The 1,073,170-nt window shown below is 47.4% G+C and overlaps 386 protein-coding genes across 386 annotated transcripts, besides 2 other annotated features; 180 read left to right on the top strand and 206 right to left on the bottom strand.

The window, feature by feature from the left end:
- Positions 1-1,560: 1,560 nt before the first annotated feature.
- N7503_007552 (putative cytochrome b5 reductase) lies at positions 1,561-3,024 on the bottom strand (the record flags this gene model as incomplete). The annotated part of the gene is made up of 2 exons (XM_057067099.1): positions 1,561-2,852; positions 2,901-3,024. The coding sequence occupies 2 exons, from the start codon at positions 3,022-3,024 to the stop codon at positions 1,561-1,563; spliced, it is 1,416 nt and encodes a 471-aa protein (XP_056920780.1).
- A 606-nt stretch (positions 3,025-3,630) lies between these two features.
- On the top strand, positions 3,631-5,384 carry N7503_007551 (cytochrome P450; the record flags this gene model as incomplete). Its single annotated transcript, XM_057067098.1, has 3 exons — positions 3,631-3,763; positions 3,814-4,650; positions 4,699-5,384. 3 exons carry the CDS (start codon positions 3,631-3,633, stop codon positions 5,382-5,384), a joined length of 1,656 nt encoding a protein of 551 aa, XP_056920779.1.
- A 223-nt stretch (positions 5,385-5,607) lies between these two features.
- N7503_007550 (putative MFS transporter) lies at positions 5,608-7,162 on the top strand (the record flags this gene model as incomplete). The annotated part of the gene is made up of 4 exons (XM_057067097.1): positions 5,608-6,002; positions 6,061-6,531; positions 6,579-6,720; positions 6,767-7,162. 4 exons carry the CDS (start codon positions 5,608-5,610, stop codon positions 7,160-7,162), a joined length of 1,404 nt encoding a protein of 467 aa, XP_056920778.1.
- A 1,754-nt stretch (positions 7,163-8,916) lies between these two features.
- Positions 8,917-10,870, bottom strand: N7503_007549 (uncharacterized protein; the record flags this gene model as incomplete). The annotated part of the gene is made up of 11 exons (XM_057067096.1): positions 8,917-9,034; positions 9,081-9,165; positions 9,219-9,488; positions 9,534-9,630; positions 9,676-9,805; positions 9,852-9,982; positions 10,034-10,119; positions 10,174-10,267; positions 10,319-10,493; positions 10,545-10,700; positions 10,770-10,870. The coding sequence occupies 11 exons, from the start codon at positions 10,868-10,870 to the stop codon at positions 8,917-8,919; spliced, it is 1,443 nt and encodes a 480-aa protein (XP_056920777.1).
- A 251-nt stretch (positions 10,871-11,121) lies between these two features.
- Positions 11,122-11,445, bottom strand: N7503_007548 (uncharacterized protein; the record flags this gene model as incomplete). The annotated part of the gene is made up of 1 exon (XM_057067095.1): positions 11,122-11,445. One exon carries the CDS (start codon positions 11,443-11,445, stop codon positions 11,122-11,124), a length of 324 nt encoding a protein of 107 aa, XP_056920776.1.
- Positions 11,446-11,843: 398 nt separating this feature from the next.
- Positions 11,844-14,308, bottom strand: N7503_007547 (Zn(II)2Cys6 transcription factor; the record flags this gene model as incomplete). Its single annotated transcript, XM_057067094.1, has 7 exons — positions 11,844-12,517; positions 12,566-12,639; positions 12,689-12,765; positions 12,812-12,950; positions 13,000-13,524; positions 13,575-14,069; positions 14,121-14,308. The coding sequence occupies 7 exons, from the start codon at positions 14,306-14,308 to the stop codon at positions 11,844-11,846; spliced, it is 2,172 nt and encodes a 723-aa protein (XP_056920775.1).
- A 2,781-nt stretch (positions 14,309-17,089) lies between these two features.
- N7503_007546 (uncharacterized protein) lies at positions 17,090-18,451 on the bottom strand (the record flags this gene model as incomplete). Its single annotated transcript, XM_057067093.1, has 1 exon — positions 17,090-18,451. The coding sequence occupies one exon, from the start codon at positions 18,449-18,451 to the stop codon at positions 17,090-17,092; it is 1,362 nt and encodes a 453-aa protein (XP_056920774.1).
- An 891-nt stretch (positions 18,452-19,342) lies between these two features.
- N7503_007545 (putative SNF7 family protein Fti1/Did2) lies at positions 19,343-20,060 on the bottom strand (the record flags this gene model as incomplete). Its single annotated transcript, XM_057067092.1, has 2 exons — positions 19,343-19,930; positions 20,016-20,060. 2 exons carry the CDS (start codon positions 20,058-20,060, stop codon positions 19,343-19,345), a joined length of 633 nt encoding a protein of 210 aa, XP_056920773.1.
- Positions 20,061-20,516: 456 nt separating this feature from the next.
- Positions 20,517-21,848, bottom strand: hacA (transcription factor HAC1; the record flags this gene model as incomplete). The annotated part of the gene is made up of 2 exons (XM_057067091.1): positions 20,517-21,582; positions 21,643-21,848. The coding sequence occupies 2 exons, from the start codon at positions 21,846-21,848 to the stop codon at positions 20,517-20,519; spliced, it is 1,272 nt and encodes a 423-aa protein (XP_056920772.1).
- Positions 21,849-23,802: 1,954 nt separating this feature from the next.
- Positions 23,803-24,275, bottom strand: N7503_007543 (uncharacterized protein; the record flags this gene model as incomplete). The annotated part of the gene is made up of 2 exons (XM_057067090.1): positions 23,803-24,108; positions 24,180-24,275. The coding sequence occupies 2 exons, from the start codon at positions 24,273-24,275 to the stop codon at positions 23,803-23,805; spliced, it is 402 nt and encodes a 133-aa protein (XP_056920771.1).
- A 605-nt stretch (positions 24,276-24,880) lies between these two features.
- On the bottom strand, positions 24,881-26,484 carry N7503_007542 (snoRNA-binding rRNA-processing protein ENP1; the record flags this gene model as incomplete). Its single annotated transcript, XM_057067089.1, has 3 exons — positions 26,106-26,484; positions 25,794-26,044; positions 24,881-25,742 (listed from the first exon to the last, which is right to left on the bottom strand). The coding sequence occupies exons 1-3, from the start codon at positions 26,466-26,468 to the stop codon at positions 24,881-24,883; spliced, it is 1,476 nt and encodes a 491-aa protein (XP_056920770.1). The 5' UTR covers positions 26,469-26,484.
- Positions 26,485-27,139: 655 nt separating this feature from the next.
- Positions 27,140-28,996, top strand: N7503_007541 (SPRY domain-containing protein; the record flags this gene model as incomplete). The annotated part of the gene is made up of 1 exon (XM_057067088.1): positions 27,140-28,996. One exon carries the CDS (start codon positions 27,140-27,142, stop codon positions 28,994-28,996), a length of 1,857 nt encoding a protein of 618 aa, XP_056920769.1.
- A 279-nt stretch (positions 28,997-29,275) lies between these two features.
- Positions 29,276-30,979, bottom strand: N7503_007540 (glutamyl-tRNA(Gln) amidotransferase subunit HER2; the record flags this gene model as incomplete). Its single annotated transcript, XM_057067087.1, has 4 exons — positions 29,276-30,168; positions 30,221-30,396; positions 30,457-30,781; positions 30,844-30,979. 4 exons carry the CDS (start codon positions 30,977-30,979, stop codon positions 29,276-29,278), a joined length of 1,530 nt encoding a protein of 509 aa, XP_056920768.1.
- Positions 30,980-31,701: 722 nt separating this feature from the next.
- On the top strand, positions 31,702-33,017 carry N7503_007539 (enoyl-[acyl-carrier-protein] reductase; the record flags this gene model as incomplete). The annotated part of the gene is made up of 2 exons (XM_057067086.1): positions 31,702-31,904; positions 31,973-33,017. The coding sequence occupies 2 exons, from the start codon at positions 31,702-31,704 to the stop codon at positions 33,015-33,017; spliced, it is 1,248 nt and encodes a 415-aa protein (XP_056920767.1).
- Positions 33,018-33,240: 223 nt separating this feature from the next.
- Positions 33,241-35,292, bottom strand: N7503_007538 (metallophosphoesterase family protein; the record flags this gene model as incomplete). The annotated part of the gene is made up of 2 exons (XM_057067085.1): positions 34,973-35,292; positions 33,241-34,915 (listed from the first exon to the last, which is right to left on the bottom strand). The coding sequence occupies exons 1-2, from the start codon at positions 35,131-35,133 to the stop codon at positions 33,241-33,243; spliced, it is 1,836 nt and encodes a 611-aa protein (XP_056920766.1). The 5' UTR covers positions 35,134-35,292.
- A 256-nt stretch (positions 35,293-35,548) lies between these two features.
- On the top strand, positions 35,549-36,964 carry N7503_007537 (pyruvate dehydrogenase (acetyl-transferring) subunit E1 beta; the record flags this gene model as incomplete). Its single annotated transcript, XM_057067084.1, has 4 exons — positions 35,549-35,796; positions 35,891-36,014; positions 36,095-36,381; positions 36,493-36,964. 4 exons carry the CDS (start codon positions 35,549-35,551, stop codon positions 36,962-36,964), a joined length of 1,131 nt encoding a protein of 376 aa, XP_056920765.1.
- A 396-nt stretch (positions 36,965-37,360) lies between these two features.
- N7503_007536 (putative C2H2 finger domain protein) lies at positions 37,361-38,036 on the bottom strand (the record flags this gene model as incomplete). The annotated part of the gene is made up of 3 exons (XM_057067083.1): positions 37,361-37,900; positions 37,948-37,974; positions 38,028-38,036. The coding sequence occupies 3 exons, from the start codon at positions 38,034-38,036 to the stop codon at positions 37,361-37,363; spliced, it is 576 nt and encodes a 191-aa protein (XP_056920764.1).
- Positions 38,037-38,247: 211 nt separating this feature from the next.
- N7503_007535 (MCP1 family protein) lies at positions 38,248-39,362 on the top strand. The gene is made up of 2 exons (XM_057067082.1): positions 38,248-38,462; positions 38,522-39,362. Exons 1-2 carry the CDS (start codon positions 38,252-38,254, stop codon positions 39,304-39,306), a joined length of 996 nt encoding a protein of 331 aa, XP_056920763.1. The 5' UTR covers positions 38,248-38,251; the 3' UTR covers positions 39,307-39,362.
- A 332-nt stretch (positions 39,363-39,694) lies between these two features.
- Positions 39,695-41,797, top strand: N7503_007534 (tRNA (guanine26-N2)-dimethyltransferase; the record flags this gene model as incomplete). The annotated part of the gene is made up of 1 exon (XM_057067081.1): positions 39,695-41,797. One exon carries the CDS (start codon positions 39,695-39,697, stop codon positions 41,795-41,797), a length of 2,103 nt encoding a protein of 700 aa, XP_056920762.1.
- A 298-nt stretch (positions 41,798-42,095) lies between these two features.
- On the bottom strand, positions 42,096-48,334 carry N7503_007533 (trifunctional fatty acid synthase subunit FAS2). The gene is made up of 3 exons (XM_057067080.1): positions 47,474-48,334; positions 42,473-47,412; positions 42,096-42,416 (listed from the first exon to the last, which is right to left on the bottom strand). Exons 1-3 carry the CDS (start codon positions 47,988-47,990, stop codon positions 42,306-42,308), a joined length of 5,568 nt encoding a protein of 1,855 aa, XP_056920761.1. The 5' UTR covers positions 47,991-48,334; the 3' UTR covers positions 42,096-42,305.
- A 1,066-nt stretch (positions 48,335-49,400) lies between these two features.
- On the top strand, positions 49,401-55,727 carry N7503_007532 (tetrafunctional fatty acid synthase subunit FAS1; the record flags this gene model as incomplete). The annotated part of the gene is made up of 2 exons (XM_057067079.1): positions 49,401-55,190; positions 55,257-55,727. 2 exons carry the CDS (start codon positions 49,401-49,403, stop codon positions 55,725-55,727), a joined length of 6,261 nt encoding a protein of 2,086 aa, XP_056920760.1.
- A 411-nt stretch (positions 55,728-56,138) lies between these two features.
- On the bottom strand, positions 56,139-58,441 carry N7503_007531 (transcription factor IIF subunit TFG1; the record flags this gene model as incomplete). The annotated part of the gene is made up of 5 exons (XM_057067078.1): positions 56,139-56,377; positions 56,428-56,665; positions 56,721-57,017; positions 57,090-58,290; positions 58,347-58,441. 5 exons carry the CDS (start codon positions 58,439-58,441, stop codon positions 56,139-56,141), a joined length of 2,070 nt encoding a protein of 689 aa, XP_056920759.1.
- Positions 58,442-58,968: 527 nt separating this feature from the next.
- Positions 58,969-62,131, bottom strand: N7503_007530 (uncharacterized protein; the record flags this gene model as incomplete). Its single annotated transcript, XM_057067077.1, has 7 exons — positions 58,969-59,863; positions 59,932-60,439; positions 60,492-60,645; positions 60,725-61,084; positions 61,142-61,497; positions 61,552-61,610; positions 61,668-62,131. The coding sequence occupies 7 exons, from the start codon at positions 62,129-62,131 to the stop codon at positions 58,969-58,971; spliced, it is 2,796 nt and encodes a 931-aa protein (XP_056920758.1).
- A 523-nt stretch (positions 62,132-62,654) lies between these two features.
- N7503_007529 (protein HGH1) lies at positions 62,655-64,019 on the bottom strand (the record flags this gene model as incomplete). The annotated part of the gene is made up of 5 exons (XM_057067076.1): positions 62,655-63,473; positions 63,546-63,659; positions 63,742-63,845; positions 63,903-63,948; positions 63,999-64,019. The coding sequence occupies 5 exons, from the start codon at positions 64,017-64,019 to the stop codon at positions 62,655-62,657; spliced, it is 1,104 nt and encodes a 367-aa protein (XP_056920757.1).
- Positions 64,020-64,352: 333 nt separating this feature from the next.
- On the top strand, positions 64,353-65,345 carry N7503_007528 (inositol monophosphatase family protein; the record flags this gene model as incomplete). The annotated part of the gene is made up of 3 exons (XM_057067075.1): positions 64,353-64,470; positions 64,539-64,620; positions 64,670-65,345. The coding sequence occupies 3 exons, from the start codon at positions 64,353-64,355 to the stop codon at positions 65,343-65,345; spliced, it is 876 nt and encodes a 291-aa protein (XP_056920756.1).
- A 136-nt stretch (positions 65,346-65,481) lies between these two features.
- N7503_007527 (lipase ROG1 family protein) lies at positions 65,482-68,654 on the bottom strand (the record flags this gene model as incomplete). The annotated part of the gene is made up of 2 exons (XM_057067074.1): positions 65,482-68,365; positions 68,464-68,654. 2 exons carry the CDS (start codon positions 68,652-68,654, stop codon positions 65,482-65,484), a joined length of 3,075 nt encoding a protein of 1,024 aa, XP_056920755.1.
- A 331-nt stretch (positions 68,655-68,985) lies between these two features.
- Positions 68,986-70,320, bottom strand: N7503_007526 (diacylglycerol/lipid kinase family protein; the record flags this gene model as incomplete). Its single annotated transcript, XM_057067073.1, has 1 exon — positions 68,986-70,320. The coding sequence occupies one exon, from the start codon at positions 70,318-70,320 to the stop codon at positions 68,986-68,988; it is 1,335 nt and encodes a 444-aa protein (XP_056920754.1).
- A 222-nt stretch (positions 70,321-70,542) lies between these two features.
- Positions 70,543-74,454, bottom strand: N7503_007525 (inositol polyphosphate kinase VIP1; the record flags this gene model as incomplete). The annotated part of the gene is made up of 3 exons (XM_057067072.1): positions 70,543-70,621; positions 70,675-71,977; positions 72,039-74,454. 3 exons carry the CDS (start codon positions 74,452-74,454, stop codon positions 70,543-70,545), a joined length of 3,798 nt encoding a protein of 1,265 aa, XP_056920753.1.
- A 785-nt stretch (positions 74,455-75,239) lies between these two features.
- On the top strand, positions 75,240-78,733 carry N7503_007524 (rRNA-processing protein UTP21; the record flags this gene model as incomplete). The annotated part of the gene is made up of 5 exons (XM_057067071.1): positions 75,240-75,451; positions 75,541-77,031; positions 77,095-77,364; positions 77,435-78,073; positions 78,131-78,733. Exons 1-5 carry the CDS (start codon positions 75,329-75,331, stop codon positions 78,731-78,733), a joined length of 3,126 nt encoding a protein of 1,041 aa, XP_056920752.1. The 5' UTR covers positions 75,240-75,328.
- A 750-nt stretch (positions 78,734-79,483) lies between these two features.
- Positions 79,484-80,269, bottom strand: N7503_007523 (rRNA-processing FCF1 family protein; the record flags this gene model as incomplete). Its single annotated transcript, XM_057067070.1, has 4 exons — positions 79,484-79,565; positions 79,647-80,009; positions 80,074-80,136; positions 80,199-80,269. The coding sequence occupies 4 exons, from the start codon at positions 80,267-80,269 to the stop codon at positions 79,484-79,486; spliced, it is 579 nt and encodes a 192-aa protein (XP_056920751.1).
- A 50,372-nt stretch (positions 80,270-130,641) lies between these two features.
- On the top strand, positions 130,642-131,128 carry N7503_007522 (uncharacterized protein; the record flags this gene model as incomplete). The annotated part of the gene is made up of 2 exons (XM_057067069.1): positions 130,642-130,827; positions 130,949-131,128. The coding sequence occupies 2 exons, from the start codon at positions 130,642-130,644 to the stop codon at positions 131,126-131,128; spliced, it is 366 nt and encodes a 121-aa protein (XP_056920750.1).
- A 121-nt stretch (positions 131,129-131,249) lies between these two features.
- Positions 131,250-133,170, bottom strand: N7503_007521 (uncharacterized protein; the record flags this gene model as incomplete). The annotated part of the gene is made up of 4 exons (XM_057067068.1): positions 131,250-131,424; positions 131,480-132,483; positions 132,532-132,685; positions 132,761-133,170. The coding sequence occupies 4 exons, from the start codon at positions 133,168-133,170 to the stop codon at positions 131,250-131,252; spliced, it is 1,743 nt and encodes a 580-aa protein (XP_056920749.1).
- Positions 133,171-133,392: 222 nt separating this feature from the next.
- On the top strand, positions 133,393-135,106 carry N7503_007520 (putative C2H2 finger domain protein; the record flags this gene model as incomplete). Its single annotated transcript, XM_057067067.1, has 2 exons — positions 133,393-133,550; positions 133,618-135,106. The coding sequence occupies exons 1-2, from the start codon at positions 133,438-133,440 to the stop codon at positions 135,104-135,106; spliced, it is 1,602 nt and encodes a 533-aa protein (XP_056920748.1). The 5' UTR covers positions 133,393-133,437.
- A 103-nt stretch (positions 135,107-135,209) lies between these two features.
- On the bottom strand, positions 135,210-137,353 carry N7503_007519 (uncharacterized protein). The gene is made up of 4 exons (XM_057067066.1): positions 137,265-137,353; positions 136,423-137,211; positions 135,787-136,336; positions 135,210-135,709 (listed from the first exon to the last, which is right to left on the bottom strand). Exons 1-4 carry the CDS (start codon positions 137,317-137,319, stop codon positions 135,253-135,255), a joined length of 1,851 nt encoding a protein of 616 aa, XP_056920747.1. The 5' UTR covers positions 137,320-137,353; the 3' UTR covers positions 135,210-135,252.
- Positions 137,354-137,898: 545 nt separating this feature from the next.
- N7503_007518 (cysteine protease ATG4) lies at positions 137,899-139,372 on the top strand (the record flags this gene model as incomplete). Its single annotated transcript, XM_057067065.1, has 4 exons — positions 137,899-138,433; positions 138,489-138,657; positions 138,710-138,937; positions 138,991-139,372. The coding sequence occupies 4 exons, from the start codon at positions 137,899-137,901 to the stop codon at positions 139,370-139,372; spliced, it is 1,314 nt and encodes a 437-aa protein (XP_056920746.1).
- A 367-nt stretch (positions 139,373-139,739) lies between these two features.
- Positions 139,740-140,323, bottom strand: N7503_007517 (histone H2B family protein; the record flags this gene model as incomplete). Its single annotated transcript, XM_057067064.1, has 3 exons — positions 139,740-139,918; positions 140,004-140,075; positions 140,149-140,323. 3 exons carry the CDS (start codon positions 140,321-140,323, stop codon positions 139,740-139,742), a joined length of 426 nt encoding a protein of 141 aa, XP_056920745.1.
- A 462-nt stretch (positions 140,324-140,785) lies between these two features.
- Positions 140,786-141,772, top strand: N7503_007516 (histone H2A). The gene is made up of 3 exons (XM_057067063.1): positions 140,786-140,965; positions 141,095-141,387; positions 141,463-141,772. The coding sequence occupies exons 1-3, from the start codon at positions 140,913-140,915 to the stop codon at positions 141,513-141,515; spliced, it is 399 nt and encodes a 132-aa protein (XP_056920744.1). The 5' UTR covers positions 140,786-140,912; the 3' UTR covers positions 141,516-141,772.
- A 241-nt stretch (positions 141,773-142,013) lies between these two features.
- N7503_007515 (NADH dehydrogenase [ubiquinone] 1 beta subcomplex subunit 9) lies at positions 142,014-142,549 on the bottom strand (the record flags this gene model as incomplete). Its single annotated transcript, XM_057067062.1, has 5 exons — positions 142,014-142,039; positions 142,104-142,145; positions 142,203-142,281; positions 142,337-142,469; positions 142,530-142,549. The coding sequence occupies 5 exons, from the start codon at positions 142,547-142,549 to the stop codon at positions 142,014-142,016; spliced, it is 300 nt and encodes a 99-aa protein (XP_056920743.1).
- A 368-nt stretch (positions 142,550-142,917) lies between these two features.
- On the top strand, positions 142,918-144,905 carry N7503_007514 (uncharacterized protein; the record flags this gene model as incomplete). Its single annotated transcript, XM_057067061.1, has 11 exons — positions 142,918-143,081; positions 143,146-143,201; positions 143,271-143,342; positions 143,404-143,459; positions 143,526-143,846; positions 143,930-144,322; positions 144,381-144,440; positions 144,500-144,554; positions 144,610-144,677; positions 144,737-144,808; positions 144,861-144,905. The coding sequence occupies 11 exons, from the start codon at positions 142,918-142,920 to the stop codon at positions 144,903-144,905; spliced, it is 1,362 nt and encodes a 453-aa protein (XP_056920742.1).
- Positions 144,906-145,308: 403 nt separating this feature from the next.
- On the bottom strand, positions 145,309-146,137 carry N7503_007513 (uncharacterized protein; the record flags this gene model as incomplete). Its single annotated transcript, XM_057067060.1, has 2 exons — positions 145,309-145,889; positions 145,942-146,137. 2 exons carry the CDS (start codon positions 146,135-146,137, stop codon positions 145,309-145,311), a joined length of 777 nt encoding a protein of 258 aa, XP_056920741.1.
- A 501-nt stretch (positions 146,138-146,638) lies between these two features.
- Positions 146,639-147,468, top strand: N7503_007512 (protein-L-isoaspartate O-methyltransferase; the record flags this gene model as incomplete). Its single annotated transcript, XM_057067059.1, has 2 exons — positions 146,639-146,794; positions 146,863-147,468. The coding sequence occupies 2 exons, from the start codon at positions 146,639-146,641 to the stop codon at positions 147,466-147,468; spliced, it is 762 nt and encodes a 253-aa protein (XP_056920740.1).
- A 233-nt stretch (positions 147,469-147,701) lies between these two features.
- Positions 147,702-149,307, bottom strand: N7503_007511 (DnaJ and TPR domain protein; the record flags this gene model as incomplete). The annotated part of the gene is made up of 2 exons (XM_057067058.1): positions 147,702-148,274; positions 148,339-149,307. The coding sequence occupies 2 exons, from the start codon at positions 149,305-149,307 to the stop codon at positions 147,702-147,704; spliced, it is 1,542 nt and encodes a 513-aa protein (XP_056920739.1).
- A 220-nt stretch (positions 149,308-149,527) lies between these two features.
- Positions 149,528-150,895, top strand: N7503_007510 (putative mitochondrial translation release factor (RF-1); the record flags this gene model as incomplete). Its single annotated transcript, XM_057067057.1, has 3 exons — positions 149,528-149,600; positions 149,663-149,829; positions 149,891-150,895. The coding sequence occupies 3 exons, from the start codon at positions 149,528-149,530 to the stop codon at positions 150,893-150,895; spliced, it is 1,245 nt and encodes a 414-aa protein (XP_056920738.1).
- A 99-nt stretch (positions 150,896-150,994) lies between these two features.
- On the bottom strand, positions 150,995-152,289 carry N7503_007509 (putative mitochondrial tricarboxylate transporter (Ctp); the record flags this gene model as incomplete). The annotated part of the gene is made up of 8 exons (XM_057067056.1): positions 150,995-151,052; positions 151,114-151,299; positions 151,357-151,614; positions 151,687-151,834; positions 151,892-152,023; positions 152,079-152,099; positions 152,151-152,205; positions 152,257-152,289. The coding sequence occupies 8 exons, from the start codon at positions 152,287-152,289 to the stop codon at positions 150,995-150,997; spliced, it is 891 nt and encodes a 296-aa protein (XP_056920737.1).
- Positions 152,290-153,392: 1,103 nt separating this feature from the next.
- Positions 153,393-155,047, bottom strand: dhh1 (DExD/H-box ATP-dependent RNA helicase DHH1; the record flags this gene model as incomplete). The annotated part of the gene is made up of 3 exons (XM_057067055.1): positions 153,393-154,808; positions 154,865-154,937; positions 155,004-155,047. 3 exons carry the CDS (start codon positions 155,045-155,047, stop codon positions 153,393-153,395), a joined length of 1,533 nt encoding a protein of 510 aa, XP_056920736.1.
- Positions 155,048-155,790: 743 nt separating this feature from the next.
- N7503_007507 (DNA repair protein SMC6) lies at positions 155,791-159,621 on the bottom strand (the record flags this gene model as incomplete). The annotated part of the gene is made up of 11 exons (XM_057067054.1): positions 155,791-155,940; positions 156,002-156,050; positions 156,106-156,248; positions 156,307-156,465; positions 156,524-156,626; positions 156,674-157,333; positions 157,398-157,663; positions 157,717-157,810; positions 157,878-158,437; positions 158,503-158,730; positions 158,785-159,621. 11 exons carry the CDS (start codon positions 159,619-159,621, stop codon positions 155,791-155,793), a joined length of 3,249 nt encoding a protein of 1,082 aa, XP_056920735.1.
- Positions 159,622-160,174: 553 nt separating this feature from the next.
- N7503_007506 (M20 family dipeptidase) lies at positions 160,175-162,201 on the bottom strand. Its single transcript, XM_057067053.1, has 5 exons — positions 161,962-162,201; positions 161,868-161,899; positions 161,697-161,764; positions 160,518-161,635; positions 160,175-160,445 (listed from the first exon to the last, which is right to left on the bottom strand). Exons 1-5 carry the CDS (start codon positions 162,114-162,116, stop codon positions 160,262-160,264), a joined length of 1,557 nt encoding a protein of 518 aa, XP_056920734.1. The 5' UTR covers positions 162,117-162,201; the 3' UTR covers positions 160,175-160,261.
- A 514-nt stretch (positions 162,202-162,715) lies between these two features.
- N7503_007505 (mitochondrial 54S ribosomal protein mL58) lies at positions 162,716-163,315 on the bottom strand (the record flags this gene model as incomplete). Its single annotated transcript, XM_057067052.1, has 1 exon — positions 162,716-163,315. The coding sequence occupies one exon, from the start codon at positions 163,313-163,315 to the stop codon at positions 162,716-162,718; it is 600 nt and encodes a 199-aa protein (XP_056920733.1).
- Positions 163,316-163,996: 681 nt separating this feature from the next.
- N7503_007504 (uncharacterized protein) lies at positions 163,997-165,133 on the top strand (the record flags this gene model as incomplete). Its single annotated transcript, XM_057067051.1, has 1 exon — positions 163,997-165,133. One exon carries the CDS (start codon positions 163,997-163,999, stop codon positions 165,131-165,133), a length of 1,137 nt encoding a protein of 378 aa, XP_056920732.1.
- Positions 165,134-165,834: 701 nt separating this feature from the next.
- Positions 165,835-167,919, bottom strand: N7503_007503 (cystathionine gamma-synthase; the record flags this gene model as incomplete). The annotated part of the gene is made up of 5 exons (XM_057067050.1): positions 165,835-165,954; positions 166,022-166,064; positions 166,124-166,307; positions 166,367-167,777; positions 167,875-167,919. The coding sequence occupies 5 exons, from the start codon at positions 167,917-167,919 to the stop codon at positions 165,835-165,837; spliced, it is 1,803 nt and encodes a 600-aa protein (XP_056920731.1).
- A 262-nt stretch (positions 167,920-168,181) lies between these two features.
- N7503_007502 (rRNA-processing protein UTP22) lies at positions 168,182-171,529 on the top strand (the record flags this gene model as incomplete). The annotated part of the gene is made up of 1 exon (XM_057067049.1): positions 168,182-171,529. One exon carries the CDS (start codon positions 168,182-168,184, stop codon positions 171,527-171,529), a length of 3,348 nt encoding a protein of 1,115 aa, XP_056920730.1.
- A 177-nt stretch (positions 171,530-171,706) lies between these two features.
- Positions 171,707-175,673, bottom strand: N7503_007501 (uncharacterized protein; the record flags this gene model as incomplete). Its single annotated transcript, XM_057067048.1, has 5 exons — positions 171,707-171,902; positions 171,964-172,495; positions 172,552-174,941; positions 175,009-175,157; positions 175,332-175,673. The coding sequence occupies 5 exons, from the start codon at positions 175,671-175,673 to the stop codon at positions 171,707-171,709; spliced, it is 3,609 nt and encodes a 1,202-aa protein (XP_056920729.1).
- A 382-nt stretch (positions 175,674-176,055) lies between these two features.
- Positions 176,056-177,569, top strand: N7503_007500 (ubiquitin C-terminal hydrolase 37; the record flags this gene model as incomplete). The annotated part of the gene is made up of 6 exons (XM_057067047.1): positions 176,056-176,184; positions 176,240-176,334; positions 176,418-176,517; positions 176,580-176,761; positions 176,820-176,995; positions 177,064-177,569. The coding sequence occupies 6 exons, from the start codon at positions 176,056-176,058 to the stop codon at positions 177,567-177,569; spliced, it is 1,188 nt and encodes a 395-aa protein (XP_056920728.1).
- A 568-nt stretch (positions 177,570-178,137) lies between these two features.
- Positions 178,138-180,095, top strand: N7503_007499 (putative oxysterol binding protein (Orp8)). Its single transcript, XM_057067046.1, has 6 exons — positions 178,138-178,320; positions 178,423-178,499; positions 178,556-178,595; positions 178,649-178,718; positions 178,779-178,838; positions 178,912-180,095. Exons 1-6 carry the CDS (start codon positions 178,244-178,246, stop codon positions 179,857-179,859), a joined length of 1,272 nt encoding a protein of 423 aa, XP_056920727.1. The 5' UTR covers positions 178,138-178,243; the 3' UTR covers positions 179,860-180,095.
- A 317-nt stretch (positions 180,096-180,412) lies between these two features.
- Positions 180,413-184,277, bottom strand: N7503_007498 (condensin subunit YCS4; the record flags this gene model as incomplete). The annotated part of the gene is made up of 6 exons (XM_057067045.1): positions 180,413-180,586; positions 180,641-183,025; positions 183,084-183,225; positions 183,279-183,402; positions 183,458-183,960; positions 184,042-184,277. The coding sequence occupies 6 exons, from the start codon at positions 184,275-184,277 to the stop codon at positions 180,413-180,415; spliced, it is 3,564 nt and encodes a 1,187-aa protein (XP_056920726.1).
- A 327-nt stretch (positions 184,278-184,604) lies between these two features.
- Positions 184,605-186,259, top strand: N7503_007497 (serine/threonine protein kinase CDC7; the record flags this gene model as incomplete). Its single annotated transcript, XM_057067044.1, has 4 exons — positions 184,605-184,884; positions 184,945-185,392; positions 185,454-185,514; positions 185,579-186,259. 4 exons carry the CDS (start codon positions 184,605-184,607, stop codon positions 186,257-186,259), a joined length of 1,470 nt encoding a protein of 489 aa, XP_056920725.1.
- Positions 186,260-186,446: 187 nt separating this feature from the next.
- On the bottom strand, positions 186,447-187,448 carry N7503_007496 (ubiquitin-specific protease OTU1; the record flags this gene model as incomplete). The annotated part of the gene is made up of 1 exon (XM_057067043.1): positions 186,447-187,448. The coding sequence occupies one exon, from the start codon at positions 187,446-187,448 to the stop codon at positions 186,447-186,449; it is 1,002 nt and encodes a 333-aa protein (XP_056920724.1).
- A 913-nt stretch (positions 187,449-188,361) lies between these two features.
- On the top strand, positions 188,362-191,233 carry N7503_007495 (putative RSC complex subunit (RSC1); the record flags this gene model as incomplete). Its single annotated transcript, XM_057067042.1, has 5 exons — positions 188,362-188,557; positions 188,617-188,779; positions 188,842-188,910; positions 189,002-190,258; positions 190,319-191,233. Exons 1-5 carry the CDS (start codon positions 188,409-188,411, stop codon positions 191,231-191,233), a joined length of 2,553 nt encoding a protein of 850 aa, XP_056920723.1. The 5' UTR covers positions 188,362-188,408.
- Positions 191,234-192,023: 790 nt separating this feature from the next.
- N7503_007494 (putative spindle poison sensitivity protein Scp3) lies at positions 192,024-194,062 on the bottom strand. Its single transcript, XM_057067041.1, has 3 exons — positions 193,842-194,062; positions 193,629-193,750; positions 192,024-193,524 (listed from the first exon to the last, which is right to left on the bottom strand). The coding sequence occupies exons 1-3, from the start codon at positions 193,996-193,998 to the stop codon at positions 192,199-192,201; spliced, it is 1,605 nt and encodes a 534-aa protein (XP_056920722.1). The 5' UTR covers positions 193,999-194,062; the 3' UTR covers positions 192,024-192,198.
- Positions 194,063-194,516: 454 nt separating this feature from the next.
- On the bottom strand, positions 194,517-195,116 carry N7503_007493 (uncharacterized protein; the record flags this gene model as incomplete). Its single annotated transcript, XM_057067040.1, has 3 exons — positions 194,517-194,549; positions 194,612-194,992; positions 195,090-195,116. The coding sequence occupies 3 exons, from the start codon at positions 195,114-195,116 to the stop codon at positions 194,517-194,519; spliced, it is 441 nt and encodes a 146-aa protein (XP_056920721.1).
- A 910-nt stretch (positions 195,117-196,026) lies between these two features.
- Positions 196,027-196,501, bottom strand: N7503_007492 (uncharacterized protein; the record flags this gene model as incomplete). The annotated part of the gene is made up of 2 exons (XM_057067039.1): positions 196,027-196,038; positions 196,091-196,501. 2 exons carry the CDS (start codon positions 196,499-196,501, stop codon positions 196,027-196,029), a joined length of 423 nt encoding a protein of 140 aa, XP_056920720.1.
- A 38-nt stretch (positions 196,502-196,539) lies between these two features.
- On the bottom strand, positions 196,540-198,604 carry N7503_007491 (uncharacterized protein; the record flags this gene model as incomplete). Its single annotated transcript, XM_057067038.1, has 4 exons — positions 196,540-197,406; positions 197,463-197,582; positions 197,646-198,402; positions 198,495-198,604. The coding sequence occupies 4 exons, from the start codon at positions 198,602-198,604 to the stop codon at positions 196,540-196,542; spliced, it is 1,854 nt and encodes a 617-aa protein (XP_056920719.1).
- Positions 198,605-199,122: 518 nt separating this feature from the next.
- Positions 199,123-202,097, top strand: chl1 (DNA helicase; the record flags this gene model as incomplete). Its single annotated transcript, XM_057067037.1, has 8 exons — positions 199,123-199,237; positions 199,294-199,298; positions 199,375-199,465; positions 199,521-199,687; positions 199,742-200,377; positions 200,432-201,094; positions 201,159-201,329; positions 201,399-202,097. 8 exons carry the CDS (start codon positions 199,123-199,125, stop codon positions 202,095-202,097), a joined length of 2,547 nt encoding a protein of 848 aa, XP_056920718.1.
- Positions 202,098-202,566: 469 nt separating this feature from the next.
- N7503_007489 (60S ribosomal protein uL15) lies at positions 202,567-203,342 on the top strand (the record flags this gene model as incomplete). The annotated part of the gene is made up of 3 exons (XM_057067036.1): positions 202,567-202,598; positions 202,747-202,945; positions 203,124-203,342. The coding sequence occupies 3 exons, from the start codon at positions 202,567-202,569 to the stop codon at positions 203,340-203,342; spliced, it is 450 nt and encodes a 149-aa protein (XP_056920717.1).
- A 568-nt stretch (positions 203,343-203,910) lies between these two features.
- On the bottom strand, positions 203,911-205,065 carry N7503_007488 (uncharacterized protein; the record flags this gene model as incomplete). The annotated part of the gene is made up of 2 exons (XM_057067035.1): positions 203,911-204,626; positions 204,696-205,065. The coding sequence occupies 2 exons, from the start codon at positions 205,063-205,065 to the stop codon at positions 203,911-203,913; spliced, it is 1,086 nt and encodes a 361-aa protein (XP_056920716.1).
- Positions 205,066-205,906: 841 nt separating this feature from the next.
- On the top strand, positions 205,907-211,423 carry pld3 (phospholipase D; the record flags this gene model as incomplete). Its single annotated transcript, XM_057067034.1, has 3 exons — positions 205,907-211,236; positions 211,294-211,362; positions 211,417-211,423. The coding sequence occupies 3 exons, from the start codon at positions 205,907-205,909 to the stop codon at positions 211,421-211,423; spliced, it is 5,406 nt and encodes a 1,801-aa protein (XP_056920715.1).
- A 367-nt stretch (positions 211,424-211,790) lies between these two features.
- N7503_007486 (uncharacterized protein) lies at positions 211,791-213,284 on the bottom strand (the record flags this gene model as incomplete). Its single annotated transcript, XM_057067033.1, has 1 exon — positions 211,791-213,284. One exon carries the CDS (start codon positions 213,282-213,284, stop codon positions 211,791-211,793), a length of 1,494 nt encoding a protein of 497 aa, XP_056920714.1.
- Positions 213,285-213,909: 625 nt separating this feature from the next.
- On the top strand, positions 213,910-216,882 carry orlA (putative alpha,alpha-trehalose-phosphate synthase subunit Tps2; the record flags this gene model as incomplete). The annotated part of the gene is made up of 3 exons (XM_057067032.1): positions 213,910-214,338; positions 214,411-216,658; positions 216,716-216,882. The coding sequence occupies 3 exons, from the start codon at positions 213,910-213,912 to the stop codon at positions 216,880-216,882; spliced, it is 2,844 nt and encodes a 947-aa protein (XP_056920713.1).
- A 731-nt stretch (positions 216,883-217,613) lies between these two features.
- On the top strand, positions 217,614-219,002 carry N7503_007484 (putative MFS monocarboxylate transporter; the record flags this gene model as incomplete). Its single annotated transcript, XM_057067031.1, has 1 exon — positions 217,614-219,002. The coding sequence occupies one exon, from the start codon at positions 217,614-217,616 to the stop codon at positions 219,000-219,002; it is 1,389 nt and encodes a 462-aa protein (XP_056920712.1).
- Positions 219,003-219,441: 439 nt separating this feature from the next.
- Positions 219,442-220,349, top strand: N7503_007483 (PDGFA associated 1 family protein; the record flags this gene model as incomplete). The annotated part of the gene is made up of 3 exons (XM_057067030.1): positions 219,442-219,490; positions 219,559-219,626; positions 219,723-220,349. 3 exons carry the CDS (start codon positions 219,442-219,444, stop codon positions 220,347-220,349), a joined length of 744 nt encoding a protein of 247 aa, XP_056920711.1.
- A 349-nt stretch (positions 220,350-220,698) lies between these two features.
- Positions 220,699-221,800, bottom strand: N7503_007482 (unc-50 family protein; the record flags this gene model as incomplete). The annotated part of the gene is made up of 5 exons (XM_057067029.1): positions 220,699-221,010; positions 221,075-221,412; positions 221,485-221,488; positions 221,540-221,639; positions 221,697-221,800. The coding sequence occupies 5 exons, from the start codon at positions 221,798-221,800 to the stop codon at positions 220,699-220,701; spliced, it is 858 nt and encodes a 285-aa protein (XP_056920710.1).
- Positions 221,801-223,247: 1,447 nt separating this feature from the next.
- Positions 223,248-227,536, top strand: N7503_007481 (Sec7 domain protein; the record flags this gene model as incomplete). Its single annotated transcript, XM_057067028.1, has 2 exons — positions 223,248-225,579; positions 225,642-227,536. The coding sequence occupies 2 exons, from the start codon at positions 223,248-223,250 to the stop codon at positions 227,534-227,536; spliced, it is 4,227 nt and encodes a 1,408-aa protein (XP_056920709.1).
- Positions 227,537-227,542: 6 nt separating this feature from the next.
- N7503_007480 (uncharacterized protein) lies at positions 227,543-227,776 on the bottom strand (the record flags this gene model as incomplete). Its single annotated transcript, XM_057067027.1, has 1 exon — positions 227,543-227,776. The coding sequence occupies one exon, from the start codon at positions 227,774-227,776 to the stop codon at positions 227,543-227,545; it is 234 nt and encodes a 77-aa protein (XP_056920708.1).
- A 544-nt stretch (positions 227,777-228,320) lies between these two features.
- N7503_007479 (putative anucleate primary sterigmata (ApsB)) lies at positions 228,321-233,144 on the top strand (the record flags this gene model as incomplete). Its single annotated transcript, XM_057067026.1, has 2 exons — positions 228,321-230,348; positions 230,409-233,144. The coding sequence occupies 2 exons, from the start codon at positions 228,321-228,323 to the stop codon at positions 233,142-233,144; spliced, it is 4,764 nt and encodes a 1,587-aa protein (XP_056920707.1).
- A 254-nt stretch (positions 233,145-233,398) lies between these two features.
- On the bottom strand, positions 233,399-234,499 carry N7503_007478 (nicotinate-nucleotide diphosphorylase (carboxylating); the record flags this gene model as incomplete). Its single annotated transcript, XM_057067025.1, has 3 exons — positions 233,399-234,137; positions 234,223-234,278; positions 234,344-234,499. The coding sequence occupies 3 exons, from the start codon at positions 234,497-234,499 to the stop codon at positions 233,399-233,401; spliced, it is 951 nt and encodes a 316-aa protein (XP_056920706.1).
- A 1,566-nt stretch (positions 234,500-236,065) lies between these two features.
- Positions 236,066-237,121, bottom strand: N7503_007477 (uncharacterized protein; the record flags this gene model as incomplete). The annotated part of the gene is made up of 2 exons (XM_057067024.1): positions 236,066-236,564; positions 236,628-237,121. 2 exons carry the CDS (start codon positions 237,119-237,121, stop codon positions 236,066-236,068), a joined length of 993 nt encoding a protein of 330 aa, XP_056920705.1.
- Positions 237,122-238,351: 1,230 nt separating this feature from the next.
- N7503_007476 (Zn(II)2Cys6 transcription factor domain-containing protein) lies at positions 238,352-239,351 on the bottom strand (the record flags this gene model as incomplete). Its single annotated transcript, XM_057067023.1, has 3 exons — positions 238,352-239,033; positions 239,097-239,194; positions 239,247-239,351. The coding sequence occupies 3 exons, from the start codon at positions 239,349-239,351 to the stop codon at positions 238,352-238,354; spliced, it is 885 nt and encodes a 294-aa protein (XP_056920704.1).
- Positions 239,352-240,932: 1,581 nt separating this feature from the next.
- N7503_007475 (putative RAS small monomeric GTPase) lies at positions 240,933-242,038 on the bottom strand (the record flags this gene model as incomplete). The annotated part of the gene is made up of 3 exons (XM_057067022.1): positions 240,933-241,177; positions 241,234-241,665; positions 241,993-242,038. The coding sequence occupies 3 exons, from the start codon at positions 242,036-242,038 to the stop codon at positions 240,933-240,935; spliced, it is 723 nt and encodes a 240-aa protein (XP_056920703.1).
- Positions 242,039-242,921: 883 nt separating this feature from the next.
- lreA (uncharacterized protein) lies at positions 242,922-245,709 on the top strand (the record flags this gene model as incomplete). The annotated part of the gene is made up of 3 exons (XM_057067021.1): positions 242,922-243,710; positions 243,762-244,200; positions 244,256-245,709. The coding sequence occupies 3 exons, from the start codon at positions 242,922-242,924 to the stop codon at positions 245,707-245,709; spliced, it is 2,682 nt and encodes an 893-aa protein (XP_056920702.1).
- A 324-nt stretch (positions 245,710-246,033) lies between these two features.
- On the bottom strand, positions 246,034-247,167 carry N7503_007473 (uncharacterized protein; the record flags this gene model as incomplete). The annotated part of the gene is made up of 1 exon (XM_057067020.1): positions 246,034-247,167. The coding sequence occupies one exon, from the start codon at positions 247,165-247,167 to the stop codon at positions 246,034-246,036; it is 1,134 nt and encodes a 377-aa protein (XP_056920701.1).
- A 229-nt stretch (positions 247,168-247,396) lies between these two features.
- Positions 247,397-248,712, bottom strand: N7503_007472 (serum paraoxonase/arylesterase family protein; the record flags this gene model as incomplete). Its single annotated transcript, XM_057067019.1, has 2 exons — positions 247,397-248,338; positions 248,395-248,712. 2 exons carry the CDS (start codon positions 248,710-248,712, stop codon positions 247,397-247,399), a joined length of 1,260 nt encoding a protein of 419 aa, XP_056920700.1.
- A 459-nt stretch (positions 248,713-249,171) lies between these two features.
- On the bottom strand, positions 249,172-251,888 carry N7503_007471 (ZZ type zinc finger domain protein; the record flags this gene model as incomplete). Its single annotated transcript, XM_057067018.1, has 4 exons — positions 249,172-250,383; positions 250,459-250,670; positions 250,728-251,574; positions 251,757-251,888. The coding sequence occupies 4 exons, from the start codon at positions 251,886-251,888 to the stop codon at positions 249,172-249,174; spliced, it is 2,403 nt and encodes an 800-aa protein (XP_056920699.1).
- Positions 251,889-252,709: 821 nt separating this feature from the next.
- On the bottom strand, positions 252,710-254,759 carry N7503_007470 (uncharacterized protein; the record flags this gene model as incomplete). Its single annotated transcript, XM_057067017.1, has 2 exons — positions 252,710-254,081; positions 254,140-254,759. The coding sequence occupies 2 exons, from the start codon at positions 254,757-254,759 to the stop codon at positions 252,710-252,712; spliced, it is 1,992 nt and encodes a 663-aa protein (XP_056920698.1).
- A 1,088-nt stretch (positions 254,760-255,847) lies between these two features.
- On the bottom strand, positions 255,848-256,939 carry N7503_007469 (putative RNA binding protein Rnp24; the record flags this gene model as incomplete). The annotated part of the gene is made up of 1 exon (XM_057067016.1): positions 255,848-256,939. One exon carries the CDS (start codon positions 256,937-256,939, stop codon positions 255,848-255,850), a length of 1,092 nt encoding a protein of 363 aa, XP_056920697.1.
- Positions 256,940-257,139: 200 nt separating this feature from the next.
- N7503_007468 (uncharacterized protein) lies at positions 257,140-258,271 on the top strand (the record flags this gene model as incomplete). Its single annotated transcript, XM_057067015.1, has 3 exons — positions 257,140-257,260; positions 257,314-257,430; positions 257,482-258,271. The coding sequence occupies exons 1-3, from the start codon at positions 257,169-257,171 to the stop codon at positions 258,269-258,271; spliced, it is 999 nt and encodes a 332-aa protein (XP_056920696.1). The 5' UTR covers positions 257,140-257,168.
- Positions 258,272-258,784: 513 nt separating this feature from the next.
- N7503_007467 (exosome non-catalytic core subunit RRP4) lies at positions 258,785-260,029 on the top strand (the record flags this gene model as incomplete). Its single annotated transcript, XM_057067014.1, has 2 exons — positions 258,785-258,993; positions 259,093-260,029. The coding sequence occupies 2 exons, from the start codon at positions 258,785-258,787 to the stop codon at positions 260,027-260,029; spliced, it is 1,146 nt and encodes a 381-aa protein (XP_056920695.1).
- Positions 260,030-260,525: 496 nt separating this feature from the next.
- Positions 260,526-263,431, bottom strand: N7503_007466 (oxysterol-binding protein related protein OSH3; the record flags this gene model as incomplete). The annotated part of the gene is made up of 2 exons (XM_057067013.1): positions 260,526-263,327; positions 263,396-263,431. The coding sequence occupies 2 exons, from the start codon at positions 263,429-263,431 to the stop codon at positions 260,526-260,528; spliced, it is 2,838 nt and encodes a 945-aa protein (XP_056920694.1).
- Positions 263,432-264,073: 642 nt separating this feature from the next.
- spt6 (chromatin-remodeling histone chaperone SPT6) lies at positions 264,074-268,524 on the bottom strand (the record flags this gene model as incomplete). Its single annotated transcript, XM_057067012.1, has 4 exons — positions 264,074-264,321; positions 264,379-268,027; positions 268,129-268,293; positions 268,351-268,524. 4 exons carry the CDS (start codon positions 268,522-268,524, stop codon positions 264,074-264,076), a joined length of 4,236 nt encoding a protein of 1,411 aa, XP_056920693.1.
- Positions 268,525-269,449: 925 nt separating this feature from the next.
- On the top strand, positions 269,450-271,289 carry ste7 (MAP kinase kinase Ste7; the record flags this gene model as incomplete). The annotated part of the gene is made up of 4 exons (XM_057067011.1): positions 269,450-269,737; positions 269,803-269,960; positions 270,019-270,556; positions 270,615-271,289. 4 exons carry the CDS (start codon positions 269,450-269,452, stop codon positions 271,287-271,289), a joined length of 1,659 nt encoding a protein of 552 aa, XP_056920692.1.
- Positions 271,290-272,263: 974 nt separating this feature from the next.
- Positions 272,264-274,505, bottom strand: N7503_007463 (uncharacterized protein; the record flags this gene model as incomplete). The annotated part of the gene is made up of 2 exons (XM_057067010.1): positions 272,264-272,705; positions 272,764-274,505. 2 exons carry the CDS (start codon positions 274,503-274,505, stop codon positions 272,264-272,266), a joined length of 2,184 nt encoding a protein of 727 aa, XP_056920691.1.
- Positions 274,506-275,590: 1,085 nt separating this feature from the next.
- N7503_007462 (RPAP1 family protein) lies at positions 275,591-277,015 on the top strand (the record flags this gene model as incomplete). The annotated part of the gene is made up of 1 exon (XM_057067009.1): positions 275,591-277,015. The coding sequence occupies one exon, from the start codon at positions 275,591-275,593 to the stop codon at positions 277,013-277,015; it is 1,425 nt and encodes a 474-aa protein (XP_056920690.1).
- Positions 277,016-277,261: 246 nt separating this feature from the next.
- N7503_007461 (uncharacterized protein) lies at positions 277,262-278,021 on the bottom strand (the record flags this gene model as incomplete). The annotated part of the gene is made up of 4 exons (XM_057067008.1): positions 277,262-277,360; positions 277,411-277,807; positions 277,854-277,939; positions 277,995-278,021. The coding sequence occupies 4 exons, from the start codon at positions 278,019-278,021 to the stop codon at positions 277,262-277,264; spliced, it is 609 nt and encodes a 202-aa protein (XP_056920689.1).
- Positions 278,022-278,453: 432 nt separating this feature from the next.
- On the bottom strand, positions 278,454-279,489 carry N7503_007460 (uncharacterized protein; the record flags this gene model as incomplete). The annotated part of the gene is made up of 3 exons (XM_057067007.1): positions 278,454-278,590; positions 278,641-279,159; positions 279,225-279,489. The coding sequence occupies 3 exons, from the start codon at positions 279,487-279,489 to the stop codon at positions 278,454-278,456; spliced, it is 921 nt and encodes a 306-aa protein (XP_056920688.1).
- Positions 279,490-279,805: 316 nt separating this feature from the next.
- Positions 279,806-286,057, bottom strand: N7503_007459 (anaphase promoting complex subunit 1; the record flags this gene model as incomplete). Its single annotated transcript, XM_057067006.1, has 1 exon — positions 279,806-286,057. One exon carries the CDS (start codon positions 286,055-286,057, stop codon positions 279,806-279,808), a length of 6,252 nt encoding a protein of 2,083 aa, XP_056920687.1.
- Positions 286,058-286,479: 422 nt separating this feature from the next.
- On the top strand, positions 286,480-288,465 carry N7503_007458 (uncharacterized protein; the record flags this gene model as incomplete). The annotated part of the gene is made up of 2 exons (XM_057067005.1): positions 286,480-286,538; positions 286,602-288,465. 2 exons carry the CDS (start codon positions 286,480-286,482, stop codon positions 288,463-288,465), a joined length of 1,923 nt encoding a protein of 640 aa, XP_056920686.1.
- Positions 288,466-290,570: 2,105 nt separating this feature from the next.
- Positions 290,571-292,788, bottom strand: N7503_007457 (translation initiation factor 2A; the record flags this gene model as incomplete). Its single annotated transcript, XM_057067004.1, has 5 exons — positions 290,571-291,739; positions 291,795-292,432; positions 292,492-292,563; positions 292,624-292,693; positions 292,764-292,788. 5 exons carry the CDS (start codon positions 292,786-292,788, stop codon positions 290,571-290,573), a joined length of 1,974 nt encoding a protein of 657 aa, XP_056920685.1.
- Positions 292,789-293,791: 1,003 nt separating this feature from the next.
- Positions 293,792-294,960, bottom strand: N7503_007456 (uncharacterized protein). Its single transcript, XM_057067003.1, has 2 exons — positions 294,811-294,960; positions 293,792-294,718 (listed from the first exon to the last, which is right to left on the bottom strand). The coding sequence occupies exons 1-2, from the start codon at positions 294,876-294,878 to the stop codon at positions 293,878-293,880; spliced, it is 909 nt and encodes a 302-aa protein (XP_056920684.1). The 5' UTR covers positions 294,879-294,960; the 3' UTR covers positions 293,792-293,877.
- A 283-nt stretch (positions 294,961-295,243) lies between these two features.
- Positions 295,244-296,750, bottom strand: N7503_007455 (uncharacterized protein; the record flags this gene model as incomplete). Its single annotated transcript, XM_057067002.1, has 2 exons — positions 296,702-296,750; positions 295,244-296,559 (listed from the first exon to the last, which is right to left on the bottom strand). The coding sequence occupies exons 1-2, from the start codon at positions 296,736-296,738 to the stop codon at positions 295,244-295,246; spliced, it is 1,353 nt and encodes a 450-aa protein (XP_056920683.1). The 5' UTR covers positions 296,739-296,750.
- Positions 296,751-297,144: 394 nt separating this feature from the next.
- N7503_007454 (ESCO family N-acetyltransferase) lies at positions 297,145-298,756 on the bottom strand. The gene is made up of 3 exons (XM_057067001.1): positions 298,558-298,756; positions 298,371-298,508; positions 297,145-298,314 (listed from the first exon to the last, which is right to left on the bottom strand). The coding sequence occupies exons 2-3, from the start codon at positions 298,400-298,402 to the stop codon at positions 297,168-297,170; spliced, it is 1,179 nt and encodes a 392-aa protein (XP_056920682.1). The 5' UTR covers positions 298,403-298,508; positions 298,558-298,756; the 3' UTR covers positions 297,145-297,167.
- A 1,360-nt stretch (positions 298,757-300,116) lies between these two features.
- Positions 300,117-301,210, top strand: N7503_007453 (18S rRNA pseudouridine methyltransferase; the record flags this gene model as incomplete). Its single annotated transcript, XM_057067000.1, has 3 exons — positions 300,117-300,159; positions 300,413-300,669; positions 300,734-301,210. 3 exons carry the CDS (start codon positions 300,117-300,119, stop codon positions 301,208-301,210), a joined length of 777 nt encoding a protein of 258 aa, XP_056920681.1.
- Positions 301,211-302,891: 1,681 nt separating this feature from the next.
- On the top strand, positions 302,892-304,722 carry N7503_007452 (VOC family protein; the record flags this gene model as incomplete). The annotated part of the gene is made up of 2 exons (XM_057066999.1): positions 302,892-303,067; positions 303,126-304,722. 2 exons carry the CDS (start codon positions 302,892-302,894, stop codon positions 304,720-304,722), a joined length of 1,773 nt encoding a protein of 590 aa, XP_056920680.1.
- Positions 304,723-306,265: 1,543 nt separating this feature from the next.
- N7503_007451 (uncharacterized protein) lies at positions 306,266-307,012 on the top strand (the record flags this gene model as incomplete). The annotated part of the gene is made up of 1 exon (XM_057066998.1): positions 306,266-307,012. One exon carries the CDS (start codon positions 306,266-306,268, stop codon positions 307,010-307,012), a length of 747 nt encoding a protein of 248 aa, XP_056920679.1.
- Positions 307,013-307,329: 317 nt separating this feature from the next.
- N7503_007450 (uncharacterized protein) lies at positions 307,330-308,117 on the top strand (the record flags this gene model as incomplete). The annotated part of the gene is made up of 2 exons (XM_057066997.1): positions 307,330-307,452; positions 307,503-308,117. 2 exons carry the CDS (start codon positions 307,330-307,332, stop codon positions 308,115-308,117), a joined length of 738 nt encoding a protein of 245 aa, XP_056920678.1.
- Positions 308,118-308,577: 460 nt separating this feature from the next.
- Positions 308,578-310,071, top strand: N7503_007449 (NAD(P)/FAD-dependent oxidoreductase; the record flags this gene model as incomplete). Its single annotated transcript, XM_057066996.1, has 2 exons — positions 308,578-309,304; positions 309,353-310,071. The coding sequence occupies 2 exons, from the start codon at positions 308,578-308,580 to the stop codon at positions 310,069-310,071; spliced, it is 1,446 nt and encodes a 481-aa protein (XP_056920677.1).
- Positions 310,072-310,587: 516 nt separating this feature from the next.
- N7503_007448 (D-mandelate dehydrogenase-like dehydrogenase) lies at positions 310,588-311,665 on the bottom strand (the record flags this gene model as incomplete). The annotated part of the gene is made up of 2 exons (XM_057066995.1): positions 310,588-311,091; positions 311,144-311,665. 2 exons carry the CDS (start codon positions 311,663-311,665, stop codon positions 310,588-310,590), a joined length of 1,026 nt encoding a protein of 341 aa, XP_056920676.1.
- A 2,340-nt stretch (positions 311,666-314,005) lies between these two features.
- On the bottom strand, positions 314,006-314,872 carry N7503_007447 (putative ubiquitin conjugating enzyme (UbcD); the record flags this gene model as incomplete). Its single annotated transcript, XM_057066994.1, has 5 exons — positions 314,006-314,145; positions 314,203-314,386; positions 314,531-314,560; positions 314,732-314,777; positions 314,829-314,872. 5 exons carry the CDS (start codon positions 314,870-314,872, stop codon positions 314,006-314,008), a joined length of 444 nt encoding a protein of 147 aa, XP_056920675.1.
- A 590-nt stretch (positions 314,873-315,462) lies between these two features.
- N7503_007446 (acyl-CoA dehydrogenase) lies at positions 315,463-316,906 on the bottom strand (the record flags this gene model as incomplete). Its single annotated transcript, XM_057066993.1, has 4 exons — positions 315,463-315,509; positions 315,568-315,677; positions 315,728-316,643; positions 316,708-316,906. 4 exons carry the CDS (start codon positions 316,904-316,906, stop codon positions 315,463-315,465), a joined length of 1,272 nt encoding a protein of 423 aa, XP_056920674.1.
- A 495-nt stretch (positions 316,907-317,401) lies between these two features.
- On the bottom strand, positions 317,402-319,791 carry N7503_007445 (uncharacterized protein; the record flags this gene model as incomplete). The annotated part of the gene is made up of 4 exons (XM_057066992.1): positions 317,402-318,216; positions 318,275-318,551; positions 318,606-319,449; positions 319,529-319,791. The coding sequence occupies 4 exons, from the start codon at positions 319,789-319,791 to the stop codon at positions 317,402-317,404; spliced, it is 2,199 nt and encodes a 732-aa protein (XP_056920673.1).
- A 327-nt stretch (positions 319,792-320,118) lies between these two features.
- On the top strand, positions 320,119-321,541 carry fen1 (multifunctional nuclease RAD27; the record flags this gene model as incomplete). The annotated part of the gene is made up of 5 exons (XM_057066991.1): positions 320,119-320,131; positions 320,185-320,270; positions 320,344-320,348; positions 320,400-320,961; positions 321,020-321,541. The coding sequence occupies 5 exons, from the start codon at positions 320,119-320,121 to the stop codon at positions 321,539-321,541; spliced, it is 1,188 nt and encodes a 395-aa protein (XP_056920672.1).
- Positions 321,542-323,882: 2,341 nt separating this feature from the next.
- On the top strand, positions 323,883-325,129 carry N7503_007443 (histone H1/H5 family protein; the record flags this gene model as incomplete). Its single annotated transcript, XM_057066990.1, has 7 exons — positions 323,883-323,949; positions 324,045-324,070; positions 324,227-324,249; positions 324,356-324,486; positions 324,631-324,737; positions 324,787-324,954; positions 325,010-325,129. The coding sequence occupies 7 exons, from the start codon at positions 323,883-323,885 to the stop codon at positions 325,127-325,129; spliced, it is 642 nt and encodes a 213-aa protein (XP_056920671.1).
- A 1,674-nt stretch (positions 325,130-326,803) lies between these two features.
- N7503_007442 (1-phosphatidylinositol-4-phosphate 5-kinase) lies at positions 326,804-329,560 on the top strand (the record flags this gene model as incomplete). The annotated part of the gene is made up of 2 exons (XM_057066989.1): positions 326,804-327,960; positions 328,018-329,560. The coding sequence occupies 2 exons, from the start codon at positions 326,804-326,806 to the stop codon at positions 329,558-329,560; spliced, it is 2,700 nt and encodes an 899-aa protein (XP_056920670.1).
- Positions 329,561-331,285: 1,725 nt separating this feature from the next.
- Positions 331,286-332,267, bottom strand: N7503_007441 (transcription initiation factor TFIID subunit 12; the record flags this gene model as incomplete). Its single annotated transcript, XM_057066988.1, has 2 exons — positions 331,286-331,540; positions 331,599-332,267. 2 exons carry the CDS (start codon positions 332,265-332,267, stop codon positions 331,286-331,288), a joined length of 924 nt encoding a protein of 307 aa, XP_056920669.1.
- An 89-nt stretch (positions 332,268-332,356) lies between these two features.
- On the bottom strand, positions 332,357-333,223 carry N7503_007440 (uncharacterized protein; the record flags this gene model as incomplete). Its single annotated transcript, XM_057066987.1, has 1 exon — positions 332,357-333,223. The coding sequence occupies one exon, from the start codon at positions 333,221-333,223 to the stop codon at positions 332,357-332,359; it is 867 nt and encodes a 288-aa protein (XP_056920668.1).
- Positions 333,224-334,408: 1,185 nt separating this feature from the next.
- On the bottom strand, positions 334,409-334,777 carry N7503_007439 (uncharacterized protein; the record flags this gene model as incomplete). The annotated part of the gene is made up of 1 exon (XM_057066986.1): positions 334,409-334,777. One exon carries the CDS (start codon positions 334,775-334,777, stop codon positions 334,409-334,411), a length of 369 nt encoding a protein of 122 aa, XP_056920667.1.
- A 39-nt stretch (positions 334,778-334,816) lies between these two features.
- Positions 334,817-335,286, bottom strand: N7503_007438 (uncharacterized protein; the record flags this gene model as incomplete). Its single annotated transcript, XM_057066985.1, has 2 exons — positions 335,184-335,286; positions 334,817-335,132 (listed from the first exon to the last, which is right to left on the bottom strand). Exons 1-2 carry the CDS (start codon positions 335,246-335,248, stop codon positions 334,817-334,819), a joined length of 381 nt encoding a protein of 126 aa, XP_056920666.1. The 5' UTR covers positions 335,249-335,286.
- Positions 335,287-335,804: 518 nt separating this feature from the next.
- N7503_007437 (proteasome regulatory particle lid subunit RPN3) lies at positions 335,805-337,878 on the top strand (the record flags this gene model as incomplete). Its single annotated transcript, XM_057066984.1, has 3 exons — positions 335,805-336,300; positions 336,378-337,675; positions 337,735-337,878. The coding sequence occupies 3 exons, from the start codon at positions 335,805-335,807 to the stop codon at positions 337,876-337,878; spliced, it is 1,938 nt and encodes a 645-aa protein (XP_056920665.1).
- Positions 337,879-338,255: 377 nt separating this feature from the next.
- Positions 338,256-340,057, top strand: N7503_007436 (trans-hexaprenyltranstransferase). Its single transcript, XM_057066983.1, has 2 exons — positions 338,256-339,631; positions 339,689-340,057. The coding sequence occupies exons 1-2, from the start codon at positions 338,447-338,449 to the stop codon at positions 339,848-339,850; spliced, it is 1,347 nt and encodes a 448-aa protein (XP_056920664.1). The 5' UTR covers positions 338,256-338,446; the 3' UTR covers positions 339,851-340,057.
- Positions 340,058-340,369: 312 nt separating this feature from the next.
- On the top strand, positions 340,370-343,212 carry N7503_007435 (SMP domain-containing protein; the record flags this gene model as incomplete). The annotated part of the gene is made up of 2 exons (XM_057066982.1): positions 340,370-340,839; positions 340,908-343,212. The coding sequence occupies 2 exons, from the start codon at positions 340,370-340,372 to the stop codon at positions 343,210-343,212; spliced, it is 2,775 nt and encodes a 924-aa protein (XP_056920663.1).
- Positions 343,213-343,814: 602 nt separating this feature from the next.
- N7503_007434 (putative cytoskeleton assembly control protein Sla2) lies at positions 343,815-347,692 on the top strand (the record flags this gene model as incomplete). Its single annotated transcript, XM_057066981.1, has 12 exons — positions 343,815-343,822; positions 343,902-343,948; positions 344,043-344,060; positions 344,147-344,222; positions 344,309-344,466; positions 344,529-344,609; positions 344,674-344,731; positions 344,785-344,969; positions 345,032-346,074; positions 346,125-346,274; positions 346,333-347,547; positions 347,606-347,692. The coding sequence occupies 12 exons, from the start codon at positions 343,815-343,817 to the stop codon at positions 347,690-347,692; spliced, it is 3,126 nt and encodes a 1,041-aa protein (XP_056920662.1).
- Positions 347,693-348,944: 1,252 nt separating this feature from the next.
- Positions 348,945-350,095, bottom strand: N7503_007433 (Mating type protein; the record flags this gene model as incomplete). Its single annotated transcript, XM_057066980.1, has 2 exons — positions 348,945-349,663; positions 349,717-350,095. The coding sequence occupies 2 exons, from the start codon at positions 350,093-350,095 to the stop codon at positions 348,945-348,947; spliced, it is 1,098 nt and encodes a 365-aa protein (XP_056920661.1).
- A 746-nt stretch (positions 350,096-350,841) lies between these two features.
- Positions 350,842-353,087, bottom strand: N7503_007432 (DNA-(apurinic or apyrimidinic site) lyase APN2; the record flags this gene model as incomplete). Its single annotated transcript, XM_057066979.1, has 5 exons — positions 350,842-351,813; positions 351,869-352,638; positions 352,677-352,818; positions 352,880-352,990; positions 353,049-353,087. The coding sequence occupies 5 exons, from the start codon at positions 353,085-353,087 to the stop codon at positions 350,842-350,844; spliced, it is 2,034 nt and encodes a 677-aa protein (XP_056920660.1).
- A 295-nt stretch (positions 353,088-353,382) lies between these two features.
- Positions 353,383-354,183, top strand: N7503_007431 (cytochrome c oxidase subunit VIa; the record flags this gene model as incomplete). Its single annotated transcript, XM_057066978.1, has 5 exons — positions 353,383-353,545; positions 353,644-353,668; positions 353,749-353,908; positions 353,977-353,984; positions 354,138-354,183. 5 exons carry the CDS (start codon positions 353,383-353,385, stop codon positions 354,181-354,183), a joined length of 402 nt encoding a protein of 133 aa, XP_056920659.1.
- Positions 354,184-354,642: 459 nt separating this feature from the next.
- On the bottom strand, positions 354,643-357,288 carry N7503_007430 (putative anaphase-promoting complex subunit Apc5; the record flags this gene model as incomplete). Its single annotated transcript, XM_057066977.1, has 7 exons — positions 354,643-355,366; positions 355,422-355,558; positions 355,616-355,722; positions 355,776-355,899; positions 355,954-356,368; positions 356,428-356,521; positions 356,583-357,288. 7 exons carry the CDS (start codon positions 357,286-357,288, stop codon positions 354,643-354,645), a joined length of 2,307 nt encoding a protein of 768 aa, XP_056920658.1.
- Positions 357,289-357,483: 195 nt separating this feature from the next.
- Positions 357,484-358,517, top strand: N7503_007429 (phosphoribosylaminoimidazolesuccinocarboxamide synthase; the record flags this gene model as incomplete). The annotated part of the gene is made up of 3 exons (XM_057066976.1): positions 357,484-357,633; positions 357,698-358,073; positions 358,141-358,517. The coding sequence occupies 3 exons, from the start codon at positions 357,484-357,486 to the stop codon at positions 358,515-358,517; spliced, it is 903 nt and encodes a 300-aa protein (XP_056920657.1).
- Positions 358,518-358,642: 125 nt separating this feature from the next.
- N7503_007428 (CIA30 family protein) lies at positions 358,643-360,015 on the bottom strand. Its single transcript, XM_057066975.1, has 3 exons — positions 359,821-360,015; positions 359,536-359,769; positions 358,643-359,467 (listed from the first exon to the last, which is right to left on the bottom strand). Exons 1-3 carry the CDS (start codon positions 359,900-359,902, stop codon positions 358,746-358,748), a joined length of 1,038 nt encoding a protein of 345 aa, XP_056920656.1. The 5' UTR covers positions 359,903-360,015; the 3' UTR covers positions 358,643-358,745.
- A 937-nt stretch (positions 360,016-360,952) lies between these two features.
- Positions 360,953-363,018, top strand: N7503_007427 (uncharacterized protein; the record flags this gene model as incomplete). Its single annotated transcript, XM_057066974.1, has 5 exons — positions 360,953-361,087; positions 361,150-361,269; positions 361,326-361,416; positions 361,498-361,682; positions 361,744-363,018. The coding sequence occupies 5 exons, from the start codon at positions 360,953-360,955 to the stop codon at positions 363,016-363,018; spliced, it is 1,806 nt and encodes a 601-aa protein (XP_056920655.1).
- A 733-nt stretch (positions 363,019-363,751) lies between these two features.
- N7503_007426 (uncharacterized protein) lies at positions 363,752-364,887 on the bottom strand (the record flags this gene model as incomplete). Its single annotated transcript, XM_057066973.1, has 3 exons — positions 363,752-364,244; positions 364,311-364,415; positions 364,535-364,887. 3 exons carry the CDS (start codon positions 364,885-364,887, stop codon positions 363,752-363,754), a joined length of 951 nt encoding a protein of 316 aa, XP_056920654.1.
- An 813-nt stretch (positions 364,888-365,700) lies between these two features.
- On the top strand, positions 365,701-366,489 carry N7503_007425 (uncharacterized protein; the record flags this gene model as incomplete). Its single annotated transcript, XM_057066972.1, has 4 exons — positions 365,701-365,805; positions 365,897-365,952; positions 366,018-366,165; positions 366,238-366,489. The coding sequence occupies 4 exons, from the start codon at positions 365,701-365,703 to the stop codon at positions 366,487-366,489; spliced, it is 561 nt and encodes a 186-aa protein (XP_056920653.1).
- Positions 366,490-367,366: 877 nt separating this feature from the next.
- N7503_007424 (translation initiation factor eIF1) lies at positions 367,367-368,212 on the bottom strand (the record flags this gene model as incomplete). The annotated part of the gene is made up of 5 exons (XM_057066971.1): positions 367,367-367,381; positions 367,435-367,625; positions 367,683-367,775; positions 367,876-367,956; positions 368,185-368,212. 5 exons carry the CDS (start codon positions 368,210-368,212, stop codon positions 367,367-367,369), a joined length of 408 nt encoding a protein of 135 aa, XP_056920652.1.
- A 558-nt stretch (positions 368,213-368,770) lies between these two features.
- On the bottom strand, positions 368,771-369,546 carry N7503_007423 (uncharacterized protein; the record flags this gene model as incomplete). The annotated part of the gene is made up of 8 exons (XM_057066970.1): positions 368,771-368,839; positions 368,895-368,911; positions 368,970-369,067; positions 369,134-369,145; positions 369,218-369,234; positions 369,288-369,319; positions 369,403-369,453; positions 369,510-369,546. The coding sequence occupies 8 exons, from the start codon at positions 369,544-369,546 to the stop codon at positions 368,771-368,773; spliced, it is 333 nt and encodes a 110-aa protein (XP_056920651.1).
- A 1,435-nt stretch (positions 369,547-370,981) lies between these two features.
- On the top strand, positions 370,982-375,749 carry N7503_007422 (mediator of RNA polymerase II transcription subunit 12; the record flags this gene model as incomplete). Its single annotated transcript, XM_057066969.1, has 2 exons — positions 370,982-371,558; positions 371,611-375,749. The coding sequence occupies 2 exons, from the start codon at positions 370,982-370,984 to the stop codon at positions 375,747-375,749; spliced, it is 4,716 nt and encodes a 1,571-aa protein (XP_056920650.1).
- Positions 375,750-376,986: 1,237 nt separating this feature from the next.
- On the bottom strand, positions 376,987-377,899 carry N7503_007421 (uncharacterized protein; the record flags this gene model as incomplete). Its single annotated transcript, XM_057066968.1, has 2 exons — positions 376,987-377,555; positions 377,620-377,899. The coding sequence occupies 2 exons, from the start codon at positions 377,897-377,899 to the stop codon at positions 376,987-376,989; spliced, it is 849 nt and encodes a 282-aa protein (XP_056920649.1).
- Positions 377,900-379,790: 1,891 nt separating this feature from the next.
- On the top strand, positions 379,791-381,269 carry N7503_007420 (glycoside hydrolase family 76 protein; the record flags this gene model as incomplete). The annotated part of the gene is made up of 3 exons (XM_057066967.1): positions 379,791-379,878; positions 379,940-380,637; positions 380,691-381,269. The coding sequence occupies 3 exons, from the start codon at positions 379,791-379,793 to the stop codon at positions 381,267-381,269; spliced, it is 1,365 nt and encodes a 454-aa protein (XP_056920648.1).
- A 1,346-nt stretch (positions 381,270-382,615) lies between these two features.
- On the top strand, positions 382,616-384,916 carry N7503_007419 (GABA permease GabA; the record flags this gene model as incomplete). Its single annotated transcript, XM_057066966.1, has 15 exons — positions 382,616-382,719; positions 382,772-382,805; positions 382,858-382,927; positions 382,975-383,047; positions 383,098-383,266; positions 383,320-383,434; positions 383,487-383,600; positions 383,653-383,681; positions 383,738-383,770; positions 383,824-383,848; positions 383,898-384,099; positions 384,158-384,235; positions 384,286-384,562; positions 384,620-384,698; positions 384,750-384,916. 15 exons carry the CDS (start codon positions 382,616-382,618, stop codon positions 384,914-384,916), a joined length of 1,569 nt encoding a protein of 522 aa, XP_056920647.1.
- Positions 384,917-385,272: 356 nt separating this feature from the next.
- Positions 385,273-386,683, top strand: N7503_007418 (questin oxidase family protein; the record flags this gene model as incomplete). Its single annotated transcript, XM_057066965.1, has 4 exons — positions 385,273-385,476; positions 385,535-385,680; positions 385,764-385,891; positions 385,950-386,683. 4 exons carry the CDS (start codon positions 385,273-385,275, stop codon positions 386,681-386,683), a joined length of 1,212 nt encoding a protein of 403 aa, XP_056920646.1.
- A 3,334-nt stretch (positions 386,684-390,017) lies between these two features.
- On the top strand, positions 390,018-393,228 carry N7503_007417 (uncharacterized protein; the record flags this gene model as incomplete). The annotated part of the gene is made up of 6 exons (XM_057066964.1): positions 390,018-390,334; positions 390,390-390,796; positions 390,864-391,002; positions 391,064-392,458; positions 392,514-393,034; positions 393,086-393,228. The coding sequence occupies 6 exons, from the start codon at positions 390,018-390,020 to the stop codon at positions 393,226-393,228; spliced, it is 2,922 nt and encodes a 973-aa protein (XP_056920645.1).
- A 919-nt stretch (positions 393,229-394,147) lies between these two features.
- Positions 394,148-397,680, bottom strand: N7503_007416 (putative ubiquitin conjugating enzyme; the record flags this gene model as incomplete). Its single annotated transcript, XM_057066963.1, has 2 exons — positions 394,148-397,461; positions 397,518-397,680. The coding sequence occupies 2 exons, from the start codon at positions 397,678-397,680 to the stop codon at positions 394,148-394,150; spliced, it is 3,477 nt and encodes a 1,158-aa protein (XP_056920644.1).
- Positions 397,681-398,759: 1,079 nt separating this feature from the next.
- N7503_007415 (YoaK family protein) lies at positions 398,760-399,539 on the top strand (the record flags this gene model as incomplete). Its single annotated transcript, XM_057066962.1, has 1 exon — positions 398,760-399,539. The coding sequence occupies one exon, from the start codon at positions 398,760-398,762 to the stop codon at positions 399,537-399,539; it is 780 nt and encodes a 259-aa protein (XP_056920643.1).
- A 159-nt stretch (positions 399,540-399,698) lies between these two features.
- Positions 399,699-400,319, bottom strand: N7503_007414 (uncharacterized protein; the record flags this gene model as incomplete). The annotated part of the gene is made up of 1 exon (XM_057066961.1): positions 399,699-400,319. The coding sequence occupies one exon, from the start codon at positions 400,317-400,319 to the stop codon at positions 399,699-399,701; it is 621 nt and encodes a 206-aa protein (XP_056920642.1).
- Positions 400,320-401,045: 726 nt separating this feature from the next.
- sC (sulfate adenylyltransferase) lies at positions 401,046-403,460 on the bottom strand (the record flags this gene model as incomplete). Its single annotated transcript, XM_057066960.1, has 5 exons — positions 401,046-402,241; positions 402,308-402,453; positions 402,806-402,988; positions 403,047-403,074; positions 403,292-403,460. 5 exons carry the CDS (start codon positions 403,458-403,460, stop codon positions 401,046-401,048), a joined length of 1,722 nt encoding a protein of 573 aa, XP_056920641.1.
- A 1,191-nt stretch (positions 403,461-404,651) lies between these two features.
- N7503_007412 (uncharacterized protein) lies at positions 404,652-407,277 on the bottom strand (the record flags this gene model as incomplete). Its single annotated transcript, XM_057066959.1, has 2 exons — positions 404,652-405,781; positions 405,834-407,277. 2 exons carry the CDS (start codon positions 407,275-407,277, stop codon positions 404,652-404,654), a joined length of 2,574 nt encoding a protein of 857 aa, XP_056920640.1.
- A 1,692-nt stretch (positions 407,278-408,969) lies between these two features.
- Positions 408,970-409,827, bottom strand: N7503_007411 (uncharacterized protein; the record flags this gene model as incomplete). Its single annotated transcript, XM_057066958.1, has 3 exons — positions 408,970-409,423; positions 409,483-409,580; positions 409,636-409,827. 3 exons carry the CDS (start codon positions 409,825-409,827, stop codon positions 408,970-408,972), a joined length of 744 nt encoding a protein of 247 aa, XP_056920639.1.
- A 595-nt stretch (positions 409,828-410,422) lies between these two features.
- N7503_007410 (LYR motif-containing protein) lies at positions 410,423-411,131 on the top strand (the record flags this gene model as incomplete). Its single annotated transcript, XM_057066957.1, has 5 exons — positions 410,423-410,473; positions 410,572-410,736; positions 410,894-410,956; positions 411,015-411,064; positions 411,122-411,131. 5 exons carry the CDS (start codon positions 410,423-410,425, stop codon positions 411,129-411,131), a joined length of 339 nt encoding a protein of 112 aa, XP_056920638.1.
- A 417-nt stretch (positions 411,132-411,548) lies between these two features.
- Positions 411,549-413,835, top strand: N7503_007409 (uncharacterized protein; the record flags this gene model as incomplete). Its single annotated transcript, XM_057066956.1, has 2 exons — positions 411,549-411,560; positions 411,688-413,835. The coding sequence occupies 2 exons, from the start codon at positions 411,549-411,551 to the stop codon at positions 413,833-413,835; spliced, it is 2,160 nt and encodes a 719-aa protein (XP_056920637.1).
- A 1,044-nt stretch (positions 413,836-414,879) lies between these two features.
- Positions 414,880-417,534, bottom strand: N7503_007408 (putative histone-lysine N-methyltransferase (Ash1); the record flags this gene model as incomplete). The annotated part of the gene is made up of 4 exons (XM_057066955.1): positions 414,880-415,654; positions 415,704-415,903; positions 415,956-416,329; positions 416,397-417,534. 4 exons carry the CDS (start codon positions 417,532-417,534, stop codon positions 414,880-414,882), a joined length of 2,487 nt encoding a protein of 828 aa, XP_056920636.1.
- Positions 417,535-418,305: 771 nt separating this feature from the next.
- Positions 418,306-420,126, bottom strand: erf2 (palmitoyltransferase ERF2; the record flags this gene model as incomplete). The annotated part of the gene is made up of 1 exon (XM_057066954.1): positions 418,306-420,126. One exon carries the CDS (start codon positions 420,124-420,126, stop codon positions 418,306-418,308), a length of 1,821 nt encoding a protein of 606 aa, XP_056920635.1.
- Positions 420,127-420,773: 647 nt separating this feature from the next.
- Positions 420,774-421,593, top strand: N7503_007406 (uncharacterized protein; the record flags this gene model as incomplete). Its single annotated transcript, XM_057066953.1, has 4 exons — positions 420,774-420,914; positions 420,978-421,021; positions 421,204-421,405; positions 421,543-421,593. 4 exons carry the CDS (start codon positions 420,774-420,776, stop codon positions 421,591-421,593), a joined length of 438 nt encoding a protein of 145 aa, XP_056920634.1.
- A 986-nt stretch (positions 421,594-422,579) lies between these two features.
- pmt1 (protein mannosyltransferase 1) lies at positions 422,580-425,664 on the bottom strand (the record flags this gene model as incomplete). Its single annotated transcript, XM_057066952.1, has 4 exons — positions 422,580-423,143; positions 423,233-424,983; positions 425,038-425,327; positions 425,402-425,664. The coding sequence occupies 4 exons, from the start codon at positions 425,662-425,664 to the stop codon at positions 422,580-422,582; spliced, it is 2,868 nt and encodes a 955-aa protein (XP_056920633.1).
- Positions 425,665-426,452: 788 nt separating this feature from the next.
- On the top strand, positions 426,453-428,149 carry N7503_007404 (SURP domain-containing protein; the record flags this gene model as incomplete). The annotated part of the gene is made up of 3 exons (XM_057066951.1): positions 426,453-426,540; positions 426,596-426,649; positions 426,720-428,149. The coding sequence occupies 3 exons, from the start codon at positions 426,453-426,455 to the stop codon at positions 428,147-428,149; spliced, it is 1,572 nt and encodes a 523-aa protein (XP_056920632.1).
- Positions 428,150-431,955: 3,806 nt separating this feature from the next.
- Positions 431,956-434,141, bottom strand: N7503_007403 (guanine nucleotide exchange factor SEC2; the record flags this gene model as incomplete). Its single annotated transcript, XM_057066950.1, has 3 exons — positions 431,956-433,383; positions 433,449-434,073; positions 434,134-434,141. 3 exons carry the CDS (start codon positions 434,139-434,141, stop codon positions 431,956-431,958), a joined length of 2,061 nt encoding a protein of 686 aa, XP_056920631.1.
- Positions 434,142-435,371: 1,230 nt separating this feature from the next.
- N7503_007402 (DNA-binding protein) lies at positions 435,372-436,017 on the top strand (the record flags this gene model as incomplete). The annotated part of the gene is made up of 4 exons (XM_057066949.1): positions 435,372-435,395; positions 435,445-435,530; positions 435,593-435,603; positions 435,734-436,017. The coding sequence occupies 4 exons, from the start codon at positions 435,372-435,374 to the stop codon at positions 436,015-436,017; spliced, it is 405 nt and encodes a 134-aa protein (XP_056920630.1).
- Positions 436,018-436,248: 231 nt separating this feature from the next.
- On the bottom strand, positions 436,249-437,254 carry coq4 (ubiquinone biosynthesis protein COQ4; the record flags this gene model as incomplete). Its single annotated transcript, XM_057066948.1, has 2 exons — positions 436,249-436,949; positions 437,047-437,254. 2 exons carry the CDS (start codon positions 437,252-437,254, stop codon positions 436,294-436,296), a joined length of 864 nt encoding a protein of 287 aa, XP_056920629.1. The 3' UTR covers positions 436,249-436,293.
- A 396-nt stretch (positions 437,255-437,650) lies between these two features.
- On the top strand, positions 437,651-439,171 carry N7503_007400 (uncharacterized protein; the record flags this gene model as incomplete). The annotated part of the gene is made up of 5 exons (XM_057066947.1): positions 437,651-437,791; positions 437,851-438,438; positions 438,502-438,619; positions 438,672-438,786; positions 438,847-439,171. 5 exons carry the CDS (start codon positions 437,651-437,653, stop codon positions 439,169-439,171), a joined length of 1,287 nt encoding a protein of 428 aa, XP_056920628.1.
- A 96-nt stretch (positions 439,172-439,267) lies between these two features.
- N7503_007399 (ketopantoate reductase family protein) lies at positions 439,268-440,521 on the bottom strand (the record flags this gene model as incomplete). The annotated part of the gene is made up of 1 exon (XM_057066946.1): positions 439,268-440,521. The coding sequence occupies one exon, from the start codon at positions 440,519-440,521 to the stop codon at positions 439,268-439,270; it is 1,254 nt and encodes a 417-aa protein (XP_056920627.1).
- Positions 440,522-440,971: 450 nt separating this feature from the next.
- On the top strand, positions 440,972-441,808 carry N7503_007398 (Sas10/Utp3/C1D family protein; the record flags this gene model as incomplete). The annotated part of the gene is made up of 3 exons (XM_057066945.1): positions 440,972-441,152; positions 441,204-441,370; positions 441,422-441,808. 3 exons carry the CDS (start codon positions 440,972-440,974, stop codon positions 441,806-441,808), a joined length of 735 nt encoding a protein of 244 aa, XP_056920626.1.
- Positions 441,809-442,261: 453 nt separating this feature from the next.
- On the top strand, positions 442,262-442,977 carry N7503_007397 (coiled-coil-helix-coiled-coil-helix domain-containing protein; the record flags this gene model as incomplete). The annotated part of the gene is made up of 3 exons (XM_057066944.1): positions 442,262-442,470; positions 442,610-442,865; positions 442,945-442,977. The coding sequence occupies 3 exons, from the start codon at positions 442,262-442,264 to the stop codon at positions 442,975-442,977; spliced, it is 498 nt and encodes a 165-aa protein (XP_056920625.1).
- Positions 442,978-443,421: 444 nt separating this feature from the next.
- On the bottom strand, positions 443,422-444,985 carry N7503_007396 (UBX domain-containing protein). Its single transcript, XM_057066943.1, has 5 exons — positions 444,866-444,985; positions 444,751-444,803; positions 444,571-444,689; positions 443,531-444,509; positions 443,422-443,478 (listed from the first exon to the last, which is right to left on the bottom strand). The coding sequence occupies exons 1-5, from the start codon at positions 444,948-444,950 to the stop codon at positions 443,437-443,439; spliced, it is 1,278 nt and encodes a 425-aa protein (XP_056920624.1). The 5' UTR covers positions 444,951-444,985; the 3' UTR covers positions 443,422-443,436.
- A 180-nt stretch (positions 444,986-445,165) lies between these two features.
- On the top strand, positions 445,166-446,322 carry N7503_007395 (cytochrome oxidase assembly protein SHY1; the record flags this gene model as incomplete). The annotated part of the gene is made up of 4 exons (XM_057066942.1): positions 445,166-445,400; positions 445,481-445,993; positions 446,051-446,156; positions 446,223-446,322. The coding sequence occupies 4 exons, from the start codon at positions 445,166-445,168 to the stop codon at positions 446,320-446,322; spliced, it is 954 nt and encodes a 317-aa protein (XP_056920623.1).
- Positions 446,323-446,410: 88 nt separating this feature from the next.
- On the bottom strand, positions 446,411-447,973 carry N7503_007394 (uncharacterized protein; the record flags this gene model as incomplete). Its single annotated transcript, XM_057066941.1, has 4 exons — positions 446,411-446,510; positions 446,567-447,100; positions 447,159-447,826; positions 447,884-447,973. The coding sequence occupies 4 exons, from the start codon at positions 447,971-447,973 to the stop codon at positions 446,411-446,413; spliced, it is 1,392 nt and encodes a 463-aa protein (XP_056920622.1).
- A 314-nt stretch (positions 447,974-448,287) lies between these two features.
- On the top strand, positions 448,288-449,359 carry N7503_007393 (uncharacterized protein; the record flags this gene model as incomplete). Its single annotated transcript, XM_057066940.1, has 5 exons — positions 448,288-448,612; positions 448,667-448,844; positions 448,904-449,002; positions 449,068-449,120; positions 449,178-449,359. The coding sequence occupies 5 exons, from the start codon at positions 448,288-448,290 to the stop codon at positions 449,357-449,359; spliced, it is 837 nt and encodes a 278-aa protein (XP_056920621.1).
- Positions 449,360-449,680: 321 nt separating this feature from the next.
- N7503_007392 (RNA-binding protein) lies at positions 449,681-450,805 on the top strand (the record flags this gene model as incomplete). The annotated part of the gene is made up of 3 exons (XM_057066939.1): positions 449,681-450,143; positions 450,210-450,441; positions 450,547-450,805. The coding sequence occupies 3 exons, from the start codon at positions 449,681-449,683 to the stop codon at positions 450,803-450,805; spliced, it is 954 nt and encodes a 317-aa protein (XP_056920620.1).
- Positions 450,806-451,321: 516 nt separating this feature from the next.
- racA (putative Rho GTPase Rac) lies at positions 451,322-452,291 on the bottom strand (the record flags this gene model as incomplete). Its single annotated transcript, XM_057066938.1, has 6 exons — positions 451,322-451,385; positions 451,452-451,684; positions 451,782-451,962; positions 452,028-452,086; positions 452,167-452,199; positions 452,259-452,291. 6 exons carry the CDS (start codon positions 452,289-452,291, stop codon positions 451,322-451,324), a joined length of 603 nt encoding a protein of 200 aa, XP_056920619.1.
- A 631-nt stretch (positions 452,292-452,922) lies between these two features.
- On the bottom strand, positions 452,923-453,391 carry N7503_007390 (putative quinol monooxygenase; the record flags this gene model as incomplete). Its single annotated transcript, XM_057066937.1, has 3 exons — positions 452,923-453,070; positions 453,160-453,272; positions 453,332-453,391. 3 exons carry the CDS (start codon positions 453,389-453,391, stop codon positions 452,923-452,925), a joined length of 321 nt encoding a protein of 106 aa, XP_056920618.1.
- Positions 453,392-454,309: 918 nt separating this feature from the next.
- rgd1 (putative Rho GTPase activator (Rgd1)) lies at positions 454,310-456,745 on the top strand (the record flags this gene model as incomplete). Its single annotated transcript, XM_057066936.1, has 9 exons — positions 454,310-454,480; positions 454,560-454,613; positions 454,679-455,285; positions 455,366-455,571; positions 455,623-456,103; positions 456,160-456,303; positions 456,360-456,454; positions 456,510-456,580; positions 456,634-456,745. 9 exons carry the CDS (start codon positions 454,310-454,312, stop codon positions 456,743-456,745), a joined length of 1,941 nt encoding a protein of 646 aa, XP_056920617.1.
- An 801-nt stretch (positions 456,746-457,546) lies between these two features.
- On the top strand, positions 457,547-459,472 carry N7503_007388 (HECT-type E3 ubiquitin transferase; the record flags this gene model as incomplete). The annotated part of the gene is made up of 3 exons (XM_057066935.1): positions 457,547-458,326; positions 458,842-459,126; positions 459,179-459,472. 3 exons carry the CDS (start codon positions 457,547-457,549, stop codon positions 459,470-459,472), a joined length of 1,359 nt encoding a protein of 452 aa, XP_056920616.1.
- A 682-nt stretch (positions 459,473-460,154) lies between these two features.
- Positions 460,155-461,738, top strand: N7503_007387 (Tannase feruloyl esterase; the record flags this gene model as incomplete). The annotated part of the gene is made up of 1 exon (XM_057066934.1): positions 460,155-461,738. The coding sequence occupies one exon, from the start codon at positions 460,155-460,157 to the stop codon at positions 461,736-461,738; it is 1,584 nt and encodes a 527-aa protein (XP_056920615.1).
- Positions 461,739-461,855: 117 nt separating this feature from the next.
- Positions 461,856-463,215, bottom strand: N7503_007386 (TauD/TfdA dioxygenase family protein; the record flags this gene model as incomplete). The annotated part of the gene is made up of 5 exons (XM_057066933.1): positions 461,856-461,969; positions 462,017-462,150; positions 462,220-462,711; positions 462,760-462,965; positions 463,019-463,215. 5 exons carry the CDS (start codon positions 463,213-463,215, stop codon positions 461,856-461,858), a joined length of 1,143 nt encoding a protein of 380 aa, XP_056920614.1.
- A 1,396-nt stretch (positions 463,216-464,611) lies between these two features.
- Positions 464,612-466,488, top strand: N7503_007385 (putative transporter; the record flags this gene model as incomplete). Its single annotated transcript, XM_057066932.1, has 5 exons — positions 464,612-464,878; positions 464,936-465,264; positions 465,314-466,273; positions 466,323-466,406; positions 466,464-466,488. 5 exons carry the CDS (start codon positions 464,612-464,614, stop codon positions 466,486-466,488), a joined length of 1,665 nt encoding a protein of 554 aa, XP_056920613.1.
- A 63-nt stretch (positions 466,489-466,551) lies between these two features.
- Positions 466,552-466,905, bottom strand: N7503_007384 (uncharacterized protein; the record flags this gene model as incomplete). The annotated part of the gene is made up of 2 exons (XM_057066931.1): positions 466,552-466,762; positions 466,811-466,905. 2 exons carry the CDS (start codon positions 466,903-466,905, stop codon positions 466,552-466,554), a joined length of 306 nt encoding a protein of 101 aa, XP_056920612.1.
- A 2,924-nt stretch (positions 466,906-469,829) lies between these two features.
- Positions 469,830-472,166, bottom strand: N7503_007383 (putative phosphoinositide-specific phospholipase C; the record flags this gene model as incomplete). Its single annotated transcript, XM_057066930.1, has 4 exons — positions 469,830-469,995; positions 470,346-470,940; positions 471,001-471,730; positions 471,780-472,166. 4 exons carry the CDS (start codon positions 472,164-472,166, stop codon positions 469,830-469,832), a joined length of 1,878 nt encoding a protein of 625 aa, XP_056920611.1.
- Positions 472,167-472,830: 664 nt separating this feature from the next.
- On the top strand, positions 472,831-473,679 carry N7503_007382 (glutathione S-transferase family protein; the record flags this gene model as incomplete). Its single annotated transcript, XM_057066929.1, has 2 exons — positions 472,831-472,876; positions 472,931-473,679. 2 exons carry the CDS (start codon positions 472,831-472,833, stop codon positions 473,677-473,679), a joined length of 795 nt encoding a protein of 264 aa, XP_056920610.1.
- Positions 473,680-473,944: 265 nt separating this feature from the next.
- N7503_007381 (mitochondrial 54S ribosomal protein mL54) lies at positions 473,945-474,781 on the bottom strand (the record flags this gene model as incomplete). Its single annotated transcript, XM_057066928.1, has 2 exons — positions 474,252-474,781; positions 473,945-474,195 (listed from the first exon to the last, which is right to left on the bottom strand). The coding sequence occupies exons 1-2, from the start codon at positions 474,727-474,729 to the stop codon at positions 473,945-473,947; spliced, it is 729 nt and encodes a 242-aa protein (XP_056920609.1). The 5' UTR covers positions 474,730-474,781.
- Positions 474,782-475,504: 723 nt separating this feature from the next.
- Positions 475,505-476,791, bottom strand: N7503_007380 (NAD-dependent epimerase/dehydratase family protein; the record flags this gene model as incomplete). Its single annotated transcript, XM_057066927.1, has 1 exon — positions 475,505-476,791. One exon carries the CDS (start codon positions 476,789-476,791, stop codon positions 475,505-475,507), a length of 1,287 nt encoding a protein of 428 aa, XP_056920608.1.
- An 840-nt stretch (positions 476,792-477,631) lies between these two features.
- N7503_007379 (spherulation-specific family 4 protein) lies at positions 477,632-478,922 on the top strand (the record flags this gene model as incomplete). The annotated part of the gene is made up of 3 exons (XM_057066926.1): positions 477,632-477,699; positions 477,918-478,275; positions 478,581-478,922. The coding sequence occupies 3 exons, from the start codon at positions 477,632-477,634 to the stop codon at positions 478,920-478,922; spliced, it is 768 nt and encodes a 255-aa protein (XP_056920607.1).
- A 2,894-nt stretch (positions 478,923-481,816) lies between these two features.
- Positions 481,817-482,800, bottom strand: N7503_007378 (endo alpha-1,4 polygalactosaminidase; the record flags this gene model as incomplete). The annotated part of the gene is made up of 1 exon (XM_057066925.1): positions 481,817-482,800. The coding sequence occupies one exon, from the start codon at positions 482,798-482,800 to the stop codon at positions 481,817-481,819; it is 984 nt and encodes a 327-aa protein (XP_056920606.1).
- Positions 482,801-489,415: 6,615 nt separating this feature from the next.
- N7503_007377 (uncharacterized protein) lies at positions 489,416-490,702 on the top strand (the record flags this gene model as incomplete). The annotated part of the gene is made up of 1 exon (XM_057066924.1): positions 489,416-490,702. The coding sequence occupies one exon, from the start codon at positions 489,416-489,418 to the stop codon at positions 490,700-490,702; it is 1,287 nt and encodes a 428-aa protein (XP_056920605.1).
- Positions 490,703-492,523: 1,821 nt separating this feature from the next.
- On the top strand, positions 492,524-500,896 carry gtb3 (glycosyltransferase family 4 protein; the record flags this gene model as incomplete). The annotated part of the gene is made up of 1 exon (XM_057066923.1): positions 492,524-500,896. The coding sequence occupies one exon, from the start codon at positions 492,524-492,526 to the stop codon at positions 500,894-500,896; it is 8,373 nt and encodes a 2,790-aa protein (XP_056920604.1).
- A 294-nt stretch (positions 500,897-501,190) lies between these two features.
- Positions 501,191-502,507, bottom strand: N7503_007375 (alpha/beta hydrolase; the record flags this gene model as incomplete). The annotated part of the gene is made up of 1 exon (XM_057066922.1): positions 501,191-502,507. One exon carries the CDS (start codon positions 502,505-502,507, stop codon positions 501,191-501,193), a length of 1,317 nt encoding a protein of 438 aa, XP_056920603.1.
- Positions 502,508-503,727: 1,220 nt separating this feature from the next.
- On the top strand, positions 503,728-504,752 carry N7503_007374 (class I SAM-dependent methyltransferase; the record flags this gene model as incomplete). Its single annotated transcript, XM_057066921.1, has 3 exons — positions 503,728-503,786; positions 503,884-503,913; positions 504,014-504,752. The coding sequence occupies 3 exons, from the start codon at positions 503,728-503,730 to the stop codon at positions 504,750-504,752; spliced, it is 828 nt and encodes a 275-aa protein (XP_056920602.1).
- Positions 504,753-506,223: 1,471 nt separating this feature from the next.
- dapB (dipeptidyl aminopeptidase dapB) lies at positions 506,224-509,101 on the bottom strand (the record flags this gene model as incomplete). Its single annotated transcript, XM_057066920.1, has 3 exons — positions 506,224-506,348; positions 506,405-506,674; positions 506,731-509,101. 3 exons carry the CDS (start codon positions 509,099-509,101, stop codon positions 506,224-506,226), a joined length of 2,766 nt encoding a protein of 921 aa, XP_056920601.1.
- Positions 509,102-509,622: 521 nt separating this feature from the next.
- On the bottom strand, positions 509,623-511,014 carry N7503_007372 (Zn(II)2Cys6 transcription factor domain-containing protein; the record flags this gene model as incomplete). The annotated part of the gene is made up of 3 exons (XM_057066919.1): positions 509,623-509,992; positions 510,155-510,849; positions 510,949-511,014. 3 exons carry the CDS (start codon positions 511,012-511,014, stop codon positions 509,623-509,625), a joined length of 1,131 nt encoding a protein of 376 aa, XP_056920600.1.
- Positions 511,015-511,808: 794 nt separating this feature from the next.
- N7503_007371 (putative NF-X1 finger and helicase domain protein) lies at positions 511,809-517,603 on the bottom strand (the record flags this gene model as incomplete). Its single annotated transcript, XM_057066918.1, has 4 exons — positions 511,809-513,121; positions 513,184-513,573; positions 513,923-517,545; positions 517,593-517,603. 4 exons carry the CDS (start codon positions 517,601-517,603, stop codon positions 511,809-511,811), a joined length of 5,337 nt encoding a protein of 1,778 aa, XP_056920599.1.
- Positions 517,604-518,708: 1,105 nt separating this feature from the next.
- N7503_007370 (chaperonin-containing T-complex subunit CCT4) lies at positions 518,709-520,650 on the bottom strand (the record flags this gene model as incomplete). The annotated part of the gene is made up of 7 exons (XM_057066917.1): positions 518,709-519,566; positions 519,627-520,199; positions 520,253-520,282; positions 520,335-520,364; positions 520,421-520,443; positions 520,501-520,552; positions 520,603-520,650. 7 exons carry the CDS (start codon positions 520,648-520,650, stop codon positions 518,709-518,711), a joined length of 1,614 nt encoding a protein of 537 aa, XP_056920598.1.
- A 324-nt stretch (positions 520,651-520,974) lies between these two features.
- On the top strand, positions 520,975-522,492 carry rpt1 (proteasome regulatory particle base subunit RPT1; the record flags this gene model as incomplete). The annotated part of the gene is made up of 4 exons (XM_057066916.1): positions 520,975-521,069; positions 521,152-521,266; positions 521,327-521,556; positions 521,613-522,492. The coding sequence occupies 4 exons, from the start codon at positions 520,975-520,977 to the stop codon at positions 522,490-522,492; spliced, it is 1,320 nt and encodes a 439-aa protein (XP_056920597.1).
- A 787-nt stretch (positions 522,493-523,279) lies between these two features.
- N7503_007368 (uncharacterized protein) lies at positions 523,280-525,495 on the top strand (the record flags this gene model as incomplete). Its single annotated transcript, XM_057066915.1, has 5 exons — positions 523,280-523,321; positions 523,396-523,450; positions 523,515-523,588; positions 523,653-523,816; positions 523,887-525,495. The coding sequence occupies 5 exons, from the start codon at positions 523,280-523,282 to the stop codon at positions 525,493-525,495; spliced, it is 1,944 nt and encodes a 647-aa protein (XP_056920596.1).
- Positions 525,496-526,324: 829 nt separating this feature from the next.
- On the top strand, positions 526,325-527,905 carry N7503_007367 (uncharacterized protein; the record flags this gene model as incomplete). The annotated part of the gene is made up of 1 exon (XM_057066914.1): positions 526,325-527,905. One exon carries the CDS (start codon positions 526,325-526,327, stop codon positions 527,903-527,905), a length of 1,581 nt encoding a protein of 526 aa, XP_056920595.1.
- Positions 527,906-528,508: 603 nt separating this feature from the next.
- On the bottom strand, positions 528,509-530,020 carry N7503_007366 (argininosuccinate lyase ARG4; the record flags this gene model as incomplete). Its single annotated transcript, XM_057066913.1, has 2 exons — positions 529,929-530,020; positions 528,509-529,848 (listed from the first exon to the last, which is right to left on the bottom strand). Exons 1-2 carry the CDS (start codon positions 529,978-529,980, stop codon positions 528,509-528,511), a joined length of 1,392 nt encoding a protein of 463 aa, XP_056920594.1. The 5' UTR covers positions 529,981-530,020.
- Positions 530,021-530,570: 550 nt separating this feature from the next.
- Positions 530,571-530,921, bottom strand: N7503_007365 (uncharacterized protein; the record flags this gene model as incomplete). Its single annotated transcript, XM_057066912.1, has 1 exon — positions 530,571-530,921. One exon carries the CDS (start codon positions 530,919-530,921, stop codon positions 530,571-530,573), a length of 351 nt encoding a protein of 116 aa, XP_056920593.1.
- Positions 530,922-531,269: 348 nt separating this feature from the next.
- N7503_007364 (HET domain-containing protein) lies at positions 531,270-533,270 on the bottom strand (the record flags this gene model as incomplete). Its single annotated transcript, XM_057066911.1, has 1 exon — positions 531,270-533,270. The coding sequence occupies one exon, from the start codon at positions 533,268-533,270 to the stop codon at positions 531,270-531,272; it is 2,001 nt and encodes a 666-aa protein (XP_056920592.1).
- A 1,150-nt stretch (positions 533,271-534,420) lies between these two features.
- On the bottom strand, positions 534,421-535,704 carry N7503_007363 (uncharacterized protein; the record flags this gene model as incomplete). Its single annotated transcript, XM_057066910.1, has 1 exon — positions 534,421-535,704. The coding sequence occupies one exon, from the start codon at positions 535,702-535,704 to the stop codon at positions 534,421-534,423; it is 1,284 nt and encodes a 427-aa protein (XP_056920591.1).
- Positions 535,705-536,471: 767 nt separating this feature from the next.
- Positions 536,472-537,229, bottom strand: N7503_007362 (uncharacterized protein; the record flags this gene model as incomplete). Its single annotated transcript, XM_057066909.1, has 2 exons — positions 536,472-537,070; positions 537,133-537,229. 2 exons carry the CDS (start codon positions 537,227-537,229, stop codon positions 536,472-536,474), a joined length of 696 nt encoding a protein of 231 aa, XP_056920590.1.
- Positions 537,230-538,698: 1,469 nt separating this feature from the next.
- On the top strand, positions 538,699-539,156 carry N7503_007361 (uncharacterized protein; the record flags this gene model as incomplete). The annotated part of the gene is made up of 3 exons (XM_057066908.1): positions 538,699-538,725; positions 538,781-538,991; positions 539,050-539,156. 3 exons carry the CDS (start codon positions 538,699-538,701, stop codon positions 539,154-539,156), a joined length of 345 nt encoding a protein of 114 aa, XP_056920589.1.
- A 2,412-nt stretch (positions 539,157-541,568) lies between these two features.
- N7503_007360 (uncharacterized protein) lies at positions 541,569-543,063 on the bottom strand (the record flags this gene model as incomplete). The annotated part of the gene is made up of 3 exons (XM_057066907.1): positions 541,569-542,164; positions 542,220-542,804; positions 542,931-543,063. The coding sequence occupies 3 exons, from the start codon at positions 543,061-543,063 to the stop codon at positions 541,569-541,571; spliced, it is 1,314 nt and encodes a 437-aa protein (XP_056920588.1).
- An 862-nt stretch (positions 543,064-543,925) lies between these two features.
- N7503_007359 (putative nucleolin protein Nsr1) lies at positions 543,926-545,420 on the bottom strand (the record flags this gene model as incomplete). Its single annotated transcript, XM_057066906.1, has 2 exons — positions 543,926-544,837; positions 544,896-545,420. 2 exons carry the CDS (start codon positions 545,418-545,420, stop codon positions 543,926-543,928), a joined length of 1,437 nt encoding a protein of 478 aa, XP_056920587.1.
- A 988-nt stretch (positions 545,421-546,408) lies between these two features.
- On the top strand, positions 546,409-548,294 carry N7503_007358 (dolichyl-P-Glc:Man(9)GlcNAc(2)-PP-dolichol alpha-1,3-glucosyltransferase ALG6; the record flags this gene model as incomplete). The annotated part of the gene is made up of 3 exons (XM_057066905.1): positions 546,409-546,643; positions 546,696-546,858; positions 546,911-548,294. 3 exons carry the CDS (start codon positions 546,409-546,411, stop codon positions 548,292-548,294), a joined length of 1,782 nt encoding a protein of 593 aa, XP_056920586.1.
- A 349-nt stretch (positions 548,295-548,643) lies between these two features.
- N7503_007357 (copper metallochaperone COX17) lies at positions 548,644-549,077 on the bottom strand (the record flags this gene model as incomplete). Its single annotated transcript, XM_057066904.1, has 3 exons — positions 548,644-548,784; positions 548,864-548,928; positions 549,050-549,077. 3 exons carry the CDS (start codon positions 549,075-549,077, stop codon positions 548,644-548,646), a joined length of 234 nt encoding a protein of 77 aa, XP_056920585.1.
- Positions 549,078-549,428: 351 nt separating this feature from the next.
- Positions 549,429-550,691, top strand: N7503_007356 (GTPase-activating protein RNA1; the record flags this gene model as incomplete). The annotated part of the gene is made up of 1 exon (XM_057066903.1): positions 549,429-550,691. One exon carries the CDS (start codon positions 549,429-549,431, stop codon positions 550,689-550,691), a length of 1,263 nt encoding a protein of 420 aa, XP_056920584.1.
- A 1,042-nt stretch (positions 550,692-551,733) lies between these two features.
- N7503_007355 (transcription elongation factor DST1) lies at positions 551,734-552,756 on the top strand (the record flags this gene model as incomplete). Its single annotated transcript, XM_057066902.1, has 1 exon — positions 551,734-552,756. The coding sequence occupies one exon, from the start codon at positions 551,734-551,736 to the stop codon at positions 552,754-552,756; it is 1,023 nt and encodes a 340-aa protein (XP_056920583.1).
- A 501-nt stretch (positions 552,757-553,257) lies between these two features.
- On the top strand, positions 553,258-553,737 carry N7503_007354 (uncharacterized protein; the record flags this gene model as incomplete). Its single annotated transcript, XM_057066901.1, has 1 exon — positions 553,258-553,737. The coding sequence occupies one exon, from the start codon at positions 553,258-553,260 to the stop codon at positions 553,735-553,737; it is 480 nt and encodes a 159-aa protein (XP_056920582.1).
- A 148-nt stretch (positions 553,738-553,885) lies between these two features.
- Positions 553,886-555,150, bottom strand: N7503_007353 (putative pectin methylesterase; the record flags this gene model as incomplete). Its single annotated transcript, XM_057066900.1, has 2 exons — positions 553,886-554,455; positions 554,521-555,150. The coding sequence occupies 2 exons, from the start codon at positions 555,148-555,150 to the stop codon at positions 553,886-553,888; spliced, it is 1,200 nt and encodes a 399-aa protein (XP_056920581.1).
- Positions 555,151-556,086: 936 nt separating this feature from the next.
- On the bottom strand, positions 556,087-559,171 carry N7503_007352 (uncharacterized protein; the record flags this gene model as incomplete). The annotated part of the gene is made up of 2 exons (XM_057066899.1): positions 556,087-558,668; positions 558,748-559,171. The coding sequence occupies 2 exons, from the start codon at positions 559,169-559,171 to the stop codon at positions 556,087-556,089; spliced, it is 3,006 nt and encodes a 1,001-aa protein (XP_056920580.1).
- Positions 559,172-560,937: 1,766 nt separating this feature from the next.
- N7503_007351 (uncharacterized protein) lies at positions 560,938-561,159 on the bottom strand (the record flags this gene model as incomplete). Its single annotated transcript, XM_057066898.1, has 1 exon — positions 560,938-561,159. The coding sequence occupies one exon, from the start codon at positions 561,157-561,159 to the stop codon at positions 560,938-560,940; it is 222 nt and encodes a 73-aa protein (XP_056920579.1).
- Positions 561,160-570,162: 9,003 nt separating this feature from the next.
- On the bottom strand, positions 570,163-571,419 carry N7503_007350 (MBL fold metallo-hydrolase; the record flags this gene model as incomplete). The annotated part of the gene is made up of 4 exons (XM_057066897.1): positions 570,163-570,455; positions 570,511-570,876; positions 570,935-571,082; positions 571,183-571,419. 4 exons carry the CDS (start codon positions 571,417-571,419, stop codon positions 570,163-570,165), a joined length of 1,044 nt encoding a protein of 347 aa, XP_056920578.1.
- Positions 571,420-572,111: 692 nt separating this feature from the next.
- Positions 572,112-577,039, bottom strand: N7503_007349 (uncharacterized protein; the record flags this gene model as incomplete). Its single annotated transcript, XM_057066896.1, has 4 exons — positions 572,112-572,936; positions 572,989-574,422; positions 574,689-576,930; positions 576,999-577,039. 4 exons carry the CDS (start codon positions 577,037-577,039, stop codon positions 572,112-572,114), a joined length of 4,542 nt encoding a protein of 1,513 aa, XP_056920577.1.
- An 842-nt stretch (positions 577,040-577,881) lies between these two features.
- On the top strand, positions 577,882-579,091 carry N7503_007348 (t-SNARE syntaxin; the record flags this gene model as incomplete). The annotated part of the gene is made up of 4 exons (XM_057066895.1): positions 577,882-578,137; positions 578,198-578,379; positions 578,434-579,009; positions 579,059-579,091. The coding sequence occupies 4 exons, from the start codon at positions 577,882-577,884 to the stop codon at positions 579,089-579,091; spliced, it is 1,047 nt and encodes a 348-aa protein (XP_056920576.1).
- A 322-nt stretch (positions 579,092-579,413) lies between these two features.
- Positions 579,414-581,934, bottom strand: N7503_007347 (fungal specific transcription factor domain-containing protein; the record flags this gene model as incomplete). The annotated part of the gene is made up of 7 exons (XM_057066894.1): positions 579,414-579,915; positions 579,975-580,228; positions 580,285-580,704; positions 580,757-581,073; positions 581,127-581,638; positions 581,691-581,791; positions 581,926-581,934. The coding sequence occupies 7 exons, from the start codon at positions 581,932-581,934 to the stop codon at positions 579,414-579,416; spliced, it is 2,115 nt and encodes a 704-aa protein (XP_056920575.1).
- Positions 581,935-582,214: 280 nt separating this feature from the next.
- Positions 582,215-583,419, bottom strand: N7503_007346 (uncharacterized protein; the record flags this gene model as incomplete). The annotated part of the gene is made up of 2 exons (XM_057066893.1): positions 582,215-582,800; positions 582,851-583,419. The coding sequence occupies 2 exons, from the start codon at positions 583,417-583,419 to the stop codon at positions 582,215-582,217; spliced, it is 1,155 nt and encodes a 384-aa protein (XP_056920574.1).
- Positions 583,420-583,841: 422 nt separating this feature from the next.
- N7503_007345 (Zn(II)2Cys6 transcription factor) lies at positions 583,842-586,044 on the top strand (the record flags this gene model as incomplete). Its single annotated transcript, XM_057066892.1, has 4 exons — positions 583,842-584,191; positions 584,242-584,269; positions 584,322-584,786; positions 584,836-586,044. 4 exons carry the CDS (start codon positions 583,842-583,844, stop codon positions 586,042-586,044), a joined length of 2,052 nt encoding a protein of 683 aa, XP_056920573.1.
- Positions 586,045-586,406: 362 nt separating this feature from the next.
- N7503_007344 (putative FAD binding monooxygenase) lies at positions 586,407-587,981 on the top strand (the record flags this gene model as incomplete). Its single annotated transcript, XM_057066891.1, has 1 exon — positions 586,407-587,981. One exon carries the CDS (start codon positions 586,407-586,409, stop codon positions 587,979-587,981), a length of 1,575 nt encoding a protein of 524 aa, XP_056920572.1.
- A 1,464-nt stretch (positions 587,982-589,445) lies between these two features.
- On the top strand, positions 589,446-591,291 carry N7503_007343 (uncharacterized protein; the record flags this gene model as incomplete). The annotated part of the gene is made up of 2 exons (XM_057066890.1): positions 589,446-589,527; positions 589,592-591,291. 2 exons carry the CDS (start codon positions 589,446-589,448, stop codon positions 591,289-591,291), a joined length of 1,782 nt encoding a protein of 593 aa, XP_056920571.1.
- Positions 591,292-591,567: 276 nt separating this feature from the next.
- On the bottom strand, positions 591,568-592,844 carry N7503_007342 (uncharacterized protein; the record flags this gene model as incomplete). Its single annotated transcript, XM_057066889.1, has 2 exons — positions 591,568-592,680; positions 592,743-592,844. The coding sequence occupies 2 exons, from the start codon at positions 592,842-592,844 to the stop codon at positions 591,568-591,570; spliced, it is 1,215 nt and encodes a 404-aa protein (XP_056920570.1).
- Positions 592,845-594,290: 1,446 nt separating this feature from the next.
- Positions 594,291-594,995, bottom strand: N7503_007341 (methyltransferase family protein; the record flags this gene model as incomplete). The annotated part of the gene is made up of 1 exon (XM_057066888.1): positions 594,291-594,995. One exon carries the CDS (start codon positions 594,993-594,995, stop codon positions 594,291-594,293), a length of 705 nt encoding a protein of 234 aa, XP_056920569.1.
- Positions 594,996-597,247: 2,252 nt separating this feature from the next.
- Positions 597,248-605,066, top strand: N7503_007340 (type I polyketide synthase; the record flags this gene model as incomplete). The annotated part of the gene is made up of 5 exons (XM_057066887.1): positions 597,248-597,942; positions 598,060-602,821; positions 602,876-603,160; positions 603,227-603,639; positions 603,695-605,066. The coding sequence occupies 5 exons, from the start codon at positions 597,248-597,250 to the stop codon at positions 605,064-605,066; spliced, it is 7,527 nt and encodes a 2,508-aa protein (XP_056920568.1).
- Positions 605,067-605,321: 255 nt separating this feature from the next.
- Positions 605,322-605,515: a sequence feature (Protein overlapping with rRNA (N7503_007339, KAJ5798043.1) was converted to a misc_feature.).
- An 81-nt stretch (positions 605,516-605,596) lies between these two features.
- Positions 605,597-605,645: a sequence feature (Protein overlapping with rRNA (N7503_007339, KAJ5798043.1) was converted to a misc_feature.).
- Positions 605,646-606,279: 634 nt separating this feature from the next.
- Positions 606,280-606,871, bottom strand: N7503_007338 (uncharacterized protein; the record flags this gene model as incomplete). Its single annotated transcript, XM_057066885.1, has 3 exons — positions 606,280-606,461; positions 606,523-606,607; positions 606,683-606,871. 3 exons carry the CDS (start codon positions 606,869-606,871, stop codon positions 606,280-606,282), a joined length of 456 nt encoding a protein of 151 aa, XP_056920566.1.
- A 2,776-nt stretch (positions 606,872-609,647) lies between these two features.
- N7503_007337 (uncharacterized protein) lies at positions 609,648-610,134 on the top strand (the record flags this gene model as incomplete). Its single annotated transcript, XM_057066884.1, has 3 exons — positions 609,648-609,785; positions 609,884-609,921; positions 609,990-610,134. The coding sequence occupies 3 exons, from the start codon at positions 609,648-609,650 to the stop codon at positions 610,132-610,134; spliced, it is 321 nt and encodes a 106-aa protein (XP_056920565.1).
- A 99-nt stretch (positions 610,135-610,233) lies between these two features.
- Positions 610,234-611,364, top strand: N7503_007336 (zinc-binding alcohol dehydrogenase family protein; the record flags this gene model as incomplete). The annotated part of the gene is made up of 1 exon (XM_057066883.1): positions 610,234-611,364. One exon carries the CDS (start codon positions 610,234-610,236, stop codon positions 611,362-611,364), a length of 1,131 nt encoding a protein of 376 aa, XP_056920564.1.
- Positions 611,365-612,137: 773 nt separating this feature from the next.
- N7503_007335 (zinc-binding alcohol dehydrogenase family protein) lies at positions 612,138-613,097 on the top strand (the record flags this gene model as incomplete). The annotated part of the gene is made up of 1 exon (XM_057066882.1): positions 612,138-613,097. One exon carries the CDS (start codon positions 612,138-612,140, stop codon positions 613,095-613,097), a length of 960 nt encoding a protein of 319 aa, XP_056920563.1.
- A 307-nt stretch (positions 613,098-613,404) lies between these two features.
- Positions 613,405-615,385, bottom strand: N7503_007334 (Major facilitator superfamily domain general substrate transporter; the record flags this gene model as incomplete). The annotated part of the gene is made up of 8 exons (XM_057066881.1): positions 613,405-613,788; positions 613,847-614,007; positions 614,067-614,572; positions 614,626-614,695; positions 614,746-614,944; positions 614,992-615,043; positions 615,098-615,174; positions 615,227-615,385. 8 exons carry the CDS (start codon positions 615,383-615,385, stop codon positions 613,405-613,407), a joined length of 1,608 nt encoding a protein of 535 aa, XP_056920562.1.
- Positions 615,386-616,619: 1,234 nt separating this feature from the next.
- N7503_007333 (uncharacterized protein) lies at positions 616,620-617,847 on the top strand (the record flags this gene model as incomplete). Its single annotated transcript, XM_057066880.1, has 2 exons — positions 616,620-616,786; positions 616,836-617,847. The coding sequence occupies 2 exons, from the start codon at positions 616,620-616,622 to the stop codon at positions 617,845-617,847; spliced, it is 1,179 nt and encodes a 392-aa protein (XP_056920561.1).
- Positions 617,848-619,033: 1,186 nt separating this feature from the next.
- On the bottom strand, positions 619,034-620,445 carry N7503_007332 (uncharacterized protein; the record flags this gene model as incomplete). The annotated part of the gene is made up of 2 exons (XM_057066879.1): positions 619,034-619,985; positions 620,036-620,445. The coding sequence occupies 2 exons, from the start codon at positions 620,443-620,445 to the stop codon at positions 619,034-619,036; spliced, it is 1,362 nt and encodes a 453-aa protein (XP_056920560.1).
- A 386-nt stretch (positions 620,446-620,831) lies between these two features.
- N7503_007331 (terpene synthase family protein) lies at positions 620,832-622,235 on the bottom strand (the record flags this gene model as incomplete). The annotated part of the gene is made up of 4 exons (XM_057066878.1): positions 620,832-621,255; positions 621,335-621,576; positions 621,656-621,714; positions 621,740-622,235. 4 exons carry the CDS (start codon positions 622,233-622,235, stop codon positions 620,832-620,834), a joined length of 1,221 nt encoding a protein of 406 aa, XP_056920559.1.
- A 1,528-nt stretch (positions 622,236-623,763) lies between these two features.
- Positions 623,764-624,836, bottom strand: N7503_007330 (zinc-binding alcohol dehydrogenase family protein; the record flags this gene model as incomplete). The annotated part of the gene is made up of 3 exons (XM_057066877.1): positions 623,764-624,272; positions 624,351-624,677; positions 624,779-624,836. 3 exons carry the CDS (start codon positions 624,834-624,836, stop codon positions 623,764-623,766), a joined length of 894 nt encoding a protein of 297 aa, XP_056920558.1.
- A 1,658-nt stretch (positions 624,837-626,494) lies between these two features.
- Positions 626,495-627,924, bottom strand: N7503_007329 (uncharacterized protein; the record flags this gene model as incomplete). Its single annotated transcript, XM_057066876.1, has 3 exons — positions 626,495-626,790; positions 626,964-627,175; positions 627,383-627,924. 3 exons carry the CDS (start codon positions 627,922-627,924, stop codon positions 626,495-626,497), a joined length of 1,050 nt encoding a protein of 349 aa, XP_056920557.1.
- A 1,448-nt stretch (positions 627,925-629,372) lies between these two features.
- Positions 629,373-629,857, bottom strand: N7503_007328 (aegerolysin family protein; the record flags this gene model as incomplete). Its single annotated transcript, XM_057066875.1, has 2 exons — positions 629,373-629,685; positions 629,748-629,857. 2 exons carry the CDS (start codon positions 629,855-629,857, stop codon positions 629,373-629,375), a joined length of 423 nt encoding a protein of 140 aa, XP_056920556.1.
- A 2,862-nt stretch (positions 629,858-632,719) lies between these two features.
- Positions 632,720-634,387, top strand: N7503_007327 (carboxylesterase/lipase family protein; the record flags this gene model as incomplete). The annotated part of the gene is made up of 1 exon (XM_057066874.1): positions 632,720-634,387. One exon carries the CDS (start codon positions 632,720-632,722, stop codon positions 634,385-634,387), a length of 1,668 nt encoding a protein of 555 aa, XP_056920555.1.
- Positions 634,388-634,683: 296 nt separating this feature from the next.
- N7503_007326 (uncharacterized protein) lies at positions 634,684-636,450 on the bottom strand (the record flags this gene model as incomplete). The annotated part of the gene is made up of 8 exons (XM_057066873.1): positions 634,684-634,770; positions 634,830-634,945; positions 635,002-635,029; positions 635,085-635,288; positions 635,342-636,032; positions 636,085-636,157; positions 636,220-636,233; positions 636,296-636,450. 8 exons carry the CDS (start codon positions 636,448-636,450, stop codon positions 634,684-634,686), a joined length of 1,368 nt encoding a protein of 455 aa, XP_056920554.1.
- A 1,551-nt stretch (positions 636,451-638,001) lies between these two features.
- On the bottom strand, positions 638,002-638,582 carry N7503_007325 (uncharacterized protein; the record flags this gene model as incomplete). Its single annotated transcript, XM_057066872.1, has 2 exons — positions 638,002-638,356; positions 638,419-638,582. The coding sequence occupies 2 exons, from the start codon at positions 638,580-638,582 to the stop codon at positions 638,002-638,004; spliced, it is 519 nt and encodes a 172-aa protein (XP_056920553.1).
- A 1,760-nt stretch (positions 638,583-640,342) lies between these two features.
- On the top strand, positions 640,343-641,083 carry N7503_007324 (uncharacterized protein; the record flags this gene model as incomplete). Its single annotated transcript, XM_057066871.1, has 3 exons — positions 640,343-640,600; positions 640,661-640,749; positions 640,861-641,083. The coding sequence occupies 3 exons, from the start codon at positions 640,343-640,345 to the stop codon at positions 641,081-641,083; spliced, it is 570 nt and encodes a 189-aa protein (XP_056920552.1).
- Positions 641,084-641,817: 734 nt separating this feature from the next.
- N7503_007323 (uncharacterized protein) lies at positions 641,818-643,723 on the bottom strand (the record flags this gene model as incomplete). The annotated part of the gene is made up of 3 exons (XM_057066870.1): positions 641,818-642,874; positions 642,935-643,307; positions 643,363-643,723. The coding sequence occupies 3 exons, from the start codon at positions 643,721-643,723 to the stop codon at positions 641,818-641,820; spliced, it is 1,791 nt and encodes a 596-aa protein (XP_056920551.1).
- A 571-nt stretch (positions 643,724-644,294) lies between these two features.
- Positions 644,295-644,510, top strand: N7503_007322 (uncharacterized protein; the record flags this gene model as incomplete). Its single annotated transcript, XM_057066869.1, has 1 exon — positions 644,295-644,510. One exon carries the CDS (start codon positions 644,295-644,297, stop codon positions 644,508-644,510), a length of 216 nt encoding a protein of 71 aa, XP_056920550.1.
- A 386-nt stretch (positions 644,511-644,896) lies between these two features.
- On the top strand, positions 644,897-645,546 carry N7503_007321 (copper transporter family protein; the record flags this gene model as incomplete). Its single annotated transcript, XM_057066868.1, has 2 exons — positions 644,897-645,372; positions 645,429-645,546. 2 exons carry the CDS (start codon positions 644,897-644,899, stop codon positions 645,544-645,546), a joined length of 594 nt encoding a protein of 197 aa, XP_056920549.1.
- Positions 645,547-646,602: 1,056 nt separating this feature from the next.
- On the top strand, positions 646,603-648,614 carry N7503_007320 (Zn(II)2Cys6 transcription factor; the record flags this gene model as incomplete). The annotated part of the gene is made up of 2 exons (XM_057066867.1): positions 646,603-648,233; positions 648,281-648,614. The coding sequence occupies 2 exons, from the start codon at positions 646,603-646,605 to the stop codon at positions 648,612-648,614; spliced, it is 1,965 nt and encodes a 654-aa protein (XP_056920548.1).
- Positions 648,615-648,658: 44 nt separating this feature from the next.
- On the bottom strand, positions 648,659-650,193 carry N7503_007319 (uncharacterized protein; the record flags this gene model as incomplete). The annotated part of the gene is made up of 3 exons (XM_057066866.1): positions 648,659-649,450; positions 649,507-650,083; positions 650,117-650,193. 3 exons carry the CDS (start codon positions 650,191-650,193, stop codon positions 648,659-648,661), a joined length of 1,446 nt encoding a protein of 481 aa, XP_056920547.1.
- A 1,365-nt stretch (positions 650,194-651,558) lies between these two features.
- On the top strand, positions 651,559-652,936 carry N7503_007318 (indoleamine 2,3-dioxygenase; the record flags this gene model as incomplete). The annotated part of the gene is made up of 3 exons (XM_057066865.1): positions 651,559-651,843; positions 651,907-652,349; positions 652,414-652,936. The coding sequence occupies 3 exons, from the start codon at positions 651,559-651,561 to the stop codon at positions 652,934-652,936; spliced, it is 1,251 nt and encodes a 416-aa protein (XP_056920546.1).
- Positions 652,937-653,587: 651 nt separating this feature from the next.
- On the top strand, positions 653,588-654,826 carry N7503_007317 (uncharacterized protein; the record flags this gene model as incomplete). The annotated part of the gene is made up of 1 exon (XM_057066864.1): positions 653,588-654,826. The coding sequence occupies one exon, from the start codon at positions 653,588-653,590 to the stop codon at positions 654,824-654,826; it is 1,239 nt and encodes a 412-aa protein (XP_056920545.1).
- A 138-nt stretch (positions 654,827-654,964) lies between these two features.
- N7503_007316 (uncharacterized protein) lies at positions 654,965-657,563 on the bottom strand (the record flags this gene model as incomplete). The annotated part of the gene is made up of 2 exons (XM_057066863.1): positions 654,965-656,962; positions 657,012-657,563. The coding sequence occupies 2 exons, from the start codon at positions 657,561-657,563 to the stop codon at positions 654,965-654,967; spliced, it is 2,550 nt and encodes an 849-aa protein (XP_056920544.1).
- A 412-nt stretch (positions 657,564-657,975) lies between these two features.
- Positions 657,976-658,710, top strand: N7503_007315 (NAD(P)-dependent oxidoreductase; the record flags this gene model as incomplete). Its single annotated transcript, XM_057066862.1, has 1 exon — positions 657,976-658,710. One exon carries the CDS (start codon positions 657,976-657,978, stop codon positions 658,708-658,710), a length of 735 nt encoding a protein of 244 aa, XP_056920543.1.
- Positions 658,711-659,122: 412 nt separating this feature from the next.
- N7503_007314 (SCO family protein) lies at positions 659,123-660,234 on the top strand (the record flags this gene model as incomplete). Its single annotated transcript, XM_057066861.1, has 3 exons — positions 659,123-659,602; positions 659,677-660,001; positions 660,057-660,234. 3 exons carry the CDS (start codon positions 659,123-659,125, stop codon positions 660,176-660,178), a joined length of 927 nt encoding a protein of 308 aa, XP_056920542.1. The 3' UTR covers positions 660,179-660,234.
- Positions 660,235-660,446: 212 nt separating this feature from the next.
- On the bottom strand, positions 660,447-660,986 carry N7503_007313 (molybdopterin synthase catalytic subunit; the record flags this gene model as incomplete). Its single annotated transcript, XM_057066860.1, has 1 exon — positions 660,447-660,986. One exon carries the CDS (start codon positions 660,984-660,986, stop codon positions 660,447-660,449), a length of 540 nt encoding a protein of 179 aa, XP_056920541.1.
- Positions 660,987-661,297: 311 nt separating this feature from the next.
- Positions 661,298-663,168, bottom strand: N7503_007312 (glycoside hydrolase family 13 protein; the record flags this gene model as incomplete). Its single annotated transcript, XM_057066859.1, has 3 exons — positions 661,298-661,820; positions 661,875-662,634; positions 662,694-663,168. 3 exons carry the CDS (start codon positions 663,166-663,168, stop codon positions 661,298-661,300), a joined length of 1,758 nt encoding a protein of 585 aa, XP_056920540.1.
- An 818-nt stretch (positions 663,169-663,986) lies between these two features.
- On the top strand, positions 663,987-666,547 carry N7503_007311 (putative G-patch domain protein; the record flags this gene model as incomplete). Its single annotated transcript, XM_057066858.1, has 7 exons — positions 663,987-664,119; positions 664,234-664,508; positions 664,608-664,683; positions 664,746-664,939; positions 664,991-665,051; positions 665,110-665,456; positions 665,522-666,547. 7 exons carry the CDS (start codon positions 663,987-663,989, stop codon positions 666,545-666,547), a joined length of 2,112 nt encoding a protein of 703 aa, XP_056920539.1.
- Positions 666,548-666,827: 280 nt separating this feature from the next.
- Positions 666,828-667,433, bottom strand: N7503_007310 (uncharacterized protein; the record flags this gene model as incomplete). Its single annotated transcript, XM_057066857.1, has 1 exon — positions 666,828-667,433. The coding sequence occupies one exon, from the start codon at positions 667,431-667,433 to the stop codon at positions 666,828-666,830; it is 606 nt and encodes a 201-aa protein (XP_056920538.1).
- A 441-nt stretch (positions 667,434-667,874) lies between these two features.
- Positions 667,875-669,577, top strand: N7503_007309 (Zn(II)2Cys6 transcription factor domain-containing protein; the record flags this gene model as incomplete). Its single annotated transcript, XM_057066856.1, has 4 exons — positions 667,875-667,934; positions 667,984-668,586; positions 668,641-668,781; positions 668,831-669,577. The coding sequence occupies 4 exons, from the start codon at positions 667,875-667,877 to the stop codon at positions 669,575-669,577; spliced, it is 1,551 nt and encodes a 516-aa protein (XP_056920537.1).
- A 274-nt stretch (positions 669,578-669,851) lies between these two features.
- On the bottom strand, positions 669,852-671,291 carry N7503_007308 (putative oxalate/formate antiporter; the record flags this gene model as incomplete). The annotated part of the gene is made up of 3 exons (XM_057066855.1): positions 669,852-670,768; positions 670,863-670,955; positions 671,012-671,291. 3 exons carry the CDS (start codon positions 671,289-671,291, stop codon positions 669,852-669,854), a joined length of 1,290 nt encoding a protein of 429 aa, XP_056920536.1.
- A 1,022-nt stretch (positions 671,292-672,313) lies between these two features.
- On the bottom strand, positions 672,314-674,868 carry N7503_007307 (DUF3433 domain-containing protein; the record flags this gene model as incomplete). The annotated part of the gene is made up of 2 exons (XM_057066854.1): positions 672,314-674,724; positions 674,820-674,868. 2 exons carry the CDS (start codon positions 674,866-674,868, stop codon positions 672,314-672,316), a joined length of 2,460 nt encoding a protein of 819 aa, XP_056920535.1.
- A 3,394-nt stretch (positions 674,869-678,262) lies between these two features.
- On the top strand, positions 678,263-680,504 carry N7503_007306 (putative pH signal transduction protein PalI; the record flags this gene model as incomplete). Its single annotated transcript, XM_057066853.1, has 4 exons — positions 678,263-678,452; positions 678,520-679,789; positions 679,842-680,041; positions 680,097-680,504. The coding sequence occupies 4 exons, from the start codon at positions 678,263-678,265 to the stop codon at positions 680,099-680,101; spliced, it is 1,665 nt and encodes a 554-aa protein (XP_056920534.1). The 3' UTR covers positions 680,102-680,504.
- A 356-nt stretch (positions 680,505-680,860) lies between these two features.
- Positions 680,861-682,984, top strand: N7503_007305 (potassium channel family protein; the record flags this gene model as incomplete). The annotated part of the gene is made up of 3 exons (XM_057066852.1): positions 680,861-681,049; positions 681,102-681,211; positions 681,268-682,984. The coding sequence occupies 3 exons, from the start codon at positions 680,861-680,863 to the stop codon at positions 682,982-682,984; spliced, it is 2,016 nt and encodes a 671-aa protein (XP_056920533.1).
- A 1,124-nt stretch (positions 682,985-684,108) lies between these two features.
- Positions 684,109-687,426, bottom strand: N7503_007304 (uncharacterized protein; the record flags this gene model as incomplete). Its single annotated transcript, XM_057066851.1, has 5 exons — positions 684,109-684,691; positions 684,749-685,246; positions 685,308-686,395; positions 686,460-687,106; positions 687,198-687,426. 5 exons carry the CDS (start codon positions 687,424-687,426, stop codon positions 684,109-684,111), a joined length of 3,045 nt encoding a protein of 1,014 aa, XP_056920532.1.
- Positions 687,427-688,940: 1,514 nt separating this feature from the next.
- Positions 688,941-691,005, top strand: N7503_007303 (uncharacterized protein; the record flags this gene model as incomplete). Its single annotated transcript, XM_057066850.1, has 6 exons — positions 688,941-689,039; positions 689,108-689,360; positions 689,434-689,849; positions 690,062-690,322; positions 690,436-690,740; positions 690,804-691,005. The coding sequence occupies 6 exons, from the start codon at positions 688,941-688,943 to the stop codon at positions 691,003-691,005; spliced, it is 1,536 nt and encodes a 511-aa protein (XP_056920531.1).
- A 259-nt stretch (positions 691,006-691,264) lies between these two features.
- N7503_007302 (S-adenosyl-L-methionine-dependent methyltransferase) lies at positions 691,265-692,268 on the top strand (the record flags this gene model as incomplete). The annotated part of the gene is made up of 2 exons (XM_057066849.1): positions 691,265-691,927; positions 692,020-692,268. The coding sequence occupies 2 exons, from the start codon at positions 691,265-691,267 to the stop codon at positions 692,266-692,268; spliced, it is 912 nt and encodes a 303-aa protein (XP_056920530.1).
- An 818-nt stretch (positions 692,269-693,086) lies between these two features.
- Positions 693,087-695,714, bottom strand: N7503_007301 (uncharacterized protein; the record flags this gene model as incomplete). The annotated part of the gene is made up of 2 exons (XM_057066848.1): positions 693,087-695,438; positions 695,694-695,714. 2 exons carry the CDS (start codon positions 695,712-695,714, stop codon positions 693,087-693,089), a joined length of 2,373 nt encoding a protein of 790 aa, XP_056920529.1.
- A 3,536-nt stretch (positions 695,715-699,250) lies between these two features.
- On the top strand, positions 699,251-700,927 carry N7503_007300 (uncharacterized protein; the record flags this gene model as incomplete). Its single annotated transcript, XM_057066847.1, has 1 exon — positions 699,251-700,927. One exon carries the CDS (start codon positions 699,251-699,253, stop codon positions 700,925-700,927), a length of 1,677 nt encoding a protein of 558 aa, XP_056920528.1.
- Positions 700,928-703,508: 2,581 nt separating this feature from the next.
- Positions 703,509-704,237, bottom strand: N7503_007299 (Yae1 family protein; the record flags this gene model as incomplete). Its single annotated transcript, XM_057066846.1, has 1 exon — positions 703,509-704,237. One exon carries the CDS (start codon positions 704,235-704,237, stop codon positions 703,509-703,511), a length of 729 nt encoding a protein of 242 aa, XP_056920527.1.
- A 1,114-nt stretch (positions 704,238-705,351) lies between these two features.
- Positions 705,352-706,573, bottom strand: N7503_007298 (uncharacterized protein; the record flags this gene model as incomplete). Its single annotated transcript, XM_057066845.1, has 3 exons — positions 705,352-705,854; positions 705,903-706,287; positions 706,352-706,573. 3 exons carry the CDS (start codon positions 706,571-706,573, stop codon positions 705,352-705,354), a joined length of 1,110 nt encoding a protein of 369 aa, XP_056920526.1.
- A 1,378-nt stretch (positions 706,574-707,951) lies between these two features.
- On the bottom strand, positions 707,952-708,731 carry N7503_007297 (uncharacterized protein; the record flags this gene model as incomplete). The annotated part of the gene is made up of 1 exon (XM_057066844.1): positions 707,952-708,731. One exon carries the CDS (start codon positions 708,729-708,731, stop codon positions 707,952-707,954), a length of 780 nt encoding a protein of 259 aa, XP_056920525.1.
- A 783-nt stretch (positions 708,732-709,514) lies between these two features.
- Positions 709,515-710,526, bottom strand: N7503_007296 (uncharacterized protein; the record flags this gene model as incomplete). Its single annotated transcript, XM_057066843.1, has 2 exons — positions 709,515-710,123; positions 710,200-710,526. 2 exons carry the CDS (start codon positions 710,524-710,526, stop codon positions 709,515-709,517), a joined length of 936 nt encoding a protein of 311 aa, XP_056920524.1.
- A 27-nt stretch (positions 710,527-710,553) lies between these two features.
- N7503_007295 (uncharacterized protein) lies at positions 710,554-710,793 on the bottom strand (the record flags this gene model as incomplete). The annotated part of the gene is made up of 1 exon (XM_057066842.1): positions 710,554-710,793. One exon carries the CDS (start codon positions 710,791-710,793, stop codon positions 710,554-710,556), a length of 240 nt encoding a protein of 79 aa, XP_056920523.1.
- A 958-nt stretch (positions 710,794-711,751) lies between these two features.
- N7503_007294 (SD08430p) lies at positions 711,752-713,541 on the bottom strand (the record flags this gene model as incomplete). The annotated part of the gene is made up of 2 exons (XM_057066841.1): positions 711,752-712,097; positions 712,151-713,541. 2 exons carry the CDS (start codon positions 713,539-713,541, stop codon positions 711,752-711,754), a joined length of 1,737 nt encoding a protein of 578 aa, XP_056920522.1.
- Positions 713,542-714,390: 849 nt separating this feature from the next.
- Positions 714,391-715,428, top strand: N7503_007293 (uncharacterized protein; the record flags this gene model as incomplete). The annotated part of the gene is made up of 2 exons (XM_057066840.1): positions 714,391-714,475; positions 714,539-715,428. The coding sequence occupies 2 exons, from the start codon at positions 714,391-714,393 to the stop codon at positions 715,426-715,428; spliced, it is 975 nt and encodes a 324-aa protein (XP_056920521.1).
- A 444-nt stretch (positions 715,429-715,872) lies between these two features.
- Positions 715,873-717,493, bottom strand: N7503_007292 (uncharacterized protein; the record flags this gene model as incomplete). Its single annotated transcript, XM_057066839.1, has 2 exons — positions 715,873-716,469; positions 716,522-717,493. The coding sequence occupies 2 exons, from the start codon at positions 717,491-717,493 to the stop codon at positions 715,873-715,875; spliced, it is 1,569 nt and encodes a 522-aa protein (XP_056920520.1).
- Positions 717,494-718,167: 674 nt separating this feature from the next.
- N7503_007291 (putative esterase/lipase) lies at positions 718,168-719,061 on the bottom strand (the record flags this gene model as incomplete). The annotated part of the gene is made up of 1 exon (XM_057066838.1): positions 718,168-719,061. The coding sequence occupies one exon, from the start codon at positions 719,059-719,061 to the stop codon at positions 718,168-718,170; it is 894 nt and encodes a 297-aa protein (XP_056920519.1).
- Positions 719,062-719,786: 725 nt separating this feature from the next.
- N7503_007290 (uncharacterized protein) lies at positions 719,787-721,355 on the top strand (the record flags this gene model as incomplete). The annotated part of the gene is made up of 7 exons (XM_057066837.1): positions 719,787-719,876; positions 719,927-720,002; positions 720,058-720,067; positions 720,121-720,320; positions 720,378-720,449; positions 720,502-721,182; positions 721,237-721,355. 7 exons carry the CDS (start codon positions 719,787-719,789, stop codon positions 721,353-721,355), a joined length of 1,248 nt encoding a protein of 415 aa, XP_056920518.1.
- A 904-nt stretch (positions 721,356-722,259) lies between these two features.
- N7503_007289 (phosphopantothenate--cysteine ligase CAB2) lies at positions 722,260-723,465 on the top strand (the record flags this gene model as incomplete). The annotated part of the gene is made up of 1 exon (XM_057066836.1): positions 722,260-723,465. The coding sequence occupies one exon, from the start codon at positions 722,260-722,262 to the stop codon at positions 723,463-723,465; it is 1,206 nt and encodes a 401-aa protein (XP_056920517.1).
- Positions 723,466-724,253: 788 nt separating this feature from the next.
- Positions 724,254-725,677, top strand: N7503_007288 (glycosyltransferase family 31 protein; the record flags this gene model as incomplete). The annotated part of the gene is made up of 2 exons (XM_057066835.1): positions 724,254-725,291; positions 725,348-725,677. The coding sequence occupies 2 exons, from the start codon at positions 724,254-724,256 to the stop codon at positions 725,675-725,677; spliced, it is 1,368 nt and encodes a 455-aa protein (XP_056920516.1).
- A 366-nt stretch (positions 725,678-726,043) lies between these two features.
- N7503_007287 (polysaccharide deacetylase family protein) lies at positions 726,044-727,655 on the bottom strand (the record flags this gene model as incomplete). Its single annotated transcript, XM_057066834.1, has 3 exons — positions 726,044-726,363; positions 726,414-726,499; positions 726,547-727,655. The coding sequence occupies 3 exons, from the start codon at positions 727,653-727,655 to the stop codon at positions 726,044-726,046; spliced, it is 1,515 nt and encodes a 504-aa protein (XP_056920515.1).
- A 740-nt stretch (positions 727,656-728,395) lies between these two features.
- Positions 728,396-730,731, bottom strand: N7503_007286 (DEAD/DEAH box helicase; the record flags this gene model as incomplete). Its single annotated transcript, XM_057066833.1, has 9 exons — positions 728,396-728,724; positions 728,782-728,930; positions 728,986-729,179; positions 729,237-729,388; positions 729,443-729,522; positions 729,577-729,937; positions 729,990-730,125; positions 730,175-730,235; positions 730,298-730,731. 9 exons carry the CDS (start codon positions 730,729-730,731, stop codon positions 728,396-728,398), a joined length of 1,896 nt encoding a protein of 631 aa, XP_056920514.1.
- Positions 730,732-731,650: 919 nt separating this feature from the next.
- On the top strand, positions 731,651-733,219 carry N7503_007285 (pantothenate kinase; the record flags this gene model as incomplete). The annotated part of the gene is made up of 4 exons (XM_057066832.1): positions 731,651-731,869; positions 732,002-732,284; positions 732,340-732,850; positions 732,904-733,219. 4 exons carry the CDS (start codon positions 731,651-731,653, stop codon positions 733,217-733,219), a joined length of 1,329 nt encoding a protein of 442 aa, XP_056920513.1.
- Positions 733,220-733,754: 535 nt separating this feature from the next.
- N7503_007284 (uncharacterized protein) lies at positions 733,755-735,302 on the top strand (the record flags this gene model as incomplete). The annotated part of the gene is made up of 1 exon (XM_057066831.1): positions 733,755-735,302. The coding sequence occupies one exon, from the start codon at positions 733,755-733,757 to the stop codon at positions 735,300-735,302; it is 1,548 nt and encodes a 515-aa protein (XP_056920512.1).
- A 265-nt stretch (positions 735,303-735,567) lies between these two features.
- Positions 735,568-737,122, top strand: pigc (phosphatidylinositol N-acetylglucosaminyltransferase; the record flags this gene model as incomplete). The annotated part of the gene is made up of 2 exons (XM_057066830.1): positions 735,568-735,895; positions 735,972-737,122. The coding sequence occupies 2 exons, from the start codon at positions 735,568-735,570 to the stop codon at positions 737,120-737,122; spliced, it is 1,479 nt and encodes a 492-aa protein (XP_056920511.1).
- An 857-nt stretch (positions 737,123-737,979) lies between these two features.
- Positions 737,980-739,478, top strand: N7503_007282 (CAZyme family GH18; the record flags this gene model as incomplete). The annotated part of the gene is made up of 4 exons (XM_057066829.1): positions 737,980-738,056; positions 738,109-738,401; positions 738,456-739,059; positions 739,124-739,478. The coding sequence occupies 4 exons, from the start codon at positions 737,980-737,982 to the stop codon at positions 739,476-739,478; spliced, it is 1,329 nt and encodes a 442-aa protein (XP_056920510.1).
- A 1,416-nt stretch (positions 739,479-740,894) lies between these two features.
- N7503_007281 (uncharacterized protein) lies at positions 740,895-741,773 on the bottom strand (the record flags this gene model as incomplete). Its single annotated transcript, XM_057066828.1, has 1 exon — positions 740,895-741,773. The coding sequence occupies one exon, from the start codon at positions 741,771-741,773 to the stop codon at positions 740,895-740,897; it is 879 nt and encodes a 292-aa protein (XP_056920509.1).
- A 2,764-nt stretch (positions 741,774-744,537) lies between these two features.
- Positions 744,538-745,245, bottom strand: N7503_007280 (uncharacterized protein; the record flags this gene model as incomplete). The annotated part of the gene is made up of 1 exon (XM_057066827.1): positions 744,538-745,245. The coding sequence occupies one exon, from the start codon at positions 745,243-745,245 to the stop codon at positions 744,538-744,540; it is 708 nt and encodes a 235-aa protein (XP_056920508.1).
- A 654-nt stretch (positions 745,246-745,899) lies between these two features.
- N7503_007279 (beta-N-acetylhexosaminidase) lies at positions 745,900-748,126 on the bottom strand (the record flags this gene model as incomplete). Its single annotated transcript, XM_057066826.1, has 3 exons — positions 745,900-747,504; positions 747,552-748,024; positions 748,078-748,126. 3 exons carry the CDS (start codon positions 748,124-748,126, stop codon positions 745,900-745,902), a joined length of 2,127 nt encoding a protein of 708 aa, XP_056920507.1.
- Positions 748,127-748,796: 670 nt separating this feature from the next.
- N7503_007278 (FAD-dependent oxidoreductase) lies at positions 748,797-750,849 on the bottom strand (the record flags this gene model as incomplete). Its single annotated transcript, XM_057066825.1, has 4 exons — positions 748,797-749,704; positions 749,756-749,936; positions 749,983-750,382; positions 750,431-750,849. 4 exons carry the CDS (start codon positions 750,847-750,849, stop codon positions 748,797-748,799), a joined length of 1,908 nt encoding a protein of 635 aa, XP_056920506.1.
- Positions 750,850-752,406: 1,557 nt separating this feature from the next.
- On the top strand, positions 752,407-753,849 carry N7503_007277 (uncharacterized protein; the record flags this gene model as incomplete). The annotated part of the gene is made up of 5 exons (XM_057066824.1): positions 752,407-752,530; positions 752,605-752,630; positions 752,686-752,796; positions 752,852-753,231; positions 753,285-753,849. 5 exons carry the CDS (start codon positions 752,407-752,409, stop codon positions 753,847-753,849), a joined length of 1,206 nt encoding a protein of 401 aa, XP_056920505.1.
- Positions 753,850-754,307: 458 nt separating this feature from the next.
- Positions 754,308-756,010, top strand: N7503_007276 (NAD-dependent succinate-semialdehyde dehydrogenase; the record flags this gene model as incomplete). Its single annotated transcript, XM_057066823.1, has 4 exons — positions 754,308-754,337; positions 754,440-754,527; positions 754,578-755,822; positions 755,874-756,010. 4 exons carry the CDS (start codon positions 754,308-754,310, stop codon positions 756,008-756,010), a joined length of 1,500 nt encoding a protein of 499 aa, XP_056920504.1.
- Positions 756,011-756,427: 417 nt separating this feature from the next.
- Positions 756,428-759,118, top strand: fluG (uncharacterized protein; the record flags this gene model as incomplete). Its single annotated transcript, XM_057066822.1, has 3 exons — positions 756,428-757,528; positions 757,581-758,835; positions 758,889-759,118. The coding sequence occupies 3 exons, from the start codon at positions 756,428-756,430 to the stop codon at positions 759,116-759,118; spliced, it is 2,586 nt and encodes an 861-aa protein (XP_056920503.1).
- Positions 759,119-759,981: 863 nt separating this feature from the next.
- N7503_007274 (uncharacterized protein) lies at positions 759,982-760,687 on the top strand (the record flags this gene model as incomplete). The annotated part of the gene is made up of 3 exons (XM_057066821.1): positions 759,982-760,135; positions 760,200-760,262; positions 760,356-760,687. 3 exons carry the CDS (start codon positions 759,982-759,984, stop codon positions 760,685-760,687), a joined length of 549 nt encoding a protein of 182 aa, XP_056920502.1.
- An 808-nt stretch (positions 760,688-761,495) lies between these two features.
- Positions 761,496-763,738, bottom strand: N7503_007273 (ankyrin repeat-containing protein; the record flags this gene model as incomplete). The annotated part of the gene is made up of 4 exons (XM_057066820.1): positions 761,496-763,134; positions 763,203-763,460; positions 763,522-763,633; positions 763,684-763,738. 4 exons carry the CDS (start codon positions 763,736-763,738, stop codon positions 761,496-761,498), a joined length of 2,064 nt encoding a protein of 687 aa, XP_056920501.1.
- Positions 763,739-766,419: 2,681 nt separating this feature from the next.
- Positions 766,420-769,135, top strand: N7503_007272 (DEAD/DEAH box helicase; the record flags this gene model as incomplete). Its single annotated transcript, XM_057066819.1, has 9 exons — positions 766,420-766,820; positions 766,873-766,977; positions 767,032-767,252; positions 767,311-767,344; positions 767,407-767,588; positions 767,651-768,530; positions 768,583-768,768; positions 768,819-768,969; positions 769,028-769,135. 9 exons carry the CDS (start codon positions 766,420-766,422, stop codon positions 769,133-769,135), a joined length of 2,268 nt encoding a protein of 755 aa, XP_056920500.1.
- Positions 769,136-769,692: 557 nt separating this feature from the next.
- Positions 769,693-771,253, bottom strand: N7503_007271 (aldehyde dehydrogenase family protein; the record flags this gene model as incomplete). Its single annotated transcript, XM_057066818.1, has 3 exons — positions 769,693-770,589; positions 770,641-771,074; positions 771,127-771,253. 3 exons carry the CDS (start codon positions 771,251-771,253, stop codon positions 769,693-769,695), a joined length of 1,458 nt encoding a protein of 485 aa, XP_056920499.1.
- A 392-nt stretch (positions 771,254-771,645) lies between these two features.
- On the bottom strand, positions 771,646-773,335 carry N7503_007270 (carotenoid oxygenase family protein; the record flags this gene model as incomplete). The annotated part of the gene is made up of 2 exons (XM_057066817.1): positions 771,646-772,373; positions 772,429-773,335. The coding sequence occupies 2 exons, from the start codon at positions 773,333-773,335 to the stop codon at positions 771,646-771,648; spliced, it is 1,635 nt and encodes a 544-aa protein (XP_056920498.1).
- Positions 773,336-773,913: 578 nt separating this feature from the next.
- N7503_007269 (nuclear transport factor 2 family protein) lies at positions 773,914-774,800 on the top strand (the record flags this gene model as incomplete). The annotated part of the gene is made up of 3 exons (XM_057066816.1): positions 773,914-773,998; positions 774,046-774,113; positions 774,168-774,800. 3 exons carry the CDS (start codon positions 773,914-773,916, stop codon positions 774,798-774,800), a joined length of 786 nt encoding a protein of 261 aa, XP_056920497.1.
- Positions 774,801-775,363: 563 nt separating this feature from the next.
- On the bottom strand, positions 775,364-776,974 carry N7503_007268 (flavin-containing monooxygenase; the record flags this gene model as incomplete). The annotated part of the gene is made up of 1 exon (XM_057066815.1): positions 775,364-776,974. The coding sequence occupies one exon, from the start codon at positions 776,972-776,974 to the stop codon at positions 775,364-775,366; it is 1,611 nt and encodes a 536-aa protein (XP_056920496.1).
- Positions 776,975-777,508: 534 nt separating this feature from the next.
- Positions 777,509-778,221, top strand: N7503_007267 (YybH family protein; the record flags this gene model as incomplete). The annotated part of the gene is made up of 3 exons (XM_057066814.1): positions 777,509-777,550; positions 777,598-777,654; positions 777,730-778,221. 3 exons carry the CDS (start codon positions 777,509-777,511, stop codon positions 778,219-778,221), a joined length of 591 nt encoding a protein of 196 aa, XP_056920495.1.
- Positions 778,222-778,661: 440 nt separating this feature from the next.
- On the bottom strand, positions 778,662-780,802 carry N7503_007266 (fungal specific transcription factor domain-containing protein; the record flags this gene model as incomplete). Its single annotated transcript, XM_057066813.1, has 4 exons — positions 778,662-779,263; positions 779,324-779,720; positions 779,760-780,447; positions 780,507-780,802. 4 exons carry the CDS (start codon positions 780,800-780,802, stop codon positions 778,662-778,664), a joined length of 1,983 nt encoding a protein of 660 aa, XP_056920494.1.
- Positions 780,803-782,163: 1,361 nt separating this feature from the next.
- On the bottom strand, positions 782,164-783,067 carry N7503_007265 (SDR family NAD(P)-dependent oxidoreductase; the record flags this gene model as incomplete). The annotated part of the gene is made up of 3 exons (XM_057066812.1): positions 782,164-782,712; positions 782,797-782,849; positions 782,926-783,067. The coding sequence occupies 3 exons, from the start codon at positions 783,065-783,067 to the stop codon at positions 782,164-782,166; spliced, it is 744 nt and encodes a 247-aa protein (XP_056920493.1).
- A 566-nt stretch (positions 783,068-783,633) lies between these two features.
- N7503_007264 (cytochrome P450) lies at positions 783,634-785,574 on the top strand (the record flags this gene model as incomplete). The annotated part of the gene is made up of 7 exons (XM_057066811.1): positions 783,634-783,803; positions 783,865-784,149; positions 784,212-784,347; positions 784,419-784,915; positions 784,970-785,004; positions 785,056-785,226; positions 785,309-785,574. 7 exons carry the CDS (start codon positions 783,634-783,636, stop codon positions 785,572-785,574), a joined length of 1,560 nt encoding a protein of 519 aa, XP_056920492.1.
- Positions 785,575-787,208: 1,634 nt separating this feature from the next.
- Positions 787,209-787,986, top strand: N7503_007263 (fungal specific transcription factor domain-containing protein; the record flags this gene model as incomplete). Its single annotated transcript, XM_057066810.1, has 2 exons — positions 787,209-787,871; positions 787,894-787,986. The coding sequence occupies 2 exons, from the start codon at positions 787,209-787,211 to the stop codon at positions 787,984-787,986; spliced, it is 756 nt and encodes a 251-aa protein (XP_056920491.1).
- A 2,168-nt stretch (positions 787,987-790,154) lies between these two features.
- Positions 790,155-791,928, top strand: N7503_007262 (uncharacterized protein; the record flags this gene model as incomplete). Its single annotated transcript, XM_057066809.1, has 5 exons — positions 790,155-790,229; positions 790,292-790,434; positions 790,492-791,303; positions 791,354-791,709; positions 791,770-791,928. The coding sequence occupies 5 exons, from the start codon at positions 790,155-790,157 to the stop codon at positions 791,926-791,928; spliced, it is 1,545 nt and encodes a 514-aa protein (XP_056920490.1).
- Positions 791,929-792,948: 1,020 nt separating this feature from the next.
- On the bottom strand, positions 792,949-796,862 carry N7503_007261 (uncharacterized protein; the record flags this gene model as incomplete). The annotated part of the gene is made up of 2 exons (XM_057066808.1): positions 792,949-796,269; positions 796,365-796,862. 2 exons carry the CDS (start codon positions 796,860-796,862, stop codon positions 792,949-792,951), a joined length of 3,819 nt encoding a protein of 1,272 aa, XP_056920489.1.
- Positions 796,863-798,010: 1,148 nt separating this feature from the next.
- On the bottom strand, positions 798,011-799,912 carry N7503_007260 (putative MFS transporter; the record flags this gene model as incomplete). The annotated part of the gene is made up of 7 exons (XM_057066807.1): positions 798,011-798,362; positions 798,415-798,619; positions 798,668-798,730; positions 798,790-799,132; positions 799,187-799,449; positions 799,505-799,616; positions 799,679-799,912. The coding sequence occupies 7 exons, from the start codon at positions 799,910-799,912 to the stop codon at positions 798,011-798,013; spliced, it is 1,572 nt and encodes a 523-aa protein (XP_056920488.1).
- Positions 799,913-801,838: 1,926 nt separating this feature from the next.
- On the bottom strand, positions 801,839-803,701 carry N7503_007259 (uncharacterized protein; the record flags this gene model as incomplete). Its single annotated transcript, XM_057066806.1, has 4 exons — positions 801,839-802,466; positions 802,512-803,037; positions 803,093-803,232; positions 803,292-803,701. 4 exons carry the CDS (start codon positions 803,699-803,701, stop codon positions 801,839-801,841), a joined length of 1,704 nt encoding a protein of 567 aa, XP_056920487.1.
- Positions 803,702-804,894: 1,193 nt separating this feature from the next.
- On the top strand, positions 804,895-806,203 carry N7503_007258 (uncharacterized protein; the record flags this gene model as incomplete). Its single annotated transcript, XM_057066805.1, has 3 exons — positions 804,895-805,205; positions 805,268-805,363; positions 805,429-806,203. The coding sequence occupies 3 exons, from the start codon at positions 804,895-804,897 to the stop codon at positions 806,201-806,203; spliced, it is 1,182 nt and encodes a 393-aa protein (XP_056920486.1).
- A 756-nt stretch (positions 806,204-806,959) lies between these two features.
- N7503_007257 (uncharacterized protein) lies at positions 806,960-808,199 on the bottom strand (the record flags this gene model as incomplete). Its single annotated transcript, XM_057066804.1, has 4 exons — positions 806,960-807,482; positions 807,547-807,673; positions 807,758-807,872; positions 807,927-808,199. The coding sequence occupies 4 exons, from the start codon at positions 808,197-808,199 to the stop codon at positions 806,960-806,962; spliced, it is 1,038 nt and encodes a 345-aa protein (XP_056920485.1).
- Positions 808,200-812,659: 4,460 nt separating this feature from the next.
- N7503_007256 (uncharacterized protein) lies at positions 812,660-812,965 on the bottom strand (the record flags this gene model as incomplete). Its single annotated transcript, XM_057066803.1, has 1 exon — positions 812,660-812,965. One exon carries the CDS (start codon positions 812,963-812,965, stop codon positions 812,660-812,662), a length of 306 nt encoding a protein of 101 aa, XP_056920484.1.
- A 1,735-nt stretch (positions 812,966-814,700) lies between these two features.
- On the top strand, positions 814,701-817,310 carry N7503_007255 (uncharacterized protein; the record flags this gene model as incomplete). Its single annotated transcript, XM_057066802.1, has 1 exon — positions 814,701-817,310. One exon carries the CDS (start codon positions 814,701-814,703, stop codon positions 817,308-817,310), a length of 2,610 nt encoding a protein of 869 aa, XP_056920483.1.
- A 3,068-nt stretch (positions 817,311-820,378) lies between these two features.
- On the top strand, positions 820,379-821,385 carry N7503_007254 (SDR family NAD(P)-dependent oxidoreductase; the record flags this gene model as incomplete). Its single annotated transcript, XM_057066801.1, has 4 exons — positions 820,379-820,657; positions 820,787-821,256; positions 821,307-821,355; positions 821,380-821,385. The coding sequence occupies 4 exons, from the start codon at positions 820,379-820,381 to the stop codon at positions 821,383-821,385; spliced, it is 804 nt and encodes a 267-aa protein (XP_056920482.1).
- Positions 821,386-821,973: 588 nt separating this feature from the next.
- On the top strand, positions 821,974-823,077 carry N7503_007253 (Gfo/Idh/MocA family protein; the record flags this gene model as incomplete). Its single annotated transcript, XM_057066800.1, has 1 exon — positions 821,974-823,077. The coding sequence occupies one exon, from the start codon at positions 821,974-821,976 to the stop codon at positions 823,075-823,077; it is 1,104 nt and encodes a 367-aa protein (XP_056920481.1).
- A 67-nt stretch (positions 823,078-823,144) lies between these two features.
- Positions 823,145-824,962, bottom strand: N7503_007252 (uncharacterized protein; the record flags this gene model as incomplete). Its single annotated transcript, XM_057066799.1, has 1 exon — positions 823,145-824,962. One exon carries the CDS (start codon positions 824,960-824,962, stop codon positions 823,145-823,147), a length of 1,818 nt encoding a protein of 605 aa, XP_056920480.1.
- Positions 824,963-825,782: 820 nt separating this feature from the next.
- On the top strand, positions 825,783-827,382 carry N7503_007251 (uncharacterized protein; the record flags this gene model as incomplete). Its single annotated transcript, XM_057066798.1, has 4 exons — positions 825,783-825,931; positions 825,987-826,355; positions 826,414-826,694; positions 826,748-827,382. The coding sequence occupies 4 exons, from the start codon at positions 825,783-825,785 to the stop codon at positions 827,380-827,382; spliced, it is 1,434 nt and encodes a 477-aa protein (XP_056920479.1).
- Positions 827,383-827,764: 382 nt separating this feature from the next.
- Positions 827,765-830,096, top strand: N7503_007250 (C2H2 finger domain transcription factor; the record flags this gene model as incomplete). Its single annotated transcript, XM_057066797.1, has 4 exons — positions 827,765-827,861; positions 827,926-828,719; positions 828,815-828,904; positions 828,957-830,096. 4 exons carry the CDS (start codon positions 827,765-827,767, stop codon positions 830,094-830,096), a joined length of 2,121 nt encoding a protein of 706 aa, XP_056920478.1.
- A 1,004-nt stretch (positions 830,097-831,100) lies between these two features.
- N7503_007249 (uncharacterized protein) lies at positions 831,101-835,732 on the top strand (the record flags this gene model as incomplete). The annotated part of the gene is made up of 7 exons (XM_057066796.1): positions 831,101-831,313; positions 831,377-831,777; positions 831,978-832,179; positions 832,235-832,566; positions 832,627-832,748; positions 832,808-834,052; positions 834,129-835,732. The coding sequence occupies 7 exons, from the start codon at positions 831,101-831,103 to the stop codon at positions 835,730-835,732; spliced, it is 4,119 nt and encodes a 1,372-aa protein (XP_056920477.1).
- Positions 835,733-836,787: 1,055 nt separating this feature from the next.
- On the bottom strand, positions 836,788-839,114 carry N7503_007248 (uncharacterized protein; the record flags this gene model as incomplete). The annotated part of the gene is made up of 4 exons (XM_057066795.1): positions 836,788-837,239; positions 837,417-837,928; positions 837,989-838,368; positions 838,428-839,114. The coding sequence occupies 4 exons, from the start codon at positions 839,112-839,114 to the stop codon at positions 836,788-836,790; spliced, it is 2,031 nt and encodes a 676-aa protein (XP_056920476.1).
- A 551-nt stretch (positions 839,115-839,665) lies between these two features.
- On the top strand, positions 839,666-841,302 carry N7503_007247 (uncharacterized protein; the record flags this gene model as incomplete). Its single annotated transcript, XM_057066794.1, has 2 exons — positions 839,666-841,191; positions 841,221-841,302. The coding sequence occupies 2 exons, from the start codon at positions 839,666-839,668 to the stop codon at positions 841,300-841,302; spliced, it is 1,608 nt and encodes a 535-aa protein (XP_056920475.1).
- A 2,295-nt stretch (positions 841,303-843,597) lies between these two features.
- On the bottom strand, positions 843,598-844,224 carry N7503_007246 (nitrogen metabolic regulatory protein; the record flags this gene model as incomplete). The annotated part of the gene is made up of 1 exon (XM_057066793.1): positions 843,598-844,224. One exon carries the CDS (start codon positions 844,222-844,224, stop codon positions 843,598-843,600), a length of 627 nt encoding a protein of 208 aa, XP_056920474.1.
- A 1,120-nt stretch (positions 844,225-845,344) lies between these two features.
- On the bottom strand, positions 845,345-847,822 carry N7503_007245 (glycoside hydrolase family 31 protein; the record flags this gene model as incomplete). Its single annotated transcript, XM_057066792.1, has 1 exon — positions 845,345-847,822. One exon carries the CDS (start codon positions 847,820-847,822, stop codon positions 845,345-845,347), a length of 2,478 nt encoding a protein of 825 aa, XP_056920473.1.
- Positions 847,823-848,417: 595 nt separating this feature from the next.
- N7503_007244 (uncharacterized protein) lies at positions 848,418-849,026 on the top strand (the record flags this gene model as incomplete). The annotated part of the gene is made up of 1 exon (XM_057066791.1): positions 848,418-849,026. The coding sequence occupies one exon, from the start codon at positions 848,418-848,420 to the stop codon at positions 849,024-849,026; it is 609 nt and encodes a 202-aa protein (XP_056920472.1).
- A 1,136-nt stretch (positions 849,027-850,162) lies between these two features.
- On the bottom strand, positions 850,163-852,059 carry N7503_007243 (glycoside hydrolase family 71 protein; the record flags this gene model as incomplete). Its single annotated transcript, XM_057066790.1, has 4 exons — positions 850,163-850,824; positions 850,891-851,449; positions 851,505-851,654; positions 851,973-852,059. 4 exons carry the CDS (start codon positions 852,057-852,059, stop codon positions 850,163-850,165), a joined length of 1,458 nt encoding a protein of 485 aa, XP_056920471.1.
- Positions 852,060-853,271: 1,212 nt separating this feature from the next.
- N7503_007242 (uncharacterized protein) lies at positions 853,272-854,990 on the top strand (the record flags this gene model as incomplete). Its single annotated transcript, XM_057066789.1, has 1 exon — positions 853,272-854,990. The coding sequence occupies one exon, from the start codon at positions 853,272-853,274 to the stop codon at positions 854,988-854,990; it is 1,719 nt and encodes a 572-aa protein (XP_056920470.1).
- Positions 854,991-857,895: 2,905 nt separating this feature from the next.
- Positions 857,896-858,843, bottom strand: N7503_007241 (amidohydrolase family protein; the record flags this gene model as incomplete). Its single annotated transcript, XM_057066788.1, has 1 exon — positions 857,896-858,843. One exon carries the CDS (start codon positions 858,841-858,843, stop codon positions 857,896-857,898), a length of 948 nt encoding a protein of 315 aa, XP_056920469.1.
- A 675-nt stretch (positions 858,844-859,518) lies between these two features.
- N7503_007240 (aldehyde dehydrogenase) lies at positions 859,519-860,247 on the top strand (the record flags this gene model as incomplete). Its single annotated transcript, XM_057066787.1, has 4 exons — positions 859,519-859,611; positions 859,662-859,925; positions 860,006-860,078; positions 860,138-860,247. 4 exons carry the CDS (start codon positions 859,519-859,521, stop codon positions 860,245-860,247), a joined length of 540 nt encoding a protein of 179 aa, XP_056920468.1.
- A 1,842-nt stretch (positions 860,248-862,089) lies between these two features.
- On the bottom strand, positions 862,090-862,617 carry N7503_007239 (uncharacterized protein; the record flags this gene model as incomplete). Its single annotated transcript, XM_057066786.1, has 1 exon — positions 862,090-862,617. The coding sequence occupies one exon, from the start codon at positions 862,615-862,617 to the stop codon at positions 862,090-862,092; it is 528 nt and encodes a 175-aa protein (XP_056920467.1).
- A 1,835-nt stretch (positions 862,618-864,452) lies between these two features.
- N7503_007238 (arylamine N-acetyltransferase family protein) lies at positions 864,453-865,491 on the bottom strand (the record flags this gene model as incomplete). The annotated part of the gene is made up of 2 exons (XM_057066785.1): positions 864,453-865,002; positions 865,055-865,491. 2 exons carry the CDS (start codon positions 865,489-865,491, stop codon positions 864,453-864,455), a joined length of 987 nt encoding a protein of 328 aa, XP_056920466.1.
- A 759-nt stretch (positions 865,492-866,250) lies between these two features.
- On the top strand, positions 866,251-868,124 carry N7503_007237 (Amino acid/polyamine transporter I; the record flags this gene model as incomplete). The annotated part of the gene is made up of 7 exons (XM_057066784.1): positions 866,251-866,358; positions 866,415-866,485; positions 866,538-866,651; positions 866,706-867,166; positions 867,221-867,244; positions 867,297-867,622; positions 867,690-868,124. The coding sequence occupies 7 exons, from the start codon at positions 866,251-866,253 to the stop codon at positions 868,122-868,124; spliced, it is 1,539 nt and encodes a 512-aa protein (XP_056920465.1).
- Positions 868,125-869,251: 1,127 nt separating this feature from the next.
- On the bottom strand, positions 869,252-871,484 carry N7503_007236 (fungal specific transcription factor domain-containing protein; the record flags this gene model as incomplete). The annotated part of the gene is made up of 6 exons (XM_057066783.1): positions 869,252-869,810; positions 869,867-870,096; positions 870,159-870,581; positions 870,649-870,735; positions 870,805-870,920; positions 871,013-871,484. The coding sequence occupies 6 exons, from the start codon at positions 871,482-871,484 to the stop codon at positions 869,252-869,254; spliced, it is 1,887 nt and encodes a 628-aa protein (XP_056920464.1).
- A 2,333-nt stretch (positions 871,485-873,817) lies between these two features.
- Positions 873,818-874,638, top strand: N7503_007235 (uncharacterized protein; the record flags this gene model as incomplete). The annotated part of the gene is made up of 4 exons (XM_057066782.1): positions 873,818-873,844; positions 873,923-874,008; positions 874,080-874,476; positions 874,543-874,638. 4 exons carry the CDS (start codon positions 873,818-873,820, stop codon positions 874,636-874,638), a joined length of 606 nt encoding a protein of 201 aa, XP_056920463.1.
- A 13,645-nt stretch (positions 874,639-888,283) lies between these two features.
- N7503_007234 (MFS transporter) lies at positions 888,284-889,887 on the bottom strand (the record flags this gene model as incomplete). The annotated part of the gene is made up of 2 exons (XM_057066781.1): positions 888,284-889,600; positions 889,651-889,887. The coding sequence occupies 2 exons, from the start codon at positions 889,885-889,887 to the stop codon at positions 888,284-888,286; spliced, it is 1,554 nt and encodes a 517-aa protein (XP_056920462.1).
- Positions 889,888-892,083: 2,196 nt separating this feature from the next.
- On the bottom strand, positions 892,084-893,506 carry N7503_007233 (uncharacterized protein; the record flags this gene model as incomplete). Its single annotated transcript, XM_057066780.1, has 6 exons — positions 892,084-892,439; positions 892,517-892,578; positions 892,640-893,019; positions 893,093-893,163; positions 893,223-893,259; positions 893,312-893,506. The coding sequence occupies 6 exons, from the start codon at positions 893,504-893,506 to the stop codon at positions 892,084-892,086; spliced, it is 1,101 nt and encodes a 366-aa protein (XP_056920461.1).
- A 2,854-nt stretch (positions 893,507-896,360) lies between these two features.
- Positions 896,361-897,940, top strand: N7503_007232 (uncharacterized protein; the record flags this gene model as incomplete). Its single annotated transcript, XM_057066779.1, has 2 exons — positions 896,361-897,021; positions 897,129-897,940. The coding sequence occupies 2 exons, from the start codon at positions 896,361-896,363 to the stop codon at positions 897,938-897,940; spliced, it is 1,473 nt and encodes a 490-aa protein (XP_056920460.1).
- Positions 897,941-901,149: 3,209 nt separating this feature from the next.
- Positions 901,150-901,951, top strand: N7503_007231 (fungal specific transcription factor domain-containing protein; the record flags this gene model as incomplete). Its single annotated transcript, XM_057066778.1, has 2 exons — positions 901,150-901,583; positions 901,648-901,951. The coding sequence occupies 2 exons, from the start codon at positions 901,150-901,152 to the stop codon at positions 901,949-901,951; spliced, it is 738 nt and encodes a 245-aa protein (XP_056920459.1).
- Positions 901,952-902,792: 841 nt separating this feature from the next.
- On the bottom strand, positions 902,793-907,073 carry N7503_007230 (putative ABC multidrug transporter; the record flags this gene model as incomplete). Its single annotated transcript, XM_057066777.1, has 1 exon — positions 902,793-907,073. The coding sequence occupies one exon, from the start codon at positions 907,071-907,073 to the stop codon at positions 902,793-902,795; it is 4,281 nt and encodes a 1,426-aa protein (XP_056920458.1).
- A 986-nt stretch (positions 907,074-908,059) lies between these two features.
- N7503_007229 (uncharacterized protein) lies at positions 908,060-910,182 on the bottom strand (the record flags this gene model as incomplete). Its single annotated transcript, XM_057066776.1, has 5 exons — positions 908,060-908,425; positions 908,491-908,699; positions 908,756-909,054; positions 909,119-909,297; positions 909,358-910,182. The coding sequence occupies 5 exons, from the start codon at positions 910,180-910,182 to the stop codon at positions 908,060-908,062; spliced, it is 1,878 nt and encodes a 625-aa protein (XP_056920457.1).
- Positions 910,183-910,594: 412 nt separating this feature from the next.
- On the top strand, positions 910,595-910,864 carry N7503_007228 (uncharacterized protein; the record flags this gene model as incomplete). The annotated part of the gene is made up of 1 exon (XM_057066775.1): positions 910,595-910,864. One exon carries the CDS (start codon positions 910,595-910,597, stop codon positions 910,862-910,864), a length of 270 nt encoding a protein of 89 aa, XP_056920456.1.
- Positions 910,865-911,707: 843 nt separating this feature from the next.
- N7503_007227 (histidine phosphatase family protein) lies at positions 911,708-913,477 on the top strand (the record flags this gene model as incomplete). The annotated part of the gene is made up of 3 exons (XM_057066774.1): positions 911,708-912,392; positions 912,447-912,576; positions 912,631-913,477. Coding segments are annotated over 3 exons (1,662 nt in total), but the record flags the coding sequence as incomplete, so codon positions are not given.
- A 309-nt stretch (positions 913,478-913,786) lies between these two features.
- N7503_007226 (uncharacterized protein) lies at positions 913,787-914,572 on the bottom strand (the record flags this gene model as incomplete). Its single annotated transcript, XM_057066773.1, has 1 exon — positions 913,787-914,572. One exon carries the CDS (start codon positions 914,570-914,572, stop codon positions 913,787-913,789), a length of 786 nt encoding a protein of 261 aa, XP_056920454.1.
- An 852-nt stretch (positions 914,573-915,424) lies between these two features.
- N7503_007225 (uncharacterized protein) lies at positions 915,425-916,248 on the bottom strand (the record flags this gene model as incomplete). The annotated part of the gene is made up of 2 exons (XM_057066772.1): positions 915,425-916,021; positions 916,075-916,248. 2 exons carry the CDS (start codon positions 916,246-916,248, stop codon positions 915,425-915,427), a joined length of 771 nt encoding a protein of 256 aa, XP_056920453.1.
- A 624-nt stretch (positions 916,249-916,872) lies between these two features.
- N7503_007224 (GMC family oxidoreductase) lies at positions 916,873-919,040 on the bottom strand (the record flags this gene model as incomplete). Its single annotated transcript, XM_057066771.1, has 3 exons — positions 916,873-918,409; positions 918,471-918,914; positions 918,985-919,040. 3 exons carry the CDS (start codon positions 919,038-919,040, stop codon positions 916,873-916,875), a joined length of 2,037 nt encoding a protein of 678 aa, XP_056920452.1.
- Positions 919,041-920,259: 1,219 nt separating this feature from the next.
- N7503_007223 (CFEM domain-containing protein) lies at positions 920,260-921,913 on the bottom strand (the record flags this gene model as incomplete). The annotated part of the gene is made up of 7 exons (XM_057066770.1): positions 920,260-920,561; positions 920,612-920,679; positions 920,735-921,239; positions 921,296-921,332; positions 921,384-921,568; positions 921,618-921,753; positions 921,809-921,913. The coding sequence occupies 7 exons, from the start codon at positions 921,911-921,913 to the stop codon at positions 920,260-920,262; spliced, it is 1,338 nt and encodes a 445-aa protein (XP_056920451.1).
- Positions 921,914-923,277: 1,364 nt separating this feature from the next.
- N7503_007222 (peroxidase family protein) lies at positions 923,278-924,937 on the top strand (the record flags this gene model as incomplete). The annotated part of the gene is made up of 7 exons (XM_057066769.1): positions 923,278-923,479; positions 923,531-923,649; positions 923,699-923,729; positions 923,783-923,932; positions 923,988-924,308; positions 924,375-924,549; positions 924,607-924,937. The coding sequence occupies 7 exons, from the start codon at positions 923,278-923,280 to the stop codon at positions 924,935-924,937; spliced, it is 1,329 nt and encodes a 442-aa protein (XP_056920450.1).
- An 811-nt stretch (positions 924,938-925,748) lies between these two features.
- Positions 925,749-927,438, top strand: N7503_007221 (TMEM165/GDT1 family protein; the record flags this gene model as incomplete). Its single annotated transcript, XM_057066768.1, has 3 exons — positions 925,749-926,354; positions 926,412-927,318; positions 927,371-927,438. The coding sequence occupies 3 exons, from the start codon at positions 925,749-925,751 to the stop codon at positions 927,436-927,438; spliced, it is 1,581 nt and encodes a 526-aa protein (XP_056920449.1).
- A 548-nt stretch (positions 927,439-927,986) lies between these two features.
- On the top strand, positions 927,987-931,018 carry N7503_007220 (uncharacterized protein; the record flags this gene model as incomplete). Its single annotated transcript, XM_057066767.1, has 3 exons — positions 927,987-928,125; positions 928,375-930,904; positions 930,964-931,018. The coding sequence occupies 3 exons, from the start codon at positions 927,987-927,989 to the stop codon at positions 931,016-931,018; spliced, it is 2,724 nt and encodes a 907-aa protein (XP_056920448.1).
- A 638-nt stretch (positions 931,019-931,656) lies between these two features.
- N7503_007219 (WSC domain-containing protein) lies at positions 931,657-932,348 on the bottom strand (the record flags this gene model as incomplete). The annotated part of the gene is made up of 2 exons (XM_057066766.1): positions 931,657-931,994; positions 932,066-932,348. 2 exons carry the CDS (start codon positions 932,346-932,348, stop codon positions 931,657-931,659), a joined length of 621 nt encoding a protein of 206 aa, XP_056920447.1.
- Positions 932,349-933,388: 1,040 nt separating this feature from the next.
- Positions 933,389-935,259, top strand: cps1 (Gly-Xaa carboxypeptidase; the record flags this gene model as incomplete). The annotated part of the gene is made up of 3 exons (XM_057066765.1): positions 933,389-933,723; positions 933,806-935,145; positions 935,216-935,259. 3 exons carry the CDS (start codon positions 933,389-933,391, stop codon positions 935,257-935,259), a joined length of 1,719 nt encoding a protein of 572 aa, XP_056920446.1.
- Positions 935,260-936,023: 764 nt separating this feature from the next.
- On the bottom strand, positions 936,024-938,406 carry gta1 (glutaminase GtaA; the record flags this gene model as incomplete). The annotated part of the gene is made up of 7 exons (XM_057066764.1): positions 936,024-936,096; positions 936,147-936,282; positions 936,333-936,476; positions 936,525-936,727; positions 936,782-937,805; positions 937,862-938,154; positions 938,213-938,406. The coding sequence occupies 7 exons, from the start codon at positions 938,404-938,406 to the stop codon at positions 936,024-936,026; spliced, it is 2,067 nt and encodes a 688-aa protein (XP_056920445.1).
- Positions 938,407-941,200: 2,794 nt separating this feature from the next.
- N7503_007216 (60S ribosomal protein eL21) lies at positions 941,201-942,318 on the bottom strand. Its single transcript, XM_057066763.1, has 4 exons — positions 942,236-942,318; positions 942,057-942,124; positions 941,939-941,986; positions 941,201-941,802 (listed from the first exon to the last, which is right to left on the bottom strand). The coding sequence occupies exons 1-4, from the start codon at positions 942,269-942,271 to the stop codon at positions 941,472-941,474; spliced, it is 483 nt and encodes a 160-aa protein (XP_056920444.1). The 5' UTR covers positions 942,272-942,318; the 3' UTR covers positions 941,201-941,471.
- Positions 942,319-942,541: 223 nt separating this feature from the next.
- Positions 942,542-943,369, top strand: N7503_007215 (40S ribosomal protein uS4; the record flags this gene model as incomplete). Its single annotated transcript, XM_057066762.1, has 5 exons — positions 942,542-942,549; positions 942,611-942,648; positions 942,709-942,727; positions 942,802-942,900; positions 942,958-943,369. 5 exons carry the CDS (start codon positions 942,542-942,544, stop codon positions 943,367-943,369), a joined length of 576 nt encoding a protein of 191 aa, XP_056920443.1.
- Positions 943,370-943,678: 309 nt separating this feature from the next.
- Positions 943,679-944,673, bottom strand: N7503_007214 (uncharacterized protein; the record flags this gene model as incomplete). Its single annotated transcript, XM_057066761.1, has 3 exons — positions 943,679-944,109; positions 944,168-944,387; positions 944,455-944,673. 3 exons carry the CDS (start codon positions 944,671-944,673, stop codon positions 943,679-943,681), a joined length of 870 nt encoding a protein of 289 aa, XP_056920442.1.
- A 326-nt stretch (positions 944,674-944,999) lies between these two features.
- N7503_007213 (uncharacterized protein) lies at positions 945,000-946,301 on the top strand (the record flags this gene model as incomplete). The annotated part of the gene is made up of 2 exons (XM_057066760.1): positions 945,000-945,097; positions 945,164-946,301. 2 exons carry the CDS (start codon positions 945,000-945,002, stop codon positions 946,299-946,301), a joined length of 1,236 nt encoding a protein of 411 aa, XP_056920441.1.
- Positions 946,302-947,010: 709 nt separating this feature from the next.
- Positions 947,011-947,769, top strand: N7503_007212 (zinc finger MYND domain-containing protein; the record flags this gene model as incomplete). The annotated part of the gene is made up of 1 exon (XM_057066759.1): positions 947,011-947,769. The coding sequence occupies one exon, from the start codon at positions 947,011-947,013 to the stop codon at positions 947,767-947,769; it is 759 nt and encodes a 252-aa protein (XP_056920440.1).
- Positions 947,770-948,232: 463 nt separating this feature from the next.
- N7503_007211 (DOPA 4,5-dioxygenase family protein) lies at positions 948,233-949,026 on the top strand (the record flags this gene model as incomplete). The annotated part of the gene is made up of 4 exons (XM_057066758.1): positions 948,233-948,303; positions 948,378-948,510; positions 948,588-948,645; positions 948,698-949,026. The coding sequence occupies 4 exons, from the start codon at positions 948,233-948,235 to the stop codon at positions 949,024-949,026; spliced, it is 591 nt and encodes a 196-aa protein (XP_056920439.1).
- An 856-nt stretch (positions 949,027-949,882) lies between these two features.
- On the top strand, positions 949,883-951,127 carry N7503_007210 (uncharacterized protein; the record flags this gene model as incomplete). The annotated part of the gene is made up of 5 exons (XM_057066757.1): positions 949,883-950,003; positions 950,051-950,381; positions 950,435-950,491; positions 950,539-950,700; positions 950,758-951,127. The coding sequence occupies 5 exons, from the start codon at positions 949,883-949,885 to the stop codon at positions 951,125-951,127; spliced, it is 1,041 nt and encodes a 346-aa protein (XP_056920438.1).
- A 1,393-nt stretch (positions 951,128-952,520) lies between these two features.
- On the top strand, positions 952,521-954,788 carry aspE (septin; the record flags this gene model as incomplete). Its single annotated transcript, XM_057066756.1, has 3 exons — positions 952,521-952,912; positions 953,014-953,610; positions 953,660-954,788. The coding sequence occupies exons 2-3, from the start codon at positions 953,117-953,119 to the stop codon at positions 954,786-954,788; spliced, it is 1,623 nt and encodes a 540-aa protein (XP_056920437.1). The 5' UTR covers positions 952,521-952,912; positions 953,014-953,116.
- A 984-nt stretch (positions 954,789-955,772) lies between these two features.
- On the top strand, positions 955,773-958,519 carry anxc4 (annexin ANXC4; the record flags this gene model as incomplete). Its single annotated transcript, XM_057066755.1, has 2 exons — positions 955,773-958,163; positions 958,223-958,519. Coding segments are annotated over 2 exons (2,688 nt in total), but the record flags the coding sequence as incomplete, so codon positions are not given.
- Positions 958,520-962,427: 3,908 nt separating this feature from the next.
- Positions 962,428-962,649, top strand: N7503_007207 (uncharacterized protein; the record flags this gene model as incomplete). The annotated part of the gene is made up of 1 exon (XM_057066754.1): positions 962,428-962,649. One exon carries the CDS (start codon positions 962,428-962,430, stop codon positions 962,647-962,649), a length of 222 nt encoding a protein of 73 aa, XP_056920435.1.
- Positions 962,650-966,119: 3,470 nt separating this feature from the next.
- Positions 966,120-969,217, top strand: N7503_007206 (putative C2H2 zinc finger domain protein; the record flags this gene model as incomplete). The annotated part of the gene is made up of 2 exons (XM_057066753.1): positions 966,120-966,275; positions 966,374-969,217. The coding sequence occupies 2 exons, from the start codon at positions 966,120-966,122 to the stop codon at positions 969,215-969,217; spliced, it is 3,000 nt and encodes a 999-aa protein (XP_056920434.1).
- Positions 969,218-970,404: 1,187 nt separating this feature from the next.
- Positions 970,405-972,046, bottom strand: N7503_007205 (RNA-binding protein; the record flags this gene model as incomplete). The annotated part of the gene is made up of 3 exons (XM_057066752.1): positions 970,405-970,766; positions 970,873-971,507; positions 971,598-972,046. The coding sequence occupies 3 exons, from the start codon at positions 972,044-972,046 to the stop codon at positions 970,648-970,650; spliced, it is 1,203 nt and encodes a 400-aa protein (XP_056920433.1). The 3' UTR covers positions 970,405-970,647.
- A 692-nt stretch (positions 972,047-972,738) lies between these two features.
- On the top strand, positions 972,739-973,163 carry N7503_007204 (translocon subunit SSS1; the record flags this gene model as incomplete). Its single annotated transcript, XM_057066751.1, has 4 exons — positions 972,739-972,823; positions 972,882-972,940; positions 973,014-973,041; positions 973,123-973,163. The coding sequence occupies 4 exons, from the start codon at positions 972,739-972,741 to the stop codon at positions 973,161-973,163; spliced, it is 213 nt and encodes a 70-aa protein (XP_056920432.1).
- Positions 973,164-973,686: 523 nt separating this feature from the next.
- Positions 973,687-976,008, bottom strand: N7503_007203 (WD40 repeat domain-containing protein; the record flags this gene model as incomplete). Its single annotated transcript, XM_057066750.1, has 6 exons — positions 973,687-973,922; positions 973,979-974,744; positions 974,797-975,162; positions 975,223-975,599; positions 975,657-975,755; positions 975,819-976,008. 6 exons carry the CDS (start codon positions 976,006-976,008, stop codon positions 973,687-973,689), a joined length of 2,034 nt encoding a protein of 677 aa, XP_056920431.1.
- Positions 976,009-976,851: 843 nt separating this feature from the next.
- Positions 976,852-978,209, bottom strand: N7503_007202 (uncharacterized protein; the record flags this gene model as incomplete). The annotated part of the gene is made up of 2 exons (XM_057066749.1): positions 976,852-977,713; positions 977,794-978,209. 2 exons carry the CDS (start codon positions 978,207-978,209, stop codon positions 976,852-976,854), a joined length of 1,278 nt encoding a protein of 425 aa, XP_056920430.1.
- A 1,078-nt stretch (positions 978,210-979,287) lies between these two features.
- On the top strand, positions 979,288-980,270 carry N7503_007201 (uncharacterized protein; the record flags this gene model as incomplete). The annotated part of the gene is made up of 2 exons (XM_057066748.1): positions 979,288-979,776; positions 979,833-980,270. 2 exons carry the CDS (start codon positions 979,288-979,290, stop codon positions 980,268-980,270), a joined length of 927 nt encoding a protein of 308 aa, XP_056920429.1.
- A 766-nt stretch (positions 980,271-981,036) lies between these two features.
- On the bottom strand, positions 981,037-981,953 carry N7503_007200 (RTA1 domain-containing protein; the record flags this gene model as incomplete). Its single annotated transcript, XM_057066747.1, has 2 exons — positions 981,037-981,746; positions 981,797-981,953. The coding sequence occupies 2 exons, from the start codon at positions 981,951-981,953 to the stop codon at positions 981,037-981,039; spliced, it is 867 nt and encodes a 288-aa protein (XP_056920428.1).
- A 942-nt stretch (positions 981,954-982,895) lies between these two features.
- Positions 982,896-984,595, top strand: N7503_007199 (FAD-binding oxidoreductase; the record flags this gene model as incomplete). The annotated part of the gene is made up of 5 exons (XM_057066746.1): positions 982,896-983,255; positions 983,309-983,807; positions 983,855-984,002; positions 984,054-984,262; positions 984,324-984,595. The coding sequence occupies 5 exons, from the start codon at positions 982,896-982,898 to the stop codon at positions 984,593-984,595; spliced, it is 1,488 nt and encodes a 495-aa protein (XP_056920427.1).
- A 1,148-nt stretch (positions 984,596-985,743) lies between these two features.
- Positions 985,744-986,643, bottom strand: N7503_007198 (RTA1 domain-containing protein; the record flags this gene model as incomplete). The annotated part of the gene is made up of 2 exons (XM_057066745.1): positions 985,744-986,174; positions 986,247-986,643. 2 exons carry the CDS (start codon positions 986,641-986,643, stop codon positions 985,744-985,746), a joined length of 828 nt encoding a protein of 275 aa, XP_056920426.1.
- A 627-nt stretch (positions 986,644-987,270) lies between these two features.
- On the top strand, positions 987,271-990,258 carry N7503_007197 (glycosyltransferase; the record flags this gene model as incomplete). Its single annotated transcript, XM_057066744.1, has 12 exons — positions 987,271-987,433; positions 987,491-987,706; positions 987,768-987,919; positions 987,980-988,335; positions 988,388-988,545; positions 988,602-988,862; positions 988,919-989,027; positions 989,083-989,430; positions 989,491-989,647; positions 989,704-989,842; positions 989,901-990,029; positions 990,086-990,258. 12 exons carry the CDS (start codon positions 987,271-987,273, stop codon positions 990,256-990,258), a joined length of 2,361 nt encoding a protein of 786 aa, XP_056920425.1.
- Positions 990,259-990,713: 455 nt separating this feature from the next.
- N7503_007196 (uncharacterized protein) lies at positions 990,714-991,356 on the bottom strand (the record flags this gene model as incomplete). Its single annotated transcript, XM_057066743.1, has 2 exons — positions 990,714-991,246; positions 991,320-991,356. The coding sequence occupies 2 exons, from the start codon at positions 991,354-991,356 to the stop codon at positions 990,714-990,716; spliced, it is 570 nt and encodes a 189-aa protein (XP_056920424.1).
- Positions 991,357-995,092: 3,736 nt separating this feature from the next.
- N7503_007195 (sorting nexin-3) lies at positions 995,093-995,808 on the top strand (the record flags this gene model as incomplete). The annotated part of the gene is made up of 3 exons (XM_057066742.1): positions 995,093-995,170; positions 995,365-995,686; positions 995,780-995,808. The coding sequence occupies 3 exons, from the start codon at positions 995,093-995,095 to the stop codon at positions 995,806-995,808; spliced, it is 429 nt and encodes a 142-aa protein (XP_056920423.1).
- A 2,629-nt stretch (positions 995,809-998,437) lies between these two features.
- On the bottom strand, positions 998,438-1,000,485 carry N7503_007194 (telomere repeat binding factor family protein; the record flags this gene model as incomplete). The annotated part of the gene is made up of 3 exons (XM_057066741.1): positions 998,438-999,320; positions 999,371-999,400; positions 999,458-1,000,485. The coding sequence occupies 3 exons, from the start codon at positions 1,000,483-1,000,485 to the stop codon at positions 998,438-998,440; spliced, it is 1,941 nt and encodes a 646-aa protein (XP_056920422.1).
- Positions 1,000,486-1,000,925: 440 nt separating this feature from the next.
- Positions 1,000,926-1,001,466, top strand: N7503_007193 (uncharacterized protein; the record flags this gene model as incomplete). The annotated part of the gene is made up of 2 exons (XM_057066740.1): positions 1,000,926-1,000,987; positions 1,001,058-1,001,466. 2 exons carry the CDS (start codon positions 1,000,926-1,000,928, stop codon positions 1,001,464-1,001,466), a joined length of 471 nt encoding a protein of 156 aa, XP_056920421.1.
- Positions 1,001,467-1,002,321: 855 nt separating this feature from the next.
- Positions 1,002,322-1,003,852, bottom strand: N7503_007192 (uncharacterized protein; the record flags this gene model as incomplete). The annotated part of the gene is made up of 2 exons (XM_057066739.1): positions 1,002,322-1,003,182; positions 1,003,247-1,003,852. 2 exons carry the CDS (start codon positions 1,003,850-1,003,852, stop codon positions 1,002,322-1,002,324), a joined length of 1,467 nt encoding a protein of 488 aa, XP_056920420.1.
- A 4,066-nt stretch (positions 1,003,853-1,007,918) lies between these two features.
- Positions 1,007,919-1,009,125, bottom strand: N7503_007191 (40S ribosomal protein eS4; the record flags this gene model as incomplete). Its single annotated transcript, XM_057066738.1, has 5 exons — positions 1,007,919-1,007,972; positions 1,008,030-1,008,324; positions 1,008,472-1,008,756; positions 1,008,819-1,008,956; positions 1,009,112-1,009,125. 5 exons carry the CDS (start codon positions 1,009,123-1,009,125, stop codon positions 1,007,919-1,007,921), a joined length of 786 nt encoding a protein of 261 aa, XP_056920419.1.
- Positions 1,009,126-1,009,497: 372 nt separating this feature from the next.
- On the bottom strand, positions 1,009,498-1,010,711 carry N7503_007190 (aspartate-semialdehyde dehydrogenase family protein; the record flags this gene model as incomplete). Its single annotated transcript, XM_057066737.1, has 3 exons — positions 1,009,498-1,010,306; positions 1,010,363-1,010,620; positions 1,010,681-1,010,711. 3 exons carry the CDS (start codon positions 1,010,709-1,010,711, stop codon positions 1,009,498-1,009,500), a joined length of 1,098 nt encoding a protein of 365 aa, XP_056920418.1.
- Positions 1,010,712-1,011,242: 531 nt separating this feature from the next.
- N7503_007189 (aromatic alcohol reductase) lies at positions 1,011,243-1,012,276 on the bottom strand (the record flags this gene model as incomplete). The annotated part of the gene is made up of 4 exons (XM_057066736.1): positions 1,011,243-1,011,261; positions 1,011,321-1,011,694; positions 1,011,761-1,012,183; positions 1,012,241-1,012,276. 4 exons carry the CDS (start codon positions 1,012,274-1,012,276, stop codon positions 1,011,243-1,011,245), a joined length of 852 nt encoding a protein of 283 aa, XP_056920417.1.
- Positions 1,012,277-1,012,893: 617 nt separating this feature from the next.
- On the bottom strand, positions 1,012,894-1,014,227 carry N7503_007188 (uncharacterized protein; the record flags this gene model as incomplete). The annotated part of the gene is made up of 5 exons (XM_057066735.1): positions 1,012,894-1,013,323; positions 1,013,409-1,013,782; positions 1,013,850-1,013,917; positions 1,013,970-1,014,006; positions 1,014,066-1,014,227. The coding sequence occupies 5 exons, from the start codon at positions 1,014,225-1,014,227 to the stop codon at positions 1,012,894-1,012,896; spliced, it is 1,071 nt and encodes a 356-aa protein (XP_056920416.1).
- Positions 1,014,228-1,014,799: 572 nt separating this feature from the next.
- N7503_007187 (alpha/beta hydrolase) lies at positions 1,014,800-1,015,600 on the top strand (the record flags this gene model as incomplete). The annotated part of the gene is made up of 2 exons (XM_057066734.1): positions 1,014,800-1,015,207; positions 1,015,271-1,015,600. The coding sequence occupies 2 exons, from the start codon at positions 1,014,800-1,014,802 to the stop codon at positions 1,015,598-1,015,600; spliced, it is 738 nt and encodes a 245-aa protein (XP_056920415.1).
- Positions 1,015,601-1,015,824: 224 nt separating this feature from the next.
- Positions 1,015,825-1,017,825, bottom strand: N7503_007186 (uncharacterized protein; the record flags this gene model as incomplete). The annotated part of the gene is made up of 10 exons (XM_057066733.1): positions 1,015,825-1,016,156; positions 1,016,212-1,016,497; positions 1,016,548-1,016,580; positions 1,016,640-1,016,859; positions 1,016,912-1,017,080; positions 1,017,151-1,017,171; positions 1,017,229-1,017,297; positions 1,017,345-1,017,454; positions 1,017,508-1,017,577; positions 1,017,633-1,017,825. The coding sequence occupies 10 exons, from the start codon at positions 1,017,823-1,017,825 to the stop codon at positions 1,015,825-1,015,827; spliced, it is 1,503 nt and encodes a 500-aa protein (XP_056920414.1).
- A 356-nt stretch (positions 1,017,826-1,018,181) lies between these two features.
- Positions 1,018,182-1,020,048, bottom strand: N7503_007185 (FAD-binding oxidoreductase; the record flags this gene model as incomplete). Its single annotated transcript, XM_057066732.1, has 4 exons — positions 1,018,182-1,018,334; positions 1,018,388-1,018,569; positions 1,018,624-1,019,677; positions 1,019,740-1,020,048. 4 exons carry the CDS (start codon positions 1,020,046-1,020,048, stop codon positions 1,018,182-1,018,184), a joined length of 1,698 nt encoding a protein of 565 aa, XP_056920413.1.
- A 496-nt stretch (positions 1,020,049-1,020,544) lies between these two features.
- N7503_007184 (uncharacterized protein) lies at positions 1,020,545-1,024,171 on the top strand (the record flags this gene model as incomplete). Its single annotated transcript, XM_057066731.1, has 9 exons — positions 1,020,545-1,020,619; positions 1,020,674-1,020,821; positions 1,020,877-1,020,971; positions 1,021,030-1,021,647; positions 1,021,699-1,021,851; positions 1,021,900-1,023,207; positions 1,023,258-1,023,386; positions 1,023,438-1,023,554; positions 1,023,608-1,024,171. The coding sequence occupies 9 exons, from the start codon at positions 1,020,545-1,020,547 to the stop codon at positions 1,024,169-1,024,171; spliced, it is 3,207 nt and encodes a 1,068-aa protein (XP_056920412.1).
- An 898-nt stretch (positions 1,024,172-1,025,069) lies between these two features.
- N7503_007183 (uncharacterized protein) lies at positions 1,025,070-1,027,981 on the top strand (the record flags this gene model as incomplete). Its single annotated transcript, XM_057066730.1, has 2 exons — positions 1,025,070-1,026,514; positions 1,026,562-1,027,981. 2 exons carry the CDS (start codon positions 1,025,070-1,025,072, stop codon positions 1,027,979-1,027,981), a joined length of 2,865 nt encoding a protein of 954 aa, XP_056920411.1.
- Positions 1,027,982-1,028,485: 504 nt separating this feature from the next.
- On the top strand, positions 1,028,486-1,032,773 carry N7503_007182 (uncharacterized protein; the record flags this gene model as incomplete). The annotated part of the gene is made up of 4 exons (XM_057066729.1): positions 1,028,486-1,028,808; positions 1,028,885-1,029,041; positions 1,029,104-1,029,557; positions 1,029,616-1,032,773. Coding segments are annotated over 4 exons (4,092 nt in total), but the record flags the coding sequence as incomplete, so codon positions are not given.
- A 165-nt stretch (positions 1,032,774-1,032,938) lies between these two features.
- Positions 1,032,939-1,038,068, bottom strand: N7503_007181 (DNA-directed DNA polymerase zeta catalytic subunit REV3; the record flags this gene model as incomplete). Its single annotated transcript, XM_057066728.1, has 2 exons — positions 1,032,939-1,037,758; positions 1,037,834-1,038,068. 2 exons carry the CDS (start codon positions 1,038,066-1,038,068, stop codon positions 1,032,939-1,032,941), a joined length of 5,055 nt encoding a protein of 1,684 aa, XP_056920409.1.
- Positions 1,038,069-1,038,602: 534 nt separating this feature from the next.
- slu7 (mRNA splicing protein SLU7) lies at positions 1,038,603-1,039,997 on the top strand (the record flags this gene model as incomplete). The annotated part of the gene is made up of 1 exon (XM_057066727.1): positions 1,038,603-1,039,997. The coding sequence occupies one exon, from the start codon at positions 1,038,603-1,038,605 to the stop codon at positions 1,039,995-1,039,997; it is 1,395 nt and encodes a 464-aa protein (XP_056920408.1).
- A 606-nt stretch (positions 1,039,998-1,040,603) lies between these two features.
- N7503_007179 (annexin) lies at positions 1,040,604-1,042,178 on the top strand (the record flags this gene model as incomplete). The annotated part of the gene is made up of 2 exons (XM_057066726.1): positions 1,040,604-1,040,625; positions 1,040,683-1,042,178. The coding sequence occupies 2 exons, from the start codon at positions 1,040,604-1,040,606 to the stop codon at positions 1,042,176-1,042,178; spliced, it is 1,518 nt and encodes a 505-aa protein (XP_056920407.1).
- A 692-nt stretch (positions 1,042,179-1,042,870) lies between these two features.
- On the top strand, positions 1,042,871-1,043,543 carry N7503_007178 (60S ribosomal protein eL37; the record flags this gene model as incomplete). Its single annotated transcript, XM_057066725.1, has 4 exons — positions 1,042,871-1,042,874; positions 1,042,955-1,043,017; positions 1,043,198-1,043,269; positions 1,043,404-1,043,543. 4 exons carry the CDS (start codon positions 1,042,871-1,042,873, stop codon positions 1,043,541-1,043,543), a joined length of 279 nt encoding a protein of 92 aa, XP_056920406.1.
- A 449-nt stretch (positions 1,043,544-1,043,992) lies between these two features.
- Positions 1,043,993-1,045,238, bottom strand: N7503_007177 (uncharacterized protein; the record flags this gene model as incomplete). Its single annotated transcript, XM_057066724.1, has 3 exons — positions 1,043,993-1,044,304; positions 1,044,366-1,044,830; positions 1,044,975-1,045,238. The coding sequence occupies 3 exons, from the start codon at positions 1,045,236-1,045,238 to the stop codon at positions 1,043,993-1,043,995; spliced, it is 1,041 nt and encodes a 346-aa protein (XP_056920405.1).
- A 951-nt stretch (positions 1,045,239-1,046,189) lies between these two features.
- N7503_007176 (putative C6 transcription factor (Gal4)) lies at positions 1,046,190-1,048,586 on the top strand (the record flags this gene model as incomplete). Its single annotated transcript, XM_057066723.1, has 7 exons — positions 1,046,190-1,046,222; positions 1,046,274-1,046,303; positions 1,046,366-1,046,460; positions 1,046,516-1,046,829; positions 1,046,886-1,047,565; positions 1,047,619-1,048,148; positions 1,048,202-1,048,586. The coding sequence occupies 7 exons, from the start codon at positions 1,046,190-1,046,192 to the stop codon at positions 1,048,584-1,048,586; spliced, it is 2,067 nt and encodes a 688-aa protein (XP_056920404.1).
- Positions 1,048,587-1,049,438: 852 nt separating this feature from the next.
- Positions 1,049,439-1,050,254, bottom strand: N7503_007175 (CIA30 family protein; the record flags this gene model as incomplete). Its single annotated transcript, XM_057066722.1, has 3 exons — positions 1,049,439-1,049,643; positions 1,049,699-1,050,154; positions 1,050,217-1,050,254. 3 exons carry the CDS (start codon positions 1,050,252-1,050,254, stop codon positions 1,049,439-1,049,441), a joined length of 699 nt encoding a protein of 232 aa, XP_056920403.1.
- A 602-nt stretch (positions 1,050,255-1,050,856) lies between these two features.
- Positions 1,050,857-1,051,452, top strand: N7503_007174 (uncharacterized protein; the record flags this gene model as incomplete). The annotated part of the gene is made up of 2 exons (XM_057066721.1): positions 1,050,857-1,051,088; positions 1,051,130-1,051,452. 2 exons carry the CDS (start codon positions 1,050,857-1,050,859, stop codon positions 1,051,450-1,051,452), a joined length of 555 nt encoding a protein of 184 aa, XP_056920402.1.
- Positions 1,051,453-1,052,005: 553 nt separating this feature from the next.
- Positions 1,052,006-1,053,927, bottom strand: N7503_007173 (OTU family ubiquitin thioesterase). Its single transcript, XM_057066720.1, has 7 exons — positions 1,053,654-1,053,927; positions 1,053,514-1,053,600; positions 1,053,398-1,053,461; positions 1,053,083-1,053,348; positions 1,052,756-1,053,027; positions 1,052,228-1,052,704; positions 1,052,006-1,052,179 (listed from the first exon to the last, which is right to left on the bottom strand). Exons 1-7 carry the CDS (start codon positions 1,053,891-1,053,893, stop codon positions 1,052,098-1,052,100), a joined length of 1,488 nt encoding a protein of 495 aa, XP_056920401.1. The 5' UTR covers positions 1,053,894-1,053,927; the 3' UTR covers positions 1,052,006-1,052,097.
- A 3,388-nt stretch (positions 1,053,928-1,057,315) lies between these two features.
- On the bottom strand, positions 1,057,316-1,058,977 carry N7503_007172 (uncharacterized protein; the record flags this gene model as incomplete). Its single annotated transcript, XM_057066719.1, has 4 exons — positions 1,057,316-1,058,536; positions 1,058,597-1,058,657; positions 1,058,713-1,058,874; positions 1,058,934-1,058,977. 4 exons carry the CDS (start codon positions 1,058,975-1,058,977, stop codon positions 1,057,316-1,057,318), a joined length of 1,488 nt encoding a protein of 495 aa, XP_056920400.1.
- Positions 1,058,978-1,059,764: 787 nt separating this feature from the next.
- On the top strand, positions 1,059,765-1,061,281 carry rho3 (Rho family GTPase RHO3). The gene is made up of 8 exons (XM_057066718.1): positions 1,059,765-1,059,943; positions 1,060,001-1,060,051; positions 1,060,137-1,060,154; positions 1,060,224-1,060,240; positions 1,060,294-1,060,308; positions 1,060,368-1,060,489; positions 1,060,562-1,060,763; positions 1,060,819-1,061,281. Exons 1-8 carry the CDS (start codon positions 1,059,894-1,059,896, stop codon positions 1,060,935-1,060,937), a joined length of 594 nt encoding a protein of 197 aa, XP_056920399.1. The 5' UTR covers positions 1,059,765-1,059,893; the 3' UTR covers positions 1,060,938-1,061,281.
- Positions 1,061,282-1,062,523: 1,242 nt separating this feature from the next.
- Positions 1,062,524-1,063,821, top strand: N7503_007170 (NIPSNAP family protein; the record flags this gene model as incomplete). The annotated part of the gene is made up of 2 exons (XM_057066717.1): positions 1,062,524-1,063,169; positions 1,063,252-1,063,821. 2 exons carry the CDS (start codon positions 1,062,524-1,062,526, stop codon positions 1,063,734-1,063,736), a joined length of 1,131 nt encoding a protein of 376 aa, XP_056920398.1. The 3' UTR covers positions 1,063,737-1,063,821.
- A 972-nt stretch (positions 1,063,822-1,064,793) lies between these two features.
- N7503_007169 (aminoalcoholphosphotransferase) lies at positions 1,064,794-1,066,595 on the top strand (the record flags this gene model as incomplete). Its single annotated transcript, XM_057066716.1, has 6 exons — positions 1,064,794-1,064,933; positions 1,065,107-1,065,116; positions 1,065,229-1,065,386; positions 1,065,439-1,065,485; positions 1,065,535-1,066,298; positions 1,066,357-1,066,595. The coding sequence occupies 6 exons, from the start codon at positions 1,064,794-1,064,796 to the stop codon at positions 1,066,495-1,066,497; spliced, it is 1,260 nt and encodes a 419-aa protein (XP_056920397.1). The 3' UTR covers positions 1,066,498-1,066,595.
- A 474-nt stretch (positions 1,066,596-1,067,069) lies between these two features.
- On the top strand, positions 1,067,070-1,067,681 carry N7503_007168 (40S ribosomal protein eS27; the record flags this gene model as incomplete). The annotated part of the gene is made up of 3 exons (XM_057066715.1): positions 1,067,070-1,067,072; positions 1,067,226-1,067,288; positions 1,067,499-1,067,681. 3 exons carry the CDS (start codon positions 1,067,070-1,067,072, stop codon positions 1,067,679-1,067,681), a joined length of 249 nt encoding a protein of 82 aa, XP_056920396.1.
- A 1,943-nt stretch (positions 1,067,682-1,069,624) lies between these two features.
- On the bottom strand, positions 1,069,625-1,070,223 carry N7503_007167 (uncharacterized protein). The gene is made up of 2 exons (XM_057066714.1): positions 1,070,105-1,070,223; positions 1,069,625-1,069,936 (listed from the first exon to the last, which is right to left on the bottom strand). Exons 1-2 carry the CDS (start codon positions 1,070,158-1,070,160, stop codon positions 1,069,642-1,069,644), a joined length of 351 nt encoding a protein of 116 aa, XP_056920395.1. The 5' UTR covers positions 1,070,161-1,070,223; the 3' UTR covers positions 1,069,625-1,069,641.
- Positions 1,070,224-1,070,442: 219 nt separating this feature from the next.
- N7503_007166 (alpha/beta hydrolase) lies at positions 1,070,443-1,071,297 on the top strand (the record flags this gene model as incomplete). The annotated part of the gene is made up of 1 exon (XM_057066713.1): positions 1,070,443-1,071,297. One exon carries the CDS (start codon positions 1,070,443-1,070,445, stop codon positions 1,071,295-1,071,297), a length of 855 nt encoding a protein of 284 aa, XP_056920394.1.
- Positions 1,071,298-1,073,170: the final 1,873 nt, after the last annotated feature.

The raw sequence follows: 1,073,170 nt of genomic DNA, 5'->3' as shown, positions 1-1,073,170 counted from the left end.
GGACCTTCTCTACCAAAGAACAAAAAAACAAAAACATACAACAGTCAGGATTCGCATGTGGTCACCCACCATACTACTAACTAACCGGCGTGTGGCTTAAGTACGGCTGAGCGGACGGGAAGCCCTGTTCTCCACACCCTATGGTCGTATGTACTAGATACAACTTTGAATAGGAATATATAGTGAAAGAAATAGCTGTGCATAGGGTGGTGCGGCACTGTGGCACAGATGAGAAATTGGAATGCCGCTTTGGCGTCGTTTATTAGCCCAGACTACAACTTTCGGTCTTTCCTCGCCCGTGTACGCAAGAAGTCTTGGAATTCTACTTTACTTGAATTACTCGGATATGCATAATTTGTGGGTAATAACATACATCACGAGGCCTTACTCCTCGTTTATTAAAGAGTAGAATGCTGGTACGGAGGTATGGATGTGACCACATTGGACCTGCGCCGAGAACGGCAGGAGGGCTGCGACCATATTTGAGTAATGTGAGGTTTAATAAGAAAGTGACAACCAATCTTTTCGATGGAAGCGAAAATGGAAGAAACCTCCGCCATTCCTGCCGCTATAGGGTGTAGAGAATAAGGTGTAAGGGGGAAAGGAAACCGAAAAGTCGTATGTTCCCTTATACCCTCGAAAGGAACTATGTTATGAGTCCTGCTGGTCGAGCGGCTTGAGTCCTAGCGATACATGATCAAATTGACTTGGGCCATCTTTGTCAGCCTTTGAAGAGTTCCGCTCCTTTCAACGCCTCGTGTTACTGGGGAGTGGGAGTCCGGCCACAGTGTTGGTACAAAAGCCAAAATATTCATTTTGTTTACATTTTCTTTTGAACTTATTTTATAAGAAATTGCCCTGAAGGTGTGGGCGTATAGCTGAGATACAATGCGGCTGCGGACGATGTTTCTTTGAATCCCTTCAATCTCTCCTGAAGTTGCAAGATTGCAGGTTCAAGGCCTGGTGTTTTCTTTTCTCTTCTGTTTCTGAGATAAGAGCCCTCCAAGGCAAGACTTAGTAACCCCGTAAGAATTATCTATGCCCAAACTTCATAACGCCTGGCCTAATGAATAATATTAAGTTCAATGATATTGGCCTTCCCAATTGATCTACATCTAGGCAATTCACCGATTTCATTCTCTGCCGAGATATGATTCCTCGAGTTGAATACGTCGTCCCTGGGACTCGCATAAGTCCCGCTCGACCCACATCACTAGATTCTGCTTCTGGGACCCACATCGACGTGTTCAACGCGTCTAAACCGCGCAAAAGTCGAGACTTGCCTCGGTTCATCTTTATCGCAGAGGACTCGGCCCGATGCAAAGTCTCGGACTCAAGTGGAGACTCGGGTGCGGCTTGACAAGCGGGTCTATGTACAATTTTTTCCCTTTTGTTGGGTATCGGACGCGTTAACGCTTTCCAGAACGACGTCCGGGAATGATGAACTTTCTCTCGAACTCCATTTGTCAATTTTCCAACTTTGACTCCACTAATCAATGAACTAAGACCAACACTAAACCAACACTAATTAAAATATTTCGATTTCGATTCTACCTCGGCTCAGAAACAAAAGATTTCGTCGCTCATCTTTGACACCGGTCCTGGCTTGGTGAATCCCAGTCCTGCCAAGTTTTTCTTGGTCGCCGTGACCATGCCTGGAGGCCCACAGAGGAAAATCTTGGTGTCGGGCGATTGCGCTGGGAGATGCTTTTCAAGGACGTCGCGATCCACGTGTCCCGTTCCGTATGCCCAGTCTTCTGGTGCCGTGTCGAGCATGTACCAGATCTTGAGGTTCTGGGGGTATCGACGGGCGAATGCCTCCAGCTCTTCGCGGAGCAGAATATCGGCTTCGCTGCGGTTCGCGTAGATTAGGTTAACCTCTGTCGTGTCGGTGTCGTTTTCACAGATCGCACGGATCACTTGGTACATGGGTGTAATTCCTGTGCCGCCAGCCACCATGCCAATCTTGCGGCAGAGTCCGTTGTGGTAGCGCATGGCGCCCTTGGGCCCACGGAACTCCACTTCATCACCCACAGATAGCCCCGCTAGGTATCGTCCACTCAGGAGACCTTCCGGGTAGCATTTCACAACTAGCTCGAGCCGGCCGCGGTCGAGGTTGTTAGAGGTTGGGGTGTATGAGCGGGTCACTGAGTTGCCGTCGACGACGGCCTTGATGGCGACGTGTTGTCCGATGGGCAGACCAAGAACACTATTGATATTAGGTAGAGCAAAGACAAAGCGGTAGACATTCGCTGACAGCTGGTCCTTTTGCACGAGAGGGAGGCTCTGGTAGTTTTGCGGTTCGAGGAATCCACGGGTCAAGTGAGGATCCGCACGAATCACCCTCTTGGCCTTCATGCGCGGTGGGTAACGCATGAAACCAGAATCAATTTTGGTGAATCGGCTGGCCTGTTTCGCGACTAAGACTCCGATTGCGCCACTAATGGTGCTTGCCGCAAGGAATCCATTCACAAAGCCACCCCGGGGAAGACGGAAACCCCTCAGTTGATGGGGCATGAGCTGGGAGATGGCGCCTACGTGCGAATGAAGCTTTCCCCGACTGCAAATATAAAGGACTGGGAGCATCACGGCTAAAGCACCGGCGACGAGTCCTACAGGGCTTCTCGAGGACTTCTTCTCTGGCTCCTTCTGTGATACCACTCGAACGGCCTGTGGTCGAACAAATTGCTGGGCATCTTTGAGTACACCCACCAGATAAGGCTGCATGATTTCACGCGCATCCTCTGAATGACCAACATCCTCGTAAGCTGCAGTGGCATCTGTGCCAGCTGTATCGACCAACACCTCTGCACCGCCTGGGTGATCTTGCAGGTATTCCGTGATATCAAAGACTATCAAAGTTAGGACGGTCTCAGGTTCCCAAGATTGAAATTAATTACCTTGTCCATGGATAACAATCCATGTATCTTTCTTGGTATTATGCGCTGCAACGTCTTTCAGCGTATACTCCGGTAGCTCAGTCTCGACTGGCCATTGGGCCTTGAGCTCTTTTTCTGCAGCCATGATGAATGAGAACGAGTGAAAGGGGTGAACAATGGACAATGAAATGAAATGGACCTCGATTTCTCCTGGATCATCCACAGATAATTATGTGAAACAAATACCGCAAATAATGCATAAAATGCCAACCAATCTAACGAGATGCATTATGCCTCGGAGTGGAAATTAGAAGCCGAAACAAATTCGGCAAGACGGCAACGGTCCCAACGACGAGAACCCGATACCGAATCCACTTCAATCCCGAAAGACTGTTCTATTATGATCCATATAGGGGAAAGCGTAGACTTTCTTTTTCGAGGGCGCCATTCCAAGCGGGTCTAGTCGACGATCATGACTTAATTTGAACGGAATAGTGGAACCAAGATCTAAAACACAAAAGATACCGAGGCAGGCAACCAGGCTGCGACGTCTAGTTTTGCGTCTATGTTATGAAAATCTGGAATTATACAATTCCCCTATCTTTTTTCATTTTAATCAAGGAATTGGTGGAGTCCACCCTAGGGCTCGAAATGGAAGTTCCATCTCATGCGCGAATTATGCTATGTTTTTATAAATATAGTGGTTCCGTCGAATCTTTTTCTCGACATAGACATTCATACTTATCCAAAGATGTCGGTAAAACAGTTCTACTTACTGGGTGAGCCCAGTGCTTCTGCTCGCAATGTTGAGTTGGAATCAACACTCAATTATGCTGGTATTCAGCTCTGGATTGCAGGCCAATTTGCCATTGTTGAGCCAAGTGGTATGTTCTACCCCTAGAATATACTCTGTTTTAGACTAATAAGGTATTAGGAATCTCCTTCCAGACAGAGGATGCAGAACTTTCCACTCCATCGGAGATTCTCTCGAGTGAAGAGCCAATCGCTATCGCCATCGATGGCAAGGCCGTGCGGGAAATCCCCGGTCCCAAGGGTCTTCCATTTGTGGGCAACTTCTTCGAAGTCTACCCCGATCACTTAGGAAACCACCAACGTCTATTTGATCAATATGGCCCCATCTTCAAAACCACCAACATGGGTCGTACGATCTATCAGACCAACGATCCTCAACTGGCTCAGATCGTCTTCTCTGAGTCCGACTTTTTCACCAAGAAAATCAACCAGTCTCACCCCTTATACCCAATCAAAAACCAGGAGGCTGGCGTCTTCTTAGGAGACACCGATACTCCAGAGTGGCGTGCTGCCCACAAGTTCCTTCCCCCAGCTTTTGGTCCGAAAGCCGTCCGTCACTATGCGCCGACCATGCAACAGACCGTTGAAGATGCTTTCTCAGTGTTTGATCACTTCGATGAGCAAGGGGAAGCATGGAACGTTTATCAGTATATGCTGAAGCTTGGCGCCCAAGCTGTGGGCAAGCTGGTTCTGGGCATCGATTTCAACCACTTTACATCGCCCAACGCACCGCCTCATGAGCTTGTGTACCGCATCGCAGAATCACTAACTCTGAATAAGAAGGTGTCAGCGTGGGGAGACTGGTACGGCAAGTTGCCGTTTGGAGATCCACAGAAGTTGCGGAACGCACGAGGACGGATCATTGAGATGGTCAATGAGTCTATTGCGAACGCATCACGTGGAGGTGTCGAGGACCTTCCTCTCCAGGATGCGGCTCTAAAGGCGTCCAACATGGTCGGTACGTGATTGACCTACTCCACAGTCAAAACAAAGCTAATCATAGCAGACTATGCTATTCGTGCCACGGACAACAAGGGAGAGAAACTGCCCGAAACCAGCTTGATGCAAGCACTAGTCGTGGCCACTGGCGCTGGCTTCACCACCACCAGCTCTCTACTGTCCTGGTTGATCTACTCCTTAGTCAACTACGACGGTATGCAAGATCGCTTACTTCAAGAACTCATCGATCACGGCATCGAAGCCGACACCCAGATCACCGCTGATCTCACCGACCAACTTACATTCATGGACAAATTCATCAAGGAGACTCAGCGTCGCCACAATCCCTCCTACCAACCTGCTCGCACGGCGAAGGTCGACATGATTCTTCCGGGTGGATACAAACTTCCCCAAGACTCCATTGTCATCCCCGCCTTGCACCATGTACACAACAACCCCGCGGTCTGGGATAATCCTGCCCGATTTGACCCCGATCGCTGGGATCGCGACGAGGTCAAGAACCGCCACAAGGCGGCTTACATTCCGTTCGCTGCGGGGCCACGTATGTGTATTGGCTTCAACTTTGCATTGCAGGAAGTTAAAGTGTTCTTGCCGAAGCTTGTTTATCGGTACAAGTTTATCCGAGAGAATGATGGGCCGATCGAATATGATCCGATGTTCCAGTTGATTCGACCGAACAATCTATATGTTCGTGCTGAACGACGAGTGAAATGGCCACCAAAGACGGAGTAATACAGATCACTCCAATGTGTATATGTTATCTTAATATTCAAGCTGTTTGAATCACTATCGGCGAAATTCCTACTGTTATCCAATCATTGTTCATGATAGTAGCTGCAGCCTAGAGGCTCCACTAAACTAATGTCAAAACGGCAAAACCGCGAGTTCCCGCTCGGACTTAAAGCTTTTGTCTTGGAATCTTTATCTTCGTTCTTCCGTTTGTCAACCTTCAACAATGGCGGGATCTCAATCACGCCCTGGGCGCGTCATTACCCACACTCTGAATGAATTGGGTCTTCTCACAATGTGGCGGTCGCCCCGCGATGTCAAGTTACTTTGCGCTCAGCGCTTTGTCCGACTATTCGCATACGGCGGCTCGACTCTTATTCTCGCGTCGTATCTATCCGCCATTGGTATCTCCGATGATCGGATTGGTCTTTTCATGACACTCACCCTGGTCGGAGATGTCGTTATCAGTTTCTTTTTGACTCTTTTCGCGGATGCGATGGGTCGCAAGGCTGTACTTTCGTTGGGATCGCTTTTGATGGCTGGTAGTGGTATTGTTTTTGCGATGACGGGCAATTATTGGATTCTTTTGGCTGCTGCGGTCTTTGGTGTTATCAGTCCGAGGTAAGTGATTTTTCTATTATTTTGCCGCGTCATGGTCGCGTATTGACTTTATGTTTAGTGGAAATGAAATTGGTCCCTTCCGTGCTGTGGAGGAATCGACTTTGGCGCATCTCACGGACCATGAAAAGCTAAGCGATGTTTTCACTTGGTACTCGCTGGTCGGTGCGGCGGGTACTGCGCTCGGTCAGCTTGTCTGCGGATGGATTATTAGCTCGTTGCAGTCTTTGCATGGATGGGAATTCATTCCCTCTTGCCGCATGATCTTCTTTATCTATGCCGGTGTTGGTGTGGTCAAATTGATCCTGACTCTGGGTCTGACTTCCAAGGTCGAGGCTGAGACTGAAGAAGCGCCGGAGCAGGAGCAGAATGGGGAAACCCGTCCTCTCTTGGCCGATTCCAACTCTGCTGAGCAAGAGGCTCCCAAGAAGAAGTCATTTTGGTCTACTGTCGAGGGAGATCTGTGGTCCTTGGTTATCCGACTGTTCATTCTGTTTGGACTGGACGCTTTTGCCTCTGGATTGGCATCAATGTAGGTTTTCTTTCCCTGCTGTGATATGCTCTTACTAACCCCGTCAGGTCGTGGATGACATACTTCTTCCACCAAAAGTTCAGTTTGCCCGAGGGCGAGCTGGGCACTATCTTCTTTTTCACTAGCAGTATCTCCGCAGCCTCTATGCTAGTCGCAACTTCCATTGCCCGGCGCATCGGAAATGTCAAGGTATGTCACGCCCAGCTTGCGAAAATGTGCCGGCTAACCACTCTAGACCATGGTCTTCACTCACTTGCCATCGACTATCTGTCTCGCCCTGATTTCTGTACCCAACAATCTCCCGCTCGCACTGACCTTCCTTGTTCTGCGCGCCTGTTCCCAAAGTATGGATGTGGCCCCGCGGGGTGCATTCCTCGCCGCGGCCCTGCCAAAGGATAAACGGACAGCCATCATGGGTGCGGTCAATGTGGTTAAGACTACCACCCAGAGTGTTGGTCCGCTTATTACGGGAATCCTGTCCCGGAACCACATGCTCGGCGTCTCTTTCATGTTGGCTGGTGGCTTGAAGGTTATTTACGATCTCGGCATGCTGTTCACCTTTGCCCCTAAGGAAGCCGAACAGCGCAAGCTAGCTGCAGCTGCACAGGAGAACGACGAAGAGACTCAGTGATTTGTGCTGCTCACTTCTCAATTTGGACGCGCTGAGCTAGATAAATTGTGGATGCTGAAGATTGTTTAAATTGGATAAAGCGATTAGAATACGCGCATGTTGGACTCTACGTTAGATATGATACGGCACAAGAGCAATAAAAATAGCATGAAACTAAATGCAGAGGAGCATTTATTCTGAGAAACCGCGTCACCGTCAAGCGGAGACGCCGTAATCACATCCTACGCATTATTTTAGGCAGACGCTTTACTCGCATCGCTTAAACTGATTTCTCCACTGTTACTCCTCCAGGCAACCATCTGACCAAATCAATGAATTTCCACCTGCATTTAATCTACAAGATCGCCAGATCGGCTGAAGCCTATGTTGATCAAGCTTTCGTAACGCTTGGCAGTTTGTCGTCATGCGTTCCGCGTACCTATCGTCAAGAGTGATTCCGCTGCCTTCCATTCCCGAAAATGAATACCTTATACCCCCTGAACACGTTGAGCTTGAGAACCAACCACCAACAAATAAGTACTCTCTTATTGATCCTCCGTCGCTTCCAGAGTGGGAATCGGATTGTGACGAGTCAAGATCGAAAAGGATGGAATGTCGCATGCTGCAGTGGCCGTTCTACATGCTACTCGGGCTAATGTATTTTCTTCTCCTCATGGCATTGAGATGGCCCGGTTTCACTAACACGATGCAGTACAGTCGCAATACTTGTCTCAATTGCATGGGATAATATCCTCACTTGCATAGTAGAAGGCCGTAACATGGGTCTCATCCCCGGTCATTGACCCTCCGTCTTCTCAGGCGGGTCTGCCCATGGTGTTAATGCTGGTTCCTGTCACTCGCACAATGGCTACTGGCGCCGTGTCCTCTATACTCTGCTCTGACGGCGAGGTGCAGTAGCGTGGAAGCGGATATCGATGATCTTCGTGTCGGTCAAATATCTTCGACACTGCTAAAGGGCCAAACGCTACGCAGTCTGTATCTTGATCCGTTGCTGGGTATGCTAGATAAACATAATCCACGGTCATCCGATACCTCATCTGTCCCCGGGATAAGGCATGAGGACCTAGTCGGCGTGTTCGCCAATGATCCCAAACAGACATTGGTTCTTCTTATCGAGTTCAAAGCTGAGCGCAAGTAAATTTGGACGAAGTTGATGCAGCAATTGGAACGCCCATGAGAAAGAGGGTTTTGAAGTTACTTTAATGGCTCTGGTAGGGTTATTCGTCCTATAAAGGTCGTTGCTACGGGAGATGCTCCGTTTCATCGGATTGTGGCGAATGTTAAATACCAGGATATCTTCTATGATATAGACGAACTCACTTATGGACCCTGATCTTTATTTACCGATTAATGAATCTTGGGATGAGACAAAGGAGCTCTCGTATAATGTGGAAAGTGGTTACAATGCTTCTGTTGACTTCCGGAAGGCCATCGGTTCTCTCCCGCTTAGTCGGTCCAGATGGCGAGATTGCAGAATCAAATTGATGCGGCTCATGCGCGAGGCTTGAAGGTACGGTACTGGGGTACACCGAATTGGCCTGTTGGCTTGAGATGGCAGGCCTTGGTGCGTGAGGATGCGGATGTTCTTAATGTCGACGATTTCATGCTGCTACGAAGGATGATTGGAACGCTCGTTCAAGTTGGTAGAAATCAGCTTCATGAATCTCAAATTATTTTCACGTTTCATTTCTCAAAAAAAAAATACGGCCTATATCTTCGAGAGATGCTTGGCGTATAGTATTGTGATAGCATGATCACAACACCATCTTGAAGTCGGGATTTCGATCGTCGTTGTACCCTGCGTATTGATCATACTTGCCGTTGCGTTTATCGCGATTGACTTTCGCGCAGTAAAGAACATTAAATAGGATCCTGTGAATGTTAGTATAGTGCCAAGTAGTAGGAGTTTCATTCTCACATGAACCAGGCAAAGACAAGTAAGCCAAGGATAATAGTGTGTCCCCGATGGAACTGTGGGCCATCCTTGCTAGGATAGTTGAAAGCTGCCATTGATTAGTCTGGGGAAAAAAGGGTGGATATAAAGTTGGAAGCATACTTGCAACAAATCCTCCGCAATTAGCGATGGCCAACTGCAGTGCTGACGTGGTCGCTCGTTTATAGTGACCCGCCGAGTTGTTTGACATCCACACCAATATACATGGAACACTAGCATACTGTCCTGTCGCCATGAGAAAGGTCATGCCATATTGGACACGTGGAGAGTCAATGTTTGCAATAACAGCATAGCCAATAATGGCAATGGGCAGGGTAAATAGCATAATCACGCCTCGAAGGTGTAGACGATCCGATATGATGGCCACGATGACTAGACGCATCAGCATATGACGTGGTTTTAAGGCGGGCATCTTACCTGTAACGACGGCTGCCACTGCATAAGGAATGACCGACCACAACTGGACTTCATTGGCATCTTTGGCAAATCCAAGGTTTTTGATGATGGTTGGTAACTATAAAATCAGTGACTTGAACTTACTGGATATAGAGAAACTTACAAATAGACCAAATGAGTAAAGGCCTGACAGAATGGAGAAATACGCAAAGGCAGAGAGCCATAGTTGTACACATAAAACGCCTCGTCGCACTTCTGACCACATGAATGATTGCTCTTCGGCAGCCAAGGCTCTAATCACATGTTAGCGCTGCCTTCCCAGAAAGGTTGAATACATACCCATCAACGCTTATGGGATTGTCCAACATCAATCTGTCGCAACCAAACTCCCTCTCTTCGGTTGTCAAGAAAGATGCTGACTCCAAAGAATTTGGAAGGACAAAGAAACTTAGTGCGCCGCATGCAAATGTCTATCTTGTTAGTATTGTACTGTGAGAGACCCCAGTGTTGTGTTCGCTTACAAGAAGGCCCTCGATGATGAATATCCACCTCCAGCCCTCCAAGCCTCCCCGAGGGGCAATTTCCGCGAGCCCACGAGCAAGAAGGCCTGGAAGAAAAGCAATTAGAGTGCTACCCTAGTCTGCAGATGCCGAGTACTCACCTCCAAAAGCGCCTGACAAAGATGCGGCAGTATAGAACAGACCAATGCGGAGGGCCAAGTCTGTGCGTCTATAGAAAGAAGACAGATAGAGTACCTGTGAGGATTAGACTGGTTCTCACATTTCCATTTATCTCGAGCTACTCACCATGCCCGGCAGCAGTCCACCTTCGGCAATGCCCAACAGAGCGCGCACAGCCACGAACCCACCATAATTCTGTACAAAGCCCAGACACATGGTGATAATCCCCCATACGACCGTCAGGAATGGCAGCCATAATTTCGGGGACGCTTTTTTGAGCACAAGATTACTCGGCAGCTCACTGAAATCATCAGTATACGTCCAAACCATCACGCAACATCTTTCAACCCACCTGCAGATATAAAAGAGATAGAACACCGTCAGTCCGATGTCATATTGGTGGTCTGTAATGTTGAGGTCGGATTCCAAGCCAATGATTTTGGCATTTCCAACATTTGTACGATCGAGGAACGAGCAGAGGAAAAGCAGGGCGAGCATGGGAAGGATTCTGTTTGTTCACATTAGCTAAGAGACTCTCGAAGCAATGCATCACGAGTTTATGAGAAAGGGGCAATACCGAAAATCCAGCTTCAACAGCAAACGACGGGTGAGCTTTTCCTGGTGCTCATAATCGCCAAATCGATCTAGAGCTCCCTGCTTGCTCTCCTCCAACTCCATGATCCTGGGTTTAGGATCCATGATAATTTTTTAAGGTACTAATGTTTGTGAGAGCGTTCAATGCATGAAGGAAAAGGAGCAAAAGTCTGACGGCAGTCATATTTAAGTCCGAGCGCCAGGGTCTTTCCCCCGCTTTTTCCCCGGATTTGGCATTAGGAGCTTATCTTGCTTGTTTGTCTCGGCGTCTATTTCTGAACTCCGTGATTATGACAGAAGACAAATCATACAAACTGCAAACTGCAAACTGCAAACTATCGAAACTTCCCTTTCACTCGATCCCAAGTTCCCCGAATTCCGCCCTCCCGTTTCGTGCTCCCAACCTGAGTAGAAGCCAGACTTAGCGTATCCTCATTCTTCCTATCATCTTCCATATTACTCTGCGCCGCCAATGTCTTCTCGGACTGTGTATCACTATCTTTTTCTGTCGGATTGACATTGGAATCGAGTTTTGCCTGGGCTTCGCGCTCGCGCTGCTTCCGCGCGTAGCCTCGGCGGGCTGCAGCGTCAATGTTGCTCTCGCCAATCATAGAGGTGCCGGCTGGACCGGGGGCTAACATGGTCATGTCGAATCCCATTTTGATTTTGAGGGTTTGATTGCACTCGAATTGGTTTGGGCCAGTTTGGGGGCCGTTTGGGTTGCTCGCGAATACCAAGTAGAGGATGTTCTGGCTCCTAATGCTTGATTGGAAAATAACTTGAACTGTAATAGATAGGCTGGATTTTTGACAATGACTCGATTGCGATCCACCTTGGGACCCAGGGGTTTATGTACAATTAATCATCCGCAGGATCCAGTCAGGGTCCCCGATGACGTTACCGCAGGGCTGTGAGGTTCCACTTCTCTCCACCTGGGCAACATCAACTTTCTATTCGGGTAAAAGGTTGTACTGATTCCAGTGATCGGGTTCAATCGGGCATTATCCCATCTGTACAAAATTATTCCTGAGTAAAATATACAAGTACAAACGCTAAATTATAATCCAAAATCCGTGTTGGCAAAATCAAGCCAATCCCAGCACAGCATATCATCCACGGGCACGTCGGGAATCGATGCCCCAAAGGCACTTCCCGCCCGATTGACTGCGTCAACAATCTGATCGTCCGACATGGCAGAGAACTGCATAGGCTCGGTCCACAAGTCCCCTGATGGGATGGCAGGCTCGGGGACTCGAGGTCGCTGACTCAGTGGGGGTGGAAGTAAGGGATCATGATCCAGACTCCTCGCAGGTGCATGAGAAATGGTGGGTCTGCGTCGGATGAGCTCACGCAGGAAGCGCCCATACAATACAGAAGCCCCTTTTCTATGGCTGGGGGTTGCTCCGATTCGCTCCAAAACCCCGGCAGTTTCTTCAATCAGAGTCCGCACGCTCGGCGCCAAGCTGGATTGGCTGTCGCCAGGCGTAACGCTGAGGCTAAGAGCAGAACATGCGGCAAAAGATATCATGATGACGGTGTTATTGGGCATGGACTTAAGTCGCGATTCACCTTGAATAGCGGCCCGGAGAACATTCAGGGCTGCGGAGAGACCGGCCGCCCGGAAGAACCGCTTGACTTCGAGCGGTGCAGTAGGATGGTTTATGACGCCTCCGTAGGTTGAAAGCTGAGTATGGGTCACTAGAATCTCAACATAAGGTGGGAGGGAACGTGCTATGATTTGTCAGTTGAAAATTTTTAGTTTGCGAAAATTGTGCTTACATCCACCTTCGCTAATCGCCAACACCCATGTCTTGTACCAGCGCTCATAAAAGTTCTCAATGGTAGATTTGATCCTGTCGTAATGTTAGCACCCTGGCATATCCTCCTGGTCTGGGGGCGTACGATTGAGCAGCCTCGGATCCGGTATCGACAACCCGATAGGTATCACAGCTGGACTTGACTTTTCTAAATAAATCATCCTACTATGGTCAGCTTGTGGTCAAAGTTTGTCGTCGTCGGACTAACAAGATCTCTGCGCAAGACCGCCATGGAGTTCATGGGACCATCTCGTCGATCTGCAATATCCGAACGGTGCCATACATCGCAGTTCTCGAGAAGTGCCGTTGGAGGTACGGTGTAGCTTCTACCGCGAGCAAGACAAACACTGTAGCAGAGTTAGATAGTGTTCGGGAGTGAGCAGATAATAATCTCACCCTCGTTCAACGACAAATAACGCTATCCACGTTCTCTCTCGCCTTCGCAGTAGTCGACGTCCCCATTCGGAATTGGGATCAACGTCACCAAATCCATCCATATGCAATGCTCTCTTCGCATCAATGCAGTCAGCTCGAGCCAGTCGGCTCAAAAGGTCGCCACTAAAGCTCGATGAGGGCGTCACGATTTTATTTAATGATAGGTCCAACGCCACGGTGAGCGCCATAGCAATATACGAGCATGTATCATCGTCGCCCAGTCGCTCTTCGGGTGCCATCCAAGGCACATTCACCATAAATGCGAGAACAATTTCCACAGATCTATATCGCTGCGCCATTACTTGCTTGGCGAGCCATTTGCAATGCCTCCCCAGTCTCTTTGATAAAGCCGCGGCAGATGGTAAGAACAGCGCCGCAGCGGCAAGAATAGAAGTAAATAGAAAGGCCGATTGGGCCTGCACAAATGATGCAGTGTGCACCAAGGGATCTAGTCCCCATCGTGTATGAGCAAGATGTTGGTAAAAGCTGAAATGAATGTTAGATGCATTTATGTTCAAAGTGTAAGATTTACCTACAAAGAAAATAAAGACTCGGATTCGTCAAAAGTAACCAGTCCAAGTTCAACCGGATCCAGGTCCGGCCCAACATCCAAGTTGGCCCGCGCCGGGACGAAGAATGATTTCGCTCCGGAATCCGCAGAGACGATATCCGGTGACAGCGTCGGCGGCGCTAGCAGTGGCGGTGGTGGGACTTTCAATTCCCGACGCAGTCCTGTAGGCGAGAGCTGCAAATCCGAAGCTCGCGCAAGTAGCTGCAACGGATTCTCCGCATCATCAAGAGCCAAGCTCTCATCTACTTGAGTGTCGTGCGGAGACGGAAGGTTCCGCGGTCGCTCTGATGCTTCTGCGAAGCTGTCCGACTCGCTAGCCAGTTGGCCTTGAACCCGACTGAGTAAGTCCTGCAAATCCGATATGACTTTGTGAGCATCATCAGGGCCTGGAACATCAAACTTGGGCCGCTTGATGGCTTGTTCAATCTGGTGGATAGCTTTTTCCAGCCCCTTGCGTTTACTGTCGATGATATCAGCCTTGTCGTCCTGTCGGATAGGGCGTCCAACTCACTTCTTTACACCCTTCTGACGGCCGAGGTGGTGACTAGGCACGATACAGTCAACATCGCTTTGTCTGCATTTCTCACAGCGCTCATGACCCTCCGGTCGGTTACAGCGGATCTTGCTGCGCCGACAATTTAAACACGCGGGCTGCTTTGCATGTTGGCTAGGAGTTGATCCTACCGACTCAGCCTCCATGCCCAGGTATGTGTCTTGCTCCCAGAGGCCAGGAGTATGTGAATGTATACCCGCGCTCCCCAGTGGGCTTCGGGTATTCGGAATACGAGGTGGAGTTAAATTAAATTTTTGTTTATGAAATATTAGTTTGTCCTCTTTTCAACAAGCCCAGCCGGGCTAGCTCAATCGGTAGAGCGTGAGACTCTTAATCTCAAGGTTGCGGGTTCGACCCCCGCGTTCGGTTCTTCTTTTTGTTTTGCATTCTCCACTTGATAAATCAATTACCATGAATGATGCTCTTCAATTTTTTTTGTTTCGTTCTTCCAAGGTTTCTTTACTGTCCAGCTGGATCCCAACAGACCTTAATTTCTTTTCTATCACTTGAAGTTGGTTTTTTCTTAAACGTGAATGTATATATCTGTATAGTCTACCTATTTCAGCCCCTCCCGAGGTTATATTTATCTACCAGTGAGGTATATATTTTGACCAACTCACTGTCTCGAAGGCACTCGCTGGTAAACTCCTCAGCCCAATAAAATCCTCGATCAGAAGGAAGCCCCGGGCTGAAACATAAAAAATGCAGAAAAAGACATTTGGAATCAGCACCCTCAACGGAACAGTCAAATCTGGATCTCGATCAACGTGCAAGTTCCTTAATTTCCATGCCAGCCACTGAATAGGCTGCCTTGGGGGTTTTTCGACACCCGTCAAGTCAACATTTGCCAAGTACCTAGGAAGAATGAACACATTGGCATGCCAGCATTTGATTGAACCTGCAAGACCATAAAAGATCTGATAGGACCCCGCAATACGCCAAAGTAGCTTCTCCGTGGGTGTAGGAAATCCATAATCCCACGCGATCATATAAATGCCAAAGAATGCCAGTACGCATGGAGCAAAAATAAATTCTGCGATTGTGTCAAGAGGCAAGAAGGTATCGGAGGGTACGTAATCCCAAGGTACAGTTTTTGGTCGGGTGAATATTGGAATGCGCAGATAGTGTACTATCTGGATGTAGAAGCGCCACAGGCGACTGATGACCCACTCATCGCGGGAAAGAAAGCTGAGCGGTGTTTGATACCACTTCTCTTCAGGGCGCGGATGGTATTTTGCGCGGATAGTCTCAATAGGAGTAGTCGTCTGAAGAATCATGGCTCGTGAGATATCTTGCGGTTTATGATACCAGCAGTATGAGGTGGTAAAGAAAATTATAATAAACGACAATGTGGTGATCTCCAGTGTAGTGAGGAAAAGATTCTGGGCGGCACGGATGATGCAGTTTATTACGAACCATGTTGCTTGTAATGATGCAAAAATTCTACCAAATGATTAGAGGTAGCACAAAACACAGACTCCAAGTGAAGCTTACCTTGCCATGCTATCTGATTTGCTTTTATCCTTGATATCTTCCACCTCCAGATCGGGATAAGGGACATATTCAGCTTCTACCAACTGAAACAGCTGCTCAGCATCAATGGGGAACGGTTCGCTTCCAGGACCCTCAAGGAGAAACCCCCCATATCTGCGAAGAATGCATGGATAATAGTCCAGTTCTCATAGCCAGCATGCTGAAATTTCTAACCTATTCATTAGAGAAGCAGTCTAGGGAATCTTAGGAAATATACACACCTTGAGTGATTTCCGAGCAGATGACCACTGTCCCAAAGCGATGACTAGCAAGAACTCCGGACCAAGAAGGCCGATGCAGAAAAGATAAATCTTGCCTAACTTTTGTCTATACGATCCGTCCGATCTCGAAGGAATATTGGGATAAACAGATGACCAGCAGCAGAGAATAATAGTCAAACTGCAGGTTGAGAGGATGGCCCATGTTCCTCGTCCGTCGGGTTCGTCGACCCAGCCGAAATTGCTCGTCATATTAGACATTATTCATGGTTTTAAAGATTAGGTTTCCAATATCAAAGTCAAATTCAAGGACAAAGCATATTTAAAACAATTTCGAGCCAGGCTACCACTGCAACCGAGGGCCAGGGCTGACTCCTAATAATGCCATTGTGCATACGTCTACCTGGGCATTTGAAACATTTTCCAAGTTTCGATTTCCTCGTACTTTTGTAGATTACTAGCGTGGTAAAGAGGCGGTCTTGTCACCGTCATCTCTTCACCCCTTCATTCTATGTATGGCTATTGAAGCTATTTATGAAGAACAAAGCTTTTGTTGGAAACTTTTTTGTGGTTGAACGTTAATAAGAAAGGCCGTTTTAGGGTTGGATTCTCATGCCATCTGAGAAGCATCCTTTTTTCAATTGCTATGAATGCATTGTTGTACCTATTTCTAAACCACGTCCACTTTGGAGGTTGGTACATAGGCGTATTAATTACCATCTGAATAACCTCTTATCTACATCAGGATAGATAGAAAAAGCAAACATGGAAACAATTATGCATCGGACCTGCACACAGCCTCAGCCAATCACTTAGCGCTAACCTACTGTAGCTCGGTGGGGCTGAGTAGATTGCGATTTTTTATTTTTAGAGTCCCGCGCCAGCCAGCGGCCAGAGAATTTTATGATTGTTTGAGAGAGGGTATATCAAGACGTGGGATACAGAATTTAGCCGAGAATGTCAGTGTTCAAGGAATACAATGGGGTGATTCTCGATATCCACATACTTCACAAGGCAAAGGTTATTAATTATATGAAAGCTGGCTGAGAGGTATTTCCAAATCATAAACAAATCAACATGGCCATATACCACTGATCGACTCTCCACACGAGTCCGACACTTCGCTTTTTCCCAACACATTAATAAGATATCTCCATCTATACATTAACCACGCTTCTACTGAGTCCGACCAACTTGCCCATCGTGATGTCCATCCAAAGCACCCGAAGCCGCACCAACAGGGTGATCACCCTGACCCGAAGTCCGGTGAGAGCTGTTCTCAACCTCACCCATCTCCGGATCCGCAGCTCCCTCGGCAGCCACACCCCGAGAAGCTTCCGGGATAGCACCCGATGCCATAGGCTGAGCCGGGTTCAAAAGGGACTCTCGAGGCTGCTTGCTACCCGGTTGCAGACCAGGCTGTTTACTAGGCTTCACACGGGGCGGTGCCTCGCCCAGAATAGGCGGGTACTTGTAGCGGAAACCCCAAACGAAGAAGAGCTTGAGCTTTTTCCAGAAACCCAATCCGTCCCATTGCTCCCGGAGCGCGACGGCTTCGGTCTCGCTACGAGCTCGGAAGCCTTTCCGGAAGGCTATGATCAGGAGGAATGTGAAGGGCATCACGGTAAAGGCCCAGCAGAGAGGGAGACCGCGACGTGTCTGCCAGCCGAGCATGAGGCGGCGGAAACGGACCCAGGCTTCGATGAAGCCGGCGATAAGGAAGATACCGATCCAGCCGAAAAGGAGGATCATGGTCAGGGCGAAGGGGGAGATGCCCATCCAGTATGAGTCGAAGAACCAACTTCCCTCATAGTCGTCGTAGTCATTGTAGTAGCAGTATTCACAGTAACTGCTCGAGTCCGAGCCTGAGCCTGAGCCTGAACTTGAGCTTGAGCTTGAGCTTTCATAATAGCAACTGTCGTCGTACAGGGTGGTCGGGGCATATTCCAAGCTCAGGTAGCTCAGTGACGAGGATGGAATCTGAGTGGGTTCGACAAAGATATAGTCGTAGGTGTAGGTAGTTGGGCTGAAGGGCTCCGAGTTATCCACATATAGCGAGGTTGACATGGCGGTTTTGGGGAGGAGATCCTCGACGGCATAGGGAGGGTTTACGGTCACTGCGGTTGTGGTAGTCCATTGGGTTGAGCATGCTGTCGGGGCCGAGTAGGTGATGTTCACCACGTAGACGGTGAGATGGTTGCCACTCTCCGTATTATAGTAGTAGTCATCATAGTAATCGTATGGTGTGCCCACACTGGTAGGGTACAGTTTCTCAATCACGGTAACGGACGAGTAGGAGTCAACGGAGGTGATGGTAGAGATTGCCTCCGGGACGGGGGTCGCCGTCAGTTTGATCTCTTCAATCGAGGTCGTAACTGTCGGAGACTCGGTCTCATAGTAGTCATCATACGGGTACTCGGTCACACGGACCTGTTCGTAGGCCTCGGTGACGATCCATGGGGCGGCAAGAACGAATGAAAAGAAGTTGAATGTCAAAACGAGCGACAGAATATACGAAAACGAGCGTGAAGGCGCCATTGTGCAATGGGCCTGGAATTATAGATCAAAACTTCCCCGGAGGAAAAAAGAAAAGCCCGAGACCCTGCAGGCGCCCACGGCTTTATGAGGAGCCCACAGGGTATGCGGCAAAGACCCTATATTTGGGGGCGAACAAAGCCGCAGTCTACGTTATTCTAGTTTGGGATTAGAGAAATTTCGCCTCCGAGCTAAACAAGCCCCAGGGCTTTGGAGAGAAGATGCGATTGGTTCCGAGCAGGGGGTTTGGTCTGAGTGGAAATCAGGGTCTGATGTTAGTCTCGTTTAGTTTTTAGTTTGGCTCGTTAGTCTCATTAGTCTCGGTCCTGAGTCCCGTTCTAGGTCGATTGAACTCGCTTAAAAACAATAGATAGGAATTATTTAAAAATAGGATAGTTCGCAGACCTCAAGTGATCTTCTTTCTTTCTCAATAGGACCATAAAATCGAGGAAACTGAGGACCCTGAAGGGCCAGGACCAAGACCCTGAGACTCTAAATCTCTTGGCATTCGACGAGGCTCCGAGAACAGACGAGAAAAGAGGCTAATATAAGCGACGGCTGCACCAATCAGTTCTCGGGGGTTGGCCGAGCTTGGCATTGCCTCTAGGATTAGCATGCTTAGGTAGCATTGACTAAGGATTGAAGAAAAACATCAAACTTTATACAAACTCCTGCAGCAAAACCGATGTACAAACAGAAGAAACCCCGTATTCTCCAAACATTTGAAAGGCATAACTTCGTAAGGGCGCCATGACAAGCGCAGAAGAAAACTTCTATCCCGATCCTTAAGGATTCGATGCACGCAGACTAAGAATGAGCACAACATAAAGGTCTTCAAGCACAGAGGATAGTGGAAGAGGATGGTGCAGGGCACATGGATATATAGTCCATGAACTAAGTCAAAGCCCGTAAAGCCCGCAGTCTCGATTCCAACCCATCCTCGACCTCAGCAGGCTGCTGCTGTTGCTGTTCCTTCACCTCCGCCTCCGGAGCGCGATCGGCATCCAACGCCCGACGCATATCAACGCCCGCATCATCCGCCAATTGCTCCATCATCCGATCCACCTCCGACTCTCCTTCAGCTCCATACTCTTGCATCGACACTCCCTGCGCCACATCCTCAATCGCACTGCTCGCAATCTTAAAGTCCTCCGACCGAGCGAGGAAATTATTTGCATGCGCCACCAGGTGCTCCAGGTTCACGCTCTTCGACGCCGCGTCCAGACCCCGTGAGGCCATCGCGAGTGTCCGTGACGTGTCGCGGGTGCTCTGTGCGGCCTTGAGTTCGTTGATGATCACGTCGGCTCGGGCAGCTTCGGATTTCAGGGTGACTTGGCGGCGTTTTTCGCGGACGGCGGACCCGGCGTGGATGCGGGCGATTTGGAATTCGCGGTTCTTCATTGCTTTGTCGGCTTTGGCTTTTTCGGATTTGTAAGTTGCTTCGGCGCGCATGGCCTCTTTCTTGAGACGGTTGGAGTGGAGCTGGACATGAAAGTGATTAGTGACTGTTTTTGTCGGGTTTGAGGGGCTGTTGATATGCAGAGCGGAGTGCGGGGGGGGAACTCACCTTGACATTTGTGCGGGCTTCGAAGATTGGGTCCTTGCGAACCATGGTGGCTGTATAGAGATTAAAGATTGTAGAATGTAGACGTTTATGAGGAGAGAGGACAAAGATGAGGCGTCTTATGACCGGAGATCTGGGGGGGGAGTTGGAGAGGGGAGGAGATTGGCGCGTGGCAAACGTCACTGACCGCATTCAGTGGCTGTTAGCGTCGCTCTATTTTCGCATCAACCAGACTCGATCAGGTTAAGCAGCACATTTTTACCATGTCTCCGGTCTAGTGGTTTCGATGGTTGACTATTCTTAGGCAGCGATAATAATATGCCGTGCAACCGGACTTCTGAATTATGTGTTTACGGATGACCCAATAGGTTTGATGTTTACGATTACAGTGTGAACTGTGAAATGATCATAAAGAGCCAGTCAATTTGAGGCTTGGGGTTCTGTTGGTCTCGTGTGAAAAGACAACTAGTATACATATAATAATCATAAATCAGACCCCTACCCTCATAGTTCCTTGCCCAGTAGAGGTAATGTCCCCATGTTTGAACTCCAAGAACTCCGTGTACTCCGTTGATTGATTCTCTTTCCATAACTGCGTCGCCGGCCGGATTTCATAATAGTCCGCCGGGGTAGTTGCGACTGGTTGAGACGATCGATTGCCCAGACCATGGTCAACAACGACTCCCACCGCGGTCGGCCCTCCGGGGCGTCGGCCGACCCGGTTTGCGGGGAAAACTGCTCACTAACCGCTAGCTGCAATGCTCTGCCCGTCGCATCGCGAAGTGGACGCGCCAAGGCTGGGCTGCAAGCTAGGAGTCGGGTGAGAAGCTTCATCCGAAAAACCGGTCGGGTCGACGCCTTCGAGGGCGACAGACTCGGGGTCGAAATCAACCAAAGAATCAAAGGGAAATGCTGAAAGATCTCCTCCGTCGAGAACGCCAAAGGCAAACCCGTCTTCAGGGAATGAAGGATTTGACTCAGAGGGTGAGTCACCGTGGAATAGGCGACGGAAGTCATCGTCAGAAAGAGGAGCTGCAGCGTCATTTGCAGCTGAAGGCTCGACATTGAGGTCGAAGAGAGGGAGCGCACTTCCAGCTCCTTCGAGGCCAGCGACGGACACTGCAGGTCACACAACACCGCTGCAGGATGTTGTGTCGCGTCGGAGGCCTCAGCCAGAGTGGAGGGCTTGAGGGTGGGGGAGTATTCGGTGGAGGGGGTGGGGAAAGGGATGCGCTCCATGGTGAGCTCTTCCCTTTCTTGCTTAAACAAGGTGGGGGTGAGGGTGGGGGATTCGAGGACTGGGGAGCCAGCCTTCGGGGTGGTGCTGCGAGAGCCACGGACTTCGGCAGACAACTGGGCCACTTGTTGAGACAAGCGATTGTTCTCTGCCTCCATCTGTGTTAACCGTTGGAGTAGGAACTGGTTTTGTTGTTCCATGTTGATCTTCTCGGTCTCCAACTTCTCCATCTCGAGTCTCTTGCGCTCGCGCGACGTTTGTGCGGCGGCGCGATTCCGGAGAACCCGTTCGATGCGTCTTTGTTCCTTCTCATCGTCTGTCTTGGCACGTTTTCTGCAGGAATATATTAGCCACCAGAACTATCTCCACTTGTGTTTCAAGATGGATACATACCGTGGTGGGAGGTTGGTCTTTGGGACTGGAAGTTCCTGGCCCCAGGACTTTCTCTTCTTCGTCGGCTTCTTCTCTCCATCCTCCAAAAGATCCTCCGGTTCAGGAGTGTCTAAGGAGGTGTCTGCAGGGGAGACGGTCAACATCTCCGATGACGGAGATGCTGGCAGGTCCAGCGGATTGATGGTGTCGGACATCTCGTAGATCATAGGATATGGTGCCGTGTGATGTATGGGATCGAGAGTGGGTAAGGACCCTGTCAGGGTCATATGGGTTTACACACTCAAGGCCACGTTGTCATCACGGGCACCGAAGCAGAAAGCGGAAGGAATGACTCAGCGAAGAGTCAAGAGGCCAGGTGTCTTTGAAAAAGTGGCAATCAAGTGGGCGGATGAGGACGTTTAAGTAGAGGCCAGCGTGGCCATCCCTGAATACCGGAATTACCGTGGGACAAAGGGGGACCTTAAGGGGGGAAACACAGGGTGGTACCTGACTCCACGTAGTAAACACTATGATACGTCAAGTACCTCCCTCATGGCGTCGTCAGCCCGTGACTCATCTGATACATAGAATACTGAAAATTACATGAATTACAATGGGTCCACCAATAAGAGCACCAAAGTCACCCCTGCGCCCCTGGATTCCACTTGTTTCATTGTGTTCCAAAGTCCACTTCCAAGGTTTCTATGAATAGTCGATTCACAGTTAAAGTGCTCAACCCACAGGCTCCAGGCTCCTTGGCTCCAGCTCCCTGATCTCCTCTTTACCTAACCCTTGGGGTAAATTACCAGGCCCCCAGAGGCCTTGCAATAAGGCCTCCCTTGAGGATTCTAATTATACGACATATATGTAGGTGCCAACGCATAGGCATTTCGGGGCTGAAAAGGCTGGTAACACGACCCATCCAGTGTACATCGAGGCTGTCACTCACTGAGACTGCTGCGACGTGCGGCGAATATCGTCATATCATTCGTGTCTTTGGAAGTGAGTGGATCCGGGCGCAGTGCGTCCAGACCTGCATGAATGAGACGGAATGAGGGCCGGTTCGGAGTTCCCACTGTAATTCTCCGTTCCACATCAGTTCTCAGCAATTCCGGCCCCGCAAGCCCCTGAGACCTTGGAATGCAGTGAAAAGGGGGAACTCGGCAAGTAGATTGGGGCGGGGTCAAGAAGATTGTCGAACGCAATAGAAGAGGCACGAGGGGCTTAACTACAGTATGATCTGTAACCTAATGACACATCTAGAGACAATATATGTACCACCGTCCTATAATAGGTCTCAATTGATCTGTCAATAAATCAGTGCTTCTTCAATGATCAGCTTGATCGACTTGGCCACAGTCGATCCACCCCACAATTCAGCTAATGCATTGAAGTCTTCAGCCCCTGAGTTACAGCATGTACGCATGTACGTGGTGGGGTTGATAACGGATTAATTGCAGGGAAACTCTCCGGCGGAGTCCGTGAGCCCGACTCCGCATACTTCAAGTATATTGCGTGCGCACTTAAGTACGTTCTACAGTACGTTCTACAGTACATACTCCTGGACCCGCTAATTCCCCTGACATGTTCTCGAACGACCCTAAAATAAAGGCCCAACTAGCGTGAAACACTGATTATACATATCCGAGCATGTGAATCCTCTGAGATGGAGGACTGAAGGTGACTGAACGGATCTGTGATCCCAAACGTGCCCTAATGGCACTGATTGTTCTCATGCAGGAAACATTGCAGATTGTCCCACCCTGACCACATTCATTAACTGACACCCCGACACTATGACTGTGAAGACAAAAAACAACCTGCGCTCAAAGGCGGAAGATTGATTATGACCCGAAATACTGAACCTTCGCTCTACGACAGAAGGTGACCTGGGTCATGCCACTCATTCACGTTGACCACATCCGACCAACATGTACGGACCTTGATCTACCTACAAGACTGACCCTCTACGATTTGTGAAGACAACATGACCTTCGCTCAAAGGCGAGAAAATAGATTAAGACCGCGAAATACTGAACCTTCGCTCAATTGGCAAAGGTGAAAAAAAGGCCACCGAGATTAGTCTCTTAGTACTTAAAGAGCGTCTGAACGCCCAAGATCCAGTCTTAAGAAATCGATAGCTTCATGCTATCCTGGAAACGCTATTGGAGTGCACTGTGCCTACTCAGAGTCAGGCGCAGGCTCCAACACTTCCACACCTGAACCCTCCTCAGCATCGACTTTCTTCTGTCGCTTGCGCTTGTTGCCACTGGTAGCCTTAGCACCGGGCTTGGCCTTCTTGCCGGCACTGGGCGGCGCGGCGGATCCCTCATTGTCGTCTGCGGCGGCATTAGCGGCAGGATCAGCCGAAGCATCGAGTGCGCCAGCTTCGTGGGTCTCCTTGATCTTGCGGAGGGCGCTGTTGAAGGAAGAACGTGCGCTGTTGGCCTGGTATCCGGTCATAGCGGCGAGCTTCTCAAAATCAACCTATGGTACCAAAATTCAATTCATTTGCGCTTTCAAGTAGCATTAAAGTTGGCAGCCCAAGTCAACCTTACCTTGAGCGGGGTCTCCATGCAGAGAATACCTAGGAGTAGGAATTTCAGTTGATTGGGCGTCAGGCCCTTGGCATAATCAATTGCCTTGGGAGGCATCTTGAATTGTTGAAGGTTGTTACGCCTAGAGGATTGTTATGTCAGTTTGTCAATATCGCGCACTGGTGTCAATGACTTGGATTCAGAGTTCAGACAGTGGTGTAAGTGCAGATATTCATGGGAATCATGAGAACATATGATAGACCCCCATGGGCATCATCTTACCTTCAAGTTGGGGATGGAGATTGTTCGACGAAGGCCCGTGTAGGAAGAAGAGATCGACCTGAGAAGATGAGGTGACTTATGAGACGAAGTGATAAGAAGTCTTCAATTCCGTTTTCATAGAAATACGATCTTGGGTTTTAAGGGGTCGACTCGAGTTCACAAGTTATTAATGCGCGCAAGTTTGCACGACCATAGGAGTATAGGCGATAAATTTAGGACATTTGAAATGGAAAGGTAAGATACTTTTTGATTCTACAGATATCATCTATAGACTTATCCAAAAGAGACCAGGGGAATATATGCAATCCCACAAAGAAAATCAGACATAAAACGCCATCCCATCAAGTACGTGCTCATGACCAGGTTCGTCGGTGGTATATGCAGGGGGAGGAGGGTGACAAAAGACATAAAAGAAAAAAGAGCTATATCAGATGGACACTTTACATGCCCATGTCCATCGTGTCATCACCGGCGTCGATGGCGTTTTGCCTCTCAGCGTCCGGAACAACCACTCCACGACCACGACCAGCTAGCAGTTCTCGTCGGACTTCAGGACCAATGTCTTTGTGGCCACGAACCAACAAGAGATCCAAAAGAGCCTCGCGCTGATCCTCAGTGATATCATTGCGGTACCGCTGGGCAAAGACCAACAATGACTGATGCCACAGCACAGGAAGCCTGTAGCCTTTGGAGCTACCGTCACCCATCAAAGCATCCTCAGAACCGTCGGCCGCACGGAAACGCATGAAGTGGAAGACTAGGGCATCAATGACCTTGTAGGGTAGAGCGTATTTCTTTTCCAAGAAGACCCGGATGAAGGTGTTCACAGAGCCAGTACTTTCCAGAGACCGGAGGGATTGTTCGGCTGCCAGATCACACATACGGAGGAGAGCGGCGGCAGAATGCAGCACAGGGATAGACACACGGGTAATCACCGAAGAGACAATGTGGGCCTCACGTAAGGTGCATGTACCACTGGCAACAAGTGGGAAGAGTAAGCCCTTGAAAAAGCACGCAGGCTTGTAGAGGGCCTTGCGCATCGCGTTGTAGGTGTGGACATTAAGTTTCTTAGTCTCGTGGATTTCTTCACGGACACGGTCTAGCAGCACAGTGTTGATAAACTCCTGCGCGATGTGGGGCTTGGATGAGATGAAGATGCGGGTGCCTGCATAGACAGCATTGGCGGTCCACCTCTCGGGCTGGGTGATATCAAGTAGGGTTTGCCAGTTTGGCACCGAGGGGAGGATCTTGAACGGCTTGGGAAGAGGGCCTGATTTGTAGCGAGAGAGGATCATACCAACCCTAGCAACTTGGTTAGTTCGTACATACTGGGACTTTAGAACAATAACCTACTTCTCAAAGACCTCGATAGCCTTCGCCGGGATCTGGACGGCATCCTCGGGAGCTCCACCACCCTGGATATGCGGTCCACCAACACTCTCTCCTGCCATCTTGGCTTCATGTTCGGCAATCTTCTCCAAGATCAAATCGGCAAGGTTCGTTGTTTGGCCCGATGAACCTTGCTCACGGGGGTTGAAAATAGGATCGTCTTCGTGACCGGGCATGAAGTTGTTGAACATTTCAAGATCGTTCGGGTTGACCTCCTGCTTGTTGTATTAGCAACCTGCCATCGAAGCTTAATGAGCATCCTGTCGAAGCTCTTACCGCTTCCTCGACATCATCATCGACCCATTCGTCGTTTTGGAAGTTCTCATCATCCGACAATGCTTCCTCCTCAAAACGAGTATCGAATTCGAATGCGGCATTGGATTTCGGCTCCACAGCGCCCATAGCGAGTTTCTGTTCCGCGGCATCCTCGTCGGCCAATTCCTGTCCGATCTGCAAAATCTTCCGGGACATCTTGGCATCGATGAAGCGTTGCCCATTTTCTCCGTTCTCCTCATCTTGGGATTGGCGCTTGCCCTTCTTGCTGGTCTGAGTCCGCAAGTGCCCCGCGGACGAGATATCGTCTGCTAGAGGATTATGCCGGCGGGCCGCGGCGGCACGGGAACTGCTTGCCTTGGGCATGATAATTCTGTCTGGCGATTTTCTTAATTTAAAGCCAAAAAGGAAACCAGGTGTCCTGCTGAGTTGGTGAACCGGAATGTAGTAAAAGTGTGGGTTAAATTTTGAATCATGTGACCTAATCAGTTATTTTTTTTTCTGCTGGGCGGAGTCCTATCTGACTCACCGCCTGATATGTGTACCTCACCGCCCTGCGGCTGTCAGACACTTTTCTGCCGCGCGTTGCGTCGTTTCTCCATCGGATCTGCGCGTTACCTTTCCTAGGAAGACCGAATCTCTTTCACTACTTTGCTTTTACAGCCTTGAACCAATTCGGTTTGGATTGAGGAACTTCCTTGCAAGCCTCTCTCAGAATTAGAAGCTTCAATTTTGGCTACTTTTACTCATGTGGCGTGCCTCCCGGGCTGCAACAGAATACTACACTCAACATCAAACGGGGGGTTTGTGGCACAACGCCCTCCCCTTCTTGGTTCCTCATAGCTCAATCGTCACGCTGAAACACTCTCTGAGGGCCCTTGAGTCATTCAGCATTGCTATACTCGTTTGCCGATAAGCTTATTGCCTTCTCGAAGCTCCTTGTTCTCGCTCGGTCAAGCTACCCTGAATAACCTCTTGCCACAACGACCACATAAAGACCAACTCGCGTCCTTTATACTTCTAGATCCGGATCTACCATGGCATCCGGTCAAGCTCCCGGGTCATCTGCCCCCTCCTCCAACATCAACTCTCCTATCATACCTCCTGGCAGTGGCCCTCTTCTCAATGGCGCATTCTCCGAATTAAATCCACGATCATCCCCTGCACCAGCTAGTAACGCATCTGTTCAGGGAGACAGTGCGCGCGCAAAACGAAACAAGCGTGACAGCCGCAAGAAGCGTGAAGCGAAGGGTCTAGATATCGAAGGCGCACCCCCACCTAAGAAACGCTCCACGGCAGCAAGCGTGGCTCGCCCAAGCGCAGACCTACAAATTCTCCGTCCACTGCTTCTTGCTGAACCTCGTTCTTCAGACCATTACCCGCCATTGCCACGCCAATACAACCAGGTGACCACAAAGACGTCGGACGTTATTGGCAAGAGCTGGGATTTCTATGAAGTAGCAGATAAACTCACCAATAAGAATGGGTTCCGCTATAGTTATGCTATTGCCGACTCGGGATTTCCTCACATAAAATATCGCCAGACTGACCTTCGACCGTACCACGCCCGTTTCAGCTTCGAGGACTCGCCTGCTGCGATCTTCTTCTCACAAGATGCCAGGGCAGTGACCACAACTGATGCATGGCACACAGCGCGTGCGAATGTGTGTGCTCGAGAAGGCTCTTTATACTATGAGGCTCGTGTTATCAGCGGAGTGGTGAACGGTTCCCCTGATTCTGGGTCTCGTGGTCACGTTCGACTCGGGTTTGCACGGCGTGACGCCGACCCCGATGCCAATGTTGGGGTGGATTGCTATGGTTACGGCATTCGTGATGTGAACGGTGAAGTCGTCAATCGCATGCGCTGCGAATCTTTCTTTCCAAAGGGTGAAGCTATCAACGAAGGCGATGTCATTGGCATGCTTATTAGCCTCCCTCCACTATCCCTACACAAAAAGGTCGTCGAAGGTACCTATAATCCTGCCGTGGATGGCGATGGCTCGGGCGCTGCACGAAAGCCCACCGCTACCAATATCATTCGAGATCGCATTCCTTTCCACTGGAAATCAGATTTCTGTTGGCAGCAGTCCAACGTCTTCTCCACAAAACACCTTCGTGATTACGCCTTCAACCTGAAGGAACCGCCAGCTTATGGAATCCCGTCACCCTTCAACAGCGAAGACGCATCGCTACGCACATTACCCGGGTCCAGCATCACTATTTTCAAAAACGGTGTGAAGATGGGCTCCCCATTTAAAGAATTGTTCGCCTTTCTTCCCCCGGCAAGTCGCCTTGCTAGTACAAACAACCTTGGGATTGGCGAGCGTGAGAACGCCGACGATGGCATGATCGGTTATTACCCAGCGGTCAGTTGCTATGGCGGCGGTGCCGTTGAATGTCGGTTTGAGGGTCCATGGTGGATTGGTCCACCGGAGCACACTGAGACTGGAGAGCCTATCCGGGCCATTGGCGACCGTTTCAATGAGCAAATTGTGGAAGATGTAGTCGCCGATATCGTGGACGAGGTTGAAGCCATGTTCACCTGGGGTGGTGTCGACGGCGACATTATTGGCGACAATAATGGGGAGATGGATACCGCTTCTGGTGCCATCAGAGGCTCGGAAGTACTGAAAGGTGGTGTCGGAGCTGCGCTTGACCCGGAAGTCTCCGTTGCCACCCCTGGATCGGCTACTGGTGCTGGGGCATCTGATTCAGTTATCAATGGTCACCACGCGATGCTGGCTGCCAATGGGGATGATGCTGTGAACTCTCCTGGGGAGGATACGATGAGCGTTGGGACTGCTGGAACAGTTGGGACGGCTGGGACACCTAGAATCGCTGTGGAAATCCCCGTACGCTTAGCTGATGAGGACATGGATATGACCGAGACATAAATGATGGGGTGGCGCAATTTGAATTATAATATGCTTGCAGATCACTCGACACATACTGACCGAGCTACATCCGCAGCAACACGGCAAGGCGTTTTTGACTTTTAGATCAAATGCTATTGATACCAAGATTCAATGATATTACATGATGATCAAGGTCATCGTACACTTTTCTGATAACCGTTTGAGGCCCTTTCTTCTGTGATTGGCCTTGCTGTCCTGGCAGACCCCCGGGGATATCCCCTCCATTTACTCTTTATAATACATAAATTCAGGCCTCAGCTATGGCGAGCCCACAAATTGGCGACCTTCGAGTATTTCTCCAACTTGCATCACCAGCTCATCATCTCCATACTGGCCTATCACTTGGATACCGGTCATACCATCCGTACCAGAGTCCTGGTTAGATCCAGTCACAGTGACTGGCACGGAGATGGCAGGCAGACCCGCTAAGCTTGCGGGAACGGTAAAAACATCATTGACATAGGCGTGCAAGGGGGAGGAGCCCGCAGAGTTACCTGTTATGTCAGATAGCCGGGGTGGAGGGGATGGTGCTGTAGGACACACGAGGACATCCACGTTATCACCCAATCCAGGACGGCCTGCATCCAGATCATTGGTAGCAAGAGGATTGCTAGCATGGAATACAGCATCAAAGTCTTGCTGGACCAGTCGACGTACTCGTTGTGCCTGGATGAAGTAATTGTCCATGGCATCAGCGCTCAAGCTGAAGGTCCCCAGAAGAATGCGACGCTGTACCTCTGACCCGAAGCCATGGCCCCGCGTATTCGAGTAAAGATAGCTTTCGGAAATTCCGTCATTATCTGGTCCATCATGACGAGTGCCGTATCGCACGCCATCATATTTTGCCAGATTCGACGACGCCTCGGCCGGGGCAAGGACGTAATATGCCGATAGAGCATGCTTTGTAGTGGGTAATGATACGGGCTTAATGGTATGACCTTGCTCTTGTAAATGGGCCAGGGACATTAGCCAGGCTTGCCGTACTGACGGTGCTAGTTCGGAAATGTTGTATTCCAATGGCACACCGATCCGGAGGGGAGTTGAAGTCAATCGAGATGCGAGCCGTGAAGTTTGAAGGTGTGAATTGATGCGCGATCTTGAGCGAGCAGAAATGCTGGTCGGGTCGCGTTCATCATGATGGTTGAGAATGGCTACTAGCGCATCAGCTTGATATAATCATTGGACCGGGGAGGCTACACCCACAGAATATATCTCGAACACTAGAAGTAGTTCTCCCCAAAACTCCAACGGTGTCCAAGGAATTCGCATAGGCAATGACACCCCACCGTGATATCAAACCATACGATGGTTTGAAACCAACAGTTCCTGTGTACGCCGCTGGAAGTCTGACGGAGCCTCCGGTGTCCGTTCCAAGCGCACTGTAACCGGATCTTCAGTCAGCATATAAAACTATGATCAAGGGATGTCCAAGCGCATACACATAGCATTGATCGGCTGCAACCGCCACCGCACTGCCACCTGAACTCCCACCAGCGGAAAGATCTTGGCCATCCTTGTCGCGTCGCGAGTTCTTGACCAGGCCAAACCGCGAGTTTGTCGAGTGTGACCCCATTCCGAACTCGTCCAGGTTTGTCTTGCCAGCTACAATGGCCCCAGCATCCTCCAATTGATCAACAACAGTCGCGTTGAATGGACTAGCGAATTTGTCCAGGATGCTAGAAGCGCAGGTGGTCGGAAGTTCGCGCGTGCAGATATTGTCTTTGATTGCCACCAGACGGCCATCGAGGGTAGACGTTTGTTTTCCTATGGTAGTAGCAAGAGTGAGCTATACCATTTTCAGATCAGCTTTGTATGCATTTACCTACCTTGTTCCCGGCGACGGTCCGCCTCCCTCACGCGATCCAACCACTGGCCCGCGCGGGGTAATGGAGTTATGAAGGCATTGAGGCCATGGGTATGTTGATTAGCTATGCACTTCTCTGCCTCGCGTAGAAGGGACATCGAGTCAGAAGAAGCAGGTATGATCGAGAGCGGATGGACATGCAAATTGGGGAGAAGATCAGTGTGCTTATCGCTTATCGCCTATCGTTTATTATCGGGAAGTATAGCTAGCATCTAATGCATCTTCTATACAAAGAAGCTAACCGTGGAACCTGAAGTATATATGACTCCAGTCAGCAAATGATCATCAGGCTCTTTCATCGCCTTAATCAGTGGCTTATGCTCTTGTGAATGCTACTACAATATCGTATATGCCATAGGACCACCGGTGCCAACGAGTGCCATCGACATTTGAACGGAGAGATTTATACTAGATCAGAGTAGCGTATTCCCATGATGTTTCAATTAGACTGACACATGTAGAGTGTATACACTTGGCTATCTCAAGGTTACGTATTGAATATAGTCCCGGGACTAGCATGCAAAGCGGAGTAGCATATAACCGGGGAATGCTATGAGGCCGATAAAGATGGATTCTCAGCATGATTAAATTGAAGAGTAGAAGGACTATCGAGCAGTAAAAAACAGTTCCTTGTTTGGAGGACCATCCGATGAGTAGCCAGACAGGTTTGACCTTGTCCGAAATCAACCGTGGAGTATATGAGCTCCTTCGGGCCGAGTGAAATCACCGAAACAAGACGTCATCTCCACCTTGCCGTAATTCCCCTTCCTACAACTTTTTCCATACTTCTGCACTCCATCTACACCCCAACATATCCGCAATGTTGTCGCGTAGTTTTTTCCGAACTGCCGCCCAAGGCACCCGGCAATCCGGCCTATCTAGAGCTGCAAGCCTGGGGGGCAGAGCTCCATGCGCTAGCTCCACTCTCCCCGTGCAGGGCCGCAGGTCTATCTCCGTGTATGGCTACACACAATCCAAGGCGCTGGTCTACTCCAAATATGGCGAGCCCAAAGATGTCCTCAGGTAGGTTCGATTTCTCTGCTACAATTTCCTTGCAGTGATTAGAGATCGCTAACGTGTTGTTCTGACAGTCTACATAAGCATTCCATCTCCGCCCCGCATGGCACCCAAGTGAATCTTCGCCTCCTTACCGCTCCCATGAACCCGGCCGATGTCAACCAGATCCAAGGTGTATACCCTAGTAAACCCCCGTTTGTCTCGACTCTCGGCACAAGCGAGCCGGCTGCCGTCGGCGGTAACGAGGGTGCCTTCGAGGTGATTACAACCGGCGCGGGTGTCAAGAATCTGTCCCAGGGTGATTGGGTCGTTATGAAGAAGACTGGTCAGGGTACTTGGCGCACACACGCTCAGATGGATGAGTCGCAGCTTATCCGCATTGAGAACAAGGATGGGTTGACGCCGCTGCAGGTTGGTACCGTCAGTGTCAACCCGGTGACAGCGTATCGAATGATCCGGGATTTCTGCGAGTGGGATTGGATGCGAGCGGGCGAGGAATGGTTGATCCAGAATGGTGCTAATAGTGGCGTTGGACGCGCTGCGATTCAACTCGGCCGTGAGTGGGGTATTAAGACGATCAACGTTGTTCGTCAACGAAAGACACCCGAGGAGACGGAGGCGCTTAAGCAAGAGCTCAAGGACCTCGGTGCCACAGTCGTTGTGACTGAGGAAGAGATGTTAACCGGTCCCTTCCGGGATATGATCAAGGAGGCCACCCGTGGAGGACGAGAGCCGATCCGCCTTGCACTAAACTGCGTTGGTGGAAAGAACGCTACGGCACTCGCAAAGACCCTGGCACCGGATTCGCACATGGTCACATACGGTGCTATGTCAAAGCAACCTGTAGCACTGCCCTCTGGGTTGTTGATCTTCAAGAACCTTGTCTTTGATGGCTTCTGGGTCAGCAGGTGGGGCGATAAGAACCCGATGCTGAAGGAGAATACTATCAAGGATGTGCTGCAGCTGACTCGTGCGGGTAAATTCAAAGACATTCCCGTGGACGACGTCAAGTGGACCTGGCAATCCGAGGGCCCCGAGCTGGCAGAGAGCGTGCAAGGCACTTTGGGTGGGTACCGCAGTGGAAAGGGTGTGCTTACCTACACTGGAGGCGATGAGTGAAGGAGCTACTGGTCTATCAAGGCATGTATCATATTTGAGAGTATATCTACATAGTTCATTGATCAAAGAGAGATAGTGGCCCATTGGCAGCCAATCTTGATGATATACCAAATCTTCCATGTATTGATACATTTACAAAGTTTATATGACGAAAAAACCCCCCGATGAAGCATTCGTGGCAAGCTTTGATGCAAATCGATATGAAAGCTCGGAGATGGCTGTATTACTCGCACTTCCAATTCGTCTCCACGTAGTCTCGAATCAGATCTGACATGGTAGTGTTGGGCATGTACACCTCGCTATCTTTGACGAAATCGATATCGAGACCCGCGTACTTGGCAGCCAGCACCAGGAACGGTTGAACAAAGTTAATGTAGACCAGGTCCACCGTCTCAGGCACTTTTGTTTCGTTGGTGGGCAGAAGGGCCTGAATGCAGTTGGGTACCTGGTAGGCACTGATGGGTGAATGGATGGTATCGTCCCCATCTGTACCGGCATCGTCCTTGGTTGTGTATCCGGGGATGATCTTGACATCCTCGCGCTTGGCCACAAGAGGGATCTGGTGAGAGCCGGCAGTCATGGAAAGCAACTGACTCTCCCAATCCTCTTGATTGGAGGCAGCATGCTTTGCGACGTCTCGTTGGTCAGGGGACGCTAACTCGGTCATAGATAGAGCGTCCTCGTCTTCTGACATCTCCAATATCTTTGTCTGTTTGTTGAGTACATCCATAATAAGTTGGGTTTTTTCATATGGAACATCCTTCACGTAGCGAAAATCGTTGATGAAGGGAGATATGATGGATGCGCTGTCACGGGTAAATTGGCCCTTGAAGATATCGAAACGTATTCCACCCGTGTTTAAAATGGCGACGGCAGGAACACTACGGCGAGAATCATCTTTCAATAAAGTGGCCAGCACTTCAGTCTCCAGCCAAGTATAGATGCTATCTGGGTGTGGGTAAGGCACGCGCGACATCCACAGATCGCGAGGGGCGCAGCCATAGACTTGATCCAGATCAAGGGCGCTCCGTGCCTCGGTTATCATCTTGGACACTTCCACACCCTTCTTGGTCGGGAATGAACTTTCATCCAGTCCAGTATGGTGGTAGAAAGAGAAAAGGTTGTTATCTATGTACCGTCGCTTGAACACGGGGGTGGAAGCCACAGTTGGTCGGTTACTGGTGGAGAGACCGTCGATCGACATGAACCCGATGGTCTCCATGAATCGGCCACTGGCCAGGGCCATGGCTTTGGAATCATATTGCGCATAATCGCGGATGTGTTGGTGACCAGCAAAGAACTGAATTGGGGTGGCCCAGTGGACCTTGCGGATCGCCTTGAAGATCGCACGGTATTCCGGTGAATGCGCCGGGACATGTCCGGCGACTAGGAAGAGATCCACTTCTTTATCCTGGATGGCTTCCTGGAACCAGTCTTCCCGGATGGTGTTTTCCACGGGCTGCACAACTGTATTATTATAGTTTCCGTTGAAGTTAAAGAGGAAGCCAAATGCTACGATGCGGATGCCTTGGACCTTGGTGGTGAATTTCTTGTATCGTGGGGCGAGTGGAACCAACTCCTGGGTTGTAGGGTGATAGATATCGATATTGGATGAAAGGTAGTGACCTCGGAAGTTGGGTACAGTCGTCAATAGCTCATTATTGGATGTGTTGTATTGGTATAGTTCATGATTTCCCGAAGTTATCACATCGATGTGTTGATGGCGGATGATCTCCGAGAGATAGATGCCCTTGGGTTCGGATGAATCGTAGAGACCATTTCCCTCAACCCGATCACCTGTATCTATGACCAGTAAATCTTGACCCTGTGCTTCTACTTGTTCCCGCAGATGCGTAGCGAAAGAGATATAGTCACCCCAATCGGCGGAGTAGGATGGTCTGCAGTAAATACACTGTTAGTTTTGAGGCCTTACAACCGGAGCTCTGGAGGCCTACTCCTGTAGATGACCGGCCAGCCAGCCATGAGTATCAGTAGTATGAAGGAAATTTATTTGGCCAAACTCGAGGTCACGTAGGGGTACGGGGATTGGATCGGGTGCAGATGGTTGAGCGGCGAGCGCCGACGGGAAGAGCCAGGGCAACACGGACAACAACATCCTTGAGGTTTCCCGAGCCGGGGCCGGAAATGGAGTAGATTGTACCCGGTGTTTTCGTTGAGATCAGATGGGGAAAGAGAGAGAAAGGAAGAAGGGATGGTTAGATCTGATAAGTGCAAGTACCTTGAGAGCTAGTTATAATAGCTATCTCCCATTCCTATAGTTAGTACCTTTAACATAAGGAAAAGAGCTCGTACGGTTACGGAAGGAGCTGCCGGTGAGGTGCGCGGCTGACTCAGCGCCCAACATCTTTCCGATTTGAATCTCAAAGATTCATAGCGCGGCCTTCCCTTTTTCTCCCCAACCCCAATTAATTTGATATCTCACGCTTGGTGTGCCCGTTTCGGCCTTGCGGATCTGTCAATTTTTGTTTCTCTTTTCTCCGTCCCTTCGAATCCTATATCAATTCCTCGCCATGGTCTCTTCCCGACTTTTCCGCCCGGCTGCCCGTCTGGCTTCTTCGCGCCTGGCCACCCCTCTTCGCCCGGCTTTTGCCCAGTCTGCTTGCGCTCAATCCGCTCTGCGCGCCCGAGGATATGCGTCGGAGGGCGGTGTTAAGGAGGTTACTGTCCGTGATGCCTTGAACGAGGCCCTGGCGGAGGAGTTGGAGCTCAACCAGAAGACTTTCATTCTGGGCGAGGAGGTCGCACAGTACAACGGAGCGTAAGAGCCCCATTCTTGATGTCTGGTCAATTTGATAGAATGGCCGGGATTTGCTTGGGAAGGAAAACATCCTAACATGGATTTCTACTTGCAGTTACAAGGTCACTCGCGGCCTGTTGGACCGCTTTGGACCCAAGCGGGTTATTGATACCCCCATCACTGAGGCTGGTTTTACCGGTCTTGCTGTTGGTGCTGCTCTGGCTGGTCTGCACCCTATTGTGAGTAATTTTCCGGCGAGAATTGAAGCCCAAATTTGGGGTAGAAGAGAGATGCTAATCAAATTGTCCCTTATCTCTAGTGCGAGTTCATGACCTTCAACTTTGCCATGCAGTCCATCGATCAGATTATCAACTCCGCCGCTAAGACTCACTACATGTCCGGTGGTATCCAGCCCTGCAACATCACCTTCCGTGGTCCCAACGGTTTCGCCGCCGGTGTCGCCGCTCAGCACTCTCAGGACTACTCTGCCTGGTACGGCAGCATTCCCGGTCTCAAGGTTGTCTCCCCATGGAGCTCTGAGGATGCCAAGGGTCTGCTGAAGGCTGCTATTCGTGACCCTAACCCCGTTGTGTTTCTTGAGAACGAGTATGTTTTGTGGTCCTTGAAACAATTTTCTCTCTCTTTTCTTTTCTTTTCTTTTTTTTTTCTTGCGGATTGAGAACGGGAAACAGAGACTAACATATAATTTGTGAATAGGCTTATGTACGGCCAGGCTTTTCCCATGAGCGAGGCCGCCCAGAAGAACGACTTCGTTCTCCCCATCGGCAAGGCTAAGATTGAGCGCCCCGGAAAGGACCTGACCATTGTCTCCCTCTCCCGCTGTGTCGGCCAGTCCCTCACCGCTGCCGCCGAGCTTAAGCAGAAGTACGGTGTTGACTCCGAGGTCATCAACCTGCGCTCCGTCAAGCCCCTGGACGTCGAGACCATCATCGCCTCCCTGAAGAAGACCGGCCGCCTCATGGTCGTTGAGTCTGGATACCCCATGTTCGGTGTGTCCTCCGAGATCATGGCTCTGGCCATGGAGTACGGCTTCGACTACCTGACTGCCCCCGCCGTCCGTGTCACTGGTGCTGAGGTGCCCACCCCCTACGCCGTTGGTCTGGAGAACATGGCCTTCCCCCAGGAGGACACCATCGTTAGCCAGGCCGCCAAGCTTCTGCGGGTGTAAGTGAAGCGATATTGAAGCAGTAATAAAACCATGTGCCTAGTACCCTTTTCATCTGTCCTATCTTTTTTCCTGTTTGTTCCATCATGTCTCTATTTATTCTCGCCTAGGCCGATTCTTGGAAACCTATGTACGATTACTCCTAGAGTCGCCTCTTGATTCCTCCAGCGTAAATGCTTGAATTGGTGTTGCCATCACCCTCACTATCTTAACCTTTAGATTGATAGACAATTGCCAGTTTCATTGTTTTTGATATCTTAGGTTCTTCCTTAAATGCAACCGTCTTCAGTAAAGTAACAGGATCTGACGCCATGGTATCTCGCCCAAACGCCTCTGATAATGCAAATTAAACCCCGGAGAACGAACATATTTTTGGGCTATCAAGCAGCTCAACTTGATTCACCGAAGCCCAGCACATCCAGCAAGGCAACCAGTAGGTCGACGAGGGTCGTAGTATCCCTCACCCTGCTCATCTCGGGCATATTCCTCGTCGGTATCGCTTTCTGCATCTATGTCATCTCCGCGTGCCGACTTGGAGCCAGTGGATCCCGGTTGATCCTTATGGGTCGATTGGGCCTCGTCGTCATCGTCGTCCCCTAAGACATTCTTCTTCAATACAGGTGCGACGCCCTTGACAGCTGCGAAAGAACTCTTGAAGCCGCCTTTCTTGAATCCTCCTCCGCCAGTCCCACTGGAGTTGGTACTGGTTATAGGCGCATCAATCACTCTTAGCCCGGCCTGGGCATCTGCTTTGCGCTCTGCGCGTCGCGCCTTCTCTGCGGCGTTGGGATCGCGGGATAACTGTTTCAGGTCCTGGAGTCGCTTCCGGTGCTGATGATCGTAGGAACCAATATGCGCTTCATATTCCGGGTGTCGTGAATAAGATTTATTGCATAGCGTGCATGTGAAGGAGCTGAGGGCGGACCGCGCCGACTCGGTCTGAGATGGGTTAGCTAGTGCTTGGTAACAGCATGGGAGTTTATTACCTTCGGGGCAGGATTAGTGAAGCCGCGCTGTATTATTAAATCAGTAATATCCAGACGTAGAGGGGAGGGGAAAGCATTACTGGAGGCATGATGGAGAGGTTTAAAACGAAAGGATGCACCTATCAGCGACGTTGTGTTTTCTATTGCGGATCGGCGTTTCTTCCCCAACTTTCTTTTCCTTGATTTCCTCTTCCTCAACGCTCTTGACACACGCCACGAATGATGATATAATCAGAACGAATCTCCTATTTGTGTCATCTCTGTTTTTTTTCTTTACTTTTCAGTATTCTTCGTGAAAATCAATATGGATCCTGGAGATGCCAAACCGGTCGATATGGACGCCAAGTCCATCATCTCTATGCAAGAACTGGACCCTTCACCTGTGAACGACGATTCAATTCCGGACATTGAGTCCGAGGAATTCTTGCCTCAACCAGCTAAAGATAAACCACGACGAGCATGTGGGTTTCCGGTGCCCACATTAGGTCTTCGACCGCATCGATGGGATGCATTGCGTATGTTGATCCTATAGCGAAATATTTTCCCGCCGATTGGTAACTCACTATATCTACAGTATCCGGCATCCAAAAATACTCGACATATCCTCCGACAGTATTCTTTATCTTACACTTTGCCAACACCGCGCTTATTCCGCTCGTGACCCGATCGGTGCCCGCCAGTGAGCCCTACCTCTTGCTCACGCGACCACTCTATCAGGCTCCTGGACTGGAACATCTCGTCCTTACTCTTCCCATCGTCGCCCATGTTGTCTCTGGTATCGCCCTGCGCAATCTTCGCTCCTCTAGACGCGCAAGACTATACGGTGCGGAGACTCGTGCCCAACGAGACCTGCTCTCCTGGTGGCCTCGGATCTCTCTTCAGGCTCGTTCCGGATATCTTCTCGCCCCGCTGATCGGGCTTCACGCCGTGGTGAATCGCATCACACCGCTCATGGTGGAAGGCAGTAGTTCCGGCGTCGGACTGGGTTATGTGGCCCATGGTGTGGCGCGCAGCCCCGTGTTCTGGAATATCTTCTACTTGGTATTTGTCACCGCTAGTGTGTGGCACTTCATTGGTGGCTGGGCAACTTGGGTGGGCTGGCGAGTCACCACTGCCCGGAAACAGCACACAAGTAAGGGCTCGCTGGAGGGCTTGTTGGGATATCCCGAGAACCATCAACGAGCAAACCGACAGCGCAAAATGTGGTGGATGGTCAATGGCATTGCGGCCGCTGGCGCTGCCATCTGGCTTGCCGGTGCTCTTGGTATTGTTGGCCGCGCTGGTGAAGGTGTTGGCTGGGAGGCGCAAGGGTGGAATGCCATGTATAGTCAAGTGCCAGTCATTGGGGATTGGTTATGATTGGAGTTGACGATTGGATTGTGATGCACATAATGTACTGTATTCATAGACGCCACTAAGATGATTAATTATTAATAGAATTCATGAAAAGAGGAAAGAGAAAAATGGTACCCTCAGACATAGGAACTGGTTTGCATATTGTATGTAGATGAGGATCATGAACCCACTTGGTCCGTGCGAGGAATCTTTTTCACTTTCCATTCAACTTCAACTTCAACTTCCTAGACTCTGCCACATGGATTGATCAAGAATTTCCATGAACTCCCGCTCGGTGCACTCGATCTTTACTTGGCTCCCGCGATGCGCTTTTAATTCAAATCGCCCCACCTGCCCTCAATTCCTTCGTACTCCCGCACTCTCAAAATCGTTCTGTCACTCACCTAAAGCCATGGAGAGTTCAACCGATTCCACCAGCACCCGGGTGCAATACCAGGGCAAAGAATACAATGTGATCAAGGAGGGATTGGCCCATATATTAAATCCCCCGGCGCAGGAAGCCGCGTCCAAGGGAACGAAGAAAGACCTGAAGGGCGACGACGAGTCTCAGGCTGTCTTCTACAACCCAATTCAGCAATTCAACCGGGATCTTAGTGTCCTGGCAATTCGTGCCTTTGGTGAACATGCGATGGATCTGAAGGAGCAGAAAGAGGCTCAGAAGAAGAAGCGCAAGGCAGAGAATGGGGCCGACAATGCCAAAAAGCGGAAGCGCGAGGACGATGCGGAAGAACCAGCTTCCAAAAGGGTGGAGGAAGGGAAGGAAGAAAAGTCAGAGGCCACGGTAGAGCAACCAGGCTTTGTGCCAGAAGAGAAGCAGCAGGCGCCATCTGATGCACCCTCCCAACCGTCGTTTGCCGTCTTGGACGCTCTGTCTGCGACAGGCCTGCGAGCTCTTCGGTATGCCTCGGAGCTTCCAATGGTCTCCAAGGTGGTCGCTAATGACCTGTCACCCTCTGCAATCAACTCAATGAAGACAAACATCGAGTACAATAAGCTCGAAACCCGCATCACACCCAACCTCGGCGATGCACGAGCATATATGTACGGACTATCCTCGGTCCAGAAATTTGATGTCATTGATTTGGATCCGTATGGCACTGCCGCACCATTTTTGGACGCTGCAGTACAGGGTGTCAAGGATGGTGGTCTGCTCTGCGTAACCTGCACTGATGCTAGTATCTGGGCCTCGACTGGTTATGCAGAGAAGTCATTTTCCTTGTATGGCGGCATGCCCATGAAAGGCTCTCACTCGCACGAGGGTGGGCTACGACTGATCCTCAACAGTCTGGCTATGTCGGCTGGCAAGTATGGCATGGCAATTGAACCCCTGCTTTCGCTTTCGATCGATTTCTACGCTCGTGTGTTTGTGCGCGTGTATCGCTCCCCAGCGCAGGTGAAGTTCCTTGGTGCTAACTCGATGCTCGTTTACAACTGTGATTCGGGCTGTGGTGCCTGGTCGACCCAGCCATTGGCCGCACTAAAACAGAAGCTCAACCGCAAGGGCAACGCCCTGCACCACCATGGGCTGGCTCAGGGGCCTACCGCCAATACGCACTGCGAGCACTGTGGCTTCAAGACTCATCTTGCTGGCCCCATGTGGGCGGGCCCGCTGCATAACCCACATTTCATTCAGAAGATCCTGGCAACCCTTCCGGGACTTGATCCTCTTACTTATCAAACCATCCCTCGAATTGAAGGTATGCTGACCACGGCCCTGGAGGAGGACCTGGACCTTACCCTATGTGGCTCCTCTAAGTCGGAGGCCACCGAAACAAAGGGTGAGGCTACCGAGTACCCAGCCATCATCCCACGGATGGATCCGACTCGTCAGGACCCATACCCTTTCTACATGACCCTCGGTAGCCTTTCAAAAGTTTTGCATTGTTCCACTGCTCCAATCGATGAATTCCGTGGGGCTCTTCATTCCATCGGTTACCGCTCCACTCGCAGTCATGCCAAGCCTAACTCAGTTCGCACCGATGCCCCTTGGAGTGTCATCTGGGAGGTCATGCGCGAGTGGATTCGTCAAGAGAGTCCTATCAAGGAAGGATCCCTGAAACCGGGCACTCCTGGTGCCGCAATCATGGCCAAGAGTCGTGATAACCTCCGTAAGCTCGACGATGGGGATCAGTGGCTATCTCTTCTGAAGCGAGATATTCTCTCGGCCGTGGAGTCTGGCCGTGATGTCAGTGACCTGGTTACCAAGGTAGAGGCTTCTCTATATCGATCTGGCTCTCGACAAGCCTGGAAGCAAACGGCGGAGACTTCACAGGCCATTCCTCGAGCTGAACCTGAGCCAGTAGCTGCCTCAGAGAAGGAAAAGCCTGCCACTCAGATTTCCGAGCGCCCTCATCCCAGCACTCTCAACGTCAAATTCGATCCCGCCCTGGGTCGTGAAGCCTCAGCTGCGCACTCGAAAAAGCGTCTGGTCCGGTATCAGATCAATCCCCGCGCGAACTGGGGACCGCTGAACCGGGCATCAGTGACCAACTGATCAGTTTCTACGAACGTTTGATGTAAATATAAATATCTTCTTGTTTTTTTTTTTCTTGCCCACATTCAAAAATCTATTTTAACAATCAGTTGGCCCATAATACATTGTGTGCATTGAATGACGCAAAACATGATACAAACCTCTGTAGATGTCAAGGACCTGGAAACGTACTATTAATGCCCAATTCCATGAAGCTAGACACAGAGCAAGACCAAGCCCCTTATACTACAGGTTTCAAAGATGAACTACAGGCCTGAGCCCTGCACTAAAACCAGGGTCTTACGATTGAAGGCAGAGATAAAAACTCGATATAAATGAAATTATGGCATGTCATTACTCCCATTATAAACACCAACGAACCAGGAGACGAAACTGGATCGAATCTAGAAAGAAACACAAACATAAATCACAGTCATCACGTCTCGAAATGGGGAGAAAAAGGGAAGATCAAGCTGTTCTCAGCACTTATGTGAACAGGAAAATAGCACAAGAGATGACAATCTTGGAATTAGAGCTGCGAAACAGCCACGGCCACAGCCTGCGAATCGCTGTGACTGATGCTGACGGTGATCGACTTAACACCGGCTTGCTTGGCGGCGGCGGCGGCGGCACCGTGAAGCTTAAAGAAGGTTAGCGTTGCTGATCACTGGACAATATGATATTTAAAGTACTTACGTTAACCACGGGAGCACCGTTAGCGTCGCATGTAATCTCAATCTCTTTCAAAGCGGCACCAGCACCCTTGCTGCTCACACCCAGTGACTTGAAGACGGCTTCCTTGGCACTCCATCGGCCTGCGAACGAGGACTGTGGCGAGGCGGCCTTGCGGCAGTACTCCTGCTCGCTGGCAGTGAAGTTGCGCTCAACAAAGGTCTCATTGGTGATGTTGATGGCGTCGATGCTCTCAACGTCAACACCGATCTTGGAGTTGGCAGTGGCGTTGGCCTTAGCCAAAGACTCAACCATCTGGCGGGTTCTCTCCTCGCTGGAGGCCTCGGGCTTGGGGGGAGTGGTCGAGTACTTCAGCTCAGAAGTCTTCTTATCAAGGGTCACCCGGTAGTCGGGGTTCAGGAAGACCTTGCTCTGTTGCTCATCCTCGTAAGGAGCCTTGCTCTTGGCAACGAAGATGGTGTTGTTGATCAAGCCGTTGTGGAAGTAGCGGTAGGCCTTCTTCTGGCGAGACTCAACCTTGGTCTTGTAGGTCTCGTACTGAGCCTGATCGAGAGTGGCGTATAGGTACTTGGGGTGAAGACCAATAACCTGGGCACCCTTCTGACCGAAACCAAAGGAGGTGACCGAGAAGGCCTTAATACCATCGGTCTGGATGCTACGGCTGGGGTAGACAATGTAGTCGAACTTCTCCATCACCTTGTCAACGTTATCAGCGTTGCGGTTACCGGGAACAAGACCGGACTCCAGGACTTGGAGACAACCGTTGAACATCCAGGCACCAGCAGCACCCTTGGGGTGACCGGTGAGGTACTTCTGGAAGATTCCCATCACGGCATTACCCTTCTTGCGGCCAAGGTGCTTGAGCTGCTGGCAAATCACATCGGACTCATTCTTGTCGTTGGCAACGGTCGAGGTACCGTGGAAGGAGGCGACACCAATGTCATCAACAGTCAGGCCCCAAGTAGCCAAGGCACCACGCAAGGGAGCGATGCGTGAATCCTGCTTCCAGAAGTTGTTGCCCAGAGAGAACTGCGCATCCTTCTCCTGGCGAATAGCCTCGCGTTCGATGTGCTGGGCACGCTCCTGCATGTACTCAGAGGCATTGAAGGACTCATCGCTCTGAGCCTGCATAGCCTCAACTTCCTCCTGGAGGTAGAGGAGCTCCGATTCATGCCACTCCTTGATCTGCTTCTTGCGCAGCTCCATCTGACGGCGACGGTACTTGATGTCCAACAGAGGCGACGGGAACTTGCCAGGGTTCTCACGAGCAGTAGTGAGGACACCCTGACCGGGGGCGGGGACGGAACGGCCAATCTTATCAGTGGCGGTGGTGGTCAGAGCGATAATACCGTGGATAGGCACACCCATGTCGAGGGCAAGCTGAGCGCTCATGATAAGCTGCATACCACAACCCTGCGACTCCATGAAGCCGGCACGGGTAGTGGTGGTGGGACGAGACATCTCCTGCGGGGTACGACCGTGGGCGAACTCATCTTCGGCGTTGCTGGTAGCCTTCATGTTGGCGAACTCATACGAGCCCTCCTCCTGGAAGTCATCGAAACCACCGACGAAGCAGACACGGGCCTTGCCCTCCACGATGGTCTCATAACCGATGTCGACGGACTCAACAGCAGTGGCACAGGCACCGACAGGAGTCTTGATCGGACCAGTGGAGGACAGGAGCAACATGTTGACCCAGGCACTCATAGTGTTGATGAAAGACTCCTGCAGAATATCCTTCTGCAGAGGCTTGTCGAGGTAGCGGTCCTTGTACATTCCACGCAGAGCGTGGGTACCACCGATACCCGATCCAATACAGTTACCGACCTCAGAGAGGTGGACATACTTGTAGAACTCGTAGGGGTCGGTGATACCAGCCGAGAGCATGGACTCGGCAGTACAGACCAGAACGAACAAGGTCACGGGATCCACCTGCTCGATGATATCCTCGGGAATACCGTAGCGGCGGGCATCCCAGCCAGTCGGGACTTGACCAGCGACCAGGCGGTCGAACTGGAGAGCCTTGGGGATAAGCAGGTTGGCGCCCTTGCGAAGACGGACGGTGAACTCGCCAGACTCGGGAATCTCGAAGATCTCGACATTGTCTCCGTGTTCGCGCTTGAACTCCTCGGCGGTCTCCTTGGAGGCCTCGAAGGGCTCCAGATCCTCCTGGATGACAATCTCCTGAAGCAGCTGCTTCTTCTTGGGGTCGTATCCCTTGAACAGCTCGGGCTCGATAAGACGGATACCAGTGTGCTCCAGGATGAACTTCTCGTACTTGGGCTTGACATCCTTGTCATCAACAGGATCGCCGGTCTTAGCGTCGACCCAGCCAGAGTAGGCCTTGCCCTTGAGGGGACCATTGTGATGCTTGATTAGACCCATGATCCAGGCCATCTCGACGCAGCCCTCCAGAGAAAACTTGCCGTGGGCCTCCATCTGCCAGCGGGTCCGGGAGTTACCCCAGGGACCGACCTCGGCGAAACCGGTGACAACAACAACCTTGTCCAAGTTGACCATACCCTTAAGAGACTCATTGATTGGCTTGACCTCAGTCTCCCAGTCGGGGAGCGTGGGGAACTCAAACTTGATGTTAGCACGAGGCTCAGCAACAACCTTCTTGTACAGAACACCACTGTCCTCTCCATTAATAACAGTGTTCTCAATGGCAGTCTCCTTGATGACAGCCTGGCGAATATCGCTGCTCTCCATGATATCGGTGCGAAGCTTGGTCATCAAGCCCTTGAGGTCAGGGATGAACTGCAGACCTCCGTTGAGATCGGCGAAAACAGGGTCGGACTGACACAGGTTCACAATCGCAGGAGACATGAGACCCAAAAGGTTGAAAGCCATCTCCTGCTGGGAGAAAGTGCGGACGCCGAGTTTCTCGACACCCTCAGCAACCATGTTGTTACCGCTCATCAGACCGGTACCACGAGTCCAGCCAATGACCGCACCACAGATGGTGAGGTAGTTGCTCCAGTTCTCCGAGTACCAACGATTAAACAGGGTCTCCAGAGCAAGCTTGGATTCGGAGTACAGACCGTCATTACCGAAGGTACCGTGATTGGGGGACAGAGGCAGGATGACTTGAGCCGGGCGGGTCTCAAAGCCATGGGCGTGCTTCTGAGTCTTGATAGAACCGAGGAGACGCAGCAGGTTGGTCAGCATGATGCGGTGAGCCAGCTCAGACTTAGAGTCAATGGAGTCGATCTCTCGGCCATTCTCAGGAATAGCAGCGAACGGCACCACAAAGTCCAGGTCCCAGCCCAGACCCTTTTTGGAGTCATAGATGTAGTCGACAAGGGCCTGTACATCCTGTTGGCTACCCTGGTTGAAGGGCACCACAACCAACTGGGAGCCACGAGCACCATAGCGGGCATACATGCCCTGGTAGTACTCAGTCACCTGACGAGAGAAGCGACTGGTAGTGACGACGACCTTGGCACCACCACTGATGAGACCCTGCAGAACCTCCGCACCGATAGAACCAGCACCAGCACCGGTCATGAGGACATTCTTGCCCTGGAAGGAGAGACCGTCACGGGCAGCGGACTCCAGCACATTTAGGTAGGTTCCGGTCAACTTCTTGTTGTAGTCCCAGCCGTGATCGCTCTTCTTCTTCAGGTGTAGGAAAGGAATGGTCTCCACCTTACCGGGACGAGTAACAGTACGTTTGACGCTGTTACGGCCCTTCTTCGCTTGCCCGTTCTCCTGAAGCATGATCTGGTTCTCGTTCATGCTGAGTGCGTGCAGAACGTCCTTGTAAAGGGCATCGAACTGAAGCTGCGACGCCTTGGATAGACGATGCTGCTTGCGAATGAGCTTGTAGACGTTCTTCAGGTCATTCTGCACCTTGGTGCGGTTGCTGTATTCAGAAATTGGGCCAGCCTCGGCCATCTGCTTAACATAGTGCTCCAGCTTGCGGGCACTGGCACGGTCAACCTCCTTGTAATCAATGTTACCACGAGCATCAATGGTGGTCTGAGGACCGGTGGGGACGGCGACATCTTTGTAGACAGGAGCAACATCAAGAACCTCCCGGCAGTTCTCAATGAGCTGCTGACCCAGCTCCTTGGCGAGCTGGTATGTCTCACCACGCTCAGTCGGACAGTTGTCGATGTGGTATTGCATGAAGTCGAGGAGAAGAGGGTTGGAGCGGTTCATGATGCGAATGCAGCGACTGACAATCTCGCGGTCCACAACCTGCAGACGACCGAAAATGATGTCGTAGTACATGCTGAGGGCATCCTGACGGGCCCAGTTCCAGGATGAGTCGTAAACACGGGCCTTGAGGGGGTCGAAGGAGGGTTCGATGCCGGAAGCGTAGAAGTCACCGTGCTCGGCCTGCCACAGGTCGATCTGAGCCTGGAGCGCTTTCTGGGTCTCTTGGGAGGTGACAAAAGCCTTGTCACCCGCCCGCAGATCCATCTTGAGGTAGCGGGCGATGACTTCCAGCTGCTGCTTGAAAAGAGCCCGTTGGTCTTTCGTGAGCGCATCAATAGCGGCGGGATCCATCATCATGCCACCTCCGCCACCACCACTATCTCCACCGGCGGTGGGGGTCGAGAGGTTGATGCCGGCACTGGCGGCGTACTTGTTGGTCACATCGTCGAGGAAGGCCTTGGCATCGGCATCGGAGCCGAGACGGGATGCCGGCTCCATGGTAATCGCCAGCAAGAGCACACCGTCCTGACGGCCCGAGCCCAAGCCCCACCGAGTCTCCAGATACTTGCGGACTGCTGTGATGTTGAAGCCACCGGGCATCTTAGACGAGACTGTACGGGCGATCAGGGATGATGACTGCTTGCCCAACTGGCCGTTGAAAGTAGCCTGCATAGCGGCACCCAACTCGTCCAGTGGAGTATCCTCCGGCTTCTCTGGTGTGGAGCCAAACTCCTTTCCAAGGTCTCCCAAAATTTCGTTTTGTAATGTGGATTTACCTACGGAGAGAATATCGTTAGCTCTCATGATGACCCTTTTGCAAGATACAATGGTACTTACCTCCAACCAGATCTTTAATAGCTTTCGTCAATGGCACATCGGCCAAGCTCTTCTTCAGCTTCTGGGCCACCAGGGACCTCAGCACATCTACGGCGGTAACAGGCGCATCGTCCACGGCGGCCGCCGGGCCAGCACTTGGAGGTGGGGGTGCGGCAGCTGCGGGTGCAGATGCTGAAGATGTCGCGGCAGGAGCTGCAGCAGGGGCAGCCTCAGCAGCCTGTTCCTCCTCATCAATGGGGTCGACATCGTAGTAGATCTCCTTGGCATCCTTGTTGTAACAGAGAATCTGACGTTGAACGGAGGTAGCGGCATCGTAGGCCTCGTATTTGGAGGCCAGGGTCCGGCGGGCCATGCCACCGAGGGTATCTGCGGGACCAATCTCAACAATGCGCTCAGTGCGTTGTTCGGCGAGGATGACATCCTGAGTTTCAATCCATCGGACCGGCGAGGCGAACTGGTAGGCGAGCAGCTCCACCAGTAAGGTGTGCGCCAGCTCTTGTTCGATCTCCGGACGCATGGTGTGTGGGTGTATGTGTAAGTAGGGTCTTGTTTTATCGGAGATTCCGGGGTATCGAGGATTCAATTAAGGTAATGTTGAGAGAGCAGGACACACGTCCTGGAGGGCGTGCGACGGAAACAAGTCGCCCGAATGCCCACACAAAGGCGTTGAAATAAAAAGAAGTAGGGGAAGGGAGGAGAAAAATAGAGAATTATACAAAACACGAAAAGGGAATTAAAGAAGAAGGAAGAATTGACCAAGTTCTGGAGGAGAGAACTAGGATTTGGGGACTGACCACCAAAGAAAAAAAAGAGTGGGAAAGTATCGATAGTGAAGATAGCGGGCGGTGTAATACCGGATACCAGCACGTTGGTTTGGTCATTTATGTAATCTATGTAATTTTGCACTTTTGGATTTTCCCATTCTGCCAAACTTTTCTTCGTGCCAATATACGTAAAACTCCAGGACTTTTGGTTACAGTATTTGCAATACCATGTATTTAGGCGACAGTGTACAGATGTTTTTAGTCTACTTAGTGTTAGCTTACTCGGATTCTGGGGGAATGGTCACTCTATTCAACCCCAATCATCTGGTTTTCAACCGGATAGAAGGGATGGGCAGTTGAGTTGTACTGAGCTCTTGTTGGGGCTCACTGGCACCGTAGAGCCGGATCGGTACCTGACAGGATTAGATAAGCCCACCTGACCAATCAGGCCTCATAGAATGGAGTCGAAGCTCCCAACAACCCAATACTGAAGTGGAAGTGCCCCAATACTAGCTGCAGTTGAGCCAGTCAAGGTGATCAATGCTATGACCAAGGCTCCACTGGGACCACTAGAGCCACTTGAACCACTGGAAGTTACTCCTTTTTACATTACCATGGACGGTGGATTCCTCTAGAAATACCCAGGATACCATGAAATACACTTCCGGCCGAAGAGGCAGGAAAGGAGGATGAATAATCTCGAGTGTTGAACAACGATTGGGGCCACTCACCGCCCTAAACTGTTTCGGGTCGAAAGGCATTCAACAGCAAAAAAAAAAAAATTGGGGTTTTGTTCTACAGAGGACGGAACCTTGACTGGAAACACCATCACCAGTCTAAACGTGCTTCTCTTTCCCCTCAATCTCTTTCCCTTACTCCCCCTTTCTCCTCCATCTCTCCCCCCTCCCCCACTTCTTTTTCTTTTTCAATATTTGGGATTTGCGTTTAATAATTTAATCTTCTCTTTGATCTCAAACTTGCGGACTTGTAAGTATTCTCCCCGGGTTTGGTGGTTTTTCTTCCTTTCGGCTTCAAAACGCAAAGAATCAATACTCATTCAGTCGTGGTAGAATCTATCAATTGTCGGTGAGTCCCGGTTGGGTCTCTGGGAATTGATCAACAACCCCCCAAGAGGAAAGAAAGAAAAAAGAGAATCCTTCATCATGTACGGCACATCAACCGGCCCCCAGACCGGCATCAACACCCCTCGATCTTCTCAATCGCTGCGCCCTCTTATCCTCTCACATGGTTCCCTCGAATTCTCGCTCCTCGTTCCCACCTCGCTCCATTTTCATGCCTCGCAGTTGAAAGACAGCTTCACAGCCTCCTTACCCGAGCCCACAGATGAATTGGCCTTGGATGATGAGCCCTCCTCGGTGGCTGAGCTCGTGGCTCGCTACATTGGCCATGTGTCCCACGAGGTGGAAGAAGGGGAGGATGACGCCCAGGGCAGTTACCTGGAGGTCTTGAAGCTGATCCTGAACGAGTTTGAGCGGGCTTTCATGCGGGGCAATGATGTTCACGCCGTGGCGGCCGCACTTCCTGGCATTGTTGCCAAGAAAAACCAGGTCGTGGAAGCCTACTACGCCGGACGGGCTGCCGCAGGCCGGCCCACCAAGCCCTATGACTCGGCTCTGTTCCGGGCTGCTTCCGAAGATGCCGCAGGTATCTACACGGTCTTTGGTGGCCAGGGCAATATTGAAGAGTACTTTGACGAGCTACGGTCCATCTATACCACCTACCCCTCCTTTGTGGAGGAGCTGATTACCTCTTCGGCCGAACTTTTGCAAACCCTCTCGCGGGAACCGGAGGCCAGTAAGCTCTACCCGAAGGGTCTGGATATCATTCAATGGCTCCAAGATCGGGATTCTCAGCCCGATATTGATTACCTGGTCTCGGCGCCCGTCAGTCTGCCCTTAATTGGGTTGGTTCAGCTTGCTCACTACACCGTGACCTGCAAGGTTCTGGGTCGTCAGCCAGGTGACATCCTTGAGCGCATTCGAGGAACCACCGGTCACTCACAGGGTGTGGTGACCGCGGCAGCCATTGCCACGGCCACTAGCTGGGAGTCTTTTGCCCAGGCGGCGAAGAATGCCTTGACCATGCTTTTCTGGATTGGTCTGCGCAGTCAGCAGGCCTACCCCCGCACCTCCCTGGCCCCCTCGGTGCTCCAGGACTCCATTGAGAATGGAGAGGGATCCCCCACCCCTATGCTGTCCATTCGGGATCTCTCCCGGGCTGCCGTCCAGGAGCACATTGATGCCACCAACCAGCACTTGCCGGAAGATCGTCACATTGCCATCTCCTTGGTCAACAGCGCCCGCAACTTCGTGGTGACCGGTCCCCCGATCTCCCTCTATGGTTTGAACCTGCGTCTGCGCAAGGTTAAGGCTCCTACCGGCCTGGACCAGAACCGTGTTCCGTTCACCCAGCGGAAGGTTCGCTTCGTCAACCGCTTCCTACCCATCACCGCCCCCTTCCACAGCCAGTACCTCACCTCCGCCTATGATCGGATTCTGGAGGATCTGGAGGATGTCGATATCCCTGCAAGCTCCCTCGTCATCCCTGTCTTTAACACCAAGACCGGCGAGGACCTGCGTGAGCTGGGCGACAAGAGTGCTGTGCCCTCTCTAGTCCGCATGATCACCCACGATGCGGTTAACTGGGAGCAAGCCACCGTTTTCCCCGGTGCCACCCACATTGTGGACTTCGGCCCCGGTGGCATCTCGGGCCTGGGTGTCCTGACTAACCGCAACAAGGACGGCACCGGTGTCCGTGTGATCCTTGCTGGTGAGATGGACGGTACCAACGCAGAAGTTGGCTACAAGCCGGAGCTTTTTGATCGTGATGAGCATTCCGTGAAGTTTGCCGTCGACTGGGTTAAGGAACATGGTCCCCGTCTCGTGCAGACCTCCGCCGGTCAGACCTATGTCGACACCAAGATGAGTCGCCTGCTAGGTATTCCTCCTGTTATGGTGGCTGGTATGACCCCCACCACTGTCCCTTGGGACTTTGTCGCCGCTACGATGAATGCTGGTTACCACATTGAGCTGGCTGGTGGCGGTTACTACAACGCCAAGACCATGACTGAGGCGATCAACAAGATTGAAAAGGTCATTCCTCCCGGCCGTGGTATCACCATCAACCTGATCTACGTCAACCCCCGAGCCATGGCCTGGCAGATCCCTCTGATCGGCCGTTTACGTGCCGAGGGCGTGCCCGTCGAGGGTCTGGCCATCGGTGCAGGTGTGCCTTCTATCGAGGTCGCCAATGAATACATTGAGACTCTTGGCATTAAGCACATCGCCTTCAAGCCTGGCTCCGTCGACGCTATCCAGCAGGTTATCAACATTGCTAAGGCCAACCCCAAGTTCCCCATTATCATGCAGTGGACTGGTGGCCGCGGTGGTGGTCATCACTCCTTCGAGGACTTCCACCAGCCGATCCTCCAGATGTACAGCCGTCTCCGTAAGCAAGACAACATCGTCATTGTCGCTGGTAGTGGTTTCGGTGGCGCCGAGGACACTTACCCGTACCTTTCTGGTACCTGGTCTGCCAAGTTTGGCTACCCTCCCATGCCCTTTGACGGATGTCTTTTCGGTAGTCGCATGATGATCTCCAAGGAAGCCCACACCTCCAAGAATGCCAAGCAGGCCATTGCCGATGCTCCTGGTGTGGATGACGCAGATTGGGAGAAGACCTACAAGCAGGCCACTGGTGGTGTGATCACCGTCCTGTCTGAGATGGGCGAGCCGATCCACAAGCTGGCCACTCGGGGTGTCCTGTTCTGGCAGGAGATGGATCAAAAGATCTTCAAGCTTGACAAGGCCAAGCGTGTCCCTGAACTCAAGAAGCAGCGCAACTACATCATCAAGAAACTCAACGATGATTTCCACAAGGTGTGGTTTGGTCGCAACGCCGCCGGAGAGACTGTGGATCTTGAGGATATGACCTATGCTGAGGTGGCTCACCGCATGGTGGACCTCATGTACGTCAAGCATGAGTCTCGATGGATAGATGATTCCCTCAAGCGTCTCACTGGTGACTTCCTCCGTCGTGTTGAGGAGCGATTTACTACTGCTGATGGTCAGGCCTCGCTGCTCCAGAATTACTCCGAGCTGAACACTCCCTACCCCGCGGTGGACAACATACTGGCTGCTTACCCTGAGGCTGCCACCCAGCTGATCAACGCGCAAGATGTCCAGCACTTCCTGCTGCTGTGCCAGCGGCGCGGACAGAAGCCCGTTCCCTTCGTTCCCTCGCTCGATGAGAATTTTGAGTACTTCTTCAAGAAGGACTCCCTGTGGCAGAGTGAGGATCTGGAGGCTGTCGTTGATCAGGACGTTGGTCGTACCTGTATCCTTCAGGGCCCTATGGCTGCTCGCTTCTCTAACGTCATTGACGAGCCCGTTAAGGACATCCTTGATGGTGTCCACAATGGTCACATTTCCGGTCTGCTCCGCGATGTCTACGGCGGTGACAAGAGCAAGATTCCTGTGATCGAGTACTTTGGTGGCAACCTGGCCACTGCCGAGGATGAGGCCGAAGTCGAGGGTCTCACCATCTCCGAGGAGGCTAGCAAGACTAGCTTCCGTCTTTCATCTTCCTCTGCCGATCTGCCTGAGCTGGATCGCTGGCTCCGTCTTCTTGCTGGCGACTCCTACTCCTGGCGTCACGCCTTGTTCATGGCCGATGTTTTTGTTCAAGGTCACCGTTTCCAGACCAATCCGTTGAAGCGAATTGTCGCTCCCACTCCCGGTCTCTTGGTGGAAATTGCCAACCCCAATGATCCCGCCAAATCTGTTATTAGTGTTCGCGAGCCCTACCAGTCTGGCAAGCTTGTGAAGACTGTTGAGGCCAAAATGAACGAGAACGGCCAGATCAGCCTGACTCTGTTTGAGGGCCGCACTGCCGAAGGTGGTGTTGTTCCCATGACCTTCCTCTTCACCTACCACCCGGAGACCGGATACGCCCCCCTGCGTGAGGTTATGGGAGATCGCAATGACCGCATCAAGGAGTTCTACTACCGCATCTGGTTTGGTAACAAGGATGTTCCTTTCGATACCCCGACGACTGCCACTTTCAGCGGTGGTCGCACGACTATCACTTCCCAGGCTGTCGCCGACTTCGTCCACGCTGTCGGCAACACTGGTGAGGCCTTCGTTGACCGTCCTGGCAAGGAGGTCTACGCGCCTATGGACTTCGCCATCGTGGCTGGCTGGAAGGCTATCACCAAGCCCATCTTCCCCCGCACCATCGATGGAGACCTACTGAAGCTCGTTCATCTGTCCAACGGCTTCAAGATGGTTCCGGGTGCTGAGCCCCTGAAGGTTGGTGATGTCCTCGATACCACCGCCCAAATCAACGCCGTAATCAATCAGGACTCGGGCAAGATGGTTGAGGTGTGTGGCACTATTAAGCGTGATGGCAAGGCCATCATGCACGTCACCAGTCAGTTCCTGTACCGCGGTGCGTACGTCGACTTTGAGAATACCTTCCAGCGTAAGGACGAAGTGCCCATGCAGGTTCACCTGGCTACCAGCCGTGATGTCGCCATTTTGCGTTCCAAGGAATGGTTCCGCATGGATGAAAGTGAAATCGAGCTCCTCGGTCAGACTCTGACTTTCCGTCTGCAGAGCTTGATTCGCTTCAAGAACCAGACCGTCTTCAGTAATGTCCAGACAATTGGTCAGGTTCTATTGGAGCTGCCCACCAAGGAGGTCATCCAGGTGGCGTCTGTGGACTACGAGGCCGGCACCTCTCACGGTAACCCGGTGATTGACTACCTCCAGCGCAACGGTACTTCAATTGAGCAGCCGGTCTACTTTGAGAACCCCATCCCTCTCAGTGGCAAGACTCTCTTGGAGCTACGTGCTCCGGCCTCCAACGAGACCTACGCTCGTGTCTCCGGTGACTACAATCCCATCCACGTGTCCCGTGTCTTCTCCAGCTACGCCAACCTGCCTGGTACCATTACCCACGGCATGTACAGCAGTGCTGCCGTGCGCAGTTTCGTGGAGACCTGGGCGGCTGAGAACAATATTGGCCGTGTTCGTGGCTTCCACGTCTCCCTAGTCGGCATGGTCCTGCCTAACGATATGATCACTGTCAAGCTCCAGCACGTTGGTATGATTGCTGGTCGCAAGATTATCAAGGTTGAGGTCAGCAACAAGGAGACCGAGGACAAGGTTTTGCTGGGTGAGGCTGAAGTTGAGCAACCCGTGACCTCTTACGTCTTCACCGGCCAAGGCTCTCAGGAGCAGGGTATGGGTATGGAGCTCTATGCTAGCAGCCCTGTGGCCAAGGAGGTCTGGGATCGTGCTGATCGCCACTTCATCGAGAACTACGGCCTGTCTATCATTGACATCGTCAAGAACAACCCCAAGGAGCTGACCGTCTACTTTGGTGGTCCTCGGGGTAAGGCCATCCGCCAGAACTACATGGCCATGACCTTTGAGACTGTGAACGCCGATGGTTCGATCAAGTCCGAGAAGATCTTCAAGGGCATTGATGAGACCACCGATTCGTACACTTACCGCTCCCCTACCGGTCTGCTGTCTGCCACTCAGTTCACTCAGCCCGCACTGACCCTGATGGAGAAGGCTAGCTTTGAGGACATGCGCTCCAAGGGTCTGGTCCAGCGTGACAGCAGCTTCGCCGGTCACTCCCTTGGTGAATACTCGGCCCTGGCTGCCCTTGCTGATGTCATGCCCATTGAGAGCTTGGTGTCCGTTGTGTTCTACCGTGGTCTGACCATGCAGGTCGCTGTCGAGCGTGACGAGCAGGGTCGCTCGAACTACTCCATGTGCGCTGTCAACCCCAGCCGCATCTCCAAGACCTTCAACGAGCAGGCACTGCAGTACGTTGTGGAGAATATTTCTGAGGCCACTGGTTGGTTGTTAGAGATTGTCAACTACAATGTGGCCAACATGCAGTATGTGGCCGCTGGTGATGTAAGTTTCTTCTTTCTTTTGTTCAAATTATGTCGATCATATTGGATACTAATTATCTCTCTCTAGCTCCGCGCTCTTGACTGTCTCACCAACCTTCTCAACTTCCTCAAGGCCCAGAACATGGACATTCCTGCTCTGATGGAGAGCATGTCCCTCGAGGACGTCAAGGCCCACCTGGTCAGCATCATCCAGGAGTGTGTCAAGCAGACCGAGGCCAAGCCCCGGCCGATTCAATTGGAGCGTGGCTTTGCCACCATCCCACTTAAGGGTATTGATGTGCCCTTCCACAGTACCTTCTTGCGCTCTGGTGTCAAGCCTTTCCGATCCTTCTTGCTCAAGAAGATCAACAAAACCACCATCGATCCCAGCAAGTTGGTGGGCAAGTACATTCCCAACGTGACTGCCCGTCCCTTCGAGATTACCAAGGAGTACTTTGAGGATGTATACCGTCTCACCAACTCTCCCCGCATTGCCTCTATCCTGGCCAACTGGGAGAAGTACGAAGAGGGCACCGAGACCGCTGCCCGTGCGGCCTAATGTTGTATCTTGTGATTCCCCTTCTCGTCCTCCTAATGTGTTTATTGTTTTCGTGATAGAAAGACCTTGTTTTACCTCGGTCGTGATGTGACATGTTTCGAATCTTGGCGGAGTTGTTCTTGCTGCATGTATATGAGTCTTTTCTTTTCCCTTTAACTATTTGAGTTCCGTCTATTACAATGAGAGTTTGTACTGTAATATGCTTCTTGTTTCCAGTATATAGTTATTTACGTACCACTCCAAGCTTTCCATGGCTCAGAAAACCCTCCGATGGTTGGTTTTAAAAGAACGGATAGCTAGTTAGGTACTCGCGATAAGATTCTTTCATTGATCGGAGAGAAGACTTGTATGATACACTTCAATGACCTCGAACTTAGGGGATTTTTTGCATAATTCATTCATTTCTATGCCTTACGTCCCCTTCCAAGGACCAGGCCGAAGCAATCGGTCTTCTTTGCCGTAGACACTGACATCTTTCACGATGGCGATGAAACGACGGTGGATATCCTTAGATTCGCCAATACGAGGACGGAAAATCCTCAGAAGTTCAACGGTGGTAATGCCAGTCGCCGGAATAGCGGCATGAATCTCTGCGGGCGTTGGGAAGGATATGTTTCCAATTGGTCCTGGTGTCGACACGCGTCCTTGGCCTGTGAGAGTCAGCATACTAGATCAATTGAGGAGATAACGGTTGACTTGCCTCGAGCTCCGTCAGGACTGCTTGCACGGCTTCCAGAGAAGCTTTGGTTGCCCGCAACAGGGCTAGCTGCCCGGGATCCTTGCGGCGTACCGCCTCGAGAACCACCAGAAGGCGGATTCAGCTTCAACTTCTTGGATTTGCCATTCTCACTCATCTCAGCTCCAGATCCCACAGCATCAACGTCGCTGCCAGACCCGGAGGCCCCCATTGGGATATTGCGAACTCTTTTCTTGCCAGCCTGAACAATATCAAGTTAGTCACGGTCCGTTCATTCCGGTTCGAGGGGTACTGACTTGCACACCAGATGGCGATATAGGCCTCGAAGTAGGCTGTGGTGTCTGGTGGGTGGATGAGTGTTTATTCTTTACCTTTTTCCGGGAAGTGTCAGTGCCACTGGCATCTGAGCCACCGGGCGAGCCCAGTCGCTTGCGAGATGCGGTAGCTTTCTTAAGAGGATCGGTATGCTTGGGACGGCCGGACGGCGTAGTGGCGCCTTTGGTCGACGAGGAAGCCGATTCTTTCTGTTTCTTTTCCTCTTCAGCTTTCCGTTCCTCTTCCTTCAACCGTTCGGTCTCACTATCATCAGAACTCTAGAAAGTAAAAATAGTAAAAAGTAAGTCTCACACACTCTTGGCAGATACACGTTCAGAAGGTTACTTTACCTCCTCATCAGTGTATGGGTTAGCGTCTGAACCACTGCTATAATCAAAGTTTCTTTCTCTTTTCTTCAGAGCTTTGCGCATCTTCTTTCCAAGTTTGTGACGGGCCTCGCGCTCAAACTTTTCCCTCTTTTCTTCTTCCTCGTAGTCTTTTTCTTCCTTGAGGTCGAAGACATTCGCCTTGAGTTGATCATCTTTGATTCTTTTTTCAGCATCCTTGGTGTCTTCATCCTGCTCGTTGAAAAGGTCGTCATGTTCCTCATCGTCTGCAAATCGGTCTTCCTCAAAGTCCATCTCAGTAGCTTCTAAGCCCTCTCGTCCGGCTAGAACGCCTTGCTTCCCGGCGAAAACTTTCCGTGATTTAGCATACTTTTCCAACTCCTTCTGCTGTGCATCCTCTTGTTGTTTTTCCATGAACCAGCGCGGGTCTTTCACCCGCTTCGCCATGAACTTTTCTGCTTCCTCGATGGTCAGGGCCTTGAAATGACTCTTGGCGCTAAACTTGTACCACTTTTCCGCGGGAATCATGCGCATCTTGCCATTATCGAGGATAAATACCGCGTGAGTCTCCGATAGAGCCGCTTCATAATTACCAACCCAGGTATTGCGGTTGTCGAAATCTTCAAGGTGCCAGGGTAGCGCCTCTTCATATTTGATCCGAGCTCTGGCAATCTCCTCGGGGGTCATATCAGATTTGAAGACTTGTTGCGTTTTCTGCTTTGGGGCATTTGGTCGCTTTGCGGTGGATCCGACTGATGGGGCGATCTGGGCAAGATTCTCGGCGCGCTCCTTCTCTCGGGCAGCTCTCCTCGCGTCGAGTGCCTCTCGCTCTGCCTCGTCAAGTTGTTGACCATCGGGGCCTACCATTCTTTCCGCATTATGGTCTTGATTTCGGGAACGCGGGTCTCGACGTTGCAGCCTCACTGGGCGCGTAAACTGCGACTCATCGCGTGGGTCGACAACTCGCTTGGCAGCGAAGCGAGCGATGTGATTCTTCAGCCCCTCGCGCAGAGCTCGCTTGGTCGTCACCACCGGGTAGTCGACATATTTCTCGGATAGAAGAGGGCCGCTAAAACCGTTCACGGCGTGGTCATCCCGCACGGGGGGGGTCGGGGCCGCTCCAATGGCTGCGATAACGGCTGGGGATTGGATGTCAAGGGTCGCGAAGGAAGAGTCTTGGTGGCTGTTTTGCCCGTGGGAACAGCTGCGGATGAAACAGTTCCCGCTGGTCTTACTGGTCTTCTCTTTGGGCGGACTAACGGGTCGGCGGCTTTGGGGCGACGGATTCTCATGGGAGGAGCTCCATGAGGCCCTGTGGGGGCGCGCCCATTTGAGGGGTTAGTTGGCGTGGACATGGTTCTCTCGAAGACGACTGAGATAAGTCTTGGAATGAAGGAGAGTTTCACGGGCCAAGGAAAGGAGATGGGCGAGAATCCAAAGAGTCCAGGAAGTGAGAAGCTGCGGAGTCGTCTTTCAGCCTGACAATGATGATGAAAGGTCACGGGTTAGCTTAGTCATGCTCACCACAGGCTTTGTTTAACTTACCAGTCACTCCCTGCTATCTTTAACTATCATCTTGTCAACATTTCATGGAGAACATTGGAATATTGGAATAGGAACATTTTTTGGTGTCAATTCAGACTGTTGAGCACATCCAGGATTTGGAGTGCTCAATTGATCCCTCAATGTCGCGAAAGTAAGGTTTATATGTATATACCCCACTGCTAAATGAATTCCGCCATGTGCTCTTGTTTTCGGACAACGCTTGTGTATTACTTTTTGCATTTACTGTAGGTAATAGTTGGATTGTTCGACGCTCTTGATATTTCGTTCATTCATATAATCATATACCTGGCCGCTTTTGCAGTGCAGTGGGGGAGATTCAAGTTCCAAACTTCTGCCCTGGCTCCAGACGCCGGTATGGACAGGCAATCCAGTCGCAGCCTTGCTTGTAAATCTCCGTCCCCCACCATTGGAACCCAGCGACCCACCCGGGGTAAATGAGAGCAAAGAACAAGATCACCACGGCGAATGCGAGTCCTGAGTCCAAGGCGGCCGATAGGGTCATGGCATATTTCTCCCACCAAGCCGTCTTGCGGCGCCGGATCACGTAATTGAACACGAAGCATACCAATGCCCAGGTGGAAAAGTTCAATCCCGTAGCCGGGGGGATCCAACTGAGACTGCCGAAAAGTATGGGGAAGTTAACCTTGCGCCAAAAGCTTTTCTTGCTTCGTCGGCCAAGCGCCCAAGCGCACAACGGGGCCACGGCGCCAATCAAGAATGCCCACACTAAGGGCCGGTAGAGACCATCTGGGCCAAAGAATCGTTGCGGGCCCACGACACCCCAGAGAATACTTCCATTGAAGTGCACTCGAGCTATCGGACAGTTGAAACCATTCAACGCCTGAGGAGTGCACAATTTCGGGATGTGGGTAAACATCCAATTCAACACGCCAATTTGGGTTAAGCTAGATACCAACGTTGCGACCATCTGTACGCTAAATAGGATGCGAGGTGGAATCTTCATGTAATGGCCGAGCTTGAGATCGGAGGAGAATTTGATGCCTTGAGCAGAGCTGATGTAAGAGTAGGTCACGAAGATCATGTTCGCAACGGGCCGTCCGGGAAAGACGATGCCACAAAGGAGTTGGCAGATTAAATAGAGACTGCTGTGTTGATTAGTCACGGCCATGATGATACCGACCGGTATGAAAAACACGCTCGTCATGCCCAGTGCTAGGAGCAATCCGTACCAAGGCAGGTGGACTGGGTAGCTGTACAGAGCAAAGAATGTCAGTGGTGCAATAGAAGATAATAGAATCCGGGGACAACGTCAACTTACTGTTCCACGGTATATATGGCAGTGACAAGCATCGTAACAAGCACGATGAGATACCATGTGAGTGGAGCATCTTTGTAACGTCTCATGAGGCGACAATGGACATCCTCCATTCCCAACGGCTCCTCTCGAGGAGCATCTTGTGAGTCTCTAGGGATATCAGAACTGCGGCGAGTCTGCGGGTGACCATTTTCACGCTGCAGGGGTTCATATGTGCTAAGGTCTGGAAGTTCTCGTCGTTCCTCGAATGCCCGGCGAGTTTGCTGCCAAATATCCTTGCCATACCAACACACAGTATGGGTTACTAGGGAGGTAAGGGCCGCAAATTGAACTCCATATGATAGCACATAGGTAATAGGGAGATAGACGGGCGAATAGTCCTCATAGGCCTTCTGATCGAACACAAACTCTGGAGTCAAAATTCGGCTCACGTTGTACGGATGACCCTCGTTATCGAACACAGCCGCTGAGAGAATAGGCATAAAGGACGAAAATAGGACATTTTTATAGTCTTGCGTAATTTCGTCAGCAGGGCACGTAAAAGAGACAAAGTTACGACTTACATAATATGGGGGCAATGATCCAAATCACGACTACCAGTCCGGTAACGATATTCGCTGCAGCCCACCAGGGCGTGAGTAAAGGGGAACCAATATACGCGATTTGAGCCCAATCAAACGTCACAGGAAACATTCCAAGACCCGAGGCCACACCAAACTACACTTGTTAGAAGGAGGTACCAGTATCCAACAAAGGTTGACAAAGAGACAAGAAGGGGAGGAGAAAGGATACATACAAGATTGGAGACGACAACGCTCTTGGGAGCAAACCAAGTGATCACACTGAAATAGCTCAGGGCAGGCATCAGTAAGCCTGGGACAAAATACCAAAGAAAGGCCCCTCCCCAAACCAAAATAAAAAACTTGTAGCGGGAGATACTCCATCCATTGGCCTTCTTGTTGGCGGTCTTGTGCATTGTGGAAAACATGGCAGTGGACATGAGAGTTCCCGGCCAGATCATCGCGGATGGCCGTACTAGAAACCGTCTGGTCAAGCCAGCAAAAGCGTAACCCAGGACTTGAGTCGAGATGATCAGCAGCAATTGATACATGACTGGGACCTCTTGATTATAAAATTTATGTTGTTCGACGATCACCTGTACTGCTTGTCAGCCATGAAAAACCTCTAGTGGTCAATTAAAATGGACACTAACGTCAGTTGCAAAGGCAAAGCCGAACGAGACATTGCTGCTAATGTAGACACAAGCATGTTCCTTCTCATTCCAACGGCCTTGGGCGAGCCAGAGTCGGACTCTGGAGACCCATGAGTGGTTAGGGAGATCAATTTCGCCAGCCAGAGATTCGCGATGGTCGAGGGTTCCATTCTCAAACACCTCAAGGGGATCATCGGTCCGTTTCAAGATCACATCCCAAAACTTTCCCAGCGGATGGACTAGAACCAGAGCAATAATCGGGGTAATTGCCACGCTCGGGTAGCGAAGGGAGAAGAAGAGATTCGCAGCGGAGCCCGTAAGTGAGAAGAGCAACGAGAGAATCCACATACGAGGGGCTATATTGATAAGCATTAGTTCGATTCGACTTATTTAATTCAAGGAAATCCTACTGTTGATTGACAGAGTGATGTCGTCTGTCGCTGGTACTGTTGCTCGAACTTGTGCATATCTACATCAGCCGCGAGGTTAGCCTTGATCGTCCAGTCAGGAAGCTAGTGGAACTCACGGGGAATTGTCCGGAGGATCCTCCTCGGGAGATTTTGAATCCTCATCCTCAACATCCAGAACATCTTCCTCATCACTTGTCATATAAGGGGAAGAGACGGGGGTATCCTGCATCACAGAATTTCCAGGCACCGCTAGTCCCGTCGCGAATGAGAATTTTGAGTCGGCACCCATGCCCACATCTGAGGTAGCAGAGGAGGGTCTTCGATTGTGGGCCTCTCTATACCACCCACTGCTTCTTCGACCTGATGAATGCGAGCGTTTTGGTTTGGACCGATCTTGTGCATCCCGCGATGGGCCCGCACCACTCTCGAGACTCGTACGCTGGAATCCCCCATTCACTAACCTACGAGCATTGCTCCGTCCTGATAGATCGGCGTCGAGAGAGTCATGGGGAATACGTACGGCGCCATATGAGGTTGAGCCCAGGGCGGGCGACGACCGGACTAGCGGGGTGCGTGACATGAGGACGCGGAAGCGCTGGGCGAGGGACGTGGAAGGCGGACTCACGTCGGGATCCAGGTCAAGGTCAAGGTCAAGGTCAAGGTCTGAGTCGCAGTTTCCATTGTTGTCGCCCCTGTCACAATTCTCACACTCAAGATCGGAAATATGTAGATTGGAAGAGGACGGGCAATGGCAACGATTGCCCTCCACTTGGTGCGGTTCGGCGGGAAGCCTCTCGCCCCTCGGGTTGGGACAAGATAGCTTCCGCGTTTGTAGCGGGATTTCGGCCGTGGTGATGGTGATGGTGATGGTGATGGAATTGAGATTCTTTGAATTCTTTGCAATTACTTCATCAGTGATGAAATCGATGATTCTTTTAGGATTAGATCGTGCAGTAGCTCCAAGCGAGTGATGGAATTGTCCGGCCCCACTTGGAGTTACGACGCAAGGAATTCAGATCCACTGGATGGAACCGGGTTTATACTCGTACAGTGAACCCAAGTCTGTATATACATTTATATTGGATATCTCAATCTTCCCCCTTCTAAAACAACTCCGTCACCTTTTCATCTTCATCTGCAGGGGCAGGGGCTTCAATCTGGGCCTGGGCTTGGGCCAAACCTGCCTCGGTCTGAGCTCCCTCCCCTTCCTCGTCTCGCATCAACACCTGTACAAGTCGGTCACACGCTTCTCGCACTCCTTCATCCTCGACATTCAGATGACACTCCCTGATAAATGAGTACACCTGCACCGCACGCATCAAAGCCCGGCCTTCGGGAGTGGTTGTCAGTAACAGCAATGTCTCCAGATGAGTGGTGAGAATGGTCGGGTCACTTTCACGCTGCTTGTCGGGCGGGAGCAGCTGGAGATCTGGTAGCATCGACGCCATTTCATCGTCGGGGAACTCCTCCGGTCCGGCGATAGGCAGGAGCAGATAAGGCAAAAGGTTGGCCTCGTCTTCGCCGAACAACATGGGGTGAGAGGAGACGTCAAAGGCCACATTCTTGATCGTGGATGCGACTCCCTTGCGACGAATCTCGCTCTTGTGTTCCGTGAATACCGTCAGCTTGGTGATGGGAACGACTCCGTCGTACTCTTGGCGTGTGGTGAAATAGCTCCGTCCCTGCTCAGTTTGGGACAGGTCGGCAAAGAAGTAGGACAAATAATCGTAGTTGGCGTCCTTGTTGAGACCCCCTTCGGCACCCTTTACAAAGCAATCCATGAGCTGATCAATAGCATTTTCCGAAGTCGAGACACCCTCGGGCACTCTGCGCTTCAATGTATGTAATTTCTGGAGGTAATCGGACTTGACCAGGTTGGCCAGAAGCATGGCAGCTTCATCGACGTTGGGATCCTTGACATTCTGTGATTCCGCATTGGATGATCAGTTCAGCTTCTCTCTGGGTTCAAGGGACGAGATTGGAGGTTCACTAACCGTCAGTTTCAACAAGAGGGTCTCGATGTACTCGTCATCCTCTGCTAAGGCCTTTAGAATCTCTTCATCGGCCGAGAGATTGACAAGGATCGTCAAAACATTCTTGGCAATCGGCTACCGGGCAAGATATGGGATCAGTTGCTGGAATTGAGCGTTTGTGGCCGGGGGGGGGGGGATGATGTCGCATCGCACGTACGGTGTAGTCCCGAGTTAACAGCTTCAGATCCCGGATAGGAAGTAATTGGTGCCGTTTGAATAGGCTAGGTTGAGCGATAGAGTAGCCGACAAGGTTCTCACAAGCTATCCAAAGATTTATTATTAGCCAGGGTTCGAGTACAGAAAGGATTGAGATCGTACCGATTTGACGGATTTGTGAATTTCCGTGGTGAAGAAAATCCACCAGCTGAACCTTCGAGTCAGCAGGATCTATGTCAGAAAGAGAATACAACATACCTCCTCTGTGACTGTCGGCATGATGTTGAGTGTAGGAGTATGAGTTGTAAGTGTGGGGCAATTCACAATTTTTTTGAATCGCGAAAGTGGGGGGAGAAGTTCGGCGTCATTCCATATCTTGACAAATCATGGGTGTAGATTTATAAGTATACATTTGTATATCTATGGAATAGGATGTATGACAATGTATGATAGAAGAGTATAGTCACAAACTAAATATTGATCTAATTGGAATAATCAGCTACAAATGTAATATCTATAATCCCCTCATTAACTTCTCTAGCGTGACCCGTTTTCTTCCCCTCTTCTCTACCGCACTTCATTTCTACCTATCAGTCTACAACGTTGCACACAATGACTACCCCTGATTTGAATGAGATTCATGACTTTCTGGTGTCCCTGGCCCACCGGGCGGGTGAGATTATCACGAATGCTCTGCCTGAAACCAGTGGTACCGGGTCCAAGAAGAACAGTTCGTGAATACTTTTATGTAAAGAGTACATGTATACAGAGTACTAACATGGGAATTGAGCCTTGTAGGTGCCGACCTGGTCACAGAATATGACCGTGCAGTGGAGAAGATGATTTCGACGTCACTCAAGGAGAAATTTCCCGATTACGTGTAGGGGCTTCATTGCCATCGGGTGTACATCGCTGATAATCTGCAATAGGTTTCATGGCGAGGAGACCTATGATCCCAATCAGCCTTTGACCGATGCCCCCACGTTCATCGTGGATCCAATTGATGGAACTGTGAACTTCGTCCACAGTTTCCCGTATGCCTGTGTCTCTCTGGGCTTTGCCGTGGGCCGAGTTCCTGCCGTGGGAGTGGTCTACAACCCGTTCACCAAGACCTTACATTCTGCTGTTCGAGGCCAAGGCGCATTTTTAAACCGGGAAACCCGCCTGCCGCTAAAGGGAGAGACTGTAGAGCCCCTTTCTGGGCTTGCCAATGCTCTCATCAGCATCGAATGGGGCTCCGATCGCAGCGGGCCCAATTGGGACACCAAAGTTCGTACCTTCGCGAAACTGGGTCAGGCGAAAGAGGATGGGGGCGCGATGGTGCGCTCCATGCGGAGTCTGGGATCGGCTGCACTCAACATGTGCGCGGTTGCGGAGGGTACCATGGACCTGTACTGGGAAGGGGGATGCTGGGAGTGGGATGTCTGTGCAGCATGGGTCATCCTGACCGAGGCAGGAGGCATCATAGTGGATGGGAATCCCGGTGGATGGAAGGCTTCTCTGGATGGGCGAAAGTATCTGGCGGTTCGAGGAGCCCCCGAGGCAGGACAGAAGGAGATCGTGGAAGAGTTCTGGAGCAACATCCAAGGCCGATTGGACTACTAGCGGCAATACAGGAATGATCTCATTCATATGTGGAATCTTGATAGGGGGTATTAATTACAGGGTATGCATGCTATATACAAAATCTTCTTATTCTTAATTCCCGCGTCGGGTTCTCGGCGTTCCAAGGCTTTCATTTTCATGGCCGCAGCGTGGGGGACCAACGATAGCCAGCGTCATCCTTCTCGTCAAGCCCGGATTCACAATCATCGTCTTCATCTACGTGGCGATCCGTCCACCGCGCGGAATCCTGTCGCGACACGTCCGTATAGTGAGATTGTCCATTGGTGCTGGTCGTCTTGTGGGATTCATGCTCAGCCGGGAAAGTTTCGGCTCTTTCATGGATTGGGGAATGCGCCGAGAGTCGAGAAGGCCCCGGGAAATCATGCAGATGATCCGGACCCATACGAGGGGTTTGTTCTGAATCCTGACTGGAGTCGTCATGTTGGCCTTCAACTTCATCACCGGAGCTACTGGGCCCAATACCGGGTGACTTGGCCCTCTCAACCGTTTGCTGCAATACATCATCCGTCTCTACAGCGTCAGTATGTCCAAAGTGCGTATCGACCAAGTGCTTCACGACAGGCCATCCATAGGCATTGGTGAACATTCGTCGTACGATTATGTTGTTATGTGCGTCAGGTTCGAGACGCACAAGGACCTTGCGCCAGGTCAAATCGCGGTGATAGGCGCGAGCAATCTTCTCTTCGACCTTCAGTCCACTTTCTCCAAGGTTGGCAGAGACGCCGGAGTTGGAAGGGAGTTGAGTGGCCGCGGGGGCCGTTTTCGAGCTCTTATTCTGCAAAGAACTGAACGCGATGGTTCGTCGTTTCACGGGTAATGGGGGTGGGATGTCGTCCGAGTGATAAATTCGATCATGGAAGATGGTCCGTGGACGGGCTGAAGGATCCAAAAGAAAGTCGGTGGGGGGTAAAGGTGGCATCAGCAAGTCGCCTGCACACTCAAAAAAGGTGGTCTTCGGTGGCGTATGCAATCCTTCTTCACCCTCATATAAGGAATTTCCCCGAACTAAAGGGGCAGGACTTTGATTGGCGTCAAATGACGCGAGAGTCTGGCTGCGCCTATAAATTTTGGTATGTTTCGGGCGCGGAGGAGACTTGGTCTCCTTGGCACGGAACAGGGAGAAGAAAGTGCTAAGAGGACCAGAAGAGGCACTTCCAGCAACATTATCCTTCGATCCACCATCTGTCACTTGGCTGTGATGTGATGAATGTCTTTTCGACGCAATAAACTGTCCAGAGGCGGGGGAAGATGGGTCTTCCAGAGCCAAAGCTTCGTGCTCATCCAACGAAGAAGTACCATCTGCCAGTCCTGGTGCTTCACCAGTACGAACAATTTGAGGGGACTTCGAATTGGCTCCAGTCAACTCGGCCCAACCCCATTCTGCCATGGTTCCTACCAGACCGATGTCTCTTCTCGCCTTCTCCACTCGATCAAGGCCTCTCCAGTCCAGGAAAAGCAAACAAGAGGTCCGCAAGGGAACAATTCCATCATTGACGACATTCGAGTAAACGGTGCGATGCTGAAACTTCTGCAAGGCCTCATGAGCGGGCCCACAGGGCAGGATTCGCAGAAGCGGCTTGGACCCTGGATCGGGGTTGCTTTGATCTTTGGCCGAGTCACCTCGCCCACCAATAATGGCTCCCCAACCGCTTCGTACCTTCGGTGCCGTCCAGCTCAACCCAAGATCTTGTCCTGTTCGACCGACAAGGCCCAAGTCCAGGGCAAATCGAACGTACATGGGGTTCTCGTTGCTAAGTCCCAGAAATGGGGTTGCGAGGGCAATAAAGTTGATCGGTCTGATCTGCTCGAAGAAACGGGGAGAGTGTTTGTGAATATACGCGATAGCATATGTTTGAATCAGACCACCCAGAGAGTGTCCTATGAAGCTAATGCCGGTAATTTGGTATGCATGGTCATCCCCACCAGCAAGCCCATCTTGATCCACAGAAGCATGAGGATCCGATGAGAGATTAGGCTCATCCTTCCGGGAACTAAAAGGGCGAGGAAATGTTTTGGACTTGGAGGTCTTCAGAGGGAAGTAGGGTTGATCAGGATATGTCATCAACAAGATATACTTGGCCAAGCGTTTTCCTAGATACTGAATGCCACGTTCGGTGCGAACCGCATTGCCTGAGAACCCCCGAACAATGACTTCCTCGTCATCGGCCTCGGTATTCTCTTGATTATCTTTCTTCGTGGTCTTGTTCGTAGCCGCATCAATGCTTTCCTTGAGATAGAGCATGTCCGCACCCAGATTACTGTGCAAGCCATGGGTCACCACAACCAAGTGTATCCGCTTCTTTGGCGGTATATGGTGGGAACTTTCGGTCACACTCCCCGGCTCTGCTGATTCACCAATGTGGGTTTCAACCCCAGAGTCAGTCTCGACCGGACTAGTTTTTGACGGCAATGGTGGACTATTCCACAGACTAGTTGTATCATCCACACGTAGTGTGATAGACTTAGAAAACACCCCTGTGGTAGCCAGTACCTGCAAACCCTTGGTCTCTGGCAGCCAGTGATCCTGTAACTTCCCAGGAGGCCCCATTCCAGCCGCTGAAGTCCCACCAGCTGAAAAGAAATCCAACGATTTGGCGTCACGAGCGACCAGCATTTCAAAATGAACAGCTGCACTGTTGGAGAATATCACCTGTGACACAATCTCAATTACCCATGTTACCGTCGAGGGACCATTAAGCCCCATGTGACCGGCAGCGAGGTTGTGAGAGCCTCCGAAAGAGGTCGGCAACTTGATGGTCGCATCCCAGTTCCCACCGGCTTTCAGATACGGTTCAAACTGTGGGATGCCATCTGTTTCTTGTTCATCATACTTGCTGTTGGGGTCGAATGTAGATGGATAGCAGGATGCGTAAAGGCTGTACGGGCCGTGGAGGTAGGCGGCTCGCAGCGGAATGGCCGAGGCATTTTTTACCCTAACGTAAAGTTGAGTTGGCAGAGGTAGGATGGGATCGGCAGCTGGCGTGTAGGTCAACGTGTATCTATTCAGGTGTGCTCGTCAGCTTCGTGGATTATTCAGAATCCATGCGGTTCGCCGGAAGGGTGCGGCGAGCGGAGTTATAGGGGAGACGAAACAAACCTGACAACCTCCCCAACTCTTACACTGCCCGTTTGATAAGTCAACAGCATCTCCGGGGACGGTTTTGAGTTCACGAGGCTCTGGCGCCACCCAGCAAGCGTGTAGAAGCGGAACACGCCCTCAGTGCCGGGATCGAATACCGCTCGGTCTGGCGTTTGCGAAGCTGAATACGTTCTGGGCGTGATCAGCATCGAATTCAGCAGACGGGTCCATTATCTGACGAGAGAGTATATTCAAGTTAACGACATGGCCGATCTGCCATATGGATGAAGGCGCAAGAACGGGATAGTCGGTAAATTCGGGGGAGACGGCAGATTGCGGCTGTCGATCATGCGTGAACATCAATCACAACACTCGTGCATTTATGGTATACATGTTCCATATGATTGTGGATATAGATATCAATGTAGATAATTTGAAGATTTTTGAAATTGATGATGCCATAAAGGGGAGAAGAAAGGTCCAGTTATTGCATAGGATACAAATCTCATATTCCGTCCTACAATGAACCCATGCATAGTTTCATGGTTTAATGATCTGGAGAAGCTGCCGGGGCTCTTTACGCAACTCTAGCCATCCGCCTTTCTCTATCACGACAATTTTGCCGTCAATGCACACTCGTCTCCATCGTTCTAAGTCTTCCTGGAACTCGATTCGTAGTTGTTCAACGGCGGTATAGGTGACTGTTGCCTCCTGCACATGCTGGCCTCCTTGGTAGGCCAGGGTCATGAGGCGCATTGCTTCTTCCGCGGGGAGAGGGCCGAAGTGTAAGAACCGCATTTGTTCCCCCAGTGGCTCCGAATCCGGGGAAATGAGAAAGTCTTTCTCCAGTCGAGGAACGAGACTAGCCAGAACATACATATGTTCGTCACTCTCAGTTGTTTTTTCCTGTCCATCTGTCGTCAGATAGGTGATCTTGCCTTGAAATCGATGAGGCGCCGTGCCGTCAGACGGGTACAAAAGTTCTTTGGCTGCCATCTTGAACCTCTCTGACCCGAACTTGCGATATTCCACTGTGTCGCTGTCGGCAACTAATGCTGCATGTAGTCCCCAACTGGCCACGACAGCACCATAGATGGTTTGATGGGATGCAGCGGGCTCAGGACTTATAGGTAGTCTCTGGAGCCCCTCGTTAATGACGAGTTGACTTCCGGGAGACAACGTCGCCGCAAAGATCGGTACGGGCGATGGTCCACCACGAAGCAATGCCACGAGGCTTGAGGCTGGACCAGATCGTAGCCCAATAGAGCTCGCCATGGCATTGCCAGTTCCACAAGGGACGAGGGCAATCTGTGGGGGCCTTTGAACGGATTGGGTAGATTTATAGAAAACATCGAGAATGTCAACAAGGCCCCCATCACCTGAAAGGAGGATAATGGTCTGAGGGGTTCCTGCGCAGGCGCGCTCCAGGAACTGAGATCGGGAAAGCTCGCTGATAGTCTGAGTGGACTGTGTTTCGTGAGCCTGGTGATTGATGCCTAGAAGGGAGAGAAAGGGCTCTATGATATCTCGAAACACTGTTTGGGCTGATCCCGTCCCCGACAGGGTAGATATGATGACCTGCACTGGCTCGGAGTGTCGTAGATGGTCTGGAAGTTTCACTACGAAGGGTGACAGTGAAGGGGGCAGGAACGGAATATCTGTTTTTTCCAAGTACCCGAGCCCCTCGTCATTTTGACCCGGGTTCACAAGGAATAGCACCTGGTATCCGGACAAAGACGTAGAGGGCAGAACTCCGATGATATTGGTGAAATGAATGTACCCTTGGGCTCCAGTGGGGGAAGTACATTGCAGAATGTCTCCCGTGGCCTCTGCTGTGTGTATCTCAGTGTCCCAGTCAAATGGAACTGGGGCCATTGTAGGGGGTGGTCGACTATCTCCAAAGCGAGGGGGATATATGGATTTGTAAAGTATGCTGCGGTGCCAAGACGTTCAGTTGATAAGCATTATCGATAAGCCAAATTTGGCGGGGTTCTCTGTGGACCCGAACGATGTCAAATGACTTTACAAGCTATAACAAGTAACATTGTACAAAGTATAGATACAGTTTATCGAAACTAAAACACATCCACCAATGCTCTAGTAAGTCTCTTGTTCTTGTGATGGCAGGTGTTTATCACTCAAGTTCACAGCAATAAAGGACTTGGGGAGTTTGACCCTGAAAGACTAGTCAGTATACCATCAAGATGGGGAGAGTCAAGGTCCACTTACGTATCGAATTTCGCTTTGAGGGTCTCAATCACCTCTTTCCAATCCTGATGTGCCGTCAAACTGCGTCGTGGCGCACATCCGATTGCGTGCCGGGAGTCGAGTTGCACATCAAGTGGATCGAAAGCGTGGCACCCGGGGCTGATGGAGATGCGGATGGAATAGGAGTTGACATCGGACTCGCTATCCCGGGCTTCGTAGAGTTCGAAGCAGATCTGAGAGAGATAGTCGAGCTCGGGAATGGTGCTGCGAGCGATCTTGGTCTGGATCCCACCCTCGAGGATGCAGTTCAAAAGCGTGTAAATGTGGGACTCCTTGGTGAAGTAAAAGAACGATTTCGCATCAGGAGAGGCCTGCACTTCTTCTAAATCACGAACGATTTCTTGAAGAAGCGGTAGAGATGTAAGAAGACCGATCTCAAGTTTCTCGCTGTCCGTGATGCCATATTCCTGTGGTGTGACGTAGTCAAAAAGAACTTTGGCAAGCTTGTATAGCTCCCGGAGCTTAGAAAGGCGCTCGTCCATCTTGCACTTGTTGGAGTTCGAGCCAGGGTAGAGCTTGAAGTAATGGTCGTACGAGTCGTCCAGCGCCCGAAGGTGCGGTAGAGACTCGAGTGCCTGAAGTCGCTTTTTCAAGCCAAACCGCTGGGCCAGTGTCTGGTTTTCGGCACGTTCTTCAATTTTCTCATTCCCAACCTCTGCTCCGTTCTTACTTTCCACGATAGACGGACTCTTGCCTTTGACACTGCACTTGTCATCGTCATCACGGTCGCTGTCTGGTGGCATAAAGACCCATTCCAGAAACTGTCGATTGTGTAGAGCATCAAACTTCATGCTATCGTAAAGTTCGGACAATTTGCTGGGGTCTACCTTTTCTGTATCACAAAACTCGGCAAAGAGCTTTTCCCATCGCTCTTTGAAGAGCCGGGGGTCTTCTCCCGCGCACCATCGCCCTTGGACATTGGCGATATGGGGTTGGTCAGGTTGAGAATCTGGCTGATCGGGATCCTCGGCGTTCTGTAATGAGGGTTCCAACTTTTCAAAATTATGGCGCATGACGCTCCGATGAAACTTCATCAACTCCACCACCGTAGAAAGAACGACGGATGGTTCGGGGATGTTGGTATCCTTAGGCCATGCGAATTGTGAAGGCGCAGACCCCTCCCTCAGGAGCAGCTTCAGCTTCTTTTTGACTTTATCCATTACATCTTTGGCGGCATTGGAATCATCAAGCAGATCCTTTCGAACTTGAATAAGGTCTACTGGGATTTCTTTTTGGTCCAGAAAAGAGCAAGCCCAAATTTGAGCTGTTCCATTTTGTCAGCAGGAATAAAAGAGACGAAGGCGAATAGAACAGATCCTACTTACCACTTGTGCTTACTCGGCGCTCGGAGCTGGTGAAAAGGCGGACATTATTGAGAGCCTCTTTATTCATCAGCTTGAGATCGTCGCGCATGTTCAAGCCCAGGTCCTGCGATTGATAGCGTGCTGCGTGTGTAGGCTCCCCTCCCCATTTGATGATCAACTGGAGTTTATCCAAGATCAAGTCATTCTCGACGGCGGAAAATCTAGAGAACGTAGGGCCAGAGATGGAGTCGCTCCGCGTCTGTGGTCTGCGCAAGGCCTCGCTGTCTTGCCCAGCTTCACCATGTATGGGCGAAGCAGGTTCCTCGGGAGCCGTTTGACCTAGTGGCGATGTAGAGGCTGGAGATGGGTCTTGCTCCCGCATTTCCTCGGGTCGGCGCTTCCGGAACATAGGCTTGATTTGTACTTTGGTCCCAGGCCAGCCGCCCTTCTTCTCCAAGGATACACGAAGAAGATTTAATTTGTCCACATCCTCGAGCTCTTGTTCCAGGGCTAGTTTGACTGCATCAGAGACACTGGAGAGGGCCGCAGCTCCCTTGATCACCACCTCCTCTTGGTGCCCCTTTAGAAGATCCACAAAAGGCTGACTATGAAAGGTGAATTTGAACTTTTGCTTAGGTGTTCGATCGGCGTGCCGGATGACGGCTACCATTCCCTTGAGTTTCCAGGAGTGTTTCGAAGCCGGAAGAGGCGGTAGGACTCCTTCGCTGGCTTGGTGAAGGGAAACAGCCGGTGACTTCGTATTAGAAGGGCTGTAGCCACGGGAGTCTTGCTGGCATTCTCTCGAGTTCGGATTACTCGGATTCACGATAGGTTCGGCGCTTTCTAACCCAGACGAGGATGCTAAAGAAGGAGCCCCAGTCGATACATCTGATGAAGGCGCGTCGGGAGCTCTGGGGACATGCTGACTACCATAGAGTCGAGAAGTACTTGGGGACTTCAACAATGTCTTCAACGCTTGCCGATGAGAGCCCGCCGTACTTCTTCTAGATTGACCTAAGTCCGGTGAAGGGGGTTCGGAGAGCTCCATTGAGCCCTCAACCTTGCGCATCTCGTTCCAGAAAGTATCTCGCAAGATATGGGCACATTTATCGTAGTAGTCATTGTTGTCCTTGACAAAACTCCAGCCATTCACATCAATCACGTAGCTCTTGTCTCCCACACGAAGCATATCAAAACCGCAGATTCTCTGGCCAAATCCGTTCGATATCTTCGAGGCAATCGCGGCTTCCTCTTTGCTCAGCTGGGTGATGTATCGTAGTTCTTTACCGTGGGTGTTTCGACGGACGAGGCCGTCGACAACGGGTGACTTGCGTGTCTCGGCATGACAAAAGTCAGGGCCCACTGTATACGCTTTTACATCTTCGGCATTGTCCACCCGAAGGAACTGTTCATACAAGTAGCTTGCCTCGGTCTCCGTGACCGAACGAGGTACGGAGAGGTTGGGATCATATTCCGAGCTCTTGTTGCCGACTTTTCGGAAAAGCTTCCGTCCACCGCCGCCATATTGTTGATCGTTGGGGAAATAGATATGAATATTGTGGTCTTCCCCGTTGACGGGTTTCTCCACGAAGGGCTTCCGAAAAACTTTGCCATCCACAATCAGCGACTCGCCATCCTCCGACATGGATACCTGCTGGGTTCTCCGGGCACCGCCTCCCGTGCCATCTTCAGGGCCCTCCAGTTTGACCCCCGTCAGTCGGTAGACGTGCTGAGCGAGATCCGGCGATTCCAGAACTGGGCCGCCATCACGATTCACCTCCACTCTCTTGGGTGTGGGGACTCCCATTTGGTCCAAAATCTTCAGACATAATCGTCGGTCCCACAGCACCTTTTGCATCGGCAAATCATTGACGCAGATAGGCTTCCGGAGTTTGGCATAGGCGATGGATTTATCCAGAGGGAACCCATCCGAGAAGAAAGCAATCAGGAAATCACACACCGGCCAATTCTCCACATCTTCGTCCAGAATCACCTTGTCTCCAAAAACAATCACCTCAAATTCGCCCTTGGCTTGAAGTCGAGTGAGGATATTCTGGCTTGGCTTGCTGCGGGCTTTCACATCTAGGGCACAGACACCAATCCTCCACAATTTAGACCCACTGGGCTCCAGTTCACTGATAGAACTTGCTGCCGTACTGCCGCTGAATCGTCGGGGGGTGCGACTGGAAGAGCGGTTGGAATGGCCAAAACGCGGGACCGAGCGAGTATCTGGGGTCGGATCCGCTCGACTAGGCTTCATCGGAGAATTTTGGCCATGGGGTCGAGTTGATGTCAAGGGCTCTGTTGGGGGGATCTCCTTCTGCTCCGGATCCACGGAGAGCTGCGGTGAGCCTGAACCTAGGATCTGTTCAAAAACGCCTTTTGATGAGCCCAGGTCGGCAGGTGGGCTGCTGCCCTGGCCATTGTCTGATTCCATCACGCCGGGTGGTTTACCAGGATCGATAAGACGTAGGTGCGAAGAGAAAAGAAAGGAATCTCGGGTCGGTGATAGAGGGGCAGTGGGGGAGAAGGTGCGGGTTCTCTCCGGAGGTCGAAAACCAGCAATCAACCTTGAATCTGTACAGGTGACGAAATTGAAGACATTACTTGATAATTGTAGATGTCAAAGGAAGTTGTGGGTTTTATTTCACGAGAGTGCAAAGAGGAATGAGAGAGAGAAAACTGTGAGAGTCCGTGGACGAAAGCGAACATTTTTTCCGAAAGCATAAACATAACCTTATCCCAGTGCGCAGGTGGCAACCTTGGAAAGATGGAGATCAGTCAATGTTTCAAGGTTATCTCTCATATATTAGGTATGTCTAGGTATCCGTATATTGTATTTGCTTTTTCCTTTCATTCCAAGCTTATTTTGAATCATTGATCCTTCGGGTCTTGTCGAGATTCTTCTATATATCCATGGATATATAGGTAGTTATACGTAGATGCTAAGGCTTATAAAGCTCTTGAATATGCCAAGCTAATTGTATATACAACATCAGCACAGAAGCCTAAACCCATTCCTGTCAGGAATACTCCCTAAAGGTTTATATGTATGCATGTGTGGATACTGATCCCCAAAGGCGGTGTGGGAGCTTCGAGGCGGAGAAGGGGAAAAAAAAAAAATCTCACGCGGAAACGCAACTTCAATGGAGGACAAGATTCAAAAGATGTACACTCGTTGATTATATCTTGATTCTGGTTTCTCGGGTAGTGTGATATAACTGATCGCCTATCTTCACTCCTCTTACCATTCCTCCCTTTTCTCACCTTTGTCCCAATACTACTGCCCAAGTTCAAAAGAATACCTCACCATGCCGGCTATGGCCAATGATACCTTTGACTTGCCTCTAGCCAAGAGGCAGAAGAGGGCTCTCAATGAAGAAAAGAGGGTAGCTAACCAGCGTGGGGGCTCCAAAATTTTCGCTCCCTTCCGGGTATGTTCAAAACCGAGTCTAATCTGAGTTGATCTTGTCGCAATGTTTTTTCTCCTTTTGAAGATTATCGTGCTAATAGACTTTCAAAGACACTGGGACTCGTGTCTCCAACTTCAGTACCATTCACTAGTGTGCGCCTGGGAAAGTCTACTTATCAGATCACGACATCGGTAGGCCATACGCTACAGACCTATGATTTACGACGAGGCTTGAGTCTGATCTTTTTGAGTCGGCCGCAAACCCCGGAGTTTATTACGGCGACATGCGCCTGGCAAGATAAGGTGTTCGCTGCTTGGGGCTTCCTCCGCCCCCGTTCCCCCGGTGGAATCTGGGTGTTTAAGCGTGGTAAACGAGTCGCATCCCTGGAAAGCCCCAATCTGGATGGGCCCATTGAACGCTTGGTGGTATTTGGATCGTGGGTTGTTGGCTGCTGGACTGGCGGTCTTGAAGTGTGGAAGACAGGGAGTTACGAGCACTACGCCAGTTTACGGCCCCAGACAAACTCTGGTTCTGTGGGCGAGCCCATCTATGCGGGACTATTGTGCAACATGCCGACGTATCTAAACAAGATCTTCGTGGGGCGCATGGATGGTGCCGTGGATATCTGGAATATCCGGAGCGGAAAGCTACTGCATACGCTACCCCCACCGTCGTCCGACTCAGGACCGATAACGGCGATTCATCCAACCCCCGCGCTGTCTCTCCTGGCCATTGCCCACAAGAGCGGTGCCTTGTCGATTCAGAATGTCGACTCGGGGCAACTCGTATTGTCTTTACGGACTCCCTCGGCACGCGCTCTGCCGGTGACATCGATCACGTTCCGAAGTGATGGTCTGGGCGCAGGTCACGATGGCCGAAAGGCCGGTGTCATGGCCACTGCCGCCAGTGGAAGTGGTGATATTACCATGTGGGATTTGAATGATGGGGGCCGGGTGGCTGGTATTCTCCGTGGGGCCCATCGGGTAGCAAATCGAGACAACGGCACAGGTGTGAATCGTGTCGAGTTCTTGGATGGACAGCCAGTGCTCGTGTCCTCAGGGGACGACAATGCCTTGAAAACATGGATCTTCGACGAGACCCCCTTCTCTCCGACACCCCGACCGCTCCATGTACGAGGGGGACACTCCGCCGCCGTCAGCGCGCTAGAATTCTTGCCAGCCGCCTCAGATGGATCTGACTCTGGTGGAAAATGGCTTCTCAGCGCAAGCAAAGATTGTAGCCTCTGGGGGTTAAGCTTACGCAAAGACAGCCAACACGCCGAAATTTCGCAAGGAAATGTAGACAGCAAGTCGAAAAAACTGGGTCCCACTGATCCATCCAGCTCGGTAGTTGACCCTCTCAAGGCATCCGAGGTGACCTGTATTGCATGTTCCCTAAATCGAGACGGAGGTATGGGCATCACTACGTCAGGCCCCATTTGGTCGAACCCTAAGTTCACCAATACCGAATCCACCAACTCCACTGGATGGGAAAGCGTCGTTACCGGCCACCGAGGGGACAAGTATGCGCGGACTTGGTTCTGGGGAAAGAAGAAAGCTGGCCGTTGGGCGTTTGCAACTGGCGATGGAACCGAAGTCAAGGTATGTTTGGCATCCGCTGTATCGGGCCCCATAATTTCATTTTGGCTAATAGAGGCATCATAGAGTGTGGCTGTTTCTCAGTGTGGAACTTTTGCGGTCATTGGATCTGCAGGGGGTTCTATCGATATGTTTAATCTGCAGTCCGGCCAACATCGGCAGAGCTTCCCATCCCGGGGATCCAAGTCTCGTGCCACGAAGGTACAGGAGAGGAATGATTCGGCATTTGTCTCCTCGCGCCCTGCAGATTCAAGACACACTAAGGCAGTGACTGGATTGATGATTGATAATCTTAACCGGACCGTCATCAGTTGCGGTCTGGATGGCAAGGTTAAGGTAAAGCCCTTTATCGTCTTAAACAGCTTTTCACACCGTCGATGCTGACATCGTTTCTTTCTCTTAATAGTTTTGGGATCTGCTCTCGGGCTCTTTGCTAGATGAATTGGATTGGAATCCCATGGCATCGGTAACTGGCATTCGCTACAGTAAGACGAGCGAACTGGTCGCCTTCAGCTGTGATGACCTCTCCATTCGTGTGGTTGATCTTGAGACCAGGAAGCTAGTGCGTGAATTCTGGGGCTGCGTGGGTCAAGTCAACGATTTCATCTTCTCCAACGATGGCCGGTGGATCATTGCGGCGTCCATGGATTCTGTGATACGGATCTGGGACCTGCCCACTGGACATCTCATCGATATCTTCCGCGTTTCCAGCACATGCGTCTCGTTGGCGATGTCATCTACTGGAGAATTCCTCGCTACGGCACATGCCGGAAGCATTGGCATCAGCCTCTGGAGCAACCGTAGCCTTTTCATGCCCGTATCTACCAAGAATATGGACGAGGATCACATCGAGGATGTCGGTGTGCCCACAACATCGGGCGAGAGCGGCGCGGGTCTTGTTGAAGCGGCCTTCATGGAGGCCCCCGAGGCAGACGAGGCAGAGGGACCCGTGCTGACAAGCGAGCAGCTGCGGCAGGATATGGTCACTCTCAGTCTGGTCCCTAAGAGCAAATGGCAGGCTTTGGTTCATCTTGACTCCATCAAGGTATATAACGCTCTCTCTTCCAACATGCGTGCGGTGCTCTCACTAACAATAACTTAGGAACGCAATCGGCCCAAGGAAGCACCCAAAGCTCCTGAGAAGGCACCATTCTTTCTTCCCTCCATGCTCGGCGATGCACACTCTCAACCCGCGCATCAAGCCGCTGCTGAGGCCGCCGAGGCCGGCGCTCTCTCTAACAATGTAGAGGCAGAGCGATCTCGTGTGTCCAAGATGTCAATGGGGGAGGTTGGTTCAGAATCCACCATCACGCAATTCCTCAAGTCTGGTCACGGATCTGGGAATTACGATCCTTTGATTGAGCATCTCAAATCCCTTTCTCCAGCACGAGCTGACTTGGAGATTCGTTCTCTGGATCCTCGGGCGCGCAACGGATTCTCTGAACTCTCTAGTTTCATCCAAGCCCTTACAATCCGTCTGAAGCTGAGAAGAGATTTTGAGCTGGTTAACGCATGGATGGCGGTATTCCTGAAGATCCATGCTGACACAGTGGGACTTTGTTCTCGACGGGATGATCCTGAATACCGTCTTTTGCAAGAAGCCCTTACCTCTTGGACCCATGAACAGGAACAGGAAGGAAAGCGTCTTGCTGAACTGGTCGGGTACTGCCGTGGAGTTGTTGGGTTCTTAAGATCCGCACGATAAGAAGCCCCATGTATACATAGTATAAGCAATTTGCATATTGATTGAAAAACTTCTTGTTTGTGTTCAATTCTTCTTCTCTTTAAGTTTCTTCACTAGGACACCAATATTATAGAATTAAATCACAGGCTTTCTTAATGACATGGACCATTCAAGTGGTCTGCCGGTCATTTTATACTTTGTTGTTGATGAGTTTGAGCCCGACAAAGAGTCAAAACCCCGTCTATGACGAGGGTTGGTTACTGATTAGAGGTGGAAGGAATACGGCCATAGGCCAGGGGCACGGACTAAGCGCAATTTGAGAGAACAGTCTTGCAGATTCAACTGGGGTCCCAGGATAAGGCCAGGCCCATCCGAGCTTCCCACGATACCACCACAAGGGTGAGGAATAAACTATGCACAGTCAAAAATCAATACCGGCGGATCTAAATCCCTAGCTTACAGCGCACATAGAACCGGCGCGGGTATAATGAGAACATTTGCCGTGCGACATCACAAGAACCATATGATTTGGCCAATTCCATCTGGTTTCGGATTAAAGATTCAAGGCACTTGACGATGAATCGGGTAGAGGTGTTTATGTGTCTGTCGGACGGCGGTGATTATACCAAGTCAATGATGAACTCTCAAGGCAGACCTTTAGGTCGAATTTGATGAGCAGGTCCGCTTGGCAGTCCCCTCGCAAAAGGCAGGAGCAGTAGGCGTGAGGGCGGTCTAGGACGTGTAAAAATATTGGACACATGGATAGTGTCCTCACTTCTCGGGAGCATCAGGCAGTCTTTCAATGACATATTTTCCGCGAGCAACGCTCATTATGGGTGCACCGGGGATTTTCCTGTACGCTAGGTTAGAACTAAGGTCCCCATCATGTTGTCTATCTGTTTGCGAGGAAAAATGGAAGACCAGTGCGACGTACCGAATCCGCCTTTTAAGATCACGATCGTTAGTTGCCACAATATAAACACGATGTTTGATGACCCGATCAACCAGGCAATCATCGGCATATGTGCCTGGATGGTCGCATTTGATTCTCTCAAATCGAGGGTCCTTAGCAACACGGAGAGCCAGACGATACTTCTGGCCCAGCTTCTCCAGCTCGGCCAGCACACAATCAGTGATGACAGGGATACACTTGGCATACAGGCAGTCCATCATGGTTGGAATGACATCAAGCTTATGCTGAATGGTGTGAGATATGAAGTTGGTGTCAACAAGAACGGAATACGGTGGCGCGAGGGCCGTATTATATTGGAAAAAGAGTGATGAAGGAGCCTGGGGTCTAGAACCACATTGTCAGCGAATGGTGACTTCTTTGAGTCTCAATAACGATTTGAAGAACTTACGCTTCTCGAACAACATCATCTTTGCTGGGTTTTCCTTTCTTATCGTCCTTGTCATTTGCTTTGCTAGATGGCGTTGTCAGTAAATGCTATCTAGTTGCCGGAAGCAGTGAAGAGGGGAAACACACAGGCGATTATCGCGTTGAGAGATTGCTCTCTTGGTGACTGCAAACTTGCGAACTTTCTTTTGAACACCCATGATGGTTCCTTAAGTGGGTTGGGGCGAACGATAGGGAGGTTGAAAGACGGGAAGAATCAAATAAAATATTTGACAGTGAAGAATTTCGATAACACCCGCAGATCTCTTATCAGTGTATGACTAATCACCAGATTATGTAACCCGCCTCGAAATTGCTCCTTCCAAAAACAAAGGTAATCGCGATGTGCTTGAGGAATTCGGATTGAATATTTTATAACATGTAACGCTCCTTTTTTCACATCGGTTGAGCTGGAGAAGTCAATTGGCCACTGGACCACTTTTGGTTATCTTTTTCATGTTAAAGTAGTATAGTGAATTATAGGCTTTGACATTAGGATAGTCATCCATTGAAGATCCATAAATGATGAATATTGATCCCTTTTTTGGTTGAACTTGGAATTTAAACTTCTCGAAATCCATCTGATAAAAAAAGGCTAGATATTGTATTTTAACATGAAACTTTGGTGGTTTGAGCCAACGCTAAGTTATTACTTATTTTAGTTGATTACTAAAGATAATATATTCTAGTGATGTTAAAAATAAAATCATAAACTATAATATAATACTGATTATTTGAATTAAATTATTTCATTAATAAAAAGGGTCTTATAGCTTCTAGTATTAGTAAATGATAGTATTAATCTTATATAAAGCTAATTATAAGGAGGTTTATCCATAAGGTATAGATAAATATATTATTATCAAATCTCCACGTTATCTACTTAAATCTATACTATATTAGTACTATTTTATCTTCCTTTCTAATCTTCTTTACTATCTTCTTATCTAGCCCTTTAATTCCTTATAAATTTATATAGTAAACCAGTAGTTTACTTATTAATAAAATATATATAGATTTCTATAAAGCCTAGCTAACACTAAAGGTTCTTTACCCTTAACCTAATTTAGCCTATATTAAAGTCTAAGATAATATAGATCATATTAGTTTTAAACTAATTCTTAAGGAAGGAAAGAATTAAAGAGATAGATTCTTCTTCTTCCTTAATATAGAGGAAGTAAGAGCTAAGTAAATAATTTATGGTAATCTTACTTTAAATATTTCTTTATTATAAATTAGCTTTAGATAAGTCTAGAGCTTACTCTTAATCTAGATATTAAATTAGAAGTAATTTAGTACTATTTTAGAATATCTAAGGTATTCTATAATTCCTATCTTAAAAAAATGAATAACTATCTTTTCTTTTATAATAAATATTCTCTCTCTTTCTATAGAATTAATCTTAATTTTAAATAAAGAATAGTATAAGAAATTAATAGAAGTTTAAGGAATATTAAAGAACTTCTACTTATATATAATATATATTTCTTTATTTAATATAATATATAGTAACTTAAAAGTTTTAATTTACTCTTAGATATTATTTTACTTTTAATTTATTTCTATACTAAATATACTAAATTATAGTTCCTATAACTTAGTATGTTAAAGTAATAATAGTAATATAGTTATAATATATATAATATTTTTATAATTAATTATTTACTTAGACTCTAATTAAGTCTATAGTAAACATTATAGCTAGAATTAAAGCTTTTACTAATCTAGATATATTAATCTTAATATCTTATTTATATTAGAAAATAATTACTATATTATATAATTATTATACTCTTATTAAGAAGATATATAAATAGGTTAATACTAGAATAGTAAAGAATATAGCTAATTTCTATCTTATTACTAAATAGACTACTAAATTCTAAGAGCTTATAGAAGATAAGAATCTAGTAAAAAAAGACTAAATAGAAAATAATTTTTATTTAAGATTAAAATAAATAGTTTATAATCTAGATTAGAGCTTAGAAGCTTCTTTACTAATTATATTAGCTTCTTATATATATTAATCCTTAAGAAATAAGGCTATAACTAGTTATAATTTATTTATATATTATAAAAGAAAAGATAGATATCTATTTTCTAAGGTAGAAATCATAGGATACTTTAGATATCCTAAAATAGTACTAAATCGCTTCTAATTTAGTATCTAGATTAAGAGTAAGCTCTAGGCTTATCTAGAGCTAGTCTATAATAAAGAGATATTTAAAGTAAGATTATTATAAACTATTTATCTAGCTCTTACTTAGCTCTTACTTCCTCTATATTAAGGAAGAAGAAGAATCTCTCTCTTTTAATTCTTCTCTTCCTTAAGAATTAGTTTTAAAACTAATATAATCTATATTACCTTAGATCTAAATCTATACTATATTAATACTATTTTATATTCCTCTTAGTTCTCTTTTACTATCTTCTTATCTAGCCCTTTTATTCCTTATAATTTCTAATTCTTCTATCTTAGGCTATCTAAGAAGATAGTAAATATATATTAAACTACCTTTAAAGGAAGTATAGAGTCTATATATCTTACTTCTTCTTCTATATCTAGAATTAGTATTACTTTAGATATAAAAGATTAGCTATCTCTTTCTATTAAAAAATAGCTTTAAGAAGTATAAAAAATAATTAATAATTTATAAAAATTATAAAAACTATAAAAAGAGAAAATTAAATTATCTTTAAATACTAGAGATTATAATTCTTTAGTATCTCTTAAATTTACCTTTAAAATATCTTAGAAAGAAAGAGATATTAAGATTAAAGATATTAAAACTTTTAATAATTAATTCTTTATTTAAAAGTAATATAAATAGCTAGTTAATCTTAATCTTACTTTTTTAGCTACTTTATTTAAATATTCTTCTAAAAGATTAAAAATTCTTAGTAGACTAATATATATTAATAATATTAATAGAATAAAATAGATAGAATATATCTTAGAAAAAACCCTAGAATAATATTAAATTAATACTAATTTATAGGAATATTTTAAGAGATAGACTCTTATTTTAATTTAAAATACTATTAATTTTAAGATAGATATTAAAAACTAAATTAAAGCTATATATTAATTTAGTACTTAGTATCTATTTAATTTTAAGATATATTTAAATTCTTTAAAAGAGTATCTTCTATAAGAAAATAAAAAAAATTAAGTATTTATTTTCTTCTTTAAATTAGTCCTAGAACTAAGACTAAAGATATAAAAATATATAAGATCTCTATTAGAAACTAAAGTAAAAATAGTATTACTTACTATACTATACTAGAATCTTCTTTCTTTAAAATTAGCTTTAAAATAATATTATTTTACTTCTAAATTAGACTTATTTTATAAAAAGCTTAAAAGCTCTAATAAAGAGCCCTAAAAGTAAGAGAAATCTAAATAGAAACTAAGGAATTAAACCTATACTAAATAAAAAATTAATTATTATATCTATAGTAGTCTTAATTATATATAATCTAATTATTTATAGAATATCTAAATATAGGAAATAATTATAAAAAATTTAGAAAATTAAAAAGGATTAAAGTAAGCCCTATTACTTTAATATTCCTTAATTTAATAGGGATTTTATAGTATTTTACTATCTTTATAATAATAGATTAATAGAAGACTTTAGTTAATCTTAATATAGTAGCTAAAATTAATATTATTAGCTTAAAATTTATTTAAAAGTATTATTTTAAACTTATAAAACTTATAATTCTAAATATTTAAATTATTAAAAATCTCTTAGTTTTAACTTATAAAGCTTTTACTATATCTATTACTTTAATAGATAATAGAAGTACTACTAGATTAGTAAGATAAGCCTATATTATTATTAAAAGATACTTAAATTATAGTTAAAGTCCTATCTTATTATTAATAATAACTCTAACTAAATTAAAGATTTACTTATTATTATAAAAAAGAAAATAGTAATTTAAGAATCTTATTTTTAAAATTATAATAGCTTATTAATTAATAAAAGCTTATTAAAATTAGACTTATATTTTTATTTTAATTATAACTTTAGGATTATTAATAAAAAGAAAAAAAGTAAGCCTAAAGTAAGCTTAATTTAAGATTAGAATAATATTATAATAAATAAATTATCTATTCTACTTAAGCTATATAAATATAAATCTATCTTTTTAAAAGTAGATTTAAAAATATTATTTATTAATTAAGTAAGTAATTATTTAATTAATTTAATTAAAGATTTTAAGCCCTTATATAAGCCTATATATCTATTATCTTAGAATAAACTAAAATTACTTTAAGATTACTTAGTAAAAAATCTTAAAAATTAATAAATCTAATCTTTAAAAAGTCCTATAAGAGCTCCTATTCTTTTTATATTAAAGAAAGATAGAACTCTTCACTTATATATTAATTATAGAGATTTAAATAAGGTTTTAATAAAGAATTAATATCTATTATCTCTTATTTCTAAGATTCTAAATAGATTATTTAGCTCTTAGTATTTTAGTAAAATTAATATATAAGATATATATTATTAAATTTAAATTAAAAGTAGAGATAAGTAAAAAATAGTATTTTAAATCTAATATAGTTATTTTAAATATATAGTTATACTATTTAGATTAATAAATATATTTATTATATTTTAGAGCTATATTTATATTACTTTATATAGGATTCTAAATAAATTCTATATTATTTATTTAGATAATATTTTTATATTCTCTAGAATAAGAAGTAAGTATATAAATTATATTAAATAAGTATTATAGCGCTTATAAAAAGCTTAATTATATATTAAGCTATTAAAGTATATATTCTATTAATCTAAGATTAAATTCCTTAGATATATTATCTTAAGAGAGGATATTACTATAGATTAAGAATAGATTAAATCTATTATTTCTTAGCTAATATCTAAGAGTTTTAGAGATATTTAAGTCTTTATTAGATTTTATAACTTTTACTATAGATTTATATATAATTTCTCTTAAATTATATAATCTCTTATTTCTCTTTTAAAAAGAAGTAAAAATAGGAAGAAGCCTAGTTTATATTCTCTACTAGAATATAAGAAGGAAGCCTTTTAAAAGCTAATTAATACTTTTAAATTAGCTCTATTTCTAGTTTACTTTAATCTTAAATTATCTATTAGACTAGAAACTAATATCTTTAAATAAAGAATAATAGATATTCTATCTTAGCTAAATAAAAAAGGAGTTTTTTACTCTATAGTATTCTAGTCTTAAAAATTTACTAATTTAGAAATAAATTATAGTATATCTAATTAAGAGCTATATACTATAGTATATTCTTTTAAAATATAGCGCTATTATTTAAAAGGAAGTAAATATATAATTAAAGTACTCTTAGATTATACTAATTTATAAGCTTTTATAAAGTAATAAAAAATTAATAGTTAGTAAGTAAGATAGTATATAACTTTACTATTTTTTAACTTTATTATAAAATACTAATCTAATAAGACTAATCTAATAGATACTCTATTAAGACTATTTAAGAAATCTAAAGATATTTAAGATCTTAGTCTTTTAATCTTACTTTAATATTAAATTACTTCTAATTTAGTATTAAATTAAGAAATAAGAGCTCTATCTATTATATATAATTTAGATCTAATTAAATAAAAAGTTAAAATATAAGAGATATCTTCCTATATATAGAAAGACCTAGCTAGAAATTATTAATCTTATATTAATATAAATATAATTAGAAGTAATAACTTATCTAATATATAGAATATATTATTAAGAGATAATCTAATAATAGAAATCTACTAAGTTTAATCTAAAGATCCCCTTATTTTATATTATATATTAATAATTAGAAATACCTAAGAAAATAGACTAAATAAAGATATAAATAAATATTAAGTAATATTATAATTAGCTAAATAAAAGTTAGATTTTCCTATTATTAGATAAACTAAGTAAAAATTAGATTATTCTACTATAAGATAATTAAAATAGAAGTTAGGTTTTCCTATTACTAAGTAAAAGTTAGGTTATTCTACTACTAAATAAAAGTTAGATAAGAGTAAAATAAGCTAAAAGTAAGCTTAAAATACTACTAAATTAAGTCCTATTATTAAGTTATTAAAATAGATAGTAAAATATTAGATTATAAATCCTATTAGTATAAGAAGTTATAACCCTTATTTAAAATAAAAGAATAATAAAGAAATAAATAAGACTTAGTCTCTTAATTCTAATAAACTAGTATTATTTAAAAAGTCTTATTATATCCCCCTAGTAATAAAATTAAGATAAATCTTATTAGAATTATATTATAATAATCCTTTAGTTAGCTATTTTAGGGAGTATAGAATAAGTAAGCTATTAAAAATAAACTTCTATTAAAAGCGAATTAATTAAGAAATAAAAGATTATATTAAAGAATATATTATATATTAAGATATTACTTTACTAAGATATTATTTATATAATAAACTAAACTTATTTTTAATTCTATCTTAATCTTAGTCTAAATTAATTATAGATTTTATTATTAGCTTACTCTAAATCTTCTTTAAAGAATTAATTATTAACTCTATTTTAGTTATAGTTAATTATTATATAAAAATAGCCCTATTCTTTATTATTTCTATAATAATTAATTTAAATAAACTAATAAAGCTATTCTATAATAAAGTAGAACTAAAATATAGAGCTCTAGATAGAATTATATCTAATTATAGATTAGTTTTTATAAGTAATTTCTAGTCTAGCTTATATTATCTTTTATATATAAAATAATACCTTTTTATAATATTCTACCCCTAAACTAATAGATAAACTAAGAGAATAAACTAAGTTCTAGAATATTATTTATATTACTTTACTAATACTAAGTAAATTAATTAGCTAACTCTACTCTAAAGTATAGAATTTACTTATAATAGCGCTATTAACTTTATAATAAAAGTCTTACTTTTTATTACTTTAATAAGATATTAATTTAGCTTTTATATATATATTAAGATTAGCGCTAAAAAAAGGGAGGTCCTAGAAATTAAAGTAAGAATAATAAAAATAAGAATAATATAAGAAAAGCTTAAAAAATAGTAGTAAATTACTATTAAATCGCACTAAAAATAATATAATAAGAAATATATAAATATTATTTTTAAAAAAGGAGATCTTATTTCTCTCTTAATAAGAAATCTATAATTAAAGATTCTAGTAAAAAAGCTTATTCCTAAATTTATTAGCCTATTTAAAATCCTAGATTAAATTAACTAGTAAGCCTATTAAATTACTCTATCTATAAAATATTATAAAATCTATAATATTTTCTATATTTTATTATTTAAATTATAGATAAATTAGAAATAAGAATAAAATAAAACTATACTATTTCTATCTCTAAAAGATAAGAATAATTAAGAAGTAGAAGAAATTAAAAAAAAAAAAAAAGATTAATAAAGAAGATTACTTTCTATTAAAATAGAAAGATTAGCCCTTAAAATATAATTAATAGATAATAAGAGAAAATATTAATATACTAGCTCTAATTAGTAAATTTAAAAAATTAAGAAAATATATTTAACTCTTATTTCTACTTTAAATTAATCTTACTTTTATCTTATTTTATACTTAAATTATAACTAACTCTAATAAGAAAGTCTCTTAAATCTCTATTATTTATAATTCTATAAGATTATCTTTCTTATAGTTTCTAATAATATTAACTTTATCTATATCTTAAATAATATAGATAGCCTATTTAATCTCTTCTAAGAGTATATACTTTATTATTAATTAATAAATATATCCTTTATTATCTTACTATTAATTAATAAATATATCCTTTATTATCTTCTTAAAATTATAATAAATACTTATATTAAAGACCTATTATATTATAGCCTACTCTAGCTAGATAATATAAAGTAATATCCTATCTATATTAGATAAGATATTTTTAATAATTTACTTTAATAGTCTAAAAGTAAGAGATTAGTAAATTAATACTAAAATAATAGTAAATTAATATAGACTAGAATTACTATCTTTTTCGCTATTAAATTATATATAGTATAATATATTATTAAAGAAGCTTTTAAGCTCTATCTTAGGTTATAAATTACTTACTTTAATCTTAAATAAAATTTATCTTCTATCTAGTCCTCTTTTAGTAGATTCTTAGCTCCTAGAGGCTCCTAGAATTTTATAGTCTATTTAATAATAAGATTAAAATTAGCTATATTCTCTATTATTCTAATATTAACTTACTTATATATCTTTTTAGTAGGAGTATAATAGTTATATAATATAGTAATTATATCTTAATATAAATAAGATATTAAGATTAGTATATCTAGATTAGTAAAAGCTTTAATCCTAGCTATAATATCTACTATAGACTTAACTAAAGTCTAAGTAAGTAACTAATTATAAAAGTATTATATATATTATAACTATATTACTATAATTACTCTAGTATACTAAATTATAAGAACTATAATATAGATATAATATAGAAGTAAAATAAAAGTAAAGTAATATCTAAGAGTAAACTAAAATTTTAAAGTTATTATATATTATATTAAATAAAGAAATATATATTATATATAACTAGAAGTTCTTTAATATATATTCCCTAAACTTCTATTAGTTTTTTATACTATTCTTTATCTAGAATTAAGATTAATTCTATAGAAAGAGAGAGAATAGTTATTATAAAAGAAAAGATAGATATCTATTTTCTAAGATAGAAATTATAGGATACTTTAGATATCCTAAAATAGTACTAAATTATTTCTAATTTAATATCTAGATTAAGAGTAAGCTCTAGGCTTATCTAGAGCTAGTCTATAATAAAGAGATATTTAAAGTAAGATTATTATAAACTATTTATCTAGCTCTTACTTAGCTCTTACTTCCTCTATATTAAGGAAGAAGAAGAATCTCTCTCTTTTAATTCTTCTCTTCCTTAAGAATTAGTTTTAAAACTAATATAATCTATATTATCTTAGACCTAAATCTATACTATATTAGTACTATTTTATATTCCTCTTAGTTCCCTTTTACTATCTTCTTATCTAGCCCTTTTATTCCTTATATTATATTATACTATAGAATTTTAAGCTTATCTATTAGAAGAGAGATTATCTTACTTATTACTATATTCTAAAGCCTTATAAAAGAACTCTTCCTCTAGCTCTAGTTATAGAGATATACTATAGATATAATATATATCTATATCTATATTAAAGATATTACTAAAGTAGAGACTATAGCTTAGTAGAAGTATCTCTTTTATAGGCGCTAGAGCTAGGGGATATAGTAGAAGAATTTATAAATATATAGATTACTCTTATATTAATAGATCTTAAATACTAAGCTATATCTTAGTGCTTTAAAGTAGTTATATAGTAAGGTTAGCTAGAGCTAGAGCTAGAGCTAAGGATAGAGACTTAGTCTATATAATCTAGTTATTCTCTATATTAATATAGGGCTCTTTAAAGTAGCGTTTCTTATACTATAGAAGATATTCTAGATCTAATATAGGGTCCTAGAGTATATACTACTAAGAGTAAGAGTTCTAGATATACTCTATAATAGTAAGGGTAGTCTCTATAAGCTCTAGCTATATAGATAAGCTCTTATTACTAAAAATAAAGGTTTTTAACTTATTCTTTAAGCCTTTAGATTAGCCCCTAGTCCTTTAGACTATTAGCTAACTTATTAGTTAGCTAGCTAGTAGAGCTATATATTAGTTAGTAAGTAGAACTATATACTAGCTAGTTAATTAGCTAAACTAGAAGTTAAAGTAGTTTATTAGAGTATATACTAAGTCTTTAAGCCTAGCTTATAGTATAAAATTAAGCTCTAGTATATATATTCTTACTAGAGCTTATACTAAAGCTTATACTAGAGCTAAAACTAGAGCTAGAGCTAGAGTATATAATATATAGAGATAAAGAGATATATAGTAATATAGTAGATATTCTATATATATCTACTCTATCTTAGCCTTTACTTCTCTCTTAATTAAGTAACCTAAGCTTATAGACTAGTAATTACCTAAGTAATTAGTATACTTAATTTAATAGTACTACTATATAAAAAGGTACTCCTAGATTAGGTACTCTTCTATATAGTTAATATATATTAAGTTTTTATATAAATAATATAATTAAATATACCCTAGTTTCTAGTACTTATAATATAGCTTTATCTAGCTATTTTAGTAAAAAAAGATAATAGAATAGACTCTAGATCTATATTACTATACTAAATATATATAACTATCTTATATAATAAATATAAAGAAGCTCTATACTAGTAGTAGAGTTAGCTAATAGTAAGATATCTCTAAATAATAATATATAAGTAATAAAGAATTCTATACTTCTAGCTAGTATAATAGAGGTCTTTATATATATCTACTATATATATAGATACTTATTATAAAGTAAAAGATAGTTATCTATTTTCCTAAGGTAGAAATTATAGGATACCTTAGATATTCTAAAATAGTACTAAATTACTTCTAATTTAATATCTAGATTATAAGTAAGCTTTAGGTTTATCTAGGGCTAGTCTATAATAAAGAGATATTTTAAGTAAGATTATTATAAACTATTTATTTAGCTCTTATTTCCTCTATATTAAGGAAGAAGAAGAATCTCTCTCTTTAAATTCTTTCCTTCCTTAAGAATTAGTTTTAAAACTAATATAATCTATATTACCTTAGACTTTAAATCTATACTATATTAATACTAGTTTATATTCCTTTTAGATCTCCTTTATTATCTTCTTATCTAGCCCTTTTACTTCTTATAATACTCTACTTTCTTTATAATTATCTAGGCTTCTATTTACTTAATCTTAGGTATCTCTCTATATTAGGTCTATCTTAATTATAATAGAATTATCTTCCTAGAGCTTAATCTTATTTCTATTTAATAATACTATACTATTACTTTAATTAATAGAGAGATTAATAAAGACTATTTAGTACTATTAGGCGTCTATTTAGAACGCTTTCTAGTAATCTATTAAGAATAAAATTAAAGTAGAAGTTACTAATAAGGTTATTAACTTTTTAATACTATTAATTTTAGTATTTAAATACTATATATTAGTAATAATTACTTTAGGAGTAGAGTTATCTTTACTATCTCCCCCTAAGCGCTATCTTTTTTTATCTACTTAGTAAACTAATAGACTATAATAGTAAACTAGATAATAATTAGCTTATCCTAGCTAGTATTCTCTATATATTAAATTATAATATTCACGCTATTAATTAGCTAATCTATATTAGTTATATTATTTTTATTATTAATTCTAGTCTTAGCGTTATATATTATTAGTTTTTCCTATATTCTATAGCTATAGAACTATAATTTAGGTATATAACTCTAATAGCTACTATTCTAATCTATAAAACTAGTATTAAAATATAGTTATTAAAGTAATTAAGATTTTAAACTAGGTCTTAAAGCCCTTAGACCTCTAGATAGCGAGATATTTTTTAAATTTATGTAACTAAGAGATAGATATTTTTAAAAATTAAATATATATCTTATATATTAATTTTACTAAAATACTAAGAGCTAGATAATCTATTTAGAATCTTAGAAATAAGAGATAATAGATATTAATTCTTTATTAAAATCTTATTTTAATAACCTTATAATAATTTTAGTTTATTCTAAGATAATAGATATATAGATCTATATAGAGCCTTAGAATCTTTAATTAAATTAATTAAATAGTTACTTACTTAATTAATAGATAATATCTTTAAATCCACTTTTAAAAAGATAGATTTATATTTATATAGCTTAGATAATATAAATAGTTTATTTATTATAATATTATTTAATCTTAAATTAAGCTTATTTTAGACTTTATTTTTCTTTCTCTTTATTAGTAGTTCTAGAGTTATAATTAAAGTAAAGATATAAGTCTAATTTGAATAAGTTTTTATTAATTAATAAATTATTATAATTTTAAAGATAAGATTCTTAAATTACTATTTTCTCTTTGATAATAATAAATAAATTTTTAATTAAAATTATTATTAATTATAAGATAAGGCTTTAACTATAATTTAAGTATCTTTTAATAATAATATAGGCCTATCTTACTAATCTAATAGTACCTTTATTATTTATTAAAGTAATAAATATAGTAAAAGCTTTATAAGTTAGAATTAAGAGATTTCTAATTATTTAGAATATTTAGAATTATAAGTTTTATAGATTTAAATTAATACTTTTAAATAAATTCTAGGCTAATAATATTAATTTTAGCTATTAAATTAAGATTAACTAAAGTCTTTTATTAATAATCTATTATTATAAAGATAATAAAATATTATAAACTCCCTATTAAATTAAGAGATATTAAAATAATAAGACTTACTTTAAATTTTTTTAATATTTAGATATCTTATAAATAATTAGATTATATATAATTAGGACTATTATAGATATAGTAATTAATTTTTTATTTTATATAAGTTTAATTCTTTAATTTCTATTTAGATTTCTTTTATTTTTAAAGCTTTTTATAAAATAAGTCTTATTTAAGAGTAAATTAATATTATTTTAAGGCTAATTATAAAAAAAGAAGATTTTAATATAATATAATAAATAATATTATTTTTATTTTAGTTTTTAATAAATATCTTATATATTTTTATATCTTTAGTCTTAGTTTTAGTAATAATAAGATAAATATTTAATTTTCTTTATTTTCTTATAAAAGATACTTTTCTAAGGAGTTTAAATATATTTAAAATTAAGTAGATATTAAATAAAAAATTCATATATAGCTTTAATTTAGTTTTTAATATCTATCTCAAAAATCAATAATATTTTAAATTAAAATAAGAGTCTATCTCTTAAAATATTCTTATAAATTAGTATTATTTTAAAATTATTCTAGGGTCTTTTCTAAGATATATTTTATCTATTTTATTTTATTAATATTATTGATATATATTTTTTTATTGAGAATTTTTAATCTTTTAAAAGAATATTTAGATAGAGTAGCTAAAAAAGTAAGATTAAGATTAACTAGCTATTCATATTATTTTTAAATAGAGAATAAATTATTAAAAGTTTTAATATCTTTAATCTTAATATCCTTATCTTTCTAAGATAATTCAGAGATAAAATTAAGAGATATTAAATATTTATAATCTCTAATATTAGAAGATAATTTAACTTTCTTTTTTTATAGTTTTTATTATTTTTATACTTCTTATAGCTATTCTTTAATAAAAAAAATATAGCTAATGTTTTATATCTATAGTAATACTAATTTAATATAAAAGAAAGAGTAAGATATATAGATTCTATATTTCTTTTAAAGATAATTTAATATATATTTACTATTTTCTTAGATGATCTAAGATAAAAGAATTAAAAAATTATAAGATACAAAAGAGTTAAATAAGAATATAGTAAAAAAGAATCTAAAGAAATATAAAATAGTACTAATATAATATAGATTATATTAGTTTTAAAACTAGTTCTTAAGGGAAAAAAGAATTAAAAGAGAGAGATTCTTTTATTTCCTTAATATAAAGGAAGTAAGTGCTAAATAAATAGTTTATAATAATCTTATTTTAAATATCTCTTTATTATAGACTAGCTTTAGATAAGTCTAGGGCTTATTCTTAATCTAGATTCTAGATTAGAAGTAATTTAGTACTATTTTAGTCTAAGATATTCTATAATTTCTATCTTAGAAAACTAATATCTATCTTTTCTTTTATAATAATATATATCGCTCTTATTTAACTAATCTATATAAGAAAAGAATATAGTTTTATTAATCTCTATCTTTATAGAAAAGATCTAACTTCTTAGGTAATTCTATATAGTTAACCCTAATATTAAAGGACTTAAACTAGAGTAGTAAGAATAATTAATACAATCTAATAAGATAATATAGTAGTAGTAGATAAATTATAGATTATAGAAAGAAGAGATAGATCCTCTTTCTTCCCTTAAGAGATAGAATAGTATAGAAGTAGCTAACTATTATAGTATATCTATAAGAACGCCTATAGAAGGGTTAAAGAATATATAAATAAGGACCTAAGAATACTTCTATATACTTTAGTTCCTCTATATAATAGAACTAGCTAGAGAAAGGTTAACCTAGGATCTTAGGTAACCTAATTAAATAAGCTAATATATTTCCTAAGTAAGTTAGCTACCTAGTCAGCCTAGCCACCCTATTAAATTATAGTAATTTAAATCTATATATATTAACTAGAATAATATAATATTTTATATATAAGCTATTTAACTAAATTTAAATAATATATAATCTTATACCCCTAAATTCTATAATTTAAATACTTTAGTAGAGCTCGCTAATATAGTTCTTATACTTAGGATTAACTAATTAATAGGGGTTAAATTAGTGCTTCTAGAGTATATTAAGCTAGCTCTTAAAGCTCTACTATAGATATAGCTTCTAGATAAGCTATCTATCGCTTAGATCTTATTCTTTTTTACTTAATTCTCTTATTTTAAATATATAAAAGCTTATTTTTTTAAGCTAGAAAAGCTATATTTTATATAGTTATTTAGTATACTTTAAGTACTTAATCTATTATAGAATTTACTATACTTAGTAGACTTCTAGAGTATTCTTTTAAGAGTTTTTTAATAGAAAAAGCTTACTTCTAGAGCTACTTATAATTTAATAGTATTCTTAGCTCTTATACACTATTTTAGCTATCTCTTAAAGGGGGTAATAAAGATATAGAAAGTTAAATATTAAGCTTTGAAATTATATAATTTAGATTATATAGGACTAATCTAATTACTATAAAGCTATTTTTAATTATTTCTAGTCTAAAAGCTATAATTTAAGTATCTAAATATAGATTAAGAAAGTTAAGTTTATTAATATAGTTTATTCTAATATATATTAGATTATTAATCTTTCTCCTATATATATACTCTAAAATAATAAAATAATCTATATTAAGAGATTATAAAAGATATAAAGAGTATAGTAGTATATAAATTAGAATTATATTATTTTAAGAGTAAATTTTATTAAATTTTAGAGTTAAATAGCTCTTATAACTATTAAGGATAAGAAGTCGAAATTTTCTCTTTATTCTTAGAAAAGTTAAAGGAAGAAAGACTTTAAGCTAAAATAGTCTAATTTAGTCTATAGTCTATCTATTATTACTATATTAGAGATACTAATTATCTAGAATTATATTAGTCTAGCTTTTAATAAAGAGTTTTTACCCTTAAAGATAATTATAAGAGGAAAGCTATATCTAGACGCGCCTATAGACTTAATTAAGATTACTTATTTATAATTTCTAGATTATAATTTTAAGCGCTAATTATAGAAATCTAATCTTATAATAACTTTTATAATTATAGTTAAGCCTATCGTAAAGCTAGTCTTATTAAAGTTATATATATTATCTTTATAGATCCTATTCTCTTAAATTATCTTTTAAACTAGATTAAACTATTCTTTAATAATTTTTAGATCCTTATACTTAGTATATTTATAATTATAATATCTTAAGTATTATATATCGATTTCTAGATATTATTTAATATAGTTTAAGAACTAGTTTTTATTAATAGTTTAATTTAGGGTTATTCTACGTGTTATAAGTAAAAGATTAGCTATATTATATACTTACTTAGGCTAGGGTGCTACTCTATATATATCTATAGAGATTATCTATTACTTTAGTATATTCTCTTTAATTATAGTTAATTTAAAGGAATTTACGCGTAAATTAACGCGATTTTTATATCTATAGAGCTAATCTTATAGCGTAGAATATAGTATATTATATATATCTACTACCTTATAAATTAATAATTTTTCTTACTTTTTAATAGCTTATATAGTAAGTAAGATACGCCCTTTTTAGTTATACTAATTTTTATTAATTTTATAAGTATTTTAGAGATATAGTAATAGTTAAAGATTAGAGCTCTAATTAATTAATATATTTTTTAATAGGGTATATAGCTTATATATATTTTTATAATAAGGACTTATTTAGCTTCTTAGCCCTTTATTATATATATTCTTAAGAATCTAGAGCCTAATAATAAGAATACTAAGTAGTTTAACTTTCTAATTTATAGTTATCTTATTAGTCTTAGAAAAAGATATAATCCTAGATAGTTTTTACTAAGATTTTAGATTTATTTCCTTATTTATTAATTCTTTTATTTTAATTACTACTTTCTAATTAATATATACTCTTATATTAGCTATTTTTTATAATATTTTATAGTATTTCTAGCCTTTTTTATATATAGTTTAAACTTTAGAATATAGTCTTAAATCAATTTCTAGATATTCTCTATTCTTTAAATTAGCATCCATTATTTATATTATATAGGCTAATCTCGTCTTATTCTTAAGTACCTTTTTATCTTTTATTTCTTTAATTACTTATTTTTAATTATTATTTATTAAGAGAAATAATATTAATTTAGTACTATTTTAAGCTCTTTTAAATTATAGTTTTAAAGGTAAAATATAAAGTTATATACTTCTAGAAATATAAGATACTAGACTTATTATTTTATCTTATTAATAATTTAGTAATATTATATTAAAGTTTTTAGAAAGAGTTTAAGTCTAGTCTAGACTAGCTTATAACCCTTATTATAGCTTTAGAGACCTCTTTTAATTAAGTACTATTATTAATATAAATATAGAATATATAATTCTAATTTAAGGGTAAATAGTTTAGTAATATTCTATTTAATATATTAATTAATAATTCTATTATATATAAATTAAGTAGTTTATAATCAAGAGGGCTGTTTTATTTATTCTTAATCTAAGTTTAAAGATATTAACTCATTATTTAGTTTACTCTCTTTATTTAATTATTAATTTCAGGATAAAATACTATTATAAGGCGTAACCTAATCTTTAATATAAAATAGAGTTTATATTCAAACTTATATATAAACTAAGCCTTTATTAAAGATAATACTATTAGATAGACTAAAGTTTAATTCTATCTTTATATATAATAACTTAGCTAATTCTATAGAGTTTATTATTATAGAAATATTAAAGAATATAATATATTTTATAAATTAATTAATACTTAGATATTAAATAGTCTCTATCTTAGAGAACTTTTAGGACTAAAATACTATAAAATAGTAGGAATTTATATTATATACTTAGGATAATACTCTTACTATACTATACTCTAAGATATTAATTTTAAGTCTAATAGATAGTATTAGATTAAAATATAATTTAATCTCTACCTTTCTATAATATAAAAAAAGTATAAGAGCTTTAATAAGACTCTTAGAAGTTTTAATCTTACTATTATTAATATTCTTATTAATATATCCTCTAAGGATTTATAGCTTACTCTATAATAATTAATAAATTAGTATATATAGTACTTAAGTATCTTTTATAAGTTTATTAAATAATCAATTAACTTCTAAGATAATAGAATTTTATAATCATAAATAAGAAAGATATATTAAAACTCTTTAAATTTAAATAAGATTAACTTATTATCTATTCCTATCTTATAATCTCTAGATAGTAGAAACAATTTTAGTAATTATATAATTATAAAGATATAGGCTTTATCTCTATAAGCTTTAATAAATTTCTAAGGGCTATATATATTAAGGTTTATTAATTTAGATTACTATTTCTTCTTCTATAAAATAAGATAATTTAATAGTCTATTAAGATAATAATATATAAAAGAACTAGGCTCTTATCTAAGATAGATTCTTAATCTATAATAATATATATATATAAATAAGTAGATAATCTCTTAAGTCTTAAAATACTATAGATATATAAGAGATATTATAGTTTAGAATATTAAGAATTCTAGCTAATTTTAGAGTAGGATTTACAAGTTCTTCTTATTTTAAAACTTAGTAAATTTAGTAAATTTAGAGCTAGTATAATTAATTTTAGCTTTATTTTCAAATTTTACTCAAATCTAAATAAAGTCTTTAATTCTAGTATATATATAAATTTACATTATTATTTTAATTACTAAATAAAAAGTGAGATTAGTAAGATCTAGTCTAACTTTTTAACTTTACTTCTACTATATAGCCTATCTAATTAGCTACCTAAGAACCTTAGATTAATCTTTATTTAATTAGTTCTATTATATAGAGGGACTAGAGTATATAGAAGTATTCTATAGGCGCTCTTAAAGATATACTATAATACTAGATTAATTATAAAAGATTAAAATAATTATTTATAGAATAGTTTATACTTTTATAAATATTATAAAATAATCTTTTTAAGTTTTTTAGTAAGATTCTAGTATATTCCTAATAAGTTCTTAATATTCTAGTTATAATTAAAAGTGTTTATTATAAATTAATTCTTATTATTATTATTATTTTATTAATATCTCATATAATTAGATTATATAATTAGATTAATAGAATTAGGCCTAGCTTTCTTAAGATTCATTATTAGCAACAAATTACTTAATATCTTAGTCCTATTCTTTATAAGATTTAAGATTAGAATCTTCTTATTTTAAGGCTAAAGAAAACTTAATTAGATTCTAGTAATATAGTATAATCTTAATTACTTCTCTATATTAATTTAGTAAAAATTAAATATAATAATAGATCTTATTCTTTAATATTTATTATAGCTTAGCGAAAAAGTTAAAAATATAGATTTTCTTAGATTCTTATTTAGGATATTATTATAATAAATATAAATAAATATATAAATCTTACGAGTCTTAGATAATTAACTAATATATATAAATATTAAGGATATTCTAAATTAAGGATAAATCTAAGCTTTAGAAGTATTTAAGACTTTAATAGCTTTTTAAGGGTCTTTCTTTTTTCCTTCTAAAAGTAAAATTAAACTACTTTATTTAGTAAAATGACTCTAAAAAGCTTAGAGCTTCTAAGGTTTTAGTCTTATTATTATAATAGTAATATAGAGTAGCTAAAAGATAAAATTTAGATCAATAAGCTACTTCAAGCGCTTTTATATAAAGAATAGAATTTTATAGAATAGAATATTATTAATATTAATATTAATATTCTTTAATACTAAGTTTAAATCATATTAAAGATATTTAAGTACTAAGCTAGGAGTTTAAGCTAATAAAGATCTACTTTAAGTTTAGTAATATTTTTATAGGTAGCTTTAATCTATTTAAGCTACTAGATTTAGAGATTTTTTACTATAAGGATTATTATAAGATCTTCTTCTAGGGTTATTACTCTTTCCTAGATAGGATTAGATACTATATTAATCTTTTTAATCTTACGCCCTAAAAGTAAGGCTAGGCTATAATAAAAAGAGTATAAATCTATAATTTATATACTACTAATAGGAAATATAATGAAAAGTAGGCCTAATGTATATAGTAACTGATCTAATATAAAGCTATTTAAATAGCCAAATTTAATTAATATTATTAGAACGCTATAATATCTCAAGCTTAACCTCTATTTATTAAGTTTATTAATTAAATATTAAGATTAAGAACTATTAATTAAGCTTTATCTTTATACTCTAAGTATAATAGTTAAGGCTATAGACTAAGGTACTATACTAGTTTAATTATATAGCTTATATATAAAATATTATAGTATTCTAGCTATATAGCTAGATTATATATATAGCTCCCTTACTAGAAAATTATCTTATATATATTAAATTATAGGATCATTAAATTTAAGATAGTTCTATCTAAGGAAGTATTATGTTTAATTAAGAAACACTAAGGAAAATAGATTCTATATCTAAGCTACTTTTCTTAAGTACTTTACTTAAATATATCTAAGGGATTAGACTAATATTATAGTCAGGTAATTTAAGGTAGATTAGATACTATAGATATAATAGATAGATTAGAATACTGTAAATAGCGCTTTTTAAAAGATAGGGCGATATTACTAAGAATATTAATTTAAAGCTTCTAAGATAGAAAGATATAAAAAGACTAGTTACCTATAGTAGCTTAATAGTAGATATTTAGGTTATTTTAGACTTACTCCCTAATTATCTTATTATTAAAAATTTTGAGTCTTTATAAATAGTTTATACACTATAGTTATTTTAGGATTATCTAATAGGAAACCTTAAAACTTAGTGAATTTACCCCTTAGATAATCCTTTAAGAGCTACTATTTCTTTTTTTAATATAGAATAATAAGAAAGTTAATTCTTATCATCAAATACTAAAGATATCGGAACTTTATATTTAATATTCGCATTATTTTCAGGATTAATAGGTTTCTTTAATAATAAGACAGAATTCTATATTTATCTTCTAGTTAAAGGTTTTTATTTATTCTTATTTTTCCTTTAAATTTAATGATTTTTATATCTATTATAGTTATTTTAAATATATAATAATATCTTTAAGGTTATTATATATAAACTATACCTTTACTATATTCTATTATTTATCTATATAGTTTTATTATATTAAATTATATAAGAAATTAAAGAAATTATTATATAGGTTCTAATTATCAAAAAGAGATCCTAAACTCATTATAAAAAGTTTATTTATATATTAATCTATTAAAATATCTATTAAAATATATACTATAAATAATAAGTTTAATTTCTTAAATATATTATTTTAGTAATTAAAGGAAAGGTATATACTATTATTTTCTAAGTAATATTAAGAGAGATATTAGGTTTTTAATTGGATTCTAATAGTTTTATAATATATTTATATAAAATTCCTCTTCCTCTTAAGATACTTAATCCTATACTTTCTACTAAAGTAAAGTAAGAATAATAAAAGGCTAATTTAAAGTTTTTATTAAAGTATAAGAAAGAGTATTTTAGAAGCTAATTAAAGTTATTAAGTAAGCTCTTTTTCTCTATTATCTTTACCCTTAATTATCCACTAGACTAAATACTAATAATAATATATTTTAGTTCGATAGAAAAGATTTTGATTTTAATACCAATAATTTAAAAAAAGTCTTCTATTCTATAATATTATAGTCCTAAAATTCTTATTAATTATAGGATCATTATTATTTACCTCTAAGATCATAGTACCTTAATAGTTATATTAGAGCTTCTCCCTCTTCTCCCTCTCTTCTCTTATTAATAATTATAATACTATATTATTCTATCTCCTCTTTCCCCTCTAGTACTACGCTCTATTAGTATGTTTTTAAGACTCTATATTATTATTTAGGAATAAATAAATATATAACTAAAGTACTCTTAGATTATACTAATATAGAAAGATCTATAGAGTAATAGGATATTAGTAGTCAATAGATAGAATAGTATATATTTCTAAAAACTTTTTATAAAAAGACATTAATCTAATAAATATTTTATTAATACTATTATAAAATCTAAGAATTCCTAAGACTATTTATTATATTTAAAGTCTTACCCTAGTATATAATTTTTATTAATTATATATAATTTAGACTTAATTAAATAAAGACTTAATTAATATATTTTATAAGCGAGTGGGCTATATAGTTAGCTAGGTTACGATAGCTAAAACACGTTAATTAATTAGACTATCTATCTTTAATTAGCCACTATACCACTATTTCACTCCTAAAAGCGTTAGAAATTAATAGAATAATAAGGAATATATCTTACTTACTATATACGCTATTAATTAAGTAGGGAATATTATCAATTTATAAGGTAGTAAAGATATATAATATCCTATATATAACTTTATAAGTATATATTAATAGATATTAAAACTATATTAAATTATATATAAATTTATTTAAATTAATTAAAATTAAGGAGACTCTATTAAAGAGATAGATAATATATATAGATATATATAGAGTAGTATTCTAATCTAAATAAGTATAAGATATAGCTAATCTTTTATTTATAATATATAGAATAACCCTAATTTAGACTATTAATATTAATTAGTTCTTAAACTATATTAAATAATATTTAAAATTTAATAAGATATTATAATTATTAATACGCTATATATAAGGATCTAAAAATTATTATAAGAATAGTTTAATCTAGTCTAGAAGATTATATAAGAGAGTAAGATCTATAAATATAATATATATAACTTTAATAAGATAAGCTTTATAATAGGTTTAATTATAATTAAAAAAGTTATTATAAGATTAGATTTATATAATTAAGATAGTAGATTATAGCCTAGAAATTATAAATAGATAATCATAATTTAGTCTATATATATATTTAGATTTAGCTTTTCTCTAAAAGTATTCTTTTAGAGTAAAGTCTTTATTAAATATACTAGAATAATATACTTCTAGATAATTAGTTTCTTTAGTATAATATCTATAAGCGTCCTTTACTACCTTTAAATATCTTAGTATACTCTAAATTATACTATTAATCTTATCCTATAGAATTACCCACTAAGCTTCTTTAATACACACTTTAAAGAAGCTCTAATCGCTCTTAGACCTTCCTATATCTATTAACTCTAGATATAGCTAGAAGAGCTTTAACTTTAACCACCCCTAGATAGGTTTAATAGGGTTTAAATTAGGTAAGTATATAGGCCACTCCTTAATATAAATCCTATACTCTTTAAACTAGTCTCTTATTATATATATATTATAAATACTCGCGTTATCTTATTAAAAGACTCTTCTAGGCTTATAGACTAGAAGGAGACCTTCTTTAAGCGTATTTATATATAAATTTATAGTATATCCTCCTTAAGTACTCCTCTCTATATCCCGCTCTATTATAATTAACTCTAAACGTCCTCTAAGCTAGATTACGCCCTAGACTATTTATAAAATATCCTTAATATAAACTTTCGTGTTTACTAAATCACGTCGAAACCTTTTAGATATAAATCTCTAATACTACTTTAGCCTAACGTTCGAAGTTCGTTAGATAGAATATTTATCTAAAAAGATCTAGTTTTAAATCGCGTTTTCTCTATAAATCTATAGCTATTTTCGAGAAAAAGTAAGCTATTTCTATATAAAAGCTCTTTTGATTAGAATCTTCTATTTTAATAGCTATTTTATAAGTCTAAATAGTTTTAAAATCCGTTAAATTATTAAGCGAGAAGGATATCTAGTAATTATATATATAGAAAGCTATCTATACGTCTATAATATACTATTTCTATATATATATATAATCGTAGTATATTAATTAGGGGTTAACTTAGCTTTTAGCCTTCTTTTTCTAATAAATTCAATCTCTATAGAGGTAATTAGAGTAGTAGAAGAAGAAGAAAAAAAACATAAGTAGTTACTTAGGTAATTTAACCCGCCCCACTTTAGGGAAATTCTTCTAAAACCCATTATATTATACTCTTTATATTTTTATAATTTCTTAATATTAGTTCATTTTTAATTTAACAATAAATATATATATAAAAGAAAGATTAAAGATCTAATATATATTAGATATAATTATATTAATAAGCTTAACTTTCTTAATATCTTTTTAATTCTAAACTAGAAAAAATTAGTTTGAAAATTAGTTTATTTATTAATAGGAATTATTCTATATAATCTAGACTATATAATTTTAAAGTTAAATATTTAAAGTTATATATCTATATTATAATCTTTAAGAGATAGTTAAAGTAATATATAAGAGCTAAGAATACTATTAAATTATAAATAGCTCTAGAAATAAGCTTCTTTTATTAAAGAAGTCTTAAAAGAATACTTTAAAAGTCTACTAAGTATAGTTAATTCTATAATAGATTAAGTACTTAAAGTATACTAAATAACTAATATTATAGCTTTTCTTACTTAAGGAAATAAGCTTCTATATACTAAAAATTAGAGAATTAAGTAGAAAAGAGTAAGATCTAAGTATTAGATAGCTTATATAAAAGATATATCTATAGTAGAGCTTAGAGAGCTAGCTTAGCGTACTCTAGAAGCTCTAGGAGTACTAATTTTATCTCTATTAACTAGTTAACTATAATATTAAGGACTATATTATTAAGCTCTATCTTTATACTCCAAGTATAATATTTAGGGTTATATAATAACGCGCTATCTAACTATAGAGGCTTAGATTATCTAGTTACTAGTAGACTCTAATAATATACCCTTAAAGTATAAATACCATCTATATATATATTTATACATAATTTTACTAAAATCTAGAATTACTAGATTTATAGTTATTTAAAATATTATCTATCTCGTAATCTAGTTAGACCCCTTTCTTAATGCCTATTAAGTCTCTATAGTATTTATTTTATCTATTAAAAGAGCCTTAGTAAATAAATATATCTAGTAAATTTCCTTTATTTATCATTATTATAAGCTAAGTCCTATTCTATCTATCCTATTATTATGCCTTAATAATAAGTTTATACTATAGTCATCTCTCTCTATAGTATATCTTATATGGTTTTATACTCTCTTTTACCCCTCCTTTCTTTACTTTAGAAAGGTATATAGATATATAAAGATAGTGTTAGATTTAATAATAAAAAATATATGAGATTTACTAGATAGTAATTATTAAATATAATATTATATATCTTCTTATAATAATTATTATAATATAAGCTACTAATTTATAAGCTAATACTTAATAAAGGTACTCTTTTATAATATATAACTATTTAAGTAATAGATAATAAAGCTTTGGTTCTATATTCTAGCGCTTTAAGTTTTAACTCTTAATGATAGTTTTTTTTTTTTTTAAAAAAAGATAGCTATGATAATTATAAAAGAAGCCCTTAATAAGATATAATAAGATTATTGCTTTACGCTAGAAAAGTTAGACTTTTAGAAAGATAATATATATATAATTTAATAAGAATATATCTAGTTATACTACTTATATTTTAAGCTCTATCTCTATCCTTATATATATAAGTGCCTTAAAGACAGAAATTATATTATTAAGGATGGTCTATATTGAGATAATTTATTTAATACTAAGAGATCGGTCTATATAGCGCCAAATCTTATAATACTAATATACTTACTTTATAGGATAGAACCTAGATTAATATAAAAAGTAATTTAATAAGCTAAAGTAAGACTTATAAGAAAACTAGATACTAAGCTTAAGTCTAGACTCTTTAAAGATAATAGTCTTATAATTAAATAATATCTAAGTTATAAATTCTATAAGAAGTAATCTTATTAATAAGAAAGATATAGAAATCAATAAATATTATATAGTTAACCAAGGGATAGAAAATATAATATAAAGACTAAGACTTTCAAGAGTATATACTTTATATTTTACTAGCTCTTAAAACTAAACTTTTATATTATAAATATAAGCTTAACCCCTTTTTATTAAAAATATATTATAAGAAGTAAAAGGGCTAAATAAGAGGATAGTAAAGAAGATCGAAATAGAATATAATATAGTACTAATATAGTATAGAGTTAAGATATAAGGTCATATATATTATATTATTTATAAAACTATCTAAAGGAAGGAAAGAATTAAAGAGAAAAATTCCTCTTCTCCCTTAATATAGAGGATATAAGAGCTAAGTAAGTAATTTATAATAATCTTACTCTAAATATCTCTTTATTATAGACTAGCCCTAGATAAACCTAAAGCTTACTTATAATCTAGATATTAGATTAGAAATAATTTAGTACTATATTAGGATATCTAAGATATTCTATAATTTCTATCTTAGAAAATTAGTAATAATCTTTTCTTTTATAATATTTATTCCCTCTCTTTTTATAGAATTAATATTAGTGCTATATAGAGAATAATATAAGAAGTAAGTAGAAATTTTAAGGAATATTAAATAAGATTCTAGTAGTATATAATTATATTAAAATATCTAACTTATTCTTAGTTATCTCTTACTTTAAAATTATTTTAGTATTATAATTCACTATCTTAGAGTAACTATTATAATATAATTATAATTTATATAATACTCTTATAACTAATTAGAGGGCTAGACTACTTTTAAAACTATAATAAATATTATAGTTAGAGTTAAAGCTTTACTAACCTTAATAAGCTAATTTTAATCTCTTACTTATATAAAGATATAATAGTAGTATTATATAATTATTATACTTCTTCTAAGGAGATATATAATAATTAAGTGGACGCTAAAATAGTAAGAGATATAGCTAATTCTAATATTATTGTTATTATTATTATTATTATAGACTATACTATAAAGCTTAAGGAAAGTAATAGTAAATTAAGAGGGGATTAAAAGGATAATAAATTCTTTTTTAGATTAAAGTATATAATCTATAATCTAGATTAGAGCTTTAAAAGTTTATTAATAATCTATTATACTTATATAATCTAGTAAAGTAGTATTTCTAGTATATCTTAATTTAATACTATTCAAAGATAAATTTATTAATACTTTATCTTCTTAGAACTTAAAAGTTAATTATTAAAATAATATTTCTTAATATAGAAAGGATACTACTTTTTATTACTTAAAAGTATCTAAGTAGAAATTATTAATCTTATATTAATGTAAATATAATCATATATAAAATAACTTATCTAATATTATACTATTATTAAGAGATAATCTAATAATAAAAATCTATCAAATTTAATCTAAAGATCCCCTTTATATTAATAATCAAAAGCGCCTAAGATTATAGACTAAATAAGGGTATAAATAAATACTATTTAATATCAAATTTAATTAAATAGAATTTAGGTTTTCCTAGTACTAAGTAAGAGTTAGGCTGTTCTACTATTAGGCGAAAGTTAGATAAGAGTAAAATAAGCTTAAAGTGAGCTTAAAATACTACTAATTTCAGTCTTACTACTTAATCATAAAAATGAATACTAAAATATTAGATTATAAGTCTTAATAAGTAAGAAGTAATCTCTAAATTATAATATATTAGAATTAATTCAAAAAATATGATTATATCCCTTTAATAGTATTCTTAAGATAAATTTGACTAGAATTATATTATAATAATCTTTTAGTTAGCTATTATAGAGAGTATAAAATAAGTTAATAATTAAAAATTAACTTTTATTAAGAGTAAATTAGTTAAGAAGTAAAGGATTATATTAAAGAATATATAATATATTAAAATATTACTTTACTAAGATACTATCTATATAGTAAGCTAAATTTACTTTAAATTCTAGCTTAGTCTTAATCAAAATTAACTATAGATCTTATTACTAGCTTATTCTAGATATTCTTTAAATAATTAATTATTAACTTTATTTTAGTTATTATATGATTTTATTTATAATAAAAGATATTATTATAATATATACTAATTTCAATAGATACTTAATCCTTATATTAATTATAGGAATTTAAGGAATATCTTAAAAATAATACTTATAAGAATAGATAATTCTTATTTATACTCTTTTTAAAAAAGGAGTAAGTTAACTAACTTCTTTATTAAGCAGATTCTAAGTCTTAAATAGAATACTAGTAATATCAAAAGATCTAACTTATATCTTTTAAGATATTAACTAAGTTTATAATCTAAGCGTATTATTTTAGATATATTTTAATATCTATATATTAATAAACCCTTAAGAGTACTTTAATTAGAATACTATTCTTATTACTAATTAATCTACGATAGCTAGACTTAAAAAAGATCTACTAGATATAGGGCTTTATTAAGTTATAAGGTTTATTTCTATACTGTCTACTTTAATTCAAATTATTTTTAGATCTATCTTATATTTTATTTCAAAAGAAAGTAAGCTTTTATTATAGCGCTTAAATTATATTAATAATATAAAAATTTCTATATATCTCTTTATATATTATATTAAGAGCTTTTCTATATTTAGATAAATAGTATTTAGTATAGCTAATTTTTAAGTAATACTCTTTGATTTAATTATTAAACTAACTTCTTTAAGTAAATAGAAAGTATATTAGATCTATAAAAGATTATATATAACTCTATCCTTCAGATTAAAGAGGACTATTTTTTATTAATAAAAAGGCTTAATAAGGAAAAGTAGAATAATTATTTTACTATTATTCTAACTTATTAAGTTTAGATCTAAATATCTAAATTACTTAATATTCTTATTATATAACATAATTCTTTAATAAGTAGAATACCTAGGTAAGTAGAACACCCTATTAAATTTTAGTAATTTAAATTAATATATATTAACTAGAATAATATAATATTTAAGTATAAGCTATTTAACTAAATTTAAACAATATATAATCTTATACCCCTAAATTCTATAATTTAAATACATTAATTAGTAGAGCTCGCTAATATAGTTCTTATACTTAAGATTAACTAGTTAATAAGGATTAAATTAGTACTTCTAGAGCTTCTAGAGCACACTAAGCTAGCTCTTAAAGCTCTACTATAGATATAGCCTCTATATAAGCTATCTTATTACTAGATCTTACTCTTTTCTATTTAATTCTTATATTCTAGTATATAGAAGCTTATTTTATTTAAGCTAGAAAAGCTATATTTTATATAGCTATTTAGTATACTTTAAATATTTAATCTATAGTAGAATTCGCTAAATTTAGTAGGCTTCTAGAGTATTCTTTTAATAGCTTTTTAATAGAAAAAGCTTATTTCTAGAGCTACTTATAATTTAATAAGGTCTTTAGCTCCTATATATTATTTTAATTATCTCTTAAAGAGGGGGATATAGATATAGAAAGTAATATTTAGCTTTAAATTTATATAATTTAGATTATATAGAACTAATCTAATTATTATAAAGCTATTTCTAATTATTTCTAGTTTAAAAGCCTTAATTTAAGCTCTTAGAAAGATATAAAGAAAGTTAAGCTTATTAATATAATTTTATTAAATTTATATATATTATCTTTATAGATCCTATTCTTAGATATTATCTTTTAAATTAAGTTAAACTATTTTTTAATAATTTTTAGTCCTTATACTTAGCGCGCTTATAATTATCATATCTTAAGAATTATAAATTAATTCCTAGATATTATTCTATAAATTATAGAATCTAGTTCTTACTAATAGTCTAAATTAGGGTTATTCTATATTTTATAAGTAAAAGATTAGCTATTTTATATATATACTTAGATTAAGGCGCTACTCTATATATATCTATAGAGATTATCTATTTTATTAATAAATTCTCCTAAATTTTTATTAATTTAAAGTAATTTATATATATATTAACGTGATTTTCACGTTTACAGAGCTAGATATAAAGCGTTAAAAGTAGTATATTATATATATCTATTATCTTATAAATTAATTAATTTCCTTACGTTTTAATAGCTTATATAGTAATTAAGATACGCCCCTCTTACTCTACTAATTTTTAACGATTTTAGGAGTAAATTAGAGGTATAGTAGTTAGTCAAAGAAGAATAGGCTAATTAATTAACGCGTTTTAGTTAGGGTGTTCTACTCGCTTAGGTATTCCGCTTGCTAGGGAACTATATTAGACTAAGGGATATTAATATATACTTTATATAATAAGATATTAAAAAGATATTAAAAAGATAAAATTCTAATAAGCTTAAATATCTTATATAAGAATAAGCAATAGGTTTTTAAGATTGAATACTTAGAAGTCTTTATAGTATTAAGGGCTATAAATAATATATATAATACGATTATAGATCTAATAGAGATTTAGTATAATATAATAAGAAATAAAAGAAAGTTTATCTTTATAAAAAATAAAATAATTACTTCCTTTATTTGGTTACATAGAGAGTATAGGCTTATATTTATATATAAGATAAATAAGTTTATCTTGAAATTTTTAGAATAGCTCTAATAGATCTAAGTTGCTTATAAAGACTAAGCTAGATTATATAAATAAGATAAAGGATATAAGTAATAACTATATTATTAGATAATTAGAGAATATTAATCAACTCTTAGAATTTTTTTTATCAAAGTAGTATTATTTAGAGTATTATTAGATATAACTTTAAGATCTAAATAATATTACTATACTTTTTACGTAGCTTGATAAATATATTACTTAGATTAAGCCCTAGACATAGTCTATTAAATAGCTTGAATATAAGTAGGATTCTATAGTAACTCTAATTTTAATTAATAAAGTAGCTATTAATTACTATAAAGTCATCTTATGAAAGTGATATCTAATAGTTATGTATAATAAAAAGCTTTATATTAAATAAGAGAATAGAAAGGATTGAATAATACTTTTTCTAGACTAGTCTCTATAGCTAATACTAGATAGTTTATAAATAATATAGAGAAGATTTAAATAATATTATTTAGGCTATCTTTTTTTATGAGGCTTTAAAAGAGAAGATTTAAAGTAATAATAAAATCAATCTACAATTATTCTTATTTATATTAGATAGGTTTTAAGATAATAGATCAATAGTCTAATAATATACTTATATGAAAGTAATTAAAGCTTATTAAAGATAATCTTATTATCATATAATTTATCAAATTAGTAGGCTTTTAGCTCTCTTTTAATATTTTTCTAAATAAAGCTAGCGTTTTATTATATTTATATCACGCTTCTTATATTATAAATAAGGAAGTATTATTCTGTATGATTAAGATATAATTTATTTAAAGTTCTTCTAAATATATAAACTCAGATTTCTATTAGATACTCTATTCTATATCTAGCGTATTCCTATATTTAACTATTTATTACTAATTAAAAAGTCTTTTTTATATAGTTATTTAATATATTAAATAGAGTAAATGGCTTCCTTAGGCTAATATACTAAAAGAATTATAGTAATAATATTAAAAATAGGAAATCAGAATTAAATTCCAAGATAATAGTCTCTTAGCTACTTTGGAAAGTTATTAAAAGATTTTTATTAAAGCTTGAGAATATATTTAGTACATAAAGAAGATCTAGATATTTACCTATAGTTTTCAATAATAGGCTAATTTTATAATTAGTAAGACAGTATAATTTCTATAGATATTAGCTTAAATATAAGAGACAAAAAAAATAAAGATATATAAGATTTAGAAATAAGAAATTTCTAATGTATATATATCTTAGAATAATTAAATAATTTAACTTAAGATAGTTAATACAATATATTAATATTAGAAGGGGAAATATAAAAGAGAGATAATCCATTGTAAGATAATATATAGACCTACTATAATACTATATACTTATTAGCTGAAAGAGTAAATATCTATAGAGTATAGAAAATATATTTTTCTTATAAACTATTTAATAGTCATTTTCATCTAACTTCTTATAAAATTCCAATAAAACTATTATAAGATACTATTAGATTAATTTAGATAAGATTATTCATATTCAATTATATCTAAAATACGTAGCTAGTTAGAATTTCTAAAAATAATTAAATAATTTTAATTAACTATAGAAGCATCTTACTATCTAAAAATATATAATACTAGCTATTATAGAGTTTATAGTACTTCGTTCAGTTCTTAAAAAGCTCTCTTTCTATAGAAAATCAAAATATAAGTAGGTACCTAAGACTATAATAAAGATAGATATTGAATAAAAGATAATAACTAGAAGCCTTCGCTAAAGGTTACATATTGTATATTAAGGCTCTTCTGTAGAGAATCAAAAACATTAAAGAGATACATTAGGCCTTACGAAAAGGCATTAATTAGATTAGGAGGTAAATACTATCTTCAAAGAGTATAATACAAGTAGTTTTATATCTTAGTAAGTTGACTTATTATAAAGATGTATATATCTAGGGAGTTTTTATAAGGTTTTATCTACTATGAGGGTATATTAGAGTCTATCTATATTTAGGTAATCTAAGTCTCTACAGATAGTTAGCGCTTCTTCCTCTTTTTCTTCTTTTTCTTTTCTCTATATTATTATATATATTCATCTCTTTCCTATGGTAGTATATTAGTATAGCTTATACTCATTTTCCTTCTTTCTTTTTCTAATTCTTAATTAGTATATAGCACTGATATAAAGGATTCATATATTAAAATCTTAAGACTTTAGTCATTAAAAATAATAAACTTTAAAGTAATCTCTAGTTTAGAAAGATAAAGATCTTAAGACTACAAATAATATAATACTTAATATTTAATGAATTTTAGTTATATCTTTCTAACTTTATCTTTTAAACTTCCTTAAAAAGAATAAGATTCCCTAATAGATTCCTATATAGAATAAAAAAGATAAAATAGATATTATAATGATACTAAAACTATATAAATCTATAATAGTATTTTAGAACTATTAATAAATCTAAAACTGATATTAAAAACTAAGTTTACGCTATATTAAAATATATAAATAGCTATCTTTAAATTAAGCTTTTATTTTAATTAATTAAATCTAATTTAAAGGGGCCATTAATAATAGACAATCATAATAAGTAATAAATAATTAATCTCTTATATACGCTAGGTAGTATTTATAAAACTAAGCTAATATATAAATACTTTTAATAAATTTATCTATATTAAGAAACCTAATATAGTAATTTACTAATATGATAGGCTTTTTAAATCTTAAAGATTTATCTAGAAATACTTACTAAAGATCTATTCTACTATAACTTTCTAGAGGTTCTACTATAATTTCTACCCTATATATCTTACTATCACTACTAGAAATAGAAACCTTTTTAAAATCTATTTAGTAATTATATCTATATAGTAAATTATATAGAAATTATATAATTTTAATACTCTTTTGAAGCTCTAAATAAGAGTGTTATAACTAGGCGATTACTATGAAAACCCCCTATCTAACTATATATAGTTAGTATGGATTATATAATTAAATATTAGTATTCTTATATATATAGAAAGAATAGCTTATAAATTATATACTATTAAATTATATACTAAGACCTTAAGATTTCCTATCTAAGCTACTATAGTTAAGAACTCTATTTTAATCTATCTTATAAGCTCTAAATTATACTATTTTACTATTATTTTAACTATTAAAATAAGCTCTTTACTATCTACTAACTTATTTATTAATCTATTTATTAATCTTAATAATCTATCTATTAATTTTATACTACTTAATCTCTTTTCTATCTTACTATTTACTCTACTATATATTACTATAATCCCTACTCTATTTATAGCTATATATAATATCTATAAGCTTAGAGTTAATATAGTTAATAATTTTACTAAGCTATATAGATACTTAGTTATTAAGCTATATTCTTATTTCTAAAATAGGGTCTTAATATCTACTAATCTCTACTATTTCTATAGGTATATATATATTAATATTATATTATTATATAAGTAATAGTATAAATAGTTAACTCTTATATAAGACTATTCTTATATTATATCTATATATTAATAATAAAAGTATAGTATATAGACCTTTAAAGTTAAGAATTCTATTTATAATTATAATCTATCTCTATATAGATAATTAAAATATATATATTATAATAAAAGATATATATAACTCTTAGTAGTAGAAGTAGTCAAACTTTTTTACTAGATATATTCTAAGTTAAGCTATACTTATAGAGCTTCCTAAAAGTAAGGATTAGATCTTTTATTATTATCTTAATAATAATTATTATATAAAGAGCCTCTTCTATATATATAAGACTAATTTAGCCCTATTATAATATTATCTAAAGATAATCTTTATAGATTATATATATAAGATTAATAAATATTAAATACCCTTACTTAATATTATTAACTTAATCTCTATTAGTTCCTTCTTCTTTATTAGCTTTATCTTTATAAGTAATAAGAAGTAAGAATTATATAAAGGTATTCTACTTTATCTTAAGGAGATATATAAGGATTACTTAATTAATCCTCCTTATCTATAGATAATTCTTATAAATAAGGAGTAAGCTCTTATAAATACTATTTATATAATCTTCTTAAAGATAAAGAATATTCTTTATATATAATATATTAATATAAATTTAAGATTATATACTTAATTACTTTTTAATAAGCTTATTATATATAAGTAGACTATCTTATTATTAAAAGATAAGCTAAGTAAGCTTTATAAATAGATATAGCTAAAGCTAAAAGAACGCTAGATAAGGGTTATATATTATATAGTACTAACTAGTTATAATAAGTATTACTTATAATAGTTATATATATATATTAAGGCTTATCCTTAAGTCTTAGTTATAATTATACTATTACTATTAGGCCTTATATAGGCTTAGATCTATAGAGTAGACTCTTATTAGATAGTACTAGATAGTAGCGCTTAGTTAAGTTATACTTAGGGTCTATATTAAGTAATAAGAGACTAAGTATACCTCTCCTAGTAGGGTAGTTATCTTAAATATAAAATAAGTATAAAGCTAGAACTATAGGTTCTAAGTAATAATATATAATTAAATATAAAGAACTAAATATATATATAGTAATAAGTGTCCTTATATATCCTAGTCCTTCCTATTAGGGCGATAGGATTCCTATTCTATTATTAGGATAGGATCTTATTTTATTATTAGGATAGAATATTATATATTACTAACTATCTTATAGTTACTAAGAGTATATCTTATATTAGTAAGTAATAGGCTAGAAGTGGCTTTAGGTAGTAAGTTAATAGGAATCTAGTTTATAAAGTAGCCTATATAATAGATTTCCTTTAGTCTTATTACTTTAAGTATTTCTATCTCTAAGTTACTTAGTAGGATCACTAAGTACTAGTACTTATATAATTTATAATATAATTACCTTTTATTTAGATATAGTATTTCTAATTATACTTAGATAGCTAATACTAGCCTATCTTATATATAACTCCTAGTCTACTAATTCCCCTCTTAGGAATTAGTTAGTCCCTAACCCCTACTTTTATTATAGGCTAAGTAGATCTATAATATTACTTTCCTCTCTTTTAGTTCTTTATCCTTAAAGAAAGAAGGGCCTTCTCTTATAGGCGCTAACTCCCTCTTAGATAAGTATAGTCCTTTATTTTTTAGTTTTTCTTTATTTTCTATAAATAACTATATCTTCCTCTAGTATATCTAGTTATAAACTATATTAACTAATTAAGTATAAAGGTTTTAAATCTTTAGTCCCTTATCTCTATTATATTTCTCTAAATAAGACTTATATTTATTCTAATTAATCTAAATATTATATTAGTTATAACTAGGTAAGTAGTATAATAAAGTATAAGATACTAAAAGAGTCTTTTACTAATATAGAGTAGCGCTAATTACTCTAGTCTTAATCTTCCCTTAAAGATAAGGAGGAGGCTATTCTTAAAGTCTAGTAAGAAATACTAACTAAGTTAGCTTAGTTATATAAATAGAAATATTTATTAAAAAAATATACTAGGGATTTTATCGCTTATAAATATAAAGATATTACTAAGTTAGAGGAACTTAAGTGTTATAAGAAAGAAGAGTTAGTTTATATTAAAAAGGAGTGTATTAATAATAAGTATAAAGCTAAGGCTATTTAGGCCGCTATTAAATATTCTAGCCTTACTACTAAGAACCCTTAGGTTCTTATAGCTATATCTAAAGACGCTACCCTAACCTAAATAATAGTATTAGTTAATCTATCCTCTTTAACTAATTAGGCTAATATTAATCTTAACACTTTCTTTACTATTATTCCTTATAGGTCTTCTTTATCTTCTAGTAATATTATTAAACTAGCTAATAGTAGCCCCTTAAGTTCTTAATAGGTTCCTATATATTTTTTAAGGTAGGGAATCCCTACTATTTTACTAAAAGTTATTATTAATTATTATACTACCTATCTACTAGGATTTCCTTAACTTTATATTTATCTTTATTAGTGTCCTTAATTTCTATATTCCTAGTAACTTCTATATTATCTAGTGCTTTTTCTAATAATAAAATATAAAATACTAGATAGATCCTATTTATACTCTCTAGTAATCTTAGTTTATAGTTTATAGATCTAGTCTTTTCTTAGATTATAAAAGGTCCTAATCGCTTATAGTTAAGTTTATTACTTAGTTATTTAGTTTTAATATTCTAATATAGGAGATATATTTTCTCCCCCTTTTATAGCTCTAGTCCCTCTCTATAATTTTTATTATAGTATCTCTTTACTTATAGATTAAAGAACTTAATATCTCTTATTATTTAGAGGTATAGCTACTTAATTCTTATAGCTAGAATCTATAATAATTCTACTACTATATAGTTACTAATTAGGTCTTTAATAATTATAGGATTATATCTATAATTCGCGAAGAATAGTGATTCCTTTATAGTTATATATATTATATTATTATATAAAAATTATATAATTAGTAATAATTCTAATTAATTATTCTATTAGTAATTTATATAATATTATAGATATTACTCTATAGTTTAGTTTATTCTCTTTATTTAGCTATTAGTTTATAGGTAGTATATAGTAGAGAGTCTATACTTAATATTAATTATATCTATAAATAAACGCTATATATTTAAAGTAAATAACTTATCTTAGTTAGATATAATTCGCTTAGGTAATCTATAGTTAGTAAATATATTTCTAACTAGAATTAAGGCTATTTACTTAGCGTTAATTTTCTCTATAGTTAGGATTATATATATATACTTAGTTAGCTTATCTATAATTACTATTATTATATTATTTCCTTCTAACTCTAGTAGTTTTATAATAAAGTCTATTATAATCTACTCCTATAGTTACTTAGGTATCTTAGAGATCTATATTTCTCTATATAGTAGGTGTCTTATTAGCTTATCCTATAGATATATATTATATCCTTTAATATATTTTTAGACTTTCTAGTATAGTCCTAGAATAAAGAAATAGTAGGTAATTAGTTCTATTATCTTCTTAATCCCTAGGTATCCTTTAATAGGTTTATTATAATATTTCTAAATAATCTTATCTTATATTAGTCTAAGGATATAGATTAGTCTATATATTAGTAATATTCCTTTATCTAGGATTACTTTCCTACTTTTATTATTAAGTATCTACTATAAGGTATTATCCTTAGTAGTTACTTCTCTAATCTATTATAACTATATATTATCTTATAATTCACTAGTTATAGTAAGGGTTTAATAGTTATAGATTAGGTTTCCTTCTTTATTAGATATTAATATAGCTAATATAGCCTCTTTAACTCCTTCTTTATAGTCTAGTCTATAGCTAAGCGCGTTAGCTTAACTATTAGTTTTCCTATTATAGTATTTAATCCTATAATTATATTATATAAGGGTCTTAGCCTATTATACTTATCTTCTTATAAGTTCCTTTATTATTATAAAGAATATAAGGTTTTTATAGTCTAATTTAACTAAAATCTAATATTTTACTCCTTCTAGATATAGTCTCTAGATCTTAAATACTAATACTATAGCTAGTAATTCTTTATTATAGATATTATAGTTAAGCTCTATAGATATTATTTTTTATAACTAAAAGGTAATTATCTTAGGTCCTCCTATATTATTAATAACTATATCTTAGGTTATTCTTACTCCTAAGGCGTAATCTAATATATTAGTTTCTACTATAACTAATAGTTCTAGATTAAATATATATAGAATAGGTCTTTCTTTAAATAGTTACTTTAGTTTACTAAATAATTAGCCTACTTTCTTAGTCTATTCCTACTTCTATTCTTTTTTAGTAAGTTTATTAAGTCCTATAGCTACCTTCCTAAAGCTATCTATGCTTCTCTAGTAGTAGTTATATAGTCCTAAAAACTACTATACTTCTTTAAGATTCTTTAGTTATGGCTATTCTAGAACGCTTTAAATCTTCTCTTCTTTTATACTAAATATATCGCTACTAATAATATATCCTAGAAACCCTATTTCTTATATATAGAATTTATACTTCTTAAGCTTAAGAGTTACTTTAGCTTCTTATAGCTTTAAAAGTACTTTTTTATTATATTCTTAATACTCCTCTAGAGTTTTTAAGAATACTAGGATATTATCTAAGTATACTACTATAAATATATTAAGATAATCCTCTAATATACTAAAGATAAAGCGTTAGAAGAATACTAGTATATTAGTAAGCCTAAATAGTATTATTATATATTTATAGTATCTAAACTTAGTTTAGAAGGCTATTTTCTACTTATCTTTAGATTTAATATAAAGGTAATTATACGCCTCTATAATATTAAACTTTAAGAAGTACTTAGCTCTATAGATTTAGTCCTAAATCTCTTAGATTAGTAGTAGTAGATATTAGTCTTTCTTTATAATTAAATTTAGCTATCTATAGTCTATATATAGTTATAGGCTTCTATCTTTCTTTAGTATAAATAGGATTAGATATCCTACTAATAATATTAAATATCTAATATAACCCTTTTCTAGGTTTATTTTAATATATTCCTTTAGTATCTAAGACTCTTTTTTAGATAGCTAGTAGATCTTTTAGTAGATTAGTTCTTTACCCTCTATAAGATTAATCTTATAGTTATAAGGTCTATACTCTAGTAGCTAGCCTATTAGTAGTAGTATAAATATATCTTAGAACTTATAATACTCTTCTAGTAGTTCTAGTACTCCTTCTTCTATTATATAGAAGGCTATTAATTCTTAATATACTATAATATATTCTTTAAGCTTATTATCTAATATATTTAGTCTCTATTCTAGATTCCTAATAATACTTATATTTATAGGCTATTAGCCTATTACCTTTAGTTAAGGTATATTTACCCTTATTAGTATATCCTTAGGATTACTTACTCTCTTATTAAGGTCTTATATAGGCCCTCTAGTTTTACCTATCTATTATCTCTTTATCTATCTATAATTATAGCTATTAAACTATATTATTCTAGTATTCTATCTAATAGTAGGGTTATAGTATTATAACTATAGTATTCCTAGGACTATATTATATTCTCTAACTAGTATAATATTGAAACTAATATTCTTAAAATAGTTTCTAATAATTATTAGTTAGGGTTCTATTTTATATATTATTACTAATCTAAGGGGTTCTCTATTTAATCTAATAATAGGCGTAGTTATTTATTTCTTATTTCGCGTGACTTATAGCCTTTAAATATATCTTAGGTCTATAAAGTTTCTATATACTCCTAAGTTAACTAGTACTTTAACTATCTTAAATAGGATATTTACTTCTACTTTTAGGTATACTCCCTATTAGGTTACTATAAGGTATTACCTATCGCTATATATTACTATATTATCCTTAGCGCTAAGGCTTTATATAAGTTCCTTAAGGAGGTTATCCTAAAGTATAACTTTATATTTCTATTCCTTAGGAGATTTATTAGGTGTATTTTAACTTATAACTCTTAGGGTTTTATATTTTATATCCTACGACCCTATTAATCCTAGGATTATAGTTATAGGTCCTAGGTTATAGTATCCTATATCTTAGAACTAATTAGCTCCTAGGACTTTAGTTATAGATTCCCCTTAGTTATATATCTTAGTTCCTAGGACCTTATTCTTAGGTCCTAGTTCTTAGATTATTATATCCTAGAACCTAGAATTATTCTAGTATCTATATTAAGTCTAACCTTAACTCTTAATTTTAATATTATTATTTTTCTAGTCTATATCTAGGAATTCTTCTATAAGGCTTAGTACTTTAGCCTAGTTACTAGTACTTTAGAGTCTAGCTATAATCTTATTCTAGTAATAGATTATCTTATCCTTAGCGCTTTTAGTAATTATAGTTTTAGTATAGGTATTCTAATTCTATCTATTATCTTTAGTAAGGCTCTATTCTTTAATCTATTATTATTCTACTATCTTAGGCTCTTCCTATCCTTTAGCCTACTATAGCTATTAGATAGTATATAGCTATTATAGTTTATTATAGCCCCCTCGCTCTTAAGTAGCTCTAAGTTACTATATTAGCTACTCTTTATTTTAGTAGTCCTTAATTTAGTATCCTACTTTTCTATATTTAAAATATAGATTACTAATCTTATATCTTTTCTATTCTTTATTAGGAAGTCTTACTATATTAAGTTCTATAGATTATAGACTATAATTATCTTAATATAGGGCTCTCTAGCTATAGTCCTATAGTTAGAAGTGGTTCCCTTAATCTAGGTTCTATCTCTAATACTTAACTTCTTTCTTTTCTTACTATTAGTTAAAGTACTAATTATTAAATCGCGTAGTGATATTAATAATCTTAGTTATTATTACTAGTTAGTTAATTTATATAAGTTCGTCTTTTATATAGGATTTAAGTCCTTCTATATATTATAGGATTAGGGCGTAGTTAGCCTATCCTAGCACTACTATAGTCTATATAAACTATATAGTATATACTATAGTAGATATAGTCTATTAGAGTACTACTAATTTCTATTTAGTATTAATAGTTATATTAATTTCTCTAAATATCTTACTTAGGTAGATTATAAAGTTACTATAATCTATAAAGATATCTTAGGTCGCTATACTCTATTTAGTGTATGGTTTCTTATAATATTCTTAGATATAGATCTTAAACTAATCCTATACTTATCCCTAAAGATAAGTAGATATAAAGATAACTTTACTCTCTTTATTTATTAACTAGATTCTATTTATATTAAGGTATATTCTTATCTAGGTAAGGAATCCTTAAAGCTTAGATTAGATTCTATTAAAAGGTTCTACTTTAGGAAGCTTAATAATATAGGTTATTATAGTAGGAGCTAATACTCTAATCTAGGCGTTAAGTTATATTATATAATCCTATATATTAGGGATTAGATTCATATCCTATATTATTTCTTAAAGTTAGTTCGTGAGTCCTACTATATAGGCCCTTAATTATTTAATTAATTTAGTCTAATCCTTATTATCGCTTTCTAATAGTAGTTATACTAAGCGAGTCTTAGGTAGGACTATAGGTCTCTTAAAGAATACTATAATTACTATTTTTATATATAGTTCTTTTATAAAGATAGGGTATTTAATATATTATATAGTACTAACTAGTTATAATAAATATTACTTATAGTAGTTATATATATATATTAAGGCTTATCCTTAAGTCTTAGTTATAATTATATTATTACTATTAGGCCTTATATAGGCTTAGATCTATAGAGTAGACTCTTATTAGGTAATACTAGATAGTAACGCCTAGTTAAGCTATACTTAGGGTCTATATTAAGTAATAAGAGACTAAGTATATCTCTTCTAATAGAGTAGTTATCTTAAATATAAAATAAGTATAAAGCTAGAACTATAGGTTCTAAGTAATAATATATAATTAAACATAAAGAACTAAATATATATATAGTAATAAGTGTCCTTATATATCCTAGTCCTTCCTATTAGGGCGATAGGATTCCTATTCTATTACTAGGATAGGATCTTATCCTATTATTAGGATAGGATATTATATATTACTAACTATCTCGTAGTTACTAGGAGTATATCTTATACTAGTAAGTAATAGGCTAGAAGCGGCTCTAGGTAGTAAGTTAATAGGAATCTAGTCTATAGAGTAGCCTATATAATAGATTTCCTTTAGTCTTATTACTTTAAGCGTTTTTACCTCTAAGTTACTTAGCGGGATTACTAAGTACTAGTACTTATATGATTTATAATATAATTACCTTTTATTTAGATATAGTATTTCTAATTATACTTAGGTAGCTAATACTAGCCTATCTTATATATAACTCCTAGTCTACTAATTCCCCTCCTAGGAATTAGTTAGTCCCTAACCCCTACTTTTATTATAGGCTAAGTAGGTCTATAATATTATATATATCTATATAGAAGTAGATATAAAGTAGTAATTAGTATATTTTTATAGAAGTTATATATAGAAAGATAGTCTTTTTAACCCTTTTTTTATATATATTAACTCTAAGTAATTATATAATTATCTAATCTAGTTCTTATATTACTATATATATTATTATCTCTATCTATATAAGACTATAATCTCTAAATATAAGAATATATACTAGTTATTTAAGTATAATCTCTAGGTCTATATACTTAATATATATTATATAATAGAGACTATAAAGTAGATCTTAGATATATAATATAAGTAGATTAAGATAGAAATTATAATATAAAAGATTAAATAGCTAGTTTAGATAAATTTTCTCTATATATAGATTATAAGGGTTATATTATATAAGATAATTTAATATATTAATAAAGAATATAAGAGATATTTATCTTAAGGCCTAAAGAAACCTTCTATTCTAGTAATATATAATTATAAGATATTATAGATATTAAGAACGCCCTATATCTATATAATTCTAGAGTATCTTAATAGCCTCTAGAGCCTTATACTAGACTAATTTTATTATTAATAGTATCTATATAATAGTATAAATAATATACTATCTATAATTAATCTAATATTACTAATTAATAATCTATTTAAAGTATATATATATAGATACTTATAAGGGGTAAAAAATAATATAATTAAGAGAGATCTTTCTAAATAGGAGTCTATAGTACCCCCTAGATAAGCTTAAGATATTATCTAAGGAGTAGCTTAGATAGTAGCTTATAGAATAGCTAGGGATATAGCTTAGATAATAGCTTATAGAGTAGCTAGTAGAGTAGCTTATAGAGTAGCTAATAAAGTAACTAAGGGTTAGGGATAGGGTTAGGGTTAGGGGTAAAGTCTATATATAGTTAGAGTTACCTAGAAAAGTAGTTTAAAATAGTATTAAAATAGTATAATTTAGAGCTTATAAGATAGGTTAAAATAGAGTTCTTAACTATAGTAGCTTAGATAGGAAATCTTAAGGTTTTAGCACGTGATTTAATAGTATATGATTCATAAGCTATTCTTTATATACGTACGAGAATACTAATATTCGATTATATAATCTACGCTAACTATATATGGTTAGATAAGGGGGTTTTTATAGCTAAAAGGGGGTTTTTATAGTAATTGCCTATAACTATATACTATCTATATCTATATCTATACTTATATCTATATCCTTACTATCTACTAGATAATCTACCTTACTATAGATATAAATATAACCCGCTTAATCCTTAAGTCTACTCCTTAGGCCTTGAATAATAAACTTAAACCCTAAAGCTTAGATTATATTATATTATTTTAATAACAGTATAACTATAAGAATAATATTTATGTTAAAGAGGCTTATAAGAATAGCATAAGTAAAAATAGTATAAGTTATATAAGTATATATATATATATAAGATAGTCTCTTATAAGACTAGGATCTTTAAGCTCTTAAAAAGATATATAAGATTCTTAGTTCTATAAAAATAATCTTAATCTTAAACTAAAAATAAATTAAGAATATATAGTTTAGATATAATTAGTAAAGCTTTATTAATGATTTTATTACCAATAAAAGAGATTAGGTTTAAGATTTTAGCTCTTATTCAATTAAGTATTATTTAATTATATAGATATAATAGAAATTATAGATTTATTGATAGTCTTAGAAAAGTATTTCTTAAGCTCTTTTATAAAAGTTTTATAACTTTCTTTAAGATATAGATTATAAATAATTTATAAAGAAAGTAAATAATTATACATATATAAATCCTATTAGTTTATATAATAAACTTATTTATATAGTACTAATAGTTAATAACTTTTATAAAATCTAAAAAAATAAATTAGAAGATCATTAATTAAAGTTGTTAGATCTTATTTTAGAAACTAATAAATATCTTTATATCTTAATATTGATATCTAATCTAAATAGAGATAAAATTAGATAAAAAGCTTCAAAAAATAGTCTATATAGTTATTAAGCTACTTCTTCTTAATATATATATAAAATAATTTGAAGAAAAGATTATTATAATATTTCTAAAAGTAATTCTATATATAGTTAAAGATATAAGAGATACTTATATAAAATATTGATTAAATACCTTTTTATAATATCCTAGCCTTTCTAAGAGCGCGCTAATATTAAATTTATATAATATTTAATCTCTTAGAGTATATAAGATATCTAAAACTTATTAGGCTACTTAATATATAGATTAAAGTAGCTTCTTAAACTAGATTTAGTACTTTATTAACTAGTATACTTAAAGTTTAACATTTATAATTATAGTAATAGCCTATAAGTATATTATAATTTAGGTTAAAAGTATATACTAGAGTACTTAGATTAGGGTTCTTTTAATTAGATATAGAAGCTAAGGCCTTTATATATAGATCTTCTATATTAGATAGTAAATTAAATATACTTATATAGATTAGTAGTAAAACTAGTCTAAAGTTTTAACTTATAATATAATTTTAGAGTTTAGTATAGCTAAATAAAACGCGCTTATATATATTTTAGTTAGTACTCTCTAGTAGTTAAATTATATAATATAATATATAATCTTTATAGATATATAATTATTACTAAGGAAATATAGATAGCTTTAGAAAAGTAACTATATGACTTAATAAACTTACCAAAAAAGATTATAAGTAAGAATAGACCAAAAAAGTATACTAATTATTTAATAGACTAAAGTAACTACTTAAGAAAAGACTTATTCTTTATATACTTAATCTAGAATTACTCTTTTTAGTAGAAACTAATATATTAGACTATATCTTAGAAGCTTATTATTCAGATATATTAATTTATTAGTTACCTATAATACCTTCTATCTCGGGAAAATATAGTATCTATATTATAGACTAGTATTTCCATAGTCATATGACTTATTTCTATGTACCTAATCACTAAATAGTCTTGAATACATTTTATTAGCTAAGTTTACTTAATTTAACTTATAGTTATATTTTTAATCAAAGGGCTTAATATAAGAACCAAAATTATACCCTATGCTTATATATGTTTACTTATATATAAATTCTTTATTTTAATGATAACCTACTTAGGAGACTATAAAGATACTTAACTAAAATATAAATACTATCTTTTCCTAATATAGAAAGTATCATATCTACCTAGAAAATTATTAAATGTAAATAACATTACTATAAAAGGAATTATAGAAATATAATTAATTATTTTTTAATTATAAAATATAATACTAATCGAACTTAACTATAATATCTATAATAAAGAACTACTAAATATAATATTAGTATATAAAGTTAAAAGACTATATCTTAAAGAAGTATATTATTAGATTTTAGTTAAATGAGATTATAAAAACCTTATATTTTTTATATTGATAAAGAAACTCATTAAAAGATTAGTATAATTAGCTAAAGTATGATTATTATATAACTTTAGAATTAAATATTATAATAATAAAATAGATAGCTAAATAAATATACTTAACTAATAACTAAATTATAAGAAAGAAGTTGAGGGGGCTATATTAGCTATATTAATATTAGATAGAAATATAAATCTAGTCTATAATTACTTACTTCTTATAATAATTAGTAAAATAGAATAAATTCTGATTATAATAGATAAAAAAGGAACTATTAGGAATAAAGCCTTATAGTAAATACTTAATAATAAAAATAGAAAAATAATCCTAGATAATAGAATATTATTAATATATAGACTAATCTATATTCTTAGATTAATACAAGAAGAAATTATCAAAAAATACTATAATAAATCTACTAGAGGAGATTTAAGGATTAAAAAATAGTAAAATTAATTATTTACTCTTTTATTATTATAGGGCTATATTTACAAAGTCTAAAAATATATTACCTAATATAATATATATTAATAAAATAAATATATTAGATATCTATTATATAAAGAAATGCAAATCCTTAAGATATTTAAATAGCTATAAGAATAGATTCTAAAGAACTTTATTATAAAATTATCTAACTTAAAAGAATATGATATAATAGTAATAGTCATGAATAGACTAATTAAGTATATATATATAATTCTAACTATAGAAAGAACTAATATTCAAAAATAGCCTTAGTTTAATTTAAGTATATATTCACTAATTATAGATTATCTTAATAAATTATATCTAAGATAACTTATTTACTTTGAATATATAATATTTATTTATGAACTAAATTAATATTAGATATAAACTCTTTATCATGTCATACTTATAATATAATATATATTATAATAGAAGGACTACTATAGTTTATGTTCAAATATTTAATCCTATAATAAAGAACAATAGAATTATTATAGATTCTAGCTACTAAAATTAAATACCTATATCTTTAGATATAAAGAGATATTAAATTCTATAATCTATAAAAAGAATACTATAATAAAAACTATAAGAAAGGACTAAAAATATATGAAAAGAGAGAAAGTATATCTCTTATATTAAGTAATTAAATGATATACTTAATTATAAATAATTAAGATCTTTTATTTTTGAAGGGCTATTTTTAGCTAGTTTAATAGTATTATTAAAAGAAAAAATAAGACCCTAAACACCTAAACATAAGATTTATAAAAATATTAAAGTTGATACTTATCTAATTATCTAAAGGAAAAAAAATAAAGGATTAAATAATACTATTATTCATATTAGAGTAATATCTTTAGATATAGCTACAAGAACCTAAGGATTCTTGGTAGTAAGACTAGAATACTTAATTTATAGTCTAGGTAATCTTAAGGGATTAAAAATCTCTATATTTGATTAATCAATAGAGTTTATAACTAAAAATACTAAAGAATAGTATAGTTAAAGGTAAATAGAAGAATAAGAAAAAGAGTAAATATTCAATAAAAAGAGACTATACTTACTAAAAAGAAGTAATAATTAATTAATTATCAAGGAATTATCTTTAAAAATGAAGATCTAAAATAAAAGAGATAATATTATAGATCTACTTAATATATGTTACTCTAGAATACTAAGACTAATAGTTCTTAAAAATATTTAAGTGATATTTATTATCTATACTATTTATAGCCTTATACTTATTATATTATATTACTATCGAGAGTAGGCTAAACCTAGCTATCTTATTATAATAGAAAATACTAAATCTTAATATTAAGATATTAAGAGAAATGAGATTATATAAGGCCTAATCCTTATTAATTAGATACTAATCTATTCTATAATAGAATAGGAATATTATATTCTATAATAAGATAAGATATATTAAAATATAAGAAGAACTAGATATATAAAGATAGTTATTACTATATATTCACTTAGTTCTTTATATTTAGTCATATATTATTACTGAAAATATAGTTCTAGCTTTATAATCTTATCTTATACTTAAGATAACTATTACTTTAGAAGAAGTAGACTTAGTCTCTTATTACTTAATATAGATCCTAAGTATAAATTAACTAAGCGCTACTATCTAGCGCTATCTACTAAGAGTATATATACTATCTTATTGGTTAGTAATGATTATAATTATATTATATCTTTTATAATCTATTATAAATGTCTTATAGATATAGATACTTCATATGATATATCCTAGGGTCTAAATTATAGGGCTTTATAACTAAACGCCCTTTTCTAACTACCTTTAGTTAGTATACATTATATAAGTGATTCTAGTATTTAAATGTACTAAAAAGAAATACTTATAAGTTATATCCTATTAGAATACATCAAATATTTAGGATGTTTATTAATCAAGGACTCTATACTTATATATTATAGGAATTCTAGTACTATATAGTAAGATAGGTAGTAGTAGCTTAAGTAGTATAGGATTAGTAAATAGTTTGAATACTATAAATAGCTTATTTTAATAGTTAAAATAGTAGTAAGGCTAATTTAGAGCTTTTAAAATACTTTAATATAGATCTCTTAAAGAATTAAGGTTTTTAAATATAATACTATAAGATATATTTTAGAGGTATTTCTTTCTAGCGTATTAGAATACTAATATTTACTTATATACTATATACTAACTAAAAGCACTAAGAAAGTAGTCTTTATAGAAATTATTATATTATATTAATTACTTTATTTCTCTAGATTATATTATTTTATATACTTATATCTTATCTTTATTATATCTAATACTTAATTATTAACTTTGTATAATATTATTTTTATCTTCATAGTATACTACTCTAATAATAAGTTTATTATTATATATAATATATCCTATTTTATCTACTAATAAAATATTAATATTTCTTTAATTTTAGTTTTATAATCTTATAATCTCTATAGATAGATAGCGCCTTTTTATAAGAAATAAAAAGACTAGATAAGAAGATAATAAAAGGAATCTAAAAGGAATATAAAATAGTACTAATATAGATATAATAATTACTTTTTATTTAGTATAGATTTTATTTCTTAGTATTACTTAGATTTCTCTTACTTTTAGGGCTCTTTATTAAAGCTTTTAAGCTTTTTATAAGATAAGTCTAATTTAGAAGTAAAATAATATTATTTTAAAGCTAATTTTAAAGAAAGAAGATTCTAGTATAATATAATAGACAATACCATTTTTACTCTAGTTTCTAATAGAGGTCTTATATATTTTTATATCTTTAGTCTTAGTTCTAGTAATAATTTAGAGAAAAAAGTAAGTATTTAATTTCCTTTATTTTCTTATAGAAGATATTCTTTTAAAGAATATAAATATATCTTAAAATTAAATAGATACTAAATAAAAAAATTAATATATAGCTTCAATTTAGTTTTATATATCTATCTTAAAATTAGGGTCTATCTCTTAAGATACTCTTATAAATTAGTATTATTTTAATATTATTCTAGGGTTTTTTCTAAGATATATTCTATCTATTTTATTCTATCTATTTTATTCTATTAGTATTATTAATATATATTAGTTTACTAAGGATTTTTAATCTTTTAAAAGAATATTTAAATAGAGTAATTAGAAAATAAGATTAAGATTAATTAGCTATTCATATTATTTTTAAATAGAGAATTAATTATTAAAAGTTTTAATATCTTTAATCTTAATATCCCTATCTTTCTAAGATAATTTAATTTTCTCTTTTTATAATTTTTATAATTTTTATAATTTTTATAATTTTTATAATTTTTATAATTTTTATAATTTTTATAATTTTTATAATTTTTATAATTTTTATAATTTTTATAATTTTTATAATTTTTATAATTTTTATAATTTTTATAATTATTATAATTTCTATAATCTTAGTTATTTCTTATACTTCTTATAGCTATTCTTTAATAAAAAGAGATAGCTAATCTTCTATATCTAAAATAATACTAATTCTAGATATAAAAAAAGAAATAAGACATATAGATTCTATACTTTCTTTAAATATAGTTTAATATATATTTACTATCTTCTTAGATAGTCTAAGATAAAAGAATTAGAAATTATAAGAAGTAAAAGGACTAGGTAACAAGATAATAAAGAAAATCGAAAAGAAATATAAAATAGTACTAATATAGTATAAATTCAAAGTCTAAGATAATATAGATTATATTAGTTTTAATACTAATTCTTAAGAAAAGAACGAATTAAAAGAGAGAGATTCTTCTTCTTCCTTAATATAGAGGAAGTAAGAGCTAAGTGAATAATTTATAATATCTTACTTTAAATATCTCTCTATTATAGACTAGCTCTAGGTAAGTCTAGAGCTTACTCTTAATCTAGATACTAAATTAGAAGTGATTTAGTACTATTTTAGGATATCTAAGATATCCTATAATTTCTATCTTAGAAAATAGATAACTATCTTTTCTTTTATAACAGGATACTAAAATAGTAAGCTTAATCTATTTTTTATATTATTTTGAACTTAGTCTAAATTAACTTTAGATTTAATTATAGGATTAATTAAAGATATAATATTAGTAATTATATACTATTTTAATATAGGATAAATAGCTTTTCTTTATTATATCTATAATGATTATATATAATAAGCTTATAGAGCTAAAACCATAATACTTTAAATAGAATTATCTTTAATAATAGATTAGTTTCTATAAAATATATAATATTTGATTGAGCTTATGTTATTTCTTATATATTATATAATATCTTTCTATAATACCTTGAATTTGAACTATGAGTGATTAAGAGTATGAACTAAGTATTAGACTATCATTTTTATGGTTCTATTGATATGGAATTTATATATGGTAACGTTATTTTAAGATTATGAAGGAAAAGTCATTGGCCTCACACCTTTCCATTGCAATCATATATTATTAAGATAAGTCTCAGAAAGGTTAAGAAAAGCTAGAAGCAACGATAGTTGATGATTAACTAACGTAATTACTAACTCCCTAGCGAACTGGCCACCCAGCCAGCCCGGCCACTCCAAATTGCATAGTAAGTAAAGATTCATTGTTTATATCTTAGCAACAACACATGTAAAATGTTTCAATTTTTCGATACTATTTCACTAGCGTAGCCCTATGATTATGAAGTTTAGCGTAATTGACTATGTTTCTGGGTGGTACGCTAGGGACGTTTCTTGAGGTTAATCCTTAGTCATCAAAAGGGTACCAAAGAATCGAAACGCCTTCCTAGGCCTAATTAGGTGAAGTATACATCTTCCAACCCAAGCTAGGCCAAGTAATGTTTCAATTGAGAAAGTCTTCGGCTCTCAAAATACTAAGTACTATTTAATAAAGAACAAGCAAAGTACTTCAACTCTCAAATTCCAATCCATCTCACTATACAAGAATACTACCACCCTTTTCACCATGCGATCTTTTAGTCCCTCGTGGGGCCAGCCCTTTCACTACTTGCTACTTATTGCTATCACCATAGGTCTCCTTATCTTTTATACGATGTCTTCCATCCCATACACCCACGATGGATATGAAGTATCCAGACAGCTGCCAGCAGGCAATAGCAAGTCCACCAACCAGTACTATAATTCCTCCAGCATATTCAACAAGAGAGCGGACGAGGACTCGCAGAGGCTCTGTGATGCGGATCCCGACTGTCCTTGGAGCTTTATCTGCATTGACGGGGTATGTACCAAAGGTTGCGTAAACAACCGGGACTGCGTCAAACCCCAATACTGTGGAGAGAACGGAAATTGCATGGTACGTTACCCGCCATGGCATCCCGGCGGAGACCCAATGTGCTTAGACCGCTGGGAGAAGTGCTGGTTTACTGCTCAGTGCTGCTCAGGGTGGTGTCGGTTCCTATCACTTCGGCCATCTGCAGTTTGGCGATGCGACATATGGCCCTGAGATGATGGAAGAAGAAGAGTTGCTTCGTTTTGCTCTCGTGTCTTTCATGGTACTTTGTGTGATTCACGAGTTCTGACTACATGGGCTGTTTGACCGAACTAAATAATCGCAATATAATACCCTTGCTCGCTCAGTCGGTCATACTGGACATTTGCAACTAGTCTTGTAACCATTCTTGCAATGCTACCGGGTGGCAGCTAGTCATCTGGATACTCATCACGCACGTTACTAACGAATGACCGCGTAGTCTCATCCCATCGTTTGAAATGCTTGCCCGCGATGGTCGTCAGGCTTGGCGGTAGCTCTATCATTTGCGGCAGGATGAGCTCGATATTCTCCTCAGCAACGTATCGCACACTTCGATCCTCGACACTAACGAAGTCAGTGGCAAATTGGGAAATGAATTCTCGAGCAACAGTAAACTCACAGAACATGGTAGAAGCTTTGATGTCGGCCCGCTTGCAAACGATCAATTCCCATGCGTTGCATCCATTGCTCCCCCGCACCACACTCCGAGTCCCACCCAGTGATGATGGCCCGGTAATGGTAACGACGGTGTTGGAAAACCTGGCCTACTTTGTATCGTATATCTTTCTTCGCACTGGACCGTCGTCGAACCTGTTTGGGAATCTCATCCACCGCTCGCATGACATGAAGACTCTCTAAGATATGCTCGTGCTCGAACAGTCCACGAAAAAGTGGTACAATGTGCTGTTCTACCAAGAAGATATCAGATGGAAAGTCGGTAGCGAATAACTCCATTAACCAGGGTAACTGGTGCCTCAGGTCCATGGGCCTAGAGTCCCCGGAGAGAAGTATTGACGACCACAGGGCAGCGTACTTAGCACCTACCACATCCATCGAGGTGGCCGGAATGTTGGGACTATGAGATGTAGAGTGAATGGAATTCAGGATATTTTTGCTGCAGCGCAAGACGATTTGCGAGGGTAGCGATCCACCCAGGAATTCTGCTTGATCGGCATCCGTGGCACCAAGAAAGACCAACTGATCGCGTAAATCAGAAACCGGGGTCTCCCGTGCCCCTCGGAACGGATCAAGATACATGGGGGAACCTGGCTCTTCGCCAATCAGCGGGTTTCCATTCATATCAAGACCAGGCGGCGGAGAAATAATGACATGGACATGAAATGGAAATCCACAAGGACGGGCGTCCATTCCCAACTGTTGCGCCGCATAACAATAGATCACGGCGGAGATCAATGGCAGGGAATTGTGACCAGGGCTTGTCAGAGCTAGCCCTAGAAAATTATGCTCCAAAGAATGATATGGTCGCCCAGGCTCGATGCCGGTGAGACCCTTCTCCTGGAGCCAGGACGCAAGTAGTAGAGCCCTTTCCCGGGGCCGAAGGACAGTGATATCGGAATGAGAGATGGAAAACTGGGCGACAACCCCGTCCAATAGATCCCGAACCTGGAAATTATCAGCGCCAGTTAGGTGTAGGTGAGGGAGGAGTGCTACCTGATCTAAGTCTCCAAACCCACTCTCTGGAATAAAAAGATCAAAAGCAGCCAGAGCACGCTCGAGCGCAACGGGCTCACCACGCCTAAGCTTGGCCCATTCAGGTACTGCAATACTTCGATGAAGGCAGGTCAAAAGCGCTTGTGCGTAGTACCTTTTGTGTTGGAAACCCCAGTCAACCCTACCCGCTCACAAGAGAAGGAAAATAGAGGAGAATCTAGGTTCTCACCTTCTAGCCAAGTGATCTTCCCCCGATTCTACCCTGCTGTGATACACAAGAGTGTCCTGAGCATCGAACCCAAAATCAATAACCGCGCGGAATTTCTCGATACGCCCAGTCTGGCTCGCAAGAATACTATCCAGAAGTCGACAGACGGAACGGTCGATGTTGAATCTCAATACAAACAGTGCTTTCCAGTCGACCGACGATACCGGATCAGTGAGCTTCCGAGAGATTCCATGTCGTTTATCCCAGGAGCTGAAATGGGTCTCGCAGTAGTGACGCCATAACAAAGGCTCCCTGGTCACGTTCCCAAATCGGTGGCTAGTTTGCTGTAAGGCAGCGGCAGATCGGGGTGGAGATGCACATAGGATCGAGTGAAGGATTTCTTCTGGGAGGTGATTCAGAGACAGAACCATCCCTGTGGATGATCAAAGAAATTCCGAACTCGGTGAAGAAGAGAGTCTGTGGGCCTTCAATCGAACAGGAGAGATCAGATCAGATGATGTCACTATCAGTACACAGGGCGAAGTCAACGCCAGCGTTGAACCTTTGGTTCGCCTTAAGGATGGGCATGATCTGAGAAATGGAAATGCGGAGGAACGGTGCCAAGCCCGAGAACTTGATCTTTTGTTTCTCCCCCTCAACTGAACTTCACCCCCACCTTCCTCTTTGCAATTCTTTGAATGGGTCAATCTCAATCTACAGGCTCCAAGGCCTCTGAGCCACAGGGTCAACCGGGCCAAAAAACAGATTATTATGAACTGTTAGGAGTGACGCAAACGGCAACAGACGACGAGTGAGAAAGAGGAAATCCCCTACACACATCCACATCTCGACTAATGTGACTCTTTCCTCCCTCACAGAATCAAGAAAGCGTACCGTAGAAAGGCTCTTGAACTGCATCCCGATCGAAATTATGGAAATGTTGAGGAGGCCACCAGGCTGTTCGCCGAAATTCAATCCGCATATGAGGTCCTCGCCGATTCACAAGAGCGTGCTTGGTATGACTCTCACAGCGACGCATTCCTAGGGACTGAGGGAGGCTCTGATGGAGGTCCCCAGTCATATACGACAGCGGAGGAGGTCCTCAAGGTGTTTTCGAAATTCAGCCCGCGAATGGATTTTTCCGACTTACCAACCGGATTTTTTGGTGGCCTTCGAGAACAGTTCACCCAGCTGGCACTGGAGGAGCGACTGGCCTGCCAGTCGGATGGTCAAAATATGGTGGATTATCCGTCGTTTGGTGGCCGTGATGATAATTTTGAGACTGTCGTGCGTCCGTTCTATGCCGCCTGGACTGGATTCTCGACCCGTAAATCATTTGCTTGGAAAGATACATATCGTTACTCCGAGGCACCTGATCGTCGAGTGCGACGCTTAATGGAAAAAGAGAATCGACACCTTCGAGAGGAAGGCATACGCGAGTTCAATGATGCGGTTCGGTCCTTGGTGGCCTTTGTCAAGAAACGAGATCCGCGGTACAAGGCGAATGCCCAAAGTGAAGCTCAACGTCAAGAGACTCTTCGTCAGTCGGCAGCCGCCCAGGCCGCCCGATCTCGAGCAATAAATCAAGCTAAGATGCGCGATCATGTTGTTCCAGAGTGGGCTCGATCTGAGGAGCCCGGGGTGGAAGAAGAGGAGAGTTCCGAGAGCGAGATTGAGAACTTTGAATGCGTGGCATGCAGTAAGAACTTCAAAAGTCAGAAGCAATTCGAGGCTCATGAACGGAGTAAGAAACATGTGAAGGCTGTCAAGCAGCTGTGTCGTGAAATGCGAGCGCAGAATGAAGATCTGGATTTGGAACCCACCATTTACACCAACGCATCCCATTCTACATTACCAAGTGAAAGCGATGCTTTCGTTGCTACGCTCTCTCCTGATGAGCAGTTGGAAGGCTCTGTCATCCTTGAGACCGGAAGTGACCAGCATATGGAACCCTTGACGACGCTTCCATCTAATTCAGAGACTGACGATCATCACCCGTCATCCTCTCATCCAGACGCTGAGAAGGCTTCCTTAAACTCCATCGAGGATGAAGACTACGCCTCGAGAGAATCCATCCAAACTAGACTTCATTCGGACGTTGATTCGTTGCAAGATAGTTCCGTGACCCCATTGACTGAGCAGCTATCCTCTTCTGGGATCGATGACCGACCAGCTGATGCCCCCCGAATGGGCAAGGCCAAGCAAAAGCGGGCTAAAAAGGCTGCTCAGAATGAAGAACAGGGTACGGGGGTTCTATGCGCCAACTGCAGTACTACCTTTCCTTCGAGGACGAAGTTGTTCACTCATATCAAAGAAAATCCGAGCCATGCCCAGCCACTGAAAACCTCCAAAAATAAGAAACGATAAAGTGCGCCTTGGGCAAGTTTTTGAGTGGGGGCTTAGGGGAGGTCCAGCCAACCCTTCGCAGGAAAGACCAGTTTCTATTGATTGTATCTCTATTTACGTCTATGACCTGATCGCAGGGGGCGTCAAGAAAGAAACATCTAAACTCCCTAGCCTAAACCCGCCCTTGAGTTCTTGACTACTTGGGTAACAGGCTGCAGGATTCCCTTGTTATTGGAGGCTCCAAGAGCCGTGCCACTGCTCCATCCCATCTTCTCCAACATGGCCCGTCCTCGATTTCCTGCGCCAATCTCGGGCGCTGACGCTCCAACCACATCGCCATCCATATAAGACACAGCACCACTACCGCCACTCCGCTTGGCTTTAGATGGCCTGGACGCATCCGGGCCCCATGACTGGTAAAGCCGACGATTCAGCTTTCTTCCTGACAAAAGATTGTCAAACTGGGGGATCGTCTTGCGAGTGTACTTGGGGGTGTGGGATGTTTTCAGGATAATGGGAAAGCGAGTCAACCCATTACCCCGGGATTGCGATTTCAAATTCACTTTGTTTGCCAGCTCATGAATGGTTTTTCGACGGTGTTTGGTCATAGGTGGCAGTGCAAGGCTGTTTTATCGTGGTTAGAAAACTTGGACAGGCTGAGCGGATTTGGGAGACTGAGTCAGTCAGGAATGTGTACATACCTGCTCTTAGGGGACAGGAGAAATGTCCGAATCTCAGAGATCAGATCATCCAGGTTCATTCCCTTGGCATATTTGACCTTCAGATCCGGATCGCCGGACTTCCTGCCTAACAGGCCTTGTGAACGAAGCTCTTCTCGCTCCTGTTTCTTCGCCTTCTTTTTCTTGCGGTCCGTTTCCCAGACGTCTTGGAGAATCTCTAGGTCACTGTTGTCTAGATCACTGTCGGACAGTATAATACCCTCGAGTAGGTGTGATTTCTTGCCCTTTGGTCTTTTCTGTAGACTAGGCCGGTCGAAATCCATGATATCGAGACCATAGTATGGGTCTGCGTCGAGCGCGTCTGCGAATGCTGTCGCCGATAGAAAGGTATGTTTTCCACGGCTGCCTTTCTTCTCTGCAGAGAAATTGGCGGCCAATTCTTCGAGTAATCCCTCATCGTCCATATCATCCGAATCTTCGTCAAATTCGTCAGGTGAATCTAGATCGGCGTCGTCATCCTCCGAAGTGGTTGACGAGTCCGGTTCGGTGTCCAGGTACATTTTGGAAAGTTCTATAGTTTTTGCGTCAATATCGGCTATTTGGGGAGGGGCGGATAGTTCTGGATCACATCGATCCTAACAATGGGGAGGAGCCTACCATCGATCGACCCTATGACTTCGGCGTCTTCGGCGTCTTCAACTGGCCGACCATTGGAAATACGCTGCTCCAGTTGAATATTTGAAGTTTCAGTCTGGATGCTTTGAGATCCTTCGGTGTCCAGCTCTGATCCTGAAAGGGGTCTACCCACTCCGATACCACCTTCACCTTCGGTGGACATTTGAGCGTGTTCCTGGTCGTAGCCATGGTCTTTATCGGCCATACTATCTGCCGACTTGTTGGCTTCCCTATCTGATAGCGGGTGGTGTTCCTGTTGTGTCCGTGGCGCTGGTGATGTTTCAGCGACAATTACCTGGTGATTGGGCTGCAAGTCTTCTGAGCTGGCCGCTGCCTGGAGCAGCACATTCTGAGTCCTTTGCAAATACTCTTGAAGCTCTGCCTCGTCTGTTTCGATCGCTATGGGCTTCCGACGTCCCGTAAACACAACTTCATCTTCACTGCCTTCGGTGTCAGAGAGATCCGAGTGCAACGTTGGGTCTGGAAGACCCGTGTGCACAACCTCCTCCCCTATAGTATCAAGGAAGAAAAGATTGTCACTGGCATCGTCCTTTGCTTCTGACGTTCCTTGTATTTCCAGCTCTGTTACCTCCAACTGGATTTCCGTCTGACTGCCTCCTTCTTCCTCAACGTCCTGCTCGGTTCGCTGCAACTGTCCCGCGCTCACGAACTGAACTGCTTTGTGTCGAAGGTTGCTATGTGACCAGCTTCGGGTATGTGTCTCAGTATTGCGGGCCTCCTGCTGCATAGTGAACCGATGTGGCGATGATTCTTTCATATGGTAAGCCTCGATGATATCGTAAGGGGAGTAAATCTATACTGACTGGCCGTTGCAGGGGCCCGTTTCATACGAGCCTTTGACTTGCTATGGCGAGCCATACTGGGATATGGCTTGATGGATGGCAAATAGAGGAGAAGGGGTGGGAGGGGGAGAAATTTTCCGCTAGAAGATGAGAGTTGGAAAAGGGCGCGATCGGGTGGGGAGGGCGGTGGGGAGAGTTCTGGACCACTCATTGTATCAAGCAGCTATCAAGAGTACTATCATACCGCAGCTAATCGATTATTGACCTATGCTAGTTCAAGGCGAAGAAAACATGCTGATCATGTAATGCAAAACTTAACTCAGATGAGTTTCAAATGACAATTTATCCATGGATGCCTTTGTGCCCGATACAGTACAGTCACTACGGTGACGTCAGGCATGGCTGTCACGACCCCTAGTCTTATGAGGTATAAGAGGAATATGGGATAACCTTGGAAGGCTTTTCTAATCCATTTAATGAGTTTCTGTGGGTTTTGATTTTTGGTATCAGGTTTCGTTCCTTGATCTATGGAAGGTTATCACGGGTGATCGTCCAAGATATATATTCATGAGTGGAGCCTTTCTCTCCCCGCGACCATCTCTCCTCTGTTCTTCTTCTTTACACGACACCTGATAAACGCCTCGACAACACCGAAATGACAGGGGTGGATTTGGAAAAATGCAAGCGTATAGTACAATATTTCTGGGACCCTGAACCCAAGAATGACACCACGCCAGAGGCCTCGATCTGGTGTCTAGGTCAACAGTATAACCCACGCCCAGAGCAACTCGACGACGCCAGCACAGGTATGTCATGCTTTGATCCTGAAATGGTCCTTGCGAACAGCAAATTCCCTCCTATTGTGAAGACCTCTGCTGAAACTCGCATAGCCAAGAATTACAACACTGGCCAGTCAGCCGAAGTACCGCGCGATACGAACGGGAGCGCATGGCCTGAGGCCTTTTTGATAGACTTCGAATCACGAATATGGATGACATACCGCTCCAACTTTGCTCCCATCCCACGCAACCCCTCACCCGAGGCGACATCCTTGATGACGTTGGGTGTGCGCCTCAGGACCCAGCTTATGGACTCGCAAGGCTTCACCTCCGATACAGGGTGGGGCTGTATGATTCGATCTGGACAAAGCCTATTGGCAAATACACTCTGTATTCTGCTATTAGGAAGAGGTGGGATATAGACCCAGACTACTCACAGGCCGACCCAGCTAATACGTCTATATAGCTTGGCGAAAAGGTGATCTGCCGGATGAAGAATCGAAGCTATTAGCGCTATTTGCCGACCACCCCGAGGCTCCATTTTCAATACATCGATTCGTTCAGCGTGGCGCCGAGTCGTGTGGGAAATATCCCGGGGAATGGTTTGGACCGTCCGCAACTGCCCGGTGCATTCAGTATGTATCCAGCCTCAAGAACCACTAGCCCCCTCTGACCCCAGTCTGGCAGGGTCTTGTCGACCGAAAGCAACCACCCAAAGCTCGAGGTTTACGTGACAAATAATACCTCCGACGTCTACGAAGACCAGCTCATACAGCTCGCACGCAGTAAGAATGGGCAGTTTCAACCGACCCTTATTCTCCTCGGCCTCCGACTCGGAATTGAGCAAGTCACCTCGGTCTACTGGGATGGACTGCGAGAGGCTTTGAAATACCCCCAGTCCGTAGGGGTAGCTGGGTATGTTCCCAACCGCCTGACACCAGACTTCAGCTAACCATGACCGGTATTAGTGGACGGCCCTCCGCATCGCACTACTTCGTGGGGGTTCAAGATTCCCACCTGTTCTTCCTTGATCCCCACACCACGCGCCCCACGCTTCCACATCACCAGTTTGACGAGCCATACACCGCCGAGGAACGGGGAAGCTATCACACTCGCCGCTTGCGACGCATCCACCTCAAGGATATGGATCCAAGCATGCTGATTGGGTTTCTGATCAAAGATGAGGCTGACTGGATCGACTGGAAGCAACGGGTGCAATCTAGCCCCGGGAAGCCGATTATTCACATTTTGACGGGAGAGACGCAACTGGATAAGGGATATCAGGGACCCGGTCGGAAGGCAGCAGTCGATGAGGTGGAGGCCCTGGACGATTCGGATGAAATGGAGTGAACAAAGCTGTAAATTCAAGTAGCTAGAGCCGAAATGCAAGACCTGTGAAATCAAGTGAGTGGAGTGGTATAGAGGAAGTTCAGAAAAAAGATATTTGAATGCGATTAAGCATTTGGTATTTCGCGTTCTAGTAAGGGGGAGGTTAAACCGTGTAACCGGCCCCAGACCCGAGTTATGTTACACCGCGCGCATCGAGCAGTAACCATCAGAAAAAGTCGCCCATTGGGGAAAAGAAAATCGAGACCATCCCATGACACATTAGAAAACCCGCAAAACACCCATAACCGACCGCCTCAGAGCCCAAGAAGTATCAGGAGGCAGTAAAAACAAAAGCAATCCCGCAAGAAACGAAAAACCCAAAGCCTGCTTATTTGGCGGACGAAGAGTACTTGGTAACAGCCTTGGTACCCTCAGAGACGGCGTGCTTGGCCAGCTCACCGGGGAGGATGAGGCGAACGGAAGTCTGGATCTCTCGGGAGGAGATGGTGGACTTCTTGTTGTAAGCAGCCAGCTTGGAGGCCTCAGTAGCAACACGCTCGAAGATGTCTGGAAATGGCAAGTTAGAAAAATGGAACCCCCCCAAAATAAATAAAACAAATATGTGATTTGTTTTGAAGGAAAGATTGCATACCGTTGACGAAGGAGTTCAGGATCGACATAGCACGGGTGGAGATACCGGTGTCGGGGTGAACCTGCTTGAGGACTGGAAATAACAAAAAAAAAAACATCAGCATATGAACGCGTTTCAGCATCACAAATCAAAACGATCAACTCACCCTTGTAGATGTAGGAGGAGTAGGTCTCCTTGCGCGTCTTGCCGCGCTTCTTCTTCTCGCCAGTGCCAGCGGCAGTCTTCTTGCCAGCCTCCTTCTTCTCAGCGGGGGCCTTGCCACCAACGGGAGCCTTGCCGGCAGTGGAGGGCTTCTTCTCAGCAGCCTTGGGGGGAGCCATTTTTGATGATGGGTGAAAAGGTGGAAGTTGAAAGAGTTGAAAAGGTTGGAAAAAGTGGATGGAGTGATGGGGGAGAGAGCAGATATGGAATAAGGAAAAGTAAGAGGAACGCGGTGACGGAGGGGAACGCGGTCTTTATACTCGACCGCCAACGGGCAGTTGATCCTGGGAGTGCAGAAAAGGAGGCCGAATTTCAATACCGTATGGGGTTTGTATGATCTGTATGATTAAAATGGGACCAGACGCGTTTTTAGCAGGAAACGGGTGGGGATCCCGGCCTGCCGATCACGCGGGTCACGCGTATCACCCCGTATCACGGTTATATTACCACACTAATCCACATCTGGCATGCCCGCACGGCCGTGATCTTTATGCTGATTGGTCGATTCTTCTAAGCGAGTGCGTGATCTGGTGAGTCTCATTGATACAGTGCCAACGTCACCCTCACCGCGTCCTTATAAAGTCCCTCCGCTTCCTCCACGCCCCCTCTTCTTGGAAACCTTTACCATCTCACGCTTCATCAACCATTTTTCAACCACTTCTATACCTCACCCTTTTCAAACCCCAACCCTTTTAAATCTACATCAAAATGACTGGCGGAAAGTCTGGTGGCAAGGCTAGCGGCAGCAAGAACGCTCAGTCGTAAGTTCATACTTCGGGATTGTTTTGATTTCCCATTCATTCTAACGCGCCTGGACGCGCGAAATCCAAACAACCCCTCCCACTTCCAATGAAATGTGCGATCCAATCTAACATTCGATTACTTTGTAGCCGTTCTTCCAAGGCTGGTCTGGCCTTCCCCGTTGGTCGTGTCCACCGTCTGCTCCGCAAGGGCAACTACGCTCAGCGTGTCGGTGCCGGTGCCCCCGTCTACCTCGCTGCTGTTCTCGAGTACCTCGCCGCTGAGATTCTCGAGTTGGCTGGTAACGCCGCCCGTGACAACAAGAAGACCCGTATCATTCCCCGTCACTTGCAGCTTGCTATCCGCAACGATGAGGAGCTGAACAAGCTCCTGGGTCACGTCACCATCGCCCAGGGTGGTGTCCTCCCCAACATCCACCAGAGTAAGTCAAGCGCATCAGAGACCATGGCGGGACCCGTCATACAAGCATTCTTTGGAAGCTAACATCTTTTTCCAGACCTCCTCCCCAAGAAGACCCCCAAGGCCGCCAAGGGTAGCCAGGAGCTGTAGATGGTTCCTTTTATTTCGCGGGTTTGATTTGTTTGTTTTCCGGCGTGGGTTGGTTCATTCACGATAATGGGGTTATGGGACGGGCACGTTATGGCTCTGCGTTTTCTTTCTTCAGTTTCCTGGTTGTACATTATGCCTGCGGGCATGGAATGATACCGACGAACTCGAGCTAGTTCGAATGGGATTTTCAGCTTTTATCTCCGATAGCCCAAGGGCGGATGCCCGAATCAATGAAAAGATTCTAGGTCGATCAGATACCATTCAATTTGCATTGTTTTAATCTTCGTATTGATTCTCCAGCTTCATAGTCACTCAAATTTACTGAGACCTATGTATTGGTATTTATTTGCGTGGTGGCCGTTTAGTACAGCTATAATGCCGTGGGACTTTGATATAGAAAGGGGTTCATTGTGTTTTACAGATGCCCAGGATTCAATTAAACAACATGCTGTTCTTGCAAAGACAGAAAACAGTCAAAAAGTACCAGTCCAAGTTCTATCAGTGGGCGGCTGGAGGAGCCGCATCTGCGATAAATCAGTATGCCCAGTTCGGGACTTTCAAAGACAGAAGAGGATCAGATCCACATACAAGGTAGAATGCGGGCAGGCAGGTTTCGCTCCCATTTGTTTCCTGTGACCGGTGTTAGTACCGTGAGCCTCCAATAACCCAATCTATCTAGAGACATACCTCCAGGGGCGGTCGGTGGGCGATAAGGATCCGGGTGTTTCCATTCTTGCAGTAGCTTTTCTGTTTCGCGTAGCAGAACCTGAATCCATGTGAGCCGAGATCAAGTTGTGTTCCTGGGCTGATGAAGCGCGTACCTGTTGCTGGCGAGGGTCACGAACGTCCTTGTTGGCCTCGAACAACGAACGAATGTAGACAGCCTGTCCACGCCATACGCGACGGTCAACAGCCCAATCCAGGGACTGCTTCAAGGACCGCCGATAGAGGGACCTACAATTGTTTAGCAATGAAGGAAATGCAGGTCAATTGCGCCGGTCGCGGGAGACTCACAAAGCGGCAGAGGCGGACATTATGTTGATGATTCGTCTTCTCTGTAGAATGGTATGTAGAGATTGATAGCACAGCCAATCACCCGGACAAAAGCCGCGGGTCAAGAGAAATCGGAGGGATTTGATGATGCAGTGGGTTGACTATTCTGATGGAGCTCATTCGTTGCAAAAAGTGCACAGTAGGTCTCTACGCGGGGCTGGATAGCGTAAGAACATTACTCCGCTGCCATCTTCCGCATCTCGGCATTCGGGAGTCTTTGGCTTCGGCTACGTAACAGCATCAGGGCGTGCGCTTTTTTTTCTCCCTCTCCCTTTCCCTTCCTTACCTTTTCCTCTTAAGGTTCTTGTTCCTTTATCTTGTTGTCATTGATTAACGATCCTTATACACAATGGCTGCTCGACTTCCTCTTGCGCGCCTTTCGGCTCAGCGCTTAACAACTTTGACCCGGGTCACTCGCGGTCCCAGCCGGCTTAGCGGTGCTCAGAGCTTGTCCACTCTGACCCGATCCAATGCTACCCCTAGAGCTGCTGGTCTGCTGCAGGCTTCCTCAGGGTAAAAGGAACCCTTCTTTCCCTTAAGAGGTGGGCGCAATTGGCTGATGTAAAACAACCAACAGGATCATTGTCTCGCGCAACCTTGCTCCCTTCGTGGGCTCCCAGATCCGCACCTATGGTGAGTTCTCAAAGTCCTGACACTTCTCTCCGCTGGCTTATACACCATGCTAATTTTACTCGCTACTAGCCGACAAGATCGTCCAGGTTCCCCAGATGGCCGAATCTATCACAGAGGGTACACTGAAGCAATTTTCGAAACGTACGAAACTCGTTCCCTAGTCGAAATCTTTATCGCATAGACATTGACTTGGATTTTCTAGAGATTGGCGACTTCGTGGAACGTGATGAGGAGATTGCCACTATTGAGACCGACAAGGTAATAAAGTCCTCGACGCGTTGGTCGCTCATTTGCAACATTCTAACGTCACGTCTCGCGCAATAGATCGATGTCTCGGTGAATGCTCCGGAATCCGGTACTATCAAGGAGTTCCTTGTGAGCGAAGAGGATACCGTCACCGTTGGACAGGACTTGATCAAGCTGGAGCTGGGCGACGCCCCTGCCGGTGGCAAGAAGGAGGCCGCTCCCGAAAAGGCCTCGGAGCCCGCTGCCGAGAAGCCCAAGGAATCTGCCCCGGAGCCTGCGCAGCCCAAGGAGAAGGAGACCCAGACTCAGGCCTCCAAGCCTGCTGCCCCAGAGAAGCCTAAGGAGACCCCCAAGGCTGAGACTTCCAAACCTGCTCTGGGCAACCGTGAGGAGCGTCGGGTACGTTTTTTTTTTTTTTTTTTTTTTAAGGCATTGGGCGGGTGTGACAAGCTCAAGACTAACCATTTTTCGTATTACTACAGGTCAAGATGAACCGTATGCGTCTCCGTATCGCTGAGCGCCTGAAGCAGTCTCAGAACACTGCCGCTTCTCTCACCACCTTCAACGAGGTTGATATGTCCTCGCTGATGGAGCTCCGCAAGCTCTACAAGGACGACGTTCTCAAGAAGACCGGTGTGAAGCTGGGTTTCATGAGCGCTTTCTCCCGCGCCTGTGTCCTAGCCATGAAGGATATTCCTGCCGTCAATGCCTCCATTGAGGGCCCTAATGGCGGTGACACCATTGTCTACCGTGATTACGTCGACATCAGTGTGGCTGTTGCTACCGAGAAGGGTCTGGTTACCCCCGTTGTCCGCAACACTGAGACCATGGATCTTGTTGGCATTGAGCAGTCTATCGCCGATCTGGGCAAGAAGGTAGGCATTCTTTGAGAGTTTGATCATACTGTGCACAACACTGACGACGGCTATCTAGGCTCGTGACAACAAGCTGACCATTGAGGATATGGCCGGCGGTACCTTCACCATCAGCAATGTAGGTTTATTATCCCCATCTTCTGAAGAGTTGAAAGAACAAGTACTAATTTGGTCTAGGGTGGTGTCTTCGGTTCCCTAATGGGTACCCCCATCATCAACTTGCCTCAGACTGGTGAGTCTTTCTCTGCATTCTTCCCCCTAGGCCATGATCTAACATATCTTCCTAGCCGTGCTGGGTCTCCATGCCATCAAGGACAAGCCCGTCGTCGTGAACGGCAAGATCGAAATCCGCCCGGTAAAAGCCCTCCCTTGTGCTCTGCATCTGGGAAGCAAGCTAACATTAATTGTTGATAGATGATGTACCTGGCTCTCACCTACGACCACCGTCTTTTGGATGGTCGCGAGGCCGTCACCTTCCTCGTCAAGGTATGTCATTTGGCCCCTCCTCTGTTTGAAACGCCCACTAATTCCATTCCAGGTCAAGGAGTACATCGAGGACCCGCGGCGCATGCTGCTCGGGTAAATGACGCCGTCGTTACCCTGCTGGCTGTCTTTTGTTTGTTGTGCTTAGAGCAGCCATTTGGCACCCTGTGTAGATTATCCGTTTCAAATATAACTGCCATTTCATTACAGGCGGTCTAGCATTTGAGGGACCCGTAGATATCTCCGTTTTTCTTGTCGCTTGGTGAACCAGCAATTTGATTGGCCATTGGTCATGGTGACTTGGCACTCTTGCATAGACCTGTGGATGGTCGGTACCTCGAGAGCGGCTGTATGATATAGATGTTGAAGTTCGGTAGATCACTAGATTGGAGTCTTCTTTCATGTCGCCTTGCATGACCAAAGTCTGCGTCGGGTCATTGCTCGCCGGTATCCGATTCCCAGGGGTTTCTGACCACACTGTGACGAGGTCGTCGTCGACGGTTTCAGCGCAAACCAACTCGGGCCTTCAGACGTTGTGTTTCTTCCGGGCTTAGGCCCTCGAGCTGACCTCGCTCTACTTGGATGAGGATCGGGGCATCCAAGGTGGTCATTAAATCGCGGAGAAATGTCCCGACGATGGCTATGAATTCCGGGAGGGGAGACTTGAGCGCTACTGATTGTGCCTTGTTGGTTTGACTTGCATCCGATAATTCACCAGCGTACCTCTGTCGGACGATCTCCCACTTAGAGATCTGGGCGGGCTCGCTAGGGGTCCATGAGCAGAGCTTGTGCAGGTCCTCGGATGGTTGAATCTCTTCGCGCCGACCTTCCAGTACCGCCTGGACCATGAAGCGGACGCCGGTGTCAAACCATCGAGTTTCCGACACCTTTGCAGATGCTGTGGAGCAGAGGCCCATGAATCTCATGCCTATAGTCGAAAGTCGCATGTTTTCCACGAGGTTTTGATTTCCCTGTGCGATGTACTGCCGAAGCTGGTCTGCTACTGTCAGTAGTTGCAGTTTGATGGCCAGGTCCTGAGGCAATGGGGTCTCCAAGTGGGTTGATGCTAGCAATGTCCGAAATCCTGTGGCACCGTCAGTGAAGCATGCACATAGGACTTCCCGTTGTCGATTTACCTTGAAGCGAGTCAATCTGCCAGTTCAGTTCATCAGCCTCTATAGCTCGGCCTTGGGTTTGTCTCCCGATGGCCACGAGAGTGCTATCAATTGCGAGACAGGCAAGATAATCCACAATCATGAAATCCACATCCACGTGAGTTTCTGGTAGAGCATGCATGGTAGCCCAGGGGTATGGGTCATATGGCGGCTTCATGATAGCTATAGGAACATGGCTGAGAGGAAGTGATCAGGGTGGATTGTGGGGGAAGAAAAAGAGCTGAGTGGATCCCCCGCATGGTCGTTTGGCCCGTTTGACATTCTATTTCAGTTCACTTTCCTTAGCTTCATTTTCCTCGGGTTTGTATGTATTTTGTATTTTATTTCTATGTGCTTGTTTTTCTAGGCTTATTGGCTTTCGCCTTCTAGCTTGTTCTGTTAATTTCCTTTTTTGGTTTTTTAAGTTGGGATAGACCAGTGACTTTCTTGGCACCAAAGAGTGGATATATATCTGGATGAGCGACTACGTATGTGACTACCGAGCTCGAAGAAGTATCGCATAGCTATACCAATCCCTGTTAACCACTTCAAATGGGGTTTCCAAGACAATAAAACAAACAAATAAACCTCCCGACGTCACGTGGAGAGATGAGGAGAGCATGGCGTCACGATTCCATCTGGATTCTCTCACTTCATCCCAGCTTTCTTACTTCCTCACATGTTCAGACTATCCAGAAAAATTCAAACCATCAGACAAATAAGGACCTTGACAATGGCATGGTACTGCTCCGGGTCCACCAACACCGAGTTGGTCGAGAACTTGTTTAAGGTCGATTTGATCAAGAATGAACGCGTCAAAGACGCTATGTTAGGCGTAGGTCAAAAAAACTCATCCCCGAGAGAAGAGACACGAAGAAAAGAAGCATATCTGATATATCGAAGGTTGATCGGGCTCACTATGCTCCATCGCGGCCTTATTCCGATTCGCCTCAGCCCATCGGACATGGGGCAACGATCTCCGCACCGCACATGCATGGTCACGCATGTGAATATCTTATTGAACATCTCCAACCCGGAGCCCATGTCCTGGATATTGGATCTGGCTCCGGATACCTCACCCACGTCTTGGCCAATCTGGTGACCGGCCCACCTGGCTCACCGGAGCAGGGCAAGGTGATTGGCATCGACCATATTTCCGAACTGGTGGAGCTGGCCCGCTCAAACATGAACAAATCCAAACAGGGCCGGGAGCTTCAAGACTCGGGCCAGGTCAAATTTATCACGGCAGATGGACGTTTAGGATGGAAAGAAGACGCCCCATATGACGCCATTCATGTTGGCGCAGCAGCAGAGACGCTTCACCCCGTTCTAATAGAGCAACTACGAGCCCCGGGCAGACTCTTTATCCCCGTGGAGTCGGATGCAAGCCCCGGGGTCAGCGGAGGACAATACATCTGGGTTGTCGATAAACGAGCAGATGGATCGGTTCATAAGGAGAAGGTCTTCCAGGTCAGCTATGTGCCTTTGACTAACGCACCTCGATCATGATATCTACGTCTACGAAATCAACTAGCCTGTAATGTGTGGAGACCTAGGGGCAATTTAGCGCAAAGCACCTATGACCGTCATACGAGAAAAGAAATTTCAAAAGAACTTTCCAGCTTGCAAACCTATCATATGAACCAAAGTCATGTCCGCTAAAGACCCGACATAACATACTCCTAGAAACACCGCAATATGTGCTACAATGGGTAGGGGATTGGGTACCACAACCAACAGAATTAACGGAAGGGGAACCCGCCAGAGAACTTGAACTGTGGGCCACCCTGTTGGAAGAAGAACTGTTGACCACCACCCTGGCCAAAGGGACTGCCTTGCTGGAAGGGGTTTCCGCGCTGAGACTCGGGATCATTTGGATCGTCCCCGTTATCATACCGAGTCCGAAGTTCTGAATCAGACAAGACCTCGTAGGCCTCGTTGATGGATGCCATTTTCTTCTCCGCTACCTCCTTAGATACACCTTGTGAGGCAGCCTTGTCCGGATGGTTGACCTTGGTCAACTGGCGGTAAGCCCGTTTGATCGTGCGCTCGTCTGCATCGCGACTCACCCCCAACACTTTGTAATAGTCCTTCTGCTTGGAGCGTTTCAGAAGCGCATGCGCCTTCTGCAGAAGAGACTGGATATCCTGGGAGTGAGGGTGATGTTCCTTGGCTGTATTGAGCGTGCGTACGGCATCCTCAAATCGATCCTCATCCAATGCAGATTGTGCTTGGTATAGCAAACCATGAAGAGAGAAAGGGACCAATTGCAGGGACTCGGCACAATAAGGCCCAGCCTTTTTAGCCATATTCATCTATAAGAAAAGAATGAGATTAGCCTCAGACTTGGCCGAGTAAAGCGAAACGGAATTTACGAACCGAACGATAAGCCTCACACGTTTTCTCAACCAGGAATATATAAAGATTATTCGACGCGGCTTGGTGAATATGACCGGCCTCCCTTGCCTCGGCGACATCCTCTTTGACGTCTTCGATTAAGCCACTGTCATCACCACTACTGACCAGGAGCTTAACCGCGTTGCTCCATTTGTGCGCCTCCAGCGCACTATGAAGCTTTCCGAGAAGCTTCGACAACTGTTTCTCTCGCCGATAAAGACGATTGCAGGGCTTGGAGTCAGGGTCAGTATGAAGACACCTGCGGATCTGAGTTAAACCCCGTTCGCTGTCTCCAAGTGCGTAGAACAGCATGGCAGACATCTGCAAATGAGGCTCTACCAAGGCAGGGGAGATCTGCAGGACATGCGCGAGGTCGCTGACACCCTCCTCCACCTCGCCTCGCTCAAAACGACAGTGTGCGCGAGTCTGTCGAAGAGAGAGGTCTGTATTGGCTTTCAAAATCGCCACTCCAGCCTGCGTGATACAGGCCTCCCAGTCACCCTTCTGCTCCGCAGTAAGGGCCAGTCCTGCCGCATCCCGCGCCTCTTCGAGCTCCTTGTAATCGGGCGACGATTTCTTCCCCGCACGCTCAAGATCCTGAAGCGCCTCTTTCCAATGAGCCGTCCGTGCCCTCAGGCGAGATCGTTGGAGTAGGGCGCTCTCAAAATCGGGCTTCAGCTCCAACACGCGATTGAAGTCCTCGGACGCCTGTGGGTTCTTGCCAATAGATAGATAGGCCGCACCCCGCTGAAAGATTGTAATGTAATTGGTCGGATCCCGCGAGATAGCTTCATCAAAGTAAGCCAAGGCATCACGGGGTTCACCTTTGGCGAGATGTGTTTTGGCAGAGGTGATCAGTTCAGAGAGCGGCGTGTCCGGGGGGATCTGTAAGGCATAGCCAGTCGATAGACAGGCTAGGACTGCCGTGAGGGTGTCAAATGAAAAGCGCATGATTGCCTGAGTTCCAAGTTCAAGGGAAAAGAATGGACATGACCGATAAGTGAGAAAGAAAGGAGAAAGAAAGCGGATTGAAGTGTGAATGTGTAGGAATGATGCGATGCTCTCCAGACCTTGGTCGCCGTGGCCTTTACACGTAATTTACAAAAATTACACTAATCGGGAACCAGCAACTTCGTGAACAAGAACTTTAGTCCTTTTCTTTCGCCCAAGAATGTTACGATGCAGCCAATTTATACGGCCAAGATTCGGTCTGAACCAGTTCTTCAGACGAACGGTGCATTCTGGTAAGTATCCTCGAACAAAGGCCATCTCGCTTTTTCTGACCTGCCGCTAACATGCTCTTCAGACTCCGGTCTGTCCCCAGTGTTGCTCACTCGAGCCCGATTACTGGCCTCCGAACATGCGAAGCTTACGGATCGACTGGCGGAGTCATTTGATGCCAAAATTGCGAAGCGAGCTGGAGAGCTGGCGCCGGTCACCTCCGTCTTGAAGGAATGGGATAATGCCAATGATGTAGGTGGTTTATTCTTCCAACATCCCTACCACCCATTAACCGTGGGCGTGAAACCAACAGTCCATTGCCGAATTAAAATCTCTCCTGGAGGATCGCCAGACAGATGAGGAATTGCGGTCTCTAGCGACAGAGGATCTGCAGTCAACCAATGGCGTTTTACCCGCGATATCGGATCGATTGAAGAAGTCGCTGATTCCTCGACACCCATTCGCGGCACTGCCATGCCTGATCGAGATCAGGCCCGGAGCGGGAGGCGATGAAGCAGGTCTTTTCGCGTACGAGATGCTCCGCATGTACCTTTCGTTCTGTTCCCGTCGAGGGCTTCGACCTACGATTTTGAAACAGGACGTGGAGGATGGTCCCTCGGAGGATCGTCTATCCGAGGCAGTCATTGAGGTTGAAGCAGAAGGCGCATATGATATTCTACGAACGGAATCCGGGGTCCATCGCGTCCAAAGAGTGCCAGCCACAGAGGCCAAAGGCCGTACCCATACCAGTGCTGTTAGCGTGATGGTCTTGCCGAGCTTCCCAGAAACTGGAAGTAGCATGGATAATGCTTTGAACTTTGAAGACCCGACGAGCGACTACTATATTGATCCCCAGGAGGTGCGCATAGAGAAAATGCGAGCTGGAGGTGCAGGTGGACAGCATGTGAACAAGACAGAATCTGCGATCCGGCTAACCCATTTCCCCACGGGTACCGTCGTCTCCATGCAAGATGAGCGGTCCCAACAGGCCAATCGCCGGAAAGCCTGGCAGGTCTTGCGGGCGAAGATTGCCGAAGCCCGTCAAGAGGCTCGAGAGCAGGAGCTGGTTGAACTCCGACGAGGCGTTTTGGGTGGAGTGGCTCGGATGGGCCGAGGAGACAAGATCCGAACATACAATTTCGGCCAGAGCCGTTGCACAGATCATCGTTGTGGGACGACAATCCACAATCTGGATGCAGTCTTGGACGGAGGAGATGGCTTGGAAACGGTCATGGAGAACGTGCGGACTTGGATGGCAGACCGTGAGGTCGAGGCAATGGTGGCTGAAGATTTGGCCAAGAACAAGCAGAAAAAGTAAAGAGACCTAATGATTGTACCATACCATTTGTATATAGCACAGTTTCAAGAGATTTCATATCTGATTAATGGAAAAATCCACTTCGATTGATCTATCTTGTTAAATATACTTTCGCTGAGGATCAACGATATCCATCATCTCTATGGACTTTTCATACCTGTGAAGATGAAATTAGAGACGCATTCATATCAAATTCAACCCGGGGTAGGAACACGTACATGGTAAACACAATTCCACCGCTCATGATCAGTCGAGCCAGTCGAGGCACAGCGCCAGACCAAAGGGTGAAGAAACCTTCGTTTTTGAAAATGCTAGTGGCACAGACGAAGCTGTTCCTGTAATTCTTACTAGCTTCGATGGATTGCATTCTTGTCTTGACGGTGTCTAGAGGTTGAGTGACGTAACTAGCATGAACTGTCAATAAAGGGAGGGAACTGAAGACGTAGGAAATTTGTACTTACACCGTGATGATGCCGGCAATGCCGCCAATCGCAAAGGTGCTCATAGTCCCCAATTTCTCTCCCGGAGCCACATAGCCCTCTGCGAATTGCTTCAAGGTGGTATAGGCCGTGAATCGTGTCGCCGAGTTGGCTGCTTGCCGCGCTGTAGTTGGCACAAAGCCCTGGAAGAAGCCCCGAATGCCTCTTTCTTGCCAGATAATGCGGCTCCCGTGAAGGAAGCCACGCATGCGTGGCTTTGCCGCTTTTCGGTCGTCAATCCTGAAGGATCACACACGTGTCAGACATTGGTTCTACAAGTAGTCGCGCGGAGAAAGAGAGGGAAGCACCTACAACTGGGTCTTGATGCTCTCAAAAGGCGTGACCGCCAGAAGGGACTCGGTGAAGCCCGCACCAAATCCAGCCACCACCGTTCTCGGCCCCGAGATCTTGCCATTCTCATCCTGAAGGGCCGCCTTAATAGCGTCAAATGCAACAAACCCTGCCAGTTGACTCAAGAGTTAGACGGGAAGAGCGATCGAGGGATCTTGTGACGTACGAATTCCGGCCTTCAGAGAGTTGCCAATGATAAGAGTGGTGCACCCCGCGTACCACTGCGAGCCGAAGGGTGGCCATGGCAATTTCTGGCCGGCCGCGAGTCGGCGATTGAGTTGCGTGCGGGTCTTTGCGACTGAGGATCAATTAGCCGGATGCACTTTGAAGAAAGGGAAAGACCACAACCATACACTCAGCTGGGTAGGTGATTGCTGCAAGAAGATTAGCTTTGTTTTATGACACATGCGGGTGGGATCCCATACCGATTTCCACGGCTCCAGCCGTGGAGCCCGCAATGATGGAGCGCAGGACGCTAGGCTATGGAAAACATTAGCAATCAGAATGGCCGATCATGGAGGCTGGACAGACCTTGGCCTTTGTATCCTTGCTCGCTGTAGCCATTGCGATGGTAAAGTGGATTGAAGGTTGGACCTCGGGGCTTCGTAGTACCCATACGGTGTTCCGCAGCCCCACTCCGCGCAATTTACTATGTCATCAACATCTACGAAGTCAAGTACAGCTAGATAGGTACTACAAATGGGACAATATGTTCAGAGGGACTCTTTATCATTCACTAGATGCTCAGTATCCTGCATCTAATGCTCCTCTATTCTTTTTTGTGTTTTCGTTTGTTTTTGTTTTTTTTTTTTTCTTTTCTGTTCGATAGTTTTTTTGTCGTTGGGTTGACACTTGGGGGGAAACCAAGTCCATTTGCTATATGGATCGGAAATGATGTCAAGGTGAAAACCGTAGTTTTCGAAGCCAATGTGTTTAGAGAGATGAGATGAGGAATGGGGGAGAAAGTGGAAAGACCCAGATCTGAGGGTACGGGCAAGCAGAGAGAGGACGAGAGAGATGGCGGGGTTGAGAGGAGAGACGCGAAGTTATGTTGGCGTGCCGTGTGGTAGAGTAGGAATGTGGCTCTTCGACAAGCGAGATTGACGAGAGAGGGTAGTAAAATGAGAATCGAACCGGGCAAATCCATATCAACCGGACCTCCATCAACTCCAGAACGCCAACTCGACCGAAAGAGCATGGAGAACGCCGATCGTGCAAAACTCGTCGAAAATAAATGGTGGTCGAGCGTATGTACACTTTCTTCGCAAAAAGCCAGGGGTGCAGAGCATCACCGGGACCGGAAAATGCATCAGACTCAACCCCCAGTCCAACCCCGTGGCAACAAAACCAAGTAGACGCGTAAGAACCGAACAAAGGAATTATGATACAGATGTCGCACCAGTACCGTTTCGTCGTGACGAAGGAACGCAAGTCTGCAACGGCGACGGGCGGGAGAAGTGGCCCCGAGGACAAAAATCAGTCCGGGACGCGAGAAAAAGGAAGTAGAAGGATAAGGATCAAAAAGCGAAGGCGAGCATAAGAGAAAACAGCAGATTCATGGACATTACGGCCATTGCATGGGGTCGCTCATGTTCATGAGAGAGATAGAGAGATAGAGGGAGAAAAAGGGACATGAGAGCGACCCGCGTTTGAGGCGTGACGGGATCTTAGGAGACAGGGGCTTGTGAGTTAGCCCCAACCTGTCCAGGCGCAAGAGTAGGCTTGCTGTTGGCATCATTGGGCCCGCGGCGGGGACCTTGTCCACGACCACCGCCGCGGTAGGAGCCCCGACCACGGTTATAGTACTGCCCACCATTCGGGTGGTGATGGTGATGGTTCTGGCGACGAGGTTGACGATCGCCATTGCCGGGATGAGGACCAGCAATTTGGGGCTGAGGGGGACCTGAAATCGGCCGGGGAATGTTCTCCGGCGAGTCATAGACATAGAGCTTCTTGTCAATGTTTTGAGGAATAGCTTTGATCTCGGTGCCTAGTTCCTGCTCAATTTTGTATAGATTAAAACGATCCTCCCAGTTGATGAGATTGATCGCGAGACCCAGGTGACCAAAGCGACCTGAACGGCCGATACGGTGCAGGTAGGTCTCCGCATTCTTCGGGAAGTCAAAGTTGATCACAACGTTGACGGCTTGAATATCAATACCGCGGGTCAAGAGATCCGAGCAGACTAGGTTACGACACACGCCATTGCGGAAATCATGGAAAACCCGATTACGATGCTGTTGAAGCATGCGAGCATGCGAATAAAAGCAAGAGTAGCCCAGCTCGGTAATCTTCTTGGCCAAGAGCTCCACGCGATTCGTCGAATTGCAGAAAATGATGGACTGATTGATCTGAAGCTTGGAAAACAGAGTGTTCAGACAGTGCACCTTTTGTTTTTCCTCAACGAAAGCGTAATATTGTGTAATGCCGCGAAGGGTAAGCTCATCCATCAGATTGATTTCGTAAGGGTTGCGCATGTGCTTGTCCTTGAACGCCTTGACGATGAGCGGGAAGGTGGCACTGAAGAGCATGACCTGACGATCTTTGGGATGGAAGGACATCAGCTGCTCAATGACCGGCGTGAATTCAGGCGAGAGAAGCTTATCTGCCTCGTCCATTACGAAAGTCGGGCATTCAGACAAATCGGCCACTCCTTTGCTGGCCAGGTCCAAAACTCTGCCAGGCGTACCAACCAGGATGTGAACAGCGTCATTGAGTCGAATAATGTCATCCATAAGGCCCGTTCCACCAGTGGTAACCATGACATTAATTCCTAGGTGTTTCCCCAATGTCTTACAAACTTGCGAGGTTTGAAGCGCCAACTCTCGTGTTGGGACTAGGATCAAAGCTTGGGTCTTGGTGCTCTTAGGGTTGATGCGCTCAAGAGTGGGAATAACGAAGGCGGCTGTCTTTCCGGTGCCGTTCTTTGCTCGAGCCAGAATGTCTCGGCCAGTGAGAGCAACAGGAATAGTTTCTTCTTGAATGGGAGAAGGCTTTTCAAACCCAGCTTCAAAGATGCCCATCATGAGCTCCCGCTTAATGTAAAAATCCTCAAATTCGAGGCCCTTGGTGGCAGTGACATCCTGAAGGGCAAATTAGTGGTGCTCTCTATCGAAAGGGGAGCCAGAATGGAATTAACCTCTGTCTGTGGCCGAGCATCCTTAGGAGGAAGTTTCAATGTATCCTGCAGTTTTGCTTCTGTGTTTCCATCACTGGCGGTAAAGTTAGAGTGACGCGAGAAAGAGGGCAAGGCGATTTCGCAAGGGCTTTTTCTTTACCTGAGCTTGGTATTGTGAAGTTGGGAGGCAAGGGCGTCAGCCATGGTGATAGATGGGTATCAAGAGGGACGAGTAGGGAGTAGTGAAAGAAAAACCGGTCGTCAAAAGATCGGATAACAAGCCGGCAGATGGCAGGACACGAGTGGAAGTAAGTTGCGGTACTTTTTTTCGTGATGCGCCAGAAGCTTGGGGGATTGGCGTGGGTGAAAACTTGTCGCTTCAGGTTATCGATGGGTATCAGTGTGACAGTTGATCAGCGAAAGCAAGGATCTCAATGGGCGACCGAGATTCTTCGTCTAGGATTTTCTAGTTGAACCGACAGAGAAAAGTGGTAAAGGTGAGTTAGGGTGTGGGGGATTGGGGTCCCGCGATTGATCAGAGGGGGATTTTGAGTTGAAGAAAAGTCAGATCGGATGCCCAATGGGTGATGATGAGGGATGAGATCAAATAATGAAAAATAGGGCAGATGGCAACGGAGGACTGTATGGAGGGGATGAGGAGTGCAGCAAGTGAAAGGGATTGGAGACTGAAGAAGTCGGAAGTTCAGTGGGAAAGACAACGACCTGGTCCCGCCAAGCCACGTGACTACCATCTATACCTGGAAAGCAAACAATGGTCTATGAATTCATGATTTTTGGTATCTACTTTCCTCTACCAAGACTACCTAGAAAATGGCTACAATAGGCAAAGACGCATGAGACGCAAAACGGTAGAAACAATATTTGGGGTATTAAAAAAGCGCAGAATTCATAATAACAAACCGGCATTGTACGGACGAGCATCGCGATCATCTCCCTTGGAAGGATAGGGCGGTTTGGCCACGCTCCGGCTCAGCAAGCTCTACTACCCGGACATCGGGGGCAATTGTGATATCGGCTTTGCTTCCAGGAGTGATCAGAATGAATTGTCGGCCAATCGAACGCCGGGCAGCCGTCATCTGGCCGGAAAGTTAGTATATGGTTCAGCATTGAAACGAGCAACAACAGCAAAGAACATACAAGCATGTCGATGGACATTTTACGGTTGATATGGTCCATGTAAACGTCGCTGTGAAGGTCAGTAAGTCAATGGATAAACCATCAAACCAGAGAGGGTCACAAACAATTCATCCAGACAGCGGATGGGGGATCCCATGGCTTCCCAAAGAGCCAGCAGCAGACAGACCTGTGAGAAAGATTTCTCACCACCGGAGAGGGTTTTGGCACCGCGACCGGTGTTATCATCTTTGGTGATATCGGGTTCAACCTGGAGAAAAGAGAGTTAGCTGATAGAACGTCATGCTAGTCAACAAGCAGTTACGCACTTGAAGGTCCAACAATTTCTTGTTATGGTCAGTAAGTAGTCGACCCCGAAAGCTTCGCTCGCTCAGAAGATACGTAAATTGAGCCTTTGCCCGAGAGGAAATATGGGATCGGAATATCTCCCATCGCTTTTTGCGATCATGAAGAGTGTTCTTCAATAGCTATAAACCAGTCAGCGATATGATCTTGTTTGGGAAATGGCAGGATATCAGCTTGTACCTGAGCTATCGCTGTATGCTCCTCTATCTGTCTCATTGCTTGTAGATAAGAAGCTTCCGTCCTTGCAGCTTCCGCGGCGATTTCGTCCCGCGAGGCACCCAGTCTGACATAAATTAGCAAATGAAAAGGAACAGGCGGGAAAAGACGTACTGTTGATTGAAGCGCTTCAGGTCGTTCTGCAACTTGTGGAGCTTTTGATCAAGGCTTTCGGCACTTTCACCCTGGTCAACCGAAACTCTCGCGGAAACCATACTGGCCTTCTCAATGTAGGAGAGTACTCGCTCCACGAGTTCATCTCGCTTCGCTCGAATTTTGTCTCTGTCCTCTTTCTGCTTTTCAATCCGTGCAATGGCAGCGTTTTTCTCACTGAGAATCTCTTGTCGCTTGTTGCTCACAATCAACTGCTCACTTTCTGCAACACGGACATTGTCTTTGAGATCATCCACTTTCTTCGTCTCTGCCGACAATTCCTTCCGAGCCTCCCTAAGTTTTTGCAACTGGAATTCCATGGCTTCGACGGCTGCTGCGAGAGACCCTTTTTTAAGTTCCATGTCCTCTTCCGCTTCCTGCTGAGCAGCTTGGAGGGATTCTAAGCGTCCATCTTCCTGGGCATTCTCCTTTTCGAGGGCATCCCGAAGAGCTTCAGACTCATCCTCCATTCGTTGCATTTTCACTTTCAAGTCATTTTCCATGCGTCCATGTTCAGTAAGTGCTTGCTTGCAGGTCTGGAAATAGGAACGAGCAGATTGGTATTCTTGCTTTAAATCGTTCAAGTGTCGCTTCAGATCCTGAACCACTTCTTCCTGGGCACTGGTGCCGAAGAAACAAAGTTAGTGAAACCGTCATATGATAGGCTTGAGCAAAGGAATGTTACCTGATTTGCGAGGCCGCGTCAGACTTCATGCGTGGGTTACCACGAAACATCGCAACTGGCGCCTGGTTAGGATCGCCTGATCGATTGTACGAGAGATGGTACCCTCTGCGTCTATCCCTTTTATCGATACAGAAGCATCGTTTCACGTTAGTTGGCTTGTCGCCGTCGAAGAGTGCGGAAGATGCCTCTTCCAGATCTTCAATCAATAACATTTGCTCTACGGCATGATTGATAATGAGCTGTCGCCGAACCATCGGGTGGTCAATCTGTGCGAAGATTTTAGTAAATCGTGACAGAATATTTTCAACCTATATCCTACCTCCAGTACCCTCAAAGCTGTGTCGTATCGGGGGTTAGGTTCGGATTTAGATGTATCTATATCACCACCATTTCCAATCAAAATTGGACATGAACTGTATTCACCTTTTGTTAGACAAACCTGACGACACTAAGGGTGTAGAGGCCGCTGTTAAGACTCACCAACCCACTTGACGCATGATATCCGAAAGTTTATTCTGATCACGCTTCGTTGCCACAATGAAACTGTTAAGAGTAGTTCCAAAGGAGTTCTCAAGGATGGATGACCACTTGGCCTTAAGTAAGGTGATGTGATCACCGACAGGACCAATGGGAGGCATGGTCCATGACTTGTCTTGATGGATGGCTCGTACAAGATTCGGCATCTTCTCATGGTATCCAGTCCTTCTCTGACCATTTTCTTTGCGGAGATTCCGCAAGCGTTCGTCAGCTTCGGAGTGATCTTTTTCTTTGGCTTCAAAGGCTTCCTTTGCCAATTCTGCCTTCTTACCAGCCCGCTGGAGTTCTTCTCGCAAGCCTCTTTCACCTTCGCGATGAGCATCGTAGTCTTGGCGAGCGCTGGTTGCACGGTTCGCAGCCTGTTTACACTCTTCCAGCTTACGAGCATGACCTCCATTGCTCGCCTCATCCAGGCGTTTCTTTTCGGCTTCGATCGTCTGTTCTCCCTCAGCGATATTCTTTTCCGCGAGTTCAATATGTGCCTTGATCTGGCCTTTTTCAACCTATGAGAAGTCAGAAGAGCTATCGTCACATTGAAGTTCCGGAGAAAGGCGTGCAAGCTACATACCTGAAGTTCTGTTCGCCGGTCCCCTTCTTCCCTCGCCTTTTGTTGGACGGTTACTAATTTATCTCGTGCCTCCTCGAGTATCCTGCCGGCTTCCTTTGCATGCTCTGTTGCCGTTTCAGATTCAGTCTCAACGGCTTGAAATTTGGCATCAAAGTCCCCGAGAGCGGCATCTGCTCTGGTGATAAGCTCGTCCGCTTTAGCGAGCTCTCCTTCTAAAGAATCGCGAATCTGCTGCTTTTAGACAAAGACCAAGGACAATGACAAAATTGAGAGCACACTCACTCGTTCTTGTTCCTCGACCTGAGCCCAGGCCATCTGATTGCGAAGATTTCTGATGTTTTCCCGTAGGGAATCGTGCCTATCGGAACGTTCCAGCTTTTCCTTCGCAGCATCCCTTCGGCGCTTTAAATCTTCACTATCTTGGAGTTTAGTCCGTATTTTTTCTTCTGTCTGGTCGACAGACTCCTCTATCAAACGGTAATCCTGATCCAACTGCTCGAGCTGTACACCTTTGACGAAGAATTTGTATTTCTCCGCTGGGCTCGAGGTACTCAAGAATTGACGAGCGGAGTCTTGAGATAGGACATTCATGGGATTGTCAATTTGCAGGGAAAAGTAGTCAGTAATCGAATCCAGCTCAGCCTTTTTAGTCGAAATGAGTCGGCCACTTTCAGACTTGATTCTGAACCCACTGGTTCCGGATTTATTGAAATGGCGCTCAACAATGATCGAGTTTCCAAAAACTTCTGGCCGGTACGCGCCATCGCCCTGATTCTTGATCCGCACGATGATATTGGAATTTTCTTTGCCTTCCTTGACGAAGTTCTTGAGGCTCTGTCCGCGGTTGGTTGCAGATGCTTTGCCACCCAAGCAGAGCGTCAGTGCCGTGAGGACCGCACTTTTACCGCTGCCGTTTTTCCCGCAAATGAAATTGATGAGAGGTCCCAATTCCACCGAAAAGTGCTCATGGCACATGAAATTGTAGCAGTCGACACGCTCGAGAATTCCGTGGTCGGACGCTACGTTTACTTCATTGTGTATTTGGGCGTATTTCTCCTGGATGATTTGGGTCTGGCGAAGCTCTAGTTCGTCGTCATCCATCATCGCATCCCTGGCCATGGGGGAGGAGCGGGGGCTGGCTTCCGGATTGCTAATCTCATCGGTCCGCTCAGATGGTGTGTTCGATGTGCGAGGCCGCTTGGCCTGTTCCTTTGTCAGCTTAAGCCCGTCTCATGGAATTTGACATTAATATGCTCACTGGTTGAGGGGGGAAGCTGATCCAGCACTTTCCAATCCGCTGTCACTTCGTTCTTCATCCGAGTCCAAAGACTCATGTGTACGTTTAACGGCGGACATTGTAAGGGGCAGACGAAAGGATGGTTAAGGACGACGGAGTTTAGTACATGGCATAGAGAAAGCTCGCAACAGTTGTCGGCGCAGGGAACATTAAAGAGTCAAACGGTCAAAGAAGTCAACCTCATCAAAGAAACCCGCGTCACGCGCTCTTTCGCGTCTCCGGGCTGAGTCAGCGATCACATTCAAACTTAACTAAGTTGACTACTTAACTAGTTAACTAGTTACTTAGTAGAATTCAATTACCAAAGTGCTACCCAAGCACTTTTAGCTTCGTACAATGGATTCCAAATTTAAATCAAATTAAGTGAATAAGAAATCGAGTAATTACTCTTGGTTAGGCAACTTGAGCTGCTTTGCGTAAATCATTTGGGATTACCATTTATTTACTTGCTATCGAAACCATTCAAGCCGAGACAGGCTCCTCCGCCACGTAGTGCAGGTAAGCTCCCAACAACTTGGTTCCCTCGATATAGTTACGGCGATCTAGCTTCTCATTGACCGAGTGGGCGGCGTCGGTTGAGCTTCCCATGGGCAGAAGTAGCACATTCTTTCCAGTGGCTTGCTCAAAGGTCAAGGTCACCGGAATGCTGCCGAGTGAGATAAAAGTTAGTTTCACTTGGTATATCTTGGGGATATCTGAGAAATCTAGTCTGACGTACCTTCCACCTTCACGAGTCATGTCCGGTGCAACTCCAAAGACCTGCTCGACGGCCTTGCTGGCGGCGCTGAAGTTCCAGTGCTTCGGGCTTGCAACCCACCACTTGCCGTCATGCTGCAGCCACACATCCAGCTTGTTCTTGCTGTTGAGCTTGGCAAACTCCGCTTTAATATGGTCAAATACCAGCTTGTTGACGTCGGCGCTCTCCATGTTGGGCACGGTTCGGATGGAGAATTTGCCTATCACCTTAGCTGGGATGACGGTCTTCGCTCCCGGGGCGGAATAAGCGCCTTCGACACCGTGGATAGACAAGGAAGGGAACCTCCAGCGGGCCATCAGTGTGCGCTCCTTGGTCGGATGGATGCCTGTCTCACTTCCCAGGGATTCGTGGAGGTTGTCCATAGTGTAGCTGATGTCCCCGTACAGAGACTTCTCCTCCTCGGTCACGGGCGCCACCAGATCCATGAGTCCAGGAATGAGGATGTTGCCTTGGGCATCCACCAACTTCGACAGAACGTTCACCAGGTCGGTCATGGGCTCGTGAGCAGAGCCGCCAAAGACACCACTGTGAAGATCTTGAGCGGGACCCGAGATGCTGATGGAGTAGTAGTTGCAACCGCGCAGGCCATATGTCAGACAGGGCTTCTCAGTACCCAGCCAGTAGTTATCGGAAATGCAGACCGCATCGGTATCCTTGAAGAATTGCTTGGCCTCCGCTTGAATGAAATCATCCAGACCTTCGGAGCCGTACTCTTCCATACCTTCGAAGCAGCAGAGCAGGTTGACAGGTAGCTCCACGCCAGCTTTCCGGTGAGCTTCGATCACATTCAGCCAGCCGAGCACAGGGCCTTTGTCGTCTGTGGAACCACGTCCGTACATCCGATCCTTGTCATCAATGGTCAACTCGAAGGGCTCGGTGGCCCAGCCATCTTCCTTCAGCGCTGGCTGCACGTCGTAGTGGCCGTAGACCAGAATGGTGCGCTTGTTCTTGTCGTTGCCGTACCGCGCAATGACGACAGGTGGGAGATCGAGATGTTCCTTGCCAGGCTGCTTACCGAGCGGCCGTTGATGCACTTCGGCACCCAAGGCCTCTAGCTCGGTAGCCAAGAATTGAGCCATCTTAGATACCAAACCCATCAGTTCAAATTACCAGGGAAGGGGGCTAGCAGGAGCAACTCACCCGGAATACATCCTCTCGGTTCTCATCTTGAGCCGAGACTGAGGGGATTGCAACGGCCTTGCGCAGACCTGCACTGGATCGTTAGCGATATCATTCCTCAACACTAGAAGCTGTGACCAGAGAGGAAAAAAATCCTTTTCACAGCCACGAAGCTTGTGACCAGTAACGCACGATCAATGAAGCTCTCTGCCGAATTGTCGACCCTATTGAGAACGTGCACATTAGAATTTGATGTCGCTTTTGGTAAAGACAAGAAACAACATACTGCTTGAAGAAGGGCTCTAGCTGTGGTGCCATTTTGGAGTCACTGATGTACCCGTAGAAGAAGCGACGAGAGGAATGCGGAGAATGAGAAAACCGGGAGAGAAATTGTCCAGGCTTGACAAGCGATGGAATTCGACGGAGGGGAAAGAGGGGCATTGCAGAGAAGAAGGCGTTCTCTAATCACGTAATTAGCCCTGCAGCACCTTGGGGGGGGTTTTGCCATATGCCGGCTATAGCCGCCTATCACAGTTGTGGTGATTAATTATCGACCCATGGACGCAAGGGCTTATCTAGCGACCGTGCACACTTATGGGTTACTTACTCATCTAGTATAAATATGACTTGTCTTGGGCTTGTTGCTCTGATATATGTAACATACTACCTGATGTTCATACATATCATGTACTCCGTCCATATCTGTTGTTTACCCACCATCACTATGCAGGGAATTTTGACAGGTGATCCACTATTGCTTCCCTAAGAGGCCAGTCCGACAGTCTTCAGAGGTGAGACAAAATTTATAGATTGATAGAAGGTGGAATATGAAAATGAAGATATATGAAAACAAATGCTAGTGTAGAATACAAAGGCGTTTTTACACGGAGGGCGCATGGTTAGCGACCACCCACCCACAAACATCACCGCCACCACCACCATCTTCTTTGGCCTGATTGCAACCCAGGATACCCCAAGATAGGCCAAAATATAATAGAAGAGAGACGGTCTCAGGAAGAACCAGGGAGGACTGAGACCAATCACTCATCACGGTTCCAGGCCTCCCGGCGGAGCTGTCGGTCCTCCCTGGCCATCCGACGCTTCGTTCCCCATCGTGACTGCACCGCTTCTAGTACTTGCTTCTGGATCTGCTTCTTCTCGGGACTGGCTTCGCAGACAATAGCAATAAAGAGGGGCGAGCACTCAAAGCGCTTGGCCAACTTGTGACGGCTCCATGTCATCGGGTCGCTCAACCGGAGTTTGCGGATTTCTTCGATGTCGGAGGGTGTCAGGTGGTATTTGGCCTCATCATTGATTTTGTGCACGTTGGGAAGATCGCTGGCATCAAAGCTGGCTGGGGTTGCGGGGCGCATCGCTCGTCGGGCATCATTGGGAGGTAAGAACTTGTTGGGGGTATGATAGACCGAGGGGGCGCTTGAAGGTGGATTGTAGATGATGTGATCCCGGCCTTGGTGTGGAGGACCAAATGAGGCATCTGGCTTGACACGAAGACGTTGCTTGGTGCGGCGGTAGGAAGATTGATGGCGCCGGGACCCTAAAGCGAGAGCATCTGTCCAGGAAGGCAACAGGAATGGCAGGGTGACAAACGGCCGCTTCGGGGCCACAATGGAGGCTGCCATCTTGGAGCGCACCGGAGAACCTTGAATGTGAAGAATACAAAGTTGATTGGGGACGCTTTGAAGAGGTAGATGGCAATGGAGCAGGGTTTGGAGATCTTAAAAGCCGTATGGAGCTGGCGACTCGGGACGTGTTTCGATTCCCGAAACTTTTTTCGGGGGTCTCGTGACTCTCGTATTATTGATTAGTCTTGGCAGAAACCAAGTTTCCAGTATTACAAATACAATAAATACAGTTGCCTTTCTCCGTAGGTGCACTCGAAATTGGTAAATTGAATACAACGATATATCGACACAATGGGAAGTTTCACTGCAAGTTACAGAGAACTAGTATGGGTGGCGCCTGATGAGTGTATTGGGTACTTCTAATGATGCTGCGAACTACCACCAAGTTGAGTGTACCGGGTACTTATGTCATAACATCCCCCGTTGATCACCTGGCACAGGATGTCATCATCTCCTGGGCAGAAAAGTGAGATGATAAACCACAGACCCCCCCTTTTCTTGACTCCTCTCAAATTTCTCTCCCACCCTCCGTGTGTACCTCCTTAGCATACCCTGAGATCCTTGAAACGTCTGCAGACGATTCCTGGTCATGGCCGGCAAGTTCTAAAAGCTCTTGCGCGGTTTGTTCTTAACAGCTTCATTCCGCTTTAGCAGTTCTGACTCTGCCTCTTATTCATCATGTCGAATCAACAGGCCCCATTATCTAGTGCACTGGATACTCAGTCACATGCGCCGCAGTTGGTGCCTTCGCAGCCAGATAATGAATCGCTAAGCCCTATTGATAAGAGCTCTCCCATCCTCGGAAAGGCCGAGGGAACCATACGGCCCAGACCACCACATTTGACTTGGAGCCAACAGCGTGAAATCGGCAGAGATCATTCCCCAGAAGATCTGGCTACAGGCATCGAATTTTCAAGCAGTGGTCCTGTGTCACCAGTATCACCCATTGGCTCTGAAGTTTTGCGAACGCCAAATGTCTCGGACCGATCAAGGTACTCGTCATATAGACGTCCTTCATCCCCCGGGGCAACCTCGCCATTACATAACCGTCTTCATTCTCCCGCCTCTCAGATATTCGAACGGGACGTGCAAGAGGATATGTTGCCATCGCAGGCCTCACCATCAATCCCCTCGCACATCCGTACGGAGAACTACATCCCACCGGTACTCGAAGCTTCATCAGCTGCCATCACTGATGAACAGCTAAATCCGGATTCAGTCGAGATTGTCACTCATAGTCTCCATCACCCTGCGGCGGGGGCCACTGCCTCATCTACCGCGGAACAGTCTCTGGCATCATCTGGTATTGTTGATCAGGTTGGATTACACTCCACCGATGCTGATGAGGTTTCATCGGTCTACGGTGCCTTGGAAACCAATGATGTGCGACGTTTGAGTTTCATCTCCTTCGCGGATGTAGTTAATGCCGAACAAGCGGAGATGAGTGAATCTACGTGTGGCCGAGAGCTCTCCCAGAGTACCGCAGTCACCGGGAGTTCTTTTGCAGCTGGGTTGCAGAACCGTTCTCCGTCTCCATTGCGCTCTCCTGCCTCTTCACATGGGCTTGGGACATCTCCTCCTACCAGTATCGCTGCCTCTTTCAAAGGATTGGAGATGTCACCTAGTCAAGGACCTCGGGCCCCAGGAAGTCCTTTTGCAATGGCCCAGAGTCCAATTTCTTCCGGTTCCGGTGGAGAACTGAATGTGGAAACCATGCTCCAAGCATTAAGAAGAACGGCAAGTGGAGATCTGGGTGTAATAAACCAGACAACCATGACTTTAGGAAATGACGAGCCCCTGGATCATCTGTCCTAGCTTTGCGTGACCGAAGTTTTTTTTCCTTTATTCTTTTCGTCTTTGATATTTTCTATTTTTGATCGGCGTTGCATGTGCTGGAACAGTTCGTTTTCTCACTTTTCCTCTCCTTTCCTTTCACAGACCCAACACCATCCTTACCAACCTTGAAAGCGCCTGAGTCTTTGACCAGGAACAGACTTGTTCCGGGGATCTCGTTGCTGATATCAGACCTAAATGGGGCTGGTCATGGTGCTTGATCTCGTTATACATCTCAATGGAGCTGGATATCCTTGATGACGTACTGTCTTAACATTTTATCGCTTTTGATACCATTGTATATACCCCGAATATGCGCTGTCCACAGATGTAGTATTTGACTTTGACGATCCTGGTATTTCCTGATTTGCGACCCCAGGCCACTCAATCTACCTCACATGTTACATCGTATCCCAGATCATCCCAAATACTAAATTCATTGTCTTGTAGGGTGGGCTTAGAATTACCTGTGAATAATATGATGCGATTTATCGAATGATGCCCAATTCTACAGGTGAAGATGGGTTGATCCTCAAAAATTATGTGACCATGCACTGTATGTGACTGTACAATTCATGCTTATGTTCCTTATAATCATACCTCATCAACCACAACAGAAAGTTTTTTGCCCAGGTATATTCAAGATTCTCAAGTAATCAGTTTCCCAGTACCTTTTTAGAATCCTAATTTTTCACCTTCTCGACTGCCTCGAGAGCCCGCTGGAATCTGGAGCGCAAGTCGGCCAAGTCCTCTAGTCCAACACTGATTCTGACGAGGTCGGGATCGACATTGAAAGATCTCGCCTGGAGACACAATCAGGGATTAGCTCAAAATGACTGTGATGGGGGGGGGGGGAAGAATATCACATACCCAGTCTAGTTCACCGTAATGAGCTAGGAGGACGTATGGAGAGCTATATTCGGGCGATTTGTTAGCTCTGCTCAAAATCAGCCAGAGCAGACTCATCCTTACCTGATAGTAAAGTTGGTGCCGAGACTAGGTCCCTTTAAGACCTCTAAGGTGTCATAAAATGCAATGGCTTCCGCGTTCGAGTGGAAGGTGACAGAGAATAGACCACCATAGCCACCGTTAGGGTTGCGAAGACTATCATACAGGGGCCTTGTATGGCTGTATCTAGGATAGTAGACTTCCTTGACTAAGAATGGGGTCAGAATGATGGAATGCGGACTTTAACAACAAATGATGTATTCTTACCCAGAGGAGATGCTTTCAACATGGCTGTAATTTCCTCCGACGTGCGATTGATTTTGTCGATTCTCGTCACAAAGTCGCGACTGTTCCGCTCCAAGAAGACAGCATCCTCTGCCCAGTAGATATCTTCATAGTCTTGGGCGTAAACTTCCTTCAACTTTTGGTAATAATTTCCGTGAGGGTTCAGGATGACACTTCCTCCCATTACATTGCTATCGCCACTGAAAATCTTCGTAAGACTGCTAGCGACAATGTCTGCATACGGAAGAACGTTGATGTTGAGGAAATTGCTAATAGTCTCATCGACCACGACCGCGAACCCGTATTGGTCGGCCAGGGCTCGTATGCGCACTAGATCTGGGGTCTTGAGTAGAGGGTTGCCCGGAGCCTCGGTGAAGAGCCCAAGGAAACGCTCCCCGTTCTTTAGGCGGGTTTCGAGATCATCCAAATCTTCGGATGAGCCATGTCCGTAGAACAAACAGCCTGGCCCCCACTTCTGTAAGATCTTAAGGGTATCGGTGTATGGAAACCCGAAACAGATACTTTGCATAGGGCCCCGCGCACTCAGCAGAGTCTGATGAGCGTTGAATATAGCGCTCATGCCAGAGGGGTAGAGAAGGACATCCTCCTCGGAGATATCATCGACACGACCACCCGACGAAGCTGTTTCCAGGGCCTCGGGTAGCTCAACGTCAGCAGTCAAAACACCGGCAATGCGCTTTCGGACAGCAATCTTAGCCTGCGTGGCGTACAAGGCACTGAGGTTACGACCAAAGCGTTCCTCGATGAATTGAGCATTGTCTCGGCCATCCTCCACGCCATTAGTCGTGGGAGCGGGCGATGATGCCGTGGGGGTCGAAGCGCCCCAGGCAACTCCGCTCAAGGAGCCGCGCCCTTGGTATCTTCGAGGGCCCTTACAAGGTCGCTGAGAAAGGGACTCGGCTGTAACAGAGCCTTTGTCTTCCACAAGCAACCCATCCTGCAGGGCACGGAGACAGAACTCACCCCGCCGACTTGAGATTCCGTTGCCGGAATGCTGCCACACCTGCTTTGCAATTGGTGCAAATTCCTTCGGATAGATCACACTGACCAAGGAGGATGTGATGGAAGTCGATCCAGCTTCGGCATGCGCAGAGGGAATAAAGTTCACGATTCGGACCTTTTGCGAGTGCTCGTCGGAAACTTTGGATATGATGAACGAATGGCAAAGCTGCGCGGTCTTGAGAGATGCAAAAAGCGTTGCCGTTTCTGTATTCTGATCTCCTACGCGTTGAATAATTTCCACCACGAGTTTCTGAATGGTAGGGTGCACGAAGAATCGAGGGTATCCGCATTGCATCTTGCTCATAACCCAGTCTTCTCCCTCTTCATAACCAATATTGGCTCTCCATGTTGGTAAAGAGACACTAACGGCCTTCCAAGAGTGTCAGTAACCTACACGGTATCAAGTCATATATATGTAGGCTGTCCGCTCATGGAGGGGCAGACCGCGGGGTTTGCGGAATACATACATGGTCAGTGTTGGGGGGCACGGGGCCTCCTAGTGCTTGAAGCATTGCCAATTGATAGTAGACAAGAGACCTGTTGACAGGAGATAAGAAGAACAGAGAGAAATAGGGAAAGAAAAGAAGGAAACAGGGACAGTAGAAAAAAAAGATGGAGTCATTCTTCAGAAAGTATGCGATTTCGGCGATGGCGTATTGGGCCCTCTGAGTCAGCAAGTGTTATCCCCGTTATCGCCCCATAAAAAAATTTCGGGATTACAGCTTCCAACCATTCTTTTCCCTTTGACCAATTCTGCCGAGTCATTCTTCAAAGATGTCGGCCCACGCAGTGAAAAGAAGGAGGCTCAGCCCCTCACCTGCAAATTCTAATTCTCTACCCCAGTCGAAAGCCTCAGATGCGACTCCGATGAGCTCGAAAGAAGAGACCTCCAAAACAACTCAATCCGTTGCGCGCAAGGATGACCCTTTGACCAAGAGTCACCCAGGGCGTAAAGGCAATGAAGATGGATCTGCAGAGCTGGCCATGGCCAGTGGATTCTACAAGTCTAGCTTCTTCAAATTGCAGATGGACGAGTTGTTGACCGGATTAAGACCGAACTACGAAAAGCAAATCTCAAAGCTCCAGGATACTCTGCACAAGTTGAAGGATACAATCGAAAATCTACCCGACAAGGAATCCAAATCTGTGGCCGAAGCCGAGAAGGAACTGCGCACAGTCTCTGAGACCGTAATTCCGTGGCCTGAACCTCGACCTGCTAAGGATGCTAAATACACCATGGCGTACGCCAAGCCCGCAAATATCAATGTGGTGGGAAGTGTCGTTTTGAAAACTGGAGCCAAGACAGCAGACTCTCGACCGGTCGATCTGGCTGTGACGATGCCCAGCTCTATCTTCCAGGAGAAGGACTACGTCAACTATCGCTATTTTCACAAGAGGGCATACTATATTGCTTGCCTCGCCGCTGGAATACAGAAACCAATGGATGCTCTTGGCCTCGACATCAAGTTCGGATTCCAGGACGGTGACAGTCTTCGTCCTCTGATTCTGCTGGAGCCTCGTTCAACCTCGAAAAGCGACCCGACTCCGCAGCCGCAGATTCGGATCCTGACTGCTATTGAACCGACTCTATTCCCAATCACCCGGACACTTCCGATAAGAAGCAACGTTCGTCAAGCCTCAAAGGACCAGTCGGAAGCTGGTGAACCCACTCCATATTACAATGCTAGCCTGCGTTCTGAGGCCGCTGTCTCTCTTTATCACAAATACGTTCATTCAACCGCCCAGAAATGCGAATCGTTCCGCGATGCTTGTGTCCTCGGGCGTACTTGGCTACAGCAACGTGGCTTTCACACTTCTTTTCAAAACGGAGGATTTGGAGGCTTTGAATGGGCAGCACTCGTCTCTCTCCTGTTCGAGGGCGGCGGTCCAAACGGTCAACCGATTCTCTTGCGGTCGTATAGTAGCTACCAGATATTCAAAGCTACTATGCAGTTTTTGGCTGGCAGGGATTTGACCACACCCTTGCTTCTTTTCGCAAGCGACGTTCCCGTTCCTGATGGGGGTCCTGTATTGTATGATGGCCGGAGAGGGTTGAATCTTCTGTACAAGATGACTATCTGGTCTTACGCAGCGCTTCGACATGAATCGTCAATCACCCTGAAGATGCTCAATGAATCTCGCGAGGATAACTTCGACCGAGTCTTCATTGTTAAGGTTGACGAACCGGCGTTGCGGTTCGATCGCCTCATCTCGTTCCCCAAGGTATTCAACGGCGATACCCTTCGTGCTGTTCGCGAGCAGAACACCTTATACACCACACTTTCCAAGGCTCTTGGAGACCGTGTCAAGCTTATCTCTCTTGCGAGCCAAAGTGCCGAGTCTTGGTCCATTCGAGCAAAAGCCCTGACTAAGAAAGCGAGTCATAGCCTATCCGTGGGTCTTCTACTCGATGCGGATAACGTCAGTCGGGTGGTTGATCACGGTCCCGCTGCAGAGGAGAAAGAGGAGGCAGCCTCGTTCCGAGACTTCTGGGGCAATAAGTCGGAGCTTCGGCGATTCAAGGATGGCAGTATTCTGGAGAGTCTGGTTTGGTCTGACCAGCCGTCCGAGGGGTCCATTGTGCTTCAGATCTTGACTTACATCCTCCAACGGCACTTTCAAATCACTGAGGATGACTTTTCTTTCACTGGAGATGAATATGATGAGATGCTCCTTGACGAAGGTGATGGTATTTTGGCGTATTCCAGCCCTCCTTTCCAATCCATCAAAGAAGCGTTCAGTGACCTTGAGAGATCCATTGGAAACATGGAGGAAGTCCCTCTGACCATTCGGCACCTAGCACCGGCTAGCCCACTGCTTCGTTACACTGCGCTTCGAGTGCAGGCTCCAGGTGGAGCTCAGGAACCGGCAGATATTGTTCTTCAATTTGAAAGCTCTTCACGCTGGCCCGATGACTTCGCAGCAATCCAGATGACCAAAGCCGCTTTCTTGCTGAAAATTGGCGACTCTTTGGAGTCATCGGGTGCCGCTTCATCATGCCGTGTGGGCCTGGAAAACGAATCCAGCAAGGTGCTGAACAATGTGTACCTGGATATTGCCCATACCTCCGGTTTCCTCTTTCGGCTCAGGATCCACCATGATCGCGAGCAAACACTTCTTGAACGTCAACTGAAAGACAAGGGCATCAACCCCCGAGAAAGGGAAGAGATTGCGTACGCTCTTTTCACATATAAACGGCTCTTTGTGCAGGCTCCACGTCTGACTCAAGCACTTCGAAGTCTCTGCACTCGCCTTCCCTTGCTGTCCCCTACAGTCCGCCTGGTCAAACATTGGTTTAATTCTCATCTATTCTCGGCTCGCATCTGCGATGAATTGATTGAGCTACTGACGGTTCGGGCCTTTACGCAACCTGACCCTTGGGACTGCCCTTCGAGTGTCATGACTGGGTTCCTGCGTACTCTCCACTTTCTCTCCCGCTGGGATTGGCAACAAGAGCCGTTCATCGTTGACCTGAGTGGAGATCTGACCCCGCAGATGACCGAGACCATCCGCACTCGATTTACTGCCTGGCGCAATATTGACCCTGCAATGAATACCGTTGCCCTATTTGTCGCGTCAGACATCGATACTGACGGCGTGACCTGGACCCAGTATGAGATGCCCTCGAAGGTCGTGGCTGGCCGTATCTCCACCCTGGCGAAAGCAGCAGTCAGCTTACTCCGAAAGGAGAGCCACGATCTTGATATAACAGATCTCTTCCAGACATCGCTTGCTCCTTACGACTTTGTTATCAATCTGCGTCCGAAATTCTCAGGCGATCGTTCCGCCTCCAAATATAAGAATCTGGTTGATGGGGCCTCCAACCAGCCCAGTGCGCTGGCGGTTGTGAAGTCATTTGTGCACGATGTTGAGGCATGCTATGGCCAAAGCGTCCTTCTCTTCCATGGAGATGAGCGATGTGGCGTCATTGCCGGTCTATGGAATCCGCAAACGCTGAAGCCACGGAATTGGAACTTGAAAACGGCCTACTCGACAGCCCCGGCTGGCTCGACGGAGAGCGCAGGCCGCGTCTCAATTAATCAAATGGCCATTCTAAACGAGATTGCTCGGCTGGGCGAAGGACTTATTGATACTGTCGACACGGGCAACTTGAAAGCATAGTCTTGAATGGAAACCAAAAGAGAAAGGTTCTACCGGAAAATTAGATTTTATCATATTTGGCGAATGTACATTACCTGCTTGCGCCGCTGCAATGCAAAACTATTCCAAAAAGCAAACAACCCAGCATGAATATCAAATACCACAAGAAACCACATAAAGATCAATATCATTTTACAATCATGATGAACCCCGACCCGACTTGCCAGTCGGCACCTGCGAGGAGAAAGAACAGAACTTATCTTTGATAGCCACAACCTCGTAGGTGCCTTCGTCAGAGGTCCTGACGGTCTTGCGATGCTCGTAAGATATGTCATGCTTGATGTCGAGGACCTCGGACTTCTTACCCTTGCGGGCATTAGAGCTTCGGATGTATCTGTAGAGAAGAATCAGTATCGTTCATGGTAATGAGATCACAAACAGGACTCGCAACTTACGTGAATTCAAACGGCGGCGTGCCCCAGAAGTCGAAGTGAAGTTCAGCTTCCCCACCTTCGTGGATATCGACCACGGACACTTGACCATTGCTTATCCGCACACTGGGCATCTCATGGATGACCTTGGTGATGTCTTTGTGTGCCTTGCACTTCCCACTAGCCCCGTCACCGACAGCGGTAATGGTGAACTCGCCTGGACGTTCGGCAATTCGGCGGAAGTTCGTGTTCTGCGACGTAGCCTTTCGTTGAGCTCCGTCAAAAGTATAGAAAACTTCAAACGGAGCATGTCCCGAAAGAGAGAATGACAACCGTTCGCCCACGCAATAGTCCACCTTGGATTCAAGAGGAATTATCGTGGGCACATCAGAAACGGACACCCGGACGGAGGAAGAATCGTATTCGGTGGCTCTCTGGCAGCCACGGGAATCACGCACCTTGTGGATGCTGACTACGTGTTGGCCAAGATCCAGATGACGTCGAGGAATAGGCAGGTTATGGTGGTTCGAGTTGATCTTCGGGATGGATACGATTTCTGGTTTGGCATTCGAGTGATGCTTGATGGTAATTTCCAGCGAGAAGGGGGGACACCTTCCAGAGTAATTGGTATGGTCTCCTCGCCAGTGGCATCCTCTTTGCAGAAGCCGTAGATATGACCGGGAGAATCAAAGCGGGCAGTCGGAAGCGAGTTTACCTTCTGCGTCACAACTAGAGCACTGCTCTTTGGGTCATGATCGTAGAGATTGTCACCCACATCGGTGAACTTGTAGGTGTATTGACCAGGTTCAGAGGTGTCCATCTCGGTTGATAACACGTTGAGTGCAGTTCGCAGATTTTTGGTGCGAACTGAAGAGGTGCCACGGTCTGTCTTTCGCCGTTGCTCATACTGAAGAGCGAAAGGAGGATTGCCAGACAGACGAAGTTCAAGACTGTCGTCATCGCCTTGGCAGACTTCTGGCTTCACATAATTGCCTGTTGAGCCGACAGGTGAGCCATCCACGGCGGTGACCTGGGGTCGAGGGATCCAAGAGACCTCAAACTCTTTCGCGACTTGGTCCACAGAGCCTGGGCATGAGCTGTCAAATACCTCAAGAAGCTCATAGAGGCCTTCTTGATCCACGATCAAAACGCTGTTTTCGTCCCAGAAGGTCTTTTGAAGAGGTGACTTGTTGCCATCCACATTCTTGTATTTCACTGTCCATGGCCGCTCACCACTCAGTCTTAACGGAACCTCGATCTTCGAGCCTTGCATGGCAGATAGACTCCTCTTCTTGTCGATCTGGCCAAAGGAAACGTGAGGTGGCTTTGACCGTGCGTCAAACCTCACCGTTTCTTTCAATGTCCGCTTGCAATTCGATTTATCTTTGACACTAGTAAGTGCGAGGGTGTACTCGCCCCCGCTCACCAATTTATCCGTAGTGATGGTCGCCGTTTCGGAATCCGATTGAAGCATATGCTTGGTTCTCTTGCCATTGTGAAGGAGTTCGTATTGCAAGGTCCACGGAGCCTCTCCCAGGAAAGCCAGATCAACCGAGACAGACTCTCCAAAGCACGCTTTGCGAACCTCCCTTGATCCAACAAAGTGAGCAGAAGCCGGTGGCTTGACATCTTGTTCCAATGGAGCCACCTTATCCTTCAAGGATCTTGGAGAGTACACGGAATCCTCGATGTCAAGGAAACGGTAGCGGTAGAAGCCAGCTTCCGAGGGTGTAAAGTCTAGCTGTGTTCGTGGTCCATCAATCTTCTGGGTCTTCGTGATGGCTCCCTTGGAGTTCTCGATGCTATAACGGAGACGGAAAGGTGGAGACCCTGTCAGGTCTAGATCGACAAGCAAACCAACTGCATTATTGGCACATCGATCAAAGATCTTCTCGGCCCTGACAGACAGTTCGGGCTCGGGTGGGTTATGCAGGTAGCAAGACGCGGGTTCCAGAATATCACCCGGGCAAAATTGACTGGAAACGGATGTCAACGAATACCAGCCCGGTTCTTTGATGGGCGATTTCTGATCCACCGATCTCAGTACAAGGGTGGTCTCTTTCGAATCCGCGCTCTTCTGAGCATCCGAGCCATCGGTATACGTGTAAACCACTGAGAAGGGACCGTCACCGTCGTACCCAGTTCCGACCGCTTGAAAATTGATGGGAAGATCAACACTATCTCCACGGGCAACTTCCAGCGGACGTTGGTCATTGCATCCCGACAAGGAAATGCGTGGGCTTTCATGCACCGAGAACTGATGCCATTGGGCTAACGACTTGGTCGATGGCCGCTCTGCGTCCTCAAACACAGTTGAGTAGTTGGCAACATTCCCACACGCATCGTGAACTTCTTCAATAGCATAAAGCCATTCTCCACCGACGTTTAGGGACTCGTTCAACGGGACATCGATTTTCTGGCTCTGTGCCCATGAGATATCAGGTTGATTGATGCTGAAGAGAGCACCACCTGGCCTTTGGCTGAGGAGAGGCGAACGCAGGTTATCCGGCTGGATATTTTGGAAGGAAAAGCCACGGTCATGGTGATTTACCTGCCGACTATACTTGATCTTCAATGGAGGCGTGCCTTCGACCTCAAGTACCAAGTTGGACAATTCTCCTTTGCATTTATTTGTATGCGAGTTTTTGATCAGCGCTCGAGGGCATGCCACCACCAGGGCATCAGATGTGCGAGTGCGCACGTCGAGCTGAGATTCATCCACCACCCGTTGAAGACGATAGATACCCGTTTTCTTGACAGGGAGATAAAGATCCCGGTAGGGGACAGGATCAAGGGTTGCATGCCTCTTTTCCGCTTGCTTCTTGAGCTGTTTCAACTGTTTGAATGGAATAGTCAAGGTTTCGTTTTCACCCGTGTTCAGGTCGAGGCGCAGCACTTCAATTAATATGGGATCTGTCTGGTTCACGCGGATGGGAAGGGTCACAGTGTTTCTCTGGGAATCAAGGCATAGCGCCTGTCGCTCCGGGTTGAGAATGGCAGAACTAGAAGATCAACTTAGTATTCAAACCAGGTTCGATGCCGCATATCTAGAGTGAAATATGTACGTACCCTTCGGGAAGAATATGCACAATTTGCTTTCCCAAAATCAACGAGGCATTGTGGATGATGTCTCCCGGTTTGACCTTGCGTTCTGAGATGGACAGCTCACGATCATAAGCAACCTTGACCAATCCTGCAAGCCACGCGCCCAGAGGGATCTAACATTGTCAGCAAAAGTAGATTCTGGTTTAATTGGAGGACAGGGAAACGGACTGGAATTTGAAACATGAGAAAAACGTTGCCGACCACATGTAACAAGAACAGAGCCAGTGTGGTCGGGAATGCCCACTCCAGCCATGGTATGCGCAGGGCTTGCAGGCCGAAAAAAATACCCCATCCACCGACACCCATTTCAGAAACAACCAAGTCGAGTCCAGCTCGTCGGACGCGGTCCAAGATTCATATATGCGCCACGCATTGAGGACCAGGTAGAAAGCTACCACATAGAGACGCTGCGAGGGCGCATCGATCAAGCTGACCGGGACGAGAGGCGTGTTGGTATTCTGGGGCGCGGGCGCGGGCACCTTTGGTGCCTTCGCCGGGGATTTGGAGGGTGATTTTCTTTCTCGCACATCGCGAGATTGAGACCGGGGAGTTTCAAAAAGCTTTCGTCTCCTAGGAATCGTCTTGGGCGTCTGAGGAAAGGCAGACGGAAGGAGGGGAGTACCGTTCATGGCATGCTGTGGTCACCAGGGTCTTCGGCGGGGGTTGCCACTATAGAAAGATGAAGCTGAAGAGAAAGCTCTGCAGACTGGTTCCCCCAAAGCTGTAACAATTGGCTATTTAATTCGCTGTCGGAGTGAATTGATCTTGTCTTTTTCTTCACGAGAAAGTTGGAGGAAAACAAGAAACAAAAAGCAGTGAAGTTGCCGAGAGACGCGGGAAGCGCGTCGGACAAAGCTCGGTCCACCACATCAGACATACCATACTCTCTGTACATTATTCTTACTCTGCCTGTACATCACCTCTCTTAGATCTCGCAACCCAGAAGTCTAAGCAGAATCTCATGTTTCTTTTTTCTTTATTGATAAGCTGAAAACAGCTTGAATCATCAGCATGGTTCCACCTACCAAGAGACGACGTCTGATCGATCTTTTGGAGGACAACAGTGATGAGATCTGCCAGCCAGCTAGTCAGCCGCAGAAAGATAGCTGGAACGGATTCTGTGAGATCGAGTCAGAGCCTGTGAGTGATGTTTATTGATCCAGTCATGATCTTTGTAGCTCACGCAATTGTCTAGGCTCTGTTCAATGTGATGCTCCGAGAGTTCGGGGTGAAAGGAGTCAAAGTTCAAGAAGTCGTGTCTCTTGAGGAGGAAATGATGGCCTTTCTTAAGTATGATCCTATGCTGAAGAGTCATTTTGGCCGGGTTTTGACTTTATTTTCCACCCCCATTTCACTAATCAAACGGGGGATAGTAAACCGATCTATGCATTGATCTTCCTGTTCCGCTGGCAAGAAGATGACACAGATCGGCAGGAAATTAGTTGCCCTGATGGCCTCTGGTTTGCAAACCAGGTGAGTTGAAATATTTGAGCGAAAAGAGGGAGAGGGAGAGGTCTAAGCTGAGTCTTGTCTAGACAGCAATCAATGCTTGTGCCAGTGTGGCACTACTGAATATTGTCAATAATATCCCAAATATCGATCTCGGGGAAAATCTTGAGCGTTTCAAGGAATTCACCAAGAATTTTACTCCAGCTCTCCGGGGCGATGCCATCAACAACTTTGAGTTTGTTAAGAAAATACACAATTCCTTTGCACGGTATGCTTTTGATCTCCCGTCATTTGCTTGTTGATGCTGATTACTTCCATCTGTATAGCAAGATGGATATTTTAAATGCCGATTTACAGCTTAAATCAGAGGCAACTTCTAAAAAACGATATCAGGGTCAAGATACCGGCAATTCGGATGCTACTTTCCACTTTATTGCGTTTATGCCGGCCATGGGTCAAGTATGGAAATTCGATGGACTAGAACGGCAACCACAATCCCTAGGTTCGTGTGCATCTGATCCTGTCAAATTGCCAATTGGTGACATATTCTTTCATATTGACTTGCCCTAGGTGAATGCTCCGAAGATGACTGGTTGGAGTTGGCCCGGCCCAATATCGTTGAGCGAATGGCGGCATACGAGGAAGAGCAGATTGAATTTTCTATGCTAGGGGTGGTTCGGGATCCCCTGCATGACTTGATCCAGCAGCTTGCCGTCAATGTTCGAGGTTTGGAGATTTTAAATGCCCGACTGACATCCCCCGCAACCCCGGTACTTCCCGACGCAATGTTAACCGAGCTCACCGAGACGGTGCTGGGTCCCGATCCTTCCTATGGCCTGAGTCGCGAAGACATTGATGCGGCTGTGATCTCCAATATCGCGTCTTCGGAATTTGCCACGGAGCTACGACGACTCCGCGACGTACAACGCCAACTACGAGGTCGGATTCGAGAGGAGCAACAGATCCAACGAAGTGACGAGGACCATGCGACGGGACGGCGATATGACTATGGGCCCGCGATACGGACGTGGTTGCGATTCCTTGCCCGCAAGCATATGCTGGCTGAGTTATTGTAAAAGCAAATGAAGGCCTGGATCCGGACCCTCGTGGCGCAGTGATTGGCCCACACCTGGTACACTTCCACACCTTAAATGATCCGGGTGATCAATACAGAATACAGGATGATTACAATGATACCATGACCCACGTTCTTATTTTTAATTTTGGGAGTGTCGTGTCCTGCTTTAGGAGGTATTATATAGATTTTAGCTTTGGGAACCCTATCAATTAGAATCATCACATTCACTGGATGTCTCAAATATTACCATATGTTGTGTGTCAACCGGAAAAGAGCTACGAGCTTCACCCCTTAATACTTCCCGGAGTTATGCCTTGAATTCACCATTCCCGGATATTTCAATTTCAATTCCAAATTCTCTTATCGTGTCCTGTATATATCTAATTGTGTACATAGATAACCCCTTTCTCTAGTAATACGAGTGTATTGATAGTGTATCATGCCCCACCCGGGGCAAAAAGGCAAAAAATAACAGTTTCCCACGTCACTGGACCTTTCCCCGAATTACCAGTCACGGTTTCCTTGTTCTCCTTCTTTTTCCCTATACTTGATTTGTTAAGCTCATTGCTACTTCCTACTCATTCTTTGATCTATCTCCGTCCTAGGGCCCGCTGCCCACTAAACCCCTGTACTTCGCATTCCGTTAGCTTTTGCAAACCGCCACTCCGCACCATGTCTTCCACCGCCGTGCCTGAGAAGGCCCCCGATGATTCTTCCAAGCTGAAGACCTTTCTCTCCATTTTGCGCAAGTATGTTTGATCCCCAAGTTTCTCCAAGAGGTCCAACTTGAAGGGACAGAAAGAAAATGAACCAATCTGAGCGAAAACTTTACTAATACAACGGTCACCCAGATTCGTGGGTGTGACAGACATCGCTTCGGTTCGTTTTTCGTTGCCAGCTCAGCTCCTAGAGCCGCGACCGAATCTGGGTAGGTTTACAGTTGGGGAAGCTGTGTGTGACATGGGGAACTGACGTGGGACTCAGAATATTGGAACTACCTGGACCGACCGGAGACCTTTGCGAGGTCAGCACCCGTGGCCCTTCGATAGCAGTCGCTCTTGTGCTGACTCTAGACAGTATTGGCACGTCGGATGATGAATTAGGTCGCATGCTGGAGGTGTTGAAGTTCTGGTTTACGAAAGACCTGGTATTTCTTGACCTGCGGCCTGTCCATGAAACGGAATGAAGGTACTGAACCATCCAACAGAAATACATCAAGGGCAAGCCATGCAAACCGTACAACTCGACCTTGGGAGAATTTTTCCGAGTAAGTTAAATGGAGCAAATCCTCTCGGGGTTGGCTAGGAAGGCAGAAAATGGGTATTGACGATGACAAATAGTGCAGCTGGGATGTGCAAGATATTGCCCCTCTGGAAACCAATCTCCCGGGGGTCGACGTAAATGGCAATGGCACTATCGTGAAGGATGGCAACGAGAAGGTCAAGGTGTGCTACTTGACTGAGCAGACATCTCATCACCCACCCGTCTCTGCCTTCTACATCGACTGCCCTGAGCGGGGTGTCTCCGCACGAGGATTTGACCAGCTCAGCGCCAAGTTCACCGGCACCAGTATTAGAGTGAGCCCCGGTCAGCACAATCTCGGTATCTTTGTCAATCTCGAAAAGAGAGACAATGAGGAATATCAATTAACGCATCCTCATGCACACTTGGGAGGCTTACTGCGAGGCGCTCTGTCGATTACGGTGTCGGACGCATGCTACATCACTTGTCCTAAAACAGGCATGAAAGCGATTTTACAATACCTGGAGGAAGGATGGCTTGGCCGCTCGCAAAACCGGATGGAGGGCGTGGTTTTCCGTTACAACCCTGAGAAGGATAACATCACAAGGTTGAAGGATGTAGTGGAGAGTGATATTATCGCGCGAATCAGCGGGTCCTGGCACGGCAAAATATATTACACCCCGGCGGGTTCCAAAGAGCCCATTTTGCTCATCGACATTGAGCCTCTCTACCCGGCTTCGAAAGACCTGCCTCCGGACGAACAACAGCTATCCAATGAATCCTTGAAGTTCTGGGGCGAAGTGACAGATGCCATTGTGGGTAAACAGTTCACTCAGGCGACCAAACTCAAGCAGGACATCGAGGAACGCCAGCGCCAGCGAGCGGCGGAGCGCAAGGAACAAGATGTCGAATGGAGTCCGCGCTTCTTCACCGGTGCAGTTACTCCACTGGGCAAGCCTGAATTGACCGAGGAAGGCCAGAAGGTTTTGCAGGGTATTCGAGATGGAAAATACGCCTTGGAGGAAAGTACAGTACACGGTGCATAGCTCTTGTTTATTCAGTTCCCCAAATTCTCAAGGATCCACGGCTCTCTATTGTTTTTGATCGCAGAACTTGTGGCGTATCTGGCATGCGCGACCCTTTCTACTTTGGCGTATATCTCCTTCTGTTTCCCCCTTTCGCCGTCTCACATACTTTAGAATTCTTGCTCTTTATATGCCTTCACCTAGGGGCTGTACCTTGTCTCTCCTCCCTTTTTTCTTGTGGATAGTCACTTGCGGCCGAATGAGGTCTTATTTTCCTGCCGAGGGAGCAGCAACCACTCCCTTGAGTGCTCAGAATGAATATAAAATCGTTTTCAACACCTGCACTTGGTCCCTAGGTTATGGTATATAAAGTGACATGTAGCCTAGAGAGAAGAATATGAAGATTACAACGATTCATTGCAACATGCAAAACAGCCATGAACCAGCCCGAACCGATTGGTAGCCACCAACACCCCCAAACCCCCCTCCAAACAAAACACAAGAAACATCGAGACAAGATAGTTACAGTCGTTAAAACATCAAGGCATGGAATAAAAACTCAAGATTGCCTATACTAAGCTGAGGCACTGACGACCTTGGTGAAGCCAGCAGTCACGGTCTTGGTGATGTCTTCATTCTTATGTGGGAGCAGAGACAGCGCGTAGGCGACATCATTCCATTGCCGCTCCGTCTCGCAACGAGGCAGTCGGGCGGCAAGCTTGTCCGCTAGCTGGCGAGCATGTTTCTCCTGTGCATACAGTATGAGTATAGTTGTAGAACGAGTTGGACAATTGAAACTTACCTTCTCCACAAATCCGATGAGGAACTTGACAATACGGCGGAGAGATACCTCCTCCAAATTCCGTTCCGCACTCAACAGACTGAACATGTCCACAAAGTGGTTGTAAACAGCATTGTCCTTGGTGGCCAGTTCGGTAAAGAACATGCGGGCCAAATCGGCAATCTTCTTATCATCATCCTCCAAGCATTTAGCCATCTCACCGAGCTGACCCTTGACCTTGACCTGACCAGCCAAAATCAGGAAGGTGAGGGTCATGAGACAAGTACGCTTGACGGATGCCTCGTCATCATTGAGACGGCGGTATAGGAAGTCCGTATTCTCGTCAATGAGATGATTGAAGCAGACGGCCATGTCACCCAGTGCGATAACGGCATTACTGCGCACGATCGGATCCTCGGACCGTTCCATGATTGTGATCAGGAGCGGAAGATTCTTCTCACAATATTCAGCCGATACACACATGAGCTTCGCCAAACACAAGGTCGCGGATGCCTGTAGATCACGATCCGGGTAGGTGTTGTTATTGGCGCAAATCTCCGCCACTAATGGACCAAACTTTGCAAGAAGGGAGTTCTCGCCATAAAGTAGCTCACGCTCACGAATATGAGCCATGGCGTCTTGAAAATCGTCCTCGGTGGTACCTCCGATCAAGTCAAGCTCATCCTCATCGGCATTGTCGGCGGGCTTTTGAGCGGCAGCCTCCGCCGTCTTATTCTTCTCTTGTTCCGCCTTGCGGCGCTTGAAATCAAGCTCACACAGCTCCAAGTGCACAATTTGCTTGATCGCAATATGGCCAACGACATACAGGAGTTGCGAGAGGGCTGCGGATGAAGGCCTTGATTTTGAGCCTAGCCCATCGGTTGATGCGGTACCAGGACGTTGGTCCTCCTCATCCACAGAAACATGCGAGGAGGAAGGGCGTTGAAGATGAGGCTGGAACACAAACCGAGTCTTTCTCCGAAGAATGTCAGAGCAAAGAACATCCGGGTGCTTAGATAGAGTGTAGATGGCGCTGATAGCTTGTTCCGCAACACCATACCACTCTTTGCTGTTAGAGACAATTTCGAGCATGGCGGCAAGCTTGGTCAAGACCGAATGGTCGTTGGCAAGTTTGGGGATACCAATATCCTTGGATTTAGCCTGACGCCCAGGCACCATGCGACGTAAAGCAATGCAGGTATATTTGGCAAGCACAAGATCGGATCGTCCCAAGCCGCCGAGGCCGATGCGTAGCATAGCCTCAATCTCCTTGACGACAACCTCTGGGTCGGCCAACGCGAGCATACCAAGGACGATAATGGAACCCCGGCGCTGGGTTTTCGAGATTTCCTTTTTCTGAACACTGTAAACCTGCCAGAGCTTGGCGATTACTGTCTCCGAGACATGTCCTGCTTTCATCATGGTACTAAGTAACTGCTCCAGACAAGTGAGTTCGGCTGGTGTCGAGCCGAAGGTTAAACTGATCATATTGCGAGCGATGTAGTTCGCGGCATCATTGGGGCTGAAAGAGTCAGGTGCATCAAAGAAGAGCCCCTTGTAGCAGTCAATAAGATGAGTTTGAACACCCTTGCCTTCATCACTGTTGCCTTTGGTCCAAATTAGACGGAGCATGCGACGGATTCCACTACGAGCTGTCTCGACCTTGTAGGCATCTAGAACCACAAAAAAATCCATGGCCTCGATTACCTCACTCTTGTTGCGAGATGAAAGCAGCTGAGACACTACTGTGGATCCCGAATGGAGAACTTCGATGAAGCGCAAAGCCTCATTGTAGTATTTCCTGGTCAGCTGTAACCGAGTCAACAACTCGGATGTGGCCGCCTGTTCCGCTGCTTTTTGCACGGCGATTTCCTTCTCTTCTTCTGTCATCCTGGGCGCTTTCGAAGGCGAGTCATCCGGCATCTGGGTTGCTTCATCCAACAATTCAGGATCGACGCCCTGAGTAGCATCCGCATCAAAGCCTGGTGTCTCTGGGGGCCGCAGAGCATTCAGTTCCGCATCTACCCCATCTAAGCGCTCGGTCCACTCCTTGTACGAGAGTTGACCGCCGTGCATCACACTGAATGGGTGCGTAGCGACCAGCTTAGACAGCAGTTTGATCGCATTCCGTCGCACATTGCTGCTTTTATCTTCCAGGCTTCTCGCAGCCAACTCAGATGCACGCTGCCGTCTCTTAGGAAATTTCTGCTCTAAATCGCAGATTCGCATGAAGACCTGAATGGCTCTGCAGCGGCAATAGGGGTTGATGTCCAGGAATCTCTCTTCCAATACGTCGAAAAAGGCGTTGATTTGCGTCTTGTAATTCTCGCTGGGTTCTTCTTGTCGGCTCAAATCGGAGATGAGGTTGCCGCAGACTTCGATGACTGCACAGCGCAGTGTGTATGCCTTTATAACGGGTTAGTCTAAGTTGGGGTCTATTGAGGGAGGCAAGGAATGTAGGCACCTCGCTATCGAGCTGCTTGGCTAGGAGGGTCATTTGCTTAATGATCAATCTCGGGGCAAGGTCGGATAGCTTGATAATAAATGCAGAGACGGACTTCGGCCCACGGGTGTCGTTTGAGTTGAACTCCTTATTTCCAAGTTCCCTGGTTCATATTAGCACAAGGCCCTTGGGTGGGTACTCTGTGCGAAACATTACTTTAAGATCTCATCCGAGAGTTGAGGATAGTCGTATTGTTCCGCAAGGATGTGAAGGAATTCGGCCATGGGTTCGGACAGATGCTCAAAGTATGTCAGGCTTTGAACGATTGAGGTTTGCGCTCCTATTATGCGAATTAGCTCCAGCAATCAATTTGTCCATCCACCCGTAAAATATACCAAAGGCATGGCCATGGTGCTTCACCGCGATGCACAGCACCTTGAAGGCATGCATTCGAATGGCCATGCTCTTGACTCTCTGCTCGCTCTCCAAGATCAAATAGATAGTGCGGGTGAACAAATTAATAAAGGTGTCGCGATCCGAGGTGGTCAGAAAAATACGGCCTAATTTGAGTTTCATCACCTTGCACATGGTCTCCATGGAAATTTGGATCTGGGGAGTCCAATCCCAGTGTCCATCCTTGGCGGACTTCTTGGATTTGGGGCCTCCTCGTCGGGCAGGGGCAGACTCTGCAGGTTTCTCTGCCGCCTTGACCTCTACCGCAGATAGAGCCCACTGGAGCAGGAACCCGTACATCTCCAGGAGTTGTTTGTGGTGTTGGATGGCATCCTGCTCGTCAGATTCTAAGTCGCCATGAATAATGTCTGCCTCAACAGACAGTCCGGATACGATAAGGTCGAGTAGTTTGCTGAGGGATTTCACGGGGACGAATGTGGTATATCTGCAAGGGTTCACAAGTTCAGAGTCGATTCCTGGTGGACGAAAGCCTCCATGGGGTAATTGGGAAGGGACCGGTGCGCACTTTAATAGATATTGTAGAGAATCAAAAATTGAAGATCTTGTTAGGGCTTCTGGGTTTTCCGCCACTGCATCCACGATCGGGTTTAAAACGTTGTCAATCAGTGCCGGCGACAATTGATCCGGGTCAGATTCGCAGTCGAGAAGCTCTGGGTCTGCCTCGGGGGTGGGAAGGGAAGATGGATCACTCAAGTAGTACTTGAGTGACTCATTGATATCGAACTGTATTCTATCCTCCATGTCTTTGTCGTGGTCCACGAGGAAAGATTGTTGGTGTTATCGGTCCGGAAAGTGGGAAGGAGGGGAAACAAACCCTTGTTGACGATATCCGTGTTTGGCTTTTACTCTTTTGGTCGCGCGGAACCACGGTGACCCCTCACCGCCCGTAATATTACCTATTATACCCTCGTACTGCCGTGGTTTTCGGAGAAAAACAAGCGATACGCATGTAATGCGCTTGAACCCTTCTCTTCCTTCCCCCCATTTCCCCGTGAACAGGATCAGGGTATTGTCAGGCGACCTTGGATTATCTCCGAGATCTCTTCTCTTTCATACTTAGCTTGTGCTATGTCGGCTCTCCGAGCTGCCCCCACCGGAGTCTTTGAACTCCAGCGGAGCAGTTCTTTTCGAGGACTACAGCCCGCAACGCAAAAATACGCGTCGGAGGATGGTGATGATAGGACAAGCCTCCGCGAAACGCCCCAGGGAGCGAGTGACCATGAGGAGGAGGAGGAGGAGGAGGAGGAAGAGGAAGTGGACGAGTCTGTTCGAGAAGACATGACCAAGCTGGAAGATACCTTTCCTGGCATCTCGGACCGATTCCGACTGGTCAATCGAATCGGAGAAGGTATGGTTGGATCGGATCTGCTGCACAAATACTTAGATTTAACCATTGGTCATCCCATAGGAACCTTTTCGACAGTCTACAAAGCGGAAGATCTACTTTACGATCACTATCATAACGACTGGGATATCTTCGGGCAAGCGCAAGAACAGGAAGCCTGGGCCAGCCCTCCCTCCAAACGACGCAGAGTTGAAGGAGAGCATGCCAGGCACAAGAAAGCCCGATATGTGGCGCTGAAGAAGATCTACGTTACCAGTAGCCCAATTCGAATTCAAAATGAACTGGAGCTTCTGCACGATCTCCGAGGCTGTCGATCTGTGTGCCCTTTGATCACGGCATTCCGATTCCAAGATCAAGTCGTGGCTGTGTTGCCCTACTTCCCACATACCGACTTTCGCATTCAATATCGCACATTCATGGTGGCAGATATGCGCCATTACTTACGGTCCCTCCTCACTGCATTGCACTCGGTTCATGAACATGACATTCTCCATCGCGATATCAAACCAACGTACATGCCCCCTCGTGAGACTTTCAGACTCTGGATTGCATACTGATATGACCTTTTGCAGTAACTTTCTCTACAATCCGGACCTTAAAGAAGGTGTACTAGTCGACTTCGGGCTTGCAGAGGTTAGTTGTGGCTTCTTGTGTCTGGATGTGCCGATTTAGAGACTGACTATTCATCGTTCTACAGCGTCAAGGTTCCGAATACACTGGTGCATGTCTCTGCACCCATCAGTCATATGTTCGCCGAAGTCGGATACTTTCGAGCTACTATTCAAAGAATCCACCAGCCGGTGGACTGTCGACCGGTTATCCCAAGAATGACTCTCGATCATCGAGGCGAGCGAATCGGGCTGGAACTCGAGGCTTTCGCGCACCAGAGGTACTATTCAAATGTACGTCACAGACAACAAAGATCGACATGTGGTCCGTCGGCGTGATTCTGTTAACCTTACTCGGCCGTCGGTTCCCCTTCTTCAATTCTGCAGATGACATCGATGCCATGATTGAAATGTCCAGTATCTTTGGCACCCGGCGAATGAAGACTGCAGCGGCCATGCACGGGCAGATCTTCGAAACCAACGTGCCTACCATCGGCGAAAAGGGCTACAGCTGGGAGAAGCTGGTGAAGTGGTCAAGCTGTGTGGAGGATTTGACTGAAAGCGAACAGCAAGCAACGCGTCTCCTTGCGGGCTTGATGGAACTGGATCCAACAAAGCGGCTCAGTGCCGAGGAAGCTTTGCAACACGACTTTTTTACCAACCCAGTTCACCATGACGTGGAGTGGGGAGGCAACCCCGAGGAGAGTGGGGAGTCAGCCGAAGATGATGAGGCTGGAGAAGACGAAGCCGACGAAGTCGCGATGCTATGAGATTAAAGAGACTTATACGATATATGATGCAGTTTTGATGTATACAATACATCTTGATTGTGAATGCTTTGCCCCCCATAATAACAAGCGTTGATCCCATATTGCTATGTATCTCCATAACACCCTGCCGAAAACATTATATTCTAAACCTATATCAAAATGTATGAAATGTTTGTCCATGTCCTGCTTAACCAGCTTCCCCAAAGTCATAGTGGCCCGTCTCTGAGGCATGCTTGGTTGCTCCTTTCTCTCCAGTGAAGGTGCCTCCACACGTGTTGCAACGGACGGAAAACCCAGCGGTATCAGTATAATAATGCTTGCCTTGCAGAACCCGACATAATTCTTTCGCCTTCTCCAATACGACTGGGTCAATCGCGTCAAAGATCTTGGTGTCGCCGTCTGCCAAAGGATTGGCACGAGTATATGGTGGGTCGGAGGGCGAGAGTGCTAGGACGTCGTAGTGAATACCCGAGTAGACCACAATGCAACGAGTCGGGGCGCCTTCATTGAATTGGAACATATGTAAGGTTTTTACATCGATGGAACAGATTTCGATGTTGAAATACTCGCTTAAAATCTTGAGCTCGATCGCGCCGCCCCACGAGTCATCATTTTGAATCCACTGACAATACTCATCCGGTTTCTTGCCCAGGATGGCTGCTGAGTATTCTGAGGGATTCGATTGAATAGATCCCGCGATGATCGACCGCAGCTCGACCATAGTATCCATATCACCCATCACCGCCGCGCCTACTGCTCGGAAGAGACACGAGTTGTCATCGGGCATGACCCGGAGCACAAAAGTGCCGGCATGTTCGGGTGAAGCAATCTCAGGGGGATCATCAGCAGTTGATACTGGCCTTTGCGACATTGAAGACGATTGTTGCGACAGCCGTGGGATAGCAGGGCTCGGCTGATTGAGGGATGGCGGATCACTAGGTCGGGCAGCTCCCTCTCGTTGAGCGACAATCAGCTGTTCTCCGTTCAGATTGACCCCGATATCCGTAATTTTGTGATCGGATTGAAACTGGTCGAGTTCCAGGGGTTTGAGGTTTGGGTATCCATATTTCACCTCGAAGGAAGCCAGGCCAGTGTTCTTTGCAATTTGCGTCCGAAGGTCATTGACAGTGGCGTCATCCAGGAGAGTCACTATTGACTGGCCCTCGGGCCCTCGTACACGCATCCGCATTGTACTATGAAACAGCACAAGGAAGTGACGGTGGGTGTGTAAAGACAAAATATGATGAAGTTTGGAGATCAAGGTCCCGCACCGATCCAGTGAGGGGGACGATGACGACTGGCTGGGTCCAGATGTGGGGTAAAGTATTTAAGTGTACATAAGGTGAAGTATACAGTGGTGTTGCATGGGTTTGAAACCAGCCTTTCAGACCGCCTACTATGTATAGCTTACCGCCTATCAACAGCGCGCTGACCCAGAATAGAACACCGGTCACCACACAGTTCTTAAGTCATATGTGGTACGTTATTAGGAATGTTCTCAGTGATGTTCAGCTTGCAAGTTCTATAGTTATTCTGAGTTGATTTAGCTAAGCATGTGAGGTTTTGGCTGGCAGGAAACATGGCAGAATATTATGTAAGGAGTGGAGGGGGTTTCAAACTCATGCAACGCCACTATATATGCTGTATCACTCACCCGATTTCACAAATTTATACCTATACTTGTATGAACTCTGCCCACTGACGATGTAGCTGTCATGATGAGATGGAATGATTCCAGGTCTCCAGATGTAACTTTTTTTTCTATGGTTTAGGTAGCTACGCATGCTTTGATCTCGACTGCACACCCCACTTCGTGTATAGCCGTTACTCTCCCTTACAGCGCATCCGACTCCCCGAATCGCTTCAATTGCACGTGCTAGGAATTGAGACGCCGGAGGCTTCCCAGATCCAAGCCCATTTATGGACGTATATTGCGATGGTTGAAATCCCGGGGCTCTTGTTGTAGCCTGTATAACAAGGCATCCATAATAACATTACATCCGTATTCATGGTGTATCGACCATGGATGACTCAGCAGCGCGTAACTTAAACCGTCCTGAGCACTCTCTCCCTTTACGACGAAACCAGCTCGCTTCCGTTATCTTCATTCCACTTCTTGATTCTCCACGGGTAACTCTGGTAGTGCACCATGGATAAAGTGGAGCGAGAGCAGTCGCAAGCACAGCCTCGGCCGGAGGAGCCTGTTACCTCAATCGAGGAGGATGGCGCTATGACCGATGATAAGTGGAAGGCCATGATGGATGTCACAATGGCGATATACGATTTTCGCGAGCCGGAGTAAGTGTATTAGTCGCACGAGAGGACCTAAGCAAGTCGAAATGCTGATTCCCTGATAGTGGTCACGATCCATCGCGACTTTTCCACCGCAGTGTCAACAAACGCCTTGTTCCAGACTACCAGGATATTATCAAGGAGCCGGTAGCTCTAAGTATCCTGAAGCAGAGAATCAACAAGCGCGAATATAAGCAATTCTCGGATTTTGTGCGCGATTGCGCTTTGGTACGCGATTTGAGCTCTTCTTCTAATTCCATGAAGCTGATTTCCTCTTTACCGACCATTAGATCTCCCACAACGCGCAAACTTACAACAGACCCAAGTCGCAAGCCTATGAGGATGCTCTTGTGATAAAGGTAGGAATAATAACCTCAAAATATAGTCTCTCATCTCAGATTTTCTCTGAATGCACTGTGGGCCAGTGGCTAACTCTATTCTCACGCACAGGAGGTCTTCCATGACCAATTTAAGAAGCTCGTGGCTAGTGGCGTAATATCCACCGAGGAAGCCAAATATCCAGACCTGGGAGAGATTCCCGAGGCGGATCCCTTGCCCGACGATGAGGACGAGGAGGAAGAAGAAGAGGAAGACGACGAAGAAGATTCCGAAGATGAGGGGCGCCGCCGAAAGAAACCTGGACCGAAACCTGGCTTCAAACGTGGCATGAAGGACTCCCAGAAACAGGAGCCGGATCTCCGCAAAAAGCGAGGTCGGCCGCCTCGCGTGGATACTCCAATGGAAACTCGGATTAAAACCATTTTGAAAGGAATCCGAAAGTTCAAGGGGCCCGGTGGCCACTTGAAGATCGTTCACTTCGAGCGTCTTCCAGATAAGGCTGCTTATCCAGATTACTACATGGAAATCAAGGAGCCGATCGCCATCGACATCATCAAGCGCAAAGCGAAGCGCAAGAAGTACAATTCCGTGGACCATTTCATGCGGGATCTCGACCTAATGTTCGACAACGCCAAGGCCTACAACCAATCGGAAAGCCAAATATACCGAGACGCTGCTGATTTGCAGGGTGATGCTCGGAAACTGGCCGAGCAGGAGAAGAAGAAACCCGATAGCGAATACTTAATGGAAGATGGTCGGTTCCCTTTGCCAAATGGTATCCTACATCGAGGCGAGCTTTGGAAGGTTGGAGATTGGGTTCACATTCAAAACCCAAATGATGTGACCAAACCCATTGTGGCGCAGATCTATCGGACATGGCAAGATTCTGAGAATGAACAATGGATCAATGCGTGCTGGTATTACCGCCCTGAACAAACGGTTCACCACTTCGAGAAGCATTTTTACCCTAACGAAGTGGTGAAAACTGGCCAATATCGAGACCATCGCATTGATGAAATTGTTGATCGTTGCTTTGTGATGTTCTTCACTCGCTACAGCCGGGGACGCCCACGGGACTTGGCGCCTGACAAGGAGATCTATGTTTGTGAAGCTCGCTACAATGAAGAAAAGCACAAGCTTAACAAGATCAAGACATGGGCGAGCTGTCTGCCAGATGAGGTACGCGAGAAGGACTACGAAATGGATCTTTTTGATGTGCCTCGGAAGATCAAGAAGGTCCCCAGCCCAATTAAGCATCTATTGAAGGACGATGCCAAGGAAACGGATGATCTTCCCCGGCCAACCTGGGGCGCAGACAACGCGCCTCCTGTTGTGGGTGCTGTTCACCGTCGCCCTCGTGACGAGAATGTAGGTTCAATAATGCTTTCTCTTTCTGTTTAAGTGACAAGATCTGACTGTTATCACCAGGAATCCCCACCGCCGGAGCCAACCCCATCTCCGCCTCCTACTCTGCCTCCATCCGCCATGGCATCTGCTACTCCCCGTCAGTCCATGAACCAACCCCTCTTGGGTGCTACTATGGCGAACTCGGGCAATGCAGGAGCGGCTCCACTTCAGACACCTATACCCGCGCCTCCTGTGGCCCAAACGTCACCAGCACCTATGCCCCAAGCAACATTCCAGCCTCCAATGAACCCGCAGATGTACCAAGGCCCCAACCAACGTCGCCCAAGTAACTTCGTGCCGCAAACCCCAACTAGCGTCTATCAATCAACACCGGCAACGCATCAATATTCGGCAGCACAGCCAACGCCGTATGCGGCCCCCTACTCCACCAACCGTCCCAATGCCGCGGCGCCTGTGTATAACCCCAATGCCCCCCGTGCAGTCGAGGTCTTCCACCTCAGCGATGCGGCCAATGCTGCCATCCCCGCCGATATCCGTCAGCAGTTTCATTGTGATGAGAGGGGCCACGTGTTATTTTTCTCCGCTCCCCCCTTGGATATCATTACACCAGCTCAGCCGGAGTTGGCCCACTCTCTCAAATATCTTGCTCGTAAAGAAGAGCGTCAGAAGCACGTCGCCGAAAGGAAGCGCAAGCGGGAGGAAGAAGAGAAGCAACGATCGGATGAGGAAAAGCGACAGCGTGTCAGTGAAGAGACTGTCCTTGAAGCTCGGGTCGAGGCTCTGGCTCCGAGAGCCATTGAATGCATGGTGAAACAAGTCGTCACCGGCACCGACGAGCTGTACAAGATATTCTATCATGATCAAGCCGACAGCGTCCGGGCTGCAGACTTGAAATGTCGTGAAAGTAGAATCCTAGCTGATCAGTTGGCTCGTCTGACGACGAGCCAAATCCTTACTCAGTCCAAGAAGGAATGAGTCGAATACCCCAATGACCGTGCCATATACCGTGGCACCTTACCTGTGGATGAAGAAGAGAAGCAGACAAGCAATTTTTTCACTTTTATTTTCTGTGCTGTCCAAATTGCGCATTCATATTATATTTCGTTCCCTTTGGAGGCGTCATTTATTTCTAGGGTTGGGCAAGAATAAGGGGCGTTTACAAGATGTATGGATGTCAGGGAGGTAACCTTGGAATCCTTAAATGTATCTAATATCAATATGAATGTTTGTTTTAATCATTAGGACTCTATCATAGAATATATGAAGCCTACGTCCATTGCATATTTGCGCATCTCCCATTTGTACATTGCACGATCAGGGGATGAGAAAGAACCAGTGAAATATGGAAACGCAGGCCGAGACAAAACACCAGAAATCAAGGTCATTGACTCATGAATAAAGTATCAAAAGATCAACGGGACCAAATAGCCTCGATATCCCCCAGACCACATAAGATCACACAGAAGACAAAGAGATTAATACAGGAGATGGCCAAGGAAAAGAGTCCAGTCTCGAAGAAACCATGCGACGATTCTAATATGATTCAGAAACAAAGGTGTAGAACAAATACTTAACCCATATGAGACTCGAAAAGAAAAATACCAAAAGTCAAGTATAATCATGAACAAGCACGGCAAAATTCACAAGTCAATCTATGGGATTCGGCCAAATTCTTTATATGTCGCCGAACCACGCCGACAGGGGACAGATATTAGCCCAAGGGGGGAGGGGGGCTTTTAAAGAAGGATCGTACTTCCGAGAATTTGTGAGTTGCCGATTTCTCCTGTTTCTTTTTGGCCATGATTGTTTTTTGACGCTCGGTGATGCTGTTGTGTGCCCAAGTAAAACTCCAATGGCCTCTTTTTTGATATGAACATGTCCAATATAAAAAGTTAAGACGCCGTTTGGTCCGTGTCGTCGTGAGAGTAGTAAAAGTATAATTAGGCGTCGTTGGAGCTCTCTTTGGTCTCGTCGGAGTTCCAGGAAGAGCTGTTACGCTTGTTGCCTTCCTCCTCTTCCATGGAGAAGACAAGGTCATTCTGCTCCTCTTCCTCCTCGATCTTACTGGTGGTACCTGAGGAGATGGTGCGGTCGAGGCGGCCTGGAGCCATGGAGGAGTGTCGAGCGGAGCCTGGGTGAAGAGACATTCCACTGAGCTGCTCGGAGATCATAGACATGGATGACTGTCTTCCGGGGCTAGAGACAAATGGCGAGCCATCGTGGGAGGCTCGGCTGCCGATGGGGCCTAGACTGGGGCTAGCAGCAGGGTTCAGCGCGGATTCACGGAGGGGAGAGCCAATGTGAGAGAACGAGGATGCCACGCCATCATCATCCTTTTTCTGACGCTGCTTCGCAAACAATGCTCCAAACCGGGACGGGCTTGACGCGAGAGGCGAGCCATTCTTGGAAAAGCTACTGCTCATGCCGAGGCCGCTGATATCATGATCCGTCCGGGACAGCCGGCGCAACTTTTCCTGCGGGGTAAGAACATCATCGTGTAGATTCATCGGCAGGTAGTCTTCTTCCATAGGAAAATTTTCATCCCAGTCATCGAGCGCAGTAGGTCGAGGGACGCTTGCGGATAGCATACGTGGCTTGACAGGACGTGATGAATGTAGAAATCGAGGTCCCACGGTATCCTCAGGTGCTGGAGGTGAAGATCCAATATTAGAGAATGGCTTACGACGCTCAGAGCTAAAGCCAATGTCACGTAGGTTTCTGAAAGCATCTGAGGGCCCAGGTCTCTGTGCGGGCGGAGACAGTTCCAGGCCAAATTTCGAGGGCATTGAAGCAGCCACGGGGCCATATCGCGCGACATGAGAGATACCTTGGCTATCGAATGATGCAGGAAGTGCAGCATCAAGGGCGGTTAGATGATGGTGGTTGGGTGACATGGGGAAGCGCGCATCCTCTACCGGAGAACCATACTTCGAACCGGCATCGGAGGCCAATCCGGCGTCGATCGTTGGGATCGAATCATATGGCGGTACTTGCTGCCCGTGCACGGTGGGAAAATCCTCTGGCTGAGGGGCATATCGCGTTTCGTGGCCATTCATACGTTGTTGCGAAAGGACTGAGTTCGTCAAGGCCGAGTCCTGGTTCACATACGCCTGTGGGTTAACCCGGCCACCCAAGTTCAGGTGGCTACCCCCAATTCCCATACCAGCACCTCCACCTCCACCCCCACCACCAGTTGGTCGATTCACCCTCCGTCCGTCCGGTAAAATGTGTGCTAGAGCACATTTGGCGCCGAACTTGCAGTTTCCCTGGTGGCAAAAAAAAGAAGAGAAAGTCCGTCAGCGCCCGGCCATAGGAGAATTCGTGAAATGAGGATTGATATGTCGAGCAAGAATCATGACTTGGTTCTTACCTTGGAGAAATATTTGCAGGGAGCATAATCGATGGCCGAGTCAGTGGAGTGCAGGAATGGACAAGCGGGGCCTGCCTGACAGGCACCTTGACGGAAGAATTTGCAGGGGACATGTTTGGTATCTGCGGGGCGATCGGAGACCCAGAATTAGCTTACTTGCGAGACAGAGAAACTGGAGCCGTGCAAGCTAGAGGAGCGGAGGCGCAATCGTACTCTTATTGCTCGGGTTGGGCGGGCTGCGAGCCATGTCCAGACTCGAGGGATTGCGGGAATGACCATTTTGGAGCCCGGAGGGCACTTGCAGTGGCGCACGGCCTCTCATATCGAGGCGATTGGGATTAGATGAAGGAGGGCGAGAGGCCGAGAGCATCGCCAGACAGTTGTGGAGGAGGGGTTTATTCGGATCGGAGGAGGGGAAAGAGTCCCGGTGCGGGTGGTTTAGGTAAGACAACTCTATGAAATCAGCGTATCTATCTATACAACGAATAATCCTAGATTAAAAGCAAACGAGACATAAAATACAAGGAAAAAGTAAAATTAGATGGAAAATGAACGGATGACGATTAATTGAAGGAATTCATCTCCACAAGTTCTCGTTGGTTCATCTGCGTTGTTCATCTGATCTTTTTTGCCTTCCCCCGGTTGCCTCCATTCCTAGAGATTCCCTATTGAAAGGGCCCTTGGATCAGAATGAGATTCATAATGATATAATTTATGAGACCTTTCCTCACAGGCGATCGTCCACAAAGCAAGAAAAGAAAGAAAAATAGCAACACGACCTGGGGTAAAATCAGGAAGCTCCCGCTCAGACCGAGCCGCAAATCACATTGTGATTGAAGTGGGGACGAAGTGATCATCAGCATTGTAGCGTCAATACCCGACCTACGCTCATTGGAGGGTTCCTTCAAGCCCCAGTGACTCCTGCAAGCCATGTTAGCACACGACAGGTGATCCGATTTATATGGCTGTGGGTTTCTACACACCCAAAGTTCGTTCGATGTCATATTCTCAGTTAAAACCTCGGTGCACTTTCCCCATAGTTCCCGGCAGATGCGATGACGAAGGGTGGCATGACGTTGCCATATCTTCCAATCCCGTTCAAGCTTCTCTCGCTCCTCTGCGGGCAGGCTCACTTCATCATCACCCTGATGGCTTATCAGACGCGCTTGAATCGCACTTCGTTCTATCTCGAGCTGTTGGATGTCTTGTCGAAGATCGGAAAGTCGCGGCTTGGCCCCAAAGGTTGACAAGGTAGCTCGGGCCTTTTTCTCGATGGTTTTGATGGTTGTCAGCTCCTCCTGGAGCTTCTCGATCTCCCGAATCCGCGTGGCAATGACCTCAAGGATCACGCTCTGCGATGGATCCTGCAAAACATGATAGACAGCTTGTTTCCCTGACAATTCCGCCCCATGTTAGGTAAATATACACCATCATGCACCAGATCGATTTAGCAAGGCGCACCGGCAATTCGTTCTTCGATGTCGCCATCTTGGTGCAATTCTCGTAGTAACTTGGCAGCCTGTGCTTTGGTCCCCGGTACTTCCTGTTAGCTAAACGGAAAATGCGGAGACGAACCCCCCTCACATTTGGAAATTTTGTTGTGTAGATTTGCTGATATCTGAATCGCCTGTTTGGTTTGTGTAAGAAACTTTGCGAGATCTAAGCACTGCGACCTATTCATACTGAATATGGACGACTGAACATAGTTGAAGTCAGTGCTATCCTCGCTTTGGGCATCAGTACATCATTGGAATCAAACTTTTGTTCTCCTGCAAAATTAAGATCAGGGATTATGCATTGGACAAATCCTAAGATAATTCTCACGTAAATAATCAAGAATCATGGTGGCGTCTTGTCTTTGTTAGCCACGGATTTGAAACCCTGGCATTGGAGTAACGGACCTTCAGTACCTGTCCCGGTATCATCTTTGATTTTGCGAGGGGCCATGACTGCGATGGGAGTGATTCAAAATTTATTTTAAGGGGTGGAAAGATCACAGTGAGAACGAGGTATGGAGAGGCGTGGAGGGAGAGGGAGAGGGAGAGGGAGAGGGAGAGAAAGGGAAGAGGTAAACACAGTGACACGTGAAGCTACTGAAACACAAGACAGCAATTACTTCAAAAATGTGATATTCATAACTGGTGACGCCTCGTATCTAAAGACAATGTCAAATAAAATAGCAGAACAACCATATGTCCAAAGGCCCCAGGCAGCCATGATATCCCGTGCGTAAATGCAAATGTGTGGGGAAACGGAAACGTATAAAAGTATCATCTGAAAGGCGATGGTTTTTTTTCTTGCAACAAAATAAATCCCCCAGGATTAAAGAATATAAGGAAGACATGTGGGAGAGCGTGCACTCCACTATACATGGACGATGTCCATGGCATTCAGGGTATCACATTACCAGCTGACGGTTTAGTTAGCATTGAGTACTGGGAATCCAGGAGAAGGAAACTTACACAATCACTATCATTCTTGGCACTTGGAACTCCCATTTCTTCAAAAGTCTTAGGGCCCTTGCTCGGAGGCGGAGCGCTAGGTTTGGGCGGCTGTGCAGCGGGCATCTGTGCCGAGGAGGCGCTGGACGGTGGCTGAGGAGTAGAGGATGCTGAGCCCCGGGATGGCTGTCGGGACTCCATGCGGGGAGGAAATGTGCCAGAAGAGGGAGAGCCTATTGTCCGAGGAGATGCCGGACCGCGAGGTGATGGCAATGGCCCGGGGTGGCCACTAACCGGCGTTCGCACGGGCTTCCTATCAGGAGGAGGCATTCCATCAAGGCGTGTAGGTGCAGGGCGTCGTCGGTCACCTGGTGGCGGAATCGGAGCAGAGTAACCGACGTCTATACGAGGCGTTCCACCAGGACTAATCATGTTCGCGGCCTGGGGGCTTGTCGGGCCCGCTGGTGCGCTCACTGGAGTCCCAGGACCAGGCTGGCGATAACCCATCGGTCCAGGGCCATAGGCTGGATTACGAGGGCCTGGGGGGCCCGAAGAATTACCGTAACCTTGGGGGCCATTCGTCCGTAGATTCGGATTGACCCCGAACGCGGAGCTGGGCCGAGGATCAGGCATTTGATAACTTGGCTGACCCGGTCGAGGGCGGGGGTGGAACGGTCGGGGTAGGGAGCCGCAGCCGAAGGGGAATCGGAGAGAGTCATTCGCGAAGGATCGGGCATCTCGATGTTTTCTGGGGTTGGGTCCAAAGAATTACCACGCTGGTGCGCATGCCGGGTTGATTTGATGCGAGAGATAGCAACCTTCTCATGGTCCCTCCGTGAAAGAGTCTTAGAGCGAGAGATACTATCGATCCGGCCAGATGCATCTTTGTTGCCGCTGGCAGCGGCTTTGGCGTACCAACTTCGAGCTTCTTTGATGTCCACAGGAACGAAGATTCCGACCTCATAGAAGTAACCTAAGGCAAATTCAGCAGTGGGAAGACCACTTTGGGCCGCCCGCTGCGCATAGGTAAATGCCAACTCATCGTTCTTCTCGAATACGCCTTCATGTCCACAGAGGAACCATTTACTAATGGCCATCTCTGCTTCAGGCTCGCCCTGGCGCGCTGCTAGAGCATTGTAGTGCAGGGAGAGGGCCGGGTTGAAATCACACCCTAGCTGGCACAACTCATATGAAGCACCCATTTTCACCTGAGCCTTGGCAAATCCATGATAGGCGGCCTTTTCGATGTTGACACGAGAGATATTGAGGTCCAGAGGAAGGAAGGCTTCAGGCACGCTCACTTGAGGAAGTTCCCGAGCTAGCAGCATTCCATATACCTGTAGAGCATATTAGCATGAGAAGGATCAAACCTGTCGGGTCCATTTCAACTCACGTAGGCTCCCTGTGGAGCATTTTGGTCGCAAGATTGCGCCGCCAAGCGGATGTACTCCAGGCCTCTTTGGAAGTCCTGGCGTTGGCCGTGCTGACCGAGGAGAATCATCATTCCCAGACGCTAGAACAGAAGTTAGGACTTCGATTGTGTTAGGGGTGATTAGGGGTTTGGCAGAAGACATACGTAGTATGAAGCGGAATCTGCCATCGCAACGCCCCGCTCGTAATGCTTGGTCGCCTTCTCGGGCTCTCCCGAGCTCTCAAACTGCATTCCAATTCGGTATTCTGCGCGCGCATACCCCTTCTCTGCCGCTCTCGAATAACATCGAAACGCTCCTTTGCGATCCACCCGAAAACCGAACTTGCCAAACTCGAGCCACATACCTTTGATGAACTCGGCCTTGGGATGATGCTGTTCCGCCAGGAAAGTGACAATATTTAAGGCGTCAGTCTTTAACTGGCGTTCCCCCTGGGGAGTGTGTGGCCGCGGGGGCTGCGTCACCGACAACCGGGCCTCATTTTGCGCAGCCACTTCCACATACGCCAGCGCGTCCTGGGCCCATGCCAATTGCATCTCCGGGTCTGTGGTCGACAACACAGCCATCCGGGCGCGCTCTAGGCTGGCCTCCCGCTGCTCGTCCGTAGGTGGGACGTTCGGGGGTGGATTCCGCAAAACGGGGAAGGGCGAGAAGTTGGGGTGATCCATGCTGTCATAGGTCGCTGACTGCGCGTACGCGCCTGGATCATGCACCTGCGGCTGTTGTTGCGGTTGGCCTTGAACAGCAGAGGAAGTGCGCTCGGGGAACTGAGTGCGGTACTGGCCCGGCGGCGGCTGCTGGTATTGTTGTTGCTGTGGTTGCTGGACGCGGCGGGGGTCCCGAGCGTGGTGCTCTAGTTGCGCGATATTATCCTGCATGTTTTCGGGGACTTCAGGCATGACCCTGATGGGACGAATTAGTACTCGTACCCGAGGCATCTTGAGATTACATATGGAAACATAAGGAAAGGGTGAAGCACCTGCGACTTGACGTACCTTTGGGGGGAGGGGGAGATGACCTCTGGCATGTAGAAGTCATCTTGGCCCCCTGGATACCAAGTCGCACCCACCCGTGGCTGACCACGGCCCTGTGGCGGTCTATTCATTCGGACTTGTAATTAGAAAGAAAAAGCGCCGGGCGTGCGGGGGGCACTCGTTCGGATCATCAGCCTCTTCAGAGGAGGAAAGGAGGGGAAGGTCAGAGTGAAGAAAAAGAATTAGACGATTGTTCAAGTCGCCAAGCGGAGAAAGTGAACCACAGCCCACTTTTTATGAGAAACACCCCGCAGGTGCAGGTACGGATACTTTTGGTATTAAAGGATGGTACGAGAGATGGGAGATCTAATGATCTCATATATAAATAGGAATATGGACTCAGCCCGGGGCACAGGACATGTATACATCCTCGTGTAGCATAGAGACATTACATGAAAACCCGCTTGGTTTCCAGGAATGTTTGATACGGACTGACCCGCAAACTAGTCGTCCTATTTCCGTATTTTGCCCCTGAAAAATGGAGAAATGGAGCGATTACATCTCTCATTTCCTCGTGCCTGGAGTCCCCACTTCTTCAACGGTTTATTTTTATCCCTTCAATTGTTCCTTGATCTTTCCAGAATCAATCATGGATCGGGATTTCCATCATCCATTTGTTCCATATGAGATTCAACGGCAGTTTATGAATAATCTATATGGTTGCCTAGAAGATGGCAAAGTTGCTGTCTTTGAATCCCCCACTGGTATGTGAGCTCCCCTTGATCCCGGATCTGACTAAAAAAAAAAAAAAAACCACCAGGTACCGTATGTGCTCCACTCGGCAAATTATACAGATGATACGCCACCATCGGCCTTCCTTCCGAAGCTGATCTTGATCTAGGGTAAATCGTTGAGCTTGATCTGTGGCTCATTAACTTGGCTGCGGGATCACAAACGAAAAGCATTCCAACAAACTTTGGATCAGGCAGCCTGTATGCTTCTCAACCCCATCCCACCGGGGTACCGTCGGTAATCTCATTCTAATAGGTGACGATGATGAACCAGAATGGATGGTTGAATTCGCCAAACGCGACTCGCGACGGGCCATTACGGAGAAGAGACAGGAGTTTGAAGCCCGACTCGCAAAAATCAAACAAGAGGAAGAGCGTCTGAAACAAGCCCAGGGAAGCCAGGAACGACCCCGGAAAAAACAGGTAGGCAACAAGTCCCTTCTCTTGGATGAACATGTTCCAACTGGTTTGGTCTAGCGAATAAAGGAGCCAGAGTCGTTGGGGGAGCCCGATGACGAGAGTCAGTTCATTCTCGATGAATATGATAGTGAAACAGACGAAAAGAAGAAACCGAGTGACTCGGGAGGGGTCGATGGCTTGTCTGCCAGCACCCTAGCTTTATTAGAACAGTTCAAGGGAAAGCTCTCCACTCAAGGGCAGGATGAAGAAGATGACAACACAGTCAAGATCTTTTATTGTTCTCGAACACACTCCCAGCTAAGTCAGTTTGCTGGTGAACTGCGGCGAGTCGCATTCCCATCCAGCATACCCAGTGCGCCCGATTCGGAGGACCAAGACGATCTGTCCAAGCTGGAAGAGCGAATAAAACATCTTTCGCTGGGATCCCGAAAGAATCTCTGTATCAATCCAAAGGTTCAAGCACTGGAGAATAGTACTGCCATCAACGAGCGATGTTTAGAACTGCAGCAGTCCGGCGTTGCTGCAGACAAAAAATGCACCTTTCTCCCGTCCAAGGACGATGAGGCGTTGAAACTTCAGTTTCGGGACCATGCATTGGCGACAGTGAAAGACATTGAAGATATCGGCAAAGTGGGAAAGCAAATTGGTATCTGTCCCTACTATGCTTCTCGTGAAGTCATTAAACATAGTGAGGTTCGTTACAGTGGCATTTCCGGTGGTATGGATTTTCCGCTGATGACTTTATAGATTGTGACACTCCCATACCCTTTGCTATTGCAAAAGTCTGCTCGTGAAGCTCTCAACTTGTCTGTCAAGGATCATGTGGTTATCATCGACGAGGCCCATAACCTCATGGATGCCATCGCTGGCATTCACTCGGTGACAGTGTCATTATACCAATTGCAAACGGCGATCTCGCAATTGACCACATATGCTCGCAAATTTAAAACCCGATTAAAAGGCAAAAACAGAAGCTATCTTGCCCAAGTAATCCGGCTGGTCAGTTCTATTGCTGACCATCTTCGAGGGATTGCGGGGCTTAACAGTCCTCCGGAGGATTCACTTCGGTTTTCGGACCTCATGTCGGGCAAGGGAGTGGATCAGATCAACCCTTACAAATTGTCTCGGTATTTACAAGAGAGTAAGCTGGCTCGAAAGGTGGATGGATATGTTGAGTCTTCAGAGAAATCTCAACCAGGCCAGAAAAGCAAGACCACCATGCCCGTCCTCTTCCATATACAGAGTTTCCTACTGCCATTGATGAATCCTTCGGAAGAGGGCAGGCTTTTCTATCAGAAGAGTAACGATGACGTGGTATTGAAATATACGCTTCTTGACCCTACAAATCACTTTCGGGAAATTGTCGACGAAGCCCGAGCAGTGATTCTGGCGGGTGGAACAATGTCTCCGGTAAGTTTTGATTGATTTCCAGCCTCCTTACTCTCAGGTCTTCGTTCACTGACGTATTTGACAGATGTCAGACTATGCAAACCATTTGTTCTCATACGTCGCACCCGAACGACTGGGTACATTCAGCTATGGTCACGTCATTCCACCTACGAACTTGGTGGCACAATCACTCACGCGAGGTATTCTGGGTTCGGATTTCGACTTTACATACGAGGCCCGTGGATCTGAGAAAATGGTCAGATTTCTCTACGTTTCGATAGTTTCACACGAAGTGATTTTAATCTGGCTAACTCAATTTCTATAGATCACGGATCTTGGGCGAACTATAGCCACACTATGTCAAGTCATTCCTGATGGAGTCGTTGCATTCTTCCCAAGTTATGACTACCTGAGTCAGGTCTTGAATGTCTGGCAGAAACCGATTCCGAATGGCAATGGACAAACGACCCTTAGCCTAATCGAAAGAAAGAAGAAGATTCTTTACGAATCTCGCGAAGCAGTGAAAACTACCGATGCATTGCTACAGGAGTACACCGAAGCTGTTGAATCGGGACCCGGAGCCTTGCTGTTGTCAGTAGTAGGTGGAAAGCTGTCGGAAGGTATCAACTTCTCCGACCGACTGGGGCGGGCTGTTTTGATTATTGGCTTGCCTTTCCCCAACATCCGTAGTGCGATCTGGCAGTCCAAGATCAAATATATTGAGGAAAAGGCCTACAGACATGGCTCGGGGTCAGAATCCGAAAAGAAGGCCAATGCCTCAGCTGCGGGTAGAGACTTTTATGAGAACTCCTGCATGCGCGCTGTCAATCAATGCATTGGACGGGCTATCAGACATGTAAATGACTATGCAGCCATCATCATGTTTGATCGACGGTATGACACGCCACGTATTCAGAAAAAACTACCAGGTTGGATCCAGGGAAGCCTGGTAGCCTCCGTGTCCACACGACCGGCCCAGATGACTGTACAGCGACTTTCAAAGTTTTTTGCAGAAAAGTCATGAGCCACGACTCTCGTTCTCACAAGGTGCGAAGGGGTGGGCTATAATCTCACAAGAATAATGAGGATAACCTCTTGTTTAATAACCAAATCAAAGTCATGACAAATTCTGGAAAGTAATATTCTCTTATGTATACTGAGAAGTAACTATTCTAACTAACAGTTGGCTAAGTTAACTAGTTAGTCTACTAGTTAGTCTACTTAGTTCGCAGGGCAATCCATTGATTATATAAGACGTTTCTTTAACTAATTGCAGAAGGCGGTATGATGGATTTCTGACGCGGTGATATCACATGACTTTTTCAGCCCCAGGTAAGGGTTTGACCCTATCACGGGACAAGCGAAGTATTAGCGCACACTCTAGCAGGCGCGAGCGTGGATTTCAACATCAGAGCCGGAAGTATCCACGTCCCTTCCCCCCTTCAACGCCTAAATCTCGAACCGGTCTTGTCGAGAACACCACCGCCGACAAGATGCCTACCCGTTTTTCGAACACCCGGAAGCAGTGAGTCGCTCTCCTGTCCTTGCTCCTCGGTGATTTTTTTTTTTGGGAGATTCATGATCGGCGCAATTTCGAGATTGCTGCATCGCTATACATGTTCACCATCAGTCGGCCTCTGTCAGCAAGATACTAACCTCCTGTTCTTTCACAGCCGTGGCCATGTGTCCGCCGGTTACGGTCGTGTCGGCAAGCACCGCAAGAGCCCCGGTGGTCGTGGTATGGCCGGTGGTCAACACCACCACCGTACCAACATTGACAAGTACCACCCCGGTTACTTCGGTAAGGTCGGTATGCGCTACTTCCACAAGACCAAGCAGCAGTTCTGGAAGCCCACCATCAACCTCGACAAGGTACGTGACCAGCCGGAACGAATTCGAATCTTTTGAAGACACCCCAGGGAGGCGAAAATTTGCATGATATGAAAAGAAGGCAAAGATGGATCGTAACCTGGGTTGCCGTCATACTTGAGAGGATCGAATTGGAGATCTTAATGCGGAATTTTGGCTGACAAGAAAATTTTCCTTGCAGCTGTGGTCCCTCGTCCCCGCTGAGCAGCGTGACGCCTACGTGAGCGGCCAGAAGACCGACACCGCCCCCGTCATCGACCTCCTCCCCCTCGGTTACTCTAAGGTTCTCGGCAAGGGCCGTCTCCCCCAGATCCCCGTCGTCGTCCGTGCCCGTTACTTCAGCCGTGACGCCGAGCAGAAGATCAAGGAGGCCGGTGGTGTCTGTGAGCTGGTCGCATAAGCGTTGATTCGATGTTTATCTATGAGAAGGCGGGTGAATCGGGGCAATCGCAGCCCTAGCTGCATTCGGTCTTACAGTGGAGGATCAAAGTCTTTCTGCCTTGAGGACGATCGAAACTTGAAAAAAAAGAAAGCCACGAGCCGGAATGGTTGGCTCTGGTGCTCGAAAAGAAAAAGGGTTTTTGTGTATGCAAGCAGCATAGCATGGCCTCCGAATGCCCTTACGATTTCACATTGTGTTAAACAAATACCACAAGGAGGATTTTTCAAATTCGCGTGTCTCGCTTCGACTGGTATTTGATATGAGATTGCGCCTGCGGCAGTCCTGGGGTGAGTAAAAGCTCAAACCCTTGAATGTTCAGCATAGCCCTCGTATGTGTACACGGCAGAGGATTAAGACATATGGCATGGCTCCAATAAGTCCGTTTGGTGTCATTGTATAGTTCCAATGACCCATGCTTCGCCAAGGTAGTTTTTAAATCGTTAAACCCTACAATCGTAACGGGAATGAGGTCATATGCTCAAGTAATTATTTGCAGTGGTCGTCCATATCATGGCTTTGGCACTGTCTAGATCTTAGATTCTCGCACTGAACCCCTACGCTCCTTGCTATTCTCGTTGATAGCCAACGTCTCACTGATGAACCGAACGGCCTCATCAACCATTTTAGGGGTGACCTCATGGCCTGCTGCCTGGTCAATAATATCCTCGAACGTGATCGCACCTTCCTCAAACCAGCCATTGTCCGAAATTGCACTCTTGAACCATTTCAAAAAGGCTTCACCCCGCTGATACGGGACGAGCTTATCGACACCACCGGACAGGTTCAAGATACGCTTACCCGCCAGACACCGTGTCAGCAATGGCCGAAGCTCCTGCTGTTCCTGGTCCGTTGGCGCAGGTAGGGTCTCGTCACGTAGTGGTCCAGATGCACTTTTCACATGTTTGAGCATGAGACTCGCAGGATCATACTGTTCGACAATATCCACGAACGAAGATGGGAATGCCTCGGAGCCCAGGATCTCTGCCCCTGGTGGGTTACTCTTTGTCCAAGAGGGCAATTTCGACAGTCGTGCACGATCCACCATGAGGTTGAGATAGTCGGGGCAACCAATGATAACCACACCCGCACTGATGCGAGGCTCATGCAATAGACAACTCCAGGCGGCATGCCCACCGAGGGATACGCCCAGAACCAGGTTCTCGGAGATCTTATGCTCTCCATTGGGAAAGACGAACGCAGCTAGGTAGTCCATTAACAAGGAAGTATCCCGCGCGGTTCCCTCTGAGTTATTCCTGCCGGTCAGATATTATCATTCCCAGAATGCACGGTTCGTGTTTCAAGAAAACTTACGGAAGATAGAGAACATATCTTGTGCATGGCGCGGATTGCCTTGTCGCCAGGCCTCATTTGCCAGTGGGTTCACCATTCTGGCACCATGATTGCGCTGGTCAAAAGAAACGGCTATGAGACCTTTAGCTGTTGGGGTATCTTTGGTCTTGGTGTTCCAGTCGGTGATGGTAGAGGCGGCGATATCAGTCATTCGCTCTTGAGTTGCCAAACGAGGATGCAGCAGCCAGAGACACGCTACCTCAGTGGCCTGCGACCGAAGCTCTTCAAGTCCAAAGACTGTGACTGAGATTCCGGCGATAGCGTAGACTTCTTGCGAAACGGCGGCTGGCCTCGGCCGGCCGGAGTCTAGAGTCTTCAATGGATCGGTCATTGTCGTAGAGGGGAAAGTTGATGTGGAAAGGAAGGGATGTAAACCAGGATTCACGGTCGGATACAACAAAGCAAAATAAAATTTCTATGCAATGGCCCGCGATTGAAAGAGTACAAAGATATGGGAGGGGGAACAATCGGTTCATCGACTCGGGTATACACGAAGGAGCCGAGGGCCGACTCCACTACAGTACACTTACTAGTGCCAATCCAGTCATTAATTAGTTTGACTAGTTCCTGCATCTCCCAGATTCAGACGAATTGATCTACACTGAACTCTCTATAAAATCTCATAGCAAAGTATTCGAAAATTGAGCACATGTATGATTTCCACGTGACTGTGCCTGAGGCCACAATGGGTCCTAATAGGGCAAAATGCAAATGTGGAAATGGGAAACAACAGTTGAAACACATCGTGTTTCTTGGTTCTTGGTTTCCTCTCATCTCATTTGGTCTGTCCCACATCAAATAACATTACACAGGTAAAACCTTCGTCCGTCGTTTTGCCGTCTTCACCCCCTTTTCATTGTCTCTTACCGCCCGTTTCTTGGCTAGCTTGGCGGGTCCTCTCCAGTCGGAGACATTCTGTTACTGGGCCGGAGCTCCACCGCGGTTGCGAACTAATTTGAACGACCAGTGCTCCTTTAAATGTCAACACTCGCGTGGGCCTTACTTTCCCATTAATTAATCTGGAGTCTGGTGGTTCTATCCTGAGCATGAAAGTTAAAGGATCCGATTCTTCATGACAGGGTCTCGATTCATCCCGCATTGTACGTGACCGGGGATTGGAACAACCCCAGGAGCTCCAAACTGACGGTCAACAAAGCAGCATTACCAACGCAATGTTGGCCTCTTCTTCTAGAGAGGCCGGCCACAGCTCTGAATTGGGCCAAACCAAGAAACCAGATCCCATCTCAACCTCAACCGCACCGAAGCTGTCCTCGCCGTTTCCCTCTCCAACCGAAGCGAAACGGCCGGCGTCAATCAAAATGGTCCCATCGACAGATGTGAACGATGATCACCAGGATCCTCAAACTCCACAGCCGGCCAAGGATGCCTATTCTACTTCCCAAAGCAAGGAGAACTTACGTTCCTCCTCCACCCAGCGCGGTTCGCCGAAAGAGGGGCTATCCCTAAACACTCGACCGCCCAACAAGTCCAACGAGGACAATCCGACTTCTGCGGCTCGTCCTAAACATCAGTCTTCCGCTGCGGGGTTTTCTCCCCCTTCTCGTGCTCCCAGTGTTCAATTCCGAGAAACTGATACCGAAAACGCTGAATTGCCCCAGTCCCGACCACAATCCCGGCCTACTTCTTTGTACGGTGACGATGGAGAACAGACAGCCAGAGGAAGGTCATTTATTACCAAACTGAAGTCGTCCTTTACATCACACTCGCGCTCCGCTAGTGGAGGTGCAGTCCCGGAATTTCGGCAACCCCCTCCAGAGCTGGCGACCCCAGGCTCTGAACGGGGTGAATTTCGGTTTCCCGAACCATTGCCCGAAGAGGGCAGCGACATCGAGGCAGATGCGGAGGAGAGTGGCGCGGAACAAACTGATCGCCCCAAAAGAAAGAAGGTACCACGACGCCCTCGAGCAGAGGAAGAGGATTCAAATAATCGAACGGCACCCACTACGCCGAAAGCTGGCCGTCGACCCTCCTTCCACTTTGCCTCATCTTTTGCGCCGTTTGAGAACTATCGGCAAAACATCTTCCCACGGAGAGCTAGTACAACTGACTTTACTCCGCAACCACGGGAAGGTGTATCCGAAGACGAGGGCCGTGAGAGGCTCAATCGAAGAAAAAGGAGTGCATGGGCTGGGGGCCGTGGCATGTCTTATATTGGCCGGCAACCAGAAGAGAACCAAGACGAACAGCGGCCAAGTCACCTTAGACGGCTTACCGGTCTGGCCGGTCCCTCGGATAATGCCGAAAGCCTTGCGGCCACTTGGAGACGCCATCGAAATGAACGCGGCACCAGCGCCAGCGCCCAAAGATGGAAACAGATCAAAGCTGGTTTCAAGCTGATCGGGCAGCGGCGCAAGGTCGATAATACGGTGGACAATAAGAAGTCGGCAGAGTTGCTTGCTGAGTTAGCTTCGGCCGTACCAGCTGCCCTGATCTTGGCTAGTTTTTTCCAACGAGACGAACACGGAAGCAAACGAATTCCGATTCTCTTGGAACAACTGAAAGTCCGTGTGACAGATAGTCGCATCGATTCCCACTCTGGCGATCGTCATCTGGTCTTCCGCATCGAATTGGAGTACGGCAGTGGCATGACTCGAATGAAGTGGATCATCTTTCGAACCTTGAGAGATTTTGCCAATCTGCATTTGAAATACAAACTTCATCTTGGGACACAGAAGTACATTCAGCTGCGTACCAGTGAGAACAGTCCTAGTCTTCCTCGTTTCCCCAGGAGTGCATTCCCGTATTTGCGGGGTGTTAGAGGATTAGAAAGTGAGTTCGAGGACGAAGATGAAGACGGGGGCTATGAGACTGGACCGGAGCCGATGAGTGGGACTGAGAGAGCAGGAAAAAAGAAAAAGCAGACCCAGCAACATCAACGCCGCCCGTCTGGTCCTCTCGCCCGTCGAAAGTCCAGTATTACGAACCCCCAGGAAGGGGAATCCGTTGTAGCCCCTTCATCTACACATGAAGGAGTCCAAGGTGGCAAAAGGGAAACATACCCTGAAAGGCAACGCAAGAAACTCGAGATGTACTTGCAGAAGATGATCCGTTTCTTGATCTTCCGGGCTGATAGCAATCGTTTATGCAAGTTCCTTGAGTTGTCCGCTCTAGGAGTTCGTCTCGCCGCTGAAGGCAGCTACCATGGCAAAGAGGGATTCCTGATCATCCAGTCATCGAAGGGCTTAGACTTCCGGAGAGCCCTGAACCCATCTCTCATTAAGAAGCGACACTGGCCTAAGTGGTTCCTTGTCCGACACAGCTACGTGGTTTGTGTGGATTCACCCGAGGAGATGAACATTTATGATGTTTTCCTTGTGGACTCGCATTTCAAAATTCAAACTCCAAAGATCAGCCTCCGTAATCAAAAAGCGAAGGACCTAGCCAAATCTGCAAAGCAATCTGCGAGACACCCTCAGCACCATACATTAAGACTTGAAAACTCAGAACGCAAACTGAAACTGCTTGCACGAAATGAACGCCAACTCCAGCAGTTCGAAGACTCCATTCGATTCATGGCTCAAAATACGCCTTGGATGCGTCCTAATCGATTTGACAGCTTTGCTCCAGTGCGGCAGAAGTGCTTTGCGCAGTGGCTCGTCGATGCCCGGGATCACATGTGGGTTGTTTCGAGAGCAATCAACCAGGCTAAAGATGTGATTTATATCCATGACTGGTGGTTGAGCCCAGAATTGTATATGCGTCGACCAGCTGCCATCAGCCAAAAGTGGCGATTGGATCGTCTCCTACAGCAAAAAGCTCGTGAAGGCGTCAAGATCTTCGTTATCATGTACCGAAACATCAACTCCGCCATCCCGATTGACTCTGAATACTCGAAGTTTTCTCTTCTTGAATTGCACCCCAATATTTTTGTGCAAAGGTCTCCGAATCAATTCCGCCAGAACACATTCTTCTGGGCCCACCATGAAAAGCTGTGTCTTATCGATCATACGCTGGCTTTCGTCGGGGGTATTGATCTGTGCTTCGGGCGTTGGGATACGCCTCAGCACAAACTGACCGATGACAAGCCTACCGGCTTTGAAACTGCAGACATGCACAAAGATGCAGACAACTGCCAATTATGGCCCGGTAAAGATTATTCGAATCCACGAATTCAGGATTTCTATGATCTAGATAAGCCATACGAGGAAATGTATGATCGAAACGTTGTCCCCAGAATGCCTTGGCATGATATCTCGATGCATGTGGTTGGCCAGCCCGCTCGTGATCTCACCCGGCACTTTGTCCAGCGCTGGAATTATATCCTGCGCCAGCGGAAACCAACACGTCCCACGCCGTTCCTCCTACCTCCTCCAGATTTCAACCCTGCTGACTTGGAGGCATTGGGTCTGGATGGAACATGTGAAGTGCAAATACTACGTTCCAGCAGCATGTGGTCCACAGGTACTCCGGATGTCACCGAACATAGCATTATGAACGCCTACGTCAAGCTGATCGAGGAATCCGAGCACTTTGTTTATATTGAGAATCAGTTCTTTATTAGTACTTGCGAAATCGAGGGTCGAAAGATTGAGAACCTGATTGGTGATGCCTTGGTGGAACGAATTGTTCGCGCAGCGAAGAATGAGGAAGCATGGCGCGCTGTGATCGTCATTCCATTGATGCCGGGTTTCCAAAACACTGTGGACAGTGAGGGCGGAACTAGTGTACGTCTGATCATGCAATGTCAATATCGCAGCATATGTCGCGGTGAGACATCAATCTTCGGTCGTCTTCGTGCACTGGGTATCGAGCCGGAAGATTTTATTCAATTTTTCAGCCTGCGAACCTGGGGCAAAATCGGGCCGCAGAAGCAGGTGGTGACCGAACAGCTCTATATCCATGCCAAGTGCATGGTCGTCGATGATCGTGCCGCCATTATTGGATCAGCAAACATCAACGAACGTTCCATGCTGGGCTCTCGTGATTCGGAGGTTGCATCCGTGGTCCGTGATACCGATATGATCATGTCCACTATGAACGGCAAACCATACCTCGTTGGTCGATTCCCCCACACTCTTCGCATGCGGTTAATGCGGGAGCATCTTGGGATTGACGTTGACGAGCTTCTGGAGCATGACTTTGCAACTGAGGAGGAGCTACGCAAGATTCAGGACGCCGAGGAGGATAGCAGGCCAGCCGGTGAACGGCAGCAACGAGATTCAGAATCGTCAGTCATTGAGCGGCAAGATGAGCGAGAGATGATTGAGCGCAGGCACCGTGTTCAAGATGAATTTTTATCCCGGTCAGAAGACATGCACAGCTTCAATCATGATGTCGACTGGGAGCAGGGCAACAATCCAAATCTGAAGAGCAACCGGAGGTTGACTACCGATCCCCGTGTTACAGATAACTCCGAACATCGAAAGGATGTAGACGGTGAGGGTATTGATAACTTGAAAGCTGCCGAGAAAGCAGGTCGGGGAATTGGTCGTGACTCACAAATGTCACCTGTTGGCAGAGAGTCTCTTGTCTCTCCAATTCATTCAGAGGGCAAAGGTACCATCAAACAGCCAAAGCCGTCTTGGGCCAAGTCAACCCGCAAGGATGTCAAGCTCGAGTCTTCAACAGAACTTCCTCGTGACTCTGAGGCCAATACCAACTCAGATACCCTGTCGCATGGCCATGGCGTCTCTGAGCCATCAAGTCGCGACTCAGAATCCGGTCTTGGTAACCTGATGTCCAAGGACAACCATGATCATTCCCGATACGGCCATTCTTCCGAACCAGAGCTAAAGCGAGTGTTCATTGACAAGGACTGTATGAAAGACCCGGTGAATGATGCGTTTTACTTGGATACTTGGCAGGCCGTTGCCGAAAAGAACACGAAGATTTACCGATCTGTCTTCCGGTGTATGCCTGATAGCGAGGTGAAGAATTGGAAAGAGTACAAGGAATATGCTGCTTACGGTGAGCGCTTCGCCGAGATGCAAAGTCAACCGAGCAAGGCCTTCAATCCGCCTGCTCAGCGACAGACCGGTCCCACTGGAGGTAACTGCTCGGCCTCTGCACCACTTGGCTCGCCGATCTCTTTCGTCAGCCCCAAGACTGACGTACCTGTCGTTGAGACAAACACCTCACAAAAATCTGATGAAAAGATTGGATTGCAGACGGGACATGGTTCCAAAAATCAGGGCGATCGATCGCAGTCTGAACACGCAAGGCAAGAAACCTTGTCCTCCATTGACGAGAAGTCTTGCCTCAAGACTGCATCCGATCCACACCTGTTGAGAACCGTACTAAATGGGAATGATGATAACCCCATTGCTGGAGAGGACGCTGAGAAGCCCCGCTCTAATTCAGCGCATGTCGACTACTCCGAGGCAGTGAATCTCAATGCCTCTCAATCACGGAGACGCAGACGAAGAGCAACGACCATTGGCTCCAAACAATTCCATGCTTCGGATGACGTGATGGACAAGCAGTGTGCAGAGGATCTGCTGAACAAAACTCAAGGTCATCTTATCCTTTGGCCCTATGATTGGTATGTCCTGCTGTCCACTTCGGGCAAAGAACCTCCTGCTAATTAAGTAACCTACAGGCTCGAAAAAGAAGAACAAGGTGGCAATTGGCTCTACGCTTTGGACCAAATCTCCCCCTTAGAAATTTAGTAGGTTTCATTCCTATGATCAAACTCTGAATCTTGCAACTAACCTCTCCATAGCAACTAATTTCACTCCCACTCGCACTGGGCGGCGTCCTTTGGCTTCTCGTTGAACCCCCTCAAATAATTTCTTCGAGTCCATTCTTTCTCATATTGCATACCTATATTATTGCGTTCTTGAGCGCTGCTGTTCTAGATGATACATTGTCTCTTTAGTCTTTCAAAAGCGGCCGATTTCTATAGACTTCTGCTATGGGCTAGCAACTAGGCGTTCGTGCTCTTCTATAATCAAGCCAGTCTCAAGATAATATAATGGACTATTTGCAAATTTCTCCGGAGAAGAGATAGGTATATATACAGGGTATCACTGATCCATCATCGGATCCGTCTTTAATAATTTACATACTGATCAGCCAGCTTCCGGTTAGTTGAGGCTAATCCACTGGCCGTACAATCCGCCCTCGGAGTCTGTCCAATTCATCGAAATTGGCTTGAAGGGCAGCTGACAAAATCGAGATATTCCTTTCTGGGCCCGCCCAAGTATCGCACGTACGACTAAGCCGCTCATGTGCCGCAATCAAGGCGTTCTGCAGCTCAGGCGTGCGAGTACACGAACGGCCCAGATCATTCATGAAATGAGTCGGGTCTTGAACACAGAGTCTTCGATCCACAGGCGTATTTCCTTTTGCAGCAGCAGTGCGCTTCGCGCCAATTAGCGATCGTTGACCACGGCGATACGCTGGCTCGACATCTTCTCCAGTAGGGCGTAAGATTTCAGCGCCGAAGAAGCCCGGGGGGTTGACTGCAACGCCCACAGACTGGAGGTTAATATCAGTGCCGTAAAGTCGTAGGAGATCCAGGAACTTATCACCCAGGTGATAGGGCTCGGGATAGCGACCGTGGTTCATTTTGAGAAAAGCGACTACCAACATCGCCAAAGCTTCAGATGTAATACTTGCTTGTGTGGATCCGAAGAGCCCGCGGGACTCTAGCAACGTTCGCGCCCCGATATATAGGGACCGCAGGGCGGGATTGTCGATTAGATAGTCCCGAATGTATCTTGTGGTTGCCGGGACTCTTTCGCCGCAGTGGAAGCGTAGTAGCAGGCCCGTCGGCCGGTGCCGGGCCTCGAGAACGGGTCTACCCTTTGTGGGCCAATTGACTTGGTCGGTCAACATAGGACTACTCTGCAACGTAGATTCCACCTGGCGCAGCAGGCTGACATGGGCATCTTGAATTTTCGGTCGTGTGGCACTTGGTCCTCGTGGGTTGTGTCGAGACCGTGGGAGGTCTTCGAAAGGTAGAAGGAAATCCAGGTCAGAATGCGCCAGCGCCAGACCTGTGTAATGAGAACCGATGATCTGTGGTATTTGCGGAGCCACTGGCTCCAGCAGAGATCTAATCTCTGCGCTCACTTGGGTGATCTGATTCTGTTCGCTCAGACTCGGGGTCAGGTAGCGGTCGAGAGCCTGGATCTCCGCATCTAGGTGTGTAGCTGCATCGCTAGCGATCTTGACCGGAGCCAGGAAATTGACCCATGGGTGCTGTTCCGGTGTACTTTGGTCTGCGCTTCGAATTGCATTTATTAAGTGGTTCTCTGGTCCTCGAGGTTTCGTTCCTGGAATGCGGCTACGAGCACGCTTTTTGCTGGGCTTCTTGACTTCCGACTCATCTGACACGGGGTGTGTAGACTCTGGGGGTGAATAACCTGCGCGATTTTCAGGTGGGATCCAAGGGCGAAAAAGTCCGGCGGCCGGGGTACGGGGGTATATTTTGCGGATTATGCGGGCCCGATTCGAGGAGCGATGCGCCTCTAGGGTTTTTCGAAGACTGTTGGGAACAACGTCGGCATCCTGGGCGAGAATATTACGGATTCGCCGGGGCACATGGTGTGAAAGGCGAGTGGATTGGATGCCGGACCACCGCATCGCCACGAGCGGATCATGGGAAAAGAGAGAAATGAGGAATTTCCAACCGAGACGCTGTTATTGACATGGGGGTGGCCTGAGGCAGCGGTTTAGGCGGTTGCACGTAAAAAGTAAGAGAATACGATCTGACAATTTCAGGTTCAATTCAATTATTATTCCAAACTCCCGAGGTCGGAGACCATGGAACCCTCTGGAAAGTCATAAACAAGCTGCATGACAATACCTAGCAGTTAGGTGGTTCATGACGTCGAAGTGATCTTCTGGATATATATGTTCTGGCCAACTCCACCCTGATCCGGTGGCTTTATTCTCACACCGCTTGCCCCTCCAACTTTATCTACAACCACGTTTGTACTTCCCCTCTTCCCCTGTAAGGTATAACCTTGGACTATTTGAAGGAATTACCATATGGCTGTATGCCTGTAATCCCTAAACCCTTTTCGCAACCCCCGTGGTGCTCCGAGGTAAGTACCTTCGAAGCTTGCTCCTTCCCCCCGCCCTGCTCACGTCACGGCTCGCTTCCAAGGGCATGTGACAATTGCATGAGAAACTGACAGCTTGCAGTCAAATTGCCACCTTTACTCGTCTACAACTCGTTCTCATTACTTGAAAGATCACTCTCTATATGTCTGATTCAGAGAACCCTGCCGCGGATGTGCCCGACGGCCAGCCGGACCCCGTTCTCGTGGGGCCGGGGCTGAAGGCCTTGAAGCAGGAAGCCTATACCGATGCCACCAATGCGACCCCGAGCTTGGATGCCGATAAGAAAAGCCAACCAGACAGCGATGCACCGTCTTACTTCGCCAACGTTCCGGGAACTAGCACCGAGGGAATAGATTCATCCGATTTGTCCTCGATCCCAGAGAAGTCCCAGGGAACTACATCGTCGGGGCAAGACTTATTGCGACGCTTAAGCTTAGTGGGGGAATCATCACCCGTTTTACCGGAGGTTGATCCGAGAACGCAACATCCTGAATTGAAATTGAGTGGCCGATTGATTAGTGCCGCCTTCTGTATTCCCTACAAGCTTCAATTTCAAGCAGGCTCGGACTGGGTATGTTGACGATTCCCATGATTATTAGTTGAGAGAATGGCCAACTGACCCGTTACCCGCGAGAGATAACAGTCCCTCAAGCCCCGCTCCGGTAGTTCAGCCCTGTTTGATTCCTTTGCCGACCTGGCTTCAGAGGAGAGTCCCTGGTCGCATACCTTGGTGGGTTGGACCGGAGAGGTTGAACCCGTTCTAGATGCCAAGGCTCCCTTGCAACCCATCCCCGCCAACAAGTTGCCGCCTGGTTCAAAGAACCCGACCGCAAGCCCCATAAATAAAGCTGCTGCTCCAGTGCCGGTGAATGCGACCCAAAAGCCTCCATCGCATCCGTTGGTCGATGGGATCAGCGTCGAACGACAGGATCGAGAAAAGCTGGATAGTCAACTAGCCTCGGGGCGACATGGCCGGATCTTGCCGGTCTGGTTATCTGACGCATCAGAGGAACCACAAGATACCATTGTTCTCAAAGACCAAGGGCGATGGCGACGATATTCCGAGAGGGAGCTCTATCCTCTCCTACACTACAAGCAGCATGGCCCCACGGACGGACGCTCAGAGCGACGGTGGTGGGCTGATTATATCCGGTTGAACCAGTTGTTTGCCGACCGCATCGTGCAGGATTATCAGGAGGGTGATGTCGTCTGGGTCCATGATTACCACCTGTTTCTTCTGCCTAGCTTGCTTCGACAACGGATACCTGATATCTATGTAGGCTTCTTCCTTCACTCTCCTTTCCCTAGCAGCGAGTTTGTGAGGTGTCTGCCGAAGCGCAAGGAAATCTTGACCGGTGTCCTTGGTGCAAACATGATCGGTTTCCAGACATTTTCATACTCCCGACATTTCTCCTCATGTTGCACGCGTGTTCTAGGTTTTGATTCCAACTCGGCCGGTGTGGATGCATACGGAGCTCACGTTGCAGTGGATGTATTCCCCATTGGAATCGATGCGCGTGCGATCCAAAAGGCGGCCTTCGGCGCCCCAGAGATTGAGAAGGCAGTGGCAGGTATCCGCAAGCTATATGCCGGACGCAAAATCATCGTTGGTCGAGACCGATTGGATAGCGTTCGGGGTGTGGCACAGAAGTTACAGGCATTTGAGTTGTTCTTGGAGCGATACCCTGAATGGCGGGAAAAAGTCGTCCTTATTCAGGTCACTAGCCCAACCAGCGTGGAGGAAGAGAAGGAGGATCCAGATAACAAGATTGCCGGCCAAATCTCCAACCTGGTATCTACGATCAATGGTCGATTTGGCTCGTTGAGCTTCTCACCCGTGCAATATTACCCTCAATATCTATCACCCCATGAATATTTTGCTTTGTTACGCGTGGCCGATGTCGGACTGATCACCACCGTACGAGACGGGATGAACACCACTAGCCTGGAGTACATTGTTTGCCAGCAGACGAACCACAGCCCTCTCATTCTTTCTGAATTTTCCGGTACCGCAGGTACCCTTCCAGGCGCAATCCATATCAACCCGTGGGACTTGGTGGGTGTTGCTGGGTCGATTGACCAAGCTCTCAAGATGCCCGCACCACAACGGAGAGAACAGCATCTGAAGCTCTATAAGCATGTTCTAACCAACACCGTGGGCGCGTGGTCGCGACAGTTCCTCCACCGACTGCTGACCAATCTTTCGTCTTTTGATCAATCCGTTGCTACACCCGCCTTAGATCGCGCAAAAGTGGTCAGACAATATCGCAAAGCACGGAAGCGCTTGTTTATGTTCGACTACGATGGTACTCTGACCCCCATTGTGAAGGACCCGCAAGCGGCCATTCCATCCGATCGTGTTCTGCGTACCCTCAAGACGCTATCCGCTGATCCGCGGAATGCGGTTTGGATTATCAGTGGACGAGACCAAGCCTTCTTGGATGAATGGATGGGTCATATTCCCGAGCTAGGGCTCAGCGCCGAGCATGGCTGTTTCATTCGTCAGCCGGGCTCCGACGATTGGAAGAATCTGGCCGACAAACCAGATATCAAGGAATGGCAAAAGGAGGTCTTTGATGTCTTCCAGCATTATACCGAGCGCACTGGCGGCTCATTCATCGAGCGGAAACGAGTGGCATTGACCTGGCATTACCGCCGGTCTGACCCGGAATACGGAAAATTTCAGGCCCAGGAGTGCCGAAAGGCACTGGAAGACACTGTGGCCAAGAAGTGGGACGTTGAGGTCATGGCGGGCAAAGCCAACCTGGAGGTTCGGCCCACATTTGTCAACAAGGGTTTCATCGCTACGCGGCTGGTGAATGAATACGGCACAGAGCCTGGGAAAGCGCCCGAGTTCATTCTGTGCTTAGGGGATGATTTTACGGATGAAGGTATGGAAGATCAAAATCCATCGATATTGAATCATCTTTGCTAACGAATCATTTCAGACATGTTCCGTGCGCTTCAGAAGTTCGATCTGCCGCAAGACCACGTCTATTCAGTGACAGTGGGTGCCAGCTCGAAACAAACGGATGCTAACTGGCACTTGCTGGAACCAGCCGACGTGATCAACACTATTCAGATGCTTAACCAGAGTTCCAATCAGGACCATTGAGAATCCCGAACGTTTGACCAAGGGGACCCTTTTCATATCTGGGGGTGTCATGGCCCTATTACCAGAACCAAGGCTTTGAAACCAGACCATGCATTGTTCATATGATTTTCTTTTACTCGTACACGAACTGATTCAGATTTGATGACTTCCGACTCTCTTTGATTTCTTTTCCTGCTCCATACTTTTTAATTATCCTGGAGTGTGGGCACTTTATGTCGTGAGCGGTACGAGGGTTCTCATCATGTTTTATTTCTTTGTAATGCTGCCATAGATGCATGAGCCTCGAATTGTCAATATGTTAGATAGCGGTGGAGTCGGGAGTTTCCCGAATGTCATTCCGAGTATATACGTGAGGCCGAGACATCCGATGCCCCATTTCTCCCCGGGTTTGTTTGTGGGGAATAGAACGTCCCCGCGGGGAAATGGAGAAACCGCGTGATAGATGAATCAGTTGCACCCGAAAGGTGGAACAGAACTCAGTCATAGATGCACATCTACACAGGGATAACTGGTTTCCGAGCTCGGCATTCTGTGCGAATGGCCGTGATCGGCCCGAAACCCGTTTTCATCAGTTGAATTTGAATGGCAGGAATTTGATTTTTAATGGGTCTTACATGAGTCAACTGTTTCCTTAAAATTTCCCCGGTTTCTGATTCAACTCTTATACAGACATGGCAGACCCAGATATTTGATCCGACATTCAATTCAATCCGCCATTGATTATTCCGAGTATGTTCAACGAGAAGGACCATCCCAATGTCGACCGCAACGACTCTTTCCCTCCAAGTCCCTCGTCCGACGAGGAGTCGAATATTGGCGATGAATATACTCACAATGACTTAACACAAGTCCCCACCAACTCGAGCGCAGTAGCGCGCACATTATCAGCCGTGCGGACTCGCGAATCCGGGAAAGATCTCGGCCCGCCGCCAGATGGGGGCTTTCAGGCATGGCTACAGGTCGCCTTGGGGCATATGATCATCTTCAACACATGGGGTTACATCAACAGCTTCGGGGTATTCCAGACATACTACACCACCTCCCTAGGCCGATCCCCATCAGACATTTCCTGGGTGGGCAGTATCCAGATCTTCCTGCTGTTTTTTATCGGCACTTTCTCTGGACGAGCCACTGATGCGGGCTACTTTCGCTTCACTTTGACCGTCGGGGCCACACTGGAGGTGTTCTGTATTTTCATGACCTCGCTTTGCACAGAGTACTGGCAGCTCTTCCTGGCGCAGGGACTCGGACAAGGGATTGGCTGCGGACTAATGTTCTGCCCGACACTAGCTCTGATCTCAACCTACTTTGATAAGCGGCGAGGAATAGCGATCGGTCTCACGGCGTCAGGCTCGGCCACCGGTGGACTCGTGTTCCCGGCCGTGGTGTTGCGTCTGTTGCCACAAATTGGGTATGGGTGGACCATGCGCGTCCTGGGCTTCATAACTTTGGTGACGTTACTTCCTTGTGTGTTACTTTTCAAACAAAGGCTGCCACCACGCACCAGTGGGCCTCTGGTGGAGTGGGCAGCGTTCAAGGAGCTCCCATATCTGCTGTTTGCCGTGGGGATGTTCTTGAACTTCTGGGGGCTTTATGTAGCCTTCTTCTATATTGGTAGTTTCAGCAGCAACATCATCGGTGCCTCGGATACGACATCCATCTACCTTTTGATGGTCATGAATGGAGTTGGATTGGTCGGACGATTGATTCCCAACTTCATGGCGGATCAATTCACCGGTCCATTGAACCTTTTGATCCCGTTTAGTTGCTCCACTGCTCTAGTGGCATACTGTTGGGCTGCCGTTAAAAACATGGATGGCCTGTGGGCCTTTGCCGCCTTCTATGGATTGAGTGCAGCCGGGATCCAGTCATTATTCCCTGCTACCTTGAGCACGCTCACGACCGACCTGAAGAAAACCGGAGTGCGTATGGGCATGGTGCTTAGTGTGGTGGCAGTCGCTGCCCTGATCGGATCACCTATAGCTGGTGCCCTAGTATCCAGTGACGATGGACAATATTTGTACGCACAGATGTTCATGGGCAGTGCGATTATTGCAGGCACTGTGACGCTGATCGGAGCTCGAGTGTGCAAGGTGGGCACAGGCATCACCCGCGTGTAAGTAATTATTATGTTATCCCTTGCGTGGAGAATGTAAATACCAAAATCCTTTTGTTCATAAATCCCCGTACATAGATGATGTTCTAAAAGGTCGAAGAGGTTGAAGTGGGAACAACATAATCGAAGATCTGAATGGACGAGACAAAACCCCACATGTGATTAATGCGCCCGCCGTGACTCGTCGTGATTTTTTGTCTTTCCATTCTTCCACTTGCACTTCAACTTTGGGTCGGAATTATCGTACGTGAGTACTCCATGTCTATAACCTGTCGATATAATATTCGTCTGTCTCGATTCTCCCGAAATTGGACTCACCGCAATGACCCGTATGAAGGGACTAATTCGCGCATCACAGATATCTACCCAACTCCACGTCGAGTCTCCTTTAAACACTACATAAACCGCTCCGGGTTTCACAAATCTACTTTTAGCTCTACATCATGCCAGCGCCCCGTGGTCGTGGTGGAAAGTTCAAGCCCTCACGAGGAGGTATGGTCGCATGCACAATCATCTCAACTAAATTCAACCCTCTTGAAAGGCTCACACACTGCAAACAGGAGGCAAACACTTCAGTCGCGATCTCCAGCCTCTCGATAAGGATGGCAACGCCCTTGGCCTGTGGCGCGTATGTTTAATTTTTCTCCCTCCGACCCCGACCCCACCAAACCCCACTCTACTCGTTCAAAGGGTGATTCAGAGACTGATAAGTATAAACCACCAGGAACCAGCTGATGAAGTCCCATCCTCCGGCGAAGAGGAATCCTCTTCCGAAGAGAGCTCGGAAGAGAGCGACGCTGAGGGCGCCGGGCCCAGCACCAGCACCACCGCTAACTCCGCAGAATTGACCCGTGAGGAACGCCGCAACCAAGCCAAAGCCAAGAAGCAAGCTGCACTGGCCCGCCGCAACAAGACCGCTGCCCAGGTTGGAGACCTACCCCCCTCGGACTCCGATGCCTCGGAGGATGAAGCGCTGCCCGCGAACCCAAACCACACTGCTCAGTCGCGGAAACAACTAGTCAAGGAGGATGAAGATGCCCCACAGCCCAAGAAAGTTGTTAAGGATGTCTCTCAGCTTTCACGACGAGAGCGTGAAGCCCTCCAGGCGCAACAAGCCCGGGAGCGGTACCTGAAGCTTCACGCCGAGGGCAAGACCGACGAGGCGCGGAGTGATCTGGCGCGATTGAAGATCATTCGGGAGCAGCGTGAGGCAGAGCGTGCTCGCAAGGAGGCTGAGAAGGAAGAAAGAGATGAGCAGGCCAAGGAGCGCAATGCGGCCATTCTAGCGCGCGAGGAGAAGTTGAGGGCTGCGGCTATGGGGAAGACGGTGAAGGGTGGAAAGAAGAAATAGATTCATTTCCAATATGCTTTGATTTGGAGAATTTATCAAGAATCACGACCAATTGATACAAAAAAACTGCAACCTTGGAACCTAATATTTTTGGGTTCGATCAAAACACCGTAGAGAAGCTATGACAATGCCTCTGATATATAAAACAAAAAGCGCAATGTACACCGACACGCCCCCCAAGCAGATAACCACAGAAATTAATCTTTCGATGCATAGCCAACAGAGACATCAGAAGGTAAAAAGAAATGAAGGAAAATGAAATTTCGTACACAGGGTGTTGGGTAGACATCCCTAGAGAGATGACCAAGAGTATGGCCACCGAGCGAAATGCAGGGCATTGGTTCTTGCGTTACACTCCCCAGAACAATCCCACAACACTCCGGCCTTGCATAACAACACCCCAGCCCGCAATCAGACTGACTAGCCACAAAATGGCAAAGATCAGAATGGGAACGAGCAACAGCTCTGTGTTGTGCAGGAATGGTAGTGCATTGTAGCCCAGGAAGGTGATATAAGTATAGTAGATGAGGGCGGAGAGGTAGAGGGTATTCCCCAGGAAGGTGGCTAGGAAATTGCTCGGACTGCGAGTAAGAAGTGGGAGGAGTAGGAATTGCACCACATAGAGGTGGAGGTACAAAGGAAAGAAAGCACGATTCGAAACCTAGAGCGCGAAAGGTTAGCATTTTAGAACCTTTTATTCAGTTCCATAAGAAATACAGTCTTACATCAAAGCAGTATCCAAACTCCAATTGCTCTTTCTCCCCGGGCTGTGCGAAGAGACCCTGTGCTGCGCCTCGGCGGCGGCCGCGAGAGCCGCGGAGACTGGCGAGAGATGCGGCCGCCCCATTGGGACCGAACAGTCGACCGATGACAAAATAGCCAATTGTCGAAACTAGAAGGGAGGACCCAATGAAGTGGAAGAAGATAAAGAGAATGGAGAGCTTCACAATAGCACCAAAGGAGGGAGTGTAGGCCAGGCCCCATGCCAAGGCTGTGAGGAGGAGGAAGAAGGAGAGCAGATATGTGAAGGACGGGTCTGGTCGATGCCAGGTATTTTTGGTTTCTATTGAAGAGTCAGTACCCTATGAACCTACCGCATAATATCATTGGTATTGGAAGTGACAAGAGGACTCACGTTTCTGTGATGCGGGTTAGCTTCATGCTAGCAACAAAGCCGGGGCTCAACTTACATGGTAGTAAATGGACTTGAAGACCTTTTTGGGTGCAATCAACAAGGATGTCATCTCCCAGATGGCCATCTCAAAGTCCATCTGGGGAAATTTGAATAGTCTATAATGAAAAGGTCCGTTACTCTCCATGTTCCTGGATTGGCCTTCCACCTCTTACCTTTTGAAGAAGCGTGGCATGCGCACACTTGAGCCACGGCGGGGCGTGGAGCCAAAGGTGGCTGGACCAGCATGTTGGCGGGGAACGGAGATGTGCGGGTTCATGGTCGAAAGCCCGTTCTGGTCAAGAGCCGGGGATCATTGGAGTCTCAACTTGTCGAGTATGAGACGACGTGTCGGAGACTGTTATGTCATCGTCACGTGGTTGGTGCCCCATACTTCAGGTTTTAACTCCAAGTCTATGTAGTACATACTGGCTACTGTAGAAAATACCTAGTCAAAGCACGATATACCATTTGCAATAGTGCATGGGTGATAGCTTTCAAGGTCAAATTATCTAAGAATAATTGATAACTCATCCTAGTGCTACCGTCATTCCATGGTTACGATCATGTATGCCCTTGGGCCATGCTGGCAACTTGATTTCACTGGATTTATACCGGTACATGTCATGATTGATATGCATGTTAGGCTTTTGGATCTGTGTTTCCTGTAAGGGGGTCAAATAGTAAGCGCAAGTCATGTTGGCCACATAATTCTATACGGGGTCTTATCAATGTTCGTACCCTGTGGCTCACCTTGTAAATCTTATGTATCGACTTGCAGGAACATAGAGTTATACCCCTCTATTTGAGGGTTGACTGGATTACGAAACTCTGTATCACATTGCTACTTATCATGAGCATCTAATGCCTGTGGAGTAATATCTGCCACTGAAAGAATTCGGAGATTATTGGCGTGAGGACCATCCCCACTTTGGAGATGGGGGGATCCACCATCAATGCGGACCCAGGACATGTTAAAAAGAGAGGTGTCAGATGGAAACTGGATTGATGAAGAAATTTGAAAAACATTCACCGTCTTTTGATCCTTGTATGTGTATATAAATGAGATTAATGAGGAGTTAAAATATTAAGCCCCTGAGAATACTTCGAGTATTGGAAATCCACGGGATTAGATAGTGTCATACCGCCTGTTTCCCCCCCCCTGTTTCATCAATGGATCTAAAAAGACTGAACTGAAATTCATATAGTGTAACATATGATTAACTTCCCATGATAATTACTGTTGACCCTGCTTGATGTTTCTTACATAAATTATACATTCCTCGCACGGTTCACATTGGTTCCTGGTTCCACTTGTGTGTATCCGTACCAAACCCCCGTTTTTAATTTCTCAGGAGTTCGTCCCGCCCCCGGCTTCTTCTTGTTCCTCAGGCCTTTCTTGTCTGTCCTGCACGCAGCCGTCGCTGCCATCACCCCTTACTTGGACATGCGATGACCGTCTGAAAACCCACCTGCTTCAATTCGCTTCTGCGATCCGGATCCAGCTCCGCAGTCTCGTGTTGGGACGCCATTTGGGCCACGAAAGCTCCGAGAAACTATAGCCTTGGGCATTGCCGGTACGTGGCAGCTCCTGCAGCAAGGAATCCTTCTTTAGGACCAACAATTAGGGCCTATTAAACCCGGCGTGAGCGCTAGGCCCTGAAGAATTTAACGAATCTATGATTTCGTGCACTACTAACTGACTTCCCAAGTCATTAGCCGTGACAATGTCCCAGCAAAGAGATGTCTACACAACCAATTCCCCTCCACGCACTCCTCCCTCTCAGACCGCCAAGTACCGTTCCAAACAAAAGTATCCGGCCCGGCCCTCTATTCGAGATGCTTTTCCAGATGCAATGGAGAATGCGCCGCGGGTCAGCGAGTCCACGGATGAGCGTGACCCCCATGACCTCTCGCTCTCCCCCAAGCACGCCGCTCGCACCTCCATTGTAGACAATATGCTTCTCTCGCTTGATCAGTTTGGGGCCCCTGATTCGTCCATTATGGACGACTACCGGCTGTACAATTCAGCCTTTGACACCGACCCTCATGGCCGGTTTCGAGGTCATACTTTCTCTTCCTCCATGTCATCCGACGCAGATTATAGTTACGACGACGGAAGCAATCGCTACGCCACAATCACAACCAAGGGTCGCCGAAGCAACAGCAGCTCCAATTACCAGTCAGTGCCCAGGAGAATGGACAGTGCTCGCAGCCGAGATGCCATTGGGTCTCGAAGTGGTGCAGGAACCATGCCAAGATCGAACGATGCGCGAAAGGGCAGCAAGGGCAGCAAGGGCAGCTCATCGACAACGGATTATACATATGGAATTCCCAGGGCACGGGCGGACTCAGATGGCCTAGATCGGCGTTCGGCCAGCTTCGACTGTGGTCCCAAAAAATACATCCCGTATTCCGATGCGGGTATCGTCCAGGACTCGATCATGTACGATGATGATGCAGCGCCAACGCCGAGTGTGCCGGCAGGACCACGGAAATTCAACGACCACAAGACTCCAACCGGCCCCGCGTCACGGACACCAGTGGCATCCCGGCGCAATAGTGTCAAATCTGCACAGGCTCCGCAGATCCGCAAGGCTCGTCCAGAGAATATTGGCACAGGGACCCTCAAAATGCGAGAGAACGACTTTGACATATCGGGTGACGCAAGTCTCGAATTCCCCCCGGTATATCCGGCAGCATTGGATCCCCCTGCGCCCAGTCCAACAATATCCTACAACAAGCCGGCTTTCCCTCCCCCTCTTCCAGAACCAGCAGCCGTTACCACAACCACCACAATTACCACCAACAACAACAATCCGGGAAATTCCAAGGAACGCCCGGGATTTTTCCGGCGTGTCTTTGGTTCATCCAAGAACGCACCGCCGAATCTAGCAGAGTCTCCAGGTTCGAATGCCAGTGACATATCCTATCTCCAGGAAACTGAAAGTAAAGACTCCACTGGGACGACGGTCAATGTGAAGGGAGCAAGGCTGCAGCCACCCAAGATCCCAGTAACGACGACTCCCACCCCAACTCGCCAAGGGCCCCATCAAGTGGTTAACAAGAAATCTTCGTTCTTTCGCCGGCGGAAGAAGTCTGTGGCTGATAATGTCCCACCTCCCATCGTCCTGCCTCAGGACTTGGCACCGCATGCCTTGGATTCCATGAAACCGCAACCCAGTCCGGTGAGCAGTTTGCGAAAGGTCATGAATCCATACCTTGATGAGGTACCCGGAAAGCAAGATGTTAAGGGAAAACGTCCGGAGGACCTGCAGTCCCAGAAGCCCAGGCAGAGTGTTTCAGCCCCCGGAGCTGGCTCCAAGAGCAATAGCACCCTCCAGCCTCCAAGCTCTTCTCGCGGCCAGGATCGTTCGCCGCTAGCAGAAACCTGCGGCACCGATGATCAATCTTCAGTAGGTGAAGGGACTGAGTCTACTGCATTTGCCGATCCCCCCTTGCAGGGGAAGGAGAAGGGGTCAATCATTACGGCTGCCACCACGCTCTCACCGGTCGTGGAGGATTTCTCACGTACCATTAAAGTGACAACCACCAAGACTACAACCGCTTACGATGCACCCCAAGACAGCTTAACAGGAGCCAACAAGTTAGCACTTCCGTCAGACAGCAATGTCCCAGAGTCTCCTGCCGTCTCTGAAGCCTCACATTACCAAACTGCTTCTACTACACCAGTGATTGAATCCGAAGAGCCGAAACCAGACGACGACATGGACAACACAATGGATGGACCAGGCGAGGCTATTGAGGATGGACCTACCACAACGGATCGGGAGCAAGCCCAGAAGCTCTTCGATAGTCAAGACCAAGTGGTGGGTAATGATCCCGCTGCAGCTTGGCTTGGCGATCCTGATCGGGCCACTGTCCGAGAGGCTTACATGCGACTCTTTGACTGGTCGAATTATAATATTCTGGCTGCACTCCGCAGTCTTTGTGAACGGCTGGTGCTTAAAGGAGAGACCCAACAAGTGGACCGCGTGTTGGATGCTTTCTCGAATCGGTGGTGTGATTGCAACCCAAGTCATGGTTTCAAAGCGACTGGTAAGGTCTAGCTCTGTCAAGCTTGGTTTTCATATATTGGATATTTACTAATGATATACCAGACGTTGTTCATACCATCTGTTATTCTATTCTTCTGTTGAACACCGATCTCCACTTGGCCGACATTGACCAGAAGATGACCAAAGCCCAGTTCGTGCGAAACACCATGCCCACAATCCATCGAGTTGCAATGGATGCAGCCCCAGAGGGGTTTGAAACGCTACGCCCGATCAACCGCTCTAAAACTTCGGGCCCCGACTCGGCACACTCGGCGCCCTCATCTGCTCGCTCTCCAACATTCCCACCTGATGTTGCCCGTAGCTCCTGGGAAGGGGACAACACGGGCCGAACCCCCAATGAGAGCAAACCTGAAGCAGGTCCGTTGGTAAACACTCCATTTACCGGAACTGTGAGAGCCTGGGAACAGCAAGTTGAGGCAGTTTTGAAAGACTTCTACACTTCTATCCAAAAGGAACGGCTTCCACTTCATGGTGCTCCGCCGGCGCGAGAGGTGTCTCGCATGTCTTCTAACAACTTTTTGGGTCCCTCCACAAGCACGCTTCGCCGAAGTCCCAGTACCATCAGCAAGAGTGGCTCGGACATTTTCCCCCGCGGCCGGTCTGCTGATTCTCGCCACGCAGCTGCGCGGTGGTCGTCTAAGCCCCGGTCTCGGGCTGGGAGATTGTATCCCCCGTCAATGATGGGCTCCAGTCGCACCAGCCTGGACGACCAATCGTCTGTTTGGAGCCCAACTACATCTAGCACGTGGAGCAAGTATTCTCTGGGCAAATTTACATCCGCTTCGGTGGATTCGTTTGGCTCGGAGTATCCTCGCGGCGAGTATCAGCAGTCTATTGGTTTTGCCAACGCTCTGAGCCAGGCCATTATTCGTGAAGATTCCGCCACCTCCGTCTATAGCTATGAAGAATCGGAGCGAACGACCCCTCTCCTCGAAGACGAGACCTTGGCTTTGGCTGGTGCTCCATGGGCCAAAGAAGGCAGCGTCAAACATAAGCATCACCTGGATGCCGTGGACAAGCGCGCCAAGGATCGAAATTGGGGTGATTGTTTCGCGGTCATCCAGCAAGGCTGGATGCGACTTTTCTCATTCAACAACACGACTAAATCCATGCGGCAAAAAGCGAAGCAGCGCGGTGGTGTTGTGGTTGGTGGTGGCAACTGGACGGAGAATGCGGAAGAACTCTGGAAGTTTATGCTCCGGCAGACTATTGCGAGTGCACTGCCCCCTCCTGGGTACTCAAAGTCTCGACCTCATGTCTGGGCTTTAAGCTTGCCCACTGGAGCGGTCCATCTCTTCCAAGCCGGTACACCGGAGATTGTGCGGGAATTCGTTTCCACGGCTAATTACTGGAGTGCACGGCTTTCCAAGCAGCCGTTGGTGGGAGGTATTAGTAACATTGAATATGGCTGGAGCGACGCTGTGATCAACAGCGCGCTGGTCAATACTGGTGAAGATCGGTCCCCACCACCATCCTCGGGAGCTCCTCGTCCTAGCATCCAGAGTTCGATCCGCAGCTCAATTGACCATGGAAGTGTGCGACCCAGGCTGCCTGCGGATCGTGTCAACATCAGCGACTGGAGTCCCCCTCAGCAGAGCATGGTGGCCTCGAATTTGACCGAAGAGGAGCAGCTCAAGGCGCTGCAGGCATACGTGAAGAACGTTGAAGACGATCTCCAGAGACACAATGAATTGCGTCCGGCCATGCACCTGGCCTTCTCTCCCAGGCACCCAAACTCTGCCAAGGCGATGGCCAACTGGGAGCGAAAATCATCATATTTGTTACGTGAGATTGTCAAGTTTCGAACCTACATTGATTCTCTTGGCAATGCCATCAAGCAGAAGGAGAGGATATATGCTTCTTCTAACAACTATTATACTGGATCAGCTGAGACCGAAACTGCAGAACCAGCTGAAGATGCCACGATTTTGACCTGAGTCGCATTAAGGTCTATAGCATTTGGGTCTCTTCTTCTTTTGGGAATCTTCTTCTTCTTCTTCTTCTTCTTCTTCTTCTTCTTCTTCTTCTTCTTCTTCTTCTTCTTCTTCTTCTTCTTCTTCTTCTTCTTCTTCTTCTTCTTCTTCTTCTTCTTCTTCTTTCCCCATCTTATGAACTACTCGACTCCGACGCAAACCGATGTATATACCCTCCAGGCTGAGGGATTTCGGCATATACATCATACATCTTCAAAAGTGACATGGCGGTTAATTCTCTTCTCTTTTCATCATTTTTGTGTATATACTTTTTTTTTTTTTCACCCCGCTAGGCCTTGCTTGGACTGGCTTTTTTCATTTCTACGGGGACGAGGTTGGACTATGTATCTTGATTTTAATGCTTGGCACTACGAAGCGACCGAGGCTATGGATACCATGATTAGTTATTTTGTTGAATCTTAAATCCTTATCGATGCCGCTATGAACTAGTCAATGAAAATAAGTATTGCGGTAATAGTCGAGTCCTATAGATAATCGCGTGGCAATAAGCTTTATTATGTGGTGCCTGGATGTGTTGATACTTTAAGATTGTTGACTCGAGTCGCTCCTGCTTGACTCAGCCCAGTCTTCTTATTTCTTAATATGATGTTATTTGTATATAGACTCATCAATCCACAAACTTGTCAAACCTTATAAAGATTGAATCCTGTTCACTTGCCAGGGGTGCTCAAGTGGGTAAACGCACAGCTAGTGGAGACCCAAAACAACGCCCAGACTGCCGGTCACCATGTCGACCAGAGCCCCAGCTACAACTCCGATCGTCATCCCAGGCCCGCCCTCGGTGCGTATCCCCTCTCACGAATCTGGCGCATTCCACATCCCAGAAGAGTTTTCACCCCTAGATGCCGCTTTAGAGAGTTCGAATTTCTTCATGGCCGAGGACGCGCCGGGGGAACACCCCCCGACTACCGTCGGCGACTCAACAACAGAGAGCGGGAACTACGACGCGCAAGAGCATCCAGCAGTTGCTACATCTACCACTGATGCCGAGCCCGAAACACTCGAGAATGAAACAACGACCGCTGTGTCGGACCATGAAGACATCAGTATTCTCCCTCCCCTGACCGATCGCGACGACAGCAGCTTGTTCCCCTTGAGCGAAAATGGCGACCATGAGCGAGGCAACAACCAAACGCTCATTGAGGAGCGCGAAATGCGCCACAAACTGATGGACATGGAGTCGAGCTTTCTACCGGAGCCCTCGACCATTGACATGGCCGCGACTGGCCCAAGGGCTGGCGCGGACGATACCTACCTAGTCGGTGTGGATGGTGGTTACGATCCTGACATGACCCAACAAACTGAATCGTCACAATTCTCATTCATTCCGCCATCGGACACAAACCCAGACTATGGCCACTATCAAGAAGAGTCCTATGTGATCAAAGACCATGACGAAGCTGAGCCTACGACGGCTGTACGTGGAGAAGATCTCGTCGGCAACGAGAGCACGCTTGACTCGCTGACTTCATCGCCTTCAGCGGCCGCCATGTTTCGAAATTTGCGCCGCAACCAATCCATATTATCGGAAGACAATCCTGATGACAGCCAATTGTCTCAAGACGAGCGAGCTTTCAGATCTCGAATATCTCAGTCCGATGAATCACAACTTACACCCTCCAAGCTTCGAAAGTCCTCCCGCAGTCTGTCCCCTGCCCAAAGGCTATTCAGTGATCAAAGCTTCAGTGCCGGAGGCAGCCGTCGTAGTGGAAGTCGACCTAAGTACCTGACTAGCCGCCAATCTGCCAATCGTCTTTCACACTCCTCAGTCGCAAGCAACAATACGACCAATACAGATGGTACACATAGTGATGCGACGCTGGGAGCAGACTATGCGCTTCAATCTGGAGGAGCAGCGTCGGACAATTGGGGCGGTTTGCACCCAGGATCGCGCGGCCACATGACCCGAACGACCAGCCTAGGAAGTATGGCGTCTGGAGTCTCGGGCTACAGTGAAGAGAACTCCCTGGAGAGGCGGCCCCTTGTCGGGCAAGTTGATGGGGGTTTACAGACTTTGCAAGAGGAGAATTCACCACTTTCGTCTAGGCATCAAACAGGATTCGAAGACACATCAGCACCGGCGACGCCCAAGGCCAAGCCCCAAGACCGAGCATTCCCGACGGATACGGCAATTGCAGAGCGTGTCAAGGGAATCCAGATACCTACCACTTTTGCGCAACGGTTCCGAGAAGACTATGGCAATATGGGACCCTCTCCCGAAAAGCGCGCTGGTGCTTTAACTCCGGCGCTTGGACGAAGTGGTCTTGGCCGCAACATGACCCTCAAAGAGCAAAGCAGTACCATTGATCGTCTTTCAAAAGAAAACTTCGACCTCAAAATGCGCATTCACTTTCTCAACGAAGCACTGAATAAGCGGTCCGAGGAAGGAATAAAGGAAATGATATCAGAGAATGTCGAACTCAAGTCGGATAAGCTGAAGATCCAGAAAGATAGTCAAGGCCTGAAGCGCAAGATCCGTGAGCTAGAAAAACAGTTGAAAGATCAGCAATCAGACAAGGAATCTATGCTCAACCACGACCCTGAAGCCTCAGACGAGGGAGGCGATCGGGAAACCGCAAATGAGACCGAGATCACTTATTTGCGTGAGCGAATTGAAACCTATGAGCTTGAAGTCGAGCGGTTGAGATCTGAAAGTATTGGAAGGGAGAGTGAGAAGCGACGCCTGGCCGAAATGGTAAAATCGTTGAGCGAGAATCGCACTGGTGCGTCAGAAACAGGGGCGAGAGAAGAGAGGGTAAGTACAATTCCTTTGTTGCTGTCTAAGTTCTTTTTTTCATTTATTTACTGTTCACAGGACATGTGGAAGGATATGCTTGATGCAGAGGCAGCAGCTCGTGAGCAGGCTGAAGAAGAGAACCGCCAGCTACGAGATGAGACCATTCGTCTGCGAAGCGAGCTTTACACATCAACTAGTGGCGGTCCAAAAATACCCTCGCGGGATAGAGGTGGCTCGACTGTTTCGTATAACTCAGCGTCGGACAGAGATGGAAACCGTGGCGCTGCTGCAATCACTGCCTCCAATAGCACACTTATGGTGGAGCTTGAACTCTTGAAGCAAGAGAATGCCGAATTGAGAAAGGAGGTCAGCGCCCAAACCTCAATGCTCACGTCTCGCAACAGAGAAAAAGAACGCCTTTACCAAGAAATCGAGGAATTGAAGCTTGGCCATGGTCGTCATACCGGCCGGTCTGTGGCTGGAGACAGTATCTTTGACCGTTCGGTCTCCCGAGCGCAAGGAAGACCAGGCTCCGAACCCAGTGATGGCGGCTTATCACGTAGTGATATGGATCGTGAGGAGCTCGACGCTCGGAATGGGCAGCTCCGGGATCAGGTGTCAACCCTCAAACTCGAGAACCAGGCCATTCGCAGCCAGCTGGATGAATACGTTATGGAATTGGAGGCTCTGGATAAAGCATATCAAGCTGATGTGGATCAGGCCGAAGAGGAAATGACGAATTTGCAGCAGGAGCGTGACCAGTCTCTCCAAGAGCGAGATCAGGCCCTTCAAATGGCTGATGAGCGCGATGCTGCCTTCCAAGATCTCCGGGCTGAGGCTCAGGAGGAACTCGATGCCCTTGGCGAAGAGCTTGATCAGAAGATTGTTGAGTGTCAGCGTATGGGTGAAGACCTAAGGAACCAGGATGAGAGCCTCAGAGTGCTGCAGGCAGAGATGCGCTCGGCCAGCGAGGGTATCATTCGGCTCGAAGAGGATGCACAAAACAATCTAGAACGGTACAAGGCTGTCCAACGGGAGCTTGAAGAGACCCACGGCGATATGGAATCTCTGGAGAAGAGCCTCTATGAGGCTAACACCAAGGTACAGAGACTGACAGTGCAAATTGAGTCCAGCCAGAATGAAATCGCATTCCTCCGAGAAGAGCAAGATGGTGATAAGATTCGCATCGGGGACGTGGAGTCAGAATTGAAGACGTACCACATGAGTCTGGTCAGTGAGAAAGAAAAGACAAGAGAGCTCGAGCAACGACTTGCGGATGAACGACACCAGCGGGAGGTGGTTGGAAGCAAGGAGAAGCAAGAAGTCCAGCGAATCATGAACGAGCTGAACCGGGAAGCTTCAACGGCCAAGGAAGAGGTCCGACGATTGAAGAAGAGTCTATCGACTCAGGAGATTGAGACATCTACTTGGCGGGAGCGGCTGATGGATCTTGAGAACAACCTTCGAGAGACACTCGGCGATCTTAGCGGCAGCCGGTCAAGCATGATCTCTAATATCATGAAGCTTCAGAAGGAGCTAGAATCCACCGCTCTTGAGCTGGAGAGTGTTCGATCCCAACTGGATGAGAAGGAGTCGCTACTTCGAAACCGAGATGCTCTCCTGGAAAGCCACGGTCTTGAGTCCCGGAAACTCTCGGAACTCCTAGAGCGCGAGCGTCAGTCCCGTCGGGCTGATAAACAATCTTTCGAGCAGGCACTCAAGTCTCACCAGCAGGCCTCTCGCACCATCACTCAGAGCAACTCTCGGATCACAGACCTGGAGAATGCTCGCAATCAGGATCGCAAGCGCTTCACGTCGCTTGAGCAACAATTTAAGGACCAACTTAACGAACGTAACTCGATGTTCTTGGCGATTTGGAAACGACTCTCTTCGATCTGTGGCCCAGATTGGGCGCATTCCAACAGTCTCATCAACGGCAACCTCCCCAGTCAGGAAGTTATTGGCAATATTTTGTTCTGGCCTGGCTTTAGCCGCAACCTGATGCTTGCTATTAAGACGGTTGAGGGCGTGGTCGCCCAGTTCAAGGGCCGTATCAGAGCCGTGGAGATTGACTTGAACAAGCATTACCAGCATCTCGAGCATTCTTTTGCCCAGCGTGTCCGGCGACTCGATCGTGTTGAAGAAGCTGTCAAGAACATGCGTGCAGGTAACCACTCGCATTCAAGCTCATCATCAGAGCTGTCCAAGTTGCGAGGAGAGAATCGACTATTGAAGGCCGAGATCAATTTGCTCCAATCTAACTCACGGGGTCATGGGGCAGCATCCTCCGCGGCGGCAGCAGTGATGGCATCGGGTCCACGATCCCCGTCACTCAGCTCTACTGCAGATGCAGAGCGACAATTGACCCGTCAAAGCTCCACATCGGGCAATAGCGAGAAACCACGCTCGGAACGAGGCCTCTCCCGCGGTACCTCCGGTCTGCCGCAGCCAACTTACTCGTCTTCAAGCAGCACATTAGCCAACACCAACAACTCCGGGGCAATGGTGTACCGCACGCGCAGTGGACAACAGAGCAACTGGGAGGGTGGGGATGATAAGTGGATTCACCGACTGCACGAGCTGGAAAAGCGTCTCAAGGCAGAACGAGAAGGCCGTCTTCTTGACCGTAGCGGTGCACGAAAGCGACTGGAGGAGCGTGATAATGAGAACCAGAAGCTCCGTGATCAGCTTCAGCGTGAGCGTACGCGAAAACCCTCTGGGGCCATTGAAGCTGGACGCAATCGAGCCCCTGTCTCGGACGAGAATCCCAGCTCTAGTGAAGGGGAAGGCATCATCTTGGATATCGAGGTTTAAGGTGAAGATGATGCAATTTAATGTTTTGTGTACTATATACCCTTCTCCCTTTATTTGCGGCTCGGACTTTCCAAGCCTTGTTGACTTGTACGCCCTATGTGATGATCAAGAGAACCACGATGATCATGAAGGCGTTGAAATGAGATTCTGGGGTGTTTTTTTCTTTTGGTTTCTTTCGTTTCTATTGTATCTTATTTCACAATCCATTTTTGAGGGTTCATGCTTTCCTGGGAATAATACTAAAACAGATGTCTCTACCGCAGCGAGACCTTGAGGGAAAAGTCAACAATGCTCGTACCTTGATGGATCGAGCTGGTGGACAAGATATCGACATCCGGACATGTGTACGCCGCAGCATTTTCCTCGGTCAAACCACCACTGACTTCAATCAAGAATGAGCGGTTCTTGCCTGCCCACTCCTGCTTCAGCTGTTTTGCCGCCTCTCGCACGCCCTCCGCAGTGAAATTATCCAACATGATGATATCGGCCCCAGCGCCAATCGCCGCATTCGCCTCCTCCACGCTGCGACACTCAACCTCCACCTTGGTCGCAAACCCACCGGCTGCCTTGGCCGCCTGTACCGCCCTTGGGATAGCCGCCGCTATTGATACAATATCCTTCGGGTCGGCAACACCTCCGTCCGCCGCGGCGCGGTTATTTGCGCATGCCCAGACATGATTGTCCTTGAGCATGGTCATATGGCTGAGATCATGCCGGTGGGGATCGGCACCACCGATCAGAATACCGTACTTCTCAACGACACGGAACCCGGGTGTTGTCTTTCTAGTTCCGGCGAGGGTTCCCTGCCAGCCCTGTGCGCGGAGGGCGGCAAGCATGGAGGCGCTTTTGGAGGCAATGCCGGAGCAGCGGGCGAGGATGTTGAGAGCGACGCGCTCACCGAGGAGGATCTTGCGGATTGGGCCGCGGACGGTAGCGCAGTGTTGGACGGGATTAAGGGAGAGGGCCTCGCCTTCTTTGATGTGCCATTCAATGCTATTCGGGTTATTCAGTATTCATTGTCGATTGAATCGCGGGGTAGCAAGTGAGTAGTATATAGAGATATGGATTATAGACGTACGTGCATCCAAGTTGTGAGAAGACCTCGTCGACGAATGGAGCACCTGCAATGATACCCTATTCAAAAAAAAATAAAAAATTCATCAGTTGCATGCTTGTATCATAGGATTCGTTGGACGTACCTTGCTCTTTCCCAGTAACCGCGCCTCACCCTCCGACTCGCCAACGACAAAACCACCATAATCCAGGCTGGGACAGTCCTCCTCTAGCCAATTGGCAATGAGGCGCTTATAGTTGCCAGGCAGCAGGTGCTGCACATCACCGTAAGTTGAGGCCATTTCTATGTCAGTGAAGTGGAAGGTGGGGGAGATCTACGGGATCTGAAGTTGCCCTCTCCCCGCGGGGATCGGACTGATTCGGAGGGTCACGTGTTTGGACAACAGTGCATGTGTACATATATGCATTACTACGAGCTGAATCTCTTTTGTTTTATCTAATTTCAAGGTTAGGCGTCAAGCTTTCAGGGTTCCAATTGCTGAGAACGGGGGTGTAAGGTTTTGGTTGAGGTCGGGGATGTGACTATTGTCTACGATCTTTGAACGACCTGGACAGTTTATATTTCCGAGGTCCCAACCTTAGAAAGTCAGTGTCCACGAGTCTGCATAATTCTCCATACATCCAACATTTGAATGATGTAAGTATTCAGAATCATATTTCAAAGATTCATCACCTAGATATACAGTGCATAAATTCGATATCATAATCATGCTAGCAACGGCGTCATGGGTTATGCAATGCATGACGAGCTTATCCATAATGAACTACTGCATATATAGCTATGTAACCCCACAAAATAACTATAGAGCAACCATAGAGCAGGTTTGGAACTAATCAGCCTTGGAAAAACCAATTATTGACATTTGTATCGATCTAACAGCAATAAATCACAGCCCCATCCGGTTCGGCGCCGAATAGAGATAATCATTAATCCGTGCGCGCTATTGCCTATATCCGCAAGATCCGCTCTCCGCTCCGCGGCACGAAGATCATCAACATCCGGTAGAAAGAGGAAACCAGTACAGTAAACGGGTGTACGAATCCGAAAACAAAGTGCCAAGCTAAACCATAAGAAACATTGTTCTACCCGTCTTCCCGTTCTGACGATCCTGATCCTGTCAACTTCCGCAACTCGGCACAAAGACCGGGTACATTCCGGAAAAACGGCACGGACCCAGGAGTATACCACCTTATTGGTCCCTCTGTGTGAACTACTGTATCCGTTCGAGCTTTTGGAAGCCAAAACCAGAAAAACAAAGGTAATACAGGCTAGTCTCCACAAGACCCAGTCGAGAACACTTGCACGAGCCGTGGATTTTTCTGGAAGGGTTATGCACCCGCTGAGCGGGTCAGGGATTTGCATAAACCGGGAACTTTTTTTCTAAAACACGAGAATGGATCGGGATCTGATACTGGATGGGATCCACCTCTGGAGAACTTGACAGTGAGGGATTAAGTGATTCAAACAGGGAAGTTTCAAGATTTCTTGTACCAAGTGATGTCGAGAACTTAAAACCATGAAACTTTGGAATTTCTACAATTTACTTGAGGATCAAATCTATATCTACAAATTCATCTTTACAGAGGTGCCCATGTGTAGTAATTTTGACGAAAAATGATTTTCTCGGAACCCGAATCGGAGGTGAAGGCAAGCCGAATCAAGAACCGCGGATCGGCTTCATCTAAAACGTCGGCTCGGCTTCGCGGTTCTTATATCTGCGGCCGAGGTCTATGACTCCCGCTGACAAAACCAAGATGATCCACTAATTTGCCTTGGAAATCTAGAACCAGAGGTAAAATATACATAGAATCGAAATGGCCCAAACTCGGTGAAAGTTCGGCAGCCCTTAAGTAGTCCAGGCTTTGTACACATTCTTACACCCGAAGATCTGTCCCTTCTTCAGCAACACCATGGATCGCCACGCCGGCTCATTGATGGCGTTGACGAAGCGACTGGGCTCAACGCAGAACCCGGCACCCTCGGTGTGAGCGGGGGCTCCATCGATAGAGGGAATATTGATGTACTTGCCAGTGTAGAACTGGAATGCAGGCTCAGTGCTGTGCACCTCCAGATGGATACCGGTACTGGTGTTGCTGAACTGGGCCTGTCGGCGAACGGGCAGACCACGAGTGTCGAGCGGGATTTTGGAGGGGTCAGTCTCCATGATGAAGACGTCGTCGATATGGGGGCCGGTGGCTTGCAACTCGAAGGGCTTGGTCACATCGCGGGGGAACTTGGCGACCCCGCCCTCTGGAATTCCGGTGGAGTCGAGGGGCAGGTAGTTGTCAGTTTCTAGCTGGGCGGTGGTGCCGGTAATAGTGGCGCCATCACCAATGTTGAAGTAGCTATATCCGTAATTGGTGAGATTGAGCTTGATTCTACTTCGCTGCTGAAAGAGGGCAATTTACCTGTGGTTGGTGATGTTGACGACAGTCTCTTCACACTCATCCCCAACAAACTCCACCTCATATTCAGCCGTCAGGACCGACTTTTCATCCTCCTTGCTAGCTGTGTACCATACGCGTACCTCAATGGTACCGGGATACCCTTCCTCCGCATCATGGCACAGGTACTTGAAAAGCAAGGCATCGCGACCATTGCGGTTGACGGTATGCGGGCCATCAAAGATGCGCTTTCCCCAGCCCTTCTCACCGCCGTGAAGAGCATTGGGGCCATTGTTCTTGGCCAGTTGGTACTCACGACCGTTTAGGTTCTTAATGAGGCCATCCTTAATCCGGTTGGCGACACGACCAATGGTGGCACCATAATGCGCGGTGTTGTGCTTAATGTAGTGGTCCTGTGTGGGGAAACCCAGGACGATGTTCTTCCCGCCCACGCGGAACTCTTGGATAATGGCACCGAGAGGGAGGAAGGTGAATTCAGCTTGTTCAGGGGCAGACATGATGAATTGCTCTATTTGGATTGAACGTTGGGGGGGTTTCAGAAGGTGGGAGAGCTCAGGGTCTCAAGTACATGACGTTGGAACCCCGCATTGGGACGGAATCTCCCACCGGGATAAATTGATCTGAAGCTCTGCACCGGGGTTTAGCCTAAATAGGGACCACGAACAGTAATGAGAAGTTTGGGTATTTAGGCAAGTTCAACGTTATAGTATATGAACCACCATATACTAAGCTAGGATATATCTGCAAGCCATTGGTCACTAGAGTTCACCCTGGAAACTAGGGTTCACCCCGTGACTCCACCTGGGGGATTTAGGTACAGGGCTGTAATGTAAAACCATGCATATTTACACATGCAATAAATCTTGGATTATTATACATTCAAAATCCTGAAAATGAACGGAGGACGGAGGACTCCAAAGTTCACGGGTTTAGGCAACTTGTCATCCGAGACGGACGAAACGGGGTTCCGAGCGCCGAAAATGTTGTTTTACCCCGGACTTGGCGTCAGTTCTTTCCGCTCCTGGTGCCCCTGGCAAATGTCAAAAATTATTAACTTATTCAACTGCTGGTTGCCTAAACACGTAGATTAAGACGGAAAGTAAAATCCTGCTGTATTCTTAGTCATCGTATTCGTTTTCAATGCAGCAATTGACAATCGGCATCTCGGCATCTCGGGCATTTCCCGTCTTGGACAGCTATACAGAGTGGAGTCCTAAAAGAGAAAAAAAATTATCGACCCACATACTTCCGCTGACTCAGTGTAAACCGGATTATTGATCAAGAGAATGAGAAAGAAGCAGAGCTGTAGGTCTAGGCGCCGAAAACAACGCAAAACTTTAAATTGCATCACTCGTATTCAAAATCCGAGCTCGAATGCGAATGAGAAATTGGAAATCAACCATTAGATGGAGATAAGGCGTATATCCGCGCTGACATGCGCCTGGATTAGTCAAGGTGGAGTAATCAATGAGTTTGAATATCCGGTTTGCTTCAGATCTAACATGGAAAAGAAAAAAGCCCCCGATAGAACGCCATGAAACCCGTTTTGAACCCAAACGCCATAACCCGAACCCAACTGTACAGGATCCCGATCCAAGGGAGAATAACTCCAATAAAGAATGTGAAAAAGAGAAGTTAAAAAAAAAAAACACATGTATAGTAATACATGCATCACGTCATACGGCGTTAATAAAATAAAAAAAAGGGTCAGAAAAGAAATATAATCCTTAGATCGAGGTGATCTCTGTAGGATTCGGATTGAGGAACTGGTTGAAATCCTCATAGTCTGTTGAAGAGACACAGTTCATCGGCATCTGACGATTAAACATTGGTGACGGGATCTGCTCGTCAAAAGACAAGCTCGAGTAATCCGCTGAAGACATCATTTCCATATCATCAAAGGAACCAAATCCACTGGTCGGCCATTGCTGTGGACTCTGTAGTGCAAGTGGGTTGACAACGCCGGACATAGACATGCCATAAGATGGGTTCCCAGACATAGTATCTTCTTGCTTAATAGGGACGCGAGCCGTCGGGCTTTGGTGATACGTTGGAGGCGTCGGGGGCATAGTCTGAGTTTGAGATTGGGACTGTGAGAAAGCATCGGACGAGAAACGTGTACGAGCGACCGGCGATTGGGCTTCGGAGCTACCGTCCGATGATTCTTGACGCTGCATGCCGTGGCGCCATAAGTCTTGTTGCATGGAGTCTGGGCTCTCCTCAAAGTGTTCGCCCTTGGTATGATCGAGAGCGCCCAAGCGGGTCAGCAGATCGTGTGTCAATGGGTGGCCGTTGGGCTCGGCCTTCAATCGATCGCCCGGCCAGCCTTCACCGGTGGTGCTGCGACGATAAAGCTCCTGGAGTCCGTGGACCAACCAGGCTTGTTGCTGTTCTAGCATCTCAACGTAACTATGGGAGGAGGAGGTCAGTTGGGGATCATCCACAGTAGATCTGGGGGTTAAAATTGCTCACCCCTTCGGGTACACTTTATCGTGAGCCTTCTTTCGCTCGCCGAAGACACAGACAGCATTGTCTGCCCGACAGCGTGAACATGGGGATGATCCGTCACACTGGATCGGTCAGTCGCTGGATGTTGGATATGCATCCATCTAGATGACATACCTTAGATTTCTTCAAGCGACACCGATCGCAAGCCTTGCATACACGCTTGCGAACATTATCAGAGTGTGAGTGATCGGAGTTTGGTGTTGATTGACGCGCCGCCATGATTGTGTGTATATGGAATCGGGGTCGAACAATATTAAGGGAACAAGATCACCAATATGGCAGTTGTAGAAGCGAAATAGTGTGTTGGAAAGGGAAATCCTTTTGGGCGAGCTATACTTCCAAATGCGGCGGGGGAGGGAAGTGATCGACGTCAACCAGTCAATGATCTAATGACGATGTCGAAGTATGTACCATTCAACCACAATTGACTTTGGAAGAGTAGGGTTTGGCAGGTTTTTCGGTTGCAGTGTCATATACCAGTCATTCAAATATGATGGGAAGGAGGGGGGGGGAATGGGGCCCTTTTTGAGTTCCTGGTAAAAGAGGGATTTAAGTGCATTCGAATTTACTTAGAAATCCTTAACAGAGCAGTCGATCGGGATCGAATCATAAGTCTATACTGCGGATCCACAGTGGTGATCACAGGGCCGGTTTTCTTTTTTTTTCTTTAATTTTTCCTTTTTCTGGTTTATTCTTTTTTTAATTTCTGTTTTTTTTATTTTATTTAACTGATTATACGGATACATAAGTGGAGTTGGAATGGAAAATCGGCATTTCGCACTTAAGTTCACTAGCGGAGAACGGAGCTTCGGGCTCGGAGACTTTTCGTGACGTATATCCGGAGGGACTGCACCTCCGTGAAACTAATCCTCCCCTTAATGTAGGTATGGACTGATGGACAAGAGATCAAGGAGTAAAAGAGTAATATCAAGTAATATTCGATAAAATCCAATAAAAAATCCCCCAAACCCACTAATCTCGAACTAAATCGAAAAAGGACCCTCTTGGCTGCATAAATAATGTGTATAAATTCGGCATCACTATGCCGCGTATAACGGCACACTAAACCCGTTTCAGGGGCAAATGGTGAATCCTCACGGGTTTTATGCGCTGAATCATAATTTGGTCACGATCTTCAGATGATGAGCAGTTGAAACTTGAACAACTGCCCGCTGTGATTCATGAGTATGAAGTCCCCTGTCCCGATATCCAATGAATAGACACGGGAATACGGTGATGGGATAATGGTTCCCTGCAACCTTCAAGTCCATGACGTGACCATCTGAAATTCAAAACTCTACCCGATCGATCGGGGTTCGTCTAGAACAATGTTACTCAGAACACGAGAATAAGACTCAAAAGTGGCGCCCTGATCCATGATCTCTGATCCACCTGCGTTTCACTGGAGGTCTCCGCATGCGGCATGCGGTTTTCTTTTGACGATCTGCCCCAGGTTACAAAGATCGAACAATATCTCCCGACACAGGTACCGTACCTCTCCCACATGTAAGGATCTCATTGGATAGCCCTGGAGTCTTAGAACCGCAACTATCTACCTGATCTGGCCCGAATGACGTTCATGGCCCTGTTTGGGGTTGCTCCAGATATCACGGAGCTTGATTCCGACTTGATAACAGATAACAAGCCCACGTTTTGGGTCCGCGCAGTCCTTCCATACAACGCCTCTCAAAATAGGGCCCAATATTACGTCCTTAGGGTTTGGCGAATCAAAACCATATTTTCCAAAGGCCCCCTACGTAAATATAAAATATACAGGAACACCAATCAGGGTATATATTGTCAAAAACAGGCACAGCATAGTCGCCGGATCAAACATCCCTGCGCCTCGTCAACCTTAGAGTCCGTCTCGGGCGATTCTCGGCCTTTACCAATTCCGAATCGCCGCGACCGTGCCTTGCGCTTGGTAACATCCGTGGTGGTCTGGGGCAATGCCGTTGTCTGAACGGACTGACCAGTTCGAGATGGGGGCCGACCTGGGCCCTGCGAATGGACCCGGCGGGCTTCAACGACCCGACGGACCAAATCTAGGTTTCTTGGTTTAGCATGCGATCAGTCCCCCTTTTTTTCACATCTCACCTACGAGCAAACGTCTCTTCTATGTTGACCATTTCCCGCGCACTCGTTTCCATAAATCCACAACCATGTCGACGCGCATACTCCAGCCCCTCTCGAGAGGTGATGGTGCGCCCGTCTTTCAGATCGCATTTGTTCCCAGCCACGATCTTGACGGGCGGCGGCGTGCCCACCCCCGGTCCGGCACTAGGACCCTGTTCTTTGCGCAATCGTTGATTATCCTCCACGCGCTGTTCCGCCTCCATATCAATCAATTCCATGAAATAATTCAATGTTTCAAGGCTGGCGGGGTTTGTAATGTCGTAGACCAGTAGAAAGGCATCGGATTTGAGGGTGTTGGCGGTCCATAGTCCGCGGTATTCTTCCTGACCGGCAGTATCGGTAATGGATAAGAAGTACGGGAGGCCGTCGACGGTGCGGGTGACTGAGTATGAGTCCTCTGGGAGTTACATTTAGTTACCGATCGCGTAGTCACGCGGCAGTCGCGTCACTACGCGCGAATGTATCACAAAGGGGAAAGGAGGTCCACGAACCGATCGTTGGGTCATATCTAATCACTGGATGTTAGCAATTGATGTTCGACATTTCAGGGGGGGGGAGTGTTTACTCGTGAATCCATTGACTACGGACCAGCCGCATAGTGATGGATGATTTCCCTATTCCCCGATCTGATCAGATCTCGATCGCGAAGCATTCCCACAGCAATGGCACCGAATCACAGTGGACTCTAGGTCCCAGGAGTAGAAAAAAGGTTATAGGGACATACCACATCCTCCGTCGCCGCAGATGGTGACTGAGATCTTGTCTGCCATCGCGTCGACCAACGACGGATGCCAGGCACCTTGACTATACAGAATACACGACGGACTCTGTATGAGGGATTTTTGAATAGATTACCTTACCGTATTGACCGGGATTCGGTGGCGGGAGAGAAGTCTGTGTGAAGAGAGAGAGAGAGAGGGAGTTTAAGGAGAAAACAGAGAGATTCAGTAGATAAGAACCTCATTTAAGAATTTGTTGGAACAGAGGCTTTGTCTTCTTATACTTTTCTCTTGCTTTTCTATACCCTTGATTCATGTGTAGGCCCATGGATTTCAAATAAATCCAGACTGTAGATTCAAATCCCCCCTTGTCAAAGAAGGTTGAAAGGTGTCAATGCTAATGTGATAGATCCACTACATTCCCGTATCAAAGAATACATGGAATATTTGGGAACACCATGATTGTTCATCATCAATAAACGAAAGATAATTTAGAAAGAATATAGACAGATATAAAGCTACTTATAGCTAGAATAGCTATAGTAATATCGTCCTATATGAGATATAGATCTGGTTTCACCGTGGTCCTACAAGTTCGAATTTTGATTTCCCCGTATTTAGTGGGTCCAGTCACCTTGTACTTTTGAGAATGAAAGAGGAGAAAGGAGAGTCACAACTTTCCCTCCTTCATCTTCTTGGAAAGGAACATCGACATCTACGGCCATTTACCCTGATATCATCTACTCTTGAGATCGATCTTGAATGATTCTTTGATAAGTGGAGTCCCCTCGGCCAACGTGACTGGATTCCATCCCGCTGGTCCCCTCTTTCCCGAGAGTTTGGATCACTGTCTGAGCTTTGCATTTCTGGGCCCTCCATGCAAGGCCGAGGCCTATCTCACTGTCCTTCCTTTCTTTTCCTGGGCTATCCCCTCATGGATCAATTCAACCTGGATTTTACCTCCCGTGATGACTCTCAGGAGGAGGGGGGTGTCTCCCTGCCGCAGTCTCTGTCCCAGGACCCCTTGATGGCCTTTCCTAACCCGTCGGGGAATTACGGCTACGGTGCCATGTTGTCGCAGGACGCCAACATCTCCCTGAATGCCTATGGCCGGCCAGGACCACAGGGGGATCTGGAGGGTCGTCTCTCTAATGTCATGCTGGCTTATGACACTACCAACCCGGCCATGCAGATGAGCCTCGATCCCAACGCTTTCAACTACGTGCCCACGACCTACCCCGCCACCTCTATGGGCCTCGCGCCCATAGACCAGCCGCAACTACATCCCTCATATTCGCCCTTCCAACCTTTACCACCCCACCCGCAATATCTTCCATCGCCACCGCCACAGCAACACCAGCAAGCTCGGCAACTACAGCCCCAGCAACCGCAACCGCAACCACCACAGCAGCAGCCCCCGAATGTACTCCCACCGCATAACGAACCTTACAACAGTGCCGGCACCAACTCGTCAGGGAGCTTCGGAGATTCTGACTTCTCCCGGGCAAGCGATCAGTCTCAGGTCCGACCTCGAACTGTCCAAGATCGCGTACGGCAGCCCCCTTACGGGCAATCCACCCTGCGGCCTCTCCAGCCTCTTGCGATCCAGCCCAAGAAACCTGTGCAGAAAGACCAGTCTCCTGGATTGAACACTCCTGATGCGGGCCACTCGGAGCACACGGGGATCTACTCCAGCAGTGGCTTCGATGTCCTGGGAGTTTTGGTGAGTATCCTTGTGTGAGTATGGGATGACTAGGTCTAACAATATCGACAGAGCCGAGTAGCGGTTCGTCCGAATCCCAAAATCAATATCGGTGCCGTCGACTTATCTTGTGCCTTTGTTCTTTGCGATATACTACGCGAAGATCAACCGATTGTGTATGTGTCGGAAGCATTTGAACGATTGACGGGCTACACCAAAGAGGAGATTGTCGACCGCAACTGCCGCTTCCTGCAGGACCCGAACGGCAGTCTTCAGGCTGGTATGAAGCGGACCTTTGTTGATGGACAGACCGTCTACCGCTTGCGGTCCACCATCGATGAACGCAGTGAGATCCAGGCAAGTATCATCAACTATCGCAAGGGTGGCCAGCCCTTCATGAACTTGATCACCATGATTCCCATCCAATGGAATTCCGAAGCATATCGATTCTATGTCGGTTTCCAAGTCGACCTGGTCGAGAAACCGGATGCGATCACCAGGAGAAACCCTGGTACGTAACCATGAATTGCTTCCCTTGCCTGGCCCTAACTGACCACTATCAATAGATGGCACCTACAGTATCAATTATCAACGGGATCAGCTACCGCAGTATATAGTACCACCGCCAGAGGTTTACCGGACGCGACCTGATCTTGCAATCCAATTTGGTCATGACGAAGTGACGGCCATCCTCAATGCCGTGGGTGTTCCGGGCTCCGGTTTATCGCGAAATTACTTGGATCGCATTTTGGTTGAGAACACGGATGATCTGATCCACGTGCTGTCCTTTAATGGGGAGTTCCTATATCTATCACCATCCTGTAAGCGGATCTTGGAATACGATTCCATTGAGCTGGTGGGGAAGACCCTATCAACGGTCTGCCATCCCAGCGATATTGGACCCGTGATTCGTGACATGCGGGCGAGCACCACCCCAGCTCCAATCAGTGTTGTGTATCGCATCCGCCAAAAATATCAAGGGTACATTTGGTTTGAGAGTCACGGTGCTTGGCACATTGACCCCAACCAAGGCCGCAAGTACCTCGTGATGACTGGCCGTCCACGACCGGTGTATGCGTTGAATCAAATCGCCAGCCTGGGCTCCTCGGCGGCGCTAGCCGAAAATGATGTGTGGGCCAAGATCTCCTTGTCTGGTGTCATCTTGTTTGTGACAACCAAGTCCAAACCTGTGCTGGGACGCACCCCTGATGACCTTGTTGGCAAGAGCCTGCAAGACCTTATGGAGCCAGAAGATGGGCCCGACTCCATCTCGGAAGCCCTGGAGGCAGCTGCTTCGATTGTTGTTCATGAGGATAGCAATGCCAATAACAAGGGGAAAAAGGAACCACCGTCGTTCCGACACCGGATGCGACACAAAAAGGGCCAATCACTGTCCGCCCACACCACTCTATACGCTGGAGACTCGACAAACGGTCTCAGACCCTCATTCCTCGTTGCTCAAATCCGATTTGCACGAGCATTCCCCCCGTCTGCTGCCGCTGCCGCCGCCGCCGCCGATGATGCCATGGCTGATATTCCCGGCACAAGCAAGAGAACCACCCTTACTACCTCCGATCTTAACCCGCCTCGCCAGTACGGCGCTCTTGGGCAACGTATGCCCGATCTCTCTACCGTCATTGGCCTGAACGGTCTGCCCACCGGGAATCGCAGCATCTCCCCCTCCGATGCGCCTGCCACTCTTTTTACAGAATTGAATCCCACTCGCGGATCCAGCTGGCAGATTGAATTGCGTGAGCTAGAAAAGCAGAATCGAACTCTCTCCGATGAGCTACAGCGCCTGCTGAACCGACGCAAGAAACGCAAGCGGAAGCAGATCGCAATTTCCGTGGAGAAATCGTGTTCGATGTGCAACACCAAAAACACCCCCGAATGGCGTCGTGGTCCGAGCGGGAATCGAGACCTGTGTAACAGCTGTGGGTTGCGATGGGCGAAACAGATGCGAAGTCAAAATCAACCTCAAGCATCGTCATCGGCCCAAGAACTGAAGTCGGCAGTCTGAGGAGGAAGCTGGGCTTTGCTTATGAATCTTGTTGATTATTTGGACCTTTGTTAAGCGGGTTTGTTGGTCCGATATACCCCCTCCTCTCCTGGTTTAAGGCTTGGTTTGCATCAAATTGACATTGTATATGATCTGTTGTCCAAATTGGCATTCATCTATTCAGCTTGACGTCTTTATACCCGAAATTGATCTATCTTACAATCAAATGGATTTGGGCACTGGACCAGACAAGAGTAGATAGGCTATCTTATATATAATACAGGGTCAATCTACTGTACAAAGCAGACCCACCAAAAGTAATCTAATCTAATTCAGGCAAACATGTTAGGTCTCCCTCGACGTCAACCATTTACTCAACCAGTTTCTCTCGAAAGATTCAACTTCTTCCACTGAACAATCGCGACGAATAGCATCGCCCACCTCTCCGGCACCACGTTCATCCAACGCAATCCGCACCTCAGCGTAGCTCAGCTTCTCAATTCCTCCACCCCCGCGAATCATTGCATCATCGATAGCAAGATACTCCAGGTACTGCGACAAACGACGTCGATAAATCAAGCCGGTCAGCGCAGTCCCAGCGAACCGGTCATGCTTCTTAACAAGTCCAAAGACCGCACATGCCTGCAACACAGACGCGGGTTTAGCAGTTCCAACCCAAGCCGGATTGGCCAACTGTATCAAGAGCTTGAATGACTCGTCACTTGTCGACTCCGGCATAGCACCCAACCCCGATTCCGGGTTCGCATCTATCCACGCCTGCAACGCCAATGCCTTCCGCTTCGAAGCGGTCTCACGTTCCTTCGCAATCTGCCCCGGAACCCGACACGTAGCCGGCGTAATCGCCGACCCAAAGATAGGAATAACCAGCGGCGTGAACTCGCCGCAGATGATCAAGATCAATGTAAACGGAATCATACGCCTAACATCCCTCGCCGAGCGCCTCACAAGCTGGAACTGGCCTCTCCCTAGCCCCAGATTGCGTATATCATATGTATTCTTCGAAGACGCAGGCCCAACATTCGATGCCTTTTCAGATGCAATGGGATTCGAGACTTTGCGCGGTGGCGAAATGGGGAGATACGCTGGTAGACCTAATTCTTTTCTTAATGGGAGCGAAGCACGGTAGTTCCGGTAGACGTTCTTCAAGCCTGTCTTGTAGAATGTGAGGTATGCACGGCCGAGGGCGATGAAGCGTTGTAGTTTGGCGGGGATTGCAGCGGTTGGAGGGAGGGTTTCTGGGAGAGATAGATCGGCGGGGAGGGTGCTTAATGGTGCGTTGATCTCGTGCGCTTCTGGTGCGACTACTATGTTGGGGGCATTCTTATCGTTTGAAGGTTGCGATTGTAGGGATCCGGAGGTTGTTGAGAAGAGTTTGTGGGATTGGCGGAGAAGAAATGCATTGTATTGAGGCCGACAGGGTGACCGGAGGATAAATCTTCCTCGGGCGAGAGACGACATGGTCGTTTGAAATGGTGAGAGGGTGGAAGGAAGTTGTAGGTGTTGTAGTGCGACGCGGAGATGAAACTGGGATCGAAATTATGGACACCTGAGGCAGCTATAGAACTATAAAAGCCGAGGTACGATGTGAATTGATATTGAATACTAGGACACCATGGATTCATATACACAAAGACACGAATACAGGTAGAAGTATGACTTTGATCGTAAATGGGCTCCTTACGAGTGGTTACAGCTCAACTTGTACAGCCACCATGGACTCGGACAAGAACCCAGTCACGAACAACCAGGCCTTCTTCTGCCCATTCTCAGGCTCGATAGGGACCAGGACAGACGCACTACCAGTGCGGATTCGCGATCCATCATCCTCGAAAAGCAGTTTCGTGTCCCATTTACTCGAGTTTGGCTGAGGTCGGGCGTACCAGACCTGCACTGGGTCGAGACCATTCGGGTCCTTCCCAGTTTTAACAAGCTTAAGATGCTGTGAGATACCGGCGACCACAAAGCCACTCGCATCATCTGAGCTTGTGCGATAAGGATCAGCGTAGTAGCTGGGATTATCGGTCACGGTGGTGAAAGGGATGGTGGTATGCACGGAAAGTGTGTTGTTGATCGCGTATCGGTCGGCCAGATAGAGCTCGCCGCCCATAGCACTGGAGATGACCATTTCGTTCTCAGTGCGACCATGCCCAAGACCATTGTTGTTCCAGAGACCAGAGTGGGCAACTGAGGCCTCAATGCCGGCTGTCGCATCGCTCGTTTGCAGATTGGTCAGCTGGACATGAATGATGGACGACCACTTGGCGCGCGGATAGACATCCTCAATGAGTCGCATGGTGCCATCCCGGTAAAAGTGATCATTGGTCACGTAGAACGACTCTGGGCTGTCGGCGTAGATATCATTGGGGGTGCGAACAAGCGGGTGGAGAATAGAACGGACATGCTGCACCGAATCAGACTGCAGAACATGGCGGAACAGCTCAATTTGAGACCGTGCCTTGAAAGTCTTCTCTGAAGGCTCATTAGACTCGAAATGTTCGGGATTAGGCAAGTGGTTGACGGCAAAGATATAAACCGCGTCCTCTTGCGTGGGGTCTTCAATCACGTCGATTCCGTGGGTCACAAATGAACCCTCGAAGTTCGTGAAAGCTAGCCTCTTGGACTTGAATGTCTGTCATAAGGAAGTATCAACACCTGACCAATTTCGCCTCATGCAACTCAACTCACCTTCGGATCAATGACATGAATGGATCCACGGGCTGGTGGATGGGGTCTCAGATGGCCTAGGCCCGGAAACCAGTCAAAACGAGTATCTTTGGTATCTTCGCACGCGGTGAACAGCAAGTTGGCTGGGCGGTAATGATGCACGTCTTCACAGTGGATGGTATCCTCAATGCGAATAGGACCTTGACCTTCTCCTAGAGCCGTTGGGGTTGGAGTTTCAAATACACCACCGATCTTTACAAAATGAACAATAATAGGCAGCCAAAAGGCTACCAAGCCCGCCACCAAGCCAATGCCGAATAAGGAACGAAAAACCCCCATGATGACAGGGGATGTGAGATTCGGAACAAGGAACAAGGAACAGTGAACAGAAAAGAACCTCGGGTATGTGATTTCTCATACCTTTCCCCACTCAAGATCGTCATAGGTATCTGTGTGGGGTACAAGAGAGGTCCGAGTTAAGCCTACAAACACATCTACTGTACAGGAGGTCATATATAAGAAGCAATGCAATTGAATATCCTAAGCAACAATGATTGTTTTTTTTTTGCAGCCCAGAGTACCTCTGAACAAATAAAAAAAGTGCTGGAAACATCGACGTCAAATCCGTAAGATGTAAAAGAAATCATTATCGAGGTCATGGCGGAAGTGACCGTTGGGCAAGTTAGTCCGAAAAAGATATAGCATTGTGCAAATTCCCAATCCCATTCCCATTCCCATTCCCGTTACCATTGCAATTCTCATCTCGTCCCCTTCATATCATAACAACAGTCACTCGGTCTACCGCATGGACTGCTTCGCCTCCAGGAACTCCTGGTCGCTAGCATCGAGAACATCGTACTCCTCGTCGGTCAGGAAACCGGCGTCAGTATCATTTTCGTCAAGGGTGAGGCTCTCGACATCCTCGAGAATATCTCCTTCCGAAGCCGTCGAAACAGTGGGCGGAGGGCGGACGGCAGTTACAGCCTCATGAGTGCTGGTTTCAGGAGACTCTTTCTCCAACTTGGGAAAGATCATACGGCTACCAGTGACCTCGGTGTCATTGGTGTGGGATTCCACGGACTCAGCCATGAAAGGTTCAGCAGTTGCCTGGACTTGAATATCGCACCAGAGACGGTGGCCAATGGGAGCACCGTTGGGCAGCTTGAGACGCCAGTACGAGATGGCAGTGCCTTCACGCTGGGAGCTTCGGAGGTTCACAGTAAAGTCGGCTGTACTGCCAGGCTCCACAGGAGTAGTCAGACTGTTGCTCTTCATTGCCAAGTGGATGGATTCGACATCTGAGGGGTGATCCGAGTCGACGTTGAACATGGCATCTCCACCAGAGAAGCGAACGTCGCTACCCACCGGCCAAGCGTTGGGTCCGGGGTTGTAAAGGGTCCATGTCTGACGGAAGCATGTGTCGGGAGGCAACTTGGTGCCATCAGCGATAGTATCGCGCATGAAATACGCCTGGAAGTCAGCCAATTCGGCGGAGCAGGGGGCCTCAGGTTTGGTCGCATCAACCTCCACAGGCGCCTGCTCCACAACAGGCTCCTTCTCTTCGGAAGTCTCGGCGGTACAGTTGGAGACTGAAGACTGGACAGGGGAGTACACAGGAGCAGCAGTTTGATCACCCAAGGTAAGGTCGTCAGTGACAGTACTTACGGTCACAGTGCGAACAGGAGTCCTGAACTTCACCAATGGGTGGGTTCGGTTATGGGTATGGGTTGGAAGAGCCTCGCAGTTGGCGCAGAAATCAATGTCGTCGCAGACGGCACACTTGTAGCGAATACCATTGATATAGCTCTGGGCAGGCTTGTCTTTGCATAGAGGTCCATCACAGAAGATGCCGTAATGGATCTCCCAATCATGAGACTGTTGCTCGGCAAGGGCCTCATACACCGGGGCAAATCGGTGCCTGGGATGGCTCTGGGAAGCATTCACGATACACTCCGGACAGTAGTCCCAATCAGGGCAATCGAGACACTTGTGGCGGGTGCCAACAATGTTCTAAAATCCACGTCAGTAAGATTATTTTCCAAAAGGAAATAAATAGATAATATTGGAAGGGTGGTAAATCATTACCTTCTCACAGCCATCACAGATAGCTGCATGCTGGAACTGACGACCAGGAAGGCAGCGAGACAAGATCAAGTTCTTCAAACAGAAGTTGCGATCCGACCCAAGCGAGAATGAATGAGCAGGATGGTGACCATGCTTGTTCCTTAGGAGGCAACGGAGGCACAGATCGTAATCTTCGCATTGACTGCAACGCACCAGGTTACTCTCATCAGTCTCTGTTAAAGGCAGTTAGTAATGATAGTACATTAACACTGGACTAGAAAACAACATACCACGACAACATCCGTTGCACATGGGCTTCTCCTCTTGAGGGATCACCTCCTTACGAGAAACAGAAGCAGGCGTAGAGACTGGGGCAGGAGCTGGCGCTACTGTCTCGGTGATTGGCTTCTGTGCTGGCCGAGAGACAAGCGGCTTGGTCGCCTGGACCTGTGGTTGATGAGGGGGAATGGTTTCAGTAGTACTATTGGTCACGATTCCATTTTCGACCGAGCGTTTGATAAGCCAGTGGCCTTCTCCACGGCACAAAGCACCGTTCGCAACACACGCGGGACACAGGTCGTAATCGCCGTTCTCGCAGATACCACAGTGGAAGTGTTCATTGGCAATCGAGCGACCACAGTTGTTGCAATCAATGCAGAACATCCCGCTAGGGGAGTTGTGAGAGATAACTGGGAAGCGAAGTGTGTCGTTCTCCATCTCGAAGTTGCGGTATTGAGGCTCGCTTGTGTTCGCAAGTTCCTTCCTTCCGTACACTGCAGTCGGTAGGGACCCACCGGAGGCAACAGTGGGGTCAATGGGAGCAGGTGGTGAAGGAATAGCGGTAGGAAGAGTCTCAGTGGAGCCAGCAGGGATGGGGGAGCTTAAGACAGTTTCCAGGTAGCTGTGTCTCGGAGGGTTCTGATTCACGGGTTCAGCCGAGGTCTCCGTAAGCGCAGGCACTGATGAATCGACGGTGCTGGCCTTAATGCGAAGCTTGGATTTGGCTTTGCCTGCTCGGTAAAGTTGTTTGTAGACCCCTTGGTTGTCGCTGTCTAGGTGAATGTAGCAACCGGCGCTGTCGGAATAGCGTTCAAGGATGACGTTAACATCCGCCGGAACGCCGAGCAAAGTGCGGAGCTAAACCCAACGCATTAGTCAGTCGACAAGCAACCAAGTTAGGGTGTTTTTGTGTTTCATTTCCGGATAAGAATGATCATCCATCTTGGCATTCCAGCACAAGGATGGTACTGATCGTTATCACGATAAGAAATGTGGGCGGACTGGATGTCCGGTCGGAGCTAGAGTGGAGACACTCTTACCTTCTGCGGGAACACTTGAGCCCGAAGATCTCTCAACGGAAGCTTGAATCGCCGATTACTGTCATTGAAGAGCACTTTGACAGTAACGAGGTGATCCGGGCCTGGATGTGATGGAAGAGCTGGGGTGGCCATGATGTAGACCACCGGGGGAAAGCGGATGATAGAAGAAGTATGGGGGGAAGTGAAGCTAGATAAGGTGACGGGTGTACTAGGAGAGAGAGAGAAGGGAAGGGTTTGAAGGAGCCCACTAGAGTCTGGAAAATACAAAAGGGGAAGAGACGATGACGGATGATGGAGTAACTACAGAAATGATGAAGAGGGGAAAGGAAATAGGAAAGCAAAGAAGCCTGGAGAGCAATCGTTGTACGGAAATCGGGGTCACTGGGTCAGCTGGTGTCGTGGGCGGTGTATGATTAGGTAATGAGGCCCGTGGCACTTTGCAAGTAGATAGATATACGTAGTTGGTACATGGAAGTACAGAGGAAGCGGGGAATGGGTATATGGCATGTATAGTCATATACATTATACCAGTACAAAAGACTTCCTCGTGACTTTCTCGATATTATTTACTCTGGCAAAAATCAAGTTTGGTACTTTTGGTGGTATTTCGTAACCCCGTTAAGCGGAAAACCAGAAGAGAACATGAGGTCATGCCAAAAAAAAAAAAAAAAAAAAAGAGAGAAAAGGCCTAGATCATGCAAAGTGATCAAAAGTATGTTATCGCCTTGCGGGGATCATGGGGGAAACGCTCAAATGCAGCCAAATCCAAATCTAACAGTGGAGCCAAGTGAGACAAAGGCATAGTCCAAAAGAAAGTAGGTCAAGAATAAAAGGTCCCCGTGAGAATTAGGGCCATAAAGGGCAAAGTGAAATGAAAGGAAGGAGGGCATGGGAAGATGGCGAGGGAGAAATAGAGTAAAAAGGAAAAAAAAAAAATAAAGGGTACGACACAATCACTGGCCGTAATATAGCCCCCCAGCGCCCGGCGGCGGTTGGGGGAAGTAGTAGCCCGTACCGGGCGGCGTCATCATGCCTCCCATCCCCACCACGCCCCCGGATCCGAGGCCAGACCCGGGTGCCCCGTAGTTAGAGGTGGGGTACATCTGGTTGGCATCGTAGAAATAAACAGTGCCACCAGACTCATGAGCGACCGTTCCTGGTTGAGATGGCTGCTCTCGAGATGATCCTGAGGCTTGATTGGGAATAGGCTGTTGACCGGGCGGGAAGTTTGGTACCGATGCACCAGGTCCCATCGGCCCACTATAGGTAGGGTATTCCGGGCCTGAGCCGGGATAGTACATTCCACCAGGGTAGTAACTTGGATAGAACCCGGGCTGTGGGTATGAGGGGTAAGGCTGAAATGCCGGTGCGTGGATTGCTCTCTCGGGGATCTGGGAGAGCGGAGTAGCAGACGATTGGCTAGGCGGGCCACGGGTGACCACATCCTGACCATTGACGGGGACGGGGACTTGATGATGGAATGGCTGTTCATGCTGAGGCTGGGGAGGATTGAATGGGAAGTTCTCAGGACTTTCAATATCTGCCACCGACACTGTCTTCTTTGGACGAGGTTGATGCATTGGAATCGGAGCGCGCTGACTCTCACGATACGCAGGATGTGGAAGTGGCATGGGAGGCATGGGCCCTGGGGCGCCTATAGGCATCCCAGAAGGTGCCGGGGGAAAGGCGATTGGAACAATTGGGCGCGGTGGAGGTGGTAGACGAACAATAGGTTTGCTAGCATCAGGCGGCATCATGATCGGGCGCGAGTAGCTTGAACCGGCGGGAGAGGGATAGCCATCTTGGGATGACATGCCTAGCGAAGTCCGGCGGCTCGGAGGAATGCTTGGGGCATAATTGGAGTAGAAACTTGGGCGACGTGGGTAGAATCCGCCACCTCGGCCCCGACCACGGTATGTGTGCTGGTTCGGGCGCATCGCGCGAGGAATGAAGATGAATGAACGTTCGGTTGATGGAAATATGTAGCGAGGAGCTTGAGCGGGGAGAGAAATTCGCACCGGCTTGTCACGGCGCAAGGGAGGGCGATGTTGAGGCAAGCGGGTGTGCTGTTTCTTAGCCATGGACGTAGACTGCGGCTGGGCCATCCCCGGCAGAAAGACCACGACCGGTACATTTCCCAGCAACGTAGTGCTTGAAAAGGTTCGATTCGGAGGAGATGATCTGGGGGCAGTAGGAACTGTCGGCGCAGGTTGACGCGTAGCAGAGGGGACTGGGTGTTTGGGCGGCGGCAGCTCATCTCCAGCTACGGTGTCGTGGAGATCGTGAGCCCACTGCCCGCCGCTCGCATCGGCCTTGGAAGGGTCCCTGGAGATTCATAGATTAGCAAGCTGCAATAACCCGTGCGTAACAGATCGAAGTATACCTTTGAGTATTGCCATCCACAATAAGACCGTACGGCCGGGACTTGCCCTTGTTGGAAGAACGATGGCTGTTGGAGCCCAACTCTGTCGATCGCTTGTCGTGCAAGAAAAAGCTGCCTCGTGTTGGAACAAAGGCTGGGTTCTGGTCCCTTTCCTTTACGTACTTGTCGTGATCCCGGCGCTTTCGAGCAGCCAGTGTTTCCCGCTTCGGTTCGGTAGGAGGGGCCGACGGTGTTCGGCCGGTCTGGAGCTCTCGATCGTCGTTCATCTGATGAGACTGGACTTCCTCTAAGTCATCGGAAATTCTCAGCCCGTTGAGCATCGCCTCGGTATCGGAAACAGTGGTTTTAAGCCCCGGCTTGGTGGGTGATGTAGAGCTATGTCTTGGCTCTCGTCCGTTGACCTTTCTGCCGTTCACCTTGCCTGTTCCCATTCCCGTCGATGCCTCGTCTTCTGTTTCACTGCCCTCCACATCCGCATCCTCATCTTCCTGGTGACTGTGAACTGAGCCCTCACTCAAGGAGTCATCTTCAAGGTCGCCCGCAAGAGAGCCCTCGTCTTCCCCATCTTCATCTCTGCGCTGTCTGCGGCTTGCTCCGATATGACGTCGCTGGGAAGCCATGGAGTGTTTGATGAACAGGAGGGGTTTGAAAGAACCAAGAAAACCGACTTGGAGATATAGAGGCTGCGTTTGACTAGCTAAGACCAGTTCGGAGTGGCGATGGGAGGCAGACTGGGAAGCGGATGAGGCAGGTGGGCGTGGAAACAAGGAAGGTAAACCCCAAAAAAGAATAAGCAAATGCTAAAAGGGCATAAATAATACGAAGAAAGAAAGAGAAAGATGAAACACTCTAGCTCAGAAAAGGTGATGGAAGATGAAGAAGAGAAGAAAAGAGCAAGGGGCAAAGGGAAGATATAGAAGAGAGAGAAGCAGTTAATGATATTCTCAACCGCAACAAGCATGACATCGCAAAGAGACGTCACCCCCGATCGGGTCTAGTGTGGCGGTGAAGTCATTCTGCCTGGCGTCTAGATTTCTTAATTGATTACGTGATTTATATCTTGAACTATAAAAGCTTCAGAGTCCGGTACTTAGTACAGAGCCCTGGATTAGGGGTTGCTATCTCAGGTCGTACCAGTGTACGTAATACCGGATGATATGTCCATGCTGGTCGCCCTGCAATAGGGATGCAGGGAGCATCAGTAACTGGGTGCATGCGACCACCCTTGATTGATAACGCCCAACCAGCACTCGACTATCACCACGGACCTTGGGTGTACTATTTGCACTTGGGCAAATACCTAGATGCTAGATTCTCGACTCTTTCCTAATGATGAATTGTCTTATGTACATAAATCACATCAGTCAGTGACTGTCTAAATAAACATAAATATTTTCTTGACAGGCTCAAAAATACCACCAGGATGGAATATAGAACAAAATTTACCCCGATTATGAAGCTGCAAGTCCCAGAGACGCCAGAAAAGATCCGGATTTCCTCTCAAACTTGGCTTCAGTTTCATGGCCACGTCAACGCCATTGCAGCTCACAGAGGAGATCATTACTAAATGGCGGCCCAAATATTGCCCAAAAACGCCTGTGGATTGGCTGCATTGAACCCACTAAAAGATAGACTGGAGAGAATATATTGAAGCCCAATCGGAAGAAATGCATGTGCTGGAGCGACAGAACAATCGAACTCCACAATTTTAGTCAAACGTGATTTTCGAACCTTGAGACTCAACAATGGCACCACTGAGCCGCTGCACGGTCTCCTTGGTGTATCGAGAGTCATCAATTTCCGGTCGTTTCGGCTTGTAGGACCGAGGTCGCTCGGAGCCATTTGCCTCGCTAGATTCCGAATCATTCTTCCGACCCTCGCCATCTTTACCAAAGCGCTTCTTGTAGCGAGTGGTAGCATCCTCCGCAAACTCCAACTTCATGCGGCGACCCAGAAGCATATTCACCCATACCTTGCGCTTGAAGCTCTTCTTGGGATTTTTCTTGGGCTTCTCAGATTCGGAATCCGAGCTGTCGGATGAATCCTCGTCATCATCACCAACCATCATGAAGCCTCTCACCGCTGCTTCGGCCGAAGTAAGATCCTCAAACTCCACCCAGCCATATCCCTTGCATTTTCCTGTGTCTTGGAAAGTCGCCAGATGCACATTAGCCAGCGCACCGCATTGGCTGAAATGGCCCTCCATGATTTCCTTGGTGACATCGAATCCCAGATTTCCGACGAAGATGCGGCGGGACGGAGGATGACCGGGCTTGATGGGTGCAGCTTCCTGGTCGCGGGATTTCTCGGGCCGACCCTCAAAGCTCTTTGCGTTCTTGATCAACACTCGGCGGCCTGTCACAAGCTGCTCGCTCAAAGCCAATGCCTCCTCGAGGGCCTTCGGGGTGGAGAAGTCGACATAGGCAAAGCCCTTATTCTGGGTCTTTCCGAATCTTTCTTGTCCCTTGGGCATGTGAATTCTAGTGATCGTATCCTCGGTAAAAGTACAATTGCTGGTAAAGAAGGTGCGCAGGTCATCTCTTGTCACAGAGAAAGCCAGGTTGCCGATCCAAACGCCATAGTCGGAGCGCTTGGCTGGAGTTTCCTCGGTTGCTGCCTTGGCGGGTTGAGGCTTTTTCTTTTCAGAACCTTCAGTGGAAGGCTCTGACTTTTGTTTTTTCGCCTTGCGCAGGGCTTTCTTAGACTGCGGCTCCGGTGCAGACACATCAATCTCGATTTCGGGGCCCTCCTGCAGCTTGCGCTTCTTGTGGGCAACATCGGGTGGGGGTGATTCAGACATGGCGCTGGCAGTGAAATCACTCCTGGAAAATTTCTGGAGAGTAAAAATTGAATTTCGCAGAAGATGAATTTCTCCAGATTCACATTCGACGCTAATGATTTTTTTACGGCGGGCCAGATCCGCCCTTCGCGCAGCCCGAGCTTGGCACGCGCGCGGGTGACTTCTTTCATAACCCTTGTCTCTTCCCTTCCATCTATTCCATCCATCTTCATCATCCCATTATCTCATCATGGCACAGGATATGAAAGGGTCTGCAGTGTCTGACACACTTCCAGATGCTCCAGCTCCGGCACCTGTAAAACAGTCGGTGCGGTCTTTTAAGTACGACGACCCTCGCATGTTGGCAGAGTAACAAAAGCTAATGATGCTTACAGGAAAAAATACGCGAAAATAAAACAGAAATTCGAGTTGGGGATTCGAGAAAACGAGAATTTGATTCGCGAAGAGCTCCGAATCGAGGACTTGTCCAAACGAATTCAGGAACAGAACGAGTATGTGCCCTAGTGACCTTTGTGGAAGAAGTATCTCTAACTCATCACTAGTCAACTACTTGAGGTCCTGATAGAGCTCAATGAAAGTGTTCATGTCTCCCCCTCCATGCGATACGGCCTGAAACTACCTAGTGACGCTCCTTTCCTTCCAACTCCGGAGCAAGAAATTACACCCCTAGTCAACGATGCGACCCTTGCGCGAACGGCATTGAAAGAAGCCAAAGCTGGACTCGCTAGCGGAAACTTTTCTCCCAGCGCTTACCGCCAAGTGGAAGAAAGTATAAAGCGGAACAAGGAGTTTGCACCGGCTCTACAGTACAGCGACCTGACCAAAGTGCCACATACCGAAGCGACGCCTCCAGGAGATGGCGCTAAAAATATCGGCTCTATTGATCGCAAACTTGGGTATTTCACCCCAGAGCATGAAACCGAACACTATCTCGCGCTGGACGCGAAGCTTGGAGATGAGGCTGCTATACTGCAATTAGCGCGTATCCCGGACGCGCCAACATTCGCTGAAAGGGAAAAAGAGGCCTCAATGCGGAACCCAGCCTCGGTTTTCAATTGGCTGCGACGCAACCAACCCCAAACATTGCAAGATCATGAGGTTGCTTCCGAGAAGTCTGCATCACGACCTTCCAATGCCCGGACTTCGAAACGGGCTCCTGCCCAGCGCAAGGAAGAGGAGACCATTGATGAAGATGGAGTGGATGTGGAACCGACTCCGAAGGGTAAACGCAAGCGCGATGAGGATACCGGCTATCGGCCCAAGGGTGGGAACAACCGATCCAAAAAGAAGAAGGATGACTCAACTCCTAAAGGCAACTCCAAGAAGGCCTGAGGGAGGAACGTGTATCTCGACTCTCATTCTGTTTTATTCTCTTTTCATCCGATGTATTATTACCGGATTTGTGTGGCTTGTTGAACCAGCTCACCAGCTCACAAATACTATTCTCCGAGATGGCTGTCACTTCCATCGGAGGCACCTGGTCGGCGTTATTTTCATGACTGCAAGTTTCTTCGGCTCTCTAACGGGTGTTATATGAACCCTTTTGCTATTGAACATGCCATAATAGAGGCATACCAATCAATTCATTCAACACAATTATATTTCCATTGTTCAATCCTTGTCAAATTCTTCTTTATCAAATCAGCAGCTTGAAAGTGTACCTAATGTAATGCAGAGCACCCGTAATTTCTACTTGCCGATAGTGATAGCGATAAAGTGGAGCATGAAGATCAAGTGGATCCAGTCACGTGGATCAAAAAGTCTCGGACCGCGCTGCATCTTGGAGCTTCATTTTCCAACAAATATCTCCGCCATCAACTCTGATCGATCTCCCAGTCTTAGAAAATGGCCATCACGATTTTGCCTCCCGTTGTAGAGGACCTCGGTCCCTACCAATCTGACTCCGACGAGTCCATGTCCGACAATTCAGACTCCGATATTGAAATGAGCGGCGTCACCCGATCAAACAAGCGGGCCCGCCTGGGAAGTAAGAATGCTGGCAAAGGAATTGTGACACCTGGCGAAGTTGTCACTGATGATCCCCAATGGATGAGGTGAGCTCCCAAATACCCTCCCAGCCCCCGCGCAAAGCGCAAGAGAGCGCGGGGTATCCAATCCACATAGGACTTGAGTTAACCTCTTCGTCCCTACAGAGGTCACGGCACTTTCACAAACCCTTTATCGACATCTATTGTAGCCACTGTCGCCGGTACCGTTCAAAAAACCAACAAACTGCTCTCAGTCCACCCACTGCGAGCACGATACACACCCGAAATCGGTGATCTAGTCGTTGGTCGCATTGTCGAGGTGCAATCTCGACGTTGGAAGGTTGACGTCGCCGCCCCCCTCCTTGCACAACTTCCTCTATCCGCAATCAACTTGCCCGGTGGTATCCTGCGAAGAAGAACAAGCGCCGACGAGCTTCAGATCCGAACTTTCTTCTGCGAGGGTGACTTGGTAGTAGCTGAGGTGCAGAGCGTTCACCAGGATGGTGCGGCATCATTGCATACACGGTCTTTGAAATACGGAAAGCTTCGCAATGGTATTTTCCTAGCCGTCACCGGGACCGGTGGCAGTGGGGCAAATAGCTCTAGTGTGAAGGGCGGCGTTGGGTCTTTGGCAGTCCCGGGAAATGCAACTGGCACTGGTGGAGTCGTACGATCACGACGACAGGTATGGACGCTGGAAACACACAATGGTGGCGGTGAGGTGGATGTATATCTCGGCGTTAATGGCTATATCTACATCGCCAAGCATGCGGACGGTGCTGCCGCGACAACATCGGCTTCAGAGAACGTTGCGATTAGTCGCATGGAGGAGATGGTGTCAAGTTCAATCTACTCCAGCCAGAACGATGAGATCCCTCCCCAGACACGGAGGGAGATTGCACGTTTGGCACAGAGTATCCAGGTGCTGGTGCAAGGTGGTGTGCGCGTGGATGAAGACACCGTGAGACAGGCCTATGAAGCTAGTCAGCAAGTTGATTTGGAGGTCGGAGATGATGATGAGGATGAGCACAGCGAGGGCCGAGAATATCTCGAGGGCTCCAAGGCTCGGCGGATTCTAGAGTTGGTGGTGCATGGGAATTAGGTCATACCCTGCTTTAACTGGATAGACGAGTCCATGTACGATATAGGGCGGATCGGTGATACCCCGTGCAAGAATGGATCCCCCTTTATCTATGATACTATATTCTCTGGTCATATTGTAGACGTATGATTTTTATAGTGTGTGTCCCCAGCGAACGGCCCCGGGGAGGTTTGGCGAATTTAGTTGACAATCACCATTTCTGACCGATTTGGGGTCAATGTGTGAATACTACACCATGAATTCTTACCGTGGAGATGAAAGGATATCAGATATATCTGTTGATTAGTAATTAATGAGATCCAAAGTGGAGTTAGACCGGCCAAGCCCTCACATGAAGGAAGTAATAATCTTGTTTTTTTTATCACCAAAATTCCGAAAAGATGCTCGATTAAAGAGTAAACAACAGATAGAGGCCAAAATGAAAGGTATGAGGGGGTAATAGACCAAGAACAACCTTCCAAGCATCAACTAATCCAAATCACATCAAAGGCCATACTCAGGTCTCAAACACCGGGATAACATTGGACCAGTTGCCTCGGGCACGTTCATCCCAGTATCCATCCTTGCCGCCCTTAAGACGCCAGACAACCTCTCCGTCGGTATCCTCGCTGGCAGGCGTAAACCAGCGCGGAGTCCAGCTCTCGCCGGCGGCTTCCATTTCTCGCCTACGTGCACGCTGGCCTTCTTCCAGCTGAACCTTGACTTCTTCGGCGCGGTCCAGATCACCGTCCTCTAGGGCACGCTGATCAGGACGGAGACGGGAGTCGGTGGGTGGAAGTCGCGAGTCTTCGATGGAGGTGATTTCATTAAGAGTGGCCGCGAAGGAGGTCAATCCGTAGTGTTTGGGAGCATTTGGGACGAGCTGACCGGCGGTCCAGATGGGATTACCAGACGGGGAGCCGTCGCGGGTCAGGTTCAAAGATGAAGGCCAGGTGCCCACTAGACCAAGCGTCACCGGCTTGTTATAAGAGTCAACGGCACGAGTGGAAACTTCCTCACTACGGCCGGAAAACATGCCTCCAGCTTTGAAAGTCGAGATAGAGCGGTGGCCCGTGGACTCGTTGTAGACGGTCATCTCACCGACAGGCTCGACGTACTTCTCACCAGCAATGATATTGCGCAAAAAAGAGGTGGAGGGGACCCAGCTGAAGTGCTCGCCCGTAGCATGCAGGGTAATGCGCACGCGGCCCTCGGTAGTAATTTCAGCAGACTTGCCCCAGAATTTCTGGCTAGGCATCGGAGATTGAGCAAGACTCCATTCGCGGCTGTCAGCCTGGTAGGCGAGCTGTACAGGTCGGTGAGATACTTTCTCAGCAATAAAACGGAACCCTTGATCTTCGCGGACAAGTTCATATGTTTCGCCAAGCATGGGGTTAAATGGTTTGCGGATGGAGCGTTCCCGTACTCGGTTACTCGAGATAGAGGAGATGGCAAACGCGGTTACATACATCAGTCGCTCGACAGCATCCGATAATTGAGAAGCTTTGTCCAACAGTGCCGAGTATTCCAGGATCTCCGCTGCACGCTGCAGCAGGGACATGGGTTCATTGGCGGATACAGGCATTGATATTTGGGACAGGTCCTTGCCAACATTCTTCCGCAGAAATCCGATCAAGCTCGGAGGCATGACGGTGGGTGCAGTGATGTTTTCACGTCGACGTACAGCATCTAGAGGCAATGGAGCCAAAGACTTGGCGCGAGTTGGGAAGAGCGGCGAGGTACCGGTGCTATCGTGGGGAGCAGAATCCGGTTCATCTTCACTGTCTGAGGGTGCATCATCCTCTACATCCTCGGCAGCCGGGGCAGGTCGATCCTCGGTGGGGTCTTCATCATCGCTATCTTGAATGGTCAGGAGTGGGGACGGGGCGCCCCCATCCGGAGCATCAAAGAATTCCTGCGAGATATCCGACTCCATGCTGCGCCGAGGCACCATGGAGAATCGGGGCGGATTTCGTCGTTGCTTACTCTCTGAAATGAGCGTTGAGAACTCTGACACCACGTTGTCAAGATCGCGCAAAACAGCCATTAAATTATCATGCATATCATCCAGGCCATCCGCATGGCTTGTGATGCTAGCAGGCTTACCAGAGCCTGCCGGCACTGCCAGCTGGGAGGAATTGGCGCCCGGTTGCTTCCCACTAGAAGTAGAATTTCCACTCGTCTTGCGCTTCCAGAAGGGACGTCTCGCGTCTCCTTGGGGGTCAGTCCCAGGAGGATGAGGGCTCGGCGAGCGACCCCGGCTGCGAGGCTCCCGGGGGGATGGCAGCGGCGCGGTCGCGAGATATTTAGGATCAGTGTCCTTGGCAAGCCGACGCACCGCATCACGAGTGCCAGACACCTTGCTCACTAGGCCCTCGACCCGACTCCATTCGTGTTCTTCCTCCGCAGAAGCGGACGGTGGCATAGTTAACCGCAGTTCCGGGGGACCAATAGCAAGCGAGCCGTTGTCTTGCGATGTATTCTTCAAGGAAGCCCTCTCCAAGGCCTGCTTCCACGTCGCAAACTCATGGTCGTTGCTGGCACGGAGATGCCAGATCTCAGCGCCCGAATCAATTGAGATCTCGCGAGACTTCTCGTTGGTTGCCACGGCCGCCAATGAGAGTGGAATCGCACCACGCAAAGCGGACGAGTTTGGGTCATGGTAATAGGAGAGAGTCGACGAGATAAAGTCTAGGGAAAAATATCGACGTGCCCAGCCCTGATGACGTTTTCTCCGCCGTTTCTGCAGAATCCCGCTTTGGATATTCGATGGAACCGATAAGTCAGACCGTTGTGCCTGCAGGGTGGCCCGACTATTGCCTCGTCGGCGACCGGTGCTCTGTGGTAGCGACTCCGTAGAAGCCGCATGTTGAGACTGCGCTATGGATGCGGAGGCATGGGGTTGCAGGCCGGTCGGATAGGTAAGCAGGACAAGGGTGACTGTTTTGGAGACCTGTTTGGAAAAGGTGTTGTCGAACACGAGCGCGTAATTCCCTGACTCACTCGCCGGCACGTCATACGTGCCTTTAGAGATCCTGTCAGCTTCACATTTTCCTATCCATTTGATCGACTTGAGGCCAATGGCTGTCAGCTTCTCGATGACGGTAGTCTGCTGATTGCGGGAGCCGGGGTTTGCGGCGGTAGCGGGGAGGTTCTCGTTGGAGTCGGTGCTTTGCGAATCGGAAGCGGGCAGATGGGACGCCAGTGACGATTGACCAGGATGCTTGAAAATTCCAAAGTTCACAGATTTCTTATGCGGTTGGATGCTCCACGAGATGGTGTGGCCGGCGCTGACGTTGATCCAGCGTACGAAGTAGGACTAATCATAGACAAAGAAATATGATTATTAGATTGAGACCAGGAGCTCCTGAGTGTCATGGAATTCACCTTGCTATGGATCTGCAGCTCCTCCATGGCCGCCATGATTGCGCAATGTTGGGAGTTTGGAGGGGGAGAAGATCCGCGAAGTGTACAAGCTGTTGTCGGGAGTTGCGGCTGAAGGGGCGGGAAAAAGGACCAAGGCGGAGCAACTATAAATAACACCTTTCGCAACAATAACAAGCTGAAGAAGTAAGAAGTAAATCTTTCTCTTGCGTTCTATTTCTAAGCTATCACATATCTCAAGAATAGGACGACCTGATGGCGGGGGAAAGCGGAACCGTAAAGCTTTAAATGGCCCGAGGCCGACACACACTTCACATGTACGAATCTCGGGATCTAATTCAATGGATTTCATACGTGCCTAGGTAAGTACTAGTTCAAGCCCTGGGAAGCTTAATCCTATTTTATACAATTTATGTTTCAAAAATGCCGAATGTGGCGTGTTCATTGTGTAGTGTTTACAGGTTCCCCTCCCTAAACACCAAATAGGTGTATCAAATTAAAACAAAACAGGAATTGGAGAAAGATTCAGTAAAAGGGGGGGCTAAGAAGATTGAATGCATATGCCCATCGATTTTGTTTTCGGTCTGCATTCCCTGCAGAAACAGAACCCTCGCGATGATAGGGAAGAAAAAAAAAAGAAAAGGAGAAAAAAAAAAATAGTACACTATACAGATGGTCCCTTTATCGACGACTGGCTTTCATGTTGGTAAACATCAGCTTGAAGCCATTGCACAGGGCCTGCATATCCGGATATGGGTTTTTTTGCAACTCAAAGCCCTGGGGGATCACCTTCACCGGCCAGTTCTGCAGTCGAGAGTGCTCGCCGGCCTTGAAACAAAGGTAAAAGTAACCGGGGTGTTTCGGGTTGATGCAGAAGGCATAGGCTGAGCGACGAGGGTTGGCCTTGGTATAGGTCTCAAGCCATTGGTCTGTCAAGAAGGTTAGAAAGGAACACTAAGATAAGGAACTATTAAGGGTCAACTTACCGGTTTCAGTCTTGCTGCCATCCTGGTGCTTCTCATTTCCGATCATCTCCTCAACCTTTTTGGCCATCGCCTTGACGTGATTGACAATCAAATCATCCAGATCGCTGTAGGTGTACTTGCCTCCGACCTTGAGAACGCGACCAACGGAGAACTCATTTTCCTTGTCCAGCTCGAGGACATCAATGTGCTGGTAGACGCCCTGCGCCACCTTCCAAGTGACTGCCAGGTGATCGGGTCCCCGGGATGAAGGGCGAATGACCACTTCACCACGACTCCGCGAGCCCAGGTACTCCTCCGCTTGTGTAGAGTTGAATGGTCGGAAGAGCGGGTGTTTGATGACACGCATGGCCTGACCACTACTCTGTGTACTCTCCTGCTGGGACTCCCGATCCTTTTGCTCTTGCACCTCATCCCAGTCGCCAAAGCCAAGGTCTGGGTTCCGGCGGAGTGGATGACTGACCTGATCTTCTCGCAAAGACACATTGCAGGTAAAGCCCTTCTTGTTGAGATACAGAATCTTGGCAGGCACGGTCTGGTGTGGTTGGTAGACGTTGCGCACAGAAAGGTCGTAGGGTACACCCAATTCGGTCTCTGCGACCAGCGCATCGACCCCACAGTCCAACCTGGCATCAATATGATCCTCAAACACCCGCTTGATGGCAATAGGTACCACCATGCCAACCTTCAAAGATTCGGGTGTCTCGCCCGTGAACATAGTGAAAATGTCCTCGGTGCCCAGGAAGACAAAGTGCTTGCGCAGTTCCTCATACGGTTGCTGTAATTCTGCACGAATAGTTTCCAAGGTAGCACGCTTGCGTTGATTGAGGTTCTTCTCCAGCTGCTCAGCATACTCCTCGAGAATCAGGTCGTTGACACGATCCTGCTGCTCATCCCGGAAGAGTTTGCGAACAATTGCCCCAGAGCCATTCTCATCAGTCTCTGCCTTGATATCCTCTTCATCCAACTCAAGAGCATCGGCAGCCATCTTGCGGGCAATATCGTAGTCTTCAGGGTGCACACGGGTGTTGTCCAGTGGATCTGCATCGGCATCGGCATTCTCGTAGTCAATGTAAACAAAGCTGGCGCAATTGTTCCACACTTTGACACCCATAGCTGGGTACTGGGCGTTGACACCCAGCAGCTCCACACGATTATCCACATTTCCACCGTTCAAGTTGACAATCTTGAGCAAGTGGGCTGCTTTGCGAGGACCAAGTCCACAAACATACGGAAGAAGGTTCGCCGTAAGTGAGTCGTGAACTGCCTCATTCAGATCCACACCCACGAGATTGACCATGTCGACAAGGGCAGTCTCGAGTTGCTTAAGTAACAATTCCTGGGACACCAATTGCTGGCCGGGTTTGAACTGGATTGAAACAATATCCCGACCAAGAGAAGCATATTCTTTCAAAGGACTTTGCAAGTATCGACCCAGAGCCACACAATAGTGAGTAAGTGGTCCGAAGCCCGGATTATCTTGACGGGCCCGAGGGGAATTGTGGTAGAGTCGGGCAACTTCATCATTGACAATGACAACCTCAAGACGGTCGGTGATCTCCTCATCATGATCGTCGGTATAAGTCTGGGTGCGGATGTCTTTCTCTTCAATGAGTTCGTTCAAAAGTTTGTAGAGACGTCGAGACTCCGGTGTCATACCAGAGACACCGAGGACATCTGGTTTGCGCCGCTTGATCAGATTCATGAAAGCAGCAACGTGTGCACCATCGTTAAAGCCTCGGGATGAATCTCCACACGACAGGTCCTGGAATTTTCCGTTCTCTAGCACGCGACCATCTTCTTCAATATAAGCCCAGTGGATGGGGTCTCGGCCCACGACACCAGTTCCAGTAGAGAGAGCAATGACCCGGGGCACTGTGCCTAGAATCATCCCCTTGGGTTTGCAAGGCGCCTGATCCAATCGCTGGGAAAACATTTCACGGCACTCCTTGGCCACGTGGTTCTCGCATTCCTGTCGGATGTTCTCTTTCACGCTGCGGTTGATGACACGCTCCAGCTTGCCAAGGGCCATGTCTAGAACTTCACGACGAAGACGATTCCATGCATCGGCGATTTCAGAGTAATTGTCAGACTCGATATCAGCGTAAAGACGTGAACGGAACTGATCAAAGTTCTCGAACCGTACCCGAACGTCAACCAAACCTTCCTCCTCAGCCTTCAGCATACGCAAGAACATCTCTGGACGACGAGCAATGTCACTGAGTTGCTGGTTGCGGAGATACTTGAATTCGTAGTATGGGTGCTGTTCGTCGATTCGGCGCAAACCCTTCTCAGTTCGGAAACAATCCACAACTCCGTTCATGTAGTATGCCTGGCGGATAACCTTGCGCATCTTAGGGCTTATCACGAGCTCTTCAGTAAACATGGACTTCGCGGCCTTGAGAACCTGTGATGAGTTGGAGAAATCGGAGTCAACAAATTGATCCGCCAATTCTTCGGGTAGCTCGCTAGGGTCCTCGGTGTATTGCCGACGGCCTTCTTTCGAGGCATTTTGTGCAAAGGCATCGGCGGTGATTCCAAATGCTCGTACCAGGCTGTAGGCCTTTCCATTTCGCACTCGCTCAAAGAACGATTTATTGGTGGCTTTGCGCCGTTGTGTCTCGCCGTTCGCCTCCCCATTCACTGCGGCTGTATCACGTAGCTGAGAAGCATATTGGAAATGGATGTAGTCTTGCACATCTTGGAGCTCCTCCATGGTTGCAGCAGCAGCCAAAAGATCTTCCACGTTGGCATCTTCGATATTGAACAGAGTCTGAATGCTGTCATAGGCCTTCTGAATGGTATTGCGCTTGTCGACCAAGGCACGGAATTTGAGATCGTAATCGAAGATATCCCAGAGATCGGTCATATTCAATAGCTTTTCAGCACGGATGCTGTACTGTGCAGAGTCATCCGCAGAGTCACTCCCATTAATTGGCTCTTTAACGGCATGAATCATATAATCCTTGCGATGTTGGAAGATGAAAGGGACCTCCCAGTCGTCTGTAATTAAGAACTCCAGCATCTTGGCCACAGAGCGCTGGAACGGCTCACGCAGCTCCGGCTCGATGCGTTTCTTGAGCAACATGAGATTGGATATCCAAACCGCCTCTTCTCGGAATTGATCCTCGGTCAAGACGACGTGTTTGTAAGGCTTCCGTGCGACCTGGTGGCGCTCAGGCTCGTCGAGTAGACGGATTTCGTTATCATCGTCCGTCAACATACGTTCCGCGAGCTCTGAGGGCTCAAACACATCCTTGAGATCCAGATGTCTTTCCTCGACCTCCTTCTCTTCGTCTTCTTGTTCTTCAATGTCCAGGGCAAACCTATATTCCGTACCATCACCGAACGCTGCGCGCATATCTTCGAGAGCATTTTCATCCAACCCCGCTGCTTCAGTAGCCCCAAGACCAGGCATAGAAGCCCGGATTGGAGGTGCAACCTCGAGATCATCTCGCTCCCGTTGTCCCTCTTCGTCAGAAAAGGTGTCTTCTTCGATGAAGTCGTCAAATTCATCCTGGCCGCCACGGTGGCCGGTGCGAGTGTATTGGGGAGCCTCTTCTTCTTCATCTGAGTTGAAGATATCGTCAATGCCTTGGGCTTGCTGTCGGGAGTCGCGATCTTTGCCTCGCTTCAGACGCTTGAATTTGGACTGTAGTTAGAAAAGTCACGGTGTTAGCAAAAACTCCCGCCATCTTATTATTGCGTCCCAAATTCGTTATTCATCGCAGGCATGATGGGACATCAACGTACCTCTGATGCAGACCCTCGACTGAGTCCAGGAACATGTTCTCCAATCAGCTCTAAATCCTCTTCATCGAGGTGCTCTTCACGAGGGCGGGAACGTTTCTTCTCGCGGCGACGTTTGGCGCGTTCCTCGATCTCTTCGTCCTCATCATCGATAAACCCCTCGCGAACCTATTTCGAAATTCCATGTCAGTGCGCAAGTTTCGTTGGCTTCATGTTCGCACTTACAGCGCGAGCGGCATCCTCATCATCATCTTCGTCCTCGTCCTCTTCGCTCGAGTCGTCGTAATGATTCGCGCGACCTGTTCTCTCCTGGATTTCTCCATCGGAATTCTCGGCCACGTCGGCGTCATTCTCATCATCATCCAGGGCCTCGCCTTCAACCAGGTCCCGCAGACTCATGATGGCTGGTCGAAAGGATCTCTCTTCACTGCGGAATTGAACGAGAGCTGGAAAAGACGGAGATTGCGACACGAGATATTATGCTCCAGCACCCGACTCGCAAAGATGATAGAGAAGGAGAGTGGTGGAGAGAAACGGGAAAGAGAAAGCTAGAGCTGGAGAGAAAGGAAGACTACGAGGGAGAGGACGCAGTGTGGCGGTGATTGGTTGGAGTGTGTGTGGCTAGTGCTGGATCGACCCAAAGGGGGACAAGTGTGGCTGAAGAGCTACCTGTCACGTGATGCCACACGACCTTTAATGAGATCAATATTTTGAATTTAAATTTCTGTAGTTGGTTAGTTATTACAACAATAACATGATTAGTAAACGAGATTATTCCCAGAATGAAATGAAATGTGATCCCTCACTATTCTATAAGTATCTTTTCGGACCCCATGCAATTTGCCCCATATATCCTCTAGATTACTCCGTACTTGGGCATTCATGAATCTCCATCAGAGGGGATTTCACCCCCAAAAGCCTGATCCTATGGGGTAAGGGAGGGTGGAGCAATCAGGAACATGTGTTTCAGTGATAGTAAACCACCTGAACCCTTTAACCAACGTCTGGCAAATTTTCCCCTGAACGGCATTACTTCTGCAAAACCCTGTTTGGCGCCGACTAATCTTTCTACCAGTATTGTTGGTCCAATCGATGCGCCCGCAAGGCCCAATCAGCGCCGCCAAGACCATCAGTGATATCGGGTTCCCCGCCGCTAGCTCGCGACTCCAAACCTAACCTCCCTCCCACTACAGTGGTCGTTGGCCTAGCGCTATCGTTCCCTGGTAACTTTTTTTTCGCGTGTTTACGTCCGTCTTTGTCTCATTCTATTATTTCCTCTCGAACCCCCGACGCTGCTAGAGATCTTGTCTCCCCCTCCGGCGCCATGGCGGACCAGTTCAAACCCCGGACGATGAAACGCAAGAATGTCAAAGGTCTAGCGCTCAATGCAGCCCCGAAACCCGCCGCGAACGCCTCTGATGGGGATGCTCAGGTTCCTGGGGCGATTGGAAATAGCGAGAGCAACCGCACAGATACCCTAGAAATCGGCCTAGAGTTCCGACTAGATCTCCGCAGCGAGGACTTGGTGACTTTAAAAGAGCTGGGCGCTGGAAATGGAGGTACGGTTTCGAAGGTGATGCATGCATCGACCAAGGTTGTGATGGCTCGAAAAGTAAGGCAAAGGGAGACTTGACCTGTTTCGACGTGGGCTCTAGAGGCTGACTGCCATTCCACCAGATTATCCGAGTCGAGGCCAAGGAGAATGTGCGGAAGCAGATTCTACGAGAACTTCGAGTCGGACACGACTGCAACTGCCCCAATATTGTGACCTTTTATGGCGCGTTCCAAAATGAGGCGAGAGATATTGTCCTGTGCATGGAATACATGGATTGCGGGTAAAATTACCAAAGTTGAAACTAATGAGGGGCATCTGGCTGATAATGGATATATTAGGTCCCTCGATCGTGTCTCAAAAGACTTCGGTCCCGTTCGAGTTGACGTACTGGGCAAGATCACGGAGTCTGTGCTGGCTGGTCTTGTCTACCTGTACGAAGTGCACCGCATCATGCATCGAGACATCAAACCATCTAACGTCCTGGTCAACTCCCGGGGAAACATTAAGCTTTGTGACTTTGGTGTTGCCACCGAGACAGTCAATTCGATTGCCGATACTTTCGTCGGAACGTCAACATATATGGCTCCGGAGCGTATTCAGGGAGGCGCTTACACCGTTCGATCCGATGTTTGGAGTGTGGGGTTGACAGTCATGGAGTTGGCTGTAGGAAAGTTCCCATTCGATCACTCCGATCCGGCCGCAGGTAATCGTGCCAGTACAGGGCCGATGGGTATTCTCGACCTGCTCCAGCAGATTGTTCACGAATCTGCCCCCAAATTGCCCAAGAGTGATGCCTTCCCGCCCATTCTGCACGACTTTGTCGGGAAGTGTCTGATGAAGAAGTCCGAGGAACGGCCCACTCCTCGAGAGCTCTACGTGCGTGCTATCTACACCGTGCCTTTTATTCTTTCTTTTTTGCTTACCCCGAATATAGGACAAGGACGCCTTTTTACAAGCAGCTAAGCGCACACCTGTTGATCTGCAAGAGTGGGCTATCAGCATGATGGAAAGACACAATCGTAAATCGTATCTGGCACCACCAGCGCCAAAATCGCTCAAAGAGAGCACTCCATCTACAACAAGCGCCCCATCAGCTGCAATGCCGACTCCTACATCTGCAGTGCCAACTCCCCCTAAGCCCGCCCCCATAAGCAAATCAGTCCGTCCGCCTCAACCTCAACAATCTCCCTACCACCAGACACCCACATCGGGTGACATCCCCCTCAATATCGCCAGTGATGCATCATCCGCCAATCGTTATTACGGTGGCAGCCAGCCGGCCAATCATTATTCTGCTTCGCGCTCTACGCGTTCCCCGCCACCCCCATCTTTGGAGCATCTCTCGCTGGAAACCAGAATGGACGACGACCGCTCCAGCCGGCGCCCGACCCGTCATATCGGCGACCCAGTGTCTGCTGTTGATGCCCCTTCTCGGCCCTTCATGAGCCCGCGCTCTATGAGCACAAACAACAATAAGCCCCAGGCCAGTCTGACTCCCGGGACATTGCCAATGCGTCCTGCACCCCCTAACGGGCCCCCTCCACCTGCTCCTGCCTCTACCGGGAACTGGCGTGGCTATTCCGGCTATATGCCGGGAGCCAATTCTTGAAGCGCATGATCTAGATGATAATCTATCCCGGATGATGATCTTCTCAGAGTATCTGCATATGCACATGATAGTTGCGTCTTTGAGCCCATGTACTGGGAATTTTCCAGATCATATTGCCGATTGCTGAATATGCTTCTTTAGCATTTGATGACTAAGATCCTCGTTGCTTTTTTTGGTGTGTCTCTTGTTCGACTTGGCGATCTGCCCGTTTACCTTTCCTGGCGTGTAATGGACAAAAAGAATGACCAGGGCAGAGTACATATCCCTCCTCTCCCGACTTCCGCTTCATTCACTCTCCTCTTTTCATCTCTACTGTCATCCGTGGGATTCTTTCTATTTGTCTCCTTGCTTCTATCAACGTTTCCTTCATTTTCTTTTTCATTTTCAATTTTTTGTCTTTCTTCCCTTCTATGACTTGATTGTCGCCAACCACGACAACGACACCGACGACCTTGGCTTTGTCATCTTCCTTCATCTCTTTCTAGCTTTCCTGCTCAGATATGCTCCTGCATGATACGGCGTACATGAGTGCAAGTTTTTGATGATAATATAAATTCTATTTACAAACACTCCTTATTCAACGTGATATAAAGATCTCAATGATGCATGGTACAGATCATGAATCTAGGTCAGAGCGGAACAGGAACAATGACTCCGAATGAGCTAAAATGCAAGACTTTGATTTATAGCTAGAACAGGTGGTGTGAGAAGCCCATAGTCTTACGGAGTCGCAGTGCATATGACAACATCATCAAATATAGATACAGAGCAAAGGCTCGAAGAAAATCCCGAGCAGGTAAATAGATGGGAGTGCAGGCACCACGAAAGAAAACAATGACAAAAAAAAAAAAAAAAAAAAAAAAAACATCATACTTCACATTGCGGACGCCAAAACCTTCAGACACCAGACCCGTAGAACATTCTCCATGAACACCCGAAACTCGCAAGGGAAACACACAACTCAAACATTATCTCTATTTCATAACCAACTCCGGTCCAGCCAAAGGACTCGGGCCCGGGACAGGGGTGATATTCGGAGTGGGGTTGGACAAAGGCGAGGATGCCATATCCATCAAGCTCATCATCGAGCTAGATTTACCACCACGAGTGCTGGCAGAACTTCCCCCACGGCCGGATCCCGCAGCGCCTCCTGCACGGCCACCGCGACCTTCATGGGCCGCAGATGCAGTAGTGCCATTTCGGTCAGGGGTGCCCTTATCACCCTGATCGGCCTTCTTAGCTCCTCGTGGCCTGCGCGAGGTGCCTCCTCTTGAACCGGGCCCACGGAGAGGCAGACCGGTATCCTGTGAGATGGGCACAGCAGCAGCGATGGCGACATGGGGATGTGAAGCCAATGCTCTGCCGCGACCCGCACCACGGCCACGTCCTCGACCGCGCTTGATCGTTCCATCCGCACTGCGAAATGTTAGCATGGTACTCACTTTTGAAGCATTGAAGTTGAAAGGAGACTGACCGTTCCACCTGGACCTTCTCCCCCTCTGGCACCAGTGGGCCACTGTACACAAAGAATCCATCTTTACTGGCCGCAGCCTGTTCCTGCCACGCCATCTCCGTGTCGTCTACAAAAGGATCATCCCGATCGTACTCTTCGACCTTCTTGCGTCGTTTCTTCTTGCCGTCCCCGGCGTCCGAAGTCACACCGTTAGTGCCAGTTCCCGGACCACTCATGGTGACATCTCCATCCACGTCGCTGTCGCGGTCTACCTCGAGACTCAAGTCCTCATCCGCACTTTCGGTCAATCCCTTCTCATTTCGCTCCAATGCAGCACCAGCGGCAGCCACACGGGCGAGGCGATCTTTATGAGCCGCTAAACGAGGATGCAAGGCAGCAAAGCCGTACTGTTCTTCTGCCAGCTGCGCAAAATTGATGATCTGGTTGCCCTTTGACAGCGGGATGTGCACCACTATGTTGGGGGTAGTGCGCGAGTCGGGTGACTTGGAAGAATCGTCGCCTCCCATACCGAACAGCGCATTGGTTATTAAGCCAGATCCTTGTGGGAGCTGTGGAGTTTCCTTGGCTGCGCGCGCCGGCTTGGGAGATGGAGCTTTCGATGAAGAAGCCGTCGCAGCACCCTTTTCTTTTTTTGCACTCGGCACCGGCTGTTCTTTTACCGGCTTGGAGTCAATCTCCATTGCATCATCTTGTTGAGTTGGTCGTTGTGGCGTAGACTTCTGCGCTGGGGTTTGTGGTTGCGGGGGTTGGGGCTGCGACTGGGCCTGGACCTGGGGCTGCGGCTGCACTTGTGGTTTCTGCTGCTGTTGCTGCAAGGCCGGTGGTGACAACTCTAATGTCGGAGGTTGTGAATGGTATGGACGTTGCTCTGATGGCGGGTAGGGAGTGCTATAATGGCTGGAAGATTGTAGTACCGGTGGTACCTGGCCCGGTCCATGCGACGGTGACGACGCGGGTAGCGCCGACGGTCCTAATGATGGGTATGTAGGCGTTGGCACTGGGGAGGACACAGCGGAAACATGAGCCGAGGATGAGCGCGGCAGTGGAGTGTATATGCGGGCATTTTGGGCGGGTGGGTCAATGATGCTGGAGATCGCGGGTGACGCGCTTGCACGATAATTAGGTTGCGGCGACTTGGCATGCGTCGGACTATAGGCTGGTGCTGGAGAGGGATTGTCAAAGGCCGATCTAATCGGATCGAAGTTTTGACCACTGGTGCGTTGCGGGGCAGGTTGAGTCGACTGGGGTGGAGGTTGCGACGGTTGTGAATATGGTTGTGACAAGGCATAGTTGGGTGTTGCGGCCGGTGCAGGATGAGGGCTTGTATAAGTCGGCGCCGGGGGCGCCGAGGCAACAGGAGCAGGTTGCGGAGGCGTCAGGACAGGTTGAGATTGAGGTTGTGGTGGAGGTTGGGGTTGTGATTGCTGTGTTGGTTGTGATTGGGGAGGACTCCGAGGGTTTGCCGTCGCAGGTGCTGGCGCCGCGGGTGTGGCTTCTTCTGATTGCTCCTGCTTGACTTTCTTGCGAGGGGCGGCAGGAGTGTTAGAATTCTTTCTGCGACGAGTTGCTCGAGTTTGCTTTTCTTTCGGTTCTTTTTTAGGTTTTGGAGGAGTATCGGTGGTGGTGTTGGTGTCGTCGCCCTTCTTCCGACGCGACCGTACAGAGGCACGTCGGTTGTCCGGTTTGCCTTCGATGGCCGGTCCATCATCCTTGGTCACTTCCATGGGAGAATCCGTGGACATGGTCAAAATGGGAAAAATATAAATAAGGACTTGATGGATACCGATGGTGGGGATATTCAACGGTCGGGAACCGGTTATCACCAAAGGGAAGGGAAAAGGGAAAAAGGAAAACGGGGAATGGGGAGAGAATGGGGGGGAAACGCAGATAAGACAAGTGTGTTATAGCTCAAACGAGGAACCGGGAACATGAACATTAACTTGAACATGAAACAATGGGAAATGGGGATCAAGGAAAAGATGGAGAGTTAAGGAGAGAAAGGGAAGAAGAGGGAAAGGAAAAAGAGAAGAAGAAAAAAGGGTAAGAAAGGGGAAAGCGATCAAGGAGTTTTGATGTGGTCGATTCATTAATTGGGAGTTTTCCCGGTTTGATATGTATGGAAATCAGAAATCCAATACATTCATAGATCAACCAATCACAAGAGAAGTCAATCACTTATGATTGAACTTAAGACGAAATCTTGAATAGGGATAAGAAAGTACATAAGTGAAATTCTAAATTTCTAGAAACAGTGAAATAACTATACTAATGAAGCCATGCGCGCGGATCTGGCGTCAGTGGGGCGTATATACTTGAGCACACAGACCCTTTTCCCCTCTATACATCCGAGTGACACAACCTTGGGATATGATAATCCGTCGGGTGTATACAAGGTTGACCAGGTGATTAGTTCAACAAGGCTATGGAAGTTTTTAAAAAGTGCATTGTAATATGTTTATATGCTTAAATTGCCTTACCGGAGATCAGTTCCAGAAGCCGAGCCGAGCATGCTATCACTTCCGGCTTCTACGTATATGAGATTATGCATAAGGGCCGAAGAGCACTTGACTCGAATGAGATTGAGTAAAATACTTGAGTAGTCGGCTTTATTCCATAGCTGCAATGCTGCCTAACGAAATGCTGCGAAACCCTAGAAGTTGACTAGCTTGGATCAAAGCTTCCGAATCTGGTTGCGCAGGATCGCCCCTTTGGGACTAGTGTGGACAATTCACACGCTAACCCAATATGGTTAGTGTGGTGCATCCACATTTTAGCTTTTTTGAGCCGCAGGCCCCGCGCTGACATAACTTCTTCCCATCTGCGCGCTATGGCTTTCCGAGGTGAGCGTTTTGTCCTAGACCTGGAAGACGAGGGCAATCCTCCAGAGAATCCAGTTCCTTCTCCTTTCTCCCTCATTGGAGAGATTCAGGAACGAGACCCCGCCCCAGCTGCGCCACCAGCTCCCACGCCCACCGCCTCTTCAACTGGCTTTCCCGCCCACCGACGTCGCAACAAGCCTTCCTCCTTCAAGCAACGACGATCAGAGCAAGCAGCTCAGGCAGCTGAGCCAGTCCAGTCAAATGAGACTTCAACACCAACTACCCAAGATGAAAAGTCTTCGATCGCGGCCGAGAACAGCAGGCACTTGGCATCCATGTCGGATGCGCAGATTCAGCGCGAACGAGAAGAACTGATGGCTTCAATAGACCCGAGTCTATTAGAACGCTTTCTCCGACGGGCCAAAATCGACGAGGATGATCAGATGGGCCAGGAATTAGAAAAGCCAGTGGCAGAGCCAATGCCAACTGAATCGGCGCCATCAAAGTCGAAGAAAGCCGTTTCGTTCGATATCCCGGCTCCTGCCGTGGAGCCAACGCCCAAGGATCCAGAACCGACTCCCAAACCGCAGAAGACATCTCCAAAGCGCCCAACCAACGATGATCTCCCTCCCTCCAAAATTCCAGAAGATCTTCACCCGGCATCTGAACGCCCATCCCTAGACCCGGCTATGATCGAAACCTTCCACTTCCCACAACCAAAGCAACCGATGCCAACACTCGACCCCAACGACCCCAAATTTCTCGCAGACATGCAATCCCACTACTTTCCCGAAATGGCTCACGACCCCTCTGGGCTCTCGTGGCTCAAACCGCCTTCCGCCGACGAGGAGGACCCGGACTCTACATCTCCTTATCATCCTGCCAGCAGCGCCGTCTCTATCTCTCCCTCTGCCATTCGATTCTCACTGCGTGGAACCCTTATCTCCCCCAATACCTCTCTTTCTCTCCCGACTACCCTTGGTCTCCATCATCACGGCGAAGATCCACATGCAGCGGGGTATACTATCCCAGAACTGGCGATCCTATCGCGCTCGACGTTCCCTGCTCAACGTTGTGTTGCATGGCAAGTTATAGGCCGAATCCTGTTCCGTCTTGGTCGTGCGGAATTCGGGGATCGCGGTGGAGTGCTATCAGAGGGATTGTGGCATGTGATTGAGAAGGAGGGTGTTGTGGCAGGCATGCTAGCTGAAGCGGAGGGTGCATCTGGCCAATTCCCGGGGATGAAATCCCGAGCTGGTAAGGATGAACAGGATAAGAAAGATGATCAGAGTGAGACAAATATGCCCGTTGCATCGGGCATTGGCCGCCATGCCAGTGCTGCCGCGTGGGCCGTCGAGGGCGTGTGGCTGTGGCAGAAGGGCGGTGGTGGTGACCGTGGGTTACTGAAGGAGGGTCAGATTCGGTCTCAGTAGTATGGCCTAGTGTTGGGTTCCCATTGTCTATATTTCTGGCTTTTGACTTATATATATGATGCATACGCCTTGGTTATATCGTCCTTACCTGGTACCCTGAAACCTCAGAAGCAATAAAAGAAACAAGTTTAACATGACTATACAGTCATCTCTTATACAGGTACATAATTCAATCAGCATTCGGTTCCAGACGAACTATAAATCCAACATTTGAGACAAGACTTTTGAATAGGCTTCACATAGCACTTAGAAATTGACCTTCAAAACAGTAGTCCAGAAATCGTTGCCCTGACGCTCGGCGATTTCCAACTCTAAAGCAGTGGGCTGACGTGAACCGTCCGCAGCCTACAATCATGAGTAAAATGATGAGACAGCAAGGGCATGATGAGACTTACCGCAAAAGTACCAGCTCCCCATGGGGATCCTCCGTGAACTTCATCCAGATTCGCCAGTAGCGGAAAGACATTCTTATAGCCCAATGGAACATAAACAAATCCATGATGAGCCAGGGTACTCATAGATGCAATAGCTGTGGACTCTTGACCACCGCCTGGGGTACCGGTGGAAATGAACAGACCAGCGTATTTTCCCCAGTATCCGCCTGAAGCCCATATGCCACCAGTTCTGTCCCAAAACGCTTTCCACTGCGCCGGGAAATTACCGTAGCGAGTAGGGATTCCGAAAAGCACCGCGTCATACTCCAGCAGTTTGTGGGTGTCAATGACAGGATAAGACGATTTGGGCGGCGCGTGCATTTTCGCTAGAACTTCATCTGACAGGGTTTCTGCAACTCTATGTAGGGCTTAGCTATGGAACTCATGAAGCTGATTGCACGTACTGGTAAATATCTGCCTTGCCGCCAGCGGCGACAATGCCTTTCAGTTCAGCCTCGGCCAACTTTTGAATATGGCCGTAAAGCGAGTACTATGAAGAGTCAGATACCAAGCAAAGAATATTGTGGAGTATAATCAAAACTTACAAAAACAATCGCTACTCGAGGGGCCATGATGGGCTGTTGACAGTAGTAAGAAATAGACACTGAAGTACTTCTCACCCTTTATTGACGTTTAGGTAGACTTGAGTTAATCTTTCTCGCAGGAAAACCATTAACACGTACATTTCTCATCAAACCCCATTGACATCATCAGTCATGATTTAATTCTGGCCAGACTCCTTTCCGACTTCTCCAACCCAATCCGACTCGCGGGTAATGCTGTTCGGAAAAGTAATGACGTCGCTAGTCACCCGCTTTATAGCATACTTAGTAGCAGATTGTAAAGGGACTGAAACCTCGTATTTCCACTTAATTTACCCCACATGTATGAAGAGCTAACTACTTGCCTGTACCAACCTTGGAAGTCCACATTCATTCAGATATGTGGAGTCTTCGTTGTCCAGGGTGGAACTATATGATAAACAACACCATGTCCAATTGCTGCTAGGATTGACCCAACCTTTCGTTTCTTAGTTGAGGCTCTGGTGGGGGAGATCTTGCTAGACATACCCAATGAATCCAATGATAACCCGGGAACCGAGATCCCACGTAGACGCCGAAACAACGAGCCGGATTCAGAGCTTCGACAAATGTGAGTATACTGACAATGCCGGTCTAGGAGTTTCATTACCTGCTCCTTCATAGCCAGCTCGTGTGAAAGATGAACCCCAGCTGAGAAGCCCCAAAACCAGCCCAACCAGCCAAGGGGATAGAGCTGGTCCAAATACCCCAGCCTGACGTGGATCAAGAGCAACACCAAAGGCCAAAAAGACTAGACATAAACAGTAAACAAATTCCAGCAAAAAGGCATCCTTCACTGGTATAAGTTGTGTATCAACGAAGCAGCCTCCAACCAGATAGTCTCTTGTACCATATGCAGCTTCGAGAATCAAACCGGCCAAAGCGCCTCCTGCAGTTTGTCCGACCAGGTATAGAATCAAGCGAGGAAATGAAATCAGCCGTGCAAAAAAGGTACCTAGTGTAATGGTTGGATTCAAATGCCCACCGCTTGCTGGAGAAAAGGTAAAAATGAAAAGCGTCAAAAACAGCCAATTAGTGATACCACCAATCAAAGGTGCAAGAAAACCTGTCGTCCCGTATATGCCAGCCTGGGTATGTGGAACTACAGGAGCTGATGGCGGATGAACTCCTATCCATGCTGTCACGAACGTATTCATCATTGTACCTATTCAACTATTAGTGATGGGAATTGACGAGGGGAATCAATCGTACCAATACACTCAACCAAGGCATATTTCCAAACGCCACTATCAAGGAAACCGCGAAAATCAAATCCATCACGAAAGGTTCTCAAAGGCGCTGCATCAGGCACCTTCGCCAGAAGTTCGGCATTGCATGGATTACTGCGATCAACCACATAGTCCTGGTTTCCTCCAATGCGGCCTGCGAAGGGGATGATGGCAGGTTTCAACTTATGTTCCATCGGTTGTTCATTTAGACCTTCCACATCACGCTGCATGTTTATTTCAGAATGAATTCTCGTAATTCTGTCTTAAGAAGTTCCAAAAGGGTGTGCTAAATTAAAAGAGAATTGGCTTGACTCAATCTAGGTTTGTTGCAAATCACTGGAACCAAGAGTCATTAAAAGTTAATTCAGAACTAGAATGTCTAGATTCTTTATCCAACACCGATGTACGTCATACAAACCGAGAAACATAACAAGTCATGAAATTATAGGTGCATTATCATACTATGGATGTCATATTGTACAAGAATACCCAGCCGCCAAGAACCCAAGCAGCAAACAAGAAACACATCAAATATGACAAAACTCATCAAGACCCAGCATCAACGCCCTCATCTTCAACCTGAACTCCCCAGACCTGCCACCTAGCTCCTTCAACAAAGTCTTTCCTTAGCCACAGACCTGATACTGGTGTCTGCGACTGCGATTGCTGGTGACCAGCAGTTTGTTCATCACCCTGCGAACGATCAAGCCAGTCGAATAGAAGCTGAAGCTGCCAGATGCGGTCACGGATCTCATCAGAGTCCGCCCCCCGGCCACGCGCAGACTGTACGATGTTACGCACGGTGTGCGACAAGGCAAGACGGGCGTCGACGGCAGAAGTCCGGAGCCAAGGAGGGGAGGTAATTAGCTCGGTGGAAATGCGAGGAGATGGTGTTGGGAATGACGAAGGAAGCACGAGAGAGCGTTCGCGGATATCAAGACCTTGGAGAGAGGGGAGGTGGAAAACCCAATCCCAAGGGCTCTGCGAGGGTGTCGTAGATCCTGACATGAACTCAGAAAGCAGTGCATTGCGGTTGCGCAAGATAGAGGGTGGTAGGCCCTTGCCTGCATTGGGAGCGGCTACAATTGCAGATCCAGGCAGAATATCTTGGGCGTCGCTTAAACCGGTGAGGGTAGATGCAAATACGGAGGTTGAAGCATCGGAGGTGTATGTAGCTTTGCGGCGAAGATAGATGGAAGGATCACCGTGGCGGAATTTGTCTCGAAGAGCACCATCCTGGCTGAAGTCCAGAACAAGTGGCCAATGATCTGGGCCACGGATCTCGATACGTGTAATCTCATTAGGGTCCGGTATGATACACGGAGCATTGGTGGTGTTGATGGAGCCGGAGTGCGATGTAATAGTGATAGGAATGGAGATCGGGCGTCGAGTATCGAGATCGCGGGGAATGAGGCACCGCGGCTCTGCGGCGAGTACCCAGAGGTGGCGGAATGCTTGAAGGTGACATTTGTTATCAAGGACGGTAGTTGGGAAGATCGGATAGAAGGAGCAGAGAAGCGTCGCCACAGCTAGGTCTGAGGTGCCGAGTGTGTAGCTACCTCCACCAAGGAACAACGTTCCTATTGCCATATGAGCTGCCATGTGACTGCCATACGGGGTATCGGCATCTATTCTCCCATGAAGAGAGCGTAGGCGCCGGAACAATGCCAAGTCGCCCGTACCGGCCATCACAGCTGCAGTAGACAATGACACCACATCCTGACAATTGCGAACAGAATTGCGAGCAAGCTTAGAGTCGTAACTCATCGCTGGAAGCCGCGAGATTCGGATGAACTGATCTAGGTAATACAACAGCAGATCTCTTGCTTGGGTATCACCGGAGCCAGCAAAGCGAAGCCCGAGTGCTAGACAGAGACCAGCGATGATGTTGAAGAAGGGCATGTCTTCACTTCGAAGATGGCCCACGGCTGTAAGACGAGACCGCTTTCGGTATATCTTTGGGAGGCTCTCCTTTATCCACTCAACATTGGGCATGATGCTATCCCACATGATGAGATGCCGTGCCAGTGTCCTCAGGAGGAAGAGATCTGGCCTGACATAGTCAAATCGCACAGTGGTGTCGGGAATATCAATCTTCTTGGCCAAAATTGCATCATTGGTTTTCATGAAAATGACAGCCAGCGCAACTGTCGCGCCCGCGGTGGCTCGATCCAGCACATGTGCGAGATCGACATTCTTAGTTCCAACGGCGATTGCGAGCAGGCGCTCAACAATGTGCATATCACGCATCCCCCTCAGGTCTTTACCCTTGCCCAAGTTGATCAGACCTAGCGCAAATCCAGCAGCCAGTCGATAGCCTTCATCCCGCAAGTCTTCGTGAGTACTGGCTTGTTCGTCTTGTTCAACATTCTCAATTTCTGACAGCATAACTTCACTCATGCGCCGGTGTTGGGAGCCACAATAAAGTAGACCAATGCCCATTATACCTGCAGTTTGGGTAAGAGGCGATAGGTTGAGCTCCGCGGCTCCGATAGGCAACATTCTCGTAACATGAACCGATAGCAATCGAGTGATGAGTGTGTCCATAGTACCCAAGTATGACGCGGACAGACCGAGCAGAAGCCCAATTGATGTCATGGTATGTTTTGGAGTCAGGTACTTGAAGGCTACCCACTTAGCTAAGGACTTGAGATGGCCATTCAAACCGAGAGCTAGTAAAAATCCAGCGTGGCGGTTCGTGAGGTCTTGGGGTTTGTTGAACAGGATCCAAGACGTATCAATACCCTTTGAGGCCTTGGAGATTGCTAGGCCTGTTGACACACCATTATGGAAGAACGCCCAGCATACCTTTTCCTCAGTGAACGCGGTTCTTTCAGCGCTAACCGTGACATTTGATGGCTTCATCACGCACTGCAACGAGAATGAAGGGATTGGCAATTTCTCTGTCAACAAAGGTAGTCGACCACTGAAGGCGAGCATAGCCCGACCTGCAGGGGTTGACAGTGTGCGAAATGAGACGAGCTGCACAAGTTCTTTCTGGGCCTCGAGTAGATCGGAATCCGTCCAATCAGGCTCGGGAACACAGTCAGCAACTGGTGCTTTAGACTGATTCAGAAGGCGGGCTGCCTCCAAGAAGCGCTTGTCTTCCCGGAAGACCAGACGAGTTACCGAGAAGCGATCAGCCTCCGCAGAGGCCTCGAAGGCATTGATGGTGTCAATCTCCAAAGCCGAAGTGTTGATATAATGGTAATCTCGGACAGCGTCATGAGACACCACAGAGTGCTGGGGTGCCGCAAAAGCTTGGGCATGAACTGGATTCATCGACATGTAAAGATCCTCCCGGTCAATCAGTTCTAGAAGACTTGCACTCCATGATGTCGAGGCTTCAACCTGGCATTGAATAACAGCTTCATACAATGGCGCACTCACACCCTCGGGAAACGTGTCAATTATGCTTTTCGTCAAGCCCCATCGATGTAAAAGCTTGATCTTTTCTAGAGGTGTTGAAATATTGTGAGCATCAGAGAGGAAGCCTGTCAGGGCCAATGTCCTAGGGGTGATGTTGAAGCATTCTCGCCACATTCGTCCCTTTCTAGGCAGTCGATCTGATGCCGTCACAACATCAAGTAGGGTGAGGAATGGGCTGACGGATGAACGTGCAGCGTCAATAAGGAATGCAAATATAGACGGGGGAGGAAATGGCTCCGCAGGAACATTCAATGAGGAGATCTGAGAGTCTTCAAATTGCCAGCGTTCTATGCTAGCCATTTCAGTGCCAAAGTAAGCATCCTCGGTCCATTTCCAAGATTGCCAACCCAGCCAGCCACCAAGTTGCGCTAAGACTGGGGCAAGGAGCCCCAGAGGACGTTGAGATTCTTCCGTGTCGCAGGTGGAAAGTTTCTGTTCCTCTCGAAGGAGATGAAGACCAACCAGTATGGTTCCGAGTGCAGTGCACCTGGTATTCTCAGGAAAGACTCCGGCGATAGGTAAGTAACCATCTCGGCCGGATGCCCTAGCTCCTTGTGGGCTTTGCAGGAAGTCACGGCTTAGCGAGGCACATCTGTTGAGATAAGTATTTTGACGGTATGTTGATCGACTCGTATTGGGTTGTTCACTTTTGGGGGCACGTGTTGCATCGCGACTGGCCATGTCTTCGATGGCATCTTGCTCGACGATCCATCCCCAAGAACTATTCGTCATCCACGGTGCAACGACGCCAGAAGATGCCGATTCAAGATCAAGCATAGATTCCCAACTTTCCAGATCCACATAAGTGCCGCTGCTCGACCGGAGAAGACCCTTCTTTCGGCGTGTTCGCTTTGCAGGGGTTTGTGCTTGTGGCGGTTTAATGAACGGCACAGCCAAAGAAAACAAAACGACGACCATAGCAGTCCACTCAAGGTCATTTTCGATGTCTTCTTTACCTCGAAGCCACTTCATGACCTCCCACCAGGCTACTAACATCCCATCACCTGCTTTTTCCGAGTCACGAAGAACGAACTTGCAGACCTTGAGAACTTTTCTTACAAGATCGTTATGTGGCTCCATTCGAATTTGAATTCTGTGCCGTCGTTTCTCCGTATCGACCAAGTCAACCTTTCCTTTCGAGCAAGCATGATCGAATCCCAGAAAAACGAGATTGGGGTCGGCCATGACCCGGTTCATACCGCTTTCCCGTGAGCGACTCACAAATTTGCTCGCAGAGATTCCATGGGGCTCATAGATCTGCAATGGAATCGGAACATCGATTCTGGTCGGACTACCCCAGAGGGTCTGTAAGGACAATTCTCGCTGTCCATTGTCGGACACGGTCAGCGTGAGAATCCGTGAGATCTCACCGTCTGTGACGCTGCAGACGTCTCCAACATTGGGAGCATGCTGGATACCGGTTGCATGGACCAGTAATGGACGCCTCTCGGAGTGCTTGGCTTTCTTAGAGTTCGCAGGTACAACTTTTCGATTCTTTGATACTGCCACGCGTTCTGCCCGCAAATTGACAACGGTCATGTTGTGTGAATCTTGGTCGACAATGCACACTGCCACTGAGGTGGCGTTTCCGTTTTGTGTATTCCCGTAATCGGAGGAGGAAAGTGTGCAGACCTTTAAGCGATGCGGTGAGGCTTGCTGCGTCGAGGCATGGAAGTTTCCGGAGAATCTGGAAGAGAAACTCTCTATTTTGGTGAGTAAAAGCTCTTCGGGCAGACCCGATGCAGATTCACGGAGGGCGATATTCTCAAACCCTTCGGACAACAAATCATTGTTAAGTTCTTCTAGTAGCCTATCCACCGGAGCGTCCACAAAGCTGCCTGCAGTGCTGTAGACGGGCCCTGCTGCTGGAGGTATTGATCCACGAGGATTGAACCCGAAGCTTCCACGCATGCTGCCGGCTCCCATAGATTGCCTAAGCCCACCATGGTGCATAGTGCTGGTTTGACTGCCCGTTGCAAGGTCTGAGAATGTGATGCGGTCCTGACTTGTGGCCAGATCAGTCCGTGCAAGCAATGAGCTGACTCTCCTGGAAGTTTTAAGAGGCACTCCAACATCACCAAAGTCCTGCGCAACTCGCGCGGCCAGGTCTTCTTCGCCGCCGTTTTTAGAGTCAGGCGCTTGAGATGAATTCCAGTTCTCAGTCCATGGGCCGAAACTTTCTCTGGGACGTGCAGCTGGAGTAGCGGCGCCAGGCGTCATACCGAAATGAGAGCTTCGTCTGTTGGACCGAGCCCCTTCCGTTTGCCGTCGAGTTTTGTCTTTTATCGAAGCACTGCTTTCATCGTCCCTATATCGAGCAGTCCAAACTGTATAGAGCCCAGTAGTTGCATTCACCGTGACCACCAAAACCAGAGGATTTGCTGGAACTTGATTCAAACCCGAGAGCTCATCCTTTGGGGAGATATACACAATTTCATCAGCTGGGTCTAGTACATCAAGCCCCGAGGGCCTTTTCTTGGTACTGCTGACGCTGCTTTGCAACCAGCGAGAGGATTGCGAAGTAACAACTAGACCCATTTCCGAATGAGGATCAATGAGAGAGAAAACCCGGGGAAGGTCTGTGCTTGAATTGGAGTTCGGCAACGATGTAGAGCTTGTTGGCAATGATAGTTTCAAGATTGGCCCTTTGTCTTTGGTGAGAGTAGGCAGTGTACCTGACTGTGACGCACCAGGGTCAAATAGCGAAGTGGTCATGAATGAATTTGGTGGTGCCGATTGGTGTTGGCGTTCTGCGCTATTATCTGGTATTTTCCTTTGGAATAGGAGTCCACGGGGAGTTGCAAAAACAGACTCAACCTCAAATGGAAGAGGGACGGTATGGCTATTTCCCGTAATGAAAAAGATATGTGCCTGTGATTTGAGCACCACGACTAAAGCCCTCTCCAATTTCTTATGGGGCTGCTGGGGAGCAACCACAGCTACATGGGATTCTCCATGGAGATCCAATGTTGACCCTATGTTACCAGCTGTTGAGTCCTTTCCGTCACGCTTCGATTGTCCTCCCCGCGTATTTGTTCCCATGTCGGTGGTGTGGAATCGATTTAAACCCGTGCTGCCTGCAGACCTTTGGGCATGGCTTGCCGTAAATTGCGTGAACAAAGCATGTCGAATCTCCTCTTTCTCTGGATCCATTCGAAAGACTCTCTTCACCATCCCTGCGCGGGACCATACCGCGCAATGTTTCGTCCATACAAGCTCGTCGTCGACGGTGCCCGTCAAACCGCTCTCATCGACAAATGTGGTCCATTGATACAGGTCACTTGAGGGATCAGGAGGCAGGATTCCCTCTGTAACCAAGTAGGAGACGGCGGATGGTTCGTGGAGACCGAGCGAGCGAGTGGAAGCCATGGTGGGCTGTTTGTTCAACTAAAGTAGCGATGGCGGTTCGCCGTCATAAACAATCTGACGGCCCGGATTCCTGAATGAACTGTTTTCCATGGTCGGGAAGTAAGAGTTTAAGCCGAAATCTTTGGCCCAGAAGGCATTGTCGAGCGTTGTTGATTGTTGAATGCCGAAAGGTGGAGGACGCGCAGGAACGCGGATTGGATCGACGTAAGTTCTTTTGCTTCCGAGCAAAACAACTTTCCTCTTCCCTCGCAACCACACCACCTCTACTTCTAAACTCCACAACCTTTACTCACTATCTAATTTTGTCTGAAGTAACTTATCTCTGAGCCCAACTCATTGAGATCGATCTCAACGGTTCCTTTAACGGCGTCCACGGCGCCTGTGCTCCCGAGTTACAGCGCTCCGTCAGCGCAACCAGCGCAATGCCTTCGTTTCCCGCGACACCGTTGGTTCGACAGAGAGAAGATGGCTTGCAACTGAGGTAAGAGTCAATGCTTTTCTAACGATCAGGATAGAGTCACTAAATTGATTGATCAAAATTCAGCTATCGACTACCGCATCGCATCCACGCCGCTAAAGGATATCCTCTCCGAGCTCCTAATGGCTCTTCGATCATTGTTTATGGCAACGAAACTGGCTTGAAAGTTGTGTGGAGAGGAGGAAGGCAGTTCTCAGAGCTGAAAAGGCCTGAAGCTTCACGACAGAACAGGAGCAATGCAAACAATGACGGCGACTCGGTCATGATCATTGACTCCGATGAGGAGGATGTCCCCGAAGCAGTCCCAGCCCCCGAAGAATCAAGTTATGATTTTGTCTCGGAGGAGAGCGAAGTCGACCCTGCATTTCCATTCGAATCCATCCTGCGACAAGTCGACATTCCCTTGGGCAGCCGCGTGCTCGATCTGGCTATACCTCGTGTTCTTCCTGAAGAAGCACGCTCACCTTTGGATCCATTCCCGCCCATTGCGAAGAACAACATCGTCATAGCGGCAGTCTGCTCGGACTTCTCAACCCACGTCGTTACTTTGCCTCTTATCCCCCCTCACCCAACACAGACCGACCCACAGAGTTGGCACATCCAATCTTTGACTATCAATGGAGGCGTGACCCATCAAGACATTCCTCGCGGTGTTTCTCTCACCTTCACCTGCCAGGACACCGAAGATGACCAAGAACGCAGGAATTCGCGCAGCAGAGCTGGAGGTTCGGGAAAATGGGACCTTCTTGTGGCCACGCACTCTGCCGAGGGTCCCGGCGTGCTTCTGTTACATCGGCTTCCGATTCGCGAAGAGTCAAACGGATTCTATCACATTATTGAAGAGGACCTCATCTCTCAACGGCGGCTTTTGCCCTCACCAGCTCAAACCATTGTCTTCAACCCCTCTACTTACCCGTCGGCTCGCCATTCTCATCTGCTGGTAGCATTCCACAGTGGATGTGTCAAAATTTATTCTTGCTTTTCTGTTAAAAAGGGGCCGAAGACAGCGCGGCGGGCATCGAATACAAATGAAGAATACGAGACCATTGATACAGAGGGTCGCTGGCTAATCAGCCTGTATCCTGGTTTTGAGCAGAACCCCACGGGACTCCCTCGCCGCAAGACCATCATTGATGCCGATTGGGTACTGGGTGGCCGCGCTGTCATGGTGCTTCTAGTAGATGGCGAATGGGGTGTTTGGGATATTGAAGGTGCTGGCCCCGGGGCTGCGAAGGGCCCGTTGCACCGCCAGACCACTGTGCAAGGCGTAACTGGAGGGTCCCTCACAGCCTATGCTGTCAGCGGTCGAATTGCAACTCCCCTTTCCAACACACATTCTGAGATAGAGAACCGGCCGCGGTTTGCGCCGATGACACCATCTACCAAGCGGGTTCGCGAGGATACCCTTCTGAAGGGGTCCATGACTGAGCTAACCCCTTCTCTCCGAGGACAAATATCTGTCCTTCAGATGAATTCATCTCAAGAAGCCATTCCGGATGAGTCAATTCTCTTCCGTCATGGTCGGCAGAGTGCGATGATCCCAAGTTTGATCTCACTCTGGCGTAACGCTGTCCGAGCATCCGGCACTCTTGATGCCTCCAACCGATGCCGTGTGACCCCATTCCAGGATGTGAACCTAATGGGCGAGAATTGCACGGCAATTAGCCATCTTCCGGCACCTCTTCGCCGCTCTCGTGCTGCCGAGCGGCAATCATTTGACGTGCTGGTCGCTGCGGAACACCAAGTGATGATCCTTGCGCCGCGTCTGACCGAATCTGCCGAAGACAGCAACTCGACCCACAGTGCACAGCAAGAAGCTACAGCGAATGACCAAATGATGTTGCAACGAGGCGAACTAGATGTGGAGGGAATGGGACGGCTGCTCAACGGTATGAACAGCCCTATCAAACGGACCCGCATCTTCGCTTGATCCAAGGTATCAGATTCAGTTATAGATGATACCCATGAACGGCTCTTCATTTGCACGATATTTCCCCCTTCTGCTCACCCTAGGACTTCTCTCTCTCTCTCTTCTTAGATTTATTAATTTATTCGCGCTGCAAGGTGGAGCGCAAGGCGAGGTCCATGCCTTGAAATTCCTTCCTCGGAAGTGAATAAGCTCTGTATCGGATGCGATATATCGAACGCCATCAACCAGGGCTTTCCATGGCCTAGCCTTATTCTTCTGCGATCCTCGCCTAGCCGGCAGAAGTCGCGGCGCCCACATTTGTCTCTGGGATCGCTGTGTTCTTCTCTGACTTCGTGGATGCCAGTCTGTCTTCGGACAAGCTCCTACATTGGTAGCCACGTTGCACAGAAGGGGGATACAGTCCAGAACGATTGTGGTGTGTTGGAAGGGCTCCGATGGGACATATGTAATAACAATAATAGTCTGCATGATCAGACGCAGAATTCTTTAACAGATTGAGTTTGATAATACCTCGCTTATGATCTATTCTACGAGACCACCCGAGCTAGTACATCCAATATGAGATGTGGACCCGAATGATATACAATATCATAGTTTATTCATGTCTCAGACCCATTCAGTGCTTATCACTATTAGTATAGTTATGATGCCAGTCTTCATCCGAATTTTCAATCACAAGCCCCCGTATAGCTTCATCAGCCGGCATGAGCTTTCACCCCATTAACTCCGCCATAAGGTGATGCGTAAAGCTGGCATTACCGCTCAAAATCGCCTCATGCCACAACAGCACGAACCGAGAATGCTTCGGGCTTTCCGAATTTATCATCTCAGTCTTCAATCGAACCGATTTCTCGGGCGAAAACAACTCTATCTGAACTTACTCGTTGTTCTATTAATTAAATTAACAACTCCAGCGAAGTTCAGGATCGTCTGGCCCTTCAAGACAACAACCTTCTTGTTATACTCCTTTCCGGCACAGATCATGAGCTGGGATGTAGCTTCATCGAGCTCAAACCGGAGTATAAGTGCCATAGGACCATCGAGAGGGAGATAAACAGGTGAGGCACCGTGGACTGGGATGCCAGTCCACCCAGCAGAAAGGCATTTGCGTATTGACACTCATGGACAGATGTGAAGCTGAGGCCAGATCTAGATTTTTACTAGCCATCAGGAATATATGATAGCCTCAAGAGGGATTGACTGATGTACTTTTGTAGCATTGTCTGTGTCATCAAGTGCCCTTGCATCAAGTTTGCCTTTCTATTGGATTCAATTCCACCGAAGGAGAGAGATGTATACCAGACCTATTACCAGGAACCATAGTATTAGCCCAACACCCCTAACGACAGCAAGGAAGATTATATAGTGAAAGCATACATGCTGAACGCCCACTTCCTTCGCAGCATCGACCATATACCAATGTTGGCAAACCCGCCTTTGTGGTTCGTAGGCGTTAGAGCTCATAAAAAAGAGATTCTCCACGTCTTTCAAGGCGAGATTTCAAGGTCTGGGGGCCTTCAAGGTTAGATTTTCGGAACATGGTTCCCTGGTTTTGGAAATGGCTGCGATTCGCTTCGTTTCAAGATGAGACTGCGTATTCTGACGCGGGCACATTGTCGATCAAAGGCGATATAGAACATGAGCTACAAGATCACCGGTTGCTCCTGTGATGAGATGTTTAGAATCGTTGTGAAGACCTAAGAGATGATTCAAGACAGTTGCTTCGTGGGAAGATGAGTATTCAAACAAGGTTCTGTGATCTTAATTTTCTCAAGTTTCTTGTTCCTGTATTCCTTCATTCCTTCGGCTTCATATATTCCGCCATCGAGCGATTATCCTGTTATAGATTTGATGACCACGGTCATGACTACATAGGATACACGAGTCAATGCAATCTGGGTCTCATTTGTGCTTTGCCTATTTGGCAAATAAAGAATATACGGGAGGTAAATGCACCATATATACGTGTATACAATCTCGACTCATGCAAGCTTTAGAACGGCTCCCTCTGCTCCGACCTATCTGCATCGTTTGTGAGAAAATCTAAATAATCACGACATATCGGTTATTCAGTACATAGGGGCTGTATCGAGGGGATGCAATGTTTATCCATCGTATCCAACAGCGGCCAGCTCCTTGCGGACCACATCCTCGGTCTGGATCTTCTTCATCTGAGTGTCCTCTAGCTTCTCGCCACCGGCAAGACGCATCTTCAACTCATCGATAGCGCGAATCTTCTTCAGAAGACCGCGGACCTTCTTGTCCTGAGCGGAGGGGTTGACATCCTCGGGCTCTGGAGCGGGGGCTGGAGCAGCAGCAGGAGCAGCAGCCTGCTTAACAGTACCGTTACCATTGGCAGAGGGGCCGTTGTTCTTGCGGTTGCGGTTGCGGTCTGGGCTGGGGCCAGTGGGGGCGTTGGGGGGAGGCTGGTTGTCGGGGACACCGTCTTCACGGGCCTTCTTGGCGGCCTCACGCTTCTTCTTGTTCTTGGCGGCGGACTTGGACAGCTTCTCGTCTCCACCGGGCGGGAGGGGAACACCACCACCAGGGGCGGCACCGGGGGGCAGGTACTCCTCAGTAGCATCGGCACCGGGGACCTCACGGCGGCGAGGCTTGCCGAAGCCGTTCATGCTAGCGCCGGGAACACCATCCCGAACAAAAGCGGCACCACCTTGGTCCTCACGCTTGAAGGCGAGAGGGGTCAGCTGGCCACGGGCACCCGGGGGACGGTAAGCACCAGCGGGTTTCACGGGAGCCTTGCGAGTGGCCAGGTAGGCCGTAGCAGATGGGTGAGGCACAGGCAGCTTTGTGAAAGGGTCACCCAGCGGGATCTGGGCAGAGTCCTGGGGACGCCAGTCGATGTCATACAGCTCAGTCATTTCCTCGTTGTACATGAGGCCACCGCTGACGTGCCACAAACGGACACCATTGTCAACACGCAGACGGGGGCTGGTGGTGGCAGTCAGGATGAATTGTCCGTCCGGTGACCAGGAACACACACTGGCGTTAGAAGCCTCGACGGTAGTAATCTTGTGATAGTTCTTGTCCAAGTCGTAGAGATCCATCTGACCCGCGAGGTTACCGAAGCCGGCAACCAGAACAAATCGGCCGTGGGGAGAGAACAAGATGGTATTACGCGGGCTCAAGGGGAAATGGTGCTTGGGAACACCGCGCATGTTGAAGATGGTGGTCTTCGCGGGCATGTAGCCATAGACGACACCGAACTCCTTGGAGTTGGGGTTCCAGCTCACATCATGAATGGGTCCTTCCTTGTCTGATGGGATGTTAGCCTATCTGCATAGCTCTTTCGATATATTCTGAATACATACCAAGATCAATTCGAGAGTCAAAAGCACCATTGGCACTGAGCAAGTACAAGGTGGTCTCGCCGTAGTAGCTCTTACCGGTGCGGTCCACCTCGGTCTGCGCCAGCACGATAACAGTTGTGCCGGATGCATTCCACTTTAGCTGAACCTTGTCACCCTTGAAGAAGCTCTTCTGCGAGACCGGCGCATTGAATTGCGGCACAATGTACACCTTGACTTGAGCGGGCTGGCCCTTACGCTCAGGAATAAACACCGCAATCGAATGGGTCTGTCCTGGGGAGAGCGCAAAATCCGCCACCCCCTCCACGCGCAGCTTATTCCAAACGGTCGACAAGTTATCACTCTGGTAGAACTGGACCTCGTTGGTCACGACGCGGGCACATAGCTTCTCGTCGGGGGTGTATTGCAGGTTCCAGCCTGTCTGCGACTTCTGGACATACTGGCCAACGATGGTGTTTTCATCACCGCTCTCAACCGCGCGCCACACCTTGAGATTCTTGGTAGCATCTCCGTTGGCGTCCTTGGTTGGCCGTTGCCAAGTGATCAGGTAGGTACCGAGGGGCGAGAAGCCCAACTCGAACACGTTCTCGGCGTTGATCGTGGAGACAACGTTGCCGGCACGAGCGTCAACAATGGTGACCCTGTAGACCGAAATCAATTAGAATCCAAGACAATGTTTCAGACATCCACACAAACTTACCTTTCGGGAGACGCCCATGCGTAATAACGGCCACACGGCGAGTATGCACCGCAGCGGAGGTTCCCCTCAGGTCTGCAAAAGCCAAGTTAGCGATATTTCCAGCTTTCGTTATTTCTTAGGCCAATATTTTACCTTTCAAAGCCCGACAAAGGCTCATAAGTAGGGGCGGCATCCATAATGCCAATCCCCTTGAGAGTGCGGTCTAAAAGGCAAGTCAGCACGTGTCATTTGAGGCGTTTCGACTTTTGGTCCCAGGAGAAGGGTAAACACACAAGCTAGCTGCGTAGGAGCCGCCATCTTGAATTCAAGTAGCTGGAGTGAAGTTGCCACGAAAGGAGTTCTTCAAAGTATCTGGTCCCTTAAGAATAGGAAGCAGTGTGAATGTCCTCAATTTCCTGTTTCCCGGTGGGAAGAATGTATGCACAAGTTCAAAGCAAACAAGACACAGTCCAACCAATTCAGACGAGTCTATTAGTCGCGACTTGACGAAAGCGCGACTGCGATGAGTCTTGAAGGCAAACGGTGAAACTGAGATAACCGAGCGATCGATGGGAAAGCTCGAGGCAAAGAACTTCAGATAAGGCTGATGGAATCAGTCGATGTGGCGAGCCGATGAATGTCAGGTTTAAATCTTGAGATAAAACTCAATTGGAATGCGGGAGGAGCAGCGAAATGATCTTGTCGGAATCTTCTTAATGTTCTATGCTAGACAAGTCAATGCCAGCAGGGAGGGCAGAGCCGAGGGGGAGGAGTGGTGGAGTTTGAGGGGTGGAGGTGGGGAGGATGAAGAGTCAAAGAGAAAATTCGGGTGTTTCGCAGCGGCATCAACTCGAAGGCGGCATGCCGTCATTTAGGCCCCCGGGCCTAGCCATCATTAAAACTACCACCGATCTTCTATACTTAGTTTTACGTATATATCCCTGAGTCTAGTTTTCATGATTTCCTTATTAAAGAAGCCTGAAGCGCCTTTCCATAACTTACTTGCAATGCAGTCTTAGTCATGCGAAACGAATCAAAGAGCAGGTTTTCCTTTTTAACGCCACGTAGTACCTAAAATTACAGGCCCTAGTCGTAAGATCAAAAAGGGAATGTAGAACATTGCTTTAACTGCGCTGGAAAATAACAAACAAATAGAGTTCTCATATCAATATCCGTATCTGTCGTGTCCACCGTTGGTGGTGTTTGTTGCCCTTTTTCCCAAGAATCCGCCCCCGCATAGAAATACATGGGTTCCGCGTGAAGAACACAGACCAGGGGAAAAAGGAAACTAGAGAAAATGACCAGCCCATCAATCCCCAGGAAACATGAAAAAAAAAGCGAAAACTATCCATAAGAAGAACTCCATCCTAAATCTCTTTCAAGCTAATCCATTGACTCCCAAGAAGTCTATTCACGGGTCGGGGTCCCAAAGCCGCTGGCGCCCTGGTTGGACGGCGTAACAATCCGAGGCGTACGAGCAGTGGTATCGACCACATCCTGGTCAAAGGTCATGCCGTCAATCATACGCGCATCTTCCGAGAGCGGCTCTGGGGTGTTCGAGCCAGCGGGAGAAGATGACACCATAGGGCTATCCCCGGCAGAGTACTGCTGCTGCTGCTGCTGCTGGTGTTGTTGCTGCTGTTGCTGGACATAAGAAGCTATCGGGTTCGGGCGGTTGACGTTCGAGCTTCCCATAGAAGTCGGGCGGGCGCTGGCGCCACCAGAGGACAAGCGATTCATACCAGCTGGGCGTGAGGTCGGGCCGCTGATAGTGCTGTTGGCACCCTCACCAAAGCCCACGAGACTGGCATTGCCTTCATCACTGATATTGCCTACACTGGAAACGCTATCGTCCGGGCCTTCGCTCATCTTATCGGCATCAAACGCCTCACTTCCACTCGCCCAGGTCGTGTGACCACCGATACTTCCTGTAGCGCTCGCACTGCCCACGGTGCTCCGCTCCTTGAGTGCTGCAAGGCCGTCAAAGTAACCGGGTGTGTGGGACAAAGGAAATGCGGCATTGGACGGTGATTGACCGCCAGCTCGTGCGGTTGCGACTCGTTCCAAACCGGCCAGGCGAGAGATGCGATCTGCGCGCTCCGCATCCAGGGTGTTCGTAGAGGAGATAGAAGCGGTGGAAGAATGGTGAGCGTGCCGGCCGTGAGGGAAGGGTTGGCCCTGGTGACCGTCTTTGATGGCGGTGGTTGACAGCGCAGACAGGGAAGTCGTGCCGGAATTGGGAGTGCCTCTGCCCACCAACAAACCACCCCACCCAAGGTCAGTCATCCATGTCCTATTGCGCCATATACATTGAACGACGGAGGGAAAGAGAAAGCTTACGGTCCCATGTCTGGAGTGACGGGATCCGAAGGAGGAGGTGGTAGGTTGATGAGGGTTGGAGTCGACATTGTGTCAAGATGCAATGTCAGTACAATGGATTCAAATGGTCGAGATCGAAAGAGTAATCAAGCTGAGGTGAGTTAGTAGCAGTGTAGAGAGGAAGGGAAAGTAGGAGAGAGAAAGATGAAATAAGTGATGATGAGAAAGAATTGCGGGGAGGTACAGTTCGGGTGGAACTGTTGGAGCGGAACATTTTCTTTTTACGACGTCATGCCCACTCCGATCATCCAATCTCATCGCGGGATCCCAGATTTTATGTAAGAAAGAAAAACAATGGATATATTTCATACATTCATACAGCTGAGCTCACATCCGCTTATTGCCACAGTGATCAATTAAAACAAAACAAAAATCAAAGGAATAAAGTCTTTCTTTACTCGCTGGCCTTGCGACTCTCATATTGTCCACGAAGGTCATCCACCTCTTTCTGTAATCGTGAAAGATCGGCCAATATATCAAGCGCATTAGACGGCTGAGGCAGCGGCTCCTCTGTAGTAATAATTTGTGACACAGGCCTCCCTTCGGTGTTACGGGCACCATCCCGCGCCCGTCGAGGGGGAGGCGGCGGTGGCGGTGCCACGGAGGATCCGCTGGCTAAATTGCCATATGAGGAGGCTCGTCGCCCAGGCTGGGATGATTGGGAGTTAGTAGAAGGTGATAGATGGCCAGCTCCCGCTGAAGGAAATGCACCACGAAGGTCGCCAGAGAATGCCGAGGATGACGGAGGCATGCTCATGCGATTACGATCTTTCGAGAAAGACGACGCCGACAGATTTGATGGACCAGGACTCGGTGGCTGGGAGCTATCGTTGCCCTCAGATTCCCGCGAGGACATGGTCAATCGACTGGTACTCGATTTGGACTCAGTGGACTTGGACCGCATTTGGCTTTGCCGTCGGCTGAGAGGTGGGGCTGGCGCACGCTTATGCTGAGAGCCACTGCGCGAAAGTGATTCATTTGAACCTGTTGCCGCTTGGCTTTGTGATTGGATAGTGAAGTAATCGGGAACTGGTGGTAGGCCCGAGCTGGCATTGGGGGTGACTGCTGTTCGGGAAGTGGTCAAGCTCTCTGGCGACGTGGAATGAAATGATGGAGGATAATTTGATCGAGAAGGTGCCGACGGGGACGATGGTAGTTTGGTTGTAGTATTGATCCGTTTACCATGATGGCTCTTTGGCGGCGGCGGTGGCTTTTTGTCTCTATTAGTCCGAGTGGTAGGACTTGTGCTTTGTTTATATTCAGATCCCCCAGCCGACTGATTCAGCGCTGAAGGGATATCTTGATCGGTGCTAGATGTTGTCGAGCTGGCTTTTGAGCGCTCATTGTTTTCATTTGTGGTCAATGGACCTTCTGATGGGGGTGTGGCCGATCCGTCCGTGGATGGAGCTTGATGTGGAGCAGACCCAAACGAATGTTGGGGATGTTGTGGACGATCACCGGGAGCTGGGCTCTTGGAGCTCTGCATATTATCATCGTCTTCTGTATCGCTGACCGAGGAATCCGGATTGAACGGGTCTGTTGTTTGTTCATCTGAGGAGGTCGAGTCATCCTCTTCGATCTCCAACGACAACGATGACTTTCTGGGGAAAGCAGGCACCGAGGGAATCGGCTGGGCAGGGCTGGAAGTCAGGCTTGAGGCCATATTATTCGTAGATTGAGCCGTCGAACCCATCGCCGTGGCAGCGCCGCCTGTATCACATCCTTGTTAGCTAAATGAAAGTCGTTGAGGGGTGGACTGAGGGGTGCCTGTTGGGCCGTGTCTTATCGGGAAGTGGCGGGAACGCATCCATGAGGCATCATTGGGAAGGCATGATCGGGGAGAGACACTTACCATCCAGATTCCTACGAAAGGGATTGAAAGCAGACATCGCGACGATTTATGGTGAGGGCTTTCGTCCTAGAAGATGGAAGAGGGGAGAAAGTCCCCCGCCGAGCTTCTTGGTCCTTACGCGCCGCTTTCCGATCGAAGCGTCCGGCCTCCCCGAGAGGCTGCGGTCGCAAGTCCAATAAACTACAGGGGTTTTCAATGATGTGAAGCCAATAGGAAACATAAAAAATTTAAGTCTTTTCGGGGTGACAGAAACGAATGATCTAGATCACATCAAACAAAGAAAAAGAATGCTATATGGTACAATGCATGGGGCATAAAGAATCAACAAAGCCCGATTTCAGATAAAGAATAAAAACCTCCCAGCCGATCCCAGAATCCCCGATCCCCTGTGCTTGATTTAACAGAGACAAAAAAAAGAAAGAAAAAAAAGAAACAATAGAACCACCGCGTACTTCTGTTCAGTTCATCACCGCTCGTTATAGACATGCCATGTCTGCTCCTCTTCGAAGAATTTGGAGGCCAGTCTTTTTCCACTCTCGGTGGGTTGACTGAAAGCAATCTGATCCTTAGAGATCTCCATGCCATATATGTAGTTGCTAACCACACAGTCCAGCAGGTCGAGCGCAATGCCCATTCTCCGCGATGCTCCAGAGGTCCAAATGCGAGAGACGCCAACAATAGCCGGATGTCGTTCATCTTTCACTGATACTGATGAGCTGTTGGTACCGTTCTGTTCCCCAAGAATCACGGGTTGTGATTCCCAGATCCGCTCTGTTAGACAAAGTCCCACACATCGGCTGTCCTTCATATGCAGGAAAACCCGGTATCGGTCGACCTTTTCCTCTTCATTCTGGTCCTTCCGATGCTCGGGGGCCTCCGTCTGGCTCCAGAGCACTTCCTCGTCAATCTCTGGAGATGACAACTCTTTATTCACGACCTCGAGCACCTTCTTCGCTTGGTTCTTCGCACTGGGTGATGCTTTGCGGTCCACAATCACCACGTAGCCCTCCTCAAATCGTGTCGCTTCGTAAACCCAGCGAGACGCATTTGCGCGCATAAATGCCTTGCCCAGATCGACCCCGGTGGAATTCATCTCGTGGAACTTTTTATGTAGCGCCGCATCCTCCGTGTTGGAGGGAACATATTCCATCCCACACGTCGCACACGTCTTCCGCACCTCGTTCCCCAAATCAATCTGCATTTGGCGCAACGGTGCCTGAGGCTTCTGCGCCTTCTGCTTCGGTGGATCCGCAGAGGAGCGCAGACTATTGGAGTTGACCTCGGTCAGGGGGGACCCAGTCGTCACATCCTTATGTTTGCGCTTTAAGAAAGCAAAAGTTGGCTTGCGCGTGTTCGCGGGCGGAGGGGTCAGGCGTGGTGGTGGCGATGAGGGCGGCGTGGTCAGGTCGTCAATGTCGTCCACAGTACCTTCAGATATTACGACGGAATTCCGGCGCGATGGGCTGGATAACACGGCCGCGGAGGACTCGCGAATCGCGTATTGAAGATTGGTTTCGGCCTCGTCGGACTCATCTTGGACGCGTCTTTTTTTCGCGGCTCGTTCATCGTCATAGACGCGCCATGTCGGTCTTCCGTATGTTTTCATCAGGCCTCTGGAGGGGAAGATTAGTGGGGGCGGAGAATGCGTTGAGAAAGAGGATGAACGTACCGCTTAAATGAATTGGTGACTGTCCACGGCATCTCCCTGGAGATCTATAGAAATATGGTGGGGGAGAAGATGTTTATTCCCTGACACGGGGGTTTTCTTGCAATTTACGGATCGTCCGGTTCCACTGCACGCGTGGCGCTAACTGGTTTAGGTCATATTGTTTAGTGTCCAGGATTGAATCACTCACTTTTCTTATCCCTTACCGACGCCGTCAAAGTTTTGACGAAGCTGGGAAAGCTGGGAAAGCTGGGGGAAACTGGGAAGATAATCTTTGTTTCAGGACGTTGTAAGAATTATTAAGGCGTAGCTGGAATGTGGAGAGCTTAGGTTTAATAAGGTCTCCAGTCAAAAATCGCCACTGAGTATTACAACGGGGATGAGATAATCCCAGAAAGAATAGAAAAGAAAAAAAAAAAAAGCAAAACGAAAAGAGAATAGAAGACGAATGATTCTATTGCTACCTAATACCCGGAATTCCTGAATGGCTGGTATCCTGGCATCCTGGTATGTCTGGTGGGACGAGCTCTTTCTCCCCCTTTCTGCTCTGTTAAGCACAGTCAATCAGGGATCAGCTATTTTCCAACACAACTATTGAACCAATCACCATGGGGCCCAAGGCCAACAGCGTGAGATTTAATTGATGATCTCGCCCCAATAACACGTTGGAGCCTACACGAGGCTCTTTTCTCAACCACCTTACTATTCGAATGAGTAAGGCGCCAGGCCCCAACTTCACCCCGCTGTCAAAGTGGGATAACGATCAACAGACTGCATCTTCCCTTTTATTTCCACGGCAGATCGGGGAGGCTAGGAGAAAGAGGTGACTTCCGCTGATTGGGCCATTGCCCGTCGCGGATATGGAGTGATCAAGCTTGATTGGAGGTTGAACTCCCAGGTGTCGTCGCTGCCGGTTACGAAATGCAATCTGCGGCTTCATCCAATAGAAGAGGAGGACTCACCTTCCCCCCGGATTTCATGGCGCAGGGCTGGTATCACAGAGTTCATGTCATCCTGTACGGTTCAACTCCGTGGCAAAGTTCAAGTCCAGGGACGTCTGGCACAAGCCAAATTAGAAATCACTGGGAGATCTGCTTGCGTTGTTAACGTTCATGCGCCTAGAATAGTGAACGTCGTGCCACGGGATTTGGCCCCATAAGGATCGCCCGGGCGCTACTCAAGGTGGGTTTCGATGGCATTCGATGCATGACTTGCCCAACTCCTGTAAGCTGCACTGGATTCGGAAATCAGATGCATACCGGTTACACATTTGCGCACGCACATAGGGTCTGGATCATCAGTTGCCCGTATAAGAGTACCTCCAAGAGTCCGTATTGCACATGTGTTCTACTCTCGGATCTCGCATATACCATCAAGAGCGGGAATCTGCGAATCCACTGCAACATCGTGCAGGATAAGCTCGCGGCCGGAGTCCGAGTAGTCAGAGGACTGGAAAGAAACCCCGAGATCGGTATTGATTCGGTACATTGCAGCTTACTACAAAACTCTCCGATTATTTAACACGCATGATTCCTGCAATACTTTCCCTCAAATGACCAGTCCTCCAGTCTATCTTCAGACCACAAAAAAAACCGACATTGAGCGAGAAAGTATAGAATTGAATCCGAACGTTGAGTTTTTGGTCCCGCTTTTGTCCCGCGGAACCGTTTGGCGGAGAGAGACAGCAACTCTTTTCAAAAAATCTCTTCTCTTCTCTCCAATCTTTTATCCCCCCAATTATCCTCAACCATGTCTGATAGCTCTCAAACAGCAGGCAAGCGGAAGCGTGCGAGTATGTATCTCTGAAAAGTTTTGATCTCTCTTGTTTTTTTCTCTTTTTTTTCCTGGCTAGTTTGGGGTCATTGGATTGGACCCTTGGACCTTCCAATGGCAGAACCTGAGCAAGGTATTTTGCCGATCCAATGCAGTTGCCCTTCAGTGACGTTATTGTGCGACCCAACACTTTGACACTTCTTTGTCCCTTGCCTACTCTCATTCGTGGCCGACCCCGCAAATATCTCCAGCAATGACTGACCAGCTGGTAGGAACCCAATCTTGCCCCCCGCCAGAGCTGCCTCAGCTTGTTGCGGAACAGCATACCCCCATTCCCGCCCATGACAAGGACACCCAGCGTTTGATTGTCATTCTCTCCAATGCCAGTCTCGAAACCTACCGCGCCTCAAGTGGCCGCGCAGGAGCCAAGGACGAGAAATACTCGCTCCTCAACAGCGATGAGCACATTGGTATCATGCGCAAGATGAACCGTGATATTAGCGAAGCTCGACCGGATATCACCCACCAGGTACGAGAGAAACGGGTGATCTAAGTGTACATGTTTTAGCTTACAAGTTTTTTTTTTCTCCCAGTGTCTTCTTACTCTCCTCGACTCTCCCGTCAACAAGGCTGGCCGCCTGCAAATTTTCATCCACACTGCCAAGGGTGTTCTGATCGAAGTCAACCCCTCCGTCCGCATTCCCCGAACCTTCAAGCGTTTTGCGGGTCTGATGGTCCAGCTGCTCCACCGTCTGTCCATCCGCTCCACCAACTCACAAGAGAAGCTGTTGAAGGTGATCAAGAACCCCATCACCGATCACCTGCCTCCCAATTGCCGCAAGGTGACTCTCAGTTTCGAGGCCCCCGTTGTGCGGACCCGGGACTACATTGAGTCGATTGGCCCCAAGGAGAGCGTTGCTATCTTTGTCGGTGCTATGGCCAAGGGTCACGATGACTTTGCCGATTCGTTCAAGGATGACACGATCAGTATCAGTAACTACAGTCTCTCGGCCAGTGTGGCCTGTAGCAAGTTCTGCCACGCAGCCGAGGAGGTGTGGGACATTCTGTGAGCGAATCTGGCTGGAATTTCACGTGCGCCTCCTGCGTGCGTGCTTTTTCGCCATCTGCTCGGCAATGCTGTTGAAGCTTGCCATGAAGCCACGAATTTCTTTTGCGGGGTTTTGGACCGGTCCGAGGTGACGGGATGGTTTCGGATCTCCTGGTTTGAAATTCAACTGGGGGATCTGAAGCTCCTACTTGACTCTCATTATTGTGTTTTTGGAGAACCCTTTGCAAGGGGCATCTGACCAGCAATCTAATTTCCTTGGGGGCCTACAGGTCCATGGATGATTTTGCGTTGGGATGCTGGGAATTTTGACCAGACGGGAATTTCTCCGTCCTTTCGACCCAAGAGACACTCGGACTGGATGGCATTTGGTTCCTTTTCGCCATTCAGTCCTGATCCAGAGCTCTTCCATCCACAGGTCCCCCTCCGTTTGACTGTGGCGATGAGACCAGAAAAGTGAACTAGCATACATAGATCAGGAGCCTTGTGCTCCTGAGATCAGGCACATACGGTATCGAATCTAATTTTCGGTTGAATAGTCGTTTTTCATAGATGCGTAGGATGGTTCATTCGTATAACGTATTTGCGTGATTAAGACAGAGTTCTTTGGTTGGGTTTTCTCGACGTGGCAGACGCCTCACTTTCTGCAAGACTAAAATCCTCTAGGCTAATCGGAGTCATGGATTCACGTAAATCCCACTAAACCTGCACGCCTGCCCAGACCCGCACGCCTGCATTTTGGTGTTCTCCTATCTTGAATCAATCTTACGTTGTGATGAATTGTCCTAATTATCAGGTGAGTCATTTGCGAATAGGGATTCTGGTTCTTGTCGGAAAGCTTCTATGAATAGTGGCGGTCAGGAAGAAGCCTAAGCCCCCAAAGGTGGAAAGAAGATTCCAAAGGGCCAAGTCCGCCCTGTTCTCCACTAGCGCTGCCTCACCATTTGTCCAGCAGAACAGAACTTCTCATTCCAATACCCGCCCCGCCACTGCAGCGATCCACACTGGGTCCCCGCGATGACCTGGCCCTCTTGGGATCCGAGCGGCGGGAGTGGTTAAGCTCCCTACTTTGAATCCACTTTCATCTCCATACTTATCCTCACCGAATCGTGCCCGGGACATGATTCGACGGGGTTCCTGTGGGAAAAGCCAATTCCCGTTTCCAACCCAGGACCCTCCATGGCCGCGTGCCACGTCCAAATGGTATTGGGGCGTTTCACCTTTTACCGACGTGCAGATCGCTTGAACTCACCACGGAATACAATGGATGGGCATGTCCAGGTGTTTCCCAGGGTCCCACCATACTATCGTATCGGACCACGCATCACCAGTGGGGGGCCCAGTCAGGCTGGGGCTTGCCTTTCTCGGACGACTGCGGTGGACTACCGGATGACCAGCTTGGGCAGCTTTTTTTCCGTTCTTTTGTTCGGTTGCTTAGGATTGGCTAACGCTTGTCTTTCCCTGTCCTTATTCGGTCCCTGGCAGCATGTCGGGTCCTCGGTCTCATAGTGCTTCTTGTTATAGAATCCGGTTCCCTCACCGTATATAATATCCCATTCTCACGACCCCTGTCCCTTTCCATTCTCCATGACCTTGTGTCTTGAACTCCAAACTTCTTATCCAACCATTTTCCTGGGTTTGTGTGTCGGGACGAACTGGCACGTTAACCTCCTTGCTCCTTCGATATGCCCGTCTCGCACCTGACCTTGACCGTCTCACACCTCCCAACCTCTACCTCATTTTTCCTATCATGTCTGCAACCTCTCGGATACCAATTTATTGGTCGGCATGATGACTATATAGGCTTCGGTCAGAAGCAGGGGGAACCTGCTGATTTCTGGGTCACCGAGCGGAAGCCAGGGTATGTGATGGGGTATATACAATCTGAAGGAATAAGGTACTAATATATACTTCGACAGAGGTGCAAATAGCGCCGTCCATGTTGCATTCCCAGCTCCTTCCAGAGACGCCGTGGGCTCATTCTTCATCTCCGCTTTAAAGGCCGGTGGTACGATTCACTTTGAGCCCAAATGCCGGGATTCCCAGTCGGCGTTTTTCAGTGCCGCGGTTATCGACTTGGATGGCAACAGCATCGAGGCTGTGTACCGATCGGGTGCCTCAGTGGTTGCATCGGAGGCTGGAGGACCGACGATTGCCTTGCTGGAGAATGGGTCGGTGGTTTCGAAGGTCTCCAAAAGTAGCAGAGCTACTTCGCTGAGGTCCGAGAGCATCGCTCCTCCCAGATCGGAGGCCAAGTCTCGTGCAGTCTCCAGAGCGCCTACGAGTGTTGCGCCAACCTCCGTTGCGCCTACAGCTTATGAGCGCGAGTCAACATATGAGCGTGAGCGTTCTGCGCCATCCGCTGTGTCTCGTGCGCAACCGGCACCCCAAACCTACACGGTGCATACGGTGCAGACTGTCCAGAAGCCGGTCGATGACGGCAGTAAAGCAGCAAAGACCATTGTTGGAACTCTCATTGGTGCCGCAGCGGGCGCGGCAATCGCTTACGCGATGGTCATGGGTGACTCACAGTCCTCTTCCGATGAGAAAACCAGCAAATCTGCGCCGCATTACACGCCGGAGCATCATCAGCTGATGGGACCCCCATCCCAAGTATCCCATCCGGAAGAACAGAGGTATCGGGCCCTCGAAGCGCCTCCCACGCGCAGTGTCTACACGGCAGCGTCAGCCCCTCGGTCTACACTCAGTCGCAGTCATACCTCTAAGAACCCACGTGCCAGTACTATCTACGAAGGCACGGAGTTCTTTGATGACCATGGCCGCCGCGCGTCGGACGGCAGCGTCTTCAGCATCCCTGAGAACGCACCCGTTCGAGCCATCGAATACCCAGCCTCCATGAACGGCTGGCGTGAAGAATACAGCCCCAGCACCTTCATCAGCAGCTACGCAGCGGACAAACCACGCGCAGGCAGCGTGCACTCCGTCTCCACTCTGAAAGCACCCCAAGCCAACAGCCAACGACGACACAGCAACGATGACAGAGATACATATTCCACCCACAGTAATAGCTCGAAAGTCTACCGAGCAGCCTCCACCCATAGCAACAACAGCCACCACTACTCGACCACAAAATCCGTCAAGGACAAGGATGGCGCGGGCAGTGTCGCCTCTTCCACTCGCTCTGCACGGAACATTCCCCTGCCGGCGGGTTCCAATGCGACCTACTACTCCGCCACTCCTAGCCATCAAGGCAAGTCACACTTGTCGGCTCGCGATGTCCCACTTCCGGACAGTGTGATTGATCTCGATGTGAACTCGCACGTCACACCCGATGACTCTATCAGCCAAATTGGTAGTCGCTCCGCACGCTCCTCGCACTCCCACCACTCCAAACACTCCAAGGCATCGAGGCACTCCTCCAAGTCTAAATTTGAAGATGTGGTGAAGCCGACTGATAGCGTGAGCCAGGTGTCGCGGGCTTCCCAGCGCACTATCAAGGCTGAGGGCAGTCGTGCGGGCTCGAAAGTGAGTAGCTGGCGGAGCCAGGTTGTTTGATGAATTTTGCATTTACGGATTGTTATTTGTTTTTTTTTTCTTCTCTCCTCTTCTTCTTCCACTTTCCATTTTTCTCCTTATTTTTGTCCTTCTTTACTTTTTATCTTCATCGTTTTGGTTTTGTTTCTTTGCATTTGCAGGTTTCGGTTCAACATATAAGCATATACGACAAATCAGGTGCCCAGGTGGCGTGCTCCTTTAATTATCACGGATACGAATTTATAAACAGACAGGTAGATACAATACAGATTGGCCAAAAATGCATATACATTGAGAGATAAGACCTCAATTCTACAAATTATTTTCCATGTGGCTGGGTTCAAGTATGAGTGTATTGTTGATCCGTACGTTATTAGAAACGCGGCACTTCGTCTTTTGTTTTCCGTGAACGGGGATCTTGGGGGATGAAAGGAAAGAAGGGAAAGGAAATAGAAATGAACAAGTAATGTTGGATACTTGGGAACAAACAAGCAAATATATGACATTACGTAAAGTCAAGGTAAACTTAAGCGTAGGTAATGAATATGGTCTCGAATAAGAAGTATATAAAGCGTGGCTACGTACCTGGGTATGCAGTATTCGTATTCTTAAGTGCTATTGAAAGAGGTTTTACTTCTCTTCCTTGTCTTCTAATTTGTAATACTTTTCAGAACCATCCTTGATCTATCTCTCTTTCTGTTCCCATGCCTTCTGTCTTCTGTCTTTTTTGCTTGACAGGTCTGTGGATATGGACATCTTGATACAGACAGATGCCCACTCATGGCAATCGAGCAATTCGATTGTGAGACTAGCATGAGATTTGAACCCAGCTTCTTTTACGAAAGTAGCGCTTGCTCAGAGTGACTCTGCTATAACAGCCCTTTCGATCTCATGACATACGACGCGTCACTTACCAAGCAATCTCAACTCGCAGTGGCCTCGATGGAACATGAGACTTCTGGCAGTTTCCATGATCATCTCAACTCCATTATCATATGTATCACACGGGATCTAGATGCCGTGCTGCAGTAGCGCTGCGCTAACGTGACGATTAGGGACAGAAATGCACGTTCCTCCGCTAAAAGCAGCGCTACGGCAGGCGAACGCCTATCACCAACCAGAATTGTTCAATTGCACACTCGCCCCAATATCTCACGGTGTCAGTGCAAAAACCTTGGAGGATACCGAAAAGGGAATATCAAGGAGATCCATATATGGTCTGGTAGAGCCGATCCGGGTTGCCGTGCGAAAGTGGGCAAAAGGAAAGGAGGACCGAGGGCGTTGATTGGGCGTACAACCCCGCTTCGAGCGCCTCTCAGCTTGTAGTCGCAATCAATATTTACAAGGATTTCGATTATTTAGTCTTGGACTCGGGCCTAAACACTCTCTTTCAGCCTCTCCTGTTTTCCTCTCGGCTTGTCTTTAATTTATTCTGACTGTTATCTTTTATCTGCTTTTCTTTTTTCATCTATGACCTCCGCTGATACCCGGTCCCCAGTACGTACTTTGTTCAATTTTGCTTCCGTAAATCCCACTAAACAAAACAATGCAACTGTAGCCAAAAATGTCCCGATTGGAGTCTCTACCTACTGAGCTCTGGGATCTGATCTTAGACCATATCATTCTCTCGGTCTCAATAGAACTCAACGGCCTCGGTGGAGAACTCATAAACCTCCACCGAATCGCCGGTCTCACTTCGGCATCGAAAACCCTTCAACATGCCGTATGGAGCTATTTTGCTCGGAAACCCTTCAAGCCGCTAATTCCTGGCGTGAAGTCATTCGCCCATTATCTAGCCGATCGTGCCTTTGGGGACAGCGTTCTCCCCTTCTCCATTGCTATTGGGACTCTCTTGAACCCTACGTCCCCAGCAGATCACCCCACATTACCTAACCATGTTGCCATGGAACTGATCGAGACCATGATGAAAGCGCTTTTATTCTCACGGGCACGTAAAGCTGAGACGCAGATTCCTTGTTTCGCGCCGCCAACGGGGCCGTGGGATTATTCTCTGGAGCCCATGTCTCGCAAAGTCGTGGAGTACTCACCGGCGTGGGTGGAGTTGGTCCTGGTGGTCAAGTGTCAGATGGTGGCCTTCTACTTGGAACCTACATGGTTTGACACACTGGTGTGGCGAGAGATCCACCGGGAAATGGTTCGTCAAAAGATGCAGAAGATGATCGCAGCTATCACATATAAGGAGACTCTTATGCAGTCCCAGAGGGTGCAAAGAAGGCTTGCACCAAAGGACGAGTATGGTGAGGGGAAGCGGGTGGTTGTCCATCATGATGGACGGCGTTGGATTGGTTGAGTATCTGTGTAGTCTCTGGATTATGTTTAAATGTGGATCTCTGCGTCTCGGGAAAAGACTGTGTGTGGCTAATACTGTTTTATATAAGGATGCTTCAGTGACCTCTTTGGAACAAAATGAGGTCTGTACAGCTTGCGTGAATGAGCCCTGTTTACTCTTCTCGTTGTAGAGTATCTCCCTGAATGAGATCTGTTTACTTCACTTGGTGGAGAGTGTACAATCAAACCATTCTTCTTTCCTATACGCAACATGTCACTTTCACCATTCAGATCAAACAAAACCACACCGCTACGGACCACATTTGCTATCTTGTCACAATGGCAAGAAAACATCCAGCTAAGGGCACTTTTCAGAGCAAGAAATCTTCCAAGCAAACCGGCATGGTGACGGGACAGTCGTTCAAGGCCAATCTAAGCAGCAAGTTCAAATATCCAACGCGTGTATGTACACCTTTATGCCTCAATAGCCACTTTTTAACCAAAAACAACAGGGTATGTCCACCCTAGAGTCCCTTCCAGCCGAGATCTGGAATCAAATCATGGATAATATCTTTCGATTTGGCCGCAACGAGATTTGTGAACCCGATGGAGACATCATCACACCTCTTCACCAGATCGGAGGCCTAAACTTTGCATCCCAATCCACCAAGTACCGCGTACAAAGCTACATCTCTCGAAAATATGGCAATCGGAAACTCAACCTTCTCCGACTTATCAGCAGAGATCCAACCCCTTCCAGCACACTGGCATTTGCCGTTGGCATTGGCCTTCTTATCAACAGGCCATTGAAGCGGGGCACTCGATTTCTTCCGATCCAATATGCTACCGAGCTCACTCATGTGCTGATAGACACCTTCATTGATTGGAAGTTGGAATGCACTCGAGTCGTCGGAAAGCCCGCTGCAGGACATCAATCCCGTGCGTTCAAAAAACTCATGAACGGAGCAGAATGTGTCATTGCGGCCAAGTGTCGCACTATTTCTGACTATGTGCACGAGGCGTGGTTTTCATCCGAATCTTGGGAGGAGATTGAAAAGATGCTGATGAATAAGAACCTGACCTGGATGGTTGATATGCTTGCTCAGAGGATTAACCGCCGAAATTGATTCTGCGTTTCTGCGTTTCAAAGAAAAAACGAGAGGATTTGCGAATATCATGGAGACTTATGCATCACATCCATGGAATCGTGGGTTCGGATGACAATCATTTCTGGCGTGCAGCGTCCATTAAAAACCTACTGATAATCCTGTGCTTGTTGCTCATATCTCCGAGAAGTTTTGACATACTTCCTCTGTGACTTCCTCACACATATGGTAGCAATGTGTCAGTCACTATCTATTATGTAAATCATGGTAAATTACCTCACGTTACATGTCGCGGGACAAGACGTAGATAAGAAGACTGTATACAGTCGAGCTTGAAAGTGGAGAAAGTGGAGAAATGGTGTCTTATCTAGTGGAGCTCGGGAGAATCCGTACCATTCGGTTTCTCCCTATCATGACCTGAATACAAAGATCACAACCTTTGAAGTGAATACAGACTCGACACCACCCGAGAAGCGCCATAATGAATCCAAACGATTCTGTTCTTATCGTCGGGGCCGGAATCTTCGGTCTCAGCACTGCGTTGCATCTAGCTCGCCGTGGTTATTCCGTCACTGTTTTCGACAGACAACCTTACGATGAATCGAAATACTCATATTTCAAGGGTGCCGATGCTGCGTCAGCTGATATTAACAAGATCGTTCGCTCGGCATATGGTACCCAGACTGAATACCAAGAACTCTCTGTCGAGGCTATCAAGGCCTGGCACGAGTGGAATGAAGAGCTTGCCAGCGGTAAGACTGTACCTCCGGAAATGAGCAGTGAAGATCGCGTATTCGTGCCAAATGGATGTTTCTCTATGGTCTCGAGCAAGGAACTGCCACCATGGGAGGTGGCTTGCATTGAGGGAATGGAAAAAGCCGGGCATCATGACACACAGTTAGCAACCACAAATCCACGACATCGTGAAATCGCCACCAGCCGTGGCTTATCTGCATATATGGATCCCTTTCAGCAGGAGAATAAAGGACGGCCACTAGTGGGAGTTCTAGACACAACGGGAGGGATGGCACTCGCCGACAAGGCGTGTCGATTTGCTCTCCATAAAGCACGCTCCTTGGGTGCACGTTTCATCTTCGGGGATTCAGAAGGCCGTCTGGAATCACTCTGCTACGAAGGAAGCAAAGTCACCGGCATTCGCACACGCGATGGTCAAATACATCACGCATCTATGACCATTCTTGCCTGCGGTGGATGGACGCCAGTATAGCTACCAGAACTGGACGGACTTTGTGAAGCAACTGCCGGCAGTGTGATGATTATGAAAATTCCACGTCAATCAACATTATGGAATCGTCTATCTCCCCAGAACTTCCCTACATTCATGTTCAATATGCGTGCTGCTGGCTATGGAGGTCTATACGGGTTTCCAAGAACGGAAGAGGGATATTTCAAGATTGGATACCGTGGAACCAAATTTACCAACCCAGTACGACACGAAGATGGGATAGAACGCAGCACCCCTGTGACAAGATGGTCATCTGCCGAGCGCAATGGATTAATTCCAATTGGAGAACCATTTACCGATTTTTCTCAAGCGGCATACCATGTCATTCAGGCCTTCCTTACTGAATATCTACCAGAGTTACACCAGGAAGGCATTCCTATTTCCAAAACACGTCTCTGTTGGTACACCGATACTTTCGACAATCATTTTGTTGTTGATCGTGTTCCTGGAAAAGAGGGCTTGATGGTTGCCACTGGAGGCAGTGGCCATGCATTCAAGTTTCTCCCGAATATTGGTAATTTGGTCGTGGATATCATGGAGAATGTGAACGTAGATCGTACAGCCGTGAAGGCTTGGAAATGGAGAACATTGGGAGAACAGAAGCCGGTCAATGAGCTCATGCGAGGCTCTGAATCGCCGAACGTTCTAAGAGATCTGCCGCTGTACAAGGATTCGGACTTGCACAGCCTGGTTTATTCGCCAAACAACGCGAAACCGGCGAAGATATGAATAGGAGAACTTAGTCAATCTTTGAATGATCAGATCCAACCATTAAACCTTGAAAAAACTCCGGTCATTGATGAGCACGTGCCCCATAACGTAGTTCAAAGCCAACTCCACTGCATGCTTACTAACCACATCGTCGCCTCGGAATGTTTACTATGCAGCATCACCTATCAGATTTCCACTTGATTGAGCGAAAGATGGAAGCGGATAATTCTCAGTGAGCATTACTACGTATTCAGTCAGCAGCTCCATCACTATCTCATTTTTGATGCCTTGTATTAATCTTCCACCAATATGCACTCTATTCCCTACTTTGTCACTTGATGGACCTGAGAAAATGCGGCTTGCAAGGATGGGAGAGCATGAGGAGAATCAATAATAGATGAAAGAGAGGGTTTGGCATTCCATAAAAAGGACGGCTTTGAGACCAAATCGCGCCTTTTGAAATCAGAACATTGGCAGACAAATGAAACATCCTGTGCAAACCAATCCAACACGCCCAACTACACTCTGAGCCGGTCATGTTATGACCTTGATCTCCATTACCGGTGAGTTTGCATGTCCTTTAGTAAAAAAAGCCCGGATATTCTCAAAGCACTCCCGTTCTGCTTTCCGATAGGCAACATCCGTCAAGCCACCAAGATGCGGTTGAATAACTACCTTGTCACTCTGGAGGAACCATGGATTGGGAGACGGCTCATTGACAAAGACGTCCAGCCCAGCGCGTGCCACCTTGCCGCTCTCCAGACTAGCGATTAAGGCCTTCTCGTCAAGAACCGCACCACGAGAAGTGTTGACCAAGAATACGCCATCTTTCATGGCCGCAAACTCGGCTTCACTAATCAGATTTGTTGTGTTTGCATTGAGCGGACAGCTCAGTGAGACAACGTCACTTGTAGCAAGCAAATCATGCAAAGTGTTGCAGTATGTAGCCCCATATCGAGCCTCCTCATCCGCAGACAACTGGTTCCTATTGTGATAGACGATCTTCATGTTGAAGCAAGCGGCCTTTTTGGCAATGTACTATAGCAGAATCTGTTAACACATGGTTGCTTCCAAAAATCGTAATGCTCACCTTCCCAATCGCACCCATTCCCACGATTCCCAAGGTGAGACCGGCGGGATCTCGCGCAGGAACAATCCCACCGCCATTCGGTGATCTCCAGGTCCCATTTCGAGCACTCTTCTCCGCATTGGTTGTATTCCTCAACACAGCCAAAATCAAGAACAGGGCCATATCTGCCGTAGCCTCGGCTACTGCGTTTACGGTATTACAAAACCAGATTCCCTCGTCTGCCATCCATTGCACATCGAACTCATTGTATCCCGCACTCGCTGATACGATGATCTTGCAGTCTGGGACTAGCGCTTTGAGGAGGTCTTGGTCGAAAGGTTCGTAGGGCGGGGTACCCATGCGAATCAGGAAGGCGTCTATGGGGCCGTTGGCGGCGATGTCTTCTGGTAACATCTTCTGCGTCTCGGCACGGTTTGTAGCATGCAATACGGAAAAGTTGAACTCTTTTTGGAATTCGGTGATGTAGTCAGCACCTGCATACTGGGGATGACCCAGGGCCACGACTCTCGGTTTTGAGGACATAGTGTATATTGGTCGTTTAGCAAACGGTGTTTCTGGAAAGAGCGAGAGTGTACACCAGAGAATAAAAAGAATTATGGAATGGGAACCTTGGAAGCTGAAGCGGAATGAGTTGCCAAATTGGAGACTCCAGGTCTCGGCTCCTTCCGAGCTTCGTATGAGGGGTCGAGATAACCGCCATATTACCTTAGGCATGAGATTTGCGAATTGATCGGCACTCCATGTCTGCCTTATCTAGATGCTCAAACATTGGAGTTTGTCCTTGGAATTCTTGCAGATGGACTTTAAAGGTGAAATCATCCCTTTACCAATTTGCTCTTTGTGCTATCAAATGCCTACTTATCAGAATCTGAGATCCGAGGCTGCCCAAATGATACAAGATACCAATAGTCGCTAATAACAGCAACTTGAGCGAAAGTATGTTTCAATACAAGGAAAATTTTCAATCAGATGAACTGGTTTGACCGTGAAGATACAGTAAAGTTCAAGATAAGTTGATAAGAGTGATGGCGGCACTCTCCCCGCTCCCCGCACCATATCATGAACATGAATCAGCATGAGTCTGCAAGAGAAAGTCAATCAGAAAAAGCGGTAACTGATTGGGGAATGAACCCCATTGGCCTGTGCTCACTGCAAGCAGTGTAAATCAAAGGTACGTCTTCCTCCTTCAAAAGACTGCCGCGATCACTCCTTTGACCCTGGATCGTGGAATGATTCGAGTATGCAATAGTGGGATGAACAAACTCCTAGATGCAACCATTGCAATCTAGCAGACCGACGTATCTTGAAGCTTTCATGTGAATAACTCGTTCTCATCTCAAACATAGAGTGCCTCCTCGAGGATCCTGTGACTGAGCTCCATCGACCAAAAGACTACATGCAAAATCTTGAAGCCCGGGTTAGCTTATCTGCTCAGCTACGAAGATTATATGTCTCAGCGCTGCAGGGTGGGAGCAACAAGCTTTCGGCTCTTCGTCGGCGGTTCTCTTCTCATATATCGCCAGGGCTAGCATTGATTGTCGCTTGGTTATAGGCTTTATCCTGGTAGGGAGGTGAGCTTCCTGGAAGGTCCAGTTGGGGACCAGCAGGCTCGGATAAGCTTCCATTTCTTGGAAAGTCAGCCATGCTATCCGTTTCAAAAGTATGTCATTAGTAACATCCATGCCTTCAAGGTCCAGTTTCAGATGGATGGAACAAGAATTCCAAAAGGCAAGTCCAGTTGGTGATGCGAAAGACGCTGATCCCATGGCTTTTTTTTTGTTCCTATGGTAGGCTCTCCTTGACACTTATTCCAGATGGCTCTGCTATGGGTAATAGCTGCAAAGTTTTGCCATCGCGTCACTGGTACTAGGGCAGCCCGAGACAGAAGCTGCACAAGTCTACTCTACTTTGGCCCTTGACCGTATTGATCCTTTACTCGACACAGATGGGCTACAATCTATTCAAGCCCTTATCTGTTTTGCAGTGTATTTTATTCGATCATACAATGGAGCAAGCATCTGATAACCCTTTTCTATCTGCCAAAGTAACCGTGGCTACCGTGGCTGAGCTCACTCTTTCAGAACTGGATTTTGGATCTTGACTATATCACTTCACCGAAGTATTTTCAATGGCTTACACATGAGTTGTGGAATGATACGGGAGGAGTTCCAAGTTTCAACGTCGATTTATAGTTGAGTCTACTTTACGGTGTCTACAGCAAAAGCATTTCAAGACGATGGGCCTGCCTGGATTGTGCTATCTGATGACAAGAAAAGAAATAAACCTCGTAAAGTCCCCTTTCCCATACACGCTACCACGGCCCGATCCCATCACCTCCATATCGACTTCCTGTTCCGATTCGATTCGCGTCCACCCCAAGCGTGTGCACGTCTCAAGCAACGGTTTTCCAGAAGGGACAGCTTTCAAGAAGAGGTCCCATGATCTTGGTATACAGCCAAGACATGATTTTCAGCTTCCTTTTTTTTTGGGGAATTTGTGGTCATCTCGCAGGAGAAAGAAACAGTCCTGGAAAAAAAGAATATCCCCCTTGGAGAAATGCCATGAATGCATGAGAATTGGTCATAAGGATCGTTGGGCATGATGTCCCAGAAACTAACACACACAAACGACACCAAACATGGTTTAGCAAGAAAAAATATGAAAAATAGACCTAAAAAACAGAAGTCTGCAAGAAACGGAACACAGCAAGTTTCTACGACCACGGTACGCCAGGCTTCGCGGATCTGAATCTAACGGGGACAAGAAAAGATGATGCAGAGGCGACAGAGATTAGACTGAGGGGTCGTGCGGGATGGAAAAGGGGGTCATTGGTATTGGGCAGATTGGTTGAGAAAATGCCGATCAAATAGCGTACTTGCGAGTCCATTCGCGGGCTGTCGCCTCGTACCGCGGGCGATCCGTCTTGTAGACATGTGCGATCTCAGGCACAAGCGGGTCGTCGGGGTTGGGGTCTGTGAGCATCGAGCAGATCGAAAGCAGCACTATAATGAATTAGCACAGGTTTGTTTCATCATCAGGGTATTTCATTGCTGTCGAACCTTTCGAAATTGTCAGAGCAGGGCTCCATTGGTCACGCAGGATGTCGAGACAAATGCTGCCGTTGGAGTTGATGTTGGGGTGGTAGATGCGGGTGGTGAAGTTGACCTTGGGAGGCTTGAACGGGTAGTCGGTAGGGAACTGGATGTTGAGGAAGAAGACACCTCCAGAGTAAGGTGAGTCACCCTAATTAGGAACACTATTAGCATCCATGCGTTTTTGAGATCGAGTATGTTCCCCCGGCGGTGAGGAGGGGCATTCAGCCTCAGCCGTTCCCCTCCGACCATAGTGTTTTACAAACCAAATCGTTCAAAGGAATTTCCAACTTACAGGACCCATGATAGTTGCTTGCCAGTGGAACTATAAAGCAAGAAAGAGCATATGTCAGTTATCCGTTATATTTCAACATTTTCGAGATGATCGACAAGGCATTTTCAGCCGTTCAGCCCCGCCACACGATAAGACTTGGGTAATTCAGGGCGGCGATGACCGGGCATATAACGCGAGGGAGCGAGGAAAGGAGGGCCATACCAGATCATCTCCATGAGGACCAGCGGAGCAGGAGGAGGGGGGATCCCTGTGATAACATTAGTTGCTAATCCCGACAGATCTGGCTCAAAGGACTTACCGTCCGAGATCAGTGAGTTCCTTGTTAATGCGCTTGAGAGCCATGTCGACGATTGTAGAGTGATGGGGAGAGACTATCAAGGTCAGCAGGATGAAAATGAGGGGAGCGGACCTCCACGTACGGTTACGTCTTTGTGTGGAAAAGAAGAATGAGAATGAGAAAGAATAAAAGAGGGGAAAAGTGGTGCGGGTGGGCTTGGCTCGGTATTACCAATACACGCCACGATATGACACATCGAGAATATGCCGGGTAATTTTGATCGGGTTACGAGGACCCTCGTAGGGCTGGTTTGGGGCGGGTTTTGTCATTTGTGTATTCAAGTGGCAAAGGGTTAATTGTTCATCTCTCCTTCACTTCCATAAACCTTTCATAATTCTTATATAAGATCTCGATACTCCCCAGTTTTGATGGCTCCTTCAATCCTCGGTATGCAGGAATACGATACCTTGGTAATGAAAACTGCCCCTCGATGATGTCACGTGCGGGTGAGGCGCCCACTGTTGTCTCGATAAGGAAGGTGCCCTGAAGGTGTTTATATGATTACGATCACTCGTACTTCAGTCCATATATTGCTTCCTGTTCAACTCCATTTTTGAATCATTCGAAATATGTACATTCTTATCTATACAATCTTTTAAACAAAGGCCTGCTTGCCTGTGATGGCCCGACCCAGAATCAAGGCTGTTGACAAAAAGCAATTAGTCTCGGCCCAAAGCATGTCGAAGAATTGGGCACTTACCATGAATATCGCTCTGACCCTCATAAGTTTGCACCACAAACAGATTGGCTACATGACGCCCGATGTGGTACTCATCGCTGGTGGCATTGCCGCCAAACACTTCTTGCAAACTGTAGCAAGTTAGTATAGACTCAGGTTGGGAAAAGCACAAGAAACATACATCCGGGAGTTTTGCAGCGCACGATCACAGTTCTGACGCTTGATCATCGAAATCATCTCCGGGGTGGCCTTGCCGGCGTCCTTGAGACGAGCCACCTGCACGGCCGCCAACGTGCCGTAAGCAGCATCCGTCGCCGCATCAGCCAGCTTCTTCTGAATAAGCTGGTACTTGGCTAAGGGGTTACCCTTGAATTGCTTGCGCTCAAGACTGTATTCACGCGCACGAGCAAGGCAGTCCTCCAATGCACCCATGCTGCCAAAGGCGATGCCCAGACGCGCACTGTTCAAGCATGTAAACGGACCGGTGAGACCCTCAACATCGGGCAACATGTTCTCCACACCAACAGGGCAGTCATCCATGTGGATCATACCCGTAATGGATGCGCGCAGCGCAGTCTTATTCTTAATAGCGGGGGTCTCGTATGTACCGGGCGGGCATTTGGATCGCTCAACAACAAATCCGCGAATCTTGCCTGTAGACTCGAGCTTAGCCCACACAAGCGCCAGGTCCGCAATGGGGGAGTTGGTGATCCAGGTCTTGCTTCCGGTCAAAAGGTACACGCCCTTCTGCGTGGGGTGCCCGCGCGCAACGGTCTCCATGGAACCGGGGTCGGAGCCGTGATTGGGCTCTGTCAGCCCAAAGCAGCCAGAAACTTTGCCCGATGCCAGTCCGGGCAAAAGTCGCTCCTTCATCTCCTCCGTACCAAACTCATAGATACCTGTCATGGCTAGGGAGCTCTGCACCGACATGCCCGACCGGTATCCACTATCAACTCGCTCCACTTCCTTGGTGATCAAACCGGAGGCGACAGTGCTGACGCCAGCGCAGCCGTAACCCTCAATTGAGGCGCCCAGCAGGCCGAGCTCACCCATCTCTTCGAGGATCCGGCGGTCATAGTCCTCGTTGCGGTAGGCCTCTGCGAGACGCTAAATGTTAGATCATGCTATACATCAAGATTCAGAGTTCCGGGGTAAACGAACCAAGAATCCGTGGCTGTAATTTGTCCTGGCAATACTGTCGTGCAGTTTCCTGGATTGCCAGCTCCTCTGCTGTGAGCAGCTCCGCTGCGACAAGGGGGTCTTCCCAGTTAAACACGGCGGATGAGGCATAGCGCCGGCTAGCGGCGGGTCCAGCTTGTAAAGAGCGCGCAGCCGCACGTAGAAGCGAGCGGTTCATCATTTTAAGTAAGTGTAGAATAAACCCTCAAACAAAATAATGAATTGGCAAAGAGAGTGGAGGGGAAGGTATGATATCAAGAAAGAAGTTGCGGGGGAGCTTCCATCAAATATCCACTAGTGACGGCGAACCTCGGCAATTAGTCATGATCACCGAGTAGCCATGAAACTGGTATAAGTGTGCAGTCTTGCGAAGATCACTCGAAAGCATGGATCTAGCAATGCTACTAGTAAATTACAGTTTGCGATTCGACAGCTTATCCGAGCCACGCTTTGTTTTCGGTTCGGTGTTATTCGGTCGTTTTGGTTCGGAAGCGCCAAAGTGGACTCGGGCCCGGGCTCGGCATTGGAATCTAATGCCCATGGGGTAAGTACACCCGCTATGCTGTTTGGAGTGGATACGTATCCAATCGTGATCTCTAGTACTTCTGATAGCTAAGTTCACCAGTGAATAATTCATGTACAAGAATAATTAGTAGAACAAGTCGGTATAGACCCTTTACGCCGGCATCTGGCTCTGGAGGAAATCAAACACTCCGGTAGGGAAGTAGTCTTCGTCAAACCCCCAAAGATCTGCCATCATAGGATCTATTGATCCTTCTGACAGACCAGATTCAGGCTTGCTCGTTAACGGCTCGAACCCGTTGCTCCGCTCGGCAGACAGAGGCGCCACTCCCAGCAGCGGCGGGGGGTGATTCAGTATGGTGTCGCGTTCACCTAAAATTTGGGCGCCTGGAATAATGACTGGCTTGAAGAGCGACGTCTCCTGTGGGTTTGGTCCCAAAGATTTCTGGCCACAGTTACGCTTCTCCCACTCTTCCAGTCCAGTGAGCATCTTCCGTAGGCCACGGGCAATGTGGTGGCTCAGATGACGCTCACTAGCCCTCTGGCTGCAGGAGACCATCATCTCTACAATACGTCCGACCAAGACCCGCACATAACCGATGTCAACGTGCAATCCGGCCGAGGCAATTGAACTATTTTGGCCCTGTCCTCCCGAATTGGGGCCATTAGAACACACCTTGGCCGCTATCTTCAACAGAAACACTGCGGCAAAGGTGATCATGCTGTGGAGATACAACGGAACACCAACCAAAGCCAGTTGGATATCCCGCTCGTCTAAGACAACCTTGAGGGTAGCAATAGCTGACTCAATGGCAATATTGGCGCGCTTCCTGCGCTCCGGTGACATGGCTTTTGAAGAGGTCGAAGAGTGGTAGGCGCGCAAAGCAACCGAATTCAACTGCAGCCGAGAAAAATGATAGTGCATATAGACAGCTTTGTAAGGATATGCACCAACATGTCGACTCCCAGCTAAATAATTGGTTAGCAAATATACCTGGGAGGCACGGTGTTCACCAACTATGCTTACCAAGACGGGGCAGCCATGCCGACTTCCAATCGCCCAAGTCTATGTCAAATTGGTCGATCTTGGGGAATTCGGTTTCGGGTACTTCGAGATCAACGTCGGGACCAAATGCAAAATAGATACGAGTAAGAATGATAAAAAGGTCAACTTGACTGTGGAGTCGAAGGTCGCCTTGTGATACTGATGCAGACTGTGTGAAAATGTTATGTTGAGTGATACTGGCATCCTCGTGGATGATTGGTGGTCGGCCATATGCGATAGAGAAATGATGCTCGAGCGTCTATCATCTGTTAGATTTTCAAATGTTATATGTCAGGGTCATTGTACGACTTACATATAAGAGGTACCACAGACGAGCCTGTTCCTTGTGCTCTGGAGACCCTTGAATAGCCTTGCGATAGAATTGGTGCAAGTTGCGCTCCGTAGCAATCCGCACCGCATAACCAGAGAGTTTCCAGCTAACATCTGCCAGCCAAAATGCCCCGATACACAGAGCACGAATATCGTCCAGAGTATGATGATGTCCCAACATCGACTCCGATGCCAGTTTGGCAAACTCGGTATAGCAAGTGTCAAATGTACGTTCTTTGGACGGCAGGTGGAGCGCCGTCACAGCCAGAATAGCCGCAGACAGCATGGAAGAAGACTTCCTGGCGGCCGTCAAGTCCTTATGTGCTAGTAAAGCTCCATCCCAAAGGTAGCGGTTGAGCACCTGATCGAAATGGTAGAACAATTCCTCCGCTTCTCGAAGATCGACCACACCGCGGGAGATGAAGTCGGTCGCCAATGCCTGGTCAGGCGCATAATTTTGCCCGGGGGAGCCCTCACGATTCTCGCTCAGCTGTGTCACCTCGTAAAGACTCCCCATCGGGGCTGTCACCAACGAAGTGGCAGAGGTTTCTTCCCGATCCATTGAAAATTGTGGCTGGTGTTGCGAGAAAGCATAATTTGACGAGCTCGACCCCGTGCTTGGACCAGCAGTATTATCAATTGAGATATTCCTGCCATTGTGTCTTATCGCATGCCCGGTCTCATCCACCGACACGGTCGACTCTTTTCGGCGACTTTTCTTCGAGGGCGTCTCGATCGATCTACCACCGGCTTGGTAGTATGATAATTCCGGGAGTTGAGCCTTCCTAAGCAAGTCCGTCATTGCCAGCTCAATCACATTCTTCCATCTAAGCACCGACGGTATGTTAGCATTTCACTTGCTTTAATGCGGCGCAAATGTCGGCATTAGCAACGGCGCAGACTTACTCAGCCTCGTCCTCCAGTAATGTCTGCAGGCTCTTGTTGACAACACAATCTAGTCCCATGCGACGACATCGCGAACAATCCGACTCACCTGTCTTCATGTCGCAGCGAACTTTGTGCCGCTTACATTCTGTACATGCACGGATCCGCCGAGAGATCTTCGGAACATGTGCCTGCCGCGAATGATCCTCCGGGGTGAAGCCATCTTGCGGAGAAGCCGATGAAGCATCACCATTGCTCTCAAACTGGATGCGATTCCGCTTCATGCTGTGATGTTGACACAACCTCTCCGCATGGGCGACTCCGGGGAAGAGGAGAGCGGGGTCGGGGATTCTCGACCGTTTGAGTTGTCGCCTGAGGCATTAGTGGGTCTAGAATCCCGAACCACCTGTCACGTGCCTTTGTCTAGCTCAAATCACATGATTGGTCGGCCGTTTGCGCTAGTCTTGATTTGGTTTAATTATGATGCGTGGGCGCGTTCACCACCGAACGCGTCTCTCTCGTTTTCTCTTGGAAGTCTCAAAAACCTCTACCTTGAGAAGCGATCCTCGTCCGCCATTCTTTATTCTTGAATAACACCTCGTCTCACCAAAATGGGTATTAAACGTCAGTGAGCCATATCTTATCAAACTTGACATCTTCGCTGACCAGCATGATAGACCTATTCCAGGTGATCTCTGAGAATGCCCCCGATGCAATTAAGACGGGCGAGATCAAAAACCATTTCGGCCGCAAGGTCGCAATTGTATGTCCGAAACTCATAGCGCCTTTCTCTTCCAATCTCCAAATATCAGTGGCTAATCAATTGCTTTATACAGGATGCGTGCGTCATTGACCTCGGCCCCCGAAGCTTCCTAAACTAACACTATTGCAGATCTATGAGCATCTACAGTTTCCTGATCGCCGTGCGCTCAGAGGGCCAGCAGCTTATGAATGAGACTGGTGAGACAACATCACACTTGATGGGCATGTTTTACCGAACCCTGCGAATGGTCGACAATGGCATCAAACCGCTATACGTTTTCGACGGTGCCCCACCCAAGCTGAAGTCCGGCGAGCTGGCAAAGCGTGGTGCGCGCAAGGCTGAAGCTCACGAAGCTCACGAGGAAGCCAAGGAGACTGGTACTGCGGAGGATGTGGAGAAGTTTGCGCGACGCGGGGTGCGAGTCACACGCGAGCACAACGCAGAATGTAAGCAGCTTCTGAAGCTGATGGGTATCCCCTATATCGATGCTCCCACTGAAGCTGAAGCCCAATGCGCAACTCTCGCACGCGCTGGCAAGGTCTACGCGGCTGCATCGGAGGATATGGATACTTTATGCTTTGAGTCGCCCATTCTGTTGAGACACTTGACTTTCAGTGAGCAAAGGAAGGAGCCCATCCAGGAGATTCACTTGGATCGGGCACTGGAGGGCCTGCAGATGGATCGCAGTCAAGTAAGTTTGTATCTATGTGACATATCTCAGGATTGCGGCTTATATAGTGATGTTATAGTTCATCGATCTTTGCATTCTGCTGGGTTGCGACTACCTCGAGCCCATTCCCAAAGTTGGACCCTCGACTGCTCTCGCGCTAATCCGTGAACATGGTAGCCTGGAGAAAGTACTAGAGTTCATGGAGAAGGACCCAAAGAAGAAATACGTGGTCCCGGAGGTTTGGCCATACCAAGATGCGCGTGATCTGTTCATCTCTCCAGATGTGCGCGATGCAGACCACCCCGACTGTGATTTCAAGTGGGAGGCTCCAAATGTGGATGGGCTGATTGACTTTCTGGTCACCGACAAGGGATTCAACGAGGACCGTGTACGAAATGGTGCAGCACGACTGACAAAGAACCTGAAGAGCGCGCAGCAGTCACGTTTAGAGGGATTCTTTAAGCCAAGGGAACGCACTGATGACGAGAAGGCCAGTCTCAAGCGGAAGCATGATGAGAAACTCCAAAAACAAAAGAAGCAGAAGAAGGACGATGCGAAGGCGAAGAAAGACGCGAAGGCCAAGCCGCGTGGTGCAGGCTAAACCAAATCTTGGCTGGTGATCGCCCGGTCTTGTTTCTCCCTCTTCCATCTCATCTCCTTTAAACGGATGACCATCTTTTGACTCTTTTTTTATGATCTTGGCGCTGGCGTTGCATAGCTTTCATTGTTGCGGGGTCCGTTTTTTTCTGATCTCAATGTGGGGGTGACATTGTTAACTTGGCCTCAGCCATGGCATGAGGTAGCATACCATACCCCAAAAAAATAAATAACTTTCATGATAACCAGCCTAATCCTGTATTTTTGTGTCTATTGTAGGTGGTGAACAAGACATACTTGGCTGTATGAGCCTAGGATCAGAAAATATTGGTGAAGTAAGGGACCCAGTTATTCTCGCCTTTTTACTGATCCTCGCTTCCACATGGAAGAATTTACCGCAGATTATCTCAATTACGAATAATTACACTACTATTTACAGTTTGCACAGCCATATATTCATATGGAACTCGTTGTTTGCTTGAGAGGTGGAGTCCATTCTTGGTGCAGTTGTATAGATTGTCGCGGGATAAGCGAGATGAGACAGATTGGCAGATGAAGAAACAACAAGTGATCTCCACCAGGAATGTTGCAACGAAGAAAATGACAGCTATAGGATACTTGAGTCAGTGAATTCAACCGATATACATATTTAATTCTTTAAATAAAGGTCGAGAGAACATAAGATCACGATCATGTGTGGGGAGTGCCTTGATTCGATGCCGCTGTAACATTGGATCGGACCAACTTCTTGATCCCCCACCTCAAAGTGCTTCGATGGAATCCCTCTGCCCTTGGAAGTAAGAAGAAGGAAGTGGATGTTATTTTAAATTCGCCCATTTGACCTGTCCATTTCCTATATCATATGCCGGAATAGAGATTTGTAATGTGGGCAATAGCGTCATAGCCCGGGTCGATGCCTAATCATCCCACCGAACCCGTTAAGTCGGATGCGGACCTCGGGGTGGGCGCATCAGTAGCGATCGGTGGATACCTTTTCAATGGAAATCACTCTGTGCTTGTTTTTTATTGGTTGTATTGATTGCCATGGTCAGGGGTTAACGTGTTCATCGCGGGTCTGCAGGAATATATATTAGGCAAACTGAATCGGTAGGCATTCCCAGGGCTACGTATTGGCCAATCTGCCAGTCTCCCTTCACACCCTCCGAAATACTTGGAGACAAGGACAAAGAAAGTGAAATTAGAGATAGACATATGATTTTCATCCACACTCAAATAAAAAAAGAGACATTTCCAGCTGCGATAAGAGGTTGATCGATACAGGTGGGTGTAGAGTTGAGATGGGGTTACAGTATAACGAGGGGCCAAGTTAGGGTTTCCAAAGTACGAAACGAAACGAAACGAAACGAGCAAGAGCAAACAGATAACATGTAGACATGAACTCAAAGTCAAGGAATCATCGAGTCCCAAACGAAACAGTACCATGGACCGCCACAGCACATCCAGACTTGAGCGGGGCGCTGCATGACAACACACCTCGTGACGCTGCAGGTCCCTCCAGCACATCGCAAGCAAGGAGACGAAGCTTAGGCAATAAAGTATCCGCATTACGAAGTATATCCAGCTGCGGCATATAGATATCTCAGATGAAACGTGTTCGATGCGGCTTGGGTTCACGCCGTTTTCAGCATATTCTTATTTCCAGGCTCTAGCTTCCAGAAACGCGCAGGCCAGGACGAAGATCAAATTCCATACCCCAGCTTTATTACTTTCTAAAAAAGTAAGAGGAGGGGACGATCTCTCCGGTCGCGCTGGAATGTCTGGACAAATCCATTTTCAATCCATGTCCCACAGGCAGTGTATTGTATCCACTAGACAGAGATTTAGTGCAGGTAGTGCGCAATCTCGACTCGTGTTTGTTGGACTTCATGATCACGAGTAGTTTTTTTCAAATCTAGTCCAGTCCCAGGGCTGAGAATGGAACCCGCCATCTGGGGGAATGCGCACAAAGTTAGTAGATGGATAGACGCGTGACTGTCCCAAGTTTCCCAAGAGTCCCCAAAGGTCAAAGAAAGCGAGTACGCAAAAGTCACTTCATCAGACATAGATTAGATGAGAACATAGCAATCCAGACCAAATTTCGCGATTTCAATCAATATAAAAAAAAAGGACGAAAAAAAAAGGAAAAAGGACCAGCAATTTTGGGGGGTGATCTTGTGTCAACACCGGCCGCCTATAAATCACGGATGCCCCGCCGGCCTTTCCCACCCCTTCCGCTGCTGCTTTTCTACTTCTGTTTCTCCTCAAATTCATATTTTCGACGCGTCGGATCAAGTCTCTCAACTTCCATCTTCTACTCTTAAATCTTCCATCAACCTCTTCACATCATGCCTCCCAAGAAAGCTACTGCCACAGCCAAGAAGGCTGCGCCTGCTGCGCACACCTCCTACCGTGGTATGTTTTGTCTGATCTTTAACCACCACAACATCGCGTAAAAACGTTGTGGATATCGCCTGTGTCGCCAACATATGCTGATTCTATTGATATAGATATGATCAAGGATGCCATTGTGAACGTGAGTAGATCACCATGATCTTTCCGTCTTGTTGTGATGGCGGGTCGCGCGCCCGACCGTGACACGTCCAGCCATTGGGCATGGCCAACCACCACTTCAAAGAGGATTTATGTTTATATCATTCTGTTCATTACTGACTGGGCTTTTGGACAATAGCTCAAAGAGCGCAATGGTTCCAGGTATGTATTTGCGTTTTCCCACCGGCGCGACCATGATTCCTTGGTCGCGTCTTTTCCCTTTGTCCGCTTCGCAACCAATGAACTAACGGAATTTCCCTCATCTTAGCCGCCAGGCCATCAAGAAGTATGTGTCGGCAAACAACAAGATCACCTTCGCGTCTCAGAGCGCCTTTGATGCCCAGTTCAACAAGGCTATCAAGTCTGGCGTCGAGAAGGGCGAGTTCACCCAGCCTAAGGGTAAGTCTTACTGGTTTGCGCTTTTGTGCGCATTCGTATCCCCAGTTATAGAACGATCCTCCCCCAATCATGCTTCTTAGCATGTATTCAAGGTCGATCTGGCTGTACTTTTGTTCTTGTTATCGCTGACGCGTCGCGCTCCAGGCCCCTCCGGACCTCTGAAGCTGGCCAAGAAGGAGGCCAAGCCCGCTGCTAAGCCCGCCGTGAAGCCTGCTGCTAAGGCTACTAAGGCTACCAAGGCTGCTCCCAAGGTCAGTCGAGTATCATTGTCGCTAAAATCGTCGTACTTACTCTTCATAGAAGGCTGCCGCCCCCAAGGCCGCTGCTACCAAGAAGGCCGCCCCCAAGAAGACTGCTACCGCTAAGGTCACCAAGACCACTGCTAAGAAGCCTGCTGCCAAGAAGGCTGCTGCTAAGCCCAAGGCCAACTCTGGAAAGGCCCGCAAGACCAAGACCCCCTCCACTGCCGTATGTTCTCGTCCCTTTTATCCGATATCATGGTTGACTAACTAAATCTGTACAGGCTCCCGCAATTGTTGAGCAGCCCAAGATTCTCGGCAAGACCAAGTCTGGCCGGGTTACCAAGACCACTGCGCCGCCGCCAACCAAGGCTCCCGCTAAGAAGCGTGCGGCTAAGAAATAGAGGATGTTTTGGTCGCTTTTGACCCAACGATGCCCTCCCATTTTACGTGCGCTCTTCCCGGGAGGGTCATCAGGGTCCCATTTTGTTTTTCTCTTCCCATGTAATTTCTTTCCCTCGATCCATTGATTTGGCGGTTCGGAATGGGTTTCCTTTGTGCTTGGTTCTGGGATATCTTCGTTATGATGGCTTGGTTTTTCCTTTTTTATTTTTTCTGCTTCCACGTCGAAGGGATGGCGTCTTGTGGTGGGTTCTCAATGGGGAAATTGTTTTGTTCATCTGTTCGTCCATATCGGATCTCACGACGTTCGTGGAATTGGAGTCTACTTGATCCGAACTGGGTCTATTCCTTTGTACGATATAGATTGTAGACATCTTGGCAGAGCTGTGGTCTCAAAAGGCCTATCAGTGGGACTAATATGGACGTTAATTAGGGTCATGGTTTCATGACCCCGCAGGTTGAAACGCCGTTGCTGCGGGAATGTTTGTGATGATAAGCCAGTTCAACACTGCGCCACCAATTGGCGGAAATTAGAAATTAGCGCAGTTGAACTATTGATAATTAACACGCTATTACCATTATTCTCCGTGCAGATAGGCCACTCTATTCAGCTCCATACACATTTTCATGTTGATTGTCATCCTAAAATACTTGATCATCTCCTGTATCTTCTGGGCCAATTTCTCGTCTAGGAAATACATGTAGACGATTTAATATCGGAACGGACCGTACTTTTGATTCAATTTAAGTTGACAGGGAAAGGTCTATAGAGCACATTAAGGAGTACATTAAGGAGTACATGGCAGAATCAGGCATCGTCGAAATGACTTCATCCACTGGTGGAGCGGGCTATTTTTGGAATGGAGTGAGTATTCAGGGGGGAAATCTAGACACAAAAAACCCTGCGGCTTGCAAATCCTCTAAGCTAAATCCCCTAGTAAACATCCATACTAAGACCCTATTTATCTGTATAATGAGGAGTTTGGGTCAGGGACAATCCCGCCCCCACGCACCTTCGTAGTAAGCATCGTAAGAACATCTCTCACATACGGTGTACGAAGTACGTCACGATCAGTTCTCCTTGCAGAGGAGAGGGGTTTTGGGCCATGATGTGCGCTCAGGCCTTGCTCATATAATCTGCATGAATCTTCAAACCGAATGACCTTGAAAATTCACATCGTATACGTGGAGGATTAGAGATTTTATACTCGGGGCGTTCGGGTGTTCCCTGATCTAGTACACAGTATTTGTGCAGCTGAATAGTGGAGTCGTACACTAATTTACTACGACACGCAACTTGACGGCAAGTCCCTTTAGTCTTTTCTCGCCCCGAAATCGTCCCAATCTTCAATCTTTCCCCTTCTTTTCCCTGTCGGGGAATTATGTTTATCGGTTGAAAATTTCTGCGGGTCGCATTGCGAAAAAAAAAAAAAGTGAGGAGTCGACGAATCCTAACCCTGAACGACCCTGTCCTCTCTTTCTCCGAACCACCTCATCTCCTCCCAACCCCCCTTCCACTCGTTCAAATCCGCTGGAACAAGGTCCGGTTCTCAACATCCTTGCCCCTCCGCCAAACAGGGTCACTGCCGTCTCCTCGGGTTGCCGGTCCACGCAGACCTCACGTCACCCCGTTTTCCTGTGGAAGACCACCAAAAAAAGGAACCACCCAGAAAACCATGCCGTCTTTGTCCAACGACTCATACCCATCGGCAACGGCAACAACAACGGCCACAGCAACGGCCACCCACCCTCGCTCGTTCGATTCGCCTCGCAAGTCCCACGATAAAGCCTCTGTCGGCAACACCTTCTTGTGGACCAACTGGCCTCAACCACCCACCGGCGACGCGAACCACGATACCCATCAGAATGATCGGCAATTGCTCACAAACCTAAAGAACGGCAGTGCCTACTCCCTGAATGGCCGCTCGAGCATCAGTTCCTATACGCGCGAGATGCCGCACTCCAAGGACGGCAGCATGCATTCGTTAGGCAACGGGTCCGCCAGAGATCCCCGGGATGCTGGCCGGCCATCAGCCATGCTGGACCGGAAGTCATCGGACGCTGGACCTGGAGCAGGCTCCACGACAGCATCGATGTCAAGTCAACCGGTCAATGGCACAGCCGCCAACGGCCACCGTTACTCGGTCCAGGGGAAGCCGATGGCCAATGGTGATATCCCACGCCCCTCCGCCGATGAACCCTCTATCTCAGACCGAGCGACCAGCCCCTCGACCTCATTATTACAGATCCCCGCCGAAGACTCAGGCCGTCTCTCCCCCGACCCGGATCGGTTGACCCCGGGCCCGCGACCCAGTCACCGTTACTCCTCACCTCCTGTACCTGTACCTTCGATGATTGAGAACGCCTCCGCACAAGAACCGCAACAGTCCAGCATGCGACATCGGCACTCACTGCAGGTTCCGCGCACTCCGAGCGTTCGTCGGAATAGCCGAGACCAAAATGAAGAGACTGCCTACAGTAGTGGTCGATTGTCCCCCACAGTGGGCGGAAATCGACGCACATCACTCGGCCTAATTCGCCGGGCCACAAAGACACAGTCAGACCCGCCTTTGGATGAGACACTCCAAGATGAGGAGGCGGCCCGGTGGGCAGAAGCAATCAAACAAAAACGTGCTTCGCGGCGCCGACGCGAAGATGACGACGACGAACGAGTCATTGTGGGTACCAAAGTCGACCAGAATCATGTCAACTACGTTACGGCGTACAACATGTTGACTGGAATTCGCTTCACGGTGTCGCGCATCAACGCAAAGATGGACCGGGAACTTACCCCAGCGGACTTTGACGCCAAGCATAAATTCTCCTTTGATATGTACGTTGAGCATTGAGACCTGGTAATTCATGGAGAGCCTCACTGACCGCGCAACAGTACCGGAAACGAGTTGATTCCGTCGGCCAAGTACGACTTTAAATTCAAAGACTACGCCCCCTGGGTCTTCCGAAGTCTGCGAGCCAAGTTTCGCCTTGATCCTGCCGACTATTTGATGTCCCTCACCAGCAAATATATCCTGTCCGAATTGGGCTCGCCAGGCAAAAGCGGTAGTTTCTTCTACTTCTCGCGCGATTACAAGTATATCATCAAAACCATCCACCACGCTGAACATAAGCTCCTCCGCAAGATCCTGCCAGAGTACTACCGACATGTGGAGAAGAATCCCAATACTCTTATTTCACAGTTCTATGGTTTGCACCGTGTCAAAATGGCATATGGCCGCAAAATTCATTTTGTTGTGATGAACAACTTGTTTCCTCCCCACCGAGATATCCACCAAACATTCGACCTGAAGGGCTCAACGATTGGTCGGGACCTGCAGGAGTCAGACCTCGAGCGCAATCCGCGCGCGACGATGAAGGACTTGAACTGGGTCCGAAGAAATCGGCACCTACAATGTGGACCTGCGAAGCGAGAATTCTTCATTGAGCAGCTGAAACGCGATGTGGAATTGCTCAAAAGGCTCAAGATCATGGATTATTCTTTGCTAGTAGGAATCCATGATGCTGAACGGGGAAATGAAGAGAAGTTGCGAGACAAGACACTTCAAGTCTTCCAGCCTGGTGGCGACCGCGAGGAGGATTCCAGCCCCAATATGCTGATGCGAACACCCTCCAAGTTGGAGAATGAGCGCAAAGCCCGAGAGCTTCGCATGCTGATCAAGCGCGAGCGACCTGTTCCATTGGATAAGGCAACCGCGAAAATGCCGGAAGAAATCCTGGACGAGCGGAAGTACCACGTCTTCTATGCCGATGATGGAGGTTTCCGAGCTACTCATGAGAATGGCCAGCCCGGTGAAGAAATCTATTACCTGGGTATCATTGACTGTCTGACTCACTACGGCACCGTCAAGAAGTTCGAAAACTTCTTCAAGGGTCTCTCCAATGACCGAACTCAAATCTCCCCTATCCCACCAGAGGGATACGGAGATCGTTTCATTAATTTTGTTAAGGGAATTACCATGTCTAAAGAAGAGGCTGAGCGCCGACGAGAGTCTCAAGCCTCAGTTCGCCAATCAGGAGAGAATAGGCAATCACGCTCATCATCCGTGGAGCGAACCATGCATGTAGCCGAGAAGGAGGCGGCGAAGGATGTATCTGTCACACATCCCCGAACCTTGGCCACTGTGTGGGACCCTGCAGATGCTGCGGGTCCTGGGCCAACTTCGACACTTCCTATTGTGGATGAGGCGGGTGAGGCCAGCAGCGTGGGCGGCCACAGTTCACACAGTCGACATGGCCGTCCTGCAACTGACAAGGAACTTCCCCCGCCCCAATGGATGGACCCCCAGTCCCCCCCAGCAAAGGAAAGGAAGTTGATCGAGGAGATAGACCGATTGCCAGCCCGGTTCGGCGGTAAATTATTGTCATCCTTATGTCTGGATTTCCGCATTGACTCTTCCATGGCTTTTCGTCCTTGATCTTGTTTTTGTGTTCAGCGAGATATCCCCCTTGTTTCTCGATAGACCGTTCGCTTCAAACCCCGGCTCCGATGAGTCGGGCGAGGAGCTCTTATTTTTTTGTCTTTGGATTCCTCGCACCACCTGCCATGTTTTTCGCTAGAAACTGCTGATGTTCACGAGTGATGTGTGTATATTTGTCTTCCTGTTTGTCGAGTGCCCCTGTCTCGCCTCCAGCTCCATTTTCAGCCTCTCTGCGTTATCCCTGATAATAACGCCATTGTGTTCTCTTTTGAATCAACTCTCTTTTTGTTCCTGCAAGACTTGTCATCGACTTGCAGTCTGCACTACGATCTACAGTGTACCACCACACGACCTCCTTTCGTTGATTGACTGATCCGACCACCTTTCCACATTCTCTCTACCAACTTTGATGATCTCCAAACAATGGTCACCAATGATTTCATTTTTCATCTCCGTCTATTGTGTTCCACCACTTCGCATCACAGTTCCAACAACCCTCATTCCTGGCTCTGTCTATCGACCAGGTCTCCATGATAGGCCCCATCGACCACCGGCATAGAAAGAAGAGCATGTACGGCCGCAAAGCGAATTACAGAATTGGATTGTCACTCGCACCTCATTAGCGGACTCCATTTCCCCGAACCACTTCCACATCCCTTTCCTATATCTTTTTTCTTTGGACTCTGTTGTCTCGGTCTCTTTTCTGCGTCAAATCCATACCCTGTATCAATCACTATACCATTTGTCTTAAATGATCTTGACCGCGTCGTCTCTATTCTATTTGTTTTCCAAGATCCAGACTAGCAGAGCGTCAGCGTGGGAAAGTTTTGATTTCCTTTATTCTTTTTTTGTCTCTCTGACAACCTCTTTTCCTTTTTCCTTTTTCCTTGTTGGACCTTGATTGTTCAAGTTAATAAATCATAGATCATGAGTAAGCACTTGTTCCTGTGTACTACTCGATTTTAGCGTGCCTGGACTCTACTCGACCTATAGTCGTGGTGAACGAGAATGCATTGTTTTCAATTTTGAAATTTTAGTTTCTTTAATATGTCCTCATGTACATAGTAATTAGATAGACAACAAATATCCAAGTGATCGTTTGAAGCTGTTGAGCTAGTCGCAGTAAGGACAACAGTGCCGTTGAGTATATAAGCAAGTAATATAGCAAAACACCGAAACACAAGTAACAGCAAATTTGATGAAAATGAAAATCAAGTAAATTGGTTCCATAAGGCATAACTATCTGACTGTTGTATTTGAAGATTCCCCAGGAAGTAAGCATGGAGATAAGGAATGAAACGCCAGTCGCCGCCGAAGTCACCCATCCATGAAACACAAAGGAAGGCAAAAAAACGAAGCAAGTGCGAGTCCATCGTCGAGTAGCCCAAATATCCTGTCCCCAAGGATATGAGTGAGAACGAAGCCCGACAGAGTAAACAAAGGGCCCTGGGTGAAGGGGGAAAAGGATATCAAAGGGGGAGAGATTGAGTGACAAGAAAAGATAGTTCCTTTAGCCATAAGAACGCCGTAGAGAATCTTCGTCTCTTCGTAGAGACAAGATTTTGAGTTCAAGCATCCAGTTGTGGATTACAGCAGGGGGAACTGAAAGGATATTGTTCGATGGGTACATAATAAAGGGTTCCAGGGTCCAAGAGTTCAAGATGGATCCGCACGCAATAAGGATAAACAGTGTCAATCGAGAATAGAGCAAATGAAGTCCATTTATTCAGATCTTCCTTGAGTGACCTTGGCAGCCTGGATGGCCGTCATCTTCTGCAGCCAGCCCTGGGTAGGCTGGGGCTTCTTAACGGTGCGGAGGTCATCAGTCGAAAAACCGGAGATACGCATGTTGTAGTTGCGCTCAAGGACGAGTTGGATGTCACGGATCTCGAGAGTGGAAGATGGGCGCAACTTGGCGAGACGGCAAGCCTGGGTAATCACATCATCAACAAAGTCATCGGCCATCGAGAGAACGAACTAATGAGAGCAGAGTCAGTTGGTTGATTGTTTTTTTTGTTAAAGTGTTTTATCTCACCTCTTCGGCATCAGGAGTCAGTATCTCTCCTTCACCACCACCAGTGACCTGGCGAACGAGGATATCAAGCATTTTTTTGCTCAGGACATGTTGACCTTCACCCTCAAGGACATAGCCAGGGTGCTTTTGAATGGCGGGTTGGCTCATCATACCGCCCATATTGCTATGGTTGGGGCCACCAGTAAGAGAGGGGCGAGAAGGAGGCATGGAGACTGGTTCAGGTGTGGAGACGTTAAGGTTTTTGGGGATGTGCATGTTAATGTTACGAGCAGAAGCCTCAGTTGACCGATTGGCAAGGTAGCCTGGTGGGTGAGTTTGTTGATTGGCGGCAGCCTGATTCATGTTTGACTGCTGCTGCTGTTGATGTGGCTGTTGTTGTTGCTGCTGGTTCTGATTAGTATTATAGTTTTGAGCAGCTTGCTGCATCGCTGCTTGATGCGACAGCGGACGAGGTGGCCCTTGGTTAACCGGCTGAGAGCTTGTTGGGGTCGGGGTAGATCCATCGAGGTTAGGAGTCTGGCTGAAAGTGACTTGACCTCCTGGTCCTGGAGTCCCCTGCTGCGATGGAGGCTGCTGAGGTCGCTGAGCAGGAGGGGGTGCATTCGATAAAGCAGGAGTGGCACTAGCCGGTGAAGGTGCCTGGCCAGGCTGCGAGGTCGACGGTGACATGGCGGTTTGTCCCACTTGATTACGAGCCGCATTCACTGCAGAGTTGATGGTGTGAGGGGCCGGCGTGGGCGCTTGTCCAGGCATGCCACTTACGGCGGCAGCCGCAGCATTGCCTGCTTGAGGGTTGGGTGCCGCTTGAGTTGCCGCAGGGGGGCAGGAGCGGGCTGAGTTACCGGTGCAGTGGTGCCCTGTCCTGGTTGACTCATCTGGGGGTTTTGCTGCGACTGCATCTTGAAGCTCTCTTGCTGTTCCTTGAACTTGTTAAGGAAGTCACTACCCTCTCGGAACAGCTTTTCTGCTGCCAGCTGCCGATTCTTAAACTCCTGTACCTCCTCCTGCGACATATTGGCCGACGCTTGGCGTTGCGAGTATTGCTGGCGCAAATCTGCCAACCGCGCGCGTCCAACCTCCTGCTTTTGAAGCGCAATGCCATATCGCAATCGTGCCTCAGGAATCCATGTCTGGACTTGTTCTTGTGTGACGTTCGGCGGCAGGTAAAAGTTGAGGGAGTTGACCTTGGCCTGAATCTGCGGCAGCAGCTGGTTGAGAGTTTGCGGGTTATTAGACTGGGTCCGTTGGACTGGCTGACCCTGTTGACCTTGCTGTGCAGCTACCTGGGCCTGAACCTGAGCCTGAGCCTGAACCTGAGCCTGTTGCTGCTGCTGTTGATGCTGCTGGATCGCTTGCTGACGGTTTTGCTGGAACATCCGCATACCCTTCATCAAGTTCTGTGACAACTGGGAGAGTTTGATCTGGGCATTCTGGTATTCGTGGCTCTGGGGATCACGCGTGTTCAACTGCTCCCAGAAGCTGCGAACGAGCTGGGTATGCTGGGCTTTCTGGGCTTCGTTCAGGTGTGGAAGCTTCTGCACTTGGTCGGTTCGAATAAGATTGGAGTGTTGCTGCGCAGCCGGCTGGCCCATGGACTGACCCGCCTGGCCTTGCGACCCGTCCATCTCGAATGTTCGGTGATCGATTATTTCAGGAAGGGATTTGGAGAAGGCGCCCAGGTCAAACTATGGGCGAAAGGAAGACCCGAAAGAATGATTTCCGGACGACAGTATTCAATGCGCCCGGGAGTGACGCGTGTAGATGGGATGTATGGCACCCTGAAGAGATTGGGATGGCAGGTGGACCGTGGGATGGTGAGCCTTGGAGTGAAGTCGGCGGTAAGTCTTGGCAACCGTCTACAGCGTAGAGGACATGGAATATCGGAGTTGAACTGTGTAACTTTGATACAATGATCAAGGAAATCCGGATTTCCTGTCCTGAGTCATGGTTTTTCTCCAATAGTGTCGGAAACTGACATTCAAGGACTTTATTAGCTTTTGCCCAGGTATATTTTAGGCCTGGGGCACCCACGGCTACCGCAGGCAGTAATAATGACAATTGTGGGTCTGTATAATTCTATACACAGAATCTTACGGATCCATGAATCCAGTTAACTAGCCAAGTTGTCTGGTATATATGTGCCTATCTTGAACGGTGGTTGATATATGGCTAGTGTAGAAAATTGCCAAATCGAGATCGAGAGGTGCAAGGTCCCGAAGTAGCACAAAAGAGCATATGAAAGAGCTTTGATTGTACCAAGCAAGATTCCCATACTAGAGTAAATTGAGAAAGAGAAGGTGGGAGGGAAATACAGAGATGAGGGCATTGAGACACTGCCCGGGTATCATAGGTTCTAATAGGTATGACTGTTATCCACAAAGCCCTGTAAGTTCATATGCATCATCAAGTGTCATCAAGGGGTAGGTATCATCACAAATTCCACGTCAAACTGAAAGTTGTTGGGCCGAGCCTGTCCCTGAGTAAAGTTGACATGCTTCATGGCATATCACCTAAAATGAACTCATGGGAGGGGTCGGCTCTCAATGCGAAGAAATGCATGTTTCCACTCGTGCATGATACTCGCTCTTCAAAATAAGACTGGTACCGCAAAGCTCATAGTCACCAAGGCATAGATGACGAATCAAAAGGGTCATGCGTCCTGAAGCATGAGTCACACGTCGCTAAGCCCTGCTTCTTTGTAGAAATGGTATGGCAACCGTACCCATCTCAACCCATCAAGGCGTTGCTCACGAGTTTGCAGCAAACTAGACTCCAATATTTTTTAGAGAATATGTTCAGAGAATTTGACTTCAGCCCATAAGACCACCGAGATCTCGCTCCATACCGGTGACTCGCTCCTCCAGAGCTCGCTTCCTTCGCTCCAAGTCCCTGATCTCGGCCAGCTCTTGCTCAATGTCCTCGTCCGTGACATCGGGTACTCCTGGCTGTGATGAAGATGCGGGAGCAAAGTCATCCTCATCATCGTAAGAAGAGCGCATTTGCTCCAATTCTGCGGTATTTGTGGCAACGCGGCCTTCTAACTGGGCCACGGACTCGGCAATCATCTCATGGCGGTAGCGCAAATTGGCAATTTTTTCCTGTGCTCCCGGAACAGGGCTAATGATCTGATTAGCATGTATCGGGGTTGAAAAAGTCTTCGGCATGGACTGACTAAACATTGCATAGAATCTCCGCGCCGCGTAGTAGGACTTCAATGTTTACTTCCCCCGAGCCCCCCGAGTGGATGTGCCTGTAGACCGTTTGATTTCATCCATCATGTCCGATCCTAGTACACGCGCCACTGCCGATTGGCTGCGATTATTCCGCGCGGAGTAGATTCGAGTGGCCATAGATTCGTTGTCGGACTCGGCGGAGAAGGTCGTCCCGCGTCGGGTGGCACGTCGTGATCCATGTGCTTTGGTGGATGGATCCACTTGGAATAGGGCTCTTTCGTGGGCTTCAGTGTCCCGGATCAAAGCGGTTATATCATGAGAGCCCAGCAACGCGTTTGTGAAGGTGCGGGGCGCTGGAAAACTGGGGGAGCTAATTAGTAAAGCGCAATTTCAATATGAATTAAAGACCAACGGCAGTTCAGCAATCGCACTTGAAGAGAGTGCAATCTGTTCTAGGTGGGAATCGAGAAGCGGCATGATTGTGATGTAATGGTGTGAGTGTGTGTAGGTGTGTGTTGTATAGAGAGCGAAGTTCTGTACTGATTGTTTTGGGAAGATCCATAGTTAAAGCACAGCTACCAGTTAACACCTCAGGCAGCAAAATGCCAAACCACCCGACCGTATTGATTGAAAATTTTAGTACTAAAAGACCCTTCTTTCTTTGCATTATTTCCCCCTTCTTTTCACTTGTTGAAATATATGTTCTGATTTACTTCCAATTAAATACCTGCTTGAGGCCATAACGACCGGGTTCTGCATGATTCTTGCTTAGGAGTCTGGCGCCGTAAGCTCCCCCCTGACTAAGCACGCCTCTGGTCTTGCGCCCGTCCTCGTCTCTTGACATCACATCCCCCATCCACCTCATCCATTTGTCGCTCTGTTGTTTCCCCCATCGTTCCACGACTTATTTGTTGCTCATTGGTCTTCCATTAGTTCCTTTGCATCCTATCTCTATTCAGTGACATTCTACCGCCCTTCTCCTTACCTCTCTTAGCTTGGGTACTGCTCAGCTGAGCTCGACAGCTTGGGAAAGATGCCGGCCGAAAGGCGTTCTCTTCGATCAAACAACAAATCTGACGCTTCTTCATCTGCTAACGGTGAAAAGGCACACTCGAACTCCCAGAGCTCGAGTGCTAAAGACAAGGCCGCGCCGACTACCCGCGCCGCCGCCAACAAGGCCAAAGCAGCCCCGGCTAAGAAAGGCGCCGCCAAGGGCGCGAACAACGGAATGGAGGAGAATGACCAGTCGCACGCCAACGGATCCAAGTCGACCGAGAATGGTGTGAATGGTTCTGAGGATGTTGAGATGGGAGAGGATACGGCAGGTGCGCCTAAATCCTCATTCAACACCCGCAAGGACCGGAATGGTGACGAGAAGATGACTGTTGTAGTGCCCCCAACCAAGGGTTCCAGATCATCCAACAAGGCAGGACAGGACAAGGACGAGGACGTGACGATGGAGGGCTCGGAAGATGACGATGCTGAGAAGACCGAGCCCGAGGTCGACCCAACGACCAAAGCCATCCAAGGTAGATGCTATTCCCATCCCATCCCGACTCAGAAGACCCCATGGCTAATGACACCACCCTTCCTTTTTTAATGACAGACATCAAGACCAACTTCACCCTGCTCGACCGAGCCGTAGCCCACTTCGATCCCCGATTCACCCTACGTGTCCTACGCTCCATATCGTCGATGCGGAAATACATCACCCCGGAGGTCCTCGCCGAAGTGATCGTGGACACATACCCGGAATCCAGTGAGACGGCATCATTTTTGCTGGAGGCCATTGGCCAGGCTGGTGCTTTCGAGGGTGTCCAGGAAGCTTCAAAGATGGAGGTGGACTCTGAGAAGAATAAGACAGTGCCGAAGGAGATTCTCCCCGAGGTGGACGCGTACTTGTCTATCTTGGTACAGATTTATCTCTTCGACCAGCGACAAATCCAGAAGGGTGCCGAGTTCTCGACTAGCCTGATTGAACGCCTTCGGACTTTGAATCGCCGCACCCTGGATTCTCTTGCCGCTCGTGTGTACTTTTATTATTCTCTATTCTTTGAGCAGATCGCTCCGCTCCCTCCATCTCCCGCAGCTGCCGTCACCACTATTCGGCAAACATTGTTGACAGCTCTGCGGACATCTGTTCTCCGGAAGGATGTCGACACGCAGGCTACCGTCATGACTCTGCTGCTCCGCAACTACCTGTCAACTTCCCATATCACCCAGGCAGATCTTTTGATCTCGCATAACCGGTTCCCTGCCGCTGCTTCCAACAATCAGATTGCCCGGTATCTATACTACCTCGGCCGTATCCGTGCCATTCAACTGCAGTACACCGAGGCCCACAGCCATCTGATCGGGGCCACCCGCAAGTCTCCTACCAGCCATAGTGCCCGTGGATTCTACCAGGCCTCCCACAAGCTGCTCGTTGTTGTGGAACTTTTGATGGGTGACATCCCGGATCGTTCTGTCTTCCGTCAGCCCGCCCTTGAGAAGGCCATGCACCCATACTTGCTGCTCGCGCAGGCTGTCAGTGTTGGAGACTTAGATGGCTTCTTGAACATCGTCAACACTCACAGTTCCACCTTCCGGAAGGACGGTACCTACACTTTGATCCTTCGTTTGCGGCAGAACGTGATCAAGACCGGTATTCGTATGATGTCCTTGTCTTACTCGCGTATTTCCCTACGGGATATCTGTCTTCGTCTGGGTCTTGATAGTGAGGAGTCAGCTGAATACATTGTGGCCAAGGCCATCCGCGATGGCGTCATTGAGGCTACATTGGACCACGAGCACGGCTTCATGAAGAGCAAGGAGGTTGGTGACATTTACGCTACCCGGGAACCTGGCGAGGCGTTCCATGAGCGCATTCGCGCCTGTCTTACCCTTCATGATGAAAGTGTTAAGGTAAATATACCCTTTCGTGATCCTTCTAGATCTGTTCTAATCACATTTCTTCTACCTAGGCTATGCGCTTCCCCATGAACCAGCATCGCTTGGAGCTGAAGAGTGCCCAAGAGGCACGAGAGCGAGAGCGTGAGTTGGCCAAGGAGATTCAGGAAGGAGACATGGACGATGAGGATGCTGGCGGTGACTTCGATGCCATCTAAGTACGGTGGATCCTCGTAATTGATACAGCGTTTCTTCCGCACAGGCTCCCCATCTACATGGGTTCTACCTCGTAGCGGCCTTCTTCAACTTATGTGTTAATTGTGCGATTTCGCTTTTTCCTTTCTCTTTGTGGTGGATGTGTACGAAGGGGAATGTGCAGGACTAAGATGGCCGGCGCAATCTTCTGTGTCTCTTATACTGGAATGATTCTCTTGCATAAGATTCCGGGTCTGCCCTAGACAAAGAGGCTCCTTGTGTGTAGAGTATGTGCGTAAAATCATATGAGAAACCTACAGAAACCTACATTCATGATCAGGTTGAGCTTCATTTAGTTTGGTACCATCGAGTTGCTGCGTAATGTAGAGTCGGGATGAGAGGAACTGGTACGGAGTACACCATGAGATGGTCCGTGCCGGCCCGAGAGCTCGAAATCTTCCCGCAAGATTATTCCCTGCGCAACCTTGTAACACCTCCCCCGAACCTCCGCAGCATTGACACTCGATTTGTTTTCACATGTTCTGGGCTTGATCTCATCACCATAAAAACTTTTAGAGCCCTGCATTGAGCATGCGAGCTCGCACCGTACCGGCCACCGGGCTGATTCTCACGCGACCGTCGTCGACCTCCGTGTGTTCCCAATGCCTCCGTGAAGACCTCCACTCATCCTACACCTTTATTCAATCCCGAAAATACCACCCGACCCGCCGGAAGGATGCTTCCCCATTCGGTGCCGCCGTGTCAGCCGCCCAGGCCATCCTCAAGGGCATGCCAAAGGGACCTCAGGGCATCTCAGTCGACCCGTTACGCATGGTTGGCAAGGAATTGAAGTTTCTCAGCAAGAACATCCGCCAATTGCTGGGGTCAGGCCACCCAGCCTTAGATAAGGTCGCTAAATACTATACACACAGCGAGGGCAAGCACATGCGGCCGATGCTGGTCCTGCTCATGTCCCAGGCGACAGCGTTGGACCCTCGGAAGCAAACGAATCCTGCCAGCCCAAGCCCTGTTGATATCCCGCTTAGCTCGCCATCAATCCTCGACGATTCCAACCCAAACATTAATCCACTCGTATCCCGAAATGCCGAGAGCGAGTACAGCTTTGCTGGTGACGACAACATTCTCCCTTCACAGCGCCGTCTAGCTGAGATCACTGAACTCATTCATACTGCCTCCCTCCTTCACGACGATGTCATCGATAACGCCGTGACCCGTCGCGCCAACAGCTCGGCCAACTTAGCCTTCGGAAACAAGATGGCGGTGCTGGCAGGTGATTTCTTGCTCGGTCGCGCCTCCGTGGCTCTGGCCCGGCTGCGCGACCCAGAAGTCACCGAGCTGATGGCCACTGTGATCGCCAACCTGGTGGAGGGCGAATTTATGCAGCTGAAGAACACCGCCCAGGATGAGGCCAACCCGCAATACACCGATGAGACCCTGTCATACTACCTGCAAAAGACTTATCTGAAGACTGCCAGTCTGATCAGCAAGTCGTGTCGCTCTGCTGCCGTTCTAGGCCGCAGTGCGCCCGAGGTTATCGAGGCCTCTTACGCGTATGGTCGCAATCTGGGCCTGGCGTTCCAGCTAGTGGATGACATGCTGGATTATACCGTTACTGAGGCTGAACTGGGCAAGGCCTCCGGAGCTGATTTGGAGCTGGGTTTGGCTACTGCGCCGCTTTTGTTTGCTTGGAAGAGCAACCCTGAACTCGGACCGTTGGTTGGCCGCAAGTTCCGCGAGGAAGGCGATGTGCAGCGGGTGAGTGCTGTGTCCTTAAAACTGATTCTGTGCTCGATGCTAATTATGTACACCTAGGCCCGTGAGATTGTCTACCGCAGTGATGGTGTGGAGCAAACGCGTCGCTTGGCCCAAGAATACGCCAATAAGGCCGTTGAGGCCATCAGCGACTTCCCCGACTGTGAGGCCAAGACTGGTCTGATCGATATGTGTGACAAAACCATGCGGCGGCGCAAGTAAGTGGAAGTCCACTGGAGGATTGTACCCTTTTTTGTAAACATATATATTTCTTTGATCTTTTCCCCTCTTTTCTTTCAAGCTTTCATTTCGAGAGAACATGTATACATATCTTAGAATGCGCTGGTTCTAGAGCAAGGACTTGGGACTATTTTGGCTTGAATGTGCATGATATAGGGAGTTGATCTCTAGAATAACGCAAATAACGGAGTTCCATTTTTCATCATCTGGTGGATATAAGGAGTTGTAGACTTGTAGTCTCTCCAGGGCCGTTCCTGACAGCTGGTCGGATCCTGCGGGGCACGGATTTGGTAACCAGCACTTCCGTCATATGTGGAAGCTACAACTCCACTTCTCATCTACTCTGCTCTCCCCAAATTTTCCCCCATCGCACTCGTTTTGTTTTAATACCTCGGAGCCGGTCTCTCATTGTTTTTAGCAAGCTCGACTTTTTGCAGCCTCTCATTCTCCCGCCCCCGAATTATGGAGATCTTAGCCTGTCCGCATTGATCGACCTTCCCGATGGGTTCGCTCGGCAGCTTCCTCATCGTTTACGTGCTCGGGGGACTCACCTTCGTCCCGTTGGTCCTGTCATTGGCCCTGCTTTTCGTCTACTTAACCCTTCCGGATGCGCCACTGTCGCAGCAGACAAGTGCCCAAGCTTCCGATGCGGTCCGTCGGTCTGCCGACGATGAGTATAGCTTGAAGTCCGGGACAGATCAGCTGGCGGAGGAGTTCCACCGAACGCACGACTCGGATGTTGCTGCGGGATATTTTGCTGTTTGTCGCGAATATGTGCCTGGGGGTGTCAATGGAAAGCCGCCAGAGAGAACGACGCCGGCTGGAGAGGTTGTTGCTGCCGAAAGCCCTAGCGTTTATCAGTCCATGTATCGCAGCTTGTTTGATCGGAAGCAGGCACCTAGTATTGAGCCCGTGAAGTCGAATGGGAAGAACACCAAGCGAGCACGGAATGTCTTTTACATCGTTCTTCGGTATGCCCTCCACCATATCAATGATGACTTACTAATGGATATGCTGACATTCGGGCTCTAATAACTAGGCATGGCCACTTAATGCTTTATGATGACGCAAATCAGGTCGAGGTTCGATATGTGATTTCTCTTGCTCATCATGCTGTGTCTATCTTTGGTGGCGAAGGGGAAATCCCCGAGGGTGAGCTATGGATCAAGAGGAATGCCATATGTCTCTCGCGGCGACTGGATTCGCTTGGAGACCTGGGTGGACCGACACCACCATTCTACTTGTTCTCGGAAAACTTGTCTGAGAAAGAGGATTTCTATTTTGCCATGCTCCAGAACCAGTCCAAGATGCGTGATTCTGCGGATCGTCCGCCCAAACATCAAGAGTTTGATGTTAAACATATTGTTACTCTGGTCCAACGCCTGCATTCGTCTGAGGAACAATTGCAAACCAGATGGATCAATGCATTCTTAGGTCGGTTGTTTTTGGCTCTTTACCGGACTCCTGAGGTGGAGGAATTCCTACGGAGCAAAATTACGAAGAAAATATCTCGTGTGAACAAACCCAACTTCATCAGCAAGATTGGCTTGCAGAGGATTGATATGGGCGAAGGGGCCCCGTTTATCACCAACCCTCGGCTGAAGGATTTGACTGCCGATGGTAACTGCTGCATTGAGGCGGATCTTCAATATACAGGCAATTTCCGCGTCGAAATCTCAGCTACCGTGCGCATTGATCTGGGTCCTCGATTCAAGGCCAGGGAAGTTGATATTGTGTTGGCAGTTGTGCTCAAGAAATTAGAGGGTCATCTTTTAGTCCGCTTCAAACCTCCACCGAGCAATCGTTTTTGGATGTCTTTTGAAACAATGCCACAGATGTCGATGGACATACAGCCCATCGTCAGCTCAAAACAGATAACCTTCAGCCCTATTTTGCGTACCATCGAAAGCAAAATCCGTGAAGTGATGGCAGAGAGCATTGTTCTGCCATTTTGGGATGATGTTCCCTTCCTGAACACCATGGGACAGAGTTTCCGCGGGGGTATATGGCAACGAGAAGTGCCTGATCACAGTGACGAGGCAGAGATTCCTGATGAATCTGGCGATGCCTCAGCAACTCCAAAGACTGGTCACACTAACTCTGTTGAGGTCTTGAAGACCAAAGATGATCGGACGATGAGCATGCCCGCTCTTCCCGAGTCTGGCTCGCCGAAGGTGAAAGCACGAAGGGGTTCGAAGTTGCCGTCGTCATCCTCGGACACAAACACCAAGCCATCGACAGCAACATCTACGGGCATCGAAAGACCTGATAATAGCCCTTTGCCTCGTGCCATTCGGTCTCAGACCTTTTCTCATGCAGCAGATCCCGTGGTGACGGCAGACAATGCCAATTTCAATAAAGCCACATCCGACACCACCAAGGGCGACGAGAAGAGCAGCGCAACCAGTGCTATGATTGAAATCTCAAGTCGCTCTCCGCCTGCTTCTCCGCAACGAACCCCAAGCGGCTCGCCACCTACCAGTGGTCTCATGGTTCCCGAGAGTGCAGTTCACAGCCGCGGATCCTCAATTGCAGAATCTCTTGAGGGCCTGAACTTCTCCAATGACCATGTCAACCACTTCTCTCGCTTCGAGGGCAACCCTATATCTAGCACACGCAGCTCTCGAGGCAGCTCTACTACCTCTCTTGCCAACGAGAAGCCGCGCCGTAGCACCATGGAGACCCTAACCAAGTCAATAACAAATACCTTTGAGGATAAAGCTGGCACCATCAATATCGGAACGACTGCTGCCGCCGCAAAGAAGTGGAGCTGGGGTGTGTTTGGCAAAGGCGAGTCGAATGCTCACCAGGACAAAACCCGGTCTCCCGTAGGTACTCCGGAACAGCCTATTGGACGTGGGCATCCCCATCCTCCACCTGGTGCCCCCTTGCCTCGCCCGGACAAATTTGCCCTGAAGAGAAACTCCACTTCAGGTACCCTCCCCAAACGGAAGCCTGTAGCACCATTTCCCTCACCTGGAAGGCCAAGCACGGGGACTCCCCGACCTGTACCGCCACCGCCCTTGCCTCGCAGGAAACCCATTCCCCCTAGCATGCACTCTGAAGGCGTGGATGAGTTGCTTGTGGTCCAAGCACCTCATGATTCTGCACCAAACAGCCCGGTCGTGGGTGAACTGAATTTGGATGAGGATTCAACTCTCACAAGCCTTCACCCGAGTCAAAATTCGTCTAGCACAAACCTAATTGAGACAGAGCTTCATTGGGAAGACGAGGACGGACAAGAAACTCGGTCCGTCCGGTCCGTTGACCAGACCAGCTCTTCGCCGACAGATAGCCAAGACGCAGCCCCTTTCTCAGGACGAGTTGAAGCTTCATCGGCATAGATGACTGTACTTTTTATGATGGCCAGTGTATCTGATAGGAAGCCGATCCGAACAGAAATCCATGAGTATGATTCAGGCTTTTTGTTTTGTTTTATCCCCCTTTAGTTACGCGGCGCCAAGGGGATATCTTATTTTTTTTTGGGCTTGTGGGGTGTCTGCAGGACAGAGGCTCCTACTGGATCTTCCAAATTTATCAAAGTATATAGAAATTGAAAGGAATGGTATGTCGCTGTAGTGGCGACCTTCGTAAGCAATGGAACCACTCCTATCCCGCTAATTACATGTCCAAAGGAAATTTAATTGTAGAAGGTGATTATTTTGCCTATTACCAAGCTATCATCTGAATCAGTGCTGCCTGGGGTTAGACTATGTGCATGTACGCGTGTTGTATACTTGTGTAGTTCTATGGTAAGGGGGGCTTAGGCGCCAAGACTGACAGGCGCCAGCTTTCCCCCAACGTCATTGCGCTCCACGTGCGGAACCCCGAACTTCTTCTCTTTATCTGACTTCCCCCGGCGCATCATACCTGACGGACTCGGGATCTGCCGATCAGCTCGTCTCTTTCCTGATCCCCCTGAACCTGCGTTGCATCTCCGCTCAAGATGAGTCGGTAAGCGGGACCCGGTGTCCTCGCGACATTCCCCCTCCCCTGCCCCTCGAAGAGCTCGCAAATAACTCCAATCGCATAGGACGGAGGCCGACCTGGCCATTAATATTCGAAAGGCCACCAGCATTGGTACGTGCTCCATCCCCGTGGGCGTCATGTGTAAAGATGGCGGCTACTGCCGGAAAGGAGGTGTCCGGAGGCTAACGATTGTTTGTTGCGACAGAGGAAACTGCGCCGAAACGTATGTCCTGATCGATGCGAAGAACCGAATAATTCTCGATTGATTCCCCTGTTCGACCCCACTGACGTTTCCCGGTCATTGTGTAGGAAAACATGTGCGGAGTTGTATCGTGTACACGTGGGACCACAAGTCGTCAGCGGCCTTTTGGGCAGGCATGAAAGTGTATGTGAGATCGTTGGAGGCTAGGGAACTCTGGCTATAAATCATTGTTGGTGCATTTGGCTAATGTTATTCTCCTTGCGCCATAGTCAGCCTGTTCTCGCCGACGAGGTCCAGACGTTTAAGGCTCTCATTACCATCCACAAGGTTCTCCAAGAAGGCCACCCCATTGTCGTGCGGGAGGCACAGCAACATGCCAATTGGATCGATAGTTTGATGCGAGGAGTTGGAGGTGACGGTGTTCGAGGTATGACATGGGACGAGACCGGAGCAATTGACCGCTGTTTCAGTACTGACGAGCTTGGATAGGATACGCTCCGTTGATTCGCGAATATGTCTTTTTCCTCGAGTCGAAGCTGAATTTCCACCGCAACCACCCCGAATTTAATGGTATGTCGATTTGCGCGGAGTGAATCAGTGAATCTCAGGACGGACGATTGTCTAATGGATGCAGGCCTGTTCGAATACGAGGAGTACATTAGTTTGAAGACGATCAATGATCCGAATGAAGGGTGCGCACGAATACCTGTCCTGAGTCTGGCAGCAACTGCTAACTCATCTGCAGCTACGAGACCATTACCGATCTCATGACCTTGCAAGACCAGATCGATTCTTTCCAGAAACTCATCTTCTCCAACTTCCAGTCAGGAACAAATAATGAGTGCCGTATCTCTGCGCTGGTGGGTCTCGTGCAGGAGAGCTATGGTATTTACAAGTTCATTACGAGCATGTTGAGAGCCATGCACACAAGTATGTTTCAAATCCTTTGCTATGCTGTAGATTCAAGTTTACTGACTGATTTTTCTTAAAAGCAACTGGAGATGACGAGGCTCTCGAGCCACTCCGCGGCCGTTACGATTCCCAGCACTATCGTCTCGTTCGGTTCTACTACGAATGTTCTAACTTGCGCTACCTCACTAGTCTGATCACCATTCCCAAATTGCCTCAGGATCCCCCCAACCTTCTTGGAGAGGACGATCGCCCTGCCCTCCCCCGACGACCGGCGAAGGAAGTCGAAGCGCAACCCTCGCCCCCACCCAAGGTGGCTGCCGAACCAGAGCCCATCAATGATTTCTGGACGAACGAGGCCAAGCGCCAACAAGAAGAGTATGAGGCGGAACAAGCGCGTCTCCAGCAACAGTGGGAGCAGCAGCAGCGGGAGCAGATGCGTGCTCAGCAGGAGGCCCAGTCGAACTTTGAGGCGGAGCAGGCGCGGCAACTTCGAGCCCAGCAGGAAGCACAGGAGCAGCTTCTCAGGGACCAGTTTTCCACACACACCCAGGGCCGTTTGGCCGAGCTGGAACAAGAGAACCTAAACGCTCGTGCTCAGTACGAGCGGGACCAGCTGATGCTGCAGCAGTACGATCGCCGTGTGAAGGACTTGGAGGGACAGATGAATCAATTGAACTCCAACCTCAACTTACAGAGTGCCTCCAAGGACGAGCAGATTCGCTCTCTACAGGAGCAAGTGAACACTTGGCGGTCAAAGTATGAGGCTTTGGCCAAGCTCTATTCGCAGTTGCGACAGGAGCATCTGGATCTCCTGCAGACCACCAAGAGCCTTAAACTCAAGGCAGCATCAGCACAAGAAGCCATTGAGCGTCGCGAGAAGTTAGAGCGCGAGCTTAAGACCAAGAACCTGGAGCTTGCTGATATGATCCGTGAGCGTGATCGTGCCTTGCACGACCGGGATCGTTTGACTGGTACCAACAAGGATGAGTTGGAGAAGGTAAAGCGGGAGCTTCGCATGGCGCTCGAACGAGCCGAGAATGCCGAGCGATCAAAGGGCACGGAGATTTCCACTATGCTGTCCAAGTATAACCGTGAGATGGCCGATTTGGAAGAGGCTCTAAGAGTGAGTTTTTGCCCCGTGTAATGTTTCGACTTTTGTACTAACAGTCATAGAACAAAACTCGGGCCCTTGAAGATGTCTCCAACCGTAAGTCGGAGTGGGATGGAGATCACGAATTGTCTCTTCGTGAGAAGGACGAGGAGATCGAGGTCTACAAGTCTGGCATGGAGCAAGCTTTGATGGAGCTCGAGGAACTCCGGCTGGTAAGAGCAACCCTTGTTTCGTATTGAAACATTTATGTTAACCTGCCTTCTTATGCAGAACCAAGGTGATACCGATCATGCCCTGGACAGCCAGATTGACACAGTTCTCCACGGCACCGTGGCCAAGATCAACGACATCATTGATTCTGTGCTACAGGCCGGTGTGCAGCGCGTGGATGATTCTCTGTACGAGCTCGACTCCTCCATGCAAGCCGGTAATCAGAACGCGTCGCCACCTTATGTGCTTTCGCAGATTGAGAAGGCCTCTGCGTCGGCCACTGAGTTCTCCACTGCATTCAACAACTTTATTGCAGACGGCCCTAATAGCCCTCATGCTGAAATCATTCGCACTGTATCCGTCTTTTCCGGATCCGTTGCTGACACACTGAGCAACACCAAGGGATTGTCCCGCTTCGCCAACGATGACAAGAGCTCTGACCAGCTATTCAATGCAGCCCGCAAATCGGCCCAGGCCACTGTGCGCTTCTTCCGTGGTCTACAGTCCTTCCGCCTTGAGGGCATGGAGCCACTGCAGAAGACTGATGTTGTCATTAACAACAATCTGGAAGTGCAGCGAGATCTCCAGTCGCTTTCGAAGCTGGTTGAATCCTTCTCACCTAAGAGCAGCAAGATCAGCACTAACGGCGATCTGGGAGATCTTGTAGACCAGGAGCTGAACCGGGCTGCTGATGCTATTGAAGCCGCTGCCCAGCGTCTGGCTAAGTTGAAGAACAAACCCCGTGATGGCTACTCGACTTACGAGCTACGCATCAACGATGCAATTTTGGCGGCTGCTATTGCCGTGACCAATGCCATCGCCGAGCTGATCAAGGCTGCTACTGAGACACAACAGGAGATTGTGCGTGAGGGCCGTGGAAGCTCGTCCCGCACAGCTTTCTACAAGAAGAACAATCGCTGGACCGAGGGTCTCATCTCTGCAGCCAAGGCAGTTGCCGGTTCTACTAACACCCTGATCGAAACCGCCGATGGTGTTATTTCGGGCCGTAACTCTCCTGAGCAGCTTATTGTTGCCTCCAACGATGTTGCTGCGAGCACCGCCCAGCTGGTGGCTGCCAGTCGTGTCAAGGCCACCTTTATGAGCAAGACTCAGGACCGACTGGAGACAGCCAGCAAGGCCGTGGGGGCTGCATGCCGTGCCCTGGTGCGTCAGGTGCAGGACATCATCAAGGAGAAGCACAGCGGCGACAACGAAGCCGAGGATTACACGACCCTGAGCTCACACGAGTTCAAGGTGCGCGAGATGGAGCAACAGGTATGTGTCGCGAGCCCCTTCTTCAATGTTCATCAACTAATCAGTCTTGTCCTTCCAGGTCGAAATTCTCCAACTCGAGAACAACCTCGCCCGTGCCCGCACGCGCCTTGGCGAGATGCGCAAGATCTCATACCAAGAAGAATAAATTCCCTGCACATGTCTCTTTCCTTCCCGTGGCTTGAATTTTCACCCCGGTTGTGTATATCCTGAAATCATCTTGGAGACCGTTCCTTCCATATTTCATAGTGCTTCATCCTTTTACCAGTAGCTAGTGATTAGCGAATATTACTGCACTTTCTTATTTGCCAATCACTTTCTCGAGTCCTCCCACACTCGAAGTCCCGTGGACCCAATCCAACTTCCTAAAGCGGACCCATAATGAAGCCCGATCTTCGTATTACCTGTCAGTAGTCAAACTTATCATCCAAGCCACCAAAGTTCTCGTTCCTCGTCACATCGCATACGCCCAGCGTGAACGCCAATCACACAGCCGCAAAGAAAATTCGAGTCAACACCTCTTTCATCAAATGCAAGCGAGTGCCCGTCGCTCGCCCCCAACCAGGTATTCGGAACAAAGAAAGCCTTGGCAAACGGGCCTGCACAAGCAGGTCGAGGCTGAGCCATGGAGCTCCCCGGATCCACATGATTTTAGAGACGGGGAACGTGTGGGTCCCGGACCCACGGATCCGCGGCTTGGCGCAGCGGAAGGACAAAGAAAAACCAGACGTCAGTGAATGGTCAAGCGAAGCTGTGACAGCACCTGGAAAGTTAGAACAAAGGAAAACTGTCGGGCGAGCTGATCCTGAGCCGGGATCTGTAGTGTAGACGTCATGATCCAGAGCTGGACTGTGGATGTCGAGCATGGGAGCGCTTGCAAGGTTAGGAGTAACGCGTAAACAAACAGAACGCCTTCAGAAAGAATTGAAAAAACTGTATTTGCTAATCTACTTACAATCGGCAGTCAAGATGGACTAGCAACCACAGACGGGCAGCCCACAACATGACCACTGGCTTTCGCTAACAAACACGACCTCCGAAATACATAGAGGACTTCTGACCGAATCACGAACCAGGAAAAGCAAATGGAGAAAGCAAACCGGAAAAGGTAAACATCTTTGAGGATGTAAACTGCTGGGCCGGCCTCGAACATTGATGGGAAAAAGCAAAATGGAAAGGTAAACATAAATGCAATCGAAAAGCAAATGGATAAGGTAATCATAAATGGGCAACCGAAAAGCAGATGGGAAAGAGAAATGAGAAACCCGAAAGAGACGGGCTCATCATATCGAGAGAGCAAGTAGAATCGGAGAGATCTCTGAGCGTATCAGGGAGCAGATGGAACCCATTGGGAGTATGTTAAGCCGTACAGCTTTCTGAGTTCCAAGTCATTGGCGCACTCAAGCGCTCCGGTTCTTGCCGATATTGATGAATGATTCCCAATGATCAAAATGGGGAAATCCTGGGGCAATTTCGGCGATTGTAGCGTTCTCGTGTCGATCCTTGTTCTCAAGCATGAAGAGCTCAAAGCTTGGAGTAAAGACAAGGTCGGAAAGCGGATCCATGTTGGGATCGGGTTCATCATACATGTCCTCAAGAGAGAACTCTTCATACGGACCATCCTGAATAAACCCTTCGTCGTTAAACAGCCAGTAGAGCGGGTCAACAGATTCACCGGAAGAATGAATAGCCATGAGATCAGTTCTTTCTCTCAAGCTAGAGGGCCACATGGAGTCCCGCTTCTGCCCAGCAGTGTAACCATGAATGTTGTTGACGCAGTGATCAATGACTTCATAAATGGTGACAGGCGTCGGTGGGAGCGTAAACTGCTGACGCGGGAGTGTTCTCAAGACGTCGAATGAGTCACCAAGCCCTTCAGTAATCTTCCAACCAATGTGGATCAGATAAGCCTCGGGATCCGGAATGTTGAACAATCCCTTGGTGATACCGATGAAAGAGGACAGGCGCTGATCGTCAAGCTCGAAGTGTTCGCGTAGTTGGGAGTAAGCTTCAGAAAGGACTTGCCACTGCGGTTTCAGTGGATCTCCAACCCACATGTGCCCGATCAAAGGGGACTTGGCCCTCTGAGGAATGTCAGGGAACAAAGGAGCCAAAAACGCTTTCATAAAATTAGCAAAATACTCAAAAAGCAGTATCTGTATGACAGCTTACCGCGGAAGGCCATGAAGCTGTTCAAGGTCTTGGTCCGCTTCTTGGGCCTTTCAGTTGGCATCCCAACTGGTCCCCACTCCCTCACATAATGTTCAAGCTCATCAGGCATAATTTGAACCTGCTGAGGATTCATATCTGGGTCGAAAAAAAAGCGACCATTCTGAATCACGTAGTGAGGCTCGAGTGGGATAGTGAGCGGCCGCAAAAAGAAATTGTAGGGAATTCCACTAATGATATTCAACGCGAAATGAGAAAGAGTGTGCGAGTGCGGATTCCACAGAGAGAGAATGCGCGTAGCACGCCAAAATGGAATTGTGGTCAGGTAGGCAAACAGCAACACCACTACCGCTGACCAATCTGGAGAAAACTCCGTTGCCATTTTATCGTCGTAATAAAAGATGAGGAGGCAAGCCTCAGAGCACAATGAGTAGTGATACTCAGGAAAAAGGGAGTTGTAGAAGGGAAAGGGCGGGAAAGTGGAAGTGGAAGAGGGGTGGGGGAAGGAAGAAGGAGGAAGAGAGGAGAGAAAGAAACAAGGCTTTTGTAAACAAAGGGAAGAGAGTGAATGGTGGGGCGACAGTGAATGTGGTGTACTCTTTGTGAGGGTGTCCCGATTTGGGAGATGTTACCATGACGATCAACTCTGGACTGAGCCTATGAGTCATGACACCAAGCTTCTTCCTTAATGCTCTTTGCAGACATTGCATCTTTTCATTCACTCGCATGATCTTCATTCACTGCCTCAGTGCATGCTCAACCTATAGAGGGCATACATAATCTCATGTTCCACTTCTCGAACCCCTGTCTCAGACTTGAATTTTTATAAGAAACTTATATTTCGAATCTGCACTAATAGATATTGTGATCATCAACCTAGGTTTCTTTTAAGATTTGATTAGGTTAATGTGCCACGTGGGGTGTAGATCGTCACATACTTGGCAGCCGGAGATGTACTCCACTCTACGGTCCACCCAGCCCTAATTGAAAAGTCGACGTATAATAAGCCCTCTGGCTTGATTACATGGCAATCATGGTACAACTACACAAAACAAAAGGCTAGATTGGTATTGAGAATGCAATATTCTGATACCTGGATAAGATTGTGGCCTCGTAGGTGACTTTCTATCATGATTCCGGTTGCGAGGATCCGTTCCAATCACTGGCCCAGATGAATGTCGGGCATCGCCATTGTGTCCCTTTTTCCTTTTCACCATTGGGCCCCAGGGGCCGAGGACATATCCAGAATGCGCGGCCACGGTTCATGCCTGGCTTTTTGGTGGTCAAGCTGATGCAGGGTTCTTCATGCGAATCACACCGAGGGACGGGCTTCTTGGTAAAGAGCTTAGACCAATCCTCTTTGCTGACAATCGGGTCGATCACCGTATCTTGCTCAAGCTTGTTGGGTGAGGACGGTATCACTGAATTCAATGTGCTCGCAGCAGGTGTATCAATTGGGAGCTCAGTACTTTGAGTACCTTCAGCCATACTGCTATCATTAGTGGCACAAAGCCTTGAAGACGATGTCCCTGCATCAGAGTTCAATGCACCATAAGAGGGTGTGCTTGCGGGTGAATGAGATGAAGCACTACCGCCAATAGCCTTGGGTTTGAAAAATCCTTTGAGTGTTTTCTGGCCGGCAGTGGAGGCAGCACTTGGGACTGCAGCAGATTTCGAGCGTTTGGCAGGAACCGTTGGCGGTGGCGGTGGTCTCTTTCGAGACATGGAGTGTGAAGCTGAGGAATCATCTGGCGTGTTCAGCAGATCATCCGAATCAATTTGGCTGGGTGCCGGCGATGCTTGCTCGATGCTTATGGGTGCGGTCACAGTCTCGACAGCACTAGGTTTGGACTGTAACCGGGGCGGCATGCTAGGCGGTTTGCGTGCAAACATATCCTTGATACTCCGCCGCTTGTCAACATCAAACTCTGGTAGCAGACGTCCTGACGTGGGCAGTATGTATTGGCTCGAATATTCTTCCTGACGATCGCCACCTTCAAACATTCCGGGGGGGTTCATGATATCATGAATATGAACCATGTTACCATCGTGCAGCACCCAATCCTTGAATATGGCATAAACGGGGCAATGATCAGATCCCTAACAATGAAAAGGTTAGCTCAGAATTCATGAGTCCCCCATATCCAGTACGTACCATGAGGCCTTCCTGTATATTTGAACCGGAAAACCATTCCCGCATTTCAAGGCTGCACAGCACGTAATCAATTCTTGAGCCATAATTGCCAGGCCTAGTATTGAGTCTCGTGTCCCAGCAGGTATACATTCCCGCTCGATTCGGGTGAAAAGATCGGCAAATATCATGAAGAACCGGCTGCTCTTTGTCGCTCTCCCGATTACCAACCACCACACCATCAGCCAGCAAAGCGTTAAACAACCTCCGAGGTGGACTAGTGACAAATTCTTGTTCAGTGGTGGTGCATTTGCGAATACCCTCCAACGCGTGTGCAGAGTCAATAGGTGCCCTAGCGATGTTGATATCCCCAGTCACAAACACCCTCTTCCCCAGGGACACAAGGTTCCGTATCCGAGCATCCAAAGCATTGAGGAAATCCATGCGAAAAGAATCGCGGCTCTCATCCCTATATGCGGGGCAATATGTCCCGATGAGAACAAAAGCTGGGAACTCTAGAACAACGCAACGTCCTTCAGAGTCCAGAGTTGCAGCATCAATTCGTTCCTTGGATAGTGCGGCTTCACCCTGATCTTCCAGGTCGTTCAGCTCTGAAGCAAAAGGTGGGCTTGTAAGTTGACTGAGGGTAGGGTAACCGCCAATTTGCTGCTCTTCCGGCATATCACGGAAGGCAACCGATGAGTTTGGGGGGCAAAGCACTCCTGTGATGCCTTCTTCGGCCCGGATTGGCGCACAGGTCGCATTACGCGTGTAAATAACTACCCCAGAGTACCCTAACCAAGATTAGCTATATCAAAAGCCAGACAGCAACGTGACTTGCCCTTCTTGAACTTGGGCAGGCTGAAATAGCAGTCCCATCCTGGCACCAGGACCATGTCATCTCGCAAGTCCTTTCGCTGGATTTTTGCCTCCTGAAACACCACGATATCGGATTCGAGAATATCGAACATGGACTACAGTTTTAATCAGTCAGGGGGAACTTTAGATGGCGTGGGACCAACTTCATCCACTTACTTCGAAAGTGCGGGTACCTCTCCATGGTTCATAAGAGAACGGGTTCCTTTTGAAGTCAGTGGCCATTGACGCGAGTCCATTTAGATGATAGTGCATACCGAATCCCATTAACTGTGACAAAAAGTTAGCATTCATATTACGACAGAAGAATCAATATAAAGCCTAACACAAACATCTTACCATTCCATGTCGTGATGCGAAACCCCATGATCAACTGATCAGACGAGGGGACAGCACATATCCAGTTAATACTCTCCAATCCCCTTAATTAAAGCTGACCGCAGTGATCAACTGTAAGGGAAAGAGTGTATTAGGCGCAACCAAATAATACCTCTCCTTCGAAAGCAGGAAGATATCACGTGAAGCAATCGAGTGACATCAGGTTACATAATCACGGGGGGATCACGGGACCTCAAACCACTCAAACGGCGTGGATTTCAACGTACGATCTCTCGCCCAGAATCCCCTCCCACCTCCACAATTCCTCACCCTCACCCACCACAATGTTCTCCCGCAACGTTGCCCGCCTGAGCCAGCGTGCCGCACCGATCCGCTCGGCTGCCCAGCGCCGCTTCAACAGCGCCGAGGCCAAGCCCTCTTGGATCGCCGACAACGAGTTCAACCGCGAGCGTGCTGCTGTCAAGCACCACGCTGCCTCCACCAGCGGTGCGTGATCCCAATTGAAGCTGCCAGTCATGGATTCACATGAATATTGGTGACTTCGATTATTCAAAGTGGCTTGTACTAACTCAATGGCTCTGTAGACCTTTGGCGCAAGCTTTCCATCTTGTACGTTTTCACCGGAAACAGCGGCCCGACCTTTACAATGCGTAGTGCCCAATCTACAGGCGAGCTAACATTCCTTCTAGTGCTGTCGTCCCCTGCCTGATCGGTGGTGGCATTAACGCCTACACCCTCTGGAACGAGCACTGGGAGCACTGGGAGCACATGGCCCCTCTTGAGGAACGCACCGAGTACCCTTACCAGAACATCCGCTCCAAGAACTACCCCTGGGGTAATGGTGACCAGGTATGTGCAATCCACTCTACTCTGATGTTGTTAATCGCAAGACCAAATCGCTAAAACCTCCTTCGCAGACCATCTTGTAAGTTCCGACCCATGCCCATTCGATTTGATATCCTTGTCTCGCGGACACCCACCTATCCAACCTCCCACAAGCCCACTGTGCGCAAACGAAATCGTCTTACCGAATCAATTCAATGGCACAAATCCTGGAAGTACTGCTAACTAGTCACAGCTGGAACTCGGATGTCAACTACCACAACAAGGACAAGGCCACCTAAGTGCGTCCCTCAATCCCGACGATTACCCCCAAGGCTCGAGAACTGAGCCTATCGATGTGTGTCTGGAAGAGAGCATTTGGCTGCAAATTTACATGTATATCTACTGCAGTTGTGTTGCACGGGAACGTAGACCCGCGAAGGATGGGAGCCGTTGGACCCCCAAGTGATTGAATGAAGTGAAGCTCGTCGTACTCCGTCATTGGTGCTATTTCGTTTGTCAAGATTTCGTATACCTAGATCCAATATCATTGGTTTGGGATGTTTATTTTTCGAAGTTCCTAGAGGCTGCTATTTACTTTAAGCGGAAGTCCATATGGACTTGAGAAACGTGGTAAAAACTACAAAAACATCTTGCGTCTCATTCATCCAAGATGTATTGGTTCATTCAATCCCTGAATCGTTCAACTACAACATCACCACAGACTAAAAATACATGGACAGAACAGAATCCGTGTTGTATCAAGTTTCAGTTCCCCTCCGCCTCCTTAGATCCAGATACTTCGCAGCATAATCATTAGCCAAGACTGGATCACCCGTAATATGCATAACAGTTGCCTTCTTAGCCATCATTTCAGTCTGGCCAAGGATATCCTCGATCTCCTCGTATGAGTCGTAGGCAGAGTCGATATAGCCAATCGCACGGTTCACATACTCCTTCCTCATGGGTATGCTCTCCTTCCCAAGACGCGCCCATAATTCGCCCGCGATGCCCATATTCGCATCAACGAGCAGCGAGTATGCGCGAGCTATCAGCGCAGAGTCATCACTCTCCAGCACTTGGGGCATGATACTCTCGATAAGCTCAGCTGTAGCTTCAAACTCGTGTAGACTTAGGAGAACAGCAGCGAGGGTACAGATGGCTTCCCAGAGATCAAAAAGGACTTTAGAGCGAAGGGCGATGCTAGCGGCGCGCATGGCGAGCGAAAAGCCACGCTCTGGGTGGCCAGATTTTTCGAGGATGCGAGCCTTCAAGCAGAGGAGTTTGATTTGGGAGTGGACGTCGAAGTTCTCGGGTTGCATGGAGTGGGCGGCTTGTTCGACCATACGGAGGGCACGGCCATGGTCCCCCTGGCGGATTGTGAATTCAATTGTGTGGAAGGCGAGAAGGAGGCGAAGATCAAAGTCTATTAGTTGGACTGCCTGAAGTTGAGACAGGATATGTTCTACTGCTACTTTGTCGTCGCTGTGAATCATTAGATCTCGTATCTTGTTTCAGAATGACTTGCTGTGAGGCTCACCGGCAGATTTGTCGTTTGAGTTGGAGGAGCCCAGAGTAATATGTCCAGGCATTATTGTATTTCATGGCTCGGAGTCGTTCAGGTTCGACATTGTTCATGCGTGCGAAGGCTTCTTTGTAGTTTCCCTTTTGTGCCAGCTGCAGGTGTGGTCAGCGATTTATTAAACCAGGGAGATGAGGCTAAGGGCAAGATACAATCTGGCAGTTTCTGAATGTAATTTTGACATAGTCGTCGAATGGATGGCCTTCTGTATAACATTCGCGGAAGATTTCGGTGTTCAGCCAAGCAAGATGGGTAGCACCTGGTTTACCAACGTTAGCTGTAACTCACAGAAGTCGAACGTTTAGGTCCCACCTATCCTAGCATACATAGCGCTCTGAAGCACCATGTACGCGCCCGTGGGGGTCGACAGGTTCTTTGTCACATTGACATGAGAAGCCCGCACAAACGATTCGACAATCGATGCAAGACTCTCGCCCTGAGAATAATCAATATGTAAGGCCTGTCAAAATCTTTAAGCGCCACAACTAACCTGCTGCATCTCTAATTTGGCCTCACTCAGTAACGTAGTACTCATCAGTGACCACATATCAGTCTCTTTCGACTTGGCCTTGAGGAATGCAAGGCCTTCTTTCTCGTTGCCCAGCATGCCACTGTTCTGCACCTCTCGCATCTGCTCGGGGAATGCTTTACCAAAATGATAGAGCCAGCTCATGCAAAAGTTAAGACAGTTCATGTCATGGGACTCGCGAGCAATGGCTACAGCTTCTTGCACGGCGGATATAGCTTCGTTGAAGCACTCAAAGTCTGCCTGGATGATAGCCAGGTTCAGTAGCGCAAATTGATATGCACTGCGGTCTTGATTGTTGTGCATAGTGTAGTCGAAGTATCGATGCAGGTTGTCAAAGGCTGACGTATAGTCACCGGCTCGCCAGGCATCGAGATATCTGGTCATGTTAGCAGCTTGATTGGAAAAATATGCACTTTGATTGGTGGGGTAATTTACTCCAGGTAGTACATAAGGACTGGGACCGAAGACTCCGATGTCATGATGCGCTTGAGCTGTGCCCGCATCTCATCTGGCACTCTACCTCCCAATCCTGCTCGGGTTAGTATATGATAATCGATGGGATGTGTTTTGAGTGAATATGGTTCACATACTCTGTAGTTCTCCAACCTGAAATTCCACCAGACGCTCTGCATCCTTGACACCGACCACGCCCTCGTCCCTTTCCTCGTCGCCAATGTTGCCATAAACCACCCGAGACAGGTAACTGGTAGAGTCCAGGCCTTGGTCAAAGAGGTTAATATCGACTGGATCATGACTGTCAGACGGATTCCTCCGCGCATAGACATGATATGTCGGTAAACGGTACTTCACAAAGCCAGACCATAGCTTGACCGAGTCATGGAACTGTAGCCGAGTGTATTCAAGGTAAGCCCTGCGCACAAATGCACCAAGCGGTGAGCTGCGGGATAGCCGCATACTATCGGGCTCTGGAGCGAGGCCATTGTCTCGGTCCTGGAGTAATTGTTCACGCGTCTTGGTGAGAAGGGTCGGCAGATGATTGGAAAAGAACCACTCCAGTGCATCGAGTGAATCAAGCGACCAGAGCTTTTTCAAAAATAGATCCCAGATTGTTCGACCCGGAACTGAGGATTCGTGGCCCGATAGCACTTCCTCTAGTTCGGCGATGCTGGACAAGTAGTGTTTCTCCCATTGCTTATCGGCGGGATCTAGAGGAAACAGACCCGCGGTCAAGAATGAGAGCACATGGATGGCGGATGAGTTGGGGACGAAGCCGTCCGTGTAGACAGTTATCAGGCACAGTAGAGAGATCCTCCACGGTGTCAGATAGCGTGTCATGGTTAGAAATGGCCCATGATCGAGATCGCAATCAAAGGTGATTCGTTCCAGGGCGCGTTTTGATCGTGTCGCCGATAAAGAACGATAAGGTGCCTGAGGCAGGAATGCTCCTGCCCCGCCAAAAAATGATTCGAGTGACGCATCTAGTTTCTCCAGTCTTCAGTGCTCCTGCTAAACTCAATTGCAATTCCCACCATGACGGATGCTTTGACCACCACTGACTTGCAAGGCGCACTGCCTCTTGTTGCTCGTGGTAAGGTCCGCGACCTGTACGAGGTTGACGACAAGACCTTGCTGTTCGTTGCGACTGATCGTATATCCGCCTACGATGTGATCATGGAGAACGTATGACTTGCACATGCATGACCCAATTATATACAATCTATACGTACTGAGACATAATTCACAGGGCATCCCCAACAAGGGCATTCTCCTCACTCTTTGCACGAAGACATGGTTCAAGATCCTCTCCGATAACGTTCCCGGATTGCGCACCCACTTCCTCACTCTCGACCTCCCTTCCCAGATCCCCGAATCCCTGAAGCCAGTACTGCAGAACCGGGCAATGCAAGTGCGCAAGCTGCGTATTCTCCCTATTGAGGCTATTGTCCGCGGATACATCACCGGGTCCGCCTGGAAGGAATACCAGAAGTCCGGAACAGTTCACGGAATCCCTGTCCCTGCCGGACTGAAGGAGAGCGAGGCTTTCCCCAATGGTCCAATCTACACTCCTAGCACCAAGGCGGAGCAGGGTGAGCACGATGAGAACATTCATCCAGATCAGGGTATGTCATCGTCTAAATACTCATCAAGTGAAACTGTCGCGGGCATCAAGCTAATTTCGAGAAATAGCTACCGCCATCCTTGGAGAGCCATACGCCTCGAAGGTTGCCGAGCTGGCTATAAAGCTGTACAAGGCCGCGCACGCGTATGCGCTCGAGCGCGGTGTGATCATCGCTGACACCAAGTTTGAGTTCGGTGTTGACGAGGAGACAAACGAGGTTGTCCTGGCTGATGAGGTTCTGACACCAGACTCCTCTCGATTCTGGCCAAAGGACTCGTATGCCATTGGCCAGGGCCAGGCAAGCTTCGACAAGCAGTACCTGCGGGACTGGTTGGTTTCCGAGGGCCTAAAGGGTAAGGATGGTGTTCGCATGACTGAGGAGGTTGTTCAAGAGACCGCTGCCAAGTATAAGGAGGCTTGGGAGAAGATTACCGGAGGTAACTAGAGGAGGATGTTTTGATCGTTGTATATTTATACGTCTTGAGATTGATTGAAAACAAGTGTCATCCTATACGTCAGCCTTTATGATTGAGACGCAAGGACGAGGAAAGAAGAATTGAAACGTCATGCCCCAAATGTTATTATCCGCTCTGCCTATTCCAAGTGCCGCGAAAAGGACAAGATCCATCGGGCTTTAATGTACAAATTGTGATGGGGAATGTTGCAGAAATAATCATTCCTCCCACTCTGATCGGAGACCCTTCAGCCCCTTCTCTTTTTTCTCGGGTTTCTTCTGGCTATTCGTCTCCTCGGCTTGCTGAGTGGACTCGATCCAAGCAGACCGAACACCTTCATCGAGTGGCAATGCATCGGCGCCGCAGATCCGACGCTCCTCCTCAATATCTGCCTCGCCCATACCGTTAGTCGCCCACACCTTGTGAATGCGCAAATCATAGGGCCCTTCGATACGGTCTGTGAGACCAATACCGATGCTCTTTACCCGCTGGCGGATAATGGAAGTCTGTGGCTCGACAACGTATCCGTGATTAGTTCGGACAAACGCGTTAAATGGCAGAAGCACCGTCTCCCAGCCGGTTGAACCGGAGGTAGTTGTGCTAGAAGTTGAGGAAATGATGGTGGACTCAGGAGGAATGTCGGAAAGCGCCGAGGGAATGCCTTTGGGGTATAGTTCTTCCGCTGCCTCCGCGTCCTCGGACATCTTCGTGTGCAAGGCTTGGTCCAAAATTGGCGAACGGTCTTGTATGCGGTGGTGTCGGGTATATAATCGGTGCTGGTGAATATCGGTCTCAACGACAGACTCTGTCTGGATGTTCACGGTGTATCGGCGGCCGTCGGACTTGATGCGAAGCGCGAGATAGGCGTAGGGGTCGACGTCCCAGAAGAGGCGGCCAAAGAGCCAAAGGCCGCGGTCTTTGTTGCGGAATGCGGCATATCCTGTTCGCAATCCAACGTGATCAGTATCCTGCTTGTCGTGTTGGGTCATTATGACCCATATGACATACCAGTTCGCTCCACTCGCCAATTTTCTGGGAGTTTTGTAGAAATGCTTCCGTGGAAGCGGACATGGGCCGGTGTGTTGGAGGAAGGTTCGGCTGGTTCGTAGTCTAGCTCGGCGGTGCTGAAACCACCCACGGCACGGTCGGCGAATGTCTTGCAGTCGGAGACGGTCCGCTCATCTTCAAAATTGAGGAGGGTATAGGGTTTGGTGGGAGTGTGGAGGGCTTCAGTGTTCCAGGCTAGATTGGATTGGTTAGTTTTGGTAGCAACTTATGGGGGAATGGTCGTACCGATCTTCGAGAGGCGGCCAAATTCTTCGGCGCTGCGCCTGAAGAAGTTGCCTTGAGCGGCTAAGCTCCGGGTAGGAATCATCTTCTGCTAGTATGAGGGTTCAATGTCGACAGACCAAGGAGTTGGAAGAGGAAGCTTCAGAATGAGGTTGGTTCCCGAGGTGGCGTGAAACTTACAAGCGCCGATCACCCGCGATAAGATGGCTCCGCCTTGAGCAATTTATACTTCCCAGAGTTCATAAAAATCATTTATTCTTTTCAAATTTAGTTTGCATTTGCAGAGTCTCACCAATCATTGGATCATATCTCTGCATCTGCCTTGTAATGCCATAGCTCATCAGTCTGGTTCCAAGGTTCTTGAAGTTTGTGCCAATTGCCTTATCGAGGTTAAAGGGGTCGATGCTGCTAAAGTACTCTATATCCATAATGCTTTTTCAACTTTTTTGAATTCAGATCTAGGTACACGTAACGATCTATTCTGTGAATCATTGAAATAAGAGAGAGTGAAAGCCATGATGGTCAATTTATCCCGCATAACCTTGGAAGGAAAGCTGAGGATCGATCTATAGGTTAGAATATATAAATGTTACGCACATTGAGCGTCATGCATACCTAGATAATCTAAACCGACACCGGCCGAGTCTACAACTTTAAACACAGCTTCCAGTGAAACTGTAAATCTCCAGAACGATGCAGATTCAGGATCCATGGGTGTATGCCGATGACAATTATAGCAGTTCCGCTACCCAAAATGTCGCCGGCCACCTGAGTAAGGTAATCTATCGATGTACCGTACCTAAGTGAAAGGTAATAGTCTTTGCATGAAGATATAGTCTGGCTGTGAGTCAAAACGACTTGCTCTTAAGTGGTAAGCCCCGGACATAGCCATGGTAGCTTGTCCTTCTCCCATTTCCTAAGCGTAAGCGGCCCAAGAAAGGGCTTAGTCCTGTCCAGATGAGGATATTGTGTTTAAAATGACTGTGGAGGTGGGGTGATGATGCTATCTTTTGTTTCCATACACTGCCACAGCCATTTCTTGTCCACATATCTGCCTTTGTTTATCCACCCTTTATCACCGACATATCAAGCATCAATATAGAAAAACCATTCGCTTTGAATATATAAACCCGTCATGGCTATTCAGGTCATGGTACCCGATTTCGAGAACAAGTATCCTCGTCGTGGGGATCGGTTGCAAGAGGAGCCATCAGCCAAGAATGCCCAGGGCTTATTCCCTCCAGATGCTTGTGTCTTTGTTGGAAAGCTAGTACATCTTGTCTCCCTCGAAGAAAACAATACTAACTGGGGCTCTTTAGTCTTTCCACGAAGGTTGCAGCAGAGGAAATGACCGAAGACCTGAAAACAGCGTTCACCGTCTATGGCCCGTGTCATGTTAAGATCAAGCAGGATAAGAAGAAGGGCCTCCCGGGTGCATTTGTGCAGTTTGAGGTAAGTCAAACTATCTTTCCCTATGCCCCTCAGATATTCTGACATCTTCACCCCAGAAAGTGGAACATGCCAATGCAGCGCTGGATCCCAATGAACGTATTGCTCTACATGACCGGTGGCTGCGAGTTGAAAGGGCTAAAGGAAGACGTAAGCTTTTGCCTTTTTTTCTCTCCTTCCCTCAGCTCTTTCTCGTCGCCATTTCCAAATTTGAAACTGACTAGATGGAAGGAACCGCCTGTCTTGGTCTCCGCTCGGGGGCTCCCATCACGGACCAAGATGTTTCCTCTGCACTGGGAGACCGAGGCCACTTGGAGGTCTACTGCATCGAATCATACCCCACAGGACCTCAAACATGGACTTTTATCTGCAAAGTCACATTTGCCTACGTCGATGACTGCAGAGACGCGATCAAGGTAGGTTAAAGATCCTCTTTGGCCTCGGACAGAAGACTTACCCTGACTTCAATGCTTTTAGTACTTCCAAAAAGACTCCAAGTACTATCTGAGTCTCCTCGATATGGAGGGCAGTCCCCTCATACCGAACGTGGGCCGGGGTCTTCCTCTTCGTACCAGACCCCACAGCTCATCTCAACCAGCGCGTAACAACAATCACAACGGCTATCGATACAACAAACCCTACCGTAACGGAGCCAACAGGGGTGGCTATCGTGGATTCTCTAAGCATCACAATCCACCATTCCAAATGGAGAACTTACCTGCGTCTCATTTACATGGTGAATTGCCTCTGCCTCATTTGCGTGGTGGCTTCCCTGGCCCACATTACTGGGTCAATGGCATGCCATACAACAACGAACGACATCCATCATTCTACTATCCGCCATCACAGCACCCAAATGACGGCTTTAATAACCATCCGTTCATTGTCAATAGTCAACCGAGATATGACCACCCACACTTTCTTCCGCCTCCAGATATTTACAACACTGGCATTCCTGGCGGGGCTTTGATTATCAACGGCCAGCCACAATATGGTGACAATAGCCCGGCGGTTTATCACGAGTTCTTCACACCAGAGAGTGCAGGTTTGAGCCCACCAGCTAGTGTTACGAGCCAACCTGGTAGCTACTTTACTCCACAGCCCTATACTGAGCCCTACCCGGCTCATCAGAATCAATTGGCCCCGCCCCATGTTCAAGTCAAAGTGACGCTGCCGCCAACCAAGCCTAAAGACACCGAAGAAAAGGTTGTTGAAAATGAAGGAATAGAAAAGTTGCTCGAGCCCGAGAGGCTAGAGAAACCACCAAAACTCATTCGCGTCTATGAATCTGACACGGAGTCCGATGACGAAAAAGAGCAAGAAAAATGTTCCGCACGAATATTTGAGCTTGGGGAAAGAAGCCCTCTGATTCCCGCCCTCAAATCACTCAAAGAAGAGGATGAGAAACTGAAAGTTGAAGGACACGATATACGGACCACAGAGCCAACCTCCAATTCGGGACCTCCATCCGAAGACCAAGTATCGACACCCAGCCATGCAAGCTCGCGCTCTGGATCCTGTTCCCCTCCATATCGTATTGCCTTCCACGTGCGATCTCAGCTTGTGGAACTGGAATCAGACCTCGGTGAAGCCGCGATACAAGAGGTGATTTTGTCACTGAAGAAAGAGCTAAAGCTAAAGAAGCAGGAGCAGGAGGCAGAAAAGAATAAAGGGAAGTTGCTACTTGACAGTGGGTCCAGCACTTCACGGAGCTGTTCGTTGACAAGATCTTGTTCGTCAAAGTCCATTTGAAGACAAGTTTGAGACAAAAGATTGATCCACAGTTGTGTTCTATATTCTATGTTGTATTTCATACCGATGCTTGCGTTTTGGTTCCAGATCATTGGATTTGTTTTTCACACTGTGTAATTTTGCGTGTCCCGAAGTCGCAGGCATGGTTTATATTGTTCCGCTATAGTGCTTATGAGGTTCCGGTTTTAGGACATTGATGTGTCTTCCTTGCAAAAAGAGAGGCATAAGGTAGTTCATTGATGCACGTGGCTATAATCTAGTTATAACTTCCAAATTGTATCTGTTGCTTGTGCGTTCTTTGATTTTGATAGAAAGTACAAAATAGACGATTCATGGTCCAGCAAAGTAGCTCGAGGAGCACGTCAGTGCGAAAACCTCGGAAAGGTAGTGCAAGTTTGAACTTGTAAAGCATGGTTGACTATGGTACATGAAAGGATAGATGCTCTATATTGCTGAGAAATTCATAAACAAACAACAGGACAAGGAGGGCCGACAGATACTGTCTGCACAGCCTGCCGAAGAAGGAAGTGAGGATGGGAGATCAATGCTGATAAAACAAACAGACAAAACCAAGTGGAACAGATACAATCATTTTGATACAGATTGCTGGCTTTGCAACAATATAAGCATCTGGATATTGGTCGGAAGAGATTGCTCCAGATACAATTCGAGACTTGAATTGCGGATAGAATCACAAGGCAGAAACCTTGCTATCTTGACACAATCCAGGGAATTACTGGCCTGTCATCTTCTTCATGGCCTCAATGCGCTCCAAAGCAGTCAGGCCTGGGGCGAAGTATGGGTCGCTGTAAACGGTATCAATATCCGTGGGCTTGACATAGCCCCAGGCCCGCCAACCAGTACTGTTACCATTCCAGCGAATCTCCTGGATAACAAAGTATTCCTCGCAGTTTTGCTCCTTAGCAGGGGCCTCAACAACTTCTGCCGTAGGACCCTTCCCACGAGGCTGTGATGTGGTTTTGGACATGGACTGGCGGGAGGTCACACGCAGGACAATCTGGCGAATACCGGAGTTGGTCATTTCAGGGATCTGAGTTGCGCGGTCTGACACAACACGGATACCAGTGAAATAGGTACTCGGTCCACGAAGCCATTTGACTAGGTTCCAGGTCACTTGCTGGTTCTTGGGGCGGCTTTCGATTTGCGCTATGAGATCTTTGGCAAGACCGTCACCACAAAGACGACGAAGGCCGGAAACATCACCCCTAAAGCTTAGGTGTGAGATATGAGGTTGGAAAGTGGGAAAGAAGGGCTAAAATGCGGATGCTTACCCTGCAAAGGCAGTATACATATCGCCATATAGAAGGCGTGCGATTTTCCGCCGCTCTTTCAACATCAAGGGGAACTTGTTGTCCTTCTTGCAATAAATCATCAAGCTGCCAATAATCTTAGCTGTTGTCCAATTGCCGCAATCAAATATTCCGATATTCCATGCCGCAAACTTCGATATTACAAATGTATATCGACGCGACCAGATATTGAACAAGTCACCCACCTCATGAAGTTCTGGACCGTGCTTTTCAACCAAGTCCATTCCATCTGCCACCGATCCCGCGGGCTCTGGAAAATCGAGGGCAGATCCCTCCACAGCGGCCGGACAAAGGTTCCCGGCAACACTCCAAGATCATTCGGCAACTGGCCACTGAGGGCTTCTTTTGACCGAGCCTTCATCGAAGGGCCTGTGACGTTCTTGGCCGAGAAATTGTTGCTCTTGTATGCCCATCGTTGCGAGGCCTGGGAAAAGGGTCGGTATTGGTGCGAAGCCGGCGCAAAGGTCTGCGCAATCAAGGAGCTTGAGCGTGCACTGCTAGCAAAGGTGCCAGCAGGAAGACGGAGTGAGGACGCCATGGCGAACTGTAGCTGGGAAGTTGGATGTGTTTGCCGTGAAAGTCCGCGAAGGAGGAATAAAATCCGCAGGTCACGTGTCACTCTCCGCGATTTCAAGGTACGGGAAGCTGCGTAAAGAGAACGAAGGTCCCCACTTGCTCTTCTTTTCGCTCTCCACTCTTCTTGTTCCGGTCATCTTCGACTCGGTCAGTGTTTGCTCTACATAGGCTATTCCTGCAGAGTCTGATCACCCCTCAAATCTACACCGCATACATTCCTTTCTTTCCACAAACCAGGCGATTAGGGGACTCGACAACAGCACACTCTGGGCTACGAACTTTGCTCAATCCCAATACCTGAGCATTCCTATTCCCTTGTGCCTATTCTACAGGCTTGCGCGGCGGCCGCATATGCCGTAATTGTGTTTAAAGGCTGGCTCCTCGACGTAATGTCTCTCCTCCGCCCTACTCTCCTCCCGCCCAAATACCTAGCGAGCCAGACCTGAACCTCGCGCGGTCAACCATCCTTCCAGAACTCCTTCAGCCTCCAGTCTCGTTTTCGTCGAGACAATTTGCCAAAGAAGTGGCTTCCGCCGTGTCTCCCGTGGCCCCGCCGTCCCCAACCTCCTCTACGTCCCATACCCCACTCGGCAGCGATGCTGGTCAGGCTGCCTCTTCACCGCTTCATCCGCGGGTAGCTGTGATTTTGGGGGTGGATCGAAGGTGGCATATTCCTCTTCTGGTTTGCCGGGCTCTGAGTACACTTCCCGCTGCATGGTGGGGGTTACGGTGCGCCTTTACTTTCCTAGCTGAGCTGCTGCATATTCGACCGGGAATGGGACGGGAGGGGTGGGCGGCGGCGATTGTCGGAAGCGTGGGTCAGGAATGGGATGTTGAGAGAAGGTTCCGGGTTACTGAAGTGGCATTGGCCATTATGTGGGTATGTTGAAGTCATTTCTGTGGATTGACATGTCTGGTCTCTTTGATTTCGAAGAGGCTGCTTGGCCGTATGCTAACATTTGTTTTACCAGTGCTGCGCATCCGCATATCTTTCTTACTTCTTTGCTGATTGTATGATGTCCCGATGGTCAGTATATATATTCCCAGGCTTCTGCTTGAGAGCTCTTATGTTGATATCGATGCTTCGAATAGGCTTTTGAATTACACCCCGCCGGCCGTTGTGATTCGTCTTTTGACAACAAACGGCTTGATTGCATATATCACTTCTTGGGTCCTCTATCTTTCTGGTGCATCGTCTGATCCTCGACTTCTCCTACCAGCCTGGATCTCAATAACCACCGTAAGACGTTCCCTACCATCAACCGTGTTTTTAGACCTGTGGGACACTTATGCTAACAACCTATGGCTACAGACTCTTACTTTCGTCTACCACGCAACCCAAAATCATGCAACCATCAAGCGCGAAACTGCAGCGTCTCTGTTGGTTGTATCCGTTGCTAGCTTTGTTAGCATGTCCTCACTCTTGATGCAGCTGCATCTGACCCGCGAAAACGAACCGGAGGTCCCTGTATTCGTGATTACCCGAAAGCTATGGGACTGGGCTGTTGCAATATTTCTACGCATGCGAGTTGCGAACGACCGTGTCGCCGGCGGAGAACTGTAGCTTGGAGCTTTACCTTTCGGAGCTCTTTTGCTTGTCTTTTCTCCGTGATCCATGTGGCATGGACGCGGCTGCCCACCAAGTCTTTTTGATTTGCAGATCAAGATACAAGGGCTGGAGTTGTACATTTTCGGGATTATCATTTTGATCCTATCCAAACTTGATGGGGTACAGTCCCACTTTGTCCCACTGGGTTCTCCTCTTCCTATATCTCACCAATCTTTGAAAAACCTTCTCCATTTAGTTTGGTTCAGACTTCTCATTATACACTTGAATACGAATCAGAGGAATGCAATGGACATTTCATATTCATTGTTGATACGCAATAAACTGGAGACCGCATTGTAAAAAAAAAAAAAAAAAAGGCGCAATGAGGGAGCCAACGGAAACAACAAGGAGATAGGTAGGGACCGATGAAGAAGAATAGTATGACTCTTCTAGTTCCAAATTTCCTTGAATGAATCGATCAGGCGACGATGCAAGGCGCAATCGACATGACCCGTACGACGATGACAAAAATAGCAAAAAAAAATAGAAAACAGACTTGTAATTGATGAACAATAAAGCAGGGTCTGCTTAAGCAGATATGGGTATCTCCAACGCCTCGTTCCATCGTGATCCCGTCCTAGAAAAATGACACGCCGATCGAATATGAGGACGCTTTCCTGTGGAGAGAAAGTTTCAGGCGCATATGCTAGGCCGACGACAGTCCAAGTCTAACATGCCAGGCACAGAGGGACGGAGAGAGGAGGCAGAACATTTCACCATTTATGAATCTGCGAGGTGTACGGCTCACAAGGGATGGGGATATGTCTGTTCCACCGTCCACAGGGCAACTTAAACTGGGAAGAAAGGACTGGAACGAGGTATGGTGACAGGCTTAGAATCCGTGGACCTGTGCAATAGTTAGAGATGAAAATACATGGAAACATACAATAAAAGACATACCTTGACTTTGACCTTCATCGCCATGCCGTAGCCTCTGAGCTTCTTGAAGCTATCCTCCTCCTCCGCTGCTTTCACTAGTTCCTTGGGGGGCTTGGGCTTGGTCAAGAAGTCATAGACATCTTTACGCTGATCGCCTTGAAGCTGAATCACCTCACCCATCTCGTCATCCTTGACGATGTTTCCATTGCATGCTGATCAATAGTCAGTGTCTGATGCGAACCAGCCTCTGTTGGTGATGATGAACAAACCGTAAATTTTCTTCATACGCTTCAAGATTTTCTTCTGGTCATACTTGTCTGGGAGACCCTGGCACGTAGTCAGGGTCTTTCGACCATTGCGCTCTGTATCACAAGGACTGTTAGTGGAACGTGCAATTCGGAAGCCGTAGTGATACTATGTGTTGGAACAGGTTAGGGTAGAAGCTGCATAGACAAAACGTACGCTGAATGCGAATATGGACGTAATTTTCAGTCTTCGCGTTATTCTTGCCACCGTTCTCTTCGTCGACGTCGGCGAAGGGGTCTGCGTAAGGTGGAGGAGTCAGCCTTGGTCCAGAACAAAATCCTTACCCCGCCACCGCCCTCGACAGTGAGCCTGGGCGATCATAGTGCCAGAATGAATAACCAGCAAGATGGACAAGTCCCAGAGGGGTTTCATAGCGTTTGGCACCAGTTCAAAAGTCGATGACGGCGCATGCCAAACAAGCGCCGAGGGGTTACTATAGGAGGGGATGGTGGCGACTCGACTTACCGAAGGTCTTGAGGTTTTCGATGGACATAAACTCGGCCTTTTGTCGAAAATGTTCCTTAAAAGCGGTTTTGGTAAAAGGATTTGGAAGTGAGATTCAATATCTCTGGAAAGATAGGCGATCGCAAGGATATGCGTATGAGAGAAAAGATTGGAGTGCGGTAGAAGTTGAGGAATGAAAGAGTATTGGGCGGGAAGAGATTATGAGAGTCACGTTGTGGGGAAAGCGGTGTGTGACTCAGCAGCGATTGCCCCTCCAGCACTCTCAGTGCCTTTACCAGTGAAGTCGCCACTATTGTTTACTTAATATAGCAGTATATCTAATGATTTACATAGATGAGCCTACATGTATTTCGAACCTTGGATGGATAGCCATGAATTAATGTAAGATTACAACGAAAAAAAGTCCATCCGGGTATTAGTACAGTGTGAGCCTACAACGATCACTTCAACATCCAAGGATTGTACCACTAGCATCTATCCAGTCTAGACGGAACTGCATTTCAAGCCCGTAAACCCGCATTATACGGACGGGAACAAGGTAATTGGGATGGGCTCGTGGATTCGCAGGTATCACAAGGGTTCGACGCTAGGCCGACGGCATGGCAGCGGCGGGGGCATTCTTCGCCTGAGGAGGCAGGAAGAGAGGGAAATAGGTCTATAGAGGAATGTTAGGCAAGAGTCGCTAGGTGAGTGGTCACAGATAGACATACGACGACGAGGGCCATCACTAGAGAAAATGAGGTTAGTTGATCAGGCTTCCAGGCTGGAGAGTAGAGGAAACTTACGTGACATGAGAACAGACATGTAAGCTGGAGTTGCTGCAGTCTTCTTCTGGTCAGGGGACTCAGCAAGCCAACCCTGGAGTGAGAAGACAAATGCCACCCTGCGGCGATGTTAGAGACGTTGCATGGTCGCCCTGGGTGGGAGGAGGGAGGGTCTTCTGGCTTACCATCCAATCATCCTGAAATGTGCCGAAGTATCAGTTAGGGGGAAAAAACGATATGAATTGACTGAATGCGCGGAATAGCCTCACCTGTTCCGAGTGAACATCTAGTGAACGTGTTAGCGTGACATTGCTTGAAAGTCGAGTTGCATCCACTCACCGCCGCCATGGGCATTGTGCTTGACATGGTGCCTGTTGATTATCTCAGTCAGATTATTTTTGCATCCGACGTGTGTCATTGCCAGGTGCTGGTGATGGCGCAACCGTGGACGTACTGGACATGTCGGCCTCATTGCCGCTTTTCGGGGGGTCGACGTAGGGAATCACTATCGCAGCGTTTCGTATTAGCCCAAGCGCATGAAGAGCACAGCAAACAACTCACCGAGATCAGCCCTCCGCATATCCTTGTTTGACGCCATGGTGGGTTGATGGGTTGATGGGTGATGGGAGATGTCAGGAAGTCTCGAGATCCCCCGTGCCAAGGCCTACCCCCGGGCTAGACCCGAACCGTGGGGAGCTGATAGCTAAGATGGTCATCCACCATACCCCTGTAGGTAGAGTTTATGGAGTACATTTAGTATATTCAGCTTGATAAGCATAGTGTGAGCATTGCGGTGATTTAATTATCTTCATATTTACGATTTTCGAGTGTAAGTTTAGGCATGATCGGGCCACTGCATACAATCACTTGTAGATCTCACTAGATCCGAAATCGTCGGTGAGAGCACGGAATTGGGCCTACAAATGCAGTGCAGATCGTGCAATTTTACATTTGCGACTGTGCAAGACATATACCAAGGACTTCCCGAAATTGGACATATAATCCCAGCATTTGGAACGGCAAATTATTACAGCGATATTCAGAGTATACACTGGAATGTTGGAAACAAAAAATCAGCTTGTCATAAGAGCACACCGTATGATAGATCTGCTGCAGCGACCCGACGGTGGGCCGATACGGTATGTGGACGCGGAGATAAGGAGGCTGAAGGGCAAATCTACAGTGGTATATTTTAATTTCTCGGATCAGGCTCGGTTTCCGTATGGATCAAACAAAGCAGAAAAAGAAAGTCGGCATATTCAGTACATATAGACCTCGGTCGTACATGTTGGGGCAAACAATACATATAATGGGCTGATTGAGGCAGGGGGATGCGGGGGTTCCACCGACGGAAAATCATGATTTATACGTAAAAACATAAGACTTTACCGGTACGAGGGCCTCAGTACATGATAGGGGACGATATCGGTCCTAGATTATGAGAAACTTCAGGCCCAACGGCAACTCGGCAAGCACTCGGCCCCAAAGGGGCAAATGACTCCGGACATCTGATTTCGTATACAGTAGAATGAAATTAAATGGGATGAAAAAGAGCAATTCAAAAGCAAATGGTCAAGCAAATAAAACAGGGCCCATTCTTGTGGAGAGCAAAAGCCGTCGATCCGGCCATTCTTGTGGATCCAGGCCACGGAGGAGGACGGAGCTGATTTGGCCCGTGACTTACGTTATCGCTTTCCTTCATAAACACCCCATCCCTCATTTGTAGACTTGGACGTGATCCATACATATCAAACCCCTCTCTTGTCAAGACGTCGAGGCACTCAACTGCGTCGCCTCGCCTCCCTTCCCTCGATTTATCCTCTCCCAACCTGCCTTATTCGCCAGTCAACCGCATCCGCACCCGCATCCGCGTCTCAACCAGTATCGAATTGACCTGGATATATCAGATCGAGCACTCTTTCTATTGCGATTTGGACTTCCTCAATCAATAACGATCGGCGCTTCTCGCTGTTCGCCCCGGCTCCGGATGATTCAAACTACACACCCTTCGGACGGTACACGATGAACCTAAGATGATACCGCATTCTTCTGCCGGCGGCCAACCATGGGGTCACCCGATGCGACCACTCAATGCTGGCCCCGGAAGGGTCGATTTGGCACAAATGTCTTCTCAATATGATCCCTCATCGGTGACCTCCCAGCCGCCTCTACCCCCGTCGCAGCCTCAGACGCGCCAATCGGCAGTGGTCGACTTGACCAATAATGGATACGACCCGAATGATAAGGAGCCCCCACCAAAACGACCAAGACTGGATATATCAGGTGCTTCCAAGATTGGTGATGCAGGCTCATCCGCAAAGGGTGCAGATGCGAGGAGTACACCGGCCAGCGCCAGTTCACGACCTCAACTGTCATGGCGCGGCCGACCCATGTGGTCGTTTCAGGCGGTCATGTCAGAGATTCCAGGCAGTGCGACGGGGTCTCGGCCTACATCTCCGCCCCCATTCCCTCCCCAACCCTGGAGTAATACCCCTCTTAATCGACTAGATGGATGTTCAAGATCAAGGGAGGCTTCCCCGGACAAGAAAGTTCAAACAATCCCATTTCGTATTGTGACTCCTTCCGTGGCCCCAGCGATTAAAGGCGAGAGTAAGTGGATTTATTATCAGTATCTAGGAATATGGCTAATATCTAATATCAGAAGTTGCCGATTTCACTCCGTGGACCGGGAACCATCCAGAAGATGTCTTGAATGAACAAGCGGCGAAACAAGGCTACTATAGCAGGACCCAGGTTTCTCAAAATGAATCCAATACGGCCCGACCTGCACTGTACGGACAATTAAAACACCGTACAGGGCTCCAGATGCTTTCAACCGTCTTTTCTGCTGCACTGGAAAAACGTCAACATCACAACACCGTTCATGCGCCATCTAGTTTCAAGCCGCCACCAAGAGTGACGCTCACCGACAATAAACGAGAGGCGTGGCTTCGAGATCTTGCCAACCCGTCCGTGCCGCTGCGTCGGCTGAGCCGAACCATCCCTCATGGTATCCGAGGCAAAGTCCTTCTTGATCAATGCCTTGGAAAGTGGATTCCGGTTGCACGGGCAGTTTGGCTCGCAAAGTGTGTCGGCGCCAATGAAATCCGCGCCTTTAAGCGGAAAGGAACGAGTGGTGCTCTGGCTGTGGGGTTGGAAGCGAAATGGGTACGAGACTGGACGACAAACGTTCAGCAGTTTCTTGAGACTGTGTTCAGTGCGCCCAAGTCCTCTGACTGGAAACCGAGGATGACTTATGCGATTGGATTGACTGCCCGTCTCTTTTTTGAGAATCTTCTTGATCATGATCACTTCATTGAGTGGTTCCTGTCTTCATTCGAAGCCGCCTCAATCGGCACGGTTCCTGTCTGGCTTATGATGCTTGGCATTTACTGGAGCAGCATCACACGCTATCGACGTAGAGGGCGACGGCTGGCCGAACTTCTACTCGAAAAGTTGCGGCAGGCTACACAGGCCAAGCGAGAGCCTCTGAAACCCCTCATTGATCGACTTTCCCGGTTCATAAAGAAGTTGGTTCAGGAACATACTTCATCATTGCTCCTACCAAACTCATGGGAGAAATACAAAAGCCAGGTCATGTCGTGCCTTGATCTCACAGACAATGTGGACCGAGCCTTATTGCAAAACCTCACCGAGCGTAATGCTCGAGTACAAAAGCCTCATCATACAAAGCAAACACCGCAGCGATCACCAAACCAATGCATTATCCGCCTCCTTGATTCGATACTCTCTGAATATGACATCAATGCAGTCTCGTCGGCCTGTTTGGTAGCTGTTGAGGACAGAGCAGTCTTGGTCTCGAAGTTGTTGGAATGGTTGTCCACTCCATTCCGCCATGGAATCTACCGAGTCTACGCTGGCGCTCGTCTATTGCGAAAATGGAAGGCGGCAGGAGTGGATGTGGACGATCATATTCTCAACTTTCTTACACGAGCCGGACGTAACCAGAAGTTGAACATGGAGAATGTATATCATACAATCTCTGAGCTCGTCAGGTCACAGACGTTCTCAGTGGGCCGATACCTTCAATGGCTGATGGCCAAAGATGTTACAAGTCATGCCTCTTCCTACCGTCAATCAATGCCTGACCTGCATATCGACATTGCATTGATAGCACAGCTTCCCGTTAGCCGTCTCCCGGAACATGTTGGCAATTTGCGTAGCACCTTGCTAGCTCGTATTGGGTTTTCTGCTGCAGATGAAGTCAATATGCTTGCCAATATAAAGCAACTTATCAGCCGACGTCTCCCGGGAATTTTTGACATGGATTCTCACAATGAAATGACCACTGACTCATTGTCCCTTAAACTGACCTGGGCTGTGAAAGCTGAGATAGGTCAGTGGCTACGTCGAGGTGTTGTTGAACATACTCGCGAGGTCACTGCCTCAACCACTCGGTCATCAATCCTGGTTGGTGTCCATTCTGTGTCAATACTTACACCGGATGAATTTCAGATTGTTCGCGACATTCTCGAAACATTTGAGGATGTTTCCATGTTGGCAGATGTCTTGAAATGCGCTTCAAGCTCTAGGAATAGCGTTGTCCTTGCATCGGTTGCTGATACCACAAACTATCATTTCGACTCACTGTGCATGATTGGGGCGACATCGGATCTGTTCCGCAAGCTGGTCGATGCGTATACAATTATCAAACGATATAACCCCCCGAGTCTGGATTTAATGTTTTCGTTGATCGAGCTTGGCTTGCGTATTCCCCATGAGTGTAATACGGTTTTGATCCTTCGTCAAGACCTTTCACGCATCGGGAACAAGGCTGTTTTGGCTGCATCATCTCCAGTCTCCGACCACATCCCCGACTCTTTCGGGAATACAGATCCCTTGTTTCGCGAGAAGTTAGATCATCTTCTACTCTCCGGGAATCTGATGGATGAGCCCACGCTGGATACCATTTTTAATACATTGACGAAGCAATTGGAATCTCAGCTCAGCAAGGGCAAATTGTCAGCAAACGATATTTGTCAGTATTTGGCGCAGTTGCGATCCTTCCAGCCAAAACATTTTGACGGGATATTGATTCGCTGGGTCTGCACTCATCTACGATCCTCTGATCGTTCTACTTTACTGAATATTATTCCCTCCCTGATTGGGGTGGGATGCGTTACAATTACATCGTTCCTGTCTCTAGTGAGAAGGCTCAGCTACTCCACGACTCCGCTTCCCAATGCAGAAGATCTGCCAGCAGACCTTGTTGATACTCTTCTTTCTGTCCCAACAGAGGACAGGTACCTCGATCTGTTTTCTCCCCCCGCAGAAGACAGGTACTCTGATCTGGTCTCTTACCGCTTCTATTTGTCGCAACAGGAATTCTTAGCCAAGAGCTTCGATGAGGTCCTTAGTATCGTGTGCGACGCCGCATCATCTCTCGATATTGGCGATGTCCGCAAGCGAAATGATCGAGAGGCTTCTCTTGTGACGCTATTGCGTGAGCTTCTTGTGCGGAACCCCGGCTGCGTAGAGCAAAGTTGCATGAAAAAGCTCGTCGATCAGTATCCGAACGCCATCGGCCCACTCCGAAAAGCACTCGACAGCTTGCTCGGGGTTGATCACCAAAAAGACGCCTCATCTGTGATCTCACAAGTCGAAAAGTTGGCCAGCACAACCGATGACCTGTCTCTCCCCTTTTGCCAGTTGAAGCTTCAGATTCTCTTCCATCAAGATTCCGACAACGAAGATCGAAACAATATCGCAGACGCAGTGTTCAAAACCGTTGTAGCCAACTCCCGCGCCCACAACTTCCACTGGGTCGATCTTGTTGCGCTCATGAGCCCAGATGCTGTCCGTCAGATTCGCGAACGTGCAGAGAGAGAGTTCTTCTCTATCCCTGTACTGGAAGAGTCATCAATTAATTCTCTGGCCACACCTCACAGTTCGGGATCTTTGGAAACCGCAAAACTCTACCTCACAATAATTGAGGAGCTTGCTGGCAGCACCCAGGATGCTGCAACTTCCGCAGTTGTGTCTGCCCTCGTTGATAAAATGGATGGCCTGCTGCAGAAGATTTTAACGATGCAAGGTGATGATCGAACTGGTGGCACGCCTAGTCCAGCGCGGTCGAACTTCGATCGGTCTCTTGCCTTCTGGTTTTCAGCTCTGCTAAGGATGGTCGTCATACATCGTGCCTCGTTCATGCTGCCATCTGGCCTAAAGGTCAATGCCTCCCACGAGCCATCAAGGTTGTTGGTCTCTATCTTCTGTATAGCGCTTTCTCGTCTTCCAGCCGATGTCCTACGCCTTTTCCCTGGCGCAGACTATTTCCCCCGGGCGGGATCACCCAAAGACTATCGACCCTGTCCAGGCATTTTGTTACAAACCCATGCCCTAGATGTTGCTGCGTCATTAATTGACGTGTTTCCGGATGAGACAAGATACCAGTGCTCTCGCTTTCTCAGGGAGAAGTGCCCAACGCTCGGTCTGCAGAGTGACGCCCGGTTCCTCTATCTTTTAGGTCCAATGGGAGACTTCACAATGTCTCACCTCCAATCAGCAGCAGCACCGTCCCCGGCAGCAGGTTCCACCCCAACACCCAACTTGCCTGCTCCTGCTCATTCTTCGCAGTCTACGACTACGCACTCAGGTGCGCATGTTGGTGAAGGGCTTAATTTCACAGCGAATCGACTTCGTCTTCAACAACGGGGGCGGACCGTCGGTCCGTATCCAAACCGGCCGTGGGAACTCCTTGAAGATGCGGCACCTTTTGTAGGTGTGAACGACACCGCAGTAAATCTGGGTTACTTTGATGCCCGGCGTATCAGGCTTTGAATGTGGCTCTTCTGTTCTTCCACTTCCCCGGCCTCTTACAAGAAAAATCAATACATCCTTGATTTTGTTATCCATGAATCTTTTTGTTTTTCATTCTGTTCAAGGTTGCTGCATTACTTCATGTCCCTTCCGTCGTTGAAGCGAGCATTTCCACGCCAGAACACACGATGCATATACCTTGATCATTCGCATTACAACCGCTCGTTGATCGAGGGATTCTGGGTTCATTTTCTATTTATTTTGTCATCCATCTGCTACATTTGGTTCCAGATGGCGTCTCTCGATATGCTTACCATGCATGCATGGCAATTGTCTTTCTGTTGTACATATATACCTTTTTCTATTATTATCATTATTCATGCTTTGGAGTTGGTTGAGGTGGGCTAGGATCAAATTACTGCACCTTTGACTGGTTAATCCCAAACTTGTTACCTCCCAAGTTCCCTATTCAAAAGCACCAGAAGATGCCTTCAAGCTCGTAGTTGGGACATTGTAAAGATGAAGATTTGTTGTTCAGGGATACAATTCACCCTCACGGCGTGGGCCCCGAAAGTTGGAAAATCTTCCGCTTGGCGACTAAGGGCTCGTAGTCTGCTCTAGCCCCATCAATGCAGATCAAGGCTCCTCATTAGCTTGGGCCTATAGAATGATGTGCATCCACTAATGCAAGGTTAGTGAGGCAACTTGTTAGACTCAAATTCAACAAACGCACGAGTTTCAATGGCATGAAAAGATGAGCCGGGGGTCCGCTTGAGATGTATTTCGACTAGCAATAACCCACAATCTCAAGGTAACGATACTGGTCAAGCAAGATACTTTGTACCACACCAATAGATTTGCTTGCCAAGGGCCATATTGATCCATGCAGATGCGTTTTGCACGATACATTAAGATCCAAGAACGAAATTGACCAATGAAAAGCGTAAACTTGCCGCGCACATCTCAATGGCTGAAACTGTTTGTACCATACCGTCGTTTCAGAAAGTGCATTTGGGGGAAGGGAGCGGATTGGCTTTTGCCGGTACCCTATATTTGAGGCGTGTATCTAGCTCCAAGTTTGACTGGGGGAGTCTAAGATAGTAGCAGTCTTCGATTTATGAGATAACGACTAGTTTACCGAGAATACCTACCTATTCATGGATGCTTTCGATGAGATAATACATAGTCTTCGAAAGCAATCTGAGGGACCCTTGGGGGATGACTTTTGAGAAGCGAACATTTGAATTGCGTATCAATATTAATTTTTATAAGATGGGCATGACCCTGGTAACTCCGTCTTACCAGTATTTGAGCCTTCCAGTTCTGGGTATACAAAGGAAGTATATAACTCTGCCCGATTTGAACGATCCGGTCTCCAGGTTTGGGGCCTAACAGTCGGAGCAATCTCAGATATTCGCTGGATTTCCTTCTTCTGTTTTCGATTCTGGCCACTGCAATATAACAGGAGCCCTGTCGCTATTAACAGGGGTACGCCCAATCCCGCACCAAGACCAATACCCAAGACAAGAAGCTCGGAGTTACTCTTAGATGATGTGATTGAAGGGCATGTTGTAACTGTAATTTTTGAAGAACCGGTCTTGGTTGAGCCATTATCAGAAGTCGACGTCGTATTCGTGGTGTTGGTTGTCGTTGCATCGTCTGTTATACCAACTTGGGCTGCCGTCACGTTGGCGCTGGTGTATCCATCATACGTGCCCACTCCATTTCCATTGCAGACAACACCAGCGGATGTGTAGTCATGGTTGCATGTTAATAGGTCAGTTGATGTATTGCACTGGAATAGATTTGCCCAGCCAGAATCGATCTCTTGATACCCATTCAGCATTAGCTCCTGGAATTTGCTCTGATCAATGAAAAAGCACTCATTTACCTGTGTAGCATGCTCGAGGGCATTCTGCGATCGGCCAAGATTCATCGGCACAGGCGCCGCGGTAGAGAATCCCAAAGTTCGCGGTAAAACAGAGCCCATTCGATAAACACGTCTCGCCTTTCAAGCAACAGCTTAGTCCGCTTGGACACTGCACATAGTCGTCCTGGGTATCCCCATTTGGCCAGTAACATGTTGCATAGCTCGTCGGTATGAGTAGAATTAGGGCGATCACTATTGATTCGAAATGACAGTGTCGGTGACCAGATGGGATAAAATGCATTGGATCGTGCGGCTGATAGCCCCTCCCAAAGGAAAAAAAAAACGAATGTATATATGTTTAACTGGCGGGGATGGAGTTTGAGAAAAAAAAAAAAAAAAACAGAATTGCAGACTATAATAGTAAAAGGGGTCTCTAGCCCTTTTGCATGTTCACGAAGAACCATGAAAGGGGCCAAAAACCCAACGGGGGCTGTTCCCATCCTGCGCTGTTTGGACGCAATTATGAGGGGTCTATTAACCGCCGTGGAAAACCCAAAATAGGTGTAGATGTGGTAGAGGACTACTATAAATGACGCTAGGTGTGTACACTCTTAAAAGACGGGTGAGTATTTACCCAATAAGAACTCACAAATAACCGCTGCAAGTGGGGTCCGGTAGCCCAAGGGATTGATTCACCATTTCCACACCAGTTGATTAATAAGAATGTCATCGGCCCCAAATAAAGTTTCGATCAGGAGCCGCCGACCTAAAGTAATATATGAAGGCCGTGATTTATTATCATCCTTGATGCGGCTCTGATTAGGTCGGAAACAACATAGATTTACTAAAGACGCCATGGCTCGATGCATGTGCCATGTGTCCCGATTGCTGGTCTGTAGTAATGCTTGGCGGTTCTGGCTTACTACGCCAGATCTCAAGTTATCAGTGGTTGGATCGCCTATATGTCCTGGGTCTAACATGTACATATACTGCCAATAGATTGCCATAGAGGTGCTTCGAAACACATCAAACACCATTAGATCATCAAAGGCTCTCATATCTCAACTGGAGGCTTTGACTATCAACCCGTGCATATTCAATAGTTTATGAGCAAATCCACACATATCCATAGATCATATTCATGTAGATGATACAATATACTCGTACAATCTTCCAGCTCATACATCGGATTTTTCATGTCACTAAAGGATCAAGCGTTGGATATTTCCTCTGATCCGTAATCCATACTATTCAAAAGCCCGAAGTTTAGGGGATTGAGATGCAGAAAGCAAGGTTAGATGTCATCCTTGGAGGTTAGGCGACTGTACTGTAATACTATAAAGGAATCGAGTATTGTAGATAATAGGGGTTCCCTAGGTATGAGTCTACCAAGTGGTCCTAACAGGTACGCACCTACACAATCTCGGTCGACATTTTAATATTAGGCCCGAAGGCCCAATAGTTTCATGATTTTTGACTAACTCAAATTAAATAAAGAAAGAGGGGTTCGGGAATGATATTGAGATCCATGCTGTAATCGCATGGCCTTCCGGAACGATCGATCGCTCTTCATAAAACAGGCAAAGTTAGGGTGTGAGGGGGATACAAAGTTCTGATTATATTCTTGGAGTGCCAACTTATGTTCCAAATGATTGACATGTAGCATCTCCCTAAAAAGTTTGAATGGCTTTACGACTATGTCACCTGCACTGCTTATACCGGGATTTTCAGGGTCTACATGTAACACCCGGCTAATATCGTTGGTTAGCGTAGAAATCTTTTGGTCCCTGAAAATTCCGACCAATCACCCGGGGAATTTTGGTCCCACCAATACCAAAACAAGGATAGCTTCAGTCTTGGCAGTCTAGACAGTACTGAAATTCGTTCCGTTGGCCAATTACAGACGGTGTTGTTCCTAGCCCCCACGATAGAAAGAAATGGTTGCGAGGATCTCAGCCGTATTCAGGGCCTGGGAACGGTTTAGGAGGTCGCACAACTCCACCAGGCCATGGAAAGACAAGCTTCAAACACACTAACTCCACAGCAGAGCCTCGTTCACTCAGCGAAATAAAAACATCAGTGGCGCCCTGGTTTGTGGAGCGTCGAACGCTCTTTTTTGTCTTTTCTACCCTTCCCTCCCCCCTTTTTTTTTTTCTTTTCCTTTTGCTGATTAGCCAGCCCACAGTCTCATAATGCTTGGGACTTTGTGGAAAACAGCGTCGGTTATCACTCTTTTGGCCGGCGCGGCCTCTGCCATTGATCTCGATATCAAGGATGAAAGTGAGCTACCATTACCTGCCATGCCCGCCTAGACCCGAAGAATCCTCTAACATGGTATCAGAGTCCATCAAGAGCGCAGCTCACACCGCCGCATATGGCGCCATGTCATACTATACGGGCAACTTGACCGGCCACATTCCTGGCGCTTTCCCTACCAAATGGTGGGAGGGTAGCATCCTGTTCGATACGATGATTCACTACTGGTATCTAACTGGCGACGATTCGAACAACCCGGCCGTAATCCAGGGAATGAACTGGCAGAGCGGCGACAACAATGACTACATCACTGCAAACTATAGCTCGTATATTGGGAACGACGATCAATCGCCTTGGGGGCTTGCGGCCATGACAGCCGCGGAGTTCGGCCTCCCGCAAACGTCTACGGAGGTCTCATGGGCAAGCAAGGCAGCCGCCGTGTTCAATTCTCAGGCGAGCCGCTGGGATGATAGCACGTGTGGTGGCGGGTTACGGTGGCAGATCTATACGTACGAGACCGGCTATGGTATCAAGAATGCCATGTCCAACGGTGAATTCTTTGAGCTAGCTGCTCGCCTGGCCCGATACACGGGGAACACAACGTACTCCGACTGGGCCGAGAAGATCTGGGACTGGAGTTCTTCTGTCCCACTTTTGAACAATGAGACCTGGATTATCTCTGACTCTACGAACGCCGAGAACCACTGCGCGACTAGTGATAACGTCCAATGGTCTATGAATTATGGTACATACGTCACCGGTGCAGCATATATGTATAACCTGGTAAGAAAGTAGGTTCTTTCTGGAATTAGGATACGATCGCTGACATAGACTAGACGAACGGCGCCTCGAAGTGGAAATCTGGCGTAGATGGCCTCTTGAACACCAGTCTCACTACTTTCTTCCCTGCACAGTATGGTGGAGATATCATGTCAGAATACGAATGCGAAGAGAGGGAGCTTTGCAACAATAACGAAATTCTCTTCAAGGGTATTTTTGTGCGTGACCTGGCCTTGGTCTCTACCGTTGCCCCGTACACCGTGGATGACATCCTGCCACGTCTGCAGGGCTCCGCTTCGGCGGCCGCGGAAGCCTGCACCGGCGAATCAAATGACACCTGTGGAGTGCGATGGTACAGTAAGAAGTATGACGGCGAGAAGGGGATGGAACAGCAGCTCAGCGCGGCAAGTGTGTTCACGGCAAATCTAGTTGCTTTTGATAGGGAAGACCTGGCCACCCAGGCTGGAGGTACGAATGCAACTTCCGCCACCACAAACACGACGGAGACGAGAGCCAGTGGAACTCAAGCTGCTTCAAATGCTTCGGGCACTTCGGCTAATGGTGCTAGTGTGCTTGTGGGTGGACCGTTGGCGATTACTGCGGCCGTGTTGGCTGGTATCATGGCCACTTTCTAAGCCAAAACTTGGCATTTCTCTTATCCAATGCCACTTTCCTAGTTTAATTCATAACCAAAACACTGTATGTCATGTAAGTCGAGAGCGTTGTGAACGTATCGAACATGAGAAGACTTTGGAAGTAGGCTAAATTTTGGACCACAAAGTCATGTGGTACCTTTGCATGTCGGGCTAGCTACATTTGTTAGGTCGAAGCATCCACCTCCACTACGTCCAAATGGAGCTCAAAGTGGATACGAAAAGCGAGGTCAAAGGGCTGGTAGTTGGCTAATATGTACTTACCCCAACCCTCTCCACACTCACGGGGAAGCACCCCGGGGTTGCCGTGGGCCTCTGGAAGGACCTTGGGGAGATATGTCGGGGATTTAATGTAATGAAGAAAATGATAGAATCGTGCTTCTGTCAATGTACCAATTTACAGTTTTTCAATTTTTTTCTTTTTTCTTTCTTGGTTTTGCCTCCAGACAGAGATTTGCCTCCAAGGGGCTTAACGTGGACGGAACCCTATAATCAGCCACGGGAACCCTATCAGGAATGATAAGGAAAGCTTCTAGAAACGGCCGATCAGCGCGGACCTGCATGCGCGGTCTCCCACAGAATTGACTTTGGGCTGAAAGGGCTTAGTTCCCGGTGAGTCTCTCCCTGCAAGCCCGATTGCGCGAGTGTAGGGGCGTTTCTAGCCGAATTTTAGTGGATCGTGACCGGTGAGTGACAATCTTTACATAGGGCGATTTGGTGAAGGAACAGATAAGTAGGGTGGGCCCACATATCCACCATGACCCATTTCTTTCATTGAGATAGGAACAGACTCCTATTTGGACAGCTGATCCGATGGCAAACTTTATGCCATACTATACTTGGTCGAGACCACCTATACTCCGACTAGAAAAACTTTCGATATCTACCCTGCGTGACACTGAATAGGCATGTATCAAGAAAAGAAGGTCGTGTTACCCCAAGATTGCCATCGTGGTGGATATATAGACAGCCAATGGCAGGATAGAATGCAGGGATAAGCTCTGGAGCGAGCCAAGCCCCCGGACCGCGCCCAAACACTTAATTCCCCTGATTATCAGTGATTGGTTGATATCACCGTGGTCGGCATGCCGAACCAATCAGAAAGTCAGCATGTTATCACCTTCCACTGATTCCATTACTCCAAAACTATTACGTGAAGCCCCGATACGCTCCCCCGCGTCGATCGAAACGGACGTGGAGTACAATATTTTCGGAAAGTCATCTTCGAGTGTCGTCATGTCAGCCGGTTCTTATTATGAGACTCTCCTTTGTTTCTGATCTTTTTTTCCTTTAGTTTTCCTTTCTCATCCCTTCGTTCCCTTACCAAAATGGATGATCCTCCACTCAAAGACTATGCCCCCCATGGTGACGATGATGCGCAGTTGGCCCAGATGGGTCACAAGTCGGAGTTGAAACGTCAATTCTCCTTGTTGTACGTTATTCGATGCGCCATCCGAGGCGAAGACTAACTTATTTATCTACAGGTCCATGTTGGGTCTTGCCTTTGCGATTTTGAATGTACGTATCGATTGAGGGTAAAGCATCGGGAGTGTACTAATCGAGAAACTAGTCATGGACGGCTTTGTCTGCTAGTCTTTCCCTCAGTCTCCCATCGGGTGGCAGTTCTAGCGTTGTCTGGGGTAATGCGCCTTTCCCGGTTTTTCTCAATGCTTGCTAACCGCACTAGGCTTGGTTACTGCCGGAATTTGTAATCTGTGCATGTCCGCCTCACTCGCCGAGTTCCTTTCCGCCTATCCCACGTGAGATACTTTGAGAAACCCTGTGTGTATACTCGGACTAACGAGAACAGTGCTGGAGGTCAATACCACTGGGTGGCTGTGATTTCCTGGGAGAGATGGATGCCCATCTTGTCATGGATCACCGGCTGGGTGAACTGTGCTGGCTGGGTCGCGCTAGTAGCTACCGGTGGACTGCTAGGTAGCCAGCTCGTCATTGGCGTGATTTCGCTGATGCACCCCGTATGTAAAGGATCTTTTTTTGAGGACCGTTCATCGGCTGACCCTTGCCATAGAGCTACGAATCCGAGCGGTGGCACCAATTCCTGATCTATGTTGGCTACAACATTGCGGGATTCCTCATTAATGCCTTTGGTAACAGCATTTTGCCTTATTTCAACAAGGCTGCATGTAAGTCAACATTCGAACTACGGGCTCCATAGACGTACTAACTCGTGTCAAGTCACCTGGTCGCTTACTGGCTTCGCTGTCATTTGCATCACAGTCCTTGCCTGTGCAGCGCCAGACTTCAACTCTGGAGACTTTGTTTTCCGCGAGTTCTACAATACGACAGGATGTATGTGAAATTCTTCGGGCTATTTGGACTTGTTCGCTGACACTAATCATAGGGCCCGATGGCGTTGCCTGGCTCCTTGGAGTATGTTTCTGGAATGCGACCCCGAGTATATGTTTTATTTTCTAACAAGACGACAGCTTCTGCAAGGAGGACTTGGTGTCACTGGATTTGTGAGTAATTACCTCCGTCAATCTTTATTGATATATGCTTACCATGAAAACAGGATGGCGTTGCACACATGATCGAAGGTAAAATGAGATCGAATCTGTCGCCAATGACGAAGCTGACGAGTTGCAGAAATCCCCAACCCCTCGGTTGAAGGACCTAAGATTATGATCGCATGCGTTGGTATTGGTACAGTGACTGGTGTTATCTTCCTCGTCGTTCTGCTCTTCGTGGCGGGCAGTATTACGGATATCATCGAATCTTCTGCAGGTCCACTTTTGGCCATTTTATACCATGCAACTGCCAACAAAGCCGGCGCCATTTGCCTGTTGATGTATGCTATCCCTGTCTGCATGTCACTTTCCAGAGATGAAGGGCTAACGGTTTCCTAGCTTCCCTCTTGTTTGCATGTTGTTCGCCACTACTGCTATCATGACTACCAGCAGTCGTATGTGCTATGCATTTGCACGGTATGTTCGTTCTTGATCTGTTTGAATTAACTCTTGCTAATTGTGGCTAGTGATGGTGGTTTACCTGCATCGCGCTTCTTCTCTAAAGTCCATCCTGGGTTGAAGGTTCCTCTGAATACACTCTACCTCAATCTTGCTCTGGTCATCATCTTCGGCCTGATCTTCCTCGGCTCTTCCAGCGCTTTCAATGCTATTGTCTCGGCTTCAGTGGTCCTTTTGGATCTTGCCTACGGCATTCCGATCGCAATCAACTGTATTCGAGGACGCAACACACTTCCTGAGAGATCCTTCGTTCTACCCAATGTCCTTGGCTGGGTGTTGAATATTGTAAGACATGAATGGTTTTTTTTTTCTTACTGGCAAAATTGACTGACATTATGCTAGATTTCGTTGGTCTACGTTTCCCTCACCACTGTCCTCTTCCTCTTCCCTCCAGAACTGCCTGCCACTGGCAGCAACATGAGTATGTACAGATTCCATTACGTTCAAACGACTATGACTAACCAGTACATAGACTACTGTGTCGCCGCATTTGGTATTGTGTTTGTTATCTCTTCAATCACCTGGATTGTAGACGGTCGGAAGAATTATGTCGGCCCCCGGATCGAGGTAGAGGTCCTCTCTGGAGAAGTCGGTGATCACCCACAACAACCGATTCCAATGGTGGAACAGAAGAAATAAGATTTCAGGGGGATTAGCCGCGTATGATTAGTATACTTTAGCAATATATTCAATGTATCATTCTCACATGATCGTATACAGTATTAAAGGTTTAACACGTGATGGATGTGGCCAATTACGTCATCATATGCCTGACTGCCTGAATTTCCCAACAATCTACGGCGGATCCCACGTTGAGACGGTGGACCGATTTGACCGTCAATCTTAAACACTCTACAGTACGATCAAAATATCGGGATCGCCCTTTTTCCGGTCCCTTTTTTTCCATAGGTGTGACGATCAAGACCGACTGCGTCACACGTCCCCGCCATTACACAGCATTTCCTTAAACGAGCATCAGACAATAACCCACCAACATGCTGTCAGTCTCATTGCCTTCCCTAAGGTCATTTCTACCTTTTTCCAGGGAGAAGAAGGTAATAGACATACCACCTGTACAGACGCACGATATCGAAGCGCCAGAGAAGCCCGCACGGGCATTGAAGTACCTGCTGAAATTGAATCATGCAAACTATGCTATTCTATACAATCACCGGGCATTCCATAATCACGCGCCCCATGTTTGTGACCCATTCCGATAACCATCACTGCTTGAAATCCGGCTGAACTTTTCTCTAGCTTCTGAGTGGGGCGTTCCTGCAGGGCGCTGACGCAGATGACCTGACCCGGATCTATGAGACGGAGTCCAAGTTATTGGATGCATGGGAAGACTCACCCGCAGAGGTGACTGATGAAGACTGGAGAAGTCACCTAGGATGCCGAGAGTATGTATCGTATACTTCAAACAAGTTGTCTTTGTTCCGCGAAGAGAGTTGTTTCGAGACTCGGCACTAACAGGATTGAGCAGATATCAAAAAGCATTCGTGGACTATTACGAAGACGAGCTCGTTCGACTCAACTACGATTGGAAAGAAGTCATTGACCAATACCTGTTTTCTGGCGATAATCCTCTATTCAGTTCGATTCTCGCAGACTGTATGTCTACTTCGTCACTAATTATCTACCGGACACTCAAATACTTACCTACGCATAGTGGGCCACCCTCTCATCCATCTCGCTTACGCCTACGAGATTAATAGCCGTGAAGTTGCAATTGAAGCACTTGGATTGGCGTCAGTCTGCTACAACAGCACGCATAAGTACTTGGACGACCCAGCCTACTCACAAACAGAGCCGCCATACCAAACAACGTCTCTCTTCGAGATTCTCGATAAAGTCCGATCTGACAAACAATTCGACGATCTTCCCAGTACTCCAGACCACCATAACCTTCTCAACACCCATGAGGCATCAGTACTAAATCACTGGAATGCCTGGAAAATCGAGAACCCAATTGAACAATTCCGCGAGAGTCAAGAACTTGCCGCTGCACTTTTCAGTGCAACCCACGGAACTCAGAAGTACGACTTCTTCCTTGTCCACATCCTAACCACCAGCCACGCAGTCCGCGTCTTACTACCACTGATCCCGGCGAAATTCCAGATCCCACTTCTTCGGCAGTGGTGGTTGATGACCCTCACCAATTTCATCGGTCAACACCGGCCGGAGATTCATTTGGACCGTGTCCACGGATATGACCTCCAGGGGCGAGACTGGAAGTGGGCTGCTAATATGGCGGTCAAGGGTGAAAATTCGACGGACGTGCATTACGTTAAAGCTATTCGATCGTTGGCACAGATGGCTACGACTTGGAACGACCACGAAAATTTCTATCTGAAGGCAGCTGTTCGGTTCGCAGATGATTTTAATGGGTGGGGCTTTTTCTAATTGAAATCTCCTCTTAACCGATGTAAAAGTTCTGTCTAGTGATATATTGATATATTGCAATTTTTCTTTTCGCTATGGGTATGTTATCGCTCAAGACGGGTCATGGCCAGGCCCAAATAATTTAGTGCCTAGGTAGGTCACTAGTAGGTCACTATACGTCTTTCTCTTTGACTGTTTGGGGCTTCCTATTCTAGACGACGCCTTTATGAGGGCGCTCTCTCACGAAGTAATTCTCAGTCTGGGCATTTATTAGTCTACTCCCAATTCGACCCCGGAATAGCACCTGTTCCCTACACAGATTCTTGACCTATCAACATTTTGACAGCCCTCCATCGCCGCACTATCTGTACTTCCAGAGCTCCCTAGCTTCACTTCTAATCTAGGTACTAAATCAGATATACCTTAGCACTGATCCAGTGTTTGAGTGTATTGATCTGTTAGCGACTAGTTCCCATTCCGTATTAGTGTTCACCCCGCGTTTGTCCACTTAGTAGGTCTGAGCACGGCATGCTCCAATTACCGGTGTTCGAATAGCGAAGGCTTTCCGTGTCCCGATTTGGTTAGATTTCCAATACACTTTTTCAAGATCCAGACCACGTACCTCATCCCCGAGGCCGAACCCCGCATGGAGTGACCCGCGGGTACCTGGTGCTTAGCTTCCAGCGGCATCAAAATCAATTCCAGCATGACGAGACCTCCCCCGACGAAGCCATGGAACTACACGATGTTATTCCGAGTACTAATTTTGCTTTAAGTCGAAGGTCGAAGGTTTTCAAAGCGTGCGAGCCCTGTCGGCAGCGCAAATTGAAATGCAATGGCTTAATGCCTTGTGAGCGCTGCAAAAAGACTTCGGTGCAATGTAACTTCCGAAACAGAGCACGGAGAAGGGACATTGATGCAGCCAAAGTAGCCTCCACTCAGCGCATCTCATTGATTCCCTCACAACCTGTCACTGATCATTCGGTTAATAATACCTCGTCACTTGCCACGGTAGGCAGGGAAGGAGACTTGCGCCAGCTACGTACGATCTTGGACACTCTTCGAATAAGCGACAGCTTGTCCTCACGAGGAACCGTTACCAGAGCCTTTGGGTCTACGTCATCAGCGGCCGTACTTAGTCTTATCTTAGACTTGATAGTGCAATCAAACGACTGTCTACCAATAGACCCCGAGGCGAAATCGCAGAGCCGGCACCATCAAGATGTTCTGGATTATATTTCCCAGGTGATAGCCGCCTCCGAACCATCTCATCGCCCTCTTCTCAATCCCAGCTTGCCAGGTCCGCTAGATACGGTCCCATTGGAAATGCAATCTATTTTCCTCGATCAATATATTAACATGGCTTGGAAGGTTCTTCCGTTTCAATCGCCGAATACTCTCCGGGCACAGTTACCTCATCTCTTGAGTGGGCCAGGTGTGCATACGGACCCTGATGGCATGGCCCTTCGTTCTATTTTATTTCCTATGCTCAGCATTGGTTCCATAACGGCAGGCCATGCTGACGTGGGAAGTATGTTCATTGCCGAGGCACAAAGAAACACACTATCAGCAGATATCGTGGGGGATGTTCTAGTCTTCCAGAGTGATTTATTGATGATAAGTCTCACACGCTCTACCTGTAAGGCCTAAACTAATTGTGAGTTTCTACATTCAGCATGATATAGACTCTGGTTGTTTCACCACGGCATATATGCGACTTGGGGCAACACTTCCCAAAATATTAGCAGCCGGAATGGACAAACTGGTTCGCACCCCACAAGAGCAGGCTATCATTTCTGCCTTCTGTTGTCATGAAAGGTTGTCAGCATTCTTTACCACCATTTCGCCTAAGCTGACGATTTCTTGAAACAAAAGCTTCGTTTGTTTTGCCTTAGGCCGTGAGACCGTATTCTCAAACAGTCTCAGGTTTTTACCTAAGAGCGACGAAACGATGGTCGGACTCATGCAACCTTTTTTCTCCATCCTTTCCGACATTCAGAAATTACATCGACCCGAAATAGTAGATCTTAAAGAACTATGGAATGTATCAAGGTCCCTCGACGGCCGACTTCAGGAATTCTGGGTTTCAGAAAACCCCCATCAGGGCCCTCTAGCTAGAGACGAGATTGACATGGGGACTGTATGTAAGTATATTGACCGTAGTGTTGCATTAATGATACATTTATTCACGATCTTTCTACAGTGCTTCAATACTCAATCCTTCTGCTCTATCGTCCTTTTTTGATTCTACGAGCGACAAAGAGAATCGCGAAGGTAGATATGGGCCTTCCACACGCTGGGTCTTTGGAGGCAAGCGAAAACGACACCATCGTGGACGAGGCATGTCAATATGCTATCGACGCCGCAACTAAAAGCATCCGGTTTTTCTGTCGATTATTTGGAACCAACTCCATACAAAAGGTCCGGATCTCTTTTTTTACATCATCACACACAGACTAACTTTTCTAGTCCCTCCCAAACAACCCTTTTTTCCTCGAAAGTGCCTGCTGGGCACTTATTATCGATAGTCTTTGGGGAGATCGGACATCTGTACATCTTCCGCTCATACAAGATTCTATGTACTGTATGGAGCAGATGAACTTTCTTCCTGGGGTCTCAGCACGACTATCTATAACGAGGAATATTCTACAGAAGGCAAGAATGGAGCAGATCAGCTACGAGGATTTGTTTTCAACGGGTATATTCACTGAGTCCGAGGCGGCCTGGGCCTATGCATTCACCGATAACCCGGACATTTGTGATCAATAAAATACAAATTTTCAACAGCTTCCACCAATGTGTAGTCTTGCAGCTATAGTAGCTAGTGTTTGTGGGGAGGATCATGCTAAAGCGGAGTAAGCGTATGTGGGGGAAGTTCCGATTGATCAATTCTACATAATCCCGAGACCCACCAAATTCCGAGCCAATGGAGTGTTGGAGAAGGTTTAGGATGGTTTCTTCGTGTTTAAGCTCAGTCAATTTGTACGTGTTGGCATGCAGCTGCTAAGGTTTATCCTGTACATCTGTACCACCAGCGAAGCCCATATTATCTTCGGTATAATACAAAGCGAACCCCATGGACGCTAAGGTAACTTTCACCGGGTGATGCTTTTCGCGGCCCCTTCGCTTTTCGCGAGAGCCCTACGCGAGCTCACTTCCCCCAGGATTACCCATGAAAGCTGTGGGGTAATGCGGGGGACGGGGAATCTGCAAGATGCTCAGGGATCAATGTTTTGATGATGCTCGGGGCAATTGATGCCCGTGAAAATGCAATGCTAGATGAACGCTATCTCGCCGTGTATATAAGCTCCATGACCACCAGCCCTGAAGGAATTGTCAACCAGAAGTCAGAAAGATGAAGGTCTTCTATGCGGCCTTGGTGGCCCACCTCTTGCATTCGGCCTCTGCTGTCTCTCAAAAGGCTAGTACTGGACAACTTCCAGCATACTCAAAGTACCAGGGTGCGCGTTTTCGATGGTGGTGGCCAGGCGGTTCAATTGATCCAAATGAGATCTCGTCGGAGATTTCTGACATTGTCAACGCTGGTTTCGCTGGCGGTGAAATCAGTGATGTCTATGATAGCGATCATGCGTATATGGACCCCAAAATCTATGGATTTGGCCAATCTCGCTGGGTTGCAGCAGTTGAATGTGCCTATACAGAGGGTAACAAGTAAGTATCTATTGTTGACTTTCATCTGCGCCGCTGACATTTTCTTTCACTTCAGACTTGGCGGCCATGTCGATATGACTTTAGGTCCCCACTGGCCGACTGGCTTTCCAGGCTACACCCCTGACTCACTCGAGACAATGAAAGAGCTAGTCCATGGTCAGATCTTCCTCGAGAAAGGTGAGAGCTTCTCCGGGACCCTACCACTGCCTGTTGCCGCACCATCCGGCAACCAGACAGGCAATATTGTCCATGCAACCCCGAAGCTCGTCGCCGTGCTCGCGGCACGAACTACCACGACCAATGACAGCAGCACTATTGTGGATATCATTCCAAATACCATCAAGGTCCTCTCTGCATCTGTATCGAATAACACTCTGAGCTGGACTGCTCCCTCAGATGGGCGCTATGTTGTGGTCGCAGCCTACAATCGCGGGACTGGCCAGATACAGAACATGTACGACGGTATGTCTTCAATCCTTCTTCTGCATTTGCCATCGCCCTTGGAATGAATGACTCTAATAACCTGCAGCTAGTCCTGAAAACGCTCAGGTCACATACCCCTCCCCGGCCTATATCGTGGACCACTTCAGCTCTCATGGTGTACAGGCGGGCATCGACTTCTGGAACTCGCACATCCTTACCGACTCGATCAAGGAACAAATCAAGCAGTAAGTCTCATTCTTGGGCTCACGAGATATTTGATTTCTTGACCCTGATAAAATATTATAGGAGTGATGGTTCCATGTTTGAGGACTCTTTAGAGCTAAAGCTCAAGCAATACTGGACGACCGACTTCATAGAAGAATTTGAACAAAGACGGGGATACGATCTCACTCCGTTCTTATTTTACGTGTTCAAGGACACCAACACGTTCAGTGGTGACGAAACAGTGGCCACTCAGATCCTGAATGACTTCTATCAAACTGTCAGCGATCTATACACCGACTATCGCCTTGGTGGTCTCAAAAATTGGGTCAACAGTCTCGGTCTCCGGTTGCGCATTCAGCCATACACAGCTACTTTTGACAGCGCATATGCCGCCAGTATCGTCGATATCCCCGAAGGCGAGTCCCTTGGCTTTGATGGTGACAACGACGCCTTCCGTGTGTTAGCCACCGGGCGCGACATCGGGGGACGTACGACGATCCTCTCAGATGAGCTCGGTGCTTATATGAATGAAGCGTATGGCGTGACATGGCTTTTCTTGCTTGGCACTGCCAATTTGGACATGGCTTTGGGCGTCAGTCAGGCTGTGATACACGGTCATCCGTATAGCTACTCGCAGACTAGTGAATGGCCAGGCTTCGCCCCGTTCACTCCGTTGGGCAGCTCCATTGGCTTCGCAGATGCATGGGGTCCCCGGCAGCCTCACTGGATGTTCGCGACACAATGCAGCTCATACCTGAGGAACGCGCAAGGCCTACTACAGAACTCTGGACCCTCCATTGATGTTGCCATTTTAAATGCTGATTGGGGTATCGGTGGTTCGTGGAGTGATGACAGCTTGAATGATGCTGGCTACTCTTACCAATTCCCAACCCCTTCGTTGCTGGCTCGCTACAATATTGGCGTCAAGAATGGTCGTTTGGCTCCCTCTGGGCCTAAATACAAGGCTCTGGTGGTAACAAACTCCTCTATTGACGTGAGCACCGCAGAGACGCTGTTATCCTACGGCCAGGCAGGACTACCGATTATCCTGGTCGGTGACACTCCACAAACATCGTTCAGCTATAGCTATGTGGCAAGTACCCAGACCACTGCAACCAACCTTGCGAAGTTATTTGCAAAGATCAAAGCCTTATCAACAACGCGCGCGGTCACAGCCGCAAGTGGTGTTCCTGGTGCTCTTCAATCCCTAGCCGTTCAACCATCCGTGAAGTACCCAAGTGGGGTGAACAACTCGCTTATCTCGTACAAACGCACTGTTGATGATGGACATCTTTTCTGGATATATAATAATGGCGACGAAGCTGTTACCCAAACTATCAAGCTTGAAGGTGAGGGCAACCCATACTGGATTGACCTTTGGACCAGTGATGTGCATCCCATTGCTGCGTTCCGCAGCAACAGTGGCTATACTGAGGTGAACATCACTTTGGCATCGACCGCTGCACTTCCAATCTAGTACGTCTCACTCTCATCTCTCAATTGCCACCTATATGAGTCTAACAATAGGCAGTGTTGGAACAAGCAACCCTTGGGGTGCTCCCAAGCTGGAGAAACACATAATAACAACGGATTGCGAGTCCTATGTCGAGAATGGTGAGATTCACATCTTCTCCAACACCACATGTGTTGCTACAACATCCAGTGGGAAAAGCGTACGGATACAAACGGACAACCTGCCTGCTCCTGTAAAGCCCACGAGCTGGAAGCTGGAAGTCGAAGACTGGGGACCCGCCAAAATCAATGAGACAGGATCCGCATCTCCAAACACAGTGAAGACTGAGTTGGCCGCAGTGTATCTAACAGACCTTGTGGCCTGGCCAAATGTCTCCTCTCTCGTCAATGCCAGTGGCATTGGGAATTACTCGACAACCGTGACTTTGACTAAGAAGTCCGGCCTGCATGTTCTGCTGGATATTGGTAGCGTGACTGGCACGTACGGACTAGAAGTCAATGGTGTGAATGTGGAAGGGGTCGATCAATTCCTCAACAAGCCCATCGATATAACTAACTACATTTCAGACGGAAAGAATGGTGAGTTTAATTCCGTTGTGCTTTGATTCATGTTCTAATCCCATTGCCTAGATATTGTCATTACCGTCGCCACCACCTTGTGGAATAAGTTGATTGAAGTGTGGTCTAGTCTCTATGGGTCTAGCTCGCCGCAGGAAGTTGGCCTCACTGGACCTGTTGAGTTTACTTATGTCAAGGATGTAATAGTCAATTGATTGAATTGGCTATCGCTTCATTGAGATCGGAAGGCTTCTTAAGGCATCCGACCTCTGGGCCGCTATCAGTTGCCATAGGATGCCAACTGGTGAATAGGCGTTGCGTTAATATGTTCCGGCAGTCAATAAATAATATCACATCTTCATTGCTTTTGTCTCTGGCTTCTCATTACATGCTTCTCCAATTTGTCCATCAGACACGAATTTTGAGCCTCTGGCACAACATTATCTGTCAGCTTGCTGGATTCATCAGAACTCCACGGTACAGCCCCAAGCTCCGTCAACTTTTTCCTCGTCCTCTCTTCACGCCGTTGCCTCTCTTTAACCATTTATACCTAAGCCTATCCAACCGCTGTAGCCGAGGTTCCTCCTTTAGATCCTTGGTCCCTGGCCCATGGGTCATGCACTAATACGCTACACAGTTTAAGGGATCCGAATAGTCGAAATAGCAGGAGCTACTCGGCCAGAACAGGTTATTGAAAGAAAAACTTGATGAAAGGGAATATTAGCTATCATGACTAGTGATCATTGTTAGGGTTTATGAGAATCGATCAAAGCTCATTCAAGAAAAGAAAGTTGCTATGTGATTGGAATCCGCATGGATGAAACGAAGGTGAGACCTCTCAAACGTGCTGTATGGACGCTTTGTAGGTAATCTAAAAGCTGGATTTGAAAGCAAAGCTCGGAATTGGACTCAGGTGAGGATACATCATCAAAGGAGTGTGAAGGGGGAAAATTTTCTTCATATGCGCGGTGCAGGTAATAAAAGTGGTCACATATTCAATCAGAAAAGCAAAATAATTCTTGTTAGGCAATGAAAGAAAGTGAACAGAGCATAAGTGTCTTGAAATCGAGAAGGGAATAATCCTAAGAGTTGACGATGGCAAGTAAAGAGGATACAAGAAATTGAGGGAGAAAATCAACCCGTGATGAGCTCCAAATCATTGGGAACTCGCCATCCGTGAGACAAGCAAGCCCTTCTGAATGCCGCCACTGCTTCGCCAATTCCATAATCCCTTCGGGAACATCTGGCCAATCGTGCTGGCCGTGGCTCTGTGGTGCTGAGAGCCAAACGAACTTGCAGCAGAACACTCTCGATGGAAGTAACTGGAGACCAGCCCGAGTTGGATAGCAGCTCCATGCATATGGCCCCTCCGGCAGTAACATGACCCCCTCCACCGGCTGCAAACTCCAGAAAACGAGGCCGAATGACTCGAACAAACGGCGGGTTCATGGGAAAGTCATTTGGGAACCGTAGCTCAAGGACAACACTATTGAGCTTTGCTGCCTTGAGATCTTGAGCCAAAGGCAAGGCAGAGTCAAAGCTATGCAACTCGACGATCCACTGATATACCGTTGAAATGAGATTAGGGTCAAGACACCATCCGAGTTCTGCAGGTGCCTCCTTTTTCTGGACTTTTAGCGTGGTTTGAAGATGCTGTTGGAGTAACTTTGTAGCAGTCGTTGTTGCATACCGGGGTGGTGCAATGATCGGGAGGCGGTTCGCCTGCAGAGTTCCTGACACAAAGTCGGTCTCGAGGGCTGTATGTGTGGGAGGTGTGGCCATCTGCAAATTCCTTTCAGATGGAATTTCCTCAATGGTCTTAGTTTCGACCGCGATTTCCGTATCGACCGTGGCTCCAGTGATGCCATCCTCTGTCCCAGAGTCGGATATTAATAGATTGAGATCATCCGTTGCTGTTGAAACACTAGCACAATCGTCATTGTTTATCTTAGAGGTGTTAGTATCTGTCGACTCGGAGGACGTGGCGGTTTCGGAGGACTCTTTCCGAATTCGAGCTGGTGAGTTGAGTGATGACACCGGGGACCGAGTACCAAAAATTTGACGTCGTTGGCTGCTGACTGCTGAAAGAGGTATCCTGACAGACTTGCCGTTGGAGCCAATTGCTGGGTATTTGGGATCCTGGCTGTAGAACGGCACGAAATCAGATGTCTGAACAGTGGGCAGATTAGGACCCACGGATCCACGGTTTCCCACGAAAAGATATCTTGGTTGGATCCAGTCCAGATGGTCGACAACGAAGTGCGGGCTTTGAGAGACAAAGTCCGTTGGGCGGTTGATTATCTCATTCAGGGACAGCACACTTTGCATTTTCAGTCTGCTGTGGGGCCATTCGGAAACAACCCTATCCCCAGTTTGATGGTGAAAAGTAAGATTGTTAGTATAGCCCACTGAAGTGGTGAAATGCCTTGAAAAATACACTCCGTTCCCGCATGCTCGGCCATTGCTGATTTTATCGAAATTGAGCCCTTTTCGCAATATGCTGTGCCAATTAGCGATGGGGCTGCCATGCCATGCAAATAATGTCGGATTGCTTGGGTTTTTGGTCATTGCTACTGACTCGATGGCGTTGATAAAGCGCTGTTCTTTATCTGGGGCACCTTGGACAAGTCGAAATTGCATGTAACCCGGCATATTACTGACCAGATGATTTCTATCGTTGTGGTCTTGGAGAATACATGATCGATTAGAGGCAACAATCCACCGTAGCATGTCAAGCGCGGCAGGAGTTATTCGCTCACGCCAAGATGAGAGGACCTTTTCAGAATCCGAGGATCCGAGGAACAGCTCCATCAATTGTATGCTTGGCAGTGTGTCCAGTATCTTCAGCATGACGGCCTGCTTCTTTTGAGGTTTCATGTTATCGAATTTCTGATCATAACACACAAAACTCACATCCTGGGCCTCAGGCAACGTGCTGTGGAGTAAAACTTGGGATGCCGTGGGGATTGGCTGTGACAGAGTAATGAAAGCGAGGCCCTCATCGACATCTTGCACCTGACAGTGCCAACTGGCCGTCAGGGAGTGCGTACTATGGATGACCTGGATCCAGTCACCAGCTGTGATTCCAGCTGCTTGGCAAAACACAGTCATTGAGGATTTGATCAAGCGGCCAGTGTGGTAGCTGGGAGGTTCAGAGAGTTTCGCCCCCTTTTTTCCTGATGTCACTTTTTCCTCGTCGGGGACCAGGATCCCTAAACCGGTTGGGAAATCCTCAAGAAGACCCGTCTTTGCTCTGGCGTAAGCCAAAGACACGAGAAGATCGACGACAAAGGGCTGTGTCCGAATATCGTGTTCCACACTGGAGCCCATGCCAAAGGTGATGTATTGATAGAGGCACAATCCATTGGAGCAGACATATGGCTTCAGAACCTCGAAGCCATCGAAGGTCTTGCAATGACATATAAGACAAAACTCTGCGCACCTGATGAAGTGGCGAAGAGTGAATTGCATGGCAACTAGGGGGAAAGAAGTCCTGGTCATGTCTAGTCCCATATCCTGGTAATGATCTGAGACTAGGGCACTTGAAGGGGGCGAGACCCAGGTATCTTGTATGTAAAATTGAGGGTTGTCTGCATCTTCCGCACTGATGACCTTTCCTTGATTGGCGTGAACAAAAAACTCTGCGCCTGTCCATGAAAGATTGAGCTTCTTGCGGGCTGTAATGATTCCCAGTAGTCGTTCATTCAAAAGTTTGTTGAGTGATGACCCGATGAACACCGGTCTGAGGCTGGCCATTGACTTTGTGTCGGGGGGCTTATTATCCACTTCAGTTATCGATGATGTGGGAGGTGCTTGAAAAGCAAGGAGGGCAGCCTGGAAAGATGAAGGTTTGTAAGAGTCGCAAAGCCCAATGCGCATTCGAACCCAAGGGGCCGCAGATTCTTTCATGTCGAAGATGCCTTGCATATCCTGATATCCGTTTGAATACTGGATCAAGAGCACCAGGTACTCCGAGGGCTCCACAGTCCATGCCTGCATGGCCTCTTCTGAGATGTCCAGCTTGGATATGCGACGAGCGATGGACAAAATAATAGGCCCCGTCACGTCTCCCAGACAGCCAACCTTGAATCCCGCTGCCTTGGCAAGACGAAGGTCATACCGAAGCTTCTGGGGGAGCGCAAGTGTGAGCATCTGTCGGGAAGGCAGGTTGAAGGTTGCATCGTCAGAAAATTCCTCGTACTCATCTATGATTCCGTCACTTCCATCGGAATCATCGTCATAATCTGGTCCTCCAGGTGACTGGGGCTTCGGGTCGCGAAGTGCATTATGCACCATACAATCGACGGTGGTCAGGACATCGTGAATGGAAACGCCAGTGAAGGTACCCTTATCCTGTGCCTTTTCCAAGCCGGTTGTAATTTGTGGAGCGACATTGTCGGATGATGCAAAGACCACGAAGCTGTGATCTGTGGGGTAGTCGGAAGGGTCTGAGGCTCAAGTCAGTGTGGGTCCGAGGATAGGGGACTTGGGAGGATCCACTTACCTGATACCACAACTTGAAATTCAATATTGGTTCCTGAATCGGAGTCATGGAAATCAAAAGATATGGAGCCATCGTAGTCTCCAGGCTGGACTCTGCTCAGGTGCGTAAATCGTTGTGGGGTGGAGGCATCCCGTAAATCCATGCGGAAGTCTGTGGTTGGCATGGTGAAGGTGGGTTCAAACAAGTGTACGTTGAGGGGGGGAACTTGGAAAGCGATAACAGAGGGTGTCGTTAAGAAAGAGAGATAGAAAATGGAGGGAAGAAAGGAAGAAGAAGATGGTAAAGAGGAAGGAAAAGGTGAAGAAGTAAGAGAGTGATTGCTATTAAGGAACTTCCCAACTAGGAAATGAGGGCAAGTAACTCTGCTATGCATTCTACATCTGCCTTAGATAATGTCCTCTCATTGCTGAGATTGATATTCTCACTGTTTGCGTGTCACTATCACGACCTCCCTACTCAAGTCCAGCTTATCGCAGAATGATGCGCATATCTAAGATGATTGATGAGAATCCATGGATATAGTCCGGCTGATCGACAATTTAAGCTTCGGGACATCTTATCTAAGCATTTCATATACTTAGACTGATCTTGCACACATTTCCCGAGATATATACACATATTCCCCCTTGAGGATCTTCTGTGGATTCCATCTCATTGTTTCAAATTGAAAGTCCGCGCCATCGTCTTGGCAGATCTGGATTCTGTAGATACAATGTGGGGACGGATCAACAAAGGATCAACAAAATGATCGATCGGCCAAGTAGACACGTCATCTCGCCATATGGTCTTCTCCCGTGAAGCAGGATGTCTCAAAGTGTTGCATACTCCAGAACTTGGCTTTCTCCACTCGCGTGGTCGATCTCCCCTCGAACCGCTGGCCTGGAATTCCACATCCCCTTCGCCTACTATGTACAACGTATGAATATACGTCAGCCTGGAATGTCGGGCAGCTGACACAGCCAAGAAATGGTCCCAATCATAGACAGCACAATAATTGTTCCACAAATATAAAGCTTGTATCTCAGCCCTTCAATCGGACGAACTGGTCAACCAATGTTTTGGAATTGGCGTTGGCCATACTTCCGCAACCAGATTCAAAAACAAGTCCACACCTGATCTTATGAACACCATCCTAGATTCCAGTGAGTTTCAATGTACCTGTGAATCGGAAACACTTAAAACGCGCCAACGACTCATGGTCGCCGGGACTAATAATTGTGCGTGGTAGAAACATACACCAGCATGGCGCTCACCCTCCCAAAAACCGAGGATCGCCGCAAATCCCGCCTGCATGAATTCCTTATGGAAGACATCCGCGAGGATTTACTCCTTGAATGCGAACTCCTCATTCTCTCCTTCGCAACCGGAATACAAGATGCAGCCGCCTGGCCTGACTACTCCTGCTTCGCCTCCAACCAAACAGGCAACACACTATTCCTCGCGATCGGCGTCGCAGGCTTGACCCGAAACGCATACAGCTTCCCCAATATCGGTGTCAGTCTGAGTCTCTTTGTGGCGGGTGGCTTTATCATGGGCCAGCTCGGGAACTATATCGGTGTGCGGCGACGGCTCTGGTTGTTGATTAGCAATCTCATTCAGACGCTGTTTGTTTTCTGCGCGTTGATCGTTCAGCACCAATGGCCTGTCAAGCGGGATGGACCTGCTGCAATGGCTGTGATTGCGTTGTTGGCCTTTTCCTCTGGTGCGCAGGTCGCTATGAGTCGTTCGTTGAAAATTACGGAAATCACGACTGCTATGGCGACTGCTGCCTTTATAGATCTGGTCGTGGACCCAAATTTAGGCAAGCTGAAGAACCGGCTGCGAAATCGGCGGGTTATGTTTATCATCATGTTGGTCGCGGGTTGTTTTGTTGGCGCTTTTGCCCAGCGCGAGATTAACTCGAAGTTTCCCCTTTTACTGTGCGCTCTCGGGAAAGCTCTTGTGAGCATGGCGATGTTGTTCAACCGGCCCATTGAGCCACGAAGGTCACCTTCCAGTTCGACTGAAAACTTGAAGGTATGAGATTAATTGGACTTCAGACGGTCTCGCAGGTTGATAGAATAGACTGTAATTAATATGCAATATACTACGCAGTATTTAATTGCTGAAATTGGGTCACAAACTGTAGAAGCAGGCCGATCATAGACTTCTCGCAAGAGGAGACCATCGAAGATTAGTAGATCACAAACCTTCATCCTTGAGAGCCTTGATTGTCGACTCTCTAGCTTGAACCGCTGCCGCCAAGGCCGCATACTTGGGGAACGTCGCTTCCATATCCCAAATATTTGAGCCCCAGCGATAGAACACATACAAATAAGCATCCGCCGCGGTAAATCGATCACCCACAGCATGAATTCCAGTCAACTTTTCCTCAACAAGATCAAACGCATCTTTGAGCATTTCCTTAGCCCGAACCTTGATTTCCTCGTGGGCCTTCTCATCGGAGCTTGTGGTGAATCGGAACGGACGGAAATACAACCCAAACCCAGTGGCATGGATCGAGGTAGCTATCCATGCAAGCCACTCCAGGATTCTGACCGACTCCAGGCTTCCCGGGGCACCGAGGAGGTTCTTCTCTGGTGCAAGGTTGGAGATTGCAGTCTGGATAGCGATGTTTTCAGTGATGACCGTGTCGTCGATTGTGAGGACAGGGACCTTGGCTTTGGGGTTTAAAGCGCGGAGCTCGTCAGAGCCGCCTCGAACTTCTTGTTTGGTGGTGAAGGCATGGCCAGTTTCGAGGAGGAGGATATGCGGTGCCAGTGAACAAGCGCCTGGGAAGTAGTAGAGCTTGACGTTGGACATTTTGTGTCAGATCGATATTTGTTATTGTAAGGTCCAGAGGTGCAGTAGGATTCCAATTGTAGTGGGAATATTGAAGGGAAACAGCAAGTTTGGAGGGGAAGCGCGGGGTTATGACACGGTGCAACGTTACTTGTCAGATTCGTTGTGCTAAATATATGCTATGGATGTTCTGGACGATGATTGGTAAATATTGCAGGATTAGAGGATTATTCCGCTTTGGCTTCATAGTCAGCTTACTACTAATCATCATCCTCGTTTCTTGCAACCCCGATTTCCTACTGTTCCTCCTGCTATCTTAAGAAGAAGGGCGAAATGGTCGCTTTAAATCCATGACCTTGAGGATAGAAAGTTTCATGGAACTAAGATCAGGTTGGACTTTGCGGTCAGTTCTAAATGGTTAAGGCAGCGGTCGAGCGATCCTAAGTTGTGGCTCGACACGGTGAATTGCTGGGAGACGGGCTCTCTTGTTTACTAAATATGGCGTCAAGCTGTACATGGTCTGAGCCATTGCATTCATTGCATCTATATATCAGGGCAGACTTGAATTTGATGGACGTGATGTATTATAAAATCCAGTATCATCTACTCTTGTTTATAGGTGGACAAGGAATTGATTGTGAAGTCTAATTCAGGGGAATCCAATCGCAATTAAAAAGCGAGTACACATCTCTATGGGCAGAACCCAAACGTAAAAAGAAAAACGAAGCAAACAACCAGTCAAGCTTCCTAGTTGCGCTCGAAGTAGCCCTCAGTCTCGAGCATGAGGATGATCTCGTGCACGATGCTGCGGACACTCTGCTTGGAGGCATCGACAGTGAGGTTGGCGTTGGTGGGAGCCTCATAGGGGTCATCGACACCAGTGAAGCCCTTGATCTCACCACGGCGGGCACGCTCGTAGATACCGCGCTTGTCGGTCTTCTCGCAGTACTCGAGGGGAGTGTCAACGTGGACAAGGAAGAACTGACCGGCCTGGGAGACAGCGTCCTTGGCGTACTTGCGGGAGCGCTCGTAAGGAGCGATGGGGGCGGCGATGACGGCGGCACCGGCGCGGGTCAGCTCAGAGGCGACGAAAGAAATGCGCTGGATGTTGGTGTGGCGGTCCTCGGCGGTGAAGCCCAGCTCGGAGGAGAGCTCGTGACGGACAGTGTCACCGAGCAGGAGGGAGACGGAGCGGCCACCCTGCTGGTTGAGAGTCACCTGGAGAGCACGGGCAATGGCGTCCTTGCCGGAGTTCATGTAACCGGTCAGGAAGACAGTGAAACCCTGGGTAGCGCGGGGAGGGTTAGACTCGCGCAGAATCTTGACAACCTCGGGGTAGGAGAACCACTCGGGGATGTGGGCGCCGGAGCGCAGACGGCGGCGCAGCTCAGTGCCGGAGATGTTGAGGGTCTTGACACCCTGGGGGACCTGGTCGACGGGGCGGTACTCGTCGGAGTCGGGCAGGTAGGTGACCATCTGGAACTCAACGACCTCGATACCGAGCTCATCCTTGTACTTCTCGACGGCGTGCTGGGCATCATAAGGACCGTAGAAGTCCTCACCCTTGGAGTTGCTACCGGGACCAGCGTGGTCACGACCAACAATGAAGTGGGTAGCACCGTGGTTCTTACGGATAATGGCGTGCCAGATGGCCTCACGGGGACCACCCATACGCATGGCAAGACCGAGCAGACCCAGGACGGCCATGCCGTTGGGGTAGCTGGGCAGAAGAGCCTGGTAGGCGCGGACGCGGGTGAAGTGGTCAATGTCACCGGGCTTGGTGAGACCGACAACGGGGTGAATCAGGACATTGGCCTGGCGGGAGCGAGCAGCGCGAACGGTCAGCTCACGGTGAGCACGGTGCATGGGGTTACGGGTCTGGAAAGCGACAACGCGGGACCAGCCCAGCTTGTCGAAGTGAACACGGAGTTCGGCGGGAGTGTCTGAAGATGCGCGTTAGATTGATGGCGCAAATCATTACAAATCAGTAAGAAAAAAATAGAACTTACAGCGCAGAGCGACATAGTCGTAGTGGTTAAGCTTGTTGACAGCGTCAATCTTACCACCAATGTAGAACTCCTGAGCGGTCTCGTTCAGGTACTTGATGGCGGGGTGCTCAGGGTCACCACCGAAGACGAGCTTGCCCTCCTTGGTCCTAAATAAGGGGAACATCCACGTCAGCCCAGCCCCACTACCAAAAGCACGGCCCTTGATCTCTCATATTGCGTAAAAGTTTTGACGTCAAGGCCATGGCCAGAGCCGCCACTCATCTCCAAGGCCAAGGAAGGGGGGACCCGTTTGGAAAGAAATGTATGACCAAAATTTCCGAGCAGGGCAGATTTCCAAGCCAGAAAAAAATCCATAACCGGTTCGTCTCGGAGAGAGATCGGCAGGAAATGCGGCGAAACCGGAGATCAACCCCTCCACCACGGGCCCCCCAAAATTATTGCCCGAACACGAGAGCACGAGAACATGACCAAAAGGGAAAAAAACGCTGTAAAACTCACTTGTCGGGGCGGTAGATATCGTCAATGGTCAGGATGGCGAGGTTGCGCTCGTCACGGAAATCGCGCAGGGTAATGCGGGAACCGGCCTTCAGCTTGTTCTCGTCGATGGTCTGCTTGTTGACGTCGAGGGTAATGGGCATAGAGAAGACGTTGCCATCAGCAAGGCGGCAGTCCTCGCAGACACTATGCACGAGTTAGATATTGCGTGATCGAACTTCAATGGCATCATTTCTAGGCATACCCGTTGTAATCGGCCTGGTTCATGAAACCTATGGGCGGTGAGATCGGAATTAGCCATTACCCCTCCTAATGTATGCAAGGTTCCCCTCCGCCCCAGAATAAAAAAACAATTGTGATCTTGATTCCCATCCATTGAAACTCGGGAAGTTGGCAATGGCGGCAATAGCAGAGGAATGGATCATAGATCTCTCTGGGGCGCAATTGAGGGGAGGAATCCGGATCAGTGGAAAGCGGGATTGGACTCACCCTCCAGAGGAGAGAAACCACCGTTCATGATCAACTCGAGATCACACAGCTGGCGCTCAGAGAGCACAATAGCGGGGAGAGTCTCAGCCTCAGCGATGAGCTGGTCCTGGCGAGGAGCATCGCGGGCAATCAGGTCCTTGAGGACACCACCGTGGGGAGCGTTGGCCATTGTGAATATGTGTGTATGAAAGAAAATAAAAAAGACACTTTTTTGTGAGGAATCCCCCAGGTATTATACAGAAAGGAAGAAAAGTGGAGGAGGAATCGAAAGGAGAAAAATCAGCCGTCTTATCATGCTAACCAAGCTTCGGCGTCGTACGTCTCCCAGTGACAATCATGGCCTGGACAGTCGTCAACTGTGGATCCGACTGGAGTCTTGGCTGCGCCGCATCATCCAGCCAGAAGCGTGAACCAGGGGAATCCGGGACTATCAATTCCCTTTCGACGTTTCGGATTTATCTAGAATTAATTCTTTTTCCCTTGTCGCGTCCACGCGTGCGTTCTCTGTGCTTCCTCCAGGGTCTCAGCCTGATGGGGTTCCGTGGTTTCATCTAACCCTTTTTTATGTATCAGAGGGTTACAGTACATCATAATTGATGATCCAATCCTTAATGTCAGATCCAAATTACAGGTCGGAACGGAGTATACATGCCCGGTACTATAGGCCAGGTGGCCACTTCCCAGAATTGACCACACTAATTAACTAATATTGTAGCCACGATGGAGTATGTCCATCGTACATAGTAACCGCGGTGTCAATATTCTCTGCGGAGATCGGGGCCCGTACTCGTTTACAGCGGGGATCATCTCCTCTCTTCCCTGATTTTCAGGGGGCGGCATTTTCTCCTGACGACGTAGGCATGGTATAAGCTCTGCTCAGCCCTCCAGGTGACGAGCCCTTTCCCCTTCCCCTGAATTGACAGATGGTTTACAATATCTGACATGGATCCGTTTGCGTTGGTCTTATACTCCAACGTCAATAGCTGGCGCGGCTTTGTTGCACGTGACCGTCACGCAACCTCCGCCAAAAATGTCGTGATCGAAGGCTCGATTCATCCGAGAAAAGTGCTTGGCATCCACTTTGGATCCACTTGCACTCCCTTTTCAGGGCATTCTGCATTATGACTACGTCCTCAATACTTTTCCGGTGCTCCACGAATAAAAATTCGGAAATTTTATCTACGTAGACCCTGAGTCCCTGAAATCGAATCCCTGAAATCGAGTCCCTGGGAGAGTTCCCTGAAAACTTAACATATGTGGTATCTGGCTTATATACATGTACAGAAATTAATTCTTCCCCCCCCACCAAACAGAACAATGGAAACTCTTCGAACCTGAAATAGCAATGATGCGGGGTTCGTCACCCTGTACTGATTGTCTTATTGGCGAAGTCTAACCCATACCATCCTAATACCTCCACAGATGGGTTTGCGGCTGAATTGTACTCATCCACCAAGTACGTCTGGATCTCCGATTCGGATTGTTGTGCCAAGTCAAACGACCCAGTCTTTTCCAGGATGTAGAGCACCGCCACCTGCGAGAACTCCACGACCCCTGAGGGAACGCTGGTGGCCGTGGCAGATGCCGTAGATGTGGCTCCAGTTCCGGTGGTGGTTGCCGTGGGCGAACTGGTGCTGGTCGCGGTGGAGTCTTCCTCAGTGGATGACTTAGTATTGGTGGAAGAGGTTCCACTGTCATAAAGAATACCGTTGGAAGTGGCCATGGCGCGCGCATGCACCACGTGGGAAACACCAGTTAATCCAGCCAACTTTGAAGGGGTTTTGTACTTCTTCTCTTCAGAGTCGAGGTTTTCGGTTCCTAGTGGAAGTGTAACCGCGCGACGGGCATTATCGCTGCTGCTGCTGCTGTTGCTGCGCTCCACCTTGCTAAAGGCCACAAGCTCGTTCTCGGTCCGGCAGGTAACATTGTTAATGCTAAAGAGAGCCATGATGGTCACGGCGTCGAGTTCGATGCCGTATTTAGAGTCCGATTGATCCAGTAAAGTGGGGATGGAGCTGCCCATCGTCGCTTCCTTGTTGACGCTACCATTGTCCACTTCCGCCGTCACACAGGTGCTATCGCCGGCGATGCTGCACTGGGTACCCATATATCCATCCACACACACGCAGGAACACTCGGAACCGCTCGATACACTGACGCCGCCGTTGTGGCACGGCGTCGTGCGTGCACAGGATTTGTTGGCTGTGTCCTCCTTGGGCACAGCGACCAGGAAGACTGGGAGCAGGACGGCAAGAACGACGATGATGAAGATGACGATGCAGAGGATGATGAACCACTTTCGAGGCATTCCGCAGCATCGACGCTTGGGCTTCGGACCTTCGGGGGCATCGTCGTGAGAGGCGAGAGGCTCGACATTACGTAGATTAGAACGGCCGAAGAATACAGGCCAGGAGCTGTGTCCGTCGGGGGTCGGGTTAGGGAATGACGCCAAGATATCAGACAACGATCCGGAGTTGCGACCCCGATGTTCTAGAAATTGTGAGCATTGACTCATTTAGCACAGGCCATACATCAAACTCACCTAGTTCTCTAAAGTCCGCACCTGCAGCCGCGAGGTCAGCCCGGCTGGCAGTCTTTCCGCGGTCCAGGTTCGAGGCCAGTCGAGTAGCCCTTCGAATCAGATCCGACAAGCTCGAGAGACTTCCACGGGCCTCCGCATCCCGCAAAGCATTCATATCCAGGCGTGGAGGTTTGCGTCCATTCGGTCTCTTGTCACTCATCGTCGGCGCAGCCAGAGGCAGGCCTTCGAGCTCCTTTTCCAAGGCACCACGGTACGTATTATCGTCATTTTTGGCAAAGCGCGGCTTCTCCGGGTCCACGTAAGACTCTCCAGACAGCGAAGAGATCGATCCTCGGCGCACGGGGCTGGGGGTGCGGATTTCCGTCCGGGTAGCATTCACCACTCGAAGCGTGCCTGGCGCGATTGGTGTTCCTACGACATTCTTGCTGAACCCTTCCTTGGTGCCAGTGGGTGTGAGACCGGGCATATCAGGGATCGATACTTCGGAGGCCGGGTTCGACTTCATGATTGTGCGCATTGTTGGTCTCTGCCTCTTGCCAACGCTGACACTTCGCACAGGGGTTGCCTCTTCAAGGCTGTTGGTATGAGTCTCCTCCTCCTCCTCATCGCTTGACTCGTCGTCCAAGTATGCTTCCAGAATGTCTGATTCAGGAGGCCCGGATCCCCAGCTGTACGGGATCGCGCGACTAGAGGCGAAGGATCCCAGTGTGTGACGGGGATCTGGAATCTCCTCTGGTATCGGCGAAACAGAAGATCTACGAGCCTGGCTGCGTCGCGTACCTGGGGGGACATTTAATCCGGCAGGCGGGCGTCGCGGTTGAGCTAGTGGCAAAGGTGGCTCTCGAGACGGGATCGGAGCCATACCAGGAGTGGACGAAGCAGCAGAGTAGGTTGAGTGCCTGAAAAGATCATCAGTTGTAATCGAAATACGAGGAGTCAAGTCCACCGTGCTTGTCGGGCTGGTGGAGCCATCGCTGGTCAACGGGCGAGGCTGCTGCGGCTGATGATGCGGGTTTGGATGCGAAAATGACCTTGCCTGCCGTGTTGGGTAAGGATACGGATTTGGGTGGAGGTTCACACTGGGCGCAGGGCTCTCGCCACTTCGTACAGAGTAAATCGACGGCGAAGGGACCTGTGTGGGCACATCACTAGGGCGTGGGGGCCGAAGTGGCGGGGGACCTCGAGGCGCCATAAAACGTGGTTGATGGGGAGCAAGAGGCCGAGGCTGCAGGCCGGATGCCGGTAGCGGCCATTGCGTCTGGTGAGCGGCCTGTCTAACTGGTGGAGGAGGAGGCAGTTGTGCTGGGGCCGGGGGTGTTGTTCGTGTTGGTCGTACTCCGGCTTCCAGCAACTGACGTGCTCTTTTGACCGAGCCTGAGCGGCTTGGCTCAGGTCCCGATGAGTCTGGGCTTGGCCCTGAATTGGCTTGATTTGGTGGAAGCATTGCTCCCTTGGCCTAGCTGTCGAATCGCAGATTGGTGGTTCGTATTGCGGATCTGCAGCTCGGGCTTACTATAGCATCAAGTGGGCCGTGATCAAGTCTGAAGAACTTAAGTCGGGGCCAAAATCTGCTGGATTGCGACAGTATGAACTGAACAGCAGTGATGAAATTGCTCGATTCCCTGATCAAGCAATGAAAAGAATGTATATAGCGTTAAAACGCGAAACGAGTGAACGGTGCCGTTTGAAAAATGATAGTGAATTCTGCAGCAACTGCCTAAACAGTCTACCGAGAATGATAAGCTTGAACCACTGGTTCAAACTGTCAAAGATCTATAATGAATGGAAGGGCATTCAATGCCTCTGGGAAAAAGTGTCAGGATGCATCCAGGGCCGATCATTGTCTATGGAACAGGGCTTACAGTTGGACAAATGTGTCGAAGGAATAAAGACTGAACGAGAGGAAATCGCAGGTATCAAACCAGCGATGTTTCAAACAACTGAGCCTGGCGTTTATTCATTTTAGCATTGCAAGGGATTATGACCACAGGTGACTTACACCAACGAAAGAGGGGAAGAGCCTCCAGCTCTCTCTTCAGAAAGTCGCTAACAAAGGAAAGAAAAGAGAAAAGGGAGAAAACGCCAACAGTGATAATATCGGAGTAGTCCCCAGCCTCAAACCCCCCCGGTTTTAGATTAAATCCTCGCTTTGCCGTGGAAGCGAAATCAGCAATTGTCCCGGTGGAGCAGGCTAGCTTCACGGAGATATTTAATATTAATTAATCCTCAGTACCCGTGCCTCCTTGCAATCTAATATTTCTTCCCTGGTCACCCGATCTATCAGAGGCTAGTTGATCCGGTAGACCAATCACATAGAGCACTAAACTTCCATGGTTCTTATCAAGTGTGAAGAAATTGACAACCTGCGACCGCCGTTGTATCCTATCAGGAGTCAATTCAGGTCGGTACACAGCACAAGAAAACAACAGGTCTAGGCACTAGACCCTGTGACGAATCAAACGTGAGTATTGGGGCCGAGCGAATGACAGATCTCGGCGCTAGACCAGTGGGGTTCGTTCCAGACGTTAGTCTCCGACGCTACGTCTCACGTTGAGGGACCGTGGTCATTTTAGTCCCGCCAAAAAACAGAAACCAGATACCAGGAACGCGATAATTTCGGAATACCATAATCATATCGAGAAAGAGCTCTGACGTCGCAGCGCATTATGTACACCAGAACATACGTTGGACGGTGGAGTAATACTTAATTTAGTCAACGCCAGGAGTGAAACATCCTAACGGCTAAGAGAAGAGGGCCCGATCAACATAGCGTTATGACCACCGCACAGGGCAAGTCGACTTTATTTTGGGAATCAATCCGCCACGGCTTCGGAGACTTGTATAAAGGGGGACTATAGCAGACATATATCCTGCAAGTTTGGAGACTAATGGCGGAGCTATAACCAGAAGGATTTCCACCGTTCGCGTCGGTATGGTGATCCTGGTCTGTGGAGTCCATGCACTGTACGAGGTCCATCTTTGGAGACAAGCGGGTCTGGTACCTGTTTCCAAAATAGCCCCATAAACCCGTTGTGAGAGCCCCTGGACGAACAGTATCTGGTCAACAATTGACAGATCTGCGCTCTGTGTATCCATGAGTATTTTGGCTTGATTCGCAAGGATCTGATGGAGGAATTTAGCTTCCAAGCTCAGTCCGTATCTTATTAATCTTGTCCTCTAGACCATGCATCTCGACCACCACGGCCGCCAATGCAGGTACCTCGTTTTGAATACCGTCGGTAAACGACTTTTGAGCAGTGCGTAATGATGGCGGCACCAAGATTCCGTACCAATATATAGGATCACTGGGTCTAGACTTCTTGGGGGCCTTGGACTCTACTGAGGATTTGTTGGGGACGGAATCCTCAACTGGTGAATCACTCTCGGTCGTGATCCCAGTGTCGAGTTTCGATGTCTTTTGGAGTTTGGAGTCTTCGGACTGCAATTTGTCTTTTGTCTCGGCTGGCTCTTCGGGCGTGCAGCTCGGAGTGTACTCGATGTTGAACTGGTACTCAGCCTCCGACGGGGTTCTGCTAGCCTCTGTCGAGTCGGTAGCTTCGTTGTCATCTTCAGGTCTCCTTTGGACCGAACTGTTGGTATTGACATGTTAACCATTTGTCAAATTCAACGACCATCTAGGCCCACATACATCTTCCTGGTTGCCTTCATCCGTTCATCATAGTAGTCCGCGCCATATCGTCGGCCGGGAGGACAGGTGTAGTTTGCATGGGCGAGGGCAAGAAATCCCTAGGCAGGATTAGCAGTGCACAACACGACGGCTTCACACAACAGAATCATATACCGAAGACAATTGTTTTGCTAGCCCAGACTGTAGCTCCTGCTGTCGATCAAGCAAGTGCAAGTACTGTTCCAGAAGGATGTCCAACGACTGGAGCAACTCCGTTGAAGCTCCCGGGGCCTCCGCGGGCTTGATCTCCACCTCAGGAGCCTCCGACCCTGGTCGCGATGCAGGAGGCGTTGGTATCTGAGGCATAATAATCGCTAGAATAAGAAGAGAATCTCTCAAAAAACCATCAATCACTGAAGAATGTGACGCAAATGTTTGTGGGGGGAGGAAGAACCGTGGAGCAGGAGCTCGGCCCCGGTAACTCCGTCATTGGCGACTCCGAACGCAAAAGAATTTCCCGCCCTGCGCTTTGTCCGAGATCACAACTCTCTTCACTCTTCACCCCCTACCATATCTGGCTGGAACTGCCGCTGCATTGTTTCCGACAAAACATCTATCGTCTATCGAACTTGTTTGGTATCGATACTTCCCCTCGATCGCCCTGTGATATCGCCGGAGCCCGAGCCGCCACCTTCGTCAACGCCATATAAGCTCCGCAGTCGCGCACCGCATCCATTGATACAATCGTCGTCGGCAATCTCTTGATTCAACCTGACAACAAATCAAAGCTTTCTGCGATCCTTCTTCGACGATCAGGCCTGTCAGTGAAAGTGATATAGGACGCGGTGACACTGATATCTAACAATTGAATAGTCCGATAGATTGCACTCGTTCTCACCAGTGACTCTATATTTTTTCTGCAAACTACCTTATCACCAATCTCCACTCCAAATCTTTCAATATGTCTGTCGCCAGCTTGCATCGTGAAACCGGCTTCCAGGTGCGGTCTCTGGTAAGTCATACCCGGTGATAGTCGGCCACCAGAAAATACAGTTCTTGAGAACAGCTCAATCGCCTACATTTAACTAATGTTTATATTTGCTTGAACAGTTCCGCTCTCTGATGCGCCAATCTACTCAGTTCTCGAACTACAACTTCCGCGAATACGCCCGCCGGAAGACGCGCGATTCGTTCCGCGAGCATCAAAACGAGTCGGAGGACCGCCGGATACAGGAGCTGATTCAGAGTGGTCTGCAGGAACTGCGTTTGCTGAAGGTCAGTTGATTTATTTATTCATTCTTTGGGCAAAGAGCGAGATGGGTGCCTTGGAAGGTGGATTCCAAGATGCGCATTGTGCCTCTGGGATTGACTTGAGGGCCTTGTCACGTTTCATGTCCTATGCCAAAGAGAGTCACACTAACTTTTATCACAGAGGCAAACAACTATCAGCCAGTTCTATCAGATGGATAAGTTGGTCGTGGAGGGCCAGAAGACAGTAAGCACTTCCAACCAATTGAGGTCGAGTTGCTCTGCTAACACCTAATGCTCTCCAGGGCAAGGAGACAGGTGATCATGGAAGCATTGTCCGTCAAAAGGAGCCTGGGTATGTTTGTTCCTATGACTAATTGTCCAAATTACTTTTCATACTGACATATACTAGCTGGAATTAATCAACATGTATCGAATGCAAATATTGCTAATCATCTCGAATGAGTACTCCATGTTGCCACATTGAAGGGCCCTTGGGTTTGATTCTTTTCCTGTATTATAGTACGAGCGCTGTCTTTGGAGACAAATCCATTTATCCCGAGTACCAGAATAGAAATCTAGTCTCTCCCCTCTATGATTCACTAGAGAATTACAAGTATATCATTGATTATAAAACAATTGGATATCAAGATGTGATAGATATGTATCACGTGATGATACTCCTTAGGATGAGATCCTGCGACATTGGGAACCGCGCCGAAAGCAACTCCGCCCCATCCACGTCTATCTCTCTCCGCCGCCTTCCACGTCGACCTTTTGGCTTTCTTTGGATACCGATTGCTGGTTTTTGCGTGGGGAGCACCCCAGGACCAGTCATAATGCCATCGACTGTACGTCTCCGTTGCGACCGCAACCCTCTCATTCAGTGCAAGCAGGAAGCTCCAAGCAAGCTATCAAGCAATTGCCAATCAAGGAAATAGCATATTAATAGAACAATCTCACTAAACGTTTATATAGTTCCGGTCGTCACGTTCAGGGCGCCAGCTCGACGGTAACCGCCGAACCGGTCAAATCGACCACGATGTCTTCGAAGGATTACCCGTTCGCCGCTGGTCGCGTCAACCACACACTCATTCCCAAATACCCAAGACGGAAGACTCCGAGTTCACAGTACAGGGACCCGGTGGAACTAGTGCGCTGCCGGAACTAGCTATGCCGCGGGACAGCCAGCTTCTGGGCGCAAGCAGTCGCGCCCTCTTGCGCGCCGCTCGTGCTGGTTGTATCTATATTCACCAAAATGCTCGCGCCCCTGATGAGGACGATAGAACAGTAGCGGATGGCGAAGAAGGAGCTAGCGGTGCCCACTCGGCGGATCGCACCTTTACCAGCCGCAAATGGATGACACTTCCTAAACACCTGGAGCCTGCGGAGGTAGAGTTTTTGGCGAAGAGACGATCTGGCTTACCATCTCTTTATGGTGGTACGACATCTGTCGATGGATCTGGGTCTGGGCCTGGTCCCATGAGGCGCACAAAGTTCAAGAAAACGGACCCTGAAACGGGCAAGATCTCTATCTATGAAGCATGGGTCCCGGAGGGTCATCGCATTGAAGGCGAGATCACTGGTGACGTCCAGGCTATTGTTCAGCAGAGCACCGTGCCTGTCAAGTCTGAGATGCCCGCGCCTGGCACGGTTGTTGAAGGCGTTGGTATTGTCAATTCAGAGGGTGTCGTGGTTGCGGAAGCTGGCTCGGCTTCTGTGATGACCCCACCTAAAAGACGGCCCCCGCCGCCAAAGCGCAAGGGCAAGGGTATCGGTAAGGGTAGAAAGAAGAAGGTCATGTTTGCTCCGGGAGAAGGGGCCGATGCTTCGAGCGTACATGGCGTTCCTTCTGGTGCAAATGCCGGCGATGGTGCTTCCAAGGATGGACAAGATCCTTCACAGATGTCAATCGATCAGTCTGGACAGGATGACGATGAGGAGGACGGTGATGAAGGTGATGACAGTGATGAGGGAGACGAGTCCATGATGGATGCGAAAACCCCGGAAACCCCACAAGCCCCATCCGTCACCGAGTCTGGGGACCAGCCTACTGTTGATACTCCAAATGAGCCCAAGGATGTCGAAATGTCCGACGCGACTTTTGAGCCACAATATAATGTCTCAGAGCCTTCTGTGACGGAACAAGAAGCGGTCCCACAACCACCGGCGGCACTCGAAGCACTGCAAACTGAACCCCAGGTTACTACCGCCGCTTCTGACGCACCCGCTCCTACTACAGCGAAGACCGAAAACATTCCAAGTGAACAATTCAGTGGTCTTGATTACCAACCAACTGGTGCGGGATCCCTAGAATCACCCGCTGCGCCTGATCAACGTGAAGCTTCAACTCACTCGGCATCGGAGGCGGTGCCTAAGGAGGAGTCTGTGGCTCCCGAGCCCACTCCTACTGCTGGAGAACACGCCACTTTGCACTCTATACCAGCAGAGCCCGTGCCAGAGCCACTTCAGGTGGCGGCTGAGATTCCAGCAACCGGATTAAAGGAGGAACCCCAGCCTCCTACTGAGGACGCCTCGACATCTACTAGTATTGATAAGCCTGTGGGAGAAATTCCTTCAGAGCCGTCGAATGAGCCGGAGCGGAAACCATCCGAACAAGACATCGAAGCACCTATCCCATCTCCAGCTGAATATCGGGATAACGAGCCTGCTCCTATTTTCAACGAGACAGAGAACAAGCAGGATAGCCCCAGTGGACCTGATCCTAGCCTTGGTCTTGCAGAGCAAAAGGAAGATGAGAAGATGGGCGCCGCACCCTCAGAATCCACACAGCCAACCCAACCAGAGGAGCCCATTGCAACCGAGGTCCCTGCAAAGCCCGCCTCCCCTTCACCTCCAGTCACCCAAGTACCTATCGATGAGGCTCCTCAGCCCTCTACTCTGGAGCCAGCCGCTGCAAACTTGACCACCGAGGAAGAAGTTCCAGGCGCAGAGGTCCAACCAGAGAAGCCAAGTGAGATAACGCCGCCTGTGCCAACTGAAGAAGCAGTTCAGCAGGTGGCAGAACCTGCATCTACTCCTGTGCCTGCTGCTCCTGCTCCTGCTTCCGAAGAGAAAAAAGATGAGCCAGAGCTGCAACCGGCCCCAGCTTCTGAATCTGCATAATATTGATCATGTATAATATGAACATTACATGATTTTAGCCTGAGTGCGCCTCTGCGGTCTCCCCTTTCATTTCTGTTTCTTTTCTTCACTGAATTCATGATGTATGTATCCTCGGTTCTTGCGGCGTGATTGGAGTATTGTCTGGAGTCGACATGGGCGTATTTTCTGTAACATATATTCTCAACTGGAATAGATTCTAATATTTCCAGATTTCCAAATTCTTGATTCTATTAAATCTGCGTGCCCGAACTTTCGTACTATTTGATCTATATATTTAGATAGTGGCTGAGTGATTGCTGTAGTCTAATCTTATGAAGGCAGCCAAAACGGACCATGCTCTCTTTTCCGATGAACTTCAACCTTGGGAGCGTTGTCATATGTATATGGTAACTAGAACATCTCCAACTCGGTCACCTCTAGGTATCATGAAATCTACAACGGGGTTTTCTCTTCGATTGAGACTGGCCCAATAGTATTCAGGACTTGGGCTATACAGCCCAAAACGTGTTGAATTTCAAGGTTTCTACCTATTCCAAATACCCACAAACCAATAACATCTTAAGAGGCACAGAGACAGCACCAATCTGACTTCCGAGGATACCATGCCGACAAAGAACCAACCCAAAGCAAATCCACTTCGTGACCATGGCGCAGATGAAAAAGACCAATAGAATTTCGAACAAGAAGAAAATAAATAAAGGAATAAGGGGATAAGGGGGAAGAGAATAAAAATGATATAGGAGAACATGGGGTGAAACAAAAACAAGTCAGCGCAACCAGGACTCAAGGAATAAGCCAAACGCCATCTCAAGTGCCAAGTAACGTAACAAGAAAATACCGTGCAGGAGTGATTAGCTAAAGGGGCAAAGGCAGAAACAATACGGGGAAGGGCAGTGGGTTTAAGATAGGCCAGCAGGTAGATCTCCCCAATCAGAGATGAGAGTTCAAGGAACTCGACATTTAGCCTGAAAAAAATCAAGGTCCAATGACCGAGAGTGGTGGCTGTGGAAGCCAGATTGCCTGGTCCAATATCGTTGGGCATGTTTATTTAGTGGCGCCCTTCACAGTACGGACAACACTGCGGGCTGCGCTCTTCACGCTGCGGCCCAGACTTTTCTTGTCCTTTGTAGTCTTGCCCGGGCTCTTGGCTGCACCCTTCGCCTTGGAAGTGGGCATCTTGGCCTTTATAGGGGTCTTGGTAGGTGCTTTTCTCGCGACGGGTTTGCGGGGTGACTTTGTCTCAGCCTTTGGTGCTTTACCTTTCGCAGGTGACTTGGCTGGAGACTTAGTCGGAGACCTGCCTCCATTTGCAGCGTTGGCAAGGATTTTCTTCTTGGTTTCAGCAGAAGGTCGCTTGAGCTGGTTGGTCTTTCTAGCCGGTGAAGTGGCTGCCTTTGCGGATGCTGTCTTTCTTTGGGGGGCGCGAATGGCTGCCTTGAATCTCGATGCTGCTTTGACTGTGGGCAACTTGACGGTCTTTTTCTCTACAATTTTGGTCTTTGTTTGGCCACGAGCTGTGGAGGTAGTGGTAGTCTTCTTGGTAGTTGTCTTGCCGCGCGTAGTTGTGACCTTGCTCACAGCTTTCTTGACACCGACCTTGATGGATTTCGCACTGAGCAACTTGCGCTTCTTTGCTTGCGCCGTCGCGGTTCCAGCCGCCGTCGCGCGCTTTCTCTTCGTACCACCGGTCTTGGCAACCTTCACATTGGCAGCCTCTGCTTTGGCACGCTGATCTTTATCTTTTGGCCGAGGTCCAAGGATGCCACGACAGTTTGGTGCTCCACAGCGGCATTGCTGGACATTTTTGTTGGAGTAAGGGCTAGAAGTCGTCAGTAAGGGCTGTCAGAACAATTGCAAGATGAACCCACTCGAAATTGTAGTCGTAGCTCAGCTCATCCCCAGTCATGATACCTCGATCTCCTGCGAATAAAGCCATGCGTGGCTTTCCGCCAACGGTCCATTTCTCCATTCGACAATTGGGCTGACAAGAGTGGTTGACAAATCGAGCAATGGACCCTCGTGTGGCGTCAATGATCATGTTTTGATCGAAGTACATCAAATAATAACACTAGCCTTCAGTCAATCACCGCGCAGCATAGGATGCTCGGACATTTACTTACCTCGTTGTTTTTATACACATTTCTCATTCTCCTTTCACACTCGAACTGAGTGATGATTTCTCCAGTGTACTCCACGATAATCTGGTTTGGCTCAAAAGATCGGTTGCTACGCACACCGTACCCTCGATCCTGGGTCTTGATAACCTCCACACCGATATTGTACTTGCCACCAGCCTTTGTTCGGTTCTTGAGCTCGCTGAAATTTCGGTTGCCGCATTCTGCACCCAATCGACAGTTGCCATTGTCACACTCATAGAACATATAGCGGTTCTGGCAATTTTCATCGCAACCGGTTTCTTCATCGCACATGCAAGTAGACAATTCTACTTTCTTGTTTGCTTTCCATTCGCTGGCGGCATCACCCACAAATACATCTAGAAGGAAATATTGGTTAGCTCTAGCCGCCATGGAAAAGATACCGTGCCTTTGATTTAGACGTACTTTTGTTGGTCTTTCGCCACTCGTCTGGTTTGGGTTGACCCTGTGGGAGTGGGGAGAAAATGTCAAATGGAAGCAGGTAATCCCTTTCAGTCTTTATAAGCCGAAGACCCCCAAATATCGGCAAAGGAAGGTGGCGCCGTTTTCTGGTTATATCAAGACTAGTTCTCCCTGAATTTTTACTCTTTCGCTGCTTTGGGGGAGAGCTACTTGCCTCCTGCCCACTGTACAGCCCATGGGTCAACCACACCTTGGGCTTATACTTGATAATAGGCGGGGCAGTGGGTTCTTCAGAGGGCAAATCGGCCTTGGATTTCAAGTCCGATAAATCACTCTCGGAGACCCGTCGCTTTTTAGCTGCGCGCTCTGCGACTGGGGCTGGCCCTTCCTCCTTGGCCGGCGCAACATTCCGGGGACGAAGACTAGCACGTCGACCAACCTCTTTGCTCTTGTCACCAAGATCCCTCGACCGCTTACCCAGAACACTGTTGGCTCGTTCCATAAATTCCGAGGCCTTACTCAATAGACTGGCGCGAGTCGATCGCCGTAGTGATTGACGAGAATCGCTCTTGGGGGTTGATTTTGCCGTAGCGGATTCTTCATCCTGAGTCAGTGCTTTCTGTACACGCTTTCGTAGAGTCCGCTGTTGAAGAGAGGCGTTCAGATCTTCGGACTGCAGTTCCTGCGAGGACTTCGAAATAGGTGTATCGGGGACCATTGAGTGGTCTTCGATCAAGGTATCCCCAGTAGGCAGGGCCGAGTCGGTCCGCAGCGACGACTGCATCACGGCGATACTATGTCGGAGCCCGGATCGCGAGCGCTTTGCCTTGGCCAGACTATCAACATAAGCCTGGCTTGATAAGGTGGTGCTATCATCCTTCTTGACCGGGGTATTCTCGAGCGCCTCCGTGGCCCGCAACGATGCGCGTACGACTCGTGTTGATCTCCGCCGCTGTGCCGGTTGCTCCTCGGTCGACGCGTTCTCATTATTGCTTGAAGTCTCCGAGCGGCTAGCCTCTGGTGTGAGGAGCTGCTCCGGCATGTCGAGGCTCATCGTGTCGTCGGGGGTGTCGTGTGTAGCAGGGACGTCAGCGAGAGCGGGAGTTGCGGACGCGGCCAAGCGGGAGGTTCGGCGCGCCATGTTGGACAGTAGATCCACAGTTCGGGAGAAAGACAATCCACGGGGTGGAATCGTCCTTCTCAAGATGGTGTTGAGTGAGTAGTTGGGTCGGGGAATATCAGGGGTGGAAAGGTTGGAAGATCAGCAGCCGCGCGCCTCTTATCAATTGAGGGCGAATGGGGATGTCTGACGCGTGCAACATCAACACCCAACTTGCCAACGAAATTGCTGACGATCCAATCAAGGGCGAACTAAGAAAGGAGTTAAAGGCGTATGACATGGCATCTGGAATGTTTAAATTTCTGCTAAGTCTCACCCCCGCATTATTCTACGCGTGATTTATGGCATTTGGTGGATTGGATTGATTTCTATGGTTGGTTCATACAAACATTGGTCTTATGCACAAGACACGGATTTCTGCATAGAAAGGTAGAATATTCATATTCAAGCGGGGGGGCCCAGAAAAAAAGGAATAGAAGGTAGTAGGATAGATAGGCCGTCGAATATTCACGACTGTGGATTATCCAGACAATCGAGCCATCGATTCAGGAGAATATGGTGTCAAAAAGAAAAGACATGAAGAAAGATTCCAGAGAAAGTCAGTGACATGATAATGCCTCGCCAAGGGTAACATAACAAGTAGGAAATTATGGAAGGGTATGAATGTAACGATTAGAACAGTAGAGTGGGAAAACATATCCCAAGAAAGTTGGTATATGATCAAGAAAAGAAATCGTGTCGTCTTCATGGGTCGTAACAAGGGGAAATGAGATATTGCTTTTATGGTGATTCCTATTGATGGGGACCGACCTCTTGCATCTCAATCCCCGCCTGAGACTCGACGTCACGGCGAACGAGATACTTGCGCTTTTGCATTGCATAGCGTTGGTCACCTTCTTCGTATGGCTGCTTGAATTGCATGTAGGTAGGGGGACGAGGCCGTCCTAGGACCGAGATCCAGTTCGTCAGAACATTTCCTTGGGTAAATGGCCGGTGGCGGTCAGCCTTGGCAAACTTGTGGGAGTTCAGGTATTCTCGGGTAGTTTCGCCCCGACCAGTTAAGAACAAGTGATAAATCCAGAGTGATAACGGGTAAGGAGTGGCAACGGCACCATAGATAAACATTGCAAAGGGCACACGCCATTTCGCAATTGAAGCGCCGAAGGAAATGTTCTCATTTGACATGTAGACCAGGATGTGTGCCAGGCTAGCGCCGAGCAGGAACAACCCAAGTAAGGTGCCCCAGCTAACGAAAGCGAAGAAGTAGCGGTAGTTGCGGCGCCCAACACAGTTGTTCAACCAGACACAGTGATGATCGAGTGTCTCCACACAGTTATCACAAACACGGCAGTGGTAACATCGAGGCGGCCGCCAAATACTACAAGTCTTGCAGTATTTCACGGGAACATCCATAGCGGCAGACTCCGAGGTAGCAAGCTTCACCATAACCCAATCATTGGTTGGTGGTCCAAGTGCTAATGGATCAAGCGCGGGATTAGTTGCAGGCATGGGATGAACATTGCGAGGCATGATACCAGGGTCAACAACGGATGCATGCACAAAAGACGAAAAGCAAACGTAGAAAACGTATGCGAAAACGATGGGGATGGCAGGGGAGATATTGTGCCATAGCCAAGGGGCTGAGAATCCAAAGAACAAGGCCGATGGAACAACCACCAAAATCCCCGTAAGAATGTTGATGGGTTTGTCTCTCGAGTTCTGAAGTCGACCGCCGCCACAGAAAAAGGTGTTGCCAACGAAATATTCGTAGTTCTTGCCCATATTGCCCCTTGGCAATTGTTGCTTCTTGATGTCTGCAGGTCCAGGAGAAGAGCCAGCGGAGGAAAGCCGGGAATGGCCACGAGGATCATGCCCATTTTGAGCAGATCCCTTGTTCTGGGATGTCAAGAATGAGAGTGGGGACTTCGGAGGCATATCATGCGGGTTATGCATGCTGTAATTCACATTGAGATTCAAGTGGTCGGGACGCTTCTTGCTGTTTTGATCTCGATCCCGTAAGAGCCGTACGCTCTCACCGAGGCTTCGTACTGTTGTATTGCCTATTGGGCTGGCATTTGAAGTATTCCGATCAGGAATGATCGGATCTGTGAACTCTGTACCCCGCGATGGTGGGGGCTCCATATCTACTGGAGGAAGGGATCCCTGCTGATATGTGCTGTTCGAAATCAGGCTTCTTCTGTTTTGACTTGTGTGATCTCCCCACTCATCGGTCGATGATACTGTTCCCTTGGTCATTGGTCGAGTGCCTCGGTGCGCCTGTAGTCGTTGCGAACTCATCGGACGAAAAAAAGCCGAGGCAGTTAGAGAAGGAATATGTGTCCTGCTCAGCCGACTACCCGAACTACCTGGTCTGCTTGTCACCGAGTTCCTTGTTGGGGGTGGACCACGCCGAGAGGCCGAAGGGCGCTGTTGTTGAAGAGGCGGCTGTGGTGATGTAAAGGATTGCGAGTTCTCTCCATCTTCGGAGGCCATATCCGTCACTCGCGAGGAAATGCCTCCCACTGAGGGAGGTCGTGGAATGCCCAAAACATGTTGCTGGGTCGGGGGTTGATTCATGTCGCCAGTTTCGGGGCTTTCTGTGGAGTTTGCCATGGCTTAAAAACCAAAGGGCGAAAGACAATAGATTATTACTAGCAGGTTGCGCGTACTTTCATATTTCTTTCCGGTAGTGATAAAAACACGTGGTTTGCGCAAATAAATCGCGGTGAATCGGAGGTTGGCGATGCTTCGGGGAGCGAAAACGAACTTGGAAAGGAGCGACAGTTGGATGATGATGTATTATAAAGAAAGACTGGAGGAAGCAATCAAAGCCTGTCAAATGCCTGATTAGTATAGCCCTTTGGATGAATGCGTGGAGTGCTTTTTGCACCTCCACGCGTCTGGAAATCCGGGGAGGAAAGATCCCCGAACCCCCTGATCAAAAATGAAGAATATTAACAAGGAACACAACACACCTTGAGGATGAAACGTAACTGGAATTTGACAACCGCAAGAAATCAAAATCCAATTACATTACTCTCCGTGTAAATCACCAAGAGAGTCAAAGGCACGAGTTGAACGACCGCGACTAGAGAATCCCGAAGTTCGCAAATCCACAAATCGATGAGCTCAAAGCCGTGCTGACTCATCTACTCCACCACGTGACCTGCCAACATCATTCCATACTCACGATTCTCTCGCACCACCCCGTCTCCAGCCCTCCGCGATAACCCACCATCCACGCACAACTCGCTGCCACCATGTCTTCGATCGCTGCCATGGCTTCCCGCCGGGCTCTGGCTCGCCAGCCCATCTTCCGCGCTGCCCCGCGCCGCTTCATGTCCTCCAAGGTCGAGGAGGCCAGCCTTGACAAGGCTCCTAAGCGTGATCCCGAGCTCTACGTACGGATATCCGGCTGCCATTGACCTGTCCAAAGGCGCCCAGACTAACTCCTGTTGCTATAGGTCCTTCTCGGCATCATGTCCGGTGCTTTCCTCGGTGCTGGCTGGTAAATACCCCCCTCTTCCCGCGCCCAAGACCCGATCTCCCGATGCACCTTGTGACGTTAGGGTGGCTACCCGCCACCCTGTCGTGATGACGCCGGACCAATGGACCGAAGAGGTCCGCATGCAATGCGGTAAAAGAAACGAAAATTACAATTGGCTGACTCGGATGTTCGCGACTCATTAGGTACTTCGGCTCCAAGCCCACCTCCGTCACCTCCGAGAGCAACGTCCGCATTGGCGAGAGCTCCATGCCCTGGCACGCTACCTCCGAGGATGGCAAGATCTACAAGTACCAGTACCACCCCAACGGTGACAAGAGCCAGCCCCTCCGCGCCGCCCCCAGCGCTCTGAACACTGTCATTGTCCCCAATGTCACCCTGCCCGAGGTATGCAATCCTTCCGGCCTCTCTGGCCTTGAGCTAGCTTTTTTTATGCTTTTCACCGGCTTTTCCGTTCTTTTTCATGGGCATTTCTTTGTTAGGTACTTTTTTAGAATTGCTGACTGATTCGCGTCATATGATAGGACCTCCACGAGAAGTTCAACAAGTACGGCAAGGAGGAGTGGGACTACTAAATTTATTGAGTTGAGAGCCCCTTTAAAAGATGTTGTGAAAGCTATTTGCCATTTTGACGGCTAAATGCTGTATACTACTGGTGGAGAATTGGGGAGAGTGGCTTTGGACTTGTGTTTGCGATTACCAGAGATTGTGCATAGTATTCCGTTTTCGTAAAGAGAATCAATTGACAACCTGTCTCTTTCTTATGTTTAACTTTACATAACGTTCTTTTCTATAACCTTGAAATTGATCCAGACTGGAAGTTGCTATTATCGATGGATGCTTGAAACCTTGTGATTGTCCTGTGCATATATATCGAGGTGCGCCCATATCAAGAGTTCCGACATCACCCGTCCCGCGGTTCTATCACTTCCACTACCCAGACAGATAGTACTCGAGTCACAAAGCTCAGCATCCGTCTCGAGGCCCAGGTAAAAAGCCCCTTTCCAAGTCTGCAGTCATGGTCCATTTCTCTCAAATCCAACCATTCTATCACTGAAATTAGAACCCTGAAAGCCTCCTGAGCCCGACATTCCTGCTGTTCTATTGTTGAACCATGCGGAGTATGCTTTCCCAACCTTGCTTTACAGGTATACATAATCAATCAATGATGATGATACTGAAGATTTCAACTCTGGAAGCGTTTGTGAAAATATACCAAGTCGGTAGATACCTATACAGGCTCTCGAGGCCCGATACCGAACTAAAACCTTAGACTTGCAACTAGGTATGCATGGATAGCCCTGGATGTATATATACTGCCCAGGTGATCTCTGGAGATAGATAGTAGTCCCATGACCGCCCGTGTTACAATGAACCTTCACAGTAAGAAACAATGATTAACTCTAAACATTTCAAACATTGAACAAATCACTATGAAAACAATGACTGTCTCAAAAACGGTTCATGATACATGTTAGGAGCTTTTAGCAACGTACTCCAAACTCTCCATTTCCAGGCGTCCCGATCGCACACATATTGAACTTCACATAAGCTGTGATAATTACAGCTTAGTAGCTTCGTTGCCCTCGCTAGCGGGTTTTGCCTCAGGGGAACTAGATTCCTCCGCCGATCGCTCATTGCCCTGCGCAATAGAGGCAGGCCTCTCCGGTGGAATCGAGTCTTCGGGACGTCCACCAGTCTCGGGGTTCTGACCCTCGACATCTGGATGCGGGGGTGCGAGTTGTCCATCCACAATAGGGACCTCATGTGCGTGCTCGAGACGGGACTTTGCTTCATAGCGAGTCTCGAATTTGACATTGCCGTCGGCGCGCAGGGAGGCGACGAGTTCTTCGGGCAGGATGTTACCATGCTGATCACGATACTCGACGCGAGCCATAGAGCCGGCAATTTTGGGAGCCGTAACAGCGGCTTCCTCAGTTTGCTGGTCTTGGGGGACGCCTACGGGTTCTTGGGCTGGAGGCTGGGGGACTTGAGGCTGTTGGGGTTGCTTAGGTTGCTCAGGCTCCTTAGGTTGCTCCTGTTGCACTTGAGGGGGAGGTGCAGCGATGGATGTTGTTGGAATCGCCTGACCCAGGACAGGGACCTCAGAGTGGTACTGGCTCAGCTATTGTTGAAAAATTCCATGTCAGTCACGCGTCTCGTCGGTTTCACTCAATATCCTCGACGGGGAGGCTGCCACGTTGGAACACTTACGTCGGTGTGGAACCTCTCGCAATCGAAGTCCCAAGTATTCAGGAGCTTGGCCTTGTAGCAGGCACTCTTGGTCCAAGGGTTGCCGTAAATCAAGGGCGAGTATACGGTGAAAACAGCGATGGTAAGGAGTACGAATCCAGTCATGACAGTCTTTCCGATACCAGGTCGCGAGGCGAGACCGAAGACCTTGACGCGGTTCAGAACAAAATCGAATTGCTGGCAGAGAACCATAATAGCAAAGTAAAGGGCCGGCAGATAGTGATGCAGGAAAAGTTGGCGGGCCATCAGGTAGAACGGGAAGTAGTGGAAGAACCATCCCAGAACGCTGGTGCCAATTTCGTAGTCGAAGCGCTTCCATGAGACATGGCGATAGTCGTTGCAGCTGCGCTGCCAACGAAGAATCGCAATGGCCTTGAAAACAAGGTAGATGCCAATGGCGGCAGTGGACGACCACCAGATGAGGGGGTTGCCCAAGAGGTAGACCTGGCGGGCTTCCTTGCCCCAGAAATTGATACCGCGGAGCAGAGTAGGCCATGAGGGGGGACGAGAGTCCCAGGCGTGGGACTCAACCAAACCAGCGTTAGTGGTCCACATAACCTTCTGCAGCTCCCAGAACTTGCCCAGGAAGCCTGGGTTACGGTAGTTCACTCGTTCGGCATCGGCGGGAATCATAGGGTGTGTGTTAGACTCAATGTACCAAACACTGTTGGGCAGAGTACCAGCACGAGCACAGGTGACTTCTTGCTGCTCAAATCCCCAGTCCGGAAGTTTGACCTTGTGGGAGAACAGCACGCAGCCAGTCATGACGTGAACCAGCCGGAACTTGGTTTGAATGGTCCGAACGCGCTTCTTAGATACATCTCCCTCGGACATTGAGGGGACGATCTCGACCTTGAACAGATCATTCGCATCTCCAGGGAAGCCTTCATATCCATAGGCCGAGACCTCAAACTGCCAGTCAGCCTCTGTCACTGGGGGACGCTCGTCGTGAGAGTGAATGCGTCGGTGAGTTAGCAGATGGTAAAGTTTCACGACGGCTCCATCCTCGATATAGTTATTGGTAGCAGTAAGGTTATCCCAGGCAAATGGTCCTTCGATCTCTCCGAAGGGGCCTAGGGGCTGAGTCGAGTTCTCCAAAAGGAAAACATTGTTTTCATCCTTGTGGGGGTAGAGCGTAATCTGCTGTTGTTTGCTACCAGTCGGGTACATGTGGTTGTGCGAGTGCAAATAACCACCCTGGGTGTTCAAGTGACGAAGGCTGACACGGGATCCAAAGGACACATCAGCCGGCACATCTTGCATACCCTTGGAGTTTAGGGTAGCTTGGAACTCCGAGGACATGAAACCGTCACCCTCACCAGGATTCACTAGGCAAGTGAAGTGAATTGCGAACATCGCCATATAAAAACCAACAGGAAGAACAATCAGGCAGAAGGCGCGAGAGAACAGGTGCTTGAACCACAATCGGGGTGTAACAGTGTTCGAGTCTCCGAGGACCACCCACAGCTGAAGAGCTGTGAGAGACCCAACCCAGGCCATGGTGAATAGTCCAACCCATTTGACGCTGAGAGTGGCACCCAGGGAGATACCTGTTGCGGCCAGCCAAAACCACCAGGGACCTCGGAAGGCATAAGCAGGACCCAATTCTTGTTGGTTCGAGAAGCATGTGAATGCTAGAGCAGTTAGGGCCGTGAAGAACACCAGTGGGGAGTCCAGAAGAATCAGGCGGGATTGAGTGGTCAGCGCATTGTCTAAAGTTCTCGTTAGTTTTGTATGCTCGCTTATGAAAGCTTTGCGATCCTTACCAAAAATTACAACGCTAGCACCCATGACGGCAGTCGAAGACCGACAACCACTAGCCTTCAGCGTAAGGAACATCAACGAGACCGTTAGAACACCCATGATTGCTGGCAGCATACGCATAGCAACATAGGGAACGCCAGGCTCGAGGTAGTCCTTGCCAATGTCCTTGAAATCGAATTCACCATCAAAGCCAGCCAGCCAGCCCGCTAGCGTAAGCAGCATCTTGGCCAGAGGCGGGTGCACATCCATAAAAAACTTTCCCTTGATATACTTGCTAGCGAATCCACCGAAGCTGTTTGGGGGAAAACATCCATTAGCAAGCACTTTCTTATTGTTTCTATGGGTCCGGGAAAGATCAAAACATACTGGACTTCATCGAAGACTACACTTGTAGGTTGGTAGATGCGGAAGAGACGCACGGCGGCGCCAATTAGCGTCACTAGCACGAGGAGTGTATAGTCGGAGGCGGGGAGGTTGAGAATATCATTGTCCTTGACACCATCGGAGGCATAGCTTTTGGGCGGTGGCTGCACAGGTTTACGGTTCTTGGGTCGCGGCGAGCGACTAGGGGAGCGACGGCCACGGCTCTGTGGCCGCACAGACAGAGTGTCTTTGGCTTTCTGACCCATTGTCACGATCTCCGCGGATGCACGAGGTATGGGGGCGCAGGAAACCGAAGGGAAGGCGAGGGCAGTCGAATAGAAGTCGAAGAGAAAGATGAAAGGAAAAGAGTAGTAGACTCGGAAAAAGATTCAGTCGCAGACAATTAATGAAATTTGAGGTCGAGAAAAGTAACTGTTGACAGCTTCGCTGCAGCTCTCAACAGCCCGTCACCGTAGAAGGTGGACGATTTAATGATCGTAGATGGTCAAAAGAAAAGACCCCATGACAGGGTCCGAAATAATAGGAAAGAAAAAGAATAATAAAAAAAAGGACGAGGATGAGGGAATGGACGAAAGCAGAGAAGAGAGAGGCCAGATCGACCGAGGCGGAGTGTGGACAAGAGAAAGCGGCCCCTTAAACTTCAGCCTCTAGTTAGCGCCGAGGAGTACAGTGAGACTGCTCTTTCTATTGTCTGTTTTACCTTAAAGTGGAATTGTGAAGAAGAAATATACTTGGCTTCGATGTCTTCTAATCTATGAATTCCAGTATAGATTGAAGATAGATAATAGTTAATCAATATAGAACACAATATGTACATAAATAATATCGATGAATGCGGATCAGGTGCAAATGCAAAGGTGCAAACAAAGAGACACCTACAACTTACATAATCAGTCAGATTGCGATAGCACCGCCACACTTCACACCTGACACTTAAGGTTGATGTGGCTGGTGCAGATTGAGAGTAGTCAGCAACTTCCATGAGGCCAAAAAGAACTCCCCGGTCTTATCACTTCTTCCCATCGTCGTCGCTATGGAATCCTCAAATGGAAATACTCCTTTGTCGGAGGACATGAACAAGCCTCCTGAGGGCTTGGTCCGCCCTCCCAAAGATATTCAAGGTGAGTCCCAGCTTCTGACACACGCGACAAGAAAACAGCTAATCTCGTACCACAGCTATCGTGGAGAAGACCGCCGGATACGTTGCTCGGAATGGACCAGTCTTCGAGGGTATGTCTCCCCAAACAATTCCCCGCGATGGGAAATGATCTCATACTGACTTCTGCTCACCTTCATCTAGACCGTGTCCGTGATAAAGAAAAAAACAACCCGAAATTCTCCTTCCTCAACGCCGGAGATGCCTACGCGCCCTTTTATCAATGGCGTCTAACCGAAATCAAGGATGGCCGAGGAACGTCAATTGCTGCGGGACGAGCGGGCGAGGCCACTCCTGCCGCCGAACCTGAAAAGCCCCAGGGCCCTCCCGAGCCACCTGCGTTTCATTTTTCTGCGCGCATGCCAATTAGCCATGCGCAGGATCTTGAGGTCGTCAAACTCACCGCACTCTTCGTTGCCAAACGAGGCAAGTCGTGGTTGACCGCACTTTCACAACGGGAGGCCCGCAACCCTCAGTTTGAATTCCTACGACCCTTCAATAGTCTCCACCAATTCTTCACTCGGCTGGTCGATCAATACACTATTTTGCTGCGATCAGAAGGCATCGACGAGGCAACTACAGAGCAGAAGCGCATTGCCGAATTGGAGAACAGTGTCAAGAACAAGTACCATGTTCTAGAGCGCGCCAAGCAGCGCGCCGATTGGGTGAAGCACCAGGAGCTACAGAAGCAAGAGAAGGAGGAATTAGAGGAACAAGAGCGGATTGAATATGCGCAAATTGACTGGCATGACTTTGTGGTCGTGGAGACGGTTGTGTTCACCGATAGCGACGAGCAAGATGATTTGCCTCCCCCGACATCGCTCAATGACCTGCAGTCCGCTTCCTTGGAGCAGAAAGCCGCCATGTCTCTTAACCCGCTGCGTATCGAAGAGGCCATGCCCACTGATCTCGATGCGCCCACCTACTACAATGCTTCTCCGGCCCAACCCCAGCCGGGTTTCGCACCCCAACCTTCCGCTTCCCCATACCCAGCACAATTCCAAAACCCATACCCGCAGCCCGCCGTGGATTATAATGCACAGTACCCGCGCCCATTACCGATCCAAGCACAGCAAGCTCGCCCTGAAGTTCCCGCCCCAGCTGTCCCGGGTCAACCCCCTATGCGCATCCGTCAGGACTACGTTCCACGCGCCCAGGCCCGTCGCCAGCAAGGTGCCACAGCAATTTGCCCCAACTGTCACCAGCAAATTCCCGTTGCAGAGTTGGATGAGCACGTTCGTATCGAGCTTCTTGACCCACGCTGGAAGGAACAGCGCGCCAAGCAAGATGCGCGCAGTGCTACAACCAATCTTTCTACTGCTGATGTGGTCAACAATCTCAAGCGACTGGCCAGCCAACGCAGCGATGTCTTTGATTCTTCACTTCAACCTGGTATGGATACTGAGGAAGAGGCTCGTCGCAAGCGCATGGCTCTTGGCCTACCAGATGGCCCGCTCCCTCCTGGCGTCTCTGCACCTCCCGGTCTACCGATCGGTCCCCCCGGTGTGCATACCCCCCAAAATATGAACATCGAAGACCAGATCCGACACATCCATCAACGGGCTCGGCAATGATTTCACGTTTGATCCGGCTGCGCCAAAGTATTTCCAGCCGTTTGCTTCTATCTATTCCTTTGCATCTGGAGTTTCAGGGCGTGTTCTCTCTTCGGGCCGATTGGGAAGGGATATTGGATGATGTGCTTTTTTTGTATAATAGCCTTATCATTTCTAACGCAATTAAAATATCCCTTGACGAGTTCAACTGAATGTGCACATTGTCTCTCTCAATTGCACACTGAAGAGTAAAGTCTTATACTTTTGCAAGTTCATTCAATCTTTAAATGCTTCTATATCATCTCCACAGAACTTCTGTATTCGACAAATGATAGCCCACCATTCCTTCTCATGTATTCTTTCCACTCTGATACCAAGATCCCATATCCATAACCCAAGCAAGACATAGGACCCAAAAGAAAGACAAAAAGAAAGAGCTCGGTGTCCTTTTCCAAGTCTTCGCTCCTTTCTCATCCAACTGAGCACGGACCACATCAAGAGCAATCAACGCATCCCGTGTCTGAGATTCGGGATCATCACGGTTACGAAAATTGACTGTCCGACCGACGACTGTGTAAGAGGTACTAAGGGTCCCGAGGACACATGGGTAGTAAAAAACAAAGATGACTTTTCTGATGATCTTGCAGGTGGGAAAGAACTATGATTGCTGCGAGACATCGTGCTTCAAGTGGTACCGCCAAGGGGCTCCGAAATCCAACGTCGGGGCATAAACACTGTGCAACGAACTGAATAACAAGTTGCTGAGGCATTCATTTGTAATACTCGGTGGGCAGATAGTCTTTGATTTGTAAGGTCATCTTTATGTCATATAGCAATCAAACAACTGAAATGACTTTCCTCCGACAATTGTCCCCGAGGGTGTCACTAATGTGTAATTCTCATAACTGTGTTCCATACTCCTCTTGGAATGTTGTCGACTTGGTCTCACCCGACCATTTGAATAGCGTTGAATACGCTTGCAGCTCATGTTAGTAAGATGTTGGTTTCGGGCTGTTGTACGGCTGAAATGCGCCCCGCACCGCGGACAATAGCACTTGGGAGCCTGAGATGCACGTTCTCGCTGATGCCGCCTCAGGTTGCTCCAGCTAGAAAAGACTTTTCCGTTACAGTCGTGGTTCCAGCATATTGGGATCCCGTCAAGAGTGGACATGGCTTGTGTCTCTTCCAGGCTGTTTATAGTGGTTTCGGTATGTGTCAAAGAAAGTTGGGTTGGAAAAGACTGCATCAATGGAAGACTTGCTTCCAGAGAGAATTCCTCTGACTGGGAAAAAATTGGATCTTCTAGGGAAATGGCTCTAGAGTCATGTTCTCCTCGACTAACTCGTGTTAGTTCTGATTTACGCCCATCTTTCAAAGCGGAGTGAACATGCCTTGGATTTTGCATAAATTGTCCAGGGCTACTAGAAGCCTTGCTTTCCATTTTATCATAGTTCATAGTGGAGATATTTTCATCTACCATATCCGTGGCTGTTGAATTGAATAGATCCCCATGGATGGCATACATCTCAGTTGGAAAGTGGTATTGAGATGGTGGGTAGTGTGATTAATTACGGAGACTTGGGAGTTCAAAGTTAATTGATTCAAGTTCCTCTGAGTAATCGTAGCAAAACTATTCTAGTCGCCACGTTGTCTTCAATGCAAGTTCGATCGTACCTTATTGGACATGGTTCCTTCCGCATTAGGTAATGTAGACTGCATAGTGTATCGAATGATCCAAAGCTTTACAAACAAATGACTAAGAGTCCTGCGCCAAGTCGGTGAATATTCAAGTACAGCACAGTGGAACATACAAGTCCCTGATAGCTACAGGGGTTATGGACTAGGGGCATGGTACCTGTCAAAGTTTCAGCCCATTACGCGAGACATGCTCCCATATACGTGGAATTTGACTTAGCTATACAAATCTAAATTTTGAGGCTCATTAAGTGTCTAAGTCCCTGCTCAATACATTAAATCAGAATAGTACAGGACCATCTAGCGCCACTTCACAGAAAGTACCGCCAAGGTATTATTGTAAACGGCATGAATAATCACGATCGACAATTCGACAAGTGGATCTTCAAACGGGTCTCGGTGCGTAAGACTGGAAAACATTTCATATCAGCCAATAGAACGCACGCATTTCAGCCCCTACTCAACTTAGATCCAACATCAAGCTCAGCCTCATTGCTTACCATCTGCATCTCCGATCCTGCACCCACTCATACGAGTTCCCCTTATGCTCAGCCTGTTGGGTTTCGGGGAATAAGTCCTCGGGTCGTATTGAAGGAGTGTCTGGACATGATCCGTTAGAAAGGTAGTACAGTCCGTATATACTTTTATTTGAAGTCAATCCGTACGGGCTATGCTATAGATGAAAGAAGGTCCCATCATAAACCTTGTTTGATACCTACACAGTAAGCGCTCGTCTGTTCTACCGTGTATGGTATTTCGGTGGGTTTACTCCGTTGTTAGGGCTATTCCGTTGTAACCTATGCATTTACTAGGACCTTTCGAATACGAGATCTTTAACCAACTTTGGGAGTCCACAAATGCTTAGGCTCTCTAGCAAGGTAGAGGTCTGAACGCGATCTAATCGATATCAGGCCAGCAAAAACTCATTGTCCGCACAGATAACTGCGTCCCGGGTCATCATGTGACCTTCTATGCGACCAAAGATCCCCCCAAGGACCAAATCGATGTAGCTCAATGAATAGAATGAAATTTGACTCTAGCCTACTGTGAACCCTTTCATGAGGATTGAACTTTAATTCTGAACTTGTTCATGAAATTGATGACCTTGGAGATTTGTAGTGATTCACCCCGATCATGAGAGAAACAAGCTTCCGATGGTCTCTTGGGGCAAGGACCAATGGCCTAATCTATCACGGGTTCTGAAAGTGTTGGGTTGATTTGCATAGGATGTTTCGTTTGTCAATGATCTGATTTGGGAAGGCGCAATCTTCGATATAAAGCCCCCCTCCTCTCTTGCGAATGTCAACCCGTCTCTCCTGTTCATTCTTGGTCATACATTCTCATCCAGGTAAGCCGCATTGGTTTAGATCCATCTAATCCAACAGACAAATTTGAGATTTTGCAAATTGGTCAATGAAATTGAAACGACTCGACATACATGCAGGTAGGCTCTATAAACAGACACAGTATCAATACCCTTCAGCTAGATGATATAATACCCCCAGCCTGTTTAATTATGTTTCTTCCTGGAATTGTAGCTAGGCAGTTTGCATGATATGGTATGTATTGGATCCTAAACAATCTTTGATTGCCATCTATTTTCAATAGTCCAATTTCTCGGGAGTTTGTGCCCAGAGAATGCAACAACAAGGAACATAAAGCCAAACGCCAACAAAAGCAGATAGATGAAGCATGAGTAACCATCACTTTGTGTGCGGGATTGTTCGGCCAAAGCAGAAAACAAGGACTTGCATTAGGTATCACATTCCAGTGATGCAATGCAAGTGACAATGTGAGCAATCAATGTCAGCGACACAAAAGGAAACAAGACATTATGAATACATGGTAGGGGTAAGGTAGTAATAATAATACATGGATGAAGCAAATTGTTCAAATCAAGAGGGATATCGACGAAGGGTGTGCAAATGCAACAAGGATGAGGGGTAGGTCGAGCTGGATAATTAAAAGCGTATAAAGCATTGCTGCAGGGAAAGTAAGTAGGGTCTATCAGTGTCTTGCCAGAATATGCTCAAATGTAGGAGGGCCAAGGAAATGCATCGAGATGGGTCATGAAGAAGCACTGGTCAAGCGAATCATGGGTATTCATATTGATGGCTAGCATCAACTATGATTCATTGACTGCTTTGGCCAGTAACTTCGGCGCTTTCTTTTTCATGAACGGTGGGGGTCTGGGCTTCTTCGGACTCCGTATATTCAGTCTGAGTATTGGCTTCTTCGTAAACACTGACGTCGGAATCAACAGAGCCTCGTCTTTGAGGCACATCAGAAGTGGAATCATCGATCTCCGCGTTTTGGTAGCTGTGAGGATCAGGTGTCCCGGGCTTGGCCATATCAAAGTCAGGAAGAGAAGGAGCGAAAATGCTTGAGTTTCTCTGGCTCTGGGTAGACTCAAACGATCCAGACATATCATATGGTTTAGACTCAACAATGGCATTGTCTGTAGGGTGGAGAAGCCCACTCTCGCGAGTCTCTTCCGAGACATTCACGTTCAATTCTTTGGTTTCCACTTCAGCTTCAGACTCGGCGGCCCGGCGGACTAGTGGAACAACGCCAGCCGCAATACGGGACCAGAACATTCGCTCTCTGAGTCGAATCGTTTCTTCCCAGATTTCCTTCTCCTCGTCGTTGTCACCAGCTTTGAGGTGCCCATCAAGGATCAGCCGCAAATACCCAGTGAACTCACAGCACGAACGAATCCGCTCCAAACACTGAATACATAATGAGTACCGTTGGGCTGTCTCACTCTCCGAAGTTCGAAACCGGTGAGTTCTTTCATTTTGCGGGCCCGGTCTGCGCTCGCCACAGACGGTGCAGGGGAACTCGTATTTCTTTGTCGTCGTTGGCATTGGCTCTACCACCAAAGTTCCCTCACAAATGCCGCTTATCACCGTACGTCGTGTAAGCCATGAAATCCCTGGAGCCAAGTCAAGCCGCAATGTAGGCTCAATATCTTCCATAAGCACCCGCTTATAGAACCGAGTGTCCTTCAAAGGGATATGCGAGCCCAGTTGAGACGCCAAGCTACTTGGAGAGCTAGTAACTCCCTTGGTAGGAGAGTTGTTCGCAGAGGCTGAACCCGAGCCGAAGCCAGCTAAGCTCATAACATTCAAGCCTGCATATGAGCCACTGCCAGCGCGACTAGGGGGCTTAGAGCTCCGGGAAAGCGTAAGTAGCTCTCGGAAGTCATCATAGGCTTGCAGATCAGTCCGGCACACCATCCGAAGAATCTCGGGGAAATTACACGAGGGGCCAGGAATGAGTTCTTCTGGGTTACACGGGGCTGCAACAGCATGGTTCGGCTCGTGTTCCTGCGTGGCTCCTTGCGTTTGAAATGGCCCCGCCGGAGATGAAGGTGCGGTGGACGCGGTGCGGGAATCAACGTCATCCTTAGAAAGATGCATCCCTTGCATTACCGATTTGAGTTCTGCCAGCTGATCCTGATGCGATGCGAGGAGCAGCTCGGTGTCTTTGATCTGAGATCGCAATTGCTCATTCTTTTTCTCAACCGCTTCTCGTTCAATCTTAGCCGCAGCAACCATCTAAGATAATCAGAATGAGCTCAAAGTAAAAAAAGCAGGATATGAAAAGACCGAGATATTCTCACCTTGTTGGCCTCCTGGAAGAGATCTGCAGTGAGGGCCTCGAGTTCTTGCTCAATCGTCTTCTTCCCTTTCTCGACGATTTCGCGCTGCGTTCTCTCCTCCGCAAGCGCAGCCCCCAACTGCATGATCTCACGGTCCGAATCGCTTTTTCTGATGTAGACTTTTTCGTCGATGTCGCGTCGGTATTTTTCATTCTGGAACTCCAACGCCTGTATCTTGCCGTGGGCCAATTCTAGCTCCTGGCGCGTAGCACCCAGACTATCGTCCAACTGTGTTTGGTTATTGATCGCCTGAATCAGTTTCACACTTAGTGCTGCAACTTCGTTGCTCAGGTCGGGGTGATGGGTTGATGACGTCGACGGTGAAACCTCCGCTTTGATAGCCAGTCGAGGATCCTGCAAGGTGTTGAAACTGTCCTCCTCATATCTGGCCAATTGGGAGTTGGAGCCATTTTTGGAGATTGTTTCGGAGAGATCGGTGGTAGATTTGGCCTTGGTGACAGTCTTCTCGGGGGTAAGGCCTCGATACTCCGAGGATAATGACCGCTTATGGGCGTGACGAGGAATCATGGTCGAGCTCGAGGGTGGCAGTAGATTGCTATGGTGGTATGTCTGAAAGGCAATAAGGCTGCCGAAACGGTTAGCGATCGTCTAATACAACTGGGTCTTCTCTCCACTGGAGGCTTACTCGGCCATGATGGGTGACGTAAACGGCGTCGAAGGAATGTGAGATGAGCGCCGGGGGTTTTATCGTTCTCAACGGATTAATCCACCAATTCACACCCAAGCAACACTCTGGTCAGTAAGGCACCTGAGCCATTCACACGGGCCAGGAAAGAATTGGACTTTCGAGGTCCCCGCAAATGATCGAAGCGAACGGGAGTTCGGGCGGACCGGAAGACGGCGGTCCCGGGTGGAGAAATTTGACGATGGTGAAAGGACTGACAATAAGGAGAGTGAAGGAGAGAGAAGAATTAGAGGGAAAAATGGGATAGAAATTCCCCTGGTGGATAGAAAGGTCAAATGTGATCGGGGTCGCAGGAAGAGGCGAATATGCCCAGCTTAGTCATTGGGCTATCACACCCGGAAGCAGGTGATCGACTAGATGAACGTGACGAATCGATTTCATTTATTTTGTTTGTTTCACTTTCTAATTTCTCTCTGTTCACTTCGTACGGAGTATTTTATGCAGAGTCTGTGCCTATTTTCCCCCTTGTCTTCTGTTGAGGATCGGTATACCCACCCCGAACGCATGTGGGTTCCGATCGAACTATGTTTTTGACAAACTTTCCCATACTAAATAGTCTGTCGCGACTAACCCGGATGATGCCAGCCGATCGCGCACCGTTCCACTCGGGTATTTTGGATCTCATTTTTTAGACTAAAGAGAAGGCAAAGATTGCTCTTGAACTTTGCCCCCGCTAACTACACGAAACACGAGGAAAAGAGGGGGGCGCAGCACGTAATCTCCCCAGCAATTTTGTAACGCGTCCTTATCTCGTTTACGGGTTAGACGTTTACGCTACGCGGAGGATAGTGGCGTTTAGTGTTGAATTAGATAACACTATTATGCATATGAACACCAACAAGGCATAAAGATGAAAAATCAATAAATGCATCTATACACACGGGTTCTATATCCATGGACAGGCACACGGACTTTAAATCCGACAGGGAATAAGAAATTATAGAAGCAAAATTAAGATAGAGGAATCTGAGATAGCATTCCTTTTTCACTTACAATAGTTGATATTGAAATTGATGTACTATCTTACTCATATAGATATTCAGGACCTTTGACGCCTAGATTTCCCCCGCGTGGCAGCCTCAGGCGGAAGAGGTGGGGTTACCACAATCTTCTCTCTCGATTCGGGAACTTGACATCTCATAACATATTGACTCTGCTCACGTGCATCAACTCTCAGCATGGCAGACTCAGAGCTGGAAGAGGTAAGAAAATTTTCGGATGAATGAATTTAAATGCTTAAATGCGACACAGATCAGGCGAGCTCGTCTTGCACAGCTTCAACAGGGCGGTCCCCGCGGAGGACCCAGCCAAGATGGCGGCCAGGAAGAACAGCGAAAGTGAGTCTATACATGCCTTCTGTGCTGAAGTACTTATTAGCGACTAACAAGCTATGCGCCAGACAAGCTGAATGTAGGTGACTTCCTAATTATTCGTCTATCGCTATCCCGCGGAGACAGGCCTGACGCATCCAATCGACCACCTGAACTTCAAGTACAGGCTTAATGGACGGTCATTTTTCTGACTCGATACGAAATACCAGCCGACCGCCGTGCCTCTATTCTTAGCCAGATTCTCGAGCCCGCCGCCGCAGACCGTCTCGGTCGTATTCGTCTCGTCAAGGAATCGCGCGCAAACGACATCGAGAGCCGACTCATCATGCTAGCTCAGTCTGGCCAGCTACGACAGAAGGTTTCCGAGGACCAGCTCAAAGAGCTTTTGAATGCGGTTGCCGAGAACCAGCGCAAGGAGGAGGAAGAACACAAGATCGTGATCACCCGGCGCAAAGGCGGCTGGGACGATGACGACGATCTACTTGACCTGTAAGAACTAGACTGGTGCAGTGACTGAGTCATAGCTTGCCGGTCTTTCCTTTTTAATTACTGCGTTGGTACAACCTTGGGGGGTGCGTCGTCTATTCTACCTGGCCTTCTTTGGCTTCAAAAATCCACTTCAGGTGTTCCGGTCTGTTTACTCGTCTAATCTGACGTTCATAATTCTATTTTCGCGCTGAAGATATTTATACATAAGCGATAATCGTACACAATTGCCTGCTGGGCAGGTAGTAAGAGGATGAGAGATTTCAACTCCCATGCGACATGTTCAGCCCGACATCTGCTGTTGCTTCTGCTGCTCCTTCTCTCGTTTCTGCTGCTGCCGAATCATCTTGCGGATATCCCTTAGATCAGGCGGGCGTTCAATATTCAGTTCTGCCCTCAGCTCATCAACATCCTTCTCCAACACCTCCTCCCAGTATACATTAATCAACTCCTTGCTCCCAAGTCCACTCCGCACTGCCCACGGCAAATGCAGTGTCAGGAACCGCTCTTTCTCGGCAGGCTTCATTTTCACAAAGGCGAACAGACTTAAGCCCGTCATTGGCAGGAGCGTGTTCAAGAACTCCAACGCCTTCAATGCCAGTTCACCCTCTACAAAAATGGGGAGTCCTGTAACCGCGTGGTAGAAGTCGTGACACTCCCGGTACCGCTGCATAACGTAGGCGCATTCTTCATCATCTATGTAGTAGACTTGGTCCCGAGTGTCAGGTGACACACCTTCGCGGTCAAGCCATGTAGCGTATGTTCGGCCAACGGAGTTCTCGGGGAGGGTGCGGAGGTAGGGAAGTTGAAGAGTGTCGGAGGTGATGCGCGGACGATCGCGTAGGATGCGGCGGCCTGTTGGATCAGAAAGCATAGCATTTCTGAGACGGTAGATGAAGTACGGAGTTGCCGTTGCTTCGCCGAGAGCTGCAATCAGGTCTAGAGCTAATTAGTGGTCATGTTTATTTATAGAAGTATAGTATAGGACTTCAATCAGGCTTGGAAAAAGAAACTTCAGTATAAAATAGGTCCATACCTGCTCTGCGAGGATTGATCAGAGACCCAATTGCTGAGCCCACAGCCAGCGCACCTCGCTCAATGGTTGTCAATGGGACATGGCCAGGATAGTTTGGTGGCGGGCGGTTGAGAACGGAGAAAGGGCGCAACGTGCATGTGGAAAGCTTATGACCTGACACAGCCAAATTTCGAAGCTCGGAAGCTCCGCGCTTCCCAAGGACAGACATGGTGAACCCTCAAGCAAGATAACACCAGCTTTGAGAAGGTGAAATCGAGACGATCGTACGACAATCGGGAATACGGCGCACCAGGTCCCTATCGGCTGCCCTATATGACCGATAAGCGGGTTATCGATAAAAACATTACTCCACAGCCCTCATTGGATCTGATCTGCAAGGCACTTGACACTCTTCATTGATCATTCAGATTGGTGGCTTATGGTTGTCAGTTCTCTGAAATTGAATTTGAGACTTTTTCTCCCCCACAACTATTTTTTTTGCCTATTATTAAGCGTTTGGTAAGTTCCCATAATCGCTGTGCTTATTGTACATATATATATTTTTTTTGACAAATCCAAGATCTACAGAATTTCTCTGGAAGGGCTTCCAGTGACGCTTCTAAAAATGGATCCCGAATATCTGCCTGGTGCCAATCATGAAGCCTTCACTGAATGGGCTCTATCCCAAGGTGTAATGACCGATGCAGTCACTCCGGCGCGTTTTCCAGGACGCGGCCTAGGAATGATGGCGACGCGCAAAATCAACGTAGGACGCAACAAGCCAATTTGAACTGCAAAATATACTGATCAAACTTCCGTGTATAGAAAGGTGAAGCTGTTGTACAAGTACCTACAAATGTGATATTCACAGTGGACCAAGTTCCTGAGCCATTCAGGTCCCAATTCCCCGAAGGCACAGCCGTGCAATCAATCATGGCTGCATTCTTGACCCACGGCAGCGAAGAAGAACTTGAAAAGTATCAGCTGTGGTTTAAAGCCTGGCCAACACGTCAAGACTTTGAGGACAGTTTGCCCTTGCTCTGGCCAAGGGAACTAGGCGGTCTCGCCTGGCCAGACAGTGATGACGCGAGTGATTCGGTTCCAATCCCGAACGTGCTTCCCCCTTGTATCGCTGGTCGGTGGAACTCCATTCAGAAAGGACCTCGGACGAAGAAGTACGAAACAGAGCACCAGGAACTGGAGCCACAGCAGGAGATACGGCTACGCAAGGCATGGACGGATGTCACTTCGGTTCTTCCGGAGACTGACTGGCGGAGTTTTTCTTACCACTGGCTCATTCTCAATACGAGAAGTTTCTATTGGGTTGGACCTGATCAAGAGCCACCGGAGAATCGGAATGATGCAATGGCTTTGCTGCCCTTTGCGGACTATTTCAATCATTCGGATGTTGAGGTATGTGATTCTTGGCGATGACTACGTGAGGTGTTTGATCTGACATTCTCAATTGTAATGTAGTGTGATGTGAAGTTTGATGAGACCGAATATACCCTTCGAGCTACAGAGGATTATGAGAAGGGCGATGAAGTCTATATGAGTTATGGAAGTCATCCCAATGATTTCCTCTTGGCCGAATGTGAGCCTCGTCATGATACGATGATGTGTCCACCATGCTAATTTCCTTTAAGATGGCTTCTTCCTCGAGAAGAACGATTCAGATTGCATCTACCTTGACGACGTTGTCTTCCGTGACATTGACAGCCCAGAAAAGCAGGAAGAGCTGTGGCTCAACCAATATTATGGGTCTGTTCTCGAATCAAGCAATTTTTGGTACATGGATCCCTTTTCGCTAATATTTGACAGTGAATATCAAGTCACCCCCTACGGGGTTTGTTACCGCACCGAAGTTGCAGCGTGTTTAATGTACATGAAGGAGGAAGATTGGAGGAACTTTGTTCTCGAGGGTTCGACTGAGAATGTGGATGCCCAGAAGTCGGAAACCATTATCAAGGGTTGGCTGCACACATATGCCTCGGAAGCCGATGCAACAATGGGCGCAATAAGGGTAGCTCTTGAGTCTAACGAGGTAGTTCGAAAGCACCGTCAAAAGGCAGAGACCTTGCTACGTCGCTGGGGACAGATCAAAGACATCTGTGAGCGCGCTTCAGCGGTCGGACTAGATGACTGATCAAAGCACTTGATGAAAATAGAAGCCTCCATGAGGCTGGTGCTTTTGCGAATATAATGCCGATTAAGGTATGCAAAACATTCTCGTGGATTTCGATCATTTTGCCTTGGTGGTCGTAATCTGATCGGCAAAATCAACAACCGAAGGGACACCTTCAGTAGCAAGTGGGATAGATGCATTGCCTCGGCGTTGATGTACAATAACCTTGGATTTTACCAACAGTCTCATCATGTAGTTCAACGCACACTTGATGCCCAGCTCCTCTCCTCGTTTCACAATCCAGCCATTCATATGTTCAATTTCGGTCTCATTCCCCGATCTCAAATCAAGAAGCATTGAGCTGGTATTCTGTGAGGTATCATTGGCAATAGCCATTGTGAGTCGACGCAAACGCTCAGGAGAGAACCGCTCCTCGATCCCGGGAACTCCTTGAAGCTCAGGAAGAGCGTAGATTACGCTCGAGATTTCGAAGAGAAGCAAGCGCATGGTTCGGGTAACATTAAAGATGTAGAGCAACTCGCCGTTCGTACAATCATAAAGCGCGGTCAAGGGGTTGATTAGACAGTTCACTGCCAGCTTCTCGAGTTGGTATTGAAGTAGCGCAGCAGGCGTGTCAGTTGTAGCAACCAAAGATGGAGTCAGGGCCAACAGGCGCAAAACATATTTTGTGGTGGGGGCCCAATGAGTATCGTCCTCAGCCAGAAGCGCTGGGGTTTTCTCCGTAGTGCTCGGCGCGAAGACCATTGTACCAACACCAAGATGGGAAACATGAAATTTGTCGATCCTAGTCAGACCGTGACTGACGACGCCCTGTACATAGGTCGGGCGATCTTCTGGATTCGGAAATATCGCATGGTTGAGCATCTCAGCAACTCCCATGCCATTTTGCATAAGGACAATAGTTGAGTCTTTTGTCAAGCGGTGTTTGACAGACTTGATAGCCGTTTTTGCAACACTGGCCTTGGCAGTAACAATCAAGCACTCGATGTGCTCATAGTTTACATCCGTCGAGATATCCTCGACTTGATCAAAGGGAATGTCAGACTCAATCTGTTCCTTGCTTTCCTCCTTCAATACTTCATGCCATACGCCATCGGAAAGAACTTCAACATCGAACCCAGTCTTGATATCATCCAATCCGTTGTACTGGAGGGAAATGCTCTTCTTCTTGCGGCGGAAAGCCTGGTAGACTGACCAATTGTGCAAAAGCAATGTTATCGGTGGTCGGGATGGTCTGGAGGCCAGGGCATGTGCAATGAAGCAGCCCACATTTCCAAGACCGAGAATATGTACTCGCCCGGACAATGGGGGCTTTGTAGTCTCGCGAGACACGTCTTCCACATCGTTCATCCACGTCGATACGTATCGGACCACCGGCCTTTCACTTATTCGGGAGCGAGTTTGGTGACATATATCAGAAAGCCCACTCCGCCATAGCGGGCGGCGAGCAAGTAGGGAAAACACTTTGAAAGTTGTCGGGGGAGGCTCCCCGAGTAGGTGTCGGAGGTTCGGAGACGGGTGGTTGAGAAGTAGGTTCGGTACCAGGTGGATTGAAGTGGTCAAATTGCAATTGGTGCCCAAATTTGAAGCACTTGATCGAGCATGCTTTGTATTCTCCCGCCAAAAAGATTATTGGCGAACCTCGGCGAGAAAAAATGTCGCGCGCTAGCATGCAGAAAAGTGATGCGCAAAACGATCCAGGCCGCGAAGCTCCACCGCCCGCAACCACCGCCTCAGTTGCACCGGCCATAATTTTTCTTGTCGCAAAATCCACGTTTGCTGCGTTCACTCACCCACATCATGGATTCAGCAAGTTTATTGCCGCTGCTTGAGCAGTTAGATGACCATGTGGATGATCTGGAGGAGGTTCTCGAACCCCTCCTGGGTCAATCCTTGTCAAAGACCTCCAAAAATTTGCCCGTGATGGACAAAGCTAAACTTCATGTCCTCGTCACCTACACACTCGAGTCTCTACTCTTTTGTATGTTCTGACCAGAAAGCACTGCTTCGACTTATGCTAACACATCTCTAGGTTATCTACGACTGTATGGCGTTGATGCTAAACAACGTCCCGTGTTCCGGGAGCTCACCCGAGTAAAACAATACTTTGAGAAGATCAAGGCCCTAGAAACCGAGCCCGAGCAGCGAAAAATGACACTTGATAAGGGGGCTGCAAACAGATTTGTCAAACATGGTCTTGTGAGTTACAATCTTACTATGGTATCAAGACCTGCAACTGATTATATCTAGGCTGGTAATGAGAAATACGATCTGGAGCGAGCGGAAAGAGAGGCCAAGGAGAGGGCACGCGCTTCTTTAAAGGCTGCCATGATAGCCAAAAAGATGGCCGCAGAAGCACAGAACTCCGCAGCCCAAAACGAGGGCGCCTCCAGTGCTGCACCATCCACCGCACAGTCCACAGCCGATTCGGACCTCGATTCCGAGGAAGAAACGAACACCGACGCTCAACCAAGCGGTTCAGACAAAGAGAAAGAAAAAATCTTAAGGAAAAAGGAACAAAATACCAAGGCCAAAAGCAAAAAGCCACGAAAGCTCAACAAAGCCGAACGCGACGATGAGAAGAAAGAGCGACGAAAGAAGAAGGAGAAATCTCGTAAGGCTAAAAAGACAGCATGAAACGATATTGTCGCCACTGTCTGCAAGGCCCATTGATCCTCAAACTCCGTTCAACGTTTTTGATGTCTTTGCCGATGAGCTATATTTGGTTTCTTGGGTACTGCAGTTCATGCATGAGGCTTATTCATTTTCATTAATCTCCATGTCTCCTCAATATTTGTACATCATGATTTAGATACCCACCAAGCCTATTGAACCGCGACCGCTTTACTTCGTAGAGTAGAAATTCCGTTAATGCCCGCAATGTCCGGGTCCACGTGATGGATTTGCGGATTATATAACCCGCTCGCACCAATCACAATGCATAGAATTTGCATCGGAGTTTGCCTGTTCGCCGACTGACTCAGCTTCTAGCTTCTTCCAGTCTCCACTTGGAATCCTTATATTTACTCTTCTTTCTTGCCAACTACCGAGATCTTCAGTAAATCATCGTCACTACACACACACATCACAATGCCTCGCCAACAACGTCGTGCCGCTCCCACCCCGGCGCGCAGCGCTCCTTCTCGCCCTACCGCTGCTCCCGCCCGTCCGGCTCCTTCCCAGCAGCAGGCGCCTCACTCGACCGCCGCCGCTCCCCAGCACCAGGCTCCTCCCATGCAGGCCGCTCCTCAGCAGAGCGCCGGTCCCGGTCTCTTCGGCCAGATGGCTTCCACCGCTGCGTAAGTGCCAAACCCCAAATCTGGCCCGGTTATTTTGATACGGTTTTTCTCCGGCTTCAACCTCGGGTAACTCCCGGGCTATATATATCATTTTTATTCTCCAGAAACCGCCGCTAACATACCCGTTCTTGATTTATAGTGGTGTCGCAGTCGGTTCCTCTATCGGCCACGCCATCGGTGGCTTCTTCGGCGGTGGTGGCTCCAGCGCCCCCGCTGAGGCCCAGCAGGCTCCTCCTGCCCAATCGCAGGGTATGGACAGCGGTCTCTGGCAGAGCAGCGCTACCAACCAGACCTGGGAGAACCCTGCCTGTGAGGCCAACGTTCGTGACTTCCGCAACTGCATGGATGAGAACAACGGCAACATCAGCATCTGTGGTTGGTACATGGACCAGCTGGTACGTTTCTATTCCGATCCTGTCCGATCCTAATTTTCTGGGACTACAAATGATGGATCTGCTGCTAACAATCTTATAGAAGGCTTGCCAGGCTGCTGCTAAGCCGTACTAAACGTTTCCCGATGGGAATGAATAGTCGGTCTTTTTTTTTTAATGCAATATCCTCATCTATATTCCCTTACTGGATGTAATCATTCTGCATCGCGACTCTGGTATCGCGCTTCTGTACACTATACCATCTCTCCTCGAGTTTATATCCAATCAAGATTTGCTCTCTTGGCTTAGAGCTGATGGCAGACATGTCCACTCGTGGCTGCTCAAGAGACACAAATTAATATCAATTCAAAGATTTAATTACTTTAAAAGACATGTAGAAGGCCGGGATCCAAATTAATAATATTCAGTACCGAAAATGGAGATGACTATGACGCTGTGCTGTAGCGATTGCTACCCATTGTTACAACTGTGTGGAAACTCCCATCAAGATACAGTAGCCCAAATAAGTAATCATATGCAATCAGACTACAGTCATGACTTGCTCTGTTGTAGAGTAGCTAACCATCGAATTTAATCAATTGTCCTTCCTATCCTTATCCCGTGGCTCAAAGTTCAACTTTCAAACAGTTAGTTGTCGGAATATGCAAGACGAGCAGAAAGTCACTTACTTGATTTCCATTGTAGAATTGACTGTCTTTCCGGTCATTCTGCTGATCCCTTAGAGTCCGAATGTTAAGTCCCGAATTGCGTGGTCGTTGAGTGTTCTCCGAGGATGCAGATGTAGATGCAGGCGGTGATCCACTCCCATTTGCGGCTGATGCGGTCGGTCCATATCCAATGAACGAGCCTACGAGGCCTGTGGCAGTGCTTGCAACAGACGAAACAGCGTTGTAGACAGCCGAGATGCCCCGAACAGGCAAGCTTGACCCTGCAGCTGAGTATGCATCTGTATAGGAAGAAACGGGAACCATGACCAGGTTAGCGGTTGATCCCAGCCCCAAGTCCTGAAGTGACTGAGATTCCTCAGATACGGAGAGTGTTCGACTAGGAAGAGGAGTCAAGATATGCTTAAGGTTGTATGGGCGCTGTTCAGTGCCCATTTGCCCATCCAGCCAGGGACGCACATCGCTGCGAATCGTCTGTGTGGGTGAGAAGCTGGACCGAACAGAGCTTCCATCGAATAATCGCACTTGGAGTCGGTATTGGCTGGGGGGTCCACGGGGCACCGGTGACTGTGGCTTGCGCTCTTCGCCAGAGGGTATGGCTTTCTTGCTGGGAATAGTCTGCTTCGACTTTAAGGGTACCTTTTCTTGTTTGGCGATCGGTTTCTTGTGCTCCTCTTTTGACGGCTGGGGCTTTGCTGGTACAGTCTTCTTCGCATTATTTGTCGCACTTTCTCCTGTACTGTTGTTGTCCTCACGGGGGTTCGGCTGGATTGAAGCGGCAGCCACACGGGCGGCCTGTGGTGTTGGGTATGTTGGATATTGTCTCGGTGTAACATTTGGGACAGGGGCTACAGCTTGAGCGCTACTTTGTGATTGTTGAACAGGCTCTGAAGGCTTTTGAACCTTCACAGCTACCCCAAGCCGGCTCTGAAAGGCATCCTTTGAGATATCCGGCACGAGGTACTCCTTTAATGTACCATTGCTGCCATCCCAACCGGTCAGCCGGGGCGATCTAATGCCACGAGATAATTGTTTGGACATACTTGATAACGATAACTGTCGGAAATTTGGCGATGGGGCATAGCGACGTTAAAAAGCCAGCCTCCTGAGATCCGGCGGTAATACGTAATAGAACTGCTCCGGCGTCAAGTGTTTGGGCAATCTAGAAGCATAATTAATGACCCAGCCCTGAGGGATATCATGCATAACGCAATGAATTATACCTCTTCGCCATCAAAATACTCTTCTTCCCACGTCGAGCTCGTCTGCGTGTCGTCTGCACATGCACCGCGATTAGGTGGCCGGCTCTCTCGCATGCGGGGAATCACTATCACTGACCTCGAACGAAGCAAACAACGGCCTTTGTTTCCCTCAGGGCGAGGGCAATGCCATCTTGAAGACTGCCTTCGTAGAAACCGGTCATTATTGCATACCAGTAATTGAGTAAATTGTCAATTTGAGAAGTGCTAAACAGCAAGCAGACAGCTGTGGAGATGCGGAGAGCAACAAGCGGAAGCCGCAGCGTGACCGCCTAGAATCTCCGAACCAAAATCCGCATAGACTTTCGTTTCCCCCGATCAACGATCGTTCATTGCACTTTTGTCCAATTGAACAGCTTCACTTTCCTTGCTGTTCAAAATGCGGCCGGCTTTTCTGTTTTTACAGAGAACTTCTCCCACGTGGACTCTGCCTATCCGGGTGGGCCGACACACCAACGCGACTTCAAAGTTTGATTCGATCTGCACTAGATGTCCGCAACAACGGCGCCAGTTCACCAAAGCCCGGGAGCTGAATCAGGGTCTCTTGGATGTGGACAACCCCGCGAAACTTGTGCGGGTCAACCAGAAACATGGACCGGGACTCATCATTCTTGGTATGTTGCATTCTGGCACGCAGTTCCTACAGTCTGGAATCATATGACAAACCCATTTCTGACAAGTATTTCGTGCATAGCATTAATTCCAATTATCGCCTTTGGCCTGGGAACATGGCAGGTTAAGCGATTGGACGAGAAAACTAAGATGGTTGCCAAATTCGAGGATCGCTTGGTTAGGCCTCCGCTCCCCCTCCCGCCGCGCATCGATCCAGAGGCCATCGCCGATTTCGATTACCGTCGTGTGTATGCCACAGGTCACTTTCGACATGACAAGGAGATGCTCATTGGACCTCGCATGTTGGAAGGAGAGGATGGGTTCATGGTTGTGACTCCCCTCGAGCGTGCGGACGGCCAGAGCACAGTTCTCGTGAACCGAGGCTGGATTTCTAGGAAGTTGGCTGATCAGAAGGATCGCCCCGACAGTCTGCTTGAGGGCGAGATTACGGTTGAGGGTTTGCTACGAGAGCCGTGGAAGAAGAATATGTTTACGCCGGAAAACAAGCCTCTGGAGGGGAAGTTCTACTTCCCAGACATCGAGCAGATGGCTGAGCTGAGCGGCAGCCAGCCCGTGTGGATTGAGAGCACTATGGGTATGATATTCCAACCTTGGACTGCTGATATGCGCCAGACACTGACTATTTTAGCAGTGCCTGATCTTCTTGAGTCGTATGACCGCCTAGCCAAGGGCATGCCCATTGGCCGCGCCGCAGAAGTCAATTTGAGAAACAACCACGCACAGTACATCTTCACATGGTAAGCACACATATCTTATACATTTGAACCCTTGAAGCTCCCGAGCGTGTTGCTTATGTTTTCCAGGTACGGCCTTTCTTTGGCGACATCCATTATGATGTGGATGCTTATCCGGAAAAAGCCTAACGAGGCCTTGCGCCGAGTTCGCCAGAACAAGAACTGGTAGTCGGCTTGGTTGGGATATTTCATATTTGGCGCATTTCCCATCGGTGTTTGGAGTTTTGTATAATAGGTTTCTGATTGGCGCAAGACATTCACGGCGGCATAGCTAGCCTCATATCCTGCTGAAGCTCCTTGGGCAAATATTTTTGCGCCAAGGAAAACATGGTTGTCGAGTTGTTGATATGACGTTGTCTGGGCTAAAGTCAGCGCACTTGTTCATAGGCTTGCTTTAATTGAGCATAGCTGACCTTCTCATGAGCATTGTCACATCACTTTCGTCAATTGTCTTTCGTCCCGCATGCTTGGAATATCCTGCCAAGTCTGTACTCGCTTGCTCAAAGAACCACGAAGATGCCTGCTCAATGGCAGCCATTGCAGATTTGTTGAGTCTCGTTTTCGATCCTGCTTTGGTGCGCGCAAAACGTGTAGCTAGCTTCTTGACCACACCAGTAGGTAAGTTTGGAACAGGGATCCCATATCGAGAAAGCTTCTTCTCCTTGCTCTGCAGAGGCAGTCCTTCGTCTCGCAAGCCTCCGCCAATCATACCGGGACTCTGGCTTCGGGAAGCAGGCTGTGCAACATCGAAGCCGTCAAAGCCCATAAAATCACCGCCGGCATCATCATCTGAAGATGAGCGGGCAATGGGCTGAATATCCGGTGCCGACAACTCGAATCCGTCCATGTCGCCCAAATGCTCATCCTCTGTGTCCTCAATTGGGGCTGGAGGCGGAGATGGAAAATCGAGATCAAAATGGAACCGGCCGAGATCCTCCGTCTCTCCACTATTTGTGATATTAGCCCATGCTGTACCATAGACAATAGAAATCTCACTCAACTTACCCTTGGTCAAAATCGCCTCTACTAATCATCGTATCCTCATGGCCATCATAGTCACCCACAATACCCGTATCATCTCCATCATCGGAGTCACTTTCTAATTGTATACCCCCGAAATTCTCACTAGGCCTTCCGGGCATCATAGAAAGTCGTTCCCGATCTCGTATTGCAAGATCCCGAGGATATTCAACAGACCGATATGTGATATCATCATCATCGAAAGCTAAAGACATCCGAGGTGGCGGAGTGTCAGAGCCCGCTTCCTCGCTCCCATCCTCACTCTCCTGAATAGGCAAAGAAAGGCGTGGCGGCTCAATCACCGGCTCATTATCGAGCTCCTCAATTTCATCTTTAGGCTCCTCGATGGGTTGCGGTGCTTCTTGCGGTGACGATTGAATCGGGCGAGACACAGGCGCAAGCGCTCTGCCAAGATTTCTTAGGATATCAAACGTCGTCTCTCGCTGCACCTTGCCACTTCGTCGGCGGTCACGGCCAGGAGTGTTTGTAGCACGTTGCTGTCGTGCGCGAAGTCCATACGGAGTTGCTGGGGCCCCTGTAGCCCGTGCCCGGGGAGTAAATCGAGAAGCAGATCTTTGAGCAGATGGAGTAGCTGTAGTGACGAGGCGGCTGGGCGTGAGTGGGTATCGTGTATGGCTCGGGAGTCGCTGCAGCTAATAAGAGCAGTCAGCAAAGCAATTCCCAAGCTGTTCAAGGGAAACATTGATTACCCCTGTCACTTTTGTGTCTCCAGACGGAGTGTGAGTGCCAGCACCCGAATTGCGCGGTGACTGACGGCCACGCGGGTTCGGGGTCGACATCTCCGCAGCTTGAGCGAGGATTTCTATCGGATCATAGACACCAAAACCCCCAAATTAGCGAAGCAGAATGGTGAGATTGGCCTAAAAGACAATGAAGTGGAACGGGCGAGATCTGAAGTGTTTGAGGCGCGTCAGGCATAACAATGCGGGCCCGCGTTTGATTGGTTGACCACATTTCTTATCGATAAGGGCCCGCTGACTTAGCTGCGGATTTTCGAGCGGACTTTTTTTTTGCGATGCTCGAACCTGATATCACTACGATTATCAATTCTTTTGCAATTTCAATTACAGAGTGATTGTAAGATCTAGTCAAGATGACTGAAGCTCCCGCACAAAAAGGGCTTTCCGCCAAGCTAGACAAGAAGCGCAAGAGACAAGCAGACGACGCTAAGCAAGACAAGCCCGACACAGCGCCTGCAGCAGCTCCGGCTGCCTCGGCAGATGGTCCAAGCAAGAAAAAGCGCAAGCAAAAGAAGAAGCAACCCCAGGAGGATACGAATGCGCAGGATCGCAAGAACGGCATCGACGAGTCTATTGGACGGATGGATGGCAAGCTGCTGGCTGATTACTTTGCCCAGAGGGCACAGAAGCTGGACAAGGAATTGTCTGCAGTTGAACTGAATGATCTTTCTGTCTCAGGTATGTTCTCGTATGCTAGTTGTAGTCTGATAGGGAACCACTGACAATTCGCAGATTCCACATTCCTCGATACCAGCGCCTACACCGAACCCCGAACCCTGGAGAAGCTCCCCGAGTTCCTCAAGACATTTAGTCCCAAGGGCTCAGACTTGTCAAAGGCATCGGAGCAAAAGGGCACCCCTCATACACTTGTGATCACGGGCGCTGGCCTTAGAGCAGCAGATATTGTCAGGTAAGATAAGGACGGGTTTACTTCAGACCAATTAGCGCTAATGCTAATTTGGCACGCAGGGCTCTTCGATCTTTCCAAACCAGGGAATCTATTGTTGGCAAACTGTTTGCAAAGCATATCAAGCTGGATGAAGCGAAGCAGTTCCTCCAACGTGCGCAGTACGGATTCCCTCAATATGCTCGTATGCCTCGTTGTATTTCACATTTAGCTGACGAGTTTCTAGGATGGGTATTGGCATCGGAACGCCGACTCGGGTGTCCGATCTGGTCGAGTCAGGTAAGCTACCCGCAATAATGAATGGTCCCAAGGCCGTTACTAATCTGGGTTGCATAGGCGACTTGAAACTGAATGAGCTGCAACGCATTGTTATTGATGGATCGCACATTGACCAGAAGCAGCGCGGTATCTTTGACATGAAGGACACTCATTTCCCCTTGCTGAAGCTGCTTACTCGTCCCGAATTGCGCGAGCGATATGCGGCGAAGAAGAACAAGACGCAGATCTTGATCTTTTGATTTTGATATTTTTTGGAGTATGATCATCTGGCGGGCGCTTAAAAGTATAGATCAGTTTTTATGTCACGAACACTGAGCCTAGAGCTCATCTAATTCAATCTTCCGCACTACAAATTGTAATCGAGGTGCATACCCTTTAATTTAGAAATTTGATATAGAGCAGATTACCTAATTGGGCTGTTATCATCTCACCGCCCTTTTGATCGCCGGCAGAAATGATTTTCTCTTCCGTCTCCGCCCAAATTTTTTGAGCGTTGCGACACCGGTTTTCTTTTTACCTTATTCCTCAATTACAATTTTTACCTATCAAATCTCTTCAAAATGGGTGACAAGAAGCGCAAGGCTACCGACAATGTCGAGGAGGTGAACGACGTTCAAGAGGACCTGAAGAAGCAGGCGAAGAAGGAAAAGAAGGAAAAGAAGGAACGGAAGGAAAAGAAGCGCAAGCTCGCCGAGGCCGAAGCTGAGCCTGCTGATAAGATGGATGTTGACGAAAAGGAGGAGAAGAAGGAGAAGAAGGAAAAGAAAGAGAAGAAGGAAAAGAAGGAGAAGAAAGAAAAGAAGGAAAAGAAGGACAAGAGCGACAAGGAAGAGAAGAGCGATAATGAGGAGAAGAGCGAGAAGAAGGAAAAGAAGGAGAAGAAGGACAAGAAGGAGAAAAAGGCCAAGAAGGAGACTGCCGCTGAGGATGACACCAAAGCCAATGCTGAAGAGCAGCCTGAGCAGACCGAGAAGACTGAGGAAGCTTCACAAGAAAAGAATTCCCGATTCATTTGCTTTGTCGGTAAGTTCTCGTCGCATAACAAAGCCCCAGACAAGAATTTGCGACTGATCAAGACCACAATTACAGGTAACCTGCCCTTCTCTGCAAACACTGAGTCCGTCACAAAACACTTTGAGAAGAACCCTCCCGCTAGCGTGCGTGTCGCCACCAACAAGGATGATTCCAAGAACCGAAGCCGTGGATTTGCGTTCATCGAATTCGACAACTACGATCGCATGAAGACCTGTCTCCAGCTATACCACCACTCCACCTTCGACGACGGAAAATACCCGCCTCGTCGCATCAATGTTGAATTGACGTGAGTTTAATTCCTTGTGCATCTGGACTACCTGTTACGCTTCGCATGAATGCTCGCAGTTAGGATTTGTTCGATCAGATATATTAACATGACTTTACGATATAGTGCTGGTGGCGGCGGTGCTAAGTCTGATCACCGCAAGGCAAAGATCCAGGCTAAGAACGAGAAGCTCAACGATGAGCGCCAGCGCAAGGCACTGGAAGCCAAGAAGGTCCAGAACAAGCATGATCATGACAAGCGATCTGCACGCAAGGGTCCTACTGGTGCCAATGCGGTTGGTGGTGGCGATGCTGCTCCTGCTCCTGCTGCTGATGAAGATAAGTATGCCGGTGTGCACCCCAGTCGTCGGGGTCAGTTGTGGTAGATGGTGTTTATGGACTATATCAGAGCTACACCTTGGGTAGCTGGCTGTCCATTGCATTGTTTGATACTCTTTTCCGAGTCCCTTTTCTTTTGTTGTACATCCTGGGATGAGGTCTAAAAAGCCTTGCTATATGTTTTCATGTTTCCTTAGACGATACCAATTTCCGTCTTTTGTGCATAGTGGAATGCAATGAACATTTCCTTTCCAATCCAGGTTCTACAGTAAAGCAGTAGAAGCAGTATCACCGACCTAATATGTATAGATTCAAAAGAGCACTGGAATCGAATAGAAAAATCACTCAAAATGCCTATTCTATAGATCCAAACGAACGGTGAAATCGCCAAAACGAACGTGGTTGCCCCCAATAGGAAAAAATTGAAAAAAAGAGAAAACGAGTCAATGGATTCATCAAAAAGAGACCTTCACGAAAGCCTCAGGCTATCCGGACGCCGTATTAACTATATATTACTCATTATAGCATACGTGAAAAGAGGGAAACGGCCATGCATAACACCTTTACAAGATCTGGCATTTGTTCTTGCGCCCAGATTTCGTGAGAGGGCGCGGGTTGAGAACGGCACTGTATGATACGATGAGTTTCTTCTTGCGATATTCAGGGCCGAAAGCTGGGATTTTTTTCACATACCGGATGGCTTCGTCAAACACGCTCTTCAGGTTACGCTGTGTCAGCGCAGAGCACTCCAGGTACTTATGTGCGCGGATCTCCTTGGCCACGGTCAAGGCTTGCTCGTACGAAACGGGCTCCATCTTACGGGCTCGGAGGGCTTCAGCGGTCGCGCGATCGTCTCTCAAATCGAGCTTAGTGCCGACAAGGATGATGGGAACGTTGGGGGCATGGTGATCGATCTCGGGGTACCACTGGAGATTTGCGATCATGATGTTAGTCGAGTGGAAGCAGAAGGGGGAGAGTGAGGATCTTCGCCCTTTTCAGGCGGCCCGTGTGCGACGTTCGTACCTTGGCTTTCACGTTATCGAAGGACGGAGGGCTGACAATGGAGAAACAGATCAAGAAAACATCGGTTTGGGGGTAAGATAGCGGTCTGAGGCGGTCGTAATCTTCTTGTCCGGCGGTATCCCACAGTCCCAAGCTGATCGGCCGGCCGTCGACCATCACGCTGGCAGTGTAGTTGTCAAACCTGTATAGCTGGTGTCAGCACTCCTGTTACATGTCGCATGATTCGAGCCAAGGGGGAAGACGTACACGGTCGGGATGTACTCTCCAGGGAACGCATTCGTTGTGTACGAGATCAGAAGACATGTCTAAAAAGGTCGAACAATCCTGTCAATCTTTCCATCGCGACTGGAGCTGAAAGGGTATGCAGATTCGGGGGGTTACTGACTTTGCCGACGGCACCGTCACCAGTCACCACGCACTGTAAATCTCCAATTAGTTGCCTGTCCTAGTGGGAAGATGCTTGATTCGATGGCTTACCTTCAGCGATTGAGTAGCCGGGCCCGTCGCCATGGTGAAAGTATGTACACGGAAAAGGAGAACGATGAAGGCGCGGGTCGTAGAGAGCGAGTACCCCAAACGATGTGGGATCTGGTTGGTTCAGGAGCTTCAGGGGATGAGCCGACGTTGAAGCTAGGGGAAAGAGGGGGAGAAAAGGGTGTGGAGACCACCAAAGTCGCAAAAGAATGAGGGGCGGATGGACAAGCTTACCTAGATGCCAAACCAAGAAAAGTGTGGAGAAGTAATATCAAAGAGGAAAGAGAAGAAGGAGAGCAAAAGCACAGATGAAAATGAAGGATTCAGCTAAGCCCAAGTTGCTACAAAAGATCGCGCGGGTTCAAAACAGCAATGGTCCAGGTCTCCACATTAAATATTGATCAGTTACTCCATCAACTAATTTCTTAATATTTATATTCCACCATTCTCACCTCTCGGATTTCGGGTTGATTCTTATTACGATACGATTAATAATGACATTCAATTCATGAGGATATTCGTATTGCTAAATGATGGCGCCAACCGGTTGGCATCATGCACCAATCGCATAGGATCAAGATCACGGGCGAAACCTGGCGGCTGGAACGCTAAGATTACAGGAATGGACAGGGAACTCGCTATTTATATCCAAAGACAGCCTCTTAGATTACAGCCGCGACACTCCCCGCTCGCCTCCCAAGAATGTTCCAGCTCGCAACTCCCAGGGCTTTTCAGATAAGTCTGGAATCTTGGCCGCGAACTCTTTGAAATAGGGGGCTTTAACATGAGTCTTGATGGCTTCTTGGTTCTTATATCTAAGAAAATGAAGCGATTGAAGTTTAGTCACGGTTCTATTGCAGATGCAGCATTCCAGTCTGATGAGGGTTCATAGCCATAGTCTCACCTTTCGATAATCACAATCTCATTCTTCTCCTGGACCTGGAAAGCATAGTAGAGCAAGGTGTCGGGCTCATGCTCTTTGACCTTCTTGACCACTTCAGTGACGAGGGCAGCAACCTGTGACAATGAGAATCTTCAAATGCTGGAATGAATGACAGGCGCTGTCAAGAACTAACCTCCTGGAACTTTTCAGGCTTCGGGTGAAGCACTGCAGCGACGTTGAGTTCTCCGGACATGATGGGGACCTCGGGATGACTAGGATAGTTAGGAAGCTGCACAAGACATCACAACGAGGACCAGTAACCTTAGATCAAGAAGATTTTACGAATCAGTGGTATGTCTCAGATTCTCAGATCAAGACAAAACTACAGTAATCGAGTTTGAAAGTAAATGAAAGCACGGGACTTTGCAGCGGAGAACACTTTTGACCTCGGGCCGTGGCATGTGGGTCAAGAGGCTATCCGATCTTCTCCAGATCGTTGACTTTGTCAGATTATTAATACGCATAAATTCTTCTATTTAGGGCATGCTCCTAGGGCTGGGACTGCTCTATTTCTCTGTGATTTACGGGGTACCAATACGAGCATCAACAAGTCGCTTTTGAACCAAGAAAAAGTGGTGACACAGCTTTGGAAGATAAAGAGGAGTATTGAACAATTGTTTCAGAATTAACGAACAGGTCCTAAGGTCCGTGTGTAGAACATTGAAACAATATTAGGGTTATGACTTTACAATGTATAGGAATTGTCATGAACCTTTACCCCATGATCTTAACTTCAATACGACATACGACATACGACATAGGAAACGTGTTTCAGGTTTCAAGATTCAGAATTTTGTACTACAGGTCAACGTAATCCCATGCCAGTTCCAATTTAAAACTAAAAGGCAAACTTAGAAATGATTCCCTGGACTTCAATTGTGGATTCGACTGTGGCTGAGTTGTACCTGGGACTAAGCTAAAAACTGCGCATTTGGGCGGAAGTTTGGGTTCTTCGCAGGCGGCAGCATTCCCTGTGGTCTGACCTCATTGATCGCCATCTAACCGTACTCCCCACTGCCAAGCCCACCCAGGTGTCATCGATAATAATAGCCTCCCACTCCTTTAATACTCCCTCTCCTCCCTCTGTTTCGGACTCGATCAATACCTCTGGATGATGTCCGACTCAGCACTTCCAGAACCGACCGCGTTGCCCACGCTGGGTGATGCGCCCCCGAGCAGCGCCGGTCGCTCGTCCGGTCACACCCACGAAACGCCCGAACAGCCACCTGCCGTCATTTCCGACGAGCTTAAGGCACGCCTCGACAAAGTTATTTATTCAGAGGTGAGTTTCAGAAATGTCATGCTATTTGAAAGTATGCGCATCCTGAATCCCTCGCTAATACGGACGGTGTCGCATGCAGATAGGTATTACTACCCTCCTGGCTCGGTTGAAGCAAAGTGTAGCCTCCGCCAAAGTTCGTAACGCCCCAACAACGAGTCAATCGACGAAAACCGAGCAGATATTAACCGATATGGACAGGACTTCTCTACCTTTTTGAAGAAGCGTGGCGCATTGGAGGATGAACACGCTCAGGGGTTAAGGAAACTGTCCAAGGCCGTGAACGATGCCGCGCTCCGCAGCGATAATCGCCAAGGAACCTACAGCTCCAGCTACAAGGATATTCACCGACTGCACGAGCGCATGGCCGAATGTGGCTTGCAGTTTTCCGTTTCTCTCCACCAGATGTCCGAAGATTTACAAGAGCTATCCTCCAATATCGAACGCGGCCGCAAGCAATGGAAGCAGACAGGATTGGCAGCGGAGAAGAAGGTCGCCGATGCAGAATCGCAAGCGGAGAAGGCAAAGGCCAAGTACGACTCTTTGGCAGAACAGTACGACCGTGTCCGCACGGGTGACAAACAGGGCGGCAAGTTTGGCTTGAAGGGTCACAAGTCCGCTGCGCAGCATGAGGAGGATCTTTTGCGAAAGGTTCAGCATGCGGATGCGGATTATGCGTCAAAGGTTCAGGCGGCGCAGGCAGCTCGCCAGGAGTTGGTGGCCACCCACCGGCCTCAGGCCGTGCATAATCTCCAGCAGCTGATTGCGGAGTGCGACTCGGGGTTGACTCTACAGCAGCAGAAGTTTGGTATGTGGTTTTTCTCCTTTCCCTTTACCTTGTATTGATTAAAAGGAGAGTTCATGTGGAATCTTACTGATTTACTGTAGCTACTTTCAACGAGAAGCTCCTGCTGGGCCAGGGTCTTTGCGTGAGCCCTATCAAGACAGAAATGAACGGGTCAATTGCACCTAAAAGCCTTGCCGAAGTCATTCGCGAGGTTGACAATCAGAAAGACTTGCATGACTTTATCTTGAGCCACGAAGGAAACCCCGGTGCCGTTGCTGGTCCAGAGGTTCAATATCAACGCCACCCTGTATGTTGCCAAAATCGATTCCTTGTTCGACTCGTGCTAATGATCAACTAGACTCTTGGTGGCGGACCAGCTGCAGCCTCGCAACAGAGTCTTCAAGCCAAGCGCCAATCCTCTATTCCTACGGCATTCATCCAGCCAAACGTCTCTCCGAGCCCTCAGTTGGGGAGTACCGATCGATTCCAACAGTCACCCTACCCAACACAAGTGGAATCTCCTGCGCCTCCGCCAGCTCAGCCAGCTCAGCCAGCTCAGCCTCCTTACCCCTCCGGGCCACCATCTCATGAACCTCTTCCAATGGGTGCTGCGCCAATGATGCACCCACCGCAAATGGATAAGACCAGCTTGCCTCCTCTGAAGCCCGTATTTGGGTTGTCATTGGATGATTTGTATGCCCGGGATGGAACTGCAGTGCCGTTCATTGTGTATCAATGTTTCCAGGCTATTGAGCTTTTCGGTCTCGATCTGGAGGGTATCTATCGACTATCTGGCAGTGCCAATCATATTAATCACATGAAGGCGCTATTCGATAACGGTGAGCACTTTCATTCCATCAAGAGAAAGCTGAATCTCGTGCTAATGATCGCATAGACTCGTCGCAGATCGACCTTACAAATCCGGAAAACTTCTATCATGATGTTAATAGTGTCGCTGGGCTTGTGAAGCAATTCTTCCGGGATCTTCCTGATCCTCTGTTCACATCTGAATACTACACCCAGTTCGTCGAGGCTGCCCGTAAGTTATAATCCCACCAAACCTTGAGATATGATTGTAGCTGACTCGAAATTTAGGCGTCGATGATGATACCCAACGCCGAGATAAATTGCATGCCCTTATCAACAACTTGCCTGATGCTCATTATGCCACTCTGCGTGCTATCATCTTGGTAAGCCAACTGCCGACATTGCTTGATTTGATTGCATTTGCTAATATTCACCCAGCACCTCAACAAGGTTCAAGAACACTCTTCACAGAACCGCATGAACGCTGGCAACATTGCTATCTGCTTTGGGTATGCTCCCTTTTCTCATTATTTCTGAGCTCTTACTGACATCAAGCCTGCAGACCAACCTTGATGGGTGCTAACTCCGGTGGCAACATTGCCGATGCTGGCTGGCAAGTCCGCGTCATTGAGACAATTCTCAACAACACTTTCCAGATCTTCGACGATGACTAGATTACTCATCTTTGGCGGATAATAATGGTTCTCATGCTTGGTGTTTCCTTTCTGAATGAACGACTACTAATGCAGATTTCCTACCACCATTGCGCCCTGACTTGTTCTGTTTTTAATAGCATGGTTATACCCACTAATGTGTTTCTATGCCGGTTCAAAAGAACATTGCTTTGCGCCAATGCCTTGCTTGCGCTTCTGTTTTTTCTGTTTTGTACATATACATCGTTACTTTTGGATGCGCGGTTTCGTGGAAAAGACATTGTATCGTTACACGATATATATATATAACCTGCCCCGTAGCCAATGAATTCCTCGTAGTAGCGTAACTGCAGCCATGCTGGGGAAGAAAATCTCGCTCACGGCAGATGGAAATAGCTCAGAAACCGAACATTCTTCACGGTTTTGCTCAAAGATTTGACCTGATCGAGACCTCATTTCAATTCGCTTCTATCAATGCTGGGCTCCAGGGTTGTGGATATGACTCAAGTGAGATCCACAGCAGGCCCTTCTTATTGCACAACAAAGTGGCGCACATATTTCAACGGTTCCATAACTCAGTTGGATAGAGTGTGGTGCTAATAACGCCAAAGTTGAGGGTTACCCCCTCTGGAACCAACAGTACTGGATTCGTCCAGATTTCTTTTCTTATAATTTGTCTCCATACTTTTTGCCCGCTAAATCCATAGACCCAAATTGGCTTGGCCACTTACATTGATGGCGCTTCACCACGTGACCATATTTGAGCTGTTTGTCTGAGGACCGCGTTTGCGCGACACTTCTGCCGTCTCTTGCATAAACCGCATGGTCCAGCAATTGACGGTTTCAGATTCGTCAGTGGACATGTCCAAGGCACCACTGCAGACAGATGCAGATGTGCCCCTCTACCTGCATGCTGAGCTTCTCCCTAACATTCGTCAAATCACCCTTTACATCTCGATTCCTCGGAAACCAGCTCTCGATGCGATCCGACCACAGATACAGCTCTCGGATTCTCGCAAGGCAGTCACGGTGTCTCTACCGGAACCTTTCCATGATGTGACGGAGACTATTAAGTTACCAGCGCGTGTCAGCGATGCCTCGCGCCGAATATTGAATACCAATATTTCCCCATCAAAACAACCTACAGACGCGAGCTATGACTACTCGTTTAGAATGCAGATCGATCCGACTGACCCAGCTCTCATAACACAAGATGAACTGACTGATGACCATGTGCCCTGGACGGCGGCCGATATGTCGACTTCGACTCGCATTCGGTGTCGTGCCTGTGGAACCCAGTTCTTGGATGCCTCTGGTCCTCCTAGTATATCTGAGGAGCAGGACCGCGCTCCGGGATGGACGTGGAAAGACCTCCCCAGTGGGAACTGGGCCGAGATGATGGACTTCTGGCACTGCCACAAGCCGGATCCCCATGAAGATGACCCCAAATCCGAAGCTACCGCGGCGCTTAAGATCGAGGAGCAGAATGCCCAGATCAAAGGATACGGGGCTGGTAGTCGCGTTGAAGCGATTCCTGGAAATGTTCTTATCGACGTGGCTACGTTCTTACTTGCAGAATCAGACTGCGTGGGATTAAAAAAGGTGAGACCCATCCCGCTGTAAATGATAGCCCCTGCATGTTTTTATGCCCCACATCTTTATGATTTGCTATTTTATTCTGGGCAACTTAGAAGGAGACCATTTCGTTCAATGTTGTGGCCTTCGATACTATTGCCCTATATTGATATCCAGCTATTCCGGACCTGAGTTGGTAGGTAAGCGGTTCAACCCTTGTCAAAACTTTGCGGCGCAGTCATCCTCTCCCGTTAGATGGATTTCGTGCTTCATCGTCTAGCTTGGAACTGTTCTGGCTGCCATCTGACTCGAAACTTCTTCGTACCCTTTCAGTCTTAATTGACGGTCTGGGGCTGCCCTTTCCAGAGAAGTGGGATTGACATGAAGACGGAAAGGCACATCCAGTGTGACCAATATTTTACATGTCTGACAGGCCTAGCCTTATATTGCACTGATTTGAAACCAATTATCTATTCCCGACATAATCTTGTTCCCGCCTACGTATTCTTCAGCTTCATCCGCTGACATGATATATTCTGTAGGGAAATGAAGAGGAAGCAAAGTCAAATCCTGCATCACTACAACAACGAACCTTGGACTGTGTAACCTGCAACGCAATTATCGGCATGGAGGATCCCTCTGCGAATGGTTGGCGCTTGCTGAAGGCGAATGTGGCTCTAAATACCAACGAGTCGTATGATTCAGCTGAAGAGCAATGGCAAAGCCACCCCGCCGAACTCATCGTCGCAGCACAACTACTCGAATTAATCGAGCGAGAAAGCGCACGGAGATTCGTGATCCACTGTGGACAAAAGAGCGGATTTTTGGTACGTCTATTCCCTTACCATTGTGTGATCTACATTGCTAATTCGACTTTAGCTTTGGGTTTTCAACCCTGATCTTCGCTATTCCAATTCCAACTCAGGGCACAGTGTCAATGCACGACAAGCTATGAAAGTGCTTTATCAAACGACAGAGGATGTTGACTCGATACTGAATCGTGATATGGGTAGACCATCCCCCTTGTCTGTAGAGGAGCTGGAACTTCCTTCGATGATCTTCCAAGCCTTATCCACTGCATTGAATAATAGTAACCAGATGCTGCCTCCTTCTGCGAGAAAATTCAACGAGTGGACTGTTGGACTTATGGATCGGTATAGCAGAGTTACATGAAAATGACGTCGAAGCAATTAACAGTTCTACAAATACTGGATTTTTTTTTCTAAATCTCCATTCATAAGAATGATCCCGAGACCCAAATCTTCTCTCTGTCTATTAAAGAAAAGTCACCGTCGCTCCTGCAATACGGCAAGACGTCGGTCTTACGAAAGTGGCCGACAAGAGGCACACGTACAAGAATATCCTTCTTCCATTCTTGTACGTGTGCCTTTTGTCGGTCACCTTTTTGCCTTTATGATCCTTTATCCAGTGCTCTTTTTCTCTATAGGCTCAGAAATTCTCGTCCTCATTCCTTCACTCTACCTCGGGAGCCCATTGTGCATAAGTCTGAGTGTTATGTAAATTGTGGGGGACAACAATGGTTAAATATCGTACAGCAAATGTGGAGAATATCAAATATGATGATTAGCTTGGATGGACAGAGTATTCAGCCATTGCATCTGTTGGATAAGTGATTTCTACTTCGTACTGCCATTATACTTTCAGCCACACTGTGTTTCCCCGCCTTGAAAATCATAATCCGGTTATGATTCCCGGCAAACAATTGATAAGCTTACTTCTTCACGGATTCGTTCCTTTCACCTCTTCAACTCTTCTCTTGTCCTTATTTGATTCCACACCCATATAGCTAATCTTTGGCTTCACCCTTCATCAAAACCATTTCCTTTGTGCCAGGATGTTGACTCATCGCAGCCTGCTCTGGGCGGCTGCTACTATATTGACTCCTTTTGTACTTGCAACAGGCGATTTAAGCTCGTCATGCAGCTCAGCAGCTATATCAAAGCCAGTCTTGTTCGGTGTCGAGATACTCTCAATCACCGCAAATCCAAGTTTCGATCAATCGAATCCTCCTCCAATTCTACACTTGAGCTCACCGGTACAGACAGATGCCCTAATTAGCTTCTGCAATGTCACTGTCACATATACACACCCTGGACAAGAAGACAGAATTACAACATCGGTATTCCTCCCTCTCGAAGGATGGAATAACCGCCTTCTCGGCCTTGGCGGCGGTGGGTATGCAACCCGACTACCAGGTGATGGCGATCTTCTGAAAGGCGTTGCGGGTGGATATGCAGCCGTGACTACAGATGGAGGACATGACCCCAGCCTTATGACTGTCGAGACGTGGGCTTTGAATAGCCCTGGCAATGTCGACCTTTACGCTTTGAACAATTTCGCACATGTCTCATTATTCGAAACTTCCGGCATTGGCAAGGCTATCGCGAGTTCTTTCTATAAATCGGAGCCCACGTTCTCCTATTTTGCTGGATGCTCCTCTGGCGGTCGACAAGCGATGATGCTGGCACAGCGTTACCCCACTGCTTACGACGGATATCTCTCTGGCTGCCCAGCTATGAACTGGAACAAGCTGAATATGGCAGAAATCTGGTCTTATGTGGCTATGAAAACAGCAAGCTCCCCAGTCCCGGCTTGCATTCTCGATAAAATTTCAGCTGCTGCAGTTGAGGCTTGTGATGGGTTGGACGGCGTTGTTGATGGCATCATTGATGACTACAGAAAGTGCAAGTTCAGCCCACATGAAACTGTAGGACAAAAGGTCGATTGCGGCAATTCCGAGGGTTTCATCTCTTCCGAGGCTGCAGATGTTGTGCAAAGTCTCTGGGACGGCCCTCGCTCAGCCAATGGGGAGTTTCTGTGGTATGGCTTTACCCCGGGTTCCCAACTTACCATGGTCGCCAATTCACAATGTGATGCGGACAATAAATGCACTGCCGTGCCATTTCCCCTTGCAACAGAATGGGTGAAGTTCTTTCTCAAGAAAGATCCCGACTATGATATCTCCAGTATCACATTGGACGACTTCTATGACCTGTTCCATGAGTCGCAACATTGGTACCAGTCAATCATTGGCACTGATGATCCAAATCTATTTGGGCTCAAGCGTTCCGGTGGTAAAATGATCACTTGGCACGGTACTGTTGACCCGTTAATTCCCGTAGGTGGCACGAGTGATTATTACGATCGAGTGTTCGCTATGGATCCTAAAGTTGATGAGTACTTCCGTCATTTTGAGGCTCCTGGTGTAGCGCACTGCTTTGGCGGCCCAGGCGCTTTGCCCAAGACCGCATTGGACACTCTAGTTCGTTGGGTGGAGGAAGATGTCGCTCCAGACTCACTGCTAGGTGAAATGGTGGACCCTGAGAGTAATAAGACTACATACAGAGACCATCCTGCTTATCATCTGCTGCAACGCGAGGAAAGAATCGAGGTGTTGCAACGAGAGAGAGAATTGTAAATCAAAATCCCATTGACTTGTGTTCCAAGGGCGAGTTTTGAAAGGTGGCGTGTTTCAATTTGGTACATAAGCATTCAAACTACAATTATTGATCCTATCCTGATTATTCCAGCCCTTTCATTCCTCAAACGGTGTCTCGTAGGGCTGCTCAGCCTGTGGGGTCAGACGAGCAATGTGTCTTCTCTGGCCATCCTCCCAATCGAAAACAGCAGAGTGACAAGCCAACCGATTCTAGGACCGTCAGTATATCATTCAAAAGGTATCAGGGAATTACTCACATCCCAAACCACAACAGTGCCGGCTTTCCAACGAATCCGGGTCTGCAGATCTTGCGAAAGCGCCACATGATCAAATAAGAACTTAAGCAAGTAATCCGACTCTTCCTTTTTGTAGCCGACAATATACCGAGTGACTACATATCAAATCATTAGCATAACACGCAGTAACTCGGACCCCAATAGAGACAAGGGGCAAATCTTACACTGCGGGTTCACATAAAGAGCCTTCTCTCCAGTGACAGGGTGTGTCCTCACAATAGGATGCTCCGAAGTAACAGGATCCCGTCTCGCAATCCCACCCCCATTCAAGCTAGCATTCACCTGTTCAGCCCCCGAATGCACAGCCCTCAACCCATGCAGTCGCTTCCGGAATTCCGGCGAAAGTCGCTTATACGCCTGTACCATATCTCCGAAGAGCGTATCTCCACCCGTCGATGGCCCGTCCAGTACATACAGGAAGGTAGTGCCAGGCGGCTGCTTCTCAAAGGTCACATCGCTGTGCCAAGTGATAGTATTCGTGCGCTGCTCAAGGAACTTGCTACCAGTGCGGTCGTCAGCACCACGGAAGACAAGATGGACTTCTGGGAAGCCTTTGGGAGCGCCGGATGTTTGGTGGATGTGGTGGCGGCCAAAGTACCCGACGTAATCGACTGCTTCTTGGATTGGGAGGGAAGCGAAGTCTTGATCACGGAAGGCTGTAAATTATTAGTGATTGGCCATTGAGATATTGGGTTGGTACGTACCGACGACGCGGCGCTGAGCGACGAATAGCGCAAGCTGGTCTTTGCCTGCTTTGGATAGCTTGCTCAGTTGCACGCCTTTGACTTCTGTGCCAATGAAGGGTGTGATTTCGTCGACTTCGGCTTGGCCCTTGGGTAGGAGATCGGGGAAGCTGGGGTCTGCATCTTTGCCGTGATCGTAGTGCTCGAAAATAGTTAGGGGTGGGTATCTATAGAGACGATGTTAGGGTTTGCGATTTTGATCTTTCATAGATTGATATACCTCTGTGTTTCGTTGTCCCACACGGGTAGGTAGTTGGGGTATGAGGCTGGAGCAATCTTGTCTGTCCCATTGAGCTCGGCGTCTTTCTCATACTTGTATCCAATAAGGTTCTCTTTGTTATGGCCTGTGTCGGTCTTGAGAGGCACGGTAAACGTCGCGGAGCGAAGTCCGACTGTCTCAGTAACTGAAGGGGCCATCTTGAAAAATTTTACAAGGCCCCGAGGGTTCTCCTTTGCTAGAAAGTTGTAGATAGTACAGTATGTTCAACCCTTAAAACCAACATCAATCATACGAGGCGAGAACTGCAAGCTATATACACTCATCGGCATATTTCCGATGTTCAAGATTGCGCCATGACTGCGGGGTCCACGACTCGCCCGAGTCAAAATAGAAGGTACAGTATCATCGCAGCTAATGCGGGGTTTCGGATTAAAATCCATTTGACGTGAAGATCTAGAAATCCTCATGATTTATGTGAATGGCGTGCGAAGTATGACGTGCCTCCATGAGGTATCTGATTCGTCAACCGCACGTTATCTGATGACGTGCCAAGTACAAGTGGAAAGCAGCGATGCGAATTTGGGGGTTTGCTGCTCTCTTTGCAAGACTTGCGTGCAAAACTCACTTTTCCTGCGTCGTGATTGGTGGAGATGACGTGATAGACAACTTTTGTTGCGCGACAGATTCGCCGACTTTTCGGCTTCGCGTGATTTTGACTTTGAGGACAACGTGAACCTTTCAATTTATAATGTCTTCATGTGTTTAGCCTATATAGCAATACGAGGAATTGTATGTGTGTACTCCATGTTCCAAGAGCGTGATATCATATGCGGATGGTTCCTGAACCTCAGACAAGTACCGAGGGTTCAAGAGATCTTCTGGCCAATGGGAGTCGATATATAACTATAACCAAACATACAGCTCTCTCAACATAGCCTTATGTATAATCAGGGTGGATACAGTGGACTTTATGATCCAGACCATGTAGTGGGGCTGAACAGAGCGACATCCGCTACTCGTCCAAACTAACGTCAATTTATTTGCTCTTGCGTGATCTTGGCAAATTGCGAATATCTACAAAACAGGCTGGATCGTACTCAGATCAATTATCGTCTTGAGATAGTACTCAGGTCAATTATCATCTCAAACATTTGTCGTCTTTATGCCTACGTAGCAAAAGGCCAACGCAGTAGAAGCCACGATATTTGTAGATCCTTTGTATGTTGACCGTAATGTGAACTCCCCAATTCACTCTGTACACTATAGAATCCCGGAGTGGGGTTGGAACGCCATCTGGACTCAAAAGCCCAAACGCAAACGACAAAGGCTCGGCACCTTCCTATCTCTATGCGTGGAACTATAACCCTGCATAAGTTCAAGACATGATGTGCTGCCCTCATACCCACCCAACGCGTAAACGTGCAAGCCAAGTTTAACCCACGAAATGGCGTGATAGACAGCCACAAAGGCTTCATGCCCAAAGTAAAATTTCCTGCCTTTATAGAAGCTGGCATCTCGTCCTTCCTGAGAACTGTACAGCTCTCAACCCGTCTCCAGAACGCCATCTCCGATCGCATTCGAAGGTCCTACAAGATGACCGTCGAGGAGGTGAAGAACATCGGGCCCGGTGAGGCTCCGGACTATGATTCCAAGGATACGGCCCAGGTCCACTCGACCAGTGATTCTGCTTCTGCTTCTTCGATAGAGGACCGACGCGGGACAGTCAAGGTTGTTGACTGTGCGTTCGATACTACAGAGGATCCCCGATATTATAAGCCTATTGAAAGCTATGAAGGATATCACCGCTGGGACCCAGAGTTTGAATGGACAGAAGACGAAGAAAAGGCAGTTGTCCGGAAGGTATGACTTTGCTGAAATGCAATTCGCTTCCCTGAGGTCGCTAATGTATTTCTTCAGATCGACTGGCGGATCTGTACATTTGCCTGTATTACATTTTTCGCTCTTCAGCTGGACCGTGGTAATGTGGTTCAAGCCACTTCCGACAATATGTTGGAGGACTTAGGCTTGACAACCAACAACTATAACACTGGTCAAACAATTTTCCTCCTGTGTTTTCTTTTCGCCGAATTGCCATCCCAATTGATCTCTAAATGGGTCGGTCCCGACCGTTGGATCCCCATCCAAATGGTCTCCTGGAGCTTGATTGCGGCTTGCCAGGCCTTCGTGAAGAATAAGAGTGGCTACTACGCTTGCAGAGCGATGCTTGGTCTTTTGGAAGGTGGATTGTAAGTGACCTTTTGGCGTGATACGCTGCTCATCGCTAATACATCACAGTATTCCGGACACTATCCTTTTCCTATCCTTCTGGTACAAGACCAAGGAACTACCTATTCGTCTCAGCTACTTCTGGGTTGCCTACCAAGCAACTTCGATTGTCAGCGCATTTCTCGCATACGGATTCTTGCATATCCACAACTCGGAAGGCACAGGTGGTTGGCGATACCTGTTCGCCTTCGAAGGCCTAATCACCGGTGTGATTGGAATCATCGCCGCATTTTGGATGCCCGCTTCGCCGACACAGACTGCTGGCTGGTTCCGCGGCAAAAACGGCTGGTTCAATGAGCACGAGGAGAAGATTATGGTCAATCGTATCTTGCGGGATGACCCCAGTAAGGGAGGCATGCACAACCGTCAGGCGGTTACTCCCAAGATGCTCTGGAGCGCTCTCAAGGACTACGACATGTGGATCATTTACCTGCTGGGTTTGACCTGGATGATTCCCAGTGTTCCCACCTCCAGCTATATCAGTCTAGAACTGAAATCGCTGGGCTTTGGTACTTTCCACACCAACCTACTGACCATCCCGGCTTACGTGATTTTCATCGTGAACCTACTGTGGATTACATGGGTCTCCGAAAGATTCAATCAGCGTCTCCTGCTGGGTGTCTTTGCCGAATTTTGGGCTCTAGTCCTCCTGATCGCTCTGGAAGTGCTTCCGGCTGGAGCCAGTACCTGGGCTCGATGGGCTCTGATCGTCCTGCTACTCTCCATGCCGTACGTTCATGCCATTATTGTGGCGATGGCCTCGCGCAATGCGGGGACAGTGAGAACGCGGACGGTTGCTACTGCACTTTATAATATGTCAGTGCAGGTCAGCAATATCATCGGTAACAATGTGTACCAAGCCAGCGACAAGCCATACTATCGCACTGGCAATGCCGCTTTGATTGGTGTTGCTGTTTGGAGTGGACTGTTGTTCATTGCTGCTAAGATGTACTATGTGTGGCGAAACAAGTATGTTGTACCTTACTTGCCGTGATAACTCTGTACTAACCATCATTAGGCAAAATGCCGCTATCTGGGACAATATGTCAAGCGAAGAGAGGGAGCGCTACGTCGTTGAGAATAGCCACCTGGGCAATAAGAGGTATGTTCAAATGTTGATTCATACGCCAGGAACATCAGTCGCTGACTTTATTTAAAGGGTTGATTTCCGTTTTGTGCATTAGGATATACGTATATACCACTCGGATCTGGATCCGACACCTATCTAGTATCATAGAAGTCATGACTTATTCTCCAATCACATATTCACACCCCTCATCCCCAATCCACACTTCATGAACCTTTCCTGCAGGTACATCTACTCGCGCGCCAACACCAAAGGTCTCTCTCACCTGTTGGCCATTGACGTTGTCTTCCGGATAGGTCACCGTCATTGAACCACGACGGATGAGATGGGTAGTCAAACCTCCATGGGTGTGAGGAGAGTAGTATGCATTACTGAGCACCCTTAGTTTCGATTCCCCTCATGAAGGGGAGTACACTTACCTCCCATCCGACCAAGTAAAGACATGTTGGAAACCCCACTCGCGTACTAGGCGCTCACTCTCGGAACGAGTTCCAATGGAGTATTTGTCCGCCATTGTTGTTTTCTTCTTATCTCGGTAGAAACAGCCTAAGGAAGCAAGTTTTGTGCTAGATAACGGAGTATCATGATAAGCATTTAAACAAGGTAGAGCTGCCCTACCAGCGTGTCCCGGTTATTAATACGGCAATGACGTCACCCGTACAAGACAAAAGTACTACATGCGCAGTGAAAAAAGTACGCGGATGATAGATTCTAGAAGATATGATAGACCGCTAAAAATGCTAACAAACTTTCGTGTATATTGAACCTTCAAGACAAATCCGAAAATCAACCCGTTGAAAGTACATCATAAATCGTCGAATCGCATAACACCAAATCACTCCCAAGACCAAATGTTTTCCAGAAAAATTGACCAGTAGCCTCATTACCAACTGTATACAAGCTCGTGCTCATGAAACCCACTATTGGATGTGTCGCTGAAGTTGAATAAATTGATATCGCAGCTCGTCTGAGACCCCCTGACAGGTGTGCATCAAGTAACGAGCATGTCTTACTCGGTTGATCTTGATATGATCAATCGATATATCCTTAGGCAACCATCATGCGCATGGCGTTGAGCAGACGTGACAGCTTTTGCCAGGGATCACCCATACTTCTTGACCCTTAGCCTGACAGTTTGGGCACCGGACTCCGGGCATCTGATCCACATGTTAGGATATGATATGGGCGTTCGTCCCAGGACTATGGATTTGGTATGATGGACAAACCTTGTTGACTGTTGGGGAGCACGAGCCCTTTGCCGCACACGTAGAAGGAGACATATTGAATAAGAAGAGGATATAGGTAATATTTGTGGATTGGGAGGGCAAAGTTGACTCGAGCGTACAAAGGCAATTGAAGTTTGGGACTTGATGGTAAAGAAGAATTCAATTCAGGCTGGAAGGCAGCCCTTATAAGGCATGAAAAAGACAGGGACAGGGCCAGGACCGAACAGGAACAGAGACCACGATCGATCGAGGCTAAGAAACCTTGGAAATTTAAAATTGGAAAAATCACAAAAGAATTAAATACAATACGGTGAGTCGACATTCGGAAGCTCCCGTTGTAGGTGAAAGCTTCTCCCTGACGATCGATCCATTCCTACACAGCTGAACATAGCGTCAAAACCCTCAAGTGGAACGCCACCAAGCATAGAGCCAATCATGGCTTGCATCTGCCCGAGCGATCCGGATTGAGGGTGTTCATGTTTGCCATGAGGTGGGGGGTGTGATGGGGTGTGATGGGGTGCCATTCTGTTCCTACACACAGGAGACTCGTCGAGCGGGCCATTGCATGGTGACCCATTACCCTGAAAGGCAAAGAGTCCGAAGAGGAAACAAGAGGCCGATCCGATACGAATTGGTCCAAGAAGCCAAAGTTGACGTATCCGTTGCCCCAGATCGCTAGGACCCGCTCGGTTGACCTCGGTCGCGGTCAATCAATGGTGATTCGTCCGTTCATTTCTGACGTCCTACAATTAGTTTCGCATGCGATAGGTCGTCTGTGATGATTCCCGATTATTGGCTCATCGATACGCTAAGCCGGGACTAGTGTGGGATCGTCGTTCTGTTCTTTGTGGTTTCATTTCCCTGTCCAATCGTGATCGGCCCCATGCATGCCACTTTGTACGTGTAGCTGTCACTGTGAACCCCTCCACGATGGTCCAAATTATAGAGTCACTAGTGGTTTCCCCCTCTACTTCTTTGCCTATTCGTGGCGTTCCGGTCGAAGACAATGCGAGCTGAACATTTACCCCTTAAACCCGAGTGGTTTATAACCTTATCATCTCCCAGAATCGGAGCATTTATCAGTCTTTCACGCCCCACTCTGGTTGATCAATCTGATGCATGTCCCCTTGGCGGTAACTTTGGTCTAAATGGAACTCGGTCAATCCGTATTGCAGGCGGAACTCGAGAACTTGGCGAGAACTGATTTCTTGATTTCTAACCATTGTCCCGTATATGGATCCTTAACCGCCCCCAACTTGCATGACAGTCTACACTGTGGGGCTCGATGGCGCGCATCATGCAGTATAACTTTCTTGATTGCTTATATGCAACCCAAATCCTGCTGTTCAAGGAGTGCCCTGGGGGCTTTCCACGTTCCAAGCTAACCCCAAACTTCGGGGTCTGTTCCAGGGCTTGATGAAAACTTGCAGGCTTCCTTTTACCCAGCTCTTCTAGTAGCTTCCTGAACTACATATCAGTTACATATACCCCTATAGCCCGCAGGATGTTGTGGATACTTCTAATGCTAGACCACTTAAGCGCGCATACCGCATTGCACCAGACCCCGAACTGCCTGAACTCCTGATGTTCGCCTGCATCCCAAGGCTGCCTTCTGGAACGTGATCGCGCCCGTGGCAGTGCCATGCAGCCTTGTCTGCAGTCGGCAAGTGATCTCCACCAGGGGCCCGGGGTTTGTGGCACTGCACCACATCTAAGTAATATAAAATAACGCCTCCTTGCATGTCTCAGGGCTTAATCCCAGTACATCTGATCTCAGAAACTGGGATTGCCCTTTGATCGAGCCGATCTCGGCTAAACGGGTCGAGAGTACAAGACTGACCACGTCGCGCATATGCGCGTGACCGAGTTTGCTCTGTAATGCTCTGCAATTGTCCGTCATATTCGGCGCAGAAGTCCAAGGTTGTCGACGTACATGTGCACGGTATCCGTCAAAGATTATGCGAGGCGCCCACTTATCGATTTCGGGCGTACCACTACCCCTGCTGCGTCTGAAGATATGTACTATTCGGTGTTTCTCAGCCCCTAGTTTCTTTTTTTCTCGATTCTTTTTTTTTTTACAATGATGACGGCATGTTGTACAACGGTAAGGCAGCATCGATGCCTGAATGCCCTCGCCCAATCTCTTATCGATTGATTAATTACGAAGAAAAAGAAAAGGCCTATCAAGCTGCTATTATCCGAGCTTGTGTGACTAGGAAATATTCTTGGTGATCCGCACCAATAGGACACCCCCTGCCTTTCCCCCGGTGCTATCTTGGAGGTGGATAAATCGATATCCCTCTCGCAGCTGGTCGAGACGGATACATGTCCACGCAGCCAAGGAGTCCCGTACAAACTCGTCGTCCTTGATCTTGAACCTAGTAGAATTTGGAAGTCAGCCAATGTGCATTACAGATACTTTCTCAATTCCGACTGCAATGCAAATGCGGGGAAGTTGGGGAAGTCGAACGGTGCTGCAGTTCTCTCAAGGCAACGATGCATAGTAACACAACAGAGGTATTCTGTAATACAGAACTACTGCAAAGTCGCATGCTTCATGTCATAAAAGGCAGGCGGGAAGCAATTGAAGAAATGCAAGCAGCCCCACACCAACCGTTATACATATGCATGCAAGACAACGTGCATCGAGTGAGGAAGAAATGCAAAAGAAACGCAGCCGAGAGTATCACGAAGCCGAATAAGAACACGGGAAAGGGGGAAAACCAACCGGACAAAACTGAGTTCCTCGACAATACCCACTACGGTGGGAAACACCAAACTCTGCGTCTCAAAGTCTGGGTTCCTGCCCGACGCCGATTTCGTATGACGCCGATAACTACTCTTATCTGTGTCATCGCTCGCATCGTCCCGATCCGCGGCGGCAGGACCCTCGGGCTCCTCGACATGCAGTTGGCAAACGACGTAAGGGCAGAATCCCTTTTCGGAGTGATTCAGGGGGAGCGCAAGGTCCTGGCCTGCAAAGACCTCGACTTTCAATTCGAGCGTTGTTCGCCTAATCGAGTCTGTGGGACCCTCGGAGCTGCGGTACCCAGGTGGCTTTAAAGCCCAACCTTGCGTTCCGGCGAACATGCCGTAGTTGAGCATCATGCCCTTGTCAAGGCTCTGCCAGTTTAAGGCAACTAGCTGGGCGCCGCGACGCCAATGGAAAGCTGGATCCAGGTTTGAGGATGTGACGCGGAGAGCGTAGGGGTAGATTCGCATTAGTGAGCAACGGTTATGTTCGAACAGGGCATCGCGGTAGTTTGTGTGTGCTTCGCGGGCTGCTTTCTCGGAAAGAGAGAAGACGTGGGGGACTTTCGCCTCTACGGGAAAGTGTTAGTGTCTGGTTCTTTGCATACTGTTTTCATCGGTCCATTTCATACCTGGCTGGTCAAAGCGGCTGAAGTGATATGCCCGCGTATATACGGCTAACTTTGCTAGAGCTTCTAGGGTCTTCGAGGGCTTCACGGGCTTTTCAGATTTTTGCTGCGCGTCCACAGACTGATCACTGGTCTCATCTGAAGGTTCAGACGCCTCTTCTAGCTCGGCTTTCAGATCAGCTTGTTGCAGAGGTGTGGACTTGGTCTTAATCAAGATCTTCCGCTTCAATTCCGCCAGAGTAGGCAACTTAGCAGGTTCCACGTCCGGCGAAATCTCGACCAGAAGACCCTTCCACGCCTCATTGACAATATCTACCATCATCTGCTGCTGCTCCAAGCACGCATGGACCTCGAAACTAATGATCACAGGTAGATCACTGTTCACAAATGCAGCATCACGGATCGCATAACAAATCTCGCGGAAGGATGTTCCCTTGGTGAGGGTATGGCCGTGCAAAACGCGAGGCTCCACCGGCACAGGCACGACAGTCTGTTCGCCGCTGGCGCTGACATCTGCGGGCTTGGAGCTCTTCCGGTGCAAAAGCTCCTTGGCGGCCTTCTCTTCACTGCCAATCTTAGACTTGATAGTCGCCTTCAGTCTGGATTTCAAAGTCGATTTCTTCTCCTCATTTTCTGAGGATTCGCTATTATCAGTCTCCCCATTCGAATCCTCATCCTCGGATTCACCATCCCAGACATCAATCTCAACAGATCGACAACCATGTAGAAGTACCTGAGTTCAGTTAGACATATCCCACATTACCCAAAACTACTCTACATACCGACGTATACGCACTCGCCGCAGCATCACTATACAGCTGATTTCCCGTCAAATAAGTATTATGACTCGAGGAAACGTAATAATCCGAGATAGGTGCTGAAAGATCCATTTCCTTTGGTTCGCTCAGTGCCCGAGAGGCAGGATCTTTCATGTACGCGCGAAAGGCATCCAGCGAGCTTAACGGGTCAAGCTGACCCTCAGAAGAGCTCTCATCCCGCTGGATATGGTTGAAAAAGTCAGACTTTGCGATTTTTTGCGTGGAGAGCGACTCGTAGATCTTCTGCAGATGCTTATCCACTGTCGAGTGGAATGTGTCTAGAGGTGTCTCTGGTGTTGAATGGAGCGATAGATGCCGCGCTCGATCAACGAGGCTCTCGACTTTTTGCATTATCGCAATGTTGTTTGATACAGCCCGACTGATTGAAAAGAGATTGGACCTTGACCGTGATAAGATGCTTAACGGAGCTTTTTGGCTTGGGTTTTTGGTGGGGTTGTTGTAAGGTTTTTGATACTTGCGGTGTGCTTATTGGTACTTGCAAAGCTGCCCCGCAGTAAAGGTTCAGGGGGAATGCAGGATTGGCCTCCAGAATCAGGCGTGAATGTTGATTTTGAAAAGTGCAGAGAAAAGTGTAAGCTTCAAAGAGAATGAAACTTAAGACAAAAGGATAAACACGCGACACGTGTGTCCCACTGTGATCGACTCTCCACTTTCTTAAGACGTGGCTCCATTTGTGAGCTCCAATAAAGAGCTTGGCATAGACCTCGCCTTAGGGCTTGACTGCCACTTTTTATAGACATTTATATGAGGCTTATTGGAAGAGTTTCACCATGTCAGGATGAATTATTGGTTGGTATTTTTGACTCGATCCCCGCACGTAGAAGTAGTAAGACCTAGCTAAAAAGGAGTAAAGCCTGTTTCTTTGCTGAGAAATCCAAATCCATGATCTCCACCTTATAAATTGCGTTGGAAACATCAACGAGTTCCATTTTCTCTACAAGATTAAACTGTTTTAAATTTGGACTGTTTAGAGTACTCAATAGTTCTATACACCATGTCTGACACCGTCCACTTCTTCGACATCACCTCCACCTTCCCAGGTCCGTACCCCGCAAGTCAAACCAAATGAGGAGCTACGGCTAACCAGGCACCAGGTGCACACAAGTCATGGTCCCCCAATACTCTTAAAGTGCGGGCCGCGCTTAACTTCAAGAAAATCCCGTATACTCAAAGCTGGGTCTCTTACCCAGACATCGCACCCTTGATGAAGGGGTTCGGTCTCGAAGCCAACAAAGTCGGATATGCGTATACCCTCCCCGCAATCGTACACAAATCCATACCCGACAACCAAGGTGCAATGATGGACTCCCTTCCCATTGTCGAGCATTTGGACCGTGTTTTCCCCGATCATCCGCTTTTCCCGTCTGGCGACGCCAGCTATGCCCTCTTCCTCGCGGTCAACAAGCTCGCCATGGCTCTGGGACCGGCGATCCGGGCGCTAATCATCCCCAGTGTGCCGGCTAAACTTGATCCGCGGGGACAGGAGTATTTCGTGCGGACGAGGACTGAGTCATTTGGGAAGCCTTTGGCGGAGATCCGGCCGACAGATGAGGGAGAGATTGCAGAGCTTTGGGGCGCGATGGAGAAGGAGTGTGCGACGTTGATTAAGATGCTGAAGGGCAGGGACGGGAAGAAGGGTCCTTTCTTCGAAGGGGAGACGGCGGGTTATGCGGATATTTTCTTCGCATGCCATCTGGCGTTTCTCCAACGGTTCGATCGCGAGCTCTGGGAGAAATTGATGGGTTTGGGTGACGGTGAGTTTCGGGCTTTGTGGGATGCTACCTTGCCCTGGTTGGAGGGGCAGGGTGAGGAGAAGGAGTGGCCGATTCCGCAGGATGTTTAAGACTGTGGTTAGTGCGCCAATAGAGTGAGTAGTGGAACTGGACTGATGTGTAGATCAAGTATCATTGAATATATAGCACAATGGAGAAATCAATTCGACGTAATAATACATGCCGGAGGCTGGAAGGACCTGTTTTATGCGCCCACCGCGGCAATTGAAATGGGCGAGCCATTCTAGTCAAAACACCGCTTCAAAATGACGAGCCCGCTTCTTCAAAGATCAATGGTCGACGCCTATAGTGAAACAAATACACTCAATCGGGTGTTTACAGGCCACGCAGGAAGTTGGATTCCTTGATGGCCTTCCGCCGGGCCTGGCGAGCACTCCTGGTGACCTCGATACGCTGATCCACACTCTCGGTGGCATCAGCAATTCCACCCTCGGGGAGTCCTTCACGGTTGTATGGTGCTGGTGTGATGTCGTGGGCGTGGTGATGGGCAGGGATCTTGGGGGGAAGAACACCAACGCGGGCGGCAAGTTTCTTCTCATAACGCTTCCGTTGCTTCTTGTTCAAAGCTGAAAAACACATTAGTATGGAGAGGCGTAGCATGTTTGAGAATAGTCGAACGTACTGCTGGGGTCAACTCCGCCCTTTTCGGCCTTGGCTGACTTGCTTGAATCACCCAAAAGGTCCCACAACCAGTCGGGGTACTCATGGTCCTCCTTCGCAAGGACCTCAGGCTTGTTCTTGAAATAGTTCAAGCCGTTCAACTTTGTGCCGGCGGGGCAGCTGCTCGGTGGGCGCTCAACAACGGGCTTTGCGGCACCGGGGTGCACATCAATGTGAACAGCCTCGGGGGTGCTCAACGGCTGGGAGATACCGGGGGTGGCGGAGGAAATAGCGGACGGAGTAGTGACATCGCCGACCGAGGTTTGGCGGGGACTGGGAGGAGATGAGGGAATGACGGAAGGATTGGTGCCTTTATCACTGTAGAATCGGAATTGGCTGCGAACCAGAGGAAGCTGGCGTGCTGGTGATGATGTCCATGTCAGGGCTTGTTGCTGTGGTAGCCGAGACAGCATGCTCGTCCGGCAACTTCTGCAAATCATTGTCGCGATGAGTGAAAGTAACCACGGGTATGTATACCGGGGTCAATGTGAGGAATAGTCGCAATGTTGGCGCGGACACTCAATCAGAAAACTTGCGGCGCGGATCCGATGCCAAGCCGGAGGGGTCACGTGGTATTATTGACCGTCCCATCTCGGGCAACTTCGACGTTCCAAACCTACTGCAATCAATGATCTTCCTTCATTATCAATCTACTTCGACAATTTGACGCCTTCCGTGAACATGAAGACTGAGATTCATTTTGAATAATAGTTCAAACCACATTTTAAGCTTGTATGTGCGGTCGACATCGTACACTATTTGCGAAAGTATGCAGCAACAGTACGTCGAATAGTGAGTTGAAAAGAACAAGTGAAAACGGATCAACTAGAAACAAACAGGATGGGGGGAAGGGTATTGACAGAGAAAAGGGAAAGGGAAGCTTCTCAGATCTACAGTATCGAGTCTTTCCAGTTACTTGGAGACTGGGATCACGATCACTGTGACGAATTTGACGGTGGAAAGGGAATCTTGAGTACAAATTGGAAGCATGGAACAAACTCCGAAACATAACAACCACGCGGTGGTATCGATGACAAAAACACAAAGGACAGACATGCCTCATTAGTCCGAATATAAAAAAGCACAAGCATCAAGCTGAAAAGTATACCCACAGGACTTCAAGTCATCTCCAGTCCTGCAGGTCAAAATTAAGAACGAAGAAGGAATTCCAGACATGCCCTGGAAACTAAAGAAACAGAAAATCGATCACCAAGCCTATGAAGAAAGGCCGCTGACATCCAAGAAATTGCAAATATCCTGACAAGCATCTTTCAGTGACTTCCCTGTTTTCCACTGAAGCTCATCTTGAGACCGATCGACAACAGCGACACAGGATCCCACATCACCAGCACGACGACCCGCAGCTCTCCTGGGGATAGGCTTGGAGGTGACGGCTTCCATGGTGTTGGCCACTTCCAGCACAGAGTGTCCTGATCCAGTGCCCAGGTTGAAGGTGCGGAAATTATCACTCAGCTGGCCATCATTGGCGGCTTTGAGGGCTGCAATGTGGCCCTGGGCCAGATCAGTGACGTGGATGAAATCTCGGACAGCTGTGCCATCTTTGGTCTCCCAGTCGGTCCCGAAGATTGACAACTCCGCATACTGGCCAGTCATTACTTTGACAACCACGGGGAGAAGATTTGTTGGGATTTGCCGGGGGTCTTCGCCCAACAGGCCGGACGAGTCACACCCAACGGGATTGAAATACCGAAGAGCGACAACGGTCCATTCTGGATCCGAAGCAGCAAGATCTGCTAGGATGGCTTCACCGATCCACTTGGTGCGTCCATATGGGTTGGTGATGCCAGTGCATCCGGGTTGAAGAGTTTGTGCTGCCCCTGTATTGTCGGTATATATCTGTTCCTTGTGAACACAGAGCTCCTCCTTCAACGGCAGACCAGAAGTGGCCAGAGTGCCATACACAGTAGCAGAAGAGGAGAATACGAATGTCTTGATACCGAAATCCCCAAGCATTGTTGCAAAGTCAATCAGGCCACCCACGTTGTTGGCATAATACTTCAATGGATTCTGGATACTCTCCCCGACGGCCTTGTACGCGGCAAAGTGAATCACGCCTGCAATCTTCGACTTCGCCATACCCCATCTTGATGGAACTTGGTATTCTTCTAGAAGCGACTGAAGAGCCGATGTGTCTCGAAAATCATGAGCATGCAACCGCAATGATGGCATTTCGGTTCCGTTCTTCTCGTGGAACTTGCGGGCAAGGAGTTCAATGCGGTCGAGAACATTCTCAAATGCGTTACTCAGGTTGTCGATGACAATCACATTATAATTGGCCTTGAGCAATTCCAATGTGGTGTGGCTACCAATGAAGCCTAACCCACCCGTCACCAAAATGTACGGGCTTTCGATGGGGAGTCTCTGCAACAGCTCATTAAAATGGTCGAAAAGGTCCGAAGTCTGTGTTGCTGGAGTGTCCACAAAGTCTGGAGAATCACCCTCCACGGGAGTACTCGTGTCTGACCGACGTCGACTGTCCATGATGAACAAGAATGGACTGAAGTGCTAGGGCAGACAACAGAGGCGTTAATACCCGCCAGAAGGGAACTTTTGGCAATGCAGAGGATTGACTCCCGAAAACTAATATGCGCGTGAAATAAGAACTGGAATGGGCCCAGATAGTAACCACACGAGATTTATATAACGAGAAGAGAACCCTGGTGTCGCCCCACAGCTCCAGATTCTATCTAGCGCTACCCTGGGTTTGGCAAAAGTTGATGCCCGTCAGCGCAAATGGAGGGAAGAAGATTCACCAGGCATAAGCCACAGAAAAACGAAAGTGACAATAATGGCAATTATGAATTAAATAATAAATGGGGGCGGACGGGAAAAGCATAGACCAAATAGCAGGCAGGCAGACTCCCCGTGGACAGTGGGTCATATGTGCGGCTGGCCTTGGTACATGTTCTCCACGGCCCGATTGCCCTAAACGCATCCACTGGGTACTTCAGGGCATCAGCCGGGGCTAATGACGGCATTGCAATTTGAGATTGACCTTGCGCATCCCATGGTCGAGACATGGTCGAGACTGTCGTTCTAAAGCCAGTGCAGGACGCTAATGACTTGGAGAACAAAAGTCGTCTTGTATTGTTTCACATAGTCCAAAAAAACACCCTAACAAACTGTACGGTAAAATAGCAGTTCTATAAATCGAAACCACGTATTCTCGATCTATATACCTGTAACTTATTCTGGTTCAAATATAGACCCTTGAAGCACGTGAGCCGAATGACCCAAACCAGAAATCCTCATTTGGCGCTAGTTCATCTTCGTTATGAATATCGTCATTCTCTTCCGCGGCTGAGCTCAGCTACAATCAATATGGCCAGAGTCATCGTACCACTCTACATCTACCCTAACCCCGGAGCATGGTCTCCGCTTGAAGATGTGTATGTTTGACCTTTCCTGTTCGGCCCATGACCCTTGGCCCCTCTCCCGAATTCTAAAAAAAAGAATCTGCACCCCAAGCCACCGGTACCTTGCCACGCATTACACGGCATAGAAATCTGCTTTTTGGGTTCCAATGGCCCCAGATCACAAAAGCGTTGAAAATTGCCGGTCGCAAAAAAGGAAAGAAAATGAAACCCTGTTACTGAATGCCAATCAGGATTTCCACCCACCCAAATGTCAAATTTATCATTGTAATCAATCCTGGTAACGGTCCAGGACCCGATGATTTGCCTGATGCCAACTACACTCGTGCAATCCCGATTCTTTCTTCGTACGCCAATGTACGGCTTCTAGGTTATGTGCATACCTCTTACACAACCCGCAACGCAGCCGCAGTCTACCGGGATATCAAAACCTACGCTGAATGGCCGACTAAGTCTGCCAACCCCGATTTGGCCGTTCGGGGTATATTCTTCGATGAGACACCGCAGCAATACAGTGTCCACTCCTTGGCTTACTTGCAAAATCTGACCCAACTGACCAAGGGTCTAAATGGGCTTGGCTCGAATCCCTATGTGAGTTCCCCAATTTTCTTGCTCCATCCACTCTGCGTTGGCGTTCGCCATGTAACAGGCCTCATCCACTGCCCCCTCCCCCTTGCATTCCTGTCATATCTCTCCGATATAATATCCCCGGTTTCCCGCGTGTCTTCCCCTGCTGGTTGGATTGGAGAGCTGCACATCGTATATCTCCTGGCCATTGCTTTTTCTGGGTACAGTTGCTGTTCATGATCCCCATACTGCATATCAATTACCCGATTCGGGATTTACAAGCGATGATATATCAACCCCTGCAGAGCTAATGTAGATGCCATGGCTAGGTTATCCATAACCCAGGCGCGTTTCCCGACTCTCGGTACCTGTCCACTGCAGACTCGACAGTCGTGTTCGAGGAGACCTATAGCACCTTCCAGGAGCGGCTTGGGGCTAACCTACTAACGCCAATACGGGGCAAAGATCGTACCCAGCGCGCTGCCTTGATCCACTCTGTGCCGGAGGGTATGGAAGGGTCGGAACTGCACCATCTAATTAAAACGGTCCGCAAAGTTGCCGATGAGGTTTTTATCACACACCTTAGCACCGATTATTATGCTAAGTTTGGGTCGAAGTGGGCCGAGTTCGTCGATCTGATTTCGGCTGAGATTGAATTGGCCCCATCGTGAATTCTCAACGATCTGATGATTTGAAGAAATTTGTACGCATACCAGGGTGTATCATTTTGGCAATTATTTGAAACAGCATCTGAGTTTCAGATATCTTTTGTGAGCTAGTCTGCCGAGTTCTGGAGCAATTGGAAACGGATGTTGATGGATCCATGTTCGGCTTCTTGTGGGAGAGAAATTTTCCAGTGTGGAGTCCTTCTCACCCCTCCTGTTTCCTTACCGCAAAGCTAAATATTAGGTGCATGAATGATTTGGAGGCACAGAAAATGAATCCACGGAATCCCGGTCCAGTCTTCCTGTTTTGGCCATGTGGACCGGAACAGTATTGGTGTAATTTTCATTCTTTTACCGTATTTGATACCTGGCGCCATCAATGTAGAGAACCACTGGGGAGAACAATTCTTGCTAAATATGAACGCAGTCCTAGCCGTCGTTTTCTGGATAAAGATACCCTATATAGACGTATATGCGCCCCCGGCCGAAACTGATTTCTCTGGAGGTGGTGGATGTGGTGCAATATGCCGACCATATCGACGGGCTGTGTCACTACAGCCTAGGTCTTCCTACCAGCAGTAGACAAGAGTTCTATGCAGCAGAATTGTAACACTATGTTGGTTCCCCCAATCAACACGATCCTCTTAGTCTACGCGACCCATAGTGGTATTCAATAACCAGCGTCCCCCGCCTAGATCTCAGTGAGACATGCAGGACCCAACATTCTGCAGTCGCCAAAACCTGATCTATAGGGTCTGGGTTCTAATCGCCAGTTAAAAGTCTAGCATTGAACCCGAGCGAGCACAATTGAAACCGTGGGATGATATTTGGCCGGGATCCTTCGTGTTGGGTACCCGCCACCGATAACGAGAGTCCCCGCTGCAATATCACAGAAACAATGGAGAAACCGGACGGACTGTAAATCCCGTTCGCATACCTAAAATTTCGAAAAAAGAAAACATCTTCACGTCATTCTTGGTTACATGACAGCCCGTCCCTGCTGATGACCGCATAAGCATTACATGTACCTGTAAATGCGATCGCGGATCTCTGTATTACCCCTGTACCCTTAATCCTTGATTTGTCGACAGAAGTGGCTGAAGCCACACCTTCGTAGAATTTAATATCTAATTGACTAAAGAGGAAATTTCCTTGCCTATCGATGCGATTGAAGGATTCTCGATCTGCCCTTGAGCCGAAACTTACTCCGAGCGGTACCAAAGTATTCGATGAACGAATTAAGCATGAGTCTTGCGCATCTGTCAAAGCTCGCGGCCCAAGGTGATGATAGTGAGAGCATTGGGTTTGAAACCCGTTTTAATCCCTGGTGGATTACGACGCCCCCTTGGCTAGTTGAATTAGCGCCCGTGGTGGTCTCCTTTAGGCCACATCGAGAGGCTGGAAGAGGGGCTGATGTTAGCGAGTGCGAACCGGTGTTTGAGTGGTTCTCAATATAGAGGCTATAGGCAGACTCCGTATTCGCTGGCACGCTAGTCGAGATAGCCTGGGTCCCGCCTTAAGAGTTCATTGGCAATGCGCGACTAATACCCCGTTGGATATCTCCATCTCGAATCGCGCCCCGTGAGCCACTGGTATCGGTGAAAGCCACTAGATAACAAGCCACACGTCAAGTCGTCTGGAGCAAGCGACTGATGTGGCAAATTCTAGAAGCGCTTGGCAAAAGACAAACAAAACGAGCACGACATAAACCTCGCTTAAGCATTTTTTTCTCCTCGGCCCCACGATATGCAGCTAGTGGATAACATCTCAGAGGATTGTATGACCGTTTAGGAAATAATCGTCCTCCAAGAAAGGAGGGAACGGATGCAATGGAGCCCATCTCATCGGTTCCAACCTGATCAATCTGAACTCCATCTCTTCCACCGATCCACAAAGGACACCCATGGTTTGTGTATAGGAACCGGGCAGATCCGCTCATTGGGGGCGCGCTGATCTTAGCGCTCTCGATCCTTCCCAACCATGGCAGATTTCTTTTCTTTTTGTTCGCGTTCTCAATAAAAGGATTGATCAACCTAGTTCGCGGAGCGGCGTCGGTCTAAAGCCCAAATCGCTTCGAGATGTGATCCATCGTGGGATCCACCCATCCCGGGGGTTCCGGCTTTAGTACACGGGAAAGACTTCTCCGCTAAGACTTTTTTTTTTTCGCAACAGACCCAGATCCTGCTAGACCCCCCTATGAGCTCACCGGCCTGGGTCTCGGGTGAAATTCCTTTTCCCTGCAGTAGTTACCAAGATGGTCATGTAAAAGGATCGCCCCCAAGCTAGTCCCCTAGCTTCCCCCTCAGCCCCTGCATCTCGTGAAGTTTCCCTGGTTTCGTAGAAAGTAGTGAGATGCAGGAGTAGAAAGTATACGGAGTAATCAAAGTTAATACTCCGATGGATCCAACTTTCTGACACGTCTGATTCCATTGGTCGGTGAGAGCTATATTGTTACAAAGGGGTAGACAAATCAGCTTGCCTTGAAGATTACCGGTAATCTGATGGATGCCCGTGATGTGAAAATTACTAGCTCCAACAAATTCTTGGAGGCGGCAATGTACAAGGCCCTGGGGGCAACAATGCCGTGCACTAATGCAGCCTTTCTCACCATCTGCGTACAGTCAGGAAAACCGCTCGAAACTTGACCAATTGCACTCTGACAGGAGTATTTTCCCCTCAGTCTGCCAAGAGTTTCAAGGGTCGCAGGCTGACCCAGCCGTCTCGGCAAAATTGAGGGATCTCGAGTCTCGATCCACTTCTATATCCAAGTGCAAACAGGTAAGTTTCGCTACTGCTTGATTCATCAAAGTAGCGAAGTTATGGATCGATACCAGAAACACTCGGATAATTTGAAGTATAATAGTACATGTGTGGTTTTACAGACTCGATATCAATAGATATCAGCAGTATTGGACCCAATTGTCCAGGTCCATGTTCTTGATGACCGTTGAAAAGTTGCCAGAAATCGCTGCATTACAAGCCGAATTCCGTTGCTTTGTCGATACTGTGTTGTCGTTGTTAGTATCATCTCCCTTCGGATACTCGATATGAAAGACTGGTTTGCTGGCATTAATGAAGGCCGAGTAAACGTCGCATTCTTTATAAACGGCGCATTGCTCATTGACAGACCACTGCATTTTGTCAATGACCGAGTCAATGATGTCGCCCCCGTTCTTCAGCCCGAGTGACATGTTTCGACCATGTGTTTGTGAAGCAAGCCACTTCACATAGCTGGTTGCGTCATCCTGGGTCAACCCGAGACCGTTCTTGTTGTTGTATCCATCAATATTATCCGGATCAACACCATCGCAGCCCTTTGCCTGAGCTAAGTCGAGACGCTGTCGCATAATTTTCCGCACGTTTTTCGAATTTGTGTCGAGCCATTTCTCGCCAGGCCAATCCTCGAGACTGTCTCCCAAGTCGGAGGCTTTGAATTCGTCTGCGTCTTTGCGCCAGTCCTCATAGGTGCCTGCTGAAAAATAGCAGATCACTTTGCGTCCCATTTCTTGGAGTTTTGTGATTGTTGAGTTTGGGCTGTCGAAGAGATCAATGTCGTAGATGTCTGCGTCTACTGAAGTGTCGTTCAAAACGTAGAGCAGCTCGATCTGCCATTTGGTGCCCACTTCTGGTTGCCATATCGCTGTTGTGTTTCCTCCTGTCGTACCATTGCCATTGCCATTGCCGCTTCCAGTTCCAGTCCCAGTTTCACCACTTCCGCTTCCTCCACTTCCTTCACTTCCATCATCCCCTCCGCTTTCTTTCAGCCCTAGCCCGAGGCCAACTCCCAGACCGACACCCAAGGCGATGATCAATAGACCGATGGGACCGAAGATGAGAGCTTTCTTTTTGGCAGACCAAGCCATCCAGCCGCCCTTCGCCGGCATGTTGCGTAATATAATCAAATTGTCCCTTCAGTGCAAGCGATACCAGGTGATAGTCCTGCTGGTCGCATTGGCTCAAGTTATGGAGTCATCAAGGCGTAAAACTGAATGACCAGGATCCAGAGGAAATATACATCTTTAAGCTCAGAAAGAAATTCAGGGTCCAAGGCGCGTAGCCAAGCGCAGAATTGGGGGTGGTGGCTGAGGCCCAGCTTCAGTATTGGACAGTCCCAGCTCCTGCGAGCCATAAGGCTCCCAGAAGTACCATGTGGAGACCAATGATCAGGCGTTCGTGGTGGGAACAGAGTAAAGGCGGGGAGAGCGGCTGTTTGATTGGATGCTGGGAAATAATCACAAGCCTGAGAAAGAAATCCGGCAGCCTAGATTCCTGGGTGCCAAGGTGCCGAGCCACAAAGGGGAGTTGCGCCCATTCATGGACAAGATAAAATGTAAGGGCCCGGTGTTTGGTGCGCCCAGAAAAGAGGATAGGGCCATGAATTAAAGTGGTGGAACCAATGCTGATCTACCGAGTGATGAACATGATCATCGCTGTCATACCATGGCTCAGGCATCAAAATTCTCGATTGAGGGAGCTTTTAGGCGGGATTGACAGCCAGAAAGTCAATTCTCCAAGGAGAAAGTCTCGGCATCATTAGCTCGAGTTGTCGGCTTAATCCATCTAATTTACAAAGCCATGGCGGGACAAAGTGGCGAAGCGCCTCGGAAAGGGCATCTCGGCCCTGACCCCGACACTAACCCAACTCTTCCCAATACGGGATGCCAAGCGCCCCTCAATCATCCACTGTACGCCTCAAAATAGGCGGGATCGCTTTTAAATCCGAGAATATGGTATTTGATGGGGGCAGTCCAGCCGAGCTCAGTCAGGTTTTCAGGGACCATAGTGCATGTAGTCCCCGAACACGAAAGGACCCTAGATGCTTTAATTAAACTTACGGACAACGGTCTCCCAGACCACGACGAGAGTCAATTGGGTGTCAGAAAAAGCGAGATGCAGGGGTTTTCTCGGGATCTTATGCACGACGTCAGACACGCCCAGTGACAGGTAATCTCGAATGCATGCGCTGGCAAATAATTCAGTGCAGTCATCCGAGCCTAATTCGTTTACGTTCAAGATTACCAAGTTTTGAAAATAACAAGAACATCCGAAGGCAGTTGTTTTCGTTTGATACCTAAAATAGTCCGGTTTTAATGTCATTTCCATAGTAAATGGAAATAATGTTCACTTATAAACAGACCAATGATATCTTTCACAAGGCCGTCTTAAATCTGCTAGATGGTTCCAACAAAGACCTCAAGCCCCTCGTAAGGCAAATGGCGTCTGCAAGTGTGGACTGTTATTGGCAAACTATTCCGCTTCAATAGGTTCAATCAATTAGTACCCAACTCTGTCTAAATCTAGAGCTTCGTGGCGATGCCTTATGGCTGGTTTGGCGTAGGATGTTAAGATACTAGCCACGTTGTCAGTTCCATGGATTGACTAGCAAAGCACATTTGAACGCGTTGGCACGCCATATGTAGGAATTGCACGTGGAAGCCGTGTGGCAACTTCCATTGTGATCCGGGTAGAGTCCATTCCCCAGAGCTGAAGCAATTCTGGGTCTTCGATTATTTTCACCGATATCTTTCGGACATCGTATTGAGCCTTAAGTAATCCCTGACATGTCAGGCGCCATGGGAAAATATCATCGAGTGCTCATGTACTGACTGCTTGCCGTGAACATTGATTGCAGAGACCTGGTCTGGCACCCAACGTAAATCGGGGTATGCTGGCCCAAGTAAAATTGTATAAAACATCTAAAGGTCTAACCCACCATCAACAACAACACAATAGTACCGCTTTGTGGGTGGCACAAATTCAGGCCATCCTTGCTTATACAAAAGGCTTCATGTCCGTTGCCTTCTAGGCTATACTATTGACGTAAAACATTCAACTGCGCGATATGCTATAGACATAGCGGCTGGCCAGCTGCTCGCTGAATATAACAAGAAAGGAGAACTCCTTTGGCAAAAAAAAGGTCTGTCCACTGTGTGCAGTATTTCTCGGTGCTCTCTGATTGGGATATTTGGTATGTCCCTTTCCCCCCTACGCGAGTCTTTATAAAGTAGGCATGGCATAGAGAGAAATCTGCTCCGGTATAAAGAGACCCTCCCCGAAGTATGAGATTATCCCCAGCCAAGAGTAAATGCTAGATATGATTGATAAGTGCTCAAACAAATCATCTTCATGATGCATCTTCGGGCCCGTTTTGTGTTAAAATGAGAGAGGACGAGTGAAAAGTGAGGTGAAAGGCTTGTGACTACGGAGTTTACTTGAATGAGGTCTTTACGCTGCCTGATAGCATTCATCAGAAACCCGAAGACCCTTTGAAACCAATTACAGAACCACTCTGCGAAACAAATTATGGACTGGCTCTGATTATAACCTCAGTGCCGAGGCTGGCTCCGAGAAATGTTAACAAGCTTTCAGGAAGTGAACTTGAAAGTTAACAATCATATTCACGAATATGCTAACGCAGGGTTGGTGATGGACTCCTCTCCAATTCAACAATAGATCTTGCACACCGATAGAAGTGTCAGCTCAGAGCCGGTGATATGGAAGGATTCTCAGAAGAGGGTTGACAGAGAAGCTTAGAAGGCGTGGAAGTCATCAGAAAGATGTACGCACCAACCCAGATGGAAGACAATGTGGGTTAGATTCAGCACAGTGGTGGTTGCCATCTTTCCGTTGATGAAGTACATAATGATTCATCAGGGAAGGGAAAGGCGAACCCGAATTGGTTGCGGTCATCACGATATCAAGGATGTCTGATACTGTTTCCAATTGGTTTTAGGCTTAGTGCCTTTCGTGATGATGAAAATGGTTCTCTCTTCTTTTGGACTTCGTCTTCCCTCTCTATCTCCCTTGCTCATTCACATTGTTTTTGATTTGGTACTTACTCCTTATTAAAGACTCATATCAGACCAGTGCTTGCGCTTGTTATAGACACGTCCAGTACGAAGGCCTCTGGCTTTATTTCTCGCCAGAAGCTTTGATGCTTATGGGATTGTTTCATTAACAATTTTTCTTCTTTCTCGACTCTTTTTCTATTGAGCTTGATGGAGCTGAAAAACTGCGGCTTGTAAGAGTGGGAATGAGAAGAGGAATAAGGAAGAACAAGAATGAAATTCGAGAAAGAAAGGGGGGGGTTTATACTCGAAAATCGCTCCTTCTTAAACAAATAATTGACAGACAAATGAAGCATCCAGTGCATACCAATCCCACACTTCCAATTCAGGACTCGTCATGTGATGTGTTTCGCAATGAGTTGAACGATTGACAGGAGGCAGAAAGGAGTAAGGCAAAAGCACTCCTGATCCCGGCGAGAAGGAGACAGTCCATGTGCCATTATATGAAACCTCCACTACCTGAACTCATGAAAGAAGACATGACTTATTATTTCCTGTATGGTAGCATAAGGAGGACAGCTGCTTGAGGCGAGAGGTGCTTGTTTCGATTTTCCTTCTCGCCAGAGTTGGGCAAGTACATCGCTTCCAAACTTGGCGATATCAAAGTGCATTTGCGGTAGAATATCACTGCCGATATCAAGGTTAGTATGCTTCACAAGAGGTTTGAAAAGAGGATCTTCCACAAGCATTGCTCTAAATAAAGCTGCATATGATCCTAAGACGGGATAGACTATACGCGTGCTTGGGGAGTTTGTAATGACGAACGAGACATGATCATTGTGAAACAATACCTCACCCGCAACGCCATGTTTTCGAAGATCTTCTAGGATGATGAGCCAGCTAATATGTTCTATCATACAATAACACGCATTTATTTAATGGTCGATAATTTTATTTTTAGTAGTCCTGTCAAGATTCAATGAACTTTGAGAGTTACTATCTCGATCTGGAAGCAGTGGGACTGCCGCAACGGTCCGTGTGGAGCACCGCAACCGCGGTCGCTGGCTTTGCGAGAATAGTATCGCCATCGACTGAAAAAAGTTTCAGCTTCAGCTGCACTGGAATTCAGAGATTCGTGTCTTGTGCAAATCCCCGGGCATCCTTTCCTGAATCTGAGCATGGGCATCTTCCACCTGGGTGCTGGGGACTCATGCTCGGATTTGGATCAATTTGCCGCTCCTTGTGTGAAACGTTTTGTGGGTTTCGCCCGGATGCTTGACGCGGCCACTAACCTGTCCATGTGGACATGTGTGGTGGCTCAATTTGGGCAGGAAAAGGTGCCTGTTTGTCAAATAACTTCTTCAACTGGCAAAGAGTCTGAACGGCTTCAGGAGGACGCGCGTATCGACCACTTACAAAGCTTCATGGCATATTTAAATAAAGACTTTTCGGGAACAAGACAAAACTCTGCTACTTTATCAGACGGAGTGGTTTCTAAACAAGAGTCTGATAATAATATTTCCACTAGATTTTAACCTACTAGCTTGATATTGTGAGATCGCGTACAAACTCGATCAGGGGGTAGCCGGTAGATAAGAGAGGTTGAGCACTGTCTACTTTGCACCCCAATTTGGGACAAAAAAAGGATGTAATAAAGGGCTGGGTTGAGTAGAGAACCATGGAAAGGGGGACCTCAGGAGAAACCGAAGAGAGACACAAGTACACAAGGAAAAAAAAATATGCTTGCCGCGCGAGGGTCATGAGATGTTCCCCATCACTCTCGAGGTCTGCTTCGACCTCGTGTCGAGCAAGTCACGAATGTTGAGTAGTGACTTGGAAGCACCCACAGTTTCTAATGGAAATAACCAAGAACATCCTTCTATGATCAATTCGCTAAAATGAAGTCTGTAAGTTTACTAAATGAGATGATAATAGGGAAGATATATATGACTCGGAATCTTAAATGCCCTGTCCAACCTTGCCAACATTTGAGAGTGGAAGTGCCGGCCTCCAACCTTGGAATAAGATATTAGCTTCTGACTTAGCTACTCTTAGTTTTAGCGCTTATTGAGCTTACGACACTCACAAACATTCCTCTCATCAATTTCGCTATTCGTGAATTGCTGCTTGTAGACACGGTAGATATGTTGCTTATTTGCCGAGCGGAATGCGTCCGAGATTACATTTACTGGCGCACTATCTTCCTCCAAGCGTCCGGAACACGGAAGTCACCTTAGTATTCAATGAGAACTCTACATGTGTTTAGAATGTCAGATACTGATCCACATAGTCGCTGCAGGTCAACACCATTGAAAATCAGGTGGATCAATTTAGCGTGGTCCAATGGGATTCTGATCTAACCCTTGCCCATGTGCGAAACGCGGACCTCCCTTACCTATGGAATATATAATTCTAGGTCTGGCAATGGAAGGGACTCGCTAAGTTGACTGAATATACCTGCAAGGAGACATGGTTGGGAACGGAGACCTAGATCAATATCAGCCCCTGGTCTTTGCGCGAGGTTGATGAATAAACACCAAATTTGTTTCCGTCGGAATGTCTTACCCTTTTCATCCTACTGCCTTTGTATATGGACAGCATTAGTTGACTAAGTTTCATAGTGGATCGTCAGGCATCGAAAATGGACTTCGGTACATTAGCTATGGCTCGAAGCGTACTGGACGCGTATCAGGAAAGATTTTCCCCAAATATTGTACTTCTAACCTCAAAGGAGAAGGTGGTCGTGCGACTCATGCCTCCGATCTACAGGGCGCGCATTGATTAACCCGATTGAACCCGTAGCGTAATCCAGCGATGTTCTCATGTACGCCACCGTCAGTGGACACTGTCGGGCGTCCCGTGTGGCATCCATGGATCAAGTTGTTAAACCCCTAGAACCAAAGGCCCACGTGAAGCGACACACTATTCAAGCTCTAGGAAATTGTGTGCTGGTTTGGTTCAACCATCAGAAAAAAATAAATATCTAAGCCCTGTAGTACTTCCCAAGGTACAAAGTAAGAGTCTCCGCCCCCATTGGTGCACGTCTCCACTTACCTGCCATGTACCCAATCATAGACGTTTCGGCTAAGTCCTAAGCTCCACTTTGCCCGCCCAGCCAGCCACTGAGGGATGAGTCTCTTACCCCGTGGTACATCTACTGGCCCTCATAACAGTGGATTGGCGGAGACTGTCAAACATTACCCTTCTAGCACTGAAGTTCAAGAATTTCCGTATTCCAGGAGAAGAGTCTTGAGAGCGCCACGCGCGACTAAATATCCCTGAAAGGCTGACAGGCGCTATTCAATGCAAGCCAGGAATAATAAACTACATGGCACGGACTCCGATTGGTAAGGAACCGATCGAAAGTGAAATTTTTTTCATTTCGGTACTTTCCGGCGCAGTAAATCAGATGTGCGTCGATACTCTTTCCCTTCTATGGGTTCTAGAACAAGCCTCGTCAGCGGAATACCCAATGGTAAGAAATGGTAAACATCTAACCTCAAGCGGTTAGAATTGGACCCAGTGGACACAGTATGAAAGGGATCGAAGGCAAATAATATGGAGACAGCCGTTGATTCCAAACATTCTGGCCCATGTATGGCTAGTTGGGTGTCATACGTAAAATTTTACTCATTTCGTTAATATACGGCGTCCAATCCGTTATTTGCCGCCGGTCAGTTTCCTCACTTGTTCTTCTCTCTACCAAAGGAAATGGAAGATCCAAGTTTATGGCTACATGTGTGCATTTCAGCTGTGCTCGTGCTCCTGTGCGGGGCCTTTTCAGGCTTGACGATCGCCTTGATGACTCAAGATGATATTTATCTCCGTGTTATTGAACTTTCCGCCGAACCCGCCGATCAACACAACGCCAAAAAGGTCATTGCGCTTCTGAAACGAGGAAAGCATTGGATTCTTGTGGCCCTACTTCTCGGCAACGCTATAACCAGTGAGGCTCTACCTGTTGTGCTAGACCAATTCCTCGATGGCGGGCTAGCAGTACTGGCAAGTACTGCCCTCGTCGTGATCTTCAGCGACGTCATTCCACAATCCGTTTGCGCCCGTCACTCACTCACAGTCGGTGCGTATATGGTGCCTTATGTCTCCATATTCATGAATGTTGTTGCCCCGATTGCGTGGCCCATTGCCAAGTTGCTCGATGCCCTCGTCGGAGATCACGATGCCACCGGGTTTACGAGGCCTGGGCTCAAGGCTTTGTTCTCCCTTCACACAGTATTGGGAAACCCCGAAGAACGCCTTAATTCCGACGAAGTGAAGATTATTCATGGTGCTCTGGGGATAATCGACAAATCTGCCACACGCATCATGACACCCATCGAAGACGTCTACTCTCTATCAGCCGATACAGTCTTGGACGAATACACAATTGACCGGATCAGGATTCAAGGATATTCCCGGATTCTTGTGCATGCCCCCAACAACCGCTTGGATATTCTCGGCGTATTTGTGACAAGGAAACTGGTCAGATACAACCCCAAGTTATGCAAACGGGTGTGCGATTTTGACTGGTCTCCAATTCCGACCATACATTCAAGGACGAACTGTTTGAATGTTTTGAAGATCTTTCAAGAAGGTACTCACCACATGGTTCTGGTCAGTCAGAAGGAGAGGAACCTGGTTCTTGGAATTATCACGCGAGAGGACATTCTTGAAGAGTTGATAGGAGAAGACATCCTGGACGAGTTTGACTGCATGCACGACAGAGCAACTCTATTAGCGCGTCAACTGAATCCCCTTCCCACGCCCCCTACACCCACTGAGAAGATCATTGAAAAGCCTTCGATTATCGCAATCTCCGCACCAGAGAGCGAAGTGATCAATGCCTGGGTTAGAGAAACCTCTTTCTCTCAACAATATGGCTCTGTGGATTACTTCAACTCTGCAGCTCAGTGGAAGTATATCCAAAATTACCTTGCACAAACAAGAAAACGACAGCAAAGCGAGAATGCTGGAAGGAGGACATACGGAACACTCTCATGAGCAATCCTTCCTTCTTGAGTTACGAACATTCTCATACCTCACAGCAGAGCCATCATCCGCCGAGGAGCAACTGTTCAATTATTTGCCTTCTGGGATTTTACTCTTGTTCACTCAAACCCTCCATTCCCCGCGGATAAAACCGGAATCCAACGAACATGACCGGCTGGTCCGGAAGACACACTTTGCAAACCTACACAGACGCCCAGTGCAGACTAGATGATCTGGCCCAAGTCTCCACATGCGGGAATATAAACCTTGCCCAGAGAACTTGGCAGGGCTTGAATGGTCCACGTGGGCCAAAGCTTCCGAGAAACCACTCTCGAGCTTTCGGAAATTCTCGAAAACGAGTCCCTGAGGCTCGATATGCATGAGCAGTGGTATGGAAGGCCCAAGACCTTGACAGCTGCAGAAGCGTGAGCATCGTGCGATGAGATGGCGATGCAGAAGCTTTACGATTTGGAGAAATGGGACATTAGATCCTGTTTTGTTTATGATACACACATTAGATCCATAGATATATAGAGACTGGCCACGTCCTCCAGGACTGGACAAGGCATAATGTGGCTGGCCACGAAATTTACGACTCCCCATGCTCAGCGTGGTTATATTACAGAATTTTGGAATCCATGTTTCTGTTCTTAAATTATACTACATTTGATTGGCAGCTCATACGTAAAAAACGATAAAGTGGGTACTCCATACCCACAATCCTTTGCCATTCTCAAAGTCCAATGGTATTCATGACTGTGGCCCCGGGGCTCGTGAAGGTTTAATCCTGGTGCTGAACGAACCAAAAATGAAAAGCGACAAGTATTATCCAGTAATTGAACCAGCGAACACCAACTGAATTATTGTGAAAAAAAAAAGTTGTTTAGTGGGTCCGACGCAGACACTGTGGAGGTCACCCTGTTCCGTATGCCCCGGTCGTGCATACTTTTGATCTGCAACGGCACTTGATATCGGAGGATTTCCCAGCAAATTGTAGATGAAATTGAACTTAGGTACGGTGACTTTAAGCCTTCAGTACCGCGAGTGGAAGTTGGGGGATTCGCCGGATATACGTCGGAGAGGAGCCGCAGCCCCGCGAACGACCCCACCACCTATCATCATTAGTGCGTAAAAAAATTTGAACGCTTGCTGTCATCATTATTTCGGGCATCGGCTGTTATGATATTTTGCCTATGAATTACGAACTATTAAAAGAGCAAGAGAATCATTCTGTTTGAAGCACAGCTTTATCCTTAGCCAAGGCAGGTCGGCCCGGAGACTTGTGGCGAAAATCTGAATTTTTATCACCTTCGCATTCGCGATATAGGATTCGATCTCAACGTTTCAATTGCCTGGAACAACCATTCGTGGTTCTAGCGTCTCTACTCGTTGACGGTGGTGTTTTCCCACCAGAAGGAATGAAAATGGTACCTGCATGAACAGGACTTGAGAGAGGGAAGACCCCTTAGACCCGGCTATACGCCATATCCAACACTTCTATTGGATATTCGGAGCTCAGGAATTTTAAAATCCTGGAAGCTGGATTCCCATAAACATGGCAGAGATTCTTCCTGTACACCCTGTAGGTTGGGGTGGAATGAACAGCCATTGGTGGCAGTTTGTAAGTAGCACCTTGGCCTGATCATTGGCATGGAAGCACGACACTGACAATATAAAGGTCATAATCGGAGTTTTGCTCGCATGTATCACCATTGGATGTGTATATGTTCTCTGGTCCGTGGCATTGAGGATCTACAAACTTTATAAGGTAAATTCATACCACATTCTCCAACCTGGGTTGTTGAAGGCTTCATTGAGACTTGAATACTGACCATGAGGCTGCTACAGTCAAAACCACAAGTAGATATTGTGCCTTCCGAGGTTTCTCTGTGTCTTGCGAAACTGGCTTCCGAAGACCTCAAACTTACCAGTATTCGATCTGAAAGCCATCGGCCGTCTTCATTTGGCGTATACCTTGGAGAGTTTGAAAACCCACTCACAGAAACACAAGAGCGACTGTTGGAGCGTTGGGATACTCTGGTCGTGGATCCATTTCAGTCCGATGTCGCAGAAGCCATTCGCAGCCGTAAACGGATTTTTGTACTCGCAAGACTTGACCTCGCAAAGCTTGGTTACCCAGAAGATGACACAGTGAGAAGGATTGAAAAAATCCAGGATGCTTTGAACAGCAGATTGAGCAAAACTGCATTTTCTGGCGTTCTACTCGCCAACTGGGAGGCTATCTTTAGTCTTTCCGTCCAGCAAAAGTTGTTTGAAATTATAACCAACCTTGGTTTGGCTGTATATTTGGAAACACAGCCACCGGGCTTTTTGCAAAATAAAACTGTTTTGCAAACCAGGGCAGTGTCTGGTCTGGTGATTCGGAATGCCAGCATATTGCGCGAGGGTGAGAAGCGCGATTATTTTCAAATGACCACTCTCCAGTCAACCATCAAAGCTTGTGTTTCCGAGGCTTGCTCGAGAAACTTTGTTGTTCTTGTGTGGGAAACAGTGACTGATGATGCAGTCTTGTCCAATGCTGTTGTTCGAAGGTCGCTTCAGTGGTCGAACTTCTATAGTGCGATTCCATGGATAGGCACCGAGTCTGCTCTTCAGAACTCCGATTTGAACACGCCAATCCTTGAGCCGCTTTCCGCTTTTGGTTGGCTGAAAGAAGCGAAGATAATGGAGACTCATGAAGTCTGGCGCTCAAATTCTGGCATCTCCTCACCCTCTGGTGGAAAAGCGGGGTGGCTCATTCTGGAACGTCTCTTCCCTTCAATTAAGGGATTTCTTGGATCCACCGCAGATGCGCAAATATATCCAGAAGAACCACAATTCCTCCTCCGTGACCCCCCAGACTGGAGTGCGCATGGAAAGTCACAGGGAAATTCATTGTCTGTTTCAGTAAATGGACAAGAGTACACCCATCTTGGTTGTTTTCCTTTGGGCTCAGATCCCAACGCTCTTGCATTTTCTGAAATCCTGAACTCCCAGCAACGTCTAAAAGATTTGGGTCTCCTTGATCCTGTTCCCACGAGAAAGGTCAAGGAGATTGGAGCACTGCTCGGGGAATTCCACGCGACTTTGGTGGATTCGAGTGATGACAGACAGCTTATAGCCTCAGTCAAACAGCTTTCTGATTTGGCTTTAAGTGATGCACTGCACGTTAACCTTGCGCTAGACTCTGGCCTTAGGAAAACCCCAGAAACTCGATTCTGGGCTGTTCATCAAATCGAAAGCGACAGCTGTGAGATCTTTATATCCAAGAACGCACAGGGTCTAGCTGGGACCATCCTTCATACTTTCCTATCTGCAAAGGGACTCTCCCGTCATGCATGTTTTGAAGCAGAAACAGCATTCGCGAAATGGTCGCAAGATCTTTATCCAAACCTCGGTCTTCCTCGCCGACTGGTTCAGGATATCGATGATCTCAGCCCAGAAGAACGGATATTACTATTGCAGCATCTGTCACTTACGAATTCCGAAAGTCACACATTAGACAGCATATTATCTTACATCCGCACAAAACTACTGGATGCCCCTTCCTTGGCTCAATTGAAAGAAAGCAACACTGTCCGGTACCTGGAACAATCTGTCTCTGCTAAAGACCTTGTCGAGCGTCGAGTCAACTGGTACAGGGACCAACAATGCAAACATGCTTCTTTCGAAACCTCCATCGATCTTTTTCATCAGGTTGACCAGGTTTTCACTGAAGTTTTGAGGACTCATCGAGAGGATGATCTTGCTAGCATCACAAAAGGACTCAGTGAAATAGTGAGAGACGGCCATATTGATGCATATGTCGACATGATAGCATTGGCGTTATTCTGTGCTGCGAGGAAAGGTGCCTTCGATGAAATTTACATCGAAGTGACAGACCGCAACCCCTTACTCAACAATCAGTCGGACCAGGCTGCTTCATTCGCTGAATCATTTGCACTTGGCTCAAGATGTGAGGCCTATTTCGACGTTTCCCCGAGTGTCTTTGGAAAGCTTCTTTCTGATCGATTTCGGGCATACTATAACATGAATCAGCCTCCCGATTGGGTTAATGGGGCACCCGAACTCGCAACCACCTACGCCGGAGCTCAGATTGATGTCGACCCAGATGAGAAAGCGAAGCCGATAAGGCCTTACCAGCGATTCACCTTCTTGGGTGTCTTTGCAATTCCCGCTTTGATTGACATCATTCTTCTCAGCATCATCGGACGGGGCCTATATCTGTCTGCATACATGACGTATGAAGAGCAAGACAGTGCTACGATAGCCTTGTTAATCTCTCTGCTTTTATCGGGCGCTATTGGTACATGGATTGCATGTGGTGGTCCGTACTACCTCATATCAATGGCTTTTGCTGCTGCGAATATGTTTGTTTTTATCCGCTTAATTGCCGGTATTGCCTTTACAGTAGCGGGAGGATTGGTTGGCTTCATCGCAATATCTGCTGTCAAAACACCCCGTGCGGGTATTGTTTTCTATCTTTATCTTGTCGCCCTGACAATCTACTTCTCGACCTTTGCTTGCCTCGCAAGCTTCAGCTACCCAGGGTCTCCATTCCTCTCGGGGCGCAAGGCAATCATAATGTCTATACCAATATTGTTTTTGTCACCCATCATCACCACCTTCGTTGGAAATGACTCGGCTATCTACATTGCTGTCTTATACTTCTGTATTGGAGTGCTTCTTCTCTGCCTACGCTCAACGACCTCCAAGTGGGTGACCTGGTATCAATCGATTCGACGGACTGACGATTATGAAATCCGCAAATGGTACATTGCTACCCATGGTGACAACAATGAGAAGGTCTTCGCCAACATGAGTGATCCAGGCGTGCTCAAGTTGGCCAGAGAAGCTCTATTAGAGAATGTCTTATCAGAGAGATCGCGTAGTATTCTCTCTAAATCAACGACTGATCAATTGGTCAAAGACCTTGCCCGGGATTGGGAGTCAACCAACTTTCTTTTGGACTGGTATTGCCGATATGCAGATATCCCAAAGCCCATTCCATTCAGTTCAAGCTGGAATATCCAAACAAAGGTCGCTTTGGAGACTTTACGGAGTTCACAGAAGGGCCTGCGACTGCACAATGCATTTATCCACTGGCGTCAATCAAGCAATGACATTGGTTGCGGTGCATTATATTTTGTTGTTGCTCTGCTTGATAAGTGGACGCAGCTCTTGTGTCGTGGCCACCTTCTTGGTTTAAGTGGGGCCTTGACGGATGTCAATCGCAAGGCAGCCGGCTTTGCGCTAGCCTATTACCTGATTGGTGCCATTCTGATTGATACCAAGGCACAGGAGATTCACGAGACCATTGGTGGCCAAAGGCCAAATGCAATAAAAACAGAAGATGATATTCATGCCTCGCAGAAGAGAGTCGTGCAGTTCCGACGTAAGATTTACTGGAGAACTCTCCTCAAATTCCTGCTTTGGCATGTCTGGAGTCTTGCAATTTCCACGGCTCTCTTGTGGACCTTCGAAGCCACCGTGGAAGGCATGGTTATTTTCTTCGCCTATGTGCTATCCTATACAGGTCTCATCTGGTACCAATATACAAAGATATTCGCTGGGCCGTATGCACTCAAACCTCTAATTGTCGGAATTTGCATGGGCTTTCCAGTTGCAATCGCTCTCAGAGTATGTCTTCCTGACTTTATTTACTCGGAGATTATTGGCCTCGGAGTTGCAACTTGGACTTCTGCCTTGCTGTCGTTCTGCAGCGCGAGATTGGGGATGCCTCCCAAAAGCATATCTCTCGTGAAACTTGGACACACTTTTCACGCATTCACTGCCCCTTGGGCAGATGCTCAATGGTCGCAACAAGAGCTCCAAAGTTTGTTTGACTCCATCTTACTCTTACCCGAAGATGACCGGTTTGGCCTTGACCCTGCGGCCCACCCTGCAGTAGAGGTCAAAAGCGCTCTGTCATCTCACAGCCAAGAATTGCGAATAAGGGAAGCTTTCCCAAACTCGGAATCGATAATTGATAACGTCATCTCTGGTTGGGATAAAGGAGATATATACGTCGAGCTAGTATCACATAGCTCCTTTCCACCGGGAGTCCGAGCTTTGAGCTGCATCATCGAAAGCCAGCTGATGATATTCATTGGTATCGATGGTATTCATGATCAGCGACTGGATATTTCAACCAACTGCAAGATTATTGCAGAGACTTTAATTCACTCTGTTGCCGAGATGACCATGGGTATTCCTCATGAGCACGCAGCGTTGGCCGAAGGAATTGTTTCCAGCGCTTTAACGCAAACCATGACTGCACAGCTCCATGGGGAAGAAAATTCATCTGCTGTTATACATTGGGCCAAGAGAGAACTTCTTCATCACCTTTGCTTCGGATTGGAGCCGGATGTTAACTGGGATAAATTGCCTATCGGGGTTCGAACTGCATTGCTGAGCCGCTGCCTGGGTCAGCCTTGTATTCTCACTGAGAGCCAACGGCAAGCCCTCAAAGAGAGCATTTCTCATTTTGGAACCGACGACATAGATTTGCATATAGCAAGATGCAATCTCAGAGTCGCCACGGCAATCAGCATCCTCGCATATCCTCGCATTGGGCTAGGCGAAGTCCGCTTTTCAAGAGACTTTAAGACTCCTGAATTTACCCAATATTTGCCCCGGAGACTTTCAAGTCCGGTCTCTTTAGTATGCTCTCCATTCAGCTTGATTTATACTAAGCTTGGATTGATAAGCAAGTTCATTATGATTGCCTTGGTCGCCGATCCTGAGTTCCAGAGAGAATTCAATCATGTCACTCAATCCCTGCCGACGTTCTTTCGCGTGCCCGTGGTATTTCTTTTGAACATGGTCTGGGTTTATGCCAAGACTATGCAGGACTTTGGCCTTTGGCTGTTCTTATTACATAGGCGCATGAATGTGCAGCAGCTGTGGAAGAAGGCCACAGGCGTGACCATACACATTAAAAAAAGCCGGATTACCATCGAAAATCTCGATGGCACGTTTACAGCTTTCAAACACGCAAGTACTGACGGTATCCTGGAGGTTAATCAGTATGTTGGCGACCACAATTTTGAGCCCTTGGATTCGAAGGCGCTTAAGTGCCGCAGTACTTACTCCGACGACATGCTGCTTCTCAGCAAGCAAGAATTCAAAGACGGAATTCTGCTTAACGAATACCACTTTGACCACAGGGTTCCCTCCAAAATGAGCGTCAAGCCGGGTAAACCTGCGGCCGTGCGCATTCCACTTGGAAGACGTTGTGTACGAGGCGATAACAACCTCCAAAGTGTTCAATACAACCGCGAGGGTCTCATAGAAAGTGGGTCTTACATCAAAGATGGTACTCTCGTCCGATTCAAGTACCATTATCGAAAGAATCCCCAATCTGATGACGACCTCCTTCGGGCCGAATTTGTCATGCCTCATACCTCTTGCATTGTATCTTGGTGTGCACCTCCTCTTCACTATGCTGAGAAGGTTGACCGATGGATCCCACATTCAAGGGTGACCGAAGCAACATTTTCACAAGGTACCAATGTCTTCCACAGTCGTTGGATGTATGATCATAAATTTCATCCTACCATTATCACCACTATCAATGGAACTGAGGTGAAAACGCCTCCTATGGTCGAACATGATTCCTTCCGAATTCTTTCCAAGCCAAAATATACCAGCTTCGTCCATGATGACCCCCTATCCTCTTGTGAAAGTCTCAGGTCGAATGCCATAACCCGGTTTTTGGGACTGACAAAGAAGCACTTCTCTGTATCAACATCCCGGGCTCGATCTTTGATGTGGAAGGCATGGAAGGATCGTGATGACTTGGACGGAGTTACCGTCCGGTGGATGGATGATCGGATTTTGCGGCGAGATAGTGTTCTCGCCCCTTACTGGCGCAGTCGTGACAGGGGAAATCTATCTGCAGCCAAAGAATATCTAGATCTTCACGCGGATGCCATGATGGCTAGTGCGGACTTGAATGACGATGTCTCCAGTTGGACTCCGTTGGCAGTCAAAATGAGTGATCTTTTCAACTTTGGGCCGGGTGGTGATGCCGTTATCACAAGGCGTTCTAAGGAAATGTCTTCTGACAATGACAGTACTCTCCATGTGATGGCTGCCGACACCGGTACGTGGCCCAACGAGGGCGGAGGTGTCTCCGCCTGTCGACGTGATATGGTGAACTCCTTGCGCACCATCAGATGGCATATGCTTTGCGAGTCAGCGAACGATTTTGGGATTCCAAAACACCAGACGGAGCAAAATGTGGAATCTCTGAAGATAATTCCTCTCTGGGGCTTGGATTTTCTGACGCCAACACACGGTCTGTTACACAATAAGTTGGATTCGGAAGTAGATGTTGTCTCCACAGCAAGCAATTTCGACATCAGGATGAACTTCATCCCGATACTGACGACACTAGTGAAAGGAGCACGCACAGTAAACCTTTCCAAAGCTGATATCCATCAAGCCACAAGGGCGCTTGTCAATCTCAATACGTACTTTCAAGAATCACGGCACTGGTCGCAAGTTTGGAACAGTGAGCTTGTCAAACAAACCTGGCGTGATCTTTGGCTCACCCAAGAAATGCCAAATGCGACTCCATCTACCGAGTGGTTTGACACTGAGCTTCCAACACTGCCCTCCTTGGATGTTGCTTTAGAGCTATGGTACCGCTATCTTTTCATTTTCTCGATTCCAGTCCCCGAAAAGATTCCCGATGTTTTTCAGGCTTCACATCACAGTGTGAGTGCTTCCTATGGCGTGGTATGCAAGATCAAGAGGGGCTGTACGCTACAAATTTGGGACCACGCCATCGCCTGGCGAGAAACGAACCTCTGTCTCTCGTCTGCGTTGTCTAAACTTTCCCCCTTTGTGCGGAATGCCCTTCTTGGCCTGATACGCATCACATCTGTCTTGACCCTTCATCACGCGGATGTCATTCTTCCATGTGCTGATTTCTTTAACCCGGGATGGGAAATTGAGATTGGAACGTGCCAGGGCGAGATTGAGCACCGTAACAAATTCCGTCGCAAGGTGGACCCTGTCGTCAATGGGATCACAGACATGCAGAAGTTCACACCAGTGAAGAAGATCAAAGCCGAGCGCCCGACAGTAACGATGCTATCTCACGTGTGGTATGCCAAGGATATCAAAACCGCGCTACTTGCTGCCGATATCATCATTAACCAGTGGAAATTTGATGACTACCACCTAGACATCTACGGTGCCATCGACAAAGCACCAACCTACTCAACCGAGTGTCAGGAGATCATCGCCTCTAAGGGTCTTCGTGGCCGAGTTACGTTGCGTGGCACTGCAGATCCCATGAAAGTGTTGGAAAAAACATGGCTCTTCCTGAACTCATCCCTCTCGGAAGGTCTACCCCTTGCCCTTGGTGAAGCAGCTTTGACTGGGGCACCTGTTGTCTGTACAGACGTGGGTGCTTCACTTCGTGTTCTCAGCGATCCAGATGATTTCTCTCGGTTTAGTGCGGTGGTCGCACCAAATGATGCCCTCGCCCTGGCAAGGGCTCAAATCTCCATGCTGGCCCTTCTAGGTGAATGGAGCCAATACAGTGGAGATAATGAGTCTGCACCAATCTTGAGCTCATCACCCACAGCCGAGGAGGTTACGGCAATCACCCGTCGAATGTATGAGAAAACCGAGCAACGTCGTGAATTGGGTATGAAAACTCGCCAGATTGTGCAAAAGTCTTTCAGCGGTGCCCGGTACCTTCGAGAGCATGAGCAGATGCTATGGATTGGCAAATCTACTACGACAATGGCCAACCATACAACTGCGCTCGAGAACCAGACAATTGTGAAAGGGCAAATGGTCACCACCACTCAGAGCGTCGCCCACCGTCAAACAGAAGGCGACCTTGATCCACGCATTTTCGACGGTTCAGCTCTCGGTTCGAGCACTTCCTCCACGGACATAGAGTCTCTCGGCCATCTACCGGCCTTTACTCCCCGTCACTCCAGCCTTGCAATCAAGGACACTCCAGGCGGAAACCCAGCCGCGAACCAGGTGCGGCCTCAAAGTTTCAGGTCTTCTCTGGTTGATCAGCTCCAGTCACAGTCTCACACAGACTTTTTGTCAACTGCGGGTCGTGAGCAGTTGCGTGGCCTGCGCCGGGAGGACATGATGCAGTTTCGGAGCGCGGATGTCAGTTTAATCATGAGCCAGGATTTCCTTCGCTCTGGTATGCTTTGGAGTGGCTAAGAGTGGAGTTAATCCACAGGAGTCACGTTATTCTTTGATCTGTTTTCTTTAGATAACAAATATGTCTGTTCATATCCAACTTGATTCTTTGCTCCATACGAACTGGTTTGCAGATATACGGGAAGGGTGGAGCGGAGAGCATGACCCATCAGGTGGATGATTTTCTCTTGGGTCTGCGTCACCATTTTTCGTGTTTTTTTTTTTTTTTTGCTGGGTCCGAGATACCCTCAAATGTTCCAGAGCTTGAGAATAGTCTTATTCAGATCCTCTTTTGCTTTCTACCTTCAAGTCTATCTAGATCTTTGACTTTGCTGCCTGTGCTGCCTTGGCCTTCCCTATAGCAGCACATGAAACCATCACCTCCCTCATCCAGGGCGCAAGCTCCTCGCCAATACGATCACCATTCTGGAGGCGCTGCTTAATCCCCTCTCTAAATTTTTGCTCCTGCTTGACCCACCGATGTACTTCTTGCGATATCCAAGTCGCACACTCCTTTGCAGTGTCGTCAACCAACTCCATTGGGAAGAAATGTGATCCCTTTTTCAACACCACCTGGCATACGCGACCTTTTTGAGCGCCCCCTGAGCCACTCCGCCCAGTACCGCACCTCTGAGCACCCTCCTGAAGTTCATGCAAAGGGGTATATGATTTGCCACCAAGAATAAACTTCGCTGACGGCCTTAATTCCGGTAACCGGTCCCATGTGGCACGCATCTCATGGCGATAAAGAGGGTCATCCCGTTCAGCATCTATAGGATCGAGATCCGGCGTTTCTTCATAATTTGTGATCAATGTTCCATCAGCTAGTCGCTGTGTTAGAGATCTCCTGCCCATATAGTGTATCTCCTGTGCCACGGAGGTAGTCAAAGCGACGGGCCTTTCCTTGCTCGAGTCCTCTAATTGCGGGTTTGCCTCTGTGAGTTCAATAAGACCATGCTCAAAGAACCGTTGTAAGGAACGCGGGTGCCAGGTCATATAATTGGGGGATTTCGTGAGCGAGGCCTCTGCTTTCGCGCGCGACGGCCACGAGGCAGGCCGGCCGAGAATGAATTTATGAAACACAGGATGCTCTCTGAAAGGTGTCGGGGGTGTCTTGAGGATGGCCGGATCGAGGAAAATTAGGCTTGATAGCAAACGAGGGTGCATGAATGCTATGTTTGCTATTTGCGCACCACCCGCGCTGTGTCCGATTCCCATGAGAGGGCGAGGCATCTGATCGCGGAATTGGTTGATCATCTGCATGAGGTCCCGGCTATGGTCCATCCATGAGGGATCTTCGCCCAATTTTCCATGGTTGAGACATTCTCCTTGTGCTATGTTGACCGGATCCGCTATCCAGATGCTGCCGATTTTGAAGCCAAGCGCTGAAGATTGCTCGTAAAGAGCCTCCCAAACAGGCTCGTAAACTTCCTTGGGTGGGCCGATAGCAGCGGCCGCAATGATCGTGACTGCGGGGACATTCGCGGTGCTCACATGACCTCGTTGTGGGACGTATTGTTTGACGGGAAGATAAAGCTTCTCTTCCTGATTAAGAATTGTTGCTCCGGCGTACTCGCGCACATAGGAGGATAGCACCTTATGTTCAAAGACGTCGAAATGTTTCATGGTCATGTTTAAAGAGGACTGCGTAAAGTGTCTATGTGAAGGAGAGAATTAGAGTCAAAAGATTTCTCGCCATTGATGGAATTCCAGATCTCCGACTCAAGCTGAGCATGAACCTCGGGTAGGCTCTGGGGTATCTCTATCGGCTACATGTAGATGTGGGTCACAGATTTATGGGTATTGGGGGCCAGGAAATGGGGCTCATAAAACCTTCTAAGATTGGTAGGGCGATCTTTACAATTATTTCTACGTTAAGGTGGGCCAGATTGGGGGCGAAGAAAAATCCCTCACTGCAGACCGTCAATCAGTTCTTGGGCATATTCGCCCGGGGCTGAGGGTCCACACGAGCTGAAGACTGCATTGCCTAGGAAAATCGGCCTGTAGGTACCACCTTTCTCATACTGTCTACTGTACAATGCTGGAAGCTTCATTGATGGTTTTGTGATAGGGTGATATTCAAATGCTTTCAGTGTAGATCGTCTTGGACATCGCTTCCAAAGGTTCCTGTGGCAAATGGCTCTTCCATTTCATACACAATGCTTATCTTCACCCCATGCAAAAGCACCGATATCTAGGATTTGGTCAATTCCCTACAGTGCAGAGTGTTTGGACCAGTTGCTCGTTATATACATGTATCTACTTTTCAATCCCCCCCCATCGTCAAGACGGAAGGAGGATATGAGGTGTAAGTAGACCCACTTGTCACAGTGGGGCCTTTGTGATCGCTTACTGAGATTGGGTAAAATCCCGCACGGGAGGCGTGTTGATCATCTCCTCCCCGTCCCGTGCTTTTGTGCGAATATATGAAAGATTATAAGTATGCTTCAATACAATCCCTGAAATTTATCCAAGACTGGTTGTGACTCTTAACCCGACAGTGTATGCCAGGTTCGGAGGCGCTGGGCTTCATGAAGCTTTCGTGGAGCAGACCCAGCCGCAAAGGCTCATTTTCTTCGAGAAGGCCATTCCACCTCTTGCGATCTCTCGCAGGTGGCAATCACTTCTGGCCCCCACCTGGGCATGCGAGGTACTCTGAAGTTGCGGTCGCCTTGAGGGCCGATCCTCCCGGTTGTAACAGTGGAAGCGCCCCACGAGTATCTGATTAAAGGTCAACAAATGTCCAGTCATTCAGCACAGAAAGCCTATATTTTATTCTGTTTCCGACTCTCCCCTCACCACACTCCATTGTATTCAGAGGGTTTCAACATTGGCTGCCCAACGTGTTCACGATGATTTCGAATGAGGTATACGAAAAGCATATGCTACGCACCACAGGGGAGGTTTCACGGTTCGTCCACTACCCAAGTCGACATAGAAATTGAAATCTAGGGTGTGAATTGATTATAAAAATGCACGAGCTGATACTTCAAATGCGTTTTATCCAGCCTGAACGGACAATTTAATCTCATTTCTGAGTACGTAGACCTTTCAAGGTTGATTGGGGCTTTGAATTCATACTCTTTAATTCAAAGCATTTGAATTCCCGAGATCTCCACTGACATTGAATCGTTACAGGAACCTCGGTTACCAGATCCATCCAACTATCAGAGCTCGACTCCCTGAAAATGCTCGAATTGCAGACATCGGAACTGGAACGGCCAACTTTCTTATAAAGGTTGCCCCATTGTATCCAAAGGGCACCCTGCATGGCTACGATATTTCCAAGTCATTTTTCCCTTCGGAAGTTCCGAGTAACGTTGAACTGTCCGTCCTTGATGCGCGAGAGCCCATCCCAGAAGAGCTTGATGGGACATATGACTTGGTTCATGTTCGGATGCTTGCAATGGGTCTTCTAGAGTCAGACTGGCGACCGGTGGTTGCGAATCTGAGTCGCTTGCTCAAGCCAGGCGGTGCTTTACAATGGGAAGAATGCAACTTCCTAGCCTGGTCCGAGGGCGGATTTTTTCCCGAATCAACATTTGAGGCCCTGCATACCATCGAAAAACTACTCATCGGCACTTTCGCGCCTCGCTTCAAGGTAGGCTGGAATACTTTGCCCGGTGACATGGAGGCAGCAGGATTGGCCGAAGTTGGAACAGAAGTCGTGGGATCTGATCGGGTCAAGAGCACATTGGGGCCGTACACGGCCAATAGTATGTGTGTCTGTTTCCAGTGGGCACGATCAGGCAAAGACTCGATTCCATTCAATGAGGAGGAATTGAATGAGCTGGAGGCTCAATGCTGGCGAGATATTGGGTCCGGTGGATATGTCCGATTTGATATTCATGTCAATTGGGGTTTCAAGTCACTTTGAATAAGTGCACATGTGTGAATCTGATACTTTTAGATACATAGACGCACGCCCAAGCACCAATCCTAATGATGGAATTGTCTGGCTACAAATCCTATCCAGCCAATACATGGTGAGATAGTTCCAAGATTCAAATGTCGGTGTCTGACATACACCATGTAGGAAAGGTACGCATGTCAAAGTATTCACATGTGCACGATCACCTGGGACAGCACCTGCCCAGGTGCTCGAGATTGATGTGACAGTCCCCAAACTTCCCAACGAATTTCTGTCGACTTTGAGTCTGGTGGTGACCAAAAGAAGTCAGTTATGTTAGAGTAGTTAGCGCTGCAAGAGGGCGAGTACGGCGGTATCAAGTGGCCGCCTTGTGACTATGCCAAAACTTCAAATATCCGAATGAGTACTTTTTAGGCTCGGAAAACAACATTTTGATACATAGATTCAATTGATGGAACCTTTAGAGAAGATTTCAAAACACAACCCAGATGAATCTTACTGGCTTAAAATACCCTATTTTTTGAACATTATATTAAATCAGCCTTCTATGATCGACGCTCCACGGGCTCTTTGTATCAGCGGATATAGTAGGGTAACCCTCTAGGCCATTAGTTATGCAACTTGACTATCGACATAGTGAATTGTCGATAATTAGAAGGGTCGGGAGTAAGAGGGGCGGAAGTTTATTTACATAGCCAGATTTAAATCGGACGTACTTAAGTGGATCATCACTTCCATTTAAACCAGTCCGTCGAATGCTTAGCTTTGCCATCGCTCGAGCCAAAAGTGTACCCGCAGATCCGATGTCCAAGCGTGAAAATTCCGTGGGGTAACGTGATCGAGGCCCGGTTTGTATTGCCCGTCAATGGATGGATAAAGGTTCATCCACCGCTAAGCTTAAAGGCGATAGTCCTAGGTGTGATCTTGACAAAACATCAGGGTTGCAGCGTGTACTATTTCCTTAAACAATTTAAATTTGGCCCTGACACCAGTGTACTACTGGCAAATTGGTGCTAAGTTACGTTTGAATAGACTTCACTCGAATAGATAATCGTGCTTGCGTGTGTTGTAGAACAATTCTCCTTTGAGCAGAAATCAGGTTGTTTGTTATCACTAGCTGACAATCAGGATACCAATTATCGAATGCCTGTGGCAGTTAGCGACACTTGACTAGTCAGATCATGTCGGCTTTATCAAGAAGCACCTTTATTCACGATCTTCTAGACCAGATCCTGAGTATACACACACTGAATATAGAGAAGGAGGCGAGATTATGCGGCTAGTTACCGCTCGCGACTGTAAGATTCAGTTTGTTCATGGACTTATCATAAGTGCATGGGCTTCCAAAAATTATAGAGGCCTGAATAATACTGCCCAGATTTAGGTGCTAAGGATGGGATTTCGTGAGGAATTCAGACAAAAAAAACCGAAAATAGTATGTTTAAAAGAAAATCACCAGTCGAGTATCTACACACAATCATGCAAGAAAAGCAAGCGACAGCGAGCGCTTAGCTTTATTCCACGCCGAATCCTCTTGCGGTTTCGGGTTCGCGATGCGATGCCACTCACCATTGAACGCATTAATTAGCCAGCTAGAAAGACCTGTCAGAGCGCATTAGTTATGTGAAAATTCCAAAGGGGATAAAAGGTAAACTCACGTTCATAGACCATGGTATGTCCATTGTGGAAGATAATGCTATGGTCTGAATCGGGGAAAATTTGCATGTCAAAATTGTCAATGCTCGCCAAGTCCAGCTTGTCGAGGAGGTTGAGGGTATTCTGAAGATGGACGTTGTCGTCTGAGTTGCCATGCATGATCAAGAATCGGACATTTTCACCCATGGACTTGACGTCCGTGATGGTTGCGTTTTCGTAGCCTGACGGGTTATGTTGAGGTGTGTGCATGTAACGCTCAGTGTAGATCGAGTCTGTAACAATTACTTTTAGTCCGAATTCTTAAACATGTGCTAGACGCATCTCTTACCATAAAACCTCCAGTCGGTCACAGGTGCCACGGCCATGCCGTACTGGAAAGTCTGGCCTGCATCGAGCTCAAGAACCTTGAGGGTCATGAAACCGCCGAAACTCCAACCCCAGATTGCCATGCGCGTTTCATCCACGTAGTCCTTAGCTGCGTAAAGCTTAGCAGCTTCGATCTGATCGTGAGCTTCATAATGACCAAGGTTGCCGCGGACGATACATCGCGACTTGCGGCCAGTGTATCCTGTTCCTCGGCCATCCACAGTAACAACAATGTAACCCAAGCTAGACGCGATGTAGGATTGGAAATCCACAGTAAATTTGCGATCCACGGTTTGAGAACCGGGGCCAGCGTACATGTAGAAAAGCACAGGGTACTTCTTGGCCGGATTGAAGTGCGGGGGCCGGCGTTCGACGACTTGGAGGGTATAACCATCGATGGTTACGTTGGTATAAATTTCCGCGGGGAGAGCGTAGTCTTCAACCATCTGGGTAAGCCGGGTATTCTGCTCAATCACAACCTCGTATTCAAGTTTCTCCCCCAGTGTGTTAATTATGGCCTGCCACGGGACTGCTGGTCCCTTGGAGCTGAGGAGCGCGTATCCAGAGCCCTCCGAGAATGAGATCTCAAAGTATCCGGCTTTGGATGTATCGGTCAGCGGACGAAGATCAGATCCATCCAGCTTCACGTAGTACACATGCCGCTGGGTTGGTGCCTCCTTTGTCGCGATAAAGAATACCAGATTCCTCTCCAAGTCAACGGCGGAGGGTGCCGCCACCACCTCCCAGTCTCCCTTAGTGAGCATGACAGGTTCAGAGCTATCGAGAGGTGAGAAGTATGCTAGATGATCATAGCCTTCATAGATCACAGTATCAATGTAGCCGTCTTGCGGCCGGCCATTTGCAGGATCAGCAGGGATAAACCGTGTGGACTGCGAGGGCTCGACCCAGCCACCATCGAGCCCGGCAACATCTTGCGAACGAACAATCTTTCCGGTCCGGGCTTTCGTATCGACCAAGAAAATCTTCAAAATGTCACTTTCGCGGTTGGTCTCTCGGACAAGCAACTTGCCCTCGGAGGCCCAAACAACTTCGATGATGATACGATCGTTGTCCTGGAAATCTTCCGGCATGTCGACAGAAAAGACCTCATCCTGTTCCACATCATAAAACTCCAAACGAACCACGGGGTTCGGGCTACCGGCCTTGGGATACTTGATCTGGCGAGTTTCCGGGTAGTTTTCGAGTCCAGGTAGGGGCTTTTTACCCGAGGGGCGAGAAAGATAATATTGAACAGGATATTCAGGAACTTTAGCCTCCTCGGTCCGCAAGAAAGCAAGGAACTTGCCATCACGCGCCCACCAAGTCCCAGAATTGCCCGAGAAGACCTCTTCCTCGTACACCCAGTCAGGAACACCATAGAAAAGATCCTTGTCACCATCCTTCGTGATCGGAGTCACTTGATAAGTTGACAGCTTGCGCAGGTAGACATTGTTATCCCGAACAAAAACAATGGCATCAGATTGGGGCGACCAGGCAGCCAGCTGCACTCGGTCGCTCAAGTTACTCGGATCCAACGGCTCGGCCGTTTGAGTCGCAACATCAAAGATCCAGTATTTCCCATAGTATGAGTGTCGCCAGTTCGACTTGAGCGAAGATGCGACCAAAACTTTCTCCATATTTGGGCTTGGCCATGTCTTTCCCGGGGTAACAAAGTCATTGTCCACCGTGAAGTGAGACTTCTTCATCAGCACCTTGGTATCGAGGCCGTCGACGCCATCCTTGCGACTGCGAATGTCCTCCACACGTAGATATCCATCTCCGCTTTCGCCGCGCTCAACCAGAAGGCCATCCTCACCCTTTGGTCCGGCAATCCACGAGATAGCATGTGACTGCGCGGCCCATTGTCCCGTCAACACCTGCTCCAGAGTCACCGGGCTTCCGTAGCTCGTGCCACCTGTTGCCGAGTCCGGATCGTGAATGCTGACCGTAGATACAGACGAGAGTGCGGAGGCAGTGGGTCGTTTTTGAGCGAGGAATAGCACGAATGCGAGTACCCAGCCACCGACGCAGAGGAAGCCGAGCAGCCAGAGAACCCGGCGCATACGATTGCTCGATGGGGTCTGTTTCTTGCTGCGAGATAGAAATGGTTCGTCGGATCCGGGTTCAGCGCCATCTTCGATATCGCGGTATCGGTCTTCGTCGTTCCCCTCCCTGTCAGCCGCGGCCAACAGCTCTTCCTTGTGTGCTTCCATGAATGAGGCTGAAGCGACCGACAGTCCCGAATCGGAGGTTGCGTGTGATTCTAGTGAGGTCGATCGTCGTCGAGTTAGCGGCACTGCCTCAGGGGTGCTTTCATTGTCGAGTTTCCCCATGATCGATGGTAGCAACTCGGGGTAAAGCTGAGGTTCCTGGGCGGATCTTATCAGGGAGAAGAGTGGATCCGTGGGGACACCAGTAGCTCACGCGACAGAAATCTGCGAATTGCGAGCAAAGGGGGTCAAGTCGAAATCATTAAGAGGTTTTGATTATAATTGAGTCAAAATTGGTGAAACGATAAGCTCCAAGGAAGACGTGATTGTTAAGTTCCTCGAAAGACAAAGGCAATCCCCTATTGGACCCCATTTCGGGACAGTGGCGCATCTAATCAATGACAACATCAACGGGCCAAATTTAACTAAAATAGAACGGACAAATTATCATTTCATGAACATCTATACCAAGATCGGTATATCAATTCAATGCATTCATTCATCATATCACATAATAACCAGACTCCTAAATGACCTGCATGACCTGCATGACTTGCATGGAAGACCCCCGCCAAGCGCCCGTTAAAGGATTAGAATATTGATCACAGCCTCCAGGACTAGAAAAGAATGAAAATCCCCGGTTATCAGACCTCCACAGCTTGCCTAACCCAATCAACCAGGCCCACCCACTCTGGAGGGAAAGTTCCAGCAAAGTTCTGGATCACGCCGTGAACCAATCGCTTCCCTGACTCTCGAGCGAACCATTTCCGTGAAGATAGATGCTTGTCCAGGCCATGGAACAGGACAAAGATAAGCGCCATCCATTCGCCTTGCTTGACTAGGTTCATGAAGTCATCGCTGACTCGAATTGGCCAGACTAGGCTCCCTTGCCCGGATGGCCAGCATTCCAGGCTCTGTAGCAGTAGCTTATAAGTATCTCGGTAAATATTGCGTTGTGGCCCCTGAATACTCTCGATAAATGGGCGCAAAGTATGGAATTTTTGAAGAATGCTCCTATTGATGTTGGAGTTAGTCTCGAATCTGGCTTTGATCTTCGATTTTCAATAATGTCACCCACATGTGTAGTTTCACTATACTTGGATCCTCGCTGCAATGAGTTTGATGATAAGCTTCTAGATCAAGTCAAACCGGCCACACAATTATGGGAATGCTTACCTGGCCCTAGCAATACCAAGTCTGTTGCTTCCATCTTGGTATATCCAAGCATCAAGCCAAGCCCGCTCGGTACCGCGAAACATCTGCATCCATAAAAATGCAGCTCCGCTCAGAATCGAGCGAAGTGTCATTATCTCGTATAGCGGGTCAATCGGCGTCTCATCTCGACAAACGCCTGGGTAAGCTGTCACTAATATCAGAATAATAGCTGAGCACATGAAAGACGCCTCGATATTCTGCGGGTTTGTCACCAGCTCTTGTCGCAAACCGGCAGTCGCATGAGTCTGATATGTTAAAGCAGTCTCCAGCCATGTAGGAATCTCATCAGCATCCATTTGCTCCGACGCCAGATGGAGAGCAGACACAGCAAGTAGGCTGTCCATGACATAGTCGTGGCAGACAGCAAATTGGGGAATCTTCCCGTTCCAGAAGCGGCTATCTTCGTCGTCTTTGGCTATCGAGGGAAGAGTCGATTCGCACGCCTGGTAGAATAGTTGCATTTCCTGCAAGCGCGGGAGCCTTATAAAGTCATCCGAGTGAGAAATGCTGGATTGCGATGAGGATCTGTCAGATCTTGCATTTTTGGGAGAGCTTGTGCTTGTTGACATGGGTCTGCGTCTGGGCCGAGGTGCTACATATTCGCACTCTAACCCGCGTCGAATGCAGAGGCTGCATGTTGGACGGTTCTCATCACACTATTTAGAACATTAGCCAACGACAACGACCCCGAAGAAATATGGCAAAAGAATGAATGAGCTTCTGCTATAAATTTGAAATTGGGAGTTACCGCTCACCTTAACATGTCGTTCTTTACATTGTACGCAGCCCCGCCTTGACTTGGTATGGCAGCGGCGTGGCATATTGTCGTGAAGGTGAATGACTCAATTAGCGCGAAGATGGAGATTCCATCACTTTTACAGATTTGCATCAGCAGTGATTCTTGGGGGCTATGGGGGCCAGAAGTTCATCGTAATCACGTATATGAAACTCCGGTGTGGGGTACTATCTGCGTTTGGGATCTACAAGTTGTAAACATTGAATTGGAACTAACAAGCTCAAGGTCTTTTCGATGCACACCGCTACTAGACTGCATGCTTTTACATTAGTTATGAAAGATCCTTAGTCAAGGATTCGTCTGGAAGGATTCAAACCCCAGGTTTGGTCTCATCTACTCTGATGGCTGTGATGTCAATGCGGTAATGATCAGCGGCGATCAAACAGGGGGCCAAAAACTACACTTTACTGTAAATGGATCATCAGAGCTACTATGTATAGTTGACTTGCCTTTTCTGGTAGGCAATTGAAAACCTAAAGTCTAATACATCGCTGCCTAGATTGTAAATCACCGACAGCTCCTTGGATACAGTCTAAGGAATACAAAACGGGTATAGTTCATGAGTTTTGGGTTTCACTTTCTCCTTAGATTAGGGCAGATAATGTACACAGCTAGGAAAGACTACTACGTTGGCAATGAAATGCTAAACATAGCTCTGACGAAGCCATGCAGGGTATAGTGTGTGGGAAATAATGAGCGCTCCATCAATTTCATTTTCAATTTATTCATATCGAACAATCTTTATCCGTCTCGCTTTCGAAAATTACCTCCAATGCTGCAAATTGAGTATCCAAAGTTCTTCTAGCGTCTGCGCTTAGCTCAAGTGTCAATATGCAAGTCTCTCAATCTTGCCTCCAAGTCTTGTGCACGGGTCACCCCGTTGGTTGTTCGGTGGTGTTGACCACCCACAGCCGATCCACACTCAGGGCATCTTGATAACTCCATAGCACCTCCACACTCTCCGATTGTAAAAGGATGCCCATTCTCACAGTAGTACCAATGGCCCGTTCCTCGAAACTCCGTCGCCATGGCGGCCACAATTGCCAGACGTTCTGCGTTGGTCACTGGGGTGTAGAAGGTTGCTCCGCCAAGCATAGATTTAGTACCCTCGATCTCCTCCGATAGACCGCGTGTCTGCCCAGGATGTAAATCACACAGCCGTTGAGCCTCTTCTATAGCTGCATTACCCTCTTTAAACAGAGTCTCAGCTTGAGTAAGCTCCTTCGCATTTTGTCGCTCGAGTGCACACAATTGAGCGAAGAAAATGTTGCCTTCTGCCTGTTGCAAGATTCGATGGGAGTCTATTGCTTCTTTGATGAGCCGCTGGCACTCTTTTCTGTTCTCTTTTAGGTTGACCTGTACATCGCTCGTATCTATACCGAAAGGGACGAGTTTCTTCATAGAAAGGAAATCGCCGAGCAACGCCGTGTCCAAACGGAGTTGCAGTGCGGTAGCCTGAATTTGGCCTTTGGTTTGAAGCACATTTTCATCGAAGGCAAATTTGCCGGATGTCTTCTTACGGCGACGTGCGTTTTCGACCATGTTGTGTACTTGGCTGAACGGTTGCTCCTCCGTCTTCACCTTTGCTTGGTACTCTGCTATCTGAAACCGGAGAGCCAATATCTCTTTCCAGCGGCCACTGCCTTTTTTATTGACAAGGTTACTCATCAGCGACACCTGGTGATTTGCGGGGCCCTGTAGTTCGATTTTAGTGCGCCCCTGAAAGACTCTTATGGCTGTTGCCATGGCCCCTTCACTGAGCTGCAACTCTGACAGTACCGCAGGTAGATCTTGAGCGAGCGGCACATATTGTTGGTTCAAATACAAGATAAACTTCTTTGTCGCCTCGTCAAGCAAGGAACGTCTCACAAGCCTTCCATAACGCGAAAGGTTTCGCAATGAGCCTCGACATGTAGCACACGTTCGAATATCCTCGATGGAAAAAGGCTCTGAGGATGAGGATATGGAGATTGGTCTCTCCATGTCATCCATAACATAATGCTTTTTGAGATCCATTTGGGCATCCATACTTTCGATAGTCAAGAAATGGCCGCATTGAGGGAAGATGCAAGGGTTCTCCGCAAGATTGATCTCGCGGTACGATTCACCCAAGATAAAGTCCACCGGGGTATCTTTGATTTCGTCGGATCCACAAGTATGACAGAATTGCTCAGGTGGGCATACCTCGCCACACACGGATGGGCATTGGTGACCACAGGATAGAAGTCTCTCACATCGAAGTGAGCACGGAATATGATCGCAAGGCGCGGCACAAGGCATGGTACAAGAGCTGTGTGGACATGAAGATAGGCACTCAGAAACTGCACAAGGAGCACATGGCTCGGAACATTTCCGGGAACATCTGGAATGCCCACATTGAACATCACAAGGCGAAGTACAAGGAAGACAAGGGTTCTCTCCGTGACATTCGGCATTGCAGCCATGGGAGCATGTGGAGTATGGTCGTCCACACCTTTGAATACATGCATGATTGACTTCTGAACCGTCGAGTGTGCGCCTGACACACTCTGAGCAATGACGCTTGCAGTTATGCCCGCATGGTAACACAGTATTGCAGATACAACTGCACTCATAATCTACACTATTCACATCAACATGGCAGGCGACGGTGACAGTGTGATTGCAGTGTGGAACCTTCTTTTCGACAAGTGTCGGACATTTGACTGTGCTAAGATCTTGAGCCTGCCAACACGGGAGAGAGGCCATTTTATGACCACACAAAAGAGTTCTGTCGGCATCGAAAACCGAGACTTTACACTTATCCGGGCATACGTCTCCACAAAGCTTCGGACAGGTATGGGTACAACCCTTTCGTGGGCGAGGGCAAGGCTCTGAGCAATAGACGGCCTTGTGCAACATTTCAGAATGGCATTTCTGCTTGCAGGGGTGCCCACAGTGGAGACGCTTCCCACACTGAAGACTGCAGCCTCCTTCTGGTGAGAATTGCACAAAGTGCTCAGGCTCTGTTACGGCAATAGGAGTCTCAGGATGACGAGGGCAGCTCAGTTCCAGATGGGGGCCAATGTTCCCGTCTTCTTCCAGAATTTCGAGGACCTTCCCCCACATTTCGACACCTCTGGATGTCTCAGAGTTCCCAATGATGTACATCCCGTGCTTTGCACGAGATAGAAGTACGTTAATTCGATTCGGCGTACGAAGAAAACCACACCGGTTTTGGCTGTTGCTTCTGACCAGAGAAATCACCACAACCTTTGCCTCCTCACCTTGGAAGTTGTCAACTGTTGCAACTCTGAGAGGGTGAAGAAGCGTTGATTTCGAAACCGCTATTCTTTGCTGTTGAGTCTCGTCTCCTTCGAAGCCCGCATTATCCAGGTCCTCCTGGTCTCTTTCCCCCAGAGTGACGACGAATGACCCAGCGAGTTTTCGGCGCATTCGATGAAGTTGGCCCAGATAAGGTGTGAGGACAGCAATTTCTCCACTTTCGTAGACACCCTGGCTGAGAAGGTGATTCACCAAAGAAACCGTCAGATCGATTTCATGATCATTCCAGCGAGAGGCCGCTAGTGGGTCTTGGTTTGAGGCACCGCCCTCTGGCTGGCGATGATCAAGCCAGTAAAGCCTTTTTCGCATCCCAGCAACCTCTGGATATTCAGAAACTGATGGAGCATCTTGTAACCGTGGATACAAAGTGTCGCGAACCAGGCGGGATATCGACGGGGACATCCGTCTTTGAGTTTCCAGAGTACAGAACGGAATTTGAACTCCGACCTCCTCATCGGGCTCTACAAGCCTTTCAAACAGTGAGCGGTCCAATGAGTATTGTTTTCCTTCATTGCTCTCACGAGAAAGTCCATAGTTTTGTATTTGAGGACGGAGCTGCTGATGATCACCGATGAGTATGACGTGTTCAACCGATGGCAACAGTGAGGTGAGCAAGTGGGCTTCCAGAACTTCTCCAGCTTCTTCGCATATGAGAACCCTAGATCTTAATCTCCGCAGCATATTGAGATTTCGAGCTAAGCCTGTTGTTGTCAGGCCAATGATATCTGCGCTCCGAAGACACCGAAGATCCAACTCGTCGCGTATCCTATCCCAAGAAGACTTGGTTTCCAGGTGCTCAGCGAGCACTAGTTGGGCTTGGGAATGCGTACTGACTTTCTGGGTCTCAAGCCAGTAGTCGTAGAGAATTTTACGTTCTTCGGCTGTCATTGTATTGACATGGACAGCTCTGAGTACGTCCACCACGCGGGGCTGACCCTTCAGTGACTTGCCGCCATTCAACCAAGACCTTATCACATTATTCTGCCCACTTCCTCTTTGTTCCTGCCATCCCTCTTCGTCTTTTTCGAAAAGCTGGCGGTAATGATTAGGATGGTTTCTCTGAAGATAAAACTTGAGGCTTATCTCTGAACCGGTCGCATTGAGGTGAAGCTTCTGAAAATCTTCTCCCTGAGAATCGAATTTCTTGTGCAATTCCCATTGACCATGTCTCTCTGATCGTGTCTTTTCTGTATCTTGAACGACCTTTCGAAGATTGAGCGGCTGTAAACGCTCCGACTTGGACTGAGAGCCAATGCGAATGATCTGAGAAGTGATGTTGTGGTCCAAAACATCTTCCAGCAATTGATCGAGTGCATGATTCGTGTAGCAGACGCATATGATGGGTCCTAGCCCCTTGGAAACCTTTTTTTTGTTTGCCAATAGAACCTTGATCAGTGCCACACCTGTGTAGCTTTTTCCAGTCCCTGGTGGGCCTTGAATCAACCCAATTCGCCGCTGGAGGGTGCTGACCAGTGCCTCAGCCTGTGCGTTATCAAGAGTGGAGTGTTGCTTAAGCCTCTCTATTTCTACCGGCTGAGAATGACGCACTTGTAAGCTAGTATTATCATCCATGAGGCATTTCAAGTCGAAGCTAAACCCCGGAGTGGTGGCATAAACTGGTGGAGGTACATCGACTAGCAGCGACAGCGAATTGACATCATGAGGTGCAAGGAATTCTGACATAGAAACATCTGCAACCTTCTGCATCTTCTGGAGAGCGAGCAAAGTAGGTTGAAAGGAGGGCAAAAGAATACCAGGGAACTCGACAAGCGAAACCGAGAGGCTTCTTCTTGAGGCCTGGCAATCCAGGATGTACTGCCAATTGTCTTCGGTGGGCTCTACGAGCTCCAGGACAATGGACGCCACATTTCCGCTCTCTGAAAGAGACCCAGACAGCTTCTGTCCGTTGGGATCTGATTTCACCTTTGCATTGGGTCGATCGGCAGTAGACACTGTGCAAAATATCGCAAACCCTCTGGGATCTATGAGACATACGAGGGCACTTTCTTGGAGCCGTTTCGAAAGCTTCCACCATTCTCTTCGCTTTGTACTATCCATGCCTCGCAAATTTGGCGGCTGTGAAAACCCAACTAAAAACTGCATCCCCGAATGCCGATGCACGGCCACCCTATGGACGGTGACTTGCTTGTAAACATGCATTCTGGTTTGGTTTCTTCGGCCATCTTGGCGGATGCCTGGCTGGAGTTCCGCGTGTATGACATCTCGAAGCTGGCCAATTGTATCTTCTCTGAGGAGTCGAAAATTCCTATCCAGCAGCCCAGCAAGTCCAGGTACATGCCATTGGCGGGGGTCCTTGGGCGGAAGGTATTCTGAGCGCGAGCTGGATATCTCGTCGAAGGTTGGCATGATTCTTATCTTGCAAATATCTGCATGGTCGTTATCGTGGCGGCCACCAGGTGGATCTCGTTGAGTTATAAAGGCCGCAGTCTTCTGGGTCGGTACAAGTTTCTTCAAAGTTCCTGACAAGTTTGGTAGAGAGAGTCCAATATCAAGGCGGCGCTGTAGGCGCTCCAAGTACTGGTATGACTGATGGACAGAGCATGCGCTATCCAGGGCATGAAGTGTGGTGAGAATATCTGCAAAGCGCTGTGCGATTGGTTTCAAGGGCTCTTGAATGAAGGCAGTCGAGTTCAGCTCGACAACCTGGGAAAAGACCAGTAGAGACACCTCAAGATATCCGGACGCAGTACTCGTGTTTTTCTCAATTTCCATTTCCACGGCTTCGGCAAGAAATCCCAAGAATGGCTCTCCTCGGCGACCGCCAGGCCCGAATATACAGTTGTAGATCGTGACAACAGCTTGCTCCAGAACCAAAGATGAGAGGACCTCGGAGAAGGTGACGAGTTCCAAAAATGGAAGCATCTCCTCATGGAAGGTGGTACTCTTCATAGACTTTGATAGAGTGGAGAAGTCCCGTTGGATCAGCTCCTGAATCCGTCTCAGGCCGCCTTCGTTGGAAAGCCACCGCACCACATTTTGCAATGTGCTCTCATCAACCTCAATGAGTCTCCTAGCCTCTTTGAAGAATGGGCCCAGTTGTGCTCCCAGTGGACGGTTGTTGTAACCGCCAGGGGCTTGTCGTTTCCAAGAACCAAACTCACCAGATTGATCAGGCCTGGGATCTTGTCGCCTCGCCCTGTTAGGTGGAGACTGCGAATCATATTGGCGATCATGTTCGAATCGACAGTCTTTGAAACGACAGGAGCCACGCTGGGCAAATGCATAACATATCCTGTAATGGTCAATAGACAGAAACTGTTGTAGATGGGTCTAGCTTACTTTCCGACCATTTTGTATCGGACCGTGGATCAGTGACTTTTGTTGCTATTCTTATTAAGAAAACCTTCTGGAGTATTGTGTGAATGTTGTCTTAGTAGGTAGAGCATGGAAGGCTAAAGGAAAAAATGTCCGTTATATATGCGTGTTTGATGAAGGGCCTCGGGTAGGTAAAGACCTTTGTTCTGGCTCAAGGCTCATAATGCGCTTGTCACATAGGCTGACAAGGCTTGCGAATCAGGATAGCTGCAGCAAAATGAATGGATTGTTTGCATCATCACCACATAGCCCACCAATCTAGACATGTTGGGGCGCAATGTACACGTAGGAAGCGTTCGGTTGTCCGGGACGGACCGCGCCTCATCAATCTTCGTAAAATGATTGGGTATGCACTAAAGTCCAAAATCTATGGGTTCATCTATAGTTCACAAGGCAAATTCTTTGGGGTCCACTCTTGATGAGCCGACATGTGGAGTTTCACTACGCGCCGATCTAGAGCACTCAACACCGCCCTGTACTTTGCTGTGTAGATATCAAGGCCGACCAATCGAATCGGTCCTAAGAATCAAGACGTTGGAGATTTACCGTTCTTTGTTGGTTTCTAGGTGAACAGCTGATTCTAAGAACTTGACTTGATCCCTGTTCGTCTAGGCTCACTGGTGGCGTCAAGTGTGAGTTATTTCCTAGACTTCCACACATGGTCCTGCCTGCGAAGACCTCTATGATCACTAGTACCAACAAAGTAAATTAAAATAGGCACGCTTGGCGCGATCAAATACAGCTGGCTCACCCAGGCTATCGTGCTGATATGACACGTCACATCTGATAGACATGTGAATTCGAATAGGGCATCTTGCCAAGGCTGTGCATATTTTCAACGAGACGAGCCACACCCTTGGACTAGATATATCAGTGCTCCAATTGGACCATCATTTTACTAATGTTCTATACACCCATATGTCTATGTAGAAGATACCTAAAGTTTCATCCGATAAATCTTAGTTTATGAAAAGAGAAGAATCTAGAAGACTTCTATAAAAACGGGTTATTTTTTTGTTGGTAATTACTCATTGCAATCACATTGCATTTCATCATACATCCCTGTGCAGTGTGATCTCTTTACCGCGACAGAGCAATATCATCAATTCTCATGATCATCTTCACGGTCTCAGCAGCAAGCTCAATAGCACTGGTGCTGACCAGCAGGGGCTGCAGAATGTTCTCCTCAGTGATATCATCCTTGACACCTCCACTGCGAATGCTGACACCAGCGTTGTGCTGGCCCTGGGCGTGACGGTGACGCAGCTCAGTGACGACCTTAATCGAGTTCAAACCAGCATTTTCGGCAAGAGTGGTAGGGATGACCTCCATTGCATCGGCAAAGGCCTTCCAGCAGATAGATTCGGTACCTGTAAGCTCACGAGCCCGCATGGCAAGGGTGTGTGCAACCTCAACCTCAGGGGCACCACCGCCAGCAATCAGAGCGCGCTTCTTGACGAGGCAGCGGATGACACAAAGGGCGTCGTGAAGGGATCGCTCAGCCTCGTCCAGAATCAGGTGGTTGGCGCCGCGGGCGACAATCGACACAGTTTGGTTGGTGGGGGTAGTAGTGGGGGCCTTGATACCAGTGACCTTAACGTAGCGGGCGCCCGAAGCCTGGACCTCCTCAACAAGGTCAGCAGTACCAAGCTTATCTTCGGTGAAAGAGTCGACGTTGGCGACGGGCTTGCAGCCAAGAGACTTGCAGAGGAACTCAACCTCATCACGCTCGATATCCTTGATGGCGAGGATCTTCAGACGAGACAGGAAGTGCAGGGAGAGGTCGTTAACAGCGTCACGCAGAATAGATTTCTGGATCAAAAGCACGTTACACTTGGTCTTTTGAATCTTCTTGACCATGTTGAGCAGGTACTGGCGCTCTTCCTTCAGAATTTTGTCCATCTGGCGGTAGTCGTTCACGACGATCTGGTTCTCCATCTAAAAAGAGGAAAAAGTCAGCATAAATTCGGTGCCATATTCCAGGGCCTAAACACGTACGTCAGGCTTGGGCGGGCTCAGTTGGAATTGGATGAGACCTATCCGGGCCTTCTCAATTCTTGTCGGACCGCCGCTGCTCTTGATAACGGGCTGGTTCAACACCAAGCCATCAATCATCTCACTGTCTTCAATGGTACCGCCGACCTTCTTCACGATCCGAATGTTTCGCAAGTCAACGTTCTCAGCAGTCTTGTGGTCCACAACCTTCAACACAGAGTCGACGGCCATAGGGCCCAGCAAGCCAGAGTGCTGGGAGACAATTTTCGATGAGAGAGAGGTCGAGGCAGCTTGGAGGAGGGTGGCACGGTCGGTCAAGTTGATAGGGCGGGACATATTGTGGAGGATCTCGACAGCGGCACTGGCAGCACGCTGGAACGACTCGGAAATGACGGTAGGGTGGATGCCCTTGGAGAGCAAACGCTCAGCAGCACCGAGCAGACTGCCGGCAATGACAACGACCGAGGTTGTTCCATCACCAGCCTCAACATCCTGTGCAGCACTAAGGTCGACCAGCATACGGGCAGCGGGGTGCATGACGCTCATATCCTTCAACATGGTGTTTCCATCGTTGGTCTGCGGGGGGTTAGTCGGGGAGGTCATCGACAGGAATTGGGCGGCTGGCATACGATAATAGTGTTTCCCTTGGGGGTTTGAATCTATAAAAAACATTAGCATCATGCGAACTGGTAGTAATCATGGTCGACCTACCATCTTATCCATACCCCTGGGTCCCAATGACTGTCGCCTCGTTAGCCCCTCATCTCCGTAATCGGTCAGGTTTTAGGTATGCGTACTGTGCGAATAGCATCGGCGACGGCTGGGAATCAAACATCAGTATAATGGTTCGTTAACAAAAAAAGAAAGAATGACATACCCCGAGCTGCCATAATGTTGGAGGCCCGCACGGCCATAGGCTTCTCCTTGTCCTGCTCGCTATCAGAATTCAGTCCACACAAAAGAAGTTCACGAATCGCACCTTGAAGGAGCTGTTGGCACCGGATCCCTGAGCCACTGCGGTCGCCATCTTGAATGTTGATATCAAAAAGCAACCTTTGTAAAAACAACAAACAGGGGAAGTAGAATCGGCGGTGGTGGAGTGAACACACAGAAATTCTGCGAGGTTCTGGGGCGGTGATGAAGCTTGGCACTGATTAGTGAGTTGAGCTCGGCCACCGCAGCTCTCTGCTACATCACCATCTCCATTCTATTCCAATTTACCATCAAGCTCCGTTTTTCTGCCGATTCAGCATTTTCGACTTTTCTATTCTCTCTTCTCCTTTTCCTAGCTACTTCCCGTCTTTTGTCTCGATTCTAGGTCCTCAGCCCGAGGCTGTCAACACCTCTCAGTATGCCTAGCGCCACGGGACAGAACTGGGAGAAGTACCAGAAGAACTTTGCGGACGACGAGGAACCAGAGAAGAAGATCACACCTCTTACAGATGAGTAAGTCTTTTCGCGTATTAGGATGCACAAGGATTGCCGCCGAATTCTGTCCAGTGATGGATCGCTGACGTCTCACCCCCAGTGACATCGCAGTACTCAAGACCTACGGCGCGGCCCCCTACGCAAAGGCACTCCAGAAGCTCGAGAAGGATATCAAGGATAAACAAGCAAGCGTGAACGAGAAGATTGGCGTGAAGGTGATTATTTATTTAGCTCTTGCGATCCCTTGAACCGGCCGAAGCTCATACCCGCTCCAGGAATCCGACACCGGTCTCGCACCTCCACACCTTTGGGATGTTGCTGCTGATCGACAGCGCATGGCTGAAGAGCAACCGCTGCAGGTGGCTCGTTGCACAAAGATTATTCAGGACGAGAAGGACTCGGACAAGAGCAAATATGTCATCAACGTGAAACAGATCGCCAAGTTCGTGGTCAACCTAGGAGAGCGCGTGAGTCCGACAGATATTGAAGAGGGCATGCGAGTCGGGTAGGTCTTATATTTGATCCGCGTTTATTACTAGGGGGATGCTGATGAAGATTTAGTGTCGACCGGAATAAGTACCAGATTATGCTGCCGCTCCCGCCCAAGATCGATCCCAGTGTGACAATGATGACGGTCGAAGATAAGCCCGATGTGACCTACGGTGATGTGGGTGGCTGCAAAGAACAGATTGAGAAGCTACGAGAGGTTGTGGAGATGCCATTGCTATCACCAGAGCGGTTCGTGAACTTAGGTATCGACCCGCCCAAGGGCGCTTTGCTCTACGGTCCCCCTGGTACCGGTAAGACTCTTTGCGCTCGTGCTGTGGCCAACCGAACCGATGCTACATTCATTCGTGTCATTGGAAGTGAGTTGGTGCAGAAGTACGTGGGTGAGGGTGCTCGCATGGTCCGAGAGCTGTTTGAGATGGCTCGGACAAAGAAGGCCTGTATCATTTTCTTCGACGAAATCGATGCCGTCGGTGGAGCTCGTTTCGACGATGGTGCCGGTGGTGATAACGAAGTTCAGCGAACCATGCTGGAACTTATTACCCAGCTGGATGGTTTCGACGCCCGTGGTAACATCAAAGTCATGTTTGCCACTAACCGTCCCTCCACACTGGACCCGGCGCTGATGCGTCCTGGTCGTATCGATCGAAAGATCGAGTTCTCTCTCCCCGACGTTGAGGGTCGTGCCAACATTCTGCGAATTCACGCCAAGAGCATGTCTGTCGAGCGGGACATTCGATGGGAGCTTATTTCACGACTCTGCCCCAACGCAACTGGTGCGGAGCTGCGCAGTGTTGCGACTGAGGCGGGTATGTTTGCCATCCGTGCCCGACGGAAGGTTGCGACCGAGAAGGACTTCTTGGCATCGGTGGAGAAGGTGATCAAGGGCAATCTGAAGTTCAACTCGACCGCCACATACATGCAGTACAACTAGAAATATGAGCTGGTTCTGGCATGGGCATGGTGCATGAGATTGTACGATCACTTCAGTTTTCTTTTTGCATGTTGGTCTGGAATATTCAATCTCGACCGTGTGAACGAATCTATAATCTACCATACTTCCTACTTTCCCATATTCCGTTTATAAAGTACTGCGTATATACTAGTTGTTTAGTTAGCCTCGTACTTACAAAGTAGTGATCCACCCGATCGCCAATACATAAGCATATTGAATGCACTAACTTACCGATATCTCGGGGTCGGAGAAACTAGATTCCGCGATCGTGGGAAGATCGTATATCCGGGGAAAGGGATGAGAAGACACATCGGCTAATGGCTTGAAACAAAGATGATGGTGCTTGGGTATGGAGCGAGTGAATTTTATGTATCTATGTCAAGCCAAATCAGGTATATATGTGCTAGATAGTATCAATGCCCTCATTTCACTATGTATGTTGGAAGAATGCTTCATAGTCCATGATCATGAAGCTTGATCTACGAAAACGGGGTCACGTGTCACCCGGCAGCCCGAGGCAAGTGACGGCGCACGAAAATGAGCAGGACCCGGTGCAGCCAATCAGCACGCGTTCAATTGTAAAAAGCTGGAGATTATGTCAGCACCAACTGCCATCCGCAAGCCGAATTCCATCGCCGAAGTTGCCCTGCTCTCGAAAGGAAGTTCTTACACCTCTCCCCTCAACCAATCTTAATCTCCACCGTGATACCGGTGCATTCTCTTCTTTCGGGTGTTTAGGGAGTCCCTTCTCTTCAGACCCGTCATTATGAGCTCCATGAGCTTGCGGAGCTTGGCTCCCGCCTCTAAGGTCAGTAGCCGACTTGCGATGATTTTCGGCCCGGGTGCGATGGTTGGACTGACCGAGTTGTTTGCGAATTATAGGTTTCCCGCATCTTAAGGGATCAGAGACGTCTTTTCTCCTCAACTCGCCCTGCTGGTATGCAATGAAATCCTTCAATTCGGTCACGTCACGTCCTCATCACTAACCGCATCCTCGACAGCCAAGATCTGGGCCAACCAGCCGCTGCGCGCCAAAGCCGCCAATGGCTACATCTCTGAGAAGTACCCTGTCATTGTAAGCCGAGACTACCGCACAAAGTGAATGGATATAGCGAGACGGAGTTTCTGACATGTTGCAGGACCACGAGTACGATGCCGTTGTCGTCGGTGCCGGTGGTGCCGGTCTGCGTGCTGCCTTCGGTCTGGCCGAGGCTGGCTTCAACGTTGCCTGTGTTTCCAAGCTTTTCCCTACTCGTTCCCACACTGTCGCCGCTCAGGGTGGTATCAATGCTGCCCTTGGAAAGTATGTTTCACCCCAAAACTTTCGCATGAAAGTGGATTTGACCCCGGATCGGCAACTAATTGGACAATAGCATGCACGAGGATGACTGGAGATGGCACATGTACGACACTGTGAAGGGTTCCGATTGGCTTGGTGACCAGGATGCGATTCACTACATGACCCGTGAGGCTCCCGCCTCCGTCCGCGAGCTCGAGGGATACGGTTGCCCCTTCTCCCGTACTGAGGATGGCCGTATTTACCAGCGTGCCTTCGGTGGTCAGTCCAGGGAGTTCGGAAAGGGTGGTCAGGCCTACCGTTGCGCCGCCGCCGCTGACCGTACCGGTCACGCTCTGCTGCACACCCTCTACGGCCAGTCTCTGCGCCACAACACCAACTATTTCATCGAGTACTTCGCCCTCGATCTCCTGATGGAGAACGGTGAGTGCCGTGGTATCATTGCTTACAACCAGGAGGACGGTACCCTGCACCGTTTCAAGGCTCACCACACCGTTCTGGCCACTGGTGGTTACGGACGTGCCTACTTCTCTTGCACTTCCGCCCACACCTGCACTGGTGACGGTATGGCCATGGTTGCCCGTGCCGGTCTGCCCAACCAGGATCTGGAATTCGTCCAGTTCCACCCCACTGGTATCTACGGTGCCGGATGTCTGATCACCGAGGGTTCCCGTGGTGAGGGTGGTTACCTGCTCAACTCCGAGGGTGAGCGTTTCATGGAGCGTTACGCTCCTACCGCCAAGGATCTCGCCTCCCGTGACGTTGTCTCCCGTTCCATGACCCTGGAGATTCGTGAGGGCCGTGGTGTCGGTCCCGAGAAGGACCACATCTACCTCCAGCTGAGCCACTTGCCCGCTGAGCTGCTGCACGAGCGTCTGCCCGGTATTTCCGAGACCGCTTCCATCTTTGCTGGTGTTGATGTCACCAAGCAGCCCATTCCTGTCCTGCCCACCGTCCACTACAACATGGGTGGTATCCCCACCAAGTACACCGGTGAGGTCCTGGATGTCGATGAGAACGGCAACGACAAGGTTGTCCCCGGTCTGTACGCCTGTGGTGAGGCCGCCTGTGTGTCCGTCCACGGTGCCAACCGTCTGGGTGCCAACTCCCTGCTCGATCTGATCGTCTTCGGTCGTGCTGTGTCCCACCGTGTCCGTGACACCGCTTCCCCCGGCAAGCCCCACAAGGAGCTGGCTTCCGACGCCGGTGCTCAGTCCATTGCGGATCTTGACTTCGCTCGCAACGCCGACGGTCCCAAGTCTACCTTCGAGGTCCGCAATGCCATGCAGAAGACCATGCAGACTGATGTCAGTGTGTTCCGTACCCAGGAGTCCCTCGATGAGGGTGTTGAGAAGATCAGCGAGGTCGACACCTGGTACGACCAGGTCGGTACCAAGGACCGCAGCATGATCTGGAACTCGGATCTTGTTGAGACCCTTGAGCTCCGCAACCTGTTGACTTGCGCTACTCAAACCGCCACTGCCGCTGCCAACCGTAAGGAGTCCCGTGGTGCTCACGCCCGTGAGGACTTCCCCGACCGTGACGATGAGAACTGGATGAAGCACTCCCTCACCTGGCAGAAGAAGGCCCACGGCAAGGTCGAGCTGGGCTACCGTGCCGTTGAGGCCAACACCCTGGATGCTAACGAGTGCAAGCCTGTGCCCCCCTTCAAGCGTACTTACTAAGCGATTCTTGGGAGGAGTTGAAAGAAGATACCACGTCCTTGTTTCAGATGTTCTTTGGGGTCATCTGCGAGGTGAAAGTAACGTGGTATTGACGGAGGAATCCACGAAAAGAGCATGTTTTCTATTTTGACTGTTATTTTACCATCCTGTATAGCCATATTTCCTATTTCCTTTTAACTTAACAGGCGAAGAGTCGGTGTACTGAGTGCTTTTCCTCACTTTGTCTGATACACTGGAATTTTCTTTTTAATTGGTTCTCAATATATTTCCTCCATGCGTAAAGCCATAGAAGGTGGGACTTGAAAGTCTATCTCTATTCTTTGATGTCTATTTCCAGCCACTGAAACATCCCTCGATATTGAGTTAGTTCCTGGGCAACGCTGACCGTGGCGTCTACCTGTTGGATGACCCTAGTCTAGACCTTGGAATTTCACTATGTTATATGGCAGCAATTGAATGTCTAGTATGTACTGTCCATGGCACATAATACCCTCATAGATCTGTTTAGGTTACTTGTCTCTGTTGTGACCCAGCATTATTACAATCTTAACTTGAACTTCTAGGTTTACATGGGCCATTGTAAACTAACTGAAAACAAAGAAACATGTCCTTGTCTTTGATCAAGATGACCCTTGTCCCCTACTTTCAAAGCCACTTTCTACTATATGGGTCAGAGCAAACTCGAAATAGAATCCCTGTACTGGCTCGTGACTTTCCCTCTTCTTTGCCCTCTCTTTTCCTTCCCATCCCAGTGCATGTCCAGTGCCTTTACTCGCGTTCTTTACCACAGTCTTTTACTACTTTTCGTTTCGCCTTACGCTTCTCCAGAATGGATCTCAAGGAAAACTTGGTCCCTCGAACAGACACCACATGCACTGGCAATAAATTGTGGTATGTCTGCACTGCTGGCGACTACAAAGGTTGTTGTTCAAGCAATCCGTGTACGTCGGGGATATGCCCAGATGATGATACCACGACCTCGTCTATAACGAAGACCACAACAACCTCCAAATCCTCGAGTACCTCAAGCAATGATTCAACATCAACAAGTTCCACAGAAGGGGCTACTACTGCGACGGCCGAAGCAACCTCGTCTGCTTCAACCATGGGAAGCAGCAGCCCAGGTACTATCGCATCAACGACATCTACAAGTACCTCAACCGCGGCTCCTGTAACGTCCAGCTCTAGCAGTCACTCAGCCATAATTGGCGGAGCTATTGGAGGTATAGTCGCCTTTCTGTTCATAGCAGTAATACTGTTCTTTTGCTGGAAGCGCAGACAGCGCATGAAAAACACCGAACCCCTCATTATCGACCACGGTCAATTGCCCTCATCTTGGCGCATGGGACGTGCAAGGAAATATGGCAACGGTAAGCACAAGGACCCCCTCCTCAAAGAACAAGTCATTAATATTCGACACAAAGGCTCTACATACCCTCACTTCGAGCCCTCGATCACAGACTACCACGAGAACACCGTCATTTCTGCCTTGGCAGGAGGCCTTAATGTATCAAGAACAAGCCCCAGTCCAGCTGGCGATGCATCATGTGCGGAAACAATCCCCGCCATCCCAACGGCTGAGCTTCTCGCCCCCATCCCCAAGCGACCAGGTCACACACCCGAGCTCCCAGATACAATGGCCCGGCGCATGCGAGCTGAGCTACCATCCGACTCTCAGAGAGATCTCATTAATGTGCCACTGAATCAACGACAAGGGCTGATGATTTATCAGCGGGGTGGAATTGCCAATCTTCTTCCTCGGGACTCCTTGGAGCTTTCTTCGACATCATCTTCACCAAATACTACCAACAGCAGTCCAAATACTGGCTCGAAGTCCGTCGCGGGCCTTGTTCCGCCTTTCAAAAGTATGAGTCCCAGACTTGTGGCACGTAATACGGCACGGAGAGTAGTCACCGAGGAAGGAGTTGTTATGGGTGCGAATCTGGATCGGTATTCTGGAGATCCCAGAGTAGAAGACATGGAGCGTCCCATTGAGGAAGGGAATAGGGTTGGCAATGAGATCAGAAACGGGAACGAGAATAGTGACGCCGATACGAAAAAAGGCAAGGAGAACACATGGCAGTCGCAGGACCATGTTATGAGTTTCATGAACTTTGATGGCAGCCTACCGTTGACCGATGTATCTGAGGCTGGTTGCTCATATTATGAAGCGGAAGGACCATCTCCTCCTATCTCTTCCCCCACTTCTATTTCTGCTTCTCCGCCAATATCTTCACCTATTCCGAACAGGATCGGAAACATGACTTTCATAGATATGGGTCCTCTTTCGCCGACGCCGAGTGAAGTGCCTCCTGCTTATGAGGCTGAGGAAGGAATTGAATTTGAGGTAAATGGGGAGAGGAAGACGCCGGCTAGGACTATGGGAATGGGGATTAGGCGATTTGGCTAATCCTATATCACAAGGTGTCTTCTTCTTCTTGGCGTTTTGTTTGACAAGTCAGAACTTCTTTATGTAATAGTCTCAGGTTTCTTAGCGCACTTCCAGGGCTCTTGTGCTTCTGGGCTGCATCTATTCATGAAAAACATATTACACATGTACATGAGGACAATCAATCGATTCAATGCTACAACACTCGAACCCGGGGAATAGCGATATCCTTAAAATGTTACAATAATTTGATTCAGGTATGTGTTAGCCTTTTCATTCAATTTTCTTCTTTTCATAGATGTACTGCACCATCGACGATCCTTCCAATGACCATTATCCCTGAAGGCTGGGTGAGACGTGTGTAGCTTGTCTTGGAAGATTTGTGAGTATGAAACATCTTTCACTTCTACTATGTCCTTGAGCAGTAGCAGATCCTAGCTACTATTCTAAAACCCTATTCTGATAGCTTCTAGCCCTGGGGGCTGATGTCTACTTGGTGGGAAAAAGTGAACCAAAAGAAATGTATGCCTTTTTTTTCTCTAACCGAGAAGATAACCCAAGACCGCTGATATTTTTGATGATATACTGCACAAAACGACTCCACATCTATTCAATCATAGATACTTATAGCAGCTTCTTCAACACGGAAGTCTGCTCCATAACAGCCCGCTTACTGGTGCCACCAATGGCATCCTTCAGCTCAACAGCACGCTCATAGTCAAGACAAGCCTGAACATCCGCATCGAAGCGAGAGTCCAAGCCCTGAAGCTGCTCCAGGGTCAGGGTGTCCATGGGGACATTGGTGCTCTCAGCAAGCTGGACCACGCGGCCGGAAATGTGGTGACCCTCACGGAAGGGAACGCCCTTGCGGACGAGGTAGTCGGCGATCTCAGTGGCCAACATCTCGGGAGCCAAAGCGGCAACCATCTTCTCGGGGTTGGCAGTCAGGGTAGACAGCACACCGGTGGCGATCAGGATGCTGTCGCTAACGGTCTTGATGTGGTCGAGCAGGGGCTCGATGCTCTCCTGCAGATCCTTGTTGTAGGTGGTGGGCAAGCCCTTGATGGTCATCATCAGACCAGCCATCTGACCGAAAGCACGGCCAGACTTGCCGCGGAGCAGCTCCAGGCTGTCAGCGTTCTTCTTCTGGGGCATCAGGGAAGAGCCGGTGGAGTACGCATCAGACAGGCGCACGAAACCGAACTCCAGACTGCTGTAGATGATCAAGTCCTCAGCCCAGCGAGAGATCTTGAGCATGAAAGAGCTACCCCACTGCATGGTCTCCATAGCAAAGTCACGGTCACCAACGGAGTTCATAGAGTTGTAAAGCAGGTCATCGAAGCCCAGCTCCTTGGCCATAGCCTCACGGTCAATGTTGAAGGGGTTACCAGCGAGGGCACCACAGCCTAGAGGGCTGCGGTTCACACGGCGGATCACCTCGCGCAGACGCTGCAACTCACTTGCGAACGCAGTGGCGTGCGACAGCATCCAGTGGGACCAGCGGACGGGCTGGGCCTTCTGCAAGTGGGTGTAACCGGGCATGATGTAGTCAATCTCCTTCTCCGCACGGGCAATGGAGACCTTGACGAGGTCGCAGAGCTGGGTGTCCAAGATGCGCAGCTCATCGCGCAGCCACAAGCGCATATCGGTAGCGACTTGCTCGTTACGCGAGCGACCGGTGTGCAGCTTACCGCCAATCTCCTTTCCAATGATCTCGCCGAGACGGCGCTCGTTGGCAGTGTGGATATCCTCGTCGTTGGGCTTGGCTTCGAAGGTGTCTGTGCGCCACTCCTCCGAGATCACCTTGAAGCCGCGCTCGATCTCGGCGAACTCGTGGGGTGTCAGGATACCGTTCTTCATGTTGGCACGGGCGAAAGCGATGGAACCGGCGATATCCTGCTTCCACATAATGCGGTCGTAGGGCAGGGACTCATTGTACTTCACCATAAGGGGGTCGAGGCCCTCTGGTCATTTTTTGTTAGTATGAGTCAATGCGGCATTGGAGGTTTGGTGGGGGAAATGGCGGGGTTGGAAGGGTTCTTACGGGTGAAACGACCTCCCCAAAGCATGTTCTCGGCGACAGCCTTGTTGCTCATTATGGCGACTTGGAGGGTGGTCAATTGGTATGGAATTGGAGGTTTACAGAGAGAAGAAAGATCAGGAAGGGTTGGTTGACCGATAATGGTTTGTCCAAGCCGATCATCGGAACGCTAAGCCGTTTTGGGGGATCGACGGTGGAGTGCTTAAGTATGACTGATAGCGCCCTGAGTCATAATAATTAACGAAAATTGCATATCCAAAGAAGAAATTAGCATATGTTTGGAACTACAAGTATTACACTTCATCAATTTGGGATCAGTAGAAACGAAAATTTCTAGTGTCGTGGGTCAATTGGTTGATTTTCTACAAGGCATCCTTATCACTTGCCAATGGACGAATTGGAGCGGGCGACAGTGGCTATGGGCAATATGCCTGGTCCCTGAAACCCAGACCGCCCTTCAAGCCACGGATTTACAAAGAGTAGAATTCAAGCTATTCAACGACCACTCAATGATGTCCAGCCACCTTGATTTGAACAGAGTCGTCATATTGCGAGGTATATTTGACGATCCATGCTCCAGGGCGATTTTATTGCAATGCAGAGATGTAGTTCGTTGAAAGTTTGGACATCAAAGTACATCGTTATCTAATTTGGGCCACAAAACATTCGTCCTGGACGTGACAGTTTTTTGCTCTCGCGATCGGCCATCTCGAAGGGTCCAATCTCTTGGTTATCAAGTGACGCAAAGACCAGGGTCACGTTAACACAGCTCTTACACAGGGTTCGAAGCCAGTCAATGATATGACCAAGATTTTCAGACTCCTTCTGGGCTGGCTCGGCGAATTCGGTGTACCACAGCTCCTGGCCAGATATCTCCGACTTCCAAGACCAAGCAGATGTAATTCTTGATGTTTGTGGGTCCAGCTCATATCCTATCCCATGAGAGAAAACCGCATCTGCCCGGGCGGTACTGATTGGAGGCCCGTACTTGGTCATACGTGTTGCTCTGATGAATTGAAGCATTAGCATTAACCACCGAAGAAGAATAGCAGAAGATGCACATACATCATGAAATTATCAAACGCATATTCAAATGATTGAATGTCACGGGGTGCTGAATCGACCCGCACATCTTCGAGTGTGCTCTAGTTTAGTTTACCCACCGACTAGATCTAGTCCTAACCATATATATGAATATTGTGAATTCTAGTTAAGCATCTTATATCTATCAAAGGCCAGGAGACATTCTGTAAATCTGTATTTTATGACATGAGATAGAAGAATACAGCCGCGTCTTATTGGAGTGATACCAATGGAGATGTACTGAGGCCTTGCAATTGATTCTTACACAAGAAGGCCATGCTGCTCGGTATCGAATGAAATACAGCCAGCTGGAAGATAGCCAACTCCAATTCTCTTAAACTGATCCGACTGCACAGGAGTAATCATCAACACATAGTACCTCAAGCTGCTATTCAAGCTTAGCAACCGATCGCGCGACTCATATCCCTCTCTCCCAATAACAACCACCTTATGTTTATGCAATTTAATGCGACGAGGCCGATCATACCTCAACCATCCCCATTCACGCTCGTACCGGTCCTTAATCAAATACCCACTACCCCGAGTATGTTCCACCTTGCACCTATCAGGATTAACACTTCTAATTCGCGCCCGGATTAACGCCTCATCCAACTTAACCTGATGGCACCATTCCACTCTCTCCGCATCAACATCAATATACTCTATTGCCCCATCATACGCCATCCACGACCACGACGGTGGGGCCCGCGAACTCATATACTCGACCTGCCTCAGCCCTCTTGACTTTGGAGCCCGAGTCCACAGCAAGCATCTCCACACATACTTCTCAAAAATCCCAAACTGACACGCTGTCCCAAAAGTAGACGCGAGTCGCTTCTCCAAGCCCGATATTGCAAGTGCTCTATCTGTTTTATTGGTAATATCCAGGCGCATGTACGTGCAAAAAAGGGACTGCACAAGCTTGATTCGAGATTCCGTCGTGCGCATGCCGAGACCTTTGGGAAATCCAGGATCGCCTAAGAAGAGTGCCCGCGAGTTCCGCATATATGACATTGTTTCGCAGCGAACTCCATCTCCACACTCGAAATATGTTTGGTTCGCCGTGAAATGGATTGTTCTTCGTGATAGGGCCCGTTCCTGTAAGACCCAGGCACGTTTATTAAGCGGACCACTCGCAACGTCTTCGTCGAAGGCATCGACTGTCGAACAGATATATAGTGGGCCATGGGTGGGTGAGTTCATCGGGACATACGATGAGAGATTTTTGGATGAGACCCGTTCGTTGGCTTTTGAGCGGTGTCTGGGTGGTTTGCGTCGCGCGAGGAAGCCTGCATCGGAGTCTTCGGCGGATGTTGCGGCGATGGTGAAATAGGCGTTACTGAATACTGCTTCCATGCATGGCGCTTCTTTATGCCAGTCTTTTAAATCGTCTCCATATTGAATTATGCAGAGCGAATCGATCCACAAGTAACGTATTTCCAATGAACGGGCCACTGTGATAGCGTCGCGAAACGTAAGAGGTAAATCGGAGAGGTGAAATCCGTTAGTTTGTCTCTCGTTGAGATTGTCAGCTGAGAGACAAAACTCGTGTTTACGGTCTTCCGATAGCTTGCCCCAGCAATGGGATAATGCAATATATGTAAATTTGTCTTCTGGTGGATCAGAGTCGGCGAATGCGCGCAAGTAGCTATTCCCACTGGAATTATCAGTTGGTAGGATCTTTTCGGACGGTTTGATACTTGTAGATCGGAGAAAAAGTCTATCTGATAAGTCCTTTCCTACATCGAGTAGTCGACTAGGTAGCTCTCTTTGGTGTGAAGGATTGGAATTTGGATTGCAAACGTAGGCCCCATGAGTATAGTCACAAACTCGGAGCCACTCGCGGAACAATATGAATCGGATGGGACTGTCTGATGCAGGCAGCTCTGGAAATCCCATTTGTACATCTGCGATTGGCTTCGCATTCCTCATCAGAGGAGTACATATTCTTAGTGCAGGCGCTTGACAGAGGCTAGACTTGTTGCGGACATTTTGTGATCGAGTGCGATCCTTCTGGCAAACATTACAAGGCTTCAGCTTCTTATGAACCTCAGATATTGTTGATTGTTCGTCGAAAGTCAGGGTATCGCAACGCTTGCAGAGATCTGCTGCCAAGTCCAGGGGTTGAGGGAGACCAGTCGTTGCAGTCGTCGTGTCCAGCCTTTGGAGAAGCTTTTGCGCGAATTCATTATCCACAATGTGAATCCACGCATTCTCTGCATCACGTAGGAAATGCATTCTTTCTTCATCTTTCTTCCGCATCATCGAATCTCGTTCTTTTCGCTCCTATATTCGAAATATAAGTCTCAGAAGATGATACTTCTTTGATTCAGTCGTCAATATTTCTACACCGAACTCACATGCTGATCACTCTGTATTATTATCCCATCCCTCTCTGTTTCCACCCAATAACTTGTTCTGTGTCGCATCGACTCCCTTATATCTTGATACGCAAATCTCATCATATCCTCATCTTTCCAAATTCCCTCCGTAAAATAAGTGCTATTGTCCATAATCGGTTATTCGCTGTCGATCTTGGGGTCGAGTATGAGCAGAAAGCGTCACCTGGGCTACCCTTGATCGAAATTAATCTGGGAGTGGTCAGGTTTGAATAGCAAATAGATTATTGGTACATTTTAATTCGTAGCAATGGAGGAGACAGAGAACAGATGGTGGTCTCTGCACCAGACTGCCGCTAGTAATCCAGCAAAGCAGTAGAAGGCGCGGGGGATTTGGTGGCAGATGCTGCATAGGCTCTGTAGCCAAACAGAGATCTGGGATACGGTAAGACATCCTCCGCAATCCCCGATTGGTTGAATCTGGAGTTTGCGGTCGATGCTTATCATCGCAGAACAACACGTCAGGGCTCGGAAACATCTTGAACCAAGGTGTGCGCCATTGAGATTCTGAGAGAATTCTCGAAAATGAAGGGGATTTTCAATTTTCCAGTCGGATTGTTTAGAAGTGGACCTGAGCACATGAACCTATGATAAGCGGACAAGCGTAACAAGTAGGTACTTGCTGAGGCTGAAATGATTTTGTGTATCGGAGAAAGATCTTTGAATATTACTAAGAGTAATGATTGATTTATCCAGCTTATATATGTTTCCCTTATCCAGAGGCGGTCCCCGGGGTCCCTAATTGAAGAGATGTACTACATCCTTTATTAGTAGATGTAGGACAAAAAATATATATGTATTCCATCACCCACTTGAGGAAATTGTACCACAAGCATCTACACAGAATACAAGCATACCTCCAAACAGAAAGCATCTATAGACAGCTTTTTAATATCATGATGTTTAGGTACCTAGGTATGTTCCATACTTATGTCGCTATATGTCTATTAGTCTGACGGGTAGTAGGTATATCTCTATTTTAAGGCCGGCCGTTATCCCATTGATATATTGAATCAATCACAAAGCTCGATAACCACCCACATCACAGTCGTCATAACCTCACCACCAACCTTCTCCATAACCCTCCGACTAGCCTTATTGGCCTGCGCAACTTCAGTATGCACCCAAGCAGTAGTCTTTTCTCGCAGCGTCTCATCCGAAAAATCAAGTCTATCAGCCCCAAAGATCCCGGCAGGATCCATACCACGCCGCATGGTCTCCTTGGACAAGCAGAGCGCGAGACCCTTGCCCCGGTGCTCAGGCTCAACATGCAAAGTGGCCAAAGGCCCATCAACACCCAAGAAAGCCCACGCAATAGGCATTTCATCATCGCCTTCCGTGGCAGGCTCAGTATCACAATAAATCGCCATACCAACCAAGCTGGATAACTGCGCCTTCGATCGAGGAATACTCGTTCGACTCTGCACAAGATCCAAATGCGAATCCAGAACACCTACTGTTCCATTCCGATCATGGAACCGATACCCGTCAGGCAACGGGATCTCAGCCTCACCATCCTGCATCGTAAACTTCTCTCGCGGAAAGAAAAACTTGCTATACGGCGGGTTATCATAACGATGAACCTTCAACCCTGGTAAAAGCGCCAGACTCGACGCGTCACCGACATCGGGATGCGGGAAAACGCCTGACTCCAAAAGTAGAGTAAACAAGCCGGTATGCAGCGTTCCAATTAGAAAAGCCCGAGGATCAGGCGCAGGGATCAAGGCAACGCCATTCCGCGACTGCGCTTCAGCTGACTTTGTCTCACTGTCAGGTGGCAGGGAAGCCAGGTACTCCGGCAACAGATTGGCTTTAATATAAACGAGCAATGCCAATAGCTGCTCACGGGCCAGGTTCAGAGAATCAGGATCGGCGGTATGCAGGGTAGCGACCGTATAATTAGAATCCAGGCTGGCGTGATTGTTGCTTTCCACTGCGGCGGGACTGGACCCGTCACTAGGGGTGACGGTGACAGCCGATTGCGAAAGCGGAGCTGAACCGATCGGCTGGATTGACGTGTGCTCCGCTTCAAGGCTGGAATATAGGATGATCTGGGTCTCGCGGCCGCGGAAGAGATCCACCCGCGCAGCCAGCCATGGCTTGTCAGGGGATGGGGAGCCCGATGGGGGGAATGTAGCTAAGATCTTGGCAGTGGGCGCTGGGTACGCGAGTCCATGTTGGATACGTCGCAAAAGTGCAGAAGAGAGTGGTAGATGAGAGGCTAGCAGAGGCAGTAGCGTGGTGGCCCTGTCATCGTGCTCGTAGATGCGCGTTTCTGGGGAATGATTTTCGGCCATGTTTTTGTTTTCTTTTTTTTAATCTCGATTCGGGCGACGATTATTCCCGAGAACCTGGTTCCGCAAGACTGGACGTATCACACGCTTATGACCCTGACGATCGGGACCTTTCAGCTAAGCCCAGCAAACGGAATAAACTTGGGAGACTATTGAGGTTGGGGTGAAACTGTGGACTTGACAGGTTGACGTACGCTTATGTCCGGGTTAGTGAGTCACTCTGCGGGTCGCGTGAGTGGAGAACGAATGGCTCCGTTCCTGGCTAGACCTAAGTAGGAAATTAATAAGACTTCTAGATTAATTCCGACGCGCTAAGAATGATTAACATGATTACCTGTACGGAGTCGAAGATTATCACCCTTAAAAGTATTTGTCACGCTGGTCTGTGCCTGTGGCGGTGCGGCACTATTGATTCTGACAGGGGATCCGCTGACGATCACTGTCATCTGTGCATTGGCGTGCGGGTCAAGGGCGATCATTCGGTGCTAAGTTGTGTGTGTTCCAGTGATTCGGGTCTAGTGTCTTACTTTGAAGGGTGGTGATGCACTCTGTACGAAGTATGTGAAGAATAAATGATGTTAAATTGTGTTCTGCCTAGACTATCTTCCAAGTCTGCAACGCCGGAAAATATACCCTCGACACGAGGATTCCCCAATAATCATTTTTATCCCGAATGAAAACAAAAGAAAGAATAGATTATGAAACCACAAAAGAAAAACAATAGTCATGTCTCATAAAGTTGGGGTGACTCTAGCCTCCCCTTTTTTTCTTCACCAGGGGCTCCGAGCGCCCACCATCCAATCTTCCATGGCTAACCATTCACTCCATCGGGCCTCTGCTGCCCGAATCTCTTCCTCGGATGGGTCCCGCAGTGGACGCAAAAACGGAGTCTGCTCGTCGGGTTGTATGTCGTAGGCTGTCTTGGTATCCGCCCACCCACTACTCTTGGCCGTGAAGAGGTAGTTGATGCGCTCTTGCTTGTAAATGCATCCCACACCAGCTTCCCAGCCATCACCAAAGAATGCGCGCATTGTAATAGGAGAGTCCTGCGCCGTAACAATCAAGCGCCGAACAAAAGGTCGGAGAGAAACATATGGCGGGGATTGCTGCGCAGATTGACCTGCCTCTGGAGCGCGTTGGAATGGAAGACGAATATTGATAAAGGCCGCCACGGATTGCACCGTCGGCGCATGTTGGCTGCACTCAAGGAAGTATTGCAAGCAATTCTTGTAGTGCGGATACCAGCCAGTAGGATCCACACGGCCAAACTCTCCATCGCCAAGAATAGATTGTGCCTCAGGGTAGCTTACTCCCTCGGAGTAGGGTGCCCGCCTGTCGGAGGTGCGTTCAGTCTCTCTCTCGACAGATCCTGGAGGGAGGTCTCAGATAAGATGACTAGGAAGGGGGAAATAGTAAAAAAGGGTCGCGTACCTCGAGCGAGACGCTCGCGAGAATAAGGATCGCATAGATCCATATGTGGAGAGTTTTCCCAGCACTCTCTTCCTGAGCCTTGCATACTGAGTGACATGATCGTATGTTGACATGTATAGGGGGTGGCTAAAAGTAGTCTAGAAGACTGGAGAAGTATTCAACCAAAGGTAAGTCAGATGGGGTGAATAAGATTAAGGTATGAGCATTCTGGGGGAGAGGGATAGGTCCTTATAGCTCCCGCACGGCGGGACGACCGAGGCCTCCCCAGGGTCGGTGTGATGTCAGAAACTATCACATATGAAGATCAAGGGCGGATTAGTTCGGGGTTGACAGAAGTGGATCAGGCAGGAGAAGCTATTGAGTAAGGCGACGAATGTGTTCAGCCACAGACAGAGCTTGAGCCACATCACCAGCCACGGGGAGACCGAGCTTGTGGCTCGTGCCCAGATAGCAAGGGATGTGGCTGTGTAGGTGGAGCCCGACAAAGAGATTGTCGCTAGGTCCTCCAACCACCTCAGTTCGGGTGCCACGTTAGCGTCCCAATAGCGTGGTTGAGCCCACTTAACTATTAATTAACATGATTTGGAAGAATGAGATCACAGATCTGCTTTTCGAAAAGATCGAAACTATTGTCCATTTATTTCTTGTCTACCTTTGTCTACCTAGCATATTCAATGAGAAATTGGAAAGGGTGAAAAGATTGAACGGTCTAGAACCCAGAACCTACACCAGTGTCAATGTTGACTCTCGTAACGATTGACCTGTGTGACATTCTTAATAGCCCCACTTAGTCTTTTTTTCGCGAAAACCTTGGAAAAAAAGAAGCCTGAATCATAAATATAATCATAAATTAAGAATTCGATCTCCGAAAAAAATATGAATCGGATGTACTCGGCCGATCGTTTCATGTCCGGCAGATTGACAAATCCTGCCTTATACCCCCCTGTTACGTAGGGACCGTTTCATCAATCTTAAAAAAATCAAGTTACATTTAACGGTAACCCTGGCAGTTGTAATCTAAGGTGTGATATGGTTCCTGAGCAAAAACGTGGGAAAAAAAAAAAAAAAAATCAGGCAAGATGCAAGGGGTGAGAACGAGGAAGCGTGTAAGACAGGCAGCGAAGAATGTAAGAATTTGCAGGGATGATCCAATAAACCCGCTATGAGAAATTATGATTTCAAGGTTCGTATTGATCTCGGTCACTCCGATGGATCGGGGGGTCAATCGACGATTACGGGGTCCTGAGCGTCTCGCGTCCAATGATCGCCCTCCATTTGCCATGACCGTCACCAATCCCGGCTTCCTGGACAGCGGACCATATCTCGCGCCAAGTAGCCCCAACTAATGCACATCAGATTGACGTACCCTGCCTCATTCCCCCGCCCTGCGGCTGAGGATGCTTTCTGTTTTAAAGGCGCGCCTGTCTGCAGTTTCATATCCCAACATCTCAACTGCATATTCGACATCCGACCACAGTCGATCTGGACTCAACACTCAATCTTGGAAATATCCCTGTTTAATACCGCCTTGCTTCGCTATTCTCCGACCCACACACATATTACATCATGTACAAATCCAACTATGATATCTACGTATGTTTGAGCCCATCCAGCACTACATCAAACATCAACTCATATTTCTCTCTAGAAATGCGAAAGCATTGACAGCAGACGCTCGCCACCACCAGATGAGCTGCTCTCCCCATTGGCAACGCTCTATCCGCATGTGGCAGCCATGCAGCCGCAGTACAACCCCAACAACTGCACCTTTACCGGTTACCAACAAACAAACTATTGGGCTGCAGCCTACACTACACAGCCCTTGGATGAGACAGCCGAATTAACACGACGAGGCAGTGGTATGTCTATTTCACAATTTGCTTATTTTGTTTCTACCTTCTGACTTTCAAACTCCAGAACAACCATGTCGCCGCTTAGTATCCAAGCTTCGTCGCTTCCTCAGCCGAGACGACTTGAAATATCGTCGACGGTCCGAGGCGACTACAAGAACAACACTCTTTTGATCTATTTTCTTTTATCATTCATCCGACTTATACGACCACATCTTTTGAGCTTTGCTTTATCTTCGACTGTCTTTCTTTCGATTCCACATGAATCTCACCAGTATCCCGACACAGGCATCCTGATCGGACTTGCATCTTTCTTATGTTGTCACTAGACTTTACTTTTTGTTTTACCAAGCGATGGGCTAGCAAGGCGTTTACGGGGGGATAGGACCGGGTTTCATGTTAATCTCGCCTGACGGGAATAATACCATGTATATAACAGGAGGCAATTCTCCAATGCAAATATAACAGCACATATTCAGACATACCTGACATTCCCAGTTGCCACCAGCCTCATTCCATACAAACCGAGACTCTAAAGCCGACGGCCAGATCTAGCCCAACCTACAACAAACGAGGCCCCATACCCTAACACCAACCAGGCACGAACAAGGCACCTACTCCACTCGGGCACAATCACCTGGACATGTCTAGAATGTCGGCAAAAAAAGGCCCCAACCCTAACCCCTCAATCACAAACGTGTCTCAAGTGACCAAACCTAATGAAACGCAGTGGCCCCTGCGCAGATCAAACGAAGCCAAACCCCAAGCAGCAAAAGATCACCCACGGGCTCCGCACTCAACAAACCCAAATCACCTGCGTCTAAGCGCTGACAAAGCTAACATATGCACGATGACCACGATAAGAGACTATTGCAATTAGGCTCGAGGGAGGCCTGATTTCGCAAACACAATTCTCTCATTGGCTTGAGTTTTCAATTTTCTTTGCTTTTTCCTTGGGAATGAAACAGGGAAACGAGACCTTGCGATTGCGAATAGTGATCACAGGATCCAATAATCAAGAATGATTCCATATTCCCTGCATATCGGGCTTCCGGGGTTTGCCCCTTGGTCTAACCGCTCATCGTTCACCACGCACTCCGTGCTGTGGCCCGGCCCGTGCAGATCCAATAGTTCGCCCCGTTTCACCAAGGTATTTGAGATGGTGAACCCTGGAGATAGGGAACCTGGGATTGGGTGAGGGGGTGATGTTGTGCAACATCAATCGACGGGATCTACTTACTCTCGCTGTGAGTATTGATTTCCTAGATCGCGAAGCAATAGTTCGAGGTTTGATTTGACTTTTCGGTCCAGTTCACCATTTGCAACTGCAACGTTGCTACATAGCGACCATGGATGAGGGGCGTTTACTATTGACCATAATTCCAGTTCCATTCCCCTATCTACGTGGGGAGAGAAGAGACCGATCGACTCGGTCCCGATCTGGTTGTAGTTCTAGGTGGGTTACAGTAGTAATTCTTGTAGACCGTGGACATGAAACGAGCCTTCACGGATCCTCCCGAAGAATTTAAAGGAACTATATTGCTTCTGCCTTGCATGCCGGAAAAAGGAACCGGATCCTGGCGGTATTCAGGATCCTGGGTCCTGGGAACCGGGCCGCGAGTCATAGGCGCGGACGTAGCCGTTCTTGCAGGTGTGGCTGGTGCGGTCGGCATCGGAGACGGCGAGTACTTTTGTTTTTTTTTTCTTGGTGTAGTGGGGTTTATGCATATTATTAATTCGCGTCATTGGGTCCACTTGCGTTTCCTTTTTTAATGCATGGGACCGCATGTGGGTATTCATCGGTTACATCGGGAGTAGGATGCTATTTTGGGTGTTATCGTTCAACAAGTTGCTGGTATCTTCTTTCAATTCCCTCTTTTCTTTTGCTTGATTTAAATTTTCTTTGGTTTGATTTGCATATATTGGGCGCGATGTGATATTGATGCATGCTTGGTCCTACCCTACCGCCGAATGGTACCCAATCCTGCGTATGCCGTAGATGAGGCTGGACTTGGATTAAACATGGATGTTTCTTCGCAATTTTGTAATTGCTCCATAAGAGCAACAGGCCACTGTGAACCGGACCAGAGCACAGCCCCACGTTGACATCCCTTGATTAAACTAGGGCTATTATGAACCTTGAGAGGCTCTTTATCTCTCAAGTCCTCACGGTGCTTGTATACATCCTACATTCTTCTTAAAGCACAGAGCAGAACATGAAGAGGGTATAAATTCATTATCAATATTACAACGCAAACACATCCAACCCCACGGCAGGATGTTATCCTAAACTCCATAGCGCCAGAGTGAACACTTCACTCAACTTCATACAGTTCCCAATTTTTGTCGGCAGCGGCTAAACGATGGTCAAACTTCCCGTCCTTTCCAATGCGGTCAAAGATAGCAGATGAACAAGTATTCATCACAAGATGGAGACAACGGGAAGGAGAGGGCATATCAAGTAAGTAGCCCAAGGAATATAAATCAGGAGATAAATGAAAATCAAATCATGGGCTGTCGTGTTCCATCAAGTCAATACTTCACAGCATTGTATGTCGTTACTGGGCATGAAAATACTGAGTCACCTTAGGCCAGGCTCGCAGATCCAGCGGCTGCTGTACCCCAACGCAGCCGCCTTAGACCGCCTCGAACTGCCTCCTGCCCACATGCTGCCGATGATCGAGCACCAGGGATACTACCATCCCCCATCATACCCATCTCAGTCCTACCAACCTCTCGACCAAGCATATATCCCGCAGAAAAGCTGATCGCCGAAAACAGGACTACAACACCAGCACTGATGACCCACGTCATGACTGTGGGGCTGACAGGAGCTGTCGAGTCCGTGAGACTCGCACGTCGACTCTTCTTAGATGTGGAAGTCCGATCCTTGGGTGAGGTAGATCGTCGTTTGGTCTTTCCTGGCGGACCAGACGGTGGCACGGGGGAGCGGGGGTCACGACGGAGAGACGGACCCACGGGGGCGCTGGCCTCAGCATACTGGGGCGAGGAAGCATTTTCATCATCACTCTCCTCTCCCATGGCAACAGAGACACCAACAAGTCGAAATGAGGATGGTTGAGCGGGGCGGGGGGGGAGTGGAGGGTGGAGGCCGTTGGTTCTCGGGCTTGGGGAGGCCACGAGCAGCAGCAGCACAGGACAGAAGGGTAGATAGGCTGGCTCTAAGGGCAGCATCATGGTCCGCATGGTGAGAAGGTGATATCATATTATAAGGACTATGCTGAGACTGAGGAGATCGGCGAGACTGCCGTGAGCCAGAAGGGTAGGACTCTCGACGAATGGCAGTGCGGCGACTGGAGTTAGACAAGATACTGGGTTGAGAACGGCGGGACTCGCTTGGTCGAGTCCAGGAAGGATCATTGGTGAGTGGTGGGTGGCTAAAGACGTTTGGTTGAGGGACAAATGGTGAGGGACTGATCCCCATTCCCAAAGCAGTAGAAGTATCATCTTCATCATCACTAGAGGCTGCGTCGGACTGGGCCGAGGGTACAGATCGTGGAGCAGGCAAGGATGGACGATGAATATCCTCATTGGAGCTGCTCATATTTGGATCTGGATCACTTTCACTCTCTTCATATTCCTCTTGACTGCTGCTTGCCAGACTAGCCTCGCGCGACGAATAGTCAACATGAGCTGTCGCCACCGCTGCGAGATGCTGCATGCGCCGTCGCCGACTACGGTGTTGATACATGCCAGCGTCTCGAGGTTCCACGTGAAGACCAGTTGTGATTATGTCGTCGTTTGTGGCGGCTGAAGATAGCGATGAGGATGATGGTTGGGAAGAAACATCGATCCACGAATCTATGTAATACCGCAGTGAGTACATGGTGGACGAACGATAGGGCGCAACGGAATATGCATCATTTAAACTCGATCTGCAGGCGAGATTCTGCAGGTCCAAGGGTATAAAAAGGCTTCCTAACATACCTTCAGATCTCATGGGCGCCGCACCAGACGATCGGGGCTGACCATGTTCTCTCGGCTGGCCATCGCGCATCAGTTGACTTGCGGCTCTGGGCTCCCGCACCTGACCAAGAGGGTCGCAGTGATTTGGTTGCATGGCCACAGAGATGTAAGAGAAAGTGAAAAATAGGGTAAAGATATCTTTTGAATGATATTTAAAAATGGGAGATGGGAACTGAAGGGTCAGGCCACCCGGTGTTGGAAGTAGGAGCGGTCAAGCGTGGGGAAGGACAATCAATGAGGATCTTATCAGTGTGGAGATGGATGATCTGCCCCATCACTGGTGCCCAACCGCTTTGTTATCTTCTTTCACTCCTCCAAGTCGTCTCCAAGGGACCAAAGAGAAGATATCTGAAGCCTAAGATTAAGGAAGAACTTCAATACTTGATCGTAGGGTAGACAACAAAGAAAGGAGGAAATGGGCTGAAGATTGGATGATGAGGTGATCAGCCGACGGAGCAGGTGATCTGCAGCCCGTGACGAAGCCAGCGACTAGATGAGACGCGAGGGGCGCAGTTTTCCGAGATAGGAAGTAGAATTAAGTCTGGATGAAAAGAAAGCTACTTGGAAATATGGATTAGTGGTGCATAGAAAGTGAGGCAGAAGTGGATGCGGAATATATAGTTTCAAGTGTATTAAAGTGCATTTCACTGAGAACCGCGCAATGATGCAGACCACGTTGGGACAAAGAGATGCGGGGGACGGGAGCGGTGACAGATGGCAGTACATGACCACAATCAATGGTATCACTGTTCATGTGGACAAGCCACTACAGAGCGACTACAGGACTACAGGATGGGAAGCAAATTGAATAGTGACGTAGCAATTACAGTGGATTCATCGTATCACGGAACTAAATAAGAAATACTTTACGGAATCATACAAACTTTTTAAAAATCCAAGGCCTCCCAGAGGCCTAATGACACCAAGAAATGGCAAAATGCAAATCAGGAACATGCTTAGAAGGTAACCTTGGTACCCTTGAACTCAGGGATGGAACCCTTGGCCTTGTTGAGGCCACCGCGGCCACCGAAGCCACCACCGCGACCACCACGGTCACCGAAGCCACCGCGGCCACCACGGCCACCACCACGGGGACCACCACGGCCACGACCACCGAAACCACCACCACCGCCGCGGCCACCGAAGCCACCACGGTCACCACCAGCAGGGCGGGGAGTGCTGAAGTCGAGGCGCAGAGGACGGCCGTCGATCTCAGTGCCAGCAAGCTGGCTGTGGGCAGCCTGGGCCTCCTCAACGGAGGAGTACTGAACGTAACCGAAACCCTTGGGGCGACCGGACTCGGGGTCAGTGGGCAGACGGATGCCCAGGATGCTACCCTGCTCAGCGAAGACATCACGCAGAGCATCCTCAGTAGCGCTGAAGGGCAGGTTGCCAACGAACAGAGTGTCGGAGGCGGGGCTGGTCTGGTCACCGTAGGCACTGGCGCGAGCCTGGGCACGGTCACCACCCTGGTTGTTCTGGCGGGCAGTGGCGTAGTCCAAGTTGATGGTACGGCCATCAAGCTCGGCACCCTTCTTGGCCTCGAAGGCCTTAACGGCATCAGCAATCTCAGCGAACTCAGCGTAACCGAAACCACGGGAGCGGCCGGATTCACGGTCAGTCACAACACGGCAAGAAACCTCGCCGAACTCGGAGAACTCGCGCTGGAGCCACTCCTCATCGACGTTCCAGGACAGGTTGCCGACGAACAGGTTGGCGGAAGCACCCTCGGGAACCTCAGCGGTCTTGGTCTTCTTAGCGGGGGCCTCGACCTCGTCATCAGCCTTGCGCTTCTTGGAGGCCTTGGCAGTGTCCTCGCTGTCCTCAGACTCAGACTCAGAGTCGGAGCTGTCAGAGTCGGAAGACTCCTATAGATTAAAGCATATTAGTATTTGTAAATGATTAATACGGAGTTGAGTATCATACCTTCTCGGCCTTAGCCTCGGACTCAGACTCGCTGTCACTGGAGTCGGAGTCAGACTCCTCCTTCTTCTCGGCCTTCTTGGCGGGCTTCTCGTCCTCGGACTCGGACTCAGAGTCAGAAGACTCAGACTCGGAGGAAGACTCGACCTTCTTCTCGGCCTTCTTGGCGGGCTTCTCAGCCTTCTTGGGGGCAGGCTTCTCATCCTCAGACTCGCTGGAGCTGGAAGAACCATCCTTCATCTCCTCATCGCTGTCGGACTCGGACTCGGAGGAAGACTCCTCCTTCTTGGCAACCTTCTTGACCTCCTTCTTGGCAGGCTTCTCATCCTCAGACTCGCTGGAGCTGGAGGACTCCTCCTCGCTCTCGGACTCAGACTCGGAGCTGCTGGGAGTAGGCTCCTTCTTCTTGTTCTTCTTGGACTTCTCCTCCTTGGTGGCGACCTTCTTGGTAACCTTGGGGGCAGCGTCCTTGACCTTCAAGGTCTTGCTGGGCTTCTCAGCCTTGGAGGAAACCTTAGTCTTCGACATATTGAAACTGTAGAGAGAAGTCACGTTAGCACGAGGTTTCCAAGATCGGGTTTCATTTCACATCTCCCACGTACAGTGGTCACGAAAATTGACGAAGTGCTTTGGTTTTGTGCGGCGGAGCCAACTAATCCCTCAATAAGCACCCGTGTTTTGGATGTGTAACAATGTGATAACCCTCAGGAAAAAAATGGATAGAATGCCAGGAGTGACTGATCACAGCTGGTAGATGCCCTCAAGTAACCCACAACGGACAGAGTTCAAGCCCACAGAGACCGACCGACGATATGCAACTATGATACGCAACCCACGAGGAAATAGAAGTCCCACAGAGCCCACGAAATAGATATGCAGTATGACAAGCCCACAGCCCTCGATGTGTTAAAAGCCCACAGATGTCTTGTTGAAGTACTTTGGTTGAAAGTACAATGTACCACCCACACAGTTGTGTCAGTTTGGGGAGAAGGGGAAGGGGAGAACGTACATAGGAAGCTTTTTTATTGGAGCTTCAAGGTAGAAAAGTGCTAGCACAGGTGATGTGATAGCAAAAAGGAAGGGGAGGGAGGATGGATGAAGAAGAAGAAAAAAAAAAGAAGAGGCGTTGCTGGGCAAGCTCTCTGATAAGAAAAAAAAATTTCAGAAATTTTTCGGAGGCTGGCAGAAACGTGTTCCGCCTGCTAAATGAAGTTAGACCCAGGCACTGACCGCAAAATTCAGTTGCTGATATAAGCACTTCTGGACCCACTGTCAACACCAAGTGGATATTCCCATTACCTAATCAAAGTACATGTGGCAGGGTGTGAGCTTATGTAATCCACTCGGCACTCCCTCTCGTTGGCCTATAGCTAGCCTAGCTGTCCTACCCAGGGTGATAGATAGGTGCACTTCCTTTTTGCGACTTCTCGTGCTTCCAAACACCGCCTCGCACTCCAATTGGTACCTTTCCTTCATCTATGGGCTGCGCCTAACCTACCATTTGGCCTGTTTCAATATGGCCCCTCCCATTCCCTCCCATCGCCCGCGCAAGAAGAGAAAGACCCCCACGGCTCCCGGCTCCAATAACAATCTCATAATCGATATCGGAGATGGAAAGCAGTCTCCAGCATTTCCACTCGTATCGTTTCTGTGGGCTGCACGAGCTGGGATCTCACAATGGCTGATCCTGCCACTTACGCTCATGGCTGTCGGTCTCTTCCGATGGGCTGTCAGTCTATGGGGTTACTCAGGTAGGAAGCAGCAATTGTTACCGCGGTGTGGAATCAAACTAATATACTTTAGGCTTCCAGGTGCCCCCTATGCACGGTGACTTTGAAGCGCAACGACATTGGATGGAAATCACCACCCATTTGCCCATGCCCAAGTGGTATCTCTACGATTTGCCATACTGGGGCCTCGATTACCCCCCATTGACCGCATACCACAGTTGGCTGCTCGGAAAGATGTATGTATTACGGTCCTTTCAAACAAAGATTAGATATAACTGACCGTCGAAGTGGCACCGCCATTGAGCCGGCTTGGTTCGCACTCGACGAATCCCGCGGCTTCGAGCACCCGGACCTGAAGGTTTACATGCGCGCCACTGTCGTGGTTTCCGAATACCTTATATATGTTCCTGCAGTTGTAAACTTCCTTCGCCGGTATACTCGTATGCATGGCGTGCATGCATGGTCCGCCTCCATCGCCCTTGTTGCAATTCTGCTCCAGCCGGCAACCATCCTTATCGACCATGGCCACTTCCAATACAATACAGTGATGCTGGGATTGATGGTTGCTAGCCTGGATGCGATCATGGCGGGGCGCATGCTCTGGGCCTGTATCTTCTTTGTCGGCGCTCTAGGGTTCAAGCAAATGGCTCTGTACTATGCGCCAGTCATGTTCGCCTATCTCCTGGGTGTCTGCGTCTTCCCACGGATCAACATCCCTCGACTTATCAACATCTCTCTCATTACAGCCGCTGCATTCGCTCTGCTATTCGCCCCACTCTTAATCGGCGCGACAAGTATCGAGGCCCGGAAGGACTTTGCGTCTGCGCCAGAGCCTCCTCTTCTGCAATCGGTTCCAATTGCTCTAGACAAGAGCTCCGTGGCTTATGCAGTTCTCTTCCAGCTAACGCAAACGGTTCACCGCATTTTCCCCTTCGCACGTGGCCTGTTTGAAGACAAAGTCGCTAATGCCTGGTGCGCGATCCATACATTTTACAAGCTGCATCACTTCGATACTTCCTTGCTCCAACGGGCGTCTCTTTGCGCCACTCTGGGCTCAATTATTGTTCCATGTGGCATCATTTTCCGCCATCCTCGGGCTTCTCTTCTGCTTCCTGCGTTGTCCTGCGTTTCGTGGGGTTTCTTCTTGTTTTCTTTCCAGGTGCACGAAAAGAGCGTTCTTCTTCCTCTTCTCCCCATGACCCTCTCGCTCGCTGGTGATGGTGGATTGAGCAAGGAGAACCGCGCCTGGGTTGGTTGGGCTAATATCCTTGGCTCGTGGACCATGTTCCCCCTTTTGCAGCGCGAGGAGCTCCGCATGCCTTACGCCGTCATGACCCTTCTGTGGGCTTATCTACTTGGTTTGCCCCCACTCTCCCTTGAGACCTATCGGAGCCGTTCATCTCCGGAGGATCCCAGCTCGCACTTCGAGTTGAACATTTTTGCCAAGCTCTTGCACATCCTGTTCTATATTGTCATGATTGCATGGCATGTCGGCGAGGCGTTCGTGCCTCCCCCTCCTGGTAAACCGGACCTGTGGGTCGTACTAAACGCCCTCATCGGGGCCGGTGGATTCGGGATTGCTTACCTTTGGTGTATGTGGAAACTGGTTACACAGTGCCGTCAGATTGACCGCCGTGGGGCCGAAGAGGAAAATCGGAAGAAGAATCAGTGATTTGCTGGGCAGTGGCCATATAGTCTTACAAAGATACCCCATTATAATCCCCTCTGGGATGAAACTGTTGCTAGAACATGTGAATTCAATTTGGATCTATTAGATTACCTTCCCTGTTGGCCCGGGTTTTTGGAGATGAGATATGTTATATTCATGATCTAAGATTTGGTTTCCAAGATTAGATCGCAAACATTTGAATCGGAGCGCGTAAATCGGCCCGACGGTACAGTACATGCCAAACAAAAAGAACTCCTTCCAATAAATGCTATAGTACAAAGGTGGTGTTACACAAGACAGAAACATCATCCATAGATATCTTTCTTACCCCATCTAACCAGAAGACTCTAGTTTAGACCTTGAAGCCGAAGCCAGCCATACAGCTCTTGTATTGGTCGATCGTCGACTGGCATTCCTTCGCGGGATCATCGGATTTAGAGAACAACATGCAGTCATCGCGAGCCGTCTTTTCTGTCTTGCAGACGCAGCAAGGCTATATTGCAGTAAACGGGTATTAGCGCATTCGATGGTGTTAATGCCTATGTTGCTGGCGAAATCATCTCGAGGCGTACCTTGGGCTTTTCGGTTTGAGCGGGCTGCTGGGGCTGCGCCTCGGCCGGAGTGGGAGCACTCTTTTCTGTATAACGCAAATATTAGCATGTTTTTATGCTAGGTTTGTTGCCTTGCCGTGGACCCTTGCGCATGGCGCATGTCGGCTGCGGTTGCGCAAGTCAAGGCTTGAGTCGACTGGGACTTACCACTGGAAGAACCAAATAACCACGACATTTCGAAAGAGAGAGGATGTGTTTCAACGATTGACGGCAACAAAGAGGTTCAAAGAGGTCTTGGACGAGTGCGATTTGAGGTCAGATGTCACCATCGATATTATTAATGCATGCGGAGTTGGTCACAATGCGCAACCGTAGTCTATTCTTTTTGTTATCGAACAATAACAATGCGGCGGCGGCTTCTGAATTTCGCCTCCTCCTTTTTTTCACTCTTGACTCTCCCTGCTTTCCTTTTTGAGTCGGGTAGACTTTGGCTGCTAGATCCCTTTCCGGTTCTCTTCACTTTCCTTTCGTTCAGACTTACTTTGTCAAGCTCAATTCTTCCATTCTCCTAATCCACTACCCCGCCATGGCCCCTCCTAAGATCTTCTCGCTCGATGGCAAAAGCCTGAAGCTCGACACTGCAGAGGACATTGAGGCTCACATTAAGCCTTTGACTGAGAGCACCGACTACACTGAGATCCATTTCGGTGGCAACACTCTGGGCATCGGTGCCTCCGAGCGTCTCGCTGCCGTCCTCGCAACCCAGAAGAACCTCGAAGTCGCTGATTTGGCCGATATTTTCACCTCCCGTCTCCTTTCCGAGATCCCTCCCGCCCTCAAGGCTCTCCTTGATGCCATTCTCGAAATCCCGACTGCCCACACTATCAACCTCTCCGACAATGCCTTCGGTCTTAACACCCAGGCACCCCTCGTCGATTTCCTGTCCAAGCACACACCCCTCCGCCACCTGATCCTGAACAACAACGGTCTGGGTCCCTTCGCCGGAACCATGATTGCCGATGCTCTCAGCCAGCTCGCTGAGCGCAAGGAAGAGGCTCGCAAAGAGGGCAAGGAGGTTGCTCCTTTGGAGAGCATTGTTTGCGGTCGCAACCGTCTGGAGAACGGCAGTATGGAGGCTTGGGCTCGTGCCTACGAGAAGCATGCCGCAGGCCTGAAGTCCGTTAAGATGACCCAGAACGGAATCCGCCAGGAGGGTATTGCGCACCTGCTGAAGAACGGTCTTTGCCACGCCCACGGCCTGGAGGTTCTGGATCTGCAGGACAACACTTTCACCATTATGGGATCCACTGCTCTGGCTAGTGTTTTGGAGGGCTGGGCATCTCTGCGCGAATTGGCCGTTGGTGATTGTCTACTTTCTGCCCGTGGTGGTGTGAAGGTCGCTCAGGCTCTCGCCGCCAATAAGAACCAGAAGCTGCAGACCCTTCGTCTTCAGTACAACGAAATGAAGGCTGATAGTGTCAAGGCCTTTACCCACGCTGCCAAGACCGCACTCCCTAGTCTGCGCCGTGTCGAGTTGAATGGCAACATCTTTTCCGATGAAGACGTGAACATTACCGCGCTAAAGGAGCTCTTGGAGGCCCGTCAGGAAGAGCACGGCACCGATGATGACCCTGAGGATACCTGGGGTGTTGATGAGCTGGACGAGCTCGAGTCGGAGGACGAGGAGGAAGAGGAGGAAGAGGAGGAGGAGGAAGAGGAAGAAGAGCAGGAGCGAAAGGCTGAGAAGGATCTCAAGGCTGCCGACCTTGCTGAGGAGGAGAAGGTTGCTCAGAAGTCGGACAAGGATGTCGATGCCTTGGCTGAGGCTCTTGGCAAGACTGGCATCTAGATTCGCCGACCAGCTCTACTGGGCTATTTCCACTTTGGTCCCAGTATCTTGATCCCGACGAACTCTGGAGTCAACTGCCCTTTGGCTGTACCAACCACCCGCCGTGTACCGCTTGCGCGTTTCCGGATGAAGCGGTTGTTGTCTGCGCCCACGGTCCTTCCTACCGGCTCATGAGGCCCTGACTGACGACATTGATGCCACATTTCCCTGCAAAGACTACTTTGCCCCATATACCCCCGTTGACGATGATGACTGCACATAATTCCCTGTTGCTCTCAACACCATATGCATAGCTACCATAAACTGGCTCCTCTGAAGGATACAGAAAGAAAAAAGAGATAGAAGCGGATACACCTATATTTCCTGGTGATAATCTCTGCGCCTTCCAATTAAATCCCAATTGAATTCCAATTTCAAACTGTTAATAGCCATATCTTCGTCCTTGATCTCCAATTATTTAGTCCCCAGTGAGAAATTTCCCAATCGGGCAGTCACGTCTTGGCACTCAACCTCGGAGCTTCCATTTCTTCCTCTTCAACACTTTCCTCCAACGCAGGCTCACATATAGTCTCCGGCTCCTCGCTCTCTGCTCGCCATATTCCTATAAAGGGCCCACTCACGCCAGCTGTATCCCCTGGTCGGTACTTTCAGAGTAAGTGCTCGCGCATTCCGCCCCTCCCAGCCCATCCCGCGTGTGCCTGCGTACAGGAACAATTATGGCAATCGTGAAATGGATCTCAACCAGCGCATTTGATTTTTTGGGGCTATATAAGGGATTCGAATGGCACCATGATAAACATCTTCAACGTGGGATGGTGGACATATGACAGAGATGTCTTGGATTGGGCCGCGCAACTTGTACAGCACTACAGGCAGAGAAAAAGTCTTTGCGACGCTTTGTTTGTCTTCATGATGTACTTCCTGGCTGTTATTCATCATGCGCAATCCTTACCATCCACATGCGCCAAGTTCCGATTCTCCACAGTTTCCTCTGCAATTTTCAACATCGCAATCCATTGGCGCACAACTCACTGACAAATCCATGTTACAGGCTGTGACCGAACCCAAAGTCCTCTCAACAACATTTCATTCCATCTTTTTGCCCTTCTCCGACTTGATCATAACCTCCCCTCACCCCCGCACCCCCGCAGTCATGGACGCCAGGGAAATTGAAGCCAAGGCTAAGGCTTTGGGCAAGGCCTCGGGGCAGGAAGAGTCGGCGACAGTGATTCTCGGTCTGCTCAAGGAATTGCAAACAGGCATCCGGGCTACGGAGGATCTGCTTCGACGGACCAAGATCGGAGTCGTTGTCAACCGGTTCAAGCAGAGCAAGTCCCCCGAAGTGGCCCGGCTGGCCAGTGACATTGTTTCCAAGTGGCGGACTGAAGTCAACAAGCAAAAGCAGGGTGGTGGAGCAGCCGCGAGCCGGTCTTCCAATTCGCCGCGGCCACCACAAAATGGCACTGGACCATCTACACCCGCGAGCGCTACCCCATCTGATAAGGCGTCGAAACTGTCGGTGCCACCAGACAAGCGCACATGGAAGGCAGATGGAGTGGACATCAACGTTACATCCAGCAAAGTACGAGACAGCTGCACCGGACTCATGTACGATGGACTGTGTCTGGGGTCGACCGAATCACCCAAGACGGTGTTGACAAAGGCATCCGCTGTGGAAAAGGCGGCACACAGCTACCTCGGACCCGAGACTAAACCGGAATACAAAGAGAAGATGCGCAGTCTATTCCAGAACCTGAAGAACAAGTCAAACCCCATGCTTCGTGTGCGTGTGTTGAGTGGAGAAATCGCCCCGGAGAAGTTCGTGCGCATGACTAGTGATGAGCTGCGGTCTGAGCAACAGCGCGAGGCCGACGAGGCCATCAAGAAGAAGAACATGAACGATGCCATGGTAGCCCAGGGAGAGCGCAGTATCAGTACCAGCCTGCAGTGCGGCAAGTGTGGTCAACGCAAGGTGACCTACACCGAAGCTCAGACTCGTGCTGCTGATGAACCTATGACCCTGTTCTGTACGTGTGTGGTCTGCGGTAAATCTTGGCGACAGTAATTTGGGAGAGCAAATCGAACTGTTCAAGCGTTGATGAGAGAGATGTATGATTTTCCTGGGGCTTGGTGTTCATCTTTCTTTTTCTTTCACCTTTTTCGTTTTACCGGATTCTTCGGATCTTCTGCTTTTTCCTTATTTCTTTTTCTTTTTTTGCCAATTATCTTTATCACATAAGGCTGTTTCAGCCAGTCCTGGAGTTGTCTTTTTTTTTTTTTCGTTGCGGCTTTTCCACGGTGGACGGGAAAGATGTGTTCTGGGCTTTCCCAAGCTGTGACTGAATCTACGGGATTCGTTTTATTGAGTGGAGAGAAGGTCTCACTCTGGGTATTGAAATATCCATTTCCATTGTTAGGTTCAAACAATAACAGATCAAAAAGGTATTCACGTCATTGTTATGTAAGAACATTAACCTTGGAATTCAAAGTATAAGAATCATACTCAATATTAACCTCGCCCTTGATCCTTGACCTTACAATAAACCCTCACTGTCATCAATCCACAATGACTCCTCGATCAACATTAAATGGCCCAATCCAATCCCTCTTGGCCACCCTCGTAACCCCCAATCCTATCACAACTATCACCTCAGCTTTTACCACCCAACCTGCCCCCATTGTCCACGAACACGGCCTCCAACAATTAGCCCCCTTCCTCGGTCGTACCTTCATAGGTATAGACGGTATATCCGAATACTTTAACATCCTAATGACAACCCTCGAAATCAAGTCTATGACTTTCGAACCCGAGTCCAATTGGCTCGTCGACGATACCAACATGGCTGTTTGTCTACGTGGAACTGCCAGATTCAGCTGGCAAGAGACAAGTCAATCCTGGGATGAGACTTTTATCTATCGGATTGCACTTGCAAAAGATACGAGCGAGGATGAAGAGAAGCGGGGCCGGTTGTTGGTCTCTGAGTATAAGGTTTGGGCAGATACGGGGGCGGCATACCTTGCTCGAATCGGGGAATTGCACTCTTAAAATTCATTCGGCAAAGTCTGAGGAGTGCAGAGAGACCTTTCTGAGAGAGTCCAACGGTGCTTCTCACTAGAATGCTCTCACTATTTACTGTCTCAGGTCTATCATACTATGAGACCGGAATCACGATTCACAAAGATCCTTAACCATATCATTTCCCTTCAACAGTTTCCCAATCAATCCAACTTACATCCCCAAATGCTCCTTCTTGATCCTGGAACACAAGTGCAGGTGTCGAGTACTCCTTATACCCACTCTTCGTAAGCAAAGTATCAATCCCGCCCTCAATCCTGCCTGTCCGGTTAAAACCTGGCCCATAAGCCTGATACTCCGCCATAAGTGTAATTCCCTTCTCAAACCGGTCAACCCCACTCGAAATCCAGTGTGTATAACCCGCAGGCAAGATACTTCCATCCTCCCATGTATCCGCAAAGATAGATCGATGCTCAGAGTTCCACGGCCGACCAAGCGAACATTTCCCTTTGATGTCCGGAGCGATAGACGAATTCGCCGCAGCAATATTGCTATCGACAACGTAAACCCCGTACTTGTTTTCGAAGGTGGTGTTGGTTCCTTTCCAGGCTGTTAGACCGCCGCCGCAGCCTCGGAGTTTGATATCTGATGATTGGATCCAGGCAGTGCCGAAGCCGTAGAGGAAGTCTGTTTCGCCGGCGATGATGCTCTTATAGAAGTAGGCATTTCCGAGTTTGCCAATGTAGATCTGATTGAAAGTCAGTCCAATCAGATCATGTCTCAACTTAAAGTCTTATGAAACTGTGTACATACCGTATCCTGGTAAGAATAGAATCCGCAATAGTAGAAACCGCCATTAGCACGACTAAACATCAAAGCCGCAGCTGGACCATCCGTGTAAGGAGCGAAATCATTGTCGAAGTCCACATTGTAAACCCTGAAATCCCGGTTACCAAATGGCGTATCAGCCGGGACCGCAAATCCAGTCGTTCCTGATCCTACAAGACTCGCATCCAGCGTGGGTGCCACAACCAGCACGCTGTACCAGATATTATCGATGGTACCCGTGCTATCCTGATTCGCGGCGGCAAAATTGATATTCACCTTGTTCTTGGAGGCGTCTGTAGGCGAGTTTGTTTCACCGAGGATGGTTATGGGTCCTGCGCGGGTGACATTCAGTTGTTCAGTGTAACTGCCTTCCAGGATCAAAATTGTTTGTGTTGTATCGTCGTTGGGTAAGGAGTCAATGGCACTTTGGACTGTCTTGTACTTTGCACGGGCGTCGGTTGCTGAGACCAGGATCGTGCCTTTGGGACAATTACGGGCTGTGCGTTGGCATTCTATGCGGTTTGAGAGTTTTTGGGTGGTGACTGCGGCTGAATTGACCTGGGTCGTTTGAGCTAAGAGCCCTAGAAGGGGCAGGAGGAGTGATGTGAGATGCATTTTGCGAGTGCCAGTGGTCGTAGTATGAATTGAATGCAATAGTAGATGTAGTTTGTATGGATTGACTAGGTAGGTCTAGTACTGACAACCACGGACGAGAAAGAAACAATGAACTTGGAAATTCCAAGGCCCCTTTATACGCCATCGGACTTCCGGAAATGCATGTTACAAGTTCAATCGAGCAATATCGAGGCATAGCGGCCCAGACGGAAAATCTTCGAGCTCGAGTCAAGCTAATAAACACTATCGCCGAGTTTGGGAACTATGCCCGGTCGTAAAATGGGAAATATGGGGTGACAATGCCTTTCTCCGCATTTCCCCCACGAAGCTGGGGGATGAAGAAGCTTGTCCTACTCCGCGCATGGTGGAAAATCTGGCCGGGAAATCACAGGGTTGTGGTTGGGGACGGAGAATTGGGCTTCCACCTGTAGAAAGCCGGTATGAGGGTGAGGTGCAGGAACAAAGACTTGCAAGGATCAGCAGGAATACAATGCGTTTGTGGGGAATGACAAGGCATTGTATGACGAGGACTGAGAACGACCCAAGGCTGGACTACTCAAGTTACAGTAACAGTGAATTTACGAGAATGCGAAATTTACGAGGAAAGTTTTGATTAGAACCCTTGTGATTGACGAAGTACCACTATTAACGGCATACATACACGTAGAGAAAGAAAACTCGACTCTATCCACTGCAATAGCAACAAAAACAGAGAGCAAGGGGTAAATGGAACACACAAAAGTCTATAATACGGGTAGAAAGAAAGAAAAAAAAGACACAGGAACCCGGCCTCTTTTTTCTCACGGTATGCATGTCCAGATAGGTGGCATCAACATTGTGTGAGTATGTAGCAAGGGGATCAGAAATGAAATAAGGAAATTAATTGATCTCGGTCCAGTATCGAGCTCAGAAAATAAGGTGTCTGGGGCGAGTGATCTACTCGTCCTCCTCGACATCCTCAACGCGAGCACCAATGGTGTAGCGAGAGTTGCCCTCGCGGTCAGTCGAGTGCTCGATGGCCAGCTTGGAAAGGTGGGCAATCATGTTCTCAATCTGGGTGTCAGCCTTGGAGCGGGTCTTGCGGCCAAGGTTGTCCAGAGCGGGAATGATGGTGAGGATGTAGTAGACCACAGCGATGATGACAGTGACACCAATGGAGTAACCCCAGATGACAACGACGGTGACAATGTCGACGTTGTTGTCGTGGGAGAATCCGTAGGCAGCAGGGTCGTGGGGGTGGGTCTGCTTCCAGTCACCGAGCCAGCCGAAGACGGCGAACAGAGTGGCAAGGACATCGACAATGAAGATGGCAATAACCAACTGCCACGAGGGCCAGGTCTTACCACCACGGGTGACGAAGATCAACCAGTTCTCAGTAAGGGCAATCTCGAGGAAGAGGATCTCCTGAGGAGAACCCCAGTTCTGGATGATACCACCGTCAGACAGGAACAGAGAAGCACGGACAATCCAGGTAGCGGCAGCGAGGAGGACACCAAGGACGACGGAGATGACCCAAATCTTGGGCAACTGCCACTCGACGGGGCGGGCCTCGAAGTGAGCGTTATCGTAAGCGACGGCGATGGTGGCAAGATCAGCGAACAGAGCGATGAAGACAATCAGTTCAGAACGGACGGTCTCCTCGATGATAAGCATGGAGGTAACGAGGTAGATCTCAAGGTGGAGACACAGAGCAATACGGTACTGGATGTAGGCCTTCATACGCTGGAAAATCTGGCGAGCAAGCTTGATGGCATCGACGATGGTGGACAGACCGGGGGCGAGGAAGACGATATCGGCGGCAGCCTGGGCAGCCTCGGTGGAACCCTCGACAGCAATACCACAGTCAGCCTTCTTGAGGGAAGGAGCATCGTTAACACCGTCACCAGTCATGGCAGTCAAGTGACCACGCTGCTGGAGCATCTCCACGACCTGGTACTTGTGCTCGGGGAAGACCTCAGCGAAACCATCAGCCTTCTCAACAAGGTCGTGCTGGGCGGAACCAGCGAGACCACCGTGGATCAGGCGCTCAGAGTCGTAAACCTTGGTACCAAGGGCAAGCATCTTGCAAGTCTCCTTAGCGATAGCAATGGCGTCACCAGTAAGCATCTTGACGGAGAGACCAAGAACCTGGGCCTCAGCGATAGTGTGGGCGGTATCCTCACGAGGGGGGTCGAACATGGGGTACATGCCCAGCAATTGCCAGGGCTCACCCTCCTTCTGGACGGCGACACCGAGGGAACGGAAACCACGGCGAGCGAACTCGGTAGCCTTGTCACGGTAGAGCTGGGCCTCGGACTCGGAGCACTCGGACATCTTGAGGATAGCCTTGGGGGCACCCTTGGAACAGATGTAACGGACACCATCGCAGGTACAGACGGTAGTAATACGCTTGGAGACGGGGTCGAAGGGAGTGTACTTCTCGGTGATCCAGTTGCGGGAGAGAATCTCACGGGCCTTGGGGTAGCGGCGCAGAGTAAGGACGGTAACCTTGTCAATGGGGTCAAGGTTCTTGATGTTGTGGGAAGAGGCAATGGCGGCAACGGCGAACATCCAGTTGACATCAACACCCTCAGCGACGTAGGGCTCACGGATGGACAGCTGGTTAGCAGTGAGGGTACCGGTCTTGTCAGAGCACAGAATGTCGACACCAGCGAGGGACTCAATGGCAGTGAGCTTCTGGACAATGGCCTTCTGCTCAGCGAGGTAGGCAGCACCGACAGCGAGGGTGGTGGTGGTAACAACGGGAAGACCGACGGGGACACCGATGATCAGCAGGATAAGAGTCCAGTGAAGCAGGTTGTTGTCGGAGTTCTCAGGGGTAGCGATCTTCAGGTGACGGTAGAAACCACCGATCCAGGCAGCGAGAATCCAGAACATGACGAGAACGAGCAGGGAGGTACCAATGTTGTCCATGACAGCCTTGAAGTGACCCTGGTCCTTGGCACCCTGCACGAGAGCAGCGGTCTTACCGACGAAAGACTGGCGGGCAGTAGCAGTGACAATACCGTAGGCCTTGCCACGCTTGCAACCGGTGGTGTAGTAACAGGTATCAGCCATGTACTTGTCAACAGCGAGAGATTCACCAGTGATGGCGGACTGATCACAAGCAATGAGGGAGACACCGGCGTGAGCCTCACGGCGCTCATCCTCATCCTCATCCTCATCCTTCTCCTTGAGGGTGTCGTCGGCGGAGTTGACCAAGAACTCCTTGTAGTTCTCGAACATCTCGGGCTTCTCGTAATCACAGATGAGCCGGACATCAGCGGGAATGACCTGACCCTCCTCAACAATAACGATATCTCCAGTAACCAGTTCACGGGCAAGGATCTCCTCCTCCTGACCGTTGCGGACAACGGTAGCACGCATAGCAATATCACCCTTGAGGGAAGCGACGACGTCGGCAGCCTGCTTCTCCTGGTACCAACCAACGAGAGCGTTAAGCAACAGAATACCACAGATAACACCCAAATCGATCCAGTCACGCAGACCAGCAGCGAGGAGGACAGCAAGTTCCATAACTATATGCGAAGAAAACACGTTAGAATGAGAACATTTCACGCGTCAATTGACCAGGTCTCAAGGCAATTCGATACTCACCATACAGAATAGGACCACGGAAGTAACCAAGGAACTGGATGAAGATGTTGGTCTTCTCGGTGACCAACTCGTTCCAGCCACACTTCTTGCGACGGGGCTCGATGTCGCCAGAGTTCAGACCAGCACGGAGATCGGTCTCCAGCCAGTCCTCGGGGGCCTGCCAGCCATCCTCAACACCGTCACCCTTAGCACCACCAAACTTGTACCAGGGCTTCTTGCCCTCCTTGTGGGACTGAGCAGCGGCGCTGGAAGTAGAGCCACGACGGCCATCGCGGGCAGTCGAGATGTAGCGGTTCAGAGCCGAGTACTCGTCGAGGTTTCCGCCGTCGTTGATATCAGTCTGGCGCTCGTGGCGCTCACCGTTCTCCACGTCGACAGCATAGGAGATCCTCCGCTCGGACGCCACATTGTTGTTGGACGCCATTGTTGCTGCTTCGGCTCACAAAGCCTTTCGGAACCCAAACGATATGAGCTGATGCAGACACACACAGGCAGGTATGACGCGAGACGGAATGTTCCTATGGAGAAAAAGAAAGAGAAAAGAAGAGGGATTGTGGGTGAGGAAGAGGGACTACTTTATAATACGGGGGGGGGACAAAGAGTGGAGGAGGGCAAACGAGTAAGAGAGGGAACCAGAGTGGGTAGAGTGGATAATGTCCGTGTTGAGGGAAATGGGCGAAAAAAAAATTAAATGAAAAAAAAGACTGGAGTAAAATGGAAAAATGATAAAAACAGAAAACGGAATAGTAGCAGTGCTAGATGAGGACCCGATCCCGTGTTTGGCGTAGGAGTATAGGTACCTGGTTGCTGGGGGAAGAGTATGTACTAGACCCACTTTGATCAGTTTTTGATTTTTATTTTATTTTTTTGTTTTTTATGTTTTTTGATTTTCCATGTTTTGAATTTTTGTGGTTTTTGACTTTCCCAAATACAATTGGTTTTCCAAATTTCAATTATGTTCTGTACTCTTGTTAGCCCCCTTCCTTATCCTTCTGGGTCAATCGTTAAGTTTTTTTGAAGTTTCCGATTTTCACTATAGCAATTGAAAATTTTTCCTTCTTACCGAGCGTGGTATTGGAGACCAAGCGTACCATATGACCCAGTGGAGGAGCCTCTGAACTAGACTTAATTCAGGACGCGTACGGAGTACAGGAGCTCAAAAAAATTCTGCTTGCGTATTCATCTGTACCGTACGATACGCCGATAGCCAGCGAAGCACCAACAATTGCGACCGGCACTGGTCTGCCGAGCGGCCTCCACACCCACACTCGGTATTGATCGGTACGTATTACATCTTAGCCTTGCCGAGAGCGGTTGCCCCAGTCTGCGACCAGCTTCACTATGCGCGATTTTTGTTAAGAGTGCAAGTAATTTCCTTACTGTTCAACTCCGAGACGAATTGCCCCCCAAGACACAAGAGGAAACTAGAGGCATTGGCACAGAAAATAGAACTTTCAGTACAATAGATGCGGAGAATTAACGAAGAATTCAGAAACAGGATAAAACCTAATATCAAAAACAACTATGTAGGCTGTACTATGTGTATCGCATGTTTGGAGGGGAATAACAAAATCCCTTGCAGGGGCGACGTTCCTTGAGATGCGCCGAGGAGATAGCACATCCATAGTACCTGGTACCTGCCATTTTCCAACTCCATACTACGCCCGGTTCTGGTACCCTTCCAATTGCGGGTCACCATCAAAGAACTGTAATAAAAAAAATTCTCTTCTCATGTCTGCATAGAGAACCAGATGACGAGCACTCCGTCTTATCCGACCCTATCTAACTAGCAAGGGGCACCGCAAGCAGCCAAGACCATCCAGATATGTATGCCAATGCTCAAAAGATTCTCCCAGCATACCACGGGCCTGCATAACAAAGTACGACTCTATTACTGAAATTTCGTATCTTAACGCTTAACACGGTAGATCGGGTAAATTGGGGTCCAACCAAAAATACCATTATGTCATAGGCTTGAGACCTTTTGGGACCATTATTGACACGGCCCGACTTATTACCGCCACCGCCTCGCCCAAGCTGCCCCCTTCGTATCTCACCAACCATGGTCGATCGTTCCCAATGGCTAGGGCCCCCCTGGCCCTCGTGGAGATGGCTCCCCAGAAGCGTCATTTAATTCGGCGCACTTGACTGGCCCGTCGGACCGTGAATTGTATCCACCCACTAAGCCGCCTAGTGCGCGACTGAGCCGGCATGGATCGAATCACCGGGCGCAGAACAACCGACGATGATTTCATCGACTGTGCTGATCGGCGGCCGCGACTCAGTGTTTCCCAAAACGATGCCCTTTTTCGGCCTTTGAGACGATGCTGATTCCTGTGCGCGGAGAGGGGCATTGGTTGAAATCGGTTTAGTCTCATTAACTAGCTGAGCTTTTGCTAGTTGTGACACCATCGTGATACACTTGCACATTTTTGGGCGCCCCTGATTCATTATCACGCTATGCGGTGGTCAGTAGACAACACGATGGATCGGGTAGTTACCCGAGGCGTCATTGGGGTAGCGACAGTCACATCTACGGAGTTCATTCGGAGTAACAATATGGCTATCACGGATCCTTTTAGGGGATGAGTTATTTTTTTCCATTCCTTTTTGTCTTAGTACTGTGCTGTACGGTGTGCACCACACAGGTTGAAGATCGCCTGACGATGTACGTGACTAGCCCTGTCTTTTCCGGTCAGACAGGGAATAATCCCGGTTTCTGGACTATGCAAGCTTTCCGGGGAGCGCGGGATGCTCGAAATTGTATACATGTAGAGCACCGTTCACTCGATCTCAAATTCCTGCAGTCGGATTGGTGAATTCTGCTTGACCAACTCAACAACCCTAAGGACCTCTGCACCCCGGGTTTTTTTGTTTGTTGGGACAGCTCCCCAGATACGATGCCACTTATCTTCTGGTGATAGAACCTTGGAACCTGGGGGTGTCTATTACTCGTTCATCTGACAATAGCTTAGCATGCATTACATATTATATAGCCCTCCGGCTATTGGTGGGTCATTTTCCAATATGCCCTATAAGATGAAATATATATTCTCAAACGCTATCATGGACGCACCCCCCAATGTTCATAGTCCCAGGTGCATTAATTCCGCATTCGTACAAGCACCCGTCGTAATGTTACTGCACAATATATATCTCCCGAGGTCGGTCTACCCGAGCAGGTCATCCACGGGCGCTTTCCGCGGCTGACGTGCCATGAAGCTAGAGAAGCTAAACAGCCAATGGCCACGATCACAATAGATGCAGACTTGACTGAAATTGGGGCGAAAGCGAAATTAATGATCGAACAAGGAAAGTCGGCAAGTAGAGCTCCAGGTAGCTCCAAGAAACAGAAACTAGCGCTACAAGCTACCAAAGCTACAAGCCGCCGGGCGCTCCTCAAATCTCCATTCCGTAGCCTCTAAGACATTGACCAATAAATCCTTGGGGCCAAACCCGGGAAACCGACCGCTTCTGACCTTCCCGGGCAATATGGTGGGGATCATGTCTAGCTTAGTGGGTTAAGCTCTGTGATCGAATCAAAGGAGAGACGGGATATCCCCGACAAACTGCGCGACGTAACAGCGCTTCGTCCTCCTGCAGCCCCGTGCGAGTCAAATCCCATCCTCATTTCACTAGTTGAGTTACGATCACAATCCCGGGGGATTCTCGCCCGTTTTTTCCCTTGTTTGGAAACACGTCAGCCAAGACTGAGTTTTTTTCGATGCGATCCTGGGGGGTCGTTTACGGTCGCTTGGCTACGGCAGATTTTAATTTCTGTTATCCAGGGCCTGATACCCTGGTTTTTTTGTTCGATATAAGTGGATTCTATAACGGGGCTTCCGAAGGATTTACTTTGCTGGACTCCGACTCCGTACGTGCAGAGTGGGGAGCTGTAGCTGCAACGTGAAATTGGCGCGCGAAACGAAACGTCGAGAAAACCCGACGCCAGACAACACCCCACGCGCGACCCATGGGAGCAGTTCCACCTGGGTGTTGGAGGTAAATTATGGTTATCGTATACTTTTTCTGATATATCGAGTAACAGAGTCGAGCCTTGATTCCCGAAAGTACATTTAGATTGAATTCATTAATCTATTCGGTCGATGACAGGATTTGTGACCGTGCAGAAGGATCCAAGTACGATCTACATGCACAAAAGCATGGTCTAGCCCCAAACATGTCGAATAAGATATCACACTGGCGATCGTCGGCACCGCTACTCCGTACCCTTTACATGTGCGGATTGCTTGCTCACGTGTGTGTACATCGTAGACTGCCGCAAAGTTAATCAGGATCTGAGGTGTCTTCGGGAGTTTCGGTCGTTCAGCCTTGGAGGGGGCGAGCGCCGCTGATGTCGAATCCGCGGACTTACTTCGGTCTGGGGAAGAGAAAAGCACGGGGACCATGCAACAAAATGCCTCACAGATCTTTGGGCCTTTGCCACGAACATGAAAAGAAAATTAAGGCCAAAAAACCTTGCGGTAGGGAATTGCCACCCCCAAAGAACGGTGTAGAGGAGTCGGGGTTGTCGCGTGTCGATTTACTAGAATTCCCCAGCAAGTGGGACAATGGGGGGCAATACCTACTGGATCTAGGTAGTTTATTTCTATTTCCATTGCTCATACAAATTGATCATGGATAGCGACCGAATCCACTTGGGAAAAAAATTCGCTGGGGCGGTCACCAGTGGAACTCGTGCGTGTCCATAAGGAAGTAGTTTCGAGATGCCTTCTAGAAGCCTTCTCTCCGGTCGGTTCCATGGTTATGCAGCTGCAAGTTTTATGGTTACCCGTTCAGTCACTTCAACAAGGAAAAACTCAATGAAAATTCTGATGGTTACAACTGCGATATCTCGGACAATCGGCACTTATTTACTGCGAGATAAGAGTGAAACTTTCACGTCATGGCAAGTTTATCATGCCGTTTTCGCCGTGTGCTATACCAGACCTGGACTGACCCCGAGTCCCCATACCATGACCAATCTTACACCGAATGCGGGTACTTGTTGGCTGACTTTATTGTATTTTTTCCGTATTTCACGTAATTTCGCGCAGGAAGAAAATGCCCACTCAGGCATAGATTCGCCGGGCGTTGCTGCCAATCACATCCCTACCATCTCGCTGAGTCATCAGGTCTGCCGTTTTTCCCGTTCGTGCCGGTCGATGCGGAAAAAGTAGGGTTACAATTGTACGCTATTCCCAAAGCTATTCAAGTCACCAAAAGCTTGAGCACTGTTCATTCCTATGGCCTAGTCAATATTTTGATCTCATATCACACCAGAATAATGCTTGGTATAAAAATACACTCTATGTTCGAAAGAGGAAATATTTGATCGCCGCTAAATGGGAAACCCAGTCCATCACTTCTTGGCTTTCACCGCGCGGGCGTGTACCTACAGTAGCGGGAAGGGCAGCTCCGCTATTTCCAGCAATCAGAGCCCTCAATTGCTTCAAAAGAGGGTCTACCTCTGAATCAAACCCTCACCGGTGGGCCCAGAGGAGCATCGTGAAGGGGGTACGCCCCGCTGGACGATCGCCCTGCCAAATCGTTGCTGATTCTGTAGATTACCACTTTCGCGTACCGTCGCCCGTTCTGCCAGTGCCGACGCTTGGCTGTTTTCTTACTAGATCGTGAGGCATTTTTGACTTGCAGTAGTCCCAGACAGGGTTCACTGGAAATGAACAACTTATCTCCCCGTCGACACCTCTAACCCTAATCGGTGTAGATTGAGCCATTTGTGTGCTGTACAGAGTAGTCTCTAGCGAGCTACTGTACGGGCAAAAAGCCCGCATACAAGCTTTGCTGACGTCTCAACTTAAGAAAAAACAGCCAGCGTTCATTATTTCCCTCGCAAATGTACAATCATCTACACAATCGTACATAATTTCGAATGGCCGGCTCGATCCGGCCAGTAGTTGCCAGTAGTCCCCTACTTAAATTCACTAGACCCCATTACTTGGGTTCGCCAAGCGATCCCAGCGCCTGTCGCCCGTTCACCCCAGGTTCACTTGCCCATGGAGAAAGACAAAAGTCTGGAGGCCCGGTGAATATTCTGAGTGATCTCCCCGGTCTGAACCTTGACCTACGATGCGGTTCCCGCGCCTGCAGGGAAGCTTTAAGGTTTTGAAAACTCGACGTTTCCACCCGCGTCCGTGACTGCAGCTTGACATGCACGATGCAAGGAGATGAACGTGGTTTAGCGGGGGGTAATGGGATCGGTGTACTATGTACAAGATACTATACTGTACACGGTGAGATTGGTATGCATGGTATTGCATACGATATCGGCAGATCGGGAATTGTAAGAAACAACCGGAAACCAAGGACGAAAAATCGCGCTCATATTAACTGCATTGCAGCTGGTATCTACAGTAACTAATTCTAGCACCAAACTGGAAATTTAACTAATGTCAAGCTGGATTAGATGGATCCTCCTACTATTCCTATTATGTCCCCAAAACGAATTGAGCTATTATCATCGACATGGTCCCTGCACGCACTATCGTCATCAAATCAATTTGAACGGTTTGAGGCGTAGTCCGTGCTTTTTTTCCTTCTGTCGACTTCTATCTGCTGGATACGACGCGCTTTACGGAGTACATTTGAACACGCTATTTTTCTTGGTAGATCCCACCCAAAAAAAGGACCAAACCCATATTTCTCCATACCCTATTCATCCAGCTAGTGGTTGCCCGGCAAGCCCGACTGGAGCATACTAATCGGCAACTCTACCTCGGCATCGAGAGAAACGAGAAAACTCATCAGGGTCGAGACCTTGCCGTGGAAATCGGTGTGTTGTCGGCCGGAATCCCGACCAAGAATCGGCCTACGCGGCAACGCGGGAGTCGGCACGTCGAACCTCACAAATCTCTGCCACTGCGACATGAAGCAGGAATTTTTTTTGGTACGGCGTTGTGGGGTTCGATTATTTTTCTTTGGGTGTTGTGTCGCATGTTCAATTTTTCTCCGACGGGTCAGGGACCGGGTAAATTCATCGACACATAGACAATCGTATCACTACAGTAAGAGGGATTTTCTTCATTGGTTATTCCAGCCCTACGGGTTAGACCTGCCTACGCAGTTTCTGCAAATTTGATGCTACTATCCGAATATGGCGTCTTTCTACACTGGTATCCCTACTCATATTGTGTACTCCGTATACGCTCTAGAATGTACCGCAGGGGCATTTCTGATGATGATTTTCCCTTGGCTGCATACAAACCCCTGCGCCGATCGACACCGGCTAGATTGACCGTATACGCACAGGGCGTCCCAAATGCCCACGGAACAGCTTACTTTGAAGTCAACTGCGGACTTTGAAGCCATTCACCGAGTCTCCAAGAATACTCTTCGGGGTTTTCCCCTTTTCAGACCTCCCCCACTAAATCCGAAACCGAACCACCGAGCTAAGGACACGGGTATCTACGTATCTATGGGTAGTTTCCTTTGTTGATTTTTTTGCTTACTCCATACAATAGAGTCATACCCAATAGTGCCTAACATGGCGTAAATAGAAAGTCACACATGATCAGCTGACTACGCGGGCGCATGATTACCGTTGCACGATGATGAAATGTGTGACTGGAGCATGGCGATGACATCAACATACCGAAGGATTTCCAGCCGATTTCTGCGAGCAAAGGGGAATTAAAAATAATGCAAACAAAATTAAACACGCCGAACTCAATCCGCCATGCTAAACGCGAAGGGGGAAACTGAAATCAAGATTGAGGGCCACATGCTGTTTGCCGGCCATTTTTGGCCCTTGATCGACAGGAGAAACCTCCTGAATGGGGAGGTTCGTTGCAATCATTCACTTACCATAACAATCTCCACACCCCACACTGGTCGCGTCGAGCTGCTACGCAAGCTTGCTGTTTGTTCTCCGGAAACTTTCTTTTGTTTGTTTGGTTTCTGGTTTCTGTGGCCCGTTTTCGTCCCAGTGCAGGGGTTTGCTCCATAGTGCATATCACTATTTAAGATGAGCAGATTGGCGCGACTCGAATCAGGTTTCTGGGGGTTGTTTTGGGGGCGCGAGCGCTATCTTCTCAGTCTTGCTGTTTATAGAATGGGAGTTGGTTCTCATTGGATCCTGACGCGGGTACCTGACTTTGGTACCTGACTAGCCTATATTACCTGTATTCAGTATTTGAATCTAATCTTCCATGCCGTTCCGAGTTGCTGCGTGGAGGGTTGTGTCGTTCTTGTCCCCCACTGTAGCTAGAGCTCCTGCAGTTCCTGCAGCTGACTTGTCTAAGCTTGTTAGCCAGGTACTAGAGCCACCTATGACACAACTGGTGAAGGATAGAGCCGCGATGATCGGCGCGTTTCTTTCGCGCACGTTTGGTTTTGGTAGGTAGGCCGACCTCGACATCATACATGCCGTGTCAATTGTGTCAAATACCGGAATTTGGTACAAATTGTGTTGGCATAGTTCATGTGACAGCTTGAAGCCTTCGAGTTTTCGGTTTTGTCATTTATTACTTTGCCCGTAAATGCATGACAGCTGTTCGTGCATGTCCGCCGAGGACTCGGGCGCAGACTATCTGGCTCCTACAATAGAATAAAGAATTGGGGGCTGATCATCTACGAATAGTGGATGATCCTAGTTCTCCGGCCACAGCTATGATGTCAATGACGAACCTCGTGGGGTAGTCGTGTTTCTATTATGGGATAATCCAATTGCCTGCCAGGCTGCGACTTGTTGCTGCTGCACGATACAGTGGCTGTGTGCCTGCATCGGTATTATACTACAGCATGCTACCGCTGATGCCGATCGACAGCTTGCCGAGACAAATCATCAATATTGTTTATTCTCAAAGTTTATGCAGAAGAGGTACCGGTACATCAGTTCTGTGCATTATCTTGGCTGCGTGCGCGAAGCCATTGAGTTATGCCAAGCAAGACAGGGATGTCTTCATTTAGGCCCCGGGTGATCACCATGCCCTCTCACGGACAAAGTTTCTAGGTTCCATACATAGTATTGTGCATTACTGTGCCAAGTTCCATATGAAGCATTGCCGCCCAGAAGAACGGTTCCTGGCGATCATACAGAGACCCGAAACACTATCCCTAGATGCGCATTGTATCAGAACCATTGAACTCAAGTTCCACCATGACGCTTGGCTAGGCGGAGGGAGTCAGCAAAGCCCATTAATGAGATATGTAACTGTGTATGCCAAGAAAGCACACTCCTGATCGACCTCACATTGAATCTATGTGTCTCCAAACTAGTCAATAGGCTGACGCGCTTACCCAGAATACACGCCATATCCGAAACAAATAGACCCCAGATCACAATAAACTTCAATGCTGTCACGTCACGAGACAAGACAACGAGTGTCTGAGAATTCGATAGTAACCCTCCACAGTTACAAATAAACGAAATAGGAATCCCCAATACCTAGAAAGGCGATCCGTCTTGGCGACAATGGTCGCCCAATAGGTAGATCCTAGTCAGGATCGCCTTTGCAGGTCTTGGTATACAGATACGAAGACACTCACTCCGCCGTGCATCTGTATCGTCATAGGCCCGTCTAGTCAAAACAACAGATTATTTCCATGCATTGCATGTATGCACTATTGCCCGTTCTTCCCGCCCCTTGATCGACTGAGCAGGACGTTCAATACAATACTGTCTCCGCCGCCCCCTGAACTCCGCCAAGACACGCCGTGCATCCCACTCGCATTATCGTCTTGGCGGGGTTGGCAAACTCTCTTATCTGCTTTTCGTGCCTTTATGCCCCCTTTCTCTGTATGCGGAACCCAGTGTTTGTTTTGCTACGAAACACAGACCATGGTGATCTTCGTGGGGCATGTGGAGGGCCCGGGGGAGGCGAAGCGCGGTAGGAGACGGATGCGAAAGAGATGAGCAAGGAGGATTTGGGTATCTTCTACTGGTTTTTTTGGTAACTCGATTCTTGGCGGGTGGCTGTACGGTGTTCAGTATACCTATGACGTGGATTTGAAGGCGTAAGCGTCTTTGGATGCCGGGCGTTGCGGAGTTGAGGAGTTGAAGCTTGGCTGACAGCGTTGGTTGTTTTTTTTGGTGATGGACGCTGCCAAGCGAGTATTTGGGTGTTGATTTAGCTTTGCTGATTGAGTGTGTTGCCCGAATGCGCTTATGATCCTGTGTTTCTTGGCTATGTAGCACTGCAGACGACAAAACTTTGGTGGTTAGCTGCTGGCAGAGGTTACACTGTACCATGGTAGCTTTGATCGGAGTTGCAGATTAAATGGGGACGTGGGTGAGATATTCCAAATCTTTAAATGTTAAAGAGGTCGTAATCTTAACATTGGGAAGTTTCACATGTGTCTAGGATCTGGTAGGCTTCAAATGTACCATCACTGCCCATGTAGATGACAATCCTAGAAAATGGGCTTTGATAATTACAAGTCAAGAGATCTTGGAATGAAACGGTCCACGCATAATAATGGGAATTTGCAGCTGTAGTACACCTTTAGTTCCCCAAGTAAACAAACGTAAGGGTGTTCATCATGTCTGATATCAACTAGGTATGTGTGGTCACCCGTACCGAATATATATCGTCGCAGTATGCAAGCTTTTCGGCACCAACCTTCCTTCAAAAGCTGATGCTTGAACGTCATTTCGATCTATGCGACCGGGCTAGTTCTATATAGAATAGTAATTAAATAATAAAATGATAAAGAGAAGTTTGTTGGGCAGGCTGAAAGTTCTCACTAGGTCGTTCTTTGCCCCCTCCAGATGCCGCAATGGTACTTCCGCGACACCTACCCTTCTCCTTTCTGATGGAGTATCCTATTTGATTTACTAATTGATTATGTCTTTGGCAAATTACTAAGCTGTGTCTTATTCGCATTTTTCTCTCGGAAAACATGCCCAGTCCGACCGGTTGATGTGCTATTGCTGGATAGGGATGTAGGTAGATAGCTACTTGGTCATTAGCATTCACCAGGAACCCTTGACTCACTATCATGTCCCGAGGTCAGTATAAAGATTGTAATTAAGATTCAAACACCGAAGCTATTTCATGCATAAGCTATGCTTCCACCCACGCAAGGTCACTTCAATCGCTAATTCGACAGCGCCATTCCCCACCTGACATTCTCACAATCAAGATTCAAACCCCACAATCTTGAAAGCCTAGAATAATAAAACCCAAATAAGCATAGCTTAATTCTAATCTACATTCTCTAGATCATAAAGCAAACAATGCTGCAAGGGTAGATGCGATCCCAGATGATCGGAAAGAAAACAGTCAAGTTAGCCGATATCCCCAGCAAGCTCAACCCCTTCACGGAATGTCAGGTTGTCATGAGAAACTAGCGGCATGCATTTTAGGTTTGATTTGGACCCTTCCTTCCACGTGCAGATAAGCCCTGCAAGGAACCAGGCACAACATACCTGCGGTTTCAAGAGCGCTGACATCACTAGAAAGTGATACTGATACCAACAGTGCATGGCACCAGAGTCCCTGGCATGGCCTTCTCAATGGCAAATTTGGATCGCCAGCCGGAGCAATGACCTGGCATCAAGACAGCGGGATCAAGTCGCTTGAGATCTGCGACAGTCTTCTGTACCTGAGGCTCCTCACTAGTAGCGAGATGGAAACCGCCTACGACGGCGTGGAGAAGGGTGTTCTTGGGGACAAGTTCAATTGCATGCTTTGAGGCATTGACTACGCCACCGTGGCTGCATCCAGTGAACACGACAAGGCCCTTTCCTGTGATTATATGAATACATCGACAGATTCGATAGATGCCGAGGGGGAGACTTACCTTTGAGATTGACCGCAAGAAAACGCTCGTCAGTAATTTGCTCATCGGAGTACCAATCTTTTGTCTCGGGATCAAACTGAACTGCGCCTTTCAGACCGGTCTCATAGGGCGTTACTCGTGGGATCTCGCCTGAGACGAGGAACATGTCATCGAGAATAGTGTGTGCTTCACTACTCTTCTCTATCACGGCACCCGCACCGGATATTTCCTCAAAGGTAGGATCTGCCTCGAGGGAGACTATAGTTTGAGCAGCAACCATGCCCCTATAAGCGGGTCGATCGGAATGCAGGTCAACAATAAGATCATCTGAACGGCCTTGAGCCTTTTTGGCGTCTTTAATCATACGAATGGCTCGCAGAAGACCACCTGCTCAGTATCAGTGATCCAATCCCAAGCCCATGAAGGGGAAAACGACAGAGCGCACCTGAGTGGTCCCGGTGCCAATGCGACAGTTGGATGACCTCCACGGAAGCAAGATCCGGACGTAATCGTTTCACGTTGCGTTCCCAAATATCTTCCTCAGGACCGACATCGAAGAGAACAGAGTGTGTCTTATCACCCTTGGTTGCTGTCTGTAACAAGGCATCAATGAATCAGCCAATACAATCCACAAGTCGTGTTGTGATCACATTTAAAGGGATCCGAAAAATTGGAAACGATATGATGCCTTACCACCAGAATAGACAAGCCATGTGCAGCACAACAAATATCCCCCATTCGCAACTCTCTAGTCGCATCACCACGATCCGTGATCTCATTGCCGGGCTTGAAAATAAGGTTGCCCATTTGCCCCGCTATCCGGACCGTATCGGGGGCTGCCGGTGACATAGGATCGAGCTCATTGTCGATGATCACGGTGGCTTCGAGCGTGTCCACTTCTTGGAGGTTCAAATGTAGCGGATCATCCATGATGAGCGATTTCTAGTTTTTGGTGGTTATCCAAACTTTGAAAGGAGAAGATAAAGACTGATATATGACGGTCAGCTTTGAGGCTTTGAAATAGTTCAGCCGCAATAGTTCAGTCCTGGAGCCTTAACCCCACCTTTATCTGAAACGGGATAAGGGCCGTTTGGACGCGGAGATATCCGAGCTGGATAGTCTGGGGTAATGATAGCCAATAGTAAAGGGTGTTTCGGATAGGCTGGATGGATAAACAGTAGTAGTGCAGTTTGTTTTGTTCCAAAAAAAAGGTGGCCGGGAAGCACACCGAGGCGTTGTTTGGTGGAACCCGGATCAAGGTGAGCCGGGGGCACCCGCACATACAGGTTCAAGATTCGCCCGAAAGCTTCAAGTTTTACGAGCAGATATTCAGAATTTGCAAATTTAATGAATCAATGTTGACTTCTTCGAGTATTCCCATTTTGACTCGAGATACAAGTAAATTGGATGGCTATGAGTACAGTCAAGATGCAAAGCACGCAATGCGAAAACGTAGCTTGGAGCCTGGGTGAATTCCCAGAGGCTCAATGTCCAATGCTACATGCGAAGAAGCTCTGAACATACATAAGGCATAAATAATACATCAATATGAGAAACAATCATCAAAGCTTTTGGTCGAAAATCAACAAGGGTATCATGATATGATCGCTGAAGAAGGATCGCTACATATGCATAGGCGCCCATTCTTGTCCTGGGTAGGCAGTGGAGCACATGACGATCTCATCACTTTCATCATCTCTGAGGGCAAGTTCGACAGGCTCAGAGTTGCGATTTAATGTTTTGGTCTCATCGCGGTGGGGATGTTCTGAAAAAGTCATGGTGGACATACCCGAGACGACGATATTTTTGGGCTCGATAGTCACAATGGACTCGGGCTGAGTATCGATGGGTTTTCGGGATTTGATGCTAATATTAGGCTCGCAGGCTGACTTGTTTGGCTGGGAATAATGTTGCTCCTCAAATTCTCCAGCTGTCTGAGGGAAGCTGTGTGCGCCCTCTTCAGAAAACTGACGTACCACCTGCTGCTCTTGGGAAACCCGGTCTTCAGGTCCATATGGCTGGGAGTTCACGGCGCCGCTATGGCTCGACTCAGAATGCGGTACAGGAGACGGGGGCTTGCTCATTAGAGGCATGCTCTTCACACGAATGTGTTGAGCTGAAGGTGGGTGGTCGGTAGATGGAGCCTGGGAGTAGAAGCGACCAGATGCCAAGGCATTGTCTGATTCACTAGGAGGAAGATGTATACTTGCGCGTTGGCGAGATGCGGTTTCGCTAGAAAGTCGTCCGCCCAACTCGGATCTAGCGACTGGTGTTTCAGACGGAGCATTCTTTGCAGAACGTTTACGGCCGTCCTGTGAAGCCGACAAGCGTGTGCCGTCGGTCAAAGGGGGAGCTGGCAGATCTTTGTCGAAGCCATCGGCCGCAGATTTTGAGCGACTGTTGTTCACGTCGACTGGATTTTGAGACTCGGAACGAGTAAAGAGATTCTGTGTATTGTTAGTGATTTTCTTAGGAAAAGCGTAGAACTAGAGTACTTACACTAAGCATGCTGAAGCTTCGTTTTCGTTGGTGCATCTTCTCATTCTCCTTCTCCTTCTCCTTCTTTTCTTGAGGCTCTGGCTGGTTTATCTTTTCTTGAAGCCCCCGCAGACCTCCTTGAATGCCCGACAAAAGGTCACCCACTGAGGCACGGCGTCGTTTCCCAAATTTTTTCAATTTGTCCATCTTGGACCCACTGTTCTGTGCTGAAGAATTTGTTTCAACATGCGATGATACTTCATTACCAGGAGTAGGCGGTTGAGTTCCACCTTTGCTGTTGTTACTCTGGCGACCCCAGCTGCCAAAGCTTAACATGCTGCTTCGGGTTGCTGGCGAATATCTGACTTCATTTCTTAGGGGGCTTTGCATATTCGGCGCAGAGGGCGGAAGTCCACTGATCGATCTTCGCTTTGCATCAAGTACTTCTGCAGATGTTGCAGCTCTCGGCAGGGATACGGGCACAAAACCCGGGGAAATATCCTCAACAGGTGGCAGGGAAGAAGACGAAGTCTTAGCGTGAGGCAGCGGCTTTCCATAGATTGGACTTTCTGTCTCTAGCGAGGGTGGCTGCAACGGGGAAGGTGGGGTGTCATCCTGCTGGCCGCTCGCATCCCCTTCATCGGCACCAAGCGTTGAGACTGATCGCTGGCGAGTATGACCTTCCTCAGGAGGCGCAAGATCCTTTGGTGGGATGGCTGGCGGAATATCGTCTGGCGAGAGGGCCTCGGGCAGAGTACCGGGTGAAATGGCGGACTCGGTCTCAATGACAGGGCGAATGGACGGGATCGAGATATGTGGCAAACCCATTGTAGGCTCGGTGCGTGACTTCCTTACCTCGGAGATGACCGGATTATTCGACTCCTTGACAGCAAGCACCGGCAGGCTCTTTTCTCCACTTGAACGTTGACTGTTATGCATAACGTTCTCCTCGGCCATCGCAGTTTCGTTCTTGAAAGGTGGTCGTCGGGTCTCCTGAGGCCGCCCATCGGGTGCACTGGAGGCCAGTGTCGGGTCCGCGTTAGCCAACGGGTCAGGTAGAGGCTTAGTAGGAGACAGGCCAAGAGCAGCAATCATTTCCTGCTCAAGGTCACTGACCATGCCAGAGTTTTTGGCGTTTGTCTTCCGAGCTCGATCTTCATCCGACGACAAAGGTTGCAAAGGCTGCGAGACAGCTCTTCCTGATGTACCTTCAAGATTTGTTTGAAGACGTTGGATATCCATGGATCCGGTAGACTTTAGGCGTTTACCCGAACGTTCCTTATCCTGTGCATCATCTCCAGAAAGGGCGGATGCGTTTTTGTTTTGCCCAAATTTAAAAACAGGCAGACTGCCTAGGTTGACAGATCTGCGGAAGGAAGAATTACCCTGGGAGCCATTGGACTCCGATTGTGAGCCGAAGTGAAGACTCTTTGGCCGAGTAGCCGACGACTGATCCTACAGCATTACCAACATTAGAAACGGGCACAAACTAAAGGTGGAATGGTGAAATGTGTGGAGATGGAAGAGTCAATAGAGAGATGCATCAATCGTGTCGCATTCTAGTGTCCAATGCCAGAGCGATGGGAAATTACATCGTGGTATAAGAAAATTTGGAAAAGTAGAAGCAGAATTGCAGACACCGCTGCGCTGGCCGTCCAGCGCGCCATTCAACAAGTGCAATAATACCCCGGTCAAACTGAGAAAAAAGATCATGTATCTACCTTGTCTCCGCCTGCTCGGAACTTGCTTCTGCCTTTAGCAAAGAAGCCCTTAGCAGCTTCGCCGGCCTTACCGCCGAATGTGCCCGCCGTATGGAGGAATTCCTTGCCACGTAGTTCAACGTTTGACTTGTTCATGATGGTTCCGATGTTACCAGAGGGCCGCCTTACATGACTGGCACTAGTGGGGTCAACATCCTCCTTTGGCGTGGTCAGATTGCCAATGGAAGCAAGCTTTTTGGGGAACCGACTTCTTAATGGGGAGTTTCGAGGTATCCCTGATACGCTCTGGCTCGAGTAGACCAGGTCTGCATGCTCCGGGTGATCGTGAATAGTGACTTGAAGCCAGTGGTTCAGACCGCTGTTAAGGACAGAAAACTGATCTCTCGTGTTGTCGAAGGCCTTCGTACGTTCACCGGCGGACGCAATATTGAGAATGTCACGGAAGCCCTGGAGTTTATTCTCGTCGACAGACAAACTCCCTACAGGCATAACAGGAGCACTGGTTTGGGGTCCTTGGCCATCCACAGGCCCCATAACCTGCACTGGAGTCGAGCTGTTCTCCGGAATTGGAGGTACGATTGAGAGTCTGGGTTTCTCGACGCGCAGGCTGTCAGAGCATTCGCTATCATAGGCTGGCAGCTCCCTGTCAACACTCTCGGGTGCGTAAGCGGCAAGGTCCTCAGAAACAGGCACATGTGGTTGCGAAGCCAAAGGAACATCACCACTAGAGGGAGCTTGAGTTGGCTGACCAGTCGAAGAGGATGATTCCCACGAGAACCGTCTTCCCAATCGAGGTTTCTGCGGCGCTTCCTCAACCAAAGAAGACTCAGCAGGTGTTTGATGAGTTCCATATGGATCCTGAGAGCCCAGAGGATGGGAATCGCTCCAGTCCGGATGAGATTCAGAAACCAAAGCCCTGGAAGTCTCATCAAGACCAGGTCCGGTTTGTCCATCCCAATACTTCTCATATTGGTGTGGAATGGAGTCCTCCTTATTTTCCCCAGCTTGGGGGATATAGTCTGGTTCTTGTGAGCCCTCTCTGCTTAGTGAGCGAATTATTTCCTCTCGCAACCGGTCATTATCTCCGTCTTCTGGGGAGTCCACGTTAGAGGCGGGGATGATCGTGGGGATGCTGCCTCGGTACCCGTCAGATCCAGATTGCTCAGACATCTTCCTTTCGCCAAAATTTAGCGGTGCGACAAAGACTTTCTCGGTGACAGGAGTCGTCCCATCAAGAGGCTGTGGCAATGGAGCCTGACCCGGAGAGATGGAAGACATTACTGCTTGACCCTCCGAAGGTGGTTCCTGCTCAGTGAGAACTGGTTTCTTTGAAGGGCTGTTGTCCCGGCTCGGAACACTCAGATCACGTCGGTGACCCGGGATAAAAGCAGGGACGTCGTTGAGAACACCAGTAGGGGTACTCGATTCGGCGGGCTCCTCGGGGATAGTGGGTGTTCTGTCCTGAGGTCCGCGGTTACTAATGATGGGACTGATCATTGAGGTTCCATCGCTGTTCGACCGTGCCACACTGCCAGCAGTGGAATTTGGGGTTTCTGGGACATCGAAAGCTTGATGCACTACTGATGTGAATCCCTGAGAAGCCTCCGAGGCCTGAGAGGCCTGGGAAGGATTGTGCTGTAAGGATGGTTCACTGCTTTCCGTGCTAACAGGCTGCGAATTCAAGTCACCCGAATCTAGAAAATCGGTCCCAAATGAGGACATCCGCTTAATGTCAGGTAAGCCAACAGCAGGCACATTATGTGCTGGCTCAGAGAGAGTATTGGTGGGTTCAGCCTGTTGTAATTGACTTCCAGGCTGAAAAAAAGCCGGAGGAGCCCCCACCTGGGGAGAACCCGTTGGTGTGCTCTCATGCATGCGCTTGTATAGATCTGCAGGTCTGACGAAAGGAACGGTCTTCTGTTGATCGGTACCGGCGTCTACAGTCGGGCTCCCGCGAGACTCGGTTTCAGCTCCAAATCCCATTCCAGACAAACGCCTGATACTCAACTCGGATGAGCTGCCGGTTCTTTGCGTTGCATATGGAGGTCGGGGCATGACCGGTGGAGCTTCCTCCTCCTCCTCTTCATCGTCTTCGTCGCCCCAGTCTCCACCATCATACGAATATTGCTTCGCTTCCACCCAACGTTTTGTTTTTGAGCGGTTCACGTTTGCTCGGAAAGAAATTGGGTTGCTTCCTGCACTTGCTGGAGTGAGAGGGCTATCCACACTGGGCGGCGATGGGCTGGCAGAATGTCTCAGAGCTTGTACGACAACAACCAAAGGAGAGGGGGATATAGGCACTAGACTTACAGATTATGGCCCGCGCGACCCGGTAGATTAGGATTCGCCATCAGTTACAGAGCGTCCAAAGGTCCAAAAGCCGAGTTAAATATTCAACATCGGTTGCTGCCTGCTCGATCGCGAAATGCCGTGTTTGCGCTGCACTCGTCACCTGTTGGAAGATGACACCCGGCGAAGCTTTGGAAGCTTTGACACGAGATATATCACGTAAGAGGAATGAGTGGACAGGGGTATGAGGGAGGACGGTGGGTGGCGTGAGCAACGTTGCCAATGCGGGCGCCGATCAGATCGGTTAGTTGAGGACGGGGGCGGAAACAAGATTATTGTACAATGTTCGGAGATGACGTGTCCGCCAAAAAGAAATGAATAAGATTCTGATGCGATTCAATAGTAGCAAAGATGGGAGAAATAGCGAAACGAGAGAGACGGGCGTTGTATCAACTTTCCCCTGATTTACATCCGGGGAACAAGGCAAGTGGCATACAACCGTTAGGTAACAATTTACTGCTAAATTTATCATAAGGCGGTGCACGGTGATGTAAGCGGTAGGTGGCGCAGGGTCACGTGGGATCGCGATCGACGTGTTTCATTTTGAGTTGAGGGTGCCCTGAATTCGAGATTGAGGCAACCTGAAGAGAAGAAAGGTCCACAGTTGTTCATTTATTTCATCCTTCACTTTCAGGTCTATAAGACGCTGATTTGCGCTTCCCCGAATTTCACCTTGAACGCCAGACTACTGCAACCGGACACGCTACCCCTTATCGATTAAAGATAGTTGAACTACACCCACCCCAAAACAGCGCCCGAGTTCCTCGAATCCCAGCCTTCTGGACGTATCGGAGATACGCCACCCATCCTTCTTATTCCATTCGACTCTTTTCATACCTACATAATGACCGGCCCGTCAATTCAAGATCGCACCAGCGAGTTTAGCTCCATCCTAGGCCAAGCCCAAAAGCGGCAGGGAGCTTCGAAAGTTGGAACACAGCGCCAAGCGCTATTGACAGATACTCAACGGCGACAGGCCAATGGATCGCCATCCGGAGCGCAGGAGGTAAGGTCGGGGCGCTCGGAATTCGCGCGAAGGGCAAGGGACATTGGGAAGGGGATCACCGGAACAACAGCAAAGCTGCAGCGACTGGCAGAGTGTGAGTATCAATAAGATCAAGCAACGGAGGCAAGGAAAGTCATAATCTGACAGCAATCAGTGGCAAAGCGCAAAACTCTCTTCGATGACCGACCCGTCGAGATTTCCGAATTGACATACGTGATCAAGCAAGATCTGGCATCCCTGAATCAACAAATCGCGTCTTTATCCGCCTTGACCCAGGCACAACACCCAAAAATAAACCGCTCGAAGACAGACCAGGAAGGCGAACACAATGATAACGTGAGTCTGGTTCCTTGAAGAACGCGTGCTCGGGCCATTGCTAATAGGTCTTAGGTTGTTGTTATGCTACAGGGTAAACTGGCCGATGTGGGTGCCAGCTTCAAAGACGTTCTGGAAGTCCGGACGAAGAATATCCAAGCATCTCGCTCAAGAACTGAAAACTTTGTCTCCTCTGTGTCATCCAAGTCGCAGGGTGCACTCGATTCGCAACGCTCCGATTCACCTTTATACAACCCTTCGGGGAGACGCACCCCTCAGCCCGGAGGATATCAAGGAAACTCCTCAGATCTTTTGACTCTGGACCCCTCAAATCCTTCACCCTTGGGACGGCCCTCTATGCAATCAGATCAGCAACTCTTGGTTATGGAGGAGGCCCAGTCGAGCAACAGCTACACCCAGGCCCGCGGAGAAGCTATTGAGGCAATTGAACGGACAATTAGTGAACTCGGTGGTATCTTCGGCCAACTAGCTCAGATGGTCAGCGAGCAGTCTGAAATGATTCAACGCATCGATGCCAACACAGAAGACGTCGTGGACAATGTGGAAGGTGCACAGCGAGAGTTGATGAAGTATTGGACTCGCGTTTCTGGCAACAGATGGCTTATCGCTAAAATGTTTGGCGTGCTGATGGTATGTACTCCTTGGTTCCAAATATTTATGATAATGCTAATCCTCATAGATTTTCTTCCTCCTTTGGGTCTTGATTTCGTGATAAGACACCTTTTTATTCTTTTTTATTTTGTCCTTCAGCACTGTATTATAATACTTGGCTGTACCTTTCAGACAGATAACGGCCCCCCTTCTGCATGTCCGCCTTATCCAGCATTCCACCCTGTTTTTGTCTTGCGACTAGACTCTGGATGTCTGCCATTCGCTCTCTATTTCCCCCCTTTCCTTCTCTTCACAGGACTGTGTCCTTTCCAAGAGACTGAAGTAAATATCATGTACTAATCCACAACCCCCATAAACTTGCTAGTATTCATACGCTACTTTATTACCAAGAGAATGCCTAGAAAATTCATAATGTAGTTTGTTCACGCTGTATTTGACTGTGTAATTACATCCCAAAGCTCCGACTCTGCCCACCCTAGGGAGGGTTGGTTATCGAACAACTCCCACATAAGATTGTCATCCCATCCTTCCACAGAAGGCACCGATCGTGGTACGTCAGAGACTGCCCTGCTAGGACCCGGACTTGGCGGTATATTTAAAGTATGATTGGCAGTTCGGCCAAACATCTCCGTATATGGACTGCCGAGCTGAGGAAGTTCTCTCCCACTATTTGAACCATCAGGGAACTCAGGCACGGTGCTTTCAGAGGAACACCATGGATCCTTTTCCTTGATCAGCGGCATGCATAGATCTAAAAACTTGGAGAAAAGGCCATAGAGCTTGCCAATTGAGGCGTTTGCTTTGGCAAACTGGCGAAGATTGCCGGTGATTTCCTTGATCATTTCGAAATCGCGGTGGTCCGATGTCGCGACAACGTTGCAGAATAGTACGAAGAATGGGGAAAGAGGAAATAAAAGCATGGTCCTGACCATGAGATTAACTTGCTGTCTCTTAGGTCTCGAGGAAATGGAATGAGAACATACCACGTCAGGAAGTACGGATAGGAGTTGACCGATATCTCATCAGTTGAAAATGCCTCTTGCAAGGCCCGAAGAGTGATAAGTCCCTCTCGGGCTGCGTAGAGGCAGTCTTCACACACCATACGAGATTTCAAGACCGAAGACCGTGCTCGGATGATTGTGGTCAAGACCGAGAAGTAGTTGAAATCCATCGATAGCCATTCACGGCGCAGGATTGGCCATGTAGTCGGAAAGTCTAACTCTTGCCGCCTTTGTTGCTGCAGATATGTTAGCCATCTAGCACTAGGTTTGGGTTAGAGTAGTCCAGATTTACTATTTGAAGGCCGGAGTGAACCGTCTGCGCGCGGATGACAAGATCGGACAGAAGGCTTGCCTTCTCAATATCGCTCATTTCCTTGGTATCGAGAAGAACATGCACGAGAGTGTTTTTGAGATGCGCCAGGTCGACGATTCCTCTTATCATTGCTGTCGTGGGCAATTCTGGATCCAAGTGAATCAATTGTGCTGGCTCAACTTTCAGCTCTGGTAAAGACGGTGGTCGAAGAAGAAGCAAGCTTAAAGTCTTATCAAAGTAGTAGCATGTGTAAACACAGGCATGTATATCTCCTTCCACTTCATTCTGGGGTATGGGATTGGTAATATTGTGATAGTTCAAGGCGACAATAATCCTCGAAGCGTGGGCCGTGAACATCCAACAACGGGACATGTTCCCTAAATATTGCATCAACCGTTTCTGGTAAGAATGAGTAAATTGTAGATACGCAGTGGTTTGCGATTCCACTTACACCGGATAGCAATGCTTGTAGCAAAGTCAGACTTGGAGAAGCTGCTAAAGGGATTGAGTTCAGTTCTTCAATAGCGGCTGCCTCATACTGCTTCTTTAGATTCCTGAAATGTAATTTCAGAGGCTGACTTGATATCAATGGCGCCAATTTTGAAATACAAGATATAGCCTTTACCCATACTGTGATTCGGTAAAGCTGAAGAATTTGCTCACTCTCACTGCGCTCAATAATAGCTAGGCCCATACGCTCTAGTGTTTGATCTGATATATGATCTGGCCACGCGATTGTTCCTTGGGAATTGGTCGATTTGTCGGGACCTAGAGCAGTGAGTATGAATTTCCATACGGGATGTGCTTTCTGAGGAGTTTACCTGGTAACATCATATACAGCAGCTCCGGCGTTAGAGCAGGAGGCGCTGTATCTCCATTTTCTAGTTCCTCGGCAGCACCAGTCTCATAACGATGAAATCCCGGATTCGAAAGTTGACTGACAAATTTCTGTGCCATTTCTAGTGCTGTTCGCCTGTCTTTTGACAGAGCTGGATTGCATTGAAGTTCATGTTCGATGTACTCCCTTGCCTCACTGGCATGCCGCGCTGAGCCTGGTAAATGTCGCTCGCCGTGGATGTTTGATATAGTGCTTTGCGATATCCTCCGCTTTTTTCCGTGCTGGCCAGAGGGACTTGTTTGGTTGGTGGAATAATGAGAATGATGCTTCCTCTTTGATACCGAGTGCGTGGAATCCATAGGCTTTGCCTGCGGTGATGGCAACGCCGTTTGATTTGTGTCATTGCTGCCGATGACTGGCGAAGGCGATGAGAAAGACGAGGTGTCCTCATTTGTTTTCTCAAGCTTTGCCAATCGGTCCGACAAAGCTTCCAGACTGTTCATAATCAGTTACGCCCATCGCTGATGAATGCACTGCCTACACGTACCGAGAGACTCTCGGCCGATGAATTCTCGCCTGGCGAGCACGACGGCAGTCGACCCGTGCATCTACACAATTCAGACATGGATCCTGCCGATCGCATTTCACCTGATCAAAGTTAATTCAGTAGTAAAGCTAGCCGTCATTTTGGTGATCATGTCTGACCTTTCTTGTATGGCACAAGTCGCACTATTGAGAAGTCAATCAAAGATGCTCATTTTGTCAGTCATCGGGTAACTTACTGCGGGCATTGTAGCCATCATTTTGCCAACACCTGGGGGTAAGATGAGAATAAGAACAGTAAGACACTCAAACTGTTTATGTTATATTATGGGCTCGATGATGCTATTGATCAAGTCGAAGCTGAATTAGGAGCGAACGTGAGGTTGTCCTTAGCCTTGGTGTCGGAGATCTCCGAAAAGCCGGGATCCGAACAAGATAGGTTAGTGCGAGCGCGGCCCATGCTCTACTGTACTGTACAAAACTTCTTGGCAACCTTTTGTAGGCACTCTATCCAAATCAAATAAATCTCTATTCCTCGATGTAGCAGTATTTACAATGCAATTTTACCGCAGACCCATGGAGGACCGGAACGGGTTCTTCAATTTCGTGCGGGACGGCACCTCTTCGAAGCATTTCCTGGTGACAAGCCCCAAACCAGACTTTATCAAGAGCAAGGGGAGCGTGGGAGACTTCATTGGGACTTGAATCTGAGCTCGCCATATACTGGCCCAGGTCTTTACGCATCTGCCACATAAACTCCCTCCGATGAGACCAGTTCGAGGCACAGGACGGGGAATCTCTTTTCTCCTCATCTTGCGCAACTGCGATGAAGAATTGGAGGATTCGCTCTAAAGTGGAAGTCATTAGGAGAAGACTGACCCAATTTTCGGAGGATGAATAAGGGAATTCGGGGTGCATGAGCCGGCGGACAGTTGCACAAAGAAGCTCCAAGCAGTGCTGAGTTGAAAGAAGACACTGAGAGTTTGTGAACGGTGCTGACTGAAGAATAGATTCCTGATCACCAATGGACTTGAAAAGGTTGACGAGCTGGCGCGAGGAGTTCGAACCCGAATCGTCTGCTGCACAGGACTCAAGAAAGAAGATCGCGTACGCCCTGGTTTCAATTAGCTATAGGTCTGACTACTGAATTTTAGGGGCCCATACATTGAATGAAGGAGTTTGACATGAAGTGCTTCAACAGCTTTACTATAGACAACTTCTTTCTCTGTCTTGGAAGATGTCCAAAGCGGCCGAGCAATGGGGTCCGTATCCAGATGATGTCGAACGGCGTGATCGGCCAGATAATAAGACAACTGAATGCAGGTCGTCCAGCACCGCTGAAGGTCTGCTAGATAGGCAAAGGAATAATCGGCATCATCGTGACTGTCACCTATGGCATATTGAGGTGGAGGTGGTGGGAATAGCTCGGATATGAAGGTCAAGTCGTCACCCGGCGAGGAGATTGTATTGTTGTTTGAATTAGATCCCCGCCGTCGACGGAGATCCATGTATGAATGTGATATAGCCAATTCGTTCTTGAAAATTCGTCGATGTAATAAACGACATGTTAATGCTAGCGACACTATGTTCTCTAGTTCACATAATGAGACCAATCTGACGAGGACTTTGTCGGGGAGTCGTTTCCAAAACGACTCCTTTGGTCCGACAGAAAAAGATAGTCTTTTGTCTCGACGAGAAAGAGCGGTGCGAAGTCGGTTAAAAATTGGTGCCATAGTTCGGTTGTTGAGTTATCAATCATGCCAGCAATGGTGTGTGGTGTGACGCGGAAAGTGTCGGAATGCAGCAATCTTCATTGAATCTCGCACACTTAGCCGAGTCCCCGTGACCGATAATGACCCATTTTTACTCTCAAAAGTCTGGAGGTCATGACATGAGAGGAGACTGTGGAGTGTCATATCGAAACCTGAAACACGAGAGCCCACATTGATAATGTAGTTGCCCCACTACCAAGGCCGAAACGCTATTGGTGCCTTAGGCGTATATCGCCCCGTCATTACGGGGATCGAGCGTTTCCTCACAACAACTTGAATCTGCAGTCACCTTATCCGACTATGGAGCTTAAGATAGAGTGGCGATAGCAAGACAACAAGAAGCGTCTGGGAATCTGCACCGCTTGGTGGGCACGGAGCCCACAATGGCGTCACTGCCGCATTCACTGAAGCCATACTCATGTGTCGTATGCCACAACAGAAAGGTCAAATGTGATCGCAAAGAGCCTTGCTCAAATTGTGCAAAGGCCAATGTTGATTGTTTCTATCGTCCTCCGCCACCGCCGCGTCGCCGTAAAAGAGAGCGCGACACCAGTGGAAATGCGTCTCAGGAACGCGAGAAGTCACTTCGGAAAATGACCCCAGAGCCTTCACGAGTTGATCAGCCCGTTAAAAGATCGTCTCCGACTGGCGATGGGCCATTTGAGGCCGAATCGAAGTCAAATGGATCGGGGAGGATGATCATGAAAGAGGGAAATTCAATTTATCTCGACAAGTTAGTAATCTCTTGAACCAACTCGTGAGTCTTACTTAACATTCAAACAGTACTCTTTGGACCAGTGTTAGCTACGAGGTGCGTTATACTCTGTTACCTGTCTTATCATACTTCTGATCTCCCGATATAGCTTCCGGATGCTGCAGACGTATTAGGCAACACATCTGATGAACGCAATGATGATTTGTCGCAAGAAGAGGATATCAATGAGCCCATGATGCTCATGGGGCTTGCGACTCGAGAGAGCCTCACTGAACTACACCCGGACGCTCTCCACATATTTAAATTGTGGCAGACGTTTCTCGAAAACGTCAATCCCTTGATCAAAATTGTGCATACACCAACACTTCAGCCACAGATACTAGAGGCCACTGGCGATCTCCCGAGGGTGCGAAAAGAGCTAGAGGCTTTGATGTTTGCCATATATTGCATCGCACTGGGGTCTCTACGGGCTGATGAGGTCGAAAGGTCTTTTGGAGAAAGCAAAAAGAAGCTACTCTCACGATACAGACAAGGAGCGCAACTGGCCCTGAGCAAGGCTTCAATTCTTCGTACCTCCAACCTGATGGTGCTACAGGCATTCATGCTCTACCTGGTGAGCTTACAATTTCAACTCTGTTAACTGATTCTAACAAATTTGGCAGTTGTCTATGCGTGCATTCTCCGACCCACATACCACCTGGACTATGAGCGGTGTTGCCTCGCGAATTGCCCAGAGAATGGGGATCCATCGAGATGGTTCTGGATATGGACTAAGCTTCTTTGAGACTGAAATGAGACGTCGGATCTGGTTTCAAGTTGTGATTTTAGATGCGACATCTGCGCAATCCTGTGGCGTCGCTTCCAGTCCTTTGCCCACTAATGCTGACACCAAACCACCCATGAACATCAATGATAGCGATCTAGACCCGCGCATGACTGAATCACCCTGTGAAAAGCAGGGTCCAACGGAAATGATGTTCTGCCTTGCTCGCAGCGAGTTCGGTAAATGGCTTAGTCGCTGGAGCAAGGATGCAGGTCCCTCCAATTCGCCGTGGGCTTTCTTATCCTCCTCAACAATGTCACTTGAGCAAAAGGATATTGCTATCGATGAACTGGAGAAAACCATGGAGAAGAAGTTTTTACAGTATTGCGACCGATCTATTCCTCTTCATCTGGCTACTATAATGATGGCCCGTTCAGCCATACATTACACAAGGTTGATGGCGCACCATCCACGGCAGTATCGAGACTGCAATACTCGCATTTCACAAGCTGAGAAGGACATAATCTTTGAAAATTGTCTGAAGATGACTGAATATGCAGATTATACTCAAACAAACGCCGATGTCCAGCGGTTTGGGTGGCACACGGTGCATCATATGCCTTGGGACGCGATGATTTTCATGTTGTCTGAAATGCGCGTCCGGAATGATCCAGAGGAGAAAAGCAAGGTGTGGGAAATCGTTGGGAATATTTATTCTCGCCATGTTGGACAAAGGCGTAGAAATGCGGGCAGGCCTCTTCACCTGGCCCTGCAGAATCTCATGGTCAAGGCCTGGAAATCGTACACTGAAGAATGTCACCTTCAGCATCGTGCTCCAACAACCTGTCCGACAATAATAGCTACTTTGATTAGCAATCCAGAATGTGTCACCGAGCCACACGTAACACAGGGGAATTCTAGTTCGACCCAACAAACAAACACTATGGAATCTCATCACGACCCATCTATGTTACAACTTGACGATAACAGAGATTTTGATTTTCTAGCTCAAGATACTAGCCCAATGGACTGGAATGAGTGGGATTGTCTTTTGAATCAGTTCCAAGAATCGTTGATGGATGATATAGTCCACTTCACGAGTCTCTGATCACGAGTCTCTGATGACGTGTGGAGAGGCTTGATTGTGAGACAAAGACAAAGATACCTTGCTCGATACGTTCGGTCACATGTAGCAGGCTCCCCCACGGGTCGCGCCGATCGGAACGCGACGATCTCACTACACCCATATCATTGTCGGCGTCGGAGACTACTGCGCCCGACCACGGGGTTGCCCGCCCCGGTTACCCGTGTCAGCTGGGATGATCGAAGCCAGCTGTGACGCCTTTGATGTTTTTCGGAATAACAAAGTCAAAATCCCTAAATGTGCTCATATTTAAAGAAAATAGTTGTGTCATCTACTTTGACTCTCTACCACCTTCCTCACCTTACCCTACTAGTATCATCAATTCAATGGCCCGAACAGATGTCCTCATTATCGGTGCAGGACCCACAGGTCTCGTGCTTGCTCTCTGGCTCCATAAACAGGGTATCACAGTTCGTATCGTTGACGTATCAGAAGGCCCAGCGAAACACTCTCGGGCTCTTGTCGTCCATGCGCGCATCCTGGAGCTATATCGGCAGCTTGACCTGGTTGACGAACTACAAGCCTGCGGGTATCAGCTACCAGCAACTAACATATGGGTTGAAGGCCATCATTGTGCGCACATTCAGCTATCAGACGTTGGCAAAGAATTGACCCCATATCCATACATATTGATGATTCCACAAGATGATCATGAGCGCATTCTGGAAAACAAACTCCAGTCTCTTGGAGTCCTGGTGGAGCGAGGCACAGAATTCCTGCAGTATGTGGATCGTGGATCCAGTGTCATCGCAACTTTGCGCCGAAAGATCGATGGAAGCGAAATAGCCTGTGAAGCAACATATATTGTTGGCTGTGACGGATCACATTCAGCAGTTCGACGTAGCATTGGCGCCAAATACGAGGGCGAGACTTATGTCCCCCTGTTCTATATTGTCGACCTCGAAGCCGAAGATGACGACAGCCCCCTTTTCAACGGCGAAGGTCATTTGAGAATCCAGGACGACAAATTCACCATGTTGCTTCCGTTTTCTGATAGTAGACATGTCAGATTGGTCGGCACCATCATTCCAGATGGAGATCAGAAAGTCGATATATCAACTCCTCACCCAGATATTACTTTCGAAGACGTACTACCAGATATCAAGAAATCATCAGGACTCGTGATCAAGAAGCTGAACTGGTTCTCTACATACCGTATTCATCATCGTGTTGCCGAAAAGTACCACAAAAACCGGGCATTCCTCGTTGGCGATGCTGCGCACATCCACAGCCCTGTGGGGGGTCAAGGAATGAACACTGGTATCATGGATGCCATCAATCTCGCTTGGAAACTCGCTACTGTGATTAGAAACCCTAAAATGAATAGAGAGTCACAGAAAAAGCTCTTGGATTCATATGAGACCGAACGCCGTGCTTTCGCGCTCAATGTCATAGGCACGACTGACCACGGTTTTACCGTTCTCACAGATCAGGGAATCTTTTCACGCCTTTTGCGGAACTGGATCATTCCATATTTTGTACCCTTTATCATGAAGTTCCATTTTGGGCGAACTCGAGTCTTCCGAGGTGTCTCTCAACTCGCGTGTACTTACCGCGGAAGTCCAATGAGTCAGATCGCTGTCGGCTCTGAGAAAATACAACCCGGAGACCGCTTACCGTGGGCGAAGACAGAATCGTCGGACAATTACTCGACAATTCATATAGTGTCCTGGCAGCTCCATGTTTATGGTGATCAGCGACCAGACCTGCAGAAGTGGTGCAGTGCGCACAGTGTTCAGCTCACCGTTTTTGAGTGGAATCCGCATCACGGCAAAGTTGGCTTTAAGAGAGATGCTGCATACTTATTGCGACCGGATCAGTATATTGCTGGCATATATGAAAGTACCTCGATTGCATCGAGTCTAGATGACTACTTTTCTTCTCATGGCCTGGCGTTTTAGGCTTGCATAGCGTGGAAACTGGGCTATTTACGACATACGATTTACGACTTTTGCTCTCTGCTATTTTCTTTGCTTGGAAAGGTCTGTTTGATACCTCTCACCTCTTGCGTTTAGAAATTGAATAATACTCCTATATCACGAGTCAGTCGAGTGTAATGCACGAAGCCTGTCTTAAGTTATCTACCCCTCATTTCGACCCCAGAACTGCGTCGCCCGAAAAACGAAGGCCCAGTCCTGGAAGTTCGGAATGTGGTCACTTCTACTACCCGCTTTCCACGAACTCCACTTATTGTCCCCATATATCATTCACAGGATTGGTAATGCCCAAGTGGTAACTGCTTGCTCGATCATGAGGCCATTAAAGTGGCTGGGAATGGGGCCTTTTCACATAGACATCGGTGATGGATCGACGGATTGTCTAGATGCCCTTGATCACTGGGTTGAGAAACGCTGTCTCTGTTCTTGGATGATAATTTTGCAAGCTACCGCTATTCCGCTCACTCTACATTGGGCAACCATTGTTTGAAATACATTCAATCGATATTGTGACCGACCGACACAATACTCGCAAGCCTCTCTCATTCATTCAGCCCACTTTGACCAAAGGCCGCGCTCGTCGGTTCACGATCAAGGTGGAATTGGCTGCTCAGACCGCAATCTTCTGTCGCGACGAAATCACCGCCTTTGAAACATAACCCCCACACGAGTTTCGGGGCTACGGCCATGAATTCGAGAAGGAATACACTCTTAACCAGATAATAAATAGTAAGTCGCTTCACCGCATGGTCTCTTACCGGCTGGGCGGCCTCAGATTTCTTGTGCGCCACGAGACAGATGGATATGTCTGTAAACCAAAGCCTCTCAAAATAGAGGATGATGAAGTCGACCTCGAAAATCATCTGAAGCCAAAGTCTTGCTCACCAGAAGAACCTATCTCCAAATTGAATATCCAGAAGGTGGGCCACATCGTATCACGAGAATCGACAGTGGAGATCAAAACTCGGAGCTTCAAAAATCGCCCAAAGACGGTGCAAGTTGTCTCTCAGCTCTGGGTATCCCAGACCCCTAAGCTCATCTGCGCTTATACTTAGGTGTGATGTGTTCACGGGTATTGCCCGAGAGTTTGAGACCGAGTTTCGCATAAATATGGCTGGTATAATACATAACGCAGTCACTTTAAATGAAATTTCTGTCTGTCCCCTTGCTATTGTTCATGCCACGCTTTAATGTGATATGGCATGAGGATCCACAAGTGGATATGTGCTACAAATCCACTGCACCCACATAAACGAATAAAGTTGACAGAAAGTGGGCCACCGATCCGATGCACCTTTCCCCGCCTCCGCGAAATGACTTCTCCAAGATTTTATAAGTCAAGGAAATTCCCCAGATATTTCCACCCTCAGGCTTTATGTCAGGAGGCCTGGCTCAATCAATTTCGGTCATTCTAACACCCACGAAGCAATGATGTCTGATCCCAGATGCATAGACTCCGCTTTCACGCCGGTCTGCAGCACTCCCACCGAGACGAAAGACCCGAAATTTGGTTTGCACGTCTTTAATAGAGGGTTCAATCATTAATTTATCTTCAACTAACTTTTTGTCAACAGGCCATACGATACACATCGAAAACGTCCGTTCCGAGAATCCTGACCTGGAGAACACCCCAACAAAGCAATTCACTCAGCACCAAGAACGAAGACATATCAAAGGCCATCGTCTTTTCTTCGCCTTCTGGGGCTGGGTGATCACCGAATTTATGGGTGGACTCGGTGGTAACATGCTCTCGCCCGCACTCCCGGTTGTCGCATCACAGTTCAACGGGCTGAGTAAACTAGGCTGGGTCAGTGGAGCATATTACATGACCCAGTGTGCTTGCATGCTTCTATTCGGACAAGCGCTAGCTCTATTCAATGGGAAATACGTCCTCATCTCGGCAATAGTATTCTTCATGATAGGTTCTGCTGTCTCCGGCGCAGCCCACAACATTGAAACGCTGATCATCGGACGAGCCATCGCAGGGATCGGAGCCGCTGGATGCTGGGTATCCGTGCAGACAACAGTTGCGGAATTAGTGGACCTGGAGTCGCGTCCGCTAGTTCTTGGGCTTTTTGGAATACAAAATGCAGTGTCGGGAACCTGTGGACCCATAATGGCTGGCGCTCTAACAAGTCGCGGCCAATGGCGGTGGTGTTTTCTTTTGGTCTTGCCTCTCGGGGTGGTCAGTATCATTCTGAACCTTCTCGTTATCCCATCACTCCCGCCGTGGCCCATTGCGGAGGAAATTGAATCGAAGCTCGATAAGAAACTTGAATCTTGGACGAAACACTCTTGGAAAGGCAAATCAATCTTGCTCAAAAGAGCGATTTTGGTTGACTTCACAGGCTATTTCCTCGTCACGAGTGCGCTCGTGTGTTTTATTCTGGCAGTACAATGGGGCGGAGATGCATATGCGTGGGACTCATCAGTTGTTGTTGGTCTTTTCGTTGGTTTCCTCGCCATAACTGCGACATGGCTCTTTTGGGAGCGGATAACCACTTGGCCACTGGTTATGCCTAGGATATTTCTCGATCGCACAGTCGCCGGTGCCACAATGATGGCTATGCTGAATCTTATGTGCAACCTGTTCGCGGCGACTTACCTCCCTGTTCTCTACGAAGCAGGCCGAGGCGTCACCCCTCTCAAAGCAGGAATTCTTGTCATTCCATTCTTGATGTCTGTTGTCGTGTCTCAGGCTCTACAAGGATTCATGATGACTTGGACAAAGCACTGCTGGACATGGGGCCTGGTAGCCCCAGCCTTCCTTGCTATTGGCGGAGGCTTGCTCTTCACTGTCGATGGTGACGCCAAGTCTAGCACTATAATCGGGTATCAGATAATCTACGGTATTGGCGTCGGTCTGGTACAGAATGTGCCATATATTGCGGTACAGGCTGATAGTGCACCGGAAGAAGTATCCAGCAAAATAGCGACAGTATCATTTGGACAGTTGTTCGGAGGCTTGTGCGGGCCGGTCATTGGTGGCGCTATTCTTGATAGCGAGCTTACAACACGTCTAGCTGCAAGCGGTGTATCGGATGCTGTGGCAAGTGCAGTGAAGTCGTCTGTTGACGCAGTTTGGGAGCTGAAAGAGGGTCAGTTACGGGATAAGGTGATTGCAGCTTATATTGCGTCCTTGGATCGCATTTTCATAGCATCTGTTCCGGTTGCTCTCCTAATAATCATTGCTGGAGCATGTATCCGGAATGTTCGTCTGAATGAGGGGGTACGCCGATCAGACACGAGACGGCGCTCTCAGGCTCAATTGTAACTCTGGCATCGAGCCGCTCCCAAGGGGTTGTCGAAGTACATACCCATGCTTCTGGAACTAGGTCTTAAATATGTGAACCAAAGTGGGCAGAGGACCTCACATGCTACCGGCTGAAACGTTGTCCGGTCAGCGCGCCCACAGATCGCCTTAAAGTCATGGTTTTTGTTGAAAAGCGGGTCAACTTAGCGCTTGAGAGTAGAATATATTCTGTAGTACTATTGGATATAGTAGCCGACCACACTAATGTATTTCCCCTCTTGCATACACTGGTAAATTCTACCGCCAAGTTGCAGCAGCAGTCACCGTTGCTCCTGAGCAGCCCGCTGGGACAGTATAGCTCCGATTAGGATCACTTTCCCATACAATGCTACCGTCCGCCTCTTTCTTGATGAACTTGTATTCAAAGGTGGTGCCAACAGGAAGGCTAATGGTAGTCGTCCACAATGGATTAGACGATGTATACGAGCTTGCAGACAAGGCAATTGCGGACGAGGTGGACCAAGAGCTCAACTGGTTGATGGACCCGGTAATGAATATATTTTCACCGTATGTCGTAGTCACCAGTTCATTGAAGGTCACCGAGATAGTTGTAGCTGCAGTGCATGTCGCTGAGGATGTTGTGGTACTTGTCGTGGTTGTCAAGGTGGTTGCAGTCGAGCTTGTCGAGCTACTCGAGCTAGCTGAGCTGGTAGAAGAGGTGCTCAAGCTTGAGCTCGAAGTTGATCCTGATCCCGAGCCCGATATAGCAATATCAGCACAGTGAAGATACACCTGTGTCGTCTGGTAAGAATTCCACCGGAAGCGCAGCAGGGTATGATCCGAATCATAGTCAGGGATTTTAATTTTCTTCGTAACCGTGTAACCACCCGAGATAGTTGTCTTACAGGAGCCTTCTGCGGCGCCATCCACACCCTGGCAACCACGGTTGGTGTTGGCGCTAAAGGCATTGCAAGTAAACCAGTCGTTGCGGTAGCATGCCTCATCAGATGTGCAATCGGGATTGTAACCACAGGCCTGGCCATCAACATCCGTGCACTTCAATTCACCCTCCAGGAAACAATCCTCAGCAGCTTGTTTCTCTTCGGTGGTTGGAAGGTAGCCCGGAGTAAGAAACAAATCAACCAGAGTTTGATTCTGACAGATACCGTAGGTGAACATGCCACCATGGTCGCCATTGTTGTCGACACACCATTGAACTTCAACGATTTCGTCAGCGGTATATGTTGCGACGACAGAGTTGCCCCAGTAGTCACCAGGCTGATTGTAGTCCACACTGACTCGCGCATTGTATCCACATGGCCCACTTCGACCAACCTGGGCTTCTTCTAGGTCGGGCCAAGCAGCGACAGGCTCAAGGATGGAACATTCCGGACAGGTATCAATGCCAGCCTAATGGGGTCAGTCTAGCACATGACATCCGTGAACACGATATATGAACAATATAACCGTACCTCGAAGCCAAGCCTAGTACGGCTGGAAGGAGTGGTCAAATACCCATGAGCATTGACTGAGGATAGCAAGCTTGCCAAAGTAAGAGTACTGACGGCCTTCATCTTTGACAGATTTGCTTTCAGGGAGTAAATTTGGAAATCGGGTTTACTTTGGCGAGTGAGCTGCTATGAACCTACCCAGGTACGTTCTTAGCAAGGTGTGTGTTCTGATTACAGGAGAGGAGAACAGAATTCCAATTTTAAATTGAGGATCCCACCTATTTATATCTTCATCATCAATGCATTTGTTTTGATCACTCTGTGACATCTTCTAAGAACAAGCAGCCGAGTTTGAAGACCATTCATCTGATGACCTTCAGCTTGGTCTCAATTTCCGAATCACCGCCGGCCTGAAAGTCCGGGCATATCTTGGCATGCCTTGGCGTATATACAGCCATGAGGGCCCATAGCCCTGGAGCCCGATAATCGCCCGACAATACTCCGCTTCACAAGACAGAGCCGAGGTGTTTAAGCCTCGGAAATTTGGGTCGATCATGTTTCTTCAGGCCCCGGGACTAGGCATTGGATGAAACCCCGCCTCCCCGGATTTATTCATGAGTTAAGCGAGCAACAATAAGGTACCAACGGGGCTGAAAAGCGTAGAACCCTTGTCGATCATGTGGGGATATTAAACTTCCAGGCTATTTCAAGGGTCTTATTCAGATTGGCAAAGCAGGGCGACGATGGCGTCGGTCATTTAATGTTTTCATGTAACCTGAGAAATGCCCGATGAAACGAATGTTGGCAGATCAAGGTCACAAATTCCCCGAGAATGAGTACTAGTCGCTGATTACTGGCAAATGGGACTGTAATCTCAATTTATTGGAGAGAACGGACGTTCCCTAGACCTCAATGCTTTTGGAGACTGTGATTACTCCGGACCCGACAGCCGAGATCACGTCTTCGGCAAGCTCAAGCTGTGCATGGACACATTTCGCACCTGTGGTCGCTATTTATTCCCCAGGTAGATTGGATTGATGGACGTCTTTATCAATACGTACTGCAGAGTAGCATGTGCTACTCCTGTCATTAAGGTGGAGATTGGGCCTCTGACTGGGAAAGACAACATGGCACACCGCCAAGATTTATATGACACCATGGATTTGACGGGGGACAAGGCGTATTCGCATGCACTGGATTATGTCAATTGGTACCTGGAGACTCCTGCGATTTGGCCGAGATTTTCCCTAGAGATAGGTTGCTCTACGCTGGGTTGAACATACAAAGGCCCCTCCCACATAGTCTTCTCTTCCATTGTGGAAGAATACTAAACAAAAATTAGACTCTAATGCAAAAAAAAAGATCTCATTCTCTTGGATCTTGCTTCTGCGTAAGAGAAATCATGAACGTAGGACGTAGGGGAATATAGGCGATACAATAAAGTGGATGGAAAGATTGGGGAACTTCTCGCAATCCTGCATACACGATAGAAAGACACGGAATTATTGTTTCTGCAGCGATTGCCGACATCCGACCATAAATCCATGATGGCATACAAGGAAAAAAGTTTCAAAAAAGACCGGGAATGAATCTCTTCGTTGAACGATGCCAGTCCTCCCATGCTCCCCCAAACTTTTGCCTCAGCATATCTTCCTCATCTCGTACTCTCAATGCCAAGGTCCAGAAGACGCCTCCCATAAGTGCCACACTAATGCCAAGCCCAAATCCTTCTAGTTGAGACAACACCGTCCCTGGAATCCAGCAGGCCGGGGTTGCATCCCATCGAAGGAATAGCATTGCACCGCCCAGGCATAGCATTGCCAGTCCTGTATAGCTGGGATGCTGAATCCAGCTATAGATTCCTGTAGTCACCAAATGAGGTGGCGGGGCAAGATGGAATGTGAAACATTTCCCGAGACCGCCGTAAGCTGAGAGGCGCACATATGTACCGACGTAAATCAAGAGGAGCGCGGTGACCGATGTGAAATTCCAGGCGAAGAGCTCTGGGTTGGTATTCCGGGCTAGCGGACAACTTTGCGACATGCGAGCAGGGGTGTAATGGGCAACCCCTACGAGAAGCCCATGATAAGTGACAATAGTTATGCAAATTGCGTGCGCAATAGTCGAGAAATTTCCTGAAACAAAGCTGATGCGATCTATACTGTGTCGATGTTTCTTCTCTGGGGTTGGGTTTGGGGGAGTGGCACAGAGGACGACAGAATACCCTGCAGTCATCATAGCAATGGCGAGCACTGCTGAGGCTGATTCAAACATGCTGAGCGTTGGTGATATTGTCAGTAGACAGATGAGTAGTCCCGCAACATGGTCGAGAGAAAAAATCTTTTATAGAGCCCATCGTCATCCCTTGCATTCTGTCGCAGCGGTGTGAGGCGCTAAAAGAGACATTGCTTTTTGGGCGGCTCCTGTACAGATATTTGTCTTATTAACGTTCCCCGCCCCGAGGATGTCCGAGAGAGATCGGACAAACAGATCTCACTAGGCACAAATAACTCAGCCACTCCCTTAGTAAGCCCCACACCCCGCACTAATAAAATTAATTGCATCTAGTCTACACATGGCCTTGCCCCTTACAGGGCATAGGAAGAACGATGCACCATGCCGCCTCAAAATATGTGTAATCGACTAGTGATCAAAACACTGGCAAAAAACCCTCAAAGGTATGCCCGAAATCCGGCTTCCATGGAGTGCTAGGACCTATAACCATTCAATTACAAGTTTTGAAATTTTCATATGCTTGATCTGTTATCATCAGCCATGGAGATGCAGGATATCCCTGAGTCCGAAAATTGACATTATGATCATCAGAGAAAGTTGAACTCGATGCTGCCAAGGGCAAAAAAAGCACCAAAAAGCTGTATATGATATCCGATTTTCAGAGCATTTTGGTTGGCATTCAGCTTATCTACGTTGTCATTAAACTTAAAATCTACTTCTCTAAATATACGCAGGGAGGCTGAAAATGTAGCTTAAGGTTTGGAACAGAAGTTATCATGTATCTTAGTGCATTGACCTCACTGATTGGTTAGCTCTCAATATTATATACACGCACGCCTTGCTTTTCTGTTGATGGCAGTGATCGATCACCGCCGGGCGGTATACTATGGTCAAATTATACGTTCTCGACTTCATAAAATTACCAACATTGGCTATCAACCACGCACTCGAGATTGCGGAACTTATTACTATAATTACTCTGTAAGAATTTATTTTTGTGGAATTATCTCATATTGTTTAAAAAGGTCAGCTACGTTATGATAGACATGTAGAAGGCTCGAAGACGCGTTCTCGAACTGCGACAGAGCTGACTCAGTGGGTCCTTCCCAAAAGGGAATGCTTGGCAGAAACACGCGTGTGCTGCAGCGTTCGCCTCGCACTGACCCGTGGTTCACAACGATCCGTGGGTCAGTGCGGGGCGATACCACTGCCGGATTATGGCTGAACGCCTAAATTATTCCCGATTTACACAAACTAGATCAAAAAACTCAATAACATGCACAGTAAAACTCTATTTTTTCTTTAGTAGCGCCTCAGTCAGACTATACTAATAGTAGGACTTCATAGGTAAGGATTATAACTTTGTCAATTTTATAACTCTATGGCGATGTAGATGCAGGATCTGACCAGAACATCATCGTCGATGATCAGAATGCCACGTGGCAGCCAAAGCAGCAAGAAGGAACAGCATTAAGCCTAAATGGCGTGAGACGAGGATTAACGCCGAGCAAGCTAGTCCTCTGAACAGTGATCAGGACCCTGGAAACAACTGCATCGCATTTTAGAGCAAAGAAATCCATTCCGCAACATCCCATAAATCTAAAATAGTGCCGGTGCGGTGCGATACGTGGCTCGAAGGATCAAGAACTACTCTGCCCCGCCCCATCTTGGGGGTGGCCTAGTCACACCTGGGCAAGGGAGGGGTCATAGAACTCCCGAGCCTTGTGTCTTTTAGATGCCCGGTAACCTGACTGAAGTAAGCTCACAGTCACATCCCAACAAATGCAAAGCCTGCCGTTATTAGAATAGCCATATGGCTTTGATTTTTTGAAGGTGTTTAGCAGATTCTGAAGGGAACGTAGGGAAACATTTCATGGGAAGCAACATATCTCGCCTTAAGCCTATAAGCGCAATTCTATATCCTAATTGGTGGACGGGCGAAAGGCTGCGATCCATGGGGGTGGGAAGTGGAAACGAAGCCTTAAGGAGACTGCGATGCATGTGGTAGTTATGCAAGGCTGAACGATGCGTCCGTATTCCACCAGTATGCAAGGGCGAAAGACGTTCAGGTAGCGATTCCGGGGTCTGTCATTGCGTCATGGGGTTTGCTTTGTTGCATTGGTCGAGGTCAATTACAAAGAAGCTGAGGTGGAAATAATATAACTAGGACTCAAAGGCCCCAGCCCAAGAGAGCCTTTTGGTATTCAAGACAGCATTGTTGCAATTCCATACACTATCAAATATATCCTCTTATCAAAATATAATAGAGACCTCACCGTGAAATCAATATAATGGCACCGCTTATCATTGACACCGACGACTCGAATAGCTGTATGTCGAATACGGGTGACATTGACATTGACAACGACACAAACAAAGACCTGAATGACCATGTGAGCACAAGTGACAAACAATCAAGTACAAAATGTGGGATCATTGGCAATGACTCCCCCCTGGAAGGATCTCACACGCCGAAAGTTCCATCTCAAGAACCCATCGCCATTTGCGGCATGTCGGTTCGTCTCCCTGGAGGCCTTCACTCACCACAACAACTCTGGGACTTTTTGATTGCTAAAGGCGATGCTCGTGGCCCAGTCCCCAATTCAAGATACAATGCCTCTGCATACTGCTCTGACTCTGAAATTTCGAAACCCGGTAGCATCAAGACCGAGTATGGATATTTCCTTGATGACAGCATTGACTTGGCTTCCATCGATACGTCCTTCTTCTCCATGGGAAAGGTCGATGTTGAGCGAATGGACCCACACCAACGACAAATGCTTGAGGTTACTCGTGAGTGCCTCGAAGATGCGGGTATGAGCTGGAAAGGTCGACCGATCGGCTGCTACATGGGCAGCTTTGGCGAGGACTGGGTTGAGATGTTTGCGAAAGAGGACCAGCAATATGGTTTATACCGTGTGACTGGATATGGAGATTTCATGCTTTCCAACCGCATTTCATATGAGATGGATCTAACAGGGCCAAGGTGAGTCTATATCTAAAAAGCCTTTGCACGTCACTCATTCACCTTCCACCTTGCTACCTTACTTTCATCCTTATTTTGCGCTCACTTTGACATAATATCCTAACTGAAGACGAACAGTATGACAATCCGCACTGGCTGCTCTGCAGCTCTTGTTGCACTACACGAGGCATGTTTAGCAGTTTCCAGAGGCGACTGTGAAGGAGCCATTATCGGCGGAGCCAATTTAATAATGGCCCCAGGAATGACCGTCGCAATGACAGAGCAGGGCGTTCTCGCCCCAGATGGGTCATGCAAGACGTTCTCTGCTGATGCTAATGGCTATGCTCGTGGAGAAGCAGTCTCTGCTATCTTTATCAAGCCACTGGCGCAGGCCATCCGCGATGGTAACCCAGTCCGAGCTGTTATTCGCGCAACAGCTTCAAACAGCGATGGAAAAGGCACCGGCGGCGGCCTCTCGATGCCGAATGATGTTGCCCAAGAAGCAATGATTAGGCGAGCTTACGAGGTTGCTGGTATTCCTGATAGTGATTACTCTCAAACAGCCTTCGTCGAGTGCCATGGCACAGGAACCTCAATCGGAGACCCAATTGAAACTAGGGCAATTGGTCGAGTCTTTGGTCCATCTGGAGGTGTTCAGATTGGCTCTGTTAAGCCCAATCTTGGCCACTCTGAAGGTGCTTCGGGCCTTACTTCACTGATTAAATCAGTGTTGGCACTAGAGCATCGTGTTATTCCTCCGAACATCAAGTTCAACGAGCCCAACCCTGCTATCCCTTGGGACAGTGGCCTTTCTGTGCCCACGGAGGCGACACCCTGGCCCGACTCTCGAAGGGAGCGTATTAGTGTGAACTCCTTTGGAATTGGAGGCACAAATGCTCATGTTATTCTCGATTCCGCTCAAAGTTTTGGTGTCTCTCCTATCACGAGTCAACCTATAACATGCCCACAACTACTTGTGTATTCCGCCAACAATGTTGATTCACTGAAGAAAATGATCATCAATTATAGAGATTACGCCCAAAAGCACCCCGGTATGGTGAACAATCTGGCCTTCACTCTGGCAAAACGAAGAGAGCATTTGCCCTATCGAGCATTCGCCGTGGCAAACCTTTTTGGGGGTATCACGGCTTCGCTACCCTTTCGGCCGTCTGGTGTCCCCAGTCTTGTTATGGTATTCACTGGCCAGGGAGCCCAATGGCCGGAAATGGGTCGGTGCATGATCCTAGCCTATCCTGTCTTCAGGAAGAGTATTAGATCTCTCGATGCACATATCCAGAGCCTTGAAGATGATGCTCCAGACTGGACCATCGAGGAAGAGCTTCAGAAACCAATCAAGATTAGCAGACTCGGCTCTGCTGAGTTTTCTCAGCCTCTTTGCACTGCAATTCAAATAGCCCTGGTCGACACATTTGCCTCTGTTGGAATCCAGCCTGGTGCTGTTGTTGGCCACTCCAGTGGCGAGATAGCTGCAGCATATGCTGCCGGTTTCATTACTGCTAAGGAGGCTATTGTCATTGCGTTTTATCGCGGTCAGGTCACCAAGCTGCAGACCAAAAGAGGAGCTATGGCCGCGATTGGTCTTGGCTCAAATAGCGTACAAGAATTATTGCAGCCCGGTGTGACTGTCGCTTGCGAAAATTCGAACAAAAACGTGACTATCGCTGGTGACTGCGAAGCAGTTGAGCTTGCTATTACCAAGATAAAAGAAGCACATCCTGACATCCTAGCCAAAAAGCTTCAGGTCGACAAGGCATATCATTCTCACCATATGGCTGAGATAGGTGATAAATATCATGCCCTTATCAACAATCACTTATCCAACAAAAGCTCAAAATGTACACTCAAAAAGTTGTTTTTCAGTAGCGTTGACGGCAAGCTACTCACCCAGGAATCGAGCCTGGAGTCCAGATATTGGCAGAGGAATCTGGAGTCTCCTGTCCTCTTCCGCTCTGCTATTTCCTCCATTATCCAGCACAGCATTGCGAAGAATATGGTATTCCTCGAGGTCGGCCCGCATTCCGCCCTTGCTAGTCCCCTTCGCCAAGTTCAGAGCCACCTATCCAACACTTCTCCTTATGCTTCTACACTTGTCCGCAACCAAAACGACGTTGAATCATTTTTGACAGCAGTCGGGAAGCTTTTTACTCTAAATGCCAGCCTTGACCTTGATCAGGTCATTACGGAGGGTTCGGTTCTGCCAGATCTCCCGAGATACCCCTGGGACCATTCAAAGAGATTTTGGCACGAGTCTCGACTAACCAAGCATTGGCGACACCGACCGGGAGGCCATAAGCATCACAGTCTTTTGGGTATTAGAGTAGCGGAAAGTCTCGAATTTGAAGTTATTTTCCGCAATGTCTTCCATCTGCAAAACGCGGCATGGATTCGTGATCACAAGATCGGCGAAGATATCATCTTTCCTTTCGCCGCCTACGTTGGAATGATTGGCGAGGCTGTGAGACAAATCACTGGAGTCGATGAAGCATTCAAAATGCGAAATGTGGTCGTCAGTACGGCCTTGGTCTTGAAAGAAAGCAGCCAACCAGTCGAAATAATGACTGTAATGCGCCGTCACCGCTTGACAGATTCCCTCGACAGCGACTGGTGGGAATTCACAATCGCTTCTCACAGCGGTACGGTCTCGATGAAGCATTGCTTTGGTGAGGCTAAAGCGCATAGTGGGAATGTAAACCAGGAAAGCAATGCCCCTCTATTGCGCAAAGTTGATACCCGTCGCTGTTACCGGTCTATGGCTAGATCTGGTCTCAATTTCGGGCCTGCATTCCAACGCCTCGAGGATATTCGATCAGATACTTTGACGCAAAAGGCAACGTCGGAGGTAATCAGCAAGGCAACAGATGAAGAGGGTTACCACATTCATCCGACCATCATTGATGCTTTACTACAGCTACTCAGTGTCGCTGCATCGAAGGGCTACGCCGATCCTACCACCAAGATGATGGTGCCGACGAACATCGAAGAATTGTGTATTTACAGGTGTCATGAGGATGTTCAGGTCCGGGCATCCGCATCATATACCCCAAACGGTTCTATTATTGGTGGTGGACAATGTGTTTCTAATGGCAAGCTTGTATTGGGCGGCGCTGGCATCAGGCTCTCTGTCCTAGATGACCAGTCGTCTAAAGACGATGAAACGACTGCTCGCGCAGAGTGGGGGCCCCATATTGACTTTTTGGATGTGAACACTCTCATCCTGCCATCGATCGATCGCAGTGCCCACACAGAAGCGCTAACAGAGCTATGCCATATATGCATGATTCATACAGACCGTGTCATTGCAGGTCTAGAGACTCCAATTCGTCACATGCAAAAATACCGATCTTGGATTGACCAACATTTGCAGCTTTGCGACTACGACCACTCTATACTTGACAATCCTACCATTGAAGAGCAAGTCAAATGGATTGTCAATGATTTGTCGCACACGATAGCTGCTGCTCCTTCCAAGGCCATTCAGAAAATATTCAACAATATTGAGAGGATCTTCACTGGTGAAGTAGAGGCACTGGATCTACTCCTTTCGGATGGCACAATGGACAGCCTATATGCCTCGATCGATCAGTGTGATGAGTCGCAGCTTTTTAAACATTTGGCACACAGCAAGCCCAACCTACGCATCCTCGAGATCGGTGCCGGGCTAGGTGGATCTACTGCCAATGCCTTGAGGTTCCTGACACCTGGTGGCAGAGCTTTATACTCGAGTTATACCTTCACTGACCTTTCTCCTGGCTTCTTTGTTGCTGCGAAAGATCGCTTCGGTTCATATCCTAATTTGGAATACGCCACTCTTGATATTAGCAAAGACCCCGCGGAGCAGGGCTTTGATGGGACATACGATCTCATCCTGGCAACCAATGTGATTCACGCCACCCCATTCCTTAATGAAAGTTTGAAGAATGTCCGCAAATTGCTCGCACCCAGTGGCCGACTTTTGCTTCATGAGCTGGCACCATCACCAACTTCTAAATGGGTGAATTATATTTGGGGAACTCTTGCCGGCTGGTGGAATGGTGAAGCTGATGACCGGATGCATGAGCCATATGTGGATGTCGATCGCTGGACGAGAGAGCTGAAAGATGCTGGATTCCGTGCACCCGATGCCGTCGTGCTTGATTCGCCAGAACCATATCAGCTGGGTGCCGTCATTGTGGCCAGACCAACGCTTGATGATGGAAATGTTCCTAAGAAATGCGTGACACTCTTGAGTCTTTCTGAGTCCAGTCGTGTACGCTCTATGGTTCGGGCTCTGGAGAACAGAGGATATACCGTTGACTGTCGGGGACTAGAGAACACCCCTTTACCTGCTGGCCAAGATGCAATTGCTTTTCTTGACGACGAAGCACCATTTTTTGAAGACATTGATCACCAGAAATTTGAGTCGTTCAAAGCTTTGGTGGAAAACATGGAAAAATGGGGTATTGGTATTCTCTGGGTGACCGAGCTCTTACAAATCGAATGTCGGGATCCACGATTTGGCCAGATCAATGGCATCGCGAGATCTATTCGCTCCGAGAAATTGGTTAGCCTTGGTACCTGCGAAGTCGACAATTTGGATTGTGATTCCTCCCGCGATAAAATCGTCGATGTCTTCGAGAGGTTCCAGCTACGCCAAGAGGACCATTCTCTGAAACCGGAGTTCGAATACGCCATTGTCAAAGATACAGTCCAGGTGGCACGCATTCATCCGTTTCTGGTGCATGAAGAGCTCTCGACCTCTGCTGCAGAGGATGTTATTGCTCTACGCACGAGTAAGCCTGGTAGTCTAAGCGCTTTGCATTGGGCTCGCCAGGAGATAGAACAAGTACTGGAGGGCGATGAAGTGGAGATTAACATACATTCCACGGGCTTGAACTTCAGAGTACGTCGCAAGATTATGAAAAATACGATAAAAAAAGCTCACGCAAGTTTCTAGGATGTTTTATGTGCTATGGGCATTGTCGAGGCTTCAGAAATTGGATTCGGCCTTGAGGCTGCTGGCACTGTTCGGCGTACTGGCCCTCACGTGAAGGACCTAAGAAGCGGCGATCGTGTATTTTTGATGGGATCTGGTGCATTCAGCACACAGGTTATTGTTTCTGAGAATCTCTGTGAGAAGATTCCAGGTGGGTTGAGTTTTGAGGATGCGGCTACAATGCCTTGCGTCTTCGCTACATCGATCTATTGCATATTCAACGTTGGGAATCTACAAAAGGGACAAGTATGTTTTCACGATATCCTTCCTTCTGTTCTCTTTTTCTTGAATCGCTATTGACAGTTCTTCTAGTCCATTCTTATACATAGTGCCTGTGGTGGGGTTGGTCTCGCTTCCATCCAGCTCGCTCAGATGATCGGCGCTGAGATCTATGTCACTGTCGGGAATGAGCAGAAGGTGAAATATCTTATGGAAAATTTCAGCCTACCTCGAAACAGAATATTTAACTCCCGCAACACCTCGTTTGCTGAGCAAATTCTACAGGAGACCAATGGTGGCGTCGACCTAGCGCTTAATTCACTGTCCGGCGAGTTGCTACATGCTACGTGGAAGTGCATTGCGGACTTTGGGAAAATGATCGAGATTGGCAAGCGAGACCTGATAGGATCTGGAAAGCTTGATATGAGTCCTTTCATACAGAATCGCAGTTATTGCTGCGTCGACTTAGATCAGATCTGCTTACGGAAACCGACTATCGTGAAACAGTATGTATCGACAGAACTTCAACTATATGATGAAAAATTACTAACATAGTATTAGCCTTCTCGGGAGAGTTGGCCAGCTGCTCAGAGAGCGATACATTCACCCGATCCGACCGATCAAGGTCTTTAATGCAAATGCAATACTCGACGCATTCCGATACATGCAACAGGGTATCCACCTGGGCAAGATCGTGGTGTCGATTCGTGATTCCGCTGGTCAGGTAGACCTGGATCTAGAAGGGCACGTAAAAAAGCGCAGAGAGCCCACAAAATTCGCCAACTCCGGCGCATATCTTCTGGTCGGTGGCCTCGGAGGGTTAGGTCGTTCTCTTTCCGTCTGGATGGCAGAACGTGGTGCTCGTCACTTTATTTATCTTTCCCGCAGCGCAGGTACAAGTCAGGAGCACCGAGAGTTTGCCAAAGAGCTGAAAAGTATGGGGTGCCGCGTCGACTTTGTACAGGGTAGTGTGACCAGCCTTAACGATGTGACCAAAGCCATTACGCGAGCTCAAGTCCAAGGCCAACTGAAGGGTATCTTCCAGATGTCCATGGTGAACCGTGATCAAAACCTGACACGCATGACCCTAGAAGACTGGAACGAAGCTGTGAATCCCAAGGTCAAAGGAACGTGGAACCTCCACAAAGCAGCTATCTCGGCCGGCGCAGAACTTGACTTCTTTGTTCTCTTCAGTTCTCTGTCTGGTATGTTTGGGCAGCCTGGTCAAAGCAACTATGCCGGTGCGAATACCTTCTTAGATGCGTTCTCACAATATCGCCTAAGCTTGGGATTACCGGCCTGTGCCATTGGCATAGGAGCGGTCGAAGAAGTGGGCTGCCTCGCTGTCCGCGAATCAGTCATGCAGAGGTTCAAGGCCACTGGTATCCTGGGCGATACGATCTCTGTATCCGAGCTTTTCGAGGGAATGGAGCTGGCCATCAAATCGACGACCAACAAATCGTCAAACAATTTCTGCATTGGGCTTCGATCTAGGGTGCCTCTTAATGATCCCGAAAACCGTGCCCTCTGGAAGAAAGACATCCGGACGGCGGTTTTCCACAACAAAGCTGCCAGTGAAAATTCAGCCACTACCTCCAGTGACGGCCTCAAATCATTCATTGCTGCAGCGAAGAACAATCCCACTGTGTTGGTTCAACCCGATTCCGCTCATCTTCTAGCTCTCGAAATTGGAAAGAAAGTTTTCAGCTTTTTGCTGAAGTCAGAGGACGATCTGCATACGTGGTGCTCATTGTCTGAACTTGGTATGGATTCCCTTGTGGCAATCGAGGTTAGGCAGTGGTGGAAAATGACGTTTGAATTCGATATCAGTGTGCTTGAGATGATGGGAATGGGCACTCTGGATGCCCTCGGGGAGCATGCTGCCAAGGGTCTGCTGAAATTGTTTCATGGTGGCGAGGAACAGGTCAATTAGACAAATCGTCGAAGCCCCATATTCTTGGCGGTAAGCTGTTTGCTTGTTTAAGCCGAGCTAATGCCATAGTTACTGTTTCGCCGACCGCATATTTTCTCGAGTCCATGTAATCAAGCCGGCAATTTTCGGTAATTATTTACAGGCATCACGCTTTATTCTGTAGAACTTCCTGATGTGTCTGAGTAATTGACTGAGGAAGATTTTGATTGGCCAATTTGCATAGGAAGTCTACGCATGGGCGAATATGCCGTGAGAATGCTCGCCCTTTTCTGCTGCTCACACCTGATCGCACGACGGTCAAGCGGCTCTCACTCATTTTCCCCGCACCACAGTGCTTTTCCTATGCACTATATGATCCTTCTCCGAACATACTCAAGTACATACGACCATAGGGTGTGGAGAACAGGGCTTCCCGTCCGCTCAGCCGTACTTAAGCCACACGCCGGTTAGTTAGTAGTATGGTGGGTGACCACATGCGAATCCTGACTGTTGTATGTTTTTTTTTTTTGCATTTTTTGCTATTCGTTAAGTGTGGGTGATATGGGTACGAACTTTGGAGACTGGGTGAGAGAAGTGTGACCAGGGTGAGAGAGGCGCCAAAATCTGTCGACTAAACCTCGGCAGGGCCTGATTCCTGCGTAGTTGGGTATTGGGGGCGTATACCCGGCGAGTTCGATTATGCAGCTCTATCTGTTTGGTCCCGTCATCTTATTTGATTTCAATCTTATATTATTTTTCTTCTATTCCCGTAGCTAAATGAGTGTGGATACCATTGGAATCTTCAAAACGCTTCAGTTCCGTCCAGCCTCTATATTGGGTTGTTCGCAACATTTTGGCCATGTATCAATTCAGTGTACGGTACACCAGGCTTTGTGAGCCGCGGTAAAATTATTGAAAAGATTGATGGAGCAGCATTGCCTAAGCTTGTTATGGGGCGTCAAGGGTGTTGACAAGAGTTAGCAGAGAACGCGAGGTGTAAAGTACAGTACAAGAGTCAGCAACGCTGCAAATCTCTACGGATTTTTCAGTGTGTAATGGTTAAGGCAATTTTGAGAATCACTGTACGAACGCTGTGGTCACTTGTTGTAATTTTCTTTCATTGGGATATTTACAGTCTCACAAATATTCATCTCTGAGGCGGGCTGTAAAAGGTGGAAATCAGGACAAGAGGTTCCCGAAAACACTAACACATTACAGATCATAAGCGACATAATTACTGGCACAAGTCCGCCGTCAGGGTGACTGGCTGGGGACACCCGAAGACCTTCTTATGAGCTGGAGTACTGTAGCAGGCGGCATCATTGGCCGCACAGTCAAACATTTCACAGCCGTCCCCGGGGCTAAGCGAGTTGGGATTCGCTGCGAAGGGATTGCCCCATTCCGTGCTTAGTTCATCTTGAAGCGGGTTGCGGTAAGTAGCAAATTCCTAAATGACAGATAGATCTATTGTACTCACAGTACGCGTAGTCCGGGTTGGACGAAAAAGAATACCCAAAGAAAAGAGGTCCATCCAGCGTCTTTGTCTTGGCGATCTTAACGGTCTGCTCATTCCATCTTCAGTCAGTGCCCTCGCTATATATAGCAAAACGATGATCAAGTATAACGGATTAACGTACTGAGCCAGATGCTCTAAATTTCTCGGAGAAAGTTCCCCCCTTTGGAACGGTGGTGAGAGGCCCGGGGGCGCTGCCATCGTAAGGGAACGACTGCACATACACAGTCGTGGCACAGTGGTTGTTCACGACGGCATTCTGGGCAGATACCAGGCCGAGGATGGCACTAATTGAGACTAAAGAAACTTTCATAGTTCGTATTTCGCTTTTTGTTTTGCAATAGAAGCTTGGGCTATCTGGTTCGTCCTTTTAGGGGTACCTAAGAGGTCTTTATATAGGTCTACCGTTCCGCCCGCAGGTAGAACTGATATAGAAGTTACTAGTGATGTGCTGAGATTTGGGGAGCCTTCGATCTAAGACATGGCACACATTCAGGCCACCGTGCTCCGTCCGACGGCCAATCAAACACGAGAACCAGATGAGACATGCGCATCATTACCACCGCAAGTACTCCACATCAAAGACATCGCACCAGGTAGCGTTACATCCAACCTACGCCCACGCCAATCTCCCCACACTGCCCAGAGCCCATTGTTGGTGATTCTCCACATGGAGCAAGGAATGACTTCAGAGGTGTGGAGAAACCCCGGATGAAGGATTTCGTCAGTCGAGGATCAATGTTTCTCCGCTCCCGACTCGTATAGATACTCCTGAACATTGACAGTCTGTGTCTCGTGATTGAACAAGATGGAGGATGATGTAACCCGCCAAGACCTAAGGGTCTTTTCATCCGTCATAAGGCGCCCTCCAAGTCGAGAGTTAAAGACAGCAGGAATGAAAGCGGGGTTCTGACACAGGGTAGATTCTTTCCCCTTGGACCAACGTGCGCTTGATCGGACGCTCCATACCCAAAAACCCATGTCAGCCATGCAGTAACCTGTCTAATTCCAGTTCGTATAGTACCCCACCTTTTTGAACTCGTGTAGCAAACCAACTAGGTTTTGTCTGCAGCCATGGGACCAGTGATGATAATATTCTTAGATTCTATGAACCTAATGCTACGTAGCTAGTTATCGCTTATGGTAATATAGGCGCTTCTTCCCGATGAAGCAAGAGTATGTCCGTACTCCAAACTCCACGCAGTAATGAATGACTAGAGACAAGAAAAGGGCTCGCTGTCCATACAGGTGTAATTGCTCATGCGAAGTAAAATCCCACAATCCAGTTAAATCCCACATTAATATATTTCAAGCCCACATCCTATATTTCCTTATCCACATCCGCATGAATTCGGCGCCGTAGCATCTCGCGCGCAGATGAGACAAAATAGCCTCGTAGTCTATATTATTCCCCCTGAGACCCGTCTTTCTATCATGCTCTTTCTCTCATCTACGTAGAGCGAACACTGTAGTAGCAAATGCTGTGGCGTCTGTGACCAAATGGACTTGTATTGCTTGGTGCTGCATATCCACCAGGAAAGAAGAACCACACGGTTTTCGCCTTGTTTGGTGTCCTGGCTCCCAATGAAGCATTACATGAGGCCGCCTCCACCGTGATAGTTTTCTAAGTTGGCTATATGTGCTTTTCCTACTTGCTATCGTTGCGAGTGTTTATTATCCCAGCAGTCAATATTTCAGCCCATGGCATTCCTTGGATCATTGAATCTTTCTATCTGGAAGGTAGAATATCCATAAGACAAGGAGACAGAAGAAAGAACAATATGTTGGATCTTCATTTGGTACGTATCAGGGTCGCATGACCGCCCCTGTTGTGTAGATCAGCGCTTTCTCTTCTTGCTTTCTCCTTTTCTCTTTTATACCACCACATCTGACATTGTGCTGTCTTCTTCATTCGTTCCTTCCTTGGCCAAACCCATATATTCGCTAGTATGTAGTGTGCTTTTTTTCTTGTCTTATAAATTATATTATATAGTACTGATATTTCTTTGTAACGATATGTATCTATATTAATAGTTTCTCCGATCCTCCAATCCTCTACCAGCACGCATGCTAGTAGTACGTAAAGTTTAGTTGGTATCATGCGGATTATCAAATAATACACGTGGAAGAAACTATTAGATATAAGCTAAGGAATCTAGTAAAAAGTATTAATAAAAGCCTTTGATTTTTTGCCTTCCTTACTTATCGAATAGAGCCAAAGTATGGCCGTAATCTCTTTTATTTTTAGTAAAACTTATTGTGGGATTTCAATATTATATTAACCTACAAAGTCCACGACATATCTAGTGAAATTCGACGTTATATCATACTAGGTACGTATTTTGCGTTCACGGTAAAGACGAAGGGTTAGTGAAGGAGGGAGAAAAAAAAAGAATACGTACTATGATTTCCCTCGAATGAATGCAAAAGCGCCTTTCTATACAAGGGCTAAACGTTTAGGTAAAGAATATATAGGTGGGTAAAGAAGTACCCAGAATGCCCTGAAGAGGGCTGAATAGAGCGGCGAGCCGCCCACGCTCGTACCGTGGGCGCTAGGTGAGCACCAACATACAGTGACTGTTGTATGTTCTTGTTGTCTTTTTATTTTTCTTCTCTATCATGACAACCGACCAACTAGTGATTTATGATTGACTAGACGCTATGTCACGGGAAGTCTGCAGTCACATCCTTCGGTCTCGCATTCCCCCCTCCGTTGCATTATTTCTATGGCCCGGAGTGGCACCGGGACCGGCGCCCGAATGCCGTCTGTATCACCAATGCGGACTATCATTGGAGTAAATGTTTGTCCGATCATTAGGCGGCATTGCTTCTGCTATTAAAATCAGATTGGCTACTGAGATCACACGGAATTATCACGAATCAACGTTGAGGGGTGTGGACTGATGCTGAATGCCGGTCCGTCCACTCCGCCTTGGCCCCGATCCCTGTGACCGAAGCTATATCCCGAAGGGATATTTTGCTTTGAATCTTGATACTTAACTGGATGATGCTCAGTGTTACCATTAATGAATCAGGTAGTTAGTCTTGCATCACAATCATCTCCTACAAAAGAAAACCTATGACTCAAAATGGCATCCAATTTCGATGACCTCCGTCAATCTCTTCCTGGTACAGAGATATACGTCCCTGGCGAACTTGGCTACGAGGAGAGCTTGAAAAAGGAATCCAAAGGAATGAAAGCTTTATCTGTTGAGAATAAGCTGCAGGTAAGCAACGCCCCCAAATGATGAAATCCTGTCGGTGGGGAAGAAAATCAGGAAACGCGTTGTTATTCCACATTAAAACCTAGTCAAAGTCGGTTTAGGATAAGGTTCTTCCCGATGAGCCGATGCCACCTCGACTGTACGCCTTCTAACATCTTAAGTATGGCCCACAATTGATTAGGTTTTGTATAATAATTGGCTGTGCAGCTTTGCCTACAATGAGAATCCCATCGGCATTCGGTATTCGAACTCCGATCTGCGCCATCGAACAAAGAAATGTCCTTTTGCTCTCATGGCCGGCCAGACCACCGACACGGACACGGTCCCGAAGACCGAAACAGCTTCATGGTAACTTGCATGATGTTGCCACACTCCATGATATTCATTTTCAGCTTCTTAATATCGAGCTCTTATATTCAGAATTGTTTTCACTAAGGTCAAACCTTCAATCATGCCATCCAATCGAGCAGCCTGGTTGTCAGCTAAGTCCGCGCGACCACTGGAGGTCAAAACAGCCCCGTACACGCCTCCTGCGGCCAACGAAATCGTCATTAAGAATGGTGCCATTGCAATCAACCCGGTAGAGTGGTCCAAACAACTGGTTGGAGACTTGATGTTCTCATGGATCAAATATCCATTTATTCTCGGCAACGACCTCGCGGGCGCGGTTGTGGAGGTTGGTCAGGGAGTCACGCGCTTTAAGCCCGGCGACCGCGTCCTAGGCCACGCGCTTTCGATGGATCCCACCGTGAATAAGAACTCCGAGGGCGCGTTCCAGGAATATACGGTTGTGCGCGCGAATATGGCATCACCGATTCCGGAAACGCTCTCCTACGAGGAAGCCTGCGTCCTACCGCTAGGACTGTCAACGGCCGCTTGTGCATTGTTTCAAAAAGATACTCTCGCACTCGACTACCCTGATGCGTCAGCTACCACGACTGGTGAATCTAAGAACACTGGAAACGAAGCGGTCGTGATCTGGGGTGGGTCTAGTAGTGTCGGATGCAATGCTATCCAGCTTGCCACGGCCGCGGGATACAATGTCTTCACCACCGCTTCTCCAAAGAACTTTGACTTCGTCGCCAGTTTAGGAGCCACCAAGGTGTTCGATTATCGCAGCAAGACAGTAATTGCAGACATTCTCAAAGCCCTCAACGGCAAGAAACCGGTCGGCGCGATTGCGATCGGGAACGGCTCGACGGAAGCATGCATGGAGATTCTTTCCCAGGCCAATGGATCGAGACACGTTGCGCAGATCAGTTTCCCGTGGCCGGAGAAAACCCCTACTACTACTTTGGCCCTTGTCGGTGCCATCATGGGCCTAATGTGGTGGAATTTCAGCATCTTTATCAAATCAAAGTTCAAGGGCGTGACGGCCAAGTTCGTCTTTGGGAGCAGCTTGTACAATAATGAAGTGGGCGGGATCATCTATGATGAGTTTCTGCCCGAGGCATTAGCACATGGAAGCTTCGTGGCAGCTCCAAAGCCGTTAGTGGCTGGGAAGGGATTGGAAAAGATCCAGGAGGCCATGGATTTGCATATGAAGGGGGTTTCTGCTAAGAAAGTGGTTGTCTCTCTATAGTCTGATTTTTTTGAATATGCAATCTCTTCATTCAGTACTAGTTAATAGACAGTTAATTCTAAGCAGCGCATTTACTTAGAAAGATGATATTGGAGGTTTGTAATTAAACAATCACGTGGACAACGGCTTACATGCATATTTTAGGTAGTGCCCAGCTGAAACACTCTGGAGAGCAGCTTGGGCGGATCTGCGTTGACTTGTGGGAACTCCTTTTTCAATGCTCCGGGCATCCAGATTGTCAGTGCCTCCGGATTGCATGGTATCGAGAAGTGCAGAAAGTACCAATGAGCAGGCGGAATCATGCAAGAACACTTGCTAGGTCCGATCAAATTCCGCACAAGCAGGCTGGGCTCTTTACGCCAATGCTTGACAATGTCCCGACCCTGCAGTCCGGTGTTGAACTATCGATTGGCCGTCCCGCCTAATAACTTCAGGGAGAACCCCGAGTTGAGACGGTATAGACGGGGTCCGAAACCCGACCTAAGTATTTCTCATGCGCAAATGCATGTGTACAATGCAATAAGATGATATACATACAAATGAACGACGATTTGCCGACTCCTCTTATCGATTTTATATACATCTTGACCGAAGTGATCCACGATGTCACCAACGCCAATCAACAAAGCAGCATGGCTAGTCGCACCCAAGACACCGCTGGTCGTAGGACCTGCAGACTATACTCATCCAGACGCTAAGCAGATCCTCGTGAAGAACGCTGCTGTAGCAGTCAACCCCCTCGACTGGGCGAAGCAGCACGTTGGCGACAAAAAATGGGAATGGATCACCCCCCACTTGTCATCGGCCAGGATATCGCCGGCGAAGTCATCGAGATCGGACCTGAAGTCACCCGCTTCAAAGTCGGTGATAGAGTCATTGCTCACGCAGTAGGATTCTACTTGTACGGGGAAAGGGCTGCTGAGGGCGGGTTCCAGCATTACACCACTGCTCGCGAGCATATGGCCAGTCCCATTCCCGATGATCTGTCTTTCGAGAGAGCATGTGTGATTCCAATGTGTTTTTCGGCTGCATCTTGCGCGCTCTACCAGAAGGGCTATCTTGCGCTCGATTACCCGACTATTCCCGCGCAGCTGGTGAATGGGGAATACATTCTCATCACGGGCGGTTCGACGGTTGTGGGGAGTAATGCCCTTCAAATCGCCAAGTTCAGCGGGTACACAGTTGTGACGACATGCTCGGAGAAGAACTTCGCTTATGCGAAGAACCTTGGTGCGGATTTCGTCTTCGATTATAATAGCCCCACACACGAGGATGATATTGCGGCTGTGTTTCAGGGCAAGAAAGTTGATGGTGCATTTGCCGTCGGGCCAGGCTCGGTAGAGCTGTCTGTCCATGTGCTTGGTCAGCTAGGCGATGAATGCCGCAAGTTTTTCGTGAAAGCCAGCTTTCCATGGCCGAAGGATGATCCGAAGGATGATGATGAGTACTGGGCGTATATAAAGTGGGTGGATGAGTGGAACCAGGGTATTTCGGAAATGGCGGACGAGGTGGGGATTGAAACTAAGTATGTCGAAGGGGCAGGACTGGGCAGAAATGAGGTTAGCCAAGCGGTGTATGTCAACTTCCTACCTGCCGCACTGGCACACGGCTTGTATGTGGCTGCTCCGGAACCGCAGGTGGTTGGCAATGGGCTAAAAAGCATTCAGAAGGCTCTCGAAATTCAGAAGAAAGGGGTTAGTGCAAAGAAGGTTGTCGTGAGCTTGGAAGATTAGGTAGATAGATTATGCTACATTCGATGTGAAAGTCCTCCATCGATTTTAGTCCTTTGAATAATATTCCCATGGATCTTATTTGCCGTACCTCTACTGAACCCGAGCTAGATATGTCAGGTTTGCATGCATATTTTGATTTAGGGCGGCTAGGAGTGAGTGATCTTGGAAGACGCAAACGTTTGTGGGAATAGAATAATAGTATTACACCCGCAATGCCATAGTATTGATATTTCCCAATCCATCTATAATGATTCCCAAATTGATCTTACCTATGTATATCCCACAGTTGCTTCTTTTCGCATTCACATTAAGGTCCTGTCGGGTCCTGCGCCTGGGGTCTGGGCTTCCTAATATCCTGCCACCCCATACCCCAAGCACAACAAAATGCCGCCGCCGCAGATGCACAAACCAAATAAAACACATGGTCAACACTCTCGCTATAAGCCTTCAAAACGCCAACCAATTGACTCGCCGGAACGACACTTCGAAACCCTGTTGCGCCAGCAGCAATAATGGCACTTGAATTTGCTCCAGGTGCGTATTTTGAGATTGCAACGGTTAGACTTTGGCTGAAATCTGTTTCGGCAAATGTAAGGAAAGTGGCTCCACCGAAGTTCAAGGAAAAGACCAAAATCGCCATGGCGACAGAAATTTGGGCATGAGGCATTAAATTCTGAACGGCAACGAAAGGCTAAATTGTGGTCATGAGTTAGTAAACTCTTGTCGTAGGGAGAAAGCGAGAATATTACCATCGCAGCAGCACTGCCCAAGCCTGCACCAGCCAGAATCTGAAATCCAACCCGGTTTGCGGTCTTGTATGTAGGTGTGAGCATCGTAAGCAGTCCATACCCAATACTCGCTAATGCTGTTCCTCCAACCACCCATGGTAGGTAAAAGCCAAACCTCTGGACTAATGAATAAAAAGTGTCAGCAATAAGTTCCGCTCCTAGATAGAGAGCAGACACGTACCCATGACTCCAGATAACATAGCCATGGTGATCTGGAGCAAAATATTGGGTAAGTAATAAACACCACTCATAATCGGCGACGCTCCCTGAACCGCCTGGAAATAAATAGGCAGATAATACGCTCCGCAGGTTAATACACCCGTGATGAAAAACATGGTCAAACAGCTCGACCAAATGATTCGCTTCCTCAACATCGAGAGCGGAATCATAGCATTGTCGCCGCGGTAGTACTCCCAGCCCAGGAATACGAGAAACGTAAATCCAGCACCAACAAGTAGGCCTATCACCGTAGCGCTGTTCCATGCGTATTGATTGCCGCCGTACTGGAGAGCGAGGAAGAACATGATGGCGGCAGGGGCGAATATAAGGAAACCGAGAATGTCGAGCGTTGTGATAATGGTGCGGAGGAGGGTTCGAAAGTCTGGTTTGGCGATGCGGTCAGGGATGTCGAGTGTAGCGAGGAGGGCGAGGACGACCCCACCGACTGGGAGATTGATGTAAAAGCACCTGATTTGATATCTATTAGCTATTGGTCGATTTCGGAGACAATGAAAACTAACCATCGCCATGTTACTTTTTCAGTAAAAGCTCCTCCAATCAGGGGCCCCAGTGCTTGGCCCAATTGCCCAACTGAACATTATTAGAAGTCTTCGAGACTGAGATCATGATAATGTACGTACTAGAGATAATCATCCCCATTGCTGCTGGACGTTTGTGCTTGGGCAGGCAGGCGGAGATCATCGTAAGACCACCGTTCAGCAGACCTGAACCACCCAGACCGGCAATGGCGCGTGCTACAATCAACATCTTGGAGGATTGCGCAATGGCACAAAGCAACGATCCAAGCTCAAAAACGAAAAAGAAGGCAAAGAAAGTCCACTGTGTTTTGTTAATGATCATCTTTGATAGCTCAGTTATTAACTCACCTTGATTCGCAGGTATGTGTAAAGCTTGCCAGTCAAAGGTTGAAAAGCAGCGCTGTCAATTGCTTTAGCCTGATGATTGGATCTTCACCATGCATGTTGCACTAACCTCGCTAGTTGATATGCACTTCCATACCAACCCACATCAAGAAGAGAGTGAAACTCATCCGTGATATACGGAACAGCCTGCAGAGCGTTTAGTATCTCATCAACTCACATTGGGGTTCCGGATACATACCGTCGCAATGATTGACTGATCCAGCATCATCACGAACTGTACAAGAGTTCCTGATATCAAGATGGCCCACAGCTTGAATCCGGTGATGTAATCGCCATCATCCAGATCTTCATCCTCCTGCGCTTCCTGTGGAGGTTTCTCTGGCTCAGGTTGCACCATTGTAGCAGGGATTGTATCAGGAACGGGAATTGTGTTTTTATCTGTGGCCATAATAAGTGCCGGTCACTAAATCGTAACAGACTGTGGAGATGCATAGATTTTAAAAGTTCCACGTAATATACACATCAGCTGTGCCAAATTGCCCCTTTGTCTTAGGGACCGGGGTCGGCCAGCCGAACACCGAGTTCCGAGGAATGGAGACAGTAAACCATCAAATCCCGTTCCGGAGTTACTATTGAGACAGTGAATTCCTGTATAATAATGCGAAAGCTGGACATATCCTTTCCAGTCAGCTGATTATAATGTAGTCTAAATGAGACAGCATATTTAGCATGCGCTTTGAATAACTGAAGGTGTGAATGAAACCCGTTGAAATAGCTAGCAACGAGACTTTTTGTGCCCCTAAACTCCCATTTCCAAGGGGTGGACTCCTTACGCCTATAAATTAGTCAAAGCAAGTCATTTCCCTGCAAGAAAACATCGAAACTACCTCTCTACCAAGCATCTTCGAGAAACAGCGCTTCTACCTGCGTGACACTATTCAAATCCGGTTCAAAGCTAGTACTGGCGCCCTGAACACCCGCGACACCATCTTCTGCAAGCTTTCCTGCACACCAAGCCCTCACTGACGTGAGATTCCCTGTTGATTTGTCCAGCGGGCCCCCAGTGCATTCTTCGCCATCACAGGAATAAGAAAGGTCGTTCTCGGCGCAGATATTCCACATCATCGGAAATGTGCATAAAAGCGAAATATTTGAGCATGTGGGTACGAAATTTGATCGAACATGCTTCCGGCGACAATTCGAAGGTAAAAGAGGAGCGCGCCCCAGATGAGGCTCCACTTGTTGTGAATAGAGGGGAGATCGCGATCAAAGTGGAAGCAGGTGGGGTAAGATGATCGGCACCCGGCGGATGGACATTGTTCAACGGAACTTGCCCACCATTCAAGAGGGAGACAAGACCATCGGGTTTCCCTTCCAGACGAGCGACTCCCCTATGATGCCGTATCATACTTTGGTCTGACTCAGCGCATGTTTGTCGATCGCTCGCCAGTGCCAGTGCAAGATTACAGAAGACACCCATGTATTGCAATCGTTTTATTATTGCATTTCAAGGGTATTCATGCTCGTTTGTCTGTTTACTGAACAGGTATAAATAATGCTGATCCTTCTATAGTCTTCAACTTGCCTCACTAATTACTTTACACGCCCTAAAGTTTCCCAGTGTCATCAAGATGGGTGGTGTGTTCTCAAACTCAAGTTGTCCTTCCAGTCCCACGTCGGGCCAAAATGTGAACGAAATTACCATCACTGGTCTTGGAACACAATGGCCCTCAAATGTTATTACTGCAGATGATATAGAAAAATTTGCTCTGTCGTTGTATCCTGCGGATGCTCCTTGGTGGGTCACATTCAGCAATTTGACACAATCCAAGCTTATGTAATTTCAGGCTTCAAAGACTACTCAGGATTAACGCCCAAACCGGTATTGAAACTCGGTCTGTGGTGAATATTTGGGCAGATTCACGATGGCGCCAGAAAGAGCCCCCAAAGGCAGAGGAAGTTGATGCTGTATGGCGCCAATATGGTGTCCAGCTGTCCAAAGAAGCCGCGAAGAAAGCATTGCTCGACAGTCACATAGAAGCGATGTCGATCACACATGTTGTGGCTGTCACCGCTACCAATGCTGGAAGTCCTGGTTATGATCAAAGTGTCGCCCGTGAACTTGATATTCCAGCCGATGCAGAAAGATTCCTAATCAGCGGTGTTGGCTGTGCTGGAGGGCTCGCAGCGTTAAGAATGGCATCAAACCTTGCATTAGCAGCAACTCATCAGGATAGGCCAGCCAGAATCTTGGTCCTTGCATGCGAAATTTGCAGCCTTTATATTTCTTCTGAGTTCCACCAGGCGGCGAGCTCACAGACTGGAGGAATCGGTCTTACACTATTTGGTGATGGTGCGGCAGCTCTGGTTGTCTGCAACTCCAAAGGGCTATCAGATGGCGAGAAGGACCTCCCTAAGCGATTTTCTGTCGTTGATTGGCGCTCATTCATCACGCCTGATACTCATGCTGAAATGGAATTTAAGATTAATAGTAGTGGATTCCAACTCCTACTATCAAAAAACGTTCCTAAGCTGGCTGCAATGTCTCTCTCCCAACCGTTCCAAAGCTTGACAAGGTCGAATAATATGCCTTCTGCCGTCCCGACGGAGTTTGATTGGGCGCTTCACCCAGGCGGTTTGTCTATCATCAAAGGAGCAGAGGCAGCCATGGGCATTTCAAAAGAGTTGTTAGCAGCTACCTATGAGATATACCGAACTCGTGGCAACGCATCCAGTGTCGCCGTTCTAGCGGTTATAGATCAGATGCGGAACATGGAGATGAGAAGGCAGGATATTATCGCTGCAAGTTTTGGACCTGGCCTCACTACAGAGATGGCATTATTGAGGCGATGGAAATAGTTGAATATTATAAATTAAATTGAACTTAGATACCGACTTCTAAATGGGTCGAATGTGCTCGTTCACAAGAGCCGCACTTTATTACAGGGGGGAAGCTGTATGTAAATTCATTCTTGACTAGGGTATAAATCCCTTTCAGGGTTCATATTGCAGATTTTGACAAGAGTTCGGCGGAGACTAGTGTATCCCAACCTTGGAATATGTATGATGTAAATGGCTGTAATTTAAACATTGAAAAGATTCGAGGACAAAAAACACGGAAGGACCGAGTGGATGGTAATCTAACGTAGCGTTCTCTCTAATCGGTGGTGACGTGACCAGCTAGAGTTCATCTAGCGCCCACCCGTGTGATTGCCAGTGGGGCTGAAGCTGAGTGGGGGCCGAACCATGATGGGAACCGAGTCCTTTAAATTGCATGCAATACAGAGGATTCATACAAATTTCTCAAATGGCGAGGGGTACGAAGAAATGGCTAGGCAACAAGAAAGCATGGAATCCACTTTGTCTTCATGAAGAGCGCCAAGTATAAATAAATCGCCTCTACAATCTTTCGCTGTGTCGCTTGCCCCTCACCAGTTCCATGAGCTCGCGAATGCACGGTTGATGTTGCAATTTGTGGATTCTGACCCGGCGGCTTAGGCCTCCCCTTCCCCGGCTACCAGTTTCTCCCCGATGAAGGGTCACTAAAGTGATATTGTAATTCTCATAAAACAGCCTTGAAACTCTAGATAAGACATATATACCCACACATTACGTGACACTAGTAGTTCCTGTAGGTGCATAAGGGTATCATTTGCAGAGGTGCTTTTTCTTTCCACCACCCTCTACAAGATATCCATTCAGTGGTTCCTACACTTTTCCGCTGGCCCCTTCACTCATCCACACTCCGTCGATGTCAATTCTTACATTCAGATGAAGGCTGGAAGACTGTGTTGATCGCAGTAGAGGCAAGGTGGATAGAAGGTGACTTCAAACATATTTTCAAGGGTGAAATCTAACAACGTTTCTTTTTGTGATAATATTTTTGGCACCTCGTATTCTTTCGAGTTTGTCTTTGATTACATATTCGAAGTCCTGAAGTCCTTATGCCTCGGGAGAGGTAAATGGACCTCAGCGAGAAAAGAGTCATTTTTCAAGGTGTTTCATCGCTATCTGAGCCTTGAAGTGCAAAGGTTTTAAATTTCGATCATAGCTTCGAAGATCCTGCTTCAGGCCCAGTCCAGACAAATTCAGCAAGCCGATCCCTGGCAGTCCGCATCCTCTGCAAAACCTCAGCTTGGGGAATATCTAATAGCCCCTCAAAGCTCATTGGGAAGACCTCTAGCTTCCCTAACTTGACAAATTGCGCGCTTGACTCTTTCTGCCTCTCTAGCCCAATGTCTCTAATAGCCTGGCCCCATCGCTTCATAGCGTCGCGACTTTGAGGTAAATGAGGCAAGATGACGTTCCACACATGCGGCATAAACTCGTATTGCACAAATGAGATAGGCACCCCAGAAGCGTGGATGTTCTTGACAAGGAATTTGATTCCATCCGCGTACGTCTCCTCGCCACACGTAATCCACATAGGCGGCATCTCCGACCAGTCTAATTGCACGGAAGGATCAATAAGCGGGTGACATAGCGCTGAATTGTCGCAGTGAAGATCACCCCGAGGAGGAATTGTGGGCCAGATCTGATCTGCCGGGTAGTTGGGTTTGAGCCAAGGGGCACCTTCTGACAACCATTCGAACTTCTCGAATTTCTTGACAGATGGAAGGGATAATACCAGGTCTGAGCCAGGACTGACAAGTGCACAGCCTGCGGGCATCGAGATAGGGATGTGCTGGCCATTGAAATGTATAACAGGTGTTTCGCTTCCAGAAGATCGTATCATGGCTCGAAGGAATTGGAGCAGATGAAGATGAAGAAGTGAGCCGCCAGATTCACCGACCAAGATGATATTTTTCGGGTTGATGGGTTGATGGAGGGACCCGACTGGGGGAGCTAGGAGATAAAAATATGCGACGAGAACGTCTAGGAGGATAGTTGGTATGGTGTACTGGGGTGCAAGACGAGGCTGGAAAGTAAACGCGCGCGAACCACTTATTTCAGCGAGCTGTTTGATCACCGGTCGGGCACCTGGGGGGCCGGCACGGCTAAAAAGGGTTGTTAAATCTAATTCTGTTATAAGAAGAGGAATACCCACAAAAACGCCCCTCCAGCGAGATAGAAAATAGTCATGTCATTATCCACGCTTTGTTGAATGTCTTGAAACTTTTCCTGGTCGCTGATGTCGGGCTGTGGTGCCTTAGAGTCTTTCACATCTTTTCGCACTCCGATCCATTCACCGTAGTAGGAAACGCAGGGTGCTGGGGGGTCGAGCTTCTCGACTCCCTCGCTGGTCGCTTTATAAACATTCCATAGTCTTGAGCGGAGAGCTTCCTCCTCCTCACCAGCTGGACAAGGTATTTTCAACTTAGATACCAAAATCAATCCTTTCAAAGGTCTTTCACGAAATGAATGTGCCTGCATCTGGGAGATAGGAATCCAAGGGGCACTCTTAAACGCCTTCCGAAAGCCAAGAATGACCTGCTTCTGGGTCTCTGAGTCATCCATTATTTGTTGATTAGACATTCTGTGGTCTGATTTGAATACCATGCGGAGGTTTAGCAGCTTTTTATCAGAGATACTGAGTCCCCAAAGCCTCGGCTAGGGGGCATGGCGCGAAACAAAGAGAGTGGGGTGAAGGCTGGGGGCCGTTTCCCCATGTATTGGCGCCAAGCGTGCGATGGCATGTACTAGTACTAAAACTTGCCGATCTTTCATGTGGCTCACGTATATTCCATTACGTTGCCTACTTTCAAGACCTGTTTGCAGGTAAGTAAACATTACGTAGAAATTACAAAAGACCAAAACCCTAGCCTTAACGCTAGTTAGTGGGGGCCAAACGACATATTGAATATCATGATTCATTGTTTATATAAAAGGAAAATAGAAAATCACTACTCAACAGTAGCGGCCGAATCGGCCCCACCATATCGTCCGTTGGTCGCAGAATAAAATATATGACCCGCCAGACAGAGAGCCAACGCCTCTCCAAACCGTTCCTGGGCCTTGTTTAAGCCCACGTCTTGCTTCAAATGGTCAATTTCCAAGGCCAGTAGTTGTTCTAGCTTCAATATCTCTTCACATATAAATTGTTTTGCAGCGGAAACAGGAATATTGTGTAGGCGGCGGACTACGTCAACACCATTGACCAGGTAAGCTCCCTTCGAGACATGCTCGTTCCACTCTTTCTCAAATGAGTAAATGTCATTCGTCAAGGAGATGTGATCCGCGAAAAGGCCAATGAATTTTTCAAATATCCCTCTTTCGGCTTCAGACAAAGAAATGTCGGCGGCGAAGGCAGCTTGAGCTAGCAACAGACTAAAGATGCATTCCATCATTAGCCTTCTATTAGACCTCAATAGAACCTGAAAGGGGATCAGTCATTGGGGTGTCATACTCTGTCCCTATATCTTTAGACCTGTAATCAAGATATTCTCGTAACGACTCGGTCGGCACCGATTCGTACTCTTTGGTATGATCAACCCACAAGAATGCACCCTCTAAAAGCTTCTTTCCAAGGATAGGATCTTCATCGATAAATCCAGCGAGGAGACTATGAATATAATCTTGAGAGCTTTCACCAATATTACTCTGGGCTTGTTTCCAGGCGATCATGAAGCTGTTCGTTATGGTAGATCCCTAAGCATTGCAAAGACAGTCAATCGATGTGTTATAAGAACAGGGCGTTTTCGCACTATACAAAGAATTGAAAACTCACAGCATCCTGTGTGAACTCTTCAACAACGTCTTTGAAGGATTTAGCCAAGTATTCCTTATCTGATTTGCCAAAGGTGGCTCTTACCATCATGCAGAAATATTAATAGCATTGATTGTGCAATCATTCCAGCCCTGGCTGGACTTGCGTCCGGAAACATATAAGCCGTTGATTTCACCGCAGTGCCAACGAGTTCCGCTTCCTTATGCATCTTTTGTTTTCCAACCTCATATAGCTGAAGCGGAAGCTTGTTTGATGCATCCTGGGCTTGATCTACGTGCTTGTAAATGGCCTCGAACAAGTCCCGGGTCATACGCTCAGCGATTCTCCAATGCTTGTTCTGTCGACAGCCTGGTAGGTTGCTAGGCCAAGGAACCCTTCTCAATGATGGAGATATAGGGATAGAATTTGCCAGGTCTCGCGAACCGACTTTATCTCCTTCAGGATCAAGAAAGGCAAAATTTCTGGCGATGACCGTGACAGGACTCAGATTCTTAGTGGGATCATAAGGGGAGGAGATGGGGAGTAAGTATTCTTGAAGAGGGGCAGAAGGAGCCTGAGCTGTAATAGTGGCGCTTTCCATCATGGAATTAAATTGCCCTCGGAACTTTTAAATATAGTCGATTTAAGCAGAAAGATATATTCAAAGTGAAAACATTCTAATAGTCTATAATTTTGGAAGGATAATCGATCCTTCTTATATGGAGTAGTGATGGCACCGACACGTTTGACTATCTCATAGTGCTTGATATCTAAGGCCTTCACATACGTCATTGAAATAGCTCTGCGGTGTCTGCTTGACCAATTAATCATCAAATATATCCATCTATCAAGTGATACTGGGATGGATTTTCAAAAGCCTACCTGCAAGTTGCCTGTTATATCAATATGTGAACCATAATAGGCGTGAACTTCCCAGAGCATACCTGCGTGATGCCTATTATGACAATCTGTGAGCCAAAATAGTCGTGAGTTTCTGATATCGATTCTGCAAGATGCTTGTTTTGGAAAGTCGGGCTATGCTCCTTAGATTACAGTGGGGTCCGTTAAGTTTGAAATTCGAAGTCCCTTAAGTGGTTGTATAATACTGCCAGCATTTTTATGCCGGTCAAAATCTCGTATAAAATGATGTTATTTTCAATGATAAAAAGCCTTAGCCTATGTCAACTAGGAACAAATTTAGTGATTCGCAGAATATGTAAAAGAGCAGGATGACTATGCGTATCATTAGGTTAATTGTGAACGTTTTCAGAGTGGTCAGCTAAAAATGGTGAGCGGTACCAAAAGGCGGTCGAGGGAGGGGTTTCAGACTTATCGTACGCCACTGTAGATCCTCGGATACCATGTATTCCAAGACAATTTATTTTACAGTTACTACCTAGATATAGTGTTTATCTCTAGCCTTGTGATGTAAAAATCGTAAACTATATGGTCAGATACTGTAAGCGTATATATGCAGGGGTAAGCAAACCAGACGATCTTTCCTTCTAAAACCTACCTCCTGGTCTCCTTTGTTGCCTCCCACTGCCCCTAGTGACGAACTCAGATCTGGACAGGGGGTCTGAGCCGTAGTGATAGTAGTCAGTAGATGGCAATACCCCACTTCAGTAGTAGAACTAGTATGATGGGTCACTAGATGTGAAACCTAATTATTGTATTCTTTTTCGGCTTGTTGTTTGGAAATATTTTCTGTTAAGAAGGCAACAAAATCAGTGTATCAACAGTGTGTATTCAATATATACAGAATAATTGACAATAAAACACCAGTAGCGTTCAATGTTATCTAGGCTTCTTGCTATTACGGGTAGACTTCCACAGAGCCCAAGTTGACCCGGACCCAACCCGGACCCAATCCAGGTACAAGAAATTACGTACGCTGAATTTGACGCTGAATTTGACGCTGAATGTACCGCTGGTAGGGACGCCGAGGATGAAGCACAAGCTAAATACAGGTGCCAATAGCGAGTCTTGACCATGAATGATAGAGAACAAAATGAATCTTCGACCGTACAAATCGCAGCTCGGAAATAACATGACGGATGTAGGCAGGAGTAAGAAGTACTGGTCGCTTGTGACGAACATCGTCACCATTGGGAGAGGGAGTACGTTAATCACTGAAACTCGATAACAAGCTTTGTGCCTCGACCTTCCCCATTACGAAGTGTTTCTAGGCCATCGAATATCTCTTTGAATTCGCCTTTGATCATTGTGATGGGTGGGGGTCTCACGGCGTCAAGGCTCAAGGTGGCCAAGCTACCATAAAACTTGCCGATGACTTCGCGGTCTGCCGGCATCACTGGAAAAACAGGGCCAAGGGGCGCCATCAGTTGGAACTTGCGACCAAACACACTATAAACCATGAGGAAAGCATAGGTCACGGTTGCCTTCTTCGGCTTTCCCTGGTCAAGAAGCGTGACCACTTTGCCCTCTCGCAACACATCAGCACAGAAGGCGGCAGAGCTGCCTTCAGAAAAGCAGTCCAGAGCTTTCGTGATATTCGGATAGGCTTTCTTGATTTCGCCAATGGATGCAGAGGTCCGGTAGTCATATACTGCATCGGCACCATACCGCTTTGCGAGGTCGAAGGAACGTGGCGAGGCCGTTGCCACAACATTGTATCCTGCTCTCTTGGCCAATTGAATAGCAAAGATTCCAACGTTCGAGCCTCATGAGTAGATGACAATGGTTGATTGGGTACCTTGAGCGCTGCGTCCGTTCTCAATATCCACCCACGGAATGTCAAGGTACGCAAGACTCAGCATCGCGGTGGCTGCAGGAACTCCGTAAGTGGTGGCTTCGCCCAGCGTCAATTCGTCAGGCACCTTCCAGGCCAAGTCACCATCAACTTTCACGTACTCCGCAAATGAGCCAATGTCGGGATACAAGCCACCGTGAACAAAGCCAGCGATTCTGTCACCAATCTTCCAACGCCGTTCCGAATTCTTGCCAACCCGAACCACCTCGCCCGCGTAGTCACAACCAATGGCAGAATTGCGTGGGGAGATGAAATCGATGTCTTTGAAGTCTATCGGATTTAGCGCGACGGCACACCCTTTTACCAAAACCTCACTATCAGTGATGTTTGGAATGGGGACATCGTTGACTTGCCCTGCCCGAGCAGACTACCGACGGCAAGACTCAGTATGCGCCTAGGCAAATATCGATGTGTGATGATTGCTTTCATCTGGGCGAGTAGTTCGGCAATGTTGTGAGCTCAGGTACAGTTGGCAGGAAAAGGAATACAGGAGATCGCAACGGATGGTGGACTTGTGCGCTATATTAATTTATATGAAAATCTTGAGTAATGACGAAGGAGCAGCAAGCTAGTACCGTGCTTGGATCAATTTACTCTCCAATAGTTGGCCACAAACGTTCAGGAGGCCAGTAACGCCACGGCCAGGTTGAGGGGTTTCCACGGAAATGCTGACGGAAGTGGAGCCCCGGGATGATGAGTCGATCGCCCGAAAATGCTACTAGCTGTCAATCATAGGCATTGTTTCCGCCGCACCGCCGGCATGTCAAAGTCTTCAAAAATCAGAGCCTAGACTTGCCTTGTGACTCCAACTGTGAAAGAATTGACTAGTTGCCATGGGCGCCAAGTTTGAGCTGTTGGCAACACTGGCAAGCTACCCACCAACGATCAAGACGGCACTGCTGATAGACAAAGTTGGCGCAGAATGTCCTTCTCTCGATTGAAGCCGATTACCGTCCAGGAAAATAGTATGTCAATCAGTGTGACTAACCTTGGAAGAAGCCTCGTCAATGTTGTGAACAATTCTCGCGCCACTGATTTTGTCGGCCTTGAACAACTCCGTTGTTTCCAAGACCTACGCTGACGGTCTTCACAGGAACGTAATCATCGTGGAGCTTGGGAAAGACATGGCCACCGATCAAGCCCGCGGTCTTACAGGTTTGGTGATCACCTGCTATCCAGACTCTGATGGAATTTGATGGAAGCACTTTCAAATAAGCAAAAGGGCTGCTTTGCCTACTCCCCTCTAGGTACACGTAATCCAAATTTCACCTCTCCTTCAATTTTGGCACTGGCGGTGCTGATAGCCAGGGATGTGACCAATAACATACTTCAGTTGATGATGCCGTATCTGAAATAGCTGATGTCCTCATTTCTGTTCATGATACCCGGAGAGAGTTACGAATCATATCTTCAATTTGGAGACAATCACACAGGCCGCAGCGGCGAGCCAGGACTATAGCTCATCGTACGCGCCTTTGGCATCAGCCGATGCAGGATGTAGGGGCACAGAGAGCTTCGCGACGCCACAAAATTCGAATATTATCGGCATGGCCGAGGCTGATTATTCACAGACAGTTTGACCAGTCTCCGGATTCTTCAATGTTCGAGGAGTGATGGCGCTGCTACCACCAATAGTGAGAGGGCACCCCCGCTTCATGAGGCCATCAACTTTGGATATTTAAGGCGAAGGTGCTCAGAACCGACGCCATCGTGTGTTCTTCAGCTGCCCCACATCTGCAGGAACGAGTTTTAAGAAGTCAAGTAGTTCATTCGAGCCGACATGTGGGGCGGCCCGTGCCGAATCACGTCCGTTGCGGAGAAAATTGACGACGAAATAGCCTGAAATTAGAAGACAAGAGACTGAAAGAATTTCTGATCTGACTGGAGACAACGACAACAAAAGGGTATATATAGAAGCTCAATTCCCGCCATGTGTTTTTTCAGACAGCGACAACAATCACATAAAGGTTCTTCTAGCTTAATCAGACACAACAATCGCAATGGCTCCTTCCAAGGACACCACAACGTCAGCCTCCTCATTTCCTCAGATTAGAAAGCGAAAGGGTCGTGCTGACTCTCCCAGCAGCTCAAATGACACTGCCAGCGTTCCGGCACCAGTCAAGACTGTTCAGGCTACCAACGGCATCAACGGCACCAACGGTATCAATGGGAACGGTGTCGCCGCTCTGAAGGCAAGCAATGCCGGAAAGGACATTATCACCAGCCAGACCGTCTTGAATGGCAAGAGTCTGTCCAGTAAGACACAGATCAAAGTCCAGACCGAGATTCGCAGCTTCGAGTGCGTGAAGCATGTCCGACCGGCTCAATTCCCCCAGGTTCTTGGCGCCCTCCCATTTCCCCAGGAGCTGAGGAGCATGGTTGCCTGGACGGATGCGTTTGTCGAGCGATTAGGCTGGATGGCCTTGATTGAAGAGCAGGTAAGAGTCATTGGTGCATCCAACGACACCTCGCCCATGCTGACGTTGGGAAATCACAGAACGCCGCTAGCCAAAAGCTCTCTATCAAACGTGCCCAGGAGGACAATGAGAAGCTCACCCGCCAGCTCCAGAAGCTCCAAACCAGAGTGGACATTCTCGTTGACGAGAATCTGGATTTGCAGAGCGAAAATGCCAAGGTGCAGAGCCGCAACAGCTTCCTTGAGGGACACAACAAGCGGGATGATGAGCAAATCGAGGGATTCAAAGAGACCATCGCAGGCTGTTTCACTGAAATGGTCTCTCTGAGCACAGAGAATGAAACCCTGAAGACTCGTGTGCGTAATCAGCGAAATGAGCTCAATAGGCTTATTTCTCAGCACTCAGGAGATGAGGCAGATCGCAAGGCCTTGACTGCCGCGTTCGAGAAGTGGAAGGAAGATGACAAGGTCGAAGACGCCAAGCGCGAAGCACTAGTCACACGACTTGAGACTGAGCGCAAAGCTCAAGAAACTGCCAAAAAGGAGGCAGAGGATGGACTAAAAGCCGCAAAGGCCAAAGTGGCACAACTCGAGGCGGATAATGCCCGCCTTGATACATCGCGTGCGCAGCTTGACGAGCTCGTTAAGGCCACCCGCGAGCAACTGCAGAAGATGACGACAGACTTCGGAGTTTCGCAAGGAGAGAAAGCGACACTGGATCAGCAACTGCGTGAGCTGACAAAGAAAGAAATGGGTGCCCAGGTTGAGATCCAAAGTCTCCTCGGCAAACTGCACGACGCTAAGATTGATGTTGAGGCTGCCAAGGTGCAGGTCTCTGCTGCAAATGAGCATGCCAAATCTCACTGGCACACTCTCCAGACTATTCGTGCCGACGGCGGCTGGTTGCCGAGGGAGGAGAATGATACTTGTGATATGACCCTCCTGGTTAGCAAGCCTATCTGCAGATTTCCGGCCGAACCTGAAATGAACAAGCCCGAGACTCTGGTCTACAAGCCTAGTTGCACCTTGGAGGTTGATCCAAAAGTCGAGAACGCGGCTGATATTGAGAATCCGTTCAACTGAATGGCTACTATCCATCATGGGTCTGAATCCTTGCTGGGTATGTTCCTGGCATCATTGCTGGGAAGTAAGATTATTTGTTTGGTCCTCGTTTCATTACTCTTTCATTTCTTCTAATTTAGTATCTCTGTGTTTTCTTTCTGTTAAAGCATGAATGGATTTATTATTGCGTACTCGAACTGTTCCTTACTTACGTGCATCATAACAACAAGGAGTAAGATGAGCTTCCATATTAGATCTGAAGAGCGCCTTTCAATCCAACCTTGCTCATGGCCACCCCAGATACTAAGTCAATATGACTTTCTCATTCTAGTCGAATCCCGTTCATATCTTGTCTCAAGGTTTTGACATAAATCTCTTCTTTGTCCCCAAATTGAGCAGCATCGTTTGGTGCTTCGAGAGATTAAGTGTGGAAATATTACGAAAGGAGGGGAATTTAGACCCATTGCGGCCCGAACAGAGACAAAAAGTCTACTAGAAAAATTACAATACAATTCTTACTTCTGGTCAAAAGTACTCCAGCTCGCTGTTTTAACCATGAGAGCTCTACCGGGGGTATCAACGGAAGGTATATGACATTGTCTCTTCTTGCTTAGAGTGGGTTCAACCACCATGCCAATCTCTCACTCCCAAATCCTCCGCCCGTGTTGACGAGAAATAAGCTTTTGCTTTACCCTTACTCTACTAGTTCCCTTTCCTGACCCGACGAGGTGATATTCTCAATTCCTCAAGACGAGGAAAGAATTCCACTCATCTCTTCGCCACAGCTTGTCCTAGAACCTCCACCAAATCCAGTCCTGTGGTGCATTCTCCATCGACGGCATCATGGGCGCAATCGAAGGTCAACTATTCCTGCTTCCCACTATCCTGTCAGGTGGCGCCTCCGATTCAATAATTTCACCAACATTTTGTGAACAATATGTTGCCACCGTGCACGCACGGAGAATATGTGCGCCAGATAACTTTCGAGATTCTTTGCAGGAAAAGCAGCAATATCCGATCTTGAAATAATCAAGGGGAGCCTCACAACGAGCTACATGTCTGCCGATGGGAAATACCTATATGAAGGGCTTTTTTATTACTGCATAATGGAACCCTCAATTCACCAAACTGAGGCGGTAGAAAGTAGAGTTTAATCAAGAACCATATAATTGGCTCGCTTGGAGGAGAACGGCCTTTTGGGCCCGAGGCATGCCTGATAATCAAGGGATGGTTTGGACACCTGACCTCTGCGCATCATGCCTGAAACCCCAGGCCAACTTCCCATCTCCTAACCATTTCATTAAATACATGATCAATTATTTCAAGGATTATCCCAAGGTGTCTGACTGTAGTCTCAGTAAATCAAATTCATTCAACATAAACTAGTAATAAATCATAAATATCAGTGGGGCGGCTGATCGACCCGAAGAAAAGCGGAGAAGAGGCCTTTGCGCAGTCTCCTCCCACTCTTACAGTTGCCAGGAAGGCTACTTCTTCTTGGTCGTAATATCCACAAATACATGTCCCAAGGGCCCCGCCTCGGGACTCCATCCCCCGCACTCGACTCTATACTTGTCACAATTGTCCAACACCTCAACCAAGTTGACATGATTCCCTCCACGATTCTCCCAATGAAGCTCACAAATCTTAGCATCATCATGAAAAAGATCCAGGCGGCCCTCACTACCACGGCGGCCACCAGCACTGATCTCGCCGATGCCATCCGAGGGGATCACGATCTCGTCGATCTCCTCTTCGGAGAGAGACCTACGACGGTTTTCGGGACTATAGAACTCGCCGCTACAGGGTATTAGTACACATTTACTGGCATTGAGGCTCCTGGAGGGCAAAGGGAGAGATACTCTTCAATGACAGTGTGGTGCACAGTGACCTGGCCATCCTCCAGGCGATCCCGGATGTGGAATGAAACCCATTGAGTATTGTACTGGGTGTCCATGTCGGTAGTAGACATTGTATTGATGATAAGTGTGTGAATAGTTTGTAAGTGGGAAAGCCTGAATGTTGATGGCAATTGGTTTTGTGGCCAACTCTGGGTTAAGTATTGCCCGAGAATGCGGGGAAAGCCATCATAAGGTTGTGGTGTGATGACTCTTACATGTAATTTACCTTTCCACCTGGGCGATGTTGTGGTCATAACGGGTACGGTTGCATGACATAATTGGCTGATCAGAGCCGGAGCCATGGGATCGTCCTGGTTTCGCCTTTCAAAGCTTTGCGGGGGACATCATTATCGCCTTGTACCCCATACAATTCGCCCACGCTATTGTTAGCTACTTGGGTCTAACATGGATCCCCGCTCTTGTGTTTGTGTGGGAGAAACCCCGGTAAAGGTAGAGCAGGGGGTTCAAGAAAGGTCAAAGATAGCAGGAATTCATTGGGTTAGGAGGGACCGGAAGCACGGAGGTGATCTATCTAAATGAGGAATGAGGGGGGGAAAGGAGAGACCGTATGAGAGACACTTTGTTATGAGGCCTGGAACTTCAGGCACTGATGCACACGATCAAACTTCCATCCCGCCAATAATCTCATACTACGAGAATAGAACAAAGAGAGATTTGATTCCACATCCCCTCGAGTCCCTTGAAAACGGAAGAATTGTACAGGCTGTAAAATTGGCAAGACCAGAAACACCCAATTTACCTCGACATGGGGGCTTCCTAGAATCCCGCATCCGATTCTCCACATTCATTCGACCGTGTGACCTCTCTCCACAGCAGCATTCCCAGACTTCATTCGATCCGACCGGTTCGACAGAGCCATGAACAAGGCCAATTTTAAATACAACGGCTGAAATGGGCCAAAGTAGGCCATTCATGTCTTTCATCTACCGCAATTATGCATTATTACCTATGAAAAATCCACGTCCAAAATCAGGAGTAGGATTATATAATCGCTTATATAACCAAATTCCCTAGCGAGCGGGACACCCGGTCCGCCGGGGCACTCCAAAATATATAGTAAATGCGATTTTATATCTTAGCGACAACACATGTAAACTCCATCAGAATTTCGATTCTATTTCTTCGATATAATTATAGTTTGTATTTGGAATCTGGTATGATTTAATGGAGTCTTTTACACTGTGGTCATCAAATACACCATGGTTTGGCACTTGAAGCTCTGGAAATATATCTTTGACTTTGCCACCCATAAAAATTATTTATACCCCAGGGGTAGACTTGAGATAGTATAAGCAGTATACATCTACGAAGAAAATCTAAGAGAAGCTATGGTTTTTGAAATATCAAGTTGTCATTTATTGAATTGATCATGTGTTTTGAGGTGTCCCGGCTGACCGGGTGCTCGCTAGGGAATTACGTTTATATTCTGTCGATTCTCGGGTCACGTGGTGGACCTTCAGAATACCTCTTTTCTCAATTTCATGTAGGTAGGTTGTACCGAAAATTGGAGAAAATTTCTCAACAGCAGTCTGACGTAAGGGTTTAAGTACAGCGATTTTCTTCGGATGCCCAGGTTCGAATCCTGGTTGCGACGATTGTCGCAATGGCGCAGTGGTTACCGCGATCGCCTGCTATCCAAGCTCGGCTGTTGTTTTTTGCCTTTCTTGTTACATTTTCCAAATAATCTGTGATTTTTCTTCTGATGAGGAGATAAATACCTACGAGACATCATAGATGAGGCGGACCTGAGCGATTTCCTCAAGAATGCGGTTAACGATCTCAAAAACTAATTCTTCAACAGTCAAATCGAGTTTCAGCTCATTTCAGGGTTCCATTACGTTGTCTCAGAAAGCCGTCGGAGTATGACGAGTCCTACGTAGGCACCTAACAACCCACCCAACGCTATACCGAGATGACAGGGCATTTCTGTTGAGTCTACATTCTGTGTTAATTAAAACGACTACTTGAAGAACCCGCTTCTAGAAACATTTGGATGGAAGCTCGGGTTTAACTCTGAAACGCTGAGGCCACAGATCCCGGATCTAAAGTGCGGCTTTAGTACTAGTAGCGACCTATCCGAAAGCAGTTTCAAAAGCATATCTCCGAGCTGCCCACGTGTTTGCAATAGATAACTTAACTTAGTGGAGAGAGCATACGTCTATGTATGTACTACAGTCATCATCTCCACATCATGCCTAGCGGAACCACCGTGCAACCGCGGGGGGTGGTATAGTGTTCTAATGTCAACAGCGAGAAGATTGCGATGTTGTACCTAACCATGTATGGTACAAAAATCAAGCACGTTAGCTAGATGCAGAGGATCAAATATCGTAAAGCCAGCGTATATTTCCGTGTGCCTTTTGAAACAGCGTTAAAGATTCATGAAACTCGGACGGCTGATGACCATTACTCGTAGTTCATCAAACTCACCGCGAAAGTATTGGCAAGTCTCAAATTCCTGTTTATAGAATTTTCGGCATATATCTGAAGCCATGAAAGTCCACGGCATATTGCTTCCGGGCCTCGAACGCGCGGCTCCCGCTGTCGAATGGCGGTAGATTCGGATTTACGGCCTCGGTTTCCGTATGCGGAAGGCCGGGGCGAGTTTTCACGATCTCCGAGACCCACCGTCGGCCCTGATCGCCAAGGTTCTGTGGAGTTTATTCCTCATAACAGCGCGAGGCTTTTTTACCCGCCTCCTTTAATGGAGCAATATAGCCTAATTCAAGCACATAATTCGATGACGTGGGCAATAACGTACGTTTCACGTCTCCACCATTATAGCGTGGCGCTTTCTGCAGAACTATGTTCCAACCGCCCGCAAGGAGAGTCGATCAATATTTAAAGATAATTCCATATCCCCTGTCCTCTTGATTCTCCATCTCATCCTTTCGTTAAGCTTTCTTTTCGTTATGCATTTTTCTTCCCTCTTGGCTGGGCTGGCTCTCGGCTCGGTTCTGGCTACTGCCGAACCCATCCGTCGTTCCACCTCCAAGTACCCTGTGATCAAGACCAACAAGGGTCCCGTTCAAGGTGTTGCCTCTGAATTCCGTGACGAAATCACTGTCTACAAGGGTATCCCATTCGCCGCCACTACTGGCGGTGAAAACCGCTGGAAGGCTCCCAAGCCTCGCAAGGCCTGGTCGAGCGTTCTGAAGGCTGACTCTTGGGCCCCTCAATGCGCACAGGCGACCTCCTCCTCTGCTGGAATCTTCAACACTGCTTCCAACATCTCCAGCGAGGACTGCCTGTTCCTCAACGTCTGGACCCCCACCTACAATGACACCAGCGACTTGACCTCGAAGAACCTCCCCGTGTACTTCTGGATCTACGGAGGTCGCTTTGAAGCCGGATCTGGTGATGTCGTTACCTACGATGGCTCGGGTCTTGCCAGCAAGGACATCGTTGTTGTTACCATCAACTACCGTGTCGGTCCTTTCGGGTTCTTCGCCCACCCTGAACTCTCTGCTGAGTCCGGCCACAACAGCTCTGGAAACTACGGTCTTCTGGACCAGCAGTTCGCTCTGCGCTGGGTGCAGGAGAACATTGCCAAATTCGGTGGAAACCCTAACCAGGTCACCGTTGGTGGTCAGTCCGCCGGATCGGCCAGCTCGCTCGACATGATGTTCTCTCCCCTATCTAAGGATATGATCAACGGTGTTATCTCTGAGTCCGGTGCTCGTGGCCCTCACGACCCTATTACCGGCAGTGACGCCACTAGCTACCGCACCAAGGCTGCTGCTGAGTCCCAGGGTGTGACTTTCGTGAAGGAGATGAACACCTCTTCTATTGCTGAGATGCGCAAGTTGCCCATGGAGGATATCATTAGCTACGGTGGCTCCCTTAGTGACACTATCTTCGAGGGCACCCAGTTCGAGAACCTTACTAGCTCCTTCATGGAGCCTCCTCTCTGGCGCCCCAACATCGACGGTTACGTTCTCACCCACACCTACGGCGAGGCTCTTGACCTGGATGCGCACGCTGACGTCCCCATTCTGACTGGTAACAACGCCGACGAGTCCGGTGCTTCCACTGACCCCGGCTTCACCGTTGCCACTTACAAGAAGCTTTACTCTGAGATGTTCGGCGATTTCGCGGACGAGTTTTTCGCTCTCTACCCTGCCAACAATGAGACCGAGGCCAACGAGAACAGCAACGAGCTTTTCCGTGATCTGAGCCGTGTTGGTACTTGGCGCTGGGGTGTTGATTGGACCGCTGGTGGTGCCAAGAGCAACGTTTACACCTACTACTGGACTCACACTCCTGCTGAGGATGCTACCTCTGGCGCTTACCACGGCAGTGAGCTGTGGTACGTGTTTAACAACATCCCATACTCTGACTACGACAACGTCACCTGGACTTCTCTTGACTACCGTATTGAGGAGAAGATGTCCAACTACTGGGCCAACTTCATTAAGACCGGAAACCCCAATGGTGACGGATTGGTCCACTGGCCCACTACTACCGAGGACAAGAACGTCATGTGGCTTGGTAACTCCTGGGGTGCTGGTGTTCTGTCCAAGAGCGAGGCCCGCATCGACTTCATCAAGCGCTGGGAGGCCACTCTCAAGCAGTGGTAAGCACTGACTTGAGTAAAAATACTGCGGTTGACGCCCGGTATTTTAGATGCCCTTTTACAAGGCTCCCGAATGCCTTGGCTTTCTAGCCTGGCTGATCACTTCATTCTCTTCACATATCTTCCTTTACCATTCTTTCATTCTCCTGCTTCTTGAGCAGCTAAGAGAGTTTGTATATACATATATTCATACATATCTTGAACATTGGCAAACCAATTGTATAATATAACATTTTCACTGAGTCATATCTATGTATCACATAACATCTAAATCTATATACATGGGCGACGACATACACACTATATAGAATTGCTAGCACAAGTCCAGCTGGAGTTTGTGGTGCTGTCGTGAATAGACTTGCCGGAGACATAAAGTCCCAATCCACACTAATTCAGTCAGCGCACCATACACCAAGTAAAATGAAAATGATTGTCAAAAAACTTACAATAGCGCAAGCGATTCCTAGAATCAGGAAGTTGACGATCGTGAGGAAGATCTTTTTCGGTGTCGACCACCACTGTCCCTTGTTCATGACTAGCCAGAAAATGGCAGGCAGGCCGTCTTCCTGAAGTTAGTATATGTTTGAACAATAGAGTAGATTGGATTTTTAGGCTTACAGCTGAACCAACTTCCAAAGAGAGCACTCTGTGAGGACAAAAATTAGCGGTGCACAATACCAAAAGGTAGACGGGAGGCATACAATCAGGCTCAACAAATCGTTGAACACAGGGATCGACTCGGCAATAACCCAGGCAATAGTCCAGGTACTCAAACAGATGGCAACCCAAGTACCAGTAGCAAGAAGACTGCGCTGGTGCATGTGGTGGGAGCGTTCGCCTCGGAAGATGCGGACATAAATGTACTTGCATGCAACGTGTCCGAAAACGACACCAGCAACAATAACCTGTCATGGTCAGTAAATGTTAAGATACAACTCTGGGGGCAAGAAAGACCTACTGTGGGAATCGCAAGGCCGTAGGCGACTTTCTTCATCACAGGCCCGGCAGCTGAAAGAGCGGGAGACGAAACATCCGGGCCTACATAGCAGTAGATGACCATCGCGGCCACAACATACATTGTAGTGTCGACAACCTGAAGCATAGCCAGAGACTTGGGGAACTGGCGGGGATCCTCCATCTCCGAAATGATACCGAAGAAAGACACGTGGGCGATGAAAGCGAAGACGATATTGGTCACGGCCAAGAAAGCGTTAACAAAAGTAGGGTGTGTGGTGATTTCATTCACAACGTCGGCAGGCTCCTGAACTGCAACAGAGACCATAGTAACGATCGTGGCGATCAGAATACTGGCAGCAGAGATGGTGGACATCATGAACACCTTCTCTGAGGTCCGCGGGAGGGAAGCAATGGAGCACGCGACCAAACCCACTACTCCGAAGACGATGGTGCAAGTGCCGTGGTCTGTGATGGTGTTGAATGTCACGGTGAAGGTGAGGATGTGGCTAGCCATCAGGAAAATAATGAATAGCAGCTGGCCGAAGTAACAGATCTCTCGTCCAATGGGACCCATAAGAATCTCGCCGGCGTCACCCATGCTGTGCACATGGGGGTAGCGCAGCTTAAACTGACCAAAGACATAGCCGGTGTACCATGAGATGCCAGATAGGCCGAGAATGAGGAGAAGTGCCCTGGGACAATTTAGCGTTCAATGAGCAGCGCATCCGAGTCAAGGTTCCTTACGGGACAATTCCAAGAGTTGCCACAGCGGATGGTAGAGACATAATACCGAGTGAAATGTTTTCAGCAACCATTACTGGAGAAAAGGTTAGAATGAGGATTTATCCAAGTCGACCAGTTGCAATGGTGAATTCTTACGCATTCCAGCTTGCCTGTTATAATGGTCAACTCCGAGATCATTAATAGAAATCACACAAGATGAAATGAAACTTACCACCACTTCATCACACGATACTTCACTTCCCCGGATTCTTCATTTCCAAAAGGATCGTCGACGATAGGAGGCTTCTCCAACTTTTCCGTCTCCATCATATCATCGTATACCTCGATGTCAGGCGGGCTGGAACCAGATAAATGTGTGGCGGTCATGATGTCTGAAAAATGCTGGAAAGACTAAAACAGCAAACTTCTAGACGAGAGAAGGGAAGGAAACAAGAAGCTAAAAGTTACGCGACGTGGAGGTGCCCAAAGATGGGGAGAATATATCGACCCATTTTTTTTTTCTTGGCGTGTGGCGATGGAAATTATCTTAGGGTACAAACTTCTTACGGGATTACTTCAACAATCGATATTCCATTCCGCTATCTCCGGGGTACTGTTAGTTCCACTTTGTGGAGTGCAATTGAGCTGTTCTGCCCCTACATGGTACCGGTGAATGGCGGATGTATGTCTGAACGCGTTCCTGCATCCACCAGCGGGAGATTTCTGTAGCCGCTAGCGACCGAGGACTGATCTCCTGGTTATGGCTGTACGGTGGCGCTCGGAAAGTCTGCGACCACCGGCTCTGGCCGCCCTCTTTGCATGGGTAAGCGCGGTTATACACGCTCTGGAAAAGGCATCAGGATGTTTGGAAGACAATTTTGGTGGAGCGTTCCCTCAAGAAATGCACGCTATTGCTAGTCTAATCTATCTTTCCTCAGTAAAATGAGCTATAATAGCCTTATATCAACAAATTTGACCAGGGTGGCAGAATTAGGCTTTTTAGGTTGGTCACAAACTTTTGGGAAACCCTTGAGAAATTACACTGCAAAACATGTAATTTACAGAAATTTTCAGTTCGGGGCAGTTTCCTGACCGACACGACTCCGGCTTGTGCCCGGCCCGGCCTTTCTATATAAACCACCGGCCCGGCTCAGCAGTTCCTGAACCCCCCGGGGCCCCTCCATTTGGCCGTTTATGATAAGATTGCACAATTTGTTACTTATGACATTTCTGTTACTCATAGATTGGTCGTTTACTCCAGAAATTATAATGAATCCGGGGCTTGCAACTTCTATTCCGGGGTTCTTCAATTCCGAAGCAGGGCTAAGACCTACTACCCCACAATAACGCGGGAACTTGCAAGCCAGTCGCGCCTTAGTTTACATTATGCGCCATGGCGTACCTGTCACGTGAGGGGCGTTTCATTCCCATCAAAAGTGTGGTACTTAAAAGTAGCTTCAAATTTTTCAGAACAGGGAACCCTCAAGGTATCTAATAAAATTGTGAATATTTTACGGTGATCCTAAATATAAAAATTGTAGTAAGCCTAATGCTTTTTCCCTTTACCTAATTCTATTCACGGCCCGGTAGATTCGCATTGCTGATCCGCCACGGCTACCTGTGGCTGAGACCAGATGAAACTTGGATGGGGTTCACATTGCTGACTAAAATGTGACTATTGGGAAAGGCCAGAGGTAGACATGATAGTCAAGAAACGGGACATGGAATATGATGAAGGCAGAAAAGTCAAAACGAAGCGAGGAATGGCCTCGGGAAGTGGACCATGGAGACAGAACTTACGGAGCGGTGATTGGTGGAACTGTATGGGGCTGCATCAACCCACTTACTGTAGCCCTCTTTCTTCCTACGAGTACAACACATTGGTCTCCGGTGATCATTTGTAGTGTAGGTTTACCAATTTCTGTACGGTAGATGGTCCTAAATTATGTCACCTTCATATTTCCTCATCAGTTGGCCAGTCGGATCTTCCCCAGTTACATGAGCCCATGCACCTGCAAAATGGACTACAAACATCCCCCTTTCCCATTTCTTCTTGTGCGTATCATAGCAGCCGATTTCTTCAGGGAAGGCATTGATTGTCCATTGAGGAATGTGCATCGCATGTTGGGCAAGCGGAGAATCGCTTTTGAGAAATACGTCCATAGAGTCTTGGTCACTCATTGCTTTTCCACTCTGTTCCTTTTCTCTATCATGGGTAGCACGTACTGCGTCAAGGAGTTTAATAGAGCGGGGAGATGACCGAGCGATAAATGAACCGTCGTTGAGTCCATTGCTAGAGACTAATCAGAGAACACATTTTCAAGGCATACATCGTGTGGCTTCTAGATGACTTACCAATCATTCGTGACGAGGAAATCAATTGCGTCTGGCATTGTCGAGTTTGCCAAACTCTCATTAATTATGTTCGTCAAACTCATATTTGTGTTTGTGATGAGAGTGTCGAAGTCCAGGTACCAGACCCAGTCGTGCTTTCCAGCCTTGATTATGCGTTCAACCATGTCAAATTTAAGCCATGTTGTCCCTCGCGTAGAATAAGATTCATAATCAACATGAAGATCATAACCATGCAGTCTAGCATAATCTGTAATGATACAAACAAAGTCAGTGATCATGTATTAAAGATATCCAATCTTTATATTCAAAGTACACTTTTGAAATCAGATTTTCATACAATCTTTGTTTTTTAATCCGAGATGAAGGTAGGTCTGCGGGTTTGTGATGAAGATGGCTATTGCCACTCGAGAACTCAAGTGGACATCCTTGCGAAATGTGTAGCCAGCACTGCTCCAATATCTTTTCCCAGCTATGAGCTGCCAAGTCAAAAACGATATCAGCAGCAAACATATGATTGTATTTCGGAGCGGTGGCATATCAACAATATGTCCCACAACCTCGCTCACGCTTGGTTGAAAAGGGAAAAAAAAAGAAGAAGAAACAGAACTGTTGAAGAGGCTTCTGCACAGTCTCCCTATTTTGAGGATCAACTGAATCATGCAATGAAATGGGGTAAAATTAGCGGCTTGGTGACAATGCGACCAACATTTGGTTTATATATTTGCAAAAGTTTTGGAATGTACTATACACCTGTACCATGGGCCTGGGAAAGGCCCTAGCATTCCAGGGCTCCCGATAAGATTTGAACCCTACGATGTCAACCCTGAACCCAATAAAAAGCCTAAATATGATAGTCTCAAAATTAAAGTTAGACCCGACCAATCCCTTCCGTTCTACACACCAACGCGGCCGCTGCCACTCTAGTGCATATACCCCTTGCTAGCGCTTAGGAATGGCGATCCTTAGATCCTCCAGAACCTTATGCTATACAGTATGTGTGTACTGGACGGAGCATAATGCCGGTTACATCCCTACGATCCTAGATACAGGGAGGGACACACACAGCCTTAGAAGCAGGCGTTTAGATGCCCCTCAAATCATCCTGCAGACCTTCCAGGCCAGTCAAGAAAGATGTAGTACTTCATATTTTAGACTTTGTAGGGAGATATTGATTACATATTTCACTAGTGACCAGCTATGCACTGCATATTTCGTTCAATTCCCGAAGTAAGGCGCGTATAGCAGGAGTGCAAATGCGGTGTTCCATGTCACCAAGGATCTCGAGAAGAGCCCTGGAGAAGCAATTAAGCATACAGTACCGCTTAATTTGAGTAGCTACAAAGCTCATGAATTAAGATTATAGACAAGAACAGAAATAAAATCTGGAATTTTTACAGAATCAAAAACGATAATCTTCCTCAAACCAACTTTCTCTCCCGAGATCTCTCTACACTCGACATCCTGTTTTGGGATGCAAATTGCAGGAACACGAATTCTGAGATTATATTGACTCTTCTTCAGGGCATGGACACCAGAGGTGAGGGCACGTACACCCGGCCAATCAGTTCCTAGGTTTTCCAATCACAATTGGCCGGAGTATTCAGCCGGAAAGGGTTTTAACGCCAAGGTATTCTGCGCGTACCAAAATTTTGCTGCCCAGGTGTGACTTGACTACATTTTTGTTCGTATAGAGAAAGTATGGATGATGTGCATTCTGAAGGAAGTGGTAAGGTATTCTGTTCAACCTTTGAGGGTTTCCTTGGGGTTTGTGAAAAGAAAGACTTGACAGATGAAGAACGATCCTCAGAATACTATATAAACCTTCCCGTGCTCAGTCAACGACACAACAATCTGACACCTCAACTTGATATCTTTCTTATTCAGTCTTTACCGATCCAATAAAACCCGGGCCAAAATTGCGAAAATGCGTTTCGTTCTTCCTACCCTGCTATTCTGTGCTCTTGTCACTGCGCACCCGAGTGACGACCCAGGCCAATGGACTGGGGGTAAGGTCAAGGGCAAGAGTATGTACGGATATGGGGGCGGTGATAATGCGAATGGGAACAAGATCTATGACGGTGGTGTGGGCGGAGGCCTCGACAATTCCGGAACTATTGGAATTGGAACTGGTGGCGGTGGTGGTGGTGGTGGCAGTTGTGACGCGGTCGCTTGCGATGTCAAGGTAAGATACATTTGGATATCCGGAGATATTATATGTATGCTAACAGGCTGATTTATCAAGTGTAAAAAAGAGGGAGACGAGTCAGGGTACTGTGACACCTCAGCATCTGGCGGTCTCCTTGGACTCGATATTGTCGGACAAACTACGGGGTGAGTTTATCTCGATGAAAATCTAGAGTCTTACAGAGCTAATACAAAACAGGGGCTGCATCTGTGTGCCAAACACTCCGACAAGCTGTACCACAACTACGACTGCGACAGCCACCTATACCGTTACCACTTCAACCTGCTCTGCCACGTCGACGGCTACCGCCACGAACACTATCACCAGCACGAGCACTTTGTCAACCACGAATACTGCGACCATCACGAATACTATCACCAGCACGAATACTTTGTCAACCACAAGCACTTCTACCTATACAACCACTGCTACTACTTGCGCCTCCGCATGCTTCTGCTGCGACAAGCAAAACGGATTTAGTGGTGGTTCATGCAGCCCGGTTCCAAGTGCGTCTAACTGCCCGGCTCCTGGCTCTGCCTACAGATACAAATATTGCTGCAACGGCGCTGGATCTTGCTCCTCCGTTTAAGCACAGTAGACATACTCGTCCAAAATTTCACTGTGCTACCTTCCGCGTGCTTAATCAATTTCAATCAGTTTATGATGACTGATAGCTTTACGTTCACGTGTGATTTGTTGGTCTTTGTTCGTCGTGGATATTTATGCCAGCTTCGATCAATTGCTATCTTTCGCGAATTTCCTTGCCCTTCCGCTTTGACTTTTCGATTTGCCTTACTGTGATGCCTTCTATAATCGTCCCAACTTGCTGAGCTCCAGATAATTCTCGCTAATACATCATGTTTGAATCCTTCCAACTGTATGAGTAGTAAAGAAATGACTGTATAGTTAACTATAATTACTTACTGACAAGTAGATGCTTCCAATATTACTTCTTGCCCACCTGGGCATACCTCTGCCCACATGTAATAGTCCACTTGATCGGCGGAGACATTTGTACGATATATATCGAGAATTAATGCCTTATGAGCAACTTATAGGAATATCTTACGTTTTGTTTTGAAACACTCAGTTGTTAAGAGACATCATTTAATTAACTATATACAATAGAAGCAAGTGCTCGGGATATCACCCAATCAATCTAAAAACTGCAGTACGTCAGTTTGGAAGCGCGCATCAATGGATAAGAGGGAAACTCACGAGAAATTCTCTCTATGCAGCCACAATTCACGCGCACTACCAGGCCTTTTTGCCAAAATGTGGCTTTGAACATCCGAGGAAGCAGTTCCAACATCATGAGTCATGGAAGAAGGACCACAGACAATGACACCAACAGAGGTTCCCTCCTGGCTGGCCAATTGTCGGGTAGCGTTGGGTAAATCTGGCCTGCCCGTAAAGAGCTGAACACCAAACATCTCACTTGTCAAAGGATTAAATTCATTGGAATGCACTTTTTGCATTTTCCCACTCTCTCCCACGTCGGCTTCCTTCCCATCCGAATCTGTAATGGACTGCGTCAATTGTGTCGAGAAGGTCTCATGTATGTAAACAGATAACCCCGCAACGGGTTTCTGTTGAGACTGTCTTGTTGCCAAATCTTCCAGGGCCTGTAAGTACCACGCCCTCATACCCGGGTCGCGGGTAGCAACAATGACCTTCATCTCCTTGTCCGAAGAAGAGAAGCGGACAAAATCTTCAATCATAGATAATGTCAACCCAGCACCAGCACCACCACCGACGACAAGAGACTTATCGAATTCTTGGAGGCGACCAGCTGGAATCCCACCATATGGACCATCTAAAAGAACGGGTACTTGCATCTCTGGGTTCTTTTTGGCCATGCTCATCAAGCGACCCGTCAAACCTCCATGTTGCTTGATGTAGAATACCAACTGATTCTTACCATCCTTTTGCGGAACGGAGCAGATCGTGAATGGGTGAGATGTGAAAGAATGCATTCCACATGTCAAGAACCGCAAGAAAATGTGCTGACCAGGCCCCCACTCCATCTTGGTATCGATACTCACTTTCAGTGTTTCGTCGGACTCTGGCACAAGGCGAGCCTTGTGTCGTATGCCATGCTCGAACCATGTTCGGCATTGCGCGTACAACCAGGAGAGGGTATATAACACTGCGGTAGCAATAAAGTAGTCCCAAGAGGACATGCGGAAATCGCAATGGATGAAGAAGAAGATGACGAAGACCATTGCCATGAAGAAATGGGTGGCTTTGAAGAATTCGTAGTAGCGATTACTAGGAAAGAGAGAGTTGTTAGTAGGTTTTGAAAACGGGAGGCATGGAAGTTGAGCTTACCGGATCCAGGATATTGACATGAAAGTCAACCATGCTTGAGCGATCAGCGCAACGACTCCGGTTACCCAAACACCACCGCTAGTCCACTGTTCTTTGATATCACCTAACCATATGTGATATACAATAAATGGGAAAGTGTGGACCAGTGCTAGCACGAACATGGCCCAGGCAATCCAGTTGTGCCAGACGAAAAGCTTCTCATGGGAGATACCTGTGAACAGCGTGATGGGATTTGTTTTGGCGCCAAGGATGATAAGGAACGGCATGCAGGCAAGAGCCATGAAACCGGCTCGCGTGGCGATGGGTGGAGACCCGCCATAGCTGAGTTCTTTGGTGTTTGGCCAATAATAAGGATGTGGCCCAAGGGTCATTGCTACGAGAAAGATGGTTAGCGACAAGAGTAGGAGAGTGAGCGAGATCCTTCTTACCAAGGAAAAAGACTAGGCCTGCGGCTCCAAGGAGGAAAACACCCAGGGATTGCGAATTCCACCCTCCGATTCGCCAGCTCTTGTAAGACAGGAACCGAAGAAATGCCAGCGGACGCCACCAGATTGGGCTCTTCTTTGCACTCCGTGGTGTGACACTCGCCGTCACATGAGCCATTGAGAAAAGAATAATTGCGACCAGAAAAAAGGCCACAGTTGGTAAGGCATAACGGTGATCAGCCTGATACCAGAACACCCAATACTGCTGTTTATAGGCACACTGCTCCGGTGTCATGGTGCACTCTCCCGGATCCCGGTCAGAGTGCAACAAGACCGGCTGGTCCAGGAACGGAAGCATACCCATCTTGACCGTTGAACAAGCGTCGGCAGTATAAGACGCGTAGTTCGTTACAAGAAAAATCTATGATCAACGAAAGTTGCAGAAGGAAAAACGACAACAGACAAGCTTTACCAGATCCAGAGAGGAGGCCATCATTATTAATGCTAGTCTAGGGTTCGTGGACTCGGGTCTGTGTGTCAATCAGTTCTCCATACGAGTTGGACTCCACTATGACCTCTGACAGGTTTAAAAGTCCGATACATGCTCAATCTATCGCACACTAATTCCTACTTATTCCAGAAGTTATGATAGGTATTCAGTCTAGCCTGCCAAGGAATGCCAAGATGTGAGCTTGAGCAGATTAAAACAAATCGGAGATTAGACAATCTGCGCTATTCAGCCTAAGATGAGTATCTATAAGGTAAATGTGCTCCAGGTGGCTTATTATCAAGTACCGAAACCTCGGCTCGAGCTTCTGAGATAGATATAGAACAGTAAATGACTTGGATACGGAGAGATGAGTCGATTTGCGGTGGTTACTTTCTCTTCCCTTTAGCTTAATTTGATTATTCCGCTCTGTTCCCGCCCCGCAAAAATGAGCACATTTGAGGGCGTTCTTAGTGGTGGTGGAGCTTCCCGCTTCGGGTCCACCCGACTCGTGCGCGCGATAGCAAATCAGTTCCACTGCTTTGACTCCACTGGACCATGCGAGTTCGACTCACTCTCGCGTGGTCTCGTTGATTTCATGGGATATCGCGGGTATTTTGCACTGCGCATTCGAAGCCAAAGGAATGAGCTGTTAGGTGGTTGAAAGGCCACCAAGGTCCTCGGCCAGACGATTGAGCATGGTTCAGGGGGAAGATAATATCTGCTCAGTGGGGGAAAAAAGCAAAATTCGGCGCGTCATGCTGGTAGAGGTCCGAACCACCAGACCCACTCGCCGGGATCGCAAGTTTTAGCTGCAAAGATGTGCCAAGGAATGAATTGTGTTCCTTTTAAAGAGTGGGGGGTCAGCATTGGCTGTCAATTAAAACTTCGTCACATCTGTCAGATATCTCGGTCGATCAGCTTCTACAACTTTTTCATATAACCAGAGCTGCTGACACCTGAAGACTACCCGGCCGCGTACTTCCGTGTCTGTGACGAGATTTCTATCGCTGTTGACAAGATATACGGCGCAGCCGATCAACAGCCATGATGGATATGTCTGGCATGACCACCACCTCTTCCATGTCGATGGCGACAGCTACAACAACAGCGATGTCCATGGCTACGACCTCCAGCTCCTCGATGGACATGGACTCGAGCATGACCATGTACATGTCAGAGATGTCAATGACATTCTTCACCTCGTTCAAAACCCCGCTCTATTCCGAAGACTGGACTCCTACATCAAAGGGCACCTACGCCGGTACCTGCATCTTTTTGATTGCTCTCGCTGTGATATTGCGCGTCCTCATCGCCGTGCGGCCAGTCCTCGAGGGTCGCCTGTGGACCGACGGTATCAGTCATGCGAGTGAACCTCTGATCGGGGAGCATGATCATCAAAAACATATGTCCGGCACACAAAAGAGCATGAAAGAAATCGGACGGAGATGGTCCCGATGGCGTGCGAATCCCGCCGCAGGCCGTGCAACCTTTGAATTGATCCTTGCTGGTGTTGCCTACCTCTTGTAAGCTTTGTATCAACCCTGATTTCGACTTGAATTTGAAACTAACATTGAATTAGGATGTTGGCAATTATGACTATGAATGTTGGATATTTCCTCTCGGTACTTGGTGGAATTTGGCTTGGCACATTCATTATGGGCAGCGTTGCCGCCGACAGCTCTTGGATGCATTGCTGATGATACTATGGTTATTATTTAAAGCTAATACCAACACCCAACACCAAAATCACGGAGATGGTTGTCAGGATACCTTCTGTACATATTTCAATACCCACTCACTAGCATTTAGCTCACTTTAGATCTTTACCCAGCGCACCTTTCATCTAATTCTATCTGGCACGATATTACACAGCCATCCTGGCTCGGATTTCCAGTTGATATACTGGCTCAATCGCCCCTTTGCCACCCTGTTCAACGTTACACCGAGCTTAATATATAATCAATTGTTGCGAATGACAGTCATGAACATCAGAGCCCACCCTCTATTTTCGGCAATCAAGCTGATCACATAGTCACCAACTTAATCGCAATCGATTGTTGATTCATTTTCTTAGCTGTGTAGGTAGCGAAGTGAGTGGGTCGCACGGACTCATTTGCGCCCAATCAGTCGGGTAAGATATATTGCGCTGCAATCGAGGCGCCCGCATGCCATGACCGAAGCAAGGGGTTCGGCTTTTACTGTGGAATTAAAACAACAATTGTCATCAATCGATCCAACTCTCCCACGGAACCTTGAAGCTTCTGCCCCAATCGGTTCAGCTCCCGTCACGAATCTCAGAACACCCAAATCCTGAATACCTCATCAAGTTGGACATCACACGCACTTTATATACAGCAAGTTGCGTAAAATACAGCCAGCCGAATTGTCCTCGATGTTCACTGTGTATGGTCATTTTTGATGTCGCGCCTCTCCAGCTGGACACCGTGTTGGACATTGTGCTTACACGATGGCACCTTACGAGGCCAGTTGGCAATGTTTGGCCAATCTTGATCCCAATCTGACACGTCCAAAATTGGGTCTCGATCGAAATGAATTTCTACACTTCTGAATACTCAGCTTTTCCAGGAGAATAAATCCGAAGCCTCGTCAAGAGACAATGCGGTGCATCACCAAACAAATGGCTTGTTGGGGTAAATATGGCGTGCTTCATCAGCGAATGACAATCGAGTTCTTATCACGACACGCTATCTCTCCAACGCCAGCTCATTCTGTCGCTTTTTCATTCGACCATCATGGAGGGCTCTGTTCATCGATTTCGGGTCCAACGCGGGAATGCCCCTGCGCAACCAGATACCAAAGAGCAGCGGAACCAGGGATCCGCCGTTGGGGCCCCGCATGGCCCCGCTCACGCTCGACGCTCATCAACTCTACCCGCGTGCCGAAGGTGTCGCCAGCAGAAGAAGCGATGCACGCGAACTGCAGAGGGGCCATGTAAACCATGTCTTGCGGCCTGGTTGCCCTGTTCCCTTATGGAGCGAGACGTGAGTCCGCATTCAAGAGAAAGGGAGTTACGTTCTCGAATCGACTGGCTTAGCCAGTTGGTGAATCAGACGTTGCCAGCGGGTGGGCCGCAGATCGAGTCTATTGAAACGGGCCGAGGGTTGTCACTGGGGTCTAGTGGAACTCAATCCCCATCAGTTGACCCGGTCGAGGAAATGGAGACCGATGAGACTGTCCGTGGCGAGAGTCAATTTTCGACCAAATTGGAAGACGACGACAAGGCTATTTCCGTCTCAGGGGGAAGAAGGTGTCTGCAGGCTTACTTTCGACACGTCCACCGTGCGTATCCATTTTCAGATAGCGAGGTTGTTCAGCAGGATTTTGAGACCCTGTGCAAGCAACAGGCGGAAAATGACTTTCTCCCGCGATCGACCGTGCCAAGCCGGCTGCATATGCTTATGGCTATCGGGTATACAACACTGCAACGTGCCGGTGAAGCTCAAAATATGGAAGAGCGACCGTTTGAACCGTGTCTGAAGACAGTTTTCTGCGAGTGCGTCTCCCAAGTGAATGAGGATTCGGCAGGCACACTACTCCTGCTTGGCTTGTACCTCCTATTCAAGCCTAATGATCTGGATCCCAGGTCCATCGTCGGCGTACTCACCCGCCATGCGTTGGCAACAGGTCTAGTCAGTGAGACAGTAAACATACAGAAACTTTCCCCTCGTGCATTAGAGCTGCGCCGTCGGCTAAGTTGGTCAATTTACGTCTTCGATCGCATGATCGGCATATCATATGGACTTCCATCCGGGATTCCGAATGACACAATGCAGGTGCCATTGCCAAGCATCATGATCCACGAGTACGGGTCTCCAGAAGGTCACCAATATACGATCGCGCTGCAGGTCAGCAGACACGTCATTGCTCTCCGCCAACTTGAGACTATTATTGTGAACTCAATTTATCAAAAAGGCACTCCAGTGCATACACAGGAGCTACGACGGCAGATTGAAGACTGGTATACCCAAGGGTGCCTTCTGTCTAGCTCGGCGCTATGGGAACAAGATCAAGTGCCGTTTCATACGACCATCACCTGGTTGAATGTTCGCTATCAAAATCTTCTGCTCCTACTATATACCCCCGCACGAGCGAATTCTGCCGCTGAAGATAGCTTGACCCAGCTGCAGGCAGCGGCTCAGCAGTATATCCAACTGAGTCTTATTCTTCACGAGCATCGGCACCTACCCATGAATTGGGTCACTTTGTGCCGCTTGCTTTCATTGGCGGCCATATTCCTTTACTGCGTAGCGCAGTGGTCACCAACATTCCCAGAGATCCCGGAGATCACTCTGCTTGCCTCATTATTGGAGCTCTTCGACCCGTCCTGGGTCCCCGCACACGAAGCTGCTCGGATCATGCGACGGTTAACAGATATGATAACAAGCCAAAACCCCCATTAATACCACTGAGCAAGTCTTCTACATCGTCAGTCATCACGTCCCCAGGGCTGGAAGTGGAGCTTGGACTACAGGCAATACAGGATGAGCTAGCCGGTTTATTAAGCAACACGTTGGGTGAAGCAAGCTTCTATATCTGGCCTTTGAGGGCAAAGGTCTCTGATCGCCGACTCTCACATCAGCTCGTTGCTATGGAGGGTATGAGCGGTATGCCTGATGGTCAATTCGGTTCACGTATCAGTATGCACAACAGTGCTTTTACACCGGCAGATAATGCTTTGACGAATAGCCCGTTGGAAACACAATGGATGAGTCTACTCGGTGGCCTTGGATCAGATATGCTTTGAAGAAGAGAATCCCCTGGTTTTATTGAACGACTATCTTCTATTATTCACAGATGAGCCTTGTTCAGCTCTGTATCCTCCAAACTTTCCTCAAACTTGAACCCAATTTCTTCAAGCCTTGTGATGTCTTTTCGCCGGCTACCCAGAGCCTGTGACGCCTTCTTGATCAATGGGACTCTCTCCCTTGTCCACTTATCCTTCGCACCCCAGAACGGTGATATTCTCCCACTTCCATCATTTTCAAGTCCATCGCGGCGCACTGCTGTTGAGCTTGTATTGTGCAAAGAATTGATATATTCCGCATCGAGAGGGAAGCCAAAAACATTAAAATTGCGCCCATCACCACGCACAGCCTTCCACTCCTCGATCCAATGCTGCATCTCGGCATGGGGAGGCAAGTCAAGTCGCCCCGAGAAGACCCGCGCAACCCATGCCCCTTGCGCCTGGCTAATTACGAATGGCACGATCCGCTGCTGAAACCCAATGAGAGCCAAGGTGGGCTCAGGAGTATAGAATACGTGTCGGTATAGATTGTGTGGTCGCAGGCCATCGGTGATAATGCTTGGTTGAAGGCTTGACAAAAACGGCAACGAAAAATGGTATCCTGTGCAGAAGACGATGCAGTCAACATCCCGCTCTTCATGTTCATTCGCGAACAGCACTCGTCTATTCATGGGATCAAGCAGGATAATTTCGGGTAGACTTTTGGCGACTGCTGCCTTCTCGGGTGACAATGTGGTTTTTGTTCGTTCAGAAATAAGTAGTGGGTGCTGCGATACTTCACTGATTTGTGAGGCGATGTCAATGCCTGAGGCGGAGTGGCCCACAACGATAACTTTCTGTTATTTTCGCTTGAGTTTCTGTAGCTGAGTTTTGGACTTGTGTGCTCACATACCTTGTTGGTAAAAGGATCTGGACGCCGATAAAGAGATGAGTGGATTATAGACCCCGGATACATCTGGTCCCACTCGGCCAGACCCGGTATGACAGGGACATTAGGATCATTGTGATGACCATTGGCAACGATCACAGCATCAAACTTCGCGTCTGAGACCTGGTTGGTTTGAAGATCCCGCCATGTGACTGTCCACTCTGTGCGCGGGTGTCTTGCCGACACGGAGACATCGAGAACAAGGGTTTGGAACTTTATCACGTCCCGCAACTCTTCTGCATATCTATGCAGATACTCCTTGACCACAATGTGCGAAGGAAATAAAGCAGTTCCCGCTGGAAAAGGAAAATCGCAGAACTGCATCATGGAACTGGGGATGTTTGTTTCTAGAGAGTCATAGACTGGTGAAATGAACGTCCCATTGACCGGCTGTTGGGGTTCCGAGCTAGGGCGTGGTTGGGGAACTGGTATGGCATTCGGGCCGGTCCCTTCATCGCCAGTGTAATTCCAGACACCGCCGGGCTGGTCCCGCTGTTCGAATATGGTGATGGTTTTAAATTTCTGCTCTGCTAGAAGGTATCTGGCCAGAAGTTAGTTTCAAGATGCTTAACACGGTAGCAATTCAACTTTCTTTGTGACACCAAGCCCACATGCGCCAGCGCCGATAATAGCTATCCGGTCAATGTCCATTTTGATGCTCTATCACGGTGAAGAAAACGCAAATACTCAAAGGCTCGCTGTTGTGTAGTTGGAAAGTTCGTTGTGGGGGACGTGATAAGATAATCTCCGGTATGAAGTCCCCCACCCTACTGTGGCGCCATTGGGCCAAACACTCACGTTGCTGCATTCTGCTCAATCCAGTAAGAATCGTCGGAGCATTTCCGACCAATCGCCGATAAAAGACAAGTCGTCACTGGGCTCTTCTTCTGCCAAATCATTTGATCAAGTGACTAAATCAGTCTGAATAAAACCCCAAACCAGCAGAATATTTACCTACGGCCACAGTTTCCAGATGTCTTTCAAGCTAAGAGTAGCGATGCTATGCATGAGTGAAGTCGAGTAAATCTCAATACGATATTAAAGAATTATCAGCAAGGATGATTGTGAAAAGAATGGAATGCAGAATAAATATTTGTGAGTAGGAGCTAAGATCACGAGACTGAAAGATTGCTTCCCTTTTACCCTCGAGTACCTAAAGTCTGGGTCACTCCAAGAACTCCGTGACTGCATATATCGAAACCGAAGAAAATCATTGAGATCATGTGTCCATGAATTTCTGCTTCAGTTTATTGAGGTATTGGTGGCTTTTGAAAGCCCCATACGTACTGTACTCCCGAGGTCGAATCCAACGCGTTCTCAATATGTAGAGGGACCTACCATTATCTTGTTGAAAGGCCCATCACACCTGCAATTTGACATTTGTAGAAGACCATTTCTATACCTCTTTAAAGTTATCTTCAGTCCAGGCACCTGCCACAGAATTTCAAATTGTATTGGTTCCCACGAGATTATATCATGCAAGGCTACCAAATAGCACTCAGAACCATTATACCGCCTTGGGGTCTCGGGGTCTCGGGATCTGGGAAAGCAAGGTGACGGAGAGTGATCACCGATTTTCGTTTTGAATGCCAAGGATGCGAAGAGGTTCAATACGTAACTTTGGGAAATTTAGGCAATGCAAATGTATCAAGTGCTATGATGGGGAAACGATCAACATACACGTTACACAACACTGGGTGATAGCCACTGACAGAACGCACAGGTTCCCGAATACACCGCATCAGATATGCAGGACGGATAAATAGGGGTGTTTTGTGTTCATATCTCCCACACCCCTTACGACGACTAAAAACAAAGATTTTATTGTAATCGATAACAATTATTTGGTATAGATGGCTATACGTCACCGCAGGTAGTCTTGAATTCGGCGTTGGATTGACCGAAAACTAAGTATGCACAGAGGCATATATAGTGTTAGTTAGAGAGGCCAAAATTGAATTCCAAGAAGCATAAAATTTTCGCATACATCTGCTTCTCATTTTAACGGTCTTCGTGATGACTTCAATTCCCGTGCCCGAGGAGTACGGCATCTCTGCCGACTACGGCTTTGTTTCTTACGATGCGTCACTTGTGACTTTGGATCCAAACTATATTCGATGGGAAGATATCGCTAGTGACTTTCAACGAATGCTTAGAAAGAAATGTCTGCGAAACTCGATCGACAGACTTCCAGTTCTTGATACGTCAAACTTGATCACCGAGGGGGAATGGCGTCGTGCCTATGTTTTACTTGTTTTTATGCTGCACGGATACGTATGGGAAGGCAGCTCACCTGAAGAGGTATGTGATTCTCTTCTCAGACACTCAAAATGAGAACCCCGATGTTGACGAGACGCCTGAAAGAAAATCCCGCCTCAGTTGACTGTCCCTCTATACGAAGTTTGTCAAACATTAGAACTACCCCCAATCGCAACTTTTGCCGGTGTCTGCTTGTGGAATTTCAAGCTTTTGGATCCGAGTAAGCCCATACACGATCTGGATTATCTAGCTTATCTTCAGACATTCACTGGCACCTCAGATGGAAAATGGTTCTACCTAGTGTCAGTAGCTATAGAGGCAAGGGGCGCACCTATTATCCCGCTCATGCTTCAAGCAATAGATGCGGCACGCGCGGGAAAACGCGAAAAGGTGCAAACCCACCTTGAAGAAACCTCGGTAGTCTTGGAAGAAATCAACTCATTGTTGCAGAAGATGCATGAGCGCGTGGATCCTCACGTTTTTTACAATGAACTACGTCCTTACCTTGCTGGCAGCAAAAGCATGGCAGAGGCAGGATTACCTCATGGGTTGGTCTATGACGACGGTCACAGTCTTTCGGAGTATCGGATTGGTCTATGACGACGGTCACAGTCTTTCGGAGTATCGGCAGCTCTCTGGGGGCAGTAATGCCCAAAGCTCATTGATTCAATTCACCGATATTGTACTGGGGGTGGAGCATCATCCTACGGGCTCCAATAATAAACCAGGTGTGACGAGCGAGGCCGGAAAGAAACGGAGTTTCAGTCATGAGATGCGTTCTTACATGCCAGGACCTCATCGAAGGTTCCTCGAGGATGTTGAAGAGGTCTCTAATATTCACGAGTTTGTGAAGGCGAGACGGCATAATCCCGGTTTGAGTCGAGCGTATAACAAGTGCCTGGAAATTTTTTCCTCTATGCGTGAAAAGCACTTTCAGATTGTTGCACGCTATGTAATCGCCCAGTCTCACAAACGAAAAGAAGAGGGTCAATCTCTGAAGCCCGCGAGTGAGTCAGTTGTTAATATTGTGAATTCAACATCCTCTTCAAGTGAGGCCAGAGGAACTGGTGGTACATCTGTTGTCCCATTTCTAAAACAGACGCGGGAGGAAACGGTGAAACCTATTCTGGATTGATAGCGCAATCCATTTTTGATAAATCTTCATATCTGAAATTTTGCAGAATCGAATTGCCATGTCAAAACTGTTGCTTTAATTTGTGGAGAATGTCGATTAGTAGGCATTTCAAGGATACTTAGAACATCATTGCTTTTCCTAGAACTGGACCACACACCGCTACTACAACTACTTCAAGTTACAGAAATAACACAGTGCATCAACACGTATCAGTCATATAGCCAAGCGGGCCTAGAGGAAATAAAAGCCGAATGTGGACTGACGAAATGAAATGTCAACTTGGAAGGGTGATGCAATACAGGCTTAAAGTTTCATCTAATAAAAGAGGTCCGAGTGGTATTCAGGGATCGGATAAACTGTCCATTTCGATCTGCTTTGTAATTAGTTGACATGAGATTGTAGATCGACGAAAAAACACGTCAACTCCCCGCGGAAACCTTCTTTCATAATATGCATGTTGGGGTTACACACTGCAAAATAGGGTTTGCATTCATGTCGGGCCTCAAAGATCACGACCAGGCGAACATGTCGTCACTGATGGGCTATGATATTTAAACATAGTGAACTTTTGCCTATATAGCTATCAATAAAACAACAAATGTTATCTCGTACTTCTTGTCCAGATATCTACAGCACCAGTTTTTATCGAAAATGTTGCCCCGTGAAAGACTTCTCGCCGACACTTTTGATACCACGACGGGTCATTTCGGTCAATACGGTGGACAATATGCACCAGAAAGTCAAATGGGATTCCTAGAAAGCCTAACCAAGGCATTCGGAAATGCCTTGCTGGATGTGAATTTCTGGCATGATTTTTGCAGCCTTCTCACTCAACGTCCAAGTCCATTGAAATTCGCGCCTGGATTAACACGCCAAGGCGGAGGTGCAAAGATATGGCTAAAAAGGGAGGATCTCAGCGATTACGGGAGTCCAAATCAATATAGCATCATTGGGCAGGTGTTGTTGGCCCGTCGGATGAATAAGACCAAGATCCTCACAGACTGTGGATCTGCAAAGCACGGAGTGGAGTGTGCAGCAATATGCAGTCGTACCGGAATAAAGTGCACTGTCTTCATTGGATCAAAAGATGCTGAAAGACAGCCCCGTCATATCGAAGAAATCGCGCGTCTGGGGGCGACATGTGAAGTGGTTCACAAGGGTTGCATGACACTTCGTGCCGCCACCACTGAAGCTCTTCAGGCAGCCACACAGCAATTCGAAGAGGCTTTCTATATTCCCAACAGCTCTGTGGCGCCACACCCCTACCCGTGGATCATGCGCACCTTTGAATCGATCATAGGGAAAGAGGTCATGGTGCAGATGCAAGAGAACTGTGGAAGTCTTCCGCAAGCCTTGGTGGCTCCAATTGGTGGAAATGGTGGTGCTATTGGGCTATTCCATCCATTCCTGGCGTTTGAGTCAATTAAACTCCTAGGGATCGAATCAGTCCGCTCATCTGCGTTAGAAAAAGGCTCACGAGGGGTTTTCTTCGGAACTTCCACGACTATATTGCAAGATGATGATGGACAGGTTCTGGAGTCAGACTCAGTTTCGCCGGATATGAACCACCCTGGGGTTGGCCCTGAGCTGGCACATTGGAAGCAGACTGGCAGACTGAAATGCGCAACGGCAACGGACGAAGAAGCACTAGCTGGTCAAAAGGCTCTCAACGAAGTCGAGAGCGTGATAGCTGGGCTGGACACGGGACATGCTGTGGGAGAAGCTTTGAAGCTAGCGCGGCAACTGAAACCCCAAGATAACATTGTCCTTCTGGTCACCGGATCCGACGTCTATCCAATCTCGAATGGCCCAAAGATTGATATGCACACATCTCATGGTCAGTCGGAGATGAGTCATATGGTGGTCCCGGAGCCTCTCTCTGCTGCATAAATCCACTTTCAAGTAGAGAAACAGAGCTCTCTTAAACCGATTCAGTATGAACAATACTCCATGTGACTATATCATTGCCCTCATGTAAAAGATCTGCTGTATTCTACAATCAATTTTCCTCGGCAGGACTATGTCTGCTTATAGTGACTGTCCAGATGTCCCAGCTTCATTGGGACCAAAGTTAAATTCCAATCCTTGAGCGCTTTCAACCCAATTATACCAGTCCACGTCGCTTCCATCAAGGTCCATGTTTATATCATTTGAATCCATGGCCAGGTTTGAAAAATCACCATCCGCCCACAGCCAAGGAATGATACTTGGATTGAGTTCCTGGCCGGATTGTTGCTCGCGAATATCGTGGGTGATGTCCTGTATTGGGCGGAATTTGTACGCAGATCCATCATCGTGATTTGAGGAGGTTGACCTCAACAAAGACGCATTTCCATCTGCCTGACAGCCTTGCATCTCACGGTAAGCCGGGTCCAAAGTGGGTTCTGGGCTGCGGTGAACCATATTTTGCAAGTGATCAGAAGATGATAACGGATGTACAGCTTCACCGGTATTATAGCTAGCCAAGTCTAGATTGGCTAGCAGCTGTCGCCATTTCTTCACGAAGACATCTGTCGCATCGTACTTTTCGGGGAAAGAGCCAGGGCTCGAAGGCTGTTGGATCTCCTTATCCTGCCTCTCAAGCTTCTCCACAGCAGCAGGATCATTTCTCAGTCGATTTAATTCAGACTCTCGATGTTGCTGGGCTTTGATTCTTAATCTTCGTAAGGGAACCCAGATGCGAAGATTTTTGCCCATGTGCGATTGAGTCGGAATCAGCCAGATACTGTGAAGGGCTACCCAAGCTCTCTCAACGATAGGCGACCATTCACGTCGCGAAATCTCAAGCAGGATGTATACTATAGCGTACCAGTGCGTGTATGTTTGAAAGACCCACCGCCATTGTCGACAAGCCGGCTCAGCATTCAATGCGTGATTATACTCGGCAACTTCAATCGCCGCAACTAGAAGCTTGTTCCTGATCTCCTCAGGGAGATCTTTTTCGTTTGGGGAACCGAAGAGCACAGGTACAAAGACCAGTAATGTCATTTTCCCGATTACAAGACGGGTGATAGCGACAGAAGCCCAGTACATGATGTTCGACTCCGAATCTGCGTGATATTGGAGGAAACCAACTTGAAGACGTTGATATATTTCATCCAGGAAACGGCTTTGTTCCTCCAGGCTGGTTGACTTCGAGATTTGAGTTACCATTTGTTTTGAGACATCGACAATTCCAAAGTTGACTCGTGTCAAAGACATTTCGGTCAAACCTTCGTGCTCAGGTGGCATATCTTTGGATTCGGGGCTGATGTCAGCGCTGTTAATATTGAGAGGCATTTTTGTATCGAAGCTGCCCAGAGCGATGGTGTAATCTGTTCCTTGATCTTCCGATGCTCTCACGTCGATCATGCAGAGACCCCACCAGACTCTTCGACGCATTTCGATTTCAAATGGGGTAAGATATCCAAAATTGGAGCCATCACGCTGCAAGCCAAGAGCAAGTGCCATGCGTATCACAATGCCTGTCATCATCCATACATATCTAGGGCTATCGTGTCGTCGAGCCAGAAGAAGGAAGTTAGCGAGGGATTGCACCAGAATTAGGTCTGGTGCGTTGAGAAAGTCGGCCTTAGCTAAGGCGTGTTCCAGGCCGAGACGATATTTGAGGTTCAAGTGTTGTTTTGAAACACCAAAATTTATCATGATGTCTTCCTCTTCCATGGATGTCACGGCGCTATAGTATATTGAGAACATCAAAGCTTCATTAGACGGCGTGAGTTTCGACATGTCGCCTCGTAGCCCACTAATCATCTTGCTGGTACTGGGCATATGGACGATCTGAGCAATACTATTCACGTTTTCTGAGAAGACGTTGAGCAAAAATGGTATTTGCGAAGGCAGTGGGTGGAATTCTCTAATGTCGGGAGTGGAAGGATTCAAATTGTGTCGAAATATGAATGCATGGCGGTCAGATGGTGTTCGTCCAAGCTCCTGGGTAGACGGAGTCTTTGAAGACATCTCGTCATCTGAGGACTCGCATCCTTCCATGGCGAGATTGCCAGTCTCCGTCTTTAATTCACCAATCTAGAAACCATCAGCAATTTATTCATCAGCATCATTGTTGCCGGCATACCTCATCATTAACCCATGACCAAAAACCACTGCCGACATAGCGACTTCGGTTGGCGTCATTAAGAGCCAACCTGCCAAACTTATTTGATACGCTACTCTGTCCTGCGAAAGATGTACTCCCCTGCAAACCAACTTCATTGTCGTGTGTGGAACTACCAGGGGAGTTGGACGACGCTGCCGAAGACTTAGCGGCTGCATGAGCCTGTTCCAACTGACCAGTCAGCTCTTTAACAAGACCTTCGAGATGGTGAAGTCTTTCCATGACTTCCCCAGTAACTGGGCGCTCAAGACGCCGGGCCCATCTCGGCGGGCGATCTCCAGACGGATAGATGCAGGCGATATTCCCGCGACGACAATTCGAACAAGGTGACAATTTATCGCACCGGACCTTCCGACTTCGGCAAATCACGCAGCTACGTGGGTTCGGCGCGCGTGCGGGCGCAGCTTTATTCTGGTCCTTGCTTACAGGGGAGCTCGCGCGTTTCTCGGCCTCTTGGGCCGAAGCAGCGCCACTCCCCGCAGCCGCTACATCTGACTGTCGCGGGTGTGACATTCTGGCCTTGGCGCGGTCACGCTTCCTTCATGGAAGTATCATTATGGAAATCTTAGTTCGCTCGGCAATTTGTCGCTGCCATCGTACTTCCCTAGTCATTTTCTTGAAGACGTGAGGGACCGCACTTCGTGCCATAAGCAGCCTCGCATCCAATCGGGTATAGTGTGGGTCCAAGTTTGGCAAGTGGAGCTTCTCATTGGACGCGAGAAAAGAGCGAGGTCATCTCACCCAATGGTCATTATACTCGGACGCTATTCGGCATGATGGCAGGGGAGTCATGAAGAAATGCATTATAAAAGCCATGGATCCAGCTCGGGCTATATGGTCTCACATCACAATAACATCGATCACTTTCCTCGATCACACCTAAATATATATCACCACCTCATTTCTCGACATCACAACCAAGACTATGAGTGCCAACACTAAGACAGTTGCCTTCCTCGGTGGTACCGTTGGCGTTGGTCTTTCAGCGCTCAAGCACACTCTTGCAGCTGGCCACCAATGCATCGCCCTTTGCCGCACTCCAGCCAAGCTCGCGGCATTGATTCCACTCGAATCAACACCCAACCTCAAGATTGTTGAAGGCAATGCACATGATCTCAGCGCAGTCATCAAATGTATCCAGGCCGACGATAGTGGAGAAAAGCTTGTTGACATAGTTGTCTCAACTATTGGTAGCAGACCCAAGGGTGGCATAGCTCCCGAAGATCCTCAATGTTGCAGAAATGGCGCGGCTATCATGGTCGAGGCCATCAACGATCTTCGAAACAACGGAGCTACTGGCAACCCGCATATTGTCACGTTCAGCACCACTGGTCTTTCCAAATTTGGACGTGATTACCCATGGGTGCTTTGGCCAATCTACGGATGGCTTCTCAAAGCTGCGCACGAAGACAAGGAGTTGATGGAGAAACGCTTCATGGAGAGCGGGCAGCCGTTCACAGTTGTGCGCGCTAGTCTGCTGAATGATGGTGTCACCAATAAAACTGTCAGGGTTGGCATTGAGGATCCGAAGACCGGACGCGAATCATTGAATATTGGGTACTTCATTTCTCGAGAAGACGCTGGAAAGTGGACTGCGGAGAATCTGGTCCTTAAGGAGGAAAGGAAATACCTCAACAAAATTGTGATGATTACGACTTGAAGGAAGGAATTCAATGCGCTGTGCTTCTGCTGCATAACAATTTCTTGTACTTAATTATTCGGAATTATTGGCACATTGTTTGTTCCAAGGTTGATTTATAATCGAAATAAACTCATACTTGATGTTTGTTTTACCAGTTGTTCCGCCACTACTAGTTTTGGCATACACTACCTGAAATACTGTGCTGTCTTCTTATGAAATCATTTAAAACTTACAGATTGAATCATAAATTGGTCACTGATATTACAAATCAGAGTCTCTTTCCTAAAGATATTCATCCACAACAGAAAACAGGTGCCTTTGTGCCTCAGGCACAAAGCTAGTCCCAATGGGGAACTGATCTGACGATTCTCAAGTTCACATCCGCAGCGGACCATTCAACCTTCCCCGACAAAACACCAATCTTACAACCATGGCCTCTTCAAAGCTGGCGACCGGCCTATTCAGCCGGGCTACCCGCCACCTGTCTACCATTGAGCCCATCCGATCCCAAAACATCCTCTCCGGCCTCCGAATCACCACCCAATCGCAATGCCGCGCCTACACCCAGTCGCAACGGCCCCGATGCACGCAGAACATTCAGAACATGCTCTCTGCCCGGAGTTGCAACCAATTCTCTACGAGTGCATTCCGTGCTAAGGGCAGGACCATGGGACAGATTAAGCAGCGCAACTCGACCGGACCCTTCTCATGGAAGGCCGCATTGCTATTCATCCTCACTGGCGCCGGTATGGTGATTTATTTCCGTGTTGAGAAGGCGCGATTGGAACGGAAGCGTATTGCGGAGATGAGCAAGGGTGTTGGCAAGCCCAAGGTTGGCGGTCCGTTTGTGCTGAAGGATTTGGATGGGAAGGAGTTTACTGCGGAGGATCTGAAGGGAAAATACAGCTTTGTGAGTTGGCCCGGATGTACAGCTGGCTGGAGAGCTAGCTTGAAGTAACCAGTACTCATTGTCTTCTTTTACAGGTCTACTTCGGTTTCACCCACTGCCCGGATATCTGCCCCGATGAGCTGGACAAGATGGCCGAGATCATCGAGAAAGTCAAGGAGTCCACCAAAGATGAGAAGCTCTTCTTGCCTGTCTTCATTACTTGTGACCCTGCCCGTGATACCCCTGAGGTTCTGCGTGCCTACCTCCAGGAGTTCCACCCCGGTATTGTTGGCTTGACTGGTACCTATGAGCAGGTCAAGAATGTCTGCAAGCAGTACCGTGTGTACTTCAGTACCCCCCGGGACGCCAAGCCTGGTGAGGATTACTTGGTTGACCACAGCATCTACTTCTATCTGATGGGTAAGATTGGCACGATATGATTATTAGGTGGTACAAAGGCTAACTATCCTGCTAGATCCCGATAATGACTTTGTCGAGTGTATTGGTCGACAGGATACCCCCGAGTCCGCGTCCAAGGTTATCTTGGAACACATCAACGACTGGAAGCGTGAGGGTCGGCCATTGAAGACTGAGTAACCGTGTCCTTATATGAAAACTGTACTATACTGTCAAATCTAAATACCCTGCTCATTGGATCCATCGATCGAGCATTGCCATGCTCTAAGCTCGCTGTTGTATAAACAAGGCAGTGGCTTCACTGCTTCGTATTCGGAGTAAATAATATACAGCATCAGTCTCGACACTTTTGGCATTAACTGAGTGCAGATCACTAGGCATAATTCATGGGAGACAGCTTCACTCAACATCCAACTCCAATTAATATCCAATTTCAATCACAAGCTCATCAAGAACCATCCCCAGAAACCAATTTCCCCTCCGCATCCCGATCAGCATTAGCTCTCCACTCCATCCCCCCATCAACAAACTCCTCTCTCTTCCAAATCTCCACCTTCTCCTTACAAGCCTCAAGCACCTCCTCTCCAGCCCTCCAAGCCGCACCCCGATGTCCCGCACTAATCGCAATAGCAATCGACGCCTCCCCAATCGGCACAACACCCATTCTATGCGCAATGCTCACGCCTATTAGCTGGTGTGTCTCGATAGCAGCTTCGGCGATAGCCGTCAGCGTTTTCAAAGCTAGAGGTGGGTAGCATGTGTAGCTGAGCTGCGAGACAGGGCGGTCTTCAAATGTGTCGCGTGTTGTGCCGAGAAATAGAACGTTCGCGCCGGCTTTTGGGGAAGATGTTTGTGCGAGGTAGGTGTTCACGTCGAGGGGTGTGTAGGTTAATGTTAGGTGGATGTTTTTTGTTGGGTTGTGCTGGGTACGGGGATACGTTGCAGGGTCCAGGTGGGCTGGCAGAGGATTCTGTTGTTCGGATGCCATTTTATCGGTATGTAGTCTGGTTTCTGGTCTTGTATCTGGGCCAGAGGACTCGATGCGCGATTTGGGACTCTGTGTCGATGTACTTTTTTCCTTTTGGGATGGAGGCTTATCGGGTGCGGGGAACGGTGGATAAGTGAGCTCCGATAGTGGCGGAGGACACCGAGATCCGCTTCTATGTAGATTTGACAGGGGATTGAAGTTTTGATTTTGATTTCTTGGATTGATACTGTGGAATCTTTATTTTTTGTAGAAGCTGGAACTGTCTATTCACATGGTGGTTCTCTATCTAGATGCTGTGCTCAGTTGCAAGTTCAGACCAGGAAGACAGCAGCCTCATATGGCCGCAGTGACCATTTCCCGCCAGTGAAGTGCTGGACAGCCTCGGCAGTATCATAATTGTCCAACAATACAGCCTTGACACCATCAATTCCATTGCTTGCGGCATCCCAGTCAATGGTCGTCTCGGTCCAATTGCACAAAACCAACGCCTTGTCATTTCCATACTGTCTGGTGTATGCAAAGACCTCTTGGTTCGGCTGGTCAATCAACACCCAGTCTCCGTATACGAATATATCGAGATATTTCTTACGGAGCCCGAGGACCTTGCCCCAGAAATGGTAGGTTGAGTTGGGGTCCTTTACTTCGTCTTCAGCGTTGATGGTCACGAAATCAGGATTGACGGACATCCAAGGCTTGACGTTAGGACCGGTGAATCCTCCATTGGGAGCAGAGGACCATTGGACCGGAGTGCGGCCATTATCACGAGACTTCTTCTGATACTCTGCAAGGGCACTTGCGTGGGCTTCGGTGTCATCGGGCCTTTCTTTCAGGATTCTGCGGAGGTTTAGTTCTCAAGTTTAATTCATGATAGAATAAGAAAGTACATACCTGTGCCAGTGGTTAAGGCAGTCAAGGTCCTTGTACTCTTCAATGCCCCAAGATTTGGGAACATTGCGCATTCCCAACTCTTGTCCCTGGTACACGAATGGTGTACCGGATTGCAGTGCCAGAGCGGTGGCCAACATCTTAGACGCGATAACACGTTTCCCTTCGCTAGCATGCACATAGCGATCGACGCACCGCGGCTGGTCGTGGTTCTCCCAGTAGAGGGCATTCCAGCCATCGTTAGCATACATGAAGGTCTGCCAACGCTGGAAGAAATCTTTCAAGTCCGTGAGCTTCCAGTTACCAGGCTCAAACTTATCATATGTGCCATGGTCGATGTCCACATGCTCAAAGTTGAAGATCATATTGATCTCATGGCGGTCAAACTGGACGGCCTTGAGAACTTCCTGCTCGTCCTTAACAAAAGGCATCTCGCCCACGCTGAAGGCATCATACTCTTGCAGAATTTTCCCGAGACCTTGGAGGTACTCGTGCAGCCGGGGTCCATTGGCGTACCATTTATCACCCCATTGCCACGGTGTACGAGGGTCCTTGACAGGTGCGTCGAGGAAGCGCTGATCTTTGCTGATGAAGTTGATCACATCCATTCGGAAACCGTCACAGCCTTTGTCCAGCCAGAATCTCATAATGTCGTGTACTGCATCGCGAACAGGTGGGTGCTCCCAGTTTAGATCCGGCTGTTCTGTCGCATAGAGGTGAAGGTAGTACTCTTCGGTGAGTTCATCCCACTGCCAAGCGCTCCCTGAAATGTTTTAAGCGTCAGTACAACCCCAATTTTTCATCTGCGGAGTAACAATATACCTTGGAAATGCGAGACCCAGTTGTTGGGAGGGTGACGGTTCCCCTGCTCATCATACCGAGCGGGCTTCCAGACATACCAATTGCGGTACTCATTGTCTTTGGAGCTTCGCGATTGCTTGAACCATTCATGCTGGTCGCTGCTATGATTCACAACTAGATCCATGAGGAGCTTCATCCCCCGATCATGGCAGCCCTGGATCAGCTTCTCCACGTCTGCGACCGTGCCGTACTCATCAGCAATGCTGTAGTAATCGGCAATGTCATAACCCATATCCACCTGTGGAGACTTGTAGGACGGGCACAGCCAGACAATATCAACGCCGATCTTTTTGATATAGTCAAGCTGTGAGATGATTCCAGGAATGTCTCCAATACCGTCATCGTTCGAGTCTTTGTAGGATGCGGGCCAGATCTGATAAACCGAGGACTCTTTCCACCAGGCTCGGTGATTTTGTGGTCTTGCGGGGGTAGCCATCGTGGAATAGATTTAATGGGAGGTATATGGAGGTCACTCAGTACCCAGAAAATGTATAAGTGTCCAACCGGGCCTTGGGGTTCCAGTTTTTATAGGTAAGGGTGGCATCTCATGGCTGATGCAAGTACCCACGCAGCTCCTCCCACCGCGGGGCACTGCGGAGAATCATCGGACTCTCTATGGTTGATATGCTTTGCCGATCCTCTGGTTCTGGTGGAGGTTCATTGACCCATATTTAGCGCCAAATCAATTCTCTTTTTGACTGCAGTTGCTGCCGTGTCCAAATCATACTCCTCAGCAATGGGTGGATCCCCCCACCGCTGGTACCGATGACGATGATGCAACACAAATGAGAGCTTTGACCTCATCTAGAATCGGCTGAAATGTGAAGCTAGAAAATGGGTTTCATATTCTCAAATATATAATTTGATTGTCACAGGTTAACATTTGACGAACATTCTTTACCTTCCAAGGTTGATAATCTCATTCCAAAAAGACGCCATTGGCAACTATATAGTCCCAGGATACGCTATGCCATGGCGCTGGTAGCCTACACACTGCATGTTTATTTATTTCGATATGGATACCAAGGATAGGTAGGCAAAAAAGTAGACACTGTCATGGCAGTTTTTTTAGGAATAGGAAAATACAGGCATCTATCACAGATAAAGCTGAAAACAAGTGTACGAGTACTTAAACAATGCAGGGCGGTGTATGCTTCTGCCGGATGCTATCGCGTATCAGCAGTAAGAGCTCCGAATCCCGTCAACTTCTGCAGACATCTGGATCATTCACACCCTCCCCCATGAGTGTAAATCATGGCGCATCCTTATACAGACGATAGCAGAGGCTTTAACGGTCCTCCAAACCGGTCTTACGCAGGTCGCGATGACCGCGATGAACGAGACGGTCGCATGTATGACGACTATTCGCGCTCACGATCGCCTGGCGGTATACACACCTCCCATGGAAATAATACCTGAGTCCCGGAATTCCACTGAAAGGCCGGGTGTTGTTTTTTGTTGAAAGATAACTGATGACATTGTTCCCGTCCTTGCTAAAAAGATCACTCTCGCAATCGCCGACCCGAATACCCCAATGACCCAGACACAGCACGCCAAAGCAACCGAGAGAGAGACTGGCGCCGATCTTCACGATCACCTCCACGAAGAGGTAGACAGTCATATCGAGATCGGGACCGCGAAGGTTACCAGTCACCAGAGTACAGTGGCAACCGTGGCTTGAGTCGCAGCCGTAGTCGACAAGGCCAGTCTCACTTTGGGCCGGAGAGCCGTGAGATCATGTTAGAGGGCTTCCCTGCCGACATGACAGAAAATGACGTGAGTGAAACATATATCTTGAGAATGACTCTGCCCGCTCTTCCTCGCTCATTTTGGTGAAATTCACGCCACTGACTATTGTTGGATTTGTTCCAATAGATTGAAACTGAGCTTCGCGATGCATACCATGTTGCTCAACTTGACGATATTCGAGTCATTCGAGATCGACAAACGAGTGCGTGACACAGATAAATTGTCCATCTATGTGCAGCATGCTTATCAATATGGGGTTTACAGAGGCGTCCAGGCAGCTAGGCTTTCTTCGATTCCACAGCATCCTTGACTCCAGGGATTTCCTAGAGACTAACCACCCATTCATCCATCTTTACGGTCCCACTGGTGAAAAGAGCACCAAAGTTCGCATCGCATACAGTCGCGAGAGAGAAGACCGAGTTCGCGCAAAAGCTGAAGGTGACTGGACTTGCAGAATGGTAAGCTTCATGCTCTCAAGCTAAGCCTCAGACTAACATCTAAATTTCTAGTGTGCTGTTGTGAATTTCTCTACACGCGCAAAATGCTTCCGGTGTAACGCGCCGCGGCCAGGTACGTGTTCATGGGTAAAATACTCGTATTATCTCGCATTAATGTTGACCATCATTAGAACTACCACTTGCTAGTGCTCCTGGGGTACCGCCAGCAAGACCCGTGAATAATGGCGATAATGACGCAGCCCCTGATAATCAGCCTTCACAGTTCTTGCTGTTTCGGGGACTGGAGCCATCAGTCACTGAAGAGCTTCTTGCTAAAGGTGTTGCGAAATTGTACCGACCAACTTCAGGAAATGACGGCAGCTCAGGAAATCAAAAGAAAGGAGCCAAGGTGGCTTCGACAACTGGTGATGCTAATTTAGGTGCTCGTGAGGGCTCTATCCGACGTGTCTTACTCGTTCGTGACCGTAAAACAAATGATAGCTGGCGGTATGGGTTCGCTGAATTTGCCAATGTGACAGTATGTCAACCTGCCCCGTCCGTATCTACTTACCCAGGCTTGCTCGCTCACACAACCCCTTCAAGGACGCACAAGCTGCTATCACTCGGTTGCATTCTTTCAACAAATTTACCATCTCCTCTCGACCTGTAATGGTCACCTACATCCACGCAGGTGTTTTTGTACCGGTTCTGGCCCCATCAGCCGCCACAAAAGGTTTCACCTTCAGTCCTCTGAACAATCCGGCGTTGAAGCTCATGTACTGGGATGACAACGCTTACGTGACTGAACTCCAAGTCTCAAGTGAAGAGATCGGATCCAAAAGTGAAAAGCCTACTGGGAACCAAGAGGGATCTAAGGCAATCAAGGAGACGGAAAAATCCAAGAAGCGAAAGGCGGAAGCCGCGGATATGGAAAAAGCGAAGAAATTGGCAATGCCCAGTCAACTCCAATTCTGGAGCAATCGCCATGCTGAACTCCATGGCATTCCCAAGGACGATGGGGCCCTACCTGAAAATAGTTTGGAGCATGGCGGTATCCCTGTTTCTGAAGCCCCGCCCACTCAATCATACGCAGACCCAAATCGGAACTGCTGCTATCTTTGCATGACCGAGTTCAAGTCGGCAGCCGACGTCAACCGGCACGAGCGGCTTAGTCAACTTCACCGGCAAAACCTCCAGGACGAAGATCGCAAAACACGCGCCATAGCAAAGCTAGTCAAACACGGAATCCTGCAGCAATCATCTGCAGAATATCGGGATCGTGCAAGAGAACGTCGCAAGACCTACGGACCAGGGAAGGCTGGCGCTCAACCGAAACCAGCCGCGCCAAAGAAAGAGGAAGAACCTCCGGTGCAGTCCACTTCAAAGGGTGCCTCTCTTCTCAGCAAGATGGGGTGGTCGGAAGGCTCTGGTCTGGGTGCTCAAGGAACTGGCGTTACGGCCCCAATTGCCACGGAGGTCTATGCACAAGGTGTTGGGCTAGGAGCACAAGGCGGCAAACTAGGTGACGCAGCAGAGGAAGCAGGACGGAATACTCGAGGTCGTTACGATGAGTTCCTGGCAAAGACCAAGGAAACTGCTCGTCAACGATATGATCAGATGAACAAGTGAAGATTTATCAGGATCGCTTCAGAGTTCGCGTTGTAGTATTGATAGTTTACCAAAGTGATATCCCAAATTCAAATTGTCACAGATGTGACATACAGTTTAATGAAGCCCTATTCAAGGTTCATCATGATGCTGCAACTGGCAACGCCATGCCCATGCGACTATGCAGGCATATCAGAAAAAATGGATAATGTACAAGAGAAGTGTGGTATCGTATAGAAATGAAAAGAGTAGAGTGTATCCAAGACATGCCAAGCAAGTCTCCTTATCCGGCTTGCGCAACTTATTCGCTCTTCTCGCCGGCCACGGGCTGCTGCTGCTTCTTCGCGCGCTCCTTCTCCAACTGCTTCGTGAACCGATCACCAAGCAAATTGGTCACCCACTCGGTGACTTCCTGCTCAAGCTGTTCATCCGACTTGCCAGTTTCATCAATGTCACCTGACATCGCAACTTTCATGAATCGTCGCGCATCGTCAAGCCCATTGATATCGAGGGCATACATGGCCGCACCAGTGGTCATCATGCCGAACGAGAAAACGTTGAGCGAAGCCAGACTGAGAGCTTCAAAAGCCTCACCTGCACCATTGACCTTCGGTTGAAAGTATAATGAGCTGGAATAGAAAGGAGGAATGCAGTCAAGGCGTTTCTTTATGCTCGCGCGGCGCGTGACCCAGACAGAGAGCGAGAAAAAGGCTACTCCGCCGAGGAAAAGTTTGAGGTTTCTGTTGTTGGGTGGTGTGGATTGCTGCGCTAATTGTGATGATTCAGACGGTGAAGGAACTGATTGAGGTAGTTGTGTTTGGCTCGGGCTTTGGGAGGATGTCTCTTGTGGGTTTGGAGCGTTGGAGTCGGAATTGGAGCTGGAGCCCCAGCCAAAGAGGGAGACCATCGCTGAATGTGAGGGGGAGATGATCCAAGGAAAGTGACCTTTCTGTATTTTCAAATTGCCGCCTTTCTCCTCTTTCAGAAGCGAATTAGGTCAGAGCAGGGGAGATTGAGCGTTCGGATATTTGGAGAAAGCATAATACTGACAGATGAATCTGCGGAGGCGGAGCAATAATGCAGATCGGTCACGTGGCGACGCGGCTTACGGACGAAATGATTCGGCCGACCATGAACTCGCTTCTGTGATTGACCTGGATACATTGGGGATCGGTGTTTATCATCATTTCCCTTTTCATATGGCTGCTCTATCAGGATCAATAGCGTTTCTCGCTGGCATGGATCAAATTTGAGTGTATAGATCCCCGCCTGATGTTGCGCACTAGCCAATTCGACCGATAACCGCTATCGCCTCAAGCCCGCTCTATTCAATCTCCCGATTAACGCCATGGTGTATCAAGGGAAGCCCAGTACTGGATGTAAAAATTGCCGAACGCGGCGTATTAAAGTAAGTTTCATACTATTCCACTAGAAATGAATACAACTAAACTTCTAAGTGTGATGAAACTCGGCCCCACTGCAAAGCATGCGTGAGAACCGGCCGAGACTGTCCGGGGTATTTGCATCCCTTTGATGTGATGCTGAGAGATCATACCTACTCTTTCACCAAAAAACCAGCGTCATCCGCGGTGTCCCCGAGCTCGAGTAGCAAATCCACATCAAGTAAAGACGAAGATGCGAACTCAGAAGTATCATTGGTGAAATCGCCCGAGTCTGCAGTATCAGCGAGATCCAACAGCTCCTGGCCTGTATATCTGCATCCTCTTGTCGATCTCTACCAGCCCTTGGAAGACACAGTGATCCCACTTTTCTTCAACTCTTACCTTTATCTACCCAAAGACCCCCACATTCGTAATGGCTTTATGGAGATTTTGCCTGAGATGTATTCCAACGCTGCTATTGGCTCTCCCCTACATACCAGCACATTAGCTGTCGCTTATTTCACTGTGGCAGCTTGGACGGGACAAGACTCATTAGTTCGTGCTTCGCAACGATATTTCACACAAACTTTACCAAAGATTAGGGAGACCTTACTGTCGAATGATGACAACGAATATGATCGCGTTCTGATGTCAATTCTTATGTTGTCACTTTACGAGGTATGTGTCTCTGTCTCACTGGCTTTGATCTGCCTTCACTGACTGAATAACAAGGAATTTACGGCCTTGAAAGACTGGGAAAACCCAGTAAAAGCCCATTTGAAAGGCGCCATAGCACTGGTCAATAGTCGGAGACCCGAAAAGGTTCAAGATAATTCATCATCCACTCTCCATAATGCTGTTCAAGCTCAGATTGTATGTTCACCAACCAATATTTAATCATTCTTCTAATCCAATTCGATAGATCAAAACTAGCCGTGGCCTGGACACTCCGATGGTCCCAATACCTGAAGTCTGGCCACTCGCCCCACCAAAAGCACCTCCCTCTCCTCGCGTCTTTCTTTCCACAGCAGCTTCGGAAATTGTGAGCCTGCGCAAATCATGGGAGAAACTAAATATCGAGGAACCCAATGAGACCGAAATCACATCAGTCCTGAACAGAGCAACACAGATAGACATTAACCTTACTTCGTGGACATACTGGATTCCAGAAAACTGGAATCCCGTTGCCGCAAGCATAATACCTCAATCTGTCTGTGACGCTGGGCTCTATCTCCAACACTGCGATTGCTACTCAGATATGTGGATAGCTTCCACATGGAATACCTACCGCGATTGTCGGATCCTGGTACAAAGTATCATGCTCAACTGTCTCCGTCTATTGCCCGCCCACGACCCCGATGGAATCAAATCAGCCGCAATCCAATCAACTATCAACAAGATGGCCGATGGAATTTGTGCATCTGTTCCCTATTACTTGGGCAGTCAGTTGGAATCTATACGTCTAAAACAGGGTCAAGTTACGTACCCCTTTGCGGAGACACGACCAGTTACCACCACACACAAACAGTCGGCCCCCTTGATGGGTCCTTGGCACATAATGCTATTTTTACGAAATCTCCTGACTTCGGACCTGCATTTGCCACCGGAGCAGACCAGTTGGGTGGAAGAGCAGGTCAATCGAGTTATGGTCATTTACTTTCAGCGGTAAAAGATTACTGGCTTATGGCTATTGTCGTATCTACTCTTCGGCATTTTCCCAACTCAGCGATTACGTATAGATGTAATTCCTGTTCACGTATATAATGAGCTACATTACTACAAATCCAGTAGTCACATAGACATATTTACCTATTTGCAGTATCAAATGTCTCATTACCACTTCAATAATCTAAGTCTTTCACAACATGGCACACTGTTATATACTAACTTTTAGATTCTTATGATCTGCATGGATGTTATTACTTCAACTCACATTACATATCCTAAAACTTCGTTCCGAAAGACCATCCTCTGCAGATGCCGCGGGAAACAACGAATGCAATGAAGGACGAAATATATAGAGCACCTCCAAAGATGATAAGCCCATAGTACTCTCCATGATTGTGTTGCTGTACTGTCCCGGCGATTGGAATAGCAATGAGAGTACCAAAGCTGACAAGCGTCCAAGTAGTTCCAACTCTCTTCCCATAATCTTCAATCTCACAAACCTGCGAAATACAAACAGGAGCAAGGCTGATAGCTGCTCCGCTCCAAAAGCCAAATAGGACGGCATAGCTTATCACTATTCCTAGGTTATCAGGGGCCACCAAGTCTCCATAGAGCCAGAGAATGAATGTAAACAAAGAACACATTAAACAATTCACGCTCATAACGTTGAATCGGCCTAATCGGTCGGCCGCCAGACCTGGTAGGAAACGCCCAAACACAGCACCAAGATTGAGGAAGACAAGAACTGCATATGACATCTCTTCACTAAACCCAGCATCAAGGGCGTAAGAAGTGATGTATGTGATTGGTACAAAAACAGCAAACTCGACCAGAAACACACCTAGTGATGCTGACCCATACTTCAGATCCAGAAGAGCTTTCAGATCTAGGAAGGTAGCAGCTTTCTTTTGAGGAAGCCGAGTCCGGACAGTGAGACAAGCAACAGAGCACAGAGCTGCACAAATCAGAGCAATAATGCGAATGGACCAGGCAAAGCCGATTCGAGGGGCCACAAACATAATAATTAGAGGGAATATTGCACCTCCTAAGCCCCCAGCCGTGCAAGCAACGCCAGTTGCCCAGCCGCGTCGAATGTTGAACCAGTGACCAACAGCCGCAACCGGCGGCGTGAAAAGCGTGCTGGCTGATATCCCTCCAAGTACACTGAAGGAAAGGAAAATTTGATAATACTCTATAATAGTTAGCGATTATCAGCAGCGTGCGCGTAGTTTGATTATGAGGGTATGGGATGGAGACAATAAATTAGCTAACTGTTAAGAACACACCTTGGCTGAAACTTAAAAAGATTAATGAGAGTACTAATCCAACCGAGCCTGGAAGAATCACGTAAAGCGGTCCGTGGGAATCGAGAATGGCACCTGGAACGATTAGTATCACGGTTTTTCGTACATTAATTGGCTATAGCCATTCTTACCAAACTGCGCGCCTCCTAAAAATAGGAAAAATGCGTAGGACCCAAATATCCAGCCGATACTTGATTCCGAGTATGCCTTCAATTGATGGGTGCTTAACCAAGCTTGTAGAGTTCCCAGACTGTTCAAAAGTCCCATGGAGGGAATCATGGCGCACCAAGCTCCTAAGACAACAAGCCATGCTTTAGTACCTCCCTCTGGATACTCGCCATCGTTTGGGCTTGCGGGCGTGTCTCGTATACAATTAGGCTCGTGGCTTTCAAAAAATCGCAAGCCTTGCATTTTGAACCGATTCAATGAACGATTTAGGAGGGATTAGACGGCTAGAGGCGATAATAAGGTAGCCTGAGAACGATTTCCTCGAATAGCTTTAAGGTCTGGGAGCCAAGGCTTGACTCATTTCTATTCCATTACAAAGGGAATTGTCGCCGCATGTTTCCAAATAGAATCTCCAATTTGGAGATAGAATGCTTTGCTTATCATTTTTCGGTCCCATTGTCGGGTTGCCGATAGTGACTAACTCATAGCGGAAGTTAGTCGGTGTGGGGCAGAGTTTGTATGATAACAAAATCAATACTTTTCCACAAGGAGAAGTTGTCTGACGTGGGTCCAGGCAAGAAAGATCTGACTTCCACGTTTCCAAACAAGCAGTCATCCCTGTGTTTGGCTTGTTTGCTGGTCCAGCGGTCTACAAACCCTGGAGACCTTACGAGTCTAACACAGAAGCTATTTTTACTGTCATTTACATAAGAGCCGAAGCGCCACTTAACCTGAATTATAGCCCACCCACTCGTCCAAGGGCGATGTCGCAGTCTAATAGCTACAATAAAGCGTTATCTCGTATACATACATGAGTTCAATGCGGTGGTGCAATGTCCTGGAAATGCTTAAGATAACGTTTTCTCTGAATAACAGTTACCACGCTACATTGACGAACGGCGGATCCCACAGGGCGGCTTCCTCCAGGAAATCTTGTACATAGGATGCCAGGAATAGCTTTAGGTAATATCTAAATACTGCATTTAAATTCTGCTCTAGGTCATTAATCTATCTGCCATGCGCACATGTGCAGCATCAAAAGTCCGAGACGTAAAACAAGTTTACAAATGCAAGAGCGCCGAGAATGCTATCCAAAGCCAAAAAAAAGAACGAGAACAAGAAAAACACGCTCAAACGTATACATGAACTAAAAACATCAAAACAGATATAATAATGCAACATAACAGGGGTTTTGAATCATTCGCTCATAACGGAAATGCAAATCATGGCAACATCAAAAAGGCGCAGAAAAACATAAAACAAAATCATTTCATCGAACCGGTCGTAATCAACATATCAGTACGACCAGGTCTCGTAAAGCGATCGATGCCAAGATGCTCTTTTCCGTCGCGACCAACATAGATCCCAAATCCATACATGGGTCGCAGACGTTCCGAAGGCGGTGCAACAATGAGCCGAGTAACGAGATCAGTTTTACTCCTTGGCTCACGAAGTAACTTGTCAGCCAAAAGGGGCGATTGATAAAGAAAGCTCATCAGATCAGAGAGGGTAGCAATATCGTGAGGAAGATAGCGCTGACGACCGGGCCAGACCGCCAAGAAAGACACAGCGTATACAGCACAGAATGCAATCAGGGCGTAGTAAGCTGGCATCAGGGCTGAAATGCGGACATCGTTGTCGGATGGATACCAAAGTGCAATGAAGATACCACCGGCGATGATTGGGATGGCAATGGAAATTAGGCTCATGAAGGATAGCCAGGCAACTTTCCAGTGGCTGTTGATGATTGCTTGCATGGTTGCTTGGATGGGGAGGGCTGAGGGGTAGGCGAGAAGGATGCTTTTGTCTGCGGCGGCGCCGTGTGGGGAGGAAAGCTCGACGAATGGTTGAAGGGCGCGGAAGTAGAGGTCGATTGGTTGTAAGGCGAGGAAGAGGAAGTTGCCAATGAGGGCGGGGACAAAGCTATATAGGAAGTTGGAGGCGGAAAATGCGCTTGTCGAGGGTAGGGTTGGGAGTTTGGGGGGGAAGCCTCCTTTGATGGCGTTGTTGACGAAGCTGACGGTGACGAATGCGATGAATAGGGCGAAAACGATGATAACCCAGGTAATCACAGCGGCCTGGCGCAGGAACCAGGGTGTCCAGCGGTACCGAGCAGCAGGGGAATATAGGTAGTCGTTTGAACTGCCATTGTGCTCGAGGTCGAAACGAACCTTGGTCATCCCATGAGGCTGCCTTTCTCGGGTTTTCTCTGTCTGGTGCAGCGAGCGAGTGCGGATTGGTGCGTCAACTTCACCGACACCATAGAAGATCTCGGGCTTCATGGACAGCTTCCAGTAGCCCAAACGAAGAACTCGGGAGTCGAGGGTTTCTCTAACTCTTGGAACAGTCTCAGAGTGCTCATAGTCGTGAAGAACGTTAGACCTTTGGATGATCGAGATAAGATCCGCCAGGCAAACTGGGTCCCACATTAAACCGGTCCATCCTCGAACAAATCTGAGCAAGATGAGCAGTAGACCGATCGTCAGAAGCCCGTAGGATCCAACAAGAGTCCAGCCCACACTCTGCACAGAAGTCCACTTCCAGACTCCTTGGCCATCAATAGTGTAGTACTTGGCTTGGAAGAGACAGCTGATAAGGGGGATGGAGAAGAAGTTCGACAGCCAGATAGTAAACAAAGCGAAACCAAAAAGAGGCTCGCCATGTCGAAAGTGTGAGAAGTCGGGGAAAATGAAGTTTCGAGGAATAATGGGCAATCCCTGTAAAACATTTCCCTTCTTCCTCTCCGCAGCCAAAATAGCAAAAGGCGCTACGCGGTAAACTGCAGCCTGGATCACAAAAGTCCAAATGATGATAGGCGCAGCCAGAACTTGTGGAACAAATTGCATCACAAAATACCGGCCGCCGCCCTTACCATCGTACTCCCAAATTCCCTTGTGTCGATGGGACCAGATATTGCAAAACACTATCCCGGCAATCATGAGGCAACACGACAAGATAGCCAAAAGCAAAGCCCATGACCGAAGGACAATGGGCAGGTAATCAAGAGCAGGGTACATGAGACTCTTCTCTGGAGGATCAACAGCCACAAAAGACTCGGGATCAATAGAATCTGGTCTTTGCGGCAGGGCCTGGGGTGATGGCGACTTATACTTTGGTCGTTGAGGTGTTTCAGTGTATCGAATGGGTGTTCTAGTGCGAGTGAAATACCCAAGTCCTGCATCCCAGACTAAGCGATCAGCCGGATACTCGTCTCTGTCAGTTGAGATCGAGTCTTGTCGGGCTACTCCGCTAACCTCCTCGTCGCGGGTAAGTTGGTTGAGTGCGAATTGGACATATGGTGTGTCATCCATCCCGGGTGTTGGTGCAGGGCCGGCATATTCGTCACTTCTGGGTACACGACGAACAGTTTCATCGGACTTGGGGCTGATACGAGCGACTCTGTCTTCCCCAAAGCGAACTGTGCTTTCTGTTGGCGGACGTGGGGAGTGTGGGTCCTGAGCAGGTTGCGCTAGGTGGTTTAGCTCTTCAACAACTGCGCCCCGTGTCCGTGGCGCCGTCGGCGAAGACGCCTGAGACGATGGACGAGAGTCTGGAGTGGCGTAGCGCATTGCAGTGACACGACTTTCTTCACTTGTCCGTTCTGAGAAAGAATAGTAATCGTCTGATGCAGCGACGGACTGTGCTGAATTTGTTCGGTAGACTTGAGGTTTGCTTGCTGGGAGGTAGTCAGTACATATAGATTTCAAACCAAGCACTCGAGGCTATCCCAAGTCCTCATATTTAAAATGGGACTCAATGGATTATTCGTACAGTTGACGTTTCGTAGACTAAAGTTTCGTGGACCGGGGGTATTCGACATGTCGGTCGCGGCAATGATTCCACTCACAAGGTATTTAATCGAGAAGCATTCCAATGGATGTCCAAGTCAGTAATGATCTGGAAATCTCTGAAGGTGCAACCGAGTGGGCTTTTGTTTGGCTGTCAGTCTTGCGGTGGACATCTCCCAGCCTCCCCCAGCCACCACGCAACCTGACTCCAACAGACCAATAAGGAGGATTGAGACATAAGAGGTTGTCAAGCTAGACAATTAATTCGATGAATCATAAAAATTTGACAGTCGATTAATTAAGATAATCTAGGCAAGGTGATCTGCCTGACGTCGTGTTGGCTCGCGGCCCGATTCCCGCTACCAACCATGGACGATTTGAAGCTTGGCCTTTTTATTCGAATCTCCACCCCAATTGACTGATTAGTCTTTGTTAAATCCATAGCTTGGATTTATTTGAACTAGAGTAACATATCAATTCAATCATAATGCTCAGTCTAATTGGTCATTTTCTGTCGGAACATCATCCACCGTACCACAATATTCATTCAAGGAAGCCCCATACTAAATGCCCAACACAAATACTTCCTACCCTATATTATGGCCAAAAGCAGGGTCTCACGACTTGATTGGCTCGTTATTCAAAATGTTAACACATTAGGTGTCAATGGTACGTATAATTGTTTCTTCTCCCTTGCTGGCACACGGCGTGGCTGGGCCGCTGTCCCGACTACCCGCCTAGGATTTGAAAACACGAGGCTGCCACTTATATAACTGGGCAGGGGGGTTTCTCGTTGGGTGAAAACCTGAGGTGAACCAGAAGAAACATTCTGAATTGATCATCCTGTTTTGATTGGTCGCTCTTCAGGATTGTCTTGAATACATTGGTTTGTTCTTACTGGGGGTGAGTTTGTGTTAGATGCCCAATACCAGCTGGTCACGAGCCAGCCTCGACAACCTCATACCCTCTTAGTAGCTACTAACATTTCTAACTCCTTTTCCAGTGAGTCTAGATATTGAATACTGGAGTGGTACGAACTGGATAAATGCCTTTTTAGGTTGGCGTCGCAATCAAAATGAGCCCGGAAAGGCGATTTCCCCAGGCTTGCTAGAGCTTATTGGGGGTGCTTAGTGGAAATCGGAAATGCCAAAGTAAACTGGTTGATCACTTGAAGTTGCAATATACAATGTTTCGCACAGTCAGTACCCTCCAGTATGTGTTCTGTGCCTAATAAGATTGCAATAACACCATCATCGTGCAATCGGTTGATTACTTCGCCCATTATGCGACAGAACCCTGTCACCAAGTCAGTGGAATGACTACCAACAAGAACTAAGAAAAGGTAAACAGAACTTGCGCAGGTTTCCAGCTCCACCAATCCCAAACCTGACATAACGTTCTTGTGGATTTGACTCCGATACATGGCCTGGCGGTTCCATTCCGAGGGCCATTTCCCATGATTGAATTATTGTTGTTCTTCCGCATAATAGGGAGGAGTCCTCCTCATCGTGGGGCTTCTGCCGCTTTGCCCAGGGCCATAATTTCCACAGGCAGCGCATTGTCAATGAATCAATTGGCTGCGTTTGAAATTGCGATCGGATCTATGCAAGGGGCCCGGCGATCTATTTTCCCTAGTTGAGGCTCCAAACTCAAGTTCTGCTTGATATGGTAGTTCCAGGGCAAAAGGTTGCAAAAACGGGCATCTTGCTTATAAGTCTCTAGCATTTTGAGCATAGAGAACATGGGACACCAAGATATTTGGGTTACGCAACATTGTATGTCGTATTACAAGCATACTTTAAGTATCAACGGGTGTCTCCTTCCTTGCTTGTTCTATCGATACGAAGAGGTACGTCGGGTATGGATAGAGATCTCGAGACGGTGTCAGCATGTAGGAATAGACAAAAACCTACAAAGTATCCGTACAGACGTAGATAAACGTCGAGCAAGAAGAAGTAGGTGAGATTGCACTGGGTAGATAGCTTGATTCGCTCCTTTTTTGCCCGAATATTGCAACACCGTTGTTTGTGTAACCCTCCAAACCCGGATAGGACTCTCCTTCGGCTGTGGTAGACAATCTGGGCAAGACCGGCACAGGATTAATCAAGCAAAGTAGATTGCCAAGGACCATTTCCAAGGTCTTTGGTCATAAGCTTAAAATAGCCCCGCTCGAATACAGTCCTCGTGCGGAATGATTGATGAAGCTCAAATAGCCGACTGGTCGCTGACAGCTCGCTTACGTCTCCCCATAATTCTCGTGCCGCAAATCTTATCTGGGTCCGGAGCTAGCAAGCTTGCTATTCAAAGAACGGCTAGCGCCCCCCGTCGGACTGCGGCATGTTTCATTTGTCAGTGGTCCGTGGGTCGCAAAGACCACTTCAGGTTGAGATGGAGAAGTCCACGACGCAGTCTCCATTGTCATGTCATACAGAGTACATCAGCACCCAGAGCCTTCAAAACTGGGAAATGTGCATGACGTTGGTTGGAATGGAGCTGTCAGATCTTCAAACGCTTGTGAATCGGATAGATTTCAAATTGCGCAGATCTCGTTTCATCTCTATCGCCGCATCTAGGCCGGGTACTTGCCAATTTAGGCGAAAGGATATTAGACTTCGAGGTTTGCATAGTGGCGAGAGCATTACCCGCGGAACAAGCATGCGCGGTACCCCCACGCGAAAAGGAAAAGTTTGCGCTTTTCTTTTCTCCCGTTTATCCATCTTACAGAGTAAATAGAGGGTCACTCTTAACCAATAAATCGAATCTTTGCGATTTGATTGTGGGGCCAGTCGTAATAACCACGCTACAATCTCCGGTAAAGTGGCCCCTAAAGTGGCACCTGGCCATCCAACCGCATGCGCCTTGGAGGGGAATTCGCGATTCCACAAGGCTTGGCGCATCCGGCCCATGGGATCCCGAAGCAACTCCGAGTAGATGTGCGAGAGGCATCTGTCTGTAGCCTTGTTCAAATTCTTGTATCAGACAGTGGAGAGACAAATCGAGGATAGACCTATTGGAATTTTGGAGTATAGACGTCGAGGTTAGAGTAGGAGAAAACAAGGAAGGTGGGGAAGAGACAATGTGACCAGTTGCCTTAGGCCGAAACCACGGGTAGCGCTCGTTCTCACGCTTCGCCTCCGCAAACCGTGGAAACCTTGTGCTTATCTGCAAACACTCTTTCATTCCTTTATTTCCCCTCATTTTCTATTCGCTCCTTTCTTCATCCTCATCGACTTGCTGTATACCCTGTCTTGACACCCCTCCTCTTCTCTCTTTCAATCTCAGGAGACCTGCAATGTCCATGTCAAAGCTGGATTGATTCGCAACTTCGCCAACTACACCTTTATCCGACTCTGCGCATCTGCACTTGATTTCCTCGCTCTCGGGTTGACTGGAGAAAGGGCGCAAACGGTCGCCCTTCCCCTCACCATGTTGCTCAAGCCCGCGACACCCCTTACCGTCTTGCTCTTAATCGCCTTTGCGCTAATGCTGATAACCTGCATTTCCACCCCCATCGTGAAAGGCATTCCCCTCGCGACCTATAAAAATGTGGACTACGGTGTTTTTGGATACTGCGATGGAGATAAATGCACTGGCATCCATGTGGGATACACAAGCAGTAAGTTTCCAAGTTTGCTTCTTTTTTTAGTCTGGCTTCTGCCTAGATCGTCGCTAAGCCTCCCCAGCAAATGATGGCGACGAATTCGACCTCCCCTCAAGTACCCGCAAATCGCTCTCGGCCATCCTGATCGTGCACCCTATTGCTGCCTTTTTGAATCTTGTTTGTCTCTGCCTAGCTGGCGCGGCCCACTTCCATGGCCCCTCGCATTCTCCACGATTTCTGCTGGCCTTGCTCATCCTCCTCCTGCCTACACTCCTGGTCACCCTTCTAGCCTTCCTGGTTGATATCCTGCTGTTTGTGCCGCATCTGCAATGGGCTGGTTGGATTGTGCTTGCGGCAACCATTCTCCTCGTCTCCTGCGCGGTCGTGACTTGCGCTATGCGCCGGACTCTCGTCAGCCGCAAGGCCAGGAAGAACCGCATTGCAGAAAACGCAGAGATGAGCGGAGAGAACTACTACAACCGACAGAATGCAGCAGCAGCCGCGATAGTCGACGATCCCCCTCCCATCCCAGACACGAAGGAAGCCATGGTATCTGGATCGCCTCCCGAAGAGCCAGCTTTCGCCGCATTCCGCACCAATACTCGCGAAAGCGACGATGACCGCACACCACTTAATTCCCGTACCCCAATGAATGATGTCCCCCCACCCCCGAGCCGTCGTGGAACCCCATACCGTGCGCAGGACGAGGGCTTACCTCCTGCGGGCCCTTATGGTGCTGGCCCTGACTCTGGCCAAATGATGCGCAACCACTCCGATCCTCGCCTCCGTCCTCAGTACTCTGACAATAGTATTGGTCGACAAGGCACCCCACCTGGATTCGCTCAACCTGGATATGCTCCGCGTGGCCGAGGTGGATACCCTCCTCGCGGTGCGTACCGTGGTGGACCTTACAATGGTCCTCCGCGGGGCCGCGGCGGCTACATGGGCCCAATCCCTCCTCGAGGTCGTGGTGGCATGGCTCCTCGTGGCGCGCCTCGTGGCGGTTACGGGTATGCGACTGGCCCCAGTCGAGGCTTTGATCCATATGGCCGACCCTTGCCTGCCGATGATCACCATGAGCCTCGGGACATGGCAGCTGTTGCTCCAATGCGCGAACCATCTCCTAGCCAGATTGGAGTGGCGGTGATGCGCGAGCCTTCCCCCGGTCCCATTGGAATGGCGGTGTCGCCAGGGGCCGCCGGGCAAGCGATTGAGATGACCCCCCAGCCTCGGTATCACACTGATCACCATGATTCGATGGCCATGGGTACTGATTCTCAACCTCATGCTGTGTCCGCGGATGGTCATCACATGCCTCTCGAGAGCCCGACAAGTTTATACAGCCGCACTGAGTAAGCCATTTTCGATGTCTTTCTAGCGATTCTTATTAACCATTTATAACAGTTCTTTCATCCCCGCCCGTGCTGCTTGGGGTGCGAACGATGGTCATCGCACTTTGTCGCCTCGCCCTCCCGCATCGCCGGTGCATACGACAACAACTTCGGGCACTGCTTACTACGAGGACGTAGATCCTCGGTTCGATCGTCGACCTTCACCTCTGAATGCCCCCCATCCTTCGGCTCTGACTCCTGGAGGAGTCCACTGTAAGTCCATTTAATTCTTCCAGCACAGCAGACTATGATGCTAACACCCGAATAGTTTGATGAACCGTAATGATTGGTTATCAAGCCCATTCCGCATGTCCCGACGTCACCTCTTATGCGATACCCATTTCTAATTTTTTCGACCACTTTTGGATGACTGTAAATTTTCTCTTCTTCATCTCGACTTCATGGCAATGCGGGTCATTACGTACGAAGAGCGGAGTTTTGGGGTCTTTGATTTACCCTTTCCTGGCGGCTTTTATATTCCTTTTCATGTCTCCATCTTTACGGTGCTATTACCTAGATGCCGCACCTCTTGAATTATCTTGGCTTGTGAGGGCAGAAGCTGGCTCTGCTCTGATCCTGATTATGGATCCAACCGGAATGTATAGCGGGTTGATAGGATGTACAGACATCGGTTTTGTAGCATTTTGTCCGAAATCAAAAGCACCTTCTTCATCCCGTTTCTATGTAATCGTTCATTTTTTGGTCGTTTAGATGAGGATCTACTTGCATTTTAATTGTTCCTATTTCGGATCCATGGATGTATACGCCGTTCACGTGACATGACGTTATGCTCCACTTCCCCTAATACGAGATCGCGCATTCCTCATGTCGATCATGACGGCCACGCCTGCCATAAAGCTTGATTTCGGTGTGCGCCACTAATCTTATTCACGGTACACGGTGTCTCCACTGCCTAACGGCCCCTGATCATTTAACCATGCTTTCACCACTGGGAGTGGCACATTTTCTGCTTTACATCACCCTGCGTCTTTCCAATCTATATGATCAAGGGTCCAAGTGGGTCTTAACAACATGAACGATCCAGGACTCGACGATGCCATCGCCGACGAGGCAAATGCTTTGGATCAGCACTCACCTGAGGCCCATCCGGAAGACAGCAATAGTACTTCTTATACCGACAAAACTCCAGGTCAACTAGACACATCAGGCCCCTTACCAGCCCAATGGTGGCTTGCGAGCACAGTATATCCATTGGCAGCGGTATGTACAATCCACACAGCTGTATCAACATTTGAGGTCCTAATTGAAACAGGGAACATTTGGGCCAATGGCCAGTGCATTCAACGTATGTTGTCTAGCACAAACATGGCGAATGGTCCCAGATGATCAGAATGGGTATTTGAACATTGCTGATCCAAAATGGTATGTCTGGTCAAGTCTAATTCTCTGAAATGTTCATCCAATGACACTTTCTCCAGGGTGGTCTCCGTGAACGCACTATCTCTGGTGTCTGCTTTGATCGCCAACGTATTCCTGTCGCTGAATATGGCGCGTCGGGTTCGATTTTCGCTTGCCCAGCCGATTATCGTGGTTGGTTGGTTCGTTTCCTCAGCGCTACTAATCGCCATTCTTATCCCATTCGGGGTATCAATGTACAAGCCTGAGAACTCAAACGCGCTTTACACTCAGGCATACTTTTATGGAACTTTCGCTGCCGGGATGTACTTTATCATCGCATGCTTATCAACGGTAACTGCATACGGAGCTCATGCAGGCCACTACAGCCGTGACTACAAGTTGAGTAACAGCCAGCGAACTCTGATGCTGCAGACGATTATCTTCGTCATATATCTTCTTGCTGGCTCTGCAGTCTATGCAAAGATTGAGGGCTGGCGGTTTTTGGATGCGGTGTACTGGGCGGACTATACTCTGCTTACCATCGGTGTCGGCAACTTTGCCCCTGCTACTCATCTTGGCCGTGGTTTGCTCTTCCCATATGCTGTTGGCGGCATCTTGGTCCTTGGTCTGATCATCTCGTCCATTCGTACTTTGATGCTGGAGCGTGGACGCCAAAAGATGGCCGATGTCCTGGCTGCACGGACTCGCAGGTTTCTCGTGAAAGAGGCGACCTCCGACAATAATCGACTTCGTCCTCTCGTGCCAGACCTACCATCTGGCGACCAAGAAATGGCCGACATTAGTCCGCGCGAACGACGCAAACGAGAATTCCTTACCATGCGAAGAACCCGGCAATTAGCTACTGTACAGCACAAGTGGATCTCACTCATCGCTTCCTCCCTGGTATGGATGGCCATGTGGCTCATTGGCGCGGTGGTATTCTGGCGGTCAGAACAATTTCAAGCATGGTCATATTTTGAGGCTCTCTACTTTGCCTACACAACCCTCTTGACCATCGGATACGGTGATATATACCCTCGAAGCAGTCTAGGAAAAGCATTTTTCGTCTTCTGGTCCTTGCTCGCCGTCCCCACAATCACAATTCTCATTTCCAGTATTGGCGACACCATCGTCCGCTTCATTCGCGATATGACGCTTTATATCGGTGAACTAACCATTCTTCCCGGTGACAAGCCGCTCTTTGAACGCCTCAAAGATATCTTCCGCATTTCCTGGTCCGAAAAATGGGTTCAAGAAACACTTGGCGAGAAATCCAACGGGCAGGCCGGCTTCGAAGATAAAAACGCCAAAAATGACCCCGAACAGGCAAATTATCAGGCTCACCGCGCCCTCGAGACAGAAGAACACAAGCGCGAGGAATCAGCCCAAGCTCGCGGTGACATCGCCGCCGCAAACATACATCACTACCACTACCTCCTGTTCCACGAGATTCGAAAATTGATGCAATATTCGCGCGACAATCCACAGAAGGAATTTGATTACCTCGAGTGGGAGTACTACCTAGAGCTTATATCAGGGAAACATAGACCTGGAGCTAAAGGTATGAACTCGAGCGATGAGGAACGACAACGAGAATTTCAGGAGTGGAGCTGGATTGATAAGAGGAATCCGATGATTGGGCAGCAGACTGAGGTTCAGTGGTTACTTAATGCGTTGACTGAGGCTCTTGACAGAGAGTTACGAGGTGCTAGTCAGGCGTATCATTCCGATCAGTCTGATGCTGAGAATGTGAAGAGGGGGAAATCCGGTTCTCGCTCTTCGAGTAAAAGTGGTTAGGTTGGGGTTTAGGTCATACATTGTTCATTGTACGGTAAATAAGCAGCCTTGAGTATAGATATATAACTCAACAATATCGGAATTTGCAGCCTCGGGAATGGATTGAACATAAACGCAAGAAGTAGAGAATGTGCAGATTGTATGTAGGGTGCAGAAAGAGATCAAGAGTGCTGTCAGAGAGCAAAGCAAAAGTCATAGTGAAATTTGAAATTGATTTTAGCTTGGATCTTAAAATGAAAGGCTCATTCCACATGACCACGGAATGCCATAAGTCTGACGGTAGTAACATAAAAAAAAAAGAATAAATCAATATTATTGGCCTATTAGCTTCAATTCTAGCCGACGGCGTGGGCCGGACACTCGTGGGGACATATGTTGCACCTGCATGAACGGCGCAAAGAAACCACGGTAATTCAGCCCGAATTCACATAATCTCTCTTGCAGCACCATGGTGTTTTCTTGCACATCATTCGATTTTGTGAGCTCTCTCATAGTCTCTTCCCTAAAATTAACCATTTCATTATCTTGGAACCCGGCGAGCCATCAAGACGTCTCCTCTGTAGTTCGAGAGGCTGTTCGAAACGAGCAACAGTTTACAGTTGAGATCTATCCTTTCTCAAAGCTAGTAACATCTTCCACAAAGCGGCTTGGGGATTCATTGAAGCCTCGAGTCCTTGGGGTGCAAACTTCTAGCTTGTGACTCGTCTACGGCCGGTGACCCAAAGATAGCTCTGCGATAACAAAATCATGATAGGGTATGATCATCGAGATAAGGAGAGCTGTTAGTTGTGCCCTCCCAATGTGCTCCCAATATATCACTAACCATATTTAGATTTAGACTCTGGCGGTTCCAGGCGTGATCATAAGGACAGAATTATCCGGGATTATTACAAAGAACCCCAAAACTCACCGACTATTGGCGGGTTTCTATTGGAGATATGAATCTTTTTGAAAGCTAATTTATCACATAGATCAGAACAACACAATCAGATTACAACAATCTTTAATTTGGTATCGGTGCAAAAGTTTGAAAGGCGTATTAAATAGTAATTAAGAATTAAAATCAGTACAAATAACCGAAGTAATGTAAACCACCAATATTTCTGAATGGGCGAAGATCTAGATCAGGCAGCTTCCACTGCTTTACCAGCACCTTCCACAATTCCTTTTGCCACATCTCCAGTATCCTTGACCACATCAGATACAAGATCGTTCGTGTCTTTCTTCTTAAGGCTGGAGATCAACCTCACTGTCCGACAGGCTTTGATATCCTCCTCTGCGAAATCAGATGTACTCCAATTTTGAAAGTTTTTGTAAGCCTTCTTTTTCTTCACCCTGAGTCTCTTCTGTCTGAGTTTCTCCTGAGCGTCTGTCAGCCCACCGTGTTTCTTCACATCCCTGTGCTTGTTGTTTTTCTTTATCAATTTGGGGAGGCCTAAATCCCAGAAAGCCTGCTTGTACTCTCTTTCATCCAAGTATTGTGGCAATGCATCATAGACACTACCTAGATCTCCTTGTTGAGGCCTAGCTGCAGATCCATCGATGATGTAAGAGGCCGCAAAAAGCTGGAGTCCGCGTGCAGGGATTCGGCACACGACAGGATACCAAAGCCACTCGGGTCTTCCGTCGTTAACTTGTAAAGAACTGGCATTGAGAGCCATGACAAAGCTTTCATCGTCATTGTCGTCGCTGACGACTTTGAAGGAGCTGTATAATCAAGTCAGTATAAAGTTCTTAATGAATGACTGGGGACATGGAACATACGCGGCACTGACACCCTTGGGCACCGTTTCGGCAGGAGTAACGCCGATTTCCACCATTCCGTAGTTGTTGTTTCTGAGACGAGTGGAGTTAAACCACATGAGGCGACCAAAAACGTCGTAGTTGTACTGCTCCTTCTTCAGATCCAGAGCGCCCCAGGGTGCGCTCAGGTCGTCATTGGCCGAATTATCGCTCATATAGACCCTTCCATCCGTTCCTGAGACAAGAGTACCGGCCATTCCAGCATCCTGAACCACTCGGAATCCATGAGTCTTGGGCATCTTCTCGGTAGTTCCCTGTTTACTCTTGTGCTTCAAAGCGGCGGCATGTTGGTCGCCCAACTCGATCTTGTCCGGTGAGGTGACATTGATCGATTTGGCTGCAATCATACCGTTAAGCCGCTTGCTAACTTCCTTTCCAATGCCAGTCTCAAAGCCATACCCCTGTAACACCTTAGACTTCTCCACATCAGTGGAGGACCACACCTGTTCGCGGAACGGACTAGCAGAAATTATCAGTTTTCTGTTCTTCTTCATTAGTTCGAGAAAACTGAGCCTCTTACTGAATACAGCCGATACGAAAGTCGAGAAAAGTCGTTCCCAGTTCCTTAAATTCAAATTCTCTCAGTCCGAAGAACGAACTGTAGACTCGATTTTTCGCCCCCGCTCGGAGTTCAATTCCGTTGTCGCAAGCTTTGAGTTTCCCTGTGTCGCTGGAATCAATATTCTTCGAGTATTCCGCCGTGAAGTAGACTGATGGGGCTGTATATACGCCTGCAGCCGTATTATAGGTTCCGGTGAGTACATCTATGGCAACTTCAATGCCAACTTGCAATGCCAAGTCAGCTGTTACCACTATACTTGCAGTCGGTTCAAAGACGAAATTGAAGCTCGGCTCCCAGCCCTCAGCAGTATTCTGGGTCGGGTTTTTAGCGTCCAGGGTCACGTTGCCAGGTGAGATGGTGAATCTCGGACCAGCCCTGAGATTAACTGTCCCATCAGCATAGATACTGGCCTGTGGTTCCATCACCACTTGTGGCCCGATGGTGAGTAGCCCTGGAATATAAAGCGGGGTTAGAGGGATACCGGGAATTCTCTTGGAAAGATTCACGGCTTTCGGCTTTCTCCGAACCTGATACTTCAAACCAAAAACAGCTTCCAGCACAAACTCCTCTTTGTTGATCAAAGAAATCTGGGCTTTTGTCAGACCTTCGGCAATACTGAAGGCGAGCTTACCATCAAAGGTAAAGCTTCCCTTAGTGCCACAGGAGTCGCAATTGAGATATAACGATGACCCTTGTTCATTATAAATGTAGTCCACGGCATCCTTAAGATCCTTTCCCTTGAGGTTCAATGCTTTTGCCTCATCTTCAGTAATGATGCCCGCCTTGATGAGGTCTTCGACCTCCTTCACTGTCCCAGGAACATTTGAGTTTGACAACACACCAGCTATCGTGGCTTCGAGGTCTGTCCCAAAGCCAATCCATTTGGGTACATAGTGGTTGAACTGAATGTCTTCATGATACTCTTGATCAAAAGGGAATCCGAAAGGCACCAGCAATAGTTTCACGATTGATGAATAAATGGTGACCATGACCTTGGCGATCACGATGATCAACTGAACTTGCGCCTGAACCTGGGCTACAAGCAACTATGGCAAGTGACTCTTGTAAGCGGGATAGTTCCATGAGGGAAGGCGGATAAATAGCACACACATCAATCAGAGCTCTGATCCCATTGACTATCCAGGAAAAGAGCCCCCGTCGAACAAGGCCATCATTCTCAAAGCCGTCATAATTCAAGAACCCACCTCCATAGGTTCCTTCATCAGGTATATCGGTGAACCCGTAGTTGTCCAAACTGGAAAAAAATTCCTTGAATGATTCTTGATCCTGGGTGATATCCATTGTTGAGTTCCCACCTTCTCCATCCAAGATGACTTCCTGTGGTTGAGATGCGCGAACATGTCCCTTGACCGGCTGACGTTTTGATAAGCCTGGCTTCATGTATGTTCCCCACTCCAAATTGCCTCCATGGATCGCGTCATTCTCATCGATCAGTCGAGTGGCAACTGTGATGGAGTTGCCGTTGATCTTCGGTTGGGATGCGCGGAAGAAAGAGCGCTGTTCACCTGTAAGGTGACCACAATTCACATGATACGTAATTAAATTGAATTCTTGCCCCGTGGCCGCCTCTTGCCAGTGATTTTCCGCCGTATCCATTGCCTCCTTCGTGTTAAAGAAGACCTGAATATGATGCTCAGTGCAATCCACGTCATCGATGTGGTTAGAATGCTCCAAAACAACAGTGGGATGTGAAAAGGTTCCTTCGAGGTGAGCATGTTTGGCACCATGCAGGGCGGCTGACAATAAGTTAGCTGGCGGTCATATCATCTTTCCATCTAGAGCAGAGCGGCGGTCACATCATCTTTTCATCTAGAGCAGAGCACTCACGGCGATGTCCTTCCTGGCTGAAATGCAGGCGCTTTGAAACCTCAGGGACCAGATGATTGAGATCTGTGGTGTCGTGCTCCGGGTGAAGCGCAGGGTACAAGTTGATACCCTCTTTAGCAAATGAAGGAGAGATTTGCAATAGTCCTTGGTGAGCGGCATGGCGACCGAAGGCTGATACCATAGTGCCACCTAACAAGGCCAGGGAGGCCGCGTAGCCAGAGAACCACATAGTGATGGGGCTGACTGATCTGCTCATTCAGGACCTGGTTTTTGTCGCATTATATACCTTTTGGAGTGCTTTCGACCTCCGACCTTGCCGAACCACAGCCCTTCTCTCCTTCTTGGAGTTTTGGTTAGTCTCTGTGATATTGTTACTTAGCATCAATAGTCTATGCAAGGGCTTCCTCTGCCGATTGCATCAGCATCTACTTTCTTCAGCTGAGCCCTTATGGAAGAACCAATAGATTCTCATGGTGTAAGGTGATTGGCAGATCGGATAAATCGACCCTGAGATCTACGACCCGACAGTGTGCATAGATCATGCAGATCATCCCTGAAAAGTGGGCCCATTCGGCAATAGTACAAAAAGGAATGAAAATTGACTCAGGGTCAAGGCCAATACCCAACCTCCTGTTCCCCCTTTTACTGGCCTCGGCCATGAAGAAGATTGTATTTACATCATTTACCTCGGGTTTACCATAACATTCTGCTCCAAATGCGTGGGGTGATAGTAGATTGAGCACCTCAAGTACATAGTGCGGTTTTGAGGGCCATTGAGTTAACAGGTCAATGCATAGTGTGGGGAACAAAAGCTACTTTAGAAATGGACTGCAAGTAGACTTAGTCAATAAAGGCCTCTGAGTAACTTAACCTTGAGTAACCAATATATCAGCGAGCAGCCAATGATTAGTAAGTGCTTAGTGAGCACTGAGGGTCGCTGGTCTATCACGTGATTCAAAAAGAGCCCAGTGCGCTTAACTAGAATCACTCAGTGGGTGAGCGCCCTCATAAAAACGGCAGCAACCAGACAACCCCCACCCATCAAAGAAATATACATCCTTACGCTGCATAGAAGACTTCACCATTCAAAAATCGAGAAAATAGTCATTACATCTTCTGTTCACATGGTACGGATATCGGTGTCCCCACCTTCACGTTCTAATCGTTCAACCCCAAATGGTATACCATCCATCATCTAGAAAAGCCAGGGCCATTCTTCTACAAGGTACCACTCAGCCTTTCCAATAAAGCCTAAGATGGTTCGATATAGGACTAAACATAGCCCCGAATTTATCTCCACTTATTAAATTTGCTTGAGAAGTAACAAGAGCCCTTTCAACTCGGTCCGACCGAAAAACGAAGTAGCTACCCCGCTTTATGCGATCGACTAACCAACAGATAGAGCATGTCGATATACTGCTCTTAGACCAGGGTATCCTATTTGCTAAAATGACGTGGCTGGCATAATCCGGATGTCCCGAACGTGGATAAGCCTATGGTGAAAGGGAGCGAACCGGTAGTCTCTCCTCCCCTTCATATTGTGCATGGGTGATGTGTCTTCTGGGCACATGTGCATATTGGGCTTGGCTTATACGATATGATATGCCTTAAAGGGCCATTCTTTGAAGGGAGGTAGGACCTCGCCATCGCCACCTTTTCTCCGGATAGCTACGACTGTGCCCATTGTATCTGGACTAAATCCTATCGACGTTCATATCCAAGAAGAAAAGATACTCGCGCAATATGACGACTCTGAAATATGTCTGCGCTAACTGGGCCCCAGAGCGCGCTAATTGCAAGGAAGAGGGCAGATTCTCTTGCAAAAACTGTCGTCTCGTCGTTGTGAGCTTATTTAGGGATCTGCGTGATGTTCTTGAAAATTGGATTTGTTCTAATTAACATGATTGTAGTACTGCGGTCCGACATGCCAAAAGATTCACTGGACTTACCACAAGTCGGAATGTAGATCGCCTTTGGGTAAAGAGACGTGGAAACCCGCCTGGGTCAAAGAGAACCGAACTCCCGCATTTATGGGAGGTGGTATTGCACACCATTTTGGAGCGCAGAAGTACCTCTGGGGTAACGTGCCTGCCTTTGATATTCTTCGACTTGAATCAAACGAAGGGGAAGGCTATTCTAAAGATTTACATCTGTTATTTGCCGGTAAGTACTATATTATTTGCACATTGATCTCGCATGAAGCACAGGGACTGATGAACACAACTCTTCCCAATAGCTTCTGGGGACCTGAGAAACGTTATCAAGACGGTCATCGGACTCCCAAGCACTTACAATCATCACCTCCACATTACGATAAATGACCGAGACTTCGACATCGTGGCCCGCAATTTTATTCTACTCCTTATTGCCTTGACTGTTGAGCAAGTCGATGAGGCTGTTGACTGTATTCTCCACCTCTGGTATTCAGCCCTCGTGCGCGAGTCCCATATTGAAATCCTTCAGCGTCATATTCGCCCCCTGTTTGAAGAAGTGTGCGGGAGAATGAGGGAAACCCCATATGGTGGATTCTTCGGAAAGAAATGGCGATTCAGACAATGCTCGTTAACTGTCTTTCTCGAGAAATCATCATGGGACCGTCTTTTATCTTTTGTCGACAAGCCAGTGGGATTGACAACCGAACACGCACACGAGGTGCGTGCAGCTACTACCCTGGCTGAGTCAAGGATAGACTATCGCGATCGACACTTGTGTTGCTTGTCGCCTGTTAAGCGAGTAGCTTTTGCCAAGTTCAGACAAGACGGCCTCTTGCTCCCATTCGGACACCCTCGCCATGAATTCCGGGAACCAAACCCGTGAGTCAAGAGGTACATTCAAGATGCCGGTTCTACGCTGACGCGGGACAGAACTTTTTCCAGACCGCTGATATCTGGCCTATGAAAGACAGTGCCGATCCTCTCGAAGGATGGTCCTCAGAGGAGGTTGCGGCCACATCAAGTGGGGCTGCAAGTGCTGACATATATGGCAAGCTTTTCTACTATCTTCAAGGCCTACTCCGGTCTTTCCTTAATCGACTACAGTCCTTGGAAATTTCTTTCGACCTTTTCCAGCTCGATGTGGCTCAACTTCCTGATCATATGGAGAATGATACCTTCAGCAGAATTGATGTAAGTAATTGACAATCTATCGGTCCTGTTCTTGAAAGATAGGAAGCGCATTTCCAGCGAAGGGGCTTTACAAGATATGTAGCTCATAATAGGACACTAATTACCCAGCATAGGTCTCGAATATCTCGGATGCAGGCTGGTTGGGAATACCTCACACGCTTGACTATATGGTGCCATTGCTTCAGACTCCTCTCCAGAACCCTCATGCGACTCTCATAACTCTCTTCATGAATGCTGTTGACGAAGCTTTGACGGACCAAGACAAGATACGCGACATGACTCCGAACAGCACATCAACAAAGAGGTTGCTAAAATATCTGCCTCCAAAAGGAAGGCCAACTTCCCGCTATGACCCTGGGCTCATCAGATTTAATCTTGCTCGGGACTATGTCATAACGTACGACCACATATTCGACCGGTGAGTATTGTTACATGAGCCGGCACAATATCTACAAACAGAACCCACTCTAAGGCTGACTAGGTACCTGAAAGCCTACATGTTCACCGAGGCAGCCGATGTTTTCGGCGCGAAGATGAAGGAAAAGCATACTATCATTGAAAAATGGCCTTACAGATTAAAGCTCCGTCCTGGTCAGCCAGGAGCTCAAGATGAGTTTGACCGACGCCTTTGCACAGGGCTGTCAGGGAAAGAACGCTATTTGGAGTGGAAAAGAGCCCAATAGCGTACGTTGAGTGAAGAAGTGTTCGATCTAGGATCATAAAAAATGCCATTAGAATGGCCAAGCTTTGGCAAATATTTCCTGATATTTTTTTGGCTAAAAGTGGCGGGGGCCTTGGTCTTGGCTCTTGGTACATTTCACTGCCGGAGGGTGCCATTTCCAAGACACGATATCGGTCTGCCATTCCTTCATTTTCCATCTCCTGGGATTCCGATCACTACGAGGCAACGGAGATCATATATACCCGGGAAAGAATATAGAAATGGACACAAACTGGCTGACTGCACGCAATAACCATACATACGAAAATGGCCGCCGCTACTACGGCTTCAGGTCCGAATTCCCCTTCCCAGACGACAAAACGGCCGTCACAGCACACGGTGCCATCAATGGCATCTGGCATGACCTCCTAAACGGCAGAACCTTTATTGCCCCCATAGACCCGATCCAGAAAAAACACAAGTTTCTCGAATTCGCTACCCGTAGCGGCTCCTGGACGCTCATGGTACTGCAGCGACACCATCCTGCCCCGCGCTTGACGGGCATGGACGTGACCCAAATGTCTACGGATCTCCGGTATTTCGAGAACCACGAAATTGAAGGCGAGTGGCCGTTTACGGCAAAACAGGCATTTCATTTGATCCATGCGCAGTCCTTAGGCGGGGTGATTGCCGACTATGGCGGCTTCTACGCTAATGCGTTCCGGCATCTTCTTCCGGGCGGGTGGTTGGAAGTGTGGGAGAACGACTTCCACTTCGTTACTGACAACCCACAAAATGAGACCCGTTTAATGGCGCTTAGGGAATGGGAGGCGCTGATGCATGAGGCGGCGGCTAGGTTTGGCAGGAGAATTAACGTGGCAGCCGAGCAGAAGGAGCTAATGCACTCAGCTGGCTTTGTACAAGTCAACGAACGGGTATTTAAAGTAAGTCAGCCTAATGTGCTAAAGGAGAATATAACTATCTCAAGACGATTCGTGCGTGTAGCCCAAGAAGCTGACTTTGAGCACCCGACCAGGTTCCCTTTGGTGACTGGAGTGATGAGCCAAATTTGAAACGCATTGGGCATTCCTATGTATTTCAAATGCAATGCGCGCTGGAGGGATATACACTGCGTCTATTCACCAAGACATTGGGCTGGTCAAAGGAAGACACTGATGCCCTAATTCATCGGGTGCAGGAGGAACTAAAGCAAGAGGATCTGCGGCTCTATTCATATTTTCATCTCTTCATAGGGCAGAAGCCCGCAAACGCCGCTCGAAAATAATATGAGGGTGAGTGGGAGTATAGACAAGACAGAGAAAAGAATGAAGGTCTATCATGAAGTGGAATTAAGAATATACAGCTTTTGAGAATTATAAAGGATGTGTAATGGAGGTGTAAAGTACTCATGATTTTAGGGGTGGATTACGGGTAATGGTGAATATATATAAATGCTGCATGGTGCATCCCTGCTGCTAACTTTCGACTCGAACTTCAAAACAATGGATATATAGGAATGTATTTCACAATACAATTAATGTTTCCACCTGGCAGACAATGAAAACACCGAGAAAAATGAAAAAGATGCAAATTTTACTTCAAATAGATAGGACCATCCATCCCTGGATCTCCCAGGGCCACTCTCGCTATTCGAGTCCCTGCATATCTATCAATGCCCATGGAAAGTTTCCCTATACATATGTTCCTTCTTAAATTAAAATTGAAGCTACAGGTAGCTTTTTAGAGTATGAAATAGAGTGGACCATATAGGCAATTACCATTATCACCATTGAAGACTAATGCTCATCGCAAACAAAGGAAAGAAAAATAACACGCCAGCAAAAACGAGTATAAACTGTGTCGCAACGCAAGGAAGGGGGTAACGAGCAAAGAAAAGAAAAGGGAATAAGAATACGCTTCAGATAAATGCTGTGGAACAAACATGGATGCACCGACCACTTTTCTTCTATGTACGCATCACATCGCATCGCATTGCACCGCATCCTTAAGCAGAAAATCAAGAATCAGGATATAGAGATAATAGTCATGGGAAGATACTTCTGTAAATGCAGGATACCTGTCAGGTACTATGCTCAATCACACCTAGAACCCATGCATGCTCCGGCTCGCCTGGCTGGCACGGCTGGGGCTCGTGCGACTCGGCTCATCCTCCTCGAGCACATCGCTCAGCCGTGTGGGGTGGCGGTGTCTGGGTGTGACAGCTTCCCAGCCGGTCCCGACGCCCCATCCCGAGCCGCTATAGTCTGCACCCGTATTTGGTGGGTGAGGGGCCGGCACCGAGGCGGAGCTGCCAGAGGTGTATGCACCATCGGTGACATACTGGTGGCGCTCGTCGCCGGGGGACTGGTCATATTCATCGCTTGCCTCGGAGAGGGGGGCTTGGTGTCCGTATGAACGGCCGTACTCTTCCTCGCCGGGTTCACTGCTGACATAGGAGCGGTCGTCCGGTTCAGAGGTTGGGGGACCAGGGTAGGCAGCCGGGTTTTCGTGGGAGTACATCTCGCCAGTGTAGGGGGCTTGGCTGGAAGCTTGAGATTTCTTAGGCTCCACGAAGGGGTCGGAGCCTGTTGGTGACATCGGGCCCTCATCGTAATAGGAGGGGCCGGTGGCTGGGTCGGGTTTGGCCTGGTAATCTGTGCCCATGGTGGTAGCTGTTGGCCCGCCGGGGTAAGGGCCCTCACGAGTTTGTGGGCGATTATGACGGCTGGGAGCACCCTGGATCATGGGGACGACCTGGACACCACCGACAAGAGTAGGCTCTCCGTTTCGTAGGGAGTTGGTTCGTTCGCGCTCTTCTTGTTCGCGGCGACCAAGTTCCTCCCAGGCTCGACGAGCTTCTTCTTTCGAGATCTGGAGCTCGCGACGCATTTCGCTAAGCAGCTGCTCTGCATGGGCCTTATCCTGCTCGGCAGTCTGAGCAGTAGCGAAGGCATCGGCGCGACCTTGGCGTTCAGCCTTGAGCTGTCGTTCCAGGTCTGCTTGCACCTCCTTTGCTCGTTCCTGCTCAGAGCGAGTGTCGAAGAACCAGCGCTGGAATTTGCGCTCAGAGGATGCGCGCAAACGTTGCAGCTCAACCACGGCGTGGAACAGATTGGCACCCGCGGCTGACAGATCGGTGATTTGGCGAGCAAGCTGTTTGCTAATGGGGTCTGATTCCACATCATTCTTGTTCTCTTCCATTTTCCTAACCCAGTAGCTGGTCAGCCCCTCCCAGTGTGAAGACAGGGTTTCCCATCTCTCAAAGGCATGAGGAAATGAGACACGCTGAGGTTGCTGAAGAGACTGAGGTCCCCCAGGCTGAGTAGCAGGGGCCTGAGCCTGCTTGGAGAACCCGCTCGTTCCAGTGGGATCACCCGTGCCAGCCGCTGTAGCGCTTTGCGCACGAGGTGGTGGTACAGATGGGGCAAATTGCTGTTGGCTCGTGGGATTTTGTTGACTTGCATAGTCGGCTCGACTAGCTTGTGCAGGCGGCGCCGCACCCCGGATATTTGGTACGGGTCCGGGAGCAGTACCAGGGGCGCCTTCGAGTTGACCCTCTGGCCCTCTGGGAGGACGCGGAGCCCGCGCTCGACGCTGAGAAGCTGGGTCATTGGCAGCTCCAGCAGCATACTGAGCTTGGGCCTGAGCTTGGGCAGCAGCCTGCTCCTGCTCATATTGCTGTCTCTCCATCTCTTCCTGTTCCCTGTCGCGAGCCTCTTGTTCGGCTTTCCGGCGTGCCTCGCGATCTCGGCGTTGCCTCATGATGTCTGTCGGTGTGCGCATACCACTGGGAGGTTGCGAGGGAACTGATGCAGGAGCTGGGGGTGCACGCGACGCTCCATTCTGAACAGGTCCGGCGGGACCAGCAACGCCTACCATATCTGACATAGAAGCATTCACTTCTGCCCAATCGAGAGTGAATGGGATAGGGCGACGAATGGCGTCCTCAAGAGCAAAGAGAATCGCCGACGCAGTGCGTGATGAGACACCGGTAGTTCTCCGTGGCCAATACGAGGTGTTGAGAAGCTGGTACGGATCGTCGATAGTCGATCCGTTCTCGTCTGTATGCGCTTCGGAGTGAGCTGGTCGTAGGGCAGCGAGTCCACGGTCTGGAGCTCGTTGTGCGGAGGTTGGAATAAAATGCGCCGGGGGTTGGTGTGGAGGTCGTCTTGTAGAGTGATCGAGGGAGAACGCTCGACGATGAGGCAATTGAGCTACCTCAGGCTGGCGGCGAACCCGACGCAAGGTCCGTTGGGAACCACTGGCCGAAGGGGGACGATAATCGGCTGAATGGGAGGATGAAGGACGGTGTGCAGTAGGTTGGCGCTGGCGCGCAAAGGTCGTAAACGTTGCTTGGTCGTGGTTATCGTGGACTTCGTTAGACGGTTGACGAGTGTGTCGAGACACGTCTGTAAATTGTATGTGGGACGGAGGATGGTTGGACAAAACTGCGAGCTTTATCCGTCACGGGCGTTGAAGTCGATGTATCGCGATCGCGGAAGTAACGATGAGACCTGTATTCGATGTCTGCAGCCAGCTGGCTTCAGAATTGACCTCTCAATTATGTAGGAAAATGAGGCGTGTGAAATAAAGCGATTAAGAGCGTAACTGGGAGTGCTGAAAGGAAGGAAAGGCCAAGGAGTTCGCGAGGGCGTGGTGGCTGGTTAATTAGGATGGCTGGGGTTCGCCGCAGCGGCAGCTGCAGCGCACCAAACGTGTCTCGGGGATCATGAAGCGCCAACGATCCAGCTGCAAAACCCGGTCCAGGATAGAATTGAAGTTGACGACAGGATGAAAAAAAGCATAGGACAAAGTAGAAAGTGATTGGAATGGAAGCCCTAGCGAGATTCCCGCGGAATGACAGCTGGAATGCTCAACGTCTCCAGCTCTGCACTCTGGCTGGTGCAATGTTACAGCTCTCCAGCTGTGACTATTGGATTTCAATAAGTGATAATGTCACTTAATTTCCAGGCCTTGATCCTAGGATCCTCGTGAATCCTTGAATCTTCAATGCACGTTCGTGCAAGTCCAAATTGGAAGCCTCGGGCTTTTCCGGAAAAAGCAGTTCAATAATTGCCTGTAGCTGAACTAGAACGGTCGTACAAGAGACGATCGAAACTGAGATGGAAGTGTGGAATTCGTGGTGGTAGCAATGGTAGAAGATGAAATGATGAAATTGAGAAAAAAGTGAAGGAAAATCCCCGAATGCCTCACGTATAGTAGCTCCAGCCTAACCACGATTCAACACTTCCCAGATTCCCGGAAAAACACGATCGCCAATGTTCTCCATTGCAAGTGCCACGGTTGGGCTTTGGGGCTAATGTAATTTACTTTCTTTTATTACTTGAATGAAATCATTGATGCGTTGGCAATGCGGGATGTCGGGCATCGATAGCGTTATATATAACTCCCCACTTGGAAGGATTGCGCTAAGAATGAGGCAAACATTTGACGTTGAATTGATTGAACTTCCCTGTGAAGGAAATACAGAAAGCAGAAAACAGTAGAAACAGGAACAGAGGGAAATGCTGGATCAGATCCATTGGTTCCAGTGGTTCAATTCGCACCGGCTCGCAAGTCGATTCATGGAACGAACTGCTCATTCCCCACATCAAAGCGCACTGATTAATCCAATCCACTCAATCGGCTATTGGTGGCTAAAATTTCCGTCTAAGCCAATTGTCGTTTATCTACGTGGCAGAATTAACCACCTGGAACCAGTAATCTATACCTATACACTTTACAGTGGACAGCTTGGAACTCTCTTTGCTCGAAGAGCTCCCTCGCCCCACATAGTGACGTCCCGGGCCTAGATCGGATCCCTGAAGATCCGCTCAAATCCCGACTCTCTAAATGTTCAAGTCCTCTGCAAAGCCCCCTCGCGCAACACTGGAGGGAACATCCCCACCCAGGACTTAAGTCCTGGCAACAAGATCCGTCAAAACAAACACTACGTGACGGAGCAAGGGTAGTAAACAACGCGCGACGGTCTCGACCGCCTCCCGTGATCGGAACAAGCAAGGGTAGGGAACAATTCCAGGTCGGAAAATTTCAGGCCCGAAGAAACGATAGACTCACGGGCAAGCAATGCCGTTGCACCGCGGACGCATCAACTCTCTCCCGGGGATCGAGAAAGGGGAGCGAAGTCCCAATATCCAGGTAGGTTTCAAGGATGCCTTGCAGCCTGCAGGCCATTTAAGATCCCCGGGAGCTTGTTGTTTTGGATATGAGATGTTTCACTATCTCCTGCCCAGTCGGAAGTTCCGTGGCCAATCAGGGGGTTGAGACGAAAGACAGTTTGTCGGGGGTCCTGGCTTCCCTTCCGGTCCCTGGTGTGGGATTCAGGGTCATTTTGTCTTTCTCGATCTCTCCTGTATCTAGGTATAGGGGTTCGGGTTCGGGAAATTGAGCCTCCCCCTGATGCTGCTCCTGGGACGGGATATGCCTTTAATGACATAGGGGGCTTTCTGCGAGGGCCAGCCCTTGATCTGATTCTTTCGTGGGCTAGACTTCAATGTTGGACACCGTTCATGTCAATTTGTGAGGATATCAAATCTTTCTACATGTGGCTGCAATAGATTGTCATCCAACAGCTAAGGAATGTGACATCTGTGGGAAAAGCGAGGGCCATGCAGTGACAAAGTACGGTCAAGCACTCTGCTCGCATGAACTGGAGGGAATCGAAGCTCTGGATCTTGTCGATCAGGGGTTGGGGACGCCAACGGTAGATATATATACGGGTTGATGCAATCTATGCAGTTCGACGGGGAGCCCCGTCTGTATGGCGGGATGCAATGCACGACTAACTTTTCATTGGAATGTGGGGACCAACAACAATCGTTTCCCGGGCAAATGGATAAGTGATTGATTCTATCGAGCTGAGTAAATTGATCTGGATCAGTTTCAGAAAGAGTAAGAGTAGTTTGGGATCATTTCCAGCAGATGAGAATCTGACAGCCTAAAGCTACTCTGTACAAAGTCCTTTGGGGGAACCGGATTGGTCCGATTTGCAAACTTTGCTTCTCAGCCAATGACTGGGTGGATCGCGGGTTTGCCCCCGGTGCCGATCGAATATGATATGTCGAGTGTCAAGCGTGTACGAGTCGCTTGTGCTGGGACACACTAGCGCAGCGGCAAAACCCTTGACGCACAAAAAAAGTTCGGTATTCGAGCCCGGAAAGACTGATGATTAGAAGGACTGGAAATGATAGGTTATAGTTGTATGTACTGTGAATAGCTGAAACCACGTAATGTGGAACCATAGTAGATCTGGTGTCACCACGCTGTATCCTCTATGAGGGGTTGCAAAAGGAATCATGAAGAGTTTAGCCAGCCACTGCCAAAAAGCAACAATGACGTAGAAAAAGAAAGGATGCTTCGAGGTAGAAGAGAGTGGAAGGCATCGAAGAATTCGAGCGATGAAACGTTACAAGACAACCAGATCAGATTGAGGCTGGAGGACAGTCAAACGCCGTTGCGTGGGCTCCCAGGAATGGGCCTGTTGGAATGGGACTTTGTTCACATCGATTTGTGGCTTTGCCTTGTGAAGATCATCAGTGGAGTTATGGCGTTAGTGGCTGATCCGGAAACTCCATCCGCGGGACTGCGAGAGACTGATACATCTCACATTCCCTTTGCTGCCCGTGGGTGCAGCGTGCACGGTGTTCCTAGTTCCCCTCAGATTCATGAGAAAAGAAAACAAAACCAAAGATGCGATCCATCAGGTAGGTTATGGTTCAAAGTTGAGTGGGACAGAAGATTCGTGCTACTGAGCATTTCCAGATTTCGGCTGGTCCGAATAAAACAATTTAGGAATCAATCGATCTGAATAGATTCAATGCAAAGATCAGATCAAAAGTCCGGGTGCTTTTTCCTGACGGATGGCGTTCCGCGCCCTTGCTGGAGAGGCCGCGAACTGGTCCTTGCTGCATCCCTACACGGAAGGGGACGTCATGTAAGGTTGGATAGGTCAGGATCGTCCGTGCTCCCGGTTCTTTTGTTTACGTGCATTGGCATGCATTGGACCCGGAGAAAGTAGCCCAGCTACCTGGAGGAGGGGGCTGATGGTTATTTTTGGTCCGTGTATAAACATATCCCCTTCCACCCTGCTTCTCGTCTCCATTCTTCATTCCTTCTCTCCACTCTGTGGCAACTATCTGATTCTCTCCTGCCTTAACTGCCTGGCTCAATCAATTCCATATCCACACTATCCTTCGGAATCAAAGTCCATGGCTCTAGGAGATTGTCATTGTTCAGGAGACTTGGATATGTTGCACGAAGACCCAAACAGATCACAAACAACCATTTGCTTGCCTTCGCCATCTCCAGCAAAGCGAGCTTCAACATACCTACCTAAAGCAGGCCCGAAAGCTTTAGAAGAATCGAACCAAGATCCATTCTATCTGGAGAAGTCGCTGGCTGCGACACCAAACTTTGAACAATATACCCCGACTATTCGCGATGATAGATTTAGCGGAGACAATAGCCTGTACTACACACTTTCTTTGACCAACGGGAGAGACCTTCCAGATCATCAGCAGGAGTCATCACAATATACCGGTCCTGATCGCTCCACTCTCGCGCAAATTCAATTGGAAAACAGCTTGAGATTCCACCGCTACACATCTTCAACAGAAGAACATCGACCGCTGCACAGCAGCCAGGAGTCATTCAGCTCAGTGCAATCTGACACCACTGTCCCGGATCTGACCCCGAGCAGCTCATTCTCATCCACATACTCTTCCCCATCCTGCCCTGACGCTGTGCTCAAGGCAACAGAGAAGCTCTACCAGCACGCACACCAGGTCCAGATCGAGCCTCGTCGGGCATACAACGAACAAGCTTCGACACCTCCCAAATACTCTCTTCCTCCCCCTCCTCCTGTGGCCGCCTTGACACCGGTCACTCGTCCTACTACTCCTGCCGATTCTTTCAACAACTCCACATCCACTATCACAATGAAGTACGAGACATCCAGTATGTCCTCATCCTCAAGAAGACGGCAAAAGGCACACCCTACACTGCCCAACCTATCCAATGCCTCTAGCTCTATGAGCTCCCGCAGGAAACAGTCCAGCCCTGGAACACGGCCTCCATTGGACCCATCTATGATCTCGCCTCCATGCTTGATCAATCCTGTGACCATGGAGCCGCATGCCACTCACTTTGACCAAGCCTTGTTCATTCCTGCCAATGATGGCGCAAGCCCTATTCCTAGCCCTGTGGCTAGCTCTCCTCCTATCTCTCGCCAGTGGACTGCTACTTCCATGGAACGTCCATCCATCTCCACCATGGATGCTTACTGTGAGCAGTCTGTCTGGGAATCTGACTCAGACAACGAGTCAATCAGCAACAAGTCTCTCTCCCGCAAACCTATCGATACTCTGCGCAAAGTGCGCAGTCGCGCTAAGCTTCGTGCGGCTAAGTCTCAGCCTCGCCTTCGTCAAGCCGTGCTCGATGACCACACTCAAGAACGATTCCCATGCATGCCAGACGATGCACTTGGCGAGCTAGATCCTTTCCGCGGTGCCAGCCTAGACCGTCCTAGCACTGGTCGACCAAGCATCAGCCGTCCTAGCACAAGTCGGGATGGCACAAGATCGCACCCCTTGCAGACTCTCCGCCTCGTTGCGCCATCAACCGCCTCCCTGATCAAGCCTCGCTCCCAACACAACAGTCTCCACGACAGCGCTAACGAGTCCGAAATGGACTGGACTGCTGCTGCAGCCATGCAAGCTCAATACCGCCGCCGCCAACGATCAGACACACCCGAGTTCGTCAAGCCAGAGAAGGAGCAGCTCACTTCTATGTGCTACGAGCAACACTCCCCAGCTACCCTCCAGGACCCAACAGAACAGAAGCCATTCTTCCGCCGGATGCTGGACTCCCTCCGCTCCCTTAACTGCGCCCGCCCCATGAAATCCAACACGACTTCTACTATTTGATGCCCACGACTTAGACGGCCGGTGTACTTGGCGTTCTGCTTTGGCGTTCCTTTCACGTTTGCAACACGATACTGCAACGATTTCCTACTTGATGCTTCTATGCTTACAATGGTGATGAACACTGTTCCCCATGATCCTTCCATATAAACCTCAACCTCCCTCCATGAACTGGGATAAGGGTTATGCTATATCCTCAATGAAATTTCCGTACCAATGAATTCACGGACTACAACACGAACACGACTACTTGAGTCAATCTCAACAATGAACCTTCCTTGCCTCCGGGCTATACTGTCTTTAACTTTCCTTACTTGTCGCGGGCTCTCCCCACAATCTTTGGTCATCTCAATGTCTTTACTCGTCTTCGACGCTGTATTACCATCTTTGTTTCCTCGATTCTTCTACTTTTCTTTTTCCTTCACGATGTTTCAACGGTCTATTGGTTTCGGATGTCTCATCCACTTGCTATTTCCTTACTTTCTGTCTTCATGTATGATTTACTATAATGATATAAAGGACCCCTTAAGACTGCGCTTTTATTATGGATTACGGATATGGACGGGGCGCAACAAAAGCATACTTCCTTATGGCTAGCATGAAATGCAAAATCTATGAATAAACAAGATGATCATCCACTCTACTTCGTTGTCTAGGTAATAGATCTTCATACTCGGAATGCTGGAGACTCCTCGCCCAGAAAGCCTACGTCAGCTTTTGCCCTGATTATAGGTATTCGAGGATACTACCGGAATATCCAGGCAATGCTACTGTAGCTTAGTACTTGAACTCTGAAATCTCGATCGTAGTGTCCCAATCATAGTTCCTAATCATCGTTGTAGTTGGACATATTCAAAGACCAAAATAACAAATGCACGGGGCAGCACTCAGTACCCGACCCATCCCAAACAAAACCAATTCGCAAAAGTTCAATTGTCCTCAATTCATAGATCCACTATGTAGGGACATGTAAAACTATCCAATATTGACACCATGTCTCGAGTCTATCCGATCGGGACTCATGCATAACCCAAAGTACCATGCTCCGCGGCTCGCGGTTTGCCTTATCCCCTAGACCTGGTTACGGGTACAGGGATGTGATCCCGGATCCTGGGCCCTGTCAAGGGTTAATGTACAGGTCTGATTTGGATCTGCGGGAACCCGATCCCGGGGCAGAAGTACGGAGAAGAGTTTGGTTTGCTGGGATTTGGCTTTTCTCTGAGGCGTTTCAGAATTGGCCTTGTAGGCCTGATTCTGGGGAAGTTTGTTGCTACTAATTTGGAGTTGTTTGGGGTACAATTGTTTACACGGATCTATTGGTCTTTTGTCATCATGGATAAAGTCGATTTGGAATGTGGCTTGGATTTGTATACTAGATTATCACTAGAATTTACTATTCCTCACAGTGGCGTTGATGGGTACTTGGTGGAGAATCGTGATGCATACTCAGTGCTAATACGAGGCACAGAGTGCCTCGGCTCTTGCTGCTCTTTCTCTAGCTGTTCTTCATCTTCGACTGATCATCAGCGCTAAAGCGGCAGGACCCACACCTCGATTTGGAGCCCCACCTGTATACGAAGCCATCCCTTGCGTCGTTAACGTTTCCACGCCACAGACGTAGTCTTTTTGGGGATTTTACCACGGTCGAGGCCACATTGTTGACTTGAGGCAACTCAAAATAGATCAAGTGGCATCTAGAAATTCACATTCATGTGCTGATAGGTCTACTATGTACTTTGTAGCACTAGCAGTCTGATATCATACAGATTCAAGGCAAATCAGATTCCCAGCCTTCTCACCATTCCCGTATCACAAAAATGATCTCAAAAACAATCAGAAGTACAATGGGGCCTAGATGCCTGGGGGTATTCAAAAGTCCCTTCCATCGCGGCACCGGTCCGCGGAAGGCAAGGTTGTTCTCCCTGATTCCGTCGGCTGCACCTTCAAGTCTTCCGCGAGACCAAAACTCCCTAGGTTTCAGATGTATCTGAGTTTGTTTATTAAGGGATCCACATGGGTGGTCTTGATCGGCCTAGATCGAAGCTGCAGCTTGCCGGGGCGCAGACTGCTTGCTCGGGATCTGGAAAACAATGGTCTGTCATAAAACCAGGCCGTCCCCCATCTGAGTTCACAAGCCAGGACTTTTGCACACCTTGGCATAGAGGCCAAAATGCCTCAATCTTTGCACGTTAGCACTACTGTGCCTTTCCGATATCCTGGATAGCCCAAACAATAATAAACCACCTCCCTGCGCAAAGACGACTCCATCGTGTCTTAAACACAAAGAGCTTGCCCTTAACGCACACCGAGCCGCCCCGGACCGATCGCCCGCCGATACTTCCACCATCCTTGCAGCGGTGGAGTTTTTCAGACACCGAGTCTCATCTCATCGAATTCAATCGGGCCGCAGAGCGGGACGGGGACAGCCAGCGGAATTGCCGGGGTAAAACAACCAGCATGGCCCACTTGGAGCTGCATGGTTCCCCGGGGAAACAGGCAAGACATGGCCTCCACAGGAGCTGCATCCAAAGGTAGAAAAGCTTCACCGTAGGTAAACAGATAGGGACAGGGTAGTAGGAGGTCTTCAGCTCCGCTCTCCGGCAGCGCCCTTGTCTCCCTCGCCCTGTGCCTCCTTCATCTCCAAGGCCTCCATATTCTCTTCCCAAGCAGCAACAGAAAGTCTCTTCTCCCATGGAGCGATCACCGAGTCTCCCTTCTTAGCTAACTGGGTCTCTGGCTTCTCCCCTGCATCCTGGTGATGGACCTCGCCAGAGGCAGTGTCAACCCGTGAGCCAGACGCGGCCACAGCTTCCAATCCCGTAAACACTGCCTGCACATCTAGCGCCTTCACGGCATCCCCGTAGATCTTTCGAACTTGCTCACCGATCTTTCGGCGTGTCTCTGCGTTCGCGGGTGAAGAAGTTCCGGATGCACTGCCCCGCGCAGCGGGCTTCTTCACCGCACCTGTGCTCCGGTCATCAAGACCCCTTGAAATTCCTTCTAGGATACCGAGGATTGTTCCTGCTCGCATGCCTAGCTGTGCACCGATCGGGAATCCGCCGTCGAAGCCGTCTTGGACGCGCTCGCCTTTCGATACGGAGACGCCATCGCGGTACCCCGCGGTGACGTGCTGGCGGCGTAGGGAGGGAAGATCGGAGGGTTCGACGGTAGCAGAGCTTGTACCTGCTCGGTTATGCTCTGAGATCCCGTGCACTTCTCTCGTCTCGTGTGGTGGCGAGGAGCCGAAGATGTCGTCGAGGGAATTGTCGACTGCGGGGTGTGCCGAGCCGTCGTCGGAGTGCGTAGAGGTCATTGTTGTGGCGGGGGATGCTGGAGCGGAGGTATCGGAGTTGGAGTCTGTCTGGATGGGAGTCATGACCCGATCCAGTGATTTTACTTGAAGCTTGACTCGCTGTATTTCTCGTGGCTTCTGTTGTGGGCGATAAGAAAAAAAAGTTGCGATCTGCGGGTCGAGTGGGTCCATCGTCATGGCACATCGGGTTCATAGTACGTAGTTCTATAGTAGTATAAGCGAACCTCTTAAGTCTTCTCGGTATCTAGCTAAGTATTAATAGTGCCTTATACAATAGAGCTTAGATCCAAGCATAGTGTTTTCCATCATTGTAGTTTTGTGCTTCAGATTGAGAATGACATGATCCCATAATGCAACTCAAGGTACCACCACATCGGGCATACAATCAAGCATCAATCTCCAAATAGCGACTGATTGTCAAATACGTCAGTGGTGCCCAATAACACCGTGCCTAAAATAGAAGAGCATATTGTGGCTTTACCATCCACTCTCGGTCAGCTTCTCATATTGCCAATTTCGACTTGGTTCGGGCTGAATGGTTCGATCATGCCTGAATTGATGTCGTTGGGGTCCAACAATGCATACAGAGCGAGCTATACATTCATATTTCACCAGAGGCCAAGAAAACCTGATGTATCGATGATTATGAGCCATATAGTAAGCCAAAGTACGACATGAATCTTTCGGTCTGGACGAGATGGAGACCCGAGCAAGGCAAGTTGGAGATGTCTACCGATTTTCGGGATCACTGCCTAGTCAACCCTGCGAAAAAACCGACCAGATATGAGACTCCTAGCAATAATTATGAGTTGAAAAGGCAGGAAGACAAGAATGCTGGTAATTTTCAACGGGGCATGAGGATGTACATGGCGTATATGGAAGCACTTCAATTTCTCGGTACATGACATTTTTGCTTCTTTAACAAATTGATACGAGGAGACTCATGATTTAAATCTAGTAAACCATTTCAATATTTTGAATTTATCTGAGAGATTTGCAAGGTGTTTCTCCTTGATAAAAACATGCAATCACAGGAAGTCAAGATAGCCTTCTGTCTCAATCGGATTGAATCCCGTTCACTTCTTCGCTGTCCAGGTAGACACTTTCGTCCACTCTAGAATGGATAAGTCCTCGAGATGTATGTTGTGCTCGAGCGACCATTTTTGACGGTACGTGTTGTTTTCTCCGATGGCTTGAGACCATAAGCTCTGGGAGTCCGAGTGATCAGATCTGCCAGAAAAGTATCGCGAACTCTCTTGCCAGCGTTGTTCTTGACGATCCGTCTCCCGTTCATTCTACCCACCTCCACCTTCACCTCAGAACCCTCAATGGGGTCAAAAATCCAGTCAACACCCTTTCCATTGCCAACGTCACCAGAGTCAACCCCCTCATCAGAGTGAAAATCCTGATCAGAGTGAACGCCCGCATCAGAGTCATCATCCTCTTCATCATCACCAACTTCTACAAAGTCACCGCTCTTCGACGCAAATCGAATCAACTTCCCCTCAGAGAGAAAGTATGCCTCAAACAATTTGGAATAGGGATGGTAGAAAACTTTGAAGCGGGACACGGGGGCTTCCATGATGATTTGGTCAAGCCAGTGATCTAGTGATGAGTCTGGTCAGCATTTTCAAGGAATCATCACTGATATGATGGAATGCTTACCTCCCCAAGTACCGGTTTGTGGATCTTCGGCCAGGTAGTGTAGCGCGTTATCTTCGCCGATGAAAAAAACCATGATTCCCTCTTTCACTGGAGTAATGGAGAGTGGCGACCCAACTCGAGGGGTCGGATCGACGAAGCCACCAAGATCGCCGAGCTCCCAACGACCACGTTTCATGATGATAGTCTGGAGCTTGCCACCATCCGCACCGATGAAGAAAATGGCAGGACCATCGGGCCCGAGACCTCCAGTCAAACCACTGCCTGGGGCGAGTTGAAGCTGGCCTAGTTCACTGAAATCCGATTCTTCCCAGTCGTCTTTGTAATTGTTGTAGGTAAAGTATCTCAGCGTGTCGTCATGAGTGACAGAGAACGCAACCCGCTGGTGCTGTTGGGTTAGCAATGACCAACTTGACAGTGCCAATGTTCGTGATAGCTTCACATGGGCTTACCTTGTCCTCCTCATCATCTTCAGAGGTACCGAACCAGAGATAGGCTGCAGGAGCACCGGACTTGATGTCTCCTCCGACGCGTGGTATGTCGAGGACACCTATGGTGTCCCAAAGTTCCTCGATCAGCTCGTCATTCCGGGCATACAACAGGTGAAAACCGTCCTCCCTCAGCACCCCGCCAGCGGCATCGAGGCACCAGGCGATCACCTTCAACTCATCCATCCTGATGTTGATTGAGAAAGTGGTACGGTGTCAGAAACATGAGGGGTAGAAAGATCTTGGGAGATGACAGGTGCGGGGAGCAGGAAGGTCAACTAAGGAAATTATCACATTCAACAACCACCACCGTGGTGGAAGTGACGTATCAATCAAAGACAACTTCACCTGCGCGTTTGGGGCTTCACGATACGGTAATCCCTTAGCGTCCCCTTAGTTTGCCAAAGGGCATCAAGCGTTCAAGGCTATAATACATTGAGCATCCCTGAATCATTACAATGTGAGCATGTACAAACCATGTGCTCTATAATAAGTCCCCCTTCTGGTCTAATCACAAATTTATGACTAACAGTATACATGAATGGCATATATGGGTTGCGTTCGGCTCATGTCGGAGCATTCAATACCGAAAGCAACATTAACTTATGGAAAGTTCTTGGCATTTGCATTATTTTTCTCCATTGATAGTTTGACGCTGGCTAGCTCACCGATTCGCAATGACGACAGAGATGGCAAACTCAAGGAAGGACTTTGAGCCCAAAACATCAAAAAGGGAGAAGACATGAACGGCATCAGTGGTGACCAACAACACCAACCTTTCACGGGTGGCATTGGCTTTGCTTCCAGCGATACAGCGAAAGAAACAGCCAATTCTTTAATGTGGGGATTTTCAACTTGATCGGCTACATCATACCCGGGGTCAATATGATGATCGCCGCCATTACGATACCTTGGGTGTCCTGAAAGGATACTTCTGGAGCCCAGTGGCTGAATAGCCAGTACAACTGCCCGCAACGGAGAATACTAAACGTATCGTGGCACGGGAGACCATCATTGAACGCATAACATGTATCTGTAGTCTTCGTGTTCACAATGGTAGTGAAATTCGTGCCCGAATCATCAATAAGGATGTCAATCGGGTCAAGCATAATGCCAAACAGGCCCGCAAGGCCACACCGAGATCATTTATAACGATGAAGGCCTTGAAGTTCGTGTAAGACAATGCGCGGCTTTAGTATTCAGAGATGGCGTAATCACGGTCTCTCCAGCTCTTTGATACGAGTAAGATCCCACTGATTGGATGATTGTCTGATGACTGGAAGATTTTGGCTAAGGAGACTAATGGAGGTCTGACGGCCAGATCTACGCTAAAGGAAATACCGATCAAGTTGTCATGTTTCTTGTCCCTGTACTCAACTAGGATAAGCCTCCATATCAACAGGCATGCCCATTACCTGAATCGGTTCAAATGGCTTCTGATTCTCAGCATCCCAAGTGTTCAACTGCATACCATGCTTGCTTTTTTGTGAACCGCAGTGCGAGTGTTCTCATTGAATATATTGTATAGAAGGTACATCGAAACCGAGAAATTCATCACTAAAACTCAATCGCAACTCTTCTCCAACTCCCTGACCGCAAAATCAAGCACAAGCCTCGCAAACCCCCGATGCAACCGATTCGTCCACTCAGGCAAAATCTTCTGCTCCAAACCCTCCGCCTGAACAACCTCATAGTCATGCGCCGAAGCGAATCTGACCTCCACAAACCTCCTCCCCTCAATCTCAAACGGCTCCGAAACGCTCATCTCATGTCGTCCACCTGACATAAGACGCCAAGGATATCCCCACTTTGCAATTCTCTCAAAGAAAAGTCGCGGCTCATCAGCCATCTTCCACGAAATAAGCAGCCCATTAGAATCATCATCGACGCCACTCTGGCGTTGAACTTCCATGATGCCATTCATTAGCTTTCGTGGTTTACCCGTGGCATCGGGCTTGAATCCTGCTTCGGTGTTGCCGAGATCTCCTGGTTCATATGTTCCGCGAGAGAGAAGACCGAAGATACTTGCTTCTGTTTTGAGGAGTGGAGATCCGAGTAATGAGTGGGCCCATGCATCTTCAAGCGCATTCTTGTCGGGGGATTTGCTGTTGGTGTTGCGCCGTGCCACCAGTGCTTGTAGCGGGATACGTGCAGAGTAGATATCTGTATATGGGCAATGCTGAGTTTGGGTATTGTTTGGCGTTTGCAGCAATTTGCTCCCTGTTGTTAGGGGACGGTTTGGATATTTCTTTTCCAGGTGATTTAGGCCAAGGTGGGTACCGTAGACTGTTGCGCCGAGTGGGAGGATGATGTAGGCGAGGATCTTGCTGCGCATTGTTTTCATCTTTCAACATAAATATGTGGTTAATTTGTGTGGTATATAGAAAGTTGAAATACTGTATAGTCGGGATTGGAGTTTTAACTGTCGGCCGAGTCTATACTTCAATGGGAAATCAAAATTGGGGGCTAATTATCGGCCATCGGAAAGTTAGTTCATCCGCTTGACTTTATCTGATGATGTTGATGTTCATCTGTGGGGATGGGGCCACTTATTATCCGGTGTCAAATGCTACAACTTTTTTACCATGTATATATACAGATTTTAAGGGCAAACACAGATCTGTCTATAGGGTCCTACCCCACCCCAATCCCACAGTACAGCCACCGGAAACGTCGTATTCTATGTGTTTTTGCGCGATGCGGTTCAGCCATGAAGCCGAGCGAACGTGTAGAAGCTTGATACTGCAGATATGTTTGCCTTGCCTCTATTTCTTTACCACGTGGTTATTGATTCGGGGATTGCTCAGGAGACCACAGCTCTTGCCAATTACATCACAACTTAACGTAAATCACCTCCGAGCACATGGGCCGAACAGTCAACTCCACCTGCAACTATGTTACTTTACGGGGTACATACCCTTCTTGCCTTCTTTCCACCATGCCAGCAGAACGCTCGCGATAGCCGCGAGACTATCGAACAAGCGGGCAACATTTATTTAGCTCTATAGGGATTCAACAGCCGATTTCGATCGTTACAAGCAGCTACCCAGATATCCTGTCGACAATTCAAGCACTTTTCTCTTAACCGCCCTTTGTCCGCCAGCTCTCACTGTACAAAATGATGGCACTATGTTGACAACGGCTGGAGCTGGTTGAGCGTCCACACTCCAGTCTCATCAGTGTAAGTTTCTTGACCCTCAAAACCCCCCGTGATAGACCCTCGACCAGCCACCCACTGAGGAATGTCCGCAAATATATCATGACTAGTCAAGTTCGCCACGAAAGTACCAGCGTCTCCTAGGTCCCAATGCAGGATCATACCATCCGGTGCTGGAGTTCCCGGAAGAAGAGGCCATATCTGACCCTCTCCCCAGCCCAGAGTGTTGTTAGGACTGTTAACGCAACGAGACGCGATAACATGTCCATCTTCCCACGTAGCAAGATACTCTGCACTAACATCTGTGCCATCCTGAGCACGTGAATGCCACCACACGACAGCGTAGGGTCCGAGGCGAGCATGGCCCCAAAAGGCGGATTGGAGCGCCTCCTCAAAGGGGCGGTCAACCCACGTCTTATCATGATAGCCATAGCCTTCGAATGACATAGAAGTCTCATTGATTTGGAGGGAAACCGTGGCATTGGCGTCAGGTACTGCGTTTGCCCAACCTACTCCGGTAATGATCTGCTCCTCGACGCCTGCAGCATCCGTGCCGCAGGAATAATGAGGTGCGACAGTCTTTAAAAACAAAAGGTATGTGAGTAATTGATACAACAGTAGAGCCATGGTCACCAACGGAAAGGTGGGTACTTACGTTTCCATGAAGGGTTATAGTTCCTTTGATCCCCAGTTCGGGCGAATTGACCGTCGCTATGTAAACGGGTCTTGGCTTCAAGAGGCTCGACCCTGACCAACTGAACTCGCTGCCTTCATATCCATAAAAGTCTGCACGCATACTCTTGTCCTCCCGTTCCGTTATCTTGACATGGTCAGACTCAATGGCATAGCTGTAGGCTGTTCCATTTGCAAAAGCCCCGAATAAGGTGACACGATAGAGCATTTCTGACTCAGGGACATTCGGGTCGACTGGCCACTGCACTTCAAAGTTGAATACAACAGTCTCGTTGGTCAAAGGGTTCATCGCGTCGAAGTACCATCTAAGATTTTATTAGGACATGCTATATAGCGGTAATGGGAAAGGGAAGACTTGCGAGTCAAATGAAGTGGCGTTTGGTGCTGGATCTAGTTTGAAGAAGTCGGCTTGACCAAGAGCCTGGGAAGTAAATTCGACTTTCGAAGTGCCATTGTACCGCTTGTCACCCAGTAGAATGACACGGTCCTGCGCAGATTGAGCGACTGCACAGCAGGTTGACAGGACTACTGCCAACGAGAAAGGTCGAATGCGCATTGTTGGTGGTAATCAGAGAAGGCAATTCTTGTGCAGCAGATGTGATTCTCGTTAAAATCCAAGATGTATTTCATGCATTATCCTTCCTAGTAGCTTATTTATATGTTGCATGCACCGTTGATCCTAAGGGTTCCTGAGCTCGCAACCTTACTCTATCTGTACAGTAAACCTAGGCATACTCCGTAACCTTGGAAAGAGTTGATTGGCTTCGGGTCCGGGTTCGTATTCGGATTCGGATTTGACCCCATATTTTTCCAGTCTCCATCACTTGGAATAGCTTGGAAGGAGGGGAAACAGTGGCCCGTCCCGGGGCACAGTGTATCCGGAGTTTGAAGACTGCCTGAGATTTCTTGCAACGGCAGGGAAATGGCCTGTCCCAGATGGATTCTATCCGGAGCAACAAGGTTGCTTGGGACAATCTGGGAGGAGGGGAAAACGTTATCCATCTCAGACAAGGCCGTTGTCAATCTATGCGGTAGCACTGTATAGGAGGGATCAAAAGCACGCTGTAACGGCCTTCTTCAGGGGCCTCATAGAATATAACAGGGAATGAAGAATAACCCTATCCTATAATGGTACGAAAGGTGGATACCACGAAAGAAACCGCAGTCGAGCCTTGTCAATCAACTCGTCCCTGAAAAGGACACCAAGAACATGCCAGGCCCTCTACAACGAAAGCAACTGGAGATGTAGAAGCGAGTTCTAGACAGATTACCAGTTTCGTGTTCGCCTTGTTCGCATGGAATGGTCTATAAGATTCCAATCCTGCATACTTCTAGTTCTAGACTCTTTACATTTCTTAGAGATATCATACAAAGTCCCACTATGTGAATATAATGTGGCTGTCAAAGCAAAGTAGTCATTTAACATCTAACTATTTTAATCGTTCAATCTATTAGTACTATGATCACTCGGCTATAAAGTACAAGCTGAGCGTAATGATTCCCAGTATAAGAGCTTACTCGCGTTGAATACCTGGCACCAGCCGCCAGGCGCGCAGAGGTAAGCTTTCAAGCTTGGCAGCAGCGGGTTTAATGAACCACACAAATGTGACAGTGCCAATGAGGACACAGATAATGTTGGTAATGTAGTAGCCGTCGTGGTCAATGATGCAGGTACCACCGCCATTGATGCAACGGTTCTTTTCTGGCTCGAGTGCGCAAGAGAATGCAGAGGTGACAAGAGCATCTTTCAGCTGGTCACTTGGTGGGGGAGTAGTAGGTGGGAGGCATGTTGCCTGGGTGAAAAGATCGACTAGTTTAAGGACGAAAATGCGAGGGAATGTTCCGCCCAAGTTGGAAACGCTAAAACTATGTGTTAGTTGTGAAAATGTGAAACACACGAGTATTTGACTTACGTTGCGAGGAGGGTCATGTAGGTACCACCAATGCTTGGGTCTGCAATGCGTGCATGGAAAGCTGAAATGGCGACGAACATGACCGTGTTCATGAATGTTGATACAACATGTTCGAGGATGACAACCAGCATGTACCAAAATGGAACATCGGATCCACCGGGGTAGATCATGACGGTGAATTGGGCAAGTACTGCGGCGGCCAGGCGGCCAACAAAGGCCCAGCCCCACAGTCGCATAGGACCGTGATCAGTCGACCATTTGCCGGCATAGTACCCCAGCATAATCTCGAAGGGGAAGTCAATCAACACGACCAAAGCCATGTTCTCCTGGCCAAATCCCTTGTCCAAGAGTTTCAAGCTGGTGACACCGTCGTTGGCCTGGAAGCCAATCTTGGCAATCAAATGAATGAGGATGATGGTCTGAATGTTCTTCAGCTTCAAAACGCTCCACATGCTCTTGTACACATCTAGGATGCTATCACGCTCCTTGGTGCGGTCTTCCTTCTTTAACAAGGCCAAGCCCACGGTCACAATGAGGTAGGCCCAACCCCAGAAAGTCAAGTATGTGCCGAGCGAAAGCATACCCTCTTCACCGGGGATAGTGCGGAACCACCGATTCGCAAAGTCCTTGGAGTTAAATGCCAAGAACACGGTGTATGACAGGAAGTGACCTGCTGTCAAGCCAACAGTCTGAGCTGTGGAGGCGTAGGAGATGTTCGGGGGTGACATAAGAGTAATAGCCCATCCATCAACGGCAATATCCTGCGTGGCGCAGAAAAGAACCAGCATGAACCACCAGTATGTGAAGTTCCAGACTCCCGCGCCACCATTTGCGCCGGCCTGCTCCATCATGTCACCAATGTGACGGCCGAGGTAAATCATGGCAAGTCCCGCAATAGCCTGGACTGGTGTAATCCAGCTCTTGCGGCGACCGAATCGTGGACTCCATACAGCATCCACAATGGGACTCCAGAACAGCTTTAAAGAATATGGGTAGGAGGCGAGCGAGAAGATGCCGATCTGGCCATAGGACAGATATGGTTTTAGGAGAAAAGGTACGGAGCCTGTAGCCAAACCCATAGGCACACCCTGCAAGAAATACAGCACGCACAGCAACAGGAAATTCCGGCGGTCACTTGCGGGGAGGTTATGGAAGCTGGTTGTTGTCAAGACAGGGGTTTGAGGGACGACGTGGGGTTCATCGTCGAGGGTAAAGCTCGGTCGAGACATGAGGCGGGCTGTTCGTTCGGAAGAAGAGTCGACCGAGGGGGTATCGCGCTTGCGCATTTCGATGTTGTTCATCTTGCCGTTCGCATGGCCGTTCTGGCCGGTAGCGACTTTGAGGCTCGGTTTGGAACGGCGTTTGGCGAGGGTGGCGCTCTTCCGTGTCATTGATTTGTATACGTGTCGGAATGTAAAGTGTGTAAGAGTATTTCGGTCCAGCCAGAGGTGAAAGTTGGTAGATGTAGCCGGGGATCAGGGGAATGGGTTCGGCTTGGAATGAAAGAAGGGCGCGTCTGGCGGCGTAGTTGGGTTTCAAGGTTGGGGGCCCATGCGGGTTAGGCGGATGAATAGTAATGAACTGATGACCAATACATGGAGAACGAAGGAAAAAGAAAGAAGGGAAGTCCTCAAGGGAGATACATGGAGGTGGTGGGGGGAAGATCCGACTCTTGAGAAAGTTTGGGCGAGACCACGCGGAGAGGCAAGCTGGCCTCTTACGGGGCCGGGTTCTTCCTGAGGGGCCGGGGGATCTTCTTTGCCAGATTTTGTTAGGTTTTTTTTCAGGGTCTATCGGATCCACTCCAAGTATTTTCGTTTTACAGCTACGAAGTTCCCGGTGTTGGGATTGTCCTACGTGGTACAGTCCATGCACGCGAGGAGATCGGCGTGTTGCCGCACAAGTCCCTCGCGTATAGCTTTAGTAATCGGACAGTACCAGCCTATGACCGTATATAACAATCGATCGACAGGTACTGACGTGTTCACATGAATCAAGACTTGATTACTGCTGTCGTTACATCACAATCAAACAGTATCACATGGATAAATGTCAAATAATCTTAAATCGTGATCCTTGTCAGAAGTGGGTCACGTGCCGTCATACAAAATAAACAAAACATTGTGACGAACTCATCTCCAACTTCTCCACATCTTCCCCGCCATAAGATTGCTCGTCCTGAAATAAGGACCCAAGAAATCAGCCCAGACATATACTCTAGAAGAATATACTTCAACAACATGAATACACGCGCACACCCCTCCGCATCTCCGGACCCCCAAGCAGAGCGCCTTGACACCGAAATCGCCTCCATTCGCGCCGAAAGTAAGCACCAGACGCGCAATCCCCTAAACCAAACAATCACTATATACTAACAATACGCAAAAGTTCATAATTTCCAACGTCAAAAGCGATTCCTTTCTTCAAGTCTCCTCGCCTCATCCAACGTTCAGAAGCTCCTCCGCAAACCCCGCACCACCATCCACGACGAAATCTCGCCTCTCGCACAGGCCGCAGGGAAACACTCTGAAACAAACCACTACCGCATCGCATTCGGTACTACAGCTTTTCCATTCAAGGATCCGTCACCCAGCGCGCCCGCCGAGAATCTACTAGGTCTGCGCATCGATGTCTGCACACGAAATGGGCGCTTCGCGAAGCCCTATTACGTGCTTCTACGGCGGGAGCGCGTAAAGGGTGGAAAGGAGAAAAGTCTGAGGGTGTATAGACATACCGTGCCCGCGTTTATCTCTATACCGAAGCTGGAGAGCGTTTACCTACCTTTCAAGGGCTCTAGCGCGAAATCGACTGGCGATGTCGAACAAGACGTGGACGAGTCTGAGGATGAGGGGCAACCCTTGAAGCCACAAAAGAGGAAAAATGTGCGAAATCAGGACTTGCGCGGATTTTCTCGTGAGCTACGGCGTGAGCTTGTAGCGTGGCATTTGCGGTGCGATGCAGTTGATCTCTTGCGCGAAAGATTGGGATTCAAGGAGTCCGACTCGGATACTGGTTCAGTTGGACGGTTGTCACCTGATAGCAAGGCGGGCATTGTGTCTCTTGACTCTACGGCCATTGAGACCCGGTATGTCCGGCTGGAATGGGAGGATGGCCGTGTTGGACGGTTCAAGTTATCCAATGCTGGTGTTGTTGAGCGAGCCGTTGTCATCGGGGACGAGGGTCGTGATAAACAAACGGAAACTGCGATGACTCGTAGTGGTGGAAGAATTGAGAGTCTGGTGGAGAGGCTGCAGGAGCTTGCTGAGCCGGCTCAGTAAACACTGAGATGGATGATGATTTTAGATTTTATTACTAGAGATACCCAATGCTGCGCTCAATATTTATATTCTTTCTGAACAATAATTTACATTTCAATGTCTATCAATAACCGTAACCTATAAATGCATCAAATGCTATGAACATCTGGAACCAAATAGCCGCCGCAATGCGATATGTACTGTCATGTCAAATCCACATCCAAGCGGAATGCAACAAAGGGAAAATGAGGATTACAAGAAGGGTAAAGGGGCGTAAAAACAAAAAGAGAAAAACCTAGCGAATGATGTGAAGTTCACTTGGCGATTGCCCAATAAGGCTAGCCAGATATTGGCAAGCAAATATCAGGCAATATTAAGTAAGGTATCATGGCATAGCCATGGACCTACCAAATTAAACAATAACCGAGATATCATCGCAGATCTCGATCCGATAAGACCAGACAATTATATGCTATTCTCAGCATCAGGTTCATGTTCAACACAGAACGAAATAAGCGGCAAAGGCCCATAAACCTGGCCATGTTTCTCTTCCAACCGCTTGCGCAAAATGGCTTCTTCCAAGTTCCATCTCTGCCGCAAATCCGTCTTTTTCACCTGCAGTTCATCGATAAGCGAACTTTCTTCGCGACGGTGTTCAGCTTGAAGCGCAGCAATTTGTTTGCTATGTTGGTCACACAAATCGTCTAGTTCGCGTTCCATCCGCGCAATCGCTTCGGCAAGTCTCTTTTCTTGGCGTTCTCGAAGAACTTTAATGCGGGATTCTTGGAGAGCGTCCATGGATTCGTGGGCATGGTACTGTTGCTCCAGTTGTTCGAGTTGTTGTCGCGTGACTCGGCGCGCAGGGGCCGAGCCTTCGGATCCAGACATGACTGAATCGGATGAGCGGTCTGCTGGGGATGGCGGGGGGCTTGCATTTCGGAAATATCCTTCCATGTGCTTAATGCGGGTGCGGGAGTTTTGCTTTGCGCGTTCGAAATCTCTCTGTTGTTCCATTTCTACCGCGCATTGGCGTTCTTCTATGCGGATGGCGTCAAGATCGTTCTATATCAAATTAGTAATAGTGCAGAAGATTGGAATGTGAGCGTTGTCTGACCTTTTCTCGTTTCTCATCCTCCCGGCGCTGGTTTTCAGACTGTGCATCGGAAACGGCAGTTTGGTGCCGGCGCCGGAGGGTCTCAAGAGCGGCATCTTGGAATGCCATGTGCCGACTCTTTTCCATCTTGTGTCGTTCCATCATTTCGCTTAGTTCGGGGTCATCCAGACTTCTTTGGAGGGATGCTGCATCGAAGGTTGGGATCTCCACTTCCACCTTTGGGATTGAATCTGTCGTGCTTGTGCTGGTGACTGAGACCGCATTGCTGGCGGGTGGGTTGCTGGGTCTCTCAATAAAGACCTGCTCTACGCCTTCGTCACTTTTAGATATCGTAATTTGTGCAGTCGGTGGTGACGTCGTAGCTGATGGGGCTCGCTTCCTCCGGAAATGAATGCGCCCAATAGCGGACTTTAAGCTGCTCCGCCGTCTCTCCTTCTCTTTTTCCTTCTTATCGCCCGGCGCCACAACAAACATGGAACTCCGGTTTCCCTTGATCGCAAGTCCATCTTGAATTCCTAGCCCGGCATTGATTGTGCGGCTTTCGCTGGAACAAAATGACGTCGGGCGGGTCGATAAAGACGCTAGCGATCGCGTACTGCTCGGTTTCACGCGCTCGGAAGAGAAGGTAAGTTGCGATAACGATGTAGCGACCTGATCCAGCGAGGACGGTAATAGTGCCGGCGACGTCGGTTCGACGGAGAGGGAGGGAGTAACAGAGCCATCGCAGGCAGAGTTTCGATCGGTAGACGATCCAGACGACAAAGCGGGCGACGAAAGATCGGCCATTCCAGAGGCGATCGAGGCAGCCAGCGGCGCCGCATCGATCTCCGGGACCTTCAGACCGAGCTGCTGTGCCTCGTCGGAAAGCTGTTGCGCTCGCGCTTGTTCCGCTTCCTGTGACGCAATCTGGAGTACCTCTGTTCGGTATTTGTCCTCGTCTAGGACGGGACTGGGCGGTGTTGTTGATCCCATTCTATATACAGGCGATGGCGCCTAACCAGCGGGCGCGCATTGACCGGAGGGGAAGAATGTGAGCTTCACAAAAGGACTAGGCTCGCCCACGCGTTGGCGGTGGACGAGATGGTGGCGCAAAATGACAGCATTCGCCGTATGTAGGCGCTTATGTATAGAGTCGACTGGATTGGGTAAGGATGTGTAGGAAACAAAAAAAGCAACCGTAAGCAACCGTAAGGACTGGAGGGGAGACTAGTGTAGAGAAGAAAAAAAAAGGAAACCAGAAAAAAACGGCAAGAAAACAGGATACAATTCCAAGGACGATCACCCTTTTTTTCTCCTATATTTTTATTATTCTTTTATCTTTAAAATGAAATGAGACCAGACCCACGGGGGCGAACCCTGACACAATCCACCCACTTAGCACATGTGGCGGGGTCTTCAAACTCCTTCCCAAAACATGCTTTCTATATTTACAGCTATGGTCTTATCTCCGACGCATCTCCATCGCTAGTTATATCTCATTACAACATGTAGGGTTTAGGGTTGGTTGGAATAGCCGCGGTCCCCGGGGTGTTGAGCCATGGATTCAGCGCTGGGTCAGGTCAGGCACACGCGGCAAGCGGAGACAGTGGAGGGGTCAGGCAATAATAGGGGCTTTCGGCATGGAATGAATCGTGAAGAAAAACAAGCTATCCGTTAAGCATCTCCACCGCTAACTGGTAAGCCCGTTTCTTGGCTTCGAGTAGGTGCGGCGGAGAGTTCGGCCGCGTGGACTTGTCCCACCCATGCGAACAGCCCACCATGCGTTGGGTGACCACATGCCTGCCCTCCAACTTTGAAAGTCGCGCAGCAACTTCCTCGGCCTCGTGCGCGAGATTGTCAGCATCAGCGGTGATCATGAGAAGACGGCGCGGAAGGCGGTCTATCTGCGCGAAAGTGGGGGAAATGCGCGGATCCCGCGGATCCATGCTGGCGACATAACAGCGGTTGAAGAGACGGGCCAAAGACGCCGGGATCTCTGCCGTTTCCTTGGGGTTAGGAGCGACCTTAGTACCTGGTTCGACACTCAGATCAGTCACCGGATAGAAGGCGACCAGGGAGCGGAAAGTATCTGGCGCAAAGAGATTGGACGATGCCGCAAGGACGAGGTTGGCACCTGCGCTGAATCCCGAGAGGGACAGACGCGAGCGGTCGAATTCATGCGGGCGGCCCAGGACGTAGTTGATGGTGTCTTCCACATCGTTCAATGCGGCAGGGAAAGGATACTCCGGTCCTAAGCGATAGCGAACATCCAGGACCGTGCACTTGGTTTGTTGACTGATTTGGCGACAGAATGCATCATCGGAGCCGTGGTGGGGGAGGACAAACCCACTGCCATGGAAGTTGATCAGGACTGGTGATGGGCTTGAGGCAGATGATGTATACACATGAACCTTGATGGTTCGTCTAGTGTCGCGAGATGGAATCTGGCGTACTTCATCTGGGTATGATTTAATACCGCCATGCGCGAAATAAGACGTAACGGCAATGAAAATCCGTAAAATGACCACCAAGCATTTGTCGATACAATATTGGATAGACATGGTGAAGTGGAGTTGAAGAGAAAATTAGGCCGAGGCAGGCGGGTTGTGAATGGGACTGGTAGATCTTACTTAAACCCACCAAAAGCTAGCTCGCCCAGCACATCGAATTTACCCGCTCAAGGCAAGAGGCGTTCGTCGCAGAGTGCTACATTATCCAGTGGCTTGCTAATTCGTCCACGATTTACCGAAGCTCGTATCCAAGTCATCTGGATATGCGCTATGATGATCAGGGGGGTACAGGAGATTAGATAGTGAATAACCTCATGAAGACTATAAGGATCGCCTACAGGGATCGTCTATAGGGAAGTTAGAATTCTGTAGATCGGAATAATGTACGAGCGTTTGTATGCGGCATGCATGTCAAAACGAGCGTCCGTGGCAATATTATCATCCAGGCTTTAAGGGCGGCAACTGCCACATTGTAAAGTAATGCCACGCAGCTATTATGTTCCTTCCACGAAGCTCTCCAACCAATAGAATCACAATCCTGCCGTCCTCACTCTCCTCATCACCATCTCTCTCTATCTTTATCTACGCCAGCAGCTCCCGTTGGGTACATGACGAGAAGGTTTTAAAGCCTTTCAAGTTCAAAGTTGCCACCATACTTCTTCGATCTGCTCGAAAAAACCCCCTGGCCCGTCTACATCGTCAAAAAAGCGACTCAAAGCTTCAAGCTATCCGCGGTGTAGCTCCGCTCCACCCGAGCCGCATCGACTTGCTCCGAAATGGCGACTAAACCGGAACACAATGACACTAACTTCACGGTCTTTATTCGTCTGCCATTTCCGAGAGGAGATTTTGTGGATCCACCACCGGTACGCTCACCTTTCCATTTGATCGCTATCCTAATGTACTGACCGATCAGGTGGTATGGAATGCTGCTAAAGACCAGGCGTTATGGGGTATTCTTTCTCGACCGTCCAAGGGCGATGACATAGACTGTATGTCTCAAATCCACGCTTAGTATTGACGACCAAGGAGCTAAATTAGTGACAGGGAAAGCATTGTATACCTCACTCCCGCCCCGATACAAATGGTTATGCTGACGTGGCTCTGAAGGGCTGATAACTTCGATGTCACTTTACAATTTTTACTCCAGCAAGCAGCATGGCTCTATGATCGCCAGCTGTCACAGGTTCGGGCCCAGATGCGGAAATTTGACCCGACCGCTCAGTCAAACTCCCCGTCACCAGCTCCGGGCTCTGTGTCCGGGAGCACAGCACTGCCGGGGCCACCGATGAAGGATATTCCTGTAGTTGGTATGCTTATTCCAGCATGATTAAGCCGAATTATCATGAATGACTGACCCAAACAAGGACCACGAGGGCCTGTCCGACAGGTGACTCAGCAGAAGGAACCATTTCCGCGAGGCAAGTTTCTGTCTATTTGTATAAATGCCCTTCTGTGGCACTGCATTTGTGATTTTAACACCATCTGTAGCAGCCAGTGGTCATGGTCGGAGCACAAGCTCTACCTCGACCACAACCATTAACCAAATCCGCGGTTCTCGAGATCCGTCTCGCACCGATACCCCAACAGCAGAAGGTACTGAGCAACGGCGGGATTCTTATGGCCGTCGCCCATCCATCAACAGACCCCAACCCCCAGTGGCTCCATTCTTGCGGTCTCCTCCATTAGAGGAAGAAAATTTATCATCAAGCTCCCCAGATTCCGACTCAGAAGATGAAGCACTCCCAGCTCAGCGCTTCCGGCGGTTTGGACAATACTCTATACACCGTGCCGGCCTTAGAGACGACGAAGACGACGACGACGACGCACCTGCCTTCCTACCACTACATCGGGAACCCGAGCAAGGTCCACGAGATCGACCAGCCCAGGAACTTAGTGCCACATTACGGTTAGACGCGGAACGTGCAGCCCTAGCACGGCGGCGTATCGCCGAGCGATCTGGGCAAAGGATGCCCGTTGCTTCGGAGTCGTCCGCAAGCTCGATGAGCTCCGGTGCTCCTGTGGTTGTGCAGGGAGGACAAGCGGGTGCTACATCAAGTCACCAGCGCTCTGGGGAACCGTCTCGGCTGAGTCCCCGGAAGTCCCATACCTCTGGCACACAGGCAAGTGATGGGACTCCAAGCATGGGAAGCAGCTTCAGTGATTTGGATGGTGAGTTGGGTTCCGATTGGGGTGTGATGTGACATTGTATTGATTCTAGTGCAGATGCGAGCGTTACACAGTCAGCGTTGGAGGAGGCTCTTATGAGCAACATGCAGCATGGCGGGATGGCTAGCAGGATGAGCACTATCAGTCAAGCTTTGCGTAGTCGTTATTTGCAGTGATGTTTTTGGCTTCGAATCAACTACTTGATTTGATTGTGGGAGTGTGGATAAGCATGATGCATGTTGGCTTCTGGGTTGCAGTTCCGCCACATGCACGCCTGTCGATAAATCGGATTCCTTACATACCACATGTGCACTGGCTGACATGCTTCTATGGAAAATCAACTGCACAATTTCTCAATGAGATCTAGTTTGCTTACCATTAGGCAGTTACATATTCTCTGTCAGAGTCCCCACACTAGGTGCAGCTCTCCTGCAGATAGGCCTAGATAGGAATTATCGGGGCTCAACATCTGTAGTATAGCATATACTCTGTAGCACTTGTTCTATCTACGTGCATAACATGCAAGGCATCAATCCGAAAATCGGCCAAAAGGAGCGAAATCGCTAATTACTTCGCATCAAAGGCAAGTATAGAAAATACTCGGTATTTCTAATCATCTTCGACCAAAAACATGACATAATCGGCGATATGTACCAGTCAGAAGCTCATGTGGATTTCCTGCGGATCCATTTCTGCTATCGGGCCAGCGGCTGCACTAATCCCCTATCAGATGTGTCAACTGGGGGGTTCTCAACATTTCTATGCACTCTTCACCGGGCATTGCGGCCATAATATATTAAGAAATTTCCTCTCATAAATTCAAGAGAAACGCCGTCTCTCACCCTCCAGCTCTGCAAACGATCAAATCCCTCAGATCGTTTTCAATCGCGTCACGGTGATCTACTATCCCGCATTCCTTACCGGTCGCATCCCACCTTCACCCCACTTGCGATTGGCGGCATCCTCGGCTTCTTTTCTCCTGGACCCTCCTCATATCCGAAAGAAACCTTGTCAATTGGCAAGCTTTCACGGCGATCTCATTCACCTGACGAGTATTTCATAAAAGTGCTCATCGCAACCATGTCAGCACTCCTTGGTGATATGGAGCCCGCGGAGGCAGAATCCGTCTATTTCAATGAATACCCACCACCGAAGGCCCTCCCCAAACACGAAGCACTGGCCCGAGCCTTCATCGACCTCCATGTTGCAGACAATCGTCGCGTCGTCCTCGTCACCTCCGGTGGCACAACAGTACCTCTCGAGGCACAAACCGTACGCTTCATCGACAACTTCTCCGCCGGAACCCGTGGCGCTACATCTGCGGAGTACTTCCTGCAGGAGGGGTATGCAGTGATCTTCTTACATCGGCAGTACAGTCTGCTACCATACTCGCGACACTACAGCCACTCTACAAACTGTTTCCTAGACTTCATGGACGAAGCAGCTCCGGCTGCTGATTCGCCGAATGCGCATGGGTCAATTCAGGTCCGCAGCGAATATCAAGATGAGATGCGTGACGTCTTGCGCAAGTACCGCTACGCTAAGCAAAACAACCGTTTGCTTTTGTTACCGTTCACCACCGTCGCAGAATACATGTTCGAATTGCGCTCTCTTGCTAAATTGATGCGACCGCTTGGTCCCAATGCTTTGTTTTATCTTGCTGCGGCTGTTAGCGATTTCTTTATTCCGCGCCATCGGATGGCTGAGCATAAGATCCAGTCGTCGGAGATACCTGCAAATCTGGAAAATAATAATGCACTCGACTCTGAGGAGATTTACACGGGCGAGAACGAGACTCAGCCGCCGAAGAACTCGAAGAAGCTTGTCGTGAACCTCGATCCGGTCCCGAAGTTCCTGCACCGCCTTGTTGATGGCTGGGCACCCGAGGGAAGTATGGTTGTTTCTTTCAAGCTGGAGACAGACCCCTCGCTGTTGGTTTATAAGGCGCGGACGGCGCTGCAGCGTTATTCCCACCACCTGGTTATTGGTAACCTCCTCTCCACGCGCAAATGGGAGGTTGTGTTTATTACTCCGGATCCGCCTCATGAGCGATGGTTGCGTGTGCCCAAGGCTCGACGCAGTAAGAGTATCTCTGGTATGGAGGATCAGGTTGGGCTTGCGGAGATCATGAAGGGTAAGGGTGAGGAACATCCATCACAGATGGAGGAGAACCCGCCACCTGGTCAGCTGGATCATGATGGTATTGAGATTGAGAGCCTGATTATCCCTGAATTGGTTAAGTTGCATGAGAAGATGATTCAAAAGAACACCCCTGGTCAACAATGATGGGTCAAATGTTGATGGGTTAGATGCATCTGGGCATGAATGTACATACGAAGTTAATGGTAGTCAATTTTTGCATGGGCTCGACCCTAATAAAACTTTACATAAACATCAATTACATACCTATTAGATTTACTTATCTATATAGGACGGTCATACGTGTAGGGTTGTTCGACATTCCGATGCCCAACCAAAAGGTGGTCCATCCATGGATGACGTCTATATATATTTTGAGGAAGATCGGAACGTGTGGTTCAAAAAGCTTATTTTTGTCCCGAGTCTACAGTATGTTAGATGCATGCTTCTTGCTGTATCAATTCCTTATAAAAAATAAATTGCTATCATAATCTAGATCTATTGATACCAATGTTGCCGCCACCAAATATACTCTGTGCTAGTGAACCGTTCATTCCACAGCCGGGGTGATCGACGACAAGGATCACCACAATGATCAAGGGGGGCAGGGAATCCAGGAACTTGGAACAGCATAATCAATTGGAAACAAATCCGTTATATTCTAGACCTGATATTGAAGTCGGAAGTATGTTTCAAACCCTTCAAGCCCCTATAAAGGAAACAAACCCTTCCCCGCCAAAAAGTACCTGCATAGACGCAAGATCCACCGCTAACGCGTCCCGCTGTGTCAGCCACAGAAAGGAGACGCGGCCTGGCTGATCGTCATCGCCAGAGCTCGGGTACTCGAACCCTGGAATTCTTTCCAGGCCCGCAGGAGACCTGTCTTTTCTCATGATGATCTCAAGGCAGCCACGGGCCATTGACAACAATCCAAAATGGTCCCCCGGCGACGAGTAAGCCGCCGATTCCTCGCAATCGCCGCCATCGCCGCCCTCTTCTTCCTCTACCACTTCACCTCCCTACAATCCAACCTCACGCCACAAAAGACCAGATTTCGGTACTCGGGGTCCCGGACAAACAGATACAGCCACAATGTCGACTCCAAAGAGCAGAACACCGGCGAACCCGAGCCTGTCTGTCCTCCACTTCCGGGCATTGAAGATGTCCTAGTCGTCATGAAAACCGGCGTCACAGAAGCCCGCGATAAAGTCCCCATCCACTTTTCCACGACCTTCCGCTGCATCCCGCACTATGTGATCTACTCCGACTTCGAAGAGGAGATTGAAGGCGTCACGGTCCACGATGCGCTCCGCACTATGGACCGGGATGTCACAGCGCAAGTCGAGGACTTCAACATCTACAATCGACTTAAGCAATACGGACGCGAGGGTCTAGAACAAGGAGACTTCGCCGATGAAGCCAATTCCGCAATTGGGAAACCGAATAACCCAGGGTGGAAATTGGATAAATGGAAGTTCCTGCCAATGGCGCAAGAAGCATACGCATACAAGCCTGATGCGAAATGGTTTGTCTTCATGGAGGCTGATACCTATATGTCCTGGCCGACACTGCTAGCCTGGCTTGAACACTTCGATCCCAAGAAACCCGTCTACCTGGGCACCGAGACACAGATCGCGGAGACGATCTTCGCGCACGGAGGCTCGGGCTTTATGCTTTCGAACCCGGCGTTGAAGGCTGCGTCGGATGAGTATGAGCGCAGACGGGCTGATTTGGATGATTATACAAATGGGCATTGGGCGGGTGATTGTGTGTTAGGACGGGTTCTTGCAGATCTCGGGATCAATCTACACTTCTCCTGGCCGATCTTGCAGAACTCGAACCTGGGGGAGTTGGATGAATTTACGACGGATCTGTATCGGTTGCCTTGGTGTTTCATTGCTGTCGCGTTTCATCACCTTTCATCAAATGAGATTGAAAAGCTGTGGAAATTTGAGCAGAACCGTTGGCACGATGTAAGTCTGCTTCTCTTTCCCTGGGGCTTGGAACCGTTATACTAACATTTCACCAGAAAAACAAACACATCCTCCTTCATAGTGATGTCTTCCGTGAATGGCTCTACCCCGAAATGGCTACCCAGCCTACAAGATTGAACTGGGATAACTTTTCGGATGAAGAGCAGCCTTTTGCTACGACCTTTGAAGACTGTCGTGAGGTCTGCGAAGTCTCGAAAAAATGTGTACAGTTCTCTTTCCGGGACGGTACCTGTTTCACGGGCCATAGACCCCGTCTTGGTGTCTCGCAGACTAGCGGTAGTGTTGCTTCCGGATGGCTGCCAAGTCGCATCCAGGAGATGATGGATGCTAGTGGGATTTGTCGGGCTCCTGACTATGGTGAATAATTGGACACCATCATATTTTGGAAGCGTTGTGTTTTTTATTTATCAGCCGATTGCCCGCTTGACATTTGTCAACGCCTGTTTTATTATGGCTTGTCATGATTTGGTTGCTGCTTGGGATTGGATTGGGGATTGGCATCATATGCGCGGCATTTTGGTTAGTTTAAATGTCTTTTGTCGTGGTCCAGTGTGGTATTATACCTTGGTTTATCATGATTCTGGCTTGGTGTTTGGATAGCATTTCTGAATGGATGTCAGATTGACAGAAAGAATTTCTCAACTTGACGGGAGCTAAAGGTACACAGACCTACACTAAAAATACATGCCCAGCATGGGAATCACTCCTCAACTTGTCCAAATTCCCGTATTTCAGAGAGGAGGGCTATCGGGGTCCTCCAAGCACTGATCTACACGCATAATGTTCAACCCCACAGCCTTGACGTGCCGGATGAATTGCGGAAGATATTCCACGGTTGTCGGATTCAAAAAGTGCAAGACGGCGAGGTTTCCGCCTCGTGCGACATCACGGTAGAATGCCTCCAGTTGCTTCTCAGGTTTGGATGTATTAGCCCACAGCCAATCTTCGACGTCGACGCTCCAGTTAACGATGGATGGATTGGGGATCCGCTTGGCAAGTTGCTCTCGCATGCGGGCACCAACGGTTCCAAACGGGGGACGGAAGTATCGTGCTTTTCAAAATTGTTAGTTCGGTATTTGACAGTGACCAAGGCAGCTTTACATTGGAGATTTAGTTCATCATGCAAGATCTGTATAGCTCGAACGATCTCTTCATCGATCAGGTCTATCGTTGGCAGAGCTTCCATTCTGTCACCGTTAGCCTAAGGCGACGCATCAAAGAGAGCGAAGCATACTTAGGATGAGTATTCGAATGCAAAGCAACCTGATGCCCCTTCCCTATCATCTCCCGATAGAAATTGGTAAAGTTGGTACTTTGATCAGTTAACCCAGCCCCAACAACAAAGAAAGTTGCCCGGATACCCTCCTCATCAAGAATGCGCATGACATCCTGCGCAAATCTCGGCTGCCCATCATCAATGCCAAACGCAAACGAGTTCGGTCGAGAGCAGCGCAGAACCAGGGTGCCACTGGGTTTTTTCTCGGGTATGAGGAAGCCGTTATTCTCCGCCGAAGGTGGAGGAACAGTCGAGACGAATTCGATTCGACGCAGAGTCAGCGTGACATTTGTATAGAAACCAGTGAAAGAAATCGAAACAACACGGTTATGATTGATACGGAAATGAGAAAGCGGAATGAAGAGCTCTGTCTTCTCCGTCGAAGCAGAACCTTGGTCGGCGTCGTCGTCGTTGTCTTCGTTGCTGCCATCTCCATAGTCATTTCCATCGCTATCATCACCGTCTTCTAGGCAACTCCCATTGTTCGCTCGGTAAGCTTTGCGCCACAATTTACGTTCTCGAGTTGTCAACTGGCTCGGTTTACCACTGTTTGCACCATCATTGCCAGGCCCAGATCCAAACTGTGTCCTCATAACGTATCGTGAGGCTTGCACGCCATCCGATACACCTGGAAACGGGGCCCGCAGTGGCTCACAGTCAATGTTGTGTTCATTCAGCGAGACAGTAAACTCCTCTGTTCCCTCGAAGACCACGTGCAAGAACTGGTTCTGCCAAGGAATCAGGCTGAAGCACCCATGAATGTTGAATTGTGTGTGAAAGTTCTGATCAGGGTCCGTGGGCTCGAGGCGTACGAAACCCGGTTCATGGTACACGGGTAGATCCTCGCCAGCACCGTGCCAGAATCCCAGGTCATTGTGAATGGCGGTTTGGAAGGTGTCAATTACAAGCGATGGCATGGGGACTTGATTCTTCGGGGTCTGGGATCTGTAGCCATCTGTGTCAATCCAGTTTGGGGGGTCGACGTATGCGTGGAAGCGGCTTGTTGCTTGTTGGAGCAAGGAGAGGGTAAGGAGGCATGGGAGGTGAGATAGCCGGGGGAATAACATGATGAGATTGTGGTTACTTGGTATTGGCGAAGAATAATGTCGCTTTGAACAGATTCTACAAGGATCAAAGTCCACATTGATTACTCTGCACTGAGCGTTTCCGCATTTGAAGAAGGCACGATGGTCGAGACTGGCGAAACCGTCAATTTTGGAAGATTTGGGAAAATGATAAGAAATGCAAAGTATTTTTGTTCCTGGCCCAGCTAGAAAAAAGTGCGGAAATGGAAAATAGATACACTGGAAATCAATAAAGTCCTCCGAGCAATATTTCCCCGAAACAAAGACAAGCGTCTGAGTCTCAACCGAGTTTCACAGACATAATGACACGCTGGTAACCGAACCCTCGTGAAGATAGAAGCAAAAAGAAAAGTGAAAAATTCGATGGAGCTTCAGAATTCAACGAATGCTCAGAACTCGACGAAGCTTTTTAAGTTCAACGGTCCTCCCACGGGCGTGCCCTGAAAAACAATATGGAAGCTGCGATATGGATGCAAGATAAGTGGTTCAATAAAGAACCTGGATATGAGCGGTAAAGGGAACAACATTTTGTTCCCGTAAAAAGGGCGAAAATATCCCAACGCATGAAGCGAAACGAGGAATCTGCCGCTGAAACGAGACACAAACCGGAATGCGTAACAATGCAGTCATTATGGAGCGAGAAAAAAGGAAATGGTGAATGAAGGGCGATACTGAGCGGGACAAGATGCGCAGAGAGGAGGCGACATCAAGTGTACCAGCAATTACCATTCGGGTTGAACTTCTTCCTTCTTTGTATCCTCGCGAGTCCAGCGAGACTGGCGATTATCATCAGAGTCCACGGTTTTGGACTCATCCCCCGAAAAGGCCGCCTTGTCGCCATCACCATTCTTCTTATCGTCGCCATCCTCCTCCTGATCAGTGTCATCGTCAAAGGTGACCGCATCCTCCTCGGGACGGAATTGCTGAAGACATTCAGGGATATCTTGCTTGGTTTCTAAGAGAATCTTAACAAGTGCAGGAGCTATGTCCTCGTCGCGATCGTTGTAGAAGGAGGTTGCGATTCCTTCATTGCCAATGCGAGCTGTACGGCCTATACAGCTGGAAGTCAGCGGGCTATATAAACAAGAGGAAGTGAATTGAGACATACCAATCCGGTGGATGTATTCGGTGATACCACCATGATGAGCTTTGGGTAGGTCATAATTAATGACGTGCATCACGTTCACAATATCCAGGCCTCTGGCAGAAATGCCAGTAGCGACGAGGATGGGGCACTCTGCAGTGCGGAAGGCGCGGCTAATTGATTCATGAGCACAGAATAGGAAGAAAAGAAGAATGTATAGATACTTACATAGCATCTTCACGCTCGCGCTGAGTACGGTCGGAGTGGATTGAGGTACACGGCAGACCCTGGTTGTAGAGGTAATCGTCGACAAAGTCGACTTGAGTCTTGCTGTTGACGAAAACCAAAGTGCGAGTCGGCATGTGGCTCATAATGGTCTCGTAAAGTCTTGTCTTCTTCCCAGAGTCAGGAACCTCAAACACCTTTTTCGAACCAGCTCAGTTAGCAGTTATAATCATCTAGTGAGCATCTATACTTACCCGCTGGGACACCATCAGGTGCGAACTGCCGGGACGGCCAACACGGACACGGATGTAATCCTTCATCATGTAGGTGCGTGCAAGCCGGCGACACTCCTTATCGAAAGTAGCAGAGAACATCATGTAGCGATGATCCTCGTCTTCATTCATATCTAGTTGCGAGTCAGTTTAGGGGTTGGAAGTATATATATCTCAACATAACATACCTCCACCGGACATTATCTTCTTAAAATCCTCCTCCCAGTCAAAATGAAGCAGCTCATCAGCCTCATCAATGACCGTGTATCTATTCAAATATCAGTGGCTCATACCGTATGGCAAGGTCAAAGCAAAAACATACCTCACACGGCGGAGTGACAAAACATTGGGCTGGCCCATGAAATCGATAATACGACCAGGGCTTCCAATGAGAATATCACATCCCTTCATAAGTTCCTCCCGTTGGAGACGAACAGGAGCTCCTCCATATGCGACGCATGGGCGGAGCATAGAACGATAGCACAGGCGACGTGTTTCGTCAAAGATCTGAGTAGCGAGCTCCCGAGTGGGGCAGACAATCAGAACAAGTGGTTCGGCTGTAACACCGTGAACCGAAGGAATGAACTCTTCAGCAAGATTGGGTCTTGCCGCAGCCAACTTCTTGGCCTTGCCCATCAGATCCGACAAGATGGGAATCAGAAAAGCACCGGTTTTACCGGATCCTTGAAAAAAGTCAGAGAAGAGACATGAGATGTAGATCAAGTAAGTAATCACCTGTGTGTGCAATACCGATCAGATCTTTGCCACTGCTAACAGCAGGCAAAGCGAAAGACTGAATAGCAGTCGGCTTGTCATAAAGACAGAGCCGCACATTCTCTCGCATAATAGGGTGCAGGCCCGCATCGTCCCACTGAGTAAGGTTAGATAGACCTGATAGAGCCAATCCACGAGAAACATACCTCTTTGACTGCGGCAATGGGAGTCTGACTGTCACAGACGACAGCCAAGCTGTCAGTCAATCTATCAGAAACTTATGTGAGCCATGACCATTGATGAATCAAAGTAAAATGGAAAATACTCACTCGCTGACGCGATTACCAGCTCGAGGGATCAAATCGCTGTCGAAAAGCATCTTCTCCAGGTCTTCATTACGGGGCCCTATGGCGCTCTCATCATACTCACCCTTCCACTCGTAGCGAGCGGCATTAGAAGCCCAATCATGGCTTTCCTTGGCGCCGTCCTCATCATAGTTGAATGCAGTACGCTCACCCCATCCATGCTCGAGAGCGTTTTGGTCAGCCGGATTGGCGTCAGTGGGAGCTAGAGCGACGTAAGTAAAAGCTGGATCGGCTTCAGGAGTAGCTGGAGCGGTATTGGAAGCGGCCATGGAGGCCCACTCGTGGGCGTCCGCGGCCGAGTACTCCATGTAGTTCAATGGTGAAGGCTTACCGGCAGGCGTCTCAATGACTGTAACCTCCTCGGGATTGTTTTCCACATAAGCCTCGGTGAAATCCATAGCGAGTGGTGAAAATCGGGGAAGTGAGTTGTGGGAGGAAAGAAGGGCAGTGAGTTGCCTTGAAAGGCTGGAGGGAAACTCAACGATGGTGTTGTCAAGTCGGTATGAAGATATCAGAGGAAGGGAGGAAGGAAGAAGGGAAACCGGTCGATCGTGAATAAGAAAGCACGAGGAGCGGGGAGGTTGAGAAAGGAGAAGAGAGCGAGAAGGAAGAGAGAGGAGATGAACAAAACAAACGAGGTGAGGCGTGACAAATTTGTTTGTACTCGTCGTTGAAATAGGGTATCGCGAGAAGGCAGACGTGAATCTCCCCTCATTCTCCTCTCTATTCATCATTTCAAGTCATAATAATACGCATCATCTTGGTTCGTGCGATATTGTTGTCTCACAGTATTTGTATTATTCCACCTTTTCACCAAGACAACATGATCTAGACCTACATGAAGATATCCAAAAGCCTCTCCTTTTTCAAACCAGAAGAGACATTACCACATGTTGAACAATTGTAACAGAGCCTGTTCGACATTCTGTTTTTTTTCCAAAAGTAATATTGAACAAACTGTACCTGGTATGTAAGCTCTTAGTGCAACGATGAAAAGATAGATCTATGGATAGCTGCATCAGGTTTAGTGCAAAGCGATCATCTTCTTAACCAACCGGAATCATGCCATACACTGCTATGGCACGCCATATCTAAATATCAGAAGTTAGTTTTGAGGTCCCTGCATATCATGATCCACTTTTATACCCGGACCACCAGGACTTCTGTTCCTACTCCGTAGGGTCCGTACAGCTCGGCGGTTGCGTTCGGCATATGTGGGTCCCGAGGTCCGGGTAGAAAATGTACGCCGTAAGCGTGGGCACGCTTCTCCCTTAACTTGATCAGCTTCCCCGAGCTCTCTCCTACATCACCACTGTCATGACTCCTTCCGATCGAATGGAGCCAGATGGCCGTCGGAGCCGCCTAGAAGAAGCTATCACCAATCCCGGTACTGTCAAAATCAATGTGACGGGCGCGTTCATTGTCGACGATGAACCTCGGGCCAGAAGTCCCGTTCAGACCGACGGTGTTCACTATGAGAATAAAGACATTCGACTACCTCATCACACTGGTGTGGTCAGTCATGTTGCTGTCGATGTGAGTTGTTGACCCTGCTATGTGCCCCGCACCGCGATGCCCCGCAATTTACAAGAAAAAAAAAGGGAGAGCATGCGACCACGGCCACAAGGGCCACAGAACAATAGCTGACCAGAATTCCCAAACCTCTAGATCGGTGGATCGTTGGCAAAGCTAGTCTACTATACTAGAGAATTGGACGCGGCCGACAATGGTGGACGCTTGAATTTCATCAACTTTGAGACCCACCGGATCGACATCTGCATCAATTTTATCCGACAATTAAAGGAGGAACATGAGAAGCGCAATACCTCGGTCCGGGATGAGCTATGCGTGGTGGCTACTGGAGGGGGCGCTTTCAAGTTCTATGACAAGTTGAAAGCGGCGCTGGACGTGAACATTCTGCGAGAAGAAGAGATGGAATGTTTAATCATTGGTACGTCGCCCCAAAGAGAGCCGAATCCCTCGGCACATATCTGACAGTTTACTAGGTCTGGATTTCTTTATCACCGAGATCCCCAACGAAGTATTCACCTATAATGACTCGGACACGGAGCCGATGCAGTTTGCCGAGGCCCGACCGGACGTTTACCCCTACCTCCTCGTCAATATCGGATCCGGCGTTTCCATGATCAAGGTGTCTGGCCCAAGGCAGTTTGAACGAGTCGGGGGAACACACTTGGGTGGTGGCACATTCTGGGGGATTATGTCTTTGCTTACGGGCGCTCGGACCTTCGACGACATGCTGGCCATGGCGGATGTTGGGGATAACAGCGGAGTGGACATGCTGGTTGGGGATATTTATGGTATGGACTACAGCAAAATTGGACTGAAGAGCACAGCAATCGCCAGCACCTTTGGGAAGGTCTTCCGCTTGAAGAATGCTGCCGAGCGGGGAGCCGAAGACGGCGAGGGCTTGATCCGCGACGATGAGGAACACACTAACGGCGGAGTCAATTTCCGCCATGAAGATATGAGCCGGAGCCTTCTTTATGCTATCAGGTACGTACTTGGTCTTGTCCGCTTATGCTCCATCCAAAACTAACACATTGCAGTAACAACATTGGCCAAATTGCTTATCTGCAATCGGAAAAGCATGGAGTCAAGCATATATATTTTGGAGGCTCCTTTATCCGCGGGCACCGCCAGACGATGAACACACTTTCCTACGCCATTAAATTCTGGTCCAAGGGTGAAAAGCAGGCATATTTCCTGCGGCATGAGGGCTACCTGGGCGCTGTCGGCGCCTTCATTCGCCGACAACCGCAAAATTGGGGTCGCCGGAACAGCATCGACGATTTGGGAGCACCGCAGGCGGTCAAGAACGTCGTCAACAGCGTGTTGAATCAACAAAATGACGCCTGCTCATAGGGCTAAGTACTCTTTCTCCTTTATATTTGAAGAATCAAGATACCCCTTGAACGTCCAATTCGTCAACCCCTCGGTCAAATTCGCTTGGAGAGAGTGAGCCAGTGTCGGGATTTTGCAACTGTTAGTCTGTTACTACTGCTGCATTCTCTGTGCTATTGGTGCTCACCACTTTTCCACAGCCAAAACATTCATATACCCGCATCTTCCTCAATAGACTTACTAGAAAAATCGTCTGGCAGGTAGAATGATGACAAGCGCTTTCAGCATTCTTGTAACAAGTACATCTCATGGAAATCTTAAAACTGTCTTCCAACCGTTCTCTTGTTTTCGATTAGCATAATGCGTGAATATCTAGGCCTTTTCAAGAGTTTGCTTACTGCAGTTGCTCTCACTCAGTCACAAACCGCTACACTTTGCTCTCCGTTTCCCGTCAATCTCTTCCTGCCACAACCACTTACTATTCATAAAAATCTACGTGCTCTTCCAAACACACATCACAGTCTTGATCAAGATTGCCCCTTGAGACTTGGCCAAGATGGCGGACTCGCAGAACCACCTGCCAGATCTCTGGCTAACTCTCGCAGCCGCAGACGATGGCTGTGCAGAGCTTCATCCTATCAATTGTCATATCAATCGTCTTCAGAATGGTAAAGAGAGCCTGTCGGTTACAAAATCTTCATCAAGCAGCGTGTCTCCCCTCTCTGAATTCAACGAGGAGGGTTTGGTGACCGAGATGAGATCGCCCCTCCGCTCGCCGGCTCTCGTATCCGAGCAAACAGCTGATGTGACAATGAAAGATGTTATTGATGATACATCCATGTTGGCACAAGATGGATTGGAGAAAAACCGAGCCGACCGAGCCTCAACCCATGACTCCGATGCCCTCACCGAGATCGACGACGCCATCAAGCACTATGATGTGGGCCCTCCCTACACCCAAATGGTGACTACACCAGAGCACTTTCTAGATCCACATGCTCCACGAGTCAGTTACGAGCTCTTTGAGAAAACCGGACTCTCTGAGATCAAAGAGACTCCCAAAAAGGCCTCTCGATTCCTGCAGACTTTTACGTTTTCCCCAACACGTTCGCCTGGCAATTGGAAGATTCAGAAATACCGGGGACCTGCAAAGTGTCTTCCACTCCATCTTCTTCAGATACTTGACGAATGGCATCAGAACAATCCGCTTGAAGCGCCCCCTTGTCAATGGAAGGGGCGAACCGAGGGAACCCAGAAATGGGAGAATTTCAAGATCTTCGATCAAGAAGGTGACGAATATGAGGTATCGATCTTCAAGATAACAGTCACGCGTCCGAAGTTCCGCATGTACAACCTTATGATCTTACATTCAGAGAAAGCACCAGAGGTTTTTGTGGATTGCGCTGCGAACTGCCGCCCCCCAAACATGAGAGGGACTGGCTTTCAGGGCCTGTATGTCGTTGCCTGGCTTGGACTTGCACAAGGATTTGAGAATGAAAATTGTGGTATTTGGGTTTGGGCCCCAGAAGGAATCGATATTCCTTTCCGCCCCGGATGGTTTACCCTTGAGAAGCGAAACAAGCAGTCGAAACCAATTAAGACTGAGAAAAGCCCGACCCCGATTACTCCAAGAAAGAGCGCTCAAAGCCGCCCTGTAACCTTTCACAGTCCAGAATCCGATACTATGCCTGCCCCGTACTCCGAGAAGCAAGGCATCAAGTATGAGTCGGATGAAGAGGGTGTTGTTGCTTCCACTCGTGTTTGCCGAAATCTGTTTTCGCCCCCGCCTATCCGTTTCAAACTACGGTCTGATACTTCACCCAATGTCCGAATTTTTGCTTTCAACGACCAGACTGACAGTCGTGCTGTCTTCAACAAAGCTCGTGAATTCTACCAGGATAAGGATTTCTTCCGTGAGATGGCACTTTTGTGCAAAGTACCTGGACAGGAGGAGCCTCGATACATTGGAGAAGGGTGTGAAGATGAATTTGATCTTCTTTGTGATGATATCAAGAAGCTTTCTTTGTACCAAGATGAAGTCGGTATTACTGCGATGAAGCCTGCTGGTCCCTTGACTGTCGAAGCTACACTGGTCTCAAATTGATGATGCAAAGTGATTTATGATATTGACATGGCTCAAATATTCGTTTGTACTCTAGTCTGATCTGAATGTAAACTTTGAACACAGTTCATGCATTCTTAGCACTAGAACTATAGAATCGTCCCAAATCGGAAATTCGGCCGTCGCATCACACGTGACTCCGTATCGACCAACACGTGGGATTGCGCGTTCCCAAGCCAGGTAACCATCAGCTTTAAACCCCGTCGCTCGCTCTGCACCATGCCCCGATGCTAGCCATACCACCTCAATGACTCCCCCACCTTCCTCGCTCTCTATCCCTCCTCCAATCCCCGTCGACACCCACCCAAACCGCGGCAACCCTTTTGAGCAGGACCGAATCCCTGATCCTAATCGCCTGGCACCAGAAGATGCATACTTTGCGCCATCACACTCCAAAGCTCGCTCTGCGCCTGGCAGTTATAATGAGAGTCTCCCTGTAAGCAGTGGTGGCACCTTGCGACCCCCGCGTGGGGTGTTGGATACCGGGCGGAAGGACCCGCGGAAATTGGGTAGTACGGGGGGACGGCGGAGGAGGAAAGGAGCTTGGAAGAAGTTGCTTTGGGTAAAACAATCTTGTACGTTGTCTTCCTGAGATTGTTTACTGTCATATTGTTTCTGCATCGTGAGATACTAACGGGACTCGATTGGTAGATCCGGACAACTACACTGATACGGAAACGTTCTTGGATCATCTTCAACGCAATCCCCGAGTGCGGCCTTACGATTTCTGGCCGCTGGTCTCTGATTCGACCGTCATCGTCCAACATGTTTGTTCGGTTGTGATATTCGTTTGCTGTTTCGTCGGGATCGTTCAGGACCGCGTGAGCCCCGTCTCTATTGTTTGCTGGGGCAGCGTTGGGACGGCCATGGGTTGGATCCTCTGGGACAACTGGATCTGGGAAGAGCAGACGGAGCTTTCTCAACTGGCTAATGCAAACCTCGGTGATGATGGATCCAGCTCAAGTTCTGGGACAAGCGCTGTTAACCCAGCTCCCCATGATTCGCTTCCTAGTGACCCGAAGATCAGCGCCATCCACGGGCTCGGGTTGACAATGTCTGGCAATGAGTCGAAGGAGAACTCGCCCAATCGGAATAATGATACCAATGGAAATTTAGATACGACTTCTGCATCACGACGCGAATCTACGTCTACTTCTGCCATGCGCAATGCAGATGACCCGGACGTCGACCGACCATCATTGTTCTCCTCACGCAACCAACAGCGTTTTTCTACTGTCAAATCCGCCTTTTTAATCTATTTCGCGCTGTTGGGACTTAGTCCCATCCTGAAATCCCTTACCAAATCAACTGCGAGTGACTCCATCTGGGCCATGAGCTGCTGGCTTTTAATCATGAATATATTCTCTTTCGACTACGGAAGCGGCGAGGGCGCAGGCGCCACCACCAAGTTTCCTGCTTCTTTGTCTACCAACGCAGCTGTGATGGCGTCTACTGTACTTGCGTCTCGCCTGCCGTCTACCACACATGTGTTCAGTTTGATGCTTTTTTCCATGGAAGTATTCGGGCTGTTTCCTATTTTCCGTCGCCAACTCAGACAGAAGTCCTGGACTGGTCATGCGATGCTGACGCTCGCCCTGGTCATCATTGCTGGAGGCGCTGTCGGCATGACCCTGAGTGGTGGATGGGCATCAGCCATCATTGGGTCTGTCCTCGGCGGCATCCTTACAGCACTCGTGATGGGTGGCTGTAGTTGGTGGCTCATAGGGCTCCAGAAATACAAAAATGTGGTCATTGGTCCATGGGACCCAGCGCGACCAATCATTCGAAGACACTGGAACTGAATTATCTCCAGCTGTTATTTTTCTTTTTCCTTACCCATTATTGTCACATAGGTGCGGCGTTCTGGATTTTCTCCCTATACCCCTAGATTACTGCATTGGACAAATTATTGTCTCTGGCCTCAATAATTGCACCTCGGGTCAATATCCCACATCTTCCAAACATCCATTCCGTGGCAGAACCTTAGCGAGACGAAAATAGGTCTGGCCAGATTTAATAAAATGCGGACCAAACTCTCGGGCTGTTAGATCAGTTCCAAGAAACTAATATTCCATGATGTCAAAGGAATGTGTGCGGGAGGGATATGAATGTGCAACAAGGCTGGTATGCGGGCAAACGATGTCCAGGCGCCGGTAACCATTGCCGCAGTTCAATCTCACCACCACATTTTACACTTTCTGAGATCGGATCTCCCTTAAAAACTGCGGAGAGCGAAACACTAAATCACTCTAGCAGCTAATGGGTTATAGAGCAATTGTACTGCCCGACATTCCATCGGCTGTGGCGCTTTTCCATCGAGCAAATTACTAGGAGATGGCCCCCACTTTTACTACAGGGATGGTATACATACTCCACACTTGGACCCATAGTCTACATGCTCTACACTGCAGGTCATGAGCTACGGAACTCCCCATGGGGCATGATCGACGAGGGCATGTTGTGACCAAATCTGCTAAAAGTGCTTTAATCTCGCGTCTTTCTAGTGATTCTTCTTTCTCTCTCATCCTTTTGTGCTCCCTCATTTTTTGGAGCGATCATCTTGCATTGGCAACTGGGTTTGTCTATATAAAGTTTTACATTCATTCATTCATTTCATATTTCTTCTTATTTAATTTCTACGAGCATCGCGTGATTAGCCATGTTGAGGAACCTCGCCCTCGGCCTCTTGGCCGCTCACGGTGCTGCCGCTATGCGGTTTGCTATGTACATTGACGAGTAGGTTATGATCAGGAATATACCAAGGACATAATCTAACAAGCTATTGCAGATATCATGTCACAGATCTGCCAGGCAAGAACGAAACGGCATACATTGACCATGCTATCATGGCCTTTGCCCCATCCAAGATGTTCAACTCCGACTCGCCTGCATCATTCACCCCTTTCGAGTCCCCGGATAGCTTCCGCAAGCGTTTCAGCGATGACGCCAAGCTGATGATTGCTATCGGTGGATGGGGTGATGAAGCTGGTTTCTCAGATGGAGCAAAGGATGCCACCACTCGTCAGCGCTACGCAAAGAATATCGCTGCGATGCTAGATGCCAACGGATTTGATGGTGTTGGTAAGTCAAAGCCTTCTCCAACAAACCTTGACAGGCATCCACTGACATAAACAGACATTGACTGGGAATACCCCGGTGGCAACGGTCAAACATACAAACAAGTCCCCAACAAAGACAAGGTCTCCGAAATCGAGACTTACCCCGAGTTCCTTGCCGAAGTCCGCAAAGCGATTGGCAACAAGACCCTCTCCATCGCCGTCCCAGGACGCAAGCAAGACATGATCGCTTTCACCAAGGAGACAGGCCCTAAGATCTGGGAATCCGTCGATATGGTCAACGTTATGAGCTACGATCTTATGAACCGTCGTGACAACGTCACTTCCCACCAGACAAGCGTCCAGGGCTCCCTGGATTGTATCAACGAGTACTTGGACATGGGACTTGACCCCGAGAAGATCAACCTCGGTTTCGCTTACTACGCTAAGTGGTTCACCACTGACCCCAACTCGGACTGTGATACCAACCCCATCGGATGTGCCGTTGTCAAGCTCGAGAATGACGACGGAAGTGACAATGGAAAATCTGGCGCTATCACCTTCGAGGCTAGCACTGATTCTCCTGCTCCTACGAACCTTACCATTTCCACCAATGGCAAGTGTGGATTCGATGAGAAGACTAAGTGCCCTGAGGGATCATGCTGCAGTGCCTACGGAAACTGGTGAGACAACCCAGCTTTACTCAAATTCCTATCCGATGAATAAAGCTCACTAATATGTTTCCAGTGGAACCGCCGACGACTTCTGCCAAGCTGGCTGCCTTTCCGACTACGGAACCTGCAAGGGCATCTCCATCACCGACTCCTGGCGCCGCGCCCAGAAGGACGGAAAGACTGATGACAAGCTCGGTGGACAGTACTACTGGGATAGCAAGGACAACCTCTTCTGGACTTGGGATACTCCTGAGCTCATTGCCCGCAAGTTCAGCGATATTGTTGGCGCTAAGAACCTTGGTGGTGTTATGGCATGGAGTCTCGGTGAGGACACCTACAAGTTTGAGCACCTCAATGCTATGCAGCAAGGTGTCGAGGCTGCTACGCAGTCGACCGATAACCAAGATGATGTCGAGTTGGACTTCTAAGTCTGCTGTATTGCGTGATATTTGGCGCTGAGCTTGTGTGTGGTCGTTGTGGAGGTCCGAGTTGTATTCTGGGGGGCGTTCATTATTCTGGCATCTTCAAAATAAATTTCTTAATGGTTACTTTAATTTAATTTTCACTTTTTGTGTGAGACTTTATCTAAGTGGTTAACGCCTTGGAACTCGGTACACAGTTGACAGTGTCCCAGGGGCACTGAAGGCCAGTGCCACAGGGTAGCCCGACCCGTGGACCGCAGGCTGCAACAAGAACGTACACCAGTACAAAGATGGGAACTTAACAACCAGGCGGGCACACGACCCGGACTGGACAGAATACAAATGAGAACACCTACGACCCGAAGCACACAGGCTAGTCGCCCTGATGAATAGACAACAAGCTCGACATTTGGATTGATCCGGACTCGTCGAAAGCAAACTCGACTCAGGGATGGATCATCCATGATTATATTTCTTTTTGCATGCAACATGCATTTGGTGAAACCTTGGAGCTCGATAACAAAACTTTGATAGATTCGTAAAGTCTTGTCATAGTTATCGCACTTGGGCTGAGTTTGATATCATTAAACCTACATTGCTAATCTTCGTGTCCGTTCAAAGACCGAAGTTGTGTACTCCACGCCCCGTCTACCCCAGAGCAACTCAATGACCTCTGTATCAGGCACCGAAAAGCAATCCCAAGCGAAGCTTATCAGCTACTACATCTCTGCAACTGGGCTTCAGAGCTTATTTAGCGCTTCTTCTCCTGATACAGAACATCCATTTTATCATAATATATTGTTGATTGACGTGCCCAGGTGAGTATATTCTAAACCTACTTTTCAATCTGGAATAGTCAAGTCAGCCGAATTGTTATTTCATCAAGAAGGCTATTTGAAGTACCATTTCGCACACTTTGACAATATTGACATCATGGATACTTATTGCATCGGCTTTTTGGCATATACAGTGAATGGGAATTTGGAACATAACATAAAAATGCCGGCATCTTTGAAAGAGTATTGAATTCAGTTCGCACTTGTGCTGTTTTGGTATAGGAATCCCATGGCAGAACAGAGCCTCGTAACGGAAACAAGTCGAAGTAGTACGACAGCTTGAACACAGCCATAGCTGTGCAATTGGAGGCAGATTTCTCTTTAATGCCAGAGCAGTATAGGATAGAGCCTTCAACGTGCTAAAGTGCATCGAGGACCATTTCGGATGCACAGTTTAATGCTGACTGTCTGTTACTAGGCTTGAACATGATCATGTCAGGTGCCAGCATAATTAGACCAGATCTCTCGTGGCCTCGATTGTCTATTATCATCATAGCCATCTTTACGTCATGAATGGCATTGACTCATTAAAAGAATAGCGCCACACTATTGCCGTGCTTCAGGAGCCTTTGCCTTTCTTTGAGGATCACCGATATCCACGTCCCCGCCCCGGCGCAAATCCTCCCTCGGGGGGCACCCGACCACGGTTTGGTATTTCATTCCCATCTTCATCATGCGCCTTTCCATAGCCGGCATCATAAACAGGAATAAATCCATCTGCAACGCTCAGACATACCTCGTCCATATGGTTGAAATCAAGATTCTGATAAAGGGGCCACAAGGCACTAATCTCCGCCCTCATGTATCCACGGTAAGAAGGCCAATCGTACTTCTTTTCGGGGTGATACCATCCATCAACTACCCCAACATACCCGCTATGGCCATCTTTCGCAACAATGGACTTCAGTGACCTGTCATCAATCATAAGACAGACAACAAAGCGAGGTTGTTCACCGCAGCGTTCCTGCTTCATCTCGCGTAGATGCTCCACATAGTGGCTACGGACTTGCTCAACACTAGCATGGTCCCAGCGACTAGAGTCAGAGATGATCACATCCTTATGCGACTCTTTGACCAATTGCTCGGGGCGGGGGTCATTCCCATAGGGTTTATCGGGATTATTCAATTCACCATCAATCCATTTGTTCATCACGCGAGTCAGCTTTTCCATAGCGACCGGCCATTGCTTCTCAGACTCAGGCGTGTAGGTTGTTCGATAGATAATAAAACCCCAAGGGAAATCGCATAGTGATGACCTTAGAAACTGGCGGCTCTGGCGATTAATGTCTTTATACCATGGCTCTTCACGCCATTTTGCGACAGCTTCTTTAGTAAATTGTGGATGATACCAGCGTTGCGCCCAGGCCGGGTGGTAATAATGTGTATCAAAATCTCGGTCTTCCTCCTGGTCGATAGGGTTGTCGACCGAGGCAGATGCCGATGAGGAAGGAGGCATAGAATTCATGCGTGGGAAGTGGTATACCACGAAATAACCAAAAAGAAGGAGAAGAAGAAGATAGTAAATTATGGAGAGCTCCATTTAGACCGAAAACACGGAAGGGGGAGGCTCCAAGATTCGAGCGTGGGCGTTGTGAGAGAGAAACATTATGGGGGAAGATGGGAAACTTGGCGGCCTTGGTCGAGACTCTTGGCATTCATGGGACTTTAGTTTGACCTGGAGGGCTTCACCCGCTTATAAACCCGATTGTATATGCTCATGTAAATGAAGATCGCTGTACTGATATTCAATGATGTTGGAGATGCCGAAACACAATAAATGGAACCTTCCCCGAAAGCAACGGTCTTCCACCACTCCATTGCACTTGTGTCTTCGGGGGATTCGGCACCACAGAGCCTTCCTGCTCTCCTGATCATAGGATCATTCCAAATGGCTGAAAAGTCTATTCGACAGACGTTATCCGCTCTTTCATAAAGCGAACTGGCTTTCTAACGTCTGTGCACATCCACGTGTAAAAATTTAAAGCTTAGCACGTCCATGCACATCTTGGGGGTTTCCAAGGGACATAGAAGTGTGATCTAAACATTCACTTACTTCTAGAGTACTTAAATATTTGTTCGAGTAATTTATCTTAGCAAAATATCACGCGTATGGGCTTTGATGGTGTGTTTGACCTTGATAGTCATATTAGTCACGGGCACCTATAACTATCGCTTGTTGTACCTAGTGGCTTCCTCTTTCTTCCACATCACACCTATAACTCTATATCGCCCCCTTTCACCTCTGTACAGAGTGCCTAGGTGCAGAAAATAAAAAAAATACTTTCATCCACTGGCGGGTTACGGCGTTGCACTTCGGATATATATTTGACTTGAAATTCTTCTCTTCCCCCCACGAAGTTTTAATATATACATTCTGTACTCTGTTAACCTCCTACTAAAGTATTTATACCCCAATCATTTAGTAAGAATACCTAACACCCTACAAGAAAGCATTTGCAGCTAACTCGGGTCCTCAATAGCATAGGAAAATAATGACAACGAGATCCGAGACTATTAAGTGAGGAGATATTCTTCACCTACAGTGAGATAAAGAGACTGATCTTTTTTCTCAATAGTTCGAATAGAAGTCTCCGCACCTTCAACGGCCAGCATATGACAATCGGTGACAATGAGGGCATCCCTGGACTATTTCAGAGCATATTGGCATCCAGAATCAGGATGTTGAACAATGAAGACCAAAGAAGAATGAAAGGCTTTAGACTTGCCTGGAAGGCTTCAAGCATGACATCTTGATTGGCATAGCATATTTGGGGATCGAAAATACAGAGTCGTATTTAACGCAATTTACGCTCCAGAAATGTTTCTCAAAACGCCGGAGCCCAAAAGGAACCAGATCGAGTCTATCGCAATAGACAAACACTCTTGAGAAAGACATCGGTCCTCATCCTGACCTTAATGCAACGTGGTATGAGACCTTGCCAATTTTCTCTCCATTAAAGCACCTGCACATCAACGCGACAAACCTTATGGGCCTGAGAACCCTGCCTCTTTTCCCAGAGTCCCTTTTTCCTTTCCGGCATGATGAACTGGACGAGGGACCCAATTCGCGGATCATCTTCGAGTTAGACGACCCTGCTGGCTCGCCTCGCTCCGCCATTCGATGAAGATCGAGATAAAAGATATTTGGGACGGTAGACTAAATGGCGTCAAGCTACGGCCTACCGCTGACAAATATGACAGACCTCACGAAATCTGATAAATTTCTAACTTCGAGCTCTGGGTATTGAGCGGATGCATGCAAGAAGGTACAAGATGATCCGTTGATGAGTGGCATTCTCTTCGACGAGTCCGGACCAGTGCCCCTCTTAACCTCAAGGGCTTTGAAGGAGCTGCATTGGAGACGAAGTATGGCGCCCGCTTATCGCTGCCCGTCAACACCTTAAGGCTTTCAGATCCAAGCATCGGAAATACATGGGGAGCACTTTGAGCTTCAGAGGGTCTTTTAACAACCACTTTGACCCTTCCAAGTTTCTATCGGCCTCAGAATCAAGCAGCGGGGAGGTTGGGTCCCTTGAGCTCGACTACTTCCGAAATGCCAGATTCCGATGTACTAAACCAACTGCTCTTCATTCTCCATGATGGGCCTTAGTCGGGCTCGCCCGCATATTAACACCACCAGAGGATCTCTGGGCAGTAGAGGATAGTGTACGGTCTACCTCTCAGCCAAGATTATAAATCCTGGATCAAAGTACGCATGCGTTCAGTATGTATCCCTAGTGTCCAAAGACAATAAAAATTGGCTGCGATTTGCTCATCGCAAATGAAGGTTGTCTTCCCCGGCCGATTAATGCTTTTGCTTAAGTGTGGTGATGGGTGAGACTCCACGATTCACAGATAAGGGCGTAGCTTCAGGACTTAGTGCAGCACTAACACCATTCACAAGATACGTAAAATGCCAGCTAAATTCCCACTATCTGCGCATGGAAATTGCGATAAGCGGGGGGAAAGAAAGAGTGAAGAATTAAAACCCCTGGAAGTATCCTAAGTAGCAGCTACTAGGCTTGTCGTCTATCTACATAGAAGGGTACTCGGGTATACAGCAAAGAAAGGCGTGGTCGGATAAAATTGGATCCTTGATAGCATCGAAGAGCTAACATAAAAAAGGGTTGAAAACCATTGGAATAACTGAAAACATTAAGAGATGGGTATCATGTAAAGCTAAAATTGAACAAAAACCAGCCAAGCCGGGCACAAAAGCCCGAAAAGCATCAATATCTCGCCCGCCGAGCCTGCCACCAGTGCTTCTCCTGCTCAATTATTTTCTCCCGCTGATAAGCATTCACAGCACGAAGCTGCCTCTCCGGACCCAACAATTGCAAACGATCCCGACCCCGCTGCGGAAACCGTTCCCGAACAAAGTACTGGAGTGTAATCTCCAACAGCTCAAGCACAAAGTAGGCGATTGGCACGAGGACGAAGATCGCCAGCGCAACACAGACCGGGCCGTAGTTTTCCATGACATCAAGTAGATCGAGTGGTTTAAGATAGGTTACCGTGTGTGCTGAATGGGTGTGATTGCATTGATGTGGCTGTTCGTGTCTGAATGGATGCCATTTCCCCAGGAATGTTCCGTACGACGACGCACTCTTCGGCTGATCATATGTGGAGAATGGTCCAGACTGTGACGGTGTAGGCCTAAGCCCAGCTGGTAGGTTGAATTCTTTCTCATCGGACCGAATGAAACCCAGCTCCTCTTGTCGATGACGATCAGTGTATTGTTGGAAAGTCGGTGCTTCCGATTGTGAGGGCTGATTTGACTCTGAACCAAGCGCGACAACCTTTTGAGGCGAGTGAAAGAACCCCCTCGTCCCAGACCGAGCTGTGTCAACTGCTGCGGAGATAGTTTCTTGAATGGGCAACGCCAGTCCGAGCGAAGCAGAAGCACCCAACACCACGTAGATAGCCGACAACTTCATGATAGCGGTGTTGGGGGTATGGTTGCCCCAAAGGTCAGCAATTCGTGGAGTGAGGATGACATGAAGAAAGGAGCCGAAAGCAAGGTTATAAGGCAAAATCAACGAGAAAGGTTACCTCAAGCCCGTCGGTCCATTTCGCAGTTACTCAAGACCAGCAACTTAGGCATGTGGACCATGTGGGCCTTTGATTGGTGGATCGCGACCGGGTGCGTCGATAGGACGGAACCGGAAGGCTTGGCGGGGCCTTCGGGACAGCTTCCTTTGCGGAGTGGCTCTGCGAAAACACGTTTTTGCCTTTGTTTTTCGCGTCCAGCGTCTCCATTTTGTCTGTAGCTTTACTAGTTTGTGATCCCCAGGGTCTCAGGGCTCTTTCTTGTGTGTCTTATTGGTCCGGACTGGACCCCTATGTCGACACGGGATGCGGAGGTGGTGCCACCGTGGCCACGAGGGTATAAACCACATGCAGTGCATGAAGAAGAGTCTTGGCATTTATTTCGATAAGGTAAAATTAAGCATTGATTTATATCATTTCATTGGTTCTACAAGAACTTGGCTAAGAGCATATGGATCAAAAATGTGTTCCGAGATTCCTCGTTGACGCAAATAGGGCTGCCGCTGCCGCGTCATTGTAATGTGTAAGGCAACAGAATTCCATCAAGCCGCACTACCCTTCAACACAACATTCTGCATCAGCCCTGTAAATCCTTCGCCGATACGCGTCAGCGGTGCCTCCACTGCTATAGGCGCCCACACAAATGAGTCCCCATTGACGCCAATCTTAGTCAGGAACTCCATTGTTTTAGAATTGGTGCCCTTGCCTGAAGTGGTAAGAAAGGTCGAGTTGCCCTTCCCGATCAAGCTTACTTCTGTCCAGGTGTTGAGAGGCAGGGTATAGTTTAAGGAGTATGGGTTGCCGCCACTGATGAGAGTTGTGTTGGTAATTGTGCCATTGCCATTGACAAATGTGGAGTCGGGTCCAGCGAAGAGTGTACCCGGTGTGTGGGAGGTGGGTTTGACTCGGAACGAGAGTGTGTAGTCGCGTCCCTTGCTGCCTAGAGGTGTTTCAACATAGCAGCCATCGGCTAGATGCAGAGTTTTGTCGGCTATCTTGCATCCATGGATTGTCCCGTGGTATCCATTGCCAGACTGATCAGTGAGTGATTTTGAGCTGGAATCATCAAATGTGTAGTGAAGAATAGTATCGGAGGTGCTAGGAATCGCACGATCGAGGTTCTGGTCTGGTACAGCTGCGTGAAGGGAATCAAACACGGACAGGTACTCGTCTTCTGTGATGTCGCCACCCCACTGTTTGTCGGCGAGAGCGGGAAGAGCATCACGCCAGGAATAGTACGCCTCCAGGACGGTGGTGGAGTTTGGCCCATAGTCATTCCATAATGCCGCCACCTCGCCCAAAACACGAGGATTGTTGCGCGAAGGGTTGTCGGTCTGGTTGGAACTGTCAAACACCACGGGTGAGTATGGCGCGTCGTATGGACCGTTAAATATCTTGTCCAGACTGAGCTTCTGTGCGAATGAGCCGCTCCAGCCACCCACAAGGTACATATAGTCATCGGAGTTGAGCACATCGTATCCGTTCTCAATATAATCATAGTACGGCTGGTCCGCGCTGACGTCCCAGTGCTGGTACGAGACGGACTTGGAGACATTGGCACCCTCTTTCGGGGTGAACGTACCCCAGATGCGCATCGACTTGGTACCAGATGTCTCTTCTTGAATGAACGTATTCATCTGGTTCACGAAGCTTGTATAATCTGAGATCAGGCTGCTATCGTACTCATCAGCGCCAATGTGGACAACCTTGCTGTGAAACCACGGCAAGAAAGTTTTCCAGATGGTCTTCATTGTCGGGATGGTTTCTGGGTGGCTGATGTTGAGCATGCTGAGATCATCTAGACCCAGCTCCGGCTTCCATTGTACAATCACCAGTGCGTGACCGGGAGCCTCGATCTCGGGGATGATGGTGACTCCGCGCTTTGCGCATTGTGTCTGAATATTATCGAACTGCTCACGGGTGTATGACTCGTTGGCCCGGCGGTTCAATCCTGCAACAGATTCGTCGTCGGACCACAGTCGGAATGCGGCGTAGAGATCCAAACTTCTTTCTCGGGAATATATGTCGACATTGTTGTAGAGATTGTCGCTGAGGTGAACATGGAATGTATTTTGCTTGAAGAACGAGAGGTACGAGCACATCTCAATCAAGAAGTCGGCGGGGTAGAAGTGCCGACCAGCGTCGAGCTAATGACCGTTAGCAATGACACAATGTCATGGAAGATAACACTTACCATGACTCCTCGAGTTCCCCATCCTGGAGCATCCACGCCGGATCCCTTAGGTAAGGCGGAGCTTCCCGTAGAAGCAACTTGGATGATCGACCGGGTGGCCCACCACGCACCCAAGGGACTTGCTCCAGTGACGACAATCCCGTTATCATCAACTTTCAATTCGTAAGCCTCTGAGGTGAATCTACCAGCAGCATCCTTAAATCCTGTATCATTCCCAATTGTCACGAAAATAGTATTTTTCGTCCGCTCCGTGCCCTTGGTGAGCTGCACATCCAACCCCAGGACTTCTTTAAGGTCCCCTTGGAAAGTCTCTGCAAACTCGTGCAGAGTAGGTGGGATTAAAGTCTGACCATCGTGATCCACCGAATCGACATAACGAGAATCAACAACGATTCCTGTAATTTCCGAAAGTTTATAGCTGCCGCCTGTCTCTGTAAACGGTACAATAGGAACAGTAACTAAGCGAGCCAGAGCTAAAAGACCAGTCAAATACATTCAATCTTTTGATGAATATGAAACAACATACCTCCACTTGTGAAAGCACTAAGTGTGCACAAAAGCCGACTCAATTTCATATTGACCCGGTCGCAAACAACAGGTTCCCCGCACGCACTCGACCTTCCCAACCAGGATATTTATGCTGAGAAAGGCCCATATCTTCGGAGAATTATGATGCGGAGAAGCTTATCCATGTAACATGATAATCCATTATATAGAGTCACATCCCGTTGAAGAAACCTTGCGGTGTGACCTTTGAAGAGGGGGAAGTAGTGATCGACAGGTGCTTGCATAGGTCTGTGTCGATAGCTCGGGTACTGGCCAACCAGCTTCAAATTAATTATCCGGCGGTTGTACGCGAGGGGTTAGGTAAATCTTCGGAGATTATCTGATGAGACCGTCTGAGATGAATGTACTGTACATTAATCTATGAAAACAAGGGTGAAAACAAGGCAGGAAGAGATGAGGAACTGATAAGATGGGGTCATTGTTATTGGTCGTGTTTCGGGTCTTTTCTGCAGCAAACGCAGGCACCGCGTCAGCACTTAAAGTTGGCGTTTGTTGCATGATAAGTCAAAGGTCAATACTTGCCTAGAATGTTTAGACTTCAACAAGAATAGAGTTTTGTCTGTGGAAGGTTTTTCGTGGGTACGGAATAATTAGATTCTATATAGATGTCTATAAACAGTAGCGCTTGACATATATCCAGAACGAAAGATGTACACGCGACTCAAAGTATCAGCCACTTCAAAGACGGCAAAGGCGTCCATTCTGATCGGGAAGACCATCCAGACTCTTCACCTCCCAGTGCTCACTACCCACACCGGTAGGGGCATAGAACAAGAAAGTCGGATCATAACGCTGCTTCAACTTGTACAACCGGTCATAGTTGGTACCGTAAAACGCCTGCTGGAAATTGGGCTCCGAAATATCCGACTCGGACATATAGGCACCAGAATCCGGACAGGTAGCCCGCCACTTACCCAATACATCGTAGGTGAGCGTATTCATGGTAGCGTTAATCTGCGAATTGGTGGCATTGGCATCCCAGCTGACAGAGGTAATAGCATGCATCAGAGTGTGACGGAAAGCCGGGTTCGAAGAATCATCAGGGTAACCCGCCGGAAGCTCAGCCTTCATATTGAACGCGAGGAGCGGGTAGCCAGCGCTAACGGTAGATCGGATCGCGGCGACAGTGGCGTTGAACTTAGTGGCATCTTCCCAGTTCTCGCGAGGGAAAAGGCGGCTTCCAGTCATCATGGCCACGCTTCCGATGGTCTCGAGAGGGAAGCCGGCGTCCCAGCCCTGGTAGAAGGAGTCGTAGTAGGTGGAGTTGGGAGTGAAGGGGATACCGAGGGCCTTTAGATCGTCGAACCACGGCTTGACTAGGGTGTTGAACTCATCCAGGGTGTGATTCACGGCGAAGAACGGGTTCATTAGGAACTCGAAGGAATTTGTGCCCGTGCTAAGGACCCAGAAGTAGGCGTAGGTACCGGCATCGGCGTGCGCGGGGAATCTTTGGAAGTATGAGTCAACTCCTGCCCAAAATGTGTTGGCTGAAACATTGGAGCTGGTGGCGAAGCTGAAAGTTGAGACTGTGACGCCGACCTTTGGGTGCACACGCGAGATGACTGAGGTGACAACGCCGAAGGTGCCTGGATGTCATTAGTTGCGAATTTCGGAAAGAACGTCTGGGGCCAACTTACCACCACCGCCACCACGCATAGCCCAGAACAGATCAGGGTCAGTCTCCTCAGTCACAGTGACGAATCTACCATTTGCAAGTACAACCTCAAGCGCCAGGACCTGATCCGCAGCCAGGCCATACGTACTGGACATGGGAGAGTGACCGCCACCAAGGACATATCCACCGGCAACGCCAACAGTCTGAAAAGATTAGTCCAAGTCCATGACTAAGGATTTGTCAACATACCTTGCCCTCTCCGCCGACAGCAGTGAAGCCGAGCTCTTCAGCCTTTGCGTAGATCTCAAAGGCCTGGACACCGGCACCCATCTTGACCGCAGGACCCTGGTAGTTCGAGCCATTGTAGTTCTCAATGTATTCAATATCTTTCAGATTGTGTGTCCACACTCCAAGGCCACCAGCGCCAGTAGACTTGCCATTGAAGTCATGGCCAGTGTTCTTGACCACAAGTCTCAAATTCGCATTACGAGCGAAGTTTACCGCAAGCTGCACCTGAGCCACATTGCTGACATTGACAGCATAGCTGCTGTATCCACCAATAGTGCAGGAGGATGAGACGTTACTCCCAGTAGGTAAACAGGACCTACCCTCAAACAAGGGCCACATGATAGACGCAGGATCAGCCGCACTGGTTCATGTTAGTTGAGTTAACTATCGATGACAGGGTATCACATACTGCATGTACGAGACCGTCCAGTCGGCAGTGACATTCTCGCACTTGTCACTATCATATTCAGGCCACGAGGGGTAACAGGCCGCAGCCAGGGGTACAGTCTTGATCAGAGCATCACCCAAAAGATCATCAAATTGCCCCCAAACATCGTCAGAGGGCCACGATTTATCTCCTGGTAGCAACTTGCACTCGCCCTTGTGGGGGGTAGACGCGCGCGAGCCATTTTTGCCGAAGCCAAACAGAGCAGCCTGCTTAGAATTGAGATTGGAGAGCGACTTGTCTGTTAATTGCACTGTCTCACTCTCAAACAGCGGCACACCAGCCTTGGAAGCACTGGAAACTTTCATCCCAACAGCCGCATCTCCAGGCGCAGCCAAGAGAAGGGCGCCGAGCAAGCTGGCAAATAGAGAACGGGCCGCCATCACGAGCGGGATACAGATGTGACGAGATCGAGATGCTAGGATCTGCGAAAGGATTACCTGAAATTGAGACCACGACTCCTTTTTAAGAGACCGAGGAAATCAAGCTCACTGCCATGAAATTGGCAAGTCAATTTCCAGTTCTAACCGAGAGGAGAAGGCTTGCCACCGTAATGCAGTCGACCCACAAGACATGCACATTCGGTATAAACCCCCTTGTACTCTTCCAGTGCTCCACTTTTGCGATTTCGTCTCGGCATATCAAATTCCGTGCCCTAGCCACCAGGAGCCAACGTATTCCGTTCATTGGGATGCACTAGTTGTGGTGCTATACTCTTTACCGTCAAGCTCCACCTTATTTGCAACACTCGTTCCTGGGCGTCGGGATCACGCCTCCAATCATTTCCCGATTGATCCGGCCCCCACGCCGGATCCTGGAATCAACATTGGTAATTCACCGGTACCTGCGTGTTGTACCCTATAAAAGCCGAAGGAGCAACAAGATTCATACGCGCGTCCTTTCTTACGGATTTTACTTCGACAGGGATTATAAACTTTCTAGAAAAGCAACCCGGACGATGGACTACTTTCGGTCCCACCGGATATAAACCCATCGCAATACTCCACTGACCCTTGACCCACTTCAATCTCAAGTGGAGGATCTGCGCTCGGTCGGAAAAAAAGAAAAGCGAACAGTGCATCACAAAACCGCAGTTTGGTAGGCTTTGCAATCCCCAACTCGATCCAAGGGTCTTTGAGAATCCCCCACGAAGCCGGTTGTGGTGGGGGTGTGGCTAAAGGTACCAAACCTACAGACTCAGCTGCGCCCAGCATCCGATATTCATTTCCGATTTATATTCACTGCGTCACTGCGGAGTGAATCCTTCGGAAGTTTAATGAAGCCGTTTCTCGAATTCATTTGATGGAAAATATGTCGCCCAAGGTTCAATAAGGAATTAAGTTGATCCAGCGGGTGGGTCCTTTTGTACCAAGGGATAGAGCAGCTGCGCAATGTCTCAAATGTAACATGGCTAAAGCTTCCACTATTGTCCGAATTGCGTTATGCCGTCGAAGCCCCGAAGAAGGGGTTCACATTCCTGGGAGCCTTCGGCTTCAACAGTGTAGCCAAAAAGTGATTCTGGTTTCTCCACGGGCGCAGATTAGATGGGCACAACTCACATACTGTATTCTTGGATGACGGGCCTCAAGATAGATCATTCTGATTGATCAGATAGAATCAAAGCCGAACTCTCTTCCGAGATCCAGGTCGCCATCCAATATCTTATTCGGTGGGGAAATAGATCCTTGCCCACAATTTATAATTGGAGACCAAATCATCCCAAGCCGTGGAAAATTCCATGCGAGAGGACCCAGTCTGGAAGCTGATTGGGTCAGAAGTTGGATCTCATCCAGGAACCCGCAAGCCGTAGCCTAGTACTGGGGGCCGATCTGTTCGTCGCTTGTGATCGTGCCTTATTCATTGTGGCGGACTCCGGTGCTAGGTTTAATAAGAGTTCTTACCCTCGGCCTGGGCCTTTCCTTCTTTTAGCATGAAAGACAATGATTGACTATCATCACCAGAACACTGCGCTGGGAGTCGTGGTCGCATTCCCGATCCTGGGCGGTATTACTGTTCTTTTGCGGCTTTGGGCTCGGTCGTTATCGAGATCTGCCCTGACAAGTGGTAAGTCTTGACTCGGCGGCCCGTTGATCGGCGCGATCTACTGAGATTTTCACTAATGTCTTTGCTTTGCACAGACGACTACTTCATTGTTGCTGGATATGTACACTTCTCAACCTCACCTCCTTATTATTCCATTGATACTAATAATTGGTTAGATTCTTGCCATATCGCAGTCGGTTACTTCGTGGTATTACATTAAGACCAATTATGTTGGCATCCATGAGTGGGATATACCCAAGGACTATGATGTCAGGCAGGGCTTGATTGTGAGTAAAGCACAACTTTTGAGCAACTCTGAGGCTCAAGCTAACACCTCAACAGTGGAATTACGCCAATCAACTTATATACAACCCATGCTTGACGCTGATCAAAGTCTCCATCCTAATGTTCCTCCGCCGACTCGAATCACGCTCCCGTGTCGTCAACATCCTAATCTGGACATCCCTAGGTGTAATAACATCCCTCTTCATCGCCGTCCTCTTCGTCGACATCTTCCAATGCCATCCGATCGCCTACAACTGGGACATGACAATCGAAGGCGGAAAATGCATCGATCAAGGCGCCTTCTACGTGTCAACCGCAGCACTAAACCTCTTCACTGACCTAATGGTAATATCAATCCCGATAATCATTACCTGGCATCTCCAAATGCCTCTTCGAAGAAAGATCGCTGTTTGTCTTATTCTATGCCTCGGCGGAGTGTACGTTTTCCTCATACCTACCAAACTCGACCCACAACTAACCCATCCAACAGTGCCACCGCAATCGGCGTCTGGCGCATAATAATCCTCGCAAAAGCCTTCTTCCCAACAGGCCCAGTCGAAGACCCAACATTCGGCATAGGATTCTGCAGCTCCGCCGTCGAAGTAAACGTGGCAGTGATAACAGCCTGCGCCCCCTCAATGAAAGCGATCACAAGCAAATACCTCCCCCGTCTGCTTGGCACATCTCGGAATGGGAAATCAAGCTATGGGCAGGGGACAAGTGGCGGTTCGCGGGGATTCCGGAAATCGCGCTTCTTCCCCAGTAGCAAGAAGTCGAGTCAGCTGCAGTCAGGCACTGATGGTGACACGGGTTATGAGATGGCGGATCCGTCGAGGGGGAATCGGGTTGACGTTGTGGGTGCGGGTAAAGGTTCATTTGATATGCGGAAGTATAGGCGCGGTGGCGATAGTCCTTCTATATCTAGTGGGAGCTCGGAGCTGGATGGACCGGCTGGCATTATCAAGACCACAGATGTTTCGGTGCAGTATACTAATGGTAGTGAGGATGGGAGGTCGAGGGCTGAGAAGAGTGTCAGCATGGATAGTTTGGTCTAGACGTTGAACGTTGAACATAAAATGTATATTTCATTGTATAATTTTTGGTGTTACTCGGAGGTCCGTCCCGAGGTTTCTCAGGCTTCAGGGCTTTAAAGACGCGATTGGACTTACTCGGAAAAATTAGAGGCGTGGTTGCATATTTTTGACCTCTCGCGATTCGGGTCGGGGCGCTACATAGAGAGCGGAGTTACAATGTTGCTATCTGGATCGTCTACCTGTAAGAACCTTGGAAGTAACCCCAAGACTTTCGGAGACGTATGAAATTGGAGAAGAGATCCATATAGCCTATCTATGTCGTATTACAAGTCGCCGAGAGTTCCGCACATGTGCCGCAACGCGATGAGGGGTTCAAGCTTCCCCACTTTACCAACATTGAAAGGTCAGCCTTTCCTATTTCTAGTACATTTTTCAGCTTTTGATTATTCAATAACTTTAAAATCATTTTGTTGCACATCATGGGAACGAAGTACGAGCTCCCATTCCAGGTAAGCGACCTCCTGTAATCCTTCGACCTTGATTGCTACTGGGCATCGGCGAGATGTCCGAAGGCTTCTGAGCTTCTATCAAACATACTAACACACATAAAGCTAGCGGACCCTACACTTCTCAAATTCGACTCTTTCATCGGCCACGAATGGGTTGAATCGAAGAGCGGCAAGCGGTTCGAGGTTCTCGGTACATCCTCCAAGCTCCAACATGTTACAAGTATGACTGACCCCACCTAGACCCCGGAACCGACAAGGCATGGGCCAGCTGCCCCGCAAGCACAACCGAAGATGTCCCGGCAGCTGTTGAAGCAGCCCACACTGCATTCGAGTCCTTTCGCAAAGTAAATCCCCGACAGCGGGCGAAGTGGTTGCTTAAATGGCACGATCTTACTACCCAGGCAAGAGATGATCTTGCCCAGATTGTCACCCACGAGACGGGCAAGCCGTTGGCAGAGGCCTACGGGGAACTCGATTACTCACTTGGTTTCCTATGGTGGTTTGCCGGCGAGGCGGAGCGCGTTCACGGTACGGTATCGATGGCCGCTGCGCCGAATCGCCGCATTTTCACAGTCAAGCAGCCCATCGGCGTGGCGGCTGCCCTTGTACCGTGGAATTTCCCGGTCGCGATGGTTCTACGTAAGGTTGGAGCCGCGATGGCGGCCGGGTGTACGATGGTTGTGAAGCCGAGTCCCGAGACACCCATCTCGGCTCTTGTCCTGGCCGAGTTGGCGCTGCGGGCAGGCATCCCAGCTGGCGTGTTTAATGTTCTCACTACTGACTTGGAGAATACGCCATCGCTGAGTGAGGCGTTGTGTAAGCACCCGCTCGTCAAAAAGGTGACATTCACTGGCTCAACGCGAGTTGGTAAATTGGTTGCGTCGCACTGCGCTCACGGCCTTAAGAAAGTGACGCTCGAGTTGGGCGGAAACTGTCCTTTCATCGTTTTTGACGATGCAAACCTTGACCAGGCGCTGGAGCAGCTTATGACCCTTAAGTGGCGTCATGCAGGCCAAGCATGTATCACAGCAAACCGAATCTACGTCCAAGCGGGTGTTTACGATCGCTTTGCTGCACTCCTGACGGAGCGGACCGCTGCCCTGGTTGTTGGGCATGGATCTGCCAAGGACACTACAATGGGCCCGTTGACCACGCCTCGCAGCATTGACAAGGCGATTGCGCAAGTTGAGGATGCCCGTAACCTTGGCGCGAAGATTCTGCTTGGCGGGAAGCCTCGTAGCGCACAGCCGGGTTATTTCTTTGAGCCGACCATCCTATCTGGGATGACAAAAGACATGCTGATCTCACAAGAGGAGTCATTCGCACCCATTGCGGCGCTCTATCGTTTCGAAACTGAGGATGAAGCGGTGAGAATGGCGAATGCCACTAGCATGGGATTGGCGAGTTATGCGTTTACGAAGAACATCGATCGTATGTGGCGTTTGTTGGAGAATCTCGAGGCGGGCATGATCGGAATGAACACGGGTAAGTGATTCAAATGTGATGTGGAAATTTCTGTTCTGACCGATAGTCTAGGCAACCAATCAGCGGCCGAGTCGCCGTTTGGTGGCATGAAGGAATCAGGTTATGGTAAGGAGAGTGGAAAGGATGTTGCTGTGCAGGAGTACCTGATCACGAAAACGGGAACCTTGACGATTGAGGGGCAGTATTGAGTGCATAACTTATTGGATAGTGGAACCGGTGATCAGGTTATTCTTCACGGCTCGCCCCGCAAAAATGAAATTGATGAACTAGAATTTGCCTGTGCATTGTGAAGATCGTGGAGTGGCAGCTTACCGAGACCAGGGAAGTGGGTTCAAAGTGCGGGTTGCTTACCGATTGGATTTACGAGTCGTGTAGTTGGCCAATTTGAGCATCTTTGACGATGCACGGACAAGAAAGTACCAGATACTTGCTACGCAGTTGGTTCCATAGCAGAGAAAATGTATTGACTACTTGATCGGAACTAGAACCACTTGCCCAACGTGGTACTGTGTAGCAGTGGCAGAAAATGACTAGCTTACTTTCGTGCTCCAGTGGTCGGATCCGTTGTGTTATCTCTTCATCCCTCATTCATTATCATCACCACAATGGATTCTCTTGATTCCCTTCGCCACCTCATCGCAAACCACCCGCTTATTGATAATCATGCGCACAATCTATTGAGTCGCGACGTGGCCACCGAGTACGATAGCTACCCGTTAGAATCTATCACTTCCGAGGCCCACGGTCGCGCCTTGGAGAATGCCCGGTTCACCCTGCCATTGCTGCGGGCCACCAACCAGCTTGCCGAGCTTTACGGAAGTCCCTGTGCGGAATGGTCAGACGTACTAGCCGCCCACAGCCGATGGGTAGAGCAGGATTACGAAGGCCTGATCAAACGGAGCTTGGAAGGCACACATGCCTTGCTTCTCGATGATCTCTTATCAGACGACGATGTCGAATCATACGATTGGCATGACTCATTCACCGCGTCTGCGACAAAACGCATCGTCCGAATCGAGGCGGTAGCAGCCTCGCTTCTGGTGGAGCTGATGAGCACGGATCGACAGGAAGGTCAGACCGTGTGGGGTCTATTCCGCCAGCAATTCCTTGAAAAGCTCGAGCACGCAATGGACGATCCCGCTGTTGTGGGGTTCAAATCTGTGGTTTGTTACCGCACTGGACTAGATGTCGATCCCCACACACCAGATGAGGATCTATTAACAGCCTCGCTCCACCGAACCCTGGACTTGGGTACTAGGAAATCAGGTTATCGGATTGAGGAAAAGCCATTGAATGACTGGCTGGTTCAGCAGACGCTTAAACTGATTACTTGGAGAAAGAGGGCTGGTATTGTTAAGCCTCTTCAGTTTCATACTGGGTTGGGTGATAATGATATCAGTCTTTTGCGAGCAAACCCTGCCTATCTTCAGCCGTTGATTGTGCAATACCCCGATGCGGATATTGTATTGCTGCACTCAGCGTATCCGTATACTCGGGCAGCTGGATATCTGGCTTCTGTGTATCCTAATGTATACCTGGACCTCGGAGAGGTGTTCCCGATGGTGAGTCGGCAGGCCCAGGAAAAGATTCTACAGGAGAGTTTGGAGATTACACCTACCAACCGTCTCCTTTGGAGTACCGATGGTCATTTCCACCCGGAGACCTTTTGGCTTGCCAACAAGCAATTCCGACAGGCGCTGGAGAAAGTAAGATATGCTGAGAGTCCCCATCTTATCCCATACTGATTTTTTGGAATAGGTGTTTATCGACTACGTCCAACATGGCGACTACACTATTTCACAGGCCAAGACGGCAGCCGCTGACATTCTGTTTAATAACTCAAATCGTCTGTACAGATTGCAATTGACGCCACAGTATAACACTGAAAGTACCGAGCAATCGATGGCTATTGTTGGCCAGAAAGGTGCAGTCGCATCTGACACCCTAGACGCCTTCCTACAAGCCAATCCTAAAATCGAGTACATCTGGATGCAATGGGTAGATTACACAGCAACTGTACGAGTGCGCATGTTCCCACTCCAAGAGTTTGTTCGCATTGCACGGAATCAAAGGCGGATCGGAATCGCGATGGCTGCGTTGAGTATGCTGCAAAACGACGTTGTTATTCCGGAGGGCTCGACTACAGGACAATTCTATATGCAGCCTGACTTTTCCAGCCTTTACTTGAATGGAAGTATGGTGACACCAGCTGCACCAAGCGCCACTGTCATGACGTTTTGGAAAACGGAAGACGGCCAATTCTTGGAAGGGTGCCCAAGAGGTACATTGCAAAATATTGTCGAGAAGCTGCATAAGCAACACAATATCAACGTCCTATGTGGCTTTGAGGTTGAGGTAGTTTTCCTCAAATCTGAGAAAGAGAGGACAACTTGCGACCCTGCAACAACTATTCATTCCTGGTCGCAAATGACTACACAAACAAGACGGATGGTCCCAATCCTTGAAGAAATCACACAGGCACTGGTGTCGATGGGAATAAAACTCCAGCAATTCCACGCCGAGTCATCACCTGGTCAATTTGAATTCGTCCTCCCACCGTTGGCACCCCTAGCCGCCGTGGATACGCTGATCGCTACCCGGCAAGTCATCTCTGCAGTCGCAGATAGATACGGTCTGCGCGCAACCCTGCACCCACGGCCCTACCCCGATGGAGCTGGTACTGCCTCCCATACACACATCTCCATCAACCCCCCGACAAAAGAAGACACATTCCTAGCCGGCATGCTCGACCATTTCCGTTCCATCGTTGCATTCACCCTCTCGCAAGATGTAAGCTACGAGCGTGTCCGCTCGGGCATCTGGGCAGGATCAGAATGGGTCACCTGGGGCTTCCAGAACCGCGAGGCTCCAATCCGCAAGATCAACCCCGGTCACTGGGAGATCAAATCAATGGATGGTTTAGCAAACCCTTATTTTGCTGTAGCCGCCCTCCTAGCTGGAGGGTACCTGGGGCTGGAGGCAAATGCACCACTGACTGTCAAGGAGTGCGGCGGTAAGTCTCCATTACTAAAAACCCCTATTGTAACTCAACTGACTTCATTCTAGTCGACGCATCTACACTGGCGGAATCCGAGCGCTCTGAGCTAGGAATTAACACCGAAATTCCGAAATCCTTGGATGAAAGCCTAGTAGCACTCGAGAATGACAAGGCTCTACAGAATCTGCTTGGTCCAGGCTTTATTCGGAACTATACGCTCGTCAAGAGGGCGGAGTCCGCTAGCTTGTCAGCCATGTCGGAGGCGGAGCGACGGCTGTGGGTTGTTGAGAGATATTAATTGGTATAGCCAAGATGGCCCCCACAAATCCATACCGTGTTCATTCAACGCTAGACCTTTGAATCTTGGTCTCGCCAGCAGAGTTTTGCAAGTGCTTATGCGATGCCAAGCGACCGTCTGACGGCTAGGCTCAATGTAGATTGAAGGATCCATCTGGGCGGCCAGCTTCCTTTACTGGAATCCCGTGCCCCTGTAAGCACTGACTAATGAACCAAATGTAGCTTTTAATCACCGATGGACCTTACAAAATGGTAGTATTGTAATATTTTTGCGATCGTACTACGTAAAACTTGGTGAAGTGGGGGCTGCCAAATGATCCACACTCTGCAGAAATGGCCACTAGCAACCTTGAATAAACAGGGATCACATCCAATCGCTCTTTTCTTCCTCGTTTGTGCTACCTTTTTCCATATTGGTGTAGAAGTCGGCTTCAGTGGGCAACTGCCGGTCGATCAATCCCTTATTTGAGATAGCTCAATTTATAGTCAATTTTCTTAAATCTCTTCATGCTAGTAGGACGAGTCATGAATTCTTTTTTCGAATTCGGTGAATATATTTGTTGAACATAACTATACTGTTATTGGAGATTGCAGAAATATCGTTCAAATGGCTTGCACTGAATCGAAATAGTATGAAAGCATCATCGGGTGTAGTTACAGTAGACCGAAGGAGTACTTTAGTTCCTCTTAGCTTATTGAAGGACCATGAGGCCGCGTCACCAAAGAAGTGGGGGCCCGATCATGCATTGGTCTCCAAGACAAGTATAGCTAGCTCATTAGCTTGTAAGCTTTTGAACTGATGTTTATAATCCCCGACGGCAAGCATGTATTTTATCTGCAAATTATTTCAAACATAAACAAACCATGAAGCTCACCACTTTCACCTCTGCTTTGGCGTTGGCCTCTAGTGCCATGGCCGCACCATCTATCGCAATTGAGAAACGCAACCCCTCTGGCTCTTTCGAACTCGTTGCGTACGGCGTCGCTGATGATGCCATCCCCATGTTCTACTCTGATGGTATGTCCCTTCTACATCCCTCATTCTACTCGGCCGAGAATCCAAACCTGACATTGATCCACAGGCCTCGCCTACGCCGGCGACTCCTCCCTCTGGACATCTGGAAACGTCACCACCGACGTAACATGTAAGATTTAACTCTAACAGTCCGGGCTGTAACCACATGTACACCGGGACAAAAGCCAAACCTTCCTTCTATATGGACTAACGCGTTCGGTAGTTGAAATCACCGACACTGAGCTTGTCACTACTGCCACCACATCCGGTGTTACACTCGACTCCGATACCTTGCTTTACATCCAACCTACTGCCGACGAGGTCCTCACCGTCGGCTTCACTGGCAACGGAATCGACTCGCCTTCCGCTGCTACGACGGACGGCTTCCTCTTCTACGGCAGCTATTTGATGTGGGAAGAGTCTGATGGAACTCTCTCCGATGTTTTCCGTCTTAAGGAGACCAACGTCTCCGGGATTTACCAGTTCTACTGGGACATGTCTAGCTTGGATCTTTCTGGGTACTTGTTCCCTACTGTCAAGGACAAGACTGTTTGATTGGAGAAAGCTATGACTGGTTGGATGTGATGATTAGATTGCAGTCTAGTGACTCGTGGTACATTCGAAAACAAAAAATAGGGATAGGTGCTGGAGTCGGAAGAGTCAGGTCATCTTCTGTGCACCCTGGTGCTGCTGAACTATTTCATTTATCTTCTGTCCTTCTATCTTTCATTTTCTCCATCTAAATGCTATGCTAAAATTGCGGTGCTGACTTTCGTTATTCTCCGGATTCGTAGGGGGTCTAATCGTGGACTCTTTCTCGTCAATCTCTAGACGAACAAAGATGCAAATGAGGCAAATCAAAGTGGCGTTGACTAGAATAAGATTATGGATCTTCGAGTAACGGATTTCGGGTGCTCTTATTTTGGTTCTTTTCGGAATTTAGAAACATTTTGAGGTGTTTTTCTTGATGACTGGGCCTTGATTGTCTCCTGGATGAATGTATTTTAGCTGAGAGGAAATATTCAAAGCCAATAGTGTGAGTAGCAGTAGCATGCTTAGGTGACTATCGTTACATATCTAAGCGCTTTGATATTAACAAATCATACCTTCGACTCGGTGTTTCCAGCATATCTTCTAAGCCATGAAAGCATGGTTGCCTGGAAGAAATTTCTGCTTTCGGGCTAAGAGTATAACTCGTATTAAGGCTATAGATGCAAAGCCTAAAGGCCAGAACGAAGGAACAAAATGAATTGTGAGATGAAATCAAAAGATACTAGAGAAAAGTACATCCAGTAAGCAGACCGAGGAGTCAAACAAACTAGCATCACCATGATGTCATGGGAATAAATTGGTCTTGTGGCTTCTATTGTGCAGGAGTGCCATCTCCTACTCTCCTGTCATTCCAAAGGTTATCTGCAAAAGCATCCACGGTATCGAAAAGAACAAATTTGGGAGATGGGGGACTATACGAGGGAGATGTAGGCGAGAGCCCAGGCGGCTTAGGAGACGCTTGTCTATGACTCAACAATGATGGCGAGTAAGCCGGAGGGGACGGGGGACTATAGGAGGGGGATGTAGGCGAGAGCCCAGGCGGCTTATGGGACGCTTGTTTATGACCCAAAAATGACGGCGAGTAAGCCAGAGGGGACGGGGGACTATAGGAGGGAGATGTAGGCGAAAGACCAGGCGACTTAGGGGACGCTTGTCCATAACCTGACAGCAACGGCGAGGAAGCCGGTGAGTTCAAGGCGAATGACGGGCTTTCTTGTTTCTGAAACGATTCCTGCTGCTCCGACTGATCCGAGTGTGCACCAGATAATTTCTGTTGTAGTTGATCTTGCTGTTGTAACGTCTGCTGACGATGTTGTTGAAATAAACGCATGAAGTTCTGGCTCAAATGAGTAAGTTTGAGCAGAGCAGTCTGGTACTCTGGACTCTGCTCGTCATCGTTATCCAATGTCTGCCAGAACTTTTTGACGATCTGTGTGTATTCGGCTTTTTGCGCTTCATTCAAATGTGGCAACTTCCGAATTTGGTCGGTCCGAATAAGCCCTGAGCGCTTTGAAGGGGACAAAAGCTCACTCGTGGTTGGGTTTGTTGCTGCAGACTCAGATACAGTAGCGGTCAAGGTTGTCTCTACTGACCCCATAGGCTGGCGGGTACAATCATGCTTGCGATATAATTTGGTGTCATGAAAATCTTTCTTGCAGAACCTGCATACCAGCGATAGCTTGGCTCGCTTCGGAGGGAAAGCTGAAGCATCGCGCTTCTGCCCTTCATGGGTATCTGCGATGTGCCTTTCCAGTAGTCTTTTCGAGCTGAAACGAATCGTGGATCTGTAGCATTGGGGAAAGGAGCATCCATATGGTCTGTTATGCTTGTTCATATGGGAGTCCCTGTTTTCAGCTGTTTGAAACCCTTGATAAAAAAAATCACAACTGATTCGAGGGCATTTAAATGGGCTATCTCCGTAAAAGGATTTTAGCATCTCGGTGTCAGCCTTGTTCTCTGAAACAGTCTGTTCGAGGAGCTGCCTGATACGGGCAACCACAGATGATATGTCGAGACAATCATTAGAAGCTGCATCTGAGTTGAAGCTGCTCAGCTGCTTTTTTGTGGAGACAAGAGCTCTCGAAAGCTTGTCACAATCAGGCCAGACTTCATTCATTTGAAGTCGCCCCTCGATTTCACGCGCAAAGATTGGAATGTCGAACTCTGTCTCAGGGGCTCGGTAGTGCGACTCTAAAAATCTGGATAATACTTCGAGCATTGAATTCACAGTAGCTTGGTCTGTGTCGTCCTTCAGACCGTGCCGAAGGTGGTGTGACCAGAAGCAAACAGCATAGTCCGCAAAAGCATAATATCCGGATTTTATTAAGTCCATAATTGTTTCATCTGGGAGACACCTTTGGAAGCCTGGAAGAGCTAAGTAGCCAACACAGAGATAGGCCATACTCAACTCTTCTCTTGGGACGTCCACAATCTTTGACTGTAAAAGAAAGCTATGATCTGTTAAACCTTGGAAACAGAAATTCATTAAGAAAGTGTAAGTCTTTGATACAAAACTTACAGCTTTGCAGTCTCATGAACAAGTTCCAGAGAACCGTCTGTTCTGCGCTCAACAAGTGAGTCACAGAGGTCCCTAGAGTCAAGGATCCATCTGCGGCTAAGAGCGTCCACATCTTCATTTTCGAGGTCGACGGATACTGCACCCTGAATTTCTCGCCACTGTAGTTGACGTTTTGCGCACACCAGCCATGCCAGAAGTTGTAGAGCGTACTTACGGGAAGACTGGTCTTCAAAGATATTCTTAAGGATGCGATCGTACCTATGCCGAGATATATAAGCTCAGCTTTGTTCACCACGCCCAGATGAGTTCATCAACTCACGCTTCTTCAAGCTGAGTTGGTATCCTCTCAGCATGCAATGCATTTGATAGCGCATTTGGCGAGACTTGGGAAAACAGGTTGCTCATGACAAGTTTTGCGAGGAGAAACATTCCTTAGAAGGTATTAGTCGGATTGAGGATGATATTTGGAGGTAATACTTACCTCCTGCCTTTTCCATCACAAGTCTAACCATACCTCGCCTGGTCTCATCAGACATCCGAAATTTGTTCTGGATTCCAACCGCTCGTGAGGAAACATAGGCAGAGATGTCATCGTGTGTGTCTCTAGTACCGATCTCCAAACTTGTAATATCTCTCAAAGCTCTCGTTGTGACCGCGTCTCTTTGCGAGACAAAAATACATTGAATCCGATTGCAGCTTGAAAGCTGTGAGACGTCAATAACTGAGTGCATCCACTCGATTACCTTTCTTCTTTCCAATCTGCTGCACTCGTCAAGACCGTCGATGATTATGCAGATGTTCCCTGAATTCCGAATAGCTATTTCAAGCAGTTCTTTTGCTAAAGCTTCCGAGAAAAGTGTTTTCTTGCCCTTGCGGCACATATCTTCATATATGTACGGCAGCAAGTCCGTGTTCTTCTCAAGAATTTGTGATATAAGGCTGCAAGCGAAGGAAAGAAATGATCCCCTCTGGATATTGTCACTCTTGAAGTAAAACCAGATCGTATGTTTTGAGTGATCTGTTAGACATTCGTCGATCAAGATTGAAGCTAGAACAGTTTTGCCTGTTTATAATTAGTTAGGTTCAAAACAGATTGAAACCGGGAAGTCCAGATGATACAACCGTACCTGCACCCGGAATGCCATTCACCCAAAGTATAGGTTTCTCAGTCGTATCCTTCCATGAAGAAAAAAGGCAATGCTTTAGAAGCCATGATCCAGATTGCGAGTTCCCGGATCTAGCGAGCCTCAATGTATCTTGATCAGTTGTAACATCTGCACCATTCAGCCAACATTGAACCTCTCGTAGCTGACCCATCATCTGGCCTTTTATGAGTCTTTCCAGATCTTTTGCAGATTGGGCAGCTGTAGACCGGATTTCTTCAAGCTCGGTGAAGGTGAGTCGCTCCCCAAAAAGTTGTTTGTGGCTCTTGAGGCTATCCACGATTGGACCAAATTTTGTCTTGTAAGTAGACCAAGTAGCCTGAAATATTTGTTTCCACACTTCATATTGTCAGCCATCTGTAGTTATAGACTTGCGATGGTTGCACTCACTGGGCTTTCTGAAATATAGGAGTGCTGCTTGATGAAACTCGAATATATCATGGAACATCGACTCAAGAGCCTGCTCCAGACATGGGTACTTCTGGAGGATCCCTTGGCAAGTCTCTATGTGTGGCAGACAGTTCCCAATCATCTTGTACGTAGCCAACAGCTCGTTGAACGCCTCGGATACGGAGCTAGCGACCTGCAAATCGTGTATTAGTGGGACGGATTCATGTTGACTAGGATGTACCATACCTGTAAGAGGAATTTAATCGGTCCCTGTTTCAATATGAAAGGCCGTCAGCGTCAAATCCTCACTTAGCGTCTAGTAAAGAAGTATGATCATAAATACCCAAACAAATGCGAGAATATCAGCTGCATTTATAAAGACCTCTATGACCTTGCTGTAATTATCCATGATAGTCACAAACGTCGAAAGGCGTCCCATGTCCTGCATTCGCTTCTGTGTAGCTTGTTTCCTTTCAATCTTGGCGATGCATCGCCTGAGATCATCAAGAGACGTTGTCTGGAAATCTGCAGCAAGCTTCGGTCCTAGCTGGCTCTTGAATGTGCTCAAGATGCGTTCAAAACAGAGCGATGTTCCGGTTGCCATGGTTTTTGATATTCTCCATCTCGCGGAAATGATGTTGAGATGAGAAATCCATCGCGAGAACATTTAGACTGCTCACTTGATCAACCAAATCGGCGCTAAAGTGGGGCAGTGTTACTGCGCATCGACGTGTCAAGCGGCGGCGGGGCGGTCAGTCGTGGCTGCAGGCTTACATCGTTGAGAATGCGACCCAACAACACCATTGCGCCTCATGACACAGCCTCCGCTAGGCAACTTATGTATTCAGCAGGACCCAGCCATTTTGAGACTTCCTGTCGACCACAATATTCTATGGATTTATATACGTTGCACTTGATATTAGACCCAAAGCATGGCAGATGGTCAGACTGGTCGCGGTGCTAAAAGGAAATGCGAGAGCAATGAAGACGATGGGCCATGCTGCGACACTCGATTTTCAGCGTACCCCAAAGCTTTCAATCAGACTAATACGAATCATGGGGGGTCTACCTATTATGACGTGCGAAGCTGCTCTCCAGCGATCAGTGAGTGTCTTGGGGCTGGAATCAACAATGGTGTACTGACTTCGTACTTCTTCCACTAGTCAACCCAGATTTAACCTTACCAAGGCAATTTATTGACGAACCTATCATATTATGTACTTCGGAAAACCCTAACACAGGACTATCAACTCCGAATCTCGTTGATCATGCGCTCTTCAGTCAAACAGACGGTCACTTAGACACCTGCTTGACTGATCAATCAAAAACCAAATCAGTAACGCATGCAGAGACTGAAGAGATATGCTTTGGCTCTGTACGTTCGATTTCCGCATAGACTCTTCCTAGCTTGAGATTTCAAGATCGCTAACTTGAATAAGGTTTGTAATATCAATGCGCAGTTCTTCATAGGCCCGCCTACAATAGCCAATGACACACGAGGCTCTGATCGCCCCAGACAGAGCAATAGGATTTACTCACTGGAGGTCTTATTAGGCCCCGAAAATTGCGTGATATGTTCTCCATTAATCGATGATATAGTGGGTTTTATAAACCTCAGAGACACTCATGCCTTGAGGAAATTATTTGAAATCGCCGGGACACGAATGGAAGTCTCTTTGCTTGCGTCCGAATGGGATGGCTTGGCTCAATCAAAATCCCTTGACCCACCGAGAGGCTGTATCGAAATTGCTATTTTCGGAAATTCTGACGATGCTCACCTTGTCGGTGATTGGCTCTCGTCTCAGAATCTATTTCTTCAGGATCCGACATTGATTGATCTCACTGCAACCTACCAAAACCCCCACAAGTTTCCGTCTCTGGACTTTTTGGGCGAGGATCTGAGCAGTGAGGCATCAGAAGACGAGGAGAACATCCCAGCTCTTTTGATCAACCAACCGTCCCGCAAGGTATCGAAAAATAGCTTACAATATGTTCTGGACCACATACATGGCCATGACCTTCAACCAGTTGAGCCTGATGGGCACTTGACTATATCGCTCTTTCCGTACGTTTCAAAATTTTGGCCTAGGTGGCCTAGATACTGAACTATGTCACAGACACCAAAAAGAAGCGGTTGACTTTATGATCCGCCGGGAAACTGGTCAACTGACCTCTTCTATATCCCTTTTCAAAACACACGACGATCGAAATGGCAAATTCTTGTTGGTGAAAGGGCCCTTGCACGTTCTTTCAGCTTACTAACATGCTCAACCCAGATATTCGCATGTCATCACAGGCCAACCCATTCTGCAACCGCTTACTGGCCCCTTTGGTGGAATACTTGCCGATACAATGGGTTTAGGAAAAACGATAAGTACTCTATCGACGGTTGTCAGCACCCTGGATCACGCAAAAGAGTGGGCCAAGAAAATCGTTGATAATGAACGTTCTCAAAGACGAAGGACAAAGGCAACGTTGGTCATTCTTCCTAACGAAGGTAAATCTCAATTACAAGTTCCAAAAGTCAATTGAAAGAATGTCTCTGACTATAATAGCACTCATGGATCAATGGCTGGATGAAATATCCAAGTACATGCTCAAAATATGTGCAACGGACTATATGACGTTCAAGTATACTGAATTTGGTATAGGAAATTCGAACCAGGAACATTTTCGCCTTGCAGATATCACGGTGGATCGCGAAGATGCCGCGTCTCAAGCTTTGAGGATTTTGACATTATCCTGACTACCTACGGTATCGTTAAGGTTGAGTTTGGCAGTAAAGGAAGTTTGATATTTCAGCACCACTTCTTTCGCATTGTTTTAGATGAAGGTAAAAAAAACACCCACGCATATTAACGGCCCCAAATACATGCTAACAAGCTTCATGTACAGCACATTGCATCAAAGGACGATCGACGAGAACTCATGATGCGACTTGCAACATTTCAGCAGCGAGGCGCTGGTGTCTTACTGGGACTCCCATACAAAATAGCCTGGATGATCTTGGTGCACTGGTGACTTTTCTTCGTGTTCCATTGCTTGAAGAAAGGAAGTCATTTCGGTCTCACATCATCAACCCGGCCTACAGTGGACGTGAAGATTGTTTTGAGAACCTTCGTTTATTGCTTGGATTCATCTGCCTCCGTCGAAATACATCCGTTGGCATGCTCGTGCAACCGACGATCAACCTCCTGAAGTTAGACTTGGCCACTGATGAACGGACAGCCTATGGAAACATATTGGACTTTCATGACCGAGCCATGGATCTACATGTTAGTGGAAAGGGCCCAGCGGAAGGTAGCTGCACCGCCTTCCAAGCTCTCATAAAGTTGCGAATATTTTGCAACAACGGGCTTTACAAAGACAGAGATACCACAAGCCCAACAGATCCATTTGATGTTGAAGAGTATTTTAACTTTTTGCGAGAATCCAAGAAAGCCCGATGTACTAATTGCGATAATGAAGTTCTATTCCTCATGGAATCTGAGCTCCCTGACACTGCAGTATTTACTCAATGTCTTCATCTGATCTGCGGTCCCTGTTACAAGTCCACAACAGTCTTCAACTCATCGAGCTCAAAGCAATCGAAATGCCTCGCATCGGAGTATTCTCAACTTCAAGACCAAAATGCTCTTGTACAACTTGGGCCTCGTGTATGGAATGAACTTTCCTCGATTGATCAAGGGGCTTCTCACACTTCGGACGAGGTGTTCTCGACAAAGTTTCGTGTTCTTTTGAGCATGATCCGCTCTCATGCCCCCCAGGAGAAAGGGTAGAGCTATGATCATCCTTTCACGTCCGCTCTAAAGCTAACTATAGTGTAGAATCGTCTTTTCGGCATGGACGAAAAGCTTGAAAATTGTCGCGATGATGCTTCGTAAGGAAGAAATCAGGTTTGTGAAGGTGGATGGATCAATGTCGAATGCGCAGCGCCAACGGGCATTCGAAAGCTTCAAGATCAGCAACATGGTGAATATACTCCTTATTACCATTGGGGCGGGCGCTGTGGGGTAAGCTAGATTTTGCCATCATTCGATTGACCATAACTGATATTCCTTAGCCTGAACCTTTCCATTGCAACGCAAGTCCATATTCTTGAACCATCGTGGAATCCAATGGTAGAGAAACAGGCCATAGGGCGGGTAGTACGCCTTGATCAACGCAATCCAGTGGCCATTACTCGCTATATCATGCGAAATACTGTTGAAGAGGTATTATATCTGCTTTCAAAGCTTCATTGTTGTGATGGTGGTGCTAACATGGTTCAAGAACGTCGTCACCAGACAGGACTTTAAGATGAGAGTTGCCATGAACGGATTTAAGCCAAGCTTGAACGAGACGCCTTATGATCAAAGAGGCTCGGATAGTGATATATGAAACTCCAAACGTGAAATAAGTAATTGCAGATCAGCTGATCTCCACGTTGTAGATAGCCAGCAACATATCTGCTCTTACTTTTCCTCTCTCCTCCATCTCACCCAATAGGAAAAATTCAATATTACACCTTTAAATGACGTACATAGAACCAGCTTTTCTTCAATTCACCCCCTCATTCCCTTCCATCATCTTTTCCTGTGCCAATGGGGAAGATGGTGGTGGGATGAACTATAAGAAAATCCCTTACAAGACGGTCTTCCTTGCCTAAATTGACATTGAACACACCCTGAACGGGCTGTAAGTCTTTCCTTGACCATCATACGTGTCGTTTGTTAGATACACCTCCAACTCCCTCGACCTATCTGACCCGTACAATATTCTGACATAACGTTTCTACAGTGGTTTCCTGCTTGGGCAAAAGGACCCCCTCGAAAAGAAGGATCTGCGGTTGAATTGAGCTTCTTTATGTAGGCATCTACGGAAGACGATGTCTCAATTAATTTACTCTCGAGGAAAAAATGATCATTCACCCATTATATGTCGCTATCCTGTTCCATTCAAGCATCATCAATACTAATATACACACTCTTTGTTTCCAGATAATTATCCATGCTAACAGTCCATCCTTCGCGACCGACTCCGCTTGACTTGTATCCCCCAAATGGCATATCCAAAGCTACAGTCGGGCTGGTGCAGTTAACACCCACATTTCCAGACTCCAATTTCTTAGCCATCCGAAGCGCCCGACTGACATCCTTGGTGTAGACAGACGCATATAGACCAAATTCGGTGTCGTTCGCTTTAGCAACAATTTCATCCTCATCCTTGAACGTGTTGATGACAGCCACCGGCCCAAAAATCTCCTCCTTCATGATTCTGGAGTTTTCCGGTGTGTCTAAAAATAGGGTCGGCTGGACGAAAAAGCCATTCGTATGCTTGGAAGGTTCAGCCCCCATTATCATTTTGCCGTCCTTCTTGCCTTGGCCAATATAGGCCTGGACCTGCTTGTATTGCATTTCATCCGCTTGGGGGCCGTGGTTGATGCTGGCTAACAAAGGATCGCCACTTTCCACCACAAAGGCCTTCTGAAACTTCTCAATGAAAGTTGGAGCAATGGATTCGTGTACATAGATTCTGGAGTTGGCCATGCAGACTTGACCACTATTCCACTGCACGGAGTGTTTTGTCTGTTCAACAGCTTTGTCGATGTTCGCATCTTCGAAGATGATCGCTGGCGACTTTCCTCCTAGTTCCAAAATAACGTTCTTCAGGTTGGACTTGGCGGATGCGGCTTGGATCAGACGTCCCGTTCTACCGGAGCCAGTGAAGCTAATCACCCGGATATCCATGTGATGCGAGAGGACATTGCCTGAGATGTGTCCGTGGCCTGAAATTATGTTGAAGACTCCTGGTGGAAATCCTACCTTTTCAATAAGAGTCGCAACCTTGGCAGACTAAGGAATGATTAGCAAATGAAACGGTAGAAAGGACAATTGTCGACCAACAGTCAATGGTGCTTTCTCGCTGCTCTTGACAACGATTGTGTTCCCTGCCATCAACGCAGGGGCAGATTTGCCGATAAGGAAAGCTACAGGCACATTCCAAGGAATAATGGCTCCCACCACACCAAACGGCTGCCGCATTGTCATATTGACAAAACCGGGAGTATTCAAGCTCGAGGTTCCCAGCGCCTGAATTCCCACTTCAGCATAGTAGTCCAAGTACTCCGCTGCCAACTCAGCCTCGAAGTACATCGACACTGGACGACCCATTGAAAGCGCCTCAAGCTCTGCAAGTTCATCCTTGGCTTCCAACATAAGACGAGCGAGTTTCTTCAGATATGCCCCTCTCTCGCGCGGGGCGAGGGAAGACCATGATGGAAATGCCGCTTTAGCTGCTGCGACGGCTGCATTTGTATCTTCTTCAGTAGCCTCGGATGCTGTGATCATATTATTAAATTTAGTGATATACACAAGACCTAGGAGTCATACCTTGTGTAAACTTTTCACCTGTGGCAGGTGAGATCAAGTCAAATTTGCCTCCATCGGATGCTTCGACGAACTGGCCCTTATTAGTTTTACAATGATTGTCTGTATAATGGGTAACACACTTTTCCATTTATAAACAAGCGCGTCTCGAAAGACTTGACATTGGGGGTTTTGAGTTATGTTCATCTTGAAACTTTCTTGACAATTTTCTCAAAACCAACAGGAAAAGGACAATATTTCAGTTGAGCCCCGGGGGTATAACGGGAACCATTAGAAAGTATGGGGCAATACAGATCCCTGCTTTGGGGTAGAAGCGTTTCAACCCCGCACATCGAGTGGCGGCTGGACCATAGCACACAGATCCTTGGTAGTACCGCGGAAACTATGCAACTAGTTGTCAAGTATTGACGGGATGCATTCATGCAGATTTTAAATGTTAGGCCATCAATTGCATAAGATCGTTGCTGATCTCAAATAGAACTGCCTATCGTTATTGTCTGTACAAGCCTTATCCTAGTGTCTTTAATCTTTCAAATAGCTAAGCTGCCAGTCAAGAGGTCTTTCCGCAGCCCGAACAGGTCCCACGTCTCCACCAGGAGCCCGTCGTTTCTCCCACTCCTCAATATCTCGATGATCGATAAAATTCCCATGCAATCCCAACCGTAATTTGAAAGGGAGGTGGATCGTTGCCAAGGGGCCACCCGCTAAACTCCCCGCATCGATGATCTCCACATCATTACGAAGCATATCTAGCCGATTTACCAACACGATGATCCACCCCTCCCCCTCTTTCCCCCCTTTCCGCGGAATGAAAGTGGGTTCCTGGAACGTAGCTCGTGGGCCAGCCCACAGTACATCTTCGGATCGGTCATCCCATCGATAGTGTCCTAGACAGTTGAACAGTCCACCCGCAGGGGAGCCGCATTTTGCTGCATCGTACTCCCTCGTGGGGTCGATTTTCGCTTGCCAGAAATGGTTGTATTTCTTTGTGACATATCTGTCATCGATACGGGAGAACTCGCCGCTGGTATTCCAGAGAACCTCGGGCTTGATCCATGATCCTGATTCTTGGTTTAGGTCGAAGACCCAGCGATGGGTGACGCTTTCGAGTTGGTTTCTTGCTCCCAAATTGCCGAATTCTTGATTCTCGGGTGGGAAGAAGAAAAATACGTTGCCGTCGGCTACAGTAAGGTCGAAAACGATGTGTCCTTGCTCGTTCTCGTAGCAGCCTGCGACATGACCATGAAAAGCTAGAAAGTAAATTAGCATGATTTGTTGCGGATTAATCGGTAGGCATCATCTCACCGTTTTCTGCGCGAAACCATTTGATGTCCTCTGGTTTCCCTCCTCTCCTGGGAATAACACCATACCATTGACTTTCCTCGGGGTCCCATGCCCAGTGATTGCCACCCTTCTTCAAACGATCCACTGAGCACTTCAACGGGGTCAATGGAAGCACGACATAATTCTTCGAGATTCCACAGTCATGAATCATTCCACAAAATGGAGACTTGTACCACGCCTCCTCGGTCTTCTTCCCATCCGCATTAATGGTATAAACGACAACATCACACGATCCATCATTTCCATCTCCACCAGCTTCGTAGCCAAAACATATCATCTCACCAGTCTCAGGATCAAATTTCGGATGTGCGGTAAATGTTGGCGACTGAACCTGCCCTTCAAAATCATACCTTCCAATCGTCTCTAGCGTGACAGGATCCATAGCGTACGGGGGACCATCTTCTTTCGTCGCAAGGAGCATTCCACGCCAGAAGGTTATGTTCGTATTGGCTACAGTGCGAATCACCCCTTTCACAGAGTCAGAGTCCGTGTAAGGGTTCCGGTATTTGCCAAATAGGCTTTTCCGAGCTGCGGTTTCTGCGATGAACCTATCGGTCTTGTTATATCGTTGTTTGAAGTCTGCATGGCCATTCTGAATTCGGATTGCGGTTACATTGCCGTCGCCACTGAAGTGGATATCCTCTTCGAAGAGTGGGGGAAATCGGTGATCAGGTTGAATCCTGAAGAATGTTCCGTTGATCTCGGGTGGTATCGTGCCGTCGACTTCGAGGTCGAAGATGTCGCCTTCGAGTCGGCATGGTAGATTGAAGGTCTGGAAAACAGGGGTGTGGGGGTATTTGACCTGGTCGCCTGTCTTTTGTCCATTGATGTAGGGGTAGTCAACAGGCATATCGAAGATGTGGGCCATATTGTTGGAGTGCCTTGTGCGATGGCAAAGCTTGGAAGTTTTGATTGTGCTATATATGGGAAAATATCTTCTAAACGCAGCAGTGCAAGATTGGAACTTTGATCGTCTGAATAATTATAGTATGGGATGATTGCTAGAGCTCGGACAATAGACATGACATCGGTACATCAGTCTTTGTCCACACCGGCAACAATTTGCTATAGAAGTGCCGGAGTAAATAAACATCTGGGGTAAATCCGGATAACTACGACGGTACACGGGACTAATTGTGAGCCAGAAAGTTAAACTATCAATCATCCTGGTAGGCCCCGCAACCTCTCAATATGCAGAGTCCCCATTTGTCGCGTATTATCGCTGTTGGATTGGATGCATCTCACCCTGTGTGCTCCCCGGCACCTGGGCATCACTCATGATCCGACCAACATGTATGATGTGGGGTCTCGAAGACAACCACATCTTCCATGGCTTGGCGCCCAGGCTTATAAGTTAAAACATGATTTTCATGTTATATTTTCACAGCTACAAACCTCTGATTGTCTATCATTACAAAGTGAATCGCTATATCTGAGCTTGGAGCCATGGCCGAACCGACCCCGAATGCAGACATTTCCGCGCTTGTAGCCACTGTGCAAGGCCTTTCAAATGAAGTTAACAAGCTGAGGGGTAATAGCTACACCTCTGGTCTTCTTTTTTTTCTAACAGATGTCCAGGTGAATCCGAGGTCAGAAAGCTGCACCACAAGTATGGTTACTACCTAGACAAGTGCCTGTACAAAGAGGTGAACTCATAATTCCACCCCGATCACATATCATGAAGTTAACCTGATAGCCAGGCCGTCGACCTCTTCGCGGACCACCCAGACACATACGTCCAATTCCTCAACGGCCGCTTCAACGGGAAAGAAGGTGTTCACCGCCTCTACATCGAACGATTTGCAAATCGGTTCGTCGGAGGCCGCAACGGCCCAATAGAGGGGTGGCTACTAGACCACTTAATGGCCCAGGATATAGTCGACTATAATCCCGAAGCCGGACGAGCAAAAGCCCGCATTCGCGCATTCATGAGTGCGGGTACACACGAATCCCTGCCCTCCGAATTCCCAGGCGGATATCGCCAGTGGTGGGAAGGGGGCCTGTACGAGAACGAGTATATTCTCCAAGATGGGGTCTGGAAGATTCTTCGGCTACGTTACTACCCTTTCTGGCATGGCTCTTTCGAGTCTGGGTGGAAGGGGTCCAAGGATTTTGTTCCGCTGTTCAAGGAGATGTTTCCTGCTGATAAGCTTGGTCCTGATGTGATACTTCAGGATGGAGGTCTTTGGCCTGATACGCGTGTTATTCCCTTCCATTACAAGCATCCTGTCACGGGGGAGGAGGTTGAGGAGGGGGATATGCGGGCTCCGAGGTGGCTTGCGGAGGCTAGTACGGCCCCACCAGCGCGGAGTATCAATGACTGGGGATTCTAAAATCGGGAGTCATGATATTGTTGGAAAAAAGTCTACTGGAACAGGATATTTGCTGAGTTATTTTCTTGGTCCAAGAACATGTTGCTCGTATGAATTACATGTTGTACAAGCTGAAGACCTGCCGAGGCTTGCTCCTTGAAAGCATAGCGGTAGCAGCCCCACTACCAGTACTTTATTTCCTTGATACCCACTTTTGTGCATTCTGCTTTCCCCACTACCCCCTCATCTTGGAACGTAGTCCATTTGGTTATGCATTGCCATACTCGGGCCCATGGCTTAGGGCCACATCTCTACCTCTATTGATACTAGCTTTTTCTGACGCCTTATGGAATATAGAGTCTGTCACCTCAGGAATTTGCCCCTCTGATCATAGGATTATGCTAAAGAAAGTTCATGTTCAGTGTGAAGTTTTTTTATTCTGTCCTAATATAGTCATAGAAGTTTCCAAATCGATCTGTCTTCCGGCCTGCCTTTCCAGAAGGATGGAAGTAACATAACACAAATTGTAAAACCAGCCACCGATATGCTAATAACAAATGAAAAGCCCTAAACCGAAACAGTAACTATTTCAAATCGAATCCAGGATATCCAGACGTGAGCGTTTGGGTAATGCTCTTGATATAATCATTCAATCCACCCAGATAGTTAAGCATCTCCTTCGGCTTGCCGGGTACATTGGTGCCCATGTACTCTGATTTAGTCTCAGGGAGCAATGTGGCATTGCCGATTTGATTGACAAGAGCTCTCCAAGTCTGTTCAGCAGAAGCCGTTGGCTCAATCTCTTTGTGGCCCTTTGTGCGCATATGAGCCAATGTCTGGGCAACCCAGTCTCCCTGGACTTCGGCGCAAGTAGGTCCGTTGCAAAAGGATGTTGGTCCCTGGGGCCCGTAAAGGAAGAACATGTTGGGAAACGCGGAAGTCATCAAACCAAGGTGCGTCCAAGTGCCATTCTTCCACTTGTCCTGCAGGAGTTCACCATTGCGGCCACGAATTTGGATGTTCAGGATTCCGCCGGTGACCGAATCGAAGCCAGTCGCGAGCAGAAGAGCGTCAAGTTCGTGGAATTGGCCGTCCTGGGTAATCACTCCGTTGGCACGCACTTCGGTAATAGGGTTTTCCTTCGCATTGACAAGGTTGACATTATCTTGATTGTATGTTTCGTAGTAACGCTGCTCAAGAGTGGCTCGCTTTGTGCCGAAATAGTACGGGGGCTGCTCAGGAGCCAAGATGGCGGCTTTCTTCGGGTCTTTGATGCGAGGAAGAGTTTTGCTACGCCAAAAGTTGTAGGCTTCCCTGTTGAGCTCTTTGTTCATGATCACCTCCCGGTATGTTGCGAGCCAGAATGACAACCCTCCCTCTTTCCAGATTTCCTCAAAGAAAGCCTCGCGTTCAGCGGGTGTTGCGGATTGCCAAGGCTGGCTGTTGAACTCCGCGTCGATACCTGCAAAGGTATGTTTGCGCAGTTCAAACATGGATCCATATACAGACTTGTCTTGTTCCTCCACGGTGAGGGGCCTTTGTCGCATAGGAAGAGCGTAGGTCGGGCTCCGCTGGAACACCGTGAGATGGTCAACCACAGGGCTGATTTCCTGAATCACTTGCAATCCACTGGACCCATTACCGACAACACCGACACGTTTACCAGTGCAGTCCAGTCCAGTCCTGGGCCACTTGGATGTGTGGAAGCAGGGCCCTTCGAAAGCGTCCAGATTCTTGAAGTCGGGAATCAAGGGCTTCGCAGCGAAACCGGTTGCTAGGATGAAATGACGGGCTGAGCGCTTCACTCCATCATTCGACGAGACAGTCCACTGACTGGCACCCTCTTCGAACTCGGCAGCAGTCACACGAGTATTGAACAGAATGTCACGTTTCAGGTGCAGCTTGGACTCAACGTGTTGGAAGTACCGGCGGATCTCCTCGACACCCGGATACTTTTCGGTCCACACCCAGTCATGCCAGATATTTTCGTTGGAGAACTCATAAAGGGGTACTTTTGTATCGACTCTCGCGCCAGGGTAGGTATTCCAGTACCAAACACCTCCGATATCTGCAGCCTCATCGATGACCAAACACTTGAAGTTCTTCTTTCGCAATTCATGAAGCACGTACAGTCCGCCAAAGCCACTGCCGACGATGATGGCGTCGAACTCCGGAGAGTCTACAATCGAGCCCATACTGCCGGATGAAAGTATGTTGTAGAGATGTAAAGATGGGATTGAAGGATGTTTGGAATCTGATAAAGGAAATCAATTTTCATTTCGAGTTGGTAACATCCGCGATTAAGTACTTTTCGTCAAGCCCGTGGCTCTTGGCCTATACAGACTTGAACGATGGATTGAAAGCCAAGGACCACCTAATACTGTGGGTACACCGGTTCATCATTGAAGAAATGACGTTTCGAAGCTATTCCATTGATCGTGGCAGTGACGCGGCGTTGCCCTCGCCCCACAAATTCTCCGAGAGAGACCCGCTATCGCACGGACTAATTATTATTAAGTCCACGCGGATGGACTTATTATCAAACCATAGCATCACTACTAATCCATATTGTTGTCTCGAATGCGAAGCGGGGAAGCTTACAGGGGGTCTCTATGTAGTGGTACCTGTGATCTATAAAACAGCACAAAAGGAATCCATGGGTTCACTGCCAACTTCACCAGCAGAGTAACACTCTTCAATTCATCAACTGAACTTTCAAAACTTTCAAAATGACAGACAAGAACGGTTTTGTCAGGGATGATGTACGCTTAGTATGATGACTTGATACCTTAGTGAGGTTACTAACAATAATATTCAGAAATCCTATGAATCAATCGAGAAACAGTATGACTTTCTCGCGATGAATAAGAGCAAGGTAAGCCGTGCTGTGTTAATTTTGAAGTCTGTAAATCAATTCTACATTATACTGATCTCAAGCTTTTTTAATCAGTATCATAACCCTGATCTAGCAGAGGCAGAACAGGAAGTGCTAGACCAGCTTTATCGAGGTTGGCTGCACTACTGGAACCACGAGTCAAAGGATGATTACCATAACGGCATGGTCGGCTCTCGTCGATTCTACGATTTTCCAGAAATGCTGAGCTATGACATGTTTGGAAACACGATTCGCGGCAACTTCAATGAACATTTCGAATCTATCTTCCCATACTGGAATGATGGCCAGATGGAGTTCAAGGATCTCGAAATCACCGCTCTCTCTCGAGACCATGCTTACTCCACAATGATTCAGCACACGTGGGGTACTGCTGGAGGTACACCATTTGACACGGCATTCCGTCGCACTGGCATTGCTCGGCGTAACCCCGAGAACGGAGAATGGAGGTGGATTCATGAACACCTGTCGTTCCCTGTTGATATGAAGACCCAGAAAGGCGATTTCACTGCTTCATTGGATCCTGGAAAGGGATTCAAGCTCCAGTAAATATGACATATCGAATTGCAATGTTCGAAATGATTCATGTTATCGGATATATATATTCTGGTTGAATGATCATAAATGTGAATTTTCCTAGTCGAATTTGCAATGCCGAGAATCACTCTCTCATATAGAGCCTTCGAATGCCATAGATATTTAAACTTGTATGAGTAGCAACACAGACTAGTGACACGGTTAAATTGAGCTTGTTCAGCCCCTCTACGCTTTAAGGCAACAATTAGCAGCCTGAGCAGATGGTTTAGGCAATGGCCTTGAAATAAAAAAACATGACAGCATCAATCATGCCTGGTCCATCTAATACCCAGGTGGTTGCCGTCCATTCTCTTCCCTCGAAAATCTACCCGTGGACGCTTATATGAGTAGTATAAATTACAATGGAGCGATTGTAAGAAAATGCTTGCTACCGCTAAATACGAATGAATTCATTATTGATCTGAGGGAGGGCCACCTATATCTCCATTCACATATGTTTCTCTCAAAAGACTTGAAAGATATTGAGAAAACCAGCTTCCCAACTCCGGATTATTAACTTGCCAATCTTCAGTTTCCCAAACTTCCAGATTTTCATTCTGCCCCGGTGCAACGCAATTTGTACGCATGGCATAATCAGCCTCTGCATCCGCAGCACCGTTGTGGGTTTCCCGATCGTCAACGGTCGCAAAATGTAAAGGAGTTCTGGAATGAGGATCCAGATAATTTCTTCCGGGATTTGAATATCTGCAATAAATTGGATCGAGTGTAGCAGGGCTGGCTGCATAGCTGCGCACTGGCTTAGCAGTTGTCGAGGGAGATGATGCTGGGCTATATTGATTGAGTCGTTCCTCCAAAGTATCCAGGTTGTCTAGCAACGCTTGAGGTGTATTCCAAAATGCGGTGAATTTCTCGCACGTGGTACGTAAAATCCTATACTTGCGCAGCGAATCTTGCGATTGTTCCCTTCTGCCAAATAAACCTCTCAGAACCTGAAGTGAGGCTGCCAACCAGACAGTACTTGCAAGGAATGGGCTCACATGTTTCACATGCCACTCTGGAAACTGTGAAAGGAAAGAATATATATCGTCGGAAGCTTGAAGGCAGTATTTCAAACCTTGCGGATCCTGACGTGCGTCTGGGCGTCCGGCATTTCTGCGAGGCGGAATTTCTCCAGGGCAGAATATTGTACCCACAACAATTTCATCGAAGGCGTGATGATGATATATCATGAATTGAGCGTGCTTTAGACTGAGGTATATGTTGTACTTTGTGCTTTGAAGTTGCTTAACCCCAGCGTCGTAGACACCGGGAGAACAATGAGCCTCAAAGTCCAGCGGGCTATTATCATGGTGAAGAGACTGAGGCATAGCGGCAGTGGTGCATTCTAAAGCGTGGACCAGTGATTGTAGTCGCGACGAGTCTTCCTGCCTCTTCCTCTTGCTGAATGAATTGCGGAAATAGTGCAGAATTTGATCGGAACATCTCTCAGCATTCATATCCATCAAAATCCCCTGTAAATTTCCTTTGTGAAGGACTTGAGCATCTCTTACAATCGAAGTGATGATGATAACCCACGCCTCAGGGTTTTCATTTCCACAGTCTTTCAACGCCTTTGGTCGAGCAACTGGATCTCGCTCCAGGAAGCAGCTTCGGCAGTATTGGTTGGAAAACCAATGCTCATCCGAAGCAGGAAGGTAGGTATCAATCATATTCCAGTCGATTGCTGTTGGCAGTCTTCGGATAACACTTGCAAATACATCCATTTTCCAAATCGCCCACCAGCACCGCCGTCCCTCTTCTTCTTCAATCCAACGCGATAAGTCACGGCCAACTTTGTAATTCTCCTCGAGAGCCTCATAATCAATGAGATGTAGATGGAGCTCATACGCGACCCGCACGCAGGATCCCAAGAGCCTCCATGCACGTCCCTTGACTCCCTTGGTGAGCTCATAGAAAGTCACCAAGACCATCGCTTGTAGAAGGCATAGACTTGGCTGCTCGTCGGAAGCTTCATCGAGCGATTCATATATCAAATCCAACGCTTGGTTATGAAATCTCATGGAATCTGACTCGTGGTGAGAGAGAGAGTCTTCAGACTGGAATCTGGCTGAATGTGAGAACATGGCTGCAAAGAGTGCTTGTCGATGGCTAGATATCTTGATAGCCTGGACTTTTTTCGCAAAAGAGGGTCGATGAAATAGAGAGAACTGATTCATTGTGTCGAAGTACAACTCCGTCCTATTCTCATATGAGCTTCATTTGCATTTACTCATGATATGAGAGAACTCTGAACATACATGTATTCGAATTCTGGCAGTGATAGGCCGAAGACATCGCAAGCGTCCGCCATGAGATTCTGTGCTGAGGCTAGATTAAGTAGTGATGTTGAGGAGAAATCTTTGTCAATTAACAGAAAGTCCGATTGGCGCCGGTCATGCGTAGGATGAATCAAAGAAGAAAGCCCGATAGCTTTGATGAAATTTGATTCGATGTCTTGAGGCTCAACATGTTTCTCGGATAATTCCATGTCTAGATCGTCGCCAGGGGGGGTAGGCGTGGCCAGCACGGACGGATCAAAGCGACGATCAGTCATGTCAAAGTTGAGTCCACCAGGTGTTGTCTGGCTGTATCTTCGGACGCTAGGAATTTGACCTGCAGGCGCGCAAAGAGGGTTCTCCGAACATATTTCGGAAATGATAGTGTCGTCCTGCAATTGTCCCGTTTTGGGCCCTGGTTTCATGCGGAGGGTTGGGTATATGCAATCATCACGAAGCCTGGTACAAAGCTTGCAGGCTGGAAGGGAGCGATCACTTTATCCCATCAGCATATCATATCCATGGGTTGGCAGCCCAGATTGGATACGTACCATTTCGTTTTCTTCCTGTTCGTAGATCATTAGAGCGTGTCCGGATATCTCTTTGCATTGCACTTGCCTTCGGCATGCCTTACAGGCTAGACGGGATCGAGAAACGCGACGCGTGTCGCTCGTAGTGGTAAATTCGCCATCATCAGGGCCAGGAGGCATGGTTCGGATGTGTCGGAACCAGTGACTTGTCCACCAAAGACGCTAGTGCAGGTAACAGGACTCAAAAGGGGTGTGGGGGGTCTTGCGAAGAATGACTTCGTGTAGGAAACGGTGGTCGAAGTGACGGCGGAATAAGTGGAGATTTTAACATGACATAGATGTTTCATCTCCTAACCGGTTTGCTTGGGCAAGTGGGGAAAGCTCCTGTGGCACGGATGTCTGAACTTTCATCTGAAAAAGAGAAAATAAAACACCTGACGTGTCCCAATTGGCCATTTTTTATTCTCCTGGATGAACGACATGTGGGCAATCTATCTTCGCGGGGTACTCCTCGCCAATAACGCCACCAACGGTTGCTGGACGCTAACATGTCCCCGTACGGGTATGGTCGGGCAACCTGTCACAACATTAATGTTGCTCAAGCTGATTCGGAACAATCTAGTACATCACAGGTAAAACATAGGATCAATCTGCTTATTTCAATGATATTACAAAATATCCTTGTCGTTGAACCTGATGGAGTTCGGTGAAAATTGGGTTGAGTGTGGAGCCTGCCAGGTGATCAACGATCACAATTTACTAATGTAAAATAGCCCTTTTTTAAACCTTAAGCTTCTTACCCCAGTCCGGGGAAGTGTAAACAACGCGGGGGATTTCAAAGATTGGACCGATGTTCATCCGAGGAAATTCACTTCATTTAGCGTAAGAATCACTTTTTGAGATTACCGGTCGGCTCTTTGAGAAATATAGTCAGACAGCCTACTCGGTAATTAGACTCTGTTCACTATTGTAATAACAAGTAACAAGCTTCCTAGTTCACGAGTGGTTTCGTAGCTTAATAGACCCAAGGTTTGGTTGCCGATAAAGGAAGATTTTCTATGTAAAGTTCGACTTCGCGGTTACTAAATATATGTTCCGGCTGCATAAAGTTATGCAGGCACTCCCAGAGTCATTCCACCGTCAACAGAAAGGACTTGCCCTGTGATCCACTGCGAGACTGGCAAACAGAAAAACAGAACAGCCTGAGCAATGTCCTCAGGAACACCCAGTCTTGGCCAGGGAGTCGCCCCCTTCATCGTCTGCAAAATGTCTTTGTTTTCCAGGTTACCCCGAGCCATCCCAGTTGCAACGACACCGGGAGCAATGCAGTTGATGTTGATTGAGTCTGGAGCATGGTCAATTGCACCCGCTCGTGTCATGTGGTTGATAGCGGCTTTGGTAGCGCAATATGCCACTTCCCCTGCATAGGCTATATTTGCTGCACAAGAGGAGATATTCACAATGCGACCCCGGCTTCCCCAAGACTCGTCGACATCTTGCTTGAGGAACTGACGAATGGCAACCCGTGACATTTTCGATGTTCCAGCCGTATTGACCTGCAGCATTTTCGACCAGAGCTCATCATCTTCATCGGCGAACTTTCTAAAAGGGGCCCAGAAGCCGGCACAATTCACAACAATATCGACACGTTGAAATTCCTGTGGGTCAAAACATTCCTAGCGTTAGCCATAACCCTTCAAATCTCGACTAAAGCAAGATATTCGGACTGTTGATGGCCTTACCTGTAGCGTTGTGTCAAACGCTGCTTCGATTTGGTCAAAGTTGGAGATGTCCACTTTTTGGGAAGATCGCCTTGCCGCCATTCTCCACGATTAGATCCGCCGTGGGTGTTGCGAGATCTTTCTCATAACCCTTGGGGTTGGCTTCGGCTTTGAGATCACAGCAAACCAAGGTTGCTCCTTCATTAGCTAAGGCTATCGCTGTCGCTCGTCCTATGCCGGAAGAGGCACCGGTCACAAGCGCGACCCTCCCTTCCAATCGCTTCTGAGACATGATGATTTCAATGAAGGTAGCAGTATATGATCGAAAGTTGAAGAAAAGTGTGAGACCAAATTCAGTTGTCTCTCAAGGGGTCAAAATCCAACCGTCCAACTCAAACGCGGTTGGCCGCGATTCCTTTAAAATAAACTTGTGGCGTTTGTTGGGCTCCGGAGGAATTAGAAATCCCCCGCCAATTCATGATGACAAGTCAAATTCAGACAATGGGGTAAAGGGCATTGGTCACTTTTCAAAAATCGCCCGACAGGATTCGTGATTGATTATGCAGCTGGCGAATGGGGGTAAATCGAAATATCCAAGTGTCCGGGGGACTTATGCGGGGAAGCCGAGATAGTCCGGTGATGGTCCGGCCTGTATTAACGTCAGCATGGCTGTACGAGTGGAAAATTCCGTAATAAGGTTAAGTACCTATAAGCCCTCTATTGGAGAGCTTCGTTAAATTGTAAAAGACAAATCTTGAATGGCTGTTTGAGACGCCACCGCTCGCCAGCATTTGTCGTTCTCAGCTTGAAGTGATCTTATAAAGGCGTACTTTGAAGAGTTTTATTGACATAATCCAAATGGCGGGTCAGTTACCCGGGTATTGGGGAGCTCTTGCTCTTTTTATTGCGTTTGGCATCTACCGCCTGCTTCAAATTGGTCGACGTGATCCGCGTATGCCTAAAGGACCTCCAACGGTACCGATCCTTGGAAACTTCCACCAAATTCCATCGAGTGGTCTATATGCTAAGTGAGCCACGCAAATGAAGTATATTCCATTCTCCTGATTAACACTTCCTTCCGCTTTTCAGATTCCGAGACTGGGCGAAGGAATACGGCCCGGTGTTCTCACTCAAGTTTGGACCGAGCAACATAATTGTTCTATGTGACCGGAAGGCCATCCATGCGTTGCTGAATAAAAAAGGTGCTATCTACTCTGATCGTCCCGCCAGCTATGTTGGGCGCCTTTTGACCCAAGGCGACCATATCGCTTTGGAACAAATGGATGACATTTGGCGTGAGAAACGAAAAGTCATTTCTCACAATTTCTCTCCAAAGAATTTGGATGAGAAGCACTATTTGGTACAAGAAGCAGAGTATGTGGCAATATCGTCTATTGAGCTTTTTCGAACTTGAGTCAAGTTCTAATGGAAAACAGAGCAACAGTCTTACTAAATGACCTGCTGAGTGCCCCCGACGGGTTCTTCAATCATGTGAGAAGATACACTGCTTCGTCAGCTTCAGTACTTGCTTTCGGTCACCGTGGGGCTACGTTCGATTCATTTTGGGGTCATGTATGTACCGACCCCGATGAGCAGAGACTCAGGCGGAAGAGATCCGGTATCGAAGACTAACAAATTTTCAGGTCGTTTACGATGTCATGGACCGATGGACTGAAGCAATGGAAGCTGGCGCCAATCCACCTGTCGACGAATATCCCATTTTAAAGCTCATTCCCAAGCAATTCGCCTATTGGAAACGACGCGCGATCGCAGCTGGTGAAGTTTTTGATTCAATGTGGGGGGAAGCGCGTCGCATTGTCGATGAGCGTCGGGATAAAGGAAACAAACGTGAATGCATCATTGATAACTTGCTCGATGAATACAACAAGAAAGGCTGGCCGATGTCCCAACATGCCTTCAACAACTTGGTCGGTGAAGTTGTCGAAGGCGCGGCGGATACCACCGCTGCCCAAATCCTCACGTTGATTTTGGCGTTTGCAAAGTATCCCCACGTTCAAGAGAAAGCCCGGCAAGAGATCGACAGAGCTTGCCCTGCAGATCGACCGCCAGCATTTACTGACTTCAAAAGCCTCCCGTATATCAATCAAATTGTTAAAGAGGGGATGAGATGGCGACCAGTGTAAGTGTTGTGAATCATTCTGACTTGTGTACCTAGCGTTGACGTTCATATCAGTGCCGTTACAGGGTTACCTCACCGTGTTCGTGAAGGTCAGTTCAGCGATACCCAACCATGTTACTTTGGCTGACCCAGATCCCTAGATGACTGGTATGAGGGCATGTTCATTCCAAAAGACTCTACACTCTTTATCGCTACTTGGGCTATCCACCACACCGAAGAATTATTTCCTGATCATGATACCTTTGATCCCGACCGCTACGTGGATCACCCTAAGCTTGCAAATGACTATGCTGGAAGCCCAGAATGGACGAGTAGAGATAAGTCTTGCCCATTCTTTTTGTCTAATCTGACTAACTGGCTTTGTCTATCTACATCATTATGGTTATGGTGCAGGCCGTCGTCTTTGCCCAGGAGTGCACTTTGCGGAGCGTAACATGTGGCGCATCGCAGCCAAGCTACTATGGGCCTATGAATTTTCTGAGCCAGTTGACACTGTGACTGGCAAGGTCATTAGTCTGGACGTGAACGCATACAACCCAGGTATTTTGCAGGCACCACTTCCCTTCAATGTTCGGATCAAGGTCAGAAGTGAGAGGCATGCTGCAACAATAGAGAAAGAGTTGACTGGTGCATTGGATTTCCTGAAGCAATGGGAGTAAGGATTTATCTTGTTGACTTTCCAAGATAATCCTTTCCTAATCGCACGCAAAGTCATAAATTTGATTTTTATTTTTGCTCTGAGAAAATGCCGCGAGACGATCTGCAACCCATCACACCGAGATTGTTTAGCGCATTTGGTTACACTCGTGTCAGAGCCTAGAAACCAGGTAATCACCAGTTTCTGTAGATAGACCAGCGCTTCCTCTTGTTCTCTTCTTTCCATACACACCACACCAATAGTAACATGTTAATCTGTCTGTTCGTTCCCTGGTCATCTTGTAGCAGCAAGCTGTAGCACTTTGCACTTCTTTTTCTCTTTTCTCCTCTGATCCTTGATCAGCACTTCACGTGCTGACAACAAGTGCTTCTCTCTAGTGTAATAAAACGTGCCGTCATTGTGGATTACGTAATGCCCAGAATATCATCCTCGGCCGGGGATTATTACCAAGATCGAAATACACATACGCGGACTAATTCTCCAACGAACGGACTAATTCCAGGATTTCAACTTTTACTATTTGCCACCCTTTACCGAGAAGACGTTCCAAGAGACCCAAGTGTGCTGCCTGCGTAAGCACTAATGCACACTAATTTTTCCAAATCAATATTCATGGCGGAAAACCTGGGGTGCAGAGAGGGCGAGTGGGACAGGTGAATTCTGGGGAAAGAATCATCCCGTACGAGGATTAATTACAGGGACTGTTAATATGAACTAAAACCGCACTGCGGCGCTTGAATCTCGAAACGGTCATCTACTTCCCAAAGATCAAAACGTCTTGATTTATAATGTGGTCCGCAGCAAACAACAACAGAGAAGGCCAGCGAAAATCAGATATTGCATGCTTCGCGTGCCGCCGGTATGTTGAACAGCAGTTGTGAACACGTCCGGGGTGGAAACGAACAGCTGACATAGTAAAAACAATAGACGTAAAGTGAGGTGGTGAGTAAGGCAACAGTACAAGCTTATGCCACATGGTTCTGATACAACTATCCAGCGACCGTCAATGGCCTCGGTGCTCAGTCTGTATTCAGACGTCTCAGGATTGCAGTTACCCGGAAGGTCCATTAAAGCCAGGGCCAAAACTAGGTAGAAGACAGATGTTGAGCCGCTTTGTTTATCTGTGCTAATTTCCATTTGTTTTCCATCATTGAAGGGTCCTTGAAGCGGTCTCGAAAACGGACTGCGCAGCAATCAGAAGACAGTGCTGCAACATATCCGAGATCAAACAGTGCGGGAAAGAGAACGAATTTCGAGATAAACGATGAAGATGCAAACATCGATGCTGGGATTTCTTCACGGAACAGTTCTTCAACCGTTGCTGCAGGTCAAGGCTCTGACATTGGGCTCCCCACGGCAGAAAAGAAGAATAGCAATACCAGAAATCGCACAGATTCACATTCTAATATCCAAGACCTCGCTTTCATATTGCATCCAGCTCATGAACCCTCTTCCCCTGACAAAAGAACGTCCTCTGAGACCACAAGGGCCACTGAACCGCAGCCTACAGAAGTACAGAAAGCCTGTGTTGCTCTGGGATTGACTAGAGCCTCTGTGTCCCAAATGTAAGACTGCCCTTCCAAATTACCGATCGTCAACTGACTAGAGTCTAGAGTCAAAATATACTTCGATAACATGGTTGCCATTAACCTTTTCCGAGAACCCCAATTTGGTAACAGACTCCACAGAAATGTGCCATGCACACACGTATGCGCTTTACTTGCGGCAATTTCCGCCTATGCGGCACTCTTCTGCCCCGAGGAGGTGAATAAGCAATGGAACAATGAAGGCTTCAATGACAAATTGCCATCGGAGCACTTCCAAATACTCGCTTTGACGTATGTTGATGAAGCACTAAAGGAGTGTGGCGATGAGCCGCCCTCACTGTGCATTTTACAAGCACTTGTCATTGCAACCCATCTTCAGCTCACACAGGGTGTGCGTGGAAAGGCTTGGAGGTCCCTCGGTATATGTGTACGATTAGCCTATGAGTTAAACCTACACTTGGTTGACTTCGATCGCGAACAGATTGACAGTATTGACGTGGAGAAATGGTGCTGGAGAGAAGAAAAGAGACGTGCTTGGTGGGCCATTTGGGAAATGGATGTTTTTGCTAGCACAATTCGACGTACTCCTTCTGCAATTGATTGGACGCAAATGGAGACACTCCTCCCGGTGGAAGACAAATATTGGTTTGGCGGCCGAGTCCAGCCCAGTTGCTTCATGGAACGGGGTCCAATCAATCGATGGAAAGCCCTTCACGAGTCTGGCAACCGGTCACCGAAAGCGTGGTTCCTAGTGATAAATTCACTAATGAAAGATGCCCAAACGATTTCAAGCCCACGAAGCATTCCGAATCCTACTCCTTGCCACAAAGATCATCCGCAAAAAGGTGAATTGCAAGATGGGCTAAAAAGCATAACGGCCTTGTCCAATGAAGCCAATCAAAAGCTGGAGACTCTCGCAAATTCCGTTCAATGTTTTAATTCGGTTCTACCAGAGGGTTTACGATATCAGGATCAGTATCTATCTTTTGAAGCCCGAGCTCATGGCCAGCTTTCCTCGAAAAGGCAAGATCATTGTTCAATATACAATATCTACGTCATGGTTCAATTGGCCAATCTGATGATACATCGATATGATGTTTTTCAGAGCCTTCGTCCATGCAACAAGCGGGATTATGACCCTGGAAAGGCAAATTCCGCCGGGCCAACGTCCCAAAAAGAGAACATCGCTCTATCGCAGTACTTTGAAGCCGCAGATAATATCCTCACCATCGTTAGTAGAAGCTGCGACGGCCACATCCGGTATATTAATCCTTTCTTATCGAGCACTATTTGGCTTGCGTCTGCCATCCAGATCTTCAGGCAAGAGTTCGAGCATGGTGAAACAAGACGCACACTCATAAGATCCAAATTCGAAGTACTTCACATGACATATAAGCAATGCGTTTCATGGTGGAAAATTAATACGGCCCTGCAACAGAATTTGGAAACTCTGGAGACCCACCTTGAGAATTATCGGAAATTCAATGATTGTACCAGGAGCCATCATCTCAGAACATTGAAAAATGCAAGTGCAAATCCATCGAAGAAGACACATCCCCGATCAAAGGCACTGTTGCCCACGGATTCCAATCGAGATTTAATTACTATCGAAGGTGTGACACCCCACAACTTTAGATATACATCACACTGACCTTGCATGTCCAATTCTCAAGGGTCTCCACGTTTTGCAAGGTCTGTTGGCTACCGATCCAATGCTCAATTTGCCCTGCAAGCTGCCCCTCTAATCCTCCAAACCCCGCCGCTAAGTGTGAGCAATACCGACGTCGAAGGTAATCACTTTCAAAATCAAGTCTCACCTCTCACCGACTCGGGTCATACTTTTTTACCAACTCAAGAGTCACCATGCAGACAGAATGATTGGCCAATGTTCGATTACATGCATCTACAACGCCTCGACAGGTTAACACATGACGATCAAAGCTTTGATCAAATGGATTTTGATATATCGGCTGAGCTTATGGGTTCCATGAATTCCGCAAGTTCAACTCAGCACTGCTCTTTTTCTCATTCTGTTGCCAATGATCAGACTTTCGCACAGGGCCTACCAAGTGAGCAACCAAACGACATTCATGATTTATTGTCAGGCTATTCTTTGTATTAAAGGTCATATTCCATGAAAATGAAAAGAGGGATTATGAAACGTATGAAATATTGCCTAACTAATAAATCAAAGGCCGTGATCTTCACCGGTTCAATAAAGAATGATTTTGAACGAATTAGGTACTCAACCAAACTGACTCCGTGAACCGAGAGGACTGCAAACCCTCTTCCATCTTACACCCCGCTCTGTTCAAGAGACGTGAGATGAGTCGAATCAAACGCAAGATAATTGGCACGTATGACAGCTTGAGTAGGGTCTGGGCACGGGACTATTCCCCCCGAATAATGCGATCTAACTGAATTGATATCAAATTGGAAGTCTCCGCTCATTCTATAGTACTTTAAGTATAGATTCAGGTGATAGTCCGTATATGGACTACTCATCGAATTGTACCGACGGTACATTTAGATTAACCTACCCACGTGGCACAGGTAAGAATAGGCAAAAGATTTTACTATATGTTCCCAAATAGAGCAAAATAACCGAAGTGAGACTTCCCCACATTTTCGAACCCAGAGCGATTATCAGCGTAGTTGGTTGCTAACAGTTGATCCTAAAGGTGCTTGTGGGTCCACCGAAACGAGAGAATCCCCAGATCTTGGGGTAATAAGCTTTCATAGATCGCATTCAGTTCTAAAGAATATGTACACAGATCGTTAAAAACGGGCACGCATAATCCCAGGGGAAGTGTGAGCATGGCCGGGACAATTTCGGTCCTTTCACACCCCCCTGGCCCCGATTGGCGAATCTAGCAATACGATATGATTCTGAGTAGTCTCGACCAGCTTCTAGGGATTCCTCTTCATCACTCCAACTCTGGTCTATTTATAAAGCCGTTATAATCTCCCATGGATATCGACTTGTCCTCGCAATATTACCGAAATCAGAAAGGTAAAGGGACTTGAAAGAAACATGGTCAAGCGGGACGATATTGGAGGATTGGAAAGAGGGGGGATCCATGCGAAGACTAGCCGGGCAAATATCGTGGTGAGTCTTCAGACTGAACGAACAATCTCACTTGATGTCGATGTTTCTGATGATATACCCAGTATATTTTGATAGCTGGAATGGGCAGTTTTGTGTTTGGATACGCGAATAACTGCATTGCTGGCACGCTGGCCCAGCCCTCTTTCCAGGTATTGTTTTTGTCGGGGAGCAATGAAGAATCAATCATCGGAGGCATTATGGGGGCGTACGTACCTTCAGAGAAAGGCTAATTCTTTTCGCCAATTTCTGACTCGAAATCTAGTTTTCTTGGGGGTGGCGCTGTGGGAGCCATAGTACAAGGTCCTATTTCGAATCATTATGGTCGTCGCACTGCCACAGGGTTTGCAGCTATTCTGATGGTCATAGCGGGCGCATTACAAGCAGGAAGCGTTCATATTGCCATGTTTCTTGTCGCTAGGCTCGTTTGTGGAATCAGTGCCGGTATGATAATCACAAATTGCCCTGTTTACATGAGTGAAATTGCACCTCCCCATATTCGAGGAATGATGGTTTCGAACCACGCCATTTCAATCGTCTACGCCTATATTTTCTCATCTCTGATGGCCCTTGCGTTCAGCTTCGTCGATGCGCCATACCAGTGGAGACTAAACTATGTTCTTTTAACATTCTTTGCTTTGGTCCTGCTTGTGTCGCTTTTCTTCCTCCCTGAGTCTCCTCGATGGTTGTATGAGAAGGGTCGAGACAAAGAGTCATGGGAAGTCATCCAGAAACTTCACAAAAACGAGGAAGATCTTGATGGAGAATTTGCAAAGGCGGAGATGTCTCAAATCAAGGCACAAATTGAGATCGAAAGAGCTCTGCCCCGAGGCTACTTGCACATTCTGCATACACCACACCTGCGGTTCCGGGCGGCCCTTTCTGTCCTCGTTTGGTTTATGGGACAATCGACCGGGATTCTGGTCATTGCTAACCTGACACCGACGCTTTTTGCCGACCTTGGGTTTGATACCACGTTGCAGTTTAGTCTTTCTGCAGCTTGGACAGTTTGCGCGCTTCTAGGAACATTTGTGAACGCCGCGTTCATGGATAGGATCGGCCGGGTCAAGCTCCTTGGTATGTTGAAAAATGAGATGATACAGGACACATGATCTAACAATCTATAGCATTCGGAGGCTATATAGCGGCTGGCATGCTTATTTGCGAGGCAGTTTTGGAGAAATATTACATTGGAAGCCCTAACAAAAACGGTCTGAACGCCGCGGTTGCCTTTTATTTTCTATTTGTTTTCTTCTATGGCTGCACAGTCGACTGCGCCGCATACGTTTATATCACCGAAATTTGGCCAACGCACCTACGGAGCTATGGTGCCACGATTGGTCTCGTTTCATTCTTCGTGTTCGCCATTGCATACACTTGTCCCGCCTCGCAGGCATTTGCTCAGATCGGTTGGAAATATTACTGGGTCATGATCTGCACATGCATTGTGTCAGCTACTATTGTGTACTTTGTCTGCCCTGAGGTTCGTCCTAGACTCATATCTCCCAAATGCGGATTCTTTACTGACACATGAACCTTTTAGACGGCTAAATTGACACTGGAAGAAATCAATGCCTTATTTGGTGACGAGGTTGCTCAAGCACTTGATCAAGTCGTCAATACATCGGCTGCTGATTCCGTCAAGGAAACTAAAGGCGATCAAGCTTCTCATATTGAGAGTAAAGAAGAATCATTCAAATAAAATCATTCTCAAAGGATGACCATCAAGATGAGCAATCGATATCGCACTAGTGCTTCCAATAAGAGCTTTTAGGTAGTTTTGAGAGGCTATCACGTGTAGGTGAGCTGGAAATGCAAGAGATAGTTAGCACATTATTGTTGATTCGCTTTAAAAGCACACGAAGTTGTCAACCCTGGAAGGTACCTGCATTCTTGTAAAAGACGATGCTTTATATGTAACAAGAAGAAGGTTCGACCATTCGAGTCTAAGACCACTCGAAACTACCTGAAAGAGGTTACCAATTGTTGAAATCGCACTGGACCGCTGATGGAAGGTATACTGCTTGCTGATAGGGCTAAGGCTTGGGGGCGAGGGGGGGGGCGTCATGTCACAGCATAGCAGGACGCAAACAGTGCAGGAAAAGTGTAAATCGAGAGAAGCACTACTATATGAAATAGTAAATTATTCTTGTCAATGATCATGAACTCGTGTTTTCCTCCTCACACAGATTGAAGAGTCCTGCAGAGGTACCATAACATCGACGTTAGACTAAAAAAATCAGGCACGACAATCGCCATAGTGGGGATATCATATCATAAGAAAACCACCGAAGGAAGGAACACAAACAAGGGACAACTTGAACACCCGGTCATAGCTACCCATGTATCCAGCTAAGAACCAATATGCAATACGTTAGATCGTGCACAGTCATTCACCCGGGCTTTAAAACAGAGATAAGTAGAGGAAATAACAATCAAACCGCGAGATTGGTCGATATGGTGAGATGAAGTATATTGAGAATGCTATAATCACACTATCAATTATAAATCTTCACTCCGGCCACTGCATGGTAAATGTTGTGTCATCTTTTGGAAGACAACTGGACCTTCAGGCGAAGGCGAGTAAATTCACAGAAAAAGTTTTTGTCAATGAGCATGGAGAATGGCTTTATGGGTTTGAGATGTGAGAATGGGCATGAAACGCCAAATTGTGTCACTTCCAAAAAGAAACAGATGTCAGACAGCCAAAGTGACCAGGGCATTAGTTGCCTGCCTTTCGCTCGTTTTTCAATCCATTTTTTTCCCATTCGTCAAGAAGCCGGGACACTTCCTTGAAAGATACTGGCTTGGTGAGGAACATGTCCACACCAGATGCCAGAGCCTCGGACTCATCACGAGAGCTACTCAAACCAGTCAAGGCGATGATGACGGCCGGCCCGCGACCGTCTTCTTCTCTCTCCATCGATCGAATAGCTCGAGTAGCCTCAAACCCGTTCATGACGGGCATTGACATGTCCATGAAGATGATATCAAAGCCATGTTGCGCCTGCTCGACCGCTTCAACGGCCAACTTGCCGTTCTCCGCGGCCATTAAATCGGTCAGTTTGCGCTTCTTCATGAACGTAATCATGAGATTGAGATTGATGCGATTGTCGTCGACGACCAAGACACGCGATGCTCGCAACGGAGGCACGCCGGTTTCTACCAACGGCGCCGGTAGTGAAGCAGCGACTATCGCCTCCGGTGGTGCAGTGATGACTGAAGGTGACACTGGGGAAATACCCTCAGCAGACACTGGACTACTGCCATTGGCCTCCGAGTGAATGATTTCTGTTGGGGCAGGAGACACGACAGGTGAAATCCTAGGAGAGCCAACTACGGTGGAAGCGGGTGCACTTCGGATAGGCAGATCCATCGGATCCTGCAATATAGAGATTGGAGTTATAACGGCGGGCTGGCCATGCTGAAGACACCTTAGGATACTCCGGGCCAGCTTGTGTGGTCCACATGGGCGTCGAATGATGTCAACAGACGAGGATAGAGGTGACCATTCAGAACGTGCTATGCTATAGTCAACCGACCTGTGGCATAGAATGAGAAGGGCTGGGAGTGTGGCGGACATCCCATTCCGCAATTCAGGTAGGTCTGACTCCTGCACAAGCAAAATGTCGATTGTTACTGAAGGTGGCCAACTGACGATTTCCAAGCCGAACCACTCGGTCATGTACCGTGCAATTTCGATCCAAGGTTCTGTCATGTTGGATGGATCGGTAGCCCAAATAGCAACTTTCTTATCGGGGTATCCTTCACGGAGAAACATTGTTTGTGTGAGAATTTCCCTTTGTTGCATGTTAAACGCGTGTGGGTCAACAGGTGGGCTCTCCTCGCCTACAGGCCTAGCAAGCGGCAGAGATACCCGCACAACGGTACCTTCGCTAGGGCGACTACGGACACGGATGTGTCCATTTAGAGCCTTGACCAAACTGCGGACAATGGAAAGCCCCAATCCGGTTCCCACGGCAAGCGAATCCTCTTGAGCGAAAGGTGTGTAAAGCCGACCGCGCAAAAATTCTTCCGAAATCCCTCTTCCAGTGTCGGAAACGGTCAATGTTACGAGGTCCTCTAGGCCTTGCCGTCTAGAGCGGCCTTCTGAATGGCTCGAGGCTCCAAGGCTAAGTGTCACCCGTCCTTGGTCGGTGTACTTCATGGCATTTCCGAATAAATTCATGATTATCCGGCGAAGAGCGCCCGGTTGAGTTCGATAAACCCAATCACGTTGCGCCACATCGATGATCACATCCACGTTTGAAGGAGACTGAACCTTGGGGCCATTGTGCGATAAGAGGACTGGGATATCAGCAGCCGCGCTCGAGTTCTGTCCATATGCGTGGCCTAAACAAATACCCTCTACGACTTCTTCGGCCAAGATAGCGAGATCCGTAGCAACATAGCTGTCCAAATGGGAAGCAAGCTTGTCAGTGCCTTTGAAATCAAGTGGTGACTCCTTCCTTTTTTTCATGGACTTCCAGGTTCGCTCAAGTGAGACAACCTTGCTAAAGTCAAGCACCTGATTCATGGTGTCCAGTAAGGTCCTGCCACAGGCGTTTACCGTTTCGAGCAAAGAATCTTGAAATTCACTGAGTTGAGTCCCGTTCAGAAACTCAGCCGCGGCCAAAATACCATGAAGCGGGCTTCGAAGCTCGTGTGAAATGCTCCCAATGAAGTCTCCTTTTTGCCTATCTGCAATGAGGGACTCGACCCGGCTGTACTCTGCCATCACCGACGATCCAAAACCAAGAACGGAGCTAAGCTCTACGGCTGATGTGAAGACTTGCGTCTCCACAGTGGTCCAACAAAAACACCCTGAGAACCACTGAGAGTTGACAGCGTTCCATAGAGGCACAAAAATAATTTGGGTAGCACTGGGAAAGTATTTATTGAGCAACGTATTCTCCGCAGCTTTTCGTCGCTTAGCTACCGTTTTCGAGACTGCAGCTGCTGAGTAGGCCTCGTTGGAGCGATTTGGACCAGGTGATCCCCAGTAACGGGGACCTTGCTCATCGTCATCATCGGAGGTTGTTATCTGGCCATCTCGGTGAAAAGACCAAAGCTTGCCTTTGGGATATCGTCGAAGCAATATAGATAAAAATGATCGATCGAGATTGGCAACAGGTGTATTAACAGAGGCCCCTTGTTGGCTGAAAGAAAATGGCTCATCGTGGGTAGATAATGATAGGATCGTGGCGGGTCCACTCGAATCAGATGAGGTATCAGTTCCGCTATCCATGTCGGTTAAAGGATTGTTGCTCGCCTCGAAGAACGCAACACCACCGTCCCTGCTTAGATCCAGACTCTCACGGAGAAGGTTCGCGGCACGGCAGAAACACCAAGAATTTCCCTGAGAGTCGTCCGGAGGCAGTCGATTGCGGCTACTACTGGTTACCCATTCCGGCAGAGAGCTCGCAGCGGCAGACGTTCCTGTTTCGAGCTTTGTTTCCGAGGCATCGGAGCTGATTGATTGTCCCCCGTTGCTGATAGATCGCGCGTTGTGTGGACTATCTGATGTCGTGTGGTGTGCGCTTTCACGCGATCCACTTTGAGATCCACGATCTGCACTGTGTCCCTCACGAGAGTCACCGAACGTACTAACGCGATTATAGCTCGAGGGTGTGCCCGCAGAGAACGGGCCAGTACTATCGGCCCGAGAAGGATCGGCTGTATCTACAAAACTCGAGCTACCCTCCACGAAATAGCTCAATCCTCTTGATAACCGCGCAGCTCGGCGGCCCTCGGAAGCTTGGCGACAAATCCTCATGTAATCCAAGATCAGCATTGACAAAGAGCCCAGCGTGTCTTTCTCCAATGCAGTCAATCCATCACGCGGGTTGGTGTCCAGCACAAAAAGGCAGCCCAAATTGATGTTCTTATCGGTGGTTAAAGGCGTCCCAGCATAGAATCTGAACTTGGGTTCGTTTTCGACGAAAGGCAGGCGCTTGTATCGATCATGTTCGCTCAAATCATTGACCGCAAGGAATTCGTAATTCGCATTTTCGCGATCGGAGGGTGGCAAGGCAGCAGTGTCCTGTCGGATTCGGTCAAAATGATGCTCGTGGTGACAGAGAATGTGGCAGGCGGAAGCTAAGGCCATCCAGCGGCCCAGCGATCATGTGTACTTACCTGACACAGATTCCAGGCCTTTTGGCCTCCAGTGGATCCTATCCATATCTGATCATGGCGATCGTGTACCGATGCGTCATTCAAATTCACGGACTTGGTTGCTTCAGCTAGCATGAATTGCTGGTCTCGGTCAAGAACGCATATGAACGCGCGCTCAACATTCAAGCGCAATGCCGCCAGTTGCGCAAAAGAGATCAAAGTATTGTTCGATGTTCCCAAAACCAGAGCCTCTGGGCCCATCGCTGTCGAAGGGCCGGATGTGGTGCTGCTATTTGAACCGCACGACCCATCTCGAATCGGAGGTGTGTTGACTTGAGACGATGCATTTGAGTTCGGCGACGATAAGCATTCGTCCTTAGCAAGCCAAGACGGGATTACGCCAACTGGTCCAGCAGGCTGGTAGTAACGGTAAAGCTCCCTCGCCCTGCGATCCGCATTATGCTGGGTCTTCAGCCCTGTCCCATTTCCTTCTGTGTCGAACCACTGGGGTCGAAGCATCTTTATCTCCCAGGGTGTTTGAAGTGGCAGCGGTTGTGCACGACGACCGACTTGTGTGTTCCGCCACGACTGCCGATGGGGTAAAAGGAGCGGAGGAAGGACGCGAAGGTGTTCGAAGGTAGGTGCAAGGATATGTCAATCCTTATCCGAGAAATGCGGGACGATCAGTCTTCGAATGGACAAAAGCCCAAGGGACTGGTGAGTTGTAAGAAAAGAAGTGGACAACCCCAGCAGACGTCCACCCCACTAGCTTCACACTAGAGTTCGCAAAGCCAGACGAAACGAGAACCAGGGACAGCTAGGGCATGGGGGCAACGCACCAGGACACCATCTGTCAGGTGGAGACTGTAGAGGGGAAAGAAGTCCCCGTCGATCTGATTAGTGAGATCGAGGTCGAAGCGCATTGTGACTCGATCGGTTGTGCATTCTGTACCCACCGCTTCATAAGCTCCTGGGGGTCAGAGAGGGGGCACGGTGAATTTCCATTCCCCCTTGGAGCCATGGGCAATGCAGGGCGCCATGTATCGCTCCAACCAGACGCCATTGGACACGAAAGCCACCGATATGGGACCACGATCAGCATTGTGGGAGGCACGAAGAGTGGGAAGTCAACAAAAGAGGGAAAGAGAAAAGCCTGGTGGGTCCCGATGTCGAATCACGAGCTTTCATTTTCTCTGCCTGAGGCCACAATTGTTTAAACCCATCACCAGATTCCAGGAACAGTGGATCTTCTCACTGGATCCTCCACACAAAACAGCATACTGTGAATCAAAAGAAGGAAAGTCAAAATAATGGGTTACTGGTGGGCCTTGTGGCGCTCAGAAACCAGCCAATAATGTTCAACCACAACATGGTGTTTGTCTTTGTAATAGCAATTGAGACCAGGCACGAAGAAAAATTCCAGCGACTTGCCAGATCGGGCATTAACTAAGGGGTGCCTCATTCAGCCATCGCGTCACTGGGCGTCTGGGTGGCTGCTAGCGCCCGTTACCGCCGATCAGTCATTGGTAAGCCCCTCAGAACGCCCCTGTCGCAAGTGGCGGTGGCGACTTTTTGAAACGCGTACCGATACCCGGAAATAAGCATGTTCGCTAATGGCTGATCACCCCACGAGGTACCAATACATTGGGTCTTGAATCTAATGAATTCTAAGAATTATGGCCGGTGATGGCGCCCCAAATATACGCCACCCATCCGCCCACCGTCACTAACAGCAGCGCTCCAAAACAGCCGATTGAAATTGCTCGTGTTCGTTGGGCATGCGTCACAAGGGCGCGCTCCTTGTTTGCTTGGATGATCTCGGCCCCCGACGTTAGTCTCTTTTTTCGAGTCCACTGGAGCGGCGCCAGGTACTTGCTCACGTTTGACCCGATCAGGAGGGCGCTACCGACAACGAGTGACCCGGCAGCCATGAAGAGGTACACCTGCACAACGCGGTCGTAAGAGTTGTCATCGGCATCTTGCAAAGCACCTGTGATTATTCGAAGAATGATGCTCATGCTGTTCCTGGTCAGCGGAGTTACTGGCGAATCAGGTATCAGTCAAAACTCACGCGTTATTCATGGTGACCTTGAGGGAATAGGCCGATCCGAACACAGATTGATTCCAGAGAGTCGTGCGGATACTGTCGATGATGGATGTTGGGCCGAATGACATGGCAATCGCATAGATGCCGAAAGATGCTCCAGTGCCAGCCTTGGACGGGGTGAAGTTGAGAAGGGCCATGCTAAGGAGCATTCCAAGTCCGCAAATAAACACTGCGAAGGTCAATCATTGCGCAGACATTGGAGGGGGATGCTACATACTGACGGATGCTCTGTGTCCAAGCACATCGATGAATACACCCAAGATTGGGACTAGAATGCAACCTAAAGATAGACTTAGCATTCAACAACCACACAGGGGCTGTCTGTATAGTAATACTTACCCGCGTACTGCGACAATGAACTATACCAACCGGCATCGATGGAGCTCACATCGAACCGTTGCTCGGCTAGTTCGGTGACATTTGTGCTGAAAGCCGAAGCAGTGCTGGTCTGGAAAAGCGAGAAGGCCAATACCGCCCAAAACATCCATGGAAGTTCGAATACCTTTTGTAACTCGAAATTTTTGTTTTTCTCCGTGAGCTGTTCATTTGTCGCGTTGTCGCGGCGCCCGCTGAAGTGTCGATCGCTATATTTACTGAAGAACCAGAACACCACAGTTGCTGCATTGGTAAAGAGGTTCATGAACACCGAAGTCCAGAACGACCAGGCGAAATTTCCAGTATTCTGTTATCCTCAGCACGGTCTTTTTTTTTTCACTTCACATCATATGCAACTAACCGTGGCGATGATGTTCGCAGTAGACTTGCCAATAAACCCACCGACTTTGCCAATAGCCAACTCAAAGCCCAGAGTTGATGCGAAGCCATTGCTCGGAGCAAACCAAGATGAGAACATCTTGTATTGCGCAATCTGCGTAGCAATATCACCGAAAGCCAAAATAATCCTACCTCCAATCATGAAGTTGAAGGATCGCACAGTTGCCGCAGCTGCGACCAGTATAGACCCGATGGTATAGATAATATTTCCGTAAACGATCATTTCTAGTCTCCTTGTCAGACCGTATTGGCCAAGCAAGTCAGAACATGCAACACTTACCAGCACCCCCAACGCGGTCGGTAAGTAAACCGCTGGGCAGGAGCAGGACAGTAGCCATAAAGTCTTCACTTGCTTCGAGCAGCGCGAATTGGACATTGTCGATATTCATTTTCTATGCAGAGAATATTGATTAGCTTGAAATCACCCACTGAGCGGCATGTTCTGTTACATTACCTTTTTAATTGTGCTCTTCATGGCACTAGTGACACCAGAACTCCAGTGCGAACCAAAGCTGATACATGCGATCAGGGCCACGGCGAACAGACGGGCCTTGAAAGGAGGCGGTCTTTTTCCATCGTGAGACTCAGAGATTGAGACTTCCTTCGTTTCCAAGCCTTGCTTGTCTTCAGCCAGAGCCTCGGATATCTGATCCGAAGCCGATTTGGAAAATATATCCGTAGTCGCCATGTTGAGACCGGGGTGTCGATAGCAAGATATTGCACCAGCAACAACGCAGAGAACAGCCTACACGGGTATTTATAGGAAAATTTCATTTCTCTCGGCGTTCAAACAATTCCGATAGCCAAGCCAAAGGAAAGCCAAAAAAACCCCCCCCACGGCCGCCTAGTGGACCCGTAAAATCAGATAACGGGCATCGGCCGAATTTCCGAACAACTTTAAACCGGAGCACTACATTAGTAGCAGGGAATTTGGGACCGATCGAGTCATGTACGTAAAAATGGGGTTAGAAGTGATTTATATCGGGCTTGGCATTATAGATACTGATCTGATAAGATGGCTGAGCCCGGCCCATTATCCCAATGTAGAAATATCGCGTTCTCTTTCCAAGCTAGCTCGTCTGCTCGGAGGTTCGTCGGGAATACTTCTCTTGGATTTCCTTGATGCCAAGGAATATCGGGCGGAGTGGGAGCTTTTCGTCCCAAGCAACGACAACTTTTGCTTGGGTTTTTTGTCCTTGTGGCATGATTTAATGTGTATTCCACCGTGGTGTTTCCATTCGGCTTATTTGGCTCCCGGTGCCACATGTCTACATATGGACCGTCAGCACACTAGGGACTAAAGATTTTTTTTGCTGTGACCTTGTGTCTGGGTCAATATTCATGCCCCACGGGAGAAGATTGCTGAATGAAGAAATCATTGTTAAGCTCCAGCGTATAGCTTGAAAGCAATCGAAATTTGCAGGTCCACTATTTATTGCACGTGGCTTTCTCAGTCGGTATCGTCTAAAATCAAAGACTGATGGCAGCGCCATGGTTTTCAGAAATCATTACCTAACCTGTTCTGGGGTGGCTGCTGACTCGCAGATGGGTTACTTTTTTTATTGGCCTTCTGGGGCTCCTACTGTCCAACGCCATTTGAGGTAAGCAAAAACATTCTCTCTCTGGCGAATCATCATAGACCGTTAGCTAGCCTTAGAGGGCCAGAAATCGACTAAAAACGGCCACCAATAAGTTGATGTTTCCCTACTAGCATTATAGTATTCATCTTCATGCAAAACAGCATAGCACCTACAATTTCTTTTTTTTTTATGATCAGCTTCTCGGCTCCTAAATCAAGCTTCAAGACTGGCGGCAAAGAGACGGCTGACTTAGGGAGATAGATATATTTGAAGGCTAGAGCTTGTGACTACCCTAAGGTGTCTGGCTTTGTTGCCGGTTCCCTCAGGTGTCACATTCCTTGATCAGGACTTTCGATGCCGACCCTCACTGTAGAATTAGGAATGAGATTTTATTTGCTTACTGATCTCTTCACTTATTCAGTTTGCAGAGTACTCTATAGTCTCTATCTCTATTCTATCGGCCGATGTCCGTAAAGAGTCATGCATATGAGTTTTATGATAATTCTCAAGAGAGACATGTACATGGCTGAAATTGGCCGCATACATGACGGGTATGGTCAAAGAATTGATTGCCCAGGTGGTTCCTTCAGGATTAGTCTTTATCCAACTCTTTATGCTATCTTACAAATCAAGAGCACCCTGCGTATGCTTCTGTGGCGGTTTTATGCTACTAAATCGACCCGCATATCTCCGAGTGTGCTGCCTTCGAGCATTTCCCTCTTCACTAGGTATAAAGTCAAAACATCATTCGCGATTTGTAAATGCGTCAAAGCTCAGGATTAGTAACTAATTATCATTTTCCTATTTATAGATAGCCTATTTATACCTCGTTTGTGGCAATATCATAACTTATGTTAACCAACACATCATCACCGCTCTAGATATATACATCGGGCTCTCATCATACGATCACAATCGTAGGCAAAGAAGCTGCATTTTCCCATCAGCAGTCAGCCCTTTCCCTACAGGACCAGAAAGGCATGGCGATATTGATCGCGAAGAGGAGATAGACTGATAAACCGTCCCATTTGAAATTATGCGTAAGGCGTAGGTGACGCTTGCTGCGGTGGCCCTGGCCTTGTTTTCTCGACTTCACTACCGGCCAGCTCATGATAGACTGGCTGAATTTGTGTACCGTGGCCGTCTAGTTCCATATGATTATCTTCAACGCTTTGCTCATGGTTTCCACCACTGCTGCTACTCGTGCCATTGTTACTGTCACTTACACCACCAAATATCACGTCTGGTGACCAAAATGTTGCTTGTGCGGCAGATGGGTCAGATGGGTCAGATGGCAGTGATGGGCCGAGAGAAGGGTCATTGTGTATCGGACCGAAGTATTCAGATATACCGGGCTTCGGCGACGTCGCTCTGTTTGTTGTCTTTTGGTGTTGACGGCGAATGAAAAAGAAGAGGACTGCCGCGAGAATGGCTACTCCGACCAGCGCCGCAATCGCGATGCCAGCTACAGCGCCGCTGCTGAGTGACGAAGAGTTATCCGAGCTCTTAGAGCTACTAGCACTGGATGTGCATGTGTTTCCAGAGCAAGTGGAGGAGTCCGAATCTTTAGATGTGATTGTGATGATGTCTTCCTCAGCATTCTCCTCCCAAGCGCATGCCGACACATTGAAGACACCTCGTTCGTAATCGGCCGAGAGATACCTGGGAGGTCAGCATATACATTCAAATCGGAAATGCTGCACTTACGCCTCTTGCAAGAAAGCTCGGCCCAACGTATATTGGGTAGAGTTGGCTGCGCGTTTCAGCGGGAAATAGTAGCTGCTATTATCGACCAACGGAGCCTTTGCAGTCAGGGCAAAAGCATCATATGGAAGAGTGATGGTCACAGCATCTCCACCGTGGTCCACATCGGACAGTCGAAATGTCACCTGCGCGTCTGAGTTGAGCAATTCAGTGTTGTGAGTGTCATTCACAAGATACAGATCGCTCTCGCTGTCGAGGGTGAGACCAAAGGCCTTTTCGAACGCTTCGCAAACACTCTCTGGGAGCCAGAGATTAGGGTCAGTTGAGTCAATGAAGATTAAAATTGGCTCAGACAGTAACGTGGCGGAACTTGATCCGCTATAGCTGATGGACTGAAGATAGACAACCAGGTCGCGGGTGACGTCATCGGCCATGGTGAACGACACCGAGTTCGCAGTGAACCGAGATGCATCATAACCGGAGAATACGAGTTGACCGTAGACCTGTTTCAAGCCTACTCGGCGCGAACCTGGGATTAGAGACAACGTTCGCTGTGAGTATTTTGTTCTGACGAGGAGACTCACGATACTTGGCACCAGCCGTGTAGCTCCAGCTGAGACTTGGGATAGTGCCTTCATCTTTAAGAGTCGTGATGAATGATGATGAAGAGAAATTTCCCAGGGATGTAAAGTTCACGGGTTGAGAGTTCAAGCCAAATGTTCCTCTGTTGATCCTCCAGTCAGAAAATATGGACAGAAACGGGGAAATCATTGCGGTCTTTACAGATAAAAAGGCTCGGGGGTTGCAATCCCGGCCAAAGTCTGATTCTTCAGAGTCGGTCCAGTGAGGCCGATACCTATCGTATCTAGGGCAAACTCCCCTCTTTGATAATACCCAAGATTGGCCTCGAGACCTACCCCATTCTGGTTGATACCGAAAAGACCCAATTCGTCCCAGGTAGAAGATTGGTTCATACTAAACAAGGTACCCCTGGAGACTGCGCAGTCAGATGGTGCATTGGGGAACACGGAGTCCGCACAACCATAGTCCGACAAAACAACCATTGACTCTGGGGAAGCTGTCGAGACAAGCACGCGGACGGACTGTTCCGGAGTCCCAACTTGGAGGTAGAAGCTGCTCCAAGGACCATCGTTACCCTCACTGAACTCAACAATCAGCATACGGCATCGCATCAGTCCAATGGGCCTCAATGGAGAGTTACAAATATTCACTGGGCGAGATAACAAGGGCGGATGAGGAACGTTCAGCTATGCGATGCGCGCAACATTCCGATGACAAAGAGATCATTAAAATCAGCTCGAAGAGCAGACTGACCGAATGCATCTTGACGAGCTGAGGCATCACATTAGCCCTGAGGAGAATAATGCAGTTTCCAGCTGCTTCCTGGGGTACAGCAATAATAGAAATCACGTCCCACGTGGCTGGTGTGGCGACAGGAACCGGCAGGCTCTTGTCTGAACTGCCACATCACTGCCCAGTTCAAGGCCTCCGAGCCAATGAATTCAATCTTTCATTGAGATCGGCATTGTCAATTGGAGCTAGGAGGACCAACGGGCGACCCTGACAAGTTAAATCCGCCGCACGGACAGGGCCCACGCACGGACGGTGACGCAAAACCGGCTCAAGCATCTGCCAAAAACCTGCTCCACCCTAATTCAGGAACCATCGCTCTCGTATATGCTCGTTCTCGGAAGTGATGTAGAGATCAACGGTCGGTGTTCCTCAACATCATTGCCTATTTTGGCCAGTAGACCGCATGTCTTCACCTCTCTAGGTTACTACGCCGGTCGGTATTGGGTACAATGACTGCATCAAGTGGTAATGGCTGATTGACACGACGAGCTGCCAAGGTTGCTAGTGTCGTTCTTTTGATCATTGTTTACGCCGCCTCCGTAATTAATTCTGCTACTTTATCACCCTTAGAGGCGCCTGGATCTTGCTTTCTTGTTGCTTGCCGCTCAATCTCAGTTGCGTGTCTGCATAGTATCAGCCCTAATTTCTGTGCTTGTGGAAAAGTCTGCCGCCATGTTGTTTACTTTGCGACTATGGGCAGCGCTCGGGCTGCTAGCCACTTGGGCAGAAGGCATTCGAGGCCCTGGTTAGTTATCAACCAAAACAAAAGCCATTGGGTTGCGGCTGACATAGTGAAGCTATTCACACTCCATATTCCCCTAGCCACGATCCATCAAGCAGCCAAATGACGACCTGCACTTCGGAACACATCAACTCTTTTGCCACTTCTTCCATCTATCATAGTGACATTGCAATCGACAGCACGACTGCATTTCCAGCGCCCCCGCCGATGAACAGCTCGACAATCGTGTCCACTGCATGCTTCAACAGTACTGTCACTACTACCATCATAATGTCAATAGTCTCAACCGAGATTTCCACTACCACAAGCACTACTACAAATACGGACATGATCATGGATTATATCACAGATACAATCACAGACACAATCACAGACACAATCACGGATACTGTCACAGACACAATCACGGATACTGTCACGGATACAACCACGGATACAACCACGGATACTACCACGGATACTACTACGGATACTACCACGGATACAGCTACTGTTACGACAACAGATACGACTTTTGATACGATTATCGTGCCAACAACCATCACAGAAGCTCCAAATCCATGCCCAACCACTTGTAGCATGTAAGTTCTCAGATCTCGCGACATAACCTATGTCGAAGCTTTTGCTAACGCTGTCTCGAAAGGTCCGTGGGAACTGTGAACCTATTCTACTGGCCAACAGATCAGCCAGAACGCGTTTATCCGTCCACTTATGTTGACTCGCATCTTGATTACACCTTGTGAGAGATCTTTCTGTTTACTATTCGTCTCGTTTTATTGAGCTAACAATTGTCGCCACATACAGTACCTCACCATCCGTCTACATGGTCATCAACACCATCTATGGCTACAATACTGCCGGTCGCACAGGGCCCTCGGGTACCAGTTTAGTGTTCCCCCTCGATTTGAATCAAGTCTCGACCATAGATACCGTCAATTCAGCTACGCGACAACTCACGCTGAATGACCTCGGGACCGACTGTCCTCAGTCAGAAGATCCTTCAGTAATCGCGACGGCGGTGCCCAACGGTCGGTGTGACCCTATCCTTGTGGCTCCGGAGACCGTCAAATCTTGGGCTTCACCTTGCAACGCATGTGGTAGTTTCGGGCTGTTCGATCCACCATACGCCGTGTCTCCGCTCGCTGGAGGTCTGGTGCCGGCGACTACGACGGTTGCAATGACCCAGCCAGAGACTACTTCCAGCGTAGTTTCTGCCACTACAACGGTTGCGATGACACAGTCAGAGACTACTTCCAGCGCGGTTTCCCCCACTGATACCACCACCACGATATCGGTAACTACTGAGTCCACTTCTTCCAGTTCGGAGACTAGCTTGCCTGTCACGGCGTCCTCTCCGTCTAGCGTGGTGACCACATCCTCTGACACTGAAGGCTCTACTGGTCTGGTGCCAACTCCAGTGTCATCTAGCACTAATAGTGCCTCCACTGCTTTATCATCGCCCTCTAGCTCTGTCTCTACTCCGGCTACTACTTCCGCGATGTACAATACTGCGACCAAAGTGACTGGGCGTGGTGGATGGTTGCATTTGAGCTTCTTCGCGTTGGTATTCTTGCTATAATACAGAATCTTGGAAATATTGCGGGCCAAAAACCGCATGATTAATATGAAGATATATTTATCTTATGAAGTAGAGATATACAATACTACTTTTTCTATATCCTTATTACCTTTTCTTGCCTTACTAAATCTCATTTTGGAAGTATTCTAATTGATATTATATATATATATAACTCTGGAAGCATATAGCATATAGTACAGATTCTATATCAATATTAGAAACTTTAAGTGGTTCAAAACGCCTCTCGAACATAGGTATTTTTGCATAATTCATGTTCGCACGATTTGTAACCTAAGTTGTGCCTCACCCGACGCTGAGTTGGGCGCAGCCCGGGCCCAGGTTGAGTTCGACTTTGCGGAAGTCTAGTCTAGATCACCTGGCTGTGTAGCCCCAATATATAAGGTGTATAGTATGGAAGAATGGTTGTTCCGCAATTATAGCCGTATGATAAAGTACAAATCTCTCTGGCTATACACTGCCTAAAGTGCATATTTCGTGATTGCCACTCTAATCAGCTGAATTTTCGTGCAGTGCGTGGTTCAAATTTACTTTCGGGACAAACCGACAATGCCAATTCACATGACTACGTAAATGGTATCTTCTGTGTATATGTAGAGCATATAGCGGGGAAATATGCACAATAAGCAGTGTACAATCCAGTCGCCGGATTGAAATTTTGACAAAACATGAGAACTAGACTAGCAGTTGACCGGCTTTCAGGAGCAAGTCTATGAGATGGATATATCCCTAGGCCTTCTACGCAATCAACGCTGCACCAAACAGAGCGCAGGCAATTGTGTACAAAGCTAGACCCCAGACACCAACACTGGCGCTAATAGGCGATACAAGGTTGCTTGCAGCCGCTCCCTTGCTAGTGCTAGGCGAAGAGGTGCCCTGTCCCGTAGCAGTTGCCGCGGTTCCACCAGTGGTTTCCGTGTTTGTCGTCTCAACGTTCTTCTTGTTATATGGAGCCGGGGTAATGACGGTGACATAGCTTGGGAAGATCGAGAACGTGTACGGATCTGGAGCACTAGTAATGCTTCCAGCATCTGTAGTATCCGAGAGAGGTGCTGTTCCAGGAAAGCCCGAGGGAAGCTGGCCTGGATTATACCATGTAGACGCACCAGTGTCCAAAGTGAAAGAGGAAACACATTGTTTAGGATCAGAAAGAATTGAGCACTCGTCAGATGCGGACTCGTTGTAACCAAGTTGAAAGGTTTCGACCATCAGGTCAATATCGATAACTGAGAGGTCGTTATTGGGACACCATTCGATAAACCTGAAAGCGTATCATAGAGTCAGTCGACATGTCAAGATGGAGGGCTCAAGGTTTCGTCACTTACTCAGACAAAAATGATGAGTCCCAGCAGCACTGGCAGCTAGCCGTCTCGGAAACAGAACCATCCATGGCGTAGTTCTCGCAAGGTGCATTCAGGGCATAGGTCTCGGTGAAGTTCCCCCACATGTAACCTAAATTGCAGACTGCGTTCAACACGTTCGTTAGTAGGTGAATCGAGGCTATCTCAACCTGTAACAAGAGTTAATCTGACTCACCACATCCACCAGGCGCATTATCCGGTGCAGGATAGTAAGGGATTTGGTCGCCTTGGGTCCGATCAGCGCCATTTAGGTATTGTAGGGCCGTTTCTTGGTATGCGCATGAATAAACCTATGAGAGATCTATGTTAGAGAGGAAGTTGTAAGTGGAAAGGAGAGATCAAACCTCATTCCAGCAGCTCGTCAACCAACAGCCGATATTCGCAGCCAATTGAGCATTTCCACAGGCCAGCACACATGTTGTGTATACATCCCCCTCGCAATTATTCTTTGCATAAGTCATGCACGTTTTCAGTGTGTTCACATTGTTTTCGTAACACTGGAGATAGCCACTTGGGTCGACACATCCGTCACCATTGGGGTTCAGGTTTGACGCATCGGCAGACGCCAAGGACCAGACCAGAGACTGTACCAAGACGAACAATTTGATAACAGCCATGATTGGATCGAATCTTGCTATGAAGCTTTCGAAGAGAAAACAACTAAGCTTTTGAAATGCGCGACGGCCGAGATGAAATACATAAGCATGACACCGAATTTGTGTGGCGGCTTATTGAACATGACTAGTATTTCTGCGGCTGAGAGTTTGTCGAAGGATCCGAAAAAACGATATTTATGATAGTCTTAGAATGGTGAACTTAGCCGATTCAAGTGCCTAAAGGGGATCTTGTTTCATCGATCTAACCAGATCGAACAGATACCGATGGTCTAGCGTGAGACATTTCAAGGAAGTCTCCGTACAGGGTGCACCTATGGAGTGTTCGAACGGGATTCAGGGACTAACTCCACTTTGGGCATACAAAACTTGAGCCAATCCCCGCGGTCGCGGAGATCCCAGGGGGTGGCTGACCTCCAGGCTCCCAATGCTGGACCCTTTTTACAGCCACGGATATGGACTAGCTTAATTCGATATCACCGAGCCAAAACACGTGTAGAGTAATTTAGGTTAACCCAGGCTCCTGCTATATTCTCGTCGATCTTCCCATTTTATGCAGCAGACCGAGTAATTATATAGCATTTAACTAGAGATGGGCGATCTGTGAGGTGGGTACGCCCGCGCACACGATTTACACTCTGTATATCGCGCACTCCCGCCCGAAACTCAGCCAGGAGATCCTTGACTGATTCCGGAGTGTCCGCAGGTAATGGAGTGTCCACAGATAAGCCACATTAACTGCGTCCAATAGTCGAGCGTATACCAACCGAGCGGGAATGGTAAGTGGGCATTACTCGTGACGTGCTGACCAAGACGGGTGCACCCGGTCAACGCCAAGCGCTATAACACGCTCTAATACCCGAGCAACAAAGCAAGTGCTATGGCTACACCGCCTTTCCATGAAACGAGCGGACTTGACGGAAAAGTTGCTAGGCTGTCTCGAACAAAATCTCTCAAATACTCTTCAATGCCCAATTTAGCATCCGATATGGCTTCACAATGATTCATGCATTCTGATTCATTCCAATTTTCAGATTTGACAGACCCAACGCGGAAAACCTGCGAGAAGTAGCGCTAGACTTGACTCAAATCTTATATGAAAACATCCATGTTCATGTTCCACACCTATAAACATAGTTCACTTAGTAGTTACTTTCAACCAACCACTACATGTATGTATATATGTATTCGGTGGAAATAGATTCAAATCAATTTAGCATTTCCGTATTTGCCGCCAGCCTCCTCTACATCTTCGGTTGAACGCACTAATAAGGAAAGAGAAATTAAACCCCTTATTTGTCGACAGCGCAAATAGTGGTTAAGACCCATATTCGCGGGAATTTCAGACAATATGCGTCCTTGGAGAGATCTAGTATCGTTTGCAGAGTTTTCAATCTACTTGATTTAAGGTATCGAACCATAAAAACTCGTCTATCGCCTTAATCTGCATCTTGCACCTGGAAACAAACTAGACTAGGACATGGCTCGCAGCTACTACGATACGAAATGTTTCTTGAATGTGTACTATTCTCCTCAGTAGATTCTATGTGTAGGCGGTTAGACCTAAAGCAAAGCCAAATTACGAGAAGATATCTTCCTGACGATGTAGTACGTAACTGAGATATGTCAATTTAGTCTCTTGAGATCGCGAGAATGGACGGTATCTTATACTAGAAAGCCATTCGTATCGCAGGTCAATTTTGAGCGGTCATAGTAAAGATGTCGAAAACGCATAAACATGGTGTGCTTCCAACCTTTCCGTCTTCTCTTCTGTTCGTTTTCGAATTTCATGCACCGTTAACAAACCAAAGATTGTTTTAAATCATAGTTTCATCATGGGAAATTTGAACTTTTTTTGTTTTTGCCAGAGGTAAGAGTTCTTCAATGATTCTTGGAAGCCTTTCCTCACTTTTTCATGAAGGCACTGCCGTAATGATCAACAACAACGGTTGCCGTGAAAGATGCGCAAAAGTCTTGGCGTGTTAAAGCCTTCTGACATGCTATCCTCCCTCTATCTCTGGCCAGGGATCCTGTTCTACCATGACCCTCAAAAAAGGATCTCGAAAAGTGGACTATGAGAGGAAAAGATGTGTTGACCTAAAGACTGACCAACTTAACTATGGAAAGCGTGGCAACAAGTTAGGTTGATTTAATACATTCCTTGGCAGCCAAGCATTGACCTCGAGATAGTGTGCGAGAGGTTCTAACTGCGATACCACGATATGTCGCCCTTATTCCACTTGCAAGACTACCCAATACAGGGGAAGAAGTTCGGAGGGAATTGACTTTCGTCTTGAGAATTTTTTTGGAACGAAGTTGCTCCTCATCAAATCGTAAGGGCCATGGCACTGTGGCTGGAGACTTATTCGTAGTTCCCGAAAGCTCATACTTGAACGTACGATCTGTCGATATGCTTTGGAGATCATGAAGATACAATGATTTTGATCGTCCGCTATTTCAGCCATTGTCAAGTGGCAAGGCATGAAACACATGACCTTTCACACTCCCATAGTGGCTGCACATAAACTACGCAAAGGCGCATTTGCCTAGGGTTAAAATTCAGGCGGGCAGAAATTCGCCCCACCCTGCCCCGATCGCGCTGAAGAAGATGGCCCAATAACGATCCGAACAGTGGGCGCTAGGTGACGGTTGTCCAAACGACAATGTAATTCTTTTCATTTCCTTTCTTCCCTGAACAAATTTCATATCAGCGCGTGGCGCTGGTCAAGGATCACAGGGGAAGGGAAAGCCTAGGCTGTTGAATCTAATAGCACAAGAAAGAACGAATAGACAGAGATCTGATATCCTTGGTGTAGTATGGAAGAAAACGGGAGAACAAAAGATAGAAGCGCTTACTTTGTTTATAGTACTGGTGTCACCTGATCTCCAATCTCGGACATCTCTCATTAATTACTAGACTGCGGAATCTTATGCTTCATTCCTTATTACTTTTCTTCTTTGAAAATTTCATTAAAGGTTCTTGAGTCGGACGATTAACATTATCTCTGTGGCCCCCGGATTCGGCACCAGAACCCAGCATTATGGCCAGTAGTTGTGTTATAAAAAGATATTTCCAAACATCACATGCTAGAGGCAGAAAACTGGTTTCTAAAGAATTTACCTCACGTACGTATGACTTTAGGCGAATCAAGAGAGTAGTTAATAGCTTGATTGGGCGGCCATGGGCTGCAATGCACCTAATCCGACCAGTCTTGGCAGAGGGGTAGCAACATGATATATGTTGCCATCGAAAATCGATAGCTTTGCTCGACTTTTAGGACATTACTGGAAACTCTTAGCTAGAATTGGGGAGATTATTCAAGTTTGGCCTGCGGTACACAGGTATTTGGATCAAAATAAGGCTATATTTACCAGAAAGTTTGGGACTACATCGTATTTACACTGTTTCAGTAGCTGGTCGATTAGAGCAATTATGTGGTGTCGCTTGAAAGCTCCCTTTAAATGGGCTCACTCTGCAGCCACAGACTTTCTCTGGAGAGGCCAAGAGCTCCTCGTATTTTCCAAGCGCCGTCTGTGAGTAATCTGATGTCAACACTCGTATATTGCAATCAATAAGTCCTCATCCCGCTGCCAAGGCATTCCGCCAAGAAGGTCTGCATAACAATTATCGTACGTAAGTCGTAAAGCCTGCCTGCCCATAATCTCTTACGTATTTTATAATTTGGACTTTAAAGTAAAAACACATTTAGCAAGATAGGGGCTGTGAAAAGATCATCAACATGCAGTGAAACTTGCCTCTTTGATCAAATTCGTGTCCACGGCTCATGAGTCTCCTTGGATTCATTGGGCTTCTGAATTTCGACAGCATTTAGCCTAGATGGACTACATGCCGTCAGCTGAGAACATTATGGGACCTATTGAAACACAGTTTGCTGAAGACATCGTCTAAATCTGGGTGATTACACCGAGACCTTCCAAAAATCTGGTTTGGGACTCAGTTGGTCCATAGGGCGTGCCTTGCCAATGTCTGCGGTAGCATGGAATTGGCATAATAAGCAGCCCCATCATACCATCGGCCAGTCTAGAGTTTAATCCATCGGCAACTCCGTGTATGGAATCTTAGCTTCAAAGTCACTTGCAAGATTATATATTAATTGATACCTCATGGACTATAAAGGCAGTCTCTGCCCCTCTTCCTCGACATAAGGATTCACAGACAACGAACAAGCAACACACCATCAAAACTCTACAAAAAAACCTTTTCACTCGAAAGCCACCGCAGTCCCTTTCAAAATGGGCTATCTTGGTCAAATCTTTGTAAAGATTCTCTCATAAATCTGTTTTTAAACCTGCTTATTCAGTTAGGCTACCATTTCGGATGATGAAGGTTCGCGGCCTTCAAACATAATCTCTGTTGTTGACGGGAATGGCGCCGATATCAACGGTGGATTTGGCGGAAAGTATGTCTGCCCAACATTTTTATCTAGTGGTATTAGCCAAATTTATACTAATCGGACGCTATCAGATTTGTGTGGCTTACGGCGACCTTCCATAACAACGAGCCGAGTGCGCTTTCCCAGATTGCAATCGATATCCAGGATGAACAGGACAATGGCCGCAGTGACCTGGCTTCTGGAACAGGGGGTCAATTCCGTTACTTGACTTGGCGCACTGACGGTGATAGAAAGATAACGAATGTTCAGCTTCTCCGTCGTAAGGACCAAGTGGGTTCGGATACTCTGCGTGGCCTCGGATTCGAGGGGATGTCGAATGATATTAATGGGGGCCGGGGTGGTGATTTCCTTCATCTTGTGTGGAAATACTGAGTTCATGAGGTTTATCATTACGGGATGTAAAGGTCATCTTCTATGGAAATGGTAATGATGTATCTGATATTGTCATTGCAAAGTTTGTCCATACCTCTGTGTCTTTTTGCTCGACAGCTGTAGACTTTGGTATCTCATCAATTTCACTGACTTGGCGGAGAACAGAAAAATTGAGAAGGGAACTGGAAACGAATGTAAGACGTAATGCACATTTTATTGGGAGGCAAACAGTACTTTAAAGCACAATGTGGGCCTGAGTTCGCCAGAGACAAATCTAAACAGGATGACGAGACAGCCCTTGGGTGGCCACCGAAGCTTAATCACTGTTGTAATTCTTCTTAATGGTCATGGCTAATTGGCCTTCTCTGTTAGCTCGTCTAGTCCGCGCAGAACGACATCGTCGATTTCAATTTATCTCCGTACTTTGGAGGATAAAACATATGGAAACACAGATCCCCTTCCATGTGGGTCTGCACTCGGTGACAGGGTTACCTTCTCACCGGTCAAATTCCTGGTAGAGAAATCTTGCCTGCTATTTTGTTTGTATTCCCAACCTTGACTATGGCCTTTCTGTCCGATTATTTGGTCGACGTTTCTTGGAGTTTATAACCCAAGAAGATAAACTTTTGCTCCCAATTGAGGGTTTCCATTTCTGAAGATGAATAGCTAAGACGTTTGGTTTCTCTCCCTCTCTCTCTCTCCCTTATATAGTCACGTGATGGCTATCCCCTAGCCGTTGCCAGATAGAGATATATTGGAACGTCTGAAGTGGCCACCACAACCTTCAATCTTCACGGCCACAGGCAAATATGTATGTCAGATAATATGGTGTGGGTGGAGGGTATATAACTGGATATGTCGGACCGGAGATATCGTTCCAGAGCTCGGACCATCCCCATAAAGAAAAGCGTTTTCTCAAAAACTTTTGTACACTTTCACATCAGTGTTAAAATTTTGTGTTGAAACAGCCCTAACCTTGGAATCTATTCTCAAATTTTATAAACATCAGAAGTCATAAATGTAAGAAGCCCTTGTTGCTTAATTCAACGCGGTTCGGTTAATATTCTGGCGCCTGGATGTGGATTTTCCACGATAACGTGGCTCAAACGCGGAGACATCGGCGGGGATTCTGGGGAAAGTTCTCTTTTCCTCTTAACAGCGAGGTCTCAATCATCCCGACGACCTCTAGGATCGTTCGTAGAATGGGGTCCGTTTGGTGGGGTGTAGGTGTAGCGTGTCCCGTAAACTGCGTTCTCTCTTGCTCCTGAGCGTATGATACTGGAGTTCTGATCGGTCGATTTGAGGTTCGCAGTGGCTGTGGTGGCGTTGGTTCAGCCAATTCAATCGTTCAGTCAGCTCGGGTGTTGCCGCCCGCTCGGTCGCGACGGCCCCTGGGGCCATTTTGCCTTCACAGGGGCGGCGCTCTAGACGACGCGGTTTGCAGAATCGAAGGAAGTAAAAGTAATTTTCAACAGCTTGTTTCCTTTGAAAATCTCCTCCCTTTATAAATATGTGTTTTGGGGTGACCCGGCTGACCGTATGGCCCGCTTGGTGGTAAATTACGTTAGCTGGCCGTAGCGTAGAGAAAAGTACGCCTACGAGAATGTCCTATTGGTTGCCTGCATTACGGTCCCATTTACGATCCGATACAACCTTCAGTAGCCAGTTTTATTCCCTGCAATGCCCCCAATCTCAACACTCAACTCGAACGATCATAATGTTACCCAAATACCTTCAAAGCAGCTATACCCGCTATAAGGATGATACAAACGGCTTCGCAACCTGGTTACTCGAGGCAGCCACCAAATGCGGTCACCGACCGGACGGCCTCGTGCCAGTTACCCCTTCATTGAAAAAGGGCAAGGGAAAGGGAAGGTCCAAAGCCAAGAGCAAGGCTGATGAGGCGAATGCTCCCACCGAGCCCATTCAGTATAAAGCCACCACCAAGGAGCTTCAAATGCTCGCTGAAGTCGTTGCGAAGTCGTCTCTTGTCGTGCCGAAGCAAATCCTTGTCATTGCCAAGCGAGCCATCAAATTGAGAAGACAGGTCACATCTTGGTTCTTGGGTCAGGGTGATTCCGAGAGTGATAAGCGCCACGAACATTTTATCTCCGCGCTAGAGAAGGCTTGCGAAACCCTGGAGTGGAAGAATTGCGAATCTGCCAATAAAGATGCTCCGAAACCACCTGCAGAAGTTCACTACGATGAAGATGACGCCGACCTTGACATGTTTCTCAACAGATTCGCTGTCCTCACGGTCGAGGAACCTCAAGAATCGGAGCTGAGCCAACACGCGTCTCCGGAATCCCAGCAAATTGTCAAGGTGGAGCTTGTCGAAAACGAAGAGGAAGAGCAAGACGCAGCGGACGCAGGATTGGCGTATATGTTCTTCAAGACACTCTGCTTGTTCCGGGATCTGCACAACATGCGGGCATTCATTACTCAGACTTGGTCAGAGTATCGCGATAAGAAGATTGATCTCATGAATGCTGCTGTCGTGACTGATGGTGCCTTGCAGCTCGCGCGCGATCTTGTGCAGGAGGTTATGGACGACTATGACAGTTATGGCACCCCTTCTGATAGCCTCCAGCGAGTGGTTTTCAACGCTTCTTGCATGAGCCGAGGCATCATGCCGACTCCATCCGTTGAAATCGGCCTGCCATACAACAAGGACATGGCAGATGTAGCTGAATGGTGCTACTTCCCAACTCTGATTCTCCTGAACTCATTCGCAGATGTTCTGCACCAGAACGACCTGCCCGTTTTCAAGAAAGGGCATTTCGGTAATTATGACCCAAGGTCAAACAGAGAAAAGATGTCTGTGGGCCAGAAATTCAATGAAGACAAAATCATTCTGCTTCAGCTACTGCCGGAATTTTGCATCCTTGGTTATAACATCCAACTGCCTGCCTCAGATGTACTTACCAGGGGACTGGTGGAGTTTTGCAAAACCAAAAAGGTTACTCCATGGCTCTGCTTTGCATCTCAAATCCTGCTTGATGTCCATCATCTCATGCGCCACAGCCCTTTGGGTGCATTCCAAGACCTTCGAATGTCTGGTTTGCGAATTCAGAAAACAATAGAGGAATATTTGAAGGTCTCTAAATCACACCCACAGCCAAAGTTCTGGCCAAAGGAAGGAGACGAAGAGATCAAAGATTTGCACTCAACGGTGGAGTCTTGCATCATTGAGGATCTCATCTACGTGGTGAAAGTTAATGTTTTTCCCAAAAGTCATGTTCCTGAAAAACATGCGCTTTTTTCTCAGCATGCCATCCTATGTGGTGTGAACATGTTCCATATAAATATTAGGATGCAATCCGTCGGCCAACAGCTTGTCACACAATGGTACGATGTCCAACAATTAGCCTTTTTGTACAATCTTGTTAAGCAAGCACCGATGCACGCGCACATGAGCTGGCCTGACATGGAAACCTTCATCAAAATACACGGCGAATCTCATATATTCATCGGTAGCCGACCAAAGAATGCTAGGGAGTCGCTGAATAGGCTTGAGCTTGCGACTGGCATATCGTCGGCTACGAAGTTTGCCCGCGATTCGCGCAACAGGAACGACTTTCAACGTCCCAACGGGAAGAATCCCAGAATCCTTGAGCCAACCACTACCGTTGCGAACTTGTTTCGAGGCCAATACGTCGTTGGCCTCCGGAAAGAAGAAGAGGGAATCCAAAATATCGACAAGGTTTTGGACACGCTATCACAGACGCCAAGGCTCGAAGCCACCGGCAAAAGAATTCGTCTTACGGATCCTCAGGAGGTGCTCCAACGGAAATGGGCCCACACTCATCGTATTGGCACCATTCAACTTCTCGCCCTCGTTAAGAGCAGGTTATTCGAAGAAGAGCCCGTGATCTTGTTCAATTACTTCGGCATGCATAAGCGCTCTTTGGAGTTGCTCAGAGAGATTAAGGCGAAGGAGCATCACAAGTTTGTGCAGTATTTCACTCCCAATTACATGCCTGATGAGTCTTTTATCTCGAATATTGTGATACTGGTTCATCATGTTGCACGAGGCTCTGCACAGAATGCAAAAAGCTTGGGAATGGTGCCCAAGGATGCTGGTAGTCAGATCATCAGTCGAATTGTCGTGAGCTGTGGTGATATCATGCAGGCGTATCTGCAGAAAAACGGGGATGTGGCTTGCAAAGAACTTAAGATTTTCTGCAAGAACAAAACTCCCATCCAGGAGGAGGCCAAAGATGACGGTGGCAGGTCTGCGAAATTTATGTCTTGGGTCAACTTTGAAGACGTTGTAGGCCCTCAGGTCATTACCTCGCTCATGACCGGTATTCCGTTATCTAACTAAAGGGGGTATTTATGATAGAACGCTTTCTTGACAAAACTGGTTCTCTTGATTTATCTTTGCCAAGGCTCCTAGGGCCTCGGAAATTAATCCACCGTAGTCGTAACTTCAGGCGCTACTGCCTGATATCGATCTTAAGGGAGAGATGGCCACGGAGATCGCGACTGGTGCGAAGGCACAGAATTTGGCCCCTAGGCCTCAGCTTCGCGGCGTTCCCATTCACGGTGGCGCTCGAACGCCTGGACCTTCAGTCTGAGGCGCGCTTCAATGGCACGTTGCTTCGCCCCAGCGAAATGCGGTTTCACCAATGGTGGATGTCTGCCGTAATATGCTTGGCGTACTTAAACAGACAATCAAGACGCTGAAGGTCGCCTGATAGGTACGATATCCCAGAAATGTTTCGCTTGAGGATAGAAGATCATGAGCCGTTTTCGAGCCGCGTAGTTTCGTTTCCTGTCAGAGGCTCGATGGCCGTGACGGCTCGTTCAGGATAGTCATGGACTATAGCAGAAATGATAACGATTGCCAGAGCGGGGTAATTATTTCGGGATTCATTTCGATGGTTCCGCTTGGTTCTTGATCTGCACCAGCCTCATATCACAACAGGGCCTGTATGACTTCAGCATGACAGGTACAGGGTGTATCGATATCAGTTCAACCAGCATCTTTACACGAATCGCTAGCCTTAATGTCATCTGCCTTTGCAATGTCCGATCGTATCGAAACCGTAGATCAAACATACCGATCGTATGATGTTTGATCTACGCCCTCTAAACACTTACTTCATATCAATTTAATTTTTCAAATAGTACGTAATGAATTTTTCGTCAGTCATATTGAGAATCAGTTTGACCAATGCTTGCTATGAAGATCTTTTAAAGTCACACAGCCAAGGCGTTGGCGCAGATCAAGCCCCAAACACAGATATGATGCAGATTACCGCATGAGGTATGTGGTAATGGGGCCAGAATACATAGCCAACTTGTGAAGAGCCTTGGGAGGTGTGCTAGTTAGGACCAGCATCTGAATGTTGGCTACAACCTTGTTCCACTCCCCCACATTGCTCCCCCAATCAGGCGCTGTCCCTGCTGGACCCTGCATGATCCTTCGAGTGTGCTTACTTCCAGGCTTGTGCCCGAATTTCTTGGCCAGTTCATCAAGCGCTTCATGTTACCGAGCACGGCATCAGGCCTCCCAAGATAATCAGCAGGCCGTCTGACTGCCCAGCCTTGCCAAGATGATCTTCATTCTCTAGAAACAGAGCGGTTCAAGAATTCGATATCAACACCGACAGGTGCAGCACTCAATGGTATAAATATGGCTCGATATTCTCCCCAGAGTCTCAATTCCTCATCAACAATTATCTCGATTGAACATCTCTCACTGAAACTATTCCACTTCAACCTTCTGGTATATAATATTCTTTCTCTTTAAAACACTCCCACTAACTCGCTCAGCCCAGCAAAATGAAGTATATCTTTTTGATCGCTACTTTTCTCGGCCTGGCCATGGCCACTGGTAACTGTCCTGAGTTCCCTAAATGCCATTGTCCTGGCGACCTTTGCAGAATCGGTAGTGGAACCCACGGCGATGGTGTTTGCTGCGAAGGCAAGAAATGCACCAAGAAATCCGGAAGCGAAAACTGGGTATGTCTTTAATTCCCGGCAATTAAGTCAGACAATAACGCTGACGTTCTTAATATCAGTACTGCAAGTAGTGGACTCTGTCAAGTCACTAGGGGGTGCCATATATTGATGAGGAACTAAGAAGATACTCTTCTCTTATGCAATTTTGGATTCCGAGACTTTGAGTCGTTTCAATAGCAGATTCAATACTCTTCCTCCTCAATCTTTCATTACGTGCGTAGTTGCGGTAGATTGTAAACTGGTCAATGGCCTCCAAAAACCTTGTACTCATTCAATTTCATCATATAGTATGAAAATTACCTGTGAACTGCGAGACCTGGTTAGTGTTGCTATTAGTCTGAGCACTTCCATTTTTCAGGTAGTAGAAAGATCGGCAAGCAAAGTTGACACACTACTGCGACCTGATCCTGCGACCGGCAGGAATCCACTTCATGATGGTACTTACGACGTGGTAGAGTTTGTCACGTCTAGAAGCATCAAAACTAACATACCAGCTACAGTCAACTTCAGCTTTGTCACACGCATGTATCGCACAATTTCCACCCTATTTTTTTTTTGGATAGACCCACTTTTACCGCCTGTCTGCCCTCTCCAATGTTTGCTTAGTCATTCCGGTCCTGCGCGTGCGGGGTTGCTACCGCAAAATCACAGCGGATACGCTCTACTGATCTGAAGGTATATAAAGTTTTTAGCCGGGCATTTTTTTCAATTTATCCAGTCCGTGATCTCTGTAGTACTTAATTTACTCAAAAGAGGACATTGTCTAAGGACATTGTCGGACTGTCTATTCAAAGCTAGTCTTCGTGCAAGACTTCGGATTTTCAGATGAATTGTGTAGATAATACAATTCGTACGTGCGACATCCCTCTCCTGTGTAAATCGCAACCTTGAAACATTAACACGGAGCTTTCTACAGCATCGGATCTGTCGAATATCAAAGAGCGCTCACATCGCGATCCACGTAGCATTTGTGCTCGGCTATTTTACATATCGCCATACACTGAGGTTATCCAAGCATTTATGAGATCCTCGGCAATTTCCTGTTGCTTACTCTGCGTCATAATCGACACCATGGAGCATGAGGGACAAGAGCTTGAGATAAGGGCATTAGGCGAGAGTAGGCTTGAAATGTGGCTTTGCTTGGACTGATAAGACTGCAACGCCTGCAAGTCACGAAAGGGCCAATGAGATAGCTCTCCGCATTCCGAAAACTCTAAAGAAATCAACTAAATCAGCCACAAATTTTTATCCCGCGTAAAGGGCGTGGGATAGAGGGGAAACTTGCCCGCAATCCGTCCTATCAATGTTGACTGCAAAACATCTGGATCTCAAATCCTCCAAATAGCAATTCTGCAAAGTACTCTGTGTGATCGTGTTTGGTGAATGAAAGAGTTGTCACAGGAGTTCACATTTCTGGTTTCCGAAATGTCTAAGGTGTTTTTTATCACCGGTGCTGGTAGCGGACTTGGTCGAGTGACGGCTCGCTATCTTTTGCTAAAGGGCCACCGGGTCTTTTTGACTGATTACAATGAATCATTTCTCGAAATGACGTGCATGAAGCATCTTGCTTCAGTCGTTCCCACAGAATTGACCTCCAACTTCAAGTGGTCCCGGATGGACGTTTCAAATGGCGAGGACGTCGTACAAGCTGTTCAAAAGTGTGTCGAACAGTTTGGAATGATTGACGTTCTCATAAACAGTGAGGTTATTTCCTCTCTACTTATTTCATCAACGCTAATGCCATTTCATAAACAGACGCAGGGATAAATGTGAATCCCTCCTTGGTTGATGCTTGAGATACAGTCGCGTGAATGCTTACATCCTCACCACCAGAGCCAATACATGCGTGCGGGTATCCGCATGGACGAAGTACCAGTATCCGATTTCGAGCGCATTCTAAACGTCAACCTCATCGGCACCTACCGCGTCTCCCAGCAAGCGATCCCATATCTCGAGAAATCCCCTGGAGGCGGCGTGATTATTAACATGTCCAGCTGTCGTGCTCATCAACAAAGCAAGCACGGAGAAGCGTATGCGGCATCAAAAGCCGGTATCGAAGGGCTGTCCATGGCAATGTCTGTTAGTCTCGGCCCTAAGATTCGAGTCCATGTTATTAGTCCTGGGATGGTCGATGTGCGGTCTGAGAGAGATGAAGAAGCGATGCCCGACGTTGACACCATTCGAGAGGATTTGAACCGGGATTTCCAAAGCGAATATGCGCCTGAGTGGGGATATGGGAAAAGTGAGGCAATGCATGAGGGTCACCCAGTTGGAAGAATTGGAAAAGGAGAGGATATTGCGAGGTGAGACGCTCTTACAGACGATTTTTGACTTCCTATTTGACAAGTGTTAGGTGGGTCGAGTTTTTGTCCGTCATGGAAAGTGGGTTCACTACTGGAGGGGTACGTATGAAATGCTTTTAACAGAAATGAAGACTCTACTGATCACTTTGTAGACATATTTGGTGGACGGAGGATACTCGAAAGTGCTTTCTTATCCAAGCTAGCGAGTACAAGGTGCTGGCATAACCGTGCAAGAATTATCAGGGCCTAGGGCTACCAGCAAAAAATGAAGAATTTGAGAAAAATGAGAATCCTACGCGTATTATTTCTCTCAATTTAGGACTCTAATGTTAGGAACACATCAAATATTTAGATTTCAGGTGATAAGACCCTGTAAATATCACAGCGTTTCTTTCTCTTGTTCTTTCTTCTCCTCTCCATACCACCGCAATCCATCAGATTTCTCTGTCTGTTCTTCCCTTCCCGTAGCAGCGAACTTACAGCTTTTGCTTATTCTCGTTTCTCTCTGATCCTCCACTATCACACCGTGCTGACACAATCAACTGTTTTTTATTCAGCCACCATGAGCTTGGGAATAGCTAGCCGACGTACAGCGGGGTGCCGCTCAGACCCTCCGTTTGTGGCCTACGTGGGATGATACCAATACTGACTTGAACATTCAATTAACTTACAGTTACATTCTTTTTCTATCTCCGAAGCCACGATAATAAAACAAAAATGCAGACACAAGTGATTCTTCTGGGAACAAGCCACCCACACATCTTTCATCGTTTTGCTTATCTCAAGGAAAGCGACGTAACAGTCCTCGGTTATTACGACAACGATGACCAGACTGCTTGCCATATGCAAGAGCAAGCAGGCTGTCCACGATATTCAAACTGCACGGAGCTGCTCAAGCTCGAATTTGATACCGTGTTGATCCACGGTCGGGACCACGAGAACGCCAAATATATCCGTCTGGCTATTGACAATGGCGCTAAGGCCATCTTCCTCGAAAAGCCAGGTGTCGCCAGCCCAGTAGAGTTTTACGACCTCGCTACGGAAATCAAACAGAAATCTATCATTTTTGAGGTCGGCTGGGAACTACACTACCTCGAGCCCGTCGAATTTGCACGCGACATTTTGCAGAGCTCGCTGCTGGGCTACATAACCGAAGCTCGATTCCACGGGGGCTGCCCTGGAGGAGCTGGCGCAGAGCCTTGGCAATCGCATGAAGCAAATATAGGTGGCTTTTTTTATAGCCTAGGGGGTCATATTGTGGAAATTGTGATTGACCTTTTTGGTCTACCGAGCCAGGTAGTCTCCTCGATTCGAAAGCTGCCAGAACGGGAGCCGCACCGTGGCTTCTCTTGGGTTCCCGACCTCTTTCACGATCGCATTGTGAACCCTGAGAAAGCTGTAGGCTCATTGGTCCACGAAGATCTTGCATCGGCTATCTTGGAATACGATACAATGAACGCTCATCTCGATTTCAACGCCTGGGAGCCGAGTGGATATCTGGATGATTGGATTATCGATATCTACGGTACATATGGGTCGCTCCACCTGGGACTCGGTGATAAAGGGCATCTTTTGATGAAGGAGGCGAGGCAAGGCTGGAAAATGGGAAGAAATGAGATCTTCCAAGATGGAAAACATCGGAAAGATGATATGCTCAAAGCTGCATTCAACAAACAGATGGACGGCTTTTTCCGAAGAGCTCAGAACGGTAACATCAAGGATATCCACTGTGATGAGACAGTTGCGAAGAAGGTACTCGAACTATTTCATGCATTGTACACCTCGGCACAGACCAGAGCTTGGGTCACCACGAAGAGATAGCATATAATCGAGAAGAGAACAAATATTAAAAAAAGGTCATTGGAATAAGATATACATGCATCTGGCTTTAGTAATAGACTTCGGAATTTTCTAGCCAGTACGGATCTTCAACATTTGTGGACTCCCAGCAATCCACAGTGCATAGTGAATACCAATCGCTCAAGGACGAATCAAATGACTCAAGTTCGGTCCCACTTTCGGACAGAGCAACTAAAATATCAGCCTCTTTAGTCAAACTTGTCAGCCGGACAGCAAGGTTATATATGCCCGAGTTGGTGGCCTCAGAGCAGGGGCTATAAGAGTTGCAGGGGTTCGTATCTATCGCCTCTAGATAGGCATTCGAAGGTGAAAGCAATGTAACTGTCATGGTGATATCGTCTTGTGTGAGTGTGACTGTCTGATTGTCGGTCGCGACACTTATAGTGGCTGTTGTGTGCCAGCTAGTAGCGATGTCAATTGCCGTAGAGGCGCGAACTTCATCACGGATGATCATCTGAGTGCCGTTCAAGAGTGCAACCCCGCGTAGCACACTGGTTGTCACGTTGTTATATGCCTGAGTCAGGTTTGCAACGCCAAATCTGCTAGAATCGTCGAAGCTTCCCACCCACCGGAGGGAATTATTCGACGAGGGATTCTGATTGGCGAAATGCAGAGGGGTCTGTGATACGTCTGAGATGCTCAACGTATTACTGCCTTCACTCCTGCACCGATAGTATGTCCAGCGACGAGGGCCCACAAAGTAATCTGTGAGGCTGTAACTATCTGACCCGAGTAGCTCAGCCCATCGATATCCCTTGTAATCAACAACAAAGGAGCCAGCATCGAGATGGCCATGTGAGCGACCGTTGAAACCACCCATGAAACCGAAGAACCACCCATCCGAGTCTGTCCAAGATGTGCGATAAGTCATCCCTGCAACACCAGTAAATTCATCATAGAGCGGCATGGTGGACAAAACACTAGGTGTCATGAGGCTAGAATTATAGAATAAAAAAGCCTGAAAGGTCGCTGCCTCAGTGGAGGTGAAGCGCGACATCATTCCTTGCAGCCATTCAGGCTTGTTGAACCGCTGAGCCCAGTATCCTGCGCTCCATAAACTGTTTGCGTTGGAAAACGTCCAAGCACCATCACCCCAACTAAATCCGCCAGTCTGGCCGAAACCGTGGGTCAACCAGGCTCCCAGACCACTCATTCCGGGTAACTCGGATATGCCTAGATCATTACCCAAGGCGGTGTCCAGCGAATTCATCATTAAACCGAGGAATATACCAGCGTAGGTACCGTATGAGTACCCCTCAATCCACCCTCCGTCGGGAGCATATTGCTCTAGCGAAACATTCAACTTGGGGACGGAGAAATCCATGATCTCCTCTGCGAGGGTGGAGTTGATATCTCCAATCGCCAATGCTGCAATGATCAAGCAGCCGTTTGTGACCTGGGCCCAGTTATTGGTATGCTCGCTCCAAGAATTGATAGAAGAGTTCAATGCTGGAACAAAGGCCTTGTTGGCTATTGCTGACTGAACCGTGGTTCGTTGTGCGGCTGTCATCATATCGTATACCCAGTCATAGCCAATCGAGATCGTCATCGCAATATCTGCAGTGTTCAGAAAATCGGACACATCCCAGTCAGAGAGATTGGCAAGTAGTATGATGCTTTCGATGACCCAGTCAGAGTATTTAGTGTCGCCGGTTAAGAGGTATGTCCCTGCTGTGGCACCGACATTCATGCGAATGGTGCTCGACCACGAAGTGGCAGAGCTGAGCGTTAGAGGTGTTGCGACAGCAGTGTCAGCGGTCTCTGCCAATGTTGCAAGAATCCCTTGGTAGTACGTATCACTCTCATTCATACTGAGTACAGCATTGACACGTGCTGGCGTGAACATCAATCTTGGGTGAGATGGGAGGCTAGTCCAGCTTGTCGCAGCATTGGCTGCGATTATGCAGGTACTCAACCATACGAGTGATGTAAGATATTTCATTTCTCGTACTTATTCTTTTAATCGAATGAATAATCTGGTGCTGAGTAGGAGATCATCTATATATATAGAATCGCTCTCCATTTAAAATTAAGGTGTTTTATCTGAGACACTACCTTGACCTATCCAGACGCCCCCACGTAACGAGATCTAGCTTACCGCCTGACGGAGTTGTTTAGCTTTACTGTTCTCCGGCAGTAATACATCGCCCCTTTTCTGCAACTATGTTTTGATAAATGGCGGTAAGGGCAGATTGCTGGCGGTCGGATTTATCGAGAGCGACAGAGCCGCTGAGAGTTCTCAAAGCGGTACAGTTTTGCCAGACAAAGAGCCCACGCCAATCTACTATAGAAGGGAACGTGAACTAGATACGTCACCCAAGAGCGTCCTGATAGGTAAAGTTAGCATATCAGATTTAATATTGGTTCAAAAATCAAGGAATCATGTGTACGCCCCGACATCTTGAATTCCCATCCCACACTTCTGAAAAAGTGAAAAGGTTCTTATCTTGTGGCTGGATGAGATTGCAGCCGAGGTAGTCTTTTAAGCTCGAACAGATCTATCTAGGGAGTTCATCCCGCAGCTTGCGCGGGGTAACTTGATGTTATCAGTCACTAGCCTGTAGGCTGCTCAAGAGCAATAGGTATAAGAAATGATCGTCGGCTCTAGATGTAACATTCGTCGTAATTCGGCAAATTATTTTTGAGTTAAAACCATACTCGCAAGCATGCATTCAAAGACGAAGGCTGTTGAGAGTACCGAACCATCACAGGATGTGGCAGCTGGAGAGGTTGACAATGTATCTCATAAGATATGCTACAGTCGATACAATTCACCATTCTGGCAGATCGTGATTGTCAGCTTTGTCGCATTTGGGTAAGAACTGTTTTGTTTTCACTTCCACTGAGAGAAATTTTCCTGACTCCACTAGATGCCCCGGCATGTACAACGCCCTCTCTGGCATTGGAGGTGGTGGCCAGCTGGACACTACAACCCAAGCTAAGGGTCACATTGCTTTGGCCTCTGTCAGCGCTGCGGGGAACCTTTTTGTGGCGCCAGTCGTCACTAACGTGCTGGGTCCCAAATGGACGATCTTGATTGGAGGACTGCCGTACATTCTCTATGCCGGTTCGCTTCTGGCATACACCCATACGGGAAATCAAGGCTTTGTGATCGGCAGCAGTGCTTTGCTAGGAATCGGCGCATCTCTTCTGTGGATCGCACAAGGTTCCATTATGACAGGCTATCCCCTGCCGCAACAACAAGGACGAATGATTGGTATATTCTGGATTATTTTCAAGTATGTTATGATGGTCTCTTGTTGGCGAAGATTTCGTTTATCTGATGTCCTACTGCAGCTTGGGAGGCTTTTTGGGATCAATGATCTCCTTTGGCCTTAATTTTCACTCAACATCGGGTACCGTTTCCGATTCTACATACATTGCCTTCATGTGCATCATGGCTGCCGGTTGCGCTTGCTCACTTGGGCTTCTCAAGCCATACAATGTTATTCGCGAAGACAAGTCACGCGCTGCACCTCAACGGGCTCCGCGGGTCTGGGACGAATTTTTGGGTGTGATGAGAATCCTCAAGGACTGGCGCGTTATTTCGCTTATCCCATTTTGGATGGCAGCAAATTGTGAGGCTATAGATCAACTCTCTCGATTTGTCCAAGTACTGATATGGGTATAGATGCCTACAACTACCAACAAAACACCTTCAACGCCAAGTTGTTCACGATCCGTACCCGCAGCTTCAATGGCGGCATGTACTGGCTAGCACAGATGGTTTCGAGTTACCTCTTTGGCCTATTCCTGGACAACAAGCTCATGAATCGACGTATGCGCGGAATATGGGGCTTTGTCATTACTGTCGTTATCTCCATGGCCGTTTGGTCTGGGGGTCTGGCGGCACAGCTGAAGCGGGCTCCCAATAGCGACTATTACCCTCTCAATGAGATGGATCTTATCACATCTGGCTCCAAATATGCCGGACCGTTCTTGCTTTATTTCTTCTATGGAAGTTTCGATGCAGTGTGGCAGACGCTGGTCTACTGGACAATTGGCTATTTATCCCATGAGTCTCCAGAGCAAGCGGCTCGCTATGTGGGTGCTTTCAAGTGTATGGAGGCGGTCGGCAGCGCGATAGCATCCAAAGTGAATTCGGACAAAACAAATTACAACATCGAATTTGCCGTCGACTGGGCTTTCATTGTCTTCGCCTTGATCTGGGCCATACCTTTTGTCATGTCGATTAGGGATGCTCCCGCTCACGAGGGGCAGGAGACAGAATACGTGGCTCAGCCAAAGGGTGAAGAACAGCTTTAAGAATTAGACTGACTACCCAGCTACTTGAGCTCGGCTATTTTCAGATTGATTTTTGAACACGTTATCTCGCTATCAGTTGAGCTCGGCGAAGCGGATTAGCTCGTGATTGGTGGGAAATCCCTAGCTTCAATGAGACTATCTTTCAAGGGCAGCCTGATCAGTAAATAGCAAGCCCCGTGCCCCAGAACTCTAATCGTGCAATCGGCATGGGGAAACTCGGCACTTTTGAATAAGCGAGCTGGCGCCAAAGAGGGGAAGTTGATAAGACGAAAGTGGCTGAAAGACTGACATGATCTGATTACATTGCTATTTCTTTTGCATTCGTTAGAATCTCAATACCCATTTCAAATACTTCTAAATTCAAATAACTGTTTGTACGAATATGAGCCGCGCTCGCTCACATTCATACACTTGCAAGGAAGAGGGCTGCGGCAGGACGTTTCTTCGCAAAGAGCATCTCCAGCGTCACCGTCTCAACCGTAAGAATGTCCTTCCACCGTGTTGGCTGATTATATAAATATTTGTTTACCGACTACTTTGTAGATGAACCAGAAAAGATTTTCTCATGCGACATTTGCCCCAAAATCTTCGTTCGTCGGGACTTGTACCAAAGACATAAGTCCCGCCATGAGAAAGGGATGTTCTTTAGGAACTCCGGCGGAACGGTGAACCTATCTTCAAAGGACAGCGCAAACATTGACATTCTTCCAGTTGAGAATATTATGCAAGATGCCGATCATGTTCATGGCAGTGAGCTCCCGCATATGGATGAAATGGAAGATGAAACATTCTCGGCTATCCCGTCTACCGGGATAGGAGAAACAATTGCTCCATTCTGGGGTGACATGGTCGAGCTACAGACACTGAGAGACGATATTGATTGGTTGTTTGAGCCGCTGCAGGACATACCTAAGTTGCCTGAGCCAGGGCCACCAGAATGTGACATTGGCTTACCAAACTTCGACTTTCCGACCATCTGGCAAGCTGAGGCAATTCCCGAAGACGACATCGATGAAGTTGTGCATAGAAGCCCTGCAGATATAGCCGAATGGAGCTTAGCGCATTCGAATCTATTAATTGCATTGGATCAGCTCGGCATGAACATTTTACATTCCCCATTTTTTGAAGTTGAGAATCTCAAGATGTTTCATGACTTGTACTTCCATCACTATCACCCACATTTTCCTATTTTCCACCGACCCACACTCATTATTTCCGAGATCGAGCCCCTGCTACTCATCACTCTTCTGACATTGGGCTCCACTATGGCCGACGATCCTAATCTGTATGAGCTGGGCCAGTGTGTCCATGATTCTCTCCGGCTCATCATTATCAGTGTCAGTCACATCAGCAGAATTGCGTGAACTATGTTCAGAGCTGACTTGAACAGAGTGGATCTTTTTCACCTCCGATTCCACTATGGTGTCTGCAGGCATTACTCATGATTCAAGCTCACGGCAAGATGAAGTCCTCGCGCAAGAACTATGAAATGGCACATGTTTTCCATGGATCAATATTGACAGTGAGTGAAGCTTATGGGTTATCTGAAGGGCATTGATGTTAACCTCTGATAGATGATGAAACGAGGGAGTATCTACCCAGCCACCTCTACATTCCGTGCTCATAGCCAGATGAGCGATCTACGACAGGAATGGCGCCAATGGGTTGATGAAGAGTCATGGCGTCGGTCTGCCTTCTTTGCATTCTGCATGGATGCTCAGCACGCTTGTTTATTTGGACACAGTCCGATTCTTTCCGTCAGTGACATGAGAATGGCACTGCCATGTAAAGAATCACTCTGGGAGAGCACTTGCCCAGAGTCATGGTATGAGCTCATCCAGTCAGAGGGAAAGACGCAACCGGCACAGTTCTTACCGACTTTGAAGAAGTTATTACAAGAAGCCATAGCGCCAGCGGTGTTCAGCGAGTACTCTCGCTTCGTATTACTCCATGGCTTAATGAGCCTCCAAAGTCATTTGCAGTCAATGTCCCGCTTGACTCTTGGAATCGAGCGAGGGAACAACAGCGATTCAAAAAGTCGGCCTGGGTCAACCCTAGGGGACGCGAGGAGACCCACGCCTAACTCCACTCCTCCTTGGGCCAACATGATTAGCCTCGCTATCACTGCATGGTCAGACTGTCTATTGTCACTGCAACCATCGCTATGTCTCGAGGCCGCCCGTCCGCTGCATCGAATAGCACAGATCACCTTGCATGTAAATATGGTCGATCTTCTGACACTAGCGATGGATCCCGATCACTTAGGCAGTGCTCATGCACGGAGTACTTATGACAAAGCCAGAGCCCGGATCTTAGAGTGGTGCACTACCGATTCGGCCCGAGAAGCAGTTCGCTACTCGCTACTTCTTGTTCAAGAGACTATGTTTTCTGGTCATATGTATCGAGCTCGTGACGACAACATCGCTCCCCGGCCTTGGTGTCTCTACATGGCAACGCTGACATTATGGATGTACGGAGTGATGACCGAGGGTTCACCCCTAACTCTATCAGATCATACTGACCAGGGAAGCGCGGAGGAGTACCTGATACGCATGACACGGGCACTTAAGGGTATTCTTCCAGCACCGGTTGGAGCAAACCAGACATCGGGATTGATACATGCGGTGCGAGATGCCTTGGAAGACTGTCGCTGGGAGTTATTACAGGACGCGCACCGAGTATTAGGGAGGCTTTGTGGCGGGCAGAGCATTTAACCGAATGCCATTTAGATATAGTAGGCAACAAGCTTTTCAAAATTTCGTCAGAAAATTGGTAAGAATACCGAAAGCGGACTGGTAGTTCCCACCGGGTAGGAGATCTCTGGTCGTTCCTTGGAAACTATTTGTTGATATGTCGAAATGACATACCTCCTCGTAGATTTGTCGATCAGAAAAGCGACTGTTACAAGTCTTTCATAGCTCAGTGCCTTGATAAGAGTATTAGTAAGGAATGGAAGTCTACTAAGTCTAGACCTCCGAGTCTTTTACACTATTTCTACTACGTATGAAGAGTGTCCCCTCTAGGTGATATATATTATCATTCTAATCAAGCTAATTAATTCTGCCTCTGCCTACACCAACGGAAAACGCGAGATGGAAAATGTCAAAGCCCATCAGCAGTGATATAGAACTTTGTTCCTTTAGTCGGATCTAGTCTAGCATAAATTTTGGGGTTGCCTGCTTTTGCATTGTTCCGCAGAATATAACGCGCAGATTAGCTGTCGGAGTATGAGTCGCTGTTGCTTATTCAGCTACGTTGAAAAATCAACCCAATCAGTAGCAGACTTACTCGTGTACATTGTGTATCGGTACATAATGGTTGGTTCTTGCTCTATATTCCCTGCAGTGCGACGGGAGTCCGAACGGAACTCCGATGACCTGCACATTATGCCACAATCCGCGAAAAGTTTTAAAAAAGATTCGGACAGGTTGCGCTATAACTATCCCAAGTCTGAATTAATTGGCCTCAAATCATCGAGCGCTATCTCTATGCAGCTTAAATCGTTCTTTCAGTTTGTACGGGATGTACAGAAAAAGAAACGGTTCAGGTAGCTGATCGCCTGATTTACAGATAAGAAGGTTGTAGCCGGTAAGGCTGATCGCCCCGCCCCGCTTCTCTCTCCGGCACATGGAGCCCGGGACATGCTATGTCCCCCCTTAGACGAAACTCTTTTCGTCCTCCCCACAAAACTTGCTGAAGCACAAGAAATCTTTACCAGATGGAGAATATTGGTAGCTGCGGGGACGATGCCTTTGGCCCCCAAGTGAAAGATTGCCGAGGTGGTTTTGATTTCACGCTATTCTTCGAAGAATGTTTCTTCTCGATTGTGCCTTCCGCGCTTCTGTTGCTAGCGCTCCCTCTTCGTTACAATCAACTACGGCAGTCACGAATTCCCAAAGTGGCACGAAGCTGGCTCTACTGGGCAAAATTAGTATGTAGATTCACTTGATGATTGACGATCGCCTTTTGTTTTTGACAGCTACTTTCTCCTTAGATATTCGGGCAGGCCTTTGGGATCATTCAGCTCTCTCTCTTAGTTGTATGGTTTCTCCCTCATGCTCCACGAACAAGGGCCTCCTTGGCCGCCGCGGCCTTGGCTTTCCTTTCTTCAGTCGGCCTTCTCTTCCTGTCACATTGGGAACACGTTTTTTCTGTATATCCCTCTAACATCCTCAACATCGCCTTATCAGTGTCACTCCTCTTTGATGTTGTCCGTGTTAGAAGCCTATGGCTCGCATCTAATACCGCCATAGCGGGACTCTATACAGCAAGCATCATATTGAAGATGATCTGGTTCTACCTTGAATCACAGTCGAAACGGACATATTTTCTCAACCAGAGAGAACAGTACGGAGATGAGGAGGTGAATGGCCTTTATAGCCGCACCTTCTTTTGGTGGGTCAACTCGTATCTCTGTCTTGGGTTCAAGCGTATACTGTCTGTGGACGATTTGCCGCATCTGGACCAAATTATTTCGTCAGACATACTGCACCGTCAACTCATTAGACGATGTACCCAAGGTGACTAATAACAAGCTATTTTACTTTCCTAGTTGATTTTTTAACAGTCATGAAAGGCTCTAGAACTTCTCGTAGCGCTTTAGCCTACTCAACTATTTGGACGTTCAAATCCTCCGTTATATGGGCATTCATGGCTCGACTAGCAGTTATCGGGCTCACCTATTGCCAGCCATTCCTCATTACTGCTTTAACCGACTATGTTCAGGATGCCATTCCGAACAAGAACGATGGTTACGGTTTGATAGGCGGGTTTGCGTTGGTATTCTTCCTCAAGGGGGTTTGTATCCCCAATCTTTCTATACTGTGTATAGTTTCTGATCCAATTCGCCCAGGCCTTCAGCTGTCTTTACCAACATCATAACTTCCGGCTTACGACAAAAATTAGAGGAGCATTTGTGTCTTTGATCTTTGAGAAGACCCTGACACTGGCATTTGATGAAAATAGCGACGCAGCTGCTCTAACTCTGATGAGCAATGATATAGATAATATCGCATTTGGAGTTCAGAATATGCACGAGATTTGGGCAAGTCCCATTGAAACAGGTATTGCGTTATTCTTGTTGCAGCGGCAGGTTTCCTGGGCGGCAGCAGTCCCGGCTTTTGTCTCCGTCGCAACTTTTGTTTCCACGCACTTTCTGTCAAAGTCAACACCCAGCCGACAAAAGTAATGGATGCAGGCTGTGCGCCAGAGAGTAGCATTTGCATCCAGTTATCTCAATAATAGTGCAAGCATCAAATTGCTCGGTATCCAGGATAGCCTCTCCTCGAAATTGCAACAGTTCCGAATCAATGAGCTCAGCCGACAGAAAAAGTTTCGTCACATGATGGTCAAGATGAATTTACTTGGTTAGCCACACTATCAATACACTCTTGGGCTTGGAGAAGGCTACTAATTAATCATGCAGCCGGTGCTATTACAAACTTGTGTCCAGTGCTTACGCTGGTCATCTATACTGGCATTGCACTTCACACTGGCAGCAGCCCCTTGACCGCATCTTCGGCTTTCACCACACTCTCCATAATCTCTCTGTTAAGCAGTCCGTTATCGAACCTGATTTATTCGGGGCCAAAAGTGACGGGTGCTTTGGAATGTATTCAAAGGATTCAAGAGTATCTTATAGCTGAGTCGAAACTTGATGATCGCATCATACCACACCCGCAGCATTCGATGGCGGCTAGCCAGGTCGACGAATCCGAACTTGACATTTCCCTGGAACTTCAAGCAATGAACGTCTCGGCACCAGGTACTGAGATTGCCGATCTCGTCCATACCTATCAGGCTGCCTTTGGGTGGCAACGCCAAGAGGAACCCATATTATCAGATGTGAATATTAAAATACCTCCATCTTCATTGACTATACTGGTGGGGCATGTTGGTTCGGGAAAAAGCACCCTCCTGAAAGCAATCTTGGGCGAGGTACCTTGTCTAAAGGGGTTCATTCACGTGAACGTCACCGAAATTTCATTTTGCGATACAAAAACATGGATTCGCAACCGGTCTATCCGTGACAACATTTGTCACCCACTTCCTTATGATGAGCAATGGTACCGCACTATCATATCCTCGACCGCGCTGGATCGCGACATCGATGCTCTGCCTCAAAAAGACCACACAGTCATTGGAAGTAATGGCCTTTCAATGAGCGGTGGGCAACGACAGCGGATTGCCATTGCCCGTGCGGCTTATGCTCGAACGAAGTTGGCCATCTTCGATGATTCTCTTAGTGCTCTCGATACCACCACTTCTGCTTTGGTCTTCACTCATGTTTTTGGGTCGCAGGGCATACTACGTCAAAATGGAACTGCTGTTATCTTGGCCACACATGACTGGAACTTACTTACCGATGCCGATAATGTGATCATATTTGGTGACGGAAAGATCCGTGAGCAGGGACCACCTAGAGAGCTCAAGAAATTCAAAGCTCGCGAACTGGAGGTCTCAACAGAGACTTCAATCTCTTATCAAGACCTTTCGCAGGGTGTTCAGGTAGATGTACCTTTCACAAACATAACAGGTATTAACAACAAGTCCGTGAGGAAGCAAGGGGACTTGCGCGACTATGCCTACTATTTCAAGGCATCTGGTGGGTGGTCAATGATCCTCTACGCAGGGGCTCTAACAATTGGCGTGTTCTGTACCCAGTTCACAAGTAAGTGCATCCTAAGTCATTCCACTATGATCCCCTAAGTCATTCCACTATGATCCATAATAACATCAACCTTTAGATCTGTGGGTCCAGTGGTGGGCGGAGGAAAATTTAAGGACACCATTTGGAAAGTTGTCACAATATATCAGTGTCTATGCTACACTGGCCACAGCTGGAGCTGGCATTTGGGCTTTTTGCATGTGGCTAGTCTTCTGCCGCATCGTTCCCAGGTCCTCAGGCAAGATACATGAGTACTTAGTGAACAAGGTAAAAAAGGCACCACTGCATTGGCTCACGTCAACTGATTCCGGGGTCATCCTCAATCGCTTCAGCCAAGACATGACTCTGATTGATCGATCACTTCCAGCTGAATTTCTGAAAACATCCAGCAACTTCGTTCAGTGTTTGATTAGTGCAACATTCATCTGTGTTGGAGCAAAATTTATGGCTCCTCTGATTTTCCTTACAGTGTTTGCCATCTACTGGATCCAAAGATTCTACCTTCGCACATCACGGCAGCTCCGCTACCTGGATTTGGAAAACAAGTCGCCCTTATTCACCCAGTTCACTGAGACGCTCAATGGACTTATCACGATTCGTGCTTTTGGGTGGCAACACAGTTTCCAGGAGGAGCATAAACAACTACTTCGGCAATCCCAAAAACCTTACTATTTCTTGTTTGTTGTTCAACGATGGCTGACTCTAGTATTGGATCTCCTTGTCGCTGGAATTGCCGTGATGCTAGCCGTTTTATCTGTTTTCACGCCCAATATCGGGCCAGTCGGAGTTTCCCTTATCTCCTTGATCGCTTTTAACCAGCAGCTTGCTGAGCTCATCAATTTCTGGACGCTGATGGAGACCAGTATCGGTGCTATCACCCGAGTTCGGAGCTTTGAGAAAGTGCCCACTGAAGATCTTCCTTCGGAGGATCAATACCCACCCGCTACGTGGCCACTGGAGGGCTCTATAATATTCCAAGATACGAGTATGGCATATGAGCTGACGGCACGTCCTATTCTTCGAAACGTCACTTTGAACATTCCTGCAGGATCCAAGCTTGGAATTTGCGGACGCACAGGAAGTGGCAAAAGCTCTCTTATCTTCGCTCTTCTTCGCATGATTGAGATACAGAGTGGGAATATCATCATTGATGGAATTAGTCTACAGTCTTGCCCTCGCGATATGGTTCGCAGCAAAATAACTGTCATACCCCAGGAGCCTGTTTTGTTTCCAGGTACTATAAGGGGAAACATTGGAGCATTCAAGTCCCTTGACGACTTTAGGGCCCTGCGGGCCCTGGAGAGGATGAAGCTAAAAGAGCATGTGATGATAAATGGTGGCCTAGACGCGAAGATGGACGATCTTCCACTGTCTGCAGGCCAGCGACAGCTCATTTGTCTAGCACGGGCCATTGCCATGAAACAGAAAATCTTGCTCCTGGACGAGGTGACAAGCCGTGTGGACGATACGACGGACCGGCTAATGCAACAAGTCATTCGACAGGACTTTTCGGGGTGTACCATTGTTGCAGTTGCACACCAAGCTCATACCCTCTTGGACTTTGATCAGATTGCTGTTATTGACGACGGTAAAGTCGTTGAGTATGACACTCCGGCTGCGCTACTTGGCACCGCTGGGTCTCTTTTTTCGCGACTTTGTGACCAGAGAAGATTTGTTCAATGATGTTCCTCAATTAATTATTGCGCTAGTCTTAAGTCTTATAGTTGAATGATATAGGTAGTTAGTTTTATCAAGAAACAAAAAATGTCAGCTTACTCCTAAAGCCGTGTGGTGAGTCAGCTTTGGTTTCGCTCTATTTGGAAGGTTTGATTTCTAATTTGTACTAGGAATTCTACCGGTCATATTTCTTATCTCTACGACTGAATACTGGTCACTAAACTTTCGTTATTCAAATAAAAATTGGATGTCCAGGTGCTCGTAGGGCTCGCGAATATATATAGTCAGGGATTCAGTTTCTGAGATCCCGACACAGCACCCGTGGACGGAATTTTTGTATCAATACACAAACTCAGAAGCCATCCATAACTATGGAGATACTCTGACCCTAGGTAATCCTCTGACCCCGTGCACGTTGTCGGAAGTGACGCTCAGCTATATTGAATGATATTATTAATTTTGAGGAAAACACAAGCACATACGACCATAGGGTGTGGAGAACAGGGCTTCCCGTCCGCTCAGCCGTACTTAAGCCACACGCCGGTTAGTTAGTAGTATGGTGGGTGACCACATGCGAATCCTGACTGTTGTATGTTTTTTGTTTACATTTTTTACATCTTTATCGTATCTAGTCTTCTAAATCAGTCTCATCGTGCCGTGGTGGGATGCTCTCTGAAAAAGGGCAAGACCATTGTGCGATGGATAACCAGCAGTAGGACCTGCTCAAAATTGATGCAGATAATTGTCGCAGTACGCAAAGGTAATCCATCAATGGACTTTCAGACTCACCTATACGACAAAGCCTTGTTGTCAATACGTTCTCTACAGATCAAAATGCCGAGATATGATTGGCCTTTGATGCCAAAAGAGGAATTTAGTGAGAGCGCTTCCCTCAGTCTGGACCTCTGTGGCGGCTTACGGAATGACATGATCCGTTGTAACTTGAAATTTCGATAGGGTAAGCGCATATGCGTTATCCTTATTGACAAGAGAAAAAAGTTAAGAAAATATTCATTGATACAGTATATCATTGGCGTTCTCGGAATGTAGGCACAATTCCTTTACAGCGAAGGCGGTTCTTGAGGTCTGGAAATCATCGCTAGTGCGCCAGCATCTCCATCTGAATGCATCTCCACTGCAGCCGACCGCACAAGAGGACTTGATAGAGTACTAGTTGGTGATGGTGGCTCTTCAAAATCGGCCACTGTCGGCTGTCGTTTGATTCGTTCTAGTTGTATTTCCTGTCTTTTGTCCTCCCAGTCTGCTGCCCCCGTTTTGCTACAATTGTCCCGACTTTCCCTTACCTCCTGGCGTATCCTTGATTTTATTTCCTCTTTCCCTACAGCTAGACGCTCCTGATATTCGAAATCCCTCAACTCCTTTTGTACCGCCTGGTCACGTCGCTCCAACTCGTTACCTCTGTCTGTCTCTTCCCTCTCGTAACTTTCAGGACGGCGCAATCGATGGCGACTTCCATCTTCATACCACCCATTTTTGACTCTGTAAATAGGAACTGTCCTGTCATCGGCTTTTGAATACCTTTTAAAACGGCGTCTTTGATGATTCAGGGTCGGCGGAAGGGAGAGTATCCTGCCGAGGGCATGAATTGAATTTTCGCTCTGAAGGCACTCTGTAGTATACTCAGGGAAAAAATGAAACAGCCCATTTAGAACAATAAGTCCACACCTACGTGTGTAGATGTAAACGTCGTCCTCAGCAGTGGGCTTGAACTTCTTGATGGTCTCCTCTAGTTCACACATAAGCTGTCGCCGAGATATATTGTCATTCGCAAGAAGATACCGAGAGAGGGAAAGTTCAAAGTGCCCAAGATTATTCCCCTGAGTATCTTTTAGGAGATTGTCACACTCAGCGAACCAAGTTCGTGGATCCTCGGCGCGGCAGATCAGCTCTTGGAGGCACATGGACTCGGTTTCATAGTCTCCAAGCTCACGCGATGTCCTCAAAACCCACTTCAATGTGTCGTTGGGCGGAAAATTCGGGTCTGAAGCTGGCCAGCCTCTATTTCCAGATCCCACGGGGAGGTAGATAGGGATGTTCCAATCATTTAAAACTTCTCCAAAGTCATTTTCAAAGTGCTGCTCTCGCTTTTCGCGATACGAAGGGCTACAATTTGATCGTCGATCAAATTGTTGTTTGGCTATGATCCATTGCAGATAAGGCCGAGATCTTTTCAGATGAGGGCTATACTGTTCGATGTTAGCAGCATAGGAATTGGCTTTCTGAAGGCACAAAATCACATACGCTGCCTCGTCTTTCTGGATGCCATAGTGACCGCGTGGAGTAAAATCATCCACCATTTGCATAAGAATGGACAGCATAGCAAGTTCCGTTGATTCATCATGGTCCTCAATCGACCACTCCTGCGAGAATTGTTCAAGGCAATCTTTCAGCTCAACTTCTGAGCTGTTGTTGGTATGTAGGATCTTCCAAGCTCCCAGTGACCCGAAGTAACGAAACAACGCACCAAGGAAGTCGCGACACTCCCAGATGCGCGCTTCCACGAGCAAATCGTTGTAAATCTCCCTATAGCATTTAAATCCAGGAGTTGGTAATATAACACCGCCTCGGTCTCCATCACCAATATTGGCTAGGAGTTCGAGATGATTGCGAATGATTTGAACCTATGATATTTCCAAATATCAGCACCTTTCCAATCTAGAGAGTTGACTGTCGTCATTACCTCTGTGTAATCAAACGATGTTCCCGGGCCGACTGTAGAGTTAGAAACTCGCCGGTCACTAATCCGTAGATCAAAATGCAAAGCACTCTCCTCTGAATGTACAAAGTCCAAATCATCTATCGCAAGACTTTGAAAATAAAGTTCCGCAAGCTTCTCAATCGTGTCAAAGTGGGTACGGTAGAGGTCCAGTTGATCAGCACCAGTCCCTGGGATGGATTTGACTTTCTGAGGAGCCTCTAACCTCAGCTGAATCAACTTCTTGTAGGCACCCTGTTCCAGCAATAGGTTGGCATACTCAGTCGTCACCATTGGTAGCTGAACATGTTGTTGCAAGTTGGACTCGAAGTATTCGAGTGCCTCTTTGAAATGGCCCCATCGCCTCAAGCGCCCCAACTCCTCCAGCTGGCCCTCGATATCATCGGCTACATCCAGAGCGAAATGCAGGGTACTATCAGTATTTGTATTTGATGAAAATTTGAGGATTTGAAGATTGCCATGAGTTTGAAGATTCAAGAGAAATGAGTCGTTTGATATCTCTGATGGAATGGGAGATTTTGGCCGATCCGGGCGAGTTTGGCCTTTTGCGGAATCGTGTATTTCAGTGCGACCAGAGAGAAGAAGTTTGTGAGCTTGGAGAGAAGCCCCTGCAGTAGGGTCTTGGGTAGGCTGGATTCCACGGTCGCGCATTTGTGCCCGCGATAATGAAAAGTCTTTGGATGGTTGCAGCGGGGAATGCGGATAGTAATACATGTCATCATCGAATGGAATGCTCCTATCCCTAGGTTCTCTGCTGCGGCTTTGATAGGTCATTATACCAGGATAGACTTGTGAGCGAGCTGGTGGCTTTTGGATGTGTTGATGTTCTTGGTGGTCAAGATGGGTTTGAGAGCTATCTTGAGACCTGGACCCTACGATGTAACGCCCCGCTTTTGATGATAACGCAACTTGTGCCCGAGCTGGGTTCGTGCCACGCAACATGGGCTGTGTAAATATAAAAAGCTGAGCCCCGCACGCTCTGCCAGTCATAGTTCTTCTGGAGCAGCCTCCGCGACTTAGCGTGCAGGGCGGATGATGAATGGTTGCGACCCTGTCTCCACACAGCCTCGCCATTCCACTTCTTCCACTTCTCCATCACAGACATTTTCTAGCCACAGCAGTCCAATATTTGGTCTCGGTCAATTTAAGTTTCAAGGACCCGATTGTCTATTACTATTACTACTGTCGTCGTTCTATCCTCGATGCAAACCGTCCAACCGCATCCCGCCCGCCAACCTCCAGCTCGGTTTGCCCGCAAATATGGCCCAACCTTCAATACTTTTGATCACCTCGCCAACATCAGCCTATGCAGCCAGGAGCTTGGCCCAATTCATATTGACTGTCGGTTCCGTCATTCAAAGACCCAATTAGGCGTGCTAGGCCCAGCGGAGAACCAGGCCGGGATCCTCTACGTGGACTTTGCTTTCAGTCAGCCTAAAGACTGTCACCTAACAAGCGCGGTGATATGGATCAGCCTAGAAGAGGAAGAAGAGGAAGAAAAACAGCAGAGCAGAAGACATGGGCCAAGAGAGCGAATAAAGCCAGCGACAATATCGAAATCCTCCCAGAATACCAACCCACAGCTCGTACTGGTTGAGCCGCGCTTGGGCAAATCCCGCTTTCTCCAACTCACGCATGACTTTGGTCCTCGGCAGCTTGAAGGGAAGCCCACAAATGTGACAACCAAGAATGTCATGCATCTGACCCCTGAGCTTAACGTCCTTGGGAACGGTGGTGGCGGGCTAGGCTGCGATCGCGAACAGACATTCACTCAGAGCAGTCGCTGGACTTTTACGGGAAATCTACTTCCAGGCTCCAGATTCATCCTCAGACCTCAGAATGACAATGGCACAAGAGCAATGGTGTACCGTACGCTGAAATGGGAGCTCTCGGGAGATGATTTTTCACGACAGTCGACACACAGCAACGTGATCCAGACTGCTTTCACATTGGAACACGACATGGATCCGTTTTATATTCGAGTTGAAATTCAGGGCAAATTGAAAAAGGGTTCTGGCAGGTTCAAAAGCAACGTGAAGCAGCTGTTGAGATTCCCCAGGCAATCCCAACAGAAAGATGCCAAGTCACTGATACTGGTATTTCCTGACAAAGACAAGAAGCCTATAAGGCGACTTGATCCTATTGTCAAGGGATTGCCATTACAAATGGAACGATTGAACTTTGAAGGTCTACGGGTGCAGCTCCCTGATTCGCTTCCCGTATCCTTTCGGGACTCTTCCCAAGCTGTACAAGACTCAAATGCAGAAAAACAAGCAGCAATGAAGAAGGACCGCACAGACCCTGTCGTCTACACCGAAAGTCAAAAGCCAAACCTTCCGAAAAACAAACCACTAGAAAGATTGCCCTCTCCTATCATTCGACGGCCCAGCACACTTCCCCCCACCACACTACCCATCACACAATTTATCCCATACAGGCCACAACCAAAGGAAGAACCCCGGGCAGTGGCTCACGATTACCTTCTCGTATCTCCGAAGCCCGAACAGACAGAGAACCACCACAATGATCTTCAATATTCAATGCACCAAACGCAAATCAGATGCAGGACGGAAGGAAAATCAATGCTAGCTACATCGGATACTCCACTGCCCAAGCCAGTGCCAAACAGTCCACGGGTCGTTTTGAGAGAAACTCCACCAGACAAGGACTTGGGAAAGTTGGCTGTTCAGCTCGCTCAATTTCCAGTCTTGATTCTCATTCTAGAATGGTTTGTTTATGTGGTAACATTTTTTCCAGTCACAGCACGAAGAAATCATCTCAAAGCGTCTTGATCCTCGAGTCGGGTAATATGGCGGTTCAGATTCCATATTGTCGTTGATCTGCCATTTTGTACATGATATAAACTTATTTTACAACCTTACGGGCTACAGTGTTTACTTGAAAGCGAGCCTAGAGGGTTCTATCTAATATTTCACGCATTGCCGCAATTTATATGGGCCAACTGGCAGACTGGCCCGTTATCTGATCAACACTTGTTCCTTATGTTGTTTTTTTTTAAAAAAAAAAAGTAATAAAAACCATTAGATTCTTCTCGAGAAAACCGATGTATGGTAGTCATATAAATACACAGGTCATATGATCGTCTTCCCCGTATCCAAGAAATATTTTTTGCTTATATTTATCTGACATCCAGGACTCATTCATATTATAGGTGGAAGAGGTGTCAGGGTTCATTGAATTTGTCAAGCAGACGCGCCCATATTAGCAATCAACCCGGTTCTTAGACCGACTAAAGAATATGTAATTACACTGAAGATTCTATCTGACTGGGAAAATTCTGGAAGTGTGAAAATATCAGTAAATAATGAACCAATGGATTGGAAATAGAGTGTGAATTGTGACAAAGTCAACCATTGTGAGAGTTCAAAACATGCTCCTGGAGGACCTATAGATAGTGTGAGGCTTAAAAGAGCTCAGGATCCGACCGATACCAGTTATGTGGATGCTGTACAAAATAAAATCCATGGGTAAGGCGAGTGTGACCCTATTGGATACTAAGAGGGCAGTATACTACTGTGGAGCGTGGAGAGGCTTATATCTAGAGCCGTGACTGGGATTCACGTGAATTATGCTCCGCAGCAGTATCAAGTCTTCTACATTACACTCCATCTACATCTAAATTTGCAAATTACTCAACTGCCTAGGTTTTCACCGACTGATTCTCTCATAAAATGGTATTTCTTGGCACTATATAGTTTGTTTTTGTACATCTTCTAGTACATACGACCATAGGGTGTGGAGAACAGGGCTTCCCGTCCGCTCAGCCGTACTTAAGCCACACGCCGGTTAGTTAGTAGTATGGCGGGTGACCACATGCGAATCCTGACTGTTGTATGTTTTCAAATCTTATTTTTTTTGGTTTGTTGTTGATTTGTTCGGAGACTTTCTCTTGCCGTTCTAGCCTTCAGTTCCTTCGGGCGCTTCACCTGAATGCCCTGAACACCGCTATATTGCATCTGGATATCCTGCCCGCCCCTGCAGTGTTGACGTGTTCTTCCTCCTCATATGCTCAGGTCTTTTCTCTAGCTGTGTTGTCATGAAGTGGGATCTGACTGGAGTATGTGTTTCACCAAATCATAGTCGAAATCTTCTAGAATGAGGACACTATTTTTATATAGAGGGAAGCAAATGAAACAAAATATTTAGTAATATACTTAGATAATGGGGTATTTTAAGCAATGCATGGTGCGTTTAGTAACGATCCTTATCAGAGATACAATGATAGATGTGTTGTAGGCGGTTCTGTCCCCTAGTGCGCCATCGGATGGACCCCAGGAAACAGCGCAAGAGTGTGTGGAAGTAACAATGATATCAAGAACCACTACGACATGTGCATATGTAGATAAATACAATTGATATTAAGTACATATTGCTTTGCTGAGAGATCAGCGTTAATCATATCTACTATGAATACTATCTATAAGAGTGGTACGAAACGGTCTAAGGTGACTCAGCAAATGTGATGTATAGTTATAAGCGCATGCGTGCAGGGACAAGCGACTCAGACCATCCTTCCTTCTACAAGCCACAACTAGGTCTCCTTGTCTCCCACTACCTTCCGTAGCCGAACTCGATCTCAAGAGTAGATTGGTTCGCAGAAAGTTCCCCTCTTCACTAGCTTCTTTTGTTTAACACGACAGACCAATCTTGGCGGCTTGCCCACTCTTTCCAACTCGTCATTGGGCAGTCGATACCAGTCTGTCACCTTATGTTAGAGTGAGCCATGCTGGTTCCAAGGGCACAAGTTGACTTGCCTTGCGAATGTCGGCCGCAGTGAGAAGGGTTCTACCTCCATCGTATCCTGGGTCTGTACTATAAGAGAACATGTACGCTATCTCGATGCCACAGTCTCGATCGGGAGTCACCTTGATCATTTCATCAGGACTGACTTGTCGATAAGACGCAGGTACGCCAGTTATGTCGCTCCAGGTCTTGATCCAATCGGCCCAACTACACGTTGTCCCTTCAGCCATGTACTCTTTCCCGGGAGGCATTTGGTGGACAGCGAAGGTAAAAGTTCCCATATCCCCAACAGGGTCTAAGTGTGGCACAACCCTGTCTGGGGCTGTGGTGAAGTGCATTTCAATAGACTCATCCGTTAGCTTGACGATCATTAGTCAAGCTCTTCAATTATGGGTGCATTACTTGCCTTGCGGAAATACGAGTCAGGTAAGATATTAAAACTTGAATAGAAGTAACCAGTCTGGATGCAGGACATCCTGGCCGCAAGGTCAGGGTACTTTTCTTCAACGTAGAAGGGGAAGATATCCGCTTTGGAGTCGAAATGGTACAATTCTGTGAATTTTCCCTGGCTAGACCTGGCAGCATGGCTTAGCGTGGACACTAGGAAACCGTTATGATCGAGAGTATCACAGGTCGCTGCTGCTGCGTCGGCAATATTTTTGCCTTGCTGGTATTCGACATCGTACGCGAACCGAGCAGGTGAGATGCCTAGTTCACTGGCCTTCTGACGGCAGTCCGCGCGAAAGAACGGCTCCCAGTAGTTCGTAACACTGAATATGACATTGGCATCTTTTAGAGCTAGCTTAAGGCTCTCCAAGTCGTCAAGGTCTACTTTTATAATTTCAACGCCATCGGTCGCAAGCTTCTGTGCTGCGGGGGACGATGTATCGCGGGTCAAGCCACGGACACGGAACCCCGCCTTAAGAAACCGACGGGCGACAGACCCGCCTTGGTTTCCCGTGGCTCCTATGACACAGATGATCTTGTTCTCCGCCATGCTGGATGTTAGCTTTTCCAAGCCAAAAACAAATATGCTCGTAGAAAAATCTGTCATAGAAAATATACGCAAATCATAAGGCGCAGGAGAAAGGAGAGTTCCATGGAAACCGGGAGAAAACTGGGAAAAGCATGGTTTCGGCCGCGGGGGCAGCTGCATATATGTAGGTGCCCACCAGGGACTCCACCTATGACATTGATTTGTATGTTCTCTACTTAAGTGCTATCTTCTTATCTAGCATTCTACCTCGTTATAATTACTTGCTTATTCAATATAACTTCGGTGTAATTGTAGTCTCTCTCTGCTTTTGATAAGATATATTACACAAGGTTAGTAATCTAATAATCTTGGAAATCATAATGTATTTAGTATAGTTGAAAGCTAGATAATAGTAGGTAGGCATTTGGTATTCACAGCCTAGACTAATTATCGGCAAAGGAAGGATGTAAAGAAAAGGGAAACTGTAGTGATTCCCCTTAAAATTCCAGGATTTCAAGAAAGGGCCTTTTGCTGTAGACGCTGAGTTTTAGGGTGAGGAATATCCAGGTCGGTGAAGAGGTACTTGTATTGCCCTGAAGAGGGCTTCATATAGCGGCGAGTCACCCACGCCCGTACTTTAGACGATAGGTCAGCACCAAAAGACATTTACTGTTGTATGTTTTTGTTTTGTTTTTCCTTCTTTTCACGTTAACAATGCCTTCCAGACTTTTCGCCCTACCGTCAGCTCATCCACTGAATGCGTTAGCCAGACTGTTTTGTATTTGGTATCCTGCACGTGCCTAGAGCGCTGATGTTCCCTGACCTTTTCCTTCTGGGTGCGTCGCTGTAGCCACTATCCTTTGTTCTGCTCTCGGCTACATGCGCGACGGTCACTAATAGCGAGGTCTGCCTGCAATGGAGGGAGGTTCTACGGAGATGCGATGTAGTGTGGACCCGTATAGAAACGCCATATCTTGAGGATTGCAGGGAAAAAGGTCTAGCTACACAAGATGCAGGGGAAAGCAGCCAGTTTGACAGCTCTCACTCAACAGAGACATTGCTCGTGAATCGGGACCCCAGTCCATAATGGAAAACCGAGCACGGCGAAGAGTCAATATAGAGCATTCACCCATTAAGAGGGTCAGACTGACTTATTGAGACACTTTATACCATTTTGCTTTTGCTGCGAAGGGCTGCTGATATCCTGGTTGTCTTTGGTGAATGCAGACCTAGAGTCAGCTAAGAGAAACTCAAGGATTGGATTCAACAATATGCTGTCGAGGCCAAGGGCATGAAGATCTCCAATCTGCAGCAACTTGGATATCGGCTTTTCGACAACCTTCCGAATCTCGTCCTTCAGATCCAGTTCGATCTGAGCACCGCGCAAAAAGTCGATAATTTGAGTCTCAGGCCGGTTCATCATTAAAGTGGGATGACTTTCCAACTTTACCACGATGTGCGCACTTTCTTGGTGAGATCCCAGTTCCAGTGAGAAGCCGTTGCTCTCATTCTGACCATTCAAGATGTGTCTTTCATCCCCGACACAAACTTCTATCCTTTCCGCTGACGCGTATCCGAGGAAGCGAACATTCCATTGGCGAAGACCAGAAGGTATGTTCCCACCACATGTAGGTCCAATATGCAACTCACCAGCCTGTTGATCGAAATAGAATTTCGTTCGGCGAAAATTGACTTGATCCACGTGCTGACCCTTGCCATCGTCTTCCAAAAGTTCAAAATTGCCATCTGCCCCAACAACAACCAGGAGCTCGATCGTGGTAGAATTTGGACAGCCATTTGTGAGACCTGATGCCGCATCAAGTGGAATGATCGCTCCCTCGGGGGCGAATACTGGGTAATCTTGCAGGCGTCGATTTAGCCAAATCCGACGATCTCCATCGTAGACCACACCTGTGAAAATATCCACGTGCCTACCAGGAGGAAGCCATGCGAGGACCTGAGATCTCCGAGATCTAGGATCTTGAGGAGCAGTAATTGGTGTCACAATGAGATCTGAGCCAAAGATGTACTGATTTGGTACGTTGTATGACTCCTCGCTTTCGGGGTAGCCCCAATACATGGGTTGAACAAGAGGGAGCCCTTGCACGGCAGCGCGAACATTCATGGTGTATAGATATGGAAGCAGTCTATGACGAAGTTGCAGATACTTTGCCATGATCTGCCCATATTGAGGGTCAAGATTCCAGGGTTCCTTAATGCTGAAAATGTTGTTCGACGAGTGGAGACGCAGGATTGGGGAGAATACGCCGTATTGTACCCATCGAATGAGCATCTCGTCATTCTTTTCACCGTGGAAATGGCCTCCAATATCATGGCTCCACCAGCCAAACCCAATGTTTGACGCTGTTGCGGTGAACTCTGGCTGGAAGTGAAGAGAATCCCATGATACTACGGTATCACCCGAGAACCCAATAGGGTACCGGTGACTGCCTGGGCCTGCGTACCTCGAAAATGTCAAGGGCCTCTTGTTTCCAAGAGCGCTGTCCAAGAAGTGGTAATGATTGAGTACCCAAAGTGGATCAATGCCGGGGATACGGGAATGTGTTCCTTGCTGCCAATCCACCCACCAAAGATCCAGTCCATCCCTTTCGAATCGCCGGTGGAGCACATCAAAAAAAGCATCCAAAAAGGCCTGATTTGTAATGTCGAACGAGATAGGGTCACCCATGGACATGTCATGCTTCAGAGCGATGGCCATTTCCTCATAGGATTCTTCGTAGCTCTGAACACCGTCTGCTGGATGATCATTTAGAGAAATATGTAGGCCCCGATCGTGGAGTTCCGCAAGAAAAGCCTTGGGATTGGGGAAAAGGTCTTTATTCCAGGTGTAACCAGTCCATCCTGTCACTCCGGCTTTCTTGACGCGTTCATCTTGCACGATATGCCAATCCATATCCAATACGGCGACTGATAGTGGTATCCTACTCTCGCGGAATCGATCCATCAGCGATAGATATTCGTCCGCTGTGTAAGGATAAAATCGACTCCACCAGTTCCCCAGGGCCCATCGGGGAAGCAGAGGTTGTGGTCCTGATAGAAGATAAAACGCCTGAATGGCTTGTCGATAGTCGTGACCGTACGCGAAAAGATAGCCATCCACGCGATTTCCAGGCAATCTTGTAGTCACCCACTGGTAATCATCAAAGAGCATGGAAGTTGAGTCATCCAGAGTCGCATATCCCTGTCTGGAAATAACACCCTGCTCGAGCGCAACTCGGCCATCTGCCTCATCCAGAGTACGGGTCGTGCCACCGAGATTTGAAACTTCGACTCCATAACGCCAGACACTGACATGAGGCCCATAGTTTCCCTTAATGACGGCGCTGAGACCATTTGCAGAAAATCTTTGTTTGTCATAATTGAGGTGGAATCGGGAAGTGAGAATCTGAAGACTGTGTTGATCCTCTATAACGCGAAATTCGGGTACGGGCAGCTGGCGGTTAATGGCAAGAACTGAGGCGCGATCCTCAAATTGGCAGTCTGCAGCCCATTCATAACGAATTAGGCCGTCAGTCAAAACGGTGAAACGGTAATTGCTAGCACCAATGATCGCCTCGGGATTAGCGACCGGACTATGTGGGAAGGAATAGCGATGCATGGTCAAATGCTTGGTACCTTGACCTTTGAAGGATATTTTCATTCATCTACTGTTCTGCGGAAATTAGTGGTTCATATAGTGGGCTCTCAACTATGTTCCTTTAATCATTGTAGTAAGTTGCTCAGTTGGTAATAAGCTCGTATCAAACTCGCTGGGATTTTCGCTAGGACTGGTGACACGAACTAGAGCTGACTTGTTCGGACCGGAAGGACTGTGCACAGTAGCATGTCAGCCGTGGCTCGGATCTCAATCCAAATGTCTTACTTTTATTCCCCGCAATTGTACAAACGCCACCAAAGGGCATGTGGCTAATGCGAGGGGTTGCAGCGAACAGAGTCAATGACTTAATTCTCGCTGTAATTCCCGGATGCTTCCACAGCCCGGAAAATCACCGAGAAACATGGATAGCCCCTGTGATGGTTGTTTTGTGCGGCGGGTGAGATGTGATCGGCAGGATCCATGTCAAACTTGCTTGATAAGACAACAAGCCTGTACTTATTTGAGGGTCCGCAAGAGACCCGGGCCCAAAGGGCCTCGATCAGCTACTACCCGCAAAATCAAGGAGATACAACGACTGGCCGCAGCGGACGTTGAAATGGCAACAGAACTATCCACTCCAGCGCTCGAAAGCCCCGTCCTCCACGCTTCAAGTTCCCGGATTTCATTATCGACTTATCACGCAGTACTCGATATCTTTCAGGCGCGTCTTCACGATATTTGGCCGATCGCCAACATTGAGCATTTGAAAGAACAGCTAAAGAACCCAAGTAGTGATCCCACTTCACATGCTTTAGCAGCAGCTCTATGTGCTGCGACGTTAGCACAAATTCGCCTTTGGCTCGCACCGACTCCGCTCCCAGAGAATCTCTCCGTGACAGCAGAAGACTTTGTCAAAGAATGTCTTTGCGTTCGACTTGAACATCACTACCATCAAGAGCCATGTCTTAATGCTCTGATCACCTCCGTCTTTCTTCACATGTACTACGCCAATCGAGATCAAATCACGCCGGCTACCATCTCCCTCCGCGAGGCGATCACCTATGCAGACCTTTTGCATCTATGTCACAACCCTTCGTCTGATCCAGTGCAGTCCGAGCAGTCGCAACTGGAGCTTCGATGTTATTGGATTCTTTTTGTGACTGAAAGGTCAGTGAATGGTTTCTCTGCAATATATGAAAATCCAAACCTAAGGGACACGCTCTAATTGGAACAGGACATTTTGCATTCAACATGACCTCCCAATTACACTGCACAGAATACAAAATCTTCCAGAAATCAAGAATGATACCTCCCAAAGGAACCTATATGCAGGGTTCTGCGCTCTTGTTCAATTATTTTTGCATGTGCAACGCCCCCTTATCTTGCCGCCCTCAACAAACAAAGCCATCGAGCCAACTGATATATATTCAAGGGACAGCATATCGGATATTCAAAAGAGAATTCAGGTCAGAATCCCTGGGCTCGAACTTACATCTGAAATACAATATGTCGATATTTTGACCACCTCGGCATGGGTTCGTACATTGCTGTGGCAGTACTCTGCCTCCCGCTTCATGCTCTCCTCATCCACCTCCATCGCACCGCTATCATTTGACTACCCCCTATCAATTGCCAAGGATTATTTGGAGTCACTTTCACACGTATCCATAGACTCTTTGCGTAGTCATGGATATGGTATGGTAAGTCATTGACTCGTACTTCTCTTTGATATTGTAGTTTCATATTCTAATTCATTCCTCTTCATACAGGAGATAAAGCTTCTCCAAGTCGCGAACTCCGTACTCGACGTTGTGTTGTGTATGCCTACCGTTTTAAATCATCAGATTTGTCGCCTTGGGCCTTTGGATGCTGTCCTCGCAATTGAACGGCTATTGTCGCAAGTCGGAGGGATAAAATCAGAGAGATTATGTTTACTTCATCAGCGCTTGTCACAGATTCCATCATCCATCACTATGCCCCTTATGTTGGAATTTCCTGAGCCGGAGGAGGTGTGTGATGCAATTGTATAGGATTAATATTAATCGTTCATTCCTGGACAATGTGATACTCAGCTACTTAAACTCTCCCTGTGGGGCCCTCTATATCGGGGTCTTGACATGACTGTGTATATTCATGAATGCTCGGACTTCCTGTTCATCGAAAGCATCACCTAGATTGAGTAGATAGATTATCGGTAGATGTAGGCTAAAACAAGTATATGCATTGCGATTCAAAAGTTACGTATCAATATTGATCAAGTCCGGTACCTCTCTATCCTTCCAAGTCGTGTACATATTCCTTAACAAGTCGAGCACAGCTTGTATCGACTAATATGTCCGATAAACCCACACTCAAACTGCTTCAAGATAAGCCAACAACTTCATAGTTCCAATTGCAGGCTGCATTCGGACTTTGAGCCAAGACATTCTTAGTTCCCGTGGCCGAGGCAACAACGTTATTCGAACTATCAAGCACTTCAATCATCTGCCCACTGCCAACTGCAAGCCCCCGAACACTGTTGTAGTTCAATCCCTTCTGACCAGGAAATGTGCCAATGAGATTGCTGTTACTATACACCTTAATGGTGTAGCCAGCTGCAGGGAGAATCACAGCGAAATTCACTGTATCTAGTGCCGATTGATAATTGGAAATGGACGAGGAGCAGCTGGCACTGGTCAAGAGAGTTCGATACCAGAGGGTTCCAACAGGGCTGGTGCTGGGCGGAGAGATCTGGGAAATACTGGTTGCACCAGCCTTGTAAGCCTTGATGAAAGGCGTGATAATCTGCAACCATCCCTTGTGGTCGAAACCGTCGGCATAATCGCCAATGGTACTGCCGGCGATTTGTTCTTGCCAGAAATTACCAACGTAGTGGCTCTCTCCGGCATCGTTCCAGGTGATGACTTCAACAAAATCGGGCTGCAGCTGCAGGACCTGACCCATGCGCTCAGGTAGGTTGACCTCCCCAATACGGTACCAGTCCTGACCGCTGCCGAGATACTTGAATTGAAAAGATGATAGGGCTGTTCTCAGATTGTTCTTAGCTTCAGTCTCTCCTGAACTCCGTTCAACGATCTCTATTCACTCACGCATCATGTAAACCCTGCCAGCGGCATGTGCTTCCTGCAAAGCAGCGGAATCGACGCTGTCACTAACATTGGCTGGAGTGGTTCCAGGGGATGGCCATGCTGATTCCCAGCTGTAGACACCGTTTAGAACCGGATAGGCACTGAAAATGCCGGTCGGATAACCAGAAAAGTCTTCAAAGTCAGGAACAAAGAATGGCGTGATGCCATAGGTGGAGGTCAGAGGCTCGATGAATCCAGAATCCCAAGCGGCGTTGGAAATAGTACCCCCTGTATAGGTACTAACGAATGCCTGCCCATTGACCATGTAGTATGCGTCCTGAGTAGCGTAGGGCGCCATGAAAGCCGCAAGCTGTGTAACATCCAAGCCCCAACTCATGTCAAACGAAATAAATAGCTTGAAGTTGGTCCCGGCGGCGGCGGCGAACAGGTAATTGAGTGCATCGATATTCCAAGTGTCAGAGGAGCTGATAGTGTGGGTATTCAGAGCAAATCCATCAAATCCGGCATTGATAGCATCTTGAACGTCAATCACAGCCTCTGCCGAAGTCATCGAGCCGACCTATTCATGATTAGGTAAACCGCAGATGGAATGGAGGTCATGATTTGTCAAGTACCATGTAGTGCGCAAATACAGCCTTGGTACTGGTGGACTGTGCGGCAGTCATGGTAGTAGAGCGTGTGGATACGCTCGAAGTGCGTGTGGTGGTTGAAGAAGTGGTTGTTGTGGTAGTGCTGCCTGTAGTGGATCCAGTCCCCGTTGACATCTAGATAACGTATTAGCGTGAGTAGCTAGAGTTTGGAGTTTAATTTGTGGGGTTATTAGACGAACTCACAAGCTGAGCAGTTGTTGCTGTGCCAGCTTGACCTGAGGCAACGCAAGTTCCTGCGACTTTCCCGTTCGATTGATAAATACCAATGAGACCAACTTGACAACAGAAATCATTTCCCTGCAAACCTCGCCAGAGAGACCAGCTCGAGTCAGCACATTTGGGTCCTCCCTCTATGGCGCCAACACAAGCCGAGTCTAGGATTGATGTCAGATTATTAGGCATTAAATCAATATAGCGACACTGGGGACTCACTTGATGAGCAACAAGAGGCGACTTCATCTGTCTGAGCTGCAAAGCAATAGAGGTTGCTAGGGCAACATGCCCCTTCACTGCATGCATTGGTTCCGCTGGGACAAGTGGCGGACTGCAACGACCAACCTTGGGCCACTGAGCGTTGGCTGATAACAGCTGCTGCACTGAGACATGGGGCACAGAATCCCAAAAGGAACAATTGCAGCGGATGCATGATTAAAAAGCCAGATTTGCTTCACTTGATCGTGAAATGATGACTGTATCCCAAGTAGATATCAAATGTATCTATCCTACTTTTGAACCGTCCTAAAGCAATTTATAGAGAGGTGTCTATTAATGTTATTACTATGGCGAAGTACACGGAGCATAGAATTCCCCACAAACCCCCCGCGTGAATGTAACAAAATGCGGAGATGAATTCCAGATTATGTTAGTTCTAAAGTCAATATTCGATTAACACAAAGGGTGAACTCGAGAAATCAGGGTCATGAGAGTCTGCTTAGGCTACAAGCTATGATTAAGCCGAAAAAACAAGCGATATTCGCAACGCCTACCCTGGCTCGCTCTAATTCAGAACAAGTAGCAGTTGATCAACAGATGCCATGAAATATTGCGAGAAATGCAGCGAATAAGATATTCTTTACTGGAATTTCTGTCGCGCTTCCAGGGGCTTTATGTGGCTGGACTAGTGCAATACTAAAATATTCATTTCCGTTGAAGTCCGAGTCCCTTGACCTTGTGACAAAAATCAGGAACCCCCAGTTGGTTCGCTTATAACGAAGCTACCCTTAATCAGGACATAGCGTGACCGGCGCTGAGACACAGGATTTGTTCAAGCCTCGAACCTTGAAAACTCTTCAGGATTGGGGAGCTTGACTTCCGTACAGTCAGTGCTCAGTTACACCGAGAAACGCAGCGAAAGAGATAGCGGGAACAACCCAATCACACCCTGCCCTCGCTATAATCAATCACACATAATTGTCGCAATCCCGGTCAATTCGCCAATTTCGGAAGCAAAATTCAGACTTTGCTTGTCAACCGTATTTCCCCACAATTCCCCGCAAATCAATAATTCCAGCGACCGTGTGGCGCACGATCGAGCGCTGGTTCACAGAATGCTGCACCTTTGGAAGAAATGCTTACCTTGAGGCAAGCGACGGCTGATATAAATACGATCTTCCTCTTCAAATGGCCACTTTTTAATAAGCTCATCCCTCATCGAGGTTGAATATCTCTGCTCTCGACTTTCATCTTTTCTGCCTTTGGAAAACCGAGAGGACTCCTGCCCGATATATCGAAATGGAGGACCTCAAAGCAGCCACTCATGTTGAGCATAACCTCGCCGTGCCCTCTCAGTCGCTGGGAGAGTATACTATCGGAATTGAAGATGAAGTTTTACTGCAAATGGCCGAGCAGATTCCGGACTTCGCCAATCTAGTCGAAAAGGCCCGTCGAGCATCCGATTTTGAGCATCACTTGACCAACTGGGATGCATTCAAGCAATTCCCAAAGGCGGTTTTGTTTTCTTTTGTTTTGTCTCTTGCCATCATCATGGAGGGATACGACACCTCCCTCCTCGGCTCCTTTTACGCGTACCCGACATTCCAAGAGCGGTTTGGTGTTCCTTCCAAAGAAGGTGGCTATCAAGTGACATCCAATTGGCAAACTGGTCTGCAGAATGGAACCAATGTCGGACAAATACTGGGCCTTCTCATTGCCGGCCTCATTGCGGATCGATGGGGCTACAAAAAGACAATGCTCGGCGCTTTGATCTCGCTCATTGGTTTCATATTCATCATGTTCTTCGCCAAGAATATTGGAATGCTATTTGCCGGGGAGGTGCTCTGTGGAATTCCTTGGGGTGCCTTTCAAACCTTGACAACTACCTATGCTGCCGAGGTTAGCCCTATCATCCTCCGTCCATATCTGACCACTTATGTCAACTTGTGTTGGGTTACTGGTCAGCTGATCTCGACTGGTGTTCTGCGAGGTCTCCTGGGTCGCACTGATGAATGGGGGTGGCGAATCCCTTATGCTATTCAGTGGATCTGGCCTGTTCCGATCATCATTGGTGTTCTTTTCGCTCCTGAATCTCCTTGGTGGTTAGTCCGTCACGACAAGGTTGAAGAAGCAAAGCGGTCACTTACTAAATTGGCTCGTTCTGGTAACTCTGGATATGATGCCGATGATGCCGTTGCCCTTATGATCATCACCAACACCCACGAAAAGCTAACGCGAGAGGGCGTGAGCTACTGGGATTGTCTCAAGGGAGTTGACCGGCGCCGTACCGAGATTGTCTGCTGCGTATGGATGTGCCAAGTCTTTTGTGGTATCTGGTACGGCGGCAACATTGTCTACTTCCTCCAACAAATCAACTTTAGCAATAACCAATCATTCGACTTTGGTCTTGGAGTCAATGCCATTGGGTGGTGCGGTACCGTCTGTTCATGGTTTGTGATGCAGCGGGTCGGTCGGCGAAAGCTCTTTGTCACTGGACTTGGCATTATGTTCACGGTCTTGATGTTGGTGGGCTTTCTTGGTATCCCGAGCCATACCACTCCCGGATTAAGCTACTCGTCAGCTGCGCTCCTCCTGGTGTTTGTCTTCACCTATGATCTCACGGTCGGCCCAGTCACCTACTGCCTTATTTCTGAGATTCCTTCCACTCGCTTGAGAATCAAGAGCGCGGTTCTCGCCCGTAACTGCTACAACATTGCCAGTATCATAGCCAACTTCCTCAATCCCCCTATTCTCAATCCCACTGCTTGGAACTTAAAGGGTAAAGGCGGCTTCATCTGGGCGCCATTTTGTCTCATTTGCTTTGTCTGGTCATTCTTTCGTCTACCGGAGCCCAAGGGACGTACTGCGCCCGAGCTCGATATCTTATTTGAGAAGAAGATCTCTGCCAGGCAGTTTGCCAAGTTTAAGGTCACTCCATTCCGCTCCAACAACTTCGAAGTTATCTCTGATCGCGCAGTTCTCGCTGAAAAGAACTCACTCTCGGGTAACCAAAATTGAAACTGACATTCTTTGTTGTCCAAGAATTGGATTCCGATGCTACGCTGAACTTCTATAAGGATTCAAAGAATGATTTGTTTGGGTGCGGAGTAGGAGCGAATATGGGAGTATGTCATGTCAAATGCTTAATTATTCCGTTGCATAAATAATAAGCTTCCTGATGTAACTTCATTTTTGGCGGAATGACTAAAAAACTGGCATTATCTTTTCACTAAATCACAGAGACACGAGGAATTCTGGGCCCAGCAGACCTCCGTAAATACCATGGGTGGGTATTGTGAAGTAAAGGCCTGGAACGCACTTGAGCATGTTAATGAAATACGTCCTTGTGGGCTACCAAACAGTTGGTCTCTTGGCATCTACAGATTGCCACGGCTTGGATTGCGGCTCTTCTTGGCAGTGGCTCCCAATTGCATAGCTCTATGTAGACTGATGTCAAATGACTCTTGGCTTGAAGCGGGTCTAGACTAGCCCTCGAACCACGGGCCATCAAGGTTCGATAGGCTCTCGGAGCTTTCGGGAAGAACCCAAGGAACCCCAGAAAATCAGAATACGAAACACGAAATACCAAACCACTGTTTAAACGTTCACAAGGTCATTGTTTCTGTAAATGGTTGAGATGACGGAGCCTACTGGTTCATAGAGAGGCCGAGACCCGAGAAAAATTACTTATTTATTGCAAGAGAATGAACTTCAAAAAAAACTCCCTTGCACTTCCTCGCATCTTCTCAAAGCTAGAAATATCTTGGAAACATTTTCATCATGACATTCTCCATCAGACAGTATTTGGTTATTTTTTTAATGACAGGATTCTCTTTCGCACAAGGCCCTGCCCCAGATAATCACTGCCACTCGGACTGGATCGAAAATGATGACCTCCACTCAACATGCGTCTGTATGGTAGGAGATTCCGGGACTTGCACAACTCGTGACCTGGGGACATGTCATCAATCTTTAACGTCCGCAAGCAAGCTCGAACCAGGCCATGGAGATGAAGGCTGCACTGAAACCAATTACGGCTGCGACTCTTGTTACCTCTGGTTTGAAGAGTTGTGCACCTGCTTGAAAAATCCAGGTACTTGTGATTCTAGTACCAGTGGCTCCTGGATCAGGCTTGTTAGTGGGAAGATTACGACGAAGCAGCGTATGCCGGGAATCTTGCAACTTGCGTCGGAAGAACCTTGGGAATGGGGGCAGACTTTGTCTGATTTCACCTCATCAAAAGCGCTCGCGATCAACTCGGTGAAATCGCGGGTGCAAGAACAAATTCATATGCATGTCTGTGATGTGAAGCCAGGTGTCCGCGATATACTAGGTGGATTGTGGAGGTCGGATTACGAAAATGACTTGAAACTCGTCCCAAATCATGACTGGATGTGTCGGGTTGAATCTACTAAGAATAACCCTATTACGGGCGTGACATCTGATATCAAGAAAACGACAGTCAAAGATGGCGATTGTGCCAATCTCGTGGGTGCCGTCGTTTTGATTGATTCTCATGATTATACATGGACGTGTCTTACTACAGGATATACCTCTGCCCAGGGGCAATTCTGTGCATAATAAGACACAACCGATTTTGATCTAGCTCATGTTTGAATTTTTCTTATGCTTGTTACCTTAAGGCACATCAAGTGATATTCAAGGGTCGTTGCTGCTCATCAAACGACAAACACTAGGAGTTGCAATGGTGACGCTCTATCACCTACTATAGTGGCGAACCTCCTGTTACTTTTTATCACAATTCAGACTGGAAGAGGTTTTCCCCGACTTGTATTGCGGTACCTGTTCTTATATTATGCTGATATGCTGGGCACGGGTATTATATGGTAGTCTATCTAGCACATCGAGATAGTATTGAATAAAACGCTTCCACACGTCTCTCATCGGCACATACAGATTCTGCCCACGGATATCTCGTATAACCTGCGGTTGCTTGTGTTGTTGTGTTTTGTTGCTGAATCGACCCGCACATCTTCGAGCGTGCTGCCTGCGAGCTTCATCTCTTCACTGTGTATTGACCAGTAGCTTAACTCCAGTGTGGTATCATCGGATGATCGGCTGCGCTATCACTGCATTGAACGTTACCCAAACTCTGGTATAATACTTTTGGAGGCGCCTTTTTTGGTAAAACACTTAGTTTTCTGTTATTTACGTAAAAAGTATAGAACGGTTTTTGGGATAGTTGGCTGATCTTAGCCCTGAGCTGATCGACGATAACTTTGCTGTTATCTGAGACATACGTTATACATACCTATCTCTCTTTAGCTTTCTATTTCTCGTTTTTAAACACATCGAAGAAAGAGAAACTCCTTATTATAGCAAGTTCTTCCTTACATTCGTACCACGACGGGCAAGCTTCCATACAATGCGGGCGCCAATACCACGTGATAATTCCGTTAATATCGCTAGCTTACCTTGAAGAGGAAGGGCGGTCTGACTTTAAAAAAGTCTTGCATTGTCTTTCAAGGTGAGGATGATCTTAGTTTAGTTTGCGGAAAGAAGTGATTCGTACTGAAGTTCACTAATACTTTAGACACTGAGGATGAAAGGATGAAAGGGAGGTTATTTTATAGAGAAGTTTCGAGAGGACTGCGATCCCCAGAGACCGTAGCATTCTTGAACGCGGTGCGTTCGTCCCTTCTCAATTAAAAAAGCTCGAAACTTACGCTTCGCTATTTTTGCCTCTGATTTCCAACGCTACGCGCTGACACGTGAAATGCTAACTTCGCGTGAAAATCAGATAATAATTTTCAGATACCTTCTCCCCTGGGTTTACAAGAAAGGGAAGAGATTCTCGGGTCTGTACTAATGATAATGTAGAATGCATCAGAATAAATACATAGATGACAACTAACAGCAAAGTTGGTTTCACTGGGATTTCGATGCCCTCTTTCTGATAGCCCTAGTTAGCCTTCACGCCAAGCAAATCTTCAGCATTGCGGTACGCAAACTTTTCAAAGTCATCTTCCGACATTAAGCCACTTTTTAGGACTTCCTCAACAAAGGTGAGGCCTTTCTCGTTTGAAGAGAATGGATAATCAACGCTATAAAGTACATGACTAATATCGGTAGTCTGTAACAAGCATACCAAGGGGGGCAAAGCGAACATGCCGCTCGTCGTGATCCAAATATTCTCCTTCCACACTTCTCTAAACCCTCGCTTCAACCCCCAGGACGCTGCGGTAGAGATGATTCTCTCAAACTGAAACGGAATCATCTCTCCCATGTGTCCAATCAGAATTTTGATTTTAGGGAACCGGTCAAAAAAGCCACTAGCGAATAGCTTCAGAATGCTTAATGCAGTTTCGGAGTGCCATCCCCAGCCGAAAGCACTCAGGGCAAGTGCAATCTTATCGCTATAATTACCCTCGTAGTGCTCCTTATCTGCTGGGAAAGAAGGATGAATATAGATCGGTAAATTCAGTTCTTCCGCCTTTTGGAAGATCGGCCAGAAACGATCATCATCGTAGAAGTCTCCGTTAACATGATTATCCACCAAGGCACCAACAAAATGCAATTCCTTAGCACATCTCTCAAGCTCCTTCGCAGCATCAAGAGGTTCGTTCATTGGAAGCATAGCAAAGCCAGCTAGTCGCGTTGGGTTCTCGGAGACAGCTGATGCAAGCTCATCGTTGGCTGCAGCACAGAGTGTGGCAGGTCGAATACCAGGACCATGCGAAATAACTTGAAGCGAGATCTTCCCATTGTCCAGATCTTCAATACGTTTTTCATGAACCTCCTTCAATTTGGCCGGAATATGAGGAGGAAAGCTGGCATACCGATTGACCTTTTGAGCCTGAGTAACAGCTGATGAGACATAATGCTCTTCGAGAGCGATCAATGGTATCATGATGGCGGCTGATTTTGAGTATGGTGTACCGTAGCGAGAGAATGTCGAATAGTATCAACTTGAAATGTTTCGGAGCACCATTGATCTCGCGTGCGGGGTGGTCCATAAGTCCGAAGATACACGGTGGTCGGAGATTACGAATGCCGACACGCCGACTTGCCGACTTGCCGATCAAAAGCCAACCCCACAACTGAGCAGGCCCACTTAAAATACAAGTTTTCAATGTTTCGTAATTACAGGCAGGACATGGTATTACATATTTGGCAGGTAGGATGTAGATGCCCAGCGCTTGCGACAAAGGTTTTCGAGATTGACAACAATCTCTGGAAAAAAGCCGTCTGATCCGAAGCAATTTCGCTAACATAGAAACCATTGGTATCGGGAAATCCGACTCTAACGCCTCGGGAGGAGAGGATAAGTGGCCCATGTTGCGGGCTTTGCCGGAGCATCAAAATGAGGACTCGGTACTGATTGATGTAGATCAAAGGATCATTTGAAGGTTCATGCCGCTCTTCCTGGGGTATTTTCAAAATCAACTCTATCGAAATTTGATCACATGGCCTAGCTTAAATGTTCAATTGCTGATCTGTTTTCTTGTGCCTTTTGCATCCTCCTTCCGCGGTTTTCTGTGTTTGGTTTTCTCCTTCTCTCTTATACATCGATTTTCTTCTGGATATGCCGCTCCAAACGCTTTTGGATGGTCGCAAGGCCGTCCCTCTCATTGTCGGTTCCAAGCCTATTCCCGCCAATATCTCCAACATTGCTTCAGTACTGAGCGTATTATTTTCCAGAGAAAGGTTACAAACCCTTTTACAAAGGCCTTGGTTAACGCTGTCAAAGCCCTCGAAGCTCAAGACTTCGCAGGAACTGCAGTATCTCAAGGCATTGCCGAACATGCTCTTGAAGTCTTACAAGAAGCTAAGTCTAAGGGCCTTCAATTCATCGTCGGCGATGCAGCCTATAGATCTGGGCACCCTAACTCACTAGTCCCTACTATTGTCGCGGTGGACCCGGCAACCAAACCCGAGGACCTACGAATCGTTGATGAAGAGACCTTTGGCCCAAGTGCCAGTCTTTACATAGTAGGTACAGATGAGGAAGCTATTGCACTCGCGAATCCGCTTATGGGCTGAATGCGGCTATTCACACGCGCGATCTTGAGCGCGGCATGAGGCTTGGACGTGAACTGGAGTACGGTCAGGTACACCTGAACAGGGAGACGGTCTATGTCAGCCGTAAGTAATTCTGATCTCCCTTGATTGTTTAGACTTATCCATGCTAACACATTCATCAGCAACTGGTCCCCAGGGAGGTCTCAAAGCGAGCGGCTGGGGCAGACAAAATGCGCTTTGGGGCTTGGAAGAATTTTTGGAGGAGAAGAGCATCACTTGGCACGGCAAATAATTCGTCATACTTTGGTTTCATGAACAGAGGAACACGAATGAGGTACATAAGTGAGATACATAAGTCAGCTGAGTTTTCTAGCAGCGAAAATACTTGTAAGGTCACAGTAGCCTTGATTTAAGCCTGAGAATCTGGTCTCTAGTGTAAAGTAAAGATTCCAAAAGTACAGATTCCAAAGTAAAGATTCCAAAAGTAAAGATTCCAACCGCTTCCACTATATATATGTTATGAAACTGGATTTGAGAGTTAACGTTCCGTTTCGTAACATACGATCTCAGTACAGCGGTATGCCAGGTACGGGTATGTAATGTAACATATACACCCAGCTCACCACTGACAGGTATATGGGTAGCTCGATGAGGAAAAGTCCATGCTTGCTGTGACTCTCCGAACGGAGCATTATGCAATATGCAGCTGTATAGAGATGAAATGGCCATTGTGTCACGCCAGGCTTTGCGCCACGCTACCATGCGGTTGGGGAGATATTACTTTATATCGAGGAAGATATGGGGATGATGGGGGCTCAGGCAAGTCCGCCGCGAACGAGTAACCACGTGAGGGAGGCGAAAAAAAGTATGTCTCGATTGCTTCGACTTCTAGGAAGTATCAATGGTGAAGAAAGCAACATGAACGAGGACTGGAATCAAATATAAGTCATGTGACCAATATCTGTAGTATAGACGAGCGCTGACAGGATATGAGCCCTTCCGTGAGAGGCTTGATTGCAAGGCTTCACACCTGATTAGTATACGATACCGTACCTTTGTCTCAGAGGAGATTTTTGTCGATAATTGCTACCTACACCTTGAGAATTCACGATTATACGTTTGCCTCATATGTTTACTTTTCAAGTACTTGCGTGTCTTTCATGCGTGATTCCCTCTCATACTCCAACAAGCAAAATTTTTCGCACATGATCGTTTTGAACATGGCTGTCCTTCAGAAAGCCTTACCATAAATAAAACCCTGCGTTCACGACGACCAGCAAGGACGGTTTACTCGACCCAAGTAGTGATCCACAAGACTGGAAATCACTGGTCTTGCCCCCGCAGACCTCACCTGCATATCATCCCCCTAACATGGGTATAACGCTATTGAAGACAAAGACACTTCTCAAAAAGAATCAGAACTACGATGGTTGGAAAAATCAGGTCAAGGCCAGGCTGAAAAGCAGGCGCCTGGAAGGACTATTAGATCGAGGGTTCCAAAACCGAATGTGAGTATGGCCAATGCTGAAAGATCGTACGACCTGCTGTTAATACGGGAATCTGTTTAATGTTGAGCATATCCGAGTACCTATTTCAAGGTTGGCCCTTGAGGACCAAAACGCACGCAAACGATCGCCAAATATATATGATGCTACTCCTACAACCAATTATGAGCGCTGACACAAGCCAATAGAAATAATTCAGATACGTGATGTTTAGCATGGCCCCAAGGCCCGTAAATATCACTGAAATCTTGGAAGGTGATGTACAATATCCGAGGTTTTTTCGGGGATGCACTGCCACTTTGGAAGCCTAGTGGGGTAAAGGCAGCTGCCAAAAAAGCTTAGCATCCTCACATGTAGACGTAGACCTCTAGGGGAGTTGTCTTTGCATTGGCCTAGAAAAGGGCATAAAGGGAGAAGATTGAATTTGGCGAAACAATTGCCGATAATGAGTTGTAAAAGCAAAGAAATAGCTATTAACGACTGCAATAGTATCCAAGCATCTACATTCTTTGTAGTAAATTAACTATTTCCTCCATTGATTCTCATGAGTGGTCATGCCTAGGGTCTGTTGTATGCACCGCGGGAAAGGACAAGGTCTATCGCTAAATATATTCACAGTATGGTCCTCATCACAGTGAATGCTCAACTCGGCTACCGTATGTCTCCGACTCTTCCAGTCCCTCCCCAAACGACCCAGGCTTCGAATCGACATACTCGCACCTCACGCTCCACTGATCCGTTCTTTGAATTCCTGTCGAGTGGCTTGTCTCTCCTAGTTGTTGTGGCTTTGCAGGAGAGGTAACTGCAAAGGCAGCAGCGGATGTTCCAAGTTCCTCGATCTCATCTTCTATGTATCGAGAGTGCGTTGTGGCCTCCTTTGCCCCACGGCTCATACTCGCCAACGCATATGAGTTGCCATAAGAGTCACTCTGAGTCCCGCCCTTGCGTTTGCGCAGGCCGACGCCGAGCATTCCGCTGTCAAATGCGTCCAGGAATGGCTTCAAGCATGGAATACATGCGGTAATAAGGCTGACACACAGCACACATTGCGTGGTGATCCTGGTTTCGAAGGCAGAATATGTCATATCAGTGGAATTAGGGGCACTGCGCAGGAATACAAGGCGCACGATGGTCGCTATTATCACACTGGGCACCATGTTAGTTGAAGTCCAGGAAATTGAAGATAGAAAGATATTATACGTACGTTGAGCGGGACGCGAACGCGACCACAACGGGGACTTTTTTTCCAAAGCTAACCTGGACGGGCTTGATAATAAAAATTGGGAGAAGGCAAATAATGAATTCGGTAAGAACGTCGATGGATGATATGGCTGTCCAAAAGCTAAACTATAGGATCAAGTTATCAATATGAGTTGAATTACTAGAGTCAGATGTCAATGCTTACTGTATCAATGCATTTGCCATCATCCATTTCCCATGGTTTTGGCACTCCACACTTGAAAGCTAAAGTAAAGAAAACGGGCCATATCCAGACTGTAACGGCGATCGATGACCAAAAGCATATTTTTTTGTGTGATTTGTTGACGCAGAGTTTGTTCAGGAATTCCAAGACCGAGAGCTTCGTAAGGCCGAGGGCAAGAACGTAAAGCAGATCGGACGTATATAGGCTCTAAAAAGCATTTTTACATTAGTATATATCAAAAGTCCCATTCGGTCTGCAAAAGCAACAACTCACCTTTTCCACGTCAATCACTTGGTGCACACTCAAAGCAGATTCACGCTTCCCCAACCCATATTTTGTCCCTTGAAATATGACACCGGATTGTGCGACGCCAAAGACCTGCTCCCTTGTTGAAAATTCGGCATTAGCGAACTCAATGAAATGATCCAGATAATGTGTCTCGCGTGGCACAGTAGGAAAAGCATACCAATGCAAGGGCAATTATCCCATCATCTCGTTGCAATGACCGGAGCATGAAGAATCGAAAGGCAAGTCGGATCAGTACAGCCATTATCATCATGACCAAGAGGTATAAGGCTGCAATGGCGACCTCATCTCCATGATCAAGACTAGCAGAGTCCGCGCGTCTTTCGATTGTGCGTATCTGTAAATAGCTTTCAATATTCATCATAAGAACCGTATAGGCAGTAAAGCGAGCGACTCGTGTATTCACTCATAAAGGTTGAGATACAGCGATATCTGTTAGACTACTGAGAATATTCAAGGACAGCCTACACCTCGCTTGTTGATAGATTGATACGTAGATAGACAGAGGTACGCACAACATTACGAAGGAACGTGCCGCTTCGCTTTTTTGGTAAAGTTTCAGCTTTTCAGTTCAACTACCAATATATTCCAGGGGTGATCGGGATAGCATAGGCTGTAATAGTATCCTGAAGCGGATTAGGGGGTTGAACGGACAGGGATCTTTCCCTCGTGGGAACAACGGGAAGGATTGTCTCGCCCAGGGCTAGACTCTTTTACAGGGGTTAAGGCTCATTTTTGTTGAGCAAATATGGCGGTATGAACTAGATTGATCCTGATTATAGCGACACTAACGCGTTGGAATATAAAAGGTCTAGACTGTGGCTGTCTCTTGTGCGCCATAGCTTTCGGATTGGTGGAATAGATTTAATGATGGTAGAAGTCATCACTTAGAACAAGCCTCGGTGGAAATGAAAGCATGCAAGGTATTCAGTTTACCGGGAGCTAGGGGCTTATCGGGGGCTTCGCTAAGCGACGACTGTCAGTCTAATAATTTAGTGCGCATTATGCTTGCGTGTTTCCCGTCGGGGATGCGGAAATTGGCCCATGCGCCCGTGCATAAGAAGTGGGGACCAGAATTGCCATTCACAGATTGCCAAATGAGCTGCTCATATAAATGAGGCGTAGAGATTGATTGGTGTAATGTACTATCATGTACACGTAAGCAATCAATTAAGTACATTGATGTCCAGTCAAAACAAGCACAGTCTATTAGAGCTTATCTATAATCTCGATGAGTTTGCGAAGTTGCCAATCCACACGAGACTACATGAGTTCCGAGGCCGTCTGGAGGATACTGTTCTGGTCTGCCTTTGAAATTGTAATGCGAAAATATCTCTGCAGAGCATTCACACGCTCCTCCTCGGAGGCGAAGGATTGCAGGACCTCTGACGTGGCCCCCAGGCGACGCTTTAGTGTGTTATCGAATAAGGTTAGATCACCGATGATCTTTCCACCTCCATCGTCCAGAAGCATCCGTACGCAGACCACGTGGGAAACAAACCAGCTCTCCGGACTAGTGCTCATATAGTAGTTGATGATCGTAAAGTCTTCTGGAAGGAATTCCGTTTCAGTGAAGCAATAGGCGGGAATCCACGCCCCACCTGCATTGCAGATCTCGTACTGCCAGAGGGACTGACCAGCTCTCGTGTGCTGGGCGATAGGGCCATAGATGAGCCGTGCAAACTGGTCGCCGACATTGTGGGCCTTGAACCCGTCGATCAATGGAACGGGCTGATGTGGCCCACTCGAGCCGAACCCCACATCTATCAGGTACTTTTGCTCCCCGATAGCAACAATGTTGACCAAATGATTCCTATGCTCAATTATTTAGCATGTTTTAGATTAAGCTTGAAATAATATCATACCATCCATCGTATTTCGGTCCTTTCCAGTCCTTCGAGGCTGATATGGGCTGGACCGCCTCATTTACCCGACCTCCGACCGAGGTGACATTGTATCCCATAGTCCTGAGAACGGTCCCAAAAAGAGTACTATTCTCCATACAGTAGCCCCCCCGATCCGATCCAGAGTCTACTATTTTCTCAAATAGCTTCTGGGCATCAATAGAAATATAGCGTTTGACTGCATAATGAAGATTGAGATTTTCAAAAGGCACCGCTGCCACCTGGTATCGTTGTAGAACTTTCAAAAAGCTTAGAGCGCTCTCACTGTCGACGCTTGCCCCAAGCCTAACTACCGGTGATTCTCGATACTTTTGAGGTAGATCAATCCGGTTAAAGTACCGTTCCAATTGCTCCGGCGAGTAGACCGGACGCAGGGACCAGTCGATGATGGAACCCATATTAGATAAATCAAGGATTGAAGGTCGTCATGGAAATATTATCAATACAAGAAGTAAAGCTTTGAGGATAAATAAGTAGAAATAGAAGCGGGGTATTTGTTATCGTCCAAGAGGTTATTATGCATTAAAAGCTAAAAGTATTTGCAGCTATTTTTACCGATCTCTGTGATTGCGTGATTCCGTGGTACTGTGTGCTGTGTGATTCTGCCAAATCCGCTTCCTAACGCACCTGAGAACGGTCGCATACAGCCTCCGCCGTACAACCCTTCGTATGACTCTGATCTGCCAATGTGCGTTAAATTAATTATTGCATCGGGAGCGATCCTATGCATTGCACGCGGGACGTAAATTGGTACTGCCATATTGATCCTTGTGGCGTACAGTTTGGACCGACAGAACCGAGCTAGTGTATAGTGTGTCCATGGTCTAGGCCAGTTAACGAATAGTTCTGCAAGTTTCCTGCAGAATATGCATTCCGGCTTTCGTCTCGAAGGGGGAATTTGATTGCACCCGACCTGTGAGAGGCACCAAAATATTTATTTTCCATATTAAATAAGTGGCCTTGATCAATGCGCCGAGGACGAAGCGACCTTTCTACTTATCTCTCGGGGCATAATAACCTGATTCGACAAGTAGCTGCTAGGCGCGGTCTATAATTGATTGACTTCCTTGTGGTTTCTTCTTTCTCCCCTTTTCTGATTTATCTCTGGTTTCCTATGTATTGTCCAATTTTGCGGCATATCTCAACACAGGATCAAAATGGCTTTTAAAAATGGCGAAATGGCGATCCAGGAGTTGGGCTCCAGCAAACACAAGAGCCGCGATGCCGAAGATATGGCAAAACAAGGCAAGAAACAGCAATTCCAGGTATGGCTTCACAGGGAAAAGAAATATTTCGGTCTAGACGAAGTTAACGCAAACAGCGAAACTTTGGATTCTTGTCCATGTTAGGCTTTACGACAACTATGATGTGCACTTGGGAGGCTGTGCTGTTGTGAGTTTCAGCTTTTCAAGCTTCATTGGGCTCACGTTAACATTTACTTCAGTGCTAACTTGACTGCTATGATTGATGGTGGTCCAGTGTCGCTCGTCTATGGATTCTTGTTTTGCTGGTTTGGCGCTTTGGTAACTGCAGCGTCGCTAGCCGAGATGGCCTCAATGTATGATACCCGCCCACCCAAATATTCCAAGACATAAAGCTAAACAGACGACAGGGCTCCTACTTCCTCCGGACAGTATCATTGGGTGGCAATGTTAGCTCCAAAGGGTCAGGCAAAGTTTCTGAGCTGGGTGACGGGATGGATGGCCATGATCGGATGGTGGGCTAACACTGCAGCTGGCGTCTATTTTGCTGCAACAGTGACTCAAGGCCTCGTGGTCTTGAATTACCCGAGTTATGTTTCGGAGGGCTGGCAGGGAACCTTGATGATGTTTGCTGCGTTGGTTATTTGCGTGGTCGTCAATTCTATCGGGGCAAAGCTCCTTCCTCAGGTTGAGGGCTTGATTCTGATCCTACATATCGCGGGATTTTTTGCTGTCCTGATCCCTCTCGTTTACCTTGCACCTCACAAAGATGCCTCATACGTTTTTGGTACCTTTGAAAACTCTTCAGGATGGAGTAACGCAGGCCTCACCTGGCTGATTGGTCTGATGGGAACAAACCTCCCTTTCATTGGTACGACATCCATCTTTTACCCGGATGCGACTTCTTTTGACTAATGTTCTGCAGGTTATGACGGCCCTTGCCATATGGGTAAGACTGAAGTTGCTAGATAGAAGTACGAGAAACTAACAGAGTTCCACAGCCGAGGAAGTCATCAATGCTTCTATTATCGTTCCCTGGTGCATGATTGGCACAATTCTGTTGAACGGCACGCTTGGATTTGCTATTGTAATCGCTTTCCTTTTCTGTATCGGAAATGTCGATGACGCCCTGAATAGCGCCACCGGCTACGATTTCATTGAAGTTTTCTACGCGGCCACCAAGTCTCACGCAGGGGCTTCCGTGATGACCGCCATTCCCACTGCATTGGTCATTTGCGCGTCGTTTGGATTTCTGGCTTCTGCATCGCGTCTCACCTGGGCCTTTGCCAGAGACAAGGGACTGCCATTCTCGGATTTCTTGGCTCACGTATGGCTGATTATCACTTCCTTCTCCTACACAAATGACGGTGACTAACTTTTCTATCCACCTCTAGGTTAGCTCCCGGTCTGCCCTCCCTCTCCGCGCCGTTGGTCTCTGTGCACTCATCACCGGTTTGATCTGCATCATCAACGTTGGTTCAACCGCAGCATTCAATGCCATCATCTCGCTGACCACGGCGGGTTTGTTTGGTTCCTACGAAATCGCCGTCGTCCTCATGCTCATAAAGAAGATTAAGGGAGAATCGGTTCCCTATGGCCCCTGGACACTTGGAAAGTTCGGCATTGTCATCAACATTGCCTCAATTTCCTTCCTAACGATTGCCATCTTCTTCTCATTCTTTCCTGCCTCGATGCCTGTCACTCTGGAGAGCATGAACTGGTCGATTGTTGTTTTCACTGGCGAGTTTCTTATCGGGCTGGTATGGTATTTGATTCGCGGGAGGAAGGTCTATAATGGTCCGGTCATTGAGTCTGGTGGAAATATTTGATACCAAAGTCAAGAACTTCAAGAGGGCAAGTTATTTCTCAGCGCTGTCCAGGGGGTACAATAAGAACTATACTTCATGTAATTACATTCGAACATAGGTAATAGCGAAAAACAAGATCAAGCTATACCTCCATCTGTGCCGGCGCGATTTCGCAAGACTACGGAGAGGCCTGGACAAACCATGCCTCTACTTGAAAAATGCGAGCCCTAGATCTTACTAGCGTTCACCTCTGACTCGCGCTTCTGGAAGCCCATTGGAAGGGTCATGATGAGCTATTGGGATTAGCCAACACGTGATGCTGGTCGGGGATCAGAGGAGAAAGGAAGCACAAGCCAATATATCTTGCTGCTACAAGCAAGGCAGAACAGATAGAACAATATGGAATTATGGTGGTATGAAAGAGAGAAGATAAATCAAAAGGAAGAAGCGCTCATCTATCGACAGCACTGGTTGTCGGCTGCGACAGAATTCAATATTTCTCATGCTGGTGAAAATGAAGCACACGTCCTGTGGTGAATAGTAAGAAGGAAAAGCAAAAACATACAACAGTCAGGATTCGCATGTGGTCACCCACCATACTACTAACTAACCGGCGTGTGGCTTAAGTACGGCTGAGCGGACGGGAAGCCCTGTTCTCCACACCCTATGGTCGTATGTATAGTAACGTAGGTAAATTTATACCATAGGCTAAGTTTAGAAGACAATTGGTGTTGAAGCATTGTGCGATCAGGGGTCAGAAGAGCGAGTGCGTAACACAGAGTAGACCAAATACTTTGATGCGTACCAGGGTGGTAATAAGGGTGAGTACCAGGTGAGACGCCATTAGAAGACGAAAGCTTAGTGAATTGGGCGGGACCATTTTCTGATTTCAATAATGAGCGAATAGGCAAGACTTCTTTACGTATTTCTTTTTTCCATTATTTTCTATCTCTTTTTTTTAGAAAAAAGAATCGACACCTAATTTTGGGATCAGACTTTTGATGCAGGTTCTATTAAATTGAGCCTCATAAAAGCTTGAATTTTAGGTATCTATTAAACTGTGTACTAAGCTTGTATTTGCGGTGCACTCCGAAATCCCATGTGATGGGGTCGATCAAGTCGATAAAGTGCCTCTATCCTTTTGCCCACTAGGAACCCATGAATTCACCTGGGAAGTTCATGTCACACCACTCAATCGAAGGCTGTGTGTTGAATAAATCCCACATGAGACTATCGTCCCACATAGAATTAGGATCTAGTCGCAGCTCAAGCGCTGGTCCTCCAATGGCCAATCCATGTGGTTGAGAGGCAGGTCGGGAGTGAACGGCTGTTTCTAGTCCCTTGCCCCCCCAAGTTATCGCTGTCTGAGCAGGTACTCTTTCAGCTTGATCCGAGATTGGGGTACGCAATTCAGCCGTAGGCCTGAGAACTTGGTCATGATCCATAGTCCCAGCAGATGTTGAAGCTTCGTTTGGCAATTGACAACTCAGCGAAGTCTCTGGAACCTCAGCAACATCTAACTCTGCACAAAGGCTGACAAACTGAAGCAGAAACTTGTGCAGATTCGCAAGGAAAGGGTTTCGCTCTTTAATTCGTGACAGGTTTGCCGTTATCTGTCGCAGAAGCTGGAGGTCTTGAAGGTTAGAGGTAGCTACCACATTGCAAAAAACCACAAAAAATGGTGTAAGGGGGTTCAACAGTGCCGTCCTGTTCATGGATGAGTATGGGACTGATGATATCATGAGATTAAAATAGCCTCTCACCAGAATATGACATCGAGAGAAAGCTCATTTGCGACGGAGACTTTCGTTTGTAGCGACCTCATGGAGATGATGGATTTCCGTGCGTTGTGCAGGCATTCTTCCCGCATCCTTACATCGTGCAACATTGTCGAACCCAAGCGCAGGACCGTGGTGAGTATAGAGTTGTAGGTGAATTCCAGAGCATCCATCTCAATGGATAGCTCAGGTGCATTGCTCCAAGCGTCTCGAGCCTGCCCTTTGTCAGTGTTTTTGCAAGCTTAAGATTACAATTAATTTCCTCAAGGTCTCATACCTCAGATATTTCATGTCCTATTGCCCGCATTCGATCTTGCAGAGACCGAATCAATTCTGGTATCCCAGACTTTTCCAGTTTATTGCCCCCAAGCAGGAGTACAAGAGACACATCCTGGACTCCGGCAAGCTCAACTAGGATCTTGACCTCCATTGACAGGGGCTCTGAAGGGCTAGTAGGGACCAGCTTCGCAGGTTCAAGACACAATTCTGGTAGAGATGATGGTCTGAGGAGGACTGTACTAAGAGTTTTATCAAGGTAGTAGCACCAATATATGCAATGGCGAACATCAATTGATATATCATCGTTTCCTAGCATTTCAAGAGACAACGTATGGTATCCCAAGCAAACGAGAACTCTGGAGGCAAATGCGGTCAACATCCAGGCACGAGCCGAGTCGCCGAGTAATTGGACAAGAACAGCCTACAGCATTTAGCATCAAGATTGCTGCTGCATGCGCAAGTCTCTGACAGGATGGTTACTTACTTACCCCGGATAATAAAGACTGTAGCATCAACAAATTAGGAGAGGTCATCATATCGATCTTCTCCAGGCATCGAAGACCCGCTGCAGCATACTTTTGATATGAAAGATGCAAGGATTCCGAGAGTCCCGTATCCGAAGACGTTCGTAACCACCGACTTACGTGAAGGATTGCTTTGACAAGAACGCATAGCTTAAATTGCCACTTCTTTTGACCTGTTACGGTGTTTCGAACAAGTGCCAAGCAGAACCTTTCCAGGGTTTTTTTGCTGATGTGATCTGGCCAGTATTCAGATATTTTTGAACAGGTCGCAGCTAGTCAGTTAGAGATTTTGAAAACTATTCGTGGATTTCGGTAGAGATATACACACCATTTAGCATCATGTAATATAGCTCTGGGTTAGGTTCATCAGGCGAGGACTCAATACCTCCAGTACAGAGCTCTTGTATCGGATTCTCAATTTGATATGAAGCATTTGTATATTTTGTCACCAGATATAGAGCAGAGTCTAGTATTTGGCGCCTGTCACGGGGCAGATTCGAATTGGCGTCCAGCTCTCTCCTGAACAAATTTCTCGCGTCATCTGTCTGTCGAGAATTCACAGGGCTTATCCCTGCTGCTGCGTTGGAGTTTTGTGAATGTTCAGCAAAGACCCCCGCAAAGAGCGATTGCGCCTCATCGAGCGGTGTTTGACGGCTTGATTCCCCTTCCGGGGTCTGCCCTTGATTTTGATATCCACGGGGTGTGTTGATCTCGGTCCGAGCCAATCTGGCTGCGGACCTTTCATTGGCGCTAACTTCCGAGATGTGGCCTTCTCTTCCTGGGTGTCGTGGTCTTGTCATGAAGAATCGTTATTCCCAATGCTCTTTTTCGTCACCTTTACCATTTCGAAAGCTCGCTGGTGTATGTTCGACTTAGACTTACTCGGATCGCTTGGGCCGTCCTCGACGCCATGGTCGTGACCGCACGCAATCAGTCTTGACATTAGAGCAATTCATGCAGTTTTGCTGTCTGTCACATTTTATCTATGAAGATACTGGAATGAGTAGGGTATTTCCTGGAAAATTCTTGAAAGAAAACCGATGCTGGCAACAGCTCATAGGGGGGTGAGCAACAGTTTGAGGTGGGGCACGCAAATACCTTTCTGTCGTAGCAAAGGTCACACTGTGCAAGCTTTAGCCAATATTCTGCGGTCTCCACGGAGCAGGAAGGGGGTGGTCTGTGCTAGGGGCAAATTACAAGGAGTCACAGGCTGGAGACAGAGAGAAAGCTTACTGCAGGGAGTTTTCGAGCAATCTGAGACCGATCGAATCTCTGGGCCATGGTAGAAAAAACCAAGTTCGGAAGAACTGTAGGTAAAACGTGGTGGTTTCTGCAGAGATGAAGATCCAACAAACTTGTGAGGTCGGAAGTTCCAGAGGTCGGAAGCTTCTCGGGTTTCGGATTTCGGACTTTCACATTCTGCGCGTCATTGATTGAGATGCGTATCCTTCAACACAGCAAATTCCTCTCACCAATCAACCAAACACCAGCTCCTTCAACATCCCGCGATCCACTTTTGGCGGGACTTTAATCTACATTGATTCAGTTGATTATCTTGGGTATTTACGTGCAATTTCATTCGGCTGGCAGGGAACGAACTCTTGGTCTCCCGACTTCTTTTCATACAATTCTGACAGGGACTAAGTGCCCAGGTGAACGGCATCAATGCTCAAATCGCTAGGGTGAGACCGCTTGAAAATATATATCCTAGGGTGATTCTCTGCTACGGCCAACCAGTTGAGCTATCAAGATTACATTAAGACCTCCATGGACTTGGGATATTCCGCACTTAAATATGCAGCACCCAAGCAAGATATTTCGAATGAGAAAGAATTCGTAGCAGTCATATCCAACCTCGGCTCAGTGAGATTCTGGGGCAGCGTCTGTGCCAAGAGAAATAGATGCAGGTGCTTGCTTTAAAGCGGGCTTGATCTCGACAGTGTAGATCTTGGTTTTCTCTTCAACTTCTTCCAGTCGTGTTGAAAATCAAAAATAAACAATCGATACAGCTCCCGGGCTTTAGCTGAATCTTTCAAGGTATGCAACAACTTTTCCGATGTTCAAATGGGCCATCTCCGCCATCTCCGTAACATCACTTCCCAGCCAGACGGAACTTGGCACCACATGGGAACGTTTGAGCCGATTAAGGAATTCCTCGACGCCTACAGCTGTCAGGTAGCAACCATGGCGTGTGCAGTCGAAGTTGCATTCTTGAAGTAAATAACGCTTTCACAAGATGAGAAGTCAAGTGGAATTTCAACTTGCTCCATGACTTCATCAGCACTATCAAATCGATGGGATCTAGGCAGAATGCCGGCATTCTCGTATGCTCGGAATGTTCGTGGAAAAGCCTTGTATGACATGCATGGTTCTTACACAAAAACAAGGATCAAGCCAATCAAGTCAGCAATGGATCTGTCCAGGCCTCTCTCGAGTGATCGCTCTGGTCTGTAGCATTACTGAATAGCACACTATCACATATCTAAGCTTTGTTTGTCTGCCTCTCACTTCTTTTCTCTTCTTGTTTGGAGCAATCGAAACGTTGTTGTTCTGTCCATGCCTCCAAGTTACATAGAGATACTTGAGAGATGCATCAAATAGTCATCGTGATGATGGGAGATAAAGAGGTCGCGCTGGTTCGGAGGGTTCTTCTCGTGGAGACTAGCATTGAAAAGTCCGAGTCCGAAAATCCGAATATCCGAACCCACAAATGTGCCGGGCTTTCTCCACGTCGAGCCGGTATTAGCCAATAAACATCAAGATTCATCGGGCTAAGGTCAACCTTGTCCCTCCCACCATGCTAGGTTGAGTCACGCTAACTTCATTTCCTCGGTACCGCACTTCAAGGCGGGCTTCATGGACTTTGTAGCCTGACGATTGAAGTTATAGACCGGCAGATCCATTGAAGTCAGTTAGCCTTGTATTCGGGTTTCGTATTGGAAATACCGGGTATGCATCACGATGCTCCGCGAGAATATCACATGCTCGGAGCATTGGTTCCAGACAAGGAGACATGTCACTTCAAAACTGACCAAACATAGCTTAGAGCTTGAAAGATATAAAAAGGCTAGGGTCGCATCCCGAATAAAATTTGGCGCGATTCTCCTATAAGCGTTATTCTCAAGAAGTTAGAATGGCACCCAGAATCGCTATTGTGTTTGTAAGTGAGAATATTGGGATGTGTTGTCGATTCATAAACTACTTCAAGGTCTAACTTATGATCATTTGTGTTGCCTAGTACTCGCTATACGGCCACATTACGGCCCTGGCTGAGGCTGAAGCGAGGGGTATTGTCATAGCTGGCGGCAAGGCGGACCTGTTCCAGTAAGTCATTTTCTTCATTCGTTATCACCACTTCTTCGAAGCAATATGAATAACAAGGCATATCACAACAGAATTGCAGAAACGCTTCCCCAAGAAGTTCTGGCGAAGATGTATGCGCCAAGCAAGCCCGCTTATCCCATTCTCGAACCGAGCCAGCTACTTGACTACGATGCAGTGCTCTTTGGGATTCCCACACGATTTGGAAACTTACCTGCTCAATGGAAGGTATTTTGGGATAAAACCGGAGGCATCTGGAACTCGGGCGGCTACTGGGGCAAGTATGCTGGTGTCTTTGTGTCCACGGGAACTCTTGGTGGCGGGCAAGAGTCAACAGCGCTTGCAATGATGAGCACTCTAGCCCACCACGGATTTATCTACGTACCTCTTGGCTATAAAGCAGCATCCTCCCTACTCTCTAATGTTGTGGAAGTGCATGGCGGTTCGCCATGGGGTGCAGGAACCTTTGCAGTGCGTGGCCCTCTCATTTTCCCCAGTGATTTGAACAACCTGCCCATTCTAAAATACTCTCTTTAGGGTGCCGACGGTTCTCGCCAACCCACCGATCTTGAACTGGAGATTGCTGAAGTACAGGGCAAGTCATTTTATGAAACTGTCTGTAAGGCGACTTGATCGATTCATGAGGGAGGTCAAAATGAGCAGGGAAGAACATGCTGTTTTCTCAGGAAGTTGAAAATTATTGACGAGGGGAGCAAACAACTTCCTCTGTGCTGTAAATAGATACTTTAAGATAGTAGTATGACTAAGCTATAATGATAAGCCTCTCTGCACCACGATGTTGTTAACGTCCTGATTGGGACTAGTGCCTTCTATCCCACTACTTAGGCTTCATCTTCGTAGATCCTCTTCTTCTCCTTGTCGCTACCTAATATTACACTATATACTATATTATATTACTTCTACTTTCTCTCGCATAGGTTATAAGCCTAGAGCTTACGAGTACTCTTACTAAGTAACTCGTTGCTTCTATTCTGACCTCGCTATCGCTAAAGCTTACTACATAAGTCTTATTTATATACGCTCTATAGCTACTTCCCTATAGTACCCTACCTATAACTACGTTATACCTAGTTACCCCTCTAAGTTAAATTTCACGTATATCTATATATTAGGTTAACCTAATATTTCCTCTTTCTATATATATTATTTATCTTTTCTATTAGATTCTACTAATAAATCTATAACTTATTAATCCCTCTAGTTAATATAGTATAAGTATTTACTACCTTTAATATTAATAGTTTTTATATATATAGATTAAGTAGATCTATATCTAGTTAAGCTTATCTACTCTTCTACCCCTCGCGTAAGCTTAGTAACCCTAGCTTATATATATACTTAATAAGCGCGCTATATTAGTCCCCTTATAAAAAGGACTTTAATAGTTTATATAAAGATCCTAAGTTATTAGATAATAAGCTTATAGATTAACTAAAGTTTAAATATAGATAAATACTCTTAAATTATATTAATTAATATATAAGAGAATTAGATCTAGATACTATAGATCTATTTACTCTTCTAATAATTATAAATAAGACTAAAAGAAATAATAGGGTTTACTTTAATTATAGGAAACTAGAATACTTTAAGAGAGACTACTAAAAAGAAAGAAAGAAGCCCTCTTATTAAAACTACTTAAGAAATAGATTTAGTTAATAAAAGCCCTTATTAACTATATAAGATAGGCTTTATATATATCTAGTCTAAAGGATATTAACCCTCTTAATCTAGTATAATCTAGTAATATAGAACTAGACGCTTTATTAGATATTACTATAGATTAGTCTCTATAGATTTAAGTCTCCTTAAATATAATAAGTAATCCTTTACTATATTTTAACTATATACTTAGAATAAAAGAATTAAGAGTTACTATTTAAGTTATAATTAATAATAATATATTATATTCCTTTATTTCCCTTTATATATTAAAAGGATTAGGGGTAAATATATCTATCTATATCTAAAAGAAAGAGTTAGAAGTTATACTCTCTAATAGTAGTTACCTATAGATAAGAATATTTATCTTCCTCCTAGTATATATAAGAAGCTAGATAGGGAGTATAAAAGTATAGGTCTTAGACCTAGTAAACTATATATTTATTCTAGGGTATAAGTTCTTATAAACTTAAAACCCCTAATTTAACTAGACTATCTTATATATAATAATTTAGGATAGTTAGAACTAATACTATTAGATTCCCCCCTTAAAAGGCGCCTAAATAGACCCTAATATAAGCGTAGGACTAAATCTAATATTAGGTAAATAAGCTTAGAGAGTAATCTAAAAAGAATAGATAGAAGTAGCTCTTTTTATTATCTAAGAGAAAGATTATAGCTAAGATAGGCCCTAGATAGAAGTCTCTTACTATTAAGATAATAGAATCTAAGAAGTTCTAGATAGATACCCTTTAGTATTCTAAAAGAAATTACTAAATAAATTACTATTAAAGCGCCTACTTAAATACTAGATTAATATAGAAATAGCTATATCTATTAATCTTAATTTATACTTAATATTAAAGGAGAAGCTAGATAAATAACTCTAATAAATTAAGAAGTTACTTAAATTAGGGCTTATCTAATTATTAAGTAGCTCTTAGGGCTTCCCTATTATATTTATTAAGAAACTAATAAATAAATAGTAGATATATATTAACTATTAGGCCCTAAATAAAGTTACTATTAAAAATAGATATCTACTTCTAAGAATTTAGGATCTTTTAGATATAGTTAGAACTATATAGGTCCTCTTAAAGATTAATCTAGCTTTAGGGTACTAGTAGATCTAAATAGATAAGAACTCTATTAAGAAGACTACTTTTAATATTATATAGGAAAAGTATAAATAGCTAGCTATATTATTTAGATTATATAATATACTAGCTATATTCTAAATAACTATAAATAAGATATTATAATCTATTCTAGGGTAATATACTCTTATCTATCTAGATAATATCCTAATATTCTCTAAAATAATTAAAGAATATTATATTTATCTTAAGAAGATTCTAATCTTACTTAGTTAATAAGGATTAATCGCTAAACTAAATAAATATAAGATAGTAATTACTAAACTAGAGTTCTATAGCTATATTATTAAGAATAGATCTATATAGCCTATACTAGCTAAGATTATAGTAATTTAGGACTAGCTAGTATTAATAAATATCTATAAGGTCTAATAGTTCCTAGGGCTAGTAATATATTACTACTAGTTTATCTATAGATTCACTTATATTATAGTACCTTTATATAAGCTATTAAAGGATCTAGATAAATCTATATAGAAGGATAAATTCTATCTAATTAAATAGATAATCGCCTACTAAAGTACCTTTATTAGGCTAAAATAATAATTAATAGAGGCCCTAGTTCTTATCTAACTAGACCTATCTTAGCCCTTTATTATTAAGATAGATATATTTAAATAGGCCTTAGGAGTAGTCCTAATATAAAAAGATATAAAAGGGACTCTCTATCTAGTTACCTTTAATAGATAGAAACTCTAGGGCGTAGAATTAAACTATTTAATATAGGAGAAAGAGCTTCTCGCTATTAAGTATATACTTTACTTATAGGACTACTTTATTAATAATAATTATAAGATAATAGTTATTATAGATTATATAAGTCTATAATATCTCTAGATAATAATAATATATAGTAAGTATTTAGCCTATTAGATTAAGGAGTTCTAAGAATATAATCTAGTAGTTAAATATAAGAAGGGTTTAGAAGCGATTATATCTAATATAATAAGCTACTAGCTAGACTTTAGTAAGATAGGCCTAGTAAATATAGCTAAAAGTTACCTAATATAGTTAGCGATATTAATAATAGCCTATATAGTTTATTATATATCTAAGGATATCTAGTTAGAAGCTATAAAGCTATTCTTAAGGATAGGAGGCCTATCTAATAATTATTATATATATAAGATAGTAGAGTCCTATATAGATAGGCTTTTATTAAAGAAGGAGATATTAGAAGTAAATAAATATCTTATATTTATCTATAAAGATAGTATATAGTCTCTATATATAATAGACCCCTTCTAGATAGATCTAGTCACGCGCTTATATAAGGAATTTAGCTATTTAAGATCCCTAGGATTAGATAGAGTAGTAAAACTATAAGCTTAGTAGCCCTCTATATATATAGATTTAGAAGAAGAGATTTAGTTATACTTAAACTACTAAGTCTCTTAGGGATCTAAGGAGAGCCTAAAGCGCGAAGTAGTATAATATCTTATAATAGTAGGTATCTAACTATTTAAATAATAGAGAATTAATCTTATTAGGCGATTTCTACTTATACTAAATAGGAACTATTAGATAATAATAGTAATTAACTATATAACTAGATAGCTAATTATATAGGTGGTTCTAGATATAACTAAAGAGACCCTAGTAAAGTTTCTTTATAATAATATCTTTATATCTTATAGCGCGCTAAAGGAACTCCTATTTAATAATAGCCTAAACCTACTTTCTAGAGCTATATACTATTATATTTAACTACTAGGGGCCTATTACTATATAATAATATTCTACTATCTATAAATAAATAGGAAAATAGAGAATCTAAATAGTCTTATTAGTTAAATACTTATAAAGTATCTTATAGATAAGCTAATATAAATATAGGATCTCTTTCTACTATAAGCGCTATTCTCTATATATATCTATATATACTTAGTTATAGGATATAGCCCCTTCTATCTAGTCTATAATATATACCCTAGGATCTCTAGTAATATAGACTCCTTAGACGCGCTAGTTATAAATAAAGAAGTAATCCTTTAGAATCTTAATAATATAAGAATAAAGATAAATAAATTACTACTAAACTAAGTAATCTAAATAAATTATATTTAGGATTCGCTAGTTATAAAAATAAGCTTCTATAATAGAAGCTAAGTACTTATAAGGAATAAGTTAGGAAAGAAATTTAAGAGTAAATAGTTTAGCCCCTATTAAATACTATAGGTATACCTATTAGATATATATACTCTTATAGAATCTAGTAGATAAGTACTAAGAAACCTTATTAATAGATCTCGCTTAATTAAAGTAAATATAGATAATCTATAGGGATTATAGGCCTCTATAGCTATATAGTTAGCCCTATAGTAGACTAGCCTTTATCTAGATTAGCTAGAAGAGTTATAATAGATCCTTAATAAGGAAGTCTCCTTATCTATATATATAGATCTATTAACTTATACTTAGAAAGAGTAAGAAGAGTTATAATATATAGATATATACTTAGGTCTAATAGAGAAGAGAAATATAGTTACTAATTATATATTAGCTAAGAGTAAAGCTAATATAAAAAGAAAGAGTTAGAAGATAACTACTTAGCTAGTAAAAGAATATACTAAGCTAGAAGAATAGGATTCTAATATAAATAATTATAAATTAGTTATATTAGAGATAACTAGATTAGAACTAGAAGAGGAGTAACCTATATAGGATACTAAGTAAAAGTAATAAGTCTAGTTTAATAGCCTATTTATAGTAGTAATCTAACTACTAGAATAGATATATCTAAAAGATATAGGCTATATAGTTAGTATAGGGACTATACTAAAATATAGGAAAAGGGGCCTATTAGCTCCTATACTACTATATATAAAGGATATATAGTTAAGTATAGGCTATATAGATATATATAGGGACTACGCGATAAGATATAGAGAGGAGTTCTTATTAACTCCTATATAATTATATATAAATAGATATATACTAGATATAGGCTATATAGATATATAGGGATTATATAGATTATAATATAATTAAAAATAAAAAAATAAAGTTATTCTAGACTAGTATAGAAGCTAGCTATCTTAAATATAATCTTAAGAAATAAAACTAACTTAAGAAATATCTAAAATTATTCTTAATTAATATAAATATAAGTAAAATAGAATATAAGTATATAGAACGCCTATAGATAAATAAGAAATTATTAAAAAGTACTAATAGAGAATAAAAAGGATATAAAACTATCTATATTAACCTAAACTAACCTAAAAGGAATTATATATTAATACTCTTAAAGATATCTTCTTCGCTATTATTAATACCCTCCTTATTAGACTTATCTAAACTAGTATTCTTCTTATTCTTAATAAGGACTTTATAGAGAAGATCTAACTCCTATAATATATAAATAGTAGCGCCCTATAGATCCTAATAGAGATTATAAATCTTAGTCTATTTCTCTTTAAGTATATCTAGATCTTTTAGGATAGAGTAAAATAAGGTTAGATTAAAGATAGGCCTATAAGAAATACTCTTTAACTTAGTAGCTCTATCTTTCTCTTTTTCTTTAGGAGTAGTTATATAAGCGCGCTTATTAGTACTCTTAGATCCCTTTATATCCTTATAATAGCGTTTTTTAATAAGAGTCCTATATATAGAGACTCTTATCTTAGTATTACCCTTATAATCTTTAGTATATCTATAGAGTAAGAAGGGACTATTAAGATTAGTAGTAAGTAAAGAAAGGAAGATATAGAATAGTAATAGACCTATATAAAAGGAATAGTATTTAGAGTTACCTCTCTAGATATAATTAATATAAGCCTTATTAAATAGGAACTAACTATTAATAATAGCGATCTAATAAAATATAAATAGACCTAAATAGCGGGAATAGTAGCTATAAATAGATCTAGAGGGAGCTATAATCTTAATCTACTAGATATAGGCTACTTAATACTATATAAAAGAGATAATAGGCTTCTACTTATTCTTATATTAGTCTATATCTATATTAAGAGGATAAGACTTAATAAGGGCCTTTTTAGACTTAGATTTAAAGCGATTAATTAGTAGATTTCTATTAATATCTAGACCGCGAACCCTATCTAGTTTCTAATTAAAAATAGAACTCTTAGACCTAGATAAGTCCTTAATAGCCTTCTTCTTATCCTTATTCTTCCTATTAGACTTAGCCTTAGTAGCGCGAACCTTACTCTTATAAATAGCTTATTCTACTTCCCTATTCTCTAAATACTAGGTATACTTATTCTTAAGGGGGTTAAATACCTTAATAACTTTTAGATTAAGATTATAATTAGAGCCCTTAGTTTTATAATACTTAGAAAGATCCTTAGATATATCTATAGGCTTAGTAATCTTCTAGCCCTTCTCTTTTAGGCCCTTTCTAGCTAGTCCTAACTCTATAGTAAATTTAGTAATCTTAGTAAAGACTATCTTATAAGCTTTCGCTTTAGCTATAGTAGTAGCCTTAATAAAAGATCCTTCTCTAGTATTAATAGTAAAGGCCTTAATAAGACCCTTTATACCCTTCTTATCCTCTTTTATAAATATTATAGTAGTAATCTTTTCTAAAGCTTCCTTATTAGCCTCCTTTAGAAGCTTATTCTTAATCTCTTTAAAGACCTCTAGAACGCCTCTCTCTAGAATAGCTTTCTCTAGAGTCTTTATTATAGCTTCCTCTTTAGTAGTCTTAGTAGCTAACTTAATAGTCTTAGTTATCTTATCTCCTATTAGAATTAGGGAAGTTAGTATAGATTTATAAGAAAATAGGTCTAGGCTAATCTATATAGATCTAATTAGATTAAGCTAGAACTATAGGGACTAATACTATATCCTATTAGAATAGAAAAGCTAAGATAGAGAAGACTTATCTAATATAATAATTTATAAGAAAATAAAGAGAGGAAATATAAATAGTATTATATAAGATTAGTATAATTATAAAGTACTTCTTATAGTAAACTATAATAAGCGATAGTAGATAGCGAACTTATATAAGATATAGTATAAGTAGGCTCTTAATAAAGTTAAGAGTAATAGTATAGAGAGTTATAGAGAGAAGAAGAAGTTAAAATAAGGAAAAGTAGCTATTTATATTATAAAGTAAGAGAATAGTACTATTATATATAATAATATAAAAGAACGCTTTCTTTAGTACTATAACCCCTATCTAATTACTTACTATTATATAGATTAACCCTCTAGATACTTACTATACTCCTAAGTATAGATTATTAACTAATTAGATAGATTAGACTAGAATAGACTTAAAAGAATCTTTTAAGCCTTATATAGACTAAAATATAGTAAGCCCTATACTCTTATTTCCTTTATTATTATACCTATTTTAAAGTATTAATATATTTTTATAAGCTTTTTTCTTTATTTTCTTTTATTTTCTTTTATTTAAATTATTATAAGATCCTTAATATAAAGGAATTATATAGAAACCCTTATCTATAGCTAAAATTAGCTACTCTTCCCCTAAAAATCTATAGACTAGCTATAGATAGATATAAGTAGATCTACTTATCTCTAAAAGAGAATATATAGATTAGAATTACTAGAAATCCTTCTATACCTAAGAAGATCTTATATACTTAGGAATATAAGAATATATTCTAGGCTAGTAAGAGAGGATATAATAATAATAGAGTCTTTATATCACTTAGTAGAATCCTACTAGATCCTTCTAAGTACTATCTAGTCTAAACCTATTAGTTCTTCCTAGATAGTATATAATCCTACTTAAATCATAGTAATATATAGGCCTTAAAAATAGGCTTAATATTATTAATAAGTATCTCCTATATATACTAGATAGCTACTTATACTCTCTAAGTAAAAATATAATTAATATATAACTTTATATAGCTATCTACCTAATATATAGTACCCTATATAGTAAGATTATACTAAAGAAGATTACTTAATATAAGATAGAGATTTTAGAGTATATACTTAATTACTATATACTCTTATATATTAATTCTATCTATCTTATAAAGTTACTATTAAACTCTACTAAATAGTATATCTATAGCGTTAAAGGTTTCTATAAGGTTTTTAACTCTCTATAAAAGTAATATATTATAAGTAATTTCTATATAAAGTATTACTTATTTAATAAGTAATTAAAAGTTAGCTTTAATAAGAGAGAGTCTAGTATAATATTTCTAAGTAAATTCTAAGTAGCTTAGAGTCTTTATAAATTATCCTCTAAGTATATATTATTAGAGATTATTTTTTAACTATTCTTAGTAATAGTTTTAGCTAATCCTAATAGTACTTACTTTATTAAGTCGCTAATATATATAGAGATTAATTTAACTACTATAGATAATATATACTTATATCTCTAAGCCTTCTATAGCTCTAATCTCTTTATATTTAATTATATAGCTATTACTACTATATCTATTATATCTACTATATTAACTAATATAGCTTTATATAGTTATAGAACTCTATAAGGCGCTAGAGGTAGTTACTAAGGATATAGAGATAGAGATTATAGTTATAGAGGGTTAGAACCTAATACTAAGAAGAATAAAATTCTAGAGGTAGACTATTAAATAGTCTAGTACTTCTACTATAGTTAATTTAGTAATTACTATTCTTTATAGTATAAGTTACTAAAAGAAGTTAAGAAAGTAACTACTATAAAATAGCGAGCTATTATTACTACTACTATTATAACTTCTACTACTAAGACCCTTATTAAGCTAGTAATCTTTAATCTAATTACTAGATATTAGTAGATAAATACTATAGTTATATATTAAGAGTAGTTAGCTACTACTAACGCTATAGAAAATCTACTTAGGTAGATACTAGACTTAGGTACTATAGTATATATAATACTATACTAGTTATTATATATTAATTATATCTACTAGTATATATCTATATAGACTACTACTAGTAATATCTTCTAGATAGAAGGATATAGAGATATTCTACTAGATCTAACTACTAAAAATAGGTCTACTAATTTACTTATATTATATAAGGTTTACTATACCCTAGCTCTTATAGCTTCTCTAATATCTATCTCTAGCTTACTAAGCTAGGGAATCTTATTATAATTTAATATTCTATATACTATATTAATATATAAAGGTTCGCTAGAACTAATAGAATATATCTAGCTAGAAGATACCTATTTTTAGTTAAATATTAGCTCCTTAAATATAGTCTTATTATATATAACTATAGAGATACCCCTATCTCTCTTCCTATCTATAGGTATATATTATAGTACTATAAAACTAATAGATAGAGTAACTCCTATCCCTCTTAAGCTTATCTACTAGAGAATAGTATATACTAGTAAATATTAAGTTAAAAATATTATTAAATATACTAATAGTATTACTTTAAAGACTAGAACTATTATACTAGATTACTATATACCCTATATTAAGGGTAAAGAATATATATTTCTATTTAGGAAGAATAAGTATATTAAATCTACCCTTAGCGAGCTACTATATATAAATATCTAGGGTTCTATATCTATTAGAAGTATATATTATTAATACTATTTCTTAACTATTATAGATAACGCTTCTTACTTTATCTAGCTATATCTATTAATATTATAAGATAAGGTTCTTAACTACTATAAGTAAGTTAAAGCTTTTCTATATATATAGCTTAATATAATTATATATTAGATATATAGTAATAATATATTAGAGTATATACTACTTATTAATTATCTTACTAAGTATAGGGTTATATAGGATCCTATACCTCTATATACCCTATAGCTTAATAGTATTACTAAGATTAAGAACTAGTAGTTTATAGAGCTATTTATAGTAGTTATAATAGAGCACTAATTACCTAAGTATCTCTAGAGTAAGATTATTTAGGGTATTAATTATATCTATAACTATCTTTAGTATAATAAGATTAAGCGTATACTATATAAAGCTTTATTTAGCTAAAAATCTAATATTTCTATACTTTAAGCGCTTAGCTACTAATACTAGTATCTCCTTAATAAATCTCTATACCCTACTAAGCTATATCTTTATATATATAAAGTATATCTACTTAGGTATAATAAGTATAGAAATTACTTACTATATAATATAAAGACTAGATCTCTTATCTACTTATAATATATAGTCTTTAATAAGAATACCCTATAGGATATTCCTTAGTTAGATAATATACTATCTCTTTACTAAGATAGCTTATAGGATATTACTATTAATATACCTATCCCTAAGTAATATATACTACTTAAGTTTATTAAGAACTTATATCCTATATCTTCTCTATTCCTATCCCTAAAAGGCCTAGCTATCGCGCTAGAACTAATACTATTAATTAACCCCTTCTTTATACTACTAAAATAGCTTATAAATAATAACTAGAAGTTCTAGAGTAATATAGGGGATATTACTATAGAGATATAAAATAGTAATAAGATAGTTACTTATAATAATACTTAGGATATTAGATTAATAAAGGATATAGTTAATAAGAATATATTACTTAATAAGAATATATTACTATATTACTTAGATAGAGCTTAAAGATCTCTAAATTATCTACTTAACTTAGAATTCTAGGCTTACCTAATTACTATATATATATATATATACTATTAGCGCCTCTTAATATAGACCTAGTATATATACTTACTATTATAGAGTATCTTCCTATACTTTTTACTACTATAATTACTATATTAAGATATAGTTTTAAATCTTCTATCTAGAAAGAAGCTATAAGCTATCTAGAGTAGGAAAAATAGAGGGCTATTACTTATAAAGAGTTCTAAAACTATATCTATAATAGTATATAGTATATAGTACCTAAGAAAGTATATATAAAGCTTTTATCTATAAAATAGGTATTTAAGATTAAGTTAGATAATATATATAATATATATCTTATAGTTAAAGGCTTTAGATAGAGAATTATAGAATTTAGAGATATTTATATCTCTATTATTAAGTCTATAATATTTAAGGTTTTTATCGCTATTATAGCTTATTACTAATAGTATCTCTACTATATAGATATTATAGCTACTTTTTTATATACTAAGCTTAAGGAGGCCCTCTATATAGAGCTTCCTAAACCCTTTAATATTAACTATTCTAATATATATAGCCTATTATAGAAGACTCTATATAGTCTTAAGTAATTACTAAGAGAGTAGTTTAATCTTATATAAGATATTCTACTTATTAAAGGCTTTATATAGGATATATTAGACTATTACTTATTTATTAAGAATAATATCTTTTTACTTATATATATAGATAATATACTAGTATTATCTCTATTAGAAGCTACTATTAAGGCCTTTAAAACTATACTATTATATTACTTTAATATTATAGATAAAGGTCTAGCTATAGAATTCCTAAGTATATAGATTCTATATAATTTTAATAAGAGAATCTATCTAAGTTAGTATATATATATTAAAGCTTATCTCTACTACTTTAGATATAATATAATTAAGTTATATACTAAGCTATATAATAATAAGGTTATATTAACTAAGTATAAATTATAAGCTATACTACTTAAGATTAGAGCTTTTTAAGAGTATATAGATTATCTTATCTAGCTACTTATTAATATATATATTAATATAGCTTATATAATAACTAAGCTCACGAGATATACTTAAAATCTAGATCTATAGTATAATATAGTAATATAGAAAATATAAAGATATCTCTCTAGATCTAAGGATCTAGTTATATCCTACTTATCTATCTTACTATTATTAGAATATATTACTTTTCTATATAGTTTTATAGACTCTAACTAAATAGGTCTATATACTAAGACCTACCTTTCTATCTTAGAATATCTCTTTAAGCTTACTAGCGCTACTATTAGCTAGTAATTAAAGAAGTAGATATCTATTATTTTATTATCTATAAAGGTAGAATATATAGATTAAAGTTATACTATATAAGAGCTTATATAGCTTATTTTACTTCTTATAGAGCTTATAGAGCTCTTTAGTATATCTAATCTTTACTTATTTAGTAAGCCTATTAATATCTTCGCTAATAATTAAGATACTATAGTACTTATCTTTAATCTAGAGAATTATATATACTCTAAGTACATAGATATTAAGTTCTACTTTTAGCGAGCTTAGATTAAAGCTAGTAACTACTACTTTATATATATACTAATAGAGAATATGCCTATAAATAGCCTTACTAAGCTACTACTAACTATCTTATTCTATCGCTTTATTAAGCTAGTAGATTTAACAAGCTTTATAGCTTAGTTAACTTACTTAGTTAGCTTAATTTAATCTCCTTATTTCTATACTTCTATACCTATTTAACTATTTCCTAGTTTTTTTACTATTTTATAGCGTTCTATAGCGCTACTATAATACCCCTTTTACCTTATTTTTTACTATCCACTATAGCTCGTTATTACCTATTCTAGTAACTTTATAATAGCCTAGACCGCCTTTTATATACTTAGTTTTTCGCACTTATTTTCTAAGCTTCTCTATATATACGTAACTTCTGGTTAAGGAGAGGATTTGCCTTTGACTAGTATATTAGGTATGGAGGGTGTTAACGTCCTAATTGGGACTAGTGCCTTCTATCCCACCACTTAGGCTTTATCTTCGTAGATCCTCTTCTTCTCCTTGTCGCTACCTAATATTACACTACGTACCATATTATATTGCTTCCACTTTCTCTCGCATAGATGTATTCACACGGGACCGGGCGACTCCCGCAGGTACAAGACGTCTGAATTGGTTATAAATTTTAATCCCTCACCAATTAATACAGGATGTCGGACTTCCTGTGTCATATTTGAATGAATGACATTTTATTTGCGAGCAAATATGGGTAGTAGTGATAAGTAATCAAGCCTCGGAATGATGTAAATGTGTTAGGCTAAGCAGCAGCGTCATTAGTATCTTTATCAAATTCCACTCCCCATTTGTTCAGTAAAACCCGGAAATCGCAAGTTCTTGTTAGGGATGTACCCTGACTAGGACCACTGAGAAGGTATTCCCTTCACGATAATCTGTCTATTCTTCTGGTGAGAGTTAGTGTCTGTAACTTTTGAAATCATAGTCTCTTTCAAAAAAGATTCAATATAAACGAGACTCGAACACTCGCTTTTCGTCACTACAATGCTTCAAGATTGAATTATGTCTTAAGCTTCTACGTAAAAGGCTATTGCGTCGCCTCTTAGGGCTTACCTACGTGAATGGAAGAAATGTTCAAGAGGGTTGACTAAAAAGACTATCAAAACGAAGACACGATAATATACATCGATTAACCCATATGTACTCAGTATCTATTAACATTTTCCAACTGCAAATAACTACTTGGAACCTCTCTTTTATATAAAAGAAACTTTAGTAGAACTTTTCGAGAGATCCACAGATCCACATGGAACTATTGAAAGAGGCCACTCCTATTTATCCTCCGGTCTCAAGAAATTGTTCCCTTTACGTCGTTTTCTCTAGCCGGTACCTTCTCGATGTCCGTTAAGGATGCAGGTTGTGGCGTGGGCGCGAAGCTCGATTTGCTGCGAATTTTCGCACCGTACTTGTAGAACATAAATGGTATCACAGCTAAAACGGCTGCGACCCCCCCAATTAGAGACCCGCCTCCACCGACACCAAGCGCGTTGAACATCTGCTGAGTGAAGAGGGGCGCGGCTGCAGCCGCAGCAGAGCGGACCACGGTGTTTGCCGCTACTGCACTTGCTGCGAACACCTTGTAGGTGTCTGTGAGATAATTGAGGCAAGTGACAAATATGAGCATGATCGAACCCGTGAGGAATACACCTGCCAGTACGGGTGCAATCCAATGCACCGAGTTATATTCTCCCGTCCACGCGAACCAAAACATTGTCACCGCAAATCCAATGCCGCCTATCATTGCTAGCGGTAGTCGGTCTTCAGGCAGAAGTTCATGGCCTGCTTCGACTCGCCGGCGATTCCGGTTTGAATTTAGAAAAACTATCACACCGCCGAGACAGGGCCCGATGACACTTCCTAGCAAAGGTAGTTCACCAACACCGGCGTTCCAGCCCCGCTTTTCTTGAAAGACGATTGGATAGATTGTGAATAGCATATATAGCAGCGTGTAGACGAAGCTCATGTATATGGCAATGAAGAAAGAGATTGGGTCAAACAAGATGATCCATGGTCGAATGAGGGCAATCTTGAAGATGGTCGATAGGGATTGGTTGGACACTTCCGCAGGCGCCTGCACATTTTCAAATCCGGGTATCTTTTCACTGCGGATTCTTCTCGCCTTTTGGCTTAAGATCGCGTTTGGTAATGTTTCTGGAATCGTAAACATAAAGACTGCGGTGAGTCCTCCCATCCATAGGAGAACATAGAAGCTCCACCTCCAATCTTTCTTCAACTCAAGAAAGCCCGCCACAATAGGGCCTAGGGCTGGGCCAATATTTGTGGCGCAAGAGAAGATTGCCATTGCATTGCCACGCTCAACTGGACTCCAGATGTCTGCCAGGACGCCTGGTGAGTTGGACAGAGCACTACTGACACAAGTGCCGGCTAGAAATCGACCGACCAGGAGAGAACCAAAATTCGGTGCAAAGGCGCATAAAAAGTTGAAGACAATGTAAGCGAGAAAGGATGAGTAGAAGATCCATCGTCGGCCGTAGAACTCAGAAAGAGGCGCAAAAATCAAAGGCCCGGCGCAGTAACCAAGGAGAAACAGAGTGATGGTCAGCTGTGCAGCCGTGTCTGAAATGTTGAACTCATTGGCAATGCTCTATAGCCAGAGGTTAGTAAATGACTGTTGAATTATTAAAGCAAACATACTGTGGTACACCCAGAAGGAGCAGAAGAGGCAAAAGTGGCGTTTGTGACCATCGACACAGACACAATAGTAATATACCACCGTCTTCCTAGTGACCAATTCTTTGGGTTTTCTATATCGCCTGGTGAGAATGCAAGTAGTCCATTCTGGTCTAGATTCGGAGTCTGATTAGGTTCAAGTGCGGATGCGGTGTAGGGCTTTGCTGTCACTCGCGACAGCACCTTTTCGATGCGGTTCATGGTGGTGGAGATGCGCCAAGTATACAGCGAAGGCGTAGACAACAATCGAATCAATCTAGAGCCATGCGATACTGGTTTTATATAGCTCCCCTCTCTCCCCAAAACTCCCTTTCATAGAGCTTCTCAAGAATCTAGAGTTCGGCAGCTTAGTAAGTTTGGAGTATTCACCCGGATTTCGGATTTCGAATTTCGGATTTCGGATATGAATGCAATGTGAAAAGCTCCGGAAGTACTGTAACCGTCAATACGGCACCTAGTATTCTGGTCCCACCTCCAAAATATAGCCATGCCTTCGGGGATGTATCTTCATTATGTAGCTGTGTATCACCCTTTGTACCCGATTTAGTCTGAATTGGAGAAGGCGCACTATCGCGTACTAAAAAATAATGTCTACAGACCTACACACGTTAGTCTGTCAATCAGACATAGGAGCGCGATCATTCAGACTAGTTTAACAGGCTTAATCGATCCTGTGGGGCTCCATGCATTATGAAGTAGCCGAGGACGCCGAAAGCTCACGTCAAACGTTGGATTGGTTTGCTTCTTTTGATTGGAGATTGGTTGCTCTCGATATGTATCAAAGCATCAAGCCTACTAAATATTGACTCTTGATTTCCTGCTGAGGAAGACGCGGTTGAAGAGTCTACTCATCGTGAATTCAATTCAGTGCGCCCGGTTTATTAGTTGCAAAGGTTGAAAAGATACATCCTCACGAACTATCAACAACACAGTCAACGACAATCGTTATGCGTATTCTTCGACTGACAGGAATCATTGTGGTGCAATCTTGTTTTTCGGCGTTTTGGGACGGGTAAATGTATATACGGGTCTAGACCGTGGGAACCAGGAACATGTACAAGAGTGGTGTGATGTGGTTTGGTTTGGAAGGCAACATGGTTTCGCTATGGAAACGTAAACATATGGTAGCTGTTAGTCACCTGCTCAACAATACTACACGGGGCTACTGGGCTTTTGTCGAAATCTAATCGCGAAACGCCTCGCGTAGCTCACAGCTATGTGTAGACTTCGCTCCACCCTTGCATGCTGGACATTCCAGGCCATGTGTGATGAACAAGAGATGCAGGGCATACTAAAGGCTGTCAGGGATCTTGGTTGCAAGATGTGCACGAGCCTGGTCTAGCGTGGCATGAATCGGCTTCCATCCGAGAAAGCCAGCAAGGCGATGGTTATATGTATCTACCACAACCTTTTCTCTCTGAACGCATGCAGGGGGTATTCGTGCTCCAGCTGCAGCAAACCGACAAGTTTCGGTCACAATATACCACAGTCGATAGATATTATATTCCAGAACCTAGTAAATAAAAAAAATAAAAAACATACAACAGTCAGGATTCGCATGTGGTCACCCACCATACTACTAACTAACCGGCGTGTGGCTTAAGTACGGCTGAGCGGACGGGAAGCCCTGTTCTCCACACCCTATGGTCGTATGTACTGGTTTAAATACTGACAATCGTCATATTCTCTTTGACATCTCAAGTTTGGATACTATTATTACAAATGGTCCACGGCTTGAGCATAACTTTCCAAGTTTGGCATCACACGACAAGGTGAAGGGAGAAGTAACACCGTGCACATTTGAGGTTTATCTTCTCGTTCTAGACTTGACACAAAAGATTCAGGAACCTCACTAGGCCCTTGAAAACATGTTGTCGCGAGGTACATACCCAGGCGGTTATATATATATCTTAACGCAAGAGAACTGCAACGAAAGGCGACGTGTAATATAATTAACACCCCAGAAAGTGAAGCGCCGGCGCATATGGCTCAACATGTCAAGCAACTAATGATGAGCTAGAATATTGCACGGGAAAGCATAAGAGAGCATGGGTTGAACGGGCGGGGGGTCAGGCATACGATCCAAACACCGTAATCTGTGGCCCAATCCGAAGAAGAGCACCTACGGTATGACCACTTACCGAGGGTTATATTTGTATTGGGAGGCGGTCCCAGAAACATTCGCGTGACAGGTTCGGCCATGTTGACGAAGAGTTTGCTGAACAGCGCCAGATAAGGCAGATCAATTATTATCCAAACACTATGCACATACATTGAGATTCAACATTAGATACCTCTGCCACGCACCAAAAAAAATAGAATTGCGGATATCAAATTTTCCGTCATGAAGAATAACCAACAGGCCATTGTTGCATCGATTCTCGATACCACTTGGCATCAAACACTCCTATCATTTACTTTGACATTGGTCGTCTCCTGCATTCCAACATGTATTATATGTTCCTGGGAGCAATTGAAGCTGGGTTCCACGTCTGCATGAATCTGGCCCGTCATTGGATCCAGCTTGAGCCCGTCGTGTTCGTCGGTTGACATGTTATTGTACACTCGACGACTCGAACTACCGTAAGTCTTTGACTTGCTTTGCCTGTCACTCTTGTTGCTGGGAAGACCCAATAATCTTTGTAATCCTGGGAAGCGAAACACGATCAAGGTGTTGAAAGAAGGAATGCATGCGATGAAAATGGCGACAGCGACTTCCACGCAGGACCAGTTCATGGCGTTGACCATTGACCCTGAAATTCAGATATGATTTGTCAGTCAGGACTCCATCGCCAGTATTTTAGAGAAAATTTTTCTGGCTTTGACCTACAAGTATGATCCACTTTGAAGCTATTCAAATAACTGATCCGAATAATGCTTGTCACGCATACTCTAATAAGTTTGGTAAGTATGGAGCCTTTCAGTATCGAAAGGGCCGCAGATATAGACTTACAGAAGACCCAAGCCAAACATCACCACCAAGCCTGCCCGCTTGCCCACTGACATCCTAAGCCCAACTACCTTTGGAATTGGCATAAGAAATAGGGCCAGATCACTAGCCAACTTGATCCCAAAGTTCGCATAGTAAAAGGCGGTCGAATCGACGCAGGTACCTTCCACAAAACCTGTGGCATCCCAGGCCTTATGGACAGGCGTGCATTGGAAGAGCACAACGAGAGTCTCCGCGATAGTCTGCGCCACAACGATTGCGAGAAGCCACCAACAGGCAATGCGGAATTTATGCCCTGGAAAAATATGTAGGTATAGGAGGCAAAATGACATTTTTATGGTACCGAGGGCGAGAACATAGGCGAGCATTGTAACAAAATCGAGCTATAATGGAAATTGCTTAGTTAGAGAAGTTTCGGTGTGAAATATCTACGCAATAGCAACTTCATGGTCATACCTTAAGAAACATGGCTCGATCGCTCATTTTCGCCACAGTTCCGATGTGTTTGCCGAACCCATATTTTGTCACTGAGTGAGATTTAGCATCGCGTATAAAGCTGGTCGCGCTGCCGTTGCGGGAAACATACTTAACATCGCAGTGAAGCACAGAATGAAGGTGAATACCTAGAGCATGAATTAGTTACCAATACGGATGGATCACAAACAGATAGCGCACCCAACTAGTCACACAAACCACATCATCCAGATTTATCCCAGTAAGATATCGAACTCGGACAAACAATCGGACCAGCAAGCCGCCGGTTGCGAACGCGAGCAAAACAACATTGCAAGCGATGATTTCAGGAATCCGTGATTGCGCTAAGTATGCTATGCGCTCAGCCGAAAGTTCTCTTCCCCAGATAAATCCCATGATGCCTTCAATGGCAAAGACCGATTAATCAATCAAGGGAAACATGGAAGGAATTTGGAAAGAGAAAGGAATTCTTATTCCAGACATAATTACGTTTACGAAGCTATGGGGGGATACATAGCCGAGTCCAAACGGAAGATTTTTCTGTATGCAGTATTTGCGCCGCTCTTTTGCTGTCAGGTACGGGGATCTGTTTCATCTGGCAATCAGAGAATTTAAAGATACATCGGCTTTCCCTGCTTGGGTAAGCTTTCTCAAACGAAAGCCAGCGGAAACTCATCATTAGTGGCTGGCAATGGATAGCGCGCCCCACATAATTGACCCGCCACAGTACTCCGTAGAGGTTAGAGATAGATTGTTCCCTGCGATAGGGGGCGTTATCCAAAGAAACTTTCGAAGTTGGTAGTTCCGGTCCTTGCGTTGTGCAATCTCCCTGGGACGCTATTCTCTCCTATGGCCACCAGCATTCTTTAGCTGCGAATTTTATCTATTCAAGCACCGTGGCATATTTCTCCTATGGGGTAGAGACCAAGGGATACATCGACTTTCAAATTTGGCTAGGGACTCATGAGTTTTTGCATCAACACGCAATCGAGTTTGATATTTATTGGTTTATATAAGCATAAAAATAGGGTTTTTGGTTGTTTCTTACGCTTGGGGTGGGGTATGAGGGCCGAACTCGGTCGAAGTCCTCTTCGCCAATGACACAGGTTGACAGTGTGCTAAGAATAGATGAAGAACCAACAGGATCTCGCGGTCCCGGTGGGTTACCAAAAGAGATAAGCTATAGGCAAATACTGTTGTAGGGCTGCTTCCGAGAGGCGCTGAATCTAGAGGTTTGGTCGATCTGGCTCACGAAGGGGGTGCAAGGATTGGAAATGTCAAGGTATGACAACCTTACTACCTATCGCTGGTATTTTTTCACTGAGTGGCTTGCTGCACTAGGTCAGCCTATTTGACGGCACCATTTACGACGACTAAAAGTCGCCTGAAGCTTACACGCACGCTGTTTGGGCCCGAATGTGGCCTGACTTTGGCCTGATTCGCGGTATACTGACCGCCTTCATCTCGTATTCGGGGTTTCAAACTTTCTGCCAGGTCAACAATTGGCCATGTTAGTCATCCGCCCGCCTTGAGTCGCTGTATGGGTTCTTTGACTAAAGCTAAGCTATGCTGCTTGAGTTTCAGGGGCCATTATGTCATATTCATCCTGACAGCATCTTCTTTGGTGCCTTGCCTCCCTTCTTTGGGGTGGTCTGTCCCCGCCTCTGCACACTCCATCTTCATCCACCAAGCTCAGTAATTCAACCACAACCTTATAAGCAACCGAAACAGCAATTGCTTCGCTATCACGGGTTTCGCGGCAACACAAAAACCATAATGGCAAATGACTGATCATTCTGTTTATCCAGATCATCTTGTTTTAGTATCTTAAGCTCCACCAACAACAATATTGTCCCATTCTGCGCGGTCATCATCGGCAACAAGGTATACAGCTACGGCGATATTATTTTCCTCCTCGTTCTCAAACAGAAATTGGGCTAATTAATCTGAAGAATGGGATGTGAATGGTACAATTGGGGGCTGCGTGGATGAATCCTCGGCGCATTAATCAAGCGACTCTTTCGTATTCTCTGTAAGGACAAACGCTCTCGGTGAGCCAATATCGGCTGCTTCACGATTTCCTAAAACAAAGATAGATGAGGGAACATCTTGAGTAAGTGTTGGGAAATGACCTTTGAACAATTCAGGACCGCATGTCGTCTGCTTACTAAAGATAAGATTTCGTGTGTGTACGCAATCCCGAAGGGCGATGGACCTGTCATATTGTATGTTCGAGAGATTTGTACTTTATTTGATTGATTAATCGTCTCCTCGACAGTGGGTTCAGATTGGTAAAGTTATTGAAGGAGCGCTGTCAATAGGCGTGAGATTTTTCTGAATCAGAACTGGCACGTTTACCACTTTCACAGACTTAACAGAAAGTGGTAATATAGCCACCGATCACAAAGTCCGGAAAGATTTCTATAACTGCCCGCAAGGCCACCCTTCAATTTATCTGGGGTATTTTTAGCGTCTAAGTGTGGTTTTGGGGGTCAATACTGCCCCATTTTAGGTCCCGGTCATTTGTATGTCAAATCAGGAAGTCGAATTGAGGCAGGGCAAGGGTCGTAATTATGAGAAAGAAGCTTAGTCAATACAGCTTGGATGCTTTGTTTTTTATTTGCACAATAAAACAGATATATGCTCATGAAATTTCTATGTGAGGTCTGCTAGCCCGGACTAAGCCCTTTCTGGAAACGTGGCATTTACCGGAGTGGCTGAGCCGCATCTTCGCCAGGCAACATTCAATATAGTCATCCAAAAAACATATCTGCTTAATTGTACCCCCTTTTCCTCTCGAATAGCCCTTGTATACAAGTGCATCTTGACTGTCATGCTGCGCTTGATTGGGTTACCGCTTGATGCGTTAGGCAATTGGCACGATAAGCTCATGTGGGAACCACACGATCAAAAGGTTGAGCAGTATCTCAAAGACGCTACAAAAGGTTATCTGAAATCCCAAATTTTCACCCACGATGCCATGGCCTTATAAATTTCTGATGACTTGCTATGACTTAGATATTGTCCTCAGAGATCTCCTATTGTCTCTCAAGCAAACTATCACTCGACGAGTTGAAACCAGCCATTTGAGATCCATTTTTGACTGCTACTGCCACGCGGATATTGATGGTGAAAAATGTGGGTTTATTTGATGGACCACCCTGACCGTTTTACAGACTAACAAGGACTGACTACACCAGACTGGACACAAGGCTGTTTTCGAAAGTACTTAGAAGACACCAATTCCTCCATGTTACACGGTGATTTGATCCTTTGGGGGGTCTTCACCTTCTACGCATTCCATCCCTTCTCAGAGTCAATGTCAGGTGAGAGCATTGACTGGGAAGCCTTTCAGCGTGCCGTGTTCCTTCTTAGCATGAGAGGTGTGGACCGGCTAGGTGTGATGAACGACGAAATACTATATACCAAAGACTGGAGCACTATATACGTCTCCAACTTTACGCGGGTATTTAGAAGTATCAGCATCTGGAGGGCTCGAGACGAGAAACCAAGCGACCACAAGCATGCATACAAGGAGAGTATGGAAGAAATCACCAATGTTTTGGCCATGGTACAGCCCTACCAAGAGTTGAGGCCACCGAGAGAAGACTGGTTGAAAGAGACTGCTTCCAGGCTTCTCGGTCCTGTTACCAAAGTGCAGGGCCTTCCTTTAATTGAAGATCTGACAAAACTGATGAGGTTATTACTCCAATTGAAAGTGCATGAGCGCAGGCGGAGAACACGCTTCCAGCCTTCCGCCATTTACTCATTTGACCCTATTCAAGATGACCTGGCAGATAAAGTGACAGAGCAATTTGGGAGACCACAGGAGAAACTCACCCACAATATAATTTCCAAAGTGATGAAAGAATTCGTATGCACCAGCTCTTTTGACGATACTAAGCCACTCAGTTAGCTAACATTGTACAGCCCAGATTTTGGATATGCTTCCATCAACTTTGGGAAGCGTTATTCCAGCCCTTGGTATCAATGACTGATAGATTGAATTGTTACTCAGTCAATGACACTTCAAGCCATCTGATCGGTGCGCTTCTTTTGTTATTACCCTATAAAACAATATCGAAATGGCTCGAAATTGAGGACAAAGACAGGCAACTCATTGTTAGAAAACTTCATTTCTGGACCAAAGCTGATGATCGCGAGGATACGCTCAATGATTTCACATCCACGAGCTTGGCTAGGGTCCTAGACTACAACTCATCTCCTATCATTATTCTCATCACTGGAAAGGACACAAAAACATCAAAAACGGGAGCGATGGGGGTTTATCTACCTTCATCAGAGTCGCCAAGCTCTAAGAAGGCATATGAGTATGTCTTCTTTACCTTACAGCCACGCTTTCGCGCCAAGCGTTGGACTGGTATTGAAAAAAATCTTGACGGTATCATCAATACACAAATGGAGAGATATTCAGTTGGCCATATTTCGAATGAACAAACCGTCGGAAGCAAAAGACCATTCTGGCTGGGCAATCCAGAAAAGGTTGAGACATACATGAGCTTTGACCCGATACAAAGTATCGCTTCTTTTATAATCTCCGAATGTCAGAAGAGCCACGACAACGACGAAGTTGCTGGGGATGTTGCTTTCCCACACCCTCCCAGTGATGCGTCCGAGATTCTATTCGATGCGGTGAAAGTTTTTCAGGTCGGTGTAATCGACCCCGTCTCACCATTCAGCGCCACGGGAAATGAACACGAAGAATCAAATGACAAGACCAAAAAGGCCACGGAAGTCATCAGGGGCGAGGAGCTGAAAAGGCGCATTCAAGGGTTCGGGCCAGATTCCTTACCTAAAGGTCTTCAGTAGCAGCACATACACCCTTGATGGGTTCACATATAATTACTCTTTGGAATATAGAAAAGGCTTCGATAGAATCGAATTTTTCTTCCACATCAAAATAAATTTTCATCCTTCATAGTACTAATTTGGTCTTGTGACTTGTCTAGTATCTGTCCTTGGTTGAGCGACAACAATAGAGGAAAGCCGGGGATCCGAAAGGGTATAGGCGGGGCTTGTAGCCATGTAGAGATCGTACAATAATAAAGTGAAAATATTATATAATTTACATGTGTAACTATGTGAGAATCTAGGACGTGATTAATAGTCCAAAAAAGAAAGCTTCATTATCTCCGTTGTTTCTAAGTCTGTTTCTAATACCACTTCCTCTTCGAGCCCTCGGTCAAGATGGCCCCTAAGTCTTAGCGGTATATAGGCCTCGGTAGTATTGGCGGGTCCTATGAGCTAGCTAGTATAAATAATAAGAGTGGCGCTTTTGGATCACGCGAAAACGACCGGGTTACGATTCTGGCCCTGGTCTATAATAGCCACCAAAGTGGGAGTGTAGTGTCTGTCCACCTTGGGGTGAGAATTCTCGCCTGCTCTCACCGCGTTCTCACCTCTCTCACCCTAGTCTTTAGAATTCTCACCTATATCACCTACACTCATCCTAAGGCAAAAGCCGACGCCGTTTTAAAGCCTAGGGCACATTGAGAATTGGCCGCGTTTAGTACGTGGCTTTAGTACGGCTGAGCGGACGGGAAGCCCTGTTCTCCACACCCTATGACCGGATGTACGGGGATTCAATTACAAGTGAAATAGATAGAATTCAAATTGCCGAAAATGCTGGTATAGGATGATGGGTAATGAAATCGATCTCCAAGTCTGTGAAACGAGAGCTTAACCTACTGTTTTCCACCTTGAGTTCGGCATGCAAAGCGTGCGTCTACCCCGGTCTCATTGGTGTCGTGAATGACCCTGATGTGAAAAAAGAGAATGTCCGGATATACGGCTTCGCCTCATCATGTGCAAGTAAAGTTCGGGGGCAAAATGGGTGGGTTGTTACAATCGGAGAACATCCGGGGCCCGTCTGTCTACTTCGAACCAATCAACCAAGACCTTATAAGCATCCATTACATCCGTGTCAATCATTTTTTGGTTCACCATATGCACGGAGTACACTTGTCTGAAAATGCCGCTTATCCGTGGCTTAGCCTGACCAGTTGGCTCGACTTGGACGGATATAAGGATGTAATGATAATTGGGTCACTTGCAGCCCGATTGGTGGGTTACATCTTATCCACTCAACTACCCGGAAGTGACAAACCTTTCTGGGTCAACCTTCACAGGTGACCTCCGCTTGTTAAAGTCCGAAAACCGAATCTTGAAACTTATTACTACTGCCAATTCGATAGTATGACAGGCATTTGTACCCACGATACCCAAAACTATGTTTGGTATGATATGAGGTTGGTTTTCTTGGAGGTTTCGCATTTGGCCCGGGAACTAAGTTTACCAAGTCTGCCTAAGTCCGAAAAGATATATCCGAGTTCACAGCAACAAAATACAGTTCAATTTGACGATTGCCACGTGATTTAATGAACAAATCACCATTGAGAAAGGAATAAGATTACCTACCAGAATTTGGGTCAAGATATTGCCACATAGCACTAGTGATTTTAGACTTCAGGGAGAGCGAAAATCCCGCCTTAGAAACATGGTCTGCGGATTGATCCTTTGCAGTCGGGGGATTTGCCATGAGCTGAACTTCAACGCAAGTTACCGATCCACTTATCAGGAACCACTAAGTTATTTGGTGCAGAGTCTTCCAAATCAAGGGTGGACAAACACACCCATTATTCATTCCGATTCACTTACCAGTGATCACTCTGGAGCAAGCTAGTGGAGAAAGTATGACTGTCCGCCGTGGTCGACGGGGCCAAAAGATCTCGGCTTGTGACTCTTGTTGGAAACGCAAGGTATCCATCTCATAGTTTCACTTCTTGGGATCCACTCACTGAATTCACTCAGATCAAATGCAATGCGACTGTGCCAAATTGCTTCTGGTGCGAACACTACAAGACCCCATGCGTCTACAAAAGGGAGGACATACGGCGTCGGCGAGCACTACAGGCCTCAACTCCTCAGACTGAATCACGTGAGGCTTGTACTCTTTTGCTTGTGGACTGGTTCTAACTTACCTATCACCAAAGGGGATTTGAGTCCTCGCAGTGAAAGCATGTCCAGCACCACAGAGTGCGAGGATAGTGAGATGCATGATTACTCGCAGCCAACCCTGCCCGTCTGCTCATTGATGCGCATCTCTGACTCCTCGGCGTTGCACCAGGAGTGGTCTCGTTTTAAGACCGGTCAACTTGTCTCAACAGAGAGGTTGTGCAGAGATCGCTTTGGCCAAAGAAGCTTTTCGCCATTGCCTCTCTTGCCGTCATTGAGAAATCATACCGAGTCTGATATGATGGACGCTATTGTTTTGCCAGATCGAGCACTCGTGGAAAGATGTGCGCGCTTGTACATGAGATCGATGATACGGGCAACATTCCCAATTCTCGATCCATATCTATTCGAAGAAACTGTGAGGGTGGCTTATGATTCAATTGACCATGAACCATCTCACATAATGAGCGCCAAAGCATGTGTTATCGCCTTTTCCATTTTCTCCTATTTGATACCCTTCGGTATCCGATTGTGCTCCACGTCAAAGTTCAATTACTATAATGCTCTTCTTCAGCAAATTTTACTTACAATCACCGAAGCAGCGACTCTTGATGGTTTCCAGGCCTGCGTGTTTCTGGTATGGCCCCACAATCCTCTATTTCTTTCACTTATCAACATTGTCAACTACTTTACGGCTTCTGATCGCAAGCTTACACAAGTGGTGAATATAGTTGTTGTCGCAGTTTTTTAGCGGCAGGTTGAAATCTGCTGCAGTAACAAACTCAATAGCAGCGCATTTTGTCTTCTATCTGAGAGCCCATGATGAATGGTCTACGCAGTCTTTCAACCAGGAGCAGCATACTTCCGCGGGTTGTGTTCGGACGCATCTGCGAAACTTATTCTGGGCTTGCTATACTATTGATAAAGACCTGTGTTTTCGGGCCCACCAACCGCCTGCTCTTATTGACAGTCATTGCGATCTCAATGTCTCGCTACTATACATGGAGAGAATTTCGAAAGAGTTCGCAATCGAACTTCCATTCGATAAATTTCATCCGTCTGTCATGTTTCCTACTGATATAAAACTGAGCCAGATCAAGTCACGAGCATATGAGTCGCTCCACTCAATGGCTGCCTTGCGGAAATCTAATATTGAACTTCTTATGGATATTCAGAATCTTGATAATTCTTTGGAGACATGGCGTCTGGCTGTCCCTCAGAATTATCGCCCGAGCCTCTCTTTCTCCTATGGCATGGAAGTGGACCCGGGAAGTATTGACATACGTACTCTGATCCTTCGACTTGACTATCTTTACTGTGTCACAGCCATTCATCGAGCTAGTAACAGATGTCTGCGAATCGGTATGAGCTCTGATGGCATAGAGTCTGCCATTGCCACTAGCATCGCCACTAGCATTGCTCTCGCAGTTGAGGCTAGTCGTTCGGCATTGAGGTATCTGCAGGCTGCATATCATATTACGAACGAAGGTAGCTTCTGGTGAGTGCATCTACCCCCATGATCTGATTGTATTGAGAATAACACAGAAGTCAATATTCACCAGGCTGATCATTTTCTACCTCCTCACTGCATCCGTTACTATATCATGCAACATCATTGACAACCCCGCTCTCCCATCTGCTGTCCATGACTACGAGCTCCTGAAAGACGTCCCAGACCTCATGCGTCACATGTCAACGCATGATACCGAGGCAGAAGAGCGTCTTCATAGAGATCACTTGGAGTCATTTCTGAAAGATTTGATTGATGCTGCAGAGTGTGCCATATCAAGCATTAGAGGGAGAACACCATCGTTGCAGAACGATAACCATATCAACATGGATATAAATGATGAGCTGAGTTTCTAGAGATATGCAAGGTCATTGGATTCGGTTAATTGATTTAATACATTTGACCCGAATTACTGTCAACTATTCTCACTCAAAATGCAATTGATGTTAGGGATTCAACTCACGGCAGAAAAACTCTCAAATTTTAGATAGCAATAGCAAACGCGGCGACAATGATGACTACATAGTTTTGTAATTATACTTTGGCGATAACAATATCTATACATATGAAAATGCAAGAACAATGTGTGGGTATGACTCCTTACCAGCACTCGCGAATCAATTGTACATTTTTTGACCTCACTGAGAGGCAGAATTCCACAATTATCATGGAGTGAGTATGGAAGCGAGTCATAGAGCAAGATGAATTAAAATTTATGTACAATTTCTGTATGAAGCCGAAGTCTTCATTATAGTAAGCACAAAATTTCCTTCGGCATGTTTGGTGGCCGAAAAGGTATTCTATTCGAGAATTTACTTTTTGATCCCTTCTGCCATGATAATAGCGAAGAGCAAGGATGTTTAGTATATCTTATTTCAAATTGAATGTAGGCTGTGTTGCATATATTATGAGGCTGTGAAATTCAATTTATAGCCGATAAAGTAACTCTCGGATACTATATCTCCCGCCATGGCAAAGCAATATTGACAACAAAAATATGAAAGAAGGGAAAGCATTTACATGAATGATAGCACGATAGAGAATGTATGACAGAAAACGCAATCTGAATATCAAAAGAAAATCGAAAACGAAGGTAAAGTAGGAATAAATGCGAGACATAAGGAAAGGGCAAGGGTAAAAAAAAAAAAGAAAGTGAGAGGATAGAAGGCGCGCCATTCACTCTCATGTCAGAGAAACCTACTCGGCCTTCTTGGAAGCCTTTGTTCTGGCTTTCATCATCAGGTAGACCATGCCGTAAGAGCTGAGAACAAATATCACACAAATTGCCGCATCACGCCAGCCATAGTAATAATCCTTAATGTTCAGAGAGTACAAGTAGTCATCTCCAGTTCTGTACTCGCAGACCCGACAATTCTGTGTGGCCGTGGGATTGACAAGGTTTGTACGAGATCCTGAGCCTTGTAGATAAGAGCTGAGGTAGGTATCACAAGTTTGGCCGCTAGGCGGGTCAAAGACGGCGAACTCGCTGTCTGCACATTTGACATCCACGCCAAATGTGCTAAAGACAAGAAGAGAGCCACTGACGTAAGTGAACGGGTTGAGATAGTAAAGCCAGTATCGCCAGAAGACCGTGATTTCACTGTAAGGAATGAGCATACCACAGCAAGCAACGATGGTACCGAGGATCAACGGATTTGCTAAAGCAGCGAATGTGGCGTTTGGTGCGTAAGCAGCAATTGCCTGACCTAGTCCAGTATAGATGAATTCGTACAGCCAGATAACAAAGAACGTTCCTCCAGAGCGAGTTGATGCCTTTGGGAACCCAGCTGTGTAGTAGAAGCAAGCGAAGTATAAGACACCACAGATACAGAGGTAAGGAAATTCCGAAATGATAAGGCCAGTAACGAATGCTTTCCATGAGTAAATGCGACTCTTTTTCTCACGAGCATCGTAAATTTCGCGACGCTCAATGAAAAGGGGTTGCAGTTGAGTGATGACACCAGGCGAAATGAATAGAATATTGTAAATAGCGAAAAGCCGTAGTTGTAAATCACCGAGTGTGTCTCCGATGTCCCAAAAGGTGAAACCGTTGAAAAGACCCAGAATTATGTGCAGGATGAACTTGTTGTTGACGTAGGGGGTGTTTCTGTATAAAGATATGCTCATCCTTTGTGTGACTAACTTCGTTTGCGTCCAGAGGGCGGTAGCGAATTCATTGTTGTCGTCGTCAAAGCCAGGCGGCTTGGCAGCTGCATCGGCAACAAGGCTATCAAGATAAGCAGCCATTTTTGTGTGCTGTGGAGACTCTAGCCAGTTCTGATGCCATTCGATCCCAGGAAGGACATGGCTAGAGACAACGTCGATCATGAATTCTGCTGGGTTCACCCCGGCGGGGCATTTTGCTCCTAGTTTTCCAAAATAATCCTTGATGCAGGAACCATCTTGACCAATCTCACCAAAGTAAACCATCTTTCCACCTTTCGCAAGTAGAAGGAGATTGTCGAATTGCGAAAAGAGTTGCGCGGAGGGCTGATGAATCGTGACTAGTACCGCTTGTCCATGGTCGGCAAGTCTTCGCAAAAATCGGACAGTATTGAAAGCAGACTGTCCGTCCAGGCCAGACGTCGGTTCGTCAAGGAATATCAAAATCTTAGGCTTCGAAACCAGCTCGACTCCAATAGTCACTCGTTTCCGTTGCTCAATGCTCAGTCCGGCGCCAACTTGTCCAATCAAGGTATCCGAAATGTCATGAAGCTCGAGCAGGTCAATGATGGTTTCAACGTACGCTAGCTTCTCTGACTTTGAGACCTCCTTTGGTTGTCTTAGTAAAGCCGAGAATTCGAGAGCTTCCCTAACTGTGGCATGTGGCTCGTGGACATCAAGTTGTTCGCAGTACCCAGAAGATCGCTGAAATGAGAGAGGAAGAGGACGGCCGTCAACTAGAATAGATCCCCGGATTGTGCCTTCAGTCTTGCGCTGCGCAAGAACATCTAGCAAGGTGGTTTTCCCGGCTCCACTGGATCCCATGAGAGCCGTCAGGGATCCAGGTTGAACCCAGCCATAAACATTGTCCAAAAGAACTCGATCTCCTGTGGGTGTTTTGACCGTGTATGTTAGATTTTTCCAGGTGAATATTGAGGAATTTCGTTCCAAATTCCCAGGACCTTTGTTCTTTTCGTCTGACTTGATGGCTCCCTGAGGACCACTTTGCGATTCCTCGTCTACTACTCGAGCATGATGGTGTCGTTTTTCGTAAGGAATGAGCATCGAAGCTCCAGATTCGGAGCTATCGCTCCAAAAGATGGTAGATACCACAGTGATGAAAACATTGAAAGCCCAGAAGGCCCATAGAATACCAAAGTTTCGCCATATATGAGAGTGGGAGTAGGCCATGGCAGAGAGGTATTGGTCACCTGTGACAAAAGTGGCACCAGGTGAGGCACCTGGAACACCTGAACATGCCTGATAGCTGGAATTATTGTATCCAATACCATTCGGGATCAGGTTGGCGTTGGCGCAGGGGATGATCTTGCCGTGAAGTTCATTTGAAGCAAGGGCCTCAAAGGCATAAGCCATAGGATTGACGTAGAAGATCCATCCAAACCACATATGCATCTGAGGCCTCTCGATCATATAACCCGCATAAACGACTAAGACGGTGGCAAGGAAACCTGAGATCTTAGACGCGCCATCGAAGGTTGAGAAGAGAGCTCCAATTCCGCGGAACATTTGGGTCAGACACATAGAGGCGGCGAATAGTACAATCCAGTAGGTGAAGAAGTTGGCGGCATTCATAACAAGCCCTGTCATAAAGTACAGCACCAACGAAAAGATAGAAATCTGGAACAAGATGATAGGAACGTCGAGAACAATCTGGGCGAAACAGAATGCGGCAGGGTGAAAGAATGCAAAGTGTTTGTGCTTGATCAGAACGGGACGACCGGTGAAAGAATCAACCACTTGGGACATGGGAGTCAAAATTCCGTTGTAGAGGATAGCAAAAAACATGGATCCGGACTTGAGGAATAGCCCTGAGCTGGTCTCTGGAGCATTGTAAAACAAGGATCCGACAATTAGTGCTTGAATAAGGGATGATATCTGCTGAATCCCAAATGTGGCTTTGTCGTTCCAGATGATCTGGTATTGCCGGACAATGCAGGCGAGAACTTGGTGGTAGAGACTAACGGTGAAAACACTGCCGGTTTGAAGAGATTTGTGCTTCTCTAAAGCAATGGTCTCCTGGAAAGCTTCAGTGCGTTGCTTAGTGGCAGCTAAGGTCGGGTATTCTTCCTCTTGTTGAATCATCTGTTGAAAAATGGGCGAGGCTTCGTAATGATTGCGAATCTCACGGGCAGTCCTAGGATAGGAATTTTCATGACCGGGTTGAATTTCACGCTCAGTAGGCACCGTAACACCAGTGAGGTAGTCTGCCACGTTTGCACCTTCACGGCACACAAAGCCAACGCTTTCAATGAAGGGCCGGGCCTCAGCCATAGGACCATAGTAGATCTCCTCGCCCTCGTCCAACACCAAGACCTTGTCAAATAAATCATAGATTCCATTGCCTGCCTGGTAGAGGGTAACGATGGTTGCCAGTCCAAGGGTATTAGTCAACGAGCGGATACATTTTGCCCAGTCGAGTGCTGAGCTCGCATCCAAGCCACGGGTGCTGTTATCCCAGCAGCACACTGAGCCGCGGGCGGCCATACATTCCATAATGGAGACACGCTTTCTTTCACCGCCAGATACACCCCGTACGTACTCATTCCCGACTTTCGTATTCGATGTATGAGAGATTCCCAAAGATTCGAGGAGGAATTCTTTCATATCCACTCTGTAATCCTCTGCTGTGGGTAAATCCGAAGGCCGGTTGAGCGGGACCTTGTTCTTTGTTGCAAAGTCCATCGTGTCACCGACTGTCAAGGTGGGGAAGAAAATCTCCTCTTCGGTGTTCATCACAATTTGGCTTCGGTATGCTTCGGCTTCTTTATGATCCATTGTCCCGAAGTGCACATCCCCGTCGATAGTGTAGGCGCCGCGGCGGTTTGCAAGAAGTTTCAGCAAAGTCGTGCAACCAGATCCGGGACGCCCCAGAACTAACAGCATTTCACCAGGCTTGACGCATCCATGGCTGTTGATAAGAATTTTCTTCTGGGGAGGTTTGTGGCGGAGTGCTCGGAGGTGTTGCATAAAGTCGAACTGGGAAATGGCATTGTGATTGATGGCCGAATCAGCTGCAGGAACCTCCACATTCAAATTTCGCCAAGTGACACCCAATTCCCGACTCTTTAGTCCAGCTTCGATCTCTCGCTCACGCAAGCGGTGCACCTTGTGGGCAAGCGCCCACTCTCCGGTTTTCGGGGCCTTCGCATCAATGACCGAATCTAACACATCTGTCTTGTCCAAGGCAGGCTCAGCAGAAGAGTCGTCGTTGAAAGTAGTTGCACTTCCATGGTGGGACTGCTGTAGGCCGATGCTGTGAGAGGATTTGTCTGATTTGTCGGATGAATGCTCCATGGCAACAGAGTGTCAGTTGAACAGTGAAGACAATAATTTGTACATTCAGCAGCAGGGATGATACTCATTATAAAGATTAGTATGGAGTCTTTGAGGGCCTGAAAAGCGGACATCGGCAGGAAAAGAACGGAAGTAGACACGGAAACTCCACAAGTTTACCTACATCTATGCTATCTACGCTCAAAACAGATCTACATTACTAGCCAAGGAAGGTTCCGTATCACGTGATACGGAACTTCAAATCTTGGGTCCACCCGTTGTCACCTTAATTGGTTTAGCGTGCTCATGGAACATGCATCTAGATTCGAGATTGAACTTCTTGTGAATCAAGATGACCTGCAGTGATCCACCCTAGTGGCAACTCCATAGTTTCCGGTGCTGTTTGCAATCTTTCATCTGAAATATTAAATATCCGGCTATCCGCAAGACGGATATACATCCATAATTCTAATTCCGGGGATATAGACCATGGAACCACGGATGGGTTCGTTCCAACGGTTTTGATTGGAAATTAATATACATTAATTACCATACATTACGGACAGAATCTCAAACTCGCCATCCTGTATATTAATTATATGGCGTACTAATAGAAATTTATTTGTGAATGCCACGTCAGTCTCGCATACCTATCACAAATAAGACCTGCAGATTTTATACAGCAGACCAACACAGCCAAACTCCATCATAAGGCCATTGACCAAAATGCCTCATGGCGAAGCCGTACCCTGCGGTATTGGAATACAAGGAGGGAGACTATATTTCAGGATGTAATATCAAATGCTGGTTCCGGTCTTGAAAGCCTACAGCAGAAAATGATGGTGGTATATTTGATTAAGAGACTAATCTTTCAATAGTCTCGCGAATATTATATTGTTCTAATCGTTCTGGAGATGATGGCAATATTTAGCAGACAAATTATTTTCCAAAAAGTCAACTCAATATAGTGTGATTTATTACCCAACTGCAGTGGTTGTATTTAATTTTCAAGAGATAACGCGACGTACAGCGTCATTCAATACTTCGATGCTCTCATCCGTATGATGCCAGGTGGATGGGTCATGAATAATGGGAGATGCCCGATCTGCGATCCTTCCATTACAGGCGTTGACGGAGACCCAATCATTCGAGTCTGAATCACACCATGCGCCATCCGGATCGATGCTTACGAGAAGGTCCTGAAAGGCTGTGATTGTCTGCTGAATAGAGTCTCCAGGTCTCATTTGTGATAGGCAGGCAAGGCTTTTGGTAATGAAAGGAACGTTCGTTGGCACTTTCCGATGATTATGCAAAATATCGTAACTGAGAAGGGCGCAGCAGTTCTCCAAAAAGACGTGAGTATATCGCATGTTCTAATAAATATAGAAAAGGTCAAATTGGGCCTCGAAAACGTTTCTAAGACTCCATGATCATTTACCTTGATAATCTGGTTGGAAGACATTGCAAGTGAAAGATAATCAATGAGCCGCTTGGTGGCATTGAGCGCGTATTCGCACACTTCATCTAGCCAAGGCTGACTGGCACAAGTACCGGCATCACTAGATTCAGAACAGACTCGCTGGGCCTTCAGCTTTCCACTGAAAATGGCGAATGGTCGAAAGACAAGAGTGATGGTATGTAAATACACTGCGGCCAGGTTAAAAGATTGCTTGAAGGGCTTCACAGGAGAATGGGCCACGAACAGGTGGTCAAAATGGTTTGTTGAACATCCAGCTCACCAAGTTGCGAGCGATGATGAAGGCCAAAACCAAGAGTAGCAATTATGTTGTCTTCGTAATCATGCAGCTCACATATCAGCGACTCTGCAGCTCTCCACATCGACAGCAAAGAGCCTCTGCTTGGAATGTAGATCTCCTTAGAACATTTGTTCATGAGCTCGGAAAGCTTGACTCGGGCTAGAAGAAAAGCATCATTTGGCGAGGGAATGGCGATTTGGACACCAGTGAAAGAGCTCGGACGCCCTAGATGAACACAAAGCCAACTATTTTCATGGTTCAACATTTACATGCTCCTAAATTGGGATGCAAAGGACGACATAATGTTACCTTTCGAGATTGTAAAGGATCCAAACGAGCTTCCTTTGTTGCTCCATCTCCAAGTCTGGCCTTGACCCTTGCGGCGGATCCCTGTGCAGACCCACAGAAAATACCTTCCTGGTCGCCGAACCTAACGTTAGATATGCATTGCTATAAAGTCCTTTCTCCGTGTAGTAACATGCGTGTCCCTTAACATGTTAGTGGCATCTGAATGACGGGTAGGGAGAACTTATCAGGAGGCAATCGACTTCTATCGATTGCATCGTTAAGTTATCATCAGAAGGTCCGGTCAAATTGTAATATTGAGAAATGAGCCCATCCACCACTTTATGGTGCTTGGTGGTCAGAGAGGCAGTGGCCAGAACGAGTAGCAATGTTCTTCGTCGGAAATTGCTCAATGTGTAGCTTGACCCTGGGTCGTAAAACGCGCATAGATCATTTCGTAGAGCCTGTGGACACAGAACAGGGATCAAGACTTGGTGCAGTGCGAGGAAGTGTTCCAAAATTTCTATAGCTAACGAGAGGGATAACTCATCTCCCAGTAACACTGGCTTGTTGCAAGTCTTCAGTGCCATAGTGCTCTCAATATTCTCAGCCCCGACCTGACCTAAAGTCTTGGAGAAGTCATTGAGTAGGCGGATGGGTCTATTTCCACCCAAAAGAGACTCGAAAGAGCGATAGAGGTGATTGAGAAACGAGATATTTGATGATGCGCCATAATGGATCTGATAAATTCGGCTGGGTGATTGTGAAGATGTATGTTCAATCATGTCTGGAGGCTTGGTAGGCACCGAGGACGAATCACGATATTGTATCCCTGTTTCGAGGGAGTCAACGGTTCTGCTTCGTGGATTCGTCCGATCGCGGGCCTTTTCACGGTAAAAGCAGCAGTACAAGCCCCTTTCTGTACATGGTGTACAGAGAGTGCGACCGTCACATTTTGCTTTGCGTCGTCGACATTCTTCGCAGGCTTTAGATACTCGGCGCTTGAATATCGATGGCCGCGTTGGGCGAAGGGCAGTTCGCTTAGGCGAGATAGCTGGGGAAGGCAACGTAGTGATAGAAGACCCCATATTATGGTGCGAAATTTTTTGATTTCCTGTGGAGCGGTTTCTTGAAAGGCAAAAACGGAAGCGATAGGGAGAAGTGAATTGATTGTATTGGAGTTGTGCTGGCGGAGTTACGGATATATGTACATTTCCAACCTCAGCAGTATGGGCAATCGGAATTAATTCGCGGTAAATCATAACGATTTTGTTTGCAATATTCCAAATTACGTATTCCAAGTATTCCCAGAACAAACATGCCTTTCCAGCCTTTGATAAGCGTGTAATAATCCGCGGACCCCAGATCTGCAACCTAGTACAGTACTACTGTATCTGCATCCATACCTGGTTATGCTTCTCCCATACGCACCAATGAATATTCAATACGCAGCCTTGAACATATAAGCCGAAGCTCACCCAGTCGTCCCCAATGATCACAATGTCTATTCGTGAGGATGGATATACTGAACTGCTTCCCAAGTCGAGCACTGGTCAACGACCGCAGACTTCGGATCGCCAAGAAACAAGCACCTTCCCAGAAACCGCACTGCCCCGTATCACGTGCATTTCTCAATACCCCAGCATTCCCGAGTTCCATCAAAGGTCATTTCGTTCGCCCACTGAGCAGAAGAGTGGGCAGGGTAAGCATGAGGAAATTCCTGTGCGTCAACAGCGCCTGTGGGTCCCAGTGCCGCGCTGCTCGCAATGATCTGCAACCACTATCTGGTCAGTGGTATGCTTAATTGGGAGTCAAAAAGCAATTTCTGTTGGTTTTGATTACTGCCAATACATACTCAAGAAGATGGTTCTATGAACGGCTCTTGTAAATATCAACAACTTTTTCAGCTAAAAGGATCCTATGTTGAGAATCCTGGTGCCTGATTTGCGAGGTGTGAAACCTGGTGTTGGCGCACAGGACTCGGACCCCGCCCGATTTCCCTACTAATTCCCACCGAACTCAATTTAAGGGGATCTAGGGGATTTCCCATCTGCTTATCTTCCAGAATCATTCTATAAGGATTCTTTCATACGTTGTTATTCCCACTTCTTGCCTAGTCTATTTTTTACTTGAAAATTAGCGTGTCGTACATCACACTAACGGTCTACTGCCCTAGCTCATTTTTTCACTTAAAATTTAATTTTTTGGATAAGCAATCCATTCGACGAAGGCTATATTCTATATTTACAACTATTATAATCACTTACGAAATCTTGCTTCTAGAGTACGACTGTATTATCTGCTCTTCCACATATCACTCTCTGAGCTTGAAGAATAAACTGAAACGCGTGCTCCATAGATCAAGGAAAGGGGTTTCTTCAAGGTTTTGAAGTGATCTGCATAAGCCAGTCTATTCGTTCTGTCGATCTTCCCCCAAAAAAGGGAAGACACGAGACAACGTTCCGAACATAGAGTGGAACAACAATCACCCGAAAGGTAATTGAGTTCGGAAGATACTCGGGGTTTAATGTCCGGAATTTTAGTAAAACATTCCAAGGTTCTCATCGCGTAGTTGGTACTGCTTTCACATTGCCTGTTGCGATCAATTGGTAGACGTCGCTGGAAGGGGACACGTCCAAGGGAAACAAACAACCAATTACCCCCACAATCCCGGAGGTTCCACATTTACCCAAAGCAACCATGAAGAATCTTGGAATCACGCTGGCCAGCATTGCTGCCACCGCGACCGCGACCGCGACTTCCAGTTCCGCCACTGCATCTGCTCCAACAGGCTCTACATATGCCTCTGGATTTGACATGACCAGGAGCTGGGCCAATTTGAGCCCCTATAGAGATGCAGATGGTTTCAGCATGCCCAAGGGAGTGCCTGAAGGATGTGAACTGTCCCAGGTGCACGTTCTACATCGCCATGCCCAGCGTTTCCCTACCAGCTACCCACTGGATGGTGAAGGCATGGAGGATTTCGCAGCCAAGGTCAGCAATTACAGCAAGGCCCACCCAGGAAAGACTGTGGGCACAGGCCCTCTCAAATTCCTCAAAGACTGGGAATATGTTCTTGGAGATGATTTATTGATGGAGAGTGGTGCAGCAACTGAGGCCACATCCGGAGCGAGCTTTTGGATCAACTATGGTCGACTGTTGTACCGCGCTGGGCGGGAGAATGTGGCTGCTTGGAGCTCATCCTTGAATGTGTATTCTAACGGTACCGCCCGCGCAAAGCCGGTCTTCCGTACTACATCACAGGCGCGTATCCTCGAGAGCGCTCGGTGGTGGCTCGGTGAGTAATTCTCAGTTGAACTAGGGCATCGAGTGGCACGCTAATGTCGGCAAGACGGCTTCTTTGGCAACACTGGCGCCAATAGCTCTTACAGCCAGTATGACCTCGTCATTATTCCTGAGGAGTCTGGTTTCAACAACACTTTGGCTTCCTATGAAGCTTGCACAGGTGACATGAGTGAAGGGTGAGTAACTTTCTTCTTTCTTCACAAGTTATGGATATTGATGAAATATGACAGCGACGACTCTGCTGCAATCTTTATTGAACGGTATACGAAGGACGCTCGTTCTCGTCTCGCGTCTTACTTCCCTAGCGATTTCAACGTCACTGCTGCCGACATTCTGGCTATGCAGAATATGTGTGCTTACGAATACACCAGCCTTGGCGGCTCATACTTTTGTTCTCTCTTCACTGAGCAAGAGTGGAAGGACTTTGCATACAACGTTGACATCCAATACTACGGAGACTATGCCTACGGCTCTCCCAGTGGCCGTGCTCAAGGCATAGGCTACGTTTTGGAACTTGCTGCTCGCCTTCAGCAAAAGCTCATCACCTCCAGCGATACTAGCATCAACTACACCTACGATAACAATCTTGCCCAATTCCCATTTGGTCAGCCTTTCTACATGGACATGTCTCATGACGATATTATTCTGTCCGTGATCAATGCACTCGGCCTTGATTACTTCAAGTTTGGTCCTCACGGTCTCCCGGCTGACATCGACCATGCGCCCAAACGAAACTTTTCTCTTAGTCAAATGACACCATTCGGCGCCCGCCTGATGTCTGAAATCTGGACTTGTCCTAGCAACACATCTTTCAACGATCTGGGACCTGTTCTGCTTAACAATCCTACTGTCAAATCCGGCAAGAATGCCACGAGCTATATTCGCTTCGTGTTGAATAATGCCCCTCTGCCACTCGACGGCCTTGTGGGCTGTGAGGATGCCAGCCAGGGCTTCTGCCCTGTTGAGAATTTCCTACGTGGTGTGCCTACGCTGAAGAAAAATGCTCAGTACCAGAAGGCATGCTTCGGTAACTACACCACCGGACACCAGGTCGCTGATGGTGTTCCTGATTCTTGAGCAATAGATACTTTCTTTATACCTGTGGTTATTCATTAATTTTTGTTTACGTTGTACATACATCAGATGTTCCCTTCGATGCATGTCAGAACTGCAACGAAAGAACAGCTTCATATAGACTCAAGTCGATTCCGAAATCACTATATCAATACATACAACAAGATAACACTTGCTTCCGGACCTCAAAATACACCACGAAAATAACAAACGTCACAAAGTCACAAATCCAGAATCAAAGAAAAAGAATTGTAGACCAAAACACAACGCAAAGAAAATTAAACGCAGATACCCATACGTAGTCTCCTTACCTCAACCCAGCAACAGCCCACAGATCTTTCCTCCTCTCCATTGCTGACAACTACCAGAGCAACAATCGTCATCCGTCAGGCAAGGACCCAAATATTCCTGACAAGTAACTCCATCCTGGATAAGACAGAACTTCCGCCTTCCGCCCTTACCAATACGCTGACAGTTGTAACGAGGAAGGCAGTCTTTGTGACTGCGACATCCAACAGCGCACCGTCTCCTGTGACAGACTTGGCCCCAGTTGCAATGAGCATCATACTCGCAACTGCCTTTGCCTGGGGGCTTCAAATTTGTCGTAGGGTTATCAAGGTCAGCATCAGATGTATCAACATTAGAAGCAAGTTCAATATCGGATGTAACATCAGCATCAGGCAAGATCTCGCCGGAAGATACATCTACAGGTGGTAGCGGCAAGATGGTGGCGACTGGTATCTCATCACGGCGGACGTTCGTGACATTAGCGACATTTGCGCTATGAATGAGGGTGGCCGAATTTCTGTAGGTACATATCCCGTAGATTAAAGCCCCAACAACAAATGCCACGATCAGGGTAAAAATAGCGATAAACCAACACTGGAGGCGGCTCAGTGTTCCCTTTCCTTCCTCACCAACTATATTCGAGTCTGAAGGGCGCTGAAGCGACCCCACGGAGCAGTTGCTGCGTGTCTCCTGCTCATCTATAATTGAGTAGGGAAGAAAGTCCTCGTGACGAGGCATATGGATGTCTATATTGCGGATCTTAGTGACAATAAAGGTTTGAGCTTCAAAGATGAAGAACATACGAGACATGATTGGAAGCTGCATTGCAGTGAAAAGTTACCTATATCAGAGCTTTTGTAAGTTCAAATCTATCTGAGTAAGGATTTAGTGGAAGTAGGACAAAAGTATGTGTGAGAAGAATATTGAGAATTGGGAGAGGTTTAGAAAGGAAGAGAATAAACGTGACAGTTTTGTTCTATAGATTACGCCGGTCATACTTTGGGAAGCTTTCCAGAAATGCGGATCCAAAGTTGGATGCCACTAAGCTCCTTTGGAGCATCCATCCTCGCGCCATTCCTATTTAGTGCGTGCCATATAACCCTATCAAGTCTAGTGTAGGAAACCGTCATTTGCAGCTAGAGACAGTACATCCATTTGACTCGTGCGGCATCGAGAATTACCGCTATACTCGGCCCCATGTCTCTTGCTTCAAGCGATACTGGCTTGATAATTGCAGTCCATAGATGAATAAAAGCGGACTGATAAGCCTCGTAATCATTGTAGGCACGCCCAAAATGAGGTCATTGGCTGTGAAAATTTAGAGACCATTCGAGCAGATCCTCCATGTCATTTGTGTCCGTCGGTGAGTTTTGCACTTCTTTTTGGTGACTTTAATGCGTTTGCGCTGGTCATAGCTGCTACTAGGCGCCCGAATCAAAGTTGTTAGGAATTCTCAAGACAGCAAGAACGTGCCAGTCTGTCATCCAGTCTCAATGTGACCAAGCGCGTCCTACGGTCCTTTTTAATGCGATTGATAAACAACCGCTACTGTTCAGACAATCATAATAGATCAATCATGTCATTTTTCATACTAAATTCTGCTAGGTAACATTGATAAAAAAACTCTTACGGATTCTTCCCGAAAATCGCAGACCATATCAATCACGCAAGAGTCGGGAGTGGCGGGACCGCCGAATCAGCCGTAAGATCCCAGATGTACTGAGGCTCACAGATAATACGGTGTACGAGGTGAGCAAGAATTGGATCCACAGGTCCCCAGTCCCAAGTCCTCGCAATCTTTACCGCATCAAGAGCCCTCTTCTTGAACTGCTCGTCCCGAGGAATGTAGTAAGGCAGACCCTCCATGGATGCTTGCAAGAGACCTTTGCACACAAAGCTTATGAGATCCATCTGCACACGGTATCGACGAACATCGTTGACTGGAAATCCTCGAAGCATCTGGATCAAAGAACGCATGTAAGGGGCCGGTTTGGGAGTGAGGATTTGAAGGACATTGTCGAATGTCGGTTTGACTCTCATGGTCTCCTCGAGGGAGAAGCCAACCAATGACATTGGTACAAGGTAGACGATACCATAATTGAGGTTTGCCGACGGGGCACCGATGTAGTGAGCCCAGCATTGATTGTCCCGATATCCTACCCAGGGTCGTGGATTGGGGTAGATGCGGGGGTAGTCGGCCTCGAGGAGGATCTGCGATGCGAAGGGGAGCTGGTCATCGGGGATTACCCATTCTGGATTCTACGTGATCTCGTTAATAACAACATTCGATCCGAGGGTTTCGTCTCACGTACCATGAGATATCTTTTGTCTCCATGTCTGTATTGAATCTGGGCTCCATACTCCACGACCGCGATGTTGTTGTCGATGAGTGCTTTGAGGGCAAGGATGACTGTTGGGATAACCCTTTGGTAAGGGGATGTAGCCGACGGAGCCTTGCGCTGCCTTCCGACCTCTTCGGGAGTCATTATTGGTCCTTTGAGCCCTTGTTTGGGCTCCTCAGGGTGCTTGGTAGGATTCGAGGAAAACGAGGCAGTTGATGAGTGGGAAGGAGGTAAGTTCAGAGGGAAGAGGGATTTATCCTCTCCCTCTGAAGTGTGAAGAATGATTGATGGATCCCAAGAGTCGTGAGATAATTCGAAGACAAAATGAAGTGTTGAAGTAGGGACGTGACAGTTGGTGGGAAATACCAACAAGTGAAGTGAATGATCAGGGTGTAAGTGTAAGTTTGTTGACATTGAAAACACACCTTTATCTTCAGTCCTCACTCTGCTTTTCCTTATACCTGTGCCTCCAACTTTACTATCCTCATAGTCAAACTGTGCAAATATCCTTGCCTCGACGTCATTCATGCATTACCTGGGGGGCTGCCGACCAAAGGAATAGGTATATCCGCCTTTCTAAATGCATGCTTCGATCTAACAAAAAATCAGTTCAAATTTGAACATACTTAAGCCACTAACGGTATAGTTTCTGTTATTGTCTATCTTTATTTTGAAATAGGAGAAATGTAGAATGACAAGAGTAAGACAGACACAAAAGCTCTTCACAGAAGGCTCTGAAATATAGAAGAAATGGAAACGAAGTCATGACTATACAGCATCGGCAATAATGACTTCAGCAGCCTTCTCACTGACCATGTAAATAGGCAGAGCAATGTAGTAACCCGGAATTTTAGGGAAAATCGACGCATCCACAACACGCAGACTATCAATACCACGAACACGGAAATCCGCATCCAAAACAGCATCAGGATCACCATCCTCTCCAATAGCAGCGGTGCAACAAGCATGGTGACCCCATGCCTCCTGCTTGATGAAGTTCTTCACGTCAGACTCGCTGGTGACATTGGGGCCAGGCCAGACTTCGTCGAAGCTTCCATCAAGGGGAATGAGGTCTTCGAAGATCGTGCGAGAGAATTCCACGGCCTCGTAGACAGCCTGAAGGTCTTTATCATCAGCTCCATTTGTAGTCACGCCAGTATCGAACGAGTTAAAGTTGATGAGGGGAGTATCCTGGGGATCAATGGATCGCAACTGGACGGTTCCTGCGTTGTTGCGGCTGCGGGCCTTCAACGTGATCCAAGTCCAGTGCTGAGCATCCTTCAGACCTTCGTAGGCGTAGCCGGGGTAATAGCCGGGGAAGTTCACGGGTGCACCTGAAATGAAAAGATCGGGCTCGTCATCGGCGACAGATGACTTTCTAAGGATTGCAATGGCAATACCGTTGGTGCTGTAAGTGCCCTTCCACAAGGGATCATTTTCCCATTGCTCCAAGCATGGATCAGGCATAGTGTACATAAATGTACATTTCTCGGTGAGCACAAAGTCAGTTGGTGATTTGCCGATTGTTCCCACTTCGTACCGATCCTGGAGATTGGCACCCACACCGGGTAGATCGACCAGCGTCTTGATTCCGAACTTGGTAAGTTCTTCCTTGGGACCGATTCCACTCAGCTTCAGTAGCTGGGGAGTGTTGAATGTGCCTGCAGACAGAATCACTTCACGGGCTGCATTCACGCTGCCAGGCTTGCCACCGGACTTCATCGAGGCACGAGGATCCGCACGGTAGAGACTTTGTCCCTGTAGGTAGTCTACTCCAATAGCCCGAGGCTTGGTACCGGTGGTATCGAACTTCACATTTGTGACAAGTGTGTTTAGCTGGATATCCAAGTGATATTTCCGAGAACCATCATTGTTGACGGCATTGGCGGTTTGCAAAAGGAAATCCCGAGGTCCGGTGCGCTTGTATTCGGGCACATCCACGGCCAGGGGAACCTGGAATGGACCAGTTTGGTAATCATGCAAGGGACTATCGTTGTTCATATCACGCAGAAGAACTCCTGCGAGGCCTGTAACTGTATCGATGATTTTGCCCAAAAGACTTGTACCTGCAGCGGTTGCACCAGCTAAGATTAATGACAGGAGCTTTTGGTCCTCGATTACCAGACGCAGGTCCGTAAGACTTGTGGTGAGCCAGCCATCAAATCCGTGGCCAACAAGACTGCTAGGCAGGTATCTGTTGCGCTCCAATTTCTCAAAGTACCCACGCATGTTGGAAGCGGACCAAGATTCGTTGCCGGTCAGAGCTGCCATGTTCTCCCAGTCATTGTCGAAAGGTAAAATGGTACTGAAGGAATTGATTAGCAAACAGCAACTTATTGAAATGATAATCTTGAATGCAAACTTACATCATGGCATTATGAGCAGAGCAACCGCCCAGAGTACCAGCACGAGGGTACAGGATTCCTAAAGGATCAGATCCATTCGGCGCACCACTACCGACATGAAGATCCCCAGATGGAGTGCGGTATGTCATCTTAGAATCCTCTTCCTGGCGGGTCAAGTTGGAGTAGTGATTGACAAAGTAATCCCATCTCATCGGCTCATATTCTGTAGACTGAAGCTGGAGAGCAGGTACCATTTGCCTAGTGGCATTTCCCTGGTCATCACCAGCATCGAGGAGAAGGACCTTGTAGCCAGCAAGGGCCAGTCGAGCCGCGAGGGGTCCACCTCCAGGGCCGGAGCCAACCACTACATAATCGTATTCCGTAGTGTTGGTTGTTGTTGTGGTATTGGTTCCGTTCAAAGCCCGCTTGTGTGCATCATGGGATCGATGACCTGGTTTGTAGTCACTGCGGCTTGTGTCAGTGCCTGTATTATCAAAATCCTGTCCCGGAGGTCGGAGGGATCTTCTGCACTTACGAGGCGAATGCAAGAGAAAGAGCGGAGAGTACCCCAAGCACTGCTGGGATACGCATGGTGGAAGGAAACAAAAGACTGAATAATTACTAAAAAAGAAAAGCAAAATCAACACACAAAGTGCACTAAGAGCAAGAAAAAGAAAGAAAGAGTGACTGGGATCAAGGAATGACAACGACTTGCGATGTCTTGTCCATCTATTATAATGCACACACAGGGGTCTTCTATACCGTAATTCCCGACGATGTTACTATATTCGTTCCCACGTTCCACAAGTATTGATCGACAGTACTTTCGTCTTCGGAGCTCTCCCACCTACGCACCCCTATATTGACCGTTTTGCAAAACAGTCCCACAATACGACATCTAGACAAGCTTGCTCACCAGTAGCTCCGAGTTCCTACCAAAGCACTGGGTCTGTCCCGTGTCGACCCAAGCCCACATACCGGTCGATAACATATAGATAACCGACTTTTTACTGCCTCACTACCGGATGAACGACTACCTCCCCTTTCTGTGGGGCATATCAAGCCTCGCTGGGTCCGAGGACCCTTGTTGAAATGGCTAGTCTCTGCTTTGGACCGTTTGACGTGCTGATCACACGGGACCCAACGCCACCAATTTAACGGCGGGGCTAGTCCTTTTAAGGCTCTATTATGCCGTGTGAATAATCTGAAGCTATTCCTTTTTGTGAAATCACATACCCTTTGGCCTGTTGGGGTTTTGTGGGGACAGTGGCTTTTCGTACCGTTAAGCGAAAACGCCCGAGCCCGCTGTCATCCAGACTTTGCAATCCGGTCCAAAGAGTAAACAGTCGTTAGATTAGGGGAAACTTTGCACGTCCTTTCAAGGGTCTCATAAATGAATTTTCTCAATTTAGGTCGAGGTCATGCAGGGGTTCAACGGGGTTAACTCGGCACTTCAAGTGGGGGCGCTCACGGAAATGGTGCGGGGCTCTGGTGGTGGGTCATGCTCTCTGCTTTCCACTTCCGTATTCCAAAGTTTGGTCAAGTTTTAATGGGCATATCTCGAACTTTTATCTCGTATTTATTATTCAAAATTAAGCTTCTGTTGTAAAGATATACCATAAGTAGTCCATCGAGAGAGAACTGAGTTTTCAATATACTGTCATTTTTGCCGGCAATGGGAAAGGTAAAATATCGACATGGTTTAACTAAATAATAAGAACTTGAAAAAAGAATATATGAAACAAATGAATGTAAGGAATGATACAAATGAACTGCCACTCTTCAAAGTAGCAATCTGACTTTTTAGGCCCTATGCTTTGCAGTTGAGCCGTGCCTCGCTGGAGTTTGCCAAATCATCCAGAGGGTAGAATTGGCGAGTATCGCTCTTGCTATGAACATGGATATCATGATGAACATAGATTGGTCCTTCAAACCGCGATCCAGCCCCACGAGACTGGTAAGAGCTCAAGCCATATGATTTGACATTTTCGGTGTCGCCAAAGAGCGTTGGAGCCACGCGGCGAAGTAAGGATCGGATTGCGGGTAAGCATGCGCAGATAATACCAACGTCGCATTCAATGGTACTCCAGTATCCGATGGCCACATAATCCCCTTTGACAATCAGCTATGGCAATTGAGAGGAGGTTTCGATGAATACTTACATGTCAGGTTAGTGGTCGAAGCAAAGTTAATCAGCGACTTCAGTCGTAAAATGCTAACGAGGGTGACGCTAGGGTCTAGGTCAATCATTTTTCCAGGTGAATCAAGTATTGAGAAACACTTACAAGAGACCCAAGCCAAACATGCACATAACGTACACCTTCTTCCTGGTTGAAAGATTGAGGTGATAGAGTTGTCGTAGTGGAAGCGCCATGACCAGTATATCGAGTATCATGTTAATAGCAGCTGCAGACCATCCTTGTGCGTTGATATGGTTGCACTTGTAATTACCCTCGCCATCCCAGTGGAGCCATGCGTAGGGTAGTGGCCAGCATTGGAACACTGAGATCAATACAAAGGCGATCAAATATGCCACGTTCAGTCCTATCACACAATATGTCACAATTCGGAATTGGCGGTCGGGGAAAATTCGGAGGTAGAAGCAGCAGATCGATATTTTGGTCATCGGTAGGATGCTGAGATAGATCAATTCATCCCAGAAGTAAATCTGTGTATGATACGGGTCAGACGTGAAGAATGAATCCATGTTGAGCATACTAACGTAGAGGATCTTGGTGATGTTTTCGAAAGGGAGCGTCCACATATCTCGTCCTAAGCCGGTGTCGGCCACTATGTACGATAATTAGTCAAATAAACGCTTTGCGAAGGCACTGAAGCTTACGTACAGACGCCAGAGAGTGCTGAGAGTGGAATAACCAAGCACTGTAACGTGTTAGAATGACTTCAAGATCTAGCAGAAAGAAGTCCACATACCATTGTCAGCATCATAGTAAAATCATCCCAGCCAAACATCCCGCCGCAGCACCTTAGTCGAGCAACCATGCGAAGGAAAAAGATGATGAAAGCAATTACACCGCCTATGACTCCAGTATAGAATACAATATCCGTTCGATCACGGATAGGAGCCCCGCATGCAGTTTCTGTGACATTTTTCGTTGCTATGATTGTTAGCATTGATTCCTGGTTGCAACTTCAGGGCTTACTTACTCAGAGATTGACGGATTGTGCAACTAGTCATGACACATTCTTCGAGGATGGCGCTATAGTTCGTATCCATGCACAGACACGTCTGATCTGTGGCGGCACACGATGTATGCGTCATGGACATGGCCATGCATTCCAGCTTTAACAGTATCAGATCTCATTTCATATCAAAAACGCGGCGAGACGTCTCTTACCGCACAAGTAGGTAGTATGGCCGCTAGTTGTGCCTGTGCTGATTCTGCAACGACAGTAGTTGTGAGAAAAGTAGCCACCAGGGCTACTACACCCAGAACACGCATATTTTTGATGTGATTGCGGTTTGCATTCGTGAGAAGGAGCGTGGAGAGTGTCCGAGAGATCGAGACCGTGAATGTTGCAAGCCAGGAGGGGTTTCAAATTAAAGAACGTGGTAGCCGAAACATTTCGATCGATGTAACTCGATTGACTTAATAGGATGTAGATTTTGGACCTAAAATTCCCCTCTTCAACCCCCTGTCAGGCATTATTTCTCCTCACCATACACTGGGGGTGGCAACAATTCATTTCTGTCGATCACTACAAATAGCGGCATTGATGGACCAGCTCATTTTCTCAGCTCATTTTCCCGAAGAACCCAGTTAAACATACAGATAGACACACATCCACTCGACGGCTCCTGAGGCGCCACAAGATATGTACAAGACCCAATTGGTATCTCTCAAGCATCCATATGCGTGTTATTGAGATCTACATTGATACGAGACCCTAATCCACCTTCTGCTCAGCTTCTAGGCCCTCCCTACTGCGGCTTGAGGATGCCAATAAACAAGCGAGCAGACGGACTACGCTAGACGCGGCTCCACTTTCCAGCCGTAAGGGACTGACAAGCCGCTGATCTGCACTCAGGACTTTGACCCTTCGTCCCACAATAAAGTCGGCATTTCGCGACAAGCGAGAAGTAGAGCTCCGCCACGCGGGAAAGACCCGGTGGTTGTGCTGGAGTTTGGCTCAAACTTTAATCCATCAACGTTTTCTCCACTCATTTGACTACTCTCCTTCCGCTCTAAGAAAAGAGGCGCTTGTCCGGTGTTTTATGTTTTTTAACGTTCCCCCTTTAAATTGCCAGTCACTTAGATCAGCGCTGTCATTGTCTAGGTTCGATCCGAGACTACGGGGGGCACGGCAGATATTTCCTCCATTTGGAAGGGATCGGTTTGGAAGAGCTACTACACTCAATACAACGTTTCCTAGCACTAAAAAGACTGTCCACTCTCGCTTCAAGATTTTTCCAGATAGCTTCGACAGCCTGTAACAGGATCTTCAAATATTGGTCCACTTTTGGACGACGAGTTTTGGACGAAAGACAATACCGGACGGATTGAGGCCATTCTTATGTGGGGCATCTGATTTATGCCGTTCTAGGTTCTTGCTGACCATTTATACACGCTCTATTTGGCGGAATTTACGCATGGGCTCGAGGTTCATGCACCGAAGATCCTCTCAGGGGGCAGCAATACATCAGCATGTCTTTTTCGGGTGATTCTTATTCGTGACTTTTTTTCTGGGTCGGTTTTTCTGGGTTGTTTCTTCTGTTTCTTCATCCCGAGTCAGTACATCGTCATTCATTCAATTTTCAAACTTTGCAATTGAACCTTTGATTGGGATTTAGATTCAATCTTCCAATATGCATTTCTTTGGTGCAAGGCAGTTACTCTGCTCATTGTCACTCTCTACTCTTGTATTCGGTTTCCCGGATTTAGGAAGCCACGGCGACCAAGTCCATAGAAGCCTGCACAAGCGCTGTCCTTTTTCCGGTGATGAGCCTCAGCCCAAGGTGCAGCATGACAAGCGATTCCTTTTCTCGACTATGGACTCGCCTGTGGACAGTATGTGAAGCAATGCTCTTTGTAAGGCTCCGTGCTAACAATCGAGTACAGTCACTGGAGAGCATGCATTCCACCCTCCCGATTTTGAAAACGGTGACCAGCGCGGTCCCTGTCCTGGACTTAATGCTCTGGCAAATCACGGGTACATCCCACGGAAGGGTGTAGTATCGGTAAGTCATTCATGGTCACTTAGAAGATGCAAAATTAATCATGCCCAAGTTTGGAAATGTCATCACTGCGATCAATGAAGGTACGCCTCTGTTAATCTCTAGTTTCTTAAATCATTAACTAATACATGATCAGTCTATGGCATGGGTGTTGACTTAGCAACTGTCCTTGCAATCATGGGCACTGTCTGGACTGGTGACGCAATCTCCCTGGACCCCAGCTTCTCCATTGGAGGTGTCGATCCCGGTGTCAACAATTTACTTGATAACCTTGGAGGTATCTTGGGTCAGAATACCCCGTATCAACTTGTTCGCCCTCGGCAATAACTTAATTATTATAGGCACACCTCTCGGTCTCGATGGCTCCCACAACTTCATCGAAGCGGATTCCTCCAATACTCGTGACGACCTTTACGTCACCGGAAACAACCACAAGCTGAACATGGACAAGTTCATGTCTTGGTACGACATGGCAAGCAACGGCACCTTCGATATGGATCTCATGGCCAAGCGTGCAGCGATCCGGTTTGACGAGAGCGTCCAAACCAACCCCAACTTCTACTATGGGCCTGTCACCGGCCTTATTGCTCGTAATGCGGGTTATATATTCTCTGCGCGGATGTTCCGAAACCATTCTCGCGAGAATCCCGAGGGTGTTTTGAGTAAGTGATACAATGAACTGGACGGAAAAAGGCTTTTGTAAGATTGGTGTGCTGACTTTCTCCCAGCCAAAAGCCATATCCGCAACTTCTACGGCATCTACGGTGAAGAAGGCAATCTGACATACCGTGAAGGATGGGAGAGGATCCCTGAAAACTGGTACAAGACTCCTGTTGACTATGGCCTTATCCAACTCAATCTGGATACTATTGACTGGATCTTGAAATACCCCCAACTCGGAAGGTAAGAACCCGCCCTATGTTGCCGTCTTCCTCGGCCTGCGAAACTGACAGTGTGCAGCATTGGAGGAAACACTGGCACCGTTAACAGCTTCACTGGTATTGACCCAGCTGACCTAACGGGTGGTGTTCTCAATCTGACAACACTCTTGGAGGGTAACAACTTGCTGTGCTTCGTATTTGAAGTGCTCAAATTTGGTAGTCCCAATGCGCTTGATGGTTTATATAAGACCATTGCCGAGCCGCTGGAGTGGGTGACTAATCTACTTGCTGTTCCCTTGCTTAACCTTACTTGCCCGGCATTTGAGGACCTTCAGATTGGTGGCAAGCCTTTCTGGGAGGCGCTTCAAAATGATTTCCCCGGTGCTCTGAAGAGTGGCAGTGCTTTTTAGACTTCCTATCTTTACTCGGTTTTTTTTTTATCGAAAATTATCTATATAATGCGAGAATAGATTGTTCTTCCGTCTTTTCTTCGGTGATGGATGATCTTGACCTCAGTTCTAACATCACTTTCAAACAAGCCCTTCAGGCTTCCACCGCGGCAGGCGGGGCTCTACATTGATATACTAAGCACCGAAGCTGGAGGGAGAGTGAGTATAGGTACATACTCGCCAGGTTGGGCTCCCTGGTTCCAAATATACTGCCCAATATCCATTTGCTGCATCCGTCCTGGAAAAGTTTATTCATTTCATCAGTTGTGGTGAAACATGAATATTATTTAGTGTTACTCGTTCCAAAAATCACTTGCAAAAGTGGGATAGTCAGTGTGGTGCATCTTGAGTTATTAGGTGAAGATCTAGACTTGTCGAAGATGTAAATAGAACGCGACATCGAATCAGCGCGCGCTCATATAATCTCCGCTTGCGGGTGGGGGGTCACGTGGGCCCCCTTTGCAGAAAGAAGCAACAGAACAACATTTCCGTCGTGTCCATCTGCATTCGCTTGACTTATGCTCTTTCTTCGGGAGAATTGGTCTTAATTTTTTATTATATACATTTGCCTCCCTGTCGTTGTTCCTTTCCAATTACTCAATTCGTCTTGCTCGCGCCCCCACGAGACACCGTGTCTCTTGGCGTCCTACCACCGCATCTGCAAACTTATTTCCTGCAGCCAACTCGACTGCTTTGCATTTACCATATCACTCGCGCTCAAGCAACTCGAAAAATCAGTCACTCATTTCCGCGGTAATCTCCGCCAGCCAAGATGAAGATCCAGTCTCCGTCATTACTCCTTCTCCTCCTTCCCGCGCTCTCAACGGCCGCAACCAACACCAGATCGATCAGTGAGCCATCTGCTCACCCTTCGCGTGGAGCATCCACCCTCGATGCCCGATACATTGATGCGGACTCAGTTGCATCCACCAATGCTATCCATGGGTCGCCGGACGTCCCAGTGGACGGCAAGGATGGTCGACCTCACGCCGGTCCGTGGGTAGAAACCAGCGCCGAGAGAGACCGCAAGAGTAGCAAGGGGAGCGATGATGTAGACCTAGTCTCAACGAAATACGATTCCAAGATCCCGTCTTCCGACCATCTCAGCACCGAAGACGGCAAAATGATCCCGCATTCCAATGGTGGCGTGATGGATGACCCGCACCGCGCAGGTCCTCAAGAAGGTACACGTGGTACGGAGGGAGGAGTGACGGAGAAGGGCAAGGACAATCTTTACAATGCTGCCAAGATCCCCGACAGCCCCAAGGAAGCGCTGCCGTTGCCACCGAGCGAGAAGCAGAAGCTGCCCTCGGACAGCGAAGATGCTACAAGCGGTAGCCGGGCCGCAGAAGGCGCAGGAACGCTTGGCATGCTGGAGGTAGGACTTCTAATTTCTGGACAAAATGACAAGTAGCAATGTTGACGCGATCCCTAGAAACCCGCCGACCTGCCCGAGAAGCCGCACGACATCCCTCACCCCAAATCCCCCTCCCAGGCCAAGGACGACCCCCTGTCTATTCAACATGGGTCCGGCGGCTCAAGCTCACACCCCAGTTCATCGTCCGCAAAGGCACCAGGCACCCCCGAGGAGAGCGATGGGCTCCACTCTCTGATGTTCTCGTTCACCATGATTCTTGTGTCTGAGATCGGTGACAAAACCTTCCTCGTCGCAGCCCTGATGGCAATGCGCCACCCCCGTCTGGTAGTCTTCTCGTCAGCATTCTGCGCCTTGGCCACCATGACCGTTCTCTCTGCTGTCCTTGGCCATGCCGTTCCTACCTTGATCCCCAAGACCCTCACCAAGTTTATGGCAGCGATCCTATTCCTGATCTTCGGTGCGAAGATGTTCAAGGAAGGCCGGGAGATGGACCCAGATGAGGGCGTCGGCGAGGAGATGCGGGAAGTCGAAATGGAACTTGAAGAGAAGGAGCAGGAACAGATGCGCATGGGCCGCCGTCGCTCATCGGTCACTCCCCACTCCCTGGAAGCTGGTCGTGTCCCCAAGTCGCGTGGCTCCCGCAACCGCCTGCCCTCACCCCCGGAGAGCATCTCCTCGTCTTCTTCTCGCGGCTCATCTCCTCGCCCTCAGCGTCGCTGGAACGACTTACTGGTCGGAATGAGCAATCTTTTCTCTCTTCTCCTCAGCCCAGCGTGGGTGCAGACATTCGTCATGACTTTCCTCGGAGAGTGGGGTGACCGTAGCCAGATCGCCACCATCGCGATGGCAGCTGGCCAGGATTACTGGTGGGTGACAATTGGAGCAACAGCCGGCCACGGTATTTGCACTGCTGCCGCCGTCATTGGTGGACGTGCGATTGCTGGTAAGGTTAGCATACGTGTTGGTAAGTTACTCAGTTTGATGTTCATTGTGTGCTTCAACTAACAATTATACAGTGACTTTGGGTGGTGCTGCGGCCTTCCTCCTCTTTGGCATTATTTATCTCATAGAGGCGCTATACTAATGGGTTGCATGGGTGCAAGATATGCTCCCGGTTTTTCTTGTTTGCGAGCTTTGGGCGGTGCATCTTGATGTAAAAGTTGGAACGGTTTGTCATATACTGTTTAATGAAATAATATCGTACCTGGTCTACGTAACGACCAGATTCACTTTCAGAATCATGTTGCTGAGCTTTGGAATTGTTGGTCTAGTAAGTCACTAAACTTCGAGCTCGGTGGTCTCTCATGTCTTTACGCATAGTCATGTGACTTTACATGGTTAGGGTACTTTCGATGGTTAGGGTGGTTAGGGTCGACTAAGCCTATTCCGGAAAAACTTTAGGGTGGAAGTATTTCCGAAAACTTTACCCTAAATCCTCCACCCCGGTCGCACTCTCCTTATCATCACACTTCCCTTCCGACTCAACTTCGCGTCAACGGTCTTGAAATGGCATCCTAGTGACCTCTATATCTTATTTTTGTGAGAGTCCTTTGCTCGGTCGGACTATTTACACGATCTGGCCCGACCAAAAAACCAAAACAAACGACGCGTGATATCACCTCACCGCCCAAGATGGCAGGGGCTGGTCCGGTCGGACCCACGCCGCCTCGTCGAGTAACCCGGAGCCAGAGCCAGAATGAAGGTCCGAGTTATCAGAAGGTCACTTTGAAGGGCACGAGAAACATTAGGACAGGCAAGGCTGTTGCTAATGGTAAGTTCCCCTTTTTTTATATATCTTTTCCCACCGCCTTTTCATTGTGACCACTGTGCGATGCACTTTATGCATTCGAACTATACAGTACATACATGCACCATGTCAAACGCTATGCGCACTTACCAAGAAATTTTCTTATATATGTTTTAAATCTTGTTTTCAAGAATACCTTGAATCACTTCCATGTCAACCCTTTTCTTCAAGCGAACAGGTCAAAGAGCTCGTGTGCCATACTGACCTATTCAGAATTAAATACTGTCACTGAAGACACACCAATCTCTTCACGACAGACATCTATTTCCAAAAATGGCTCGCCGGAGATATCAGGGACACCTGAGCCTACAGAAGAGAACGGCAATATCTCTGGCACCACGTTCCTAGAGGCAGATGACCTCGACTCAGACGATGATGATGAGGCCTCTGACGACCCTATTACCATGCTTGACGAGCTCCCCGATCTTCAGCAAGCAGCCTCCAGTTTGATGAACTTGTTAGTCTCTAATCAATCAATTCCGATCGGGATCGTGAACGCAGCGAAGCGCATGCGGGTGGCTGGCCTCGGAAGCAAAGAAAACAAGCGGCTCAAATCGCACTGCAAAAAGCTTGTTGAGAGGATGAAGCAGTATGGCGATCTGCCTTTCGTTGATGTCTCTCGTATCCGAAGTTTGATTCCCTCCATCGCCGCAGGAGGGGACTATCAGCCATGGAGTCCGTCCCCGACTTTACACAGCGCGAACTGCGCCCGTTTAGCCTTCGAGGTCCTGCTATCCACTGCCGATTCGGAATCAGCGAAACAGGTGGTCGAAAGTCTCAACAGCCAGTTCCCTGCTCCGTTCCTGGATCATTTCACTAAGGGCCGTGAGTCCAACCCAATCGGGTCGAGTACGGCTGAAAAGGCTGCCTGGGAGCTTGCGCTTGAGATTCGCACCCAGTATTTCATCATGGAGTTTGAGCGACGTCAGACTGAGAAAGGTTTCGAGCCAAACCAACTGCTCCGATCGATCTTTTATGACGAATCCAGACACGAGGGCGGTGAATTGGATTCTCGTTGGCTTCGTGGCTTTGATCTGGTGGCGGCCTTCAAGGATGAGAACGAGTGTCTTCCCGACCGGTATCACGATACTGTCCTCGATCGTATCGGGGAACTGGAACTGGACCTTTTTGATGATGATGGTGCTCCCAATGCGAAGGGTCTGAGAGCTGCTTTCTCCTGGCAACGGTTCTCTGTGCGCACCGCCCGTTTCCTTCACGCTCGGGATAAAGAAATCAGACGTGACTTGAAAGTTCAGGCAAATTTTGATGATGTTCATGATCTTCTCGAAAGGAAGATCAAGGGTGAATCGACCCCGGATGAGGAAAATGTGGAGCAGGAGTCAAGCATTTCCAACGCTGATGAATCGTCATTGCAAGTTTCTTTACTAGACGATCAGAGTCCTCTGAAGGGTCAGTCCGTTCGACAAACTTCGCAGTCCGCACAGCAAAGATCATTTGCCACAGAAAGTACGTTCTCAGGCTCACCTCAAAGGTCTACTGGGCAGCCCAGCCCCGTGAGGGATGAGCCGATTCGACAAACCTCGCAGTCGGCACAGCAAAGATCATTTGCTACAGAAACTACGCTTTCCGGCTCACCTCAACCGTCCGTTGGGCAGCCTAGCCTAGGCAAACAGCCAACAGCTTCACATTCCCATCGAAGAAAGTCTGTCAAAAGTCAATACCTAAACATGGACAATGTAGCTCGTCTCAAACAACGCCTGAGTAGCGTCACGTCAAGTTCGTTCCGTCCGGAACCGCGACTTGCAGCTCTAAATTCCGCCAGGAATGAGGACACCACAGAAGACCAACATGGTGACGATTATACCCATGATTCTACGAACGACTTTTTTGATCTCAGCGGCAATCCAGATGAATCAACCACTCCTCCTCGTTCTGCCAGAACCAGGCAAGTGAGCTACAACCCCAGCCACCAGTTTGATACCCCAGGCCCAAGTCGCCTTCGAGCGCCACCCTTGACAGGCGATGAGCACGAAAACGATCAAACATCCCAAAAAATCGGAGAGGGACAGAGTGTGCAGACACCGCAACGGACCATCTTCGATCGGCAGAGGAGCGCCATAAGAGTGTCCCCCATCGATGACGATGCCGAGAGTCAGAGTGTAGAACGACAACCAGCTCAAACCAAGGAGCTGAACTCCAAGAAGCGTCCTCGCGAGGAAACAGATGATGAAGAATCCGGCGATGAATTCGAGCAAGATGCACGTACCGCCAATGTCGACGAGAAAAGAGCCGCAAAACCACCGCCAAAGAAACGGGTCCCCGCGCGCGAGGAACGTTACACCGGCGACAGTGCTTCCGAAGCAGATCAACAACTTCAGCAGCAACTCATGGCATCAAGTCAAGCTGTTCCTGTATCTCAGTCTTCGTTTCGGCAATCTACTGCACTCTCCTCCTCTATGCCGCCACCGCCTCTGCCAAGGACTTCAGTAGTTCCTGTGCCGCGAGCGGCATCTCCCTCATCCGCCCAAGCTCCCGTAGAGTCTTCCTGGGCAGCCCGAAATGTCACTGGACGACAACTTCCTGGTAAAGGGGGCAAATGGTCCCAAGCGGAAGATGACCGACTGCTCCAATTGATGGCCATCCATGGTACCTCCTGGGCCACGATCCTCCGAGAAGACAGTATATGTCCTGAACGCGACGGTGGCCCTGTCTTCGCGCTGAGGCAGCGTAGTCAGGTGGATATCAAAGATCGGGCACGTGTTTTGAAGAGGCGTATGACGAAGTATGTTACTCCCTTCACCGGGCTTTTGTGCTTGAAGCTAATAACTTTTGGTGTTACAGGGCCGGACAACCTCTTCCTCCGGGTCTCTCGAAAGCTTCCAAGGTGTCGTACTAATAGGTCTCAGAGCTCCTCTCGCAGGGCTTTCCAATTATATCCTTGGCGGTGGTGGTTTACTTGTGATTTTTGTTGCTCCTTAGCGTTCATGATACCCACGGTGGAGAAGGATTTTACCCGCGGTATTAATTTAGGCTGGCTTTGTGTTTCTACTACTCCACGACCTATACTTTCCAGTTTTCGCGTGTATATACTTCATGATAATACCATTGAGAGGATACCCGTCTATCAAGCTTAATATTTCCAAGGCCATCGCCTTCTATCTATAGGTACAACCTGCCTACAACCCTGGAAATCACGCATCTTTATATGCTTGGAATGATGATCGAAGGATATCGAAGTCCATTCGGAAGACTAAGTCTAATCTAAAGATCCCCATGTACAGGATATCAAATGAATGTAAGGTATAAAGCCCAGAGAAGTTAGTCCCAGCACAAAAGGCCTGAAGACATCCACAAACCCAATCCAGACAAAACTGAGCAAACTCGGAACCCGCCCGCGAGTCCGGTTGAATGTAACAGCTTCACCAATTAAGCCCACTATCCTACCAGTAGGACCAGGAGGTACAGGTTTCGTTGTAATATGCAGTACAGTACAGTAACAGCAATGACAAAAAAAGAACTAATCCGATGATACACTTACAGCAACAAGCCCAAGCCAGCGACAAGCACACCAGCCATAAATCCAGCGCGCAATGTATCAGCAGCAGCATTAGGTGTCGCAGAAGGCGTCACGGTAGAAGTAACAGCCGTAGTACCAACAGAAGCGACATTAGACTTCGCAGCGGAGGGTAGGGCAGTGATACCCGCCTTTCCCACGGAGGAAGGGGCAGTAAGAATATTGGTCGGAATAGAAGAAGGGTTCACAGTGGGAGCGACGATGTTGCGACCCGTGCTGGTGGGGACAGTCGAGTTGGAGTCGGAGTCATAATCATAGTCGCCGGTGGTGAGAACAGTGTAGACATTGATACCGCCACCTATATGAGATGAGATTAGAACCTATTTGGAATGTTCCTTGTTAAAGATGGGATTTTAGGCAGCAACTTACATTTATCCCTAGCGTAACCTGCGCAGTACTGATCACATTTGTCGTCGTCAAGCTTGGCGGAGGATAGCGGGATAGAATTGCTACAACCACAGGTGATACCGTCCTTCAAAGCCGCAATGCGGAAACCAGCTTCAAGGCATTGATCGAGACAATATCCGTGCGACTGAAAAGTGTACTGCTTGACATCTTTGAGGTTGGGGACGGAGGAGTAACAACCGAGGGAGCTGGAGGCAGCCGCCACAAGCGGGACGAGGGCAAGAGAAGCGAGGAGCGTTTGGTACATTGTGCAGGAGTACGGGGAATAATCCAGATAGACAAAGGTTACCAAAGAAGGTGTTTGTGTGTGTGGCTTGTATAGCGAAAGTTATGAAGTATGCGGAATGCACGTATGAAACGAGAGAAGCATGCAACGACCAGCGAAACAAAACCGATAGAGAGTGAGGAAGTGAGAAAAAAGAGAGATAAAATTTGAAGAGGAAAAAGAAGCTCTACAGTCGCCAATGTCTCACTTTTAAAGGGTCTGACACCCAAGTTCCCTAGGAACCCGTGGACCCATTCTTTATGGATCATGAAACGAAAACGATGACGTGAATCAAGAACGATTTGCTCTGAAACACTAGGTAAGAGGGTCTATTGAACTCTGTGTGGCGCCTTATTGGCGCAGGGCGTGATCATCGTGGGATCGTCGTCCCCGGAGTGGGTGCGTCACGTCTTTCAACGAACGAGTCAAGCGAGGAAAAGTGAAGGCTCGCGAGTGGTTTGCCACATTTTCGGTTCGGATCCATTTGGAGCCCCATTTGTGGGGATTTTTGGAAGTATTTGTGTGCATTTTTGAGGCGCCCCCTTTCACCCCTTTATAGGGATCGGCTGTGGTGGAGGACGCATGACGTTGAAGAAGAGAGCATTAAGAAAGGAAGCATTCAGCAGATCACAAGTATCGATTGTGATTTTGTACTCCGTACCTGTGTTTAGCTTCGGTTCCACCCGAGAATCAGGAACCGAACCCTGGTTTTGGCGCTTGACGGGAGAAGGGTAAACACCGCCCAAATGAGTATTTACTACTTCTTAGCACTTGATCTGCAACACTTACTGACCTATTCCAGATCAATTCCATCCTTAATTGATTCTATCAACATGATCTATCTACACGATAAACATTGCCGATGAGTCGGCAAAACCCTCAAACAACTGCCAAATCAGGCAAAAATCGGCATCCTCCGTGTGAGGGGAAGATAAGATAGCGACCATGGCGCAATTGCATATATAACATTCGCTCTTGCAGATTCATCTGCAAACTCGCAAGCCTCGAGTATATCAGTCACAATGAAGGCGATCACACTGCTCAGCTTGGCATCTCTGCCATCCACTCTGGCCTTGAACATCCCAGCCCAGCAGATCCTCGAGACCCACAATGCAGCTAACCCCTCTACCCGAGAGACCTGTCCCCAGGCGGAGAAGGTTGCAAGCCCAAATGACGGCCTGCACTCTGCAATGATCTTCCTCGAAGATGATGCTTTCCGTGCCCGTCAGGCGATTAGGCTCTCGCGGGCCGTGCAGGTCCCCACAACGGTCGGAGACTATGACACAGACCCGTACAGCGAGGCTTTTGAGCCGGTAGTGGAGTTTCAGAAGTTGTTACAGGAGATGTTTCCCCTAGTGTAAGTCTTAATATAAACTAATAAAGTTGAAATGCCAAGTATGCAGGTCACAGAATTGAATTGACAACTAACAATGCTCCAGCCACGCCCATGCCGAGGTCGACCACATCAACCGCCTCGGGTTAGTCTTCACCTTCCAAGGCAAAGATACAACCCGCAAACCAATCCTCTTCATGGCCCACCAAGATGTAGTCCCAATCGACGACCCATCCGACTGGACCCACCCACCCTTCTCAGGCTACTTCGACGGCGAATGGATCTGGGGCCGCGGCTCAAGCGACTGCAAGAACGTCCTTATCGGACTTATGTCCACACTAGAAGACCTGCTCGCACAGGACTGGCGTCCAACCCGCACAATCCTCTTCGCGTTCGGGTACGACGAAGAGTCCCACGGCTGGCTAGGCGCGGGCTCAATCGCGCCAGTCCTAGAAGAGAAATACGGCAAAGACAGCTTCGAGTTCATCCTCGATGAAGGTGGTATGGGACTCCAAAGTCTCGGTTCCACCGCCGATGACGGCGAAGTCCTCTACGCTCTACCCGGCGTCGGCGAAAAGGGTAGCCTAGACTTGGTAATGGAACTCGCCGTTCCAGGCGGGCACAGCTCCGTTCCACCCGCACATACTGGTATCGGTATCATGGCCGAGATTATTTACGAGTTCGAGCGTCAGGATCTGTTCACAGCTTGGCTGGACGAGTCCCACCCCTCATTCGGAATGCTAGCTTGTCAAGCCCGTTACTCACCTTCGCACGTCGAGTCTTGGCTTTCGACTAAACTGGCCGCAGGCGACGCCGCCGCTCTAGCCGAATCTGTCGCACAGTCCCGTGGCCCTGCAGTCCGCTATACGCTCCAGACATCTCAGGCAGCCGATCTCATTCACGGCGGCGTGAAGACTAACGCTCTACCAGAGAAGATCTCGGCCGTAGTCAACTACCGTGTCGCACTACACCAAACTCCCGATCTGGTCCTCGAGCGCGCCGTCCGCCTTATTACTCCCATCGCGGCCAAGCACAATGTCTCGCTGACAATCGATTTCCCCAACGCTGAGATTGCCACCATGCCCGATGTCGTCGCTGGAGACCGTACCCTCTCCCTCTCGCCTCTGAGTGACCCTCTAGTGCCTGCGCCGATCTCGCCTACTGACCCCCTAACCTCGAAGACTTGGGCGCGCTTCTCAGGCGTGGCACGCAGCGTTTTCGAGTCGCACCCGAATCCTTTGCTCAAGTCTGAGGAGGCATCTAACCCGACTGTTGTTGTTTCGGGCGATATCATGACTGGAAATACTGATACTCGGTTCTATTGGGATCTATCGGAGAATATCTATCGTTGGAGTCCGTCGCGGGCTGGTGGATCGGCTAACATCCATACTGTTGATGAGCGCATGCATTTGGATGCGCATTTGGAGGGTATTATGCTTTACTATGGTATGTGAGCAACATGTTTGGGTCCAAATTTTCTTTCTGTTGGGTGTCTTTGCTAACTGGCTCTGTCTAGATCTGATTCGCTCCTTCGATGGATGGGATCAAAATTCGGAGTAAGGTGCTTTTGGAAATCGTAGAGTCATTGTTGGCTGGTGAATATAGGTGAATCTGTATTTAGTTTGTGGAGCTAAGCTCCGATTGATGTTGATGATCTTACGAATGTATGTAGTGAACATAAGTATCGGGTGAAGAAAAGAAAATGCAATCTGGTTAGACTTATTGCAATGTGACATTATACAAGACAGTACGAGTCTTAAATGCACTAGTACTTTGTCCTTGAAAGCTTCCCGCTAAAACTCTACAGGTCTTTAATTCGCGAGGTCTATAGCGCTCTGAGCTTCTGCATTAAAGAGCGTGTCACTGAAGGCCGGCCTGATTTGGCTACTTGGAAATCTCAATACCATCATCATATCCCATGAAACCACATACTACCCTGCAGCACTTCAATCATCTTATCTACGAACGAAAGAAAACTTCATCAAAAGGTATAATTGAATATGTATAAACAAGAAAATCCAGGCCCAATGGACCTGCACACAAACCAACGCACATGACCGTCAGCACACAGACGGTTCTATGGATGGGTATCAAGGGATGCATGCAAAAAAGGATATTACACGCCTCAACAAGGGCGTGATATGCCAATGGAAAACGAGCGGATGACGTCCAGCGCGTCGTCGACCTTTCCAGATTGACCAAATCAGGACTCCCGACAATCCATCTAACCACCGATTGATGATAAGCGGATGCCAGGAGAGGTTCGACATTAGGGAGAAAAAATAACATATAAATAAATGCACAAGAAGCGAAAGTTGGGTCTTTTACGCGGTGACCAGGAGGGGCGCGAAGTGGCCGCCTACTACGGGTCGAGCGAAGAAGTTTGCAGAGGTGTAGCTGTGTCTTGTTAGTTTTTGTAACAAGGATTGTTTTCAGGGGTGACGTACTCTCCAGTGAGGGTGTCGTATAGGTCGGTCAGTGCCTTGTTAGTTGGGGTGCTGTTGATCCAGGCAAATAGGTGGTCAAAGATCTGGGATCGGGTACTGGTTGACGCGATAGCTGCGACGAATGATTGCCAGTCGCCTATATTCAAGTTAGCATCCGGCAGCAAAGAAAAACTGAAATAGGCTTACTCTTGGTGTAGGTGTGGCGAGTGTCAAGAGGAATACCATATGTATTAAACACGGTAGGGTAGAAGTTGCTCTGCATCTGGTAAACAGACTGCGGCACGAGACCCAGGCCCAGCTGGGCGTCAGCGTAGAGGTTGTACAGAAGGCCTAAAGATAATGAGTGAATGGAGTTTTCAAGTTTAGAACTTGACTTACCGTGGCTGCTCGCGTTGCCGTAGCTCAAAGTGGCATGGGGCGGGGAGGCATCATGGTTGATGCCCAGGGTCTGCCACTTGGTAATGTAGTCATGGGCGATGCTGGAATAGTTGGCGGCGTCGGCGGTGTGGCCCGTCTCGTTGGCAATGACAGCCATAGCCTCAATGGCAATCATACCCTTCAAAGCCAAGTTGGTTTGGTTTCTAATCATAGTCAGTCCCTGAGGTATGGTTGAAACAGAAGCGTCTTGTACTTACGCTAGCGATCCAGCAAAGTCATCCGTTGAGATTTGGTTTGCCGGGTACAGCGCCTCGGCGACAAGGTACTCAGTCCACTGGCTAAGCAAGCCGTAGTGCTTGGACAAGTAATCCGTGTCCTTGGCCTTCTGCGCGTACGCCAGGGTCATGATAACCATGTTTCCACACTCCTCCAAAGGCATCTTCTCGTCGTTGCCATCATTGTGGCCGGTAGCATTTGGGTAGTTGGAGCCCATGTCATGCATAGCCCAGTCGTTGGGGTACTTTCCAGCTTCTTGGTTCTCATACAGCGGAGCCATAATCAATTTGAGGAACTCTGGGTTGGTGTAGAGTAAAAATGGGTAAGCTGGGAACATGACATCAACGGTGTTGAGATTTCCATCGGACGAGATTTCCTTCATGAACAGGTACATCGCGTCTTCTGTTCCACAGAGTTGAGTAGCACCTAACATTTGCCGCGCCGACAGAGAAGTGAGTGCGAGATAGTCGGTGCCGCCGAGAGCAGTTGAGTCCGCAGCCACCTGGTTGTCGAACGTGCTGCACAGGGTGCTTGCCTCGCTGAAGTCCTTGTGGAAGTAAGACAAAGCCTCCAACTCGGTGTCAAAGTATGCCTTCCACAAGGACTGCAGAGGAGCGTAGGCAGAGGCACCCTCATACTGCACTGCCTCGTCTTGGGTGAGACCAATGGAGAAAAGCGTGCTGACAGGAGACGAGGACACGGAGCCTAGGTCGGATGCAAATGCAAATACTGGCCAGTCATCCTGGATAGCGCGGTAGTTGGTATCAACGCCATTGGTGAGGGTACCATTGGACGAGAACTGGGCACGAACAACGGTATCCTCGCCAGATTGATGAGTAGTGCCATCAGCAACATCGGTAGCCCAGTACCAGTTGCCCCACTCGCCCTGCTGGTTAACCTCAGAGAATGCAAGCTGAGTCTGACGATAGACCTTGTGGTATGCGACATCGCCAGTTGTGCCATACTCCCATTGAGCAATTGTGCTCCGGTCGCCCGATACCCATTCTGCACATGTCAGTTTATGCCAATTGCAATTGAAGTCTCTCAGGCTGGGAGCTTACCAGCAGAAATATCGGCGTAAACCTGCACCTCATGAGCCTTGCCATCAAGGGATGACACTTCAACGTTAAGGTAAGAGAAGACAAGGGATTGGCGTGTAAAATCATCAGGCGTAATTGGTGACATGAAGGTAATGTTCATTTCCACCGCATCAGCAACATTCATGGTGAAGATGCTCTTTGTAGAAGTATACTCCAGCGCAGTTTGGTTGACAGTCGTCGATCCAGGCAGGCCCATCCAGGTATAGGCTATTCCGTCAACACGAACCAAGCCGCACCATCCAGTGATCTGGTTCCTATTCGCGTAACACAGTTAAGTTATGTTTCAAGCACCACTGCAGAGCCCAAACTTACTCCCAGAACTTCGGCCACTCGCCAGCTAGATATCCACCATCACCACCATCGCTACCAACATCTAACCAGGTGCTGAGGTATGGTGACTTCACAGCCAAAGGTACAGCTGGGGGGCGAGCAGGCGAGAAGGTGGATGTCGCACCGACAGAGGCCACAAGGGACCCGACTAAAAGGCCGAGATTATACAGCTGCATTGTGCCAGCAAATGTCGAAAAAGGATTGGACGGGATCAAAGTGATCAACCCAGGAGCTTGAGCTCTGATATTTATTTGTCGAAAGGAGTGAAAACAAATGTAAACAGGAGCAAAACAATAGGAAGCTCCGAAGCAAGCTGCACGAGCACAGTGGAGAGCAGGTTGCAGAAAGGATCGACGCTGTGTTTACTGGAATGCCAGGGACATTTTTATAGTCGAGCTGCCAGCCGAGCAAGACAAAAAAGGGGAACCTTATAGGTCCGTCTCAGGCCCGCATGCCAGTATGCTCCGCTCTACAGCCAAAAGAAAAAAACAATCTAATGCGATGGGGTTATTTCACCGAGCAGCAGACCTGCATGGGTCGAAAGTTCCGAGCGCGCAAGTCGGCTGATCTCCGTCAGTGCCCGAACAATGAGATCTCATGCGGCCTCATCGACCATATGGCAAGGGATGAAAAGACGTGATGTGAGGGGTTGGTAGGGACCCATTGCCGTGCAGGGGTAGGATAGGGGGGATCATGCCCGTGGAGACCCTTCTCGGAGGGGATTCACTTGGATTGGGACTAACTGGACTAACTCCGAGCGAGTAAAATGCGGTCAACGAAAGTAATATCCCAGGTCGCATGGAACAAGCAGCGGCCCATGCGAGATCGACGCCAGTGGCGTCGGCGAGTAAGGACAGCGTATTTTAGCCTTTGGCTGAACAACTTGCAGGTGACAGAGCACACGGGATGGCGCAAATAAAGATGTGGAGAAAACGAGTGTGATGCGGTCAAAAAGAGTGAACGAGCGAGTGCATGGCTCAAGATGACGGATGAGTGCAAGATTTATTTTGCGCGTTGTGGCGTTGTCCATAGGGCAAGCGATACATCGTGGGGAAGGTGCCAGGTGGGCGTGATGGAATCATGCGCACGACTTCCCTCGGCAGTCGGCTTGGTGCAAATCTTCTGCTTGGCAATATCATTCAGACTATCGATATTAGTGCCCGACAAATCTGCGGGGGTTGATCAGCAGAGCGGATCCTGAGTAATCTCGTGGAGCCGGAATACAAGCTGGATACAAGCGCGACATGGAAAACTGAAGATGAGACGATCCTTCGGGGACCTGCAGCGGTACACAGATTATGGCCCCTCATGGCTTATAGCAGTGTTCAAATCAGAGAGACTCCCCTTGCAGGAGAATAGGGCTGTACGCGTCAGCTCCTTGATGCGATCCCGATCTCACCAAGTGCCAAAAAGTATCAGGTACTTCGTCCAAAGTTTGAGGTGGTCGTGTGAGCCAAGTACCGGTTACCCGATCTGCGCCCCACATCCAAGGTACCGGTCCCTTGCTGAGAATCAAATTGTGATACGTCGGATTTTCTCTCAGGGGAAATGAACCTTCCATTATCTGTCATCCTCTGAAGAGAAATTTCCGGGGTGGGTGTTCGGTGTAGTTGATTGGAGGACATACAAGATTGAGGGAGACTAACCTTGGAAGCGAATGTAACATATTATTCATGGAGGTCGACTGTCCACACAATACGCTGTCACCTCCCCCAATGATCATCAGATTTCTTCAGGAAAATTCCCACGGTCGGTAATTGTCTATGGATGGTAGGACCGTGCGCAGCTCACAGACCTACTGACTAGTTCTTAAATGTACTGCTCCGGGAATCGGTGTCAGACATGCAGCCATGCAAACCTCGCGTACGATGTAAAAGACCTCACCGCCGCTAAAATATTAAGGCGATATCACAGTAACACTTTGAGTGGAGATAAATTATATTACTCAACTGAAGTGAAGGTCCGAGCCCTGAACTAGTTGACTTTACGCTGTCTTGAATGCACCACGAAGTATATGTACAATGAGCTATTACTTCGTAAACTAGTTTCAAAACACAACCCAGTGCCCCTTTCCCGGTCATCTCGGCTGTCATACGCACACCGTGCCTCAAACGTGGATATTTTCCAGCAGGTCGGGATTGGATCTGCACATCGATGCACGTTGTCATTGGCGGGATAGTATGGAAGGGGTTTGCGCAACTTTCTGGGAACCGACCTTCATCTTCTAGATCAAAGATTACACATTAAACCGATATTAGGCCGATGGTGTAATCGTTACCTGTCTGATCAATTTCTCTCAATCTGATACCGTAGTGCTTAGTGCCAGAAGGACTCGGACATGGGCCGGTGGGTTGGGCAATGTGTGGACTCCCAAAGGACCTTGAGCAGCGCAGAGTTGCACAAGCAAAATCCAGTAAGCCACAAGTACAAATATGCATGCGTGGATACTCTAGTATGCCTATCTGGGGAGACTGCCAGGTGGAAGGGACCCCGGTGCCTAGTGCAACCTTCAATGACCTTGCGCACGTGGATATATATATGTAATAAAGGCGTATATAAAAGCATTGCGTATGGCTTTTTTAAATAGTCCTCTGGCTTACTGCTTCCATTATACATGTGCATATCTCTGGAAGGCAGACCTTATCTCGAGATTCTATATATATATATCAGATTTTGAACTCGGGGGCTTTCATGGAAAAAAAAAATGGCCGACATGAAGTTGCTCGACAAATCCATTAATTCAAATATCTACGGTGAAGAACATTGAACCAAGTTAAAAAGAACTCAGTGGGACATTTGTAGACGTCCACGGGTAGCTACTGGAAAAGTGACATACGCCCAGCTTGATTGATTTGAATCATGATATTCAACGTTTCAAGGTACTAGGTATTGCTGTAACCTGCAGGGCTACCTAAAGGCCTGGGCCATATTAGAGCCTGGGCGGACTACATAGAAGATTTGCAAACAACCTTAGAAGACAGTGAATGCAGCTCTCTGAAAAAAAATTCATAAATCGTAGGATTCAGATGAACTCGGAAATTTTTGATTTTTGTTTCATTCAGGGGAATCTATGCACAGGCCTGAGATGTGCCAGGGCATGAGACCCATCACGCGTCGTCTCATGCAGCCCAAGTCCAGTTCCAGCCACTGCGGCGTGAAAAAGCGACGTAAACCCAGTTCTCAAATAACACCGAATAACCACGCGCACCGAACCCAAAGACCCATTTTCCATGCGAGTCCCTTAAATGTGGGTGTCGTAGGCGATGGGGACAACGGTCTCGGGGGCGTTACCGGCCTGGGAGACCAGGTGGCCGTCACGGGGACCAACAGCCTGGCGCTTCAGGTGAACGTGGATACCCTTCTCCTTGGCCTCACGCTTCTTGAGGGCGTTCTCCTTGACACGGTTGATGAACTCCTCGCGGGAGCGGGAGTGCTGGACGTGCTCAATGCGGACGCTGATGCGCTTCTCGAGGTAGCGGTTGTCGACGCGCTTGTAGAGGAGGACACCGATGGAGGACTTGGTGACGTTGTAGACGACACCGGTCTTACCGTGGTAAACCTTGTGGGGCATACTGTTCAAAGTCTCAGTTATTGTATTCCATCAAAGGGCAAATGTGTGTATGTCGGATTGTTTTGGTGGGAATTAATGTTGCTCATTGCATGCAATTGGGCGAACGCAGGAAAGGGGAATTTTCGCATTGTACTGACCCCTTCTGGACGGCACCGTTAACCTTGATGTCGACAATATCGCCAACACTGTAAAAATTGTCAGAACCTCCATTTCTTGGAATTTTCACATAAGTTTCGAGTTTGGAGTCGATCGTACCGGTAGGTCTTCATGTAGGTAGACAGACGGATCATACCGTGCTCCTTGAAGGAGCGGCTGAAGGCATACTGTTCATCTCGTCAGTATGGTCGTTCTTTGCCCGTTTTTCATTCCTCCTCCGACAAGGTCGTAAATCGTCCAGTCGTAGAAATGCTAGCAATGAGATTATGGCGACGTACCCGGGTGCCGGCACGCAGACCGTACGAGTGAGGCATGGCGACGGTGTTGGTGTTTGGTTTTGGTGTTGAGAATTGGCGACAGCGGGCCTTTGATCAAGATTGAAGCGTAAGACCCGATTAATTGTGCGCGATCATGTGATTTGCGGGTCCGTGGGATCCGTGACCAAGCTAGCCCTAAGCCCTCGGGAAACCACTATAACCTGATTCGGGTTAGTGCGGAATAAGCGATAACGGAGTTGAACTTCTGCTTTTCGAACTTTGGACGTTTCCTCGTAGTGTGCTCAACTTCGCGACAACTCAGCAACCATGGCCCCGTGAGTATACCGATACAATCGGAGATGCATTTTCGCATTATTCTAACCGTCGGCATTATAGTCGCGTTTACTCCAAGACCTACAAGGTCCCCCGTCGCCGTAAGTGAAATTTCGATTATCCCACCAAATCTCTAAGTCCCATCGCTTACCCCATTGCAGCCTTCGAGTCGGCCCGTCTGTTAGTACTCTCCGGCCACTGATCAGAAGCGTGCTTCTGTTTATGTCGTGACGTTCCAACTAACCTTTTTCTAGTGACTCGGAACTGAAGGTTGTCGGCGAGTACGGCCTCCGCAACAAGCGTGAGGTTTGGCGTGTCCAGCTTACCCTGTCCAAGATTCGTCGTGCTGCTCGGTATGTGGAGGAACAATTGGATCGCGGAATGGAATACAATGGCTAACACCTCGCTAGTGAGCTGCTCACTCTCGATGAGAAGGACCCCAAGCGTCTGTTCGAGGGTAACGCCCTGATTCGCCGTCTTGTGCGCATCGGTGTCCTCGACGAGTCCCGCATGAAGCTCGATTACGTCCTTGCCCTTAAGGTTGAGGATTTCCTTGAGCGCCGTCTCCAGACCTGCGTGTACAAGCTTGGCCTCGCCAAGTCCATCCACCACGCCCGTGTCCTGATCAAGCAGCGCCACATCCGTGTCGGCAAGCAGATCGTCAACGTTCCCTCCTTCATGGTCCGCCTTGACTCCCAGAAGCACATCGACTTCGCTCTCACCTCGCCCTTCGGTGGCGGCCGTCCCGGCCGTGTTCGCCGCAAGAAGGCCGCTGCCGCCGCTGGTGGTGACGGTGAGGAGGCTGAGGAGGATGAGGAGTAAATTAGCACCTAAAAATGAATACGGGGCGTCCGGTCGGGTTTCGCTTTGGGCAGATCAAAATTCTGGGGGTCCTGATGGCTGCAGCATCTAGCGCTTTATGTTGTATGATCATGCGAATCGAATGAATAAAACACCAGCCTGAAAAATGGCTTCCATTCGAACCCGAATCTTTCCATACCACGTAATCCATTCATGTATTCAGCCTACCAGGCTTCCAGTGTAAAAGTACAGTTTAGTCCTAAACGCCATCCCAGGTGCCCAGACCCTTATCATTCGGTCATATCATCGTCAATTAATGTCGGAGCATGTTCATCCTTCCACACCCACCATCTCCTTCAATGTCTCCTCTGCACTGCGGTACCACCGACCCATTTCTTCTGTACCATCGGTCTCACCCTCCTGCTTCTTCCGTCTCGCTTCGCGTGCCTGTGTGACGGCCTCGATTTTCCTCCGCTCAAGCACCGAACATTCCCGCTGAATCGCCTCGGCTTCTCGAGTCTTGCGAGGCAAAGAATTCTGGACAGCAGCGATCTGGCGATTAAGCGCCGCCAATTCCGCCTCGCGATCAGAAAGCAATTCCATAGTGGCAGGGAGAGGCAGGTTTTGGGACGATCGAGGATCTGACGTATCCATATTGGCGACTTGCTTTGCGCGAAGGCCCGCAATAGTGCCCTCGAGGTTCTCAATTGACTCCGGCAAACTTGCGAGCTGCGCTTCTTGGAGTTGGACGTTCTTGTAGCCTGTCGCGAACGCACTGTTAACAGCCTCTTCTGTGCGATGGCAATAATAATGACTTACGGCTGGCCAAATTACGGCTTATCTTCTCCATCTCTTCAATCATCATGCGGGCTTCTTCTTTTCGTGCCTTGAGCTCCGCCTTCACCTCCGCTAGTTGTGTCTCCAACTCCACATTTTCATTGTGCCCTACGACGAGAGGTGGATCGCCCACGATCGCACGGAGGAATTTTTCTTTGGTGACTTGCTCGAGGTAGGAGAATCGCAGCTTGGAAAAAAGTTCCTGTAGAACGCCGAGAAGTTAGCGAACGCGATCCTGGTCAATAGAGTTCAAAAAGCTGGTAGCAGACCTTGTAGTGGGTCAAGTCAGCCTCGAGCGAAGCAGGAGTCGGATCATTCAGGTTCGACAATGAGACATCCGATCCTCGTTTTGATGGCGAAAAGTACGCGTCGCCGGCGTCTGAGATCGGTTCTGCGATACGGATGATACTGAGGCTCTGCTTCAAATCACCTTGCTCCTGTTGAAGTTGGCGAAGAAGTGCCAATGCTTCTGAGACATTGTCTGTCATTTTCAGATGGATAGTGTCCTTATTCGGGAGTATGGTGCTGTGAAATCGGAATAGTGGGATGTCTTTAGCGTCTCAATCGCAAGGGCGTTGTTTATCTTTAGCTTATCGCGATAAGAAGGCGGTGAGCGGCCAATCGTTGATCTGGAAAGTGCAATTGCCATGCTTCTTTCTCCACATTATGCGACACAAGGTGCCCAGACAGACTACAAGCCTGCTGCCCATGATGGCACGGTAGTCTTGATCTAATCCTCCCATTTAATTCTCATATCGATTTTCTGAACGTGGTATCCTTTGTGTCACACTGCTGCTTTCATCCGCTTGTCAACATGGATGACTATTATGTCGCCGAGGTCCTTGCCAAAGAGGCGCGGGACAGCTCTCAGAAGTACTCGACCGAAGGTTTAGGCGCATACATGCCCCGCAAGTAGGTACTTTCCAAAGTGTAATACCTCAATTACCTTTGTCTGGTACAAAACTGACTGAACTCCAGAACTGCAAGCAACGCTCCCAAGCCAAACACTCGATTCCTTCGCCATCTAATCAAAGAGACCGATAACCACAATACCGCTCTCAAGCGCAAAGAAGAGAGGGAAGCTAGGGAGCGCATGCGCCAACTGAAAGAGCAGTCTGCGGCCGCTTCAAAATCTACAGCTCGCTCATCCCGGGGGCAAGGCCCATCTCACGCACGAGACTCGGAGAGGCCACGCGGGGAAGACCGCGAGGAGCGACGACGACGTCGTAGTCGATCTGCATCCACTGACAGAGACCGGTCACGGCGGCGGCGGAGGGAAGAGGATAGAGGCAAATCTAGAGAGGCCGATCGGGACCACACCGAGCGGCGACGAGAACGCCACAGACACCATTCCTCCCGCAAAGACCGGCGAGATAGAGATAAATCCTACTCGAGGTCCCGCAGTCGGTCCCCACGCAAGGAGCGCACATCTAGATCCCACCGCAGTGAACGTTCTCGTCGATCCGAGTCCCCACGCCGATCATCCCATTCACACCGAACACCGCGTGAACGGGACCGACGGTCTCGAGAATACGATGATAAATCCTCTCGCCAACACCGGCTCTCTCCACCCGAACCATCTGTGAACCGCCAGCGTAAATACCCTTCGTCCCCAACCTTACGACCTACCGAATCAGACGATTCAGATCCTCTAGAAGATCTCGTCGGGCCACTTCCAGCCAAAGAGGCACCCATTCGCTCACGAGGCCGTGGGGCCTACAAAGTCAACGCCAGCAATATCGATAAACACTTCGCATTGGACTACGATCCCACACTCGATGTCCAACCAGACGATGACCACGAAGGCACCACAAAACAATCCTCCCGTCGCCCTGTATCAGGCCTCATGACTGGCGAGGATGACTGGGATACAGCTATGGAGGCATTGCGCGACCGCGCGCGCTGGAGACAGAAGGGCGAAGAGAGGCTGCGAGCAGCTGGGATCGGAGAGGAGACTATTGATCGGTGGAAGACTGAATCTGCTTCCACTGGTGTGAGCGGGGAGCGTCAGCCTGAGGATGTGCGCTGGTCCAAGAAGGGCGAGGGTAGAGAGTGGGATCGGGGGAAGTTCGTGAATGATGACGGTCATATTGATGTTCGAGCTGCTTGGTCCTAATCAGGACGGGGTTTAGGCGTTTTGGGTTCACATCAGCATTTGTGGCAGATTGGGACAAACATGATCAATTCATAGAGCTTATTATAGGTATTATCTTTGTTAATTACATTTTCATTCTCTCAAGTCCACTTTCGCCTAAATACTCATTTCGTTTGAAAGTTTCGATCAGCTTGGACGGCACAGGCTGCCTGAAATTGCATTGTCGCATCGCGTATAGGCTTAGACGTAGCTTCTTCTTACTGGATTGTTTGTATTGCGAGTCAAACATACCCTTGTGCGCTACATCCTGATCTCTTTGTGAATTGGTGTCTCATTGGTTGGTAGAACTAGATGTATCATAAATGATGACCCACCGCGCGTCGTCTACACTCATCTACGGTATCTGGCCACCTAACGTACGAAGTCTTCATCACACGCTAAAGTTTATCACTATAGTAACCGTAAAACAAACCGTCACTAACGGTATAAATTCCAATAATCTAGATTGTAGTTGGCCATAGGGGGTATTTGGTTATTTCCAAACGGCCTGACTAGCCAAGCAGGGGAGCTTTGTTTGCGTAGTTAGGTGACCAAATACTGTACACCTACCCATGTCCTTCACACAGCATTGCCCCGCTCTTCATCCTTTTATGGAGTATTAAGACTCGATTGGTATTCCCAATGCTTTGTACACTCTTGTCACCCTCAAACTTCATCTACCGTCAAAACAATGGCCGACGTGACCCCCACCGACGACAATTGCCTCAACTGCAATAAGAGCAGGGCCGAGCTAGACTCGCTCAAGCAATGCAGCAAGTGCAAGTCTGCACGCTACTGCTCTCGCGACTGCCAGAAAGCAGACTGGAAGCATCACAAGAAGGATTGCGCAAGACTCGCCCAAGCAGCAGCCGAGACCCAACCCGCCGGAAGCAACACTAGTGGCAGCGATACCGGCACGCAAGCTCTCGACTTCAAAATGGACAAACCATTCCACCAACTTCACGCGAAGAAATGGCTTCACGGCCGCCCTGAACAGGACGTTTACAAGCTTCTTATCGACACATACCGTCTTCGCATGGAGGATAAATACAGCCTTGAAGGAGACGTGGCCTCGGATAGCATCTACAGCGGTGTGTCTAGTGGCGTACCAGGCTTCCGACGATTCTTGCGACTAGTTGAGGGTAAAAGGGAACTGTTGCCTGAGTGGTGGTCTCCTGCCAAGTCCCAGGCATGTGTAGCCTTTGCTTCTGGGCAGCACAATGACTACAATGTGGACCACGCTGTTGAGAAATCGGATATTATTCAACAATATGGGGATCCAAAGATGCCTATGCAGCTGCGTATGCTTGGTGAGCAGATCTACGGGAGTGGTCCAGGAGGACAGCCGGGGGCGGGTATGATGCAGATGCAGATGCTAGCTGAGGGAAGTGATGGAAGTATGAAAATGTCAACTCTCGACGTCAGTCAGTTTTTGGGAGGGGGACGTTGAGCCAAGGGGCTTGAGCTGTAGCAGCTTGGGCCATAGCATTGATGTTCTAACATGTCAGTCTTGAAAAGTGGAGAAGAGAGTTTATGTAGCGTTCTTCAACATTTGTTCCTGAATCCTATGGCAGCAACTGACCCGCCCGTTCCGCGGCTTTGTAAGTGCGGAAATTTGCCGATAGTGCCGATACAGCCAAATTGACGACATCAGTCATCATTATCGACTAATTTAGACTTATTTTGCTTAGTATTTCTCAGCAAACAGAGCTTGTGCTGATTGATAAGATCTCGGGGTCCAATCCTTTTCGAGGCCGAATATCCGACGTTGGACACAGGCATCTTTGCGCAATATATATAGCAAGCCGCGGGGCACAAGACCACCCATTCTTTTCACGACAATTTATACCACCAATTTTTTACCTTCCAAGGTTGAGGAACTTAGTTTGGAATACGGAAAGACAGCCCCCGAAATGACAGATCAATTCGCTTACTCATATCCATCGCCGTTGGAGGGCTATGGGGACTTGAAGCCACTGACCGAGTAAGTCAAACATCATGATCACTCGGATTCCGCGATCCACTGCATCATGAGCCTCGGTATTAATATAAAATCAGCGAGCGCAACGAAGATGGGAAATCTCTGAAGAATCCCGAAACCGGCGTCCTAAGCAAAGCCTACGAAGAATTTCCAGACCCAGTGAGCAAAGGCCGACGCGGCGGGTTCGACGTGCACATCTACCACTTCCAGGTAAACACAACTCTGGATTCACCACCCTACATCGGTCATCGGAAAAAAAAAACAATCTAAAACTAATTCACCTCCAGACAAATCCAGACCAAGTAGCCTACGCCAAGGCCCTCCACGAAAGAATTCGACGCGAATGTAAGAAACCCAGCAGGAAACGGGTGGATCCACACACAACTAACCTTCCCAGTCCCCGAACTCCGCATTTATAAATTCTTCGACCAACCCGTTGGCCCGCACCCCGTCGCCATGTTCGAAGTAAACGTGTTCACACCAGCACAGTTCGGAGCTTTTATTCCCTGGCTGATTATTAACCGGGGCCAGCTGAGTGCACTGATCCACCCGAATACGGATATAGAGGCGGGTCGGTCGGAGGGGGCGGAGGAAGAGCGGAATCATACGCAGCGGGCGACGTGGTTAGGGGATCGAATTCCGTTGGACTTGAGGTTGTTCAAGCTGTGGAAGGAGAAGGAAAGGAGGGAAGAAGAGGCGGAAAAAGACAAGCAGGGGAGGTTGTGATGGATAGCGTGGCTTGCCAAATTAGTTCCCCCAGAGGATTTCAGGGATGAATGACTGATGTGATTCATGCGAAACCACATCTACATTGAAGAGGTGTGTATGCACCTAAATCATCAGGGACTTCCCGGTCTTTACGTAGCCTGTGGGATCGTTAGAATGCAGTAGCTGACGCATCTTCGACACGCGATTGGTGGATCTTACTGTAGGGACCTGCACGTACAGCTAACTCCTCATTAAGTCTATACTAGATTCGAACACTTATGACTTCTGCATGGGTTCCCAGCTGGAATTACGAGGTAGTCGTGATGAGCTTATCAGATGACCCCGTCAGAGCACAAGGCACGAGTCACGCACCCTCCACTAAAAAGCCGGGGTTATGCTAAACCATATCGAATCAGAAGCTCGGAACACCCCGCCTGGCTCCTGGCTGCCGATTTATTGCCTCAATTTCATGCATGTAACATTCTAGGGTATTTATCGAGTCCCCATCAATGTTCATTCCTCCCCACTTCCACCGGTCGATCACGTCGATCTCGTGAATATGACCTATAGCTCATGATGATTTTGGGTTCTCGGCATACGATGTATTTTTTGTGATCTGCTGTTGTACAGGCTGTACGGGCGCCTCTGATTATACCTTATAAGTGACTGCTGCACCCTGTCAACGGTGGAGGCTGTTCATAGGCAGTGTATACTGATGCCTGTTTTTTCTTCGGTACCTGGAATATTCAACTATAGTGAGTGATGCATCTTCTAGTGATGAGAATATAATGCTGATCGGCTCAGACTAAGAGCATTGGATCGCTCGAGTCTTGTATCAGAGGGGAATATAGGGTACCTCATTGAGAGCAATACGATGCGCCTGGTAATGAAACTCACGGCACTCGCCGTTGCGGCTCTGCCTTTGGTCAAACCTACCATCGCATCCTTCCAGACTAGGGCAACATCTGATATCCCGCAATATGTGTATACACACGGTAAATAATCCCGCGATACTATATACTCTTCATCTAATATCCCATAGCTCCACTAGTTTGGTTATACAGCACAGACCCATACCGGCCAAGCGACCTGCAAGCGCAACTCGACAATACCACTCCCGAGGTCAACTGGACTGCTGTAGCAGGCGCGCCGTCTCCATTAACGTTGGAAAACCTGGATAAGCTTAATGATCTAGGCAATACAAGTGTCTACTTGACGACCTCTGGAGGTATCGCTCAGACACCTCAACCATCATGGTGGGATGGTATCACACCAGACAGCAACGGGCGGACCGGTAACGCGACAGGATGCGCCATTGTTGTTGTAAATCATGGCGCTGGGAAGGTAGATGCTTTCTACTTCTACTTTTATGCGTAAGTGCTTGGTCCAAAGGAAAAAGCGTCCACTGACCATATGTACAATCCAGATATAACAAAGGTGATAAAGTCCTAGGCTTAGAATTTGGCGACCACATCGGTGATTGGTAATAAAACCGCGTAGCATCTATTATATCCGCGCTCACAGTAATAGGGAGCACAACATGATCCGCTTCGTCAACGGTACACCACAAGCAGTTTGGTTCAGCCAACACGCCAGCGGCCAGGCATTCACCTACAACGCCCTCGAGAAAGACGGCCTACGACCTTACGCATTCTCTGCTAATGGGACGCACGCTAACTACGCCATTGTAGGGTATGTATAGCCTAGATTACGCTACCTAGCTGTTGGCACTACTGAATGGCGGCATAGACAACATGACCACACAATCCCCGGCTTAAACCTCCCGGCTGGCTTACTACTCGATTATACTGATAAAGGTGTTCTCTGGGACCCAACGCTAAACGCATACGCTTATACCTACGACCCCGCAACCGCGACGTTTGCTTCAGATACCTCAGCGTCGTACCCAGTCCCCTGGCTAAATTTCAATGGTCAATGGGGTGATGCACAGCCTGTGGGGGAGCCATCGATTTTTGGAGAAGCGAAGTATGTTGCTGGACCGAACGGGCCGAAATTTAAGACTCTTGATCGGACTCATGTTTGTCCTTCGACGCCTTGTATTGTGTTGCCGTTTAGGATTTGGGCGGAGGCTGAGGCGGAGTATAATATGAGGACCTAGTGCAAGCTGGATTTCTGTGTCGCTGTTATATATCTGTATTAAGGGTATAGAGGCTTGGTTAAATCAGAGGATATGCTGATTACACGTAATTTCTTGAGGTCAATGATAGGAAGCTAGATAAAAGAAGCAAGTCCTGCACGCGATGAACCGCCCCACGCGTGGACCCACAAGGAACGTGCACATATTTTTCTTTTCGTGACCGAATACGAGAAGTGTTTTTCTCTCTCTTTTCGATTCACAGCTACAAAAGTCCAGGAAGACAGATTCGAGTCCTATCAATAGGGGCTGTGTTTTGACCTTATTTTCGTGTAGACCTGACCCAGGGTTCGTGATTCAATAGGTTATTTAGCTTAGACGCGTCCCAGCAGCAGGACCGTTTTGTGGGTTTGGTGCCCCACTACGTTGGGATCGAGCTCGCGTGGTTGGATCGTGCATGCTGCGAGCCTAATAACGATCTGTGTGGTACCTCGAGGCGATTTAATTTATTTTCTCCGTGATGCTTCTCTGGTCCATCCTGATCAAGATAGAGTTATTTGGCTACTGCAGATACTACATATAGCAAATGGATCTTTCTGAAAGTGCTACTACTAGAATCTCTCATTACATAGTGTGGAGCTCAGCTCAGCTCGCCCAAATTTTGCGGAAATTTGGAACGAGTAGTGACCCGTGGATGCGACCCGCGGTCTCCGTGTCCGGTTCCCCCGGTTTACTCACAACAAACAGCCCCTTTCAATGGAATCAATTCCAACGTTCATTGCCGGGAGAGATTGAGATACAGAGATAGTCTCAGACAGTTGCAGGTGGAGAAGTCCAACGGCCCCTGGTGCACGTGCCAGATCAGCCTTTCAGGGGTAACTCGTGGCAATCCGGGTTTTCACCTTTAATTGGACAGATCAACGTTGATCTTTATTCTACTCAGTATCACTGAAAGAATACAGAAAGGGAGCCAATTGATATAACAATCCAAATTGACTCCATAGCCCTTCAGTCACAAATTCATCGACACCAAGACTTCCCCGTCGGGCATTAGCCGCCCGCCGCGTGGAACGAACCGCATCCTAGCAATCCACACAAGAGCTCTAAGTGGGGGAAGGCTTTTGCTGGGCTCTGGACCGTGACTCGACACTTTTTTACCCCTGAATCATCATGATACCCGTGTATCAGCCCAATTGCTTCCCCATGGAGGGGAATAGAGTAAACAGATGGTCGCAAAAAGTGCCGGCACATCAAGTAAGATCAGACAGTTCACATCTGTCATTTCTCCCGAATCAAATGAATCCGTATACCAGAAAAGCCAACGTATCTAAAACCCTGTAAATCATTAGCCTGACCCGGGCCATAAGAAAGATCTCCTCCACGAGATTTTCTTCCTTTCTTCCACCCACTCCTTTCCTTTCGTTTCTCCCTTTTCCACTTAATGCGCCGCAGTAGTCGGACGCTGTGAGCAGGCTGGTTCTCAATTTCAATCCATCTCTCGTTCACATTAAACGGGTTCCCCTCCCCCGAATTTCAATTCCGACTTCCCCTGGCCCGTCACTCCAGTAGCGACGAACAGCGGACAGAGTAACAACTCACACTGGTTGAGAGCTTGTTGCCATTGAATCACCTTTGATCCGTCTCTTTTCCCTTCACTTTGCTGCTGTCGCAGTCTCTCGTTTCTGTCTTTCTGGGTCTCAAGTCGCACTGCTTCAAAACCCCGCGCCATTGAAAGTCTCCCAGTCTCGAACCATTGAATCATTGGTCTGAGCCCAATAGCAAGGTCGCAAGGTGACAAAAGTCGGATATGTGAGTGGGAACATTCCATTGCGTACCCTGCAGATGAGGGGCAGATGTCGTACCCGAGTAGGTGATGAAGTAAAGTGGACTGATTGATGTTATGGCTGCAGATTATTATCCGTTTAGCAAGAATAACTGCAGGTGAAACTTGTTGAAAGATAAAGAGAAAACCAAACAAGAAACAAAATTAAAAAAAAAAATCACGCGCTTAAAATGTCAACTCCAACTTCCTCGCGCGCGCCCTCTGATGCCGTGCCTTCCATCACGGATCAAACTCTCAACGCTCGTCGTACCTCGCTCGGTTTTCTTCGTCGCTCTAAATCCACCGAACCTCTCGGTGAACAACGCAAAGCATCTGGAAGTCGCAAAAAGATGACGAAATCCCAAATGATGGAAGAGGAGATGCGCCGTCAGCGCGAGTCGTACGCCCCAAAAATAGCCCCTCGCCTGCCGGATTTCTCCCCCGCCCCTCAGCTAGAGACATTTGGAGGCGAAGAACGTGATACCATTAAGGCAGAGCCCGCCTTGCCTCGTCCTAATTCTGGCTTTGCGGCACCACCCGTTCAATCGCCCACGGACTCTATGGATCCGTATGCCCGTTCCGAAAGCATGACCCACCGGGGTCGCTACAGCTACGCCAGCAGCGCTGTCAGCACTGTCAACAGCCCTCGTCGGGTCCGTCGCCGCAAGGATCCCACTTCTTACAAGTAAGTCGCATCAATCATAATTGTAAGGACCGAATTTAATATAGTACAGCATCCTGGTGGTTGGCGCTCGTAACTCCGGCAAAACCGAGTTCCTCAATTTTCTTCGCAAGGCACTCACCATGCCAGCACACAAGCACCCTATTCGCACTCCTGAAGAACTGGAGGAGCTGGAACGCCAGACATCCGCCTACGAAGGCTTCACGTCGCAGTATCTTGAAACCGAAATCGACGGGGAGCGCGTCGGCTTGACCCTGTGGGACTCCACCGGCCTCGAGCGCAACATTGTGGATCTGCAGATGAAAGCCGTGACTGGTTTCCTTGAGAGCAAGTTTGAGGAGACCCTCGCGGAGGAGATGAAGGTGGTGCGCTCTCCGGGAGCTCGCGACACTCACATTCACTGCACTTTCCTGCTGCTGGACCCCGTTCGCCTCGATGAGAACATTGCCGCTGCTGAACGTTTTGCCAATGCTACCTCCAAGGCTACCGACACCCCCGTGCTGGGCGTCTTGGATCAGAATCTCGATTTGCAGGTGCTGCGCACCATCCTGGGCAAGACCACTATTGTGCCCGTCATCAGCAAGGCGGACACCATCACCTCCGCTCACATGGGCTACCTGCGCAAGGCCGTCTGGAGCAGTCTCAAGAAAGCCAACATCGATCCTCTGGAGATCTTGACCTTGGAAGACCAGGAAGAGTATAGCTCGTCTGAGAGTGGTGATGAGGAGTCGATACAAGAGAGCGACCCCACGGAGCCCGAAATCATCGATCCCGAATCCGCAGAACCTTCCGAGGCCAAGGTGGAGACCAATTTGGAGCGCACGCCATCCCAGCGCAGCGAGAGCAAGTCCATCGGATCAGATGGTCCTGCCAATCCCCACGTGCCATTCTCGATCTTGTCCCCGGACCCACACTCCCTCGCTTCCGGGGAAGAACCGGTCGGTCGCCGATTCCCTTGGGGTTTCGCCGACCCATACAACTCGGAACATTGTGACTTTGTCCGACTGAAGGACTCGGTGTTTACTGAATGGCGATCGGAGCTGCGCGAGGCCAGTCGTGTGATCTGGTATGAGCGCTGGAGAACCAACCGCCTCAACCGTAATGGACAGCCTGCGCCCATGCCTACCAAATCCTACGGTGGTCGCATGGGACCTGGTCATGATGGTCGTCGTACGCGTTAAACCTGTCGCAATGTTCTGTTTCTTTTCTTTTCTTCTCCTGTTCGCATAGCTTGCTATTCCGCACATACCCCCCTTTCTCACCTCGACGAGGTTTTTTTTTGTCTTCCCTTCTGCTGCTGCATTTTCCTTCTCAACACAAAATGTGTCACCTCGAGTGTCTGTATTCCACTTTCTATGTGTTTGCTATGATATTCACTGTTCACTGGGTCCACCGTCCACGCGTACTGTAGCTATAGGCTTCTGTATATTCACAGGGGAAGGAAGCGCAATCACAAAGTTATCATTCCGGGGAATGATAACTTCAATGTTATTGGGCAATAGTATGCCCCACTCCAAAGAGTCTACCTACAGTAGGCCCATTTCCTCATATCGTAAATTTCACATATCCGCCCAGTTGCATTCGCAACCTATCGCTTGGCGCATAGGCCCTATGACCCAGCGAACAGGTTACAGGCTTGTGAGCTGCGGCTGAAGCGCCGGGCGATCTCAAGCCAGCGCCTGCGTTGGAACCAATAAGAGCTCATTCTTAGCGGCACCATGCGCCCTCTTTCTGCAAGAATCAGCATGTCAGACCGGAGTTTGCCATGCGAACAAGGGACTATCACTGGGAATACGAGTTGAATCCAGATCATTCCTCGCACTTCCAGTTTCCATTTATCTTCTTCATTAATTTCTAAGCTCTCTTTTGTCCCGGTTGAAAAGGCTTCATTTCTTGGTCAACTCTTGGTAGTGACAAGGCTGAAGCTGGAGGCCCGCTAAGGAACCGTGTGGATCCCCCGTATTTCCCCTCGCACTGATCGACTAAACTCATTGCAACGGCTTCTTGTGCGGTACCAAAATCCCCTAAGCGGGACATTCTCACCTCGTCCAAGTTCTTCTTCCTCAGTTCTCCAAGCCAACCATAATAACCAACCCCCGAACCACGGTTCGGCAGGTTGATTATATACTTGCTACGACAAACACATCTCCAAATTTGGCGCAAAGCCCCACCACAAAGTAACGGACCCTGGAACCATGTCGCTCCAAGTTGACGACCACCGGTCGCGTACCCGCTCTAAATCACCCGGTCGCCGAGAACGCTCCAGATCTCGCGATACCCGCACGTCGGATCTGAACTTGTCCGTTGATACGTCACGGCCACGCTCGCGCTCTCCCGCAGTCGAAATTGCGAAACCGTCCGGTTCAAGTCGCAATTATGATCTTGACGAGGCGGAGATCGACCGCCAGTATAGGTTGATGAAGGAGAGTCGGCTCCGCGGAGAGGAGCGAGACTCGAGGAATGCGCCTAGAAGTCCTGCTAGAAGTCCCGTTCGGCGCGATGATTCGGATGATAGCGCTAGACGTCGGGAGCGGCGAAGACGGGAGGAGCGCGAGCGCGATCGCTATGAGCATTCGGGTGATGAGCGCGATATGAGGACTATGCAGCCGCGCGAGCATGTGAGTCGGACATCAATTCCATCTCCTTTGCCGAGTGGTCGCAATGGAGGGCGGAGCCATCGGCGAGACGAGAGCTCTGATGATGACTCGGTTGATGATGATCTTGCGTATGGTGATACGCCCGGTAGTCATCCTAGTTATGCGCGACCGGGTAAATTCCAATATGCGCAGCAGACGGGGACGTTCTCTGCGCCCCCGTTGCCTCAGCGTCCCAGTACCAGGACGGACTGGGCTGATGTGCCTGAGTGTGAGCGTCCAGGCTTTGTGCCGCCTACATCGCAGGCTGGAGGGATGCCCGGTGCTTTTCCTTCGTCTTCGACGTATGGGAATGTGCCTTCGACGATGGCACCGAGTTTTCCCACGCCGCAGTATTCGAACCCTTCCTCGCAGCCGCAAGCTCCCTATTCGACTGGAGCCTATACGCCTTCGCACTATCGCACGGCTTCTGCGAGTGATGCTGGTCATCCTCAGGGATATGCCCATCCGACGCCTTACCAGTATGCGCAGGTTGATCCGAACGTGAAGTATACTTCAAAAGCGGCGCCGAAGCCGACATATACCGTTTCGCCCGAGGCACAGTTTGCTACGCTGGCGACGCCGGCGGGTTACCCTCGAGGACCTCAGCATGACCGTTCTGCATCGCAACCTGTGCAGTCAATCTATCCATACAAGTATAGTCATGAGCCTCAGTTCTCAGACAAGCCGCCACCACCGCCCTCGCCTCGAGCAGCTCCCCAGAAACAATATATGGAGATCACGCCTGGTGGTGGACGGACTCGCCCGCACAGTCTGTCCGTGTCTTCAGCAAATAATCTTGCCGTAGCTGGGACCGCTATGGTTGGAAGCCATCCACCCGCGAGTCCTCTACTCGAGCCATATCATGGAACCTACCAGTCGATGTCACCCATGCCCTCTCCAATCGTCATTCCCTCCGTGCGTGACGACGACATCTCCGACCTCGAACCACTGGACGGCGAAACCTCCAGCTCAGAAACACGCCGACGAAGAAAACACACCCGCACAAAATCATCAACAAATGACAAAGATCTCGACCGTGAACGCGAAGGCCGTCATAGAACCAGCAGCAGCAAAGAAACGATCCGGATCGAGCGCTCTTCCGACCGCAGAGATGAAAAGCGTCGAAGCCGCCCGACTATCAGCCACTCCCCCCACGACTCCATCTCCTCCCTAAATGCAGGCGGCGACTCACTCGTTGTAATCTCACCCACGACCGGACGAAAGCGTGTCTCCTTCTATGATGCCGGCGCAGATGCAGACGCAATGCAATCAGCCCTAAACCATACTCGCAGCATCGACAACAAAACCATCATCCAAACACTCCCCCGGTTGACAAGCGACGAGATCCTGCTCCTTCGCCAGGAATACAAAGCCCGTGTCAAGACCCACGGCAAAGGTATTAACCTCGCTAAACACCTCCGCCTCAAACTCGGCAACTCCTCCTTCGGCAAGGTAGCCTACGCGACCGCACTGGGCCGCTGGGAATCAGAAGCTTTCTGGGCAAACTGCTACTACCAAGCCGGGACTTCACGGCGTGAGCTTCTCATCGAGTCCCTGATCGGTCGCTCGAACGCTGCCATCCGCGAGATCAAAAATTGTTTCAAGGATTCGCGGTACGATAATAGTTTGGAACGGTGTATGCGCTCCGAGCTAAAGGCAGATAAATTCCGTGTCGCGGTTCTCCTCGCACTGGAAGAGAAGCGACAGGATGATCGGGAACCACTGGATTCGCGACTCGTTCGGCAAGATGTCTCAGACTTGCATCGTGCGCTCGTCTCCCGTGATGGAGGCGAGACAGCCATGATCCACATCATCGTTCTACGAAGCGACTCACATCTACGAGAGGTTCTGCGCGCCTACGAAGCTATCTATGGACAAAACTTTGCACGAGCGATGATCGCCAAGTCTCAGAACCTGGTCGTAAGTCACATCCTTCCTTCATGCCCTTCCTTATTCACTTCATCACTGACACCTCCTAGGGCGAAACACTAGCCCACATCCTAAACGGAGCCATAAACCGTCCCATGCGTGACGCCCTCCTCCTCCACCAAGCACTCCGCGAATCGAAACCCGGCCGCGAGCGCTCCGAACTCCTGATCTCGCGTCTTGTCCGACTACACTGGGAGCCGAGACACTTTGAGCAGGTTAAGATCGATTATCGGAGACGGTATGGCGAGCGCATCGAGGAGGCGATTGCGGAGGAGATTTTGACGTCGAGCAATGGGGGTGAATGGGGAGAGTTCTGTATTGAGCTTGTGCATAGTTCATCTGCTTGACACTGTTACAGCTACGGTGCGATGAGATCCTGTGGAGTCTATGGATCCAGGATATCTACACACTATTCAAAAGGATGGTTGTTTTCATTGCTTGTCTGTATAAAGAGATGACTTGTATACGAGTACGAAGAATACGATTTACGTGAATTGCATTGGCATGGAAGGTTGACTTCTACCTACAGTTTCAGTATGATGAGTTCTTGTTGGAGTCTATATGACTATGTCTACATGGATACACCTCATCATACAATCAAACGGTTTCTGTGCTCATTGATTCTATCAGAGGTATCCTGTATGCGAGTACGATAACAATACGATTACGCGGACTGGTACAGTATTGGCATTGGCATTCCCAGACTAGGACATCACGTATCGCGTCATCTCGTCCTCGCGCCCTCGCGCACTCGCGTCCCCGTCGCATCCGCCAAGTCCCCGACCCGCTCCGTCGCCTGACATCTTGACCCCACTAAGCCTCAAACCAAGCGCAGGCTTCAGGGTGCGTTGCATTGCATCGATCACCGAGCTTAACCGAGGCGATGATCGATCTCAAATGTGTCGATAGGTCATCCATCGGGATTTGAACTTTTGCCAGTCCGGCACTGCCACGGGTGCAAAAGGTCGGATTTTAATCCGGACTGGAGTGAGAACACAGGACACAGAACAAAACGATTATTGGACGCATTGAATCCAATCGTATTTGTTGATGAGACAAAAAACCCCCTCACCGGCATTGAAAGCTAAAGCTAGATCTATGAGTCTCGGGACAGGGAACAGGGCTCACGACCAACAGGAACGCCTGCTGCGCCACATGTTCGATGCCTGGGCGCGCCCCGGGTCTAGACTACCAGGGGAGATCGGAGGAAACTCGACACGTATACTGGACGTCATAGCTCAGGTGCAAAGAGTAAAGTCGCGGGTTATACCTCAGCTTCCAGATTGGCTGGTTTTTGGTTCGCTTGGTGAAGTTGCGGTGTGGCTAGTGTGCTTCAGCCACAGTGCCTTGGTCTAGCCTGAACAGGGCAAAGAGGGAAAGTGGGAAAAAAGGGAAAAGAGGGGAAAGTGCGTCCAACGTCACTGGCTTCGGCGTTGATTTCCTACTCTGTACTGATACAGTACGGGGTATTTCTGGATCTTCGGATCAGTGTTGTGATGGTGGCGAATATCTACACAAGTTTGAGTTTGAGCCTCAGTCTATAGATACCTGAAACACGTTGCATGCAGCGACCAAAAGCCCAACCAATTCCAGCAGAATGGATTGGAATGGACCAGAATCGTGGATGGGCCGTTAAACCGCCAGACCCCCCTGTCTAGCTCGCAATTTTGGAGAAAAAGTGCCAGCTAGACAAGGATCCTGACCAACCGAGGAGCGAACGGTATTTCCCTCTCGTGATAGTCGCCACTTGGCAAGATCCCGGCTCGTTGGTGACTGGCAGGTTCTTAGCGTGAAGCCTACATTGGACGTGTGGGATTGAGTTTTTTTGGGTAGACGTACTTGAACCAGTACCGTGCATTCACATTCGGCTTTCTTTAGAATGCCATCGAGATGTCTGTGCCCTCGATAAGACTGGACAAGAGAAAGTCGGTGTCGGTCTGGAATTCTTGTTGCCGGAGCCAGTGCCATAAGGCTATTTTGAGATTTGATTTCCTGTTGACTCATTGCCGATTTTTTTGGGTCCTCAATCACATACAGGAATGTTGTCAGCCTGGAAAAAAGCAATGAGCTAGTACGGTAAGAAACGAAAGGGGACAAAGCGTTCGGCTACTGTAGAGCCAGGAAAAAGGAAAGAAACTCTGGATCTGCAGAAAAACAGTGGAAAAGGTACGGAGCAATTGCCAATTCCAACAATCCCAGCGAGATCCCAGAATCCTAGGGCTATTGCTCGTGCTAGTGCAGTCAAGGTTGATTACGTAGAGGCTGTGCAATATGACCTTGTCCGGTATATGATGAATCTGTATCGCATCCCATTCCAGAACCTACTCCGTCAGTGTCGTCATGCCCTGAATACACGGTAAGAGAAACTCCATCTCATTTCGCCTACGGTGGATGCGAATCCTTTCCTAAGGTCACCATTCGACGAGGCATGTGGACCCGCCCAATAGTCATAATTCCAAATCTCAACCCTGACGCGCGCCCACTTCATTCTCTGACTGGACGCATATTGATTTCTCATCATCGTGTCAGAGTTCTAGTCTTGATTCGCCCTTCCAAACGCTAGGATGCGGGACTCCGGAGCCCAATATCTCAGTCTCTCGATCCTCAACTGTTATCACTGATATCATCTCACGAGACCGCCTTGTCTGGAACTAGCGCGCCAGCTGACCAAATTTGGCGCTAATGTCGAACCCTTGTTAGTGAGCTGGCATGCCCACAATCCCTATGTTTCATCTTTCCTTGGACCTCGAGACTTGATGGGAAGTGGCGGTGGAGGAAGTAAGAAAATCCGCCCTAATTTCCCTGCCTTCCTAACTGGTAACTACGTGTTTTCACTGCCTATCTCGCCGCCCATTTTACCTTAACCCAGTGCCCAGGTAGCGTCGACGTGCATGATCTTCTCCCTGGTAAAGTGATTGGGAGAATATAGACCCCCGGGGAAAAACGAAATGGGGTGAAAGAAGTAAACTTTAGGAAGTGGACTACTGTACGTCAAATGGGAGAGTGTGCGTACAACAATACCAGTAATTCGGGGGATTACATAGCGTGCCCCACTGCAGTACGATTAAAACGATCTTCTGTAGTACTCAGTCTTTAGTTAGTGGGATCGATCTTCAGGAAAAAGCATCCAGAGTGATACCAAAATGTCGGGAATCACTGCAAGCATACAATAGAACCAGTATACCGGGTCCTCCGGCGGATGCAAAGGCTACTTCCGAGATACACATACATACGTCGCGATCTGCACTCTATCTGGGTACCCGCTCGGTACTTAAGGTACGGGGCCACTCAAGACCCTCAATGGCCCCCCTCTACGCTATGGGTCCACACCGATACTTCGTTGGGCGCTGCTGTGCCTGGATACGATCCTGCGAGAGGCCGATCGGGTGACTTTCATGGTTTTTTTTCTGCAAAACGGAACAGGAAATGAGAAGTTACTATATACGGAGTCACGGAGCAGGAGTTTAGTTTCCAAGAGTGCAGCGTCATTGTGCCACTCAACAGGCCGGACCCTGGAGATGGCCCACTAATTCCCCCTGCAGCGATTTGCCCTGACTACCCTGCTAGCCCGTTAATTTAATTTCCTTTTCCTTTTCCTTATTGTTTTGTTGCTTTTTTATTATGTTTTCTTTAAATCCTTATTTTATATTTTATATTCTAGTAATTGATTATACTTTCCGATCTATCACCCCCAAGGCACAACTAGGCAACACAGGTACGGAAAGCACAGGCCAAAAATCCGTTTTTCTAGAATTTCTTAACCCTAAGCTCCACGATAGAGATTGCAGATCAACGACCCGACCCACTCGGGTGATCCTCACCCCGTACTTTTCATGATAATTTATCCTGGGTTCAAATGCTATCGCACCCGGGCGTCGCCTTCGCGGCGAGGTTATGGCTATGCTCAAGGTTGATTCTGTCGTCACTTCTGGATATAAATAAGAGGGGAACCTGATCCCATGAAGGTATTATCTCAACACATTCCCAAGGGCTTCGACTTGAGTACATTTCATAGTAGGTAAGTCCTGGATCTAGCAAATTGCGCTCTCCACTGACGATTTACTCTAATTAAAGCTCAACTCACTCCGTTCCAAACCTCCACGCAAGCTCGTTTCATCTCTCTCGCAACATGTCTCAATCAACGTGAGCTACCCTCAATTCCATGGCTAAGCCACACCAGCTTCCCTATACGTCATTGATCATGTAATACCATACTAACGGGATTGTTTTCTCTCCCAGCGCAAAGAAGTCCAGCATGAAAATGGACCTTACCGGAATGGGCTCGTGGGCTGCCAACGCTCCGACCTTCCCATCCGGAGCCGATTTTCTCTCCGATCTCTCCGGACTCTCCGGCAGCTCGCGCAACGCTACCACCTTCCCCGACACTAGACCCGCCAGCGGCAGCTCCGCTTCCCTTGAGGCCTATCTCAATGCCCCTCGCTCCTCCCAGCCATGGTCTCCTGCCAATCGCCGTTAGAGGTGACCAAGTGAGGACTGTGATTGGAGTGATTGTTTACGAGTTCATGCATATGTGGACTTGATTGCAGGCGCATAAATGATTTTTAGTTTCAGGGCTAGTCAGATCGGTGCTTAGCCCCCATCCTTCTGACATACGGGCGCACATGGTTAGGGAACTTCCAAGGTTCCAAGGAAAACTTGGCCATAGAGGGGCAATTAGAGTTATGATACCTACGGGGGAGTTTCTGTTTCTGTTGCTGTTTCATGTTTATTCTTTACTTCTTTGTTGTTCGCTTTGTTTCTCTATACCTTTGTTTCTTTTATTCTGTGTAACTATCGGAAAAAAATATTATTCTGCTGACTGCATTGCCATGTGCCTTGTTAAACTTTACGGCATTCCCAGGGGCAATAGGTACCCCGCCCAATCACTCCCCCTTTTCTCCCCTTTTGTAGGAATTTGAGCTTCTACTGCCTTGTCATCTGCATTTGCCTTGAGTCTTACCGATTTTCCTGTCACATCGTTGCTTTCCCGCACTCGATCCACGGAACGGACCCGCCGAGTGGGTCTGGAGATCTGAGGAAAAGAAAGTTTCCTACTAAACAAGTCTGCGATGCCGACCCACTTAGGATTTGGTGTCGTAGAACGCATAGTGGATCTCTGAACTGAGACCTTTGATCGGGATCGTGATCTGAGACAGTCTGTGCTACCAGGCGAGAGTCCACAGTAGTCAAGAACTTGGAATCCACAAGGCTGAAAACCAGCTTTTTGCTTCTTCTTTTTCTTTTTCTCGTTTCTTCAAACCTTCTTAGCGGATAAGTGGGTACTGCTAGTAAACGCCAAATGTGGTCAACAGTCCCGTATCTGCCGTAGAGTAGCACTGGCACATCCAGTCTTGGCAAATGCTGTTATCGAGTGGGCAACGCCAGCACAGCACAGTAGAGGCTCAACAAACCCCAGCGATCACCAATGCATGCGTACACATGCAACGGATATCATGGGATCACACTGAGCACATGTCATTTACCCAACCCCACGTTTGACCAGCAGTAAATCCCCCAGGGCTGAGCAAGTCTTCCCACTAAGGAACCCGGTGAAGAAAAGCCAAGCCATCAACAAATAAAGTCTTCGTCAGCATGGTCAAGTCTATATATACGGACAATGATTGGTTCCACTGTAGGGCGACAAAAAACAAAAATAAATACAATTAAATGGAATAAATCTAAAGCTTAACGTTCCAACCATTCGATCTACCTCGTCATAGGCTACTTTCTCCACATCCATACAACCACCCTGCGACCCGACACTAGGGCCCAAGCCGTTTCATAATCACCGGATCTTCCGAATTCTTCGACCGGTGTGCACATCCGCGTTGCCGCCGTCAAAGATGGGGTCTGGGGTTCGTGTCCGGGGAGCTTCCATCTCGGCCGGCTGTGCTTCGCTTATCGAGGCCTTGGTTCTGACCTTGTCTCACTTCCCTTAACCCATGGCTCTGTATGGTCCCCCGCCTCACTTTTGCAATCACAGTCTTAACTGAAGGGTAGATATCGCGGATTCTGCTCCGGGTTCCGATGCGGGTGAGTCCATGCCTATCCCCCCGATCGATCCGTAAAATCTATGGATTTGCATTATCTCTATGCCTCATGCAAGGAGCGCTTGAGTGCGTCATTACGGGTTCGAATCCTAAATTCCCCGGTCATGCCGAGACGCCCCGGAAATGTAGGTGGGGGCCGGTGCATGAGCGTGCAAAAGACGGACGCTGGAGCGATCGTTGAGCAGTGCCCGATTGTGTGGTAGAAATGGCAGATTTCGACTGCATGATGCATGCATTTTTAGGGTATACTATAGTAGTTTAAGTGCGTTCGCAGATCTGGTTCTTGGGTCGCGACACTTGGGACACGCAGTGCGCCTAGCGTTCTCCATAGCGGGGAGGTCCACTTTTCCATGATGTAATAGCTCTTCCCCGTCTATATTGTGATCCCACTTTCCACTTTCCCTTGTTTTGTTTCATTTAGTTTAATCTTTAGCGTTTCGTTTGTTTTTGTTTTTATTTTTCCGGTTGTTCGGGTGGGTTTCGCGGGGAAAGATAGGTTATTCACGGGTCGGAAATCAGAAGTCCTCGGGTCAAGACTTGGATCCAATGAACTTCAATCATGATGCTTTAATGAAAGAACTTTGTCCAATCCTAGGAAGTTGGGTTAATTGAAAGCATCAGTTCAGACCAGCGCCAGTCTTCTTGCCTCATCTGCGTAGCTCGGACCCTTGGGTTAGTGGACCCCGCAATTATTGTTTAGTCCAATCCAGAGCCTTTAGAACCCAATAACGTCAGTCACAGTTCTATCCCTGTACCTTTCGCCTTGAAAACTCTTAATGAGTAAGTCTAGTCGGATTCGGTGTATCTGCTTATTGTTTCGTGGTTGGTGTCTCATCGTACTCTTGTAACCGAACTTTTGGCTTCCATGCAGGTTTATGTATGACTCGAATCACGGAACTCGAAGGGCTCGAAAGGTAGGTTATAGCCAAAGACAGAGAACGTCATTAAGATAAACTTATCATCCTCGGCAATAACGGCCATCTGATTTACAATTAGACGGATGGGAATGAGGTGGCTGGGTCCTATAAGATCATCAAATAAGAACTATTCCGGTACTTCCCAGGGTAAATGACGGGGTGTTTTAGTATCTTGATGTACCAAGCATGAGTGAATAGCTGCCCAAGCTTTGGAAAGAGGTTGATGTCTAACGCCGAGATTCATTTTTGGGGAATCTTTTTTAAAAAGAGGAAGAAAAAAAAAAAAAAAGAGAAATTACGGCTCTTTACGCGGCAAACATGAGGCTGAAATGGGCTCTAAACCACTTGATTGGTGATACGTGCTCACCGCTTCGCCTGGAACCAGTTGTATGATTCATTTCCAGTGTCGTGGGCGGAGCTCCGGTTGATCGTTTGATTGGAATCCCTGAGTGTTCAGGCAGCCCGACTCCACTTTTTTTTCTCGAACTCTGCCTTGTTCTTTGTATACGGCAACCGTCAGGCAAGCGGCTTATGCCCTTTCTGGTATTTGTTTTATTGTTTTATTGTTCTGTTTTCTTTTTTCTTTTTATTCTTTTCCTTTTTTATTCTTTATTCTTTGTTTGGTTTTTTTTTTTTTAAAAAAATCTCTTCTTCTAAGCAGTCTGTTTAGTTAAAGTCGGTTCTTTCCCTGTAGGTGGCCCCTCCACCCCACTACGGAAGCTATAATACTCTGACGACTCTCCGCAAGAGCTTGTACTTCCACTAAGTTTCGTCGGTTCTGTGCAAATCACCCGGGCGAAGTGGATCCACCCTCTTTAGTTATAAGAAGCCACTGCACCTTATCTCTCTTCTGCACCTTTGCGCCCCCTTCTTGTCCATTTTACTCTTGATTGACTTCAATCATTACTTGGTCGGCTCAGTGGTCGACCACTTTTGCACTTTGGTTCTCTTCTACCTTTCTGATCCTTTATTCCTCCAACATGGCCCGCCAAGACCAGAATATGTTTGACGAGTATCTAAAGCGCGCATCGTTTGGAGACGACCAGGAAGCTACCGGACGATCACTCAACCTTGGAGGTGGCATGCCAAATAATTTTGGAGGACCTTTTAGTCATACACAATCCAATACAATGACGGTAAGTCGGTCTGTGCTCGAATGTTCCGTCCAGACTTCATGTTGCCGCCTTTGATCCAATGGAACCCTTTGACACATCAGACGAAAGTAAATGGATAGAGGCTGAAAATCATCAAGGCATCACACGGTTCTTCCTACCCCGCGAGTCAGACCGCTGGAACGAGCTTGACCAGTGCAACCCCCGAACATGGAACCTCCTCTGGCATTACGGTCCGCCACGATCCTCAACCAGTCTCTCCAGAGTTAAACATCGGGGCGCTAAGCCACATCGGTGAAGCGCACGGGCAGATTAGCCAACAAACAATGGACCATGCAACCCTTGACCGAGAAATGCAGCGGCTGTCGGCTGGGGGGATGTCTGCTCATTGGCAGGCACCGTTGTTCAGTATAGCTGGATACGATACCCGGACTGGGTCTCCTGGGCTAGAAAAGCTTCGCATGGAGGTGGGCTGTCTGAATGCTGAGCTCCATGAGCCGAATACAGAAGCCCTCTTCAAGCAAATCAAGCAAGACCGGGACCGGGTGCTGTATTGCGTTGAACAATTACGTTCAAGGATTGCTGAGACAAAGACCAAACCCAAGACCATACCGAAGACCAAACCGAAGACCAAACCAAAAACCAAGCCGAAGAACAACTCGAAGAAGGACTCCAGGAACAGGATATCAAAACCACTTGCGGCTAAGCGAGAGCTCAAAGGGAAGGTCAAGAAGAAGCCTTTTCAATGCTGTGAATGTGACACTGAATTTGGTACCGTGGGAGCCCTGCAAAGGCACATTGAGGACCAACATTACCCATGCGTTAGCATTAGCTGCCCTGAGCCAGATTGTGAAGAGATTTCTCGCAGAAAAGACAAGGCTAGAGATCACTGTCTGATGAGGCACCAGTGGAAACCAAGCAACGAGCAGCTTGCGCTGTACACCCAACCCCGTGCATGCCCTCTATTATGCTTCATTTGTTCTCTACCGGTCAGCAATTGGAAAGAATTTTACAAGTGCTTCATTTACCATTGTGGCACCGACAACGAAACCTCCGATGAGGGGTCATCGAGTGATGATGATCATGGCAATGGCGAAGGCCCAGCTGCTGGCTATGACTCGGGTCTTCCTGGGTTTGGGATGGAGGGTGCAGGCAATTCTTTCAGCCATGACTACAGTTACTGTGCTGGTTCTTCGGCCCATGACTTTGGGTCGCTCAGCTCGATGCAAAACTATAGCCAGAACCCCAATCAAAATGCCCACGGTATGCAACGTTCTTCATCGGATACCAACAGCCTGATCCCATCTCAGTCAGATGCCTATCATGACACCAGTCAAAAGCGCCGCGCATCTTTCCAGGGTCATTCGGATCTTCCTTGGGAGGCTCAACAGCCCGGGCTGCAACAAAATCGCTTACTGAAGCGACACAAACAAGCCAGGGCCGAGCCTCTAGAGGATCGGATTTGCCAGAAATGTAATCACAAGATCAATGGCTGTACATGGTGTGCAAAGAGACTTATTTCGGGTGAACCGTGCCATGAGTGTGATGATGCCATGAGGATTCAGGCAAGCGCATTAAGCTCCCAAGTAGTTCGACATACTGGCCCGACTCAGAGAAGTATAAACCCTCTGGTCAACTTCGTTCCCAACCAGCCGCAAATGGGCCATTTAAACAGGCCTCAGGTTCCAAGACCCTTTGGAAATACCAACCACCGAGTACCATGGCCTCCCGGGAGCTACGGTCACCCCACTGGAAACCCTCAAGGTCATCTTCGAGACCCCTACAATAACTTTACCGCTAATGTGGCAATGATAACGTACGTGCACGATTTGAGCGAAGAGGATATGCTTTCAACCGGATGTAAATCCTCGAATGCGAGTCTCGGAGGTACCTGGCTCAGCTGCCTTCCCATGCGAGTCCCAATGGGAAGAATGATCAAGGTGCCCTCAGAGGCTATGGCATTGGAGTATGGAGTTGGGTCTGGAGCAATTGGTACGACGACTTTCACGGGACACCGCGTTTTTCGTCCTATCTATCCAGTGATGCTGACTTTGACAGATCAAATAACATCGCAAACCATATCCGAAACCGAACCCCCGCAGATCAATCTTCCTATGGCTAAACTAGAGGCTATCAGTCCACTGTTATGTCGCTGCCCCTGTCGAACGAAGACCGCTGGGCCTACCTACACAAGCAACGCCCGCATCGAGTTGGTCCCTGGGAAACTCCTCGACATGACGCTCACGATCCTCCCCGGAGATCGCGTCGGGCATCCCCTAAGGACGCGTATTAGGGTGGTTGTCAAATTACTCAAGCTGCGTTCCTCTGTGGCGAGATCGGGCAATAAGAAGAGCAAGCAAGACGCGAAGGAGATTGAACTAGTCCTCAAAACTAGCTTGTATGGCTCTGCGCCCATGAGGCCCGTCAAGACAAAGGAAGAGACTGTCGCTGTTGATGAATCTGACATGTCCGAGTCCGAGTACGATGGCCTCTTCTCTGACGCTGAGTCCGTTACCTCTTCTGTCGCCGAAGCTTCCTCCGTTTCGGAGCTAGCTCTGGTGCCATTCGAGAGAATCGATCCAAATACATTGTTCCCCAATGAACCAAAAGAGGATAATCACAACACGTCGGACCTGTTCTCGGGGTCCCAATTCCCCGATGATGATACCGAAGAAATCCCACATTCAAACGACCCTAACTCCGACGACCTCGTCGACGACATGCAAAGCCTATCTCTTGTCGATACATACGATTTCGACATTCAAGAGACTGAATTTGAATTTTCATTAGATCTGGATCTCCACACTTGCCTCGACAATCTTTCCAACTGGACCGATGGACTCGCCGATATCGAACGATCCGGCCATATCACCGACCCTGTCCGTGTCTTTGAATTATTTTTTAGATACATTATCTATGTCATCTTTGCTTTGAGCCGGTCCCGAATCGAGGCTGCCGGACGCTGATTACACGTGCATCACGACTTTACTCTAGATGCATCACGAAACCTTTTACACCCTTACATCCTTCTTCACGAGTTTCTTTTGTGTCTAATCTTCCGATACCTCGGCATTTAATTTGTTTACTGGCATATATTGGACTTACCGTACGAGAACGTACGACGATTTTACTCTTGCAGATACTCTCGTTGGTTAGATTGACTTGGCTGTTTCGACTTTCATTTGGGATTGGCGTTACTTTGACTATTTCTTGTCTATTGTTATATTGCTTTTCTTCCGACTTCATTCTTACCTCTTCGCTGGAGCATATTACCCCGTTGAAACATACCTGTTCTTATTAACGTGTGACGATCTACTGACTCGATTTACGCGTTTGAATATTCGATGCAATTCTGTGATTTACTTGATCTTAGTGACGCTTCATTTCATTAAACTCCTTGGACTAGTCGTCCGCTCATTTTTGCTTCTACAACATCGTCATACTCCAGCTTCCAGCTTCGTTCGTCATCTTACATGTCCAAAAGTACCATACTGCGAAGCCTCGGTGCCTTCTTTACCACCTACGTACATGTCCTTGGCATTGCTTCAATATTGCACAGCCCGCCTAGCGTCCAGGGCCTAACCGTAACCTTGACCGCCAGTTTGCGAACCCCTGTACTTCGTATTGAATAAGGGTTCGTGCCGGCCCCGGGGGCCGTAATCATAGACGCGAGTCAGTTCGTGAGATCATCTGTGAGGCTGTGCAAGATGTCCTGCATAGCCCCGCTGACTGGCGTATTTAACCGTAGAGCTTTCTATACTGACTCCACCAGATGTTCTAGACCGACTTCGACTCCGGTGAGGTTAATTCTACTTGAAATGAACAGGGATGAGCCCACACCGCATCTATGACATCTATCATAGCGTAGCACCCCTGCTAGTAATTGTTCATAAATCCCATAATTTGCAAGGAATATTCGATGTAGCTCGGCACAGACCTTTTGACATCAGCATTTTAACACTGATTCGAGTTGCAATAAACAGCATTAATAACATGATACACCGACCAATGATCCAGATCCGTACAATTCTGCTCCGACCAGCAAATTCGCCATATATAAAGTACAACAAATGAATAGAACACACCCTTGAATTGCATCTAATACACGAAAAGAAGATAGTAGTTTGGCAAAATGAGACATAAAAGAAAATGAGTTGAGAATCTGCAGTCGTTGTCCCCTTCCCTTTTCACGGTAAGAAATTGAACACAATGGAGGGAACTTCGATGACTGGATGTCGTAGAGCGAAAAGAAACGAAACGAAGCTTAAACCTTAACCAAATATGCCGTGAAAATAAAACAAGCAAGAAAAACGCGAGAACTGGTGGTATTCGTAGCCAGTTGAAGTCAATGATGATAAAATGTCAAGGTGAGATGGCGGATAGAAGGACAGGATTACTACTCCTGACGACTTCGCTTTGCGCCGTGGGGATTCCACGATGCATCTCCGCCACCAGCACCTTGATTATTGAAGAAGCCTTGGTTAAAAGCCGGGTTTGGTCCTTGGAAGCCTTGGCCTAAAACAAGTCAATAAGATGCTTGACCCTGGAACTCGGGGAATGACAATAGAAGACCAGATGAAAAACTTCAGAAAGCACATCAAAAGTCCTTTTTCTTACTTACCCTGCATACCCATGTTTCCACCCATTCCACCCATCATCGGGTTCATACCTCCGGCCATGGGGTTCATACCCATACCACCGGCCATAGGATTCATGCCAGGCATTCCCATCATATTGTTGCCATTCATATTACCTCCGCGACCACCGCGCATGCCACCAGGCCCACCGCGCATGTTATTCATCATACCGCCGCGGTTATTGAAGCCATAGTTCTGCATGCCTCCCATGGCATTGCCCTGGAAGCCGCCCATCATGCCGGGACCAGTGGGACCAGCGCCACCTTGGAAGCCACCGCCCATGTTGTTGAAGTTGCCGCGGTTGTTGAAGTTACCCATGTTTCCACCCATGCCACGGTTGTTGTATCCGCCACGGCCGCGGTAGCCACCACCACCCATATTCATGTTGCCGCCGCTGTTGAAGTTCATGTTCTGGTTGCCGGAGTTGAAGCCACCGGTCATACCGCCGCCGCGGGGGTTATCTTTGCGCATGGGAGCGTCCTTCGGTAAGGTGCGGAAGGGGTTGGCGTGTGGGTTGGTGTAATTGACCATGTATTTACGACCTGAGGCGGCGAGGCTCTCGAGCTTGTGCTTGGTGGCTGTGGCAGCTTGGGAGGTGGTGAATTCCACGAAAGCTTGACTGTTGATGATGCGGTTAGTTTGTGATAAGGGCTTTCGGTGGGATGTCTGGGCGTGATGGAAGTGACAGGAGATGTTTGCGATGGCTTACCCTTTGCTCTTTCCATTAACTTTGTGTTCACTGAATGTCACATCCTTTAGCTCATCTTCACTGCCTGCCTGGTTCACCCAGCCACGGATATCGTCGTCTGTTGTCCACCAGGAGAGATCGGAAACGAGCAAGGCGGTTGTTGCATCGGGATCGGAGGGTCGGTCGTCATATTCCTTGCGCTTGACACCATGCGGCGGTGCAGGCGCATCCGGCTCAGACTTCACTTGCTGAACCATTGTGTGGTCACCGTTGGTTGACGAGGCAGGAGGTTGGGCGTCAACTTGGGGTTTGGCATCTTCAGAGGTAGTGGCGTCGTTTCCTGAGGGCTGTGCCTGTGTAGTCTCTGGGGCATCTAACACCAGCTCCGAATCATCGCCCTGTTCATTCGCATTGTAGCCACCGCCATCTCCGTAGATGTCAATATCGAAGTTATCATCTTCGGTTGCCATTGTGACTAGGGAGTCCTGATGGATGGACACAGCAGGCTTCAGAGCAAAGATTCGATTTCGGTTAAGTGAGAGGTTGGATAATACACAGGCCCTTGCTTCCTTTCTTGTTCTTTTCTTCTGCTTCGATCAAGGAGAGTACATGTCTGTCAATACAGGCCATTTATTAGCATGGAGAATGGACCAGCATTCAACCACAAACAACAAGAATCGCGACAGGTTCAGAGAGCCCCAAGACCGGGTGGCAATGGGAGTGTAGAGATGAAAGGCCAAGGCGCGCAAAAGGAACAGAAAGAAATAGAAATAGACGCGACCATACGTACAATACAAAAACCCCAGTTGCCGAGAAGAACAGCCAGCCGATCAGGCGCGTACAGAGTGAGCTCACGATACAGAGAGAATCAGAAGTGAAAAAAAGGGAATCTGCCACAGACCAGCCGCACAGAGAGAACAGCTGCAGGATATAACCAATGAGAAAGGGAAGCGGTCCTACTTCTGTTTTTCAAGATCAAGTCTGAAGGAAGAAGGAGCTTGTGAAGCTGGGGATCTCGGATCCGGCGGATTAGATAATCCGGTCCCCCCGAGTTCAGGCCAAATGGCAGGAGATCACGCCAACTATCACTAACTCCCGTTCCTTATCTTCTTCTCTCCTTCCTTTCTTTCCTTTCTTTCCTTACCCCCCAATTCCATCCACAATGTCTGACACCTTCCAAGAACTTGCTGACATCCCCAAGGACTTTGTCCGTGAGGGATCCCTGTTCGTGCGCCGCTGCACCAAGCGTATGTCTTCCCCAGGTTCCCCCATGATCGTCCACAGAATTGCTGACTTTGGCTCCAGCCGACAAGCGTGAATTCATCAAGATCAGCCAAGCCGTCGGCATGGGCTTCCTGGTTATGGTATGTCTTGATTCCACTCCCCCCGATTCCTCAAATCTGCGATCATGACAGCACGCTAACTGAGTCCTTTTAGGGTGCCATTGGATACTTCGTCAAGCTGAGTGAGTGTTACTACTGGACGAACATGATAGCATTGGAATTTCTCGATAGGAATAGTCGGACTAACCTTCCTTCTCTCATAGTTCACATCCCCGTGAACCAGGTCCTGGTCGGTGGCGCATAATCGCATAATTCTATCAACCTTACAACGACTTGTGCTGCGACGAGCTCGGGCTTCAGGAGAAGCCCGAGTTCCCGGAGATGAATACCTGTTAAAACGATCCGAAAACCACGCGATTTCTTTGATACACTAGGAGGATCAGGGGCATTCTGCAGAGGCCCCAAAACCCTTCAGTGGGCGAGGGTCCTCGTTCTACTTTGTCTTGCCGGCTGTCATCTGGCTGCCATACTTTTTTTTGGGATGCGATGGGAGGAAGTGCTTCATCGCCCTTGAGATACCACATTCTACACTGTTTTTGTACCAATAGGGGTCTGTTTCTCGATTTAATTGACGACCCCCCATACCCATTTTCTTCCACTTATTGTTTACAAAAACCAGCTCCAAAGAAACGTATATGCATGTTCGTTAAATCATAATTACCTACAGTTGATGCGAAACGGTATACGGATAATCCCCAGTGGACCCGGTTTTTGCCTCCATAAACATAAATGAAACGCATAAATGAAACGATCTTGAACCCAATAGATCACCATGCATCATCATCGTCCTCATCAACTCGGTGCACAGGCCGGCTGCGCAGTGGTCGTCTAGAACGAGGAGCTGGGGCATTTTCCCGGTAGCGATTGAACTCGGGCACATCACGAAGCTTGTCATCGTAGCTCTGCCCAATCGGCGGGTCTCCCTCGTCATTTTCTGCGCCGTCATTCCATGAATGTACAGTACAGGTACCGCTTGACAGACCCCATCCATTCCACGAGGTTGCTATTGAATGAAAGTCAGATCATTCCATATCCATGAGTATGGAGAACATTGCTTACCTGCAAGGACTGGAGCATTCGGGTGCCAACTTGCATCCCGAACGCATGTCCTCCATAACATCTCCCCGCTCATCTCATATGCCGTTGCGAAAACATCTGGCTCGCGGGGCCTGGAATTAGTCGTCGCTGCCGCAACATCGACGGTCCCGGCCAGCGTGGCATCCATATTGTATACGTAAATCTTACCATCCTCACTGCCAGTGTACACGTAGCGTGAGTTCGTGCTACCGGGTGGCGAGAAATGGCAACGAATGAGCGTCTTCAGGACACGGTGGCCGCGGAACGTGACAACCGAACAATCATGCTCATGCGGCTCATAGTAGTCGTCCGGATATGGTTGGAAGCGGTAATCGAAGCCGGTTGTGTAGTCGTTTGGATCAATGGTATCGAATTTGGCTGTTGTCATCATCTTCCGCAGGTCCCAAAGTTTCATAGTCTGGTCTTTGCCGTTGGAAAGAACATATCGGCCGTCGCCTTTGCTATCGACGTATGTTAGACCCTCGGTGTGACCCATGAACACGCCGGCTTCGCGGCCATCGCCCATTGAACGTCGATCCCAGACTCGCAGTGTCGTGTCGTCAGAACCGGAATAGAGAATATGTGGTGATGATGTATCTCCGAAGCAAACAGCGTTGACATGATCTTGATGGCGATCACGAAGGTTGAGGACTGGTTGTTTAGTCTCAAGATCATAAACAATGACTGAGTTCTCCGATGTGCCTGCAACCACTTCACGTCCATCTCCGGAAAATCTAAGAGACCATATCTAGGAGTCCAATTAGTAAACAGTGATAGGTACAGACCGTGTTTGTACATACACCGAAATGCGAACTGCCCCAGCTTCGTCGCCGTCGCTGACCAGGTGGTAGGGAGAAGTCCAGGACAGTTGGATCGGAATCATCGTCTGGGTCTGTCGACGCCAGGTAGGCCTGACTGCGTATTGAACTATAGACTAGGTGGTGATTATCAGGACTTAGTGTAGCATCAGTGATAGTCCACTGGCCAAACGGATAGTCGACAGTCTTGTAATATTTCCACTCATACGGGTTAGACGTGTCATACATCCGGACTTTGAAGTCCTGTGCACAACAGAAAAAGAAATTTCCATCGTCTGAGAACTGGCCCGAGTAGCTTCTGGAGTCATAATGGATGATCTTATCTGCCGCAGAGCCAGGGATCATGTGCTAAATCGTCATGTTAGTATTTAGCCATTATACCGCGCTAGACCGCCCATCTAGCCTTACCTGAGAAAGTGACCTATTCGCCCTCTTGCGCACTCCATAAGGGTCAATACCAAGCTCTCTCCACATGAGGTGTGTTGCAAGCACCTTCTTGCGTTTCTTGATGCGATCCACGTAGTGCGGATCTGTTCCGAAGTGGCCCTCACCCATTAGTTCGGTGCCCTCGTCGCTAGGCACTTTCGGGAACTGATCGGTTCGCCCAGCCCGCCAATGCCGTAGTCGTTGTCTGAGTGGACCTGGATAATCAAAGTCATCGTCATCCTCATCCTCATCGTCGACCTCGAAGTTCTCGGATAAATTTGTTGTTGTGAATCCGTTGGAGTGGAGAATATGCCGCAGGCCGCTAGATGCGAGCAATTCGATTAATCGTGAGGCTGGAACTATACATTAGTTAGTGAAAACCCTCAAATCATCTAAACCTTCATCAATGAGCCTACCGTGTCGACGACGGCCCGCATTATCCGTTTCCTCGCCTTCCGGTGGGTCGTCTGCCGTTAACTCGATCTGGATGCTCCCGATATTGATACGTGGGTTTTCTGCCACGAAGTTAGTTGGGGAACCTGCTGCTGTAGTTGACTACAATCAGGGAGGATCCGCACCATCTGCAATGCCGAGGCCCATCCCGTCATCATCGTCTTCCCAATCTTCGTCCTCCTCATCCTCCTCGGTCTGTCCTTCCAAGGCTGAGTGGTAATCCATGTCTAGTTCATCGTCTTCTTCAAGCCATTCCTGTGCAGGGTGACGAAATGATTCTTCCCCGGGCTCATCTGAGGGTGATCTGTGGCTCATGGCGTGGTTTGATGAGGAGAAGGGCTTATCGATAGCGGGTTATGGCGATAGTCACCGCTGCTTCCGGTTATGTCATTTATTTGGGTTATGTCATCGCCCCCGGCTTTAAATCGGCTTAATTCCGTCGGTAACTATTCTGAATATTATAGATAATTGTATATGCTTTCTGTATCGTCATTGTTAACCTTCTGCTTACTCCTGGCAACATTGTCATTGTATAGGCGGTCGCACAACCCAGTTGTCATCATGTTCTTAAATTCACTAAGTTTCCTAACAAAGTTGTGGGGTCAAAGAGTATGGTTCCAGACGGCATTCATCGGAAACATTGTTGATGTGAATGCCATTGTGAACCACGGCGGGCTCGAACTCCTCGTCAATGAATCATATTGTCATTGTGGCACTTTACATGTAGTCTGCGATTAATTATGGTGGAATGGTCCCGGGGAACAGATTCTAAATTCCCGCCTGGCATGACTATATTTCCAGGTCCAACGCATGCTTAATAGATCACACTGTTGTTTAGCGTGCCTAGACAGAATCTGACCACTAGTAAAGCTTATCCAAAGCCCAGCAACATCAGTCAATCTCATCACTCAATTATGAGGCACATAATTGATTCGCAATTACCCCCAAGGTCTTTCCACTACCCCACGTAAGTCAAACAAGGATTTCTCCAGGATGGTATCACCATACAGTACTGTTATATCCAAGTGAATTTATGGTGAAATAAATAAAAGACAAAAGTAAAGCGCTAAGAACAAAATAAATGACCAAATTCAGAAGCATGAACCGAAATATTCATCTCCTCAGAGTTTCTGTTCAGTCGCATCTTGTTCCCACGGACTATATTTGTGCTTTGGGCGAAGCTACCGGTTTAAGGGTGAAGCCTCGTCCGAATCGTTCTTGAAATTCTGCTTTCATTTCACCCCCTATCCCATCCTCTGCACTGGGTGTGACATCGGCCTTCGGAAAAGGGGTTTCGCCCCTCAAATGACTTGTGTGCATGGTTGTAAGGTCTCGTGATAGCTGCTGGATAGACTCATTGCTCAAGTAGCCTCCCACTTGCCTGCTCCTCCAACCCACACCCCGGTTCTTCCCGTGCAGCACCTTCCCGTCCGCGGAGACCATGAACTGCAAAGCGTCGCCAGAGCCATAATTTTCGATCACACTGACGTTCTCCTTTAGGTGACTATCCGCCCGGGAGCATATATCCAAGCATTGCCGGGCGGTTTCCCATTCATCGCGTAGTCTAGACAGGTCCTGAGCTTCTTCGTCAGACGAGACGGTTGTTTTTGATTTCGCCAGTAGCCGGTCCATGACATCTCGCATATGCTTTTCCAACTTGGCAGCTGTCGCAGTCAAGCTTTGTTTGCATTCTTGCAGGCCCTCATTTGTGAGTGTCTCGGGAGATGGATCTGCCCCGGTTGACCCACGAGATGCATCCGTCTCGTCAGACATAAGTTGAATCTGATCGATATGGCTCGACAGCTGCGCACAAATCTGGAGGCATTTCTCCGTGCTAAGGCGCTCGTCCCTGAGCGACTGCAGCTCAGCCGCATCTGGTCCGGGTTGAGCCGCATCATTGACAACTAGGTGCTCCAACTTTTTATCAATACTTTCGAGTCGAGCTTCAAGGTCGTCCTTGGCATCCTGAATGAGATTTTCGTATTCCTTAATGCTTTCAGCAGCGATCGCAGATTGACGTCTGGTGAAGGGTTAGGACGAATCGCAAGATAAAAGATTACTGCATGGTAAAGGCGCTGTTATGGTTCAAAAGTGACTTACAGAGTTGCATCGGTCAAGGCAATATTGATTGTGGCTTTGTATCCCGACAGTAAGTTGCGGAAATCGTCCATATTGTCACCCATGTACGTCAATCTGGCCCAGCCCCGGAAGCTAGTCCGATTACTGTTTGAACCTGACGCACATCGGAGTAACTCCTCCTGGAACTCCTTGCAGGCATTGCCACATCGCAATAGCGGTAGATCCAATACCGAGAGATCAATGTCAGAGGTCGAATTTACTAATTCGACGAGTGGAGCTAATACGGAACTTAAAGCTTCCAACTCTTCGAGGAGTTCACGCACGCGCTTTGGATGAGAGCGGAAGCTGTTCACAGTCTCGTAGAGCGAAACGCTGCATTGGAAAGCGAACGATGCCAAGGCAATTAATCCGGAGGCTAGCCCCACTGGTTCAGCCATGATTGTGTTTGCAAAGTCAGAACAAGACAACTTTAGCTGCGAAGATAAGTTACTGAGCTTGTTGCCAGACCTTTAAATTCAAAGACAGGAAATATATACCCAATGAGGGCTAGAATATAGGCGCCAGGTTGATGCGGATCGCTGTCAAGGTCGTTCGATGGGGCGGGGCGGCTGACCAAACTGTGGTGCGGCGGGGGAGAACGGCGCGGGGCGAATTACCGTGCAAATGAGCTTCCAAGCATCCATATCGGGTTATGTCCGGGATACTACTTATCACATGGTTTGATTAATCTTACTCGAAGGCATTCTTGTACGCGCCCTCCATGTTCGTGTTGAGTGGAAAATTTTCGGGAAAGCATCAAAACGCCTGCTATTCGCGCGCGCGTCCTAGGCGCTTTTTTGTCGATTGTCGAAGAAAAAAGATCATCAATTTCAGCAGTCTCCTTCTGTGGAGCTCGCGGTGCGTAGGAATAGGAAGATCTCTTACCCATATTATCTCCAGTCCCTTCGGTACCTTCAACCAAATGCCCTGAACGCCTATTTTCCACCTCAATATGGTGCAAGCCCCCAAAGTGCTGATGTGCCCTTCCCCTTCTATATTGAATCCCTCATATATACGTTGTGTTGGTCACACCGCTCTGGTCTGTGGTCTAATCTTGGCTTCATCTTCCACCACTCTATAGTAGTCAAAATCTTAATAAATTGTTGAATTGATCTAGTCATTCCGGAAATCAATGTCACCAGCCAGTACGGATGAACTCAGCCAAGAACGACTACCAGACAGTTTAATTATATGTTCGTTGAGACAAGTCTTCATTTGAAGGCCTTTTAGCAAGTTCAGATCTATGATTAACTCATTGGTGCACCCGTATGATCCTCTTCATCTTCTACCAGTGTGCCTAAGGCAGCATCTTCGGTCCTACTCGTTCATTTTGGGGGCCAAAGCTACTCCACACACTTCGCGCTACAGTCTCTGGTAGCAGGTTTTTTGTGCTGACGGAAGCACCTTTCCGTTATTACTGTCATCACTCAGTGAAGCTCTACTACCTATATCACTTAGATATTGCCTTGATGCAAAATGACACCGATCGCGAGATCAAAGGCCAGCAAGGCATTCACTGCTTCAAATTTGACTCCTCCAGCCTTAAAAACACCGGAGGTTCTAGAGATGATTCTGTTTCACACAGACATGCGCACTCTTTTGACGTCTTGCCAACGGGTCTGTCGAGGCTGGCGTTATTTGATCACCAAGTCACCATCAATTCAAAAAGCTCTCTTCTTCACCCCAATAAAGGAATCCGAATGGGGCGTGGGAGAAACTGTACACAGCTCGCTACTAGCAGAGTCCTTCCCTACCATTTTTCCTGCCAACGGCGACCAAGACCATCGTGGTTTTAGTTTTTCCGATTGCGCGATGACCAAAGATCTCGCAAGTTTGGATCGATTTGTCCGGAAAGGTGCTAGCTGGCGCATGATGCTGGTACAACAACCTCCGATTTTAGAGCTCGGTCTTTTTCATATCGATCATAACAAGGGGGGTGATAGCGCTCCCCGCATTAGTATTCCCGTTAGTTTTGCGATCCATCTAACATTGTCATTTTTCGGCTGACACGGTGTATCCAGGCAAACCCGAAGAAGCAAGCACACGGAGACGAGGGCCTTCGAATGGGAAGACTCTTTGATATTTTGCTATTTGATTCGACCTTTCGATATGGAAAGTTCAAGTCTACACGACTATGCTGGTCAACAGACAAGCCGACTGATATCCGTTTCAGGAAAGATCTCCATCAAAACGCATTCTACAAAATGCTAGATCAATTGGGTCTGGTTTTATATACCCGGCAAGTAATCCAATGCGCGAGGCCATCCCGGAGTCAATCTATTGGCGGAAAGACGACCAAAAAGGGCGAGATTATTAATGCTTATAAAGAGCATGGACTGGATATTTATTCCCAAGAAGAAGAGATAAAAGCCTATAGAATGTCGGCGGCGAAGGGAATAGAATGCTCATATTGGAATTCGAATTCGGACGATGGCGACGCAAATGAGCTTGATAAGTGAAAGGTCGTCCAGAAAGTTACAGACAGGGGTAAAGTCTTTCATGTCAATAGGACACAACCGCTATCAAGTATTAAGCTCTTCTGGTACTATAGCGGGAAGTCAATTAGCTACATACTAGAAGCGATTCAGCAATTGTTGGGATCTTGATATCAAAGTTATGTCGAGCCTAAATGTCTCAGCCGTGTCAAGGCATTCCAGAACCAAAATCCTTTTGTTGTCTCGGGTGGTATCGTCAGGCATGAGAGGCACGGTCAAGGAGAAGGGAAGATATCAAGAAAGCAATTGAGGAAAGGCTGATTCTCTGGGTCTCAGCTAAAGGTGTAGATCATGAGTTTGTACTACTGAGTTAGATGGAGTGGGAACAGACAGGCTGCTGGCTATTAACAATGCACTGATCAGCTAGTCAGCTGTTCAGTTACCCCCATGTCATATGTTTACTCTTACCACTGATGTACAGGCTACATCTGCACACATTAATGAAGCCCTCATTGGATGATTATTGAGTCTTTGATATCGAGAAAAAGTTTTCTTCAAGAAGTCATGGTCCCAAAAATGCTTTCAGGAGGCGTCTGAAATTTGAATGACTCGTTGAAATGCCCAAACAAAGATTCAAGAATCACGAAATTGAAATTGAAATATAATATTTTCTTTCTGAACAAGTTAACAATCACAAATTCCCCCAAATGCTAAGCCAAAAAGTACCCATGTGCGCCTTGTCCTCTAAATCGTACCAATTCAATCTTCATGTTCATCATCTGTGTTTCTCTCATTTTTCATTGGTGCCTGCAGAGCCGCCAGCCATCTCCGAATTGGTAGCAGTCTCAATGTCTGGCAGAGCAGGCCGGGGAGTCACCAGCGACTTGGGAGTGAAGATGTTGAACGTCATCATAGTCAAAAACATCAGAGCAGCATCAAATACATAGAGATACACCTCAGTCGACATAAGCGGGCCAGTACTACCGGTGATGTACTCAATAGCACGGAAGATAGACCGAATCAAAATAAGGACACTGGCAGTGTAGAGAACGTAGAGACACTTCTTCCAACCGATCGGGATCGCAGCCTTGGCACCATAATCGCAGCAGGTCCGAAGGCGGTAGTGAAAGATGCCAGCAGTCACAATGAAGAATCCAAAGAAGGCAATCTGGATAAAAAGACCGACGATGATAATGTTTTCACCAAGACTGACGTTGGAATTGCTCTTTGCAGAGGAAAGGACACCACCTCCAGCGCATTGTGTAAGGAATGAAATCACGTCGCCGCCGACAAAAATCTTGGTCAGCCACTTGACAGGGATGACAGAGAGCGAATCGTGACCAGTGGCGATCATGCAGCGGCCTAGGATCATGTAGATGGAGGCGGCGAAGAAGGCGGGCGCGATCAGGAGTAAGAGTGATTGTATGGCGTATGGCATAGTCGTCCAGTCAGGGCTTTGTTGGGAGTTGACATAGCGACCGGCATAACCACCGATTTCAACTGTGAATGGATTAGTTTTGGACATTATGACTGGATGAAAATATGCTTACAGATTCCACCGATAACGAAAGGAATGAAAAACCAAGTTCGGGACCGGATCATTTGGAAAATGTGCGCCAATGTTGTTAATCCAAACAGAGCAATGAAGATGATCGCTGCAACCCCCGAAGGGTTGTAGTTGTACAGGATGTATGTGGAGTCGGCCATGGCTTCGATGCTTAATACTGAGCGAAGTGCAGTGAAGTGAAGTAAATTCTGTTCAAAGAATGATAGAAGGAGCAAATTTGTTGGATTTGAACTGTTGAGTTGATTGGGAAAGAGTCAATGTATCTCGAGAAATCTAGCAGTTTATATACCTTCATGATGGATTGTTGCAATAAGGATGCTAGGTGAAAAATCTAGTGCTTTGATAACGACGGTTTGTCTGTGCGTACTCGGGTTGGAATCCGAGGTCTAGATCGACTCTTAATTGAAGATTGAAAGCTATTTTGGGTGTTCGATCTAGGTGTGGAACCAGGATCGAACCTTTAGAACTTGTCAAATTCTTTAGGCTACCGAGTTAAGATTGTCTTGGCATGAGATCTGAGCTTCGCGAAGTTCCGTTCAGCAGATCAGCTAGATGAGGTAAAGGTTGCCAAGGCCAGGATGAGAAGATGAGAATCCGAATTGACAGTGGACTCGGCTTCTGATTGGCCCGGGATGCGAACTCGGATAAGGCTTAGAAGTACTCGGGTTCGTGTTCGGGTTCGGTATCGATCTGATAATCGGCAAATATCCTGGAGAGTGGACACAGAGAACCCCAGTTTCGTCTATAATGGTCGATTGCTATCAATATACACTAATACACAGTTGCCTAGCTATATGGCCCGTTGTCTAATATTTCTGCCTGAACCAAGACCTCACTTATCCTAGGTGGATTACACATGAGTTGGAACTTCCAAGACGCAATCCTTGGTTCGAACCCGAATACAAGCTGTAATCATCATGAGGAACAAAATGGTGTCGACTTGGACAATAGTGGAGCTCTTTTAGAACCGCTATGGGAAAGCCTTGACACTGAAGAATTAGTATAAGAAGGCATCGTCTTCCAGTTTTATTGAATAGCAATAAATACAGATTGGCTTTCATTCAGTCTGTATCATTCTTAAGATGCATCTTCCTCTTTTTTTTGCCGGCTTGTTCTTTTCGGGCTTGGCCTATGCCAATTCAGGCGCACGTGCCTCAGCTACCCTATCGAGCTCCTTGAGTACCTCTTCTGGCATCCTTGAAATTCCCCAGGGAGCCTTGTGTGCTTGTACGAAGCTTTCTCATTCTATGCCCAAGAGTGTGATTCTTCCGGGCTCGAAAAACTACACCACTCAAACGGTCGACTACATCTGGGATATCCGGGCGAATCTTTCCCCTGCCTGTGTTTTCGTGCCCAATACTGCTGCCGAAGTCTCGCAAGCAGTCAAGATCATCAATGAATGCCAGGCGAACTTTGCTGTCCGTGGTGGAGGCCACATGAACGTGAGTTATAGTCTGCTGAATTATTCATTAGGACCAAGCTTAGTTCCCAATAGTACCCTGGAGCGAACAACATCGATGCCGGTGTTCTAATCGCTTTGTCGAACCTCAGTACCGTTGATGTGAAGACTGACACCGTGGAAGTCGGCCCCGGTCTAAATTGGTATCAGGTGTATTCGGCACTCGAGCCCTATGGACGCGCTTGTGTTGGTGGTCGTATGAAGACCATCGGCGTCCCTGGTCTGACTCTGATCGGTGGTTTTCATTACTTTAACAACAAGTACGGATATGCTATGGACAACGTGGTCAGCTATGATGTTGTTCTTGGAAATGGCACCCAGGTCACCGCAAACAAGACTTCACACAGCGATCTTTTTTGGGCTTTGAAGGGCGGCGCAAACAACTTTGGTATTGTTACGCGCTTTGAGCTGAAAACTTTCGCTGTCCCGGAGGTCAGCACAACCATTCAGGTCTTCAGCGAGACTCACCTCCCCCAGTTCCTCTCTGCCATCTGTGAGTCAGCCAAGCTAGATGACGAGGACCCCATTGCGGCGGGTATGATTGCGACCATTGCATACAACATGACCACAAAGGTGATACAGGGGTCTGTCCTTGGTGTTCAGGCTGGTGTCAGCAACCCCCCTCCCAATTCGCCAACTTCACCAAGATTCCCGCTGAGGCGAGAATCAACAATGTCACCACCATCAAGACGTGGGCTAATGCCCTTGACTCCCCCAAACAGATGTTCCGGTAAGTAGACTTCATAGCTACGGGTTCGTCAATCGCTAACGAAGTTTCTAGTGTTCAATTCTCTCACAAGTCCATGAAGCCCGACGCTAAGGTCCTCTACTCGATCTACAAGGCATGGAAGGCTGCCGTTGACACGATTTCCGATGTCAAAGGTCTTTACCCGACTTTTGTCATCAATTATGTCTCCCCCTCTTCGGCCCGCGTGGCCAAGACCAACGGTGTTGGTAACGTCTGGGGTCTCGAGGAAGAGCCTCTCATAAGTGAGTCTGACAAAGACTAAAGTTGAACTTTTGATAACACTGTCTAACTACTTTTCTGCAGTCTGGCAATTCAGCACCGGCTGGGACCTAGCCCAAGATGATATTCGCGTGGAGGCATGGTCACGTCAGCTAGCTGAGCACCTCCACAGTATCAACAAGCAGCTAGGGATTGCTTCCGAGTTTGTCTATATGGGCGATGCTGGTGAGTGGCAAGATCCTTATGCGGGCTTCCCCGTAGAGAATGTCGCCCGCATGAGAAAGATCAGATCCACCTACGATCCAGCTGGAGTGTTCTCCACTCTTAGCTGGGGTGGGTTCAAGCTTGGTCTTTAGATATGAATATTTTCATTGTGGGTCCTAGCAGGTCTTCCAAGGTGAAGCTTTAACAAAGATTGGTGATTATATATCTGTTGCCGGTACATGACTTTACAATCGAGCCATTTTCTTTTCTTGACCTCGGAATCTGGAGCATAAAATATACCTAAAAGTAGGATGGTAGAAGCTGAAGGTTTCATAGAGTCGTCTCTATTCACAAAGACTGACATGAAAATCCGATGATAATTCCTCAACTAGAGTGTCCACAGCCCGCCAACGCTACCCTTCCTCGCTGCCAATTACTTTCGACCTTTGGGCTGAATACCGATGAGATTGGTCACGGTCTCATTATTGTGGAGACCAGTCTACATTGCTTTGAAAGGCTTTTCCGCTACTGCTCGCATTTCCTTAAAATAATCCTAGGAACAAGCTTTTCGGTTTCCAGAACCCCCAAAATCCCTGGTCGATCTGTTTTGAGTTATATACAAGATTTATGGCCTAGAAACTCAGGCCTGCCAGAACAAACGCGAACGCGAGACCCGAATACGACAAACTCACCGCTAAAAATGAGGCTCAGATCCCAATAAAGATTAGTCACCCCCGCGAAAGCACGGACTTCTCCCGCGGTATTCGTATTCGGCCTTGGCATTCGCATCGGACCAAGCCTTCCTCAATGTTTTTCAGTGGACAATCGCCGTAGATGTCTGTAAAATCCAACTAAACTCCGGTAGCTCCCTCGCATATATTCTACAATTATCTTTACATGAAGTTTTGGTGACACTGCCCATGCATCTGTCACCGCTATTCATCCTCGCCAGTAATCAAAGCACATGTATTTGACTTAGCGAATATGTTATTACTATGCACTTCTAGTCCCTATAGCTCAATGTAATCCGTATCATACCTCCTAGTTACCAGGAATGAGCAAAGGTTCACTAGTGCCCTGATACTTATCGTTCTTTCATGACTAAGAGCTGCACCCTTTTACTAACCTCTACCGTAGAGGCATCCAAGTCCATTATTCTGCTGTGTACCAAAAAAAAAGCAAGTCTTCTGTGGTATGCCGATGATTTCAATTGGCGAATACTAGGTATAAACGATAGGAACGAACGCTGGTATAATGGATTTCGACTCCGAAAGCGCGCGCACTGTCTATATGTGAATACTTAAGCTGACCTTTCGTACATGAGCTCTGTCTCATCCAATTTTGTTTCTCCCCTTTCAGAGATCTGGCCAGGATGAAAGATAACAAAAATAACCATGACCAAAACCATCAACGTGGCATCGAAGATGTATGCGAAGTACTCGTGACTCTGTAGACTCCCGGTCGATCCTTGAATATACTCGATCACCCGATAAATGCAACGAATCATGATGAAAAAGCTGGCAGAGTATAGCACGATGAGGTAACGTTGCCAATTGACCGAGGTTCCAAGCGCTGCAGAGGTAGGGTTGCTTGACATCCGCCAGTGAAATACAACAGAGACTATGACAAAGAAGCCAAAGAAAAGGATTTGAACGACAAGTCCGACAATAATGATATCTTCAGCAAGCTTGATCTTGCTCGCAGTTTTTGCACTTGACATGATTGCACCGCCTTGACGAGAAAAGTGTTAGCAAAGCTGGATGACAAGAGGTCTTGGGGAAAGGTAATATGTCCCAATCATACCTCCAGATTGGATAAGGAACGCCAAAACATCACCGCAAACGAAAATTTTGGTCAATCGCGTTCCTCGAATGAGAGACCTGGAATCACCATTGGTCAACCGAATGATCCGACCTAGGATCATGTAGATTGATGCAGCGAATAATGATGGAGCTAGCAAGATGAAAAGGCTTTGCATTGCGTATAGAGTGACAGTGTAGGTCGGAGCATCATGCGCGTTGACAGCCCTTGCTGCATAACCGATGGCCTCTAAACAACCGCCAAAGATGAAAGCGATGAGAAACTTCGCTTTTGTTTTGCATGCCAAAATGATATGAATTAATGTCACTATCACAAATAGGATGACAAACACAACTGCTGCGGCTAGGGATGGTGTATAATTGTAAAGAACGTAAGCCATAGTAGGTTTTCGAGGTCGACTTTTGGAACAAAGTGAATAATGGGAGAAATTGCAGAAAAATAAAAAAATAAAAAAAGATGTATAGATGGATGTGGTTTGTTGAAATATTGGTTTGAAGAGAAGAATAAAAGTGAGTGTGAGCTTTTGTAAGGAAAGTGTAGCATGGTCTTCCAGAGTCTTATAGTACATTGTTTGGTCGTGTCAAGTCGTTAATCTCATTCCAACAACATTAATCTATCTCAAGTTCGAAGAATGAGATGGATTTAGGCACCTGTGATAAGTTGCTAATTCTAGACCATCAGAGATAGTGTCGATTGATGGCGCTCATTGTTCAGGTATATTTCCACTACAGATCGCCAGGCAGGACTAGGAATGATCTCGGGAAGCCGAATACGAACCCGAAACCCCACTTATCGTGCAAGTAGAAACCCACCCCTGATTCCACGAGGCCCCAGCCTGGATATTTTAAGCATTCAAACCCATTTTCTTTTTCATAACTGAGTTGCCTAACAATGCTTATATTATAAATTTGGTATGAGATGAGCCTATGTTCTTCGAGTTTTACCACTAACCAACTCAGCATCTGTTGTCAAGACTATCCGCTTCTGCGACCGAAATCAACCCAGGATGTCTGAAAAAGAAATCCTTCGACAGCTCGATGATGATCGTTTGACAGACGATGATTTTGAGGGTGATGAGCTACCACCGACGTATAGCTCCTTATTCACTGATGCACCACTTCCTCCACCGATAATGCACAATGAGCTGCATGAGCTGGCAGCCTTCGAAGGTACCAATAACAGGGTGTCCGGTTCAAATACTGAGCTCTGCTAAATATTCAATACAGACAATGGACGCTTCAGTATCGATCTGAGTGCAGGGAGCCGGACCTCCGCTATACTCCAGGGGTATTCTCTCCCCACTCAGCGTCCACAGATGATCGAAATTGTGACAAAGCCACCAAGAGTATCCGATAATGAAGAGAGCGGAGGCAATGGCGAGGTCCCATACGAGACCAATAGGATGAGGCTAGATATTATTCTCATGCTTGTGGGAAGTAGAGGTGGGTATACCTTTCCCCCGCAGTCACACAAGGGTCTACCGCTAATATAACATGTGTACAGATGATGTTAAATCTTGTATTTTGGTTGGTCAGGGACTTAGCAGACATGGTCACCGAGTTCGAGTCGCGACACATTCGATCTTTCATACTCTTGTGAAAAAAGCCGGACTAGAGTTTTTCTCAGTCAGTAGTGATCCAGAGCATCCAATGGCTGTAAGTGATTGCCAGTATAAAAAAGTTAGAGGGTACACACTGATCACTCACACTCTTTAGAAAATTGATTCAGCGTTTATGCCTCGCTTAGCCAATGCCAAGAAGGCTGAAGTCATGAAGAACAACAAAATCCTGATTGATACCTTGAAAGCATGTTGGATTGCCTGTACCCATCCTGGTTTGTGGAAAGATAGACCATTTTTTGCTGATGCTATTATTGCAACGCCTTTTGCCCATGCCCACATTCATTGTGCTGAGCGCTTGTCGATCCCTCTTCACATCATGTCGACTACACCTTGGACGCCTACTAGAGAATTTGCCAATCCTCTAGCACAGATCCAGGTAGATGACTGTATTGACCGTGACATGCAAAATTACTTCTCGTTTTTGTTGATTGAGGAATCATTATGGCATGAGTAAGTCGACGTTCTACTACACACGCATGCTCTCAGGCTAAACGAACCATAGGGTCTCTCATGTTGTTGATCATTTCCGGCAAGGGATTCTTGGCCTCCCTGGAGTCCCCACTGGCGGAGGGGCGCTTTTAAGGCAACTGAATATCCCTCACACATATCTCTGGTCATCTGACTTCCTTCCAAAGCCAGCAGACTGGAACGATACTATCGGTAAGTAGCAGAAGATTACCTCAGCACCTACTCCACTAATCGCAGATTTGCTCTAGATGTCTCCGGCTACGTCAACCTAGAGACCCATTCTACCTTCATGCCCTCGGACGAGCTGGTACACTTTCTCGACTCTACACCGGCACCTATCTTTATCTCATTAGATATTACTCTGCTTGGAAACTCAGAAAGATTTGTGCGATATCTCAGAGAGGCCTCCGACAGATACGGTTTTGCATTCCTCTTACCAAGCAGCTTCCACCCAGTCAGCGGCATATCGGAGTCTTCAAAGATTTTCATATTAGATAATGTCCCAACCGGTCAGTGAGCAATGTTTGCAAACTCTCATCAGCTGGATAGCTCACAACCTTGATAGATTGGCTCATACCCCGTGTCTCCATTGTCTTTACGCATGGTAATGTTCCGACAATATCGACAGCAATCCGTTATGGCAAGCCGATGGTCTCGTTTCCCCTTCTTCGAGAGTGAGTGATACTGGCTTACATTGCCAATTGGTATTGTGACTAACATTAGTCCCAGCCAACCTTTCTGGTCCTCAGCTATCCACAGGTCTTGCATAGGTCCAGAACCTATTCAAGAGAACGACTGCTCTACCGAAACCTTGGTCGAAGCAGTGCGCTATTGTTTGCGACCCGAGACGAGAGAAGCTGTACAGCGCATAAGTCTGCAGATTCAGCAGGAGAATGCCATCGAAAATGCAGTCAGCTCTTTTCACTCTCATCTGAAATGGGATAACTTCAGATGCTGTGTCACAAAAACCGACCCTGCGATATACCAAATGAGAACCAGGCCATCAATAAAGTTGTCAGCTGTAGCAGTGGCCATTCTGATGAGGGTGAAAGCGATGAGAATATCCGGATTGGAGTTGTATGTTTCGATATCTTCGATTTCATTCAAGGATCAGTTTCTGACAAAAATTGCAACTAGAATCAAACGTCAGACATACAATACCGAAAGTGAACAAGAGGTACAGGAAGAAGAATTGTCAGCTTTTGACGAAGTGAAATCTGTCAGCAAAAGCTTGATGAAGGCCATCGTCAAACCGACAGTTTCGCACATCTCAGATGCCTATAAGTGGCGTGAGGTAAGGAAATTCTTTTCAAACCCACAGGTTTCACTTCTAATGACTGAGGCTTACAGGGTAACGATGCCGCTAATACCACGAATGGAAAGGTCAAAATCGAAAAGACAAAAGGAGATATAGCCATCAAAGTGGCTAAGACCATAGGCTTCAGTTCAGCAGTATTCTGCGGGAAAATTGCAGCTCTACCATTCAAGAGTAAGCCTGCAACCCCTTCGCCCCTGACCACAATAATGATGCGCTAACATTGAATCAGCCGTTTATTATATGGGTGAAACGGCAAGCTACGGAGTGAGGAGCCTGAAAGGAATAGAAAGCCATGGCTCTAGTCCTTCCAAACCAAATGGTCAGGAGGGAGAAAGGACATCACAAGAATCAACTCCAGGTAAGTGCCCTATTTTTGAAGCACGAACAGATACTGACTGAAGGTTTCTCCTCTAGCAAGCATTGAGGACCTTGAGACCTCCCGGCGTGCAGTCGATGGGCGGTTGGTTGAGCTGATAAGCATGCTCCAAAGGAAACGGGGTGCAGGAGACAAAAGGCTGATGGACGCGGAATTCTCGCGCATGGTTGTTTCAAATTTTGAGATTATCTGCCAATCTCCTGTGCAATAATAGACTGGGTCAGCAATACATAGAATAGTAGTCAACAGGTTGTAATATTAGATTGGTTTCACCGTTAGTCGAAAATGACGCTTTGGTTTTGCTGTGACTGGAAGGTAAAATTATAATTTCAACGCCATTGTAGACCTTAGAAAGCTCACATTGCTTGTCAGTTATTTCCATGGGGGGAATGGGGCTTAAAAGAAGAACTACTGTCTAGGATTTTCTTTGTAATATAGTGGGCGGGATGTCCCTCAAAGCAATATTTGAGTGAGGTGGGCCATTGAGAAACACTTCCCACATTCAGTCACCTAGACAGTTCAAAGGAGCCAAGAAAAGTCTATGAGAATTGCTTATCATCCTCCGAGTATAACCCTTTTCTTAACATCCATAGATATTAGGTAGATTATGATCCCCATGTGGCTCATCCTCATGACATCAAGCAATGATTGGAGAGCAATAAAAGTTCAAACATCATTGTCAACTCGAATAAACTCCCATATTGTAACTTCATCTCGATTAGGACCGACCTGGAGCGTGTTACCCGACCCTATCCGCATCGGTAAAAATCCACCTCCCTTTTTTTTGAGGATGATATAGCCACCAGAAGGATGTTGTCGCACACAAAATGCCTCATTGTCCTCGTGGTATTTTTTGTCCGCAATAACAGGTTCCTGACGATAGCTATCGCGTTGCCCTAGAAAGGTGCCGGAGATCACATTTTGAAACCCCATGGCCATATTTTCAGATTCAACGCATGTCCAGTAGACACCACACCACCGCTTGTGATAATCGGGCACAAGTTCAATATTGCCCTTTTGAAGCCCGATCACAAGATGTGTGACAGAATCGCGGATAATGAATGTTCTGCCTTTCCAAGGGCAGTCCAGGTAGCGCCGAGTCAAATGTGATTTATCAGAATTGTCACATGTATCACTAGAAGTGGGGGTAGTGCATCTTTCATCATCAATGGTAGTGGACGACATCGCATCTTCGACAGCTGAAATAGGTGAAGTCTCACAGTCTGGACACTGACATCCCTCTATAAGCAAGGTTAGCCAATGTTGTCAGACAACTGTTGTCCTCAAATGACATCAGATACTTGCCCATTTTCATATGTCATAGTACTCCGTAGTTAGAAGGTCCTGTGTCGATGTACTCAAGAATGTGGGCAGTGATGGCGAGGCAAAGAGAAGGGGTGGGTTAGAAAGTTTCTAAATAACTCCTTCCGCGGATATACCGTGGATGTACTCGTGAATACATAATAGCCTACGTATTTACTAGGTAATCCCAAATCCATTCCCGTGACATATTATGATCAGTCCGAAAGAGAACATATCTCTTACTGGGAGCTAAATCCTTCATTTTGCCTTTGAATTACTCACGATTCGAGTAGTATCACAGTGTCTACCTCTCGAACAATATCGCCGACTCCAATATTCGTCACGACGACCACGAATGTCAACAATGAATAGTATTAGTAAACGCTTGGACTTATCAGTCTCATAAAGACAATCCCTATACCCCTGGGCGCATTAATTTATTCCAAGACCATTTGAGATAAATACGAACTTTGGGGTTCTCGCCGAGCAAGCGCCCCGTTGCTATTCTAGCTAATTATCCAGCCACCATGGGCAAGGCGTTTCTCGAGTCCGACAGCCAGCCTTTATGACATATACAGACACGTGAGACAAACTTGGCCTTCCCCAAAAGGGCCCCAGGATACCCTTGGGGCGCTCGCCCGGAAAACTGACCAATAGGACCAGTATATTCAATCGCGTATTCGAATCGGAATGGCGCCAAGCTCTTGGGGGTGGAAGGAAAGATGACGATAGTATTGGTTCGGGCTTAGGGACCCACAGTATTTGACAAGGCTGTAAGCCTGAGGACCAAAGAGCCGGAAGTCGGCACAGCCCAAAACACTGAGAAACAGCCTTGGAGGCTTCAATGTCACGAGGTTCAGGCTTCAATTCGGTATTAAATCCTAGAATAATATTTGAGTGTCCTTATGTGTCAATGTTATGGGTCCAATGTAAGTTGAAAATAGTCTGGGTTATTCTCTGCGTTGCCCGTGCCGGTGAGCCGTCCGTGCGCGCCAATCAACAAGGTTGAGTTATTATCCCCACAGCCACATTGAAATGCCTCAGAGGCTCTGTGCCTCGCTCAGTTCCTGGGAATTTAAATAGTGGAAACAAATCCCTGTTTCTAGAAGAATGGAAAATATCAGGGATCTCTCTCGAGCTTACTATACTGAACGTCGATCATTCCCTTCACCATGAGGCTCTTACTGCTTGCTATAGCAGGAACTATTCTATCTGCTGCAGCAGATAGTCCTTTTCGTCTACTGACTCACAAATCAAACGACGTTAATGATCGTGCTGTATGTGAAATATTATACCAAAACTTCATACTTGACCTTGACTAATCTAACAATATGCAGTTATCATGTATTCAAGATATTGATTACACCCCACCGTGTGACACAAACAGTGCCGCATGGTTCAAAGACACATCATTTCTCAATCAAGTAATCCACTGCATGAAAGATGCAAGCTCTGGGACTGTCGAGTGTGAGTTCCATGCCTTCCAGCCCAAACTTTACTCCTGCTAATCGATGATCATTTAGCTGTACTCTCAAAGTCCCAGAAATGGTGCAACCTGAAGACACTCAATAAATCCACTTTAGTGCCCTATAAGCCTCACGGAGCTCATGCCAGTCTCAGAAGTACGATCAATCACCTTTCCAAACGATACGGCGGATATCATCAGCCTACGAACGGAATCTCCTGGCAAGCAATAATGGGTATATGTGCTGGTGTTGGTATAGCGTTGGTTGTGATTATCTGTTTTCTGAAGGGAATCATTCGTGACAGGGAGAACAATCCTTATCGTGGGGAGAATAGATTGTCAGCTTGCGAGCCTAATAGAGGTCGCCCTCCGCCGCGAGCTCATCCTCGGCCTTCGGCTCCTCGTGCTGAACAGATTACCAGGGCTTCGACACCTCCGCCGCCTTACATTAGGGAACCGGAAGCAGCCCATTTTAAGAATCATTCTGAGGGACCGGGACTTCCCTCCTATGATCAGCTGAGGGGGAGCAATGCGGTTTAAGTTTTGTATCAATATTAATATGATGAATTTAATCTAGATCGTCTTAGAATCACCGAGCAATTTTTGGAGGTACTTTCCTCAGAATCTTTTTCGGTAAATGTTGAAGTATTCGTCTTGTCATTTCTTAGCTGGACTAGAGCTGGAAGAAATAGAATGTCAAATTCAAATGTATGTCGAGAACAAAAGATAACAAAGATGAGGGAAAGCTCTATCCTAGCGAACTATTAGAATCCAGCATGTGTCTTTGAAACTGACAGCCCAGAGGCTTGACTGAATTCGCTTCTAAGACTTTCGTTTGCATGCCTGTTCCTTGTTTGCCTCAGATTTATCATCATCCACTTCGACATCATTCTCTCAATCAACTGTACACTACCCAGGTGCCTTTATATTTATTCACGCAACCGGTGCTCCAGGACTTCACTCACCTCTATATTCACTGGTTTGCAAGTACATACGCTTTATCCACATCTATACCTCCCGAAAGGTTCTGAGGCACCACACAATAAGTATGCTATCAGTTCCATCAAGACCTCGCAGGTCACAACACTGCTCAGTCTCCAGACCCTCGTACAAGACGGACACACTTCAAATGGAGATTATATGGCCTGGAGGCCCAGTATATACTAATTCTTATGGGGCTCTCTCGCTCAAAAACAAATCCATGCGGGCGTGGAGGACGTGTACCTAGGACCTGTGAACCACTCTGGGTAAACTGAAGAGCTTCTCGGTACTCTATGATAAAATGTGCCGAGGTCTTGGGACTGCAAAAATTGAATTACACGTGCGGTGTTCTCGTTGCGAGCTTCGATCAAAATGCAAGCCCGCCACCAGAGAATGATGGACAAATCAATCCGTTCTACCATTGCCTCCTTTCAAAACGAGTTCTTTACTGCTCAGGAGTCCAATGCCCTGTCTGTTCGAGTGAACTGTTTACCAATTCTTTACATCGCCCGGAAAGTGATCCCCCAGAGGCTCATTCGGTTCTGCTATTCAACATGAAACACTTTTACAGCTGGGCTAAAAATTGACTTTATGTTTGCATTGGCCAGAATTTTGCGTCCTTTTGAGGCAATCCGTGTGGGGTGGATTTTCAATGCTAGGATATGTTGGTTTCAGAAGACAAGCTCAGTCACCAGCTGCTGCCCATTATTGTGATCTTGGAACGCTGGCTGGGCTAATGACTTCCAATATCTAGGCGCTGCCCCGGTGCCATTGTCAAGGCTCTTGATTGAGGATACTGTGACAAGTGAAATCTAAGGCGAGCGATCGCTCTACCAACATAATCGATTCGATTTTAGCGAAAAGTGATCTCAGGGTCAGGCTATGGCTTCCAAATTGTGATCTATAGGCTGGAACGCAAGTCTCAACCCGATGAGTGTTTATGAATGAAAACCTAAATATTTCTGAAATATTGATGGGGCCAGACTTGTATTTCCGCGACTTTCAATGATTTTTGAGTCTGTCTAATTCGCAGGATGAAGTAATTGAAATAATCCATGTCTTAAGTTTTGTTTAAAGAGAAGCTAAGCTCCTGTCAAGATAGATAGAAGCGATAAGCGATAAGCGCGGATCAACCATTTTCCCTTATCACATCCCCCGCTTCTCTCGCTTGCCTTTCCGTGCGGAGACGTAAGTCAATTTGCTCTAAAGCCCATTAACCTTCCTGAAACCCGATACCCACCCGGGCATTTGTTTCCCTTAGAAAAAGCCCCGGTCTCCTCTCTCAAATAGCCCCACCATGCAGCACGTCCCAGAGTCCCGCCAGCAGACCTTCGAGGAGATCTACGGACCACCGGAGAACTTCCTTGAGATCGAGGTACGTAACCCCACCACCCTTGTCACTCCAAGGCCAAAGCAAGACATGTACCCCATGTCGCGTGCCATCAGCACCGCACCCCACAATGCCAATGCAGCCCAGTCCAGCCCAAATGCGTACCCGTCCTGAATTCCACGCCGCAAGATAGAAATGGATTGCCAGTTCACTAACATATTCTCCTTGTTAATCTATAGGTCCGCAATCCCCAAACCCATGGCACATCTCGGAACATGTACACTTCGTACGAAATCGTCTGCCGGACCAACATACCCGCGTTCAAGCTGAAGCACTCGGTCGTGCGCCGCCGCTACTCCGACTTTGAGTACTTCCGCGATATCCTCGAGCGCGAGAGCACGCGGGTTACTATTCCCCCGCTGCCCGGCAAGGTATTCACGAACCGGTTCAGTGACGACGTCATTGAGCACCGCCGTGAGGGGCTTCAGCGGTTCCTGCAGATTGTGGCGGGACACCCGCTTTTGCAGACGGGGAGCAAGGTGTTGGCTAGTTTCATACAGGGTGGGTTATTCCGATCACTTTCTCTGTCGCTATGGCTATGGTCATGGTTGAAATTTATTTCATGGGAGACTTGCTAACTCTCAGTTGTTTTAGATCCGAACTGGGACCGCAATGCGTGGTAGATTGGTAGGCTCGCCTTGTATATAGGTTTGAGGTGGATTCTGGGGGTTGAGTCTTAATTCCTTTTTTTCTTGTTTTGTTCCATCCACGAAGCAAATTGAGCGCTATGGGCTTTAGCCAAAATTTTGTTTTTGCCTTTGATTTCCAGGATGAGTTTTTTGCCATTCTGCTATTATTCTCATCAGCATCGTGTGCTCGGCCGCGACTGCATTGTCTTTCTTCGGCGACGCGACTGTCCATGTCTATGTCCTAAGGCGAAAAAGCAGTAGTAGACAGGTGTACGTTATGTGATGGTCTCTATTTTTGGCACTTGAATGTTCTTGATATCCAATTATCATTTGATTATTTGATCTCTTTACTAAAGTTCCTTGGCTTGTTTTGCTGTTTTTGTTCTAGGAACGTTGAAATCATGAAAACTAAGCTGCATGATATTGATTAGCCGAAGCTTGGCTTGGCAAGTCTTCGGGTTTGCATTGATCTGCCAATCATGAATCTCAAGTCTCAACTTGACCTCCGATGACACATCAGAGACTTCATTTGGGTATTTAGCATTCACTTGAAGATGCATGATGGCAATTGTTTGGCCTGTAATCATCTAGGCACATGACGCCACAATCACGTATAAAAGCGTGCCTCTGTCAGATAGACCTCTCTCCTTCCTACATATCACAAGCATATAATACATCATATATCATATATAATATATTGCATATTATATCTTTAACATTCTTTGCTGGAGTCTATAAGGGCGGTGGCAGCTACAGTCATCACCAAAGGTTTCGCCAGGCCTCCTCGGCGCATGTACCGATCCGCCGAAGTTATGGTGGACAATGTGCTGGAAAGGCTGCAAGGAGATATTCATCAAAGGTGGCGAGGCAACATATACGAGTCCTGCTGCGGCGAGATAAATAAGTCGTACTGGGGCGTACTCACGGCAGACAAAAATACGTTTGTGTCCCGGTCATGATCCTCCAAGAGGCCAAAGAGGCCGTGACACAGACCGGGTCATTGAAAAACTTAGATTGAGATCTCATCGTCCTCCATCTCCAAGCATGACTGCATCAGATACGTCTACGGAAATTACGTCAAACGGGGTAAGTACTACTTATTCTCACTATCGAATCATTATTAATAATGTCCAGACTGCTACCTTAACTACCCGATACTCTCAAACCCCCCCTTGCTTTTTCTCAAGTTGAATATACAACATTTAAAATATACTTCAGGATGAAGACGTTCGATAACAAACATAAAACGTCTCTCACATCTTTCGACGAGTCGCTCGATATGCTTCACGACACAAGTCACGACTCGACGGGATGAGGCCATTGTCTACCCCAGGACAAGAGATGCACTGTTGCTCTGGGAGCTCGCTAAATGGTCTATCTTGCCTGACTGACATGGAGGTAAATTACAACCTATCGAGGTACGTCTTGACAACGACAACGCTGCGATGCTGCTAGCTAAGCGCAGCAGTCATAATCCACAACCAAGTGGCTGGATAATCCATGACATTTGGTAGATTGCTGTGCGGAACGATTTCAACTTGACATCTATTACGAACGAGGAAAAGCGGTAGATACATTCATTGTAGCACTGCCAGACGACAAGTTGAGAAGCATAGGGGTCTCATGGGCATCACTCGCAGGCCAAGTTCGGATTAGCAAACAGAGGCTGCTTTGGAAGAGACTACGGATTGGGCAATTCTGGGGTTTACAGCAGACCTAGCAGATATTCTCTTCATGTATCTCGAGGTTAGTGGTTGACATGGTTTTGCGCTGCGGGGGTTATCAGAGCAGGTAACCAGCTTCAGGAACAGATCAGCACTTTTTGATTTTTGTTCTCGTTTGCTTTTGGACATACACAGAATAGAATACTATTCTGTCATCTTCATATCGTTATTGATGACCCCTACCTATTGACAAATGCGTGTGCTTCTCTTTCTCTTTTCCCTCTCTGATCTGCCTCCAGCCTCGGCCCTCGAGCGCAGCCAGGTTATCAGCCCGGTCTTGGAGCTCAAGGATACTAAGAGATCGGACGCAAGCCTGACTTTGCAGTTGGACATTACGGGTCAAAGGTCGCGTAGAGCCACGCTAGGATTCTCACGGTATTACTAGTAAAACCACAAAGTACAGCACTGTTATGATGAGGACGTGGTCCAGGAGATTTCCCAGAGAAAGCACCAGGATGGTATAAACATCTAGCACATCCTGGAAAGGAACGAGTTTGCTTGCGCAAGGTCTCAGAGCAAATCCATGGTCATTTTCTTTGTCTTAGAACTACGTAAACTTTACTTTTACCTTACTCTTGGCTCCTTCTCATACACAGGAACCAGTCCGGGCACAAACACTAGGTAGAGTCTAGCCAAATAGATAGAGAACATATTGATTGACAATAGATTGGTTGTCTAATTTTGGAAGTTGCGCGTGAAAAAAGGAGAAGCCATCGTGTACTGCGGGATATAGAAAGAAAAAATCAAAAAAGTCAAAACCAAAAATCAAAACACCCGAAATGCCGAAATGCGATGGAGTTCGCAAACGAATCAAAACCAGATAGGAAACAAATCAATACTTTTGTGTTGTTTTTGCTCTTCTTTTTTTCTTCTTTTTTTCTTTTTCTTCCCAGAATTCTTTAGCCCAGGTCATCCCAGATCATAGGAGCAAGCGTGTTATCCTCCCAGGGCGAAGATGGCCCGGCAGGGTTCTCATCTAACGAGAATGAAAGTGCATTCCCGGAAGACTCAAGGAAGCCCTGCGGGGGCGGTAAAAAGGATGGGTCAAATGGGCCGGTGCCCGCATTGGTATGCGAAGCGGTAGACGTCTGTCGACTATGAATATGCGGATCAGAGTGCCGGTGAACTATTGGAGGAGCTTTCGTGGGAGTAGACTCAGTGCTGGCAGGGCGATCTCGAGTAACTGGTCCAGGATCGCTGTTGGCAGTTTCCAGCTTTGGCGGAATCAAAGCTTTGCCATTGACAGAGCCTCCGTCTCGATAAGCGTGTGGGAATTTCGTACGGAAGCGGTCGCGGAGATCGGTAGCTCTGCGGTGACTGAGGTTGAGCCTCTTGTCCTGTTGAATGAGGGTCCATTGGAAGCCGTGAACGGCGTAGCCTTTGAGAAGGGCTTCGTCTTCCGCGGTGGTGAATGGCCGGCGCGAGCGACGTTTTGATTTGACTGAAACGAATGGCTCTGGGATGCCGAGAGATTCAAGGCTTGTCTTGGATTTGCTGGAAGCTTCTGTGCCCGTGGGTGGGGGCGACTGTTGAGGAGTCGGGGTGCCACTTCCTAGATTATTCTCGGGCTTAACAAATGGTACGCTCAAGGTTGCTGGCTTGTGGGCGCTCGTGTCTGGATTTCCCGCCCCAGGGCTCGGTGCAGATCCCACATTTGTAGGTGAATGGATCGGGAGGCGAATATTGCCGTAGGGTTCGTCAGATGCTTCGGCTTGAGATTTGAGAAGGTCATTGGCTAGCTTATCACGCAATGCCTTGGTTGCTTCATTTGGATCAGACGCGCTGTTTAACATTAGTAAATAAGATAGGGCCTTTTGTTGCGATCCACTTACCGATATGCCCATGGACAATAGGCCCGGAATCTTTATTTTAAAATGAGTATCAGGAGAAGATAGTGGGGCGATTTCATGAATCCATACCGGTCCTTCAGATTAGAAGCTGTTCGCATGTTGAACTTGAGTTCTGGCTGTGCCAATATCGCTGTCCAATTACCAATACCGCACTTCACCACACCCCGGAGGAGATCATTTGTCTCTTCCTCGGTCCATTTCCTCACATTCCTACGAGATCTGCCACGAGTCTTGGGGGACAAACGGTCACCCGTGGCAGGAGTCGAGGTTATCTCATTCGAGATTTGCACTTTTGCATCAGAGACGACAGACTTAATGATTGGATTTTCGGATGGAGTAATTCGTTCGTCTTCATGATCATGTACATCATCATTGTGGTCATCAAGGGTCACGCCGAGCAGCTCCTCGATTCTCGCTTCTCTCCGCTCTATGGGTTGGCCCTCTGAAAGGTTGCCATTGGCGGAGACTATACCAGGATCGACCGCAGCATCTTCCCGAGACGGTTTCGTCAAGAGCTGAGGGATCGAGCCTGCTTCGATAGGAGGAAGGAGAGCAGCATTGGGCGGAGGTTCATTCAATCCATTCAAGATAGCAAAAGGACCAAAGGGAGGAGGACGTTGCTCTTTCTGTGCCTGTGGGATTGGAAGCTGCAGGTGCTCGCTAAACGATTCGGGTAGGTCTAAGCGGCGGCGCTTGCGTGTGCCGTGAAGGGCGTCGTCGTCAAAAGAAGAAGAGAATGGGAAACGTTCCAGCGCACGCAGATTCACAAATGCGGGGAGAATCGGCTTGGGTGGTGGCTCCACATTTGATTGAGGGTCTGTGGCAGACTCGGCCTTTTTAGTTCGTGCAGCATTGAGAAACTCGGTCACTGTTGGCAGACCCGCTTTCGAGTTTGTGGGGGCATTTCCACCGGTCGAAGTAGATTTTGAGATGGCGTTGGAATCCCTGGATCCACTTGCATTTGGCTCCAGGGGAGATGGAATGCTGAGCGTACGAGATGAGACAGGTTCCCGCAGCGGAGCGATACGCAGGGAAAGTTGGGGAAGTTCGCGAAGTAATGATTCATCCAGGGGCCGTAAACCTCCACTAGAATCCATACTCTTTCATCAATCACTTTGTTAATGGATCTCAGCTATTGAATTGCAAGCCATCGGGCTAGCCATAGTGCACAACTAGATGACTCGGAATGAATGATGAATAAGACGAAAGAGTTGAAGCGTGAAGCTTCGATAAGGAGCGATAACATTAGGGTGAAAATAAAGACCACTAGCGCAATCTACGTCAGCAGATCCACGTTAACGCGGAGAGCTCGATCGATCTTCAGCTACTCTCGATTCGCGAATATCTTGGGACCTTTTCCCCAATTCTACTCTTTCACATCGAAATTGACCTTTAGTACTGTGATATTGAGCTACCCAAAGCACGCCCTCTCCCACAGCACCATTTAATCAGCGGCCCACATCCTCCCTCAACCATCCAAAACCCAGCTCCAACCAAAACCAAGGCGAACATATTCTCCAGTTCGCACATTTCCAAAATGCCTACCATCTTCCCAACATGGCCCCACATCATCTTCGGCATTGTTGAGCCCATCTCCTTGTACAACCCCCTGAACCCGACAATCAGCACAACAACAAAGAACTAACCGAACGCCCGCTCCCAATGATAGAGTCGCGGGCAGTCTCAGCCCCATTTTCGATCTCAACGGCTTCATCTACGGCCAAACACCCCATGTCCCGGCCCCAACTTTCCAACATCCCAGCAGTGTAGCACTTGCCTACCAACTAGGCAACCTCTACAACCTCCTTTTCCTCGTCGGAGTTGGCGTGCTGCACGCAACTACGGAGCCCAAGGTTCTTCGAAACTACCTGATTGCTCTGGCGATCGCCGATATCGGCCATGTGTACGCCACATACATCGCGATGGGCTGGGATGCGTTTGTGGATGTCGGTGGTTGGAATGCGCTAACATGGGGAAATATCGGAGCTACCGCGTTCCTGTTCGTGAACCGAGTGCTTTACTTCATGGGTGTCTTTGGACAAGCCAAGGCGCCGAAGATTGCGGGGAAGAAAGAGTGAATCCACCCAACGATGAATCCGACCGTTGGCTCGTTGTTATCGCTAGGTGATGACTTTTTGACTTTATGCGGGTTGAATCGGAGGACTAGGAGCCGGCCTATTGCGCGCTGTATTAAATTGTCCTATATTCGACACTTCGGCATTTGTCTCGTTTCATGCGTGTCGCATGACGCTGGCTCGGGAGCTATAAGTGATCTGATTCGACGCTAAAGGCCGACGTCCCGGGATCGATGGATCCGATTTGATTTGTAGCGGCACTTTAGCCCAGAAAGAAAGGCCAAACAATTATTGACCTATGGCCAGGAGGTCTGCATAGAATATGGATATTATTGGATCGATCTAGATTTGGAGCGCAGCGTGCCGAGCCCAATTATGGTCACGATTCATAAGGAGGCTTGTTATAGAGCAAGAGGAAATAAGCCCAAAACTCAAAACATACACATGATATCAGCAAATCAAGGGAAAAGCCTCCTAAAAAAGATCCCGTCTTTCCAGATTCATGCAACGCCCGACGCCCCCGTCCTGCGGATGCTACTTAAGCTAGCATGGGTATAACGATAGCAAATACATACACATGACCAAATGACAGACCCAGAGTACAATGCATAAAGCAATCTAACAAGAATTCGTCGATCTTTGTTTCCCAAGTCAAGATCAAGATGAAGCCTTCCTAGTAATGAAATCATTCCAAGAGGGTGTACCATAACCTGCCATTATCGCAAACATTTGAAATACTCTCCAGTCCCATGAGTAGCATGATCACCTACATTCCATGCACGTCACACATCGTCTTTTTCTTTTTTGCTCGCCCGATTTAGCCATCAGCGTGCTGCCGATTGCCGATCGTGGCGCCGATTACAATGCTTTTGAAACTAGGCCCTGTAGATAGTCGAAAAGCGGCTGAATAGCGGTCTCACCGTGCTGCTGGTATTCCCGGAAATGAGCGAACAAAAAGGGGGTACCCGGATCCTCGAGGAAATGTTGATGATAAGCGGCGTAATTGTGGACCGGGTTGATGAGATGAATAGCCTCCGGTAGGATAGGAGCGTCTAGAACGAGCATACCCCCAAGGTTGCTGTTCAAGCCGCGGGATCGAGCAGTAGAGATGGAGAATCGTTGTAAACCCTCGAGAATGGCAGTTAAAGAATAGTAGTCCTTTTTGATGAAAAGTGTCTGAATTCTTTTTGTTAGATCTGCATCTCTTCGTTTTGTTTTAGATGAACTTGCCTGTGCACATTCTTGTAAAGACTCGAACATGTCTGGTAATGCACAGCAGCACTCCCAAACTGACATGCTGATAGTGTGCCAGTTTTCCATTAATTCTTTCGCCATACCGTCGCCATTGAGAATGTTTTGTCGTGAAAGTCGTGAAAAGTCTACTTCATCGGTAATAGCCAAGGTATGCGCAAGATCCTTTGGAGATGTCGCACTCAGATGGTCCTCCAAAAACAGACATGTCGTGTCGAATGGAGTGTGCCAATCCATTTTCGGGGTTTGGCTGTATTGTGCACGAAAGCGAACGGACAAAACAGACAACATCTTCAGGATTGTCGTCAATTTAGGAGGCTGATCTTTGAACATGTTCTGGATCGGACCAGCAATGAACTCTAAGTCGGGTGTATTCGGTATGCGAACATTGAATGCTGTCTCCGGTAGAAGCGTATGCAAACATTGCACCACAGCACGGTAAGCGAAAGGACTTCGTCCCCGCAAATACTACAGCACAAAGCTTTAGTTTAGGCAACGCTTGATGGAAGACAAATGGAAAATAGACACACACCTTCTCCACTTCTAGGTAAACCGAGATTTGTTCTGGGTATACCTTCAGATGATCCAAGAGATGAACATAGAGGGAAGTATGTTGCTGTAGAAACCACTCTACAGACGGAGCAGGATAGCCCAGCGCAGCGCGAACGATCTCCTCAAACTCCATCCTCATAAACTGGCAATGGCTCTCAATATCGATGGCACTAGCAATTATCCTCGGGTCAGTCGGTTCTCTCGGCGGGAACCAGCTCCAAGCAATTGATTTGACAACAGGTATTCTCGACCGGCGCAAAACCTCCTCCACCCTCTGCAAATGTGATAAAGCAGAGAGGTACTGATGCTCTCTGATATCAGACAACGCCACCAAAAATGAATCGACCGTTTCATAGTTACGGCTCAGAAGCGCACTGCGCGGGAGGTTTTCATCCCGGAATAGGGCATAGCGGATCACCATGCAGATCTCTGGAATGTTGAAGGCCCACAGCACGGTTGTAGCTTCGTCTTCCCACCACCGGTAGGTGAAGACATGACGGGGAACTTCTGAGCTGACCACGAAGAGTGAATGGTAAGAGTGCATTCCGACTGGTGCCATCATCTGCGTTCCTAGAGGAGTCGCCATGTCGGGCCAGTGCGTTGGGGAAATCTTTCCGGTGTATAGTCTTGATCTAGGCGGATGGAAGACCGAGTCTTCCGTGCCCATAGACTGCATTTATGCGAATACCTCAGCACCTGGGCCAGGGGTCTTATGAGGCACAACACAAGTACATGTGACGCGAGGCTTGCGCAAGATAGCCTCGCTCAATCGAGTCGACTGGATACGAGAAGAAAAAGAAAATAAAAATCGACTGAAAAATAAAAAAAAAACCGGAAAATTGAAAAATGGAAAAATGGAAATATGATGGACTAGGGCACAAATAATATAGAAAATTCCAAGTATAGGCCAGGGTTTCAGACGTGGCGGAAACAGGAATGGAGTGGATGCAAAATGGATTAAACGCTCCGGGATATTCGGAGACCCGGGTAATTGGTTTCCTTAATAACTTCTTATCCCTGACGTTCCCGCCACGTTGGATTCATCACGAGGGAGAGTTATAATGGGGGGCACGGCAGATGGGCGTATTGAAAACGGGGGCGCTAATCCATCCTGCTGGTAGTCCCGATAGATGGAAAAAGGGGGTAATGATTAACCATCGAGAAACACGTATGCTTAGATCGGCTAGGATCCACTGTAAAGAATGGTCCCTGTAACAGCTGCGGACCTTTCTGCTCGTTACCGAATGGATCCCGTGAATTATTTAATTTTTTAAAAATATTATTTCATGCCGAGCACCCGTTGCAGCCCAGTCCGATTCATGATATGTCATACTAAGGAAACGGTTCATACCTTATCTGGTCGATAGAGAAATCGGTTGGGAAGCGGTCAACCATCAAACCTTCTGGAAGATGGTTCTTTTTACAAGGAATTGATTTGGAGGAGAAAAGCAAACCTACGATGTAGTGTAGTCCGGCATGAGTTAGTGGCGACTAACTATCAAGGGTTATCTTTCTTTGTTCTCCCTGAACCATCAGGAACATTGGGTTTATGAGTTGATTTGCATTTTTATGAGATGATTGTTATCCCAAATCGAGACTAAATTCGAAGTTCCATGATTTCATATGCAACAAGTGGAACCAACGTAAAGACACTAAACCTTAGCGAGGGGCTTCGAGCGATGATCATGATGAAATACAAATCGAGAACCATTGATAAATGCAGCGAGGGCGTCACAAAGTGGAGAACCTCCAAATCAAATACCGTTCCCTTGGGTTTCTACAGTACAGACATTCCCCTGTGACCAATCAAGGACATTAACCCCAATCACTGTAGGTTTCGGGAGTACCCCAATACTTTCTCCACCCCCTCTTTTTGGTCCCTCGACCAGTGTTGCGGTCTGCAGAGTATAACACCTACACCGCTGGAAACTGGAAAGTGAAATCAATATGGACTCCAGAATTCAAATCCTTGATATACCCAGCCTGGGGAAATATTGAACCCAAAAAAAACGAGTGGTCGTGTTGCCCTAAAGTTTGTTCCCCTGAAGCGCTGATCATCGCTATTCATACCCGAAGGCCTCAACTTTAGAGTATCTGGGCCCACAAGATATAACCTGGAAACATCCTTGAATCCTTGACACTAGGAATGTTTGGGAAGGTCCTTAAAGACTCACCGCTGGAATGGCATCAACCCCTGTAAGGACACCTAAGTAAATTAATTCAAAAATCTGATAAACACACTATTCCCTGCCTTTTGTATTAGGGAGGCGTACGCGCATGGCCCCGCTAACAAGAACGAAAACGAAGCCGCTAGCAAGCGCCATGGGAAGATACAGGATAACGCAGGAACGTCATTGAACTCTGTTGCCACGTGAGATTTTTTCAACTCAGAAATTCGACGTTGTGGTGAACCCAGGGCCAAGGGACTGGAAACGGGATCTCGGTAGATCCACATGTCCCAGAATTTGGGGTGGATCTTGAGCATTGTTCGACAACTATATCAATCTCTATATTCTGAGATCAGTTCATGATGCAGCTTTTGATCTTCAGGAAAAAAGGAAAATCCAGAATTTCAAAAGTTCGATATTCGTACTCACAGCCAGGAGTAGCGCCGCTCGTCATTTCCGAAGCGAACGCGTTCTAGACCCGCCTTTTGCGCAGTGTTCGCTAGTACTTTAGCAATGGCATGGGCATCTAACGCGCTATCTCTCCATGCCGGACCGTAAAATAAGTAGAGCCCGATGAGTTGTTCATGTGATTACATCACTGAAGTACCTTCGTTAGTGGTCGATCGAGTTATATGGTGCAGCCAACAATGCACCGACGCCCATTAAGCCAGGGATCACCTTCCACCGTGGCGGGGGCCAGAGCAAACCTACACGACCGTGAGCTCCATACGTTTTGCCGCAGCCTTCTGCATCGCATACGGGAAGCGAAAGTCTGAATTCCTGGAACCCATTGTCTGCAGGTGCATAAATCCCGCCACTTACACAGGATCCACGTAAGTATGATCCTCAAGCACTAGAACTGCATACACGATAGTGCTACAACGTAATCAACTTTTATCCATGTTGCATCGCCAGGAATCCACTGGTGCTATGCTGTGCATATTCCGGTTCTGTGGCAATTGATATCGGATTTTTTTTTTCCTGTGGAGAAAGATTGGGGTAAAATTGGATGTATCAGATCATTAGTGGCAGATGCTCGAGCACGAAGAAATTCTATCTGCGAGATGTAGGGAGAAAGTGGGAGGGGTTGGCATCGGCATCGCATCAACTGTACCCCCTGTGCCTCACGATTATAAGCCAACTAAGCCTGAATGTGGTTAGAGGTGGTCCGTGATCTGGAGCATTACACTCTTCTCTTTCTGAAATAACTGAGTCGAGTGGAAATTGCTGATCAGTAGTATCTGGGATCCCACATGTGAGCGGTCCTCTAATACGTCGATCGGCCACGATCGAAGAGGGTCCCTTCTGCGACCACGGGAGACCGGTCAACACTAACTACCTTTTTAGTGTAGCCCCTACCAACTATTTGTGGATGAACAGGTTCATATTGCATATATCGCTTCATTGCTCTAATTGCGCAGGAAATTGTTTCCGCTTCCCCCTCCTCTAGTTCTGGCGCCTGGGCTTGCGAGCCTTGGGCCACGGATTACGCCGGACCACACATAGCGCCTTTGTGCGTTCCCCACATCGGGGGAATTTTTGTCGCTGCATCACAAAGACCCACTGATTCTCGGAGGATGGCTTAGCGAAGCTATATTGTGGACCAGTCGTTGAGTGTTGGTGATCCATCGCTAGGAGGGGCGATCCTCTGCGCGTCGATGCCGCTCATCTCCGGTTATATAACGCCTTCGGCAAATGTCGCAGATCGACCGATGTGGGAATATCTCCTGATTTACTTTATGGCTCTTCTGTCCACTTGAAGTGGCCAATTGACGGTTGGCGCTGAGCTGGAACTTTCTTCCCCGTGTTTCCCGTGTGTTTTGATATATATTTCCAGGTGCGCTTAGGCCTCGGGAGTGCCGAGCTCTGGATAATAAGCTTGTAAAGATTGGGCGGTAGTTGGTTCTTAGAATAGTTCATATGGACAAATCAAACCTTGGAAGTACATATTGCGCTGTGGAATCGAGTCTTTACTGGACATTCGTGTCTGCACGTGTGGGTAAGGTTGTAGATGATGCTCCATAGTTCAGCTTCAATGTAACTTCTACGGCTGGGTACCTGGGCCGGTTTAAAATAGTTCATAGCTGAGCGAATTGAGTTGGGGGAGAAAGAGGCCACTCTAAGCCCTGCATTGGTAACCGTAGCAAGATTCAAATGTTGGTGGGCGCCGTACTCATATCTCGATTCCAAGAGTTTACATGGGACAAGGTGAAGAGGTTCAATGGCCAGGCAAAAGAACATTCAATGTGGAAGAGTTTGAGAAGGCGAGGAAATAAGTAGTACGATCATTAAGTCATTTGAGAAAAGGTAACGTTAAATAGGTATCATATCACTCGGAACGAGTGCTTTGTTTGCTATGGTTGAAACTACGGAACGATGCATCATTCAAGTCCACAAAGCAGACAAGACGCCGTTTCCAAGCTACAGTTTTGGTTAATGTTTTTTTGTTACACCGGAACACTTCTTGCCAATGTCAGAAGACATTTAGTTGGCAATAGCGTGGGCGCGGCGGCGGTCACGCTCCTCAGCAATGGAGAGCTAGTGAACATGTTAGCTTATATTCATATTGAAAAAGTTTCCAGATTGTAAACATACCTTGACACCCTTGCCCTTGGGCAGGGAGATCCAGGGCTTCTCCTGGCCGATGACGAAGACGTTGGACTCGCGGGTAGCGAAGGTGTTGTCAATAGCGTCCTTAACGTGGACGATGTTGAAACCACCATCGTGGCGCTCACGGTGAGTGACGACACCAACACGACCCATGTTACGACCACCAGTGACCATGCAGACAACACCGGAGTCGAACTTGACGAAGTCGGCGATCTTGCCAGTGGCAATCTCGACCTTGACGGTGTCGTTGACCTTGATAGCGGGGTCAGGGTAGCGGATGCTGCGAGTCACAAGTTAGCAAACCTTTGTTCTTTTTGAAATGGGGCTTACTGTATCCAATATGGAACAGGTTGTTCGTTTGTCCTCAACCGATCAACCAAATCATGGTCCAACGACTGAATGACACGGAACTTGGAGTAGAACTCACGTTCGCGCATCGTGCGTAACCAAGAATGGGATCCCGCCCTTGCCAAGCTGAACACGCTTGACCTTGCAGAGCTTGAACTCAGCCTCCTCAGCCTGGATGCGGTGGACGGTGAAGCGACCCTTGGTATCGTAGATGAGGCGGAAGTGCTCGCCGGTCTTCTCGAGGGAGATGACATCCATGAAGCCAGCGGGGAAGGTGGTGTCGGTGCGGACCTTGCCGTCAACCTTGACCAGACGCTGCATCATGATGGCCTTGACCTCACGACCGTTCAGGGCGTACTTGAGACTATTCGACACGCACGTTAGTTTCCCAGTTGCAATTGTTGTGGATGAGGTTCGAGGTCGTACCGGTTGCGGATGAAGACAATCAGAGGAAGGCAGTCCCGGAGCTTGTGGGGACCGGGGGAGGCCTTGGGCGCATAGGTTCCGGACATTTTGTCCAGGAGCCAGTGCGAGGGCGCACTAAGGCGCTTCTGGTGCTTCTTACTAGAGAGCCATTGTGTTAGTATGTTGAATTTTCTTCATTCATGATATGCAGAATTTCAAGGTTCGACAAGCGACAAGGAATGCACGCGAGCAGTCGAGAGTCGAGTCCAAGAATTGTTGCATAGGCTGAAAGAGAGAGGCATCATGACACTTACGGTCCGCGGCCCATTTTGATGGATTTGTCGAGATGGGGAGGTGAGTTGACGGAGTATCGCAATCACTAGAGAATTCAAGTCGCGTTGAGGATCAAGGAGATTTCGCTTAGTGCGTGTGGGTTTGAGCCCTAGACACGCTAGTCCACAACAGGTCGCCGTTACCTGATTATGTCAACAAGACCCACCTTCCCGATTAGGAAATGTAATTGATTTTGACTTTTAACTTTTCATATCACGCAGATCGAAAGTAATAATTGCGAATTATTAGATAAAAACAATGAAGACTTTTCAAGTCTATTCTTTCTATCGAATCTTTTATCTTTGAGGCTGTGTATTTAGGTATAACTGAACATCGCTAAAAATCCCACTTTTCATATCTACAATTTTTAGATGTAACCCTTGATGACAGCCACCTCGGCGTTCAGGATCGATGATCCGGCGGCGCCAATAACTGTGTTGTGTGAGAGGGCAGCAAACCGAATGTCGAAGAAGCCGCCCTTTGCGCCCTCGCGAACGCGTCCAACGCTAACAGTGTATCCGCCGGAGATGTCACGGTCCAGGCGGGGTTGCGGGCGATCGGGCTCATCGAACACCTTAATCGCGTCCGCAGGTGCGGAGGGTGCGCCCAGCTTCTGGGCCTCAGACTTGTAGTCGCGCAGAGCCTGCATGACCTGCTCTGCGGTGGGGATAGAGTCGCGGTTCTTGAAACGCAGCGACACGAATGCCATGTGGCCGTCAGTGACACCAACGCGAGTGCAGGTGGCGCCAATGCGGAGTCCGGCCTGCTCGTTGAAGCCGGTAGATTCAGCGTTCAAGCCACCCAGAATCTTCTGAGCCTCGTTCTCCAACTTGTCCTCCTCGCCGCTAATATAGGGAATAACGTTGTCGATGATGTCCATGCTGGGCACACCGGGGTAGCCAGCTCCGGAGGTAGCCTGCTCAGTGAAGACCTCAACCTCCTCGACGAGGCCGAACTTGGCCTGGAGGGCGGCGAAAGGAATGACAACTCCAATGACAGCACAGTTAGAGTTGCAGATCAGGAAACCCTTCTTGAGGCCGAAGTGCTTGCGCTGGTGGGGAATCAGGTCCATGTGGTCAGGGTTCACGGTGGGGACGACGAGGGGAACGATGGGGTCCTTGCGGTAGTTCTTTGCGTTGGAGAAGACGGGGATCTCAGCCTTCATGAATTCCATTTCTGTTGAGACCATCAGTGCTGTTCTATAGCCTAGGTATGTTGCCAGGAAAGCTTACCAGTCTCGCCAGCAATGTCGCTGTTCAAACCGGAGAAGACAAGGTCACAGTCCGCAAAGTCCTTGGCTCTGCAGTCACGCACAATGAGGTTGCTGAGCTTCTCCGACATGGGAGATGACTGCTTCCACCGCACGGCATCTTTGTACTTCTTGCCAGCGGAGCGCTCTGAGGCACCGAGGGCGTGGAGTTCGAGGAAGGGGTGGTCGGCGAGCAGGAGGATAAAACGCTGACCGACAGAACCGGTGGCACCGAGAACACCTAGTAGATGTCAGAATTGATATAAATGAGGTCATTGAGTCATTATGGAAGAAAACATACCGCACTTCTTCTTGGGGTATGGGGTGGTCATCTTGAGCCAGATATATGTAGGAGAGGTGGGATGATCTTGAAAACAGTCAGATTAACAGAGCCAAAGATAGAGAATTCAAGAAATTGCAATAGTGGAAAGCCAGATCCATTCCGTATCTAATCGTGACCATGGGCCACGGAGATGTGAGTCAAGGCGCTGTCCAGTGCCCCGCATAGTGGATTGGATCGGATACAAGGCAAGGAAGGCCCCAATCACTTCATAGAAGCCATAAAACGTGCAGGATACCAAAGCCATAGACTTCAAATAATAAGAACTCATTTGTACTTACCAATTGCGTGTTGTTGAGGTTAAAATGTGGCGAACTGATCCGAATGCGATATCGCCAACCCCGCGATGAGTAAGCCGCCCTGAATCCTTCATCTTCTTCTCCCCGATTGGTTCCTCGACGCTACCCGGCCCCATTCTACGGAGTTGGTGGCCATTCTCCGGAAATGCTCTTAAATGTCTCATTCGAAGATTATTTTTGTAAATTGACCTTTACATCAAGTACATCGGTTCCGATAAGAATTGCTAAACCGTCTTCTTGTTCCTGCGGTTCTCCAGTCCAAGAATCTGTTGAGCTCATCTGCCGCCTTCACTCTGGCATACCTTGACTTTGCATCGAGGTCAGGCGTGTTTCCATAAGCAGTAGCAGTAGCTCGAATTAATGCAAAAGCACTACTAGCATCACCATTTTCCAGCTTCATAGATGCCTCGCCGACTTGTGTGTCCGTCGTGGTGTCAACGATCGTCCACTTGGCTTCCTGCGCCTTTTCCACGACTGCGAGCATCTCTGGTTGAGTGATCTCCACAGAGTGGACATAGTAGCACCTGTTGCGGGCTTCTTCTGGATGCTGTAAGATAGAGATAACCGACTGCGTGGGCTCTTTTTCGTAAGTGATTTCACAGTCATTGTCACCACCATTCCAGATCGTGGCAGTACGGTTTGCAACATCGAATTCAAGAAATTTATTTCGAAGGCCCTGGCGATAGAAAAGTTATCATCAAACCACCAGCTCAGTTAGGACAAACCAATATGCATAACTTACACAGTCAAATAGACCAGACGCTGCGATGGCAGTCCAGCTCAGATCTTCCGCCTCCTTATTCTGGAGGTAGTAGACCAAGACTGTCTTCTCCCTGAAAAAATGAAACAGCCCCGGGATCGGGTAATCGAGAGTGTCGTTTGGGAGGTTGGAGAGAATGAACCATTTGACACCAGCACGCACAGCAGCATCAACCACCTTTTTATGCTGCCTGAATCCCACGGACCCGACAGTCGAGATCACGAAATCTTGATTCTTGAAAGCAGCCTCAAGGCCAACGTTCGATAAATCAGCCTTGAGAAAGGCGACATTTTGAGGAAACAATGGCTTGAGTTTATTGGGCGAGAGTCGCGAGACGACGGTAATGTTGAATTGCGAAGACGCAAAGAGACCGTCAAGCAGAATGTTGTCAATGGATCCGCTGGCCTAGATAGAGTTGATTAGGGAATTTTTCGTCTAACAATAGGATATGTATCTACATACACCAACAATGGCGACGTTCTTGAACGAGGATGTCATTGTGAAGTGCGAGTTGGGGAAGAGTTGAGTGAATGTCAAGAGTTGAGTGTTAGTGCTGCTTTTTCTGGGGTTGCCTTAGGTTGTTTGAATAAGTAACTTGGAAGAGCAATAAAACATATTTATAGTCTGACGTCTGCTATCAACCTACTTCCTTTGTTTGCTAATCCCGGGATCAGCAATTCCAATCTTGTAAGGGATGACCTAAGATGGTATGTCTGGTTGTCTTCTAGCTGTATTACCTTGTCAATTTCTAAGACAGTGGCATATAAACGCATCAGCCAATCACGAATCCATGGCTGCTATAAGTAACCAACTCAGGGCTTCAAGTCATGTCCATCAGAATGCCATTCAATACGATGCCTCTGCATGAGGGGAAAAAGAAAAATCAAAGAGACAAAAAGAAGGTAGGTTAGTGGCTTAAGACAAAAAGAAATACAATCACAAAAGCCTCACGAGACACGCATGAGTAACTTATTCTAAGGATTAGAATCAGACATCTTCCATCAAGTAATTATGCATTTTATAGACGTCATCTCTATGAATAACGCTGTAATTGTTGAAATTAGTAGTTTTCATATCTCTCCATTAAACACAGCCAACTGCCCATAATTCCATCGTCAGTTCGAGTCACTTTCACGCTCAGCGGCGGTTATCATCGTCCACCCTTTGCCTTTCAGATGTGAGCTGCTCAGGGGGCTCATATTCTCTAATGCAAAGCTCGCACTACTAGCACGATGAGCATGAGCATCGTCTGTATCAATAGTGATACTATTTTCAACATTAATAGAACGCGAGGTTGCCGCGTTCCGTGAAAACACTCGGCTCCCTGACTGAGTCAGATTGGACTTGGATAGTGATTTAGCGGTGGATACAAGGCTCCTGGTGCATATCTTGACTAGTGGAGCGGTTGTGGGTAGACAGGCTGAAATGACTCCGGCTGCGACTTCGACAACACACCACGTTTGCGCATCGGCGAGTGTCCAGGCAACATCTGTCATTTCGAAGGAAAAGATTAGGGTGAAGCGATAGATGCTCGCAAACACGACACTAAGGATACTGTCAGTAGGCTTCTAATTAAGGCTTCACTGCGTAGGTAGCTGGTGAAAAGCTTGACTCTTTGGGTAACACATACAAACTTCCGGTCAAGAACACCGCGATAACCGATACGCGCTGCCACACACTTGCTTGTAAACCCCAAATGAGCTTTGAGGGCAAGGCTAAAATGAATATGTCCGTCACGAAGTTTGGCACGCCGTTACCAATGAGCGCGCCTTTAAGGCTGATGCAGTGGCCTGGTAGTGTGCGGTCGTAGGCCTTGGCGATCGGGGTGCACTGGAAGATAGCCAAGAGGTCGATTGAGATAACCCAAGCAAGAGTGATGGCGGCAAGAATTAATCCACCAAATTTTACATAGCGAACGGGAAAGATTCGATGGTACATAAGTAGTACTGAGATTTTTATGATGCCGGCCGTAGTGATATAGAGGGGCTCGAAAGCATAGACGAGCTGTGGAAAGAAGATATTAGAGACATAGCAAACAGCGACAGAGTTGGAATGCATTTCTGATTCACACCTTGAAGAATGTTCCCTCCCTATCGGCAGGGATGGTGCTAGTGTGTCGGCCCATGCCATATTCAACACCTGTGAGTATTGTTAGCCCAAAAGTATGCAATGGCACTCAACGGAAACATACAAGCAAGATTGACCCCAGCAACAACCAAAACCAAGACCTAAAGCGACATTAGATCCTATCTCCTGAAATCATTGTTTGCAAGAGGGGGAGGCTTACGAGTCCCACAATCAGGGTCACATCATCAGGCCCCAGATGGATATTTTTCACTCGCCGAGCCAGCAGTCGTAGACACAAAAAGACGATGGCCAAGACGGCCAACACAATTGTTGTGACACGCTGCTTTGACTGAGTACTCTGCTCATCGTAGTCAGACGTCATTGCATTTCAAGGTTTTTTTTTTTGACAGCATTCGGGGAAAGGCACCAATAAGTCTGGGCAAACCCCTGTGAAAAGGAAATCGCAGATTGGACAATGTGATGGTGCTATCCCAAGACCTAGGACGCTAACAGGGGGCCGAGTAAGAACTAATTCCTGGTCGGTTCACCAACCGATTTATGATAGGCACAAATCCACACTAAGATCCGAAGCGTCCGTCCGCTTCTCCGGATCTATGATCATTGATCGATTTCAGTTGTGGCATTAGCCACCGGACCCATAGGCGGCTCAAAAAGGGCTTAGTTCCACTATCGCTTCAAAATTAGCGCTCCCTCTCGAAACACCCGGGCCATTTCCTGGTCCGTCTGCCTGGACGCCCTGAACGCCAAGAACACGCAATCCATAGATTGACGCTAAAACTTCACTCGGTACATGTATATCCGGAATTCCCCCTCAACCCGTAGATGGCCACGCTAGTACGCCGCTACTGAAATATGGTCCGTTGCCCTCAAGTATTATTATTTTTATTTTTGTAACTTACCTCTTGACTTCAAAATCAAATCTATTATCTCAATATGAGTAACCCAACATTTGTCTTCTCGCTGGGTGCTTGGATTATCCCGGCTACCTTTGATGCCACCCGCTCCCGCCTGGATGTCCTCGGGTTTCCTTCGGCCTGCCCCGCTCACCCTTCAATTGGTGCTGAGCCACCTATCAAGACATTGTCTGATGATGTTGCATCACTCCGCGAGGTGTTGGTGAAGCTCGCAGATAAAGGTCAAGAACTGGTTGTTGTGGGTCACTCCTACGGTGGAGTCGTCACCTCATGTGCGGTTGAAGGGCTGAGCAAAGAAGCCCGTGTGAAGGAAGGCAAAATTGGTGGGGTCATCAAAGTTGTATACCTCGCCGCATTTGCCATTGACAAGGGACAAAGCTTGCTGGGTATGCTGGGTGGAAATTATCTGCCCTGGATGAAGGTTGAGGTATGTGGGAATACAGATTGTGCAAGCTAAAATATTTCGGGAAACGATATTAACGGTCAACAGGGCGATTACGTCCTCGCAGATGGTGCTGGAGCGATTGGCTGGCAAGATCTTTCCCTTGAAAAGCAAGAAAAGTGGAACGAGATGTCACTACACACTTCCCGTGCAGTGTTTTCCGGCGAGTCAACATATGAGCCCTGGAGAGACATTCCTTGCGCCTATATTGTGTGTGAGCAAGATCATGCACTGCCTCCTTCTTTCCAAGAGCTATTTGCTTCCAAGATGGGTGGTCCGGAGAACACCTACCGTCTCCCAAGTTCGCACTCGCCATTTTTGAGTATGCCGGAACGTCTGGCAGAGCTTTTGCAGGAGATTGTGAAGGTAAAGGCTTAAACGATGCTTAATTATTACCTGGGCGGCTTTTGATGCAGTTATGAATATATTGTGGAAGTACGACTATACCAAGGTTACACACGCCAAGTTCTGTCAACCCAAACCTTAAATGAAAGCCACGAGATGAGAACCTTAAATTTGAAGAGGCAACATGTCATTGACTTGTAATCTTCTCACAATTAATCTATAACATGACCTCAGAGACATTTACCATATCAATCCTTTTAGAGCTTATACCTGAAACTTGGTGCCTTGTCACCCATATCAACCAACTGGTCCGAAGTATACTGATAAACGCTATCAGCTTCCGCTTCCCTCTTAGCGTTTACTCTGCGACATATAACGTAGTATAATACCATAGTGGCTAGCCCCAATCCAGCGAATGCGAGCACCAAAGCGTGCCCCAAACGATACCTTGGAGCATCTGTGCTCCGGTAAAAGTTTGATGCCGCAGCTCCACCCATTGTGCCGAAACCCATTTGAATAGCCATACCAACGGCTCGCTTCGCATTAGGTGCCCAGTTATTTGAAGACAAGGCCAGTAGACCAGGGATAGCTAGATGATTTATGTAGTTAGCGCAATGATATAATGTGTCAGTGATCGCATATACCTGGATAAATTCCACATGCAGCAATAAAGCATCCTGCGTATGTCAAGCCAGGTAAGAATGTGGGCGGGACAACAGCGATGAGATATCCGACAACTGTAGCAGTATAGCAGGCAAAAGTGAAGAAACTCCGCTGTCCGGTTTTATCTGCAAAATAGCCGACTAGGATACAGGATATCGTGGCGGCTGCGTAAATCGGAATTGTCAAGAGTTGAGCAATGGCGGCTGAATAGCCGAGTCCACTGATGATGGTGGGAAGGAACAGTGATAGCGCATACACTGCTACGGCCTATCACAAATTGTCAATTCAGCGAAAGCACGCTGAGCCTCTTTACTTACAACTCCCCAATACCCAATACAATGAAACCATGTCTTGATATACCTCGTCAGTGGTAATTACGCTTGGTATGGGGGAATAGAAGAGAACACACCTGCCAGTCTAGAATCGCATCGGTAACATGCTTCCACTTGAAAGAATGTTCACTTCCGAGTTGAGCATTTGTGGAGGTCTCAGTTTGTGGATACCTCAAAGCATCTAGAATAACTTTCTTCTCGTCTTCGGTGAGGAATGTTGCAGTAGCTGGCTCATCCCAGACAAAGAGGTACGAAACAGCTGCAACAAGGACAGTCAAGATTCCCTCAAGGATAAAACTGCCGAGAGTTAGAATATCCATGTTACTATGTAAGCATAGTGGAAACATACATCCATCGCCAGCCCTCTAGACCACCAACACCATCCATCATGCTGATAAGATAAGCTAGAAGACCAGAAAATGCACCAGCCATTGAAGCAGATGCGAATATCAGAGCAAGTCTAAATTGAGCATTTGCACGTGGATACCAGAGGGAGATGTAGAAAGCCAGACCAGGAACTGCAAAGACATGGGTTAGACTCTATGGTAAAAATAGGGTGTTCCAAAGGCTGGGTATAGAGTGACTTACACAGACCTGCCTCGGCAAGTCCTACAGAAAATCAAAGACATTAGAAAGATACCTCAAATCAAAGGTCATCTCACTCACCAAGAAAGAATCTTGCCGCTAGAAGACCAGAGTAATTTCGAACAATCCCAGTCAAAGTCATCACAATCCCTGAAAAGTCTTAGTTGAAGGCTTTTAGCTTGGACCACATATCATACCCCATGCAACCATTATAGATGGAAGCCAAATACTAGGCTTCAATCGGACCAGCAAAAGATTGCAAACGGGCTCAGTGAACGAATATGGAAAAAAGAATACTGTAAGACACCTGGGACTAGGTTAGTAAAACCGTGTCCAGTTGTGATGATAATTTGGACTCACCAGTTATATTGGTTGCCGACCAGTCCCAAGTCAGTAGCCATTCCTTGGATCTTTGCATTTCCGATGCTACCTAACCCACCAGGTGAGTACACTTTTAATTCCAAAATGAGGCCGAATTATCTTACCTCGGTCCAAAAAGCTCAAGAGGTATAAAGTAGCTAAGATAGGGATCACTCGACAGTCGACTTTTCGTAAGATTCTGTTGTATTCTGATGGTGCCACTTCTAGCACGGCATTTTGACATTGTTTGACTGGAAGCTTTTCATGAAGCTCAATATGGGCTGATGTAGTATCATTCTCAGGCAATTTGAACTCCATTTCATCAAGTAGAATCTCAGTTGTTATTGAAGAAATTGAAAACGTGGGGAAGGTTCAGGCCGAGGGATGTGATTTCAATTATGCGGAGTCAAATTGCCCTTCTCCACATGATCTTCCCTTGCATGGCTTGCTCTCCGACCTCGGCGAGTATGAAGGATGCAGCTCGGCCTCAAAGCCGGAATCTTGGCATTGTAGTCAGTCTCACCCATGCCTTAGTGAAACTTGTCGACAGTGCTGATCATTTACATGGAATTCACCAGATGTATTCTATTTTATTCATCCTATGTGCAATAACCGAGGCATTTGAGTACATTTTCGATGGAGGCTGGAAATTTTATTGATCTCTCAGCTCATTTTCAAGGATCCCTCTCCAAATCAAAAATTTTACCAGGGTTTAGGAGCCAATGTGGGTCAAGGGATCGCTTGATCCCACGCATTATATCAATGGTGTCCTCTCCGAGTTCCTTCTTCAGTGATCCCTTTTTACCAAGACCAACACCATGTTCACCCTGCAAAGAGTATTAGTTTCAAGTGTCTAATTGTGGATGGACAGATACTGTACCGTGCATGAGCCCTCCATCTCGAGAGCGCGATCTACCATATCGTGAACCACTTTCTCAACCCGTTCCTTCTGATCTGGGTCTTGACGATCGAACATGATACTAGCGTGGAAGTTTCCGTCGCCAATGTGTCCCAGGATACTGGCAAACAGACCAAGGTCGACCAGTTCCTTTTTAGAGATTTCTTTAACTGTCAGTATATACCACTTGACCTCAAATGTAGAAGGCTTGCACTTACCGATGATCTCAGGTAATCTGGATATAGGCACAGCCACATCCGTCGACCAGACATCAGAGCCTTCCGGACGAAGCGACATCATACTCCAAAGCGACTGCTTACGCGCCGACCAAAGATCATGAGCTTCTTTCTCATCTTTGGCAAACTCAACAGATGAAGCATTGTTGCTCTTAGCGAGTATCGTCGTTAGATCGACACTGTCAGCGACACCAGCCTTAGTCCCAGAGAACTTGAAGAAAAGCGTAGGAGCAACATTCCACGAGCGCCCAGTCCCACCCGCGCGATTAATCACATCCATTTGCACATCATCCAAGATCTCCATACATTGCACGGGAATATTCTTTTTGATCAACTGCATCGCAGTAGCAGCACAGTCCCGGATAGTGGGGAAGGCTACCACCCCGACTCGGGTTTGTTCAGGAATAGGAGTCAACTTCAATGTGGCCTCCGTCACAATTCCCAACGTTCCCTCCGAGCCGACAAACATGCCGGTGAGATTATACCCAGCGGATGTCTTCCGTGGTCGTCTGCGAGTCTTGATAATCCGGCCATCGGCGAGAACAACAGTGAGATTGATTACCCAGTCCTTCATGGTCCCGTATCGCACCGCGTTTGTTCCACTGCAGTTGGTACCAACCATCCCACCAATCATGGCAGATGGACCGGGATCCACAGGGAAGAACAGACCCGTATGCTTGATCTCCTCATTCAGGTCCATCCACTGGATAGAAGGCTGCACAACGATATCTAGATCATCTTCGTGGATCGTCAAGATTTTATTCATCATAGCGAAATCGATGGTCATTCCGCCGTATGGCGCGGAGAAATTGGCCTCCAGACTAGAACCGCCAGAGTAAGGGATCATGGGCATTCGGTACTTATTGCAGACTTTTGCAATCTCCGAGACCTGCTCGGTCGATGTCGGGTATGCGATCGCGACCGGAAGACGATCGGCATTGAGAGTTGACCACTCTGAGTATCCGTGCGATTGAAGGTCGCCTTCATCGGTGCTAATGGCATCCTCGCCTAGCTTCGCTCTCAATTCCGCGATTGCCTATTGATTGCCAGTCAGCGCACCGAAAGAAAAAAAAAAAAAGATATTTTTTGTCGTAGTACCTTCTCAAACTCTTTCAATGATCCATACTGCGCTTTGGTTGCCGGTTGTGGTGCCTGGTTGTACGAGGCAAAGCCGTAACCCAACCCCGCAGCAAATGCGGAGACAAGAAGTGCTCGCGCGGGAGTCCAGAAAGGCGGCTTCGGGGATGACCCAGATCTCGAAGAGCTTTTTTGGGTGCTACTGGTCTCAGAAATTGAGCTATTTGCTCGACGCCCTCTGGACTGGAGGTGTGATTGGGAGATCCGGGGTCGGCAATGGGGTATGCGGGGAGTGGAGAAGCCCCGAGGGACTTTGAAGGTCGCTCTCATGATGGATATCTCTTAGTTTTCGAGGTGTAAAGAGGAAAAGGAAATTTCAGGAACAAGAAATGAGCCTAATTGCCGCGCTAGAATTCCGCCGAATGCCTCAAGTTCGGCTAATGCTTGCGACATATGCGAGTTCTATGATGTGTGCTACTAACCGCGAATTGGATTTCCCCGCTTCGGACTTCCGCCGAATCATGCAGTTCTTTCCGTTCTACCGGTATACGGCGTGGGGGAGTGTGGGGGTGTACATCCACAGGATGACCATAGCAAATCTAATTAGTAAGTCTTTAAGCAAGTGCTTGACGGGGTAATTAGTGACTACTCTTCGTAGAACACTCCGTACATATAGAAATGGAGCGCGTTGATTGGCTAATCAGCGTCATACCCGTTGACCGGGCAACCACATCAACACGGTTCTTTCAATCCGCGACCCGCGCGCCGACAACGCTCAAGAGATCTACTTACCTAGGTATCATCTGCGAATGCAGACACTGTTCAAATGTCTCAAGATTTGACGCATACGGTGGAAGAGATCGAGCGGATCGTGACTGCTCCCTACGCCCCATCGCTGCAGGTTAGGCGACCGTGACCGAGTAGCGGGATATTAGCTGATGCCATGCCCAAATAGGATCTATATGAGCTGGTCCAGAGTAGGAGTTCCTCGACAATCAATTGTTGGGCGCTTCAAAAGCCTTGCCAAATTGGATTGTTGGCCGATGTACTGGTAGAAAGTCTGTCGCGGTCGCGAATCGCTCTTCCACTACTTTCTACCTTTGGTAAGGACCAAAACCTTTGGTCTTATATCGAGAAGACTGTACTAATGGCGTTTAGCTTCCGATATCACCTTCAGAAATGCTGTCTTACTCCGTCATCCAGTAATTCTGGATGCTCTTCTAGAAAAAGCTGTTGATGGTGGTGAATCTGAGGTGAATCGATTTCTTAACATGACAGTATCATTTGGGCAAGAAACTGACATGAAAGCAGTATCAGCTGGCATGCATCTCTTTGCTCTCCAATCCCTTGCCAGCAGGGCTTGTGCCCCCTGCTCGACTTGCCAACCTTATCACATGTCTTGTCTCCGCTATGGCCCGCGACCCAAGCGCAGATACGATCGCACCATTACATACCTTGATGAATGGACTTCAAGGGTGCTCACTCCTTCGGTATGATGTTCCGACTGAGGTCATGTCTAATATGCAGGTGGAGTTCACGAAAACTCTGCGCAACCTGGATGACCATATGGGCAACCTCTTGTGTCTCGCAACATTTGCACGCATTGCATCGATTCGAAATGATGGGTTTACTAATAAACACGGACCAGGAGACCCATCGTGGCTTCTTAATATTCGGCACTTCTTCGGACCAAAGCGTGGTCTCAAAACATTGGACTTGGTCGTTCTCCGGGTCATTCTTGCCTGCTCGTCGAACTGTAACAACTTGACACCGCCGCAAGCAGCTGAAAGTATTCGCCTGGCCATTTGTATTGCCGAAGCTATTGAGCCGGAGCAGAAACAGGCTTGGATAGCTGGAAACTCGTCCAAGGTTGCTAAGCTGTGTGAAAAGGTTGCTCGAGATGGGCTGGATCGGGAGATCCAGATGATGGTAATATAGTTTCTATCCATTTAATATTGACACTGGCTAACTTGACCTTAGGGACTTGCCTTTTTGTTATCTCTTCTCCCTGCAGCACATCTTCCTTGTCATATTCGAGAACTTGGATTGCATGTTCTTATATCAAAGGGGAGTAGAGGCGTGATGGGGGTCATGCCACCACATCTTATTCAACGTATGGCGGAATCGCTGGCTGTGAGTAGATCTGTTTCTGTTTCTTAGCAATTTTTCTGACTTTATTAGTGCTCTGAGAAATCAGCCGTCTATCATCTCCTAAGATTCATTTTTGAAGTTGTCCAAGAGGGTGATCTACCCGGTCGGAACTCACTGTCTGATCTGCACTTAGCCAATTTGATTCTTGCAGGTTTTCAGAGATCCCAATCCCCAGTGTTAATTGATGCTCTTCTGGACTCGGTTTCTACTAAAAATTCCATCCTCGGTTTGCTTGGCAATTTTCCAGCCAAGCCTAACCCTACTCAGTGCCAGGGACTAGAAGCTTGCTCTTGTGCTAAGACTGGACTGCAGAACCAGCTTCTGATCAATCTGTTCGATGTTTATTTTGCTGCTGTGCTTTCAAAGGGTGGGAATAACAGAGAGATTCTCGTTTTGAAGTCTTTCATTGAGCATGCTGGGAAGACATTCACTGGCGATGCCTGTCCATTCTCCACGTCTGATCTGAGGAATTTCCGATGTTCAGTATCATTGAGGAACAGACAGGACTTTTCAACAACGGAGTATCCAGTTCGGGATTGGCGATCTGGTATCAATGAGGCATTGATGCAAAATGCCCAAAGTACCAGCGCGAGCATGGTGAAGAAGATCGAGGATACTTGTATCGATTTGGAACGTCGCTGTTATGATGTCGAAAGACCTTTGCGTTTCGCAGAAGAAGAGCGCGACCGTCACATTTTGGAAGCCAAACAGCTCAAACAACAGAATCAGGATCTGGAAAAGCAACTGGAACATTCGTTTAATGGTATTTCGGATCTTCAGCAAAGTTTTGCTCGTCTCGAGGGACAAGCTGAAAACGCTTGTGTCCGTGCCGAAGAGATGTCTGCCGCTCTGGAATGTGCACGGCAAGAGCTCGATCAGCAGCGACGCCTCTCTGAAGAAGCTCTCCACCGTGAACAAGAAAACTCTTTTGTCCGTATTCAAGAATTGTCTGCTGCTCTCAACTCTGCACGGCAGGAACTTGAGGAGCAGCGACTTCGTTCCACGGAATTAACCCACCGAGAACAAGAAAGCGCCCGAGATCGAGAATTAGACTTGCTTGCAACTTGCACTGAGAAAGACGATCAGCTCGAAGAGCAACAGGAAAAGCTCAAGCACCTCCAGTCTGAGGTTCGGCAAATGCAGCAGGCCTTGGAAGAATATTCCAGAGAACAAGCCACATCAAATCAGAAATCCGTCTCTTTGCTTAGGGAGCTTGCGGAAACTAATGCTTTGTTTGAAGACAACAAGGCTCTTTGCTGCGAGAAAGAGCATGAAATCCAACGTCTTTTGGCGGAGACTGAAAACATGCAGATGGAGATCGACAACATGAAAATAATGGTAATATCACCCATGTATCACAAAAGGGAGCATATACTTACATGAACTAGATCGATGAGCAGAATATGGAATCCAAGAAGCTCTGCTTTGCATTGGAAGGAGCAGAAGAAGAGTTGCGGCTTAAACTAGAAGCCACGAAACAAGAACATGAAATAGAGCTTTCGAGAGCCACATCAGAGGTAGGCCTTTCCCCTATCAGTCATTGATATTATACTCACAACAAAAAACAGGTCCAAGCCCACAAGGAGGAGATCGGTCGACTGCATACGGCAATGCAGCTCGCCGCTCAAAATGCGTCTAAGGAACACCACTCAAAAGACAAACGTATCCACTTGTTAGAGAAGAAGGTTAGTTTCCATTCACCTGATCGATATCGATCCTTTTACTCACCATTACTTAGATTCAATCTCTTCGAGACGAGCGAGCCAGCAAAGCTCGCGAATTTTCCGAGGCACAGCAACACATCGGCAGACTCATGAACGTCATGGGATTCACAGCTAAACCAATGGAACCACCTGTTTCTACCCAAGATCAAGGAGCTGAAAGTACAGAGCGAAGACACTCAAAAAATGTGCGCGAGTCTGCATATGACGATGACGAGAGCCAGCTAGCTGAGTCCTTCGATGGACTGGCTTCTAATGTCCTGGGTCCCAGCCCCAAACGGCCAAAGGCCAATCGGCTCTCAATAAATCAGGGAATCCTGCAACCACCCAAGACTCCCGCTAACGGGTCTTCTAAACAGAGCTGTCCGGACTCTATTAAACAATGTGCTCGTCAACCCCTTGGACCAAGGGACTGTAATAGTCCCCGCAAATTGCAGTCGAGCCAGGCTTCTAAACAGGGCCAATACTCTGCGAACCATCTGCAGGGTATTGATTTGGATATGGATTTGGAGTTCTCGAAGGACTTTCTTTTCAGCAGCACGGCCTTTTCTGGATCGAATGACCAAATCGGTCAGCAATGAGTTTAGTGGATGAATAATCAGCCTTCTCAAAATGATTATGTTCTTATATGTTCTTGTGGTACAAATATCCTTCTTGAAGTCAACTTAGCGGACTCTTCAAGTAAAAAGCCGTCTTTCTCAATACTACCTACCCTTGCTTTTTGCGCCGAGCCAAGAAGCAAGTCTCCTTCACCAAATACTGTTGTTGGAAATGACTGGTCAGTCTAGTACATCCAGATAGTGTAGATCCATTAACCTCATGGGCCCTGTACATAATCTCTAATATTAATTCAATTCTATACTCGTGCTTACACTCGAAGGAAAGATAGCCTTGGAGGGAAGAAAGCGGGGTTCTTTATGTTCACTGCTAAATTCAAGATTGGCTTCCCTGTATTACTCACAGGGACTCTCCCAAACCCTAAGGCCAAGGCGATGATAAAATTGGGTAGGCTTGATATAACTAGACTGCAGATAACTCCGATCAGCAAATATAACGGTTCATGACTCGGGATATCGGCCAATGCGCGGCTAGGCTACATTTACGCACATATTTCCCTGCCGCAAAATTCCGTGCTTTTTTGGCCCAACAGCGGGATTATGCAAAATTATGGGAATGTGATACAAAAAAGTGCGCTAGCCGTCTTTACAAGGCTACCTTCGAGATGGTATCAAAACTTGTCCATGCGCCATGCACTCACATGACATGTCGTCCCATATGTAGTCAGCTTCCAGCCAGGCCACGCAAGCCAACGCGGCTTTCTTTCGATGTCTTTCCATGCATAAAGCCCGATTGCTCCCCAATTCCCCACCAACGCCTCTGCCCGAGGGGGGGGTACTTACACCTAGCATCTGTATCCTGTCTTCAAAGTGAATTGATGATGAACCGGATACCTTTATACGACTCACAGAATACGACACAATGGAACGCGTTGAACTTCTCCATCCATCTTCCCATGTACCTAGCCACGAGACTAGTGCTTGGCATCTCACAGCAGAAATAGAATCCGAAGTCACAACCCTAGCTGCAATCTGTCAAGTCAAGCATCAACAACGTGCTCCCTTGGAGACAAGTGAGGACGGAGAGGTGGACTACGCGGAAAGCTCAGACGATGATGAGATGGACGGCGATGAAGAGCCCTCGACGAGCATTGCCGCTTCTTTGACGGTGGAGGGTACGCAGTCGGTTAAGATGCGATTTCTCGATCGGCTGGCTGAAATACTCTGCTACAAGAAGGAAGCGCACTATGTAACTTGTGCAGCTATGCAGGTGACTGTTGACAAGGTGAATATTCTAGCAGTGAGGAATGCTACATGGGAGGAAAAGGACATCAAACTCCTAGCGGAGATTGCGGTGCAGCTAGAACTAGTCGCAAAAAGAGGTATGCTTGGAATTTTTATTGACGAGTATCAACCCGTTCCCTCCAAGTCTGACCTACAATCGATATCAGAATTCCTCAACACGGAGTCCATAACAGGACTCCAAGCAATGCTCAGTGAATACTATACTCCGCGTCTTAATTATCATGCATCAAAGCTCCTCGCTCTGATAAAAAAGAAGAAAGAAATGCGAATCCTGATTGCATGTTTAAAGGCATTTCTTTCAGGAGAGATTGCTTCAACAACCCTAGTGGAAATTATCGACGATCTTTGCTACAGCACAAATTTCTACTCTGGAATCAACCAACTATTTACAGCAAAGCAAGCCAAACGACTAAATCGTGAGCTGGGCTTTCTTTGTCGACCTCGATACGCCTGCACCACCTTTTGGGAAGCAGCGCGCGAGATCGAAGGCTTCCATTGTATAAAGTTTACGCTTGTCCCCGGAGCTAAGGCAAAGCGAGTTCCACCGAGCATCTCGCTACGCACCCAATCATTAACCAAAGCGAACCAAAAGAATTTGGATGTGGTACTCCGAAAGAAGAAATGGATCCATGCCGAAATGGGAATGGTTACTCATCTTATTAGCAAAAACAGCGTGGCTCAAACTTTTCCATATCTCGGTATCAGCAAGAAAACATGTTTTATGTGTGGCCACATTCTGCAGAGCTTGGGTCTCTTTCGAGCGCGCAACAATCATGGCAAGGTTTATTCCCAATGGACGCTACCCAGCTCTCTGATTGTCCCGTCCTTACATCAAGAAAAACTAGATCTCGCGGTTCAGAACCTTCATGATGTGCTGCGGCATGAGTGTGCTGTGGATGATGACCAGCATATCGATGCGGTCAATGAGTCAACTATCTCAACTCCAGTAGCACCAAGAGCAGCGACATGGTCCCCATTCAATCGCCATATCCCAGATCCTAGAATCCAGGCAAGGCAAGCGGAGTGGTTGTCAACCTGCAACTCAAGAGCAATGGCTGGCAGGTGCGAGGCTTAGTATCCAATACTAGCAGACACTAATTCTGCTGCAGAGCCAAACAAAGTCACACGAACTTTCCTGATATATCGCATGTTCCAGAAAGGGACGAGACACAACCTCCAGAGTTGAATGGTCCCCAGTCTTGCGCCCAATGTCGTACGACAACAGACCCACTGACGCCCTGCACAGAATGTGACGCGGCATTATACTGTAGCAAAAAATGCCGAACTCTGCATTGGCTCCAGCACAAGTATACCTGTAGGCTCGGACGACCCTTGGACGAGGCAGACGACTTTATTCTGGCGTGCCAACGGGAGGAGTTTCCAACAGATGAACCTGTGACAAAGGCCTTTGGCTTCCGATACTTCGCATCCGCCTACGACCGACAAAGGCTTTTCCAAATATATTGCCAGCTAGTGAACAGCTTTAAAGTCACAGAAGATGAGCTTCGGGAGGCATGGCGAAGCAACAAACTGAAAGAGTTCCTCCTCTTCCGCGGCTCCCAGATACCTTCTCCCACGCTTCAACGAGAAATCCGTTGGTTACATCAGCAGGATGGCTTCGCCTCCGGCGCAGTACTTGACATGGGCGAGAGTTTCAAGTCGCTATTGCATTTAGTCGAGTCAGGAGATCGCAAGATTCCTCTCCATCAGTGGGAGCCGCGAGAGAAAATCGAGGCATACACATTCTTCTATCAAATGCTAAATGGATTCGTCCCAGATGCAGAGGAAGACAACTGGATTTTTCTTGGCTTCTGCACGGCTCGAGACTATGATGGTATTACGATGCTAGCGGACCTCTACAAGGTACTTATCGGCAAGTGCAAATTTCAAGAATTTTGGAAGGCCATGGAACAGTCTGATATGGTCGGTCTGTTTGACAAGTACGGCCTTGGGCACGGCATCGCAAAATTGCGCAATTTCGGAACTCTCATGAAAGATGTTGGAACCTGGTATCAGAGTGTTTGGGAATTAAAGCGCTTTACTCGACTGCCGACCGCAGAACCGATGCAAGCTGCCGCTTTAGATTATGGGTTTTGCAATTGTCAGACACCGCTGGAGCGAATGGCTCTTCGAGGAATGTACGCGGAATTCTTCGCCCGGGGTGGGGACGAGATGGGCCTACATCAGGCCTGTATTAATGGCGAATTGGCGTCATTTTTGCTGTCAGAGTCGCAGAAATTTCATGTTTCGGCTGAGCTGCTGTCGAATCCGTATCCTTTATATCGATGTGGACACATGGGTATGGTAGTTGAAAACGCGATTCTTTGTTCAGAGTCCAACTACGAGCTCGTGAAGAAGTCACACGAGGAGATGGGAGAGAAGGGAGTTATATTGACACATCCTGATGAGCAGGACGAGGGGATCAGCGAAGACATCAAAGAACGATCACAGTTTTTGGGAGGGTTGGTGAGGATACGGAAGACAGAGGTTCAAGGAGTGAATCTGAAAGAAATGGCTATGATGTCTTGACATCTTCAATGATAAAGAGGTTTTCTTTTTACGCAGAAACACAACTATACAGCTTGACGGCTTTCTGATGATTCTGGTTCCGACTTGCGGTGTTAAGATAGGCTCTGAAGCACTTACACACAAGTGCAGATATATGGATGCGTTGGGCATCATGTATCCAGTGAGTGGTACCGCACTATCTCTAATGAAAGATTTCCTCGCCAGGAGCAGTAAAAGAGAGCTTTATTCATAATGAAACTGGTCTTGGGCCACGACCATTTCTCACAGTAATGGTTTGCCGTCAGGTCTTCGGTGAATTGCTCTGTGTAGAATATGGAAGCCAATTTCAACTACATTTGTAGCATGAAGACTCGTGAATGTTCTGAGACAGAAGCGGTCTTCCTTTATCTCGTCTCCACCTGTTAATTGTTTGCCTGTTACATGTTCCTGACCAACCCTATTTAGGATCACATTCACATATCTACCTTTCAACCTTGTTCCTTTCAACCATATATTTTCCCAGCTCAGCTGCCTTCACAGCCCGTCTACCCTCTCAACCCAACCACCATCCACTTTTCGAGTTCTCAAGTTTTCACAGACCTCTCATATATCTATGACACCCCACTGTCAGCCATGTATCCACGCCGCTCTCCTGCTTCTCCACCTCCACCGGTGTGGCTAACATGGAAGAACTGGGAGTCGGTGGCTGTGGGCATCTCAGATCTACCTAGGGAGGCCAACACTAAGATTTTGTGGGAGGCCTTTTCGGAGGAGGGCAACATCTTCTCCATTGACATTTTCGAAGACCGCAACGGCAACCGATCAAGCCGTGGGCGAATTCGCTTCAAGTATGTATCACGTCGGTCCCATTTGCTAGCCACTTAGATCCCAGGTAATTGGAAACATTTGCTGACTGCAATACAGACCTCCTCCTACCAGAGATTTCTGGTTGGACCAGACCTATCCCCTAAAGTTGCGCAGCGGCCTGACCTGCTACCTCCAACTCAATATCGAACTGAATTCTTATGACCCGTGGGTTCCCAGCCCTGTTCGTGAGGGAGTACTCTACCCAACGGAGATTGTCAGTCCCAATCCATCCCTAGAATGCTAATCAAGCTTCTGACATTTCAATCTTCATTTTAGGGACTCAATCTCACCAATTTGGATATCGGAGTCTGCCCAGATGAAAAGACCTTCTTTCCAATGCGCACATTTGATAACTCAGACTCCCTGAAAGCCGTCGTTGACGTCAGAAACCGAGCGCTGAGTATCCTTTTTGACGTGAAAATTCGTCAATCTAAGTCAAAACACCAAAGTAACGCGGCAGCTCCTTCGTTGTTTCGGATCCGGGTCAAGTTTTTCGAGCTCTCCAAAATTTGGGAGACCAGGAACGACGACACCAGCGAGCAATCGTATCTTATTGTTCTCGACGCTCCTGCAGTCTTTCACCGGCAAGCTTCCACGACCGTATTTAACTCAGAGATTATATGGAGAGCTTCCGATACATGGTATCGGCAGACTTCTGTGGTTCACAACCCTTTGTCCCAGGCAAACATCACTACCAACCTGCGCAAGTCCGGCCAGATCATTGACACGGGTTAGTCGCGTAAATCCAACCCGATGTTTGCCAAGCTAACTAGCTTTGTCCTTTGCAGGTCGGTGGAATGTATTCAAGATTACGTTCTCCCCAGACGATGTTGATAATCTGAAGGTCATTCATGAGATTTTGAAAGATCACAACATCGTCATCAATGATGGAAGCAACATTACGGGGTCAAATGTGCGTCCCCAAGCAGTTTGGCAATGGATTGACCACACAGAATTGACCCATGGTATGTCTGTGCTCGAAAATTTGTATGATCAGGATTTTGTTCACTTGCCATTCCCTGTCCGCTATCAGCTTGAAGTATGCCTCTCAAACAGGTACTTTTCGGAGTTCGCAGTGACCAAAAGATTTCTCTTGAAACTCGTGAACCTCGAAGAGACCGATGCTAAGTTTCTTCTGGAGCATGTGGCGACAAGCAAGAAGAGATATCTCGACCCCATGGAAATTTTCACTCTCCAGTTCCGCAAGCCAAAGATCAAGCTTAACAAGCATTGTTGCTACATGCGCACCGCCAGGGTGACACCGACAACCATTTACTACAGCACGCCGACGGTGGATACTTCCAACCGTGTCACTCGTCGGTACATTGAATTTGCGGAGCGTTTCCTTCGGGTTCGATTTACAGACGAGGTGACCCAAGGTAGAATTCATTCCAGCTTTAACGATAGCAATGACGAAACTTTCACTCGGGTCAAGAGAACCTTGACAAGGGGCATCACAATTGGAGATCGTCATTATGAGTTCTTGGCTTTCGGAAACTCCCAGTTCCGCGAACATGGTGCCTATTTCTTTGCACCTACGCCAAACCTGACAGCCGCTCATATTCGGGCTTGGATGGGCCAATTCAACCATATTCGGAACATCGCAAAATGTGCTGCACGGTTGGGTCAGTGTTTCTCCACTACTCGCCCTGTCTCTGGCTGTCGAGTTGACATTAGAATGTGCCAGGAAGTCGTCCGTAATGGCTTTACATTTTCTGATGGAGTCGGCAAAATCTCCAAGTTCCTTGCAGAGATGACCGTGACTGACCTCGATATTCAAACGCGGACCGGTAAGCCGCCCTCTGCATTCCAATTTCGCCTTGGAGGCTGCAAAGGCCTGCTGGTTATTTCTTCGGACCCTCGGCCTAAGGAGATCCACATCCGCCCAAGTCAGCTCAAATTTGAAGCCGAGGCAGCTGGACTCGAGATTATTCGGTGGTCACGGTACTATCCCGCAACATTGAATCGGCAAATGATTCTCGCATTATCCGCTCTCAGGATCCCGGATAGAGTGTTTCACCAAAAGCTCAACATCATGCTCGAGGACTTGAACTTAGCCATGAGTCAGGTAGAGCCTGCAATTCGCCAACTTCATAGGTTCGTTGATCCTAACCATATCACCATCAGTCTAGCTCGAATGGTGAAGGAAGGATTCATGCAGACAAATGAGCCATTTGTCACTTCGATGCTTCAGCTGTGGAAAGCGTGGCATCTGAAGAATATCAAGGAGAAGGCTCATATTGTGATTGATCAAGGTGCAAATCTTTTCGGCTGCATGGATGAACAGGGAGTGCTGAAGGGCCAGTTCAATCAAGGTACTAGTATTCGAACTGCATCATATGAAGAGAGGATTGCTGCCATCCCTGAGATATTTATGCAAGTCTGCCGCTTAGATGGCTGTAAGCCTGAGGTCATCAAGGGGCTCTGCATATTGGCTCGAAATCCCTCTCTCCATGCGGGTGATATTCGTGTTGTGAATGCGGTTGATAAGCCAGAGCTGAGACATCTTTACGACGTGGTGGTTTTACCAAAGACTGGTGATCGAGACCTCGCTAGCATGTGCTCCGGTGGAGATCTTGACGGTGATGACTACATGGTACTATGGGATCAAGACCTTATCCCTCAGAACTGGTTCATGGCACCGATGAAATACACTAGTAACAAAGCGCCAGATCTGAGTCACGATGTTACTGTTGACGAGATCACATCTTTCTTCGTGACATACATGAAAAATGACAGTCTACCTCGAATTGCACATGCTCATATGGCCCATGCTGATAAGCTTCCTCGTGGTATCCTCGAACAAAAATGTCAGCAGCTTGCAAAATTGCATTCTGATGCTGTTGACTACGTCAAGACTGGAAGCGTCGCAAACATGGGCCGCGATTTGGAGCCTCGCCAATGGCCGCATTTCATGGAGAAGAAGCACAAACGCCCAGAACAGATCTACCACTCGATCAAAATTCTTGGTCAGATTTACGATGCAGTGGAGACTAAAGATTTCACACCAACCCTCAACCTACCGTTCGATGCCCGAATCCTGGATTGTGGGCTCGTTCCCGCCAGCGAGCAATACCTCGAATTCGCAGCAGATCTCAAGGTGAATTACGATACCGCAGTTCGTCGCATTATGGCTCAGTATGACATCAAGACTGAATTTGAAGTCTGGTCCACCTTTGTCATGTCCCATAACTGCCTCTGCCGTGACTACAAGATCCATGAAGACCTAGGTCGTGTGGCTGGATCTCTGCGCGAGGGCTTCCGGCAGACATGCTACGAAAAGGTCGGTGGACGCACGTTCGAAGAAAGCGCCCCGTTGGTTGTAGCCCTTTACCGTGTGACGCACGAAGAGATGACATACGCACTGCAAGCCCAGGCAAATCCGGTTCTCAACGACTATGACGATACAGACGACCTTGGCAGCGAGGGAGGTGGTCAGATACAGCTACCGCTCATCAGTTTCCCATGGATATTCCACGAGTTTCTTGGAAAGATAGCGATGGGCAATTACAAGATGCCAGTCGCGGATGAGGTTCCTAATGCCGAGTTGCCGCAGACCAGTAAAAAGATTTATACCCAGGCGGAGGTGCAAATGCTCCTTGCTGGATTGAAAAGCCTCACTACCGGGATGGCCACAGAATCGGATTCGGTTGGCTCGGTTTCTCCGCAGACTGCACCTCCAGCGAACAATCCCCAAGCTCATTACATTGAACCTGTAGTGGATGTAAATCCTCAAGTACTTGGGTTAAAACCGGGTTTTCATCTTGGCGGACTCCACGAAAGCAAAGAGGAGGCCGAACTGTCCACTGATACAAAATCCCGCGTGGCCGGTGAAGGGGGCGGCGAAGGTTACGAGGCTAGAGATATTGTCGAAATTGTTGAGGTGAATGGGAGCGTGGAATCAAGCGCTCTTGATGATCTGCTTCGCTTGATCGGCAATGATTGATATTCATAAAAAATTGAATGAGGAAAGGAAAACAACCCTGAAAAGAACTAGCTCCCAGATATGGAAATGCTTATGGAGATGCTTATGGAAATGCTTATGAACGTTGCTTATGGGAGAAATTGCTTATGGAAGCCTTGGGAAAGGTTGCTTGTATCAATACAATAATCACCAATCCAATCCCTCGTCCCCCTTCTTCTCCAATAAATCGACCACCGGCTCTAATACAGCCTTCGAATGGTGCCAACTAGCCACATCGCGCGTCCGGGAATAGAAAACAGGACAGTCCAAACTATCACAGCTAACTTCGTCGATAGCAGAAACACCCATACAAGATCGACACACAGCCTCAAGATCAACAACCCGCTTCTCTGCACGCTGCAGTCTTGAAATAACGCCCAAGAGAGTAAGATGCGGTTGCTGTAGACATTCTGTGCATAGTGAACCAGTAGCGTCGACGAGTTTTGCTCTGCATATAACACACGACGAGGAGCGCATGTATGATTCTAGCGTTCGTTTCATGACCTTCGTTTCCTTGGAGGCCTCAACGCGTCGGATGCGCTGGACCTTAGGCATCTCATCGTACCATTGACGAACGTTCGCACCAACGAGATTGAAAATGCGCTCTAGTGGCGGGATGATGTTCTTGGTGATGTAGTACTCAGCATCGAGGTCAAGCTGTGCATCCTGTAGGAGCGTTTCGGGTCCCACGCAACGATCTACTAATCGCGAACCTGGTGCGCCAGTAATCACAACATAGGGAACACGTTCGCCGGTCTGTGGTTCCAGGCGAGGATCGTCGATCATCCGCTTTGTGCTGATCATAGCGCCGGCGGGGAGAGTACCGCGTTCACTGTATGAGCCTAGTTTGACCTCCTTGGCGAAACAGAAATCCTGGATGGAGACCCGGCCCTGCATAATCTTTGTGCATTGACGCTGGAAGTAGGATTTTACTTGACTCAGGTCTGCGGTGCGGAAGAGGATCTTGAGGGCTTTTTCTTCTATCTTCTGTTCGGCGGGGGTGCCGTCACGGCGTACGGTTTCGATGCCCTTGGCATCGAATTCGGGTTCCGTCTGGTTGCGGTGTTCATATTTGAAGCCGACATAGCGCTTTTTGGCGAGAAGGATGCAGGGGTGGTACACCTTTTCGAACTTGAGTTTGATTGGACGGGGGTTCATGTCTGTTATTGCTTTGGCGATTTCTTCGCCGATGTTGAAAGCTTGGTCGCGTGTTCGGCCCTTCAGGTAGACGAAGAGACTGTCCGTGTCGCCGTACACTACCTCGGCGCCCCATCTTTCCACTGAATGAATGAACGCAATGGCTTTTTCCAATGTTTCACGACCAGACTGGACAATGCTGTCTGCGATCTCGGAGCAGGGCATTCTGCCGGAGAATGAAGCGGATGTGTAGCCATATGTCACGTTCGCAATCAGCTTGAGAGCTAGTTGACGATTGTTGAGAAGGCGCTGTAGGTTCCTGTCTTCTTTATCGGCCTTCATGCCAGATTTGACCATCACTCGAGTCTCGAGGATTTCTGTTAGCATCTTTGCTAGCAGGGACTGCCGTACTTCCTGCTTTGCGTACATCATGCCATTTGGCGAAATGTTGATCTTGTCTTTGAGCAGTTCCAGTAGCCGTGGCTGTCGTTCGTAGTCTAAGAACCCCATCTTGTCTCGGCCACGCCAGGAGGCTGCCCTGCCTAAGAATGTCGAGTAGCAGTAATTGTATGCGATCATCACGCTAGGGTATAGCGACTGGAAATCAAGTACTACGAGTGGACTTGTGTAAAAGTCACTCTGCGGCTCCATTACAAGTGGCAGACACTCGAGAGCATTCTGCTGTCCGACTTGCCTTCTACTCGGCGAAACAAGTAGGTAATTTTCCGGCTTGGCAATTCGAAACATCAAAGATTCTACTTTGAATTGGGATCCCCGATAATAGACAGATGAAAAGTCTATTCCAAGAAGTCGAGCTTGCTCACTGGTGCGCGGTATCAACTCATTGGCTTCCAGGATTTCAAGATTCATTTGCACTCGGGAGGTAAAGTATTCGAGGACTTTAAGGATGTCTCGAGGTTTTCCGCTTCGATACCATCGTGTCAAGTCTTCGTGAGAGTAATGTGGAATTCGGCGGTGCAGCAGGTGAAACACCACGTTTTCCATGGTATATTTCAGCAGGTTAAGCTCGCCGCTCATTGCACGCCAGATATTGATCATATGTCGGCCAGTCACTTTGATTGACGAAGTATGACCATGTCCCCACCGGTCATCTTCTTTGCCGAACTTTCCATGTGCCTGGGCTTTCACCCTCGAGATTTCGTCGCAAAGCTCAAAGTCATACTTTTTCCGAGCACGCTCAATAACATAACCCCAGGAACCGTTGTGTACTTCGTATCCAGTAATGATGTCCGGGTCATGTTCGCGGACAATATCAATGAGGCGATTGATCAGGTCAAGCTCTGTTGGCTCACACTCCATTTCAATCTTAAGTGCTTTGGAGACCTTGGCCTCCGGCCTCTCGCCCTCACCCTGATAGACGATCCCAACATGGACACCAGGAATGTGGCTGTTGACTTCGATTTCCGCGTCTTCGGACTGAACACACCAAAAGATACAAGAAATCTCGTCTTCTGCGGGATTGGCCGATAGATGTCCACGAGTATTCACATGCACCTCTAAGCTCATTGTGTTCATGTACTGGGCTTGGTGCTCCACGCTGGTCTTCTTGCTTTTTTGGGAGTATTTGAAGCCATGAGGATTCTGTGTTGGACCTTCAATTTGCGACAGCAATTCATGCTTAGGGTTCGGTTGAAGACTGGGGGTTATTGGTGTGACATAATGAGACCGTTCGAATTGCTCAAACCAATCAATAACTTCCGATCGACTAGGTGGAACAGGCGCAAATTCCCATTCTCTGATGGTGCACGATTCTCGTAGCTGGCTATCAGCTGTTTCTTGCTGCTCTTGGTCTAGAGTAATCGAACATTGCTCCCCGAACATTGCAGGTAGGCTTCCCGTGGGGTCGAACTCCGGGAGGAAGTGGATTGTATTGCTTTCCAAACGAAAATCCCGCCCTGCATATTGTCGGGGCCTTTCAGGCACGTCGGTCTCATCGCTATAGTATGCCTTTTGATAGACGACTGAAGGACGGCCATAAGCATCAATGGTGGAGGTGACCTCGTTGCTACTTGGGCCCGCGAGTTTAAAAAGACGCAAGGCATTGCCCGGCAAGAAATTGAAAGAATCGGCAAGAGTTTCCTTTAGTTCAGAGACGCGTGGATCTAGTGCAGGGATTCCCACCACTGTAGAGGAAGAGTCTGTTAATGAAGAAGACGCTGCCTCGTTATTATTGCCTGAGTTGCCTGCAGGGGAGCCAGATGGCAATGAGCTTGGCATGCGCTGGGGGGACTGCGATGCTTTCTTCGAAGATTGAGAATCATTCTGGCTTTGACTGAATCGAAGAATAGTTAAAGGATCATTGGGATCCTTCACAACGGGATAATTAAGTCGGGTATTAGAATTTTGCACTTTGGCACGGATTGTTCTCTGGGAAGAGGATAGTTTTGGCTGGGACGATAGAGACCTAGGCTCAACCGGAGTTTCTGTACATTCTTCGTCTTCGGGTTTTTCCCTATTGACTGGCTTGCTTGATGGTTTTGATGGTTTGTAGGTGCTCCAGAATCTCGGTTTTTTGGCAGGTGTTCGGTCAGGAGAGACGAACTCTTCAGATCCTCGCTTGAGAATCCTTTGGCTTTCATTGGCTGCTTTCAAATCGGCTTCCTGGTATTCCTCTGAAGCCGATGGTGAAGAGTTCTTGGTTGGATCCCGATTGATCTGCAGGTCCAACCCTGTATGAGGAATTTCATGGTTTGTAGGCTCTTCTACATCGACATCATCAAAAACGCCATCGTAGAAGCTTTCTTCCAGCGCGATTCCCTTTGTCTCCATATTCCTTGCTTCGAGTCCGATTTCAAGGGCGCTATCGGCTTGGTCGTATTCTGGGAAGTTCTTCAGTTGAGATGACAAAGCGATCTCCTCATTCACAGCTATTCGGGGCGGCTCATCGGGTTTTGAGGCTTGGTTGTGGAGAGTAGATTCATCAAATCTCTGCGGAAAGAAATCCTCAACGCTGCTCAAGGCTGTTTTGATATTGGCGACATGTTTCTCTGTGGTCAGGAACGTATCGAAACACGTATCTGTCTCGTTATCTCTGTGCCTCTCCTCTGCTGCGATTTGGTCTGCCATCTCACGAAACTCATCTTCATGGATCCATCCTCCTTTGGACTTGTTTCTGGGGTCCGCAGACATAGAGATTAAATCTTCCGGCCCAAATGGGCTACTGCTTGGGTCAACTATCCCCATTCGTTTCTTGCGTCTCTTCGTTTCGTCTTGCCATAGCCCTGCTACGCTGGGGACAAGTCGCTCATTGAAGGCAACCGGATGTAGCATCTCTGTGAAGTCATGATGCAAAGGACGTTCCTTGATATCAAGTCGGTTCAGAATATCCTGCACACAAATGTCTGCCTCTAGGGGGCAGTGGCTCTGTTTTCCAAGAGCGGGGTCATCGGAAATGCTCTCGGGATCAATTGAGCGGTCATGCCAACGATGTTCTAGGTTATTCAGCTCCAAATACTCTGGTACTGGAGCTCGAAACTTGACTTTTGAGCAGTCCATATAGTTACAACCGTACAGGTTGTAATCGCACATCCACTGCGGCACGAATTGCATATGGCTTTCATATGGTTGTAACGGCCGTTTCATCACTGCGCCTTGATGGAGGAGATCGGCAAGACGGGTGATGTAGAAGGGGTTGAGAAGGTAAATCTTGAAGAAGAACCGGTAGCCCACATGGTATCCATAGAAAGGCATTCCTTTGATGAGGGTGATGTGTGCGACGTATGCGGTCTTCTGGTCATATGCATTGCGACGATAACTGACAGCCAAGGCATGATCGATCGAGAGATGAAGTGTCTGAATCGCCGAGTTCACTACACACATACTTAGTATTCGATTAATGGCGAGACCAGTCAAGACCAATCAAATTAGTGTTCCGAGTTACATACCCGCCTCAGTCTCCAGAGACCCATTGTACTCGATGTACAGGTACGGGAATGCGCCATGAACATGAACGCATATTCGTTGACCGGTTTCTGTCGCACCAAATACTCGAATCACAGGCACCCTAGGCCGATAATTTTTCGCAGATGCACCATCTCGAAATGGCAGTGGAGGGTCCAGCTCCGACGCGGCAGCTTGGTAATGGTCGATGCAGTTGAGCCGCACACGAAAGGGGTCCATCTGGCCGATTTTGTGTTACCAAGGCCATAGGCGACATTGCGCAAGAGCACTAGCAAGGACTAAGCCATGAAATGAGGGCTGTGGGTTTTTTTGGAATCTTCTTTGAGTTCTAAATTCTTGACGCGCTCCTCTCGGCGCGCGTTATGCCGCTTAGGTAATATGGACATAACTTAGATCGAGCTTTGACAATGAACCTTGCATCTAATATGCGAAAAGCAAGGTCTAGGGCACTAGATGACCGATCGCGTTCCACTAAACTAACACAGAACATGCTGGAATAATTTTCTACGAGTTCGTGTTTCAGGACTAGTTTGTACATGGATCGCCCATGCATGTCGACTGGTGGGTCCCTAGAGATCAGTCACGTGATGGCTCTTCAATCTCCAGCTTCCTATCGACAACTTCTTGGTCTTATCTCGACCTCACTTTCGTCCTCAAACTTACAGCGCTAGAATTACACAGGGCTTTCTCTTCCCATATATCCCCGATACAGTGCACAATCGAGCTCATCGCCCAAACGAGGCCTACTTCGCCATGTCACGAAAACCCGCCGATGTGGCGTCCAAGGAACGCAACGAGTACATTCCATCTTTCATTTCGAAGAAGCCGTTCTACATCGACGAGGAGACTGGAAACGATTACTTGGAGCATCAACGTCTGCAAAAGACAAGTGCCGATCAGTCAAAATGGTATGACCGCGGAAAGCGCACCGGGCCTGCTGCGACAAAATACCGAAAAGGCGCATGCGAAAACTGCGGCGCTATGACACACAAGACCAAAGAATGCCTCAGTCGACCGCGAAAACAGGGTGCTCGCTGGACGGGCAAAGACATTCAGGCAGACGAGCTCGTCCAGGATGTCAATATGGGCTGGGACGCGAAGCGAGACAGATGGAACGGATACGACGCCAGCGAGTACCAAAACATTGTGAACGAGTACGAAGAGATGGAAGCAATCAAAAAGGCAGCCAAAGAAGGAGCCGATCTAAAAAAGCTGATGGAGGATGATGGGGACAACGCCGATGAAGATGTTCGCTACACCGAGGAATCCGACATGGGCCGCCAACAAAACACAGCTACCCGCAACTTGCGTATCCGAGAAGATACCGCTAAATACCTTTTGAACCTCGATCTAGATTCCGCCAAGTACGATCCGAAGACTCGCCGGATGGTAGACATGGGTGCGCAAGAAGATCAAGCCTCGGCGCTGGTTGCGGAGGAAAACTTCATCCGTGCTTCTGGTGATGCTGCCGAATTTGAGAAGGCTCAGAAATACGCGTGGGAATCGCAAGAGAAGGGTTCGACTCCAATTCATCTTCAAGCCAACCCAACAAGCGGAGAGTTCCTCCGGAAGAAGGAGAAGGAGGAATCAGAGAAGAAACGGGAGGCCTCGCGGAAGGCACTTCTGGAGAAATACGGAGGCAGCGAGCATCTCCAACAGACCCCGCTGCGGGACACTATGGTGGTTGAGAACGAGCGTTTTGTGGAGTACGACGAATCAGGTGCCATCAAAGGCGCCCCAAAGAAAGCTACCAAATCGAAATACCCAGAGGATGTCAAGATCAACAATCACACCTCCGTCTTTGGCAGCTGGTGGTACGAATTCAAATGGGGATATTCATGCTGTTTCTCTACAGTCAAGAACAGTTATTGCACGGGCGAGGACGGTAAGAAGGCCTGGGAAGAGGAGGGCAATATGCTCATGCTACGTGACAATGATGGCAATGAGGAAGAGTCTGCCGAGGGCCCAGATCACTCTCGTGAGCCTGAACCTGCCAGCGATCGTCAAAAGGATGATGAGACAGCCAATGTGAAGAAGCGGACACTGGAGGAAATGAAATCCGGAATCACTGAGGAGGAACTGGAGTCCTACAAGCGTAGCCGACTGGCCGCCCAGGATCCGATGGCAAACTACGTCGACAACGAGTGATTCTATCAATTTGCATGGCCGTTTTATTATTACACGTTCCAAATACCCCTTGAATATCCTGCATTAAAATGGATAAATGATAATCCAGTCTATAATCTTTTTATGATCTCTTCCATCCTGTAGGAGTCCTGTGCTGAAGCTTTCGAAAACCGAAATACTACCTCAGACTCAGCAATCGAGTCTGAGGCGAGTAAAAATTCCACGGACATCGCGCAACGCTCGATCTACTACATTACCCCAACCTTTAAACTCTATCCACTGCGCAGTATGCTGGATTCTTTGACTTTTCAAGTGGCATCATGGTAAGATGTAGGTAAGAGAAATTAGTAGGGGCTTATCATGACCAAGTTAGTTAGCTAGTCAAAGCTAATAACTGCTCTTGTGTTCGCCTAGCTAGTCTAGCGGACTTTCAGTCAAGCGAGGTAACTTGGGTGTGGCGCAGCGCGCTTGGACCTCAAATGCGATAATCTGACACCTGGGTATCGCTTTGCGAATGGTTGAGGCTTGCACAGCCACGACTTGATAGGCCTAGTATTTAGGCCGTGTTTACTGTATATAAAGCTAGGGCTGTCATTGCTGGTATTGAGCCATCTCCAGAGTCCAGCCATGTCGTACAACCCACCCCAACGTGAGTCTTTCTACAATGATTTTGAACCCAAACTTTGCATACTAACACTACATGCAGAGCCTCCGTATCCGCCCCACGGGCAAGGCCAATCTTTCCAGGGTCAGGGCTTCCAGCAGCACCCTCAACCTCAATATGGGCAACAGCCGCAGCATCAGTATCCTCAGTCTGGAGGCTACATGCCTAGTCCAGGTGCCCCGCAGCAGCAGTATCCACCTGCCCAGTCTGGCGGCTATGTTCAGGGTCCGGGTGCCCCGCAGCAGCAATACCCTCCTCCTCAGCCTGGCGGCTACAATCCTAATCCAAGTGCCCCGCAGCAGCAGTATCCTCCTCCCCAGCCTAGCGGCTATGTTCATGGTCCAGGTGCCCCGCAGCAGCAACATCCTCCTCCTCAGCCTGGCGGCTACAATCCTAATCTAAATGCCCCGCAGCAAGGCTACCACCAGCCTCAGCACGTTCCTTATGGACAGCAGCCATACGCTCCGCAGGGCCAGTATCCCCAATCTGGGCCTAACCTAGGCGCTCATGCATACGCTCCGCCGCCAATGCCGGCGTCAAATGCGCCCGGTCATGCTCCACAATACGCACATCCGCAGCAACCACAATTGCCATCCCTGGGCTATGACCCAAATGCCATCGCAATGGGCGACTATACGCGAGAAGCAGACTCCTTGCGCAGAGCCATGAAGGGCTTCGGCACAGACGACAAAACGCTAATCATGGTGCTCGCCCCACTTGATCCGCTGCAAATGGCTGCCGTGCGCGCAGCATATTCGAAGGGGCATCGGCGCGACCTCCACAAGGATATCGAGTCCGAGACTTCTGGACACTTCGAAGAGGGCCTCCTAGCTATTGTAGATGGCCCACTACAATATGACGCCAACAGTACGCGCGAAGCGGTCAAGGGTGTCGGCACCAAGGAGTGGATCTTAAATGATGTGCTCCTAGGCCGGAGTAACGCGGATATCCATGCGATCAAGACTGCCTATGAGCACAGCTTCCATCGCTCCCTTGTGCAGGATGTCAAGGATGATCTATCGATGAAGACAGCGGACCTGTTCACCGCTGTATTGCGTGGAAACAGACAAGACGAACATGCCCCTATCAACCACCAGACTATTGAATCTAGTGCTCGTGCCATACATGAGACTACCGCTGGTCGTGTGGTGAACGATGCTACAGAGATCTGCGCGATCTTTGCCCGCTCGTCAGATGCAGAACTGCGGGCTATCAACCACGCCTTCCAAGAACGCTACCATCTCTCTCTGGAGAAGCATATTAAAGAGTGCTTTTCGGGGCACTTGGAGGATGCGCTAGTTCACATACTCCGTAGCGCAACTGATCCGGTAATGCGCGATGCTTGTCTGATCAACTCCTGTATTGGTAGCGCAGATGAGCTTCTGGTTAGCCGTATTGTTCGTCTACATTGGAACCGTCCTCATATGAACCAGGTTAAGCTTGCGTATCGCCATAAGTTCGGGAAAGATCTTGTCTCTCGCGTGCGGAGCGAGGTTGAGGGTGATTGTGGGCGTCTGCTCGTTGCTTTGCTTGGGTAATCTTTTTCAATGGGTTTTCGATCATTCCAATTATTTCAAACTTGTTTCATTTGGCCACTGAGCCTGTCATAACCATAATTTGGTTCCAAATTGGTCATAATAATTGCAGCAAATTCAGGTGACAAGACACATCAAGAAGCTGCGTTTGTCAGTGGCGTAAAAATATGGGAGGCGTGATGCAGTCGAATATGAAACCCCCTCTTTTTCGAATTCGGTCCTCTTCCTCTGTTGATTCTTCAATTTTCCTACGGAAGAGCGACAGAAATAATAGGTATCTCCCAAGGCTGATTCGAAAAGGATTGGGAGCTGATCGCGTAGCATCTTAGACGATTGGAGTACCCACAGTGGAACAGCAGATCGTGTTATAAGCCCAATGACTAAGCCAGGCCCCGCCCAACTAACTATCGTAATGAAATCACATGATTCACTAGTGCACGGTCCAGTGTTTGTGTCATGTGACATCGACTCACGAGACTCAGGGCTTGTGCCCTGGGTCCCGTGATGTGCAACCCACACCTCGCTTAGCCGACACTTCACCCAGCGGGAAGATTTGATACGCCTAGCGACGACGACACCGACAACAGCCCTCCAACGGAATCGCCAGGTACGTCCACATATTGTTCTTTTGCGAACCAATTTAACTCCTCGCCTGGTTTACTAACGTTTCTTGCATCACAGTTCCCTAATTCAAAATGAGTACGTCCCATGCCGAAACCTCGCACCGCGAATCTGAATCTCCGCAATCTCGAAATCGTCGAAACTAACAACCACAACAGCCAAGGGTACCTCGAGCTTCGGAAAGCGCCACAACAAGACGCACACTCTGTGCCGTCGTTGTGGTACGTATTTACACCTCCCTCAAAACTCGTCGACAATTCATTACCCGGGCCCGAAATCGCAAAATTCTCTTTACAACCAGTGATGGAGTTGAACGATGATGGATACCCAAGGGGACTGGATTGTCGGCTATTGTGAATCAGAGCAATTAGCTGACCGTTGATGTTTTCGCGACTTTCTAGGCCAGCGGTCCTTCCACATCCAGAAGTCCACCTGTGCTAACTGTGGCTACCCTTCCGCTAAGACCCGCAAGTGTACGCATGACCCCTCCTGAGATATGGTGTTATGAATACGGATATGGGAAGAAGGGCATTGTCCTTGGACTTGATATCAAGATGCACGCAATTGTTAGAACAATCCGGCTTACGAACTTTTTTTCTTCGAACAGACAACTGGGGTGAGAAGGCCAAGCGCCGCAAGACCACCGGCTCCGGCCGCATGCGCTCCCTGCGCACTGTCCACCGCCGCTTCCTTAACGGCTTCCAGACTGGTGTCCCCAAGGGCTCCAAGGGTCCCGAGGCTCACTAGATTTCCCGTTGTCCGATTCGGCGTCGCGTTTTTCGTTCTCGGAGAGGCTGGAAAAGGAATGAGGGGTGATAACCTGGCATGACATGGCCTAGCATTACGAGATAGATTACTCGAAATGCAAAATGGCAATTCCGGAATATTAACGCTTTCCCGTGGAGTTGGTGTGTGCGATCGTCTATCCCGTCCCATAAAAAAGAGGCGGGAAGACAAAAATTACGTGGAATGTGTTTCGAGGAGAAGTGGCATAAAATTCAAGGGAAAACATGCATGAATTTCCTTTTTTCTTTCTCGTTTATGGCTGGCAAATATCCCCATGTCGTGACAGATACAAATGTGAAGATCTCTCTTCCTAACATCTCTGGTTTCTTTTACGGCACGACCGTCTCCATTCTACTAAACTGCCCAGTCTTGGGTCCTGGGCATTTGAATTGGGTATCTATCTACAGATCTCAGGATTCTCCACGCCCAAACACCTTGACACCGCCATCCCGCTGAATATAGTACAGCAACTCCTTCTCGTCCAGGCCATTCGCACCACTCAACCCACCACCCCGGCTGATTCTCAACACTCCACTCACATCCCTTGCGGCTCCAGTCTCTAGAGTCCGGAGCTGCATAACCGAACTTGCCCTATGCGCCAATCCAATAGCAAAAGCTGCATGTTCCCCCTCCACTGGCGTAGATTGCTGGTTCCCAGAAGCAGCCGCATTGTGGATCAGCGGGGAATCAGCCGCAACTGTTAGTGCTGTAGCATGAACGGTCTATCCACGAGTCAGCCGTTTTAATTTTTATCAGATAAGAGTCAACCAGATCGAGACTCACCTGCTGTAGACCCATGACCCACTCGCTCATTTCCGTGGCTCCAATCCCCATACTTGCACCTGTGGCCGCGAGAAGGAAGTCCGGTTGGTCGATAATGAGGAGCACTTCTTCGCTTTCATCACTGGCGGCCTTTAGTTGCTCAATGACGGCGAGTATGTCCTTCTCTAGGGCATCCAGGGCTGCGGTGCCACGTCCAGAGAAATGCAGTTTCTTCGCAACGCCTAGCTCGGCTGGGCTGCGTGCCACATTGTCGTTTCTGGGTGCAGGTAAGGCGGAAACTGGTGCTCTTCCAGGCACAGCTCCTGGCGGACCCCGAAGAGGGATTGTTGTGCGTGCAGGGAAGCCCGCATTGATGGGAGAAGGACTGGGAGCAGCATTTGCTGTTTGTGGGGGACAAAATAGCTCAGACAGTCCATCCACAAAAGCAAATTGCTTCTTGTCTGACAGTCGTGCAAGATCCAAGCCCTGGAGAAGTAATCAATATCAGCCATGTATAAAATGACGTAGGAGCCGGTTTAGATGGAATTAAGAAAGGTGACATGTTCGGTCCGGAGGACATAACATATAAACAATGCTATCATCATGAAAGAACGATTTTCTCAGACATACCAATCGCTTAGCCTCTGCTCTCCAGAATTCCCAGCCCCGCAGGAAGCTCACAAGAACGACCTTCTTCTTTGCGCCGTTGTGCGACTCGTCAAAGCCTATGGCGACATTGGAGCTATTTGAGGTGCTGAGTGCTGAGTAGAGATACCTCAGGACCAGCCAATTGGATGTCGCGCCAAGAATAGACGATATCAGCGTCAGTGATGACTCTGGCTGAGATGATAGATATGAGGTGAGGAGGGGTGGTAGTGGGGGTTGAGACGGCATGGCGACGCCTCAAGCTCCTCTCTGGCTTTAATTCCTGGCTTGATTTCCGATACTATATGTACCCAGGTGTTCCTTGACCAAATTTCCTGCTTTAATGTCTCGTGCAAGCAGGCTGGATCTGAGACTGATGTTGATAATGGTGAAGAGAGAAAAATTGTATGACGGTTGTGATTGGCCCACCGTATCCGCATCCATCTGCATCAACGCCAAGAAGATTCCAACGAGCAAACAGGGCACTGGAACTTGATATCTGTTCATTCTTGTTACTTGTGAGGGGGAAGCTACACTATCATAGAATATCGGCTTATTGGCTTCAACATAAATGGCTAATGTCAAATGTTTTATGTATTCTATGTTGTGACAAATAGGGTGGAGGGACTATGCGCTCGAGATATATACTTTGAAAGATTTGACACCTTTAATTCTCATATGTACCATAATTGGTAATATACACATCAATAGTGAGCCTTGAGCTGTGTTTATTATCCCTGTTCCTGAATAAACCATTCCTTTATTTTCAAGTTCAATATTCAAAGAAAAGTCAACAAAAGTACGAGCCAAAACGGTATTTGCCTCAGGCAGAAATGGCGTATTTTTTTTGCGCATCACATGACCCATTTCCCCACCATCGAGGGGAGCATTTGAATGCGGCATCTCATCCATCCTATAACCTGTCCGGCCGGAGTGGATCGATGATTGCCCTAGCGCCTATCGTAAGTTTCACACTTGTGCAAATCAATGTATCATGTTCCTTTATATATCCCGGTGCTTGGTTTGCCTCCCGGAGATACTATACTATCGCGGCAACCCCACGTCTGCTGCATGCTAGCTGTCACGCCATACCGATTGGCCAGGATATAGCTGACTTTTTACCAAGATGACTCTCTTTGTGTGTCATGATAAGAGCGCATTGGACACTAGATATAGGCAGACTGACTTGCCCTAATAAACATGGCTAGTACCCGTGATTCCCATTCATTCGCTGTATGTATCATTGGCTATGCAAAGCTGCAACGGAAACTGACAGTTACTTAGTGCGATGAATGTCGCCTCCGGAAATCAAGAGTAAGTAATGCAGAGCGGATATGCTGTTGGTCAAAAAGATTGTATCACTCATTCAATCACAGTGCTCAAAAGAGCGGCCGATCTGTCTGCAATGCCGGCAGCTGAACAAGGAGTGCAAGTACAGTCCAAAAGTTTCCAGAAGTCCCCTGACTCGACAGTATGATATCTCACTCGCCCAAAAAACAACGAAATCATGAGTCTAACAAGCATAGGCATTTGACATATGTTGAAGACCGGCTGCATTCATTTGAAACCGCACTAAGCAGACTGTTTCCCGGAGGAGACCTGGATGCAACTCTCCGCTCTCTTCTGCAAAATCAAGACACACCGAAAGCACCATCATCTAAATCATCTTCAAGGCATTCGACTCCAGCAAAACTTGAAGCTGAACGGGCCGAGCCGCCCCCAGAAGCCCTACCACTACAGGCTGATGGCTTTGACTGGGCAGAGAAAGAACTAACGCTTGGCGACTTAACAGATGGCATGGCGGCACTGTCCATCAAGCCTGAGGGAGCTGGATATTTTGGTATGAACCTAGCAAATATATGATTTATTATACGGCCTACTGACTCTCTATACTAGGCGCCTCATCCAGTGTCGTGCCATTAAGAGCTCTTTTTGACCATGGATTCGATTTGAACATTCCCGTCCGCTCAGCGAGGTCTGGAGGTATTCCACTCAAAGCTCAGCTCTTGGAGAGTGCACCATCTGGTCTCATTGAACAAGCATTTATTGATGCATATTTCCTCAACTACCACACAAGCTATCCATTCGTTCATGAACCGACATTTCGGGCCCAATTTAACGAGCCATCCTTGCGCCCCCATGGAAATGCTTGGCAAATCCTCCTCAACACCATTCTAGCTCTTGGCGCATGGAGTATTGGCGATGACAGCTCTGATCTTGATGTCACCTTCTATCAAGAAGCAAGAGGATTCTTACAACAAGCATCCGTATTCGAGACGGGCAATTTGACCCTTGTGCAAGCGCTGTTGTTGCTGAGTAACTACGCCCAGAAACGAAACAAGCCCAACACAGGCTGGAACTATCTTGGTCTAGCTGTTCGGATGGCCATGAGTTTGGGGCTCCACAAAGAATTCCCCGGCTGGAAGATCAGTCTGCTTCAGCGTGAAATTCGCCGCAGACTCTGGTGGGGTGTCTTCATTTTTGATAGCGGTGCCGCCAAGACTTTTGGAAGACCAATCTTGCTTCCAGAGGAGTGTGTGATGGACGCGAAGCAAGTCATGAACATCCACGATGATGTATGTGATTCTTTTAGACCTAAGCAGAGCACTAAAACTAATCTTTTACCCAGGCTTTGACTCCAGCAACAACGTCACTTCCCTCTGAATCTCCCGGCCCAACACTCTACTCCGGCTTGATTGCACAAGCCCGTTTCCATCTGCTCACAAACAGTGTCTATCAACGTTTGATCTCTAGCCCCAGCGTCACCCCAGAAGAAACATTGAATCTACAGAAACCCATGGAAGAATGGTACAACAGTTTACCGGCTTACCATCATTATCCTCTACAACCTCTTACTGTACAGCCAACTCAACCCGACCCAGACAACCTCGCTCTTGTTCGCAACAGGCTTTTATGGCGAAATTGGAACCTTATAATCTTGATATACCGTCCAATCCTGCTCCGCTGGGCAGCTCGGCGGTGGGCACCGCATGGTGGTAGCTCAGATGGGTCATCAACCAGTTCCGACCCAGGCACCGAAGATCCTTGCGAAACAGAGTGTCGAATCCGTTGCCTGCAGAACGCACGTCTGACCATCGCGTCCATCTCGGAGTACATGGACAACCATATATGCACAAGGATAGGCGCATGGTATATGCTGTATGTCTCCTATTCTACCAAGTATTGTCGAAATACCAACTAACATCTCGCAGCTACTTCCTTTTCCAAGCTGGACTTATTCCCCTCGTCTTCCTCATGACAGACCCCTCCAACCCAGATGCTCCAACCTGGCTCCAAGACATTGAAACAACCAAAGCACTCCTCACTCACCCATCTTTCGGCAACAATCGCTTCGCCTCACGATGCTCCGAAGTCATCGATCGCCTCTTGGGCCCAGCAAGTGTGATGTCCGGTCTCCCTCCCAACCCACAGCAACAGCCCTACCAACCACTTGCTCAAGGCTTCATGCCTTTCCCAGAACAACTTTTCAACGAGCAGGGCTTCCCGGGTAGTTTTTTCCAAGCAAATCAGCCAATGCCCAGTCCTGGAGGAATGGACTTTTCAGATTGGGTGCACTTTCCAACGCAAGAACAATAGTATTTAGCATAGCGCTTTGATGTACAGGAAGTCAGAATGGATACGATAATTGGTGGATGGTTATGGCGAACCAACCTTTTTGGCGATTTTTGCAAGAAACAACCAATTTATGATTAATCTCCATAGCAGAGAGTTTGCAATTCACTATTAGGACGCCCTTTTCCGGCCGCAACTGTGAGTGAACCAAATACATCCGCTTGGTTTGCCTGTCATTATTAGTCATATTATCTCCGTGCCACGAAGACCAGACATACGATATGGAGTTTCTTGATATGCTTCCGGATAACAGCACCTTTGCTACCTCCACCACGGACTGCATATCCGCAGTAGGGGCACTCGTTAGCACATGATGTAATCGACTATAGATCTATTAGTATGGCAGAAATAGTAGACATAATCAGGTCTTACTATTTCTGCTCCGTTCACAGGCCACCTTTCTGCGGCATGTCTAGGAGCTGGGCAGGAGCAGATCTTTTTCGCAGCACTAAGTAAATATTAGTAATTTTTGGTATTCCCTAAGAAATTCCAGTACGTACACCCATTTTGTAGGCTTAGCACCATCTTTACCAACCCAGTGTTGGCCTTTGATTGGTTGATTTTCCTCTTCTTTCAGCAGCATTGCCACCCCTACCAACACTGCCGCCAGCCCTAACACTACTCGTGGATCCTGACCTGACATTCTTATAAATGATAAAATACAGTGTAGAACTTATTCAGTTGAGGAAGATTAAGGATCTTGATGGTTGAGAGGTGAGAGTTGTTCTGGATTCAGAAACCCGAAATCTGTTTGTTGACTTTTTATACCGAAATAAATAGACTACGTAAGTAGTCCAAGATGATGACTCAAGACCTTCATCCAAGACAAGATCTCAACCACGAGAACCATCCAGAACGCCTTTTCCGTCCCCAAGCAACATCCTTCTCATCAAAAACCTCATCATCCTCATCCTCCTCATCACTATGAACCGATCCAGCTTGAGCCAAATGCTTATCAAGACGCAACCCAGAGATAGAAACAATCCCCAACTCAAAAGGACCTTCCTGATCACCAAAGAAACTAAAAAGTGTTAACACCACCCTCCCAAGCCAAGAAAAGAAAGCGAAGCACATACCTCCTCATCATAATCCCAAACCTCTTGATATTCTTCAAATTCAGCGGCTCAACATCCTTCTTTTCCCGTCCCCGATACGTCGGTCTCAAATCCGAAAACCTCACGAAAAGCTTTTCCTCCGTAGCTTTGAAATCAAATTCCCAACTAACAGTACTTTGTTCCCGTCCATCAGACCTCTTAGGAAGGATTTCATCCTTCAGCGTAAGAGTATAGAACTTCCCGTCCATGAGACGCCCATCAAGGACAAGTTCGATCCCGTCAAAGTCCGATAGATCCCAGGTTCGGTCTTCGCCTGATGTGCGTTGGGAGGCGAAACCTGCGCCGCCTAATGTTTTGATGTCTAGGTTTCCCGAAAAGATTGCTGTCAGGGAGGATGGGGAGCAGATTAGGGTTGAGATTGAGGAGCCGCCGCGGACGCGGTCGTCGGACGTGGTCCAGTCTGAGGGGTTCCAGGCTCTAGTAACAGTTAAGCAATTAGTGAATGCATTGTGATAGTGTGGAGGGTGGGTTGATCTTACCGGGAACCTCCGAAGAGGGGTCGGTGCGAGGGTGCCATTGTGTACTGCTGTGCTGGTGCTGAGTTATGGAGGTCTGTAATTGGGTTGTGCAAGGATGTTTTAGGTGGCGGGCCGAGGCGGTGGGTCTGCGGGGAATGATGTCATGGTTCGTGCATATAGTGAAGGCTTTGGCATCACGTACTCAGTTGGACCATTTTCCTCTTCTAGAACTTCCTCCCATATGATTGTAGATATAAACTAGAAAAATCGTATGCAGATGTATATATGCATTGCCTGTCTTTCCATTAGATACGGCGTCAGTCATGTTATGCTTATCTCAAGCAATCCTTGCAATCGATCTTCAGATGCACGCCATACCTAACCTCCAATTAAAACCCCTTCATGTGCTGAAAACGATCTAGTACAGCCCAAGATACAGCTAAGAACAAGGGTCAGACTCCACAGTTTAATTAATTCTAGAAAAAAATCGAATGCCACGATAAGCCTCACTACGTCATCCCGAAGCCCACTTGACCAGGACGAAAAGGAAAACTCGCAAGGATCCTGATAGATTTATTTCTTCAATAGAGCACGAATACCTACGCCATTTCATATTCAAACTATATCCCAACTTACCTCTCTACTCGTCCTGCACAGCCAAATGCCCAGACTCTCCATCCTCGTCTTCGTCGCCTCACCACTCGACTACGCCCGATACCGGCATACATCATTATTTTTTGAGTTCGAGCCAGAAGCAGAAGCAGGAACGAATCATACACAGACGGGTGCAGATGCGGAGTATATCAAGTCCTCCTTAATGGAGGTAATAGGATCACCGGGATTCATGAGTTTCTCCGAACGCAAAAACTGGGGGACACCTGTTGCATCTAACAGTAAGATAGATATCAACACAATTCCCCGCAAATTTCCAAAGCTCTTTACCGGGCTATACACCTAAGGGAAAAGCCACTAACAAAATTATTTGCTGCGTGCTTAGATCTCGCACGAGTAATTCCCGTATCTACACTCCCCAGTTCAATACCGATATCAGCCCTCAGATCTACAGTCTCCGAAACGCTCATACGAGATGGAGATGGAGACACAGACTGGAATGGTCAGAACTGGGTCGGTGATGCTCTAGGTCGACTTGTGGGAGCTGGGTATCTGGATTCGGAAGCACGGGATCGTGGGCTAGATGCGATGGTTGATGTGATTATGGAGGCGGCGGACGAGGAAGCCTCTGTTGTTGGGACGTGATTTGCGAACAAAATTGGATCGTATGTACATAGTCTCGTTGGCTCTTATTACTAGTTAGGGGTAGGTAGGAGATAGATAGCTTGTTTATGGCCCCGTATGGATCAAAGCTATGATACGATTCACGTTTTATCAAATAACATAATAGATGGATTGATTTCCGTCGAGAGATGCTGTACCCGAATCTAGACTTTGATGGATGTAAAGAAAGGACTAAAGATTGTAAGATCATAAGAGATTGATAAGACCATGGCAATCTGAAAGATAGGAAGAAATAAAGCGTAAAATGAACGCTCGAACCATGCACGCGTTGCACCACGCTAAGAAGATAAGTCACAGGACATAGGGAGAACCCAGGAATACTCGGAAGAGACTGGAGACATCGAGATTGAGAGGCTGATGTAGCCGGGAATCCGTTTCATGAGACAATATATCAATATGAACGATTCCAGGAGTGCCCGTGGGAAAAATATGACGAATGAAATGGACTCCAACAAAATATTCAAATGCGTATAGTGAAATGAGTCATGAAAATGAAAATGAAGAGATACGCGCTAAGTCCTTGCTTGGACAAGAAGCAATAATGTTACTCTGACTATGTGGATAAACCATAGACCCGAGCTCATCGGAAGGTTTCGTTTCGTTTTATCATCGCCGATGTTCATTCGGTGCATAATGTATAGGTTCGAAGTCCGAGTTTTGGAAGTGGGCCTGGTTGTACGGCGAGCTACTGAATAAGTTAATAATCGCGTCCATAACAATAGGAAGTGATGCTTACTTTTTGAACGGGGTAGTCACTGGTAACGAGTGACTCAAATTGGGCTTCATGACTAAGGGGTTCAAGCGGATCTGAGGCCCGTCTGATGACCGGCTGGGCAAGACAGTCATCGGCGGCGGGGCAGATGGCAGGACGGGCGGAGGTGATGAGACCGGAGGCATTGGTGCATGGCTCTGCATGGGGGACTGGTACATCTCCTGCGGGGGCGAGACTCGGTATGAGCTGAGTGGGGCCGGAGAGACTGGAGGCATTGGTGCATGGCTATGGCTCTGCATGGGGGACATTGGACCTCCCATACCACCGAATGCTGGGTCCGCTGTGAGGTTTGGGATCGACATCAAGTGTGGGCTGATGTCGAAGGAGAGAGCGCCTTGGTCCCAAGGGGTATAACTAGTAGTCATTCCGTACTGGAAGTTGACCACAGGTGCCATGTTTACGGCAGGCAATTCGGCTCGGTAGAGGAGATCATAATGGCCACTGCGAAGCAAGTTAGATAGGGGGTTTGCTAAAAGCTAATACGTTACTCACGGTCGATACAGCAAGCGGATTGTGGCCTCGCTGGGACGGATCGGGGATAGCTGGTGTGGTGTCACGGCATCGCCCTCGCTCCGATCAAGATATAGAATCTCAACCCCGAAGCCGGCTCCTTCAATGACGCCATCGACTAAGGCTTGCAGTCCAACTTCATCAATCTCCGTCCGGACGGTCTCTATCCGTGAGCCACAGTATGAGTCTAACGGCAGAGACAAAAAGGCTTGGTATCTCAGAGGATTTAATTTCATCCACGCGCTCGTCAACAACTGCGAAGTTCAAATTAATTCGATGCGCCTCTTCGAACAGAAGTGGTGAACTAACCCTGAAGTGTGTGATGACCGCACTTGAGCCGTAGTCATCGTTGAACGCATTCACCAAGAAAGTCTCATCCTGCTCAACATTTTGAATGGCGGCCAAGGTTTGCGCGAAGACCTCCTCTGTAGCGTCCACGAAGATTTCATATAGCTCTTCCTGCTGGCCGACCTGATCTAGCAAAGTACTGAGGGACTTGATTCTCTCGCGCTCTCGCTGCACACGCAAAGTATCTCGAAGGTTGAAAAGAGTCTCGAAATACCCGAAAGCCACCGCTGGAAAAGCCGTTAGAGACTACTCAAGCAACCGAGTCGGAACACTTACCTCTCCAGCCACAGTTTCCATCTCCTTTCATGACACGGGTCATGGGATGAGAGATTGAAAGAGCCTGATGCAAAGGTCAGCTTGTAAGTACCCGACAAGACAGTCGTGACACGCACGTTTGTTTTTGTTGCAAAGGTCGGGTCCGCATTGGCATATTCCATGGCAATACTATGGCTCGATTGCTTAGGCGAGACAAGCGGTCCCTATGCGCTTTATTAACCACCGCGCTCAGTTCGATGGATTCATATTGTCCTACCGGAACATCTGCCTCAAATTCATTGGACAGCTTCTGGAATCGCTCCATCTCATCGGGGGAAAGTGCATTCATATTGGAAGAGTGACTCATGTTGGGGCCAGGATAAACAGGTCGTGAGTGACCTCGGGGAGGAAGAAAAGTTGACGGAAGGATGTTCTGGTAATAAATATTGGCCTTTTGTTTCTCCGGGTAAAAGTGGTGAGGACCAAAATGGTTCCAGGGTATTGTTGATACGGACATCGCATACGTTGAGAGAAGTTGGGGTAAGCACCGGAAGAGACCGAGAGAGAAATGCCGAAATCAGAAGTCGAGATCTATATTATCATGTGGATATCTGTGGGAATAAGTTAGATCATAATTGAAATGCAGGGGATCGAAAGCCAAAGGCGAATGACCAGGGAGGAGCGAAGCCGATGACGGGGAACACAGACCTTGTACGTTGACATTTCCCTTGAAGATTTCTTGATTGGGCGAAACACGGTAGTGCTTTGATTTCTCTGTGCGACACGGCACTTGAACTCGATAGTTTTGAATAAATTAAACTATTGTTCATTTAGCAATAATTCCAAGCATATGCTATTCATTCAGTGAGATGGTGGGGAGTGTGCTAGACCGCGAGGGTCTTTGGTGATCTGATTGGGCCAGTGACAATATAACAAAAATATAAACACAATGTGATGAAAGGCCTAGATTCGAGCACTTGAAGTCAAGTAGAACAGAATAGGCGAACAACAGGACAATCTGGTGGAGAGAAGGTTTAATGATCAATCTGGTGGAAAGAAAGTTCAATGATGTCAAGGGGTCTCGGCTTGGACCAGCTTCCCCGACGGTGACAATGGGTCTGATAGCGGGCCGAGCTGATCTTCCAGTCTTCTTGTTCTTTGTCGTGGAGGGCGCTCGAACCACACCACTCCACTTTCTGACCAAAGTAACAGGGAAGCGCGCGGGGGATTGGAGATGATTGCCGTGGTGAACCGAGCCAGAACACTTCTCTCCCGATCGGAGTGAGAAGAAAAATAGTGGTAATGAGATTGAAGGGAACACGTGAAAAGAAAAGAAAAGCAAAGAAAAAACTATATCACAAAAGAAAAGGTCGCGATAGGGCGATCGGGGAAAGGAGAGCTCAGACCTTTTGTAATTCTCACGATGCAGATGATCTAATCATGGAGGGGATTTCGGTTGTGGGAGGGGGGGATGACGAAAAGGTCAGGGATAGAAAGAGGAGAAGAAGTGGAAGAGAGAAGGTTGTGTGGGTTGATTTGTGTTTGGTGTTTTGGTTTGTTTTGTTTTGGCTGTATCTGCAACTTTGCCTGCAGCTCCGTTTCTTCCAAATTGATAGAAAGATCAGATGATTTTCTTTTTTTTTCTTCTCTCGGCAATAAAAGACGGAAGGGAAGGACGATGATCTCTGGCCGACAATGAAGGAAAAAAGTAAAAAGGTTTGGGCTTGAGTGGGGGAATGCTAAAGTTGTGAAAAGGAGGGGAAGACACCACCTTATCACCTATATCAAGGGATAAGTATTTCACATACAAGTAAAAAAAAAAGGAAGAAGGAGGAAAGGAAAAAAAATAAGTTCGATCGAAACCGACATAAGTATGAAGTAACGGTGCACCGTGCCCATGAAGCTGCGGAATCAAAAGGCGGGACACGTACATGACCTAACACTTGGCTTTCCACTTCGTGTGATCTCTTAACGCGAGTTGCTACCCCTAGTGGATCTATTTGATAGGATATTAAACATTACTAAAGCAGAAAAAGGAAAGATAAATCAACCCAAGCGCGCGCAGTTCGTAAGCTAGCTTCAAGACAGGGGACCCATGTTACAGTACATCTTCCGTACTCCCCCTACGCCTTCAGCCCGAACAGGCCCAATGATCAGAACTGGGCTCTATCTCAGACGAATCGGATGTAAACGGCATTATTTTCCGGCGACGAACTATTCACTATTAATATAACAGATAGATTCCAAAAATACCGAGGTAGATCTACAAAACTTTCGAAGAAAAGTAGGAAAGAAAGACCGCTCTCACGATGGCGGTTGATCCGATGAAAGCGGGGGTTGAAAACACGTAACTTGGAGCTTTGTTTGATCGCGATTCCCATCGTGATGAGCCCCGCCGTGATTCGCGGGTGATCGTGCCCCATGCACCTATGGACCGGCAGATTGGTCCCTCCCGATGCACTGTGCGAGATGATGATTTCTTTTTCTCGAGACTTTTGGCCCCCCTCTTCTGTCGCTTAGACCTTGCACAGTGACAAATTTGGGATTTCCTCCTACTCCATGACGATCTCGTATGAGCCGCCATGGCCCTTTTTGACTTCGTTCAAACAAGGTCTGAAGTGGGTGTAGCTTTTCCCTATCACCCGACTCGTAGCTCATATGCCACTGATAGGTGGAGGATGTTGTAGCCGTGGTAATCCCAACGGGGACGTGCATGGACTCCAGCTTGCTGTCTTGGACGCTACTCCATGCAAGTCCAAGCCAGCCGCACACCAGGCCCTATCACCCCGGGGCGCAGAACCAAATGCCTGCTTTTTTTTATAATAATCTTCCTTTGATCACGCTGTTATGGTCATGGATGTCTGTCGTCAGTGCGGCAGTGTGGGTGCTTGTGCGGACCCGAGTGCATCTTTCCCTAGAGCAGCATAGTTGAAAACCGCGGGGTTTGGCCAGTCGAATCCCGAGGGCTTCAACCAAGCTCCGACTCTTGAATCAGGTAGATTATACCTCATTTTAAGCAAATGAAGACCCTTCGTACCTGCGCACTAGATCGAGTGCCTAAGCACAATCACGAACTCAAAGATAAGAGAAAAGTACTGGTACGAATCTCGATACAGTTTCAAATAATATAGAGATGTCTAGAGCTCTATGTTCGTGCGTCATATCGCCGGACTCTATTCCTCTTCTGAAATGCATGGGCGGCTTACGATTGCCAATTGTCCAACCATTGGCAGGCAACTGCCCGCCTATAGGACAATTCCTCTGGAAAAACAGACTCACCGGAGGTAGAAAAGCCAGTGGCGGGCTAACGACCCCATTTCCGGGACATGGGACACGGGTCACTTTTCCTCAGCGCTTGCGTCTCGGCCGTACTTTTTTCTCCCATGTACCGAGACAAAAGACCAAGCTAATGGATCTAAACCAAGAGGGGACAAAAAGGCTACACCGATTGAAAGGGGCCGAGGTACTTAGTACATTTTGTGGGGGCGGGAAGATGTACCAAAGGTACAACAGTACAAAATTATAGCATAGCAATTAAAAAACAAAAACTTTCATCTTATCATCATTTTAGCGTCTTCTGTCATATCAACTCTAAATTGCGGGGCGAGACTTCAGCTTGAAGGGGCCTTGATTCAAGCAAAAGAAACGTATAGACCGCTCAACTGCCAGGACCCGATACCGCGTGGGACCCGGAGGACCTGCCGCAGCTAACAAAGAAACGGTGTGAGATTCCATCTTGCACGTGGACGTCGTCCATGCGAATAGGCCTGGTCTAGGTCCACCGTTGATGTTTTTTCTTTCTTTGTTTGTGCGCGGCTCAACCGCCAAAAGCAATGAGGTGACCGCAAGTAGCCAGCACGTGCAGTTCGCTCCGAATAAACATAAAAAATGCAAAACAAAGAGAGAACCTAGATAACAGTCTAAGGGCGCAAGTCCTACTTAGGACGCTGTTTGTTTAACTCCGGGCGTTTTGCGTAAGTCCCGTCTGCTGCGCGGATTGAGTGGTCGCATTCCCATAGGAGACTCGTCGCCGAACCCGGAGGCGAACATAGCGCCCGCAGCCCCGTGGGTATCGTCCGCACGGAGCCCCTCCCCGTTGAGAGCTGTCTGCCAGAGGGTGCGCAGGGACGAGCTCCACTCTCGCAAGGCACGGATTCGTTCCACGTCGCTGGGATTTGACACGACCACGGTTCCATTTGATTGGTCAATGTTGGCATCCAGCTGCTTATTGAGAATGAGGAAGCCTAGGATATCCAGGACCTCGGGAACAGCGATCCTGACATGCTTGGAAATAAATTGGAGGGAGAAACGAGTGTAAGGGGCAATCAGCTTGAGCACGGCTTTGGTACGCATATTGCGGCTGACCTCGTCGATATTCTCGGCAATGAACGGGTCGGCCAGGACATCGGGATTCTGGCTCAGCACGGCCTCGTAGACATGGATGTCATCACGCTGATAGGCGTCCACCAAGTCGGTCATCACCGAGATCCGAGGGTCATTCTTGTATGGCTTGGTCTCTTGTGAATCGAACGGGTTGATGGTTGACTTCATGAGCATGGTAGTCAGAACCAGGTACTTGAGGACCTGGATCCGTTGGATCGAACCCGCCTCATCGTAGTTTCGAAACGACTCGAAGAAATCGCTCTGTGCCTCTTCCCAATTCTCCTCGCTCATATGCATCTTGCCACCACATTCTCGGATGATACCCATAATCTTCGGATGGGGCACGGCGGACCGTACTCGGAGGGCTCGCTGATAGAGCGCCTTCAGGCGTTTATTGTTCTTCGTTTCCGCGTACATTTGAATCTCTAGAGCAAACAGCTCGAGCAGGTAGGTGCCTTTGCTGGAATCGTCCGACCCATCGTCCTTCTGACATGCCCGATGCAACTCCCGCACTTTCTTGCTGAGCTGACCATATTCCTTGCGCTCGAGCCATAATCGAGCCAATTTAATGTTTGTCTTCAGCCACAGTCGCTCGTTGTTGGTATTCTGAAATGATTCAAGTGTCAAAGAGTAGAACTCCTCCATGCATTGGTACGCCTGGCCATCGTCAGATCCCTTCTCGATGTAGTCGAGCATATTATTGATGGACTTTTCGGAGTAGTTTCGAGTGACGGCGGACTTGACATAAGTAAGGAGTTCGCGATAGTGTTCGACAGCCTAGTAAATTCACACTCGTTAGCCAACATCGACTGTTTTGGCCGAGGTTGAGACACCTACATCGCTGTATCGTCCGAGTTTGAATTCTAATTTGATAGCTTGCTTTAGTCCTTTAAATCCCCTAGGTCAAAGTTTTAGTACGATATGCAAGCGAGGTCCAGAGCCTCATCACGAACCAGTCGCTTTTGTCCATTTCCATCGGCGGTATGCCCAAGAACTCATCCACCGCTTCTTCCGGGTTGTCCACCTTCATCTGCTTGGCATTATAATATTTGTTTTCGATTCCGATATCACCGGCTTCATCGTCGTCGCCGGAGCCTTCGTAGTCGAAATCATAACTGTGAATCGCATCGTCAGCTCGGGTCCGTGAAGTTCAAAGTGGAGCAGGGGCACGCACTCCTCATCTCCAGAGTCTTGCATAAAATCATCGTCGTCCGACATTATGACGAAGTTGGTGGGACCTCAATATTGTCACAAACGGAGAGTAAGAATGAAGTGGAAGAGAGAGATGGGGAGGAAAGCTGGTCGTGGGGTGCTGAAGGAGCTTGAAGCGGCAGATAGGTAGTGAGAGCTGCGGCCGCCTTCACTATCGCAGCTCCCCGCCCAACTCGCTAACTGGTCAACGATCCATAACTACGTCAAACCCAGCACTTGTGAGTTGAGACAAAGAAGAAAAAAGACAATAAACATGATTTCTACGTTTACATATACTTGGCCAACGAGGTCCTCCATTGATTGTACCATTTCAAACTGGGAAAAAATATATCTTTAGTGCTGCCTATAGGAAATTGTTTACTCAGTGATCGGTTCTTGGCTATGGAGCACTTCAAATGCCGATAACTAGAAATTCAAATACTCTAAATAATACTCTCATCTCCATTCTTTTTCGCTCAGACAGTCCATGCAGGTAGATTTTCATCCAACTAACCTCGACACACTCACCTGCATGCTAATTCCAAATCCATCCAGTCTTGAGAGCTATCGCAGCGCAATGCGATCCACCGATTGGTGCCCACTCTCAACTGGTTTAATCCCCCATTGAATTGATTCATACGGCAAGACAATGTCCGAAGTCAAAGACTGTCAGCTAGCGTCGTGACAATGGAGGTTTCTGAGCCGAGGGGCGGACCAGAAGGGGGAAAGTGGTACCTTATTCGCCGATCCTTTTCAGGGCGCGATGTCATCGACTCGGGCAGTGCTGGAATTCCTCCTCCTCCACAATTCACCACGCGCTTTACCTCAGCACGACTTGGCTCTAATTATTTCATTTGGGTTTCATTTGGAATATTTACTTATATTTGCTCGACTACTTTACCGTTGCGAAGGAACATCCACGCCTCAACCCCTTTAATTCACCATGGAGCTATGCGGTCGTCAAAAGGTTGTCCAACGCAAGATGGTGCTGCTGTCAGTTCAAAGCCTCGAAGCGTCCCGGACTCGAACAGAGCGCTAACAGCTTTATAGAGGTGATGGTGCCTGTGGCAAGACTTCTGCGCTGAACGTCTTTACAAGAGGGTGCGCCATCCTTCCCCCTCTCCCCCTCTCCGAGCTTCCCCTCCGAGACCCTGGACATGAAAGCTAACATTGCTCTGGGAACTAGATTCTTCCCGACTGTCTAGTAAGAATTTTCTCCTGAGATTAGAACCATGGATACAAGATTCTAACAGCGATTGATTTGCGCGCACAGCGAACCAACAGTCTTTGGTAAGCACTGAAGATCCCTGCAATTGATACCCTTGCTGACAATGCGCTTTTAGAGAACTACGTTCACGGTAATATCCTCCAAGTTTAAATACACATCCTCCGACCGAATACTTATATGCGCCTTTAGATATCTTCGTTGACAACGTACATATGGAGCTCTCGCTATGGGACACAGCTGGACAGGAGGAATTCGACCGGTTGCGCGCACTGTCCTATGAGGATACCCACGTGCTGATGCTTTGTTTCAGTGTAAGCATTGAGAACTGGGCCAATTGTGCATGGGATAGAAAGAATGGGAAACGCTGACACGGGTGTATACAGATCGACAGCAGCGACTCGTTCGAGAACGTCGGGTCGAAGTGGATCGCTGAAATTAACGAGAACTGCCCCGGTGTGAAGGTTGTGCTCACGGCACTGAAGTGCGATTTGAGGAAGGATGATGAAATGAACGACAACCCTAGCGCCATCACTTTCGATCAGGGATTGGCAAAGGCGAAGGAAATCGGTGCGGTCAAATACTTGGGTAAGTCGTACGGTTTACTGTATGGAGAGAGACATGGCTGATGAATCGAGTGCAGAGTGTTCTGCGGTGCAAAATCGCGGGATTCGTGAGAGCTTCTATGAAGCTGCCAAGGTTGCCCTGGACGTCAAGCCTGTTGGAGGCGGTGGCTCTGGCCCTAAATGTGTCATCCTATAAATATCTGGTGAATTGGCACACCACAACTCTACTGCGTCCTTTCGTTTTCATTTTTGACTGCCCTTTTTCCATCCCACGAGTTCGTTGATTCCCCTTTGCATGTAGGCCTTGATTGATGTCGGCCTGTGACACGACTATTTCTCTTCTTTTCACTTTCCCCTTTTGTCACTCCCCTGGACACAGCGGATCTCAACTCCCGCGTCTGGGGTGATACCTTTTGCATGGTTCCGCCTCTGGTCGTCGAAGCATTTCAGCGAGGTTGGCTTTCTTACCTTTACCACCGCTTTTACACATCTATATAATTTTTTACTGGATCTAATCGCGTTTCGCCTTTGAAGAACCTCATATACATACAAGATGGTTATTTCCCATGATTTATTTCCCAGTCCTTGGCCGAGAAAACACGTGGAAGCCCCAGCCGCAAAAGCTTGATATCTCGAATGAAAATATCTCCTGTGGTTATTTTTTGTAGGAGAAGGCGTTGTAGTAACACCACAAAGCTCTTATCACCTAACAGATCTGAGTCCGATATTAAGAAAGCATCCTGCAGGATATCCCTGTCGATCTGCCGGACTTGCCTAAGGGTAGCAATAGGCGACGTCATAGTAGAATGACCCATGGTGTCTGAAGTGGTTCGTGTGGTACGAATACCCGCGCCTAACCGAAGCATATTTTTTTTGCATCTATAGTAGGCTGCAGTAACTTAGAAACATACGGAATTTTAGAATCGCCATGGAGTATTGCCGGTGTAATGTGAAGCAGCATCTTATGATCATCATAGGGGGGAATTTCTGCTGGAAAGAATGTGGGGACATCTTCGTCATAATGGCTTCAGGGCTCCGACGATCACCCGTTACCTAGCACCTGAATTACGGTAAATCAAAACAAAGAAAAAGATGACAAGAGTCTCAGCCTGAGAACAGTAGATCAGTCAGTAAATTACCACCATCCAAAGTAGATAGAATCGATCTAGACAGTCTAACAGGTATGTGGTACCATCTTATTTAATACCCCATGTCATCATTACCCACCCGTAAACGCCCAAGGTGGGACCGTACCAAGACTAAAACCGAACTAAACCACTAAACCGGAGTCATGATAGAGCTCACCTTTCCCCGCACCAACTCCAGCTCTCTCATACGTCCGTTGCTCACAAGATTTGCCTCCGATCGAATCAATCTGCAGCCCAAGGTCAGCGGAATAATCATTCTCCCTAGTCAAACCGGTAAAATACGAGCGTTCTGCTGCCTTCCCCGGGTTTTCCGTCGACGCTGATACGCTCATACTCTCCGGGGCATCTCTCGCGTGTCTTCTCCTCTTCCTTTGCTCCAGACCTCTCGCTCTCCGTCTTCAACTTCCCCTCTCTCCTTCCCCTCCAATTCCTTCCACCCACTTATTACTTCTCCTTTTGTCCCCTCCATCGTATACATGTGTAACTACTCTCCTTGAAAGAACACCCCTTGATCCCTACCACTTCTCTCCCCACTTTCAAACCCAACGCGCCCACAACTTCCCCCCTGGCTCGTTTCGCGTTTGTCTTCCTCTCCGCATAAATCCACAAATACCCAAGAACCTCATACCAAATCATGCTGGGCCCGCGATTTCTCCGCCCAGCAACCTCGCTGGTGCGGCCTTTCACCTCTTCCGCCGTGGCCTTTCGCTCCCCCTCCATCAGAGACGTAACAGCTGACTCCGCTGCGGAGTTCAGCCGGCGGCAGAAGGAGTTTCGCGAGAACCTCGAAGAGGCTCGCAAGAGAAAGGAACAGCAAGAGAGTCAGTCTGTCAATGCTTCTGCCTCTTCCCCTCTTACCCGTGAGTCCGCTCCCACTGCTCCGCATGTGAGCAATGCGAGCACCTTTGAACGAATTCGCCCAGCCTTTGACGCGGCCGATGCTCTGGATCATAAGGCACTAGGCTCACTCGCCATGCACCGTTATCTAGGAGACGAAGAAGCGCAGGAAAGCTCCAGCAAGCGTGGGCCCCTGTCATCGCTTATCTACGGAACTAAGGAAGGCCAGCATTTCGATAAGGATATCGAGCGTTCTTTTTCGCAGGTGCTGGCTCGCGGCAAGTACGTTCATTCGGTCGTTTTCCACGACGTGAAGCCCGATAAGGTCGATGAGTATGTCGATCTCGTGGGCCAGTGGTACCCTCGTATGGCTGGAACGGAAGAGAACCGAGTCAACCTAGTGGGAAGCTGGCGCACGCAAGTTGGTGACAATGACACTTTTGGTAAACTCTTTCTTCTCTTTTTACTTTGTAACCTCTATATCCCCAAATAGCTGACCGTTTTGGTGTTTTCTTTTCCTCTCAGTTCACATCTGGGAATACCAGCGCTACGAGGGCTACCACGCCTCTCTGCACAATATCTCCGAGCACCCCGAATTCCGCGACTTTGACCGCAAGCTCAAGAGCTTGATCAAGAGCAAGAAAACCTCTCTCATGCAAGAGTTCTCATTCTGGCCCACCACCCCGCCCCGCCGTCTTGGCGGATTGTTCGAACTTCGATCCTATACCCTGCACCCAGGCAACCTGCTTGAGTGGGAGACTCACTGGCGTCGGGGTCTTTCAGCCCGACGAGAGGTCATGGAGGGTGTGGGCGCATGGTTTGTCCAGATTGGAGATTTGAACACCGTCCACCACCTGTGGCAGTTTGCCAACTTGGAAGAGCGCAAGATCCGACGCGAGCAATCGTGGGGTGTTGAAGGATGGGCTGAGACTGTCCACAAGACCGTTCCTCTCATCCAGTCGATGCAAAGTCGGATTTTGGTTCCCATGCCCTGGAGCCCTGTCGGTTAAGTGGGCTTTTCGTCCTTTTGCTTTGGGGCCACAAAGCAGAACCCACTCCACCTTACCCGTTTTCTCCTAAACCTTGAATCCTTACCCTGCAAGGGTTCTGCCACAGACTTATTCCATGCAGAATCAGTATTCTATCGATCATTCTGTACTCGCATGAGTATGATTTACTGGAAGTTCGTGATGGAGACAAGGAACTGCATCACTCTGTATCGTGTATCTAGGCATGGCGCATCACTTATACCAAAACAAATGGAAACTTCATTACCCATTTTCATTAGATCTTGTTAAAATTGAGTCTTTTACATATAATGTTTACCAATCGGCTATGCTCGTGCCTGATATAACCGAAGTCCAGTGGCCTCGGGTAAACCCCCCACTTATAAAGAAGATCGCCATATGCATCTCATTGGCATCTTTTTCACCGCGGAAATACTAGACCACGAGTGCATGTGGGGCTTTGGTTGAGAGAATGCAATCGAAAAGTAAACAAACACCGCAAATCTCGACCCCAACAAACATAGTACGTAGTTATATAGTCTAAGTTAGAGTCTAATAGTCCTATCTAAGGCGGAAGGAAAAAGGAGGCAGAAATATTAGATAAATAAAAATTTACTTGAAAGAAAAATAACACCAAGTGGCCACTCCGTGCTATTCCCAACCAAAACCCGTCGCCGATCTTGACACTTTCCACCCGGTCTTTTCTCCGTCCCAGCGGGAAGACCCATAAAACCTTCCGCCCTTTTCTTCTCCGACTTTTCTTTCGCGACGCCAATCCTCCACCTCTCTTCCAGTCCGAGCGCGTCAACACGCACCTACGCCCTTCTCCTCTTTCCTCCTCAACCTAAATCGATAGAGTCGATCGTGCGCCATCACCGGTTTAAAGGGACATACATATAGTGGGACTCGGGACGAGAAGCAGCCTGCAACGAAACGAAACGAAACGAATATTCTTCCTTACAGCTTCTCAGTGCATGCACAGGGAAAAGCAACCTGTCTTTCGGATTTTTCACGATACACAAAACGGACGCGGCCAGGCTAGGCGCATCACGTTGCAGAGATGGTTTACATTCGCCAACATCATCTGCCTAATTTGCGAAACTACAAGTATGCTGGAATCGATCACTCGCTTATTAGTCGGTACATCCTCAAGCCGTTCTATAATAAATGTGTGATTGGGTGTTTCCCTATGGGCATGGCGTGAGTTTTTTTTTTTTTTTTTTTTTTCTTTCTTTTTTGGTTCCCGTTCTTGTCCTGCTGGACTGGGCTATGGAGCCTCATTTGGAAGCTCTAAATCATAGTCTTGACAGTCGGGAGGACTTGTTGGTTCTTTTACAGTCTAGCTAACCGGTTCTTCTATTTGCGCTATACAGTCCCAATGCCGTGAGTGTACCTCCCTCCTTCTTGAAGTTACATCGGGATCTATTTTGATTGTTTGCAATGCTTTTGGGGTCCAAATGGAGATTTTAAGAGTGGTGATTAATCTTTGTGCTAGATTACCCTGACCGGATTCATGTTTGTGGTCATTAATTTCATCACTGTGATGTGGTACAATCCCAACTTGGACACGGATTGTCCGCCATGGGTCTATGCGAGCTGCGCTCTGGGTCTGTTCTTGTACCAGACTTTTGATGCCGTAGATGGCATGCAGGCGTATGTGATCTTGAATATATATGGACTGGGCATTGCTGATGTATTTGCGCAGACGGAGAACCAGGCAGAGTGGACCATTGGGGGAACTGTTTGATCACAGTAGGTTTACATATGGTTGGGTTGTTGGACAATATCTGATTTGCAATAGGTGTCGATGCATGCAACACCGGCCTGGGCGTTTTGATCTTTGCGGCGGCTATGAACCTCGGACAGTCCTGGGTCACGATCTTGAGTCTGTTTGGATCAACCATGACTTTCTACGTGCAGACCTGGGACGAATACTACACTCAGGTCTTGACTCTGGGCGTCATCTCCGGCCCTGTCGAGGGTGTTCTCACCCTCTGCACCGTCTACGCCTTCACTGCCTACATGGGTGGTGGTAGCTTCTGGCACCAGCCGATGTTGGAGACAATCGGCGTGTCCAAGCCCAGCTTCATCTCGCAACAGATTTATGAGATGCCTTTTACGCAGTGGTACCTGGTGTACGGCGCGATTATGCTTCTCTTTGCCATCGGTTCGAGTATTTTGCACGTGATGCAGGTGCGTCGCCAGCGTGGTCAGGACCCCATTGCGCCGCTGTGTGGCCTCCTGCCCTTGGTGGCGATCTGGACACTTGTCCCCGCTTACCTGTACCTGAACCCGGCTGTATTGGAGAACTACACCGTTGTGTTTGGATTGTACATTGGTCTGATCAATGCTTATTCCGTCGGTCGCATTATCGTTGGTCACCTGGTGCAGTCCGGTTTCCCCTACCAGAACATCCTGCTCTGGCCGCTGGCTCTCGGTGTGCTGGACAGTGCTGGCCCACTGTTCGGTCTTTGGTCTGAGCCTGTACTTGGTGAAGGTCATGGACAGACGATGTTCGTATTCGGATGCCTCGGTCTGGCGGTTGGCGTCTATGGAAGCTTCGTGGTAAGTGTTCTTATATCCCTGTTGATCTTTCACCGAGCGCATTGCTGATTTCCTCCAGTTCGATGTGATCACCACCATCTGCGACTACATCGACATCTGGTGCCTGACTATCAAGTACCCATACGTCGAGGAGACAGACCGCAAGAACGGATCTGCGACAAAGGCACAGGTGGAGGGTGCGTTGAAAAAGACGCTTTGAACCCTGCCGGTTCATGTGCAGTCGTTTCGAGAGTTTGTCGGATTCGTGCAGCATAGCTCAACCTTGATCACCACGACCGGTATAGCTCATCCGTTTGGCGAAAATGCGGGGAATGTCGCTTGTGTTGCGACTCCAGGGTTTCGATAGACGAGAAGAACATCTGAGGAGGTAATGATTTTGATTTCAACAAGTACATAACTTTAAACATCGGTTGTTCCGAGTGCATAGAAATATGAGTGTAATGTGAGACGTTTTCATTGGCGGGAAGCTTGGATGTATACAAAAGCAAAGACGCACTTGACTGCTTACCCGCTCGAGACACAAATTGCTTACCTAATGTATCCAGAGGTGGCAAAACCATGGACGCACATTGGGTGGACGTAAACAGGCGGTGTGATTGGCGGAAGCCGCACATGAAATTCCCCCAAATTGGTCAAATTAGCGAGGGTTAAACCCTAGACGGGCCCGTTCGACAAATCCCTTCAGACTTCTCCTGGGTTCCTTCAGTATCACACAAGGTCATCGCCATCAGCGCCATTCATCAACCCCCTCGCTGATCTTTAATCGCCAAGATGGTAAGCGCTCGCTCTCGCTCGATCTGAAATTTTCCCCTCTCGATTTCGACTTCCCAGCCCATCCCGCACCAGAAGGCTCTGAGCCTCGGCCAGAATCAACATATCCATCAAAATCTTCACTTTCGGCCTTGCTAATCATGCATCTCCATCCAGGTTCTCGCGATCGACCTCCTCAACCCCACCCCTCAGGCTGAGGCCCGCAAGCACAAGCTTAAGGTATGATTCCCTGGAATCCTCGACACGCACACGAACACTTCTCGATTCGGAAATGGGTATTGTGGCCCACGGGGTGATGATGGATTTGGGAACAACAAACTGGAAACATCGAACCTCCGAAGCCACAAGAGCCTATTCAATCGAACGACACCTACATCATCCGAAAGAGTCGAATTATTGCAGGACGCTAACACAGATTCATCTGGACAGACCCTTGTGCCCCAGCCCCGCTCGTTCTTCATGGACGTTAAGTGCCCCGGCTGCTTCACCATCACCACCGTCTTCTCCCACGCCCAGACCGTTGTCATCTGCGCCGGCTGCTCCACCGTTCTGTGCCAGCCCACCGGTGGCAAGGCCCGTCTGACCGAGGGCTGCTCGTTCCGCCGCAAGTAAACGAGACGCTATGAAATAACTTCTTTTCTTATTTTGTCTTGTTGAAACGCACAGTGGGGAATAGCATGGAGCAATGGGGATGAAAATACCACATCTGGGTTTTTGGACCTTGCACTACTTCGGTTCGGTTCGACGAGAGACCGCCGTGAAAAATGTCACATACCAAATCAACTCCTTTTCTCAATGAACGATCCCCGGTCGAACATTCGATTCCGTTTGAGCCCGTGGGGTTACTTCTATTGAGGAGGCAATGATATGATACGATTCCAAACGTACTTCCTTTTTTCCCTCTACACCTATTACTCTTCCTTCTCCAAAAATGGGATATCGAATGTGGCTTGATCCGTCGTGTCTCTTGGTTTAACCGTTATCCTTGCTATTTTTCCGCTGTGATGTTTCCGGCTTCCTTAAAAATCACAGCGTGTTGTTTTTGTTATTGCGAATGATGACAGATAGAAGATGGAATACCTCGCCAACCCCCAAAAGCATTCGACAAAAAACGACAAAAAAAAGCAATACGCAGCATCCAGCTAAGGGAGTTCCGGATATCTGGCACAAAAGGCACCTTGCTTGACTTGTGCCGTGTTCTGATTTGATTTCTGGTTTATTGTTTCTGTTGCATAAGTGTATCTACTCAATGAGTTATACCTTGTACCCACAGCGATCTGGAAAGTAGAGTAAACTGGCTTGTAGTGTAGTTGAGCCTCCTGAGTCTGGCCCAGCCTCATTGACCCCGGATACAACATGGTTGTCTAAGACATCCTGCCACAAACCCCACACAGTATCACACACGACCTCTTGGACCTACCCACTTGTAGACCTGCCATCTTCATCCCGCATCCGATACACCCTCGATCGACATGAAACAAGTCTCTCCACATAAAGTAGCATATAGTATACACTTGTGCACCTCCAAGTTAAAGTCCGCCAATTCGTAGGAAAAAAACGTCACGATCTACACCATATCATCAACACCACTCACCGTTTATGTAAAGCTAAGACCAAGGCTTAGACCAAGACCAAGCCACGCATTCCCCATTCCACACCGAGCCCCCATTTCTCAGACTAGTTCACTAACCCTAAAGCCCCGCCCCACCTTTGCCGCCAGAGCTAACACCAAGACCAGAACCTCTTAGGTAAAATCGCACCGACTCATGATGTACTACGATGATTCAAACGTCATATATATATGCAGCCGATCCTACCCGATCACAGCACCCAGCCGTGGGGGAAGACACTGGAGATTATGACTGGAGCTGGATTGATGCAGAAACAAATTCTGACTCCACTCCCGCTATGGCTACGGCTGGCTACGTAGCCGTGCACGTACAATTTTGGCTGTCGATCGCTCTTAGTGCCAGGAACGATGGATGACATCACCTTTCATGCATGTTCGGGGTCTGCGATGCGCCACGAGATTGGATAATTCATTTGTTTGCTTTTGGCGGAGGCTGGAAGGCTTAATGGGAGGGTGAAATTGTTTTATTCCCATCCCGAGGTCATGCTGAAGTCCCGGATTGATTCCAATTATATATCTTGGTGGTCGATATAAAATATTGATAGTTTGGAAATTTACAGACTAAGCGAATTCAAAGGTTATGACGTTTTTTTCTTCTTCTGATAGTACATATAAAACGAATGACAGATTCACCGAAGAGAAGATGACAAAATAAATCGCACAAAGGCCATCATAACCGAAACCTCGACCATAAGAGAGACAGATATTCTCCCTTTGATCAAGTGACCGAGTCCGAATACAACTCGATCCCAAAAATAAAAATAAAAAAATATCCCGCTTGCTAAGAACATCCGAAATTTTCACAGTATCATATCCAAATGTCCAATATAACCATGCAAGCAAAGCAAGGACACACAAGGCAAAAGGCGCAAAATCAAATTGAAACGTAGCTTAAGAAAACAAGGCCCAACTCTGAGGCAAGTGAGTCGGTCATTTGCCCGTTTAGTTCAGAGCGTCAGCCTTGGCCTTGATGTCAGGACCGAAGTCGACTGGGTTCGACGGGTCGCCGCCGGTCATAAGCGACAATTTGCCGGACGAATCGTTGAGCAGCAGGTTGGCGAACTGGTTGCGGCCGACGACTTCCTTGACGGTTTCCTGAGCGCTGCTGTCGCCTGCAGCGTACTTGGCGGCGTCAACAGTCTTCAGCATTCTGTGAGAATTGCGAACGAAGTCGAGGAGAAAGAAGGCTGTTGGGTGGGGGTTTGGCGGTTGCACTTGGGGGTGTGACTCGAAGGCGCTATATGAGATCTGATATGAATATTATCTGGTCATTTTTCACTTCATGATTCTCATGACTCCATGATCACATGGAGGGGGGCTCGATTTTGGTTTTCATGATGTGAAATTGCCCGGGGAATGACGATGACGACAGTGTATATTAAGTTGGCGGGAAGGTAAGACGTACTCAATCAGCTCCGCCATCTTCTGATCGAGCTGGACAGGGTCGATTGAAGAGGCCATTTTGGAGAATCTTGGGACGGAATTTTTGATGTGCAGATGTGTGGATGTAAAGACGGAATATGGTTTGTTGATGTGACGAAATACAATTCAGGGACCGATGAGCGTTTTTACGATGACCCCCGCCTTATCTTATCGGTCTTCCAATCGGATAAATCCTTCGGACTTCGACTTCCTTCTTAATCCAATCGATACATCTAATCGCATAGATCCGCAACATAGACTGAGATCGCTTTAGTACTTCATTCCAATTGAATAACCCAGTCCACTCATTCCACACTCTCAATGGCTACAAAATCGGCCACCGCGGCGCGACAGCCCCTCAAAATCCTCATGCTGCACGGCTACACGCAGTCCGGTAACCTTTTCCACGCAAAGAGCCGTGCCCTGATCAAACATATCCAAAAGGCTTTCCCGTTACACGATGTATCAGCCAGCTACCCCACCGGCCCTATTCACCTCAAACCCAGCGATATCCCAGGCTACGAGCCGTCCAACGCATCCAGCGTCGAGCCGGAGGAAACAATCGAAGCGTACGGCTGGTGGCGCCGCTCCAACTCCGCAAACCCACCCCTATACTCCGGTATCGAGGATGGTCTAGCCACGGTAGCCAAGACCCTCACCGAAGAAGGACCTTTTGACGGCGTCATCGGGTTCTCGCAGGGCGCTGCATTGGCCGGCATGGTGGCTGCGCTATTGGAGCCAGGACGGAAAGATGCATTCGCGCATTTCGAAAAGGGCGGAGAGGGGCTACCCTATCCTGCGTCATTTTCCGATGCGGCCGGGTTCTCGCATCCGCCTTTGAAGTTCGCGGTGTGTTATAGTGGATTCCGGGCGCCTGGAGCTCGGTATCGAGGGTTCTATGAGCATCCGGCTATTCAGACGCCTGTGTTGCATGTTCTGGGGTCCCTGGACGCAGTTGTGGATGAGACGAGGAGTCGCACTTTGATTCATGCTTGTGTTGGTAATCCGGAGAAGGACGGCTCGGTCGTTTGGCACCCTGGTGGTCACTTCTTGCCGAGCCAGCGGCCTTATCTGGATGCTGCTGTGCAGTTTATTCGCAAGCAGGAGGAGAAGAGCAATGCGAATGGTACTTCGCTTGAGGAAGAGGATGTTAATGATATGGTTGTGCCGTTTTAGACGCCTGTTTTTGCATATATAACCGGCATTTGCTACTTCACTAGATGATTTGCTTCTGAGCGTCACTTTTGCTTCTTTGACTGAGACATAGATGTTGTTGTCTATTTGCATATACAAAGGGCTTTCTTCGAGTCTCAGGTCGAGTCTTTGTTTTATTGAACTCGACTTCAATTTTCTGGCACTAATAATAGGTTCTTTGTACTCGGAAATGCATACTTGGCTTTATCATATATGTATATGAAAGAAGGGAGTTTGCTCAAGTTATTCACACTCCACTCTTACCACTTTCTCGATATATGATTGGTGGGTAAAGGCGGTGCGGGAGGGCAGAATCGGACCCCTTACCCCATCAAAACTGGGAGTTACTCTGTAGGCCTGTATGTGATTAAATGTTATGATATTTTCATATATTATTTTGTAAATGTTGTCGGATGCCTATAGATTAGACTTGCTAGAATTTTGAATAAGTTAGGACGAATATTTATAGTGGTGTGGCTGGTTTTGTGATGTAGTACGCGGAAATCCTCTATACTCGTATTTTTTAAAGAGATATATATCTAACACATGAATATAAACTTCCTAATTATGCTGACCTAGCTTATCTTTATTATTTATAATCTCCTCTGTTTCTCTCCCTTCTCTATCTCCTCTATTATACTTGGTCTGTACTCTATCCATCTCTGCCTCCATATTTAACTTCCTAGGGGCCTATTAGGGGCGTTTTACTGCTCTTCCTATACCTAGCTCCCGATGGACTATATATTATTAATGTTGCCGCTTCTATATCTTATTTTCCTCCTTAATAGGGTCTTCTTTGAAATCCTCTATGGTGTCTTTATATAGGATACGAAAGCGTTCCTTAAGGTCATCTAGAATAGGCCCTAAGATATTATCGATCTCTTTCTTATAGGCTAAAAGCCCTTCTATACGCTTATTTAGTATCTAATTAAATATAATATATATATTAGTTATAAGACTTCGGGCTTAGTATCCTTTTACTTATTATATAATAAGGACTGCGTAGTAAAGAGTAGTGATAATACTTCTTTTGCCTTTTCCCTTCTGGCTGTTTATATTTAGGAACCTTTTTATTGGACTTGATGTATAACTTCTAATAGTAGAAGTACTAGATATATAATTAATTAGGTTAGGGTTTATTCGACTTAGACCTAGACTTTGATCGCTTTTATAAGGACTAAAATAATGGTGTATTGATAGGCGTACTAGTATACTCTACTAAGCGAAATACCCTTTATTAAGAAGAATTAAGCTTAGCCTTATAAAGGAGTTCTATTATTGTATCTATGAACTCCTTAGTTAGTCTTTATAACTCCTAGTTATGTTATAGAGATGAATCCTATAACCCCTATATATATTTTCGTGTTACTTAGAGGGCACGTTAAGTATAATCTTACTATACTATATTATCTATAATAGGGATTACCTAGATAGACTATGATTAAAATAGTAGAGTACGCTTTATTAGATTTAGTAAGGGTTAAAGGCATATATAAGTAAAGAATAAAGGTAGAGGAAGGTTAGGTAGTTAGTAACAATAGTTCTATAGAGTAAGGTAGTTATAGATAGTAGATTATCTACTGAGTTTCTTCCTAAGTTCTATATTTAACTAAGTTTTAGAGTCGCTCTTCTTCCTTAATCTTAGTTATTTTTAACCATATCTCCACTATATCTACTATACTTACCCTCGAACTTCGAAGTTACTAATATTATAATTTAACTAAGTTTATAAAAGTACGCGCGGTTAAATTATAAAAGGTAAGCTCCTTCCCTCTCTATCTTCTTATTCCTTAACTTCTCTAAGTATCTCTATAATACCTCTATCCTCTATCTCTTACTACTATCGCTATAGCTA

This window comes from Penicillium pulvis (genome assembly GCF_028828015.1).
Source record: "Penicillium pulvis strain IBT 33274 chromosome Unknown contig_5_segment0_segment0, whole genome shotgun sequence".
NCBI classification, from domain to species: Eukaryota; Fungi; Ascomycota; class Eurotiomycetes; order Eurotiales; family Aspergillaceae; genus Penicillium; species Penicillium pulvis.
Note: the sequence above shows the minus strand (reverse complement) of the source record. Positions and strands in the feature narration are given on the sequence as shown.

Coding starts and splice junctions, on each gene's coding strand:
- N7503_007506 (XM_057067053.1), bottom strand. CDS start 162,116: ATGCCCCTCTTTCCCCTCCGTCGAATTCCATCGCTTGTCAAGCCTGGA. Junction 161,900..161,961: donor CTAGAGCCCTTCTTCAAGCA/GTATGTTGTTTC, acceptor CGTTCTCAATAG/GGTCGACAATTCGGCAGAGA. Junction 160,446..160,517: donor ATGACTCGTGAAGGTGGAAG/GTACGTCAGACT, acceptor CTCACTCGGCAG/CATTCCGGTGACCTTGACCT.
- N7503_007516 (XM_057067063.1), top strand. CDS start 140,913: ATGACTGGCGGAAAGTCTGGTGGCAAGGCTAGCGGCAGCAAGAACGCT. Junction 140,966..141,094: donor GGCAGCAAGAACGCTCAGTC/GTAAGTTCATAC, acceptor ATTACTTTGTAG/CCGTTCTTCCAAGGCTGGTC. Junction 141,388..141,462: donor CCTCCCCAACATCCACCAGA/GTAAGTCAAGCG, acceptor ATCTTTTTCCAG/ACCTCCTCCCCAAGAAGACC.
- N7503_007396 (XM_057066943.1), bottom strand. CDS start 444,950: ATGACCGGTTTCTACGAAGGCAGTCTTCAAGATGGCATTGCCCTCGCC. Junction 444,804..444,865: donor CGTTGTTTGCTTCGTTCGAG/GTCAGTGATAGT, acceptor GTGCATGTGCAG/ACGACACGCAGACGAGCTCG. Junction 444,510..444,570: donor CCGACAGTTATCGTTATCAA/GTATGTCCAAAC, acceptor TTGGGATGGCAG/CAATGGTACATTAAAGGAGT.
- N7503_007216 (XM_057066763.1), bottom strand. CDS start 942,271: ATGCCTCACTCGTACGGTCTGCGTGCCGGCACCCGG. Junction 942,125..942,235: donor GTCTGCGTGCCGGCACCCGG/GTACGTCGCCAT, acceptor CGAGATGAACAG/TATGCCTTCAGCCGCTCCTT. Junction 941,803..941,938: donor AACGGTGCCGTCCAGAAGGG/GTCAGTACAATG, acceptor GACTTTGAACAG/TATGCCCCACAAGGTTTACC.
- N7503_007519 (XM_057067066.1), bottom strand. CDS start 137,319: ATGGCTCGCCATAGCAAGTCAAAGGCTCGTATGAAACGGGCCCCTGCA. Junction 137,212..137,264: donor ACGGGCCCCTGCAACGGCCA/GTCAGTATAGAT, acceptor ACCATATGAAAG/AATCATCGCCACATCGGTTC. Junction 135,710..135,786: donor CTCCTGTCCCCTAAGAGCAG/GTATGTACACAT, acceptor ACGATAAAACAG/CCTTGCACTGCCACCTATGA.
- rho3 (XM_057066718.1), top strand. CDS start 1,059,894: ATGGAGCTATGCGGTCGTCAAAAGGTTGTCCAACGCAAGATGGTGCTG. Junction 1,059,944..1,060,000: donor CAACGCAAGATGGTGCTGCT/GTCAGTTCAAAG, acceptor ACAGCTTTATAG/AGGTGATGGTGCCTGTGGCA. Junction 1,060,764..1,060,818: donor CGGTGCGGTCAAATACTTGG/GTAAGTCGTACG, acceptor AATCGAGTGCAG/AGTGTTCTGCGGTGCAAAAT.
- N7503_007173 (XM_057066720.1), bottom strand. CDS start 1,053,893: ATGTCCGTATCAACAATACCCTGGAACCATTTTGGTCCTCACCACTTT. Junction 1,053,349..1,053,397: donor TGGAAACTGTGGCTGGAGAG/GTAAGTGTTCCG, acceptor CGGCTTTTCCAG/CGGTGGCTTTCGGGTATTTC. Junction 1,052,180..1,052,227: donor GTGACTACCCCGTTCAAAAA/GTAAGCATCACT, acceptor TAACTTATTCAG/TAGCTCGCCGTACAACCAGG.
- N7503_007456 (XM_057067003.1), bottom strand. CDS start 294,878: ATGTCGACTCCAACCCTCATCAACCTACCACCTCCTCCTTCGGATCCC. Junction 294,719..294,810: donor GTCACTCCAGACATGGGACC/GTAAGCTTTCTC, acceptor GTTGGTGGGCAG/AGGCACTCCCAATTCCGGCA.
- N7503_007535 (XM_057067082.1), top strand. CDS start 38,252: ATGGATCCTGGAGATGCCAAACCGGTCGATATGGACGCCAAGTCCATC. Junction 38,463..38,521: donor GCATCGATGGGATGCATTGC/GTATGTTGATCC, acceptor CTATATCTACAG/TATCCGGCATCCAAAAATAC.
- N7503_007494 (XM_057067041.1), bottom strand. CDS start 193,998: ATGCTCTCGGCCTCTCGCCCTCCTTCATCTAATCCCAATCGCCTCGAT. Junction 193,751..193,841: donor GCCCAACCCGAGCAATAAGA/GTACGATTGCGC, acceptor ATCGCCCCGCAG/ATACCAAACATGTCCCCTGC. Junction 193,525..193,628: donor CCTGCAAATATTTCTCCAAG/GTAAGAACCAAG, acceptor TTTTGCCACCAG/GGAAACTGCAAGTTCGGCGC.
- N7503_007436 (XM_057066983.1), top strand. CDS start 338,447: ATGCGAGCTCGCACCGTACCGGCCACCGGGCTGATTCTCACGCGACCG. Junction 339,632..339,688: donor AGGAAGGCGATGTGCAGCGG/GTGAGTGCTGTG, acceptor ATGTACACCTAG/GCCCGTGAGATTGTCTACCG.
- N7503_007167 (XM_057066714.1), bottom strand. CDS start 1,070,160: ATGGCCTCTTCAATCGACCCTGTCCAGCTCGATCAGAAGATGGCGGAG. Junction 1,069,937..1,070,104: donor AAGATGGCGGAGCTGATTGA/GTACGTCTTACC, acceptor GATCTCATATAG/CGCCTTCGAGTCACACCCCC.
- N7503_007428 (XM_057066975.1), bottom strand. CDS start 359,902: ATGATTCCTACCCGGAGCTTAGCCGCTCAAGGCAACTTCTTCAGGCGC. Junction 359,770..359,820: donor TGGCCGCCTCTCGAAGATCG/GTACGACCATTC, acceptor AATCCAATCTAG/CCTGGAACACTGAAGCCCTC. Junction 359,468..359,535: donor TTGGCGAGTGGAGCGAACTG/GTATGTCATATG, acceptor GATTGCGAACAG/GATATGCCGCATTCCGCAAC.
- N7503_007533 (XM_057067080.1), bottom strand. CDS start 47,990: ATGCGTCCGGAGATCGAACAAGAGCTGGCGCACACCTTACTGGTGGAG. Junction 47,413..47,473: donor TATTAAAGATCTGGTTGGAG/GTAAGTACCATT, acceptor TTCTCTCCGTAG/GTAAATCCACATTACAAAAC. Junction 42,417..42,472: donor ACGGTGCTCCCGTGGTTAAC/GTAAGTACTTTA, acceptor ACCTTCTTTAAG/CTTCACGGTGCCGCCGCCGC.
- N7503_007499 (XM_057067046.1), top strand. CDS start 178,244: ATGTCTTCCACCGCCGTGCCTGAGAAGGCCCCCGATGATTCTTCCAAG. Junction 178,321..178,422: donor TTTCTCTCCATTTTGCGCAA/GTATGTTTGATC, acceptor ACGGTCACCCAG/ATTCGTGGGTGTGACAGACA. Junction 178,500..178,555: donor AGAGCCGCGACCGAATCTGG/GTAGGTTTACAG, acceptor CGTGGGACTCAG/AATATTGGAACTACCTGGAC.
- N7503_007454 (XM_057067001.1), bottom strand. CDS start 298,402: ATGCCGTGGACAGTCACCAATTCATTTAAGCG. Junction 298,315..298,370: donor GTCACCAATTCATTTAAGCG/GTACGTTCATCC, acceptor CTTCCCCTCCAG/AGGCCTGATGAAAACATACG.